Here is a 1,153,433-nt window from a genome sequence, read left to right as displayed (position 1 = left end):
CTGGTGGGGAGAAACACAGCAGGCTGCTAAGGCTGACCCCAGCAATCACAGCTGGATGATCCAACACACAGGGTCCCCCCCCAAAGAAAGCTGTCCAGGTGTGGGTTAGATTGGTGCATTACCAAGAGTCTTAATCTGGAGGTTGGACCAAAACAGTTTTGAAGGACCTCTCCATTGTAGAAAACCCTGGAGCATGGAATTGTCAAGATACTAAATCATGGCTCTGATCAAATGGCATTGGTTTCAGGGTCTGACCCCACTAAAGAAGAAGAGTGGCAACATGATACAGGGTGGCCAGGGCACTTTCAGGTGGAATTCTGTGCACTGAGCCATCCCTTATTAGGGGAGGAGAGTCCCTGGTGCATCCCATCCAAGTCCTAACATTGCATCCCAATTCCTGCTGTGTAATGGAAACATGGTTGTTATCCTTCCTGCTGTTGGTATGACTAACTTTGCACAGTTGTCAACGATCAACTCAGGGAGGCAGGGCAGGGTCTATCAGAATAAAAAGATTGAATAGTAATAAGGCCCTAGAGGAGTTTTAGAAAGTACCTCAACCTCACGAAGAGCATCTCTTCCTAGTGCCAGTAAGGAATCAGCTGGAGCCACCTGTATGTTGAGATCTACGTAACATTAGTCCAGAACCGTCCCCAATATCTCGGCCTGTGGAAGTTGCATGCCAAGATTTTCCCGAATTCCTTTCTCTACTTTCAAGGGAATACTTCCTCCTTCTTTCCTCTCTTCCTTCCTTCCTTCCTCCCTCCCTCCCTCCATGTCTCCTCCCTCCCTCCTCTCCCTCCCCTCCCTCCCTCCCTCTCTCTCCCTCTTTCTTTCTTCCTTCCTTCCTTCCTTCCTTCCTTCCTTTCTTTTTCTTTCTTTCCTTCCTTCCTTCCTTCTTTCTTTCTTTCTTTCTTTCTTTCTTCCTTCCTTTCTTTCTTTCTTTCTTTCTTTCTTTCTTTCTTTCTTTCTTTCTTTTTCTTTCTTCCCTCCTTCCCTTCCTCACTCCCTCCTTCTCCCTCTCTCTGTTCCTCTGTCTCTTTCCTTTGCATCAGTAACCTTGGTTATGCATCGTGACAGCCAAGATATGAAATTCATTCTCTTCAAGTTGTGCACGGGTGCGCGTGCACACACACGTACTCTCAAACAAAGTGAGCGTGATCATGATCCTGGTAGATTTTACTAGTGGTTTCTGGAAATGAATGAGGGAAGAGGTTCACATAATAGCATTGGGGAAAATAAGGATAATGTATGCTTACCCCATCTCTGGAGATTTCATTACTCCTCTCTTCCTGTTTCCTTCTCATTCCTCTTTATTTGTCTTTCCCATTTCCTTTTGGGCACAAACCCCACAAATTACTCTTTTCTCAGGCAAAATAGCTCTCTGCCACATCAATTATAATATCCTTTGCTGAGATTTATGCCCTCTGCTAAGTTCTCATCTTTCTTAACGGAATATAAGGTAGTGTTTTGAGGATCATTTCCTCCCTAAGAGAAATTCTTATGTGACCAGTAAAGATAGTAAAACAAATTTGACCTTACGTACTGGGCACCATGTTACTGGTACTTAAATGATTCATAGTCTTTATTGAATGATGCTAAGCAAATATTTACTAATTTTGTAAAAAGCCATTTCCCTTCTTTTCATCATTCTAGCAAAAGACTTTTCTAGTCTAATGTTACCTAATGACAGTCAACTTTCAAATACTAGTCAAGTTTAGTTTTCCTTATATCCATTGCATTTTAGATGAAAGTCCTAGCATGTAGATTTTAGATGACATCCTGCTCTCATAAGCAATACTTTTAATAAAATACCTATTAAAATAAGATTTTTTTAAGAAGAAATTTATAGCATATCTTTCGTCTTGTTCTTTGTTGGATTCAGTTTCTGAGAATAACCTTTTAACCTTCTTCCGTGATTCTGAAGATGGTCCTTACATAAAATTGGTGGTTCCCTATTCCCTGGCCATTGCTTCCAGGAAGTGTTTTGACAATAACTTTTGAACAAATTAATTGTTGTTGTCAGTCTAAATGGAAGCACAGTTGATAGGAATTCAGAAGTGTTACTTATGATTTTTTTGTGCAGAAAACAGTGGTTAAGTTTAACCAGAATTTCTGGTGTGACTGCCATAAATAGTCTGTCTCTGTGCAACAGATAAGTTCAATTTTGATATGCCCTATTGTGATGGTGGCCACGTGTATTTGTTAGAATAAAAGTTACCTATTTGACCACATTAACAACAGAAATATTTTATAACTTAATTAGTATCTGGGTATTGGAAACTAGGGAAAAAAAGGTAAGGAGTAAGTAAACTGGCTAGTAGGTTAAAACAGAAGTAAAGTGTATTGTACTTCAAAGTTTAAGCATAAGACTGAATTTTTGTAGAAGTTCTCTTCTGGTACATACCCAGACATCTTTTTGGTAATTTCAAATGTCTCAAATAATTTTCATCTAGTTTTACACTAGTACTCCCTGAAGTTGGGAGACTTGTATAGAGAAAGTTAATACAACATCACAAAAGAAAAAATAAATATAAAACTAAAAACTGCTCAAGCATGTCCCAATAATTTGCTGCTGCCAATGAACCAGGGCACAAGCAATCCTTTTTTGTCATCACTGTAGTTTGAATGGTACATTCACCAGCCAAAAAATTGTGGCTCTATTTTTTTTTTTAGAGATTCCAGCACATTAAATAGAAGAAGCTATTAATTACTTGGTGGTACATTATTCTATTGGAAGATTACAATGCTTAATCATGCATGCCTTTCCCACTTCAGTTCCTAAAACAATAAAGAAATACCTGTAGTAATAAAATAGCTTCAAAATGCATAGCTTAATATAAACAATAGTTTCCATGTATAAAATCGATCCCCTGCTATTTATGCTAATGATGGGGCCCCAGCTGTGCTGCATTATGGACTATTCTCTAGGGGAGAACTGAGCACAACAGGACCAAATCGTGGGTTGGGGCAGGATAGGAGAAACCCGACTAATAGAGAGCAAGGCTACTTGCTTCCTCCATTCCCAAGAGGGAAGACCGGGAGCCTAAGTCAATGAGTGTGTGACAATCTGGAATCCCTGCCCAGGCATCATGACCATAGGTGTTGCACAGTCCCCAATCCTTTGGGGAAGAGGTCTTCTCAGGGTCACATGGAGCCTGCCGGGTTCTTAATAAGTAAGGATGGTACAAGCTGATACTGAGAGCTGTGAGAAGAGTTCTGATAGAGATGGGCAGGAGGGAGAAAGACCTAAAGGCCTCAGCTCCTCAAGCCAGCGAGATGAACCCTCAGGGCTGGTCTCTAATCTTGCAGAGAGCTAGATAGTCAGAGAAAACAAAGTATCTCAGTAGAAGGACCATTGAGTTGGTTCTGTATATGAAGTGGATAGATGGGGAGGTGTAGACTGATGCCCATAGAATAAAATTCCTTTCTGAATCCCCAGGAGTATTTCCAGACTCACGGTGCTCATTTATACCAAGGGCCTGCATTCCAGTGACCCAGAGCCTGAGTAGCAGAATTAGAGCAGGCATCAAGGTCCAGGTTGTAGCTATCAGAGAACTAGAATTTTGATATAGCTTGTGAAATAATTTGAATAAATTAAAAATTAAATAATATACATCTCCATAAAAATGTGACATTGAAAAAGTGAAATATGAGAGTTAGGCTAGGTTACAACAGCATCTTTATATGAATTTTTTGTTCTTACTCCTTTTGATCCTAAAGGAAAGTAAAGAGTACATTCTCTTCCTGCTGTCCTTGGGATGGATTTCTTAAGACCCAAATGTGCAGCATGTCAGGTAGGAAGGAATTTTTTTATTGCAATCAATATATCTGCATTATTGGCCTGAGATATCAAATAGGTCATATTCTTTTTCATATTCAAACTAGATGATGCTAAACCCTTATTCCACCTGTTGCAAGAGTATCTTTTTTCTCTGTCTGGAATCTCTCTCTTATGATAACTGCAAAAATCTCAGGAATGCTTTTTAGTCTATTTAGTCCAAGAGTCAGGCCAGTTACTGTTCTTTTTTTTTTTTTACTATATTGCTGCCATATAGGGTCACTAAAACTCAGCTGGACCTGCCATCCTAATATATACCTTGTTTACTAAAGGGCAATCTGCCTTGAACAGAGCAGGTATCTCAACATTGACCTGGTAACTCAGTAGAATGCTGCAATCCCTGGTCTCTCTTCAGGTGCGTTCTCTGCTGAGGTACATCCAAAAATAGGAATGAGGTATAGCGTGCGCTTGGGTGTGTTAGTATCTTAGGGCTGCTGTAACAAATGACCACAAACCGTAGCTTAGAATAACATAAATTTACCATCTCACAGTTCTAGAGACTAGAAATGTGAAATCAAGGTACAGTAAGTCCCCTGCATACGAATGAGTTCCGTTCTGAGAGCGCATTTGTTAAGTCCAATTTTGTTCGTAAGTTCAACAAAGTTAGCCTAGGTGCCCAACTAACATAATTGGCTATATAGTACTGTACTATAATAGGTTTATAAGACTTTTCACACAAATAATACATAAAAAGCAAACAAACACAAAAAATAAAACATTTTGAATCTTACAGTACAGTACCTTGAAAAGTACAGTAGTACAGTGCAACAGCTGGCATATGGGGCTGGCATCGGGTGAGCAGGCAAGAAGAGTTACTGACTGGAGGAGGGAGAGAAGGTGGGAGCTGCTAGGGCTGAAGGATCGTCAGCAATAGGAGACGGAGGGCAAGCTGCAATTTCACTCATACCTGAAGTTGATGGCACAGGTTCTGGTTCCTTGCTGGATTCAATTCTGTTTACCCTCTTGAAAAAAGGATCCAGTGATGTCTGGGTAGTAGCTCTTTTTTTCTCATCATAGATGACAAGGTAGCACTGAATTGCATTCTGAATGGCTGCTGCAACCTTTGTTTACGTTCTACGTTCGGGTCCTGTGCCTCAAAAACTAACAGTGCCTCCTCGAATAAAGAAAATCCCCTGGCCATTTCCTGCATTGTGAATCTCTTTCGTTTTTCAGTTACTTCATCTTCCTCTTGTCTCTCTTCGTCCTTTCTCTGGGCCTCCAATTCCATCAGGTCTTCATTAGTAAGCTCCTTGTGTTGCACAGCAAGGAGTTCAATGAAGTTGTCTCTTTGCAGATCTAGCTCCAGCTTCTCGCTGAGGGTCACTAAGTTGCTGAAGACCTCTTTGGACTCCTCATCACCTTCTCAAATCCACAAAAATCATGAACAAACTGTGGGCAAAGTTTCTTCCAAACCCCATTCATGGTGACAACTGTAACCTCACGCCAAGCAAAGTCAATGATTTTTATGGCCTTTTAGATGTTATAGTCCTTCCAAAATTGTCACAGGGTTGTTCCTGATTCGTCAGTCGCCTTTACTGCCTGATGAAAAGTGTGATATAAATAATATTTCTTGAAAGTTGCTGTAACTCCCTGGTCTATAGGTTGGATGAGCGATGTAGTATTTGGTGGCAGATGCACTATTTTGACGTTGGGATGAAAGTCGTTCATGAATGGGGGGTGGCCTGGAGCTTTGTTGAGCAGCAAAAGAATGTTGAATGGGACATCCTTCTCCAAGCAGTATTTCTCTACCTCCGGAATAAAGTGGTGGAAAAACCAATCCTGGAAAATGTCCTGTGTAACCCAGGCTTTGGGGTTACTCTTCCATACAACAGGAAGAGAGCCTTTGGCTATGTTTTTAAGGGCTCTTGGGTTCTCTGAATGATAAACTAAGAGAGGCTTCAGCTTCATATCACTGGAAGCATTGCCACCAAACAACAGAGTTAGCCTATCCTTTGCTACTTTATAGCCTGGCATCAATTTTTCCTCCCACTGATGTAACTTTGGTCTGGCATCCTCTTCCAGTACAGTCCTGTCTCATCCACATTAAAAATCTGCTCTGGTAAATACGTGCCTTTATCAATAATTTCTCGAAGTGTTTCAGGGAATTCCCAGGCAGCTACCGTGTTTTCACTTGCTGTTTCACCACTTACTTTTACGTTGTGAAGGTTGGCTCTAACCTTGAACCGATGAAACCAGCCATGGCTGGCGTTAAAAGATGCGCCCTCTGATTCTTCGCTGTGTTTCTTCTTCAAGTCTTCATAAAGGCTTTTAGCTTTCTCTTGAATTAGCGTTAAGCTGAGCGGGACTCGACGCTGATCCTGCATCCACACGCTGAGAAGTTTCTCCATCTCCTCCATCACTTTTCCACGCTTCTTCGATATTATTGTCGACATCATCGGCACAGCAGACTTCACATGTTCCACGATCTCATCCTTGTCCTTTAGAATTGTGCTATGGTTGAACGATTCATGTTATAAGAACAAGTGATGTCTACCATCTTTTCGCCTTGCTCCACTCTCAATTATTTTCACTATTGTTTCCATCATTATCACTTGGAGCTTCTTAGCAGTACCAACTACATCACTGCTGCTTTTATGCTTGCTTCTGGACATCCTGGGCTTGAAATAAAGATACTGTACTACTGTACTCTATACAGTACTGTACAGTAAAAGTACACAAAAGGACAACCACTTGTAGAGGATGCACACACGTGACAATGTACGCCAGACACGTGAACTAACTTACATGATTGGACGTGTGAACGCACGTTTGCATCTTTGTAAGTTCGCACCTTGAAGGTTCGTATGTCGGGGACTTACTGTACTGGCCGAACCATGCTCTCTGAAGCCTCTAGGGAAGGACCATTCTTTGTCTTTTCTTAGCTTCTGGTGTTGCTGACAGCCCTTGGCATTTTTTGGCTCGTAGACGCATCACTCCAATCTCTGCCTCAGTCATCACATGGTGTTCTCCTGTGGGTGTATCTGTGTTCAGATTTCCCTTATCTTATAGGAACATTGGTATTTGAATTAGGACCCACCATAATACAGTATGAATTCGCATTAACTTGATTATATCTGCAAAGACCCTATTTCCAAATTAGATCAAATTTACAGGTACCAGGTATTAGAACTCAACACATCTTTTGGGGAGACACAATTCAATCCATAACAGTCCAACCTCTGGTCCCCCCAAATTCATGTCCTTCCCACAAAGCAAAATACGTTCATCCCATCCCAACATCTCCAAAATCTTAACCCTTCTAGCACTGGATAATTTGGGGTTTTTTTCTTCTCTATGTGGAGTACTACACTCATCAGTGGTGTGGGTTCAGGCTCACTCTTCAGTTACCTGGGTCTTTGAATCTATACACACACACACACACACACACACACACACACACACACACACACTTTTTGTTCCCCCTGATGCTTTTCTCAGGTACAAATTGAAACACTGAATATCACAACTAGTGATTAGAAGCAGAGTCTGTGAGGAGAGAGTGGGAAGAAGCTAAAGGAGAGATAAAGTGAAAGAGAGCCCTTCTCTTCATGAAGAGTGGGATATATATGTGTGTGTGTGTATATATATATATATATATATACACACATATATACACTAAGTGTAGGCTATTCCCAGGTTTGCATGAGCACAACCCTTTGAACCAAGAAGTGGCACACCTGGCAATCCTAGTGGCTATTTCAAAGGGAGGTGAGCCCTCTGATATGGTCTGGACGCCACAACCTGCCACTCTGTTTAAACAGGACCTACCTCCCTCTGACATCGAGCTTTGACTCCCACTTGGGAACCCCTTGCCCTTCTGTGCTCCTTTGCCAGCAACTGCATTTGGGCTTTAGCTTTCCTTCTCATCTGCATCCTGCTCTAATGCTCTGTCCTCTGATTTGCTCCATGACTTCAGCTCCACAAAAAAGAATTTCATTGACCTCCTGAAGTCCTGCATCCTCCAGACAGACAGCCCAGTTCAAATGGCTCTTGTTGGCACAGCACCCTCTTTCTGTACCTGCTCATACGGCCTGATAAATTCTTCTGTGGATCCTGAATTAACCTATCAAGTTGGATACTAGCCTAACTATAGGCTTGTGAGAGGCATGTCTATATTCGGAAGGAGTTGAGAAGTGAAAAAACATGCTGAAAAAATCTTAACCCAGTTGAATTAAAGCATTAATTAAATTCCTTAATCGTTTAGTTCAGCACTGTCCGATATAACTTTCTGTGAAGATGGGACTTCTATTTCTGTACTGGCCAATTCAAGAGCTACTAGCCACATATGATTATGGAGTACTTGAAATGTAGGTATGGGCTGAAGAGCCAAGTATCTAATTGTATTTAATTTTAATTAATGTGCATTTAAATTTAAATAGCAATATGTGGTTAGTGATTACTGGATTGGACAGCACAGATCAACTCTATTCCTTTATATTCTGTGGCAGAGCCACAGTTAAACATTCAGGAACAAATGATCGAATTGAATTCATTTGTTATGGTAAAAACTTTATAGGATCTTAAGAAGAAAAGCAAAAAAAAAAAAAAAAAAAAAAATGGGGCTTCCCTGGTGGCGCAGTGGTTGAGAATCTGCCTGCTAATGCAGGGGACACGGGTTCGAGCCCTGGTCTGGGAAGATCCCACATGCCACGGAGCAGCTGGGCCCGTGAGCCACAACTACTGAGCCTGCGCGTCTGGAGCCTGTGCCCCGCAACGGGAGGGGCCGCAGTGGTGAGAAGCCCGCGCACCGCGATGAAGAGCGGTCCCCGCGCCGCGATGAGGAGTGGCCCCCACTTGCCGCAACTAGAGAGGGCCCTTGCACGAACCGAAGACCCAACACAGCCAAAAATAAATAAATAAATAAATAAAGTAGCTATAAAATTAAAAAAAAAAAGAAAATGCTCTTTTAAAAAAAAAAAAAAATGGTGATGAACTTGGATATCAGAGTCTAACCAAATAGCTCCAGGGCAATATGGCTGAGGTTCATTATCATTTATGTAGTGTAGGAGATTGATATGCCCATCTTTCTAGCTCCAAGCATACTTTAAGAGCTATGGAAAATTTGACAAAGGGTGAAAAATTTTGAAGCATACTCAGCTAAGTTTTCCAGAAGCCTGATGAGATCCTGGAGAAGCTGAGTATCTCAGCCTTTCCTGTTGAGTATCTCAGCCACTTGATCAAATTGCTTGACTCTCATTTTAAGCTATTGCAGCTTAAGAGATAGATTAAGGAATTATCTTGGCATTTTGAAATTGTCTCTTTTAATTTCTGAGTCCAATTTAGTGTTTTCTTCAGATAAATTACCTTATTAGCATTCGCGTGCAAAATGTTATTCAGACATTAAAACCAGAAGATGTTAAAGTTGAGGTAATGTATCTGATTGGGAGGTTATCTTGCTCCTGAACTGGAAATCCAAAGAAAGCAAAGAAAAAGAGAGTGGCTAAGCAGAGAGACATGTTATTGACTCTAGGAAGTGCTTCCATCATAAGGCCTGGGGGACTATTTTCTTCTGCTGCACAAAGATGAACAACTTTATGGAGAATTTAATCAATTTGATTCAACTTTAAGATGTTAGGGCTTCTGAGTTCCATATGTTTCTGTGGTCATCAGGAAATCCTTGCACAGAAAAATTTTAATTAAAGATAGCTCAATCTGGAATTAGTGTAATTTACCTTCCTATCTCATGGGATGGCTCTAGAGCTGTAGACGTACAGAGCCGACAGGAAAAAGGAAATGTATGAGCTGAGAAATAATTTAATAACATTAAGACTCCAGTACCTTAATGCAATTGAAAACACACTTATATAAGCACAAAACCCTCAGTCTTTTTTCTTTCTGAATTCTCCCTCAAAGAACCACTAATCTCCAGCGTGTATGATGTTGCATGTCTATATATTTACATAACGGCTTTTCTGTTATTTCCCCAATTTCTTTAGGATACTTGTAAATAAAATCTTCATTTTCATTAGATATGAATTAGCTCCTCTAAAATGTTAATTTGGGGCAATTTGCTTTTTTAAAACAAAACACCGAGTCTGTTTGTCTATGTAGCAAAGGAGACAAGTCCACTTTCTCCTTCCTCCCTCCCTCCCTTTCTTCCTTCTTTCCTTCCTTCTCTTCTTCCTTCTTATCATATTGCTTTCTGGATGTAGGTGGAAATTATAGGAGGATTGACTGTGAAAATACACTATTTTAATATATTGGTTTTCAAAATATTTGTGAAATCTTTAAGCCCGGCTTGAATAGGATTGTTGCCTGATTTCCATGGTGAGGTGGGAATCACCCGGTTATGAAACCCTCCCCCTTCTCTGTTACCCATCTCTCATTTTTATCTCTTTAAGACAAGAATGCTTTTCTTTGCATTCCCAGATTCTCCTTTTATTTATCTTAAGTCCTCTATTTTGCATAGAGATGAGAAGATGTTTTACTGTTCATATCACTGTCACTTTCCAGAGAACTGATTTATCGTATGTGACACTAGAAAAAATAAAACACTAATTTATATTCATGAAGTTCTCATTTGTGCTTTCTAAACAGATATAATACAATCCGTCTAACCTCTCCAGGACTTTCTATAGCTCTGTCGTTTTGTGACATTTTCAGTCACATATAAGCAGGAGAAAAAATAGTATATGAAGGGTAAAAATATTACAAATAAAATTGAATCAAATATTTTTCAAATAATGAAAATTAGAAGAAATTACTAACCGAGGTTTTAGTTCCTAATTTAACTTTATATACACGAGAAGATGGGAAGATGGAACAAAATTTTGACCTGAAATTTGAGGATTATCACAATATGTCTTTCATGTGCAAGGGAATATCTATATTGACAAACAACAAACAAAAACCAAAAGACACCCATCAGTAATAACTGGGCACATTCAACTAGAGAAACCTGTGTCAAGAACACCCCTGTGAACTTACAATGTGCCAAATCTTTTCTTTTTTCTTAGATATCCTGTAAAATTTTACCATAAAATATATCTTAATCAAGCAAAAAATAATATTCATCTTTTTAAGATTTGTTCTTATAATTAGTATCATAATATTCAAGATCTCCCAGTGAAGGCAGATCAGATCACATAGTTTTAAGTCTCAGTTTAAAGATCACTTTCTTAGGACAAGTTCCCAGATTTGTCTAGGTTCCCCTGACATGTACTTTTGCAGCCCTCTTTAGTTCCCTCATAGAACTTTGTACAATTGCAATGTAGGTAATTATTTTGCGAATATTTGTTTCATGACTGCTCAAAATTAGACTAATCTCCATGATGGAGACGCTGCATTGGTTCTCTTCCCCACTGTACACCCAGGGCTGAACATATACTCTGCTATGTATACTGTACTTGTTGAAAAAACACTTTGAATTAATGAGTTATGATTTTTACAATCATCTTTAATGTATTTAAAGCACTTAACATTTGCATAAGGATAAAGGGATTGCTCCCTCTGAAGGGAACTGGCTTTGGGGTAAATGTACTAAGCTGGCTTAGCACATCACAGCATTGGATTCTGTCAAGGGCCCAGAGATGTGTTCCTTTGTATTTGCAATTATATTCTGGAAATAAAAACAGTGAGTAATGTGTAGATAAAGTATTTGTGTGATGAGGCCACAATTAGGCTTACTCCGTGACTAAGCGAATTCTTTTCTCCAGCAGAAGTTCAAAGCCGAGGAAGATAAAGTGCTGTCTCACATGCAGATGAGAGCAGGAGATGGAGCTCACCAGGAGCTGAGCAGGCACAGGAGGCTCCAGAGCTGGAATCCAACACTGATCAATTTCCTGTCTCAGCTAGGCAGAACCTAATACATTAAAACAGAGTCAGAAACTTTTGTAAAGGGTGTTTGGAAAACAGATTGTTGGTAAACATGCCAACTGAGTGGTTGATGAGTCTGGTCTTTTGAAGTGTTGAATGCTGGCTCTCTTAAAATGCCGCTGAAAAGCCTGGAGGATCAGGCAAATCTAAGTTTACTATTCACAAAGTCAAGGAGAAGGGAGGGCAAAACTCAGGATATTTTTGAGGCTTTGGCATCTGGTATAAGGGTTCAGATTGGGTAAGAACCATGACATGATGATGAATAATGCTGTAATGAACATGAAAGTACAGATATCCAAGGTATGGAAACAATCTAATTGTCTGTCAATGGATGAATGGATCAAGAAAATGTGTGTGTGTGTGTGTGTGCGTGCGTGTGTGGGTGTATAAAATGGATTATTATATATGTGTGTGTGTGTACATATATATCTATATCTATATCTATATCTATATCTATCTATCTATCTATCTATATATATAATGGATTATTATTCAGCCCTTAAAAAGAAGAAAATCTTGCCATTTGTGACAATAGGGATGAAACTTGAGGGCATTATACTAAGTGAAACAAGCCAGACAGAGAAAGACAAATACTGCAGGGAATCAGATGTATGGAATTTTTTTGAAAAGCTGAACTGATAGAAACAGAGTAGAAAATTAGTTGCTGGGGTGGAACTAGGGAGAGGGAAAGATAGGAACGGTTGATACAAGGATACAAACTTTCAGTTATAGGATGAATAAGGTCTGAGGATATAACTTACAACGTGGTGACTGTAGTTGATAACACTGTATTCTATAGCTGAAATTTACTAAGAGAGTAGAACTTAAATATATTCTCACCAAAAAAAGTGGCGGGTCAGTATGTGAGGTGATGGATGTGTTAACCAACTCGATGCAGAATCATTTCAAAACGTATATGTGTATCAGGTCATCACATTGTACACTAAGTAGCTTACTATTTTATTTGTCAGTTGTACCTAAGTAAAGTTAAAAATTAAAATAAAATAAAATTGGTGGGTACAGCAAGGCAAGGGTTTTATGGAGAGGTTTCCAAGAGCCTTGGAGAGTAAACAGTCATTTGATGCTACCTCTTGAAAAGCCAGACAGTCTGATATTAGGTGAAATGGGATTTTGGAGAAGTTTCCAAAGTAAACAATGAAGTTATCTGCAACTTTTATGTTCCTGGGCAGGGGTTTCCTGGAATGGTAAAGTTCTGGTGATGAAGACAGTGGAATAGTTAGGTCCTGTTAAAAGTGGATGGTGACCTGCCTGGATGGGGATGGTTTCATGTCTCTGTACTCTTCTTGCTTTACAACCTTTTTCTGTTTTAGCACAAGGAGATCCATCATAGGAGCACTGGGGAAATAATGGTTACCTTAGCACAGAATTGTGAAAGTCAGCAGTGGGAAAGGGCTATGATATCTTTCAACCAACCTACTCTATCATGAGCAAGACTTATTCCTTAACTTCTACTTCAGAGTGTCTATTAGAGCTCATAAATTTAAATCCTCTCACTCCAGGATTTCTAATGAAATAAATATAAAGCAATAAATAGACACCAGAGCAGGAAAAGAGGGGGGAATGGCAGATGCTACATTTACTTATTTAATTCATGTGCTTAGGGACTTCCAGAAATATTTGGTGGGGAAATTATTTGCAGTGGGAATAGATAACGTAAATTTATAAGGTTAGTTATTAATGCATTATGCACAATACAATAATAGTGTAAGCAGTATAATATTTCTGATAGGTATGTGGGGAAATGCTATTAAGTGGACCAGCTATCATTTGTATTGTCTTGTTATATGCTAGGTTAAAAATGGCCATTCTCATAATCAAATGAATACCAGATGAAGTGAATGTTGTGATTCAATTTTAACACATGAAAAATGTTTCTAATAAAATACTTATTTAATTTTTTTGGAAAAAAATATTACAACTTGACAAAACGCCTTAAAATGCTAAGTAGAATTCTAGAAAAAAAGTCAATATGTCAAGGACCCTTCATGGAATGGAAGTCTAGCAAATCCTCCTGCCCTGGCTGAGCAGACAAGAAAACACATTCAAACTCGAATGGTTACAAAGAGCTACATGAACTCACACCTGACCAACAGGGGTCAGATGATAGCAACAGCACCTTCATCGTTTTAAGGGATGTAGAGAGAATTGGACTGATTGGGATATCGGTGTGTTCCTTCTCTTGGCCCTAATAGGATCCCTCTGCTTCCCCAAAGGCTTCCCTCTGAGGTGATGGTGGTGAATCCATGTAAAGCAGACGTTACAAACTCACATGCCCACAGGGAACAGGAATTCAGTGTAAGACAGTGAAGTGGGTCAGAGTAAGATGATGGGGAGTGCTAGGCAGTGGTAACTGCTGACCTGGAAGGCGCAGCTTCTCCTCACATCTAGTCAGTTGCTACCACGCAGGAATACACGTCCAGTGTATCAGCGTTTCAGTGTTTCAAGACATGCTGGCAATATAGATTTTTATATAGTAGTTTTCTATGTATAAAGCACATTTTAATGGCTAAAAATATCCCACACATCTGCAGGTTGAACTTTGCCTGTGAGCCACATCTTTTTTTTTTAATAGCTGAATTCTAAAGACATAACAGCCAATATGTAATCCAATGTGTCCCTTGCCCCTCTCGTTGTGTCAGATAGGAATCCAATGATGCCTTTTAATTTGAGGGGAAAATTCCCACCCTACCCAGAGCATCCTTTACTGCCTATAACAGGATCTGAATTTCCATTGTTAGTGGCACATTATTCTTTTAGGACAGAGGGACCTTTAGTTCCCTGTTAAATACTAAAATATCTCTGGTTATCACCTTACTGAGGTAATATAATAAATCTACTTGACTAGAAAATTTTGCTGAAACTGATTAACTAATAGATGAAGGGAAGAAAGCAAAGCTTTGGGGAAGTGGTTCCACTGTGTAAAAAAATCATTTGTTCAAAATGCAGATCCCCCTGGCTGCAGCGCTAGAGATTCAAATTCTTAGGATCTGGGGGAGAGGCCAAACTACCTGTCCAGCAAACACTCCTGGGTGAGCCTCATGTGGGTTTTTTTTAAAAGAAATAAACAAAACTAAAAACCTAAGCAGTAGTTCTCAAACTTCAGTATGCAACAGAATCACGTGGAGGACTTGTGATAACACCGCACCCCCAGAGCTTCTGGTTTGGTAGGTCTGGGTGGGGCCCGAGAATGTGCATTTCTAGCATATTCCTGAGTGATACTGATGCTGCTGGTCCCGGGACCACACTGCACGCAGACAGGTTGTCTGGAGTGAGCCAGGGAGGCCCTAGAAAGAGTGCACAGGAGCAGAAAGTGAGGATGCGAGAGGCTGGAACAGCTTCGTCTGCCTCATAACGTCGTGGCCTTGGATCTGGTACTGGAGCCGGAGCTTACCTGAGTTGCAGACTGTGCAGCTGGTTCATTCACTCATCAAATATTTATTGATATTTGCCATGTGCCAGATACCATGCCAGCCATAGGACCATAAACTCATTAGATTATTAAATCCATAATTAATTAATTCAGCACTTTTTTGGGGGGACCTCTACCATTATCCAGGCCGTGGGCTAGCTGCTAATAAGAGATAGGTCTCAGCTTCCAATGAATCAGAGGCCCAGAACGCTCGGCTTCTCTGCTGTCCTTCATTCTCTGAAGAGGGCTGAGAAAATGCTGGTTCTTTCTGGGTGAGCAAAACAGAGCACGGCAGAGCTGGTTTGTGTGTGATCCCGCGGGAACAATGTTCTAGTCGGATGCCTGAAGCTCCGAGCGGGAGGCTTTTCCGTCTGAGCGGTGCTGACGGCTGTGGTCCTGCCGGCCCAGAGGGCACAGTGAGCACTTCCCCGTCACGAGCAACGAGGCTTCCCACGGCCACCCCTGTGCTTGGCAGAAGGACCCCCGACACACTTTTTCTAGAAATGGTGCGTGGCCAGTGGAGATAAAATGCACGCGAGACAGGCTGTCAAGAGCTGCCCCCATGCCACCTTCCTGCACTGTTTCCTAGAACACATGCCAGCCGCCCCACAGGAGGCCTGGCCTTCTCTGTGTCTGCAGACAGTGGGTAATAGAGGGCATAAGGGCTGAGAAGCACAAATATTTCTAAAGTCCTAGAGGCTGCCCCATATTACGCCTGAAGACAAATAGTTCACTGTTTAAGTGTAGAAGCCAGGGCAGGAGACCTGGGAGTCTCGTGGTAACACTCTGTTGGCGCTCCTGGGAGTCAGACCTCTTTGTACAAACGTGGTACAATGATACTGACGGCAGAAGGGCACTCTTGATCTAGCCCGTTTCATTTTCTCCTTAGTTTTTTTGAGTCTAGTCATTTTTACAAAGCCTAGAAAGTCAAATTCTTATCCAGGGAACAAATATCAAAAGTGTTGAATGTGTTTAACTGGAGTGGTCACTTTGGCTCCAAAATATAGATCATTTCCTTGAGATATCATTGTGGATTTTAATATTATATTAATCTTTCAAATCACAAGTGTTTAGTTTGCCATACTTGAAAACTCCTTGAGGGCAGGAAGTGGCTAGTCCAGCTCTCTCCCTGTCTCTCCAGAACTCGCACAAGGTGGATCCCGGATGCATGTTTGTTGAATATACACATGATAGAATGAAAACAGGAATGAATATTACAGAATATCAAGGAAGCAGGCTCAGGGGAGTGTGGTGATGTCTTTGAGGTTTTCTTGCTACACAAGCATGTGAGAACCTGTCTTGCCTTGCAGGGCGGTCTTCACCACGCTCCCCCATGTCAGAACCCCGCTGACCTTTACTGATAAGTATAGACAGATGCTTGCTCTCTGTTACTGAAGTTGAGATTATTTGAGTTCACAGAAAAGTGAGCCCTATTTTTTTTTTTTTTATATTTATTTTTGGCTGTGTTGAGTCTTCGTTTCTGCGCGAGGGCTTTCTCTAGTTGCGGCAAGCGGGGGCCACTCTTCATCGCGGTGCGTGGGCCTCTTCACTATCGCGGCCTCTCTTGTTGCGGAGCACAGGCTCCAGACGCGCAGACTCAGTAGTTGTGGCTCACGGGCCCAGTTGCTCTGTGGCATGTGGGATCTTCCCAGACCAGGGCTCGAACCCGTGTCCCCTGCACTGGCAGGCAGATTCTCAACCACTGTGCCACCAGGGAAGCCCGTGAGCCCTATTCAGAATAGTAAATGTTTTAATATAAGTTGAAATTAAAAATAATTTATTTGGAAGGTCATTTTTCCCCCCTCTGAGGGACAAATGTAAGGGGAAAAGTTGATAGAAAAGTTAATTTATAATCCTACACTCAGGTAAAGATTCTCATAAAAACTCCAAACCCCATTAAAGATGTTTCAGGGAAACACATGGACACCTTTTACTACAGATAGTTTAATTAACTTGATACATTGAATTCACCCGTAGGTGGTAAAATCTCTGTTAGAGTGGAAGGAGGAATAATTTCCATATTTGCTCAGGAAACTATTTAAACTTAGAATGTTTATCCTTATGGCTGGATAATAAGGATTGTTTGACACTAGTGAATATAAAAATGGGTGTAGTTCTAATAATTCTCTGTGTTTATCTCCTACGTGCTGTCTCTCTATTTACAGACCACTGAGGCCTCAAGCTCTCAGGGCATCATCTAGTTCTACCGGTTACACCTCTGAAATGTCTCCCAACTCTGTTCCTCTTTTCCATTTCCTTTGGCCAAATTTACATGCTCACCATCTCCCTTCTTCTCTTTCACGCTACTGTTAGCTCTCATTTTGCAACACAAGACAGGTTATGTCCTTTCCCCAAACCCTAAAATAGCTCTCGACGGGACAGAGTGACGTCCTAACCTGAGAGCAAAGTGTTCGGGGTCCTCTACAGCCTTGCTCTGCACTATTCCATCCAGACTCATCTCTCACCACCCACCTCCACGCAAACCCTGTTCCAGCCCTGTTCCAGCTGCCGCCATGCTCAGCTACCCAAGGTCCCTCTTCAGATGATAAACAAGAAAGATAGTAACATGCAGCTATTAAGAACAGGAGCTCTAATAAATGGAACATACCTTTAAAAATTGTGAATCACTATGTTGTACACCTAAAACTTATACAATATTGTACATCAACTACACCTCAATAAAAATAAATTAATTAATTTAAAGAATAAGTATTACTATAACAACAACAACCAAAAACACTCCAGGAGCTCTGGAGGTACACTGCCTGGGTTCAAAAACCAGCTCTGCCATGAACTTGGTGACCTTGAGTAAATTACATCTTACTTCTCTGGGTCTCAGTTTCCTCATCTGTGAAACAAGTAATGATAGAACCTGCCTTGCACAGTTATCGAGAGTTTAACATGGGAGGACACGTGTAATGTGCTTAGAACAGAGCATGTTGGTCCCCATTGTCAACTTTCACGTTGCTGCTGGTGATCTCCTCTCGGTTCCCACTGGGATCACACTCACCTTGCTGCCAACTGTTTCTTTACTTACCACTTTGGAAACCAACAACAAGAACCGTTGATTTTTCTGGATTCCTGCAGCACTTTGGTTGTCCTTACTTTCTTGTGCCTTGAGTTGCAGTGAGGTGTTTTGCTGTCTTCGTATCCCCACCAGATGATGAAATCCTTGAGAGCAGGAACCTTTTATGAACATCTTTCCATCCGCTGTGCCAGCAGAGTGCTTAGCACCTGGAAAATGCTCATTAAACAGCTGGCAAAACAGAAGACACTTCTCCGTGAGACATTCAAAGCACTTTATGTCTGAGTGCACACATCCAGGAAAATAATCTGATTTGAGACTACTACTTATTTACCGTATGTAAAAACTAATATCATCCATTTGACAAATATTTATTGAGTATTTACTATTACCAGTCACCGTTCTAGGCACTGGGGAGACAGCAATTTAGAAAATAGTTTAAAAAACAATTAAAAAAAATTCCTGTCCTCAAGGGGCTTCTATTCTAGTGGATGGAAACAGTTAAGAAACAAGATTAAGAAGATGGTAAGTGCTATGGGTAAAAAGAAAGCAGGGAAGAAAGATTGTTATTTTACATGTGGGTGGTCCAGGTAGACTTTATTGAGAGGGTGACATATGAGCAAAGACCTGAGGGAAACTTGCAGCACCAGGGGAAGAGATTCCCAGGCAGAGGGAAGGGGCAGTGCCAAGGCTATGAGGTAAAGCTTGCCTGGGGAGTTTATGGACCCAGAATGAGACCCATATGGCTGGAAAAGTGTGACCCCAGGAAGGAGTGGTAGGGGTCAGGTCAGAGGTGACTGGAGCTGGAGCTTATAGAACCTGCGGGGTTCATGCTGTTTGAGTGTATGACTCTCTCCCCCATCCTCACCCCATCACAGGCTACCCTCAACATCAGTCTTCCTCTCCATCAAGAATAAAAAAAACCTTTGGGGCCCAGTTCATAGTCTGCATCTCCTCCCCACCTTTTGAACATTAGTTCTAGATGTTTTCAACACCCAGGTAGACAAAACATCTAATGATGCAGCAACACAATTCCCGGTCCACTTGCCCCAGGTGATCTTTACCTCTTCTCCAATCAGCTACTCTCAACCTGGACCATACCGTCACTGGGAAACTGCCTCATTAGACATTCTTCCTGTCCAATATACCACCTTTCCAGTCTCATCTCCACCGGAGCTGTCTTCGGTATCTTACAGACCTCCAAGCTGTTAGTGCTGCCACTTTCTCTCATTCCACCTGTTCCTCTGGAATGTGTTTAAGGTCTGTTCAGGCCAGACCCAAACACGATCATCTCAGTTCTTTTCGTACTTCCATTCTCAATTTATTGGCACTCAATCCTTCTACTGTCTCTATCCTTCGAAATTCCAATCCTATGTTAAATGCTGTAAATCCACCTTCCTCATTCTTTATAGTAGAAATCCTCAGTTTTTCTGGAAAACAAAACAGCACACCTAACCATGCCAAGGAATACCCCTCCAAATTTGTGGTCCCTCAACTTGAGTGGATCATTAAACCTGCCCATTGATCTTTTATTTCTCCTTCTTCAGTTCTTATTTCTCTGCAGTACTTCTACTAAGAGGAATTGTGGTGAACAAAGTTCCTTTCATACATGTATATATGGAAAGCTCTGTGACTTTGATATGTATCTCATCTACTAATGTTTGACATAAGGGATGGACGTAAGTGCTTTGATGTTGAATTAAATGTCACATGATGCTTTCCTTTCTCTTACCTGAATTTGTTTGGAATGGTCATTTATAGGCATTCATGCCCAAATTCTGATGGTGCTACACACTCATGATATCAATATAAGATTCTGTATGGCATATCAACCCTCAGATTCTGTTAAACTTTCTTTGAAAATCCACATCCTTTGGAAAAGAAGTCCTGGCACTAGCAACTCATTTTTTTTGTTTGTTTGTTTGTTTTTATTTTACTTTTATCAGAGTTCCCACTGGGCTGTTATTCCCTGATATGTTTATGAGCCATTTAGTAGATGACCTTTCTTTCTACCTTCCTGAGAAAATTGAAGTCATTGGGCATAACGTATATTATTCAACTTACTGAGTTTATTAACAAATCTATCTACACCCAGTCATTCTTCCCTCATTTCCAACAGTCTTAGTGGATTAGATGCTCCTCTTCCTTTTCAAGGTCAACCCATTCCTCTGCATCCTTAACTCCACCCACGACCATCTCCTTCTGATGCTTCACTACTCCAGTTATTCCTCCGCATTTCCTTTCAACTTGATTCTATGCATTAAACCATAAACCTGCTCAGATCCAGGTAATCTTTTCCCAACCAAAACCACAATCTCCTTCCAAAACTCTTGACTTTGAACCCCATCTAGCAATTTGCCAATCTTTTTGTCCATTTCTTATCAAATTTTTAGAAAGTAACTCCATCTGATGATTTCACTTCTTTCCCTTCCGTTCGTTCAGCTAACAATTGCAACTTGCCTTCTGTCCCCACCAATCTACTAATTTCACCAAGTTGCCAACGATGACACAATTTCCAAATTAGATGGAGTGTTTTTTATAATTTTATCTAATTGGGCCATTCATCTGCCTCTGTTGTTGCTGATCCCTACCTAATTAAATCTCTTTCATCTTGGCTTCCATATGACCACCCTCTTTTAGTTTTCTGTGAACTTCCAATATCAATCCTGACCTGTATGGGTTTGGTGTGCTCCTCTGCCTTGACCCATCCCTAAAATGGCCCTTTCCCCAGGCTCTGTCATTGCCCACTGCCCTTGTAATCCTGCTACTTCTACCCTTCAAAAGCCCAACCCTATATTTTATGTGCAAGATTCTCTCTTTCTTACTCTCCCAGAGATATCTCCCCAAACGTTTGGTTTTCACCTACTACTAATATGCTGAAGACCCTCAAATCTCTGTCCAGCTCAAATCTCTCTACAAGCTCCAAAATCTTAAGGATAGCAACACATTGAATATTTCACGCCAGGGTCCCACCGTCACTTCCATTTGGCCTGTCTGAAACTGCATTCAGTTCTTCCCAGATCTGCTTCTGCTCTTGCTTTTTCTGTCTCCACAGGGAACAAGGATCCATTCCCCTAATATTTCATGCTAATGTTCTGAGAGTTATTTTTAAATTTTTTCTGTACCTCTTCTTCATTGCAAATCAATGTTGCAAGTTTTATTTCCTAAACATTTCACAAATCATAAATGTTCCCTTTTCCCGGCATCTCTGCCACCACCACCCCCAGTTAAGTAAGGCCCTTTTTCTCACTTGCCTATTATATTTCAGCAGTTTCCCAACAAGATTTCTAGCCTTTCCAGTCTTTCTTTCTCAAATTATTCAGTACATGCTGAAGTCATGTTTCTACAATATAAGCATGACATTTTATTTATCTTTTAATCCTCGCTGTCTCTCCATCTCATGTCTTATCACCCCTTTCCTCACAGCACCTCCTCTTCTATGCCGTGATGTCTCTTGTCTCAGGCGTTTTGTTCAGACTCGCTGATATTAAATGCTTTCTCACCCATCATTTCCCAATTAGCGAGCCACCCAGGAAAAGTCAAGTGCTTCCTGTTTTTTAAAATTCGCATCAGATGTCACCATCTCCAAGACACTCTGTCTGATATATCCTTTCTACCCATGTCTAGTTTAGGCACTCCATTCCTGTATTCTTTTGGAACCCTGAACTTGCCTCTTAGCATACTTTATTACAGTTGTCTGTTTACACAGCCATCTCTCCCACTAGATTTGAGTACTTGAGGGCAGAAACTTCTCTACATACCTGTGTATTTCTAATGACTAGGACAGGCCTTGGCACATAGTTTACACTTAATCATGTAGTTGAACAAATATGAAAGAATGGTTTAAAATAAAACATGAAATGGATATCTCAGAGTTGAACTGTACACTGGGCCAGTATAATCTTTTCACTTCTCTTCCTTATTCTCCTGAATGTAGAATGGGGCTAATAATAGTGAGTATCTTATGTGATTTTTGTGAGGATTAAATGAGATAATATTTTGTAAAGCACTTGGCATAGTGCCTGACATAGTAATTGCTCACTAAATGTTTTAATATAATACTGACAATCAGCTCTATTATTTCTACTATTACTGTTGTTTAAACATCATCAGAAGAGCACTGTGTGAAGTCTGTTCTTTTCACCACCACGATTATTAGCTTTAACAGTGAGGAAATTGACCTTATGGTGGCTCATTTTCTCAATAAATGAGCTCAAGGGTCATGCTGGCTTTATTACTATTTTTTAATTACAAAGCTATTTTACTTTATTTTCCAATTGGAAAACAAAATGCAAAAAACATCTAAAAATTGCTTGTTAGCCCCACTATCCAACTACAACTGCTGTGGATGTATGTAGTGTTCTCCTGAGAGCCCCTTTCCTAGGCACACACGGTTGAGGGTTGTTGTTAGCGATGGAGGTGTCCCTGACGCTAGGTCTGCAAGGAGCATAGGTGCTAAAGAAGTGCAGATGTAAAAGATCTGCAAGGTTTAACCTGAGTCTGGGGCTGAACAAAAGCCCCAAATGAAGAAAAGTAAGACCCTCTATTAGTGTCAAATCCTGCAGGGGACACAGAAACACTTTTTTCTCTATTGAAAAACTCCAAGACTTAGGGTTGGTGATGCCTGTAAATGCAGATGATAACTTTGTTGACTCCCCTGATCCGAGGGGGTGTGTTCCAAGACCCCCAGTGGATGCCTGAAACCATGGATAGTACCAAACCCTATAATACTATGTTTTTCCTACATATACATACCATGTTTTTCCTATATATATATACCTATGATAAAGTTTAATTTATAAATTAGGCACAGTAGGAGATTAACAACAATAACTAATAATAAAATATCATGTAATAAAAGTTACGTGAATGTGGTCCTCTGTCTCAAAATATCTTATTGTAAAAATGTAATGCCTTTTCCATGTTAACTAAGCAATTATCATGAACCATGACCATAACTTTTGCAGTGTGAGGTGCGACAGCAAAACTAGTACAGATTTCTTTTCCTTCTTCACAATTTCATGGATAGAAGATCTGTTCTTACCATAAATCTTAGCAACCTCAGCATATGATTTTTTTCTTTCCTTATTTTTTTCCCTCACTAATATTATTTTATTTATGTTTTACATCTTTATTGGAGTATAACTGCTTTACAATGTTGTGTTAGTTGCTGCTGTATAACAAAGTGAATCAGCTATATGTATACATATATCCCCATGTCCCCTCCCTCCTGCGTCTCCCTCCCACCCTCCCTATCCCACCCCTCTAGGTGGTCACAAAGCACCGAGCTGATCTCCCTGTGCTATGCGGGTGCTTCCCACTAGCTACCTGCTTTACATTTGGTAGTGTATATATGTCCATGTCATTCTCTCACTTCGGAGAACTTTCACCTTTTCACTTAAATGAAGCACTTTATTGCCAGCATCATCGCTTTTGCACTTTGGGGCCATTATTAAGTATAGGGGTTACTTGAACACAGGCACTGAGATACCAGCACAGTGGATTGGATAACTGGGCTGCTGCTAAGTGACTAACTGGAGGGATAAGCTGGACAAAGGGATGGTTCACCTCCCAGACTGGATGGCGCAGGATGGCGCCAGATTTTATCACGCTACTCAGAACGGTGCTCAATTTAAAACTTACGAATTGTTTATTTCTGAAACTTTCCATTTAATGTTTTCAGACCACAGTTGACTGCAGGTAACTGAAACATCGGAAAATGAAACCATGGTTAAGCCGGGACTACTGTACTTGCTCAGCTAATAAGGATTTCAGCAACATCTAACTTTCAAAATACTTTGTTTCCTTATGTTATGATTTCTCACCACATTTCAGTTATTGTTTTATCAACAGCCATTTGTTGTTGCCCTCTGGCAGTGAACACATGTCACCTTAAATAGACTTGTCAAAAGTCACCATTTATTTAACAGCAGATATTAAGCAATAGTGGTAGATGTTATTTTATTGATCCATGCTAAGACTAAAATTGAAAACAAAAGTCATTCATTTATTCAGTCTTTAATTAATTCAGCAGTTATCAGTTGCCTGACTTTTATATTCCAGGCATAGCCCTTGGCTGTAGTTAAACTGAGATGAACGCAACTGACATGGTTAATGTCTTTAAGGTGCTCAGGCACAGGCAAGGTAGTGATAGTAAACAAGGAGACAATCAAATAAATATAAAACTTAGGATTATGATAAGCGCATTGAAAGGAAGAGTATGCATCACTGAAACTGAATATTAGGGTTGGAGAGAATGGGGTGGGGGGTTACTTTCTAGTAGTGAGGGAAGAACCTCCCTGAGGAGGCAGTATTTTAGTTGAGACCAAATGGGATATAAGGGCCAACCAGGCAGCAAATGGGGACAAGAGCCTTCTGGCCTGGTGGCTAGGAAGAGCTTGTTTCCTTGCTTCCTGGGGCACTGAAGGAAGACCAGTGTGGCTGGAGTGGGAGGTGGGCAAAGAAGTGAGAAGCCCAGATGAGGACAGACAGGCCAGGCCTGGTCACACAGGGCCTCGTAGGCTGTGTTGAAGAGTTTGAGTGTAACCGGATCCTAACCTGCTCGGGTATGAACAGAGTCTAACTGACCTGGGGAAAGGAAACCCTCCAGCCAGTTTTCACCATCCTGTCCCACTTACGGGGAGAGGAAAAAAAACAGAAGCACTTGTGAAGTTCACAGTTCAGAGGCACAGGCTCACTAGAAGACTAAGACCTAATCATAGGACTATAGAATGCTTCCTCTCCCTCCACACTCACTACTATATTACTAAAGGTCTATTTATAGCAGTTGCTTTTACTCAGTACATCATGTCTGGCTATCAAGAAAAATTTACAAAAAAGGCAAAAAACAAACAAAAAAACCACAACCAACTTCTGCCATGAACCCTATTTGAAGAAAGAGCAAGCATCAGAACCAGATATGGCAGGGATGTTGGAATTAGCAGACCAAGAATTTAAAACAACTATGATTAATATATTGATACTAAGGACTCTAATGGATAAAGTAGACAACATGCAAGAACAGATGGGTGATGTAAGAACTGAAGAAAAAAGACATTCATTCATTAATTCTTTAATTACTTCAACGGTTATCTAATGGAAATCCTAAGGAAAACAAAAACAAAAAGAAATGCTAGAGATAGGAGTCTGAGTGTCTCCAGACCTACTTCCAAGCTTGTGCCTTCCCCAATAGATGCTCTGCTCTAGATGATGGCTGCCATCATTATCTGTCCAACACACTTGTGCATAATGTTACCTTGGTGCCTTAGTGCAAACTCATGTTCCTCCTGCCGGGAATGGACATAGTATCAACTTGAATTAGAATGTCTGCTCAGAGACCTACAAGCAATATAATCCTGGGCAAGGTTTGAAACCCTGCTGCACTTCATATCTTATAAAATTATGAAAAGGTACATCTCAACATTTCAATGTGAGAAATAAATGAAATACTATATGTAAAATCCCCTCGCATGGGGCCTGATGAAAACCAGCTACTCAATAGTTAGTTTTCCTGTATCTTTCCATCTATTGAGTTTCTACCATTCTATTCCATTGCTCTTTTTAAGCCACCAAAGAATTTTGTTTCTGTACCACCTATGTTTCCTAATCTAATAATTCACTGTAGGTTTGTTCTTTATGTGTGTTATGTCTTACCTCTCCCAATAGATTAGGGTAGAGACCATGCTCAAACCTCATAGTGACAAGTAGCAATGGATACAAAGGTGACGTCCAGCAAGTCTGTTGTGTTTGTAAAATTATCTTGACTGGCAAAACCATGGAGGTTGCAGGTAACAAAAAGGACAATGAAGATGGATTCCATGATTACAAGGAAGTTAAGGAAACCTGCAGAAGGAACTTGGAGTGAAGAGGAGAAAATGCCATTATAAGATGGAGAAAGAGTACTTTAAATAATGATGGATAATTTAGAGATACCTGTGGTTATGCCTATAAGCCCAAACTATGTCGTGAATGCAGTGGTGAATTAAAACTGATTATTTGGACTCCCCATTAACTAATGCATTCAACAAACATTTATTTACTGTTTACTATTGCTCATATTATGTCTTAGGCTGGTACTAGATATTGGTAAAATATCTGGACTGAGTATCTTAATTCTGGACAGAGTGAATATTGATGTTTGGTCCAGCTATATCTGTGGGTGATTTTAACGTAGTGAGTTGAGGCAAAGATCTTAAATTGTATTTTTCTGTATTAAATATTTAACACATTAAATATTTAATTAACATAGGCTATCTAATATATTTGGTTTTTGTACACATTAAATTGTACATATTAAATTAAATCTTGTATCATTAAATTAAGCAATAAAATTTTCAATTACCAAACATGACAATATATATGCTTTTAAAAGTAAAAGAAAAATGGTATTTTCAAAACATTTTCTTTGAACATTACCTTCCGGGATACTTTTGCTGACAGTCTTGAGGAATTTTGATACGGCAATGCAAACATATAATTCCTAAAATACAAATAATGTGTTCCCAAGTCCCTATGTAGAAAAGAGATCAGCAGAGTTGTTATTTCAAAATCCTATTTTTAAGATAATTTTTAAAGTATGTTTATCTCTTATCAGTTTTTTTCTACCTTCATGTTTAACTTTTCTTTCAATGTTTTAAAAGGTAAACATTTTAAAGGCAGAGTTATTTATAAAATAGAATAAACCCTTGAACATTCTTATGTTCCACTTTTTGGTTTGTCTATGCCCTTAGTCTCCCAGAAAAATATTTCTTTATTCCTTACCATAAGCAAAGTTCCCAGATGTATAATCATTTGATTTAGAGATTCTGCATTAATAGGTTTGTTCATCTAAATGGAAGAAAGTCCTTTAGTATATTAGCCAGGGTATTTCTCCAAGGTACTTAAATTTATCTGCAACTCTGTGGTCCAAGTTCCAAGAGATGTCTGTAATTAGATGTAATTACGTGTCATATTGATCAAACTGTGTGGCATATCAGGTTACAGTTCTGCTACCATCCTCCCTGTACCTCGTCCACGTTCTCTTCCCGCCTCCCACTTAGAGCCTCCCTTATCATCCCCACCAAGAAAATGTCTCTCAATTACATCTTATTTCTAAAACTGTCCGGGAAGCAGCTCCCTCGAGAACCTGTAATCAAGCGTGATAACAGGGACACAACATTGTTATAATGTCCATTTTCCCCGGAGGAACATGTGTTTAATTTCCAGCCTTAAGTCTTTATTTAAAACCCCCTCACAGGCTTCCCTGGTGGAGCAGTGGTTAAGAATCCGCCTGCCAATGCAGGGAGCACGGGTTCGATTCCTGGTCTGCCAAGATCCCGCATGCCGCGGAGCAACCAAGCCCGTGCGCCACAACTACTGAGCCTGCACTCTAGAGCCCGCGAGCCACAACGCCTGAAGCCCGCGCGCCTAGAGCCCGTGCTCCGCAACAAGAGAAGCCACCGCAATGAGAAGCCCGTGCTCCGCAACAAGAGAAGCCACCGCAATGAGAAGCCCATGAACCGCAACGAAGAGTAGCCCCCGCTCGCCACAACTAGAGAAAGCCCACGCGCAGCAACGAAGACCCAAAACAGCCAAAAATAAATAAAATAAATAAATTTTTTAAATAAATAAAAATAAAACCCCCTCAGAAAAGGTAGCTGCCGTCGACTGGAGAGTCTTGTTCTGAAGGAGCTTCCTCTGTTTTTGTATTTGCGTTATAACTCAGTGTCCGATACAATTTTTCTGATTTGTTTTTTTCTTGCAGTTCCTTGGATTGTAACAACCAGAATAATCGTATGGTTTCTCATGAATGTCAAAGGCACACTTGCTGGCCTCCTTTTCCAGAATATGCTTAAAAATAAAAGGTTTACTCTCTGGCCCAGGCAGACTCTGGGTGGAGTGAGGTCCAGGCAGATGTCCTGGGCTGACTGTCTATGAAAATTTGTTTCCATTCTGCACTCAACGTCCTGGAATTCTTCAGAGGCCTCCTCCTAAGGGATTAGGTGTGGGCAAGTGTACTAGAAAGTCTAGTTGTCATTTTCCTCTTCTTTTTTTTTTATTTTAACAAATTTGCTTTTTATTTCCGTTTTCTAACATTGCAGTTGGAAATTTCCTTGCAGATTATTTTGAGCTGCTTAAATGAACCACTTGATGAATAATATCAATAGCAATTTGTTTGTTTGTTAACCCAGTTAGTATCAAATTTACAACCCCCCTTCCCCCTGCTCTAATTCAGTGAGCTTTCCTTAGTTTTACTGAACAGACCCAATTTGGTGGCTTTCCAGTATCACACTGAAGGATGGGCAGATATGCTGTTGCCATGGAAAAAAGGTAATTGCTCAGAGGTTTCCTCTTGCATGGGTGATACTGGACTAACTGCAGTACAGTTTCTCATTTATTACAAAACATTTACAAGGAAAATGTGATGTGTTTCATGATGTTAAAGTGTTTGCCTTTTTTTCAAGAAGCTAGGTAAAAATTTTTTATTGGAATAAATGCTAAATGAGGTGAAAACTCTTCAATTGAAAGTAAACTTAAAATATGCAAATGTAACTGATGACACAAAAAAATCAATTGGTGGGTGGAAGGCCTTGACTGGGTAGAGGATGTGAACACGAACACTTCTCTTCTTTGGGTCTCAGCTGTTTATGTCTGTTGAGTTTTGCAGTGTTTGTCCCCAACCCCATCTTGCACAAAAACACATGGCTGGAGCACACATTCTCTGTGGTGCAGTTTAGACATCGTTTCACATTCCCTCTTCTTTGACTCCCTCCTTTGCACAAAATGACCCGATCAACTTTTCTGTCCTAACTTCCTTTCCCTCTGTCTAATTTCTCATATTATCACCCACACTAACCTCCTTTAAAAAGGAAGGCTCTTTCTTTTTTCTTTCCCTGACCTTGGACAGAATAGATTTTACCACATATTTTAATTTCAATCTTAAAACACCACTTTGTGCGTAGTAGGATCTTAATAAATTTTCGCTGACAATGCCTTCTGACAAGGCCTTAATTCTCCTCCAAACCAACCAGCTAGATCAGTGTTTCTCAGCTTCTTAGCTCACAGGTGGCTTCAAAGATAGCATGCCTTCTGATCAGGAGTACTTTGCTTTTCTAGTTCTAGTGCAATTCCACCCCTGTTCTCTAGCCTAAGAAAGCCCATTATATACTTTCTAAAAGTACACATGCCTCCTCATACAGTTCCTGCCCCCTCCTAGTTTGACACTGAGACTCATGGTACTAGAACTAGAAGACCTCCAAATTCACTTTCCTTGCTGATTCTCAGCAGTTCAGTAACACTGCTGTCTAGTCACCATGCTTAGGAAACGTGGTCTGACCAGGCTGGCTTAGCATATGTTTTAGGAACTGCCAAATAGCCTATGCACACTTTTGTTGTTGCCCCACCACATTTTACTGCTGTTAGCTCTTTAGCCATCTGGCATCCTCCAGTGGACTTGAATTTCTTGAGGATGAGTCTCTTTCTTTTTTTTTTTTTTTTTTTTTTAATTTTTATTTATTTATTTATTTTTGGCTGTGGTGGGTCTTCGCCTCTGTGCAAGGGCTTCCTCCAGTTGCGGCAAGCGGGGGCCACTCCTCATCGCGGTGCGCGGGCCTCTCTCTATCGCGGCCTCTCTTGCCGCGGAGCACAGGCTCCAGACGCGCAGGCTCAGTAGTTGTGGCTCACGGGCCCAGCTGCTCCGCGGCATGTGGGATCCTCCCAGACCAGGGCTCGAACCCGCGTCCCCTGCATCGGCAGGCGGACTCCCAACCACTGCGCCATCAGGGAAGCCCGATGAGTCTCTTTCTTATTTAGAGTTGTTTACACGGAGCCTAGCACAGAGGTTAACAAAGGACCTTCAACACATATTTGGTGAATCCAACAGTTGGCTAATTACTAATGCTGATGTACTTATGTTGTCCAAATTACAGCTTTATCAATGCATGAAAAGCAGATCCCAAGTAGGAAGGTTTTTAAACCCTTTGCTCATATGGCTGTCACATCTCCTAAAATGTGTTCAACTTTTACTAGGACCAAGAAGGGTTAAGATGCTGAAGGGGGGTTCATTGAAAGTGACTAAGCTTGAGGAACACATTTGGAAATTTGTTTGTGTTCTTATTTGTATAACATGCTCCCCATGCCAAGTTAGCTTGGCTTGCTTAAGTGGTGTAGTATTAACATCCACACTTAACAAATGCTTGACCAATCGTTTCTCCAGTGTTGTTAATTGGCTGGCTACTTTGTCGCTTGCTTTTAAAGGCCACAGGATGGAGCCAAATCGTGATCCCTCCGCTTCCTCCTGAGGATTTACAGAATTGAATTTCAGTTTCATAAAAATAAATAAAAATAAAATACATGCCCTTATATGAAATATCAATTAAAATTAATAGTAATCTATTTCTCTTGGAGTGGGAGCTGGACCCACACAATCAATTAACAGTAAGCTTGTCAAAATGCACAGGACACACAGGTTCCTAGGTGCTTTATCATAATTTTATTTGCCCAAAGCATTTGAATAAATGAGGTGAAAGGTTGCCTCAAGTCTCTGAATCTTTGATAGATCATGTCTGGACCTCCTGCTGAAATACTGTTGACTAATTTTCTGCAGTAAATTTTCTCAGTGATTATCACAGCCTGTAGTAATAGATGACATTTCCTCCCATATGTTACTATGCCTGGGTGCAGAGAGATGACATGCAGGCTGTGTGTATGTCTGTGAGAATGCAGCTGTGTATGCATCTTTTGATGAAGAAAAATAACTTTCTCCAGAGATTTTGTTGAAAATCCCATCCCTCCTCCCAGATAGCAGGCGCTCAATAAATATTCATTGAGTCATATTCTTATTTTGTGTTATATGTTGGTATTGCCCACATCTGCAGGATTGGGAAGCAGAGTGGAAGGGGTGATGAAAACAGGAAGGAAAGCCTCGTATGACATTGTAGCAACATAGTCATAGCTGGAGGTCCAAATTGGCCATGAGACTCACAAGGTGTAAATAAGCTTTGGGGCCACGTTTTCTTAGCTTTATAGAAGGTTACAGGGCAGGTGCTTCAGCATTACCTCATGGGGACCCAGCAGCTACTCAAGTACACAGCTCCTCTTGCCTCCTTCCCCTTCAGGGCCAATGCAGCTGCCGCAGACAGGAGCCAAATTTCCCACATCTCTTTTGTACCCTTCTAGTCACATAGGTCCAAGGCCTGCTTTCAGCTCCACAGCCCAAGTGTAGTTCTACAGATCAGGAGTAAACACAGCGAAGCCAATACAACATTCTACATTTATCTTAACACTGCAGTTTCCAAGAAAGCAGTGCTGTAGGAAGACACTCTGTCCTGCATCCACTCAAGCCTGATGAAAACCCTCGACACCGGTATTAATTTCCATATCACTTGAATTGCAAAATAGACACAAGAAGCAATTTTTTGAAAGAGAACTCTGTTTTCCACAAACTTTTCGTTGTCCCATTGGAGAGATGCCCATGACAGAAAATCACTCTGAGTGAAATGAACACTTCAACCACTAAGGGCTTAAGATGCTGATCAACTCCATAGAAAAGTGACTGTGCACCCACCTGAACAGACCTATTGGATGTTTGAATTAAAACCCAAGGAGTTCCTTTTTTATAGAGCATTTCAATTCTTTCCTTTGGTTCTGGACATCTCAACTATCTCTCTCAATCAGAGAAATTTGTCCCCTGCCTGGGAACCCACTTACTCTAAGTTTCTGTCATTCATAATTTTGCACTTATTCTTGCTTAACAGAGAATCTAGAAGACATGTCTGAAGGCACCAACTACAATTGGGTTGAAAATCCTTCAAGTACAAGGTTCTATTCAAAAGCTCTAGTCTGCCCTATTGATTATATAAGTTCAAAATTCCTAGTTTAATTTACCCCAAATGGGTGTGATCTGAAGTCTTTTATTTTTTTGAAAGGATAGATATTGTATAAATGCAATAACAACAAGTGTGAGTCCTACAAAAAAAAAAAGCATAATCAAGTTCACAATTTTTTCAGAACTAATTCTCTGCCATCTTATCTTTATAATCAGAATGAATATTAATTACAAAGATAAGTCTGAATCCCTCAACAAAGGACAAAATTGTATGTTATACATTTATATGTAGATATCTCCCTTGAGAGTGAAGCAGAAGTTCATTCCCACTTGCCTTCTTACTTCCCTTGTTGCTCATTGCTCCAATGGAAAATAACTTCAGTACAGCTATGTTTATGAAGAACTCACTTTGGAAAATGTACATGTCAAGCATAGTTCCTGAGAAATGTGAAAACAAATGTAATGCCCATCAAAGTTTTAAGCACAAAGAAGAATGGATAAAAATGATTGAAACTGTTTTAAAACATGTCATTTCAGCATTATGCTTCAATTTATGTTGCTCACATTTTAATATACTTTATATATAGAAATCCCCAGAGAACTTTTATAATTGGTATGATACTTCTCAGTGGAAAGCTTAATTTAAGTAGATTACTGATATAGGTCAAATTATTTGAAATTGGGTACTTGGGGAAGAATCACTAAAATATATGCAGAGTGCCATTTGTGGATTCTCTTTATCTAATGCTTTAATCCCCTATAATTCCATTTTTCAGTTTAATAATAATACTCCTATAATTTCTTGAATTTTCTCCATCTATAGAGTTTATGTAATTCATAGGTAACTTATAACAACTCAGGTATTCTGGCTTCTCCATTTAAATAAAATTTTTCTTTCAATCAAATGATTTAGTAAATTTAGATTAACATCTTGTGTTTGTTTGTATTTTAATAAAATGTATTATTTCATTTGACACATGTAACCAAATCAAAAAATCTTAAATTCACCAGCCTTGCTGAGGGGGAAAATTACAGTGCATTTTTTTTTTTTAAAGGAATTCCTTTATTTTTATTATTTATTTATTTATTTATGGCTGTGTTGGATCTTAGTTTCTGTGCGAGGGCTTTCTCTAGTTGCGGCAAGTGGGGACCACTCTTCATCGCGGTGCGCGGGCCTCTCACCACCGCGGCCTCTCTTGTTGCGGAGCACAGGCTCCAGACGCGCAGGCTCAGTAGTTGTGGCTCACGGGCCTAGTTGCTCCGCGGCATGTGGGATCCTCCCAGACCAGGGCTCGAACCCGTGTCCCCTGCGTTGGCAGGCAGATTCTCAACCACTGCGCCACCAGCGAAGCCCACTGCGCCACCAGGGAAGCCCTAAATCATGTTTCTCTAATGATGAATAGTGTATGTTTCCAAAATATAACGTGGGAAATGTAGAAAATGAATGTAATTCTTGCACTGACATTGTTTTATAATAGTATTTATATGTCTATGGATAATTTGCTATGTAATTTCACATTTGACCAAGGTCTAATGAAGGTAAACTTATTGATTTAGAACGCCTTTTGTTGTCAATGAAAACAGAAAACTGGAGATCCATCATTGACTTTATGTCCCTTAAGCCAGTAGAGACTAGGGCTTATATCAGTTTATGACATCCATTATACAATAAGGAAAAAGCCAAATTACAGTTTCATAGTATGCAGACACAGTACCAAAGGCTAAGAAGAGCTAGTCTTAAAAATACATCTCTAACAAAAACCATAGCAGAAACAAAAATGATTATTTAAAGGGAAAAAAAAATCACATTTTTTCCTCAGAACCAATAAATGAGTTTCAATTAATCATTAAGTGAGTAGTGGGTATTCATCTCTAAGACTATTTTGCATAAAAATTTAATGAACATTTTTTTCTTTAACTCCATATATATTTAAAATTGCATGAAGAAAATGTCTGCTGTTGCCACTATTTTGTTGTCCTTGGGAAAGGCAATACTACCTTTAATTTTCTGGTTCTCTTCAGACCACAGTACTGGAAATGGCAGGTCCCTACAGTACAGAAAAGGTCAATTTTCAACACATATACATAATTATTATATGGGTTTCTCTCTGTCTTGATCTGATTACCACGACCTGATCATCCTGCATATCCAATAACAAATAGCTTTTTTTTTCAATCTAATTGTGCTGATAAATTTGGAAAGATCATCACCAGATACAGAAGAAAAGTCATAGCCAACCCAAAATCTTTTGATGGCACTGGACCTGACTTTGCTGAGAGAGGAAGTTGAGCTGTGGAGCAGGCTGAGAGCCGAATATCTCTCATTCCCCTGGGCAGGCCTGACCATCCTCCTAGACTGCTCGTGGTAGGGAATTTCAGTGCAACTTCTCATCTGTTTATCCAGTGAATTCTCCTATGTCTGCTGGCTGAATTTTAACATTTCACTGAATTTCCATGAGAAATGTGTTTAGAACAGTGTTTCATAACTGAAATACTTTTACATTTAGATTCATTGAATTTTAGATCTGAGAGCTAAGGGAACATTTACTCCTACCCATCATTTAACACATGCAGACACTGAAATTCAAAAGGTTAAGTGGCTTTTCTGTAGCCATCTAGCTTTTTTGTGACAGAGCCCAGATATTCTCAATGTTGGTTCAGAGCTTTTTCATTTTCACTTTAAGATAATTCTTCCTTAAATAGCTTATAGTGTAAAAATCTATGTAAAAAGGCTGTGTCCTATCTAGGCTTTTAAAAAAAGTTTTACCCATGGAGAGTTGCTTATTTATGTAAATTACCCAGTGAAAGTCATGATACAGCGTTGAGAAGGGATTCAAAGAGATGAATACCTTTGATATTTCCAAGCTGGAGTGTTAGTGATCGATTATATACAACAAAAGAAAACACCTGTTAATATTTCTGAGAGGTTGTAACCTCAAAGAAAGCAGGAACCATATCTAATGAATCTCATGTTCCTGGTGCCTAGCAACTTACCCAGCACATAATAGACACTCGATATGTTTGTTGAATAAGTAAAGAAAACAGTTTGGTGGTGAATCAAAAGCATGTTCTTAATGTATGTTTAAAATAGTTCTGCTACATAAAATTGCAATGACAAGATCCCAAGAAATTCACATAGGGACAAGTCATCTAAGAGGGGCTCAGGAAGGTGACAGAGCTGGCAGCTGGATCAAGGAAAGTTTTTATCTTTTAGGAAAATCGGGGATCTTTAGGTGTAACTGCTCCACAAATGTTCTGTGAACAGAAACAAACACAGAGGACTTGGGAGAAGAAGTAGGGATTCCAAAGTGGGAAAATTTTGGGTTAAAAGCAAAGAAAGGCTACAGAGGACTAGAAACTTTCTAAATGGAGATATGATGCTGGTGACAGTTGGCTAGACCTTAATGAGGTCTGGAAAAGATACTCTGTGGTTTTGTTTTGCATCCAAAGCTGACAACTCTAAGAAGCAGAAATAACGAGCTCTTGGGAGAGAGTCAGGACCAGCAGGGGTAATAAACCCTCCCACCTGAGAGCCTTTGTTGTGCACAGCTTTTATTTTAACTTCATTTCTTTTTAAGCAAGTCAGCAAAAAGAGTTCTTCTTTCATTAACTTTCATAGAAATATATATTCTTCTGGAAAACAGAACTACTGTTACAGCAAAAGTAATGAGGTCAAAAGTGAGAGACAAAAACCTTCTTTGAAGAGACCTCACATTAAGAATGAGATGAAGTATCCCTTTGAAATGGAAGCAAGGTTAAAAAATAATTTAGAAATTAAACCTCTATTGTGCACATAAATTATAGTCAGGAAGGGGAGGTATAACAATAAATGTAAATAGCTTGGTGTTCCTAAAGCAGGAAGAGTGAGACAGGAAGTGATGGGAGCTATTAGGTCCTCACTGGATGAGTCTCACTGCCTTGAGGATAAAGAGATTCCCAATCCCCTCACTCGTTGTTAGACTTAGTGTTCACAGGGAAGAAATGAATAACGGCGAGCAAAAGGAGTTGTATCAGAAACCCAAGTGAGCACGACATAGAATTTGGAGGTTTTGGGGGGCTATAACTTGGGAGGCTCACCTCTGAGGCTCTGACCTCATGTCAGCTGCTCCAATGAAGTGAAGTCTTTTTCACGTTCTCAGTGGTTTAGGGGAGATTAAAGGTTTTCTTATTTAGTGCATGCTGCTGAAATGGCTTCCAGGGGTTAGATAAAACCTACATTTTGCCTCAAGTTATTTTTCTTGCCCAGATTAGTGCTGATATACCAACTTTCCTGAAGAAACAAAGTCCAAGGCTATCTGAGGTCTCTGAAACAAAAGAGTTCATTGTGTTTAAGTGACGATTGTAAAAAATAAGGTAACAGGTCGAGATCTTTTCGAAATGTAACCTCAGGAAGCTGCAAAATGCTCCAGAAGTTTTTGAGACTGACCATGAGATGAAATGCTAAAGATACGCTGGAACTAAATTAAAAGGAAGGTCAGGACACAGCCATGCCTGAATGGGAGATATAAAGCACAGTGAATACAAATTGATAACGCTGAGGTGAGAGATCATTTATTGCTCTTCCACTTTTCTTTCAGGGAACAAGCAATAGAATTGAAATGAATGATCCAATTTTAGACCTAATTTTCATACAGCATCATTTCTCCTGAAGGTTCACCAAAGATAGAAATCAAAGAGAAATATAAAGAGAAAACCAACTGACTTCATCCTCTACTCATCTCATTGATGGGGGGGCTCAAAATCTTGTCTGAGATATATTTTTTAAAATACAGATTCTGAACTGCAAAATCTGAAAACATATTTTATTCTTATGTGCATGTGTTCTTAACTTGCATATTAATGCCAAGTATCCATATACACACATGAAAACACAGATACACATATACACTCACACCCCCAAATATGCACTTTATTCTCTGTCTCTGTGTCCCTGTCTTTGTCTGTCTCTGTCATCTATCATCTATCTATCTATTATCTATCTATCTATCTATCTATCTATCTATCTATCTATCATCTACCTCTGTACCTATCTATGTATCTGTCATCTATCTCTATACCTATCTCTCTATATATCTATCCATCTATCTATATCTATCTATTATCTTTATTTATAAGTCACTTAAAATATTGTTTTCATCCGGTGCTTGATAGTGGGTTTTTTTTTTTTTGTCTCCTCATACTTGTACCTGTCTTTTTCTCATTGACATCTATGTCACTTTAATTGTCTCCTAGAAGATAAAAAGTTGTTGCTTTGAGAGGTATTATAAAAAGCATCATATGTGATTCTCTCTCTGGAATTTGCAGAATGCCAAGAACTGTGAAAGGTCCGAAGTATTACCCTTCTTGCAATAAAAAAAGGTAGCCTGACACAGTTTCATGGACGATGCTAGCAGAAGACACAAGCTGCTTGCGTCTGAGACAGAGGACTTTTCCTTTTGGCACAGCAGGCCTTATAGGTGTCATGTTCACATTTATTTCCCTTGCCCCCAGTCCCAAGTGGGACATTACAGGGCAGCCCAGGTAGATGTTACACACGCAGGGGTCTTGTGTGCCAGGTAATGAATCAAAGCTGAGGAAACATTCTTTTAAAGGGACTGTCAGCAAATAATGTTCAACATTTGTCCCAGAGAGAGAGATTATCTTTATTGTCATAGACAAAAAAAAAAACAAAACTTAAAAAATCTGCCCCTGCCCCAGAGGGAGACATTCCTTCTATCTTCCAGAGTTGTTTGCTTAGCAAAGACCCTTGAAAAGATAGTCCAGAAGAAAAGGCTGTCAGTGCCTTCAGCAGAAACATGAGAGGCCTATTGAGAATTGTCTCCCAGTAGAGACTTGCTTCAATAGTTCTGAGCACACATGCTCCTAATGTTCAGATTATTATTGGCCCAAGAGATTGTTTGCCTGTCAGTTTCCACAAAGTTCTCTTGTCAGACAATAAGCTCTATTTTTCTTTCTCTTTCTTCCTTTCTCTCTTTCTTTCCCTCCTTCCCTCCCTCCCTTCCTTCCTTCCTTCTCTCCTTCCTTCCTTACTTCCTTATCAATCCTGGCAAAGAGGCCTCAATCTTGTGCTTCTGTGTTTTGTCCTTAACGTCATGAACAGGTTTTCCAACATGTGCCACATCGGGACAATCTTTCTATCTTTTTTTCTTTGTATCTTTTTGTTCTTTCTATCTTTTTTTCTTTCTTAGTCCTATACTACTTGGCTGAACATTCTAGCTCCAGTTTTTATTTGTTGCCAATGTCCGTTGCAACTGATGAGTCAAGTTCTCATGCTTTTGAGAAGATCTCAGGAAGTGGGGATTCTAGCAGCATCTGAGTGCTTTATGCTTGGACTTTTTACACATTATGCAGTGCTCCCTCCTACTCCTTCAAGATTCCTCTGAGTATGTATATCCCTTTATCTTACAACAGTTTCACACCAACAGAAAATCATACTGCCAAAAAGCAAGGCTCTAAGAACCTCTGTGAATCATACAGGTTCATGTCAAATGCTCTGCCTGGATTCCTAAATCTAGGAAATAGGAGGGGTTTAAATTTTTTAATTTTTATGCTATAAGTGGAAATGCTACTCTGAAGGTAATGAAAATGATGACAAACATACCCTAAGTTTTGCATTCAGAGGAGTTTGAGCCCCAACAAAAATTAACTCCTTGGAAGTCATATATTTACCCTTGTTTTTCTGCTTTTGCTCAAAATGTCCTTGGAATTCTTTTCAGAATCCAACATACATTTTTTTGGACAGTCTTCGGCAGTAGCCAATCTTTATCCTTTAATACCGAATTTCATTTTGGAGATAACTAAAAGTTATTTAGAGCCCAACAAAAAAAAGCAGATAAACAAGCTGGGTTAAAAAAATGTGAATACATGCAATGAAACAGTTATCCTTATGTGGTTGATAAACTGGCCCTGAACACAGTTCTGGCAGAGGAGTTCCAAATGCTCAGGGTTTTCAATGCTCTAGGGGAAATTAAAAGTGGCTCTTCTTCCCCAAAGGATTGAGAGCTCTTTCACTAAAAGTATAAATGATAAAGAATTGTTTAAAATGTACTATTTTCTGTGTTATTTCTTTAACAGGAATCATTTTTAAGCTAAAGAGATTATATCAAATTGGAGGGATTTTGTCAGTGGCTGTGATCTGGACGTTGCCAGAGCCAAGAAAGCACTTGCAGAGTTGCCTACTTATCAGTAAAATGATTCTGTTAATTTCCCCTTCTTTTGTGAATTTCCCACCCTTCTTTGTTTTGTCTTGTTTTTGAAAGATAGTGTGTTTGATTAGGAAAAAATGGATATTTGTGAGTAAATTCTCTAATTTACATGGCTCTGAGTTAAATTTAGACAGTTACTTAACCATTTAGCTTATTTACTCAAATTTTTTAAAAATGGGAAGAATAATACCTGATTTACAGGATAGTTTTTCGATTAATGAGATACCATATTGGAAGGTGAATGGCAAAATTGAAAGTAAATCTATGCTCAATAATTTTCTTCCCACCCTCATTTTATTTTCCTGCTTGCCCTGGGTTAGAATAGTATCAATTTAATATTTCCCCTAGAACAGAGGAAATGGATTGAAACTTCTAAGTTCATGAAGGCTGAGCTTCCTGCTTAAAATTTATTCTCAAAATTCATGCCTACATCAAGACAAAGAGGCAAGATAAAGGAAGGACCTATTCCTGCCAGCACCTTCTCTGTGGCAATATAGATGGATGATTGTCACGTGATGGGAATATAAACTGCCCCACCCCAAACTACTTGGCTGGGCTTTAATCCTATGATGTTAGGCATAGGGACTGTTGGAAAACAATTTTCCCCAATACATGACTCCTTCAGTGGGGGAACGATCAGGGAAAACATAAGAATACTCTTCAGCTGGGTGAGAGGAAGTCGTGAGAGCAGTGGAGAAGAATAAAGGAGTTGCCTCTCTTTCCACCTATGCCTCTTCTTGCTCAGTGGGGTTGCTGCACCTGAGAGGAAAGGGGCTCCTTAGCTTAGTAAGCACTGGGGGTCTGGTGCCTGTGGTACATGGGAGGGAGTGAAGCACTGGAGAAAAGAGAGTTTTGAGGATTCTGCTTTTCTACTTTATTTAAGTTACTAAAAACACTGGAAGATTTTTGTGGAGTAGCATGAGCATAGCTTAAATGTGTCCCTTTGACTGGCGATTTGCCTGAGTCCAGTCTTGCAGGAATCTAAGAGAGATTGCTGGAAGGATCTGGGTGCAGCAGAGGCAAGGAAAGTTGTATCCTCACAATATAAAGTCCCTGATGTGGTCCTTTCTTAGTGATTCACAGCTTCTGCTTTTGAACTTCCATAGTTATTTTCAGCAGTTAGGGTGATGGTAGGGAGTTTAAGTGCTGGTTTAAATATATGTTCTCCATTGAATCTTAAAGCTATGGGGAAGGAAAAGATAAATTGGTGCTGTTTGGGTTTGTCCTTGCCATCGTTGTTCTGTTTAGACTTTAGTATTTTGAGATTGGTCAGCACACAGTTCTGGTCCTTTGGGACCAACTATGAAGGTCAAGGGGAAGGGAAAAAAGTGCCTGCAAAATTAAAATGGGGAAAAAAGAGGAAAGTTGGGGATCAAGGAGAGGCCACGGTAACCTACAGCTAGTTCCCACTATAAACATTATCTTTTTTTCAACAAGCCTTGTATCCTTGGACATTCCATCTTTTAAAGAAGTCAAAAATGAAAATCTCTGCTCATTAAAATCATAAATAACATTTTTCACTGGCAGAAGCAAGTACACTTCTAAGAAAAGGATCTTAGCACACTTCTACTGAGAAGGTTTCCAGTAGCTGCTGAAGAGTCAAAACAAGAACACATAACTGAAGCTCAATTAAAAAAAGTATTCAGGTGGATGCTAAAGGGACTTCACCTTTTAAAAAGATTTAAGGCAATAAGCAAAAAGGAGAAATTAGCAGGAGACCCTGGAGTGAAGTTGAAAATTAGACTCTAATTATCATTATCATACTTATTTACAGTTGTAAACACAGGTAGACCTTTCAAGAAAAAATTTGTGTTGGTCCCTTTGCCTGTGATCATTAGACTGTAATGAACTAACTGCCCAACTTGATGGTGCATGTGAATTTCTGTCTTCCGTTGTAGAAGAACTGAGATTCCCAGCTAGGAGTGCATGGGTAGATGCAATTCTTGAGCCCCATCATTTTCTGTTAGGAACCTCCAGGTGCTCTCTTAGTCTGGCCTCCTGACCAGACCTGTGGTGGTGTGCACGCTGGTGGCACAGATGCTGCCGGTTTATACCCTCTCTGTTTGTAATGAAGGATCACCCCAGTGGGAGAGCTGGGAGGAATTCTTTTTTTTTTAAAGAAATTCACGTTTATTTATTTATTTATTCATTTATGGCTGTGTTGGGTCTTCGTTTCTGTGCGAGGGCTCTCCCCAGCTGTGGCAAGCGGGGACCACTCTTCATCGCGGTGCGCGGGCCTCTCACCATCGCGGCCTCTCTTGTTGCGGAGCACAGGCTCCAGACGCGCAGGCTCAGCAATTGTGGCTCACGGGCCCAGTTGCTCCGCGGCATGTGGGATCCTCCCAGACCAGGGCTCGAACCCGTGTCCCCTGCACCGGCAGGCAGACTCTCAACCACTGCGCCACCAGGGAAGCCCAGGAATTCTTAATGTTTTATTCCTGCAGCCACCACTGGCTGGAAGTCATCATTACAGGTCTTGGCTTTCTCTGTCTGTGGCCCCGCCTAGCTGATGGTGTGAGGGGAGGGGGAGCTCAAGAAGGAAGGACGTAACTGTTTTGCATGAGATTTTTGAAACTCAGTACATCTTGGGAGCTTGCTTCCACCTTGATGATTTTCAAAGTAGCATTTTAAGGTGGCTAGGATGCTAGTGAATAGCTCTCCTTGTGCATTACTAAGTAATGTGGACAATCAGTATCCCGTTTCAGGGAGTATTTTATTTTACTAGGCTTTCTTGATGGCTGCTCATAGTTCCAGTATAGATTTTTTTATTCTCCGTAAAGCCCAGATAAACCAATAATACTTTGTCGCCTTTTAAATTTTTATCAATGACATTCCAATAGCTGTCCAAACTTTTCTTAACCATTGTTTAAGAGTTTAAGCAACGAAAATGTTTGAGAGTTTTTTGGATTAGCGGTTCATTTTTTTCTACCCAACACAACCACCATTCATAGACATCCACCAAGGTGCACAGGCAAGAAGTATATTATTATTTAATAATATATTATTATAATATTTTAAATATATAATAAATATATTATTGTAATAACATTTTCTCTATATGTGGAAAGAGATTATATAATATATAAAATATATGTATATGTGGAAAGAGATGGAATATATATTTATATATATGGAGTCATGGAGAATATATTATATATATAAAAAAAGAAACAGATTAAGATTTATTTTAAGGAATTGGCTTACATGACTATGGAGCCGGGCAAGTCCAAAATCCATAGGCTAAATCAGCAGGCTGAAAACTCAGGCAGAATTTCTACTTTAAAGTCTCAAAGCAGAATTCCTTCTTCTCTGGGAAACTCAGATATTTGCTCTTCAGACCTTCAGCTGCATGAGGCTCACCCACACTTTGGAGGTTTACCTGCTTTACTTAAAGTCAACTGACTATAGATGTGAATCTCATCCACAGATATCAATACCTTCACAGCAACAACTAGACAAGTATTGGACCAAACAACTGGCCACCACAGCCAAGTCATTTGACACATAAAATTAACCATCACAATATGCGAAGTATCTCAAGCCTCTCTACTCCTCTTTATCTTTATTGCTCCTATTCTTTTTAAGTCACAAGCTTCCCTTCCCTGGACAAATGCAGCAGTCTTGTGACTTCTCTATATCAGTCAGCTTACTCCACCTAATGCTGTGGTAACAAGCAATCCTCAAATCTCAGTGGCCTACACTGGTGTTTGTCTTTGGCTCACATTATGTATTGATTGTGCCTCTGCTTCATGGGTCTTCTTTACTCAAGGATCTAGGCTGAAGGAGAAGCCCTTATTTGGGACATGCTGCCCTCTTGGCTGAGGGAAAAAGAATAATCACAGAATTTCATAGTGGCTCTTAGAACTTCTGCTCTGATGTGGCATAAGTTGTTCTCTTACTTTATTGGCCAAAACAAGTAACAGGGCCAAGGCTGATTCCAAAGGGGCAGGTGGTGTATCCTTTCACAGGGAGGGCCAAAGAATATTTAGAAGCAATAATATACTGACTACAACCTCCCTTGAATCCACTATTCTCCATGCTTTAATCGGAGATGTTCTTGAAATAAAATTGGATTATATCAATCATTTGCTTTAAAAAAAACCTTTAGTGCTGTACTGGTCACAGTTCTCCAGGAACACTGAGATGTTTCTCCAGGAAAACAGAACCAACTATGTGTGTGTCTGTGTGTGTGTGTGTGTAAAAGAGATTTACTATAAGGCATTGTCTCACATGATTATGGAAGCTGGCAAGTCCCAAGATCTGCAGGATGAGTCAGCAAGCTGGAGACCCAGGAGAGCAGATGATGAAGCTCCCATCAGAGGCCAGTGGGCTTGAGCCGCAGGAAGAGCTGATGTTTCAGGGGAAAAAAGCTGATGCCCCAGTTCAAAGGCAATCAGGCAGGAAGAATCCTCTCTTATTTTGGGAAGTGTCAGCCTTTTAGTTCTTTTCAGGCCTTCAACTGATCGGATGAGGCCCACCCACATTGAGGAGAGCAATCTACTTTACTCAGTGTACTGATTTAAATATTAACATCATCCAAAGACACTCACACAGAAATGCTCAGAATAATGTTTAACAAAATATCTGGGCACTCCATGTCCCAGTTACGCTGACACATAAAATTAGCCATCACAAATACATCTTCAGATTCCCAACAGGCTTAAAATGAAACCCCAGCTCCTCTCCATGACCTACAAGGTTCCACAGGTGCTGGAACTTTCCACTTTCCCAGCCTCATCTCGGGCCAAATTCCCACTTGTTTGTTCTGTTCTAAACATAGCACTGACTGTTGCTGAAACACACCAATCTTTTTGCTGCTGTATTATTTTTACATTTGTTGAGCTTCAGGCTGGGATCACTCTTCCTCCACCCCCTACATTTCACATGTCATGACTGGGTATTCCCATTTTTCTGGTCTCAGTTTAAATGCCTCTTCCTTGGAGATGCCTCCCTTGTTAATCATATCTAGTGTAGCAACACTTCCAATACATTCTCTCTGTTAAAGAACCTTGTTTATTTAATAGTGATTTTTCATTATCTAAAATTATTTTATTTATTATCTCCCTACTCTACTAGATTTAAGTGTCAAGAGGGTTATAGCCGTGTCTGTTTTCTTCACTATCGCGTATCCAGCCCGAACACCATTCATGGCACATTGTAGGTACTCCATAAATATATACTAAATACATGAATAATTGAATGGGTCACGGGATCACAGGAATGACTAAGGCTAATTCATTTATCCTAAATACAACCGTAGCTCAGTCAAAATGAAAGACCATTTTAAGATGGAAAATAATTAAATACCATCAAAGTCTTCCACAAAGACACTTTAAAAAATATTGAGGTTAGTTTCAGGAGCACCTTGAGCTTTGTTTGACTATTTCTTCTTCAGTAATAATTCAGAGAGGTTGGATGACTATCCTGTGATAACCTGAAGTTTTCTTTAATTCTGCCTAATAATTTTTTGTGACTAATAGAAAAAGCTGATTTCACTTTGATGGAGGGACCTAAATTCTGGATTCCATATTTAATGCTTTATTTGACATTATACTGGAGTAAGTTAGGAATATCATAAAACTCCTGGGCTCCTTTGAGTTATGTTCATCCAATAAGCCATTGTGATATACAAACACTGGTCTCCAAGCCTCAGTTTCCTTCTATCCAATGATAATATCTCCCTTCAAAAGTGCTTAGCATAGGTCTTGGCTGACAGAAAATCTTAATGAGCTATAGCTGTCCTTGTGTCTAGGTGGTAAGATGGGAAATCTTAAGTCGGTCAGCCCAGAGTGAAGGAAGGCTTGGCTTGGAAGCCTGGGAGCCTCCAGTTGCAGGACAGACAAAAATCAAGGCAATCTGGTCACACATTTTCAGGGCTAAGACTTTAGAACCCAGGAGAACTGGACAGAGCAAGATAGTAGAGACATTTGAAAGGAACCAGGTGAGAGTTCAAAACATGAGAACAAGGACTAAGGAATGGGAAGGAAAGTCCAGAGCTCAGTTAGAGAGCTGAGGTTCTGGGGCAGTGTGCAGAACCTAAAATAAGTCTAATTCTATAGTGGATCACTGGTCCAAGTCTCCTTAAGCCTTGTCTGATAAGAATCAACCAAGCTAAGTAGCTCCAGTGATGAAAAAGAGGGCTTCGGGGCAAGGAGACAGGAAGGTAATACAGTCATGTAGAAGACCCTAGGCTTTATTAGCCTCTCTGTGAATTGAAATAAGAGGTTATTATTTAGGTGACAATGCCTTGACTTATGGTACTTATATAATGTTCTATTATCTAATCAATACTTTCACCTACATAGATTATACTTCTTACAGTCATGTAATAGATGTGAAAACTGAGGGTAAAGATGGTCTACTCATTGAATTCACCCAGAAAGCTGGAGTGGAAGGATTACATAGGCCTTTTGATGTCCAGCACAGACTTTACCATCTCTAGTAGGGTCCTACAATCAGTAAGTATCAAAAGTATACATGTTCTTACCAGCTTTACTTCTCCAGAAGAATCTTTGTCTATTTTGATTGGGTGCCTGCTGTACTCTCAGGAGGTTTGGTCAGGGAAAGACAGCCATGATTCTGGACTGGACACCATCAACAAAACATATGAAATCATCTATCTTTTCCCCTTTTCTTGTGAATCTGAGCTGACTTGGCTGTTCACATTTCATTTTTATTCCCACCTGTGAATTGATTCTGTTTTTTCCTTTTATGATCAATGTTGTAATTATCTTCATGTGATGTAATGTTACTTCTTATGCCCAGGTGGAGCAGATAGCTGCCAACCAAGTACAATTTGAGAAACTAGGTGATATGATTCTCCTACTGCCCCACCCCTGTCGCCTCCATTGACCAGCCAGAATGCCAAGGTGAGGTGCTACTGTGACCTTTGTGCAGCTACAGTTGTCACCTGGAAAGGAAATGTAATGAATCATCATTAGTCATTAACACAATCTCAAATCAGTTCATCGGGTGAGGAAATCACAGTGTGATGGCTTTCTGTATATACACACACTTTTCTTACTAAAAATAAGCATTTCCTTCTTTAGGAATAGCTATGAAAGAAGAAGTTTCTATAAGAAAAAAAGTCTATTTTGAAAACTTTAGATTGTGGCTCTGAACTTTGGCTGCACGTTAGAATAATCTGGGAAGATTTTAAAATCCTTGTGTTCAATCTGTATCCCAGCAATATGTCTGAATCCCTGGAGGTAGGATCCCAGGTCCAGTGATTTTTACAAAGCTCCCTGAGTGATTCCATTGTGCAGCCATAATCAAAAGCCACTGCTCTAGATGTTTTCCAGAATGAATAAAATAATGATCTTAAGCATTTGTTCTTAAAGAAAAAGCCTTTTCCTCATAATGGAATTTAAAGATTGAGTTAATTATTTAAAACATAGAATTAAAATAAATTAATCTTTGATCTAGGATATATGGAGGCTAGGGAGGGAGACAATACCTTTATGATGTGTAGCTGTAAGGGTTTTCTTTTTTTTTTTTTTTTTTTAATTTTATGGCTGTGTTGGGTCTTCGTTTCTGTGCAAGGGCCTTCTCTAGTTGTGGCAAGTGGGGGCCACTCTTCATCGCGGTGCGCGGGCCTCTCACCATCGTGGCCTCTCTTGCTGCGGAGCACAGGCTCCAGACGCGCAGGCTCAGCAATTGTGGCTCACGGGCCCAGCTGCTCCGCAGCATGTGGGATCTTCCCAGACCAGGGCTCGAACCCGTGTCCCCTGCATTGGCAGGCAGATTCTCAACCACTGCACCACCAGGGAAGCCCTGTAAGGGTTTTCTTTAGTGAACTTGTTAACCATGAGAAGAGAAGAGAGACCCAGAGGAGAAGAAAAATTAAGCATAGTGGTGTTGGCAAAAAGAAGAGAGTTTGAGCAATAAGCTCTTTTATTGAATATTATTTTTCTCATATGACTAAAAAGCAAAATCGACAATAGAACATCAGGATTTATGTTGTATTTCTTCTCACTTTTAAAAATTAAGATAGACTATACCTACTGAAAACTCACTATTTTTAGTGTACAGTTCTACAGGTTTTGACAGGTATATACAGTTGTGTAACCACTTTATAGAACAATTTTATTAGCCCCCACAAATTACCCTCTGCCTATGTGTAGTCAACCCCTCCTTCTTCCCCCAGACTCTGGAAACCACTGATCTGTTTTCTATTCCTCTCATTTTTCCTTTTCTGAATGTTATATAAATGGTGCCTTACAGTTTCATTGTATTTTTTATAGTTATATTTTGATAAGAAATAATTACTGTGTACATTTTGTGCAGTAAACTCTGAAATGATCAGTCATCTTTGACTGAAGGAGGAAGCGAGCTGTCTCCCTAACCGTGAAGCACTTTTGGGGAGCTTCAGGCACTGTCAATCAACACAGGGACCAGGAGAAGCTGAGCCACTCGGGAGGGTGAAATTGACCAATTTAAAACAAACTTAGTGATAGAAATATTGAAATCAATTTAAAGAAACAGCAGTCAGAGTGAAGTAAGTCAGACAGAGAAAGACAATTATATGATATCACTTATATGTGGAATCTAAAGAAAGGGTACGAATGAACTTATCTACAAAATAGAAATAGAGTTACAGATGTAGAAAACAAACTTACGGTTGCCAGGGGGTGAGTGGGGGGGAGGGATAAATTGGAAGACTGGGATTGACATATACACACTACTATATATAAAATAGATAACTAATAAGGACCTACTGTATAGCACAGGGAACTCTACTCAATAGTCTGTAATAGCCTATATGGGAAAAGAATCTAAAAAAGAGTGGATATATGTATATGCATAACAGATTCACTTTGTTGTACACCTGAAACTGACACAACATTGTAAATCAACTATACTCCAATAAAATTTAAAAAATAAATAAACACCAGTCACACAATTAAACTCAAGGAAATATAACACAAGACAGAGAAGAGACATACTTTAATTAATTAAAAAAAGTGATTATTTTTCCTTTTACAAAAGCAATAGTAGTAAAAAAAAGTTTAGAAACAAAGGTAAGCAAATGGAAGGAAAATCCCCCAACAAGCTAAAGAAAAATCATAGTATTTATCCAGACTTAAAAAATATTTCACACAGTCATATGCACACAAAAATACATGTAAAGAATACTTTTTAACTTATAAAACTGGGATGTTTTACTTGCTGTTTCATAAAAGATCTTTCCCTCAAACCTGTTTTCTGAATTATGAATGATTTCTTTGTGCCAATAGTACATGGTAGTGGTTGAAATCACAGTAGTTAAGAACATGAACTTATTAATCAGACCTGTTTGTTATCCTAGCTCTTCCATTTACTAGATGTGTGACCTTGGGCAAAATACTGAACTTCTCTAAGCTTCATTTTCCTCATAATAGAGATAATTATATCTCATTTGTATATTTGATGTGAGAATTAATATGAAATGAGATAATACATGACAAGCACTTAGCACACTGCCTGAAAAATAATAATGGCTTAGTTATTCTACCAGATTAATGAACAAGATAAACTCAGGATATAATTAAAGTGAACTTTTTCTTTTTGTCTCGCATTGCCACCTCATAAAATGTATTTGTCATTGGTCCCTGCCTAAAATTTCTCAAAGACTCCTTGGCTTTTCTGTTCTTTTTTAGGTAACTGAGTCCTGGGTCACTTTAAGTTGCAAATGAGTGTATTCTCATTCAGAAACTAGATGGCTTGTCTCAGATTGTAATCACAGTTCTTAACTTGACATGATGTCACGTTCTCCCAAGCCCTTGCTTTAGGCTGAAAGCTTCAGTGGAAAATGTAGTTCTAATGACACCTTTTCTATTTTTTTATTTTGCTCTTGTCCTCCTTCCCCTGGCCTGCCACCCAGTTTCTGTTGCTTCTCTGTTAGGAACTGAGGAGAAAGAAGTGGTAAGTACATAGAAAAGGTCTTGCTTGAACTTGGTTTAGACAGACCTGGGGCTCTTGGGGCCAGTGGACAGCTGATTCTCTTGGGAGTACTTTCCTGGGCTTTTAGAGAATCTGCTGGGTACTCTGACCTACAGCTCTCTCGACCTAGGTGACTCTGTTTTGGCAAATACTTACTACTCCTCAGCTCCAGGAATTTGTCCTTTGCCTCCAGGCTCTGGCTACTTTTATTCCTCTGCCCCTTATGCCGTCATTTTGACTACATATGCTGAATCTGTATCTACAGCCAAGTATGGACATGACTACCAGGACCCCTGAGCAAAATAAGAAGGACCTATTAAATTAAGCAGCAAATGACTTTTCTCAAATATTTGAGAGAACCACTTACTGTTCACCCAAACTATGACTGCAGTGATTTCTTTTGAACATTAACTCAGGTTACCTGTGATAATTTTTTCCTATTCTTTTTCTCTCTCAAATACTGAGCATTCATTAACTATTACAGAGTAAATACTCTCACTAAATGAAACATCAGTATTACATCCCAGCCACCTGATTCCTGATAATAATAATAATAATAATTCCTGTACCGCCTAACTTGAGAATTGTTCAGTTAAATAAAATACAGGCTGTACTAATGCCACAGAGCTCGCTCTGATTTAACTTTTTACTACCTGGTCAATGGACCATCTTGGTCACTGCTCATTTGATTGACAGCACTTTCATTTTATGACTATCTCTACTCCTGGCCTTGGCATTTGACCAAAATAATTCGACAGTGGTGGAATGGTTTTGAGGTTTTATTCTTTTCCTTTTCCTCACTAAAGCACTCTCACTGGGGAAGGTATCTGAAGAAAATATTTGGAGGTGGGCAGGGCCTTTCATTATTCTTCAAGTTCCACTACTCTGCCCACATGAACACCTGGCTCATATCCAATGTCCCAGAGCCTCTGGCTCTTGAGAGGCCCACATCCTGGCTGGAAAGATGCCCAAATCAGGTAACATTTTGACTCAGGACCTTGAAATAGAGGTCAAAAGAAATATGGTGCATTTAGCATTCTTTTGACATGCTGGAGGCTTTATTTCATGACCCTACATAATAAACATGAAGAAAACTATATGCCCTTGAGGAAGCAGAGCTGTAAATGACTCAGTTTTATTGATGAGTCTTGCCTAGCAAAATTCAACTATCCTTTCTCATCTTTCCCATCAAAGGGTTAACCTTCAGATTGAGGTAGCTGGTGAAAATATTTGACAAATGTTTCAGCAAAAATTTAAAAAGTGCTTTCTAAATGTATTTCATTAAATATAATAAATATATATAAAATATGTATAACTTTTCTAAATGTAATGGTGTCTCTCTGTAAACTAGTTAGAATTCTTTTGGTTGCAAGTAATGGAACATAATTAGAACCAGCTAAAGCCAAAAGAGAAAGGATACCAGAAAGATATCCCAAAGTTTATATGGAAACCCAAGAATGTGATGGAACTGGAAGGCATGAAGTCCACGAGGCTTTAGAAATGGGCCACAGGATTGGAGCTCTTGTGGGAAACTTGGGAAACCTTCATTTTGTGTCTTTTGTCTTGGATTTTCCCCATGAATGTACTTTTTTCTTACCTTGTACTGCTCCCAAGTCCACATAGGGGAGTGTTACTTTCAAAAAGTGTTCATGTTTTATGTGTCGTAACTGAGGCACCCAGTGACCCTCCCCAGATTCCCAAGGCAGGGGTCATTTGGCTCAGTCTAAGTCATGTACCCATCCCATGGATAAACTGTGGCTGGGATGACTGAGTCGTGCTACAAAGTTTCAGATCTACAGATTGAGATGGTTGAGGCAGCTCCCAAAAACTCTGAGGCATTTTCCTTGAAAAGTTTTATAAGGCAGAGGAGTCTGAGGCAAACCCAAAATATTGGCATCTTGTACTTTCAACTTTCAGATAGCAAATGCCTAGTTGTTGACGTTTTCAACAGAGTTATGTAGATAATTGAGTGAATAATGGGAGAATGAAATATGCATAGCATTACCACTAAATTAAAATGTTACTTGGATTTATTTGGGAAACAGCTAACATAACAGAAAAGTGAAATGTTGACTCTAGAAATTTTTTGCCTAATTTGAAATCTGACTCCATTATTTACTAGCAATGAAATCGCTCCTCTGCTCATGTTTACTATGCGTATAATGGAACAATAGCATTACCCAGTTAATGATGAGATTAATATACAGGTAAGTTGCTTTTAACCATGCCTGGCACATAGGAACACTCAAAAATGTTAATTACTCTTGCTTTTTTTTCCGGATGTTCAGCATGAGAAATCAGTTCCACTTTTATCTCACCCCACTGAGTAACGAATAATACAAGACCCAATTTTTGTGGCATAAACTTGGACTCGGCTCTTTATGTGGCTAATGCTGGCTTTGACTGCCTTTAGTGGGAACTTAACGGACCACTCAAAGTCATTAAACTCTTTAATAAAGCAAACAGCAAAGAACTGACTGTATGTAATAGTCAGACTAGGTCTTGAATTCAATTTTAATTTTATGACTCTAGATGAATTGATCTGATATTGGGGCCCTTCTTTTTCACACATCATATAAGAAGACAGATGCAGGTGAAAAATGTTTCATCTCAAAATTATAGTCATTTTATGCACACATAAAATCAAGAGCCCTGTAGGTTAGGAAATAATAATATACCATTTTTTTCAGCTTCATAAATATGCATAGCTGCACATAAGTCTTCAAGTTTTCATAAGCTCACGAATAAATCCTGGGACATGAATTTGGCATGTATTTCTTATTTAGTGTTTATGTGTTTGTCCATCTGTTGTCTAATCATTGGATCATAGTGGAACATCCATACAGCTAAAAGAAAGACTTATTTCTACTTCCAGATCTCTTTTCACAAAACAATGGATCCATTTTTAAATGTTATGTTTGCTGATGGAAGGGCACTGTGGGATAAGCTACATACAAGAAGCAAATCCCAACCCTTGTTCACCATCACTTTCTCTTTCATCCATATACTTACACACACAAAGTCCATGCTACCTAGTTACTACTTAAAATTGAAGCAAGCAGGCCCCTAGCAAGCCGAAGTGGTTATTAGGTTTAGCTGTGTCTACAAAACTTACATGGTTATACAATAGTCTTGAATCCATTTTGACAATTCCAGAAGTCATATTTTTAAAAAGAATATTAATAAGACAGACTTTGACCACAGAGGAACAACCTCTAACCTTTAACCCTGCTGTTAAAGGGTCTGAAAATTATGCATTTGAAAAATAATGGAAAGAACCATGAATACACTAAGCCTTTGTCACTCAAGGTATCTCAATGGTAAAACCTCCTCATGGCTTTAAAAATTGCACTGGTCACTGGCATAACTTTCATGTGCAATATGCTTTAAAAATTAGTTTTATTAAAATAGTATATAATTGTTTAAACTTTCTATTTATTTATTTTTTATTTTTGACTGTGTTGGGTCTTCGTTTCTGTGCAAGGGCTTTCTCTAGTTGTGGCAAGCAGGGGCCACTCTTCATCGCGGTGCGCGAGCCTCTCACTATCGCGGCCTCTCTTGTTGCGGAGCACAGGCTCCAGACGCGCAGGCTCAGTAATTGTGGCTCACGGGCCTAGTTGCTCCGCGGCATGTGGGATCCTCCCAGACCAGGGCTCGAACCCGTGTCCCCTGCATTGGCAGGCAGATTCTCAACCACTGCGCCACCAGGGAAGCCCCCTAAACTTTCTAAAATACAGAAAAACAAACAGACATTTGTTCTATTATTTAACAAGGTATTGTGCTAGGTGCTGGGTGTTTTGGCTTAGCTTTGAATGCGAAGCATTTGAGGGGTTGTCAGGATAGTCATAATAATAGCAGGCAATTAGATATTCTGACCTGAATTGGAATAGAAGGATTGGGGCTGAATGTGAATAAATGTGGATGTCATTTAGGTAGAAGTTATGATTAATGTAATCGTCACAATGGGATGGAAAAGGGCCCAGGAACAGAATTAGGGTGTTGAGGTTGCCTCAATACAGAATCTATATTCTAAGGGGAGCTAAATCTCTCAAGTCCTGCTTACCCCACTCTACTCCCCTAACTTAGCCTGACACTGGTGACTAGTCATTTTTGGTTGAGGATGAGAGTGGATGTGGTATCATTCTTCCCCGACAGCCTTTGTGCACATGTGTATATGAATGTGTGTGTGTGTGTGTGTGTGTGTGTGTGTGTGTGTGCATATTAGTAGATGGGAAAGCGGTAAGTTTCCCTGAGAAGAAAACTGTTAAAATGTGTCAGGAAAGTAGAAGTTATACAGTAGAACCAGAAAAGTAGAGTGTCATTATTGACACCAAGGGTGAAGAAAATTTCAAAAGCAGAGAGTGATCAGTCATGTCAGATGGTATAGAGAGAAAAATAAGAATGTAAAAAAGCAATTGACTTGGGTAATTAGCTTATTGAAGTCATTCTGAAAAACAAGATGTAGTAGAGTGTTAGGGGAAGATCCTATTTTCAAAGCGCTGGAAAATAAACTGAAGTGGGCGGTGTTATAAGTGAAGTCTGAGCAAGCCTCTTATTTTTAGAAGTTCCCTCTTAAAGGGAAGAGATTAGATAGTAGTTTAATGCAGAAGCAGGATCAAGGGAGGGATTTATTTTAGGGTAGGAGATATAGAAACATGTTTGTAATCAGAAGGGAAGAAACAAGAGGAAAGTGAAGGATTGAAGATGAAGGAACAAGGATGATTGATGGAGTGAAGTCCCAGAGGACGGAAGGATGAAAGGCATCAAGATAACAAGTGGAACAATTATTTTACAAAAAGACAAAATAATTCCTCCTCTGAGACAGGACTAAAGGAGGAAAGTATAGGTACTGACCCAGAGAAAATCGGGGGCAAAGAGGAAGATAATTAAAGTGGCCGCTCCCCTGAATCTCATGGAAATGCACTCAGGGTTTGGTTGTCTCCAGTCTAGGCAGGAGGAGATATTATTGGCTTGTAGAACTGTGGGTTTGTTGTGAATTATAATTAAGTCATGTCAGCATGAGGCTGTAATTTCTATTACTACATAAGGCAATAGTTTTGCTACTGAGACCTAATGACCAGGTCCAGGCTGGGAAGTTCTGCTGGGATAGCACTGGGGAAGTCCTTCCTGACCTGCATTTGCATTGCCGGGCTCAGCATTCTCCATTTATGCCTGTTCTGCTTTGACTTTCCGTGAGTAGTTCTGACCGTGGTCTTCTAAGGCAACTATTGCTTTTCTTTAAAGGCAGCAGTATTTGAACACTTTTTAGAGGCTGCTGGGATAGGTAAGTATTTAGCTTGAGAACATACCTAGAAATGTAAAGAAAAAATAAAATACAACTGGAACAAGCTGAGTTGAAATTAATTTGTGCTTTAATGATAAAGCTGAGGAAGGTAGAGCTATTATGTTCTATTTGGTAAATATTGGGTATTTGTGAATAAATTAGAAGCTTGTGTTTGTACCAGAAGTCAGAAAAGATTGTCAGACCAAATCATAGGCCCATGCTAATAAACCAACCAATTCTTAGGTTCGCTTCTTGATTTTTACCTTTTCATATTATGCAACAGTTAATCATCCAAATATTTTAAATTTCACTCTTGGATTAATTCAGATCCCCTGCAATCTATATCTTATTCCAGAATCAGTTTTACTGGAATATGATTTGGTATTTTGCAATGAGACACCAGGGAGAGATTGTATAAAATGTTCTCTTTTTATCTCTAGTAGGAATGTTGCTGAAGGTATTATTTACCACAGCAAGCAGTGTCTCCTTTATGCAGACCTAGGGGAGTAATTTTTCTTTGGCTTCAGGGCCTAAGTTCAATTTTTTCTGAGCAACTGGAACATTTTGATTCTATGGGCATCGGAGATATTATAATTGGTTGTGATTCCTTTTTTGCTTTGGCTGTGTATCAACTTAGAATGTTTTTAGCCACAATTACTTACAATAGCTTAAGTAGGTTTTTCTTTTTCTTTTTACATAGCAAGAAGCCTGAAAATAAGTAACTGCTGGGATTGGCTCAGCATCTCATCTGGGAACCAGTGTCTCTGAATTTCCTTCAGACACTGGATGAACTACACCTCTAGCTGTAGTTCTCAAACGTTGTTGTGCACTGGAACCATCTAAAGGGCTGATAAAGCAGACAGAGGCCCAGGCTCCTTGAAGAATAGAGCCTAGGCCTTTTATGTGGTCACTAAGTTCCTCAGGTGATTCTAATATTGACCAAAGCTTGAGAACCACTGCTCTAGCGGAAGGGAGAAACAGGCAAAATTCACTCCTTTCAACAGGCTCTGTCTTCTTAGCTAGAAAAAAAAAATTTCAGAGTCAATCCAGCTTACCTCCTCTAAGGAAAGCTGGGGAAGGACCTAACTTTTCAGAGATCAGAGAACTCTGTCTACTACCAAACCCAAAATTTGGTGTTAAGGAAGAAGCAAGTTGTTGGATGGGCAAAGGACAGTAGTTTGGGGCCAGAATTGCTAGTTATTATACAGGAACTTGTTTTATATGTCTTTGTTTGGTAACTTTATTCTGAATTAGTTTTGCTTTCCTATACCTCTCTGATTTTTCTATTAAAAATTAGTTGTATGAATTTATGTGATCTATCAAATTGTTTTTGAAATATGAGAGTATGGCGATTATGATAAAATTCTTGTACCCTATGTTCAAGGCTCACTACTTTCCTCATTATCAACAAAAGGATCCAGGGGCGGTGATTTTCTTCTGCTTAGTTGCCTTGGGGCTATAACGAGGAGAATGCTTGCTTACTCCATTTTCTATTTTCATGCTCTTTGTCATGAAGCAGGCTGACTGGGTGATTCATAGAATCAAAATTAAGCTGAGATGCCACCTTGATTAGGTACAACTTGGGATTTGCCTCTCCTGGCAATTTTCTTTTAGCCTAAGTGTGAACCCTGGTTATTTTTTGACATGTCATGGCTCCAGCTCATTAGATCATAATACTCACTATGCAGCAGGATCACCTGAAAAATACTGATGCCATGTCCTATCTTGATCGGAGGTGGGGCCCAAGCATCCATGTTTTTACTTAAAAGCTCTCCAAGTGACCCTAATGTGCAGTTAGGGTTGCAGAACTACTGCTCTGGCTGATAGGCTCTCTGACCTAACCCTGTCTTCTGTGCTCTGTCTCTGTTTTCTTTCATCTGATTCTATTCCTGATTTCAATTTCTGTCTCTAAGGATCTCTGTCCTTCTGTTCCCAGGTGGTAACCTGGCTTCAGTTGAGACTGCTCTCTGAGTTCCATTTTGGTTTCCTTGAGCCTAGACTGCATATTTCAGTTAACCTGCTGTAGCATTTCAGCAGCAAAGGCTGAGTTCCTTTCTCTGATTCTCAGTAGAATGCCAACTCATCCCGCTGACAACCAAAAAGTATGGGGAAATCTTGGGACTAACAAAGTGGACACAGGGAGGCAACTTGACTATGCATAGGATAAGTAGAGTTCCATGTTCAGGAAGCTTTCAGTTCTTAGTTCCATCTAATTTCAACTCCAAGTCAGTTAGATTCTCCAGCAGCACCTCGTGAACCTTCTCTCCCAAGTAGGCTCTTGAGACTCTGAGCTGGCGGCTCTCTCCTCTGACTTTTTCCACTCAGAAGTCCTAACAACAACTCTGCTCTCCCTCTACGGATCTCCAGTAGATTACTTTTTCATTCTGATCCTTTTGCTGATTTAATCTTTACCCCCCAGATTAATTTCTTTTTTGAATTTCAAACCTTCTTCCTCATCATTTCCCTTCGTATTCTCAGCCCTCTAGTTATACCCTGTATACCAAGTTACCAGAAAACACGAAATATGCCCCAAATATAGGTAATAAAATGTGGCTAAATACCCAGCTTTGGAGTTGGGCAGCTCAGGCCTAAATCCTCAATCTGTACCTTCCAAGTTTGTTTCTTCACCTGCAAATGGAGTAATAATATCTAACTTGTAAGATTGTTGGCAGAAGAAAACAAGATAATGCATATAAATCTTAGAGGATTTCCTGGCACATAAGTGCTCAAAAAATGTTGGGTGTTTGCCACATAAGCTGAGATGGAATTTGGCTCAAATGCATTTACTGGGGTTCTAGACCTATGAAAGTAAGCAGGGAACAGGGTTTGGCAGAGGAAGTAGTTCAACTGAGATGTTGGCCTTGATGAGTTTTCAAGTGAATAATTGTGTGACAGACTTGTTTTGTGTGACCCTCACCTGTCAATCACCAGCCGTGGGCTGCCTCAGAAAGCTCGTGGCGTTGGGTGCCGTGGCTCTGTACACAGTAGGAGGCAACTGTGAAGAAGCCGACGTCTGGCAGCTGTTTACTGACCACACTCCTAAGCGGTTCTGTGTGGCAAGTTCTGTCATGATGGGGCATCTGGGCAGTCCTCTCTGTACCTACCACAGTTTTTGTTTCTGTATCACTCCTCTGGTTTGCAGGTGTAAAGTGCACAGGTCTGACATGTACCTAGCCGAGGTGAGGTAGTTGTTCCTCACATTGCCTATATTTAGAAATAATGCACTCTCTGAGATTCCTTATCAACAAATCTGTGCACAAACAAGGCATTCTAGAAGCCTGATACATGCATAATTTCAGGTTCTTAGATTCCTAGGCTAAAGTCTAGGTTTTATTATCACAAACGAGAAGAGAGAAATAAAGGAAGTACAAATAAAGTGGGAAAGGAGTAATTTTAAATGTATGTCAATTGTCAGGACTTTGTCTGAGGCAGAACCTGGAGATTCTGCTAACAACCTGCCAGCCAACAACAGCATTTGTGCACAGAGCTCCTGGGAATCCACTTTCCAAAATCGCTCAGGCGACCACTTCATAATTTTTAAAAGGACTAGTTTCAATAGCCTGCAGGACATTTTAGAAGAGAAAGCTGATCATCAATTTGCTGTTTATTTTATAAAGTGACTAAAATTCAAATTCGATTTACTTAAAATGGTTGTCCCAGTCCTAATAAATGTTTAAATTTCTCAGGTGCTGGGCTCCTTGTCTTCATTCTTTAGTCTGAGCTCAGTAGGGACTTCATTAATCCCTGAGGAAAGATACACTAAAAAGGATTTTCAGTAAATTTGGGTGAATGTTTTCCAGATCCCTTTGGCCAGGAGGGTGGTAGATATAGAGCGTAACCAGACCGCTGTGGAGCCTCAGGAGTGGGGGATGGGAGACCGTTAGACTCCGGACCATCTACAGGAGGACCACGGCCCTGGGGTTCTCTGTGATAGCTCCTTAGTGCATTCTGAAATCATTCTAGTCAAGCAGGAAATGCAGCATTGTGGACGAATTCTGTCTACAATCATCTGAAACATGGAATTAGATCCTTATTTTCTACTCAACGGTAGTGGAGTTTAGCAGCAAAGAGTACAATTCTTGTTGTAACAGAAAAATAGGTTTAAATCTTGCTACTGAAAGAATGGCTGTGGAACTTTAGGCAAATTGCTTTGCTTCTCTAAAATTTAATTTTCTTATCTTAAAAATGAGGATAATAATCCCTAACAATAGGGTATCAGCGTCTATTGTAGTGTTTAGTACACTAAATATCCAACAAATGGCAAGTGACGTCAACATCATCCTCATTGTCATCTCTTGCTTTTCACTCTAGCAATGTTCAAGAGAAGACTCATTTTTCTCTTAAATGCATTTCACGTTTTGACACTTATTGGCTTCACTCTTCTTCATTTGTGAAAGTCACACCTTTGTCATTCCCAGCATAGTTTCTTTCTCTTTTTTTTAAACATCTTTATTGGAGTATAATTGCTTTACAATGGTGTGTTAGTTTCTGCTGTATAACAAAGTGAATCAGCTATATGTATGCATATATCCCCATATCCCCTCCCTCTTGCGTCTCCCTCCCTCCCACCCTCCCTATCCCACCCCTCTAGGGGGACACAAAGCACCGAGCTGATCTCCCTGTGCTATGCAGCTCCTTCCCACTAGCTATCTATTTTACATTTGGTAGTGTGCATATGTCATGGGGAGGGGGGAGGGTAAGCTGGGACAGCGTAGTCTCTTATACTCCTGTTTTTTATTGATGGGGAGTTCTGTGGTGTGAGTAGCTCGCAGAGTGGGGGCAAAGTGTTTGGGCTATGCTGGTTCTCAGTGACTTCCAAATGATGACACCACTGTCAAGGGTTACTGTTGGACCAAATTATGTTTCTTGGCAATAGCTTTGGTTTCTGCACAATTGGCAAGGTGTTCTTTAAGTTCCCAAAGGCCAGGATGTGAAGCCCTAGACGTGAAGGAACCTCCACCCGCCTTGGGAGATGTTAGTTCCACCTTGGATGGAGCCACTACTCTGTGGGTTTTATCTAAAGAAAGTCCAATTATTTCTTAGACTGTAGAACCATTTTCTAGCCTAAATTTGGGTTGGGACCAACATTAATTCTTTTTACCGCCTCTCCTAGCTTTTTATCTGTATTTTTGCAATTCTCCAAATTTCCCATCCTTGGCAACTGTTCTTGCTTTGTGTACCTTTGAGTTAAAGTAAGGTAGACATATTAATGACTGTGGAGTAAATACTTGTGATACTTGTGGTGGCTGGAAATGGGTTAGACAAATGTGTCAGCTGTAGACACCAGCTTCAAGGATTGTTAACGTGGTCCTAGTGGTTCAGCCATCACACTCTGAGGCCCTCATCACCAGATGGACTAGTACTTCTGTATTCACTGCCTCTCTTCTCTTCTTTGCCCCCCTGTTAATATTATCTCAGTTCAGAATAGCTTTAAGATAACATGTTCTAGAATCAGACTGTCTACATTCAAATTCTGGTTTTGCTGCTTATTAGGTTTTAACCTCTTATGGCTCAGTTTACTCATCTCTAAAATAGGGCAATTATAATACCTGACTCAGGAGGTTATAAGGATCAGGTGAGAGAATAAGTGTAACCTACTTAGGATAATGCCTGGAAAAATAAATGTTGGCTGCTAATATTTATTATTATTATTATTATTACTCACACGATAGGTATCCTAACCAGGTTCCACAGAGATCTGGCCTCTTATGGGTCACCAGCTTATGGAGCAATCGTCCTCTGGTTCAGGGGGACTTCCCTGGTGGTCCAGTGGTTGGGACTTCGCCTTCCAGCATGGGGGGTGCAGGTTTGATCCCTGGTTGGAGAGCTAGGATCCCACGTGCCTCGTGGCCAAAAAACCAAAACATAAAGCAGAAGCGATGTTGTGACAAATTCAATACAGACTTTAAAAATGGTCCACATCAAAAATAAATCTTAAAAAAAAAAAAAAGCTGAGCTTTAAAAAAAAAAATTGTCCTCTGGTTCAGGCAAGGAGAACTTTAACCAAAATAAAGAGATGACAAAGCTTAAGGTTATCTGTGTAGCATTATGAAGCATGTCCAAATGAAATCTCTTCCATAAGGTTAAGGAGGGTGGAAAAATACATTGGGGGTAGTGTTTCAACATATGAATTTGGGAGGACACATTCAATCCATCACACCATCTTACCAAGTCCCATGATTTTGTAATCTGATGCAGACCTCCCATTCCTTCCCTCATCTTCTCTATCAGTAGATGTCAATAAAATAAGAGCTCAAGGGATTGAGCCCTTAGTAGAGGGCATAATAAAGTATTAAAGAGAATTGGCAGAATGCACAAAAGGTTACTTTTCAGTGACTTCATTTGGAACAAATTTCCGAGGTCATTACTGACTTGCTACACTGGCAAATGAACAATACAGGTGTTCTCGAAGAGTACTCCTAAGGTGATTTTATTTGGCATAAAGGTTTCTAGGAGTTAAAGAGACTTTGGGGGGAATAAATATATGAATATAAATCAATAGAAAGGAAAAGCACCGATACGGCATTAACTAGACACGCTGACCAATTAGCCAGTTCTTCGCACATTAGTCTATGTTAGAACAAAAAGGTTGTGAGAGGAAAGTGACTCAAAATGTAAAAAGAAATATGCTTTACCACAATTCCCAAGATATTTAGGAGTAAAGGAGTTGTAATATGGGTTAAGTACCAGTATATGACATTTGATGGTGTCTAAAGATTGAGGTCTGTTGGGCATTTCATTCTAGAATAAGGTCAGTGCTGTCATCTTTACCTGTCATGGCAGTACCAGAAACTGTATCATTGTCTCTATTATTGATTAGATTCCCCTCTATTCCCTCTTTTTCAAACTCAACATGATTAAAATGTCCCCCTCTACTCCTTAATTGAAAACATTCTTAATCTATCTCTTGGATGTCTACGCAGAGACACATGAAAATACAAGATAAAATATAATCTCCCCAACGCACAGAACACAAAGTGACTATTAATGTTGAAGGCATGCATAATTGAAACTTTACCATACAGTATGCAATATTCATGTACATTAAGTAAACCAGTCCTTTAGGAATGCCTGCATGTTTTCTGGACAAAAGAAAGAGGATTCACTTTAATGAGGTCTGAAAAAGTCTATGGAATAATAGTGATATACCATGAAACTTACAACAATAACTGGCTTCTCCCAATAAAGTATGATAAGTCTGCAGTGATTTCATACTCTGATATTTTGATTCTGGCATTTGAGAGAAAGGGGTCTGAATGTCACTGTTAGTGAATAAACAAAGAGTCTCAAAATGCATTATTCCGTGAGTTATAGGAATAAAAACCTAAAGCATCTTTAGTGGAATAAGCTTGAACAATAAAATGTGAAATACTCTATAAACATAAACCAAAGCTTGAAGGCATGAATATTTTCTCCCTTGTTTACTTTTGCTTTTCTGGATAACAATTCGTCTCTGATTTTATATCACTCCAGCTAATAATTAACTTACTTCTGGGTAATGTAACCTGAGAAGTGACGGCATGGAGCTGCTAACAATACCTCAGGAAGGCATGGTAATGATTTCTCCCAGGTGTTTGCGGAAAAAAGAATATAGTAAGGAGGAAGTGGATCTCATAGGCATTGAATGGCAGTGTTGCTTTTAGGCAGAAGTAGCATGAGTAATTTATTGACTGCATCAGCAGATATATTTAGCTGTGTGCTGTGAAGGTGAGCGCCCAGCCACGTGTTCCTCTTGCATCACTGGAGCTCACAGCCAGCAGCGTTGGATCACTAGCCTTTCCAAGAGCTATTTTAAAACAGATGTGGTAATTTTTTACCTAACATAGTAACTAAAAAATAATCAAAAGTTTGTGTTGCCTGAATTCATGGGCTTTATCTCAAGGGGGGAAATGCTTCAATAAAGGGATATGCCATAAAGAAGGTACATTATATTCCTAAAGACTATTTGCTCCGGATAGATTTGAACCTTGCATTGAAATAACCTCCTCTGTGCTTGGCAGTTCTCCAGTGCCCTCTTTCAGGAACCTGTCCCCGGCCTCGCTACAGGTCCACTGGTTCAAGAAACGACAATTATAGTAAGGATTGAAAAGTATGCTCTAGAGGCAACAAGGCCATTACTACTTTTTCATTCTAAATATATGCTCTTTGATACCATTGCTATCTGTTAGAGGTTGTGTTCCCTAAAAAGATACATTGAAATCCTAACCCCAGGAATCTGTGAATGTGACCTTATTTGGAAATAGTCTTTGCAGATGTAATCAAGTTAAGATAAGGTCATTAGGGTGGACCCTAATCCAGTATGACTAGTGTCCTTATGAAAAAAGGGAAAGAGACCCAGACTCAGACACAGGGAGGACGCTGTGTGATGATGGAGGCAGGATTGAAGTGATGTTCTACCACCCAAGGAATATCCGAAATTGCCAGCAACACCAGAAGCTAAGAGAAAAGCATGGAACTGATTCTCCCATAGACCCTTCAGAGACCGAATGTTTCTGCTAATACCTTGATTTCAGATTTCTTGCCTGAGAATTGTGAAGGAATAAATTTCTGTTTTCTAAACCACTCAGTTTGCGGTACTTTGTTACAGTAGTTCTAGGAAGCTAATATGCTATCTAAATTTAGATACTCAGGGTGAGGGGCAATGAGCTAGCCAGTGTACCAAGATAAATTAATTATGCACGATATGGATATTCACCAAGGGTACAAATGTTTCTACACATCCATTAATAAAAAAGCATGTTGCAATGTAGGTTGATCAGGTTTGTCTCAGTTTGTCCAGGAAACCCTGTTTCCATTTACTTTCTAGGCATAATAAATAATAGGCCTCCTTTCATTTTCAAAATACCCTGGTTTGGATGATAAATTATATCACTCTACCTATGTGTACACTATTAAGCACTTAGCAAAAAAATAAAATTTCACCACTTATGTTCAGTGTTTTTGATTTTAAAAAAGTGATTTCTAGTGTCATAGTCAAAATCTCTCCAAAACTGCAGCAAATTGAAGTTTCAAATTCCAAGAGTCTGGATCACTTTAGCCTTAGTTTACTTTGGGACCCGCAAATTTACAGCACTCTGACCTGGGTCACTTTCCTCAGGAAGTAATATTTCAGATTGTTTAAACCAGTCGGAATAAATACAACTCGTCATACCCCTAGGTTGTCGAGGGGAGAGGAAGAGAGGAAGAGAATAGCAAGTAAATTCAAGTGTGGCAGGAGGAATATTTGAACCTACAATTCATTTCAGTTATTGCAGGGTGATTGAGGCCAGCGGTGTGGACACCGAAAAACGGTCAGAGATACAGCCTCTGTTCCTCACTTTGTCATAAATCCTTCCTAACCTTGAATAAATCTGTCTTTGACCTCAGTTTTCCCACTTGGGAACTGAGGGCCATTATAATTGATTTTTAATTTTGTTAATGTTTGTTGGCTAATTAGGGAATGCTGGTAAAATGCCTTCAACAATCTGAAAAGCACTTTGTATGTTCCATGCCTTGATGATGGACCTACATAGAACTTATTCCTCAGTGTTGGAAGGAAAAAGGAATCCCCATTTCTTGTCAGTTCTATGCTTGTTATATTACTAAGTCATACTACTGCTGAAGTGAATATATATGAAAAATGACTCTACACAAAGTCTATAGATCTTTGTTCACTCTTGTTAGCCTCTCCTATATACTGCTTTCAATTTAAAGTAAAGCAGTTGATGTCATTTTCTTCTAGTAATTACTTTTAGCCTCATCTCTGGTTTCTAAAGTTAAGATGAGATTCACTGTTTCTTTCTACGCTTATGGCTCTCAATCTAACACCTTTGGAAGACAGTAGGGGATGTTGCTGACTGCAAAAAAGCAGATTGGAAGTCGCTGGTATTGGGGCAGTGTGATGTTTCTCAGGATATTTGTAAATGTAGGTGTGAACAAGGTGGTCTAATATGCTCGTTACTGTCAATACACTACACAGCTTCTCCTCTGTGTTTGTACAATGCCCTATGAATAGTGATATCATTGCAATGATGACATCATAATTTGTTTATAGTTTTGTTTCTTCCACTGGATGATGAGTTGCTAAAGTTTGGGAATACATCTTACTCGTATCTTTATCTTCAGTACTTCACAAATACTGGGAAATACATGGCATTCAATGCACATTTGTTGAATAAGTGAGTGGTAATCCTTTAAGGAACAACAGTTGGCTGGAAATTTAATCAGCAGACTGGATGGGGCCTCTGTAATGTGTCAACTTCGCTAGGCTCAACTGTGTTCACAAGAGATTCTTTTTCTAAATGTTTTCTTTTAGAATGATCCATAAGAGACATTTTTTTACATGAGATTTGGAGAGTGGAAGTGAAGCAGCAACCATCTTGTCTTTTAATGTCCAAAGGTTGAAGCGAAGTTGTCAGATATTTTTGTAGCTCATTGTTGCTTACCTGCTGGCTCACCTCCTTGGCATTGGAAAGCATCCAGGCTTGAAAGCTCACCTGCCCTCAGATCCTCCTTGAGTTTCTCCCACTTGTATGTCACATTGTGTTTAGCTCCCTGATGAAGGATGATGGTGTGACCCATAGAATACTCACATATTCAAGTCTGGAAGCATTGAGAAATTAAGAACTGACGTTGATTCCAGTCTGTCCTTGTGGGTTCCAAATTATCCCTGCCTTCCCTCACTCTACAGCATCTTGCCTTCAGACAAGACAAGTCTTCCTGTCTGTGGACTTCAGGCTCCTGGATCAGATGCAGAGACAATAGCTTCACTGAGACTGCTTAACTCCCGCAACTGTGTAAAGTCAAATCCCTGTAACAATAACTTTACACACACACACACCCCACACCTATGTGTGTGTATATGTATATACCTCCTATAGAAGTGTGTGCTTCTCCAGTTGAATGCTGATTGAGACAGCTAGTCTATGAGACTATGGAAGTAAATTGCCTAAGAATGCTTATCTGTCTGTGCATGTGTATATGTGTGTGTGTGTGTGTGTGTGTGTGTGTGTGTGTAGGTGTCCATAAAGGCACTATTGGTTAGGATAATGCTAACTATTGGAACTAACATATCCATAAGACAAAACTCTCATCAATGTAACACAATAGATATCTTCTTCTTGCTCTATGAAAGTCTCGTGTGTGTATTCCTGCTTGGTAGAGAATGAACATATTCTTTTTTTGTACCTATTTAGAAACCCAGACTGAGGAGATTTTACGACCTTCAAGAAGTGCCTTCTGAGGTCTTTTTGGGTAACAAAATTCAGCCAACAGATGGGAGAAAAGAGTAGAACATGCATATCCACTTCCTAGCCGCTTCAGGTTAGAAGCGACACTCACCACTTGCTTATATTCTGTTGGTGAGAACTAGTGCCACACACCACTTAGAAGGAAGTGGTAGTGCTGGGAAATGGGGTCACTGATGGGGCAGCCTGTTCCCAGGTAGAACTGTGCTGTAGAAGAAGAACACAAATGTTGGGGGCCAGCTATCACTGCCACATAGAATCTTATGTAAAATACGTTGACTAAATCAGAAAATTCAATCATCTTTGTTATCGAATTCCAGCCTGGTTCTTGGCCTGCTTAAGAGCAAAAAAAAAAAAAGAGGTCAGTCTGTAGGGAGCCCAAGAGTAGGATTTGGCCAACTCCAGGATGGCTTGTTCAATTGTATCCTGAGGTGAATGGAAAGCAGCACAGCTTGCAGCCACTTTAGAGGGAGATCTGGCCCCTGGAGATCAAGCTAAAACTGAAATATCCATTTGAAAATTCTACACTAACTTCCAACACCAATAACATTCAAGTTCCATCTGAATGTGTCTTGAAGTTAGCTCTCCAATTCCTGATGCAACAGCTCCACAGCAGTTTGATCCCTTTGTTCCTTGCAGTTAGCTACTGCAGGTACACACACCCCTGCTCTGTAGAAAGCAGTTATGTACCAGCATTTGGTCCACCTTTTGGAATAAATTGGCTGGCTGATCTAATACAAATCACAAAACTATCAGAAAGGCAAGATTTAGTAAGTATTGTGTGTAATTCAAGAAGCTGTACATCTGCTGAAAATCTCTTTTTGCTAAAAGCAGCACATCTGATAAATTCTTGACTTAATTTATTGATAGTTTACTCCCTCCTCAAGAAGAGGAAACAACCAGAACTACTATTTTGTACTTAATTCTTTTTTTGGTGGGGGGAGGGCGCACTGCATGGCTTGTGGGGTCTTAGTTCCCTGAACAGGGATCGAACCCGGGTCCACAGCAGTGAGAGCCCGAGTCTTAACCACTGGACCACCAGGGAATTCCCTCTTTTGTACTTAGTTCTAACCAACAAGGATGTCTGTTTGGTGCTTTCAAGGAAAGTCAAGACCCAGAAGAAAGTACTCTTACCATCTTAGAGTTTTAGTATCTGAGAAAGGGATAGCTTAGCCTAGACAGACATGTGAACTAAAGCTTAGATAAACATATTTATACAAGTTCAGGAAAAAAATAATCCAATGACCAGTTGAGGTGTTTTAACAAAAGTCTAAGAAGCTAAGAATCTGTGGAAGGTAAGGGCTGGGATCCTGAGCTAAGCTTTAAATGGTCTCACTTAAGACTCTAAAGCAAAACTATGACCAGAGTCAAGACTTGAGAGAAGATCTTGGAAAAATGAACAACATATGAGGTGAGCCCAATCATGTACTGCTTTTCCCTTTGAGGTAGTTACCAATTCATAAACAGTGCAGAACTAAATGCTACAGATCAGAGCAGAAAGATTTGCCTAAGAGGTTGAGAGACTGAGCTCAGTTTCCAACGGTCTCACAAAGGTGGGGACACTAAACTTGGAATCAAAGTCTATAAAGGGAAGGGGCCTCTAGACTTCCAGTTAGGTGCCCATAGGATCTGTACTCTAGGATTAAGATTAAAGAAGAAAATAACCAGTATACAGAAAAGATTGACACACCTTCAAAATAACTGTATCCCAGCCTGGATTTAGATGACGTACCCTATTCTGAATGTTTGCAAGAAAGCAAAAGTTAATTCTATCTGGAAAAAGATAGCATTGGCTAGAGCCTCAAATTATCTGTATAAGTTTTCATACACAATTATTACTTTACCAGGCAGACTAGAAGATGTTAATAAATGACTGAACACCCAGAGAAAAAGATAATAAAATAGAACAATAGGACATTCAGATATTGATGTTAATAGCTATAGACTTTAACACAAATATGATTAATATGTCAAAGGAAAAAGATGAGAGGATGGGTAAATTTACCAGAGAATTGGAATCTATACAAACATCAAATGGAAAAATGTATAAGTAAAAAATATAATAGTTGAAATTAAGAATACAATGGATGGTTTAACTGCAGATTAGACACACAGAAGAGATCAGTGAATTAGAAAGCAAGTCAGTAAAACATATTAAAACAGAAATACAGAGAGAATAAAAAGCAAAATTATTTGAAGGAATGGAAGAACTGCATGGGACTCCAATAAAGAAAAAAGTAATTGATTCTAGAACAAGAGATGGAAAGATTGGCTATGAATTTGTTGCCTGTTTTTGTAAAAACAATTTATTGGAAGACAGCCATGGCTATTTATTTACATGTTTTGGGCCACACTAGCAGTTAACTACTTGTACCAGAGACCACATGAACTGCAAGGCTAAAATATTTAAGAAAAAGTTTGTCAGATCATCCCTTGAGGGTCCAACTAATCTTCAGGCAGTGTAGTTTTGAATATCCATATTTTTATATAATGGGCTTTAGTTATTTCCCCAAAAGAAGTGGGACAAGTAGAATACAAAGAGCAAGATAGTAGGCTTAAGTTTAAAAATATTAGCAATTATACTGAATGTAATTGTCAGACTGGATAAAAAAGACAAAACCTAAGTATATGCTTTTTACAAAAGATGTTCTTAAATATAAAGATACAGAAAGATACAATGTCACCGAATAGACAAGATATATACCCTGCAAACCTAAGCAACACACACACACACATGAAAATAATGTTTCACTGCTATCATCAATCAAAGATTTTAGGACAAGAAATATTATTAGTGATAAGTTTCTTTATAGAAAAAGGGTCAATCTATCTGGAAGATGTTATCAATTCTAAATTTGACGCAAGTAATAATATAGCCTCAAAATATACAAAGCAAAAATGGATACAACTAGAAAGAAAAATACACAAATTTACAGTTGCGGTAGGTCATTTTAATGCATTTCTTTAAGTAACTGATAGAACATGCAGAAAAAAAGCAAATATTTAAAATATTTGAAAACTAAAATTAACAAACTTAGTAGACATAATAAACACTGACCACAACTTCAAAATAAATATTCCTTACAGCTACATATGGAAAATTTATTCATATTGACTCTTCATACAGCCAGTTTCAACAAATTTCAGAAGATTAGAATCATTCGTCATATGTTCTCTGACAACAGTGCAATTAAGTGAAACAGATGCACATAAAAGGGAGAAAATCCCCAAATGTTTGAACCCATGTGTGTTGAAAGCCCCCAGGGCCATTCTCTGCTTCAGTATTTACTATGAAGACTCACAGGACTCGGCGTATAGTCATACTAAAAGCTATGATTTATTACAATGAAAGCATACAGAACCAAATCAGCAAAGGAGAAGGTACATGGGGCAAAATCTGGGGGAAATCAATCAGGTACAAGCTGCCAGAATCCTCTCTCAGTGGAGTAACACAGGATGAACTTAATTTCCCCAACAAGTTGTGACAAAATATGTGAACTACTGCCAACCAGGGACTCTCATAGAGACTCAGTGCCCAGGGATTGTACTGGGGTCTGGTCAGACCAGCCTCTGCCTGGTATGTACCAAAAGGCCAGACTCCCAGGAGGACAGCAGGTGATCAACATCAACCACATTGTTTGTGTAGTTTAGGCTTAGTGAGTGACTCTTAACAGTTCTGGGAATGGTGGAAACTCCCCAGATCTAAGTTCCCAGATGCCAGCCAAGGGCCAACTTTGTTTACAAACCTTGCAAAGGATGGCAGGCAGGCTTGCTTTGTTAACTCTTTTCTGCACACCATGGATCAAAGAAGAAATTACAGGGGGGATTAGAACATATATTTCATTAAATGATAGTATCATTCACCTGTGATGCCACTAAACCATGCTTAGAGAGAAATTTCTGTCTCCAAATGCATGTGTTAGAAACAAGAAAGGCTGAAAATCAATGACCTGAGTATCCATATAAATATGTTAGAAAAATAATAACAAAGTAAACTCAAGGAATAAAATAGAAAAAAACATGCAATCGAGAAAATCAACATAGCCCAAAATTACTTCTTTGGAAAGTTTAATAAAAATGAAAAACTCCTAGGAAGATTGATCAAGAGAAAAAGAGAGATGGTTGTGAATTACAAACACCATGGATGAAAAAGGAAACATTATAGATATTTTATCCATTAAAATAATTAAATTATATAATAACAAATTTTATACTAATCAATTTGAAAACTTAAGTGAAATGGAAAAATTCCTTGCAAAAATACAGCAAAAAAACACTGATACAAGGAAATATAAAATCTTAATATTCAAATATATAATAAAAATAAATATATAATTAAAGAGCATTCAATAAAAAAAGCTCCAGGCTTAGATGGCTTTAGTAATGAATTCTACAAAATTTTCAGTAAGAAATAACACTAAATATGCATGAAGTCTTCTAGAGAAGTAAAAAAGGAAGAAATATTTCCCAATTCTACTTATGAGTACAGCATAACCTTGATAGCAAAACTTAGAGACATTGCAAAAAAGGAAAATTACAAATGCAAAAATCCTAAACAGAATATTAGCAAATCAAATTTAGGAATATGTAAAAATGGTAACATATCATAAAAAGTTGGGTTTATTCCCAGAATGCAAGTTTGGCTTAACATTCAAAAATCAGTTGACATAATTCAGTACGGTTATGAAAGAAAGGAGGGGACCATATGATTTGTTACATGTGAAAAAGTGTTTGATAAAATTTCAACACCGTTTTATTATGCACTATTACATAAGCAATGTAAGCTCAGGAGGTTATGAAATTTGGCTAAATGGAGAGGTGCTATTGAAAGGCGGGGATATTGTAGCAAGTGTTCTCTCTTGAAATTATCTACAGCAAAATCATCTAGTGACATGTCTATTTTCTGTCATAGGAACAGACAATTGATTGGCCAGAGATTCAGGGCTTCTCTTCTTCTCCCACCACCCAAGGAACCTCATGTTCGCCCTCTTAGCAGCGCTCTTTGTGGGAAGAAATTTCCTCCAGAAAACTAGTCCTGAATTTGTGTTAGTTGAGATGGGAATGAAGCAACGGGTTCATGAACACATGGGTACATGTTAGTTTATCTGAGTAGCTAAGTCCTTGGAAGTAAGAAATAAGGGTTGAGAGAAGGGGCCACAGGACAGGAACACATGAAAGCAGAGCAAGAAGATTTGGGAAAGTCCCGATTCCAGAGACTGGGCCTCTGTTTGGGGTGTCAGATTCATTTGGGGCACCAGGATGCCTTCCTGGGCAGAATTGGAAGAAGGTATTTTAACATAAAGACAGGGAGAAACAATGAAGACAAACCTGAAAAGAAACCCAAAACTTGGAATCTACACTGGGGAGAGGCCTTCGGGAACATGTCCGAATGAGGGGAAACCAAAGACCTTAGGGTTGAACTGACTTCCCGAAGGTCTCAGGGTCAGTCAGTGGCAGGAGGAAAATGCCCTGAGGCATTGACTGCTCTTCCCATCACATTAAAACAAAAATAGGACAGCTTTCTATATTCATGTTTTTTATATTACTTTGACAGCTGAATCTTTAGCCTATAGAAGTAGATAAGAATATAATTCCTACTTTAAATAGAAAATGAAGCACTTGAAATAATGTTTAAGTGTTTTTGTTACTTTTGTTAACAAAGGCAAAACCCCAGCAGTTTGTGGAGATGAAAGAAATGAAAGTTTAGTGAACATTCTGCACCATGTCTTTATCTTTGCTCTTAGACCCCATACACCCTGAGGAAAAATGTTTAAGACTGATTTATCTTTATTTCTACTTCATTGTATTACACAGGGTTGTATGCCTATAGTAATTCAGTAATAAATGCTTATTAGGTGAATAAAGGAAAATGTTTGCTTTATAAAATCACAATAACCCCTGTTATCATCACTGTCAGATGTCTGTTTCTATACCCATTTAATAATAGAAGAGTTAAAAATCCAGGCCAAAGATTCATTTTGACATCATTTCTGTAGCAGAGACTGTTAAGTCACCAAATACGCATTTGTCCTCTGCATTTCTGGGCTTCATTTGTAGTTGCCTGTGCTTTGTGACTGGGTTCTGGCCAATGGAAAATGTGCAAAGTGATTCCAGTTCTTACAAATATTTCCTGGTTCCTCTAGCCCTGTCTGCTGTGCCCTGGTGACCTTGAGGTCATATGTTCTGGATAGCATAGCCTCATAATGGAATGGGTCATCAGGCCTACAATTGGTTTTACTTTGGAAAAAAATTCTTACTGTACTAAGCCTCTGCAATTTCAGAATTTGCCTATGACATGAGCTAATTTTAATTATCTTATATGTGCTCCTTCTCCCACCAAGTACTACAATACAATGCTTTTTGAAAACTTCAACCCTTTTGTGCTGACTGCCCTTAAAACTATTGATATATTCAATAAGTGGTTTGTCCAAACCACATTCTCTTCGAGTTTTCTTATAGAAGGAAACTGTGGCCAGTGCGGTATAGTAAGAGGCTGCTTACTCACTTTCAACAGCTTTACCTGATGCTATTGGAAATATCTCTTCTTTAAAAGTACTTGTGGTACAATCTCATTTCTGGGATTTTATTACTAATTTAATTAGTAGATAATTAGAGGTGTTTTTTTTTTTTTTTAAATCTTAAGTTCTGAAGTGACATAGAATTTCTTCTGCATGTTGTATCGAATTTTGGATAGTTACAACAGACATCCAAAATCTGAACATCTATTATATATACAAAGAGCTGTATTGGGAAGTGTCAAGAGAATTGAAGAGAATTTAAGGCCCTGCCCTTGCTTTCAAGGAATCAACCAGCTTGCCAGACCAATGACACATGCCCGTATGAAGCATTTGATCTACAACACTTTTCACATTTAAGTAGGGAACACACCTTTTGCAAAGCATCAAGTTGCCTTTGCTGTGTTTTGATCAATCATAATGTGTTTAACTCTATAGTTTGCCATTCAGTTACACTCTCAGCAGTGAGATAGGAAGATAAATTTGAAGTTAAAGAAGTCAGGAAAGGAGTTGGAAAGGGAATTGGTTGTGTCTGCCAGACACATATGATGTAGAGTAATAACACCCGTCTAAGCAATTAAAGTATAACTGGTTTTCTTTATGTGAAGAAACCTCCCCCTCCTCCAGGTAATTCAGAACTTAAAGAATTCTTAGATTCTTTAAGTTTTGATTTAGAGTGAGTGGGAAAGAAACCATTAGAAATTTTACCTCTATAATTTATAAAAGATTGCTACTTTCTCAAAAACCATACACTTAAGTGTTTTAATCAGAGGCTATTATAGCACATAAACTGCAAGTAGTATGTTGCAGGAAAAGATTGCAGTTGAGAGAAAAAAATTATTGAAGTTGGGAGAATTTCACCAGACAGTTGAAGTCTATTAAAAAAATCAAATAAATTATATAACTGAAAAATATAATAACTGATAAAATATTAAAAGGAATTTAAAAAAGGACATTTTAAGTTCAGAGGATCAGCGATAGGTCTTATCACTGACAATTGAGCAGATAATACGGAAAGCAGCAGGAAATGGAATGACATCATAGATACTGAAAGAAAAAACTTCTGAGAATTCTATGACAAATGAAAATCACCTTTAAAAATGAAGGTAAAAGAAATACTTTTCAGCAGACAAAATCTGAGATAGTTTATTACCAGAAGATCTGCACTACAAGAAACACTAAAGGAATTTTTTCAGGCTAAAGGAATTTTTTCAGGCTAAAGGAAAAGGGATCTCAGATAGACACACAAGACTATAGGAGGAATGAAGAACAGCAGAATGGGTAAAAATGTGGGTAATTTAAAAATACTAACTTTAAAACAACATGATAACAATGCCTTGTGGAGTTTACAATCTATGGAGAAGCAAAATATACAACAGCAATAATACAAAGTTGGGAGTGAAGTAAATAGAGTTAAACTGCTGTAAGATTCTTAGCATCGTTTCAAGGGTCATAAAGTATTAACATAAGGGAGACTGTAGTGAGTTAAATATGCAAGTTTTTATCTCTAGAGTAACCACTAATAAAAAAAGACAAGAATTGTATACCTAAAGGATAAAAGAAAGTATAAAATAGAATAATAAAAAATACCAAACCAAGTCAGGAAAAGAGGAACAAAGCAATATAAAAATAGGTGAGACACGTAGAAAACAAATAGTAATAGTTTCATTGCTCTAAACCCCAAATATCAGTAATTAAATTATATGTAAATGAATTCATATCTCAAGGTTGGGGCAACGCAAGTGCTTGGAGTGGGGAGACTCGGAGGTCTCTGGAAACAGCTCTTTACAACCAGTAAGGACGTATCACTCCAGCTTTACCAGTTTGTACCAGCTGAATATCTGCCTGCCTAGTATTCACCATGTAGATGAAGAAAGTAAAGATTGTTGCTGTTACCTTTCAGGTTCTCTCTGTACCCTTCTAAAATCATATTCCATTCTTTCCTTTCTAATTGGTAATGATTATTCTGATTTTTTTGTTTGCTTTACCTTATAGACTTACCAAATATGTGTCTGTGCCTAAATAATATAGTGTTTAGTTGTTCCTGTTTTTAAACTTTATATGAATGGAATCGCACGATGTATATTCATCTTCAACTTTGCTTTATTTTGTTCAATATTGTTCTTGATATTTATCTATGTTTTTACAGGCTGCTGAAATGCATTCAATTCCCCTGATAGTAATCTATCATATGATTATTCTGTATTTTTTTCCATTCTACTGTGGATAGACATTTGTATATTTCAAAGTGTTTCTCTAGGGTAATTCCTAGGTATTCCACCAGTACAATAGCTGAGTTGCATTCACTGAATGAAATCAACTTTATCAGATAATGATAAATTGTTTTTTGAGGTGCTTATACACTACCAGCTGTGCGTAAGTGTACTGGTTATTCCATATCCTTGATGACACTTAATTTTTGCAAATCTGGTAGGAAGAGAATGTACTGTGGTTAATTTCCCTGCATTTCCCTGCCTACTAATGAGATTGAGCATCTTTTCATATATTTGTCTCTATACTACAGAGCCTTCCTCAATGAAATGTCTCTTTAAGTCTTTTGTCAATCTTTTCATGTCATCTTAATGATTTTGAGGAGTTCTTTTCTTAAATTTTCTTACATTTTAAGATAATTTATTTTTTAAATGTTATTTAAATTCTATCTTTTTAACTAAATTATATATTCTACCTGGTTTTGCTCATATAATGAAATGCAATGATCTTTTGAAAATGTATATTTACACTCAGGAAACTTGCTAGATTCTTATTATTTCTAATATTTTATGTGTATAATTTTAAAAAAAATAAATTTATTTATTTATTTTTGGCCGCATTGGGTCTTCGTTGCTGTGTGCAGGCTTCTCACTGCAGTGGCTTCTCTTGTTGCAGAGCACAGGCTCTAGGTGTGCGGGCTTCGGTAGTTGTAGCTCCCTGGCTTCAGTAGTTGTGGCTCGTGGGCTCTAGAGCACAGGCTCAGTGGTTGTGGTGCATGGGCTTAGTTGCTCTGCAGCATGTGGGATCTTCCTGCACCAGGGATCGAACCCATGTCCCCTGCATTGACAGGCAGATTCTTAACCACTGTGCCACCAGGGAAGCCCTTTATGTGTATAATTTTTGATTTTCCATGCTTTTATCATATCACCTGTGAATAAAACTTTTTTCCTTTATTATCCTTACAACTTTTGTTTTTCACATCTTATTGTGCTTACTGGTACCTTCAGCATAATGAATAGTAGTGAGAGACAGCACCCTTGTCTTGTTGTAGCACCCTTGTCTTGCTGCAGAGAAGGATTTTCCATTTTTTTTCTAGCCCCTTAACATATTAAGAAACTTTCCTTTTGCTCTTAGTTTGCTAGAAGTTTTTATTGGGACTCAACAGTAAATTTTATTGAAAAACTTCTGTATCTCTTTAGATGACTGCATGCTTTTTCCCCTTTAATCTCTTACTGTTGCTAATTAATCATTTTATGAATATTATGCCACCCTTGACATTTTAGGGTAAAACCAGCATTTTCAGAATAAAAGGCTTGATTCATTCTGCCATGAATTTGTGCTTCCATCTCTACAATTATTTGATGTGTGTGGTCAGAATTCGGAGGGAAGGAACACTCAGCAGCCCTATTCATAACAGTCCCAAACTTAAAACAACCCAAATACCCATCATGAGCAGGTGGATAAATAGAGATCTTTTCATAAAATTGAATACTACACAGCCATGAGAATGAACAACTATGACTATATGGATAAATGTCATAAACATAATGCTCAGTAAAAGAAGACGGGTGCAAAATATGCATATCATATAGTCCCATTTATGTAAAGTGTAAAATTAGAGAAAATCAATCTACGATCTTAGAACTTGGGATAGTGGATGCCCATTGCATGGGTGGTGTAGTGACTAGAAGAGAATGGAACCTCTGGGCTACTTGGAATATGATGATGCTTGGTCTGGTTGGTGCTTATATGATTTTGTTCAATTTACAGAAATTCACTGAGTTGAACAACTTTCTCTATGTGCATTATACCTCAGCAACAATTTTTTTTTTAAATGAGAGAAGCAGCATGGGCTAGGAAGCAAAAGATATCAATTTTAGTCCAAATTTTGTCCCTTAGGAGTTGTATGATCTTGTTCAATTAATTTGATCTTTCTAGGTATTGTTTTATTTATTTAATATTAAAATAGGGGAAATAACAGTAACTACTATATGCAGTGACAACGAGTAATTAAGGCCAGTTTGCTCCTTGAGAATTCCCTCTTGAGAGTTAAATTATAAATCAGCATGCAATGGATCAGGAAGATATGTGCAAGACCATCTTGAGGAGCTAGGATGACTCCTGAGCTATTAAGAATCAACAGAAATATGACTGGAGTTATATGTGTACCTAGAAAAGAATGTGTCCAGGAGAACAGAAGTTTGGTCTGCTCTGAAAGCACAGAACCGAAGAGTCACAGGGCTAAATGCGGCTGTGACAAAGTCACCTTGAAGATGGGCACATCAGACACCACGTACCTTGTGACTAAAAAAGTGAAGTTGCTATAGCTTGACGGCTATATTTCCAGATGTGAAACTATGAAATTGACAATATGGTTTTAGATTTCAGAATCTTATGGCATTTGTTCGAAAGATTAAACATCTCCAAAAACGGAATACATGCATTCATTCATTATTTATCAAACCTGTACTGACATCCTACTTATAGAGGAGATATAGATAAATAGGACCAATCTTGTCTTCAAGAAGTCAGTAATCTGATAAGACAGACATCAATATTAACAATATAGAGAGTTAAGAGCTTGGACAGAGGTAAGTGCAGAATCCTGTGGGACCATTTAGAAAGACTCCATGTTTTTTAATTCAGGGAAAACTTCCTTGAGGGGAGATATTAAGATCCTGACAAAGTCTTTGTAACTGAATTTCTGAACCTTCAGGACTCAGGGCTAAGCCTTTGTCCATGGCAAATTTACTGTAGTAAAAGTCACTTTGTGAGATTTTTTGACTGCCAGCCATAGAGCTTGTTTTGGTTGTGACACAGCATTTGCCTGGTGACAGCATGGCATGAGAGGAATGAGAAATGAAGCCAGACTCAGGGAGGGGAGGTAAGGCAGAAACTAATAATCTCTCATGTTTGTCTGATGCTGCCTTCTGTTATGCCATGGTTTATGTTCACAGAGTTATTTGTGAGGATTAAATGAAATTTGTGTCAGGTTCCTTATGAATCCTAAAGACTGGTTCATTTCCTAGTGAACTATTGCATTTTCTCAGGAAAGTTGTTTTTGTTCATTAGGACTTAAATATTCAAAATATGCGTATTCTGATTGACTGAAACATTCAATTCAGCAAGCATTTCTTGAGTACTTCAGAATGTCTGATCCTGTGAGTCAGAGGGATGCAGAAATGAAAAAGCTTCTGCCCCAAAAGGGTTCGAATACAGGCATGGATGGAAGATGTAAACAAACACTGTGTATCTCGTGGCTGCCAAGACTGGCTAAGAGGGCTTCAGTGCCTCTACCACATAATCTCCATCAGCATCCCTAAATCCCCCAAATGAACATCCAACCTAAGTTCTAAGTAAGTCAGTGTGTTTGCTAAGCAACCACAACTTAAAGGCAATTACCCGAGTCCCAAATACCCACTTCCAGCAGATGACTCCCCCAGTTTCCCATCCTGCCAGGATGATAGGTGCAAGAAAACATTCACAGGAGGGAAAGGAGTCTGAGGTGGAATCCCGTGGAGATTATCTCTGAACTTGATTTTGAAGGACCAAGAAGGAAGTGCATACCAGGCAGAAAGGACCACCTGTGCTTTAGAGTACAACACAGAGATGGAGAGAGAATTTTCAGGGTGTGGGTCTTCCGGGTGGGTAGGAGAGGGTCATCGTCTGGAGAGATAAAGACATCGGAACACAGAGGGCACTGCACACAATGCCAAAAGCTTGGACTTGATCTGTAAGTAGGAGGGAAACATCTAGCAGTTTTAATTAACTAATATCTAAGAAAGAATGTTTTGGGGGCAGTGTGGAGACTGGCCTGAAGGAAAGACATTAGAGGAAGGGGAACAGATCAAGGTCAGTAAGAGACATGCCCAATTTGTTGGTATTAAGTTCCTCAGTTCTCTAATTCACACTCACCTTAAATGCTTCGAAGCATTTTTAACATATGGCTCAGACCATTCTGCCTTGCCAGATTCTCCTCATCATACTGTTTATTTTAGTGCTGTTCCTACCTCACAATAATAGTTGTTGGTGGGATTTCATCTTAAAGCTATTTTACAGCAATCTTAAGAGTTTTCACAGTCATTGCCAATTTGACAAAAGCAAGCTTTGAGACCGTCTTGCTGGATTTGTTTTTTAATCAATGTGGTTATTTCATGACAGGAAGTGGATCTTGTGCTTTTTTTTTTTTATAAGGCATTTAAAAAGCAACCAGTCATTTAATGAGATAATGCAGCAGTAGCCCTGCCTGCTTTAATGGTTAATGAATGTGGCAGGATTCTTTTCAAATCAGCAAGGCTGAGAAGGAGACAAACAGTGGTGTTTAAATAATGACAGACTTTGAATAAAGAATTAATGGGGCGAAGAATTGCTACTTTTAAGCTGAAAGGAGCTCATAATCTCCCCCACAATCAAACAATTTCTATTCAAAATGATTTTTCTGATTGAAGGAATTGAGACATTCTTGCATATATGTAGCATCTGCCTCTCTCTCTCTCTCTCTCTCTCTCTCTCTCTCTCTCTCTCACACACACACACACACACACACACACACACACACACACACACAGGAAACTTACAGAAGCTAATCTCCAGAGAATGAAAGTACAGTGTGATTTCTGGATTTATCGACCACAGTTAAACCCAACCCAGGCAATTTCTTGTGTTTAACCTTCATGTCTCAAGCCTTGGCCCCAGACATAAAGCACTGTTTCCTCCTGATGCAGTTTATTTCTTTCAGAACCTTAAAGAAGGATGTAAACAACTCCCCCAGCGCTGTGGTTTTTACTGAGCCTGAACATTGAACACTTCATCACTGATTGCTTTTAGTAAATGTGTGTACACTGGAGTCTTTTGTCCCCTAGTTGTCTGTAATTATAGTTCTTTCATACTTTCTAAGACTTCAGAAGACAAAGTGAATAGACAGCAGTAGTTTGAACCTAGACTGTATACAAATCAAATACATTAGAAGGTCATGTTATCATTCGCAACCGAAGCACACAGTCATGCAGGTTGTACACTGTGCAACTCCAGACGCCATCTACCTAGACTGCAGAGGGGTCAGTACCTTGAAATTCTTAATAAAGTAGAAGAGTGGAGGAGTGGTCCTTTGCTCTCTGCGTGCCACCTTGCTGAAACTCGCTCTGTGTATGAGAGTTGTCAGTCGTGGAAGTGTACTGCACCCGAGAACAGGAGGGAAGCGGAAATCAAGGTAGAGAACTGATGATATTGAGTAGCCAAGTTTGAGCCTATAATCCTCAAATAATAGTATATTTATCTCAATTTCAGGTTGTTCTTAAGGATATCTTGGAAACATTTTTTTTCTTCCTTTTAACCATCTTCCATGACTCAGTTTGGAAAACCTTATTTTGTGAATCCAGTGTGCAATGTAATAGCCAGCAGTTTGGCTAAATTAAAATGATTCTTATCAATTATTAAGTGAATACATAAAGGATTCCCTTGAGAATGCAGTATTTTGTATTGAAGTTTCAAATAGAAGGTTTATTGTTCATGGTGAGGCAGAGGTGTAGAATATGGGGAAGGCTTGTTGAAACTCAGCTAGTAATTTACCTTGGAGACATTTATCATGTCAGGCGCTGATCCTCAACTTTTGAGGCCCAGAATCTTAATTTTTATGAGTTCTTCTATCTCTGAGGGATAAATTTACATTAGCAAATATTGTAGAAATATATATATATGATATACATATATATCTTATATGATCTATTATAGAAATATATAATATATATTATTGAAATCTACCTGTATTTTTTAATCTAGAAATATATATTACATATTACATATTTCATTCATGTATAATAGAATACATATGATATGATAGAATACATATGATATGTATTATGTATTACTATATATGTTATATAAATCTATCCGTATCTATGTACATTGTCTAGAAACATACACAGATATACAGTTTTTTCTCCACTTACAATGGGGTTGCGTCCTGACATTGTAAGTCGAAAATACAGTGAGTCAAAAATGCATTTCATACACCTAATCTACTGAACATCACAGCTTAGCCTAGCCTATCTTAAACATGCTCAGAACACTTACATTAGTCCACAGTTGGGCAAATCATCTAACACAAAGCCTATTTTATAATAAAGTGTTGAATATCTCATGTAATTTTGAATATGGTACTGAAAGTGAAAAACAGAATGATTGTACAGGTACAGAATGGTTGTAAGTGTATCAGTTGTTTACCCTCACGATCTCATGGCTGATGGAAGCTGCCACTCTCTGCCCTGCCCAGCATCACAAGGGTATTGTAATGCATACCCCGGGAAAAGATCAAAACTCAAAATTCAAAATATGGGTTCTACTGAATGTGTATTGTTTTCATGCCATCATAAAGTAAAAAAATCATGAGTTGAACCATCCTAAGTCAGAGACTGTTTGTATTATACAAATATATTTGTTTGTATATTTATTTTGTTTGTATATATACATATAGTCATGTTGACAGAGCCATACATACTTGCCCTGTAGTCAACTTACATAAAGTTGACTTTATGTGAAGGCTGTTTGGCATGTGTGAGCTCAGAAGAAGGAGAGTTAATATATGGCTTCCAGGGAAGTAACACATGTCTACCATAAATGCAGTTTTCAGATGGACTGACCCTTCAGCTTGTTCTCTGTTGGGCAGTGACTGGACTACTATTGCTTTTTGGAATTTCATTGTTTACCATCTAGAAATGCCTCTATTCATACAGCACAATACAATAAACTAGGGTTCCAATTCCTAAGTCACAATCCTGCCCTGATTTCCTGTTGTACCAGATCAGTCACGAAAGGAGGTCCTCTAGTATCCTCAGAATGCCTGCCACACCCTTCTGAGGTGTTCCTTACACATAGTAGTCATATTTTTTTAGTAGGTCATCTTTGTACTGCACGTTCCTGCTCCCTTGGCCACAGCTGATTAGGACAAGGCTGAATGGGCCTGTGACCCTAGGGCAGAGGTTTCTGTGCTTGCCAGAGGCCTGAAAAGGGCTTGATATGAAACTCCTGTTCAAGAGGATGCTGTGCTCTGGTGACTTGGCCAACCTATTTAGATCCTCTCCTGTGGCACACGTGAAGGAGACTCGCAGAGAAGGAGTCTGGCAGTTAGGTCAGTAGAAGTAAAACATACTTTAAAAGAAAGCAAAAGGAATCACGAGGGGCAGAAAGCCATGAGGCAGTAAAGCCTCAAATAAGAAGAAACCACCCCAATAAGGAGCATGCACTGAGTCAGTAGTGGTAGGGTCAGAAGCAGCAGAAATGAGGAATTGTAGATTCATCGCAATGGCAAAACTTGGAGATGGAGCAATGGTTGCCAAGTTCTTTTTTTTTTTTTAACATCTTTATTGGAGTATAATTGCTTTACAATGTTGTGTTAGTTTCTGCTGTATAACAAAGTGAATCAGCTATACATATACATATATCCCCATATCTCCTCCCTCTTGTGTCTCCCTCCCACCCTCCCTATCCCACCCCTCTAGGTGGTCACAAAACACCGAGCTGATCTCCCTGTGCTATGCAGCTGCTTCCCACTAGCTATCTATTTTACATTTGGTAGTGTATATATGTCAATGCTACTCTCTCACTTCGTCCCAGCTTACCCTTCCCCACCCCTGTGTCCTCAAGTCCTTTCTCTACGTCTGCATCTTTATTCCTGTCTTGCCCCTAGGTTCATCAGAACCACTTTTTTTTTTTTAGATTCCATATATATGTGTTAGCATGTGGTATTTGTTTTTCTGACTTACTTCACTCTGTATGACAGACTCTAGGTCCATCCACATCACTACAAATAACTCAATTTTGTTTCTTCTTATGGCTGAGTAATATTCCTTTGTATAAATAGACATTTCTCCAAAGAAGATATACAGATTGCCAACAAACACATCAAAGGATGCTCAGCATCGCTAATCATGAGAGAAATGCAAATCAAAACCACAATGAGGTATCACCTCACACCGGTCAGAATGGCCATCACCAAAAAATCTACAAACAATAAATGCTGGAGAGGGTGTGGAGAAAAGGGAACTCTGGTGTACTGTTGGTGGGAATGTAAATTAGTAAAGCCACTATGGAGAACAGTATGGAGGTTCCTTAAAAAACTAAAAAAGGAACTACCATATAACCCAGCAATCCCACTACTGGGCATATACCCTGAGAAAACCATAATTCAAAAAGAGACACGTACTACAATGTTCACTGTAGCTCTATTTATGATGCCCAGTTCTGATGAGAGAGATTTTCTTGGCTCCTGTTGACTCCAGAGCAGCCTTTCAGGGGCTACAATCCCTGGTTATGAGGCTCCTGAGAATGTTTCTTGTCTCTTTTCTTTCCTTGTTATTCTTTACAATAATTGTCCATTATTTGCGGTAACCTGAGTATGTCTTTGCTTCTTGCCATCTTGAAAGAGTCTGATTAATAATCTGAAATTGCTACCTGATCACATTTATTGAGGTTTTGCAATCACCTGCTGGTAATCTCTTAGAATTTACTCCCACAGGTAGTCAACACCATATGTGGATTTTACTTGTTAAATTATCAGGGACAAATTTATTTCCAGATTCTCAGGTGGCACATAATGGTGCCCTAGTACACTCACTCAAGTAGAGGCAGACCAGCTCAAGACACTGTGTGGATTCCCTTAATGTATGGATGCCTCATTTTGCTGAATTGACAAATCACAGAGTATTTCTACCTTAATTAGTAGGACTGTAATCTTGTTCTTTAAAGTACTGTGGCAAGGCAGTTTTCTATTACTCGAGGACTTAAGTTTAAGAAGTGACCTGCACTTGGAGTAATACAACCTTGTTCTAATCATTAGTCATTTGCAGCCCAATTGAACAAAGACTGAGTATGGCTGCAGTCTTGTAACCAAGACATAGCAGGTTATTTATCCTTTAAATTTAGAATATAGTTGCCTGATTATTCACGCATGCCATTTTATAGCAACAACATAGCACTTGAGCATCATGAAACTCTTAACCATATGCTTGAGTGTCAAGAGAAGGTGCCTGTGGCCTTTCCACCCAATATAATGGCCAAATCCCAAGAGCAAAACAAAATTCATAATGACGGGAAATATGAGAGAACCACTGAACATTCTGTAATCAGGTGGATAAATTGAGAAGATGAGTCATGATTTTAGTTGGTCTTATTTTTCATCACAACAGAAAATAGAACAAAAGAGATTATGACTATCACTTCTTTATAATATCTACCACTAGCACTTACTCCCTCCCCTTTTCTATGTCATACTTGCAATCAAACTACTTGTTGCCTAGCCCTGTAAATGCTAGGCTTAGCAGGGTTTCACATTGAAGTCATATCTGAAAAGTGAGTGCTGTGATAATCAATCAAGATGCCTTTAAAATCTCAGTAGAAAGGCAGGAATCATCCCCAGAAAGAAAGAACAAATTCAGAGCTGCAGAATTCCTTGCCCAAATTGCCTTTCTGGCCACAAGACTAGAACGTTATTCTTGTTTTTCTGGGTTTTAGTTCCTCCATGGGCAGTGACTCTGGTTGCAGGGATCTCTCCAAGAAAAGGCTCCCTACTCTCCGTTGCATCAGAAGAGGTACCACTGATGTGCATCATCCAATGTGTAGCCTGATGTTGGGGGCTTGCCTTGAAAAAAGGGGAGAAGTGTTCGTCATTCACTCTGATTCACCAAAGTTTAGGGAAATAGGGGATTGTTCGCTGGTGATGTTTTACTAAATGAAACACAGTTCTGTGTAAGCGAACGAATAGACTTTGTTAATCCACAAGTGATTCAAGGAATTAATGATTCCACTGAGAAGAAATACTCGTGGATTTAGAAATGCAGGAAAACTGCTACAAGGTTTTGAAAGTCCATACATAATATAAATTCAATGTTACCTTCCTATTGGAAGCAGCATTCCCAAATGAAAACAATATCTGGCTAGGATGGTTTGACTTTCATGATGGGGGTGGAGGGGCAGATGCAGCTGAAAATAAAATCAGAGCTTTGAAAGGCATCCAGAACATCTCACTTTTTAGCTGTCTTTGCTCTTCCTGCTTTCATAGATAATTATAAAAAGTCTAAGAAAGGAACTCTTTTTGCTATGTATTTCAGAAGAGTTTCCATTCTGGAGGGAATTCTGCTTCTGCCTAGGTGTCTGAATGACAGTCGACGTTTATCGTTGTGGAAATTTTTTTCCTGGAGTTTTAAATCAAATTTCTAAGCTGCTTTCTCCCCATACCCCAAACCTCTCAGACGAGAGAACAAGTTCTTACTAGTGATTATTTCGCATCACTCCCATCGTCATAGAAACAAATGATAATTCCAGAACTCAAGGACTCTAACAAACTCCCCAGCAGATCTCAGCAGAGAGGGGCAATGTTACTAAATCTTGCTTAAGCCTAAGGTTCCCTGAGTGTGTGTATTTCCAAGTAATGAGCTATATGAGCAACAAACTGTGAAAACTGAAAATATGTGAACAGAATTTCATGTTGGGACAAAAAAAAATTTATAATGAAGACAATCTGATACTTCTTTAATGATCTGCATAAAATGGTGGTTTTGTATTTTACATATAAATGGAAGTCAGTCTTATCAGTGAAAATATGTCTTATATGAATAGCCAAACCAAGCATTTTGGAGATCAGCTGGAGGAAGAAACAATAGTCGGGGGTGGGAGACATGAGAATTGTAGGGTCAGTAGATTTGGGAAAGCAGTCTGGGGTGAGCTCTTCCCTCCACCAGAGGGGCTCTGCCTTTGCCTCGGTCTCCTCCAGCAGGACTTTGTGGCACAGAGGTGCTGGTTAGGTTAGTTCTGCGTCCAGCGTGACTGCCCCCAGTGCTTGTATCTGATACCCAGCAGTGAACAAAACTGTTCACTGGGAGCTCCCAGGACACACAGGCTATCAGTACCCCTATTATATTTTTAGGAAGAAAAGAAAACAGAAAACAGAAATCTGGTTTGATGATTCATTAGTGGCTTAGATGATACACCATGCTTCTCTGTAATAAATGAATCAGTAGAAGTCTATCAATGGGAAGGTTTTAATCCTTGTAATTTGTTTTATGTGTCTATTGAATGCTGATATTGGGGGCCATCCAAAGCAGCAAGACACACTCATGATGGTTTTCAGCTACAAGTCATGATACTTGTGAAGTCCATTGAAACTGTGACCCACACACTCCTGTCTCAGAACCATGAAATTTATGCAAGTTCTCAGAAATACTTCCTAAAAGTCCTTACTTCTCTCATACTTACACCTACTTTCCATGTACATCTGAGTTAATCTTATGCCAATCTCTGTCAAACCACCTGAACTTCCCCTCCAGCCTCCTTCCTGTTGAACTTGTTACCATCTGCATCCCTGTCTCCTGATTTTGCATCATCAAAGCCCCAGTCACCCCGTGGAAAGAGCCCTTCATGGAGGAGGAGGGCCAAGATCAGAGAGAGGACTTCTTAGGTGTCAGGGGAGAGGAAATCCCCAAAACTGTCATATGTTAATCTTGTCCCCTCTCATGTTACACAGTTATATTGTTTTATGAACACCAGCGCTAGTGGAATAGACTTTGGGGAGCAAGAAAGAGAGGGAAGAGAAGGAGATAATTTTAGAAATATGTACTGCAGAGGAAATGAACTCACGTGCTTGAACATCCCCATGTGTTCAAAATCCAGAAGGTACAAAGGGGGACACTGAAAAATCTCCCATCTCTGATCCCAGCCACAGTCTTCCCCTTTGTAGAGGCAACCAATGCTGTCAGTTTCGAGTGTTATCCTTTTAGAGATATGTTAGGCAGATACAAATGAACATATGTTCTTTCCTCCACCTCTTTTTACCCAAATGGTAGTGTTCTACACAGGCTGTTCCGCACCTTGCTCTTTTCTGCCATCAATTTAACTTGGAGATCGTCTGCTCTCTGTACCAGCTAAGATTTCTCATTTCTGTGAGTGGATAGGCTTCCAATGTGTGTGTTGGATAGGAGAGGCACAGTATATGACACCTGTGCTGTTCCCACCTGAGTTTTGAATTCACTGAGAGAGAACACAGTGCAAAGCAAATAAAGATTAAAAGACCTGTATATTACTGGTAAAGCTGAGACTGGAGAATGCAGCTCAGATGTACAATGACAATGATTTCCTAACACTGAACCCTCAAATCAGACAGACTTACCAACTTAGTGAAAGGTAGCTCAGAGAGCCGCGGGCCTCCCTACATGGATGGCTTCCCTGAAAGGCTCATGACCTGATGAAATAGATGTAAATATGGAGCACGCAGATCCCAAAAGGAAAGATGGACAAATGGATCAGGTACACTGGCAGTTTCTCACTCAAACTCACTAATTAGGCAACTTACTTCAGGAAACAGTGGGGCAAGAAATTAAGAATGTTTAGGAAAAACTCTTTCTGTTGAAAACCAAAAGAGTATGGCAGTAACATCCCTCCACAACCCCAGCGTTGTGACTGAGCTGTGATTTAATTAACTAGTCTCTTATTGATAGACACCAAAGATGCTTTCAATCTGTTACTATTACAAAATGTAATGAATACTAATTTTCAATCTTTTGCTATTACAAAAAATGTCACGGATATGAATATTCAAAAATGAATAACATTGTACATATAAAATTTCCCACATATGGGATTATATCAGAATGATGAATTCCTGGAGGTGAAATTGCTGGGTGAAAAGAATATGTGCATTTAAAATTTTGTGAGATATTGTCAAGTTGCCCTATATGGAGGGTATAGCAATGCCCTCAGAAATGTGTGAAAGGGCCTGTTTTTTCACATCTTTTCAACAAGATATATTAATAAGACCTTTTAATCTTTGCCAGTATTATACACAAAATGTGGTATCTTTATAATGTTATAATTTATTTTCTCTTATTATGAGTTAAGATTAAATATCTTTTCTTACATTTAATAGCTATTTTCATTTTTGCATGTGAACTGTCTCTTGACATCCTATCCTTTTTTCTATTGTATGGTCATGGATTGTTTTTTAATAGACTTTGTTGTTTTAGAACAGTTTTAGCTTCACAGTAAAACTGAGTAGAAGGCACAGAGATTTCCATAAACTCTCTGTTCCCATACTTACATAGTTTCTCCCATTATCAACATCCTATTGTGAGATGTTTTATATTAATAGTAACGACTCTGACCATGGATAACAATGCCACCATCCTCCTGTGCTTATGAAACCCCAAAGGAACCACCAAAATGCTTCAGAAACCTTTTCCACAGAAATGCTGAGGCGGAGATAGGTCTGTCCAGGTTACCTTGGGGCATATTTACATGATTCACAGGGCTGAGCTTAGATACAGCTTTGTAGAAACTATTTTCACACTCTTACTTAGGACACAAGCTCAGGAATAGAGTCCCAACTTTTGTAGAAGTAAATAGAAAGGCTTTCTTGGTTGCTTGTTAAATATACCAAGATCTTTTGGAATAGGGAGTAGTGATACTGGAAGACCTAAAACAGAACAGGTGAGGGATGGGTGTCCTCCCTACTATTTCTTGAAAGGAACTGGGAGGAAATGTAATTCTCTGTGTCATTTTCATGAAGCCCTTCAATTCAGCCACCCCAAATATATCAGCCATATTCTCAAATGTATCCAGAACAATAGGTTGACTAATATTTCTTGGTATCAAATTCTAGAAAGTAACAATGATCAGAACTTCTTTGGGTTATCACAGACTTTCTTCTTCTTGCTTTAGTCTTTTCTTTGTCCTTTGTGGAAATGAAAAATAGCTGATTGGCGTCTGTGACTTCATATTCCAAAAAGTAATTATTAACTGTATCTCAGCCAGATATTATAAAAATACCACTTTCTTTGATGTTTCCCTGAATGTTCCTGGAAGATTATTCGGCTAGGGAACAATGAGGGCACTAGAACCATTATGATAATAAAACAAGAGGTACGTTAATCACAGCAAAACAAAAATGAATAACCATTAGTGGTTGATGAATGAGCTCTGTAAAGAATTCAATATTCCAAATTTTTAATTGTTTTAGATACTGACTCTTGACAAAATACAGCATTTGGAGATAATACCAGTAGATATTGCATGGTAATTATGAAATATAATTTGGTACACTGCAGATTTGAGAGTTTGGAAATGTGTATTCATGATGAAAGGCAAAATGTGTGTTTTGCTATTTTGATGCTTATTTCTGTTTTCTGTTAGAAGAAATTCAGTGTTACGGAAGAGTGACTCAGATAGATTCAGAAAATCATAGAATTTCAATAGTGAAATAGACATAATAAATCATCCTTTTCCAGCTGCCTGGCTTTACAGATGAGGAAACTAAAACTCAGAGATGAAGAGGAATTTGCCCAGGTTATCCAGAGTCTTGATGGCTAAGCAGGGGGTTGTACTCAGCACTGACTCTTAATCTAGCACTTACTTCATATCATTTCTTTTTTAAAGCAAAGACTTATTTCAGTGACAGTGGTATTACATGCATTTTACACTAATTTTCTTTCTTCACTCCTTTACTTATGACAACAGGTTTTAATAGCATTTTCTGGCATATAGTGCGTATATGCAAAGATAATATCATCCAGAGTTTTCAAGACAGTTTCATTTTCAAGTGCTCTGTTTTTACTCGAAGTACAAGTGAAGCTTGGATACAAATTCAACCTTTTTACTACCCTACATATAGTAGATAACCCGTAAAGTTCTCTTGATGGATATCACAGCATTGTTGACTGGGTCAAGCAACCAACTTTCCCCATAATAAACCAACCACAGAAGTGACACCAGCATGTGTTCAGTTTAGCATTCCTATTAAAAAAAACCCAAACAAACTAGAAGCCCCATTTGAAAAATGTGCTGCGTAAATAACAAGTCTTATTTTAAATGTGTACTGGGAATCTTGATTCCCAAAACAAATCTTTAAACTATATCCTTCAAGTCAAGTGGAGGTTGACTTTTGACAATGATTCCAGGCTACTGTTCCAGAAAGGAGCAGTGAATGGATGATTTGTGAGAGGCGATTTTGCATGTTGAAGTCATGAAGACAGACGGGACTGCTGCTGCTTCCAGAGTTTCAGCACGGCTTCATTTTTCTGCTTGTCTGAAGACTTCCGTGTTTTCAGGCCTGATACAGGAGGTGAAGATGCCAGAGATTTTTTATATAAATATGTATACTTATGTATATTTATGTATTTATAAAATCAGGTAGGCGTTATCAGGTGGATTTGAGTGGCAGGTATTGATCCCGACTAACGACCTGTTCAGAACAGTCCCCTTGTACGTACTCCCGTCCCTCCTCTGGCAGACACCAAGCCCTTCTTTAAAGTCATCACAGAGTCCTCACTGGAGTGAACAGAGAAGGGGTTAGTAGTGCTGTCTCGCCTTTACTGTCTGGCCAGTCTGGAGGAGGCTGCACGTGGTCCCCAGTGAGTTCAGTGATTTGGTTATAAACGGGTCCACTGTCTGCGGTGCTGCAGACTGAGAATGGCCCCTCAGGAATGCCTTCTTCTCTATCACCTGCTTCAGACGCGGGGTGGGAAAGAGGAATGTGAGAGTCTGGAAGGAGGTGTCTTTCTCATCCCTACCCTCATTCAAATGAGATTTTATTTGAGAAACTTGCTTACTGTTGAGTCACTATGAGCCAAACGTGTTATAAGGCAGAGGTTACTGTTATGTCACAGCATAGAATAAAGAAAGGTATGATTTATATTCCGCTGTAGGGATTTGATTTGATTATGAGGAGCCTGGCTCTGGGCCCTGCCTGCCTTTGCCTTGGTGGTCCTGTTACTGGAGCAGGAACCCTGGCAGTCACGTTCTCGAATTCCATGGTTAGCCTGTAATTGCTAAAGGCACAGAAGGTATATTTCTGTCTCCAGAATGCACACAGGAAACTGAACCCTTCACCCTCATTCTTATGCCCTTGCACTTCCACACACTCACACACACACATACATACGTGCACATACACACACAGATAAGGAAGCCAGTGTAAAATTTTACCTCTCAGGCACAATACATCAAACAACAGATACAATTTTTATTATTTTAAATATAGTTAATTTACATAACACTGAATACATTCAAATTAAATTTTATAAATATTGTGCATACATCTTCTCTAGAAAATTATAACATATGAAGTAGAATAATGATTTATGAAGATGCATGGTCTGGTATTTTTGAGAATCCAGGCAGCCTCTTACGTGTGAGAAGCAATCTCATAGACCTTTATATCCTTCCTTTTAGCCACCTTAATGGGGAAGAACTCAGGGTGTTCAGGTAAGATTGTTTTGTGGTTGACTCATAGAAATTTTGCGTAACGTATAGAAAAAACATTCTCCTTTTTCTTCTTCGGACCTATTAACCTCCCCTAAATGTATAAATTCAAGGGAAGGGAGAAAATAAAAAAGGATTGTCTTCTGACAAGAGGAATTGGGCTCAAACTTCAGCTTTGAGAATTAATGTTATATTGGGAAAATATTTTAATTTACAAATTCGAAAGTCCAGGCCAGCACGGGCATAGTGGATAGAGGAGAATTTCGTTCATTAAGCCGCAGGAAGATCCATCTACCTTTCACTAGTCTGAGTGACTTAGGTGGCTGATTAAAAGCTACTGTCAGAAACTGCCCCAAATGGATAAAATGTATCCTTTGGGTACAAATATCTCTTACTACAGAGTAGGTCCAAAAGACCAGAAATATAAAAAGACGTTTTAGCAAGACGATTTGTGTAATAAATAGAAAGGAGTTACCAGAGGTTTAGCAGAGTAAGAATGATAGCAAGTCCAGCTTCGGATAAATCTGCCTGACTGTGGGATGGACCCATGCACAGTCCAGCGGGTGGGATGACTTTGACTCTTCTCATGCTGCTGTAACACCAGTGTTCAAAACTCAGTGGGTCTTCGCAGGTGTACCACGTGCAAAGTGCTATCAGTAAATATTCTTTGGCCCATGTCCGCACTCTTGCAAATACTGCATGATTACACACAAACACACACACCCATGCACCATCTGTAGCATAAATATATCTGGATGCATCACCCAAAGACCATTAGTTTGTGTTCTAGAACCTAAATGATCATGCTTCTTCCTATGTCTCTTTTCTCAATTGAGATGAGGAAGCACAAATGGCAGAGGTCTCTCCTCCAAGGTGACTTCTCACGGAAGGAGGTTAGACATGGGGAGAGAAGCCAGAGGACCTTCTTTCCTCCCTGACGCTAATCACCCACCTCCCAAAGGCCCCCTCTCCTCCTCCATCTTCCATACTGACTCTGGGGAGGCTGATAGAAGCAGGTCACATCCAGCTTTCAGTTCCATTGTCTTTATTGGCATGACATGGTATACAAGTGTTGCCAAAATTAATACACCTAGTAGTGCTTGGTGTCTGCATCCCATAACTTCGTATTTCTGTGACAGGGTCAATGCTGACCACTTGTAAGCCTGTCCTGGTTCTTTATTCTTTCAGCCAAGAAGTGTGCAAGTATGTACTTCTCTCTTGCTAATCAAGGTCAATTTATTAGTTTAGAGGAGGAAAATGTAATTTCTAACTTCTCTGTGAGCAGGGCTGATGAAGAGCCCCAGTTTTACAACTCAGCAGTGCCATGGTCAAAAGCACGGGCTCCCTGTCAGCCTGCCTTCAAATCCAGGCTCTGCCACTTTTTAGGAGGCAATTTGCTTAACTTCACTCGGTCTCTGGTTTTTGTTTGTGTAACTGTTGTACTTTTTGAATTTTGTAACATGAGCATACCTTACTTATTCAGAAAGAAATAAAAATATTTTTTTAAAAAACAATTAAGCCAAGCAGGTGTGACACACAGGACATACCCAAAGAGGAAAACCTGGAGGAGTTGTTTGGATCATATCACAGTAATGAGGTTTGAGATGATGAGATCCTGCACTTGAGAGTGAGAGGAGAGCGGATGGATTGATCAGAAAACACAGCCCTGACTCTGAGGACTGAGTTTGGGTTTCGCTGTGGCAGCTGGTTGACATCTGCTTCAGGAAGCAGGTCTTCCCATCGGGCTTCTCCCTCCCAGATCCGCCTTCCCTCACTATGTGCCCTTTATTCCCCCACCCTTTCCACTTTCCACCCACCTTCATAACTTCTTTGATAAATTCCAAAGCAGAACTTCTGAACTTCAGAACCTTCCTGATCTTTACATTCTCCATTTCACTAGAGACTTTCCGATGTATGTTCTATGATTCCAATAAATTTGAAGGGTTTTCTGGGCCATAATTCTTTACATTCTCCATCTCACTAGAGACTTTCCAATGTATGTTGTATGATTACAATACATTTGAAAGCATCATAGTAATTGTTTGATCATAATTCCTCTTTTCTGTTATAGTGGAGCCCAACCCTTTGCCCCTACTAGCTTCAGGAATGCAGTAGGTTGTTTGCACAGAAGGTGGTACTACCTCCTCTCATTCCTGAATCCACACCCCATGACTTTCCAGCTCTTCCCATGAGGAACTGGAGTCTATTTCCTGACGCTTAGAGTCTGGGCTGGCCTCATGACTTGCTTTGGCCAATGGAATGTGGCAGAAGTGACCTTGTGAGACCTCTGAAGCTTCTGCTCAACCCCTCTTGGAATGCTGCTCTGAGTGCACCATGTCAAGAAGCCTGGCCTACCATGTGGAAGAGAACCCAGCTGCCCCACCTGCCAGACACGTGGTAGGGGCCATCTCAGACCAGGGATGAGCTGCTGGGTGACCGAAACGGCATGAATGACCCTGGCCAGCCCAGCCCACATTGCTGAAACCCAGAAGCATGAACAAATCATCAGCGTTTATTTTAAGCAACTAAGTTTTGGGTGGTACGTTGTGCAGAATAGAAAACTGAGGCAAGGATTCTGATTAAATGTAGTGTTAGAACATTCCCTCTTGTTTATCATCACTTGTAGCTGTGAATTCACACACTGGCAGAAGCAGTCACAATTAAGGGAGGAAATAGCAGGTGAGCAGGTAGGAACCCTGGGCCTGTACCTGCTGGAGCTCTTTCTTCCCAGAAATAGCATGATAATTGCCAGTAGCAGTTTTCCTGTACATTTAATTTTTCACTTACTGAGCAAATATATATATAGCAGAGATCACAAAATTTCATTCCTATCTTTTATTGGTGGTAAATATCAAGACTAGTGTGCATGATTCTCCTCAATTCTAGATCTTTTCTGTGAATATTCAGGAATATAGGCACCACAGACAAGGTTTTCTTGTCTGCGAAGTCTGGACATGCCATCATGAATTAGAAGAGAAGGGAGGTGAATTGCTGTTATAACTGGTAGAAGCAAAAGGCACCTGGAAGAGGGAGGCGGCAAAGCAGGAGTGGACCTGCACTGAGCTGGTGTCCCACCCAATGACCCCTAAGTCTAGAACCAAACACGGCTCCCCAGAATTTGATTTGGGGTTATTGTAGAGCAGGGCACAGACACTTAAACATCCATAGAGGGAACTATTTACATGAAAAGGTACAATCCATTGGGTGAACAATGAGAAGTGGTGAAGCCTGGTGAGTAGAAAGCATATGCAGTGTTTAAAGGGGACAATTGCACTCTGCTCTGTTAATTTTTTGGAATCAAAGTCCAGTGTTGCCAGGATCTCCAATTTTTCAAGAGGAGCTAAAAATTTGGATTATTACATGAAGTCACTAAAGTTTTAAATGCTAATTGGCAAGTTTAGAAGAATGTAAAATCCTGGAAGGCCACACAAATCATGTCTATAAGACCCTAGTTTGTAACCTCTGACAAATACAGTCAGAAATGATATTCACTATATTCAACAGCTGGTAGATTCACCATGTTTAACAGCTGGTGTGTCCACTAGGGCCACAGTGCTAAGCCCACGTTTGACCGGATGTTAACCTTTAGTTGCTGGATTATGGATGGTTGGGGAGGATATAGGGACAGGGGCTGAGTAGCTGGGGCCATCGGGTGGTTATCGGGGGGGGGGGGTTCCAGGGGCAATGGCTATTTTGTAACCAGTGCAGAATTATTTCAGTATCTTAACAAAGGGTAGTGTCTACTGGTGTGTATCAGATGATTATCAGCTCTGTAACAAAGAGAGTGAGTTCACAGTATCTGACATTTTTTTTTCAGTATTTTATTTTCAGTTTTATTATTAAAAGCAAAAAGGTTAATGTAGAATCTTACTGTTTAATATTATAGCAGTTCTTGCTTTTATTCTCGAATGCTCCTCTAGTGCCCAGCAATTGTCTCCACAGCAACTACTTCTGTTTTATAAATCTTAGATGTGAAGAGGTGGGAAGGAAGCAAGAGTAATGGCAAAATCTTTACAAGCCAAGGTTTTCTTTTAAACATGAAAAAGTTTGTAATAAAAGCTGAGATCCTTTGCTTTCCAATTTATAGCCATACCTTCAGTGCCAGAGTGCTGGTTATAACATAGACAAATGAAGTTTATAGCTCAATCAATCAAATATTTATTGAACATCCACTGTGCATCCAGCACTTTTCTAGGTACTGTCAGGGATTCAAAAGAAAAACCAAGCTCTAAAAGACCATCACAATTTCGTGGGGAAACAAAAGAGATACCACAATAGTTGATACGCAATAGTTGAATCAGAGTACAAAGAGGAGAGTGTGTTGATCTGAGTGGAGCTGCGTGTTGAGGGGTGATGATGGAGAGCTGAGGAAAGCAGAGAAATTTGAATTCTAAGCTGACAAAGCTTATCTTCTGCTTCTACATACCAGGGTGTTTAACTTAAACCAGTTGCCTCCCCTTCTATAGACACGACCAGGGCTATTGCCATCATGCTTCACAGTGATTGTTAGAAGCCCAAGTTTCTCAGATCGTTCTCCACCATCCCAGTCTAAATACTGCCGAGTATATGACCGAACCACTTGATTTCCATCCTACCCCAACTTCCCACACTTTGCCACACACTTGGGTTGTTGCGCCTTCTGTGAACAGAGTAAGTCAACAGCAACTGCCGCTAACAAGCCTCAGCCTCTTTTCTGGACATTGCCTTCCTGATCTAACTAGAACTGAAATTAGCTGCTCCCCTGAGGACATTGTTTTCTGTGGAGTGTCGTCAAGTAAAGTTCCCCCACACGCCCTCACACCATGTGCCTGGATCAGCAGGTGTTTATGCCCTCCTCGCTCTTCATTTACTTTTTAAAGTTTTTTTATCTTCTTTGCTTATTAAGACAAAACAAAAACAATTAAACCAAAACCACAGGTCTTTTGAAAATCAGACCCTACCATATTGCCTCTCTGTTTTGCTGTCTGCACAGATTTACAGACTATACCTACGAATGCATTAAAACTGGACCACTGTCCTCTTCTCCTTTGTGACTTCTGTTATCATTCTGGTCAATTTCAAATTCCAGGGAGAGGATTCCCCTACACAATGGCCTTGTAGCTTTGCGACCTCCTCAACGGCAATGATCTTTTTCTCCACATCACAATCATCTACTCTGTGGATCTATTACAGATTTTGTTACCACCCTAAATCTTGCATTTCTGAACTCAGTGTTAGGCATCTGACTTCTAACTTCCATCTCTTATACTTCTAGCTCCCTTTTTGTAGTATTTCCACTCCAGCAAACTTTCAAACTTATTAGGACATACAGTCTGTTGACTATCGAATTTATTCTCCTTAGTCTTCCTTACCTTTCCTCGCTCATAAAAAATGTGTACGCTAATGTTAAAAGAAAATTCAGAGAGCTTTACTTGATATGAATATTTTATTGAGCGAGAAATAAACTGTTCATGAACAGGGATATTTCAAACCTGAAACTGGTAGGAAGCTCAGAGGCATGACGCTACAGGATGGCTTATAAAGTGAAAATGAGGAAGCTGTTTAACATTTAAAATGATTGGTTTTTAAAGTGGGAATTTCCAGATGGCAGGGGATTGGTTCAAATTGATTATCTCATGTTATTTAAAAAGGTGACAAGTTTCATTTATGATTATCAGGGTGTGTACAAGAAATAATTTTTGCTTATGTTCATGAAATAAACTCAGTTTTGCTTACTGGTTTTGTCTGCCTGGGGAATCTTCAAATCTGGTCTCTATTTTATATTATTTTAATATTTATCCTCTATCCTATTTAAAATATGAAACTCTTCTTTGATCTCATTCCTACCTCTATCACCCCTGAAGTAACCATAATGCTGTTTTTTAATATTTAAATTAAAAAAAAATTTCATGAATATATTTTCACTTTTAATGCATATGTATGCATCCCTAAAGATATGTAGAATTGTCTAGCATGTTTTTAGATTTTATAAGAATTGTATTATACTGGATATATTTTATCAATTGCCTTTGTTGCTCAAAATTATGTTTGCTAAATTCACTTGTGTTGGTACATGGAATCCAATTCTGCCATTTTCATTTGTTGTTCCATATTATCTTACGGAATAAATATGCCACAATTTATTCATTTATTCTTCTATTAATGGACGTTATGTTGTCTGTTGTTATTATGAAGGTCGTTCTTTTGTATTATAAATAATGCTGATCATATAGGTTCTCTTTTTTCCATATTGTGGTACACTATTTAATCTTCTGTTTAACTATTGTGGAACTCTCGGAATAAACCCAGTTTGGCTACTGTCCTTAGTCCATTTGGGCTGCTATCACAGAATACCATAGACTGGGTGGCTGGTAAACAATAGACATTTATTTCTTACAGTTCTAGAAGTTGGAAATCCAAGATCAAGGTGCTGGCAGATTCAGTGTCTGGTGAGGACTCTGGTTCTTAGATGGTCATCTTCTCACTCTGTCCTCATATGTTGGAAGGGGCAAGGGAGCTCTCTGCAGTCGCTTTTACAGACACTAATCTCATTCACGAGGGCTTTGCCCTTATAACCTAATCACCTCCCAAAGCCCCATCTCCAAATGCCATCACATTGGGGATTAGGTTTCAATATATGAATTTTGCAGAGGACACAAACATCTAGTCGATAACAGATATATTGAATTCTTTTTTTAAAAAGTATATCTTATTTGCTAAAATGTTTTTATCCATGTTCATAAATGAGGTCACCTATGGATTTTCCTTTTCCTTACATATGTCCTTTTATCATATATGTATGAGAAATTAGACTTACCATCCTGATAGAGTGAGTTAAGAGTGTTTCTTTTTCATTCCCTGGAAGAGTTTGTACAGATTAGAATTCCCTATAACTTGAATGTTTGCTAGATATTGCCAATAAAAAGTCTTAGTATGGTATGTTTTTATAGGTAGATTTTTAATTCCTTATTCAAAATATTTAATATTGTAGGCCTTTTTAGATTTTGAATTTTTATTTGGAGTTAGCTTTTACAAGTTATGTTTTCCTAGAAAATAATGTACTTCCTCTTAGTTTTCAAAATTACTATCCTGAGGTTGTTTTAGCATTCTTTATTATCTTATCAGTCTCTGATTTATCTGTAGTTATATAGCTCTTTTTATTCCAAATATGCATGTATTTATGGCTTCTCTCTTTTTTTTCTCACCTTAACCCTTCTCAAAGGTTTAGTAGTTTTTCAACTTTTCCAAAGAACATGCTTTTGGTTTTGTTGATATACTCTATGACTGTTTCCAATTTCATTTACTTTCACTCACCTTTATGGCTTTATCCGTTCTACGTTCTTAGTAATTATTTACCTTTTCTCTGTTGTAATACCTCATTCATTTTGAAACATTCTTCTAAGTACTATCATAGCTGTTACTCAAAAGTTTTGCTAGATTGTATTTTTGTCATTGATGAGTTCTAAGCATTTCGCTTATGATTCTTTGAGCCATGAATCATTTAGAAGTGTGTTTTTAATTTCCAGATCTACTTATTCTTTCAGTAGTTTTGTAACAGATGTCTGCCTCAATTGTATTGTGACAAATGCTGTGATATTAATTATACAAAATTTGTTAAAACTTATTTCATGGTATACTCTATAGTCATTTTTTTTCTAAATGTTCCACATGTGGTTGCAAAGAATGCATATCCTCTAATGGGGGTGCAGTGTTTTATATATCCATAGCACAAACTTATTAAATCTTACATAACATTACTGAGTCTAAGTCTGTTTGATTTGTTCATTACTGAGAAGAATATAAAAATTTCCCAAATTATGGAATATTTGTTAATTTTTCCTTGTAATTATATAAATATTAATATAATATACATTTTGAAGTTGTGTTAATTGATGCTTATACATTTCAAATCATGTTCCCTTTTTTCAGCTTTATTGAGATATTATTGGCATATAACATACGTAAGTTTAAGGTGTGCAGTGTGATGATTTGATGCACATATATATTGGGAAATGATTGCCATGATAAAGTTATTAACACCAGAATTCCCTCACATAATTATCTTTTTTGTGTGTGTAGTGATAAGAATTAAGATCTATTACTCTCTTCACAACTTTCCAGTATATAATACGGTATTGTTAATTAGAACCACCATACTGTACATTAGATCTCCACAACTTATTCACCTTATAGCTGAAAGTTTATGCCCTTTAACAAGCATCTCCCCATTTCCCACATTCCCCAGCCCCTGGCAACCACTATTCCTACTCTCTATAAGTTTGACTTTTTAGATTTCACAGTGACTGTACCAGTTTACATCCCCACCAACAGCACACAAGGATTCTTTTTTTCTCCACATCCTCACCAACGCTTGCTATCTCTTGTCTTTTTGATGATAGCCATTCTAACAGGTGTGAGGTGATATCTCATTGTGGTTTTGATTTGCATTTCCCTGATGATTAGTGATGTTGAGTGTCTTTTCAGGTACCCGTTGGTCATGTACTTGTATGACCCTATTCAAGTCCTTTGCACTATTCAGCCTATCCAGATTCTAGAGTTCTTGGGCAGACAGACCTGTTTCCTGGGTCAACAGATGGGCAGGGCTGGTGCTTGGGTACATGGGGATCAGTCTGGTGCCTGGGGCACCAGGGTTCACGGGGACCAACCAGGTGCTAAGGACCACTGGCGTGTGCCTGGCATCTGGGTCTAAGGGAGCTGGAGCAGTACTGTGACCTACTGGGAGCCTGGTTTTCCTGGAGGCTTGGGTCACAGGGGCCAGCTGGCCTGATGCCAGGGTTAGACTGGCACTTGAGCCATGGGAGTTGGCCTATAAACTGGGGCCTTGGGGATGGACCTGGAGGTTGGGTCTGTAAGGGGGCCAATCTGGTACTAGGGCAGGCCAGGAGCCTGGGTTTATGGGAGCCCATGGGGAGCCTGGCCCTGCAGGAGCCACCTGGGGCTGTGGGAATCAGCCGAGTGCTGGGCGGGCCAGCACTGGGGTCTGTGGTGAAGTCAGGCCCCCCCCCCTTCACTCTCCTCCCACGGGGAGGGCTGCATGGGGGAGGGGTGAAGGGGGTAACTGAGTCTATCTTTTCTATCCTCCTCAATGTTTCTTTTCTTATTTTTATGCCTCATCCAGGTGCTGCGATTTCTCACCTGGAATCCTTAGCTCTTGTGAAGGTATTTTCATACATGGATAGATGTTCAAATTTATGTTTCTGGGAGGGGACAGGCACCAGAAATTCCTATATCATCATTTTTCTGACATCATTCCCTATACCTGCATTTTCATCTCTAGCTATATAATGTTTATCCAAAATAAAAAGCTGAAAGGCTGGAAAGGTTGTGAAGAGGCTTCCTTGTACGTGATGCTGTGGCGCTTCAGATCTGTTCCTGTTAGTGATGGAAAGCTTTCAAGTGGATGAGAGCTACGTGGGGCAGGGTTCGTGGACAGGGGCAGAGCTTCCAGGCCCTCTCTGTGCCCACCCTCCTGGCACCTCCACACGTCCACCAACTCGGAAGCTCTCACAATGTGTCCTTTGTGAACTGTGTCACTTATCACTATGACAGCTCCCTCTCTGTATATAAGGATAAAGGCCTTTAAACAACAAGCCTATTCAATCTGATATTAATATTGCTGTATTGTCTTTATTTTTGTTAATATTTTCTGGTTTATAGTTTTTATACCTTCATTTTTAGTTATTCTGCATCCTTATATTTTAGGAGTGCCTGTGCTAAATAACGCAAGTAGAGCCTGCCTGCCTTCTTTCCCTCCTTTTTTCCTCCCTCCCTTTCTTCTTCTCCCTTCATCACTGTACTTAAATGGGAGTTTACTCCTTTCATAGTTCTTTAAATTACTGACATAGACACATTTTGTATCTCTTCTATGATTCTTTTTTTCTTCTCCCACTTTCTTTTGAATTGATCTTTTCCTTTTTAATTTGAAATGTTATCTATACTCAGATTCTATTTCTATTTTACTAGTGGTTATTTCTAAGCTTTTAATCCTCATAGCTAATAAATCCTAAAATATATCAACATCTGACCAACGTAAGAACATCCATATTCTTTAATAGATCATGTCTCAACTTACTTTTATATTTCCCAGTATTTTAGATTCACTATTTGTACCCTCCACATTAGACATTGTTATTATTAATGTAATATTATTATATTATATTAATATTATTATAGTATATTGATATCATTATTATTGTTTTATACATCTGATGTTAATTTAGATGCACCTCTGTTTCTCAGTTTCTTTTCTTGTCATTTACTTCTGCATCTCAGACTTCTTTGGAGTCACTTCCTTTTCACTAAAATACATTATTTAAATTTTCATTTAGTGGTGTTCACTTGTTTGCAAACAAGTTTTCAGTTTTTCTGAAAATGTCTCTATTTTAGTTTTATTCTAAAATATGGTTTACTGGCTATATAGAATTCTATGTTGACAGTTACTTTTACTCAGCTTTTGAATATATTGTTTTGCTTTCTGACATCCATCATTAGAGTTGAGAGGTTTGTTATTAGCCTAATTGTCATTCTTTTGGGGATAATCTGTCTTTTTTCTCTGGCTGCTTTTAAGTTATTCACTTTGGTTCTCTGAGATATTATACTGTAGGTTAAGATGGAGCCCACTTTGGATTAATTGAATATTCCAAGTCTGAAAATATATATACAGAAATATATACGTGCATATATCTATAAATCAATTCTGGAAAAGTCTTAGCCACTAACTCTTTGGATATTGCCTCTTCTCATTTTTCTTAATCACTGATGCTTTCCTTTCTTTCTGGAGCTCCAGTTACACAAATGTTAGGCTTTCTCATTTGTCACAGATGTTACTCTGGTGCTTCTTGGTATCCCAGGATGGTCCCTCCCACATTGGCTCTGGGCTTGGCTGTGCGACTTCCTTTGCTTAGTGAGATATTAGCAAATGTGACATGAGAAGGCTTGATAACACACTTGCACTTTAGAGCTGGCTCTCCTAAAACACTGCCACTATCATGTGAGGAAGCTGATCTAGCCTCCCTGAGGGTGAAGGTCTTATGAAGAGAGATATCCAGCTATCCCAGCTGTCCCAGCCAAGCCTAATCAACACTTGAGTTAAATGCAGGTACGTGAGTATAAGTCCAGGTGGAACCAGACACAGAAAGTAACATATAACTGATATATCATTTAATCTTCCATGTCTCCTAACTTCATTCATAGTTTCCATCCTATTGTCCCTCTGTTTCTTTAGGAGTGACTTTCTTCAGTTCTATTTTCTAATTTACTTAGTTTTTTCCTTCTACTGGGTTTAACTGCTCTTTACCTCATCAACAGAGTTTTAAATTTCTATTATTATATACTTAATTTCTAAGTGTCTTTTTTCAAATCTGACTAGGTTTTTGGTTAGCACTGGGTTTCTTTCTCATGGTTTTGATTCTGCATTTTATTTTTTAAACCTTTTAATATAATTTCTTTAAAATAAAACATCAAAAGAAATAAAATATGAAATCGGCTTTCATTATCTGCAAGTCCTAGGAGTCCAGCTTTGTTCTTTGATTTTCCTTCTGTAGCTCTGCTGTGGTGTCTTGTTTCCTCTTGTGTTTATAATCTTGTATTTTTAGGGTTTTGTTTGCTTAGAAATTCTATGCTGTCTGGGTTGATGGCACATGGGTATTGTCCAGAGGAGACTTTCTTTGTCCTGTTCCAGCATCCTGAGTTGTTGTGGCCCAGGACCACTTTTATTAAATTCTTGGCTTAACATTTACTACCCTGGACAAATATTGTAAATTCAAATCCCAACCCTTGTGAACAGAACTATGATTAAAATTGTCCAGGAGATAATTTTTTTTAATCCAGATTCCAGATCAAGTTTGATAAATTTTATTGTAATCTTTCTGGAAAACTACTATTTTTGTAAGTCACAATTTGAGGCAGGTTTAGGTGTGTATCTAATACCCAAACCTTGTGTCCATTAAAACCTGCATATCAGATGGAGAAATAAGTCTAGATCAGCAGAACTTCTGCAGCTGCTTCACCCTGTTTTTTCAGTTTCCATTTTGCTTTGGAGCTCTGAAGATTTCTGTTAATTTTTGGTGAGCTCTGCCATATAGTTGAGAGGATGTTTGCTATATTTCATCAAACATTTCCAAGTTCTTTTTTTAAACTGAGGATTTCAGAGTATAGAGAACACCAGACTAGAAATAGAACTAGAAATAGAACTCCCATTTCCTCTTCGCTACTTCCACTTACTAACTCCTCTTTAACAAAAACAATGGTTAATTCTCTACGCCATCTTAATTGACCTCTTATCCGCCTTTGATGCATTTGGTGACGTAGCCCTTAAAATATTTTTCTACCTCGGACTCTGAGGCTCCCCATCTCCCTGTTTTTCTCCCGATCTCACTGATATCCTCCTTCTGTCTTTCTGCAGGAACCACCTCCTGGGTCAGGCTTCCAAGTTTGGGAATGTCCCAGGGGCTGGTCCTTAGCCCTCCTTTTCCATCCTAAGTGATTGTACCTCTCCTACGGCTTCACGTGCCCTTTGTGCAATGACCTACTCCTGAGTGTGTATCTTTAGTTCCTGATACCTTTTCAGGTTAAGATGCACTTATTCAGCTCAATATCTTGCCTCAGGTATGATAGGCTGAAAAATCCACCCGCCCTGCCAAATATCTATATCCTAATTCCTGGAACCTGTGAATGTGAGCTTATTTAGAAAAAGAGCCTTTGCAGATGTGATTAAGTTAAGAATCTTGAGGTGGGGAAATGATTCTGGATTATCCAGGTCGAACCTAAATGTAATAATACATATTCTTATAAGAGTGAGGAAAAAAAAATGACACATAGAAGAGAAAACACATAGGAGAGGAGAAGGCACGGTGACCGTGGAGCCAAGTGATGCCAGCAGCCACTAAAGGCAGGAAGTGGCAAGGAAGTTGTACCTGAGCCTCCAAAAAAAGTGTGGGCCTGCTGACACGAGGGATTTGGCCCAGTAAAACTGAATTTGGGCTTCTGGCCTCCAGAACTGTGAGAGAATAAGTTTCTGTTGTTTTAAACCACCAAGTTGGGTAATTTGGGAAGCTAATGCACATATCTACTAGGCAACTTCTGACCTAAAGCCGAACTCCTGATTTTCTCCCCCAACTCTGCTCTGACTTCTCTTCATGGCAATCATTTCCATTTTCAAAAAATAAACTAAAAATGATCCATAATATTTCTTTTTTCTCCCTTTACTCATCCAGTTCGACAACATACTCAGTCGACAATACCTTCAAAATATAATCTAGATGTTTTCTCATCTTTTCCACCTCCACTGCAAGCCATCACTACCTCTCACCGACAGCAGTCTCCTTCCTATACGAACTCCAAACTCCCATTTTACTAATAGATGCCAAACTTCATAGATACCAAACTGATCTCTAAAAAATGTACATCGGATCTATATCTCCCTTACTTAAAATACCCTCATGACTTCCTTTGCCATTAGCTTAAAATCCAAATTCCTTATGAGAACTAGTATGACCCACTCCCCGACTATCTCCCCAATGGGTCCCCTCCCTCACTATGTCCTTCCAGCACAGTCTCAGCCTTTGCATTGTTCTTCCCTCTCCCTGGAACACTCTGCTTTGAGATGTTTCATGTTAGTGTCTTCTCATTATCCAGATTAAACATCACCCCCTCAGAGAGGCCACCACTGGCTATATCTATGTCTATATCTTTATCTGTATCTATTTCTATCTTTTTCTCTATCTCTATCATTTCCATCTCCCTATCTACCTATTTTCTTTCTCTCTTTCTTTTTCTTTTTTGCTTTCTTGCTTGCTTTATTTTCTTTCTTTCCTCCTTCCTTCCTTCCTCTCTCTCTCTTTCTTTCTTTCTTTCTTTCTTTCTTTCTTTCTTTCTCTCTTTCTTTCTTTCTCTCCCTTTCTTCCTTCCTTCCTTCCTTCCCTCCCACCCTCCCTCCCTTCCTTCCTTCTTTCTATCTGTCCACACTCATCACTCTATCTAGAGCTAAGCTTATCAAATTGAACCTCCTGTGATAATGGAAGTGTTGTTCTGTGCTATTTGATATAACAGCACTAGCTCTATGTGGCTATAGCACTTGAAGTATATAGTATGACTGAGGAACTGATATTTTTAAAATTTAATTTTAATCATTTTAAATTCAAATAGCTACATATGGCTGTGGCTCTCTTACTAGACAGCACAAATCTAGAGCAAACCTCACTCCCATCCTTACTCCACACAGGAACTATATATCTCATTGCCTTTTAAAATTGTATTTCTTAGCACTCTTCACTATCTGAAGTTATCTTATTTTTTCATTGTTCACGTGTATTTTCTATCTCCCTCTTACTTGCTATGAAGTAAGAGCCATGAAAGCAGGGACCTCATCTGTTTTATTCACCAGTTTTCCCAGTGCTGAATTTAGGACTCACAATTACTGCTGAAGTCATGTTGGGAGGCCCCAGCAACACTGAAGTGGATATTTCACTTTGCCACCAGCTAACATGTGACCACAGATATTACTACTAGCTAACATTTAATGACTACTTTCTGTACGTCAGATTTTGAGCTAAGCAATGAACTTAAATTGTTACCTAAGTATGTAATAAATCTATGAAGTGTCATCTCTACTTTACAGATGAGGAAATTAAAAGTTAAAGAGGTTCAGTCATTTGAAACCCAAACCAAGGTCTACTTGAAACTTAAGTTTTTATTTATTACCACTTTGCAATGTTGCTTCTGTCTCTGATTTCCCTGGTGGCGCAGTGGTTGAGAATCCGTCTGCCAATGCAGGGGACATGGGTTTGAGCCCTGCTCTGGGAAGATCCCACATGCTGCGGAGCAACTAAGCCCGTGCGCCACAACTACTGAGCCCATGTGCAACAACTACGGAAGCCCATGTGCCAAGATCCCGTGCTCTGCAACAAGAGAAGCCTGAACACCACATCAAAGAGTAGCCCCTGCTCGCTGCAACTAGAGAAAGCCCACGCACAGCAACGAAGACCCAACACAGCCAAAAATAAATAAATAAATTTACAAAAAAATAAATAAACACTGTAATTAAAAGGCAGAGTTTGTCAAACTGTGAGAACTAATATGGTGCCTACAAGAAAAATATTTAAAAAAATATTGCTTTTGTCTCTTCAGGGAACATATGCAAATTGAGGGAGTTTTGCTTAGACAATCGTCTATTTTCCTTTAGCTTGAATATTCTGTAACTCTATACTTGGAACATAATATTTTGTACAGGGGTCAACAAACTACAACCTGCAGGCTAAATCCATCCTGCTTCCTGTTTTTGTAAATAAAGTTTTCTGGGACACAGTTATGCTCATTTTTTCCCATATTGTCTATGGCTACTTTCATACTACAATGGCTGAGTTGAGTAGCTGTGATAGAAATTTTTGGTCTATAGAGCCTAAAATATTTATTATCTGGCCCTTTTCAGAAAAAGTTTCCTTATTCCTCTTATAGAAGTTGATAATTGTCAACTCTATATGTCCTTGATTCATAATTGAACTCAAATGATAGTATAGTACTTTAAATAAAACACATTTTTAAGACTATCTACTTGGTGACAAGTTTCAGGATATTGATTAATTTTATTTATTTATTTTCCAGCTTCATTGAGATATAATTGACACCATTGTGTAAGTTTAGGTGGACAATGCATTGATTTGATACTTACATATTCCAAAATGATTACCACCATAGCATTAGCTAACACCCGTATTACTCACATTACCATTTATTTTTGTGGTGAGAACATTTAAGATCAACTCTCTTAGTAATTAACTTTCCTGTATATTTTCCATAATTTTTAAAGCAATACATATTAATTTACATATAATTTTAAAAGCAACACACTTACTCTAGAAAATTTTTAAACAACATAACCATAAAAACATCGTTATCTCTCTACCATTTAGAGGTAACTTCTATTTCACGTTCTTATATTTCCTTTTAGACCTTTTATTTTTACAGTTAAGATAATACTCTTCTGTGTGTTTACAAAGACAATTTTGAGGGGACAGTCTCTGAATGAAAGTGGTGACTTATATAAGAAATTTAATCTCTATTTTCAAGAGGTTTTAGCAAACTGTGGCAGACTTCACCTGATCCACAGGCGGTCACAATGGTCTCATCATTGTTTTATCTCCTCCTAGAGATTTCCATTGAAAAATATATGAGAGAACAATAGGGGTTAACATCTGGAGTGCCTGGGAGGTCAAGTGAAAATGGACCCTTTCGTGTTGCTCTATTTCATTTGATCCTGAAATCACAGTGACCACACTATTGTATTTGCTTTGCTGGAGTAAGAAGTATGCAAAATAAAATGTTGTATTTTATATTTGGCAGTAAATTTTGTGAGAGGAAGCTCTTCACTAAGGAATTTTATCACTTATAAATTTTCTACCAGAGACATTAGAGCCTAGTGTTCAAAATAAAGGTGTGGGACAGGTTCAAATTCTGCCTCTGCTAGTTTCTAGCTGTTTGATCTCAGGCAATTTATTACCCAATATATGCTTCAATTTCTTCATCTGCAAAATGCGCATAATTATGGGACTAAATTTCTAGGGCTACTGTGAAGATTCAGTGAGTTAAAATATATAAACTTAGACGATTACTGACATGTAGTAAATATGCTTATCATAGCTATTTATTACTGAAATGAGAACATCACATTCTGGGAGAGAAAGAATAAATTAATTTTACCTTTGTTACTGGCTTAATTTGAAGTCGCTTTCTCAATATGAAAATACTCATCTAATCTACGGCAGTGCTAGCTCAATATGGTACATGTACTGAATCCATTTTGGATTGTTTTCAAATCGAAACAGTATGCAGTTAGGGAAAGCCTTGGATACTCTTTATACTATTTTCCTAAGGACTTTAGTTAAATTGGCCCTCCTTTTTCATCCTTGCAGAATCTTCAGGAAAACATCCTTTTTTAGCAAACTAAAAGGAGGCACCATTCTTTCCTTCTTCCTTTGTGACTAATTTGCATTTTAATTGTGTCCAATAGGACAGAGCCAGACAGACAGCATGACCCAGAGCCACATTTTTGTTTTAACGATAGTGTGAGCTTGAACCAGCTCCTTGATCTTTCTGAGCATCAGTTTTCTCAACTCTGAATTGAGTAGACTAATAATTATTCTCTCTAAATTACAGAGGTATTGTCAGGACCACATGAGATAATGTGAAAGCTAAAAATACAGTATTATACCAATATATATTTATAGCAACATTGCTACACTTCCCATCCTTCTTCTACCCACATGCATTTGTAATTCTAGAAGGACCATCGGTTTATCAACATAGTCTCACAGGGCTACAGTAACTAATGAACAGACTGGTTTATTGCCCTTGTCAACCATGGTACAGTTGCCCGTGATCATCTCTTCCAGTCTACTGATGCCAAAGTGACACTCAGTGAGCAGTGCTACTCAGCGGAGCAGCAAGAATGCAACTCTTCAGTGTGAACCACAGGAAAGCATATATGGAGAAAATGGGTGTTTTTCTAGGAATGTAAGGGAACAACATCTGGAAAGATGATGACAAATGTGCTTTTCCCACTTAGCTTAAATTTTTATCGTGATAAACCAAAACTGGATTCTCTTAAATATTTAAATATCTCTTTGGTGACTATCTCACTCTCTTGGAGTGGCAGAGAGGATACAGAACAAATAACCTTCCAGAAAATTGGCCTCTTTATGGCTACCTCCTATGCCTGTGCCCAGGCAACAGACTGTGCAGGGTTGATTCAGTCAGGAATGCTATTAGACAGCATGAGCTTAGGAGACTCTGAAATTTGGTTTCTCTTGCCCAAGATATAATTTCTGCCTGTAAAGTTAGAGCTTATGTGATTTTTTTTTTTTTTTGAAGGAGTGAGGCGGCAATGGGAGGGATGCTTTCTTTTCTTTTTTTTTTTTTAATTAATTTATTTATGGCTGTGTTGGATCTTCGTTTCTGTGCGAGGGCTTTCTCCAGTTGTGGCAAGCAGGGGCCACTCTTCATCGCGGTGCGCGGGCCTCTCACTATCGCGGCCTCTCTTGTTGCGGACCACAGGCTCCAGACGCGCAGGCTCAGTAGTTGTGGCTCATGGGCCCAGTTGCTCCGCGGCATGTGGGATCTTCCCAGACCAGGGCTCGAACCCGTGTCCCCTGCATTGGCAGGCAGATTCTCAACCACTGTGCCACCAGGGAAGCCCAGCTTATGTGAATTTTGCAATCTCTTATTAGAATTTTAGATCTCTCTGAAATAGTCAAATGTTCTGCCCACTCTCATTCATTCATTGACTATATACATATAGCAAGTATACTGGATGCAGGCATTGGGGCAGGTACTGAAAATGTACAACAACCCTGCTCTCTGTGAGTTTATACTATGGAGTATAGTACTTGTATCCTGCCTATTCCCAAAAGAATTTTGAGTAGTGTATACTATTAAAACTAAAGTCAAGAAAAGAAACAGAATTACAAATAAAAATGAAAGAGAGCCAGTATAAGAAAAATGCAGCAGTAAACTTTACCTGTCCCCGACAATGAGCTAATCACTATTCTTTAGAAATGGATTGGCTTGAAGTATGTCAGCTCCTAAAGAAAAAGAGATTCACTTCATGCTACATAGTCAAATACTCCAATGAACTACTCTGCCCCACCACTGCCATACACGTTTTTCTGGAAAGGCAAGTGTTTCTCTGATTAAACTTAGGCCCTTGTAATCCTTGTTTTATTACAGAAACATTGTTCAAATAGGCAAATGTGGTACTGAACTTTTTACAAGGAAAAGGGTATATATGAATCTAACCCAGTCAAGGTGTTTTTGTTTGTTTTTTGTAGAGGCCTGAAATAATTATAGCTCAGCTACTTCTTAGGGATAAACTAAGGATAAATCTGGACAAACTAATGCATAAATGCTGCACTATTTGGATAGATTCTCTTAACAAATGAGATTCATTCCCTCATTCATTTATCAAATATACAATTGACGCTTGAACAACATCGGAGTTAAGGGTGTCAACCCTCTGCACAGTTGAAAATTTGAGTATAATTTATAGCCAGCCTTCCATGGTTCCTCAGCATCTGTGGATTCAACCAACCACAGATCATGTAGTACTCTAGTATCTACTACTGAAAAAAATCTGGGTATAAGTGAACCCAGGCACTTCAAACCCATGTTATTCAAGGGCCAATTATATATAGTATAGTATTTCCTTTTGTAACTTAATCAGAGCCTTTGCTGGTTCCAGCATGCAGTGTATTTAAGATCCCTACACAGGCGTTTTGGGAATCAAAGACTGAGTATGTGCTGACAAATCCTGCAAATAACATCATATATGAAACACAAAAATCTAACAGGCAGATTAGAACTTGAAGGCAACAAAACTCTTCCATTTAAAAGATAGTTCAAATAAAATTTATGTCTACTCCAAGGATGTCATAGATGTAGAGTTAATCAAGTAACTAGTTTGACAAGTGCTGGAACCACTCACTGGGATAGAAGCTAAATTATTCAGGTGGCAAGAAATCTTTTCATGGGAACTTGTACGATGCTAAGAAATTGCTCACATAAAGTGATTACACAAACTGTACTTACTGAGTCTCAACTGATGAAATCTCTAGAATTCATAATCCATAGACTGCATAATTAATAATGGTAGGTAACATTTACTGTGGATTTACTAAGTGACAGAAATACTGCTAAGTGATTTACACAAGCAATCACTCTCTGTTGTTGTAGAAACTGTTAGCTCTAAATCTCCTGTTACGGGAACTTCTGCTCCAGAATGTGATTTTTCACCACTTACAAGAACAAGTCAAATTTAGTCCTTGTTCCACAAGTATTTATTGAGTACTTACTATACATGAGGCATTGTGCTAGATGTTAAGGATGAAAGAGTCTATGCTCTTAGCAAATGTAAACTTAAATTGTTTCATCTAAAATATTTGGCATGTCCAGCTCTAATTATCAGCAGGGCCTGAGCGGAGTACCAAGGGAAACCCACCTGCAGTTGTTTAAATATTTAGCTGTTGTAAGTAAAGCTCATAATCTCTTAAATAAAATATGGTCTATTCTCCTACTTTGACAAATATACTTTCCTAATGCTCTGGAAGGATAGGATCTTAATTAGAATGCTTGGGCTCCTTGGAATTCAGTGCTGGAACATAGAGTTGAGGAAGAGGCATGTCCCAGTGCTTAGCGCCTAGCTGGGGTACCTCTCTTCTCATCTTTGGTTCATCCCACATCAAGAGGTGCCTCACATGCGCGTTCACACATCTGCACACAGCCTCCTCTTGACTGTCCCTTAGGCATAAAGGTGATCACATGTGTAGTGTGGTCCATCCTCAGCGGAACAGACTCTGAGTTTCATAGAGTCCTGGAAGCAGACTTGGGGCTACTGGGCAGGGAATTCTGAGATCCCTGGTACCCAAGCATGACCTATAAGGAGAGAGGCTTGGGCTCCCAGCGTCTGTGTTGTGTTAGTACCATGAACCCCGACTCTAGGGGTGAGGCACAACCAGGAGAGGGCCAAGAGGGTGTCCTCTATACTGTGGGAGTGGGAAGAAGGCAAGGGTAGGGGGGCCTGTTATCTAGGTCTAAAGGTAGTAACTGCTGCAAGCGAAGGGAGGTTAACCATCCCAGCAACACCGCTCACAAGCTGTGTGGTCCTTCTACCTGTAGCTCACTCCCTGGCTCCACCCATAATGACCTGCAAAATTATGAGAGAATAACTAAAATTTTCTAGAGTATGCAAAAGACCCACTCAACTCATATTCTTCACTTAAGACCCTCACTTACCTACTCTGCAAGTGCTAGGTATGCACGTACACTCCAACCCCCAAAACGAGGAAAAGACTAATGTTCAAAGGCCAAGTTACAGCTTTGTTTCCCGTGTAACTAACATTTCTACTCCTGTGTCACTCAGTCTCCTTCTTTTATTTATAAATGCTCCCAACTCCTAAAGGATATATGTTTGTATATTTTCCAAGATAACTTCCTGATGTTCTAAAAGAGAATATCTCTTTGATATTGTTTAGGAAACGGATGGTTGGAAGACCTTTTCCGATTGATTCTTAATACTTAAATTTTTTTTGAAGAATAGTCTCCCAAATGCAAATGTGACTGTTCTCCCATTTTCCATACACTCTTTAATTTTCTTTTGGCACCATAATAAGTTTTGTAAACTAAGTTGGAATAAAACATTCCCTGAGCATGGTTTGATAATCATTAATAATAATTTTTTATTTTGCAACTTTTTGTGAGACTATAAAATATATATGTAAACAGAAACTAACATAATATGTGTTAAATAATTGGCACAATTAAAGGATTGCTATTACTATTTTTCAATATTATTTTAACTCTTCAGTAAGGAATATCAGGAAACTCTAGTCAGATTTTTAAAATTCAGGTCAATAAACCACAGACTTTCCAGCTTAAGCAGTAAATAATCTTTTAAACTCATTTTATAACTGATGTTAATTTAAAAATAATTTTACGCTTACATTATGCTTATACTGCTTAATTCTATTCAGCATCTAGCTTTTGTCCTTGTAATGCTCCATCAGTCAGTCCTTTTGGATCATGAATTAGCAAGTCTCCAAAATAAAGTGACAGGTTAATTAAATTATGCAAGGAAAATGGTTTTCAATTCCATACCCCAACAGAGAGAAGAGGGACATTGAAAATTTATGATTACATCAAGTCTTCTCTGCATTTTCCATCATTCTCTAATAATAACTCGAGGCCAATGACAGAGCAATCACTCTGAACTTTTAAGGATATAAATATCATCAAATTTGACCTGGTTAAGTCATATAAGCTCCATCAATGAAAGTGTGACTAGCAAAAACTTCCCTATGAAAACTCTCACGTCAGGAAATATTTTCACAAGAGTTTATCTCATTAGAGATGTCACTTTCTTAATTTGCACCACACAACACATCTAATGGAACAATCTTGGCAAGTGTGTAGCTGTATATTCATACCCACTTGAGACACATGCCTTGGGAACAAACTATATCTGTAAGTAGTGATTTTTTGTACTATTTTCCTCTTCTATTATTTTGATCATTGTCAAGAATACTGTGTTCTCTGTGAGAAGAACTAGGGTAATCAAATTGTAGCACCAGATGTAGTAATCATGTTACCCTAGTATATTTTAGTATGCATTTCAGATTCCTGAGAGTATTATTTGAAAATAAAAGCAAAATTCAGGGAGGAAGAATGTAATTGTTGAAATATGGTAGTCGTGAAAATAACCACTTGTCCAGCAGCCCCAGGTTCTAAAAAAGCCATTTAATGCCTAAGGACAATCCATGTGCCTAGGGTAGATTTAACGTACTTGGCTCTTTTCTCCTCTTTTTCTTTGTTTTTCATCAGCAGGGGGTCTATACTCATGAAATAATTATGTGATGTCAGTCATAAGCAACATTGTGAAATTAAGCAACCTTTTCTCAGATATCTCAAAAATGTTTCCTTTCCGTGACTTTTCCCCCTTAAAGATGTATCTCTCTTTATTCCTCCCTGACAATTCCTTTTGTTCTAGGAGAAAACAGTTACTCTTCCAAGCATATTGCAGACTCTGAAAGGACCACAGGGAGAAAATATTTTCCATAAAGGAAATAATGCATGTAGAATTTCAGACCTTATTGATAAGGAGTTAGGAGAACCTTTCTGGGGAAATGATGGCTTTTCAGGAGCTGACTTAGGAAGTCGAGAGGCAGGCAATGTCCAGGGCTCAGTGATGACATATTAGACCCAGGTCTATGTCTGTCTTTCACCATGATATACCCGTCCACTTGCACAACACGTGCACCCTCAATCAAAGCTTGTGTGAACGAACGTAAGGTGGACACATTCAGCCAGGTGGTAGGTCTTTTTTTTTTTTTTTTGGTAGGTCTGTTTTTAAAGGATTCCACCTCTGGCTGTGCTCTCCTCAGTCATGGATATAAAAGTGCCCCTAAGTAGGCATTCCAGAAGTCCACCATGGAGAAGCAATGTATGACCCAGGGCACAGATAGAAATGATTGGGAGTTGAGGTCCATTCCCACTATTGTTTCATCCACTAACTTCTGAGGCAGGTTTGAGTCATTCCAATGACTCTTTGGCCATCTGAAAATTATCTTCACTTTTCTTTCTTCTCATCTTCTTTCTTTGTCCTTCCCCCAGAAGGAGGCTCTTAGGTGTTTCCAATATTATGTTTGCTAAGTCCTGAGAATGAAAAACATCTCATTCCCCAAGTTGGGTATAAATGCTCTACTTTGTAAAATATTGCTCACTTCTTCCCTTTCTTATTGAAGAAGTTATTCATACTGATAAGCGGATTGAAATAGGTCATTATTTAGATATCTATTTTATCTCTTAAAACATATTCCATTACAATTACTTTGCAATTTCACTTCAATATAGACTCCAATAAGCATCCAATCTGAGATGCTTTTGCAAGTAATAATGTCATTTTTTTGTGTGTTTACTTCTATATATAGTGATATTCCTTCTTGATTGATATAGGTTAAAATTTTTAATGTTTTATGGTTGCAGAAGTTTACAGGTGCATTGCTAATGTGAGTCTTCTTAACATGTGAACTACTTGTAGGCTTCTCCTCAGGGTAATTAAGTTAATTATACCAAAATTTTAGAACAAATTTCTCACCTGTATATGGATATAGTATTCTATAGTAACTTTCTACAAGCTTTAAAGAGCCCTGGAATTGTTTTCCTCAGACAATTTCCTGTATAAGCATAGTTGATTTTGAGGAAAAGGAGTAATTAAGTTATGGGATTATTTCAAATGAATGGCAAGAATGTCTTGGAGTACTGTGGATTGTGTCTCATTCATTTTTGCATTTTAGGAAAGACTAGCCAAATTCCAGCGCATACTAGATGCTCAATGTAGAACTGAATGGAACATTTTAAAGTTTCCGTATCAGCACCCACTAAAATGGTTGAAATTCCAAAAATCTAATAATATTAAGTGTTGGCAACTGGAATTTATATACACTATTGGTAGACATGTAAAATGATATAATCAATTTGGAAAATGTTTGACAGAATTTTACTAAAGCTAAGCATACCTCTGCAATGAATCAGCAATTCCACTCTTAGGTATATATACAATAGACGTGGGTACATACGTGCAACAAAAGTCACGTACAAAAGTGCTGATAGCAACACTAGTCATCATCACTGCAAAATGGGAGCAACCCAGATGTCTATCAACAGTAGAACGAATAAATAAATTATGGTATGTATCACAAAATGGATACAATTCAGCGATGAAAATAGACAAAATGCTTCTTTACGCAACAACATGATTGGATCTCTCTCTCTCACACACACACACAAGCATACACACATGCTGTTGAACAAAAGAAATGACACAAACCGACCCCATTTCTATAAAGTTCAAAAACAAGTGTAATTAGCCTATACTGTTAGAAATCAGTTGAGTGGATGGTTACCTTTGGGGAAGCAGAGGAGGATTTCTGAAATGTCTTAAAGTTCTATTGTTCTGGGCTTCCCTGGTGGCACAGTGGTTGAGAATCTGCCTGCTAATGCAGGGGACACGGGTTCGAGCCCTGGTCTGGGAAGATCCCACATGCCGCAGAGCAACTGGGCCCGTGAGCCACAACTGCTGAGCCTGCGCGTCTGGAGCCTGTGCCCCGCAACGGGAGGGGCCGCGATAGTGAGAGGTCTGCGCACCGCGATGAAGAGTGGCCCCCGCTTGCCGCAACTAGAGAAAGCCGTCGCACGAAGCGAAGACCCAACACAGCTAAAAATAAATAAATAAATAAATAAATAAATAAAGTAGCTATTAATTTAAAAAAAAAGTTCTATTGTTCTATTTCTTGATCTGAGTAATGGTTACATAGGTGTGCTCTGCTTGTGATATTTCATCAACATGTCCATAGGAAAAATGTACTGTGTTTTCCTTTACTCTCACAGTATTACCGTATTCACAACGTTTGTTTTTTAAAATTTATTTATTATTTAGTTTTGGCTGTGTTGGGTCTTCGTTTCTGTGCGAGGGCTTTCTCCAGTTGCGGCGAGCGGGGGCCACTCTTCATCGCGGTGCGCGGGCCTCTCACTATCGCGGCCTCTCTTGTTGCGGAGCACAGGCTCCAGACGCGCAGGCTCAGTAGTTGTGGCTCACGGGCCTAGTCGCTTCGCGGCATGTGGGATCTTCCCAGACCAGGGCTCGAACCCATGTCCCCTGCATTGGCAGGCAGATTCTCAACCACTGCGCCACCAGGGAAGCCCTTCACAACGTTTTTGACACAAGGTTTTGGATTTTTCACACCAAGCAATTCTGAAACTAGCTGCCTGGAGTTAGCAGCAGACTCCACAGGTTAAGGGCTCAGTCTCCCAAGACTCTCCCACTTCAGACATCACTCACAAGTGACGGGTCCCCCAAGTTACCCACAACTTCTATCCTATTTGATTACAACTCAGAGGTTCCCATGACTCCCTTTTTTGGATTCAATTATTTGCTAGAACAGCTCACAGAACTAACGAAACACAATTACCAGTTTATTATATAATAAAGGATATGCTAAAGGATGCAGATGAACAACCAGATACGTAAGGTGGGGTCTGTCCGGGTCTTGAGTGCAAGAGGTTCTAGTCCCTTGGAGTTGAGGGGCACCACCCTCCCAGCATGAAGATGTGTTCACGAACTCTGAAGCTCTTCAAACCTCCTATTTTGGGGATTCTTTAAAGGCTTCATCACATAGGCATGATTGATTATTAACTCAATCTTTTATCCCCTCTTCCTTTTCTGGAGGATGGTGGTGGAGATGAAAATTCCAAGCTTCTAATCATGGGTTGGTCTTTCTGGTGACCATTTCCCTTCTAGGAGCCCACCAAGAGTTGTCTTTTAGAACAGAAGACACTCCTATCACCCAGGAAATTCCAAGGGACTTAGGAGTTCTTGTGTCAGGAACTAGAGTCAAGGAACAGATGTTAGAACAAAAGATGTTCCTAGTGCTCTTATCACTTAAGAAATTACACGGGTCTTAGGAGCTCCATGCCAGGAACCAGGGACAGATGTATATAAAATTATTTCACAATGTATAATTTCCATATGGTGTACTTTTCTGTGAAATGCCTACTTATTTTTGCTAAATCTAGGTATTAGATTTTTATCTTGTACCCAGAAGCAGTTGGCCCTAGGAGAATTAGAGGAATGATGATTGAATTTTTAGATATGGTGCCAGCTTGGAAATAATGTCTGTGAGCTTATGGTGTTGAAGTACAGAATACAATCCAAACTTGTTGGGATGACATACAATACCATTTGTGACTTGATTCTCACTTATTTCTAACCCTATTTCTTGTCTTTCTCATGTATATACCATTTTTCAGCCACACTAAATCTCCTGTAGTTTTATAATACATGATGCTTTTTCTTACCTCCATACACTGTAAATAATACAGTGTTTCAACTGATTAATATGGTGTTCTCCATAGGGAGAAATCTTACCTTCATAACAAAGCTTAATTATCAGGTACTCTGGGAAAACTTCCCTCATTTACTTTTTTTTTTTTTTTTTGGCTGTGTTGGGTCTTCGTTTCTTGTGCAAGGGCTTTCTCTAGTTGCGGCGAGCGGGGGCCACTCTTCATCGTGGTGCGCGGGCCTCTCACTGTCGCGGCCTCTCTTGTTGCGGAGCACAGGCTCCAGACGCGCAGGCTCAGTAGTTGTGGCTCACGGGCCCAGTTGCTCCGCGGCATGTGGGATCTTCCCAGACCAGGGCTCGAACCCATGTCCCCTGCATTGGCAGGCAGATTCTCAACCACTGCGCCACCAGGGAAGCCCCCCCTCATTTACTTTTATGATTGTATGTGTGTATATGTATAAATATATAAAATTCACATATATATGAAAAAAATTTTAAGAATACTTTTAGTTCATATTTAAGCCAAGTCAACAAGCCAAACCAATTACATTCTGTCTATATTGGCAATTATTTTACCCAACTATTGCTAACTTTCAAAATTTTCAAAATGAAATTTTCACAACTATTCAAATAGTTCAAATGATTCTATTAAGCTGCCAGATGTAAGTTGACATTTGCATTCTTATGCACATTTTAAAAATTCAGTTGACAAAGTAATTTTGAATGACCCTGAACATCTTACACTGGATAAAGTCCAGATGGTCACTCATATCCTATGGAATGTAACATGTACAGAAAATTCATTTGTCAGACTGAATAGCAAGAAGATTCATCTCAGTTACAAAAGTCAGACTTATCTAATATTTCAAACGAAATTATTTTCTTTTACCTTAGGGCATGTAAATCAATTCATATTATACTCATCAGAGATTTAATGCCCAAGGCTCCATTAAAAAAGATATATGAGGGCTTCCCTGGTGGCGCAGTGGTTGAGAATCTGCCTGCCAATGCAGGGGACACAGGTTCGAGCCCTGGTCTGGGAGGATCCCACATGACGCGGAGCAACTAGGCCCGTGCGCCACACCTACTGAGCCTGCGTGTCTGGAGCCTGTGCTCCGTAACAAGAGAGGCCGCGACAGTGAGAGGCCCGCGCACCACGATGAAGAGTGGCCCCTCGATTGCTGCAACTAGAGAAAGCCCTCGCACAGAAACGAAGACCCAACACAGCCAAAAAAATATATATATATACATATATATATGAGAATAATTAACTGGGATATCAATTATTTATTTGTATATTAATGGACATGTCTAATTATTGACAGTATTTATAATGTTTAAAGTATGAATATTTGCCTTCAATTTTGTGAAAAACCAGATATCCCATCCTACATAATTCCTTGCCATCCAGTTTAAAGTCACCATAGCAATATGTCAACAATTTAGTTGTGTGTATTCAAACCACCTTCCTATTTGAGGGGAATCCTTCTTGATGTGAATCTTGGTGGAAAGAAATGTCCTGCTTTCCAACATGATGCCAAAGAGGGTCAATGGTTTTATCCTGTGCCCAGAAGCAGCTGGCCTTAGAAAAATGAGAGAAAGGATGACTGACAACTTAGTTATGGTGCCTGCCAGGTTGGCGGCAATGCCAGGAGAGATTGTGGGGCAGAACTGTAGGATATGATAGGTGATCTGAACCAGCAAACAATTATGGCTAGTTACTTTCATGTCAGAACACATGCATTCAGACAAAAAAAGATCTACTCACAAAATGTTTGCTTCCCATTCCTGTAAGCCTCAATTTGCAAGTCTGGGGTGTTGGGGTTTTAAATGCCCGAGGAAGGATAGCTTCTCACAGTGGATACAATTGTTCCTCAGAATTGAAATGAGACAGTTTTGCAGGGGCTTTCCTCAGGAAGTGGACTCTGAGATGTAGATTAGCATACAGATTTATCAGAGTGCTCTAGTGTTCTGCACCTGTGGAAGGAAAGAGGTGTGGAAGCAGGACTTGGTAGAGGGTGAAGTCAAGCTGTGTTGTGATCTCAAGGAATTTCAGCCGGCCCTATGGGTAGCTAACATGGGTTGATCCTTTAGAACTCTTCTGAATTGTGTAAGAGACCCAAGCCTTTATACTCCTGAGTCTATCAGTCACTGGAAATGGGTTACCCCAAAAGAGGGTGTGAACTTCAGTGAAATGGCTCTCTTCAGCTGAGGCAACACCAAAGGGGGATGACAGCTGAGGGCTGTCTGCCAGCAGCCCTCTTAGCATTTAGAGGATTAGGTCCTTCATTCCAGAAGGGGACTAGAGAGATCAGTGTGGTGCATCAAAGAGTCCACCACAGGCAGTTTGCTTCCCACTTGTTCATGCTACTGGGAAAATAGTGAAAGATAAAGTTATAATGTTGGATAGGCTAAGAATTAACCTATTAAGGTGGTCAAAGATAGCTATTTCACCAAGAGGGGAGGAAGGAGGAAGGACTAATGGAACTGAGGAAGCTCCTGAGGCACTTCCTTCTACTATTATGTCCAGTCGTAAAAGCTAATGGGAGACTACTAGTTACACAAAACTGCCAGGACCAACAAGGACCAAGATCCCTCCAGAATAAAACTTTGGGTCATCAAACCACTTAAAGGGCTCTGAGGAGTAGAGGTAATGGCTGAAAACAAAGGCAACATATTGGGCTGGCCAAAAAGTTCGTTCGGGTTTTAGGCAAAACCCAAAAGAACTTTTTGGCCAACCCAATAAAATGTGTGGGAGTTATAAATATTGATGCAAGCTACACTTTTATAACCAATCCCCATGCTTGAAACAAGTAACAGATTAGTTACTAGGCTAAAGCTCCTCTTAAATGGGACTAAACCTCCTATCAATATTTTTCTCCTTGTCATGTCATGTATAATATATATATTTTAACTCCTTACATCATTTCTCTCCTTTTTTCCTACTATTGCATGTCAGCAGTAGCTAATAGTATAACCCTGCACTGTCCAATATGATAACCACTAGCTATCTGTGGCTATTTAAGTTTAAATTAAATTTAATTTAATTTAAAATTCAGTTCCTCAGCTATACTAGCATTTGCTCAAGAGCCACATATAAGTATTGGCTACTGTATTGGATGGTGAAGATATAGAATAGTTCCATCATCACAGAAAGTTCTATGAACCAATGGCTCTTAGAATCACCTGGAGAGCTTGTTAAAATTCAGGTTGCTGAGCACTACGCCCAAAGGTTCTTATTTAATAGGTATGGGCTGTGACCAAATAATTTGCATTTCTAACAAGTTCCTAGGTGGTGATGCTTTGGGTACAGGGAGAGTAGTGTTTAGGCGCTACATTAGTCACTATGGAAGTAGGATTGTGACAGATCTGAAGATGGAAGAATTTAATTTAAATGGAAGAGATGAAAGAGATTCTGGTCTTGGAGTAGAGTGAGTGCAACTTTTGACAAAACAATTATTAGTTACATTAGGCAAGAGCTTTTTATTTTGGAATATTAGTATGAGGATAAATGTGTACATGAATGTTGGGCAGCCAAATATGGTGAAGGATATTAGATATTTGTCATTTTTCCTGCTCAGAATCTAATCCTTGTTTCTTTTCCAGGGAAATCCCTATTGTGTGAATCTTAGTAAAATGCAAAGCTTTATCTCTCATTGTGGAAGCCAAAGTGGGATCTGTCACAATCCCACTTCCATAGTGTCTAATGTAGAGCCTAAACACTATTCAGCCAGATCTGCTCTTTCTCTGCTCCCTGAGCCTGGAAAGGGAATAGTATATTTGCTCAGAAGATTGAATATATTTGCCTGGGATTTTCAACCTTGTGGGAATGATTCAAGAGCACAGAACAATCAGAATTCATTTAATGTGGTGCAGTCTATGAGTGGTTCTGCCAGGCTTGGGTTCCGTCATGGAAGCAATGGCCCCAGCAGCAACTGGGGCTTAGAGAAACGATGACACGGTAGCATCGTGGTCAGATTTTTCCTGCTGTATACTTTTAGGCACCATCTTCTTTCCTGTTTTCCAAGACTGTTCTTCCATTTTTCCACCACTTCTATGATCCTCTCTATGCTCACTCTGTAATTACCCATTTTTATTAAATCAGCCTGAGTTAGATTCTGAAGTTTGCAACCAAGAGACTTGACTGTCCTCTTCCTTGTCCAGGAAGACTTCTTTGATGTGGAGCTAGCTGGTCATTCTCTTGTTTCACAGAGAGATTAATTCCAGCTGATGTAAGTCAAGAAGGTGTTTCTGAATGAATGTATAGAACTTTATTAAATGCCTTGTACTTTTGTTGAATCCTCAGATAGTAAGCTCCTGGTAGATCAAAACTGCTATTTTCATCTTGTATTCCCTACAATCAACTAGCAAAACATTTGAATATGAATTATTTCAGAAGAAAAAGGGGCATCCTTTTGCTCTGCACTCTCAACATAAATGTCACCTCATTTTTAAGCCCTTTCCTCATCATCTGTAGCCAGGCCAACCCCAGTCAACTGTTTTTTATTATCCTGGTTTATTTTCTTTATAACATGTATCTCTCTATTAAATTATATATTTTTACATATGTGTTAATTTGTCTCTAGCCCCTCTTGTATATAAGCTCAGTAAGAGCAGCAAGCTTCACTACAGATCAGCCTGGACAAAAAAAATTAAACTCTCACTGGTTTCAACCAAATTCTTTCCACACAGAGAATTTTGAGTTTGGCTAAAATTACCAAACAGCTGAAAGTCAGAGGAAAGAGTCACTTCTAGTGACCATCTACATGTCACTGGCTAAAATCTCCCCCTTTTTTCCCCTTTCCTCTCTTTTCCATTTCCAAGCAGTATAAAGCCCTCTGTTTTTTTAATGCACAACATTTATAAATCATCATCTGAAGCCTGAGCAGACTTCAGAATCCCATTCTTTACCTTCATTTATCTATCAAAGTGTTTCTTCCAAACAGCTCTCCATAGAAGTAATTAAATGTAAATTTGTTACATTACTGCCTAAAATCTTCTTCATCTAGATTACTCCTGTCACAAATTAAAGATTAGTGGAATAAAAGTGCGTGTGTCTGTGTGTGTGTGTGTGTAGACACGTACCTGTGGGTAAACTCTGAGGGGAAGAGATATCTCATTGCTTAGCCTCTCTGCCTGTAGACATTTCACTGAGTACTTGAGTCTAATCCTGGCTGCATCACTGACAGAGTAAATAAATCACCAGGAATCCTTGACTTGCATTTTCTTTTTCATGAAACTAATGGAGTATATCAATTGATCATGCATACGAATTGGCAAATACATAGATGGAAGGCAATAGATGGCTTTTGTCTTTATTGAATAAAAGGGGACTCACAGTTTAAAACTTTATTAGGTTTAGCCCTTTGCAAACAAAAGAACTCACTGTGAGATGCAGGCTTAGTTATTTGTCTTCAGATATGCCTACCTCAGGTGACACACTGATTGTAGTCAACAAATCTGACAGAGATGACCACAGGAGGATCAGCACGGAGCTGGAGAGAAACAGCACAAATCCTAAAAGACTGCATTTCAGCTGGGCTGATAAACTGTCATCTTACAGAGCACACAAGTGCCGCCTTCCTTTAGGCAAAGATAATCTGTGCCTGTGAGCTTGGTATTAATTTAGCAACCAGAGAGGGGAAAAATAGAAAAGGACCTGCAGCTGAGGGGGGTTTTAAAGCCTTGCCACGGTAGAACAATACGTGGTCCTGCATAGAGAGAAAAAGGAATTTAAAAGGGGCTCTTGTGGAAGGGCTGACATCCAACATCACCCTGCCTGGGCTGGGCTTCCAAACTCAGCGTGGTGTCTGAGGGACAAATCGCCTTTCCCTCTTTCACTGGCAGTTTCAGTTAAACAAAACTCTTCGCTTTGGACTTTGTTTGCTTTTGCCATATTCAATAAATGTCACCCTCTCACCCTCTGGTCTCCTTTCCGTAACAAATCCACTCCCCCACTTCCACTACCACATCCACACACACCCCAGAAAGCACAAATAGAAAAAACACAGCCTGTTTTATGGACAGTTGACTGAGCGATGCATATTTGAGCAGAAACAAGAAAGCTGTGGAATATACCCCCAGGTTTTAGTTGTCACTGTCACCTGTTCTGTGGTGCTCATCCATGCAAAGCCCCACGGTGAGATTCTGACATTCTCCCTTGTTCGTGGGGAAGTGACCTTTTCCTAGTCAACTTGATCACAACCTTCTCCTGATTTATTTTAGTTTGCCTATTTTAAAACACTTGTGTGTTGTGTATGGCTAGCCTAACTATGCTAATATTCTACTGCCTGGTCATTTACTTACAGAGATGAACCTCTAGGGAGAGGGAGAAGTGTGTGCTCGTCTGACCAGGAACCCAGCATCACAGCCCAGGGAAGGTGATGTTCCTCTGTGTGACAGAAAGAACACAGGTAAATCCAATCAAAATAACTACTCTTTTATGAACAGGAAAAGTTTGAGACAGAAATAGACACATTTAAGGGCTTAGGACTTTAAGGAGGAAAGAGCAGAGTTGCAACAAATCTAAACCAGCTTCAGAATGTAACTTCGCAAGAGATGTGGCCATTTTTGGTTCGTTTACATTTTCAAGGATGCTAACATGTCTGCTCCTAAAGAAGCTAACAGATTGGGAAACACCTGGACGTGACCATATAATGTGGCAAGGAGCACATCCAGGCCCAAAGGTAAGCATGACGGGTAAGCGACCTTGTAGAGAACCATTTAGAGGAAACAGCAGAACAGGAGCTGCTGCTCAATCTGGCTGGAAGACGAATGCAGATGTGAGGAGGGTGAGAAAAGACTGTGGGAACCAGACAGCTAATGTACCTTCACCAACTGATACAACTGGATACATACATACATACATAGATTGTGATAGGAGTTTGAAGTTTATATTTAATGACCCAGGTCCTAGGTGGTGAGTAGTAATAATCACGTCTCCAATGTTCCACACAGGCTACATGCTGCTGTTTTAGGGAACCCCCTTCCCCTACTTCTACCTCCCTAAAGATTATTGTTGATGTCTACTTTATCTGCATTTCACCTGCACAAAAATGTGAGCAGCGATAAGCAGTCTTTGACTCTATTTTCTCAAAGCGTTTTTCCCCTATTCTATTTTGTTTAATTCCACTAAATAAACACATCCCTCTTCCAAAACAGAGACAACAAAACGTGAGCTTTCAGATGAACAAGGTAGAGTACAAAATTCTGCCAGAAGGCTACACCAAGAAATGTAAAGCGTCTGAGATTTTACTGTACTTATAAGCTGACAAGTTAGTTTGCTAGTTTCATGGATGCAGGCAGAAGCATAGACAGGACGTTATTGCTCATAGCACAGCAAGCAGCAGGAAGATTGGCATATTTGCATTAGTTTCCCTTGTTCTCAAGTCCTAGCGGGTGGGGGACAATGTGGATGGGCCCATTTGACACCTGCCTACTTGGTGGATGCGTTACTGCAGAGGAACCCTGAGCTGAAGGAACCCCGATGTTTTATAATGGGAAGTCTTCAGAGGGAGACCTTATCTTTATTATACAGGACTGTAAGCATGCTTGCCTGTCGTTCTGGAGGGAGATGTCTCTTTCTTCCAAGGCTGTTTACTATACAGACATCCTGGAAAAGATGTCTAGAATAAAGATACCCAGTGCCTCTACTTGCAAGAGACACATGAAACTCCCTGGAGAAGCATCTCCCTACAGGTTACTCAGCTCTGTTTCTCACTACCATCCTCATGCGCCCTGCCCCCTCTTCACTGTCTGCCACATTAAGCTCCCACTGTGCCCTGTACCCACTCCCTCACCCCACTGATCACGCTGCATTGTACCCGCTTGCTCAGTTATGTGCGTCTCCCATTTGACTATAAACTTCTAATGGGATGAGACCATTATTCATCTTGGCATCACCGGTCCAGCACAGTGCTTGACCCTCAAGGGAACTCAACAAATGTTGAAATAATGAATGACAACATTTAGATACTTCCTTGAAGTCAGGGTCTCTATCCTATACATCTTTGTATCACAAACTGTATCTCCTAAAAGAATTTTTTTCCTATAACAGGCATAATTATCATAATAAAATTAAGTAATTAGTAATAAATTTCCCAAGCAGGCTAACAAAGTCCAGCCTTCCAGACCAGTGATCTCAAATTGAAAAACAAACTAGCTCTCTTAAATCATAGCTGCATTTCATAGCAAGATCATTTTGAAAAGCAAAATATTTTAAATATTGCCCTTTTTTCATTTTTTTAATCATGCATCTTTCCCATATGTTTTTATAGTTTTTAAGATTATTGTTCATGGTATCTCAGGTTTTTCTCTTTTATCACAAACATTCTTTATATAAAACTCATAGTTCTAGTCTTCACTTGAGCAACAAAATATGTTCACATAATTTTCTCTTGAAACAGACTCTTTGATTTCCCCACCTAGGATAGAGAAAACACAGTATGAATGGTTTTACTTGCCTTTTAACTCTGCTATAAGAAAAACAGTGCCGTGGGACAGCTGCAGGCAGTGCCTCTTGGCCTCAGCGATTGGGATTTCACAGGGAGAGGGTAGAGGCAGAGGAAGCTCACGTCCTCCCTCAGGGATGATTGTTTCTCAGTCCAGCCCAGTGCTGTCAGGTCTCCTGACATTGTAAGACATGTTTGAAATCTGGATTTTTTTTGGTGAAAGCTCCTAATTTTATTTATTGACCATTTACTCAAGAAAAAGCCAGATGTACAGATTTCTCAGACCCTGGGCCCTAAATTTGTTATGTCTGAAACTGCCTGGAGTAGAGAAGAGACAGGTACCTAAGGGGGGTTAAAGGTCAACATGGGAACAGTAAACAAATGGATGAAACATCTACACTGCAGGCACATGGCAGAGAAAAGCTTTTTATGGTGCATAGAATACATGGCGAACGTGCAACGATTAGACTTGCATCCTGTCCTAAAGAAGCTTCCAGTCTATGGGTAATGTCATGTGAAAGCCAGGGGCACTTTCAGTGTTTGATTTACTGAGTACTTGAAAGTCCTAGATAGACTCTTCTTACATTTTTTTATTTACTTAATTTTTAATATTTCTTATTTTTTTATTGAAGTATAGTTGCTGTACAATATTATATAAGTTACAGGTGTACAAGATAGTGATTCACAATTTTTAAAGTGTATACTCAATTTACAGTTATTATAAAATATTGGCTATATTCCCCATGTTGTCCAGATAGAGCCTTTTAAGTACCTTTTGTGGATGTACCTTCTGCAAAGACTATCAAGTCTTTCAGAGAAACGTTCATGAAAAAGACTTGGCCTAGTTTCATCCTATAAAGAGCAGGCAAAATAACAGTCAGGGAGGTACATATACAACTGCACCCCACACACATGCATATATTCACCAGGGTCAAACCATCCTTGGGAAGAGAAAACACTGGCACTCTAGGGGAACATAGCCTAGAAGAAGTAAGAGTTTAACAGAGTCAGAGGAAAGCCAGCCCTGCCTCAGGATGAGAGGAGCTGGGCAGCGAAGCACCACAGGGGACATTGGTGATGCTTCTCAGGACAGTGTTCCAATGCCATGCATGGAGGACAGGCGAGGGGTCTCAACATTTATGTGTATGGCCTTGCAGTTGAGAAATGAGCCTTTGAAATCAAACAAGTCTGGTTCAAATTCTGGCTCTGTTATTTACAAGCTGAGTGGCTTTGGCCAAGTAACTTCATATCCCTAAGCTTCAGTTTCCTCATCTATAAAATGGGAATAATAAAAATAACAATGTGTACCACATGAAATTTTGTAAGCATATGACTAAAACCTCTGGAGTAGGATCCTTTTGTAAGGATACGACTAAAACCTCTGGAGTAGAGAAGGAATGGAGAAGTGTGGCAGAGTGTGGACTGCAGTGAAGCAGGTGTCCGCAGGCTGGAGAAGTGGGGCAGAGGCAGGGCCAAAGGGGCAGCTGAAGGCAAGCAGTCCAGTGTGGCAGTGATATGAAGCCCAAGTAATAGCAGGGCCTGGGCCAGTGGAGAATGGAGACGGGAGTGAAAGCACACAAGAAGGACTTGGTGGAATGACAGCTCCCTGTATGAGTTTGCAGCCATTCCTAGGTCCCTGTGGTAAAGAAGCAATTGTGTATATTTTTATTTTCACTGGTCAATTCCCTTGGTATGAAACTGGCAAAAATCTCCTTCAAAGGTCTAGAAAAATTACAGCGTGAAATTATGACAATGAGTTTATAAAACATAGATTGTGATATGGATCCTTAATTTCTTGGAGGCAGGAAATATAACATAGCCTTTAAACTACTTTGACTTCTCAGGCTTTGTTTTATTTTAAGGGACTTTAGAAAACAAACCCTTGGGTGAAAATAGAGTCTTAGGTTTTTACTCTGGCTTTACAGCTAACTTCCTTGAATAGAACAGTTGATCACTCTGTGCTCCGTGTTTGCCATCTGGAAAACGGGAATTAATAATATCTGCATCTGCTTTCTCCATGAAGATGATGTGTGGGTAAAGGTGATACATGAAACATCTAGCACCTGAGACAGAAGGTGTAGTAAGAATTCTAGATTGTGTATCATTTATTGATAATACATTTTACAAAATTTTATAAAAAATGAGTCCCCCCCTATTTTTTTTAGAAACAAGAGAGATTGTTGTCTCTATTACTCTCAAAAAGAAAACCACAATATGCTGTCTTTTTCATAATGTTTGAGAAAATTGGCAAAGAGGATTGAAGAGTGAGTCTTTTCTAAAACTTCTATTACTGTAGATATTGGCCACTTCAGAAATAAAGATCTCATTACATTACTGTTAATGGTGGGAAACAAACCATTTCACTTAGATTTTCAAAAGATATTAATAAACTGTTCTTTTAAAGACTCTCAAAACCATGTTTCATTGTATACCTATAGGAACATCATTTCTTGATTCAAAAGATTAAAAGAGCAACATCAAGGTTACCCATGACTGATGGTAAATAATTCACTCTCAATATTTATATATATATTGCCTTCAGAAAAAGAGCATGAAATCTAGAATATATAAATATTAAGCAAAAGTAAATCCTTCAGAATGTTTCCAGCATGAGGAAGCTGGGCAGAAAGACTCAGAATGAGACTCCAGGATAGCGACTAAAGGAAGAAAACACTTTTAATATCTATAAACTCTAATATTTTGACATAGCTAGAGAGCTTCTATTTTTAAAATACCAAGTGTTTTTATAATCTTTAAAATTATTTTACACCATCTCATTATTTTAACAATATGGATATTTCAGACATGGAATTTATGGTAGATAATCTGGACTGAATATTTTCAATGGGAAGCACCTTGAAGGCCTCTCCCACTAAAACATAACTAGATACTGAATATAATAAACTTTAAATTGCATTTTGGATTCTCAGAAAATTTTAAAAAATTCTGAAGATTTCCTCTCTCTCTGAAAAAAAGAAAAAAATGAGCTGAATCCAGAGCTTGAAACTGTGAACACAGAAGAAATTGGAAAGATTGAGCCTGTTCCATGTCAATATTTTACAGCATCACCGCGGTCCACAAACTCCAACGTATCCGAAACAGGATGAACCCAAAAAGTCTGCCAAGAAACATTATATTAATAGCTGTAGAACACTAAAGATTAAGTACTCAAAAGGAAATCAAAGTGAAAACTAAAATAACCAACAAAAGATATGACAGAAGATTTCTTGATGCAAATAAAAGGAGCTGGAAGACAGTGGAACGTATTTTCATTTTCTTTCCTCACCTTGCTATCCCACAGGACAACTAGCTGGCCCAATGCATTGATGACATCATGCTGACTGAACCTTACTAGATGTCCTACTAAGACACATGCAGCAGCTTTGGGGAGACAAATCAGATCATCAGGAGTACTTTCTGGGTCTTCCTGAGAAAAATCTCCTGGAAAATGGAAATACCTACATTAATACGTATTAAAATGCCTCAATAATGAAACAATGTGTTCTTCCTGTTTGTAATAGAGATAAACCCATGGTATAGAATATAAAGTCCAGAAACAGACCTAAATACATATGGGAATAGTATGTGATAAAGATGGCATTTCAAAATAGTGTGGAAATTATGGACAGTTAATAAATGAATAAATGAAACAAATTTATAGCCTTCTAAAAATAATATACTGAAGTTGGAACTATACCTCATCATCAAAAAATTCAAATAGATCAAAAGATTTACATATAAAAACTAAAATCATAAAAGTACTTGAAAAAAACTAGAGATGATTCTTTTTTTATTATTATTTTTTAATTTTTATTTTGTGGCTGTGTTGGGTCTTCGCTTCGTGCGACGGCTTTCTCTAGTTGCGGCAAGCGGGGGCCACTCTTCATCGCGGTGTGCAGACCTCTCACTATCGCGGCCTCTCTTGCTGTGGAGCACAGGCTCCAGACGCGTAGGCTCAGTAACCGTGGCTCACGGGCCTAGTTGCTCCGCGGCATGTGGGATCCTCCCAGACCAGGGCTCGAACCCGTGTCCCCTGCACTGGCAGGCAGATTCTCAACCACTGCGCCACCAGCGAAGCCCCGAGATGATTCTTTTATAAACTCAGAATGGGTTATTAATTGTAATAGAAAAGTTTGTTATATTTAACCACATAAAATAAAAAATTTCTACATGGTGAAAACGGAAAAAAATATGAAAATAAACTCAAAATAAATGACAAGCTGAGAAAAATCATTTGCAATTCATAGACCAAGGGCTGATCTAATACATAAAGTGCTTGTTATGGGTAAAAAAAGACCATCATTGCAATAGAAAAATAGGCAAAAGATATGAACAGACAGTTAACAGAAAAGGAACTACAGATGTCCCTAAAACTCATTAAAATATTCCTAATGTTAATGATAGTAAGGAAAAGGTGATTTAAAACTACATTTGCAATCAGATTGTTAAATATCTAAAGGTGTGATAATGCCCTCTCTTTGAGTCCATGAACATTCTCATACATTGCTCTTGGGAGTTTAAATTTGTCCAATCTTTTATAGGGTAATTTGGCAATATGTTTCAAAAATTACAAATACATAGACACTTTGAGCCAAGAATTGCACTCTGTAAATCTATCCGATAGATGTATTTTCACATGTGTGAAATGAAATTCAAGGTTAGTCCTTATAAGAAATATATTGGTAATAACCTAAGTGTAGATCAGTAGGACACTGGTTCAATAGGGATATGATGCAGATAGTGAATAACAAGGAGGTGCTCTCTGTACAGCAACAGAAAGCTCTCTAAGGTACAGAGGTAAATGGGAAAAGCAAGACAAGAAAATTAAAATTATAAAAATATAGTCAAAAATTAAGAAGTTATATCTAAACTAGACGTTATATCTAGTTATATGTAAAATTTTACCTAAAATACTTCTGGTAGGCTATATGAAAAACAGCAATAGCTATGTACCTGGAGGTACATGCCTTTTATAAGAAACACATTTAAGAATATAAAGAAATACATATATTGATATATAGATATTAGGCAAATACTAACCAAAGAGAGCTTCGATAGCAGACAAAATTGACTTTAAGACAATAAAATGTCGTTAGGATGCCATTAGAGATGGAGAGTCACTGCATAAAGATAAAAGGTTCAACTCATCAGAATATGTGTTCCAAATTTGTACACAAATGAATTATCCTCACAATATCTAAAGAAAGATTTAGACAAAATTCAACAACACAGTGGGAGATTTAGACACAATCTCCTATTACTAATAGGTAAAATTAGTAAAAATATAAATGATTTGGACAACACTATTAATAAGCCTGATTGAATCTAGAAATATAGGTCAGCATCCAACTGATACTGTCTTCTTAAGCAAAAATAAAACAAATGAATTAAAGTTCTACTAATTCTACCAAACAGGTCTCAATAATTTTAAAGAAAGTTCTTATAAAGTACTCACTGTTTACAATGCAATTAAATTAGAAGTCAAAAACAATAAGAAATAAAGTCTCCGTATGTATGTAAATTAGAAACACAATGCTGAATAAGTCATATAACCTAGGAAAACTCAAAATGGGAAATACTTCTAATTGAGTGGACTTTTCTTTCAATTTTGAAAGCAATGACAAATTATTTTAAGTAAATAAGAACATCAGAATTTCTACTTTGTACTATGCAAAATATAAGCTGCATTATGATCTTAAGTATTATAACAAAAATGATTGAACAATGATCCATGCAGGTTAGGAATCAGGAGCAACTAAATAACTTGATTTTAGTGACATTTATAATTTTAGAAGGTAGACAAGTAGTGAAAGTCAAAGTTGTAGAATCTTAGTACTGCTCGGGGATTTTAAATAATAAATTTAATTCTGTTTTACCCAATAAGGAAAATTAAGGTTGAGAGAAGTGTCATAAAATCTTCTACAATTAGTTGATGTCAAACTAGGATTCTAACCAAGGTCTCCTGACAGCAGAATGTCACAGATTCAGACAGACATGGGGGGGCTCGAGTCTTTTCCCCACAATTTACCTAGCAGAGCTTCAGTTTTCATATCTGCAACAACAACAAAAAGAATTAATTGGTTAATGGTTCTTATTTCAAGTTTGTAGAATTTGTAAAATTTTATGAACTATTACATCTGAGTAAAGACTGCTCATTGTTTACCAGATAATAGCCTTTCTATTAACAACTGGTTCTGAGAAACTTGCTGCCGTATTTTAAACATAAAATGATACTGTGCTCATCTATTTCTTAAAGGGATTCATGCCTTAAGTTATATTTTTACATAAATGCTACTTTGAGATACGCTAGAGAGTTTGAAATAGCCATTTGTGCATGTGAATAGACTGCTACACAAATATTCTAGGACAGTAGTGTATTGAATTTTAGTCATAATTATCTCTGATTACCCCCTTGACACCAAGCAACTTTATTTTTTTCTCGTCTCCGTTTCTGAAATGAGCATTATGATTAATCTGGCCTCTAACATTTCAGTTGTGCTTGGATGTCGATTTTGCTTGATGCCACACCGTCTATGTGAGGTTGACTGAAGAGCACTATGCCCATGTGGCAGGTAATGGTTCTAAGGGGGTTCAGCTAGACCTGCAGCCTCGTTTCTCAGCTTATTTTCCAAAACCCAAGAGATTTAGTTAGGGAAGCTATTCCACAGAAGAGAGGACCGACCCTGTAATGCTCCTGCAGGGTTGAAGCTGGAAGATAATTTCTGTCTCATTCTGAGGAATAGAAGCCACAAACTGGCAGGCAAGATCTCACAGAATTCTCAGGTCAACCTCTGTGAAAGCATCTCTGCCTGAGGACTTGTAGTCTGTACCCGATCTCTCTCTCGTGGAACTTCAAAATGTGGAGGCCTTGGGTCTACAATGACCAACTGATTCCATATTTCAGGTGAAAACCCCAAGCCTCTGTATTTTAAGAGTTTGATTTAGATTCTGATAGATACCAAGTTTAGGAACTAAGCGCTAAGTTTCCTTCTTTCTAAATCACAGCTCTGATGATATCATTTCCTTGCTCAAAAATCTTTAACAGCTTCCTATTGCCCCAGGAATTAGGTACTGACTGTTTAGGTTGCCATTTGCCTTCCACAATATCATCTAGAAAGCTCTGTTTCCCTGTCTCATATCCCATAGCCTTGTGACAGAAACCCAAGGGCACAAACTGAACATACTCTAATCTTTCCAAAAGCCTGTCTCCAAATCAATGGCATGAGATCACCTGGAGCGCTTGTTAAAATGGCAGTTTCCCGTTGCTGCTGCCACCCTTCCTCAACTCAGTGGGTGTAGGGATCCGCCTTTCTAACAAGCAACGGAGGTGAGCCTGTAGAAGATCTTGTTACTTACTCCTCATGCTGTTTTCAACCCAGGTATGCCCTGCTCCACCTGTCAGACTCTTAAGGCTCAGCTCAGATTCACCATCAACTGTTTGACCACCCCTCTAAGTAAATTTCTTTGACACAAGACCCTAATATATAGCATCTTTGGTCTTTTATTTAATGTCTCTTGTGCTCTCCCTGCTCATAGATCCCTGAGGACAGAATCTGTCTTCCCATTTTTATAGTCTCCATAATGCTTATTATAGTGCGTGCTTCAAGATGAGTGATCAATCAGTTTCTCTGGAATTGAATAGAATACCAAAATGGGATGGAGCCTGGCCTGGTAGAGAGTGTGGCAGAGCTAAAACGGGTGCCGGGGAAGGCATACAGAAGGAGTCGGATTCTCAGGCGGTGGACAGGGGCAAGGCATTTGGCAGAGCTAGAACTTCTCCAAAAAAGTTGACATTGTCTATTGTCCAGGAAAGTGGGAAACATACACATACATAATGGTGGTGAAAATAACTTCAATTACGTATTCAGTCTGCATAAAAGGAGAGAAATATGCCCAGCCTCAACAGTGGTTATCTCTAGAACTATGGGGGCTTTTGTTTTTCTAGCTCTGATTTTATATTTTTTCACAAGTTTTCTTCAATAAGAAACATTTTATTTTTACAATCATATGAAAAGTGTTTCTTTTTGTTTTTTTGTTTTGTTTAGTTAATCATCAGATAATTTTCCATTTTGTCCCAAAGTTACTCTTTTAACTGGGGGAGGATTACCTACAGCTTACAGCAGTTTAACATTCAGTCAGCAAACATTTACTACACAACATCAGTTGCCAGGAACTTCGCTAGACCCTGAGAACACCACGATGGCTAACACAAGGTCCCTGTTCTCACAGAGCTAACAGGCTGGTTGGGCACAATCACAAGGGTAGAGCAGTTCAATATTATGTGTTAAGCACAGCAACAGAGAAAGGCACAGGGTTCTAGGAATCACCTAGCTGTGCCACCTAATCCTGGCCCCCCTGGTGGAGGCTTCATGGATGCGGAGGACTTGAGGGGTTCCAAGGACAAATAAGAGTTAGTCCGCTCTAGAAGTAAAGAATAGGAATTCCAGGTAAAGGAAAGCGTGAAATGGGTAGAGGCAAGAAGCAGCATTCCAGCTCTGGGGATGCTTCTATTCAATTGGGTTTTGGGGAGGAAACAGTGAGCGATGAGGTAGAAAAGCAATGGGTGTCGGCCACCAGAGAATGCTGGCAGTCATAAGAAGGAGGTTGCATATTAGTTATCTATTTTATATATAGTAGTGTGTATATGTCAATCCCAATCTCCCAGTTAATCCCTCCCCCTGCTGTTACCCCCCGGTAACCATAAATTTGTTTTCTACATCTGTAACTCTGTTTCTGCTTTGTAGATAAGTTCATTTGTACCCTTTTTTTAGATTCCACATATGAGCGATATCATATGATATTTGTCTTTTCTGTCTGACTTACTTCACTCAGTATGGCAATCTCAAGGTCCATCCATGTTGCTGCAAATGGTATTATTTTTTCTTTTTTATGGCTGAGTAATATTCCATTGTATACATGTACCACATCTTCTTTATCCATTCCTCTGTATAGCACAGGGAACTCTACCCAATACTCTGTAATGGCCTATGTGGGAAAAGAATCTAAAACCGAGTGCATATATATATATATATATATATATAACTGATTCACTTTGCTGTATACCTGAAACTAACACAAAATTGTAAATCAACTATACTCCAGTAAAAATTAAAAAATAAAAAGAAGGAGGTTGCAAACACATTTCTCTATTTTTGTTTCCAAATCTCATTTTGCTTTTTGTAGTGTTCTGGTATTTAAAACATCACAGAATAACTACACCACAAAGCTCCTGTATAAAGTCTTCTTTATGTAGCAGATAATTGAGAGAGAAACTCTTAAGTTGTTTCTGAACCTGACTGATAATCAGAATCACTGTGAGTTGAAAAAACACAGATTCCCTGCCCACCCCAGACAAGATATTTAAATTCTCAGTTAATTCTAATAATAAATCCTGTTTGGGAACTATTCTTCTAGATGCTCTGTTGTTTTCAACCCTTTCTGCCATTAGAATCACCTGGAGAACTTCTTAAACCTATAGATGTCCAGGCAGGTCCATCACCAAAGGTTCTGGTTCTTTGATCCCAGGAGAGGCCAGCCATCTGCATTTTTTTTTTTTTTAAGAAGTCACTTATTTTTTTTTTAATTCTTTTTTTTTTTTAGATACCAATTGTACTTGAACATTTGTTATTTTATTTTATTTTATTTTATTTTTAATTAATTTATTTATTTTTGGCTGTGTTGGGTCCTCGTTTCTGTGCGAGGGCTTTCTCCAGCTGCGGCAAGCGGGGGCCACTCCTCATCGCGGTGCGCGGGCCTCTCACCATCGCGGCCTCTCCTGCTGCGGAGCACAGGCTCCAGACGCGCAGGCTCAGCAGTTGTGGCCCATGGGCCCAGCTGCTCCGCGGCACGTGGGATCTTCCCAGACCAGGGTTCGAACCCGTGTCCCTGCATTGGCAGGCAGATTCTCAACCACTGCGCCACCAGGGAAGCCCCAGCCATCTGCATTTAACAAAAAATTCCCAGGTGACACCAGTGTGCAGTCCGGCTAAGAACTACTGCTGAGTCTCAACTCTACTGTTGCACCAGATAAGATGTACTGGCAGAAAGGCGGGGGAGAGGAGATGGACATATAGAAACAGGCAGGTGGTGGGCAGGATGGCATCCTGGTTAAGAGCACTAGCTTTGGAATCAGGTACACAGGGCTTGGGCTTCACCAGTTATGAGACAATCATCAGGCTACTTAATCTCTCTGAGCCTCAGTTTCCTCACCTGTAAATGAAGTTGATTATGTGGCTGTAAAGTTCTTAGCATCATGTATGTTAAATGTGAGCTATTAGTATTAAGAAAGTATTTTAGGCAGAAGGAAGTATTAAGTGTTGCTGGAGGATGCGATGAGATTAGTCCTAAAGATTTTCAATGAAATTAGCAACATGGAAGTCATGGTAATCTCATCGAGAGCAATTTGGGTACAGTGATAGGGAGGAAATCCAAAATTTATTCTGAGCTCTATTTCTATAATCATTTAGATCTCCAGAAAACTACAGACTTGGACTCTGTAACTTTACTGTCTGGTAGAAAGACCTTCACATACTTTAATATTGTCCTCATTTTTATTAAGAACTCATAAATGAAATGACTGTATTAAAACATTTAACATTGTGCCCTCCATTTTCAAAACGAACCTTTATTTTAAAATGGTTACATGTGTAAGACTTGTGCTTTTTTTGTACATCTGCTATCAAGTACATCATTATAACGTTGTATAATCACCCCTCAATTTTTTTTCTCCTTAGAGCTCAGAGCCAGGATGGTTCCCCTGTAGAAGAGCAGACCAAGTCCTGAGAAGCAGTGCAGGCAAGGCAGGTATTAGCACTGGATCTCAACTCTATCCAGACCCCCCAGGACATTTCCAGTCTTGCCTCTTCCCTGTAGCAGGTCCTTCCTTTACATTGCATTTTGTTTCCTCAAACCTGGCATTTGCACTTTCCTCTGCTTTCCAAGGCATGGATACAGGCTTCCCTTTGCTCCCTGAGCCAATCAGGGCAGCTGAGGTCCCCCCCACACAGATTGCAATAGTGATCAAGCCAAGATGTGTCTAGAAAGTACCATTTCCCAAGATGTAAAATTGACAACAGCCCAGATGACTAATGTTAAGGGAATAACTAAAAACAAAGTAAAACAGAAACAAAAAGCAAAAACCTTAGTCTTAACACACTAAAAATACATTTAAAATGGCAAGTATTCTGATACCTACAAAATATGTATGTCGCAATATTGCAATACATAGCAAAGGGTTCAGTTTAACACATGTACACTGATTATTAATATGTAGACTGAAGTCCATATACATTAACAAAGTAGGAAGGTAATTTAAAAAGAGGTAAAAAGTTAGAGTTTAATACGTGTCAGACTTACTTACTCTGCAAAAATGGCCTGCCTATGGGAAGAGAAATCAAGCTGGAAACTGCTTGACCTGTTTATGTTAAATCAGCCTTCCTAAGACTCTTACTAATGAAAGCAATTTGTCCATCAAATCTTTCACCAAGAGCTCAATTACTTTTTAGGATATGCAATGAATAAACATTGGTTTCATCTCTTAAATCAGTTTCACTCTTCTAAATAAGCGACATTTTTGACTTCTGCCATTTGCTAATCAGAACCATAAAAATTTAACCTCAGCAGGTCAAGCAGATTTGTAGATGGGAATTCAAAGACAGGTTCTCTATCTCAATGAAACATAGAATCGGCTGCCTTATAAAATTAAACATTTGACATGGAAAATAAATTTTAAAGGAATTATAAACCACTCTGTATTTGCCATGTATGCTTGTACTAAATAAGAAGGTAAATAAATGGACCCTAATTATCATTTTCCATTTAACTAAAAATAAACACACTGACTTGCCTTGAAAATTCAACCACTTATTCAACTGGACACTCTCTAGAGAGCAAATGGTTTTTGCTACATATTTGTATGTCTCCAAACCTTAAGGATCAAATTTAATACTTCCATTTCACTTGTTGGCCTGACCATGGGCATGACTGCCCATGCCCTGTAGAAGGGGCCTGACTCTGCATATAAACTCCTTGGAGGTCTTACTCCAGGCTTGGTACCCCATATCCATTCCAGAATATGTTTACTCTCTTCTGAGCTTAAAGCCTGACAGACTTTTACCCAGATATCCAGTTTTTGCCCTCTGCCTGTGCCCTTTGAATTGGATGAGTCTTTTGGACTACTTGCTTCATTCCATACTCCTGCTCTGCCTCTGGATGGTGGGCTTAGTTTTCTCTTTGCTCTTTCTTGGCAATCAAAGGCTAGACTCACTGCACTTCTGTACCTCCATCAGCTCCTGGCATCAAAACGTAAGGACCCCTGCTCAATTTGGTTTAAGTTGAGTATATATCGAACTCCTCAACTGGGTGAGCAAGTGGGCCTTATAATTTTTTACATTCTTACACACACACACACACACACACACACACACCCCCCAAAGGATGAGAAAAATATATAATACCCTAGCATAACAAGTTCTTGAAATCCAACTTCCTTTCCAATACTTATCCCCACCCTCTCCCCTTAAACTTGATTTCTCCCTCTCTTCTCCTTTAGGATTTTACACCATCAATTAATTGTTCTTTCTTTTATCTTCAATAATTTCTTCTTTACTATTTCCCTAATTTGTTATCATTACATTATTACTGTCAATAGTACCAGTTGCATGACCCAAATCTTAATGTCATCTTTACCTTCTCTACCATTCTTCTCCTCCCCTATGTGTAGACCAAGCCTCTCTTTGTTCCTAACTGCACAGCTGAAATAACGCACTGACTTTCACTGAGGCTTTAGTGAGAGGTCAGAATTATGGAAGTGGGGTCTTTTCACCTACTAGACACTGTGGGGACGACACCTGTCAACCAAAAAGCAATATAGGAGGCTGCAAATAAGAAAAGTGTTTGTTTGAAGTCTTAGGAATTGCAATTTGGGAGACACAGATTTGGCTAAAGCCTAAAGTGTTCTGGGGAAGAGAGAGTCAGAGGTTTATAAAGACAAAAAGCCAGGAGGTTGTTAAAAGTTGCCTGGTGAGAACTGTGATTGACTCTGACTCCAGCCAGCAAATATTTGTCCTTAAGGAATCATGAGTTATTTTAGGATAGGTGGTCCAATAGGTATCTTGAGCTTCTGGCAGATATTCTGGATGACTTCATTAGGACAATAAGTAGTCAAAAGGTCATATTCCATCCAGGCTTAGATGTGCATAAGTCACACTTCCTTAATGGCCTACCAGCTCCGTTTTAGAGAGCTCTCAGTATTTCTTAAAGTGTGAAGTATTAGATAAACAGCAAAACAACTCTATTAACTGGGTGGACTCCCTCGCCCCTTCAAAAATTTTTTGAGTACTAAGTCATACAACTCTCATTTACTTAGGCAGAGAAGTGGGGGTTCTGTTTGTATGTTTGCAGAGCAGTATTCTAGAAGACAGAGTGCTACACTAACCCTTGATGAAAGCAGCTCTTTTGCCCCTTTCCTGTTTGCCCATTTTTGTCCCCCTCTAGCCTTGAAAGAACCTAATTATAGGAATGAGATCACTAGGCAGTTTAAACTAACTCCTGACTTGTGCTCTCCTGAATGTACACGATGTCTTGCCTAACCTGTTGATTCTTTTCCTATGTTAAAAGAAGTAGAATGAAGAATTAAGTAGTTAAAGAATAACTAGCTCTACCCACAAAAGCCCCCTTAGCCATCCTGTAGGCAGATCACACAGGAAAGAAATCATGTGAAGAGAGAGTCAGCCAGCCTGCATGCAATGGAGAAGGATGCACAATCCAACCTCCTGCTTCCATGATTCACTGAGATTCTTCACACTTTTTTCCCTTTAAAAACTGTCAAAGCTTTTAAAAGCTTTTGCACAGCAAAGGAACTATAAACAAGACAAAAAGACAACCCTCAGAATGGGAGAAAATATTTGCAAATGAAGCAACTGACATAGGATTAATCTCCAAAATATACAAGCAGCTCATGCTGCTCAATATCAAAAAAACAAACAACCCAATCCAAAAATGGGCAGAAGACCTAAACAGACATTTCTCCAAAGAAGATATACAGATTGCCAACAAACACATGAAAGGATGCTCAACATCACTAATCATTAGAGAAATGCAAATCAAAACTACAATGAGATATCATCTCACACCGGTCAGAATAGCCATCATCAAAAAATCTAAAAACAATAAATGCTGGCGAGGGTGTGAATAAAAGGTTACCCTCTTGCACTGTTGGTGGGAACGTAAATTGGTACAGCCACTATGGAGAACAGTATGGAAGTTCCTTACAAAACTAAAAATAGAACTACCATATGACCCAGCAATCCCACTACTGGGCATATACCCTGAGAAAACCATAATTCAAAAAGACACATGTACCACAATGTTCATTGCAGCACTATTTACAATAGCCAGGACATGGAAGCAACCTAAGTGTCCATCGACAGACGAATGGATAAAGAAGATGTGGCACATATATACAATGGAATATTACTCAGCCATAAAAAGAAACGAAATTGAGTTATTTGTAGTGAGGTGGATGGACCTAGAGTCTGTCATACAGAGTGAAGTAAGTCAGAAAGAGAAAAACAAATACTGTATGCTAACACATATACATGGAATCTAAAAAAAAAAAAAAAAAAAGGTTCTGAAGAACCTAGGGGCAGGAGAGGAATAAAGATGCAGATGTAGAGAATGGACTTGAGGACATGAGGAGGGGGAAGGGTAAGCTGGGATGAAGTGAGAGAGTGGCATGGACATACATACACTACCAAATGTAAAATAGGTAGCTAGTGGGAAGCAGTCACATAGCACAGGGAGATCAGCTCGGTGCTTTGTGACCACCTAGAGGGGTGGGATAGGGAGGGTGGGAGGGAGACACAAGAGGGAAGGGTTATGGGGATATATGTATACGTATAGCTGATTCACTTTGTTATACAGTAGAAACTAACACAACAATGTAAAGCAATTATACTCCAGTAAAGATGTTAAAAAAAAAGTTTAAGTGTATTTTACTGTATAAATCTTACATCCCAATTTAAAAAATTAATAGAGATACCAAATCCATTTATTCAAAAAGAAATTTTTTTGGTAAACACTGAATCCATCTACAAATATCTGCAATTGTTATACTTCCTCAATACTTTATGTTCTACTGAATCACGTTTATTGGAATTTTGCCCAAATATATAGCATCCATCAGTTCAATAGAGTACATCATGATAGAGTACCATACATATATTTGGATCCCCCAAATGTTAAAGGACATTTTCCTTCATTCACAAAATAGCTTACAAATGTGCTAGCAAGTTGCTCTACCTATTGGTTTTCATCTCACCTGGAGAGATTTTATCTATGTACATCATATCTGTTTGGGTTTTTTTTTTTCAGTTATAAAACAATTTATCCCAGATAAGAACAGTTTTATTAAATTGGATGAAAATATCATGTAAATATTTGTTCAAAAAGAGAACTCCCTTTCCTGCAAAATAATCCAAAGGAGGGGTTTTTTTCCTTTTAGTTAAAATTGTTTTATTACAAAATATAGTGCGATGATATGGGACATAATTAATTAAGAATACACATTACAAAAGATAGTTAACAAAATAAATCAGTGATGTCTCCTGCTTTGTGCCTGCCCCAGTGGTTACATATTTTAGATTAAGAACTGTTCAAGTTTGAACCTAAGAGAGAATGGAAACTCCGAGAAATACAATTTTCTTAGATTTTCTTCAGTACAATTTAGGAGGTTAACTTTTCTAGATAGCAATTCACCTAAAATACTTTTTTTTAGCATAAATATTTGACATGAGCTTGAATGTAGATGCCATCTGCCAAGAGGACTAGTTTTCTTTGGCAAGGAAGAGTATCTGAGAAAACCTTTCAGAGGAGAACCATTGAGAAATAGATGTGCATGTATGAGATTTTTAGTTTTAGTTAAAAACAAAGCTGTCTCTAGACATTCCCACTTATAAAATATTTCTATTTTGTAAGAGAAAATATTTCTATTTTGTAGGGAAAAAGTGGACTTGGAGGTTGAAGACTGGGTAGGGTAATAATACAAGTGTTTTTGAATTGCTGTCTTGAAAGTGATAAAAGAAGTTGAAGTGAACCTTGGAACTTCATTCTGATACTTCTGGATGGTTAAAAGCAGGAACAAATGAAGCAGGTAAAAAGTATCTTGCTTTATTCTGATGTACTGTGGCATAAGATCATAAGCAAAAATACAGCAATATAACACCAGGTGCTGCTTCAGAAATAAGGTTATATGCATTTACCTCTGTGGTGAATAAGAAGGTACAGCTGAGAAATTCTCTCTTAGCTATCCCGAACACTACATATGAAGTAAAGGATACTGGAAGCTATTTGTTTTTTCTTTTTAAATGTTTTATTGTTTTAGTTAAATGACATATTTATTGTAATTAGTGTAACCATGCAAAAATGTCTAAATAACCAATGATGCACTCCTTATCCCCCTGAGGTAACCAAAGTTAGCCTAGTGTCCTAGGTCGAATTCTCCCAGAAGCAAATGCTGAGACAACAATTTGGGTGGAAGTGATTTACCAAGGATTTACTCCCAGGAGAAACCAGTAAGGAAATGGAAGATATAGGATAGAAATAAGGAAGGAGCCAGGCAAGGGTGGAAGTTCAGAAGAAGTGCCAACCTGCTCTCTCAGAAAGCTCTGGAGTGTAAATTATGCCTTGAGAGTCTGTCTGCCTGGAGACAAAACCTTTGTACTCAGCCCAGTACAAAAGCCCATGGAGGGATGGGGGTGAGACAGTGGTTCTAACTCCCAAGTGTTTCTAGCTCTCTTAGGAATGAGTTAGCCCCTGTGTCCAAAGCAATCTTTTCAATGTCATAGGTAAGTCTTAGCAGCAGAACATGCCAAAGCTGGGATGCGTGCACAGAGCTGACGCAAAGACAAGGCATCTAGGTGGGGAATGGACATTGCCTTCCACACCTTTCTCCATATGAGTATATATACACTTATATATTTGCACATACAAATATACACACATATACTTCCAAATACATGTATATATGTATATGTATTTTTTAAATATTTGTGTGTATATACAAACACACACACTTGTGCTTCTGCTAAGAAATGAAATATATTTTTCACTATTCCTCAGCCTGCTTTACTCACTAGCTAATTCATAAGAACAGATGTATTTGTCCAGTTCAATAGATACAGCACTAACTTGTTTATTAATAGCTGCATAATAGTCCATAATTTAGATGGGCTATAATTAATCTAACCTTTCCCCAACTAATGGACATTTAGTTTTGCTGTTCTTGCCACCACGAAGACTTGAAACATAAAAAAAAAAAATAAAACCTTGTTTCTACAGGCTGCCGTTTCAAAAGTGGGACTGCTAAATCAAAGATATGTATGTGCCTTTATAATTTGCAGATAGTGCCATATTTCTTTTTCAATGGTTAGATAGCTCAAACACTTCCTATCTCTAGCCTCCAAAATGTCCTGATTCTGAAGTGCTGACAGGAATTGAGGTTGTTGTTCATAATATCCATAGCACTGGTCCTCTTTGTATGTCTGTCCTTGCCTGCTATCTTCCTCCTTCTAGGATCTAGTCTGAAAAAAAAAGAGTCTTGGGACTATTTTTCTATATATCTGTAGGAGACATTAAGTAAATAGTCAATAATGACTTCTAAGTATCCAGTTCATGATGGAAAGCGACAAATCCTGAATTTTCTTCTTTCACTTAAGTGCATCTTGGAAAAATGTAAATGCTAACACGAAAGGCACTTAAAAGCTATGTTAAGAGCATTTCAAGAAAGAGGTGTACTCTGCTTCAGAAAGATCACTGTGGTAGTTTGGATTCCTGGGAAAGCAGTCTCTGAGATGGCAGTTTGTCATTAGCAAGTAATCTTGATATCAACACGTGCTGGAGAGTAGAAGTAAGCAGGATTGGACGGAGGGAAAATTGGGGTTAGGATTCCATGTCAATAAAGGCATGAGCTGACGTAACGGGAAGCTTGAAAGCTGGGTCAGCCTACCGAGTGGTCAGTTGCAACAAGGAGGCTGGGCTTTATCCCCCCTCACTGACCTGGCGTTGGCTGCAGGCTGACTCAGGGGAGCTGGGGACAGAGAGAGTGGCTCTCCAGCAGAGCAATCACAAAGGAGTGTTGTCAGTAAACAGCATGCTGAGAAGTTGGGGAGCAAGTCTTTCAGTCCTGAAGGGGGCTCTAGGTGGTGCACCTGAGCACCCACCATAATTAACAGAAGCCAAAAAAGCAGTTCTTCTTGTATCCTCACATGGTGGAGAGACTGGGAGAGCTCTTGGGGTTCCCTTTTTTTTTTTTTTAATTAATTAATTTATTTATTTATTTTTGGCCGTGTTGGGTCTTCGTTTCTGTGTGAGGGCTTTCTCTAGTTGCGGCAAGCGGGGGCCACTCTTCATCGCGGTGCGCGGGCCTCTCACTATCGCGGCCTCTCTTGTTGCGGAGCATAGGCTCCAGACGCGCAGACTCAGTAGTTGTGGCTCACGGGCCCAGTTGCTCCGCGGCATGTGGGATCTTCCCGGACCAGGGCTCGAACCCGTGTCCCCTGCATTGGCAGGTGGATTCTCAACCACTGCGCCACCAGGGAAGCCCGGGGTTCCCTTTTATAAAAGCACAAATCCTATTCATGAGAGCTTTATCCTCATGACCTAATCACCTCCCAAAGCATGACCTTCTCATACCATCACGTCGTGGGCTAGGATTTCAATATATGAATTCTGGGGGGATGCAAACATTCAGTCCATAACAGAAAGTTCAGATAAACTTCTTGAGGAAAAAGTTGAAGAGATAAGTGAAGAGATTAAGGGAACAAGCAAAAGTCTCCCTAGAAACATAAATCTTATTTGGTGGAACTAAGAATAGACACAGGAATAATGGACCACTATCAATAATATTTTAAATATCCAGAAAAATATAAATGATATGAATAAATGTTTTTCAAATTTTTTAATGAAATAAAAAATGGATTTAGAAACCTACAAAATGGTAAGAGTTTTTTTTTTTTTTTTTAAGAATTTCAGAATGGCTTAAACTCATTTTTACCCATCTAGAAAATCATGTGGAGATGATTAGGAAGTAGTGTATGGCTTCAAGAACAAATGACACCTTTTTTCAGAGAGTTACTAAGGATAGAGAAAACCTTGCCTTTGAATAACTTCCTGTGTAATAAGATGATCACTTTTTTTTTTTTTTGACTGAATAAACTCAAACCATGTATTTGGTTTGGGATCTTGTATTTAGTCCTACCTTAAAAATAAAGCTAACTGTGAATGAGAAAAGCTTTGAATATTCTGGTGATTACATAGTAAACTGAAGCTGTTTACTGAGTTTTTGTTTCATACAAACATTCAAAGTTACTGATTCTGGGTGGGATTGATTTTGTTTTTTGCTACATTGCAAATAGCAGCAACCTCATAGAAGAATGCATTGTATTTACATGACATTGGATGCAGTGTTTTCATACTTCAAAATTTTTTCCAGGCAAGAATTGGGCATAATAAAAAATATCAGTTGATGAAACCCCCTGTCACCAACACCCCCATCTTATAAACCTTCACAATATTTAGGACAGTGACATTTTTGTAATAATCCATTGTTTGCTACATATGAATCTAATTTTTTAATTTTTATTTTCCATGTCATACATTTCTTGTCTATTGGTTTTTCTCACTCCGTATTTCTTCATATTCTCTCACTCTTCTTTTAGCTCGAAATCAGGAATATAAAATTCACTGTGAATTTCAGACTTTTGTAAACGGAACTACACCCCAGGGAGGTTTCATTCAGATCGCTAATGCTCTTCAATTTCTGCTACTTTATTGGTTACTAAATTGATGAACAAAATGGCCCAGGAGTACTTTAGTACTACATTCAATACTGTATTCTTGAAAATATAAACAAGATTTAAGGGAAAGGTATAATCTATAGCAAACTATATTCAATTACTAAATAGCGTAAAATCCAAGGTTATTATAATTATCTTAATATAATCACAGAGCCTAGCTCAGCATTTTGTGCCCTCGAAAGCTATGTTGAACAAATAAATGAATTCATTAAACAGTTCCTGCAACTACTTCTTGAACACTATTGATTTTAGTCTTCACTATTTTGTAACAAAAATTATATTGAAAACAAATAGAAGGCCTTTGGATAACACAAAATGATGCTCTAAGTAATTTGAATTATTAAAGTTTTTCTATATGTAGGAAACTTGCCAACCATTTTACACAGTTCTCAAACCTTTGAAACTGAGAATTTCAATCATGTAATACAGACTTCACTAAATATTCCCCTGTGACTATGGCCCTGTCAACTATGGCACTACTTTTCCTCAGAGAAGCAAAAGGATGCATTCTTTTCCCATGTTTATTTATCCCCGGTGTTCTTTTTCCTTCTCTCTCTTTTCCATGGTAACAATCTATTCTTGCATTTTGCTCTGTCTGGTTTTTACTCTATTGCTGACTTGCTTTTGTTCATATGTGCTGCATTTGCATATCACCTTTTCTCTTCTTGAGACCAGATTTCTCTGCTTGCCCCTCAAATACACAAGATGTATTGTGTCTGACCAGCCTCGGCCTTAAGTATCCTCACCTATAGCTAACTTTCTACATTTTTTGTATCTGAATACACAATTCCTAGGAAGCACTCAGATTGGTTCAACTTGGTCATGTTGTCCAATTGTACTTGATCAAATTGTCTATTTGTCTTTGGCCAGAAGGATTGGTGATGTGTGGGTTACTGTCTGCTTGACGGAGCTTTGGAAGTAGTCTGAGACAGGCCTGGGGCAGATTGCTAAGAAAGAGTGTTTCTGCAGAAAGAAAAACCATTAAATTAAGAAATATCAAATAAAGTACTTTTGACTTTGCTAAAGGGTTTAATAATTTAATACAGCACTTAATATAGTACTTAATACAATATTATAATAGTGTACCAGCAACTTAATCGAACAAAGACATTTCTATTATTTTTGTTTCATTTGTCTTTTTTGATTGTAATCAAGTCTATGAGAATAGGTAGAGGAAAAAAAAACCTAAGGTCCAACATGACAAAAAAAACTTTTAAGTAACACATTAATGGGAAAATGAAAACTTCTGTTATTTATGGAGCATTTGGCATGTGCATACTTGTGCCCATCTTTATATATGTTTTTTATTAAAAGTATGCTATTTTCCTGATCTTTTCAGCTGAATGTGCTCTAACCTTATCAAGATCTTTGATCTCCGTTTTAAGGTCTGGTGACCAGAAGGGCAAAGAACATCCCTTGCATATAAATGTATCATTTTAAGGAAGAATAATAATTTATATCTTACTTCTAGCCACTCCTCTTGTTGATGCCTAGAATGTATTTGACTTTAGGGTCTACCATGTGTCAGGCACAATGTGAAGACCTTTACATGAATGGTCTTATTAAATTCTACCCCAAAAACCTGTGAGCTAATATGAGGATTAAAGAATTTTAATAACTGGTCTGACATTATACAGTTAGAAAGGATTGAGGTAAAACTTAAACCCAAGTCTTTTGACTTCATGGGCTGAAGTCTCCATTAAGATATGGGGAGGGGGAAGGGTAAGCTGTGACAAAGTGAGAGAGTGGCATGGACATATATACACTACCAAACGTAAAATAGCTAGCTAGTGGGAAGCAACCGCATAGCACAGGGAGATCAGCTCTGTGCTTTGTGACCACCTAGAGGGGTGGGATAGGGAGGGTGGGAGGGAGGGAGATGCCAGAGGGAAGAGATATGGGAACATATGTATATGTATAACTGATTCACTTTGTTATAAAGCAGAAACTAACACACCATTGTAAAGCAATTATACTCCAATAAAGATGTTAAAAAAAAAAAAGAAACTCTATTGCCTCTCAAGTACTTTGTTAATCAGCATTGCTTTAAATGCCTAAGGTCTGTCAGCTTACTACTAAACATTTTTCTTGTGCCAGAAAGTAAGGCAGTGCTTAAACTAGAGTAGAGTCCATTCAGAAGGACACAGGAGCTGGATTTTCAGTGGTCAAATCTGGAAAAATTTGAACATAAAATAATGATAGTAAAGATTATAAACTGTTGAATAAAATAAGAATTAGTGAGTCAATGGTAATATAATTAATGAATAAATAAGAGAGAGAGAAGGGAAAACTCTTCCTAGATTAGAAAGCCAAATAATACATGTGGAAAGAATGGCAAAATTAGAACAGCACCATTTGACAGTCATCAGAAAAATTATATATTTAGGCAACAATTATCAATAGATATAAAAGCTAGTAGGAGAAATTTCAGGGAATAATAGGATATTTACACAGTCTCAAAATATCTCCCTCCAAATTACTTCTTAATTACAAAGAGAAAGACGGTAACTTGGAAATGGAGAAAACTGGCAAATACATTTTAATCCAAATGATTGAGATAAATGACACTGTAATGGAACAAACTGGCATCATGAAACTACTGATAGATGCACTGAGAACAGAGTATCACTCCTGTGGTGTTCCTGCCAAAAATACACAAACTGAATCTAATCATGAGGAAATTTGGATACATTTAAATTGAGGGAATTTCCACGAAATAACTGGCTTGTTACCCTTCCAAAGTGTCAAATGTCATGAAAGAGTAAGACTGAGAAAATCCTCAGGAAATCCTCCAGATTAAAGGAAACTACAGAGACATGACTTTTGAATGGAATATTTGAGCTGGAATTTTCTTATACTATAAAGAATAAGTTTGGGACAATTGATGAAATTTCAATAGGTCTGTAAATTAAGTAATAATATGGAATAAATTTAATTTCCTGATTTAAATAATTATATTCTGATTAAGTGAGAGAATGTTCTTTTTTTTAGGAAACATACACTAACATATACCTAAAAGGTGATGAAACATTATATTAGATAATTTTTCTCAAGTCATTCAGAAAAATAATTTAGTATAGATAAACAGTGTGAGAGAACAGGCAAATGAGTTACCATTTGGAATATCTGGGTGAATTATTTGAATTATTCTTGAAAATTCTGTGTTAGTTTGAACTTATACTAAAATATAAAATTAAAAGGAAAAAAAGTTCACTATAGAGAAGTAAATCTACTTTATACTCACATACATATCTGAGTTATTTTCTATGGTATAAACCTAAATTTGAGAGTTCTGTTTAAAAGACATGTAGATTTTCTATTTTAGTGCCAAATTACTCTCCAGAGTTGTTTCATCAATTTATATTTCCAGCAGTGTAGAGAGTTCCTAAAATTCTGTAACTTTCCTCAAACCTGATACTATTACACTTAAATGTTTGCCACTCTGATAATTATGAAATTATTTTGATTTACACTTCTCTGATCAGTCTTATGTTTCAACATGTGTTTTTAGACATTTGAATTTTTACTTCCATGGATTGTCTATTAATATCTTTTGCCCATTCTTAATGTTTTCACTGTCTTCCTATTGATGCCTGTTTCTTTCTATACTATCTTTATTTCATATGTAAACTGTTTTTTTAAAATATATACATGTTTGTCTAAACATTTTTACCTTTAAGTGTCAGCATAAGGGTGTATAGGCTGAAAATATCAATTAAAGCTCACCATTCATGAGTCATGTGCTGTATGGGTGCTTGGGGGAAGCTGAGGTATTGCCATGGTTACTCTGCAGCTCATTTCAATAGTAACACTCCTCAGTAGATTTTTTTAAAAAAAATTATCTTCAAAGCGTCCTATTCCCTGATTCTAAATTTTGTGGTAAAAAAGTCTCAACATTATCAATTCTGAAAATCCAGCAGAATAATTCATTTCTAATTCAACCTATTGCCTCCTGGAAGACATGTTTAAATAACACTCCTAGCAGTTTGTGATTTGCTCTGGGATTTTGTTTTAAAGTGTATGTCCCCCTCCTCACATCTTCATGAAAGGTTAGTACAGAAAACTGGTTTAAACGTGGTGATTTGATTGTTATAGATTTAAAGGGATGTAAAAACCCAACACAGTTGTTTTGGAATACAAGCCAATCGATTTTCATTTTTCCTAAAAGATTTGAATATAATTTATAAAGCTTGATGTCCACAAGCTGAATGAAGATTTGCAGAGGGCAGTAATGAACACCTTCAACACTGTACTTCTAAATTAAATATGACATTAATGGGAACCATTTAATGCAGTTCAGCTCTGCTCTGATGGTCATTTTAATTGGATTGCTGCTGCTGTGAATAGAAAAGCTGCTGACAATGTTAGAAAAACTGGGCTTACACCATAGTACCACCTATGAAGATGTTGGATTTGAATTTGCATGTATAATCAGTCAAATTCACTCATCGTATCCCTCTTTCAGAAGTGCAATTTGATTCAGTGGTCCGCCAAAAACACAGTAGCTTATTGTCAATTCTATGGCTTACATTCTGATAACAAAAGTCCTTTTCCTGAACCAAACTTCGTATCTGCTTGCGTGCTGTGGCTTCTAGTTACATCACATAATTACCAGACAGTCATTTCATCCTAAGGTGAGACTTTTTATTGTTGACTATGAGTATTAAATGAGACCAGAGTTAAACACAAAATTGAAAAAAGATGAAGTTCATGCCAGAGCAGAAATGACTGTATTAAGCTTTTCCTGATAAAACACTGTCCTATGTAGATCATTCTTTCTTTTCTTTTAAAAATTTTGTTAAAAATTATTTTTCAGTTTTATTGAGATATAACTGACGTATAACATGCAGAAGTTTAAGGTGTATACACATATATATTGTAAAATGATTACCACAATAAAGTTAGTTAACAGATCCATTACCTCACATAATTACTTTTTTTTTCTTTTGATGAGAATATTTAAGATCTACTCTCTCAGCAGCTTTCAAGTATATGATACAGTATTGTTAACTGTAGTTACCATGCTGTATATTAGATCCCCTGAACTCATTCATCTTATAGCAGAGTGTTGTACCTTTGACCAACATCTCCCCATTTCCCACCCTCTCTCCAGCCCTTGGCTACCACTATTCTACTCCTTATTTCTGTAAGTTTGGATACTTTAGATTCCATATATAAATGAGAACAAACAGTATCTGTCTTTCTCTGTCTGACATTTCATTTAGCATAATGCTCTCAAGGTCCTTCCATTTGCAAAAATTGTAGGATTTCCTTCCTTTTTAAGGCTGAATAATATTCTATTGTACATGTATGTACCATATCTTTATCTTTATCCATTCATCCACTGATGGACATTTAGGTTGTTTTCATGTCTTGGCTATTGTGAATAAGGCTGCAATGAACGTAAAAGTGTAGTTATCTCTTCATGGTAGTGATTTTATTTCCTTTGGATATATACTCAGAAATGGGATTGCTAGATCATATGATAGTTCTATTTTTAATTTTTTGAGGAACCTCCATACTGTTTTCCATAGTAGTTGTACCAATTTACATTCCTACTAATAGTGCCCGAGAATTCTCTTTTCTCCACATCCTTTCCAACATTTGCTATGTCTTTCTGTTGATGCCATTCTGACAAGTGTGAGGAGATATCTCCTTGTGGTTTTGATTTGCAGTTCCCTGATGATTAGTGTTGTTAAGCATTTTTTTCATATATCCATTGGGCATTTGTATGTCTTCTTGGAAAAAAATTGGTTCATGTCCTCTGCCCACTTTTTAATTAGATTAATTTGGGAGATTTTGCTACTAAGTGATATGAGTTCCTTATATATTGTGGATATTAACCCCTTATCAGATCTACGGTTTGCAAATATTTTCTCCTATTCCATTGGTTGCCTCTTCATTCTGTTCATCATTTCTTTTACTGTGTAGAAGGTTTTTAGTTTGAGGTAGTCCCACTTGTTTATTTTTGCTTTGTTGCTTGTGTTCTTGGTATTATATCCAAATAATCATTGCAAAGACCAATAACAAGGAGCTTTCCCTCTATGTTTTCTTCTAGGATTTTTACAGTTTCAGGTCTTATATTTAAATCTTTAATCCATTTTGAGTTAATTTTTGTGAGTAGTGTAAGATAGGGGTTCATTTTCATTCTTTTGCATGTGAATATCAGTTTTCCCAACACCATTTATGGAAGAGACTATCTTTTCCCCACTGAGTATTCTTAACTCCCTAGTCAAATATTAGTTGACCATATATCTGTGACTTTATCTCTGGGTTCTCTATTCTACTCTGTTGGTCTATGTGTCTGTATTTATGCCAGTACCATACTGTTTTGACTACTACAGCTTTGTATCAGAAAAATCAGAAAATTGATGCCTCAAACTTTATTCTTCTCTCTTAAGATTGCTTTGGCTATTTGGGGTTTTCTGTGGTCTATATGAATTTTAGAATTATTTGCTCTATGACTGTGAAAAATGCCATTGGAATTTTGAAGAACTCCTTTTAGCATTTCTTGTAAGTCATATCTTGTGGTAATGAACTGCCTTAGCTTTTGTTTGTCTGGGAATGTCTTTATCTCTCCTTCATTTCTGAAGGACAGTTTTTCTAGGTATACTATTCTGGTTTGGCAGTTTTTCTTTCAGTACTTTGAATCTATCATTCCACTCCCTCCTGGTCTGCAAGTTTTCTGCAGAGAAATCCACTGATAGCCTGATGGAGTTCCCTTGTATGTAATGAGTCATTTTTCTCTTGTTGCTCTCAAAATTCTTTGCTTGTCTTTTACTTTTAACATTATAGTGTGCCTTGAAGTGATCTTCTTTGGATTGATCTTGCTTGGAGTTTGAGCTTCCTGTACCTGGATATCCATAATCTCTTCCAAGATTTGGGAAGTTTTCAGGTATTATTACTTTAAATAAACCTTCTGCCCCTTCTTTCTCTCTTCTCCCTCTGGGATTTCCATGACTCAAATGTTTTGTCATTTGATGGTGTCCCATAATTTGCATAAGTTTTCTTCACTCTTTTTCATTCTTCTTCTTTATGTTCCTCTAAACTAGCTAATTTCAAATGGCCTGTCATTGAGTTTGCTGATTCTTTTTTCCTACATGATTAAATCTGTTGTTAAAACTCTATTGAATTTTTCAGTTCTGTCATTGTATTGTTCAGCTCATGGGTTTTAGTTTGGTTCTTTATCATGGCTTCTATTTCTTTATTAAACTTATCATTTTGTTCATGCACTGTTTTGTTTAGTTGTCTCTCCACAGTCTCTTGCATTTCATTCAGTTTCTTTAAGATGAATATTTTGAATTCTTTGTCAGGTAAATTGTAGATTTCCACTTCTTTGGGGTCATTTACTGGAGCTTTATAAATTTCCTTTGGTGGTATCATATTTGCCTGATTCTTTGTGATTTATGTAACCTTGCTTTGAGTCTACACATTTGAAAGGGCTAACTCTTCTTCCAATCTTTATAGACTGGTTTTAGCAGGCAAAGACCTTTTCTTGGGATTACCTCTGGAATCATAGTCATGCTGGGTTAGAGCCAGTTATGTTGCAGGATCTGCAGTGTGATCTGAAGTTGAAGAGCTTGGTACCAGGGACTTGGATGGGCATGGATCCTGTCTGGTGCCTGGGTAGATGGGATTGCCTCCAGTACCTTGTTCAGTGGTGTGGCACTGGAACATGGATCTACTTCAGGATCCACAGTCGGGTCCTCAGACAGCAGGCTTATTACCAGGTGTGTAGTCTATGTGACTCCCACCAAGTCCCTGGGAAGGCTGCTGCCTGGTCACTGGATGGGTCCCTGTATGGGCAGGACTAACCCTGGATCATGGCTGAGTAAGCCTGGGTCCAAGCCCCAGGGCCATTGTAGGTTCCACAGCTAAGATTAAGTTCTGCAGACATGGCTGTAGAGGCATAGATGGGTGTGTCTCCCCCCAGGTTCCTGAATGAGCTGGCCTGGTCCCTGACCATGGCTGGAGCCAAGTATAGGGCCCTTTCAGGATCTCCTGAGTTGCAGACATGAGTGTCTCCCACCTGCAGACCATCCTCTCAAAGTCAGTTTTGAACTCTCCTTTCTAAATCTGAAAAAATAAAGCACCAGAAATATAAAAAATTATTTCTTTAATTCCAAAGAATAAGAATCAGGACTATTATTTTATCTAGTTTGCCTCCGAAAGAAGTTGTTGAATTTAATATCAACTTATAAACTTGGGGCTATAAGCAAATGGCAGAACTACGAAGTTAGAGAGGATGCAGGTCAGAAATAATCATTCTGGAGACTGCTGAAAAGCTGTTTTCTAGTATACCACCATTTTTTGTGTTAAATTTATTTTACTGTAAGCTACACGAGTGGTTATTACCAGTTTACAACTTTTCCTCAGTCTAATTATTCCTTCAGTATTATTTGAAATTGACTATCCACGAACATTAATTGTTTGTTAAAAATTCTTAGGGGGAATATTTAATAATGGAGAAACCTCTGCACACACACACACACACACACACACAAAACCATTGTATATTTAAATTCTGTTTATATTTAACACCATGAAATATTCAAATAATTTTCTTTCTTCTTTTTCAGATTATTTATGCAGGCCTCTTTACTGTTGAAATAATATTTGTAGCCAGAAGCCAAAGGCTGTTGCTGACAAAGGCTGCTGCTTTTTTTTTAAAATTAATTAATTAATTAATTAATTTTGGCTGTGTTGGGTCTTCGTTTTCTGTGCGAGGGCTTTCTCTAGTTGCAGCAAGCGCGGGCCACTCTTCATCGCGGTGCGCGGGTCTCTCACTATCGCGGCCTCTCTTGTTGCGGAGCACAGGCTCCAGTCGCACAGGCTCAGTAGTTGTGGCTCACGGCCCTAGTTGCTCCGCGGCATGTGGGATCTTCCCAGACCAGGGCTCGAACCCGTGTCCCCTGCATTGGCAGGCAGATTCTCAACCACTGCGCCACCAGGGAAGCCCAGGCTGCTGCTTTTTGTACAACCAAAGGATTTTTTAAAAATTTGATTAGTATGAAAATGAACTAAAGCCACTGTTTTTTATCTTCTTCCAGAACAGGAAGGTGGCCATGGCAAGGTGAACATGTAAGTTCCTAAATGATCTAAGCTAATACACAGGAAGCCTCAAATAACTCTTTTCTTTTCATATAAAAGATTTAATACAATGCTAGATCTAGGGTTCTAATGGTGGTGCTTCAGAATAAGGGTGCTGCTACTGAAATTGCATCTATTATTGTCATTTAATTTCCACTCTTAAGGAGGCAACCATGACATGTGAAAGTGATAATAGGGATAATATCTGATAAATGCTCTAGCAAATGCATATACATAAACGAGAATTGCCTGTTATCTGACTGGAATTCCTTCCTCTAATGGCAGCTGCGAAAATGTCAGATAAGATGCAAGAGCTGGTCAGGTGGTGTGAATGCAGTGTAAGTAATGGCGTTGAGTCAGAGACAGTGGATTTTCTAGGGAAATAGAATGTCTCAGGAATAGGAGTAATAAATGTTTTGGCCAGTATTGGTTTAGGGAAGAAACCTTCCCAGGGATAAATGAGATTGATGGTTCTCAAAGTGAGAACCCCTCACCAACAGAATTAACCTCACTTGGGAAATTATCATAAATGCACATTCTTGGGCCACATTCCGGACTTACTGAATCTGAAACTCTGGAGTGCAGATGTGTTTTAACAAGCCCTTCAGGTGATTCTGCCAGACTCAAGTTTGAAAACCACTGGTATAGAAGAAGCAATGATTTTCCAAAAGAAAGGAATGGAGACTTGCCTGGAAGCTCAACTAGGAAGGAGCTGGGAGAGTGCTGGAAAAATCAGAATCATGCCCAGTGGCGATGCGAAGTGTGCAGATACTGACAGCATGATCTGTGGCTGAACCCAGGGTTATATTTCACTAGTCATTGTCTTAAACAGTGAAGTTCCCCAGATCGGAAAAAGGAAAACTGCTCTACAGATGATAAGAAACATTTGAGATTTGTTTCCAATGAAATTATATTCATAAATCTGGCCGAGGTACATTGAGACAATTGACATGCACTAAAATCATTTAAAACATTTGCTCTAATTTGGGCAATCTCAGGCATTTACACTAAACCAAAGTACCTGTCTTAGGCAAACTACAATCACTGAGCATGCAACCTGTCAGAGACTACATAACCCTGGAAGAGTCTCTAAAATCAGCCACATAATAAGGAATATTTTATAGGCTTATCATGTCACATTGGCATAATGAGAGCAAATCAAAAATATTTTAAAAGGCTACAGCATAAATGCATATTTACTGCAAGTTCTGTACACCTATGCAAAGTATGAGAAAATTACTAGCTTTCCTATAATTGTGGAGGATTATCACAATTTAAAATTGTAAAAGTACCACATGAATTAAACTAAAATACCATTTAGCAGATTTTTCCAAGTTATGTGTCTAAAAATATTTCCCTTTACTAGCATTACATAAATTTTATAGTTTAAATAGGAAAGATGTTTTAGTTGTGTTTGTTACTAAAACGTGAACCTTTATTCATGTCAGACATGGACTAATACTATTAAAATTATTCTAAAAAGTTGTCATCAAGTCAAGAAGTTATAAACGAATACATAGAGAATGCTGTCAGTTTATTTAGCATCTAAATTGTTGAGTAAAGAATCAGATTCTTATTTTTTTTTTCTTCATTCTTTTCCAGTGTGTAGACTTATTAGATGTTCTGGGCTTTGTGATGACGATAATGATGTTAATGACAATAATAATGACACCTCCCATTTGCATTACGCTTACCAAAGTACTGTTACATACATTATCTTATTTCATTCCGAAAATGCACCGAGATGATTGTGACTACTTTGTTCATGACTGAAACTCTTACAGCCCATATTGGCTCCTCTGCTTCCCAGTTGCTCTGCCACAGACACTCCATAGAGAGCTACAGCCCTGAGTTCTGCTCAGGTAAATCTCCAGGCTCCCAAGCCCAGTAGTTCATGCTCCTCTGACCCAAACTGCAAATCTGTTGATTTGGCTCCCATTTTTGCTCTTCACCCGTTTTCTAGACTTGACCAGGTCACTTGCTTCTTGGGCCTGCCTTACTCCATAACACAAACTTTGGTTCCACTTTGCTCTGTGCCCTCTAACCAAGCACCATCACAACCCACTCTCAGTTGCAGAGCTTGAAATCAGTCTTGACCCTGCTTACTTAGGGAGGGAGGTCGTCAGTAATTGCCAACAGGAGTAATCTAAAACCCCCAGTTCAGAGACCCTACAGGAGTTACTACTTTCTTCCCACATGGAAGCATGCTTCTAGGACACAATACCCTCAGTGAAGTCAGCCCATCATTCTGAATGCTTATGGTCACTGCTGTTTTTAATGTAGATTTGTTGTTGGCACAAAATGAAGTCAATTTTCCAACATTGGTGATGATATTAAAGCATGACCATTGGGACTATGTTAGGTGATGTCCAGTTTCCCACTGGCATTTCCTCAATGGTTTTTCTTATGAAACTTGACCATTACTAGTTCAGCTTTTGTTTCATAAAGGATTATAAAAACAGCTCACTTTGAACCACAGTAGTGCCGATGACTTGCAGGAATTAAAAACCGAGCAGATAAATACAGGGATGGCAGAAAGCCCGAAGGATGGGGATAATGTTGAGAGATCAGACAGCTGAGTGTTGCCGCTACAGGAAGAATTTGCACACGGCATGCCTTTAGTCTAGACAAGGGTATTTCTATTTTAGAGTAAGTCATCCCATATTTCCTGAGGGAGAACTGTTTGGAATGCTTTTACTTATAAGTTTAGAGCATTACAGGATGTGCTTTTATTTTTGTTATTAAACTGTAGGTGATTTGTTATAAAATAGGCAAACCAACAACACTATGAAGGTGATTTATGTTTAGAGGTTGTAGGAAATATAAATTGATTTCTTCCTTTTTTTTCTTTTTTTTTTACTGTCACTCTATTCCCAGAATAAGTGCATTTGGTGAAAAGAATGGTAGAACAAAACAAAAAAATCTATAAAAAGAGTTCCTACAAGATGTTTGGAGGACAGAAAAATTCTCTCTGTTGAAGAATTGAACTTCTTCTTCTAATGGCTGAAATCACTCTCCTAGCCAAGCAGGCTGCACATTGGCTGAGGCAATGTTAAGACTAGGTTGGTGTTGCCTACAAAGCTTAGGGAGCTTGTCAGGGTGGGTGTGCAGCCGGGAGTTTAGATAAGATTTCCCAGGGGGTTTAGTTACTCTTCACTTATTTCAATTTGGCTGTCTCCTTAGCTGGCTCCTACTTAAGAGTTTCAAGCTCGTGTTACTATCCTGGTTTTCAGTAGTAGCAAATCCTAAGGTAGTCTATACAACTGTACCGCTATGATTCACATGGAAAAACATACTTTTGCATCTCCTGCCACGGAGTATGGTTCTAAAATTGGCAATCTCACAAATGCTTTGACCCTTTAGCATTCCAGGCAGTTGGTCTGTCACTTTGCTTTCACTTTAGAGCTTTTTAAAAATGGAGTCCTGAGTTAGTCAGGCTTGGAGGCTAAAATTCTCTTCAGTAAGTGTGTTTTTTCATAGCATAGTGCCTTCATAAACGCTGGTAAAAGAATAACCCTCCCAGAAAAGACCTGTAAGATGGATGTGCTAGATGGGGCTCCAATATAATTTGACTCTGAGTGCAACTCAAGGCAATAACTGATCAATTCTTATCACTCATTTTTATATTCATATTTTTTGGTATTTTCTTAACCTGAGGGAGTGATTTTTTCTCAGTTTAGACTTTGCTCCTGTCCTATCAACATTATGCCCATTTCACCTCAGCCGCACACATGAATCGGCTGCATCCAGACTCCATGCCTGGACCCTCAATGGCAAAAGTCCTCCCTGTGATCACAAGTCCTGTGGCTGCTCGCAGCTACATCCCTCACACCAAGAAGGCGGCTCTTTGACATGACAGCTTCCAGTTGCTGACCTGTTCTGTGCCCCAGCCTCTTTCAGCTACCTTCCACATGGACCCCATAGTCAAAATGTAAACTGCATTCACACCACAATCCCTGAGAAGTCACTATTCCCACTTGGTCCTTCACCACTCAATTCCAGTTTCTCTTCCCTTCACTCAGCCTCATGAGAAGAAGAGCAGAACTAGGAGACAATGGTCTAGTCCCCTGGCCTGGTCCTTGCACATTTCTGACTTTCTTCTGGGACAGGCTACTCGGAACCTTTACATCACCTCTAGTTGGCTGCATGCTGGCTGCAACGCTCCTACAATTTCTCCTTATGTAATAGGGAAGAACAAGTCTGACTCCATATTGGATCTGTTTTTTGTTTTTGTTTTTTTTTACTTTAAACTTTGTATTCTATTGCTTTTGCTACAAGTTAATCACTAAAGGGATGTTGCCTGTAGCTTAAAGTAGACATCATGGCCCATCTCAGGGAACCCTGCCTCTCATGCCTGAGCATTAAGCTAAATTACCTTTGTTTAGCTCACAGAAAACATCCTGACCAGGCCCACCTGTGAATGGCTGTAGGAAAGAAGTAATTAACACTTTCCCTCCAGAGTATGGCCAGAATCAGGAAATAGTTGCAACAATTTATTGCCTCTTTTACTTTACTTCCTCACCTCCCCCTCTTTGTTCTATAAAAGAACCCGGGCAAGATGTTTCTTTGGGACACTAGTTCACCATCTTCTCCGTCTGCTGGCTTTCTGAATTGAGTCTCTATTCCTTGCCTCAACAACTCGTCTCTCTATTTATTGGCCTGTTGTGCAGTGAGCAGTGTGAGCTGGGGCTCAGTAACACTCAGTCTATGCTCTAAGTGAGAAAACAGAAAAGAACTGGCAGGAATTCCCACAAATTCTTCCTCTCCAATGCTAAATGTTTTCTGTTCAGTTTTTGTTCACTCTCATTTTATTCCTTTCCATAAAACTTCTTTCCAGGAATACCTCCTCCACTGTGTGCTTTGTCCCATCTGTTGAGTGGGGGCTAAGGGGAAGGAGGATTTAAGTGGGAGAATGGCATGAGTTGGGGAAGAGAATCTCTGCTCGTGACCACAGCACAGGCATCTAGAAAGCATGCCAGGAATGACTGTCACCAAAAAGCAGGGTTTGAAGACTCTGCTGAAATGAGACTTCTCACAAGATGGGCGCTGTTGAGTGGACAGGTGTTGCTCTGGCTGTCTGCTTTCAGTCCATCCTTCCTTGGATATTAACACCCTAATCTTTATTTAGGAAATCAACCCATCTTCAGTTTTGGGATTCCTGATCAAGATACCCCCACTCCACTCCTGCCAAAAATGAGCAAGAGACCCCAGGTTGTTGGCTGAATTTAATTTGTGAGCGAATGACATATGAACTGTTGACCTGATTCATGCTGGCCAGTGAGAGAACATCTCTTTGTTCCTGAGGGCAGGTGCCCAGAGCTACTCTGAAGCCTGCTTCTTGCATTTTCCTTTCAATTCCATGAGCAATCCTATGTACTTAAAATTTTTTTCTTTTTGAATTAAATTACCCAAAGTCAGTTTATATTGCTTGCAAAGAAAGAAATCTAAATTTTATGGGAATTGAATAAGTGAAGGTAACATGGTATTGAAGAAAGGGCATTAGATTAGGTTCAGAACACTTTGACTCTGGTTTTATGTCTGTTCTAGACAACTGGGATTTATTTGCTCCCATGTTGTTTTACCTAGAGAATGAAGATTCTCAGCTGAGGGGACATTCAGATCTCTTGGGTATCTTTTTAAAACCATACACACTCATTCTCCATGCAAATTCTGTTAAAAGTCTTGCCCTTCTCCTCACCCTTACCATGCATCGCCTTACCATTGAAAATTACAGTCCAGTGAGCCTCCATTCCTAACAGAAGTTATAGCCCTCGGATGTGTTGGATCAAAAAATATTCTACTGGACTAGGATATTTCTAAAGGTTCTTCTAGGGCTAATATCCTTTGAGTTGATGAGATGCTTTTTAAAATATATAACTGTTTTAGACAGGTTATGAAAGAAAATTTAAAGTGAAAGCAGATGGAGATCTATGAATAGAAACAGGAATCAAATCTCAAAAATTGGAGGAATAGTTGTGAAAGATTTTGATGTGAGTTGCCTTAAGTACAATGATAAACTTGTAGCAAATATATTCATTAGGACTCATGAGACTCATATTTTAATTCACCAGCACAGAGGGCTTCAATTTTTTGAAAAAAAACCCACTTAATTTGAAAAAAAAACTTGATTTTTGTTAACACACTCTGAGTTTAGAAAATTTCCATTGCACTAAATATTAAGACCATCAATGTGGTCATATAACAACTAGAATTCAGTGTCCAAAAGAATAGGTTTCTGAGAAGTTTAACCAAATGCTACTAATCTAAAAGAACTTGATATCAAAACTTTCTGAATAATTTGTTATTCATTAATGAAATATATAACAAATGTGAATGATACAAAACAGAGAAATAGTCCAAATAAATAAAATATACACTCATGAGCTAAAATGAAACTTGAATTAAACATTAGTTAAGATGTTAAAAAATATCTGAATAAAAATTTTAAAAATATTTTTTATGAGTCAACATTTCTACTCTGCATTACTGGCTTCTTTCAATGGAGAAATATTAAGAATACTGAAATCAAAACCATGGTCTCTAACTGCCAATGAGCTTTGACATGATCAACTCCTAAGAGTCCAATTAAATATTTATAATAAATATACTTTAATTAAGTTGTCAGTTATTTTTATAGTCTCTTTCTCTTTAACACACTCACACACACTTACACCACCACCACCATAGCATTCAGGCCAACAATATTTAACATTGCTCTATTTTGACACTTAAAAGAGCATAGTCTTTCATATGATATTCTCTGCCCCTAAAATTGCTTCAGATCATATGGAATAAACCCATATGCAATTTCTGCAAACTGCTTACCATATGGTAAGTTCCTACTGGAAATTTTAAAATTACGTTTTATCTTTGCTCCATCAATAATTTTGGAGGCTCTTGCATGCATATAATTATGTACATTATAACTTCATCGTCTTCATTGCTTTTTGTATACCTTTTATAAGTTCTTTTTATATAAACAGGTAAGAAACATTTGTTCAAAGAAATGAGATAATTAAAATTTAAAAGTCGATTATGAATTTAACTAGGTCCTTACCTTGGCAGTGAACATCCACTTAGAAAACTTCTAATTATTTCAACAATAATTACATTGGCAGGAGGACAATGGAGTATGAAATTTATGATAAGAATTATACCATTAAACTGTATCTTACCTAAGAAAATCTTCGTGAGAACTGATGCTTTGGTAACACTCTGGCTTATTTCACAGTTGTATCACTCAGTTTGTTTTGCAAGTTTCATTCACTGTTTCATCAAGAGGAGATAAAATACAGTATATAACATGCTGGAAATGGACAATGAAGGACCAAACAAGAAGCATGATACTTTGTGAGAACATTATATTACTTACTTTCACCCATGAGACACTCAAATTTTGGGTCTTGCTACTTGCTTGGCATTGAATAACAAGAAAAGAAGAAAAAAGAAAGTAAAGAAAAAGTAAACAGAAAACTAAAATAAGTTAACATAAATAAGTTCAAATATGCCAGTAGTAACAATAAATATGGATGAGTTAGGTTTTAAATGTAGGTAATATCAATTTGGATTAAAAATAAGAGTTAAGTTCTATTTATGAGAAATATATCTAAAGCAAAAAGTTAGGTTTAAAACAAGATAACTGGGCTTCCCTGGTGGCGCAGTGGTTGAGAATCTGCCTGCCAATGCAGGGGACACGGGTTCGAGCCCTGGTCTGGGAGGATCCCACATGACGCGGAGCAACTGGGCCCGTGAGCCACGATTACTGAGCCTGCACGTCTGGAGCCTGTGCTCCGCAACAAGAGAGGCCGCGATGGTGAGAGGCCCGCGCACCGCGATGAAGAGTGGCCCCCGCTTGCCACAAGTAGAGAAAGCCCTCGCACAGAAATGAAGACCCAACAGAGCCATAAATAAATAAAAATAAATAAATTTAAAACAAGATAACTGTGAAAGATACAACTGACAAACACTAAACAAAATAACATTACTATCAGATAAAGTAGTAATTTAAGGAAAAAAGTTACTAAAAGAAACAAAAGGAGATATTACACCATGATTTTTAAAAAGCCACTCAACCATATCTTCAAAATATTGTTTGTCAAGTGAAACTGATAGAATTACAAAGATTTTTAAAATCTTAAAAATTTAAAATCTATATCTTAAAAAATATAGATTTTGACTTGGTAAAAATAGTAGATTAAATAGAATATATAGTAGATTAAATAGGATATATATATCTAATCATATCTATATATCATATGTATATATGTTCAATTAGTTTAAAATACCTGAAAGTACTACCTTTGTACCTTTTATAATTGTGACACTTTTTTTTTTCTATTTTCTAATTCTCTTCTTTATGAGTCAGTCAAAGGATTTCTCCTTGTAGATATGACATAAAGACATACCATATATGTCATCTTTTGTGAAAAAGATCTGAAAAATTGGTTATCTTTATGTCACTGGAAACCAGAAATGTTACTCAAACTGAATTGTATTCCATGTCACTTAAACTTGGGCCAATTCGCCTTCCTCAGGAAGCTACTGACCATCAGGAAAATTGCCGACTCCAGGGAAGGGTCAAAATGTCTTCAGTCACCATCACCAACTCTATTACCATCATTATTTGACGTGTGTGATTGATGTTTTCTCAGTTCATATGCAGTAAAATAAGAAAACAATTTTGTTATTTTTATTCTACTTTCCCTTCCCTTTCCAACTAAATTGCCTTCCCACTTCCCTTCCTAAACTGAAATTATGTGGTCACCAATGATGAACAAGGTGGTACCCACAAGAGTGCCTTTGTTTTTAACACTTCATCACCAAAGACTTTGTCCTATGCATTTCACTCAAAGACTAACTCACTTTTACCCTAAAACGTTTAACCCTGGTTATATTTTATAAGAATGAATACTGGTCCCATATTTTCACACATAATAAATTATAGTCACTTATAGTTACTATTAGTTAGAGCCCATTTTACTAAGCTGAAACAGGGATTCAGAAAAGTAAAATGTATGGGGTCTTTCCATACTCTACTTCCAGATTTTCATTATTGTTTCTTTTTATCCTTACTCCTATCTCTTTTTAAAATCTCTTCTCCACCTTCTCTGTGTCCCACAATGATTTTCAACAGAAAATCATTTTTTAACCACTTGATTTAAGCCTCTCTAATCTCTTCCAAAATTTTATTGTTTTTATTGCTCTGGGAGAGAAGATATTTCCATCTAGAAATAGAAGCAATTTCTCAGCTTGATTATCAGACTTGCTGTTTTGTTTATTTGTTTGTTTCCTCCCTAGCATGTCAATGAGTATCTCTCTGTATAAGTCATTGTCTGAATTTTCTATTATTTTATGGAAGTAAAATTACTAGGCAGTAAGAATGAGCATTTTAAAAATTATTGAGATAGTTTGCCAAATAGTTATATTTTCTTTATCTAAACCAACCCATTCCCATAAAAAAGCCAGATATTTGGGAATGATACAGAACAGAATAAGAAACCATATCAATTAAGTATGGCATTTGTTGTCATTTTTACTTTCATTGTTATGAAGGCCAGATTTCAGGGGATTGATTCTTCTGAGGCATTTGCTCCTAACTGAAGACACACAGCCACTTGCTGGAAGGTAGCACTGTGTATTTGCCTTATGTTGTCATGTCTGTCTAGCTCAAAGGTATGTCTTTCCACTTAAATAGACTATAATTTGTCTAGGTATCAATATTAAGTACTTTTCCCACCAAGTCTCAAATGCTATTGATTGCATGAGGCTCATGAAGATTAATGCTTTCTATTCAACCAAAATCCATTAAGTTAGACATTTAAAATTCTCTATATAAAAACTTATGTAAGACTTTGAAAAAATTTTTAAATAATAAAATGAAAAATAATTGTTAATTACCTCTGTAAAGAATGTAGCAATATTTACTATATTCTACCTCTAGGAGTTTCCATTGAATTATTCTATGGTTGATATTCCAGGCATCAAGCAGCAATCCTCACCCTTTCAGGAAAGAATCAACTCACTATTGGCTAAAGTTCACAGAAGGCCAAGATAGGACAAATTTGGAACCATTGTTTTTTCTTCCTTGTTTCACTCTTTTCTTTCCATTAGAATCATGGCTGCCTTCACACTCTTCCCTTTGCAAATATAGTACATACTATGAGCTGGTAGGTTTATATACAGTTTTCTCTGTTGGCTGTACAATCTCTCAAAACCAGATTCATGTTGAAATGTCTTAATTTCTACAATTAACATTGTAGCACACATTATTCTAAATATTTAAGTGGGTTAGTCTCATTTTAAAAGATGTGATAGTAGAGTGAAGAGCTTAATGTATAATGCAAAAACAAATACAGCTATACATTCATGAAATCACAAAGAAGGAAGCTATACATATATGTATACACAAATTTTTCTCAGGTTGTTTTTTTGTTTTTGCTAGTATACTATATAAAAGTTTTAAGAGCAAGTTCTTTTACTCTAAAGTTTTCTTAAGCATAAAATTGCAAAAATTAGAAGGGCCAAAATCAAAATGCAATTTAATTTTTTAAAAATCTTCTAAATATTTTACATGTGACATTTCAATTTTTAATGCCATTTGTATTTCCTTACTTTCATCAATTTTCTTAATTGGCTTCAAAGAGACTGTATTTTATTCAATATCTGTTTACATTTTTCAAAAATTCCTGAATCATCTTCAAAATGCCCTCAAAGGATGACCTTAATGATCAAAAAGATTTCTTTCTCTTCTTCAGTTTAAGTGCATAGGTATACATTTCACTTTGAATAATATCAAGCTTAGAAAAGAGAAGCAACTTTTTTCCTTTCTACTTGGGGGAATTTTTGCTTAGTATAGTCATTTGTGGAGTTCTAAGAAATTTTCTTCGACAGAGCATGGAAGAGTTCTTGACATAGCGTCCTTCAAATGAATTTCATCTTGCGCTAACTCTGACAGCCTCAGATAGCCAGCATCATGTCCACACCACTGCATTCCCTCCTGTAGCTAATATATATAGCTTTTTATAAGACCAATGAATAAGACATAACGAAAAGGGAATCAAGCATGTAGAGTTTTAGTGGGGATGACAGATAATTTTAAATAGAGTAGTAAATTCTGAAGAAGGTAAAGGAGTTAGTCATCTAGATGTCTGGGAACAGGGTGTAGAGGCAGAGGGAACAGCTAGTGGCAAGGATACAATTATCTATCATCATACAGAATTATGCAATTGGTTTTTATTAGAATTTATAGTGTATACACACTCTCACACACATAGTTTATCGTGTGTATTTGGGCTGTATTTGAGGAAAAGAGTTTTTCTTTCCTTGCTGTGGCAGATGGTTTTACACGTTGCTTTGTAAACATGGTGAGGAAGAGAGGGTAATTCAGAAGACTTTAACATCTGCATGCAACACAGATTGCTGGTCTTCTTCATTGCACATTAAGAGCCTCCAAGAACCATTTGGAAGACTGCAAAGGCAGACACCAGATTTTCCTTGCCTCAGCACTTCCTTTCATTAAACTAGAAAGTTTTCCAGCTGTTAGTGCTGAAAAGTTATCCTGAGGGAGGTATTTCTTTCAAAGGGAGCAGGGTTTTCTTGAAGCCACATTCGCAGATTTCTATTCAGTACAAGAGAGCTAATAATCAAAAGAAACAAAAGAACCAACTCAATTTTCCATTGACAAATGATCGAGTCCACGAAGTATTTTAGATGATTAGATTCTCAAATTATTTTCAAATATTATCTCCACAAAAACTAATTCACTCTAATTTGATGGTGTCAGTATTTTTTAAAAGACCAACATTTATAAAGCAAAACAAAAAAGACTCTCTTCATTTCCAGCCTTTTTTTTTTGGCAATACTGGCCATCTTTCTGTTTCTATTAAGCTGTTTCCTGTTCCCAGAATGTTCTTCACCTAATTCATCCAATCTAAACTAGCCATTAGTTATCACATTGCATCTTATTTTAATTCTTAAACAAAACATTTACCACAGTCTGGTATATTTTATTTTATCTGTTAATTTACTTATTTGTTTATCTAATCTCTGTTTCCCTCTTCTCCACATTATTTGCTTCCATACTCCATGTACCTAGAACAAGGCCTGGCATATATAGTACATGCTTAATATATATATTTCTCAAAAGATAGAGAATATTACAATAGTCTGAAATAATGAATAAACTTTATCATTATAAACCTAGAAAAAATAAAATGATCAGATTAAATATCCCATATTTTGTAACATTTTATTAAACATTTGCAGAACTTAGAATTATTCATTCATTTTAATCATCTTTAAGATGGAAAAAAATATAAGATTTTAATATATTATAAGGAACAAAATATGTACACCATTGTGGAATGAACAAGTGAGTCCTATAGAAATTATTGATGATTTTTTTGTAAAATAGAAAAATGTTTTTAACCTTTTCTTATAAGAGAGTTAATCAGAAGATTTATTTTTTAAGTAAAAAGCATATATGACTGTGATATTTTGATGGCTCAGGTGAAAGTCAAATGCCCCCGTGTGACTAGTAGAATTCTGCTACACAGGTTAAAAAAGATATTTGAGGGAAAACAAAAGACAAATAACCCCCAAAGGTCAGAAATGGCATTTGTATCAACAGCTCTCAGGGGAGAAACTGGAAGTTAAAAATAAATCATTGATAGCATACAAGGCAAAACTTAGATACAACAGAAGATAAGTGGAATGAAATTTCTTCTTTCTCCATCTCCATCTGTCTGATATCTGAGATTAGATTTTTTAAAAGCAGTGAATTCATTTGTCTTCAATTAAAAATGAATATCAAAAACGAACTATGAAAATTACTGCCAAATTAACTGGTGCTAAGGAACTAAATCTAGGTGCAGAAGAATGAGGTAAAAAATATTCTGTTTCAACCTTAGGCAGAGGCTTTTTTTAGCAAAATACAGAATTATAATATAAAACATGAATGCCAAAATCATGATTTATGCAATTTGAGGATTTTCCAGGTATGTTTCCAGTCTTCTGACCTTCAAACAGCAGCACCTAAAGAAAAATAGAGCTCTGGTTTCCCGCAGGCTAATTATGGCCACCTAACTTCAAATTCTCCCACATACACTTCTCCCAAAAACATTTATATGAACAAAAAGAACAAAGGCAATCACCCATAACCTATGACAATAACAGGGAGGCAGAAAGTTTTGAAAATTTTGATTCACATTTAAGTAAACATTCTCTAGATTACAAACCAGGGCAGAGGGTGAGACAAGGATTGTGCAGAAGAGAGCAGAATACAATAGGATCCTAGTAGGAGTAAAGTAGAGATAATATTGACTGTGATTTATCCCCAGTAAAGGAGGGCTGTATCTTGAGTGGGTGAATACTGAGAAAATATCTGAAGTCTGGTAGATGAGAGCACTGACAATAGGGGAGTAAAATGAAGTCTTCTTAGAAAGTGCATAGGACCAGCAAAGGCACTCTTGGGAAGGCACTGCTTCTGGGGAAATAGAATGACAGTTTTGTTGAGACAGCGCTTCCTGAGGCTTAGTGCTGAAGAGGAAGAAGTAAACATCTAGAGATAATGGCTGTATAAAAACAAAATATTATCCAAGAATAGAGGAAGAAAGACTCTTCCCAAAAGGTACCCTTTGTTAAAGAATTTGCACTTCACATACAATAGTGCTCTTGAATTAAGAAGCCAAGTAAGCCACATCTTTTCAGTTCAAATCCATCTTTCTAAGTCTGTAGAATGACCGTTTATTCCTTATGCAAGAAAATCCAGTGCAGCTAAAAATAAACAAATAAACAAGCAAAATTCCCATCATCTATACAAAATGACTGTAAAAAAAAAAGAGAGAAAATGAGAATGAAAAGTTTGGGGTATGTAAAAGACACCAAAAAATAGTTGGAAAGAGAAGAAAAACTGTAACGTGACACTGTCACGCACAATTCACTAATTCAACCGCTTATCCTTATTCTCATGGCCTAGTCCTGGGTTGTCCACCAGAGTCTCACTTCCTTGGCAGATTTACAGTTTTTTTTTTTTTTTAATAGTGCAAAAATCTCCTCTTAGCTTTTTAGCCCCTTATCACTGCTCCAGCGTGGTTTCTTAGAAAATCCCTCCAAATGTACATAACTGTGGAGTCGGTAAATGACTCAAAAGGATGCCTCAAAGTGGAAATTGTGCAGTGTGTCACGGTCACATCTGTGTGGTATCTTTTTCCTCTAGAATCTTAGAATCTTTTTCCTAAAGTCACGGTTACCTTGGATATTCTGTGATGTCTTCAAATAGTTGTCTTTTTATGCTTTTTTAAAAATCCTGCTTTAACAGGTGTTTATGATGGGAGAACTAGTTTGATAGCAGTTACTACATCACAAATCAAAGTGGAAGTTTATCCTACTGTATTTTTTTCCCTCCATAACGTGCTACATACTCTGTATTTACTTGTTTACTCATTCTGTCTCCTTAATATAGTGCCTTGAAGGTAGGAACTCAGTTTTGTTCACCGTGTAGTCCCAAAGCTTAGAAAAATGGCTGGAATAAAAAAGGCATGCAATAAATATTTTCAAAGGAAGGAAGAAAGGAAGAAACCAGCTTGTAGTTCTCCTAATTATTCTTTCGTCCAGGTACACACCTGGGAAACTTGATTTAAGGACTTCTATTTATCTTCTTTGATCAATATTTTTAAACTTCTCCTACTCCTCAACTCTACACATCCAATTAGCTACCAAGTTCTGCTAATTCTATATTTTTAACATCTTTCCAATATGCTCTTCCCTCTTCATCCTTGCTGTCTCAAGGATGAAGGATGAAGGATGAAGGGTGCTGTCTCATCATCTCTTGCCTGGTTACTAAGTAAGTCTGTTCATTAACGCCGTACTTCTACTTTTCCTTCTGATCATTCTGTCTTTCCCTGACATACAGTTTTTGGTGTTTTTCTCAAACACAAATATTATATTTCAGGAGTTTAAAAATATTTTAAAATGTCGTTGGCTCAACGAAAGGATACAAGGATAAATACAAAACTTTTGTTTTCATGGAATACAAGGAACTTGAAACACGTCTTACCGTGACAACTAGATATCTTCAATAAACAGTGAAATCATCATAATGTTCATCTTAAAGTGTCTAAAAATCTGAGAACATAAGCATGTCACCATGATTTTATGCATAACTCTTGATGGCCAAAAATGACTCAGAGGTATGACTATTAGACTGTAGATATTAAGGATGAGACTGAAGAAGAAAGCAAGATATAAGCACAATATGTAAATATATGCTTTTGTTGGTAGCAAACAAAGTTTATATTCATATCTAGTTTTTGGAATTTTTGAAGACTTACATTAAACTATTAGGGCTTCTTATACTAATAAACTATTAGTATTATTTTATTGCTTGAATATTTACTGAGATGCCTGCTCTATGTTAATTGCTCTGATTCCTTAGGACATAAAATATATTAGATCATTTTTCTCTCTCAAAGGGCACAGGGAGTAGTGACTCTACATAATTGATTAGTTAAAGTAAATACTGTGTTGTGATTATTTTTCATTTTTTAATTTAAAATGTTATTTTTTTAAATGTGAGCAAAATATTTAAGATCCTTAATGAAGTATTCTTTCATCAGTCATCAGCTTCTACATGTAATGGTGGATTTAGCACTTTCTATCTGATTACCCAAACTTATAGGAAATCATAACATAAGTCAAATTTTCCATGGAGACTGTAAGAGGAAAAAGACAATAGAATTTGGGAAACAACTGCTTTGAAAGGGACAAGCAAAAGGGACATTGAATGAATATTAAAAAGGAAAAGGGAAGGGATGTAAACTTTTTTTTTTTTTAATTTATTTATTTATGGCTGTGTTGGGTCTTCGTTTCCGCGCGAGGGCCCTCTCCAGCTACGGCAAGCAGGGGCCACTCTTCATCGCGGTGCGCGGGCCTCTCACTGTCGCGGCCTCTCTTGCTGTGGAGCACAGGCTCCAGACGCGTAGGCTCAGTAACCGTGGCTCACGGGCCTAGTTGCTCCGCGGCATGTGGGATCCTCCCAGACCAGGGCTCGAACCCGTGTCCCCTGCACTGGCAGGCAGATTCTCAACCACTGCGCCACCAGGGAAGCCCCAAGGGATGTAAACTTTTTAAGCCTCGGTTTTGTTATCTGAAATATAGAAATAATATATTTAACTTGTATAATCATTGAGAAGAAAAGATTAATGCAAGCAGACCTGTTAGTGTGACACTCAATGTTTAGTAAACACTCATAAATACTGTTGTTTTTGTTTGATATAAAACAACAATAATTTGGTGCTTAAGAAACTAAATCTATAGCTAAACCATAAGCTAACTTACTTATCACCAGTGGTGCCTGAGATACCTATTCCTTGAATCATTGCTCATCTTATTTACTTAAATAGAAAAATGAAAACACAGAGATGATATATACGTTTAAAATGTGAAATTTAACAGATGATTTGTTTCAATGTACTCTTACCTAAGAGACACAATCCAAAGAGTCTCCTCCACTTTTCAAAACATTCCCTTGGTCATTTAACTCATGAGTTATTGTGATGTTCTCTGAAAATGAGTGGCATGAGAATCGCAATGAAAAATTATAGGTCTCATCAAAATGAATAATACAAAATGTAGGAGGCAGAAGCATCAGGGCCAGGGAGCTATTTCAGATCTATTTACTTTGTGATATTTTGTTTTATCTGGGAGGTCTCACAGGCTTTGCCTTTACCTAAGAGGGTAGAATGTCTAATGATACCGATTAGCACCCTTTTCAGGACTATTCTCACTTATGGGCACTTTATGTTAATTGAGATTTTGCTGATGGCATATTTAGACACCCACTACAATTTTTTAAATATTTAAATCAAGCCAAACATAAGGCTTCAGGTGGTAGAAGTATTTCAGGAATGACAGCACCAAAGGAAAAATAATTAGCAAACCCTTTCATGACAGCTAATTTTCACTGGGCCATGTGCAGTCTATTTTTATACCACCAGATGCCCCCTTCAGTGCAGTCTTGTTTTTATTTACATAGTGAAGTTATTTCTAAATTTAGTAGAGGTCTGTCAATTTGTTCTAATTTTGTTGAGAGAAAATTTACCAGTGTCATGTGACAGCCTCTTCTGCCCCATGTATCCAAAGGTCTCACTTGCTGAGGTAAGTTGGTCTAACATCAAAACTGGAAATAGCAGACCTCTCCCACAGGCTCATGAGGGGAAGGCTTTGCTATTCAGCTCATTTTGAGATCTGATCATCACCCACTGGCCAAATAAATCATGAGCCGAATTACTCAGTTTGGTAAAGTATTTCCAGCTAGTGCAATCAATGAAGATTTTCCAAAGCTACTTACTAAATAGTGTTTTTCTTAAATTTCAGATTTGCAGTGGACTTTGCCCAAGATAGTCAAACAACTCTGATGGAAAATTTCCTCTAAGCTTTGATTTTTGAGTATATTATTTCTAAGAAGAAGGAAGTTCTAAGTCAATAAAACAAGAAATTGTTTTTCATTACAAAGTAATTTTAATGATTAGTTATGCCATAATGATGATGTGAACAAAGCCAATGAACATATAAAAAGGAACTCGATTCCATTGTAATCAGGGAAATGCAAATTAAAACTGAATGAGGTAATATATACACCAGAATGACTAAAATAAAAACGATAGACAACACAAGTGTTCAAGAGGATGTAGAAAAATGGAAACCATCAGTGGGAGTGTTAAATTGGTGCAACTACTAAAGATGAACATTCCGTAGCCTCTCAATTCCACTCCTACGCATTCACCCAGCAGAAAAGTATATGTATACTGCCCACCCCAAAGGACACATACAACAGTGATCACAGCACTGTCAAAACCTCTAATCTTTTGGGGTGATTCTTTCCCTGACCTTGGGTAGGTTTTTTCACATGCGAATGCTGATCAGTAAGCAGCTGAATGTTCTTGGAGAAGTTCTCTGCAGATCTCCAGGCTTCCTTGTACAGTTCTCCTCTCCTATACTCTGTCCTACTAACTGGAGGCACCTCGTTCTGCCTGAACTCTCAGCTCCATGTCCTCAATGGGGGTCATCTCACAGGCTCTTTCTCGGTTTCCTCTATCTGCACCATGACCTGGAAACTCTCTAACGTTGTAAGCTGGAGCAATTACAGAGGCATATCATTTGCTTTCCGTCTTTCAGGTTTCTGTTCCAATGTCTTGAAAACTGTTTTTTTCATATACTTTGCCCATTTTAAAAATAAGGTAGTTGGGTAAATCCAGTTCCTGTTTCTCCATCTTGTCCAGGAGCTGACATGCTTAGGAATACCATTTTTACCTGAAAGAAGCAAGTGAGGGCCAACCTATGGTTCTTTGGGATTGAGTGTTTGGCAAATATTTTCTGTAGAATCAACCAAGTGAGCCTGTAACTTCAAGGAAAACAACTGATAGCATCTGTTGTCAATGATAACATTTGAGCTTTCAAGCAAAATTTAGAATTTTAGAAAATGTGTATCTGCCACCTTTAGTCTGACAACACCTGGCCACATGAATACTTCCCTAATGAAATCAGTGATCTTATCATATGTGATTTTTGAATATTGTATAATGAAAAGTGTCAATTTGGGAAAGGCTGCATTACTCACTGCACTAATATTTTCCAAATGACCAATGCATGATATTACAAAATCTTGCATGGGTACAACATCTATTTTAAGTACAAGATAGACAAATGGATTTTAATGTAACATCACTGATATGGTTGCAAATTCTACACTTAAGTTTTAAGGAACTACCACTACTTGAGTTTTGGTATAATATTAAAGATAATATTCACAGTTATTTGAAAAGACTATTATAATATTTTTCCCTTTTCCAAATTTGTGACCAGATTTTCTTCATATTCTTCAATAAAAAATATGCTGTAACAGACTGAATTCAGAAACAGATATGCAAATCCACTTACTTTCTATTAAGCCAGACATTAAACAGACTTTCAAAATGTAAATCAAAGTCAGTCTTCTCACTATATATTCTTGTTTTAGAAAATATGCTAATTTTTCATAAAAAATAAGTTATTTCTGTTAACTTGAATTGGACATATTATTGTAATTTTTAAAATGAATTAAGAAGTTTTAATTTTCTTAAATTTTAATTCCTATTATGGTAAATATCAAGTCATACCACCATGTAAATTAAAGCCTTTTGGGAGCTCCAAAATCTTTAGGTGTGTAAAGGGTTTTGGAGAACAAAAGGTTTGTGAACCCCAGGTGTGGAAAACCACAGGTTAGAAGACTTCTTGACAACTTTTTTTCTTATTGTTTCTTCATTTAAAATTCTCTTCCCAATCTTCTGCTTTCTGTGTCAGTCCAGCCCTTGGTTCTTCTGTAGTCTGCTACTGTCATTAACACCCTGGCTCTCTTAACAGGGTCCTGCACTGATGTCCCTCAAGGTTGAGAATTTATTTCTATATCCCACTCTCCAAATCCAAGCATCAGCCACTGTTGCTCAAACTATTGCATGCAATTGTGGGCCCACCTGATCTCTGTCCATTGGCCCCCTAATAGGTACACGTCTGAGTCCATAGCATTGCATTCCTTCTCTTTACTTGTTGTGTGACTTGCATTAACCAGACATCTCCAAGGGCCGTTTTGTTTCTGTGTTCTTACTGCTTGCTATGAATGTCTGCCTTTTTCTGAATTTCAGATGTTGTTCCCTACTTTGCCAATAGAGATGAACTCCTAATTTTGACAGATAAAAATATTTGCATACTTCCATGAAATGTTTGGATTTAAAAGTATTTCCACAGAAGACTTGTACATCTTTAGTGGATCTCTAGTAGTAAAATATACCTTCCAGTAGTGCTGGGCATGTACATAATGGGAATAGAAAGCTGTCTGGGGATATGGGAAGTTTCCTGGTGCTTTATAAACCAAACACCTGTGTACTCTGCCTATGTGAAACTTCTCCTTGCCTGTTCAATTGCAATGATACAGAACTTATGTTGGACTTCAAGTAGTAGATGCTCAGGACTCCCAAGCATTTTGTATATTGTAACAAATAGCTGAAAGACCATAATCTTGTATTTCTTGTTTAAATTGTTTGCCAAAGTCCCTTACTTTTGAAGTGTTGTCTCTAAAACTTTCCATACCATCTTCTTGTCCGACAGGCTCACAATCTCTCCCTGCAATTTATCCCAACACCGACAAAATTTATTACCCAGAAGAACACAATGTTATTTCTCTGAAGTTACTTTCTATCCCATCATTTAGAAAAAAATATTACATAAGATCAATTCTTGGGGTTGGTTGAGGGAGAGGAGGTAGGGAAGAAGAAAATCCGTCTCATTTAGAGTTTTCCATCCAGGTAGATATCCCATTCTATGTTGTCCTGAAGGAAAAAGAATTCTCAGGTTTCTGAAAGGGTAAATTGTCTGCTTTTTCCCCCAAATAGATGCAATGTCATGAGAGTAAACATAAAAAAAATTTTTTAACTCTCTTGCTATAACTTGCCCCTGGTGCTCCTTGACTGTGTTGTAGCTATGTAAAGAGTGAATTAAGAAGAGTAGGATTGGGACTTCCTGGTGGCGAAGTGGTTAAGAATCCACCTGCCAATGCAGGGGACTCGGGTTCGAGCCCTGGTCTGGGAAGATCCCACATACCGCAGAGCAACTAAACCCATGCACCACAACTACTGAGCCTGCACTCTAGAGCCCGTGAGCCACAACTACTGAGCCTGTGTGCCACAACTACTGAAGCCTGCACACCTAGAGCCCACGCTCTGCAACAAGAGAAGCCGCTGCAATGAGAAGCCCACACACCACAACGAAAACCCAACGCCTCCAATAAATAGATAGATAAATAAATAAATAACTTTATTTATTTAAAAAAAAAAAAAGAAGAGTAGGATTTCCTGAGGAAGTGATTTCCTTTTTAACTTCATCACTGTTAGTGTTTCCCTCATTGTTTGAGAGTCTGGCAATCTCGGGATAGCAGATCAAAAGGTATTTCATTAATGAGTAGTTTTCACTTGGCATATGGCTCCATGGTTATTAGCTAACAACACAAAGTAAAATACTCAAAAACCATGTTCATCATCATGTGCTCCTGTTACTGGGGCTAGTTTTCAGTAAGAGGCTCTCACAGTAATTGCTTGGAGCTAGTAGTTGTGCTCCCTTAACTTTAAAGATTATTTTTTAATCTTTAGTTGGTGTTTCCTTCAATAAATTTATTCTGGTTTTTACTCTGTCTAATGTTGTCTGCATTTAAAATAAAAAAGGAAAAAAATAAACCCTTAAGCACATCCTATAAGTATATTGTCCAATTATTCCAGTTCGAAAAGAATGACACGCGTCTGTTTTTGACACGTTTGTGATGTTGATAGCCTCCGTGGATATCTAATAATATGCTTAGACTATTAAATCAAATTTGTATTCTGTGAAAAACTCTCAAAATTCAGTATGTCACTTCCTTAAGAATATGTTCCGGTACTCCTGTTTCCAATAATATGGCAGATTAGTCACACAAAATAGTCCTCCAAAGTGCTGGTTGTGCCTGAAGAAACTAAGTTGCTGAAAAAAAATTTTTTTAAATATATAAAACACCTTCCTAAATGCATTTTTAGAACTTTCAGGAAATCAGTAAATCCTCAAAGCTCCTAAATAAATGAAACAATGAAATCTTACCAGGTCAGCAAGCCCCAAAGCTAATTTTTGTCTTGAGGATGATTACTCATCTCTAGTTATTTTGAGCTTCCATGGTGGTATGAGGTATGGGAAAGAAGACATAAAACTCAGGATGTTTCCAAGGTAGGGAATCTAATAAGAGATTGGACTCCATAGAGCTTGGACCCCTCTCTATGGGCTACATGCACAGTAAGAGTAAGAATTAGAATTAGGCAAGAGATAAACTTTGCCGTGCAAAGGAGATACGGGGAAAAATTTCCTATCTCAGGTCCAGGACTAAGTGGAGGGAAAAATTCTCCTTTGAATTTTTGTAATCCCATACTGGCCCTGGCAGTGCATTTGAGATCTGAATTCATACTACCTGGGTGATTCAAAAATTCCTCTTAGAGAGAATTTAAAGTTGTATCAGGCAACTGGCAGAATCAAATGCAAATCTCTGTAGGGATTTAGTTTCAACCCAGGTCTCAAAGAAAAATGAGCAGCTCAAAGTCAAAAGTCACAAAACATAAAAGGAAATAAAGAAATATGGGTGGGAGCTAGCAGAAACAACAGTCAACAGATTAAAAATTTTTTTAATTAATTTTGATATTGAAATTATCTGACACACAACTTGTAAAGCAATGTTTAATGAAAGAAAAACTTCAAAATATGATCAGGGAATAAGCAGATTTGAGAAGGAGCCAAATAAAGCTTCTAGAAATAAAACAATAAATATTAAAACAATAAATAGAAAATTAAACAGCCAATTAAATACAGTTGGAGAGAGAATTTGTGAACTGAAAGACAGATATGAATAAAATATCTAGAATATAGTCTAGAAAAAGACAAGCAGATAAATAGATTTTAAGACATAAAAAATATAACACACATTTAGACAGTATTCTAGAGGAAAATAATGGAGATAATAGGACATACACAATATTAAAAAGAAATAATCATCAAATCCACAAATTTTTAAAAAATCCCAAGAACATAAATAAATACAAATTCATTTCTAGTCTCACCATAAACAAACTGCAGGACAACAAAGAAAAAGAAGAGACCTTAAAAACAGTCGAAATGACATGTTCCTAAAAGAATGGCAATAAGACTGACAACTGAACTCTCAACAACAATAATAGAAGCCAAAAGTGAAGGAAAACAAATATTCAGTGAGTTGAGAGAAAATAGTTATGAATCTAGAATTGTAAACCTAGTGAAACTATCTCTCAAGAATGAGGGTAAAGTAATTTTCAGATAAACAAAAACTGAGAGTTAAATACTGAATACCTTCACAAAAGGAAAATGTAGGGATGTATTTTAGGTAGCAGAAAGACAGAGAGAGAGAGAGTATGAAAGACCCAAATGAGAGTGATGAGGTGGCATGCATGAGGGGACTGGTATGCAAAGAAAAAATTTCAGCTGTGTATTGTCTATAAGGGAAACACGCAAAATGTAAGGACACCAAAATAATTAAAGCAAATGATGAAAAATATATACCAAGCAAATACTAACCATAGGAAAGCTGATATAAGACAAAGAAAGGGCTCTAAAATGAAAACAAGCAGACAAAAGAGGATAAAAATGATTTTAGAAGTGTTGGTTACTTTATTATGATTAAAAGTTTCAACTCACCAGTAAGATATAATAGCCCCAAACTATATAGAAAAACTAAGACATCTTCAGGGAGAATACTATCATGATGAAAAATTTCAACAGGTCTCTTTCATTAATGTAGAGATAATTCAAATAAGGCTGTAGAAGATTTAAAAAGGCCAATGAACAATATTGATGTAATGGAGATGTATAAAACTTTATACCCATTAATGAAAAAAATATATTTTTTAAGGAAAAAAACATATGGAATATTCATGAAAATTGATTCCGTACTATACTCATAAGTATAATCTCAACAAATTCCAAGGATCAATATATAACTCACCTCCTTTGACCTCAGTGATATTAAGTTGGAAATAACAAGGAATAACTGGAAAAACTGATTATGTTTGGCAATTTCACAATTTTGTGCAAAAATTTCATATATGCATGTGCATATGTGTATGTGTATATGTGTATGTATGTGTGTATATAAACATACATTTGTGAATGTGTGAATATATATACATACATACATTTATTTATGTTTTTCAGTGGTTGAAGAGAGTAGGATGATATACAGGAACATTGTTTCTAAACACATGGGCATATGAGATTGTTTAAAATTGTGTAGTGATAACAAGTAAAATGGAAAATATAGACATATCATTTAGATGTATTCCTCTTCAAATCATTTTGTATCAGATTTTGATACTAAATTTATGTATGTGTATACATGTACTTATAAATGAATAAATAGTGGCTTCAAATGTAAAGGTAAAAGAATGAAGAACTATAAACTTACATGATTTAGACAATTTACTTTTAAAGATACAATTAAAAAATTTTCACTGCATATGATCACCTTATTTTACTTTCTTCTTCGAAGAGCCTTCCAAATATTTCAATATAGGTTTTTGAAAATTTTATGTATTAAATCATTTATGTCTGAGAATGTGCATTTATAAACTCTATGAATGATTCCTTGGGACCATCTGAATATTCATTTCTAATAAGCAAAATGCATGTAAAATTTATTGTAGAATGAACTTTAAAATTTCTCTAGATACTCTTTGGAGAATGTAAGTCATTTACTTTTGTAATTACTGTAGGATATTGGTATTATTCAGTAAATTGTTGTGGTTTTTTTCCCAATGAAAATCCTCTGTAGAGCATTATTCCAGTACTATGCAAATGTGCACACCAAAGTGGATTGAGGAGACAATAAGTTTTCACTAGAAGGGAGATACTGAAATAAGTTACCTATGGCATTTCACTGTCAGAAGGTGATTGGGGAGGTAAAAGACCAAAGGCAAATTTGCTGTTAAGATAGCGATGAGCTGCTTATTGCAAATAAATGTAGAAAATAATGTAAAGCATAACAGAAATTACCAATTGCCAGCTCATGGTGGTTACCCAAACCTCAAAATATTATACTCAGTACCCAACCACCAGGAGCTAAATAAATCTTTTGGGTGAATGAACAAATGTGTGCCTGCATACAAAGGAACTAATCTATAGTTGGGCCATTTGCAACCCCTCCAAATCTTTATAAGGGAAAAGAGTGAGAGACAGAGAGAAAGAGAGACAGAGAATAGGAAAGCAACGCCTTTCCATTTTATCAGAAATCCATAGTGTGTTCCTACTGCCCCAAAGCCTTGATCATTTCAATTACATTTTTTCTTCTCTTAACTAATAGTGACAAAAGATACAACTTATTGGGGGATTACTGTGTGCCAAACAAAGGGAAAAATTAAGACAAAGTTAGAGAAAATGGGGATGAGGATTGAAGAGGACTTATTTTTATTTACAAAAATATATGAACAAATATATTTCACAATTATATGAACAAAAGAGGTAATAAGGAAATAAGAACAGATATGTAGATTCTTATTTTCCCGTTAAGTTTCATGCTACCATCAGGTAGCATTCTAAGCTATGTTTATTCATATTTCTCTCCAGATATAGATCACCCTGAAATTTTAAATGTATATATTTTAGACATTGTAGGTGATATCAAAAGATCATAAGCAACATTATAAAATGGAAATATTCAAATAGACTCTATGAGAAAACAAATGTTTTAAAGTTGAATAAATATATTTGATAGTTTATTATGCACTAAGCGAGGTTTATTAGAACTTAAAATATATTTGCTCATTTAATGCTCCCAATAAACAAATGACTTGACCATAATCATTATCCCTACGTTACAGATAACAGAGGCAAAAATTTAAATAATGTGTACAAAGTTTTGTTGCTAGTAAGCAGTAGAATTAAGATTCAAACCAGGCAATTTTGCCTTTACTGCATGTGTCTCCCTTCTCCATTTATATCACATCATTCATTCACTTAATTTTTTATTGCATACGTAGGACAGTAATGATCATCCTAAGAGGCCAGTCAGAACCTGAGGCCAGAGAAATGAGGTGATTCACGGAGGTGCAGTCAGATGGGTATGGGGCTGGGAATGAAACTCCCCTTTCCTGACTCTCAAATGTGGGCTGATTTTTCTTCTGAGCAGCCAGAGGTTGAAGTGTGATTCTCACAACGAGTCCTACTTCTTTGTGATATTTGTCAAGATAGATTTGTCTGAATGTAGAGAATTATTCAGGTCTATTCAACAACAAATGTAATACTGAGTAGAATAAATAAAACAAAAAACTCGTTAGACAATACTTATGAAATCTGTGTAACTTGAAACAGTGATGCCTTTAATATAAATGCTTAACATTCCGAGCCTCTGAATCCAATGACAATTGCATTAATACTAATACTCAAATCCAGAGAGTTCCAATGTTCCACTAACCCACGCAGGAAGTCCAGACCCTTTTGGTGTTCCCGTCCTGAAAGTATTTCTGGGAATTTCCAGTGTTCCATTTAAGTATGCGTCCATGAGCCAGTCTGTCATTAGTCACTTATTCGGGGTGGTCAGCCACCACTGCTCGGTGCCAGTCCCTGTCTGTTCTCCCACTGCAAAGATAAATGCTCTGGGGAGGCGGGGGGGGGGGGGGGGCGGCGGGGAGAGGGGATGGCCCCTCCCTCTATGCTGAGCTCGGTTGGGACACTGTCACTAACCAGTTGCATGATCTTGGGCGATTTCTTAACTTTCCTGATCGCCGTCTCTTCATCTACAAAATAAGAGGGAAGAGATCATTACCTATGTCCCTTACAGTTTAAAAATCCTAGTTTTATCTTGGATTAAACTGGGTGGGGTGGATAAAATCAGCATATATAAAGAAAGCAGCTCCCACTCAGCTGGTGCACGGTAAATCCTCAAAATAAAATTAACCCACTTTCTCTTTTCCCTCCTTACTCTTTCTTCTTTCTTCCTTTCTACCTTCTTTCCCTCCCTCCTTCTTTTCTTCAGGTGTGAGCGGGAAGATAGGCACTGGAGGATGATGGGAAGGATGGGTGGGCAGGTGAGCATTAGAGAGTAGACTGCAATAGACCATAGACTACTTACTTGATTGGAATTTTAGAATATGCTACTTTGATCCTAAGGGAAAACTGTACAAAATAAGTTTTAAAAAATTCTTAACTACCTAACAAAAGGAATATTCTCTTTAGCAAGTCACCAGTGTAATTCCTTTTGTAGCTTTGACTTTTAAGAGTCAAATCCAGATGTATTCTCTAAAATGTACCCCTGATTTGACACATCAAATATCCAACATGAGCATATCAACATAAAATATTAATGTACAACTGGTAATTAGTGTTTTTTATTCCCCATTCAGTGGCCTTTCTAACCGAAGATCAAACACTATGACTGCAATATGCCCTCTTTCTCACCAAACCCCTCATTCATCAGCTCAGAGAGAGTGCAGTTAAATCCCATTCCTGTTCCAATTCTTATCAGTTATGCTCTTTCTTTTAAAGTGGGATCTAAGTCCACTTAGAAGACTGAATAATATTTTTATCCCAAAGAAATACTCCTGCCTAATTTGAGAAGTTGAGCAAAAATCATAGGCAATGAGTTCGGTTTTGTGTAGAAATCTGTCATTTAGGTTTGATTGAAGCAGGTGACGGACTTTGTTTTCAATGCACTACAGTCAATACAGTCAGCACTGGAGAATGCATTGTGAATATGAGGCAGCTGGGGAGGTTTTCACATTCAGGGAGCAATTTTAAAAGGCAATGTCAATGTTATGTATAACAAAGTGCAAGCAGCCTCTGAGAAAAGCAGTGCATAAAATAGAGACGAAGAGATTAAAAAAGAGACACAACCTGTTTTCCTTCTGCACTGGATTAAGCTCCATTTATATGTACCTTTACAGTAAAGTTGAATGATTGAGCAATAACTAGAAAATCCAGTGCCATATGTTGTGTGAGGTGTCACAGGAAAGAGTCCGTTAATTGTCTGAAGAGAAAAGGTCTCCTGAGGAGAGAAGAGGTAACTTTCTGGAGGAAAGAAGGGAGAGATAAACAAGGTCTCTGAAACAGAGAACACGGAAAAGATGGTGAGTGCAAGTAAAAAATAAATTGGTTTCTTTTATTCCCAGCAAAATATTTGAGTTTGGGCGATGGTGAGCCCTAGCTACAAGTCAGCACACCATGTCCTTGAGGAGCTGGGGCAAGCATTTCAGGGGGGGCCCTTGAAGGGGGAGAAACTTCAAGGGCAACCAGAAGCTCAACCATAGCAAAACTATGTGAAGACCCTCTCTCACCTTAAAGCTGGGCTGTGGGTGTATAAATGAACTAGGGCTTAACAGTCCATCTATCACAGTACTCAAAAGCATAGGCTCAGGAGCCAGAGTGCCTGGGTTCAAATCCCAGGTCTGCTACTTACCAGCTGTGAGACCTTGGGCAAGTTCCTTAATTTCTCATTTCCTCTTAGAAGAGTGCTTAGCACTGGTGTGTGCTGAGGACATATTAACTATTATTTAAACACCAATGAGCAAACTTATGTTATTTTATTATTTCATACATATTTATTTTACCAATATAATATAGCCATGCTGAAGAGTTCTTGTCTTGTATTTTGAATATTTCCAGCAATGTCCAACAGGAGAAAGGAAAATATGGCAAGCTGTCTATGGTACTTGAAACTACCCAAGGGACTTTATGAGATTGTGTGTGGTTGGATGAGGACAGGCACTGGGGGACTAACCCCTGTCTGACATACATGTCATTCCTCTTTGCATCAAGTAGGAAATTAACTGAAAAGATATTGTATGCAAAATTGTACACTTAAGTATATTTTTCCAAGGAGAAGATCCTTTCATCAACTCTCAAAAGATTAGATATTTCTAGCTTACTCATCCATAAACATTTTTATAGAGAATTTTTTATCACACACCTACCTTTAGCAACTAATTAAAATTTATGTTGCTCATAACTTAAAATATAGCTTGGTATTCAACTCAGCTATGACCCCACAGATGTCTGTTGGAGTTTTCACTGAGGTCGGAATGACAATACAGCCAGAACTCAGAAGTCTGTGCATGGAAAGGCCATCTTGCATTCTCTCCCCGACAAGTATGACACAGTGGTGACCCGTTGCCCTAAAACCCAGGGCAAGAAATTTCTAGGCCCCTCAATTTATCACCATCAACAACTTGCTAATTTTTTTTTTAACTTCAATAAAGAGACTCCTGCTTTTGCTTCAAATGCGAATCAAGTAGGTAAATGCAAGTAGTATGATATATTGTGTTATCCTATAGTTGACGTAATACTAAAATTTCTCTCCAGGTATTAAACTATCATACTCTTTTACTTACATTTTCAGTCACTCTCTTTTTACATCTGTTTTTGGTTTGTTTTTAATTAGGTAAGAAAATGTATTTTATGAAAACGATTCAACCACAGAGACTAAGAATGAATAGTCCGATTTGACTTCTTGTGCACATACCTGAATCTCACGCCCCTCTCCCTAGGTAACCAGGGTTAATAGTGGATTGTGAATTCCCCCAGGTCACTTTCAATGCAATATGTAAGATATATATATATGTACAAATTTATATGTACATATATACATACATTAATTTTGTTTTTAAACAGTTCTCTAAATTACATAATTATATACTGAGTATCAGCAATTCATTTTTTCCACTTCCTAATATGTACTGACTATCTTTCCATGTTTATATATATAGAACTATGTGACTCTGCCCAAGGACACAAGTGCTACAGTTCAACTAGTCCGTGACCGATGGATGTGTAGGTTGATTTCGCATCTTTGGGCAAATGTGAGTTATTTCTTTAGAAAAGACATTTGTGACTTGTCTTTTAATTATTGTGACTTTTGTCATTTTAAAGTTTGTAATTTTTACATAGGAAAATACGACAACATTCTCCTTTATGATTTCTGAATTTAGAGCCATTCTCAGGAAACCCTTTAAGACTCTAAATTATAAATGAATACTCTATTTTCTCAGCATAATTTTATATTTCTGTTTTTATGTATAATTGCTTGATATGTTTCAAAACAATTTTGTGAGGATGTGAGGTAGGGCAAAACTTATTTTTTTCAAATTGTCATCTAATTGTCCCATGACTTCTTATTAAATAGTCCATGACTTCCCCACTAATTTCCTCACAAGATAACATCTGACATTGCCTTTGTCACGTATTAAATTTCCCTAATTATCTGGATCTGATCTCACGCTCTACTTTTCTGTGCTATCAAGCTGTATATTCCTGAACAATTACTTATACAGTTTTACACTAGATATTTTTAACATGATTGAAGAAATACCAGTTTTTGATCTTTAAAAAAATATTCCTGGCTATTGTATTTTCATCTTCAGTTGAACTTTAAACATTCCAAGCCCCATAAATAGCTCTTTGAGGATTTTATATGGGATTGCATTAAATTTATAGATTAATTTGGGAAGAACTAACATCTTTTACATGTTAAATGTTCTCTTCCAAGAACATGCTCTCCCCCTGCATTTATTTAGGTTGGGTTATATATCCCTCAGAAAGTGTTATGTTGTTTTATTCAGTGGTCTTTCAGATCTTTTGTTAGGTTTAATTCTCACTGCTTTTTGGTTTCATTTGCTATTGTGATTAGAATTTTTTCCATGATGTGTTCTAATTGGTTACTGACCTTTGTAGAAAAGCTATTATGTACTATTTTGTATACAAGCACCTTATTAATTTTAATAGTTTTTTCTGATTGATTCTCTTGGATTTTCTAGGTAGATGATTACATTGTGTACAAATGATAGTTTTATCCTTTCCTAATTAGTACATACATATGCGTGTGTGTGTCTTGTTTAAATTCAGTCTTTATAAAATTTTGAATAGTTATGTTGAGAATAGATTCTATATATTCCTCGTGATTGCATAATGGCCATTCACAAATAAATAAGACATAATATTCCAAAGCTTCAAATTTCCTGTCACCTGTTTTATTCAGGGGACATTTGCATTTCTATAGCTGCAAAAATAACCACGAAATATAATACTGTGCATAATAAGCAATACTTCAAATCTCTTCCATCGCTGCCCATTGTAAGTTCTTTGTAAAAGCCACCAAGGCTAAAATATCATGTCTTTAATAAATTTTTATTGACTTATCAACTGAAATTATTATAATAAAGTAATTCTGAAAAAACTTGTTATATTTTGTTCCATATTATCATATTTATACAGTATTTATAGATACAAAGATATACATAATAGATATAGAAATTAAAATCATAATAGCAAAGTAACTACTATGAAACCATATTCAACTTAAGAGCTTCCATGTTTTTGAGATTTATACAAATGAATTCATGATGTGTGTAGTCCTGAACATTTTGCCATTCTCAGTGTTATGTCATATATTATTGTAGTTCATTCATGTGTACTGCTGTTTAATATTCCATTGTGTGAATATTCAACAATTCATTTTCACTTTTAAGACACTATGTTGTTTCTAGTTTTTTGCAATGTTAATAATGTTATAGATATAGCTGCACATATGTTTTGGTGCATATGTGCAAGAGTTTCTCTAGGACAGTGCTTAGAAATAAAATTTGTAGGGTATAGGGATTATGAATGTACAAATTTCCACAATACTTAGTATAGTTTTATTGGAGATACACTTTACGCAGAAAATGAAATTCTCTTTTATTCCTAGTTTACTAATAGCCTTGCATGAATAGTTGTTAAATTGTATTAAATGCTTTTTCTACAGTGAGTTAGCTATTGTCAAAATAATGCTGCATATCAAACCACCCCAAAACTCAGTGACTTTAAACGATACTTATACTCATTCATGTATCTGTGGGTGGGCTGTGGTGAAGCTCATCTAGATAAGGCCTAGGTGTACTTGACTCCAAGCTACAGGTAGAGTCTGGTCTGCTCTCTGAACTACCAGGTTAACTGGTGAAGCTTCTTTGAGGACAATGACAGAAATATAAGAGCCAAGTTTGATGTCAAAGTTATATTGACCTCATAGACAGAACATGCAATCATAATGTGAAAATTTAAGGTAATATTCACCTGCAACACTGTTGGGAACTAGTATTTTCTTTGTTGGAATATTTTATCTATTGACTCTATTTATTTGTTGGTAATAGGACAATTTAGGCATTCTTCTTGAGTCAGTTCTGATGAATTCTATTATAGTTGGAATTTATCCATTTCATAAATTTTCAAAAATTTCAGCCTCCAGTTGCTCACAGTATTCACTTACTGTGTTTTAAGTGTCTGTATTTGTAGCTATATGCCCTTCTTTTTTTCTTTTTTTTTTCTAATACTGAGCATGGGCCAGAGAAAATTTGCATTTTCTTGTACTGAAAGTTAAAAGTATTTGCGTTCTGGAACAAATCTCACCCCTTAAATTTACGTGTACTAATGAAGAATCTCAGTATCAGCTTTCCTGCCTTGTAACTTTCAAAGATTTGGTCTCCCAATAGATGGTAGCACTAGTATAATCATTTGCCCTCAGAGCAACCTTGGCTGTCTGTGATTGCTTCTTGTTCATTCTTTATATCCATTTGGTAGTGGTCAGGAATGCCCTCAAAGATTTCCTTAACTTCTTACTTTGAGGCCAGAAATAAATTAAAAGACTTATTTTATCCAGACAGAAGCTATTTTTTCATTTGTTTGTTGATTTTTTTTAAGCTGGAGAATCTTTAGAAAATTTATTCTGTCATACTGCCAAGAAGAGAAGGTCCAAAATGATTTACTTCTGAATATCACACTAATTCAAGGATAAAGCAGATTGCTATTTCAGGAAGAGCATACCAGATAGCTAACTTTGATAGGCTTGCCAAATGCTAGGTTCTGCCCATCAGGGATATTCAATCAGTAACCTGATCGTTACAATTCACTGTAATTAACCACCCTAGTAATGGATCCTCCAGCCACAGTCAAGCCTTCAGGTGATTGCAGCCAAAACCAAGATCTGAGGACAATCTCATGAGAAACCCCGAGCCGAAACTGCTCAGCCACACTACTCCGGAATTCATGACACACAGAACGATGGATAATAATTGCTTGCTGCTGTTTTAAGCTGCTGAGTTTGGGGATAATTTATTATACAGCAATTATAACTGATAAACAATATCTCTGTTAAAAAACTAAGATCCGTTATTTGTTCTGACAGAAAATGTATGTATATGATCTCTAAATTAAAATCAGTCTGATGCTTTAGTTTCTTCATGGATAATATAATCAGATGATAAACAACATATTTGGAATAATAAATAATAAGACAAAACTATGGGCATTCACTAAGACAATCAAACAAATGCACAGTAGCAAATCTCGTGCCTAACTCTCCCTGTGAAGAGAGGCACTATATGAAACCGACAGACATGTTTCTCATCTTCTTTTTCTCTGGGGAATTGTGAGCACCCACCTGACAGAGTTCCTGCGTTTTATGTGTTCACATTTACATTTTCTCTTGGAAAACAGAGCAATACAGAATTTGCAAATAATAATTTCAGATTCACTGTGATTTCAAGTAGCACTATTAGCTGAGGTAATAATTAGAAATAATATCCTTTGTTAACAGAATATTATTCAGCAATTTCCCCAGCTTTAACTTTGAGGCTTAAAAGAAATAATGTTGGAAAACTATAGTAGTTTGCAATGAGGTTAAATAGGTCTTCTACAAACTGAATATAATGATCACTGTTAATGCTTGGAATATATGACAATTTTTGAAAATGGTGCTCTCTTTCTTTGCTTGATCTACTTTTCATTACAGTGTGCAGGAGACACTAAAGGCTGTTAAAAGGTACTATGTTTGATTCTGGTCCACAGTACCAATGAAGAGAGCCTCATCTTTTTTTAAAAAAATTTATTTAAATAAAGCAATTGTTGCTAGTGTAAAATGAAAAAATTACTTCATATAATCTTTTCTTGGGCAAAATGACAAACTCTGGCCCATTAGTAATCATATTGCATGAAAACCTCACATGAACTTGGAGGAAAGGTTTTGCACAGATAAACAGCGACATTCAGCTATTGAATGCAAAAATGTCCTCAAGCCAGATGACAGAAAATACAAGAAGAACCCATTTTGCTCTATGAATCTCTTTGCTTTAGATCAGCTTTAATATCTAAAGTCAGCTTTCTTGTCTCCATTTGTCATCCATACTCTTTGTTTCATTGCATTGATTATTTACATCTTAAATTATAGCTCTTCTTTCTTTTTTCTATGACTTAAAGAATAGCTTCAAGGGCAAGTGTAAAAAGTAATGTCTGAATGGGCTACTTGGCAATGCATGGACTGCTCTATAAGAAATAAAACTGTGGGTGTCGTCTTGACACATGCTTTAGGATCTATCATTTTGTGAGCTAACATAATCGTCATCAGTTTATTTGCTATATGTTGTAGTACTGGCACAATAGTAAATGTCAATTAGAAGAGCAAATGGAAAAACAAAAACTCATCAGATTTCTTTCTTTCCTTTTTTTTCAAATCAAAGTATTGTCACTTAGCATGAAATAATCCCTTTTATTTAAACTTGCTTTCTAAAGTCGAAAGTAGCTTCTAAGATAACCCAGTTGAACCTACTCTCTGGCGTTTGAACACTTGCTGTACCATGTAAGCCAAATGTCTAGCTATCCATGTTGGAACTCTTCCAGTGTCAGTCAGTCTCAACAAATCTCAGTCTTTAGTCGGCTATAACTGGAAGAATGTTTCTACATCTTTCTTGAGCAAAGAAAGTTAATTTGGTTTGCTTCCCCCTTAAAACAAGGATGGAAAATTAAGTAAGATTTTTTTAGCCTCTTATTTTTGAGGTTGGAATTTAAGTAGGCAAGAGAATCATCAATCTGCCATTTCCCTGAAGACTTGAAATAAAACCGGTGGTATTATTTCATTCATTCTCTTACCCAAAAGTAATGACAAAAAGGACCTCACGCTGTTAAGGAAGTGAATCATCCAGGCATAATATTTGTTGCCATGTTGCAGGGTGACTTTGGATCAGAACGCCAGAGAAAAGTAAGCAATTCTGTATCAGCTGAGAACAAGTTGTAATGGTAAACAAGGGTGCCTGGGCACATAATGGTTTTGAAAATGCTAGCTTCTTAATAATTTCTTTGCTTTGAGCCTAATTAATCTTTCATGCCATTCTGGCTAACACCATGATCAAACCTCTCAACTCTAGTTTGTTTTCAAGGTATCACTCACATCTAGTGATGACCTCTGCTCATTAGAGGCTTGCCTCGTGGAAACGTTCTTAACGGCAACAATAGTTCTACTTGGGTTTCTAAAAGTCTGTCTGAGATGGATAAGGAGCATTAAGAAATTACAGTAACAGACATATCTTTCTTTTTTTATTTTTATTTTAATTTAATTTTTTAAACATCTTTATTGGAGTATAATTGCTTTACAATGGTGTGTTAGTTTCTGCTTTATAACAAAGTGAATCAGTTATACATATACATACGTCCCCATCTCTCTTCCCTCTTGCATGTCCCTCCCTCTCACCCTCCCTATCCCACCCCTCTAGGTGGTCACAAAGCACACAGCTGATCTCCCTGTGCTATGCAGCTTCTTCCCACTAGCTACCTATTTTACATTTGGTAGTGTATATATGTCCATACCACTCTCTCACTTTGGCCCAGCTTCCCCCTCCCCTTCCCCATATCCTCAAGTCCATTCTCCACGTCTGTGTCTTTATTCCTGTCCTGCCCCATGGTTCTTCAGAACCATTTAAAAAAAATATTCCATATATATGTGTTAGCATACGGTATTTGTTTTTCTCTTTCTGACTTACTTCATTCTGTATGACAGACTCTAGGTCCACCGACCTCACTACAAATAACTCAATTTCGTTTCTTTTTATGGCTGAGTAATATTCCTTTGTATATATGTGCCACCTCTTCTTTATCCATTCATCTGTCGATGGACACTTAGGTTGCTTCCGTATGCTGGCTACTGTAAATAGTGCTGGAATGAACATTGTGGTACATGTCCCTTTTTGAATTATGGTTTTCTCAGGGTATATGCCCAGTAGTGGGATTGCTGGGTCATATGGTAGTTCTATTTTTAGTTTTTTAAGGCACCTCCATACTGTTCTCCGTAGTGGCTGTACCAATTTACATTCCCACCAGCAGTGCAAGAGGGTTCCCTTTTCTCCACACCCTCTCCAGCATTTATTGTTTCTAGATTTTTTGATGATGCCCATTCTGACTGGTGTGAGGTGATACCTCATTGTAGTTTTGATTTCCATTTCTCTAAAGATGAGTGATGTTGAGCATCTTTTCATGTGTTTGTTGGCCACCTGTATGTCTTCTTTGGAGAAATGTCTATTTAGATCTTCCACCCACTTTTGGATTGGGTTGTTTGTTTTTTTGATATTGAGTTGCATGAGCTGCTTGTATATTTTGGAGATTAATCCTTTGTCAGTTGCTTCGTTTGCAAATACTTTCTCCCATTCTGAGGGTTGTCTTTTCGTATTGTTCATGGTTTCCTTTGCTGTGCAAAAGCTTTTAAGTTTCATTAGGTCCCATTTGTTAATTTCTGTTTTTATTTCCATTTCACTAAGAGGTGGGTCAAAAAGGATCTTGCTGTGATTTATGTCATAGTGTATTCTGCCTATGTTTTCCTCTAAGAGTTTGATAGTGTCTGGCCTTACATTTAGGTCTTTAATTCATTTTGAGTTTATTTTTGGGTATGGTGTTAAGGAGTGTTCTAATTTCATTCTTTGACATGTAGCTGTCCAGTTTCCCCAGCACCACTTATTGAAGAGGCTCTCTTTTCTCCATTGTATATCCTTGCCTCCCTTGTCAAAGATTAGTTGACCATAGGTGCGTGGGTTTCTCTCTGGGCTTTCTATCCTGTTCCATTGATCTATATGTCTGATTTTCTGCCAATACCATACTGTCTTGATTACTGTAGCTTTGTAGTATACTCTGAAGTCAGGAAGCCTGATTACTCCAGCTCCATTTTTCTTTCTGAAGATTGCTTTGGCTATTCGGGGTCTTTTGTGTTTCCATACAAACTGTAAAATTTTTGTTCTAGTTCTGTGAAAAATGCCATTGGTAGTTTGACAGGGATTGCATTGAATCTGTAGATTGCATTGTGTAGTATAGTCATTTGCACAATGTTGATTCTTCCAATCCATGAACATGATATATCTCTCCATCTGTTTTTATCATCTTTCGTTCATCAGAGTCTTATAGTTTTCTGCATACAGGTCTTTTGTCTCCTTAGGTAGGTTTTATTCTTTTTGTTGCAGTGGTAAATGGCAGTGTTTCCTTAATTTCTCTTTCAGATTTTTCGTCGTTAGTGTATAAGAATGCAATAGATTTCTGTGTATTAATTTTGTATCCTACTACTTTACCAAATTCATTGACTAGCTCTGGTAGTTTTCTGGTAGAATCTTTAGGATTCTCTATGTATAGTATCATGTCATCTGCAAACAGTGACAGTTTTACTACTTCTGTTCTGATTTGTATTCTTTTATTTCTTTTTGTTCTCTGATTGCTGTGGCTAAAACTTCCAAAACTATGTTGAATAATAGTGGTGAGAGTGGGCAATCTTGCCTTGTTCCTGATCTTAGAGGAAATGCTTTCAGTTTTTCACCATTGAGAATGATGTTGGCTGTGGGTTTGTCATATATGGCCTTTATTATGTTGAGATAGGTTCCCTCTATGCCTACTTTCTGGAGAATTCTTATCATAAATGGGTGTTGAATTTTGTTGAAAGCTTTTTCTGCATCTATTGAGATGATCATATGGTTTTTCTTACTCAATTTGTTCATATGGTTTATCACATTGATTGATTTGCATATATTGAAGAATCTTTGCATTCCTGGGATAAACCCCAGTTGATCATGGTGTATGATCCTTTTAATGTGCTGTTGGATTCTGTTTGCTAGTATTTTGTTGAGGATTTTTGCATCTATATTCATCAGTGATAGTGTTCTGTAGTTTTCTTTCTTTGTGACATCTTTGTCTGGTTTTGGTATCAGGTTGACAGTGGCCTCATAGAATGAGTTTGGGAGTGATCCTCCCTCTGCTATATTCTGGAAGAGTTTGAAAAGGATAAGTGTTAACTCTTCTCTAAATGTTTGATAGAATTCGCCTGTGAAGCCATTTGGTCCTGGGCTTTTGTTTGTTGGAAGATTTTTAATCACAATCTCAATTTCAGTGCTTGTGATTGGTCTGTTTATATTTTCTACTTCTTCCTGGTACAGTCTCAGAAGGTTATGCTTTTCTAAGAATTTGTCCACTTCTTCCAGGTTGTCCATTTTATTGGCACATAGTTGCTTGTAGTAATCTCTCATGATCCTTTGTATATCTGCAGTGTCAGTTGTTACCTCTCCTTTTTCATTTCTAATTCTATTGATTTGAGTCTTCTCCCTTTTTTTCTTTATGAGTCTGGCTAACGGTTTACCAATTTTGTTTATCTTCTCAAAGAACCAGCTTTTAGTTTTATTGATCTTTGCTATTGTTTCCTTCATTTCTTTTTCATTTATTTCTGATCTGATCTTTATGATTTCTTTCCTTCTGCTAACTTTGGGGTCTTTTTGTTCTTCTTTCTCTAATTGCTTTTGGTGTAACTTTAGGTTGCTTAATTGAGATGTTTCTTGTTTCTTGAGGTAGGATTATATTGCTATAAACTTCCCTCTTAGAACTGCTTTTGCTGCATCCCATAGTTTTTGGGCTGTCATATTTTCATTGTCATTTGTTTCTAGGTATTTTTTATTTCCTCTTTGATTTTTTCAGCGATCTCTTGGTTACTTAGTAGCGTATTGTTTAGCCTCCATGCATTTGTATTTTTTACAGATTTTTTCCTGTAATGGATATCTAGTCTCATAGCGTGTGGTCGGAAAAGACACTTGATACAATTTCAATTTTCTTAAATTTACCAAGGCTTGCTTTGTGATCCAAGATATGATCTGTCCTGGAGAATGTTCCATGAGCACTTGAGAAGAAAGTGTATTCTGTTGTTTTTGGATGGAATGTCCTATAAATATCAATTAAGTCCATCTTGTTTAATGTATCATTTAAAGCTTGTGTTTCCTTATGTATTTTCATTTTTGTTGATGTGTCCATTGGTGAAAGTGGGGTGTTAAAGTCCCTTACTATGATTGTGTCACTGTCGAGTTCCCCTTTTATGGCTGTTAGCATTTAGCTTATATACTGAGGTGCTCCTATGTTGGGTGCATAAATATTTACAATTGTTATATCTTCTTGGATTGATCCCTTGATCATTATGTAGTGTCCTTCTTTGTCTCTTGTAATAGTCTTTATTTTAAAGAACATTTTGTCTGATATGAGTATTGCTACTCCAGCTTTCTTTGATTTCCATTTGCATGGAATATCTTTTTCCATCCCCTCACTTTCAGTCTGTATTTGTCCCTAGATCTGAAGTGGGTCTCTTGTAGACAGCATATATACAGGTCTTGTTTTTGTATCCATTCAGCCAGTCTATGCCTTTTGGTTGGAGCATTTAATCCATTTACGTTTAAGGTAATTATCAATATGTATGTTCTTATTACCATTTTCTTAATTGTTTGGGTTTTGTTATTGTAGATCTTTTCTTTCTCTTGTGTTTTCTGCCTAGAGAAGTTCTTTTAGCATTTGTTGTAAAGCTGGTTTGGTGGTGCTGAATTCTCTTAACTTTTGCTTGTCTGTAAATGTTTTAATTTCTCCATTGAATCTGAATGAGATCTTTGCTGGGCAGAGTAATCTTGGTTGTAGTTTTTTCCCTTTTATCACTTTCAATATGTACTGCCACACCTTTCTGGCTTGCAGAGTTTCTGCTGAAAGATCAGCTGTTAACCTTATGGGGATTCCCTTGTATGTTATTTGTTGCTTTTCCCTTGCTGCTTTTAATATTTTTTCTTTGTATTTAGTTATTGATAGTTTGATTAATATGTGTCTTGGCCTGTTTCTCCTTGGATTTATCCTGTATGGGACTCTCTGCGCTTCCTGGACTTGACTATTTCCTTTCCCATGTTAGGGAAATTTTCAACTATAATCTCTTCAAATATTTTCTCAGTCCCTTTCTTTTTCTCTTCTTCTTCTGGGACCCCTGTTATTCGAATGTTTGTGTGTTTAATGTTGTCGCAGAAATCTCTGAGACTGTCATCAATTCTTTTCCTTCTTTTTTCTTTATTCTGCTCTGTGGCAGTTATTTCCACTATTTTATCTTCCAGGACACTTATCCGTTCTTCTGCCTCAGTTATTCTGCTATTGATTCATTCTAGAGAATTTTTAATTTCATTTATTGTGTTGTTCATCATTGTTTGTTTGCTCTTTAGTTTTTCTAGGTCCTTGTTAAACGTTTCTTGTATTTTCTCCATTCTATTTCCAAGATTTTGGATCATCTTTACTATCATTACTCTTAATTCTTTGTCAGGTACACTGCCTATTTCCTCTTCATTTGTTTTTTCTGGTGGGTTTTTACCTTGGTCCTTCATCTGCTGCATATTTTTCTGTCTTCTCATTTTTTTTAACTTACTGTGTTTGGGGTCTCCTTTTTGCAGGCTGCAGGTTTGTGCTTCTCATTGTTTTTGTTGTTTGCCCCCAGTGGGTGAGGTTGGTTCAGTTACTTATGTAGGCTTCCTGGTGGAGGGGACTGGTGTTGGTGTTCTGGTGGATGAAGCTGGATCTTGTCTATTCTGGTGGGCAGGCCCACATCCGGTGGTGTGTTTTGGGGTGTCTGTGAACTTAGTATGACTTTAGGCAGCCTCTCTGCTAATGGGTGGTGCTGTGTTCGTATCTTGCTAGTTGTTTGGCATGGGGTGTCCAGCACTGGAGCTTGCTGGCCATTGGATGGAGCTGGGTCTTAGTGTTGAGACGGAGACCTCTGGGAGAACTCTCACCAATTGATATTACATGGGGCCAGGAGGTCTCTGGTGGTCCAGTGTCCTGGACTCGGCTCTCCCACCTCAGAGGCTCAGGTTGACAGCTGGCCGGAGCACCAAGACCCTGCCAGTCACACGGCTGAGAAGAAAAGCAAGAGAAAAAAGAAAAAAAAAAGCAACGAACAGTTAGAACCCCAAACTAAATGGTAAAAGCAAATCTAAACAGACAAAATCACACAAAGAAACATACACATACACAGTCATAAAAAGAAAACAAACAACAACAAAAAACAAAACAAAAAACAAACAGAACCCTCAAACAAATGGTACAAGCAGACCTAAACAGACAAAATCACACAAAGAAACGTACACACACACACACTCATAAAAAGAGAAAAAAGGGAAATAAGTAAATAAAGAAAGAAGAGAGCAACCAAACCAATTAACAAATCCAATGATAACAAGCACTAAAAACTAAACTAAGATAAACATAAAAACCAGAAACAAATCAGATGCAGCAAGCAACCCCCAAGTCTACAGTTGCTCCCAAAGTCCACTGTCTCAATTTTGGGAACATTCGTTGTCTACTCAGGTATTCCACAGATGCAGGGTTTTTCAAGTTGATTGGGGAATTTATCCACTGCTCCTGAGTCTGCACAGAGAGATATCCCTTTCTCTTCTTTGTTCGCACATCTCCAAGTGTTCAGCTTTGGTTTTGGCCCCTGCCTCTGCATGTAGGCCACCCTCAGGCTTTGTTCCCCATCCAGACAGGAGAGGGTTAAAGCAGTCTGATTCAGGGGCTCTCTTCCTAACTCAGGCTGGGGAGAGGGAGGGGTATGGTAGTCATAATTGGAATGCAGGGCGAGCCTGCGGCGGCAGAGGCAGGAGTGACATTGCAACAGCCTAGGTGCGCTGTGTGTTCTCCTGGGGAAGTTGTCCCTGGATCGTGGGACCCTAGCAGTGGCGTGTTGCACAGGCTCCTGGGGGGTGTGGGTAGTGAGCTGTGCTTGCACACAGGCTTCTTGGTGGCTGCAGCATCAGCGTTAGTGTTTCATGCCCATCACTGAGGTCCAAGCTGATAGCCATGGCTCACACCTGTCTCTGGAGCTCACTTAAGCAGTGCTCTGCCTTCTGTGGGCAGATGGGAAAGGAATCTCTTCTCCCCATGCACCCCAAAACAATGGTCTCTTGCCTCTTCAGCAAGTCCAGAATTTTTTCTGGACTTCCTCCCAGCTACCTGTGGTGCACTAGCCCCCTTTAGGCTGTGTTCACGCAGCCAACCCCTGTCCTCTCCCTGGGATCTGATCTCTGAAGCCCAAGCCTCAGCTCCCAGCCCCCGCCCACCCCAGCAGGTGAGCAGACAAGCGTCTCTGGTTGATGAGTGCATCGATCCTCTGGGTGGGAATCTCTCCGCTTTGCCCTCTGCACCCCTGTTGTTGCACTCTCCTCCGTAGCTCTGAAGCTTCCCCCCCCACCCATCTCCCATCCCCACCAGTGAAGGGGCTCCGTAGTGTGTGGAAACTTTTCCTCCTTCACAGCTCCCTCCCAGAGGTACAGGTCCCATCCTTATTCTTTTGTCTCTGTTTTTTCTTTTTCCCTACCCAGGTACATGGGAATTTTCTTGCCTTTCGGGAAGTCTGAGGTCTTCTGCCAGCATTCAGTAGGAGTCGTTTCACATGTAGATGTATTTTTGATGTATTTGTGGGAAGGAAGGTGATCTCCACGTCTTACTCCTCCACCATCTTGAAGGTCTCCCCAGCTATAAGATTTTTAAGGGCAACGTTCAGGTCTGTTTTTAGTCATCATTCTATAGAAGCATAAACACTGTGCCTGGCACATAGAAGGCAATCAGAAATATTGTTTCATGCATGCATGAATGGTTGAATGAATTATTTTTAGCTCAGTGGCTTTTAGATATGAGTTTTTGCTAATGGAAGACCATAGCTTCCTTTTTACTTATTTCACAACTGTCTTATGAAGATCAAATAAAACTCTCCAGAGGAAATCCTTTTATATACTATTGTCTTTATCACAGTTATAGAGGAGACGTTGACAAAAGTATGTAGTTTGCGAAAAGGAATTAATTTAACCAAGATAAAGAGTTCCGTTAGGGATCAAGCTGACACTTGTAGTGGGCTCTCTTCTGGGTCTTTTCTCTCTGTTCCTTGGAGCATGAAGGCAAAGGAGCCTGATTGATGACTGCCTTTCTGCTTCATCCTGATGGCATAAAATGTTCCTTGGTAACATCAAAAGATGATTCTTTTAGCCCACTGGCATATGAGTTCCCAAGTGAAGTAGACTTTGGTGTAACAGACATGTGTTTATATAACCATTTATGTAATTAGAGCTGGGTAAAAAGAACTTGTGAGCTGGTATGAAAGAATTTTCTTTTAAGTTGTAGAACAATCATTTACATGAATGTTCCAACTGTTCAGAGATATACTCATCAAAACATCCCTCATCAAAGTCCTTTGACTGAAGTAAATAAAACAGGAGCAATAGTCTTGATTCCAGAACATGTAAATCCTGCTCTGTTTGATGTTCTACAGCTTGCATTTTGAGGTTAAAGCCCCAGTAAGGTTGAAAAAACTGCAGAAAGGAAATTGCTTAGAAGTTATGTATCCAGTTACACAACCTAAGCAGTGAAGGCAGCTAATTATCTATATGAATATCTGATAACTGTACAAAGACCTGTGGAACCACCAGCAGGGACACAGAGAGCTACTGACCACCCTTGTCCCATTGGTCTACCACCAAATGGTGTGGTAGTATTTACCAGGTTAGTCAGTGGACAAAAGTGAAATGAGAAGAGCAAGGCTGTTTTGTTCCTATGGATGTTACTTCAGATTTGCTCATGTAAACATCTGGGTCCTGAGATTTGCAGACCTTACATTATACGTATTTCTGAAGCCCTCCCCTGGCTCCTACAGGCTCAGATTCCTACCTTCCAAGGATGAACGGAGTTTGTACATTTCAATCTGGCATGGGAGAAAATGATCTTAAACTATAATTGAATCAAGGGTAGATGTGGAAATTTGTCTTCAAAAATTACTTGCTCACACATTTCATCTTGACTTTCTCTCTCCCCTCTAGCAAATGTCCTCAAGTCTAATTAGACTAAGAAACACTTAAAGAACCCATACCCACTTCTCCACCCCTTTGTAAAACTCAACAGAAGGGGAATAGAAAGGAGAATCAGAGTGTGCTGGCTTTATTGAAAGAACTCAGAATATAGAATTATCACATGGTTCTACCAGATTTCTATGTGACCAAGGTTGGTGGGCCAGCATTGATGACTGGGGCTGGTGCAGGAGTGGTTTGTGGGGAATGTCAAGTAGGTTAGATGTGTAGATTCAAGTTATTGATAACTGTATAAGGAAGGGCGCTGGAGTAATCTGACTAGGTTCATCAAGCATTTATTTCACGTGTGGTAGTATTCGATGATGATATGACATTTGTAATAATAATAACAACTAACATTTTCTGGACACTCACAATGTATCAGGCACTGTGGTATTTGTCATTTAACTTTTATAAGCAGATGTTGAAAAGTTTAGTGATATAAAGAGTCAGACTCTTGTTACTACTGAGTAATAATGAAAATCACAGAAGTCTTAATATTCAAATGAATTTGGAACAAACCTGGTAGACAGAAAAAAACTGAAAATTTTCTGTGTGTCCCAATTATGGATCTGGAAATAATCCCAGGGGCACCAAAGAAGATTGTGTAATACCCAACTTGTGTGGCCCTGGATTGCAAAGTAGAATAGCTGTGAATGGCCACAAATTTTTTTACTCTTGTCTTTTTGTTGTCCCAACTAATTATATTATTTCCTGAATCTTGCCTGTCGTAGTATTTTGTGGCCATCTGGTGGAACTCAATGCCATTGTCTCCAGTTGTACTGGTATATAAAATTGAGGTAACTGGTAAACCCATCTGTCCCAAAGCACAAACTGAATTTCACTCCAGAAACTCTGGAGGAGTAACTTCCCATGTGGCTGCAATTATATAGGGAATACCTAATATTATTACTTCATGGGAAAGAGTGGGTGAGGAAGGAGTGTCAAGAATATTTGTTCTGTTAGGTAAGGACACATCTATACAATGCTTAGGAAAGTTTTCTTTTCTGTATAAGCCTAGACCAATCCTTACCTATCTCCTATCTTCTGAGAGATATAATAAGGTTAGCGAAATCTCTTAAGTGTTTGTGTCTTGTTTACGTCTATGTAATCCAGAATGTCAAGGGCAAGGTCTTAAAAAAGACAGGTACAAGTAACAGTTGTTGTTATTATTATTCTCACTTTGTAGACATAGAGTCTCAGGCTGCAAGAGTGTAAATAATTGTTCAAGGTCTTAGAGCTGGAATAAATGGAAGAGTCCAGAATTGAACCCTGAACCACTGAACTCTAAAACTCTTGCCCTTGAACACCAGGAGAAAGAAGGCGACTTTTTACCTGATTGAGCACTGAAGGAATCGTCCTAAGCAAGGCAACAAAGGCATGAATAGAGGTAAAGGGAACACTTTGAAAATGGCATAAAGCACACAGCTAAACCTTTGGGAGTCAATGAAAAGAAAGATGTGAATTGAGGTTAATCAGGGAAAACTCTTTGGAGTAGGAAAGCGTCAGGCTGGATTAGAGAGGCTATGAGAGAGGAATTCCCCTGACGTCTGAGCATCTTCTTGCTGTCCAGGGTTGCCCGCCAAACTGAGCGCAGCCCAGCTCTTGCCTCCCATAGCTGCCATCTGCCGTGAACTCCAGCCAGGGCCAATCTCAGACTACATCTTTTCCAGAGTTCCCTAATTTTGCAAAGTCATCCCGAGGTGAGCCACAGAAAAGCGTCCTCTAAATGACTGCACAGCTCCAAATAAATGTCTTTCTTGAAGAAGAGATGACAGCTGAGGAAGCTGCTTACAGGGAGGAGGTACACACGCCCTCACCTGCTCTCCCTTCTACATCCCCAAGGAGCACACGTCATGGGCCCACTCCTCCCCAACTGCAAGAAGGAGGAGACGGGTAGCAGCCTTATTAAAACCTGGTGCAGTGCCAGCCTTGCTCTGACTGTCTTTATTATTCAATCTTAGGAAAGCACCTTGAAAATAAACAGGGGCTGTCTCCTATCATGTATATAGCACTTAGCAAACTGGAAGTGCTTCATTAAACTCAATGAACCCTACATAAACCATGACTATTAATATATATGTTTGATAAAAATTGCATGTGCAAATCAATAAGAAAATTAACATCTTGGGATATTCAGGCTTTCACTGAATAATCATTACATTGAATTGAACAATGATTTTAATGCAGATTCATGGGACTATTCATTACGAATATGCATTCAAATAATTTTGAATGCATAATTAGTTTGCAAGGCACTGATTCTAAATGAAAGGACAATTAATTTTAGCTTATCTTTGCCACATCCCATTTAAATGTTTTCTAGTGATGCTCCTATAACCATGATACCACATGATTTATAAATAAAAACCCTAATCTGCAGATTATCATCTGTCCTTTCTATTAAAATGATTAAAGAAATGCCAGTACTAAAATTACACAATGGGTAGAGGAAAACTTTAGTGTGAGAGAGTCCTTTTTCTGATCCATTTATTATTTGCTCTTGTAATTTTTATTTTAAAATAATTTCAGATTTATAGAGAATTTGCAAGAATAGTACAAAAAAAATTCCTGTATATCCTGCACCCAGATTCCCCAACTGTTAACATTTTACCATGTGGGCTTCATCTCTCTCTCTCTTTCTTTTTCTTTCACTCTCTCTCTTTCTCTGTATATATATGTGTGTGTGTATGTGTATATATATATATACACACACACATATACATATATAAGAATATATATGCATATATATATATACAAATTAGTTTTCTGAACCATGTAGGAGTAATTTGCAGTCATGATGCCCCTTTACCCCTTATATAACTACTATAATTACCAAAATCAGGATATTAACAGAATATTATTCAATACTATTATCAAATCTTCAGACCTTTTTATATTTCACCAGTTGTCCCAATAACCTCCTGTAAAGCAGAAAAAGTTAATCCCCAACATCAATTAAAAAAATAAAGTCTTAATTGCATATTATATCTCTATCTGTCTAAAACTAATGTTTGGATTAATATAAAATGGGATTCAACCAGGTATCACTGACATGGATTCAACCAGGTATATGTGACTGAAAGATTAAGTAATGTGATTATTTCTTTAATAAAAATCACAAAACATCATGATTGAGTCCCTTCCTCTATTAATATGTGTAGTTGTAACAAATGAATGAGCAAAAAGCAATTAAAAGTTGATGGCACTACTTTTTTTTAGACATTTAAAGTTATCATTTACCTCTAAAGACAAAATTCTTTTCAAAAATCTAGTATGGAGTTTTCTTAAAAACTAAAAATAGAACTACCGTATGATCCTTCAATCCCACTCCTGGGCATGTATCCAGAGAAAAACATGGTTTGAAAGGATACATGCACTCCAATTTTCATTGCAGTGCTGTTTACAATAGCCAAGGCATGGAAGCAACCTAAATGTCCATCGACAGATGAAAGGATAAAGAAAATGTGGTACATATATACAATGGAATATTACTCAGCCGTTAAAAAGAATGAAAGAATGCCATTTGCAGCAACATGGATGGAGATGGAGATTATCATACTAAGTGAAGTAAGTCAGAGAAAGACAAATATCATATGATATCGCTTATATGCCGAATCTTAAAAAAATGATACAAATGAACTTATTTACAAAACAGAAACAGACTCACAGACTTAGAGAATGAATTTATGGTAACCAGGGGGAAGGGAGGGGGGAGTGATAGATTGGGAGTTTGGGCTTGACCTGTACACACTGCTATATTTAAAATAGATAACCAACAAGGACCTACTGTAAAATTAAAAAAAAAAAAATCTAGTATGAATCCCTAGTTGGTTGAAGGTCAGTGAGAAAGAATTACATGAACAGAGGGCCACTAGAAAGGGCATCACAAGAGGAGTAGGTTGGCTTTGATCTCTGCTGTGAAATGAACTTCCTACAAGCGGTACTGTCACTTACAACATGCAGTCTACTGTCAAGAAGAGTGATGGAGAAGGAGACAGTCCCATGTTAGAGGACATCGCCCTAAATAGTGAAGCTCCTTTCAGTACAGGCAACATGCCTTCATTTGCGTTACAGGGGAGTATGGTATGTAACGTTATTTTTTTCTCTTTATTGGGCTCCTTGTGGTATGAAGAGAGGAATCTAATCACTGATTTTGGCATAGCAGTTATCAGATCGCTTCTGGAAAGAATTTGCAGTGTTTATACAGCAGCCTTTTCCTTTGATCCATGGGTTCCATTCAGCATTTCTCCCCCCACAAAATAGTCTTAACTAAAACAAAGTCTTAGACACAAAAGTGTTCATAACGTCATGACTAAGAAGAGTTAAAACAGAAACAGAAACAAAAACAGGGGTTTTACCTGGTTATACAAACCTCCACAGGCAGTGAGCAGGCCTTGCAGGCTTGGCTCAAGCTCCAGCTGGAGTCCATGGTCCGATTAGCAATGATTAGGCCAAGGTGGCCTCACCAACTGGCCCATTTCTGATCTTGTTTCAAATTGGCCCACTCTCCAGTTCCTTATTTTGTGAAACATAATGAGAGCAAGCAGATCACAAACAAGCAAGTGGGGTCCAGAATGCTTCCTGCACACACTGCAAAGATTGTCTGGGCCATCTTTAAGCAGCTACTGAGTGGTTGGTGGGTGAAATTGCTGAGCTTGTTTAAAGATACAGAAACTTAATAGACAGTGTTGGAGCCCTTAGAGGGGAAGCCAGGTTCCCTTGAGGAAGGACCCTAAGACACTGCCACATGTTTATACAGAAGCTCCTCCTCCAAGCCTTCCCAAGGGAACATGCATTAATTTACCACAGTCACTATGCATAGGGGGAAGGGGACAAACCAGTGCTTTTTGATGATTACTCGTCATTGGCCCTGAGATGACACAGACACCTAAGGATCCAGTGCTACTAGGAGCTAGTCAGAGTGAAGGCTTATAGAGGCCAATGATAACTGTTTTTCCCTAACAGGACCGCCAACCAAAATGACGGCGTTCCTGGGAGAACTGCAGGGATCACTGCCACCTTCCCTGGCTTACAAGGTGTAAGGGTGGAGACTTCTACCACAGCCTCGTTAACGCACCAATCTGAACATATGAATGTTCATATGAGATGGGGAGAGAAGTACCATAAACCCATTCAGGTGGCAACTGCAACTGTAGCTACTGTTACTTAAGCAGAGTCGTAGGGAAGGTGAAAGAATTTCCAGGAGAGGAACTGAACCTGTGACCAAGTGGAATATTTCAGAGACCTAAGTAGAAGCTGCCTTTGCCTGTCTGTGAACCTGGCAGCCAAGAGAAACTAAGAGCCCAGTTGATGCCTAGTGATAAAATTAGGGAGGGGGTATGGGAATTCCCTGGTGGTCCAGTGGTTAGGACTCTGAGCTTTCACTGCCAAGGGCATGGGTTCGATCCCTGGCTGGGGAACTAAGATCCCACAGGCCGTGCAATGCAGCCAAAACAAAGAAAAAAGTTAGGGGACATGAAGGCTGGCCAGAAAACAAGAGTGATCCCTAAAATCATGGTAAGCACAGAAGAACAGAAAGCATCAAGGAGACAAATAGCATTTTAAATTTGTGCCAGCACTGTGAGACCATGGGGCTGGCTTAACTATCACATGTGCCCAGAGATTTTCTCACCTGCAAATACAAACTGTGTATGTATAGAGCCTCCATGGGACTCTATTAGGGAAGAGTGTAACCAAAGGAAATAGGCAATAGCCCTTGGATCTAAGGACCTGAACTTCACTGGCCTTAGTCTCCCAGGCAGAGGCATAAAAGGGTTGCCTGAGCCAAGTGGCAATGTAAATCTTCCTAAAGGAACTCCGTGCTTGGGGGTCCCCAAGGACCATCTCACATTACTACAAACAAGAGTTGCCTAGATATGACACTCTCAAAGACTTCATTATTTTCATATAACCCATTATCACAGATAGAAGAGTTTCAAAAGGCATAATGTAAGAACTATTTAAATGGCAATAGACATAAATTATTTTGGTCATTGTAAAAAAACTACCTAATTTATATGATTGGTAGGCAGTATCTTTAGCATGTTCAGTTCAGCGGTGTCTGTGGAAGGGAGACAATTGAAGCACTAAGTAGATAGTGCATTATCCCCTGGAGTCAGGCAGGCACTTAAAGATACACATTAAAAATTTCCAGGTCCTATCTGGACAGAAATACGGGTCTTCTAGCATTATGGTGGGTTATCATAAACTCAAGTCATGACACAGTAGTATTATGTGCGACACTACCATGATTAGACTTCTCCTTCTGTATCTAAAGGACACAAAAATAAAGCTCGGGACACTAGATTTAGAGAAAAACATCATTTTAGCCTCCAAAGGGGAGATCCCTAAGGCCACGCCAGTTGATGAAACCACTTAAAAGATTTGCCCCCATTATTATCGTAACACTAACCAATGTTTCTCCAAAGGCTTGAAGGAATTTGTAAAGTGTCTTAAAATCACGACTTCTAGAGAGTGAGCTAAGCACGAAGGTGATTGTGGTTAATGTTCTATATACAATGAACCATTTATCACTTTTCCAATATCCCAGTTACACACACTACAAGTTTTTGGTTAAGATAAAGGTCAGTGTCTAGTGTTCTCAGCAAGAGATCTTTAGCTGATTCCAGAGAAGTAGAGGAATGTACTTTGTTATTGGGGTGATTTATTTGGGGCAACTTAATTTTTAGCCTTCATTCCCAAATGGACTCATCTCATCATTTAATAGCATCCTACCATTCAAGCTGCTCAGCCAGTTCTGAGAAGGGATTAATCTGTGTCAGCATCAGCAGCAAGATGGACACTCTGGTGGAGCAGATGTGCACTCTTCTCTGTAATTACTTTCAGCTCTTGCTTTGCCCTTTACTGTCTGTGTGAAATTTAACTTTAATGGAATCAGAATGGCATTTACCCAGGGATCAGCTCCAGGTTGTGTGAAACTCACAAAAATAAAGGTTATGACATAGTAAGTCTACTAATCACTTTTTTCGTGTTTGGAATTGACTAACAGTTACCTTTGAGTAGAAGAGATTAAGGATGTCACCTATTTATCCTGAGGTAAGAGAAATGAATCATTCCTTTACTCACTTTGCCCCCTGCCATCAACTACCGTGTGAGCCTATGCTATGACCTCAGAGTCACAATCCAGAACTCCAACATAGCATAGCATAGGGAAGGGCCCATTCTATTGAAACATAAGTGGCGTAACTGTAAGATGCCAACCAGACATCCAGAAGTAGAGACTGAGTTGGCAGCTGGAAAGGCAGGGCTGGAACATGGAAGAAAGGTTTGAGTGCCCAAATATGGCAAAAATGGAATCAAGAAGTGCTGTAAGTATTCCACACTCTGCTGCCAGAGCCCAGGTTAGGATGAGAACTGAATGCTCCTTTTCCTTCTAATAATAATAGCGAGATTTGCTAACTCAGGTACTTTATAAATGTCATAGGATGAAGAAACTTTTATTTATTTATTTATTTATTTTACATTTATTTATTTATTTATTTTTGGCTGTGTTGGGTCTTCGTTTCTGTGCCAGGGCTTTCTCTAGGTGCAGCAAGCGGGGGCCACTCTTCATCGCGGTGCGCGGGCCTCTCACTATCGTGGCCTCTCCCATTGCAGAGCACAGGCTCCAGACGCGAAGGCTCAGTAGTTGTGGCTCACGGGCCCAGTTGCTCCGCGGCATGTGGGATCTTCCCGGACCAGGGCTCGAACCCTTGTCCCCTGCATTGGCAGGCAGACTCTCAACGACCGCGCCACCAGGGAAGCCCCAGAAACTTTATTATTTAAATAGTTGGCTTCTGAATTTCTCTTAGAAGAGTTGTCTTCCTTTGGAGGAATATCTTGATAAGTGATTAGGGGGAAAAGCCCCTATTAGGGCTCTATTTTGAAGTGTCTTCCAGACTTCAGAGGAGAGAGAAAGCGTCCCTGTATAATCTACTGTGGAGATTTAACTCCTGAAAGGGAACAGAAGAGCAAAGGAGAATGGGAGGGAGTGAGGAGTAGCAGCATGGAGACAGACTCAAGACTCGGAAAAAATGCAATACGGCAAAGAAATAGTACAAGAGTGCCATTGACTCTTCCCTCCAGGAAGAAATTGCTAATATAATCCCCCCTCCAGCTTCACTCTTCTCCCTACTGGTTTTCTGTAAAAATCACTGAATGATTTTTTTTTTTAATAATGGCTTTTAAGTTATATTTTAAAATTAAGAAAAGTTTTCTTGAAGAAGCCACAGAAAGAAGAGAGGTCCTCACTGGAGCTTATACAGTGTAGGGCAGCTAAAGAGCACACAGAAGGGAGCCAAGTGACCCCAGGATGTAAGATCCCAGGGGATCAAACAGCTCTGGAGAAAGCCTTCAGACTTTCGCATACTGTTAAAATGGCAAAGGTTTAAGCCAATCTGCCCTAGACTTTGAGGGGCAGGTAGGTCTCAGGTTGGCATCCAGATAGAAAAGCCATCTCACTCAATTCTCGTAATACCTCCATGGGCAAGATTCTATTGTCAGCTGCATTCTGAAGATGAGGAACTTTAGACCCAAAATCATTTCCAAGGTCACATATCTAGTAATAAATTGCAGGGCAGGACTACATTATGAATTCCAACAGTTGGTACAATCTCAACCAGTATAACATAAACTTTGCCTCATATTTTGAGATTGAATACTTGCATAGCCAAATCCTCCCCACCCTTTAAGTTTAGTTTTCCTTCCCCAAACTACACTGATCTCTCTCACTCTGAGATTCCGCATTCTTCACTGACTCTACAGCCCCTTCTCTTCAGCACTTAAACATGATCCGATCTTGCCCATCTTTGTAACAAAGAAGCTTCTTCGACTATGTTTTCCTAATTCTTTTTTCTCATATTCAAATGTCTTGAAATGCTGTCTGTATTTTTTCTCTGCTCTCTCTTTTTTCATTCACTTTTCTCCTGCTGCATCTGCCTGTTTTCTCTACCTAGGTGGGTGATGGCCTCCTAATCCCAACACTCAGTAGACACCGTCAGCCTTCACTTCATTTTCTTTCTCTGCAGCATCTGACACTCTTCCCAAAGCCCCACCTCTATCTCTGTGGCACCTCTTAGATTTGATTTTATACTTGCATCTCTGACCCTCCGTCTGTCTCCTTCCTATATTCCTCTTTTTTCTAGTCATTCCTAAAATGGTAATGTGTTCATTGGTTTCTGCTACTCTCAACCTCTACCTGGGGTACTTATCCCAGAGTCTGTAGATCAGCCTCATATGGTGGTAAGGGAGCCTCCTGAAACTGACACAAATTATTTTGCATATGTACATTTTCTCTCATTCAATATTATTTATTTCCGTAAATATTTATGGAGAATCTGCATTGTGCTAGGCATTTTTCTAGGTCCTTGAAATAAAGCAATTAAAAAAAAACCCCACAAAGATACCTGTGAACTTATAGGCAATAAGCTATGAACAAAATAAATAAATAAATCATATAATGTTTGACGATGTCAAAAGCTACAGAAAAAAAATAGAACAAGGTAAAAGGGATCACAAGGACCAGGGGAGTGGGGGGCAGGCAGCTGGTAATCCTAAGTAGGGTAGTTAGGGTAGATTTCATTGAGAAGATAATAGTTAATCAATGACTTGAAAGATGTGAAGAGTTAGCCATGTATATAACAAGTAAGGCAGAAGGAACAGCAAGTACAAAGGTCCTAAGGCATGTGCATGTTTGAGATGCCCAAGGAACAGCAAAGGAGCAAAGGGAGCATACATAGTAAAGGATGAACTCAGAAAGGTGATGATGACTCAGGTCATGCAGGGATTTTTAGATCGTTATAGTACTTTTATGCTGAGTGAAATAAGGAGCCATTATAGGGTTCTGAGCTTAGAAGGTTTGCAATCAAGCTTATGTTTTAAAAGGATCACTCTGGCTAGTATATTCAGCATGGATGTAAAGAGGCAGAGGTAAAGTCAGGGAGACCAGTCAAGAGGCTATTGCAGTTATCCACACGAGATGTTGGTGGTTTGGACAAGGATGGGAATGATGATGTGTGAGAAGTGTTCACTTCCCTATTATGTTTGGAAGTTATATCCAACAGTATTTTCTAATAAACCAGATACAGGATATGAGAAATAAAAGAGTTAAGCACAACTCAAGATTTTTGGCTCTAGCATCTGGTAGAACAGAGCTGCCATCAACTGAGATGAGGAAGTCTGTGGGTAGATAATGTTGAGAGGGGAGGAAGTGTCAGGAGGTCAGTTCTGGACTTGTGAAGTGTGAAATATCTATTACACATCTAAGTGGAAATATTGAGCAAGTAGTTGAATATACAAGTCTGTATTCAGGAGAATGGTCTAGACAGAAGTCATAAATTTGGGAGACATTAGCATAAAATTTAAAACTAAGTAACAGGATGATATGACTAAGGAAATGAGTTTTGATGGGGAATAGAACAGAACCAAAAATTGAGATCTAGGGTACTCAAATATTAAGAGGTAAGACACCAGAAAAGACAATTTAGAAGGAGCAACAGCAATGTTGGAGAAAAACAAAGAAGGCTGGATGCCAAAGGAAGTATCCAGAAGGAGGGAGTCATCAACTATGTCAAGTGCTACATAGAGGGACAATGAGACCTGAAATGGATTTGACCACATGGAGGCTGATGGTCACTTTGACAAGAGCAGTTTTGGTGGAATGGAAAAGATGAGGGCCTAATTGGAGGAGGATTAAGAATGAACAAAAGGAGAATTAGAATTCTGCAGCAAAGGGGAGCAAAAATGATGGTGAAAAAGGTTATTTTTAAAATGGAGAACTATTTCAGTTTGTGTGTTGGTGGGAATGATTGAGCAAAGAGTGAAAAATTGATGAGATAAGAGAGAAAATTGCTGCAGTGATGTCCTTGTGTATGCAAGATGATAAAGGGCCTAATGTACACACATTTGGAATGTCTGGTTTGCAATAGGAGCATGAAGAATTTATTTATGATAATGGACAAAAAAGCAGAGTATGTGTGCTGGATCTGATAGATGTTATAGAGGATTCTGTAGATGTTTTCATGTACATTATCCAATTATCTAATTTTCTCACTGAAATAGAACGCAAATTCATCTCCTAAAAGTGAGGAAGGGACTGGGGTGAGGCCATCTAGTGTAATAAGAGAGAAGGAAATCTTACCTGGTTGCCAGGCAGCTCTTGAAGGACCCACTTGCAATCCAAGGTCAAGAATGTTAAAATGAGACCAGTCAATAAAGTTGTGTGTTCTTTCCAACCACAGTCAGTTGCACAGGTTCAGGCACTTGTAGTGGGCAGAGGGTTGGACGTAACCAGTGCTGTTGTTTATCAACTAAGTGCAATGAAACAAGAGGGAGTAGGAAAGTGATTAGAAGGATTGACCGTAAATTTAAGGTGTACAAGCAGGGATCATGAGCCATGAAGGAATAAGTTATAGTGAAAAAATGGTGAAACACTTAATGAAAAATATGTAAACATGGAACTGTTGGACCTGGTGGGGTAGACACATCATTGGAATTAATATACTAGAGGAAGTAAGCTGTCAATATAGGAAGTAGTGGTCAGAGAGTGGAATGAATGAAATTAAGATTCTGGAGGGGTTGGATGTATTGAGAGTGACAATGTCTAGAGTATGATCATGTGAGTGATGAAGCTGTCAAAGAATTTAATACCTACAAACTGGTGAAGATCCACATTTCCACATCGTTTCCACATTAACTACCCTGGTTCTAAATATTGCATGTTTTGAGATGATTTTCTGTCTGTACAATCAGCTTAGATACTCTCTACCTGTTGGCTGTCCCCACTTAGATGTGGAACAAGTACCTCAGATAGAACTTGTCCTGGGGTGAACTCATCATTTTATCCTTCCCCTGCCCCACCACCAGCAGAACCAGAAAATGATGTCATTTATTTAATCTACCTAAGGCAGAAACAAGGACTTACTAGACTTCTTTCCCAACCAGCAACATTAAAATAATTAACAACCTTTGTTGGTTTAATCTCATGAATCTATATTTTTTTAACATCTTTATTGGAATATAATTGCTTTACAATGGTGTGTTAGTTTCTGCTGTATAACAAAGTGAGTCAGCTATACATATACATATATCCCCATATCCCCTCCCTCTTGCGTCTCCCTCCCACCCTCCCTATCCCACCCCTCTAGGTGGTCACAAAGCACCGAGCTGATCTCCCTGTGCTACGCGGCTGCTTCCCACTAGCTATCTATCGTGAATCTATATTTTAAACTGTCTTCTTTCTCCAGTCCCACTTCCACCATCTGGAATGCATACCCTTATCATGTCAAAACTGATTACTGCAGTAACTTCCCAGCCTCTTGGCTCTGGTTTTGTCCATTTTCAAACCCATCTTCCATATTCCTTTGGGAGTATTATTCCTAAAATGCAAATCTCCTTTAAGTGTTTCACTGGAGGAGGATTTCAGGACAAAATCCACTCTCCTTTAGCAAAGCTAGGCAGCTGAGTATTATCTCGTGCTGCCTAACTCCAGCCTTGAATTCCCCTACCTGCCCCACCCCACATTCAGCTGGCACTCCAGCCACATCAAATTACAACCAATTTCTCCAAGACACTCTCCTTATTCATAAATCTTCACCTTTGCCAGTACTTTTCTGTCTTCCAGAAATGCTCATCCCCATCCCACCACCTTCTTCACCTCCTTAACTATGGCTCATCCTTCATAGTGAACTCAAGCAGGTCCTCTTCCAAAAAGCCTTCTCAGAGTTTCTTAGTGGGTTTAGGATCTCATTATATGTCCCCAAAGCCTCCTGTTGATGAATGGATAAAGAAGATCTGGCACATATATACAATGGAATATTACTCAGCCATAAAAAACAACAAAATTGAGTTATTTGTAGTGAGGTGGATGGACCTAGAGTCTGTCATACAGAGTGAAGTAAGTCAGAAAGAGAAAAACAAATACTGTATGCTAACGCATGTATATGGAATCTAAAAAAAATGGTACTCATGAACCTAGTGGCAGGGCAGGAATAAAGACACAGACATAGAGAATGGACTTGAGGACACAGGGTCTGCGGGGAAGGGGAAGCTGGGGCAAAGTAAGAGTAGCATTGACATATATACGCTACCAAATGTAAAATAGATAGCTAGTGGGAAGCAGCAGCATAGCACAGGGAGATCAGTTCGGTGCTTTGCGATGACTTAGAAGGGTGGGGTAGCGAGGGTGGGAGGGAGGCTTAAGAGGGAGGGAATATGGGGCTATATGTATGCATATGGCTGATTCACTTTGTTGTACAACAGAAACTAGCACAGCATTGTGAAGCAATTATACTCCAATAAAGATGTATATAAAAAAAAAGACTATCATATTGTAAATTAGTTATTTTTAATTTGTCTTTCTCCCCTCTGAACTGTGAACTTGTTGAGGGCAGAACATTGTTTTTTTAGTCAAACTTCCCATACTTCTTAACATAATATCTGAGTACACAATAGGTAAACAGTATGGGCTTTCTGAATGAATGATTGGCACTTAATTGAATCCTACTGTTATGGTGGTTGAAGTATTTGTTCACATCCTGGGATCCCAATTACATGAAAATTCCTAAGAATAGCAATTATTTTGTAGTCCCCAAAGTATATAGAAAACTGTTGGCATAGATAAGGTACAATGGATTGGCTTCATTCAGCTACAGCAAATATTCGGCTCTTGGCTCAGTATCTACCTTTCTGGCAACTGGACAACACTGTTTTTCTACATTAAATTTACATGAAACAAAGAAGCACGTGTATTTGATGACTGAAATAAAATACCAAAGCTTCGAAAATGAAATCTTCTATTTTTTTGCAAGCAAATTGCATGAGGTTATCTTAACTATGTGATAAATTTGGCAAAAGACTCCAGAGAAGGAAAACTTCCAAACAAAAGGAAATAATCATCACTTTGATGTTAAAAAAAAAAGAATTAAACTCTCTGACTTTGTGCCATTGCCTTATTGCAGCAAATCACCTTCACTTACTTAGCCAACGGTTCTCGGCTTCCAGCTGCTCGTCCCCCAGCAAGCCAATCGCAAGCAGGCAGCAGCTGTTGCCCGGAGCTCAGCTGCCCTCCAGCACCAGCTCCCCTGTTTCTGCCTCTCTCCTGATCAAGACCTGCAGTGGGATTCCAGTAGAGGGACCAGTATGGGTGTGAACCATCTAGGATATCCCCTCTAGATCCACAGATGGAATATATTATCAGAAACAGGAGAACGACGGAGCAATTGAATAGCAGGCTGTTAAGGTCTATCACTGGAGCTTTGTTTTACTTCATTCACCGTTATGGAATTTCTGGTTAGTACATGCTTGATGCTGAGCTGTGCTGAGCAGGCACCAGGGTGCAGAGAGAAGACACTGAAGAAGAAGTGCAGGGACAGAAAATGCGTGGCTTAGAGTCAGGCAGAGGTGAGCTGGAATCTCAGCTCGGCGTTCGACTCACCACCCACATTACTGTATGTCAGTTAGCCTGTTTGAGCCTGGATTTCTTCATCTATAAAATAAAGAAGATTATATCTCCCAGAAAGGGCTGTTGTGAAGAGGTACTGAGATCACACATAGAAGGTGCCTAATAAAGAGCTTGACAGAGTCGACAATTAATAAAGGAGACCTGTTCTCCCAAGGAGTGTACAATTCACTTGGGAGACAGAAATTTACATAATTTACCATGATAAAATGTTACAAATATTATTAAGCAAACCCTATGGTTTGAAACACGAGAATAAATTCATCCTGCTGGATGGGGTGGTAGGAAGACGTTACAACCAAGCCTCTGGATTTTGCTGTCTGACTCTAGCATTGACCGGTTCACCCCATAACCATCAGCTGACAAACAGGCTCTGGTAGCTCTGTCATAAGAGTAAATAAATAAATCTTCCTTTGACCTCACACCCCGCTCCAGCTAGTTGCTCCTCTCTCTCCCCTTCACAGAAAAACTTATGGAAATATTTGCTGTATCCACCTCCCGTTTTCTCTTCAACACACTCCTATCTGGCTGACGTCCTTTCCACTGAAATATCAAGTTGCTTCCACTTTGGCCACTCTTTTCAGGCTTCGTACCATTTCTTCCTCCCCTGCCAGGGTCCAAGATAGGTCCTCTTCTTTCCTCCCTGAATCTTCTCCTTTAGATGATCTCATCTAGTCCCTTGACTTTAAATACAATTTCTTCACTGATGATTCCCAGATCTACATCTTCAGCCCAACTCTTTCTAGGGCACCAAAAATCTTTTCCACCCAGCTGCTGATTCAGCCCGACAACACTGATGGGCTTCCAGTTAACTGCGTTAACAGTTCTAACACAACTACCGATCCCACCAAACCTCCCCCACAAAACAAAAAATACCTGTTTCTTTCTTATTCTTTCCTGTCTTGTAAATGTTGATACCACCGTCGGTCACCTTTGATTGCCCTTGTTCCTTCACCTCCTGTTTCTGGTCCATCATCGAGGCCTGTTGACTCTACCTCCTTGTTCATTTCTCTCTGTGTCCACTGCAACCACTATCGTCCAAGCCACAGCCAGCCCTCACCTAGACCACTGCAAGGGCCTCTTAACCCATCTTATGGCTTCCCATTCTTCCTCCCTCCTCTCTCCACAAAGTCTCCACTAGTCTCCACCAAGTAGTTCACGTGATTTCATAAAACGCACTCCCCTTTTTCACAGCCTACCATGCCTTCCCGTTTCACCTGGGAAAAAACCTGAGTGCCTTACCGTGACCTCGGAAGCCTTGCACGGTCTGGTCCCATGAACCTCTCTTCCCCTCCTGCCTTTCTCCAGTTCCCTCACTATGCCCCAGGCACAAAGGGCTTCTTTCCATTTCTCAAATGCACCAGTTTATTCCTGTTTAGGGGAAAAATTAAATTTGTTTTTCGCTCTATGCCGCACTCTCCTCCCAATCTCTGAATGGCTGAGTCTTTCTCATGGGTCAGGTATCAGCTCATATGCACCCCCCTCAGAAAGGTGACTCCTCAGCTGCCCATTATAGAGAAGCCCTGCACCACCCCCATCACTATCTAGTATGTTACCCGTTCTGTCTTCTTCACAACACTAATTCCTTTTCAGATTATGTTATTCGTGTACTGGTTTATTGTTTATCTCTCTCCCTCTAAAATTTGAGAGAGAACGGATTTTAAAAATTAATTTTTAATTATTTTTTATTGGAGAGACTGGATCTTGAGCTGCTTTGTTTATTGCTGTGTGTCCAGTGCCTGGATCAGTGTGTGGCAGCTGACAAGCATTCACACAATATTTGTTGAATAAATTAACACAGTTTTGGAAGAGGAGTTATTGGATTGACTAATTAAATCTTAAGGCGGGGGAGGGATGAATAGATAGGGCACTGACACTACTCTGTATGATACTATAAGGGTGGACACATGTCATTATACCTTTCTGCAAACCCACAGAATATACAACATCAAGAGTGAATCCTAATGTAAACTATGAACTTTGGATGATAATGATGTGTCAATGTAGGTTCACCAGTTGTAATAAATGTACCACTCCAGTAGGGTATGCTGATAATAGAAGAGGCTATGTGTGTATGGGGGCAGAGAGTATATGGGAAATCTCTGTAACTTCTGCTCAGTTTTGCTGTGAAGCTAAAACTGGTCTAAGAAATAAAGCCTACTAAAAACATTTAAAAACTTAAAAAAAATTTTTAACTATAATACTCTTTATGATTTCACTTACTTATGCCCCCTTATTCCACTTGCAAATGTAATTGAGAATCTGCTGAATGGTAAAAGCATCGCTTATGCTAAAATGATTTTACTCATAGACCATCTTTGTGCTTCTGCAAGGGTAGTGCTCAGTTACTGGTAAGCAATAAAGACACAATTAGGGGTGCCAGCGTACCTCACCCACCTCTGAAAGGAATCATACACAAAGCAATATCCTTGAGGCACTTCTCTACCTTGAGTGAGGGTGAGGGCGCATATTATCCTGAAACTCTTTTTTTTTTAAATTTAATTTTATTTATTTTTTTATAAAGCAGGTTCTTATTAGTCATCAATTTTATACACATAAGTGTATACATGTCATTCCCAATCTCCCAATTCATCACACCACTCCCCCCACTCCCCCACTGCTTTCCTCCTTGGTGTCCATACATTTGTTCTCTACATCTGTGTCTCTATTTCTGCCCTGCAAACTGGTTCATCTATACCATTTTTCTAGGTTCCACAAATATGCGTTAACAGGCGATATTTGTTTTTCTCTTTCTGACTTACTTCACTCTGTATGACAGTCTCTAGATTCATCCACGTCTCTACAAATAACCCAATTTCGTTCCTTTTTATGGCTGAGTAATATTCCATTATATATATGTGCCACATCTTCTTTATCCATTTGTCTGTCGATGGGCATTTACATTGCTTCCATGACCTGGTTATTGTAAATTGTGCTGCAATGAATATTGGGGTGCATGTGTCTTTTTGAATTATGGTTTTCTCAGGGTATATGCCCAGTAGTGGGATTGCTGGGTCATGTGGTAGCTCTATTTTTAGTTTTTTAAGGAACCTCCGTACTGTTCTCCATAGTGGCTGTATCAATTTACATTCCCACCAGCAGTGTAAGAGGGTTCTCTTTTCTCCACACCCTCTCCAGCATTTGTTGTTTGTAGATTTTCTGAAGATGCCCATTCTAACTGGTGTGAGGTGATACCTCATTGTAGTTTTGATTTGCAATTCTCTAATAATTAGTGATGTTGAGCAGCTTTTCATGTGCTTCTTGGCCATCTGCATGTCCTCTTTGGAGTAATGCCTATTTAGGTCTTCTGCCCATTTTTTGATTGGGTTGTTTGTTTTTTTAATATTGAGCTGCATGAGCTGTTTATATATTTTGGAGATTAATCCTTTGTCCGTTGATTTGTTTGCAAATATTTTCTCCCATTCTGAGGGTTGTCTTTTCATCTTGTTTATGGTTTCCTTTGCTGTGCAAAAGCTTTGAAGTTTCATTAGGTCCCATTTGTTTATTTTTGTTTTTATTTCCATTACTCTAGGAGGTGAGTCAAAAAGGATCTTGCTGTGATTTATGTCAGAGAGTGTTCTTCCTATGTTTTCCTCTAAGAGTTTTATAGTGTCTGGTCTTACATTTAGGTCTCAGATCCATTTTGAGTTTATTTTTGTATATGGTGTTAGGGAGTGTTCTAATTTCATTCTTTTACATGTAGCTGTCCAGTTTTCCCAGCACCACTTATTGAAGAGACTGTCTTTTCTCCATTGTATATCCTTGCCTCCTTTGTCATAGATTAGTTGACCATAGGTGTGTGGGTTTATCTCTGGGCTTTCTATTCTGTTCCATTGTTCTATATTTCTGTTTTTGTGCCAGTACCATATTGTCTTGATTACTGTAGCTTTGTAGTATAGTCTGAAGTCAGGGAGCCTGATTCCTCCAGCTCCGTTTTTTTCCCTCAAGACTGCTTTGGCTTTTCGGGGTCTTTTGTGTCTCCATACAAATTTTAAGATTTCTTGTTCTAGTTCTGTAAAAAATGCCATTGGTAATTTGATAGGGATTGCATTGAATCTGTAGATTGCTTTGGGTAGTATAGTCATTTTCACAATATTGATTCTTCCAATCCAAGAACATGGTATATCTCTCCATCTGTTGGTATCATCTTTAATTTCTTTCAACAGGGTCTTATAGTTTTCTGCATACAGGTCTTTTGTCTCCCTAGGTAGGTTTATTCTTAGGTATTTTATTCTTTCTGTTGCAATGGTAAATGGGAGTGTTTCCTTAATTTCTCTTTCAGATTTTTCATCATTAGTGTATAGGAATGCAAGAGATTTCTCTGCATTAATTTTGTATCCTGCAACTTTACCAAATTCATTGATTAACTCTAGTAGTGTTCTGGTGGCATCTTTAGGATTCTCTAAGTATAGTATCATGTCACCTGCAAACAGTGACAGTTTTACTTCTTCTTTTCCAATTTGTATTCTTTTATTTCTTTTTCTTCTCTGATTGCCGTGGCTAGGACTTCCAAAACTATGTTGAATAATAGGGGTGAGAGTGGACATCCTTGTCTTGTTCCTGATCTTAGAGGAAATGCTTTCAGTTTTTCACCATTGAGAATGATGTTTGCTGTGGGTTTGTCGTATATGGCCTTTATTATGTTGAGGTAGATTCCCTCTATGCCCACTCTCTGGAGAGTTTTTATCATAAATGGGTGTTGAATTTTGTCAAAAGTTTTTCTGTATCTATTGAGATGATCATATGGTTTTTCTTCTTCAATTTATTAATATGGTGTATCACATTGATTGATTTGTGTATACTGAAGAATCCTTGCATCCCTGGGATAAATCCCACTTGATCATGGTGTATGATCCTTTTAATGTGTTGTTGGACTCTGTTTGCTAGTATTTTGTTGAGGATTTTTGCATCTATATTCTTCAGTGATATTGGTCTGTAATTTTCTTTTTTTTTTTTTTTTTATAGCTACTTTATTTATTTTATTTTTGGCTGTGTTGGGTCTTCGGTTCGTGCGAGGGCTTTCTCCAGTTGCGGCAAGCGGGGGCCACTCTTCATCGCGGTGCGCGGGCCTTTCACTATCGCGGCCCCTCCCGTTGCGGGGCACAGGCTCCAGACGCGCAGGCTCAGTAGTTGTGGCTCACGGGCCCAGCCGCTCCGCGGCACGTGGGATCTTCCCAGACCAGGGCTCAAACCCGTGTCCCCTGCACTAGCAGGCAGACTCTCAACCACTGCGCCACCAGGGAAGCCCTGTAATTTTCTTTTTATGTAGTATCTTTGTCTGGTTTTGGTATCAGGGTGATGGTGGCCCCGTAGAATGAGTTTGGGAGTGTTCCTTCCTCTGCAGTTTTTTGGAAGAGTCTGAGAAGGATGGGTGTTAGCTCTTCTCTAAATGTTTGATAGAATTCACCTGTGAAGCCATCTGGTCCTGGACTTCTGTTTGTTGGAAGATTTTTAATCACAGTGTCAATTTCATTACTTGTGATTGGTCTGTTCATATTTTCTCTTTCTTCCTGGTTCAGTCTTGGAAGGTTTTACCTTTCTAAGAATTTGTCCATTTCTTCCAGGTTGTCCATTTTATTGGCATAGAGTTGCTTATAGTAGTCTCTTAGGATGCTTTGTATTTCTGTGGTGTCTGTTGTAACTTCTCCTTTTTCATTTCTAATTTTATTGATTTGAGTCCCCTCCCTCTTTTTCTTGATGAGTCTGGCTAATGGTGTATCAATTTTGTTTATCGTCGCAAAGAACCAGCTTTTAGTCTTATTGATCTTTGCTATTGTTTTCTTTGTTTCTATCTATTTCATTTATTTCTTCTCTGATCTTTATGATTTCTTTCCTTCTGCTAACTTTGGGTTTTGTTTGTTCCTCTTTCTCTGTTTCCTTTAGGTGTAAGTTTAGATTGTTTATTTGAGATTTTTCTTGTTTCTTGAGGTAGGCTTGTATAGCTATAAACTTCCCTCTTAGAACTGCTTTTGCTGCATCCCATAGGTTTTGGATCGTCGTGTTTTCATTATCATTTGTCTCTAGGTGTTTTTTGATTTCCTCTTTGATTTCTTCAGTGATCTCTTGGTTATTTAGTAACGTATTGTTTAGCCTCCATGTGTTTGTGTTTTTTACGTTTTTCCCCTGTAATTGCTTTCTAATCTCATAGCGTTTTGGCCAGAAAAGATGCTTGATATGATTTCAATTTTCTTAAGTTTACTGAGGCTTGATTTGTGACCCAAGATATGATCCTGGAGAATGTTCTGTGCACACTTGAGAAGAAAGTGTAATCTTCTCTTTTTGGATGGAATGTCCTATAAATATCAATTAAATCTATCTGGTCTATTGTGCCATTTAAAGCTTGTGTTTCCTTATTAATTTTCTGTTTGGATGATCTGTCCATTGGTGTAAGTGAGGTGTTAAAGTCCCCCACTATTATTGTGTTACTGTCGATTTCCTCTTTTATAGCTGTTAGCAGTTGCATTATGTATTGAGGTGCTCCTATGTCGGGTGCATATATATTTATAATTGTTTTATCTATCTTCTTCTTGGATTGATCCCTTGATCATTATGTAGTGTCCTTCCTTGTCTCTTGTAACATTCTTTATTTTAAAGTCTATTTTATCTGATATGAGTATTGCTACTCCAGCTTTCTTTTGATTTCCATTCGCATGGAATATCTTTTTCCAACCCCCCACTTTCAGTCTGTATGTGTCCCTAGGTCTGAAGTGGGTCTCTTGTAGACAGCATATATGTGGGTCTTGTTTTTGTATCCATTCAGCAAGTCTGTGTCTTTTGTTTGGAGCATTTAATCCATTCACGCTTAAGGTAATTATCGATATGTATATTCCTATGACCATTTTGTTAATTGTTTTGGGTTTGTTTTTGTAGGTCCTTTTCTTCTCTTGTGTTTCCCACTTAGAGAAGTTCCTTTAGCATTTGTTGTAGAGCTGGTTTTGTGGTGATGAATTCTCTTAGCTTTTCCCTGTCTGTAAAGCTTTTGATTTCTCCATCAAATCTGAGTGAGATCCTTGCCGGGCAGAGTAATCTTGGTTGTAGGTTCTTCCCTTTCATCAATTTAAGTATATCATGCCACTCCCTTCTGGCTTGTAGAGTTTCTGCTGAGAAATCAGCTGTTAACCTTATGGGAGTTCCCTTGTATGTTATTTGTCATTTTTCCCTTGCTGCTTTCAATAATTTTTGTCTTTAATTTTTGCCAATTTGATTACTATGTGTCTCGGCATGTTTCTCCTTGGGTTTATCCTGTATGGGACTCTCTGCTCTTCTTGGACTTGGGTGGCTATTTCCTTTCCATGTTAGGGAAGTTTTCGACTATAATCTCTTCAAATATTTTCTTGTGTCCTTTCTCTCTCTCTTCTCCTTCTGGGACCCCTATAATGCAAATGTTGTTGCGTTTAATTTTGTCCCAGAGGTCTCTTAGGCTGTCTTCATTTCTTTTCATTCTTTTTTCTTTATTCTGTTCTGCAGCAGTGAATTCCACCATTCTGTCTTCCAGGTCACTTATCCGTTCCTCTGCCTCAGTTATTCTGTTATTGATTCCTTCTAGTGTAGTTTTCATTTCAGTTATTGTGTTGTTCATCTCTGTTTGTTTGTTCTTTAATTCTTTTAGATCTTGGTTAAACATTTCTTGCATCTTCTTGATCTTTGCCTCCATTTTTTTCCCTGAGGTCCTGGTTCATCTTCACTATCATTATTCTGAATTCTTTTTCTGGAAGGTTGCCTATCTCCACTTCATTTAGTTGTTTTTCTGGGGTTTTATCTTGTTCCTTCATCTGGTATATAGCCCTCTGCCTTTTCATCTTGCCTATCTTTCTGTGAATGTGGTTTTCATTCCACAGCTGCAGGATTGTAGTTCTTCTTGCTTCTGCTGCCTGCCCTCTGGTGGATGAGGCTACCTAAGTGGCTTGTGCATGTTTCCTGATGGGAGGGACTGGTGGTGGGTAGAGCTGGCTGTTGCTTTGGCAGGCAGAGCTCAGTAAAACTTTAATCCATTTGTCTGCTGATGGGTGGGGCTGGGTTCCCTCCCTGTTGGTTGTTTGGCCTGAGGCAACCCAACACTGGAGCCTACCTGGGCTCTTCGGTGGGTTTCACGCTGATGAGTACTTCCCAGAACTTCTGCTGCCAGTGTCCTTGTCCTCACAGTGAGCCACAGCCACCTCCCACCTCTGCAGGAGTCCCTCCAACACTAGCAGGTAGGTCTGGTTCAGTCTCCTATGGTGTCACTGCTCCTTCCCCTGTGTCCCAATGCACACACTACTTTGTGTGTGCCCTCCAAGATTCGAGTCTCTGTTTCCCCCAGTCCTGTGGAAGTCCTGCAATCAAATCCCGTTAGCCTTCAAAGTCTGATTCTCTAGGAATTCCTCCTCCTGTTTCCGGATTCCCAGGTTGGGAAGCCTGATGTGGGGCTCAGAACCTCCACTCCATTGGGTAGACTTCTGTGGTAGAATTGTTCTCCAGTTTGTGAGTCACCCACCCAGAAGTTATGGGATTTGATTTTATTGTGATTGCGCCCCTCGTACAATCTCACTGTGGTTTCTCCTTTGTCTTTGGATGTGGGGTATCTTTTTTGGTGAGTTCCAGTGTCTTCCTGTTGATGATTGTCCAGCAGCTAGTTGTCGAAACTCTTTTTTCCTAGACTAATGAGAAGTTCAAGAACAATGAGCATATTTTATATCTTTCCAAATGCTAAGGAAAACCATACCCATTTAATAGAGGACGAAGCTCCGACAGTTAAAGGGGGTGGGAGAAATTAAGAGACGATCTAAAGCAGTCATTTCTACAAAAATATATTCTAAGTAAATCAGGAATGCAGAGCCCTTTCTAAATATTCACTTCTCAGGAGGCTTCAAATGCTGTCACCAGATGTGTCTGTTCAAGGAAAGTTCCAGGCAATGGGAGCTCAAAGGCCAGATCCCCTGCCACCTTAGGAGAGGATTGGTGAAGGAGCTGGCACTCTAGCTTTCCTCCCCTAATTGCCCAGGTACTGAAGGTTTTAGACAGTCTAGTCACACTGTTCTGATTTATTCTATTCTGAAGGTGATCTTTACTCTATTTGTGATCTCGTGAATTCTAAAAAACTGAGTCCCTCATGAAGAGTCACTTGGTGATATCTCTGCATCCAAATCTGAGACCTCAGAGGCCCAATAAGTGCAGAACCCAGGTCTCTAAATCAGTTTCCTAAGGCTTTCTCTAATTCATCAATGCAAAGGTGCCACCACATCTGAAGGTCCCATGTCCTTTGGGCGGTCTCTGGCAATGGTGAAAGAACACTGGACTGTCTTACAGAGCCAGCATGAGATACTGTGTCCTCACTGGCCATTCAGACAACCAACTTGGCATATGATCACTCGTCAACCCTTTGCCTCCTATATGAGGCTGATCATCTTCATATTGAAAACTGAAGCAACAGAGAAGTAATCCATGAATCTGCCTTCCACATCCTATAATTCCAAGTCAGGTGACCCCACCACCACCCCCTTGGGTCCTGGGACACACGGTATTGAAAAAACCAGGCAAGGTTCCAGAGACTCCGGTTTGTAACTCTGTGATACGATCACTTTAAAACGGACAAGGTAAAAGTTGCTTTATTAAATTTTGACAACCCTCAAACAAAGTGAATACAATTCAAGGTGACATTTACTGTCAAGGAAATCTTGCTTCTTCAAGGAGAGTGTTTTTTCAACTCTGTTCCCATTAGAATCACTGGGGAGCTCTTTTTGAAAATATACTGAGAGGTTATGATTTAATTGGTCTGAGGTGGGCTGGTTATAATGAACTGCCACGGTTAAGAACTACCAACCTAAGGGGGTAAGTAGGAGCCTCCAGATTTCTAAAGCCCCAGTGGGGGCTCCCAGCACTGCAGCAATGACCCTTGTAGCTAATAACACACAAATAAGAAGCAATCAAGTAATTGAAGAAATACAGCTCAATTAGCACTGAAAATTAGTGAGGTAAGGAAGATCCATTCTACAGGTAAAAGGTCTTAATCACAATTGTGTTGTGTCTACAGTTATTTTTGGTAAGTGAAACTGAGTGAAAATGCTCTGTTGTTAGTAACTTCTATTGGGTTTTGTTTCTTCCAATGATGCTTTTGTAACTGCACTTTTACTTTGTGAGTTTACCTTTTCCAAATTGACTTTCATAGTACTGAAACTCCCTGAGTTATCCCTCTGCCTGAAGCCCCGCTTTGATGTGTTTAAGGTAGGGGGAAAATCCTTTTAAATGAATTTCAAGGCTATGTCAAAAACAGTTTAAAAGTTAGAAGAATATTGTCATAAAATTGCTATAGTCAGTAGTGTTTTGAGATTTCACAGCAGTACATTGAACACTTGAAAGTACTGCTCAGTTTGTATTTTGTGGTTCTTTGCAAGCTATTGACTTTCCAACTTAATCCTCTCAGAGTCCTGGAGGGGCTGTGCTGTTTTGTTTTTGCCATTTCTATACCCAGTCTCTCAGGTTCATTGCTAAGATATGAGCTTTGGTTGCCCGCACACATTCAGGTCTCTGTGTTCACCCACTTGCACACAAACACACTGGGCAGTCCACTTAGGATGCGGATGCCATTGGCCAGTCTTGGAGGTCACTGAGTTCTCCCCTGGGGGTGGGGGAGGAGCAGTATTTGTATGGAACCATCCATCCTCAGCCCTCTTGCCCTTAGAACTATGGAAGTGAATGAAGACCAACCAAATGAGGAAAGCAAAGGCAATTCTGAACTTGCTACAGCAAGGGTATCAGCCATCATCACTTGGTAGACACTCAAAGGCAGGCAGAGGAGTGGGAAAACTTCAGAGTGAAAAAAAGGGAAGACTTCAAGCGTACCCAGATTGGAGGATGTTGGCACAGAGAAGCCGTGGGTGGGATAAGCAGAAGTGCTCTCTGATTGGTTAGAGGTACATATTTGGCTTTCTCTGGTTGGTCCTAAGTTGAACATGGGAGCAAAATTAGGGAAGCTGTCAATTATTTTATTTTATTTTTTAATATATTTATTTTATTCATTTATTTTTGGCTGCATTGGGTCCTCGTTGCTGTGCGGGTCTCCTTGTGGTGAGCGGGGGCTACTCTTCGTTGCGGTGTGTGGGCTTCTCATTGCGGTGGCTTCTCCCGCCGCAAAGCACGGGCTCTAGGCACGTGGGCTTCAGTAGTTGTGGCTTGCCAGCTCCAGAGCACAACCTCAGTAGTTGTGCCTTGTGGGTTCTAGAGCGCAAGCTCAGTAGCTGTGGCCCAGGGGCCCAGTTGCTCCGCAGCATGTGGGATCCTCCCAGACCAAGGCTCAAACCCATGTCCTCTGCACCGGCAAATGGATTCCCAACCACTGCACCACCAGAGAAGCCCAGGAAGCTGTCAATTATTAATCATGTCCTGGCCATTTGGGGCTGATTGTTACAGAAGTTATTGTTTAGCTTTGTGTCTTGTCACTAGAGCTAGAAATCTGGCTTCCTTCAAGTGTGACTTACTGCAGGCCGTGTTCCTCCTGCACTGCTTATTTTTAATTAATTAGTTAATTACTTAATTAATTAATAGCTGTGTTGGTCTTCATTGCTGCACATGGGCTTTCTCTAGCTGCAGCAAGCGGGGGCTACTCTTCGTTGCAGAGCACAGGCTTTAGGCGCAGGGGCTTCAGTAGCTGTGGCGTGCGGGCTCAGTAGTTGTGGCTTGCGGGTTTAGTTGCTCCGCGGCATGTGGGATCTTCCCGGATCAGGGATCAAACCTGTGTCCCCCGCATTGGCAGGCGGATTCTTAACCACTGCGCCACCAGGGAAGTCCCTGCACTGCTTATTGTTGGTAAGGGGTTGGTTTCCTGGGCAGGTTGCTTCAGGTTGTGGGTGGAAGTTCTGCTTTTGTCTGTGGTCTGGCCATTGTCTGTATGTATATTCAGTCTCTCAGAACCAACAGAAAGTGGATTACGGGGCTTATTTAATCCTCTCCTTCCCAGTCTGTCCCACATCCTGACGGTAGTGGTTAGCCACAGATATACTGATAATTTCAGTCATTAAACATAACTTGTTTTGATATCGCAGAATAACTAGGAAAAGGTCCAGAAGTATCCTATTAGCTGCTTCATTTACCGTGCTATTCTATTGGTGGGTAATCCTAAACTTTGGTTTAAAAGATACAGCAGAAGCTGCCCTACGACAGGGCTTTCTTTACTTGCTTTGTGCCATGCACCGTGAGAGCTTAATACACGTATAATAATAACTTGGAAATAAGAAGGAAGCAGCTATGGCAAAATCAAGATGCCTTGGCAGTAAATTCTTGATTTCTTTGAATGCAAATCAGAGAGTACTCACAGCTCTTCATCAAGAGTTCTTTGTGGCCCACTCTGCATCCTCTCCCTCTCCAGCTCCTCGAAGCACCACTTATCTGACGATGATGAAGCCTGAACCACAGTCAGCAGCCCTGGCTCCATCGAGAGGAGTATCTCGTACCGTCAGGCTTGATTACCCCTCCAGTTCGGCTCAAAACACTTGCAGCTGGCAGGAAGACGAGCCAACATGTATTTCAGAAGTAAATCTCTGTCCAATTTCTTTTGTCTCTAGAATGTCTGAACGTTGTAACAAATATTGTGCCCATCAATCAGTTTCAGACACATGAAAGTGTTGATTACGCTGAGATTTAGGTTGTAATTGTACTTGAGATTAATTTAGCCAGAGAATGGTAACGACCAACAGTACTAAACTTGAGGCTAAACACTTTTAAATACATTCTTTGGAGTAATTCATGCAGTCATGTGATCCAGGCGTTATTTCCATTTCACAAATGAGATTGTGAGCCTCAGTCAGGTCCAAGGGAACACAGCAAACAAACCGCATAGCTTTTATTCCACGGATCAGGAACACTTGCTCCCAGTTACTCAAGTATTACTCAGGGTTCTCCAGAGAAACATAACCAACAGGGAACTAGGAAAGCTGGGGTGTAAGTCAGTTTGATTCCAAAAGACTGAGAACCCCAGGAGCACTGGTTGTCCCAGCTCAGAGAGCAAATTCACCCCTCTGCCTTTTTGTTTTCTCCAGGCCCTCAAAGGAACGGATGATGCCATCTCACATGTGAGTGTGATCTTTATTCAGTCTACCAAGTCAAATGCTAAATCTCTTCTAGAAACACCTTCACAGACACACCCAGAAATAATGTTTTACCAGCTATCTGGATATCCTACAGCCCAGTCAAGTTTACACATAAAATTAACCATCACATGTGCCTTATGTGGGCAGATATTTATACTCACAGAGATACTTTATACTCATAAAGATACTCATAGGTTGTTTTCTGGTTTTTGCTTGGCCCAGAATAACCAAGGGCACAAGTTGTACGCAGTTATAGAAACAGCTACACACCAGGCAGGGTTTGTATGCCCAGGAGCCCTTTCCTGTGCTGTCTAGCAAACTGTCCTTGATTCCCCCAAAACGGTAACACAAATTGCATTATAATAATATTAGCATATACAATAAATTCCGTCTACATAAGCTCACAGACCACATCCTGCCTCTGGGAGCAAAGTCATGGCAGGTTTATCAACACTGCTGCCAAAACTGTCACTAGAAGTCAACAGTGACACATTCTGTACCTTCACTTCAGTTTCACGGTTAAAGCCACTTCTTGCTTTTGTTACTTTCGGTTCTCCTCCAACCATCTTATCAGTGTGATGTTTATATATGTTTTGATGTTATCAGTATGAGATAGGGAATTTTTATTTTCTTAGCAGTCGACAGAAGCATTTATCATAAGGAGAAGTGATCTACCAATGCTCAGAAAATTATTTGAAACCCCTGGTTGTAGTAGAAACTAAGACCTTGGAGGGCCTAAATGTAAGGATTTGCCCTACCGGAGGGAAGGAGGGGGAAATTGTTGTTTGCACTGGACAGGAAACAAGGAGCTAGAAAAAGACAGTTGTTTATAACTCCTTGTAACTTTCCTTTCACGCTTTAAAGACTAAACTAACAAAATTCTTGGTGTGATGAGAACTTTTGTGGGAACTGATGAAAGGGCTATACTTTTGGCTCAGGTCTTTAAGGGGAAGAACCAAGATAGGGAGTTGGACCTAGTTGTTTGTCCTTTTGTTTTCGGTATTCTGATGCTTTGACATCTGGGGTCTTGCGGGCCCTCCCGGAGTTAGCCAGTTCCTGGAGACAGTCAGCAACTCACCCAGGAGCAGGCTTTTCAAATGCAAACCCACCAGTCCGGAGTCCACACCACCAGCCACCTCCTTTGTTGGGCTCTTGTACTCTGGGCCACTGCCCATCTGCTCTCTCACCCCAGTGCCAGTTACCAGACGACTAGGAACAGTTCCTAACCCCCAGAGCCTGCTGCAATTTTTCAAACTAGCCAATCCTAAGCCTGCTTACCCTCCCTCGCCTGTTGTTTCCTGTGAAACCCCAGTAAAGGCCCCTGCTCACATCCCTCTTCCCACCAACTCCCCGCCTTCCCTCGGCTTCATGCTGACCTTGATAATTCCCCAAGCGATCTCCATGGCTGGGCATGACTCCCCCTCTTGGGAAATGGGAGTAAATATCTTTGCCATGGCAACTATCTCCTGACCTGTTGACCTTACTGTATCTCAACTTTTCTATTAATACACTATATCTTAAAACACTAATGGAAAAAAGTCCAGAGGAAACAACAAGGGAAAAAAATATGTCAGAAGTTACTGACATGGTGAGAAGGGCTCTAAATTCTCAGACACTCAAGCTGGGGTTCAGACAAACTTACTTAAGTCTCTGAGGGTCAGAAAAGCCCCACACTTGCTTCAGAAGGATATGTCTTTGCTTTATTCTCAGCGCTACCTATCTCCCTTCTCCTTTTACCTGGAATGAATTTGTAATTCAAAAAAATCGACCCCCAGCGATTTTCTTTCATGACACCAGGGATTCTCATACCCATGTGAGAATCATATAGTAGGGAGAGATCATAAAAGTGCATATTTTCAGCTCTGAACCATAGCAAGGATCTCTGGTCAAGTTTGATCTGAACTGAATGGTGAGTAAAGAATAAAATGTTTTTCTTTTTAAGGAAATTTGTCTTTTAGGTAATAGGCACACATTGTATAACCCAAACTTTATACAAGAGAGGAAGGAAAGAAACATGAAAAAAAAATAGTATGAAAACATTCACCCTTTCATAAGATCTCTTAACATCTAGCTAAATGTTTAGGTTGTTAGAAATCCCCTATACACACATCCTGAGGCTTTAAAAAATGTACAAAGTAAGATTAAAAAGTAAGTGTATGGTGAATGCAGAATCCTAAAATCACTTAGAAATTTGGATAATTTAAAAAGCAGGCATATATATTAGAAATTATTTTCAATTTCCACTTAAAAGAATGTATTAAATTTTAGAATAACTATAATTATGCCAAGTCTGTTCTTATTTCTGATCGATCACAAAATAAAAATAAGCAATTCAAAGCCAAATATAAATTTTGGTCTATAAAAGACAGAACTGGAAGCCACTTTGACTATATGTGAGGATGCAACACTCGTAAACACACGTATGCACGCGTGCACACACGCATGCTCAATTTTTTTCTAATTTAAAGGTGCGTGACCAGTTTCTTGTGACCAAGAAATTAAGCATGTATGAAAACAGTTTTGTGAAGAACTAAAAATAATTTAAAACTATATTTAGGAATTAATATATTCCTAGACATTGAAATATTGAATATATATATTCATATATATGTATTTGCTCTTCTTTATTGGAATCAGTCTTTAATGGTAAGCTATTCCAATAAATGAAAATACTTTGGGCTATTTTTATTCATTAAGCCAAAATTTTCTAGGACCATATTTGCATGAAAACAAGCTATGCAATTCATGTAGTAAAAATTAGAGATTTTATAGGCACTTGACCTAATTTTCAGCAAATGCCTCCATATTTGCCAACTGAAGGAGTCAAAGTGAGTCAAGAACTCAGGATTTTCATCTTTGTATTCTCAGCACTGGCACAGTGCCTGTCGTATTTTAAGTATTAAATAGATGTTTTAAATAAATGAATGAAGCAGAATTAAGGATACAGCTGTAATGATGGCTATTAAATGCTAAAGCTCCTCCAAAGGTAAGCAATGGTCAAATTAACATAAATTTCTCTAAGTGTGATATATTAGAGGAGATTATTGTGCACAAAAATCTACTCAGACCACATTCTGCTTGGTTTCTGTCCCTCGAAAGTCATAGAAAATTACATGGCAAAATACTGTACATTTACAAGTAATTTGCACCATGTTTTGGACTCTTTTTAAACACCTTTACTTTTCTTTAAAAACTTAGTTTTATATATAAAAAGATGGTGGTAAATAAACTAAGGCTTCTTGAATAAAACAAGAGTTGTTGCAAAGAAATCTGAGGCAAAAATTGTTCTGATGAACTTAGGGGCAGGGCAGGAATAAAGATGCAGACATACAGAATGGACTTGAGGACATGGGGGGGGGGGAGGGGAAGCTGGGACGAAGTGAGAGAGTAGCACTGACACATACACACTACCAAATGTAAAATAGATAGCTAGTGGGAAGCAGCTGCATAGCACAGGGAGATCAGCTTGGTGCTTTGTGACCACCTACAGGGGTGGGATAGAGAGGGTGGGAGGGAGATGCAAGAGTGAGGGGATATGGGGATATACGTATGCATATAGTTGATTTACTTTGTTATACAGCAGAAACTAACACAACATTGTAAAGCAATCATACTCCACTAAAGATGTTTAAAAAAAAAATTGCAATTAGTGGAAAACATTTTCAGACTACAAACATAAAACATAACCTAAAGGAAAACAGTCAGAAAGTCAAAGTCTACATTGTAACAAGGATGTAGTTACCAAACGTTCTGACCTCTTACCAACCACGAAGATTCTCTGCTAGCCAAATTCCATCTGGCATCACTGCATTTCACCTTCCTGACTTCCCTTGGCCGTTACAGCTATACAGATTCACTTCTTCCTCTTTAAAAGGCCACAGTTAGGGCTTGTTGGCAGAGGGTCTCTTGGCCTTCTCCCAGAAAGTAAATGGATTTCAGGTGTAGGGGAGGAAAAAATCTTTTCCTCTACTTTCAAGTTCAGTGGCTGGGGCCTGTGAATTGAATTGACAAAATACATATTAACAGTAGGAAAGGCATACAAATTTTATTAATGTTTTTAATTTTATGTGCATAGGGGTATCACAGAAAAGTGAAAACCCAAAGAAACAGACTCGGGAGCTTATATACTATTTTAACAAAGGGCAATAAATTGTGGAGACATGACTAGATAAAGGAAGGGGGTTTGGGCTTCTAGGGATGATAAATTGTGAGAAAGTGACTAGGAAATATATGGCGGAAATGAATGGAATATAATTATTTTAGTAAGGTTTGTTTACGCAGACTAATCTTGGTGTGACTCTCCACCTCCAGTGATAAGGGTTTCTTCTTCATCCTAGATAGTTGGTGGGAAGGAATTTATGACCTACTTTCAGGCAGACAGGAAGAGGGCAATGAATTCTTCTTGTGTCTGTTATTTCTCAATTGCCTTTAGCTGAAAAATAATCAATATGCCAAAGTGGCATAAATCGGGGTAGTACATCTGGACTCCTTCACAGAAATGGGTGAACATATCCTGGATGGAGGCTGCTGAAAGTCATCTTCAGTTCTGTCTAAAATGTCCTTCAGGACACCCAGATAAAGGGCATCTTAAGAAACGTACAGGTGAGCAGTATGTGAAGAAGATAATGAAGTCAACTGCTAAGGTGAAGAGATTTTACTGAAAGGTCAAAATAGCCAGGAAATGAAACACCTTTCACAAAACCAGTGAGATCATCTTCACCTGATGTCATTTTGTGGGTAATTTAAATCACAGTTCCTTGCTAGATTCCTCTAAATCTTGCTTTGGATTTTTTAGCCTCTGATATTAACCTTTATTTTTTGTTGGTTTGTGTGTTTGATTTTGTCTTTGTATTTTATTCTGTTTGTTGTGTTTGCACTTCTTAGCAATTTTCATTCCTAGATTTATGAGATTAAAAGGATGAGAAATATAGCCTCAAAAAATATGAATAGAATGGAGGCAAAGGACACACTTTCTTCTTAATCATGAAAAATGAATGGCACTTATTGTAATCAATATTATCAAAACAAATTACCATCAGGTCAAAGAATGATTAGTGAATTCTGAGAGCTGTCTACACAAGCAAAAATATTAATATGAAAACAATAGATCCAAGCTCGTGTAAATTGCAACCCATGGAATGAAGAACATAGCATTTTGCCTAAAATGATCTTCATGGAGGTCACCCAAGAAAACCTTCTCATTTACCGGATGAAGACTCTGCAGCTCAGAAATGTTAAGTGACTTGCCCAAGGCCATACAATGAATTTTTGGCAAAACCAGAACTAGACAAACACAAAGTTTATTGGTTCCAAATCTCCTGCCCTTTCTGCTGAAATGGTATGTTTGTTAAGTGAAAAGCAGAAAAAAAGTATTTGTTTTGTATTTGGTTTTACATAAAAGAAGGAGCTTTTTTTTCAGGACATGGGGGAAGTGAGGATGCTAAAAACATATCCCAGGTAACTCTTGAACAGCGAGATGTTGATTATATTGGTTACATGGCTTGTGGATTTTCTAGACCACTTTCTACATTGATCTTTGTCCTGTCCTTCCTCCATAGGCAGCCATATTTCCCCTAGACTTCCAAGAACTATGAAATGAAAAAGACAGAAATACACATCAGTCAGTATATTTTAGTATTTGTTAGCTGCTGGAGTGAAAATCTTAAAGGAAAATTGAACATGGGGAGCCAAAATGGGGTATTGTATATCTCATCTTTTCCAAGTTATTATGACACATTTAAGAATTAACTTCTAATTAATCTTTCTAATCCTGATGTCAAAAAGTGAAGTTTTTGGTAATCCCATAGTGGCTGGGCTCTGTTGAAAGAAGAGGATCAACAAACCATTAAGCTGGAGTTAAATTTAACAGAGGCAAATTCAGCGGGCAGAACCCAGAAAATCAGACCCAACAGTCCAAACTGCCTGATAAATGAGTCACAGCGCTTCTGATTCCCTAACCTCCATCAGAAAGGCCACAGCAAGCGAGCTGCTTACAGATCCATACAGACACCTAAACCCCTCTGGCTGCTGGGAGAGAACAGTGAAAGAATGAGTCAGTCTTTGCCTGGATTAGTGACTTTTCTGGAGTTCACAACCCCATTATCTCAACAACTGGGCTGCCAAACATTTATTTACTCACTAATTTAATAAAAATCATGCTGTTTGCAGCTCACTAACATTGGACAGAAAATGTCTCATTGCTTCCTTGGGAAAAACAAAATAAGCAACCATTAGGATCATCCAGAACTAATCAGGAAATTGTGTGGCGAAAGGACAGGCTATAAAGCTGCGGATCCAAGTTCAGGCACAAAGTGTGCCTTAGGCAGAAAGCCTGACAAGCATCCTGCACTAAAATATAATAAATCGGGGTTTTTTTTTGCTTCCTTGTAAAAGTGATAGATTTAGTGCTTCTTAATGGCAGAAGCTGGCATGCCTGTAACAACCCCAAAACCTTAACAGGACATTAGATATCAATCACGTCAGAGTGAAGGCTTTTAGCCCATTGGCAGCAGGTCCTCTGAAACCTGGGCTGGTACTGCTTTCTCAGCGAGGAATGGTAGTAAATACACAGCAGCCTGGATCCTCCCCGTGGACTGCCAGGGGAAGGGACCGTCACTGTTTAATTTTGTCACCAAAATAATAATCTCTATAGTCACAAATAAAATGACATACATCACTTGAAAACTCTGGGCATATTCAATTGTCTTTAAGATCATAAAGTTGAACAATATTGCAAGAACCTCCAGTTGAAATACCATCTTTGACGTTTCCTTTTCCATTAGTTTTGCGTTCAATCAGTCATCCATATTACCAATTCTAAAGCCTAAATATCCCTGGAATCTATTCCTTCTATCATCTCCACACTGCCATTATCTTAGTCCAATGCACCATTATCTATTACCTAGAACACTAATTTGTCTCTTTGCTTTCATTCTTATACCTTCCTGTCTGAGTTAGCAAAAGCTGCAGTGAACTCTCAGTGGCTTACGGCACAAGTCATTTGTTTTTCTTACTTGAGGGGTGTGGGCTGGCTTAGTTCAGCTCTGTCTGTGTCTCTTTATGGGACCAGTGGTTGCATGAGCACGTTATTCTCATGACTGATGTCGAGGCAAGAGACCAGGATAAACCGCGCCTGCGCATCTAAAGCTTCTACTCCAGGCACACACGCTAACATTCCATTGGCCAAAGCAAGTCACACGGCCAGCCTCGGATCAAGCAGGTGAGGAAATAGCCTCCTCCCAATCCAGTGAGCGGGGGGTGTAGTCACGTGGTAAAAATCAAGGACCTATTATTCTACAACTGAGGAGGGAATGCGGAATTAGAAGCGTGAATGCAGTTCACTTTATTATTATCTATTCTCTGCATCAAGCCAGAGAGGTCTTTTAAGTAAACAAATTTAAATGAACTTGTCACTCCCCTTCCCATACTCTTTAACGGCTTCCTTACCATTACAATAAACAATAAACGAGCCCTGCAGGGCCCTGCAGGGCCCTGCAGAACTGGACTCTGCTAGTTGCTCCAACCCAATCTCTCACCATTTTCCTCCCCCATTTCTACACTTTACCATCCTGAATTCTGCTGTGCCAGCCTCTCTCCCACCTCAGAGATTTGCTCAAGGTACGCACTCTGCCTGGTATAGCTTCCTCTCCCTTTTCTTTCATTTAAACTTATATCTGAAGGATGTCACTTCTTCAGAGAAATGTTCCTTGGCCGAAAAGATTGGGTCAGATCCCCTTATTATTATTTTTTTAAATTAATTAATTTATTTATTTTTGGCTGTGTTGGGTCTTCGTTTCTGTGCGAGGGCTTTCTCTAGTTGCGGCGAGTGGGGGCCACTCTTCATCGCGGTGCGCGGGCCTCTCACTATCACGGCCTCTCTTGTTGCGGAGCACAAGCTCCAGACGCGCAGGCTCAGTAGTTGTGGCTCACGGGCCTAGTTGCTCCGCGGCATGTGGGATCTTCCGGGACCAGGGCTCGAACCTGTGTCCCCTGCATTGGCAGGCAGATTCTCAACCACTGCGCCACCAGGGAAGCCCCAGATCCCCTTATTAATTATTAATTCCTTCTGATGCTTCTTCATCACACGTCACAATTGTAATTAATGGATACTTAGTAGTCTAATGATTGTTTCCATAGCTAAAATGTAAGCTCCATGATTGTACAAACATTGTTTAGTGTAGGGATATATGTTCTTAGCCTCTGTGTTCTATCATAATAAACATTCAACACACACACACACACACACACATGCACACACACACATGTACACACAGGAAGACATGTATGTGTGGGGGGGGTTATATACATATGTATTTAAATGTACTCATATTAATAGTTGTACACTTTTTCCTTTAATGATCTCCCCTACTCATTCTGCCCCTTCAACACTTCTTTGCTTAGCAAAACAGAAAGAGTTTGGCCAGTGTTTACTCTCAGTTCTGCCATTTAGTAGCTGTGTGGGTTAATGATTTAATCTTGCTGAGACTTATCTATGAAATGGCGATGATAATTTTTACTTTGCAAGGTTGGGGGACTTAAATGAGCCATGCATGAGCAAGCACTCAGGCCGCTGTTCCTATTCCAGTGCCCTGGCCTAGTCACCACGCCTGACTGTTCCAGTTTCTACTGGACATTTTCACCCGGATTTGCTGACAGCCATGCATACCTCCAATCAAACCTATCAACTTTCTATCAAAACTGACAACTCATCCTAATTCCCTACTTTGGTTAATTTTTCAATAGGTTCAGACTGAAAACCTGGAAATCATCATCCACCAAGACTTCCTCTGCCCCAGTCTTGGCCTCCAGCATGCCCACCAGCTCTGCTTGGTCTTTCCCAGTTTCTCTGTGCTGACCCTGACATTACCTCTCTTGAGACTTCTGGGCTTTGCCAGTATCCAGGCTCTAGTCTCTCTACAATCCAGCACTTCATTGCAACCACATTTATTCACTTAGGGTAGGTTTCTAATCCAGTCTTCAATGATAAGTAAAGTGCAGCTGCTGACAAAGCAGTATGTGCATCATAATGACATTTTTACCTTTTAAAACCTGTGTCTATACACACAAAAAAATTCCAGAAAGAATACAACAAAATATAGGTGGTAGGATTACCAAAGCATCTATTTTCTTTTTTATGCTTTTTCTATATTTCTTGGCTTTACATGACAAAAATGCATTATTTTTAGAAGTAATAAAAAAAACTTATTTTATAAATCTAAATTACCACCCCAAAAGAAATATTCTATGACTCTCCTTTTTTTATTTTCCTAACAAATGAGACCCAATTACTTAATCCTGGCATTGAGGTCTTTCATGCATGAAAGGTCATTCATACTTTGGCTCCAGATTATTTTTCCAGCCTTGTCTCTTACCACTTTCCTTATACTCCGCCATATTACAATCAAACCATACTCTATTTCTCTCTCCACATGGAGCTGAAATGGTCCTCCATTCCCATAACTCTTTCACAAGACTCCTCAATTTCCACAAAGGCACACCAGCTTTACTCTGTATGCGCCCTCTATAACAATTTAATGAACTCTTAATCAAGAAACCAGTTTATTTGTACTTTAAGCACTCAGGAGGAAATACAGCCTCAAGCATCTGTTCTCTAACTTCTATTAAGAGCCCAAATAAGAAAAGTATTACCCTTCACTGTCTTCACAGTCCTATCCATTAGGAACCTGCGAACAACAGCCTTTCTACTTAATTCATAACAGCCTTGAAGCAGGGCATTGATAGGTCTAATTCTAAAATATGTTAATAATAAGTAGATATCTAACCAAATATATTGTGGAAAGAGGAGAAAGATTCACATAGTAGCAACACATACACAAAACCCAATGTGATTGCCCATTGACTTCCTTCTTCCTCCCCTAAAATCCTCTCCCCCCGAGACACCTCATCTGTCTTCCACTTCTTGCCCTCTACTGACTTTAAAAATCCTCTTTATTTTCCTAAGAGCTAAATTCAGCTCACACTCACTTTGCTTGCTGTGCTCAGTAAATCAAAAGCATGATACAGAATTTATGCCTGCACCTTGGTGGTCTCTGGTCCCCACTCCAGAAAGAATTATCACAGTATCCATCAGAAAAAACAAGGCTCTTCCTAGAGGAAAATTCTATTGGCTAAGAAAATATGTTTTGTCCACATTAGTGTTCATCCTTCAAAGATTGATTCAATGGCGTGCCCTTCAGGAAGCCTTCCCTGATTCATCTAAACAGATAGAATATCTCTCATCCAAACCCCTGTATGGTGGGTTGAATAATATACCCTGTAAGATTATATTAAGAATTTTTACTGTATAAACTACACTGAGGACTGGAGACACCTGTACCTGATTTGGCACCTCCCTAAATATTACTTTTAATTCTCTCTTGCCATTGTACACAAAAATGCTCCAAAAATAACATTTAAAACTTCTGGGCAAAATTACACAGCAAGAGGTCATGGCCCTAAGAAATGATGAAAGTGCATGTGTATGAGCCATAGACACTAAGATTCTTCCTCCCCTGCTCAGTTCTTTAAAAAAATTTTTTTTTTTTTTAAACTTTATTTATTTATTTTTGGCTGTGTTGGGTCTTCGTTTCTGTGCGAGGGCTTTCTCCAGTTGCAGAGAGCGGGGGCCACTCTTCATCGCAGTGCGCGGGCCTCTCACGTTGCGGAGCACAGGCTCCAGACGCGCAAGCTCAGTGGTTGTGGCTCACGGGCTTAGTTGCTCCGCGGCATGTGGGATCTTCCCAGACCAGGGCTCGAACCCGGTTCCCCTGCATTGGCAGGCAGATTCTTAACCACTGCGCCACCAGGGAAGCCCCCCTGCTCAGTTCTTTAGATGTTATTATCTGTTAGATTTAAAGAAGACAAAAGGCAATTTTATTTCAAATGCCATCCTTATTTTCACTTTAAAATGTACAAGCCTGCTTGTCATTGCAGAATAGTATAAAGCAATATGACATTGTTTTGAAGAATTAGAATCCTAAAAGTGTTTTTATGGTTTAAACAAGGTATTTTATCTGCAGTGATATAATTCCATGTCAGAATTTTACTTACGGATGTTGGCTCCAGACTCAAGTAACTGGAACAGGGTATTCATAAGCGGAAGTGAGCTAAGAGCTCAGAGCAAGGGAATATTTTCCTCTTCAAATTCACTGACAATAAATTGGCACACTTCTTAATTCGTTGCCAAATAAATAAATAAATAAATCCTAACACTATTCACACTGATATTACAAAATATTCTCAAGGAACAGATGACAGAAACCTATCCATTATGGTAACAGAGCCAAGCATAGGAAAATTGCTAAGGAAAATTACATCTGGATAAGTTGCCCCAGGTGGTGTCCTGTGACGAGCAGCCTCCCCTTCCTAGCACAAAATTATGGTCACAGGTCCTCCATCCCAGAGGGAGAGTGTATGTGTGGCATAATAGTGTTAAGAAGCTTTGCAAAGCCGTATGGCCCTGTTTCTCTGCTACCTCATTTACCATCCACTTCAATATTCTCCATCACCTGCCCTGACATGATCTGTCATATACAGGTAAGAGCTAATGGTAGCCAATCTGACTCCAGGAGCCTGTTAACTAGAATTAATGTGAATTCTCCTATTTTCATTCATTGCAAAGTCCAGTACAACAGAAAGCTCATGAAGTGGTATGTGCATTTGTAGCTTTCATAGAGAATCAGAGGACTGGAACGTAACTATGAAGAAATTAGGTGTAGAATATGAAAAATCGAGAGAAAAGAGTGACAAGAGTTTTAATAATGCCTATTCAAAGATTCAGAAAAAGGTAAAGAATTGAGAATAGACAATATGTGAAGGTAAAAAGGCTGAGAACTTTCAAGAAGTATTAAAAGATCTTCAGATCCAAGAGGCTAAAATTCAATTTTAGACACAATACTGAGACTGAAGAATGACAAAGAAAAGCAAAATATATTTAAAAGATTCCAAGAAGAAAGAGCAGATTACCTGCAAAGGAATGACGATTGGATGGATTGCTGACCTCACATCTTAAAGAGCAGAAACCAGCAGACTGCAGAAAATAGACAGCAGAAAATCACTGTCAACCTGGATTTCCAAACCATGAAAAACTGTCTTTCAAGAATAAATAGAGGGCTTCCCTGGTGGTGCAGTGGTTAAGAATCTGCCTGCCAATGCAGGGGACACGGGTTCAATCCCTAGCCCGGGAAGATCCCACATGCTGTGGAGCAACTAAGCCTGTGAGCCACAACTACTGAGCCTGTGCTCTAGAGACTGCAAGCCACAACTACTGAGCCCGAGCGCCTAGAGCCTGTGCACCGCAACGAAGAGTAGCCCCTGTTCGCCGCAACTAGAGAAAGCCCGCGCACAGCAACAAAGACCCAATGCAGCCAAAAATAAAAACAAATAAATAAGTAAATTTATAAAAAAGAACAAACAGGAAACAAAGACATTTTCAGACAAAAGAAAAAGTTAAGTGAGTTTACCACCAAAATATCCCTACTAAAGTGAATTCTAAAGAATCTATATATTTCAAACAGAAGAAAAGCCATTCCAGATGGAAGGTTTGATGTGCAAAAAAGAACAGTGTGCAAAGACATTAATAAATATGTGAGTAAAAGTAAGCAACCATTAACTGCTTAACACTATGAAATTAATGTCCAGTTTATGGTGAAATACAGGAGAAAACTGAAATACTCCCTAACGATAGTATATATTTCTATCCTGGTATAGGCTTTGGACACGGGCCCTGATGACTAATTCTTCTGGTCCAGCAAACATGTTCCTAAAAGTGTTGGTTAATTTGATTGATTTTATCTGATTTTGGTGATTAAAGGGAAAAAAATGATGGAATATGCTATAAGCTAAAGACAGCGCTAAAGAGATTAATCTTCACCTAGACACTGAGAATGTTTTACCTGTGATTCAAGAAATTTATTTTGGTTCCCTTTTAAACTGAACCATTATTCCTCTTCTCCTTCTCAACAGCAAGCCTTGCTAATTCACAAAAGCACCAAGAGGGCTAGCCTTGTATTGCTTAAATCAGGGCAGGGAACAAAATGGCACTTGGGCTGCACACACCCAATCCTTTGGCCAGGTGGGAGCTTGCTTGTTAATCAAGGCACTCTTTGCTGAGGACCTGGCTGTGGTCTCACAATCTTCTCAAGTGCGGCAGGCAGCCAACACCAATCAATCAGAACTAACATTTGACATCAAACCTAGTTGCCTTTCTGAACTTAAGGTTGCTGACTTTACCCTGTATGGAAAAGGGTCTGTGATTCCTACTTCTTTCTTCAGCTGTTAGGGAGAGAAATACAATATATTTTTTTAATCCTGGAAATATTCCTTCACCCCTGGTTGCTGGCAAAGGCTGAAAAAAGCTTATCAAGTAATAATACCATCTTAAATTTTCACACTGGCTTATGCACATAGTCAGACTTTTAGATGCATACATTCTATATTTGCTTATAAATAACTGTACAAGAATTATGTGTTTGCCTCATAACAGAAACATCTCATATTTTTATTGTGCTTTACAGTTATTGAGCACATAGCCATAAATATTTTGTCCCCAATCTAAAACAAATATGTGTTGAGCAATGCCATGTGACAGGCATTGTGCTGAATGCTGGGAATAAAAAAAGTTCTTGCCCTCTTGCGCTTATAGCTTAGACGGGGATGCAAACACATTAACAAATGATGCGAACACAGGATGACACCTTCTATAATGAAATAGAAGGGGACAGCATGAAGTAGTGATTAAAAATATGGACTTTGGAACCAGGAAATCCTGCGTTCTTGTCTCTGCTCTATAATTTATCAGCTCTATACTAGTTAGGGTTCTCCAGAGAAAAAGAACCAATAGGATGTGTACATATACATCATAAATAGAAAGACAGAGAGAACGAGATATTTTAAGGAAATGTCTCGTGTGATGGTGAGGGCTGGCAAGTCTGAAATTGAAATTCTGGCAGGCGTTAATGTTGCAGCCTTAAGTCTAAAGGCAGCCTGGAGGCAGAATTCCTTCCTCATCAGGAGATTTCAGTCTTTTCTCTTAAGGCCTACAACTGATTTGATGAGGCCCACCCACCTGATGGAGGGTAATATGCTTCACTCAAAGTCTAATAGTTTATATGGTAATCCCATCAACTTAGCACTATAGCCTAGTCAGTTGACACGTAAAATTAACCATCACAGGCTCAGTTCTTCATCGGTAAAATAACAATAATGAGAACACTGAAAACTAATAACACCTGCTTCACAGGATCCTTGTGAGGTTGTACTGAGAGCTGTTCTGTCCGGGCTTGGCACAGCGTCTGGAAGAAAGCTCGTGCTAGGTGCCACCATGTTGGCATCATTAGCATTTGTTCATCTGCCACCCGCCCTTCTGGGTAACCTCTTACCAGCCACAGGACAGAGGCCCTGGTGGTGCCCCGTTTTCCTCTCCTCACAGCCTACGTGCATGAGGCTTCCTCTGCCTGGAGCATTTAAGTCTCAGTCTTTGTGCGTGAACTAGCTAACTCTATATGTGAGGTGGACCATAAAATAGGATGAACCTGGAAAAACAACAGTATTTGACCATCTTTGACGTACAAAAATCAGCAATTTCATACGGCTTAGCTTAATAAAACTAAGCTACTTTGTAGCACTGTCAATGCAGTTTAAAAAGAAACCCCAGGCCAATATTAAAAAATAATTCAAAGTGAATGAAGGCATTGAATTTTTAATCCAAAAATGAAATCTCTAAAATTCCTTTTCTTCTTCTTTGTCTCTCAAAACACACACACACACACACAGAAAGTTGTGTGTGTGTGTGTATTTCTATATAGGGAATGCATACATACATGTTATGTATTTCTGTGTCACATGGGCCCCTAGGCCAATAGCTCCATCTGTTCCTCTGGCCTGACCTTGGCTCGGCACTCTCATCTTTCTTTTTTCTCCCCTCTCACCTTCTGGATTTATTCTTTTGCTTTCCCATAAGTAGTTCCCTGACCTTTCTTATGTAAACAACTCAAATTTGTTGTACTTACCTAATAAAGGTGCTGCCTAGCAAAGGAGGAAATTAATTAAGTTACACATTAACCTTTTTTTGCAGTCACAGCATGCTATGCATACATAATCTATTTCTGGATTCCATTACTTTTTTATCTGCTTACACTTTGTGTTCCACAACTAAAGTCACTCTATCAAATACAAATTTTTTTTTAAACTTAAATTTTTATAAATTAGTTTCTTTGTCCCAGCACTATATTTTTAACAAATAATGCTTGTAAATAAAACATACAAAAGCATGCCAAGATTCCCCATGCCTAGAACTGTATGCTTGCAGAAATATCTTCAACCGACAAATTGGAGAATATTCCCTTCAATTCTTCTGGCGGGTGGGGAGGGGTGATCACCAACTATTTTTGTATTTCCTTGTGCAAAGCCAGAAGGTTCAAATTCGTTTCTGATGAGCAGAGATACTTGCAGCTTGACCCTGACGTGATAGAATTTTCTGAGCTCAGAAAACGTGTAGCCCTTTCAAATTCCCCTACTGGGTTCCCCATGGCTTTAGGGTTAATAAGGGAGTATTTAGAAGGCAGAAAGTATTTAGAGCTCTGGGAAGTGAGGTAGCAAGAGGAGGAGGAGAAGCACTTATAAATGTAAGGTAGCAGTGGTCCCCCCAATTTTTGGCACCAGGGACTGGTTTCGTGGAAGACAATTTTTCCACGGAGCGGGGAGGGGTGAGGGGGGATGGTTCAGGTAGTAATGAGAGCGATGGGGAGCCATGGGGGGCGCACATAAAGCTTCACTCGCTCCCCAGCCCACCGCCGCTCACCTCCTGTTGTGCCGCCCGGTTCCTAACAGGCCTGGGTTTGGGGACCCCTGCTGTATGGGAAAGGAGAGTCAGCCCATTTCATTACCCGAGAGCAGCCTTTGGCATCAGGCTATATGAAGGCTTCCTGGAAAACTCTTGAGAACTTGAAGTTCTCAGTTCACCTTCTCAGGTAGTATCATCATCTCCCTGGAATGATGGTCACCTGTTTGCTGAAGAAATCTGACTTTCCCCTCCCTAAAAGTATATGCAACCATATCATAGAACTACTTATGTCTCTGATTTCCATTCCCTAGTTGAATATGTTTGAAATATTTACAGTGATTTTTGTTGAGACTTTTAGTGTTTGTATTTAAATTTGTTCATAGCAATCATTTAAGAAAGTCTGGTGGTACATATTAGCAAATATTGTACATAGTCATGTAAAAAAGCAAGACAGACGGCCTTTCACTCATAGAACATCATGTTATATCTTGGTTCTAGTCTATCTCCAGTGATATGATACATTCATATGAAAACAGAAAATAAAAGTTTAGCAAGCTTAATAGATTATCTGTGCATATGTCTCTACATATAAAAAAGATGTTTCTAAATATGCAAGCATCATATCATTACAACAGTGTTTCACGGAATCTTTAAATTCAGAAACGATATATTTTGAGGGTAATTTTCCATCCATTTTCTGGCAGGAGTTCCATAGAGCTGTAGGGAAGGAAAACAACATTTTCCTCAACCCTCTTAGGGATCCTGGCTGGGTCTGAAAATTAAACTGACAAAGATAGGTTAACAGAAGAAAAGTATACAAGATTTATTGCATTTTTACATATATGTGGAAGTCTTCACAAGAGAATAAAGACCTAAGAAGTGACCAGAGCAGGAAGCTTTTATACCTTTTAGACACCAGAACAATACATTTGTGATGATTTGACAAGGCATAGGGGTTTGGGCTGGGGGTAGTGAGTGGTGAGGAAGATACTGAGGGTTAGTTTAATGAAGTGTGTTTGAATGCCTTCCCCATCGCTGGTGAAAACCATGTCTTCCCTCCTCTGGATACAGGGAGGGTACCTTTCGCGTGGGAAATTTACCTCTGCTTTCACGGAAGAAGGAGGAGGGGGTCGGGAAGTCAGAGTAACTTTCCTGCTTCTACCATTTTCTCAAACTTCTTCAGCTTAAGACAGTCCATATACCAAGGTATCATACTTGAGACAGCATGTCCTGAACCCCATCAGAGCCACTGGCTAAACTACAAGCATGATGATAGGGCTACAGGAAGAAGTGGAGAGAAGATAACAGGAAACAGATTTAAATCTCACAACTGAAGGGGCACCTGACCTCCTGCTTTGCCAAAATTGTGACTCTAAACATTGTTGGAGAAAAATAACTTATTAGGCTACCTTACAGAATTTAGATTTAAGAGATAAAACTTGAGAAAGTTCCAAATTACTACTATTGTAGGCATGGTAACAGTCTAAAATGGACTGTTTTCTAACAGGATCAGCCTTAGGCAGAAGTAAAGTCCTGTTCCTACAGGTCCTGGGGCACCTTAGACCCCTCGCCCCACCCCTCTATTATGGTTTTATGAGGCTGGCAGGCTGGTGCCTAAAGTTTCATCGTTACAACTCTATCCCTCTTAAAATAGATATACCACACAGGAGAGATAGTATAGGGTCATGATTTGTCCAGTAGACATGTCTGTGAGCAAAGAGCTCCCTGAGGACAGGGATGTTGTCTTCATTTTTAGAATCCAGAGGCAGGCAGAATGTGTGGTAAAAGGAGGTCATCTATAGGGCTTCCCTGGTGGCGCAGTGGTTGAGAATCTGCCTGCCAATGCAGGGGACACGGGTTCGAGCCCTGGTCTGGGAAGATCCCACATGCCACGGAGCAACTGGGCCCGTGAACCACAACTACTGAGCCTGCAAACAAATAAATAAAAGAGCCTTCCCTAAATTAAAAAAAAAAAAAAAAAAAAGAAATCAAGTAAATGAAATGGGTTCAGGATCTGAGCTACAAAGAAATTGGTATTACTCAACCATCATATAAAACTCACATTAAAAAAAAAAAAAAGGAGGTCATCTCTAACTCTTTGTAGAATATAGAAATGAATTAGTCCCAATCAGTCCCAGTGTGAATTAATTTATCTTATTTCTGACAGTCAACAACCTATCTGGGGGCTGGTTTGGTGAGAAACAGAGAGGAAGGGTAAACAGGAAATGCCTAGAGCCATGGGAAATATCAAAAAAGACCAGGATTGAGTGGATGGTCCTGGAAAGCCAAGAGACACCAGAGGCAGAGGATTTGGGGAAAAAAATGAAACCAGGGTTCATCCCAGTTTCTATTTCTTGACTATGTGATCTAGACCAAGTCTCTTAGCTTTCTTAGTCTCAGTTTCTATTATAAAAATAATAGAATTGTGAAAATTAAAGATAGCATAAGCCTATATTCAGCTAATAAATAATGGATGGAGATTAAATTGTAAGAATGTTAAATGATTTATAATAATTATTACAGTTATCTTCAACATCATTAGTGTCAATAAAGAAAATAATCACTTCCAGGAAAGAGAAAGTTTTTTTTTAAATGATGGTAGAAGGAAGACAAAGAAATTTACTCTCATAATTTTGTCTGGGGGCGGCCCCTCTTTCTAATGATACTTTCTCCCTAAAAAAGACGGTCTTTTAACAAGTAAACACCAAATCAAGAAGGTAAATTAGTTGATCCCAATTTCATAAGAAGCAAATCCTTTCACCACGATTAATCTGAGACTGATTTACATAATCATTACTTTAAGAAGACATTATCTACTCTACTCTCTGTGGTCATAACCCAAACTCCTAAGATGTGCAATTCATAAAGCTTTGCAATCCACGTTGTTGTACTGAAAGAAGGAAGAAGAGGAGGAGTAGGAGGAAGAGGCTTGATTCAATTGTCGCAAGGAGACAGCCCTGAGCAACACAAGACCCTGAAGTTTGAAAGGCAATTGAAGGCCACTCCTGGAGCATTAAAATCCATTTGGTAGGCTCCTGTGCACATCGAGTACTTGTACAACAGGTACACAATGCTACAGATAGACCTTAGCCTTGGAAATCATCCCAGAAGACAACAGGGAAATTCAGCAGTGAAATTCATCTGGAAAGGACAGTTTGCTTCAATTGTAGCTCTCCTCTCAGTAAATCATTTCAGTTCAGGGTGTATTCTACCAACTTAGAATCATCTGATGCAATTCACACTTTTCTAGGAACTGAAATCATCAGAGATGTCCCAAAACTTATGAGTCATAGAGCACTCGTATAATAAACTGGATCGTATTTTTCCAGTTGTTCAAGGGACATTCAGATCAATGTTCTAAAACAGGGTTGGGCAAACTTTTTCTGTAAAGGGCCAGATAGCAAATATTTTAGGCTTTGCAAGTCATACAGACTCACCTCTCTGCCTCTGTAGCACAAAAGCAGCCATGGACAGTACGTAAGTAAAAGGACATGGCTGTGTGTTTACAAAGACAGGTGGAGGACAGGATGTGGGCCACAGGCCATAGCTTATCAACCTCTACAAAATCCATGTCAACATCTAAATCATGCCATAAGATTATATACCAATTTATCAGTCTTTCTGGTTGGAAATTTTATCAAAAAACTGTGTGATTTTTTTACCAGCTTCAAGTAACTTCAGTGATTTAGAGCTAAAACTGTAGTAGGCACTCGTCGTAGATGATCAATAACTACTCGTTGGATGAATAAAGAGATGTATCAAAAAGTAACACCTCAATCATGCTATATCTCCAGATGCTCCAAGTTTTTTTTCACTCTCTGAAGCACATCTGCCACTGTGTTATGCTGAGGTTTTCTTTATTATGGCATGTTGATTTTTTTTAAGTTTTGATCATTACCATGAAAGTAGCTTATTTAAGAAAGTGTACAAGGTACTTAATTGCTTACTCCAAAAACTTAAGGACAGATATTTTGGGGGAATTTAAAATTTTTCATACTTTACAAAGTTTATACAGTACAGACACTGTATTATATGTCCCCACATTCCTCAAAGTCTTGGGCAGCACCGTTAATCAAATATAGTATTTCTCCTGTGAAACATATGAATATTCATATTAAATTAGATCAATAAAGATTATAATAATCCAACTGTTTTCAAAGTATAATTTAGGGATCCTTGGTAATCTTCAAAACCTTTTCAGGGTGTCCATGAGGTCAAAATTATTTTTAGAAAAATACTTTACCTTTTCACTCATTCTTTTATGAGTGTATAGTGAAGTTTTCAAGGGGCTAATGATGTGGGACATTATGGTAGATTAAATGTAGAAGCAGATATGAGAATCTGGCAGTCTCTGTTAAGCAAGACTAAAAAGAGATTTGCAAGAATATTAAATACTACCACTTTTCTTATGAAAATTTTGGTTTGCAAAAAATATAGTAGTTATTTTCATAAAATATCACTTATATTAACATGTAATGAACTTATTGTTATTTTTAAATAAACATAAATTAATACTTTTTAACTTTCCATTTTAATTTCTAATGTGGTAACTGGATAGATACAACTCACATAAGCACAAGAACTTTGGGGTCCACAATAATTTTTAAGAATGAAACTCCTGAGACTGATTTTATAACTGCTGTAAAAGGTTAACATCATTTCAGGGCAAATTTAGCTGCCAAATGAGTTCTGCAAAAACTTTTGGTTCTCTGAGCATATGGATGTCCCTTTTAGAGTTGAGGGACTGTTGGCTTTTTAGGAGATCTGATGTTAGAAGTTTGCCTGATGTTTATTCTAAAGCAAAGTCCAAACCCTGGTGTCTTGGATTTAGAGGGCTTTCACAGGTTGGAAGTTTAAATGCCTTCAAGATCCAGGCAGGTGAGTGAATTGTGTGAAACAAGGCAGCTGGGGACTGTGATACCTGGCCTACGTGATGCCTTGCAGAAGAGCCTCGTTTTACCAAAACTTTAGAATTCAACAGAAACTGGAAATCTAGTATTTTTATGTAAAGTTTCCTCATTGTATTTACTATTTAAACAGTTTTTCGAAAGAACACTTGATAAATCAAATCAGAAACACCTGCTGGTTCTTATCCACCTGATGCTCAGCACTAACATGGACTCAGGGCCTCATAAGGCGCCTGCCCGCCTTGAGAGATGCTGAATAACGTTAGTTCCCTTTATCTCAAGGGAATGGACAGATGGAAGTGATGGCCAGATGTGGGGAGCAAAAAGCCTGGGGAAGCTCTACCACTGACTCTACTCTTTTTTTTTTTTTTTTAATAAATTTATTTATTTATTTATAGCTGTGTTGGGTCTTCGCCTCTGCGCGAGGGCTTTCTCTAGTTGCGGCAAGCGGGGACCACTCTTCATCGCGGTGCGTGGGCCTCTCACTGTCGTGGCCTCTCTTGTTGCGGAGCACAGGCTCCAGACGCGCAGGCTCAGTAGTTGTGGCTTACGGGCCCAGTTGCTCCGCGGCATGTGGGATCTTCCCAGACCAGGATTCGAACCCGTGTCCCCTGCATTGGCAGGCAGATTCTCAACCACTGCGCCACCAGGGAAGCCCTGACTCTACTCTTAATGCTGGCTCAGCTCCAAAACCATATATTTTAAAAAGTCAGCTTTGTTAATTGACCATAGTTTTCATTTTGAAACGATCCCTTTGAATTATGTCTTTATATATCAGTTAGAGAGATATAAGAAAACTGCTATATCTTCTGAATATTAGTTATTAGTTATTGATTTCTAACTGTTAGTAATACAATTCAGAAGATGTTTCACTAAAAATATTCCGAGGAACACAGATCGTGGGATGACAATAACTGAACGTGTATAATTATTGTGACTGTTCTTTTCCCAGTTCCATGTCATGTGGATAAATACTGTGTTAACTAGGTTATAAATAAAGTATTGGTCAAAAATAATGCAACTTGCCTCTCTGTCCGCTTGCCTTTTTAATAACTGAACCATCTACTGTTTTTTATGATTATTAAAAAATGCATGTTCATTGTGGAAATTTTAGAAAATATAGAAAACTATAAAAAACATAATAAAAGTCATCAAGGATCTCACCATCTAGAGGTAACTAGGATTAAAGTTTATAGATGTAAATACAGGTATAGATAGATATATTTACATGCATACCCATAAAAATATTTGCATGTGTGTGTATTCTCCAAATACAAATATGTAGATATACAAACAATAATATTAGGGTAATACTCTATACTCAATTTTGTCTCCTGCCTCATCTTATTAATGAGCACTTTTGAAGATTTGATTTCAGAGCAGCATTTCTCATTTTACTGACATACAGCTCTGGAACAAAGCAAGGGGAGACTGCAGCAGAGCCCAAGTCAGTAAGGACACACAAATGGTACCTATTATTATAAATGATAGCCACGAGTCAGACCATCCCTAACAACTGTCTGTTTTTTCTCCTACTCCCTGACTCACCTATCTCCTCTTATTTCTATAATAACTGTTGGGTTACTGAATGCATGTGAACTATTTCCCACTTGGACCGTTTATGAGGGCAATGATTACCAAGAGACTAAAGTCTCTCCATCAGACAGTGTCCCTAGCTTTCCTGCATACAGAAACCTGGTTGTTATTTGCATGCAGCAAATTCTACTTGAAACTGAAATGACACAGTCCTCCAGGAGCTTTTGATATAGCTGGGGAGACGTAATGTAAATACAAAGAAGGATGAATATCAGTGATAAATAGTATGCTAATTTAGTAAGTTAAATAAATCGCTAGAGTAGCAAGTATAAAATAATAGGCATGCAAGAAACAGAACATATCTTTCTTTTCTACATCAGCCTAATTCTGGCCCAGATTGAAAGAAAATTCAACTTGAGTCAATGCCAAGGGCTCCCCTCCCTGAGTTGATGCGGCATCCAGGTCTGAGGAGGCCACTAGTCACCTGTTCACATGAATTATTTTGCGACACCATTTTTCACTCTGCGTGATTCCTTCAGGATCGAGGACTCTGCCACTTTGAAGGTCTGCTTAGGGCCTGACAGTTCTTGGAGAGGCTGCCTCCCTTGACATAACCCGCAGCTAAGCCCCGTCAGTTTGCCCCTGACCCTGGGATGTTGCCTCAGAACTGCTACCCAGTCTCCACCGTGTTGTGCACCTTGGCGCTCTCTCTCCCCTGTCCTATTTCTGAGGACACTCACCTCTCTCTCTAGCTTCCTCTCAAAGACCATCCTCTCTCTCTCCTGCTACTCCAGGGCACTAATATAATCAACTCAAAGGATCATGTTTTTACAAAACACAGGAAAAGCTGTTGACTTCAGGCTCTCCTACTTTCTCCCTTGGCAAAATTCCTGAGGGTCTGGCTACCTGCTTGAAATGAATGAAGAGGAAAGTATAGGGAGGAACCATGGCAGCAAATATTTCTACAAGAGTTGAGAAGTGGGAGTAATCACTGAGCTTTGAAGTCATTTAGCAGGGTTCATGGAAGAAATAGTACTAAATCTGAGGCTTGGTGGATGGATCAGTCTTGAACAAGTAGAGAAGAGTCAGGGCTTTCCAAGTAAGTGGAATTGCAATGAGTAAGAAGATAGAAAGGAAATATCCTAGTCAGGACCTGCAAAGACTAGTTATTTGGGAGCTCATAGAGCAGGGTAGACATGTTTGGAGATGTAGTGGTCAGTCTGTAGAAGGCACTGAATATCAGATTACTGCTACTGCTATTTTACTTGTTTTGCAGACAACAGAAAGCATTAAAGACTTTTTTGAGGAGTATGACATAGAAAATGTGATGAGATAGACAGTTATGGGCAAAGCCATCTTAGGATGATTGCTAGAGAAGCCTTCTCTGGGGAAGTGTGTCTTGGGGTTTGCACCATGGAGGGCAAGATCAAACCCCTCCCACAGCGGGTTTCAATGTGGGGATTGATGAAGTCACACAGGCACTAAGACTATATGAAAAATTTATTACTCACATAATGAGGTTTTGTAGGGAGAGCAAAAAAGATACCCAAGCCAATTCAAATGGCTCAAGCAAAGGGAGGGCCACGTGGCTTTGTTTTTGTTGTGGTCTGGAGGCAGGGCTGGGGTGAGCGTTCCCACGCATGGGTTGGGGCTTGCGTGGTTTGGATGCCCCAGGGAATGAGGGTATTGGCTTTCTTATTGGCTGGCCCAGAGGAGCAGGGCTTGAAGCTATGTAGGGTCAAGCATCAAAAATAAAGTCAGGGTTTCCCCGGCGGTGCAGTGGTTGAGAATCTGCCTGCCAATGCAGGGGACACGGGTTCGAGCCCTGGTCTGGGAAGATCCCACATGCCGCGGAGCAACTGGGCCCGTGAGCCACAATTACTGAGCCTGCGCGTCTGGAGCCTGTGCTCCGCAACAAGAGAGGCCGCGATAGTGAGAGGCCCGTGCACCGCGATGAAGAGTGGCCCCCGCTTGCCGCAACTAGAGAAAGCCCTCGCACAGAAACGAAGACCCAACACAGACATAAATAAAAAAAAAAAAAGTCAGACTCTTTATTACAAGGTGATAGTTCAGCTGAAACCAAGGGATGGAAGAGGCAAGGGAAGAGCTGGAGAAGAGCCTCCCAGACAGAAGGAATGCAAGCAGAAGCTCAGAGTTGTAAAAGGCCTTGAATGTTTGAGGAACAGAAAGAGGCCAGTCTGCTTGGAACGTGGAAAGTAGAGGAAGACTAGATTAGAGAGGCCAAAGGAGGCCAGATCATGCCATGAGTTTAAATTTAAAGCAAGCATAATGGGAAGTCATTAAAAGATAATAGCTTGGAGAAGTGAAGCCAGAATTTTATTGCAAGCCTCACAAAACCTGATATCTGGATATAGCGAAAGAGAAAAAATAGACAAATCAATGGAACATCTCTAACATTATTTTATTCATTTAGATATTGTACACCTAAATAAACCTGACCCTCATGCACCAAATGGTCTAGGCTAAGGTTTAGGAAACGTTTTGGATTCCTGCAAATATCTCTCCATCATGCTCCTACCCTCACCAGGGTGAGCACAATGCTCTATGGGTACTGAATAAATAATTAAACATGAATCCAAAAATAAGAAAAAATAGATGATATAGAAAAGCAACAAACACTTAATCATCCTTTCCTTAGTGTTGCTGAAAAGATGCACATCAAGTTTCAGTACAGCTTCATCAGTTTCTTTCCCTCTCCATGGTCACATTCCGTAGCTCCAGTCTATCAAGCATTCCTTGGAGAAGCATGATTGGAAGTCAAAAGGGAAATTCTGAAGCCGGAAAATCATCATTATGCACCTGCTGGAGGAAATCATGTACTGTTTGTTCTTTAATAGGAATCTCTGCAACAATGCTCACGTCACTTACTTTCAGCTAAGACAGTTAGCCTTTAGTGATAGATTTGAAATAATTGCCCATTTGTTTTCAAAAGCAATTGTTGTTCAAAACCACTATCCCTTTAATAAGAATATAATGTAATAGTTTCCTATTTGGATAAAATGTTTATGACCAAAATGATTTCTAGAACCTCCAAAATGATTGCACTACATATTCCTTACGATCAGAACATTGCCTTTGCTCTCCTGACTTAGGCAAGGTGACAGTAAGTCACCAAACATCAGCATTACATTCATCCATTAGGACCTGGAAATATGCAGATTCCACCTCAGTGGTGACATACGCCCATGGAGATGTGTGTCCCTGGGAATCTTGTAAATTTTGCCTTTAAAGCAATTAGTCTATTTGAGAAATATACCTGTCTTTGATCTCACAAGCTTTATGTTCTTGATTGTCTAATTTTATATCTTAAATTTAACCTTAATACCATACTATTTCAGAATTTCTATTCTACAAAAATAAGATGAAGTCAGGCCAAATCAGTATTATTGTATGCCCAACTCTCTTCTGTTGCTACTACCCAGAATCTTTTTTTTTTTTTTTTGCTGTTTCAAAACTGTCATGCATTAAGAAATATCTTGACAAATAAACATGTCTTATGTGGTATTTTACATTTTGACTTAGCAAATGAATTTAAGACCTAGGGTGTCCCCAGGTTAAGACTTAGAGTGAGCAGATACTTAGAGAATGTGATTCTGGAGACAAGAAATGAGGCCATCTTTTCTTAGGTGGGTGAGTTTTACCAAAAGTTATCTGCATAGTACATCTCCAAGGAATGTATCAGTGGTATAATACAAAAGGCAATGACTGGAAATTGGGGGGCTTGAGTGTTAGTCCTGGATCACCGTGAACCACTTCTTATCTTTGCTGATATTCAAGCTCCTGAAAATTGGGGGATTTGAACTAGAAGAGCTCGAAGCTCATTACATTTTATTCCTTTCTGAAAAATTGTTTTGGTTTAAAATAGAAATGCTAAACAACCCATTGGACAGTTCCTGGATTGTTGGTGGCCAGTCCTCTTATTTAGGTATGTTATGTTTGCACCCGACTGACTTGTTATCTTGAATTTTCTCTACCTCATGGTACAGGTCCCAGTCCAATCTCTCACTCGCCTACTGCCCCTAACACCTCTTTCAAGGTGAGAACCACAGTCTCAGTTGTCTGCTGAGCAGTGATCACCTTGGTCGCCATGTTACCTCCTTTCCTAAGCATAAGCCAGTGAAGGTTATTGAAGGTGAGTTGCCTTTATATGGCCTGAGAGTAAGAAAGCAAAGAGCCATTACCAACACCCTAAACAGCAAAGAACATTCTGAAGGTACCTCAGGCCACCTTTCAAAATGCTAGTCAATCTTTTGCTTTTCACTGGGGTCAAAAGAAACTACTAAAGTTTGACTCTTTTAAAAGATGAGCTTCTCTGAGGTGTTTTAGATCAAGGGCTTTAGGCTGTTGCCTGACAACAATCCTAAAGGCAAGAGTAGCCTAAGGCCTGAAGAGATCTAGTAAATTAAGAAAGAAAAGTGCCTGCTGCCCATGTCAAAGTCATTCTGCTTTAGTAGTCCGAAAAGGACAGTGAAAATCCAATAAGCCGAGTCTGGAGTCTTTTCTTCCCTAGAAATCACAGAAGAGTGAGTTGACTTTGGTGAAGGGAGACATGCTGGGTACACTTTCCATAAACCCCCATTAATGAGTTAATGCTGTCCTAGACTCACGTAGCCTTTCACAGGCATCATCTTATCCAGGCTCCTGATGGTCAGGGGACCAGGGGCAGCAGGAAGATCTCGGCAGGTACTTAACAGCATCCGTGCACGCAAGATCTTCTTAACCACTGTCCTGACCCAGAGCTTACTGTCTCATTGGATGGGTCAATATTTTTTTTCTTGACCAACCTATTTTTGAAAAGTTCTCTTAGAACGCTCTTCCTTAAGAACTGAAATTGTTTCGAGGTAACTTTCAAATACTGGTTCTCACTCTCCCATATATTTTACCCTGTTTTAAATGGGACAGTTAACACTAGCTACTGCAACAGACAAGCCCCCAAATTTGGATGACTTAAAACAACAAAGGTTTATTTCTCGCTCAAGTCCAGTTCAGGTCAGAGAGCCAGCTCCATCTTAGAGCTCTACCATCTGGAACGTGTTACCAAGGCTGGATAACAGAAATTTGGTGGGAGCAGACTAGCTCTTAGTGCTTCAGTCTGTCAGTGCCAACACATCTGCTCCAAATTCATTACTCAGAACTGCAACTGACAACCCCCAAATTTGGATGCCATAAAAACTGAGAAATGAAGGAAAGCACTAAATGTAGGAATTCAGTGGGTGCCAACTGTGTCTGCCACATCCTGTATCCCCAACCAAGCACGTTGATGGGAAGGATGAGGCAGGTACCACGATTTGATCCATCACGGTGATACTGAATCCTGAAACCAGACTGTGCAAGGCATAGCTGGTGCTTCTTTGATCAGGCAGAGATGGCCCAGCGGTCATTCCTTCAGAGTCTAACATCTGGCCTTCCTCTGTCTCTGTGCAGTGTCCACAATATGTGACTTTCTCCCAGAATAGGCTGGGTGTTTAGAGGGCCTAGCAGTGCGGATCCCAGCCGTTCACATTTGTTGTTGACTGGAACATTTGAACTTGTATCTCCAGACTCAGAGATAAAGCATTTGACAGCATGAAGGAAGAATGTCACGTAACCACCTCATTTTATGTTAATTAAAATTATGTTATCCGTTCTGCATTTCAGATACTTCCAAGGGGCTGAAAGTGAGACGATATCTAGGAAATACACATAAGATTTCTCCAGCAGGCTGAAACTCTTATTTTGTCATCTCACTCTGAAACGGGAAACTGACACTCAGAAAGATTGAGTAAATTATCTGTGTTTACATGACCTGTAAATGGCAAAGCCAGAATAAGAGCCCGGGATCTGTGACTTCTAATCCAGTGCCAAATGCTATGTTAAGGGCACGCCAAGAACTAGATTACAATCACCTCCACGCTTTCTCTTTTCAAATGTCAGAATACCAAGCTGACACTGCAGGGAAGAAAAAGATAGATAGCCAGGCCCTCCCTGATAATGGCACCCGTGGTGTCAGCGCCAGGGAAATAACAGGCAGTGGCAAATGCCCATTTAAGTCATGCAGAAATCAGTGGCATGATGAGGACAAGAGGCCCCTGACGGAATAATTGCTTCCCCACGGGGTATTCAAGCAGCTCGAGCTTGCCAGTGCCCAGACTATAGATGAGTTTGCCCTGGAGGTGCCACCGCAGCCAATACAATGGAATATGAAGGTGGCGGGGGGGGGGGGGGGGGGGGGAGCCACAGGTATGGTGTTTTCAAAACCAAATGATACGTGAATTGCTGAAATGCCGTTCAGGAAAATTTACACCTCTTTAAAAGCTTTACACTTGGAGGAAGAAAAGGCAAAACGGCACTTCAGCACTGACTCAGCCCTGACTCCTGCAAGGATGGTGTAGTCAACATTCACTTTTGTCATAACAGCCTAGACAGGTAGTTTTAAAAAACTGTTGTTAAGCAGCCGTAAATTTTGCAAACATGTTTTATTCTTCACTGGTACTAGAATTATTCCAGGATAGTGTCTGGGAAGTGTACGATGCTGTGGTGCACGACTACTGAAGGGACAGAACATTCATGACAACACAGGGGACCTCGTCAACCTCCAGCAGGTCATCCTGCAGCAGCAGATTACAGAAGCTTTTGATGAAAATTCGCACAACCTTAGTGGCAATGGCAAATGCATTATAGAAAACAAATGAATTGATTTTCATCTCTGGCATTTTCATAGTACCCTTGCAATCTCGAACAGCTTCTTGATCATTCTGGAAGGCAAAGTAGTTTCATTTGTCCCAGTTCAAAAGCATATATTCAAATGCATTATTTAAAATACCCTTTGACTTTTGTAGTCCCTATCCTTCTATGCAGAGTAATCATTATTTACATTTGATAGCTTTTGCACGTACACAGCCAGATTTTAATAATGTCTTTTTCGAGCCTCATATGGTGCTTGTAAAGTAGATTGGACAGATATTATTATCCCCATATTTAAATATGAGGAAATGTGAGACTCGGAGAATTTAGGTACTTTGCCCATGATTACACAGCTAGCAGGAAATAAAACCAATATTCCTAGCCAAGACTCACTTCCTGCTTCCTTTCAAAAGGATACAAGACTACATAGCCTCATTGTTCCAATGTTTACCAATCAGACTCATTTTAAAAAATACTCCTGGGAGCACAGATTCTGTCCAGTGCTCCCAATACCCTGAAACAGCCCTGAGGGCATCTGAAAACAAGGTGATTGAAGATACAGGATCTGAGTCTGGAATCCGTGAGCACTGGGGGCTGCTTCCGTAGAACCCTTACACGTTTACAAAACACTAAGTCTTGTTCATTTTCCTGGGGAAAGGGCCTCTGACTTTCCAAACTCTTCAAAAAGTTAGGAGCCAATACTTCAAAAGTAATAGGAATATCCTAAAATAGTATTTCCCAATCTTTATAAACCTTCCTCTCTTTCATGAATCAAAATAAATTAAGAAGCATCATAAAGAAAAATCATAAATAGGACATAGATCTGCTTTGTTTTTAAACTACATGCATCATCCTACCCTCCAAAGATGTTAATATTTTCTTGCTCTCCATCCTCTCCCCATCTCTCCCACCCCACAATTCCTGCCCTGGAATAAGGTCTCCCCAGATTGATTAAAACTACTGTCCTCAAATTTAGAAGCAACACTAGATGGGGAATGGAAAGAATTAGTAATTATGGATTTCTGGGGAATGCTGCCCTCTTCTGGCTGCACTTTCTTGTCTTTTGTTGCCGATTAAGGAGAGATTAGCTGGGGAGAGACTAGGGGTCAGGTTTAAGCGGCAAGAAATATCCTCATCAAGACAACATAGCAACAGTTTACCCTAATTTATGAAATAGCCAAAGCAAAAATGTAGCAGTTTAAAAGCTAATGCACAGGAATAAATAGCAGTTCTTTTTTAAAAAAACAACTTTATTGAGGTACTGACACGTAATGAACTGTACATATTTAAAGTGTACAATTTGATAAGTTTTGATATATGTAAACTCCATGAAACCATCACCACAATCAGGATAGTGAACATATCCTTTATCTCCCAAAGTTTCTTCATCCCCCTTTGTAATCTCTCCCTCCTGTTCCTTCGCAGCCTCAGGCAATCCCTCATCTGTTTTTTATTTAGATTTTCTAGAGTTTTGTATAAATGGAATCAGTCATACACTATGTGCTCTTTTTTTGGTCTGGCCTCATTTGCTGAGCATGATTTATTTTGAGTTGTTGGATATATCAACAGTTTATTCTTTCTAGTGTTGAGTAGTATTCCACTGTATGGATATGCCACAGTTTGTTTATCCATTTACCTATTGATGGATATTTGGGTTATTTTTGATTGGGGGCTATTACAAACAAAGCTGCTGGCAATGTTCCTGTAAAAGTCTTTGTATGGCTTTCATTTCGCTTGGATAAATAATTGGGAGTGGAATGACGGGATCGTATGGTGGGCATATGTTTAAAATTTTAAGGAAGTGCCAAATTGTTTTCTAAAGTGTTGGCACCATTTATATTCCCAGCAGCCGTACATAAAGTTGCAGATCTTTCACATCCTCTCCAACGTTGGTATGGTTAAATCTTTTTCATTTTAGGCATTCTAATAGGTGTGTAGCAGTACTTTATCATAGTTTTGATTTGCATTTCCTTAATGGCAAATTGTATTTAGCATCTTTTCATGTGCTAATTTGCCACTATCTTTGGATGATCTTCTTTGGTGAAATGTCTGACCCCAAATTTTGCCCATTTTTTAGTTGTTTGTTTTCTTATTGATAAGTGTTGGATTCTTTGTATAGTCTAAGTAGAAGTTCTTTATCACATATATCATTTAAAAATATTTCCTCCAGTTTTGTGACTTTTCTTTTCATGCTCTTAATAGCGTCTTTCAAAGAGCAGAAGTTTTAAATTTCATGAAGTCCAATTTCCCTTTTCTCTTTTTTATGCATAGTGAATTTGCTTCCTATCTAAGGGATCTTTGTCTAGCCCAATGTCACAAATATTTTCCCCAATATTTTCTCCCAGGAGTTTTATATATTTAGTATTTCTTTGGTCTATTGTCCATTTTGAGTTAATTTCTTATATAGTGTGAGATATAGATCAATGTTTTTGTTGTTATTCTGGGATTTTTTTTTTTTTTGGCCTATATACACCCAATTGTTCTAGAACCATTTGTTGCAAAGACTGTACTTTCTCCCCTGAATCCCCTTTGTACCTTGTTGAAAATCAGTTGTCATATATATATGTGAGTCTATTTCTGAACTCACTATTCTGGTTCACTGATTTGTTTGTCCTTTTCTATGCCAATACTACACTGTCTTGATAACTGAAGCTTTATAGTAAGCATTCATGTCAAGTAGTCTTGGTCTTCAAAATTTGTTCCTATTTTCCAAAATTACTTTGCATTTCCTTATGAATTTTAGAATCAACTTATCTATTTCTACCAGAAAAAAAAAAAAGGCATGTTGGCTTTTGAATAGAATTCCTTGAATCTATAGAGCTCTTACATGGAGAATCAACATTTTAATAATATTGACTTTTCCAGGCCACAAACCCTGTATATCAGTCCATTTGTTGAGGTCTGTTTTAATTTTTCTCAATAATTTTGTAGTTTTCAGAATACTAGTTTTATATGTATTTTGTCAGATTTATCCATAAGTACTTCATTTTTAATGCTATTGTAAATGAAACACTTTTTAAATTTTAGTTTTCGATTGTTCATTGCTTGTACAAAGAAACACAACTGATTTTTGTATTTTGATTTCTACAATATTACTAAATTATTAATTAGTTCTTGAAGCTTTTTCATAGATATCATCAGATATTCAACATAGATGACCACGTTGTCTACAGATAGCAACAATTTTGCTTTTCCCTTTCCAACCTGCAGTATTTTAATCAAGTATTTTTTTTAAATACTATCCTTATTGCACTGGCTATATCCTCCAGTACAATGTTAAATAAAAATAATGAAAGTGAACATACTTGTCTTGTCCCTGACCCTGAGGGGAATGCATTCAGTCTTTCATCATTAAGTTATGATGGTAGACCAAGTTTTGGTAAATGCCCTTTTTTTTCATATTGAAGCTTTTATTCCTATTTTTCTGACAGTTTTTATCAGAAATCGATCTTGGATTTTGTTAGATACATTTTTTGCATCTATTGAGATAATCATATAGATTTACTTTTTGCTTTGTAGTATGTGAATTACCTTCAATGATTTTTGAATGCTGAACCAACCTGAAATTTCTGGAATAAACCTTACTTAGTCATGATGTTATACTCCTTTTATATATGATTAATTCAATTTGCTAAAATTTTGGTTAGAAAGTTTGCATCTATGCTCATGGGGTATATTGGTCTATAGTCTAATTTTTCCTGTTAGATCTTTGGTTTGTTATTGGAGTAATGCTGGCTTCATAGAATGAGTTAGGAAGTTATTCCCTCCTCTTCAATTTTCTCAAAGTGTCCCTGAAAAATTAGGAATACGTCCTTAAAATTTTTTGTAGAAAATAACTATGAAGACATCTGGCCCTGGAGTTTCTTTGTGGAAAACATTTTGCTTATAAAATTAATGATTTAATTAATTAAAAATTAATTAATAATTTAATTAATAAGATTATCGGTTAATTGTAAATTAATAAATTAAATTATTCTATTTAATTAATTATAATATATTTAATTAATATATTCTATATTATTATTAAATATAATAATAGATTATTCAGATAATCTATTTCTTCTTGCATGAACTTTGGTAGTTTGTATCTTTTAAGTAAATTGTCCATTTTATTTAAATTGTCAAATTTATGGGATAAGAGTTGTTCATACATTTCCTTTAATGCTTTTAATATCTGTAAGAATTTATAGTGATGTTACCACTTTCATTACTGATCTGATTAATTTGTTTCCTTGTTTTTTCTGATCACTCAGGCTAGAAGTTTATCAGTTTCACTGATCTTCTCAAAGAAACAATTTTGGTTTAATTGATTTTTGTCTGTGGTATCTCTGCTTTCTATTTCATTGATTTCCAATCTAATTCTGTTACTTCTTTTTTTCTGTTTACTTTAGGTTTAATTTTCACTTATGTTTTTAGTTTCCTATAGTGGAAGCTGAGGTCATTGATTTAAGATCTGCTTTTCTAATATTGGCATTTGGTGCTATTCATTTCCCCCTAAGTATGATTTTAGAGTCATTCCACAAATTCTGGTGTACTGGTATTGAGCTCAAAATGCTTCACATCTCTCTTTTGATTTCTTCTTTGACCAATAGGTTATTTAGAAGTGTGGTGTTTAGTTTCCAAATATCTGGTAATTTCTCAAGGATTTCTTATTGAGTTCTAATTTAATTCCATTGTGATCAGAGAATATATCAAAATATTGCATGACCCGACTCTTTTTTAACGTATTGAGATTTGTTTTATGGCCCAGAACACGGTCTGCCTTGGTAAATGATTCATGTGCACTTGAAAACGAATGTTCTGCTATTGTTGGATGACGTGATCTATAAATGTTAGCTCAAGTTGGTAGTGCTGTTTGTGTTTCTACATCCTTACTGATTTTCTGACTACTTATTCTATCAGCTATTGAGAGAGAGATTGAAATCACTAGCTATCATTGTTTGTTTCTCCTTGCAGTTCTATCAGCCTTCTCCTAATGTATTTGAACCTTTATTTCTAGATCCATAAACACTTAGGATTGTATTGTCTTCTTCAGTAATGTCTTCTTGACCAATTTACCCCATTATTACTATGAAATGATCTTGTTTACCCCTTGTAATATTCCTGGCTCTGAAATCTACTTTGTCTGACAGAAATACAGCTACTACAGCTTTCTTTTGATAGTGTTAGCATAGTGTGTATTTATCTGTATTTTAACTTTTTACCTAGTAGTGTCTTTTTATTTAAAAGCCTTTCTTGTATGCAGCATATAATTGGGTCTGACAACTTTTGCCTTTTAATGGGATATTTAGGTTATTTACATTTATTGTGCTTACTGATATGGTTAAGTTTAAACCAAGCATCTTGCTGTTTGTTTTTTAATTGCCACATTTGTTTCCCTTGTCTCTCTTTTTCTTCTGTCTTTTGGATTAAATGAATTTTATTTTCAATTTGTTTTATCTTTTTTGTTGGCTTATTAGCTATTATTCTCTGTATATTTATTTTTGTGGTTGCTTTAGGTTTACAGTAGACATCTCTAACATATAATAGTCTATATTTTAGTGATAGTATACTACTTCACGTATAATATAATAACCTTACAGTAGAATACTTCCACTTATCTCTTATCTTGGTCTTTAAGACTTTTACATAGGTTATAAACCCTAGACTACATTTTTATTATTTTTTTTAGAGTCAATTTTTTTTCAAAAATATTTAAATAATAATAAAAAGTTCTTGTAAATTTACCCCGTGTATTTACTATTTTCAGTGCTCTTTATTTCTCTGGTTAGATGTGTATTTCCATCTGGTATCATTGTCCATCTAATGAACTTTATTCATTACTTCACATAGTGTAAGTCTGCTACCTGACTATAATATAGGTATCTGTAAATATTTTCAAGGATTTTTTTTGGTATAAAATTAAGTTACTTGGAAACAGTTTGATCTTTTGGGGTCTTGTGTTTAAAATATTTCAAGCAGGATAAGAACAACCTTTAGTCTAAGGCTAATTTTGCCTCATTATTGATTGCAAATCTCTTCTAAGTACTTACCCAATTTCCCACGAATTATTAGGTTTTCCATTCTGGTTAGTAGGAACAGGCACAATTCCCAATTTTGCATGAATGCTTGAAACTTTCACATCTCTTCTTTTTCTCTCGATCTAGTTCTTACCTCTTCAGTACTCTGTCCTGCAAACTCTAGCTTCTTTAATCAGCCTAAATCCTCAGTCCATCTCCTCAACTCAGGGCATCTGCTCGGCTTCCTAGATTCCCCCTCCCTGGGCTGCAGCCTGGAATCTCTTTTAAGGCAGTATTCTGGGGCAGTCACTGGGCTCAAACCACTTGCTTCTCATCACTCAGGGACATTTACCTTCATTACCTGATGTATAGTGTCTTGACAATTTTTTCATGTATTTTATCTAGTGTTTTGCTTCTTTAATGTGGGATGATAAATCTTTTTCCTGTTATACTATATTCACAGTCTTTTTTAAAAAAATCTTTAGTTTTTTTTTTTTATAGAGAGCTTATTCTTTCTATATTTTTATGAGCTAAACTTTAGCACTCAGAATGGGGGCTTGCCCTCAAGGAAGGAGCAACAGAATTTAGTTGTAATAGCAAGGGGTTATCAAATACCATTATATCCCTTCAGAACTATTTATGCTTTGAAAATATATTAACTCTGTGTCATTAAGGCTATAGCCCAGGCATCTATTTTTTGAACAGCAGTGAATGCCACTATATTTGAAGATAAAGTGATATGGTAAATTATGTACAAGATACACACTCAAAGATCTATCCCTTTATTTAGATTTTTGTATGATGTGGAGACAATCCCTTGCCCCCCAAAATGATCTTTCCTATTTATTTAGTAGTAATTTCTAAGCATCCTCCACAGCCCTAACCCAACTTCCAAACAGAAAATTTTAGAAATTAATATGATAGGAATATTTCCAGATTATTCCCAATCCAAAGAAATGCATACTGCCTACTCTATCTGAAACAAAACTCCAAATGAACTCTGATGGTCTTTAATGCCAATCTCTTTGAAAGACTAATCAGTAATAAATCTCTATCCTTTGTAGTATGGCTCCCAAGTGTACTGAAACATTACCAAAACCTTCCCAATTGCCAAATTTAATTAGAGTTCTTAGGTTAGGTTTTTTTTTTTTCTTCTTCTATACATGACTTCTTTGAAGTATTTGAAACCCTTGAAGACTTTTATCTTCTTGAAATTTTCTTATTCCAATCACTTTTCTTCTGGTTCACTCTCATAATATCTCACCTAGACTATTACAATAGCCATGTAATTATGAAAGGCATGAAGTAATTGGTAACAACATAATATAGCAGAATATAGAAACAGCCAAATCAGGGATGTCCCATTTTGAAAGAAATATTCCCACCTTAACATGATGTTCTTATGATTAATGAGAAAAGTAAACTCAATCCATGTTTCTATTTTGTCCCCATTTTATTCAATAAAGAACTGTATTGCACATGGCTCAGAATATATGAATTACTAATATGCCTCAAAGTGTTATTCCTCATGCAGGGAGAGGAAGAGTGATTGCCTGATGTTTACTCTCACATAGACACTTTATAATCCACAACAGAGGACAAAATATTGAGAAACAAGTTGTGCAAGAGTGAAAAATATCCTCTGCACAGGCTGCTGTGTTTATTTGCCTGCTGTGATCCATTAGCAAAGAGCTGTTCCTTGACTTCTGTAGATAAGAATTCTCTCAGCACAGCAAGTTGGGGAGAGAAGGGAATTATTTTTTTTTTCAAACTGGTGAAGCTAGGACCAAAACATATTTGTAATTCCTTGCAACGTATCACACAAAATGAGTACCCAATTAATATATTCTAATTGTCATTACTGAGCATAATTCTCAATTTACCCAACTCATATCATTCCCAAGAGGAGAAAAAAACAAGAATTTGAGTAAAGGAACTTTTGATGAGGTATAAAACATAAAAAAATATCTAAAACCTTGAGGGGTATGCCATTTTTCTTAAACAAATCCATCTTACTCTCTATAATTCAATTTATCAAGAGATTTGAAAATGTTAGTGAAATCTCATAAATAAAGCTTCTTAATTAACTATAAATTATATATGCACAAATCAGATAGTAGCCTGTTTGGAAAACTGCTTACAGATTTAGCTGTCATTCACTCTGTTGCAAAATGTATTGAGGGCATGCTTATCAACTGCTAACAATGAACACCAAAAACCTCAGGATAAGTTTCTCTGATGAACCATAATGAATTACACAGATGACTGGAATGCCTTAATAATGTGTCTTCATTGCAAAATACAGGATTTTTTAGACTTCATTGAGTATAGTATTGACATGTTTATCTTCTGGGAAAAAAATATAATCTCACAGTTTAACATTCTTTAATATTGGAAAGAACCTAATAAAAAGCATAAGTGCTGTAGTGAAATAAATTAGTTTTACTTTAGAGGCCTATATATTTCTTCATTTAACAAGAATGGACAAATCATGCAATTCATGAATTTATTCCTAGAGAACAGAAGTTAAATTCCTCATGTAGGACATGCTTAACTTGGAGAATTGAGTTATTTTTGAGAAAGTGCCTTCAGGAAACTTTATTCAATTTGAAAGTAATTCAAATTTGGGAAAATTTTGAAGTATGAAAGTTTTAAAATAATCATGTTAACTATCACTCATTGCTCTAAGTTGGTTTTCCTTTTGTATCATAAATGTATATAGACATCCCCAGGTTATTGCTAAAAAAAATCATCACCATTATTCATTTATTTATTCACCAAACGATTTTTGAACACTTAACTGCATGCCAGAAATAGTGCAAGATGTTAAACATTAAAAGATGACCAAAATACAGTCTATGACTTATGTTTTATAGTCTTTAAACTTAAACTTTTAGTATCATAAAGAAACAGGTAAAGACTCAGAAACAATGTATTGTGACAAATGGATTGGGTCCATCAGGATACAGAAACCACACTGTCATTTGAACAGGGAAATTGTACTACAAGGAATTATTAATTAGGAGATTAAAGAGAACTCTAAGGGGTCCACAGGTAGCAGATGCAAAAGCTACTACCCCCAGGCTAAGGAAGAGTAGAAAATATGGAAACTAATGACTAGGAGAGGACCTTGCCCCCAACCAAGGCCGAGATCTAGCCCTCTTCGAAAAGGGTATGTCTATGACAGGAACACAAAATCTGCTGCTGACAAAGAAACTTGCCAGAGGGAAAGGGACAGTGCCGTTCTGTAGAAACAGCCCATGTTTTGGAGTACGAGGGCAGCCTGGGGTTGGTTTACAGAAGCCGCCCATCACTGTGAGAGAGTGTGGATGGATTAGACCTACTTGGAAGTGGATATTGGTGAGGAAAGGATGGTCAGAAATGCAACTGCACAGAGTATTTCATTATTTCCCTTCTCATTTACAAATGTGCTTCGTTCCACAAAACAATATATTTTATGTGTAGAATCCAAATTTTACTAGAGAAATGGAAGCTGAGTCTCATTGCTGGGGAGGGTATGAAGGGTATGAAGGGTATCCAGGGGACCTGGAAATAGGCTATCTGACGTAGCAACAAAACAGATTTTATAAGAGATGTGTTCAATGGAGATTTGTCTAGGAGCAGGATGTGTAGTGTGTGACTGTCATCCTTTTCAGAGCCTCTATAAATCTTAAGTAGAGCTTACAAAAATAAGAAGAAAAAAAAAAGAATGATGATGAATGGTAAGTGCAACTGGATTTCATCTGAAACTAAGTGAAGGGTCGAATTTCATGTAATGATTGATGTTAGGCCAAAAGAGGATCAACTTGAATGGGTGAGAAGACCGCTAATATCTGGGTTACTCAAGCAATGTGTGGTCACTGTACAATTCAAATTTTTCAAAGAAAGAAGCATGGCAAAAGTAAAACAAAACTTTCAAAAAGCAATCCCAACTTGCAGTTTCCATTCTGACATGTAAAGAGCTTAGAAATTGTCACTCCCATCCTTAAAATTAAAAAACAAAACAAAATAAAACTCAAAACCAATCACCTCCATCAGAAACTTGAGGTCATACGGCAAACTGCCGCACTGAAGACTGGAGACACAAGAGAATACAGAAAACCACAAGTTTTCCATAATTTCTTCCAGAAAATAGAAGCAGAGGAAACACTTGCTAACTCGATCTATGATGGCAGCATTACCTTAATACTACAATCAGACAAACATCATAAGAAAGGAAAATTACAGGCCAACATTGCTCATGAACATACATGAAGAATCTTTAACAAGATATTAGCAAATTGAATCCATAAATACATTAAAAAGATTATACACCATGACCAAGTTGGATAAACATCTTTGTATGTATATTTTTGTGTACTTATTCAATTATTTCCTTAGGATAAATTCCTAGAAATAGAATTGCTAGATTACAGGGTGTGTATATCCTGAAGAATTTTAATGATTATTATTAAAATTACCTTCAAGAGAGCTGACCTAATTTTTATTTCCACCACAAGAATCTAAGACAGCTATTTGAGCTTGTATGTATCCTTTCTGGTGATTTTGTTTTATTTCTGTTAGGTTTTCTCCCAAGTTTTAAAATAATGACTTATACAGTAAGGATTTATAAGAATTTTTCATATTTTGTACCTGATTTTTCCTGCTTTGTCATTTGCCTTTCAGCTCTATTTTTGGTGTTTTTGCCATAGGAAGTTATTTTTTTAACATGTATGTAATTTAAAATCTGAGTATTTAATGCATGGTATGTTCTGGAATAACAATTCATCTGTTTCCCCCACTGACCTTCATCTTTGAATTTATTGTTACTCAATTATAAGTTTAGGGATCTGTTTTGTATTTTCTATTACATTCTTTTGCTATACCTTTCTTCTCTGACATCAGAACCATCTTGCTTTAGTTATGGAAACGATATATTACCTTTAAATTTCTTTAATTTTTATAGCTACTCAGATTACTTTATTCTTTCAGATTGAATGTAAAATCATGTAATAAATTCTCAGAATGTTTTACATTGATTTCTGTTTAACTGAATTGCAATTTAGAGAGAAGTAACAGCTTTAAATATACACTCTACATCTTTTTGTTTGTTCAATTACACAACGGTGTAACATGTGCATCTTAGGTTGAGCTTTTATTTCACATTTTTGTTGCTCTTTTAAATAACAAACATATTTAAATCTTTGTTTTCTAGCCACTTATTATTCTAGGTAGAGAGCAAAGCTATTGTTTTTTTCATATTGATTTTGAAACCAGTCACATTTCAACTCATTAATTTCCAGAGAATTTTTTGAAGCAGTTATTTTATTGCAAATAACAATGATTTGCCTTCCTTTGCAGTAGTTTTTATACCTTCTTTTTCTTCTTGTTTTCTCATCTTTAGTGCCATGGGTAGCATTTCCAGAAAAATGTGCAATAGTAGCAACAATTGTCTGCATCCCTGTTTGCATCTTGATTTTTTTAATGGAAAAGCCCTCTGACTAATGATGCTGGCTGTTGGGATCTGGCCTCTCGGAACACAATGCAATAAAATTAGGCACTAATAAAAAAATGTTAATCCCCCAAAATAATAGCATAATGATTATATAGTTAATAACAATAATATAAATTAAAAGCTCTATAACAACTAATAATATTCTTTAAGAGTTAAGGAAGTATCCTTCTCTTAATGTTCTAAGGCAACATATCAGTAATGTATGTTATGACCCATCAAATATGTTTATTAGTGTTGAGACTGACAAATAATTTTTATCCTTTGATAAAATAGATTAATAGATTTCCTGAAGAAACATTCTTTCATGGCTGGTCATTATACTATTTTCAATTTAGTAGTGCTTTATATATTGCTGAATAAAATCTGCTAATGTTTTACTTAGAATTTGACTCTGTATTTGCAAGTAAAATAAAATCAGTCCTCACGATTTGTATATGCGCATGTGCTCACACTTTCCATTTTAGTATTATTGTTGTATGAAAAACTTTCCAATTCTTTTTATAAAAGATTTCCAATGCTGTAGAAATATCTATTCCTTGAAGTTTCCTAGAACTCCTGTGTAATATAAGCTTAGTGTGTATTTCTTAAATTGTGTGGGTGTATTTGTTTGAAGATAAGTTTTGAATAATACATTTCTCCTTTTCTTTGCAAAGTGATTTTTCTTGATTTCTAATTTTTCGTAATTTCAATTTTGCTAGGAAAATCATGTTTCATTAAAATTCAAATGTGTTTGCATAATATTATACAGCATTTTCATTTTTAAAGGTTATCCTATAATCTGTAGTTATATCTGTTATTTTCCATGTTATAATATTTGTGTTTTCCTGATTTTTTTCCTTTATTATCATTGCCAGACAATCATTCTTTAGTCTTTTGATCTTTTCAAAGAGCCAGTTCTTGTATGTATCAATTCTGCTTTTTCTTCTAATTCATTAATTTCTCTTTAAATCTTCATTATTTTTTCTCTATTTTTGTTTTTCTGGTTTCTTGAATTGAATGCTTAATTTGTTTACATTTATTGCTTATATTTTATAATAAAATGGCTTTAGTGCTATGAGTTTTCTTCTGAGTTCAGCTTTCTCTGCATCCTACATGTTCTACTTATTTTTATAATTAGTTTTTATTTTTTTAAAGGAATATAACAATAGCTTTTAGCTGCAAGTAGTGCCATTTCCCTTCAGAGAGCTTTAGAAAAAATATAAGTGTATTTAGATTTCTCACAATGAACAGGAGGTGGTATTTGCACTAGATATCCAGTGATTAGGTGTGCCAAATGTCCTATGATGCATAGGTATACCCCACAGAAAGAAGCATTGCCACCTGAAATGCCAATAATGACCCTATTTGGAAACACTGGAAAACATGTACTATATAGCATACACAGCAAATATTTTCCCATGCCTCCCCCCACTATCCAAAAGCAATCACTTTCTACTGCTTTCATTATTTATTTTGAGATTTCCCTACACCTCTATATAATATACATCTAATGCATATTGTAAACATGTTAGACTTCCTATTGCTTATTCTATTAGGTGAAAATCTCTTAGGTTTCTTCTTCCTCTCTTCCCATTTTTCCAATATTGTTATATCACAAGTCTTATAGTATATATATTATTTTGTTATTATAACTATGTAGACTTTTTACTCTTGAGTGTATTACTATTTAATTCTGCTTCCAATGAATCATTTGTTACTTACTGGAATTATATAATGTCTCTTTTTTATTTAATTTCCTTTCTTTTCTTTAAATCTGTGGATGGCTTCCTACACCTTCCACAATCTTGTAAAAATACCTCTCAATATAATTTTCTACCCTGTTGTCAACCTAAATAAAGAGGTAAACTGAGGGTAGCTCGAATTACCAGAAATTGAGTTTATTCAAGAATAGCAGAGGAACTGTAATTGGGAAACACAAGCAATAGCAAGCTACAGGTGATGCCATTAAACGTTTGGGACAGGCTGTGTTTATGGGCAAGGAGTCCAAAGAGAGTGTAGAAATCCAGACAGAGTCCAAGCAGTAAGTTCATTGACTTGAGGATAGAAAGAGAGTCTTGGCAGAAGGTCATTGATCAGGAGATAAATTCTGGTTTTCTGTAAGTCAGGAATTTATGGGAAATCAGTCTCTCAGTTGTTAAATTTTGTTTCCCTGAGGCATATGTGTAAGATTCTTCATTTCATATCCTCTGTTTCCATTTCAAACTGAAATTCTTTCATACTATCATACTGAAAATTTATTAGTTCCATATTTTAACTGGACACACTCACAGCCCTCTTGGAACTCCCTGACCTCCTGGTATCTTTTGGACTGGAATCTAGCTAAGCCTTCAACACAGTTGTCATCCTCGGACTTCTCTTTACTTTCTTCTATGTTGTATCCTCTGTTTATTGGATCTTATATCTTCCTCATTCTTGATTTATTTCTTTGTTTTTTTTTGTTTTTGTTTTTTTAAATTTATTTATTTATTTATGGCTGTGTTGGGTCTTTGTTTCTGTGCGAGGGCTTTCTCTAGTTGTGGCAAGCGGGGGCCACTCTTCATCACGGTGCGCGGGCCTCTTAATATCATGGCCTCTCTTGTTACAGAGCACAGGCTCCAGACGCGCAAGCTCAGTAATTGTGGCTCACAGGCCCAGCTGCTCCGTGGCATGTGGGATCTTCCCAGACCAGGGCTTGAACCCGTGTCCCCTGCATTGGCAGGCAGATTCTCAACCACTGCGCCACCAGGGAAGCCCTATTTCTTTGTTTTGATAGGAGCACATTCTTCACTAGATCCTGGAGAAATGCTGCATAGGAAGTAAATTTTTAGAGACTTCATGCATCTGAAAATGTCTTATTCTACACTTATACTGATTGCTAGTTTAGCTAGGCATAAAATTATTTTCCCACTAGAAGACTGCTTCATTGTTTTCTATCTTCTAGTATTGATCTTGAAATGCCATTATTATTTCAAATCCTTTGTAAGTGACCCTGTTTCTTTTATTCCTTTTGGTAGTGCTTAAGAGTCTGCTGGTATTTTAACGTATCATGATTAAAAGTTGATATCACTCTTTTCTAATTTCTTGTGCTGAATATTCGGTGGATTTTTTTCAATCTGGAAATTTATGTCCCTCAGTTTTGGTTAATTTTCTTTTACCATGTCTTTTATCATTTCCTCCCCAATGTTTTATCTCTGCTCTTTCTGAAATTTCTATTAGTGAGATGTTGTACTTCTGGTGTTATTTCTCTAACTTTTGTATTTTTCCTTGCTTATTGTCCAATCTTATCTATTTGTTCTTTTTAGTGAAGATATTTTTTACTTTTATTTTTCAAACCCATTATTGAATTTAATTTATCTTAATTTTCAGGTATTCTTTCTATTTTCTGAGTAATTCTTTTTTATAGCATCCCCTTTTTTCATGATGTCATAATTTCTCTTATCTTTTAAAAATATTAGCTATAATTTCTTTGAAAATTTCTTCTGCTTTCTGTATTATTTGTTTCTGTATGCTTTGATCTCTTTCTTATAAATTGGAAGCTTTTTTTTATATGGTAATTCTTAGCTCTTCTTACACTTTTAAGAGTGAAACACTGATAATCTCATTAGACTCTGCCTTGTATGTACAATTGAAGTTCTTTGAGTCTGGACTTCATTCTAGGACATTCTAGGTTAACTTTCTTTTTAATGAATCACTTAAATATTAAAAGCAAACTGTATCATCTGTAAACATAGTAAAAGTCTCCATTTATATAAATTTCATTTTATTTTCTTTAACAAAGTATTATAATTTTCTGCATAAATTGCATGCATTTCCTTTTGGTAGATTAGTTCCTAGGCAAAGAATAGTTTTTTCTTTACATAACAAAAGTTATTGTTTTTCCTTTTATATTTTCTAATATTTTATTTCTGGAATATAGAAATGCTACCAGGTTTTATCTGTTGATCTTATAATTGGCAACCTTGCTGAACTCTTAATTGTTCTAAGTTTCTGCATATTCTATTTTATTTTTAGTGTGGGCCATCAGATCATCTGAGAATAACAACCATGTTATTTCCTTATTTTCAATCCTTATTATTGATGATTGATTGATGATTCAATCCTTATTATTTCCATGATTGTCTTATTACTTTGGCTGTGAAACCATTGTCTCCTTATATGTGTTTCATGCAACAGATTATTATTCCTTTATAGGCAATTGTTGTGTAGCATTTTATAGGATGCATGTTGTTTTATTCTTACTTATCCATGAACAAGGCAAGTTCTGTCCTATTTGGTGTTTTTCACATAATAAAATCAGTGGATTTGCCTCAGTTCTTTTCTCTGCACACTGTTTTCTACAGTGAACAGATCTATAGCTGGAAGGCAGGTTAGTGTGACCAGATCTGAATCCACTGCACAGAGTGGCTTTCTTTCTTTTTTTTTTTTAATTTATTTTTTATTTTTTATTGAAATATAGTTGATTTACAATGTTGTGTTAATTACTGCTGTACAGCAAAGTGACTCAGTTATACATATATATATATACACTCTTTTTCATATTCTTTTCCATTATGGTTTATCACAGGTATTGTATATAGTTCCCTGTGCTATATATAGTAGGATCTTGCTATTTATCTCTTCTATATATACCAGTTTGCATCTGCTAATCCCAAACTCCCAATCCATCCCACTCTCACTCCCCATCACCCCTTGGCAAGCACCAGTCTATTCTCTATGTCCAACAAGATGTATTTTAAAATAGACTTGTTGTTTATTCCAGTGAGAAGTCTTTTGTCCACTGGGAAAATGTAAACTTTAAAAGATGTTGATGAAATAATGACTTGTCTACTTATATAATTTAATTTATTATTTTAGCTACACATATATTTAAATTACATTTTATCTAAATAGAGTAATTTAGAAACATTGTTTTTTTCCCTCAGTCACACTTAAAAAATACCCAACCTCTTTAGATGCATCTTTGACATCAGTGTCTTTGTCATCACCAGAGAATTTTAAAATCATCATAGCAGCATCACTTATATCTCAGTTGTTTTGAGATACAGCACTATGTGATTGTGTGTGTGATGTGGACACCAAAGGTTCCCATTAACACACATCAGTACAATTTCATTTTCATTTTTATTTTTCCTCTAAGTTTATATTCCTAAACTTCATAATGTAATAACCTTTATTGCTTTTATTTTTTAAAACATCTTTATTGGAGTATAATTGCTTTACAATGGTGTGTTAGTTTCTGCTTTATAACAAAGTGAATCAGCTATACATATACATATATCCCCATATATCTTCCCTCTTGCGTCTCCCTCCCTCCCACTCTCCCTATCCCACCCCCACAGAGTGGATTTCTAACAGAGCTCCTCCTATCATATCTGCCTGGTTCTCTGTCTTTTCCCACAATAGAAAACTGATGTTTCTGACATGCAATGATAACAGGGTTCTTCACTGGTCATCTCCCAGTCCATTCTTCACTCTCCCAATCATACCCTTACCCCTACAGTGCTCTCCTCTCAAAGTACACTTGTGATATTACAATTTATAGTAAGAAATAAATATTTGGTCTTTGTCCATGGTTCCTGGCACATAGCTCCTAGAGCCCTGTAATCTCCTATATAACCACAGGGGCATCTTTTGTTATAATATTTAGTTTTGTTCCGAGTTCCTGAAAGAGCCTTAGTGTGATAAAGGTGAAATGAGTGTTTTCTGTCATTCATAACAAGCTCCTTCAACCACACCTGAGTTTATGTTAATGCTGTGATTTTTGGAAAGCCCACAAGATAAAGCCTGGTTGCCAGGGGAACCAACCACGTGATTAAACGCTTAGAACTTTCAACCCTCCCTCCACCTCCTGGGACCAGAGAGGGGCTGAAAGTTGAATCAGTCATCAATGGCCAATGATTTAATCACTTGTGCCTATGTAATGAAACATCCATAAACATCCCAAAAGACAGGGTTTGGATAGCTTCAGGGTTGGTGAACACGTGGAAATGCTTCAAAAGTGACACACTCAGAGAGGGCATAGAAGCTCCAGGCCCCTTCCCACAAACCTTACCCTATACATCTACTCCATCTGGCTGTTCCTTAGTTATCTCCTTTTACAATAAACTGGTAATATAGAAAGTAAACTATTTTCCTGAGTTTGTGAGCAGCTCCAGCAAAATTAATTAAACCCGAAGACAAGTTGTGTTAACCTCTGGTTTATAGCCAGTTGATCAGAAGCACAGGTTGGCAGTCTGAAGTTGGGGAGGGGAACCATCTTCTGGGACTTAGCCCTTAACCTATGGGATCTGACGCTATCTGCAAGTAGGTAGCGTCATAATTGAGTTAAATTGTAGGACACTCAGCTGGTGTCACATAATTGCTTGATGTAGGAAAACCCCCACACATCGGGTGACTGGAAGTGTCAGAAGTGAAGCAGTGTTGTAGTAGAGTATGGAAAGTAGAGGAAACATACAGGAGGAGTGTTTTTTTTCTTTACTATGCTAAACCGTTGGTTTCTACTCTTCATAGTTTTTTTTTTTTCCTGGGTTTTGCAACATCTGCCTGACTTGTAGGTTATTGGCAATGACATTTGCTTAGGGGTGTATGCTAGTTTTCAACTTATTGCTTCTCAGTTCCAAATCCACCCTTCATTGCCTGCTTGTAACACTGAAAGAATTTGCCTTGTCAGTTGGCTTGATGTTGAGCTTGGTCAGTAGAGAATGCTGGAAGGACACTGAAGGAGGAAAGGGTTTTTCTTCGAGGTGCCAGGTTAAGCTCTTCTCGGTGTGCTCCTACAGCATCCTGCAGCACAGGACACCCTATGGGCAGCTTCTCCTGACAACCCAGAGGGCAACATCCCAGCTGGTGGCTTCTCACCTGGTTCTTCAGCAGGGCACCTTTCCGTGGATGGCTTCCCCTGCTCCCCAGAGGACAGAGTTCCAACAGCACTTCAGGAAGGTCCCCACCATGCAGTGGGGCATGGCTGCACCCTCCCAATGAGGTCTGAATCTCATGGTAGGGAAGAGGAGAGGAAGGTGGACTCTTCCATATTTGTTTCTTCCTTGGATGTTCTATCTCAGCCCTAAAGGTGGGTATTGCTCCCGTGTCCATTACTCATATTCCTTAGACTTTTCTTTCAGGAAGCCATTCCTATACCAGGATGGTTATTAATAGTTTAACTTTTCCTAGAAGTGCCTGAAAACTACATAAACACACCCCATTAAATGTAAATTAAATACCCCAACTCCACTGAATCTCTGGGGCCACTTCAAAACCATCTGACACAGGAAGTGTGATGGAGGGGAAGTTGGAGTAAAAGAAAACAACAGTCTTAATTTGTTGAAATTGAAGTAGTTTACTTTTCCAAACTTTACAAAAATATGTGACCCAAATGAATACATTGTCATGCCCAGGGCGTGGCAAGTGAGCGGCCTTGAGCTTAAGCTTCAGTAGCTTCATGGTAATTCTGCCTCTACTCTTAAGACTTCAATTTTGGAAGGTTGCAACATGAAGACGTAAGCTCCTCCTGGATTTCTGTTCAGTAGAGTGGCCAGAGACGTCCTGGGTCCAGGGACAGACCAACAGAAGTCTTCCTGATGGAATACATGTGCCATGTTGGCAGTGCAATCTGCGGTGTCCATACTTGGCCATGAAAACAACAGCAACTCTGCCAAAGCTGCCCAGTGGTGCAACTGGGACATCACTTCTGGCTGTGACTCCCCCAAGCCTGTGAAGCTGCCAAATACGCCTTAGTGAACACCTTTAATGCACAATGAAACTATCTAGAAGAGAATCCGTTCTTTCTAAATAAAAGAAAAAATTTAACTTAACTGTTAAAAGTCAGTGAGCCTGACCCCTTCAATTTGTGGGTTATCCCAGGGACTAGATGAGAGGGAAGCATTTCCTGAACCCCCAAGCTAGTCAGATTCTTTTGTTATGTGTCCTTCTAGAACTGCATTCAAGGCACTAATTTTAGTTTTCAGTATACATTTTATGCAATTAGTTTATTGACATCTGTCCCCCAAAAGACTAAGCATCCTGAGGTCAGAGACTATGTCTACTTTACTTCACCAGTACTTATCACCTGTAGGTGCCCAATAAATGTTCATTGAAGAGAAATAAAATCACTTATCAAATGAATCCATTCTTCTGCTTTTATGCTTTCATCCTGCACTTGCCTTTTTTTATTTTTTTAACCATATTTAACACATTCTGTTGATATTATCTATTTACTGGTCTGCACACCCTATTAGAGTATAAACCCCTAGAAGTTCAACATTATTTCTCAATTATTTAAAAATCCCCAATAACTACTCAATAAATGTTTGTTGAACTGATCTGTGCCCTGAACTGGGAATTAGTATTTCTGCCATGTATATCAGATGGCTTACATAGCCTCTTTGAGATTCAATTTTTTTTTTATCTGTAGAGTGAAGAAGTTAGAATAGAAATAATCTCTTAGGATCCCTTCCAATTAAAAAAGCTTAAAGTTATATGACTCTAAATATAAAATACATTCTCATATCTCAAATCACTAGCAATATCTTAAGCAATTTAAATGAGAAAAAAAGGCCTTCAGGGTAAATTTGAAGATGTGGGGAGAAATTCCATAAAAATATATAGGATAGAATTTTGTCAATTATTTGGTTTTTACTCAACAGAATTATAAACAATAAAATGTTTATTCACAGAAGCCAAATTGGATAACCATAAAGAGTTTATGCTCGTCTGGGGCCATGCAGAAAAATCCCTAAAATGTGTGTGCCTTTTTTAAAGCTTATCATTTTAGGAAATAAAGTAGTTCGTACTTCTTGGGAATTTGAGAAATGTGATTATGCCTTCTGGGTAGTATTACTGTACACAAAGATTTAAAAGTTTCCTTTAGGAATTTACTATTATACTCAAGGAAAATATATTAGATATTCGGGCACATTGGACCATTTAACATAACTCTCTTTTAACAAATGTGATTTCTGGTAAAGAATAAAACATGTATATTTGAATGATTCTGTTTTAGCTTTTACCCTGCTCTTACAAATGTAAATTCTAAATTGAATCTACACAATGCAACTACTGGAAAATCTGTTTATCTTCAAAATAAATAATTTATTTAGTGGCATTTGCTCCAGAGCCTGAGAATAATTTTCATAAATCAAATAGTTCATCAAGATGTTTCAAAGAAACAGAAAAGGAAGGCAATTTGAGAACACTGGGTAAATGAAAAGTAGCTGCTTTCTCATATCCTCATACAAAATACATCTCTTAATCAACAAGATTACTTCCTTTTGGAAGAATAGAATAAAGTATATTACCTACAACTCCTTCCAACCTCTACTTTCAAATGACTGTGTGGATCTAAAATATAAGTATGTAGAAAAAGATCTAAGTCTGAGAAACAGTAATGAGGACCACTGGCCTCTAAAGATGAACTCAGCTAGACTGTCAGAGTACCAGACATTTCACTGCTAGGGATTCATTCCTTAGGGATTTTTGCCATGTGGAAGCAGGTCCCTTTTTGGTGTCTAATTTGGGGGGGGATCACTAAATATATCAAACTTTTACTATTCAATCATGTTGCACCTATAACTTAGAATACTGTCAGCCCAACCATGAAAGTAAGTCACAAGCAGGAAGCAATATCAGTTAGATTGGAGAGATGAGGAGAGAGGACCTATAATCAAGTAGGGCAGGCCTAGGGGACCAGAGTGAGGCATCTCTGCATTCATACTGTGGCTTATTGGTATCACTGGGGTTGGGGAGAGGGAAGGAAGGAACAGAGAACAGTAATGGATACTTAAAGGAACAGCAAGATGATGGCAAAAATTAAATTTACAACTTTGCCAGGGACAGATTACATGTTTTGTGGTCCACTTATTACAGAAAAGTTGCTTCTGAAAGTCAGACAGTGGCTTTGACTGTCAACCTGGAGTTCACCTTCCTTTGAGAGACCGTTCAGTATTTCTAACAACAACAACAGCAGCAGTTATTCACAAGTTATAACAATTATACCAAAACGCCATACATGGTAAGTAAAATACTCTTTGGTTTAGCATGTTCTCACTTGAGTATTTAAAGGTTTTTTTTTTTAATCTTTTACAGAAACATAGAAAAACATACTCTGAACAGTTTGGGCACTACTCTAACTTTTGATATCACCAACCCCCAGTAACTGGCCCTGTACTAGGACATGTGTGCTTCATAAGCTCAGGCTCTTCCATTAGCCTCTTCTCTGAAGCTGGGATGCTAAATAGGAATTCTTCATTCTGAAGTTCAGCCACAGTGAAAGGTAAGAGTATGATTATGCAGACTGCAAGTCTCAAAAAGGAATAGATATGGCTCCTATATACGGCTCAGAGGTAAACCACCATCACTGTAATTCAGGAAAACTGACACTCAAAAGAGAGTGTTCTCAGGCAGAGAAAGACACATTGCTTACTAATAATGCTGGCTTTCCAGATACAAAAAGGGAGTGGTAACCTTGGCATCAAATTTTTATATTGTAATTTACCATTTATGTACATTAAAATTAAAAAGATTTAAAATTAAAAACTCCATGGTCAGAAAGAAACAAAAAATATGCTTTCAGACTCAGAAGAAATAACTCAAAAAGTGATACACCAGACGACAGCATATTTAATATGGTTAAGAAGAAATTGTGAAAAAAAAAAAAACTACAGGAAACTTTCATCACACCTTAGATTCATTGATAACCCTAACTATTCATCATACAGCTTTTTATCCCATGGGATACTTCTCAAACCAGGTGACTAGCTATGGAAATTTACTTCTGCCAATTGATTATTCCTTTAGCAATCATCTAAATTCTTATTCAGTTTCATAACCACCAAAGAGAAAAAGAAGAAAATGAAAATCAAATCCAGGAACAAAAGTAGAAAAGTTTGACTCTACATGAATAGAAACCCAATTGTTCATGGTTCTTGTGTCCCCTACTCAGCTATTTCTGTGCCCTGCATGAACTTCTGGAGGCAGCACACATGTATACTTTAATTTTTCATTTCTTAACTGTGTAATTTATTTTATTTTTTAGACATCATCATTCTTTTTCCTCACTGGTGCACTTCTTACATGTAGAAAAAATAATACTCAATACCCTGGTATAAATAAAAAATATATATGCTTTTTAAAGCATGTGTTTACATTTTATGTTAATTTTTCATGTTTAAATATTTATATATTATATTAAACTTTTATGCAGAAAGCATTTCTAAATTACGAACGAGAATCCATTTGAGCTATGCCAAGACATAAATATTTGCTTCATCGTTTTTTATTAACGATTTTAAATGTTATTTTTCTATTTAAAAAACATGTACAGTTTGAGTTGTCTTCAATACAAATTTAAAAATTAATCAGCTATAATGGCAATGTGGCATAGTGATTAAGAGTGGGGTTTGTGGTATCAAAAAGCCTGATTTTAATTCTGCCTCTAACACTTTCAAGCTGTTTTACCTTACAGAAGGTATTAACCTCTCTGTATCTCAGCTTCCTCATCAGCAAATGAGAACAATCGTAGCAACTACCTCAAAGAATTGTTATGAGCCCTGTTCATTTAAAGCCATTATTGTTACTATTGTGTCTAGTATCAGCCGAGGAGATATCTTGGTATTGTTTTCACTATCATCCCCAAGAATCAATTCTGCACTTATAGACACATGATGCTTTGCTAGACACTAGGTACATGAGTTCATCAATTGAGTCCTCTCAAAACCTGCAGACCCACACATGTGCACACGTACACACATCCTGCAACAGAACGGCCTGTACCAAACTCTGAAATAACCAATGAAGAACATCATCTACAGATGTGCTGTGCTGACATTAGAAACAGGTCAAAGGTAAATGGGAAGGGATGTGGAGATGCCCATGGAAGTCCCTGGGAATTCTGTATTTCACAAAGAAAAGTACAGATCCCCTCTGGTTAATGGCTTTATGGAAGAGCAGTGACAGTGACAGTTTTAAGGGAGGAGAGACACAATTGGGTGGATTTGAAAGAAAAGAACCTTATCTAGGCTTACAAGGCTGTTATCTTAAAGACTTGGCATTTGGCCTGGAATGACTGTATCATGGGAGTTTGAGACAATTTTGTCTAACATGATTAAAGACTCATGAACCAAAGAATAGAAACTAAGGAAATGAAGTTCAAGGCTTGTCCCTGACAGGCTGTGAAGCACAGTGTATGTGCACAGTGTATGATCCACAGGATATGTGGATCTTAGAGTTCTGAAGAACATAATTAGTGACAAGACACTATTAGGCTTTGGGGGGAGATAAGCAAGAGCATTTTAAGAAGAACTTCAAGAGGCTAAGAGATGGATGAAGAAAACAATGCTGACCACAGGATGACAGTGAGAAGTGCAGGACAGCTGTAGGCAGAGAGCCCAGAAGGAGACTAAAATTGATCAAGACACAAAATTGAAAGTACTCGGGACAGGTGGTAAAAATGTGGGACAGATACGAGGGAAAAGCATGAAGCAGAATAAAGTTTAGTTTAGCAATAAAATGCATGAACAGAATGCAGAATGCAGAGGAGGTGAAATGACACTAGTTTGTGGCTTGAAATGGGAAAGAGATGATGATGACACAGCTGCTTTGATTGACAGCAGGGTGGAGCAGAGGATTTGAAGGAAAACATAACATTGTTCTTGAATCTTCAGCTGACATGGGATCTCCATCACAACCCATCCTATGTTCAGGGAAATATAAATCAAGAGTGGGAGCAGGCAAAAGGAAAATTACAATTGTATTTCAAAGTTCTTGATACCATGTGAGGTCAGCACTTACTATCTAAACTCTCTGCTGCTTCTCTCCTTTTCTTAACCCTTTGTCTCTATCAGTTACCCAGTAGTTAGGCATCTGGCCTGTGCAGGGGGAAGACAGAACCTAGGATTCAAAGATAGTTTTATGTACACACAGACTGAAGCATGCATGCACATACATACACCTTCCAAAGCTAGAAAACAGTATCAGAATTCAACTTAAGAAGCTATTTCATTAATGAAATAGCTTTCCACGTTGTTTTCTTTTGTAAAATGACTCTTGCTTTCTGCACTTACTCATATAAAAATATCTTTGTTATTCCTTACATTTGTTTCACACGTATCACTTCATAAACAGTTGAATTGTGGTAAATAAGAGGAAATGTTCACAATACCTCCTTAGTTGGTCATCTCTCTTCTCCCGTGGTACTAAAGAAAGTAGTATAAGCAACACATTTTTAAACAACAGACAGTACAGAAGAAGTGCTGCTTTGAGGACCCATTTAAGTTTGATGTATTTTCAGAGAGCCATAACACGGTGCTGAAGAAATAGATGCAAGTGTGCCACGAAGAAGATAGCAAAACGAAAAGTTACTCTCAGAATGAGCATCTGAGAGCCAGCTCCCGTCCTGAGCTAAGTACCTCCACTTCAGCACAGACAACAAATATCTAATTAACACAAATATCTAATTGCTTTAACAGAATAGGCAGTAAATTATATTAAAGGGAACAAAAAATAAACAGCAGGGAAAATAGGGAGAAATCTACTCAGGAGATTATTTATTTGAGAAATGTGATTATACTCACAAGTATTCTTCTCTTTATTTTACTTGGCTAAGACACCATCTCAGCAAACAGCTCTCATCCTATGAAACAGTAAAAGGAAGCAAGTTCTCCCAGGGAGAGGGAGGGGATGGTGGTTAGCCACAAGACCAGGTAATTAGTAAAATCCTGGCATGTCTAATACACTTGCCTTGAGTAGTGTTCTGAGTCAGTTAATTGATCTGATATATTGCTTAGCTCAAAGTTAAAATACCAAATGAATAGGTGAGCAGGACTTGACCAGTCAATATACCTAATATAACATAGCCCATAGAACTGTCAGCCAATAAACTAGAACTGTGTCCAGGAATGATCAAATTTAAATTTGCTTTACTGACACCAGACTGGATTTCTGTCAGAGATGTTTTAAAGTGAAATTTTCATGAATTCCGAATAAAAATTTTACGTGGAAAATGCGTGGAGAAGATAATGATGTATACTCAATCAAGACAATTACATGAACTCTAAATGATTTCAGGGGTTTATTCTTGTGGCAAAGATGGCCTCTTCTCTCTTGCAGCCTATGACCCTCTTTTTCCTTTAAAGTTCTTCTCATTGGAGAATCTACCCACAGCTCATTCCATTTGGCCCAAGGTATGTTATTCCAGGGTTCCCTACACACATAATGTGGACCCCTGCGTAGCTTCAGAAGGTTTACACTTATTTTTTATCTGTACATTCATTCATTCATTCACTATTCATTCATTCCTTTCCCCTATCTTCTCCAACATCACTAGGAAGGAGCAAGAGCCAGTTGAGCATTCAGCTTTCTCTCTGAGCACTGTAGAACATTTTTACTGTCCTCTCAGGTCCTTTGGTTGCTTTGGTAAATGCCAATTTGTAGCTTTTTAATGTTCAAGGGAAAAGAGGAAATTGAAACTTGACACAAATCACTAATTAGAAGCATAGATTGTTAACTTCGGAAAGGACCTCAGTAGTCATAGGATCAAGTCTTCCATCCAGGAACCGACCCTCTTTAAAATATTTGTAGAGGGGGTTTTTCAACTTCTGGTTTATCATTTAGTGGCAGGAAGCTCATTATCTCACAAAGCAATCTATTTTACCACTTTCCAATTCTGTTTGGAAAGTTCTTCCTTAAAGGAAGCCAAAACCTACTACCCTATAACTCCCAGCCATGAATCTTTCTTCTGCCCTCTGGAGCAGCAAGTGCAAGGTACTTGCCTTATTTATATGTCAATTCTTCAAATATTTCGAGTGTTATTTCTTTCCACAGTCTTCTTTTCTCCAAGTGAATTGTCCTAATCTCCTTTCTATATATTGTGATAATTACATCCGTTTAACAAAGCCATTGTATTAAGTGAAAGTCCCAAATGGTGCCTGGAAAATAGTAAGCATTTACACGATTGTTCAAAAAGATGAATTTACTAGTTCAGAAAGATCTCTGGGTTTGAGGATACGGGGAGGGGGAAGGGTAAGCTGGGACAAAGTGAGAGAGTGGCATGGACATATATACACTACCAAACGTAAAATAGATAGCTAGTGGGAAGCAGCCGCGTAACACAGGGAGATCAGCTCGGTGCTTTGTGACCACCTAGAGGGGTGGGATAGGGAGGGTGGGAGGGAGGGAGATGCAAGAGGGAAGAGATTTGGGGACAGATGTATATGTATAACTGATTCACTTTGTTATAAAGCAGAAACTGACACACCATTGTAAAGCAATTATACTCTAATAAAGATGTTGAAAAAAAAAAAAAAGATCTCTGGGTCTTGTTTTCTCCACCTATACTTTTAAAGAAATCAGAAATCCTCTTTGGAAAACTGTCTAATCTGTAAACGTCAATATCCTTCTGCAAACTTGTTGACAGAACAGAACACAATACTTCAATTAGCTAGTGGTCAGAGCAAAAGTTCTGCACTATACTTTTACGTGGTCAAGACCTAAGTGCTCCTTGTTTGTATAATTTTGTGTGTAAAAAACCAGCCCATCATTTTGTTAGCCTTTTTAGCAACAACAGCAAATGGTGGGCTCATTTAAATACCCTAGATTTTTTTCACTTGCACTGTTACTAAACCAGGTTTCTCCCTTATTTATTTTTGGAAAGTATCTCATTGATAACATTTTTATTATGAGCTGTGGGAAGATTGACTCCTGACTAAAATGTGGATTCTGTTTATGTATCCTCTACTTCTGTCATTAAAAGTGACAATCAAAAATCATATATCATATGGATCAAAGAGTTCTTCTCTTTGAATTGAAAGAAAATAGGCCACTGAGGGATAAAACATATTCTGTGCTAACAACAAATATTTTTGTGAAAGTAATTCCTGGAGAAAGAAGATTGGCAAATGCTTCAAATTAAACTGGGACATTTACCTATAGACACTTAAAAGCACTTTGTCAAAGAGACTTGTTTTATATCAGTTGTTATTCCTCATGCATATTCAGAACTATTTAAATAACTTAAAAATAAAACAAATTTTCTTTACACAACTCTAATTACTGTTTGCCAGTGATTACATGCAAGCGTCCTTTATTTAACTGGTTTACATATGCAATGATCTTATTATCTTCCAAAGAATATCGCCTCCATTTTCAAATAATCAGCTTAACATACTTAAAACACTGAAACATTTTCTGTGTACAGAAATTTGAATCTTTTTAGCTAATAAATTAACAAATTTTGATTACCCTTGGAGAAAACAATATACTACAAATAGGAAAAAAATTAAAACTTTGTGTTTATTTCATAAGGGAATACTGTGGATGTCATAACAATACTATCAGGTATGCAGTTTTCTCTGGAAGAGAGAATTCCACTCTGCAGACATCTGAAATGTAACAGGTCACTAGGTTAGCCTAATCTTTTAGTTGTGACTTTTATTTATGACTTTCAGAGGGCTGCAGCTGTTTTTTCCTTTTTGTCAACATCTTTATTGGAGTATGATTGCTCTACAATGGTGTGTTAGTTTCTGCTGTATAACAAAGTGAGTCAGCTATACATATACATATATCCACATATCCCCTCCCTCTTGCATCTCCCTCCCCTCCCTATCCCACCCCTCTAGGCGGACACAAAGCACCGAGCTGATCTCCCTGTGCTACACAGCTGCTTCCCACCAGCCACCCATTCTATATTTGGTGGTGTATATATGTCCATGGCACTCTCTCACCTCGTCCCAGCCCACCCCTCCCCCTCCCTGTGTCCTCAAGTCCACTCTCCACGTCTGCATCTTTACATCTTTACTCCTATCCTGCCCTTAGGTTCTTCAGAACCTTTTTTTTTTTTTTTTTAGATTCCATATATATGTGTTAGCATACGGTATTTGTTTTCCTCTTTCTGACTTACTTCACTCTGTAAAACAGACTCTAGTGAGTTGGACTCTATCCACCTCACAATGAATAACTCAATTTCGTTTTTTTTATGGCTGAGTAATATTCCATTGTATACATGTGCCACATCTTCTTTATCCATTCATCTGTCGATGTGCACTTAGGTTGCTTCCATGTTCTGGCTATTGTAAATAGTGCTGCAGTGAACATTGTGGTACATGACTCTTTTTGAATTATGGTTTTCTCAGGGTATATGCCCAGTAGTGGGATTGCTGGGTCATGTGGTAGCTCTATTTTTAGTTTTTTAAGGAACCTCCATACTGTTCTCCATAGTGGCTGTATCAATTTACATTCCCACCAACAGTGCAAGAGGGTTCCCTTTTCTCCACACCCTCTCCAGCATTTATTGTTTGTAGATTTTCTGACGATGCCCATTCTAACTGGTGTGAGGTGATACCTCATTGTAGTTTTGATTTGCATTTCTCTAACAATTGGTGATGTTGAGCAGCTTTTCATGTGCCTCTTGGCCATCTGTATGTCTTCTTTGGAGAAATGTCTATTTAGGTCTTCTGCCCATTTTTGGACTGGGTTTTTTGTGTTTTTGATATTGAGCTGCATGAGCTGCTTGTATATTTTGGAGATTAACCCTTTGTTAGTTGCTTCGTTTGCAAATATTTTCTCCCATTCTGAGGGTTGTCTTTTCGTCTTGTTTATGGTCTCCCTCGCTGTGCAAAAGCTTTTAAGTTTCATTGGGTCCCATTTGTTTATTTTTGTTTTAATTTCCCTTTCTGTAGGAGGTGGGTCAAAAAGGATCTTGCTGTGATTTATGTCATAGAGTGTTCTGCCTATGTTTTCCTCTAAGAGTTTGATAGTGTCTGGCCTTACATTTAGGTCTTTAACCCAATTTGAGTTTATTTTTGTGTTTTGTGTCAGGAAATGTTCTAATTTCATTATTTTACATGTAGCTGTCCAGTTTTCCCAGCACCACTTATTGAAGAGGTTGTCTTTTCTCCATTGTATATTCTTGCCTCCTTTATCAAAGATAAGGTGGCCATATGTGCGTGGGTTTATCTCTGGGCTTTCTATCCTGTTCCATTGGTCTATATTTCTGTTTATGTGCCAGTACAATACTGTCTTGATTACTGTAGCTTTGTAGTATAGTCTGAAGTCAGGGAGCCTGATTCCTCCAGCTCTGTTTTTCTTTCTCAAGATTGCTTGGCTATTTGGGGTCTTCTGTGTTTCCATACAAATTATGAAAATGTTTTTCTAATTCTGTAAAAAATGCCATTGGTAGTTTGATAGGTATTGCATTGAATCTGTAGATTGCTTTGGGTAGTATAGTCATTTCACAATGTTGATTCTTCCAATCCAAGAACATGGTATATCTCTCCATCTGTTTGTATCATCTTTAATTTCTTTCATCAATGTCTTATACTTTTCTGCATACAGGTCTTTTGCCTCCTTAGGTAGGTTTATTCCTAGGTATTTTATTCTTTGTTGTTGCAATGGTAAATGGGAGTGTTTCCTTAATTTCTATTTCAAATTTTTTGTCATTAGTGTATAGGAATGTAATACATTTCTGTGCATTAATTTTGCGTCTTGCTACTTTACCAAATTCATTGATTACTTCTAGTAGTTTTCTGGTAGCATCTTTAGGATTCTCTAAGTATCATGTCATCTGCAAATAGTGACAGTTTTACTTCTTCTTTTCCGATTTGGATTCCTTTTATTTCTTTTTCTTCTGATTGCTGTGGCTAAAACTTCCAAAACTATGTTGAATAACAGTGGTGAGAGTGGGCAATCTTGTCTTGTTCCTGATCTTAGTGGAAAAGGTTTCAGTTTTTCACCATGGAGAACAATATTGGCTGTGGGTTTGTCATATATGGCCTTTATTATGTTGAGGTAAGTTCCCTCTATGCCTAATTTCTGGAGGGTTTTTATCATAAATCGGTGTTGAATTTTGTTGAAAGCTTTTTCTGCATCTATTGAGATGACCATATGGTTTTTCTCCTTCAATTTGTTAATATGGTTTATTTTATTGATTGATTTGCATGTACTGAAGAATCCTTGCATTCCTGGGATACACCCCACTTGATCAGGGAGTATGATCCTTTTAATGTGCTGTTGGATTCTGTTTGCTAGTATTTTGTTGAGGATTTTTGCATCTATGTTCATCAGTGATATTGGCCTGTAGTTTTCTTTTTTTGTGACATCTTTGTCTGGTTTTGGTATCAGGGTGATGGTGGCCTCGTAGAATGAGTTTGGGAGTGTTCCTCCCTCTGCTATATTTTGGAAGAATTTGAGAAGGATAGGTGTTAACTCTTCTCTAAATGTTTGATAGAATTCACCTGTGAAGCCATCTGGTCCTGCGCTTTTGTTAGTTGGAAGATTTTTAATCACAGTTTCAATTTCAGTGCTTGTGACTGGTCTGTTCATATTTTCTATTTCTTCCTGGTTCAGTCTCAGAAGGTTGTGCTTTTCAAAGAATTTGTCCATTTCTTCAAGGTTGTCCATTTTACTGGCATAGAGTTGCTTGTAATAATCTCTCATGATCCTTTGTATTTCTTCAGTGTCAGTTGTTACTTCTCCTTTTTCATTTCTAAATCAATTGATTTGAGTCTTCTCCCTTTTTTTCTTGATGAATCTGGCTAATGGTTTAAAAATTTTAGTTATCTTCTCAAAGAACCAGCTTTTAGTTTTACTAAAACTCCTTCATTTCTTTGTCATTTATTTCTGATCTGATCTTTATGATTTCTTTCCTTCTGCTAACTTTGCAGTTTTTCTGTTCTTCTTTCTGTAATTGCTTTAGGTATAAGGTTAGGTTGTTTATTTGAGATTTCTCTTGTTTCTTTTTTTTTTTAACATCTTTATTGGAGTATAATTGCTTTACAATGGTGTGTTAGTTTCTGCTTTATAACAAAGTGAATCAGTTATACATATACATATGTTCCCATATCTCTTCCCTCTTGCGTCTCCCTCCCTCCCACCCTCCCTATCTCTTGTTTCTTGAGGTAGGACTGTATTGCTATAACCTTCCCTCTTAGAACTGCTTTTGCTGCAGCCCATAGGTTTTGCGTCATCGTGTTTTCATTGTCATATGTTTGTAGGTATTTTTTGATTTCCTCCTGATTTCCTCAGTGATCTCTTGGTTATTTAGTAGTGTATTGTTTAGCCTCCATGTGTTTGTATTTTTTACATATTGTTTCCTGTAATTGATTTCTAGTCTCATAGCATTGTGGTCAGAAAGGGTACTTGATACAATTTCAGTTTTCTTAAATTTACCAAGTCTTGATTTGTGACCCAAGATATGATCTATCCTGGAGAATGTTCCATGAGCACTTGAGAAGAAAGTGTATTCTGTTGTTTTTGGATGGAATGTCCTATAAATATCAATTAAGTCAATCTTGTTTAATGTGTCATTTAAAGCTTGTGTTTCCTTATTTATTTTCACTTATGATGATCTGTCCATTGGTGAAAGTGGGGTGTTAAAGTCCCCTACAATGATTGTGTTACTGTTGATTTCCCCTTTTATGGTTGTTAGCATTTGCCTTATGTATTGAGATGCTCCTATGTTGGGTGCATAAATATTTACAATTGTTATATCTTCTTCTTGGATTGATCCCTTGATCATTATGTAGTGTCCTTCTTTGTCTCTTGTAATAGTCTTTATTTTAAAGTCTATTTTGTCTGATATGAGAATTGCTACTCTAGCTTTCTTTTAATTTCAATTTGCATGGAATATCTTTTTCCAGCCCCTCACTTTCCATCTGTATATGTCCCTTGGTCTGAAGTGGGTCTCTTGTATACTGCATATATATGGGTCTTGTTTTTGTATCCATTCAGCGAGTCTATGTCTTTTGGTTGGAGAATTTAATCCATTTACATTTAAGGTAATTATTGATATGTATGTTTCTATTACCATTTTCTTAATTGTAGGGCTTAATTGTTATTGTAGGTCTTTTCCTTCTCTTGTGTTTCCTGCCTAGAGAAGTTCCATTAGCATTTGTTGTAAAGCTGGTTCGGTGGTGCTGAATTCTCTTAACTTTTGCTTGTCTGTAAAGGTTTTAATTTCTCCATCAAATCTGAATGAGATCCTTGCTAGGTAGAGTAATGTTGGTTGTAGGTTTTTCCCTTTTATCACTTTCAACATGTCCTGCCACACCCTTCAGGCTTGCAGAGTTTCTGCTGAAAGATCAGCTGTTAACATTATGGGGATTCCCTTGTATGTCATTTGTTGTTTTTCTCTTGCTGCTTTTAATATTTTTTCTTTGTATTTAATTTTTGATAGTTTGATTAATATGTGTCTTGGTGTGTGTTTCTCCTTGGATTTATCCTGTATGGGACTCTCTGTGCTTCCTGGACTTGATTGACTATTTCCTTTCCCATATTAGGGAAGTTTTAAACTATAATGTCTTCAAATATTTTCTCACTCCCTTTCTTTTTCTCTTCTTCTTCTGGGACCCCTATAATTAGAATGTTGGTGCATTTAATGTTGTCCCAGAGGTCTCTGAGACTGTCCTCAATTCTTTTCATTTTTTTCTTTATTCTGCTCTGTGGTAGTTATTTCCACTATTTTATCTTCCAGGTCACTTATCCCTCTTCTGCCTCAGTTATTCTCCTATTGATTCCTTCTAGAGAATTTTTAATTTCATTTATTGTGTTGTTCATCATTGTTTGTTTGCTCTTTAGTTCTTCTAGGTCCTTGTTAAACATTTCTTGTGTTTTCTCCATTCTATTTCCAAGATTTTGGATCATCTTTACTATTATTACTCTGAATTCTTATTCAGGTAGACTACCTATTTCCTCTTCATTTGTTTTGGTCTGGTGGGTTTTTACCTTGCTCCTTCATCTACTGTGTATTTCTCTGTCGTCTCATTTTGCTTAACTTAATGTGTTTGGGGTTTCTTTTTTGCAGGCTGCAGGTTCATAGTTCCTGTTGTTTTTGGTGTGTGCCCCCAGTGGCTAAGGTCGGTTCAGTGGGTTGTGTAGGCTTCCTGGTGGAGGGGACTGGTGCCTGTGTTCTGGTGGATGAAGCTGGATCTTGTCTTTCTGGTGGGCAGGACCATGTCCAGTGGTGTGTTTCGGGGTGTCTGTGAACTTAGTATGATTTTATGCAGCCTCTCTGCTAATGGGTGGGGTTGTGTTCCTGTCTCGCTAGTTGTTTGGTATGGGGTGTCCAGCACTATAGCTTGTTGGTCGTTGAGTGGAGCTGGGTCTTAGCGTTGAGATGGAGATCTCTGGGAGAGCTCTCGCCGATTGATATTACATGGGGCCAGGAGGTCTCTGGTGGTCCAATTTCCTGAATTCGGCTCTCTCACCTCAGAGGCTCAGGCCTGACAGCTGGCCGGAGCAACATGACCCTGCCAGCCACACGGCTGGAGAAAATGGGCTCTGAGTTGTGTGTCAGCCACTGCCCTGTTGTAGCTCTGTCTCAGCTGTCTCCAAAGGTCACCCAGATACATTGGGTTATCCCAGCATTCCTCAGGACGTGCACATGCCAGCCTGGGATTTGTAGTTGTCCTCCTGATACTCTTCCCTGAAGTACTAATTATAGGCCCATCAGTCAAAATTATGACCTCCAAAATAGCAGGCTTTCGAAAGTCAGCTGAAGGTACATGTGTCACAGGACAAAGCTTGCATTTATGGTGGTGAGAGATAGGCTAATAGTGTTGGTTCTCTTCAGTTCAGAGACTGGGACAGTCTGAGCCTTCATGTAGCCAAGTCAGGAGCAGCTGGTCAACGGTCCCAAAGTGGTAACATGTTAGATTCCAAGAAGGCTTTCTGCAGCACCCGAGCAGTAGTCCCAAGCAGCCGCTCCGCTCAGGTGCAGCACGCTGACCAGGGAACTCGGTGGGACCCTCAAACGAGGATTTCTGCTGGCCCTAGAGCCTGACTTGCCCACCCAGGCAAGGAGCTGAAGAGGGCATCTCCCGGCTCCGTCTCACCAAAGGAGCGGACACCTGGAAGCTGTGCAGCCAACAGCGCTGGAGCTGAGAGGTAGGCAGGCGAGGCTGACAGCCTCCCGAGAAAAGCCCGAACCGCGTGGAGGGTTCCAGTGCTACCGCCCAGGTAGGGGAATTAATTCAGAGCCGAGGCTGAGAGTAGTTCCCAGCCCACCCTGCCTGGAAAGCCTGGCGTTACCCAACCCGGTCCTGATAAGGCAAGTTGCTGCAGCTGTTTTTATGCTCAACAGAATGTATAGAGGAAGAACAGGTGTTCACATCTGATTATTTACTCCATCGATTATAAATGAAATTATGGAGATGAGGCAGTTTGTTGGATTAATCAGAAAAAGAAAAGAAAAACACAAAAACACATCCCTTCCTCTGTAAAGTTTTAGACATACAGGAAACTTATGATGATGACCTGAATTCTAGCTCATCCTTGCTTAATCATAAGAATGCATCTATCAATCAAATCAACACATAGGCAGGAAGACAATCTGTGGATTGAGACAATCGTCTGATATTTGTGTCCATGAGGCAAAGTATAAAGGATGATGCTATTTTTAGAGTATCTTCATTTCCAAAATATGGAATCTTATCCTGAAACATATATGACATTTCATGATATTTCACCACTTTTTGACATTTATACAAATAGTATTCATATTCATTCTTTATTGAGCAAGTGTTTTAACATGGCAACTATTTTATTTGTGTATTTATTTAATCCTCTTTATCCAAAAGGAATTAAATATGACACTTATAATGAATAAAACAATATAGTAAAATGAAAATAAAATTTTAAGTAAGTAAGAATGATGAGGCAATGGAGTAAAAATGGGTAGAAAAACAAGGCAGACCATGGAGTAAATTTAGTTCAAGAAATTTGTACTACATAATCCTAATTGTTACTGAGAAGAAGAAAACAGTTATTTGTAAGCTTCACACTTTCATAAAGTATTTTTTATTGCTCAAGAAAACAAGAACTGTGCCTCATTCCTTGGCCAGAAGGAAATTTCTTCCATGAGATCACTCACTGTGAGAATACTGTGCAGTGCAATACAATCAATAATATTCTTAGTACACTTAGCAATGTATTTCACAAGGCTGTTCTTTTTTGAATGCCATCAGTATTAGCCTATGATGGCAAACCAAAGGGGGATTGAATAAATGCAATTTTCAGCAAGAGATTGGGTTGAAAATGCAATATAAAATTTTATAGAATCATGGCTTTCTGCTGTTGACATATATTTGTTATGATTTAATACCATTAAATACTAGTGGTATATATAGAAATGGATATTAAGCAAAAAACAACAAAAGGAAGCCTCTGATAGTACTTTTCAATAAATTACCCAATCATTAACTTACATGAAAAAAGTTATTCTGAAATGTTTTCTTCATATTTCTCTTAGGTTAAAATATACATCAGATCTGAGCACAGGAGCCAAAGAAGTATTTGGCTTAAATGATATCTGACAATGTGCAAAAGCCTGTGCTGCTAAACACTATTTACAATTCCTACTTAAAGATGTTATAGTGCAGTGTGTTAAGTGCTTGAAGAGCAGCAAACGTGGGTCCTATGAAAATGCCGGGGAGGAGCAACCTTGAGGACCCACGAAGACATCTCAGAGAGGGTGACCTTGGAGAACAAAAGACAGGCCAGACATAGATGGGAGGGAAGAGGGTTCCAGGCAGAGGAAAGAGTATGTGCAAAAACCAGAGGGTAAAAATGTTCATAGAACATTGAAGTAATTCACTGTGACTGGAGTGTACTCTTGGAGGATATAGTTACACGAGTGACAAGAGAGACTGGAGAGAAAGACATGGTCTGGATCATAAGGGGCCTTATATGTCCCAATAAGAACTTTTTAACTTTTTCCCTAGAACGATGAGGAGACATTGAGAAACGCGAGCAAGGAAGAGACAGTATCATATTTGAATTTTAGAAGGGTTTCTCTGGTATCCACATAAAGAATGGTCTGGAAAGGGGTAAGAATAACAGTAGGAAGATAACTCAGAATGTTTTAATAATCTGTATCAGAGCTGATAATTGGAAGTGGACATACTTAAGAGATATTTAGGAAGTATAAGTGAAAGAACTTGCTGAGTGATTAGAGGGATGGTGAATGGGAGGAAAACGGCAAAAATGACATTCAATCTTCTGACTTGAGCAACTGGGGGAAAGATGTTGTCACTGCTTGCCCAAAGGAGAAAATGTGGGAAGTTCAGCAAAAGAAAGAAAACTTCATTTTGTGGCATGTTGAATTTGAAAGCTATCCTGGGAGATGTCCAAATAAAAATGTTCAGAAAAAAAATTGATATATGGGCCTGGCACTCAAGAAAGAGCTTTAGAATTGAGATTTGGGTGTCACTGGTATAGATGATGATTGAGAAAATTCTGATTTAAAATGGCAAACATGGGCTTCCCTGGTGGTGCAGTGGTTGAGAGTCCGCCTGCCAATGCAGGGGACACGGGTTCGAGCACTGGTCTGGGAAGATCCCACACGCCGCGGAGCAACTGGGCCCGTGAGCCACAACTACTGAGCCTGCGCGCCTGGAGCCTGTGCTCCGCAACAAGAGAGGCCGCGATAGTGAGAGGCCCGCGCACTGTGATGAAGAGTGGCCCCCGCTTGCCGCAACTAGAGAAAGCCCTTGCACAGAAACAAAGACCCAACACAGCCAAAAATAAATAATAAATAAATTTTAAAAAATAATAAAATAAAATAAAACAAAACGGCAAACAAGCTATCCCTCCTGACATCTGAATGGAAATTACAACATAAAATTTGAGGATAGAAATCCACCTGCAACAATGAATAGAAAAGTTAAGAAGGATGACCAGCAGATAAGACATTTCATCACCGAATGAGGAGATGCTGTACTGCAGGAAGATGGGCAATAATGTGCTCATTGGAACCTTGAGACTCACTGAGCTTAAAGTTCTCAAATATAATGGAAGTTGTGAGATATAGGAAGTTTGCAAAAATGAGATGGGGTGGTAATTATAAGTCTGGCAATAAAGAGTATGTCCTCACCAACATTTGCTTTGCCCTCCCTAACAATTAAAAAAAAGTTAGAAATATAAAAAGGAAAAAAGAAAGTATATCTAAAACAATTCATAATTATAATTGTAATAATGTCAACAGGAAGGAGGGATAAACACAAGTGGCTGTAGGTCAACATTAATGTTCTTTCCTTTAAGGAAGAGGAAATAATTAAAGTCAAAACTAAAAGCAAGAAAGGAGAAAATAAGGCATAGAAAAAGCAGAAAGATTTTGAAATAAAAACTAAACAACAGAAACAAGTTCAAATATATCAGTAATCATAATAAACAGAAATGGCTTAAGCCCCTGAAGCATGTGAGGTGCTGGGCAGACATAAGATTTGTTTGAATACCATTCTATAAGAAACGGAGGATACTTATCTTGTTTGTCCACAGTTGGTACAAAATCTTCACTGTAATTATCTGGACCATGAATCCATCTCTGGATTTGTCGTTTAACTTTAAGAAAGCAACAATAAGGATCTCTATTGAATGAAAAATATATTCCATTTTCTTAAATAATTATATACAGTAAACTAAATTATATTCAGTGAGTTCTGAGTTTTCTCTCACTAGAAATTGATGAAAGCCTTGATAGGTGTGACAATGACAATTATTTGTTCTGTTCTGCGCTAGGTCCAGCTCTTTACTCTTTCACTGTCCAGTTTCTTCTGAATTTCTTTTTTGTAATCCATACCACTTTGATGCTAGGCCAGATCATTTAATACTAATTATTTATAGTTCAGGTTTTAAATGACAACAATCTTATCCACTGAATGCTAAGTAGTATTTACTTTAGTAATATTGGTATAATTCCTGATACAACTATAGTACAGGAGTTCATCCTGCCTGTTACTTGAATGGCCCAACATTTTCTGTCTGCCTCCGGCTATTCTTTCAGCTGTCTCTGGATTTTCTTCTTGGGTTTCTGTCCTTTGGGCCAAATGATAACTTCCAGATCATATTTGAGCTTAAAGCTTTTCCCCCATTGGACATATTCTTAGATATTCTATACCCTCTAGCTACAGGAGCCCAGAGCTAGTCCATGCCTACTGTAATGTAAACTAACCACATATTTTATGTTGACACTAAATTAATGCTAAGGAATCAAAGAAAAACAAACAAGACTAATGGGACATCTTTAGAAGGTAATAAAAGAGCTGCTCAGTAGAAGACTAATAATATGAAACACACAAATACATTTTTACCGAACTCTAAATGATCTCATATAATAATAATAGCTAATTATGCCACCAAAGAAAGTTTTGAATGTGTTTTGTGTTAGGGTTTTGAATATAAGTTTTATTAGATTAAAAACTTGGTCCAAGTTTACAGTATAAGTATACAACTAGAAACACTGAACATTGTCATATGAATCATATTTTAAAGTTTCCCTCATCTAAATTACCTACTTGAAAATTCTACTCTTAAAATGTGAAAACCCAATTCATATATTAAGGGGCTAATGATTCCATTTGTGAAAGTCCATTATTTTTACTGCTTCTTCCTTCACATGCTACTTTTTTCTTTTGTTTCTTTTCTTCTTTAAAAAAAAAGAACTTTATACTCAGTATAATTTATGTCTAAAGGTAGGGAAAAGAAGTCATAAACTTCAAATCAGCCCAGTCCGTTTAATTTTTCACCATCTACTTGGCTAGATATTAAGATTACCTGGCTCACATAGGGCTTGGAGACTATCTGAAGGTGTAATCCTGCGGAGTATATTTGTTTATTGCCAAGAAAAATGGTGGGTTTTCAATATCTTTCATTTTGGGTTGGCTTTCAGTTAGCTGGGTAAGAACCACTACTCAAAGTACAATCACTGGAAATCACGAATATAAAAATGTTCTAAGAAATTCATCACAAACTACTTTTCTCTGTAACATTTTCATTTGCAGATCATCATTTAAGAGCGCCCATCTTTCTTTTAAGAACTATCCTCTAAAACCCAGTAGTGAAAACACTGCTATTGGGCAATATCCCAGTAGCAGCAAATATAAAACATAAGCTGTTTAAGTGACATCAGAAATCAGAATACATTTTAATGCCACAAGTTATGACAAAAATATTTTTTTGCCATAAAACTAGAACTTATGTGTTGGAAATGAACCAAATACAATGCCTTCAGCTGTAAGCAATAGAAAACCCAGCTCTCTGGTTTATACACAAATAAGTAGTCACACACAACTGAAGTCAAGAAGTTGGGAAGACTTCAGGCTAACTTTTCTAGTAGCTCCAGCTTCACCACCTCTCTTTTCTCTCCTTTTGTGTTATTCCCAGGCTGGTAGGAAGATGGTTCCACTAGTCTGGATCACATATCTACACAAAACAACCACCAAAGGAAGAAAGAGCATCTCTTCCTGTAGTTCTTTCTCAAGAGGGAGAAAACTTTACCCAGAAGCCCCCAGAAATGCTTTATGTATGTCAGGGACCCGTGTTAAGTCACATATTTTTCCTGAACTCATCTCTATTACCAGGGAAATACTTAATTTTACTCAACTCTGGGCTCCTGAACCAAGGAGGGGAGTGCTTCCTGTCAAGTGTTTTACTGGGACTGTGGCCTGACATCAGGCTAAAGCGGTAAAAGCAGGAGACTCAGTCCATTCTGAGCCCTTCTTCCACATTTCCACTCTTCTCCAACCTGCCTGGTTTTTCATTCACCATAGTCTACTGGAAGTTGTTTTCTGTAGTGTTATGGTTTGAATTGCGTCCTCACCAAAATTCATATGTTGAAGTCCTAACCTCTAGCACCTCAGAATACGACCTTATTCAGAAATAAGGTCTCTGCAGTGTAACTAGTTAAGACAAGGTCATACTGGAGTAGGGTGGGCCCCTAATCCAATGTGACTATACCAGTCCTCATAAGAAGGGGAAATTTGGACACAGACACACACACATAGGGAGAATATCATGGGGAGATGAAGGCAGAGGTTGGGGTGATGCCTCCACAAACCAAGGACTGCCAAAGATGGCTAGCAAATCACAGAAACCAGGTGAGAGGCCTGGAGCAGATTCTCCCTCAGAGCCCTCAGAAGGAACCAACCCTGCTGATACATTATCTTGGACTTCTAGCCTCCAGAACTGCAAAACAGTACATTTCTGTTGTTTAAGCTACTCAGTTGGTAGTACATTTTTATGAAGGCCCTAACAAACTAATACATGTGGTGTGCCCAGAATTCATATAGGTGCTTCTCCACCAAACCAGGAGTGAAACTGTCCTATTTGCCTTAGAATAAAGTCACATTTTCTTTGTGCTTTCTTATCTGTCAAATAGGGATAATAATAATATTTACCTCATAGGATTTGCTGGGAAGATTAAATAAGCTCCTAAGTATAGGTAAAGCACTTGGAGAAAAGTACATGGACCATATATGCTCTCAAAAGTTACTAGCTATTCTTGGCCTTGACTCATTGAGCTACATGCCAAGCTCCATTATAGGCACTGTAAGTACATCACCAAACAAAACAAATACAAATTTTGGCCTTTATGATTCTTACATTGGTAGTGAGAGGATGCAGAGAATAAAACAAATAAGCAGATTATGTGATATACTGGCCAGTAGCAAGTTCCATGAAGAGAAATGAAGCAGAGAATGAGGAGAGGGAGGGCTGGGACTGGGTGTGGCAGTTTTCAGTAGGGTGGTCCAGAGAGCCATCCCTGGAGGAGGGATGGGAGTGAGGCATGTGCCCACCTGGAAAAAGACCATTCCAGGCAGAGAGAAGAGCAAGTGCAAGTGCCCTGAAATAGGAGCCTTCATGGAATAATCAAAGAGCAAGAAGGCCAGTGTGGGGAGAGCAGCGTGAGGTGGAAAGCAGTGGGAGGTAAGGTCAGAGACATAACAGGGGACCAGGTTGTGTAAGTTCTTAGAGGTCTTTGGCTTTTATTTTGAGTGACATGGCAAGACATTGGAGGTTTTGAACATGGGAATGATAGGATCTGACATACACTTTTAGAGGATCACCCTGCCCACTGTAGGAGGATGGTGGAGACAGAGGGAGAGGGAAGGCAGGACACAGGCAGACCAGGTAGGAGGCTGTTTCTGAAGTCCAGTCTAGAGATCATGGTGGCTCTGCCTAGGGTGGTTTGGGGGAAGAGGTAAAACAGTCAGGCTATAGATATTTTAACAGGAGAGGTGACAGGTTTTCCTGATGGAGTAAATGTGGTATTTGAAAGAAAGAATGGAGTTAAGAATGTCTCTGAGGTTTGAACCTGAGACTCTGGAAGCATATTTCCATTAACCGAGTTGGGAAAGACTGTTGGAGTAATTGGGGAAGGAAAGAACAAAGTTGTTATTGTTGTTCTTCTTCTTCCCTTTATTATTATTGCCATTATTATTGTTGTAATGAGAGGTAGCTTCATCAGTCCTTCCCATTTTATTCTTAGTCCCATCTCCTATCAGATTTTCTCTTTCTCCCAGCAGGTAATAAACCTCTGTGCATCCCTCCCTTCTATTTGGTCAGCACATTACATCAAACTGGTCCCTTTTCCTACTGTGATCTAGTCCCAAAGAGCAGTATTATAGATGGATACTTAGCATGACCCTCTATCCTGGGAACATAAACTTGACCCTAACTGCCTGTTTCTACATTCACATCTTCCTTCTCAATCCCCCCAATAGTATCATTATGAAAGGAACCACCTGCTTTTTCTTCTTTTGGAAATTTTGCTGCCCTTTGCTTTGTCTCATTTTAGCCATTTTTCTTCCACTTACTCTAGTTTCCATTAATCTTCCCACCAACTCTTCCCCACTAACAATACTGTCTGCTCTCACTCCCATGAACTTTCCTATGACCCCTCAATACCGCAATAAATCTCCTGACCTATCTCCCTAGCTCATCCTTTTCCACTGCCCTCAACTAAAGCTTTTTGCTGCAGGAAGAGTCATTTGAGGTCTCTGAGACTTAGTTTGCTCCTCTGTAAAATAAAGGAATTAAACAGATTATTTCCAAAGATACTTTCAGTTTTAACTTTTGATCAAACTGACTCTACGTTTAGCAATTCAGTATTCTTTCATGTGTGGAAGTTCTCATTTCCTAGCTAGCTCGTCCTCGATGTTTCCTTTCATTACTTCTTTACAGGTTCCAAAGTCCTAACCACATTTTTTCATCATTATTTCTTAGGCCAAGGCAAGTGGTTTTCACCCACACCTTAATGTTGGTCAAAAGAGTGTTTCTTTTCTTAATTTTTTCCTAACATTAGCACACAAAATAATTGAAGGATAATGTTTCAAGTGTAAAAGAAAGTAAACTTATTGGGACATCTCTTTACCCTGAGTGAGATCTTATGTTGCTCTTTGAAAAATCTGTGACTGGAAAGTTTTGTTAATGCCAGTGACAAGCAGCTAACGGCACAATATCTGCTTTGATTTTCTCTGACACACCCTTGAGCTTTCCATCCTCACTTCTTTGTGGTGCCCCCACCTTTGACTTTCTTTTGTCCTGTAACTGCCAATTTTGATCAGCTAATGAGCGCGATAAGGGGAAAACAATTTAGCTCAGCCGAATGCCTCTTTTAACAAATAAGGAAACAGTTTGTTCTTCTGGATTTCAGACTAAATTAACAACATTTAAAAAAATCCTGTACACAGAGGTCATTTTTAATGCTTTTATTTAGCAAAAGTTCCAGGTGATTTTGAAATACATTGGACATTCCATTCACTGAGGATGATAAGTTTTTCCAAAACATTTTTAATAGCCCTAAACTGATTTTGTCTATCAAAGCAAAAAAGGCGAAAATCCACCCCCAAAAAGTCTTTCTATAGTCGAGGTTACGTAGCTGGACTTTGTAGACATTAAAGAAATTCTCACACACACACACACATTTATATAATTAGTTAGAAATATTCCATTTTTAAGATTAAATTTTACATAACACATTATGACTGTGGGTTACTCGAATACCATAGGTACTTCTACTTATTTTTAGCAAGAGAACTAGACTTCACATTACTTAATCCTGGCTTATAAATGTAACTTTGTAAAATTGTAGGATACATGTGTCCTGTCTAGGCTTCTCTGCCCAAATTAAATGCCATCTCCTTTGAGTCCCAGTTATAAGATGCCTCTGCCTCCTCTGAACTCCACTGGGACTTACCTTCCACCCTTCTTATCCCCATACTTCCTAAATCAGAGTCTCTCATATCTATCAATAAGTGTTTATGGAAGAAAAGGAGGAGGAGAAAAATAAATAAGCATTTTATTTTAACAGAAAAAGTATGGGCTTTGAGTCAGACAAACCTAGTTTTGCATCTCATTTCATCTATTTATTCACCGTGTGACAGAGGACAGTTGATTTAATCTCTCTGAGTCTTAGTTTCCTCATCTATATAAGGGAGATAATAAAATCTCCCTCATAAGGTACCGTGAAGATTACATTAAATAAGATTTAAAGCATCTAGCACACAAGAAGTACCCAATAAAAGTTATTTCCCCTTCCGCATTCCAGCAAATCATTACTAGTTCAACCCTGCAGTGCACCTGACTGAACACAGGGCTTTTTCTAGGCTATGAGCTTTTTGAAGACAACATCTTTTTTTTTTTTTTAATTATTAATTTATTTATTTATGGCTCTGTTGGGTCTTCGTTTCTATGCGAGGGCTTTCTCTAGTTGCGGCGTGCGGGGGCCACTCTTCATCGCGGTGCGCAGGCCTCTCACTATCGCGGCCTCTCTTGTTGCGGACCACAGGCTCCAGACACGCAGGCTCAGTAATTGTGGCTCACGGGCCCAGTCGCTCTGCGGCATGTGGGATCTTCCCAGACCAGGGCTCGAACCCATGTCCCCTGCATTGGCAGGCAGATTCTCAACCAGGGAAGCCCGACAACATCTTATTAATCTTCATATTTCCTGTAGAACCCAGGATAGTGAGTTGCATAGTCTGGAGGCATACTAACTGTGTTTTGTATTAAACTGGGGGATAACGCAGGATCACCCCTAAACTGTGGAACAATTGTCTGTGGACTTCGGCACTTGGGGCTCTTTTGCGAATACAGCTCCTCTTGTGAGCTACGTACGGCTCCGGCCACTCTGGCCGTGAGACAGCCCCCATGGTTTAAATCAGGATAACTACCTTCCTGAATTCTATGACGACTGATCAGAACACGGTTCCATTTCTCACTGTAGAAAATGCTGCAAACAAATCGACCTTCCTCTGAGAGAGACTGAACTTTGTGCTGGCAAAACCACAGGTTGTGTTGAAAAAGCAATGAGTCAAATAAACTTGGGTGATAAACTCCAGCTTGTCCCTGACCAGCCATGAGACCTTGAGCACGCTCCCTCTGCTTCCGGAGCCTCAGCTAAAACAAATAGAGATAATAATGCTAACTGAGGCTGTCACACAGGGTTGTGGGTAGAGAAGGAAGGCGAGGCCTTGGAACACATTTTAACAACCATGAAGCAGAACGCAAAAAAAAAAAAAAAAGTCTAGAAAGTCATCGCTTTGGGTCATATGAGGCTCTTACTTTATCATAGCCTAGGCTCCCGCCCACCCTTATTCCCTTCTTTGGTCAAATGACCAACTCTTACTTTATAATTCCATCTCAGTTCAGCAGAAAAGCTGTGCGTGTATGTACGTGTGTGTGTGTGTGTGTGCATGGACACACGCAGTGACGCCATCTACATAACTCCTAACCTTTTCTTCCGCAAGCCAAGTCACAACGCAACAAGCAAGGGCAGTCGTGCGGTCACAGTACCGCAAAGCAGCCAGCATGCTGCAGGGGCCGAGCTGCCTGCAGGCACAGAACTGCACCCATTCACCTTCTGTCTGATGCCAGAACCACACTGCACAGTCCAGCTGCTTGTGGACTCTTCTTGTGTGTCAGTTACAGCTTCCTTTGTAAAATATTCCAAGGAAGATACAGTTCAACCAAAGCGTAACCAAAAGTCAGTGCCAGACTAAAGAAGGCAGGTCAGGGGAGAAGCCAGGACCCGCCTTTCCAGTTGAGGAAGAATCTTGGTTTCTAGGTCATTTACAAGCAGCACTCCAGGCTTCGTAAGGACACCGGGAGGGAGCGGAGGCAGATCCATCACTTATACACCGCATATGGAAGACCGAACCTTCCCAAATTTCTGATAAAAGTCTTCCTCTGCCTGGGCCAAGGCGTCTTCATCAATGTACACAGCCGGCCTTTTGGCCACGAGGAAGTACTGCACCTTCCTGCGATTCCAGCCCAGCACGTACTGGAGCCAGCCGCAGACGGCAGCGGTGGAGCGGCCCACCCCGGCGTTGCAGTGCACGTACACGGTGTGTCCGTTCTCAAGCAGCACGTGGAGGAGACACACCGCCTGCGGCAGCATCTGGACGCGGCCTGGGATTGAGAGAGCACAGCACAGACCAGTGAGAAGTGAACCCCGTGTTGCCGCTAATAGTCACTCCTCCAGCGCACCGAGAAATCACAGTGTTTTGGCGGGAGGGGCAGGGATGTCGGAGCTTGCTTCACTCCTTTGTTTTGAAAGAAAAGGTGAGACAATATCAAAACCTGCTAATTATAAAGTGGAAAGAGCAGCCAGAGGCAATAGGTCAGCTCTGAATCTTCACTTGATTTTCCTTTGAATGACGTCTGCATCCGTGCAAATCTCCCTTCAAAGATAATTTCACTACCGCCTATCCTCAGAAGAATGGATTTTTACATCCATCAGAATGGTCTGTACAGATTGGGCAGAGGTTTAAAGGATTTCAAAGAGAAGCTCACAGGTCCTGTCACCTGAATTTCCTTTAATCCAAAAGGATCTCCCAGGTAAATCCAAAACAGAGTTAGTCCATATTGGTTAAAGGAGTCAATCTGACTCTTTCAACATAGGCTAATTTTAATTTGTCCAATGAAAAGGCTAACTTATTAATTGATACATGTGGGATAGCCAGTCATTCATGTATTCCCTCATGATGCAGTGTGTATTAAAACTGATTCAACTTCTCCTTTACTGTGCAATTATGATTATAGGTGTTGCTGCTCTATGGCTACTATCTTGATGATTAGATGATCCAATGTCTTCCCCTCGTCCCACTGAGACAGGATATACAATGCTCTGCTGAGGCTCGTTGGACTCAGGCCCTTTTCATCCTCCTAGGGACAGAGAGGCCCCCTAAAACCAGCAAACTCCTGGATGCCTGGAGTTTCTTCTGCTCACAGATTCTCAGAGCAAAATGAATTTAGTGGATTTTTTTGGAGAGTGGAGGATGGTCATTATAAATTACTTCAAGAAGGGATTAAAGAGGGAAACTATACAGAGTCCTGGATGAAAACTCTGTGCTATGACCTCACATTCTCCAGCTGCTCTCTGTCCTCAACCACATGGAGACACCACAGCCCTGGGGCGACCTTCCGAGGGCCACAGAGAATGCCCTGTCCGGCCCTCACATTGCCATCCCGTTGGATGATGGCAGAGGTGGGAAAAACCCCTCCCTCAAATGATTTCATGAGGCCTGGAATTCTCCCATGAGAGCTGCTCCAGTAAGTTTAGACTTTCCTTAGATGTCCTTTTTTAAAACGCCTTGAAGGGACCAACACAACACATTGCAATCAGGCATCACCACCTTAGAAGGAGAGAGTTACCAAAATCCCATTGTGGCCTGAAGTCACCTCCCTGCTGGGGCAGGGGGTGCGAGGGGGTAGCACTTAGCTTCAGGCTCACCCTGCTCTGAGATCAGAGCAGGAGATCTATATGGAGGCCGGATAATATTCTAGTTGCTCCTGGCGCTCTGTTACTCCCTCTGACTAAGGGATCTAAAGGCCCCACGTGGCAGTTTAGAGATGCTTTTAACAGGAATGCTTGAGGCAGAGCACACTTTGAAGTTCCTGAAGCTCCATCTCTTGCCAGTACCTGTTGCCACACTTTCCTGTTCCCTGCCTTGTCCCTGAAGGCATCTGAATTGGAGACACACCAGCTCCAAGCCTTGCTTGATTTCTCAGAGTCCAAACTGAGCCATAAACTTTAATTGATCTATGCTTCTGTGCTTGGTTGCAGGGTGCTGTGAGGTTAGAGCTAGGTGGGCCTGCCATTCAGTCAGTTACTCATGGCCCTCTCCTAGAGGCAGTAAGTATCACCGGAGATGTAACAAGGCAGAAGACACCATAGGTACCAGAGAGGTGTCTTGCTGTAGGTCTCAGGGAAAGGACTGTGTATTTGGTCCACCATCTGAGTTGAGAGATCAGAGGAAGCAAAACCTCCAAGGTCTGTTTGAGTGACCCTGCTGATAAGGGCGAGGCCTGTTCAAGGGCACAGCTTTTGTTCCGCTGAGAGCATGTTAGAGGTTTACTTTAAGTAATGGTGCCCAGGAAGGGAACTACCAGTGACGGATCTGGGAAGCTTGGGTTACTCCTTTTCCTGCCACAGCTGGCATCACTTTTCAAGTTCCCTGTTACGGCTGCCTCTCCAGTTACCATGTTCATGTCCAGGAAATAAACATGAACATTTTTAATATGGGTTTTCATCAAATGCCAAATACACAAGTAAACCACGGTGGACATTTGCAGGAGGAGCTGCTGCAGAGTCCCAGAGTCAAGGTTCAGCTTTTGCAGCATCAGTGGGGCCAGCCTGCTCCGGCCACGTCTATATGGACCCATCGGGATCCCTTCCGCTGACCTTCCTTCTGGCCAGAGGTTCCCCAAGGAAGGGTCTGCACCAAATGGCCGAAATGACCTAGTATCTCCCCCTCTCCTTTTTATCTGTAAAAGATTCTTCAACAGGTATGTACACAGTTTAGAAGTTGAAAAGGGATTTGTGTTAGTTTAAGGTTCAGTGAGCTCAGACACGTAATCCTGGAATGTAAATGTCAGCTGCCACGTGGAAACTCCAGAAGGCTCCCAGTTTAAACACAGGTCTCACCCACCAGTGGTCTTCTCCTAGAATCACCCAGCCGTCCCACTTAAGAACTGTCACACAATTATTTAAATAACATAAAGAATGAATAAAGAATAAAAAGGGGAGCCAGAGAAGCAGTCAGTCTAGGGGGCCCACCCCTCTCAGCCTGGCTTCAGCTGGAGCCCTCCTTGACTTTGACCCTGTTTTGAGTGATGACAGCTAACACGTACTGAGCCTTTTCTACCTGCCAAGCACTGATCTAAGCACTGTGTGTGCAATAGCTCCTTTATAGCTACCTCTCAACAGCTCCGAGGTTGGTACTATTATTATCCTCAGTTGTATCTGAGATTTGCCCAAGGTTATTCCCTAATGGCCACCTCCAACCCAGCCATCCAGATTCTAAAGCCTCTGGTTTTAACCTCTGTACTATTGTCCTTCCCTAACCTACCTGGTCAGTGGCACTTGCTGGCCACTATGCTGTCAATCTGAATTTTCAGTCAGTCCCTGCCCCCACTTACCTGGTCATGCTGCGGCCCTCACTCCTGGGGGACGGCAACACCCTCCGTGGGATTCAGCACCTCTGCCCCTACCCTCGAGGGGCCATCTGTGCCCTACAGGCGCATGTCCTTCTGCTTGAAAACCCATTCTAGGGAGCCTGAGCTAATACGTAACCCACCAAGGAATCACAAGACGGTCCCCAGGGTCAGGGCTCACACAGTAAAGCCAGCATCAACCAGATCCCTAATTTTTATGTTTCATATATTTAGACGCTATATAGAATTTAATTTGATAAAATGTTTCCATTTTTAAAAACAATAACACCCCAAGGCAAAAGAGAACCACTGATTTTTTCATGTAAAATATTCCAAATTTTAAGTGTTGGCAACTAAGTTGAAAATTTTAAAGCCTGTGCAGGTCCAACAAAACACTCCACCATCTGTGATTCTTACTTTGGAATTTAAAACAGGCCTTGACTCTCCATAGATGCTCAATAAACATTCATTAAATACATGAATTAAAACAATGTAAAAAAACCCGTTAATACCGATTTGATCTGAGACAGTCCGAGACCCTTCTTATCTAAATTTCTGGTCCACATGTCCTCCAGGCTAATCCAACTCTAGAATGATTAAAAGCTACCTGAAAACATGCAATGACCAAGCAAGCACAGGTGAGAAGGGGGACAAGGGCATTGTGGGGCAGCCTGAGGCATGAGGGGGCGTGAAATAAGTGGGAGTGGGGAGTCCCTAAAGATATCTGAGGTTGACCTAAGGCTGACCCTGAAAGAAATCATTCCTGGCACAACTTTCAGCCTTCCAACACACACACACACACACACACACACACACACACACACACACACACACACGTCTTTCCTTTCTTAATCCAGAGGCAGATTTATGGCTGAATATATTACTATTTTATTTGAGCATATCTTCTTTTCCTGAATATTGATAAGGTCTATGTTATCTGTAACGCCCTTTGGTAGAAACTGAAGAACTTGGCACTAATATTATAGTCCCAACTTTGGAATTTTCAAAGCACTTTCATATCAATTATTTTATTCTATTGTTATAATCGTGTAAGTCTGCAATTATTATTCCCCATTTTCCAAGTGCAGGAACGAGCCTGCCCGTATCACGTGATGGTGATAAGGCTCAAGCCCAGGCGGAGTGGCTCCAAGGCCAGTGTCTTCGCCTCATGGCAGCACTGAATTTAGCATGCTGAGCCAGAGAAAGAACTAAGACTGTCACCACAAAAGGGTGGCTCTGGGGACCATGTTAACCCATTTGGGAGACAAGGGTAAACCATTTGTTATAAACAGCACTGCGCTTACAGAGGTCAAAACCCAATCTGAGTACTTCCTGTGTGAAGGAAAACTGACTATTAATGAACAGATTTTATGTTTCAGGTGAGTGCTAGATTTGGGAGCTTTTTGTTCCTCAGGTGAAAGACACAAACCAAAATAAAAAAAAAAAAAAGAAAAGAAAAGGAAAAACCTAAACAACCCCAGCCCCACTGCATAAGACAAAAAGTACAAGAGAAAGAATCGACGGCACAATTGATTGTACCAGGTCTGTGACAACCAGTGGTGACAGTCAGGCCTAACAAACTGTCTTCTTTCTCAGACTTTATCTGACAGCATTATGCTGCGGCTCAAAACACTTCCAGATGGATTTTTCTCTAGAGTTCTAAAAATATTCAGCTGAATTAATCTGTGTGTTCATTGTGCTAATGTTGTGAGCCACAGAGATTGATCTATTGGTCAGAAATTCCTCGGCGACTCAGGAGTGTTGTTAACTCTTTGATTACCACCCCCAGGTTATGCTGAACCAAAGAAACCCTTTATTTAGTCTTGGGGTTTGGTCTTTTTCAAGTGGGGGCTTTCATTTTGCTGCCATTTCATGTTTCCAAAGTGCCTCAGGGTGGAAGACGCTCCGTTGTATGACTGGGTCCTGGTGACTCTGTAACCCACCCACCCTCCCTGACAAAGGTTTTAATACCATGACAGCGGGTCTTTGGAGGTAGAATTTTCCATCAGGCTTCTGTATATTCCCAAACTATCAAGCAAATTGCCTATCAGTCAGCAGGGTTTTGGAGAATCAGTGCATGGGGTGCAGCAGGCCATATTTATCTCAGCTTCTCTGAGCCTTGTCTCACATCAAACTCCAACAGGATAACAATGCTCTAAGATGACAACCAAAGAAGCGAAAATCAAAACACTCCTGAGAGGCTACAGGCACACTGTACTAAGAACCTTCTCCATTTTGAAACCAGAGAAACAAACTGGACAGGGCAAATATGACCTAGATTCGACCAGTGCTCTTCTGTGCAAACAAGGTGTTTTTTTTTTTTTTTAATTCCTTGAAAAAAGACAGAGCTCTTGCAGCTGAATCAAGCTCCTTTGGATCAGCATTAATTACCAAGAAGAGTAACCAAACTATCTCCTCCTTCAGGAAGAAAAATTATACATCCCCAGTGATAGTTCAGTTCAGACGGACCCACAAAGGGGTCTAGCCCGGCCAGGAGGACCATAAAGATTCATTAAGAGCCAAGATGGCCAAGGTCCTGGGACACTCTGGGGTGACAAGCTGCCTCCCTGGAAACTCATGACTTTAACTCCAGCTGACGATGTACGTGACAGGCTGAAAGTGCGGGTGGTGGTCTGCAGAAAGGGCATGAAGAGTCCACGTGAGCATGTAGAGAAGCTTCATCATATGGTGTCAGGAGCAATGCTCTGCACCTGACTGCCTGGGGTGGAATCCAGGCTGTGTCTCGGCTATATGACATAGGCCAGGTTACTTAACTTTTTTGTACCTCATTCTCTTCCTCTGCAAAATGCAGATAACTACATCTGCCTGGATCTTGTCTTGAGAATTAAATGAGTTAATGTATGAAATTACTGAGAAGAGTGTTTGATACGTAATGTACTTTGCGGGGAAGAGGGCTGATCATGGAGACGCTTCCCCCCTGGCCATCACTGTCTTCCTTCTTTCCCCCAGAATAGCAGTTCACCAAACTCCCTCAGCCTGCGCCAGTCCATAGCTCTCTGCTGCCCCCTGGTGACATCTGGTTGATATTATTCGTGTGACTTGTTCTCTTGGCTCCACTCCTTTCTACAAACAAGAACCCTCCTCCACAGCCAGGCTGAAATTCAGATCGTTCCTCTAAAACACCATGCTCTGTGCCTCGGTTGTTTCTTCCACCTGGCACGCTCTTTCTCCCTCTACCTTGACCTGCCACGCCCACCTCAAATCCCAGGATACTCATGTAGCCTCCCTGCGCTCCGCCGTAAAAGTGTTCCTCCCACGCCATAACCCTCCTAGTGTGCAGGACTCATCCCTCTCATCACATTCTTCTTTCTACTATAATTAGTTTTGAACTTGCCTTACTGCCTCTTACCATGAGATCAAAAGTGTGCCTTGGGCTTCCCTGGTGGTGCAGTGGTTAGGAATCTGCCTGCCAATGCAGGGGACAAGGGTTCGAGCCCTGGTCCAGGAAGATCCCACATGCCATGGAGCAACTAAGCCCGTGCGCCACAACTACTGAGCCTGCGCTCTAGAGCCCGTGAGCCACAACTACTGAGCCCACGTACCGCAACTACTGAAGCCCGCGTGCCTAGAGCCTGTGCTCCGCAACAAGAGAAGCCACCACAATGAGAAGCCCGTGCACCGCAACGAAGAGTAGCCCCTGCTCGCCGCAACTAGAGAAAGCCCGCGCCCAGCAACGAAGACCCAACACAGCCAAAAATAAATAAATTAAATAAATAAATTTAAAAAAAAAAGTGTCCCTTATTTATCTGTTTCCCTGGCAGCATCCGTGTCACACCCTACTTCCTTCTTCACAAAGACACGCTCAGCCAGTGTTTGTGCGGTAAATGAAGCATCACTATTGCCACCCTGCCCCAGGCTGCTGCGTTCTCTCTCGTTATCTCTCACCTTACCTACTGCAGTCGCCTCCTAACTGGCATCCCCAGATCGGCTGGGGCCCACTCTGACATACTCTACACTGCAAACGAAGGGCACTTTTAGAGGGAAAAAAAAAAGTTAACTTGACATCTCTCAGCCTCCCGCCCTTTCAACTGCTTCCCACTGCTTTAGGATAGCATCTAAAGTTTTCATTGTGCCCCAAATCCTGCAAGACTCTGCTCCCTCCTTCCCAGCCCTGCAGCCACACTGGCCTTCTTTCAGTTCCTCCAACACTCTGTGCTCTCCTGCAACGGGGATTCTTCCCAAGCTGCTCCCTCTGCCTGGACCAAGCCTCTTTCCCACCTCACCCGTGCCAAGCCCCGCTTCAGATCTCAGCTCAAACACACCCGAGAAAACCTTCTCTGGCCCTTCTTCCTAGGTCTGATGCGCCTGCCTAGGCTCTCATAGCAATATCTATGTATCTTTCTAACCGAAAAACTCATCATAGCTTTACTACTCTATCTGTAGTCATTTGATTAATGCTTGTCTGCCCTATAGAGCTAGAAGCTCCATGAGGACAGGAGTTGTGCCTGCTTTTCCTCGCTGTTGTATTCCCAACCACCAGCCTAGTGCCCCTAGCACACACATAGCTGATACACAGTAAATACATGTTTAATGAATAAATAAATCGAAGGACCCATGTTAAACAGAATCTTAGCCAAGGTGTCAAAAGATATATATATTAAATATATTAAACCAAAAACCTTATATTTATTCCATATCTGTCATTCACGTTTAGGTCATCAATTACAGACAGCAAGGTAGGCAGGTAGAGGCAGACAGACAGACAGACAGACAGGCAAAAAACCAGCAAGGGCTTCTTAGAAACACATTCAACAAGGAGCCAGAAAGCTCCTTCTCATGCTTACCTTCAGTGCTCATATCCGGTGTCGGCATCCAGATGTAGGCCAAGCCTTCTTCCTTATACAGCTTAATCATAGTGTCAGGAGTCATGGGTTCTGGGTAGCGGTTACAGCCTGAGGAATTCTGTACAATATCCCATTCCGTCTGGAAATTCATTACAGCCGTAATCCCCAGTTCATGCTTCAGTTTGATGGTTACATGTTCCACTTGGCGAGGGCAGCTACCCAGCCAGATATTTGGTAGAATTCTAATAAGAACACATGGAGTCAACTATTACTATTGTTGGTGTTATAGGAGCTGCATAAAACATGTAGTATTAAAACGCAATTAACCTTTAAAGCTGGAACAGGAAAAGCTGTATTAAGAATATGAGAACCAATATTATTATCAAAAGACCGAAATACTGGTGGTGGTGTTTTGGAGGAAACAAATAATTCAATTAACTAGAACGCCAGGAAATAAGCATTAGCAAACCAAATCTAGCAATATATTAAAGTAAGTCCACCAAGTTATACCTATTCCAGGAATGTATATGTGGTTCAATATTAGGAAACCCGTCAACATATTTCAAATACTAACAAATTAAATGTAAAACTCCTATGATTAATTCTGGAAAATATGTGCTAAAATTCAGCATCCATTCCTGTTTAAAACTCTATACAAAAATTTCAAATAGTATGAGATTAACAGAAACTAATAATCAACAATCTTCTTTTAAATAAAATCAAAGTAAAGATTATTTCCATTAGTATCAACATTGTATGATTCACCTAATGCTACAATGTAAGAAGAGGAAATGTAACTCTGAAAAAGAGATTAAACTACAAAAGCTATGAAAAATATTAAAAGTATTAAGATATCTGGATGAAGGAAAATATAAAAATACCAAGCAACCATTCTCTGTGCTACCAATAGCCAGGTAGAAATAGAATGGGAGGAGCAGGGAAAATCTCATTCAAAAATAACAACAAAATTATAAAACATCTAGGGGGGCTTCCCTGGTGGCGCAGTGGTTGAGAGTCTGCCTGCCAATGCAAGGGACACGGGTTCGAGCCCTGGTCTGGGAAGATCCCACATGCCGCGGAGCAACTAGGCCCGTGAGCCACAACTACTGAGCCTGCGCGTCTGGAGCTTGTGCTCCGCAACAGGAGAGGCCGCGATAGTGAGAGGCCCGCGCACCGCGATGAAGAGTGGCCCCCACTTGCCGCAACTGGAGAAAGCCCTTGCACAGAAACGAAGACCCAACACAGCCAAAAATAAATTAAAAAATAAATAAATAAATAAAAATAAAGGAATTCCTTTAAAAAAAAAAAGAAAAAGAAAAAGAAAACTGAGCTGATTTCTTAAAAAATAAAAAATAAAACATCTAGGAATACCTTTAACCAGAAAGCACTATAAAATTTTATTAGAGGACATTACGAAAACAACAATGAATAAATAGAGAGACATACTGTGATATTGTGATTTATAATAAGAAATATATATTTGCTCTTCATAACCATTTCTGGCACAGAGCTCCTAAAACCATTGAAATTTCCTAAGTGATGAGAGCCGTAATGGTGTCTTTTGTTAATGAGGTAACTTTTGGAATACACCTAAGCATGGGGGCTGGTTGCCAGGGGGCACCAACCTTGTGATTAGAGAGTTGGAATTTTCATCCCACCCCCTGACCTCCTGGGAGGGGAGAGGGGCTGGAGGTTGAACCAATCACCTTTGGCCAATGATTTTATTAACCATGCCTATGAAATGAAGCCTCCATAAAAACCTAAAAGAACAGGGCTTGGGGAGCCTCCAGGTTGGTGAACATGTGGAACTGAGAGAAGGCCCTGCCCTTTTCCCCATGTTTCCCCTAGGTGTCTCTTATATCTGACTGTCGCTGAGTTACATGCTTTTATAATAAACTGGTGATCTAGGAGGTAAAATGTTTCTCTGAGTTCTGTGAGCTGCTCTAGAAAATTAATCAAACTCAAGTCTAAGGAGAGGTATGGGGAATCTCAAATCTGTAGCCAGTCAATCAGAAACACGGGTAACAACCTGGGTTTGCAACTGGCCTCTGAAGGCAGGTTGGGGGCTGGGTCTTGTGTGACTGAGCCCTTAACCTGTGGAATCTGATGCTGTCTGTAGGGGGAGGTAGTGTCAGAATTGAATTGAACTGCAGGACACCAAGCTGGTCTCTGGAGAATTGCTTGGATGTGTGAGAACACTCCCTCCCCCACACATTGGAATTAGGTCCCAGAACCCAAAAGATATACCATGCTCTTTAGTTGCAAGACTTAAAATCATAAAATGTAAGTATCTTAAAAATGTAAATATTTTCCAAATTAATATATAAATTGAACACATGTTATTATAATCTGTTGCATATGGTATATGTTGTCTTGTTCACTGATTATTTCACATGCGTACATTCTCTCCAGAACTAATAGGTGAATAATCTATTTCAAACTTTACTTGATTCATGTAACCTAGAACCTTACTAGGTTCATTACAGGGCGTTCAGACAATAGTTCTTAGATGACGGTGGCAGGCATCACGGATGCTCACCAGTGTTCCCAGGTATCCCCTTTCAAGCATGGAGGACTAAACTTCCTCTCCGCCTCAAAGTTAGATATGGCCACGTGACTTGCTTTTGTCGATTAAACGTAAGCTGAAGTGACCGGTGTGACTTCAGAGGGACATACTTAAGACCTTATGCATGATCTTCCACTCTCTCTTTCCCTGCTGCAATGAATATGAAGGCACATGTGGATGTTGACCTTCTAGGAGCTGAAGTCACCTGGATGGTAACCTAACTCAGGGAGGACAGCAGCCCAGAGAGCTAACAGCTCATTGTGTTAAGCCAATTTTGGCATTGTTTGTTACCACAGCCTAACCTGACTTGTTCTGACTAATACAAAGCCTAAATAAACTAATTGCTTAAAGTCTCTAATATGCAGGGAAGAAACAGAGCAGAGGGACTACACACTTTTATTTAGTTACTTTCATTTTAAGTTTAGAGCAGTCATTCTCAATTGGGAACAGTTTTGCTTCCCGAAGGATATTTGACAGTGATTATGGAGACATTTTTGATTGTCACACTGGGTGGTGCTACTGACATCTAGTAAATTGAGACCAGAGATGTTGCTAAGCATCCTGCAATGCACTGGACAGCTCCCCACAACAAAGAATTATCTTCTCCAAATGTCAATAAAGTGGAGGTTAGGAAACCTTCGTTTAGGGGAAGAAAACTGGAATAGAACTCTTTACTTTTTGTAGAAAGAAAAGGAATGTGGAGAAGGAGTAAGACCAACATATCTGACACAGAGTTTGTGGCTCATCAGCTACAATATTCTGATGATAATATGATTCCATGTCATATTGGAAATATGTAAGTATGTATGTATGTGTGTATATGAAGAGAGATTATAGAGAATGAAGCAAAAGCCTAGTATTAGATAGCTGAACAGCAGGATAACATGTTAAGTGTGGCATAATGGAAAGGGCACTAAACACAAGCTAGAAAAACTGGGTTCAAATACCAATTTTAGCACAATATTTTTAAAAGCACTTGGTAATAACTGTCTGACCTTAGGCCAACCTATTTATCATCTCTGAGCCTTTGGTGTGCTGATCTTTAAAATGGTTCTAAAAATAACTAATTCATAGGAATTTTATAAGGAGTAAATACAATTAAGTAATGTATTTGAATAAGTCTGACACTAGTGGATACACAATAAATACTAGTGGAGTTTATGTCTAGTTATTATAATTTACCTATTTTAGTAATTTATTTGATATTGAAATGACTATTCATATAATTTTTCATTGTTCTATGTATCCTTCGTTTGAATGCGCAGAGTGTAGACTATTCACCCTATTTTATACTATGAAATCTAGCTAGTTATTCTCCTTTGGTTGTTGTTGTTGTCATTGTGGATGTTAACATTAAGAAGCCAATTGACTAATCCTCAAATGTGGGTATTATCCATCCTCAATGAAAATATCTTACAAGATCAAGCATCATCTTTCTAAAGCTTGAACCCTACTTACTCTCCAGGAGAGGATAAACCAATTTTTATTGCCACTTGGGTTCTAAGTATAATGGGTTATTAGGAATTTCCTTGTGGATATTGATGATTATTATGGAAGCAATAAAAGGATAAAATTTAAAACAAAGAGAAACCCAGGTGCTGCGAAGAAGGGCACAGGATCTAAAGGTTTTTTTTAAACCTTATTTCTGACTCCAAAGAATTCTCAGACACCCCATTGGGCCCAGTGAACTGAGAGAAAGACCACCAGCAGGGACACATTTAGAGTACCCCAGAGCTATGCTTGGCCAGGACACTGTTAGCTGAGTATTTGGTCTTTGCAGGAATGGAAACTTCACATCCCCTGGGTCGTTGCCCCTTCACTCCGGCTGTTCAGTGAGAGTAGGAACCTTCCCCCATGTAGATGTTCCATCCTTCCTTCCATTATTCCATAAAGATTCCTCCTGCAGCAACCTGCTGGATGCCTAGAAGGTAACAGTGTTGGGCTGCTTTACCTATACTTTGGGGTTTAACTGAGCATACTTAAGAACACTCAGCTGGAAAAAGAAGGAAGTGGACACCTCAGTTATACAACCCTCTGAACAATAGTGTACTTTTACTGTCCAAATTTTGAAGTGGACTGGTTACATATTAAAATGAATATTCATGACAGGTAAGCTAAATTCCAAATGTTATCCAGAGTTCTCTTGAGTACTGTACTCTTTGAGTGGGAGCATTTAGTATTTAACTAGTAAATAAATGCCAAAACAAAGTGGCTGGCATGCAAGATTTGCACAAATACCAAAGAGTAGTTCATAGAGATATATAAAGGGTAAATCAGGATATTTGACCCTATAAAATAAGAAATCAGAATCCAAAACCATACTCAATATATAGATCACATTGTGTTGCTAAAAAAAAATGGTGTTATTTTATCATCTCATTCAGCCCTGGTCTTCAAATGTATTTAAACTAGCCAGTAACCTTAAGAAACTCAGAACAAATCAAAGATAAATAGGCCCAAAGTTGGTACCTTAACATATATATTTCCCACATCAAGTTTCTAATGGAAATAAGCCCTTGAAATACATACCCACACATACTCACACACAAATAACACCAGTTTCTATACCAGATACTTCCAACTTTTACTTAACATAATTAATTCTTCCTCTAACAATTCTAGAAGTCAGAGTACATATTTAAGAAATTAATATAAAATAATTCCTGATTTTTTTAGAGTAAGATGTTCTGAACCTAAGAGGCGGATAACTAAAGATAAATTCTGAAAACAAGCAGTGTAGTGAAGGATAGAGAATTGAAGCTGTAAAGTAATTTATACTGAACCATTACATGGGATATAGAGACAAAATACTGGGCTTGTTGGAAACAGACAGATCAATAGATTCTACTTAATCAGGCAGCTAAAGTGCCCTTTATATGCATCCTATTTCAGTTTTTGTCTCAATAGTAGGTGATACATTTCTAGTTACACGATACACTATAGTAATAAGATGCATGATGTCCCTTCTAAACAGTAATTAAACTTTTACTTCATTCAAAAGAGAATGATTTGACACCATTAAAAATCAATTTTTACTCATCTCATCTTAGTTTTAATCTTCTTTTGGTGTCAATGATACTTTAAATGATTTTTTAAATCAGGATTTTTTGTAAAGGTGATAAGAAATTTGTTGAAATATAAGATTTAGGGAATAAAAAATCTTCTGTAAAGGTAGTTTTAATGCAAGACATACCAAACTTCAAAGATACAATAACAGAATAAAAAGCATAGCTTATAATTATATTGTAAATGACATCATAAAACTTCCAGAGAACTATTTTATGAATAACTCACTATCAATCATGAATTACAGCAGAGATTTCTGGCAGCTCCACTATAGATTATTTGGAAAGGTCAAAGAGAAACCACTGTACCAAATGGGCATTGACACTCAGTCAACCCAGAACAGAAGTTCCCAGATCTGGCTTTGCATTCAAGTCACAAGCAGTGCTTTTATAAAAACTTCTATTACCAGGATCTACCCCAGAGATACTCATAAAGTGGCTCTAAAGGGAGGCCTCAGATTCTGTGAATTGATTTTTACTTTATTTTTTTAGAAATTAACCATATTACATATATTGCATATGTAGCTAGATTCCAGAACCACTAGCCTAGCAGATCCCAATAAACATGCAGGAGGAGCTGAGTATATAGATCTCAATACCTTTTAGTAGTGGTGAAAAATATGGAGATGAGAGGATGTGGACTTGCTCAGCTCTACACATGGACATATAAAGTGAAGCCCTTACTTTCTCCAAAAATAGTTTCAAGACTGCAAATGATTCCTAGACAGAGAGTGAGGAATGGGAAACTCTGTTATAAGAGAGTAGTTGTGAGACCATGTGTCCTTATGTTTAATGCATATTATCTTCCAAAACATCAAAACTAAATCTCTTTCTGAGTCATGCCAAATACTTAACACAGTTATATCCACTAAGAATGTACTATTGTAGAAAAAAATTATTCACTTGGGTTTTGACTATTGCCACTATGATTCAACAAGATTGAATTTAAATAAAATCCATCCTAGTCATATCACAACTTGGTTAAAGACCAGGGGAAAGAAATGGATGGCTGACATTCTGGAACCTTACTTTCTTGGATTGCAAATCAAAATCAGTTTCATTCATTTGAGTGAATCTGGATTTGTGGTTCCAGGTAATCACATCACAATACTACACCGATTGCTTCATTTGTCAGGCTAGGACCTACGGTACAACAGCTGCTGAAGCATATGAATCACAACTCACTTGCTCCATCTCAGCTGTCAGTCAAAGGAGGCCTCACTGGCAGTAATGAGTACATCAAGCAGAATGGGCACCCAAGCACTTTGCAAAAACATCACAGGGTACTGACAGGAGGAGGGAGCATGGAAAAGACAAGAGATATCAGGAAAGGAGACAGCTGCATAGACTCCACATCGCAGGTTCCATCCTTAATGGCCACAAGAAATGGCAGAATAAACTTTTCCTGAAGGTGAAAATTAGCATTATTTTTTGTCCACAGGAAAAAAAATTAGGAAAACCACAGGAATGGTGGGATCAATGTATGAACATAGGCTTTTGTTTATTTCTTATCACACCAAGAGACCACAACTCTGGAATTGCAGCACCCTCTTCTTAGCCATACAAACACAGCACCATTTCAAAGACAGAGAAAATGGATTTTGCTGAGGTTCTTCACAAAATCCAGCTAAGAATTCAGGAGCAAAAAGAGATTAGCACATTTCTTAAGATGGATAATTGTGCTGCATTTACCTTATTTATTATTTTATGGGCAATTCGATGTGAAATTAAAATGTGATCTGGCTTTTAAATAATAGGTGAAGGGGCTTCCCTGGTGGCGCAGTGGTTGAGAGTCTGCCTGCCAATGCAGGGCACACGAGTTCGAGCCCTGGTCTGGGAAGATCCCACATGCCGCGGAGCAACTAGGCCCATGAGCCACAACTACTGAGCCTGCGCGTCTGGAGCCTGTGCTCCGCAACAAGAGAGGCCGCGACAGTGAGGGGCCCGCGCACCGCGATGAAGAGTGGCCCCCGCTCGCCGCAACTGGAGAAAGCCCTCGCACAGAAACGAAGACCAAACACAACCAAAAATAAATAAATTAAAAAAAAAAAGGTGAAGAAAATAAGTCTATTAGTACTGTAATTTAGATTTCATTAGGGAGAAAGCAAGAGAAACATTAAAATCAACCTCTAGTAAGCTCCAAGCTTCATTAGCACATATAGCTCCTTCCGCTGAAAATTTGTTCTCTGGTGTCAGGTGTTATTAATGCCAAATTTCTACCCCAAAAGGGTGCTTATAACAGACTCCAGTTAAGGCTGAATAACTGCTCAGAGACAAATTCCAATTTAAAGAGTGATGCTAATTAACTTCCTCAAAAAAGTTTTTGTTTTTGTTTTTAAAGATTTATTTATTTTTAGTTTTATTTATTTCTTTGGCTGCATCAGGTCTTAGTTGCGGCATGCGGGATCTTTCATTGTGGCATGCAGGCTCTTCATTGTGGCGCATGGGCTTCTCTCTAGCTGTGGCGTACAGGTTTTCTCTAATTGTGATGCGCGGGTTCCAGAGCGCATGGGCTCTGCAGTTTGCAGCACGCGGGCTCTCTAGTCGAGGTGCACGAGCTCAGTAGTTGTGGCATGCGGGCTTAGTTGCCCCGCGGCATGTGGTATTAGTCCCCCGACGAGGGATCAAACCTGCGTCCCCTGCATTGTAAGGTGGATTCTTTACCATTGGACCACCAGGGAAGTCCCAATAAAAAAGTTTTATTATAGTTTGCTTATGGGTCATAGACTATAGTCTATATAGAGCATATGTGAATTTCTATAAGTGCAGTTAGTTTCTTAGATTTTTGGGGATGTGCTGTGTAGTTTTTGGCCACATAAAGCAAATATTTTTGACATGTTCTTTTATTTTCTATATTATAAAATGCCATTTAAGTAAATTAATTATGAAGGTCTGTTATGGGTTGAATTGCATTTCCCCCAAATTCCTGTGTTGAAGTCCTAATCCCTTAAAATGTAACTTTATTCAGAGAAGGTTCTCTACAGAGATAATCAAGTTAAAATGAAGCCACTAGTGTAGGCTAATTCAATAGGAATGGTGTCCTTATAAGAAGGGAAAATTTGGACACAGACACATACGGAGAGAAGATGATGTGAAGATAAAAGGAATAAGATGTCAATCTCCAAGGCAAGGAAAGAGGCCTAGGACAGATCCTTTCCTCACAGCCCTCAGAACAAATCAATCCTACAGACACATTGATCCCATACTTTTAGTCTCCGGAACTGTGAGACAATGAATTTCTGCAATTTAAGCCATCTGGTTGGTGGCACTTTTTTATGGCAGCCCCAGGAAATGAATATAAGGTCTAAAATTCAGACTTAAAATATATACTATTATCCAGACTCTTCAAATATCCATATATCAGGTGCACTTAAAGTTAAGCATCTGGATAGATATTTTTCACCTTTCATCCTGATGTTTGGAATTCTACAAATGCAACTAACGTTTGATTGCGGTGCCAAATTGTTCTTTATACACAATACTACCCACACTCCTTCCTTTACTCAGGTCCTTCAATCCATCACCTGAGCACCTCCAACGTAGGGGAAGAGACCATCAGGCCCCTGGCTGGGCTATTTGTCTTTTTTCTTGATCTAATAACTCAGTTCTAAAGTCCTGAGGTATCTATCAATAGTTTTGATAAATACAGTAGAGTCTTGGGCCCCTTTGCTTGGCTTTCAGGGAATGCGCCTCAATGGAGAATTACCTGAAATGTATAAGAGCACAGTCTCTCAGACTCATGATTTCTTCAGACTCTTAGTCCTATAGAGTTTGTTCTTCTTATTTTTGCGTATGTGTTGGCCTGATACTTGGTTTATATGTCATATTGACAGATTGTACCGGTAAATATGGCAACTAGCACACTTCCCTTTCTTAAAGTCAATCACAAGGTACTACAGACTAAGACAAATAACTAGGCTAGCAGCCTCAATTGGTTACCTTGATACAAATTTCAACAAAATGCTCCATTAAAATATCCTCTTGGCATGTTAATTTTGTTTCCAATGCTGAGCATTCCTTGAAAGAGTAAAATGTCATGTTTAATATTTCTTCACATAATGAACTTGAAAGGATTTCTTCAAAATTAATCACTTGCATAATGAATTAGGAATCACAGAAGATCAAGGAAGTAATAAAAAATTAAGCATGTGAATTTTTTTATATTTATTTTACAGTCATCCTTTCTATTCAAGAAAAATGTAATGATGCCTGCTTTTTGCCAGGTACTCAACAACTGGTGGTGAGCAAGACAGTCAAGGTATGCCCTTATTGGAGCCTACTTTCTTTGAGGAAGACAGGCAATAAATGAATAAATATCCAAAATGTATAAAATTTATAAAATTAATTTGTAATGTGCTACTGAGGATTTAAACAGGGAGTTAAAATAGAGAACCACAGAAGAATCAGAATTCAAATAAGACAATCAGGCAGGTTCTTCCTGAAAAGGTGACATTATTTTTTTTTTAACTGAAGTATAGTTGATTTACAATGTTGTGTTAATTTATGCCATACAGCAAAGTGATTCAGTTATGCATATACATACATTCTTTTTTATATTCTTTTCCATTATGGTTTATCATTGAATATTGAATATAGTTCCCTGTGCTGTAAAATAGGACCTTATTATTTATCCATTCTATATATACTAGTTTGCATCTGCTAACCCCAAACTCCCCCTCATCCTTCCTCCACTCCCCCTCCCCCCTGGCAACCACAAGTCTGTTCTCTATATCTGTGTCGTTTCTGTTTTGTAGATAAGTTCATTTGTCTCCTATTTTAGATTCCAAATATAAGTGATATCATATGGTATTTGTCTTTCTGTTTCTGACTAACTTCTCTAGGTCCATCCGTATTGCTGCAAATGGCATTATTTCATTCCTTTTTATGGTTGAGTAGTATTCCATTGCATATACGTACCACATCTTCTTTATCCATTTGTCGATGGACATTTAGGTTGTTTCCATGTCTTGGCTATTGTGAATAGTGCTGCTATGAACATAGGGGTGCATGTATATTTTTGACTTACAGTTCTGTCTGGATATATGCTCAGGAGTGGGATTGCTGGATCATATGGTAATTCTATTTTTAGTTTTTTGAGGAACCTCCATACTGGTTTCCATAGTGGCTGCACCAACTTACATTCCTACAGACAGTTTAATGTTCCTTGAAAAGGTGACATTAAAACTGAGACATGATATAGAGGGACTTCCCTGGTGGTCCAGTGGTTAAGACTCCAAGCTTCCACTGCAGGGGGCACAGGTTCTATCCCTGGTCGGGGAACTGAGATCCTGCATGCTGCTTGACATGGCCAAAAAAAAAAACCTGAGACATGATGTAGAAAAAGGAGCAAGACATACAATGTTTTATGGTGAGAAAGAGAGGCATATACTTTAGGAACCAAGAGAAACGTAGAGACAGGAGTGAGGGGAATAAGGAAGAAGTGTGGCATGAGACAGATTGAAAAGACCATGCCAGGCCTCACTGATGTACTAAGGAATTTGTATAAGAATATAAAAGCAATGAAATGCCAATGAAGGATATTTAAGTATAGGAGTCACATGGACTTATTTCATAATTTTTAAAAGGTGGCTCTGGCTGCTATGAGGAAGCGGGAAGACCTTTTGGATAGTGACAGCTTGGAATATAATTAGTGGTGCAGACAGAGAAGTGGATTAATTCAAGATGTACATTAGCAGTGGAACCAACAGAACTTGCACATTGATTGGATGAAAGGATTGAGAAAAGGGAAGATTATAAAATGACTCTAAGTTTACTAATGTAATATTATAATTTACAATTGCTTAACCAGGTCTGCCCTCAATGAAGCCTATCTCTCTAAGTTTCCTTACTACATATTTTTACAAGTTTCAGATTAACCAACATTTCATTGACTAGACATCATGCTAATGGCATCCATATGCCCAAAGTCTTGAGAATATCAAACTATTCAAACTTCCTTTCAGTTTTCCACTCAACTCTTTCATTTCTATTATGGAAATGTTAATAAGGTAGGGTTTTGTTTTGTTTTTTTGATGTAAGAACTTTGTACACAGGATATGTTGCCCATCAATTAGATTTAACTCATATCAAGGAAATATCCATTGTAGGCAAAGTGGTACACAATGAAACTGATTGATTTATTTAATCAGTTCTCTAAAGAGTTATTTCTTAAAATTTATTCTTTGCACCTGTGGGTCTTTATTTCAGCTCTGGAAAAATGAATTTAGAAAACAAGACGGTTGGAAAATGAAAAAAATGATTTTTTTTTCTTTGATTTATTGAAATACAAGGAAGTTCTATTGTGAAAGGAATTCTATTATGTACTTTGAGCCACAGTAGGCGCTTTCCTTATAATTTTCTTGATCAAAAAAAATCATGTGGGGTATTTGTATGGTTATTATTCATCTAGACCAGTGTTTCTTAAATATTAATGTACAGGGCTTCCCTGGTGGCACAGTGGTTAAGAATCCACCTGCCAAAGCAGGGGACACAGGTTTGAGCCATGGTCGGGGAAGATCCCACATGATGTGGAGCAACTAAACCCGTGCGCCACAACTACTGAGCCTGCATGCCACAACTACCGAAGCCCGCGCGCCTAGAGCCCGTGCTCCACAACAAGAGAAGCCACCGCAATGAGAAGCCCGCGCACCACAACGAAGAGTAGCCCCTGCTTGCCGCAACTAGAGAAAGCCCGCGCACAGCAACAAAGACCCAACTCAGCCAAAAAATAATTAAATAAGTAAATAAATTTATAAATTAAAAAAAAATATATTAATGCACAGAGGAATCATCTGGGGATTATGATAAGATGCAGATAGTGATTCAGTAAATCTAGGTTAGAGCCTGAGATTCTGCATTTTCACAAGCTCCCCTGTAATATCAATGCTGCTGGCCCTTGGAACACACTTTGAGTAGCAAGGAGTACTCTAATAGTGATATTTAATCTATATGCTATTATGATATCATTATACAACAGATCAATGCAATTCATAATGCTCAGGTGCACTGAGAAGTAAACAAAATAAGGTCCCTCTTGCAAGTAGAAACAAAAAGAGAAGCATTTTATCTCTATTGTTGATACTAATACTAGAGGCCTAATAACTGTGCAGAGAGGCTTGCTATTTTTAAAAATTCTACTAATTACAGAAAAAATTTTAAATCTCTTTAGCCCTCTTTCTTGATTTCTCAGTGAAGAATCTGTAGGAAGCCAAATGGTTGTATTTACATAATGACCTTCCTTGGTTCTAAAACATTCCTCTTTTCTCCTTATTTACAGTGCTCATTGGCCTCTTGATAGGGGGGAAAATTCCCTTTTGTGTTATCTTTTTAAAATGAAGCTTGAGCTTTTTTACATGTGGATGCTGAAAACTGGGGATGATACACACAAGACTTGAAATTTAGGGAACACCAAGGAATTTAAATGGTTGAGAACTCAGATGCAATTAGCAGTGTTGCAGTCAGGAGTGTCAGAAATTAGATAAGCTTCCAGAAAGACAAACAGTAAACACCCCCTCTCCCTTATGAGGTGTAAGTAGTTTGGATGACAGGTACAGAAGAGAGATTCATAGCTACAAATACTGTAATACTGGGACTGAGAAAATCCCTGGGAAGTTTTGCTTCTTTCTTTCAGCCTGGAATCAGGGCACATATATTTCATGAAGACCAAAACAAAGTCATGACAGTCAGTAAACCCACTTAAGGAGGTACAAATCAAAAAGGCCTCTGTTTATTTCATGTTACCCACAGATTCTGAGAATCCATAGATATGGAAAAAAATCCACAGATATGTCAGATATCAGTGATACTTGGTCTACTTACGTTATTTCTAACTAGGAAAGGTCTTAAATAAACAGTCGGGCATATATTCTCATACAATTCACAAAGAGAATTAAACACCAATAATACCCAAACTAAAACTGTCATATTTAAATTGGTGAATTTCAAACAACCCTAATCATCACGAGAGTGCATTCAGTTATGCGGTGCCCTTATATGAAGTTAATTCATTCTGGCAAGACCTTCACAATACAGATTTATTTCAGATCATCCATTCCACTGAGCATATATTAGCTTCCATTCATTGAAGTGCTTAATTGGGAAAAACTGGTCTTACATTTTTTAAGCTAAAATTGCCTCTTCCATGTTTCATGGTTAAGGACATCATCGCCTCCAACTGCTGTGCTTAGATGTTTTCAAGATTTTTCAGGAACATTATTCTGCATTCACAACTGGGCTTAAGTGTGTGGAGAAATGTTTGGATTTCAAACTTTTGAAACATATCTGATATCTAAAACATCTGTCCCTTAAATAATATAAATTATCCATAGGCTTCTACTAAGAGAATTCAGTCCAGCAGCCAGAGACCCAACACCTATCAAGTCCCATCTGACACAGTTGATACTTCACAGTTTAATGTACACTTTCTATCTCTGTCTCAAATTACCTCCCTATTACATCTATCAAATTACCTCCCTATTACATCTATCAAATTACCAAATTACATCCCTGTTATATTATCCCAAATTACATCTCTGTCCCAAACTACATGTATCCTATTGATCACTTCTACTATCCCACATACTCCTAGTTTATTCATACTTATGCTCTGTTTCCCTCATAAACTCTTGTGTCCTCTATAAGCCTAAAGTGTGTTTCTCAGGGTTCCAAACTCTGGTCTCTCTTCGATTTATATACTCTTAAGTTATCTCACTAATATACGTTGCCATCTATAACTGCCATCTACGTGCTGGTAAATTCCAAATCTACTGCCTCCAGCTCAGACCTCAACGCTCTATTGGAATTCTCCACTTATAGTCCTGTAAGTATCACCTGAACTCATTTTCACCATCTTCCACTCTTTGCTCCTGACCCACAAACCTGATTCTCCCCAGTTGCTCTAGATTTCCATGTATTGTGCCACAAGCTGCCCAGTCACCTAAGCCAGGAAACTCTTCTTCCTTCTGTCTGCTTCCCCTCTCTACAGTCATTAACCCAGTCATACAAGCCAAACTCCTGAAAAGCTGCAGAATCGGCCCCCTGTTCTCCATTCCCATTGCTTTCCTTCAGAGCCTCAACACTCAAGAAGTGAATTACACTAACAGCTTCCTAAGTGATCTCCCAGTCGGTCTCCCTTCTACATCGTAGCTAAAGTGATCTTTCTAAAACACAAATCTGATCACATGACCCTACTGCCGAAAATACTAAGGTGACTACCCATCACTTTCATATGAAGTCTCAAGTCTTTGGCCTGACCCTTTGGAATCTGACCCCGACGTAGGTCTCGCATTCTGAAGCCCCATATGAACCCCACCGTCCCATTTAGGGGAGATACTTGTAATTCTTCTGAAGCACCATGCACTCTCCCTTCCCTGCCATTTATCCTGCTGTTCTTCCTCTTGGAATGCATTTTCACTGCTCATCTATCTGATTAAACCTATTCAATCTTCCTTGGTCCTCCACTTAGGTCCTCCTTCTTTGTGTTCCCATAACATATACACACCTTTATTTCAGTCTCTGACCTCTCTCACTAGAAATTTTGGGTTTTCTGAGCATTTCTCCCACTGTACTGTGTGCCCCTTGAGAACAAGCATGACATCTTATTGATCACCTTATTTCCAGAACTTAACATTGTATCCAGCATAACGTTAGCAATTAAAAGCAAACAGGTGATTGAATAAATGAATGAGTGAATGAACAACTGTAGAAATGTCTTTACTTACTCAAAATATTTGGTTCATTCAACTACATGATGGTTCTTACAACTATCACCAATTGAACAGCATTTCTATAACTTTTGCAAAACTGTGGTGAAGATATTTTTAATTGTGTTATCCCAAGGATATATGTTAAATTGCTGGTTGAAATTAGTTTAAAAATAACAATTTTCTCTGCAGACAAAGTGAAAGCTGTTTTTAGCCAAAATATAATACTATATTTATATCCTTTTTTTGCCTTAACTACCAAAACAGTTAAAGACAAATTTAGTGTTCAACAGTAGTAATTAGACCATCTCAAGTCCCTGATAATTTCTATCCCATTTCCTCTCATAAATGTTCTATTTCTATCCTAAATTATTTTACTACACATGATTTATTCTCTAAATTCTTCTATTATAAATGATTTTAATATTTGTAAGTAGGTAGAGAATGGTGGCAAAACCTAATCCTTCAAAATATGTGTTTCTTCCACCTTAAGTCCCAGGCATTGAAGAGCCACATCAAAGTGAAGACTGAGGGCGGAAGGGGGACGAATTAGGAGTATGGGATTAACAGATACAAACTACTATACATAAAGTAGATAGGCAACAAGAATTTACTGTATATCACAGGGCATTATATTCAATATCTTGTAATAACCTATAATGGAAGATAATCAGAAAAAAATAACTGAATCACTTTGCTGTACACCTGAAACTAATACAATATTGTAAATCAACTATACTTCAATTTTTTAAAAAGTCAAGACCAGCCTCTATCTGAGCCATACAGACTTCTGGCAACCTATCAGAATCTGAGTTTTCTGGTTAGTCTGGTTCTGCACCTATGCACGTCAATCCAAACGTCCCACTCACATAAAACTGCATATTACAGCCACCAGTACAATTTATCTGCAATACTAAAGTTCCACTCATGCTTGGAATGTGGTCACATTTGTATTAATTATAACCCATGGACCATAGCCGTAAGTTTCATTTCATGCCATGTAGCATTTTAAATGTTAGCTGTTAATGCAGGTGGACAAATTTAGCAGACGATAACAAACGTGATTCACAATCCAGCTCCATACAAGAACCTCCTGGGGGTAGCTTTTGAAACACTTACACCAGATCCTCAATTAAAATGTAATTTCTGAAGCAGTAGGGTGGGGCTTAGCATCATTTTTTCCAAGTACCCCAAGTGATTCTACTGTACATTGAGACTTGAGAATCAATGGCTCAGCGCCTGGGAAAGAGGTCCAAGTTACAGATAAATATTTGTCATATTTCTCTTAACAGAAGATTGCCTATCAGATTTTTTAAAGTGAAAATAATTCTACTTTCTAAAAATCAAACTGTATTTACCCCATTGAAATGAAGCTGGTTATAAAAGCCTGAATTAAAAAGGGAAAATTAGAGACGATTACTCAATTTTAAAAGGATTTCTGGGGCTTCCCTGGTGGCGCAGTGGTTGGGAGTCCGCCTGCCGATGCAGGGGACACGGTTTCGTGCCCCGGTCCGGGAAGATCCCACATGCCGCGGAGCAACTAAGCCCATGCACCACAACTACTGAGCCTGCGCGTCTGGAGCCTGTGCTCCGCAACAAGAGAGGCCGCGACAGTGAGAGGCCCGCGCACCGCGATGAGGAGTGGCCCCCGCTCGCCCCAGCTGGAGAAAGCCCTCGCACAGAAACGAAGACCCAACGCAGCCAAAAATAAATAAATAAATAAATAAATAAATAAATAAATAAATAAATAAATAAATAAATTTAACAAAAAAAAAAGGATTTCTGTCTTTATAAAGGATTAATTCGAGCATTTCTTCAAGTACCAGGTGGTGATTTAATTGATTTGTAGACTGGTCTCAGTTATTAATTATACTTGTGACCTTTGCAAAGTCACCTGAATCTCTCTAGACCTTGCTTTTCCAATGTGTTAACTGAGAGAACTGGACGAAAGAAGCACTTTCTCAGCTCACACTGTTTCCCAGAGGTGTCTAGACATGACACAGAGGTGGAAGGGTAGCTGAGGGCACAAACCCTGGAGCCAGGCTGCGTAAATTTGTATCCAGACACCACTAATTATGCTACCTTGGGCAGATTAACTAACCTTTCAGTGCCTCGGTTTCATCAACTATAAAATGGTATTAACAATACTACATACTTCATAGGGTTTTGAGATTAAATGAACTAATATATGTAAAAGCATTTAGAATAGTTCTGGGCACACAGTAAGCACTATTAAAGCATAAGTTATCATTCTTATTACTTATATTCCACCCCCTGAAGAAAGTCAGGGCCTTGAGTATCGCTAATGTATTGGTGAGCCTCTAAGAAGGGGGGACATCATGTAGCACATCAAAAATATATTTGACCAGTTAACCTTTGATTGCGGGGGGGCAGCTGTCTACGGATCACACATTGGGGAAAGCTGGACTACATGATTGCCATGTCCCTTTAAACACTAGTATTGTGTGACTCATCTCCATGTCTTAGAGACTCAGAAAACTATGGCCCATGGGCTAAATCCAGACGAACATCTGTTTTTGTAAATAAAGTTTTCAGGGAACACTGCCATTCTCATTTGTTTACATATTTCTATATCTACTTTCACACTACAACAAAAGAGTTGAATAGTTGCAACAGAAACCATATGGCCCACACAGCCTAAAATATATACTGTCCGACCCTTTGCCAATCCCTGCTTTAGATGTGTAATGTACTACAAAGCCTACAGCTCTTCTCCATGGTAACTTAATCGAGACAAATTTCATTTTATGAATAGGCATTTCTATTCCATCGACCCAGTTGGCTGGAGAATGAGAGGAAACAGTCATCAATGTGGGATGCAAAAAGAGACTGGGTATGGGGGTGGGAGGTTCTCGATTATATGGTCTGGAAAGGATAAACAGCAAGGATCATAGAGGAAGAACTGCTGATGGCGAAAAAACAGAAAGCAACTGGAAAAACAGAAGATGACCCAAAGACCTTGACACTAGTTAAAGGTGCTAACATAGATGGGCATCTTCTCCCATAACCTTCCAAAAGTCTACTCATCCTCCCCCAAATATTAGATTTCCTTTATAATTAGTACTATTAATCAAGTACAATCCTAGAAAATGCTTTTGTTATGCTATTTTTTTTTATTAATTTTTATTGGAGTATAGTTGCTTTACAATGCTGTGTTAGTTTCTGCTGTACAACAATGTGAATCAGCTATACATGTACATATATCCCCACCTTTTTTGGATTTCCTTCCCATTTAGATCACCACAGAGCACTGAGTATAGAGTTCCCTGTGCTATACAGTAGGTTCTCATTAGTTATCTATTTTATACATAGTAGTGTATATATGTCAAATGTTATGCTATTTGTTTCTTTGTATAATTATTATCCTAATTTTATAGAGGAATAAACAGCAAAGTTCAAGCAACTTTCCCATAGCTGATCAATGGTTGAGCTCTTAGTCAAAACTAGTTTTACTGATCTCAGATTTTCCATTATGCCCCAGCTGAAGTTATTTGGTTTTAGAAATTCTCTTAAATGCAGATAAATGCTAGATAAAATTCTGATGACCAGAATTTTTTATGCACTATTCTAAATAATTGTTTATCACTGGGCAAAGCTTTACTATTTCTAACCATACAATCTATCGCTCTCCACAAGTTTAGCTCTTGGGTGGGGTGAGGGAGGTGGGGAATGGATAGCAAGGTGATATAAGGAGTCTGACTGCATTCTGCATAGATAGGCAACTGTGCTGAAATTTATCTTATCAAGAAAGATAAAGAAAGGAATTCATTCAGGATGAATAGAAACACAGGAAGCTACTGAAGAATAGACAAAAATGCACTGTTTGAAATGGCAGCTGCAAATCTTATCACTTATATTCCACTGCTACAAAGACTAGTCAGCTTTTCTTAGCCAAATGTGAATTAGAAGAAATATAATTCAGTGTTTAGAAAATATGCCTAATTTACCACCAAAGCTATATAGTTTTGTCTTGAAGTAAGGAATTCTACATCAGCTTTTTAAAATGATGGTGATTAAGTAGACTACAATATACTTCCAGTGTTCTGTTCTTTTCATTATTTGTGGCACCCTGATGAAAAGTAATTATGCTTTGGCAAATTTTCCTCTTAGATGTAATTTGGACCACTTATCTGAGATTCTCAGAAGGGAGCTGACTTGACAGCTAAAAGAGAACACCTGTTTCTATCAATGTAAAGGAAGCCTTCCTGAGAGGCTTTTCCTCTGCTTAGCAAGGCACAACATTTCTACAACCAGAAATACTGAGTGATGCATTAATGAATTGCCTTCTCTATTTAGCAAACAGAATCAGGAATTAAATGGTATATCTTTATATTTACATAAGGAAAGAAAGAATGGTCATGAATATAAAATAACATAAAGAGAAAAGGGAGTGTGGCAGTGATTGAGAGGAGTGAGCTACACTGATGTCTGCCCTAGTGACCCGCCCACCTGCAATGAGATCTCTCAGCTACTCAGGTGCTTTAAAAAAAGTTCACAATTTGGGATTCTGTTATTTTATTAAATAGGTCAAAGGGGATCTACAGAAAAGGTTCGTGTATGTTTTATTGTTTCCAACACACACTGTGCGTGTGAAAATTCCATCCATCTTCTTTTCAATGACGTTAAAAGCAGGCAGCTGGCACAATACTAACAGTTCATAAAAAGAGGATGGTCCCACTGCTTTATTGAAATACTAAATAATTTCATTTTCTGACTAGGACCAGTGAAGCTTCAAATATACTTTTAAGAGGCTTTATTTATTCCTTTTATGATCTATAAAAAGGCTACACGGCTATTACTTTGGCTTTTCCATCCTGTTTTAATGAACATCAAAAAGCACTTTTACAAATACAATCTTTTGGTCTCACTGCATTCTTGAGATGAACATCAACAAGTAAAATAAATACAGTACCAAAGATCTAAGGCACAATTTATGTGGATCTACTGAGAATCAGTTAATGGACTTCAAGGAAATTTGTTTTTCTTTGCCTATAGTTTACCATCCCTTTTTGTTTGCCTCTAATGGGAATCGAATTTTCTTATGGAATAGTTTATGGAAACTATTGAAGGGAAATTCTGCAACAAGTTATTTTGGTTGTTTATATTTGTAACACATTAAGAGCTGGCACCCTATCAATTTTTCTAAGTATCTGCAAGACTGGGTACATGAACTTCTAAAAACTTTTTGTTGAAATGTAATATACATTAAAAATACACATACGTGTACTACTCAATAATTTATTTTACAAATAATACATTCATATAGCCAGCACCCAAATTCAGAAACAGAACTTCTACCAGGCCCTAGAAGATTCTCCTCACACTCCTTTCTACTCATCATAAAGATAACTACCATCTGCACTTCTCCTAACCCTAAAGATGTCAGTTCCATAGAGTCAAGGATGGGCACATAAAATCTTACAAATCGGGAATTCCCTGGTGGTCCAGTGGTTAGGACTCCATACTGACACTGCCAAGGACCCAGGTTCAACCCCTGGTCGGGGAACTAAGATCCCACAAGCTGCACGGCACAGCCAAAAATAAACAAATAAATAAATAAAATAAAATAAAATAAATCTTACAAATCCTCATTGATCCCCCAAACATAAGCCTGGCCTCAAAGTTCTCCACAGCAATAATCAAGTCAGGAGATTAAAAACAACATCTAAATATATTTGAAAGTAATTCAAAATTCTATATCTAATCAAGTTGCCATCTATGTATAAAGACAATATGAAGACATATTAAATATGTAAAAGATTTAAGAAATAAACTCTCATGAATCCTTCTTGAAAAACTACATTGTGACTTAAACTAACCAACCCAGTGATGACTTTAAAAAGACTCAGGAAAGATAATGCCCTTATATGAAAGATATGATGGTCAAGCAATTTATTTAAATATGTAATTAAATCTAAAGAATTGATTATAGTGACAAAACAATGTGTTGTCACTTATAAAAGTAAAGCTATACAATATTAAAAATAAAAATAAATAATTATAAGGGACAGGGAAAAATCCCACTAATACTAAAAACTGAGGTTGTAGCCAAGGGAGAGTGGGTCCTTTATCTATCTATGTAATAATATCTATGGTCTTTCAAAAGGAGGCCTCTCTGGGTGCTTTCAATCGATTAAATTGAATTTGAAGTAACAGTATGTTCACATTCAAAAGATAACCTACAGTAGAACAAGAAACATTCTATATATCTTCTAATTATCAGAAAGATGATCATATATAAAAGACAGAATGACAGGAAATGTTTAAAAAGCATTAAAAACAGGAGACTTAAAATAAGATGGTATAATTAAGACTGAGCATAACACTAAATATTAATGGGCTATATTTACCTATTAAAGAAAAACTACTCTCCCACTGATTCAAAAAACAAATCTAACTACATATTAAATATAAAAGGCAAAGTAAAAACAATGTGATTTGGAAATGGGTAAAGTAAATAGATAGACACATGTTTATCTTTTTACTATTAATTTACCATTAAATTATTACTTGCAAAAATAAATCAAGGAACAAGATTTTAATAGAAGGCAAGATTGAATTCAAGGTAAGAATATTAAAGGATTTCATTTTATATTAAACTGAAAGATTTGATTATTTCAAAGGAGCCAACCTTCTGAGTAGAAAATTAAGATTATATTTTATGACTTAAATGAATATAGAGTTTTATTATCTATAAGTGACCAAAGAAATTATTGACCTCCATATTTTTATCCAGGGAGAATTTCCCTACTGAATTCTGGAAGACAAAATAAAGTTGTTGCTTGTTTATAATGCCAGTTATGAAAATAATTAAACACATGTTTGGCACTTACTGTGTTAACGTTTTATCTCATTTAATCCTAGCAACAGCCTATTAAGGTTTAAGTTTACTATTAACATTCTCTTACAGATGATGCACAGCACTTAAGTAACATACCCAAAGTCCTACTGCTTAGGGAGTGGTAAAGCTGGAATTCAATCTCTGACAGCCCAACTCAGAGCACATGCTTTTAATGACTACATTAAAATATAGTGGGGGAAAGAAAACAAACCCATTCACACAGAATAGGATGCATGTACCTGGGATTCACACCAAGATGACCAGATACCAGTCTAAGGCTAAAAGTCTACCTGCACCTCTACTGATTGGTGGTGAAGGGTCTTCTGAGAGCTTGAAGTCCTAGCCAGGACTGGCTCAACACATTAGCTAGGCTGAATCCCATAAAGTGAATATGTCAGGGCTCCTCAAGATCACTCCAGGTTTGGTGATTTGCTAGGTGATCTCACAGGACTCAGCATATAGTCGTACTCGTACTGAGATTTATGACAGTAAAAGGACACAAAGGAAAATCAGCAAAAGGAAAAGGTGCATGGGAGAAGTCTAGATGAAACTAGGTGCACGCTTCCAAGAGTCCCCCAAACACATAGTGTAATTGCACAGGACATGCTTAATTCCTCCAGTATCAAGTTGTTACAATAAATGGGAAGTATTGTATACCAGGGCAGCTCATTAGAGACACCACCAATGGTTTTTATTGGAGGCTGGTATGTAGGTATCCTCTGCCCAGTATGTACCAAAATTCTAGATTCCCAAAAGGAAGGCAGGTGTTAACTATAAACATATTCTTTGCACAGTTTAGGCACAGTGAGCCACAATGATTATTTAGGGAGAGTTTTATATCAGTGTGCAGGACTGTTTACTAGCCAAATTCCCAGAGACCAGCAAGAGAGCCAACCTTGCAAGCAGGCTTTTCTAAGAATAGGCAATTTCAGACCTGCACTATTCTTTTTCTGCCCAGTGAACATGAAGCATTCAACTACCTCGTTCTGAGTTTCCCTCTATGATTTGTGAATTGACACTATAATATTCTACAGTTCTATATTTTTAATTTTCTTATAATTTAGATTTCTTCACCTTTCTCTACTCCCACCTGCTTACTCACTCTATCCACTGAAATGTGTACTCATCATCATTAGTTACTTCTGAAAAACACCCCCTCTGAATTGCTGACATTACACAGTCAGACCCTCTGGCACTCTAGATATTCAAAGAGGGGAGAAGGCATTGTGCCTGCTGGTGGCCAAGCTATGACTCTGTAGCAATTCAGTTGTCATTTCCTCCACCCCTCAACCCCCACCCCAGCACTGCACACAACCTACCAAAGAGTTGTAAAACTTTTGGATAAGTTCCTAGATGGCAAATAATAGTGAGCCACTGAATGAAGTTCATCATTCAATCTATACATATAACCATCAGTTATGTGCAAGGCATTGTGTTAAAAGCAGTGAATAGATGTGACGCTGAATTCAGACATATATCCTACATTGAAGGAGTATATAGTCTTATAGGATGCATCATTAAATAACTTTTATATGAAATAAGAAGTGATGGATTACAAAGTGTAGGCACCGTAACTGGGAATACAACAGTGACTGAAATAGACAAAGTCTTTACTCTTATTACCAGAGAAAGGGCAGGTGGCATCAGAGAATGGGCCTGATCAATATCTGGATATGTCAACATGATGACACAATGTCATCATCATGGAAAACAGTTGACACAGGTACAGTGATGTTGCCAAAGGAGCCATATGAAGCCGGATGGGATAATTTCCTGATCCAGTGTGACTGACTATGTTCTATCTGCATAATGCCATGCATAGTATTCGAAGTCTCAAAAACATCCCTGCTCTCCAAGACTCTTTAACACTCCTTTGACAGTGTGGCAGCATGAAATTTGCCCAATCTTGTAGATAAAAATGGGTGCAATTCAATATTGTACTTCTACAGGTAAAATAATCTCCTGAATCTTATGTTTATTAGTTTATTTTTAGGAAATGTTAGAATTTTTTTCAGTGTCCTCTCATAAAACAAGGCAGGATTCACTTTAAAGAATGTTTATAATAGATTTAGAATCAACAATAAAATTTGAAGAATGATAAATTACAACAAACAAAAGAATATGCTCCAACATTTTTTTTAATTTGAGAAATTTCATCTTTCTGATTCTTTTTTTTAAAGGAAGCTAGGCTTCCTATCCAATGGACAGGATTTATTCTCATCATTAAGTTGTATTTAGGTTTTTCTTTCTGACCTTTGCTTTTTTTCATTTACATCCTTTATTCCTTTTCTTCCACTTGCTCATGCTCCTTCTGTGCTGGCTTCTCTGAACCACTTGATCCATAATCAGAGATCTGACTTTCAGTTTAAGTGGCATTTTTGTAATAATCTGTTTGGTCAGTTGGGGCCTCAAGCTACTACAGGGCAGGTTTTAATTAGAATTTTAGGAACACAAAGCAGCCTTTTGCTAAGATTTTCAAGTTCATTCTAAGGGCCAATTTCATGCTCTAATCAAAAGACTATCATTTCACTCTTAAAATAGCAGAAGATTTACAATCTCTGTTCCCAGAGTCTGCTGAACTCAGACATACGGTCACTCAGGTGATGCATCTCATGGGACTGCCCTTCAGCTTTGTCCTAAACTGATAATACCGAATTCCCATCAGCTTAGTATATCATAAGACTATGTTTGTTCCTTCAACCGTCTGGAATAAAACTTCATTTTCTTAATTTTTCTTAGTACACTAGCTACCTTTATGTGCACTCTATATTTGCTATTTTGATTTTCCCAAAAAAGCTATTTGCATTAGCAAGAGAGCAGCCTAAGACAAACATCTTTAAATAAGCTGAAGAAATTAGCCACTACGTTAAGCCAAAATTGCATAGTAAATACTGTCTGCATCTGTCCAAGCATGCAGTCATACTTTACTGTCTCTTTATTTTGCATTTTATTTACAGATATGCTCCATTAAATGACTGACCTGTTCTGTACTACCCCACAGCATTTTTTAAATTTATGGGATTCTTATTTTTAATGAAGATCTGTTAGTTTGGATTCACCATTTACAATACAATAGATGGATTTTGCTCCTAAAATCATTATTTCTCCTTCTCATTACAATTACTAGAACTCTGAGATAGTTTCAGTCAGAGAGTTAGTTGTTCCTTACTTTTACTTCTAAGCCTAGAAGAGGACTTTCCTATTCCTTTTCATTTAAAATACAACTTATTCTTTAATGGCATAGTTCATTGAATTCCAGATGAAAGTTATGTTGTTTTCATTAAAATTCATTTCATAATTAAGCAATAAAAAATCTACTCTGGGATGACACATGCCTTATAAGGCTGTTTCAAAAACCCATATATGTAGAAAAATCTACTTTGCCTTTTATAAGTTAATGTAGTGAAAAGCCATAATGGTTTTCTAAATTCAAAAATCTAAAAGTGGCTTTGATTTTTAATTAAATTAATGTCAACTCTTAATCCTCCCAGTACATTAGGGGTCTTCATATAATTTTTTAATCTCCATTTTCAAATAGTGTTTAGAAATATTTGTTTCTAGGCTTAGATACTTTTCCCTACACAAATTCTAGGAAGATTTTTTCAGACTGTTGCAGGGAAGGAATAAATTCTTTTTCTAATACCCTTCTAGGTTCTCTGACTGGAGCTCTATAAATTAGACTCACAAAAGACAGATTAACATGAGAAAAGCATACAAATTTATTTATATTAATATATACTTACTTAATATAAAATTTACAAGACACAGGAGCCTTCACAGGGACACGAAGACCTGAAGAAGTGGTTAAACATGAGCATTTTTTATGTTAGGTTTGATGAAGAGTGGAGAGCAGTGGGAAAATGTAATAGAACAAAAGGATGTGAGCTAAGGGTGGTGAACTGGGGGAAACTAGCAAGGTATGTGCATTTGGATTCCTCTCAGTCTTCAGAGATAAGGATGCTCCTTTCCTCCAGGTGTAGGGGTATAGGGAGGGCACTGTTCACACAAAGGTCTTGATACCTGTTTTAGGAGAAGGTCAGATACATGCTGTTTCTCAAACTCCTTTAGCTTAAAATATTTGCTATCCTAAGGTGCCATATTTGGAGCAGCGTATTCTAAACAGCATCACTGTGAAACTGGACATACGCGAAGATTAAATAACATGAAGTGTAACCAACCAGGACCTTATGGGCCTTCCCGGGACAGGCCACCCCCACTCCCACCCTCTGCTTGAGCTCCTCTCTGAAGTACGTAGATAACAGTATCAGATGCACATTTCCCGGGTAGTTTTACAGATGCTAAAACCCCACCAGGTGGAAGAAATTAACACATCCCCTCTGCAATATGGCGGGAACCAGGAAATATTTGCAACGACTTATCTGCCTTTTTACTTTACCTCACCATCAACCAATCAGAGGATTGTGCAGGAGCTGATCATACCCTGGGACTTCAATCCCTTGCCTGGCCTTTAAAAATGCTTTGCTAAAACCCATCTGGTAGTTCAGGCTTTTTGAGTACTAGCTATCCCAGACTCCTTATACGACACCCTGCAATAAATGTTGCACTTTCTTTCACCACAACCCGATATCAGTAGATTGGCTTTACTGCGTGTGGGCAAGTGGACCCAAGTTTGATTTGGCAACAATAGGCCTTAACTCACTCAGAGTCCCTTAGGAAATGTGATGGAATATCAGTCAGTTGACTTGCAAACTAAATAGTTTCACACGGGTAATTTCTTAGAAGTTATTACATCTGGGTCCAAAACATACTATAAAGTTTTTAAGTACATGTCAATCCAAAAAATTATAATGCCCACCACATAGATTTGTGTGTACTGTCTAAAATTATTACCCAACCAGGACCACCACATGTAGCAAGGCAGGCTTTGCACTGCACAGAGTGAGTGGTAGCAGGGTGGGTGGAGAGGGGATTCACGTAAACTACTATATGAATCATATGTTCTGGAGTTGTGCACAGAAAAGGTCCTAGACCCAAGCCTCTATGAAAATTTATTTTGAATAGTGATAAAAATCTAAAGCCCAATTTTAAGACAGTGTTGTACTTTACCCAGAAAGCTTTTTCTGTACTTCAACAGAATAATTATTTAAAAGATTTTATTAGGGTAAGAAAATAAGAATGTGAGGTAAATAATATTTTTATTAATTTCCTTATTTCATAAAATTTTAAGCATCATGGTCTCTCCCTTTATTAAAAAAGTTTGTTCCTGAGAATTAAATATTAACTAAGTTTTTGTAAGCAAAGTCACATTTTACATGTAGAGAGATTTCAGCAGGAATTCAAGACCTTAATTTGCTCAAAGCCACTTAAAGAAAATAGGGTGAAAAATCTCAGAAAAGTAAGAACTAAATTAATTGGATTAAGGTTTTCACAGTAATACATATTTGTTTTGTCTCTACTGTGGGACTATTAGCTTTTGAAGGAGAGACATTAGGTCGTGTTTAACTTTGTACCCCCAGTATCTGGCATCTGGCAAAAAGTAGGCACTCGAAAAATAGTTGAATAAATGAATGGAGACAGACCAAAGTCAGCTGATTACCACATTAAGAACAGAAAGTACTAAATGTTTTAAATATTTGTTTAGATATGGACTTCAATTCCATATTGTGGCCAGTTAATAACGTATCAAGACAAAAATGAAGGAATGGAACAAGGACATTAAGATAAGAAAAAAGGGGACAGGAAAAGACAGAGGGAGGGTAAGGGACCAACAGGGAAACAGGCACAGTGTAAGAGACAGTGGGGAAAAAAAGGGAAGTGGGGGCAGGAAAGGTGTAGACTGGAAATACAGTGAACGGTAGAGAAATAGGAAAGGCGGCAAAGAATAAGGGCAAAACCTAATAGACAAAGGTGCATTTGTACCAAAAAATTTATAACTGCCCTCCTGCAATCTGCAGCTCACCAGGGCCACGAATTTCAGAGTCTAAACTTCTCATCACTCATCTTTGAAATGTGAGTTGGCTGGTTAATTACTGTTCACAGTTTTGGGGTTGTTTCCCTGTAATTAATTTTTCTTAGTCATAGTGGCAGAGGCCAAAACAAAAACATTCCTCAGGTATTATTAATTCAGGCCAGGGAGTGATCCTTCCCCATCAGCTCTATCCTGATACTGTCTACTATCTAAAAGCAAGAGAATCCTTTCACAAAGGCAAGAACACTTTTGTGATATAAACAAATACCACATCATTTCATTATTATTTAAGTTGAAAATTTTTAACAGTATTGGGCACATGGTGTATACAGTATTGGGCACATGGTATACAATCAAAATGATACTTCTAAATTCAGCTTTTTAGGTTGTTGGTTTTTTTTTTAAGTAGAGAATGTTAGTCTCATGAAAAGAGCATTCTGAAAGTTGGTGATCTGATGTTCAAATCTATTTCTATAATCGATTACTTACACGTATTTTCCACTTCTGTGATACCATTTTTATCATCCTTTTTACTCCATCTTGACTTAATTAACAATATATGATTTGACTATCCTGAATTAAAGGGAAGCTCTCAAAACCCCAGCAACTGTAAATAGCTATGATGATGGCTGTGGATCCTTGATCAATGCACTGCTGACCCCTCTCAGAATGGTTCTTTCACTTTCACTGCATCCCTGAGCTTTGTTTTTTTTTGTTTTTAAAGATCTGAAGTAATAAAAACTCACTGTCGTGGCTAAAAGCAATGAGACACAGAAGAGGCCCTATTTTCAAACCTCTGGTAACGTCAGAAACAACAGATTAATCAAGGTGAACTTTAAAGGGACAGAGCGAAGGAAAGAAATGGGACTAAGAAAATAATGCATGGTTCCCCCTGTTACCATAGAATAGCTAAGTGACAAGTGGCCAAGTCTATGTTCCTTCATTCTTTCCACTTTCTTCTCCATCCTCCCTCCTTTTTTCTTTCTAATTTTTCTAGGATATGATGAAGAAGCAACTACAAACATACAAGTAGCTGTATAGATATAGATATATTTCACTTTACACAACAAAATGGGTCCTTAAAAAGTTGTATAAACCTATTATTTTGTAACAAATTGATCATGCTTCTCTTTAATTTATCATTTTTGAGATGCTTAATTTTCATTCCTGATTAATCATTAATTTTGGCTTTAGGTTTCTCTTCCCTCCTAAAACTAGACTGAAAAAAGTCTGGAAACAAACTCTTAGATCCTTGGGGAGGTCACCATTTATGTAAATTCTCTGGTGACTTCCTGTTTAACGCAAAAATGTCTCTTTGAGCTTTGGGATTTTATACATTGTTTCCATAGAACTTAGCATGAGAAGTCACACCAACTATAACTAAGCTGGAGTAGCAGCAGAAAAACAATGTGATGTAGTTTATACTGGAAGATCCTCTCATAAAATGTCTTCCTCTACCATCAATAAGCCTATTCATAATGGGGCGGGGGGGTAAACATGTCTGAGGAGAGGGTGTAGCAATGGAAATGCCAGTGATTAAATTAAGAAGATAAATAATAATTGCTGGAGAAAAACAAAACAGCCCAAACGAATCTTTTGGAGGAAAGGAGTGTTGGGACAAGATCTGCAATCTAGGAAAAGGGAAAATGAGACAAGCAATTAGTACCACAATTTAAGATTAAACGGTGAGGAAGGATAATGAGGTAAGTTGATGCCTGAATAAATAGCAATTTCCAAAAAATGGCATAAAGGTGCTGGGGGAGAGAAAACGTTTTTAGGTACTTCTTATAATTAATTCAACTTACTTTGACTTATACAGACTATCTAAACTTTAAACGTTGATTCGTGAAAATAAGCAGGAATTTTTTGTCATTTATTTGTGTCCAGATGTGTATTTGGATCAGAAGTTGATGGCAGAACGCGATGGTAGAAGAAAACGGAGCCCCCATTTCATGAGGAGGAAACAGAGGCACGTGGAGGAGAATCTGAGAATGGGGTCAGCTGTCGTGACCTCAGAGCAGGACCTTGTAGAGTTGGTTCCCATTTTGCTTCTCTACAACAGGAGGGGATACTGTGTAGGATGCCTTTTCTCTCACAGTCAGAAGTAGCTCAGGGTTATAAAGCATTATTAAGGTTTTACTTGCCCAACAGAATCCTCAGACAACACCTGAAATCTGCCCCCTGCTTTCATTAGCCTGAATCTGAGAGTTGTGCCCCAGCACTCTGTCAAACACATCATGTGGCTGCGGGTAGAAAACAATCCTTTCCTTATAAAATGGAGAGCCTGCAAATTAGGCGTTACCAGTGTGTGTGTGTGTGTGTGTGTGTGTGTGTGTGTGTTGCTACACCCAGTACTTTTTTTTCAGAGTATTTATCAACTACGTGGTGAAACACTTAGCATTTACATATGCTAATCAATTAAATTATTGATTCATTTATCAGGAACGATAAGTCTACAAGACATTCAAAGAAAAAAATTAAAAGAACTTTGAGAAAGAAGGTTGAGAAAGGCAATTCACAATGTATCAAAGCATGAAAATAAAGATCTTGCTTTTCAAAAAACGTCCGTGAATGTACAAGTCATTATAGGACCTTTACGATATAGAAATAGTCAACAGGAAAACTGATTATCTTATTTAGTATGTAACATATGCATTTTCACTACACTTTCTTCACTGACCCCTCCTCCACGGGTTTCATAATCTTTGCATTCTGTTCAGCCAAAGATGAGACTATGTTCTAAGAAACTAATCATTTTCAGTCAATTTAAATGATCACAGTGATTGGCAAAGTGATAGAAATATACCAACCCCTTGAAACCAAGAAAGGAGCATTCCCCAATGTGTTCACTGACTCCAATATAAATAGATCCATTGTTCTTCCAGAAGTGGACCTTCCATAATGGCCAGCATAATAAATTTAATTCTAGCTCTGAAAATTATGTCATATAATTCCCAATCTACAAAGCCTCCATTTTAGCATATTACTTAGACTTCTTTCTGATCTGGCTAGAGTCACACAGAAAACTGTCAAAAATATTCTGTCTGTCTTCTGTACTCATTTAAAATGAGAGAATAACTTCTTTGTTTGTCATAGTCACTGTAATATTGGAATTGGGAGAGTCTTGTAAAAATAAAAATTCATGAGTCAGTACATTCACATTCCATTAGTTACCCAGTCTATATATCTCATTCAAACCTAAAATTCTTCTCTCTTCTCACTCTCATCTGATGACCTTGCTTCCTATTTCATGGAGAAAAGAGAAGAAATCAAAAGACGCAGATGTAGAGAATGGACTTGAGGACACGGGGAGGGGGAAGGGTAAGCTGGGACGAAGTGAGAGAGTAGCACTGATATATATACACTACCAAATGTAAAATTGATAGCTAGTGGGAAGCAGCCACGTAGCACAGGGAGATCAGCTCAGTGTTTTGTGACCACCCAGAGGGGTGGGATAGGGAGGGTGGGAGGGAGATGCAAAAGGGAGGAGATATAGGGATATATGTATATGTATGGCTGATTCACTTTGTTATAAAGCAGAAACTAACACACCATTGTAGAGCAATTATACTCCAATAAAGATGTTAAAAAAAGAAAAAGAGAAGAAATCAGAAACTGAACTTCCACATGCCCTCACTACTTCACTGACATACCTGCACCCATGCCCATTCTCTGCTTCCTCAAGGACAATGAACTCTTTGTTCCCCTGCATTCAGATCACTCTTGTTTACAAAAAGATTTTGCCCCTATGACTCTCCCCTTTCTCCTCTTAATCATTAATTTTTCTCCACTCTGTGAGATCATTGTCATTAACATCCAAACATTCTTTAACAGCGCCCACCTTATAAATTACCTTCCCCTATCCTATATTTCCTTGCTTCTCTGCTCTCTTTTGTAGTAAAAATTAGTATTTTTATAGTAAAATTGCCATGTTTTCCCCACATAATGACTTAGAAATCCAAATTGCTTAACTTATATGATAGAATATTCCCTTTTTCTTACTACCATTCCTATAGACACAATCTGAGATCTGACAACCAAGTTCTCTCCTTTAATCAAGCTTCTCTCTCACTGGCCTGACCGAGACATTTCAATCATAATTTAAATAACAATGCTGTTGATAATATAAAGGCAGCAAAGAATCCAGCTGCTTCCTTTATAATTGTACTGAACCCACAACAGCACTATCAGCAAAAACTGATTTCTCCATAAACTTTAGCAAATACGTTTTAAATAACTTCTAAGAAACAAGAATTAAGGGGTATGTTTACAATTAGTTCATATTACCATTAGGATGCTAATATCTATCACTAATTTTTTGACATGATACTGAAAATAAATCATCTCAATGTAACTATACATAATATAAAATATATAATCTATTTTAATATATTTAAATGTTTTATATAAAAATATGTATTTTAATCATAAGAAAAAGGGGACATCCATCGATTAAGTTGACCTCATAAAATATGAACAGCATTATTTATTTAGGAAAAAGGAACTCTTCAAGGAAATCTCACACACTCAGTTAATACTCAATACAAATCATTGCCCAATCAGAAGAACTCAATAAGAAGGAAGATTATGCTGTTTTCCTTTCCTAGTAGGATGAACAATTATAATCTTGGTTGTACTGTTTAGAAAAATCTCAAATCATTCAATCAGATGCAAATAACAACTGAAATTAGATTCTTCTTTTGGCCAGTAATTTCTTGATTGTGAACTACAGAAGCAGGACAATGTAGTTAGGTCCTGCTGCACACAGAATTTTGTGACTATTCTCTATTTAGTCCAAAAGAGATCTCTTGTCAAAATTTGATTATGAATATGAGCAATGTAAAATATCATTTTATAATAAGTATTTACATACTTATTAGGGATTAATTGTAAAATGAATATAACATATGTATAGTTCCAAATATTTCTGTAGTGTTGGACTGAATGTATGTCCTGGGCTACAAAAATGAAGGAAAGTGCCACCTAGAGGCAGCACTGGATTGCAGGCATTTGATGGCTGAATCTGAAACCAAAGAAGCTGATACGGAGTATAGTCACTGTTAAGTCAGTATAATATATTGGCAAAATGTTGAATAAGGCTTAGCTTTTTAAATTAACTTTAATCCTTGATTATTTCCAGAACTGACTTCAGTATTCATCTAGTTTAACCAACTCACTTTGCAAACCAGGAAACTGAAATTCAGAACTGTTACAGGATTGTCCCAAGGTTGCCCTGCAGTAAATGAGAGAGCTGGGCTGGCACCAAGTTCCTCACTCTTTCTCGAAAGTAATTAATTCCATTCATTTGGAAAATGTGCTAGACAAAACAGTATCAAAAATGTGTGAAAGTATTGTTCTATAGTGTATAAAATAATTTTGAGATTTGAAAATTACTGTATATCTTTTCCTTATAAGCCAAAGAGGCTACAAACAATAAATGAGCTTTTATAATACATTTTCTAAACTGTAATATTTTTATAAGAATATAAGTGTGACTTTCATAAACTCTAATTTATGGCTCTTGAAATGTGTTTAATTGGCAGTAAGCTTTTTCAAGATACAGAAGATACAGTCCCTTTTCACTAAAGTCTCATTAAATTAGTTATCTGTGTCTTTAATGCAAACATTCACTCTTTTGCATAAAAAAATCTATTGAAGAGGAAGATGTAGTTTGATACCAAGTATAGGCTGAATATGGAAGTACACACTGAGTTTTAAAATCTCATTCTAAGATGGTAGCATCTTATCTGGGTCAGAGTAACAGAATACAAACTAAATGTTAGAAATAAAGAATGTACTTACTATTTATTGAGCTACTCTTTACGAAGTTTTATGTTAGACACTTTGAATACTTTATTTCACTTTAATTTTATTGCAGAAAATTTGATTTCACACATCTAACTTTCACCAAATCCCTTTAAAACAAGCATAAAGAGATTTTGTGGAAAATTAAACACATAAAACCCCAAGAAAGAGAGAACAGGAGGAAAGATAACAAAAAAAATTGTGGAAACTGTAAAGCAATTGGTTGATTACTGAATAATTTAGCAGACTGAGAAAAACTAAGTCCTAAGGCCAACAGTGGAGAAAGCTGAGAACTGTCTGGAATTATACTACAGAATCCCCAACAGGCTCAGAAACTGGGATTTCCAGGTACTTCTGGATGTGGGTGAAAAGAATAAGGAAAACTGGCAAGTCTGTTTAGGACGCAGCCAGACCCTTAGACTCATCTGCCCACTCTCCTCAGCTGGGACACTTTCCCTCCTCAGTCCTGACAAAAGACTGGAGGTTTATTCTCTGGGGAAGGTTAAACAAGTCTCTGGACTGGAAGACACTCAGATAATTAAATGAAGAGCTCCCAGAAAACAAAATATGATAGCAGCAATTAAAAACTAAATAGTAGTGATGGATGATTAAGTAAGTTGAGAAAATCTGTTAGAAAGAAGAGAAAAAAGAACCCCAAAGATATGCAAAATATAAAAGACTCAGACCAAGATTCCACTATCTGAATAACAGGAGGTCCAGAAAGGGAAATAAATCATCAAAGAAATAATTTGAGTAATTTACCTTTAAACATTTGAAATTGCAGAATTTGCAGAATTTACAGAATTAAAAAATCTACTCACTGAGAGGTTAGCAAAATGCATAAAAAGTAACCACATCAAGACATTCCATTATGAAATTTCATAATATTGAAAATGAAGACTCTGACAGCTTCTCCAGAGTGGGGGGAGGGAAACTCAGCTCAGACATAAAGGGTTAGGAGCCATAAAGCCCTCAACTACTCAGCAGCAAACCAGAAAGCTATACATTCTTCAAAGAAGACTTAGACATGTGTGAACAATTAGGGGGTGTTAAATGGAATTTACACAGGCATACAAATAAACATGTGGCATACCGATCTCATCAGAATGATGGCATAACTATGTTGGGAGGATTGAGCAATAGAAGGATGTCACTGAGGTTGGTGGGGGAAGGGGAAGAAAAAAGAGCTAAATTTTCATTTTTCAGGTGTGAAATCAATAAATAATACCAAAAACTAAAATCAAGAAGCAGTAATATAATCATATTATTTATCATTTACCTGAAAGTAATTAGCCGATAATCAGCTTAAAGATGCGAAAGTGGTTGCCTGTGGACAGACCAAATGAGACGAGGTGTGGAGGCAGGCGGAGCGGCAGACTTCTCTTCCTAATAAAGCTTGTAGATCTACTAGATTCATCAAACATGCGCACGTACACCTTGAGTATGAAAGACTCATTTATATTCGCTAAATTAAATCTAAGTTCTATAACCCTTGGAAATGTAAAAGTAATGAAAAACAGGAGTTAATGGGTGGAAGTAGGTGTGGAGGAAAATATAGGGGCAGTAAATCTCTTATCTTACACAGTAGGAAATCAAGGGGCTGTCAAAAATGTACGAGTCAAGAAATAGAATTTTTATGAAGCTAAATAACAAAAGAAGTTTTTTCATGAGCTTGGTAGGGACTGGAAGTGGGGAGAGAAGATAAGTGAGCTAAATTTCTCTCATGTCATAGAGGGGAATCAAAAGCTATTTTTAAATTGACATATTAACAAATAAAGTATATGCATATTATTTAAGACTTGGATTTAAGCTCCAGAAAAACTAACCATAAAATGGTTAAAAGTAAACACTTTTGGTGAGTAGGAATGAAGGAAAGTATATTGAACCTTACTTTACATTTAGCATCCTCTTTGGTGTTTGAATTTGTATTATGGCACATGTTGTTGGTATAATAATTAAATAGACAAATAAAAATAAATCTATTAACAAACACTGGATGGGTCAAAAGGTTCCTTCGGTTTTTTCCGTGAGATGGCCCTAGTAGTGCTTAGTTGTCTTTAACTTCATTCGAAACAATTTTGTTAGATTGTATGTAACAGCTGTCACAGCAGCATGAATTTTAAAAAAAGACATCAAAATTGGTGAATTTTTGTGTAGCCATTTTAATATTGAAAATGGAAGAAAAAAGCAATATTTTCGGCATATTATGCTTTATTATTTCAAGAAAGGGAAAAATGCAACTGAAATGCACAAAAAGATTTGTGCAGTGTATGGAGAAAGTGCTGTGACTGATTGAATGTGTCAAAAGTGGTTTGCGAAATTTCCTGCTGGAGATTTCTCACTGGACAATGTTCCACGCTCGGGTAGACCAGCTGAAGTCGATAGCGATCAAATTGAAACAATAATTGAGAACAATCAATGCTATACCACGCGGCAGATAGCCAACATACTCAAAATATCCAAATCAAGCGTTGAACATCATTTGCACCAGCTTGGTTATGTGAATCACTTTGATGTTTGGGTTCCACATATTAAAGTTAAGCGAAAAAAACCTTCTTGACCATATTCCCTCATGCAATTCTCTACTGAAACATAATGAAAATGTTCCATTTTTAAAACAAATTGTGACGGGCAATGAAAAGTGGATACTGTACAATAATGTGGAATGGAAGAGATCGTGGGGCAAGCCAAATGAACCACCACCAACTGCACCAAAGGCCAGTCTTCATCCAAAGTAGGTGATGTTGTGTATATGGTGGGATTGGAAGGGAGTCCTCTATTATGAGCTCCTTCCAGAAAACCAAACGATTAATTACAACAAGTACTGCTCCCAATTAGACCAACTGAAAGCGGCACTTGACAAAAAGTGTCCAGAATTAGTCAACAGAAAATGCGTAATCTTCCATCAGGATGACACAAGACCGCGTGTTTCTTTGATGACCAGGCAAAAACTGTTACAGCTTTGGCTGGCAAGTTCTGATTCACCCGCCGTATTCACCAGACATTGCACCTTCGGATTTCCATCTAGTTTGGTCTTTACAAAATTCTCTTAATGGAAAAAATTTCAATTCCCTGGAAGACTGTAAAAGGCACCTGGAACAGTTCTTTGCTCAAAAAGATAAAAAGTTTTGGGAAGATGGAATTATGAAGTTGCCTGAAAAATGGCAGAAGGTAGTGGAACAAAAGGGTGAATACGTTGTTCAATAAAGTTCTTGGTGAAAATGAAAAATGTTTCTTTTATTTTTACTTAAGAAACCGAAGGCACTTTTTGGCCCTCCCAATAATAGAGCAGATGATCACATCCTATCTAGTTTTATGTCTAGATTTTCACACATGTTTATTTGAATAATATTTTATAAAGAGACAGCAATTTTTGTTTCACAGCTGGTCTGTAGCATAAAAGATACAAATGCTGGGCTTCCCTGGTGGCGCAGTGGTTGAGAATCTGCCTGCCAATGCAGGGGACACGGGTTCGAGCACTGGTCTGGGAAGATCCCACATGCCGCGGAGCAACTGGGCCCGTGAGCCACAATTACTGAGCCTGCGCGTCTGGAGCCTGTGCTCCACAACAAGAGAGGCCGCAACAGTGAGAGGCCCGCGCACCGCGATGAAGAGTGGCCCCCGCTTGCCACAACTAGAGAAAGCCCTCGCACAGAAACGAAGACCCAACACAGCCATAAACAATAAATAAATTAATTAATTTAAAAAAATTGTATAAAGAAAGATACAAATGCTGATTTATGATATTTTAGTCTGGTTTCTATTTTTAATCCACTATGTAAGTACAAAGATTGGTAAACTACTGTCTGGTCAAAATATGTTGATGCCAGGGTATATACTTAATAAAATAATTCTATAAAAAGGATCCTTCACATCTAGAACCAAAAAATCTCACACAGTAATTCACTGTAATTTACCTCCTCAAAGCACCGCAGGCCTATATAACCCTCCAAAGGGAGATGCTGCGGTTTTACACACAGTGAATATTTCCATTGTCCTAATGCTACCCTTGTCCTACTTCTATGCTTATAAACATGGCACTATTTTTACCTTGAATAATGCATGGCTTGGTGGCCTGCAATATTAAAATAGAAGTCTGTTGTGTGCTTCATCTCATTGGTGTGCCCAGTGGCCTCGATCCAGTGTCCTACTGGGAGACAATAAACACCATCCACCAAGTTGTTTTCATTATAAATACAGCAACGGTCGTGGTGAGGCCCATTGCCTAGAATAAGAAGAAATGACAAACAAAGCAATTACATCAATGTTTTGCTTAAACAGCCACAGAGTTGCTGATACAAAATTAATAGTAAGATGAAAATAAATACAAAGCTGCATAATCTACACATTTCAGTATAAACAAAAATAGACTAGAGTAAGAGGAAACACAGTAAAAATTTGTAGAGTTACTTATGAATTTCATAGAGTCCTATGCTCTCTTTGAATACATGGATATTTCCAAAAGCATATTAACTCAGACTTTCTTGGGACCTTTCAGTGCCTTAAGAGCCTGTTGTGAGTCATTTTGTAGCCTGATAAGCTACTGAAAAGGGTTTTTAAAGCCATTAGTGTCCCTGTGCTGCATACTTTTATCTTCCTGGTATGCAAATTTATGACTAAGATCAGTAATAAAGTGTTTCAGTACCAGCTCAAGCAATAAATTTTAAAAAACAAATACATTAAGAAATAATAAAACAAATATCACATCCAATCCAGTTTGCATGTAAATCAGTGGTTAGTATTAGCTTCAAATGGGAAAACTAAGTATCACAGAGATTAACTAGCTTGTCCAGGGTCACAGAACTAATAAGTGCACAGCTATCAGTAAACTGATACCCCTAGACCCCAACTTTCAGGCACCTGACACCTTCATGCTGTTTTCTGCCTACTTCACAAGCACCAAGACACACATCCTCTTTCCAGTGAGTGGAGCAAAAGAGGCAGAGACAGAAGAACATGTCTCTGAAAACACTACTTGCCTACATCACAATTCTGCCCAGTATCAACTACACTAGTAAACAGACCTTTTATTTCTATGAAAATTGTAATTCGTACATTATTTTTATTAGCCCTTCTTATGTGACCACCCCATTTCAAATAATTCTTTTCCTTAAACTACCTAATTTCCATATATTGTCATTTATAAGAAAAACATGTAAGCAAAATAAAACAGGAAAAGTCATATTTATTATGAATATGAAAATTCGACTCATTTGTTCCTTGCTCTATCTTACAAAACATTTTACCTAAGGTTATTTGGCATAAAATCTATTTTAAAAAATCCTTAAGTCATTGGGCATTTCTTTAGAATGTAACTCCCTTCCATCAGATAGAAGGTACAGGATGGCTCCTTTAATAAATCATCATTGATCTTCCTAGCTCAGACTCCTCTTTTTCTCTTGATGGCTACAAGGCACTACACCAACTGCCCTACTAACCTTGATATTTAATAGATGAAAATCAAACTATACTAGCCATTTCACTTCTAGAAGTATATCCAACAGAAATATAAGATTAAAGAAAGATACATAGATGCATACATGTGTGTGGCAATACTATTTTAATAGCAATACTGTAAACTACATAAGTTCATCTATACATTTTTCCACAAATATTTATTGAATGTTGACTATATGACAGGTATTATACTAAGTCATGTTAAAGATTTAGGTATTTCCCATAAGAGCAATGAAAAATTAAAATATTTTAAGCAGACAGGTGACATGACCACATTTTTATTTTGAAAATATCTCTCTGGTTATAGAGTAAAATATTAATTCAAGCACAATGAGATTAGAAATAGAAAGTCCATTTAGGAAAATACTGCATTAACCCAGGAAAGAGATGGTAAAAGCTTGGATGTAGAAATGGAAAGGAGTGGGAAGATTCAGTAGGGAAAAGCCACAGGACTTGGTGATTAATTTGATATGGGAGGTGAAGAAAAAAGGGAACCAATAATGACTCCTAGGCTTCTGGCAAATACAACTCAATATATAGTGGTACCAGTCACTGAGATGTGAAATCTGGAAGAGTTGGAAGGAAAGATCATCCGCCTGGTTTTGGCATTTGGGGTTTGAAGTGCTATTTAGATACAAAAGGAGATGTCAAGTAGAGAGTTAGAGTTATTGATTTGACACTCAAACCAGAGATCTAAACTAGAAAAATAAGTTTATGAGTCATCTAAGTATAAATGGTAATTGAGACAAGGATATAGGTGAGTCACAAAAAAAACCAATACTTTATACATTCTTTTTTAAATTATTTATTTATTTATTTATTTATTTATTTTTGGCTGTGTTGGGTCTTCATTGCTGCGCAAGGGCTTTTCTCTAGTTGTGGCGAGCGGGGGCTACTCTTCGTTGCGGTGCATGGGCTTCTCATTGCGGTGGCTTCTCTTGTTGCAGAGCACGGGCTCTAGATGCGTGGGCTTCAGTAGTTTTGGCTTGCAGGCTCTACAGAGCAGGCTCAGTAGTTGTGGCACACAGGCTTAGTTGCTCCGTGGCATGTGGGATCTTCCCAGACCAGGGCTCGAACCCATGTCCCCTGCATTGGCAGGCAGATTCTTAACCTCTGTGCCACCAGGGAAGCCCCGAAAAACAATATTGATTGAGAAGAAAAGGTTTCTAGAACCAAGTTTAAAAGCATCTCAACATCGAAAAGCTGGACAGAGAGGGATGAGCTTACAAAGGAGGCACAGAAAGAGAAGCTGGAGAGGAAAACTAGAAGTGAGTAAGTGAGGTGGGGGAGCATGATTGAAACTGTAAACATAGACTAAAAACTTGATGGATGCATGTCTGACTGTTAACAGTAGTTACATCTGAAGAATGTAATTGGGATGGAAGGACTACTTTAAACTATTTTGAATCCATTGGATTTGCTACAAAGAGAAGGTATTACTTTTTAGTAATAAAAGAATAATATCTATGGCTCCTACTGTTCAGTATAAGAGACTTACAACAATTTAAATGTTGTAACTTAAATAAATTTAATTATTGAGGAGCTCAAATATACATAAACTACACTGTTGATGAAAAATTATGTATGTAACATTGGCTTCCTAAGAATTCTTCATTCCTAGAATTAGTTTTCTGAATTATTCATTTTTACACATACATGTTTTAGGAGAAGTAACAAGACACATCTATCTCTCTCAGCCAGGGAGGTATCAGTGCAGGTGTAGGGGAGAGCAGGAACTCCCACCCCATTCAGTAGTAATAAGGAGTCCAGTCCCTTCAGCTCTCAATGCAGATTGGGTGAGGAAACTGGGTAATGAGGTCGTACCTCCACTCTCCTGCTGGAGCAGCGTCAGAGGAATCCAGTTAAACCAAAAGGGATTTGATAAGATGCACAGTCTCATTATATAATACTCAGAATGTCGAGGTTTCAATAAAAAGTCACTAATTATATCAAGAATCACAATGATCTCAAACTGAATGAAAAAAGAAAAGCTCAAAAGATGCTAACATCAAGATGACAGAGATGTTAGAACTATCTGACAAAAATTTTAAGCTTCAACAATCCATTGAACACATTTGAAACAAATGAAAAATCACAAAGTCTCAGCAAAGAAATAGAAGATGGAAATAAGAACTAAATGGAATTTTAGAACTGAAAAATATCAGTATTAACAATTGAAATAATAACTTCAGGGGATAGGCTCAAGAGCAGAATGGAAGGGACAAAGGAAAGAATTAGCAAGCTGCAAGACAGAACAACAGAAATTACCCAATCTAAGCAACAGAGAGAAAACAGATTAAAAAAAAAAAAAAAAAAAAAAAAAAGGGACAGAGACTTAGGGACCTGTGAGACTATAACAAAAGATGTAACATTCCTGTAATTGGAGTCCTAAAAAGAGATGAGAAAGAGGCTATGGTGGAAAAATATTTGAGAAAAATAATGTCTCAAAACTTTCCAAATTTGCCAATAAGCATAAATCTACAGGTTCAAGAAGTTGCACAAACTCCAAACAGGGTAAACAAAAAGAAATCCATGCCACAACACATCATAATTAAATTTCTGAAAACTAAACGCAAAGAAAAAATCTTGAAAGTAGCCAGAGAAAAATAACAATTTAGGAAAACAGCCATTCTAACGTCAGTAGGCTTCTCAAAAAAAATGGCTAAACAGAAGATCTCTATAAACAGAAAGGAAATTGTTGAACATCAGGAAAGAAGAACACGGTAAGAAAATATATGGGTAAATACAATAGACTTTCTTTCTCCTCTTGAGTTTCTAATAAAAATTACAATGCTCTCTGATGTGGCCCTACATGGATGTAGTGGAAATATTTAAGGCAGTTATATGGAGAAGGGCAAAGAAATAAAGAGGGAAATAAGATTCCTCTAATTCATTTAAACTGGCAAAATGATGAAACCAGTTAACTATGACAAGTTATGTTTGTATAATGTAGGTTAATCAAAACGGAATTCTAAAAAATGTTTAAGTATGAACCATATTGCCATAAGAAGGCAGAGAAAGGAAACAGAGAGAGAGAAAAAAAACCCTCAGAAACAAAAAATAAAATAGCAAACTTAAGTCCTAACATACCAATAATGTCATTAAATGTAAACTGTCTAAATACACATTAAAATACAGAGATTATCAGAGTAGATTTTTTTTTAGTGAACAAGCTATTTGCTGCCAGAAGAAACTCACTTCAAATTATATAGGTTAAGTGGAAGGTAAAAGTATAGAAAAAAATGTACCATGCAAACATTAACTAAAAGAAAGCAGAAATGGTTATATTATTATCATGTAAAGTAGAACCTCAGAGCAAAGAAAATCAGAGATAGGGAGGGAAACTATATGGTGGCAAAAGTATCAGTCCAACATGGATGGACCTGGAAGGCATTATGCTAAATGAAATAAATAAGACAGAGAAAGACAAGTACTTTATGATTTCACTTAAATGTGGAATCTACAAAATAAAAAACAAAACACAGAAAAAGTGATAAGATGTCTTTCAATGACTGAATGATTTAACAAATTGTGGTACATCGATACCATAATTTAGCCAAAAAAAGGAATGGCCTATTGATAATGCAATAACCTAGGTGAATCTCCAAAAACTTATGCTGACTGAAAAAAATGCCAATTCTACATACTGTATAATGCCATTTATATAACATTCTTGAAATCAAAAAAAAAAAAAATTATAGAGATGGAGAACAGTTTAGTGGTTGCCCGGGGTTAGAGGTTGGGGAAGGAAGAAAGCAGGTGAGGCTAGAAAACAGGAACATGGGAGATCCCTGTGGTGATGAAAATGTTACCATTGAGGGAACTGGTAAAAGATACACAGGATCTTTCTGTATTATTTCTTACAATTGCATGTGAATATACAATTACTTCAAAATAAAAAGTTGAATTAAAAAATAAATAAATCTTGGTTTGTCTGTTTTTTCCAAATAGACTGGAGAATTTTTAAGTTTCCAACTCACTTTCTTTTCCATAGGACTGGCCTAAGAGTACAATGTATAACACATTGTTTACTGCCGCAGTGATTTACACCTAGAAGTTTAGTTGACTTTTCCAGGTCTCTTCTACCTCATAAAGGAGTCAGTTGGCTGTGCTGTAACAAGGTTAAAGGAGTAACTTTTTTGGAGGGGGGATGGGGGTGGGGAGGGAGCCTGTAGGAGGTGACTTATCTGTTCCATTGGAGACGCCCATTGCCAGTCATTCATTAGCATTAATTTAAAATAAATAAACATACAAACAACTCACTAAGGCAGGATAAACTAACATGTGTTATTGGCAGAAAAGTAGAAAAGGGTTGGTTTAATTAACAATAAACACCTATTTCCTTAGAGCAGATTTGGCCATAATATTATTTGTTCACTGAGGCAAGTTAGGTAAGTTAAAATAAAGCGAATAAATGTGAGTAAGAGGCCTGCTTTCTGGCACTCCAATTAAAGCCCGAGAAGTAAGAAACCTCAAAAATTTATAAACCTGGACTAACACATTATTTTAAATAGTTCTATAAGTTTGAAAGTTCAAGTTAAAATGACTTTATTTTTTATAAACTCAGAAGGCTTGAAATTATATTGGACAAGCAAAATCTATTGGATAGTGTAGTCTACTTAAAATTAAAATTCTAATTATTTTGCATATGTTATTTTATTTGAATCTATCCTCTTTGGAGTTTAATTACCTTGCAGTTTTTATTTCCAGCACACGAACATCAATTTTGAACCTAACACATTAATCTCTAATTTTAGCTAGTAATTCACCCAAATCAGATCTCTCTCATGCCCCATCTGTTACTTACTGCTTCAGAAACTATTGGTGCATAAAGTTGTACAAATATGGTATAATCATTACCAACTCTGGTATTTTGATTTTCTGTTCCAATGGCAAAAGCAAAACAAACTAAAATGCAAAAAATCTTTTTGTTCAACCAACTGCCTCTTTGAGAGAGTGGATCCTGTTCCACTTGAGCACTTTGGTAAATTGCAGTATGCAACGGTAGAAAATAGCTGAGTTTGGGAGTAGCAATGGGAGACAGGTAAACTGCATGATAGAATAGAGGACACAGGTGCGATCAACAAAGGAGAAGATGGGGGAAAAGGGTATGAAGATTGAGAAGGAGAAGGAAAGGTGAGATGGAGAAAGAGAAGAGAGAAGGCAAGATGCAGCTGGCAAACTACATAAAGTGAAGTAATCAAACACATTGGTCATGAGACCACCAGAGAGCAGGTAAACGCAAGCATTTTAATACTTACTTTGAAGTTGTTTGCCTTTCTATAATATTCCTCTCTACTCCTCCCAACCAACCTTCAATATAACCTACTGCATTCACACACAAATTTCTTGCATGGAGAGAGAGAGAGGATAGTCCATTAACGAAAATTTATTTAAAAACTCAATTTCTTGCCTGTGTTGACGATGTATAACAGGGCAACAAGAAGCTTTATCTGCTAAGCAGAGCAGAAGCAGGAAAGCAAATGTAAATCCTTACAGGAGGATTTAAACCTTCCCTCCTACACAGGCGTCTTAGAGAGGGTTCCATCCTCCCCAATCTATAGGAACAGGGACTTAGATAGATATACATAGATATATAGATGTATAGATATTTAGATATATAGATATCATAAGGAGGAAGACCACAGTTAAAATCTAACTTATGTAATTATACAGTCTTTACAAGCTTTCAGAATCTGTACACACACAACAAAATTAAATTTTAAGAAAGAAAACAAGGAAAGCTAATAAGAAAATAATAAATAATACAAGATTTAGGAAGAATATTTTGATTTACAAGATTTTTATCTCATTTGATTATAGGAACGCAAAAACCTTAAACGCAAAGAGTTAAGTAGACAACACTTCATGCTAATGGTAAAAAAATTAAATTTGGGTAATGAAAATTAGGAAATCAATGACTACCTGTGGGCATGAATAAAGTTCTATACTAACTCAGGTAGGTATGTAGACAAGAGCCCAGTTCCTGTATAATAATACTGCATTAAAATAATAGGAGGTGTATATAGTCAAGTGCCATGCCAAGAGTTAAAGCTAAAATAACTCCTAGGAAAAATCCAACACAAAACAATCCAACAAATTCAGGAAAGAGCTCTAAGAGTTTTGGTTTAAAATAATTATAATGACTACAAAGACACTTAGCAATGATGAAAATAGGAACTAGCTTTAGAGATAATAAGGTTTTTCTACAATAGATACGAAAATATTATTGTTAAGGAGGCTAGAGTTTGGAGGACCAGAAAGGAAAACATCAAATGTGACAGGATGATTATGGTAATGAATCAAACATCTGACTCAGGGGTGTGCGTGTGTGTGTGTGTGTGTGTGTGTGTGTGTGCACGCGCGCATGTGCGTGCATGCATGCAAATATGTATACGTGTGTGACTGTCTTTCAAGGTAAAAAACTGATTATTATTGGTGATTGTTATTTTTATGGTGAACAGTAAGTTGAAATGTGATACATAAGCATCATCCTTTCTGTAAATCTGTACACTGTCTAACCCTTTCAGTCAAAATTTAGACAATTACTTGATAGAACCACAAGTCAGGGGTCTCCAACCTTTGTACCTAATAGGTCTGGCCTGACTTGCTCTCATTAATAATCAGACTTAAAATGATTCACATATTCTTCAAATTCTATGAGATGACAAAAGTCCTTCAGACAGTTGTTTAGTAGGCAGGTGTGATGTGCTGGTTCTCTCAAAGGTGAGCTTGAGGTGTGCGGAAAACAGGAACAGCAGGAGTGATTAATAAAGCTTAGCCTTGGGTTCACTCTCTACCAAGTCTCCAGAGGGGATCTTTTACATAAAACTCCCCGAAGAGGCTTGATCAGTTCCAGCTAAGAATTTTAAAGAAAAACTTAACACCTGCCAAACCATACAGAACAGAAAACATTAGAAGGGAAAATTTCCATGATTATAAGAAGATATAGGTGAAGTGGAGGCTTAGATCAAGCTAGGTTGAAGAAATATAATTTAAAAATGGTTATGAGAAAAGCAAAATTCAATAGTTCTTTTCTTAAAAGATTTACTAATAATTTAATATCTCATTGTTATGAACTAAATTATGTACCCCCAAAATTTATGTGTTGAAGCTCTAATCCCCAATGTGCCTGTAGCTGGATATAGGGCTGTTAGGGAGGGAATTCAAGTTAAATGAGATCATAAGGGTGGGGCCCTAAACCAATAGGACTGGTGTCCTTATAAGAAGAGGAAGAGAAACCAGAGATCTTTCTCTCCATGCAGGCATAGAGGAAAGGACACAGTGAGAAGGCAGCCATCTGCAAGGCAGGAAAAGAGTCCTCACCAGAAACCAAATCTGCTGGCCCCCTGACCTGGAACTTCTAACTTTCAGAACTGTGAGAAAATTAATTTCTGTCATTTAAGGCACTCAGTCTATGGTATTTTGTTATAGCAGTCTGAACAGACTAATGCACTCATATATGTGAAATATTCTAGAATTTAATACAGTTAATATCCAAGTATTATTGAGAGCTTGTTGTATATCCAGTCCTGTGGTAAACTGAGGTAGACAAATGAAATTTAAAACATGATTGTCACAATGAATTGACTATTGTTGATTAGACAAAGGTTACACAAAGCAATTAGTGAATGAAACAAAACTAAACTAAATGGTGAAAATAATTTTAAAACTACGCAAGACACTGATACATGAGCAGACTGTTCAAGGACTGCAAATAAGCTGCATCTCCAATGACATTTTTCAATGTATGATGACTGGAATGCTATGTTGAGATTTATTTTAAGGATCAATTGGCTCACTAGGAAAGGAAACTATGATAGATTTGCGGTGTGTACATGGATAGAGAAGACTGAAAATAGAGTATCAGTATGAGCTACATCTACTGAGAAAAGTTTTGTGATAAAGGGGATGGGTCTCAAGCTGTGATGACAACAGAGTATGCTTTAGATGCATAACAAAGAGCACAACAATGTATGAATGAGTATGATTCGAAGAAAACAGATAACAAGAACAAACGTTTACTTCAGTGGGTAAAGTGACAACATAATATGGACTCATAGGGGGTTCTTATTACTTACCAAATTCTAAAGCAAGCACTGTAAAACAACTGGATTTCATGACTTGGAAAAGCAAAAAAGAGAATTACCACTTTTCTAACCATTATTTAGGAAGTCAGACTTTTTTTATTGCAGACGATTTACATTAATTAGTGATTCATGAGGATACACAAATCTTAAAATGGGAAGCATCTCAGAGATTGAAGATTCTCTTTAAAAACATCTCTAAAATGTCATTACCAGGCAATTATGCTTCCATTTAAAATTAAATACAATAACAGAGCTCTCCTTTTTATATAACTTTTAGAGAAAATCTGAAACTTAGATTGTTCTTAATAGGCTTACTCAAAGCACCAAGACTGAATTATTAATAATTCATTCAATGTGATGATAATCTAGAGAGAAGCCAAAAGATTTGACCACCTGATTTGAAGTGATCAAATCTTTTGGTAGCTAATAATGCCATGACTCAAGGGATTAAACAAGAAGATTGGAATATTAAAATGCTCCATCTCTGCATAATTGGATATATTTCTACATACTGCATTTACTTTCTATAGTCACATGCAGAGATGTTTATTCATGTGTTTAATGTATTTTTATTTGATTTCTCGAATAATTTTTAATGTTGATTTTCCTACTGTCATTTAAACAATTTTTATAATAGCGTCTAGACTTCTGTTGTTAAATTGTCAGGTCAATTTTTCTCTCCATAGCACTCTCAGAATTGACTAGAAATTTCATTGTGTTTCATTGTCTGAACACAAATCCAAGTCACACTATTAAAAATAAAGCATCTATATTAATATTAGACTCACTATATGAAGCAAATTCCTCTAACCAAATTTCACTACTTCATTTGACACACTGTGATGCCCACGACAAAAGCTTTCATGTCACCTACCTTTGTGTACTTTAAGTCAAATAATGCTGAGGCAGAAGGCAATACCTTCCCTAGTAGCCATATCCCATTTGGATGCAAAGAACATAAAATAATCATATTCATCCCAGGAACTCTGAAGAACATTGAGGATTATTTTACATTTAACCCCATCCTAACCCAGCTCACCCAGCAGACAGGCATTTTAGTAGTTTCATAGTAAGTAAATGCTTTGGCATGAAATCTCTCTTCAATTATGATTTTCTAGAATGTGGCCTAAATGGTTTAATGAGACATTCCCTTGAGCTGATCTAGATCTGATGTGAAAACCATCTCCGCTTCATGCTTTGGTTTCTTCCATGGCAAAAATATTTTTTTGATAGTATAGAGATAACAGCTGATGTAAACATCATAGAGGCACTGCTCTAGTTACTGAAAAGAAACTAGAAATGAACAGCTAATTGAATAAAGTGGTCAAATAGTTGTAAAGACTAAATTGTTTCTGAAATTGATAAGCCAGATCGAAACCTTTTTAATGAGACATATAGGCTGTAAAAATAAAAGAGTGTCAATTAGGTAGATTATCTTAAAATTTACCAAAGCCATAAACTACACATGTATAAGAAAGAGTTGATAAAGAATTTTGCTTCTCTGAGTCCTACATCTGACTACGAGCAACAGAAAAACTGACTAACAGTGACTTCAACAAATACACATATATCTCTCATGTAACAAGAGGTACAAAGCCAGGCAGTCCAGAACTGGTGAAATACCAAGTGCCTTCTAAATGTCTGCTTTGCCATCCTTCACACATTGACTTTGTTGTCATGCTTGTCAACCCACGTTCAAAGGGTGACCTCTAGACATAATGTCTGACACTCCACTAGCCATGAAGAAGAGTGAAGTGCCCTTGTTCCTTTTCATGAGAAATTGAAAGCTTTCCTGGGAGCCTCACCCAAAAGACTTCTCACATCTCATTAGCTAGAACTAGGCAACACGGTCATCCTTAGACCAATTGTTAGCCAAGATGAATAAGAGTACCATAACTGATTAAAGTAATAATGTTTCATCCTACTGCTACCAAAACAAATCAGGATTTCTGCTATCCTGGGAAAGTTGGGGAAAACAAATGCTAATTAGGCCATTGATGGTGATGGTAGTGGTTTGGAACACATCATCTTTCTCCAGCAAATCATTTTGGAAGATAAACCACATTTCTTTAGGTAGCACTTGTCTCTACCTGATTTAATTCAATAGTACCCAATGCATTAAATTTTTAATTGTAAACTATTTTTAAATAAATCAACAGGAAAACTAAAAGCATTTTATGGTATTAAAACCTTAAAAATTGCCCACACATGCCCCCCCACACACAAAAAAAAAAAAGAAAAAAGAGAGAGGGAGACTACAGGCCGTCTAGTTCTTGACTGTGTTTGTCTTGTATAACCTCTTTGCTATCACACAGACTCTCCTCCCTTCTACTCCTAGCCTTAAATCTCTCCACATCCCTCCTCTTCAAGTTTTCCTTTAGTCTCTGCCCCACCGCCATCTCTGATAACTTTATTTTTCTTCTAACTAGCCTGGTCCCCAACAAATACCCTCATTTCCCTATTCAGTCTTCAGGGGCCTACAATTTGGCATCTGCCCTCATCACCCCACTTGAAAAAAAACTTTAAATGAAGTCCTCTCATGTCAGATTCATTTTTCACCTTTCTTTACCTGCCTGCAGCATGTAATGATAGTGGCCACTCTGTTGAAAGTCTCCTCTGTCGGCTGCATAATACTCTTTCCCTGGACGCCAGTATATTATAGCAGTTAAGTGCATGGACTCAAGGTCCAGACTCAGACTCCATCCCACGTTATACCATTTACCGTTTGTAAGTAGTATTAAGAAAATCATTTAAGCAATCTGTGCCTCTGTTTTCCTGTTTGTGAAAAAGGGATTGTAGCACTATCTACCTCATAGGGTTGTTGTGAGGAAAGTCAATTAGATGATCCTTTTAAAGATTTAACACAGGACCTACCACAGTTGGTGTTCAATAACAACTCAATAAGAACTCTTGACTAGTCTTCTCTTACAACTCTTCCACTCCTAGTCTGTTTGCAAAACTGTTTACTGATTTGCAAAACAGGTATACCCCTAAAATAAGTTCAAATTGTTTTAACAGCTCTGTCCAGACCTACATGTTCCAAAGACAAGATCACCCATTTTTTTCCAGCAACTCACCTAGTTTACAAATTCTGATCAATCTCTTTCCAAACCATGCTAACTTCTCCCTAAAACCAAAACTAATTGAAACCCCCAAATCTTTTCACTTTGAATTGTTCTCAAAGCAAATTCTTTAGTTCTCTATGTTTATAAAATAACTTACTAATGCAAATACAAGACTTGACTTTTATTAATTTCTTCTCACTGGTTTATTCCTACTTTGGGACTTAATATTTTTGAAGACTGCTGCTTTCAAATGAAATAGCAACTCTCTCTCCCAGTTTTCTCTCATCAGCAAGATTGATAAGCATGCTTCCTAAATTACTAATAAAAAGATTTAGCAGGAAAGGACCTAGAATAAAGTGACTTGTGAAATGTCATTTGCATTCACCCTCATGTTCCTACTGGTTTATTAATCAGAGCACTTTAGGTTCAGTTGTTCAACTTGCAATGAATCCACCTAACTAATCTATTATCCAGCCAGTCGCTTCCTAATTTGTAGACAAAGAAATTGAGAGGTTTTTCTAAAATCCTTAACTAAGATACACTGCTCCTCCATTTCTTCCCTTTGTACAAATGAGGATTGATATTTGATGAGGTAAAACTTCTAAAACAATTTTTAAACCTACTTTAAAATATGTAATGATGATGAAATACCAGAGGTTTTTTTTTTTTTTTAACTACTGTGGGTCGTAAATCCTTTTGATAAGCAGTAAAAAGCTATGAATCATCTTCCACAAAAATTTTTTTTAAATGTTCATGCACACAGTGCAAACAGCTTATCACTATCCTGTATATTAGAAGAGAGGAAATGTGATTCATAACTATGACCATAAGAGAAAGAAATGAAATTTTCATTAACATATCAATTCAGGTTTAGACATCTATCTTTTTAACATTTTTTTCCTCCGTGAAAACAGCAACAATTTATTTGGCACAAAACTATTAAAATTTTCTATCAAATGTCAGCCATTTAAAAATAAGATTTCTCTATCCACACCATTTTATAAGCAATTTTTCAACAGCCTAATTTTCAAAGCAGCTACTTTCTCTTGTACAGAGTGCAGTGATTATGGCAGTTTAAAACTGCACTGATGGTCTCCTTACAACTAAAAACTAGCAATCCATTATATTGCTAAAGAATCTTTATATATTTTTCATGCTACAGGGAAAGACTGCTCTAGTAGACCTAGGCCATCACTTACATGGAAGCCTTAATATCAACAGAAGTCAGCAAGGAATAACTTATCAAGCTTTACAAGTATACTTTTCCTATTTAACTCATCTTGTAGAATTAATTTTCTAAGAAATTCTGACGCAAAGTAAACTGATATGAAACCGTGACAACATGTTTCACAAACATGTCATAGACGTCAAAAGATTCAGCATAACAACTTTATCATCTTAGGATACACAGGATAAAATAAGCATCGGTGGTATTATCAGTCAAAAACGTCTACATGAGTTTATTGAAAAAAATTGTTAAAGCAGTCACAAAAAAAGCCAATGGCAAGATATTTGTAGGTGATTTTACTGATTTTAATTACCTACATCAAACTAATTTACCTACATCTGGGCAAAATTAGGCTATCTAACACTTCTTCCCAAAAGACGCAAAAGTTCTGGGTAAATTGCTAAGTCTTAGTGATTGTCGTCACACATATGTCATTAAATCACTTTTAAACAAATGGTAACAGTTTCTCAGAATTGTTTTGAGAGATAGGGAGCGCACAGGATGGGAAAGGGGAAAGATAAGGTTGGGAGAAAATGAGATGGTGATTAAATTCTTTTCTTCGAGATTAGATACAAACTATAAAATTATAGTTGAGTACAAGTGAAATACTGCCACCCAGTGGACTTAAAATATAAATAAAATCTTCAAATTTGAAAAGATTGCCAAGAATTTCATATCACTTTTCAATTGGAATAATAGAGCTTAATAAGTTTCAAAGTACTTTCAAATATATTATTCCTCAAAAAAAAAATCCAGTGGGACAGATAGCAGACATGTGAGTACATTTTTTCCTGAGTCTGAGATTCTAGCAGATTACATGACGACTGAGTCCTATGCTTAACCAGCAGCAAAGCAAGCGCTGAAGCCCAAAGCTGCTGGCTCTCAGCCCACTGCTGCTTACACCACACAGCTCCTCCTAAAGAGACTCTGACATCTCTACCTTTGTCCAAACCCTGTATTTCATAGAGGAGGAAAGTGAGACTCATAGATTATCAGGGTTTCTCAAACATTTCCAATATATAGATTGGCATATATAATCTATAGGAATATAGATGAAAGCAGAACCCTACTGTCATAAAAATTCTTGTATTTTTTCCTTTTAAAATTCCTGTGAAATCTGTGTTCTCTTCCATATCATATGCATGTCTGTTTTAATCTGAAAATAATGCGGTTTTTTCCTCAAAGATCTTTTACAAAAAGTGTTGCTTTAAGACAATGGTGCATTTCTATCCTGTGCTACAGACTCACCAGTCCAGGACCACATCAAAGATCGGAAGACAGAGAGTATGAGTGTACTAGTTCGAGACACCGGGAAATTGCCTTGTTCGAGTTCATTCATTCATCAAGTACTTAATGAAAACCTGCCAAATGCCCGGCATTGTTTTAGATCCTAGGACATACTGTGATAACAAACAACTCTAAGTTATCAGTGGCATAGAAAAGCACTTCTCTCCCATGCTAGAGCTCATTGTAGATTGACTAAGTAAGGGCTCTTCTTCACATTGCCAGTATCTTCATATTGGGACCATCAGACAGAGCAATCATTTTTAGAACATCAATAGTAATCTCTTGTCAGAGAGAAAAAAGTGAGGCAAAACAACAGGAAATGGCACACATCATTTCCACACCAAAGCAAGCCACGTGACAAAGGTATACTTCTCCAACAGGGCAAAGAAGAATAATCCTCCCACAGGGAGAGGGTGTGGATATTGGTAAACGATAATCATGTACACACCCCAACTTTTCCAAATATGCTGAGAAAAGGTGGTGCTGGGTAACACAGAGGAAAGAGGTCAGATCCCTCAATATATGGGATGGGAATTCAAGCAATTTTACTTAAATATCAAAAGAAAGGGTTATCACAGAAGCCTAGAGGACTCGGAATATTGATGCTTCAGATATGTGAGATATAAATGAGTATGTATTAAACAAGTAGACAGAGAAAAGGGATTTAGAATATTTGTAAGTATGAATTACAACTCTTAGTCTTAGTTCTGGACATAGTACTTTATCAGTACAAACTGACAGAAGCTGCCTGTGTTCAGTGAAGGATACCGTATCTCATCAGAAGCAACATGGCAGGGTTACTTAATTTACATAAACACAAAACTATAGCCAAGTGGGTGGGGTATCAGAGCCAGATGTATGCAAATTATATCTAGTGTCAACTCAAATGGATGCTTAACTTACATGTATGTAAAACCCACAACCAGTTAAGTGGGGGCAACAGAGCCAGCAGGTGCCCTAATCACATATATGACCAAAATATATGAGTTCACTAAACTGCATGCTATTTTCATAGCTCAAAAACACTTGCTCTAGCAGGAGGGATGCATATTGTTCCTTCCCTCTGCCAATGCTGGAAGGTTAAGTCTCTGACCAGAAGCTCTAAAATGAAAACCTTCATACTGAATCTAATCAACACTCATAACCTAGACAGCTGCCAGAGAAAAAGAAAGCAACTTTACCTACAAATGCCACCAACGGACTGTGAGAGACACCCCTTAGAGAGTAAGAAACTCGTCCCCTATATCCCTAATCCAAAGAAGTATATATATGCATGTGTGAGTGTTGTGCATTAGTCATAAGATTTTGTAAGATAGATTCAATAATTTTACATTATACAATCATTTGTTGTACTTAAGAATTATATAATAAATATGTTATTTCAAGAGGTTACCTCTAACTGGTTTTCATATTATTCCACCAAAGCCAATGGAATAATGTGGCATGGTTTGTTGCAGATCTAAGACTGCCATGGTTTTGACAGAAATCCAAGAAAAGGGTACAGCACTAATAAAGAATTGCATAAAATATTGGGGAAAAATAAGAGTCTAGGTGGCTGAAACTTAGACTTTTTTAGGAAGTGGCAGGAAAAGTACAGGCAAAAGTAATTTTTTTTAAATAAATAATTGCCAGATTATAAGGAACCTGAAAGGTCATACTAAGAAGTTTAGATTTATTTTATAGGTAATAAGAAATCATCAAAGAATTTTTAATCACACATGGGACATTATCCAATCTGTGCTTCAGGAAAATAGCAGCATGGAGGAAGGAATGAATAGAGAAGGGACACAAAGGAATTAGATCTGTAGAAGGCCACTGAAATGCAAAGGAACCAAACTATAGCAAGAGGCAGGAAGATGAACATAAAAAGGGATGGGGTGCAGATTGAAATATTTCAACTGCAGAAGCACTTTCAGTGGTTTCCCAAGCCACTTGCTTATCAAAAGCACCTGGGGAAATTGTCAAATTCTTATTCCCTGGACAATTCCAGAATTATTAAATCAGAATCTTTAAGGATGTGGCCTAGAAAATGCCCAGGGGCTCATGATGCAGGCAGACCAGGCTAAGAAGTACATATGTTTCCATATACTTGAGTGACTAGGCTATATTGTCTTTAAATTTGGGAACAAAGAAAAACAAGCTTTGCAAAGGTTGATTATAAGCTGAGGTTTGAATATATTGAGTTTAAAGTACTTGCAGGACATCCAGATGAAAAAGTCTTGTAGACAATAGATTATATAAGCTTGGAACGTAGAAAAGGGATTAAGAGGACACCTTCAAGATGGCGGAAGAGTAAGACGTGGAGATCACCTTCCTCCCCACAAATATATCAGAAATACACCTACATGTGGAACAACTCCTACAGAACACCTACTGAATGCTGGCAGAAGACCTCAGACCTCCCAAAAGGCAAAAAACTCCCCCTCATACATGGGGAGGACAAAAGAAAAAAGAAAAAACAGAGACAAAAGAATAGGGACAGGACCTGGACCAGTGGGAGGGAGCTGTGAAGGAGGAAAGGTTTCCACAAACTAGGAAGGCCCTTCACTGGTGGAGACGGGGTGGGGGTGGAGGGGAGCTTCGGAGTCACAGAGGAGAGCACAGCAAGGGGGCTGCAGAGGGCAAAGCAGAGAGATGCCTGCACAGAGGATCGGTGCTGACCAGCATTCACCAGCCCGAGAGGCTTGTCTGCTCACCCGCCAGGGCGGGCGGGGGCTGGGAGCTGAGGCTCGGGCTTCGGAGGTCGGATCCCAGGGAGAGGACTGGGGTTGCTGCGTGAACACAGCCTGAAGGGGCTAGTGCGCCACAGCTAGCTGGGAGGGAGTCCGGGAAAAGAATCTGGAACTGCCTAAGAAGCAAGAGACCATTGTTTCGGGGTGCGCGAGGAGAGGGGATTCAGGGCCCTGCCTAAACGAGCTCCAGAGACGGGTGCGAGCCACGGCTATCAGCGTGGACCCCAGAGACGGGCATGAGACACTAAGGCTGCTGCTGCTGCCACCAGGAAGCATGTGTGCGAGCACAGGTCACTCGCCACACCATCCCTCCCGGGAGCCTGTGCAGCCCACCACCGCCAGGGTCCCGTGATCCAGGGACAACTTCCCTGGGAGAACGCATGGCGCCTCAGGCTGCTGCAACGTCACGCCGGCCTCTGCTGCCGCAGGCTCGCCCCGCATCCGTACCCCTCCCTCCCCCCGGCCTGAGTGAGCCAGAGCCCCCGAAGCAGCTGCTCCTTTAACCCCGTCCTGTCTGAGCGAAGAACAGACGCCCTCAGGCGACCTACACACAGAGGGGGTCAAAATCCAAAGCTGAACCCGAGGAGTTGTGAGAACAAAGAAGAGAAAGGAAAATCTCTCCCAGCAGCCTCAGGAGCAGCGGATTAAATCTCCACAATCAACTTGATGTACTTGCATCTGTGGAATACCTGAATAGACAATGAATCATCCCAAAATCGAGATGGTGGACTTTGGGAGCAACAATATATATATTTTTTACCTTTTTCTCTTTTTGAGAGTGTGTATGTATATACTTCTGTGTGTGATTTTGTCTGTATAACTTTGCTCTTACCATTTCATTTGTCCTAGGGTACTGTCTGTCTGTTTTTTTTTTCTTCTTCTTTTAGTACAGTTGTTAGCACTTGTTATAATTGGTGGATTAGTTCTTTGGTTTGGTTGCTGTCTTCTTCCTTTCTTTCTTTTTTATTACTTCTTAATTTTTTTATTTTTAATATTTATTTTTTATTTTTTATTTTAATTATTTTATATTACTTTATTTTTTTCTTCCTTTATTTCTTTTTTTCTCCCTTTTCTTCAGAGCCATGTGGCTGACAGGGTCTTGGTGCTCCGGCCAGGCGTCAGGCCTGTGTCTCTGAGGTGGGGAAGCCAAGTTCAGGACATTGGTCCACCAGAGACCTCCAGGCTCCACGTAATATCAAATGGCAAAAGATCTCCCAGACATCTCCATCTCAACACTAAGACCCAGCTCCACTCAACGACCAGCAAGCTATAGTGCTGGACACCCTATGCCAAACAACTAGCAAGACAGGAACACAACCCCACCCATTAGCAGAGAGGCTGCCTAAAATCATAATAAGGTCACAGGCACCCCAAAACACAACCGGACATGGTCCTGCCCACCAGAAAGACAAGATCCAGCCTCATCCACCAGAACACAGGCACCAGTCCCCTCCACCAGGAGGCCTACACAAACCACTGAAACAACCTTAGCCACCGGGGGCAGACACCAAAAACAACGGGAACTGTGAACTTGCAGCATACGAAAAGGAGACCCCAAACACAGTAAGTGAAGCAAAATGAGAAGACAGAAAAACACATAGCAGATGAAGGAGCAAGGTAAAAACCCATCAGACCAAACAAATGAAAAGGAAATAGGCAGTTTACCTGAAAAAGAATCCAGAGTAATGATAATAAAGATGATTCAAAATCTTGGAAATACAATGGAGAAAATACAAGAAACGTTTAACAAGGATATAGAAGAACTAAAGAGCAAACAAACAATGATGAACAAAACAATAAATGAAAATTAAAATTCTCCAGAAGGAATCAATAGCAGAATAACTGAGGCAGAAGAATGGATAAGTGACCTGGAACATAAAATAGTGGAAATAACTACTGCAGAACAGAATGAAGAAAAAAGAATGAAAAGAATTGAGGACAGCCTCAGAGACCTCTGGGACAACATTAAACGCACCAACATTTGAATTATAGTGGTCCCAGAATAAGAATAGAAAAAGAAAGGGACTGAGAAAATATTGGAAGAGATTAGAGTTGAAAAATTCCCTAATATGGGAAAGGAAATAGTTAATCAAGTCCAGGAAAAATAGAGAGTCCCATACAGGATAAATCCAAGGAGAAACAGGCCAAGACATGTATTAATCAAACTATCAAAAATTAAATACAGGGGCTTCCATGGTGGCGCAGTGGTTGAGAATCTGCCTGCCAATGCAGGGGACACGGGTTCGTGCCCCGGTCTGGGAAGATCCCACATGCCACGGAGCAACTGGGCCCGTGAGCCACAATTACTGAGCCTGCACGTCTGGAGCCTGTGCTCCGCAACAAGAGAGGCCGCGACAGTGAGAGGCCCGCGCACCACGATGAAGAGTGGTCCCCACTCGCCACAACTGGAGAAAGCCCTCGCACAGAAACGAAGACTCAACACAGTCATAAATAAATAAATAAAAGAACGTGAATTTCTTTAAAAAAAGAAAAATTAAATACAAAAATAAAATATTAAAAGCAGCAAGAGAAAAACAACAAATAACATACAAGGGAATCCCCATGAAATTAACAGCTGATCTTTCAGCAGAAACTCTGCAAGCCAGAAGGGAGTGGCAGGACATATTTAAAGTGAGGAAAGGGAAAAACCTACAACCAAGATTACTCTACACAGCAAGGATCTCATTCAGATTAGATGGAGAAATTAAAAGCTTTACAGACAAGCAAAAGCTAAGAGAGTTCAGCACCACCAAACCAGCTTTACAAAAAATGCTAAAGGAACTTCTCTAGGCAGGAAACACAAGAGAAGGAAAAGACATACAATAACAAACCCGAAACAATTAAGAAAATGATAATAGGAACATACACATCGATAATTACCTTAAATGCAAATGGATTAAATGCTCCCACCAAAAGACACAGACTGGCTGAATGTATACAAAAACAAGACTGATATATATGCCGTCTTCAAGAGACCCACTTCATACCTAGGGACACATACAGACTGAAACTGACGGGATGGAAAAAGATATTCCATGAAAATGGAAATCAAAACTAAGCTGGAGTAGCAATTCTCATATCAGATAAAATAGACTTTAAAATCAAGACTATTACAAGAGACAAAGAAGGACACTACATAAGGATCAAGAGATTAATCCAAAAAAGAAGACATAAAAATTGTAAATATTTATGCACCCAACATAGGAGCACCTCAATACATAAGGTAAATGCTAACAGCCATAAAAGGGGAAACTGACAGTAACACAATCATAGTAGGGGACTTTAACACCCCACTTTCACCAATGGACAGATCATCCAAAATGAAAATAAATAAGGAAACACAAGCTTTAAATGATACATTAAACAAGATGGACTTAATTGATATTTATAGGACATTCCAGCCAAAAACAACAGAATACACTTTCTTCTTAAGTGCTCATGGAACACTCTCCAGGATAGATCATATCTTGGGTCACAAATCAAGTCTTGGTAAATTTAAGAAAATTGAAATCGTATCAAGTATCTTTTCCGACCACAACGTTATAAGGCTAGATATCAATTAAGGAAAAAATCTGTAAGAAATACAAACACATGGAGGCTAAACAATACACTACTAAATACCCAAGAGATCACTTAAGAAATCAAAGAGGAAATCAAAAAATACCTAGAAACAAATGACAACAAAACACGATGACCCAAAACCTGAGACGCAGCAAAAGCAGTTCTAAGAGAGAAGTTTACAGCAATACAATCCTACCTCAAGAAACAAGAAATATCTCAAATAAATAACCTAACCTTACACCTAAAGCAATTGGAGAAAGAAGAACAATAAAACCCCAAGCTAGTAGAAGGAAAGAAATCATAAAGATCAGAAATAAATGAAAAAGAAATGAAGGAAACAATACCAAAGATCAATAAAATTAAAAGCTGGTTCTTTGAGAAGATAAACAAAATTGATAAACCATTAGCCAGACTCATCAAGAAAAAAAGGGAGAAGACTCAAATCAATAGAATTAGAAATGAAAAAGGAGAAGTAACAACTGACACTGCAGAAATACAAAGGTTCATGAGAGATTACTACAAGCAACTCTATGCCAATAAAATGGATAATCTGGAAGAAATGGACACATTCTTAGAAAAGCACAACCTTCTGAGACTGAACCAGGAAGAAATAGAAAATATAAACAGACCAATCTCAAGTACTGAAATTGACACTGTCATTACAAATCTTCCAACAAACAAAAGCCCAGGACCAGATGGCTTCACAGGCAAATCTATCAAACATTTAGAGAAGAGCTAACACCTATCCTTCTCAAACTCTCCCAAATATAGCAGAGGGAGGAACACTCCCAAACTCATTCTACAAGGCCACCATCACCCTGATACCAAAACCACACAAGATGTCACAAAAAAACAAAACTACAGGCCAATATCACTGATGAAAATAGATGCAAAAATCCTCAACCAAATACTAACAAACAGAATCCAACAGCACATTAAAAGGATCATACACCATGATCAAGTGGGGTTTACCCCAGGAATGCAAGGATTCTTCAATATATGCCAATCAATGTGATACATCATATTAACAAATTGAAGGAGAAAAACCATATGATCATCTCAATAGATGCAGAAAAAGCTTCTGACAAAATTCAATACCCATTTATGATAAAAAGCCTCCAGGGAGTAGGCAGAGAGGGAACTTACCTCAACATAATAAAGGCCATATATGACAAACCCACGGTCAACATCGTTCTCAATGGTGAAAAACTGAAACCATTTCCTCTAAGATCAGGAACAAGACAAGGATGTCCACTCTCACCAAAATTATTCAACATGGTTTTGGATGTTTTAGCCACAGCAATCAGAGAAGAAAAAGAAATAAAAGGAATCCAAACTGGAAAAGAAGAAGTAAAGCTGTCACTGCTTGCAGATGACATGATACTATACATAGAGAATCCTAAAGACTCTACCAGAAAAATACTAGAGGTAATCAGTGAATTTGGTAAAGTAGCAGGATACAAAATTAATGCACAGAAATCTCTTGCATTCCTATACACTAATGATGAAAAATCTGAAAGAGAAATTATGGAAACACTCCCATTTACCACTGCAACAAAAAGAATAAAATACCTAGGCATAAACTTACCTAAGGAGACAAAAGTCCTGTAGGCAGAAAACTATAAGACACTGATGAAAGAAACTAAAGATGATACAAACAGATGGAGAGATATACCATGCTCTTGGACTGGAAGAATCAACATTGTGAAAATGACTATACTACCCAAAGCAATCTACAGATTCAATGCAATCCCTATCAAACTAACAATGGCATTTTTCACAGAACTAGAAAAAAAAATTTCACAATTTGTATGGAAACACAAAAGACTCCGAATAGCCAAAGCAATCTTGAGAACGAAAAACGGAGCTGGAGGAATCAGGCTCCCTGATTTCAGACTATACTACAAAGCCACAGTAATCAAGACAGTATGGTACTGGCACAAAAACAGAAATATAGGTCAATGGAACAGGATAGAAAGCCCAGAGATAAACCCACGCACATATGGTCACCTTATTTTTGATAAAGGAGGCAAGAATATACAATGGAGAAAAGACAGCCTCTTCAATAAATGGTGCTGGGAAAACTGGACAGCTACATGTTAAAGAATGAAATTAGAACACACTCTAACACCATACACAAAAATAAACTCAAAATGGATTAAAGACCTAAATGTGAGGCCAGACAGTATAAAACTCTTAGAGGAAAACATAGGCAGACCACTCTATGACATAAATCACTGCAAGATCCTTTTTGACCCACCTCCTAGAGAAATGGAAATAAAAACAAAAATAAACAAATGGGACCTAATGAAACTTAAATGCTTTTGCACAGCAAAGGAAAACATAAACAAGACCAAAAGACAACCCTCAGAATGGGAGAAAATATTTGCAAACGAAGCAACTGACAAAGGATTAATCTCCAAAATTTATAAGCAGCTCATGCAGCTCAATATCAAAAAAAAAACAACCCAATCCAAAAATGGGCAGAAGACCTAAATAGACATTTCTCCAAAGAAGATATACAGATTGCCAACAAACACATGAAAGGATGCTCAACATCACTAATCATTAGAGAAATGCAAATCAAAACTACAATGAGGTATCACCTTACACCAGTCAGAATGGCCATCATCAAAAAATCTACAAACAATAAATGCTGGAGAGGGTGTGGAGAAAAGGGAACCCTCTTGCACTGTTGGTGGGAATGTAAATTGATACAGCCACTATGGAGAACAGTACGGAGGTTCCTTAAAAAACTAAAAATAGAACTACCATACGAGCCAGCAATCCCACTACTGGGTATATACCCTGAGAAAACCATAATTCAAAGAGAGTCATGTACCACAATGTTCATTGCAGCTCTATTTACAATAGCCAGGACATGGAAGCAATCTAAGTGTCCATCGACAGATAAATGGATAAAGAAGATGTGGCACATATATATAATGGAATATTACTCAGCCATAAAAAGAAATGAAATTGAGTTATTTGCAGTGAGCTGGATGGACCTAGAGTCTGTCATACAGAGTGAAGTAAGTCAGAAAGAGAAAAACAAATACCATATGCTAACACATATATATGGAATCTAAAAAAAAAAAAAAAAAAGTTATGAAGAACCTAAGGGCAGGACAGGAATAAAGATGCAGATGTAGAGAATGAACTTGAGGACACAGGGAGGGGGAAGGGTAAGCTGGGACGAAGTGAGAGAGTGGCATGGACACATATACACTACCAAATGTAAAATAGATAGCTAGTGGGAAGCAGCTGCATAGCACAGGGAGATCAGCTCAGTTCTTTGTGACCAACTAGAGGGCTGGGAAAGGGAGGGTGGGAGGGAGATGCAAAAGGGAGGAGATATGGGGATATATGTATATGTATAGCTGATTCACTTTGTTATAAAGCAGAAACTAACACACCATTGTAAAGCAATTATACGCCAATAAGGATGTTAAAAAAAAAAGGGATTAGAGCTAGAGCTATAGCATCACAGGATTGGAAGAGGTCTTCCAAAGAAAGCACATAATATAAGAGGTGACCCAAGGAAAGAAGCTTAAAGAGCACTTACACTGAACAGTAGTGCACAGAAAGATGAACATGTTAATATTAGGGTTGGCCAAGAAAGGATAAATGTATTTAACAGATAATTCCATTAAACCAAATTGCTCCACTTGTTTACAACAAAGTGAAGCACTATACAAAACCAATTCATGCATTTCAAAGTAAAAGCTTCAATGTTCAGCCCAAATTAGATGTATCAGCTGCCTATCCTATAGTTTTCTATTATCCATCCAAATATCTGCATCCATGCCACCTCAGGAAGCAAGAGGGAGGCGATATGGGGATATATGTATACGTATAGCTGGTTCACTTTGTTATAAAGCAGAAACCAACACACCACTGTAAAGCAATTATACTCCAATAAAGATGTTAAAAAAAAAAAGAATGCAATAGAAAACAAAAATAAATAAATAAAAACATGGACTCTCAATAACTCAACATCTGTAAGGCAAATAGCCCAATTAAAAACGGGTAAAAAGATGTGAATAGACATTTCTCCAAGAAGATACACAGACACGTGTATCTTCTGAATGACAAATGGCCAATAAGCATATAAAAGATGCTCGAGATCATCAATCATTAGGGAAATGCAAATCAAAACCACAATGAAATACCACTTCACGCCCTCTGGGATGGCTAAAATAAAAAATACAGAAAATAACAAGCATTGTCAAGCATGTGAGAAACAGAAACTCTCATACACTGTTGGTGGGAAAGTAAAATTCTGCAGTCACTTTGGAAAAGTCAGTTTGGTAGTTCCTCAAAAGTTAAACAATGGAGTTATCATATGATTCAGCAATTCCACTTCTGGGTATACACCCAAAAGAAGTAAAAACATCCATCCACACAAAAACTTGCGCACAAATGTTCATAGCAGCATAATTCAAAAAGTGAAAATAACCCATATGTCTGTATGGGCTGATGAATAAACAAAATGTGGTGCATCCACACAATGAAATATTACTCAGCAGTAAAAGGAGATGAAGAACCGAGACATGCTACAATATGCATGAACCTTTGAAAACATTATGCTAAGTGAAAGAAGTAGGTTATACAGGGCTACATATTGTATGGTTCCATTTATATGAAATACCCAGAACCGGCAAATCCATAGAGACAGAAAGTACATTAGTGTTTGCCGGAGGATGCGGGAGGGAGGAATGGGAACTGATTAGTAATGAGTACAGGGTTTCTTTTTGGAGTGGTGAAAATGTCGGGGAATTGGTGTTGGTGGTTACGCAACTTTGTGAATATGCTGAAAATCACTGAACTGTACAATTTAAAGGGGTGAAATTTATGTTATGTGAATTATATCTCAGTAAAACTGTTAGAAACATACAGACGTGTGGACATGGGGGTGAAGGGGGGGTGTGATGAATTGGGAGATTAGGATTGACATACATACACTACCATGTGTAAAATAGATAGCTTGCGGGAACCTGCTGTATAGCACAGGGAGCTCAGCTCGGTGCTCTGTGGTGACCTAGAGGGGTGGGATGGGGGTGGGAGGGAGGTCCAAGAGGGAGGGGATATATGTATACGTATAGATGATTCGCTTCATTGTACAGCAGAAACCTACACAGCATTGAAAAAGCAACTATACCCAAATAAATAAATTCAGTGGCAACAACAACAAAAAAATATGGATTTCCAAGCTTCATCCTTGGATATTCTGTAAGTCTGTGATTGACCCAAGAATCTGTATGTTTAAAAAGCTCTCCTGGTGATCCTAATGCTCAGTCAGGTTGGGGAATCATTGATGTACCTAGCAACTTCACCAGAGAGTTACTTGAGTTACATTTTAAGAAAAAGAAAAGATGCCAACAGAGACAGCTTAAAATGAGCAATGCAGCAGGAAAGACTATCTCTGCCCAAGTCCTCCAGGTCCCGAGAAAGAAGGCCCTCCTCATCACCCCACAGTGGATGCCCCCAGACCCCTGCAGACCCCATTCCCACCCTCCTCACCAGATGCCCCTAAAGCACCTCCCTCAGGATTCCTTTACCAAAAACTGATGTTCCTACACCTCACCCCACACCGTCCCAGGACTCCCAGGCAGCCCCTCCACAAAAGGCTGAAAGGCTTACGTGCCTCTGAGTCCTCAGATTTGGGCTTTTTCCTTCTCACTTTAGTAAAACCATGACTCTCACTTGTGGAGGATAAACTCAGGACACCAATTTCCTGTTGGATTCACATCAGGCAGGTTTTTAAAAATAATTTTGTTTTTATTTTCATAATTACAGAAAGAAAATAAACGAGGGAAGATTCTATTCTTTAAATACCAAGTTCAAAATACTGTGCCTTCTATAGAGACTTTCCCATCCTCCTCCCTTTCCTGAATTCCCACCAGGATGAACTTGCTCCACTACACTGCATATAGATTTTCAGATTTCTGTTACAGTCCTTACTTGATTGAAAGCCTTTTTTTTTTTTTCCTCTGCTAGAATATGTCTCTAGACCTGTGATTTTTCATCTTTGTTTCCCAGCACTTATTGCAATTCCAGGTGGATAACTGAGCCTCAAAATTGTGTTAAATGAGTTGAATAAATGAATCAATACTGATTATGATTTCTTAGGGGTTGTTTTTCCTAATTGAGGGAGGGAAAATAAAGAGATCCTTTCTCAAAGGCTAAAACCAAAATAAGGTTTTAAATAATACTAAAATTCGAGGTTTAATGATATTAATATATTTTTATTTTCATGGCACTTTTTTCCTTTGTAATAGCAGACTACCTAGAAGAGTTACTTTTTTAAGTTTGATTTGGATTATGTCTCTCTACATTGCCCACACCTAATTAGTTTGATCCACTAATGAATTCTAAGTACATCTCTCTGAGAAATAATAAAACCTCTTCAACCACAATCAAAAGACAACATTATCAAGTGAAAATTTCAGATTCAGATTACTAAACAGATTAAGTAAAGACAGAAGTCTGTGCAAAAAAGTATACACACCTCGGGGGTAAAGGACTTTTAATAAATTTTTTATGGGATACTCCTTCATTGAAAATAAAATGTGAAATGTCACCAAAAAATAATAAAGATAAATAAACTAATGACAAAACCTTGTCAATATTTTTAATACAAAATATTTATCACTTCCATTTACAAAGAATGTTCCTATATATTAACTCAATTCTTCCTCATAATTATTCTGAACTACTAAGTTTTTTTTTTTTTTTTTAATGAGGATCTTGAATCAGATGCGTATGTTTGATTGATTGATTGATTGATTGATTTTGGCTGTGTTGGGTCTTCGTTTCTGTGCGAGGGCTTTCTCCAGTTGTGGCAAGCGGGGGCCACTCTTCATCGCGATGCGCGGGCCTCTCTCGTTGCGGAGCACAGGCTCCAGACGCGCAGGCTCAGCAGTTGTGGCTCACGGGCCCAGCCGCTCTGCGGCATGTGGGATCTTCCCAGGCCAGGGCTCGAACCCGTGTCCCCTGCATTAGCAGGCAGATTCTCAACCACTGCGCCACCAGGGAAGCCCTGAACTACTAAGTTTTAAAGCAACACTTTAAACCGATGTCTTTTGCACAACATTCAGAATTTGCACAACTTCAAAATTCAGTAGGTGATATATAGAATAGTTCTGAATCTAAGATCATGGAAATAACAGTGTTAACTCCCAAATATAATTTTCTGTATACGGGAGCCTGAATTATTCTAGTTCTGGTTCTGGATAATGACTTTCACACTCAAGATTTTTAGTGATTGCAGTCAATAAAGGTGGTAGTAAACTGGTAATTTATGGCAAAAGACTCAAATGTAAATGCTATGTTAACCTTTTCCAAAGGTACAAATCTACAAATATGACATACAGAAATTTTGGCAATAACAGATCAAATGATGATCTATTATTTCTCCTAGAAATAAAGTACAGCCTTTTACAACTAAACTGAAAAAGGAAATGATTTCAAAGTTACCATTCCTCTGACTCTCTATGGTTTAACTAGCTAAAATTCGGAATAAAGCTCTATGTTAATGTGACATTATGATTTAACATTTAAAAACATGAAGTTCATAGAATTGAAAATGTTAAGCTTCTCATTCTGTAGTATACTGGCTGTACTACAGACCTCAACTAGCTGGATACTGGCCCATGATTCCACCATCAGAGCAGAAAACTGAGAAAATGTTCTACATAATGAAACTCAAATTGATGATCATCTTGGAATAATGAAACATTTTAAGGAGGTTACTAGTTATGGAAGCACTGGCGCCAACACTGGTATGAAGACAGAGCCACCTCTCACGCCCAGCAGAGACCCACACAGCTAGTCAGACCTGACCTGCCAGCCAAGCCCATCTCTTTCACAGAAAGTTGAAATCTCCTCAGGCTTCTTTCATCTCATTAAGCTATCCATCTCTGGCTTTCTGCAAATCACAATTTATAAATCTTTTTCTCATTCACTCTCACATCCCAAACACTCATGAGCATTATCTTTACACAAAGAAACATAATTAATGAAGTATAAAATCTGCACCATAGGCATTTCATTTCCCTAAACTCTCCACCACAAAATGTTATACTGGTTTAAACTAATGCTTTATCCAGCTTATTATTTTGTCTCTACAGGAGCACAAAGGAACGTTTTCAGAACATTTAGTTGTTCTACCACTTTTTGAAAAAAAAACTTTCCATAGCATCTCTCCCTCCCCACTGTGTGAGCATGCGACAATATTTTCTTTAATTTTCCCTAAAATTAGAACCCCATTCTGCTTCTGGGGACATGAATAAGTCATCTAAAAGCAGCAAGGATTTTCATTTCAGCTCCCATTCAGCTCTCTGGCAAATGATGGAGGGTCAGGTACTGGGGAAGATGGAATGAGAAACGGCAGTAATATCTATTCCTGGATTATTTTAGTCTGGCACAACTTATTTTGGATATATGGTAGACCGTGGTTTGGTCCAAGAGCAGAGAAAAAAATGCTGTTTATTCTGATTTAAATATCATTCTTATTGATGTTCTAGAAACTTTGGGTCGTTTTAGCTGAAGCAACACATTAAATAAATGCTCTGAAGAAAAAGAAGGCGGGAAGAGGATTAAGAGAATGTTAAAAGAAAGAACCATTTGGAATAGAGTCTCAACTCACTTCTCCATTTTTTCTCATTTTTCTCCATCAGTTCCCTTCTCACTGATCATGCAGAGATATCCCAGATATTACACAACCACCATGAACTTCTTCTCACCTATGAAGTCCCAGAGCTCAGAGTTTATATACAGGATATTAAAATTCACTCACCAAATTTCCATGCCCTGCCTAGCAGAGGTGATGTAATCTGGAAGGAAAAGTGCTAAATCATGACACCAGCCTTCTAGCCCAGTGTTTCTCACAGGCTAGCGGTGTGTGAGCTTAACCTCTCTGGGTCCCACTTTCTCCATCAAAAAATAAGAAGGGTTAATTTGATGATGTTATGATTCAACATAGATTCAGGTTTCCTTGGATGGTTTCAGGTGATCAAGAAACAGTAAAATTAAACCTATTGTAATTTTTAGTGAGTAGCATTTTTCATTCAACAGTAATAAACTATTGTCAAAATGAATATTTCTCTCTTGACCATTTAATGCGTCACTCTTCAAAGTTTTATTTATACTTGTCTTTCATAACTATTTCATTAAGCTATCTCATGTAACTCTCTACCAGGTACCAGTTTATATTCCCTTTTAATGATTCCTTTGATAGTCTGAGTGTAGTAAGCATAGTCAAACCCAGTCTTCACCAAGGCGTAGCACATACAGAGTAGAAGCACAAGTAGACATGGTCAATGCAAGTAATTTTCGACTTTGCAGCATGGTCTAGAATATACTGGAACATTGGTATAGTTTGGGGTCAGTGTATGGAATAGTCCAATATTACATAAAACTGATGCCTCTGTGAACATAAACTGTCTTTAAGATCAAGAAATTTCATCTTAGTAAAAATGGAAAGGCAGAGGTAATTCAGCTGCCAGAAACTGCTGGCTATCTTAAAGTTATACCTACTACCTTGTTCTAGACACCTTACAAACTAGTCCTCACAACAACCCTGGTGTGGTTGTCAGTCATCCCTTTTTAGAAAGAAAGAAACAAACTCATGAGGTTAAGTAATTCATGTAAGGTTATACAACAAGTCTTTGGCAGAACCTGGAGTCTAATCTGGGTTTATCTTATTGCAAACATTTGTTCTTTATACTATGGTGTCCCTCCATATTGCCTTCCAAATAGATGTTTTTATCTAGAATACAGATAACAGTGAAGTAGCTCTAGGGTAAGTTTTTCTACCCAAAGGCAAATGATAACCTTCTTTAATAATTTAGAATGTAAAGAACAATTTGATGAATGAAATAAATATTGGAAGAGATTTGTTATTGGTATCGGTTGAATAGTGTCCCCCAGAATTCACATGTTGAAGCCCTAATCAATTCCCAGTTCTTCAGCGTGACCTTATTTGGAGAGTCTTTACAGTGGTAATAAAGTTAAAATGAGGGCATTGCCGTGGACTCTATTCCAATATGACTGGTATCCTCATAAAAAGAGGAAATTTGGACAGAGAGACACATAGAGAGAAGGTGATGTGAAGACACAGGGAGGAGAAAACCATCTGCAAGCTGAGGAGAGAGACCTAGAACAGATCTTTCCCTCACGGACCTCAGAAGAAACAAATCCTGCTGACACTTTGATTTTGGACTTCTAACCTCCAGAACTGTGAAATACTAAATTTCTGTTGTTTAACCCATCCAGTCTGTGACAGTTTGTTATGGCAGCCCTAGCAAACTAATGCATTATCTTAACAACATAAAGTTGCATGTTGATTTGCTTAATCTTCTTAAATTATAATAATAGATTATTTAAGGATTAGAAATTTTAACATGTCAATTCTACTGTAACACAATCTTTGTAGTGGCATGAAAGGTAATATGAAATGAAGACAAATTACAGTTTTTGCAGAGGAATAAAAGTTGAGTAAGGAATAGTGATAATTTGAATGTTGAATTTATGGCCATTAAAATCTAAGACTAGGATGCCTAATCCAGAGTGTAATTGAGTGGAAACAGAATTTAATGCCAGTTAATAATTAAAGAGTTAGGAATCTTCAGCATGAAAGAAGATATTACCAAATAAAATAACCTAATTTTAACAAGAAAGATATAGGTTAGACTATACATATATGTGTGTGTGTGTGTATACACATATATACATATATACACACATACATAAATATTAGAAATAAATTAAACAAAATCAGGAATTGCCATTTCACAAAATTTTTAATAATATGCTATAAAAATATCTAACAGTAAACTTTTAAAAATCAGTCAGAGACTTCTCCTGCCTATAAAAGCAACAACTAGAAAAATGGCAAAATATATGAAACAACGGTTTTTAGATGTTGAACAAAAGGCAGTGCAGGAGTGAAATCTCTGAGAAAAGAAAAACAAAGTGAACACTATGAATGCCACAGATTTCTGCCTGTAGAGAATTTCTGAACCATGACACAGGGATGGAATCCCAAAGAGAACCCAACGGTGTCACTGATCGAGGAACTAGAAATACAAATTTGGGAGAATGAAGTGACTAGAATTTGTAGGGTCAAATTCTAGAGATGAGAAAGCCATGCAAAGAGGTCCATAAATCTTCATAAAGGTCTCGGGCTTCCCTGGTGGCACAGTGGTTAAGAATCCGCCTGCCAATGAAGGGGACACGGGTTCGATCCCTGGCCCAGGGAGATCCCACATGCCGCAGAGCAACTAAGCCCGTGCACCACAACTACTGAGCCTGCGCTCTAGAGCCTGCGAGCCACAACTACTGAGCCCGAGTGCTACAACTACTGAAGCCTGCGCGCCTAGAGCCCGTGCTCCACAACAAGAGAAGGCACGACAATGAGAAGCCCGCACACCGCAACGAAGAGTAGCCCCCGCTTGCCGCAACCAGAGAAAGCCCGTGTGCAGCAACAAAGACCCAACGCAGCCCAAAATAAAAGCAAATAAATTAATTAATTTTTAAAAATCTTCATAAAGGTCTCTTAGATTCTTTGGTTTCATGCCTATCTGTGGATGCATAAGTTGGAATTTGACAGAGCCATACAAAGAACAAATGACAAGAAAAGAACAATTTCTGAAAATTGTAAGCCAAAGAATTGGCAGAGCTCACACAGAACTGGGAAACATTTGAGTTTCCACCAGACAGAGTGGGAAGATCTTGTTTAATATGTGAAGCATCCAGCAGAGAACACAGAAGGATCATTGCTTAGTAGTGGGGCTAAACTAGCCCTACAGTAAAAGCTACTGCAGTTATGCTCTTATAAACCTTCAAAATAACCTCAAAAGGAACAAGCTAATCCATAAATAACTTAACTGCTTTAAAAAATCCCAAACTTTCTTTGAAACAATGTAAAACTACAATGTCTATGATCCAAACAAAAATCAATAGATATATAAAAGTTGATTTATTTCCTATATGCCATCAATGAAAAATTGAAATTTAAAACTGAAAAATTTTTAAATACACCATTAAAAATAGCACCCCCCCATTTAAAAAAACTTATGTATAAATCTAATGAAACATGTACAGGATCTGTATATGGAAACTACAAAACACTGATAAAAGAAATCAAAGACCTAATTAAATGGAGATATATTCCATGTTCACAGATTGAAAAACTCAATAGTATTAATATGTCAATTCTTCTGAACTTGATCTATAGATTCAATGCAACCCTAATCAAAATTATAGCAAGCCATTTTGCAGATTCAACAAATCGATTCTAAAATGTAAACGAAAAGGCAAAAGACCAAGAAAAGCCAACACGATACTGAAGAGGAACAAACTTGGGACACACACACTAAACTATTTCAAGATTAGTATAAAGCTACAGTAATCAACACAGTGTGTCACTGGTGCGAGAATAGACACAGATTAGTGGAACCAAATAAAGAGCCAAGAAATAGACCTATGCAAATCGAGTCAACCTGTTTTTGATTAAGGCAATTCAAAATAGACAGGACAGTAATTTCAACAAATGGTGCTGGAAAAGTTGGACACCCATATGCAGAAAAAAAAAAAGACCTAGATACAGACTTTACACCATACATAAAAATTAACACAAAATGGATTATAGACCTACATATAAAATGCAAAATTACAAAACTTGTAGAAGATAACATATGAGAAAACCTAGATGACCTTGGATTTGGGGAAGAGTTGTTTATTCAAAACCACAAGCACAATCCATGAAAGAAAAACATGGTAAATGGGACTGTATTAAAATTAAAAGTTTTACATTATAAAAGACACTGTTGACAGAATAAAAAGACAAGTCATAGACTGGGAGGAAATGTTTGCAAGTAACATATCTCTTAAGAGTTTGTATCTGAGATACACAAAGAATTCTTAAAAATCAGTAATGAGAAAACAAACAACCCAACTAAAAAATAAAGAACTGAGCAGACATCCAATTAAAGAAGTTATACAGATGGCAAATAAGTATATGCAAAGATGCGCAACATAATTTATTTTTAGAGCACTGCAAATTAAAACAGTGAGATACCACGACACACCTATTAGAATAGTTAAAACCCAAAAAATGAACAAAACCACCTGATGAGAATGTGGAGCAACAGGAACTCTCATTCATTGCTGGTGGGAATGAAAAATGCTATGGCCACTTTGGATGATGGTTTGGCAGTTTATTACAAAGATAAATATAGTCTTATCATATGATCCAGAAAATCCACTCCTAGGTATTTATCCAACTGACCTGAAAACTTCAGGTTTATGTAAAAACTTGCACATCAAATGCAAACTATTATATATAGAATAGATAAACAACAAGGTCCTATTTTATGGCACAGGGAACTATCAATATATTCAATAATTCAATATCCTGTAATAAACCATAATGGAAAATAATACGAAAAAGAATATATATATATATATATATATATATATATATATATATATATGGCTGAATCACTTTGCTGTATACCAGAAACTAACACAGCATTTTAAATCAACTATACTTCAATTTTTAAAAATGTGAAAGAAAAGACACCAAAAAAAAAAAAACAACAACTTGCATATCAATGTTTATAGCAGCTTTATTCATAATCACCAACCCTGGAAGCAACCAAGATATCCTTCAATAAGACAATGGATAAACAAACTATGATGCGTCCACAAAATGGAATATTATGCAGCAATAAAAATAAATCATCTAACAAGCCACAGAAAGACATGGGTAGATCCTAAATGCATATTACTAAGTGAAAGAAGCCAGTCTGAAAAGCCTACACACTGAATGATTCTAGTTATTTGACATTCTGGGAAAAGCAAAACTATAGAGATGGTAAACAGATCAGTGGCTACCAGAAGTTTGAGGATGGGGGAGGGTTGAATAGACAAAAGACAAGAGAATTTTGAAACTATTTTATATGATATTATAATGGTGGATGATATACAACTGTGCATTTGTCAAAACCCATAAAACTTTATATTACCAACTGTATATCTGCTCCCCATATATACACATACATATTTCTTTGTTCTGTTGGCTAAGAGGGCCTACAAGCAGCAATATCCCAGAAGCAAGGAGCATACTCAGTGCCCAGATCTTGGTTTCTGAAACAATTCTACAATAAAACAAACCAGAGCTCTTTGGAAAAATGGCTGATTTTAGCATGAGGGCAGGAAATACAAAAGATGAGCCTGGAGTACTTTGCAGTACCAGAAAGTAAGAAAGTGCTCAAATTGAACAAGCAAACAAAGAAATAAACCACACACACAATGATGCGAGCAGCTCAAAGAGCCACTGGAGCCACTGAAACAGCTCTCAGTGGCCAAAGCTGGATCAAACTGAGCAAGAAAATAAATAAAATGCTAGAGGCGGGGGTAGCGGATGGATGGGAGTGTGGGCAAAATGGATGAAGGGGGTCCAAAGGTACAAATTCCAGTTATAAAATAAACAAGTCATGGGGATGTAAGGTACAGCATGGTGACTATAGTTACCATATTGCATATTTGGAAGTTACTAAGAGAGCAGATCTTAAAAGCTCTCAACACAAGATAAATAAATTTTGTAACTATGTATGGTGACAAATGTTAACAAGACTTATTGTGGTGATCATTTTGCAATATATACAAATATTGAATCATTATATTGTATACTTGAAACTAATATAATGTTAAATGTCAATTATACCTCAATAAAAAAATAAATACTGAGATTATAAACCAAAGTATACAATAAATATCTATGAATCCATACCAAAATCAAAGTGATTGAATAAATAAATAATTGGAGGAGACAAATCCTGCATGCAGATGGATTCCAAATAATTTATGTAGATACCCCATCCTTAAGGAGGTGGAACATAACTCCCCACTTCTAAAATGTAGGCTGTACATAATGAATTCTTTCCAAAGAGCACAGTGTTGAAAGAGAGGGGAAAAGAGTAACTTTACAGGGGAGAAGACTAATAGACAACTTACCTCAGCCAGGTGATCAAGGTGAATATCAACAGTGGTAAATCATGTTCAAAGTATGTACCCTTGATGTGATGTGATAAGAAAGGCAATTTACCTTTATGATCTTCTTCCCAAAAGCCCACAACCCCAGTCTAATCATGAGAAAAACACCATAAAAATTCCAGTTGAGGGACATTCTACAAAATACTTGATGAGTTCCTTAAAACTGTCAAAGTCACCTCAAAAACAACTGAAATCTGAGAAACCAACACAGCCATGATGACTAAAACACAATATGGTACTGTGGATAGGATCCTGGAAGAGGAAAGGTATGTTAGTTTAAAAAAAAATTTTTTTTGAATCAAGTATAGACCCTAGTTAATAATAATGTATCAACACTGGTTAATTAATTTTGACAAGTATACCATACAAATAAAAAATGTTAACAATAGAAGAGTGGGTGCGGAGTGTATGGGAACTCTGCCCTATCTTTGCAACTCTTCTGTAAAGCTAAAACCATTCCAAATATAGTTAACATTTTAAAAATACATGCAGTATGGCCCAAAATGTGTAAAAATAAAATCCACAAATAAAGCTCCATTATATTAGGGGAAAAGGCATGAAAAGAAGCAGAGAAGTATTATTAATAACCAATAGGAAAATTAGTCAATAGAAATCAGACCCAAATATAAAACAAATATAAGGGCACTAGAAGATACGGACTCTAGCTATAATTTCAATGTGGTCAAGAATTTAAAGAAAAACATAAACTAAATAAGAACAAAAGGAAAATATGCAAAAGAGTATGAATGAAACTTTCAGAGAAGAAAAATACAATATCTGAAAAGAAAATTTCACTGGATGAGGTTAGTAGCAGATAGCAGATTGTAGATTAGACCCTGCAGAAAGCTTCAGTCTCCTCATTGGTGTAAGAGGCAATTGAATTTCTTCCTCCTCACAGCGTAGTTGGGGAGAACAAAGGGTAATTTAGTTGAAAGCAGCAAAGAAGTAATTAACACACGATAGATACTTAAGAAAAACTTTCATCTTTCTGTTTGTGCTTCACTCATTCAACCAATATTTATTGAGCAGCTACTATGTGCCAATTACAATTGCAGGATATAGAAGAGTGAATAAAGCAGACATAGTCCCTACCCTCATAGAGCTCACAGTCTGGTGGGAAGGTATACATTAAACAAATAAATATTGTAGTTGATATCTTTTGTTTAAAATGTAGCAGACATTGTTAATTGCCTACCTAAAATCAATTCTCCTTATTCTTGGTAAACAGAACCCTAATTTTCCTCAGGGCAGCAATGTGCTAGGCTAAATAATGTACTTTTCCAGTCTCTTCTGCAGTAGAGGTAGCCCAGCACAACCGTTCTGTCCAAGTCTAAACATGAAGAGAAGTATTGGCATACCTCAGAGACACTGCCAATTCAGTTCCAGACTATCAAAATAAAGTAAATATCACAATAAAGCAAATCACATGAATTTTTTGATTTTCCAGTGCATATAAAGTTATGTTTACACTATGTTGTAGTCTATTAAGTGTACAATTAGTATTATATCTTAAAAAACTATTTAAATACCTTAACTTAAAAATACTTTATTGCTAAAAAATGCTGACCATCATCTGTGCCTTCAGCGAGTCATAATCTTTGTGCTGGTGGAGGGTCTTGCCTCGATGCGGACGGCTGCTGACTGATCAGGGCGGTGATTGCTGAAGGCTGGGGTGACTGTGGCAATTTCTTAAAATAAGACAACAGTGAAATTTGTCACATCAATTGATTCTTCCTTTCATGAACAATTTTTCTGTAGCATGCAGTGCTGTTTGATAGCATTTTACCCATAACAGAACTTCTTTCAAAATTGGAGCCAGTCCTCTCAAGCCCTGCTGCTGCTTTATCAATTAAGTTTATGTAATATTCTAAATCTTTTGTTGTCATTTCAACAATCTTCACCAGGAGTAGATTCTATCTCAGGAAACCACTTGCTTTGTTTATCCATAAGAAACAACTCCTCAGCGTGAAAGTTTTAACAGGAGATTGCAGCAATTCAGTCACATCTTCAGGTTCCACTTGTAATTCTAGTTCTCTTGTTATTTCCACCACATTTGCATTTACTTCCTCCATTGAAGCCTTGAACCCTTCAAAGTCATCCACGGGGTTTGGAATCAGCTTCTTCCAAACTGCTGTTAATGTTGATATTTTTACCTCTTCCCATGAATCACAAATGTTCTTAATGGCATCTAGAGTGGTGAATCCTTCCCAGAAGGTTTGCAATTGACTTTGATCCATCAGAGGAATCACTATCTATAGTAGCTATAGCCTTATGAATTATATTTCTTAAATAATAAGACTTGAAAGTCAAAATTACCCCTTGATCCATGGGCTACAGAATGGATGTTGTGTTAGCAGGCATGAAAACATTAATCTCATTGTACATCGCCATCAGAGCTCTTGGGTAACCAAGGTGCATTGTCAACGAGCAGTAATATTTTGAAAGAAATCTTTTTTTCTGAGCAGTATGTCTCAAGAGTGGGCTTAATATATTCCATAAACTATGTTGTAAACAGATGTGCTGTCATCCAGGCTTTGTTGTTCCATTTATAGAGCACAGGCAGAGTCATTTTAGCATAATTCTTAAGGTCCCTAGGATTGCAGAATGGTAAATGAGCATTGGCTTCAATTTCAAGTCACCTGCTGCATTAACCCCTAGCAAAAGAGTCAGTCTGTCTTTTGAAGATTTGAAGCCAGGCATTGACTTCTCCTCTCTAGCTATGAAAGTCCTAGATGGCATCTTCCAATAGAAGGCTACATTGAAAATCTGTTGTTTAGTGTAGCCACCTTCATTAATTATCTTCCTAGGTCTCTGGATAACTTGCTGCATCTTCTACATCAGCACTTGTTGCTTCACCTTGCACTTTTACGTGATGGAGACGGCGTCTTTCTTTAAATCTCATGAACCAACTTCTGCTAACTTCAAAGATTTCTTCTGCAGCTTCCTCACCTCTCTCAGTCTTCACTGAATTGAAGAGAGTTAGGGCCTTTCTCTGGATTAGGCTTTGGCTTAAGGGAATATTGTGGCTGGTTTGATCTATCCAAACCACAAAAACTTTGTTTCAACAATAAGGCTCTTTCACTATCTTATAATGCATGTGTTCGCTGGAGTAGCATTTTTCATTTCCTTCAAGAACTTTTCTTTGCATTCACAACCTGACTAACTGATGCAGGAGGCCTAGCTTTTGGCCTGTCTTGGCTTTCAACATGGCCTCCTCATTAAGTTTAATCATTTCTAGCTTTTGATTTAAAATGAGAAATGTGACTCTTCCTTTCATTGGAACACTTCCAGGCTATTGTAGGGTTAGTAACTGGCTTAATTTCAATACTGTCATGTCCCAAGGAATAGGGAGGCCTGAGAGGGATAAGGTAGGGGGGGATGGCCAGGTCGGTGGAACAGTCAGAACACAAACATTTATCCATTAAGCATTAAGTTTGCTGTCTTATATGGGCACTGTTAGTGGCACCCTGAAACAATTACAATAGTAATATCAAAGATCACTGACCACAGGTCACCATAAAAAATATAATGATAATGAAAAAGTTTGAAATATTACAAGAATTACCAAAATGTGACACAGAGACGTGAAGTGAGCAAACGCTGTTGAAAAATGGCACCTAAAGTCTTACTCAACACAAGGTTGCCACAAACCTTCAATTTAAGAAAAAGAAATTGTAATATCTGCAAAGCTCAGTAAAGTGAAGTACAAAGAAACAAGGTATACCTGTATGTACATTGAGGGGTGGGGAGAATTCTGGCAAAGTTAATGTTTTCTAGAAAAATGGGGATACCCACGGCTGACATTTCCATCCTTCCCACTCCTCCCATGTTCCACTGAATGCACATGTGATGATTAGAGCAGCAGCTGCTGCCTTGAGGGAAAAGCCGAGAAAATGCAATGACACCTCACCTGACATCCATGAGCTATGGCCCATTACCACTGCCACCTACCTATGAACTTTTTACAGCAGGAAAACAAACCCTTATTTTTTTAAGCAACTGCTTGTTGTGTTTTCTGTTAACCTGTGGCCCACTGCATTCCAAACTGCCTCTGAAACAGTACCTGCTTTATGGGGCGGAGGGAGGGATGGGGGGGGGGAGGTGTTCCTCCTCCCTACTCCAGGAAGTGTTTGTTGTTGGAAATGCTCATCACTGTACCCCCACTTCCTTGGCAAGAGTGATTGGTTCCAGCAACGTGAATTCCAGTCTTTCCCCCAGATTTTTCTAACTAGAGCTGGCAGGGAAGATTATATTTTTCTTCTCTGGTTCTAAGTATGTAAGCCCAGAGCTCTCTGTGGGGAACCTAGCTTGACAGAGTCAGTAAGCTTCAGAAAATGAAGTTCCTGAGTAAAGCAAAGGCACAGGGAAGAGAGAGAAAACTAGAGGGCAGGGGAGGAAAGAGGTTGGACCCCATGCTTCTTTAATTTGGTTATATGAGTTAATAATATTTCTTTTATAGGCCTGTTCATACTCAGTTTCTATTACTTGCAATCAGAGTCCAAGCCAACATAACGAATGCAATTTTAAACTATAATAAGAGATATAAGGAAAGAAACAGGTGCTGTGGGAAAGAATAAGAAGGTAGTTAGGGAAGACTTATAAGAGGAGACTTAACAAATAGAGAGATGCCAACCTGGAAAAGAGTTGAAGGAAAGGTTTCCCACCTGCCTCCTTCCACCCCACCTGATCCCTAACATGAAATAAGTGTGCTGTAAACACAGTAGAGAATGGCTTTCCTGGAAAGGGCCCTAGTGTGGGTATAGGGGCTAGATATCTGAACAGAACAGATCTTGAGACATCTATGGACCCATTGACAGACCTGGAGATGAGAGAAAAAGGCAACACCATTCAGGAATAAAACAGACTGAAATATCTCTTCCTATAGTCAAGTTTTTTGGTTGTTCTGTTTGTTTTACTTTGCTAATGATAAGGACCTGGAGCCTGCTAGATCCTCAGCCATTAACCCTAAGTGAAGAAACTTTCCCCTCCACAAAATCTGCCAGATTACATGGTATCCCATGAGTGTCCTCCCATTTAGAGAAGAATTTGGATAAACATAAGCAACTTCAATAGGAAACCAGCACAGCTGCCTATACAAATCAACATAACCTTTATTCATAAAAATGAATGGTCACCTAGGGATTACCAGATACTTGAGAAAAACCCTTAGCATTAAAAAAAATTGACTACAGAGAGGGGAAAAAAAGTTAATGCAAGACAAAAACAACTTTTAATCAATTCTATTTAATGTCCTCAGAAAGATTCAAGTATAAATTATCCATATAAGAAGAACAATCAGCTCTGAAAAAAAAGAAATCAGAGAATAACAGAAAAAAAGGTAGGAGATTAAAAATACAATTGCCAAAAATTTCAAAAATATAGTGTAGGAAGTAAATGATGGAATGGTTAGTATTAAAAACCGAACAGTGATCTGGAAACACAGCCAGGGAAATCTATTCAAACAAAAGATGGAAAATACAGGAGAAAAGTTAAGAGGTATTCACATAAAAGCAGAAGGTACAATATATGGCTAACAAACATTTCAGAGAAAAGAAGAGAGAAAACAGAGAGGAGGAAATAAAGGAATAATAGAAAATTTCCATGAGTTGAAAAAAACAATTCCTAGAATCAAAACAGCCAACCAATTGTCAAGTCACAAGAACAACAACAACAACAACAAACTCAGATACATCCTGGTAAAATAGTGTAAGGAAAAGTGTTAAAGCTTCAAAAGAGGGAAAAAAAGCGCCTACAAAGAAATGGGCTTAGTTTGACATCAGAAATATCAGCTACAACAGGTGCTAGAAGGTACTGTGGCAATTCCTTCAAAGGGAAAATTATTTTGAGACTAGAATACTCTACCAGATGACTAATCAAGTGTGAAAGCAAAAGAAAGACCTTTTCAGGCATTTAAAGACTCAGATATTTTATCACCCACTTACTGTTACTTCAAAATTACTTGAGGGGAGATGTTCAAGATGGCAGAGGAGTAAGATGTGGAGATCACCTTCCTCCCCACAAATACATCAGAAATACATCTACATGTGGAACAACTCCTACAGAACACCTACTGAACACTGGAAGAAGACCTCAGACTTCCCAAAAGGCAAGAAACTCCTCAAGTACCTGGGAAGGACAAAAGAAAAAAGAAAAAACAGAGACAAAAGAATAGGGATGGGACCTGCACCTCTGGGAGGGAGCCGTGAAGGAGGAAAACTTTCCACACACTAGGAAGCTGCTTCACTGGTGGAGATGGGGGGTGGCAGGGGGGAAGCCCCGCATTCTGTACCCCTCCCTCCCCCTGGCCTGAGTGAGCCAGAGCCCCCTAATCAGCTGCTACTTTAACCCTGTCCTGTCTGAGCAAAGAACAGATGCCCTCAGGCGACCTACATGCAGAGGCAGGGCCAAATCCAAAGCTGAACCCCAGGAGCTGTGTGAACAAAGAAGAGAAAGGGAAATCTCTCCCAGCAGCCTCAGGAGCAGCGGATTAAATCTCCACAGTCAACTTCATGTACCCTGCATCTCTGGAATACCTGAATAGACAACGAATCATCCCAAAATTGAGGCAGTGGACTTTGGGAGCAACTGTAGACTTGAGCTTGCTTTCTGCATCTAATTTGTTTCTGGTTTTATGTTTATCATAGTTTAGTATGTAGAATTTATCACCATTGGTAGATTTGTTTATTGATTTGGTTGCTCTCTTCTTTTTTTATATATATTTTGTTTTTTTCCTTTTTTACTTTTTTGTGAGTGTGTATGTGTATACTTCTTTGTGTGATTTTGTCTGTATAGTTTGCTTTTACCATTTGTCCTAGGGTTCTGTCTGTCTGTCGTTTTTTTGTTGTTGCTTTTTTTTTTTAAGTATACTTTTTAGCGCTTGTTATCACTAGTAGATTTGTTTTTTGGTTTTGTTGTTCTTTTTTTCTTTCTTTTTTATTCTTTTATTACTTCTTAATTTTTTTTATTTTTAATAATTTTTAAATTTAATAATTTTCTTTCTCTTAATAACTTTATTTTATTTATTTATTCTTTTTTTCTTTCTTCTTTTCTCCCTATTCTTCTGAGCCGTGTGGCCAACAGGGTCTTGGTGCTCTGGCTGGATGTCCCAGGCCTGTGCCTCGGAGGTGGAAGAGCAGAGTTCAGGACATTGGTCCACCAGAGACCTCCAGGCTCCATGTAATATGAAATGGTGAAAGCTCTCCCAGATATCTCCATCTCAATGCTAAGACCCAGTTCCACTCAACGACCAGCAAGATACAGTGCTGGACACCCTATGCCAAACAACTAGCAAGACAGGAACACAACCCCACACACTAGCAGAGAGGCTGCCTAAAATCATAATGTCACAGGCACCCCAAAACACACCACCGGAGATGGTTCTGTCCACCAGAAAGACAAGATCCAGCCTCATCCACCAGAACACAGGTGCCAGTTCCCTCCACCAGGAAGCATACACAACCCAACCTTAGCCACTGGGGGCAGACACCAAAAACAACAGGAACTACGGACGTGCAGCCTGCAAAAAGGAGACCCCAAACACAGTAAGTGAAGCAAAATGAGAAGACAGAGAAACACACAGCAGGTGAAGAAGCAAAGTAAAAACCCATCAGACCAAACAAATGAAGAGGAAATAGGCAGTTTACCTGAAAAAGAATTCAGAGTAATGATAGTAAAGATGATACAACATCTTGGAAATAGAATAGGGAAAATACAAGAAACGTTTAAAAAGGACCTAGAAGAACTAAAGAGCAAACAAACAATGATGAACAACACAATAAATGAAGTTAAAATTCTCTAGAAGGAATCAATAGTAGAATAACTGAGGCAGAAGAACGGATAAGTGACCAGTAAGATAAAACAGTGGAAATAACTACCACAGAGCAGAATAAAGAAAAAAGAATGAAAAGAATTGAGGACACTCTCAGAGACCTCTGGGACAACATTAAGCGCACCAACATTTGAATTATAGGGGTCCCAGAAGAAGAAGATAAAAAGAAAGGGACTGAGAAAATATTTGAAGAGATTATAGTTGAAAACTTCCCTAATATGGGAGAGGATAATCAAGGCCAGGAAGCACAGAGAATCCCATAGAGGATGAATCCAAGAAGAAATATGCCACGACACATATTAATCAAACTATCAAAAATTAAATACAAAGAAAAAATATTAAAAGCAGCAAGAGAAAAACAACAAATAACATACAAGGGAATCCCCATGAGGTTAACAGCTGATCTTTCAGCAAAAACTCTGCAAGCCAGAAGGGAGTGGCAGGACATATTTAAAGTGAAGAAAGGGAAAAACCTACAACTAAGATTACTCCACCCAGCAAGGATCTTATTCAGTTTTGAGGGAGAAATTAAAAGTTTTACAGACAAGCAAAAGCTAAGAGAATTCAGCACCACCAAACCAGCTTTACAAAAAATGCTAAAGGAACTTCTCTAGGCAGGAAACACAAGAGAAGGAAAAGACCTACAATAACAAACCCAAAACAATTAAGAAAATGATAATAGGAACATACACATCGATAATTACCTTAAATGTAAATGGATTAAATGCTCCAACCAAAACACATAGACTGGCTGAATGGATACAGAAACAAGACCCATATATATGTTATCTACAAGAGACTCACTTCAGACCTAGGGGCACATACAGACTGAAAGTAAGGGGATGGAAAAAACTTTCCCATGCAAGTGGAAATCAAAAGAAAGCTGGAGTAGCAATTTTCATATCAGACAAAACAGACTTTAAACAAAGACTATTACAAGAGGCAAAGAAGGACACTACATAAGGATCAAGGGATCAATCCAAGAAGATATAACAATTGTAAATATTTATGCACCCAACATAGGAACACCTCAATACATAAGCAAATGCTAACAGCCATAAAAGGGGAAATTGACAGTAACACAATCATTGTAGGGGACTTTAACACCCCACTGTCACCAATGGACAGATCATCCAAAATGAAAATAAATAAGGAAACACAAGCTTTAAATGATGCATTAAACAAGATGGACTTAATTGATATTTACAGGACATTCCATCCAAAATCAACAGAACACACTTTCTTCTCAAGTGCTCATGGAACATTCTCCAGGATAGATCATATCTTGGGTCACAAATCAAGACTTGGTAAATTTAAGAAAATTGAAGTTGTATCAAGTATCTTTTCTGACCACAACGCTATGAGACTAGATATCAATTACAGGAAAAAATCTGAAAAAATACAAACACATGGAGGCTAAACAATACACTACTAAATGCCCAAGAGATCACTTAAGAAATCAAAGAGGAAATCAAAAAATACCTAGAAACAAATGACAACAAAAACACGATGACCCTAAACCTATGGGATGCAGCAAAAGCAGGTCTAAGCGGAAAGTTTATAGCAATACAATCTTACCTCAAGAAACAAGAAACACCTAAAATAAACAACCTAACTTTACACCTAAAGCAATTAGAGAAAGAAGAACAAAAAAAAACAAAGTTAGCAGAAGGAAAGAAATCATAAAGATCAGAGCAGAAATAAATGAAAAAGAAATGAAGGAAACAATAACAAAGATCAATAAAATTAAAAGCTGGTTCTTTGAGAAGATAAACAAAATTGATAAACCATTAGCCAGACTCAACAAGAAAAAAGGGAGAAGACTCAAATCAATAAAATCAGAAATGAAAAAGGAGAAGTAACAACTGACATAGCAGAAATACAAAGGATCATGAGAGATTACTACAAGCAACTCTATGCCAATAAAATGGACAACCTGATAGAAATGGACACATTCTTAGAAAATCACAACCTTCCAAGACTGAACCAGGAAGAAACAGAAAATATAAACAGACCAATCACAAGCACTGAAATTGAGACTGTGATTAAAAATTTTCCAACAAACAAAAGCCCAGGACCAGATGGCTTCACAGGCGAATTCTATCAAAAATTTAGAGAAGAGCTAACACCTATCCTTCTCAAACTCTCCCGAATATAGCAGAGGGAGGAACACTCCCAAACTCATTCTACAAGGTCACCATCACCCTGATACCAAAACCAGAAAGAGATGTCACAAAAAAAGAAAACTACAGGCCAATATTACTGATGAACACAGATGCAAAAATCCTCATCAAAATACTAGCAAACAGACTCCAACAGCACATTAAAAGGATCACACACCATGATCAAGTGGGGTTTATCCCAGGAATGCAAGGATTCTTCAATATACGCAAATCAATCAATGTGATAAACCATATTAACAAATTGAAGGAGAAAGACCATATGATCATCTCAATACATTCAGAAAAAGCTTTTCGCAGAATTCAACACCCATTTATGATAAAAAACTCTCCAGAAAGTGGGCATAGAGGGAATCTACCTCAACACAATAAAGGCCATATATGACAAACCCACAGCAAACATCATTCTCAATGGTGAAAAACTGAAAGCATTTCCTCTAAGATGAGGAATGAGACACGGATGTCCACTCTCACCACTATTATTCAACATAGTTTTGGAAGTCCTAGCCACGGCAATCAGAGAAGAAAAAGAAACAAAAGGAATACAAATTGGAAAAGAAGAAGTAAAACTGTCATTGTTTTCAGATGACATGATACTATACATAGAGAATCCTAAAAATGCCACCAGGAAACTACTAGAGCTAATCAATGAATTTGGTAAAGTTGCAGGATACAAAATTAATGCACAGAAATCTCTTCCATTCCTATACACTAATGATGAAAAATCTGAAAGAGAAATTATGGAAACACTCCCATTTACCATTGCAACAAAAAGAATAAAATACCTAGGAATAAACCTACCTAGGGAGACAAAAGACCTGTATGCAGAAAACTGTAAGACACTGATGAAAGAAATTAAAGATGATACAAACAGATGGAGAGATATACCATGTTCTTGGATTGGAAGACTCAATATTGTGAAAATGACTATACTACCCAAAGCAATCTACAGATCCAATGTAATCCCTATCAAATTACCAATGGCATTCTTTACGGAACTAGAACAAATCATCTTAAAATTTGTATGGAGACACAAAAGACCCCGAATAGCCAAAGCAGTCTTGAGGGAAAAAAACGGAGCTGGAGGAACCAGACTCCCTGACTTCAGACTATACTACAAAGCTACAGTAATCAAGACAATATGGTACTGGCACAAAAACAGAAACAGAGATCAATGGAACAAGATAGAAAGCCCAGAGATAAACCCATGCACCTATGGTCAACTAATCTATGACAAAGGAGGCAAAGATATACAATGGAGAAAAGACAGTCTCTTCAATAAGTGGTGCTGGGAAAACTGGACAGCTACATGTAAAAGAATGAAATTAGAATACTCCCTAACACCATACACAAAAATAAACTCTAAATGGATTTGAGACCTAAATGTAAGATCGGACACTATAAAACTCTTAGAGGAAAACATAGAAAGAACACTGTTTGACATAAATCACAGCAAGATCTTTTTTGATCCACCTCCTAGAGTAATGGAAATAAAAACAAAAATAAACAAATGGGACCTAATGAAACTTCAAAGCTTTTGCACGGCAAAGGACACCATAAACAAGATGAAAAGATAACCCTCAGAATGGGAGAAAATATTTGCAAACAAATCAACGGACAAAGGATCAATCTCCAAAATATATAAACAGCTCATGCAGCTCAATATTAAAGAAACAAACAACCCAATCCAAAAATGGGCAGAAGACCTAAATAGACATTTCTACAAAGAAGACATACAGATGGCCAAGAAACACATGAAAAGCTGCTCAACATCACTAATTATTAGAGAAATGCAAATCAAAACTACAATGAGGTATCACCTCACACCAGTTAGAATGGGCATCATCAGAAAATCTACAAACAACAAATGCTGGAGAGGGTGTGGAGAAAAGGGAACCCTCTTGCACTGCTGGTGGGAATGTAAATTGATAGAGCCACTATGGAGAACAGTATGGAGGTTCCTTAAAAAACTAAAAATAGAATTACCATATGATCCAGCAATCCCACTACTGGGCATATACCCAGAGAAAACCATAATTCAAAAAGACATGCACCCCAATGTTCATTGCAGCACTATTTACAATAGCCAGGTCATGGAAGCAACCTAAATGCCCATCGACAGATGAATGGATAAAGAAGTTGTGGTACATATATACAATGGAATATTACTCAGCCATAAAAAGGAATGAAATTGAGTCATTTGTTGAGACTTGGATGGATCTAGAGACTGTCATACAGAGTGAAGTAAGTCAGAAAGAGAAAAACTAATATCGTATATTAATGCATGTATGTGGAACCTAGAAAAATGGTACAGATGAACTGGTTTGCAGGGCAGAAGTTGAGACACAGATGTAGAGAACAAACGTATGGACGCCAAGGGGGGAAAACCGCGGTGGGGTGGGGATGGTGGTGTGCTGAATTGGGTGATTGGGATTGACATGTATACACTGATGTGTATAAAATTGATGACTAATAAGAACTTGCAGTATAAAAACACAAACAAAAAAAACCAACTAATACTAAACTTTCTTTGGGTTATTTGTATGGAAATATATTAATATAAATGTTTCAGACATTACATGAAATTTCTAAAAATCTTATATGTTCTGGTATAATGTTATAAGTCATAATTCTAGTTATTACTTTAAAATGTATATCTCAAAAATAACTAAATTTCCTTGTCAATTGCATTATTATGAACTTTCATTAAATCTTTAACTGTGGTCATTTTTAAGTCTTTTGTCATTTGCAGACAGTTCTGGGTGTACTCTGATGCTTTTGCAAATATATTCCTATAAAAGGGTTTCATCTTCAAGGAATTCATGGAAAAGACTCTGACAAGTACAGGTTTCTGGTAACTGACTATACTGCTGAACTGAATGAATAAGCATTTTCAGAACTCTAATGGAAAACTGATGAATTCATAAAAGTGCTAACAAAAGATCAAGATTAAAAAAAATTAATTACATGGGACTGAGTGAACTGATGAGGATGATTATAATTTTTGTGACTTTCTGTTTGAATAAAAAAAAAAATCCCACAAAGACTCAGAGGCAAAATATATACAAATCAATTTTCACTGCAAAGTAAAGGAGCTGTTACAGTGGAGGATTACTGGACTGAATGTCAATATTATAACATAGTATGAGTGTGTTTCATGTTTGGTAATTGCAATCATTGTTGCTTTTGTTGTGGTCATCCATTTACAATGCTTGGTGTCAGTTTATTTATCTCTTGTAAAAATAAAATACAGGGTGTCTGTGTGAAAAAAAAATCCCCTTAAAAAAAAAAAGTATAAAAACAAAAAACCAAAACAAAAAATTATTTGAGGATACAATCCAATGAAATGATTAAGACATTCAAGAAAGTGGAAGATTTGGAATCCTTAACAATGCAACAAACAGCGGAGTTCAATTAAAAACAACAACAATAAAAGTCCCAGATAGCTGTGCTCAGAAAGCTATATATTAGTGAAACTTGGAACAAAAATACCAATTGTTCAAGGAAAAGAATGTTTTCAAAAAGTGAGGAATTTGCACTCATCAAATACTGCATTTAAGCTAGGAAATTTTGAGGATCAATGTGCTGTTTCTGTTTTTAAAAAGTAACTAGAAAGTTTGAAACAAGGTATAGAACACTGCCACCCAAATATGAAACTCTGGTATCACTTTAAATAAAAATCTTAGCATGATTTACAGTGTAAGAGAAGAGAGCTTTTCCTCCTGGTACACAGGTTTCATGTCACAGAATTATATTTCCAAACTTTTAATGAGTGTAACTGAACTACTTAGTTCCACACTAATTATTTCCTAATCATAATAGTAAAAATAACAATAACAAACACTTATTTAACACTTAATATATGTCTTATTCTAAGCTCTTTAGATTTATTAGCCAGTTTAGTCCTTTCAACAACAGCACAGTAAAGTGACTTGCCCAAGGTCACACACTGGTTGGTGAAGCCATTCTGGCTCTAGAATCTTTGCTCTTAAAGATAAGCTATGCTGCTCCTCGTGATACTCTTTGCTAACTTACAGTTCCTAGAATCAACCTATCCACCTAAAACAAGAAGGCACAGCAACAATTATAAAACAGAATATAAATTATATATTAATAGAACTTAATGTAGAAATGATGATTCACCAAAGTAAGGAGAAGGGGCGGAATGCGTAGCTGAGTTATTTTTCTTATCCTTTTATATAGGAGTAACTTTCTATGTAACAGAAGCATAATACAGAAATTTCTATATAATAGAAAGTCAACAATAAACTACATATATGCAGTATGAAATAATAATATAAAAACCAGCAGGGAGGAGAGAGATAATGAACTTGAGCTAAATTCCTCATATTTCACAGCAAGTATGATGGTTAATCTAATGGGTATACAGCAGCTGTCAATAGATATTGTCTAATTTTAATTTAAATGTAATATATAACTTGTATGGTAACTCTCAGAAGATCTAAAAACAGAAAAATTCAAGTTGATATATTAAGAAATAGCAATATAAGCAAATTATTCAGAACTTTGGGAAGAATATCAGAAAAACTAAAAATAGAAAAGGAGGGAGACTGGGGAAAGGGAATAATCTTTCTTTTTTACCATCCTAATTTTTATTAAAATTATCAGATATTACTTTATTATGAAAAATAATTATATAATACTATTAATAATAGTAATATCCTGTAAAGAAGGGCATAATTGATGAGAGTACCTTTCAGTTCTGGCATGGTAATACAAAAGGACAATAAATGCCACCAGACCATGAAACTCAGTGGGGTACAAAAAGAGGAACAAGGATAATATATATATATAAACATATCACAGAACTCTCATGCTCTTTGCAGATTCTTCGATTCCACATCATTATGGGCTAAGTGGCCCATTTTTGTCATATAAACTTCTACAGAGACATTTCATTCGCTTTAGACAACTACTGAGCCACACATATTCCAATCCCCAACTTTGCACATTTCATTTAAAGAAAGGACTGTCTAAATTCACACATCGCAGGCAGGATGCTACACTGTCATAAAGTTTTCAGGGAATTATTTGGTAGTCCTTACTGAAATGTAAAATATGGCCACACTTTGACCTAACAGTTTCACTTCTCAGAATCTACCATACAGGAACATTCCCAAATGCTCATAGATAACTTTATACACAGATTTCCAATTAAGCTATTACTGTTTATAACAGAGGAAGACGGAAAACAACCTAAATGCACATTGGTAGATGCAGAATATTTCGTTGCCATTTAAAAAATTAAATGTACATTTATACGAGTGACACTAAAAGGTATCCGCAACCTTTACAGAGCAAGAAAAAGCAGGATAGAGAATAATATATTAACCAATTTGTGTGTGAGATAGATACATATGTCATGTATTGGTCAGTGTGCAGTGGACTTAGGGTGCGTGGAGGACACAAGTTTTTACTTTGCACATTTTTTGCTTTTGTTTTTGATTTTTACAGCCAGCATGTACTGTTTTTATATTTTAAGAAATCAGAGCATATCTCAACTGTCATATACTCGGGGCTTTAAAAAAAAAAATCAAAAAGAGAAACGCTCAACGTTTTTCCATTAGTTCACTCTCAAATCGAAAAGAAGAAAAAAAAATACACTAAACAGCACGTTGCAGTTTAGGATTAGCGAAAAGGCTAGCTTCACTGGTTGGGTCAGTTTTTAGTGAATCGGGGCAAGAAAATGAGAGCACAAAAAGAGTCAAGACAGAGTTGAGGAGCGAACCCAGGAGCGGCGGGGGACCTGGCAGCCGGGGGACCCGCGCAGGGAGGACGCGGAGGGCGAGGGGGACCGAGGCCCGAACCGGGTCCCGTGTTTGTGGGAAAGAGGTCGGAGGAGCAAAGACCGAAGGGGCGGGAGGCCGGGAACCCAGCCTCCATCTAGCGAACCCGTCGGGAGCGGGAGGCGCGGCTGGGGCGACAGCTGGGCGGACAGAGAAGGGTCAGCCCAGGGCGCCCGGGGAGTTCAGACAGCTTGCGAAGCCCGAGAGCCGGGCAAAGCGCCCGGGAAGTCGCAGCGGGGACTGTGGGGCCCGCCCCAAGCCGAGGCCGAGGCCAAGACCAAGGCCGAGGCCGGGGTGCAGGCCGGCGCAGCTCCCAGTACCTTCCCAGGAGAGCTCTCCTCCCGGCTCGCGCTTCAGGAACTTGTACCAGAACGTGTCCACGCGGCCCGGCTCCGCCCCGTCCTGCACCGCCTCCTCGGCCGCCAGCTCCACCTCCCCGAGCCACAGGCCCGGCTCCTGCAGCGCCAGCGCCCCTGCGCCCGCCGCCGTGCCCGCCGGCCTCAGGCGCACCGCCCCGCGCGGCTCCCAGCGCCCCAGCTCAGGCCGAGACCCCACGACCAGCAGCTCCGGCCCGGCCCCGGCCACCGCGGGCGGCACCACCACCCCGAAGCGGAACCGCATGGCGGCGGGCGGCGCGGCTCCCGGGCTCCAGTCTCCCTGCGACCGGCGGACGCGACCCGAGCGCCAGGCGGCCGCGGCGATTGGGCGGCGGCGCGCGAGGCCTGGACGCGCGAGGCGCGGACGCTGGCGGGGACACGTGCGATGCTGCACCTTTTTTGGGCTGCATCACGCGGCCCAGGAGCCCGAGGATGATCCAGGCCGGGGCCTTTGGCCGCGGGAAGTGGTCAGCTGGGGCCACCACCCGTCTCTCCCGGAGAAGGAGCCTGGCCCCTGCCCGCTGCCTCTTCCAGCGGCTCCGCGGACGGCTGGGGACGCATCGGAAGCAAGGAAAAGGGGTTAGGAAAGGAAATAAAACATCTCATAGGCCCCGAGATTTTCCAGTAATCTTTCCAAAAAACTGGAAATTATTTTTGTGAGGATCGTAGGAAGAAGAGAATGGCATATAGAAAGCAGCCTCCATAATAGTGAAGTTGGGGAAAGATCCTGCAGCGGTGTCTGGAGAGCTCCGGACCTTCAACAGGTCACTTACTCTCTCTGGGCCTCAGGTTCTTACCTGTAAACTGAGGGTATAAAATAATGATCTTTAAAGACCCTGCCGGCTCTAAAGTTTTTCTGATTAGTGGAAGAGGCGCCATTCAGAGCCCAGAGCTCGTGCAAAAACACTGAATACTTTTCCCTTGCCTAGACCAATTTGATGCCTGAAATGACACATGATCACTTTCTTTTTTCGAAAGAGTGTTATAATACTTTTAGTATGTATAAAAATGGGTTTAAAGTAAATATTTTCAAGCCTTTCCAAGGTAAAACAAAACCCAAAAACGGTAATTCTATGACTATAAATATATGACTGATAATTTTTAAATGGCATAAAATAAAGCTTTTTGCTTTAAGTTTGCTTTCAGTAACAGTCAGCAATATTTTTTCAACTTAAAACATCATTTTGTGTCCAGAAACACAGGCTTATAGTTATTTGATCAAAAGAAAACTGTTAGGGGTAGGGTGGGGAGGAGGGGGGCTTTAATTTTGGTCACTGCCTTAAGAAAACCACCTGTCCTGTTTACATAATGTGTTACTTTTTGATTCTTTATTAAAATTGTTCTCGTGGTCTTAACATTTCTATATTCATCAGCACTTAACATAGCAATCTTATGTGAACTAAAGACACACAAAGACATGTCTTTACCAGTATTTGAAAGCTTGTGAATAGTGGGGGGAAAGTCAAAAATGTCAGACATTCAGAATATCATAAGTAGAACAGAAAGAAGTACAAAAATGTAAACCATACAAACTCAGCCTCTCTGTGGAACAATTAGTAAACTATTAATACATTTCACTTTTAAATATCGATATTCCACTCAGTGTTTGGTTAGTTGCTAAGCTTAAGGATAAACACAAAGAAAAATGCGAAGACAGCAGGGCTGGCCAAATACAGCTGATTCAGTGGCAAAGCAGGCATTAAATCACAGTGACAAGTGAGTCCGTTTATTCAAATTGCTGCTACAAAATATTCTTAGAGTAATTTTAGGAAAATAAGAGTCATTTGGCCATGCAAGGGCCCTGGAAGCTGACAGTTCAGAACTTCCTTGTGTTCTGCCATGCTGCTGTGTTTTGTACTTTCCAAATGGCATTATTCCCATCAGCTCTTCCAAAGGGAATACTGCCCATTCTGTAGATGAAACAATGACAAAAAAGAAAACAATATATTTTTTCAATAGACATTATTTCCTTTTCTCCTCTCTCCTCATAAAGAAGTTGAGTAATTTTAACAGTTGGAAGCACCCTTTTAAGCCCATAAATAAAATTTATAACAGCTTATTTTATGGCATGCATGGATTTAAATATAGTACGAATGTGATGGCTACATTGCGCCCCAAGTAAAATGAAATTGGAAAGAGAGAAATACCAAAATATAAAAATACATATTTTAAAGTCTCAATCATACTTTGTCAATCATTTTAATTTATTAACTATGATAGTTATAATAGTTATTGAGTCCTTTTTATGTGCCAGATACATGGTGTTCATATTCATATTATCTCATTTAATTCTCTCACCAATCCTATGAGATAACTGCAATTGTTATCCCTATTTTTATATGCGAGAAAACAAGCAAGAAAGGTCCAGTAAACAGCCCACAGCAAGGAAGGGGCAGAGCCAGATGCTAAAAGACATCCATTCATCTTATAGTTAAAGATAACATAATATAATATAACATAATGTTTTATTTCTGATAAGTAAATAATTTACAGAATGCATTTAAATCCCAGCATATTTAAATACGTTATTCTCCATTAGTTCTAAATAAAAAAATGAACTTTCTGTAAATATTTCCTGTGACTCAATTCATGCTTAGGAATGATGGAATAGAAGATCATAAGTGGCAGTCTAAACTGATCAATGAGATCTGTAAAGACATAAATATCTTGGTATCTAAAGTGGATTTGACCTCAGGTTCTAGAAAATGGTCATTTTTATGCCTTAATATGCCTATCTTGTTGGCAGTAGTAACACAGATTTAAGAAGGCAAGGTGAAAAAATTTACCAATTATTAAGCTGTGTTATTCCCAACTCGTTTTCCTTGTTGAGTTCTCCATGTAAGATTTCTTTTACATTTCAATGACTCGGGATATTTATTAAAAAAGATTAGTTATGAAATCCATTTGGGGTCAGATTCTTGATGCTATAACAACAAGCTGAATTTAGAAAAAGAATTAGCCCAGCAGAGTAACATAATTCTGATAATAATTTTTAAAAGACCAAACTAATTTGTTGTCATTGAATTTCATTTCTGTAGTGCTATCTTATATATAACTACAATATATCTTGAAGAATGGGTGATAAGTTCAAATTTAGAGTTTCAGGATCCAATTCAAATGCAAATTCTTTCAAAGCCCCTCCCAGGGAAAGCTCTTACTTGGATCTCTGGTAATTTATGTTTTCTGAAGCAATCTTTCACTAGTCAGTGAGTTATCATAAGTCTTTCCTTATAATATTGTGTATGTATTCACACACTCACTGATGTAAAACACATTTCAACCAAGTAGTTTAGGAACCATTATAAGTATTAGTTTATTACTTGTCAGAACATATTGAGTTAAATGTGTCACATATACTATTTCCAATTTTGTAGCTTAAAAAAAATAAGAAAAGCAAAACCAGATAAAACATTCCAGGGAGAATTTGAATACAGCTTAGAGATGTTTGCATATTGCAACTGACTTTTTTCTGGCTTGGAAAATTGTAGGTTAGGCTACTTGAAATCCCTTTGAGGATCTGGAGCAATAAAAGGATTTGAGCTATACCAAGGCTTTATTCAAAAATCCTGCAACATTTCTCAACTATTTAAAAAGTCCATGTCCCTTTTTGATATATATAAAAATCTTCTATCTCCAGGAGATTCCAATAATTCGACTTCCCACCCCACACAGTCATAGGGAAGTACTGCATTTTCAGTGCATCACCAACAGCCAGTTTTGTCATGCATATTTCTCTGTAATTTATACGATCAAAAATGTTAATTGTTAGAAATGCTCCAAGTATAAAATTACAATGAAATGTATGCCTTTTCCAAAGACATTGACTCTGCCCCTCCCCTCAAACATCCCTCCCTCACACATCCCTTCCCACTCTCCACATTGTAAAACCCACCTGCCTACACTTCTCAGTTGGAAACCTCTACGCAACAGGTCAGTCGAGCCTGGGTTCTGTTAGGCAATGACCTCAGCTGACTTTTCCTAGGGAAAGTAGTGGGCCAAGCCAGGTGCCCAGACCTTGAGGTTAGAGACACCAGCTTAGAGCATCCTTCAGTGGTAAAAAGATCCTCTGTAGGTCTGGGGTAACTTGAATGGCAGGCTCATTAACACCTTTCTCAAGGAGGGTAGAGGGCCTGATAACTCAACCCTTGGGAATAAAAGAGTCATGGCTGGAAGGGACGATCTGAAACTCCCAAGGGAACTTTCAAAGAGTTTGAGAAAAAGGAAGGAGGTTAGCTGAAAGCAGAGCTGACTCATTTATCCTTAAATGGAGAATGGAGACTAAAGTGGAGCAGGAGGGCAATTGTTAGTGGGGAGGCCAGGAGGCAAACCTGAAAGTACTTTTTAAGAATTTGAGCACACTGTAATTTACCCTTTGCTTATTTTTCCTCACCATTGTATGTGTTTGCATTAAGAATAAAAGTACTTTAAACATGAAACCATTTAGGGTGCCTATTTCTAAGATTGGGATAGGAAGGAAGGCAGAAAGTTGTTTAGAAGACTTTCCTTTAATACATCATCAGCTGCACAAAGACCAGGATCCCAGAGAGGAAAGTAAGCATTGGTGGGAACTATAAAGGAGAAGCCTGAGGTGAAACCCCACTGGCCTTCAAGAGGAAAGAAAGGATAAAGCAGGATCTGAGTAAATGCTCTGGGCCTTCCCCGAATCTCTAGTTCTTACTAGGACCTCAGGAGCTCCCTGGAAATGCAGAAAGAAGTTAGAAGGAGGGGGTGTCCTTGTATTTTAATCAATGGAACGAGCCACTTTTTAAAAGATATATATTTGGGCTTCCCTGGTGGCGCAGTGGTTGAGAATCTGCCTGCCAATGCAGGGGACACGGGTTCGAGCCCTGGTCTGGGAAGATCCCACATGCCGCGGAGCAACTGGGCCCGTGAGCCACAACTACTGAGCCTGCGCGCCTGGAGCCTGTGCTCCGCAAAAAGAGAGGCCGTGATAGTGAGAGGCCTGCGCACAGCGATGAAGAGTGGTCCCCGCTTGCCACAACTAGAGAAAGCCCTTGCACAGAAATGAAGACCCAACACAGCCATAAATAAATAAAATTTAAAAGATATATACTTGTCCAAGCATGCATTATGGACATTGTCAAAGTATAATTTTTCCAGAACGAATCTCTTGCAGATTAATGAGGGAACCAGCAGGATGGTAAAGATGGTTCAAAAAGAATTCAAGATGCAATGTATATAGACACTGAAAGACTGCTAGAAGTTTACTAGGTTAAACACAAAATTGATTAATTTCCCACGAGGCAATAAAAATGTGACCTTTGGGTTTATCTATTCTACCACACAGAAATCACTTGCATCTTTAACAGACAAACATTTACAAAATTTAATATATAACTTTGGGAGTAGGGCCTGAATCAATGGTAAACAGTAACATAAATCAAGACATGAAGAATCTCACAAAAATTTGAATAATTCTTGAATGCATCTGGTGGACACTGCTCCAGACTGCCCGACATGCAGTCAACCTTGCATCTTACCTCTAAGTTTTGAATACTTTTTCTTAACAATATATAATAATAATAATAATAACTTCTCATTTATTGAGCTCCTATCTACCATGAGGAAGGCACTGTGCTGGGTGTCTAACACACCTTATTTAACCCTCTCCACATTTCCATGACATAGTTATGCTCTCCATTTTACAGAAGAAGGATGAAAGTTTCTGAAACATTAACTGATTTGCCTCAGGCCATACAGCTAATAAATGACAGAGCCAGGAACTGTACCCAGGAAGGTCTCTCTAGCCAGGGACTCAGCATATGGTTGTGCAACTCAGGTACTGCACAGAAGCGCTGAGCTGGAGGGATCAGTGGGGGCTGAAACATAGCCCATGCTCCGCTTGCAAAGCCTTTTCCTCTGGGTGCTTTTTTCTTCCCATAAGATACCTGCTCCTGGGTAAGCCTAGTGCCACAGGGTAAATCTGTAGAAAGCCATGGGGGCTGAGAGTGCCCAGGGTGGACATATGTCACTACTTCCTTCTCCCAGAGGGAAATACTCCCAGTTCCCACAAAGGTATATATAAGCTAAAGCCCTGATTCCAAAAGTATAAAAAAACAAACAACCCAATTAAAAAACGGGCAGAACTGAACAGTCATCTTTCTAAAGAGGAAATGCAGATGGCCAACAGGCACATGAAAAGATGCTCAACATTGCTAATTATCAGGGAAATGCAAATCGAAACCACAATGAGATATTACCCCACACCTGTCAGAATGGCTATCATCAAAAAGAACACAAGTATCTTGTATTGGCGAGGGTATGGAGAAAAGGGAACTCTCGTACACTGTTGGTGAGAATGTACGTTGGAAAACAGTATGGTGGTTTCTCAAAAACCTAAAAATAGAGCTACCATATGATCCAGCAATTTCACTCCTGAATATATATCTGAAAAAAAAAACCCCACTAATTCGAAAAGATACATGCACTCCAATGTTCATAGCAGCATTATTTATAATTGCCAAGATATGGAAGCAACCTAAGTGTCCATCAACAGATGAATGGATAAAGAAGATGTTTATACACACACACACACACACACACACACACACACAAACACACAATGGAATACTATTCGGCCATAAAAAAGAATGAGATTTTTGCCATTTGTAGCAACATGGATGGACTTAGAGGGCCTTGTGCTAAGTGAAATAAGTCAGACAGAGAAATAAAAATACCATATGATATCACTTATATGTGGAATCTAAAAAATACAACAAACTAGTGAATATAACAAAAAAGAAACCGACTCACAGATATAGAGAGCAAATTAGTGGTTACCAATGGAGAAAGGGAAGTGGGGGACAATACAGGGGTCGGGGTTTAAGAGGTACAAACTATTAGGTATAAAGCAAGCTACAAGGATATATTGTACACATGGGAAATATAGCCATATTTTCTAATAACTATAAACGCAGTATAACCTTTAAAAATTGTGAATCACTATATTGTACACCTGTAACTTATATAATATGTATATCAACTATAACTTTACTTCAATTTTAAAAAGTAGCCAAAAAACAAGAACAAAAATAAAGGCAGACCAGACAGTCTGCCACATAATATTGTCATAGACACAGTACCACAGTGCAAAGTTTGTGTAAGAAGGAGGGAGGGGAAGGGGACAAGAAAAAATACTCTTTAAAAAAATGTAAAAAACAATTAATGACAAAAAAAGGGAACCCTCATACACTGTTGGTGGCAATGTAAATTGATACAGCCACTATAGAAAACAGTATGGAGGCTCCTTAAAAAACTAAACATAGAACTACCATATGACCCAGCAATCCCACTGCTGGGCATATACCCAGAGAAAACCATAATTCATAAAAACACATGCACCTCAATATTCATAGCAGCACTATTTACAACAGCCGGGTCATGGAAGCAACCTAAATGTCCATTGACAGTGGATTGGATAAAGAAGATGTGGTACATATATACAATGGAATATTACTCAGCCATAAAAAGGAATGAAATTGTGTCGTTTGTAGAGACGTGGATGGACCTAGAGAGTGTCATACAGAGTGATGTAAGTCAGAAACAGAAAAGCAAATATCGTATAATAACACATATATGTGGAATCTAGAAAAATGGTATAGATGATCTTAGTTGCAAAGCAGAAATAGAGACACAGACGTAGAGAACAAATGTATGGATACCAAGGGGAAAAGGGGTGGGGTGGGAAGAATTGGGAGACTGGGACTGACACGTATACATTATTGATACTATGTATAAAATGGACAACTGATGGGAACATGCTGTGTAGCACAGGGACTCACCTGATGTGCTGTGGGGACCTAAATGAGGGAAGTCCAAAAGGGAGGGGGTATCGGTATGTGTACGGCGGATTCATTTTTTGGTGCAGTGGAGGCTAACACAACCTTGTAAAGCAACCATACTCCAATAAGAATTAATTAGAAAAAATTAATGACAACTGTTTAGACACAGTTTGGTAAATCTCAATATTTTTACTCATTAGCACAGATCCTTAGCAAAATTACAGCTATAAGCAGATTATATATAACAGCCTGGACAAATACAGATGTATCTAACTAAATGTAGAACAGTAGCTTAGACTTTATATTCATGCGCTGTGATGAGATTGTCTGGCTGTAGGGTTCTGCCATGTGGCGGCTTCCACTACCTCTGCTAAGACCTAGTTCTGCAAGAACATCACAGGAAACTTCACAGCCGTTCTGTCGCTCTGGGAACTCTGAGAGATGAGTGAAACGGGAAACAAAAAATCTACTGCTTCCTTCCTTAAAAGGAGACCAGAGAAGGCTATGATGAGGGAAACAGTTTACTGAACCCAACTGAGCACATTTCACTTCAATTTATAAATATTACCAGATGGAGGGAGGCACTAGTCTCTCTAGGCCACCGCACAAAAAAGAACTTGCAGAATGTACCAAAAAAAAGCAAGTAAACTATTATACCAGCTTATATTGCACATTTAAGTCATTTGAGTTTTGAACCCCTGCTTTTCAAAGGAAAACACACATAAACCTGGTTCCTAAAAATCTAGAAGAGAAGAATTTGTTCCCTTCAGCATATACAAAGGTACTGATTTGCACTTTGCAGTGGTGGATAGGAAAAAAGACCTTTTCAGATTTTTTCCTTCCAAAAGAGGCAACTAATTCACATCAGACAATCAATATACAAATAACTGTTGAAGTAGTCAGCATTGGATTAGGTGACTTGGACCTCACAAATATAAGATGTGATCCTTGCCCTCAAGGAGTTTCTGGTGTAGTTGTTAGAGATAAATATACATGAAAAGTTGAATTACATCACAGATATTCATTTTTGTCAATATAAAGATACTAAATTACTTGTCAGAGCAATGACTGACAACTAGAAACAGGAATCATAAAGGTCAGAACAGGATTGAAGCACCAAGGACCTGGATGGTTTGGTCCTTGGAAGCATAAAGGTCATAAAGGACCATGGAAGCAGAACGTGGGAGAGACAATAAACAAGAGGTGAAGGTGAGGGGACACGGGTATCCCAAGTCAGAGAACTGCATCCACAAAAGCAGAGGCAGAAAACCTCAAAACATGTTTAAGGTAAAGTCATTTTAGAGGAGCAAAGGATAAGGATCCCAAAAATCATTTTTCTCAGATAATTATATGACAAACACGTATTTTGCCTTAGTTACATTTTAGAGAAATCATGCACTTTAACTCATATGTTTCACATTTCACAATTTGTAATAAAAAATAATGGATAAAGAGACAAGCATGTTATGGTAGTTCTATAAGGAAGAAAGGGAAAATAAAAGAGAAAAGAAAATATTTTGGGTGTTTAATGTCCATAGAGAGAATATCAAACCTATTAAAATCAAGAGGTGAGGCATTTCATGTACCTTAGTTCAATATGAAGACGAGTTCATTTATGCTATTTCATAACAGCAGAAATGAGTAAATTGCTAACTGTTATAATTTGCTCATTGCCTTCTTCAGTGAGTATGTGAGTACACCACCCACCAGCTTATCAGGCTAACTATTAATCATGGCAAGGCTCATATACATTTAATAATCTCATTTAGTTATCAAACTTTTTGAAGTATTAGGTTAGGTACATGAGATTTCTTTTTTAAGTAAATATCTTTGGGATGCAGTAACATTCTTTTTAGAAAGTGTGATTTATTATCACTTTGAGGGAAGGATCAATTTTCCAGTCTTTAACTTTCAATAAATGTCCAGCTCTGACATAGTCACTGCCAGGCCACTAAATTCACCAGAAAAAAAAATTCTGTAGTTTAATTAAGTTTGTATGTCCCAGGTGGAGTAGCAATTGATTCTATAATTCAATTTAGAAATTCCTCCATAGAATAAATGAAAACATAATTTGTTTCACCAGATTAATGGCTTTAATATTCAGTCAGTTTAACATAGTTAGTTTACCACATTGCCCCGAGTTAGAAAATTCAAAGAACTGTTATATTTGGAACTGCAGATTTTTAAGAGCTTTCTGGACCTCCATGTTCCAGCCTCTTTTGTTTCATATACGAGCAAACTGAAGCTCTTATAAAACCATTTTTTTAAGTTTCCATTCATTTGTTTTCACCTATAGATCTAGATTCCTAAAACATGAAGGATTATCTGAGAGACACACGTCCTCTTTTTTTTTTAATTAATTAATTAATTAATTTATATTTTTGGCTGTGTTGGGTCTTCGTTTCTGTGCGAGGGCTTTCTCCAGTTGCAGCAAGCGGGGGCCACTCTTCATCGCGGTGCGCAGGCCTCTCACTATCGCGGCCTCTCTTGTTGCGGAGCACAGGCTCCAGATGCGCAGGCTCAGTAGTTGTGGCTCACGGGCCCAGTTGCCCCAGGGCATGTGGGATCTTCCCAGACCAGGGCTCGAACCCGTGTCCCCTGCATTGGCAGGCAGATGCTCAACCACTGCGCCACCAGGCAAGCCCCACACTTCCTCTTATTTCCATGCTCTTCACTCTCATTCCCTTTCCTGAAGGACTATGTGGTAACCTCATGTCAATGATACATCCACCAGAACATACCCAATCCATGATTGATAATGTATTAATTATGTTGTGCAAGCATCACCAAAATCTTAATTCCAGAACTTTTCATCAATCCAGAAAGAAACCCCATACATATTCATAATCAGTCTCAATTTCCCTCTTCCTCCGTCTTCTGGCAATCCCCACTCAACTTCTGTCTCTATGGATTTGCCTGTTCTGGAAATTTCATACAATTGGAATCATCTTAAGGGTTCCACTGTTGTCTCTGAGATGTCTTTACAAGCCACTGATATCCAGTCTACAAACTTTGATGCTGGTACTTTCCTTTTTCACTAAACTTATAGTTGCATTGTTTTCTCTCAACTGAATCACATGCCCACCTTTTGTTTAAAGCAGTAGATAGTTTTTGAAATTTGAAGTTTGATACCTTAGTGATAGTTGTTCACATCAGCCTGTGCCTGTTTTAAATATTGTGTAATTATTTGAAGGGGTATGTCACCTCCCTTGCCTTTAGTTGCATCACCTGGCATGTGATAAACAAGCCTTTTGCATGTATCTTGGTAACAAAACAACTCTGCTTCACCTACTTGTGGCAATCTTCATCAGGTTCCATAAAGCACTTGGATATTGCTTTGCATGAAAATAGGGAATTGTGATCTTTCCACTAATGATAAATACTTGTTTCAATAGTATAAAATTTACATTTTGCTGATTCCTTGCCTTTCTTGTACACAAGAAGTTTTCAGATTCTAGACTGGATCATACTGTAATCTTTTTGAAGATATTTTGAAGGGCAAACTCAACATGTGTAGTAACAACCAAGCACACAGTTCAAATGAAGTGGCAACAATATGAAGAGCTATGATTAATTCGCCACAGTGATTGCCCCAAGGCGGAGGTCAGCAGATTTTTTCTGTAAAGGGCCAGATAGTAAATATTTTAGGCTTCATGGGCTATATGGTTTCTGTCGCAGCTATTCAACTTGTAGCACAAACACAGCCATGGTCAATATGTAGAGATAATGAGCATGGTTGTGCTTTAATAAAGCTTTATTACAAAAACAGGTGCAGGGTATTGAGTGAAGGAATGGGCACATGATCTAAGCTGATCCAATAAGATTTCTTCCCCAAGTGGAAAAGGAAAGTTCTTTAAATATCAGACTCTAAAACTGAGAGCTACTCGTATCAAAGTTTCTAGCCTCATGAGGACAATTAGTCTGAGAGAATGGAGCTGACACACTAAGAGAAACAAAGACAAGAGACAGAATCATCTCAGTATTCAAGGCTGTAAATCCATTTTTTCCTGAGGTCAACACTTCCCTGCCTTCTGTGCTTTGGTCATACTTACCTACCTAGTCACTGTTTAGGCATAAACTGATTCAACTTGTTTTCTTATGCTTATGATCCCAGGCTATGTCATCTTGTTTAAGTTCTCAAACTCTGTCTCACTGTCTTCACTAATAAAATGGGAACAAAAATGAACCTGCTTCACCGGGTTGATGAGGAAATCAAATGAGATATCATATACAGGAAAGGGCTTAGAACAATGCTTGGCAGGTAATAAACCCTATGCAAATATTATCATCATTATCGTCATTACCATTGTTAAGCATTTGGTTGCTTGCAAGAATATAACCTAAATCTAGAATGTTACATTTTCATTAAAAGACAGAACAGTTAGTTCACACAGGCAAAACTCCTTGGCAAATCTAGCTTATTAATTTTTCCCTTCGTAATAAGGGTTATGATGGCGGAGGAAGGAAAGAACTGTCAATAATATGGATTTTAAGGCTGATATTTTCAGAATTCAGGAATACATGTGCCATAAGAATAGGGAAGTGAAGTCTATGTTTAAAATGCAAGGACTTAAAAGTCAGATTGCTTTATTTCTTAGCTAAGTTACACAGATCACCTAGCTGGCATATGTTCATTAGTAAATTGGATATTCAATAATATGTCCCCATTAACCATTTTTTTTTAACATCTTTGTTGGAGTATAATTGCTTTACAATGGTGTGTTAGTTTCTGCTTTATAACAAAGTGAATCAGCTATATGTATACATACATCCCCATATCTCCTCCCTCTTGCGTCTCCCTCCCACCCTCTCTATCCCACCCCTCTAGGTGGTCACAAAGCACCGAGCTGATCTCCCTGTGCTATGTGGCTGCTTCCCACTAGCTATCTATTTTACATTTGGTAGTGTATATATGTCCATGCCATTTTCTCACATCATCCCAGCTTACCCTTCCCCCTCCCCGTGTCCTCAAGTCCACTCTCTACGTCTGCGTCTTTATTCCTGTCCTGCCCTTAGGTTCTTCCCATTAATCTTTAAAACATATTAATGTTTCAGCAGTTTGAGATGCCAAGGAGAAAACTACCTGTGCAAATCCAGACTAGTCTTAGAACTAGTTAAATAATTCCTATCTATTAGAGAACATTGAAAACTCTCATTTTGTGATAATCATTTCCTTATTTCTCTTTATAGTTGTATTTCCTACATACACATCCATAATATAGTGTGGCAGAGGTTACTAGTATCCCACTCATATCTCCTAGCAATTACTAGGGTTAAGTCTCAAGTCCTATCATTTCATGATAGGAAATGAACTATTCTTCTATGAGAGGAAACAATTTATCAAATGTGCTACATGGCCTAATACATACAGGCAGAAATTGAGAGGATATGCCTGAAAATGAGGGGGTGGAATATAAGCTGGATATAGTATTGGCTTATTAATTTGAAGGTCCTCTCCTGTGATTCAGGATGTACCATCTTTAGCAAGGACTCAAGAGGTCAGTCCCAATACATTGTTGGAATGGCTTCTTCAAATTTGGGGAAAAAGATGGTACGTAGTGAATGATGTGAATGTTGAAATTGCCTTGGCAGAGAGAGTATTGAGGAAGGGATCAGAGAACTTAACGGGGTGAGCAGGCTAGACTAAATATTTAGAATATAGGGTAAGAGAAGCCACCAGCTGACCGTGCTCCTTGGGGGTGCCCAGAGGATATCCTTTTACTAAAGCAATAAGGGATGCACTACTAAGGGAAGCATCAGTATTTGAGAATTTCTGTGGCAGCTCTTCTTTGAAGCCAGGGCTAATGGTAGAAGACACTGCTTTGGAACTGAGCTTTTCATTGTCAATGAGAAAAATAAGAATCTGGAAGAGAAAATGGCGGGTGGCAGCCCATTGACATCAGAAGGGAAGTGGATATATCATCAATTGAAGGGGAGACATGTCCCCTCAAGGAAGGACTTTTCAGTGCCTCAGCAAGTACTTACATAGTGATTTCCAAATCCTTCCACCAAAGGGCCATACACAAGTACACTGCAGAAAAGAAAATACCTATATCTTTTAAGAGCTCTTAGCTATTGGATCTGACTTGAAACTGTCAGGAAGCCAAAATATCATGGATATCCAGTCAGAAAGGGGGCATCCAGAGATCTGTTGACAATTGGAGTCCTGGTCCATGTCCATTTCACAATGAGTCCAACGGGTCCATGAAATCATCCATGGTCATTTCCCCAGTCCTTGAGTATATATTCAGAAGAGAGGTACTTAGTAACTGGTAGAACTGGTGAAACCTAAATTGGCTCCGTAACTGTGGAGTGCCATAGTTAATTTTATGTGTCAGCTTGACTAACCACGGGGTGCCCAGATTAAACATTGTTTCTGGTTGTGTCTGTGATGGTGTTTCCAGATGAGATTAGCATTTGAATTAGTGGAATCAGTAAAGTAGATTGCCCTCCCCAGTATGCGTGGTATCATCCCACTGAGGGAGGGCCTGAATAGAACAAAAGGTGGAGGAAGGAGGAATTCTCTCCTTCTTGCCTGGATGCTTGAGCTGAGACATAAACCTCCTGCCCTCAGTGCTCCTGGTTCTCGGGTCTTCAAACTCAGGCTAAATCACACCACTATCATTCCTGGGTCTCCAGCTTGCAGATGGTAGATTGTGGGACTTCTCAACCTCCATAATTATGTGAGCCAATTCCTTATAATCAATCTCTTCCTCTCTCTATATATATCCTATTGCTTCTGTTTCTCTGGAGAAACTTAACTAATAAATGGAGTAAAATCATAATTGTATAAAAGTTCGTAGAAAATTATGTATGTACTTGAATGCCTTCACTTCAGGCAAGACAGACTCTTATCCTGGAAGAATGGCAGAGATGAGTGTCTCCCTCAAAAGTGTAAAGGATGCAGGGACACGACTCCATCATATCTCCATTTAATTTGCTAATCTGGCCTTTGAAAAAATCATATGGATCATGACGGATGATAGCAGAATACCTCACAGCCTTCCCAGAACTATGATAACTCTCCTGATCTCGAGCACAACATAGTTCAAGGGTACCTCAGTCATCTGGACTTTTCTCAGAACTCCACTATATTTGATAGTAAAATAATTGGAACTGAGGATCAAAAAGTTGTAATACTCTGGATGCCTTTGTAAGGCAAAATGCACACCAGAGGGTTGGAAATAATTCCTTCAAAGATTCAGAGGTCTGCAATGCCAAAAGAGTGTTTTGAGATTCAGTAGTCTGAGATATGCCAGCATATCCCCTTGGAAGTAAAGAACTGCACCTTGCAACTCCTACAACTAAGAAGGCGGCATGGACTTTCATAAGCCTCTTTGGATTTTGGAGAATACATACCACACGAGAATGTTGCCTCAACCCATTCACTGGGCAACTTGGAAGGTTACCAGTTGCAGTTGAGCCAGAACAAAAAAGGTCTCTGCAGCAATTCCAGCATATGGTACAAGTGACAATGCCTTTTGTAACATAGGTCCCATCTGATCCCATCAAACTAGAGATGTCCGAGGTAGACAGCAATGCCGTGTGGCACCTCGACAAACCCTGGAGCAGTTCTCCAACAAAAATTAACAGGAAAAGGTGCATAAATATCTTAGCTTTGCCCCTAAAATAAGTTAATTCTGGTGCTTTTTCACTGGCTCCCTTGAGTTCCCTAATGGGACTAAGCTCTAGTCATCCACAGTGATAGCTGGCTTGAAAAACACCATATATTGTCTGCTTCCACTTCTTGTCTATTTATTTCTCCACTTCCACTGCTATTTTTCTTTCCTTCCCAAATAAACTATTGGATTGACCCATATTTGCCATTTTTGCAGGTCAAAAAATGAATATCACTAGTTTCATACATTTCAACCTAATATTTGAGCTTGAATCCTTGATTTAGGATCTGCTTTTGGGGACACGCATACTAAAAAATTGTTTCACCTATTTTTTGAATTTTGTATAAGTGAAACCATACTGCATACACTCTTCTGTAACTTAAGTCTTTTGCTCAACACTATGTTTTTGAAATACATTCCTATTGGGGCATGGAAGTTCAATTAATTTTATGTACAGTATATTTCATTGTTTGAATATCTCACATTTTATACATTTTGTTTTTAATGGAGAGAATCATTATTTTCAGTGTGGTCCAATTATAGACAGTGGAGCTACTAAGAGTCTGGTGTATACATCCTGATGTACATGCACAAGTTTCTCTGGGGTATATAACTAGAAGTAGAATTGCTAAACCACAGCGTATGTTCGTATTCTACTTGTTCTTTAAGAATACTCAAAATAAGAAAAAATAACCTTTACTAGGGTGCAATCCAGTGTGTACAGTATCTTCCTAACCCCTGCTTTCTACACAGCATATCTCCGATGTGAGAATTTTAATTCTATGCAGCCCTGGGTGGGAAAGAAAACGGAGGCTTTTGTTTCCTCTTAGAGTTATCTCCTTCTATATTTTCTCCTCGAAGAGTGTAATCTCCCTAAGTTTTCTCTTTTCTTACAAATAAATAAACCCAATTCCTTTAGTTATTTCTTCATAGAGACTATTTCCTATGCCTCTAATTATTTCCATTAATCTCTTCTGGACTGCCCCCAAATTTTTCAAATCTAGGGTAACCGTGAAATGTATTGTCCAAAGCAGGTCAGTTTTGAGAATGGAAAGAGGTGTTAAAATAATTATCAGTGCCAACAACAGTGTAAACAAGATCCATCTTAGGCAAACCGGAATGTACTTTATTCATATCACACTTTATGTGTGTGTTCTCGAACCAAATAAGGAATGCTTCTGGAGGACTGGCTCATATTAAGTATTAAAGAGAAGGGGTTGGCTACATGACACATTCTCATTTACAATCCCAGTCTCAGAGGCATTACTGTGAATTTATTATGCCTGAGTAACAGCACATAATGGTATTCCTAAACAGCAAGGGCAAAACATTGATCTCTTAGCAACAACGAAAAAATACTAACTAGGTTTCAACTGTGTCCTTTAGAGAAACTGTGACTGCATATTTGATCTTCCATTTAGTAATAGACACAAATCTCATGGTAATTTAGTATTCAAAGGAGATTTTTCAGAAGTATTAGCTGGTTGCTAAGTAACGATAGGAAAGAAGGTAAAATGGGGGAAATTTTGCTAACTTCCCTTGTATTCACTGGCTTCAGAAAACAGTTCTCTTATAGATAGGACCCGTTTGACAATTTGTACCTGGGAAACTGAAAGTGTGACACTTTTCTGCAAGAAGAAATGTGCAAAACAAAACTATTTTAGGCAGAAAGAAATTTCACAGTGTTAGTATTTGTTTATATGGAACAGCCTACAATGCATCTCACCGCTTAGATAAGTGAAATATCTGAATAAAAAAGTAAAATATTTGGGGAAAAGTCTAATTACCTCAGAAATACTTGGATTTTCTCAAATAATTTGGTAATAATAATAGAAGTGGCCGTTTAATAGGAGCTGCCTTGTGGTGGTCACTAAGCTTCAAACTTCAGTTACATCACCTAATAAAATCTCCTTAATTTTCTTAACCAGAAATTATGATCCCATTTTGCTGTTTAAGATACTGAAGCTCAAGTGGTTAAGTAAATTCTAAGTGGCTGAGCCAATATTTGAACCCAAAGCTTTTTGACTCCAAAGGCCTTATGTCTTTTATAAGATATTTGCAAGGCTTTGATTTTATTTGCTACCACATAAAAGATGCTACAGTTCAGGTGACATTAAGTTAATAGAGACAGAAAACATATTACTGAGACTTGAGGATATTAGTTTACCAAAACAATTCAAAATAATTTAAGCAGAGATTTAGGGGCCCACTTTAAAAACCAATCTACACTTTGCTTGCAAGTATATTTCTAAGCTTAAAAAAATTAATTATTAATACTTAAACATTAAAGAGGTTGATGTAATCTAGGAAATAGAAAAAATTCTATTTTAAAATAAATATTGAATTTCATATTCTTCGGAAGTCAATTTAAACAATGTCAATTTAGGAAAAAATATGTATTAATTAGTAGAATAATGTAGATAATCAAGTAGGAGGAATTTAACGTCCAAATTTAGAGGTAAGACATGTTTTTTGGTTGCCTCTCAAGTCTATCCAATTTTTGTTATGACAAAATTTCACTTTGGTGGATAAACTTTTAGTTCATCTTGTATTTTTGTATTTTAATTTAGTTTAAAACTAAGATAAATAGAAGAAGGTGGGCCAGAGGGTAAGAAGATTAGAGAAAAATGGTGATTAATTTATGGAAATTAGATGGAAAGGATAAAATGAAAGAGAAAAAATTTATTATGCATGATGGGCAATAACATCAAAGTCTGATATTATTCTGAAGCAGAAAACTTGAAACCATTGGAATAATGCCCCTGTATAAACTTTTTCAAGATGAATTGAAGTAGAAACTATTCTTTTTCACTGTTCTGCTCATTGCCCATCATGCGTAAGAATATTTTTCTCTTCTATTTTATTCTTTCCATCTAATTTCCACCTAATTTCCATAAATTAATCACCATTTTTCTCTAGTCTTATTACCCTCTGGCTTACCTTTGTTTATTTTCTTTATCTTACTTTGTAACTTCTAGAAAATTCTTTTGAAATGTCTGAACCACATTAGCTGTCTTTCTTCATAGTAAAGTGATCCATTATTAGAAAAAAAGGTCATACTTTAAAGAACTATATTTATTTTGAACTTTGGCCTTACTGAGGATAAATACAAAATAAATTATTATGGTTTAAGGAAAAAAGTTTTCAGTAGTAAAATTACATATATAAGTTCCCAAATGTAATACATGCCACATCTTCAGTGGAAAAATATTAAAAATGTCAAGATAACTTTTCTGCTCACTGTCTAGATATGATTCTTTTATTGCTATCTAAGCTAAAGATAACACATGAAGGAAACTCTGGACAATATTACGAACTTAGTGTCTCAAAATCAAGAATGATAGATTTCTGAGAAACTCATATGATTTTAAAAAGCAATGTTAGGTAGCATTTTTCTCGATTTCTGAAAACTGTAAAGTAATAAAGTAAATTTAATTGTCTGATTCTGCAAAAGGAATATCATTTCAATCCCTGACCAGTGAAGATCTGATTTTGAATGCCTTAAAGATTTGGTTAAATTATAATATCATACGGTTTGGGATTGGCAAATCCTAAAGAGAATTTGTGAGTCTTTTTCAATAAGATGGCAAAGACACACATCTCTTAGGATGTGTGTCTGCTGATTAATAACTAGAAGAAAAGTAAGCCATTAGAAGAGTAATGAGGTAGAACATAAATAATGACCTTTCAATGTAGTTTGGCTCTGTGTGTGGGGGGTGGGATGTGTATTTAAGAGCACTAACAGGCCTAGGAATGGAGAAGAGAGATCCCTCTAGTTGTGGGAAGGAGCAGACATGAGCAGCTCCAAATCACAAGGACATGGTTAAGAACAGTGGCTACTAGGAGATCACCTCAGGGGGAAGAAATGACAGGAGGATATTTAATCTACAAATTGTGAACAAACTGGCTTTTTTTTTTTTTAACATCTTTATTGGAGTATGATTGCTTTACAATGTTGTATTAGTTTCTGCTGTATAACAAAGTGAATCGGCTATACGTATACATATACCCCCATATCCCCTCCCTCTTACCTCTTCCTCCCACCCTCCCTATCTCACTCCTCGAAGTGGTCACAAAGCACCGAACTGATCTCCCTGTGCTATGCGGCTGTTTCCCACTAGGTATCTATTTTACATTTGGTAGTATATATATATCAATGCTACTCTCTCACTTCGTCCCAGCTTACCTTTCCCCCTCCCTGTGTCCTCAAGTCCATTCTCTACATCTGCATCTTTATTCCTGTCCTGCCCCTAGGTTCTTCAGAACCATTTTTTTAGATTCCATATATACGTGTTAGCATACGGTATTTCTTTTTCTCTTTCTGACTTACTTCACTCTGTATGACAGAGTCTAGGTCCATTCACCTCACTACAAATAACTCAATTTCATTTCTTTTTACAGCTGAGTAATATTCCATTGTATATATGTGCCACATCTTCTTTATCCGTTCATCTGTCGATGGACACTCAGGTTGCTTCCATGTCCTGGCTATTGTAAACAGTGCTGCAATGAACATTGTGGTACATGACTCTTTTTGAATTATGGTTTTCTCAGGGTATATGCCTAGTAGTGGGATTGCTGGGTCATATGGTAGTTCTATTTTTAGTTGTTTTTTTTTTAATTCAAACAGAAAGTCACAAAAATTATAATCATCCTCATCAGTTCACTCAGTCCCATGTAATTATTTTTTTTTTATCTTGATCTTTTGTTAGCACTTTTATGAGTTCATCACAAACTGGCTTTTTACTTAAATATATAAGTGGGAAAATCTTTAGGTTTATTAGTATTAAACCAGTGGTTATTTATAATCAATATCTGAGGCAATTGTAGACAAGCAGATGGGCTGATGACATGTAGCTGAATGTGCTCTAAAAAATGAAATTATTTAGTAAATGTCAATTGTCAGGAGCTAGCAATGTGATTGTAACATAAATATTACATTTGTGCTTGATAAGATCAAACTTTTTGTTGCTTAATAGCTATCTGTATCTCTAGATAAATAGAAAGATATTTTAAAAGATACTTTTACATTTTATTATATATGTGGCAAAATGGAATTTTTTCTCTCCTTTCTTCTCAAATTTTTTCACTTAATGATGTACAAACACACACACACACACACACACACACACACACACACACACACACACACACACTCTTATCCCACTGATCCCTTCAGGCTCTGGTACATCCCAAAACAGAATAATCCAAAATGAAATTTTAGGATTTGGCAGAGCATAGAAAAGATTCAGAGACCCATATAGGTTATGCTATAAAAAGCAGTCTATTAGTAAGAAAAATATTTGTCTCACGAATGTTTCTCTTTGAAAACTAAAGGAATCAAAGCACTCTCCACTCAGGAAGAAACTAAATGGGAAAAGAGGAAATCTGGTCACAGCATCTATGCTGCTAACAACTGATCGATAGTCATATAGATATAAAGAAGTGATTTTGAAAGGAAAGATGAGGAAAGCTTTGTCCATGTTGAACTGTGGTACTTGCAGGCCATCCAGGAGATGTTAACTGAAAGACAATTAGGTCAGTCACTATAGAGTTTAAAGGAGGTTTAGATTTGAAAGTCACCAAATCCAGAGTGCCTGAAGGTGAAAAGTGAATGTAATTATCCAGTTAAATGGTTAGAATGAGTGGAGAAAGGGCCAGCTTCAAGGATGAAGCTCTGGTGTGCCCCGGTATTAGAGAAGAGTCCTGACACTGAGAAAGAACATTTATTCATTCATTTGACAAATATTTGTGTGTCTGCTCTATGTGATGCAGGAGCTTAGCAATGGGAAGACGAAGAAGATATAGTCCATGCCCTTGAGAAGTCCAGTTAAGAGAAGCCAAAATAAATTAAAGGAAAAGTAAGAGGAAGTAGTTAAAGGAAGATATGGGAAACAAGAGTTTCAAGTGTCACAGAGTTCAAGTAAGATAAAGACAGAAAAATACCCTAGTGGAATTGGCAATTAAAAAGTCTTTGCTGATGAGACGTCCCTGGTGGTCCAGTGGTAAAGAATCAGCCTTCCAGTTCAGGGGCTGTGGGTTCGATCCCTGGTTGAGGAACTAAGACCCCACATGCCACGGGGCAATTAAGCCCGTGTGTGACACAACCACTGAGCTTGCGCGCCTCAATGAGAGAGCCTGTGTGCCGCAACTACAGAGCCCACGCACTACAACTACAAAGCCCACGCACCTTGGAGCCTGCGTGCCACAACAAAGAGCCTGCATAGCAACGAAAGATCCCGCATGACCCAATGAAGATCCCGAGTGCCACAACTAAGACACGACGCAGCCCCCCAAAAATTAATTAATTAATTAATTATTTAAAAAGTCTTTGCTGAGAATGGTTTCTTTGCCATTGTTGCAAGGAAAAGTAAATTGCTCAAGATGGCTAGTGAATGAGGCATGAAGTAATTAATACAAAGTGAGGGTAAACTACTCTTTCAAGGGGCTTGCCATGAAGAAATATGATGAGATAGAGAGAAGGAAGGAGGGCAGTGAAGCACATATGGAAGTTTCTGTGTATTTTAAGATGAAGAACACAATCATATTTACAAGCTGAGAGAATGTTCAGTATGGAGATGGAATTTGAATGTACAGGGCAATAAATGCTGACTGATGGAGCATATTTCCCCTAAGGGGTAGGAGAGGAAGATGGGACCCAGAGCACTGATATAAGAGATTAACTTTGTAACCAATTAGGAATAATATTTTAAGAAAAAACAAGGGGGAAGAGAAATAAAGATAAGTACACATGCAGAAAAAGTTAGAATAAATATGGGACGGAAAATACTGGGTCATGTTACTGAGTCTTCAGTTTCCTGTGATGTTACAAGCAAGTCTCCTGACTGAGAGTGAAGGAATGGAGATACTCTAGACAGTTAGGGAATGCAGAGTGGCTGAGTAGCTCTGCCTGCCCTTTGGTGTTTTGTTTAGAAAATACTTTCTTGACATTGACCCTCAATGAGAGCAGTGAGCTATAAGTTTCCACACACCCTTTGATACCAGGAGTTTCTAGGGTTCACAGTATACCTCCTTAAGAAAGCAGTGATTAAAGTTGAAAGAAGAGCTGAATAATGGTAGAGAGCAGCAATGCGAATGCCATAATACAATAAAGAGTTACTATTTTTAGGAAGTTATTTTAAGAGGTAAATGTTTCAGTAACCCAAGGCTTGCGCTGTCCTCAAGTTCTCAACTCCAGTGTCTCTTATACTACTAATTTTGCTATGGTATCAAAGATCCAAAGTTTGACAATAATGCACTGTTTAAAGTTCATCACTATGTAAACATCATTTCCACTCACTGGCTTTCCAGAAAAGTTTGGTTGAGTAGGAAGAAAGGAGAGGACATTACAGTCGTCAACATGAAGAGGATGGTAAATAACCTAAGTCTATTTCTGTGCCGCAATCATTAATGGATAACTCTCACTGCTGAACCATTTACTGTTGCAGGATTATCAATTATTAAGTGCTTATGAGTTGTGATGCTGTAATCAGTTTTTTTAAAAAATTTTACCCATGGATAAACTTTTAATGCAGAAGAAAGCAAAGATAAATGAAGAAATTATGAGTGTTACATCTACTCTGCAGCACACAAATGAGATTAATGTTCTGAACATTTCTGTTTGTAACAACACACAATTTTGATGATCAAATTAAGAGCAGACAGAACAAAGCACACGTGAAAATTTCAAAATCCTATGTAGGTTAATGGTAATAAACTCTGTGAGTGGATATTTTAAATTGAGATAGGGCTTATGCCACAAAATTACCCTTTTTAAGTGTAAAATTCCCTGCTCTTTAGTATATTTACAAAATATTTCCACCACCCCAAAAAAGAAACCCCATACTCATAAATAGTAACTCCCCATACTCCTTTTATCTCAGCCCTGGGAAACCACTAATCAACTTCCCTTCTCTATGAGTTGGCCTATTCTGGATATTTCATATAAATGGAATAATGCAATATGTGACCTTTTGTGTCTGGCTTCTTTCACATAGCACAATGTTTTAAGGTTCAACCAAGTCATAGAATGTATCAGTACTTCATTTCTTTTTATTGCCAAATAATATTTCATTGTATGGATATACCACATTTTAAAATTTATTTATCATTGACAGACATTTGTGTTGTTTCCACCTTTTGACAAATAATTATAAAGTTTCTGTGAACATTTCTGTACAAGTTTGTATGTAACCATATGTTTGCAGTTCCCTCAGATATATGCTTCAGAGTGGAATTGCTGGGTCATACAGTAACTCTATTTTTAACTTTTTAAAATTAAAAACTTTTAAACATTAAAATTAAAACAAAGGATAGTCTCTTCAATAAATGGTGTTGGGAAAACTGGACAGCCACATGCAAAACAATGAAACTACACCACTGTCTCACACCATACACAAAAATTAATTCAAAATGGATTAAAGACTTGAATGTAAGACCAGATACCATAAAACTGCTAGAAGAAAACATAGGCAGTGCACTCTTTGACATCAGTCTTAATGATATCTTTCTAGATATGTCTCCCCAGGCAAGAGAAACAAAAGCAGAAATAGACAAATGGAATGACATCAAACTAAAAGCCTTCTGCATAGCAAAGGAAACAACCAATAAAACAAAAATACAACTTACCAAATGGGAGAAGATATTGGCAAATAATAATTTGATAAGGGGTTAATATCCAAAATACATAAAGAACACATACAACTCAACAACTAAAAAACCCAACAACCCAATTAAAAATGGGCAGAGGAGCTGAATAGACATTTTTGCAAAAAAGACATAACAGATGGCCAACAGGCACATGAAAAGATGTTCAACATCACTAGTTATTAGGGAAACGCAAATAAAAACTGAAATGAAATATCACCTCACACCTGTCAGAATGGCTATTATAAAAAAAAAAAAACAAGAAATAAGTATTGGTGAGGAAGTGGAGGAAAGGCAACCCTCATACACTGCTGGTGAGAATGTAAATTGGTACAGCCACTATGGAGATTCCTCAAAAAATTAAGAATAGAACTACCATATGATCCAGCTATCCCACTTCTGGGTATTTATCCAAAGAATATGAAAACACTAATCTGAAAAGATTTATGCACTTCTATGTTCATCGTGGCATTTGCAATAACCAAGATATGGAAACAACCTAAGTGTCCATCAAAGGATTAACAAGATGTAGTATATATACACAGTGGACTACTACTCAGCCATAAAAAGGATGAAATCTTGCCATTTGCAACAACATGGATGGACCTTGAGGGTATCAGGCTAGGTGAAATAATTCAGATGGAGAAAGACCAATATTGTATGATTTCACTCATATGTGGAATATAAAAACGGATAAACAAATGAACAGAAAAACAAACCAAAGAACTGAAATAGATGAACAAACCAAACCAAACAAAAACAAACATGTACATATAGAGAACGTAGTAGTGGTTATCAGAGGGGAAGGGAGGGAGGGTGAAATGGGTAAAGGGGATCAACTGTATGGTGATAGATCAATGGAACTAAATTTTTGGTGTTGAGCACACTGTAGGGTATACAGAAGTGGAAATATAATGTTATACACATGAAACTTATATAATGTTACAAATCAATGTTACTTCGATAAAAATTTTTTTAATTTTCAAAAATACAAAAAATAAAACTAAAAACAAAATTTCCAAACTTTTTCCAAAATGGCTACAGCATTTTACATTCTCATCAGCAATGTATGAGGGTTCCAATTTTTCCACATTCTTGCCAATGCTTTTTTCCCCCCTACTTTTTATGTACAGTGTTTTGTTATAAACTTATTTATTTATTTTTATTTTATTTTTGGCTGCATTGGGTCTTTGTTTCTGCACGCAGGCTTTCTCTAGTTGCGGCGAGTGGGGGCTACTCTCCGTTGCAGTGTGTGGGCTTCTCATTGTGGTGGCTTCTCTTGTTGCAGGGCATGGACTCTAGGCTGCGTGGGCTTCAGTAATTGCAGCACGTGGGCTCAGTAGTTGTGGCTCACAGGATCCAGAGCGCAGGCTCAGTAGTTGTGGTGCATGGGCTTAGTTGCTCCACAGCAAGTAGGATCTTCCCAGACCAGGGCTCGAACCTGTGTCCCCTGTATTGGCAGGCAGATTCTTAACCACTGTGTCACTGCGCCACCAGGGAAGTTTTTCCCTACTTTTTAATTATAGCAATCCTAATGGGTGTGAAGTGCTCTCATTGTGGTTTCAATTTGCATTTCTCTAATGACTAATGATGTTGAGCATCTTTTCATGTGCTAGTTTGCCATTTGCATATCACCTATGGAGAACTGTCTATTCAAATGCTTCATCCATTTTTTATTTGGGTTATTTATCTTTTTGTTTTGCATTCTTTACATATTCTTGATACTGCATGTATCAGATATATGACTTGAAAATATTTTCTCCCATTCTGTAGATCATCTTTTTCTTCTCTTGATAGTGTACTTTGACACAAAAAGTTTTTAATTTTGATGAAGTCCAGTTTATCTGTTTTTAATTTTATTGCTTGTGCTTTTGGTGTCATATACAAGAAAACATCACTTAACCCAAGATCGCAAATATTTATGCCTATGTTATTTTTTCTTCTAAAAGTTTTATAGTTTAGCTCTTACATTTAGATTGCTGGTCCATTTTGAGCGAATTCTTGCGTATGCTGTGAGGAAAGGGTCTAACTTCCTTCTTTACTGTGTGGATATTAATTGTCCCAAGACTATTTGTTGAAAGTCTTACCCTCATTGAATTATCTTGGCTCCCATGTTGAAAATCCTTAAATGTAAGAGTTGATTTCTGAACTCTCAACTTTATTCTATTGGTCTATATTCCTGTCCTTATGCCAGGACCATACTGTATTGATTACTGTAGCTTTGAACTAAGTTTCAAAATTGGAAAGGGTGAGTCCTCCAGCTTTGTTCTTTTTCAAGATTGTTTTGGCTATTCTGGGCCCCTTGTATTTCCATATGAATTTTAGGATCAGCTTGTCCTTTTCTGGAAAAAATAAAAGGCATTTTGGAGATTTTTTAGGGATTATATTTAATCTGTAGATCAGTTTGGGGAGTACTGCTATCTTAATATTGTGTCCTCACAGGATGTTTTTCTATTTATTTAGATCTTCTTCAATCTTTTTAACAATATTTCGTAGCATTTTAACATATGTTTTGAACTTCTTCAGTTAAATTTATTCCTAAGTATTTTATTATTTTAATGTTCCTGTAAATGAAATTGATTTCTTAATTTCAGATTCACATTGTTCATTGCTACTGTATATAGAAATACAGTTGATTTTAAAAAATTTTCTATTCAACATATTGAAACTTGATCTTGTACTCTGCAAACTTGGTGAACTCATTCATTAGTTCTAATAGTACTGTGGGAAGTTTTTAAATGAGTTTACTTGTTACAGGTCTACTCAGATATACTATTTCTTCTTGAGTCGGTTTTGTTAACTTGTGTCTTTCTAAGAATTTATCCATTTCATTTAGGTTATCTAATTTGTTGATATAAAATTGTTCAGAGTGTTCCCAATATTTTTTTTTTTTCTGTAAAAGAAGCAGTGATGTTCTCTCTTTCATTCTTTGCTCTCATAATTTGAGTCCTCTTTGTTTTTTGCTTGGTCAGCCTAGCTAAAGGTTTGTCAGTTTTGTTGATCTTTCCAAAAAACTAACTTTTGGTTTCGTTGATATTTTCTATTCTCTATTTCATTTATTTCTCCTGTAGAGTTTATTATTTCCTCTTTCTATTTGCTTTGAGTTTAGTTTGTTTTTTTTTTTCCCCCCCTGAGGTTCTTAAGGTAGAAGATTAGGTTATTGATTAGACATATTTCTTCTTTTTTGATGTAGGCATTTATAGTTATAAATTTCTTTGGAACACTGCTTTAGCTGAATCCCATTTGTTTTAGTATTTTGTGTTTTTATTTTCATCCATCTCAAATAATTTTCTAATTTCCCTTGTGATTTCTTATTTGATCCATTGTTTATTTAGGAGTGTGATGCTTAGTTTCCACATATTTGTGAATTTCCCAAATTTCCTTCTATTATTGTTATCTAATTTCATTCCATTGTGATCAGAGAATATATTATGTGTGGTTTTAATCCTTTTAAATATATTGCTTTATGTCTAAATTATGATCTGCATTGGATTATGCTCCATGTGCACTTGAGAAGTATAGGTATTCTGCCATTGTTAGATGGAATATTTCATAGGTGTCTGTTAGGTCTAATTGATTAATAGTGTTTAATCAGGTTTTCTATATCCTTGATGATTTTCTGGGATACTCGTTCTATCCATTATTGAGCATGAATTATTGAAGTTTTAACTATTATTGTTCAATTGTCTATTTTTCCTTTTAATTCTGACATGTTTTGCTTCATGTATTTTGTGTTTCCCTTATTAGATGCGTGTATGTTTATAGTTGATATATCTTCTTGATGGATTGCTCATTTTATCATTATAAAATATCTTTCTTTGTATCTAGTAACACATTTTTATTAAAGTCTATTTTGTATGGTAATATAGCCACTCAAGTCTCTTTTGGTTACTGTTTGCAGGATATATCTTTTTGCATTACTTTATTTTTTAAATTTTATTTATTTATTTATTAAAAATTTTATTAGGGTATAGTTGATTTACAATGTGTTGTGTTAGTTTCAGGTGTACAGCAAAGTGAATCAGTTATACATATACATATATCCACTCTTTTTTTATATTCTTTTCCCATATAGTCCATTATAGAGTATTGAGTAGAGTTCCCTGTGCTATACAGTAGTTCCTTATTAGTTATCTATTTTATATATAGTAGTGTGTATATGTCAATCCCAATCTCCCAGTTTAACCCTCCTCCGTTTTCCCCCCGGTAACTATAAGTTTGTTTTCTACATCTGTGACTCTACTTCTGTTTTGTAAATAAGTTCATTTGTACCCTTTTTTTAGATTCCACATATAAGTGATATCATATGATATTTGTCTTTCTCTGTCTGACTTACTTCACTCAGTATGACAAACTCTAGGTCTATCCATGTTGCTGCAAATGGCATTATTTCGTTCTTTTTTATGGCTAATATTCCATTGTATGTACCACATCTTCTTTATCCATTCCTCTGTTGAGAGACATTTAAATTGCTTCCATGTCCTGGCTATTGTTAACAGTGCTGCAATGAACATTGGGGTGTGTGTATCTTTTCGAATTATGGTTTTCTCCGGGTATACGCCTAGGAGTGGGATTGCTGGGTCACATAGATCAATGGAACAGGATGGAAAGTCCATAGATAAACCCACGTACCTATTGTTACCTAATGTATGGCAAAGGAGGCAAGAATATACAATGGAGAAAAGACAGTCTCTTCAATAAGTGGTGCTGGAAAAACTGGACAGCTACATGTAAAAGAATGAAATTAGAACATTCCTTAACACCATACACAAAAATAAACTCAAAATGGATTAAAGACCTAAATGTAAGGCCAGACACTATAAAACTCTTGGAGGAAAACAGAACACTCTATGACATAAATCGCAGCAAGATCTTTTTTGATCCACCTCCTAGAGTAATGAAAATAAAAACAAAAATAAAAAGTGGGATCTAATTAAACTTAAAAGCTTTTGCACAGCAAAGGAAACTATAAAGAAAACAAAAAGACAACCCTCAGAATCAGAGAAAATATTTGCAAACGAAGCAACCGACAAGGGATTAATCTCCAAAATATACAAACAGCTCATGTAGCTCAGTATCAAAAAAACAAACAACCCAATCAAAAAATGCGCAGAAGATCTAAATGGACATTTCTCCAAAGAAGATGTACAAATTGCCAAAAGCACATGAAAAGATGTTCAACATTGCTAATTATTAGAGAAATGCAAATCAAAACTGCAGTGAGGTATCACCTCACAGCAATCAGAATGGCCATGATCAAAAAATCTACAAACAGTAAATGCTGGAAAGGGTGTGGAGAAAAGGGAAGTCTCTTACACTGTTGGTGGGAATGTAAATTAGTACAGCCACTATGGAGAACAGTATGGAGGTTCCTTAAAAAACTAAAAATAGAACTACCATATGACCCTGCATTATTTTATTTTTAACTTATGTATGTCTTTGAATCTAAAAGTGTCTCATGTATCATTGGATTGCGTTGCTTTTTACAATTTCTTCCTTCTGATTGAAGTGTTTAGACTAAGTCTACCATTTTACTATTTGTTTTCTAAACGTCTTTTTATGTTCCTCTATTCCTCCATTGCTGCCTTCGTTTATGTTAAATATTTTCCAGTGTACCACTTTTTCCCATTTTTGTCTCTTTTATTGTATTTTTAGTTATTTCTTTAACTAAAAGATTATCCTGGGGATTACAATTAACATTGGGTTGAATGTCTACCCAGACATTTATGTCTACTAAGAACCTCAGAATGTGATCAAATTTGGAAATAAAGTCTTTGAGATGTAATTAGTTAAGATAATGTCAGACTGGATTAGGATGGGTCCTAAATTCAATGACTGGTGTCACTGAAAGGACCCACAGGGATAGACACAAGGAAGAAGACCATGTGATTGCAGAGGCAGAGATTGAAGTGATGCAGCTACAAGCCAAGGAATTCCAAGGATTGTCAGAAGGCACCAAAAGCTATGAAGAAGCAAGGAAGCCTTCTTCCCCAGAGTCTTCAGAGGGAGCGTGACCTTCCTAACACCTTGATTTCAAACTTCCAGACTGCAGAACTGTGAGAGAATACATTCTTATTGTTTTCAGCCCTTCAGCTTATGGTAATTTGACATGAAAGCCCTAGGAAACTAATACAACATCTTAATTTATAACAATCTAATTCAGAGTAATACCAACAATATCAAGCATATACAAAAACTGTGTTCCTATATATCTCCTTTCCTTCCCCTTCCATTGTGCTGTTATTATTATATAAATTACATCTTTATACATTGTATGCCTTTGAACACAGATTTATAATTATAGCTTGATACAGTTGTCTTTTAGGAGGAAAAAAGTTTACAAGCAAGAGTTACATTTTTAATCTCAGTTTCCTACTTGTAAGAGGGAATAACAGTTCTACTTCCTCAGCACAAAGGACTTGAAGTCATCCCTGATCCCTCATTTTCTCAAATACTTCACTGTTTCCACTGCTAACACCCTGGCCCACATCATCCTGTTCTTCTGCCTGGATGACAGCAATAGGTTGCAAACAGGTTTCCTTGCTTTTAGCCCTCATTTCACTACAACCTACTCTCAAATCAGTAGCCAGACAATCCCTTTAACATGAAAGAACATGGAGTAAGCCATACTTAAAGGCTTGTCATGGCTCCCATTTCACTAAAAGTCAGAAGAGTCTCACAAAAACCCCCCAGGCTCTACATGATCTGGTCTCCCATTACCTCTCTCATTGACTCTCCTACTGTTTTCCGCATCACTCACTCCCCTCCAGTCACTCTGGCTTTCTTGTTACTCCTTGAAAATACTTGGACACTCTGGTTTCAGGCACTTATACTTGCCGCTATCCCTTGCCCGAAGCACTCTTCCCCTAGATAGCCATATTGTTAATGTTTTCAAGATAAAAACTCTATTTGGCAAGAAGACACAATAATACTTCTACGTAAACAAAGAATGAATCATAGGAGAAATCAGAAGATATTTTGAATTATATGATAATGAAATACAACATGTCAACATTGTGGGATGCAACTGAAGCAGTGATTAGAGGGAAATTAGTATCTGTACAAACCTATGTTATAAAAGAAAAAAGGTTTAAAATCAATGATCTAAGTTTCCACAATAAGAAGGTGGTAAACAGAGAGCAAATTAAACACAAGGTAGAAACAAAGGAAATAATAAAGAAAAGAGGCAAAAATAAATGACAGTCACAGACAAACAAGGGAGAAAATTAAGAAAGTCAAAGTTGGCTCTTTGAAAAAATTAATAAATTCATAAACCCCTATCAAAAGTAGTAAAAAAAAAATAAAAAGAACTTACAAGTTACTAATATTAGCAATGAAAGGTGGTGGTGACTACAGATGCTGTAAACATTAAAAGTTGAAGAAGTCACTTTTCTACCACAGTGCTCCCCACCTGCTGCTGTTCTCTGTCCTGTGCAGCTCCTCTCTGCTGTCCTTACAAAACTTGATGTTCTCCTCCAGTTTTGAATTGGTTCTTCATTTTTGAATAGTTTTTAATATTTAGGGGATTTTGCTAGAAAACTCTAAAGAGGAAAGGTGGGACTATCAAATTAGAAATTTCCTGGGCATTTATGGTAAATTTAAATGGACAGATTCTCCCCATTCCTATATACACACTCATTTGCAACATGATTTTACTGCTTCTCCCACAGAGAGGTAGAGTCTATTTCTCCATCCCTTGCATCTGGGCTTAGCCGTGTACCTGCTTTGGGAAATGGGACATTCACAAATGTGACAAGCAGTGGTTTGCACATTGGGGCTTACTCTCTTGCTGTTCTTGCTACTGCCACGTAAATAAGCCTGGGCTAGCCTAATGGATGATGACAGACATGTGGCCTAATCATCCCCATCATGCCAGCCAACAGCCTGCCAACTGCCAGACATGCCCATAAAGCTGTCTTAGATCATCTAACTTCCAGCTGACCCATCAGCTGACTATGGATGCATGAGCCAACCAGACAGAGATCAGCCAAGTCAGACCCGACCAAACTAACCTAGCCAACTAATCATGAGCTAATTAAACTTGTTTCAAGCCATGAAGTTTTGGGGTGGCATGTTATGCAGCAAAGCTAACTGAAACAGCATTTTAAAATATTGTCATTTTTCATGATTAGTTCAACAGACATCTACTGAATGCCTTCTGTGTGTAAGGCCTTTTGCTAGGCACAGAGATCCAAAGCCAAATGAGACATGGTTTCTGCCTAAAAGGGTCCACAATATATAGCAGTGTACAGATATCAGCAAATGGATAATGGCAGTGCAGTGTGATGAATACTGAAAAAAGGTACAATTTTTTAAAAAGGGGTGGGGTCATAGATGAGGGTGACTCACTGGCTTGGGAAGGTCTAGGAAAAAAACAGGTGACATCAGAATTGGATCCTCACCAAGTATCTGAAGTTTACCAAAGAATTTGGGGGAGGCCATTCTAGGCCAAATAAAAAGCATATGTAAAGGCTCAGAGACATGAAAGGATGTAAAGTGTTTGGGAAATAGTGCAGAAATGTAGCCTGCAAGAGGACAGAATAAGAGGTGATGACTAAGGAAATCTGGGTCAAATAACCTATTTGATAAAAGTCCTAACTCTTGTAGAAATATCACAAAATTGCTAAGAAATCACTAAAGTAAAAAATCACAACAAATATAGAGTAGAATTATCACAGCTATTTCCCTTCCTCCCACTCCTTGACTTTGGACCTTGTTGCAGTGTCTAAGTAGACCTATTGTGGTGTAAGTCTCCTCTTGTCTACTCTGTTTATCATGATAGTTTAGATCATACTATCAGCCTCAATGTGTTCAGCTCATTTAATTATACTTATTGTTGTTCAAGGAGCACACACACACCTTAGCTGGCATATACACCCCCAATCATATGAGAGGCACAGTTATTTGCAAAGCAATTTAACTTTTTAAATATTGATTTTAACCAACAATTTTCTAGTCAGCTCCTTAGAACACAGTGGAAAGTAATTGGCTTAATGTAATCTAAAAATACCTCCTTCCTAAAGTCATGAAAGCAAACTTAATTGTTAATAAATGCATTCCTCAAGTAATAGACTATTTAAAATCATGTGTATTTTCCTGTACTAAAGAATATGCCTTTAGTGTTTGAGGAAGATACATATGAAGAACAATTTAAAGGGCCTAAAGCCTTTACTTCTTTGGAACTTGTCCATTTGTCCACGTTACCAGATACATAGTAGTCATAGGAGGAGGGGGAAGTAGTAGTAGTTCATGAGGCATGTCACAACCTTCCAGAATCAAGCCTACACAGTGCCTGGCATCAGTGCTCAAGAAATTCTTGTTGAGTGAACAAACAGTGACAAACTCAGCTTTGATTTCTCCAAATATAAAAGGAGAAACCAAATGATCATTAAAGTACCTACCAATGCCAAGATTCAAGTATTTTCCCACGAGACAATTCAAAAGAATACAAAATGTATACATCAGTTCAATTTATTTAGTCTTATCTAATACATCAGTGTACTTGCTCTTTAAAAGGAACATGAAGTATAAAACCATAAAAAATGATCATGAAAATTATACAAATTGTTTTTCAAAGCATGATTTTAAATACGGATCTTTAAAAAATGTGATTGAGATGTGCCACAAGGAATCGTAGGAAAATGTAAACGGTGAAAAATGAACATGAACATGGAAGCCAATTACTCACTGCTACAGTTGTATTAAATATAAGAAAACTGTGATGAATTACAACTTTATTTCCGCTGCTGTCAGCAGTACTTCTGTGATGGAATTCATGAATTTCGTTAGGACTTTAAACTGAATAAATGTGTTACATTACTAGTGCTGTGATTTAATTCTAAACCATAGCTTAAGCATTTCACACTGGAGAACACTGTACTTTTTACCTTTAGTAATGACTGCCAATACTCCCCCTTTTTTAAAAAATTGTGGTTAAATACATATAACGTAAAATTTACCATTTTCACCATTTTAAAGTGAACAATTCAGTGGCATTTAGTACATTCACAATGTTGTGCAATCAACACTATTTTTGTCCTAGAATATTTTCACCACCAAAAGGAAACCAGTATCCATCAGGCGGTCACTTCCTACTATTCCCTCCCCACAACCCTTAATCTGATTTCTCTCAATGGATTTGCCTATTCTGGATTATTTCATATAAATGGAATCCTACAGTATGGGGCCTTCTGCGTCTAGCTTCTTTCACTTAGCATGTTTTTCAATAAATACCATATTCTTTTGCAATTAAGATAAAAAATGACTTCATGTTAATCATGAGAAAAAGAAGATACTTTGGAAACTAAATGACATCTGAGGTAAGTTAATGAGTCAGTGCAATTACCTCTCAGAATCCAATTCAAGTTTTCAGGACTGATTGGTGCTTAAACACTGATCAAATGAACAATACAGCTTTAACATTTTAAATGCAGCATAAAAATCTTTAGAATTCATATCCACCGAATTATTAACCATTTAAAGCAATTTATTTCATATGTCAGAGTTTTTAATCATAAAACTACTGGAATGTTGTAGGGAATCAATACTATTCTCTATTTTTATTTCAGATCTCTAATACAGGTAACAATTTTAATTAATTTTTATTGGAGTACAGTTGCTTTACAATGTTGTTCGTTTCTACTGTACAGCAAAGTGAATCAGCTGTTATGTATACATATATTTATTAGGAATCAAATATTCTAGACAACAATATATTCCAAAATAATTTCCCTTCTCTTTCTGCGTTTGTAAAGAAAAGTCAGAACACATTGCTCTCAAATACTCCAATACACTCATCAATACCTAAACTTTGAGTTATCTGTGTATAAAATAGATAACTAATGAGAACCTACTATATAGGTCAGGGAACTCTACTCAATGCTCTGTGGTGACCTAAATGGTAACAATTTACCTACAGGTAACAATTTTTTAAAGTTATCAGTTGATAAAAAAGACATCCAGTTGACATAATTAAATATTCACTGGGTAATTTTACACTTGAACAGATGTAGTACCCTATTGTTTCTATTACTATGGTTTGATTTCTTTTAATCAAATAACGTGATTAAACCTGAATGCTGATATTTCAATTTTTCAACACTACAAACTTATTTGTGAGCTGAGACTTTAAAAGAAGCTAAGTTACTTAATCAAATCTAAACTTTATTGATCAAAACTACTAAACATAGGCTGATCAGCAAAACAAGTTTTTAAAAACTCTGTGTACTTAATCTAGGTTTTTTGATCACCTGATCAGAAAATTGAAGTCATAGGATAAACAGGCAATAATAACAATTAATGTGGAAAGGAGGACTTCAATGAAGAAAAAATTCTAGGAGGACAGTCGAAGGCAGGATCTCCTTTTTTCAACTTCAACCTTTTGAGCAATCACAAATTATTGCTACTGTTCTTGTATCATTAGACCACCGAATAATAATCTAACAATGTTACTCTCTGACTGGAAGGGGTATAGAAAGCCATCTAACTCTAGTCAGTTCCTCTGCCCAAGGATGAACCAACACATGTATCAACCTGTTTACCTGTTTGAAGATCTTGTCTGAGAAAAAAATTCTAACAATTTACATTAGAAAAAGGTAAAAATTAAACCTGAGGAATTTGCTTTTACTGGGAAAGGACAATTTGACCTGATTAGTTGGTCAGTCTTAAGAGTTCAACACAAATGCATTTATATTACTTTCAAACACACACACTATTACCACCACTAGAACTACCCATGTAGTTCCTTTCCTATCATATTTACATGCAAATCGGTTTATAATATGATCTGGAGGATGCTTAAAATTTTACTGGTGTTAGTGAAAAGGAAACAGATTTCCCTTGTTTCTGTTGTCAGTTTGCTTCAGAAATGCTCTTCATAGTAAATAACAGATGCTTCAGTACAGCACGTCAAAGATAAAAAATGATAAAATAGATTCATATCAATGAGTTTTTACTGTATTTCTATAGTTTATGAATCATCCTTGTAACTCATTTCTTTGTAGTTTATTAATGAAAAGTTACTCCCCACATAATATATTGGAATGTCAAACATTCTGAATACAAGATGTCAGTTTTGAAATGTTCTAAGGTAAAATAGCACTTCGAGGTGTATCTCCATTAGTATATCTCAAGATGTATTAAAATCTACTTGGCCAAGTTATGGAGACAATACATGCAAATAAATATATGTATAAACAATACATTTATAGATTTTACCAATCACAGATGTAATAAAATACTTGTAAAAATTCAGCAAAAGGCCCTATTTTTACAAAGGATTTTCAGAGCAGCATACGGTACTTAATTTCTACTTTGTTTCCTTTTGGTATTACCCAATAACTCTTTCCAAAACACTTATTAGTAATCAAATATTCTAGGCAACAATATTTTCCAAAATAATTTCCCTACATCTAAACTTCCCTTCTCTTTCTGCACTTGTAAAGAAAAGTGAACTGCGTCCAAAACGCTCATCGGTACTTAAACTTTGAGTACCTAGGTTTTTTCATCCATACAATGGAAACTTAAACTTACTTTGATCTTTTAAATTAAGGAAAATTGTGAAAAAGGTGACTTTAAAAGAAACCATTCTTCCTCTCCCCTTATTTTATTTAAAATGGAGTTTACTAGCGTTAGCCTTTACTTGTACATCTTGAACTTTTTTGTTTGGAAATCAGTTTCAGATCAAATCCTAAAAAAAAATCACTGAATTATTTTAAACACAATGGATGAGTCACTGATTAACTGATTTTCTTTAACGGCATCACTAATACACTCTTGCTTTCTAGGCCTCACAAGCATGTTAAGACTACTAAGAGCTATATTTAGATAACCAGCCAAACACACATCAGAGAAATTATTTCCATCAGAAGGATTTATCCAGCCTTTTGAGAGAACGAAGGCCAATCACTTTCTTTCCACTGTAATTCTAAACACCCACCTCTGCAGGTTCCAATTATATCACTTTCCAATGTGGTGTGTCATGCATGAAACAAACATATTTTTTAATGTTTGTATAAATATTCCTTAGAAAATTTTTAAAATAAATAAGCTCCATGTCTTTTTAGGTTGGGATGCAAAACATGAAATCTGTTTTGCTTCTGAACACCAAAACCTACCTTCAAATTGCCAGAGATTAAAAACCTGTTATAAATATGGTAGTATAAACTACCATATCTTCAAGGATTCCAATGTTAAGGGATAGTTAATAATAGCAACAACATTGTTGGGACATGTAGCACAGGGTCAAAGACCAAAAAAGATTCTATACTACTGATATACCAGAAACCCAATCTTTAATACCTCTTATTGATAGTGTTGAAAGAATTCCTACAGAATTCTTGTAGAACTTAATCCAGTATCATTTTACCTCTACTCTGTCCATCCTAGAAATCTAATATGTTCACATGATTCTGCAACCACTCAACAAGAGAATGAATGACTAGGCTAAATGTTAGCGCTAATGAACAATCTGCAATTAACCTTGACCAGAAGAAACACTAGTGAAATACTAAGAGTAAATTTAAGTTACTAGTAAATACTAACTTTTAAAAAAAATGTCCAAAAAACATGGTACCTAATGCATTTTGTCATATGGCTGTAAGATTGTGACAACATATATCATTAAATTTAATCATTTAGGTAATACTAATAAATTACTATTACTCTTAATTTCGGATCATACATGTAGCTACATGCACACATATATCTGTTTCAATAACACATCATTCAGGAGAAGAGCTGGCATAGTCCCAGGCTTTCCTCTGAATTCTCATACTTTACCATGCATCAGAATGCATGCATGGTTTGTTAATACATTGCTGGTTCCCATCCCATAGTTTCTGATCCTCTAAGTCTGTGAAGGGGCCCAAGAATTTGCATTTCTAACAAATTCCCAGATGACGCTGAGGGTCCAGGGACCACACTTTGGGAACCACTACTCTAAGTGAACTGTGATTCTCAGAAGCTACAGAAAGAGAGAAGGACAGAGAGAGAGACAGACAGACAGACAGGGTGGGGGGGGGCATTGAGATTAAGCTAACAGGCAGTTCTGGGGAAAAAGGCAGAGGAGAAAAGTGAATTCAGATATTTCCCTCCTTCCTAATACCTGCCCTTTATCTTGCTGGTTAGCAAAGACTAAGGTATCAACAAAGGCTTCTCAAATGACAACTTACTTGGCCAAAACACAAACCTTTACATGCTTAAAAGGCTAGACAGATTGTTCCTATTACAAGTTTTAGAAAAATAATATTGCCAGAAACTCTTCAGCCTTTCAATATCCCTAGGTGGGACTACTTTCAAGAAGACACTGAAGGGGCAGAGAACGCTAACTGATGAGTTTTCTATATTAAAAAAAAAAATTAATGTTCACCAGTAAAACATGGGCGAGCAATGATAATCAACAAGCAACTCCTACAACATGCAGAAACAATACTACAGAAACAATATGACTGTGTTTGGAATTTGTCAATCAAGGATTAAAATTTTATTTAAATGTAAGTTTTTTCTTTTTAAGTTACTGAGCCATATAAAGGAAAATATTAATTTTATTAGAATTTGAACAAATGCACAAAGAAAACATTTTAACAAAATAGTATGGTGGCATAAACAAAAAAGAAAACAGCCAAAGACGTGTAAAAGAAATAAAAGGTAGAAAATGTTAAATATCTCATGATCCAGTGTGGAAACATGGAGTCTAAACTTAAAAAACAAGGATTTTAAAAAAGCACAACCATAAAACAAAAAGTTAATGTTTGTGCTATCCTAACCAGACACATTCTTCAGCCAAAGTTTAAAAGGCAGAGTTATATTTTACAGTATTTGATATCTTATTTCTGACTTTTTCACAGAAAGAGACTGTTTATGCAATTCAAATCTCACAGTTGAAAAAGCTGGTTTAAGCACTAAGAAATAAGTATTCTTCTAATTAAAATGACAGGTGGGGCAAAACAATTGATTAGTCTTTAACGCTGTATTTTTCAACTGTAATAAGGCCTTGATCCAACCAAGTCTTAAAGCAATTCAGAATTCTTTTGTAATGCCCAAGGAACGCCTCTGCCCTGCCCGACTGCCATACATGGGAATCAAGAAGCTAGTTAATAGAGCATTCTCAGGGACAAATGTAGGAAGAGAAGACAAAATAGTTTTCAAGTTTTTTTTAGCAAAGTAACTTGTAACCATTTCAGACGACCAAATGCCACAAGTTACCTAAATTATTTAAGTACAAGTCTCCATCTTTGCAATTTATTTCTTAATACTGATATATTCATTTTTCTAAACTGACCATATCAGGTTAATAACAGTATAAATCAATTTGAAAACTATAATAAAATACCTCAAGAATAGGTCTTTGAATATCTGTTATATTTTGGTTTTACACAAAGATGCAATTCTTAACTTTTTTGGTAGAGAAGTCTATGGAATATTAACCTGGAAATGTTTTAAAGAGACTGTCAACCAGGACAGGTTTCTGCATTTCATGATTGTCATCTTACAAAGATAGCAAATGTCACATTTTTAAATGTCTTAAAACAACATAATTGTGATTTTTATAAACATCAAAAGGCAAAAATTTTAAACACTTGTGATAAAAAGTTAAGCCCTTTGCATTCTGAATATCTGAAATTTATTCACGGAACATGCCCAATTCAAACTTAAAATGAGGTATACAGTCGTCTCTCAGTATCTGCAGAAGATTGGTTCCAGGACCCCGCTACGGTCCCAAAAGTTACAGATGTTCAAGTCTCTTATATAAAATGGCATAGTATTTGCACATAACCTACGCATACTTCCCATATACTGTAAATCATCCCTAGATTATTTATAGTACCTAATGCAATGTAAATGCTATGTAAATAATAGTAAAATAATGTAAGTGCCATATAAATAGTTGAAGATGAGTGGCAAATTCAAGTTTTGCTTTTTGAAATTTCATGGAATTTTTTTTTCAAATATTTTCCATCCTTTGGTTGAATCCATGGATATGGAACCTGCAGATATGAAGGGCCAACTGTATTTTCTTCTCTCCAAGTACCAAATACCTAGCAAATATATAATACCATATACAGTTTCAAATTAAAGTAAATTCACAGGGTTTTTTTTTGTTGATTTTGCTTTAACCTGTCACGTAACACACTGCCATGAGTCTCTGGATGTGGCATCTAACCAAAAAAAGCTGCATATGGTCAACTCTCTGTATGAGAGTTGTAAATATGTAAGGCGAAAACATTTTTGTGGACTATTTTTAAAACATGATAAATGGCATTATCAACATTACTCATGATTTTAAATATTATGTATATGTTAGAGATCATCGACATATCAACAATTATGTAAGGGGAGCACTAGAAAATAAAAACTTTATAATGGTCTTATGCAGTGTTTAAGCAATTGAATGTTTTCTGAATCTGAGAAGCCTACGATGTAAAAATTAGAATCAAAGTTTTGATTTTTGAATGCATAGGTTATAACCCATAGAAAATGAGGAATAAATTGTTTGGTCAGGATCTTGTTAGTTTAAGAAGCAAAAAATATAAGAACCAAAATATGCACACCACTAAAAATACTAATTCTGAAAATTATGTAGCTAAAAATTAAATCACCCTGTCCAGCAAGTTCCAAAAAATTCACACATTTCAAACATTAAGGCAACTTTTTTTCCAACTAAACAGTACTTTATAAAAATATAGGTCACTTCAAAACATTATATACATAGTGACAATGAATTTAGCTAGTTGTAATCTTTAATACATTAATAAAGTGTCACATATTACCAAGAAATTATACTAGGTGCTTGCATGTATGTGCAAGTGGAATTACAGTTTTTAAAGTACAGGTTTTAAAACTGAGCGAAGTGAACGTCCTTCTTTAGTGAGTTCTCGTGTCACACACATACACGGCAATGGGATTGCTTCCTCCCGTTTCTCTACAATATTGTAACTGCATTTCTTCAAGTGGTCAGCCATGCTTAGGATGTCAGCAAATTTCCATTCATTGACAGAACAAAATGCAGTACTGAATCGCCATACCTAGAAGAAAATTCTACTTCAGATTTAAACAAGTCAATTTACAAGAATCAAAACATACTTCTTGCTCTAACTGCATACATTTCTAACTGTTAAGAGAAATATCTAATATAAAGTTTCAAGTAGTTAGCTACAAAACTGGAAGTAGTAATCCATTTGGATACAAATCTGTTTATCAAATATTTGTAAGATAAATCATTTCTATGACATTATAACTTCAATAAATATAACCAAAAAGAAAATAAAAGACAAAACTCAACATTGAAAATCACATCCAACCTGGCTTACTTATTAAGCAATTTTTATGAAATATTCAGAGCTACTTCCTAAAATAATGCATATTGTACACCAGTCTTTCATCCTATCCAAATGTCTATATATATATATAGACCTACCCACAGTCTGGAGATATTGACAGTACAAGTGTTATTTTTTTCTCCAAGTTTTTCTCCCATTCCTATTACACCATATGAAGTATACTAAAAAATACTCTAGAATATTGTGCCAAGGTACTTTTTCTTTTCATTATTTATAAGTAGTAAACGCACTTAGTAATAACGAGGAACACAAGTGCTTCAATTTGTTCAACATGTTTCTGGAAATTTTTATAGAGCTTTTTGTAAAATGAATCATTTTTTAATTCCATATCATTGTAAAATACATTTCTGGGAAAAATATTTACATGCCATCCCTGTTCTGGTAAAAATAAGAACTACTTTCCCTTTTGCCCACTCAGCAGCTCCAAGCCCTGAAGCACTGTCACCTTATAGGTCCAGCAATGACTGTGGTGGCCCCCTCTCATCTTTACAATTTGAAAATATAAAGTTACCTGAACATAGGTAACAAGCATGAATACAGCAAGACAGGCCTAGGCATCCTAGCTAAGCTAATCAACAAGCAAATGTCTAGAGAACCCTGAACCCATGGCAAACAGCAGATACTCTAGAAAGTAGCTGTGAATTTGAGAGAAGCCCTCAGCACTCATTAGAGCTTCTCAGAAAAGAATGCTACGAATTCTGGGGTGGCCAGATGCCTTCAAATTCTGAACACAATTATTTTTCAGCCAGCAATAGAATAGTTCAGCACATAAGGTACTTAATCACTATACTTCTTAAGGTTATATCAATTACCCTGCATGGAGTCATTTCCCAGATGTCAGTGAAGGCCTGGAGAGTAGCTAACAATAGACATTATAGATTACAATTCCCCATAACCACAAAACTATACTAAGAATTAGGAGTTTTTGTTAAGCTTCACAGAATGAATTTGCTGAAAGATTCAACGGTGGCAGACAGCCTCCCTACTTCCACACAGTCAAAAGAGTCTGGTGAAACAAACTCAGGAAAAAAAGGACGGCTCCCATCTCCTGATGACAAGGTTTCTTAGTAATGGGCCAATTTTGCATCCAAGTATACATCAAGTATTTACTTAGTGCCTGCTATATGGGAGGTGCTATGCTAAGCAATTAATATTTTGGTTCCCAGAGAGTCTCACTTCTCAATGAACTTAAGTCTAATGAAAGAAACTGACAATTCATCAGTGAATTTCCAAACAGCATGGTCAGTGCTTCAGTAGGGGTACATAGGGTAGGAGGTACATAATGGAACACCACAAGAACACAGAGCAGTGCACCTCCCTAAGGGCTTCAACGGGGTCGGAGTAGGCTTTCTTGACAATGTAAGATCTGAAGAGTAGTAAGCAGGATATAGCGATGAGATGATGATCACAACCCCCAGAAACAGGTTCCCAGGGTCTGAATCCACCAACTGGACAAGTTACTTAACCTCTCTATACTTCAGTTTCTTCATCCATGAAATAGGGACAGTAGATTAAATACATTAACGAAAGTAAAGTACACACTGCGTAGAACATCTCAAGTGTTCAGATGTAGGTATCAGGGACAGTGTACTCAAACACCTTAAGGCAAGAAGAAAACATCAGACAACTGTAAATAAATTCCATGGTTGGAATATAAAGTGACAAAAGGAAACTGAAGAGGTAAGTGAGGACAAGATTATGAAAAGTCTTAAATGTTTCATTAAGGAGTCTGCCTCTACCCCAGGGCAATGGACGGACATTTAAAAAGTTTTCAAGCACTACAGCATAAGAACTGTATTTAAGAAATTATTTATCACTCTACCTCTTCTATAGAGAATATGCTGGAGAGGGACTCAGTTGGAAACAGAAACCCAGTAAGGAAGAGGCTACTGTAGTAACCCAGGAGAGAACTACAGGCCGGACTAATTAGGGAAACCACAGTAGAAACAGTAAGCAAACCTGAGAGGTATGAAGAAGGGAGACAACAGGACTTTGTGATTACCTGGATATGGAAATAAAGGGGGGTAAAAAAAGGGGTCAACCTTAACTCCCAAATTCCTAGTTTAGGCAGCTTCAGAGATGAAAATGCCATTTTCTGAGATTAAGAGGGGTAGAAAAGTGGAGTAGGTTGGACCTGTTGAGTTTGCTGAAGCTGTGACATAATCAAGTGCAGATGTCCAGTAGATGCTTGTATATAATGGACTGGAGTTCAGAGGAGAAAATGGCCAAGATATACACATGTAATTTGAATAAATGATGGCAATTTAAACTCCAAGAGTAGATGAGGTTTTCTGCAGCAATAAAATCCCCAGAAAATATTTTACCTCATAGGTCAATACTAGTGGGCAAGGACAAAAACGGGCCATGCTCTGAGTGTCTCATCCCAAATGGCAGAGAGACACCAAATCATGTAGAAAATGAAAATACACACATACCCACATATATGCAGCAAGTATGAAATTTTCTACATAAAATAATTAGTGTGCTCATTTACTGGTCAAAGCTTCAGGAGAACACAAAAGCAGATGCAGAATTCTGAAAAACTGGAGCAATAAGTGAAAAAAAGAGAAAACCTAAGGGTGGCAAAAACAAAGTAGCCAGAAATGTGAACCCTGTTCAACCAATGTGAAGTTTATCAAATTTTTTTCTACTTTATAAAATCAAAGTTTCATATTATAAATGTTCTAAAATGAAAAAACACCTTCAATCAAAGGTATCTGTAATGCCTTCTAGTTTCTATTGGATAGTACCTCAGACAGAAGCTGGCCAAAAGTAAGATATCACAGGAGGAAAATGGTGGAGCCAGGATTTGTTCCCAACCTCCAGCTCAAGCTTCCAATCTGCAACACTCCCTTGTACTGTACTAAACGCAGAGTCAACAATATCAAATCCTACTGCCCTTATCTCACCTCAGCCTAATACATTTCCACATCCATCCATTTACATTCTCTATACCCCAAATACTCCATTGGTCACTTACTAGTAGTAGATTTATTTTCATGTCTCCTTATTTAAGTTCTACCTGTAATAACCAAGTTCTAAGAAAGAAATTGCTAAGAATGGACCAAAACTGCCAACTGCAAGCAGTAGAAAACCTTCTCCTTGCTTCCTCCTTTGTTCTATGGTGAAAACGTTTCAGACGGAGCCCAAATTAGAAGGTGGCTAACATGGACTCAAGCAAAGGGAGTTGTTACAGAAGAAGTAAACAGGTACAGAACCCCTCAACTGAAGAACTGGAAGTGGCCTCTGTCATATGACATTAGAATCTAGTTCTAGGATGTCTGCAGTAAATATGTGATTATGACTAACAATTCTAACTATTCTTGCTTTTATTATCATCATAAAAAAGTCTGTCATCATACTGAATTATTAAGTTTTAAGGACGGTCAATTTTGCAACAAGGTTAATTTTATTAATTTAGCAACAACATTATTAAGTGCCTATTATATGTCAAATAAGGGACTGATACAATTAAATTAAACCAACCTTTTCTTTTATCTGCCATGATGAATTTCCTTCTGGATACTTCCTTTTCCCCCACTGCAGTATGACCATTCCACGAGACTGAAGAAGACTGCCACACACATCCCTCATTAACTTGGATACACATGAGAGCTGGCATAAACTGAAGCCATCAAGAAAGCCTGCAATATGTTGCAGGACTTCGAAAGGAAGACTACTTAGATGGTCACTATGTAATCCCAGCACACAGTTTCTAGCAGGCTCTACTAACACTGTAGATACAGATGGCTGAACTCCAAATGACCTCAAATGGCGGTCATGTATAATCTTTGCTCCTTGTGTTGATGGACAAAACCTACGCTGAGAATAGGTACAACCATAATATGCTAAAGGACACCTCTGTTCCATCCAGCCATTGAGTCCAGCATGAATGTCACCATGCACGTTCTTAAAATGGGATGAAAATTCTTTTCTTCTGAATAACTGTCCACAAACAAATGTAAACATTGGACGCTGCTTGGGTTGGTACCTAGCGACACATTCCAATACTAAATCCAGCCCAAGTGTCTGAAAAGGACTTGGATTTGAAAGCTGAGGGTTGGCATGATCACAAGCTGAAGCTGAAGCTATTTCGCCAACCATTGTATTTGTAGCTAATATGGCAGACGGAAGTGAAAAGGTCTGCGTCCCAAAGTCGATGTGATAAACATCAACCATGCGACTATCAGATATACCCCTCCCACCTGGAGAATCTCCTAGACAAAACAGTAGTGCTGCTGTGATTAGATCTATTCCTTGGAGACCCATTGGATCTTCTGCAACTTCCAAATCTGATGTATCTACTGCTTTATCTTCCTTTGGTTTAGACCAACACGAATTAGAAAGAAATTTAAATGAAGGAGGATGACTGAAAGATAAGACATCCACATTCCTTAGGTCCCCTAAGTCTACTTTTTTCCAACACAAGTCTTCATCATCATCTGGCATGAGGATATGCTGAACTGTGCCATTAGGCAAAGCATTAGATGGTATTACTTCCCTAACTTGTGCTGCTACTGAAAGTGAACTAGAAGGTTCCGAAGGGCCATCTGATGCTACACATTCTCTATTTGTTAAGTTACTTTGTTTTGAGTCACTATGTAAATTCTGATTCTGCTCAATGACCTGTGTACATATATTTTCCAAAGGAAAGCCATTACAAAGAGCAGAAGTGCCGTAAGAACTGGCATCCAAGTCACATAATAAATCACTTGAACCATTTTGTTCAGACTGGGCATTCTGACTTGTGTCATTATGGTCAATCCCACCTACTGCTCCTATCTCATCCTCATAAAGATGGTCCTGGTCTTTCAAGTTTCTGTTCTGTAAGCTTTCTCTGGCATTTTCTTCTTCTTTCATTTCATTTGCGGAAGCACACAGACTCGTACTTAACATGCCAACGTCTCTTGTGGCGGTATTCAGGATATCTAAAGCAACAGCCAAACTTCTGGTTGTTTCAACAGTAGCTTGATAAAGTGCACCATAAGAGTCTTCATCAACAGACACCAAACCATTAGTATGTGGTATTTCTGGGACACTTGATTTAGCTGAGATCTGTTCTCTAGGTTCTGATACTTTATCAGTTGCTTTTGACATCATGGTGGCTACTTTGAGAGACTCTAAGAGCATCCTTTGGTCTTGAAGGGCCAAGGCCATATCTAATTGTGCCACTTCATCAACATCTCTGCTTAGATTTTCATATGATTTCCGGTCTGCATAACTAACTGGCCATCGGTTCCACTCCATAGTACAGCACACCACACTTGCAGGACACATTTCTAGATGTTCGGCAACTTTATTTCGAGCCATTGTAAATGGACATCCAAAGTCACTATTTAAGCAAGGCACTCGTTCCAATGGACATAAAAGTCGATGCTCGTCAGCTTTACAAGAATGGAAAACTGCTCCACAAACCAATGGACAACCTATCAAGTCACAGGAGATCCCAGGCTCTGGTCTGGTCATACACCGTCTACTGACACAATTCACGCAGTGCGAGTGCTGCAGCTCCTCCTCCATAATGGCCAGTCCAGCTCTAGTTATTGAGATGGAAAAGAAATAAGAAGTTAGGCAAAAAGTGGTCGCTTTTTAAAAATTGTTTTAAGAAAAAAAATCAAATCATGAAGGTATATTGGCTTATATGAGGATGAAATATATAAAATAAACATTTAACAAGTTTATTTGACATATAATCAATCCATCTTGAAACAGCTTAAGCACTTCAATTCAAGAAGCAAGTCAAAAGTTCATTTTTATATACCATATAACAATCTGCCCAACAGGCCAAACATTTCAAAATATAATACTTAAATTCTAGTATATTGTGTAGTATATAAATTAATGCCAAAAACCAGTTAATGAATATTTACCTTTTAGATTTCAGAGAATGCTTTAGCTTTTACCTTTTTAATTTTAACTAAACTGATTATGATGTACGCCACAGTGCAGAGACCTCATCATATTCCTAAAAGAGAATAATCTGAATTTCATGAATATACTTAACTAAAACCTGATTAGATGTTTTCTTTAATATTCCCTCCAAATACATAAATTCATGTAAGATTTCATCTATTGACCTCTCTTTCTACCTATGCCTTAATAAATTCTACAACAAATAGAGAGTAAGCCTTAATTAAAACAAAGAGGGCATTTATCCAAAAAATATAAGTTCTAGCTCCACTTCTGTGGCAGTGGGCAAATCACTTACTTCTGAGGGCCACAGTTTCCATTCATTCATCCAACACCTATTTATTGTTTAACTGCCATGTACCAGACCCTGTGCTTGGTACGGCAACGTGAAGATTAGAAGACATGGTGCCTCCTCTCAAGAAGCCTCAGCAGGAGGTCAGAGATGAAAGTAAAATCATGTCACATTTTTATATGATCAATATGACAGAGAAAATCAGTATGGGTGGAGGGTAGAGAAGAATTCACAGTAGTCTTGAAAGATGAGAAGTCTTAAGTACAGGAGGGTAGGGTTAGAAAGGAAGAGAGGCATTCAATGCTGAAGTAACAGCACATGCAAATACAGAAAAGCAAGAATTCGCAAAACATGTTGAGGGAACCTCAAGTTTCCCAGTATTGCTGGATCACAAGGTGAAATGCAAAGCAGCTGTGAGAGATGAGGTGGGACAGGAATAAGAAAAGTTATGGAAAGTGTGTTATATGCTACTCTAAGGAGTTCAGACTTTAAGTAGTTAGAAACCACTGAGGATTTTAAGCAGAGAAATAGTATCCATAAAACAACATGAGAGGATTACAGATAACTAATGTTCTTTCCTGCTTTTAGCAAGAAAAATTTTATACAAAAAAGAGAAAGTGTTGGCACAATGCACTGATTTACTTATAATTACTTAGCCTATTCAATGTCTTATTTCTATAATCTTCAACTTCTTTATTGGCTTGCTCCTATTAGCAGCAAAAACTTAAAAGACTATTTCATCTTTAAAAACATATATAATAAAGCAATATCCCCCTTTTGCTGTTTTTTTTCCTATACGGTCAAGCTTTCAAAAGAAAAACAACAAACAAACCCTGTTAACTTCCCATATACTCTTCAGCCTTCTAATGTGGCTTTACTTTTACCACCACTCATTAAAACCGCTCTATCAAGATCCTCAATGCTAAATCCAAAGGGCATTTTTTCCAGACATCTTCCTTAGCCATTATATCATTTTGTTGACTAATTCCTCCTTTCTGAACTACTATCTTTCTTTAGTTTTTATGGTCTCACGTTTCCCTGGTTTTCCCCCTACCTCTTTGGTTATTCCTTAATCTTTTCTTCTAAAATATTACTCTTCTTCAGGGATCCATGTCACTTCTGGTTCATTCTATACATTCTCCCAGGGTGCTCTCAATTTCTCAAAAGCTTCAATTACCACTTATATGCTAAAAACTCATCTATACCTCCTGCCCAGATCCCTCTTCCAAACTTCAGGTCTCTACAGCTACTTATTTATTATATATCTCTACGTGTATACGGCACAGGCAACTCACTCAAAATTTTCCAAATTAAATTAATAATAATTTTCTGGATAAGAAGCCGATTCTTAGCCTATTTTCTTCACTTTAGTGCATAAAAGCTTGCTAGTTCTCTCACATATTCTCTTCCATAAATTCTACCTTACTTCTAGGTGGCTAATGTAAACTAATTATTCCCCAAATTGCTATTTCTTTTTCTCCAGTCCAGGCTTGATTTTCCTCAAACTCAAACAGCAAAAGTCTATTATTGACAGAGCTTTGTTGATTAAGTAGAAAAGTTCTGAGTTGATATTATGGTGCAAACTGATGCCAGGGACAGAAAAAAACAAGGTACACATTTAACAACAAAACTACATTTTAAAACTGTGTTTAAAAATTACAAATGAGTTAAATACTTCTTAATGTTTATCCCTATAAAATTTAAAGCTAAAGACAGAACCTATAAATTGAAGATAGACATGCTAAAAAGGGTCAAAATAGAAGAAATGACAGACTAATGATGACATTTGTAAGTTAAGCAAAGAGAAACTTTAATAAGAATTAAGAGAAATTTTACTGGGTGATCAGATTGTGAAAACGGCTGTAGCTTTCTTATTTTACAACAACTAGACTGAGTTCATCTCACGTGCTGAAGGTTATAAACGTGATTGTTACTAAGAGAGAAACCTAAAAACACAAGCAGTTCCAACAGAAGTGACCAAGGCTCTCAGAACTAGTAGGAACACCTTATGTTACATGCATATCACATGATCATACCAGGCAGAACACATCTCAAAACATCGCTTAATTCAAAAGTGTTTAAAATAGCAACTGTTACAAACAACTGAGTTAAATGCAAAACAGCAACAACTTTGAAAGGTAAATAGAAGTAGAGGGCTCTCAAGATTCAAAATAAATACCCTCTTCCACACTATTCCCCCTCTGAATAAAAGAAATGACTAAAAAATAATAATAATAAAAATAAAAGCATCCGGGCTTCCCTGGTGGCGCAGTGGTTGAGAATCCGCCTGCCAATGCAGGGGACGCGGGTTCAGGCCCTGGTCTGGGAGGATCCCACATGCCACGGAGCAACTAGGCCCGTGAGCCACAATTGCTGAGCCTGCGCGTCTGGAGCCTGTGCTCCGCAGCAGGAGAGGCCACGATAGTGAGAGGCCCGCGCACCGCGATGAAGAGTGGCCGCCGCTTGCCGCAACTAGAGAAAGCCCTCGCACAGAAACGAAGACCCAACACAGCCATAAATAAATAAATAAATAAATATTTTTAAAAAATAAAAAAAAATAAATAAATAAATAAAAGCATCCACAGCAATGAGTCCACAACATTTATTATTTACTGAAGTAGACTTTAAGGAAAAGGGAACACTATGTACCTACTTTATCCTTCTTTGTAGAATCATGTCAATGTCACTTAGTCCTCATAACAACCCAGAGAAAACTGAGGTACAGAGAGGGTAAGTGACTTACCCAAGGTCATCTACCTAGTAAGTGGCAGAGCTAGGACTGAAATCTATATCTCATCAATACATATGGACGATAACAGATATGCTTACTTATAAAGTTTAAGAAAATAAGACAGCACTTCAGTAACTTGGTGATCCAGTTTTAAGATGGTATTTGAGGAATGGAGGTTACACAACTTTGCTTGCAGTTTATTCCAACACTTAATCACCCTTGTGGTCAAGAAAGTCTTTTTGGTCCTTTCTAATTATAATAGCACATTACTTTGCTTTGAACATAAGTGTTTTAAATTATTTTTAAAATAACTTACATTTATAATGCTCAGTATAAACATATGAAATAGTACAAATTTAACCATTCTCAAAACCGCTATACAAAGAAGGAATCAAGTTTTAAGTCCATTTTACAATTAAATATATTAAGAAATAAGTTTTTTTAAAATGCAGTAGACAATACCCAAAAAGTATTCTGGGGTACTGTTTCAGAATTTAAAAGTTCCAGATCCACCCTCTTTCAAGATCGCTATTATCAAATTAAATATGCCTCCAAAAAGTATTGCACAATTGCTCACAAATCCTATGAAACGGGTTTAAAATGTCAATCCCTGATTTATCAGCTGAACAGTGACACAGCATGTCCAGTAGAAAACTTGTTGCTAAAGCTGAGGCTTCAAGTTCAAGATGAGCTTAATTTAAAACTCCTCAGTACTAACTTTTTTTAAAAAAAACTCTCTTGAAAAAGAATCTTAACGTTCCAAATAACATATCTATTTACACTTAAAGTTGAATGACTGGAAAAAGTTTCATTAGACTAGAAAATACTGTAAAAGATTAAATGCTTTACAATAGTTTCAATTTTCTCTAACAGAAATTCTAGGCCAACTCATATAATCTGTGGCTGACAAGCAATCCATAAAAACAATTTAAGGCATGGCATTTTCACATACAATGAAATGAGACTTTGTCATTTAAGGCTATTTCTAGACAGAAAGATATTGCCCTCAAAAAAGAATTCCTTTCTTTTTCCAAATTCATTACAATACATAAGGCGATAAATAAATAAAGCACTGCAAATCAGCACGATTTTAAATATGCTAAATCAAGTCACCCAAATATTCAACACAGCTTGCTCAGGCTGTTCTTAATGTCTGCCTCTGCCTCCAAGAGACAGACAGACACACACACACATACACACTCCTTTCCTTCCCCAACTGTTACCTCAAATCTTTATCAGCTTAAATGTCACTTTTCCACATACCCAAAGGCAAGGTATGGTATGGATTCCGTATTATACTTATGTGCTCATTACACACTGCACTTTTCCTTGGTAATACTAGTCATAACTTGAAGTAAATCATTACCCTGTTTAATAGCTATCTCCACGGGAAAACTATAAGCTCCACAAAGGAGACACCATCTCCGTCTCATTCATTCCTGTGTTCCCTGTATTCAAAACTGTGCCTCAATTAGAGCCTCACTTATCGAAAAAACATGAATAAATGAAATTATTATAATACAAGAAATAACCAGATGGATTCCAAAACAATTCTTGACTTCATGGAAAACTACATACTTCACAAAAAGATACTTTATAAATCTCGAATTAGTCAACCAGATTGAGTCAAAATTACCTCATTGTACCAGCTATAAAAAGTCAAAAGTACTCAAACATTTACTGAGTATCTAGGTGATATGTTCCAGGCATTTTATATGAAATAAGCTAAACTGTCCATCAAGAAAACAAATCAAAGGGAAAAGTAAATCAAGTAAAATTAATTTCAATATTCCATTGTTTTAAAATCTTAAAAAATAATAGTAATAAAAGGCACAAAAGGAAACATCTACCTGTGTATTGTTGTACTATTTAAATTCCTTAATCAACCCCGCAGTCTGGTTACAGGTTACTGACTAGAGAGGCATTAGATGCAAAAAGAAAAGCAGAGGTGGAGGTGTCTGCACGTGTGCAGCTGCCTGAGTACATAAAGGGCGAGGAAAGGAAGCTCAGAAAAGGAAGTGGCGTCAGCCTACTTCCTTAATATTAAATTAATATGATATTAGATAAAAAAGAGTTCCACTGAGACAATAAAATGTTGCTTCAATGTAAGGCTGAAATGGAACTATAGACAGACTTGTTCAATTAGTTAACCATAATCACAAGTAGGTCTATGACTGAAACTTCATACTTAGCAATCACTTTTAATTCCTCCAGAGCAAGTCTCATCCTTCTTGTACAGTTGGAGGTGCTACTGCATAGTAAATACAAACATTTGCTGGCTGATTTACGGATCAGGTGCACTCAGTTTTAAAAACCATAATAAATCTACAACCTCAGTTGGACGTTTTATTTCATTGGTTTAAAAAAGGGGGGTGAGGTGCCTAGACAAGATTGAAAATCCAAGATCATTAAACTCCCAACTCAAAGCAGTGCCCTACTGCTGAGTCCAAAATGGCTAAATTGGTTACACTGTACACATTCTTTTATTAAATTTTGGTTTTGACTTTTTATTTACAGAATGATGACCTAATTATATGGAATTTTGTTTTCAACTTTTCACCCTTCCATTTATGATATAATCACAACATACCTCCTCCATTTCTAAATATGGACATGGGTAGCTTATTCCAAAGTGGAAGTCCTAACTATGTGCAATTGTTCTCCACTAAATAAGCAAACAAAATTACTGCAGACTTACATCAGAAATTAAAATAACATATATTAATAAATATTTAATATTCATACCAGAAGCTATTTGAGCTGAGACTCAGATAAAAATAATCCACCCTAATGATGGAACTCAGCTTATTAAAAGGGGCAGCATGGCACAGGGGAATATGGGCTTCCAAGGAATCTCAGCTTTGTGACCTTGAGGCAATTACTGTGCTGTGAAAACAACCTCGTACTCCACAAAAGTCGGCTATAGTATGCGTGTGTCCAGTAAGATACAAACACGCATTCCTCAGCAAACGGACGCACCCCGCTTTACACAACCGCCCCATCCGCACGCACAAACCGTTACGTACAATCATTTTTACATCAGGTCATTTATACTTCGGAAGCTGATTAAAAGCAATCATATGAGGAACTACCTGATGCTAACATTACCCACTCTTAAGAAAAAGACATAATACCCTTTTTGTAAAAGATTTTCACAGACTGGGTTGTAATTAAGAGATGCTCATCTGTATTTAACTATCTAGCTATCTACAGTGTAAAAACCACCAGTCCAAGGTCAATCCCACCTATTTCATCAAAATAAATTTGAAATTATATTTTATACAGCCTTTTGACTGAAGACTTTAATATTGATGAATTCTACAAATACAATGTCATTCCACAGCATGGTAGTCATGGTAACCTAGTTAAAAGATTTATCAAAAACCATATAGAATAGCATAAGGCTGATGCCATTAAAAGTCACATTTCAGTAATATATCAAACAGTAAACACATTAAAAAAGGCCTATTTTGGTGACCTTAAAGCACCTCTCTAACTATATACATTATCTCAAAATACGTATTATTTTTCTTCAACAGCATATTTTATTAGGACACTTTGTATATATTTTTTAAAGTCTCCAATGCTAACCATAGAGAAATACTGGATTGAAATTAAATACCCAGTACACTTGGAATGCATAAAAGTTTGCTATATCGGAAACTTCAGTTCTCTGATAACACTCACAAAACTCCACCCACTAACATTTCCAGAATCACACACCAAAAAAAGCTATGTCACCGCATTAAACTACCAGATAAAAACAAACTGACAATTTAAAAAGTTAGCAAAACACCATATTATCCCCAATTAAACTTCTGTAGTAAGAAACAGTGACTAAGCATAAAGAACAGTGATTCAGCGAAAACTGCATACTGAAAAACTGAACTCTTAGAAAAACCCTCATCTTACATTTTATGCTACTCTTTTCCCTTTTGCCCGTCAACAACTTTGGCAAAGCTTAATAAATATGAGCAAATGCAAAATTCTGTTAATATAATTTACTAGGTCTCTAAACGACACAAAACTGTACTGAAATGTAGCAAATAGAAATGAAAAGCTAAGAAAGCTTGGGGTTTTGTATTTAAAGTTTTAAGTCAAACTACACTGATACCAGCATGCCCATAAATAACTTCATCTTGGATCCCAGTCAAGAAAGTAATTTTGGAATAAAAGGTCAATTCCTTCCCAAGCATCTTTTATCCGAGACTTACGACATGGCTCAGAAAGAAAAACAAGACACAGGGAGAGGGGAAAGGAGTGCCAGAACCATGGTAAACAACACGCTGTGCTGTCTCTATTCTCTAAATACAAGTGTAAAAAACATACTCAAAGGAGATTAAATTCAACGTGCACTCTGTGGCCCCCTTCCAAGCAGTGCACTTCCACGACACAGGACACAAATAACTTGGAAATGGTCACACGCCTCAGATCTATAAAATCAGGATGTTTCTCTTTAATAGGGGCTGAGGCTAAGACTAAGATCCTCTCACTTCCATGAATGGAAAAGTTACCAACTTCACTCATCCCGGGGAGACAGTTGATGATGCCTCCCAGTCTTACTTTAACCCGTCTGTCCCCAAACAAAGCAAGTTTCTAAAGGGCAAAAGGAAAGAGAAGCCAGGCTTTCGAGGTTCCTGTGGCTCCCTAAGTTTAACTCCGGCTTCACCCCTCCCCAACACACAGACACGCGAGCCCGGGTGGCACGGGGGTCGGCCCTCGGGGCCTGGGTCGCCATTTGCTGGAGGCCTCCACGGCGGGCCGGGCAGCGGGCTGGGCGCGGACGCCCACGCCGCCGACTTCCTCTCGGCGCCCGGACGGGGCCGCGTTTACTCCGCCCCAGGCCCGGCCCGCCGGCCCCACGGCCGCCTGCGCCCCGGCCGCGGGCCTCGCACTGCCCGGCCACCGCCCCCGGCCCCGGCGCCGGCCTCCCGGGCGGGCCTCCCCGACACTCACCGGCCGGCCCGGCCGAACCGCGGCCCAGACCCTGGCTGCCGTGGCCGCCGTGCCCGGCTGCTCCCCGCTGTCCCGGCGCCGCTCCGCGCCCCACACCCCCGTGCAACCCGCCTCCTCCTCGCCTCTCTGCCCAGCCGGGCCGCCGCCTTTTCCCTCCCCCGGTCTTCCTCCTCCTCCTCCTGCAGCTCCTCGGCCTGCTCTCCCGGTGGTGGTCCTCCCCACCCGCCCCACCCCGCCCAGCTCTGCCCCGCCCACCCGGCCGGGCCCCGGGGCCCGTGGCAAGCCGGGCGGAGACGCGCACGCCGAACCCGAAGGAGACGCTCACGCCGAGCTCGGCGGGGACGCGCACGCCGCCCACCGACACTCCCCCGCCTCCCCGGAAGGGCCGTGACCGAGAGTCGGGTCCAGAGAAGTGTGGTCTCCGCGCCTCCCCGTAGGGGGTTCCCACCGGACCCCACGTGGCTCCTGCCCAGCAGGTCTACCAAATCCTGTTCGATTTTAGGATGCTGTATTCCTGAAAAGAATCCTAGACAACGTAGTTTTGGAAATGAGGAGAACAGGCCCAAGAAGAGTGACTTGTTTAACTCCCTAAATGGTAGGAGAAGTAGCCCAAATCCCTTAACTCTGGGTGCATCGGTCTTCCCATTAGGTCACATTTAGGAAAAAACGGGGCAGCTGTCCTTGAATCTTTGATGATCAGGCCTTCCTGCCGGCTTACCAAAAGTTCCCTAGTCCTGTGACTTAGTGCCCGGATTCTTGTAGGTTCTACCTGCCCTGGGACCGAGCTCAGCCCAACAGGATTCAGGCGTCGCGAATCTTTTCTGGATCCCTGGCAGGGCAACCCACCAAGGTCTGCTTCTGTGAGGGACTGTAATCCTCCACACAGACCACAGCAGGGAGGTTGTCTACGTGGGAAAGACAACGCGATCTAGCGGAAAGGTGGCTTGAAGCTGATTTTGCAGGATATTTTACGAAAGGATTGAAGAAATGTCACAGGGCCATATCAAAGAATTGGGGTCCACTTCCCCGCTACTACTACCACGACTTGGTCCAAGGCCAAGGGACAGAAGGGACAGTGATTCCAAGTGCTGGGAACAGGTGTCCCTCACCCCCTCACCTCTACCCCCGTGTCCATCCCGTGGACTCCTGCCCAGTTCTAAGGCAAGAAAAGGATAAAGGGAAGACGGCTGTAATCCTGCCCTTGCCGACGGGGGCAGAGGCAGGAAAACACTGTTCTGTAATCCTTTGTGTGTCTAGGTTTTTACCCACAACTGGTGTGTCTTGGAAAGGAGATCACACATGATTTGTCATGCTGAGAAATGGCTCTCAGACATTTAGTTTTTAAAGAACTTTTTTTTTTTTTGAGTTGGAAGAAGAACTTAGATTACTAGTTTTTAATTGTGCTAAAAAAAGACAGTAAAGATTGTACCAGTGGTATTAGTGCCTCATGTCCTAAATGAAAGGAGATTGTAACACCAATTATTAAGCAAGGACATAATCACCCAGTAAAGGTTAGTTCTTTAAATGAATAAATTGAGCTTTTTGAAAAATTCAGTCTATTTTTCTTATTTTGCCTAATTTGGCTGCAGATGGGCCGTGGTCCTTAGTCCCGAGTTTGAGAGCCACTGTCCAGAGAACTAGACAGAACAGATAGTGAAGCAGGCAGATGACCCTGCAGGAGAAGATGGGGGTTCCAGCTGCTACACTTGTCCTCCTTTGTTCACTGGCCTAGATTGAGTCACACGTCTGCCCTGTGCCTTAGCTGTCCTCCTATCAAATGAAGGGGCTAGCATAGATGACCTCTGAAGCCCTTTCCAGCTTTAAAATCTCTTGATTCCATGTTTATACTCATTGAAATCTGGGGCTTTCCCCTTTACTAAGTCACCTAGCTGACACGGGATCACCCCCCCCCCACTCCCTCAAGCTGAGTCATTTAGGCTGTAAACCTCACAGTCTTCTTTGCCCCCTCCATCTCAATAATTTCCTGTGTCCAGGCAATTAAAAAAAAATCTTTCTTCCTGTCCTGTCCATTTATTCCTGTTACCATCCTAGGCAAGTTTGGACTTCTGCTGGTGCCGAACCAGTCCCTCCTCCAGTGCGTCCCACTTCAAACCCACCACCAACATCATTCTTCCTAAGACATCCATTTCATCTTGTCATTTCTGTATTCAGATATCTATGATGGCTAGCTAATGCTCATGGGGTAAAGTCTCAACTCCTGTCTTCAATTGCTCGAAGTAAATCTCTCATTCTAGCTTGATTAGTTTCCATGTTTTCTCCATCAAACACTGTGCACCGTCCAATTCCAAGTCATCTGTGCTCGTGTAATAATAATGCCTGAACTTCCTCCCTCTTAACTATGCAGCTCTAACCCCATGTCCTCTGTGAGGGGCTTCTGTAGCACATACTACCTATTTTCAGCACTTTGACCTGTGCTTCATGCCACTGTTACCTGCTTCACAAATGTATGTCAGCTTACAGATATCTCCAGACCCACGGAAGCGTGTTTTGCATTATTTTTGTATCTCCCCTCAGTATCTAGCATACCTCCTGTATAATGTAGATGCTTAATGATTATTTGTCACTTCCAAAACAAATAAATGTACGCTTCTCTCATTTCATCCTATCCCCATTTTCACTTTCTGTCCTATGTTCTAACTCCTCAGAGAATCTTCTCTTGGTAACTTTTAAGAAAATGTGTCTTAAAGTTTAGTGACAAGCAGAAAGAATGCCAGCAATCACAAATTTCCTCAAATATGCTCTTTTCTCTACTATGCATGTATTTGACATGGACTTCCAGAACAAAGCTATCATCTGTGTGGCTTAACCACAGAGAGAAGTGACAGCAACCCTGGCAATTTAAAGTAAAAAAAGAAGAAAGAGCAGTATTAGGTTTGACCTACCAACTGCCCTAAAAAAGGAGGGCCTTGCATCTCCTCAAATCACACTCTGCAGACCATCTCTCACAGGCTTAGCTCCTAGTGGCTTTTTTTAGAGGCCATTTTCAAGTTGGAGAAGGTGTAAAAACCATAAGAATAAAAATAACACCAGAAATATAAGTACAAAGCCTAGACACCGGACTAGATTGTAAGAGAGAGAAGTTGTCAGAGAATGCAAATTCAGTTGATAAAGCAAATTCAACAAGCAGACAAATTGCTCTTCCCTTTTTTCAATGTCAGGCAAATAGCATCACCATTAAAGTAGGTTTTCTTTCCCAATTAGACTGGCCTGCACTCAGGTAACCCAGGGACCAAAGCAACAGACAAGTTAGGACTAAAGTTTGTCATGTGCTAATTAAAGAAAGCATCCTTGGCCTGAGACAAGTGTGAGAGGATGGAGCCTGATTTGCAGCTGTGAAATCATGGGACAATCGGAGTTACCAGCTGGGGCTGTGGTGGGGAATACCATTCCTTTTCTATGACGTGCTCCTAAGGAATTATAAAAGAGAAAGAGCCAATCTGAATCACCTAATTGCCAGAATTTAGAATCTAATAGCTATAATTATATTTCCTATATAGTTTATTTGAAGTATGGAGACTATGACAAATAACATACAATTATATGGTAATTTAGAAACAGCTTGCCAAGGATAATGTTCATAACCCCAAATCAACCTTGCAGTTTTATATAAATAATCAAGGGAATTTGAACCAAGGCAGCTTGGAATTTTGGAACAAGTAGAAGACCCAGGTATTGTTCCTGTACACCAGAGACTTGCTATGGGACGTTGTTGGTATTATCAATCATGTAAATTTCAATGTTTTGCAATTTGAGCTATTATAACTGACCTATTAATATAGCTCCTAGCATACAGATTATATGTCCACTGACCAAATAAAGGAACAAATGAACAATTCTATTTCCCAAAAGGCTGTTGAGTACCTCTAAGGTGTTGCATTTATATTTCAGGTGGAACTAGTTTGTGCATGAGCAGATAAGCAGGTAGCCCTCTCTCAGGTGATGTTGTCATATCAATTGTCTACAAATATATATGTGACTTTGTTAAACTGACAACACATCTTGGGGGTGATATTTAATTTCTATGTGTAAATCTCACATTATTCAAAGAAATTTGATATAGATTAGATATATGGGAGAAACCACTTTTAATTTATCCCATAAATGGGCTAACTATTCAGTGGTCAGGCCTACTGTGCTCTCTATTCAATTGCAATGGTAGTAAAGTCAAATGCCTACAGCCAAATGGCATGCTAGTAACAGGAAGTGGGCTCAAAGGGAGTTGTTGGAATCAGACAAGCACACTGTTACTAAGCTGTTGCTTAGCTCTAGTCAATAGTTGCTGCAACCTGAAAATGAAGGAAATAGGGTTACCACATCTTCTGATTATTTTTGTAAAGCTCCTGGAAATCTAGATAATTGGGTTAAAGTCACGTAGTGTTTTAAAGTCACATAGTGTTTTCATGTTTTTTGAAAACTTGTATGGGAAAAAAAAACCCAACAACCACAAAAAAAGCCTCCATCTTCAGCAACTCTTATTTTAGTGACTCATCCAAAAGGTGATGAAAGAACTACATACTTGTTTCTATGTGTAGCGTAATTTCCAAACCATTTGAGTCTCACTTTCCTTTGGCTCTAGGTTTCCTGTACTCAAAAGCTGACTTATTGTCTCTTAGTTGTTAATTCTTGGGTAAGTGCTATAGATTGAATGTTTATGTCCCCCACCCAAATTCACATACTGAAACCTAATCCCCAAGGTGATGGTATTAGGCGTTAGGGCCTTTAAAATGTGATTGTCATGAAGGCAGAACTCTCATACATGAAGTTAGTGTTCTTCTAAAAGAATCTCGACAGCAGTCTCCTCGCCCCTTCCACCAAGTGAGGGTACAGTGAAGCGGGCTCTCACCAGACACTGAATCTGCCAGTGCCATGATTTTGCCACTTTCCAGCCTCCAGAACCGTGAGAAATAAACGTCTCACTTAGTCTGTGGTATTTTGTTATAGCAGCCCCAAAGGGCTAAGAGAGTAAGTTACTTAACCTCTCTGTATGTGGCATACAGACTCTAAGATGACCCCCAATGACTCATGTCTCCTAGTATGGACACTTTTGTGTAATCTTCCCATGAGTGTGGGCAGGAGCTGCGACTTGCTTCTAACCAATGGAATATGTCAAAGGGGTTGGGTTATCACATCCACAATTAGGTTACAAAAGATTGTGACTTTTGTCTTGTTGGTAGACTGTCTCCCTCGCTGGCTTTGATGAAACAATTCATCCTGTTGGGGAGGCTCACGTGGCATGGAATTGAGGATATCCACTGGACAACAGTCAGCTAGGAACTGAGGCCCTCAATTCAATGTCCCAAAGGAACTGAATCTTACCAATGACTATGTACAGGAGATCAGAAGCAGATCCTTTCCCAGTCAGGCCTTCAGATGAGACCTAAGCCTTAGCCAACACCTTGATTGCAGCCATATGAGAGACCTTGAAGCAGAGGCACCACTAAGCCATGCACTGACCCATAGGAAATGTGACATAGTATTTATTGTTTTAAGCCACCAAGTTTGTGGTCAATTGTTGTGTAGCAGTAGATGACTAATATACTACACCTTACTTTTCCCATCTTTAAAATGGGAAAGATAATAGCACTGCCCAGCCCTACCCGCAACATAGTCGATTGTGAGGCTTAAATGGGTTCACCATGTAAAGTGCTTAGAACAATGCCTGGCACATATGGGCACTCGGTAATGGCAGGCATCTTTTCCTTAGGCAGATTCTAGAGGTGAAGTCAGGCATCTTAGCCAGGAAGGTATAGTAGCAGAAGCTGAAAGAGCTGTTTCTGTACTGCTTCAAGCCCAAGTGACAAATTGTGACATCGTGTTGGGCAGAGGAAAATTCATTCCCACCTGTGTACAACCATGGGGAAACTACCGAAGAGCCTGACAGAGCGACAGGGCTACCTATGGAAACCGGGGGGCAGGGGGGCCATGTCCTCACGGAGGGCACTGGGCATTGAAGAAGAACCAGTGTAGAAGATCATCAGTGGATTTATTCTTGAGCACATGTGACAAACTCCCTGGGAAAACCCAGAAGCAACTGAGCCAGCCTGTGAGATAAGCCTGTGAAGGGTGGCGAGTCCTACCATCAAGATTTATAGCTGAATCCTTCTAGTAAGCCTTGGAGTACCAATCCAAATGGTCTAGAGGCACGCTCTGTTGTCTATATTGCTTATTCTCCCAGAACCTAGGGGATTATGATACAGATGATGTTAAATAAATGTGTGCTAAATGACATTTGTGTTACCCCAGTAGTAGTAAATTGTTATTATTCAGTACTTTGAGATGGCAGAACAATTTTCACAGCCTGACCTTAAACACTGACAATAAAGGAAAGAGGATGCATAACGACATTAGGCTAGACCCTCACCTGCCCACAGCTACCTGGGCATATTTCTGGGAGCAGAGGCAAGCTGGTCCTCAGGATCAATGGATTATTTTCCACTCCAGTGAAATATCTGAAATGACCACGCCAGTTACTTTCTCTTGCTAAGACAGAACATTTCCGAATAAATAAATTAACCAGCATTACTTCCATTTCTCTTTAGGTAGACAAACAATTCAGAATGTGTTCAGAATATAGAAGATGAGGCTGGAGGGAAGATGTGTGTAAGCAAATCAATAAGTGTGAGTTGATACTAGTGATCACTCAAGTAGGTCAGCAGGAAAGTAGGAAAGACTTGCAATAGGAAAAGTTCTATCACATAAGTATTGAAAAATAAAATGTAGACTTAGGGGAGTTTTCCCAGTAAAAGAAGAGTTAGATGTCTTTCAGGGTGTAGATGAGAGAACAGTAAGACCTAGAAAGCAAGAGTGGGCCTTTCTAATTCTCTCTTCAACAACTCAAAGGATTAAAGGGTAAGAGTCTTCTCCATTCCCATCAGCTTACAAAGCTGAAGCTAGTGTCTGGCAAATGGCCTCCTGGTTCCTCTCTGGACTGACTCTCCTTTGAAGAAAACAAGATTCTAGCAGAGAAATGTGTCTTCTTGATTTCTTCAAGGTTGGGAAGTCTGAGGTATACACAGCTGTGTGAAAGACAAGTCCTCTGGGTGGGACACCAGATTATCAATGTGTTTCTTTCTTGACTATAAGGTCTTCTAGAATCACCTATTAAAAGATAAATAACCCTGGACTAGGCAGTACTTTATTTAGAAGGATTATTGACAGTTGAAGGTCTGAAAAAGAAGGTCTGAAACATGGAACTAGGAGAGTCTCAGGGTCTCAGGATGGTGAAAGGATTAAAAGGAGAGGTGGAAGCCTCCAAATTTAGCTCTGAAAGTTTATATCTATAACATATCTGTTTCACCTATGGACTCTGGTGAGAGGTTAAATCTTTCACCCAACAATCCCAAGCCTAGGTCTGCATCTGTTTCTTTTTTTCATATGAATTGCACATTAAGTTATGGTATAATCAGAACCGCATAGGGTACAATTCTGACATCCTCCTCTTAAATTTTCCTTGACATTGCTGGGCAAGTCTTGTTCCATGTAGAAGTTTTATTGAGTTTCTGGACACAAAGGAAGAACTCAAGTGAATTACCCTTGATATCCTTCTCATGGAAATCCTGGAACTAGCTTCACTGGCATTTTATGTTCCCCAAGGCATTATGGATTTTCATATCACCCATATTTTGTAAGTAGAAAGGACAGTAAAATCAATTTGTGAGCCAGGACCTGAGTCTAGGACCTGACTACCACACACTGTGATTTAATTAACAAGATGTTGAAAACAAACACACATAAAAAATTAAATTAACCCTAAATTGACTTGCAGTTCATTTATCAGAAGCTTAATTTCATTTCCAACCTGAAATGGAAAGATCTAGAGCAAGCCCACATAGGTCATTCATTAAAGCCTATATCACCACAACTCAGATGCCTCATCATCTTTTTCAGGTGCCTCATCTGTGTCCACAGTTAAACTAGCCACGCCCCGATTCTGCTTGCCCGCTGCTCCGCATATCTTATGCAGAGAAACATGACAAACAGTATTCGCTTCTATCTCTTCCCTTCCTAGTGAGGTCACACAATAATGTTCCTCGGAGAAACAGAACTTACTGATGCCTCAGTACTAGAATAACTTTCAGTTGCTTCCCACACTTGATTAAATGCTTTCAATGTTTGTTAAAGAACATAAACGTGAAATAGAGGAAAGCAGGCTTTGGAAAGAGACAGAAGGAAAATACAGTTAACCATGGAACAACATGGGTTGGAATTGCGTGGGTCCACTTGTACACAGATTTCTTTCAATAAATACAGTACTACAGGATCTGGGGTTGTTTTAATCCAACGCAGATGTGAAACCATGGATGCAGCAGGCCGACACTGCGATTTGAGCATCCTCGCATTTTGGTATCCACAGGGGGTCCTGGAAGCATTCCCGCATGGATACGAAGGGACAACTGTAGTACTTTTCCGGGCTGGCCATAATGCAAAGTGCATCAAAGTAAATGCACCTGATCTAATTGTTGTACAAGCTTATAGTTAAGAGGGCCCTGGCTTGGCATAATATAAACAGCAACATTAAAGCATCCTTGAGTTTGACCTAGATGTCTAAGAAGATATGGACCTCAGGATCAGGGATGGGAGCGGGTGGATGGTAAAAGAATTGGCTGAAGAGGGAACTGGTCAAGAAAGTCTTCTTTATTCCCTATGGGTCTCTGAGGCACAGGCAAACCTGGAAATATCCACAGTAACTTCCAGCCTCAGCCAGACTTTGGTTCATTCAGAGCAGGTGCCCTGAGCCAGAAGGGATGGGACTGGTCCACACACTGGGTCAGGAAAAATATCCTTACCTTCACCCTCTGCTCTTGCTTCCTCCCTTGAAGTCCTGACTTAGACACCATTGTTTTGCTCTGCTTTTTTCACCAGCAGAGACAAGTCTTTCCCCCCAAAAAAGTCAGGTGAATCCACCTTGATAAGTACAATTAAACTAAGCTAATTTTTTTTTTTTTTTAAAGAGAAGCTTTTTTTTTTTTTAATAGTAATCTTTTATTTATTTATTATATTTATTTTTGGCTGTGTTGGGTCTTCGTTTCTGTGCGAGGGCTTCCTCTAGTTGTGGCAAGCGGGGTCCACTCTTCATCGCGGTGCGCAGGCCTCTCACTATCGCGGCCTCTCTTGTTGCGGAGCACAGGCTCCAGACGCGCAGGCTCAGTAGTTGTGGCTCACGGGCCTAGCTGCTCCGTGGCATGTGGGATCTTCCCAGACCAGGGCTCGAACCCGTGTCCCCTGCATTGGCAGGCAGACTCTCAACCACTGCGCCACCAGGGAAGCCCCAACTAAGCTAATTTTAAGTGAAGAGCCCCTTACATTTGTATAATACATTTTAAATTATTTCAAACTGTTTTTATGACTAATTATTGTAACTTCACTATCAATCTCATGAGTAACTCAAGTTGTCCCTACTTAGCATTTGGGGAAATAGGGACAAACAGCAGTCAATCGAGCTCGATCTCCAGGTCTCACAGCACAGAACCACAGAACAGAAAGTAGAGCTGGGGTCTGCTGATTCTGTATTTGCCCTCTTCCAGGAACAAGACAAGCAAATAAGTTGGACCTTAGAGATAATTAACCCATCATTTTATAAATGAAGACATTAAATGCAGACACTGAATTCTTGTCCAAGGTCATGGTATTAATCAGTGCAGAATCAGAACAGCTGGAACTCAGCAAACCAACTGTCTGACACCCGTACCACTTTGAGGCAGCACTTCACGTGAAAAAGAGCAACATACCGTGTGGAACTGATGCCTCCTTTTTCAGAGTGCTTAGGTTTTCTTTCTGGAGTTGTGCAGCTCACAACCAGCAATTCCGAATGAGGTAACTGTTATGCCCTACCTCAGTATAGCCGCTACACATTATATACTATACAGGCTAATGAAAGATCGAGTTTCTTTACTGATAAGTGATATTATATCTTCTCAGCGTGGCAATGAAATCAGCGTTTCAAACTTTGTACGTGGAGAGAAGAGGCAAAGGAATTACCTACTTGGGAGATTTTGGTGATGGGAGGATTAAGAACTAGGTCCTAAATCCATTCTATAGGCATCAAGGATTTGTGGGTTAAGGACAAGGGTGTTCAGTGTAATGAGAAAGATACCTATGGTGATTGTGGGGATAAGTAGATCCTGGAAGGGGAAACAAAGCAAACACTTTCTTCATATTTTTTACAGTGGTGCCTAGATTGAAGTCGATTAGAAAGATAGTTTAGTTTCTAATTTTAGATTGAAAGACACCTCAAAAAGTCATCAGATTATAATAATGTTTTACTGTATTTGTGATTTAGAGAACAATGGCTTTAAGTGTCCCATTTCATTCATAAGTCCATTTAAATAATAAAGCATTTCATAAAAGGCTTCTACGATAAACCACACAGGAAAGAAACTGCTTACTACGTTTTAATACAGGAAAAAGATCATGTTTGGAAATGAGGCATTTAAGCTTAAAAAAAAATCCCACATCTCTCACAGAAGTCAGTCAGTCCAAATTGCTTACTGATAGTTTCTGCAATTTGCCCTGATTAATATTAGTTAAATATTTGATTAATATTAACAGCAACTTTAGACTCAGAATGAGCTGCTGAAGGTGCGAAAATCAAGGAATTTACTGTCATTCAGAAGTGTTGGAGGTGAGGAGAGAAAAGCAAGGCAATTAGAGGCAGTGCCTGAAATACAACCACTTTACAGATGCCTGCTCACAGGAGAAGGCAGGGCCAGGGCCAAGCTTCTGTCCCGTGAGCTCTGAGAGGCCTTGCTCTGCTCTGACCTCCCCCAGCCTGTTTGCCTCTGGCTGCATGACCCACGCTCCCACGCCAGCTCTTTCTGGAGTGGCTGTTGCTTGCTGCCTCCTGCTCTGGCCCGAGCCAGGCTGGCCCTGGTCCATTGGTTTGGTGGTGATCCTCTGCCTGTGGCTCTGACCCTCTTGCCCAGACCCTCGTCCTCCCTGACTTCCTTAGGAATGAAGAACGGAGGCATACTAAAAACCCGAAGACTATATACACTGGGAGGATTTTTTAAAATAAAAGTGACTCCATTATAAGAGGACTATGTAGCATAAAACTATTAAGTACTCTGTAATAAGATCCTATATATGTGTCTACTATCTTCCCCTATGAATACATTAGCATTTTCAAGAGTTTGAGGCAAGATTACATGAAATAAAATTTGTGCAATAGGTATAGTCATTCTAAATAGAAGAGACAGAGCTCTAAAACCAGAAGGCAAAGAACATTTCTAAGAACAGACAGCAACAATGACAGAAATTTACAGAGGTCTACGGTTTGTACAGAACACCTTAAATATTTTAGGTTAATGTGAGAGTATGAGGTAAATCCGTGATAATAATGGCTCAGAAGCTCAGGACTTCATAAGTTAAGATCAAACTAAAACTAGCTTAGAGGTTGAGCATTAACATTTAAATCAGTAGACTTTGGGTAAAGCAGATTACTCTCTTTAATGTGGGTGGGCCACGTCCAATCAGTTGAAGGTCTTAATAGAAAAAGACTGACCTCTTAGGGACAAAGGGAATTCAGTCAGCAGATAGCCTTTGGTCTTGAACTGCAACTCCTCCCTGGGTCTCCATCTTGCTGGCCTACTTAGCAGATTTTGGCCTTGCCAACCTCCAAAACTGCATGAGGCAATTCCTTAAAATAAATCTCTCTCTGTTATATAGATCAGAAGAGATTATATATATAATTTCTTATCTATATTTCATATGAATACAATTTGTGTGGTAAATTATATATGTACAATGTTATATATTAGATAAAAAATTAATATATTTTTATTAAAAAATTTTTTTTAATATACATATGTCTCCTGTTGGTTTTGTCTCTCTGGAGAATCCTGACTAGTACAACTGACTTTTTATCCTATTTGATCAGTGTAATCTGAATAGCCTCAAGGAGTAATGCCGAGTAGACTTCATTGTTGTTGATCTGCTTTCATAATGTGTTATTATGTATTAAACACCACAGGAAATAGTTTGTTTAAAGCCAGAAATAAATTTTATTTATTTATTTAAAAAATTAGGCATTTCTGCTATGGAGCAAGTAACTGCATGAATACTGACCAATGTTCTTTTCTTTGGGTTAACAAGTGTTTATTAATTGCATACTTTTCTTTCCTCCCTGCAATTCAAGTGATGATTATGGTTTTAAACATTCTGATGGTTTTAGTTGCGACTATGAGTGTCCCAACTGTAGTTTAGACAACAGAACAGACCCACTGATGATGCCCTCATTCTATCAGGAACTTGTTTCCCAGGTGATGCTCACCTTTATGCTTGCACTGCAGCTTCCCTTCTACTCTTGGAAGTAAACAAATGGAGGGAGCAGGAGGGGGGACACGAGGAAGAGTTTGCCCTGGGCGATTGGTGTGATGTTGGGCAGAGTGTATTCTAAGCTTGACCGAGGCAATACAAGTGCTTTTAAATTCCCCACCCCTTGCCACAGGCACAGGCTGTGACAAAACAAGCAGGAGCAGAACCAGGCAAAGGCAGCTTTTGATTTCCTATTACCTCTTCCCTCCCCTCTGCACTCATCACTTTGTAATGACCCCTGGGTTCGAAAACATGTGAGTTCCTTCCCAGAGCTGATATTCTCCCAGCTCCTCTGGTTGGTGCAAGCCTTCCCCCTGGTTCCCAAACAGCCCTGTCTTCCCTGAGCATCTGTGGGCACACTGTCTCTTGTCCGGGGCCCAGGGGGATGGGCAGGCAGGTTAAGTGGAAAATGTGGACAAGATAATAGATCCCTGATTATCTACAGGCACACATCAGAGATATGCAGGTTGGGTTCCAGACCATCAATAAAACAAGTATTGCAATAAAACGAGTCACAAGAATGTTCTGGTTTCCCAGGGCATAGAATCGTGATGTTTACACTAGACTGTAGCCTGTTAAGTGTGCAACAATATTATGTCTAAAAATACAATATGCATACCTTAACTTAAAAATACTTTATTGCTTAAAAATGCTTGCCATTGGGCTTCCCTGGTGGTGCAGTGGTTGAGAATCCGCCTGCCAATGCAGGGGACACAGGTTCGAGCCCTGGTCTGGGAAGATCCCACATGCCGCGGAGCAGCTGGGCCTGTGAGCCACAACTACTGAGCCTGCGCTTCTGGAGCCTGTGCTCCGCAACAGGAGAGGCTGCGACAGTGAGAGGCCCGCGCACCGCGATGAAGAGTGGCCCCCACTCGCCGCAACTAGAGAAAGCCCTCGCACTGAAACGAAGACCCAACAGAGCCAAAAATAAATAAATAAGTAAATTTATAAAAATGCTAGCCATCATCTGTGCCTCCAGGGAGTAGTGATCTTTGTGCTGGTGGAGGGTCTTGCCTCCGTGCGGACGGCTGCTGACTGATCCGGGTGGTTGGCGGCTGCTGAAGCCTGGGGTGACTGCGGCAACTTCTTAAAATAAACAAAAAATGAAGTTTGCTGCATCGATTGACTCTTCCTTTCAGGGACAATTTCTCTGTAGCCTGCAATGCTCTTTGATATCATTTTTCCCACAGTTGGACTTCTTTCAAAATTGGAGTCAATCCTCTCCAACCCCACGCTCCTTTATCAACTGATTTTGTGTAATGTTTTAAAGCCTTTGTTGCCATTTCGACAATCTTCGCAGCGTCTTCACCAGGAGCAGTTTCCACCTCCAGAAACCACTTTCTTTGCATGCAGAGCAGCACACTCATTATTTCTTGCGGAATGTATCGCCATGAACCTTCAGTTTGTAAAAAATGCAATATCTGCAAAGCGCAATAAAGTGAAGTATGCCTGTGATATGTTTTCAGACTTTTGATTCACTGCAGTTGCACTAACCCCTTATTATCAAAGAGCTTTGTGTATGTCACAGTATTTAACCATGTCCACAGAATGCAAGAGTATCTTTTAAAATATTAGTAGGGTTGTTTGTAGAGTGACCTTATATTTTATCATTCACACCAGAACTCTTCTGAGAGTAAAAGGAGGCACTGTTAGTAATTATTCAAGACAAAACAGCATGTGCAGACCTCTGGTTACCAGGCACTAACTTTTCTTGCTTTCTCCACTGTTGGCCAAATTTCTCTTAATAATACCATAAGCTGCTCTATGAGAAGGAGGTATTGTGGTTCTTTTATATCTAAGCACCCAACTGTCTTTTGCTAAGAACTGTTCAAATAAAAGACAAATTGTAATTATCAAAGCCTATATGTGAAAAACATCTTCCAGTGGACTTAGTGGTATTCACAGACCAGGGTTCTGACCCAGAAACCAGTCTTTACCTAGAAAAGCTCAGGCAGGGTGAAATTACACTTAAATATAGTTAGGAACCCAGCAGAGAAGTTGGGAGTAAATGGGAAAGCCCACCATGCATGGGTCAGTTCCTTTCCAGGCAGCTCACATCTTTTAAATCTATGGACCTCACTTTCTGTTTGGGGAAGAGTCCACGGTGTAGCCCAATCGAATCTAAAGATGGAATAAAATTACCTTTAATTTCATGAGAAATAGTATATCACACTTCTAGAAGGAATGAGGGATTGGAGAGCATGTCAGGGAATCAAACTCATGATGATATTGAGATTCAGCCTCAAAGATACTGGGAATTTCTGTCTTAAACAATACAGAAAGAAGAGAGACAGCTTCCTTTTTTAGTCTCTGGTCTCTTTCACAACCTTGACGGTTAGGGGATTGTTTAACTTGTGAAATGCCTTTTGTACAATCTGCTCTGGAGGCATTTTGTTTATGGTCTGATACTGTGCCAGCTTTTTCACAAATCAATCTTTTTTAAAAAATTTTCTCCCTTCCTTCCTTCCTCCCTCCCTCCCTTCCTTCCTTCCTTCCTTCCTTCCTCTCTCTCTGTCTCTCTCTTTCTTTTCACCTGTCTAACATGAAATTACTGGCTGTTTTCTGTCTGCAGCCTTATCTCCCTCCCCACCCCTGCTCCTGCTTCTCCCCTGTCTCCACTCTCCAAGTTGACTACAAGACCAATAGATTAAGAGTAAACATGTATTTATTTAACAGTAATTGAATAAAGGTTTCTTCCACTAAGTTATACATAAAGATATGTTTGTCAATATTTTACTAAAAGCATCTTACGTAAAGAAAATTCTGATCATAAGAATTTTCAGCAATAAGCAGTGGGTTTGGTTATATAGCAAAATGTATAAGTTTCAGAAACAGAGACTAGCCTTTTAATTTAGTCCCCAAAATGTCATTCTGATTCTTACTGGATTTTTCTTTGCCTTCTATGTCAGCCAATTAACTTCCATTAAGATACATTCTGAGCGAAGTATTTTTGTTTTTGTTTTCACTGCAAATAGTATGTCAATTGATAACCATTTGAATTTAAATAAACTAAGTCTATTTTAAGATATGTTTTAATACTAACAGCGCACTGGGAAATTCTTTGCGATTTTAAACAATCTGTCGGTAAAAGAGAGACAAATAACAGCATTATAACGTATTCTTCAAATGTATGGACAGAACTGTGGAAAATTATTTTCTAAAGATGCTTATATATTTTAGCTATTGATAAAGAAAGTTTTTCTTTATTTGACTTGCCTGTTTGGAAGACATCTGCAACTTATTTACGTATTTGGTTTTTTGCTCACTCTGTACTTTTTCTTTCTGGAGAACCACCACATTTACCCACTCCTCATTCACCCAAGTTCAACGTAGCATGTACCTAGGCCAGATCAGTTGGGAGATCCCAACTTCACTCCCCTGCACACAGCAGACAGTTCAAGGATGGGAAAGTAATTCTGATTGCCAAGAGGAGAGGTGCTCCCTTTCACTGGGACCTGCAGCCATAAGGATAATGGAGCCTGGAGTGGCCAGGTGTCATCTTTGCCAGCGCTTGGAAAGAGGCTGACTAAGAATGAGGACAGCACAGCCAGAGATGGAGTAACGAGCCTGACGACAGCGCATATTCTTCTGAATCTGTTCACAGCCACCCTGCAATAGCCTGTCTGGTTACTTAAGACAATAAATTCTTTCCTTTTTTTAAACCACTCAAAGTGGTTTAAGATCGATCTCCAACCTAATTTTGAGAAAGTTCCAATGTACCATTAATTTTTAATTGAAATGCAAAGTCACACAGTCATGTTTGAGACAGAATATAATTTTTATTTCTTTTTGCACCCCCAACTCCAGTGGGAAGCGTACCAGTTTGCTAAGAGCAGAACTGTGGTATATTTGAACTGTGATATGGAGTACAGATCACTGTAAGAAATCTCAACAAACCTGAATATCTGCATTTGTTTTCTAGATTTTTTACTGATTATTTTCAATAGTTGTTTTATTCTTCCCAACTTGAAGGCAGCTAGAAAGAACTGAGAAGACATAATGCCATAGATTATACTTGATCAAAGATCAGGAATCCTGCTGTTGCCACGTATTAATTTAAAATGTCTTAGGCGTTGTTTTATAAGGCTGAAATGGGGACCCTTGAAAAATGAGCAATAAATGCAGAGACCCAGACAGAGTCCATGTTAATTTTATATTACTTAAAAGCCTCTTTTGTCTGGATTTAGCTTAGCATATGTCACACCTGGTGACCAGTCACTCTTATGGAGAGGAGAGTCAGGTCACCACATTAATCAACCATTGTATGAGCTTTGTTCTTAACCTTGCCAGCTTGTTGTGACTATGCAATTTATACTCCAGGGAAATTTTGGTTTGTCATTCTTACGCAGTTAACTTACCCATGAAGTTTGTCATTATAACTTGAATTCTCTGGATCTAATACCTTTAAAAATAGAAGCAAGAATCTCAGGGTCCTAATTCTGTCGAATGAGTCACTTTTTGTTTCTGCCAACGACCCCCCCTGGGAATCGGTCTAAGGTCTAAATCCTATAAGAGTCATGAACGAATTTCCTAATGGCTTATGCAGGTGTGGAAATCTGTGGCTTGGGAACAACTTGTGAGTTGCAGAATGAAAGGAAACATTCCTTCCTCAACCACCCAACATTTTAGCATCAAAAGGACAGTCTCATGCACAGAATATAGAGCACCTTTATGAAATAAATGTTAGCAAATCACTTTACTCTGAGCCTTAATTTCTCTTTTATAAAAATGACAATACACTTTCTAAGCATGTTTGTCGTGGAGAATAAATGAAGAGTCAGTATACATGAGGAAATTTAGAAATTAAGTTTAGAAATTAAGGCTCGACGAATGTGTCCTTCCTTTGGGATCTGGTCCCATTTGCCTCTCCAATCTTACCTTTCACCATCACCTGCCCTCATCCCTCCAAACTCTATACTTAACCCTAAACGCTATCTGGTATCTCTTGCTTCAGGAAGCTTTGCAAATGCTATTCACTCTGACCCAGCATTTTCCCCTTTCCCCAAACCCTGCTGAAATCTGGCTAATCCCCCCTCATTGTTCAGGTTCCAGTTCTTATCCTACTTTTTTACTCTCCCCAAACTGGATTTGGGTATTTCTTCTATTACAGAACTTCATATATGATGTGGTACTTGTCTGTTTTTTTATTTGTTCTCTTCACTAGCAGGGCTTTGCAGATCAAACCTGGCATTATGTGAAGGATACCTCGGCAGTTTTCAAATTGGATAATTATAGACCTAAAATCTGACTAAAAGAAGTAAATGTACATGACATGAAAAGTTTAATGTTGAATTCTTCATAAATAATATTCCGTATTCTCAACTTTTTCTTGTATGATGATCTGAACCCAGATGAAGAATTGAACTTGAAAACAAAGAACATAACTTAGTAATATCTACCATATTAGTAATGTTTCTTCCTGATTAGAAAGGGATGCTATTGTATATGGTCTTTAAAACTGAAATATTTCCACCTTATCTATTTGAAACAATGTTTCAGCAGATAACAGTTGTGTCTAGTCAAGTGGGCTAAACTTATTTGATCAGCATGTGCATAAAAGTGTGCTGGGGTAGGGGGGAAACCAAGAAGATTTCTTCTGTAATCCATACGGTCTTTAATGACCCCTGTGGGGGAGGCCATGCACCTGGCATATTAAAGAACAGATCAAAAATTGAAAATAGCCCAAAGAATCCTATATTTTTTGCTTCCAGGGGCTCCGACAGTTAACCACATTTTCAGGTCTTATGCCTTTCTGGTTGCAACTTGACTGTTAATTTTCTCTAAATCAACCTTCTGTGTGAATATGGAAAAAACTGATTAGCTTTGTTTTTTAGGTGTACTACATAGTGATTTGAAATTTTGCATCTGTTATGAAATGATCACCACTGTAAGTCTAGTAACCCTCTATCCTCATACAAAGTTATTCGAATATCATTGAACATATTCCTTATGCTACATATTACATCCTGGTGGCTTATTTATTTTCTAACTGAAGATTTGTGCCTCTTAATCCCTTTCATTTATTTTGCCCTCCCCAACCCTCCCCTCCCCTCCGGCAATCACCTGTTTTTTCTCATCTATGAGTCTATTTTCATTTTGTTTTGGGCCAACCCAGAAGGGAGCTCTGGTGGAAAGATTGGCTGAAGAGGAGTTCCACGTTGGAGAGAGATGGCGATTGCCGTGCCCAAGCAGTGCCTGAGAGCCGTCCAGGCTCCTGAAGGTACCAGAGCTGGAGGATGCCAGCTCACCGCACTTCTCCACCTGAACGGCAGCTTCTTTGTATCTGTTTGGCGCATCTCGGCCGTCCTATTCGTAATGAGATGTATCTTAAATTTTATGTTTAACTCCTTCAAAAGTGCCTTTCAAGATTTCTTTTGTGGTCTGCACTATCCTTACCAACTATAGGGACACTGTGAACATATTGAATAGTACAAGAGTAAAGGCTGTTGGGCTCCTGAACTCAACCCACTTGAGAGTCATATCTGAGTGTCCTGGGGGCCATAGTTTTCTACTGGAAAGCTTTGCATGAGGTGATGAGGTACATTTATGACACAAACTCGTATTTCTCAACTGGAGGAAATAAAGCAACACTGTTCAAGACGGTAATATGTACCAAACCATCTCACGGATAACTGTGGCAAAGCTGAGGTTATTACAAAAAGACGTTTGATGTAGTACCAGGGACATTTCATGCCCCTCTGCAGTTCTGTGACATCGGTTTGGATTCTGATATTCTTGCTTCCTCTTTCCCTGCTTCCCTATCCATCCATTCTCTGCGCACGACTTGATAGATACTCCATTTTATATCATCTCTACCTAGGAACATGGAACAATCGGTTCTGTCCAGGGAAACCAGGGGAGCAAGAAAGAGAAGATGACATTTTGAGAAGGAAGGAGACATTTGCAAGGCAAGGGGGGAAGGACATGTCAAACAGGTAAAACAACAGCAGTAAATTCTGGGCCACAGGGAAGTCCAAGATATACTCAGGAAGTAGCTATTCATCTAGTGTGATAGAGAGAGAGAGAGAGAGAGAGAGAGAGAGAGAGAGAGAGAGAGAGAGAGACAGTGTGTGTGTGTGTGTATTGCCTGGAGGGGAAAGGGGAAAAGGAAGAATGGCTGGAATGAAATCATAGAGAGTGGCTGGAAGACTTTATTTGGTTCTCATAGATTTGAACTAATATCTTAAAAAAGCTTTTTTGGGATTCCCTGGTGGAGCAGTGGTTGAGAATCTGCCTGCCAATGCAGGGGACACGGGTTCGAGCCCTGGTCTGGGAAGATCCCACATGCCGCGGAGTAACTGGGCCCGTGAGCCACAACTACTGAGCCTGCGCGTCTGCAGCCTGTGCTCCGCAACGGGAGAGGCCGCGATAGTGAGAGGCCCGCGCACCGCGATGAAGAGTGGCCCCCGCTCGCCGCAACTGGAGAAAGCCTTCGCACAGAAACGAAGACCCAACACAGCCAAAAATAAATTAATTAATTAATTAAAAAAAAAAAAAAAAGCTTTTTTATGCTACCCTGTGGATGACAAGTAGAAACTTCTCCATGATAGATCTGCACTGCCCAATACAGCAGCCTCTAGCCACATGTGGCTGTTTATTTTAAATTTAAATTAACCAAAACCAAAATAAATTTAAAATGTTGTTCCCAAGTCATGTTAGCTACATTTCAAGCACTCAGTAGCCAAATGTGGCTGGTGGCTGCTATATTGGCTGATGCAGATAGAAAACATTTAGGTCATCACAGAACGTTCTGCTGGGCAGCACTAAGTGTCCAGCTCACAGCTCAGCTTTCTGCAGTATCATTTCTGCCCTGAAGAAGACAAAGAACCTCGGCAAAGAAACTCAATGAGGAAATAATCGGGCTATGCCCAATAACTGGACATGAGCACTGCTGCATCGTAGTGAGAGATTTGCTTCTCATCTTCTGAAAAAATCAGACTCTTGCCATGCAGAGAGCTGTGATAATCCCTGGCTTTCATTTTGAAAACAAATGTAAAGGCTAATTGGGAGAAAGTATTATAAGAGGAAGACTCCAGAGTCAGACTGCTGGGCTCAAATCTGGCCTTGCTTCCTACTAGGTGGGATCCCTTGAAAAAATAACTCAACCTCCTGATGCCTTCATTACTTCATCTGTGAAATAAATTTTGTTAAAGAAAACATTTTCATGACACTTGTTAAAGCAGTAAGGTAGACTTTATTAAGGATTAGAGTGATAGGTATAGGGACGGTTGAGATGGGGCTTTGCTGTAGGGGAGAGATTGGGCTTAACTCTGAACACAACTAGGAAATGTGAGGATTTATAGCCCAGGAGCAGGGTGGGCGGGGGGTGGGTAAATGAAAAATTACTAAGTGGAAACACCAGGTGTAAGGGGGGATGCTGGCTAAACCAACCTAACAGGGTTCTTGCTAAAGGCAGGCTGGGATGACCAGGCATCACCTGGGGGATGGTGGAGGATGAGGAACCCAGTTAGATATCAAAGGCAGTCAGGTATGGAGGGTAGGGGATTCTAGGTAAACCAACATAGCAGGGTTCTTGCTAAAACTGGGCCATGCAGAGAAAGATACAGAAGCTCACAATTTGAGATCTAGCTGGGAAGAGGATTTAGAGGAGCCTGAGTAAAGTTCAGTCAAGGAGAGACTCTTTGCTAATATGGCAACAGTACCTTCCCAGGGCTGTTATAAAGGTGACATAAGTAAATATATGTAAAGAACTACAATAATGCCTTGTGGATACTACAAGCTTTTAGTGCTCATTACTATTATTAACCAGCTCACCTTTTTGTCACATTGGCACTACACAGTCCTGGCTTTGGAAGGAGAGCCTAGACAGAGCTGGTTTTATATGTGTGAACATGTCCTATTACACAATAAGCACTCAATACCCATTTATTACTGTCGTTGTTATCTTTCAAATGGCTGTATTACCAGAGGCAATTAGCAGTATTCGCAAAGGGTTGGAAAGTCAGTTTATGGAATATAAGTTTTTATACAGAAACTGGTAATGCTAGAAATTTATAATCCCACAAATTGCTTTGTTCCTCAATATACACAGTACCAAACTGTTTAATGTCCTTTGATTTTTCCCCCCTCTTTTCAAAACTTTTAGCACACAGGTTCTACAAGGAAAGTCAACTATGTACCAGTATCCCTCTTAAGGACAAGTTTGGCTAAGCAGAGGTCATGGGCTGTTACTTTCTGGCGTCCCCTGAGAGTAGATTGATGTTGCTTGATGCCGTCCACTTTGCTGATCACACTAGAACACATGTTAAGTACAAGAATAATATGTTAGGTAGAAATGTTTTAAAAACTTAGAAAGGGATAAATAAGCCTCAAAAACAAACCTTTTTTCCTGCAAAACTCTATGACAGAGGCTTCTGTTTTTTGGCAAGATGGGAGAACAAGGGCAGGATTTAGTCTCCTGTATGAAACAAACAAACAATAAAATCAAATATATAAAACAATGGTTTTCTAGACAGCAGACATCAGGCAATGGCAGAGAGTAATCCTTCCGAGACAAGTAAGGTGAGCCCTATGATTGCCTCAGTCATTGATACGTGTAACAATATGGATGAATCTTCAAATAATTATGCTTAGTGGAAGAAGCCAGACAAAAAGAGTGTGTACACTCTGGACTTACGATCTATTAGCTGTGAGATACCTTATCCCATGCCTTTCCTCTAACTTTCCCTTCACCTTCCAGCCCTAATAGAAATCTGGATCTTCCCTTACAAACAGTCTCCTTTAGAGAGAACAGCATGGGAGCCATTGCTTTTACCCCAAGAACCTCAGAGCATGAAGATGTAAGCCACTTCTTTAGTCCTCCTTCAAAAACCACTGCTTCTGTGAAATGCATGCCATCCGATCTTGCCACACATCATGTTGCGTTCACCTTGCTCCTTCATTCATTGATAACTTCTTAGTGTCTGCCTCATTGTCTTCTCTTCCATTAAAAAAAAAAAAGTGTGCACACTGTTTGATTCCATTCATATAGAACTCTAGAAAATGTGATGAATCTCTAGTGACAGAAAGCAGATCTGTTAGGAGGATTTAGCAGGAGATAGATGACAAAGATGCATGAAGAAACTTTTCGTGGTCATGGTAATGCAGATGCTCACTGTCTTGACAATAGTGATGGTTTCATGGGGGTATTTCAATGTTAAAACTTATAAAACTGAAAATTTAAGTGTGTGCTGTTTATTATATGTAAATTATACGTCAGTAAAACTGTTAAAGAACAAAGCAACCCTCTGCTGTTCTTTCCTCTCCCTACAATACTCAACAAATGCATCACAGAACTACAGAAAATCTAAAGGCTCAAAACACTGATGCTGGAGGACAGTGTGACCTGGCAATCTACTATTGGCAACAGAGACCTGCAGGGCTGTGTGGTTTGGGTCTCACAGTTCTTCACGACGGGGCTGACAGAAATGAACTTACTTGTGGTTGACCCTGACTTTGCTCTTCTCATTTGCCTGTATGTCTATATAGTTCATAGCATAATCGCAAGCAAATCTGATATTAATCATTGTGCTTGTGATTGCTATGAATCTCATACTCTTGGTGGTATAAAAATTACAACGTGGGAGTCTTCAGAAGCATGAAAAGCAACACAAAACTTTTGCCCAGGCAGCTTTTGTATGTACATGTACTTATAGAAGATCAGACGTAAACAAAACGTAGGTCCAATCACTTTTGAATCCCGACTTGGAATTCAGCAAAAGACTAACAATTTCATCTCATCTAATTAACCTGTCATATTAAATACAATTTTCTCTTGCTGGTTAGCTTTTGCATTTTTCTAGTTGATCTATACATACTTTAGAAAAATGATATACTACTTGTTTTTATTTAATATGATATTTGGCATCATTTATAGAGCTTTGGTATGGGGCCTCTGGTTGGGAACTCTATTATAACATTGTTTCTATGGGAGACTCAAAATAAATTTTCAACATTTCAACTTAATGTGCTCTTTTCAGGCATGTTCTTTGCTATGAACACAGGATCTACTTGTACTATAAAGTATACTTCATTATTATTCAGAATAACTTACCCATGTAGCCAAATCAATGACTGGAGATAATAACACCAATTTGGAAACAAAATTGCCTCTGTTCCAAAAGGCAATGTGGGAGTGCCTTCATTTTCAAGTTACAAATGAAAGACACTTGTAATACAAATACAAAAACAAAAGCAAAGAAATGAAAAGTCAACCATAGTAAAGCTCACCGACTATGCAGTACAAGATGTCAGTTAGAATGAGGACATGATAATAGACATTACAGAATTTGTCTCTAATTGATGTTTCTGATTCCAAACCAATATAAAAAAATTTGGAAGTTTTGGTGACAATGACCAGTCAGCTTTGCAGGCTGTGAATACCATAATTAGAAGAAGAGGAAAAAAATAAATTGAAAAGAAGAAGAGCAGCATAGCAGCGTGTGTTGGAATGGCAGGAAGAGAAGAAACTGCTGTTGAATCTTAAGTTGAATTCTATCTCTGTTCTTTCTGAATGATAAAAATATATTTTGCAGTCTCATTAAAGGTGTCGAAAATAGATTTTTGTTTATCAACTGTTAATCTTTAAACAACATTTAACCTTTTATAACCTAAATATAAATTGCATGTTAACATTAACCCCCTACACTGCTAAAATTATTTCTGAAACAGGCATTTATCATTGATGAATTAACGTGTACTTAGGGACAAGTATTGTGTGTGATGTTTGTACTCACAGCATCTAGCACAGTTTACCAGTTACACAGAGAGTGTTGAACAATTACTTTTGTGTTTCAAGTATCAAAGTCTATGTTCAGAATGTATGAGCTGCTGCATTTCTCTCTGAAATAGAGTTTTTATGTTTGGGTAAGACTACTAAAGAAGTACAGAACATTTTGTCTTTATTTTTCATCAAACTATTTCCACGAGTGTCTTAGAAAACCCTCTCTCACGTGCAACCAAGGCATGCGATTATTCCATTTTCCTGCATTACAGTGCTAGGCAGGTACCATATTTTATTCGTCTCGGCATTTTCAGCATCTGGCACAAATAGGTACCTGGCACATGGTAAGTGCTCAGTTAATTTTGGTTGAATGAATGAATGAGTGAATAAGACCAAACTCTGTGTAGTGTTAAATCTCATTAGACTGGAGTTTGGATCTAAGGATGTCAGGTGCTGAACAACAGGTATGTGTCTGACCCTGAATTTGTGAAGAGGATATAAAGGTGCATGTGGCAGACCCACCAGCCTGAAGGAGACAGCTGTGCACACAGATCAAATACCACAGTGTAAGTGCTATCACTAAAGTGTAAAGAAGATCCATGGAAGCACAGGTAAAGGAGTGAAGGTTTTTTAGAGGAAGAACTACTTCTGTTGGGGCTTGAAAATAATAAAAATGAATGCAGAAGTTTTGATTAAAGGTTAACCAAAGAAGAAATCTTCAGAATAACATGTTTAAAGTAAGTTCACCGAGACCAGCCATAAAAAAGTAGACATATATAAGACCAGGTTTCCAAAGAAGTGCATGGATAGATGCTAATATGTTGTAATATATTCCCCGAGTTTAAGTGGTATCGCCCCTTCAATAAGCAACAAATATTTTAAGCCATCTGGATGAAAATGACAGTGGTGAGTGGTCAGTTTGCAATAGCCGCTGTTATTACAAAGACAGAGAAGGGGTAGGAGAGCATTCTAGGTAAAGAGAACAGCATATTGACAAGGCACTCAGTTTTTAAGAGGATAGCAAGTTTAGTGTAACTGGAGTTTTGTTAAGAGAAAGTGGCTGTCTTAGTCTGCATGGGCTGCTATGGCAAAATACCATAGACTGGTGGCTTAAACAGCAGAAATTTATTTCTCACAGTTCTGGAAGCTGGGAAGTCCAAGATCAAGGAGCCAGCTGATTCAGTTTCTGGTAAGGGCTCTCTTCCTGGTTTGCAGACGGCAGCCTTCTCACTATGTCCTCACGTGGGCTTTCCTTGGTGCATGCTTTGGCAGAGGAAGGGTGGGGGCCAAGCTCTCTGGGTACCTCTTCTTATAAGGACACTAATCCCATCATGAGGGCCCCAACATCATGACCTCATCTAACCCTAACTACCTCCCAAAGGCCCCATCTCCAAATACCATCACAATGAGGGCTTCATTAGGGCTTTAACATACGAATCTGGGAAAACATAGGCAGAACACTCTATGACATACATCACAGCAAGATTCTTTCTGACCCAGCTCCCAGAGAAATGGAAATAAGAACACAAATAAACAAATGGGACCTAATGAAACTGAAAAGCTTTTGCACAGCAAAGGAAACCATAAACAAGACCAAAAGACAACCCTCAGAATGGGAGAAAATATTTGCAAATGAAGCAACTGACAAAGGATTAATCTCCAAGATTTACAAGCAGCTCATGCTGCTCAATAACAAAAAAACAAACAACCCAATCCAAAAATGGGCAGAAGATCTAAATAGACATTTCTCCAAAGAAGATATACAGATGGCCTACAGACACATGAAAGAATGCTCAACATCATTAATCATTAGAGAAATGCAAATCAAAACTACAATGAGATATCATCTCACACCGGTCAGAATGGCCATCATCAAAAAATCTAGAAACAATAAATGCTGGAGAGGGTGTGGAGGAAAGGGAACACTCTTGCACTGTTGGTGGGAATGTAAATTGATACAGCCACTATGGAGAACAGTATGGAGGTTCCTTAAAAAACTACAAATAGAACTACCATATGACCCAGCAATCCCACTACTGGGCATATACCCTGAGAAAACCATAGGTCAAAAAGAGTCATGTACCAAAATGTTCATTGCAGCTCTATTTACAATAGCCAGGACATGGAAGCAACCTAAATGTCCATCGACAGATGAATGGATAAAGAAGATGTGGCACATATATACAATGGAATATTACTCAGCCATCAAAAGAAATGAAATGGAGGTATTTGTAATGAGGTGGATGGAGTTAGAGTCTGTCATACAGAGTGAAGTAAGTCAGAAAGAGAAAAACAAATACAGTATGCTAACACATATATATGGAATCTAAGGGAAAAAAAAAAAAAGGCCATGAAGAACCTAGTGGCAAGACGGGAATAAAGACACAGACCTACTAGAGAATGGACTTGAGGATATGGGGAGGGGGTGGGGTGAGATGTGACAGGGTAAGAGAGTGTCATGGACATATATACACTACCAAATGTAAAATAGATAGCTAGTGGGAAGCAGCCGCACAGCACAGGGAGATCAGCTCGGTGCTTTGTGACCACCTAGAGGGGTGGGATGGGGAGGGTGGGAGGGAGGGAGATGCAGGAGGGAAGAGAAATGGGAACATATTGTATATGTATAACAGATTCACTTTGTTATAAAGCAGATGCTAACACACTATTGTAAGGCAATTATACTTCAATAAAGATGTTTGAAAAAAAAAAAAAAAAACAAACATACGAATCTGGGGGGAGAGCACAGTACAGGTCATAGCAGTGGCTGAGATGGGACCAGATATGTAGAGCTGGGCCAGCTAATAAAGGACAGTAGTGTCCTGTTCAGGAGTTTGGGACATTTCCACTGTCAACAGGAGCTAGCAAAGGTTTTTTAAGTAGGGAGATGACGTGATCAAAGTATTTTTAGAAAGGTAACTTTGACAAGCAGCATCTTCTGGCTGCTGCTTCCTGCTGCTTTTAGTGACTCGTTAAGTGACTAGTTGTCAGGAAGCAGGGCCTACAGTCAGTAGGATACAGGGTATTGAAGAATTACTCATGGTGTATTATTGGGATATTGTTGCTAAACAGATTGTGTTAAAATCTTGTGTGATAATCTTTTTTACTTATTATTTATCCACATAAGTAATTTGAATCATAAGAGTGTCTGCCAATGGTTCCATGAAGCTACAAAGCATTTCTTTGTATGACTGGTTAATTCTTACATCTTGTTGACAGATTAATTTACCTCTTCTTCTCTTGCTGTTATGTGACTATAATTTAAGACAAATCCCTCAGGGCTGTTGCCTGAAACCCTATCTTCTTGTTTCATTACTCTTCATTTTTTACCTTTCCTTGCTTTGGACCTTAATTTAGGGGTCTTCACATTTATTCCATAAGGACATTTATTACTGAATAACCCTCACTATTTTTACTTATGCCAAACATTTTTAAGCTGAAAAAGATCCTTGAAAAAGAAATGGAAGATTTTTTTAAAGTAAAAATAACAACAATTACAACAAAACAAAACAAAAACCAGAACAAACAATAAAGTCTCTGGCAATAAGGCAGAACTTTGTTACCTGGTGCAGAGATAAAGTCATTTAGCTTATGAATAAGTTTTTAAAAGGCTTGGAGCATAAAGACAACTTTTCTAAAAAAGGCACAGCATTCTTTCCAAATGAAAAGCCCAAAGAGACCAAAGCTTGATGATGTCCTAGATTTCTGAGACAGTTTACACTGAAATGATTATTTGTTTCTTTTTGAGTTGCCACATTTTTAGGTCTTTAGTGGTAGGCAAAGTTGTTAATGGCACTATCTTTTTTTTGTTAATGTCCTTTTCTTCAGCCCAGTATATCAAATAAATAAAATTTGAAACACAAACATAATCTGAGACTTTAATGCTTTTCTACTTATTTCTAGTATGGAATGTTCAGAACCATAAACTGCCACATCTTTTGTAAACTGCTATAGTTTTATTATTCTGGGCTGACTATTTTCTTTCCCATAGTTATGATCATCCCATGTCCCTGACTTAAGCCCCTTTCTGAGTTCACATTTTGGTACCTTTGACCCCTCTTATGCTCTTCCCGTCTGAATTTGGAAGGAAACAAATGGTTACTTTTCAATCTAATTCAAGCTGTCATTCCGACCGCAGTGAGAAGCAGTGGATGTCTGAGCAAATTCCAAAGCTGGTTTCCCTCCGGGGAGTTGTGTCCTGGTATGAGGAGAGTCCGGCTGCATCTTGCTACATTGGCTGCTTCAGTGAGCATTTCAAGACAAAGCAGGCCTGATTGTATAGAACAGGAGGTCTCTAAACTGGTGACAGGGAGTCTAAGATTCACACGCAGGCCCTATTTGGGAAACCCTGTGTATGTCTATATATCCTTGAGTTATTTGATTTTGATTCCATGGGAGCAATTTTACAACTCTGTATACTGTAAGTGGCAGGCGTACAAATTCTGTCCTGTCTGGTATGAGTTCTATTGACTTCCTTCAGTCTCCCTCTGCCACCAACGTGGGGGGGTGGTGAATGGGGGGTGAGGTGGGAACAGTTGTGCTTCCATCTATAATTCACTTCAACCTTCCTTCCTTTGTTCCCCACAAATATGTGCTTCTAGACTTTTCTTTTTGGCCATGCAGCTTGTAGGATTTTAGTTCCCCGACTAAGGATTGAACCCGGGCCCTTGGGCAGTGAGAGCGCAGTCTTAACCACTGGACCGCCAGGGGATTCCATTGACTTCTTTTTTGAACCAGCTATAACATCTGCCTGGTTCCCACTGAATGATTTAAACAAAATCTTTAATGCATGTCCATTCTTATGTCTGTATAAAAGTCACAATTTTACCTTTTTTTTAAAAAAATAAGCTCTTAACCCTAAGCTCCCTCATTTGGAGAATGCGCATAGCAATACCTCTCTCACCCTCCTCCCTGAGTTTTTGGGCTTGAATGAGTTATAATTAACTGGGTTGAAATGATGCCTAAGGGCTGAAAATGCGTCTTCTCTGCTTTTGTATTTCCAGCATCTGGAAGGCAGAACCTGCCCCAAAGTGCTCTTTGGTATAAAATACTAAACTAAATAGGAGGCATTATTCTTATTATCAGACATTGTTGGCAGCCCAGGAGCCAGCAACCACTGCCCTGACCTTGAAAGTGGTAGAGGGTTCATCTTAGGCAGCATTCGAGGAGTCAAAGGAGTAAAGCTCATGTGCTGGGCAAATGGGGACACGGACACACCTGCTGGTTTCCGATTCCCGGGAAGAGGCCACAGGTGACAGAAAAGGGTTAAAGGAGTCTCAGAGTTGCCTCTTCCTTTCTGGGCCCTTTGCCACCAGAGATTCAGAGGTCAAAAGTGCTGTTCCCACACAACCATGAGCTGCTCTAACACACAGTCACCTGTCTCCTGTGCCTCTGAGGTGGGAGGATAGGCAGAGGGAAAGGGCAGGATTTCTGGTATGCAAAGTCCTATACTGAATAGCAAGACTGGCTACAACAGTAAAAGACTGCCGACACTTATCGGCTGGATCTGTATCCTACTTTTACATTCAAATTACTTATTTCCATTCCAAAATATAAACTCTAACACTTTAAAATAGGAGGCTAAAGCTCAAAACTGAAGTCACTATAGAAATATTCTGCAACAGGTTTTAAGTCTCAGTGTTCTCTTTTCCACTCTTCATCTCTCCCTGATCTCAACATGAGCAGGTACACTGAACATCTTGTTCATTAAGCATTACTAATGCAAGGGTCACAGGAAGGCAACTTGTGTTCGCTCAGTGAGTATCTGAATGCATCCCCCTATTAGGCTGAATAATGGCTCTCAACGATGGTAGATCCTAATCCCTGGAATCTGTAACTTGTACCTTATGTGGGAAAAGGGTCTTTATAAAAGTAACTAACTGAAGGGTTATGACAAGGGGAGATTATCTGGATTAACCTGGTGGGCCCTGAATGCAATTACAAGTATCAGTATAAAAGAGAGGCAAAGGGAAGACACAGACAGAAGAGGTAAAGGCACATGATCACAAAGGCACAGCTTGGAGTGATGCAGCCATAAGCCAAGGAATGCCGGAAGCCCCAGAAGCTGGAAGAGACAAGGAAGGGATTTTCCCCCAGAGCTTCCTGGGAGAGTACAGCCCTGCCAACATCTTGATTCCACAACAGTGAAGTTGATTTCGAACTTCTGGCTCCCAGACCTGGAAAGAATCCATTTCTATTGTTTTAAGCCACTGAGTTTGTGGTCAGACTGGGTAACTTAAACAACACAATTTTATTTTCTCACTGTTTTGGAGACTAGATTTTCAAGATAAAGGTGTCAGCAGGGTTGACTTCTTCTGAGGCCTCTCTCCTTAGTTTACAGATGCATCTCCCCCTGTGTCTTCACCTGGTCTTCCTTCTGTGCATGCTTGTGTCTGTGTCCCAATCTCCTTTTCTTTTAAGGACGTCGGGTATATTGAATTACGACCAACACATATGACCTCACTATACCTTAATTACCTCTCTAAGGACCCTATCTCCAAATACAGTTACATTCTGAGGTACTGGGGGTTAGGACTTCAACATATGAATTTTGAGGGGGATGCAATTCTGTCCATAAAATCAAGTAACATCATTATTTTTATTTCTACCCATGAGGAAAGACTGAAGTCCAAAACTTTGTTTAATATCACACAGCTGAAAAATCTAGGAGCATGGATTTGAAATCAAGTTGCTCTGATTTCATTACTGAGTTCTTAAAGCAACAACAACAACAACAACAACAAAAAGTAAAGACTCAAAGAGAGAGAACGTGGATGTCTTAGAAGAGTCTTGTTTTTTACACCTCACCTCTCTAGTTTCTTGTCTGGTAAATTCAATCTGAAGGTGAAGAAGGACGTACAGCCTAGGCAGTCAGGATCATTACTATATATATATATATATATGTTTTTTAAGTCTGCTATAAAATAATCACCCTTACAGCTGATTTCTTGAAATATCATTTTGGAAACAAAAACATCTACAATGAATTATCAGAGTTATTTTTAGGAGAAAGTTAGAAATCTTGCATCATAATAGCTTGTTTTTATTCTTCTTCAGTAATAATGCCTCTCCTGTCTATTTCATGAGACATCATCCTTTTTCTTAACAAAAAATTTGATCAAGTTCTAAAATGTTGTTTGTTAATGGGGAAGAATTTCCAAACATAACATCATTTGTTGAACAAATATTTATTGAAGATGATCTGCCAAATATTGTTCTAAATATTGGGAATAAAGTACAAAAAACACCCCACAGAAAAATCCTGAATGAAGCCTACATTTTAGTGGGATAAAGCAGATAGCAAACAATTACATGTCAAAGATTAAGTACACAGTACATACCAGTCACGCCTTAAAGTGACTGTGCCCGCAGTCCACAGAACACAACCTCATGAGAGTGGTTACCAGACTCCTGACCTACAGAAATCATGAGAGATTAAATAAATTATTATCATTTTTTAAAGTCATTAAATCTTGAAGTGATTTGTTATTCACCATTAGACAAATAGTAAGTTGTTTGTAACAATAATTCAAGTATCTTCTTAGTACTTACTTTGTAATAGCTTTGTGTTTTCAATTGGTTGCATGATTATTTTATGGTAAATGTCATGATGTCACTAGAAAATATGCATTTTTTTCCAGGCAGTGCTTGGAAAGCAGTTGTTAATATATAGTATCATTCTTAGAAGAGCCTGATATTTCTGAGGAGCTACAGATATCAATAAATGATCAGGCTCTTTCAAAGGAATGTGAATTCCTATCCAGAGAACCTAATTTTCTGTGCTGCTTAGCCTCAATTACTCCTTAACATTCTTTACCTAGAAAGAATGCTTCTAGGTAATTAATTACAATACCTGAACGGTGCTTGTCACAATAGATATTCAAAAAGAGGATAAATCTCTTCCCCTCACTTTCTTTATTTTTCATAGGTTAATTCTAACTTTCAACAAATAAGACTAATGTTGACTTTAATAGATATATATCTAGACAATAAAAGTATCTGTTACCTGTTTTCCAAGCCATTAACTGACTTGAAGGCAATTTAAAAATGCATAGTATGGGGTCTCCCTGGTGGTGCAGCGGTTGAGAATCCCCCTGCCAATGCAGGGGACACAGGTTCGAGCCCTGGTCTGGGAAGATCCCACATGCCGCGGAGCAACTGGGCCCGTGAGCCACAACTACTGAGCCTGCGCGTCTGGAGCCTGTGCTCCGCAACAGGAGAGGCCGCGACAGTGAGAGGCCCGCGCACCGCGATGAAGAGTGGTCTCCGCTCGCCGCAACTGGAGAAAGCCCTCGCACAGAAACGAAGACCCAACACAGCCAAAAATAAATTAAAAAAAAAAAAAAAAAAAAGGCAAACAATTAATTTCTTTTAAAAGGCAAAAGATTCAATGCAATCCTGTATGGTTCCATGTAGAATAATTGCAAAGGGTGGGTGGGGATGTTAGTTTTAGTGTCTCAGTGGTGCTTATTAAAGGAGGGAGGGAAGGAGGGAGGGAGGGAGGAAGAAAGGAAGGAAGACAGAAGGAAGGAAGGAGGTAAGGAAGAGGGGAGGGAGGATGGAAGAAAGTTAGGAACCATTTAACCCTAGCTTCTTAAAGGCAGAGGCATCAGGTCCACTTATGGTCCTCTTGAGGCAGGTGAAGACGTTTTAGTGGAAAAACTAATGTCACAGAGTGATATTATATTAATGTTATGACATATTCAAATGTGTGGACAGACGCTGTCCACACCATAGTTTCAGAATGCAGTAAATACACATTTAAAACCCTTGAAGTACGATGTATCAAAACTTATAAGATTACATCCTTTTTTCTTAGATGATTTAATTGATAGGCTTGAAGGACAACGAAGGTGAGTTCTGCCATGATTAGCTGGTGTCCATAATGATAAAGACATCGAGTGTATTTGCAAATTCTCTGTCAGTGGATAGCAAATCTTTTGCTACATGGCAAAGTTGATTATACAATTACATTTCAATTGCTTTGAAATGTTTCCATTTATGTGTCCAAGGGCAGTCTTTTACTATAATACAAATATAATTCTTTCCGTGGCTCCACGCTGGCACTTCAACATCAGATTCAAATTTAAGAGCAAAATATGACAATCTTCCAAATATACTTGGCAAATAATATGGTCACCTAAATTTGTAATATCAGTGACACCACTTATTACACAATATTCTTTTTTTTTTAATGTATTATTGTTGTTGTTATTTATAGGGGTTAACACAAGTTTTCTGTTTTTTTTTTAAAATTATTTATTTATTATTTATTTTTGGCTGTGTTGGGTTTTCGTTTCTGTGCGAGGGCTTTCTCTAGTTGCGGCGAGCGGGGCCACTCTTCATCACGGTGCGCGGGCCTCTCACTATCGCGGCCTCTCTTGTTGCGGAGCACAGGCTCCAGACGCGCAGGCTCAGTAGTGGTGGCTCACGGGCCCAGTTGCTCCGCGGCATGTGGGATCTTCCCAGACCAGGGCTCGAACCCGTGTCCCCCGCATTGGCAGGCAGATTCTCAACCACTGCGCCACCAGGGAAGCCCCCTACACAATATTCTTAATATTACAAGCCAACAGAGCTTATACTAGTGAAGTAAAAGTCAAATATATGGAATTTTCCTTTTGATACATGGTCTGTGTTATTACCATGGAAAATGATTAGGTATTTCTTGACTTATTGTTCTCAATTTTGTACCCCCCAGAGATATTTGGTTATGCCTGGGAGCATTTTTGGTTGTCATAAGTTTGGGGGTGGGGTATGCTAATAGCATCTAGTGAGTAGAGGCCAGAGACACAGCTAAACATCTTATGGAGCACAGGACATTGCCCACAAGAGTTATCTAGCCCAACATGTCAGTCAGTAATGCTGAGGTTGAGAATCCCTGACTCATGCCGTTGCTCACAGCTCATTCCACAGCTCACACCACAAATGCATTCCTTTAGCTGAGCCTTACAGTTCAATTGTTCAACTCAATATTTGAGTGTCAAAGGAAGATTGGCACTATACTGCGTTTCTAGGATGGGAAGAACCCACTAGGTTGAAGTTATAAGACTTACAGTCATTAGCTGAGTTGGAAGACCATATGATTTTTTATTGGAAACTGGCAAGTGTGCCAGATTAAGGCTTTACTAAGAATATCATGAGGGTTAACGAGTCTTTGAAAGATAATAGTCACCTTTGTTTCATGTCTAAGAACTTTATCTACGCATTCTTTATTCATTCCCGTCCCGTGGCTATCTATTCAGTTGCGTGTCAGTTACAGCTAGCTATTCGAGATGCTCCACACACACACATTCTAACTGTGGCTGCCAGATATCAATGAGATTCACAGGCCCCCAGTACAATATTCTCGACAAAATATGCCTGATATTTTGAAGACCATCTGTCTCATTTTAATCTAGAATAGGCTCTGCTAAAGCTTTTGCATGCCAAATGACTTTAAAAAAACCAAAAAACCCTTGTGCTGTGTTAAAAAATGTTTTAAAATGTTTTTATTGAGATATAATTCATATACCATAAAACCCAGCCATCTGAAGTGTACAATTCAATTTTTTAAGTATACTCACAGAATTGTGCAACTATCACTACAATCTAAGTTTAAAATATTTTCATCATGTCATAAAGAAACCTCATGCCCCTTAGCAGTCACTCCACACACCCCAGCACCCCTGGACCTAGGCAACCACTAATGTACTTTTTTGATTCTATAGATTTGACTATTCTAGACATTTCATATAAATAGGAGCATATAGTATTTTTACTACTGGTTTCTTCCACGTAGCATGTTTTCAAGATCCATCCTTTTGTAGCATGTCTCAGTACATTTTTTCTTTACTGTGTCCAAATAATATTCCATTGTAAATATATACAACATTTTGTTTATCCATGTATCATCTGACCGACATTTGTGTTGTTTCCACTTTTGTATATTGTAAATAATGCTGATAAGAACAAGTTTTAGGGTGGGGCCCTAATTCAATATGACTTGTGTCCTTATAAGAAGAGAGACACTAGGGGCGGATGCACACGGAGGAGAGACCATGTGAGGACACCTTCATCTTCAACCTCTAGCCTCCAGAACTCTGAGGAATAAATTCCTGTTGTTTAAGCCACCCAGTCTGTGGTATTTTGTTATGGCAGCCCTAGATGACTAATATTCCTAGGAATGGAATTGCTGGGTCATATGGTAACTCTATGTTTAACAATTTGCAGAACTGCCAAATTATTCACATTCAAGTCATTGTATGGATGTATGTTTTCTATTCTTTTCAGTAAACACTTAGGAGTGGCATAGCTGGTAAGTGTATGTTTAACTTTTTTAAGAAATGGACAAACTGTTTTCCAAAGTGGCTATACCATTTTACATTCCCACCAGCACTACATGAGGGTTCCGATTTTCCATTTCCTTGCCCAAACTTGTCATTGTTTTGATTATAGTCATCCTAGTGGGTGTGAAATGGTATTTCGCTGTGTCTTCTTTTTTAATAGAGTTTATTTTTTTAAGCCATTTTAGGTTCACAGCAAAATTGAGCAGCAAGTAGAGTGTTCTCAGAAACCTCCCACCCATCTCCACCTACCCCCAACTCTCCCACTATCAATATCACACATCAAAGTGGTAAATTTGTAACTTGTTACAATTGATGAACCTATTTTGTCACATCATTATCACTCAAGGTCCATAGTTTACATTAGGGTTCACTCTTGGTGGTGTAGACTCTATACAGGTTTTGACAGAGTATAGTAGCATGTATCCCCCATTGTAGTCATCATACAGAATTGTTTCACTGCCCTAAAAATCCTCTGGGCTCTGCTTATGCATTCCTCTCTGCCCCTCCACCAACCTCTTCATTAGGGTTTTGATGGTTTTGATTTACATTTCCTTAGTGACTAATGCTGTTGATCATCTTTTCATGTGCTTATTGGTCACTTATCTATCTTTCTCAGAGGGGAGATATATGTCAAAGTGTACAAATTTTCAGTTATGAGTATGTACAGTATGATGACCATAGTTAGTAATATAGTATTGTATACTGAAACTTGCTGAGAATGTATCTTAAGTCTTCTTACCACACATACACACAAAGAGTTAATTATGTGAGGTGATAGATGTGTTAATTATCTTATTTGGTATTTCACAATGTATATGTATATCAAATCATCACATTGTATACCTTAAATATATACAATTATATTTGTCAATTATTCCTCACTAAAGCTGGAAAAAAAAAAACCCCTTAAGGTTAAAATGGCTACTGTTTGTACTGACTACTTGATAATCGTATTTGAGGGCAAACATGTTTAGTGATATTATATTGTGGCAATACAAAATGTACATGATGTTTTTTGAAGTAATTTTATAGAACTCTTAGACTTCTTAAGATTTTGATGTTTTTGTTTTGAAATAAAAATATTTCTATTAAAAACATCCTTTGCCCATTTAAAAATTGGATTATTTGTCTTTTTATTGTTGGATATCAGTGCTTTTTAAGGTCCAGTTTGCCTCCAACTGAAAAGGAAAACGACCCACGATTTTGTCTAGTATAAGAGACACACTATAGTGCCTTATCCTGAATGGTAGTCTCTTCAGCAGGTTTCACAGTTTCTTTATATCTGGGATCCGCTGTTGCCTCGTGATTTCAGGGTAGAGGCACCACTTTTCTTGGCAGCTGGATTCATAGGAGTCCAAAAGAAACAAATAGCTTTAGGCAATTTTCAATCAATCTTAGAGAGGTAATAGTGTAACAATTCATTCCTGATATCACAATCAAAGAACAGATTCAAACAGCACTTCTTACAATTAAATATGAAACACACAGGAATAGTGCAGTTATAGGAGAAGTGTTAACTTATTTCTCAGCGTTTATTAGCTAGTGCTCTTTAATGGACAGGACGTTTGCAGATGTTTTAGTAACCCACACAACTCTGCTCTGGTGTGGACCGTGTTTACCAGTTATTCCAACCAATTAAATTCAGCAACTATTTACTGCACACCCAAAGAGAGGCAATGCCTTTTCTACTGAACTCACTGAATTCTTTGATAATCAATTTTTAAAAAGAAATAGTTGTATGTTTACTAACGTTTTAGAAAAGGAAATAGCAGCCTCCCTTTTTTGTTATTTATTATTCACTTGGCTAAAGAGATTCTGGAACTTAACACCACGTATTCTGGGAGAAAGAAAAATCTAAAATGGAAAATACCATACTGCTTCATCTACAAGATTTAAAAGAGGCTTAAAGTTCACTTGTACTTAAAATCTTTCAGAAACGATTTCACTATCTCCCTTGAGAACTCATTTTGTTTAAAATTTCCTTTCTCATGGATAATCAAAATCATGCTGGATGCTTCAGGCCTGTCCTCCTCTGCATTCAGTAGGCTAGCTCCTCCCCGCTGACATCTTATAAGGATGAAATTCTTCACACCTTCTTTGCCTGATAGTTTAGTAGCTCCCATATTCACTTACACAGATGACATGTGACTGCCATATAAATGGATGGGAATAAAGGTGTTGGTGTTGATCTGCATATTAAATAAGAGGAAGCTTAATTTCTCCTTTATAAATAACCCTCCACTCTGTGTAAGTTACAGTATCTTCTTTCCACATCTTCATGGATTTCCTTGCCTATCCCTAGAATGTGTACATGCCACGCCAGAGGCCACTAATGAGCCAATGATACTCATAAACTGTCCTTTTTTTTTGGGTGCAACCTTTATTCTTTGATGTTTAAGTCACGGCTAAACACTTTGGGGTATATGTTTTCTTAGAAACATTACGATGCTATTTAAAAGTGGTAGCATAAACCATATCACCCATTTGTTTCCCCAAGGGTAGTGTATGAGTCAGAGTTCAACCAGAGAAACAAAACCAGGGTTTATGGCAAGGTATTGGCTTATGTGACCGTGGAGGCCAGTTAGGCAAGTCTGAAGTCCATAGGGTAGGCTATCAGGAAGGGCAGGCTGGAACTCTCAGGCATGAGCTGAAACTGCTGTCCACAGATGGAATTTCTTCTTCTGGGAAGTTTCACTTTTGCTTCGAAGGCCGTTCAACTGATTAAACCAAGCCTGCTCAGGTCATCCAGAATAATCTCCCTTAAAGTCAGCTGATTATGGATTTTAATCATACCTGTAAAACACTTTCACAGCAACACACAGTGTTTGATTGGATAACTGGGATTACAGCCTAGACAAAATGCCTCATAAAACTGAGCATCACAGGAGACAAGTATCTCTGCGGTCATAGAGCAGTCACAGAATATCAGTTTACTTTGTATTCATACGGAGAAGGCTTTTGGTTTAAGGTCAGCTGTTATAAGCAACCTCAACCGTTTAATTTTTTTTAAAACAAAGTGTAAGATGCAAAATTAAATGGAACTCCTTGTTCTACAGTCCACCAGACTTGCTGTCGCTGTGTGGGTAGACTTCTTTCTACAGTAGGTCTTTGCCTATGATCAATAAAATTGTGTATATAGCAACTTACCACAAACTTGGCTAGAAAAATTTAGCCCATTCCCTGCCTTGTTCTTGATGAGGAGACATTGAAGTTAATTTAAAAATAGGCTATTGTAGTTGTTCTCAAAATTTTTGGTCTCAGGACCTTTATGTGCATCAAAATTATTGCGGACTCTAAAGACCTTTTGTCTTTATGGGTTACGTCTTTGCCAGTTTGGGCTGCTACAGAACTCTCTCCAGGGAGCTGCAGACTGTGTACAGTTTGGGGGGCTTACCCTCTGAAGCTCATCTGGGAAACCTCTTCCTCCCAAGGGCCCACTGACTCCAGGTTAGGACACTGGGTGGGGGTTTGATAAGTACCCTTTTACGTGATGGTGAATAAACTGCTCTTCCAGTACCTAGACATACAGTTTTAAAACCAAGGAGGAAAAGAACAAAGAGGAAGGAAGGGAGAGAGAATTAAAAAGTGGTTTACTCAGTAAAGATCTTTATGGTGATGCTTGAAAGACCAAAGCCATTTAAGTAGGAAACGTGCTAAGCTTTTGCTGTATGTATATGGAAAGATCATGAGTAAAAGTAATCCTCCCTTAAAAACAACTCACTGCATAAATTGGATGTCTACTTAATTGAGTCATCGTTAACAACTTGATAGGAAGGTGAAGTGCTATGTGACATCTTTACTTGTACTGTATCATGCTGGTAGACAATTCTCTGGGAAGCTGAATGAGTTCAGGGTAGAAATGGTCACCTGCAGCATATAAGCAGTAATCTGATTATCAATTAAAAAGTGAAAAGCACTGAGGAAGTTTTAATTAAACAATATTCCACAATGATGCTTTTAACAGTTTAATAGCTAATCGTTTATAAACATTCTAATACAATAAAGCGAGATCAGGCACTAAAATACATTCCCTTTTAAAACACAGGTTTGCACTGAGCAAAGACAATATTCTGTGATAGCCAAAGGAAAATATACTCAGTATGGTCAACAAACAGTAGTGTTTTCATTTTAGTTAATGGACAGTTTTACAAACAGTCTGTAAAAAAAATAACTGGGTGTAGCACTCATTTGATTGGGAAGCAGGGAAACAAAGGGGCATAAGGTGCCTTTGTAATTCTGAGCTCAGAATTAGGGATGTGGCAAATATACACTAAATCGTCTTGAAAGAAAATAAGCGCAGGCCATCTCAGTAGCTATACCCAAAATATATTATTAATAAAGTGAGGAGGAAGTAGTTTCTAAGGAAATCTGGGCGCAAATGTTTGCTCTGTATGACACGAGAGTTCAGGGATCAGAACCGCGAGGCATACAAATCACGGACCTGAAAAGATCCCACGTGTTGAAAACAGGTCCTCGCTCAAAACTGTTGCTTGAATAGGCTCTATCAAGGATGTGGCACATAAGAGCAGGTTTATTAGGAGACAAAGATACCAAAGGGGTTTGGAGAGGAAGCTCTTTAAGTAAAGGCTGAAGGTATGGAATATCTGAAAGGCAGAAAGCAAAAGTTACCTAATAATCTAATAATAATAATAGTCACCCGTACAAAGAATCATTACACAGATAATGGAGGTTAAATTTTATTTCTATTTTGCAAGGAAAAAGCATATGCTGTAGTACAAAGGATTTGGTTTCAATATAGCAAAGTCAGTTTTAATGGACAAAATCAGTCTTGAGAGTCACTGATATTAAATAACGGAATAGGGTTAAGGGATGGTACGGGAACTTCAAAGACAAGGTATGCCGGTCTCTGAAACGCTGACTGAAGGCATGGGGAAGCTGGAGATGCCCACTTTGGTCCCAGCCAAGTTCTCCTGCTATTTTCTGTATGTGATACTGTCTGTTATTCAACTCAGAGGCAACACCATATACCCACTGTGAGAACTGAATTCCCTTTGGGGTTATCAATTACTCACACAGCCTTCCTCTAAAGGAAGGCTTGCAAGTGGTTCAAATTCAAGCCTTATGTGGGATAGTGTTTATATCACATTCACAATGTAACAGAGGTACGTGGAAATTCTTGTAAGTTACATAAAATACAGAGTTGATTGGTCCCACTTTGAAGAAGCATCACTGAAGATTAGATTTCCTTTGTCAGAGTAGACAGGTTTAAAACACATTGCTTGTACTGTACCGTTTTAATAACATTTCATTTTTATATTGATATGCCAGTTAGAAATTAAGAAACGGCATATAATTGTGGGATTTCGTTTAAATTCTAGAAAAACTGAAAGATACTTTTTATTCAGCTTAACTAAGCCTGAGGTCTTCTAGCATAGGTGATTTTTGCATTTCTCGAAGATTATCCTGTAGTTTAATAAACATAAAGAACTCAAGCACACTAAATCTTGGGAGGACTAGTAAACGAGAGCAGAAGATTTAAAAGACATTTCTTCCTTTGTCCACTTAACAAGGTAACTTGAGTTGATGATTAATCTTGCATTGTTAAATTCAAATCCTAAATATTTTGACAAGTATTGTTAAGTTTGATAATTGTTTACAAAGAATTTGTAGTTATATGTTGAATTATCAATGTAGAGAGTTTTCAGTTTGTTGTTATTCACATGATATGAAAGGGACCAATCCCTAATATTGTATCCCTAAAACAAGGGCCATTCTACTGAGATCACATACAGAGAGAAAAGTTGAAGCTGCAATAGACATAGTAAAGCTACCTGGGTTTGAAGCAAAAGACTAAGGAATTAGGTGTATGTATTTCACACCGTATATAAATAAGTCTTTTCAGTCCTAGTCAGCTCACCTGGATTCCTTTAACAGAGACGTGGCCCCAAATCCAAATGCATTTCAGGTCTCTAAGGACTCGAATTACCTCATTTTTTTTTCTCACTGGTTCATTAATAAAGCACCCATTTAAGAACAACTATTTATAAGTATAGTGACATTTCAGAGAATATAAAATGATGGAAGGAGGAATCAAAGAAGTCCTTTGTTTGCAGCCAAGATGTGGGGACTAGATCTGAATTTGTTCTGAACAATCATTTGGGGGAAGTGTCACAACAGTTTTGAAGAAATAATAAATGTCTATAAAATATAGGCTTCTGTGGTATAAACAATTTTGACACCTTTTGTTGAGAGACCAAAACAAACAAAAAACAAAAACCACGCAGTATGTTCTATGGACCAGAAATTAAATAAATCCCCAAATTTCAATTTCCACTAAAATATTTATTCAATTGATAATATTTTACAGAAATAAATAAAAGCAGGTTTTCTCTAATACAGATAGGTATATTTATATTTTTATATTTCTTTTTTTTACAAAATTAAAGCATATCAAATTGTTTTCCCTAAAACTGTAGCGCAAAAAGGAATACTAGGAAACAAACAAAAAGAAATACTGAAATATGTTCATCATTAAATTATAACCATGGGCCTTCTGAATCTCAACAAGGTATATGATTTAGAGAAAGAACATGAGATTTGCAGTCAGGGGACCTTGGCTCCACTGTTTACTTGCTGTGTGTCATAGGCACATTTCTCAATATTTCTGAATCTCAGTTCTCTACCTTTAAAACAGCAATGATATTAATTATATCAACTTCACAGGACTGTTGGGCAAATTAAACACGTGAATCTATAGGAAAGCTCTTTATAACATGTAAAGAGCTACAAAAATAATAGTTCTGTTTAATATTTCATATAAAAGAATCAATGCATATCTTCCTTCAACTGAAGAAAATAAGCACCAAAATTGTGTGTGTGTTTTCTTCAGTTGAATTATGTCACCCTATAAACCAGAATAAGAAAATGCACCTTAACTAAGCACCAAAGCCTCTCGGACAAATGTGATCCAGGGTATATTTCTATTACAGTTTTCTGGGCAACTAAGTAGGAGCTAATGAGTCCTGAGGGTCATCTAAAACTCTGAAGGCTCAAAGAAAACAAATCAAGAACATCTGTATTACATCAAATGGCTAGGATACAACAAGCTACTCCTTATTTAGCAATTTCAAAGTCCATTAATTCTTCACAGAAGAAGAAACACTAGGTTATTATCACTTGCAATTATTTGCTTATGTGAATATGACATTCTCTTGTTCCAAAGATCAAATACTAGTCCTTGAGGAAAGTACTAGTGGAATGAAATAACAAATCCTATCATAAATTTAGATATTAGTGGTTAAAAGTCTAGTTACACAAGAACATGGGAAAGGAAAAGAACCCAGGACATTAGTATAATAATGATAAAAAAAACCCTGCCATATTGCCATGTTATAATGATAAGAACTGAAATTATAAACATTGCAATATTTACAGATACATCAATCTTAAAACATGTAAAAACTCAGTAAGACAAATTAAAAGTAGAGAAAGCAGTTTAGATAATTTTAAGGAAAGTAATACACATCAATACACTTAGAAAGGCTAAAGTTAACTGCTTACACTGATAATACTTAACATAGAATAGAAATACTTAAAGTGTGCAGTGTTCTGATTTTTAGTGGCAAGATACAGAGAAAAGAAATAATTGCCTAAGATTAACTTATTGTTAGGAGTTGCATTACTCTAAAGTTACTATTTATGGAGTTACAGTCTATATCTACTCAAAGAACTAGGAGCTAACATAATTCACCATCTTTTAAAAATATCACTAATATTGGTGAATCATGTGCTAAAGATACTGAAGCCTCTTTCAAAAATGAGATCTAGTTGGTAGAGTATACCAGGTCATGTACAACCTGACTAGTTGACTTACTCTGTTATTCTAACTCTTTTTAAGACTGATCTTACCAAAAGAAAAGTACACATTACCTCTCTTAATTCCCTCAGATAGAGGTACTCTTTGGAACAAAAATAAATATTTTATTGGGAGTGTAAAATTAAAAATCTTTATAGGCTATTGTGGAAACAGTATATTGGAAAGGACTCAATAACTACTAGGACACTGTACAACTGAAAAAGAAATAAATTCATTCAACTAAGAACACTTTACTGACATCTATTGGATTGTTTAACTTATAACTTTATTCTATAAACTATGAAAAATTTAAAACACATTAAATTCTGTGGATTGAATCAAGTGTACTTCATTCGAGGTCTTCAGTTTCTTTGGTAAATAGGTCTGCCAGATCAGCCACGGTCAAGACAGAGGCCTCGGAATGTTTCGCTGATGGGTTTGTGTGACTGCAGGATTTTGCAAGTGAGCAGAATCAGAAAGAAACCCCAAGGAATAAATTATTATATTTGTATTTATATACTGTCTGGTCTTATAATAATAATATAAGACGTAATAGTACAATAATATTATATTCTTATATAAGAACATATTTGTTCTAAGTTTTTGTAATTGAGTTATAAGAAACTCCTGGAAGAAAGTAGGCAATGGGATCATTACTACAACTTGTTAAAATTAGTGAAGATTTCTATATACCATTTTCAAACTTGGTCATAAAATGTCTTTCTCTGCACAATTGATAAAACAAAGAGACAAAACCCCTGCCAGCTAGTACTAAAGCTCTCACCTTACAACTTACCTTCTTAGTATCCAAAGTTAATTTGTTTCAAGAAAAATTCAATAGCTCTTTTAATTGCTGTTTTATTGAGGCAGCTTAAATATAAGCACTGAATTCTGTGACACATGGAAACACCACTAACAAAAAGCCTTCATGTTTGAGGCAAAAAGCTCTTGTGGTAGCCCTTCTTTCCCACAGACCACCAATGAAAGAAAATTTCTGGTTTCCAATGGCTTCTTTGCTCTGCAAAGTACCTCTGTGGAAACAATCCCTTCTAAGGCAACCATCTCGTCTGAGGGTATCTTCCAATCATACCTATCTCACAAGGATTCAGTTAGGTATTAGTTTATGTTTCAAAATGACTTTAAAGAAAATAAATTAGGAAATAAATGTTAGGAAGTTTTATGATTCCAAACTTAAGTTTTCAAAATTAAGGCTGTTCTGGTCTCTCTGCTTCTGTTCTGCCTTTGAAATTAATGCCACAATTACCAGCCTAGTTTTAAGTCCAGACCTTTCTACCTGCATGTGACTAACCAGTGTGATGTATCAAGCAGCACTCTAAATTTCATGTTACAGCTATCAGACTAAAGCTTTTAGGTTGGGCATAAAGATAGATTCCATTTAAAAAGTAATCCAGTGTGGCAAAGAAATGTAGGATAGTTCCTCCCTCCACCCCCCCCCCCGCCCCCAATACACATGGGTGGTTCAAAGTATACTAGCTCTGAAATGAAGTTTCTTTAATAGTAGGACAGTTTAAATATTTTTATATATTACAATCCCTATTAATAAATTAAGTCAAATATAGAATGCCCAAAGTACTAACGGGGAAATTCTGGAGAGGTAAAATGTCATACCTTGCTTTTAAAAAGCATTTGCACTTATATCTTTTGGTTGACTAAGTGGTCATCTAGGTGAAGAAGTTCTACACACGTATACAACCTTTTATGAACAGGAAAACTTCTCCTGTCCACTTGAAGTAAACTGTTACCTACCTCCTCTCGGCAGTTTTCAGCATTGCTTGCATTCTTTCTTCTATTGTTGCTTTAATTAAGAATCTGTGTACAATAGTGGGTCTAGAAGGTACATGACAATTATAAGTTTAAAAACACCTTAAAACAAATTAGAACAAACAAACTTCATATATTATATGTTATATTCGTCAGTCAGTTGGTATCTACCGTGGCAGGGACTAATCCAGGTGCTGGCGGGGGCAATGGTCAACAGTGAATACAACAAATGATTGAATCTGAATGAACAAATATCTATTGAGGGGAGACACACAATAAACACACACAAAATAAGATATTTTCAGGTGCAGACAAGGACATGAGGAGGCTGACACAGGACCTGAAGCGTGACTGGTGGGGATGAGACAGCTAATAAGCAAAGGAGGAGTGGGAGGAGCATCCAGATAGAAGAAGCAGGAAATAAACGCAAAGTCCTGGGAAGAGAACGTGCTTGGCCCAAGCTGAAAATGTTTGAGGGGCAGAGAGAAGGCTAGCATGGCCAAAGCATATTGTAAACAAAGGGCAGGGAGGTCAAATCACATAGGGTCTCGTAGGACATGGCAAAAATTTGGATTCTTGCCATCAGTGGGTTTAATGCATGATTCGAATTATTCTTGGCTATACTTTAGAAGTCCTTTTGGCTGCTGTGTGGAGGACAGACTGTTAGGCAGAAAGCGGAGGCAGAGATGGCAGGTATCTGCGTGACTTTCTCTCTTTTTTATCTCATTTCACATTTCTTTGTTCAGCTGTTACCTTCTTCATAAGAACTTCCATGCCTTCCTGCCCAGCCACCTGCACTCTTAATCCTCCTTACCCTGCTCCTAGCATAGTATATATTTTACTTATTATGTTTATTGTTTACCATCTGTCTCTCTACCAACCCCCTACAACTAGAATTTAAGCTCTGTGAGGGCATCTCAAGTACTTAGAACAGTGCTTGGCACACAGGAGGAGCTCAGTAAAAACTTACTGAATGAACTATGTGGGTATTGATGCAGGTAGACTGTTCAAGCTGGTGATGGAAAGATGAGGTACTTCTAATCTGACTGTATCTGTTTTCTCTGAATGAGGCAAGATCGTCCTCAAAGGGGAGGAGGAAGATACAGGAGACTTAAGAGAGTCTCCTCAGAAAGTAGAAAAATCTATTTACTAGGGAAGCATAGTAGGATTGTTAAACAGTGTTGAGTGGCTTTTTTAGACTTGTGGCCTTACATCTGGGATGAGTCCACTGTATGCTTTAGAAGACAATGATAAGAACTCAATGTTTAAAGATATAGGACAAAACCAAAAAGCAAAAAAAACCAACTCCCTGCTCTCCCCACCACACTGCCAGAAACCCAAACCAAACAAAAAGCAATAACCCAATAAGACATAACTACGTTTTAAATGCTACTTGTTAGTACTTTAGAACAAGCTGGCATTTATTACAATTATATTACTTTGCCATATTTTGCCTGATGAACATGCCTCTTTCTTGCTTCAAGTTAAAAGTCATCATTTGCTCTCCCAGCCACTGCTTACAAAGCAGGCCATGTTTCTGAGTATGGCATACAAGACCTTGTCTCCTGCCACTCCTCTCCACATACTTTATACTCCAGCAATTTCACTTCTTAGGGTCCCTAGAAATATCATGTTATCATGTTATTTATTTCCTCTGTGTTTCTGCACAGGCAACTCTGGCTGTATGAGCACCCTTTTCTAGCAACCAGGAATAATTATTCCTTTAAGAGTCAATCTAATGAAGCCTTTCCTGACTCTCTAGGGCACAAGAGATCACTCCCTTCTTTTGTTACCACAGTACTTCTATTATATTTTCTCACACTCTACTATAATATGTTAAATTATGTTTCCTGTACCACATAGTGATCTCCTTGGGGAAACAAATTATGTCTTATTCAATTTGAATCTTCAGTATTTAGCATAATGCCTGATATATAGTAAGTATTCAATCAATATTTATTAAATGAGAGCTTAGTATGGACGCATTTAAAAAAAAAAAAATTCAAAGCATCTAACATCCAGGAGGTAATACATCTGAGAGGCCTTATAAAGGATAATTGTCCATTCTGATATTTGAATAAAAGTAGTACATACTACATAATATGTACTATTAGGATTACTTTGTGCCTTAAACTAAACTAATTGTCTCTTAGAGTGGACCTGGAAGGCTGTATTTTCCTAAGGGGAAGAATTTATAAAAAAGCTATTTAGGGCTTCCCTGGTGGCGCAGTGGTTGAGAGTCTGCCTGCCGGTGCGGGGGACACGGGTTCGACCCCTGGTCTGGGAGGATCCCACATGCCGCAGAGCAACTGGTCCCGTGAGCCACAACTACTAAGCCTGCGCGTCTGGAGCCCGTGCTCCGCAACAAGAGAGGCCGCGATAGTGAGAGGCCCGTGCACTGCGATGAAGAGTGGCCCCCGCTTGCCGCAACTAGAGAGGGCCCTCGCACAGAGACGAAGACCCAACACAGCCAAAAATAAATAAATACATAAATTTAAAAAAAAAACAAAAAAAAACATTTAAAAAAGCTATTTGTTTTCAGTCATGTACGAAATATACCTTCTTTTAAATAGAGGCTACTTTAGCCAATCAAAAGTCAATTCTTCTCAAAGTTATGATAGATGCCTTCAACTTAGTAGTTGTCTTAAGTATTTTAAGAAGCTGTTTTGATAAAATGATCAGGGTAGTTTCTGAAGGAGGAGACAAAAATCTGGGAGAATTTGGGGGTTTGCTGCTTGGAGGAGGGAGGGTTGGAAATCTCAAAATGTCTTCTGGTCATCTAATAACACTTGAAAATTTAATACATAAGGAAGTAACTAAAAATGAATAGGTTATGATGAACATAAATGAAGAGTTTAAATGCTGATCTGTATCTTAAAAACTGGAGCAAACATTACTGATGTTAACTTTAGCCCTTACTTTGTTTGTCCAATCCGGTGCACCCTTCCTATGGCCTGAAGCTCATGGGCAGGGTTCAATATGGGCTCCACCAAGAGAACATGAGTTGCTTCGATGATAGTTAATCCATTAGAACCTGTGTGCAGGGGCAGCAGCAAAATATTGATTTGGGGATCATGTTTAAATGCTGAAAGGTTCTCCTAAAAAAGAAAGGTACATTTAAATTTTAGCTGGATAGTTAAAAATAAGAGCAGTATATTATATGCAGCTCATGTTAAAATGCCTAACGGTATCCAGGTCATTGTGAAATGTAGTGACTAAGAAAATTAAATGTAAAATTACCCATTTTAGAAAACATAAACTTATTGCTTGATTTTATGAAAAAAAGTGTCACATAACCTCTCTTGTTCTTTATGATATATAATGGAATCACAAGATACATGTATGTGATGTATGCAAATTAAACTACATGAGCTTAGAGGAAAAAGAGAGTGAGAAAAAGAATGTGCAAGAGTGAGTGTGAGGTAAGAGACATGAATCTACTAAATTTTCTCTTGGTGTTATTTTTGGTGTTTGTCACTTAGGTGTGCACCTGTCATTGTGCTGAGTGTGATGTAAGCATAGTTTAACCATACGCAGTTTGCCTAATGCAGTGATTTTAGAACTTAATCCCAGGGGCATGAGGCCTCTGTCCATTCAAAAGGTGCACCACAGCCATCTCTTCCTATATTAAAGAAACAGACCTCAAATCAGAAGATCTTTAAATATGGTTTGCTATGGGTATAACTGAATAGATGGAAAATAAATGCAATTTCTTTACTTTGCCTTTAAATGTTAATTTTATAGTTAATCAAGAACTCAAACCATGTTTTTGTGGTTTATACGACACAAGACAATAAATGCAAGTAAGCTAGTTAAGAGCAGTTTCAATTTGCAACTGAATCCACTCCAAAAAGACATAAGTAAAGTCTTTTGACATACCTGAAATGTCTTAACACGACTGATCTGTGCAAATTCCATGCTGTTATCAGTGAGAGCTTTTGAAATAATGTCTAATACATCTTGCCACTAAGAACACATAAAACAATAGGAAAATAAATATTTACAAACAGCTTTCATATAAAAAAAATTTGAAAAGTGACTAAACCAAAATATCCTTTATACCTCAGAATTAAGTAAACAAAAACAAAATCTTCAAGTATAATACCATTAATATATTTTGTTCTATCCTGAAAGATTTTTTTGTATCAAATGCTGGTTAAAGATAGGGTAAAAAAAATAAGCATCTTCAGTAAATGAATTATGATAAACATAAACAACAGAAAACAAATTACAGAGTACTTAATGGACGTGGTTAATTATCTTCCAAAAATGAAAACTAGAAGTTTTACTCAATACCTTTTATTCAATAGGTTATTTTAATTTTCTTTTCCTTAACCAAGTTCATCTGTGAAATGACTTTAAAGGTTAGAGATTCCAATTTAAAAATATTAATATAAGAAAATCCCTAAGTAAAATTAATATAAAAACATGAAATGTAGCTATAGGAATTGCCTTGTGAAGCATCATCAAATTTCTCTAAAAATAATTCTATCCAATGGACATAGAAAAAAAATCTAACATGGAGAAATCTATCAGTAATTCTAAATCTCAATTATATTTTGGCAAACATTAACAATTATTTCTCAGATATAAACTGATTTGAAACAGAAAGCCACTCCGAGTTAACAATGAGGATGAAAATGTTGATTGTACCGTTGAGAAAACAAGTGCTTTAGCCCCTGGATCTCTCAGCTGGATTCTCATCAGAGTTCTGACCACAGCTTCCACTTTTGTAGAATGGCTGCCCTTTGAACACAAAGAAGAAAACACATTATTACCAAATAAAATCTGGTTAACAGTGGAATGGAAAACTAACATAAAACACTTATTATCAAAACTATATGATAGGTACATATGTGTTCATCCTTTTTCATTTTGTGTCTGCTGGAAATTTTCTTTAGCCTCAAACTGTACAAGTTACGGATTTACACCCTGAGAGAATCAAATATAAAAATGCACACCAGAAAGTCATACAGTGATATGACCCTAAGATAAGATTTTTTAGTTAAGTGGCTGCGTTTTGTAGTTACAAAATTTTGTTACTTTAGATAAGCAGAATTTATATAAAAACACTCTTCATTTCATATATTATGGCATTGAAAATGTTCAGAATATAATGAATCAAAACTCCAAAGTAAGCAAAGAGTAAAGAATCTAACCCACAAAGAATCCTTTCTTACTAGGGCACTACAATGACAGAGGTACAAATGATGTCCACTTGGACGGAAGCAGATTTATACAAAGCTAGATAAACACTGAAAGAGTGCTTTTTGTACTTTCCATGACCATTTCCAGGATAAGAGTATGAAAATGAGAAAAAGTGAAGAAATAAGAAAATGAAGAAATAAAGCAAGTGTTTTTGTAGCCTTCACTGAGAAAGTCTTCCTCCTGGAATGCTCTGGGAGATGGTATGACACGGAGATTAAGGGCATGAGATTTTGAGTGAGATAAATCGAAATTCAACTGCCAGTACAGCTACTCCTTAGTTATATAGATTCTAACTTTTCTAAGCCTTAGTTTTCTTATCTGTCAAGCAGGGATGATAATTACATCTATTTCCAAAGGTTGCTGTGATGGTTAAATGAGAAAACGAATACAAAGCGTTTGGCCCAATAGTTGGCAAATAGTAGACACCCGATAACTTATTATCTTTCAGAGACATTAAATATGAGCACAACAATGACAGAGATTATCCTACAAGGGGGGCAGATCTAACCAAAAAGAAGTAAAAATATTCCCATACTGCTCTTCTCCTCAAATCACACCCCCTTACTACTTTTACACAAGGAGACACTCAAAGGTAAAAATATAAACAAAACAAGGAAGAAAGCTTTACTAATTTTAAAGTTACCAACAAAGAATTATGGGAGAAATTTAAAAATTCTCGTATTAAAATCCTGGATCTACATCTATTTCTCTGGATATGCAGACTTTCAATTATACTTGAAAGGTTAAAAAGTATAAGGGACCTACTTCAATCTAAAAATTATCTTAAATAAGAGCAAAATTATCTCAAATAAGAGAAAACAGGAAATTAGCATAATGTGATCATTTAGTAGTTTAGACAGAAACTTCCATGTTCCTTGCAAGGTCTCATTTTCAAAGATATTTTCAAGTGAAATACCAGGATAACTATGAATGCTTCTATCAATTAAGCTGCTTCTTACAAAAATTTCAAAAGAAAACAGAATAGCCTTTTATAAGCAACATTCCAAACCGGAGTGTTAACTCTATGAAGGAGAAGACTAGAATATTCCCTTTTATCAAAATTTGGCCACTTCAGTGGTAGCTCTCAGTGATCCCTTCCAAATGCTACAATTCTGAACCATTTGGTCCCAGTCCAGTTACTTCCTACTATGAAAGAAGAACAATAAGGAAGTCTGGAAATCCAAAGCTCTGCTTGGCAGAAAGCTACATGGGGAGTGAGATGGCCTTAATACGCTTTTCTTCCAGATGGACAGAAAGTGGCTATTGAGAATGAGAAAACTGAAGAAAGAAGAGGGTGGCTCATATATATCTGTGGTCCTTGGTTTGAGCAGGCATGCTTTACACAATTTTTGAAAACAAAGCCAAAATGCATAATCCTTATGTTAGACCAATGTGTTAAAGCAGATTCTCCCAAAGATTTCACATTTTAGACTACTTGAAGACATTTAAATTATCATAAATTATCATTACAAATGTTGCTTCAAGTTACAAGATGCTGTGTTGAAAATACACTGCCTTTGTGAGTCTATTTTAATAAAAATTCATAATGTGTTGCTAAATGAAAAGTTAATGCCCTAGACAGTGAAGGATTACCAATCTAAAAAGCATTACTGATCTTTCTAAAAAGAAAGGCAGTAAAATGTAGGAGAAAAACTGAATAGAAGTTAAATAAGGATCTGGTTTCTGTCCTATTTGCTACATACAGCACAAACACTTTTTGGATAACTTTTTTTTTGGCCTCACACACGGCATGTGGGATCTTAGTTCCCCGACCAGGGATCCAACCCGTCCAACCCGTGCCCCCTGCAGTGGAAGCACGGAGTCCTAACCACTGGACTGCCAGGGAAGTCCTTGGATAACTTATAAAAAATTACAAAAAAGCAATGTATGTTCATTGGACAACTAAGTTAATAGAAGTTTAGGATTAAAAAATTTAAGTCTATTATTTTATGCCTTACTCTTTCTAAACACCACTAAGAATTTGGCATTTATTCTGTTAGACCTTCTTGGGCATTTTAGAAGCCTCTATAAAAACGCACACACACCCCACAAATAGTTTTAAATGTGTTTTATAACATTGGCCTTTATATTTAACATTGTATCTTGGCAATCTTAACCATGTAGGACCTTTATATATACCTCACCTCAATGGCTGCACAATATTTAGGATACAACAATTTACTAAATATTTGTTTATTAATATATATTTAGGTTGATTTCATTCTTTTTTGTTCTTACAAACAATACTTCAGTGACTATGCTTATACTTATAGCTTTGGGTACCTGTGCACATATTTTTGTTGGAAAGGCATATTAATGTGGAACTGTTGGTCAAAAGTTAAAGAAAAACTGGTTTGTAGGACCTCTCATATACTGTACATGTTAAATTTATGTTGTAAATATTTTCCTAACTTTCTATATGTAGTTCACATTTAATTGTATTAAATGCAGTAATGTAAGCAAAAGTGCTATATTATATTAGCTTTAGTAACTCACAAATGCTTGATGAATGATATGTGGATTTAAAAACTAAGTATTCTTTGACTTTACTACTTTATTAGACTTTTCTGTGTTTGTCTGACATTTAAATTTGTCTTTCATAAGGGAAAGATGAGAGATTTTATTTGGAGAAGAATAGCTTTTTCCTCAATTAATTGCCCTGCCATGATTCTACCTAGTATGATTTCATATATTATATCATATCTCAGAGTACAGTATATTCCTGTCATTTATCAGTTGATATTTGTTTGAAAACAAGGACCAAATGGCATTTACTTTTACATCACCTAGAGCCTAGCATGGTCCTTTGTAAATAGTATATACTCAACCAGTTTACTTAATGTAAAAAATTTTAATATGTACGGTTAGGCTTCTCAATCCCAAACACACCTGAGTAAAACAATGAATAAACAAAATAAAAATAAAAGCAGGTTAGAATACAATTAAAAACTCTCAACATATTTTTTTGGTCATTCAGAATGATTAACAACAGGCAAATCAAATCTTGCAATTAATCTCTTTTATAATTGAGATTATAAAATTATAAAAGCTAGGGAGACTCAGACAAGAGCAGTCTTGAAAGACGAGCCGATTTAACCTAACAGAAAGCAGACCTGAGGTGGATTTGGGGTTAGTACTGTGTAATGAAATTCACTGGAACTGGTCTAAAAAGAACCTACCAGTCGGAGGGTGGTGCCCTCTCATTCTGGTCTATCAACACTCACGTTTCTCCCTACCGATCAGCAGTGATAGGAGAGGTTAATAAAGTCAGCAAACCCTGTGCACTTTTATTTCCCATCTTTAGAATCGGAGATAACTACCACAATAGGCCCTTATTCTTAACTTTTTTTCTCTCTTCTGCTTGTGTTTTTACACTTCCAAGTGAAAAGAAAAAGTCCACAAATAATACTGAAGAGACCATGGTTGGTCTAAGAGCAGAGTAATAAAAGGGATCAAAGAGGTCACTCAAACCCTCTAGCATTTCAGGTAAGTTCACGTTTGATTATTCAAATCATTCAACAAAAACTTTCTGTGCACATAAATGACAAGAACTACACTAGGCACTGAATATACAATGATGAAAAGATACTCCCTTATTCCCAAATACATACAGTCTAATGCATGTTACAGAATACGGAGAAAAGCAAAGGATGGTTTTATACTGCTGGGCTGGCCTGGAAGCGATTTAAGTGAATGCTTTATTATACCATCTTAATAAGCATTATGCACATTCTACTGTTCTTTTTAATGTTTCTTTCTATCTCAAATACATAAATGAACTTTGGTTCAGATCTGCCAGTTTCTGAGATGACTACTCAATGTGGTCACTGTTACAGAAAAGAAATATTCACTTTGTTAAAAAGATTAAAACAGGAAGGAGATGGGTTATATCTATATAGGGGAGGATCACAGAAAAAGCAAAAAAGATATGGATGAGGAAACAGATATCAATCCATCCCTGTGCAAGGTGTTAACTGAGTATGAATATTCTCAAGACAGGTACACTGGCAGCCTTAATCCAACCCAGTTTATGTTTTAGCTGTATCAGCAAACACACAGAGGCAAAGTTAGGCTGGAATTATGGAGGGGGGTGCATGGGAAGAGAAATCCCCCAAAACTGCTAGATCATTTCATAATATATTAGGTTGATAGAGTTGGATTTAATTATAAGCAGCTCTGCCCTCTTCCGAAGTTCCTGTCCCTTTCCTCATTTCTATCCTTTCTTGGTAGTCTCTTCAGTTTTTCCACATGTATATCTACCAACCCTACTCTATGAGTAATGCTTGGTTTTTCTTCATGCTTCTGAAACATCAAAGACCAAGGCCCAACTTTGGAATGAAGACCCATCATCTGTCCTCTGCCCGCCCTTGACTGTATCTTTGTGGCTGTTCTCTCTGAGGCACTAGTTCTCTCTAAGGCCAACTAGGGAACTATTATGAAAGGAGACATATAAAGTGCTACCACTCAGATCAAGTTAGTGCCTCTCCTGGTCTTCCTCTCATGAGGTAAGTAGCCAAGAGCATTATAACAGTTAACACTGAAGGAAAAGGATGGGATTTTCCTTCTTTACAACAAAAGAATCTTACAAAATGTTCTTTATGAAGATCTTTGCTCCCTTGCTTGTAATTTAATGAACAAAACCAAACTAGATCTCAAAGCTACACATATAGGTCTTTCCCTTTCTGGAAAATTAAGTACAAAGTTAAAAGCTCCAGACCATTCAGGCAGTCAAGGCAATGAAAAATCAGTAGAGATCCATTAGCAATAAAGGCCAACAAAGAATTTCTCATGAAATCTGGCCTAGAGTTTGTCTAATAGAATAACTAGAAATCAGAAACGTCTCATAGCCTCTTATCTGCGCTAAATAGGTGCAACTAACTTATTTTTATCATAGATTTAAACTTGATTGGAATAAGCAGCTACACATTTCCAGGCTCTTGTTAAAATCTGAGAACCTAAACTTTGAGTTAAAAGCTGTTAAATGTGTTAGAAGGATGGGAAATTCAGTTTTGTTTCTATTGTATATTCAGGAGAAGAAGAATTCTAATAAAGCAATCAAGTAGTATTTGATTTAGACTTTGATCAACCCCTCTCCTCCAAAATAGGTCTGAATATTTTACCAATGCATCTTAGAGTGAGTTACTGCTTTTTTCTCTGAAGTCTTGTTATTGGGGAAAGAGGAGGGAACGATAGGAAAAATCCATGAGTATAGCATAGAAGACATACTGTAGCTAGCTTCACCCTATTCCCTTCACATCTATTTTCTATCTGTTGAGACTCCTTATTTAGGGAAGGAAGGAAAGGAAGGAGAACAGTTATGACACCTCCCAAGTGTAGCAGCAAAGCACTACTTCTACTTGATTTATATAAATAAAAGAAAAATAGTGCTCTCTATGACTGGAAAGTTATTGTTGAAAACTGGGAACTCTGAAGCAGGGCTTGGGAATCCATGACTCTGAACCAACGGTTTGTTACCCATTATATCGCTTCTTCACCAGTCTAGTCCTTCTTCCTTTGGTCCCTTTTATTTTCTGTTTGCCTAATCTGTCCACATTGCTCTCCCACTTCTTTTTCTTTGTGATATATATGGATTCTCATGGTCATGCTCAGCTCCACTGGCAGAATTAAGGGCTAAAGTGGCCACTGTGTTCTGAAGAACATCAGAAAAAAGTCAACACAATGGAGACGATGAATGTACTGAGTCTTATTTTTCATCAAACATCAGACAGACTATTCATGTTTATAGGCTACTTTATGTCAACAGGCAGACTAAATCTTTAGGGATTTTATAGATACTATATATTTATATATTATCTTTAATATATCTTTATAATATATTAATATATGATATATTAGTATATATGTTTATATATTATATATATTCCATACATATGAAATACATACACACTAATATATATAAAACATGTCAAATAATGTCTTACAGTATGGGGGTTGCCAGTCACTTATGACTCTAAAGTGAAGGCAGAATGAAGTCATTTTCAGAAGTGCAGAAACTCTGATTTTCCGTTCACATGCTTATCATGTTAAAATTTCTTGATGCAGTAGATCACAGTGAAAAAAGAACTGTAGAATGAGGATTACATGAATAATGGTGCCAGATAAGGTTGACACAGAAATAAAGGAAGCTAGCAAAAAAAATGAGAACTTCTACTACACTGGGGTACTCAGAAGATTCTTCCTTGAAAAGCAAAGTTTAAATGAGAGAGGATTAGGATTACATTCCTTTCTGTATGACTTCAATCACTCTGCTTGGTTCTATAATGAAAAGTATTTATATTATAATATTGTACACACCATTTACTGATTTTTTTTCTAGATACGGAAGTCACATCTACAATTAGATAACAAAACATGAAAGTTTAAACATTATAATATAAAAATGATACTATAACAAAACTTAGAATGCGGAAGGGAAAAGAAAGAATGAAGGAAGAATAGATGCACTAATTTCCTCCTATTTTGAAGTGAGGACTATCAGCAGATACTATCTACAGCTAGTACTTCAAGAAACAAAATTTATGTATATTACTGAAAGTCATAGAGGTGATCTCTATAACTAAAAATAGAATTGGCAATAGAAATAGGCAAAGAAGGAAGAATGAAGAACATTACTTTTCACTGTGTGCCGTTTGTTTTATTCTGAATTTATTTTTATTCTTTTGTGCAAATTACTTCTACTAAAAAATGATATTACACTTTTTGTTTACCCTGATTTCTTACAGATGAATAAGGGTTTTAGGGGAATGGGTGGGAGGCTTGTAATTCTGGGACCTTTTAAACTTACTACATTAGTGATACAATTGGGATTGTGTTTATCACAAGTGAACTGGTCTTCTGAATTATGCCATTACCCTAGTGCTGCATGCTATTGTACCTGCAGTACCTCTCCCTGCTCTAGGGTCAAATGGATGCCTAACCTGTGCTAGCTGCCCCGGATAAGAAGTTTCAGCCTTGTCAGAAATGGGACAATCACATCTGAAACAGAGCAGGGATAACATTTAAATCTTCCAGTTATTACTTGTATTGGTTTTTTGCAATCTTTTAAACGTACTACAAGAATCAAAGATCCTGAGATTAGAGATTTTTTAAAAGATTCATTTAACTGAAGAACATCACTTTAAAAAAAGACAAATTTACACAATTTAGCTCTGCCTCCCACCCCACCCCCCACCCACAAAAGAACTATGATCTCTAATCAGTTGTATGATAGATCATAGATTTTTCTTTAGGTTTCCTTGCTGATTTGTAACTTGATCTGTTTCCTATTGTTTAGTATAGAGGAAGTCATTTCCTGTCTTAGTACTTTCTGACTTTCATTACTTTTATTCTGGACTTTTCCTTTTGAAGCAGAGCTAACTCTTTCAATTTGCCTGTGCTGTCCATAGTAGTTCCTGCTGAGTAAGATCAGTTAGCATTGTTTTATTTCTGTCTGCACCGGTTCACCATGTTAAAAATCCATGTTGATAGTGACAGATACAATTTAGTGCAGTTACACAGCTTGTATGATTGATCTCACAAAGTAGGAATACTTTTCAAGCATATGCCTGGGTTGGGTTCTTCACATGTTACTTGAATAAAGTTCAATGGAAACTCCATGCAGGCAGCCTATGTGGGAAATTTTACAAGTGCACTTAGCCACAAAAATATTATCCTGTTCTTTAAAATACTTTGATTATTTCAAAGAGATAAAGTTAGTAATTGCAAAAAAGTTAAAAATTTTATTTGGAGCCAAAGGTTTTTGGGGATATTATATGTAAATATGAATCAGTTGTTTACTTGTCCATCCATCCATCCATCCATCCATCCATCCATCCATCCACTGAGTACCTGTTACATGCCAGGCATTGTTCTATATAATAGGGATACAGTAGCAAATGAAACAAAGTCTTCACCTCATGAATAATGTCTTTTCCACATTTTAATGGAGTTTATACTCCACACAGTAAAGGTGTTCATAAAAATAATTTATAGTTTATATCTTAGAAGTCTTTACTGTATGCTCAATTTATTGCAATCTATTGCTAACGTCAACATGAGACTCACTAACAGTTCAAGAGCTAACTTGGCTGGTGAATAGAAATGGTTTTTTGCAATTATATTTATTCATGACATTTTCTAACAAAAACACTTAACTGTGTTCTAAATTTACCAGTTAATATTCATGTATTAATGTTACACTATACATTAATATTATATTATACATAATATTAATTTACCAGTTAATATTATAAAATATCACATATCTTATATGAAAATATTTAGATAAGCATATTTAAATATAACCACTGTGGATTATATTTACCAAATTATTTTATGTCAACTTTAAACTCAGTCAGAATTTTACAGTTTTATTCCACCCAGATAGTTTAATTGTATTTAGTACAAGAAAGACTTCACAAGTCACCTTTGAATCAACTGAACAGAAAGTCAAAAAAAAAAAAAAGAAAAAGAAAAGAGAAAAACAGAAAGGAAACAACAGGATTCTACACATAGTAGAATATGACACATGGTATTACTAGGTTTCTCTGAGAGTTTTAATGTAGAAATATAGTATTTTTTTTCTCTACAAAAAGGCTGTATAAAACATCTCTACTAGCAATAGATTTGCTTGTTAAAAATGTAGATTCCTGGACCAGATCCGAGATCTAACGAGTTAAAATTTATGGGAATGGAGCCTGAAAGAATTCTTTATTTTAAAAAGCAGACCACTTGATTATTAGACACTCAAAAGTTTGAGAAGATGAAGCATTGCGGTGTGTGTGGGACAGGTGGGAAGGCTTTGCTATGGCTATATCCATGTATTTTCTCCTGGATAGAAACTTATGACATAAGAATCGTGTCCATTATGGGGTCATGGTTTCCACTGACAAAAATGCTTTGTATGAAACCTAGCCAAACTGAGGACACGGGGAACAGGCCACGTGGGGCATATGTTCTGCCAGGAGGCCTACTTCACCCTCTAAAATGCCTGGCAGCTGTCAGAACTTGCAGGGGGAATTTTGTTTACTTTGTGAAATGCCCAGTAGGTTCCAAGGGTCATTCAGGAATACTGTCACACTGCTGTTAGGGTAGATACAGTCTTTAACTTAAATGCATCCACTAATCCACTAATGAACATTTTACTCATTTTATTTATATGGTCAGTCAATAGGATTCCTTACATTGTGAAATACCAGTAGAAAAAAATGTCTTATATTATTTAATTCTATATTTATATTCTCCAAATATCTTTTGTCAGAGATCAGCTATATGATTAAGCACCATGTATGATATTACACTGTTTGCTATGTCCGAGAGCCTTGACATGAATGCTTAGAGTAAAATAAACATTTCAGATAAAAACTTTAATGAAATAAAAAATTAATTCTCAGGAGTGTTTAATAAAAATCAGGGATTGGATAACCAACAATAAAAAAGAACCCCTAAGTTTAGGAATAGTATGAACTAATATTTATAAAATTTCAAAATAATGCCTTCATTATTCATATAGAGTCATCTTTATATCCCTCAACTCCAAGACAGATGATGTGACCATTTAGTGGGATAGTTTCAGATGGTCAGAGTACAGTGAGAGTCTGAGAAAACAATAAGCACATGCTTTAAGGAGAAGGTGGCAGAAATGTGACAGGCAGCGGAAGGCAGAAGCGGCAGACAGAAATGGTGACAGAAAGCAAAAGTTAATGTAGCAAGAAGCAATGTGAGAATGTGGAAAAGTGATAAAACTTGCTTGCATAGTAAGTACAATATTCAGTCATGTATTTAATGAAAAGGAAAGGTAAGTATTTATGCATCAGAAAGAGAAATTAACTTTAGTGAATTCTGTATTCTTTTAATTTTTTTACAAGATCCTTCAATTAATTCATGTGTTTATCAATACCCATGAAAGACAGGAAGAAGTCAGAACATAATAAACAGAATTTGTACAGATATCCCTGTCCCAACAGGACAGCAAACGTTAACTGTCCTGATCTCTCTCCTGGGTGTCTAGGAAAGCTGCCATAAAATGAACAGGTGTTTGGCTTTGATGGGCTCAATGACTCAGTTTCATAGAGGCTGTGCTGTTTACTGGTAGCCAGAGCAATCACTTCCTAAACCTTACTGCGTGAAGCCTGACACAGCAGTTCTTCCTTATGCTCGTTCCCCATACTGTGATGAATGCTTTCACCTAAGGGTCAGCAGCCCTGCTTAGCCGTGAATGCTATCTGTGGCCCTTGGGATGCCTGAGGCCAGAGGAAAAGATAAAAGGGAAGAAGAAAAGGCTATAAAAGACTTTTTATGGGAAGGAAAAGGAGAAAGAAACTATAAGAGTAGGAGGAAAAGGGGAGGGGGGACTGAAAAGGAAAGCAGTTCTTTGTGTGGTGAATAGGTTAAAGTATACTAACTCTGGACATTATATACCGTCCACTTGGACCACCTATTCAACATTCAGATCTCATTGGTTCAGCTTCTACCACCTTTTCTCCTCCATCTCGCTTGAGTCACCCACTTCTACAGTCACATCTGGAGTACCGAAAACCTGTCCCTCTGGAAAGGACTAATACAAATATTATATGATATCGCTTATATTTGGAATCTAAAAAATGGTACAAATGAACTTATTTACAAAACAGAAACAGAGTCACGAATGTAGCAAACAAACTTATGGTTACCGAGGGTGGGAACGGAGAGGAGGGATAAATTGGGAGATTGGGACTGACATATACACACTACTATGTATAAAATAGATAACTAATAAGGACCTACTCTATAGCACAGGGAACTCTACTCAATTCTCTGTAATGACCTATATGGGAAAAGAATCTAAAAAAAAAATGAAAGTGGATATATGTATAACTGATTAACTGTGTTGTACTCCTGAAACCAACAAAACATCGTAAATCAACTATATTTCAATAATAATAATAATAATAAGATCTCCTATTCTCTGATAAGGACCCCTATCCTTATAGCTTGGTGGTGCAACAGCCCAACCTGCACCTGTTAGTTATTCGAGTTCAATGAGGTCTCTACTTTCTCTCTACATATCAACACTCTCCCTGTCTTTTCAAGAATCTTGGATTACGCATTATCCTTTTTCTCTCCTATATCTTCAATCTATTCTTCTTTATTGAAGATTAAACATGCTCAAGAATCTTTTATATTAAACAGAATAAAACAAAAAAAACACAAAGCCTTTCTGCACTTCATATCCCCTTCTGGTTACAACACTCACTTTTCTACTTCACAGCTAAATTTATGAAGTAGTTGGGCATTTTTCTCTCTTGACCTATTCATTTCCTGTTCACTTCTCATTCCCTCCCAATCTGCTTTTTGCTAATACATTTCCACTGAAAGGGCTCCTTTTCAATGACCTTCAGTAGCCAAATTAGTCCATCTTGTAGTTGAGCCACCTTCAGCATCAAGGGATACAGCTGATAACCGCCTCCTCCTTGAAGCCGAGTTTCCGTGGCCTCTGTTGGCAGCATGTTCTCCAGGACTGCCTATGCCTCTAGTTGCTCTTTCTTGGTCTCCTTTTTCAGCTCCTCTCCCTTTATTCCACTTTTTTAAAAGCTATGGAGTGCAGCAGGACCTGATCTGAAGCTAAATTTTGTTTCTTTCCTTAGGCCAGCTCATACACTTTCATGGCTTCAAAGATCACTTATGCCAATGACTCTGAATTTTCTCTCTCCAGCTCCACATATTAACACTTTGCTGGAAAGTTCTACGTGGATGTCTTAGGCACTTCAAATATAGTATATCTAAATGTACCCTTCTTCCAAGTACCTTATATAGTAACTGTACTTTTAGCCACCTGATTTTTCACATCAGAAACCAGGGGTCACCTACAAAATCTCCTTCTTCATCAACCCCTCCGATACTGTATCTCACTCATCAACTCTACTCCAAACATCTCCTGAATGTATCCACTTCTTTCCATCTCCACTGCCACCAACCTAATCAAAGCCACCATCACTACTGTTGTAGCCTCCTAAACTGGTTTCTCCAAATTTTTTTCTACTCTAGTCTTTTCTATTCCTGCTAATCTAATTTCCATACTGTAGCAAGAGGAATCTTTTAAAAATCCAAGTCTGATCATGATACTCCTCTGCTTATAACATATAACATGTTAATAGCTTTCTTTACATGAAAAGAAAATTCTCAGATACTCAGATGGCTCTTCAGTATCTGGCCCCTCTTTGGATTCCAGACTCATTTCCTTCCATTCGCCTTTGTATTTTCTATACCGCAGCTACTCAGTTCCATTTGAGTTTCTTCTTATCTCAGACCTATTTACATACTGGGATTTTTGGTTGTTTGTTTTTTTCTGTCTAGTAGCTTCCTCCCGACAAGATCACTTTTACCCTCTCTCCAGGTTGGCTGATCCATTCATCCTTTAGACATCTACTTAACTGCCATTCCCTCAGAGAAGCCAGGTTTGATTTTCTTTTGTAGTGCTTATCACATTAATTATTTGCTTAATGTCTGTGCTTTCTGCCTCAACTCAAACTCCCTCCCCCGGCTGCCCATGAGGGCAGCAATCATACCTGTCTTATTCATGAGTGTGTGTTGCATCTGTGAGGCCCAGCACACTGCCTGGCATACAGTATGTGTCCAGTAAACATGTACAGGAAGAATGAATGAATGAAAGTTCATCCCAACTTTGGGATTCTGTTTACCTCAACACACTTGAGAGCACTGTGACTGATATTTTCAGGTTTTACTCAAATGACAGTGGGAATAAATAGCAATTAGGTATTCTTTAATGGCACTCCAGTGTTCTCAGGAGGGGGCATCCTAACAACTGCCTGACTCCTGGCAGTTTCAACTTGTGGTTAATTCTACTCACAAAATACAACCCTGAAAAATAAGTGAGCAGAGAGCATCAGGGACCCAGAAGGAGAAGAAATGAATGAAAAATATTCTACTACCTCTTGCTTATGAGCCAGCTGCCCCATTCTCCCAACCACTCCTTCTGGCCTATATTCCCTACTACACTCATACACTGAGTTGTCCTTTGTCTAAGTTTGGTTAGAGAGAGAAAAAAAAGCACGCTTAAGTAAAACGAAGAACAAAAAAGTCTAGTGAAGGCTGCTCATTAAATAAATACCCCTTAGGCAGAAAGCCCAGTTACAGATCCTATTTGGATTTTAAATTATAGTCTTATTCCTTAAAGTTCTGAATGAAGCACGGGAAAAATATTAGGAAACTAAAGCGAAGTTTTGGCTAGACCCTGAAACACCGCTCCAGGCCATCTAAAAGTGCACTCCCTCCTCCTGTGACAGTCTTCACTAACTGCAACAATCAATTGATTTTATCCTTCACTTTGGTGGGGCACATCTTTTTTCCGGATACCCAGGGCTGAACGGAAGAATGCAGAAAAAGAAACCTTGAATTTAACCAGAGCTCTATCAATTTGTAATGGACAGAAACACTGCAAAAGTAGTAAGGGACTGGAATTCTGAGATGTTACTTTTTTTTGCCACGATGGGCATAACTACTACTAACTAACTATGTTTGAAAAAGCGTTCTTGTGTTCCTCCCACGAGGAACGAGTAGATGGTAAAGCTGAGGCTTTCAGGCAGTGTATCTACAGACAGACAACAGTGGTTGCTCCACAGTCACTGGGCCAGCCTTGTTCTGATTTTGATGCTCTCACTGCCAGATACTGATGCCTATTATTTTGCTCTGACTATGCATCTACATGTTCTTAACCGACTTTACCTTCACAGGGATGTCCTCTTCCTGGCTGGCTTTCTCTGAGGTGAAGACATACGAGATTTCCTTATGAGATGTGGTCTGGCGGCAGATGGCACACTTAATGGAGCGTCTGTGAGACCCCACGCTGTACTGTTCGATAATAATTGAAACGCATTCATTACAGAAACAGTGCCCACAGGTCAGTACTGCCCACTAAAAAAGAAAACACATAGAATATGCCTCAGTGAGATGCTATCAAAGATGCCTTCCAATCTATAAACATATTAAAAGGGGAAGAGAGTCATAATTTCATTTCCTAACTACTTCATGATATAAATATCCTCTAAGTCATAAAAACTAAGTTATACTTTTAAACTAACTATTTTTCAGTCCAACCAGACTAAGCTTTCATAGTCTTTAGTTCTGTTCACCCTAATAGGAGGATAATAGTCAGTCAGTCATCATTATTTTGTAAGATGCTGGTGTTCTCATTTTAGCATTTAGGAAAAATGCAAATTACTCTTTAGCACTCTCGCAGTAGAGTAACAGAATAGACTGACTACAACATTAATTTGGACATAATGTCATATTCAATATATTCTACACAACTTATTAATAAGCAGATTTACATTTTCACATGTTAAAGCATTTATTATATAGAAAATGAGATGGAAATGTTAAAGATAATAAAATTTCTGAGACAATCTAGTTGCATGAATCTCATCAAAACTAAAAGCAAAGAAGAAACTACTTACACCATGATCCTTTCCATTTTTATAGTAATTTTTATCAAAATGTTTTTATCACTGATTTTTAACAGAAATTGCCTGTATCTGTACATTACTATTCTTCTGCTCAATTACCAATCTGTCCTTTTAAGATTTATTATCAATAAAATATCCTTTAAAATCTTATCTTCTCCATGAATCATGGAAACTAAAAGGTATGTTCTTTCTGATTATTGCTGGTCAGAATATGGAACTCATATATTTAGGCTTCTACTCTCAGCTCCATAGAAAAAAGTGCCAAGGACACTTTTACTCATTTAATAGTAATAGACTTACCTTTCAAAATTTGAAAAGCAGTGAATATACTGATATTACATATATTTATTTATCATACAAAGTAGGAACTTATAGTATCATAAATCACATTTCATAAAGTAAAAATAAGAATCTCTTTGAGGAAAACTAATACAGTTCCATTAAGTTTATAGACATTTGTATACTAATATTCACAAAGAAATATACTTAATTGATATAATAGTCTTCTAAAAATCACGTATGAATTCCCTCAGGATTGCTGTTATTTGCACTTTAAATCCTGGTATTATTAGACAGTAATAATGTTAAGTAAGAACTACATTACTATACCTTTGTCATAACTTAAGTAAATCTGTGTATTCTGTATTATATTTCTGTACAATTACCAAATAACCATGGTAAACTGACAGACTCAAGCAACTGGAAACAATACTTAAAATTATTCACCTTTAATGAAAAAGATGGGGCTATTCTAGAAATACGTTTTCACCTATCACTTAAGGGAAAACATTGCTCAAACATATTTGGCACTAAGCCTGTCAGTTAACCTTTGGCCCTACCTTTCAGACAGAGGTAGTATTTGCCTTGCATGCAAAGTGTGAGGGTGGGGCAAGTTGTATGTAAAAGCCTTTGAAGACTGTAAAGTATTTTACAAATGTATGTAATATTTATTATAATTTCACCTGTTTTCCCAGTTGCCGAGCACAGATTGGACAAGGTTCTGGATTAATACCTCCTGATGTTTTGTCCTGAGACTATCCAAAAAAGAATTAAAACATATATTAGTTATACTTTAAAAGCCACTACATGTTTTACAGCTCATTTATAAAAGTAAATGTTGGCAATTAAAATAATCTAGTCATTGAGATGACCTAATAATTCATATATTAATACTATCATTCCTGGGATTTAAAAATAACATTTATTCAAGGAGTGAAGAAAAAAATGGACACAATTTTTAACACAGTTTGCTAAAGTTATCATATTACTGTATTTGTGATTATGATAGAAGGCAAAATAAAAAGCAAAATATGATATAATTTACCTAAATTCTCAAATTTTACTTTCATGTTAGATATATTTTTTTAAAAGAGAAATAGATATTCTGCATGTCCACTTGGCATGGGATCAAAGATACTGGGAAGAGGCAGCATTTATTCACATAACTCCTTATTAATACTGATTTCTTCTCCGTATCCTTTTTCTAATCTCACTAAGGCAAAGCAAATAATTAGAAACCAGAAATATTACTGATTTGACACCTATCTATACCTGGAAATTATGTTGAAGTATAATAGTTTTTCAAAGTCTCTTTAAAAACCGAAAGATTTCCAAAAAAGTCATCAAATGAACAGGTTTTAAAACTGACGAAAACATAAAGGAAAGTAAATTAGACTCATAGATTACTAAATTGTTCTTGATTATCCTTTGACTCTTATAAACAGAAAAAAAAAAGCTAAATTATGCATGGATTCAGAAGTTCTAATGGTTAAAACAATTTCATTAACTACAATGTAAGTATGCAGCATTTAAAAAAAGTTGGACTGAATTATTCTTTTCCTCTGTTAATTATTGATTTGTTTCAGGTAACATACAGCAAACCACCTAAAACCTTAGTGGCTAAAAAAACATGAATTTCTCCTGATGCTACAGGTCACCTGGGTTATTTTGGGATGCACTGATTTGGCTTGGGCTGGACGGTCCAGGACGGCCCACACTCATCTAGCAGTTGGTGGGCTAGCTGGTCTGGGGAGAGGGCTAAGCTGAGGTTTTTACCCCTCAAGAAAGGTAAGCCAGGCTTCTTCACATCGTCTCAGAGTTCCAAAAAATGACACGATTGGGAGAATTCCAAAGTGCATGGACATTTCAAATCTCTGTTTGTGACACAAGGCCAAAAACAAGTCATCTGACTAAGCCTAGAGTCAGTGTAGGAGGGGATTAACCAAGAGCAAGCACACAAGAGAAGGTATTACTATAGCATTTTGTAAACAATCTACCGGAATTTACAATACCTCTTCTAATTTATTTAATGTAAGAATTAGCATTTTTTCCATAAAGGGCATGATTGTAAATATTTTAGGCTTTGTGGGCCATGTGATCTCTGCTGCAACTCCTCAACTCTGCTATTATAGCACAAAAGCAGCTGTAGACAATACTTAACGAATGAGTATAGCTGTATTCCAATAAAACTTTATTCACAAAAACAGGTGATGGGCTGGATATGTCCTATGCTTAGTAGTTTGCAGATTGCTTATTTTCCTTCATTTATACAGTAAATATTTTTTTCTTATATTTTTTGCCAAATGGGTTTTCCTACATAGATTATATCCTTGGAATTTTAATTTTTAAAAAAATAATTCAACATATAGAGGATATCAACTTATGTTCCATAACTAAAAGAATCATCAACTATCTCTTAATTTTGACTCTCACATTTAAAGTACAGAGATCTTATATTTTAAAAACTCATGTCCAGAAATATCAAGACTTTTTTTTCCTGAATGTTATTTTTCTATAGCAAGCATTTTGCGAGACTGACTTAATAAAGTTCTTCTCTTTTTTTCCCTGCCAAAATAGTAGTCATCATTATAATAATAGTAATAATATAATAATATTAATAGTGAATACCTAGAAGGTGCTTAATAAACCAGTAAACACTCTAGCACTTACATATATTAATTCATTGGATCCTCAAGAGAGCCCTACAAGATAGCGTTACTTTTCTCATTTTACAGATGGGACAAAGAGAAGTAAATAACTTGAATAAAGTCCTATATCTAGAAAACAGTGGCATCATGATTCAGATTTGCACTATCTAGGTCCAAAAGTCTACCTTCTTAACTACTATGCTATTTTACCTATAAAGAATGTCCAACTTTTTCATTTTGTCATTGCTGAGATTTAATGATTCACTTAAATGTATCTGGTACTAGTTTTCAGGACCAATTGTAGTCTACTGCTTTTCTTCATTTGCCCTATCCAAAAATCTACTATTATATGTTGTTCTGATAAGTTACTCTGCCACTCCCATTTATTCTTGCCAGAAAATGGAATTATATTCATCAATGTCTAATACAGTACTTTGCTTACTACTAAGAAAATATGTTGTGAATTACATTAAATAATTCATTACCATGTCCTCTTATTTAGCAGCTTTCCAAACACACTTCACAGTTTCAAATAACAAATTAAAAAAATCTGTGTATGCGTTATTGGATGCATGCGTTTATCTTTGCTGAGTGGTATGTTGTAATACTTTCACTATTCAGGGCTTCCAACTACAGTCTGTTTACATTGTGCTATACTATATACTGCATACCCTTTATCCATACAACATATTTTCTATAGATATCATCTTCTTTTGTGATCTGTGTAGCTACTGCAGACATAGCTAGTGTTCTGACTCATATAACTAACACAAACAAATAAAAGAATGATTAAAAAAAAACACCTATACCATTAATTAGGGGACTAATAGATTAAATGAAAGGAGTCAATAAAGTGGTTTATTGATAATACAGTATGGGAAAAAGTAGCATCTTTTAAAAACAGTACCTTCTCCAAGTTAGTTAGGTAAAGAAGCTGCCCAAGTTTTTTCTGAAGCTGTGATGTAGCAACAGCTTTATCATTTAGTAGTTTTATACGATTTTGTTCTACCTAAAAACAAAACAAAACAACTTCTTTATTCTAAGATGGTAACATTATATTAAACATGCACAATTCTTCTATTTTAATTCTTTCTTAAAAAGTGTCCTATTTTATGAAAACATATTTACATGTGAAAACTCAAATTTGCAAAATGGATACTAGATAATATTAACATATTTCAAAAAATACATATATTTTGTTGTATAGAAGACAAAACTCAATGTAGAATTCTTTTAAATAAAAAGCTTCCCTATATACCTGAAGTAGGTTAAAAATCAACCAAAGGCTATTTGTGGATGATTTTTCAGTAATACATTTATGGGATAAAGAAAAATGAAATGGTATGCTACTTTGGCCATACAAATGAAGTGATTTTAAGAAATCCAGGGAAGAATCTCTCTGCTCCTCCTTTCTGTGCCCCCCACCTCAGTAGAATACAGTAACAGAAAAAAAAAAAAATAATAAGAGGAATTTGTTTTCACTTAAAACTTATTGAGAATTCTATTTTAAAAATGAAATGAAATAGTATATAATGAATATTTCTAAGTTTTTCTAAGTTACAGTCTCCAAGCTTTATAGAAAAAAAAAGATTTAAAAGATTAAAGGAATAAAAACAAATTCTAAAGAAAATAATATTTTTAATATGAAGAAAAAAAGTTGGTGGAGTTATTTTTTTAATTCTGAGATACAAAGAGGAATTTAACAGATGATAAATTGTCAATATCTGTTCATCATTAGCAAAGGAAAACAGTGCAAAATCAGTTCTTGGTTGTTCTTATGGAAGATTTTTTTAGTTCTGAAAAAGCTGAAGTAATAGGACATATGTCTAAAAACTGACCAAGAATATCTTTAGGTTTTGGCACGCAAACGGTGCTCAAGAATAGATGAATATGCAATGTGGAGAGAAACAAATAAACGTGCAAATGCACCCAAACAGTGAATGCTAAGCATGTATTAGACATGAAATTGCTCATCTCTGACCTACAAAAACAAACAACTTCATATGGCTCAAACTAAGAGCAGATATGAAACACTTATTGAAGACATCACTGCCCTGACTCTATACCTTCTATGGATCTTGGATTTTTGTGACATCTATTTGCTGTGTTCTTTTCTGTGATTCATTTGCAAATTACCTCATGTGGTTCAATGATATGAGGAACTGGTGGATTGGGCTTTGGCTCCCTAGGATCACGTACTCTTAGTCGTTCTGTAGCCATTGCAAGTTCATCAACAGCAGACACACGATTCCTCAGAGCCATCCAATATTCATGAAGCAACTGAAGGAACAGAAAAGACAGACAGTGGTAAAGCACATGATTAAAACTGGTTAAAACCACCAAGATGTCCCTTGGTCAAGAGTCTTCAGTGAGGTCTTAAAACATACACAGTGTTTTCATTACGGGTCTAAGGTACAAGCAATTCTTGGGCCATTTTTAGGATGAAGAAGTGGGACTGAATAATCTCCACAGGACACTATAGTGTATTGCCTCTTCAGAATCTCAGGAACAGCACACGCCAAGATCTCTTGGTAGGACCAAAGATCTTTACAGATCAATACTAGACTGGTGGAATCTCTGCTTTATTTTTTAAAGAAATACTTTTTATTATAAAATATTTCACATTCTCAAAATAATATGTATATATGATAATGAGAATACTAACGTATACAACTGAGTCCACATCATCTGAATTAGGAAAGAGAATAATGCCAGTTCCTTAGAAAGCCTGTGTTCCTTCTCAACTGCATCACTCTCTTGCCTCACACATTCTTCCTTCAACCCCCAACAATGGGGTAACCACTATTCTGAATTGGACTTACTATTCTGTACTTTTTGCTGGAGTTATACTAATCTATACAGCCTTAATAATCTGGTTTTATATGTTTCTGAAATTTATAAAAATGCTATCAATCAGTATAAAATTTTTTGATATGCCCTCTTCACTAACTAACATTATGCTTTGAGTTAGATCCTGATTGATGTGCGTAGCAGTAGCTCATTCATTTACACTGTTGTTAAAGGGTTTAGTCTGCAATGTTATGGAGAACAAATGAACAAAGATCTGGGTGAACCGCATGATAAGCACTCCTCTGACTCAGAGCATGTGGCTAAACTGAGCTCAAAGGAAGAACGTAGGGGCAAATGAACACTGTATATAGTATTGTCTCTTCCATGACTTGCTGTAATTAACTGTGTTAATGTGCTTTTGCTTTTAGAGTAGTAATGTGAAAAGAAAAATATTATTATGAACCAATGATTTTGATGCTATAGAAGTATCATTCTTCAATCTATCAAATGTATGAATTGATATTACAGACAGCATAGCTTCTCTTTCTTGAGAGAAATTTTTATCCTGCTTTAAAAGGCAAGAACTTTAGATTAAAAAAATAAAAGATATCAAATGGAATATAACATTATAAATAAAAAACCCACTTCTTTTAGTTCCTCACCCATCTCACTTGCAAAGTAGGACAAGGGATTAAAAAATCCACATATAAAGAATAATTCAAAATTAATGAATTCTGGAATCTCAAGCATAGAGTTATAATATGATGAAATTATTAAAGTATAAATATGAAGAGTCCCTTTGTGCATTATTAATTGCAATGGTTTCTAGTCTTGTATGTTGAGAAATGTTTACTATGTTCTCCAATCTTTAAGGTTGTTGATGTTTGGTTGCAAACAAAAAAGCAAAAGAAAAAAACAAAAAAAGGAAACAAAGCCACACTCTGATTTCAGAGAACAGCAGTGTAAGACTAAGCTAAGACTAGAATAACACACTTTCAAGGAAAAACAAAAGGTTTCATATAAATTTCATTTTAGTAATGATTTTTAGTAATTTAATAAACAGAAACTTCTCATTTGTTCAGTATTATTGTATTTATTATTCATCATTACAATCATTACATTTTAGGGAAAGATAAATTACGATCCCTCAGCTCTCTAAAGCAGATTTTGAAAAACTGAAGAGAGAAAAAGGAAAGTAGCAACTAAAATTAATGTAAAGGAGGGTAATTTTTAATATGGGAAGGAAGTTTTAAATTACTGTTACCTTATATTCTTTCTTCCAAGCTTCAAAGAGATCCATTGAAGCACTTCCCTCATCAATGAATTCAACATCAAATCTATGTGATTTTCCAAACGATAGCAGAGCCTTCATGGATCGCTCTGTCTCACTTACTGCCCACAGACCCCGGTTGGTGGTAGGTATTCGATCATCCACCAGTCCTTCTTCATCTTCTATCATCTCCTCAAATATTGCAGTCTGGCCTTTGACTCTGAAGACATTCGAGAACAAAACCACAGTAACTACTGTCAGTGGGTAACAAGTACTATAAAAATGATATTGCCAGAGCTAATAGGAAAGCAAGGTCAAAAACAAAAATTTCAAAATTTCATCAACATCTTTCAATGTCATGTCTACAAGATCGTGCTTGCAAGTTTTTGGAAAAACCATACCAACTCTGAAAATGCTTGAGATATCATACATTTGACAAGTGCTTTATTGAGAGCAATCTGGCCTAATAAAAAATGGCAATAAATTCCAGGCTAAAATCTTGCTCTGAGAATTAAAATAATACAAAACACAAATTACCACCACTATCAACCATGCAAAAATAAAACAGAAAAACCACAAAATGACCTAAAAGTACACTGTTGATTTTTTATTTTTTTGAGGCAATCAGACTTAAGTCTTTTCTCAATTTCCATGTTTGTAAAATAGGAATAATTTTGCTAAATGTACTCACTAAGTAGCTTAATCCCTGACACAAGGATGAAGACTTCAAACCTGTGTTGGAGAAAGTGTATTACTAAAAAGAGCTAACATTTTTATAGAACATTTACCATGTATCAAACACTATGCTAGAGAAGAGACCTTCAAGATGGTGGAGAAGTAAGACGTGGGATCACCTTCCTCCCTACAATTACATCAGAAATACACCTACATGTGGAACAACTCCTACAGAACACCTACTGAACGCTGGCAGAAGACCTCAGACTTCCCAAAAGGCAAGAAACTTCCCATGTACCTGGATGCAGGGGGCAAAGCGGAGAGATTCCCGCACGGAGGATCAGTGCTGACCAGCACTCACCAGCCTGAGAGGCTTGTCTGCTCACCCGCCAGGGTGGGTGGGGGCTGGGAGCTGAGGCTCGGGCTTCGGAGGTCAGACCCCAGGGAGAGGACTGGGGTTGGCTGGTGAACACAGCCTGAAGGGGGCTAGTGCACCACAGCTAGCCAGGAGGGAGTCCAGGAAAAAGACTGGAGCTGCCAAACAGGCAAGAGACCATTGTTTCGGGGTGCGCAAGGAGAGGAGATTCCGAGCATCACCGAAACGAGCTCCAGAGACGGGCGCGAGCTGCGGCTATCAGCGCGGACCCCAGAGACGGGCATGAGACGCTAAGGCTGCTGCTGCAGCCACCAAGAAGCCTGTGTGCAAGCACAGGTCACTATCCACACCTCCCCTCCCGGAGCCTGTGCAGCCCGCCACTGCCAGGGTCCCGTGATCCAGGGACAACTTTCCCGGGAGGACACACGGAGCGCCTCAGGCTGCTGCAACATCATGCTGGCCTCTGCTGCCGCAGGCTCGCCCTGCATCCATACCCCTCCCTCCCCCCCGCCTAAGTGAGCCAGAGCCCCCGAATCAGCTGCTCCTTTAACCCCGTCCTCTCTGGGCAAAGAACAGATGCCCTCAGGCGACCTACATGCAGAGGCAGGGCCAAATCCAAAGCTGAACCCCAGGAGCTGTGCGAACAAAGAAGAGAAAGGGAAATCTCTCCCAGCAGCCCCAGGAGCAGTGGATTAAATCTCCACAATCAACTTGATGTACCCTGCATCTGTCGAATACCTCAATAGACAACGAATCATCCCAAAAATGAGGCGGTGGACTTTCAGAGCAACTGTAGACTTGGGGTTTCCTTTCTGCATCTAATTTGTTTCTGGTTTTATGTTTATTTTAGTTTAGTATTTACAGCTTAATATCATTGGTAGATTTGTTTGCTCTCTTCCTTTTTTTTATATATATATTTTTTCCTTTTTCTCTCTTTGTGAGTGTGTATGTGTATGCTTCTTTGTGTGATTTTGTCTGTAGAGCTTTGCTTTTATCATTTGTCCTAGGATTCCGTCTGTCCTTTGTTTGTTTGTTTTTTTAGTATAGTTTTTAGCGCTTGTTATCATTAGTGGATTTGGTTTTTGGTTTGGTTGCTCTCTTCTTTCTTTTTCTTTTTTTTAATGACTTTAAAATATTTTTTTATTTTTAATAGTTTTTAAATTCTTTATTGTAATAACTTTTTAATTTTATTTAATCTTTTTCTTTCTTTCTTTCTTCCTTCTTCCCTCCTTCCTCCCTTCCTCCCTCCCTTTCTTTCTTTCTTTCTTTTTTTCTCCCTTTTCTTCTTAGCCGTGTGGCTGACAGGGTCTTGGTGCTCCGGCCGGGTGTCAGGCCTGTGCCTGTGAGATGGGAGAGCCGAATTCAGGACATTGGTCCACCAGAGACTTCACAGCTCCACATAATATCAAACGGCGAAAGCGCTCCCAGAGATCTCCATCTCAACTCTAAGACCCAGCTCCACTCAACGACCAGCAAGCTACAGTGCTGGACACCCTAGGCCAAACAACTAGCAAGACAGGAACACAACCGCTCCCATTAGCAGAGAGGCTGCCTAAAATCATAATAAGGTCACAGACACCCTGAAACACACCACCAGACATGGTCGTGCCCACCAATAAGACAAGATCCAGCCTCATCCACCAGAACACAGGCACCAGTCCCCTCCACCAGGAAGCCTACACAACCCACTGAACCAACCTTAGCCACTGGGGGCAGACACCAAAAACAACGGGAACTGTGAACCTGAAGCCTGTGAAAAGGAGACCCCAAACACAGTAAGTGAAGCAAAATGAGAAGACAGAGAAACACACAGCAGATGAAGGAGCAAGGTAAAAACCCACCAGACCAAACAAATGAAGAGGAAATAGGCAGTCTACCTGAAAAAGAATTCAGAGTAATGATAGTAAAGATGATTCAAAATCTTGGAAATAGAATGGAGGAAATACAAGAAACGTTTAACAAGGACCTAGAAGAACTAAAGAGCAAACAATGATGAACAATACAATAAATGAAATTAAAAATTCTCTAGAAGGAATCAATAGCAGAATAACTGAGGCAGAAGAACGGATAAGTGACCTGGAAGATAAAATAGTGGAAATAACTACCGTAGAGCAGAATAAAGGAAAAAGAATGAAAAGAATTGAGGACAGTCTTAGAGACCTCTGGGACAACATTAAACGCACCAACATTCGAATTATAGGGGTCCCAGAAGAAGAAGAGAAAAAAGAAAGGGTCTGAGAAAATATCTGAAGAGATTACAGTTGAAAACTTCCCTAATATGGGAAAGGAAATAATCAAGTCCAGGAAGCGAAGAGAGTCCCATACAGGATAAATCCAAGAAGAAACACACCAAGACACATAGTAACCAAACTATCAAAAATTAAAAACAAAGAAAAAATATTAAAAGCAGCAAGGGAAAAACAACAAATAACATACAAGGGAATCCCCATAAGTTTAACAGCTGATCTTTCAGCAGAAACTCTGCAAGCCAGAAGGGAGTGGCAGGACATATTTAAAGTGATGAAAGGGAGAAACCTACAACCAAGATTACTCTACCCAGAAAGGATCTCATTCAGATTTGACAGAGAAATTAAAACCTTTACAGACAAGCAAAAGCTAAGAGAATTCAGCATCACCAAACTAGTTTTACAACAAATGCTAAAGGAACTTCTCTAGTCAGGAAACACAAGAGAAGGAAAAGACCTACAATAACAAACCCAAAACAATTAAGAAAATGGTAATAGGAACATACATATCGATAACTACCTTAAATGTAAATGGATTAAATGCTCCAACCAAAATACACAGACTGGCTGAATGGATACAAAAACAAGACCCGTATATATGCTGTCTACTAGAGAGCCACTTCAGACCTAGAGACACATACAGACTGAAAGCGAGGGGATGGAAAATGATATTCCATGCAATTGGAAATCAAAAGAAAGCTGGAGTGGCAATTCTCATATCAGACAAAATAGACTTTAAAATAAAGACTATTACAAGAGACAAAGAAGGACACTACATAATGATCAAGAGATCAATCCAAGAAGAAGATATAACAATTGTAAATATTTAGCACCTAACATAGGAGCACCTCAATACATAATGCAAATGCTAACAGCCATAAAAGGGGAAATCGACAGTATCACAATCATAGTAGGAGACTTTAACACCCCACTTTCACCAATGGACAGATCATCCAAAATGAAAATAAATAAGGAAACACAAACTTTAAATGATACATTAAACAAGATGGACTTAATTGATATTTACAGGACATTCCATCCAAAAACAACAGAATACACTTTCTTCTCAAGTGCTCATGGAACATTCTCCAGGATAGATCATATCTTGGGTCACAAATCAAGCCTTGGTAAACTTAAGAAAATTGAAACCGTATCAAGTATCCTTTCTGACCACAACTCTATGAGGCTAGATGTCCATTACAGGAAAAAATCTGTAAAAAATACAAACACATGGAGGCTAAACAATACACTACTAAATAACCAAGAAATCACGGAAGAAATCAAAGAGAAAATAAAAAAATACCTAGAAACAAATGACAATGAAAACACGACGACCCAAAACCTATGGGATGCAGCAAAAGTAGTTCTAAGAGGGAAGCTTATAGCGATACAATCCTACCTCAAGAAACAAGAAACATCTCAAATAAATAACCTAACCTTACACCTAAAGCAATTAGAGAAAGAAGAACAAAAAAACCCCATGGTTAGCAGAAGGAAAGAAATCATAAAGATCAGACCAGAAATAAATGAAAAAGAAATGAAGGAAACAATAGCAAAGATCAATAAAACGAAAAGCTGGTTCTTTGAGAAGATAAGCAAAATTGATAAACCTTTAGCCAGACTCATCGAGAAAAAAAGGGAGAAGACTCAAATCAATAGAATTAGAAATGAAAAAGGAGAAGTAACAACTGACACTGCAGAAATACAAACGATCATGAGAGATTACTGTAAGCAACTATATGCCAATAAAATGGACAACCTGGAAGACATGGACAAACTCTTAGAAAAGCACAAGCTTCTGAGACTGAACCAGGAAGAATCAGAAAATATAAACAGACCAATCACAAGCACTGAAATTGAAACTGTGACGAAAAATCTTCCAAAAACTAAAAGCGCATGACCAGATGGTTCACAGGCGAATTCTATCAAATATTTAGAGAAGAGCTAACACCTATCCTTCTCAAACTCTTCAAATATAGCAGAGGAAGGAACACTCCCAAACTCATTGTATGAGGCCACCATCACCCTGATACCAAAACCAGACAAAGATGTCACAAGGAAAAAAACTACAGGCCAATATCATTGATGAACATAGATGCAAAAATCCTCCACAAAATACTAGCAAACAGAATCCAACAGCACATTAAAAGGATCATACACCATGATCAAATGGGATTTATCCCAGGGATGCAAGGATTCTTCAGTATATGCAAATCAATCAATGTGATACACCATATTAACAAACTGAAGAAAAAAACCATATGATCATCTCAGTACATGCAGAAAAAGCTTTTGACAAAATTCAACGACGATTTACGATAAAAACCCTCCAGAAAGCAGGCATAGAGGGAACTTTCCTCAACATAATAAAGGCCATATATGACAAACCCACAGCCAACATCGTCCTCAATGGTGAAAAACTGAAACCATTTCCACTAGGATCAGGAACAAGACAAGGTGCCCACTCTCACCACTATTATTCAACATTGTTTTGGAAGTTTTAACCACAGCAATCAGAGAAGAAAAAGAAATAAAAGGAATCCAAATCAGCAAAGAAGAAGTAAAGCTGTCACTGTTTGCAGATGACATGATACTATACATAGAGAATCCTAAAGATGCTACCAGAAAACTACTAGAGCTAATGAAGGAATTTGGTAAAGTAGCAGGGTAGAAAATTAATGCACAGAAATCTCTTGCATTCCTATACACTAATGATGAAAAATCTGAAAGAGAAATTAAGGAAACACTCCTGCTTACTATTGCAACAAAAAGAATAAAATACCTAGGCATAAACCTACCTAAGGAGACAGAAGTCCTGTAGGCAGAAAACTATAAGACACTGATGAAAGAAATTAAAGATGATACAAACAGATGGAGAGATATACCATGCTCTTGGATTGGAAGAATTAACATTGTGAAAATGACCATACTACCCAAAGCAATCTACAGATTGAATGCAATCCCTATCAAACTACCAATGGCACTTTTCACAGAACGAGAACAAAAAATTTCACAATTTGTATGGAAACACAAAAGACCCCAAACGGCCAAAGCAGTCTTGAGAAAGAAAACCGGAGCTGGAGGAATCAGGCTCCCTGACTTCAGACTATACTACAAAGCTACAGTAATCAAGACAGTATGGTAGTGGCACAAAAACAGAAATATAGATCAATGGAAAAGAACAGAAAGCCCAGAGATAAACCCACGCACATATGGTTACCTTATTTTTGATAAAGGAGGCAAGAATATACAATGGAGAATAGACAGCCTCTTCAATAAGTGGTGCTAGGAAAACTGAACAGCTACATGTAAAATGAAATTAGAACACTCCCTAACATCATACACAAAGATAAACTCAAAATGGATTAAAGACCTAAATGTGAGGCCAGACACTATAAAACTCTTAGAGGAAAACATAGGCAGAACACTCTATGACATAAATCACAGCAAGATCCTTTTTGATCCACCTCCTAGAGAAATGGAAAGAACAAAAATAAACAAATGGGACCTACTTAAAAGCTTTTGCATAGCAAAGGAAACCATAAACAACATGAAAAGACAACCCTCAGAATGGGAGAAAATGTTTGCAAATGAAGCAACTGACAAAGTATTAATCTCCAAAATTTACAAGCAGCTCATGCAGGTCAATATGAAAAAACAAACAACCCAATCCAAAAATGGGTAGAAGAGCTAAATGGACATTTCTCCAAAGAAGATATACAGATTGCCAGCAAACACATGAAAGGATACTCAACATCACTAATCATTAGAGAAATGCAAATCAAAACTACAATGAGGTATCACCTCACACCAGTCAGAATGGCCATCATCAAAAAATTTACAAACAATAAATGCTGGAGAGGGTGTGGAGAAAAGGGAACCCTCTTGCACTGTTGGTGGGAATGTAAATTGATACAGCCACTATGGAGAACAGTATGGAGGTTCCTTAAAAAACTAAAAATAGAACTAACATAAGGCCCAGCATTCCCACTACTGGGCATATACCCTGAGAAAACCATAATTCAAAAAGAGTCAAGTACCACAATGTTCACTGCAGTTTTATGTAAAAGAGCCAGGACATGGAAGCAATCTAAGTGTCCATCGATAGATGAATGGATAAAGAAGATGTGGTACATATATACAATGAATATTACTCAGCCATAAAAAAAGTGAAATTGAGTTATTTGTAGTGAGGTGGATGGACCTAGAGTCTCTTATACAGAGTGAAGTAAGTCAGAAAGAGAAAAATAAATACTGTATGCTAACACATATTTATGGAATCTAAAAAAAAAAAATGGTTTTGAAGGACCTAGGGGCAGGACAGGAATAAAGATGCAGAGGCAGAGAATGGACTTGAGGAGATGGGGAGGGGGAAGGGTAAGCTGGTATGAAGTGAGAGAGTGGCATGGACATATATACACTACCAAATGTAAAATAGATAGCTAGTGGGAAGCAGCCGCATAGCACAGGGAGATCATTCGGTGCTTTGTGACCACCTAGAGGGGTGGGATAAGGAGGGTGGGAGGGATATGCAAGAGGGAGGAAATATGGGGATATATGTATATGTATAGCTGATTCACTTTGTTATAAAGCAAAAACTAACACAACATTGTAAAGCAATTATACTCCAATAAAGATGTTAAAAAAAACCCCCAAAAAACCCCCACTATGCTAAGTAATTACATGCCTTTTCTTATTTAATATACATAAAAAAAAACTCAGTGAGGTGTTATTATCTTCATTTCACCAATGAGGATCCTGAGGCTTAGAGAAGTAATCTGTGCACAGTAGTGAGCAGGGATTTGTGGTCATATCTGTTGGACTGCAGAGTCTGTGTACTCCCGTAAACTGTCCCTCAAGCACATGTTACTACACGACAGGAGCATTTGGGGGTAAACGTCAGCACAGGTGAAACTGAGCATGTTAAATGGGCAAATGCTAAAGTTTAGTAAATTGACTGGATAAGAGAAAAAAATATAAGAAATGTTACTGTGAGGAAAATGTAGTTGTATAAATTAAAATACCAAGTCTTGTAAAATGTTTCATTTTCCTGATTGGAAATAATCAATCAGAGAACTTACGTGTGAGAAAATAGCTTCGATTCATACTCTGTGAACAATTCATCAGCCTTACAAAAGACACAGCTGGAAAAGAAGAAATTATCAGAGAAACATTCACAAACATAACCGCAATCAGGTAATTTCTAAAAGAGGCTTAGTATTTTATACTTCACATTTTCTTTACAACAAATATGCCATTTTAGAAAAAAAAAATACGTGGTCCTCAGGTATGTGGTCCTAGAGAGGTTTTTTTTTTAAAGTTAGATTAATAATACATCTCTACTTCTGTCTGAATTCAAATGAAAAATGTTTTATTATGTGAGCCAGTGTTTCTTCTCTCAGGAGAAATCTAGCTCAATGGAATGATGCCATTCATTGGATGATTTCTCCTATTACCTACCAATTGAGGGGAAGCCTGATTGGCCGGAGGTGGCAGATTGTTGCAGACTCAATAACATGACGAGATGGAGGTCCCTCCAGATTTTTTACAGCATCTCTTACTTGCTTCTGGAACTTACTTAGCTCTTCCATACGTGTTGTAAGTAAGAACTGAAGACCTCTGCAGTCATGGAACCTGATTCCCATCACCAGCACCACACACAGCAAAGAAAAGAACAGTAGGTCAATTTCCTAAAAATTCAAGAAGTGGTTGGCAAAGTGTTAAAGAAACTGCAACATTTTACCTAGTCACACCTGAGTGAGTTTACATTAGGAGTATATTCAATTGGTATCTACTAGTAAACAAAGAATAACAACATTGGGTTGTCTACTACAAAAGATAACAAAAACATTTGATAGTGCCTGCCCTCAGAACCGAAAAAAAATATGCAAAATCTATGTCTGTGTCTGATGTCTTTGAAAGATCAGGATTGCCACATTCTTTCTTTTTAATACTGATTGACTACAGATGTTCCCCTGACACCTGTGCTCTACGTAGAGGTGACTGTAGGATGAAAAGTAGAGACAGAAAGCTGAGAAGAAAGGAGAAAAGTAGCCAAGAATTATATTCCATATTACAAGGAACTTATACATATACACATATATTTTTATTAAGCATTTACTAAATGCCAGGCACTTTGCCAAGTACTTTTCCTGTATAACCTCAATAGATACCCAACGGTGCACGTTATAGATGAAGATTAATGAATTAAAGTAATTTAACTAAAGATACAAAGTTATTATGTGGTAGGGCTAGGAGTTAAACCCAAACACAATGCTCTTACCCATTCTGATAAACTATAAATGAAATGGGTCAAGAAAAAAAATGTATGGATGTGTGTGTATGGGTTTTTGAAAGGAAAAAGAAAGCCTAGATAATAAGAAATTAAAAAACAAAAAATATAAACAAGATTTGTTTGCTTTTTAAGTTAAGAGTATATCCTTCTTCCTAAAATGCTATATGCCATTCTCTCCAAATTGTTCAAAAGAGCCCACTTTCCTTCCTAAAAGGCTTTCCCAATATTTCACAACACTAATCTATGTTTCTTTCTGTTCATGGAGTTTATTAACAACATTATTCATTTTAGTACTTTGTTTAGTTTTTATACATACATTTCTCAAATTATTTGACTCTTGTCTTCTCATTAAGCTAACTTTTAGAAGGTAAGAATTAGATTATACCCCTTTTTCAAAAACATATATAATAGGCATAAAATAGCTGCTCAGTAATTTCTAAAAAAATTTACTTTGAGATACTTAAAATTAGGTTAGGTATCAATACTATTCACAAAAAGAAAACAAAGTTTTTTATTTGTAATTTATTACAAATTTGAACTGCTCTTCGAAAATTAACTTTGAACCGATGGGAAGAAGTGGCTTTGGAAAAGTTCTCTCCACTAACTCAGGTCTGAGCATGTGAGTAAGGGCTGAAAAATATCACAGATCAGCATTTAACATGTCTTAGCGATGTTCTCTCTTGCAGGTCCTTTAAATGAAAGAGAAGAAAACATAGTAACAGAAGGTAACTCTTAGACACCATACTAATAGTAGGTACTATTTTAAGTAAGTACTTTCAAATATTAATTTACTAATCCTCACTATAATGCTGTGTGGTTTTATAGATGAAGAAACTAAGGCAGAGAGAGCTTATATAACTTTCCCAAGTTCAAAGAGCTAACAAGTGGTGGCAATGAGGTATGAACACAGGCAGTCTGTCTTGAGAATCTACCTGTGCTCTTAATCACCAAGCTACATAGTCTTCCCCAAGAATCATTAACAAGCAAACATAAGTAGTTTGGTGTCTGAGATATGTCTCATTAAAAAACACAGCAGCAGTGCTAAGATGATCTCTGAATACATGTAATATAAAAAAATTTAACTTAAAAAATGTGTTTTCTTACTTTCTATTTATGTCTAACGTTTTTTAAAAGCATGTTTATGTAATGAATTATACATTTTATGTTTCCTGTTGGTCCTTTTACAGCCCTGGGACCTCAAAAGATTTAATAGGGGATATATTCTAACATGGGGATTTACAACTTTTAAAAGTAGTTTCTAAGAAAAAAAAAAGAGTTTCTGTGTGATTTAAGAAAAACAAGTTCAAGATATTTTAAAATATTTTCCTTTATCAGTTGATGTTACAATGCTGGCAGAACACATAATTAGGACATAGCTTTAAAACTGGATAAGATGAATTCATGACATAAATGACAACTTATCCTGGAACAGTGATTCTTGGGCTTAACAGGGAAAAAGAGAGTGCACTCAAAAGCATAATATACTGCATATACTTCAGAAATGAGAAGCTCATCAGATTCTGAATGGTGAAAAAGATGATTACATTAAGGTACATCCAAGTTAATAATGACACATAGAAAATGTAGCATATTTTTTAGGGTGTTAGCAGACACTTGAAAAAGTTTTTAGAAGAGCAAATGAAAACACTTTAAAACATTTCAAAGATATTCTTATACTGAATTTTTCACTGAAAACCAACTTTAATCCCAAGGCTGACGTTATACTGCGATATGATCTGAGAAGCAATAAAGATCCTCCTCTCTGTCCCCCTCCCTAGAATCAACGGTTCTGCCGCAACATCTACATTCCCCACATTAGACAGACATTCCTTTGGGTTAAAACACTGAAGGTACTTTTGATAGGATATATTTGTTCTCTGGGAAGAATTATTCACCATTCTTCCTTCAAGAGGAATAACCCAACTTATCTATCTTGAAGAATGGTGATTGTTGCTGAGAAGAAAGATGGGGAAGACAAAGCAGACTCTACAATATAAAACCTGGGCCACTGTGGCACTATGAGCTTAGCCCTTAGGGAATGAATGACATAGGGAAATATGAATGCCTTACCCCAAGGGCAAGATTCTCCAAAACAAAGTCTATTTCAAAACTTTGCTTAAAGAGCTGGCTTTAAGCAACTTTGTCCAACAAAGATACAAAGAAAATACTTTAAGCAGATTAAAAAATAGAAAAAAAAGCACTGAAAAGAGAACAGTTAAAAATGACTAATATACAGGAAAAAAGCATACCTCATATTTTGGTTTGAAATATATGCAACAATAGGTAAAATGTAGATGTTCATAACCACAATATGTTATGACTTTTAATTGTAACTCTTAATACCAAATGATCTGAATATTTGGGGTGACTACTCATATAACTATTCTGTTTTGTGCTATTTTCTTACTTCTCTGACATAGAAAGCTTGCCAGTTTGTTGCTTGTAGTTGCTGGTTATTTCATTTCGCACTCTTTGAACAAGTTCCTCTTCAATACCAAATTCCATTGCTCTGTGTATCACATTCAGCCACCAAGGAGAATTAGAATAAATCTGTAAGCAAGACAACAGCTGATCAATTAATGTCTTTTTAGTACTCACAACGTTTCTATCACTGGAAAGAGTTCTGTGAAAAATTAAAAGGAGGCAATAAATGCAACTCTCAAGGGAATCACAGTAGTGGGGAGACAAGTATACAGGTTGTATATACAAAGAATACGTACAACTTCTGCATATATAATTAAATAGAACACCTATTTCATGATTACTCTGAATGAGTGAGAATTTATTTACATACATTTGTAACAAAGCTGTGCTAAAAAAAAATACCTAAAACAAAATAAAACTTCAGTATTCACTCTATATATCTGAAAAGGTAACAGGTTTCTTTCTCAGTGTAATAAAGTCATAATGCTTATCCTCAACTAACTGAACTAGATTCTACTCAATGAATAATCTTTGATAACTAATAAAATTATATGCTTGAATACTAAATAATTAATGAATTAGGAAGAATAAAATGTGGAGTAACTGGTTAAAATCAAAAAGTAAAAGTATTTTGTGTAGCCTTCTCCTTAAACTTTGCTACTGATTTCATGAAAGAGAAATTTTAGAAATGACAAATTGGCACATATTTCATAAGGAAAATACTTATGGTTCTAATATTCCAACATCTTAAAAGAAAAGATTTTGGAAACATGCACATCTAAGATCAAAAGAAGGTTATGGAAGTCTTCACTTTCTTCAAAAGACAACTTGTTATATACCGAAGGTAAGAGGAAACCCCATTATACCTTAAAAGAAATGAAAGAGAATAACCTCAAAATAGGTGATTTATCTATGTATCTGTTCACCCAATCAATAAACACTGCTAACAGCAAATACGTTTTTATTGTGGCTCAGGTACTGTAACAGGTGCTAAAAATTCCAAGATGAATAAGACAGTTCAAGTTTCTCCCCAGAGCAGAACAAAAACCAAAATGTTAGGTGGAGAAAAACATAAGGAAAGTCACATTGGTGGCCATACCTTTCTCTGGAGGTCACGTATGTTCTGCTGCACTGGCAGCAAAGCTTGTTGCGCTTCAGCAACCTCTGTATTACACTTGCTCATATAATGCTCTCGCAGCTGTTTGGCCTGTGTTGAAACAGGAAACAAGTATAAACTTTCACTTCAGGTCAAGAAAATAATTTAATATGATGTTTCCAGAACAGTGTACTTTATTTATTTAATCTATTTAACTCAATTTAAGCATTGAACTCTACAAGTATACTGTAGAGAACATAAAAGCCATGCTAGAAATTCATAAGATGTATATTGAAGAGATTTTACCTGTAAGCCACCTTGACTTACATTTACCTGTCAGTCACATAATTTAAGAAATTCCAAGGATTTGCTCCCCAAGTTTCTAATTTTTTAATTTAAAAAAATGGGAGGGGAAAGAACAGTAATATTTCAAAAACTATAAGGCAAAACAAGAATACATTTTAGAATTTCTTGTCTGATTCAGTTATTATAATTTCTTGGAATTACTTCAGTTTAGAAATAATACTTTGGGTTTTAGGACTGAATTGTGTTTCTCAAAATCTATGATGAAGTCCTAACCACCAACGTGACTATATTTGGAGATAGGGCCTTTAAGAAAGTAATTAAATGAGTAAATGTAGATAAATGAGATGATAAGGGTGGAGCCCTAATCCTATATGACTGGTGTCCTTACAAGGAAAGAGAGACACACCAGGGATGCAAGTACACAGAGAAAAGGCCACATGAGGACACAGTGAGAAGGCAGCCATCTACAAGCCAAGGAGAGAGTCCTCAGGAGAAACCAACCCTGCTGACACCTTGATCTTAGACTGCCAGCCTCCAGAACTGTGAGAAATACATTTTTTTTAATTAAAATAAATTTTATTCAATTTATTTAAATTAAAAAACCCAATAGTTTACCCATTTCTCCACACCCAAGCCCTACCTCTTTCAACCACCAGTCTGTTCTCTGTATCTATGAGCATGGTTTTTTTCTTTCTCTTTCTTTCTTTTTTTTGGGATTCCTCATATAAGAGAAATCATACAGTATTTGTCTTTGTCTGACTTATTTCGCTTAGCATATAATACCCTCAAGGTCCATCCATGTTGTTGCAAATGGCAATATTTCATTCCTTTTTATGGCTAAACAATATTCCATCATATATGTATACAACATCTTCTTATCAATGGACACTTAGGTTGTTTTCATATATTGGCTATTGTAAATAATGCTTCAATGAACGTAAGGGTGCATATATCTTTTCAAGTTAGTATTTTTGTTTTCTTCGGATAAATACCCAGTAGTGGAATTGCTGGGTCATATTATAGTCCTATTTTTAATTTTTTGAGGAACCTCCATACTATTTTCCATAGTGGCTGCAGCAATTTATATTCCCATCAACAGTGCACAAGAGTTCCCTTTTCTCTCATCCTCACCAACACTTTTTAATATCTTGTCTTTTTGAAAATAGCCACTCTAACAGGTATGAAGTGATATCTCATTGTGGTTTTGATTTGCATTTCCCTAATGATTAATGATGTTGAGCATTTTTTCATGTGTCTGTTGCCCATCTGTATGTCTTCTTTGGAAAAATGTCTATTCAGATCCTCTGCCTATTTTCTTTTTCTTTTTTAAAAATGTATTTATTTATTTCGACTGTGCTGGGTCTTAGTTGCAGCACGCAGGATCTTCACTGCAGCATGTGGGATCTTTAGTTGTGGCACGTGGCCTTCTTAGTCTTAGTTGCGGCACGCGGGCTTCTTAGTTGTGGCGTGCAGACTTCTTAGTTGCGGCATGCAGACTTCTTAGTTGCAGCATGCATGCGGGATCTAGTTTCCTGACCAGGGATCGAACCCGGGCCCCCTTCATTGGGAGTGCAGAGTCTTACCCACTGGACCACCAGGGAAGTCCCTCTCTGCCTATTTTCTAATCACCTAATAAGGGGTTAATATCTAAACCCCTGATAAGGTGTTAGTATCTAAAATATATAAATAGCACATACAACTCAATATCAAAAAAACAAACAACCCAATCAAAAAATGGGCGGAAGACCTGAAAAGACATTTTCCCAAAGAAGACATAGAGATGGCTAACAGGCACATGAAAAGATGTTCAACACTGCTAATTATTCGAGAAATGCAAATCATAACAATAATGAGGTATCACCTCACACATGTCAGAATGGCTACCATCAAAAAGTTTACAAATAACAAGTGTTGGGGATAATGTGGAGGAAAGGGAACCCTTGCATACTGTTGGTGGGAATGTAAATTGGTGCAGCTACTGCTGCAAAACAGTATGGAGGTTCCTCAAAAAACTAAATATAAACTACCATATGACCCAGCAATTCCAGTCCTGGGTATATAGCTGGAAAAAAAATGAAAACACTAGTTCAAAAAGATACATGAACCCCAATGTTCATAGCAGCACTATTTACAATAGCCAAGACATGGAAACAACCCAAGTGCCCATCAACAGATGAATGGATAAAGAAGTTGTATATATTTACAATGGAATATTATTCAGCCATAAGCAAAAAATGAAATTCTGCCATTTGCAGCAACATGGATGGACCCAGAACATTATGCTTAGTGAATGGGTCAGAAAGAGAAAGACAAGTATCATATCATATCACTTATATGTGGAATCTAAAAAATAAAACAAATAAATGTATGTGTAAAACAGAAACAGACTCACAGATGTAGAAAACAAACTAGTTGTTACCAAAGGAGAAAGGGAAGCGGGGAGGGACAAATTAAGGGTATGGAATTAAAAGATACAAACTACTATGTATAAAATAGATAAGCAGCAAGGATATATTGTATAGCAGTGGGAATTATAGCTATTATCTCATAATAACTTATAATGGAGTATAATCTGCAAAAATACTGAATCACTATGCTGTATACCTGAAACTAATATAATATTATAAATCAACTATACTTCAATTAAAAAAAGAGTGACTGTTCTTTCCCCATTGTCTAATCTTGGTTCCTTTTTTGTAAGTTAACTGACCATATATGGGTGGCTTTATTTCTGGGTTCTCTCTATTCTGTCCCATTGATCTATGTGTATGCTTTTATGTCAACACCATACTGTTTTAGTTACTATAGCTTTACAATATAGTTTGAAATCAGGGTGCATAATGCCTGCAGCTTTGTTCTTAATCTTAAGACTGCTTTGGCTATTCAGGATGTTTTCTAGTTCCATACAAATCTTTGGATTGTTTATTCTATTTCTGTGAAAGATACCATTGGAATTTTAATAGGGATTACATTGAACCTGTATATTGTTTTAGTTAGCATGGACATTTTAACAATATTAATTCTTCCAGTTCATGAGTGTGAGAAATAAAATTCCTGTTGTTTAAGCCAGTCTGTGGCATTTTGTTATAGAAACCGTAAAAGACTAATACAAAAAGGATTTAAAAATTGTTCCTCTTTCAACTTTTCAAGACAAGAAGCATCATGTTATTTGCAAGTAACAGAAGTACTGAAAATTTTTATTCTTATAAGTTACCATTAGGAAAAAGGAAAATTCTTCACTTTCGTCCATTTAACTGAAATACTTAACTGACTCTTGAAACTATTTTATGAATGAAGAGAGGGGATGATCAGAGGCTAAATGGGACAGCGGGAGGAAAACTGGAAAGACTACTGAACTGGAAATCCCAATGCTTCCACTTAGTAGTGGGTTGAGCCATATGAAATTGCCAATACTAGACCATTTTTGATTTACAACAGTGGCAATTTCATGAGGTCAACTGAATAGATACAACTCTTTTGACTAGCCATTTTTCTTCCCTAGGCTTCAGTTACTCCATTTGCAAAAGGAGGTGGTTGAAGCAGATGATTTCTCGGATCTTGTCCAGCTTTGAAATACTGTGGCTTCATGTACCGTGAGAGTTAGGCAAAAGTGATAAAGCGGTCTCCTTGGAAATACATCTATATAGTATGAACCCTCCTCCTCATGATGCATTTTTTATTTTTCTGTCACAACCTTCCAATTAATTTCTATTAAAATTCATTGGCTATAATTAGTTGGTCATTAGAGCTGTCTACTAATAGATGGGACTGTCTCCCAGAAAGCTTACTGTCACTGAAGGCATTTAAACAGAGTGACTAATTACATATAAGATTAGATGCCTGCCCTGGGAATAAAATTTCACTTGAAAATTTCCAACACTTAGACTGCCATCTAGCATCAAGAGAGGGCTGTACATACTTATACAATCTCATTTTTTATCCTGTTAATTCAAATAAAGGCTTCATTTACAGGTTTAATACGTTTCAAACATACTTACTACTCTTTTGCTTTTAGGTTTGCCACCTCTCTTTGAGTTTTAAGGCAAAAATCCATGGGGGAATTGGCATAATAAGCATATTAACAATAATTTATAATAACACTGTTTCTAACGAGAGGCAATACTCATTGCAGAGGGAACTTCTTTGAGAGGACATAAGAAATACTACTGAAAATTTAAGTTTATTTATTGACTTAAATAATACACTGAAGGGTGGAGAAAGTACAAAACTTTTTATTTTTATTAAATTACATCTTTTGCAGATCTGTCATGAGATCAACAAGATTTCCTTTTTTCATTTGTTGTTTATTTACAATCCTGTGCTGTTGGCTACCAAAAGCCATATCTACAACAAGCAGTTGCCATATAGCTGCAAGCAGATCATCAGAGAAACAAAATGATATGGAGTATTGCTATTCTATGCCACCCAAAATCACCATGGCAAAGTTTAGAACAGCAAAGCAGTGAGAAAACATGGTTACCTTTACATGCCCTAGGAAATATCAGTTAGATGGAGCATGAAGTCTGAAAAAAAATTCTTTTATAGACAGAATGAAAAAATAATAATTACCTCTTCCTCAAGTCTGCCATCTCTCAGGGTAGGAGGTATCCCTGGGTGCTTGGCTATCAACAATTCCATCAGGTTATGGGTAGCGTGAAGTCTCTATAAAACACACAAAAGGCAACAATTATGACAGCCAATGCAGTGAACTCTAAGGGGAGAACCTACTATTATTAAGGCATACAGAACACTAACACCGCATTTAAGATTTAATCACCGAATTCTTTTCCTTTAAAACAATTTGAATACCAACTTTCTCAGAGTCAGTTTTACGGTAATTATCTTAACTCATAATGACATAAATTTCTAATTAAAAATATACAGTTTCATGAAACATGTCTATGTATTTAACAGAGTATGTAATATAGGTATATTTCTTCTCTTATACATGCACTTGTCTATATGGGGAAATATGAGTATGCCAAGTAAGTCCAGTAAAGTAGAAAGGTTGACTGCACAGACTTGATTCCTCTTCTCCTGGGAAATGAGTCTGTATGAGCCTAGCAATTATATTATGATAAAAACAAAGATAATGAAATACATTAGAAAACAGGGCTGTGACCTGGATCTGTTGAACTTAAGGGCTGAAAAGGGGAGGAGTTAGAGGTTAAGATGGTGTAGAATAAAGGAGAAAACTCCATCTTAAATCTCTGTATTAAATATAAGCCAGGCATCTCACTGTGGTATTGAGTCTGTGACTGGTTTGAGGCTCCCTCTGGAGTAAAGGGCTATGAGAAAAAATAAAGTGAATGTAGTTTCTATCTAATCTGAGTCTTTATTTGAGAAGACAGTTAAAGGCTAAAGGATGATGGGAAAGGAGTCTTTCTGGTAAGGTCTGATTTGGTGTCAGTGGTTTGAGACTATAAGGGTTTATTCTGTTTTGCTACAAATTACGGGCCGTGGTACAGATCTTTGTAGAGTTAATCTTTGAAGAACTGCCTCAAATGTCTTAGGTCTTTTCATCATACTTTCATAGATAACATAATCAGTAGCACTATCAGATGTAATAGCAAAAACAAAAGTATAAATACCATGAAAGAAAAAATGGTAGAAACTCGGCTCCACTTCTCTGTGTGCACTTGTGGAAGAGGACTTCTGTTGCTTTCTGCACAAGGTGGTGGAATGAACTGGGAGGAATACTTGTCTCTCTCCATTCCCTTACACATTTTATCCCAACACAGCAGGGTGGCTAATCTGACTTGATAGAGCAAGACATTTGGTGGACCATGCTTTATCAGCAGCTGGGGTTACTGTGAGTCAAAAGCAAGAACCAGGCTGACTGATAGCTTACTCTTCACTCTTGAATTCAGGCATACTGGACCTACCTGTCCTACTTTTGTTTCCTTTATTCAGGAGCACGATACCTTTGTACTTGCTCCTTCTCGCATGTGGTAAATACATTTGCTAAAGGTCCATGACCTTCTGTAATCCTTACCCATCCATAATATAAGTAGACTGGTATTTAATTTTCTCTCTTCTTCCCTCTCCCCCCATACACTCCTCCTAATACCTGCTCAGGCACAGGTGAACATGTAGGTCCCAAGGTTTAGATTCTGAATGGTAAAAAAGAAGCCTCACCTGGGACTCAAGCCTAAACTTACCAAGATTCATAAAAGTATCCTTATTTACCATTTAGCTAGAGAGCCTTGTCTATATGATCTACTGGACTGAACCAGGAAGAGGAAGGTATTTCACACTTAAGTAAGTGTTATAATTCAAATATCCAAATCTCCCTAAAAGACCTCCAAAAATTAAACTAGAAGATCATTGGATAGTTTTTATTATCACTTAGTTTCATTTTTGAGTTTAACTCAATTTCTCTTCTTTTTGGTGAATACCATGTGAATAAATATGTTGATGTTAATATGTGAAGTGATAAAACTGACCCCATTCTTTGAAATACAAATATTTTGAGCTGCTTTTCTAATGTAGCTTAGGCTTATCTAGTCAGCCTTGTGGCCAATACTGACCTGAGCAGACAGAATAGTGATTCTAAAACTTTTGTGTATATACAAATCACCTTGGGTGCTTATTAAAAGAACATGATTTCCAAGCTTCATCCCCAGTGATTATGACTCAGTCCATTTGTTACTCTTTGTCCTCTTAAATATTCAGAAAAATTATTTTATAAAAAGCAAATATTTTCAAACTTTTTACTTACTTGCAGTGAATCAGTTTTGAGCTTTCCCTTGTGTTCCTCAGATGAACGCAGCACTTCTCTGTACAGTTCTGCTGCCAAGGCATACTCACCTGAATAATCAAAATATATTTAAAGTATAAGAAAATCATGTATTTAGTTCCCAATGTCATCTAGTTATCCATAATCTAAAAACACCTACTGTAAACATATAGCAATTATTACAATTCACTAATTTATTTTTTAAGAAAAGGAATTTAACTTGGTATTAATATGACTGCCCCAGTAAAAAAAGCTGGTAACAGCACCTTTTTTTTTTTTTTTTGGTTAATTTCACAGACTAGAACACCAATCAAACACAATGTTTTGAAATTATACTGAAAAACAAACTCTGAATTAACTTTTAATTTAAACAAACGGTTTTCTTCTTGTTAAAGTTAGTGACTACCAATCAGTAGTCATTAGGATGCTTGAAATTAAGGACAAATTTGGGGTACTTACATGTATTTATAGACAAATATTCAAAACACTATGACCAACGTACACATAATTCTCAGAAAAATAATGCACTCTTCTTGATAGGAATTGTTCTTATTGGTATTTGGCCAGAGTGATTTACAGTTAATAACTACATTTCAAAAACTTAGGAATTCTTTCTATTTCTGGTCACACAAATAGAGATTTATGCTGTTTTTTATTATACATAGTTAGCACCTTATTCAAATAAAGTAATTTAAAAAGTACCAAAGCACAGGTTGGCAAACTATGGCCCATGGGTCTAATCTGACTGCATTTTTGTAGGGTCTACAAGCTAAGAATTTTTTTTACATTTTTAATAGCTGAAAAATTAAAATAATAATAATATCTTGTGACATGTGAAAATTACATGATATTAAATTTCAGGGTCCATGAATAAAGTTTTATTGGAAGTCAGCCATGCTGACTTATTTATGTACTGTCTGTGGCTACTTTTGCATTACAATAGCAGAGCTGAATAGTTGCCACAGATCTTACGGTTCACAAAACCTAAAATATTTATTATCTGGTTCCTTCAGAAAAAGTTTGATGAGACTTCACTGAAGAAGAGATGAAACATTTTTAATGGCTTTGAGTAATGGAACCTATGTTATTTGCTGCCTGGGGAAAAACTCAAAATTGTTAATTGATACATACAATTAAAATAAAAATCTAACAGTGGCAAAATCATGGAATACAAGGGGAAAAAAGGTAAAGAGATGTTCTGGTTTTAGTTTGCTGAGGAAAAAAGGTTTTTTCCTGATCATCACATACACTTGCATTTTTATTTTTTTTAACTTTAAACTAGTTTCATTAATATCATAGATTTAGAACTTTGCTCATGGCCATAATGAGTTTTCCATATATACACCTTTGTAAATTTTGTTGTTGGTTCTCTCTCTCTCTTTGTTAAAGTTGATTTTATAGATGTAAATTTTATTGTGGTAAAATATACATAAAATAAAACTTACAATTTCAACCATTTTTAGAAGAGTGCAGTTCAGTGGCATTAAGTACATTTGTTCATACTATTGTGCAAAACACTTGCTTTTATACCACTGCTTTATATCTAATTCTACCAGTTATCTAATATAAAGCTTTCTAAAGCACACGTTTTCACAGTACTTTACAGTCATCCAATTTCTATCCACTTAAATAAAGGAGAAGATTATTTTTGCAATAAAATTGCATTACAATGTAGGAGTAACATAATTATCTTCACACAATGAACTCTCTTTGAAGAGTTCAAATTTTTGAAGATTTTTCTAAAGCTTTTCAAAAGACATATGGATTCTATTAATAGTTATACTATCATTTATAGAGAATAATTCATTTAACAATTTTCCCCTCATAATTATTACACCTTTTAAAGAAGGTACAATTACTAGACTATAATAAAAACAGTTGAAACTGAACTAGTCATTATAATGTTTTTTTTAATGCTTAGTTAAAAAAAAAAAAGGACCTTTTCTGGGGAAGACATAAAAATATGCATATTCAATAAGCTATACAAGTTTAAGCCAAATATGGAAATACCTGTTCTTTGCCACTTGATGGCACTAACATTTCCAGGTAAACAAATTGTACTGGTTCCATATTGCGAAACTAATTTTCTCCAAAAACACATGTAGAAATGAAAATGTATGTGACGATCAGGAAAAAAGTTTTCTTTCCCAGAAAACTGAATCTAAAGCACTTCTATACCATATGTGTGTGTGTGTGTGTGTGTGTGTGTGTATGTGTGTGTGTGTATATTTCATGTATACATTGTACAAAATTGAAATAATACCATGTTTTTAATACCATAATCAGTGAGGACCGTAGAATATATATTGTATATCATATATATATGTTTGCATACGATATAAACAAATCCCTTTAGAGTTTGATATTAATTTTAGATTTCTTTTAGAAGTCAGATCTTTACTATCTGATCTCTAATATTAGAATAGTTTAAATTATATAAGTTAAATATGTAATGTTACTTTTAAAAATGTGTATCGTTTAACATACTACTATGAGTTAAACCATGGAAACTAAAAGTAGTTAATCCTCCACAATTAAGTTCATAATTACAATTAAATGAAGAACAGACATACCATTTATTAATGGACTTTCTAATAGGAATTTCTCTTAACAATTAGCAATAGTTTCCATCCATAGATAAATAAGTACAGTGGGAAGGAATACAGTGGAAACTATCTGAAAAGAGCAGTGATACACCTCCTGTTACACCATAGCACGGTGTTTTGCCACATAGGAGCCAACGACATGCTGATCCTGCTGGAGTGTTACAGTGTTTGGAAATGATCAGATGAATAACCTTTTCTCCCAATTCCCATATTATGCATAACTTTACCACAGGGAAAAAGAGACAACAAATCTGACAAGGAGACTAGAAAAAAGGCCAAGTGAAGAAATTCATTTACTGTCTTAAGTTTCTGAGTCATAACAACATAGAATAAAATGAGGAATGCAGTTTTAGAATTAAGATGGGAAATCTGAAATTTATTTTTATTATTGTGACCATCTGCAAGTAACATATTACTCCATTTCAGAAATTTTTGATGGTGAGTTTCAACCGACTATAGACAGTATAATATTGAGGTTTACAAACGCCTGTTTGATCAAGAAGCAGACCTAGTATAATAAAAAAAATTAAATATCTGATTTGAAATCAAAAGATCCAGGGTCAATTCTCTGTCACTTACTAGCTGTAATCTTGAGAAAGCAACTAAGTCTTGTGAACTCATTTTCTCATATAAAATAGGGATGGTAATGCCTCAACTATTGGGTAATTATGAGGATAAAACAGAATATATACATATGATGGTGTTAATGCATAATATAAAATGCTTGTAGAAAAATGATCATTTCTCAGATATGAGGCTAGATTTTAATGACCTGACAATATTTTAAACAGCATATTCATTATTCCTGTATTTTTTAAGACCAAGCACACATACTTATTGTCTGTGATAGTCACTTATTCTGTGGATTTTTATCACAATTATTCCACTCAACTAATTTGGGACTGTGAGAAGCTGGTATTAGATACTAATTATTAGATAATTTCCCAATTTTTGCCTATTTCCAGGTTGAAATACAGGAAAGTATGTTTCAAAAAATATTTTCTATTAAAAGTTGCCTTACTGGGCTTCCCCGGTGGCGCAGTGGTTGAGAATCCGCCTGCCAATGCAGGGGACACGGGTTCAAGCCCTGGTTCTGGGAAGATCCCACATGCCACGGAGCAACTAGGCCCGTGAGCCACAACTGCTGAGCCTGCGTGTCTGGAGCCTGTGCTCCGCAACAAGAGAGGCCGTGATAGTGAGAGGCCCGCGCACCGCGATGAAGAGTGGCCCCCGCTTGCCACAACTAGAGAAAGCCCTCGCACAGAAACGAAGACCCAACACAGCCAAAAATAAATAATAAATAAATAATAAATAAATTTAAAAACAAACAAACAAAAAAGTTGCCTTACTTAGTCTTTCACTATGGATTGTAAAGCACAGATCATTTTAGATTTTAGATTGATGCCTAGAATACTACATAGTCACAGGCACACAGCAATTGAGATGGCATTGATGAGGATGGTGATGATTAAGAATTACTAGAGAAAATCCAAACTTGCAAACACTGCTGGCTAAATTGAAACATAAATTTTTCTGGGTAACTGATTTATTTAAGGTCTTAATAGGTAAATGAGAAAAATGGTAAATTTTCTCCATAACTGTGCATCCAAGTAGACTAACAGATTAGTATCTTTGTGGGAAGGTTGAAGGAACTGGAATTTATCATGAAATGCCTTTCCAGCTCTAACACTATGATGAGCTAACTCCACAGATTTTGTGAGGAATATAGAAATAAAGAAGCATCTGTACATCCTAAATTATCAAAAGTGCTTAAAACTGTACATTACTTCACCATTATGAAATACTAACATGATGTCAAGGACTATAGCCTACTTAGTTTTAGAAAGACTAAAATCAAATTATCTAAACCAAAGCTATTAGAGGTTTAAAAGTAGCTTTATAGAAAGGTACACTTACATCAGTAATTTCCTCATTATTATAAGAAAACTCCTAAGAATCACTATGGTATAAAAGGTACAAAACTGTACAATCTCTCACTACATTACAACTACAATAAATTGAAATAGTTGTTGAAAAGAGCACTTAGTGATTCACTGAAGTTGTGAAAAAAGTAACACTTGATTTAAGATAGCCAGAAAAGTTATCATGAAAAAGTCTAGAATAAACTTATGCAAAGAATGAATGATTTTTGCAAAGAATGAAAGGTAGAGGCACTGAATTAATTCCAGGTTTACTGTAAAAGTAAGTTGAGATAATGGAAATGAAGCTAATGAGTAAATAAAGTAACAGAAAACTGATTGTACAGTTTTACATTCTCATCAGCAGTGCATGAAGGAGAATTCCAGTTGTTTCCACATCCTCACCAGCATTTTATCTGTTTAATTTAAGCCATTCTAATGAGGGCATAGTGGTATCCCTGGTGTTTAAATTTTACATATACCCAACGACTAATGATGAATATTTTCATGTGCTTTTTGCCATCTCTACATATTTATTGAAGTCTGTTCGAATATTTTGACTATTTTCATTAGGCTGTCTTCTTCTTATTGGTTTTTATTAGTTTTTTATGTTCTAGGTACAAGTTCTTACTCAGATAGGTGATTATTCTCTTGAGAGTGCCCTCAAGAGTAGAGGTTGTTAATTTTGATGAAGTCAAATTTATCAGTTTTTTCTTCTTTTATGCATTGTCCTTTTGGTGTCATATCTAAGAAATCTTTGCCTAATTTCAAATCACAAACATTTTATCCTTTGTTTTCTTCTAAAAGTTTTACAGTTTTTTTTTTTTTTCTTAACTTCATGGTTGGATTCTATTTTACTTTGAACTTTTTTATACTTGTAAGTGTTCAGTTTTTAAAAAGTATGCATACATACAAAAATAACAAAGGCACATTAAAATCAGAATACACTAGAACTCATAAATAAACTCAAGTTTGTTCCTTGACAAAAAACAACCCATCTAGATTCTGGGGGCACAGCACTGAATAGAATCACTCCAAAATCCTGTCTTCAAGGAGTGACTTCATCCCTGGAAATTCCTCTGGATGAGAGATGTCCTGGCAGGGGATCTGGCCTGAGTACTGAAATTTCACATTATATAGCACCCTCTTTTTTATTTTTTGAACATATTAAAGTTTTATTGATCTCACACATATTTTCACACTTACCAAAGCACACAAAACACCTATGTATATATAATGTCTATATAGTCAAGAAGGTCGAAGCTTGATGATTCGCTCTCATCACTTTCTAGATAAACACTCCTTTAATACCAGCAAAAATAAAAACATACTGATTGAAGCATCCATAATTCCTGAGATGCTCCTAGAAAATTAGTTGTTATTAGCTATTGCTGAATGATACATTCTAGCATGATAAAAATGTACACAGTAGGAGAGGTCTATTATAACACATGGGGTAGTACATTTCCAAGAAGATTTTGAATCAACCAAATGTTTTTTGAAATAGAGTGAAAGTGAAAAGAGGCCCTCCTATAGTGCCTAATATAATTGTGAAAACACAATGTAGGGGGAAATGTAAGAAAACAGAAAGAGACTGCTTAATTCCTTTCAAACAGAAACTGAATTGCTGCCGCAGTTCTCACCATCTTATTTATATATCGGACTGCTCGCAAATCATGTCACCCACCAGGAAGCAATGCATCAGGAAGAGTGCAACAGTGTCACAATCCCGAAGAAGGGGAGAGAGGTGCAGCTGAATGACAAAAAGGCACCATCAACTCAAAAAAATGCAAACGGTTTTATGGATAAATATCATATAAAAGCATCACATGGGAGTCAGAAACTAGTTTCAGAAACTGCCTACAGGCCAAAACAAAAGATGCTTATAACAAAGGACTCACATTTTGTGAACTGGAACTTGGTATTTCTTGAATACCAGAGATTTAGAGATGGTCAACTACCATATTTGTGAGATAAGCAACTAGCTTCTCATCCTCCTCCCCACCAAGAAGCAAACAGAACAAAACAAAACCTGGCCCTGTTTTCTATTTAAAGAACACATTTTTTTCTTTAAGACATACAACTGTCTGTGGAAATGTTTGTGAGGGAATACAGACTTCCCGTTTTACTTTGGAATGTAACTTTCAATCAGTCCTTGGTTACTGTTGTCTTTAAAGAGCCACTTCCTACAGAAGAAGCATTAACTACTGAAGTCCGAAGCACACAGTAGCTTTTCCTAAGGTTATAGCTGTCTATGATTTTAAAAGAAAGAACCTATATATTTCTTTTTTTTTAAATGTAATCAATCAATATTTTTCTTATTGAAGTATAGTTGATTTACAATATACTTTTCTTTATAAAAATGCTTATAAAAGTTTTATGGTTTTAATTTCAGTTTAACATCCTCTTTATTTTGAACTGTTTATATAGTGCAAGGTTAAAGTTGAACTTTTTGAATATGGATAACTAATTGTTCCAGTACCACTTACTGAAAACACTAACCTTTCTCCACTGAAATGCCTTTGCGTCTTTGTTGAAAAATCAACTGATCATAAATAAGTGGGACTAGTTCTGGACTCTATTCTGTTCCATTGGTCTACTTGCCTATCTTTATGCCAGTATTATACCGTCTTGATTATTATAGCTTTAAAATAAGTGTTGATTCAGGTAAATCTTCCAACTATTTTGTTCTTTTCCAAACTTGTTTTGCCTATTCTAGGTGAATTTTAGAATCAGCTTGTCAACTTCTATAAACAGCCTGCTAAAATTTTTGTTTGGGAAAATTCTGATTGCATTGACTCTGTATATCAATTTGAGATGAATCAGCATCTTAATAATATTAAGTCTTCTGATCCATGAACATGGTATAACTAGGTATTCTTTAATTTTTCTCAGCAATATTTGTACTTCTCAGTGTTTTTGTGATTTTTGTATGGGTCTTGTACATCTTTTTTCCAAGTTGATGTCAAAGTATTTCATATTTTTTTTGATACTACTATGAATGGTATTGTTATAATTTCTTATTGTTCATTCCCAGTATATAGGAATAAAATAAATTTTTATATATTCATCTTGTCTTATGCAACCTTGCGAAACTCATTTATTTGCTCTAGTAGTTTTCCTACATAGACAATCACATTGCAGCAAATAAAGATAATTTTATTTTTTTCCTATTCAATCTGATTAATTGTTTGTCTTCCTCTATTAAGAATTTAAGGTCCACAAGATCAGAGACTACTTTATTTTACTGTATTATTTTTAGTGCCTAGATCATACCCAGCACACAGCAGACATTCTAATATTTGTTGGGAGAATGAATTTATAAACACTATTACTTTGTAAATCAATGATCAATATTCACTTGAATGTGTCAAATTTTAACCATTCTTCTATTTCTAGGCATTTTGGTTGTTTCAGTTGTTCACTACTATAGACTAAGATCAATAATTTATTGCCAAATCTTTGTTCACATTATAATTTCCCTAAAAAAACTTCTAAAAGTGGAAATGTTTGGTGAAAGCATATGTAAACTTTGAAGGTTTTTGAAGTGTTCTGTATAACTGCTCTTCGTTAAGCTGAACCTATTTAAATTACGATTAGTACCATGTGAAAGTGTCTTTCTTGGGAAACTTTGATTTCTACTATAACTAATCTTCCTTATTAAGTGTTTAGAAGAACCAGAGATAACAAAGCAATCACCTTCTACCTTTAATGATGTGGATGCCTGCTAAGCCATTGAGGGCACAAACTAGCTGCCGATGTGCTTCTTCACATTCAGTTCCACATTTCTTCTGCAGAGATGTCAGCAGTTCCTCCATTGTCATGGTGCTAAAAGAAAAGGGAGATTGTTAGGAACTGGAAAGAATCCTAAGTTAGAGTATTATATTACATAAGATCAAGAGTACCAGACTCTTACAGAGTCTTTATGATCTTCAGTATCTTTCTGTTTACCCCCATTTTCACCATTATCACTTTTAGCTTGATTACCTCTTACTATTCTAGCAAGCATTCTTCTGATCCCATCATTCTTTAACTTTCTCTCATTTCAGTCAGTGAAGACCAGAACTAGGAAAATCTTCCTAAAGTACAAAGTACACATGATATATTAGAAACAGTATGGGTGTGAGAATGTAACACTGAATCTGCATCCTAGCACTAAACTTAATTAACCTCTAAGAGCCTAATTTTTTTTAATCTGTAAAGAAAATGAATATTCTCCAAGGATCAGCTCAAATGCCATTTCCACCAGAAGGCTGTCTAACATTAACTACTTTATATAGAAATTACTGTCATACTCTAATTGTCCATAGCAATTCATATATACCTCTTGTGAAATACATCATGTTTGCCTTACATTATAAAGATCTATAATCTTTGTCAGCTCCTTTATTTGTCTATAAACTGCTTAAAGGCAAGGACAAAAGTCAAATTCCTCTTTATGTTTCTTACAGCACCTGAAAGGGTATCTTTTTAATATCAAGTGCTAAAAAAAAGGCCAGTTCTTGAGTCACAGTCTGATGAACAAAAAAGTTTCTGGGACAATAGAGTATTGTGGGCATAAATAACCTTAATGTATTAGAAAGGAATAATCAAAGAATATAGCTAGCACGACTATAAAGAAAATATTTAATGGTAATCTAATTCATCTAATTCCTGATGTGGGAACCAAAAAATATAATGCAAAAAGAACAAAAGCCTTTCATATCTGGGGTGCACCAGAAAACAACCCCCCCCCCAAAAAACAACAAAACCCTACAATAGTTCTAATTTTAAAGAAATGTTCAAAACCATGAAAATAATTTTGATGTGATTCTCTTTCACAAATGGGGTTCCATATCAAAGAAAAATCACCACACTGCTTTAAAAATAGCTGACAACTCAGTTATAATACCCTGAACGAAACTGTGGGCTAGGAAGCTAATTGCTTAAATATTGTCTATTACTACTGTATTACCAATTGCAGTATAAGAAAATTGGTAATAAAACCTTTTCTGGAGTGGCAAGAACTCCCCACGAACAGCCTGTGGGTGGCAGCAGGCCTGCCTGAGCCTCAGCAATGGATACAGGATGGAGGTGACAGTCCTTCTGTCCAGGCTGCTGAGCTTCAAAGCCCAGTCAGAAATCTTCCTGAGTTTTACTACTGCATCCTGGCAGCACACTTCATGTTGACGGTGATAGAAATGTCTTTCCACTGGAGAAAAGTGGAGCCAGTGGATTTCTTCTGTCTGAGGGGGTATCTGGATCTATACAGAGGAGAAAAAAGAAGATTTCACCTGGAAATTTAACTTTCTACCAAAATTCTGCTTTTCTTCTTTTTTTTTTCCTAATACCCTTAATCAATAAAAACTTATCCTACTGACTTGGTCAATCACATCTTTCTTTGCAGACCTCCACAGTATCTTGGCAATAAAGCTGTAGAGGAGCTGAGGATTCTTCTTGCAGTAAGGATGATAGAGAAGTCGAACCCACCAGTGTTTGACACAGTAAGGTTCAATACCAAGAAAGACCACTAACCCAAAAAGATCTGAAAAGAAAGAAAAAAAGCACACTGAGAATACAGACGGTGCCCAACTTACAATGGTTCGACTTACAATTTTTTGACTTTACCATGGTGCAAAAACGAATGTTGTTAATTAATAAATCATCAAATCTGATTTATCTCTATCAGTCTAGCATAGTGGATCTCAACTGAGGTGGAGGTGGAGGGGTGCAATTTTGCCCACTGGAGACATTTGGCCATGTCTGGAGACATTTGTGGGTGTCACAATTGCAAGAATGCTACAAGCATCTAGAGGGTAAAAGCTCAATATCCAAAATGCCCAGAACAGCTCCCCCCCAAAATGAATTATCTGTCCCTAAACATCAATGGGGCTAAGGTGGAGAAACCCTGGTCTAACACAAAAAGAAAAAAAATGAGAGTTCTACTTCCAAATACAACATAGTAAGTCACGTCAGGCTAACATTTCCATTGCAACAACTACAAAAAGAACAGATATATTACAAGAGTCATAGTATTAAAGATATCAGCGAATCATGGAAGCAAAGATGAAAAATAAACTAAATTTCTAGAAATTTGGGAAAGGCTATTTTTTAAGGTAATTTGGGCATGAGAAAACTTTTGGGGGTGATTATGCTGATTGCGGAAATAAACTCACAGGTAAATACATATGTCAAAAATTTATAAATTTTACATTTTAAATATTTACAGTTTCATTATATGTCATTTATACCTCAATAAAGGTGTTTAAAAAAATTAATAAAAAATTTGTTGAATGGTGACAAGTGCTCAAAACACCTGCCAACATCTTATTCAACCAAGATAAACTAACTGCCCAGGGAACTGAGGAATTATTGCTCATATTTTTTCAATATTAAAATTAGAAAAAAAGTAACTTTGATAGTCATTTTCTTTTTTCTATACCTTCTCAGCTAACTTTTGAGCTGAATGATATCTTATTAACACCTAAATATCATAATTGGGCAGTTTCCAATGTAACAGCAGACCACTAAATTTGGCCTTTTAATTAGTCTGATATTATTCTATAAATATGTTTCACAATGTAACTTACTAAAATTACACAGGTATTTAAATATATACCTAAAATCTTCCTAAAAAATATTTTTCCCCTAAAAATAATCATCAAAAAAATTGTTTTTCACGTCATTGTAATGGATGTTGATATTTTTATTTTAGCAGAATGATAAGTTATTCTGCTAGAAACAAACAATATATGAAAATTTGAATTTTCAGAATGATAAATTTTGAGGATGAATATTTGCCACAGGACTCCAAGAATATTTATATTTTATAATTTAACCACATTTTAATGACAGCTTTTCAGGAAATTTGTTATATAAAACAACACATACTTAAACTTTTAGTTTTAAATATTTGCAACTTGAACAAAAGTTTTAAAAATGCAGTCTATGTTCTATGGAAAAAATAAGTTATATGAATGAGATTAATGTAGAAGCATGAGTTATACTGTGTGAGCGGGAGGTCCTTATTTTTATAGACACGGCCAAGTGAAATTAATTCCTTTTTCCTCTCTCTCTGGCTCTTTCCCTCTTTCTTTCTTGTCAGGTTCTTCCTGTTTTCTACTCACCATTTGGAACTTTGAGTTCAAGTCAGGCCTATGTCTACACTGTTCAAGCATGCACAGTAACTGCTCAAATTAGGACAATGGGACTACTCACCATATATCTATCCTCATATATACAAACAAAAATCACTTGATTCCATTTAAAAAGGTAAGTGTTTGAAACTATTAGGAGTCAAATATAAATACATATATAATCACTTAAGTAAGGATTTTAGCCAAAGGTAAACATAAAATACTTCTTGTTCAAAAAAATTAAGCTTTTCAAATATATGCAATAAATATGTGAGAAAACCATACATTACCTTCCAATCCTCTCTGTACTGGAGTGCCACTGATGCACCAGCGGTTAATCCCACTTAAGCGCTGAGCCATTTCTGCAGCCTGATGGGAGAGAAATATGAAATAAAAAAGAAAAGAAAAAAGACACAGGAAAAACTCAAAAGTCAGGAATATGTTTACTTATGAAAATAGCCCATGACAAGCTGTGTTTCAGGTCAGATGCATCTGCTCTTAACAAACACTTATCACACTCAATATTGAATGTCATATTCAATGGGCTATCTTCTAGTACAGTGGTTCTCATTAGCAGGAGGCTGCCATGTGTCCTTCCAAAGAGGAAAGGTAGTTCAAGTATGTGTAGAATGAAAATACCCCCTGAATGACTGATACATTCCCTAGACCACCCCATCCTCCAGATGTGAACCACCATGCTAATAGACATGATTTATAAATTCAATTCAGGTTACAGACTGGCCAGTGAAGACAGAATAAAGACATACAACAAAGTCTGAATAAAAATTCTGTCCTCTAAAGTAGTATTTTTCTATTACCATTTGGTCTCTCTGATCAAAAAAACTGCCAAAGTTATCAGAGGCTATATGATGAGCCTTCCACATAGCAGAAATGCTTATAAAAGTCCCTAAATACTTTGATCTGCATCACACAAAAACTGCCATCTTATTCAAATATACATGTGCATTGCATTTAGAGCAATGATTCACAGATTACCAAAATAATTCCTAAGGATTATATAGTTCATACACAGAGAAAAGCAAATGTTGAGTGTTCAAAGGCAAACTTTTGGCCAATGTCAATGCTGTGGGTTAACTACACTTAAACTATTAAATTTTCTATGGACAGTCTCCTCCAATCCCTTTCCCTTTTCTCTTCCCTAGCCCTCAGAAGGTTCTGCAGAAATTCTCACTTTTACAGTAGGACATTCAACCATCTGAGCTTCATCAAGGCAAATCCTCCACCACTCCACAGCTACGAGGGGGCTGGGAATGGCCATATAGCGCTTCTGGTTCCTTAAGCGACGCCCATCCTCACTATTGCTGTGTGGGATATCTACATAGTTTAGTTCTGAACGAAGGACATCGTAAGTAATGATGACTATATCCTGTTCTGCCAAAAAATGAGGCTGTAAAAAACCATCTTTCTTCACTCCTTGATATACCTAGGAAATAATCAGCATAGACATAGTTATTGCAGAAAGGCACATCAAAGATACTGAAATAGTCATTTATTTATACACTTACTGAGCCCTTTCTATTTGTTTAGAACCAAACATGCTATAAGATACATCCTATACCTGTCTAGAGAAAGATGCATTTTAGTGTGTAAGACTAATAACATAAGTAATGTGAATGGAACGGTAAATGTGAAGTAAATGTGAAGGCTTACAGTGGAAAGACCAATTCTATGGCTAAGAAGGTAAATTCAGAGAGGAATTCAAATTTGCGGTAGATCTTGAAGTACATTTAGGAGTCCTCACAGGTGGAGAAAAAGGGAAAAGGACTTACAGGTAGGTGGGCAGATGGAATAGCTTGTACAAAAGCACAATGGTGTGAAAAAGTAGAACAATAAGAACTATTATTTACTGAATGCCTTTTATATTTCAGACACCATGCAAAGTTTTATCTCCTACTTTCAACAACAATCCTGTTAGTTGTTATTATTTCTATCCCACACATAAGAAACATGAAGTGACTTGCTCCAAACTGGTAGAGTCAAGATTCAAACCAAGGTTTGCCTACCCTACAGAACAGAACTCCTCAATGGCAAAGATGGTGTTTTACATATTACTGTATTCTCCATGCCTATCTTAGTGGCTGAAATCTAGAAAACATACATAACATTTGTGTGGAAAGAAGAACAAAGAGAGTAAAGAAAACTAACAGTAGTGAACAACAACATTAAATGACCACTTACTATGTGCCAGCACTTTATCAAATCATTTAATCTTCACAAAAAGTCTGTGAGGGGGTACTATTTTCAGAACTTAGCACAATTCCTGGCACATAATAGGTACTCAATAAATATCTGTTGAATGAGTAAATCCTTATTTTACAGATGGGGTAACTGAGGCTTCAGAGGAAGATTCTGGAGCTAAAAGTTGAAAGATCATACAAGTTCATACTATTACACAATGCTGCCTTTGAATTGCATCTCTCTCAGAGTATAAACGCTTATACAAAGACTTTTTCATTTATATGATCAAGATTTTTTTCAAAAGCTTTCATCTTTCCACCCAAAGTGCTTTAACTTCTGATGTCAGAAAAGAATAAACAGTCTACGGTTCTATTTCTTACTCTCAATTTCCTCTTCAAGTTCTGATTTAATATTATTATTATCTCACTAAGTTAATTTTTGGGATAAAAAACAAAGTGACAAAGATTATAAAAATTATCATGGAGTGAAGATTTACATTTTCCTATCCCTTTAAAGAGTCCAAACTACCTTACCAAGACCCGAAGAGATGATGACCTCACATGTCTGTTGATTTCATCCACCCATTGATGACAGATGGAACTAGGGGAGATGATCAGAGTTGCTCTTGTTGATACTGGCTCCATCGCAACAAGGCAGTGGGGGCAGTAGAAAGGTTTAATCTTCAGATTCTTCTCTTCATAATTCACACATTTTGCGTGCTGCCACAAGTGGCATTTCAGGCACTGAACACGAGGCTTACGGTCTACCTGGTCAACTTCACCACATATGCACTCAAAGTGATAATCGGAGGAATTATAGGGACCCATGATATTAGAATGTGGCATGTCATGACCAACAGGATTTAGAGATTCAGCTTGGTCCTTTGCTGCATGTTTTTGCTTGACTTCAAAGACACATGTACTTTCAGATGTGGTAACATCAGTAACTGCAGAGTCACCAGCAGCTGGACAGAGATCCTGTGAGTTGAGGTTGATGTTAAGCTGACTTTTTTCCTTTTTTGTGGATGGAACAGGCTTTTTCCTCAATTTACTACGATTTCTCCTGGCCTTATAGTAATAATAGTAAGGATCATCATCATCATCAGAGGTGTTTGATGGCAAGTATTCAGAATCTGTGTCCTTGCTCCCTGGTTTTCTGGATTCTTTCTGAATTTTCCTTGGACTCCCCACAGCCTATGAAAAATACTATTTATTTAATTTATTTCAACAGAGTGACATATCTGAAATGAAATGCCCAACTTCATGTGCTTTACATAAAAATCTAGTAGCCAGTCTTTGTTACCCCTTCCCTGAGGAGAATCACTCTTGATCAGTGGCTTTCAAGTTGCTCTAAGAACTCCCCTCCCTGATTTTCCCTCCAAAAGCAAAAGAAAGCTCTACTGCTGTATCATTAAGATTTGGAGTGAACAAAAATTAGAAAGGTAAAGGGAGCTACTAATTTTGACATCAACTTCTTATAATTTACAATCTGCCTAAATCAATAAAAGACTGGTAGTTTATAATACATAAATATACAAACTAGGGCAATTATAAAAATACCAAGTATCAAAATATAGCATTTAAACAAAGTGAAAATTAATCTACTAGTTACTGCAATTAGCAAATAAGTTCCTTCTTTCTTTCTCCTTTCTAACTGTGTACCCTCCTGCAATTATTTATTGAATGCCAATTCTGTGCCAGGCATCATGTTAGATGCTGGGGATATATATATGAGGAATATTTAGCTCCTGGTCTCAAAGGGGTCTGTTGGAAAAGACAGAACAGTAATAAATAAAATGATGCTATGGGAATGCATAAGAGGGTTATATAACAGAGAGGGGCTGTGATGGGGAGGTAGGTGCCAGCAATAGCTTCCTAGAAGTCATGTCACAGTCAAGGTTGAACAGAGGAATGAATGACATTAACATGGAATGACTGGCATTAACTGAAGGAGATTTTCTTTTTTGGGTAGCAGAAGGATTATTAAAAGCACAGAAGTTCATTGCAGTCTTCGAACCTAGTTGGGGAGAAACTGGTGGAGACTCCCTGCTCTAGGAAATGAACTTTTTGGTCTGCCATTTCTTTCACAGTAGCTAAGCTGGTAACTCTACATTTTGAATTGTTGTCATTAGTCTTTTCTTGAGTTATGTTTGCCAATTTGTAACTATTTTCTTAAAGGCAAACTGAACTTATTGGCCACAAAGCAGCAGTTTTATAACAAAATATAAACATTTTATAAGGTGATGACATGGGAAAAATAAAAACTTATGTAAAAGATTCATTGTATATAAAGAGCTATGCAAATGTAAGGTATCAATATTTTTATAAAGTATGGAACATGCTTTTTTAACTGCTGACAACAACATGAGGGTAAGAAAAGTTATCTTAAATTATAATATGCGTAACAAACTAATTTTATAATTCACTCAATAAATATTTATTGAGTACCTGACATATGTCACGCACTCTTCTCCAGGCTTAATGGTGACCAAAATAAAGTTGCTACTCTGATGGAACTTATATTCAGGGAGTAGAAAACATACGTCACAGCCGTAAGCGTTTTTCCTAATGTTTGTTTTTTTATCATCAGACTGTAAGAGCTTCAGACAGGTGGGGTCTGTCAACTTATTCTGTAAAGCATCACATAAAACTACTTAATAAATGCTCTGTTACCTGCTTTTTTGTTTTATCATGTATATCCTCTTCTTTGTAATTCTTTCCCAGTGTAAAAGTACCAGAAAAACCATGGCCTTTGATCTGTTTCACAAGACCTTCAAAAATTAAACATTTCAGCATCCTTTTCAGAAGACTCCTGTTCCGTTGAACATCATATCTATATATAGAACTGACATACTTGTAGATGGAAAGAATGGAAACTCCTTTTTTTCCATTCATTTCTTTAACAGCTGTCAGGATCATCACACGAGTAGCTAAATGCAAAAGGATATGCTAACTCAGTCAAAACAATTAAAATGAAAAGAAAACTCAGTTAATCTTAATGTGTACCGAGGACCAAGTTAAGAAGAAAATAAATCAAAGATTTATTAAAGATATGTTGTCTGTACATCATCATTTTGAAGAATATGTAATAAAAATTTATCTCAATAATTAAGAAATAAATTACTGTGATGGAATAATTTAAGGAAGAATTACATTAATTTGCTAATCTTACAAATCAACTATCATTTAAAACTATATATAAAAAAAAACTTCTCACAGTTATTTACATAAATGCTACCATTAGCAAGGGAAACATTCATTTGCTAGCAGAATTTGAAGTAGCTACTCTTTATCAAAGCCTGGTTTAAACTGTAAGCTAAAGAAATTTAAATGTAACAAATTAAGCAAAAAACTGTCTGGACCAAGTCAAACCAAAGAATAAACGTTTATTTTTGTTAAGATAATATGCCTTGTAATTGAACTTTTATGCAAAGTATAAATAACTGTAGAAACAATTATTCATAACAATTACAAGATATCTCTATATAATGATTATAAGAACTAGAACAAAGATCACTGTAAAAAGGTGTTATCTTTAAGAGATTTCATACTTACGGGGGCACTGAACTTTTTCTTTTGGTTCAAATTCCGTATTCTGGGTTTCTGTGTTTTTTACATTTCCTCCAGAATAATGTGATGGAATGAAATAATTCACCACTTTTCCCTGATATAAACAACATTAAGTAGTCACACAGTGTTTTGCTTTCAGTATTCTGAGTTGCTTAATAAGACAAACCCTCCTTCTATTAAGGAGATGAAAAAGAGTTATAATAAATTATGAAAGAAAGGGCTAAATATGTTATGCACACATATAAACCTTATTTTTTATTTCAGAGTTTACAGCTAGCCATCACTTTTTAAAATTGTACATGTTATTTTAAATTACCTAAATTCTAAGTGTGAAACTTCTGAAATTAACTTTTCAAGCCTTGTTTAAAATAGTAATAACCCATTGAATTTGTAATAATACTCAAAATAACTTAAAATTAACACAGCTAATGAACAGAAAATATCCAAAGGAAGTTACCAATAGTTAAAACTGAATACTCCAACTCATTTTCTACAAAGGAAATAGACATTCCCTACTCTAACCCTTACTCAAATCTGAAAGGCTAATTTTGCAAACTATACACTATTAAAAGATCACATAACCACTAAGGTTGTGAGCATGGTGGGCGATACAGGTAATTACACTTATGCCTTTAATTAGTGGCCTCATTTCGGCAGGATTTAATGGGCTGATTTCAGATTCCATTATTGGAAAATATGAACTGTGAGCTATATTTGCCTCACTGAAGTTTTTTCTTTTTCTTATAAACTCTAAAATTTGTATTTTTAAACACAATTGTATTTTGGAATAAAGACTCACAGTTTGTTTCATCTAGCAATCTAATTACTAAGCTGTTTATCCTGTAACAAAGTTCTAATTATTGATATTTGACTCTAAGATTTATATATCTGAGATTTGCAGTTTTTGAAAAATAGCTCTCAAAAATATTTAGCAGTAATACGGAGACTTGAAGTGGTGACAAAACATTTGAGGAAGTAATGAAACTTTCCTAAGGGGATTTCTCTGCCAGCTAGAAGGAAGCTTGGTAAGTGACAGCATGTCGCCTTCCTAGTTGGCCAATATCACTTTAAAAAACCCCTCCAGGTCACAAACATCCCATTTCTGTGCCTACTTGAAGTTAACTAACAACTAATATAAATCATTAGTCACAGAGTAAACTGAAAGTGTTGACTTAAGTGCCAAGCAAATGTTCGATACATGATGCTTTTGGAGAACATATGTCCCCGCTTTCCCAAGCCCTATAGTACTCCTACTACCTCAGGAAGAGTGAGAGCATCTTGTTTGACATCTTGTCGAGTATGTGTCAGAATCAGAGCCAAAACCTCTACTGTCTTTCCGAGACCCATCTCATCTGCTAAGATTCCACCAAGCAACTGTGGCCCAGCATTTGGGTACTCACGGATGATGCTAAGGAAAAAACAAGAAAAACACATCATAGGAATGCAAATAAAAATTACACTGTTCCTAAAGAGAACTGGGAGAAATGCATAGAAGGCTAAGCTTTTAAAAATTATGTTTTAGGTTGCAACAATTATAATCCCTAGATCATGAATATAAGAACTGTGATCAAAAACCTGCCTGAGCTGACAACTAAAGTCTGCAGAAACAGAACTGGTACTGTCATCATTTTTCTCTTCTATAAATAAAAGGAAGCATGTCTGCCTTCTTTCTGTGACCTTTATGAATCTGTGAATAAAAAAATAAGAATGGCAATAACTACTGATTCACTAGTCATATTTAATGATTCCTAAAACTCTTTCATAATAGAAATGAACAAATTTAATGAACTGGCCCATAACAAGATGACATTTTTACCTAAAATTATAATCTCTTTAAATATCAATAACTATGCATCTTAAGTCTATTATACTGCATTTATCTACTGAAAAATTACAAGTGCTATTAATTCTATGTCTATCTATAAAAATGTCTAATGAGACCTGGACTTAGTATTCCTTCTTGAGGTACTGCTGAGGTTGAAGACTTATGCTACCAATCTCATACAGGTTTTTGTAATATTTATTTTTACTATCAAGTACATAAAGTTTTGCCTTACCAGCCTGTATATGGATTGTAGTAGAGTTTCAAACCCTCAGATGTAACAATTTCTCGCCATAGGAAGTGCAGGGCATTTTCTAAAGAAAAATATAATCATAAGAACAAGATTCTGTTTGTTTTCCTTTCTGCCAGATAATCACATTAAAAGAAAAGTAAGCTAACAGTCAGGACACCCTGGAAAGGCACATACACATGGGAAAAAGGCTAGGACTCCTCTCATTCTTTTCTTCAGATATTATTCTTTAGCTTCCTTTGCTTTGGGCACCAATATGTTCCATATAAACAAGTGATAAGACAGAAAAAGTATAGCAAATTACAGAGGATTAACAGGAAAAGAAAACTAATACACATAACCAAGTCTTACCCAATAAAGGAAAGTAGCTTATCTTTTATAAATCCTTCGAGAAGTTACCTGATGTCTTTAAATAACTCAACAGATACATGATACTGGACTAATACATTAACGTAAATCAGACCTAACCTTTTATATGGGTCTGAGTGGGAGGAAAGGCTTAACTGAGGAAATAATATCTAAAACTATAACACTGAAGTACTGAGTTTATTTCAGCCAGACTCTTCCACTAACCCTTCCCTTAATATTTTAAGTTGTTCAAACCAACTGCTAAGTAGGAAGTATGTCTCTACTCACCAGTGAAATGGTAAGCCATTTTTTGTTACTTTCTTTAGGGATTAATAGATGAAGTAGGAATACAGACACATAGGTTTTATAAAACGAAAAAACTTAAAAGATAAAAAGCTTTAATTTATGGGAACCAAGGGAACAGAAAAACTACTAAATGACACATGGGATTTAATCAACAAAATCCAGCCTGTGGACGAAAAACAATGAATCACTGACACATGCAGCACGGATGAACCTCAGAAACATTATGTTGAAAGAGGCCAACTCCCTCCACCCGAGTGTACACATTTTATCATTCCGTTTGTTTCAAAAACAGGCAAAACTAATTTACGGTGACAGTGGTTGTCTCCCGAAGGGGTTGAAGTAGGAGAACTGACTGGGCAATTATGGAACTTGCTGGGGTGATGGAAATACTTTATGTCAGCCGTGTATGATAGAAATATTAAAAGAAACAGGTAAAATTAATTTTAATAGTTGTTTTCATTTAGCCCAATATGATCAAAATATTATCATTTCAATATGCAATCAATATAAAAATTAGTAGTGAGATATTTCACATTCTTTTTTTGGTACTATTTGAAATCTAGTATATATTTTAAACCTACTGCACATAATTTGGACAACCACATTTCAAGTCTCAAGAGGCATGTGTGGCCAGTGGCTACTTTTGAGAAAGTCTGGTTCTATGTTTTAACTGAGTTGCTGGTTTCACAGATGCATAGATTCATCAAAACTTATCAAACTGTGCCCTTAAGGTCTGTGCATTTTACTGTATGTAAGTTACACCTTAATCAAATTCCTTAGTTGAAAAAAATTATTTCATTTTGGAGAAAAAATAATCCAGTCTGTGGTAAACTCTACAGAGCTAACCATTTCTTAAACAAATATAAGAAAAAAATACAAGAGAGAGGAGATAAAACCTATGGACTAAAAGCAACTTAAGAGACAGCAACTAATTCCAATATATGGATGTTATTTGGTTTCAGATTTGAACAAACTATAAGAGGCAGAAATAGAGAGAAAGGAGGGAAGGAAGGGAGAGAAATTTGGTGATATTAAGGAATTACTGGGTTTTAAAATGCATTGTACATATATTTATATCTGTTTAAAAGCTCCTTTATCTTTAATGAAATAAACTGAAATATTAACAGAAGAAATGATACAATATGTGGGATTATTATTTCAAAATAATTCAAAATACTGGAGGAGGAGGAAGAAGAAGAAATAATACTGGCTATGAACTGATATTTCCAAAATAAAAAGTTAAAAAAAATAAAGTTTGTTGGATAAAAAAGTGGGAGAAATAAGAGCTATTCATCACTGATTAAAATAAATCTATATAGGAAGAATGAGAAATAGTTAACACTTTACTTCCTAGAGTCATGTAAAAATCTCATCTTGTGTCCATGCCTTTAAAGACAATGATAAAGAAGTGCACAAATGACTCCCACAAATCTACTACTTTTATGAAAACACTTACTAGATGGTGTTTCATTTTATTATTTATTTTGTGGAGTAAAGAAAATAAATGCAAACCTAGGAAAATTAGATTAGTCACACGTAAGTCTCCTACTTTTGTAAATTTGCTTTCTGTCCCTAACATTCATGATTAAATTGTAAAGCCTTTTACATATATTAGGAAGATTCCATCTGATCAGGTTACAAAAGCAATTCCTGGTTGAAAAGGCATGTAAAAAATCTCTTGGTTTTTAAAAATTCCAATCAAGGCAGCCTTTACTTTGGCTGGAAAAATCAGTTCGAACTTTTATGGATGAGGGAACTCATAAATGAATTTCTCTAGATTTCAATTTTGAAGGATTTCTTAGAAAATAATTTTGTTCATAGTAACACCCATTCTATCCTATGTTTTCAATATGATTTGTTTACTGATCGATTTCCCCCTACCCTCTCTCTCATATAATCCCTCTGATCAATTTGCCTTTCTTTAAGCATCTTATACTTGCCACTAGCAGGGGTGCTTTTGAAATGCTCTTGTTGTAGCATCCAATTGACAGCCTCTCTTTGGTATGGTCTCAACACAGGAGTCAGTGCAGGATGCTGGACATCCACTTGGATGGACGGAGTTTCTTGCTGATGTGTTCGCTTCACAAAGTGATAGAGCTCATCGATGTCCTGTCCCTCTGGCTCACTCTCTGAATCTTCCTCATCCTCTTCCAACACATCTGTATATCCAAGAACAAATGTACTCAAAACAACCCCATCCACATGTATAACTACAAGCAATTCTTATTCCAAGAACATACCATGCATTCTTCCACCTCTGGGGCCTTGCTTAGTATGTTTTTTGACTCATCAAAAATTTACCCATCCATCCTTCAAGATAATTCAACTGATACTTTTTCCATGACATTTTCTTTTGCTTTCCCTGATCAGAATTAATATTCCCCTCTGTGTTCATGCAATACACTTATACTTTGGATATAGTAATACATTGCAATCTGTCTGGTAATACAATCACTTGTGTGTATTCATCCCTTCCCCACTGAACTGTAATGCTCTTTGAGAGCAAAGGCTGTCTTGTTTTTATAGCTCCTCAGAGCAGCTAGCACGTGCTTGCGCATTGTAGATGTTTAATAAACGTCTGAGGAACTGAACGTGAATATCTTCTGCAGTTTGTAAAAGGATAATTTATTTCACTTTTACATCTTAACATAAAAAAAATCCATATGCAGACAATTTTTCTATGTCTAATAAGACAAGGATTCCCGTTCTATTTCTTATGCTAAAAAGGATAGGTATTTGGTAGCAGCACCAGCAGCCAATTAGGAGATTAAGGGCTTAAACCATCAATACAAATTTGTAAGAATTTCAGACTCATTTGTTGGGCACAATTGCCCTGTGGAAGAAGATTCATGCCTACAACATGAAAAAAAAAATTCAAACTCTTGAACAAATTTACAAACCCCATTAGCTAAAGCTAATGATTTAATACTGAAAGGTTTCAAATAGGCCTACACACATTTATAGAACAGGCCTCATATGCCCTAAAATAAAAACTGTACCATAAAATACATAATTTACTTTTTTCAACAAAAATTATGTCATATTAAGATTTTCAAAAGTTTACAATTAATGTGTAGTTATATGCTTGGTTATTTCAGACTGTTAGTATAGGTGTATACTCTAGTATGAGTAACTAAATTTGAAGTTTTCCTTTAAAATCCTTTAAGTTTTCCTTTGAAAAGTTCAAATTTTATTATTTTTAAAAGGCAGAATAATGGAATTCTTATCCTAACTTTAAAAATTCTAGGTGTACCTAAAATCATTCCTTCCAATTTTAAAACCAGTGATTTTCCTCCTTTTAAGTCTTTAACATGCAAAATGATTTACTATTATTAGTTATTATGAAGCTTTGCAAAGAATGTACTGCAGAAACAATTCAATATCCAAGCTCAGAAACTGATTTCCCAAATATTCCAGTATAAAAATGTTCTATAATTTGCACCTAAAATAAGGCTGACCCACCATGAGCAGGACTTGGAGAATCTGAGCCGTTTTTCCGATAGTGTTGATGGGCTGCATCAAGCCATCCACACTCTCCCTTGGGAACCAACGGCAGACAACTCTGCAACTGCAGTCCTGACCAAGGATGCAACGTCTTGCCAAGAAACAGTAGCAAAGTTAACTGGTCTTTATGGGAAGCAGGCTCTTGAGATTATTTGTCAGACTGCAAAGGAGAGGTGGAATAAAGGCCAGCCAAGAATCTCCGGCCATGACAAAATAAAAAAGCACAGGAATAATGCAAAAATTCCAATCAGCTCAGATCCCTTTAAATTCTGCCTATTGACTCCATAAACATTTCTTGAGTAATTACTATAAGCTAAGCACATTATTAAGCAAATAAAGACAAAAATTATAGAAGTAGGGGCATTTCGGATAAGTATAATTTTGTCATATAGCAATTTTATGAAGGTTTAAATTTTTACTATGGTTTTAGTAGCTGTTTTTCTGGTTGTTATGTATAGGATTTGGGGGAAAACCCACAGCTCTTCAGTAGTAGCAATTTTAAAGTTTACTTTAAATATTACCTGGAATAATAAAATTGTATAACTTTTCCATCACTCTCTTCATGAGTTGATTGAACTTTTTCATTCTTGAGTTTGCATCACTCAGAAAATCTAGTTTTGCTAGGCCACCTTCCAAAAGATAAATTCCAACCTACACAGAATTAATCAACATAAAAATAGTTTTGATTGTACTATACCATTTTTGAGGATATAAGAAAAACATTTTTTAACATCATCATTTTTAAAGGTATTCACAGTATTTACCCCACAAACACTAAATATATACCTACCAAATCTCCCTTAGATGTTTTCACTTTCAATAACAAATTCATTCTACAAATGCAGTACCTACTATGTGTGATGCACCATTTAAGTAGCTAGAAAAAAAATATTTCCTTAACTGGAACTGAATCTGGGAGACTGTGATGAGAACACCAATTCTACCAACCAAGTCAATGATTTCCCAACTGGATGATCATCAGAATAATCAATGAAGCTGGTTAAAAATGCAGATTCTCCCAGAAGATTCTGATGCACATGACAGGATTCTTAAGCACGGTTAGGTTTGGGAACCCCTATTACTAGATCAAACACTAAAATGTATAGGAAAACAGACCTTGATTAAGGTTATGTAGCTTGAGTCTAGTGAAACAATGTAGTATGAAGTTTTGTAGTCAAAATACTTGAATTTTAATACTGGCATTGATATTTAAGAGCTAAATAAACAAACAAAATGATTGATTTATTCTGACCCAAATGGAGAGAAGCCTATATGAGATAGCCCACTTAGTACAATTTTAAAACTTCCTAATGGTAGATAATCAATAAACACAGTTTCCTTCATTTTCCTGTATTATCCTGAGCTTGATTCCCTAATCACTGAGATTCTCATATTTTTTCACTAAAGAACAAGAATCAACCAGCATTACACAGGAATAAGTGGCAAAGATTATTTTTCACTACTTATACTCTGCTTTGTACCTAGAGATGGCTTGCTATAGCAGCAATAAGTGTTTAAATGTTTATAAAAATTGGGATTAGGGAAGACAGAACAGATCAAGATTTGGTGTGTGGGTGGGAGAAGTGGACAGAACGCAGGCATACAATCCATGAATTCTTACATACTTGTTATCCCTGAGCCACAATTTTTGGCACTCACTATCAGCAAAGAGAGGGAATGCTTGGTTGTATAGTTAGACTGTACAGGGAAGAATTAATTACAATCTAATGCTTCTAAATTTTCTCCTTTCCTTCTGTCAATTCTGAAACTATAAATAGGGCTATCGATATAATTGCTTTTTTAAAAAATTTATTTATTTTTATTTATTTATTTTTGGCTGTGTTGGGTCTTCGTTTCTGTGCGAGGGCTTTCTCTAGTTGCGGTGAGCAGGGGCCACTCTTCATCGCGGTGCACGGGCCTCTCACTGTCGCGGCCTCTCTTGTTGCAGAGCACAGGCTCCAGACGTGCAGGCTCAGTAGTTGTGGCTCATGGGCCCAGTTGCCCCAGGGCATGTGGGATCTTCCCAGACCAGGGCTCGAACCCGTGTCCCCTGCATTGGCAGGCAGATTCTCAACCACTGCGCCACCAGGGAAGCCCGATATAACTGCTTTATAATGTGAGAAATGTGTAACACAGTTTTCAACTGAACAGAGGTGAATTTAACATTTTAGAATTTCTTTTCAAGTTTCAGCATGAAGGCATATAAACCTGCTTCATAGTTTACAAAGTACATTTACTTACATTACCTCACCTGATTCTCAACACAACTGTATGAGGTAAAAAGAATGAGTACTATTTACATTTCGTACAAAAAGAAGCTGAAATTAGGGCCTTTAAATGATTCACAAAAAGTTACTTGGCTAGTGAATAGCAGAGACTGAAATGAATGGTAAATTTATTCATTCATTTACTGAAAATCTGTTTAGTACATGCTATTTTACTGGGCTGTGAGGACAAAAAACTTCATAGTCTAGTGAGGGGGAAAGATATAAAAGGTAAGTACACTACAAGTGACCAAGGCAAAAATAAGCATATGTGTTAGATATTATGGGGGAAGAGCATGTAACACCATCCATGGAGTTTAAGAAAAGATCTCCTTAGGTGAAGTAAACTCTGAGCTGAACGTTAAGCAATGACCAGGAGTTAGGAGGGACGAGAAAGGAACAACCCAGGCAGAGGGAAGTGTGAGAGCAAAAGCAGAGATGCAAAAAGACAGCAGGGTATCTGCAGGAAACAAATTAATTTGCAGTTTCTGGGGCAAACTAAAAAGCAGAGTGATTAAGAGTTGAGGCTGGAGAAGGAGACAAAGGCCTATCAAAGGAGAGACTTATATGCCAGATTATCATTAATTCTAGAGGCAGTAAATAGACTAGAATTCTATTTGCATTCATATCGTACCAGCCCAGAGACAAAGGAAATGAAGGAGTTGAAAAGGCAATATTAAAGGATTGCTACAGGAAGAGAAAGAGATAATGAGGACCAAAACAAGTCACTGAGAGTAGAACTGGAAAGGGCGAACCAGGAAGATCCTGAAAAAAGAGCAGCCTGAAAATGATTAGCTATAATATACATTTTTTATAGTTATTGAATGTCCCAAATAAAGCGTACTTTGACACTTAATAATGAGAGGCTTATTGCTGGCTTTCCAGACCTTCCTTCTAAGTTAATTTCAAAATGGGCTGTCTGATGCAGAAGAACCTTAAAAGACACTACAGAAATTGCATACCTTGATAATGTGATTTCCTTCTGGTTTTTGGTAAAGTTTTATTCTTTTCTTCTTTTGCAGCCACCCCAAATCTTCTAACATTTCACCACTGAAGGATGATTCCACTTGAATACCTTTGTCACAAATACTGATTGGCTCGTTGAGTCCTCTTTCTTTTTTCTCTACATCTTCGCATTCTGAATGAACATAGATCACAAACTGATAGCTCGACTCTGAACTCATCAGCGTAAAACTCCTTTCAGAAAAATTTTCAATTAAACTCTCTTCAGGAAGAAGCTGAAGAGTTAATTCCCCTAGAAATGCTTTCCAAGAATTATCAAAGTGATAGGGAGAAATCACAATATTCAGCTTTAGAGACAAAGGGGAAAAAATGCCACCAGTCTCTTCTTCAACTGATTTTGAGACGCTCACCACTTCTGAACACCTCTTCTTATCTTTGTGAGCCACTTCTTCCTTTAGACTGTCATCTAGGATGATGCAGTGAGCAGAAGAGGAGTCCAAGCCTGGGCAGCACTGCTCGTCATCAGTTAAGGTAAGAGGCTCATTCCTTCTGTCCTCATGCATATTCCAACGAAGCTGCTGTTGCTTCTCCTCATCTACCCTCACTGGAGGAGCACGTTTCCGTCGGCTGCTCATTTTCAAGTTATCTTGGTAAATATGAAGTCTAGAAGACAAACGCAACAGTAGGCATTCTAAGAGAGGATTTTAGTATTAAAATACTCCCAGATGAGAAATTCAGCATAGAAAAATAATCCCACACATAACATGAAATCTTCAGAGACACACATAAAGTAATGGATAATTTTTTTTTTTTTTTAATTTATTTATTTAATTAATTAATTTATTTATTTTTGGCTGTGCTGGGTCTTCGGTTCGTGCGAGGGCTTTCTCCAGTTGCGGCAAGCGGGGGCCACTCTTCATCGCGGTGCGGGGACCGCTCTTCATCGCGGTGCGCGGGCCTTTCACCACCGCGGCCCCTCCCGTTGCGGGGCACAGGCTCCAGACGCGCAGGCTCAGCAGCTGTGGCTCACGGGCCCAGCCGCTCCGCGGCATGTGGGATCTTCCCAGACCAGGGCTCGAACCCGTGCCTCCTGCATTAGCAGGCAGATTCTCAACCACTGCGCCACCAGGGAAGCCCTGGATAATTTTTTTAATAAGTCAAATATGGCTTTGGAACACATTGACTATAATCTCATGTATCATACAAATTCTAATGGTCTTATTGGTCTTTTACAGATAAATTTAATACAGATAATTTGTTGTTTAAAATAAAATAAATTCTAAAAATACATTTAAGGAGCAGCATGACAGTAAGGTAGATCTCTCAGATATCCTGGAAATGCTTATTTGAAAACTTTTAGTAACATTTAGATTCATATCATCACCATAGAATTTCAATTTTGTTTTATAATCCCAAAGAGTTAACAAAACTTCATTTGACTCTTACATAACTTAAAAATCCCTAAAAATATATCTTCTTTTTCAAAAGAGGAAGATGAAAACATAGAAATGTATTTCTTTTTGTGAATCAGCATATAAAAAGAATAAGAGAGATAGCTGGGCAAGAAATAAGGTGGTGATGGTAACCAGGGGAAATAAGGCAGAGACAATAAAAGAAGAAAACTTAAAAATATAGGGAAAAAAGAAAAGAAAGCTTTGTCATCTCAAAAGAGGAAACTGGGCTAAAAGCAGCCTATATAAGGTAGGCCCTAAACTACATTTCCCAAAAGAATAGCCAATTCCTATACGTAGCATAAAACAACTCAGAGAAGTTAAATCACAAAGTCATAATGATGGTTGGCGCCTATTCCAATTTATTCCAACCATGTAGCTGGGGGAAAAAAAAAGGATGTATAAACAAAATTTGTCTTCAAGTGCAGTTTAAGAAATATTCTCAGAAAAGGGAACCCTCTTGCACTGTTAGTGGGAATGTAAATTGATACAGCCACTATGGAGAACAGTATGGAGGTTCCTTAAAAAACTAAAAATAGAAGTACCATACAACCTAGCAATCCCACTACTGGGCATATACCCTGAGAAAACCATAATTCAAAAAGAGTCATGTACCAAAATGTTCATTGCAGCTCTATTTACAATAGCCAGGACATGGAAGCAACCTAAGTGTCCATCAACAGATGAATGGATAAAGAAGATGTGGCACATATAGACAATGGAATATTACTCAGCCATAAAAAGAAACGAAACTGTGTTATTTGTAGTGAGGTGGATGGACCTAGAGTCTGTCATACAGAATGAAGTTAAGTCAGAAAGAGAAAAACAAATACCGTATGGTAACACATATATATGGAATCAAAAAAAAAATGGTTCTGAAGAACCTAGGGGCAGGACAGGAATAAAGACGCAGACATAGAGAATGGGCATGAGGAAATGGGGAGGGGGAAGGATAAGCTGGGACGAAGTGAGAGTGTCATGGACATATATACACTACCAAATGTAAAATAGATAGCTAGTGGGAAGCAGCTGCATAGCACAGGGAGATCAGCTCGGTGCTTTGTGACCACCTTGAGGGGTGGGGTAGGGAGGATGGGAGGGAGACGCAAGAGGGAGGACATATGGGGATATATGCATATGTATAGCTGATTCACTTTGTTATAAAGCAGAAACTAACACACCATTGTAAAGCAATTATACTCCAATAAAGATGTTAAAAATATATATATAACATATATAGAAAAACAAAAAAAAGAAATATTCTCAGTAATTCCATTTTTAAATAAAATCCAGTCAGGTATTCGCTGAGTCCCCAGTAAGTATTCAACACCGTGCTGTATTTGAGGAGAGGATATAAAAGAAGTATAGATCAAACCATGGTCTTTAATTCAGTACAGACGACAAACTGAGCACACAGAGCAGTCTATATCCCTCTACCTCCACTAACTCCCCATCCTTAATTACTCTGCTCCAAATCTAGCCCTCTTTAAGATAATACAAAACAAGAGGAAATCTCAGCTGACCAGAAACTTTGAGGTATTCCTAAAGAATGATACAGAGGGAATCAGACTGGAAAGCTGAGTGACAGCGTGAATGTATTAGCACAAAAGATGGGAGCATCATCAAGAGGGCTGCCGTGCTCAGTGGTGGGGGACCTGGTGTGGAACCCAAAGCGAGTCCAGGGCGACAGCACAGATAATAGTAGAACAATAAAGCGGGAACCCACAGGCCCTTACCTGCCCTATTTTTCCCAAAGGCAAGGTAGCTGTGATGGGGGTATCTATTTTCTGGTGAGAGTGGTGCCTAAACCAGAAAGATGTCCTTTGCCACTGACTAAAGAAAAAAAGGCAGATGGCAATGGACTCTGCCTATATGGAGTTCTCACCAATCTCCCATCCTCACTGAATACAACAGAAAACAAGTCTTACGTCTGCTTCTGAGCCCCCCCTTAAGCAAACTGTACAAGCAGAGACGATGAAAGGTAAAGTGGGGAATCTGAACCTCAAAGATGAGTTCACAATCAACAAACATGAAGGGATCTCCAACAGGAGAATAAATGAACAAAGAAACTTTCACCCAAACAGATGGAGCAATCTGAATAAGAACTTTATAAAACAGTCAACATCATTACATCCTCAGGGAGATAACATATTGTTTTCATGAAACAGAATCAGGAAGTCATAACACAAAAAGGTGGCTATTAAAAAAACTGACTGGCAATTTTAGGAAAGCAAATTATATTACTGGATATTTTTGATCCGCAGTTGGCTGAATCTGTGGATGCAGAATCTGCAGACATGGAGGGCTGACTGTATCTTTAAAGAAATGAAGGTGAAAAAAATGACAAAAGCCAAGAGAATTCACTTGCAGACCCACATTTACAAGAAATGTTAAAGGAAGTCCTCACGAAGGAAAATGATATTAGATGGAAATCTGGACCTACACAATGGAATAAAAAGCACTGTGAATGAAAAATATGTGCATATGTGTCTTTTTCTCTTGTTTTTACAGTTCTTTAAAAGATGACTTAAAAAAATTTTTATTCTGAAAATTGTCAAGTCTACATAAAAAGAGAGAAAATAGCTTAGTAGTATAATCATAGAGATATACATACTATGTACTATGTTTATGGACTGGAAGACTCAAGATGCCGAAATGTTAATTCCTCGATATTGATCTACAGAGTCAAAGTAATCCCATTCGAAATCCCAACAGGCCTTTTTTTTTTTTTTTTTTGTAGATACTGACAAGCTGATTCCCAAGAACTAGAAGAGTCAAAATAATTTTGAAAAAGAAGAGTAAAGTTGAAAGATTTAACAATGACTCCAGGACTTACACTGACAGTAATCAAAACAGTGTGGTAATGATATAAAGATAGACATATAGACCAATGGAACAAAATAAAGTGTCCTGTAACAGACCCACATGGCATGGTCAATTGATTTTTGAAAGAAATTCAAAGGCAATTAATGGGGAAAGAATATCCCTTTTAATAGATACCTCTATGCAAAAAAAAAAAAAGAACCTTGATCTTTACCTCCCCACACACACAAAAACTAACTTGAAATGGATCATAAACTGAAATATAAAAGCTAAAACTGTAAGGCTTCCAGAAGAAAACTGAAGAGAAAATCTAAGTGACAGTGGATTAGGCCAAAAAAAAAAAAAAAATTTTAAATAGGACACAAGAAGCAGAGACTATAAGAAAATGATAAATTAGGCTTTAATGAAATTAAATACTTTGGCTCTTCAAAAGATATTGTTATGAAAATGACAGGGGAAGCTGCGAATGGGAAACAATATTAGTAAAACAAATACCTGATGAAAGATTTCTATGTGGAATATATAAACAACTCTTGCAAATCAATAGTAAGAAAAACAACCTTATTAAAAAAATGGACACAAATTTTGAACAGTTGTTTCACCAAAGAGGATCTATACGTTGCAAATACTGTAAGCACATGAAAATATCTTCACCATCATCAGTCATTAAGGCATTTCAAAGTCAACCCATAAACCACAATGAGAAACTACATATCCAGTAGAATGATTAAAATTTAAAAGACTGAGGATGTAGAAGAACTAGAACTGAACTCTCCAGCATTCCAACAGGAAAAGTCTGTCAATTTCTTACAAAATTGAATATACATTTTCTGTACAGCCTATTAATCCCACTCATAGGCGTTTACCTAAGAGAAATAAAAACACAGAATCATAAAAAAGACTTAAACTTGAATTTTTAAATAGCAGTTTTATTAATAAAAGCCTACAACTGGAAACAACCCAAATGTCCATCACCTGATGAATGGATAAACAAATGGAATACTACTCATGATAAACTATTGATAACAACATGGATGAATTTTTAACACATTATACTAAGTGAAGGAAGCCAGAAGTGAAAGACTACACAGTGTATGATTCCATTTATATGAGATTCTAGAAAAAGTAAAAATCTAGTGATAGAAAGCAGATTAGTGGTTACCAGGGGCCAGGAAGTGGTAAGAGGTGACTGACAGCAAAGAAGCAGAAGGGAAACCTTTGGGGTAACAGAAATGTTCTACTGGTGATCACATGATTGTACACATTTGTCAAAATTCACCAAATTGTATATGTAAAATTGTTGAATTTTATTGCATGTAATTTACCTTAATAAAACTAATTTAAAAAGCAGGACTTCCCTGGTGGTGCAGTGGTTTAGAATCCGCCCGCCAATGCAGGGGACACGGGCTCGATTCCTGGCCCGGGAAGATCCCACATGCCGTGGAGCAACTAAGCCCGTGCGTCACAACTACTGAGCCTCCGCTCTAGAGCCCGCGAGCCACAACTACTGAAGCCCGCGTGCCTAGAGCCCCTGCTCCGCAACAAAAGAAGCCACCACAATGAGAAGCCCGCGCACGGCAACGAAGAGTAGCCCCCGTTCGCCGCAACTAGAGAAAGCCCACGCGCTGCAAGGAAGACCCAACGCAGCCAAAAAAAAAAAACCAAAAAACAAAAAACTAATTTAAAAAGCAAAGACAAAAAGTAGGTGCAGAAGTGATTTAAAAACTGTAAGAGAATATTAAGAATAGCTTTATTCTAATAAACTTGAAAAATCTAGATAAAATGTGTAATTTACTAACAAAATGTAATGAATAAAACTGGTCCAATAAACAGAAGATCTGAATAGAACAATAACCATAAAATAAACAAATAATATTACTTATCTACCTAAGATCTACCTCATTTCCTTTTTGACAGAACCTTTTTCTTATTTAGGAACACGTTGGCCTTGTGACTTAAAAGAAGAGTGGTTTCCTCCGTAGTCTCAAGGAAGTTGTTTGTGCAGTCCAATAAGGATGCCACTAGCTTCCTGTGGCTATTTAACTTTAAGCTAAAAAAAGATTTGAACTCGGCTCTTCATTCTCACTAACCATACTTCAAGAGCTCAAAAGCCATATGTGACTAGTGGCTACTGTACTGGACAGTGTAAATATATAGAACATTCTCATAATTGCAAAATGTCTATCAAACATTGCTGGTCTAAGTCAATCATGAGAATTCCACTCCCTCAACCAGTGCTTGGTTTATGAATATGCAGGTGGTGATCTATCTCTGACTATAGTTAACTACTTCTCAAGCATCTTATCGCCTCTATTATCTTGGATAAGAGATCAGAATCATATAGGGAGCCCTTAGTAACCTAAGTGCTTATCTGTGTCCGGTTCTCCTCAGAGCACAGGCTGGAATACTGGAATTGGGTCACTCTGCTGAAGTTAGGCTATTCCAGTTTATCAGTTAGCTACTGTCATAAATATGCTGTATAACGCGCCACCCAAAGCTCTGCCTTGAGACAGCAGTCATTTATTCTCACAGATGTGCAGGTTAGCTGAGGGCTGGCTGAGCTAGGCTAGGTTTCGGGAGAAGTGGCCCGGCTCTGCTTAATGTAGTCCTCATCCTTCTCCTGGGACCAGAAAAAAAACCCCAGGAATGTTCTTATGGCAGTGACTGAGGTGTAAGAGTACCAATCCAACCAAACAGGTATTTTTCTGTATTTGGTCAAGGTAAAACCACTAAGGTTCCACGGGCCAAAGCAAGTCACATGGATGGACTCAAAGTCAAGAGGTGGGGACATATATTACACTTCTTTATGGGTGGAACCGCTCATGGTAAAGAGCGTGGATATGAGGTAGGGGATGGGGAGGGAACTGGGCCAGTTACACAATCTATCACACCCATCACAGTAATATTAGTAACATTGTAATTATGGAATCATTAACTCTAAAAGCCCCCAAAGCAACTGGCTAAAGTGTCTCACATCTGCAAAGCAATCTGGTTTACAGGAGAGAATGTGGGCTTTGAAGTCCTATCAATAGATTCTAATTCTAGCCTTGGCACGTACAAATTATCTAGCCTCTGTGTATGTACAAGAGCACAGCAACAGAAATTTTGCATATATTCAGTAAGTGGTAGTTGCTATTATCATCACCCTGAGAACACTATAAACTATATTTTACAATAACCAAACTTTAAAGTGGCAGGATGGGGGACTATAGATCAGCGTGTTTCAAATTTGACTTACATTAGAATCACCTGGAGGAAATTTTAAAAATCCTGATGCCTGGTACTACCCCAGCCAATTAAATTATAATCTCTGGGGCAGGGCCCAGGCACTACCTCCATTATTTTTTAGGCTCCCTAGGTGATTCCAGCATGCAGCCAGGTTTGAGAAACCTCGTTATTGTTAGCCAGCTGCATACTAAAATCCACTTCTTTCTTTCCAAAGTATAGTATAGATGGGAAATGTCTGCTCAACTGGTGCTGCATCTCTAGTAATCCATGACCAGTTTTAGCCAATCAATTGCGAAGAGAGGGTAATATGTGCCCTTTGTCTTACAACAGTCTTGTAATAGAGATATTATTGAATCAGAACACATTACTTCAACTCTCTGTTCTTTTCTCTGGTAAGGCTCATCCAGTATCTTTTAAGTGATATATACCACTATAATTTGCATATTCTTTCAGATGTTTGCTTCCAATCTGATTCTTCTAATATTATAGAAGTATTTGTCAATTACAATGATAAGTTGAAGAAAAATAAAGACCAGGATTTCTAGCAAGGCTCTCGTTTTGTTCAGTTCTCTACTGAGCAAACATTCATTATCTGCCTTCCCTCCACCCCATCATCCTGTTTTGGTTGACTCTTTTTCTAGCAGATCCTTATCTAGGGATAACTCTTGAACCAAAGAAGATAATATTTGATCAAAGCTACTTATAACCATAATGTTAACTGGTAGCTAATAAGTCAAGTACTGGTAAAATTCCATATATCTCCAATCATTTTCCAATTCTAAATCCTTCTCCTTGTTTTCTTCATACCAGATGAATATCATCTTTGATGATTCTGCTTCTTCTTCCTCTCCCTTAAATATCAGTGTTTGGGTATAACATGATTATATGCAGCTTTCTATATGGACCACATTTTTACTGTCCCTCACTTAGATGTAAAAAGCCTTTTGCTTGAAATGCCCTTTCATGCTTTTCTGCCTATCGCTGTCCTAATCTCCCCACCCATGACCAGGTATGCTGAGTTAAGGGCCTCTCCTCCTTGATCCCAACTGCCACAGTGTTCTTAACTGTTTGACTTTGAACTGCTTGAAAGCTGGGCAGGAATAGTATCCTATTCAGCATTGTACTCCCAATGCCAGGTCAGTGTCAGGATGGAAATGATATACAAAGTAGTGTGAACCAAAGATCTCTAATTCCCTGAATACCCTCTCTCTTTTTAAGGACCTAGTATAGTACTTTACTCATATTTCTTTTTGGAAAAATCTCTCTTAACCATATTCTAAAAGACTATAGGTAGTGTGAAACTACTCCTTACTATTTCTGGCCCAGAATGAGACAGAGAAAACTGACCTGTATCTTTAACAGAAAACAAAGATAGATTGCTAGAAGAGTAAACATAAACTGTTAAGTTACTAAGACAATACAACAAATGGATATCAATTAAACTTATTCAGGTTCTTTCCTCTCCAAATTATTAGCTCTTCATTAAAAGACACATACCAATCCTGAATTACCACAAATCCATGGCAGGCCTGGGTTTAGGCTATTAGGGGAACAAAAAGTATATACATTTGAGATATTGCTGTCCAAGGTTAGCCTTATGCAAGTGAAGCCCAATCACTACTGATAACTGAAAAGTTCTCAGTGACCTAGCATTACCACAATCTTCTTCTGCAGTGATAATCCCAGTAGGCTGAGAGTATTTTCATCCACTGAACTCCAGAACATATGTTAGTCACAGATACTTAGAAAATGCCCTCATAAGATTTTTCACCAGCAGATTGTTTCCCCCAAATCTTTCTAGCCTGAACTCTTAATAAAAGATTTGTTTTAATAATCCTGTAAGTACAGTTCTTTAGGCTGGACAAGAAGAGGATATATATACATATATATAGCATCCTTCAAAACTAAACTATTTTATTCTCAACTGCCAGCTTATTGGCTAAGTGGACCTTGTAAACTCCAGGAAGTGCCAGCTTTTGCAGTACAGGAACACTTATCCCACAACTGTTCACTAACACACTGCTTCCAGCATGATTACTGATCATAAATCAACTAGTCTTTTTGGTGACAGTACAGATACTATGGATCATTTCAATTCATGGGAGTTTCATCATTCTTGCTATCACCCAACCGAATAGTAAAAAATAGCTTTAATGACTTTAAAATTATTATTTTTTTGTTCCGTTAAAGCCACAAGTTAATTTAAACACAAGTAGCAAAACACCAAACATCTAGGATTTTTACCTCATGGCTAATGTCAAGTCACTTAGAAAAAAAGACACAAGCTTAATGGTCATTATTTAATAATACTGTTTATCTGACAGTGACCGTCAATCATCAGAAAACACATCTTGGTTCTGGAAACTAGCAACTACCACGGAGTCAAAGTGTACAACGTGCACTGGTGGTTTTGAATGCAAATGTAATTAATATGACTCCAGAGGCAACTGAGAACTTTCAGACTAACTTGGCCTCGGCCTCCCCTTTACTACATTACAACTCCGCCCACCAAGAAGCTAGGCAGCTGCCCAGTTCCAAGTCTCCAGGGGCATATCTGCGGCGAATAGTGATACCCACTCAGTTTTCTTCCGAAAGACTCAAAAGCGGTTCGAGGAGTCTGAGGAGGGCTGTCAGCGCCGATCGCTCCCAGCAGGCCGGGCAAACAAGCTGCCGCGAGGCGGAGGAGCGCGATCACAGCCCCCGGGGCGCTCGAACAAGACACTGCAAGCCCCAGCCCCCGGGGAGAAGCACAGCCTCCTTTCCCACGGCCCCACGTCGTCCCGGGGGAGCCGCGGCGGTCCACGGGCCCACACGTCTGGGATGGGGAAGGGTCGGGGGGACTCGCGCTGCGGCTCCCTCTCAGCCTTTTAGTTTCCCGGACTCCAGAAACAACAGAGTCCTCCCTCCCTGGGACCTCCGTCTCTGTGCAGAGACGCCTTCCGTCCCCGACCTCTGACCCCTCACCCTCCATCACCCAAGCGCCTACCTAGACTCGTTCTCCAAGCCCCTAGAGCTTCTCTGCACCAAGGCCCGGGGCCCTCTAATGCCCCCGCAGGTCCCGGGCACGCATTCGCCACCCAGCGAACATCCGCCTGAGGTGGGCACGCGCGATTTAGGCTGGCGTGTGTTGCGGTTCCTGGGGGGCCCAGAAACCACAGCTCCTAGGTGCCGGGCGCGCGCTGGAGCGTGGGGTCAAGGTGAACGCGCACGTAGGAGCGCCCCGCCCCCTTTGTCCGGCAGTGGCTTCATGAGTGTCTTCTGCGCAAGTCCACAAGGTTAGAGACTCTCGAAAGACACGGTGGAAGTCTCGCGATAGCTCGACACCAAGACATTGGAGAATACAGGATTGGCTGGAACCTCTAAGGAGGAGGCGGGGCTCTAAGCGGATTTAGAAGTGAGCGGGGTTCCCGGCTGAAGGGGCGAGGCTCCCTGCGGAAGGGAGTGGGACCAGCTCGAAGCGAGTGATATATGTAAGAGTTGTGGCTTTAATAAAAAGACAGAAGAGAATTCTGCAAATGCACCTTTTAAATTGTTTCCAGAAAGCAGCCACTAATTAGTTACGGATGAAGCTTATCTCCCTCAGAAAAGTGATTTTAAAAGACTTTCCAGGGAGATGTGAGTAAATATTTTAAGATGAGGAAAAAACTACACGTATTGTGCTGAAGCTGGCCTTCCAATATCTTAGTCTTTCTCCTTCTCTTCACTGAGTGGTAGCCGCTTTTCTTGGAGGTAGGCTTATGCCTAGATAACTGGCATAACTGAGAGGCTTCGGGGCCAAGAGCCTGAAAAATAACCCTCAGGAACATGGGGTACTCAATGATTGAGTACCTAATAAGTGCTCAGCATTATGCTGTGGAGTGGCGTCTTGGCCTGTGTGATCACAGAAGGACAAAAGTAAGTTCTTGCCTATGGGAGCATCCGTTAGCTGCGGAGATAGTCCAGAGTGGTCCATATTCTTTAGACCTCTAAAATAGCCTAAGAGAAGCCATTTGCATAAACGAAACCACGTAGAATTCAGTGGAAATCAGTGACCTTATCCAAGTCTTCATAAGGCAAGTTGAAAAAGAAGTGCTAGTGCTGGAGCAGTAGGCAAGCATAGTCCCTCTTCGTTGGAGAACTGATCCTTTTACTAAGTATTGATACAAGACATAATGGAGCCTTTCTTTTGGAAGTGTAATTTGAAACTCCGTATTTAAACGTTTATTGTGCTGTAAAAGGTTATCTTTGATAGTTTTATGTCACATTTCACCATTGGAGCAGAAAATTAAGCTCATAATTTGACGGAGTTCAGCTGGTACCAGGCAGAAATATTTAAAAATAAGCACAGCATCATTTCATCTTTGTTCAGCTTGATCAGGGTAATTAATCTCTACAGACGTTATTGTTATCTTGTACAAAATATTAAATTATAGATCCAGTTGTGTGTCTGGAGATGTAATTTCACCTACAGAGATGGAGTTCTATACAGTATCCTGTGCTTACAATTAAATAAAATTCTTCCTCTTGAATTTTCCAATGGTGTGTTCAATCCTGTATTTGCAAAGTGCCCTGTGTAGTCTTTGAAAAGTTCTCTATGGAGTAATGTTTTTTCATATTAGAATCACCAGAGCTAATGCTCATTTTTGCACCTTAGCATTCTGGAAGCTCCCAGCTGTGAAATAGCTGTTCACCCCTGACAACACTCAGTTCACCCACCCATTAGATGCTAAAGATCTAATAGCATTCCTCAAGTGGGAATCAGTTGATCAGACATCAACCAATCAGGGAACCACTTAGTGTACATAGAGTTCAACTGCTTCTTCTTGAAACTGTAAATGTAGCTGAAGTCAGACCGCTTGCTTCCTTGTGTGGTCCACTAGGCCAAAGCTATAGATCCAGTTCCTTTTGGGGACAGTAGCTTTATTTTAACCTTGCCCCTAACTCAGGTCATCAATTTTAGAAAAGAATGTTATAAGTTGTTCTCGAGAAGGAATGGTTGAGAGGGAGTAAATGTAAATTTAACTCCCTTTGGAGGCAGAAAAGCATGACTGATGATTTAGGAGTAGAACTTTGTTTTGCAAAGCCCTTTCATGTTCGTTTTTCCATTTGATCCTAAAATGATAATATGAGATATTTAAATTTTTCATTTAAAGAGGAATCTGTGACTCAGAGAAATTTGGTGATTTGCCACAGTTTAGCTCTCAGAGAACAAGAGAATCTAGAATTCCTCTGGATTCTCTGTCTAGGCTATTTCCTCTTATTACTAAGTCATGTTGTCTATCAAATAAAAATGAACAAATTTTCACCAAACTTTCTAGGTTGCCATGGGAAAAATGAAGGCAAGTAGTGTGTAGTTACTTGATGACACAGGGCAGTGTATATCAACAACAAGGATCATTGAGACCCAGCACTCCTTAATAGAAAGATCATTAATAAAATTGCTTGAGAAGTTTATTCCATATTCTACTTATATTTGCCTGCTCTGTGGAAGTGAAGTTGATAGCCACTCAGTGTGATTGAGGCTTGCCAAAGATGACTTTTTGCCAAAAGTGACTTTTTGTTTCCATTTTCCTTACTACCAATCTGTCTTAGGATTGCTTTTCCTCCTCCTGACAAAATGAAAATATTAAGGTCAAAGTCACTATTTCAGAATGAATCACAATGTCCAAAGCCATTGTTAAAGTGTGTGTAGTACTAACAGTGAGAGGAAGAAACATTGTCTTGGAAAATTGGTGCTAGTAGAGGTGATCAGCTGTGTTGAAGTGAATGAGTGCCAGGTCAAACACACAAGAAATGGTATCATAGGGACTGGGCATGCTTTGCTGTAGCTTGACCACGTTGGGGAGCAGGAGGTGTGTGACTTGAACACAATGTTTAGAACTTCACAGTTTTTGCTCAGGCTAGTTATGGATAGGTTTAACTGTTAACTTTCAATTTAATTTTTCCTTGGTGATTTGCAGGTCAAATTTATTTCAAAGTCCAAAGTTTGTTCTGTCTACCCTGCTGCAAGCTCAACCTGCAAACTGAAAACTCTGCCTCTCCTAATTTGAAAAGCAAAATTTGGAATCTGTACATAAAATGCTGCATTGGACATGAACTTAGGACATAAGGAAACGGGAATTCACCATTTCTTTGTAAGTACTTGTTTTGGGTGTTAATAAAGCAATGCTTGTAAATTAGGTAAGCACAAGGAGAAAGTTGAAGTTGGGTCTGTTGGGTAAGGAAAGATATGAGATTATGGTCAGTGTTTATCAATGAAGACAATATAATCTGTATCCTTGGTACCCTTCTGAGTCCCTCCCCACCTCCATTCCCAATTGTTACTTTTCCTAATTGCATTTTTTTCCAGCTGATTTTGTCAATATGGCCTCTGAGCATTAAGGAATAGTAATATTGTAGATAAGTCTCTCGATGCTTATGACTTAAGTAATATTTATTACTTAAATTATTTATTACTTAAATAATTATTTATTTAATTATTACTTAACTTACTTGCAATTCTGACAAAAATAGAAGTGAAATACTTTTTGAATATTTAAAAGGTTTCTAACATGTGTCATTTTAAAGTACAAATGTGATGTAGCACTTTCAGAATGAATCTAAAATCTCAAGGAAGGTTAATCATAGTAGTGTTAGCATAAAATGATGCTTGCCAGAGGATAAAGAACCTTTCTGAAGCTTCCATCCACTAGAAGGTTAGGTTAGCACCACTCTCAGACATCAGCACTGGTGTACTTTTTAGGTCAATTTTGGAGACAATGGCAAAATTAGGTATGAGTTTCACTTCCTTTAAATCCTGTAAATTTGCTGAATTCCTCTTTGGGCTCTTAAACTTAAATACTTTACGTACTGCATGATAGTAGTATATAATGATCAAGTATGTCCATGTGCCATAAATTCCCCTCTTGACTATGAGCTCCTGAGAGTCAATTTTTAAAAACCAAACCAAATCCATCCAACCATCTCAGGTAACTCTAGTGAAACCAATTTAAAGACAGATATTTGGAAACCACTTGAGCAAATGACCTCCAGCTTATGAACTAATTGATTCCCGGATGCTTAAAAAACAAGTGTATGTAAATCAAATCCTTATTTCCCATATGCATAATGTTGTAAACTGGGACACCAATCCTGGAAACCACTTCATACCTTAAAAATACCAAAATTACCTTCACAAGCATTAACTCAAAATAGGTCACAGATCTGAATATAAAATACAGAACTATAAAATTCCTAGAGGATAACACAGAAGAAAACCTAGATGGCCTTGGGTATGGTGATGATGGTACTTTTAGATAATATACCAAAGGCATGATCCATGAAAAAAAATTGATGAGCTGAACTTCATTAAAATGAAAATAATCTGCTCTGCAAAAGACAATATCAAGAGAATTAGAAGACAAGACACATACTGGGAGAAAATATTTGCAAAGGACTCATCTGGTAAAGGACTGTAACTACAATCATTAGTTAAGGGATACACAAGATAAAAAGATGTAAGATGTAACTTCTAAAACATAAAAAATTGTTGGGTGGGGGAGAGCAAAAATGTAGAGCTTTAGAATGTTATCAGCCTTAAGTTCTTACCAACTTAACGTAGACTGTTACAGATGTAAGTTGTTATATGTAAGCCTCATGGTAACCACAAAGCAAAAACTTATAGTAGATACACAAAACTTAAAGAGAAAGGATTTTAAACATACCACTAAACAAAGTTAGCAAATTACAAAGGAAGAGAGCAAGAGAAGAAGAAAGGAATAGAGAGGAACTATAAAACAACCAGAAAACAATAACAAAATGACAATAAGTAAATACCTATCAGTAACTTCTTTAAATATAAATGTACTAAATTCCTCAGTCAAAAGACATAAAGTGGCTTAATGGATAAAAGGCAAGACCCATCTGTATGCTGCCTACTAGACACTCACTTCAGCTATAAGGAAACACACAGACTGAAAATGAAAGGATGGAAAAAGCTATTCTATGCAAATGGAAACCAAAAGAAAGCTGAGGTAGCCATACTTATATCAGACAAAATAGATTTTAAAACAAAGACTATAATAAGAGACAAAAAAGGGCATTACATAATGATAAAGGGATCAATCCAACAAGGGGATTTAACATTTGTAAATATTTATACACCCAACATAGGAGCACCTAAACATATAAAGCATATATTAACAGACTAAAGGGAGAAATAGCAATACAATAATTTATATCAATGGATAAATCATCTAGACAGAATATCATTACGGAGACATCAGCCTTAAATGACACATTAGATCAGATGAACTTAACAGAAATACACAGAACATTCCATCCAAAAGCAACAGAATACACATTCTTCTAAAGTGCATATGAAACATTATCCATAAGTGATCCTATCTTAGGCCACACAACAATTCTTAATAAACTTAAGAAGATTGAAATCATATCAGGCATCTTTTCCCACCACAGAGGTGGGAAATCAATTACAAGAAGAAAACTGGAAAATTTACAAATAAGTGAAGATTAAACAACATGCTGCTGAACAACCAATGAGTTAAAGAAGAAATGAAAAGATAAATTAAAAAAAAATACCCTGAGACAAGTGAAAATGGAAATACAACATACCAAAATATATGGGATGCAGCAAAAGCAGTTCTTAGAGGGAAGTTCATAGAGATAAATGCCTACATCAAGAAACAAGAAAAATCTCAAACAACCTAGTAATAATATATAATAATTATATCAAGGTATAATAAGTATTTAATATAATTGTATAATAATCTCAATAGATGCAGAAAAAGCATTTGACAAAGTTCAACATCCTTTGATGATTAAAGCTCTCAAAAAAATATGTATAGAAGGAATTTACCATAACACAAAATAGGCCATAAGCCATATGTGAAAAGCCCACAGCTAATATCATATTCAGTGAGGAAAAAATAAAAACTTTCTCTTGAATATCTGGTACAAGGCAATAATGCCCACTCTCACCACTTCTATTCAGCATAGTACTGGAAGTCCTAGCCAGAGCAATGAGATAAGAAAAGAGAAATAAAAGGCATCCAAATTGGAAAAGAAGTAAAATTATCCCTATTTGCAGATGATATAATTATATATGTAGAAAACCCTAAAGACTCAACCAACAAAACCTGTTAGAGCTAAAAAATGAATTCGGTAAAGTTGAAAGATACAAAATCAACATAAATACAAAAATCAGTCATGTTTCTATATACAAACAATAAACTGTCTGAAAGGGAAATTAAGGAAACAATTCTATTCACAATAGCAACAAAAATAATAAAATACTTAGGAATAAACTTAACAAAAGACATAGACTTATACACTGAAAATTATGAAACATTGATGATGGAAATTAAAGAAGACACAGATAAATGGAAAGACATCTTATGTTCATGAATTGGAAGAATTCATAAAATGTCCATACTACCCAAAGCCATCTGTAGATTCAATGCAACCCCTATCAAAACCCCAATGACATTCTTTACAGAAGTAGTAAAAACAATACCAATATTCATATGGAACCCCAAAAGAATCTTGAGAAGGAAAAGCAAAGCTGGAGGTATCATACTTACTGATTTCAAACTTTATTACAAAGCTATATCAAAACAGTATGGTACTGGCATAAGAAAGGCTCTCTCAGAATAGAGAGCCCAGAATTAAATCCACACATTTGCAGTCAGCCGATCTTTGGCAAGGATGCTAATTACCCATAATGAGGAAAGTATAGTCTCTTCAATAAATGTTGGGAGAACTGGATATCCCCATGGACCCTTCTCTCACACCATCTACAAAAACCAATTCAAAGCAGATTAAAGGAATAAACATAATTCTCGAAACTGCAAAACTACCAGATTAAAACATAGAGAAAAAGCTTCTTCACATTATTCTGGGCAATGATGTTTTTGGATATGACACCAAAAGCCCAGGAACAAAAGCAAAAACAGACAATGAGATTTGTCTGTTTTTCTTTGAGATTGCATCAAACTAAAATGTTTCTGCACAACAAAGGAACCAATCAACAGAGTGGAAAAGCAACCTACAGAATGGGAGAAAATATTTGCAAACAATATAACTGTTAAGGGGTTAATACCTGAAATATATAAATAACTCAATCAGTTAAACAGCAAAAACAAGCAAACAATAAAAACCAAAAATAAACCCGATTAAAAAATGGGCTAAGCGCATAGCACAGGGAGATCAGCTTGGTGCTTTGTGACCACCTAGAGGGGTGGGATAGGGAGGGTGGGAGGGAGGGAGATGCAAGAGGGAAGCAATATGGGGACATATGTATATGTATAACTGATTCACTTTGTTATAAAGCAGAGACTAACACACCATTGTAAAGCAATTATACTCTAATAAAGATGTTTAAAAAAAAAAATGGGCTAAGGACCTGAATAGATACTTATCAAAAGAGCACATACAAATGGCCAGCAGGTATACGGATGAAGGGGTGCTCAACATCACTAATCATCAGAGAAGTGGAAATCAAACCTACAATGAGATATTACCTCAAACTTGTTAGAATGGCTATTATCAAAAATACAAAAGAGATGTTGGCAAGGATATAGAGAAAAAGGAACCCTGGTACACTGTTGGTGGGAATGTAAATTAGTACAGCCATTATGGAAAACAGCTTGTAAATTCCTCAGAAAGTTAAAAATAGAGCTAACATATGATCTGGCAATCTCATATCTGGTTATATAACCAAAGGAAATGAAATCAGTATCTTGAAGAGATATCTGCACTTCTATAGGGTTCATTGCAGCATTCTGCACAATATTCAATACATAGAAACAACCTAAAGTGTTCATCAATGGATGAGTGGATAAAGAAAATGTGAATATATATATATAGTTCAGCCTTAAAAGAAAAGAAAATCCTGCCATTTGCAACATGGACAAACCTGGAGAACGTTGTGCTAAGTGAAATAAGCCAGACTCAGAAAGACAAACTACTACATGATGTCATTTATCTGTGGAAGCTAAAACATTTGAACTCATAAAAGCAGAAAAGTAGAAAGGTATTTGCCAGGGGCTGGGGGATGGGAGAAATGGGGAGATGTTCAAATGGTACACATATTCAGTTATGCAGGATGAATAGGTTCTGGAGATCTAATGTACAGCATGTGACCATAGTTAATAATATTGTATTGTATACCTGCAGTTTGCTAGAAGAGTTGATCCTAAGTGTTCTCACTACAAAAAATATAATGACCATGTGAGGTTATGGATATGTTAATTAACTTGATTGTAGTAATCATGTTACAATGTACATGTATATTAAATCATCAAGTTGGATGCCTTAAATATATACAAGTTATATTTGTCAATACCTCAATGAAGCTGAAAAAGGTGGTAATTGAGAAATTTCAACAGTTTGAACTACCCTCATCAAAAAATGATTCATTTGTAATCAAATAGGTATTATATATCTCATTGTATTATTTTGATCCTTTGAAAGGCAATTATCCATGTAGGAGAAATTCTTAGCCAAACAACATTACAATAGCTAGAATGCTTTGTGTGTCCCAAATATTTTTAACAAATGTGGGTTTTCTAGATTTTGTTTGACAAGGGGTGGGAGGAATGTCACCTGTTCTACCAGAAACCAATACAGGAGTCCTGTTGCTTTAATGCCTATTTCTCCTGTGCAGAATATTTGTTCAATTTTTTCCAGTTAAATTTAATATATGAAAATCAACTTGAAAAGCATAAATGTGTATCATTAAGGAGGGTAATTCATAATGGATATACTGGCAGAAATGAAATATTTAATTAAACATTGAAAATAAATCCAAATCATCAGTGAGTATTACCCTGATTACAAAAGAGTCATCTTCTTATGCAAAATAGAATATTTATGAATGTGTGTTTTCAGTCGTTTTGAATACAGATATGTATTTGGAAAACTCTTCAGATTTATCGAAGTTCCTCTGCCCTAAAGAACCAGTTTTGGTTAAGTTTTTTATCATCCTCATCCCTTTTACAGTGCAAGCTTAAAGAGATGTAATATTTCTATAGTGACTGCTGGCTATATAGTCATTAGAAAATTCAAAATACTGAAATGAATGATGGAAAAAATATGTTTGTATATGTAAATAAATCTCGCTTTTAGTTTCTCTGTACTATATGCTTTATTTTCTAATTAGATAAATATATAACTACATGGAAGCTGCAAAAAATGTTTCATTGCTATTATGTCATAAGGGTCTCTTTGCTATTTTAGAGTGTGTTTTTAAAACCTGGTATGTTAAAATCTTTTGTGGCAAGTATCAAAATATTGGTTTAGACAGATTTCCTAACTTAGTCTGAACTTCTCTTTATAATTTAATATCCTTCCATTTCTTGGAGAAACATGAGTGCTTTTCTACTGTAGGATAAGTCTCATAGGAAAATGATCACCCACATTTTGAAGGAAAATGCTGTGGCTTGGTAGAGACCCTGCCTGAAAATTATAGTAAGCTTTGCTAGTTTGAATGAGGTTTTAAATAGTGCACAGAAAAGGTAAAAATACAGACCAAATTCTGTACAGAGTTGACTTCTCTGCTACCTTATTGCTATATAATGCAAAGGAAAATTTATGAAGTCTGTGAGGCAGTTGTACCCTAGGCAGATATAGTAGAAGCACTAACAATATGAGAATAACTTAAAAGATATAGAAACCAACTCTCCACTCCTCCATGTCTAAAATATCCATTCACAGTTGCTTTGGTACTTGAAAGTATATAATTAGATATTTATTTCTTTGGATAAAGATATTACATATGCAGGAATTTTTTTTTTACTTTATATATGATACATTCTGTTCAGCAAATATTTTACAGAGTTTTATGTCAAATGCTTTACAAATTGTGGGAATATAAAGTTGAGTGAGATAGAGTCCTTGTCAATTCTCTCACTGTCTAGTAAGAAAAGAAAGCTGTGTTAAGATTAGTGTAATGAACTTTTGTATGCGCTATGATAGAGTGCTGATTATTGTGAGGGCATAAGTGAGCGAATGACAAACTATTGGGATGGTTAGAAACTGCTGAGGATAATCGAGTGTTGGGTAATTGAGTGTTGAAGGATTAATAGGTATGTTCCAGGTAGATGAGGAGATAAGGTATCCTCAGTAAAAAGAGTCTCTTGAGTATGAAGGCTTGGAGGTGGATTTTTTGAAGAAATTGTAGGCTGTTGCACATAGGTGGAATGAAGGGTGAAAGTGAATACATGGTAAGGGAAGAGCAAGAAGTGAATTAAAATGGGGGAGTAGCCAAGGGTTTGATTATGGGAACATTTTATACCTTGATAAGGCCCTTGGAATTTATTCCATTATCAATATGGGGGGCATAGAATGATTTTAATCAGGGAAATTATATGGTCAGATTTGTGTAATAGATAATTCTCCTTATGCTGTGGGGGACAGAACGGATGGGAAGACTCTGGAGACAGAGATTATTAGAACATCATTGCAACTAGTGAGCCCAAATATGGTAAGGAATTGGACTAAGGCAGTATCAGGAGGAATGGAGAGGAGAGGAGCAATCTGTGAGTCAGGTAGTGCCTTTAATAGAGATAAGGAGTACATCAGCAGGTAGATAAGGAGTACATCAGTAGGTAGAGTGTGGAGAAAAAGGTGATTTCAGTTTGGGTCTTGCTGAGTTTCAGATGCCTGTGGATGGAATGCACAAAAGGGGCACTTGATTTTGACAAGTTGAATAATTAAATGAATGATCACATGAGAATAGGACTAGAGAAAAAGTCTGGCCTGGAGATGGAGGTGAGCACACAGGTGGTAGATGAAGTCAAGGGAAAGGATAAAATCACTCAGAGACCGCTTGTAAAGCAGGAGGAGATGAAGGCCAAGAATAGAGCCCTGGGGAACACCACCATTTAAAGAGCAAGTATAAGAGAAAGAGCTGAAAGGGAGACTTAGAACACGTGGGCTGAGTTGTAAGATGGAACACCCAGAAAGCATAAAGTCATAGAAACCGAGTGAGGAGAGAGTTTTAATATTGAGGGGAACAAATGCTGAAGAGAAATCAAGTATCAGAAAACGAAAAAGATTCTATGGGTCTCTCAGGAGGTCATTAGTGACTTTTGCTTGAGGAGTTTAAGTAGTAATGAGGGGGGACTTGCTTGCAGTAGGGTGAAGAGTGAATGAGAGGTGAAGAGAAGTGGTCATTCAATGTAGATTTTCTTTCTAGGAGGCGGTTGTGAGTGGAGAGAAATGTAGGAGGAGGTGAAGAAGAATCTAGGGTCAAATTTTTCTTTACTTTTTAATTGCTTATCTTCCTTATTTTTAACAGCTTTCCTGAGGCATAACTGACATATAAACATTGTATATGTTCAAGGTGTACACCTTATAATAATTCTTGCCTTGTGTTTGATGTCCATTCCCACCTTTAACACCACTGTCTTCCCAAACAGGGATCCATTCTGCTTACTCATTCTGTTCCTCCAGCAAACCTACCCAAAACAAGCACTGAACTAGGAACCAGGAGACCTGGATTCTGGTCTCGTCTTGCCCCAATGAGCTTTATGATCCTGGACAAGTCACTTAATTTCTATGACTTTCAGGTTACTTATTTTTAAATCATAACAGCTGAAAAGACCCTTTCCATCTCCGTCTTTCTATATGTCTTTGACCACTCTTGCATACAAAGGTGTAAACATACTTGTTAATTGATAACTTAAATGGCATCTGTTTTCAGGATCATTTGTATTGTAGTAGTATTTAAAACCTTTAAGAAAAGTTCAAACAATTTAAATTCCAGACACAAACAAGAGGTGGGGGATTTTGGAGGGCATTGTACTTCCCTGGTACTTGGAAATCATGCCACATAGACACCTTTTCCATGTATAGAACTCACCCTTACTGATTATATTGTTTAAGATGAGAAGCTAGCTAAGAAACAATAACCAAAATTTGTTCCAGGCCGTGGTAATGAGGCAACTTTTAAACCCTGCTGGTAGTAACAGTTGATTACAACTCCATCCTTTCAGAAATTCCTTGTCAAGCCCCCAATCTTAGAGTCATCTATGATTCATTTTTTAAAAATTCCACTCCACATTCATTCCTTCAGAAAATCCTATTGGCTCTACTTAATAATCTTATTGACTCTATCCAGAGGCTGACCATTTCTCACTATCTCTATTGCTACCGGCCTGGTCTAATTCAGCCACTATTATCTTTTGTCTGTATTATTGCACTAGTTTCCTAACTGGTCTCAGTACTTCCACACTTGCCTCTCTATAGAATATTCTTCTCAAAGTAGTCAGAGTAATCTTATTAAATCATAAGTCAGATCATGTCACTTCTCTGCTCAAAACTGTTCAATGGCTCCCCTATTTCATGCAGAATAGAAACCAAATTCCTTACAATGGCTTGCAAGGCTCTGTATAAACTGTTCCCCATTTGGTTTCTGACCTCATCCCCTACTGTTTTCTCCCTCATTCACTTTGTTCCAGCCAGAAAGACATCCTTATGTGTCTTCAGTCACACCAAGAACCCTCAAACCTCAGGGCATTTCACTGGATGCTTCCTCTGCTTGGAACATTCATACATATCTTCAAGGCTCACTCTCTCACCTCCTTCAAATATTTGTTCAAATGTCACCTTCTCAATAGGCCTGACTATCCCATTTAAAATTAAATCTTACTTTCTGGTCTCCAATTTACACTTCTGTACCCTAATCTGCAGTTCTATTTTCCCTAGGGTACTTGTGACATATATAATTTACTAGTTCATTATGTTTAATATTTATTTTGTTTCTTCTTGGTAGAAGGAAATCAGAGATTTTTTTGTGTAGTTCACTGATCTATCCCAAATCACTTAGAAAAGTGCCTGGTATGTGGTAGGCACTCAATAAATATCAATTGTTGTTGAATTGACAATAATAACATCAACAGTGACTATTATGGTCTGAATGTTTATGTGCCCCCCACAAATCCATATTTTGAAATTTAACCCCCTAGGTAATGGTATTAGGAGATGGGGCCTTTGGGGCGTGATTAGGTCATAAGTGTAGGGGTCTCATGAATGGAATTATTGCCCTTATGAAAGAGGCTCTGCTTAGATCTCTTACTGCTCCTTCTACGTGAGGATACAAACAAAGTTTGTAACCTAGGAAAGGGCCCTCACCTGGCTGTGCTGGTTCCCTGATTTCAGACTTCCAGACTCCAGAACCTTTAGAAATAAATTTCTATTGTTTATAAACTACCCAGTCTTTTGTATTTTATTATAGCAGCCTGAACAGACTAAGACAATGGCCACCTATATTTACGTAGCAACTTAGAGTTTTGAAAATATATTTATTTTCGGGAGGCTGTAATAAATATGGCAATGGCGTGGGGCTCCTCCTAATGAAACCTTGTCAGCTAGATTAGTATGAGATTCACCAGGGAAAGCAGAGCCTTAAGGAACTGGGAAAGAAGGTATATACAACACATATGATAAGCAGCGACCCTGCAAAGTCCATTATGCTCAGCTGCCTTTGTGAGAGTGGCCAGTTGAATTAATGATTTGTTGGTTGGGGCTATAGAAAATAGAAAGTATTGTTCCAGAGGTGAGGTAAAGAAGCCATTAAAAAATGAACATTGCCTAAGTCACAATTTCATCTGTATCTGTCTCTTTTAGAGCATTATAATCAGAGAATATTGTGTTTGGTTGGCTAAGACACCAGTTAAGAAACAGAAAAATTTGTTTACTTTTCAAGTTATTCCCAGATTTGTGTATATGTGGTTTATACATTGTGGATACAATGGGGAAAAATACCATGCAAGCAATGAGAATAGATATACTGGAAGACTAGGGCCTTTCTTTTGAAATGTGCACATTTAGTCTGTGATACACAGCTTAATGATTCCCTAGTGGTAACAGAAGAAAATCCCAAACGAATTTTGTTTTTGAAATATTAACAAATTTAGCTTAAGAATAGTAGCATCAAAAATATCTGTCTTACATAACTTGTGGGAAACAAAGCTGCTTGAACCTGCATAAGCAAACAAGTATTTTATTTCTCCCTGAAAAATCAAATCTCCAACCAGAAAATAACCATTTACTTTTAGCTGCAGTAACTAGACTATAAAGCAACTAAAGGACCGGTATACCTCCCTTGGGCAGAAAGAGAAAGAGGCTGTATTTGTAAATTCTACTTATGGTTATCTATCTCATTTAATTAGTTAAGTAAAATTAAATAAACATGATTTTGTAACTGGAACATATGTTGTGATAGGAAGATTAAATATAAAAGAATTAGATTTCAGGATATAGGAATATGCAACTCTGTTTCTAAAGTAAATCTGGAATTAAAAGTTGTATAAAAAAAATAAAAAATAAAATTAAAAAAATAAAATAAAAAAAAGAAAAATAAAGTTGTATAGTTGTCTAGAAAGATATTAATTATGTATTTAAATAAATAGAATATGGAAAATAACACAAGTTGAAAATATGTCATTAATATAATGAATTACCAACTCTATTGTTCTTGTTACATGCATGATAGGCTAAATTTAATTTTTAAAAAGATTTTCCTTGCAAAAATATGCGTGATATAAAACTGTTCTTGTAAGCTCTTCTAAAAGACTTTAGTGAAATTACCTGTTCAGCAAATAATAGTAGAAATTAGTGTCACATAGCAGTTTCTCCCAAGTTTAACCATCTATATCTCTGCCAAGACAGATGTTCAAATTATGGGGATTCTTTTTATGTCATATATTTACTTAGTTAGTCTAACTCTGATTTTTCCATTTGTGACACTCTTTAGAACTTTATTTCATTTTTTACTGACTCTCTAGCTCCAGCTACAGGAACTAGACACTTGATAGGAACTGTTTAGTTATTTTTAAAGGAAAATTATTTTTTATTTCCAGTCCCTTGAAATCACAGCTATTGAAGATAATGAGACCAGTGAGTAATTATTCCAGAAAGCAATATTTAACCTCTCATACTGGTAGAGAGATTGTCATCAAGGTAGAGTGTGTTTACATGTCCTAATATCTGGGAGGAAATTATCTGGAGGTAAATATAATTTTTTAATGAAAAATGCATGGCCGTTAATAATTTAACTGTACATTTTTTTTTTTTTTAATTTTATAGCTACTTTATTTATTTATTTCTTTATTTTTGGCTGTGTTGGGTCTTCGGTTCGTGCGAGGGCTTTCTCTAGTTACGGCAAGTGGGGGCCACTCTTCATCGCGGTGCAGGGACCGCTCTTCATCGCGGTGCGCGGGCCTCTCACTATCGCGGCCCCTCCCGCTGCGGGGCACAGGCTCCAGACGCGCAGGCTCAGCAGTTGTGGCTCACGGGCCCAGCTGCTCCGTGGCATGCGGGATCTTCCCAGACCAGGGCTCGAACCCGTGTCCCCTGCATTAGCAGGCAGATTCTCAACCACTGCGCCACCAGGGAAGCCCTAACTGTACATTTTTAAAGCATTAATTTTATCAGTTGGGAAGGAATTTATATGCAGTTAGAAGAATTCCTGATGCATTGTGGCTTCTATAACAAAGGCAAGAAATCTGGAAGAAGATAATGACAGGTTGTGTATAGCAGCTCAAGGATAACATTTCACTTTGTTAACATCTCCATGCTCTCTCGGTGGCCTTCCAGACATCGTCTCAAGACGGCTGCAGTAGCTGCAGGCACCAAAACCACACAACCAGTATCCTGAGTAGAAAGGGCCAGGGACATAAAAATTTCTTCTTGCAAAGTCTATCTTTTTATATGGGGACAAAAATTTTCCCCAAAGTCTCTTAGTAGACTTATGTCTTGTTGAGCATAACTATTGTGATATGGCCACCTCTATCTCCAAGAAATTTGCGAAGAAATATTTAATGAAGGAAAGTGGGATAATAGGATTTCTGTGACTAGTTGTTATTAATCATGGGTCATTTTCTAGGGCTAGCAAAAGACTTACCTTCCCTGAGATGAAGGAATCTTAGCTGGCTACCTGAATACAACTAAGATTCTGTTAGGGAAGACTTGACAAGATATGGAATAAGATTTTTCCTGATGTTCTGCAATTATGGCTAACACCCAAAGCTGGCAGTAAAAACAAAAAGTATTACACCTATTGCAATCTATACCTATAAGCAATTGGGGCTGGCCATCATCCTTGGGTTTGTATGTCAAGTACACGGTTGTGGTCATATCTGTGCTATAGTGTGTGTCTGTTTATATAAGTATAGAGGTATGTACAAATTACTTAGTAGTTATGAACTCAAAACAGAAAATAGAAAACTTATATTAAAGGACAGCAAATATTTGAAACAAGTAAAGGTCAATACTAAAAGCCAGGCATCAAGAAATATAACTGTGTGGAAAATTGATGCAGTTGATAGGATATCAGTGTTACACTGATACAGTCCAGGAACTTTACTCATGGAGTAAGCATTATTCTTATGGAGCATATATTCTCCTTATTTACTTGCTGTGAATCAATCACAGATTTTACTTTGAGTTTTCTAGAAGCCAGTGCAAAGCAGAAGCATATTTTGATATGTGATTCAAGGCAATATAATGTAGGAGTTAGTTACTTGCTTAAAATATGGTCATCACTTAACACAAAGACCAGAAAGAGATGTCACCTAAGTGTCTCAAAAGAACACTTGTACTACAGAAACAATATCCTCATTATCATCCTTACTGAAGAGCCAATGATGAGTTTCCTAAGGTGCTATAAAAAATGAAAATGTAGATGAAATAGAGCAGCAATAGCCATTTTGATTACAAAAATAAGTGTATCACCTAAGACAAACATACTATTTTTCAGGGGGATCTATTAGGATTTTTCTCATGGCTCCTGATTTTATGTTTGAATGCCAGGGTTATCTGAGATTGAGGAGATCACAAGTAAATTTGGCATTTCCATTGTAGTTTCCTCTCCTGAAGGGGAGCAATGTGTGTTGTTAACATAATGTATAATCTAATTTGGGAAGAAACAAAGCTCAACTGGCTTTTATTCAGAGTTAAATACTCACTTGTTTGTTATTTCTAGTTCTTAAAGCTCAAGATAGAGACTCCCCTGGTGGCGCAGTGGTTAAGAATCCACCTGCCAATGCAGGGACACAGGTTCGTGCCCTGGTCTGGGGAGATCCCACATGCCACAGAGCAACTAAGCCTATGCGCCACAACTACTGAGCCTGTGCTCTAGAGCTCACAAGCCACAACTACTGAGCCCGCGAGCCACAACTACTGAAGCCTGTGCTCCTAGATCCCATGCTCTGCAACAAGAGAAGCCACCGCAACGAGAAGCCTGTGCGCCACAACGAAGAGTAGCCCCTGCTCTCCGCAACTAGAGAAAGCCTGCACGCAGCAACAAAGACCCAACACAGCCAAAAATAAATAAATTAATTTAAAACAAACTAGAAAAAATAAAAATCAGTATGAGATAAAAAAAAAAAAGCTCAGCATATTAGAACTGAAAGCATGTGGTTTGATAATCATTGATCACTGCAAAAGAGTTTGGAGTGTGTGTGTGTGTGTGTGTGTGTGTGCTTTGACCTTTAATAAATATTTGTTGAGTAAATGAAAGGATGGATGAGTATATTGCTTTTAGTCGTTCAATGGACTGACTCATGAATTTTCTGGTATCATGCCTTATGTCTGAGACAAAATTTGAGCACTTCCTATTAAAATAGAGACTCTGAGCAATATTACTAGAATGCTTTATAACATGGCTTATAAAATGACACAATTTTTAATAACTTGAATACAGGATAGATATGTGAGTGCACAGTAACTCTTTTACTTTTAAGCTTCAAAGTGAAATCAATAATTACAATAAGGACCTGGCCCAAAATTAAGATCTGAAAATACTTAGTAACCAGTCTAAGAACAACATATATCTAGAAGCTATATTTTTAGCCGGCTGTTTCTGTGTTGAAATCTATAATTGGCGAAAACAAAGCCAAACAAAATTACAGGCACAAGGGAAAATAGTAAGCCAACTGAAACTCCTTTGTACGTTAGAGACTTTCACTCCCTTTTTGTTACATACCCTGGAGCAGTCTACCAGGACTTGATAAAACTTCTGATTTGGAAATCCTAAAAAACAATAAACAAATAAACAAGAACAGGTCTTGTATCTTTTTACTTATATCTTATGCCTTTTACCTTATCTCTTTTTACTAAGTCATGTTCCTTTTCTCCTTTAAAATGAAGCTCAAAATTTGCTGCCTCTGTCAAGTAGTCTCTGACTCTTTGACCATGATCATTCACTAAACCCCTAAGATCATTTCAGCTCTTAGGGGTTTAGTGAAACATTATTTGTCATTCATGGTGATGTTACATCACATTGTTCTTATACCTTTCTTGCATTTTAAAATTTGGAATTTTTACCTATTTTTGAATAGAAAACCCCAAAAGTAATAAAAAAGTGATGTATCACTTAGGTGATTTGGATTTCTAGGATTATTTTGTCAATTGGTTAACACTAAAATGATTTGATTTTGCAAAATATGCTCCTTAGGGTTTATTAGAACAGCAGATCCTGACCAGGAATACTGGGAGCACTAGAGGTTCCTCAAAGATCACTTCGTGGGCAGCTAGAAAATATAATATTTTTTTCTTTTTTTATTGAAGTATTGTTGATTTACAGTGTGTTAGTTTCTGCTGTACAGCAAAGTGTTTTTATATATATAATTTTTCATAATCTTTTCCATTATGGGTTATTACAGGATATTGAATATAGTTCCCTATGCCGTACAGCAGAACCTTGTTGTTTATCTATTTTTAATATAGTAGTTTGTGTCTGCTAATCCCAAACTCCTAATTTATCCCTCCCCAACCCCTTCCCCTTTGGTAACCATAAGTTTGTTTTCTATGTCTGTGAGTCTGTTTCTGTTTTGTAAATAAGTTTATTTGTATCACATTTTAGATTCCACATATAAGTGATATCATATGATATTTGTCTTTCTCTGTCTGATTTCACTTAGTATGATAATCTCTAGTTCCATCCATATTTGTTGCAAATGGCATTATTTCGTTCTTTTTTATAGCTGAGTAGTATTCTGTTACATATATATATGTATGTATATATATATATATACCACATATTCTTTATCCATTCATCTGTCAATGGACATTTAGGTTGCTTCCATGTCGTGGCTATTGTAAATAGTGCTGCTATGAACATTGGGGTACATGTATCTTTTCAAATTAGAGTTTTCTGTAGATATATGCCCAAGAGTGGGATTGCTGGATCATATGACAACTCTAGTTTTAGTTTTTTAAGGAACCTCCATACTGTTCTCCGTAGTGGCTGCACCAATTTACATTCCCACCAACAGTGTAGGCGGGTTCCCTTTTCTCCACACCCTCCCCAGCATTTATTATTTGTAGACTTTTTAATTATGGCCATTCTGACTGGTGTGAGGTGATATCTCATTGCAGTTTTGATTTGCAGAAAATTTAATATTTTTTAAAAAGTCTAATGGAAGTTTTGTTTATCTGAAGTAAGACCCCTTAGGCTAAATAAACCATGAGATTTTCTTGGTTTTGCCTAGATTATATCAATTCAACAGCATAATTTTGCATTGTTGTAAATAAAGCCTTTTAATTCTTTGTGTCCATGATGGGAATATAGAAGGATTGGTTACCATTTGGATAGACCCTCTTCAGGTCTTTATTAAAAGTAGCATATATTCTACACTTTAGATATTCCATATATGATAATTTATATTAAAAAGCATACATCACCCCAATTATTGCTTTCTATAAATGTAACCATAGGAATAAAAATATAATTTTAAACTGTTTTCTCTAATAACAACAATCACATATTGAGTGTCTTCTTTGTGAGAGGCAGTCTTAGTCACTGTTCATTCATAATCTTGGTCTTTAAAATGATTCCATGCTGTTATTATTTGTATTTTAATATTAAAGAAATGGAGACTGATAAGGCACAAGTAACTTGCTAAATGTCACCTAGTAAGTAGGCAGAAAATCTAGGATTCAAAAACAGATCTGCCTGAATCCAGAATGCATACTCATACATCTATTCTACGTTGCCTTTCAATGAAAAATGAATGGAGATACAAATTATTATAAGATTTAGAAGAAATATAGCATGCAGGCAAGAGTGTAATCCCCTGTTAGCTTTAAATTCTATGGTTTTCTCATGTCTAGGTAAGTGTTGCTTTTCTATCAAGGAGCTTGATTTAAATTCTGTTTCTGTCCTTTCTGTCTTTTAAAAGCATTTCTTCATCTCTGCCTTTTCCTGCATTTAGAGTTCTTTAGTTTATGAGAGATTATTTTAGCCTCATACTATTTTCTAATTAGTGATTCATTATACCTAGGCCCTATATATGACAGCCTGGGTCTCAGTGCTGTTTATGAAGTGTTTTACTCTTTTCCAAGTGAAAACTGAAAGAATAAAATGGAAAAAAAAGTATATCTGATCTTCCTATTAGAGCAAGCTTTTGCCCCTGTAATTATGTCCTTCGATAAGTTACAGTTACTCATGGCAGAATCTGTTTACTACCAAAAACTATGACAATATTATTATGCTAACATTGCTTCTTTTTCTCTCCCCAAGTCAATGTTTGTAAGATATGATGCTTTATTTTAAAAATTAAAAAATTCAGCCCATTTTGAGTTCAGCTATTCTTAGTGTTTCACAGTCTCCTTTCTTCTCCCTTCCTTTGAATAATATTTTTTAGATTTTTTTTATGATTCCATTTTACTTTGGCATGATAGTTACTCCACTTAAAAATTTTTTAATTAGTTGCTCTAAGGTTTATAAAATGCATCTTTACCTTATCACAATCTACCTACAAAAATGTTGTAGCACTTCACAATAGAATGTAAGAAACGTTCAAGAATATGCAACAGTGTATTTCCATTTTCTTCCTTCCATCCTTTGTACTGTTCTCATACATTTTACTTCTGCATTTATTTTAAACTGCATAATACATCAGTACACAATTATCTTTTAAATAGATTAAAATAAGGATAAAACTGCTTTTATAATTGTACATATATTCCCCCCACCCCCTACCCCCTGTATCTGGCATACTTTATTCCTTTGTATATACCCAAATTTCTGTCTGGTATCATTTCTTTTGCCTGAAGAGTTTCCTTATATATTGCTTGTAGGCCAGGTTGACTGAAATAAATTCTCTCAGCTTTTGTTTGTGTGAAAAAGTCTTTATTTTGCCTTCATTTTGAAGGATATTTTCCTTAGATGTAGAATTAAGTTGGCAATCTTTTATTGTTTGGTTTTGGGCTTCAAAGGTGTTGCTTCATTGAGTTTGGGCTTACATATTTTTTGATAAGTCCACTGTCATTCTTTTATTCATTCCTCTCTATGTTATGTTGCATTTTTCTCTAGCTGACTTCAAGATATTCTCTTTACTTCTGGTTTCAGTGTGCTTAGATGTGTTTTTCTTTGTGTTTATCTTTCTTTGGATTCCCTGAGCTTTTTAGAACTGCTATTTGTTGATTATCTTTCTTTGGATTCCCTGAGCTTTTTGGAACTGCTATTTGTTGATTTTCATTAACTTTTGGTTCTTGGCCAGTGTCTCTTCAAATTCATCTCTGTGCCATTTTCTCTCTTCTTATTTAGTTCATATATATAGGATCTTTTGATATTGTTTCAGAGCTGTTGGATTCCATTTTGTTTTTTCTCCACTTTTTTTTTTTTCTCTTTGTCTTTCAGTTTGTACTCTGGCTACTTTCAATTGCCCTGTCTTCAAGTTCACTAATTTTTTTTTTTAAGCTTTGTTTTGTCTGGTCAGCTGATAAGCACCTTGAAGAAATTCTTCATCTCTGATTTTTTTTTCTGGATTTTCCATTTGATTTTATATTTCCTAAATCTCTGCTGAAATTTCCCACCTTTCCATGCATATCATACACCCTTTTGACTAGATCCTTTAATCTATCAGCCATAGTTATATTAAATTATTTCCATAATAGTTCCAGTTCCAACATATGGGACATCCCTGTATCTGTTTCTGCTTACAGTTTATCTCTAGGCATTGAGTAATTTTTTCTTGCCTTTTTATGTCTAGTAATTTTTAATTAAATATCTGACATTATATGTAAAAGAACAGTTGAGATATAGGTAAATAATATTTTTACTCAGAGTAGGCATACTTATTTTTCTGTCAGCAGAAGACTGAGTTAATATAGTCAGGAGTTGGACCAGATTTAGGTTTTGCTATTGCCCTAGTTATCTTTAGTGCACTGCAGTCTTCATACTAATCACTAGGGACTGCTATTTTCTTGTGAATATCGTGAGGCCTGGAGTAAGGGGGCATTTTTCTCTATATTCCTGCTGTACCCTCGGCTTTCAACAGGCCTTGAACAATTGTGTCTCTGAGGAAGTCTCTCTACATGCTTTCTTCCTCAGCAGTAGACTGCTGTTTCTTATGCCTTGATGCAAGGCTCATGGAGTAACTTTGTTTTTTTCTTTTTTTTCCATTTCTCCTGGATCAGCCTCAATATTAGTCAAGTCCTATGTTCCTAAGCTTTAGGAGTGGGGATTTTTCCACATATGATGTGCTTTTGAAAGAGTTGATTCCTTGACAAGGTCCTTTCCCCCCCTTTCAAGCTTTAAAATATATAAATAATCATTTTTATGTGTTTAATCTTTTCATTCTTATCGAGGATTTGAAACTAGATTCTAGTCTCTTATCTTTATATCAGGTCTAATCATCCTGGGTGGCTTAGATACACAGCTAAACCTATCCCTGCACCTATTTTATTCCTCATTTTTCTCCATCTGCCTCTCCCACTATTTTCCTTTTCATCACCTTAACTTGAGTTGTTGGCCAATGATAGAGAAAAACAAATAGATTGGTGCCACAAAATTCTTAAATTCCACCCTGAACTGAATCCTCATTTTGTCTTTAAATTTCCGTATTCAGTTCTCTTTCTGTTTATCTAAGTGGTATTTCAACTTTAGTTATGCTCTACTTTACCAACTCCCTGGCATTTAGTAGGAACTAAGGACGTGATCAGATAGTCATTGACCTCACAGAATTTTTAGACCAGTGCTGGATATTGATCAGATTTGGCAATAGCACCTTATATTTGCCATCCTTCATTTCAGAATAGCATCTCGTATTCCTCATGTCTTGCTATGAATCTGTTCGTGCTTATCTTTCTTAGAGTTTGTTCATCTTCTTGGATGTGTAGATTAGTGTCTTTTATCAACTTTGGGAACTTTTTGACCATTATTTCTTCCAATATTCTTGCTGGACCTTTCCCTTTCTTCTCTCCTTCTGGGACTCCCATTATTTCATGGGCTTGTACACTTGATGGTGTCCCACAGGTCTCTGAGTCTCTGTTAATTTTTCTTTATTCTTTTTTCTTTGTGCTTCTCAGACTAAATCATTTCAATTGAACTAACTTCAAGTTTGCTGATTTTTTTTCCTTCTGCTTGCTCAAATCTACTATGGAAACCCTCTTGTGAATTTTTGTTAATTGTACTTTTTAGCTCCAGAATTTTTTTGACTCATTTTCGTAACTTTTATCTCCATTAGTATTCTCTCTTTGTTGAGACATTGTTATTACAGTTTCTTTAGCTCCTTTCAGTTGTTTCCTTTTGTTCTTTAAACACATTTAAGACAGTTGATTTAAAGTTTTTGTCTAGTAATTTCAATGTCTGTGCTTCTCAGGGATAGTTTAGTTAATTCTTCCTGTGATTAAACCGTACTGCCGGACTTCCCTGGTGGTGCAGTGGTTAAGAATCCACCTGCGAATGCAGGGGACACGGGTTCGAGCCCTGGTCTGGGAAGATCCCACATGCCGCGGAGCAACTAAGCCCGTGTGCCACAACTACTGAGCCTGTGCTCTAAGAGAGCCCATGAGCCACAACTACTGAATCCTGTGCGCCTAGAGCCCGTGCTCCGCAACAAGAGAAACCACCACAGTGAGAAGCCCGCACACCACAACGAAGAGTAGCCCCTGCTCGCTGCAACTAGAGAAAGCCCGCACGCAGCAATAGACCCAATGCAGCCAAAAATAAATAAATAAATAAATTTATAACAAAACAAAACAAAAACCATACTGCCTTTTTTTTGCATACTTTGTAATTTTTCTTGCAAAGTGGACATTTTAAATATTATAATGTGGTACCTCTGGAACTCAGATTCTTCCCCTCCTCAGGATTTGCTTTTGTAGTTTGTTGTGGATTGTAGTTGTTTGTTGTTTGTTTAATTACTTTTCTAAACTATTTTTGTAACTTCTGTACTCTGTTTTGTGTGGTCTCTGAAATGTTTAGTTTGCATTCAGGTCATGTTTTGATAGAGTTTTCCTTGAATGCCTGGGGCCAAGAGGAAAGAAAAAGAAAAAGGAAAGGAAAGCTAAGAAAAGAGAGTCTCCTAGTTTTTGCAGATTTGCTCTGTGTGTGTTGGTGGCACTACTTCCACTCAGCCGGGCTGTTTACACCTCTTCCTTAGCCTTCACTTCTTGCCTGTGCTAAGCTTAGAGATCATCCAGAGGTGAACGTATACAGTCTTCTTAGATTTTTTTCTGAGCATGCATCCTTCCCTGGTCATGCATGTGGCTTTTTTTATTCCCCTGTTTATGTGATACTTTTCAATGTTCTAATTTTCCAAAGAAGCTCCACTGCTTTTCTTCCCAGGCTTTCCACGGGTCCATTGTTCCCCTCAACTGTAATCTCTGGCTTTAGATGACAGTGGATTGTTTATTTGCCTTACAAAGTTTTCAAGGAATTCTCTCTGCATAGCATCTTTTCTACCTCAGAGTTCTGAGTTAGGTGAAACAAAGGCAAGTATCCTGAATCACTGCTTCAGGTAGCCCTCAGATAGGTCACAATGGACAAACACAATTCTTTGAAAGCAGGGTCCTCTTTGCTCTTTCATAAACCAGGGGCCGGTGTCCCACAGTGGGAATTTAGGCTGCTATCTTCAGTATCACTGCAAGTTGGGGAGGGGGATGGGGCAAGAGCAAGTATAAATGCAATAAAGGTTTCCTACCATTTTAAAGTTGCCTTTTCCCCACCTTGATACAGTATACACTTGATTGCTATAAATCTTTGGTTCTTTTTCAGAGTTCTGACAAAATTGATTTTGACAGCTTTTGCATTACTTTCTGGTGTTTCTGTGGAGGAATGGGCCCTTGGAGTTAACTGTTCCACCATTTTTGCTGACATTGCCTCTACAAATGGTTTTATATTTGAAATGTTTTTAAAAACCGAAAGAATACTATTTCATGGTTTGTGAAATTTATATGAAATTAAATCTCAGTGTGCACAAATATTTACTAGAATACCTCCACACTTATTCTTTTACCTATCGTCTGTGTCTCCTTTCACACTACAATGGCACAGTTGAGTAGTTGTGTCAGAGATAGTATGTTATGCAGCCTAAAATATTTGTAATCTGGTCCTTTACAGGAAAAGCTTATTTTCCAACCCTTGTTTTAAAATCTCTCAGCTTCTAGTCTTCTCTTTCTCTCTTCCAGCCTCCAAATCGTTGTTATAAAAATCTCATCCAAAATTGTTTTTACTTGTTTGAAATCTTACTTTCGCTTATATGGTGCTTCTCAGTCTGACCTCAACTTGCTGCTTAAGCCTTAGCTACCATCCCTTCTCCAGGTTCATCCTAACTATTTTACACTTCTTACTTCTTCCCCTTAAATGGCATGCTTTTTCATAATGTCTGTGCATTGGCATATGCCATTATTTCTTAGAATGCCCTTTCAAACTTTTCTCACTTGTGAAATCCCAAACTTTGAAAAGATAAAATTCTGTTGTTTTCAGCCACCAAATTTGAGGTAATCTGTTATGGCAGCCAGCCCTCACCTTCTAAAGACCCAGATCAAATGTTACTTTATGGAGGCTTACCTGATTCCCCTAGACCTAGACAAAATTATTTGCTCATTCTTCTTTTGTATTTTGGCATTTGCCACATTATACTTCAATTTATATGTTTAAATATTTATCTCGTCTAACAGCTGCGACCTTGTCCAGTGTAAGAACTTATACTTTTGTCCTTCACACTTAGCATGTTTTGTGGCATACAGTAGTACTCAATGTTGAATGAATGAATCATAGTAGAATATCAAGTGACATATCAAGCATTGCTTGGAGTGAGGTTGTTAATATACTACCTTTGGTTCTGCCATTTAAAGGCTCAGTCAGATGCCACTTTGGTCCTTAGCTTGCTCATTGATGTACTATGAGAGTAGGACTAAGGCTTTTCCCAGCTCTAAAATTTTAAGATGTATTGTTTCTTTTGGGTGATTTCTTTGATGTCATTCTGTTTCTACGATTAAATATGGAGAATAATATCTTCTAGATTCTTTTTAAAAATTGCTACACTACTAACACTTTAAAAGGACTTTAAAGATTTACCTCCTTTTATTTGTGGAGCAAAGCTGTAAATAATTTGATAGGGATATGTGAAAGAATTTCTGTTGATACTTTCATGATATGCAAATTTTTAGCTTTAAGAGATGAAATTTTTATGTTTTAATAATGAATCTAAATTAGGAACTAAAGTTTTTACAGAAAATATTTTACAATAGTGGTTATTTATCATTCGAGGTGTATATATAGGCGTTAAAAAATAGATGCATATAAAATACATCAAATTTATTATATAAAAGACAAACAACTCTAATATGCATGACTAATTTATTGTTTGTAATCAGCTCTAAAATTAGTTTTCTTTTTATATATAGCTCAAATTATGTATTTTTCCCCCCACATTGTCTGTTTTCAGTATTTCTGTTGTGGTAAAATGCTAATATATCAGTCAATTGATGATGTATGCACTTTGTATCCACATGTTAGGAAAGCCACTTAGAAGCCAACAAAACATGTTATTTGTACATTATTTGCATCAATGAAGATGCAAATATATATAAGCCCTTCTTCAAAGTTCTATTAAAACTTTGACTCATCAAATCACTTACAAGGAAATTATCCCCACAGAGAGATAGAAAATAGAATTGTCAGTATAGTTACGGAATCAAGGCTAAAAGTGAAGCTGAATTGGAGTCAGAAGTTGAGAACCCAACTTCACAGTGAAGCCAAGTGTTGTTTTGAAAAAGAATTAGGACTCCCTATAAAAGCTCCTTAATTTGGGAAACACTTAAAGGCACTTTACCTGCTTAAGCTGGAAGGAAACCTAGAAATCCCTTGCATTCCATATTTAGGTTTTTACCTCCCATGTTGTTCTCAGAATTATCTCTTGGGAATTCCCTGGTGGTCCGGTGGTTAGGACTCCGTGCTTTCATTGCCGAAGGCATGGGTTCAATCCCTGGCTGGGGAGCTAAGATCCTGTAAGCTGTGCATGGTGTGGCCAAAAATAAAAAAAATTAAAATAAAAATGAAAGTATAAATAAAAATAAAAAAAGAATTATCTCTTTCACTATTTTTCAATACAACACATTTTTATTGAGAATCTATTATGTGCATGGAACTGTACCATAGGTTACATGAATACAATTTGATCTGATTCTTAAACTCAAGAATCATGTAGTCTTTCCTCTTGATCATGTAAGAGATGTACAGTAAAGATATTTTCTTAGTGTAAATATATGTGACACAGTTCATAAGAGATCAGAAAAGGCAGCAATTAATGCAGGTCAGTGTTTTCTGAAGCCCTCCAAACAGGAGATGAGACCAGAGTTGGGCCTTCCAGGATAGATGAGATTGGCATGGCAGGGAGAAGATAAGCTTGAGGTAAAGAGATAGTAGTAAGAGTACCATTTGTAAGGACAGTGGAGAATGCATTGATAAATGGTTATTAACTGTGGGATGTGAGTCAGGCTGGAGATAGCTGCATTTAAGTCATCTTAGAAATATAGTGTTGTGTCCTTTAAAATCTCATGCAAGATTGAATTCTACCAATTGAAAGAACCTTATGGTTCTTTGAAGTAGAAAATACCTTTATGAAGTCCAACCCCCAGCTTTATAAAATGTTGGGAACAAATTATTAGGCTTAAATAAGATTTGCAAGTGTGATACATACATCACGAGTCTCCCTACACAGGTACTAAGATATCTCATATTGAATTGAAACCAGTAACTTCATTTTTGAAGTTTCAATGTACTTCAGTTCATTTAATCTCACTCTCCTACAATGTGTAAATTACTTATTTACTTAATCAGTCTCAGTATTTACAGTTACATATAACTGTACTGGCATTGGTATTTTCTTATTTCTTTGTAGAAAGATCAATTGATGGATTAATCTATTGATTAATTTATAATTTAATTTCCTGTACACTGACCGACTACAATCTTCGACAGATAATTGAAGATGTTCTTGGATGTTAAGGGACCTGGGTTGGGAATCATGGCCTACCAAATTTCCATATCCCCATTAATGTCCCTGTTGCATTTGCTTTTATTGTTTCCTGCTGTAAGAGAGCAATTTTCATCTGAAGTTTGAATTGCTTTAGGAACATGAAAAGAGTTAATGTTATTCACAGTAATTGTCAGGGAAGAATGAGGCGCAACTGTTACTGATTTTTTTAAAAGAAAATCTGTGCATCCACTATGGAAAACAGTATGGAGATTGCTCAAAAAGTTAAGAATAGAACTGTCATACAATCTAGCTATTCCACTTCTGGGTATTTATCTGAAGCATACAAAACCAACATGAATTTGAAAAGAAATGTGCACCCTGATGTTCATAGCAGCATTATTTATAATAACCAAGATATGGAAACAACCTAAGTGTCCATAGATGGATGAATAGATAAAGATGTGGATATGTATACACAATGGAATACTACTCAGCCATAAAGAGAATGAAGTCTTGCCATTTGAGATAACATGGATGGATCATGAGAGTATTATGTTAAATGAAAAAGCTCAGAATGTGAAAGACAAAAACCATATGACCTCAGTCATATGTGTAATATAAAAAAAACAACAAAAAATGCAAAAAATAAATGAACAACCAAAGCAAGACAAAAAAACCCTCATAACACAGAGAACAGATTAGTGGTTACCAGAGAAGAGGGTTGAGGGTGGGTGAAAAGAGTGAAGGAGTAAATGGGTTAATACATATAAAATACTTAGAATTCTTAGAATAGTGCCAGCATTCTCCTACCCACTTGGCCAAATCTCAAGCCTGGTTAAACCCATGCAACCACTTTCTGTATGTTTGCTTCTCATAGTTGGGCATCATTGGTGAAAAGTACTCAACCAGTCAGAGTGGTACTCAACTAATAGGTAAGTGACCTAGTAAGCCTACTGCTAATTAGTGCTGTCTTCTGGTAAAAAGCTGATCAGAAGCTTTGATGATCATTTGATACTCATCCGTGTATTGCAGGGTACTTGGGCTTGGCTTCTTTCTTGGGGACCCTCAATATAAGCATTATTTTTGGATCTGTCACCCATCAGATTATGCAAAGAAACATCTTCCAATTTCCTGCACATAAAGCATAAACCCGGATGCCAATTTTCAGAGTTGAGGAGGAGAAGAGAGCAAGGGAGTGGGTCTTATCATCATCAGATCTCTATTCCCCTGCCCATCCCCTGCGACTTGGCTATGTGGAGTGAGTAAGGGGATCTTAGGATCTAGCTGCTTCTTAAACTTTCAACCAATTCTCTTATTTTTAGCCTCACCCTCATCTCTACTCTTGGAGGTAGATGGTGCCTCCAATTTCTGAATGTGGGTTTTGTGGTATAACTGAAAATTGCTTATGGGTTTTCTCACTGCCAACCTATGATTAAATGTGCTTGAATCTTCTCAATCAGTTGCCTTTCTTCTATACACATTTTTTTTAGATTACTTTTTTTCTAATTTCCTGTTCTCATTGCCTTATAGATTTATGCCTTAAACTTTTCTTTATTGTCATTTTAATAAGGTTTATTGAGGGAACAAAAGTAAACTAATGTGTTCAGTTTGTCTTTTTTATCCAAAACTAAATAGCATTTTTAATTAGATTTTTTTTCTGTAACCTGTTAGTATCTGGGAAGGAAGTTGGTTTTGGTATATTTGTTTTATATTTCACACCTGTGCAAAACTCTCTTATTAATTCTAAAAATTAATTTGGGGACTTCCCCGGTGGCGCAGTGGTTAAGAATCCGCCTGCCAATGCAGGGGACATGGGTTCGAGCCCTGGTCAGGGAAGATCCCACATACCGCGGAGCAACTAAGCCCGTGCACCACAACTACTGAGCCTGCGCTCTAGAGCCCGTGAGCCACTACAACTGAGCCGTGTGCCTAGAGCCTGCCTGTGCTCCGCAACAAAGAGTAGCCACCACAGTGAGAAGCCCACGCACCACAACAAAGAGTAGCCCTTGCTCTCCACAACTAGAGAAAACCCACATGCAGCAACGAAGACCCAATGCAACCAAAAATAAATAAATAAATAAATTTATAAAAATAAAAAATAAAAAAATAAAAATTAAATTGGCTATACTATATCTAATTAACTATTCAAACCACTTCAGTCTGTCCTCTGCTCCCAACACTTGACCAAAATTGCTCTTGCTAGGACCACCCATTTCCTCCATATTGCTAAATACAAAGGACACTTTTCTGTCTAATCTTAATTTATGTGTTTCAGTAATATTCCACACAATTTATCCATTCCTCCTTTTTGAGGTACTCTTTTTTCTTAGCTTCTTCAACATATCGTCCTTCCAGGTTTCCTTATACTTTTCTGGATGCTCTTACCCTTAGATAGGCTCTCCTCCTTCAGCCCACTTGGAGTTTCTTAGAATTTGTACCTGGGCTTTTTTCTGCTACTATTGTTATCATTGTCACCACTAACAACTGTCATTGTCATTATTACTACCATATAATTAGTTTTGTAACTATCACAACTGTTTTAGAACACCGTGTTTCTATGCCATAGAGCTTGAAAAATCAAGACTATAAATTTCCTAACTGTTCAAGGAATCGACAAATCTACAGACATATCATTTCTTGTATGGTAGGAAAAATGAGGTTTAAGTAGGAAAACTTATTAATTGCAACACATGCAGAAAACTTCTAAGAAATTCTTATATTTCAGTCTTTAAGAACTTGGCAATAATAAGCTTACTTCAGAGTTTCAATCTGGCCTGATAGATGGCCAACCAAACTAGACATTCTGGTTTGCTGGGGTCAGATACTAGAATCAATAGAATTGTTTCCAACTATATTAATTATACAGCATAGTGTACTGATTGTTAAGTACTTCTGTGGTGAACTGGATTGACTGGTTTGGCCATACAAAGGGTTTATATATTGGTATAGATCCAATATATCCGAAAGACTTAAAGAATCTTATTTAAGTATGGAAAATAGCTTTATTATTAAGCCTACAAAATAATTCTTTCCATGAAAATGTTGAACTTTAGTGAATTACTTATACCCAAAGAATAGACCCTTTTGAACCAGATGTTATCTTCTCTAGCACCTTATATTATAACAATAATTATAATGATATTGAAAATTATTTATATTGAAAATTATGAGTCAGCCTACTAAGCATTTTCATGTAATTTTCAAAACAACTCTACCAGTGTAACTATGATTATCCCATTTTCTTGAAGAGGAAACTGAAATTTGAAGATGCTGCCACTTTCTCATGGTCCTACAATTAATAAGGTATGGAGCTGGGATTGAAATATAGGTCTGATCTGACTGCAAACCGTTCTAATTTGTCAGCTATGCTGCTTTCCTTCCTTTTACATGTAGCAGTAGGATATATATGTAAAATTATATATATTATATATATATAAAATTTCCTCCAGGTAATCTTCTTTTATAGTTAAATTTTACATTAGGGGACCATTTGCTTGTTTTTTTTTTTTCCTTCTGAATTTATATCTGTAATTTGACCTTAATTTTGTGTTTAGAATACATTCTATAATATAATTCTAAATCTCAAACAGTATTTATCATTTGTGTGCAGAATTCTGTGTGTGTGTATATGTGTGTATACAGTTATTTTTGTTATACCACAGTTATTGGTAAATAAATGTAAAGGCATTCAGACACTTAAGTTATAAGACTCATTTTCTGTTTCCTCACTCCCATTTTCCACAATCTGATGTCATTCCTTATTGTAAAACTGCTTTGGAAATATCACCAGTAAGCTACTTTTTGATAAATCCAATGAGCTATTTTTGGTCCTTTGCTTTCTTCAGTTCTTAGTACTCTTGGTTGCTCTCTTCTTGAAGGACTCCTTCTCACTGGTTCTTTGACCTTACATTTCTTATAGTTCATCTGTTTCTGCTGTTCCTTCTTCATCAACTTTGTGGGCTCCAGTTTCTCTACTTTCACCATAACTATTATTTTTTTCTTACTCTGGGTATTCTGTGGGTCATTTTATCAAGTTCTGTTATTTTAACTTATGCCAAGTGTCCCCACAGATATTTCTTTTATACATATATCATTTTTACCCCTATATGTGTACACATAGTTTCTTATGGGGGCATTTCCTTTGGAATGTCTCAAAGATACTTTAATGGGTCTCAAATGAATCTCATCATCTCCCCCTACTCCAAAATTCTTCTTTGTCCTGTTTTCTTTTTCAATAAATGACACCACTATCTGCAAAACTCCACTGAAGTCCAAGGTAGGGAACTATTTTGACTTCTTTTTCTTGCTCAATCTTCACAGCATCCTCTACCCAGCTCTCCCTCTAATGTTTGTCCTTTTATCCATCCTCACTGCCAGTGCCTTAGTTTGGTTCATCATCATCTCTCACTTGATTACTTGTAATAACTTCTTTTTAAATTAACTAATTTTATTCAGATATAATTTACATACGGTGAAATACACAGATCTCAATTGTACCATTATCAGATTTTTGACAAACGTATATACTGTGTAAGTAACATTTTCATCAAAATATGGAACATTTCTATCACTCCAGAAAATTCTTTTTTTCTCCTTTCCGGTTAATCGCCGCCCCCCCCATCCAAACGTAATTACTCTCTTGATTTCTATTTGTGCAGATAAGTGTGACTATACTTGAACTTTATATAAATGGAATCAAACAGTATGTACTCTGTTGTCTTTTACCTAAAATAATGTTTTTGAGATTCATTCATGTTGCTTCATGTATCTGTAATTTTTTTTTATTATGGAGTAGTGTTCTATTGTATGAAGATATTACAATTTTAAATTCATTCTCTTGTTGATATTTGAATCCAGTTGTTGTCTACTATGAATAAAGCTACTATGAGCATTCCTATAAAAGTCTTTTTCAAACATATGTTTTTATTTCTTTTGGGCAAATATCTAGAATTGAAATTGTTTGATCACAGGACAGGTGTATGCTTAAATTTACAAAAAATTATCAAACTTTTCCCCAAATTTTCTGTATCATTTAACAATTCCTTCAGTATTTTATGACATTTCTGTTTGAGTCGTATTCTTATCGCCATTTGGTGGTTTCAGTCTTCATAATCTTTATAATTTTTACTGTTTCATGTGTGTGAGGTGGTACTTATGAGGTTAAAATTTGTATTTCTCTGATGACTCATTAGTCATGTTGAGCACTTTTTCAGGTACCTACTGACCACTTGTATATCTTTTCTTGTGTGTGAAGTGGCATTCAAGCCTTTTTCTTATTAAAAAAATTGGGTTATTTGTCATTTTATTATAGATTTGTGGCAGTTCTGCAATAGTCTAGGTATGACCTTTGCCATATACATCTCTCTATATATATCTGTCGCATATTTCCCACCTGTAACTTGCATTTTCATTTTCTAGTGATGTATTTGAGGAAGAGAAATTTTTAATTTTGATGAAGTCCAATTTATCAGTTTTTAATTTTATGGTTGGTACATTTTGTGTCCTAAGATTTCTTTTCATATCTCAAAGTTAGAAAGATACTTTTCTTTGTTTTTTCCTTAAAAACTTCTTTATAGTCCAGCAGCTTTTAAACCATTCTTTGTTTCTCATATTGTTCAGGCCCATAATTTCTCTCCAGTTTAGTCAGAGTCACTTTTCCAAATCTTAAGTGTAGTGATGTTACTTATCCTTCATCCACCAATTTCAACTTCCTGAGCGTTATTTGATGCCATCTCTCCAAACTCCCTAACATGGTTTATAAAGCCCTTCATCACGTCTTTCTTTTTTGAAAGACCTGCCTTCCCCTATCCCCACCCTCAACTATTCTTTGCATTAGTTTTGCCAAACGATTTATCCTTCCCTCAAAGCACTACACGCTCTTTTTCTTCTGGGCTATTGCACTTTCCCTGCCTAGACTGTCTTTTTGCCTACTCACTCCCCTCTCCACCTAGGTAACTCCTATTTGTCTCTCACTCGGTTTCCTTTTTTTTTTTTTTAATATTTATTATTTTGTTGGGGTATAGTTGCTTTACAATGTTGTACTAGCTCCTGCTGCACAGCAAAGTGAACCAGCCATATGTATACACATATCCCCTCCCTTTTGGATTTCCCTCCCATCCAGTGTCACTTTCCCTAAGCAGACTTTCCTGATCTTTGAACACTGGTGCCCCTCCCACATGGTCCTAGAGTACATTGGGGTTTCTACTCTTATAGTGGTTTTCACACTATTCTGTACTGGTTGTCACTAAATTCCAAGTTTCTGGAAATCCAGAGCTGTGTCTTGTTCACTATGGTATCTGCAGTACTCAACAGAATTCTTATCACATAAAAGGAGTAACAGAATATCTTAGATGATGGATAGAGCAGGTGAAGATAGCAAATGTGACCCAGTAAACTTTGATTCCTTGAACCCATCATTATTTATAGTAGATATTTGATAACCATTTGATTTGTTTTCCATCTTAGTGTAATATTTTAATACATCAACACATATTCATTACAGAAACTTTAAGAAAGAATACAGAAAAATGAAATTATTTATTATGCCACCTTCTACAGCTAATAACTGTTAATATTTTGATGTAATTTCCTTCTAGTCTTTTTTAGTTGTATATGTGCTTTGCATGCTATTTAAAAATAAAACAAATAGTATATGTAGTTTTAAATTTTAATAACTTTCTTAAATAGCCACTGAAATGAATGCATACACAGATGTGATTAAAATAATGCTGATTTAAAAAGATAGACTTGTATTTTTATATTCAAGAGATTGTTGTTTCCTTCCAAAAGCCAATGATTTTGCAGTTGTTCAAACATTTTTGGAGCCACTCTTCAGAAAGGACTTTAGAACCAAAGAAATATAATTTCTTCAGAATCACACCTGATTTTTTTATTCAAAACTTATCAATTTATTGAACAAATACTTAATGAGTTATAGATACTTTTTTTAGGTTCTGGAGATTCAACTGTAAGCAAGACACAGTTCTCTTCCTTCAAGGATCTTGATTACTTTTTATTATTTAAGAATTTTCATGACAATTTTCCTCTCCCAGAAAATTAAATCTGCATGCAAAGATGATTATTTGCTATGATTAATGATTTCAAAAACAATACATTGCTATTTATTAAGGACTTTCATAACTATTCCAAAATATTTTATTAACTGCATTATAGTTGGATTAAGTCACTATTTTGAAAGTGATCACAGCAATTGTGAATGAGACCAGGTGAAGCACAAATTTTTAAAAAATCAGTAATATTATTTCACAGTATTATCTCATATAAAAGTGCCACATAAGCACTTTTTTCATGATTTCCTTTAGATCTGGAAGCTTTCATGGATAAGTTGAATTTGACATAAATTTTGAAGAAGGACAAATACATATAAAAGAAATGAAAGGTGGGTGAATTTTTTTTGTGGCCTAAGAAGCATGAGCTGAGGCATGGGAAAATGTAAGGCTTATTTGGTTAGAAAAAGTGTGAGTAGGAGAATGGGATGAAGTTTTATCAGTGGCTTTCAACTAAGGGTCAAATTAGAATTAGCTAGGAAACTTTAAAATGTGTCTTTAAATATGTCTTCATTATTCTGATAACCCCTTGGGCATTATCTGAGCCAGAGTCTCTTTCTCTTAGGACTTAGAGAAGGGAAGGGTTGGTTATGAATAGTTACCATATTTTGCTTCTGTGAACCTCTTTCCCAGTCAATGGACTTTGGGTACCAGGTTAAGGAATTTAGACATCAGTCTGTTGGCAACTGGGACATATAAGTTTTGAACCATGCGACTGAAAGGATAAACGCTATGTTTTAGGTAGATCAATATTTTGGTGGTTTGCTTGCTGGATAGCAGCCATGTAGCTTTTTGTTACAGTGAGATGGGAGTACAGCATATTGTTGTTAAAACAGGAAAATAATTTAATTTGTTGTGTTGGTGAAACTGTAGTAAGGTAAAGCCTTTTCTAATGAAGATTTTTACTGGATCTGAAAATTTAGATACTTTTTTTGCTTAATTGTTCACAGTTGACTGTGAGACTGTGCAAGTAGGTTACTGCCATTATTAGAACTGTTATAAAAGATGGCTATTTTAAGCAAATAGAACAATCACCTGTAATGCTTATGCCCTCAACAGATGAAAGGCCCAAAGGAAAGGAATTCAAATTTATTTTCTTTATAACTTAAGCATTTTCTGAGAAGAGAGCCTCAGTTCAAAGCTTAAGGAAAAATGAAGATAAGTAACATTTAGCTCAGTTAATGTAGTCAGTTTCTATAAACTTATGAATTTGGAATAAAGCTAGTATCATGAGACAGTGCTCCTAATTTGTTCACTAAGCTCAGGCAAGGATCAGATTCTTGGTGCCTCAATTTTTCCATCTGTAGGACTGGGATAATATGCCTCTTTTATGCATCTCATGTGATGGTTCTGAAAATCTTTTCAAATGGTTATTCTCAAATCATATAGCCTCAACATTAGATAAGGTTTAGTTTCCATTTATGTATTCTCTTCTTTTTACCTTTATAAAATTTCTAAGTTTTATTTGATATTGGTTAACATATGCAGTACAGTAATGAAAATGATTTCTTCACGCTGGGAACAAATTTTAATACTTCACGTGTAATGTAGTTTGTAGTATAAATATGTTTCTAAATGATTTAATACTAATTAGGCTGGTTACTTGCATTTGAGAAACAGTTGCAAAATAATTACTCTCTCTACATTATATGAAGAATAAATTAGAAATATCAGTAAAGTGCCTGGCTTTGATCTTCTTAAAGAAAGTCATTAAAATGAGGTGATATTTTTAGCGTTCAGGGAGAATGTATCCATTTATTTATTCAACAAATATTTTAGCAACTAGCATCAACCAGATGTCTGTATTGTTTTAGACACTGGGGATACCAAAGGGAATAAAACAGACAGTAATTGTGGCCCTCACTGAGCTTCCAAAATAACTGTGCTTGCCTTATTTGCCTCAATTGTATTTTAATACTTTAAAAATAAACGTTTGGACAGTTGTGGCAGAACAGCATGTGGCCAAATGTATGTTTTCTAGTCCATCCACATTAGTCCACAGAGCCATTGATGAGTTCTAATTGCTTATGGAAGCTGATATTTTTGGTTCTATCTCTGCATAAATGGTTATAGCCTAATTTATCAGGTTAATGAAACAATTGAATATATGTAATAAATTTGGCTTATTTTAGTTCTTTTAAAATATTTTGTTTACTTTTTTAATCAACCATGTTTTATAAAAATGTTTTGAATTTCTGAATGGAAGAGGTTTTATTTTACAATTTGTATTATTTTGGATCAGAGCATGAAGTCAATGAAGATATGGCAATTTCCCTCTTGATTTAAGCAATGTAGATAGCCAAATTGGATAAATAAACTGAAAATTCTCACTGGGGCTTAAATTATCTTGCTGAACCCATGAATTAAATATAAGAATGTAAGAAGTGTCACACTAGATTAAGTCAGTTGTCCACAGAGCATGGTATTTTATGGAGAAGCATGATATTCTCTCCCACAACGCAGATCTACCTTGAACATCCATTATATTCCCTTAGTAATACATTACATATCAGTAAGCGACAAATCAGTTTTCTACAAAGACCTTCTTTAATCCTATTTCTATTTTCAGTCGGTGCTACCTTTTCAGTAGTGAGTTTATTACCTGTTGTGTATACTTCACTTCCATATTCCAATGACTTTGTAAACTTTAGTTTTCAAAATACCCATTAGCATACCCTCAAATTTGGAATATGTGCCTGGCTTATCCCTTCTTTTCTTTCTCTGTCTTTCTTTCTTTAAGCCTTGTTCTTGCTCACCTCTTATTTTTCTCATTTGAAGAGTCTGAATTTTTAACTGATTTCATGTGGAAAACTTTACAACCTTTTGTTCATTTATTATCTAGACCAGCTGCTCTATGATGTTCTTTATGGTGGAGAGCAATGAGAATTGTGCACACATTCCTAAAGAAAATGATCACAGTTTTGTTTATGGGCAATATCTGTTTTATTACCATATAAGGCTAATGAGCATTTTGTTGTCCTTATTGCTATAGCAACGCATTTAAATCATTGTCTTGAGATAGTATGTTGGAAATTCTTCTGCTTGATCTCCAGTATATTTTTTTATTAAATGGATTTCCCAAGCCAAATTACTCCTAACACTTTTTCCCCTGCTGCAGATCACATACTGAATGTAAGATAGTACCCTACCAGCACTGAATAAATATTCATACTGATAGTACTTCTGGATTCATACACTTTAACATTCTGTAATAGAGTAGCTATTGACCTATATTTGTTAATTTGTATGTAATTCATTCTTTTCAGTTCTACTAATAGAACCTTCTCTTACATATCTCCATATGTGTTACATCATGTTTTCCTTGGTAAAGTCTTAATTTCCAGAAATTAAGCATCTTTGGATATGAAGCATGTTTGGATCATCTTGTCTTTTACTTTCTTGTGCCTTCTTCTTGACTGATTTTTGTCTTTGTGCCTTCTAAAGTTTGGTCTTAAATAATTATCAATACATTTAAATGATAATTTCGAATTGACACAGTTGAAGTTAAAAATTTCCTTAACATCTGTCATATATAGTTCATGCATATGCATAAATACTCTATGTTATGATTCACAAGTTGTTCTCTTTAAATTGTTTTGTTTCAGCCAACCTGAATGTATAGTTTTTACTTGGACTATATTGAGAACAAATAAGTCTGAATATTTAATTATTCCTTCAGTAGCAGAATCTTTTCTAACCTATGTCAATGTGGTATATTAAAAATATTTCTTTGAGGAGCATATATTAGAGCTAAATGTGGACTTCAGAGACATTCCTTTTTCTAATCCTGCAAATCATATTTGATGGTTTATATATGCACTGAAATCTTTGTACATTCATTGTATCTATGAAATATTCCAGGAAAATCATGTTTAGGCCTTAACTTACTAGAATAGAGTTATCTAAAATGGAGCTTAAATGGCTAATAGACGAAGTGAGATACTGTGGGACACCGTGAACACCTGTGGCTTGCTCTTAAAGTTGACATCTTCCTAAGGGTACAAGCAGAGAACTATTTTACCCTATGTGTGAGACAGAAACTTACCTCTTATTTTCCTTGAGTAAACATATAGTTACTTCCAAAACTGAGATCTTTTAGGCCTAAAGGATGTGTACCTGGTTCCATGCATTATTTGCTGAAAAAGAAAAAAAATTCCTATACTCTTTAGGTAACTTAAGAAAAATCCAGAAAAATCTGACATTTGGAAAAAAGACCAGAGTCAGAACAAGAAAGAGCTTCTGTTCCTGACTGGAGGCATTTCCTGTCCTGTTTCATGGAACATGCTAAAAAGTTTTTAAAACTGCCTCATGTGGTTTGTCCCCTCCAGCCTGACCTGAGCAAGGCGATTATAAAGGGACCCAAATATGCTGATTTCTGTTCTCTGCACATGGCACAAATAGAAAGCTTTGAGCAAGAGAGGAAAGGCACACTGTCTTTCTCCTCTGAAGAAGCTGGGACACATTCTGCTCAGCCAACATGTTCCCAGAGGAATGTGATTTAACTTCCACTTTTCACACTGTAAGAAACAACACTGTAGACCTCTCCAGGAGGGTGATGGCAGCCTGAGAGGAATTTGGATAAGTGTTTTTCACTCCAGTGTTTTCATGTGATCTGACTCTCATTCTCAATTTAGTTACATCTTGACCTGGAAAATGTAGCCAAGGTTTGCCTCTCTTCATTTGGCTTACCTTGATTCATGTTGTGCCTACCTCTCCTTCCCCTACTCCCACCCCATGCAGCCTCTTCCCCCTTTCCCTTGCAACCTACCAGTAGAGCCTGTATAGATGTCTTCAAATGCATTTACTCTATTTCCCTCAGTAGGGGTTTTACTTCCAGGGAGATAAAATATGTTTGAGTCCCTGAAATACATACAAGGAATATCCACTGTAAAGCAGCCTAAGCCATTCCCCACTCCTTTCTCCAGATCTGACTATTCATATAGCTGGCAGCTTCTTTAAGAACCCTCTAGTAGTAAAGGAATTAATATTCTCCACTTATCCCTAGATTTTATCCCCTCCCCCCTCCATTAAACGACTGATTTTTATGCGTGAGATAATAGACAAGCCTTGGGTGACCTGTTTTTTGTTTGTTTGTTTGTTTTTTTCCCTCCCTCCTCCCTCTTTTTTTCCTTGCGGTAAAATAGTGCTGAAGAAAGAGGGCACTAGTGTACAGCCCAGATCGCATCCTTGCACCGTCTGGATTAGAGCTGAGGCGTCTGCGAACCGAGCTTGGCCGCGGTACTCTGGCCCGGGGACCACAGCGCTGTCTACCCGGACTCAGGTCCGTCTCAAGTCCAAATTCTCCAAGCAGACCCAGGTGAGCAGACACCTCCCGGCGGGGGAACCCACCCACACTGGCAGACACAAGTCCCAGTCTATGGGATTTTTCTCCTTGTCCCAGAGGCATCCTCGATTATGTATGTCTTTTAGTCCTGCTTCCCCGGGAAGCGTCGGGACGCATGGATGCCTGGGTTGTCTTTCCTCTTTTGCCTGCCTCACCGCCCGTGCTCTTGCTCCTCGCCCGCTCCCTTTGCTCCTTTCTCGTCTGACTCTCACCTTGAAAAAGGGAGCTGGAGAGGGACGAGAGAGAGCGCCAACTTCAGCCCCGCAGGAGGCTGAGATTTGGCGCCTCTGCCCCCTAAGTGGTAGGGTTTGAATATACCTGGAGGAGCTCTAGCTGCAAGGCGAAGAGAATGAGGATGGAGGGGTATTGGGGAAACGAGGAGGGGGGGTGTGTGTGTGTGTGTGTGTGTGTGTGTGTGTGTGTGTGTGTAAAGAACGCAGGGAGGGGGGTTGAAAGAGTGAAGTCGGGGGTTGGCGGGGTTGGGGGCTGGGGGTTAAAGAATTGCAACTCGCTGGTCAAAGCGTCCGCAAACGGCCCTGCGGAGGAATGCCTCAGCCGCTTGGCCAAGCACTGTCCAGGGTTCTGAAGGCGGCAGGGCTGAACTGCTGCCGCCAGAGCAACCCGGAAGCTCCCCTCTGTTCCCTTTCTAGCAACTATGCAAAGCCAAAGGTCTGGATTTAGGGAAGTGCAGGGGCCCCTCCATTCCCTCCCTCCATCCTGGGTCGCGGGAAACAAGTTATCTCATCTGTACCCTTTCCCCCTGAACGTCTACAATAAGCTGACTTCTTGGGGGGGGGGGGAGGGGGGATGCACCAAAATCCGACATGCGGAGACTTTACCAGGCGTTGCCTTAGTAACTAATATGGATTTCCTCAAGCTGGCAAATTTATATTTACTACTTGGGTAGTATGTTAGGGTCTTTTCAACCCCTCAAAGTTAAAGTAAAATGTGCACCCCTGGTTCGAGTTTATTTTGAAGTAGCGCTTCCGCCTTCATAATGAAAGAGTTTCCAAATTTCTTCTGGGGAAAGAAGTTGATCTTTTCAAATCCGGAAAGTTCTCTAAGGTCGAAAGACGTAGCTCCTTTTTCTCCCTCTTCCCTCCTCCCCCTCAAGTCAGTAATCGTGAGGGTATTTGGGGACCTGGAAGAGACTTGGAGCTGCAGGAGGGGACGGGTCGGCGAGGCTCTGCGCCTCCCGGGACGGAGGAGGGTACTGGGGGCCGAACGCACCACCTTACGCCTTGACCAGAGCTGCCGCCCAAGCTGTCCCTCCAGCCGCTATCATGATGTCCTTCCAGCCCATATCATGAAATGGACCGGGCAACTCTTAACCAGCACTGACCCCAGAGTTTTGACACAGGTCCTGTAATAACGGAGCTTTGGTTTCCTTCCTGTTTTGCCGGCAGCGTCCAGCTCACCACAGCCAGCCACCACGACTCCCATGGTACCATTGGTCAGTTTACCTGGATGCACCAGTGAAGAAGGGGGACTCGAATTCCCCTAGGGACGCCGCCAGGGCGTAAAGGTGGTCGTGGAGGACCAGGAGGAGGAGGAGGAGGGGAAGGAGGCGGGGGTGCAGAAGCTCAAGTCGTCCGACGAGCGGCATTGGCGAGGGGGGCGAAGCAGGCGTCAGGCGTCGGGTCCGCACTGTGAGCGCGCAGAGCCTGCTGGCTGGACCAGCGTGGGAACGCGGCTGGCCGGCTGTGGACGGCGTCCTCAGCATAATGGTCCGGCTCCTCTTGGTTTTCTTCCCAGCTATCTTTTTGGAGATGTCCCTTCTCCCCAGAGGCCCCGGCAGGAAACTGTTGCTGGCAGGAGCCTCGTCTCAGCGCTCAGTGGCCAGAATGGACGGAGATGTCATCATTGGGGCACTCTTTTCAGTCCACCACCAGCCTCCGGCCGAGAAGGTCCCCGAGAGGAAGTGTGGGGAGATCAGGGAGCAGTATGGCATCCAGAGGGTGGAGGCCATGTTCCACACGTTGGATAAGATCAACGCAGACCCGGTCCTTCTGCCCAACATCACCCTGGGCAGTGAGATCCGAGATTCCTGCTGGCACTCCTCTGTGGCTCTGGAGCAGAGCATTGAGTTCATCAGGGACTCTCTGATTTCCATGCGAGACGAGAAGGACGGGCTCAACCGGTGCCTGCCTGACGGCCAGACCCTCCCCCCAGGCAGGACTAAGAAGCCCATTGCCGGCGTGATCGGCCCGGGCTCCAGCTCCGTAGCCATTCAAGTGCAGAACCTGCTCCAGCTCTTCGACATCCCCCAGATCGCATATTCCGCCACAAGCATCGACCTGAGTGACAAAACTTTGTACAAATACTTCCTGAGGGTTGTCCCTTCTGACACTTTGCAGGCAAGGGCGATGCTTGACATAGTCAAGCGTTACAATTGGACCTATGTCTCCGCAGTCCACACGGAAGGTAGGCATTGCATTTGGGGAAGAAAAGTGCACAGAAAGCCAGGGCATTGCTTGATGTGCGCTTGGGATCATAGTGTTGTTCCTGTTTATTTCTAGCACTGTGGGAAGAGACTTTACCCTTCTCCGTACATGCCCATTCAGGCATTGCCTTGTGTCCTCATCCTCCTATAATTATAGTGTAGGAAAACTGTCCCATGGTGTTTCCGGGGGTAGCAGGAACCAAAAAGACACCAAACTCTCCATGAACAGTGCCCAGTTGTAGTTTTTGGACTTACATATTTGTTTGCCCTGATATTCTGAGTTTGTGTTTATTTGCCCAAGGTGTTATACTACCCTTAAGTGATGGGCTATGATTTTCCAAGCTTAATAGACTAATCCATTGTGAGCAGTTAGAAAAACAAAAAAGAAAAAGCAAACTGCTGTCCTCTAAACTGGACTTGAAAGCTTTATCTTGTCATGAACAGCTGAAGGCGCTTCTTTGTTCTGGTGTGCCCCCTTCTTACACATTCATAACTTACCTGTAAATATTGGATTAATGCAGTCATCTCCCTCAATATATCAGAAACTTATGTTTTAAATTCTGGGGTTCCTTAGATACAAAGGAAAAGTAAATAATTTAAATAGTTTATTATTTTTTTCCTACTTAATATGTTAAAATTGTCCATATGCCCTCACTCTCCCCAAGAATTATCTTGTCTTATGAGCAATAGCACTGATGACCTCTTGGATTTGAATTTTGGTTTCTAGTTTGTTTGTTTTCTAACACAATGACTTTGCTTATTAGAATTTAAAGTTAGACAAATTATAAATTACTAATAAAATGATAGTAGATATCATGTTTAAAATAGCTTTTAAAAGTGAAATAGATTTTACCTGAGGTTAAAAACTTTGATTTATACAGAGTCTTACAGACATGAATTCTCGAATAATTTATTATATATAGATTTTCTTTACTCTTCTCCTCTTACCCTATACTGATTGTTGGATAAAATGAAACTTTTGAGTCATCTACTTTTAACTCCCCCAGGTTTATAGAGAAATTGAGACCCAGGTTACGAATTAATGTCCAGGACAATTCACGTGTATATGCTGGCATATGGAAGAGAATCTTAAAGGTATTGCTGCATTTATATTTCTTAATATCAAATTATTAACAGAAAGGCCATAGGTATGACTTCACGTTCTTTTAACAGTTACACAGTATTCAGTTGCTGGTGTGAAGTCTGATACAGAAATTAAGAAGCATTCTTACTGAAATGGTGATATGGTTATGTTAATGAAAACTGATGCTTTAACTTTAAAGGGAGCAGAGTTTTTAGGACAAACAAAAATTGTGTAGAAATTTCAGACTTTGATTTTGGAAAAAAACAAAACAAAAAACCTTCCTGTTGCAGTGTTGTGAGTTCTAAAAACTGACTCCTATTTCTGAATCTTGATTTTTCATAGTGAACTGCCTACCTCTTTTTCAACAAAATTGCATATTACTCTTTTAAGACACAGATTTAAGTTCAGATTTTAACTCCTTACATTTTTATGGTTAATGTTAATTTCCTACATTTTTTTGTTTAGTATAGTTTCCTCCAGTGCTTAAATGGACCATCATTAAATGTTTTTTAATGGAAAGCACAAGTTAAAAATGTTAATTTCCTACATTTTTTTGTTTAGTATAGTTTCCTCCAGTGCTTAAATGGACCAACATTAAATGTTTTTTAATGGAAAGCACAAGTTAAAAATGTGTTAATTATCAGCATTAGAGCGATCTCTCTAAAAGGGAATGGCAAAAAGTAGATTGAATGTGATTATTTAATTATTTAATAGTTCTCCCTCAAATGAGCTAGGTAATTGATTATAGATATTAGAAGTGTAGATACCTCCTTCAAGAAGAAGTAATACATCATTTTTACAAGGTAGTTTTATTTTCTATATTTTATTATGTCATTTTATTTTGGGGGTGGAGAGGAGTGGAGAAAAGATTCCCCCTCCCCCCTTCAATATGTTTTCCAGTTGCATCCTTTTGCTAAAAATAATTGCTAATAGTGCTTTCTGACAGCTAGAGTTGTCTTTTTGGAAAATTAATTGTACTTGTGTTTACAAATTTTGTTGAGGAAGGGCTGATATTAAAATTCCACCCTTGTGTTAGTTTGGATTACTTTGTTCCCTTCTGCCTTCTGACTTGGGTTGTGTGGCAGGGATAATGTCCGATAGCATTATAGTAGTTGATTACAGACTAGATTGTGTTCATAGAACAGCATCAGAGCTAACTCTGGTGTCTGTTTTATTACCAAGAAATGATGCCATTCACCTTGCCTTTTATATATATCTTATTTCTTCTCAAAGAGAATTTGTTTCCTCTCTTATTAGATATAATTCTGTGGAAACTAAATTGCTTTTATTTTCTTCTATCTGCAAAGAAATATAACAGTGTCCTTTGTATAAGCTCCAACTGAAAATTTATTTTTTCTGAGGTTCTGCCCTCCTGCTTCTCAGGGACCCATAGTGTACTGGCCTGCAGGCACTTTCTTGCATCATCTAGTAATTTTCCTGTCTTCAGACTGATGGGGTCACCTACTGGTGACAGTTCCCTGTCAAAAAGCAGCTAAGACCACATATCAGTGTTGTCTCTGCCATCTGGGCACTATTCAGGAAGGAAGCTAGATTGTCTGGATATTAGCAATTTGGAGTTTAGAAATTCTGGGACCTCCAGTGACCTTCACCTCTCCTTTCCAAATTAGCCATTCTCTAGTCAGTTTATCATCACAGTTTCTTTTATTAGAAGTTAGCCTAGTATAGTTAACATCGAAAGTAATAGGTGACTAGATTAGCGTACCTTCATTTCTATGGTTAATGTTGCTTGACTTTAAAACCATAGATGGAGCATCCTATTCTTTCAACAGTTTTATATCCCTTTATTATTTTACTTTATATTGAAGTTAAGCTTGGAGGTGTTTTCTGGTTTTGTTTTAATCAGTTAGAATTCACTTGTTATATTCTTTTACATACTTTTCAATCTTCTGCCACGTCATTTGTGCCACACTTGTCCTCTTGTCAAAGCTGTCAGTTTACCTGACATAAAAAGAGGATCAATTCACATGAAGTTACCAGCAACAGGCTCTCCAGAAAATTTTTCAGGATTATTTCCTGAGAGGAATATTGAATTAGGATCTGTCAAAGGGAGGGTACTGAAGCAACAGAGCCTTGTCCACAAAGAAAAATCGAGTGCACTTTGGAGCAAGCTGCTCACCTGGCATGTGTCTTTAACTATGCTAATCATAGAATACAAATATAGCCTACTTCTGTGAAGAATATCTCGGCCAAGGACATTGTATTCCATCCTTCTGATAAAATGTAGATTCCCCATCAAAAACCAAATTTATCATTTCAAAAAATTGTAGAAAACAATACTTAAAAAATAATTCTAGTTGATTAAATCAAAGCTTTGGATGAGTCCAAAAAGATTATTCTTTGAGTTTGTAGCTTCAGAAAGTTAAGTTTTTGGATTGAATACATTTTCATTTGTTTTACACCTTTCTCCCTTAATATTTTGTCTCATAGTGTCAGAGGAGTATATGATAAGGGATTTAGTGATGCTGCTGTATGCTTTTGTTTACAGTTATGTTTTCATTGTGGTGCACCTTTTTTTTTGGACGTTTGCTTACACTTTACATGAGATTGGCCTTCTTTGGCTTCTTTTCAAAATCTGATCTTTTTCTTTTTAGAAGCTTTGCTCTATTTGATATAAAACACTCTAAAAGTCTAAAGGCATCAGAGGAAAATCCTCCTAAATCATAAGAACATCAGTTAACTATTACTTTAGCTAATGCAATTACATATAAGAATTTTATTTCTAATAAATATCATATTTTTCTATATATGCACCAGAAAATTTCTTTATACCATTCTTATCTCGATTCCAAACTATTTTCACAGTAAGTCACCTTAATAAATGTTCTGTTTGATCACAATATAAGGAGTAGAATGTCTTGAAAGGTTATTTAGGCCAACCAGTTAAAGATGCTTAAAACACCATTATTACATCTTTGCCCAGAAGTCGTTCCCATATGCTCTAAGTTTCCTAATTATGATTAGGATTTCTAATGAGAGTTGGAGAATATACAACTTAAATTCAGAGGCAGAATTTCACCTATTAGTCAGTTTTTCTATTTAATGACCTGACTCCCTGAAGTTTCTATCGACTACTGGGAATCATCCAAACAATTCAAATTTCTCTTCCATGTGATATTTATTGTCAATGAACTCTCTCTCTTTTGTGCTGTACCTCACCAGTTCCTTCACTCATATATTCTAAGTTTTAGTTCCCTTATAATCATAGATAACTCAAGTAGATCTTAGATAAGTTATTATCTAAAAGTCTTTTTAAAAATATGAGCTGATACTAGGCTACATCGCCTTTCTTTTATGCTTGGGTAATTTTTAATATTGTTATTATTATTATTATTCTAAGAGGAAGACTTTGTTTTTTGTTTCCTTTTAAATGTAGAATTTTTAGCTTAAATCTGCCTTATCAATAAGTTGTGGGACTTTGATTACTTAATTCATCTTAGCATCCCAGCTTTGTGTCCTCAAGATTTGACTATATATGATAAAACTGAGTAAGAGAGAGTCAAGTGTAAATTCCCATAGCCCATTACCAGAAAACTACTAATCTGGGTGGTCACTCAGCCTGTTATGAATTTCCTTGACAGTAAGTTTTTTCATTACATACTATACCACTTTATAGATAAATAAATAAATAGCATAAAAGTAGAAAAATTATCACAGCACATTTACAACTCTAGTAAAAAATTTACTATCCCAAAAACTGTTTATAAGAAATTTGAAGACTTGGTCTCAGTTACTAAGTTCTTTACACTCTAAAGGGATTACAGTTTGAACACATGTAAAATGAGTAAAAACAAATGACTACAGTATAGACATTTAGAAACATGAGTTTATATGTGTTTAGGGAACACTGAAAGAAAATATTGGTGAGTGTAATTAGCTAGAAAAAAGCTGGAGAAAAGGGAATTTTGATTAGTTTTTTAATATGGCATTTGTAAAAGATAAAAGCAGTAGTAAGAATGTCCCCATGGGGAATGAAATAAGCAGGTCTTCTTGGCTGGAGTGGAGAGTGTGGGCCGGGAGCTAATAATAAAGATAGCAACTCAAATGTGGGTTCTTATATTCTGTGATTCCATGACTGTTTATCGATATGAAGGACAAATAATGGAGAATCTTGAAGCATGAGGCAAAGAGTTTTGATTTCAAGAAAGAAATGTCAAAGCAGAGTTTGATGTGATTCAAAGATAATTAAAAGAAAGTGAATTCTTACTGAAATGCATAGGGAAGATACATTGGATGGAGAGGGAGAAAACTAGCCATGAAAGTTTATGTTTGTAGAATTCTAGGTACTAGGCTGTTAAAATAATTAGGAAGAATAAAAGTACTTCAAAGGAATACTTTATAGGAGAATTCAATGTACCAAAGAGTTAGAGACAAAGAGTCAAAGATATCTTCAGTTTTGCAATCCTGAAGGGCCAGGAGAATTTTGGTGTAATTAACAGACCTGCAATAAGTAGGTTTTAAAATCACGATTCTTTATGTTTAAACAACATGGACTTAGATTTAATATGTTCAACTTGATGTGAACTTTGGCTAAGAACACATACATTACTAGCAAGAGTGGGTGTCTGGACAGAATAAATCCAGGCACAGTCATAAGTTACCCTATTTGTGATTTAAAAAAAGTGTTCGCATCCTACCTTGTTTACCGAGAACCTTGATTCTCTTGACTGACTAACCTGGGTACTTGAGAGTTGACTTCTTTAAACTCCAACCTTTTACACTTTAAACATGTTACAAGGTGGTCTTTGCAAATTATATTATATAGTTCCCTGGCATCTTTTAAAGAGAGTGCTGAATTTAATAGGAACTTTTCTGGAATATACGAAGTAATCATTGTGAATGTCAACTGTTACATATGCTGGGATACAGTGGTAATCTTGAAGCCTGTTGAAAAACATAAAACCACTCACTCTTATCAAAAATGGCCTAGATTGTCATACTTTTGAGTTTCTGTCTTTGTTATTTTTTCTATATTGACTAGACTTATTAAGCCATTTTCTAAGTTATTTAATCAGTATTTAGTTAACAGGTTCTATGTACAAAGGTGAAATACAAAGATGAAAAAATGAGACACCTTTATTATTTTGAGAAATCTTGAACTCTTCTTGATTCTTCTGCCATACCATCAATCACCCTGTGACTTCATTTGCTTTGGAACAAATTTTACAAGTAGCTGGCCTGCATAGGGTAGATGGTGATGGCAACTTCTATTTTGTATTTCTATCATGTGGCTTGGCAGTTGCCATTCCTCTTTAAACACTACAATTTTTTCTCCTGGTGATCTATGGAGCTAATATATAATGATGGTTTTATGGATTTTTAATAACTTTCTGGGAGGTGGCTGGAGTGGTGTCATCATAAAGAAATTTGTCAGAAGCCATATTTTCAGCATGCCCTATAGTGAGACCACAGAGGGCTGGGAAACCATAGCTGAGGACACAATAGTTTAGTAAGCACCTACAACCACTGAAAAAATCAGCTCCTAGTGCATGCTGTTCTGATATTATTTTGGAAGCAACATCTCAGTAGGAGAGGTTGTCAGTTTTCAGAGAAGCTGTAGTTGAAAATCAGAGTCAGGCTGAGACATAAAGTCTTGTCAAAATGATGTAGCTGTCTTATCCATCAAAGAGCTATCATTAGATTTTAAACTTACATAGAAATATTTATGTACTTTATGTGTGCAAGTTCTACTAATTTTCATGCTTAATTGTCTTCTATAAATGTCTACATTTTAAATTTTAATTTTCATGAAAAATTATAATTTTAGTTTTCTTCAGTCTCATGGGAAGTTTTGCTTTCTTAAACTTAAGGCATTGTGGTACCAAATACAGCATTAATGTTTTTATGAAGAGTATTGGCTCAAGCAGAAACTTGGTGATCAGAAACGATCATTTATCGAATTTAGGATCATCTATTTTAATTACTTCATGGCCAACAAATTGAAGATTCAAGGCAGTTATCTAAATGATTCAGATAAAAGCCTTAATTGGCAACTGAAGGACAAGAAGATTTTGGGGAGCATTTCTTTTTTTGCCAAGTAACTTATTTTGCTTTCTAATGAAGACATGACCTTTTATTCATTGATAAATTCATGCATCTGCTATGTGTCAGGCATTGGTCTTGGCACTAGGAACACATAAATTAAAAGAATAATAATAAAAATTATTATTATTATTTCATTACTGTTATTATTATTGTCCTCAAGGGTACTATAGTCTGTAGGAAGAGACATAGAAATATATAGGTAGTTAAAGGCTTACGGGTTACAGAAAGTACATTTAATCACTTAAAAGAATAAATACATAAAAGACTATGGGAAATAATATACATTCATCTCAGTTTTATTTATAAAATGGGAATGATAATCACTACCATGTTATTTACTCACAGCAGTGTTTCAGAGAACAAGGAAACAGTATGTATAACTAGCTTTCATTTGCTTTTATTAAACTGCCATCAGTTAGCCCTTCTTAGCTGATGAAAGTTGAACACGTACATGAAATCAGTTAATAAGGTGAAGACTTTTGAATCTAAAACTTAGTAACATAAAATAAAAATGCAGTTCATGGTTAAGATAAAAGTTCAGCTTGTGCTATAGGTTTTAGGAACCTTTCTCATGTTGCAAATGAGAAAACAAAGGCCCGGGGAAATAAAATGACCTGCCTAAGACCATAACATTCATTAGTAACAAAGCCAGGACTTATTCAAATTTGTGTTAGATACTTTCCTAACCCAAGGATCTATTGATTGTTTATTTTTAAATCACGTGGGCCACCCACATGCAGTCCTCTCTCCTGTGAGGTAGGTTTATATCATCTGGCCCAGCTATGTTCTTCCCAACATTGCTGCAGTCATTTAGCAGCTTGCAAGAGACTCTTCTGTCACTGAAAACTCATTCTCACTGCTGAGAGTCTTCCTTTCAATACTCTTGGGTGATTCCAGCATTCATGTGTGTGACCCATTGATACCTGCCCTCATAGGTCGTTGATCTCAACTCTGTGTCCTTCACCTTCACTTCAGCAGCCCACCCACTCTGTCCACAGTCTGGCACCTTGAACTCACCAAGAACTCATAGCTCTGTTCTCTTAAACACCAAAAAGCTCTTGAACAATACAAGCCTACTTAACTTCTCTTGCTTCCAACTCACCTGCTCTCCACATTCCCCTGGAAAGTCTGCGTCAAGCATTTTCTCATTTGATCTGATTCTTCCCTGGATCTGAGCAACTCTACCTCTATATTTGTGCTTGTTACCAACTTGAAATAAAGGTCCTTTCTCAGAAAAAATGAATTTCCAGCTTAAAGTGTCTACTCCACTTGAAACTTTAGTTGAGGAGATTATAAATATGTCATTTCCCCCCCAGCTCCTTCAGTGCAGAAAAATAAAGACCGCAAAGGAGGACTTTTTTTTTTTTTTTTTTTTTAAAGAAAAGAAAGAAGGAAACATTCTATCCCTGTGAGGTCTGTGGTCAAGAGTGGGAGATCACATTCACTCAGACAGCTCTGTGGTACCATCTCTATAACAAGTAACCAGGGGTGCTGAATAGTGAATAAGGATGCGAAAATTAAAAAAGGATGGGCAGGGGTGGATTCCAGGGGTCAGGGATAGGACTGACCCAAAGTTTCATGGAATCAACCATGTTTAGAGAGCCATCAGGGTAAAAATGTCCAAAAACAATCCCTTAAGGTTATTGTGCAGATGAAATGAGACAGTTCTGTGTATAGAGCTCAGTAAATGTCAGATCTCATTATTCTTACCAGGCCATTGTAACCTTAAATAAGAAGATGTCCTTAGTGCAGGAGAGCCTGTATGAAGTAAATACAGGAATGTCTTGGGGTGAGGTTGTGCAAATAGAGAGAGAAGGGGTATATCTTGCTAATTTGCTAACTCTGAGCAGCACATTCATCTTCTTATTCTCTTCCTTCATAACAATTGCATCCATAGCAAGTAGCTCTAAGTGAAAGCTCTTTGGTTGTATAGCTTATTCTGCAATTATTGCTGGATACACTGAGGCAGTTTCCTCTGTTCTTTTTGGTACTCTAACACATTATATAATTTGTACATTATAAAGGATAGAACAAAAAATATCAATAGACAAATTGCGGGCAGTATGTTCAAGAGGAGAAACTGTTTACAATAGAATTTAACAGGTGATTCGAGGATATAGAAACAGTAGAAACAAATTACAATAAACAAATAATATCACCTTTTCCTGGATAAATAAATATACAATGTATATTTTCACTTTTTGGTCAACAGGTATTACACTGTTGGGAAAAAAGACATTTTCAAATCTCTATTTTAATTAAGTAAATGTTAGTGAGCATCTTCTCTGGGCCAGGCCCTCTGCTATAGTCATTGATGACCAGAGGTAGATGAACTATAGGTAATCCCTCTATCAGGAAGCTCACCATATGGTGATTACCATTCAGTTTGATAAGTGCAACCATAGGAGTAGGTATGAATTAGAGAGGTGACAGACAGAGATGTGACCAGCTTTCTCTGGGCTAGGGAAAGAAGTGAGGAAAACCACATAGAAGCTTCCAAAGGAGGTGACATTTGAAGTTCACTTCGTTAGAGGAATCAGAGGAGGACACCGAGAATTGTAAAAATATTGATGAAAAAACTAAGTATGTTCAGGAAACTCTAAATATATCTCTAATTCTGGAATATATGTTCAGGGAAAGGAGTGGGGAAGGATCAAACTGAAAATGCAGGAAAGGCTGAGGTCATGAATGGACAGACTTGATAAGCCAAGGAATTTAGATTCTATTTTGTAAGTTTGGTAAGCCAGTGAAGGATTTTAAACAGGGAGGAAACATGATCAGATTTATATATTGGAAAGGACATCCTGAAAACTTTGGTGAGGACAGATTACGAAAAGGTGTCAGTTTAGAAGTTAGCACACAAGTTGACAGGCCATTGGTAGTTGGGGGAGTGATGGAGAAAAAGCAGTTTAATCAACTTATTCAAGATATGATAAGAGCTTTACTAAAGGAAGTGTCAAAGGGAATGGACAGGAAAGAATGGATTTGACAGCCATTTAGTAGGGAAATTAGTATTTAGTGACTGATTGGCTCTGAGGATCAAGGAGAATGTCTAGAATGACTCCCATGTTTCCATTTTATACAACTAAATAGGGAATAAAAAGAGGAAGCACAGATTGGGAAAACATGAGTTTTAGACTGGTTCAGTATGAGGTATCTATGGGACAATAAAGTTGAGTCATCTCATAGGCCAAATATCTGAAAAGGGAGGTAGATTTGAGATTTGTCAGAAAATGACTGTGGCTAATACCACAGGAGTAGATGAAATTGCCAAGGGAGAGAATATGAGTGAAAAGAGAAGAGAGCTAAGGGCAGAACTTTGAGGAAGGTTAAAATGAGGAAGAGGATCCAGAAAAGGGATGGAGAAGGAACAGTTAGAAAACTAGGAGGAGAAAGAGGAAGAACCAGGAGAGAACTAGACATCACAGAAGCCAAGGGAGGAGAAAGTTTCAAGAAGAAAACAGTGACAAATATCACTGAGCTGACAGGGAAGGGAGGGTTACTGAAACAGTGCTCCATACCAGTAACCTCTAATTCCTCTTAGCTTCTGCCCTTCAAGAATCCCTTAATTTCTAAACCCATCGGAAGGGCAAAGGCCAGGAGGAAGTGGAGGCTGCAGGTATACACCATTGTTCCCAGAGACTGAGAAGTGAAATTGAGAGATAGGATGGTACCTAGACAGAAATGCACTTCCAAGTGAAAACATTCTCTGGGATGCAGAAGACTTAAGCAGTTTTAAAGGATGATGGAAAAGAATGGTAGAAAAGGAAAGTTTGAAGATAATTGATGAAGCAAAGTTGCTGAGGAGGCAAGAAGAAATCATTGCTGGGCCACACGAATGGGAGAAGTCTTTCCCCTGGGTGATGGTACTGTTAAGTTTGGGGAAGGAGAGAAAAGAAGGGGCAACCTTTGTTTTCTCAATTATTCAGTGAGGCAGATGGAAAGGGATAGGGAGTAGGTCAAACACAAGTAGAGCAAATTTTTAGAGGACCCAATTGTTACTAGAAACTACGAATTTCTAGTAGTGTCAGTTTATACTGTTTTGATATTCTTTCCAGTAGTGTATAAGCCCCAGATACAAGGGAGGCGTCTCAGCTTTCATAGCAGTTCATTAACTTGGCCACCTGCTAGCCCAATGTCCAAAACACCAGAATATTTCTCTAGTTAATTACATAAGATACCAGGTGATCACCAGAGATCATAGCCTAGAATTATCCTTTATCCAGGTCCTGTCACAAGGCCAGATGAGGGAACTGTAACTTAAAAATATTGTCTAAGAGATCATTATCAACCACTTTGCATAAATTAGTTTTCCAGAATACCAAATACCTAACTCTATTTACTCTTCCTAAAGAATTGCATTTTCTAAATTGCATTTTAATACTGTCCCTTTTCATTTCTTAAAGGTCAGAACAAGAATTGGAAATGTAAATAATGCTTTATAATTTTCACATTTTTTGTTGTTGAAGATATTGATTATTATGTTGTTCAATGCCCCTTGTATAAAGTCCGTTAACAATTCTTTTTAGACTTTAAATATGATGAAACAATTTCTCTCTTGAAGAACTGGCATGTTTCTTCTTAAATGGTAATGAGAGTATTGCGTTTTCCCTTTTTCGCTTTGCCTGCCAGGAAGCTCAAACCTAAATTTGATGCTCAAGCACAGAAAATGTTTAGTTTATCTGCGTGGATATTAGCGTCTTCCACCTTACCTCAACAGCATTATTTTTTACTTTCTATAATTGCAAAACCCCTCAACTCCATTTTAAGAGGAATGAGGATATTAATACACACATGTATAAATGAAAGTGCCTCTAATGTAGATACAGATCCCTACTGAAGTTTCTGTATGTTATGAAACAGACAGTAATAGAGGCTGAGAGGTTTTCTTCAATGTAGAAGGTCGGGAGGTTATGTTACACTCATAGCTGAATATGCGAAAGTTGGAAGAAAAATTTCTTGTATGTTTAGTGTGACAGAAGAATCTTTGAGCGTTGATCATAGACCAGAGGAGAATCATACTCCTTCAACTTAGTGAAAAAGGCCTTCCTCTGGCTCACGGATTCTCTGCTCACTGCTGTCTTTTCCTTTTTTGGGTCTGTTCTGGGTCTGCTCAGTGGCCGTGCTGGGGTATCTTGCCCCATTTTGGCAGGGTGTGTACTGTGGGTGAAACATGCTCTCTCTTTTCCGAGGTCAGCGCTGAGTAGGGCTGCTGTGCCTCTGTGAATTTTCAGGAGCCTCCTTTCCTGTTCTCCCCTCTTCTTATTCTTAGGAAAAGATGAATCTGTTCATAAAGTGACTGTTCGGTGACAGATGGATAGGCAGCCTGCTTTCTACCCACTTCCCAACTTTTCCTGGTGTTCTCATCATGTGCCTGCCAGACCTTAATTCCTTGGGAAACTAAGCTTGATGTAGGATGAGACATCCAAAAGACCCTATGTCTCTTATACCTGTTAGGGAAGATGGTCATTTAATCACAGTGTAGAGGGAGGCCCTACGCATTAATATATGTGAAGCATGAACTACCCTTTGTTTTTGGTTAGCTATGGTAGATTTGAAACCGTGAAAAGGCAAATTTCATTTTTTCTTCTATGTTGGTACATGCCAAAGGAAAGCTTAGTATGTAATATCCTTGATCTGTCATTTTAAAAGTAAAATTTTACTTGAAAAGAAGCGACTTCTTAAAAATAAAAAACAATATTGAGTGAATGATTACTTTTTGAAGTGCTTATATTCTCCTTTTCAGAAGATTATTTTTAGGCTCTCCTAGGTGCAGAAGCATGCACTAGAGCAGTGCTTCTCAAACGTTAGTGTGCATACAGATCACCTGCAAACTCGATAAATTGCAGATTCTGGTTCAGGAGTCCTGGGATGGACCTGAGGGTCCGCATTTCTACTAGGCTCTCAGGTGGTATTGATACTGCTGGTCCATGTACCACAATTTGGGTAGAACCTCTGGAAGCCCCTTCTGATAATATATACATTTTATGCTAGTGCACTGTGATGGTTTATGAATTATTTCCTTCAGAGTCATTTATACATGTCTCAAGGCAATACTCTATGCTCCTGAAACAGGCAAAAAATGGCTTTTAAAATGTACATATTTAGAAAATGATACTAAAGATATTTATCTATTCATTTCTTACATTCAGTGATTTTTAGAACTATGCATTAACTAGCCTGAGTAATTGCTGAATGTAGCATTGTAGTTAATCAAATTTCTCGTTACATGTATGCCTTCTCCTACTAGAATATTCTGCCCCAATAGAATATATCCCCTGATGGAAGGTAAATTTTTGGAGTGTGGGTTCTTTGTTTTGTTGTGTTCACTGATGTATCTCCAGCAATTAGAACAGTGCCTTGCACACAGCCGACACTCAATAAATATTTGTTTAATTGAATTAAGTGAGGAGGGTTGTTTCAGTCCCTTTTTCTGCCTTAGTAAGAGGTTTGATGATTTAAGAGCTTGCAGGGCTTCACATCATTTCTCATTGCCTAGCCCTATCAGTGTAAATGAAACAAGATAGTAGACTGTTCAGTTTCCAAGGACCAACAACCTTGAAAGTGTTTGGTTGTTACTAAATTCTTCATAAATAATTTTTCTTTTTGTTCGCTTCTTTCTTATAACAGTGGAATAAAGCAAAGAACATATCCAATTAATTGCATGTTTCTTGGGTAAACTCTTCTTTATTAATATCCCTCTTTGCCTTTCACCTTTCTAATTATTAAGGAAAATCACTACATTTACTGTCAATTAAAACTCTCAAGTTGTTATATTTTTCTCATTTTCTTCCTTTTTATGAATACTGGTGTCCAGTACTAATATTCCCTGTAGCCCCCACATGCAGTAGGAAGTGTACTGAGTGGGAGGAACAGGGTTTGGTCTCACTTCCTCCATCGGCTACCCATGTGACTTTGGACAAGTCAACAAACCACTTTAATTCTGCATTCTCATCTGTAAAAGGTCAGGCATGCCTTTCCTCTAGGCCTCCTATGAGGTTCATATGAACTGATGTGGAAGTGCTTTTGAAACTGTAAAGTTTCATATAAATATAGCTAGTTGCGTTATATTATACCATAGCTTATATTATTATTTTCTCCCTTTAATTATTAATAACTGCCTCCTGGCTCCTGCTTTTCCCCCAAAGTTATAAGCAATCACTTCTATTTAGCATTTATTTAGAATGATAGAGTTTTCATTGAAGGAAACATTTATCTAAGTCCCTGATTTGAAAAGAAAAATTAGATGACTTACCTGAGGTTGCATACAGAGGAAAGACTTTCACTGCAGCCCAGCTTTTGCTCTCTCTAAGCCCTGAATCATCTCCAAATCATTTACCTTCATATATTCTGCCTACTCTCTAATTTTCTTCCATCCTTAATCTTTCTCTTTTGCCTTGAAGGGCAAGTGTCAGCTTTATATCAATAAGCCAACCAGTTCATTCACTTATTCAACAAATAAAGATCCTACTAATCATCCGGCAGTGTGCTAGGCATCAGGTATCAAAAATGAATCCAGATTTCAGATGTTAAGTTTGGTGACGTAGGGAAACATCCATAATAAATTATCAGCTATTTTATTTATAGTAAAAAAGATATATATAATATATATTCATATTGTTATACAGTAAAATAATATTGTCTGTGTGTCCAAACTTTATGGATATTCTGTAGCTCCTGCCATTGCTTATGGTCCAGAAGGAGAGATAGAGAAATAATTATTGCCACATCAGTGGGGCATGGATGAGAAGAGGATGAGGGGAGGGTGTGGAGTTGTGGAAGAGTTGATTTGAACATTAGACCCAGGTGTCAGAGTGCTGAGAATGTCAGAGTTTGAATTTGTCTTCCACCTGTTAATTTAGTCAAATAGAGTGGACCCTCTTTTGCAAATTTCTACCGAAGAATGATGGATAGGGACTTATTTTTAACTTTTCCTGCCCACTCATTTTTCTGGTCCTTTTCCCCTCCTTTAGGCATTTGTGCTAGAAAGTGATACCTTTGCAGGGAAGCCACCTTCTTTGTCTGGCAATATGTCATTAATCATACAGTCCATTTACATTTTCTTAGCAATATAAATATTTGATTGTAAGAAGAATGCATTGCAACGTTTTACAGCTAGAGATGCGGCCTCTGTGGACATGTGGGCCGCCTCTCAGTGAACCAAAAGGCATATTACAAGCTGGTTTCTCAGCTGTGAAATGCCACTACTTAGGTCATATGCCTCAGTTAAAAAAACTGCCAGGAGTAATGCCTTCTTCTTGGCGGAGAGGCGTGCCACCTGTCACCCAAAGCTGCCGTCCCCTCTGGCATCACGCACGGATAACTTTGATTCACTTCGGCATATGGGGAGGTTGTGTTCTCTGCCTTTTGCCGCATATTTCTCCGTGGTATTTATCTAAGGTAGAATTCACTCTGTAACTCATTGGATTGAGGATTATTGCCCATCCATATAGGGGCCAAATCTTAAACTAGAAGAATAGTTGTAACCTTTGGGAATAGCACTTGATGAAAAATGTGAATTGTCTTACATGTGAAAGATGGCATATGCCAGGCATATTTCCATATGACACCCAGCCCTGAAGCCACCCTTGTTGACATGACAAGATCACACCTTATGTCACTCCTTAATAATGCAAGGATTCCCGGAAATTGGCCTTAGAGAACACACATTCTGGATCCACTAGAGATATTGTCCCATAATTCTTAAGGCAAACAAAGCAAGAAACATAATTCATATCTTCACAAGCAGATAAAACACTTTTTACAGCATTTACCTTATTTTAGATTTCCTCCATACCTCTGTAAGGTCTGACAGGGTGTCAAGCACCAAGTAAGTACTTGATTAATACATGTTGAATGAAAAACCAAATGGTGGTCTGTTACAAGGTAATCTAATTGGCATTTGGGCTGGCCATGATACTGGAAACCTTTGGCTTCCTATTTCTCTAAGAAGGATATATTGAAAAACCAACAATGCCTTACTTTTATGAAGAGATATAGGTTCCTTCTGCCATAATAGTGCCACCTTGACACAAGTGTCATACTTAATAGTTTACAACATGTTTTCTCTTGCATTTTTGAGTGGTTCAAGAAAAAACTATATTAAAATGCATATCTTCCAAAAAATTTTCAAATATAATTCCTATTTTGGGGCATATCTTTTTTTTTTCTGGGTTGAATTGTATCCCCCTCAAAAGTCTTGAATCTTAATACCCAGTACCTCAGAATGTGACCTTAATTGGAGATCAGGTCTTTGCAGAGATAATCAAGTTAAAATGAAATCATTAGGATGGGCCCTAATCTGATATGATAGATGTCCTTATAAAAAGAGGAAGTTTAGATTTAAAGAGAGACAGGCAAACAGGGAAAACACCGTGTAAAGATGAAGGGAGAGTTCAGATGATACATTTACAAGTTGAGAAATGTCAAAGATTGCCAGCTAGGAGAGAGGCATGGAACAAATTCTCCCCCATGCCCCTCAGAAGGAACCAACCTTGTTGACATCTTAATACTGGACTTAGAATAATAGATTTCTGTTATTTAAGCCACTTATTTCATACTTTGTTACAGCAGCCCTAAGAAACTAATACAGTTCTCCTCAGATTATCATAAACCTGGTTTAGGTTTAGGTACTTCCTGAATGTGCTGAGAAAAGTTAGTCTTTATGGTACAACTGATGCTCATCTGGTTTATAGACTGTTAGTTGCTTAACCTTTAACCTTCTCCCACCATCTGACCCACTGCCTTCTACTCATAAATAGTAATATGACTTAGATGTCTGTTATTATTGAAAACTAATAACAATGCCAGTACCATTGATCGAGCATTTATTGTGTGCCAGGCACTGTACTGTGATTTTATGTATATTACTTCATTTGATCCCCCTAATAATCCTATAAGTTAGGTACTGTTACTATTCTGGAAAAATGAAAAATGTCTTTCTGAGTCACACAGGTGAAAATGACAGACACAGGGTCAGAATGAGTGAGTGAGTCTCATTCCAAGTGTCTGACCACTATGTAATCTGTATGACAAGGCGCTATGGTACGTAACAGGCTTATGACTTTTGGGCTAGATATTGTCAGCATTTGAATTCCTACTTAAATGAGTAAGGAAAATGTAAACAACCAGAGCCTAGACTGTATTAGTATGAGTCAGATGATATCTTTAAAAAAATCAGGTCCTCGAGTCATGTTGTATCCAATATACCTGTCCTACTCAACCAGGAGGACCACATATCCCAGCCCATTACTTCACAAAAGGATGAAATAAATGCACACCAGCGCTTCCTCTTTAGTCCTTTTCATGTTCTGAAACGAGCGTTATTCCACACTAGAGCTTGCCGCTGTTTGGCTGTGGGACGGGCAGAGGCAGATGTTAGCAGAGCATGAAGGTGGCTACATATTGATTTGTTTTAAAGCGTAACCTGGTACTTCCTGGAAACCTTCAAATCTGTAACGCCTGGAAATGATGATAAAAAGACATGTCTTCTTTTTGTGTGTGTCCAGAAAAATCCTACAATAAAAAAACAAGGGCTTCCCTGGTGGCGCAATGGTTGAGAATCTGCCTGCCAATGCAGGGGACACGGGTTCGAGCCCTGATCTGGGAAGATCCCACATGCCGCGGAGCAACTAGGCCCGTGAGCCACAACTACTGAGCCTGCGCGTCTGGAGCCTGTGCTCCACAGCAAGAGAGGCCAAGATAATGAGAGGCCCGCGCACCGCGATGAAGAGTGGCCCCCACTTGCCGCAACTAGAGAAAGCCCTCGCACAGAAACGAAGACCCAACACAGCCATAAATAAATAAATAAAAATTTAAAAAACAAACAAACAAACAAAAACAAAAAAACAAAACATACCTATATTTCTAAAAACAAGTGATATTTTTCAGTGGGCAAAGGGGAAGAAAGTTTTTATTTTCTCTGGAAATTTCTAGGGCTTTAGTCCTGGGGAGTTTACTACATTTTTAAATTTAACAAATGCTCTGAACTGACTCATTCTCAAAAGCAGAAAGCACACACTGCCAATTGATTTTCCAGTAGAGTGTTAGTTCATTTGGAATCTATGCTCTCTTGTTTGGTCTCTAGTGTGATTATGGGCACAGGTTTGTGAGATTCTTGGATTGTTGTAGGAGGAATTCTGGTGTTAAGTGGAGTTGGACTGAATGAGCCCAAAGACCTGAGAAGCTAGGATTCTATGAATAGGGGTTCATGGAATCTACGGCTTTGTAATAGAGTAGTATGACCATCCCTTCCTGGGAGAAGTGTACCTCTTACTTTTGCTTACCGATGAGACTATCAGCCTTTTAAATTTTGAATCCTCTGTTTGTAGTTAGTGTTCAAGTAGAGGCAAAGCACGAAGGAGGGTGTGTCTAAAGAGGGAGATTCGTGGTTAGGAGGGAGACCTCTGGAGTTAGACAGACCTGGCTTCTTTTCCCATCTCTGTCATATTTGAGCTTTGTGACTTTAGGCAAGTCACTTAACCACTCTAAATCTCACTCCTTCAATCTGTAAACTGGACATTATAATTATATTTATTTCTCATGGGATTAAACAAGATAATGACTGGCAGTAGTAAGAATTCAGTGAAATACATATGTATGTACATATAGGCTAATAAGGTGATTGTGTGATATGGCATATTCTACTTTGGTTAGCTTCTCTTGGTAGTGACCTTTCCTCTCTTTGTAAATATGATACGTTTCAGAGCTGGCGTAGAATAATTTGGTGGGGACAAACGGAGGTGCCATATGATTCCCCTCCCTTAACTACTTTTCATCCGGGGCATTTTGAGTGTTTAATAAGCTCCCGGTAAAAGGCAGTATCTTTGGAAAGTGTAGCGCTAAAACCTATTTTCAGTTATTACCTCAGGATTACCAGATAAGCATTTAAGGTGGGCAGAGGGGCCAAGAGGGGAGAGCCAGTCCTGCACGGGCCAGTTGCAGGACATCAAAGGTTATTTCTATTTTAAAAATTTTATTTGCTTATAGCTCTGAACACATGTATAACATGTGTTTCCTGAAAGTCCCTGATGATCATCGTTAATCATCATCACTATCATTTCCTAAGCACACTTATATAATCTTGGTTTATAGAAAGTAAAGGCTTCTATTCTCTGCAAGGTTGAAATCTGAAATGGATGACACTAGGAAGGAAGTGGTGAGGTTCAAGTCATGTCCATAAGATCATGAGGCTGGAAGTAGATGTTTGTAGTCCTGGTTGTAACTTTCTTGAGGGTAGGATCCATTTTATTGTTTTTGTGATTCTTATAGCACCTATTAAGACTCCTTGCACATAGGTTGCAAATGTTAGTTGAAATAAATTGATCTTTGAAAAGTAGGACTTGTTTCTCAGAGTTGTGAGGCTGTGAGGAAGAGATATTCTTTATTTATCCTAGGAAAGAGGTTAGTGATTTGGGATTGTATTCTGTGCCCAGATGTTCCCAAACATTATTTTGACTTTATTACATTCCCTTTCCGTACTATTTTCTGGGCCATAGACTCAGCCCCTCTTCTGTTTTTATATTAAATCTTCACTTTTTTGCTTAGGGCTGTACATTAGAATCTTCTGGGGAGCCTTAAAACCTATAGATGCCTGACTTCACCAGCAGAGGTTCTGATGGAGCCTGGAAAGCAAGTAGAGGTGTACATACACGTGTGTGCAAGGCTTTCCATGGGATGAGGGTCTGGAGGTAGAAAGCAAAATGGGGAAGAGTGGGTCTGGCCCTGCAAATGTAAAGGGTGAACCTGTTCTGGTATCATCTAGTATCACCTGTCCCATTCTTCCTCACACTCTAGCCATGGGCCTTCTTGCCATCTTTGAGCACATAAAGGGTGCCCCCTCACAGAGGCCTTGGTGTTAGTTGTTTCCTCTGGCTGGTATCCACCTCAGATCTTTTAGTGACTGGCTGCTTCTTTTCGTTTAGGCCTTAGTTCAAGTGTCATTTCCTCAGGAAGGGCTTCTCTAGCCAGTGTATCACTCTTCTCCTCTCACTTTCTATCCTATTGCTTCGTTTTATTTACTTTATGCCACTTAATGACTATCAGAAATTATCTCATTTATGCAATTGTTTACACATTTATTCTTAGTCTCACCTACTAACAGGACACTATTGTATTTCCAGAGCCTAGAGCAGTGCTTGGCAGCCAAAAGTCTTGCAATATATATTTTTAAATGTTGAAGGGTTTATGTTTACAACAGGATTGACAAATATGTCTAGACATTGCTAATTGACTGTAGTATCTTTTCTCCTGGGTTCAGTAGCATAGTTCTTCCAACACAGTTCTCAATCATCCACAGTTAGCTTCAAGATAAAACCCTTTTTTATATCCCTAGTTTAAAAGGTAATTTTTGTACACAGATTTTTTTTAGTTGAGGAAACTGAGACTCAACTAGGAAGCAATGTCTACTTGTCCATTCATTCTTTCGTTCATTCCCTCAAAAATATTTATTGAGAATTTAGAATACAAGAAGCAAGATTCAGGTTTTTCCCAACATATTTCCAGTGCTTGGATCTTGTGCTATGCGTGGTTATAATATGTTTTTCAATATATGTTTGCTGAATTTAATTCAATAGGGACCTTAAAAAGATGCACAATTACTTTCTATAAGGCTCCATATGACAAATGCAAGTAGAAAGATTACAGTGTAGATTATAGGGTGGAATTAGAGGCTGAAGAGTTTTCAGATCATCCATTCCAATGGCCTAATTTTGCAGATGAGGAAGTTGAAACTCAGAGAGGATAATAGTTTATTTTCCATGAGTGCTTGCAGGATGAATAAAGGACTAGCAGACTGAGTGCTGCTCAAGGTCAAGTGATTACTTTGTGGTGCAGCAGGTATCAGAACTCCCTTGTCAGTCCAGGGATCTTTCGTCTCCACCAGTGAACCCCAAATATGAGTTCTTAGAACCATCTGAGGTTCTAAACTTGCTGGGGATGGTGTCCTGGGACTTGAATTTTTACCATCCTTCTACCCCAGGTAATTCTGTCGTACAGTCAGATTTGGGGACTACTGTATAAACCATACTATTAACACATGAATTTGCCTCACCTATACCTGCAGAGATGAAGAGGTTACACTTAATGTATGGAGAGCTTTTATAGAATATTTACAGAACTTTAAAAAAAAAATCTAATTTTTGCTTAGCTGTACCGTATCAGTCTTTGAGCTAAATCTCAATAAACTCAAGACTTGCTTCTGACATTTAATTAAATTTGACAGTTATTGAGTGTGAGGGATAGAAAAATGAGTAAAACATGCTTCTTAATAGAGTCTTTAAATCCTGCTTAAATAGAGAGAAATAAGTCAAAGATTCCTGGTATTCTCTGAATTTTAGATAATCATGATTTGTCTGGCTTCTAGCAACGTGTCTTGTACCTTGTAAGGTATACAGGGATGCTTAATTTGTTCTGATATACTGTTAGATGAAAGTATCAGCTTTTTACTTACTCAAACTATTGTGGAATTATCCACCAGTTTATAAGTACTCAAAAGTATTCTTTTATTATTTACATCTTATGGTTGATTGGAGGAGGAATGGGAAAGACACACCATATTTTGTTCGTCCCATATTTTCAGATTGAACAGTAATGTCATAGATTTAATTATATTATTGATATAACAATTACATAACAGAAGTAATTTTTCTATGGAGGTAAAGCCTTCATAGCACACGTTGCTTTTTCCTAACCAGTTTTCACTTTCTATGCCTTATATTTTAAAATATCCTATCCATAGCAGTTCCCTATATGATCTCCACAGAAGGCTGGGCCTGACATGTTTTATTTCAGGAGACATAAAAATTCATTTCTCACATTTATGGGAAAGAAGAACAGAAGAGAAAGACTATAGAGATTGTCATTAGACTTAAAGAGGCATTGGGAAATTCAGTGTACACTGGGGTGCAATATATGTTTTTATATTTGCTTTTTAATGGTCTACCAGAAATGTTTCATAGCAATAGCAGGACAAGGATTCAACTTCCAGAACAGTGGATATTTATTTTTTTTTCCCTAGAGGCTTACTGGGGCTTGGCAGTTGTAGGAGAGGGATGTCTGGGTCACTATGAGTGTCACCAACAGTCCTCTCCCTTGTCTTCTGTGGCAGGGAAGATGTATGGGTAGGTGTGGAAGGCAAGTGACAGGCAGGGGTGATTGTGGTGTGTGGGTGAATGGGGAGAGCTGAGCCCTGGCTAAATGAAGAGATAGGAATGAGGAGGAACAGACTTGTCTTGGGCTAAGCTTCCAATACAAACAGGGACCTACCTGTCTTGTTTATGCTGTATTTCTGGAGACCAGTACAGTGCCTGGCACACATCAACTATAATTAAAAACATGTTAAGGGATTTCCCTGGCGGTCCAATGGTTAAGACTCCGTGCTCCCAATGCAGGGTGCTCGGATTCAAACCCTGGTCAGGGAACTAAGATCCCACATGCCACGCGGTGTGGCCAAAAAAAAGAAGAAAAAGAAAAAACTTAAAAAAAAACACAACACGTTAAATGAATGTTTATATGAATAACTGCACAATTATGCCAACTATTTTGAAGAAATTGAGATTTAATAGATAGGATTAGCGATGTTCAGATTAATTTCTTGGTTCTAGCATAATACCTTGCGTGTAGTTGGCACATAAGGAAGTTTGTGTCAAGACTCTAGCATTGATATTGAGATAAGAATTATAGATTTTAATATTTTAAATACATTAGAAAGGACTGAGAACACGATTTTTAAAATTTTTCAGAAAGCACGTTTCTGTTTTCATTTTTTATTTTTTAGAATAATTTTTCCTGAGAAAGAGAACTCATTCCATTCAAAATTGAAGTTACTCCAAAATTATGGTTCCCAGTTCCTAACATATTAACTTGCTTATTTCTTCTTTTGTAAACACCAAATTTTGGATTGAAACTCTAAGTACAAATCTAATATGACTATGATGAAGTGGTGTGTGTTTGTGTTCATGGGTAGGTGTGCTTACTTTTTGAGCGCATGTAGGCAGCATGTAGAGCAATAAATGATTTCCCTCGGTAGCTGTAAAGATGCATAATCTTTTGTTTTGCATTTGTAAATAAAATGAAATAAAAATGATTGCCAACAAAAAAGGGGAACACAACTGTATGAAATAACTTGGAGAAATGGAAACAGGATTGCCAGTGCTAAAAGAAATGTCTGTTTCCTCTATTTAGTGAATTTTAATGATTTTTATTTATATACAAGCTCATTAAATAAAAAGGCAAAACAATTGACTTTAGTCAGTCACTAAATTAATTTGAAGGGAAGCAGTTAGAGACTAATCAGTGAGAAAAACCTTCCAACTGATTCATTAGTTATTAACATATCTACTGTTTATATAAATTCAGTCTCACTCAATACCATACAAAGAATGCTTTCAAATAATGTACTGTTGTAATTTTTCCCCTTTTCTCCCTAAACCTGCTTGCGTGTGTGTAACCACTGTCAGATTAGAAATCCTATTTCTTGTCTCTGTGACATAATGGAAAAGTTGATATTGTCTGGAATATTGTATCTTTCTATAAAATTAGTTAGTTTTTAAATTTGTTTTAAAAAAACCAACTGCATAGCAGCAGGGACCACAAACTCTAATGTCTACAGAGGACAAGGGGGTGGGGATAAAGGGTGAGGCTCAGTATGTGGGAACCTGAGGGGGTAGGAGAGCGGGAGTTACGTCATCTCCAGCCAACTGCAGCTGAAGGAGAATGTGGGCTGGCTGTTGCCAGATCTCTTATTTCAAGAAAAGCTATAAATTGGAATTTCTATGTGAAGTGTCTCTGTCTTTAAATTTCAGCAGCTAATTAATTTTTTAAAACATCATGTAGACCAAGCAAAGCCTAAGTATGTCCTGGCAGCCTGTCTGTGGCCACTGCTTTAGATGAGCAGCTGTTGTCCGACCAGCACCGCCCCTAGGCCTGGATTCTCTGAGTTCTAAGTAAGAACTAAATGTGGGGTCCTGGACAAGTCACTCTCATTTTTAAAATTATGGAACTTGGGCCAAACAATATGTTATTTAGTATCTTTTCAAGTTTCACAACATCTATGATTTTATAAGGCGCAAGAACTGATCTTCACATTCACCACCATTCTTATTTTCACTGTGACTTATGTGATTTCCCCAAATATTTGAAATCTGCCTACTATTGGCCTCTCTGAGAGCTGGTTATGAACATTTGTTGAAACTGACCAGAGAAAATACTGTCAACTTGTCTCTGAGTTTAAGCACATTGTTAGCAGAGCTGCAGAACTTGGCTATCTCCTGCTGTAGTAAACATACTAATAAGTTCTCACCAGAACTGCGAACAGATGCAGTTCTTGAAAACACAGTGTCCTTGTCACATATACTTGTCTGTTTCTCTTAGTAAGGCAAGAGTTGCTTGTGCTACCCTAGTAGATACTCTCCTTTTTGTCATAACTGGATCATAGTTCAGGAATTCAGTAGAAACATCACTGTAACCGGTATCTTTTAATACACAGATCCAAGCCCTAAGGGTAGATACACAATAACATAAAATGACAAGTTTTCCCCCTCTTTTCATTCTGTCACATAATTTTTTTTATTCTATCACATAATTCCTTGGGGCCAAAAATAAGACTAGTACATTGCCTTTGTAGTCACTTTTGAGTGTGAAACTTTAGGTGGTTTAAATATTATATAATAAATGTATCCACACAACATCTTATGTGGTAAATTGGGAACCATCCCCAGTGTAGTGGAACAACTTAGGCACGACACTTAAGCACCTCTGTCTTTGCTGATATCTAGCTGCATGACCTTGAAAGTTGCATACCTTTCTGAATTTCTGTTTTTCATCTATAAAAATGCTGTTTAAAAAAATCCCTATCTCATAGAGCTGTGAAGATCACAAGGGAAGCAATTAGATGTGAAAGTGCTTTGCAAAACATAAAGCGCTGTATGTCAGTGAGATAACATGCTAATCAACCAGTTACCTCATTCCAACATGAGGAACAGAAGTACAAATTGAATAAAGCAGCTTGTATATTGCATGCTGCAGCTGTAATTCTTTGGCATTTGGAATTGGCCTCAAATTCTCTCCTATCATTCCTGCTTCCCTCCATTTAAAACCATCTCTCATATCTCAACTGTTTAATTGATTTGTCACTGGATATATGGAATCAAACTTGGAATCTCAGAGAAAAAAGATTTTGTCTGTTCCTTGAAGGACGGACTTTAAAAATGTTCCATTGGATTTATTATTTAAAAAGAGTTGTGTCCAGTCTCCACTTTTTTCCCTTCTCTCTGGACTTCTTTCAGTTTTTCTACATTAGTGTTAGAATTGAGGACCTTGGGTGATTGTAATGTCATATACACAATTATTCAGAGAAAACATGACTATCTTCTTTTCACGTAATCTTACATAATAAACAGTTTTCTGAATTTCTACCTAGTCTCAATATCTGCAATTTAAAATGATATTTGAGAACTGGATGATTGATACTAAAATTCCCTTAATTTTAAGCATTCAGGATATTTCTGGTCTGTTTTGTTTCTGTTTTTCCTCAAACACATCCAGTAGTGTGCTGCTCTCTAGAAAACTTCTCAGAAAGCCCTGATTTGCAGCATTTGCTGATTTCCATAGTGTACATCCCCCCACTATATTTGATGTCAAGCTAATGAGTTTATGTCACTGAACTTGGAGTTGGGAAGAGATGCCCAAATGGATCTCATGAGCCAGTATGAGCAGCTCCAGCCCATAACTACACAGTGTTATGATGAACATATGAATAAACATGGAAAAGAAAAAGCTCTAAGTAGTGTTTTATCATTGACTTCCTATTATTGATAAACTATATTAATGTTTATATAGTATTTTATGCAGTGAATACTAAATATATTCATTATGTGTATATCTATATAATTCCATATTTTTATAAAAAGAATAAAGTAAATAGATTATTAGATTTCAAGATTAACTTCATTTGATTTTTCTTTAGTTACAAAAATTATTTATACTCACCAGTCTCAATCTTTTTCTAATTTAACTTATCATTATACCTTTAAAATATTTCAAAACTTACCTCAGTCATATTCTATCATCCATTTCCTCATGATGTGGTTCTTACTTCATCTCATAGTGTACATCATTGAGAGAATTTTGCAAAAAAGTTATTTTGATATTACAGTTTCTGAGATGTCACGTATCAGAGAGTCGCCCAAACCTTTGAATGTTGCTTCATTGTCCTTTGGTAGACACAGTTACAGGAGAAAAATCTGTGGAAATCCCAATTGGATTTCTTTTGAAGGTGAGTTTTGTTTGTTTGTTTGTTTTTTTCAGCCTGGATGTTTGTAGTGTTCTTGACCTTTGTGGCAACGATAAAACTTACCAGTATGTATCTAGATTGTCTAAGTTGCCCCATCCCATTTTGTAAATCCTCTCAGTTTCCAAGTCTCCCACTAGTTCTGGTTTTTGTTCTCTCATTGTTTGTGATAATTTCTGCTACCCCGTTGTCTTCTTTGCTGACAGGCATTGCTAGTCTATGTCTTGTTTTGCAAATATCTTTTAACTTTTGTCTTTTATTTTTCATCATTTAAAATTTATTTTTGTTCTATATTTAGGTTTATATTTAGGTTTGTTCACTGTATTATCAGTTTAGTTTTCTACCATGCCTGTTTCGGTATTTTTATTCCAATGTGATTGTTTTCTTTTTCTTTTTTTTTTATTTTTTATTGGAGTATAATTGCTTTACAATGTTGTGTTAGTCTCTGCTGTACAATGAAGTGAATCAGCTATATGTATATGTATATCCCCTCCCTCTTGGACCTCCCTCCCACCCTCCCCTTCCCATCCATCTAGGTCATCACAGAGCACTGAGCTGAGCTTCCTGTGCTTTATAATATTTTCCTGCTATCTATTTTATGCATGGTAGTGTATATATGTCAATCCTAATCTCCCAGTTTGTCCCACCCTCCCCTTCCCCCCTGTGTCCACATGTCCGTTCTCTACATCTACGTCTCTATTCCCGCCCTGCAAATAGGTTCACCTGTACCATTTTTCTAGACTCCACATATATGTGTTAATATATGATATTAGTTTTCAGTGTGATTTTTTTTCATCTGTTACTCTATGTTTTATTTGGCTATAATCTGTTCTTATCCTTTTCCTTTACCTCAGTCAATTCTTGTTTAATAGGAATGATATCCTTTTAAAAACCTCATTTTTCAACATCAAGTAGATATTTTCTAAAACCACTTTACATTTACTCAAAAAACTATTTTTGAGGCTCCCTACCCCCTGTCATGCCTTTAGAGAATTGTTCCTTTTCTTCCTGCACTGCAAATTTTCTTTCATGGACCCATGCTGCCTATTTTTCCCATTGTCCATCTTTGAGTGAGGCTAAGTCTGACCAGGTCTGATAGGTCAAGGCAACCAATAGGCAGGACTTTCCTTAGAGCTGCCATTGTCTGCTCCTCTTCCAGCAACCTCCATGTGCAGACCTAGGATTGGAGGACAGGCTGCCTTCAGAGCACTGGGCATACTTCTACTGCGAAGTGTCAACAGAGCAGGTATTCAGCAAATGCTAGTTTCTCCTCCTAGCTATGAAAGGAGTGGTCAGAATTCAAATGGAAGGGAAAATTCCTTAAAGTGGATGAGCAGAGCTTGGATTGCTACTTATGCTGTTTCCTAATTCAGTCCTATCAATCTGAGAGTTTGTAGAAATGTTGACTAGATTCTAGAAGTTCATTTTATTTGTGTTAACCGGTTTCCAAACTTACTGAGAACATTTTTTTCCTTCAATTCGGACATTTTCTTGGACTTTTCATGGGGATTTGGGAAGGGAGCTTTCTGTTAACTTTTATTTCCAGATCTATGTAACCTCTGTACTCAGTTTCTACTTAGAAAAAAAAAATCATTGATTGTTTTTTGTTTTGTTTCCTACCTCATATTTTACTTATGCAGTTCCACATACATGACGAAGCCAGATGATTTTTTCAGGGCTATGTTTTAGACTTTTATTTTAGCACAGGCTAAATGATACATCATACCATGTATCAACAGTATGGACCCTTATGTATTTCTTATGTTGCATACTTAGGTCAAGGACAGTCACACATACTACACTGGAATCACTGCAAAGCCTGTATTAAAAGGATAGGAGTAAATGACATTTAAATAAATTGCATACTCAAGTATAGTCAACCTATTATCTATGCCAATTAAGAGGTGCAACGAACAGAAATATAAAGCAATCCAGAAATCATTTATGCATTATTTTGAATTCATATGCATTACAACTTTTCCCTGTTTCATATTTGCATAATTACAATTTCACCTAAACTTATATGCAAATTAGCTTGGATTCTCTGAGAACATACCAATTGCCTAGATTAGCATGCTGGTTCATAACCAAAAAGAAAAAAACAACCCAGGATATAAAATTCAAAGCAGATAATTCTCATAATGGATAATCTGCAAATAGTTCAGAATTGGCAAGTCTTCACTAGGAATCTGTAAGAGTTCCTGGAATGATGTACGTGTGTGCATAAGTGTGTGTGTATGTGTTTTTCTGTATTGAAGGTGTAATTAATATTAGAAATAATTGTATTAATTCTAATTGTGCTATATATTTTTCTGTAGCGTCAAATTGAACATTAGAGTTGTTACATGGTTTTCATCTAAATTCATTATGTTTGTTTTTATAGACTACTTCAATCTAATTTAAAATACTTAAATTAATAAATAGATTAAACAATATAAGATTTAACACTAAACTCTTCTGTACCAATGTTCTATCCATGCTTTCTCTATTTTCAGAAAATATTCAAACATATGACAACATTTGAATCATTTTTTACTAAAACGTGATGTTTTTCCTGATTCTTACTGTAGAATACCTGTCTGACTTCCTTGATCCACTAGTTTTAAATTTCTCACAAAAACAAAAAAAGGAGGGGTCAAGTCATAATACCTTTGAATCTCCAAATAACTCTTTATAGACTCCATGATGTGATAAATGATGTCAGTGCATTCAATTTTTCTATGTTTTTTTTTTTTTTTCCTCCTCCTCCTGAGGTTAAAATTAAAATCTGTTTCCAAGGTAGGGAGAGAAGACCCAATGTGGCATGTTGTGAAGAAAGTCTATTTGGAGTTAAAATTCATGCCACAGCCAATCTGAAAAGTGGATAATCAGATAGTTGCAAATGATCTGTCTTGAAAAACATAATTGCTGTGAACCCATGGTATAGCCTACCCAGTTGAGAGTATATCAATAGAGGAAAATCTGTGTCATGAATCAAAGTATTGTGAAGTAGTAAAGGCAAATAATTGGCTTGAATTCTTGAGATTCTACTTTGAAGTTATAATTACTTACCTGCACAAAATATGATTTTACCCAATAGCATCTCCTTATTAAAGAAGTAAATGTTACTTATTTAACCCAACAATCCTTGAACATCAGCTGATAATTATATGTTTTTTAAAAACGTATTTTGAAAATCTAGGCTATGCTTTCTTTTAAAATTTTATTATTAAATTTTTGTTTCAGGTTGGCTGTTTGGAATTTCTCTGCTTCTTGACCTATATGTTTCTTAGGAGACTTCTAAATTCCTAACAGTTTTTGAACTATTGAACTCATAATCTTTCTATATCAGTGGGGTCCCAAACATCAAAATGACATGTGGAATTCTGAAATACAGAGATTATCAGACTTCTTTATAGATCTACTGAAGGAGAATATCCAGAAGTGGAGTCCCAAATTATACTGTTTTTCAAACTTTCCTGGTGAATATTATCACTTTTTATGTTTGGGAACCCTTGATCTTATACAACTCTTAGGACACTTGTATCTTAACTTACTGGTTATTTTTGGACATTTAATTAAATCTCCTTTGCCAGACTGTAAGCTTCTGAACAACAATCCTCACATTATATTACATTAATGCTGAGGTTTTAAAAAAATCTTCTAAAATAACTTTTGCATGTTAAATATTAAAAATATTTGTATTACTGAGTGATTCTAGATTCCTATTAGGAATATGAGAATGTTTTTTAAATATACAGATAAGATTCTAATATATTAGAACATTTCCTGTTCCCTTTATAATTTTTAACAAAAATTATTCAGATTCCCTGAGGGCCAGTTTCCAGTCTCATTCACTGGGCTTCCTTGTAATCAGTGTCCAATCTATAGAATTACCTTGATAAAGTCCATGAGTTAACTAAATTTCTTTCTACCCTTAGCTGTGTTTAAATAGAAACTGGGATTCCAAATTGAATTTAAAATGTGGACTCAACATTTTCATATGATGAAAGGTTTTTTTTTTCTTCCATACAAATATTTTAATTGATTCAACACAATTTATTGAACATTCTTTTCCCACTGCATTGCCATAGCGCCTTTGCTGTAAATTATATGATTATATATGTGTGGGTCTGTTATGTTCTATCGGTCTATTTGTCTATTTTTATGCCAGCACTACACTCTTCTGAGATTTTTAATAGGTCTTACTGGATGTAGGTCTACCTCTGTTGTTTAGACCTTGTTGTTGCTCTTTTTGGACAAGATTTGGAAGACGTTTTCTGTCAAGGGCAGACCGTAAATATTTGCAAATCATAGATTTTCTGTTGCAACTATTCTGTGTCGCAGTGCAAAATAGCCATAGACAATAGGTAAACAAATGGGATGGCTATGTTCCAAAAAAGTTTATTTACAAAAACAGGCAGGGAGCCAGATATGACCTGAGGGCTATAGTTTCCTGACCTGTGTTCAAGACTGTAATCAGCCTGTCAATTTCCAATAATATATTGTCTGAAATTTTGAATGAGATTGCATTCAATCTATAGTTCATTTTGGGGAAAAGTGACTTTACACTGTTGAGTTTTTTGATTCATAAACATGGTATAGCCTTCCATTTATTCGGGAGGCCTTTAATTTCTCTCAGTAATAATTGAAATTTTCTGTGTGGAGGTTTAGCACATCTTTAAATAGACTTAATTTGTAGGTATTTGATGTTCTCCTGTTGTAAGTGGTATCTATTGCTGTATAACCAACCACCCCTAAAACTTAATGGCTTCTTAAAACAACAAGGTAAATCTTCTGGTCTTGCCTAGGGTCACTCATGAGTCTACAGTCATCTGATGGCTTGACTGGGGCTGAAAGTTCCAAGCTGGCCTTCCTCAAGCGCCTGGCATGCTGGCAGTCAGCTGGATGCCTCCATTCTCCTCCACACGGCCTCTCATCCTCCAGAAGGCTGGAGGTCAAATAGTTTTCCAGAGTTTGTTCCAATTTACACTCTGACAGGCATGATGGCAAAAGTAGAAGCTGCAAAAGACCTCTTAAGTGCTAGTCTCAGAGGTTGCACAGCATCACTTCTTAATTTGATAGGTCAGAGCAAGTCACAAGGCCATCCCAGACTTAAGAGGTGGGAAAATAGATTCCATCTCTTGATGGGAGGAACAGCAAGTCATATTGCAAAGAAGCGTGGACACAGAGGAGCATGATTCATGGGGACTATTATCACAGCAATCAACCTTCTAAGATAGACAGAGATTAATGTTGTTTTATGAAAGTATGGAAACTCCTGGGAAGCCAATGAAGCAATCTACATTGAGGTTTAGTATGCTTTTTTTGGTATTATCATCACCATCACGACCATTACTTCCCCTCCCACCATTGTTTACTATATGCTGAATGCTATGCAAGGTGCTTTAAATATATAAGCTCATTTACTCTTTATAACAACCCTACTAGGGAGGAAGAAACTGAGGACTAGAGAGTTTATATAGTTTGCCCAAGGTCATGCAGCTATAAAGTAGGGGAGCTGGAATTTGAACCATAATCTCCAAAGCTCATCTTTATCTGCTATGTTTTTCTGTCATAGTAAACACCCCCCAAACCTAATAAAAGTGTTTATTTGCTATGATCCCTTGTCTGTGTTTGGCCTCAGGGAAACCAAAATAAATAGGACCTGATCACTACCCTTGAGGAGCTTATAATCTCAGAGAAGGCCCTCAAAACACTTCTCCATCTTTCCTCCAGTGCTCTTACAGTTATTTTTTTCTTTAACGAGTTTATTCCTTAATTGTCACCTGACCAATTTTTAAGGTCAGTTAAAATATCCTAGAAAGCTCTCATAAAGCTTAAAGCATAAAAATATAAGTGAGAGAATACATAAGGGAGAGAATGGGCACATTTTGAGCCACTTAATACACGTGATTTCAATGAACACTTATAGCAATCTTGTGGTATGTATTTTATGTAAGATTTATTAAGGGAAAAAGTGAGACTCATAGAGGTTAAAAGATATGGTGAAGGTCACTAACTTGTAAGTAGAAGTGCCAAGATTTTAATATTGTCTGGCATCCAAAGCATTTTTGCATTTCCTTTGGAATCATGCCCTCTCTGTCTCCCATGTGGTTTAGGTGCCTGATTTCTAGTCTGGCAACTGCAGAAAAAGGAGGGTTCCCCAGGGGATATGAGATTTATAGAGCAGTAGCAAGTTTTGCTATCATACCAGGTAAATTACTAGAATCTATGTTAAAGTACTTTTAAGATGTAAAAGTAAGAGGTACCAAACCAGACTTAAACTTTGTTCTGACATCCATCCCATAAGAAATGCTGCTAAACCTATTTGTCAATGCTTGGCAGCAGAATCCTGACCTTATTAGTCATCCACGAATCCATTTGGTTCAAATACCTCTGTAAATGATTATCAGGAAGGATATTAGCCTGAGACCTTATAACATAAATATTAGTTGAAAATGGCTAAACTTGTACCACATAATGAAAACTATCAACATTTAAGTGAAGCGTAATTATATGCAACAATTATAAGTACTATAAGGCAAGGTTTGATATAAACGTCTAACTTAATTCACTAAGGAACTATTGAAATATTTAGCTTTATGGGGCTGGAGGAATCACTTTGCTTTTGGTGTTTCTGGATTTTTCTTCCAAATTTGGGAGTCATTCTCTTTGTTCATGCTGTTCTTGCTCACCCTGGTCTGCTTTTTGCATCCAGGTTATTATAACATTGATGGGAAATTCTTGGGCTCTGTCCATGTGATTATTATTCAAAGGTCACTTTAAGTACAGAGTCTTTCTCTATTGTTTTTAAAGGGAATTACTTCTAATATACTTCTGTTGGATAACTTCCATCTTAGTTCTTCTCTTCGCTGTAGTGCTTTAACACTGCCCTGGACTGTTACCCACTGTCCCCATGTTTTACTCTGTGGCAGAAGGAAGGGATTTTTACTCTGTTTATTTTCTGGAAGAAGAAATTTCAAATAGAAGTCTACCTAGAAATGGATCTCCTGTCATACAAAATTATGGATGCCACATGACTTCATGCTTAATACTGCCGCAGATCTTCATTCTCTTAGGCATTCTGGAGTTTTGCTCTTTAATCATTTTTTTTCTAAAATTATTTGGGCTTAAAAAGCAAGACTTTTTGGAAAAGGTAGTGTGGTCTCTTTAAGAGGAATGAAGCATTATTAAGATCTGTTTTTTTTCTGTTCTCTCATGTCAGGTCCCAAGGAAGCAGACTTTGAGACAGAGATTAGCCTGCAGGAAAGCTTATTAGGAATGCTTTAGAGATCCACATCTATGAGGGAAAGTGAAGGAAGGAAACAGGATTGGGTAGAGGGATGTGGTGCAGTAACATCAAAGCCTTGGTCAACATGGGACAGGGAACTCTGCAGGTGGGATATTGTACCCATCGGAGGTGTGTTCATTTAGGCGGAGGGCCTCGGCATTCATACCTCTGCATTATCATTGGTTGCAGCTGCCCTTGACATTGACCTTGGGTAAGGGAAATCTTTCAGTGGAGGCAATTCTGGAAAAAGGTTGACAGCTGAGAGCTGTCTCAGTAGCTGAGGAATAAATCCGTCATTGCTAAAGACAGGATCTTGGCAGTACAATGCAACATCCATGACACTAGTATTTAATGAAGAGGAAATGATGACATACATTAAACCAATCTTTCTCAACCTTTTCAAAATCATTCTACCTTTTGTTCAACATAGAATGTGACTCTGATATATGTGAGGGAGGGGTAGTGTGGCTCTTGGTTGATTATCTGCACACGTTGCATATTCCCACTGGACAAGAGTATATTCTGAGCCCTGCTGTTCATTAGGAGATATTTCTTTTCTTTTACTTTCCTCCTCTCCTAAATTCCCTTCCCAGCCTCCCCTATTCAGGAGTCTGAACAGTGACATATCCTGATATTTTCTGCAAAACATCAGGATAAAATCTGCACAGCAATGTGATATCCCTTTCTCCTCTTGTGCATTATTCTATAATATCCTGCACAGTGCCAGGACCATACCAAATGCTCATAAAACATCTAGTGATTGATGTGAAAAGGCAGAACCAATGGATAGTATTCATTTTTACTTTTAAAAATTTTAAGCAAGGGTCTAAATCAAAATCAAAGCAAATGAACAAATAGAACTTAGACTGGATTTTTTTTTTGATCCTGAAAAAAAATTGAATTGATACTAATTCTGAGGTCAGACAGCAGATATAGCTATCAGATACATATCATACATAATCCGTGTTGAAATACGGGAGTCACTAATTTGTGCCAGATAGAGAAAGGAAAAAATCTTGTAGATGAAAGAAAATTAATTCTAAAGCAAAAGGCAATGTTAAGGGATCAAAGGAGGAATTGATGACAAAAGCAAAAACTCTTTATAAATTTCTGAACACACTTGATATATTCACCAGTGAGCATTCATTCAGTTTTTATGATATGCTGGGTCATATGCTAGGTACCTGGCATACAAAGATGAATAAGGAATGTTACCTGCTGTCAAGCAACTTGCAGTCTGGTGGCGATGTACAATGAAGATGTGCATAATGAAGATGTGCAATGAAGGTGTCTCAGTGGCCACCTGAATATGCAGGTCCAAATGCTTGCTCTCTTAGGTAATACTCCTGTAACTCTCGCACCTAATACTCTGTCCCTCATTGAGATTAATATTATAGGTTAGTAAAATAGCTATAGAGTAAATGCAATTACATATTATCAATAATTATACTTACATATCTCAAGTGTGCTTATTAGGACTAGGGATATTTATTACTGTGACTGGAGGGACTGAGGAGAAATTGATGGATCTGTAAGGGAGAAGATTAACTGATTACGTGCCAAACCCTATGTTAAGTTTGTTGACTTTGGTGGCTAGAAGTGGGTAGCTTGCACCAAAGCTTAAGAAGTCAAAACATTTTTAGTGTGGGTTAGAATGTTATAGAGGTTTAGATGGTAACATTTTAAAATATTCTTTCTTAAAAGGAGAGGCTTGCACTTTTGAATACGATGTGCTGTAGTAAAATGTGGAACTAGGATAAGGGTCAAAGGCTCCACCACTTATTAGCTATGTGATGGGCAAGTTGTTAAACTTTACTTTTCATTTGTATTTGGGGCTAATACTTGGCTTATTTATATAACAGAATTAAAGCGTACAGCCAATATAAATACACTATAAAGGATAATAAGATGTGATAAATTTTTATAAAATTATAAGCTATAAACTATCAAATGTGAGCTAAAAAGGAAATCTAGGAGTCATTGTAGGTTGTTTCCTACAAAACTAGAAATGGTGGGGGGAAAAGCACCTGAAAAGCCTTACAAGTATCATCAATAATAATTTTAAATGGCCATAAGAATATTAAACATCATCTAGAAAGGCACTGGGAAAAATAGTTACAACTGAGCAAAACCCTGTGTATATGCACCTGGAAAGATAAAATTCTAGCACTGAATTTTGAGAAAAATTAAACACACATGGATCGCAAAAATAACCGGTCGTGAAGACAATCAAGTGTATATAGAGACATACATGTACAGAATGAGTAGAAATATTGATATTATTTAGTCTTGAAAAGTTGATGACTAATGTAATCTATGAATTAAATTCTGTAAAAATCACCAAGATTAAGGATTGTATGGATGTTTCATCATTACAGGAATACTAGATTTTGGGAGCAGCTATCCTTTGAAGTTTGCAAGAGGTGCTGAGATAAAAAGATGAAAATTCTACTTTACCTAGGAGGTCATTATCTTGAAAGAGCATATATGCTGAAGATGGGCTGGGTGAGAGGTGTCGTGCCCAGATCATCTCGTGTCCCTTCTTATCTTCTCTAGAGTGGGGTTGTAGTGGGAGTAACAAGATCCCGCAACCTTTACTTTCTAAAGGCGAGGGGTGCCCCATTTCTGAGTTTTTGTTTGGTACCTTTCTAGTTACCTGATTTATCCTTGGTGGAGTATAAGAAGTGAGTAATGGGGCCCCCAATGTGTGGCCACTGTGCTCACTTACCTCTCAGCCCTCAGGCATCTCCCATGCTTGAGAACGTGCAGGGTTATCAGGATTCCCTTGAATTCAGGGCCACTAGTCTGCCTGGATTAAGCTCCACCCAGAGATCTGGACATCTTTTAATGAATGAACCAGTCAGTCGTGGGATATTTCGTGACCATTTCTCCTGTGCCTATGGCTGTGCTCACCTTTGGCCTGAGTACACTTAGCCATTTCCTGGCAGGTTCCTTCATTAGTCAATTGTTGTTTGTTTTTAGATGTTGGGTTCAGAGCAATATTGCCCAACGAGACTTATTCTTAATTTGCTTTGGCTCCTTTTGCTTTTCGCTGTAATTACTTGGGCTTCTCTCTTTTATTAGTAGCAACAATGTTTTATTGAATAGTTCAGAGTAATAAATCTAGCAAATATTCCACAGAAAATGCGTATTTACTTTCACGTAACAGTTTAATGACATTAAACCTTGGTTCTGTGACAAATAGAGAAATCCAAAATACCTGCCAAAATTATACATAATCACAGGCTGTGGCAGCTTAGGGAAAAAAGTTATGCTGCCAAGTAAGAGCATTTTAATTTATAGAAACTATAATTTGCTTTTCTTCCTATGTCTCCTCTACATAAGTTTCCATTTTATCATTTAAATAAGGATCTATTTTTCCAGAGTTCATATATTATAAAACTACATGATCATATTTCCTCAAATTGGATTCCATATATCTCAGTGCTTTGATTGGTTCCTGATAGTGTTCTGTATGGAAGAAATATTAGATGTTAATCCTTTGTAAATAACAAGGAGATACTTGAAACACTCCAGAAAAAATAATATACTGTTGCCTTGATTAACAAAGCAATCCCATAGAACACTTCATTGTGAAAAAGACCAGTGTCAGACTCTAAAATGAAGGAAGCACAACTATTTCTCCTCATTTATTTAGCAAATATTCATTGATTACCTTCTCTGTGCCAGGCACTGTGCTAGGTCCTGGGAACACATCAGTGAACAAAATAATCTGTCCTCAGAGAGCTGCTATCCTACTGGGAAAAGACAATAAAAATGATAAATAACTAAATTATATAATATGTTCAAAGCTAAGTGCTTTGAAACTATAGGGCAGTGTTATGATGATGTGGAGAACCAGAGTGGGCTAGGTCTTAAATAAAGTGGTCAAGATAGGTTACACTGAGAAGGTAATATCCATACAAAAAATTAGAGATGAGTGTATTAGTTTCCTGTGGCTGCTATAACAAAATACCCCACACATAGTGGCTTAAAACCACAGAAATTTATTGTCTTACAGTTCCGGAGGCTAGAAGTTCTAAATCTTGGTATTGGTAGGGCCATGCTCCCTCTGAAAACTGCAGGTTAAGGACACCAGTCATGTTGGATTATACCCCACTTTAATGACTGTTTTTTTAACTTGATTATATCTGCAAAGACCTTATTTCCAAATAAGACCACATTCACAGGTAGGAGGGATTAAGACTTCATATCTTTTCAAAGGACACAATTCAATCCATAACAATGAAATAATCAGTCATGCAGATATTTGTGTTTTGAGTTTAGGGTTCAGTACAAAGACCCTGAGGAGGGAACATGACTGGTGTATTTGAGAAACAGGAAGGTGGCCATTTTTCTGGTACAGAGTGAGTGAGGGGGAGAGTAAAAGGGAGTGAGGTCAGAGAAGAACCAGGGAACAGCCCATGAGAGACTTTGTGAGCCATTAGTGGGACTTGACTCTTTAATGCAAGTGAAATTGAGAACTTCTGGGGTTTTATTTTCATAGAAAGTCTGGTAACTATATGGCAACTATATTGAGAATACATTATGGAGGCAAAGGAGGATACCAGGAATCTGATTAGAAGCCTATTGCAATATTCCAGGTGAAACAGGATGTTGACTTGGATCAGGGTGGTAGCAGTGGAAGTGGCAAAAAGTTGCTGGATTCTGGGTATGTTTGAAAGGTACAGTTCAAGGATTTCCTGATAGTTTGGATGTGGGTGTGAGGAAGAAGACTCAGGGATGATTCCAAGTATTTGGGCATGAGTAATTGGAAGTATGAAGTTTGGAGGCAGGATTAGAGGCTCAATTTAGGTCATGTAATGCCTTTCAACATTGGAGCGGAGATTTTGGGTGGTTAGCTGTGTATAAAATTTTGGAGCTCGTGGGAGAGACTGACAGATGAGCTGCTTCTTGGCAGATGGTATCTGTATAAATTAGGAAATGGTACCTCTTCTGGAGAACAAGGCTGTGGACCAGGCATTTTAGCCCCCACCTTCTCATCTGCCTGGGAGATGCATGCAGTGTTTATGATATATACACTGTTGTGAGAATGGTGTCCACCAGGCCATTTCCGTAGGATAGTCAGACTCTGATTTTTCATTCCTATAAGACAGAGTGAACTTGGACAAGGTATGGGGAAAGTAGGGGTGTAAAAGCAGGGAAAGAATGTGACTGATGCTAAGATATTATTTCTAGGGATGCAGGGGTCTATTCTTTATTGGCCTTGCCTGGTGCTGACAGATTCCTTGTGGGAAACCAGGAACCTTCCCATGGATCAGGGACTAGTTAGAACATGCAGATTTTTATTTGTTTGTACCTACCAATGACACACACAGTTACATATACTCTGATTTTAAAATTTATGAGTGAGAGATACTTAATGGTTATCTACAAACTGTTAAGATTACTAGGTTTTGATGATAAAAGTTAAACAAGGGCATTTCAAGGCTTATTGAGAACTCTAACTCAGTATTCTGCTAGGAAGTGTGGTAGCTGCTCAACACTTGGCATGCTGCGAAGCCTTTTCTGTGCAAGCCCTCACATGAATTAGTAGACTCACTGCAAATTTCAAAAAGGAACCTTTGCTATGCATGTGTTATCAGCCTTATCCTGAGTTGGTCATGCTTGTCAATTGCTGTTCTTTTGGCATTGTGATTAAAAATGACCCATAATTTACCTTTCTCACTTTCAATTAAATTTATTATGCCTTTTGTGATTGAAGCCACAGTATGGAGTGAGTGATACATATTTAAAACAGAAATACAGAAATGACACCCAATTTTCCAGTAAATAGACTTGAAGACACTGAGCATTGTGATTTAAATAGAAATATGAATTATCCATACCATCATTGCTAGGGCATGTGCAGACAGGTACACACAATACATCTATTCCTTTCATATTTTACTTGGATAGTAGCCCCTCATGGGGGTACCGGAGATGGAAGAGGGCAGCAGGATATTTTACTTCCACCCAAGTGGGTTTTAGTCCGTTGCTGCTCTGTTCCAGAGGCTAAACTTACCCACTCCTCTTCCTGCACTGTCCTTCTTACCTCCCTTTTCCATCTCCTCAATCACTGCTGCTCTACCTCAGCCCTGAGGAGACAGAAATTTTCCACAACACAAAGACAACTTCAAGGAGCAGACGGGTGCAGTAGAACAAACGCCGTCTGGATTGAGCATCAGAGAGATCAATAGGTATCTGCTGAATTTCAGAAGGAATAAAAATAATAGCCAATTATCCTCTGCTTACGAAAGTTAGAGAATAAATTTCATATCTAAATAGTGAAGAGGCAAAAATCTAGCTTCACCTAAATTTTTACCAGGAAATTCAGAAGAAATCACCTCACCTTCAAAAATTATTTCTAAATTAACTGGCTCATTTTTTACATCCACACGGATTTACTGAATGCCTTCATATACCAGGCACTGGTCTGGGCACAGAGCTAATTGTCTACTTCACATAGGCAGAAGGACTTGGACTAAGAGGTCAAGGCAAGGCAGAGTGACTCAGTGTTTGTTGTGCTGATCAGAGGAACGAGAAGGGCAGCTGATGAAGATGGCCCAGAAAAGAGCAGTTACTAAGCCAAGTGGGGGAGAAAATGCAGACAGTGGACAAAGGTTTTCCATATTAAAATGAGACACTGGGTTTTGCTTTAATTCCTTCGACAAAGCAGATGCTAGTTTAGTTGACACATTCAACAAAATATAAGCAAATGGACATTATTAGGAAAAAGATTTCCTTTTTTTTTTGTTCTGTTTTGTTTGTTGTGAAAAGGGTAGGCATTGTCAGCAAAAATTTTACACAGGTTGGAAATGTTTCCTAGTGTTTAGTGTAACATCACATATAAAGCACCTTCATTATTATTCAGGTTGAGATCTGCTAGTGTGATGGAAGATGAAAGACAGGATTTTTCTTGCTAAATTCTTCTCCTGTGCCGTGTCTGAAATGGCTTCTTTATGTGTTGTTTCTGATGGCAGTCTGAAAGACCTCCAGATGAATAACCCACTTGAGATAGCAGCTGTGGAAATACATTATTTTAAAAAATGAAAGATACTGGCTGTTCAGCCCCAGTGCTAACTAAGACCGGTATTTGGATATGTGTTGGTTCAGCCAGTGTCTGCTGGGAGTCACTGATAGTCCTAAAATACTGGGACAGAGATATTAAAGAAAATGAAGGGAATGCATTTATCACCATTCCACTGGCATGAATTGTTGATGTAGAGGTAAAGAAAGGTTTATATTATCACTAGATTTAGTACACTTGTATGATGCATGGGGCAAGATTATCTTATTTATTATTATTTATAGTATTTAAAACTATTTCAGCAAGAACTTAGAAAATGAATGTTGTTGGAACACTTTAATAATCCCAATCTCATGTTTTGTTTCATAGAGCCTTTCTTATGGTTCTAAGAACATGGTACCATTACCATTCTAATAGATGTTGCATAGAAACACTTGTTGCAAAGCTCATGTGCTGGATATCAAGATGATAATATGCAGTTTCCGGGGCGATTCTTAGTTTAAAAGCAGCATCCCACTCAGTGCCTTGGATATGAGATTTGTGCAACTTTGAGGTGATGGGTGGGATAGGAAGGCCCTCTGTGAATAAAATGGGAGAGAAGAAAGGGGAGAAAGGAGAAAGGAGGCCAACTCCTCTGAAGAAAAGCCTCAAAATTAATCTTCCTTATTGGAGCAGGTTGTTGGATAACAGTTTTCCTGTTTATTTGTTTTCAGATTGTTGAAACTTTATAAGAAACACTCCCATTATTAAAACTTATCTTGTTCCAATACTCAAAAAATAATACTTTTTTTTAGCTATATGAGAGAAAACTAAGGCACAGGTAGGGAGTCTGTCCAAGCCCACGCCCTCTTGCCCTTCTATATGGTACCCAGAAACGCAGAGCAAGGACTCTTGAGTGCAAAAAGCATTGAACATGTCTTTTCTTTTTAAGCGATCAGTGAGAGCCATGTCTTCTCAATTGTGAGGATATATAACGTTGATAGCTCATGGATCATCAGAAATGAAAACCAGACGGATGTTGTCTTTTAAAGCCAAGAGTTATAGAGGAACTATCACCTAGAATTTTCGTTTTCATTGCCTGTTGGTTCACATCCATCAAATCTCTTTAAAGCTTTGGAGAGGTTAAGAAGCGGCTAAGGGTGGTGAAACAGAAAACTGGATTTCGCTGTGTACTTTGTTCTCATTCTCTTCAGTGAAAATGAGGCTTGAGAGACTCTCATAAGTCTTCTTTAGAGATTTGCCACAGTGACAATGCGTAATTGTAAAGTGAGCATGACATTGGCTGACTGCCACCAATAAAGTTGGTAAATGTGTGAGTTTGGTGGCTCAGAGAACTACAGTACCTTCAAGAAATTATGCAGAGACAGTCATAGCTTCCACTGGGGATGGTGATTTTACTTTGTCAGTATGTACAAGAAGCTGATGTTGAGGTCAATGTAGCAATAAGTTTACTCACTATTTGATGCGTTTTGCTAACATAAAAATTTTATGTATACTATCATATGGGTGGCGTGATAATACTTTGAACTATTAACCAATTACTTTCCTCTCTTTCTTCTGAGTATATAAGCTTCTGGCTACACTGCTTCAAAGAAGGAAAGATAAAAAACACGTAAGCAAAGATATTAAATCTTACCTTTTGTGTTTCAAAAGCTTAGGTCCTGGTGGGGGGGCTGAGGTGGAGACACAAAACATAGAATTATGATGCAAGGAGAGCCAGTTCTTCATTCCTGAAACTAGAAAGCGTCCTTATGTGATGAAAGAAGGGAGAAAGCTACAAGGTAAACAAAAGGGTTAGATGTTGTGGATTCCCGAATAAGGACCCTCTACCCTACCGTACACCCCTGGGCTGAACCTGCAGCCCTCAGATAGTTTTGGGGGATCTCAGAGCAGAGAGGATCTAGGTTTGAGAAAATGGGGTGGAGCACAGGGGGTGGAAAGAAGAAGGGGGAATGCAGGCAACAAGACTATCTTTTTGTGTTCCCAACTGTGTCTTGGAAGCAACAGAGTAGAACTGGCTGTTGGGGTCCAGGCATACAGGGCTAAGACAATTTTATGATTCTCTGTACCTCAGTGAGGGTGATGAGCACACTGCTATCTGTCTGCTCGTAGGTAGCTTTGGACTACCTTACACATTCCCGCAGAATTTCCCACAATCCTCAGTGGAGTGGGAGCAGCTAAATGTTTTCCAAGTGCCCAGGAGGGATGTGGGGATGGCTGGGAGAGCAGCACCTGAGCAGCCTTGCTCTTGGTGGTAGTGAAGGGTGATGCAGTAGCATCCCATGAGAATAGGTAACCAAGGGCCAAGCAGAACAATGTCCATCATGGCAAAGCATCATTTAAAACACATCGAGTTACTAAAGTTCTTTGAGATATAGGGGCATCATGACTGCAACTTGCTCACAAATGGTTGGGGGTGGGAATGGGAAAATGGTAAAGCAATTGGGATGAAATGTTAACACTTGGGGAATGTGGGGGGGTCTGCAGAAATTATTACTGTATTCTATACATCTGAAATTATTTCAAAATAAAAAGCCAGGGAGAGAGAGAAAGAAAGAGAGGGAGAGGGAGAGAGAGGGAGAGAGAGAGGGAGAATGATAACCAAGAAATAAAAATGAAAGCTTACAGAGAGGTCTGTGTTGTATTAAAGATATGCAGATTCCATATATATGTGTTAGCATACGCTATTTGTTTTTCTCTTTCTGACTTACTTCACTCTGTATGACAGACTGTAGGTCCATCCACCTCACTACAAATAACTCAATTTCGTTTCTTTTTATGGCTGAGTAATATTCCATTGTGTATATGTGCCACATCTTCTTTATCCATTCATCTGTCGATGGACACTTAGGTTGCTTCCATGTCCTGGCTATTGTAAATAGAGCTGCAATGAACATTTTGGTACATGACTGTTTTTGAATTATGGTTCTCTAGGGTATATGCCCAGTAGTGGGATTGCTAGGTCGTATGGTAGTTCTATTTTTAGTTTTTTAAGGAACCTCCACACTGTTCTCCATAGTGGCTGTATCAATTTACATTCCCACCAACAGTGCAAGAGGGTTCCCTTTTCTCCACACCCTCTTCAGCATTTATTGTTTGTAGGTGTTTTGATGATGGCCATTCTGACCGGTGTGAGATGAAATCTCATTGTACTTTTGACTTGCATTTCTCTGATGATTAATGATGTTGAGCATTCTTTCATGTGTTTGTTGGCAATCTGTATATCTTCTTTGGAGAAATGTCTGTTTAGGTCTTCTGTCCATTTTTGGATTGGGTTCTTTGTTTTTTTGATATTGAGCTGCATGAGCTGCTTGTAAATTTTGGAGATTAATCCTTTGTCAGTTGCTTCATTTGCAAATATTTTCTCCCATTCTGAGGGTTGTCTTTTCATCTGTTTATGGTTTCCTTTGCTGTGCAAAAGCTTTGAAGTTTCATTAGGTCCCATTTGTTTATTTTTGTTTTTATTTCCATTTCTCTCGGAGGTGGGTCAAAAAGGATCTTGCTGTGATTTATGTCATAGAGTGTTCTGCCTATGTTTTCCTCTAAGAGTTTGATAGTGTCTGGGTATACTAACACATATATATGGAATCTAAAAAAAAAAAAAAATGGTCATGAAGAACCTAGGGGCAAGACGAGAATAAAGACGCAGACCTACTAGAGAATGGACTTGAGGATACGGGGAGGGGGAAGGGTAAGCTGGGACAAAGTGAGAGAATGGCTTGGACATATATACACTACCAAACGTAAAATAGATAGCTAGTGGGAAGCAGCCGCATAGCACAGGGAGATCAGCTCGGTGCTCTGTGACCATGTAGAGGGGTGGGATAGGGAGGATGGGACGGAGGGAGATGCAAGAGGGAAGAGATATGTGGATATATGTATATGTATAACTGATTCACTTTGTTATACAGCAGAAACTAACACACCATTGTAAAGCAATTATACTCCAATAAAGATGTTTAAAAAAAAAGCAAAAAAAGAATTTATTTTAAAATTTAACAAAAGGTATGCAGTAAAACATTTTTTCAAAAATAGTAGCCCTGAAGTACTGAATTAGTAATAACCAGGAGCCTACCTCTTTTCATCTGAAAAGAGAAAAGGAAGAGCAGACTTACAGAGGCTTAAGCAAGGAAAGGTTTTGTGGAAGAGGTGGCATTTCAGCTGGGTTTTGACAGATCAGTAGGATTTTAGTGGATAGAGATGGGATGTTAAGGGTGGCCTTTATGAAAAGATGAATATAAGATAAAGTATAGACACAGGTGAGGGTTCTGAGTACTGGGTGGATAGGTGTTCTACACAGTGCTACTTTGGGAACCAGGTATGGTGGAGTAGGTAGGTACATAGGCAGATTGGAGCATATTTCGGAGGTCCCTGATTCTTTAAAGGAATTCGGTGGTTTTATCTTTTTAAACATTTCATTTCTTTTTCCATCTGGAGGTTGTTTTGATATCTGTTTTGAAGTAGGATCCTTTGTAATACTCTCCGTCTGCCCTCCACCCCCATTACCTAGTCTATTGTCCTAAACACCCTTCATTAAATATCTTTGTTTCCTTCCTTTCTCTACCCTCTTACAAATCCAACAAATCACTGAGTTCTATCAAATCTACTGTAAATAGTCCTCAAATATTTCTATTTTCTCTATTGTCATTGTCAACACTTCAAGCCATAATCATCTGTTACCTGAACTACTTGAACAATTTCTCCAACAGCCTTCTAGCGAGTCGTGGCATCTACCTGTTCCCCCTCTGATCCATTTTAAAAAAGAAACTCTGATCATTTGTCGCTTAAAATTCTTCAGTAGCTTCCCAGTGCCCTCATATAAAGTTCAAAATCTAATATATCACAGAGTCTTGCATAATTTGCTCCTACCTACCTCTGCAGATTCATTTTTTACCATATTCTCATTATTCTCTGTGCTCCAGTCACAGGGAACTTCTTTCTGTTCACCATGCCCTTCTCTATGCCAGGATGACTCTTTATCTACTGCTTCAGACCTCAGCTTGTAAGCCACTTTCTCATGGTAGCCTCCTTGGATGCCCAAATATAGGTTGGTTCATGCTTTAAAATACTCCCATCGTGCCCCACACATCTTCCTTTACCGTGTGTGTAATTACTTATAGTACCATCTTCCCCACTAGACTATAGATTCAACGAGGCAGGACCTTGCTTGTTTTCTCTTCCCAGCACCCCGCATGGTTCCTAGTACATGGAGATGATACAGATATATTTACTGACTGATCAAATCCATCCCTTCCCCTATTGATTTATGATGTATTCTTTGTCATATATTAACATATTTATTTTAAAGTCTGTTTCTAAGCCATCTATTCTATTACAGTGATCTTGATCTCTCTCCCCCCATCAGCTCTCTATCTTCTGTTTATCATCATTCATCTACTTTTACTGACATTACTACCATTTATTTTAGCTGCTACAACTATTTTTTTTGCTATGACTTTTAAATATGTTTTGATGTCATCTTAAAAAATAAAAATTCATTGAACCTATTCTTTCCTGCTTTTTATTTTGCGAGATTAGCCTACAAATCCTTAGAATTTTGACTAGGATTATGTAAAGCTGTATTTTAGAAAGAACTGACACCTTTACAATACTATCAGTACTTTGCAATACTTTTCCCATACAGAAGTATGATAAGCTTCTCCATTTCGTCATGTGTTTCTTCAAGTCTCTAAGAAATGTTTGCAATTTTTTTGTAACTATAAAAAACCTGGAAGAAAATACAAGTGCATGTTTATTTAATATCTGGACAGAAAATGATTTTCTAAACATTAAAGCAATAGAAGAGCTAACAATGGAAAAGGAGGATTGATATAACTACATAACAATGAAAACAACAGCATATGTTTAAACACATTATAAATAAGATTAAAAGACAAGTGAGAAACTGAGAGAATAATTGCAATAGAGATGCCAAATGGCTTCTATCCTTACCAACTAAGAAATGACACAAATTGATAAGAAAAACACTAGTTTTTCAAAGAAAAATAGACAAAGAACTTGAGCAATTTTCAGAAAAGGAATTTAAAATGTCATAGACTATTCTTTTAAAGCAATTCTATTTGTGACATGTCACTGTTTGCCTCAGCTGTTTTTAGATCACATGTAAGACTCTTTGGTTGAATGATACCTACCAGGTATTTAAGGTAACTAGATCCTTTGTTAAATATAGGTTACAAGCTTTAAACTTTTATTTAAATATCTTCTCAGTGCTTTTCTATTTAGATATACAGGGTAAAATAGATGAAAGTAGCATTTTCTATATTTCATAGAGAAAGACTTTGGTACTTATTCGACTGTAGACATGTATAAACCAGTGTTCTTTTCAGTGTATGTTGATTTCATACCCTAAGTGTTTATTAGCATTTTCTTTTATTGTCGTTAAGCCAAGTATTATGCTTTTAGTGGCTTTGGGGAACAAGCACCTGAGTTTTCTGGGATAATTTCTCTTGTTATATACTTTTAAAACTGAGAATGATACTTTGATGTAACTGCTGAAAATTATCGTGGAATTGGTGAGTTTATTTAGCAAAAATTGACAAAGTTATTACTTTATGCTGGGAATACAAAAACAGAAGACTGTGCCAGCTATCAAAACAATACTGGAGTGTGTGAGTGGTGTATCTTGCTTTGTTATGATAGGTGATATATACTAGATTTGAAAGAAGCCAACGCATAATACCCCTCTTCTCTTTCCAGCTCAGGAATGATTACGAAGGCATCTGAGAGATAGTAATCAAAGTATCACTTTTCTTTTTTTTAAGGCGAAGTTAGAGTATTTGGTTCAACCTATGGCGATAATAAATTACACAAATTCTGATTTGCTATTCCTCCCCTCAGCTCCCCACTGAATTGAATCCATCCAATCTAAAACTGCAGCTTTCTCCCCGAAGGACAAAACTTGTCCCAATTAGCTTACAACATAGTGGCAGGAAAGTGTGTCCCGGAGGCAGACCATTCTGTAAGAGAAAGTGGCTGAGCTGCGCATGCTCAGTCTTCCCCAAACCGCTAAGCAGGTAAGCGAGTCATCCTACCTTGAAGAGAGGCCTGAGAGAGGGGTCAAATACTATTTTTACCCCAGGAGTAGAGTTTTCTCTCCTGTATAAATGTGTAAAAAGTAGGACATAAGCACTACCTCTAACTCTCCTCCAGCTTTTTGTTTTCTCAGTCCACTGAGTTTAATACCTAACCCTGTGGTCATCAGGGGTGTGACTGTCTCCCTCAGAGTGAGGAGATCATAAATTTATCCTACTCATACCTTTGGGAACTCCTACGCCCAATACCACCATCGTTCCTAGTCTGTCTTCCTGAGATCACTGGTGGGCAGTGTAGATGTGCAGTGGATCCAGAACTGCACATCAGTTGAATCACTTCTAAGACCTTGTTGTTATCTAAGCCTAGCAGTCATTCCCTATTCTAATCCCAAACCCAAATTATGTCTAGCCTTGTGATCAACATAACTCCCTGAAAGTTATTGAGGGAAATCAAATGGCAACAAAAAGGTACTCTGATAATATTACAATGGCAATGTAAAAGTATCTACAAATGTGGATTTTTCCCTCTTTATAAAATTCACATGCCAAAGAGATATCAAAATCACCTTGTTTTTGTCTGAAACATTAAGGTCCACAAATTTTAAGCCAAAATTTAAAGGAATTAATTTTCAAAAATCATGTCACCCATTTTCTGTTTATGTTTAGTCTCAGGTAGAGGCAACTACTCCACGGTCTAGATAGAATTGGATTCCTTTCATTGGCTGCAGCTTGAGCTGTCTAGTATTGGAATGATAAGGTTCTTTTAACCTTAACCCTTCCTTGTGCCTCAATATTTTAATCTTTTTATTTGACATGATTGTAGATTTTCTTGCAGTTGTAAGAAGTAATTATGGAGAACTCCTATGTATCCTTCACCTAGTCCCCAGTGATAACATCTTACATGGCAGTTAATATCATATCAAAACCATGAAACTGACATTTGTCCAATCCATAGATATTACTCAGATTTCATCAGTTTTACATGCAGTTGTGTGTGTGCGTGTGTATAGTTCTGTGAAACTTTGTCACATGTGTAGATTTGTGTAACACCACTGCAATCAAATTATGGAACTGCTTCATCATCATACAGATCCCTCATGCTACCCCTTTATAGCCATACCCACAATCTTCACCTGTGTCATCTCTAATCCTTGGCAACTACTAGTCTGTTTTACATCTCTATGATTTTGTCATTTTGAGAATGTTGTATCCGTGGAATCATACAGAATGTGACCTTTTGATATTGGAGTTTTTCACTCAGCATAATGCTCTTGAGATCCATTTAAGTTGTTGTGTGTATCAGGAGTTCATTCCTTTTTATTGTTGAATGGTGTTCCATGGCATAGATATATACAATTTGTTTAACCATCCCCACTGAAGGATATTTGAGTTGTTTTCAGTTTTTGGAACTTTACAAATAAAGTTGCTGTGACCATTTGTGTGCATGCTTTTGTGTGGACAAACTTAATTTCTTTCTAGGGTAAATACCCAGAAGTGCTATTGTTGGTTCACAGGGTAAGTATCTGTTTAGATTTTTTTTTTCATAGAATATGCATATGATGACTTTATTAAAACCTTTATGAATAGTATTATTGTAATTCAAACATCAACAAACCCGTGATCTGCAGAGTCACTTGTTTGTTTGCTTGTTTATGATATCAACAATTATTTACTGAGTACTTGTATTGTGCCTCAGGACGCATAGGGAGGGTAGTACTGTCCTTGCTCTTGAGGAATGCCCTGTAAACATCTTAGAGATGGAACAGCTGAAGCTCAGCAAGGTCAGGTGACTGGCTGCTGGCCAAACACTGGTTGGCCTGGACCCTAGTTAAGATTTTTTTAGACACTGCTGAACTATTTTCCATTTGCACCATAAGTAAATGAGTGTTAAATTTTCTCTACATCTTCACCAGCATTTGGTGTTGTCACTATTTTTTAAAAAATTTTAACTGGTCTGATAGATGTTCAATAATAACTCATTGGGGTTTTTGATTTGTGTTTCCCTAAAGGCTAGTGATGTTGAACATCTTTTCATGTGCTTATTTTTCATGTGTATATCCTCTTCATTATAATGTCCCTTCACGTTTTTTTGCCCATTTTCAAATTTGTTTTTTACTGTTGAGTTTTGAGTCCTTTGTCAGATATGTGATCATATGCCTCATTTTTAAAGTTCGATAAATAATTAAACACTTGACATTACAAGACCAAACCCACAGAGATGAAAGTAAAAATTTGAGCTACTAGAACTGTAATCCCAAGCTAAATAATGTTTCCAGAAGCCAGTGTTTAGTCTAATGCAGATTCCTACTATTGTGGCCCAAGATCACAACAGAAATTCCATGATGTTTGAGGAAAAAGGTAGGCAGAAGCAATCTGGTCAGGATATCAGTGTAGGCCAGTGGTCCAGACACCATGATACATAAATTTAAACTCAACTGGGGGAAAGTGTTCATCAAGATGTTAGTTTGGAAATATGCATTTACTATAAGTGGGGAGAAAAATCCACTTATATATGAGCACATCTACTTTTACAGTGGCTGCCACCTATGCCTCTGGCTATGAAATAGGCCTATGAAACCCATTTCCTAGGAGCAATTTCCCACTGTTCCCACATCTGTTTCTCCCTTAGCTGACACCTTAGGAAAAGTTGCTGTTATTTATTCTAAAAGCTGAGCCTTTAAGAGTCCATCAAGGGGGGTAGATTTATTGTTTTATAAATTTAGGATAATCTTATTCAACTTTGTTGCATTTGCTTTTCTCATTCAACAATACCTTTGGAAATCTGTCAAATCAAGTGATAAAAATTTATTCTTTACAATGACTGCATAATATTCAGTGGTATAAACACATGACAATTTACCTAACCTTCCTTAATCTACACAATTTGATTTCTGTGGAGGCACAGATGGCATTCTTGGTTTTCATACTTTTGTATAATCCCCTCCCCTTGAATGTGTGGAGGAGCTGTGGCTTGCATCTAACCAACAGAATATGGCAAAGGTGATGGATGTCACTCCATTGATTGTTACATTATATAAGACTATCTCACTAGCAGACTCCCTCTAGAGACTCTCTTTACTGGTTTGATGAAGTGGCCATGTTGGAGAAGCCCATCTGGCAAAGAACTGCAGGGCTCCTACAGATAACCAGGTGACATTTGAGAGATGAGGGCAGTGTCTAGCCAAGAACTAGCAAGAAGCCAGAGACCTCAGCCCTGCAGTCACAAGGAAATTAATTCTGCCAACAAACTGAATGAGACTGAAAATGAATTCTTCCCCAGTCAAACCACCAGATGAGAATGCAGCCTGGATGATACCTTGATTGCAACTTCATAAAACCCTAAGCAGAGGAACCAGTTAAGCTGTGCCTTGAGTTCTGACCCACAGAAACTGTAAGATGATAAGTTTGTGGTGTTTTGAGTCACTAAATTTGTACTAGTTTGTTACCTAGCAATAGAAAACCATAGAACTTCCCCCACTAGACTTTATTTATTTATTTATGGCTGGAAATAATGCTCAATAAATATTTTTGTTTATATATCTTTATATATTGATGTTTTTATTTTATAGGATAGATTCTTTTCAGGAGTGTGATTGCTGTTTATATTCTTTTTAATTAAAAAGATATGATGCCAGATTGTGTTCTAAAGAAGTTCTAACAATTCACACTTTACCAGCAATGTGTAAGAGTATACCTTTTCCTTTAATGAGTAATAGTTATTACTACTAGTAATAAGTTTATAATTCTTTCCCATCTGATAAGTATAGAGATATTTCATTGTTACTTTAATTTATATTTCATTGCCCATCAGTGAGTTTGAAGATATTTTCATGTTTCTTCATCATGAGGGTTATTTTCTCCTCTTGGTATTTTTTTTTGTCTCCATTTTATTTTGTAATAGGTCTTTGTGTATTATAGGTATTAACCTTTAGTCTTATATGTTGCAGATTTTTTGTGTCCTAGTCTGCTCTCTGTTGACTTTGCTTATTAGAGAATTTCATGGTAAAAATTAAAATTTTTGCTAGAACAGATATTTTTCTTTTATTAATAACTGCTTAGTCTCCAATTTTGTCTAAGGAGATCTGTCCGCTTATTTCCCCCACCTCCAGCCCAAAGATATTTATGCTTTTAAGACTTTATTCTATCTAGAATTTCTTTTTGTACCTGGAGTAATTAAGATTGAGATTTATTTTCTTCAAGGTATGTATATAAATTGCCAAATTAACTCAAGAAAATTTAGAAAACTTGAATAAACGAATTATAGCAAAAGACATTAAAAAATTAAAAAATATACTTTTGAAAAGCCCCAGTGGATTTATAGCTGCATTTTAACTGCCTGTAAATAACAGGTAATTCCAACGTGATTTAAACCTTTGTTAGTCAAAATGTGGTCCTAGGACCAGCAATGTCAACATCACCTAGGAGTTCATTGCTAATTAATGCAAAATCTCAGCTACCAACCTGACGTATGAATCAGAACCTACATTTTAGCAAGATCCTAGGTGATACATATATACATTAACGTTTGAGAAGCACTGATTTAAATCATTGCAGGTGATAGAAGATTTGGAAAGCTCCCTCTAAGTTTTCAAAGTAGTTGCCATAGTGTTCCATGCAGTGATCATTTTATATGGTTTTAATTGCTCCTGCATCCTACGTTTCCTTTCTTCTTCCACACTTTGGCTACTTTGGTTTATTATTATTTTCCCTTAATTATGCTTATAATAGATTTATCGATTTTACTGGTCATTCAAGAAAGAACCATCTTTTTGATTCTGCTACTGTGTTCTCTCATTAATTTCAGCTTTTAGCTTAATTAATTCTTCTAGTTCCTTTTGGTTTAGCTATTTGAAATAAATATTAAGTAGCTTTCTTTTTTTCTCTTCTTTGTTTTGCACAATGAAGGCATATAATTTTTATGCTTTCCTCTGAGTATAACTTTTGCTCTGCTCTTTAGGCCAAAGTTTCTTTTACTTTTTTTCTCTTTTATCTAAGTGTAATCTAGAATTATGATTTTTAATTTTAAGTAAATAAAATATTTTTTATGTAACATGCTTGTTTTATGATTAGACTGAGTCCTCTTTAAAATAGCTCAAGATTTCATTTGTGTACAGTTATATATTTGAATTTTATAAATGTTGCATGGACATACAAAAATTATATACTCTCTATTTCTATTGAATCGATGACTATTCAATTCCTCTGTGACTTTACTTTTTAATTTTATTTTTGTCTCAAATCTGTGCAGAAAAAGTCCTTATTTAGTGCTCTGGTTATAGATATAGAAAGAGATCAAAGATTGCTGATTACTACTCTTTTTTCATCTTCTACCCTGAGATCTCTTTTTTGTTTGTTATTCGATTAAAAAGATTTTTTTTCAGACAGTGCACTTGTTGGCAAAGTCTCCGAATTGTTTCATATTCATAAAAAATATTCGAGATGTGAATGTCTTCTTTCCTTTACTTTTTCTTTGTTTCAGGCCCAGGTATTTTTTGTTTATAACATATTTTGCCATTGCCCCTTTGCTTGAATTTCTGTTCATAAGATCAGGATGTGTTCTCCCATGAGAACCATGTCTGAATGCAAGTTATTGCCCTGCCTACCTTCCCTTTACTATGGTGCATCTTCCTTGGTCACTGTCAATTGTCCAAATTTCATACATTTCTTGGTCATGTGCCTTCAGGACATAAACAATAACTGCATTCCTATTATAATAACTGTGTTTCCTTAAGCCTCATCTATATGATTCCCCGTAATAGCCTGCGATTGCTCAGATTTTTGAGAGAGTTTGCCCACTTGCTTTTACTGTAGATTCTCTATAGGCAACTTTAAGAGTGTACTTCTTAGTAGTTTCCTGCATCATAGTTCCTTCTAGGGAAGCCTTCCAAATTGCTCTCTGAGATCTTGCTTCTCTTGCTCTATTAGATTTCATTGGGTTTTTATGCTGTCTGCTCTAGTAAATGCTAAAATACCTATTCATCTTCAAGCACCCTCTTTATGAGCTGTTAGACGCAGGTTCATTTTTTTAACTTGCTATTTTTCTAGCCTGGCCTTCAAGATCTCATTTTTTTCTTTGACAACTGTCTAGCCTGTACTCTAAGATCTTAACATTCCATCTTAGGAAAACTCTTTTCCTCCAGCTTATTCAGCATCATTTTTGTTCACTATCTCATTGCTTCTGTTTGCACTAACGCTGTAGTATAACTAGCCAATGTAGCCCCTCCTTGGCTTCCTCAGTAAGCATGATTCTTAACAACAATATGTTCCAGGCCCGGGCATTTTAGGTTCCTCTTAGTCTCTGAGTTTGCAGTTATTTCATTTGTGGCCTATTTTTCTTCATGCATAAAACACTTGTTCCTTTTAAGTTTTTGCTAATAGCATCCATGTCCCTTCTGTGTGTGAGGCCCTAGTAAACCTCTGAAATGCAAAGCTGGTGTTTTAGTCACTTCAATAGCAAGTTACAGCCTCTTTGAGGCCATTAGTTTGGAGGATGATCCTCAAAAACTTGTGAAAAAGCTATATGAATCCAATAGGTTAGTTTCTCCATAGTTTTTAACTCTTGTATTTCAAAACATACAAAAATGCAATTCGGGGCAGCATATTTAGAACTATATTACCTATGCCTGGTTTGAGACCTACTTTAGTAGAAGTCTGTGGCCTGGAAGTAACTTAGCTGCTTCTGTACTTTAGAGACTCAGCCTATGTATTTGACTGAGAAATACAATAAAACAAGTTAAATGTGATTTACCCACAAGTGCCTAAAGAGCCTGTGTGCTAAAGCTCTGCTTACTTTAAAGTTCGCCTTTACTGGAACAGAAGAGACTCTTTTTACCCATAATGTAATCCCTGTTCCATTGGTCTTTTTTAAGCCATAGCTGTGCTGTATAAGTCAGGTCAAGTTTAGCCACAAAGAAACACACAGACCATGATTACTAAGCCCCACATTCCCTCAACAATTAAAGTCCAGGCACATAGTTACAATAAAAGCCATGGTAAACCACTGAGGTAAAAACCCAGATGGCTTAGAATTCCTAAGGCATCAAAGGTTTCCAATTTCATCCCTGTCTTTCCATGCACTGCCCACATTCTGTCCAAGGGTTTATTACTCTGTATTTCCAGACCATGAACCAGTAAGTTAGGGCTAGAAAAGGCCAGTCAATAACATTCCTCTTCTCCTCCTGAGTTTGGGAAAAAAAACCCAGAAGTACATTCAGGAATTCAAAAAGATGTTGGGAAGAATATCTGCTTTTATATTGATGGCAATTAGAGAATGTTGCTTGACCTATAGCTGTACTCTGCTTTCGCTCATATGTTCCCTCAACCTGTGAATTGAACTTATCTACTCATAACTTCAGGCCTTGTAAAGACAGAACCTTCCTAGTAAAGTTACTAATGGATGAGAAGAAGAAATGTGTGTCCTAAAGATTTTGCATTCTGAAACAGACAAAAGAGCTGAACTATTTGTCTCAGTTCCTTCTTCCCCTTATCAAGATCAGAGAAGTCTCTCCTCCCTTGTGAAAGTATAGGTGCAGAAGCAGAGAGAGCCCTCCCAAGAAGTAGAGCTGTCTCTCCACTATGGAAATGTGAGGAGTCAGGGGGCAGGTAAGCTCCCCGCCTATCTTTATGACAGTGTTCATATCAAAGCTCTTCATAGCTGATGAAGTACTTAGCTCTCATTAGGACTTGGGTTGAGAAACAGGAGTGTGACATGGAGGCTGAGCCATGTCAGAGGAATAGAAACGCGCTAGATTTTTGGTAGCTGGAAAAGTATTTTAGAGACAGGAACAGCATAAATGAGGAGAGCCATAAAATTGAAGGGTGTGTTTAGGGAGCAATGAGGGGTCCAGTGCATCTAGAACACTGGGGAAAGTGGCTAGAGATGAGGGTGGAAAGTCATGCTGAAACTAGGTTTTCAAGTGCACTTTCTTTTCATACTAAAAACTTTGGAGTTTATTGTATAGTTACTTAAGGTTTTAAGTAGAAAAATGATTTTGATATTTACATTTATGAAGGATAATTCCATCAGTAGCTACAATGGTGAAGGGACAGCTTTGAAATGCAGATATGGAGTTCAGCAGATAAACATGGTTGTAGTTAAGAATTGTGAACAATTCTATGTCTGCTATTTTAATAGAATTAAGAAACAAACACCCTGATTAATTTAGAGAGTTGACTATACTTCAATTAGTCCCATATGGATGAACATTGCAAACTCAGAGAAGGGACAGGCTAGAAGAGATCCAAATACGGTGGCATCTTTGAATTGTTGAGATTGCATGCTGCACCCTCCATTTACCCTATATCAGTCACCCAGGCTATGAATTTTCCTTTGAAGTAATTCCAAAGCCCATGATTCACTTTTCAATTTCCCAACTAACTCCATTTTTTCCAGACCCTCATTACTTTATACCTTGGTGATTTTGGCCTGCATTAATCATTTGATGATCTTAACATCTTCATAGAGTTTTGGTTCTGTATTATCTTTCAGGATTAAATTTATGGTGTGATCTGTTCTCACTTGCATGGATCTGGTTGAGAGTTTACACATACAGAGCCATATGGGGACATGAAGTATTGGCTTTATTACAATGTGTGTGTAGATGAAGGACATATACAGGCCTTCTGATTCTCTTGCAAATTTAATTTATCTGTCTTGTCAAAGGTGAGATGCTCTGACACACATTTGAGGGGGCCTACTGCCTGGAAACTGGAAGCCCAATGCCAAACACATCTGAAGAAGCAGAACCAAGAGGATAAACAAAGGAAGAGAATAGACCTTCCTTCTAACTTTTGAGCCCAAATGACTCCCACTGGCAGAAAGTTAGGCTCTTACTGATTTCACCAAACTGATTATTTTTCTCTTTCCAAGAGGAGGAACAGCTTATAGAGTCTGAAATGTTTCTAGTGACACCAACCTTCCCCTTCCCAGAGACTGGAATAAAATTTTCTAAACTTTTAGTTGGGGAATGAATTTAGGGGTAAGCAGGAGTAGGACCTTACACTACATTATTCATCTTATGTATTATTTTCTAATGTTTTAGGGTGTGTGCCTTTTATTTCTAGTTTGGAATCTCTCTTGAGATCAGAGCCCATGTATATTGCTTCAGTTTCTTCTCACATCCGTGAATATTCTGAACAGATATATTTAGATTTTGTTGGAAACATGCAAAATGGGATGTCATGTGGGAAAGTCTCACTGCTACTCAAGATCTAGGTAAGATTGGCTAGAACTCAATAATTCAATATTTTTGCAAAACTTCTGTCAGTTTCCAGGGCTTTATATTTTCATGGTCTTGTCTGAATGCTGGTCTTCTGCTTCCACATGTGCTGTCTTAGTTGTGCATGAAATTAATTCAGAAGTGGCCCTCAAAATATTTGTTGGTTTATACACACTCAAAGCACTTGTGAGTTTACTAGGTTAGACTGGTGAGCTGATAGTCGAGGAGAGGCGTCTCGATGCATAACTCAGTCAAAACCTAAGCATCCACGTTATGCACTCCTGTTCTCTAAAATCCTTTGCATTTACTCTTTAGATGGAGATTTGCTGTCTTAGTCCCAGGCCCATGCATTGTTTTATATCCTTCTCTGAGCCTCATTTTTTCCTTTTTTTGCTTCCCCTGTTCTCCTTTCCATATTTCCCTAGAAATTCTAAATAAGTAAATCTCTATTTTACTAAAAAAATCTAGCCTTCTCCAGCTCCTTTTCCTAAATACACATAACCAAATCCATTAAGGTGCTCAATACAGGACTGCCAGGCATCTATGATCCATTAAGTCTATGATCTATTTTGAGTTAATTTTTTATGTTATAAGGTACACAGATGATATTTTATAATTTCATTTTACAATTCTTCAGTACTAGTATATGGTTATATGATATATAATATAATAATAGGTTCTACCCCCTTAGGAGTGATTTATGATATAAATAGCAGATTATTTTTTCTGTTAGACCTTGGATAATATTCTTTCATTTCTATGTTAATTTTTTTCCTACTTTAATGATAGAAAATGCATATTAAAACTGTATTAAGAAATCTCAGCATTCATATCACATTAGGTCTTCTAAAATGTAGAATAAATGTGAGTCTGAGAATAAGTAAAATTTTGCAGAATTTTATTTAGGGACCCAAAATTTAAATGTTTGCCTCTGCTAATAGTGCTTATAAAAAACCAAACCAAAAAAAAAACCCCAACGTTTTCCAATATTGATTGGTCATGTGCCTTTCTTGTATACAGATACATCTGGGATACATAAAGATACAACCAGGGACAAAGAAGTCTAGTGGAAAAGTTAACCTTATTAAGTTAGGGTTAAACACAATGAACTCCAGGTCTCTACAAACAGGAGAAAGTGAGAGGGATACCCAAAATATACAGGCAGTGTGTGTGCTGGGAATAGTAAATCTAAGGTGACTATCCATTTTCCTTATCTGAGGAAACTGCTCCCTCCAGGTAACTAACAGTCAGTAGTCCTGGTCAAGGGCATAACTTTTTCCGGTAGTTACTACACTCAAATAAACTTACAATTCGATCTCTTTTTTTCATACTTGTATTATTAGCATTTCTATTCTATAAGTTTCTGGAATTAATTACAATATTATCTTATCTTCATGTGACTGCTACAGCACATATTACTATATTTTTTATACTATATTCATCATTTCATAAGTTTGGTAACACCAAGAGGTCTGCATTTCAAACAAGTTCCTTTGGTTACCCTATGTAAGCATAATTAATCATTTCATTGTTAATGGAATGATGTCAAATTTTGGAAAAAAATTTATTCTAAATGGCATGTACTCAAACACAGCAAAGACTTGAACACTCATTTGAAACTATAATTACTTGCACTGGAATAGGATAACAATCCATCTCATTGAGATTTGCAGCTGAGGATCTACTCTAGGCTCATGACTGAACTCTCAAATCTGAGAAGATGCTCTAAGGATCATGTACTAATTTAAAAAGGGGGTTCAGGGTAGTGGTTATGTAAAATAAAAGCTGGCATCTCATATAGCAGCCATTAGACAATTCCTCCAGAGAGTCAAAGGTAAAGTTTCACTGGTAATCAAAATTAAAAGCTACTAATGAATTCTGATGTTTAAATAGGAGTACATTGTCCAACTAAATGATCTGTCTGACCAAGGGGATAGAAGTGCACATAAGGTCAGCACTATATTGCATGTGTTTTTATCATTAGAATCAAAATTTCAAGCCAGTGTCCATAGAATGAACGTATTATATAATCCTACAATGTCTTTTTAAAACTTGGTCTTACCATAAAAATTGCATGTGATGCCTTCAGTTTGCTGGCATCACCCAAAGATAACCATAATGTGATCCTGATTCTACATCTAGTGTGAACCCCTGTCCTGGTCTGACTTCTCCTGATAGCAGGGTGTACCACCTTGGCCCTTGCCTGATTAGCCTAACGGGTCAAGGAGTTGGCAGACTTGGCACTTTGAGGTAGGGGAACTAGCATATCTATGCTCATTTTCATGTCATTCTCAGCTATTTGTGAAGCACGTGGAATCTCAGGAATGGAAGGATCTTAGAAGTCATTTGTTTTCCTTCTGCATCCCTTGCCTTTCTTCAGGTCTCTGCTCCACTTTCATCTCTTCCATAAACTCTTCATTAGTGCTCCATCTTTACTCTGCAAACTTCGAAGTAATTTCTCCCCGCCTCTGATCTTTCTTGATTTTTGTGCTTCTTCTCTGCACTCATCATTAACTGGTAGCTATCCCTTTTCTGTCTTATCCCTCAGAAGTGTATTCTCTGAATCATCATTGCATGCCTTATCAGACTTGCACAGTGCATGGTCCAGGGTAGGGCTCAAAAAATGAGATACCGTGTGGGATCCATGAGAGCTAAGAACACGGGATTCTGGCATAGCAGCTTATAGTGACATTTTGCATCCTGTTTGGAGAAATCTTAGAGCTTGATTTACAAGCTCCTCAGCATCCCTACCGAGTGAGCTCCCACCCTCTCCTTGAACACCTCCCATGATGATGAACTCATCTCTTCTCAAGGCAGTCCTTTCCATTTCAGAGATCTCAAGTATGACTCTCTTCCATTCTTTCCTGAGAGTATTCTGACCTCAAGACTTAGATTTATTATCAGCTGAAACTGCTTTAACTTAACTAAGCTAAAAATATTCTCTTGTTTTAATCAATCTAAAGCCTTGAGCTGTCCACATTCTACCTGACTTTGCTGGAATTTTCTGCAGCTTTTTCCTTTTAATTGTTATTTCTTTCACAGATTCAGAGGGCTGGAAGAGACCTAGAGAGTAGCTAGTTCACCCTACTTAATTTTCAGAGGATCAAATTGAACCTCGAGAGAGGAAGGGACCTGCTGAAGGTCACACAGCTTCAGTGGCCTTAGTTGCAGTCATCAGCCGCCCAGGGAGTGTGGGTGCCTTCTCAGCAGCTGGCCTGCTTAAAGGAGCCAGTAGCTATTTATGCCCACATATTTCACATAGGCAGTAATGCCATATGCCATAACAGACGGTTTTCACTTTTGAAATACAATATTAATGGCATGAACTTGGTTACAAACATAAAAAAACCGTCTCCCTCCTCAACCCCTTACTTGTTTACTTGCTGGCATATCGCCCATGACCAGGCAGACCACTCTGTCTTCTGACAACTGATTGAGGAGTGATGTTGGGTGGGTGGAATTCTTAGGAAGAAGAGAGAATCAGAAATTCACCATAGGAACATGCTTGAGTAATAAATTTGATGATATAATTTTTAGCTATGAGACAGTTTTGATTCTCAGAAAGGGATAATTTGTTATAATGTTAAGTAGCATTTAATGTTATCCACCGAAATGCATTTGGATTTAGCACAGGAAACAGATGATATTTGGTCTGAAAACACTCTGTGAATTTACTTTATTTCACAGATTGTTGCTTACTTTTTAAAAATTTCATGTTCTACTATGCCAGCGAATAACAGTTTTATTAGATTATGTAACTGACAATAGTAAATTGGGGAAATAAATGGTTTGGGTGGAAAGGTGGTTCTGTTTATGTGGAACATACTCAAAAAGGTTCATATTGTCCATGTTTTAACTGTGTTCTGGAACTAAAATATGGACAATATGTGGGACAATCTGCTAAATTTTAGGGAGACTTTTGCCTAATGTTGGGGGGAGGTTCCAAAGTGAATTCTGATTATACTCTTTTCCTCATCTCTCTGACATGCTGCTTCAGAAAAACTCTTTATATCTGTGTATAAGGTTGTTTTATTTTAAATTCATGTTCTGACTGAATTAGTTGTTTTTGATAATTTCACAATTTTTAGTAGAAAACAGTTTTAATCCTCTGCAATAGAACAAATATATGAAGATACAGGACTGGTATTTGCTAGTACAGAATGGGAGGTACCTCAAGGAACTGGGAGAGGAAAATTTGTTAAACAAAATTTCATCAAGGTTTATAATTCTGGAATGTATTTGCAAAGCTGTGTGATGGACCACATTTTTTGTCTTGTGCTAGAGTCACTTTAACCCAGTTACTTTGTAAAAGCTAAAGCCACTTCTGTGTACTCAAACGTGGGTTCACATTGCCTATTCAGTAGGTTCTTCCTTTACATCCCTCTACAAAGTGAATGTTCCACCTTTATCTGTCTCTTTTACAATCTTTGAGCATATCTAGGACTTCTATCCTTTGCTTATGCAGTTTCCTCATTTTGGACTGCCTGAGGAACTTGTTTGAAATCATGAACTGGTAAGGGCCAAATCTGGATTATCTGTCAATCTCCTTCAAATGACAGTCTGTCCTGATTTACCCAGCCTGAATGAAATACTCCTTCAGCATATTACTTACACCTCCATTAAGCATTTATATCAACATCATTTTATTCAGTTAATTTATTTATTTTTGTACTTTGTTTAGTTTTTTTTTTTAAACATCTTTATTGGAGTATAATTGCTTTATCATGGTGTGTTAGTTTCTGCTTTATAACAAAGTGAATCAGCTATACGTATACATATATCCCCATATCTCCTCCCTCTTGCGTCTCCCTCCCACCCTCCCTATCCCACCCCTCTAGGTGGTCACAAAGCACCAAGCTGATCTCCCTGTGCTATGCGGCTGCTTCCCACTAGCTATCTATTTTACATTTGGTAGTATATGTTAGTCCATGCCACTCTCTCATTTCGTCCCAGCTTACCCTTCCCCCTCCCCATGTCCTCAAGGCTATTCTCTACATGTGCCTCTTTATTCCAGTCCTGCTCCTAGGTTCTTCATAACCATTTTTTTTTTAAATTTTAGATTCCATATATATGTGTTAGTGTACGGTATTTGTTTTTCTCTTTCTGAGTTACTTCACTCCGTATGACAGACTCTAGGTCCATCCACCTCACTACAAATAACTTAATTTCATTTCTTTTTATGGCTGAGTAATATCCCATTGTATATATGTACCACATATTGTTTATCCATTCATCTGTCAATGGGCATTTAGGTTGTTTCCATGACCTGGCTATTGTAAACAGTGCTGCAATGAACACTGGGGTGCATGTGTCTTTTTGAATTATGGTTTTCTCTGGGTATATGCCCAGTAGTGGGATTGCTGGGTCATATGGTAATTCCATTTTTAGTTTTTTAAGGAACTTCCATACTGTTCTCCATAGTAGCTGTATCAATTTACATTCCCACCAACAGTGCAAGAGGTTTCCCTTTTCTCCACACCCTCTCCGGCAATTATTGTTTGTAGATTTTTTGATGATGGCCATTCTAACCGGTGATACCTCATTGTAGTTTTGATTTGTATTTCTCTAATAATTAGTGGTGTTGAGCAGCTTTTCATATGTCTCTTGGCCATCTGTATGTCTTCTTTGGAGAAATGTCTATTTAGGTCTTCTGCCCATTTTTTGATTGGGTTGTTTATTTTTTTTTAATACTGAGCTGCATGAGCTGTTTATATGTTTTGGAGATTAATCCTTTGTCCGTTGATTCGTTTGCAAATATTTTCTGCCATTCTGAGGGTTGTCTTTTCATCTTGTTTATAGTTCCTTTGCTGTGCAAAACTTTTTTCATTAGGTCCCATTTGTTTATCTTTGTTTTTATTTCCATTACTCTAGGAGGTGGTTCAAAAAAGATCTTGCTGTGATTTATGTCAAAGAGTGTTCTTCCTATGTTTTCCTCTAAGAGCTTTATAGTGTCTGGCCTTACCTTTAGGTCTTTAATCCATTTTGAGTTTATATTTGGCTATGGTGTTAGGGAGTATTCTAATTTCATTCTGTTACATGTAGCTGTCCAGTTTTCCCAGCACCACTTATTGAAGAGACTGTCTTTTCTCCATTGTGTATCCTTGCCTCCTTTGTCATAGATTAGTTGACCATAGGTGTGTGGGTTTATCTCTGGGCTTTCTATCCTGTTCCGTTGATCTATATTTCTGTGTTTGTGCCAGTACCACATTGTCTTTCTCATTGTAGCTTTGTAGTATAGTCTGAAGTCAGGGAGTCTGATTCCTCCAGCTCAGTTTTTTTCCCTCAAGTTCGCTTTGGCTATTTAGGGACTTTTGTGTCTCCATACAAAATTTAAGACTTTTTTGTTCTAGTTCTGTGAAAACTGCCATTGGTAATTTGATAGGGATTGCACTGAATCTGTAGATTGCTTTGGGTAGTATAGTCATTTTCACAGTATTGATTCTTCCAATGCAAGAACATGGTATATCTCTCCATCTGTTTGTGTCATCTTTGATTTCTTTCATCAGTGTCTTATGGTTTTCTGAGTACAGGGTTTTTACCTCCTTAGGTAGGTTTATTCCTAGGTATTTTATTCTTTTTGTTGCAATGGTGAATGTGATTGTTTCCTTAATTTCTCTTTCTGATCTTTCGTTGTTAGTGTATAGGAATGCAAGAGATTTCTGTACATTAATTTTGTATCCTGCAACTTTACTAAATTCACTGATTAGCTCTAGTAGTTTTCTGGTAGCATCTTTAGGATTATCTATGTATAGTATCCTGTCATCTGCAAACAGTGACAGTTTTACTTCTTCTTTTCCAATTTGTATTCCTTTTATTTCTTTTTCTTCTCTGATTGCCATGGCTAGGACTTCCAAAACTATGTTGGATAATAGTGGCGAGAGTGGACATCCTTATTTTGTTCTTGATCTTAGAGGAAATGCTTTCAGTTTTTCACCACTGAGAATGATGTTTGCTGTGGGTTTGTCGTATATGGCCTTTATTATGTTGAGGTAGGTTCCCTCTATGTCCACTTTCTGAAGAGTTTTTATCATAACAACTGGAGAGTGTTGAATTTCGTCAAAAGCTTTTTCTGCATCTATTGAGATGATCATATGGTTTTTATTCTTCAATTTGTTAATATGGTGTATCACATTGATTGATTTGCGTATACTGAAGAATCCTTGGATACCTGGGATAAATCTCACTTGGTCATGGTGTATGATCCTTTTAATGTGTTGTTGGATTCTGTTTGTTAGTATTTTGTTGAGGATTTTTGCATCTATGTTCATCAGTGATATTGGCCTGTAGTTTTCTTTCCTTGTGACATCTTTGTCTGGTTTTGGTATCAGGGTGATGGTGGCCTCATAGAATGAGTTTGGGAGTGTTCCTACCTCTGCATTCTTTTGGAAGAGTTTGAGAAGGATGGGTGTTAGCTCTTCTCTAAATGTTTGATAGAATTCACTTGTGATGCCATCTGGTCCTGGACTTTTGTTTGTTGGAAGATTTTTAATCACAGTTTCAATTTCATTATTTGTGGTTGGTCTGTTCATATTTTCTATTTTTTCCTGGTTCAGTTGGAAGGTTATACCTTTCCAAGAATTTGTCCGTTTCTTTCAGGTTGTCCATTTTATTGGTATAGAGTTGCTTGTAGTAGTCTCTTATGATGCTTTGTATTTCTGCGGGGTCCATTGTAACTTCTCCTTTTTCATTTCTAATTTTATTGATTTGAGTCCTCTCCCTTTTTTTCTTGATGAGTCTGGCTAAAAGTTTATCAGTTTTGTTTATCTTCTCAAAGGACCAGATTTTAGTTTTATTGATCTTTGCTATTGTTTTCTTTGTTTCTATTTTATTTATTTCTGCTCTGATCTTTATTATTTCTTTCCTTCTACTAACTTTGGGTTTTGTTTGTTCTTCTTTCTCTAGTTCCTTTAGGTGTAAGGTTGGATTGTTTATTTGAGATTTTTCTTGTTCCTTGAGGTAGAATTTTATTGCTGTAAACTTCCCTCTTAGAACTGCTTTTGCTGCATCCCATAGGATCATTGTGTTTTCGTTGTCATTTGTCTCTAGGTATTTTTTTATTTCCTCTTTGATTTCTTCAGTGATGTCTTGGTTGTTTAGTAATGTATTGTTTAGCTTCCATGTGTTTGTGTTTTTTACGTTTTTTTCCCCTGTAATTGGTTTCTAATCTCATAGTGTTGTGGTTGGAAAAGATGTTTGATATGATTTCAATTTTCTTAAATTTACCAAGGCTTGATTTGTGACCCAAGATATGATCTATTCTGGAGAATGTTCCGTGTGCACTTGAGAAGAAAATGTAATCTGCTGTTTTCAGATGCAATGTCCTATAAATATCAATTAAATCTATCTGGTCTATTGTGTCATTTAAAGCTTGTGTTTCCTTATTAATTTTCTGTCTGGATGATCTGTCCTTTGGTGTAAATGAGGTATTAAAGTCCCCCACTATTACTGTGTTACTGTCAATTTCCTCTTTTATAGCTGTTAGCATTTGACTTATGTATTGAGGTGCTCCTATGTTGGGGGCATATATATTTATAATTGTTATATCTTCTTCTTGGATTGATCCCTTGATCATTATGTAGTGTCCTTCCTTGTCTTTTGTAACATTGTTTATTTTAAAGTCTATTTTATCTGCTATGAGTATTGCTAGTCCAGCTTTCTTTTGATTTCCATTTGCATGGAATATCTTTTTCCATCCCCTCACTTTCAGTCTGTATGTGTCCCCTAGGTCTGAAATGGGTCTCTGTAGACAGCATATATATGGGTCTTGTTTTTGTATCATTCAACGAGTTTGTGTCTTTTGGTTGGAACATTTAATGCATTCACATTTAAGGTAATTATCAATATGTATGTTCCTATTACTATTTTATTAATTGTTTTGGGTTTGTTTTTGTAGGTCCTGTTCTCTTCGTGCTTCCCACTTAGAGAAGTTCCTTTAGCATTTGTTGTAGAGCTGGTTTTGTGGTGCTGATTCTCTTAGCTTTTGCTTGTCTGTAAAGCTTTTGATTTCTGTGTTGAATCTGAATGAGACCTTGCCAGGTAGAGTAATCTTGGCTGTAGGTTCTTTCCTTTCATCACTTTAAATGTATCATGCCAATCTCTTCTGGCTTGTAGGATTTCTGCTGAGAAATCAGCTGTTAACCTTATGGGAGCTTCCTTGTATGTTATTTGTCATTTTTCCCTTGTTGCTTTTAATAATTTTTCCTTGTCTTTAAATTTTGTCAATTTGATTACTATGTGTCTCAGCGCAGTTCTCCTTGGGTTTATCCTGCCTGGGATTCTCTGTGCTTCCTGGACTTGGGTGGCTATTTCCTTTCCCATGTTAGGGAAGTTTTCAACTATAATCTCTTCAAATATTTCCTTGGGTCCTTTCTCTCTGTCTTCTCCTTCTGGGACCCCTATAATGCGAATATTTGTATGTTTAATGTTGTCTCAGAGGTCTCAGGCTGTCTTCATTTCTTTTCATTCTTTTTTCTTTATTCTGTTCTCTGGCAGTGAATTCCACCATTCTGTCTTCCAGGTCACTTATCTGTTTTTTTGCCTCAGTTATTCTGCTATTGATTCCTTCTAGTGTATTTTTCATTTCAGTTTGTATTGTTCATCTCTGTTTGTTCTTTAATTCTTCTAGGTGTTTGTTCTTTAATTCTTCTAGGTCTTTGTTAAACATTTCTTGCATCTTTTCGATATTTGCCTCCATCCTTTTTCCGAGGTCCTGGATCATCTTCACTATCATTATTCTGAATTCTTTTTCTGGAAGGTTGCCTACGTCCACTTCATTTAGTTGTTTTTCTGGGGTTTTATCTTATTCCTTCATCTGGTACATAGTCCTCTGCCTTTTCATTTTGTCTATCTTTCTGTGAATGTGGTTTTCATTCCACAGACTGCAGGATTGTAGTACTTCTTGCTTCTGCTGTCTGCCCTCTCCAAACCACTTATTTCAAATAGATAACATGTAATCAAGTGCCTTGATAAGTTGCTCATCTATTTGAAAAGGAAATAAATATTATTGCTCTCCTGTAAGGAAATCTACAGAAACGGGCTAGGATTACTGGTAACCACAAGTAGTCCTAAAGCGTTAAAATATATCTTGCGGTATTTCTGAATTGAAAGAAAAAATCCAGCTTTTAACAGCATTTTTCTTTTTTTCATATTCACTCTTCTTTACAGGTACTTTAATATTATAATTATTACACTTGAGCATGTGCCTCATCTTAGGTGTATAGCTAAGCATGTTTATGGATTATGTTCAATTCTCACAATAAGTTACTAAGTAAATGTTATATTTTCCCACTATTGTGTAAAGTTAATCTCACCACCTATATTTTTCCCCCAAGTCTTTTCATTGAGAAATATAACTTGCACATGGAAAAGTACATAAAAACCCATATGGACAGTTTTATAAAAAACTATAAGGCAAATACCTGATTAACACTATCCAGACTAAGAAATAGAACATTTTATATAGAAGATTTGGAATAGCTACTGAAGGCAGAGGGAGCAGAAACCAGCCAGGCAAACTCATGCCAGTTGCAAACTCATTCCTTTCCTCTTGTGTTTATACTATCTTGATTTTTATAGTAATACTCTCTTCGCTTATCTTTATGATTTTGCCAACTATGTATGCATCCCTAAATGAAAAGGTTAGTTTTTCTATTTTTCAACCATGTATAAATGGAATCATATTATATGTATTCTTTTGTGCCTTGTTTCTGCTTAACTTTATGTTGGAAAGTTTCATTCATGTTGCTTGTGACTTTGTCCATTCATTTTTTAATATTTCATAGTGCTGATTAAATGAACAGTCTATTTATCCATTCTACTGATATTGGGATGTTCCCAATAGTTCTCATAGTTTTGGGTTATGAACAATGCCTCTTGGTGCACACATTTTTTTAAAGTGTGTATGTAGCAGTGGGATTGTTGGGTCAAAGTGTATGTGTTCTTCAACTACACTAGATAATACTGCATTGTTTCCCAATGGAGTGTATGTGTTTATATTCCCACCAGCAGTGTATGACAATTCCTAATGTTCCAAATCCTGGCCAGTGCTTGGTATTAGACTTTTATGCTTTTCCAATCTTAGGGATGTTTAGTGTTAATTCATTGTTTTAATTTTCACTTACTCTAATTGCTAGTGATGTTGAGTACCTTTAAAAAAATAAATTTATTGGTGATTTGAATTTTCAATTTTATGCAACTCTTTCAAATTCTTTGCCTATTTTTTATTGGATTGCTTATGTTTCTTTTTTCATTTATTTGTATTTCTCATTGAGTTGACTGTGTATTGAGATCTACTATTATCAGTCTGCAAGTATCTTCTTCTGCTCTGTGGTTTATCTCTTTACCTTTTCATGAGGTCTTATAATAAGCAGACGTTCTTAATTTTATTGTAGCAAAATTATCTGTTTTTCCTTTATAGTAGTGTGTTTTCTGTTTTATTAAAAACCCCTATCTCAAGGTTGTGAAGATATCCACCTATATTCTCTTCTAAAAGTTTAAAAATTTAGCCTTTTCCAGTTATATTTTTAATTCACCTGCAAGTGATTGGTATATATGGATACTCATTATTATAGTTACATTGGTTGAAAAGTCTGTCCTTTCTCCACTGCTCTGGAGTGCTAACTTGTTGTAAATCAAGTGTTCTTTTGTGTGTGGAGTTGCTTCTGGACTTCAGTTATATTCCATCAATATAAATGTCTACATTTGCAATAAAAATTCACCATCTTGATTACTGTAGCTTTATGTAAGTGTTGATATCTGGGCAAGTCCTTCTTAGTTTTCTTCTTCAAGTGTGTCCTGGTTATTCTTGGCCTTTTTAATGCACAAGTAAATTTGCTTGTTAAGTATCCCCTCACACACAGAAATAACCTGATTATATGAACCTATAAATTAATTTCCCCAGAGAAATATTTATACTTAGTGAACTTGCCAATCTGTGAATTTGATATATATTTCAGTATTTTTAAAAAGTGTTTATGTACATTTCCAGATACATTTTTCTTTTCTTTTTTCCCCAGTTTTATAATATATGATTGACAAATAAAAATTGTATATGTTTAGGTGCCACAATGTAATTTTTTAAAGGTGTACAAGTGATGATTTAATGTACATATACACTGTGAAATGAGATTATTTCAGTTTTTGGGGCCTTCTTTAATGTAATTCAGTGACACTCTATACATTTTTGTTAGACTTTTTCTGAGGCACTTGGTGTTTTTTGATATTGTTATAAATCCACCTTTGTCCTTGATCATAGTCCGTCTGAATCTTCCAAGACCTTGCTCGTTATTTCTTCTAACTCGTATCCTACTTCTCCCTCCACTGAGCTAGCCCCTTTATTATATGAGCATACTCTCTATGCATTTAAAAAAATCTTCTAGAAGCTCCCTATCTACTCTCCTGTCTCTTTCCTTTTATGGTCAACAATTTGGACATGATAATCTGCATTCAAATGTCTTCTTTCTTCCCTCTCAGGCAGTCAGCTCCCAACCTACTGTGATCTGATTCACTGCCACCACCACCACCAGCACGTTGCATCTGTTCTCTTCAAGGATCTCTTGAAGATTATAGACAGGGGCCATTTTTTCAAAGTCCTTATGTTGACGTTTTTGGATTATAGAACATTATTGATAATGATAAAACTATTAGTAATAGTCATAATAACTATATAACAGTGAAAATAATAATATCAGTGATAAAATTTATTGTTGAGTGTGTTTGCATGGCAGGACTCTGTATCTGTTATTTTTGAAAACCAGATATTATTATCACAGATGAGATGGCACATTCCATTTTTCAAGGTCATGATGAGTAAGTTCTACAGGGAGGTCTGCCTAATGCAATAGTCTAAACTCTGTCCAGTACTTCTCTCTCCCTTAAATTCAGAGCTCTTCATCTCCTCTGGTTCTTCTTTTGCCCACCCAGCCTCTTTTTCTTAGTCTTTTTCTCTTGTTTCTCTTCCACTGCCCATATCTTCAATGTGAGCTCCTCCCCATGGTTTTGACATTTGTCCTCTTCTCACTCATCCTATCTCTCCCTCTGTGATTTCATCCTGTCCCACAGCATTAGCTATCATTAACCACACTAACTTCTTTATATCTAGGACCTAGCTTGGTACCTAGCTCATAGCTAATTGAATGATAAGTGAATAAATGAATGAATAAGTGAATGAGTCTATACACTTATGTCTGCCAAATTCATATTCCTAGCTCAGCCCTGAGCAGATCTAAAACTATCTTGTACCTTTACTGGATGGTGTCCAGGTATCTGAGCTCAATATTTACAAAACTGAGCTTATAATCTTTTCTTCCCCAGCCTGCTCCTCTTCCTATATATCTTTCCTGGTTAAAAACACCACTCTTCATCTATTTGCTCATTCATGAAACCTGGCAGTCACAGAACTCTTTTTTTCTCGTGTCAGCCTCAGAACTCAGCAATCAAAATCTACCAATGTAGATTTCTTACATTCTGGTCTTTAGCACCCTATCTCCTGGTGCCCTTTTTTAAAACACTTATATGCTTCATATGTTGGTGATATTGATGGACTCTTCTAGAAGGGATAGAATAACTACAGATTTTACTCTTTCTGGGGTAAATAGAGTTACTATTTTTCCATGTGAAGAAAATGAATCCTTCTAGTTTGACAGCTTTTTTTTTTTTTGAGGTTGCCCAAGACAGAGTCATATAAGTATCCACTCCTTAAAATTGTTTTCTTTTTTAACACTTTTAGGTATATAAAATAATGGAAGAAAAAACTTGGGAAGAAACTGAAATATTCAGCTGGAAGTTGGATATTCAGATGCTTTGGCACTTAGTTAAGATTTTCAAATTTTTCATTTCCAGTGTTCACATAAATGTGTCTGAGAATACTAAACTGTGCACTTCACTAAAGTTAACTGGTGAACAAACCAAATATCTAGTTTTCTGTTGCTTAAGTCTTCACAAATGGAGTCACATTAAATTCTCACTGCAAGGGTCTCTGTGTACAGTTTCTAGGATGTCCTTCTTGGGGGGGGGGTCTCTGGGGAAATTGTCCATTGGGAATGCTGGCACAAGGCTAGAGAAAACAAACAAACAAAAAGCCTAGAGAAAACAAAGAAAGTGAAGTCAGAACAGAAACTTTTATACCAAGCATGGTAAAATTGGCAATTACCATTTTTTTCTTAATGATATAAGTACATCTTGAGCCACTGGAAATCCTACCTAATAGACATTATACATAACTCAGGAGGCTGATTTATGAAATTCTTTTTAGCAGAATTTTATACTGTGATGGACACTGTGATGCTAGGACGAGCTGGCAGTATCTCTTTTGGCTGTCAGAGCCCTCCAGGGATTGGCCACGCTAAAGAGTTCATGCCCACCTCTGATGCAGATGAGGGAACACAGAAGCCCAGCTCTCCTACCCAACCCTAGGACATTCCAGCCTCAAAATTCCCTGTAGTGTCAGCTAAGTCTTCCATTGCGACAGCATCATAGCTTGACATCTTCCTCTGCACAGTCTTGCTTCTTTCTCTTTTCATTTCCTTCCACTGGTGTTGATCCCAAGAGTTTTCTGTAATAAAACATCCTGCATGTTAATCTTCATCTCAGAGTCTGCTTCTGAGGAAACCCAATCTTTAACACCCTCCCCATATAAAAGTTTGATGCATCTTTGGCAGACAAGCACAGCACGAATGTGAATGCTGTAAGCCTTCCCTAGCATAGGAAATTCATAAAGGTTACCAAATAAACAGATTCTTTCATTCTGGCAGCATTTACCCATTGAGCACTCCCAGGGATATAGAGATGAATAAGACAGAATTCCTTGTCCTCTCGTGTAGAAGATAGACACACAAATGTTCACAATAGAGCAGAATAAGTGCTGTAACAGAGGACTTCACTATGTGCTCATGGAATACAGATGAGGGAGCAATTAAAACTGCTAGAGTGTTCCTGAAGATTTCACAGGAGGAAACATTTGATCTGGAAATAAAAGGATAAAGAGGGGAAAGGGAATTCCTGGATGGAGGAGTGGCATATGAAAAGGCATAAAGGCAAGAAGGAAATGACATGTTTAGGGGGTAGCTTTTTCAGCAGCTGTGTAAAATGTCTAGGGGGAAAAGAGGGGCCAGGCTGGAATGAAGGTGAAGGAAGGCAGGAAGTCATGAAAAATCATCCTAGAAGAGTAGTTGGGGCCCAGAGCTAAGGAAGGAATGGTTGCCTAGTGATAGTGTGTAAAAAGAGGAGATAAAGAAAGATACCTAAAGAAGACCAATATTTCGTATGGGGAGCACTGAGGAATAGCTGTTAGTGAAAAACAATGAAGAACCATCAAAGTGATAGAAGGGAAATTTAGGAGAGTATTGCTGTGAAAGGTGGGAGAGAAGAGAATTTCAAAGAGGCAATGGTCAACACTGTTACATGTTCCAGAGATGTTCACTGGGATGAGGACTTCAAAATAAGCCACTGAGCCCACAGCGGAATGGGCAAACAAATGGAGGTATATTTATAAATAGAATTCATGCAAGAGAAAACAATAAATCTTGCAAACGTGTTGTTGGGGATTAAAGTCAGATAAACTATGAAGGCAGGTTTAGTTAAACCTATAGTGCTTAGAAATACCTGCTTAGTTGGTAAGAATGTAAAAAAAGCTAGAGGAATAAATAAATTAGGATAGTGGTTACTTGAAAGAAGAAGGATAAGGACCTGGAGTAGGCATGAGGGGAGCTGCTAGGATCTCTTTCTTGATCTGAGTGACATTTTTATAGGTATTTTCCATGGGAGAAATCTTTGGGCTGCACATTTATATTTTGTGAGCTTTTCTGTGTTGTAGTTTATATTTTACAATAGGTAGGGTTAAAAAATAAGCAACTGGGATGATTAATTTCAGAGTTGTGGTGGCTTTAGTGAGTAGTTTCAGGAGAGTGGTGGGTGGTGAAGATCTAATTGTGCTGGGTTGAGGAACTAAAAGAACAGAATCCAGAAATGAAGATTATCTTTTTCACATACTGGTGGGTGATGGAAAGAGATAATCTGCCATTTTAGAGTAAGTAACCTTTAAATTAGTAATATTACTAAGCTAAATGCCTGTACTTAAAATGTGTAACACAAACAAGTAGACAGGAGTGAGTTATAAATAACTGAAGAAAACATTGTAATCAGTAGTTAAAAACCATGGTGACAAGCAAATAACCTTATCTTTTTAAAACCAGGTATTTGAAAGCCTTGTTTATAACTGTTATTTAATGCAAATGATTCTTAGAAACTTGGAGTTATAAAAGGGACTACTTGAAAAAGAGACAAACTATTTAAAAGGACATGCAACTCACAAACATATGTCATTAATAATTTGCCTCTAAGGGACTGGAATCTTTGGTATATTAGTATTTTTCAGTTTTAGCATAGTATTTGTATTTTGTAATAGTTTTTATACAACAAATTACAATATGTTTAACTTCATGAAAACCAGAATTTTGAAGTTTGCACTATTGCAAATGTTAAGAAGTGTTAAGAATAAGAAGGGACGTGGAAGATAACTCATTCAACTGGCTTATTTGACAGACTGGGACTTGGAAGCTTTGGAGACTGAATGTCGGCACCCAGGTCACACAATGATCGGAAAGCTTAGCTAAAGCCCAGATCTCTCACCTCTTAGTCCAGAGAGTCTTAGCAATAGCTCATACATCAAATCTTTGTGCAGCAAAAGAGTCCAAACAGTCTCTGAGGTTTTGTTACAATGGAATTTGGTCTGCACCAATAACAGAATGTTCTGTATTTGGAAATTGTTTTCTTTCAAGTTATAGCTTTAAAAGATTTAATATATGGCTAAGTGGTCTTGGAATGGTATCATTTATTTAGGGAGAACTCATCTCCTTTGCAGAATGTGATTGGAAAATATCTTGATTAATGGACATTCACTGTAAATGCAACTCCTAATGCAAGCCTAGATTCTGAGACAGAAGGTCAGCTGCATAGCCTTGTCAGCTTTCATTGCAATATGAGCACAGTTATGTTGTCTTATTACAGAACCTCAGATATCTTTGTGGATGACCAGTGCTTCTGTTCTCATGGTAGAGGGAGAAAGAAATCTCTGGCTGATTAAGCAGTGGTTCTCGGGCTGTATTCTCATACAAACGCTGGATTTCAGCGAGCTTATTCTTAGTCTGCCCTTATTCTTCTTATAGGAAAATTACCCTCCTTGAACAGTAGTGTCCCTTGTGACACACCATATGGTGCAGGGGAAATTTTTTCAATTTAGTTCTCATTAGGATTTTTACTTTTTTATTTTATTCTGCCATTGATCTGTCATAAGGTAATGTCTCCCAAACTGAGGAGAACTTTGTCTCCAGGCAGACTGTAGATCTTTATAGCCATTGACCAATTCTGTAACTGTTAACGGAATCTTCTAGTTTATCACCTCAATAAACCACTTTCATCATCTGTAACTGTCAACTAGCTTAAATCTAGACAACCTTGTGGGATTACTCCTTATGTATCAGAACTGATTCCTCTACTAGACTATATGTACCCTGAAGGCAGATTATGAGGCTGGGTAATTTTGTGCACACAATGCACCTAGAATGGTGATAATGTGCAGAGTAAGTTCTCAATAATTATTAGTTAAGCAAAGATAAATGCTTTCTAGCCTTATCACTTTATTGATTTAGTACTTCCAAGGGTAGCTAACCTGCTTTTTAACCTCTAGGCAGAGGATGAAAATATGATTATAAGTGCTTTCTCCTCTCCTGGCCTCAGTGTCCCTCTAATGTGCCTTCACTCCAGTAAGTTGAGTTTGCAAGGTTCCCCTTGACACTTTTCCTGCAGTGTACTGTCCCTGTCACCAGGAGGATGACCTTCTTTGACTCCTTTTATTCTTCCTCTTCTAGGATTAAAAGCATTTAGCATGCTTTTGAAATTTTTTGGTATATATTTATTTTAAATAGTATTACTCTCCTATAAGAGACAAAATACAGAAATATAATAAAGGAGCAATATATAAAATAAATAGAAACATCCAGGCAAAATGTAGTAGTATGCTAGCTTAAGCAGTTATTTTGCTATTGTTGGTTTCTCTGGCTTTAATATTCATGTACTTACCTACGGTGCTTCCAGGCACTGAAAAAGAGCCCCAGAGCTTGGCTAGGCGGAGACTCCTTACAGGCTTCCTGCAAGCAATTGGAGACTTTTCTCCTACTGGCCTGAGGTGACTTCCTGGAGCCTTCACCTTTCGAGTCTGAAATGGAATTGAAATTGTCCCAGAAATTCGGTGCAGGCCAGGGAACTCACTAAGTCCCTTTCAAGTGGTTGTTTATTTTGTTTCCTTTAATCACCTCTCAATTACATTTATCTCACAAAATGGTAGCTATTTGTACATTTGACAAGAAGGTTTTGGGAAAATGGACACAAAATATATCCGTGGAATCCAGGAGGCATGCTTCCTATCTCTCTTACCTGAGAACCTAATTTCTAAATCAGGACATGGTTATCTTACTCATATATGGGGATGCATTTTTCTCCTTGTAAGTCTCTCCTTGATCTTCTAATTACTGGGTCATAATCATAAAAGTTTCTCATTTATGTAATTGTTTACTTATATTAAGTGGCATTAGTTAAGTTTTCTGCTATTTAATTTGCTTTCTTCTATTTATGCTACAGCTGTCTTTTGCTTTCAGACAGCTATACATTTTTCAAGTGCTTTCACATATACATTTATACACATATATTTATATATATGAATATATATGCTATATGTTATAATTATATTATGTATTAAATTACATTATATTATATTATTACATTACACATTAGTAATATATTGTATATTATTCATATATATATATATTTCCATTAATCATATTAACACGGTGAGGTAGAGCAAATTTTACTAGTGTGAAAATTGAAAATCAAAGAAGTTATATGATTGCCAAGCCACCTAGCTGATAAATGGCAATGTTTGTACTGAAATGTGGGTACAATAATTCAAAATTCAGTATACTTTAATCATCTTCTACCAGAATGTTCTCCCTACCATCCCAGAGATGGCATGTGTGTCCCTTCTGTCTGTGTTCACCCAGTTCCTTTTTTCTGCCAATCACAAGATGACCCATTTTCCAAGGCTCAGTTCAAGGCCAACTCCTTCTTGAAAGCAGTCTCTGACAAGCCAGTCTGGAGTTATTTTTCTATAAATATTTGTTATTATGCCATTTACTTTATATTTACTCATAAGCTCTTTGTGTCACTATTTGGCCATGCCAAATTAGATATTTAGAGATAAGGAAGAAAACATGGGCTTTGAACACCTGGACTTGGGTTCAAGTCTTGATGCTGTGAACAAGGGCTGTGATCATACTGGTAGGGGTGAGGTTGCTGAGGAGGGGAGGGATCAAATCATGTGGGGTCTTTAGTGGTAGTAAGGAGTTTGGGTTTTAGTTGCTATAGGAAGTCAATAGAGAGAACAACAAAGCCCCCATATAGTTGAGGGTGCTGAATGGGTTGACACAGAAAAGCAGTTAGCATAATGCTTGACAGTTAGGTGTTCGACATATTTTTATTGCACCTTCATATATATATTTTATTATTATAACTGCACTGTAAGCTTCTTAAATGCAGGGGCTGTTTTCCACTGTACTCTCTATAAAATGTGGCACACTGTGACACAGAAAACCTGATAAAGTTAGTTTTATATGAGTGTCAGCCTAGTGTGCTACTCAGCAATAGCCACCCATGCAGAGACTTCCACTGTTCTGAGTAATTCAACCAAACTGCCTGATACTATCTGTGCAACATTCCCTCATACACATGAGGTTACCAATGAGTTTTGTAATAGCAACTTGCGTATGGTGGAGTATGCAAGTATGCATAATTCTCACCTCAATCTATATTTAATTGCCATTCTGGAAAAACATTGACTTCTATATGGTTATCCAAAAAAGAAAAAAAAAAAAAAGGAGAGAGAGAGAACAACACAAATATAAGGGATGAAGAATCCATTTAGCATTTTGGAAAAGGAATATCTTCAGAAAAGTTTTTTTCTTTTTATTTGCCACACCATCTGCTTTTCAGATAAGCAGAACTAGTGAGTTCTTTATTGAGATACATACTGTTACTTAGACCTTGGAAATATCTTTCTTTTTGGAAATGCCAAATCGTATGAAACTTTCTGTGTTTCAGAGCATGTATTCTTTTTCTTTCTGACAGAAGAGAGATCAAGATAGAAACCCCTCTATCTGGACTTCCCTGGTAAAGGGGTTTCTTTCTGAAGGACAGCTTCCCAAGAGCCATTTGTCACTGTTTCTATGCGTTCAAGAAGTGGGAAGATTCTTACTTTTTTCCTTTGTATGTTCACATTCAGATCACTCAGGGACATGCACAGGTTTTTTAGCTATCTATGTAGCGGTAGAAATAATCAATAGAGAGAATAAAACTTTTATAGTTTAAAGGCAAACCATTATTTGATGAAATTCTCTTTTCATCTCCTTAAGTCTTCAAGCTCCGTATTTCTTTTTGACAAAAACATCAAATAAAATCTACCAGAAAACCATGAAATCAAAAGTACTTTTCTTCCTCTGATTTATCCAGTCTTTAATTGTTTTAAGTGGGAGGTAGTGTTTGTTTCCCAGCCCAAATTGAAACTCCTTGAAGGCACAGCTCATGCCATGTAGTCCTGTCTCCTCCATAGCGCCAAGATCTCGTTAGACACTCAACACACATACAGTAAATTGTACAGAATATTTGGAGCCATTAGACTTGTATTGTTGTTTGATGACTCCTTCCTGCAGCTTAAAACCTTACAGTATTCCACTTGTGACAGTAATTAAACTATATTTAGTCAAGATATGGACCTGTTAGTCTTATGAAAATAAAAATATATGGTTCATTTCTCTCAGGTATATTGTGAAAGATTTGACTGCAAACCATTAGCCTGTAGCCATTTCATATGAGAGAGTGGGTCTGGGGCAGGTGTTTTGAGTCATCAGTCCTGAATCCTCTCTCTGGACTGAGAAATGCTCTGCATTGGACGTGGTTTCTTGCTATCAGTCTCAAAAATTAAGCTAGGTACTCCTCCCAGATCTTAGCTACCCTTAGTAAATTTTTGGATCTATATGTTGAACTCCTCAAATAATTATTGCATTTGTTGATAACATGTTGAAAATGAAAGAAGAGGTATAGAGGATGCTTATTTAACACTTTGAACTGTGGACTCTACTGCTTAATTTTACTACCTCAAGAATTTGAAAAGGAAGATCTCATTTCTTAAAAACAGCTATGTTATTAGGGACATTGTTTTAAGATTTCAGTATAATAATGATATTTTAGAGCCTATTAAATTGGGAAAAGTCTATTAAATAATGAATACTGAAAGTTGCAAAGAGTTTGAAACTGGTATTCTTCTACTTTGGTGGTAGATTGCTCTTCCACAAACTGGAAAGCAATCTGGCATGTGAATTGAAAATAAAAATATTTATAATCTTTTCTTAGGAATTCCATTTTCTATAGAAATAATTGGAAATATGGAGAAAATTATATGCTTGAACAAATTCATTGAGGTGCTATGCATAATTACAAAAAGCAAAAATAACCCCACACCTCAAAACAAAGAAACAATAGCTGTGGAATGCTTATGTAAATTAGGATAGCTCCACTCAGTGGAACATTATATGGCCTTCAAACTCATGGTTAAATGGCAACATAAACATGGTAAAAAATGTTTATTATACAGTAGTAAGTGATAGTAGGCTGCCTCTTAAAATTATTCTTTATTAATATTAACAGTATTACTGGTTAGAAAGAATGTATTATAATTACAATATTAGTTGTATTTGGATGATAGGATTATTTATTTATTCACCCAACAAATAGGCTATGTAAATCACATATATTCTCATGTAATCCCTGAAATAATGCATTGCTATTCCCATTTTAAAGATTTGGAAAACACATAAAAAAATTAATATGCTTTAGACCAGAATTTTAGTCTTTAAGTCTGTTGTTTAGTCATTATTCCAGTACTTTGGGTCCTGAAGATATTCTAGGATCTTTATTTTTCCTTAAATCTTATTCATTTTATCAATTGCATGATTAAGGACTAAACCACATGAAGATTCTTTCAATAACCCAGAAAATCCACACTTCAGATGTAATTATAGTTCTCGTAAATTCCTGATTGACACAGTTGCTATTTAAGAGAGAAAACTGAGCAACTTCCCTCAATCCTATGGATTTTTAAAGTGCTACCTGTGTGATTTTAGGTAGGTTACTTAACTTTTCTGTGGTTCATTTCCTCATCTTAAAAAGGTGATAATAATCATACAGCTATTTTGAGGATTAAATGAGTGAGTGTGTGTGTACATAATATTTAGAGCAGTGTTTGGCACATAGTGAGTTCTCAATATGTGGCAGCCAGTACTGCAGTTCTGTTGATCTATGTGTAGCTTTATATTCCTATTATTCATTCTCTATATTTCGTGATTATATTATCTGCTTATTCTTAAAATTAATTTCAGCACTAACTGTTAAATTTCAGTAAAAAAAAAAAAGCATTGGGAATTAAGCTATAATTTTATAATATTGTGTTCCCATTTATATAGGTTTGGCACATTTCTTATTCAGTTTATTCCTAGTAATTTTAGATTTGCTATATCGCTTGTGAATTAGAGTTTTTTCATAACATTTCTTAACTGGTTATTAGAAAAACTATTGATTTTGGTTGAATGATCTTGTATCTGGTCAACATTATGTGCTTTTGTTTTAGTTCTAACTAGTTTCCCAGTTTTTCTCTGGTATTAACTAGCACACATAGTGTATAAAATAACTGTTGTTGCTTTCCAGCTAATATTTAATGATTCATCTTTTTTGTCTTGTTGCATTGGCTATGAATAATTTCTTTTCTTGTCTTTTGCATTGACTATAAACAATGCCACATAATTGCACTGTAGTTACAGTATGTAATTACATTTCTACAAAGAAACAAAAGTATCTTTGTTTTGTTTAAAATCTTTTCAGTGTTTACCTCTTAATATTTTAAAATTTGTATTTGATAGGTACCATTCATCAACTTAAGAGAAATTTCACCTATCTTTAACTCAGTTTAATTTTTAAAACTCAAGAATAAGTCTTGAATTTTATTAAAGATTTTTTCCTCATGTAATTAGTTAACACAACGACTCATTAATACATTTTTTAATGTTGAATGATTCTTTTACTTCTAGAATCAACCCAGGTTGGTAATTAAATAATATATTCTTTTAATATTCTTCTATATTTTGTTTGCTCATATATTATATTTAGGAATTTTTATTTGTTTTTCATGAGATAAGCATCCCTAGTATATTGTGTGTGTGTATGCACACATGTGTTGCTTTTTTTTCAGTTTTGTGACCAGCTTTGAACGCTTTTCTAGAATCAAACAAAAAGTTTACTAACTTTCATTTCTTACTATTGTTTAAAGCTTGTAGCTTTGATAATATTTACCTGGAAAGGCACCTGAGCTTAGCATATTTTGCAGGGAGATAAATCTTTAGTTTTATTTTCAGTTCCTTCTGTGGTTATTGACCTATTAAAATTTTTTCAACTTCTGTTAGGTCATTGTGGAAATTCATATTATTTCCCATTCCATATAGATTTTAAGGTTTTGTCATAACACTGTATTTTATTTAAAAAAAACTTCTGTATATATATCACTATATCTCTCACCCCTCACTTTGATGAGCCCAGTGTGGTTCACTTGTGCTTTTATTTTCTTTCTTTGCTTTTTTCCTTGATCACATCTGGAAGAGACTGGTCCATTTTCTATTTTTTTTTAAAGTCTGCCATTGGTTTTATTTTTGTTGTGCTTATTTTGGTATGTCATCTATTTTATTAATTTTCTGTTCTTTTGTTCTTTTTCAAAATTCCTTGGTTTCATTTTGCTCTATTCTTTCCCTAGACTTTTGAGGTAGATGCTTATCTATTAATATTTTGACAGTTGATTTGGATAAAAATAATGTTTTTTATATCCTCTTTCATATTCATATAATTCTTTTTACTATAAACCAACTTTGCTATTAATATATTGCTGTTATTCCTTTTAAAGTTATTGTTGTTGATATATATGTCTTGTGGGTACATCTATCTCTTCATTTCTCACCTTTCTGTGACATTTTATTTATTTATTTTTGTATCTTGCATATAGTTGGATGTTTGTTGGTCCAATCTGAAAGTTTCTGTTTTAATAACATCTAATTTACATATTTTTTACATTATATAGTTCTGCCATATTATTTTATGATTTCTTATTATTTTCTTGTTTATTTTATTTTTTAATGTTTTTGGTCAGATTGATTACATTGCATTTATTCTCTAGTCAAGAACTGTCTTGATATTCTTTTATTTCAGTTCCACTAATAAATATATTTATATAAACATATTTATCTTATGTTTTCCTGTCAATTTCAAAACAATATCTATAGCCTCCAACCCAATAAAAAAATCAGCAGAAGACCTAAATAGACATTTCTCCAAAGAAGACATACAGATGGCCAACAGGCACATGAAAAGATGCTCAACATTGCTAATTATTAGAGAAATGTGAATCAAAACCACAATGAGGTATCACCTCACACCTGTCAGAATGACTATCATCAAAAAATCTACAAATGCTGGAGAGGGTGTGGAGAAAAGGGAACGCTCCTACACTGTTGGTGGGAATGTAAATTGGTGCAGCCACTATGGAAAACAGTAGGGAGGTTCCTTTAAAACACTAAAGATAGAGCTACTATATAATCCGGCAATCTCACTCCTGGGCATATATCCAGAAAAGATGAAAACTTTACTTTGAAAAGATACATGCACCCCAGTGTTCATAACAGCGTTATTTACAATAGCCAAGACATGGAAACAACCCAAGTTTCCATCAACAGTTGATTGGTTTAAGAAGATGTGATACACACACACACACACACACACACACACACACACACACACAATGGGATATTACTCAGCCATGAAAAAGAATGAAACATTAACATTTGCAGCAACTAGGGAATATCATACTAAGTGAAATAAGTCAGACAGAGAAAGACAAATATTATGTGATATCACTTATATGTGGAATCTAAAAAATAATACAAATGAAACTTTATACAAAACAGAAACAGACTCACAGACATAAAAAACAAACTTTTGGTTACCAAAGGGGAAAGGAAGAGGGGGAAGGATAAAATAGGAGTATGAAATTAACAGATACTAACTACTATACATAAAGTAGATAAGCAACAAGGATTTGCTGTATGATACAGGGAACTATATTCAATATCTTGTAATAACCTATAATGGAAAATAATTTGAAAAAATATATAACTGAATCACTTTGCTGTATACCTGAAACTAACACAATATTGTAAATCAACCATGCTTCAATAAAAAAATCTATAGCCTCCATATCTCACTTCCCTTCACCTCAAAGAGACTGAGAACATTCATTTTCCTTTTTCTTTCCCCACTCCAGGATTTTGTTAAAAATTAAGAATTTAAGAGACTTCCCCAGCAGTCCAGTGGTTAAGACTCCACACTTCCAATGCAGGGAGCGTGGGTTCAATCCCTGGTCAGGGAATTAGGATCTCACAAACCACGTGGTGCAGCCAAAAAAATAATCAAGAATTTAAACTCTTGGGTGTCTTTTTTTAAGCAAACTATATATATATAATATATACATATATAAAATATATATATTATATTAAAATATATGTTATATATGTATATAATATATATTAGTATATACACTGTATTAAAATGAATTACTTATTAATAATGATTTATGCAGCTTTTTATACATTTTACTCAATTCTTTACCACTGTTACTTACATTCTATATTTTCTTTTTTCTTGAATTCATTTTTAATTTTAATATAATGCAACATGGATTTTTTTTAGAAAAAATTACATGGGTAGCAAATTTTATGTGTCTTTATGTATCTCAGATGTCTTTATTTTTTTACTTGAATTATTATTTAGATCAAAATGTTTTTCTACCAGCAACTTGTAGATATTGTTCTTCTTTCATCCAGACTCTTATTTTGTAGGTAACATAATAATTCTGATGCCAGTCTGATCTCAGTTCTTTTGCAAATAATTTTCCTTCCTTGGTAAGGTATCAGGCCTTCCTCCTTATTTTGGCACTTGCAATTTTTTTAGGTGGTATCTAGATTATACTCCACAACTTACTTCATCCACACCACAACATTTCTGTAAAAAATTCATCAAGTCCTGCTATCTCAAGATGCTAGTACTTCATCAGCTCAAGTAAATTTTCTTTTGTTATTTTCTACTCCTTACTTCTTTCTTCTTTCTTATTAGGTAGATGTTAGGTCTCCTGGATTTATTCTCTGCCTGTCTTTCTCTTATAATTTTCACCTCTTTGTCCTGTTGCATTGAACACTGGAGGATTTCTCAGCACAATCTTTTATTTCACTATTTCAGCTTTAAGCCTATATCATTCTGATATTTTTATTTGAATTTTTCATTTATATAATCTTAGTTTTCATTAAAAAACCACTTTATTGAGGTATGATTGCTATGATTGCTACAAAAAGCTATGCATATTTAATGTATACAACTTGATGAGTTTGGTGTTAAGTGTATATCTGTGAAACCATCACCACCATCAAGTCATAAACATATCCAATTGCTTCTTTTCTATAGTATTGATAGATTCATTGTTTTTTGTGTATGTAACATCTTTTCAAATCTCTAAGAATTCTATTTATTTTAAAGATATCTGCTATTTCTTATATGAGCTTTGTTTCCTCAGATATTAGTCCCTTGATTGTTATATGCCTGTTTTGACATTGCTGGCTTTTCTGTGGTATTCGTATTTATAATTGAGGGCTGAGGTTGGTAAGTAATGATAGCTAGAGATGGTTTCCCCTACAAAAGTGAATAAAATAATTCCTTCCCTGAGTGAATTTAAATTTAGTGAATACTTTCTTCTTTGAATGAACTGATGGAGGAGCTTTGTGTAGAGAGAGGGTGCATGGTTGGGACCAGAAAGACATTTCTGCTAGATTACCCAGAAAGTTTGCTTAATAGATGTTATGGGCTGCCATACCTCTATTAAGGGAAGCAGAAGTTACCTGGAGTACCGCTGAGATACTCTTCTTTTCTCCAATAACTTCTGGAAGTTTCTTATGGCAATCCTTTATTTTATTTAGAGAGCTTTTCTTGAGGCTTTAGTCGGAGGGTCATGATACAGTCAGCAGTTCAGCTTTCCATCCAACTGGAGCTCACCATTCCACTCCCCAGCTGTGCTTCCAGTACCTGCTGTCTTTGATCTTGGTGTTCTTCTTGGATTCTGAAAAGAAAGAACACGCTTCTTTAGTACTTTCTCTTACGCATTTTCAGGGCTACAGGTTCAGCTCTATCAGATTTTACTATCAATCGGATCCCATCTGCCTATATCTTCTAGAAATTCCCCGCTATTCTGGTCTGCTGCTGGCACCCTTCCCGGGTTTCTAGTGCTACCATGGATTCATTCTTATTTTTATATCTCTTCTGTTATTTCAATGGCATTATGGGAAGTAAGAGAGATTAATACATATGCTCAGATATCCATCATAAAGCAGAAAAACCGTTTTTAATATTAGCAAAAACATTTCTTCTGAGGAATCAGCATAGTCTATGTTACAAAACTCATCATTTTTCTTTCAGTTTAAGCTTTGACTGTTTCAGAAATATTAAGTGCCAGGTACTATACCACATGATTTGCACACATTTTTCTATTTCTTTATAGAAATTCAATATTATTTTCCTATTTTACAGATTAAAAAATACCTGAGGAATTTGAACTAGTAAGTGATTTTAATCAACATGATGCTTTCCAAAGCCGTATTTTTTTAAAAGGACAAATTGATTTAAATATGGAACACTGGGGACTTCATAGCATAACTTAAAATACTGTTTTATGACTTTGTAATTTGGTTCAAGACTACTGAGAAACATAATATTTTCCTTATTATAGATTTCAAAGAAGACCTTAAATGTATGTATTGATTTTGGAAGAGATTGTCTCTAAATCAACTAAATATTTAAATTCTCCAGATATATTATTCTATTGACAATTTTGCATGTCCCTTTTGAGACAGTGATTACTATAATACATTAGTAAACGTGTATATATTTATCTACATTTATTTCTATATCATATGTTGGCAACAATTATTTCCATGATCTAAGTATCAGCTATACTTATTTCTGTGGCATAGGGATTTGTCATACTATACTAAATATTTCTTTTAAAAAATCAACAATGGTTCAATGATAATATTCATGAATAGGGATGAAACTGAGGGCATTTTGGTCCCCTCCTAATTTTAAAAAGCACCTTATCTTTTAAACTAGTCATCTGTGGTCATTTATAATTTAGAGAATCTAGTCCAATGCATTTCTTCAGTTTGCATTAATGGCTGCAGAGCTCTGGGGAAAGAAAAATTGCTTAGGATTCTCGAAGTAAGGAAATTTAAAAAATTCCAGTTCATCATTTAAACAAAAAGAGAAAACTATCTATTAGTGATGTGAGTAAACTTACTTTAATTATCTAATGCTAATGACATCATTTAATTGACAAAAGAATTCTTTAAAATATTTTAACTTGGTGTAATTTACAGTTACTCCAAATAGCTTTGAGCTTTAAGAACGATCCAGACTACTTTTTGTATTTCTTCTCTAACTTACCTTTGGTAATTGCCACTTGCCAATTCATAGAGTCTAGAATTAGATAAAAATATATCTTTACCATTCCCATCTCTGAAAAGTTAATTTCACTTTATTTTTAACTGATATTATTTCAATTGGGGCAATTAAATATGCACAGAGAATACTGTCTGTATCTTAGTTCAGTTATTATATGAGACTATATTTTCTCTATGTTCTGGCTATTTTTGGCCATTTGCAAAGTCTTCGTTGTAGTATAGCTGATACTTAGATTATAAGGATAATTTCCCCCTCTTCTCTTCCCTTCCTTTCCCTCCCTTCCCTTCCCTTCCCTTCCCTTCCCCTTCCTTCCTTTCTTCCTTTCTTCCATCCTTCCTTCCTTCCTCTTCCTCTCCTCTCACTATATTTTTTTCTTTCTAGTTGTCATCACTTTATTCTTAGACCGAAGATGTAATTTATAAACTGGGAGTTTAGGTCAATATTCTAAGTATATCTGAGGCTGAGGTAATAATTTTGTCTTTTTTACCTTTAATAGCTTCTTTAAGCAACTAAGCTCTTTTAATTTTTTCCTCTTTTCTTATTCTGAGTTGCTCTTTATGCAAATGCTTATCATACTTGCATATGTTCCCAGATTTTTTCCATTTCACTTATTCAGACTCCTAATTAGTGTTGAATTACTCCTTCATTTTATCACGTAGTTCTTGAAGGAAGCACCCTATTTTGAAAATGTTTAAAAGCAATGAAGTCAAAACATTAAGTGAAAATGAATTCGTGATTTGATTTAACTGATGAGAGTATTTATCTTAGCTTCTTAAATTTCAGATTGTTTTATAATCATTTTTGTTTTTAATCTGCTTTTTAAAAAAATTTTGAAGTGATATATTCCTACCCATTTCTACTTATAGCCATAAATGAGGGAAAATAATTTTCACTTTCAAAAAGTTTCTACTTAATATTTTTATGTAGATCCTTAGGGAGGCTCCTTATAACAGAGGGACTGGGGGCTGGAATGATCTGTAACCTCACTCACTCACCTGTCTGTCGGTTGATGCTGGCTGTGTGCTGGGATCTCGGGCTGTGGCTGGAGTAGTTACACACCCCCTCTCCACGTGGCTGCTTGGCTCTCTCATGGTGTGGTAGCTGGTTTCCAAGGGCAAGTATCCCCAGATGGCTGGGCAAAGCTCTATCACATACATGACTTAGATTCAGAAGTCATACAGGGTGACTTCAGGGGAGGGAACACAGACTCCATTTCTCAATGCAGAAGTGACAATGTCACATTGTAAGAACACATGGATGGGATATATTGGTGTCACCATCTTTGGAAAATACAATCTTCCACGAGGGTAATAACAGCACATGTTTATTGAACACTTAGTAAGCACCAAGTGCTAAGTGATTGACATACATATATTATGCCATTTAATTTCTCACCATAACACTCTTAGGTAGGTAATGGTACTGCCTCTATTTTACAGATGAGGAAAATGAGGCACATTTGAGTCTTAGATCACCAAGAATTCAGCTGATGAGGAGTGGAGTCAAGATTGGAACCCAGGTCCTTAGAGCCCATACATGCTGTTAGTCCCTAAGAGCAGAATTGTTTTCAGGATTAAACAAGGTCACACACATGATAGAGCTTTGTGAATTATGAATTTGCTATGCAAATTTAGGTCTTTTTGAGGAAAAACTTTGGGAAATTTTCAGAAATATTAATATTTCAGATTTAGTATAGTGAATGTGTCTGCATAGGCTGCAAAATTACTTTAATAAAAACTATTAATAATGGAGTTATTTGATGTTTCCAGAAGGTAAAGCTTCTGAGTGTCTTCTTTTCTTTTATACTCTCTGATCATTTCATTCCCTCACCCAACATCTTTGGCCATGCCCTGTATTTTCATTGTGAAGTCAGAGGATGTTAAAACTATGAGAAGTCTTATGTATTATATGGTCCAACTCCCTAATGTATTCATAAAGTCTTTAGTTGTGGCCTTTAGAAACTTAATGACTTTCGAGAATAAATACTGATGTAGAATATTTTTTCCTCTGATCTTCTCAAAAATGTAACATTTTTTACAGTTTATACAATCCTAAAGAATGACAGACTTGGGGTGACTTTTTATTTTATTTTGGAGGTTAAATATTTGGGTATTTTTATTATATTATTTTGCCATCTATTAATATTTAATAAAATGGCAATATGTGGGTAGTACAGGAAGGAAAACAGAATATAACACTCCCCATGTTCCTAGAGCTTGCGTTGCATAGGAAACAGCCTCCAGAAATAGTGACTTATTTCAAACTAGCAGAGATTTAAGTTAAGTTAGCAGAGCTATTAAGTTAGCAGGTATATATACCTTTCTTCTTAAAGTGTAGTTGTTCCATTAAATAAGACAAAGAATGCCTGTGTGTGTGTGTGTGTGTGTGTGTGTGTGTATGTGAGTGTGTTTGTGGCAGGAAATCAATTTCAATTATTCTATGAAACACTACTCTGCATCTGTCCTACATGAAGCCTACTGAGAATAGTTTATGGGTAGGACAGAGGCAGAACCTCCCTTGGAGGCATTTCTGTAGTTCACTGAACACAGAATAACTTGGGAAGATGGCAAGGATTTGTGGCCTCTGGTTTACCTTGAGATGAATCGCAAACTCAGTTCTTACTTAAGCTAGGCCACTGTATCCCTGTTTGAGACAGAAGGTCAAGTTTTTATGGCAGTTTCATGTTGTTACAGGTCGCAAGCTCTAGCTCAGTACTGTCCTGTGTGGCCGATATGAGGATCTCCATATCACAGAGTCTTCTCCTGCAACAGAAAGAGCCCAGCTTGATTTCTGTGTGGGTGGGGCTTTCTAACTTCCCGGAGAATTTGGGTTTTCAGCTCAAATCATGATTTGGCCAGAGCCCAGATCCCTAAGGCTAGAGGAAAAGATGTCAGGAGCTTTTATTTTTTTTGTTTCTATCCAGAACAAAAAAATCACTCAGAGCACAGGCATTCATTTGGCAAGCTAGACATTTCTATTGGTCAGACTATAAGATGTCAGATACGTTGGATTTAGCAAGGTAATTAAAGGAAGAGAAATGGCAGTTGTCAATACTCAAACCTGATGTTGCTTCAGTATATAGTTAAGATGATTAGTGTAATTAGAAATCATGGAGAACTTTACCACAATATAGCTTCAAATTGCACTGTTATGGCTCAAGATTTTGAGAATTGGTTAAAAAATGTTTAATTTTATTCCCAGTGTTGTTTCCTGAGGTTCTAGGGTTTAGTTTTTCCTCCCACTCCCTCCCTCCTTCCCTCCTTCCTTCCTTCCTTCCTGAGAAAAAAGAAAATAGCTTTATAAGGCATTGTATCAGTCAGTGCCTTATAAATGAGTTATAACTTTTATGTATTAAATGTAAATGAATAATAATAAAAGTAAGTAATAAAATTTCTTAAGAATAACACTTGGAGGGTGTCAGACAGCCAAGGGAAAGTAAATGTTGAATAGTTGAGCATTAGTTAACTACATAGTTTGGTTTTTTTTTTTTTTTTAACATCTGTATTGAAGTATAATTGCCTTACAATAGTGTGTTAGCTTCTGCTTTATAACAAAGTGAATCAGTTATACATATACAATATGTTCCCATTTCTCTTCCCTCTTGCATCTCCCTCCCTCCCACCCTCCCCATCCCACCCCTCTAGGTGGTCACAAAGCACCGAGCTGATCTCCCTGTGCTGTGCGGCTGCTTCCCGCTAGTTATCTATTTTACATTTGGTAGTGTATATATGTCCATGACACTCTCTTACCCTGTCACATCTCACCCCACCCCCTCCCCATATCCTCAAGTCCATTCTCTAGTAGGTCTGTGTCTTTATTCCCGTCTTGCCACTAGGTTCTTCATGGCCTTTTTTTTTTTTTTTTTTTTTTTCCCTTAGATTCCGTATATATGTGTTAGCATACTGTATTTGTTTTTCTCTTTCTGACTTACTTCACTCTGTATGACAGACTCTAACTCCATCCACCTCATTACAAATACCTCCATTTCATTTCTTTTGATGGCTGAGTAATATTCCATTGTATATATGTGCCACATCTTCTTTATCCATTCATCTGTCGATGGACATTTAGGTTGCTTCCATGTCCTGGCTATTGTAAATAGAGCTGCAATGAACATTTTGGTACATGACTCTTTTTGACCTATGGTTTTCTCAGGGTATATGCCCAGTAGTGGGATTGCTGGGTCATATGGTAGTTCTATTTGTAGTTTTTTAAGGAACCTCCATACTGTTCTCCATAGTGGCTGTATCAATTTACATTCCCACCAACAGTGCAAGAGTGTTCCCTTTCCTCCACACCCTCTCCAGCATTTATTGTTTCTAGATTTTTTGATGATGGCCATTCTGACCGGTGTGAGATGATATCTCATTGTAGTTTTGATTTGCATTTCTCTAATGATTAATGATGTTGAGCATTCTTTCATGTGTCTGTAGGCCATCTGTATATCTTCTTTGGAGAAATGTCTATTTAGATCTTCTGCCCATTTTTGGATTGGGTTGTTCGTTTTTTTGTTATTGAGCTGCATGAGCTGCTTGTAAATCTTGGAGATTAATCCTTTGTCAGTTGCTTCATTTGCAAATATTTTCTCCCATTCTGAGGGTTGTCTTTTCGTCTTGTTTATGGTTTCCTTTGCTGTGCAAAAGCTTTTAAGTTTCATTAGGTCCCATTTGTTTATTTGTGTTCTTATTTCCATTTCTCTGGGAGCTGGGTCAAAAAGAATCTTGCTGTGATGTATGTCATAGAGTGTTCTGCCTATGTTTTCCTCTAAGAGTTTGATAGTGTCTGCCCTTACACTTAGGTCTTTAATCCATTTTGAGTTTATTTTTGAGCATGGTGTCAGGGAGTGTTCTAATTTCATTCTTTTACATGTTCCTGTCCAATTTTCCCAGCACCACTTATTGAAGAGGCTGTCTTTTCTCCACTGTATATGCTTGCCTCCTTTATCAAAGATAAGTTGACCATATGTGTGTGGGTTTATCTCTGGGCTTTCTATCCTGTTCCATTGATCTATATTTCTGTTTTTGTGCCAGTACCAAACTGTCTTGATTACTGAAGCTTTGTAATATAGTCTGAAGTCAGGGAGCCTGATTCCCCCAGCTCCATTTTTCGTTCTCAAGATGGCTTTGGCTATTCGGGGTCTTTTGTGTTTCCATACAAATTGTGAAATTTTTTGTTCTAGTTCTGTGAAAAATGCCAGTGGTAGTTTGATAGGGATTGCATTGAATCTGTAGATTGCTTTGGGTAGTAGAGTCATTTTCACAATGTTGATTCTTCCAATCCAGGAACATGGTATATCTCTCCATCTATTTGTATCATCTTTAATTTCTTTCATCAGTGTCTTATAATTTTCTGCATACAGGTCTTTTGTCTCCTTAGGTAGGTTTATTCCTAGATATTTTATTCTTTTTGTTGCAATGGTAAATGGGAGTGTTTTCTTAATTTCACTTTCAGATTTTTCGTCATTAGTGTATAGAAATGCAAGAGATTTCTGTGCATTAATTTTGTATCCTGCTACTTTACCAAATTCATTGATTAGCTCTAGGAGTTTTCTGGTAGCATCTTTAGGATTCTCTATGTATAGTATCATGTCATCTGCAAATAGTGACAGCTTTACTTCTTCTTTTCCGATTTGTATTCCTTTTATTTCTTTGTCTTCTCTGATTGCTGTGGCTAGGACTTCCAGAACTATGTTGAATAATAGTGGTGAGAGTGGGCAACCTTGTCTTGTTCCTGATCTTAGTGGAAATGGTTTCAGTTTTTCACCATTGAGGACAATGTTGGCTGTGAGTTTGTCATATATGGCCTTTATTATGTTGAGGAAAGTTCCCTCTATGCCTACTTTCTGCAGGGCTTTTATCATAAATGGGTGTTGAATTTTGTCGAAAGCTTTCTCTGCATCTATTGAGATGATCATATGGTTTTTCTCCTTCAATTTGTTAATATGGTGTATCACATTGATTGATTTGCGTATATTGAAGAATCCTTGCATTCCTGGAATAAACCCCACTTGATCATGGTGTATGATCTTTTTAATGTGCTGTTGGATTCTGTTTGCTAGTATTTTGTTGAGGATTTTTGCATCTATGTTCATCAGTGATATTGGCCTGTAGTTTTCTTTCTTTGTGACATCTTTGTCTGGTTTTGGTATCAGGGTGATGGTGGCCTCGTAGAATGAGTTTGGGAGTGTTCCTCCCTCTGCAATATTTTGGAAGAGTTTGAGAAGGATAGGTGTTAGCTCTTCTCTAAATGTTTGATAGAATTCACCTGTGAAGCCATCTGGTCCTGGGCTTTTGTTTGTTGGAAGGTTTTTAATCACAGTTTCAATTTCAGTGCTTGTGATTGGTCTGTTCATATTTTCTATTTCTTCCTGGTTCAGTCTCGGCAGTTTGTGCATTTCTAAGAATCTGTCCATTTCTTCCAGGTTGTCCATTTTATTGGCATAGAGTTGCTTGTAGTAATCTCTCATGATCTTTTGTATTTCTGCAGTGTCAGTGGTTACTTCTCCTTTTTCATTTCTAATTCTATTGATCTGGGTCTTCTCCCTTTTTTTCTTGATGAGTCTGGCTAATGGTTTATCAATTTTGTTTATCTTTTCAAAGAACCAGCTTTTAGTTTCATTGATTTTTGCTATTGTTTCCTTCATTTCTTTTTCATTTATTTCTGACCTGATCTTTATAATTTCTTTCCTTCTGCTGGCTTTGGGGTTTTTTTGTTCTTCTTTCTCTAATTGCTTTAGGTGCAAGGTTAGGTTGTTTATTCGAGATGTTTCCTGTTTCTTGAGGTAGGCTTGTATTGCTATAAACTTCCCTCTTAGCACTGCTTTTGCTGCGTCCCATAGGTTTTGGGTCGTCGTGTCTCCGTTGTCATTTGTTTCTAGGTATTTTTTGATTTCCCCTTTGATTTCTTCAGTAATCACTTCGTTATTAAGTAATGTATTGTGTAGCCTCCATGTGTTTGTATTTTTTACAGATCTTTTCCTGTAATTGATATCTAGTCTCATAGCGTTGTGGTCGGAAAAGATACTTGATACGATTTCCATTTTCTTAAATTTACCAAGGCTTGATTTGTGACCCAAGATATGATCTATCCTGGAGAATGTTCCATGAGCACTTGAGAAAAATGTGTATTCTGTTGTTTTTGGGTGGAATGTCCTATAAATATCAATTAAGTCCATCTTGTTTAATGTATCATTTAAAGCTTGTGTTTCCTTATTTATTTTCATTTTGGATGATCTGTCCATTGGTGAAAGTGGGGTGTTAAAGTCCCCTACTATGATTGTGTTGCTGTCAATTTCCCCTTTTATGGCTGTTAGTATTTGCCTTATGTATTGAGGTGCTCCTATGTTGGGTGCATAAATATTTACAATTGTTATACCTTCCTCTTGGATCGATCCCTTGATCATTATATAGTGTCCTTCTTTGTCTCTTGTAATAGTCTTTATTTTAAAGTCTATTTTGTCTGATATGAGAATTGCTACTCCAGCTTTCTTTAGATTTCCATTTGCATGGAATATCTTTTTCCATCCCCTCACTTTCAATCTGTATGTGTCTCTAGGTCTGAAGTGGGTCTCCTGTAGACAGCATATATATGGGTCTTGTTTTTGTATCCATTCAGCCAGCCTGTGTCTTTTGGTGGGAGCATTCAATCCATTTACATTCAAGGTAATTATCGATATGTATGTTCCTATTCCCATTTTCTTAAATGTATTGGGTTTGTTATTGTAGGTGTTTTCCTTCTCTTGTGTTTCTTGCCTAGAGAAGTTCCTTTAGCATTTGTTGTAAAGCTGGTTTGGTGGTGCTGAACTCTCTCAGCTTTTGCTTGTCTGTAAAGGTTTTAATTTCTCCATCAAATCTGAATGAGATCCTTGCTGGGTAGAGTAATCTTGGTTGTAGGTTTTTCTCCTTCATCACTTTAAGTATATCCTGCCACTCCCTTCTGGCTTGCAGAGTTTCTGCTGATAGATCAGATGTTAACCTTATGGGGATTCCCTTGTGTGTTATTTGTTTTTTTTTCCCTTGCTGCCTTTAATATGTTTTCCTTATATTTAATTTTTGACAGTTTGATTAATATGTGTCTTGGCATGTTCCTCCTTGGGTTTATCCTGTATGGGACTCTCTGTGCTTCCAGGACTTAATTAACTATTTCCTTTCCCATATTAGGGAAGTTTTCAACTATAATCTCTTCAAAAATTTTCTCAGTCCCTTTCTTTTTCTCTTCTTCTTCTGGTACCCCTATAATTCGAATGTTGGAGCATTTAATGTTGTCCCAGAGGTCCCTGAGACTGTCCTCAGTTCTTTTCATTCTTTTTTCTTTATCCTGCTCTGTAGTAGTTATTTCCACCATTTTATCTTCCAGGTCACTTATCCTTTCTTCTGCCTCAGTTATTCTACTATTGATCCCATCTAGAGTATTTTTAATTTCATTTATTGTGTTCTTCATCATTGCTTGGTTCCTCTTTAGTTCTTCTACATCCTTGTTAAATGTTTCTTGCATTTTGTCTATTCTATTTCCAAGATTTTGGATCATCCTTACTATCATTATTCTGAATTCTTTTTCAGGTAGACTACCTATTTCCTCTTCATTTGTTAAGTCCAGTGTGTTTTGAGCCTGCTCCTTCATCTGCTGTGTGTTTTTCTGTCGTCTCATTGTGCCTATCTTACTGTGTTTGGGGTCTCCTTTTCACAGGCTGCAGGTTCGTAGTTCCCGTTGTTTTTGGTATCTGTCCCCAGTGGCTAAGGTTGGTTCAGTGGGTTGTGTAGGCTTCCTGGTGGAGGGAACTAGTGCCTGAGTTCTGGTGGATGAGGCTAGATCTTGTCTTTCTGGTGGGCACGTCCACGTCTGGTGGTGTATTTTGTGGTGTCTGTGGCCTTATTATGATTTTAGGCAGCCTCTCTGCTAATGGATGGGGTTGTGTTCCTGTCTAGCTAGTTGTTTGGCATAGGGTGTCCAGCACTGTAGCTTGCTGGTCGTTGGGTGAAGCTGGGTCTTGATGTTGAGATGGAGATCTCTGGGAGATTTTTGCCGTTTGGTATTACGTGGAGCTGGGAGGTCTCTTGTGGACCAGTGTTCTGAAGTTGGCTCTCCCACCTCAGAGGCACGGCCCTGATGCCTGGCTGGAGCACCAAGAGCCTTTCGTCCACACAGCTCAGAGTAAAAGGGAGAAAAAATAGAAAGAAAGAAAGAAAGAGGCTATAATATAGTGAAGTAAAATAAAGCTATTGTAAAGCAAAGCTATACAGACAAAATCTCACCCAGAAGCATATACATATACACTCACAAAAAAAAGGAAAAGGGGAAAGATTAATATCTCCTGCTCCCAGAGTCCACCTCCTGCATTTGGGCTGATTCGTTGTCTATTCAGGTATTCAGCAGATGCAGGCACATCACGTTGTTTGTGGAGCTTTAATCCGCTGCTTCTGAGGCTGCTGGGAGAGAGTTCCCCTTCTCTTCCCTGTTCGCACAGCTCCTGGGGTTCAGCTTTGGATTTGGACCCTCCTCTGCGTGTAGGTCGCCTGAGGGCGTCTGTTCCCCGCCCAGACAGGACGGGGTTAAAGGAGCAGCTGCTTCGGGGGCTCTGGCTCACCCAGGCTACGGGGAGGGAGCGGTACGGAGGAGGCGGGGCGAGCCTGCGGCGGCAGAGGCCGGTGTGACGTTGCACCAGCCTGAGGCGCGCAGTGCGTTCTCCCGGGGATGTTGTCCCCGGATCCCGGGACCCTGGCAGTGGCGGGCTGCACAGGCTCCCGGGAGGGGCGGTGTGGAGAGTGACCTGTGCTCACACACAGGCTTTTTGGAGGTGGCAGCAGCAGCCCCAGCGTCTCACGCCCGTCTCTGGGGTCCGCGCTGATCGCCGCGGCTCGCGCCCTTCTCTGGAGTTCGTTTAGGCGGCGCTCTGAATCCTCTCTCCTTGCGCGCAGCGAAACTAAGAGGCAAGAAAAAGTCTCTTGCCTCTTCGGCAGCTGCAGACCTTTTCCCGGTCTCCCTCCCGGCTAGCTGTGGTGCGCCAACCCCTTCAGGCTGTGTTCACGCTGCCAGCCCCAGTCCTCTCCCTGCGATCCGACCGAAGCCGAGCCTCAGCTCCCAGCCCCGCCCGCCCCGGCGGGTGAGCAGACAAGCCTCTCGGGCTGGTGAGCGCTGCTCGGTGCCGAGCCTCTGTGCGGGAGTCTCTCCGTTTTTCCCTCTGCGCCCCTGTTGCTGTGGGATCCGCGCTGATAGCCGCGGCTTGCACCCTTCTCTGGAGTTCATTTAGACGGCGCTCTGAATCCCCTCTCCTTGCCCGCCGCGAAACAAAGAGGCAAGAAAAAGTCTCTTGCCTCTTCGGCAGCTGCAGACTTTTTCCCGGACTCACTTCCGGCTACCTGTGGTGCACTAAACCCTTCAGGCTGTGTTCACGCTGCCAGCCCCAGTCCTCTCCCTGCGATCCGACTGAAGCCGAGCCTCAGCTCCCAGCCCCGCCCGCCCCGGCGGGGAAGCAGACAAGCCTCTCGGGCTGGTGAGTGCTGCTCGGCGCCGAGCCTCTGTGCGGGAACCTCTCCGCTTTGCCCTCCGCACCCCTGTGGCTGCGCTCTCCTCCGTGGCTCCAAAGCTTCCCCCCTCCGCCACCCGCAGTCTCCGCCCGCGAAGGGGCTTCCTAGTGCGTGGAAACCTTTCCTCCTTCACAGCTCCCTCCCACTGGTGCAGGTGCCGTCCCTATTCTTTTGTCTCTGTTATTTCTTTTTTCTTTTGCTCTACCCAAGTACGGGGGGAGTTTCTTGCCTTTTTGGAGGTCGGACGTTTTCTGCCAGCGTTCAGTGGGTGTTCTGTAGGAGCAGTTCCACGTGTAGATGTATTTCTACTGTATCTGTGGGAAGGAAGGTGATCTCCGCGTCTTACTCTTCCGCCATCTTCTCCCTCCTCCCATAGTTTGGTTTTATGTTTTTTAAGTTTTAATATTATTCTTTAAAGTTTCATGGTAGGGAAAGCCTAATACCATGCTAAGATTTAAAGAAAACTTTGTGATGAGCTATTTCCTCCTTTAGTGAACTCATCTTTTACTATATTTTATTAATAATAAATTTATTTGGTGTTTCCAGAAGGTAAAACTCCAAAGATTCTTAGTTTCTGTATTAAATCATCATTAGTTGCAACAAGAACACCCTAAGAAAGGAGGCAACTAATTTCTGAGACTTTCAATATTAGGAAGCAAGGGGTTTTACCTGAGCTCAGGCTGTGATGTTGTGCAGAGTGATGCATTTTTTGGGCTGATCCTCTCTAAAGTTCATTCTAATTATCAGAGGGAGATTTCATGCACAGAAGTTTATCATCATCATAGATCTTCATCTTTCTTTGTTAAATAATTCTTCTTATAGTGGAATTAGCACTCCTAGAATGACTGATGACCTCAGATGAAAGTTCTTGCGACTTTTCTATCCAACCTCATGATAGGAGAGCCTAGTTAGCTCTGTTTCTCCCAGACCTATTGTTCCGCTCTGGAAGAAAGTTAGCTCCATAATGATTCTACTAGAACATTACATATGTTTCTGAAGTTAGAAAAGTTAAACACTATCTACTCCTCTAAGTGCCTATTTAATCAATTAAGACTTGGGGACTGAGAGGACAGCACACATTTCATGAATGAATTTGTCTCCACTGTCCCAGAATGTGATAGTATTAAAGTAGATTTCAAGACTGATTTTCTCTCACTTATATTTCTTTTTTTGTGTGTATAATTCTCAATAATAACCTAGAATTCTATTTTATGTGGTAGAAGAGGAGGTGGTAAAAGGGGTGGTGTCCCCAAAATTAGGAGCCCCGGGTTTTGATAAGATACCACCACTATCTTTCTTTGTGATTTTGGGTAGGTTTATTCACTTTTTTGGACCTCACTTGTAAAATGAGGGTCATAGACTAGATAACATCTAATGTTCCCTAAGTTCTAATATATTTTATATATATGTATATATATGGTGTTGTATATAATGTAATAATTACAATATTTTATATAATATAATGTTGTATATAATATATACTATTATACAAATAAATATATAATACTTATATATTTAACTATTTAATTAAAATTACACATATATGTAATTTTTAAATGAAACGTAGAAAACACACACTGTCACTTAAGTACACACTGTCACAGCCTGTAAAGGGGCAGTAATACATGCCTCCCAAATTCCTCTTGTACTTTTAATCCAACATAATCACATTCCAGTGGGACAAAGAGTTTATCAGGCAGACTAATCATGTATTTACTGCTTGAACTGGACAACAATTACTCATGAGTCATCCAACAGAGTTATTGAGTTGAAACAGGCACCGTGCTGGACAAAGGTGGTACAGACACAGCCCTTACTTTCACCAGGTACACACACTAATGGAGTATACAGACATTAAGCAGATAACCGCACTAATAACTACATGATTACACATTTATCCATATCTCACCATAAGTGCTATAAAGGGAATAAATGGAGTTTATTGTCATTGTGATGAGGGAGCCAAGGTAGGGCCACTTTCTATAGGACGATTGGGGAAGACGTCTATGAGTAAGAGATGGAACTGAGGGGCTGAAACCTGCATGATGAATAGAAGTAAGTCTGGCAAAGGCAGCGGGAAGCAAATGAGTGGAGCCTCTGAGCAAGGAAAGAGCTTCACACATTTGAAAATGAACAGGAGTCTGTTGTGGCTGCAAAAGTGAACTGGCAAAGTGACAAGAAGCGAGGCCAGCCTGGCAGGGAAGCTGGGGGTCATGTGAGACCTTTTAGGCCATGAAAGACTTGGGGATTAAATCCTAAGGGTTGGGGGGAAACCACTAAAGATATCTGAACCAGTAAATACATTGATCCCATTATATTTAAAACAACCGTGATTTCCAGGTTTGGAGTGGATTGAAGAGGAATAAAAGTGGACCTAGGGAGACCACAAAGGTGATAAGGAGAAAGAGACAGTGAAGGCTTGGATTAAAGTAATGGTAATTGGTAAATTCAACATACATTAGAGAACTGATAGATTATTAATGAGCAAGAGTAAGGAAGTAAAATTGTTTCATTTTAATGGACACAAGAAATATATCTAAACTGATTTCCATTAATGACAGCTTTTTGATGTATCATGCACACGCACATATATATATGCATGTGTGTGTCTGTGTATGTACATGTGTGTATTTGGAATTGTCATACATTTTATTGTTTATTTCTTCCTCTTACTTTTTTTTAAACTTTAAAGACCTCTAGTTACTCCTACATTCGAATGGGTCCAGAGAACAGAGATATGAATAAGATATCATTTTAATACCCTTACTTTCTGATCCTGTAGATGCTCTCTCCTCTGGCCTGCACTTCAGCACCATCTGTAATCATCCCTTTGCATGTACAACTCTTCCAAAAGCCTAGGTTTATCTAGCAGATGGACTCTCTTCCATTCATTTGTTTGCCCCTAAGGGCCTTGCTTTGCCTGGCACACACATATGTGCTGGAAGATATTGAACAACAAAGTGATCATGTTCATTCACAGTATGTAATACTTGTTTTTCTATGTCCCCTGGTGATGGTGAGAAAACTGGAGACTAGAGAGCTGCTTATTTGAGTTTCTACATTTCTGCTCTCATTTCTCTGTAATGAATCAGAGATATTGGAGAGCTGTGATTTGGCAGCCATAGAGCTTGCAGAGTGTCATTGGAAGAGCTAAATCAACAATACCTGTGTGGTTCATCAATTTAAAACTCTTGGAAGTGGAAGAAAGCCCAGAGGAAATTTAATCCTACAACAGATTCACTCTGCCCTGCAATGTCATAATTGAAGGTTATCTAAAATACTTGATTCCAAATATTGGGCTTCTCAGAAATAATGTCTCCTTTCTTAGTTTTTATGGATGAAAACAAATGATGATTTAATACCAAAATGGGAAACAGGACCTTGGCATATTCTTATTTTTTTAAACTAATATTTGAATTATATATTGTATTAATAAATAGGGATAAGGAAATGTATACCACATATAGATGAAGGGAAATTACAGTGGATGATTTCCACTCAGGTTCTTCATGAACTCTTCCTTTATATTTTATTTATATATAATATTTAACCCTAACGTTGTCATTAAATATTCCCATCTTCCGTGTTCATCCAGTTCCTTCTTGGTGGTCCTCTTGTCAAAATGTACTGTGAAGATTTTACATAATAGACATAAGAATTATTCACCACTAGAGGGTGTTTGTAAATGGTCCAAGGATAATGGTGGGAAAGAACCCAGGACCTTGTATTGTGGGATTGACATGCTCTGCCTTCTGTGCACTGCTCTGCTTTACAACCCCTCGTATCCATGGCATCTTGATCCCTCCAGTTGCCCACTGCTTTCAGAAAGATCTGCTAAACCAAATCAAATTAGGGTGTCAGGGTTTTAATGGGTTATCTTTCCCAGGAGGATTTTTCTTTTTAGGAGAAAGAGAAGTCACGTGTTACAAATGGTAGAATTTCAGGTATCAGTGTAGGAGGAATCCTGAGCTAGAGCGGCCCAAGTGCTTTGCTTACACTTTTAATAGCATTGTATGTAAGCCTTATGCCAAACATCCTGGCCTGAAGAGCAGATAAAATGCCCAGTGACACTTGGTTATGTTCTTAGTTGGCCTGTCAATGATACTACCTTGCTCACCATCACACATAGATGCAGCCTGTCACCCTTCCTTGAAGTTTCCCTGACCAGCTGACTCATCCCTACAGGCTCATATTCACACATCTGGTGCTCCTACAGCATGTCAAATAGGACTATGGGCTCTGGACTCTAATTGCCAGGCCTGAGTTTCCTTCTCTCTCATTTACTGTGTGCGGGAACATAAGCAAACTTTCCAAACCTCAGTTTTATCATGTGGAAATGCCCTGTTGTGGGTTTCTGAGGACAAAAGGATATACTGGTTGTAAATGGCTTCTTCTGGTGCCTAGCACACAGAGCTCAAGAAATGTTAGCTAAATAAATAACAAACTCTCATATGCTAATATTTATATTTTTTAAATCATTTAATTCTTACAACAACTCTAAGAGGTGCTTTCCATTACTATTTTTATTGTACAGATGAACCAAAGCACAGTGAGGTTAACTGACTTAACAAAAGTCCCGTGGCTAATACGTGGGGGAGTCAGAATTTGAGCCCAGGGCCCTCTGGTTCCAGAGTACCTGCTTTTTACCATTCTGCAATGCTACCTCTCCTATAAACAAATGATATTACTTCAAGAGCATTGGCAAAGCCACTGGAAAAGTCCTCGTATCCTCAGTCCAGGTGAAACACAGGTCAAACTAAGGCGCTAGAATGCAAAGTGGTATGGAATGAGCCTTTCCCACCATGGTACAGAAAACCGGGGCTAGCCTTACAGCCTGATAATAAGAGCCCTCAGATATTATCCAGTGCCACCCCTTCGCTTTATAGATAAAGAAACTGGAACCCAGGGCAGTCCAGGTATTTGCACACGGTCATAGCTAGACCGAGGCAGAACTGGTTAGGTTTCATAGGCACAGATCCAAGGGACTTTTAATTCACTACATTTTCTGCACGAGGCTCTCATGTCCTTTGAATTAAAGACAATTTTTCCTTCATAGGCTAATTTCCTTTTGACCCAAGGTAAAACCTATTTTGACTTGGTTCAATGGAAAATTTTACTGATGATGTAAAGATACAAAAGTGGGGTTAAATAGGAGGAGACCAAGGGCTTAGTAACAGGGTTGGGTTAATTCCACTGAGCAAAAGGTGGCTAAAAGTAGCTACATGGAGGGGTAAGGGAACAGCTGGCTCCTGCTGAATGTCAGTCCACTGATGCTGGACAGTATGTCTCTCTATTACTTCGGGTTCACCTAATGAGCTTGTTCTGTAAGCAGCCTTGTTTTCTAATATGATGGTTGTTGTTGCAGGGCTGTGTCTTGTTCCCTGCTTTTTAGTGACTGTATACCTAAAAGTGAGTACTGGCAAAAAATAAACCTACAGGCAAGATACATTTTAAATGGTTATTCAATAAATGCTTTCTCCTCCCCTACAGTAATGTACTTGTAAAAGAATCAGACTGGGGAAGGAAAAAGCTGTTGAAAAAAATTTTGCTAAGCAGGTGCTTACTCTGGGTACTGAGAATATGGAATATGTTTTGACATGAAGCTCTAGATTATGAAAGAGTGCTGATTCATATTGTTCTAGAATCACCAAATGCTTATGTTGTAAGGAGGCTTAAAGATCTAGTATGAACCCCATACTTTGAACATGAGGCAAAGAAGACAATGACAAACAACTCAAGGTCACAGCTGGTTAGAGATAGGCAAGACTTTTTGCTCTCATCCTGGAATTCTTATAGTGAAATATCATATAGAGGATCAAGAATGTGTTCATCTGCAAGTAGCAGAACACCATTCTAATTGTGGCTTTGCGGACTGGGTTTCACCTTTCTCATTCAAGAAGACATCCAGGGCCGGCCAGTGCAGGGCTAGAACGAAGTGTAGTGATGCTCCTGGGTAGCTGGGCTGTTATGTTTTCTGCTCCCCCAGCCTTCGTGTGAAGGCTTCATCCTCATAGTTGACCCCTCATTGTGACAACATGGCTGCTGCACATCTAGGCCTAGGTCCACGTACTGGTGTAAAGAAGGAAGGGACAAAAGGCCTAAGAAGCATGCCTGGCATCTGACCTTTTCAAAAATTTCCCAGAAGCCTCACCTGGCAACTTCTGCTTAAATCTCATTGTCTGGAATTGGGTCACTTCTACATCTCTAGCTGCAAGAGAATCTGGGAGAGTAGGTACTTTTGACTATGCACAGTCACCCTAAACAAAAAGGGGTATTTTTTTTATTAAGGAAGGATGGGGGAATGGATAATGCATAGAAAACTGCTAGAGTATGAAACATAAAGGATGTTGTAGGTAAGTAATTAAGGGCTATAGGCTTCAGGGTCAGACACATCTGAGTTCAAATTCTGGCTCTGACAATTTTTGGGCAAATTACTATTTTCTCAGGCCTCAGTTTTCTTTATAAATGCAGAAAATTATGGCAAAATGAGGCAACAAGGTTGTAGTGAAGTTAAACAAAGATAATTGTAAAACAATAAGATCACTTATACCACTGCTTTAGGATCTGTAACATTAGTGTTGCTTACCCTCCCTCGACCAAGTTATATTTTGATTTCTTTTACCTTCAATGAGACAGAATATTCAGGACACCAAGACACAGAAACTGGTTAAACAGATTTTATTCACCTTTATTCCCTATTAGAAATAATGCCCAAATGATACTTAGACATCTTTCACACTGCTTCTAACCCTTTACTCAAAGGGAGAGACTTCAGTGGGCCACCCATCCTGGCCTTAACCTGAAGTGCTTCCTTATGGTGGAGAAGAGATGACCAGGCCTGCAGCCCAGAGCTTGTAGGGAATTTACATCAGAGAGTGTGCTCTGAGCCTTTTATATCTTTTCTTAGGGCAGAAACTCAGTAGAATTGAAATTTACATCTCCCAGACTAAATCTCATTGACTTTTTTTTTTTTTTTAAAGAAGTCATAAACAGCATTTATTACCTTGGTATATCATACTGGTCTTATTGCTGTTCAAATCTCACTGACTCTTAAAGAAAAAAAAAAGTGGAGACTAACTACTTCTTTAATAAATTAAGGGTACTCATATCAGATTTTGGAATTTCAAACAGGAAATCGGTATATATTAAACAGACTCTCTCAATCCAAGTAGGTAGGCATCACAGGAAATGGCACACGGTTTATGGTCAACTTTGTTTAAGAGCAGTGACTGTAGGGAATTCCCTGGTGGTCCAGTGGTTAAGACTCCACGCTTCCACTGCAGGGGTCACAGGTTCAGTCTCTGGTCAGGAAACTAAGATCCTGCATGCCCCACTAAGTGACTATAACATTGGTATTTCTTATTTCTTTTTTTTTTTTGTAACATTAACCAGCATTTATTATCGTAAAACTTAATATATGCTTAAGAATTACCACCACACAACCACTACGGAGAAAAGAATTTCTAAGCTTTTTCCGTTCAAAAAAAAACCTCAACACTAACAAATTTTTAAAAATTGCTTTACTCACGACATGAACAAAACCGCCGATCCTACACACCAACTTTATTTTTCAGTAAGTACACCACGCCGCTACAAGCAGTTAATCTCTACCCATGAAAAACGCACACTAGAGAGTAAGATCGTCAGAAAAATTGTTACATTGTTCTTGTGAGAGGTTCATTTCCCTTCTAGCAAAGTTTCCTGAATACCCCATAATAACTATGCTTGGCATGATAGTCAGATAAAAACTGTACCCTATGTATTTTTATTTCAACCATTTTTATTAACAAAATAATACATGATTATTTGGATAAATTAGAAAACAAAGATAATAAAATATAAAAACATAATTATATATAATTCTGAAAAAACTGTTAATATTTTCTTGCATATTCTTCAAACTTTATATATATACACATATATTAAAAATTGGCTTTATATTTTACACACTATTTTAAACTTTTTGTACTTAACAATATGGCTTTCCTTTTACGTTGAGTACAACTTTATATCACCCTAGAAAACGGTTGCATATATTCTTTATACCATTACATAATAATTATTTAAACATCAACATCTCCTATTGTAGAAAATAGTTTTTTTCTTGTTTGTTTTGGGTTTTTTTTTTTTTTTTGGTTTCTGTTATATTTTCCAATTGTGTGCTGTGATGGAGATCCTTGTAACTGGAACTTGATGGACAATGAAAGTATTTTCTGAAAACTAAATTTCTGAGTTAAAAAATATGAATGTAATTTAAAACATTGTTACTACAAATTTTCCACCAAAAAGGTGGAACAGTTTATATTACCATTAGCAGTATATGAGTGCTCATTTCCATGAACTCTTGCTAACACTAGGTATTATCTAAAAAGAATACTAGTGTGTGTGTGTGTTGGGGTTACTTTTTCTCAACTTGTTACTAGATACAATTTTCCCAGTTGTGATTGTATATTCAATATCACATAGGCAGGGATAGTGGACAGGTATGATAGGGGCTGCTTCTGTGAACCTGTTTTCTCCATGTGAAAACTGAAATGGAAAAATGCCACTTTTCTGCAAGAAGGATGATGTCCTTTTGTATTTTTATACCACTTACATTTTGCCTTCTCTTAACTTCTTTCTCCATATCATAAAGAACTTGAGTTAGAGAAGCAACAAACTGGGTTATTGCATAAAGCTCTAAAATAGATACAGTGGCTGAAACTTAAAGATAGAGTGGCTGAAACTTAAAGAAGACTGAGTGACAGAGACTCAATATAGACAAACACAGACTTTTGAATGCATTGTGTAAACACCAATAGTCCAAAAATAAAATGGAGAAGGAATTGCTTTGGGCAAGTATGACAGAAAAAGTGATCTAGGAACAGCTTGGGAACAAGGTGACCATGAATGGAGAGCTGAACACTTCAGTTAAAGAAACAGTCACAAGCTTGGGTTTTATAAATAGGAACACAGAAATAAAGGAATTTAAAGCTCTTGAGTCAATGATAAAGCCTTATGTCCAATTTTAGATTCTACAACTTTAGAGAAACATGGAGAATAAAAGTAGGCACCATCCCCTGAATTTTTCTGTGTTCTAGGAACTTTACATTCATGAACACATATAATTCAATAATCATGACAAGTCTTTGAGATGTATGTTATGACCCCCATTTGCACAAAACCTAAAGAAAATACTTTAAGGCTATCTCCTCATCTAGGATCCAGGATTCAAACCAGGTTGATCTTCCTCCAAGGCTCATCCTCTTATTTACTCAGCTGTAAGGCATACCTGAAAACATGATGGGGCAAAAGGACAAAGATTAATCAGTCCTATTGCATAGAGATGACAGTCACCTTTTGGTAAATCTCCTTCTTCCACTTGGATGCTATAACTCTACCTGCCCAAACTGGGGTAATTAAAGGTGGGGTTGTGAAATTTCTGATAAAAAGTATTCTCTTCTGTTTTCTCTGATCGCCTTGTGTCAAGCAGTTCCTTCCCTGACCTTGCATATAAAATCCCTTATGTGCTTCTAAGGCAGGTGATGACTCATTCACCTCTGACTAACCAGACCCATAATGCTGACTGCAGGTGTGTGGATGGAAGCAGGGAAACATAACTCTTTCTATGTATTAAGTGGGAGAACCAAACAAATTAAAAGGTTGCCAGGAAAGGTTAAAATAATAGGGGTTGTTTCCCTGGGAGGAGAGAAAGCTGAACTGTGGCTTCCAGAAAGACTTTTTTAAAAAAAAGAAAGAAATAATTCAAAGGAACTGATACCTGCCTCCACTGAGAGTGAAGGGGATATGAATTTATATTTTGTTGTACAGTATTTAGATCAAAAAGAAGAATTTCCTGATAGTGATGATTGTTGAATATTGGCAGTAGGTTTCCAGAAGGTGCTGTGAAATCAATTTCCATCAACCATAGTTCTTTCAAAAATGGGATATTATCTTATTTGTCCAAGATGTCCCAGGAGGCAGAATGATCAGTTTTCAGGACCTCAGATAGGGACTGGCCCATAACGCAAGGGGTATATCATCATCCAGGGAGCCTAAGACTACCAAAGAATACCAATAAAGGGATATAAGCATGAAATAAGGCAGAGATTAAGGGAGTCTAGAGCATAAGACTAGTGAATCTTTGAAAGTAATACTGTTCCTTCTTTAAGGAAAGTGAAGAAATATCTACCTATTTTCCCTGTATAAATGTTTTCCCTCATATAACTGAGGTGTACATACGTAGGGATGAGATATGTTGAATGCTGTTGTTTTACCAAGATAATTTATGAAGATGCAATAACGGGATTTGGACTTCATTCAACATAATGGCTGAAGTGTTATTTTAGCCACCAAATGGAGTTCAGATTGTTTCTTAAATATATCTTCAATATTTTAAGAGTAGAAGAAAAAGCAATCAATATAAAGACTAGCCTTAAGTGCCTCCTTTTTGCTATGATGACAGTTCATACAGGTGATTATGAAATGCAAGACAATTTTATTTCATAGCTTGTTTGCTCAGTGTAACTTACCACCAAATCACTACAAATCAATCTTTTATGAATGAATATCTGTTAATATGGTCTGATAATAATCATATCTAACTTCTTCAAAAAATCATATGTAGTTTAGAAAATTGAGTTTTAGCCATTTTCTTTTCTCTCTTGAGATAGTTCTAATTTTTACTCCTATTTTCAGTACCTTTATTAACTTTGCCCTTGTACAATGTCCACTTCTATTATGTTTAAATACTTTTATTATTCAAACTATAGGGATTTCTTTGTAAACCCCATGTTTTCTCTCGTTAATCTCCCCGTAAGTTCTGTTTAAAAGCTTGTTTTATAGAATATCTTGATTTACTCTCCGTAAATCTTTTTCTCATATGTTTCAATATATTTCAATTTTATATTTTATGGGCTTTGTCAGATGCCACTCTTCCATCTCTCTCTCTTGCTCTCTAGGTTTTAGGCAACATCATAACAGTGATAAAGTCTGTTACAAAATCTGTTACAACACAGCAACATATAGCACGTTTCCATGTTGCAATCCTGTAGTGGTATGCCAGATACTTCACTAGAGATGTGCTATACAGAGTGGCATTCTACAAACCATGAACCTTCTGCTCCAGTGGAACATCTCTAGTCATTGCCTCTAAAAATACCTTTTATGGATTCTCATTCACTTCCATTTACCCTGAAAGCCAATCCCTTGCTTACATTCTTCAAGAACTCATTTTCATTCCTACTTTTCCCAAGAGGTATTCTCTGATCATCCCAGCTCTCTCATTCTGAAATTTAGTATTATGGTATTTTTCATTTCCCATGGAGCATATACAGCGTAGTATTGTTGCTGTATTTTGTGTGCTTGTGTCATGCCTTCATAGGTGTATTATAAGTCCATGTAGGAGGCAGTATAAAATGGTGGTTATGAACAGGAACTTCTGAGTTAGATGTTGAATCCTATATTCGTCACTGTTTGATCTTAGGCAAGTTACATAACCTCTTAGAGCTTCCACATCCCCATCAGAGACTTATAACTTCTATATGGAGTTGTAATGAAAAAATGAAGTGCTTAGGTATTTAGCACAGTACCAGAGACAGCAAATATTCATCAAATTGAAGGCAAAGTCAATGTCCGATAATTCTGGGCAACTCTTTAAAGAGCAGAGCCTAGGGATTTTTTCCAAGTTGAGAGCTCAATAATCTATTTGATAATTGAATAAAAATATGCAGCTCGCTACCAGACCTGAGTGTTAACATTTACATAGTACTTTTAAGAGTTTTATTATGTCAGTTCTTTATATACTTAGAACTCCTTCCAGGGTTACACAGAGAAGTATCTAAATAAATTCCTCACTACCAGGAAAGGCAAGAGGAGGTCTGGGTGGTCAGATGGAAAGGAGAGGGGAGACAGAGGGTAGGTTCTGTGCTGAGTGTTTTATTTTAAGTCTGGCATCGCTTGCTCATGACCAAGGAGTCAGGCAAAGAATACATGTCCTCTAGTTTTCTTTCTATCTGTGGAAAATCTGTTTATATTTTAAGATCCAGAATAAAAGCACTTTCTTTTTTTCCCAGATTTTTGAGATATAATTGACAAACAAAATAGTGTATGTTTAAGGTGTGCAATGTGGTAGTTTATATATATATATATATATATATACATTGTGAAATGATTACCACAGTCAAGTTAATTTACACATCCATTACCTCATAGTTACCTCTTTTGTTGTTTTTCTGAGAACATTTAAGATCTACTCTCAGCAAATTTCAAATATACAATATATATTATTAGCTGTAGATTATTATATATGATATATATATTATATATATAATTACCTGTATAGTCACCATACTGTACATTAGATACCCAGAACTTACCCATCTTATAACTGAGATTTTGCATTCTTTGACCAACATCTCCCCAGTTTCTCCATTCCCCCACTTCTAGTAACCGCTGTTCTACTCTCTGGCTCTATGAGCTTGACTTTTTTTAGATTTCACATATAACAGATATCATACAGTATTTGTTTTTCTATGTCTGACTTATTTCACTTAGCATAATGTCCTCCAGGTTTACCCATGTTATTGCAAATGGTGGCCTTACCTTCATTTTTACAACAAATATTCCATTTTATGGCTAATATTCCATATTTTATGGCTAATATTCTATGGATAATATTCCATTCCATATATATGTTATATATATATGTATATAATATATATATGGAATATAACATTTATTACATTTTCTTTATCCATTCACGCATCAATGGACATTTAGGCTATTTCCGTATCTTGGCTATTTAAGATACTGATTACATTTCCTTTGGATATACACCTAGTAGAGGGATTACTGAATCATATGATAGTTCCATTTTAAAATTTTGGAGAACTTCATATTGTTTCCCATAATGGCTGTATCAATTTACATTCCTGCCAACAATATACAAGGATTCCTTTTTCTCCACACCTTCCATACCACAAGTACTTTCTTTAGGCAGCTCTTCCTGATTCCTAACCCATAGCATCTCTATCAGATATTTACATTTGAGTTAGTCATGTCATTGCTACTAAATGAAAGTAACATGATTTTAAGCTTCCTAGAGGTGATTTTCTTCCTTTTTTGTATAGTATTTGTATGTAGTACTATCATCAACATAATGAGTACAAATAAGATAAAATTTATGAATGCAATGTTTAAAATATAAAGATTTATAAAAGTACAAGTCATTCTTATATTAGAGTTACTTTTGTAGAAATATGTATGCTAGTTTGGAGTCTCGTAGGCTTCATAAGAGAAATGAGCAGTTTAAACATGGTCTACCACATCATACTCAGCTCTCAATCAACTTGTATAATGAAGAATTGCTATCCAAACAAGAAAATAAGAATAAAGTAATTGAAACAAGTATTTCATAGAACCAATTGACCTATGCTGACATTTTCAAAAAAACTTATGAAAACATACGTGTTTAGTTGCTCGTTGCTGTTAAGAGAAACAAACAGTAACTTAGGAATCAGGTAGACTGTTCCAGTTCTAACACAAACAAGCTTCATGCCTACTGGTGAGCCACTTCACTTGGCCCAGTTTCCTTGCTGTAACCTGAAGGGTTTGCACAGAGTATGTCTAAGGCCTTTACTAGATTTAAAACACAAGGATTTTCTTATTCAAATGCATAGAATATTTTTGCTCCTTTAGTCTGCATGTATTTCGATAAAAGAGTAAAATCTTCTTCTGTGATTGTAGTCCAAAGGTGGCACCTTAGCAATAAAGTTGTTCCCCTTGTAACACCATCTTATGATGCCTTTTCAGTGCCTTTTTTTGAAAGAGTTGGCTGGTGATGTCTTTGTACCTTGTAGATTCCTGAACCTGCATTTATTATTGTAAGCGGCATCTGATTTCCTTCCTCGTGCCCTCTTCTGCAGGCAGATGAGGCATTCACTTACCAGCGGCAGTCTTCCCCCTTATAATCGGTCAGTGCCTCTTGTCTGAGCCATGATGTGTGACCACAGTCCATGGAGCTGAGGATTTTGTCATGTGTTAAATCTTCCATTCGGGCTTCACTGGACTGTATTAAGCCACTGAAGGTGGTTAACTGAAGAGGCAAAAACATTAATTTGGTAATTTAATCTTATGAAACAGGAAACGAGAACTCTTTTCTTGTTTCAAAAATACAGGAAAATCTTATAAGTTTCATAACAAAGTCCGTGAAACTTTTATAGATATTGAGATTTAAAACTTTTATAGATATTGAGATCTATAGCTGGTTTTTGTCTGCATATTCCGGCCTGGTCAGGTGCTCCATTTGCTTTTCTTACTCACTCTTCATGGAAATGTTGCAGGACTTGCTATCACCATGAGTGTCTGCTCTTAACCTGGCAGCCAGCTGAAGCAAACCCTCAAATGAACACATCTCATTGTGCTGGTTGACCTCCTACCCCAATGTTCTGACTTGTCCCACGTTGCTAAAATCTGGAACAACCACTAGTAATCATGGTTGTAAAACAGGGCAGCCGTCCCTCATTTCTCAAAACCTGTTTCACTGTGGACACCCTAGTTATATAGTTTTCCATTATTTTCACAGAGTTGATAGTTTGATTACATTTGATTATTCTCTTTAGTCCATCCAGATCTTCCTTCAGTCCCTGTTATATATACAAATTATTTGGCAAGTCTGTCCTCTTCATTCCCTGTGACTAATGAGTCTCCTTTTCCTAGCTTGTTACTGCTGCTGCTGCCAGGTTGTCTTGAACATCTGCTGATTGTTTCTGGACAGGGAATTACGGGGAGAGCGGAATGGATGCTTTCAAAGAGCTGGCTGCCCAGGAAGGCCTCTGCATCGCCCATTCAGACAAAATCTACAGCAATGCTGGGGAGAAGAGCTTTGACCGACTCCTGCGCAAGCTCCGAGAGCGGCTTCCCAAGGCCAGAGTGGTGGTTTGCTTCTGCGAAGGCATGACCGTCAGAGGCCTCCTGAGTGCTATGCGGCGCCTGGGAGTCATGGGCGAGTTCTCCCTCATAGGAAGGTAAATCTCAATCTCTCTCTCTCCCTCTCTTTCACACACACACACACACACACACACACACACACACACACACACACTTTGGCGCACATATACTTCCTCTCACAAAACTGGACTTCCTGATTCCAAAGCGGGTGAGATGTGCATTCCTTCTGGATCTCACTGAGAGTGGGGCTATTTCTATTTTCATGATAGACAAGAGCAGAGCAGTCGATGACAAGATGATGAGACTATTTCAGAAAAAGGTGGGAAGTTTTTGCTAGAATGTTTTGTCCTGGCGAATTATTCTTTTCATTTGCTTCCCCCCTTCCACCCCTCCTCCTCCCAAAACCACACGAATGCTTTTCTCTTCATATTCCTAAACATAGATATCTTAATGAGGTGTTGGTGGATGGAAGGTAGTAGTGAAGATGGAAATACACATTAAGATCTGAAATTTAAAGGGCTAGTTGAGTGCAGGTGAAGACATGCAGCTGAACTCTGGTACTTGATAGTATAATATCTTACACTTATGGGGTGGCTAGTAGTGATGTTTTCAGCATGTAATTTCTGGAATTGCAGGTGGTGGGTTCCAAAGTCTATGTTCTTTCTAAACCATATGTACTTGTGCTGGAATGGAGATTTTCAGTATCATTGTATTTTTCATAGGGTTTTTGACCTAATGGGTATCTTGTTTGATTTGATTTACCATCTTCTAATACTACATAAAGGAACTGATCAATTTTTCCAAGGAACCTACTAAGTTTACTTGAATGAAAGCTTCCACTGATCTATGACTCTGTCACACTCATCTTCCAGATCTCTTTTTCTTCTCCATCTTCTCTTTTGGCTAGAGTACAATCTTTTCTCACCTTTTGAAGCACCTTAACCAGTGACCCTTTTCTCTAGGAAACGGGACAGTGGTGGTGTGGATATCCTCCCTGGACCTTTCCCTTCTGGCATTGCACTTGTGATAATGACTGCAATGCTAATAAAACTAATCTCACCTTCATCTGGAACTAGAGGTACAGGACCTATCAAAAACTTTTGAGTAGAGGGTAGGATAGAAATACAGCTAAATGAATAAAGAAACAAAGAAATGATCTCTAGGCATGAGGAGGTATGAAGTCAAGGTCAAAGTATAATTCAAGATTAAGAAAATTATTGAATTTGGGTGAAATTGGCACACTGCCGTAAATGTCTTTTTGGCTTCTTCAACATGATGCAGTTGTGTGAGGCCATTTAAGAAAGCATCTCTAAAGAAGGAGTATTTAAAGAAGGAATGTTAGTTCCTTCATGAGTGAAAAAGGATGTAAGCAGCATTGTTGAAGTGTTACATGGAATAAGGTTCTTAATATACGCATCAGGACAGGTGGCATATAGATATTCAATCTTTTAATTGATTTTGTAAAAATGACTGCTTTTATGAAAGGTGCTTGTTTTTTAAAAAAATCTCATGTTTACCATTTTCAAAAGAAGAAAAGTCTGTTTTGCAGGTTTCCTTCTGTTTAATATCCCCAAAGAGAGGCTAGCTACCTGGATTCTGGAAATCTCAAACAGATGTAGCAAATATGTGAGCTTTGGGGTATAAAGACTGCCTAATTGTGAAATACATTTATACAAAATGCTGCAGTGAGTAATTGGAGTGTAAAGAACTCATTCTATTATCATTATTTTAAAGCTGGTCAAGAATAATAATGTAAACTTATCTCTCTGGCTCTTGCTTACCTGCTAATAATGCAGCTGAGTCCCTACAGGTATTTCTGAGTCTCACATGTGCTTGTCCGTGGAGATATCACTTCCTTTACTCCTCTCTTGCTCTACCTCATATCTTCTGGGTTCTACTGATGTATCCTAGAGACACTATCATCACAACAAGCACCTGTGCTCCTGAGGACACTGCTCCCTGTACCAGTGGTCACTGACAATAAAGCATGGAGCCCTGGAGATGTCAAAGCTATGCCATGCAGTGCTTCTCTGGCTTTCTGGGCTATATTCCATGAGGGTCTATCAAAGTGATATTGGCTTTTACTCTCATATCTTAGAGGATTTTGTGGAAAACAGCCTTTTTTTCATTCTTTTTTCACAGCTCTCTCCCTTCCCTGGGAGAGATATGAGTCCAGAGGGAGCTGAGCTGGCAATAAAGACAAGTAGTAACACAACAACATACCTAGTATCAGCTTTTCCTTCAGAAGCTTGATTCTCCTACTTCCTGTGGGATGAATTCTAACCCAAGCACTCCTCTGTTCCTCATGCCAATGGACATTTGGTGAGCTTGGTTCCCTAATTTCAGCAGACGTGTCCAGAAGGGTTCCAGTTTAACACCAAGTTGCAACTTCTAGCTACATTTGTAATGCTGTCAAATATATCTCCTTCCTATTTAAAGGAGGTTTAATTTACCAAATGATAAAATCCTTTGAGGTCAGGAGCCATTGTTTAATTTCTTTCAGAATACGTGGTATGATTCTGGATGCTGCCAGATTCACAAGAGGGCATTGTGTAGATGGTGATGGACCTCTTTTCACAGAGGTGAAGATAAGTAAATCATGATGTAGATTGCAGCAAGAGACATTTAGTTAAGAAAAAATTAGAAATTCCTGAAGGTTTGTCCTGGAAGTTTGTACTCCTCTGCCTCCTGTGACTCCTCTTTTCTCTTACACTTCACATCCAACATAGAAGGAAATGTTGTTGGTGCTACAATCAAAACATATCCAGACTTTGACAGCTTAATACCTTTCTTGCTGCTACCATCCTAGTCCAAGCCAACATCATCTCTCACTTGGGTTATGGCAATAACCTCCTAATTGATCCTTGCCTTGCGCTTCCCTGCCATTTATTCTTTTTTTTTTTTAAACATCTTTATTGGAGTATAATTGCTTTACAATGGTGTGTTAGTTTCTGCTTTATAACAAAGTGAATCAGTTATACATATACATATGTTTCCATATCTCTTCCCTCTTGCATCTCCCTCCCTCCTACCCTCCCTATCCCACCCCTCTAGGTGGTCGCAAAGCACAGAGCTGATCTCCCTGTGCTATGCGGTTGCTTCCCACTAGCTATTTTACGTTTGGTAGTGTATATATGTTCATGCCACTCTCTCACTTTGTCACATCTTACCCTTCCTCCTCCCCATATCCTCAAGTCCATTCCCTAGTAGGTCTGTGTCTTTATTCCCGTCTTGCCACTAGGTTCTTCATGACCTTTTTTTTTTTTCCCCTTAGATTCCATATATATGTGTTAGCATACTGTATTTGTTTTTCTCTTTCTTACTTACTTCACTCTGTATGACAGACTCTAACTCCATCCACCTCACTACAAGTAACTCCATTTCGTTTCTTTTTATGGCTGAGTAATATTCCATTGTATATATGTGCCACATCTTCTTTATCCATTCATCTGTCGATGGACACTTAGGTTGCTTCCATGTCCTGGCTATTGTAAATAGAGCTGCAATGAACATTTTGGTACATGACTCTTTTTGAATTATGGTTTTCTCAGGGTATATGCCCAGTAGTGGAATTGCTGGGTCATATGGTAGTTCTATTTTTAGTTTTTTAAGGAACCTCCATACTGTTCTCCATAGTGGCTGTATCAATTTACATTCCCACCAACAGTGCAAGAGTGTTTCCTTTTCTTCACACCCTCTCCAGCATTTATTGTTTCTAGATTTTTTGATGATGGCCATTCTGACCGGTGTGAGATGATATCTCATTGTAGTTTTGATTTGCATTTCTCTAATGATTAATGATATTGAGCATTCTTTCATGTGTTTGTTGGCAATCTGTACATCTTCTTTGGAGAAATGTCTGTTTAGGTCTTCTGCCCATTTTTGGATTGGGTTGTTTGTTTTTTTGTTATTGAGCTGCATGAGCTGCTTGTAAATCTTGGAGATTAATCCTTTGTCAGTTGCTTCATTTGCAAATATTTTCTCCCATTCTGATCCATTAAGGCAAATGGATCTTTTAAAAATTTAAGTCAGGTAATGTCTTTTAACCTTACATGCTCAATACCTGAAAATGGCTTTCCATTTTTCTTATGACAATGTCCTTGCAATGGCCTTCAAAGTCACACATTCTGTCATTGGGACTGAGTTTTTTACAATGGAGTAATAAACTATAATGACAGAAATAGAATTTTTAAATAGAAAGTTCTCCAAGATATTAAAAATATCCTATATTTAATGAATGCATGTAATGGAAAAACAAAACAAAACATGAGCTAAGAGTTCAACTCTGCCACAAAGTAATCATGTGATCTTAAGTCACGTTTTGTCTCCGAGTCTATTTTTTTTTTCTATAAAAATTAATGACTTGGCTCCAGATCATCTTTAAATATTTTTCCAGTCCTAGAATTTATCATATATTAAGACCATATGACTGAACCACGTTCAAAAGAATGTATTTATAGATTCATTTTTTTCTAAAGTTATTCATGAATTTGGATTAATCAATTTACACTTTTCACAAGTCACCTTGTTAAAACCAGGAGAATTCATTGAATACAACTACTCAGAATTAGTGTCTTAATCTGTGGTCATGCAATGTAGCCAGCATATCCACATGAAAATCAAACCTTTGACTCTGAACAAACTGGAATAATATTCTCACCAAGTAAGTTAATTAACCATAGTCAAGTTAATCATCACACAGAAGAGCCATTCTTTCTTGTTTCTATGAAACTGCCTCTTTCGAGATCCTTCTCAAAATTGTGTGCAACATATCTATAATTATATTTTAATTATGATGGTGATGATGATGATAACATTTATTTAGGACTTACTGTATGCCAGGTGCTGTTCTAAGCACTTTTTATACATAAACTCATTTAGTCGTCGTAAAAATATGATGAGATAGGCGCTAATATTATTTCTATTTTAATGTATGGAGATGTAAAGAACTTGTCAAAAAGTGTCACAGTTGGGATTTGAACCTAGGCAATGTGACTTCAGATTTCATGCCCTTATTCACTAAGTTATACTGTGTGTGTCAAGCTATGATTGTTTTGTTTAAGAGATACTATCTTTACCCTTAGTTTTCTTTCCGTTTGCTCTCTCTTCTTGAGATTTATTTCATTGTTTAGACCCACATTCTTTGGAAAAATAAACTGAGTTATGTTCATGAGAAAATTATTTTACATTTCTAATTATTCTCTACATCTATGAATCCTTTTTTATTTCTCTCTTAGTGTTAAATGTTTTATATGATATTTCAGTAAAGGGGCCATTCTTTTCAAGCTCATTATTTTTATTTTAACATGAGACTCCACAATATCATTCTCTATTTGTATACAGTCTATATCTATGGAACTATACCCATGTAAAAGCTAATTTGGAATAAGTGGGTGATATTTCTCTGAAATCCTCAGTAGTAACTATTACAATTCTAAAAATTAACTGATGGATTTGTTCTAATTCCTGTATTCTTTTATTTGAAGAAAGTGAAAATAAGCATGGTTTACATGTGTAAACACATAATAGCTATGATTTATTGAAGTTTTGGTATGTACTAGGTTAATAATATATGATATCTCCAGTCCTAACAACAACTCTGAAAGGTTGATTTGGAAGGTAAAGAAGTTAAACAATTACCCCAAATTCCTAAATTAATAAGTGGTGAAGACAGAGTCAAACTTCCTACTATACCATAGCATCATGCGGATATGTAAATATCGAATTGTAACCTCCTCAATGATAGGAACCACGTTTTATATACTTTTTATTTTCTTATCATGCCAAGTGAAGTATTTTGATGTGTTAATTATTTAATAACTATGTCATAAAGCTTGGAGTGTCACAGTGAGAGCAGGTAGCTTCATTGTGTGACCCTGTGTTCCCTTTCATTTTCCAGGATCAGTAAGTTTTACCTAGTGTGGTAAAGGTTGATGTTCTTCAATCAGCCTCTATTTCTAGAATTTTTCTGTAAAATTGGGACTAATATTTGCTTACCTGTCAGGTTGTTGTATTTGTCTAAGCACAAAATGCTTACTTGTCTGTTAAACCAAAGCTGAGCGTCAATATTGGGTCCCTTAAAGATACACTATTTTCTGAGGGCGAGTGAGAGCTTTTTGGCTTTAGTCCTATGCCTAGTGTTGGCATTATCCTGGGCTTTTACCCTGCCTTCCTCATCTTGGGAAGCCCTTCTACTAGGTTTACATTCTACTTTTTTAGGAGTCTCTGTATAGATATACTTAGGTATACCATATTTAAATATGTATTTCCTAGCCCCTTCTACTGCATTATGACATGTTATTTCTCCACTGTAAGAAATAAGCATCCAATAAAGATAATTAGGTCAATAACTTTCCATCTCATCCCCTCTCTCTACTGTATCCTGGTCAATCAGTTTATAAGTATATGGTACTTACATTTCAAATGCCTATCCGTTTCTTATTGGTGTGTGCTGTTTTACCTGTCTTCCCTCCCAACTCTGTCATCTTCTCACATACTAGACCCACTTTCCATTATCTGTCACTGCAGAGAAATCTGCACCCCCCCCCCATCTAAAACCTGATCCATGAAAATACTAACACCATGATTTATGAGTTGAAAGCACAATGAACAACTTTAGGCACATATTCAAAAAACTGATTGAAATGAAGCAGTTACTTTATCTGGAAAGAAGCTTATAGTTTCATTTTAAAACAAAGGAAGCTCTTGTTTTTTACAATGTACATTTTGTCTTTTTCTTCCAGAACCTAAACACATATTTAGAAAAGTGACCTCTATACCCTTGAAACATAAGATGGTATACCATTGTGTTATGTTCCACACAGTTATATTTTTAATGAAAAATGAGTTGTTTTAGATCCCATCTTTCCATTTTGGAAAAAAAAGGGGAAATATCTAAAGTTTGCAGCCTTCAGGCAAAATTGCAAAGGTTATGTGTTTTAAGTAAATGTGGACTTCCAGTGAAGTGTGACATCCCCCAAAATGGATTATAATCAAGTTGCTGCCAAAGCTGATGAGCATTTTCTGATGCATAATGGTCACGACTTATAGATTCACAACCTGGCCTTCTCTAGTTTCCCAAGGGTGAAAAATGATTACTAACCTGCTGACAGACTATCGCTTCCTTAAAACACTCCTGCTCCAAAGGCAGATTAATGAGAGCTTTGTGGAAGATTACACTGTTAGAAAAAGACCATGAGAAATGTGTGCTAAGGAAGGAGAAGGGATTTAGTTTAGAGTACTCTGGAGAATAAACATCCTTTGTAGGATATTGACAGCTATTTTGAGCATAGATCTCAGCCACAGAAATGCTCAGGATTTCCACAAAATTGGGGCGGCTGATTTGCATTAAAGTTAGTAATGATTAACTCTTCCTTTATACCAACACCTATTTCCACGTTTCAGAAAATGGACACCTGAAAACTAAAAGACTACTATCATGGTCTCTACTTGCCTAGGAAGTATTAGAAACACTGAAGGAAAGGATTTTGGGTGCCTTCTGTATCTATAAGGCACTGGCTCAAATTCGAATGAATGAAAAAGGAGGTCATTATGATTTACCCAAGTTTGTGTTTGAGGCTGATTGAAGACTACAGGGAATTTATCTTAATGAATTTTCATAGTTCCTATGACAGTCAGTTCTCAACCTGGCTGCACATCACACTCAGTAGGCGCTCTTAGGAATGTGGATTCCTGGATCTTACCCCAGGCCATTAGTAGAATTTCTTGGTGAGGGATTTGGATCTTCTTCTTTTTTTAAAAGGGCTAAAGATGAGTTAAATTTGTGAGAACCACTACTCTGTGATGCCTATATCAGTGTTTTGTACTCAGGTGGTGTTCACTATGAATGAATTGCTTACAGGATATATTTGAAAGGGAAGATGAAGTGAAAAGTTTAACTCCACTGCCTGTCAATCCACCATTTTATCTCCCGTTTTCTTTTTTGGATTGTATTTTGCTTTATTATTTCTTGAAATTTATTTATTTTCAAAATTTTCTTTTAAAAGTAAAGATACATTTGAAAGTAGTGTATAATAGTAGTAGTAGTAGTAGTAGTAGTAGTAGCAGTAGTAATGGTAATAGCAATAAACACTTTGCAACTCTGCTTATTTCCTGTGTTTCTGTCTCCTCCTGATGCCCGAACTGGCCTATTGACCTGCCCCCTGAAAACACTGCCATGTTCCAATTCTCAGACTTACCAAAATGCAGAGTAAGGAGCACATACACTTGTGGCAGATTTAGCCTCTGCCATCTCCAAATCTAGGGTTGCCCGTGGCTGATCAATGAACTACTATTGTTGAGTACAATTGATCCTTGAACAACACAGGTTTGAACTGCACAGGTCTACTTTTACATGGATATTTTTCATTAGTAAATATTACAAGTACTACGTGGTCGGTGGTTGGCTGAATCTGCAGATGGGGAGGAAATGCAGATATGGAGTGCCGACTATAATTATACGTTATGTAAGTGGATTGAACCCCACGTTGTTCAGGGGTCAGCTGTAGTATTCTATGGCATGAATATGCTTCAATTTGCTTATCTATTCTCCTATTGATGGACATTTGGGTTGTTTCCAGGTTTGACTATAATGAATAATGCAGCTATGAATATGATTTGTGTAAGTGTGTGTGTGGACACATATATTTAATTCTCTTTAGGAAATATCTAGAGTGAGATTACGAGTCACGTGGTAAGTGTATATTTAACTTTATAAATTACTTTATAAGAAACTGCAGAACTACTTTCCAAAGTGGCTGTAAAATTTTGCAGTTCTACCAGCACTGTATGAGAGTTCTAATTTTTCCACATCTTCAAAATAGTACGGCCAGTCTTTTCGGCTTTCGGCTATTCTAGTGGGTGTCTAGTGGCATGTCTTTGTTGTTTTAATTTGCATTTCCTAAAGACTAATAACGTTGAAAAATTTTATGTACTTATTTGCCATTTTAATATCTTTTTTTTTGGTAAAATCTCTTGTACACATCTATGTCCATTTTATCAATTTGTTTGCCTTATTATGAAGTTATAAAAATTCTGTATAACTTCTGGACTCAAATAATTTATATTATATATGTATAGCATATGTTTTCTCAGTATGTATCTGAAAATTTAATTTTGTTCATAGTATCTTTGAAAAATGGAACATTTAAAATTTTGAAAGTTATCAGTTTCTTTTTTTATGGTTTATGCTTTGTGTTCTATCAAAGATGGCTTTATCTACTCCAAGGTTACAAACATTTTCATAGAAGTTTTATAATTTTTACTTTTATAGCTAGATATGATTAAATCATATATTTGGAGTTAATTTTCACATATATTGTGAGATGAGTGAATACTTATTTTTTTTTGGACATAAGAGTATCCAGCTTTTCCAGAACTATGTATTGAAAAGACTATAATTTCCCCATTGAAGTAACCTGTCATTTAGTTGAAAACAGTTGACTATATATGCATATACATTACTTATTTCCTATCCCTCTGTCCTATTTTAAATTAATTGAATATGTATATATAGCATTCCATTTTATCTTTACTTTTTTACTTAACTAGCTATCATGTTATTTTATGAATAGTTGATCTCGGGTTTACACTATGCTTTTTAAAGTTATTATTGTCCCCACCTTCTAAGAATATTATACCACATCACATATAGTATAAGAACTTTGTAGCAATATATATACATTTCTCCCTCCTGACCTGTGTTCTGTTGTCATGATATATTTTACTTCTAATTCTATTCCAAAATTCAAAATACATTGTTATTGTTTTTGCTAGAGTGGTCAATTAGCTATCCAAGAAATCAAAAGTGAGAAAAATTATCTTCTATAATTACCAGTATAATTACTATCTGCGATCTTCTTTATTCCTGTGTAGATCTATATTTTCTATGGATTATTTTCCTTCTGCCTGAAGAATTTCCTTTAACATTACTTGAGGAGCTGGTCTGCTGAGATAAATTCTCTCTACTTTTTTTGTCTGTGAATGTTTTTATTTTGCCTTAATTAAAAAAAAATGTTCTGGTATAGTAATCTAGGTTGATAGTTGTTTTTACTCCCAATGCTTTAGAAATATTCAAATATATTTCTGACTTGCATAGCTTCTGATGAGAAATCTGCTGTAATTCTTTTGTTCCTCTACTGTGTATTTCTATTATTCTTTTAAGCATGTCTCTTTATCACTAGTTTTCAGCAATTTGAGTATGATAATCCTTGATGTGTTTTTTGTCATATTTGTTTGACTTGGGGTTCATTGAACTTCTTAGATATGTGGGTTTGTAGTTTTTTTTAAAATCAAGTTTGAAAGGTGATCAGCTGTTCTTCCCTAAAATATTATTTCTGTGCTGGCCATTCTTTTCTTTCTTTCTTTTTTTAACGTCTTTATTGGGGTATAATTGCTTTACAATGGTGTGTTAGTTTCTGCTTTATAACAAAGTGAATCAGCTATGCATATATATTTATCCCTATTTCTCCTTCCTCTTGCGTCTCCCTCCCACCCTCCCTATCCCACCCCTCTAGGTGGTCACAAAGCACTGAGCTGATCTCCGTGTGCTATGCAGCTGCTTCCCACTAGCTATCTATTTTACATTTGGTAGTGTATATATGTCCATGCCACTCTCTCACTTTGTCCCAGCTTACCCTTCCCCCTCCCCATGTCCTCAAGTCCATTCTCCAGTTGGTCTGTGTCTTGATTCCCGTCTTGCCCCTAGGTTCTTCATGACCTTTTTTTTTTTTTTTTTTTTAGATTCCATATATATGTGTTAGCATACGGTATTTGTTTTCCTCTTTCTGACTTACTTCACTCTGTATGACAGACTCTAGGTCCATCCACCCCACTACAAATAACTCAATTTCACTTCTTTTTATGGCTGAGTAATATTCCATTGTATATATGTGCCACATCTTCTTTATCCATTCATCTGTCGATGGGCACTTAGGTTGCTTCCATATCCTAGCTATTGTAAACAGTGCTGCAATGAACATTGGGGTGCATGTGTCTTTTTGAATTATGGTTTTCTCAGGGTATATGCATAGTAGTGGTATTGCTGGGTCGTATGGTAGTTCTATTTTTAGTTTTTTAAGGAACCTCCATACTGTTCTCCATAGTGGCTGTATCAATTTACATTCCCACCAACAGTGCAAGAGGGTTCCCTTTTCTCCACACTCTCCAGCATTTATTGTTTCTAGATTTTTTGATGATGGCCATTCTGACCAGTGTGAGGTGATATCTCATTGTAGTTTTGATTTGCATTTCTCTAATGATTAGTGATGTTGAGCAGCTTTTCATGTGCTTCTTGACCATCTGTATATCTTCCTTGGAAAAATGTCTATTTAGGTATTCTGCCCATTTTTGGATGGTTTTTTTTTTTTTTTTTAAATATTGAGCTGCCTGAGATGCTTGTATATTTTGGAGATTAATCCTTTGTCAGTTGGTTCGTTTGCAAATATTTTCTCCCATTCTGAGGGTTGTCTTTTCATCTTGTTTATAGTTTCCCTTGCTGTGCAAAAGTTTTTAAGTTTCATTAGGTCCCATTTGTTTATTTTTGTTTTTATTTCCATTTCTCTAGGAGGTGGGTCAAAATGCATCTTGCTGTGATTTACGTCATAGAGTGTTGTGCTTATGTTTTCCTCTAAGAGTTTTATAGTGTCTGGCCTTACATTTAGGTCTTTAATCCATTTTGAGTTTATTTTTGGCTATGGTGTTAGGGAGTTTTCTACGTTCATTCTTTTACATGTAGCTGTCCAGTTTTCCCAGCACCACTTATTGAAGAAGCTGTCTTTTCTCCATTGTATATCCTTGCCTCCTTTATCAAAGATAAGGTGACCATATGTGCGTGGGTTTATCTATGGGCTTTTTATCATGTTCCATTAATCTATATTTCTGTTTTTGTGCCAGTACCATACTGTCTTGATTACTGTAGATTTGTAGTATAGTCTGAAGTCAGGGAGTCTGATTCCTTCAGTCCGTTTTTCTTTCTCAAGATTGTTTTGGCTATTCGGGGTCTTTTGTGTTTCCATACAAATTGTGAAATTTTTTGTTCTAGTTCTGTGAAAAATGCCATTGGTCATTTGATAAGGATTGCATTGAATCTGTAGATTGTTTTGGGTAGTAGAGTCATTTTCACAATGTTGATTCTTCCAATCCAAGAACATGGTATATCTCTCCATCTGTTTGTATCATCTTTAATTACTTTCATCAGTGTATTATAGTTTTCTGCATACAGGTCTTTTGTCTCCTTAGTAGGTTTATTCCTAGATTCCTAGGTATTTTATTCTTTTTGTTGCAGTGGTAAATGGGAGTGTTTCCTTAACTTCTCTTTCAGAATTTTCATCATTAGTATATAGGAATGCAAGAGATTTCTGTGCATTAATTTTGCATCCTGCTACTTTACCAAATTCATTGATTAGCTCTAGTAGTTTTCTGGTAGCATCTTTAGGATTCTCTATGTATAGTGTCATGTCATCTGCAAACAGTGAGAGTTTTACTTCTTTTCCGGAATACAATGCATTCCTTGTATTTCTTATTCTTCTCTGATTGCTGTGGCTAAAACTTCCAAAACTATGTTGAGTAGTAGTGGTGAGAGTGGGCAACCTTGTCTTGTTCCTGATCTTAGTGGAAATGGTTTCAGTTATTCACCATTGAGAACAATGCTGGCTGTGGATTTGTCATATATGGCCTTTATTAAGTTGAGGTAAGTTCCCTCTATGCCTACTTTCCAGAGGGTTCTTATCATAAATGGTGTTGAATTTTGTCAAAAGATTTTTCTACATCTATTGAGATTATCATATGGTTTTTATACTTCAGTTTGTTAATATGGTGTATCACACTGTTTGATTTGAATATATTTAAGAATCCTTGCATTCCTGGGGTAAACCCTAGTTGATCACGGTGTATGATCCCTTCAATGTGCTGTTGGATTCTGTTTGCTAGTATTTTGTTGAGGACTTTTCCATCTGTTTTCATCAGTGATATTGGCCTGTAGTTTTCTTTTTTTGTGACATCTTTGTCTGAATTTGGTGTGAGGGTGATTGTGGCCTTGCAGAATGAGTTTGGGAGTGTTCCTCCCTCTGCTATATTTTGGAACAGTTTGAGAAGGAAAGGTGTTAGCTCTTCTCTAAATGTTTGATAGAATTCACCTGTGACACCATCTGGTCCTGGACGTTTGTTTGTTGGAGGATTTTTAATCACAGTTTCAATTTCAGTGCTTGGGATTGGTATGTTTATGTTTTCTATTTCTTCCTGGTTCAGTCTCGGAAGGTTGTGCTTTTCTGAGAATTTGTCCGTGCCTTACAGGTTGTCCATTTTATTGACATATAGTTGCTTGTAGTAATCTCTCATGATACTTTGTATTTCTGCAGTGTCACTTGTTATTTCTTTGTTTTCATTACTAATTCTATTGATTTGAGTCTTCTCCCCTTTTTTCAGAAGGAGTCTGGCTAATGGTTTATCAATTTTGTTTATCTTCTCAAAGAACCAGCTTTTAGGTTATTTATCTTTGCTCTTGTTTCCTTCATTTCTTTTTCATTTATTTCTGATCTGATATTTATGATTTCTTTCCTTCTGCTAACTTTAGGTTTTGTTGTTCTTCTTTCTCTAATTCCTTTAGGTGTAAGGTAAGGTTGTTTATTTGAGATGTTTCTGTTTATTGAGGTAGGATTGTATTGCTGTAAATTTCTCTCTTAGAAATTTTGCTGCATCCCATAAGTTTTGGGTCATCATGTTTTCATTGTCATTTCTTTCTAGGTATTTTTTGATTTCCTCTTTGATGTCTTCAGTGATCTCTTGTTTATTTAGTAGTGTATTGTTTAGCCTCCATGTGTTTGTATTTTTTACATATTGTTTCCTGTAATTGATTTCTAGTCTCATAGCATTGTGGTCGGAAAGGGTACTTGATACAATTTCAATTTTCTTAAATTTACCGAGGCTTGATTTGTGACAAGATATGATCTATCCTGGAGAATGTTCCATGAGCACTTGAGAAAAAAGTGTATTCTGTTGTTTTTGAATGCAATGTCCTATAAATATCAATGAAGTCCATCTTGTTTAATGTGTTGTTTAAAGCTTGAGTTTCCTTATTTGTTTTCACTTTGGATGATCTGTCCAATGGTGAAAGTGGGGTGTTAAAGTCCCCTACTCTGATTATGTTACTGTCGATTTCTGCTTTTATGGTTTTTAGCATGTGCCTTATGTATTGAGGTGTTCCTATGTTGGATGCATAAATATTTACAATTGTTATATCTTTTTCTTGGATTGATCCCTTGATCATTATGTAGTGTCCTTCTTTGTCTCTTGTAATAGTCTTGATTTTAAAGTCTATTTTATCTGATATGAGAATTGCTAGTCCAGGTTTCCTTTGATTTTCATTTTCGTGGAATATCTTTTTCCATCCCCTCAGTTTCAGTCTGTATGTGTCCCTAGGTCTGAAGTGGGTCTCTTGTAGACAGCATATATATGGGTCTTGTTTTGTATCCATTCAGCCAGTCTATGTCTTTTGGTTGGAGCATTTAATCCATTTACATTTAAGGTAATTATCGATATGTATGTTCCTATTACCATTTTCTTAATTGTTTTGGGTTTGTTATTGTAGGTCTTTTCCTTTTCTTGTGTTTACTGCCTAGAGAAGTTCTTTTAGCATTTGTTGTAAAGCTGGTTTGGTAGTGCTGAATTCTCTTAGCTTTTGCTTGTCTGTAAAGTTTTTAATTTCTCTGTCGAATCTGAATGAGGTCCTTGCTGGGTAGAGTAATCTTGGTTGTAGGTTTTTCCCTTTCATCACTTTAAATATGTCCTGCCACTCCCTTCTGGATTGCAGAGTTTCTGCTGAAAGATCAGCTGTTATCCTTATGGGGATTCCCTTGTATGTTATTTGTTGCTTTTCCCTTGGTGCTTTTAATATTTTCTCTTTGTATTTAATTTTGGTAGTTAGATTAATATATGTCTTAGCATGTTTCTCCTTGGATTTATCCTGTTTGGGACTCTCTGCCCTTCCTGGACTTGATTGAATATTTCCTTTCCCATATTAGGGAATTTTTCAACTGTAATCTCTTAAAATATTTTCTCAGTCTCTTTTTTTTCTCTTCTTCTCCTGGGACCCCTATAATTCAAATGTTGGTGCATTTACTGTTGTCCCAGAGTTCTCTGAGACTTAATGTTGTCCCAGAGTTCTCTGAGACTGTCCTCAATTCTTTTCATTCTTTTTTCTTTATTCTGCTCTGCAGTAGTTATTTCCACTATTTTACCTTCCAGGTCATTTATCTGTTCTTCTGCCTCAGTTATTCTGCTATTGATTCTTTCTAGAGAATTTTTAATTTCATTTATTGTGTTGTTCAACATTATTTGTTTGCTCTTTAGTTCTTCTAGGTCCTTTTTAAATGTTTCCTGTATTTTCTCTATTCTATTTCCAAGATTTTGGATCATCTCTACTATCTTTCCTCTGAATTCTTTTTCAGGTAGGCTGCCTATTTCCTCTTCATTTGCTTGGTCTGTTGGGTTTTTACCTTGCTCCTTCATCTGCTGTGTATTTCTTTGTCTTCTCATTTTGCTTAACTTACTGTGTTTGGAATGTCCTTTTCTCAGGCTGCAGGTTCGTAGTTCCAATTGTTTTTGGTGTCTGCCCCCAGTGGGTAAGGTTGGTTCAGTGGGTTGTGTAGGCTTCCTGGTGGAGGAGACTGGTGCCTGTGTTCTGGTGGATGAGACTTGATCTTGTCTTTCTGGTGGGCAGGACCGCATCCAGTGGTGTGTTTTGGGGTGTCTGTGAACTTATTATGATTTTAGGCATCCTCTCTGCTAATAGGTGGGGTTGTGTTCGTGTCTTGCTGGTTGTTTGGCATAGGGTGTCCAGCACTGTAATTTGCTGGTTGTTAAGTAGAGATGAGTCTTAGCGTTGAGATGGAGATCTCTGTGAGAGCTTTCGCCATTTGATATGTGGGGCCAGGAGCTCTCTGGTGGACCAGTGTCCTGATCTTGGCTCTCCCACTGCAGAGGATCAGGCCTTACACCCGGCCAGAGCACCAAGACCCTGTCAGCCACTCAGCTCAGAAGAAAAGGGAGAAAAAAAAAAAAAAACAAGAAAGAAAGAAAAATAAATAAAATAAAATAATTAAAGTAAAATTTTAAAAATTTATTGAAAATAAAAAAATTAAAAAGTAATTTAAAAAAAGAAAGAAAGAAGAGAACAACTAAACCAAATAACAAATCCATCAATGATAACAAGTGCTAGAAACTATACAAAAAAGAAAAAAGAAAAATGGACAGACAGAACCCTAGGACAAATGGTAAAAGCAAAGTTATACAGAGACAATCACACAAAGAAGCATATACATACACACTCACAAAAAGAGAAAAAGGGAAAAAAATATTAAAAAAAGGAAGAGAGCAAACAAATCAATAAACAAATCTACCAATGATATTAAGCTGTAAATACTAAACTAAAATAAACATAAAACCAGAAACAAATTAGATGCAGAAAGGAAACCCCAAGTCTACAGTTGCTCTGAAAGTCCACCGCCTCATTTTTGGGATGATTCGTTGTCTATTGAGGTATTCAACAGATGCAGGGTACATCAAGTTGACTGTGGAGTTTTAATCCGCTGCTCCTGAGGCTGCATGGAGAGATTTCCCTTTCTCTTCTTTGTTCACACAGCTCCTGGGGTTCAGCTTTAGATTTGGCCCCACCTCTGCGTGTAGTTCACCTGAGAGTGTTTGTTCTTTGCTGAGACAGGATGGGGTTAAAGGAGCAGCTGATTCGGGGGCTCTGGCTCAGTCAGGCTGGGGGGAGGGAGGGGTACGGGATGCAGGGCAAGCTTGCGGTGGCAGAGGCCAGCATGACGTTGCAACAGCCTGAGATGTGCCGTGTGTTCTCCCAGGGAAGTTGTCCCTGGATCATGGGACCTTGGCAGTGGCAGGCTGCATAAGCTTCTGGGAGGGGAGATGTGGATAGTGACCTGTGCTTGCACATAGGCTTCTTGGTGTCTGCAGCAGCAGCCTTAGCATCTCACGCCCATCTCTGGTGTCTGTGCTGATAGCCGCGGCTCACGCCCATCTCTGGAGCTCATTTAGGCGGTGCTCTGAATCCCGTCTCCTTGCACACCCCAAAACAATGGTCTCTTTCCTCTTAGGCAGTCCAGACATTTTCCCAGACTCCCTCCTGGCTAGCTGTGGTGCACTAGCCCCCTTCAGGCTGTGCTTACACAGCCAACCCCAGTCCTCTCCATGGGGTCTGACCTCTGAAGCCCGAGCCTCAGCTCCCAGCCCCCACCTGCCCCAGTACGTGAGCACACAAGCCTCTCAGGCTGGTGAGTGCTGGTCGGCACTGATCCTCTGTGCGGGAATCTCTCTGCTTTGCCCTCTGCACCCCTGTTGCTGCACTCTCCTCTGTGGCTCTGAAGCTTCCCCCCGCCCACCCCCCATCTCCATCAGTGACAGGGCTTCCTAGTGTGTGGGAACTTTTCCTCCTTCACAGCTCCCTCCCCGAGTGTAGGTCTCATCCCTATTCTTTTGTCTCTGTTTTTTCTTTTTTCTTTTGCCCTACCCAGGTACGTGGGGAGTTTCTTGCCTTTTGTGAAGTCTGAGGTCTTCTGCCAGCATTCAGTAGGTGTTCCACATGTAGATGTATTTTTGATATATTTGTGGGGAGGAAGATGATCTCCACGTCTTATTCCTCCGCCATCTTGAAGGTCCCTCCATTCTTTTCTTCCTATGTTGTACTCCAATTATATGTACTCCAATTATATGTATATTATATGTATATGTATATGTATATGTATATTTGACTGCTTAATATTTTTACACAGGGAAATTATGTGTTTAGTCTGGGTATTTTAAAGTCTTTTCTCTCTTTGCTTCTTTTTTTTTTTTTTTTACAGTTTCTATTGCTATGACTTTGAGTACACTGATTTTTTTATGCAGTGTCTACTCTGTTCTTAATCCCATCATGTGTATTTTTTATTTTAGATAATGTAGTTTTCATCTCTAGAAGTCACACTTAGGTCTTTTATTTACCTTTTATTTCTCTTCTTAACATGTTCATGTTTTTCTCTACCATTTGGAATACATAGAACATCTTTGCAACAAGCGTTTTAACGTCCTTGCCTGTCTTGTCAGAGCAGCCTTTCTACTAAGGCTTATGAGGGTATGAGCTATCCTCAGTATTGTGTACATTTCAGGATTTGTTTGGTCTATGTTTTTTAGTGAGTCTTTCTCCAGACTCAGGTAGTTTCTTCTCACACATGTGCACAACAGAACTTAGCCAAAGACTTGTAGGGGTCCCTCTACATATCCCTGTTTCAATGCACCTCTCTCCTTTCTGGACCCTGTCCCAGTAATTCTACATTTTTGACCTTCTTGAACTCTGATCCCCGTTTTTTTTTTTTTTTTGTTCTCTGTTTAGTTTCATCCTTCTTTCTCTGCAGCCTAGAAACTACCACCAGGCAATAACATGGTAAATTAGACTCACTGCATCGATGCATTGATTTTAATTTTCTAAGGTATCATCGTCTTATACTGATATTTATACAATGTCTCACAAGAGTTGGTTAATATATTTTGTTTTGTGTTCTAATTATTGAAGGCAGGAGGGAACCATTTTACATTTCTTCTAGCAGTGTATGAGGTTTCCAACTTTTCCACATTCTTACCACATTTTGTTATCATCCATTTAAAAATGTCTCTATCTCTATCTAGATCTCTCTCTCCACCACAGTGGGTGTGAAGTTATATCTCATTTTGGTTCTGATTTGCATTTCCCTTAATGACTAATGATATTGAGCAGCATATTTTCATGTGCTTATTGGTCATTTATAATCTTATTTGAAGAAATATCTATTAAATCATATGAACATTTTAAAATTGTGTTATTTGTTTTTTTTACTGTTGAGTTGTAAGAGTTCTTTATATATTCTGGGTATTAGGCCCTTATCAGATACATTATTTGCAAATATTTTCTCCCATTCTGTAGCTTTTCTTTTTTACTTCTTGATAGTGTTCTTTGATAAGTAAACATTTTAAATTTTGGTGAAGTCCAATTTATCTACTTTTAATGTTGTTGTTTGTAATTTTGGTGTCATGTCTAAGAAACCATTGCATAATCCAAGGTCGTTTACATTTACACCTGTTTTCTAAAAGTTTTATAGTTTTATCTCTTATATTTAGGTTTTTGATCCATTTTGAGTTAATTTTTTAATATGGTGTGAGTATGGGGTCTAATTTCCTTCTTTTGCATGTGGAAATCCAGTTGCTCCAGCATTATTTGTTGAAAGGACTATTCTTTCCACATGGAACTGTTTTGGTAGTTCTGTTAGAAATCAACTGAACAGAATGGTTTATTTCTGGACTCTCAATTTTAATCCATTGATCTAAATGTCTAGCTTTATGCCAGTACTACCTTGTCCTAATTGCTGTAACTTTTTAACAAGTTTTGAAATTGAAAAGTTTGAGTCATCCAAATATTCCAGAATTGTTTTATTTTAGATCCCTTGCATTTCCATATGAATTTTAAGATCAACCTGTAAATTTCTAAAAAAAAAGGGCAGTTGGAATTTTGATAGGTATTATATTGAATCTCCAGATCAATATGGGGAGTATTACCATTTTAGCAATATGAAATCTTTCAATCCATAAACATCGGATGCCTATCCATTTAAATCTTTCTTAATTTCTTTCAATGATGTTTTCAGGGTACATGTATTGCAATTATTTTGCTAAATTTATTCCTAATTATTTTACTCTTTGTATGCTACTGTAAATGGAATTGTTTTCTTAATTTTATTTTAGATTGTTCATTGCTAGTGTATAGAAATATAAATGATTTTTATATGTTGATCTTGATCCTGAAACCTTGGTGAACTCATATATTAGTTCTTGTAGTTTTTAGTGGATTCCTTACAATTTTCTATATACAAGGACATGCAATCAACGAATAAAGGTAGTTTTGCCCCTTCCATTCAGATTTGGATGCCTTTCTTTTCTTTTCTTTTAAATTTCTCTGGCAGAACATTCATTACAGTATTGAACAGAAACAATGAGAGTGGACATTCTTTGGTTCCCACCCACAACTTTTGTGCTGTTGTCAAATATATTACATTTCTATATGTTATTGGTCCCCAAATATAATTATTTTCATATCATTTTATACAATTGCTTTAAAAATCATTTAAGTATAGAAAGAAGAAAAGATATGCATTTACACTCTTTTATTTTTATAATTATCTAAGTACCTTTACCTGTGCTGTGTGTGTGTGTGCATATGTGTGTGTGTGTGTGTGTGTGTGTGTGTGTGTGTTTCAGTTTTCATCTGGGTAACTTGCTTTCAGACTGAAGAATTTCCTCTCATATTTTATTTTATTTTTTTGTAACGTGGCTCTGCTAGGGATGAATTCACTCAGTGTTTATCTGGGAATATCTTTATTTCACCTTCATTTTTGAGAAATAGTTTTGCTGGGTATAAGATTTTTGTTTGATAGCTTTTTATTTCAGCACTTTGACTATGTCATTCAACTGCCTTCTGGCCACCTGTGTTTCTCATAAGAGACCATTTCTTAATTATATGGGATTCAACTGCATGTGATGAGCTGTTTTTCTCTTGCTGCTTTCAAGATTTTCTCTTTTTCTTGGCTTTCACCAATTTTACTATGATGTACCTACATCTGTATCTTTTTGTGTTTATCCTACTTAGAGTTCATTCTTGCATGTGGAGATAAAAGCTTTTCAGTAAATCTGGTAAGTTTCCAGACAGTTTTTCTTTGAATATTTTTCTGCTCCATTTCCTTTCTCCACTTCTTCTGGGACTCCTGTTATATGTATGCTGGCATTCTTCAAAGTGTCTCACATTTTTTCTGAGACTCTATTCGTTTTTAAAAATTCTATTTACTATCTCTTTGTTTTCTTAAATTAGTTTTTATTGGAGTATAGTTGATTTACAACATTGTGTTAGTTTCTGCTATAGAGCAAAGCGAATCAGTTATACATATACATATATCAACTCTTTAGCTTCTTTCCCCATATAGGTCATTACAGGGTATTGAGTAGAGTTCCCTGTGCTATATAGTGGGTTCTTATTAGTTATCTATTTTATATACAGTAGTATATACATATATATATACATATACAGTGTATATGTCAATTCCAATCTCCCAATTTATCCCTCCCCCCTTTCCTCCTTGGTAACCATAAGTTTGTTTACTACATCTGTGATTCTGTTTCTGTTTTGTAAATAAGTTCATTTGTACCATTTTTTTAGATTCCACATATAAGCGATATTATATGATATTTGTCTTTCTCAGTCTGACTTACGTCACTCAGTATGACAATCTCTAGATCCATCCATGTAGCTGCAAATGGCATTATTTCATTCTTTTTATGGCTGAATAATTTTCCATTGTATATTTCTCCAAAGAAGACATACAGTTGGCCAAGAGGCACATGAAAAGATGCTCAACATCTCACTAATTATTAGAGAAACACAAATCAAAACTACAATGAGGTATCACCTCACACCAGTCAAAATGATGATCATCAAAAAAATCTACAAACAATAAATGCTGGAGAGGGTGTGGAGAAAAGGGAACCCTCCTACACTGTTGGTGGGAATGTAAATTGGTACAGCCACTATGGAGAACAGTACAGAGATTCCTTAAAATACTAAAAATAGAGCTATCATATGATCCAGCAATTCCACTCCTGGGCATATACCCATAGAAAGCCATAATTCAAAAAGATACATGCACCCTAATGTTCATTGCAGCACTATATACAATATCCAGGACATGGAAGCAACCTAAATGTCCATCGATGGAGGAATGGATATTTTTTATCTCTTTGGACTGTATAATCTGTATTGATATAGCTTCAAGTTCAACTATTCTTTCTTCTGCCGTTCAAACCTACCGCTGAGCTCTTCTACATTTCATTTATTGTACTTTTCAACTCTAGAATTTCTTTTTAATTTTTTCTATAACTTCTATATCTTTATTGATATTTGATTAGACATTTACTTCTTTAAACATGGTTTCCTTAGTTCTTTAAACATATTTATAACAAATACTTTGAAGGATTTGTTATAGCTGACATCTGGACCATTTCCCAGGCAGTTTTTGTTGCCTGTTTTTTAAAAAATATGTATGTCACAATTTTTTGTTTCTTTGAATATATCACAATTTTTTGTTGAAAACCACACATTTTAGGTAATATATTGTAGCAACTGTGGATGCTGATTTCCCTACCCCCTCTCTGGTGCTTGTTTTTGTTTTTTGTGTTTTTATTTGTTTTGTCTTGACTAGACTATTTTATGAAGCCTATTTACCTCACAGTGTGAAGTGTTTGATTTTGTTCCTCAGAGGATGCATGCAACCTCAAGTGAGTGCATAACTCACTTTGGGATGATGGGGTTGTTTAATCAAGGCACTATTGAAGGTCTCTTTTCCTGGTCTCTCTGTTAAGCTGTGAGCATTTGTTGTTACACTCAGATGTTAGACTTTGTTAATTACTGACTTATTGCTCTATTGTTTTAAACAGTGCCTGGGGGTATACATTCTCCATATTCTGATTCAATTAAATTTGGGCATGAGTAATTTTTGAGGCCAATCTTTGGTTTGTTCTGAGTACAGGAGGTGATCAGGCTGGAAAGGGGGGTGTTCCAGTGTGATAATTCTTCCTACTGGGAAGCCCTTGACCCTTGGCAACCCTAACCTTGTCCCATCTTTCTTTAATCGAATTTTTATGGATAGCAAGATAATGAAGAATCACTGCCTTAACTGTTTCAGAGATTAAAAATAAATAACTTCTTCTCATTGGTCAATTATTCCAGGGATTTAGCTATAAAAGGTTGACAATTACACAAAAGAAATTTACATTTTTTTCCCCCTGAGGTACTCACCCAGAGCCCCTATTATAGCTATAGTCAATGTCAAGGATGTTCACATATTTGGAAGGATTTGGCTTCTTGCTTTTTATTTGACATCACTTAGAAATGAGCATGGCTTCTACATATTTCTAAGATAATATTGAAAATTGAAAGAAAGCCTGCTCTGAACATTACTTTTAGTAATTTTTACACTTTTTTTTTTCATAGTAGTAATCTTCCTCCTGCACATGTATATTCCCTAGAAATTACCTTGGCAATTTTTCAAAATATAGATGCAGCTTCAGTAATTTGTGGAAATACTATACAATAACCAGGGAGTTTGACTTGAAGGGCTTTTAAGTTTGTCATTCCTCTCTAATGAGGAGACAGGCAGGTATATTTTTCCTTCCTTGCTCTCTAAATGTAGTACATTGTATAGTTTATTAAAATCACTCCAGTCAATGCCTATGGGGATTGCAAGCTTAGCTAAAAACTCAAGAGAGCTGGAATTGCAAAAATTGTGTCAGTAACTAAGTACAGAAGAGCAGCGTGCTTGCATGTTTTGCCAAAGTAGAATATTGAAAATTATTAAACTGATCTATTGGCTTTGGTCTCTACCATTGGAAAATATTAGAAAATTTTACATTGATTGATATAAAATCACTTAATGAAGTTTAAAAGTTCAAAAGGATACCCTGAGTTCATTAACTACATTTCCATTTATGAAATTAGAGCTGTTTATACTTGAGTCCCAAAGGCTTTGTGTCTTGAGTTTTCTGTGAAGAAGAAAAGATGTTTGCTGAGCCTGACTTTGTGTAGAGAACGACTTGTGAAATGCACACAGTTTTCATCTATCCAAGATCTTGTTATCCCAAGGCTCAACTTGGGGAGAATCTGCTTCCAAACTCACTCACTTTGCTGCTTCCAGATCTCAGGTTCTTGCTGGCTTTTCGCTGGAGGTAACCAGTTTCTTGCCACCTGGGTCTCTCCATGGGGCAGCTTACATGACACCTGGCTTCTCTAGAGCAAACCAGCAAGAGGGAAAGAGAAAGAAAGAGTGAGAGTGAGAGTGGGAGAGAATGAGAGAGAGAGAGAGAGATGGAACTAGTCATGGTCTATTTGTAACCTAATTGTGGAAGTGCTATCCCATTACTTTTGCTAGAAGCATATCACTAGGTCCAGTGACTCAAGGCGTGGGGATTGCATAAAAACAATGAATCCAGAATGCAGGACTATCTTAGAGACTACTACAGCAGTATGAACAGAACCACAGTACTTGCATTTGTAATTCACACTTTTTTGATAAGAATTTGGCCTTTAGTCATTTTATGATCTTGTTTTTAAAGCCATTATGCTAATAAGGTTAAAGCAGGAATCACAGTGAAGTTTTTGCAATGGCAACATTAAAGGACATAAATACCCTCTGCTAGCATTATCACTTGTGTTTTCTGAGATTTTTACCAGATACTTATTACTACGTCTACTTTTCTTAAGTGTCATCCTTTTGAAAAGCTTTAGGAAAGCCTGTCACCATTTGTCTGGATATACCTATATAGATGATGTTTCTTGGCTGGATTTATTATATTATCCATAGGACCTTGAGAAGCAGTATATTAAAAAGAGGAACATTTTACTTTACAGAATTTGGTTTGACTTTGTAGCTTTTTTGTTTTCAAAATGGTAAATAGTAAAAATTAAGCAACCCAATACACATAAATACAAATGTAGAATCCATCTCATAAATCCAAAATATCCTCTTTTGGTTCATTGGAAAAACATTTTTTAAAAAAATCGCAAACTGGAGTTTTCAAGTCTTTATGAACAATTCTTATGGTAAGAAAAATAACATGTGAAGGGTATATCCTCTTAGTGGAATAAGAAAGACCTAGTGTCTTTTCTAAAGATGACATGGGTTATATTAGGCTTTGAAAATATATTGTTGTATTTCAAAGAACATGCTGTAACACGTGGTTTATGTACACCTATATGTTATAATATCAAAACCATTGTGGCTATAGGAAAACATCTAACCCTCCTTTTCACTTGTAGAAGGGACACAAATAATGCTACTAAATATAGTACCTATCTCATAGGTTATTTTGTTGATTAAATGATGAACTATAAGCATGTTAAGGATAGGGTCATTTCTTCACTCATTTCTGAATCCCTAGTACCCCTATAACAATGCCTACAACTTAGAAGGTATTCATTACATACTTGGTATTAAGCAAATATGTCCAGTTTAGTACCTAACACATAGTAAACATTCAATAAATATTGGCAACTGTGATTATCTGTCCAAAAACAAAATAAATTTTTCTAAAGTCAGTGAGGATGTTTTAAGTCAAAATGTTTTAAGTCAAAAAGCAGAAGTTGTAGAACCACCTATCAGGAAATGAAAGAGATGACTATATTAGAAAGATTTATTGGTCTGCATGATTTTAAGTCATGATATGTTGTAATTGCTCTTTTAGAATTGATGGATTGATACACTTACCACCCTTTTGAGCATTAAAGAACATAGTTATAGTTTTACTGTCTCCCTATGGGCTTCTCTGGTCAAATTAGGATGAGGAAATCAGTACTAAATACTCAGAGATCCTGACTTACTAAAATTCTGGTTTAGATCACTTTGATCTATCTCCTCTAGAATCAACAACTCAAAAATATTTGAAAGGAAAAAAAATATGCAAGTTTCCCTTCAAGATAAATTAAATATTGTAGTTCTTTCATGTTTTCTAAGCAACAAGGAAATTATATCTGATATATACCAAAATAATTAGTTGGTTCAGTAAATTCTTAGAAACAATAATTGAATCTTTTAACTAACTTATTTCTCTAAATCGACCAGTAAATCACATCAAATAATTACTCTAAAAAAATAGATTTTAGTTAAAAGGATCTGAAATACTTGGATTCTAACCCCAGCTTCCCCATTTACTGCTAAGAGACCTTGAGTAGGTTTGTAATCTTTCTACAAAGTGGCACCAATACTAGTACCCATTACATAGAGCTATTGCAACTTTCAGTGGAGGTAATGGAATTTAAATGCTTAACAGAATTCCCCTACGTTGTTATTAAACCAATACATGTTAGCTGTGAAATTTAGTCATATTACTAAATGGACACAGTCTGATCATTCGTTTCTTCTTGAAGCGTTAAGTATTTGGCTTCAAATCTGTTGTTATTTTCCTAACGCAGCACCAGGAGAGGAAGCAACAAAGTAAGTGAGCCCTCTATGTCTGACCTTTGGACCATTGTTCCAACACATGATTTCCTAATCCCAACCCAGTGGAGTAACAAGAACTGACATGTATTCCCACTGTGACTTTCTATGACAACTCACAGCAGGCTAGAATAGTGTAGGATAGAATAGGCTGAATCATTTTTTAATCTTAAAAATTTTAGATTCTCTTCATTCTCTGTCTGCTTGATATATTCTGAAAACAGTTTGCACAAGTTAAATTTCATCTTTTTCCTTCTAGAATACTATTAAATGTGTATTTTTAAAATCTGGTTCTCTTTTAATTTCTATAAATCTATAAAACATGTACATATATATATTCACATGTTTAATGTTCCTAAATTTCTGTTTTGGAATTTTTATATCACATTAAAATCTGATATTAACATATTTGCAACTATTCTGAGCTAGATAACTAATGAGTGATATTTTGATATCATTAATCTCATTAGTTTCTCAGTTATTTTTTACATGGCATCTTTGCCTTCATTGGATTTTTTTCACCGATGTTCTCATTAATTGTATTTTTGCAACTTCAGCTTGGTCATTTATAGTCCTTGCCTTGAAAAATATATTTTAAAACAGAGATGTAGCCAAGAAAAATGACTGTGAAAGACCAATTTCTCATAGTCATATAAGTACTGTTCTTTATAAGTCTACAAATGGTAATTTATTTTTATAATATGCCAAAAGAACTCTTCCTTTTTGTGTATTATTTTGGTAAACTTTACTTTTTTAGAATAGTTTTACTGTTTTTAGAACAAATTTACCAAAAAATTGCTGAGATAGTACAGTTAATTCCCATAAACCCAGTTTCTTTTACTAATATCTTATGTTAGTATACTTTGTTACATTTATATCTTTTACTAACTAAAGTCCATACTTTACTCAGATTTTCTTAGTTTTTACCTAATGTCTATTTTCTGTTCTAGGATTCCACATTACATTTAGCTGTCATGTCTTCTTAGGCTCCTTTTGGCTTTGATAGTTTCGCAGATTTTCCTAATATATGATGACCTTGACGGTTTTGAGGAGTACTTTGTATTCTGTAGAATGTTCTTTAACTAGGACTTGTCTGATTTTTTTCTTCTCATAATTTGACTGGAGTTATAGGTTTTTGAAATTAAGACCACAGAGGTAAAGTACCATTATTCTCATTATAGCATATCAAGGATAAACGCTATCAACATGACTTATCACTGTTGATATTAACTTTGATCATCTACATTTTTGATCATCTATATTTTGATATTAACTTTGATCACCTATATTTTTAAAAAAATAAGTTGCTCATTTAAAGACCATTCTCATTTGGATACCAAATATTATGCAGACGTTGTGTTGATGTATTATGTTTGGGAATGTCTGCTCTAGACCAACTTTCCCACTGTTTCATTATGTGCATCAGCTTAAGGTGAAGTTGAGTAAGGGGCAGGCTTCTGATTTTAATTCAAAGCCATTAGCCCATCCGTGGAGGGATTCTAATCTGGGCTGGAGATATAGGAGTGAAAGTGGGGGTTGAATATAATGACTTGGAAGAGGGTCTTATAAGAAATAGTGGTCAGAACCCAGACACATGGACTCATAGTAATTTATTTTCAGATAGGAAATAGAGTACCAGATTACAAACCGCTGGAGAATCTCAATTATGAAAATTGGGAGAATAGAGTGTACTGAAGAAAATAAAATCAGCACTCTTGTGTGCACATGCTTTCTTAGGACTAACGCTGGTACTGCAATCTGGACCTAAGGCAGCAAGACTGATTTCAGACCCCACTGTCAGAATTGCACTAGTTGCCCTAGTCAGGACAAGGCTTGGTTGGGCTTGCAGAGAGATGATCTTGGTGACCCCAGCAAAGCATTTGGAGAAGGAATGGACTGGTTTTAATATAGTGTCAGTAGATGGAACACTCTGATCATTCATTTACATGAAATAAAATTGAAGGACAAGGTGCCCATTGTTCAAATTGTACAGAGTCAGTAGCAAGCCCAGAATTAGAACTCAGAACTCTCAGTTTTCCTGTTCTTTATTCCTTTATAGTTTGAGTTTTTATAAATCTCTATAAAATGTGTTTTTTTACATTTTTGAGTTATTTCTTTGTCTTATTTATTTTATCCAGATATTCTATTTTAACTTTTTTTTTCACATTACAGTACCAAATCATATAAGGACTTAACTAGATTTTGTTACTTCTTATATCAAGAACCAGATTGCTGAATTACATATTAGTTTATTTTCATTGGCGATGAAAGGGCAAAGCTAAGCTTCAGTCTATTTCTACTGACTATACAGGAGAGAAAAATAGTCTTAACTGATTCTCAGATCATAGGTTATACTTAGAGAATTATCTCTTTTAAAGCAGAAAAACATATATATATTTTTTGCCTTTACACACAAAGCAAATTATATCTTAGCGCCCTTGTGGGAATAAATATGAAATACATATTGTGTGAGGTGATATCATTTGATGGAATTCCTTTCTAGTCTATCTTAAAAAAAAAAACTAACAGCTTTCTTTTGTTTTTGTCCTATAGGTTTTACAACTTTATTAATTTTTACTTTTTGGAAATCAAAATAGAATATAACATCCAAATGTCATAAATTTAAACTTTGTTAAAATTAATTTCTTCATAGAATCTTTACTAGCTTTTTATGGTTTACTCTTTCCAGCCCATAGCCTGTTTTTTTTTTTTTAACACACTGAATTTTAGCTATAAAATGATCTAATACCTTAATATGTAACCTGAAGCAAAAATGACTCTTGAGTAAGAATTCACTTTTAACAAGTGTTTTAAAAAGTAGACCTTTCAAAAAAAAAAAAAAAGTAGACCTTTCTAATTAGCTCTTGTTATAATGGCAGAAGATATATAATCCTGGTCTAACTAGAAATAATCTCAATGTGATAACACACATAAAATCCATAGGGTTATGAAATGTAAAATTATACTAAAACATCAGCTAAGGAGCATTTAAGCCAAGAAAAGGATGACAGTATGACACTGTTTTCACTGCCCATCAACCAGGGATCATTTGCAATAACACACCTCAGGTACACAAATAGATGTGTAGTGCACATGGATAACAAATGCATTTCAGCAAGAGATTTCAGTGAATACAAAATTAGCTTAGAAGGAGGCTAAAGGACTTAAAATGTTCACACATAACTTTCCACCTCTTAAAGAAAAAAACAACAAAACAAAAATCCACAAACTCTTTAAAGAGCAATGTTGAGAAATGAAGTGTTTGAGGCACTGAATAATGACATCTTCGCGATAGCTTCAATACACTAAACAGAATATGTCTTATGTCATCACCTTAAGTTATGAACATGTTCAAGATCAAGAAGCAAACCCAGAACAAGATCAAGAAGCAAACCCAATAACTGCCAGTTTTCAAGTGAGAAAAGAAAAGGAAAAAAAGGTGGATGTATATAAAATACAATTTCACTCTGCCGTGATTACTGTTGTATTCCCAGTATATATACACAGCACTTAGTATATAACAGTCACTTAATATATTTTTGTTGACTGACTTCTGAAGAAAAAAATATCAGTAGAGATCAGAATGTAGCAAACTATTAGAAATTCATAGATTGACTCAAAATGTCATTATAGTTCAAGCTACCCATTTTTCCCTTTTCCCAAACCGCTAGCAAGTATAGGAGATTTTCTCCCGGCCCCTCCTTTGTCAAAAGCGCTATGAAATGAATGTCTGAATCTAGTAACAGGTAAGAAGAGGAGGTGGATAAATATGGGTCAGGTTGATTGGCAATAATAATAAATTTGTAATAATTTTTGAGTAGAAGTTATTTATTAGATAAAAGCAGAAGGAAAGAATATAGTTAGTAAGAGTAAATAAGAGATTGTTCTTAGAACACACAGTAGTAGAATTATAGGGATATAAAAGGAGCATAGGGACATCATTAACAAGGAAAAGTGATTGAAAAGGAGTAGATGTTTTAGTCATAAAAAATTGTGTAAAGTTATATCAAGCATTTCTATAACTTATCCAAGAAGGTCTCATTTCACTGAAAGTAAAAGAAACCGATTGTTCACAGCATGAAAAATTATTGATATGCTTTGTTATTGTGAACTTTAACCTTTTTGCCCACATCTCATTTTCACAGAATATGCTTTAAAAATTATTTTATGGTGAATCATAGTTTTATGACCTAGGGCTTACAAACAAATTTATTTCATTAATAAGCAGGAAAGACAAGAAACTTGATTGATTGCTAGAGTGATTTTCTTTTTTTTTTAGGAAATTGTTTCCTTCTGAAAAAATGTGTTCTAGAGTCCTCTTTAGTAGAATTTCTAAATGACAGGTGGATGAATTTTTTCCTCTTTTGAATTTGTCTTGATTACAAGAAATTAGCTAATTCCATCCCTCAGTTCCCCCCAAGTCAGTTACAGCTGTACATGCAGCATTATCTGAATTGGAAATATCCTTCAAAAAATCATTCATTTGCATGTCCTATTACAAGAACAGGCAATAATTACTTGCCCTTTCTTGTTGCTCTTTAAATAAAATACTTGACAACACTCTACATAAATATGCTTTAAACTTTTGGATTAGCTCATCCATGTAGGATCCACTCAGAAAAAAATTTTCTTAGCTTTGCTAGATGGCTAAATGGAGGACCCATTTCTAGCACTGCAGATCTGCATATCAGTTTTATTTTTTCTAGACCAGAATGAGACATGGCAGTTGACAATATAAAACAAGTCATATACACTGAGGTTAAGTCAACAAAATATTCCACTCCACTTGCTTTGAAAAGAGGCACTAACTAGTGACCAACCATTCTAAGCAAAATGGGTATCAATATTTCCTCATAAAATTGGTAATAAAAATACCTGTTTTGCCTTATTAATTAGAGTACAAGTTTGGTTACCACAATAAAAATGAAACTAACACTTAACAATCTGGAGGTAGGCAGTTCAAGGCTAGCAGGGCTACTCTCCTCCATGACATCGTCTAGAGATTCAGGTTCCTTCCAATTTGTTGTTTGATTATCCCCTCTGATGTTCTTCTCATCTTCAGAGTTCAAGGGGGCTATCTATGCCATCCACGTTCCAGTTTCGGAAGGAGGAAAGGAGATAAGCATAGACCTTCCTTTAAGAACAAGACATGGAAGTTCTACACATCTATTACTCTCCTCATATCCCATTTTAACTTTGTTACAAGGCCATAGTTAGCTCCATGAGAGACTGAGAAGTTTGTTCTTTCTTTTGGTTGGCCATGTGTCCAACTAGGAACTCTTATTATGCAAGAAGGGGAGAATAAATTTTTGTCAGCAACTATCATTTTCTGTTCCAATTCCCAGATCTTAAAGTTGCGTAGAGGGTCAAGTAAAGTGATGGATGGAGAGGAGCTATGAATGTTAGCTGATAAAACAGTAAAAATGGTAGTTACTGGTCTTGAAGTCAGCTACTAAGACCTGAGTGAGAAAACAGCTAAATGACCTTAACAAATCCCCGAATTTTGGTTTCTATCTATAAAAAAGAATTAGGTGATATTTATGTTCCTTTTCTATTCCTTGTATTATGATCTTAAAATTGTTTTTGTGCCTTCTGTTAAGTAGTTCTCTGGTCCTTATCTAGGGTCTTTGTGCCGAGGATGATTGCTTGGCATTATCTTGTCTAATTCAGATACTTTTCTCTCCTTACTCATTTTTTCCTCCTTAGTCTGACTCCAGATGTTGGCCGTTCCAATTACTACCCTCACTTCTGTCTCTTGCTTACAGCATAAATATTTACATTTTGGTAAGTTCTTTGTGTGGTTTCTATAAAACTAGGAACAAAGTTGAAAACAAAAAGATATACCTCAGGAATTATGGCAATAATCAGGCCATTTAGTCTGGAAATCACAGTTGGAGTGGGCAATTAAATAGGTCTCCTCCCTACTGAGAACCCTGAAGCATTGTAAAATGTAGGACCTGGAACACTGGCTGGATTTAGCCAGGAATTCAAGATTAAAATGGGTCACCTGAGACATACAATAACACTTGTCAGGGGATAAATTTTAATAGCATTATCATAAATCTTGGGTTCAGCCTAGGTACTTAGCTTCTACCTATCTTGTTTTAAATCAGTTTGAAAGAGACAGAGGGGGAGACAATTACAATTACAGAATCTTTGAATCAGAATAAAACGTAAAGGTCATTTCATTTAACTTCCCTTCCAAAGCAGAACTCTCTTTTCATCTTCTCAAATGTGTTCATTCTATTTTTGTTTGATTGGAAACTCACTGCTTCCTGAGACTGCCTATTGTTCTATTGTTTACAATATTGAGAAATCCTCTAGTCTTGTGCTGATATATCTTTTCTGTTTTCTAATTACCTATATGTGGATTATCTGAATTAGACCTCATTGAATGCTATGAGAATCCACAAAATTTCATTCTCCTTGACTTGGAGTTTTGTTACTAAACACTAGAATGCCTGCATGAATTGTTTCATTACCAATATTGAGTGCATGAGGTAAGCCAAGCACTGATTTCCTATAGCAGTGTGTCTTATGCTAGTCAAATGTGTTGTGTTATGGTGCAGTAACAAACAACTCTAACATCTTAGTGGCTTAAAACAAAAAAGGTTTATTTATTGCTCTCATTACCTATTGTCTCAGGTTTATGGGGCTCTGCTTCATGTTGTTTTCATTCAGGGATGTGTAGCCTGATTAAGCTTATCTGTAAGACTGCTGGTTAACGTGGAAAAATGATAGGAATGTGTTAGAATACTTCCTTTAAAAACTTTCACCCTACAGAGACCACACAGCGTCCACTCACATTTTACTGAATAAACTGTCTTATTAAAGAGAAGTACAGCCCTACCATGTACAACCCTACTTCTTGTCTGAAAGAAGGCAAGCCAGAAATATTCATTCTCCAATAAAGTATTGATGAAAAACATGTAATATTTGGTAAACAAATGGTCAATTTATTTTTATTATCATGTTCAAAATATACTTTACTCTTCTTAAGGGAGACAACCCAAAAGTCCCATCCAGTGATAACATAAATCCCATAGACTAGGACATCTGGATAATAAGCAGTGGGCTGTACATCAGGTCTGAATATGGCTCCCTTTTATCTGGAGACATATAAATTAAAGATATGTTAGTTTCCTCTTACACTCCAATATACTCTGGTCATAGTAAAATAGGATAACTTCAATAAGCATTCTGATTTGGAAAGAGAATAATGAAAGATATACAGCAGATGCTAGTCTGGTCCAGAACAATTCTATCCCATAGAGTCAAAACTGTAAAATCTGCCTACCTTGGGGATAGAAAAATTCCTTGTATAGGGCCCTGGTTCCATTACCTGGGAGTAGCCCCCTTGCCCAGTGGTCCTCTGGGAATTCTTTCTTTTCTGTGATTCTTTGGGAACACATCTGAAAAATTGGGAGAGAGTATATGCCCTCTTTCAGAACTGAGTAACTTCCTAAGCCTACTTTCTGCCTGTAGATGATTGACAGTTCAAGGATTGACTTAAGCTTAGGTCAGTGGCAGTTTTTTTAAATCCAGACTGGTGATTCTTTTTTTTTTTTTTTTTTAATTATTATTAATTAATTAATTTATTTTTTTGGCTGTGTTGGGTCTTCGTTTCTGTGCGAGGACTTCCTCTAGCTGCGGCAAGCGGGGGCCACTCTTCATCGCGGTGCGCGGGCCTCTCACTATCGTGGCCTCTCTTGTTGCAGAGCACAGGCTCCAGACGCGCAGGCTCAGTAGTTGTGGCTCACGGGACTAGTTGCTCCGCGGCATGTGGGATCTTCCCAGACCAGGGCTCGAACCCGTGTCCCCTGCATTAGCAGGCAGATTCTCAACCACTGCGCCACCAGGGAAACCCCCAGACTGGTGATTCTTAATGGCAATAAAATTTTCTGAAAACTTTGTATCTAATCTAGTTGATTCCAGTCAGTACATTGTGCTAGCAATCCCTCCCACAGTTCTTTGTAAAACATGGTTTTTAGGGTAGCTATATTCTTTAACTTTCTCATTCACTTATCTCTAAATCTTGAATTATTGCAGATACTTTGTACCAGTTGGGCTTGGAGGAGAGCAACACTATTAAGCTCATTTTCTGGGAGATCCACCTTTAGTTCAGTCTCACTCTGAGACACATTCATCCATTCAGAAATTTATACGAGTACCCTTAACATGATCCTTGCCTGTGAGGCTGGGTTTTACTTGCCTTATATTGCTCAAAGACTATAAATTTTATTTTGGGCTGGGGAGCATTTGTCTCTTTTCTCTATATTCCTGAATTTGGGGACAACTTGCATTCCTTTTTGTTTCCAAACAAATATTTAATCCAAAAGTTAATATTTTCCTGACCAAATCTCTTTCTTATAATGCCTTGCAAAGTGTAGCTAATAGCTACCTATATATGCCAAATATTTTTTCTCCAACTTCTTTTCCAAGAGTTTGAAGTTCATTGGGTACATGATCTGCCTACCAAATTATTACAAGTGGCAATTTTACCAGATGTTTCCCACTGCTTAGCAGATAATAGTTTCCGATAACAGCTTCTTTTGTACCTACTGCCTACTAGTTGCTAAACCAGTGCCACATTTTGCAGCTTTTCTTGTTAAAGCTGTCTTCTCGTCTTGTTCAATGTCTGTGTCAATCAAGATGTGCTAGATTATGCTCTGGCAAAGAACACCCACAAAATTTCAGTGGTCTATAACCACAAGGACTTACTTTTTGCTCACACTATATGTCACTATATGTACATTGGGCTATAGTGGTTATAATCTATATTGTCCTCACTTGAACATATAAGTGAGGGAGCCTATTTGGAGTGTTGCTGAGTATCATGACAGACAGATGGGAACTTTAAAGGCTTCTGCCCAGAAAAGCAAATGTCGGTTTTACTCATATTTTATTGGTCAAAACAAGTCACATGACCACATTTAACTTAAAGTGGGGGAAAGAAATGCAATATTACTATATGTCTAGAAGCAGAACCAGAAATACTGTTTATCAACACTAATGACTATCCTGCTCCTTTTAATTTCTATAAAAGATTAGTTTGTTTAAAGTCTAAAAGGTCTGAAGCTCTAACTGTGCTAGCTTTTGCACATGTAACATCTGAACATGATTTTATTATTCAAACATTTGTGGAGCTATAATATATTAATCAACTAGCCATAATAAAATATTTTATTGATACCAACTACATTCAGGATAAAGAAAAAAATAAAGGCATTGAAAAATAAATCAAGATTCTCCATCAAGAATATTTATTTACTAATAAGGATCTAGAAGATATGGTATTTTCCAAATGAAGACATTCATAGTTCATGCCACTCCATGAGGTCTTTGATCAAGTAGAATTCATTTCTAATTTTCCTTTACTCCCCTTTCTTGTATGTGAGGTATGCATTGGGGCACATTTGTGAAGATGTCATTTAAGGGGCTTAGGATTTTATTGATTTGTTCAGGGCAAAAGACCATCTTCTTTTTAAAAAAATTCATGGTACCCAGTAATGCACTAAGTACATGGAGGGGCAGAGACATTTCATGAACAACAATAACAACAAAAAATGGTATCCTTTTAATACAGAGGTTAATTTCATTGAAATGTGATTTATATTCACTAAGAAACAGAAGAAAAATAACTGCAAAAGAACTAGGCACAAAAGGTGTATCGGATGAGCTATTTGCTGTAAAAAGCAAGAACAAAATAAAACAAAACAAAAGCCAAATAAACCTATAAGATTTTGACAATTATTTTCTATGGTTAGTAAGGATGACCAGGAAAGTCATCATTTTGGGGGTTAGTAGCATAGTTGTTTTCTTATTGTTATTCATGTTCTTATTTTACTCTTAAAAAAAAACACAGTTCTCAAAACTGATGTTCAGTTGGTTAAATAGCAAGCCTTCTGTCTTACACAGGATGTCTTTTGTGTAAAACTAAAGTCCATTATGTTTATCTCTGCACATAGTTATTGCAGCCATTTGAAGTGTTTCAAAAACGGATTAGTTTTCTCTTAGAGCCCTCATGGGTCATAGAATTAACAGGACTCTCAGAAACTCCTGTGGTCACTCTACTACTGAGATCACTGCGATAACATTTCTCTCGTTTCCTTTCTTTCAGACTTCTTCTCTTTCAAATCCATCGTGCACCCCACTGTTGAATCGATTTTTCTTGAAACCCTTCTTTGTCCATATCAGTTGAAGACACAAACAACTTTGATTCCCTATTGTTTACAGGACAAAGTCCAGATTTCTTGTGCTGGCATTCAAGATCCTTTACAGTGTTTACAACAATTTCTTTTCTCTTCCAAGAGAATAGAAATTCTCTTTATCATTTCTTCAAGATGCCACAGACATCTCCATTTCTGGGGACCTGAAATATTCCCCCTGCCATGGCAATTTGTACCCAGACTCAAAATCCAAGTGATTTTTCTCCATGAAGACTGCCTCATATTCTCCTACTCTTAAAATTGATATTAGATTTTTTAATTCTCTCCCCTCCCCCAATAATTTACATATGCTGTTTGTACAAAGGGGTGCAATTATCAAGTAATGAAATGATTTCATGAGCCAAAGAATATATTTTTTAAATTCCTCACAAGACCAAGCTTATAGTAAGTGCTGAGTTAATCCTTGTTTATTGACCTTGAGACATTGGTTTAGTCTCCATCTCCTGGCAAATCCATAAATTAGCAAAAAGATTAGATTAGATTATTTTCTTATTCTCTAAAGCCAGAAACTCTTTTTAATATTCTTCCCACTCACTCTCTGTCTCATTTCCAGATTAAAAAGAACTTACTTGAAAAATTCTCGAGAAATTTTTTCTTAACTGGATAACACCTTGCTTGTTATTCATGAATGTGAATTATAATCACTTCTGCTGTTTTAAAAAACTGGACTTGACTTCCAAATACTCTAAGTCAGCAAATAAATGTGAGGACAAGCATCTGTACTTTTAAAAATTCCACAGGGAATCCCAATGGGAGCTTATCTATTCAGAACCACTGCTCTAATAGCTTGGAATTCTCGGCCTATATTTTTTAAAAGAAGAGACCAATCTAGTCTTGGTCATCTTAAAAGGCTCATTATAACCTTCATCTTCCTATTTTTCACTTTACCTTTCATGCAGTGGTTCATAGCACACTAATTTTACATACAAAGTATTGGTGACTCTAAGACTGATTCTCATCAGACACAATTCAGTCTTATCACCATTGTTCACAACTCTTCAAAACATCTCTTATAGACCACCTGAAACGGAACCATCCAAGTGGCTTTGTAGATACCTCAGTTCTTGGGCTTCTCAACAGACTTATTCTCATGTATACTAAAGTTTGAAAACCACTCTAAACGTTATTCACCATTCTATGATGTAATTGAGTATATCAATGGTAACAAACCTGAAATCATAGATTGACATGAAGCTTCATAGGAGAACCTTGAAAGAATGAATAGTTGTAGCACATTTGCTTACTTTGATAATTTAATTACTTAAGGTGCAAGCTAGACCAATACGTAAGTAGATGATCAAAATATTCCATGGCTTAAATAAGATAAAAGCTTGATTCTCACTTAACAGTTCAGATGTGAGTGGTCCAAAGCTGACAGAGTGAATATGACCCATGAGATCATCCAGAGACTCATGCTGAGGAGAGGGTGGTCTCTGTCATCCTGAACATGTGACTGCCCCAGATGTTGCCATTTCTTGGTCAGCAAGAGAGAAAAAGACTTCTCAGAGCAAGTAGACTTTTCTTCTAAGAAACTGAAAGTGGCATATATTAGTTCAGCTCATGATTCATTGGCATGCATTTAGCCACTACTCACACCTAGCTGTAAGGGAGGCTGATAGCCTCTCACTAGGTAGCCATGTGCCAAGCTACAACTCCAGGCTTCCTGAGAGTTAAACAGAGAAGATGGAAATGGGTACTAGTGGTCCATTACTGGTTTCTGCCCCAGATAAGCTCTATTAGTTTCTGTCTTTGCCTTAACTTCTCACAAGAAACTAGAGTTTGGGGGGAAAAATGTGATATCTGAAAATAAAGTATGTAAAGTTTATACTCTATAGTATATGTAATATATAAAAATATGTTTTTTAAAGTGTTCTGAGAGCCAATTTCCAATATGTGTGTGTGTGGTGGGCTGGGGGGTTCCCACACCAACAAGCAATTCTCAGACACCAGCTGAGTGTCCTACCATTCAACTCAATACTGACAGCATCTACCTGGAGATAGTATCCGATTCCACAGGCTAAGGGCTTACTCCTACGTGACTGCTCCCCCCTCCATTTCAGGCTCCAGTCACAAGTCCAGGTTGTCACCTGGGCTTCTGATCAACTGGCTATAGATCAGAGGTTCCAGGACCCCTTCCTTGGGTTTGTCTAATTTGTTAGAGCGGCTGACAGAACTCAGGGAAAATTTTACTTAATAAATCCCCAGTTTATTATAAAAGGATATAACTCAGGAACAGCCAAATGGAAGAGATGCTTAGGGCTTAGAGCTTCTGTGCCTTCTTTGAGCATGCACCCCTCCCCCAATCTCCACATATTCACTACCCTGGAAGCTCTCAGAACCCTGTTCTTTTGGATTTTATGAAGGCTTTATTACATAGGCAGATTGATTAAATCATTGTTGATTTGAGGGTGATTCAACCTCCAGCCCCTCTCCCCTCCCTGGAGGTGGGAAGTGGTGAAGCTAAGAGTTCCAACCCTCTGATCACAAGGTTGGTTCACCTAGCAACCAGCCACTATCTGCCATCCTTCAGTGACCAAGGGGTTTTCCAAAAGTCACCTCCTTAACATAACAATAGGCACTTTTATGGCTCTTATGACAGGAAATTGCAAGGACTTTAGGAACTATGAGCCTGGAACCAGTAGACAAAGACCAAATATATATGAGAAGTATATTTTGTCATTTGAATGACCAAAATATATTTCTTATAAATCACGATATCACAATTTTAATATTTATTTATATTAGTTACTTTATATTAATAATTTAAGTAAATAATTTAAGAAATAATTTATATCTCCTCCTTGTAGTTTAGAGCATCATTAAGCAAATTATCCAACTGACAGATAACTATAACCTTGAATCAAAAGCCTCACTAATATGTAATTAAATTATATTAGTTATTTCTTTGATCTACACACCCTGCCATTTCATTGCAAAAATAATTTTATTTGGTATGATTTACTATTTCCAAAGCTGGTCTAGTTCTAAGAGTCTTCACTCAAGGCCTCATAATACTTTTGTTTTACTTTTCTCAGTAATCTGGCTGACTAGTGTGAGTTGCTAAGTTTGCCCTCTTCCACTCTCTTTGAAGAAGAGCACTCACTCCTCTGCTTTTCTCCACTTTCCAGAGGCCTCCTCTGTTCTCTCTGTGCACTCAAAGGTGGAGCTTGTGGCTCTGTAATATCACCTGCCAATTCCAAGTTACCAGAAGATTGTAGTATAGATGCTCTGTTGATTTGTGTAAATCCTGATTTTGTTTAACATAGCACATGCCTCTTTTCCCTGCCTTTTTGCCTTCTTATCATATCAACTTTCTTATTTGTCTATTCAACATTCAATTGTTGAAAACGTACTCTATACTAGGCCACTGCGCCAAGGGCTAGAATTGGAGAAGCTGCTTCTGCCCTGAAAGAGTACATAAGGTAGTAGTAGAGACAGAAGCTAAGCCAATATGTACAATACTGTTATGAGTGTTGAGATTAAAATATAAATAGGTATAATGGGAAACATTTGAAGTTCAGTAGAATGACAATTCCAAAGCCCCTGCTTCTTAAGTTTTGATATTTTTTCCTAAGTACCGTTTTCCTGCTTTTTGTACCATTATTGTTTTTCCTGTTTTACTTAGTTGAAGAAAGTTTTCTATTAATTTTCTTATGTCTCTTCAACCTTAAGATCCTTGATATTGTTCCTATGCAAGTGGACTATTTTTCTGTTTTCCTCAGTGACCTGGCCTGTTTTCAACTTCTCGTAGGATTCCCACCAGCCCTTTGAGCCACTCACAGCTATAGATTGAACCACTATGACATCCTGCTGCTTTTCCCATCTGTCCCCTATTCCTGTAGAAATTCCTATTCCTGCTGAAGTATGAGTTTAACGCATGAGCTGACCTGTTAGACTCTCTTGCCTCTGAACTATTCTTCCATCTGTATGCTTTCTGTAAGTATCCTGGCATGTCATTTTGAAATATTGGCACTTTTACTTCCTGATCTCAGGTTCACAAGTAAAATAAACAATGTTTTCATATCATTATCATTATACTTCACATTTTAGAGGTTTTTACATATGTCAAAATCATTTCTACTCTCCACATTTTATGAATAAAAAGCAAAAGTGCAGTGAGGGTATGCGATTTGATTGCAGTGCTATAGTTAGTAGGAAATTAGGATTTAAACTCAAGCATTCTGATTTTAAACTCCCCGAGTCTACTACATTCTTTGCAGAAGCAACATTTTGGCCTTTTCCACTAAGGTTATATCTTCTATGAAAAACTTCACTCAATCTTTATCACCTGAGATATCATAAATCATTTTCCTGCTATTAACAAATAGAAATTATGGATATATTTAAATTTTATAAAAATTATGAGTGTTAAAGAAAGGAAGGGAATCGCTGGTGCTAGAATCAAAGGGAAACTTAAAGCCAGAATGGTAAGTTAGGTGGTTTGCTTTGGCAGCTCTAAGACTGGAGGGCAAGGATGTCAGATTATGTCTGAGTATAGGACCTCAGTGCTAATAAGTAGAGTTGACTGATCATTGTTGGAATAAGATATATAACCTTGAAATTGAGTAAAAGAAAGGGAACTAACAGCCATGCTAAAGTTGCACCCCTACAAAAAATGGAGTTAAAGAGGAAGTAGGAAAAGTTTACTCACCTGCACAAGAATGTAATGAAGAAATAGTCTCTACCATAGCCCTCAGTAGGAAAAAGATATTCCATTGAGAAATTGAAGCCCAGTTCAGAAACACAAATGGGCATGGAGTCTGAAGTTATTTTGCAAATGTTTTGCTGGACTCCTCCAGACAGACAATTAATTAAAAAAATATTCTGAACTAGTGAACACCCTGAGGGTTTGAAGAAGCAAAGACAAAACAATTACATAACACCCAATCCAGGGTGTATCAGACTTGTACAGGAAAAAAATTCCCACTAAAAATGAGCTCATGAGAAAAAATAGAATGCACACAAGGACATATTACACCTTGAGGGAGTTAGCCAACACATATTGAGCTCATGAGAAAAAATAGAATGCACACAAGGACATATTACACCTTGAGGGAGTTAGCCAACACATATTTAAGGACTAGCTCTCTTGGAACTTGAGCTATTAAAGCAATTGCATAGAGGTCATGTAATAATCACTGCACTATTAAAATGATTTAAGAAGCAAAAGGAGGTTTAGAGTCATAGAGAAATAAGAGAAGACAATGACAAAGTAGCTTTCAGATTTGACAAAGAACAAAATAAAGCATCTACTAATGAAGAAAGTAGCCACCAAAACTAAAATTCATGAAGTGGTTATATAGAACATTATACAACTGAAGAGATTTTCAATGAAATAAATCTGAGAATTCTACACAGAGTGAAGCACATAGGATAAAGAGTTGGGAAATATGAAATAGAAGGTAAAAGAGGTAGAATGGAATGAGAATATGATGATCAATATGAACCACCTCTAAGAGTGCAAGTGTGTAAAAGTTATCATTCGCTCTGAATGTTTAAATGCATAGAATAACCCTCTGTCTCAGATTCTAAGATCATGATGAAACCTTCACCTGATGCAGGATTGTGGGCATGGCTGGAAATTTGGAATGAGAGTTTAAGTGCACTCAACTTTCTGAGAATGGGATGGGGGAGGTGTGGGTTTAAGAAATCCCAGAATTCATTTATTTTGTTTTATTGCTGTAAACTTTAATAGCTCTAACATTATTTTTTATCTTTCATCTAAGATATATATATGATTGTGTCTTCCTGTGTATATCTATCTAACTCAAGTCTGACTACTTGTCTGGCTCGTCATTACATTTGAAATCTGATGTTTGAAAACTAATGCTTAATGTACCTAGAAATTTAAACTTCTTTTTCTGCCAGTCAGACGTGCCTGGCTGGCACAGTAGAACAAAAAGTTCATCTACCTCTTGACATGAGCTTTTGAAGAATTTTTCTCCTTAACTAAGAATGGAGAATGTAAATATATAGAGCAACTATTAACAGATTAACAGATCAATACAGTAATAGCAGGGGACTTCAATACACCACTTTCAACGATGGAGAGATTATCCAGACAGAAAATCAATAAGGAAACATTGGACTTAAACAACTCATTAGATCAGATGAACCTAACAGACATATACAGAACATTCTGTCCACAAGAAGAAGAATACCTATTCTTCTCGAGTGTGCATAGAACATTCTACAGGACACATCATATGTTATGCTGCAAAACAAGTCTTAATAAATTTAAGAATACTGAAATCATATCAAGCTTCTTTTCTGACCACAATGGTATGAAAATAGAAATCAATTACAAGAAGAAAACTAGAAAATTCACAAATACTTAGAGATTAAACAATATACTCCTGAACAACCAAAGAGTCCAAGAAGAAATCAAAAAAACAAAACAAAATCTTGAGACAAATGAAAATGTAAACACAACATGCCAACACTTACGGGATGCAGCAAATGCATTTCTAAGAGGGAAGCTTACAGCAATAAATGCATACATCAAGAAGAAAGGAGGATCTCAAATAAACAATCTAACTTTATACCTCAAGGAACTATAAAAAGAAGAATAAACTAAGCCCAAAGTTAAGCAAATGGAAGGATGTAACAAAGATCAGAGCAGAAATAAATGAAATAGAAACTAAAGAGATAATAGAAAAGATGAATGAAACTAAACTCTTTTTTTAAACATAAAGAAAATAGACAAACTGTTAGCTAGACTTACCAAGAAAAAAAGAGAGTTCAAAGTAAATAAAATCAGATATGAAAGAGAAGATATTACAAGTGATACCACAGAAATACAAAGGATCATAAGAGACTACTATGAAAAATTATACATCAGTAAATTGGACAACATAGAAGAAATGGATACATTTCTAGAAACATACAACCTTTCAAAATTGAATCATGAAGAAATAGAAATCTGAATAGACCAAATACTTGTCAGGAGATTGAATCAGTAATCAAAAACCTTCCAATGAGGAAAAGTTCTCTCCCTCCCCACAGGTTCTTCCTCTTAATTCACTGTCTTAGAGAAAAGTACCCCACAATACTGCTATGTCACCCAAGTCACACACCTGAACTTTCACACACACACACACACACACGCACACACATGTATACATACATTTGGTCACCATGTTTTGCTATTTTATCTCTTTAATAGTTTTTGGCTCTGCCCCTTCATCTCCATCTCCATAGCTCCAACCTTACTTCAACCCTTCATCATTTCTCATTTAGATTACTGCCACAACACCTAACTGAATTTCTTGACTTCATCCTTGCAGTTTTATCTCCCCCATTCTTGACTCTGTTTCCACTTCTTCCTCACATTGCAGTATCAAAACATGCCATTCCTCTGATTTAAGTGTTTGAGGTGGCTTGTAGTCTTTGGGGTGGAGTCCAAATTTTTTGGCATCCTATTCATGGCTCCTTTTGGTCTGACCCCAAATTACCTCTCCAAATACCATCATACAACTGCCTTAGCCTCTGTGTACCTGTAATTCTCTCTCTGCCACCTCTGTGTCTTTGCATACTCTATCCCTGCTGTTTTGAAGAGCCTCTATGCCCCCTTTGTGTAAGTAACTCAAAGGTTTTAGGAAGTTTCACTGATTCATTCTCTCCCAAGCCTCTTCCTTAGTCTGAGTTAGGATGCTCACCCATATGGCCTCATCCCCTTAGTGTCTCCTTTTATAGCACCTTGTGCATTTTTCTGTCTTAGCACTTACCTCAGTGTGATGTGATGATCTGTGTACTAGTATGATTCTCCCAAAAGAATTGTTCTTTGAGGGCAAGCACCAGGTCTTATCTGTATTTGTTTTCCAAGCATTCAGTAGAGTGTCTGGCACAGACAATGAAGGCTGTCCCATAAATGAATGAGGTGGTTACAGAGTTATTTTCTTTGGAGGGGTTCCTTCCTCTCTTGTCAGTCCTCTTATTGCTTTTATTTCCAACTTAAACCAGAGTCTTTCTCTCTGATCCCTTTTTCTAAAGTAGTCAAAGTGGACTTGATTTGCTTCTAATAGCCTTTCAGTTTCAGAATCATATCACTGTCCATTTAGGCTCCTCTACATGAGGCCACAGTCAATGATTTTACTTAAGTTGCAGGGAGAAAACATTGAATTCTCTTTTTATTTTCCATTTTTATTTTTATTTTTTCTTTAATTAATCTTTTGGTTCAGCATTGCCTCTCTGACTTTTCCCCACTTCTCTCCTCTTTCACATATTTTATTTGTTCCTCTATACCTCTTTGGTTTGCTCCATTTTCTCTTTGCTTTTTCTTATGCTGAAGCTAAAAGCAGTCTGTCACCTTTTGTTTTTTCCTATAGGTCAATCTCGGTCCATGACAAATTAATACAAACTTTTGTATTGAATATGTAATGGTTTCTCTCTGTGCTTAAAAAGGGACACACAGCACACAAACAAAGTTGGAAAAGGAATATTTATCAGAAGAGAAGTGGGAAAAATTGGAATAAACATATTGATCTATCACAGCCTTTTGATTGTGCTAAAATGAAACCAAGTAACTAACCATCCAGAATACTTACTAGCCTCTTCACACATAAAACTGCTTAACTTCCAGCATAAACAAGGTTTACTGCTCTCCAAGTCAATATCCAAATGCTGGAATTTGCCTTATGAAAAGGGAAAATCTGTAGAATAATAATTTTATGAAATACTCCTTTTAATGCGAACATTTATAGGAACATTTTGAAACAAAAGTTATTCACACCAATTACATGACAGCAAATTGAAATAGAAAAAAATGGGCCTATTATCTGGGTTTTTTAATTAATACAAACTATTTATAGAATAATAATGAAACATACACGGAGGAAATATGTTATCCTGGTTACCGAGGCGGGGCAGTGAAATCATACGGAGCTGGGTTAGAATTCTGGCTCTGCAACTTTTGTCATTTGACCTTGGGTAAAACTTCAGTTCTTCATATATCAATTTGTCTAGGATTAAATGCATCAAAGCATTTAGCACAGTTCCTCATGTGTAGAAAATACCTAATATATGTAAGTAAATCAGTAATATAATAATTATAATGAATTGTTTTTCTTATTCTCCTTTTCTCTTCATTCTCATCATCTGACTTACCTACCTAGTTTTAAAACTCTCACTATTCTTACCTCTTCCTAAATCAGTACTTTCAAAATGTGTATTGTGACCCATTTGTGGGTCATGAAATCAGTTTAACGGGTTGTGATCTGCATTAGAAATGTAATAGAATTAAAAAATTAGTGAATTGTATGTACTAAAAGTATTTTTTTCTGAAAAATTTCAGTTATACATATGATTTGACTGATATTTTAAAAGGATTCTTCTGGCTGCTGTGTGTAGAATGGACTCTAGGTAGGTACGGATGGAAGTAGGAGCCTATTGCAGTCATCCAGGGGAGAGATAATGAAGAATCAGTCTAGGATGGAAGGAATAGAGGAGGTGAAAAGTGGCCAGATTATGGACATATTTCATGAATAGAGGCAACATGTTTTGTTAATATAACTGGATATAAGGTATGAAAGAGTTTTTTGTACCAAGCAACTGAGAGAATGGATTTGCCATTTTATAAGATGAGGAAGTCTACAGGAGTGATAGGTTTGTGGGGGGAGTGGGTGGGACAGAGAGCTGGAGTTTTATCCTGGACATGTTAAATTTGAGATGCTTATAATTATGGACATGGAGATGCTAGGTATGCAGTTGCATATAGAAGTCTAAATTCAGAGGCAAGTTCTGGGCTGGAGATGCAAATTTGGAAGCCATTAGGATATATATGCTACTTAAAGTCATGAGTTTGGATGAGATAACCAAGGGTGTGAGTGTAGTTAGAGAAGGGAAGAGGTCTGAGGTCTGAACCTTGAGGCACTGTGACATCTAGAACTTGGGAAAATAAATAACTGCAAGTAAACAAAGAGACTAAGACACTGCAGCCAGTGAGAGAGAGGGAAATACTCAGGAGAGTATGGTGTCCTAGAGCCAGGTGAAGAAAGTTCAACAGGAGAGAGTGATTACCTGTGTCTAGGGCTATCAGTAGGTTACTCTGGCGGTAGAGTGTAGGTAGTATACACAGCAACTGGTGGTCATTGATGACTCTCACAAGCACCATTTTTTTTTGAAGTGGAGACAAAAGCCTTCAGTATATGTTTTGTGAATACATGGGTTTTTAATAAGTGTAATTGTTATGCTATAAGTCTCTTTGTTCTTTTTCTTTCAATGGCATGTTTTAAAAACTTATTCTAGGTTGTGTATCTAGGTTGCCTTTTACTTGTGCATTCTACCACATTTTAAACTCCATTTTCCTAATGATTGAGACCTAAGTAGTTTCTAAGGCACAGCTATAATGAACATTCCTGTGCCCTTTTGGACCTGTGCAAGTACAGTAATTCTTTGAGAAAGATACCTTGAACTGTAATTACTGTGTCATAGGGCATTTACAGACTCAACTTTCACAAGATATTGTCAATTTGGTTTCTTGAGTAACTGACCCAGTTTACCTTCCCACCAGCAGTATATGGGAGTTCAATCTCTTCATAACTTTTTTTTAACACTTGGATTTAGCTCCTTTTCTGATCTTTTTTATCATTCTAATGGGTATTCTGTGATTCTCTCAATGTTTTAATTTGCATATCTCTCATCATTAATGGCTTAAAATATTTCCATATTGATGTTGACAATTTGGACTTCTCCTATGCATTTGCCTAGTCATATATTCTTTGTCTAGTTTCATGCTCTTTCTAAACCACTTGTTTCTTTTTATGATGTCTAAGTTACCCACTAATGACATTTTCTTTGTCATTATTTGCCAGCTTCCACCGCATATGTCTACCTTTCTTTGGGACTTCAGAGTCTGTGTTATAGTTTTCCTCTTTATTTTATCTTAAGCCTTCAAATCAATTGGATTTAAAATCCAACTGACACTTTGATCTTATATTTCTCTCACTTTCTCAGCTCCATTGACCAGGTCTGTAAATTCAACCAGCAACTGAAGCATCTTTCAGAATTTTCTACCTTCAATCTTTCAAAATAAGAGCTTCTCTCTTTTATTACAACCATTGTATCTTCCAGTTATCCCACTGACCAATCCCCTATTGAACTTCCTAACACATTGACTAACATCCCTCAGTCCCCATTTGGCACAGTTCTGCACAGGTGCAGACACAGTTCTGTTCAAGAAAAATCTAAGGATCCTTAAGCCAAATGTTTCACTCTTCAAGAAACCACATAGTCCTGCATTGAACTCACATGGCATTAAGTTGGTACTACCCTACATGTCACTGTTTCTGGCTTAAGTGTCCTATTAGGTTGTAAGTTGTTTGAGGGCAAGCATGTCATCATATTCCAATATAGCATGTGAGTTTAGAACATAAGCCTGCTGGTCTTGGTTCAAATCTTGGCTCTGCCCCTTAATAGCTGCATGGTTATTATACCACTTTGTCCCTCAGGTTATTATACCACTGTTGTGAGAATTAAACAAGTTACTACATGCACAGCTCTTAGAAGAACGTCTGAAGATTGTGCTGCTCAATAAATGTTAACCATTACTATAAACATCACTGTCTCCTCTACTTCCATCCCAGTAACTTGTTGTATATGTTAACAATGCACATTTTAAAAATGACTTGAATATGAATGCAATATACTATAAGTAGTAGGTGAAATGACAGTTGGGAGTAAAAATGGGAAGAGGTAACCATTTTATATCACTCTTTCTCTGTACTTTTGCTTGGCCCATAAAATGAGAACTTCACAGATATTGGGAGGAAGCTACTATCTCTCCACCACCTCAGGCCTGCCTTCTAGCAGAAAGGCTATCTTGATTGGTGAGATGGAGAGAATCACTAAGCATGCCTTCTTGAGCTTTATTTTTGCTCTTTCTTTTTACCCACACTTCCTGCAGACCAAGACCTTTCTTCTTCTCCTTATAGTAAGCATACTGGTGCAGGACTGGAGAAATTACCATTGCCTGGGTCCTTGGACCTAGTGGGTCCACTGTAAACTGGACCTTAGCTGGGACTTCACTTATTACCTGGCCATCACAAGCCCCCAGTCCAACAGAGAGGCCATAATGATGGTTTGGGTTTCTGGGTATCAGTGTCAGTTCAGACCCTATGTCCAATAGTCCTTGAAATGTATCATTATTCCCTTTCCCCAGTGTACAGTTACATGAATATATGGCTAAAGGTCCCTTTGGGAAGAATCAGAGAAATGCAAGGTCCTTCCTTCTAAGGAACCAGCTAATTCTTCAGTCAAAAGTTTCTAGATCTGAAAATTGGCCGAAGTCTGTGAACTGAGCAAGGGATCGTGGCTTTTTACTGAGACTATTCCCTTCAGCCTTCCGCTCTTCCATTCTTGCTTTTTTGCTGGTTCTGGATATTAAAGTGTATCCTTGTTAGCTTCCAGTCTGTTTTATCTGGAAATGCCATACTCTAAAACCATCTCCACAACTCCTTCTAAGCCCCTTGGCTGATCCTCCAATCATTTTAGTTGTTACAGTAACTTTAGCCTCCTGGCTTCTGTAGGTAAAGCACCATCCCATGACCTCTAATATTCAGAGCTCCATCATCCCCAGTGATATTAACAAACCCATCTCTGACTGCCTCTCCTATAGTCAGACCTAGTCAGCAGAGGAGATACACCACTGAACAATTATGTGGTGCTGGTATCCCTCTTACTAGTGCATTGCTGGTAGTCGTTGGTGTGTCCACTGGGATTCCTGTGGAACATAATTCTTTGGAGATTGTCTGAACGCATGTAATGTGTCCATGACAGAATGCTCACTATCCTCAACCTCTTTATTTCTTCTTCTACCATCTGCCAGGTCAAGTCAGCCATATCCATTTCACTCAGCATTGACTATTGCTTTCTTCAGGCTTCTAAGAGCCACCGTAAAGCAAAGCACATTTTCCCTATCCCCTGGTGTCCTTGCCAAGGTGTTAAATCCCATGTCCCCAAGCCAATGAATTCTTATTTATCCAGTCTTGTACTATGACCTCTCTATTAAGCCCCCTCAAAATTCAGCCCCAGGGATAATTCCCTGGCTCCTTGCCGTGCATGCTAGCTAATTCTTGCAGCTCCTTCATATATAATCTTTTTTCTCCCTTTTCAGACCCAGCCTGTCCCCAGCAGAGTTATGCTGGAATTTCTACAGCATTTTTAAGCATGAAAGAAGTGCTAGCACTTTCTGTGGAAGAGTGGGCTACCTTAAAAAGCTTTGAGCATTCTGGGGTGTCTGAAGAGCAAACACCCTCAGGGGCATTCATCCAGATGTCTTTATCCATGTTTCAGGGTCCCAAATTTTCCCATTTAGGGCCTTAACCTCAATATAACAGACTTGCCTTGGCTGAACATTGAAGCATTCCTGGAGCTCTGCAAGCCTGTTAGGTCTTCAGCCGGCTGCTCATTTGTGTGTGCCTTCCACTGCAGGAGGTAAGGGCCTCTTTACGAGCTACCAAAAAGGCTCTCTTGCTCTCGTACTTTGTTATGGCCTTCAGTTTCTCCTTGTCCTTCTGCATGGCATCAATCCAAGGAAGAAGTACTCAGATAATTCTCTGTCCTAGACATTGTTCCCATCCTCTCTTTCAAAGGCCTGAATGCCTATACCAAGAGCATTCCTCCCTGTCACCATTAATAAAATCTTTAACCATTTGACCATCACCTCTGGCAGGAAATCCCCATGGCCCCCACAGCATGCGGTATGCTACATTCTTTTTTCTGCTGGGCAATGAGTGACTGGGTCTCCAAACTCCTTCTTTCCATCTGTTTTCCCATGTCACTCCTGTTCCCAAGTATGATAGTTCATATCCTCTAAGAAGTAAACGCCAAGATGAGAATAGACATTCAGGAGATTTTTTGGGGGGGGGGAGTTATTGCCCATGAAGGACAAAGGGGAGGGAGAAGGAGAAGGTAGGAAGAGCCTTCAGACCACAAGGCAGTCTGAATCTATAAAGGAGAGGGAGAAGTAAATAGAAAGAGTCTCAGATTATAGTGAAGTTCTAAGAAAATTTTGTCAGATTGATGGAGAGTTTCAGGTCTAAATTGTCAATCAGAGGGCATTGTGTCTTGTGTTAGTATTTTTGCTGTGCTAATTTCTTGGCCATGAGCAGCTCATGGGAAGCATTGCCTCAGTGCAAACATGATGGTGGATCTCTGCCCCTACAACAAGAGATATGAGTGGTGCATTTCATGGCTTCCAGGGGTCATGTGTTTCCAGACTTATTTGATCATAGGTTTTCTTTGTAAAAATATCTTCAGGAGATGTTTTGTGGAGTATACTGTGTTAAAATTTGAATTACTGGTATAAATCACATTAGGAATGCATGAGACACTTATTTAATGTCTTTGGTTTTCATTGCTTTTTTTTTTTTTTTTGGTCAACAGAATGCTCTGCATTGTTTTCATACAAACATCTATATAGCAGATTGTCATGTGCCAGACACTGTTCAAAGCTTCTGTAAGTATTAACTTGTAGCAGTACATTTAAGATGGCAACTAAAATTATCCTCATTGTACAAATGAGGCTTAGGGATGTTACATGACTTCCCAAGATCATGTAACCAGTAAGTGGCTGTGCCAGAAGTTGAACCCACAGAGCCTGGCTCTAGAGTACGTGCTCTCAACCACTGGGCAATGCTGACTTGTAGGCATTCTTGTGTGTCTGAAGCTTTACCAAAGAGCCTGTGGAAGCTAATGCTAAACTGCACCTAGCAGGCTGTCGTGGATGAAGGATCCTCGGTGCCTGGATGACCCAAATAAGCAGGACTCTAGTAGCCAGAGAGAACATTCCCCAGTCACCATGCACACAAATATGCACACTCTGAGTACATAGTTTTTGTACCATGCATCAATATATATACAAACTTATACATACATGCCCCATATACACCAAATGTGTTATGTAGCTATGCCTTGCCTTATAATATATGTTCATTATAAGTATACACAGTCAGAACTTTTCCAGTATTCTCATGCATGCAATAGTAGCTGATTAGTACGGAATCTTTGGGGTTTGAAGCCAGACAGACCTTCACTCTTATTAGCAGTGGGATCTTGAGCAAGTTCCTTTCTTTCTTTGAGCTTCAGTTGTCCCTTCAGCATAAGTAGCTATTATAATACCTACCTCACAGGATTTCTCTGAAGATTACATCAGATAGGAGAAGTGAAACTGTTTAGCACAGGCCCAGTATTCAGGAGTTCAGTGTAAGTTTTGTTAAATTGAATTAAATATTATCTACCATTCTTAATATGAGTTTCTAGTGATTATTAATGAAATGAGCATGGATCATATTAACCTCAGCTGGCTTCAAAATATACATCTTGCTGGTTCTATTATGACATCCAGTCTTCTTGTTTTCCTTTAGGCTGAAATATTCAGGGGGCCAGAATTATCTTCCTAGCTCTCATATTGTTTAGCTGTGCAGTTCCGGACAAGTGACTTTCCTCTGTGGACACCAATGTCCTCTCGTTTCTGGGATGAGATTTACAAACTCAGGACCATGGATAGATGCCGGGCTGGCAGCGTGAAACTCAAAAGAGAACTTAAAAAAAATGCAGTCATAGGCTTTCCCATGAGGATTCTGTTGTGTAGCATTTTGTTAATTAGGGTAACAGTACCTACTATAAAAAATAAATCCTTGAATTTTAGTGGTTTAAATACAGAGAAATTTGCTTCCTGGTCTTGTTAAGTGTTCGATGCAGGGATTCCTGGTAACTATACTGCTCTCTTCTCTATGGGAGTTTTATCTTTAATCTTCTTGCTCTGTTATCTCCCAGGACATTGCAATCCCATACTTCCATCTAACAGACAGACAAAGTTCATGGAGTAATGCATGCAAGATGTCGCTCATCCCTTTCTCTTAGATCCCATTGACCAGAACTTAATCAAATGACACACCTAGATTCAAAGGGCTGTAGGAAAGGTAGCACCTAACTGCAGAGCCACATTGCAGTAATGGCTTTATGCTGGAATGAGGAGTACTCATTTCTCCTGTGGACAGCGACGTCGTTCTACTATAGTCAAGTTTGTAAATCAGTGGACTCAATGGCACCCAAACTCCCTTCTGGATAAGATCAACTGAGCATACATCTGAAGCGTAGTATGTCACAAGAGTCTTAGTTAACCTTTATTTAACAAGGTTCTTAAGACTTCTTGAAACTCTGAAACTAGAGTCTATATTCTTAATGTTATTCCACAGGAAAAAAAATACAGAAAAGATTATGCAGAACTTTATCTCTCACCTAAATTTCCCAAAATTTGAATGTTGGAGTATTAATTACTAATTGTCACTCTTTGTTAATTCCCTTATCTTTTGAGTGTGTTTATGGCAAAAATCTTTCAAATCAAAAGAAAATATATTTTTTCAATCACTATTTTTACTAAACTTTTCATCAGAATAAAATCCCTTGTCTTCAACACATGTAGATTATGTGTTATTTTTGAATATAATGTTCTTATTGAGTGTTAATTGCATGCACCTACAGCTTTCAAAGAAGTGATAACTAGATACTGTCAAACTGACAACAGTCTTCTCTCTACCATTACGCATGTGTTAATTTATAAGGTGCATTGGCAGGAACGTCACAAAACCTTTATTTTTGGACTACTTGATGATGTGAGTGAAGAAAGAAAAATGCAGAGATACTGCTCCCATTTAAAATGTTGTAATGAGGCAATGGGCAGTAGTGCTCTAGCACAGAGGTTTTTATTGATAAAAGATTTTACCAATTTACCCTAATTTCTTGAGCTTTCAGAGTTAGCACAGGAAGTACATGTAAACCCAGAAAAATCTCTATCTGAATGTATTTTCCTTTAATTTTCTTAATATACACGTTCTCATTTGGAAAGCTCTCATGTAACTATAGTTAAAATCATTTGCAAATACTCAGTCTACCATTTATATTTCTGTGTAACTTCATAGGGTCCCATGTGATGGGCGTGGTTAACAGAGCCCAGAGCACCAAATTTATAGGTGAGTCTAATAGTATTAGGGTATGTAGTGTCCCTGTTGAGAACTTCATCTTTATAATAAATTTTATTAATTTTGTGGTAATTCAGAAACAATTAAGATTTAATTTAAATGGTCTTTATAAAAGAAGAGTTTACTAAATAAATTAATAACACAAAAAGTTACAAAAGAAACCCTGTTTATTAATAATTTAAAAAATCAGGGGGTTCCCTGGTGGTCCAGTGGTTAAGATTTCGGGCTTTCACTGCCGTGACCCAGGTTCAATCCCTGGTCGGGAAACTGAGATCCTTCAAGCCGTGTGGAGCGGTCAAAAAAAAAAATCAGACTTTAAAGCAATTTAGAAACCCTAGTTATGTGTGCTTTGTGAATGCTCACCATTACAAACATTCAGCAGATTTTTTTCATGTGTGTTCAGAGTTCTGGAGTAGCTACAGGGAACAAAGCCAAGGTCTAAGGCAGCAGCCCTGTTTTAGCCAAACTACAGCCTGCCTTGAAGTTCATGTAACATCTTAAGACATATCCTCATATCCTCTGAGGACAGAGGCTCTGTATAGGGTTCTTGCATCCTAGCTCCTAACACAGAGGTGGCCCCTTTACACGGTGTTATGTAATATTTCATTAATGAGTGAATGAACATGTGAAAAATACATGCATTTAAAAATATTTAGTGAGTCCATTATTTTGAACACTTAAATTATTTCTAATTAGTGAAGTTCAAAGTAATGTGAAAAGTGGCTCTGGGATGCTTTGGGGTTCAATTTAAGGTGTGTTTGAAAGTACTAAATGTTTATAATAAGAAATTTTGTTTAAAAATGACAAAGGAAGTCATTGAGTTATGGTTCCTTTTCCTACAAACTAACTTCTTTTTTCCTTTTGAGCTACTGTTTTAAATTCTTTCATAGCATACAACATTTATTTTAAAAGTAACATTCATTTTATGGGAAACTCTACAGTGTTCTGCCTTTTTCTTTTCTTTTTCTTTATTTCTTTTTGAGGATTTATTTAACCCAGCATGTATATTTCAAGTAAGTAAAAAATCTAAGAAGCAAATTCTTAATGGTTAGCTGATCTGACAGCTGACTCAAAAGGTTACAGCAGCAGAAATAGCATGGTGATAGCTGCAGAGAGTTGGCCGATTCTTACAAAGAAAAATTTTTTAAACTTTATTTTCCAGTTAAATAAGTTGGAACCCGAATTGTTATCATCACAATGCAGTATATTCTTCTCCCTGAGGAGTTAAATGCAGAAAGACAAAATAACTGTACTTAGAAATGGAACATTGAAATTAAATTTCTTTATTTTTTTTCCCTTTATAAGTTAGATCTGGCCCTTTGTCTACTTTGAATCCTTTTCTGAGCCACATAGGTTTTCTAAAGGCAAAATGAGAGCACTACACAATCTTTGGATTGTAAACAAACTGAGAGTCAGCCTCAGCTTTCCCCAATCAGTATCTGTCCACTTACCTGGTTCTTCTCCCACACACCACACAAAACATGTGGGCACGTGCAAAGCCACGGGTGTGCTTTCCCAGGGCAGTGGGAGCAGAGGTCCCTTTGTGGGCAGCATAATCATGTTGGCCTAATCTCTATAGGATGTGGGACCTTTTCAGCCCACGTGGAAAGAGCTCAAAGGAAGGAGCATGCTGATTCCCACGGCAGAAGAAGAAAAGGGTGGGTGTCTATAAGGCGTGGTCAGCATGGTTGTTTCTATTCTAGGAAACAAACTCAGGGCTGTAACTCTGAGACCCTTATACTGGGGACTGTTTTTGCTGGTGAGTAAAAGGCAGAATCATTTGGTCAGGAGCAACAGGCAGAGAGGCAGGAGGAAACATCACTGCTGTATGGGAGAAGATAGAGCCTATACTGTGCACCAATACAGAAGGGTAGTTGTATTCCTTTCTTCCCAGGCCAGTCCTACTTATAATCCTTACCTTCTTCACAGACACTCCCACTGAAGGGAGAAGGAGTTGCTATTCCAGGCCTGAGATCTTGACACTAGCGGTGGGCAGTGTTATTATTCCTTAAAAGGTACAAAGCTATGCCTATTTATTATTCTCTTTCTGGTTTCTTGTGGCTGGCTCTTAGGGCCTCTTGGAGCTTGCTTAATACACACACTCATATCTCCCCTACCCCTTCTCTCTCTGTCTCTGTCTCTCTGCCTGAAATATCCTTCATCCCATTGGTCCTTAGACATAGACTTGGAAGTTGTTAGGTCCTTCAAGTAATCTTTTACCAGAGCTCTATTTTAAGTATTTGCGCAGTTATTAGTTCAGTAGTACTTCATTTCTTACTTCCCTGCCGAGAGAAGTAATAATGGGCAGTACAAAATGTAGACATTTCTAGATACCTGGCCATAATACCGTCAACCACCACCAAACCCCCATCTATACAAAATAAAAAGGCAACTCAAAATATAGAGAGGCAACTTGTTTTGGTGAGAGATAAAAAAAAAGGCATTTGGGGTCAAACAGACCTGGGTTTGAATCCTAGCCAAAACAGTATCTGTGGGACTAAGGCAACTTATTCATGTAACATTATATATATTAACTTATTTGTCTGAGCTTATTTTCTATCTATGAAAAGGAGTTTATAATATTTGCCTTGGAAACTTCTTGCAAAAATCAGAGATAATACACAGCCTTTGACATATAATAGTAGATACTCAATATATAGGAACTTTTATTTCTAATCAGCTTCTGATGATTTTCCTCCTTTCTGCTGTCCCAAATGACCTCTTTCTCTCTTTCATACACAGCTCTCAGGCTCCCTGCCATCTTTCTGTTATATCACTTTTTCCCTTAAAGGTTACCTTGATTTACTGTCCTCAGATATTACCTGTGCAGAACTACAGTTGGTTGAAGTTTGAGTAAAGAAAGACACAAGTCCTGTGGGGTTATGGTGACTTATAGCTACAGGCATGTTATATAGGTAATCTCCCATCAAACACCGTGATGATCCTAGTTGATAACCCAAGAAAGCTAATAACATGACACTTCTATAGTGATATTTCTTAAATACGTTTCCAATTTTTACTTGGAGTGAGCAGATAGAGTGTCTGTTAAAAAACTATACATAAATTTTTTGTGCGTAGAAAATAAAAGATTTGTTATATACATCGAAAATAGCACAAAATGTTAACTTATTGGAATGATCTTTCTTTACTTTTCACAACTTTAAGTCACGCGTAAACAAGATACATTAGTAATTCACATAGAGAAACGGTGTTAATAAGACTAACATCCTTTATTTCTTTTATTTTTTGTCTGTTTGGTTGAAAAAAATAGTCTTTAAAACATACAAAAAATTACAAGGAAATTATAATAGCAATACCATATCATCACTGAACATAGTCTAATGATGCTAATATTTCCACTCTTTTAGTTTTTTGTATATATTTGAATATATGTATATATATATACATATATGTCCATAAAATTTCTCCTCTTATTATAAATACATTATACGTTAATCTAAAACCTGGGATAACCATTCTCATTCCCAGTCTTCTCCCTTGTTTTGAAAAGGTAAATTCTGAAAATAGATTTTGGTATATGTGGTTTTACCTTGGCAATAAACATGTCTTTAAAAAAAAAAGTGTCTAGATAAAAATTTACCTTGTCTCTGCCCCCTGCCAATTCTTCACTCTACTCGTGTTGGAGTAAGACTTGACTGGCTTTATTTTTGTTGCTGTTGTTGTTGTTGTTATGCATTTTGAAGTTAAGATATAGGACTTTTATCTTTTTATTGTATATATTATATATACATCACATATACATATATATTATATTACATTTTACATAGACTTCTCCCTAGAGGAAACATAAATTACTGCTAGTATTTTGTCAATCATAGTCCTTCATTTTGTGTTGCAATTCTGAATAGTCTCCAGCTCTCAGTTTAAATCACTTTCCCTCTTAAATTTTTATAACTGCCAATAATTATGAGCAATATAGTGTATTTTTTAAAAAAATATAACTTGACTAAAACAATAAATTTTTGAAAGATTGTACACTGATATGAAAGTATCATCAATGGGTAAAAATCTTAATATAACCATTGTATATTACTTTAAAATTTTCTTACATTTTACTAAACAGTTTTATAACTATTACTTAATCAATCCTGACAGAAACCCTATAAATTAGGTACTATTAATACTCTAGTCAAGATAGAGACTCTAATCACTTCATTTACCCAAGAGTATGAAGCTATAAGTTGGAGTAGCCAGAGCTGAAATATGAATCCTTTAGATCTAAATCCTATGCTCTTTCCTGTGACCATGTTGCAGTTAACAGTAATTTTTATTTTTAGAATATTGAACAAATGCTCCAAATGTTAGGTTAAGAGTCAGAGAGGCAAGAATAGAAAATCATCCACCTGGGATGATTTGTCCTAGAGAGTGCAATTAACTTGGCCCCAAATGCTTTAAAGATCTGGGACGTTTCTGACTAAGTAGGTGAAGGTTGGTAAAATTTGGCAATTTTTTTCACTCTGACTTCATTCACTTCTCTGTACTTTAAATGTGGTTTCATAGAACAAAGAAGCAATAGAGCCTCACATAAAGGTTGACAGTTCATGGATGGCTCCAGGCATTTGAAATACCTTTTATTCTACTACAAAGGGTTTCAGAGAAAACATAGATTTCAAGGTTTCATGGAAAATGGGTTGGAGGCAAGTTACACAAAGCAGGATGATGGTTTGGGATACACGAGTGTATTTCATTCATGGAAAGAAGATGTTAAGAAGGTCTGAGACATTATCATTGAAATGAGAGTATCAGTTCATTAGGATCCTGCTCATTTACATTATAAATCCAATTGGTATTATTAATTTGGCTTCTATGATTCAGTGAAACCTGGTGTTGCTGATGGGTAATAGATACTTTACATTTTTTAGAATGTCAGGAGGTAACAGGGGCAGGAGTACAGGGAGGGTAAATAAGCCTTATGTTGAAATAAGCCTTTTAACTTCATGGGTCTTGTGCTTAAGGAATAGAGTGATATTAAAAACTGTTTTAAATAGAAAGGGATCTTGAAGAGTAGAACATTGCTATTTTGCACAATGTGATTATACGCAAAGAACAACGATGCTGTATTTTCTGAAGGTACTGTTATTTTGAGATGAAAGATTAGGGTAGAATTATAAACTATTACATTTTCGGCTGCAATATCACAGGGGTTCTCTTGGCTTTTCTATGTTCAGAATTTTTAAGTGACTGAGAGCATATTGAGTTGGAATGTTTGGGGAAGTGGGGAGAAATCAAAAAGAAGGAGCTTAGAATTAGAAGCAAGACCTTAAGAAGCAAAAGAGAGAAAAATCAAGTCAAAAAGCTTTGTAATTTTACCCAAATTTTACAGCTTCTATATCTATATTCTTGAACTCTATTTCCTCACAGTTCTATAAATTCTACAAAATAAAGAGGATAATAACCCTAATCTATAATGTTAATATAGTATTAAACTAGAAAATAAATAAGTGCTTAACACAGCATGAAGCAGACACACTATAAGATACTATAATACTATAATGATGATGATGGTGATAATACTAATAATAATTCTACATCCTATGTGTTTTCCTTTTACCATACCACACTGTTGTAACACAAGATGATTCAATGGTGAGACCAGGGTGGCAGAAAGCTGCTTCTTCTTTGTTCCTATAATGCTAGGAAGTGGCTGAATTATGGATAGGCTGGCAGAGATAGAGAAGGGCGATCTAGGTGGGCAGAAGAGGGAGGAGCATAAATAGAACAAGAGCCACGAGCCTGCCCATGGCACTGTGGTGGAAGTTAATATCCTTTTAGCAGACATCCTAAGGTCACCTCCTACCTCATCACTAGGGAAAGTAGTGGGAAAAGGGCTTTTTACTTACCAATTCTTTATTTGTGAGTAGATCTACACAAATAAAAGAGACCCATTTCAGGGCAATCCAACAATCCTTCAAATGCAGGGGTTGCTTGCATGGCACTGAGAACTATACTTCTGACTCCCACGGTGCACAGGCAGGCATGTGTGTGCTGAAGAATGAAGACTCATCGCAGGAATGGGAAAGAGCTTTTTAACCTCACAAGTTAAGCATATGGGGTAAAATAGAGTGCCTGTTCTACACACCACCCTTCTGATGTGACTCTTTCAGAAAAAAACTTCTCAATATAAAGTAATTATAACGTATTCAAATCCATCTTCCCCCCTGCTCTCAGCCCTATTGATTCATTCAGCTTCTATCAGTGTTACTTTCTGTTTGAGATATATAGAGGAAAAAAAACATTTGGTTTAACTTGCTATAGCACTTTTCAAAACCCAGGCATCACTAGAGTTCTTGGAAAGTAATGACTGTTGAATTTGTCTTTGGCCCAGAGAGTTTTTAATCCCTGCTCTTGGCAGAAGTGGATAGTTCTGACATTTGGCCATTAGTATTTGGTGACCTGTGTGCCTCCAGCAAAACTTGAAGAGACAACCCAGTCTCTTTCTGATGATAGAAAGAAAGCAAAGTAAAGCAAGGAAAAAAATTTACCACTTGCTGTAGCAGATGGACAATTTTTATTTTAAGATAAAAGAGAATTTTTCTAGTAAATGAAATTTTTTGGGGGTCTCTTAGATGGGAGAAGTCTGATATCACTTAATCAAATAAAATCAATTTGATTATCAGGAGACATTTTTATTGAGATCCATTTAAGGCTTCAGTTTAATTGCTGAGTAGTGGGTCAAGTGGCTAGAACAGAATCCATTAAGATTTTATTTAAAAAGCATCCGCACACTTTCATCAGACACCTCAAATTATATCTTTGAAAAATCCATGACGATACTTAACTTTCTATGAGCTAATAGCTCAGATAATAAACAGTATGTAAGCTATGAACAATGGTGTTTATCTTTAAACTTTTCCTAAATGTTAATTATACAATTCTTTTTTTCCAATTTCATTTTTACATTCCACTGACTAGCCTGGCTCCTAGAAAATTCCCTAGTAATCCAGAGGACAACATGTATATTAGGGCTAAACTAGAGAAACCAGCCATTAGGATACGTACGTATTAAGAGATTCATTGCAAGGAATTGGCTTCTGTGATTGTGGGGAAGGGCTAAGCAAATCCAGAATCCACAGGGAAGGCCATCAGGAAGAAGAGGCTGGAGCTCTTGGACAAATTCTTTCCACAGGCAAAATTTCTTCTCCACTGGGGAAGCCTCAGCTCTGCTTTAAGACCTTTAAACTGATGGCATCAGGCTCACCTAATTATCTAGGATAATCCCCTTCCTTGAAGTCAACTGATTATAGACTTTAATCATACCAACAAAATAACTTCATAGCAACACCTAGATTGGGGTTTGTTTGAATAACTAACTGAGGACTGTAGCCTAGCCAAGTTGATACATCGGAAGATTATCAATCACAATGTGTCAAAATACAACAGATCCATTTAAATAACAAAGAATTAGTATTCATCGACTGCTTGAATAAAAAAAGAGCTTATCTGTGCATTTCTAAAAACATAGTTTTGAAGATGCTTCATCATTACCTTCTACTTTGCAGTGTAGTTCCAAATAAATAAATTAATGCATGACCTGGGTGAGTTCTTCACTTGGACACAATCTCTGAATTACATAAAATCTGTTTATTAATGCCTCAGGACTATAAATATCAGTGCATAGCTCTGATGTGGAGAGGAGGGAACATGGGCTTATTTTCTTCTTTTCCTTCCCCATTGTTTTTCCAGTTCTAATGGAGAAAACTGTTCTTTCATTGAATTAATTATTTGCTGCTGCAGTAAAGGATTTTTTCCCCACAAAATCGTGTTGAATACATGGTGGTTAAGTTCCCAGGCTAGCTCCTCAAAGTCCCGTTCAAAGATCAAATACTATTCTCATTAGGTATACGTTCCCTAATTTAGAGATTTCTTCCTTATGGCAACTAATTTTAATTTATAGCTGCCTTATAGGGTATATATACTACTATCTGTTCCTTCCTATACTCATTCATTAACTTATTATCCTATTCCTAATTGGATAATTATTTCTATTTTTTTCTCATAAGAAAACATTCACTGAGTTTCTACCATGTCCTAGACTTGATACAAGATGTTGTGGTATAAAACTGCAAAAGTGAGGGAAACAGCCTCACGGAGATTAATTTATATATTCAATTCAAGGTCGTTGGTACTATGATAAAGGAAGTAAGATTCTATGGGAGAATGTAACAGGGAGACCAGGGGGGTGTTTTTGAAACTCCTCCAGGAGGAACAAATACCTAAAGAGATATTAGCCTGGTTTAGGACATGTGAGAGTGTTGAAGAGCAAGAAGAGTGGAAACACATGCACAAAGGCCAAGAGATGAGAGAAAGCATGGTGGGCTATGAATGCTAAGAGAAGTTTTATCAGGCTGAAGAATAGAACTCAAATGACACTTTTCAAATGTCCGGAGATGAGACTGGGGAGGTAAGTAGAAGCTAGATATTGGAAACCCTAGCTAGCCATGTTAATGAATTTTGAACTTCACCTATGGGACATCAAAAAACCATCAGAGAGTTAGAAATAATGGAGCCAGAAGCATTTTAGAAAAATCCCTCTGGATATAACATGGACAATAAATTGGAGAAGGGGACCCTATACATTCAGCAAGAGTAGGGATGTTTCTATTTTTGTCATGGCTGTATATATTCCAACTGACTAGCTCATTGCTTAGAATACAGTGGGCGCTAATTAATTAATTCATTCATTAATTGAATATTGATTGATTAACTGTGTATAGTTTCCTTGCTACTTGCAAAGGAGACAATGCTGAATGAGCCTGGCATGATCTAAGCCATCATGGGTCTGGTAGGGAAGGGAGAGAGATAACATCAATACTTTATAAATAGAATAATTATATACTGTTCTAAGTGCCATAAAAGAAACCAAAGAATTGTTCTAATAGAGAACAACAGGAAGTCCCTACTTTAGGTAAGTTTGTCAGGGAAGACCTGCTTAAGGAAGTGGCAGCCTAGAGATATAAATTGTAAAATATGTATTTTAAAATAACTATGAAAAGTAAGGTCAAGTGGAAACTATTGCAGTGATCCAGGGAGCATGTGATGGGTATCTATGCCAGGGTAGTAGAAATGATCATGGAGAGAAGTGCTGGATTTGAGGACATTAACGATCCTATAGGACCACGTCATTAACTGGATGTGGAGACTGAAGAAGTGGGAGGGGTTAAAGGATATCAGCAAGTGGGTGGTGGCACCATTTCTTGAGGTAGAGATTCCAGAAGTAGAAGTAGGAGGACAGTCTGTGTTGGAGTGATGATAGATTCTGTTTCAGACACTCGGGTTTGAAGTGACTGTCAGATATCCTTGTAGAAATGGCCAGATGGAAGTGGGATATACAGATCTGGAGTGCAGGAGAGAGGTCTGACCTGGGCAGAAATAGGAAGGAAGCAAAGAGAGTAACGTCACAAAAGCCATAGGGAGATGACATTTCAAAAAGTAAGTGGTAAAGTGTCGAAGTTTGTGACCCAATCAAGTAAGATAAACATTAGAAACTAGTGCAAATTGTTGGATATGGATTTTAGGATAGTGGCCAGTTGAAATCTTCTGGAGTTGGAGTTTGCCATATGAGTGCTTCTGAAAGATCATGGGGCAGAAGGGAGTTGAAAACTCTAACTTAAATAAGGAAAGAAGTGAAGGAAATGGATTGGGAGCAAATGTAAGGATCAAGGAGTGTGCATCTTGAGGAAGTAGAAGAATTCATGTTCTAGAAGTAACTGAGGGGAACAGAAAACATATGACACTGTGATCATAAAGTGCAGTGTCTAAATATTTGGTTTCATTGGTGAGTAACTTTGAACTGATTATAAGGTCCAGAGTGTGGTTGTGAGAGTTCTTTTTGCTGGGGAGCATTGAGGCCTGCTCAGAAACAGCTGTGGTGTGATGGGCTGAACCTCTGAGATATCCTAGAGTTTAAAAGAAGGAGTAAGCTTCCACCTGGATTCATTGTGAAGGCCCCCAGAAGCAATACATGAAGTCTCCCAGTGCTCAGGCCACGGCTGATATACCCAGGCAGTCAGGGAACTCTGGCTGGGCCTTGGCTCACATCCAGATGCATAGGCTGCACACCCACCTTACACTGATGGTGCTATTTCTAGGTGCTTACCAAGCACTGCATATTTTGTTATTTCTGGAATTTGCTATAGTTAAAATTTACTTAGTCCTTTCTTTTATTAAAAATCATGTATTGAGCCCAGAGACAAAGATGTAGTCACTGTCCTCAGACAACTCTCAGTAAGTAGAGGGGTGGAGGATAAGTAAAAAAATAATTGTGGGGCTTCCCTGGTGGTGCAGTGGTTAAGAATCCGCCTGCCAGTGCAGGGGACACGGGTTCGAGCCCTGGTCCAGGAAGATCCCACATGCCGCGGAGCAACTAAGCCCGTGCGCCACAACTACTGAGCCTGTGCTCTAGAGCCTGCGAGCCACAACTACTGAGCCCGCGTGTTGCAACTACTGAAGCCCATGAGCCTAGAGCCCGTGCTCCGCAACAAGAGGAGCCACCACAATGAGAAGCCTGTGCACCGCAATGAAGAGTAGCCCCCTCTTGCTGCAACTAGAGAAAGCCCGCGTGCAGAATGAAGACCCAATGCAGCCATAAATAAGTAAATAAAAAATCAATAAATTTATTAAAAAAAAATTGTGCTGCAGTGTATGAATAATCTAATGGGGTTATGTCCAAAGTGCTATGGGAGAGTAAAGGAATAACCACTTCTTTTGGATATAGAGTGGAAGTCTTCAGAGAGGGTGGAATTAGCCATGTTTTTGAAGAATGATTAGCTCTTCACCAGGGGAAGAAGCAAGTGGGATTCAGGAAGGAATTGTCTGAGGTAAGAGCATGAAAAGAGACAGGAGAGAGGCAAAAAAGAACACGATATTCATGGGAAATAGTGACAGGACTGGATGAGCTTTAGCACAGAGCTTGTAGGAGACAGAGGAACTGAGACTAGGAACACAGCATGGTGGTACCTTGTGGTCTGCCTTGCTCCAACAGGGTATTCTGACTCTGCTAACCCAGAGTTCCACTTCATAACGTAGTTTGAGGACTAAAACAGTCCCATTATATATGAGGACGACCTTATTTCCCTTCCATGGTCTTGCTGTGCTGCTGCTACTCGAAGTTTGTTATTATATACTTGTTATTCTTTTCTGTAATGTTCACTCAAACCACTGTTTCTGCCTTATCTAGTTGTCTTTTTTCCAGAAGGCCAACATAATAAATGTACCCAAATCATGATCATTAATAATTTCAATTTAGTTTTAACAATATAAAGAGATCTCAGAGTCTTCTAATTTGGTTTCCTCCTTTAATGACAGCTAGTCCTAGGAGGATCAAGCAAGTACTTTTTCCCCATCTATATAGGATTTCCCTTTTTATATCTTTTCTATCTGGGCCCCATCTCTTTTTTCTCAGCTATTTTATGCCCCCTTTCTCTATTCTTTTTCTCCATCATACTTCCTATTATACAAATCTAAAACTGCCTTCCTCCTGCAAAATTGTCTCTCAAATAGCTACAAAAATATGTGAATGATGTGGTAGAATAATCCTAATTTTTGTGCCCTTACTCTGAGTTCTTACTAGGATGTTCTTCCTGTAAAGAGTGATGTTTTATAAAATATAGAACAACCACTATTACCATTATTCTTAAAATAATTTTCTATTTTTGAAAATTTACAACAAAACTAAGTCTTCTTGTCTTAATGGTATTGTATAATGTGGAAAATTATTCCAGTACTCTTCTGTAAATCTGACCACAGTATGTATTAGATTTGTTCACATGAAAAATGTGCTAATACCATTGCGCTTTAAAATTGTTTTATCTTTTTAGGTAAACATAACTAACTCTAGAGACTGAAAATCAGAAATATACTTACCACCATTAAAATTGTACTTTTTTTTCTTTTTAAATTTACTTTTTAATAAACTTATATCCAGTTTTTTTGAAACTGGAGTGGATAATTTAGTGGAAGGAAAACATAGTAGGCTGCTACTTTGAGAACAGTATCAAACATTACTGTCTCAAAAATGCCACTTAAAATCACCTGGTCTGCTATTGTCATTTTCTTTTGAATGGTGCAAGCTTCTGTTGCCATGTCAACTGCTTGATGTAAAGTTCAGTATTCCCTGTTCTCCAGTGAAAAAAGATATTCTTCAGCTGACTGACTCCCTTAGAGAAGTTTATTAAAGCTGGCTAGAGAGTTTAACAGTGTAATGGAAATGGGGACTAATGGAAACTATGGCTTGAAAGTGCAGCACTTAACATGGAAGAGACATGTTCCTCTAAGCTGTAAAACATTCACATCAGAGTTACCGTACTCTCATGAGCTGCCTCACACACTTTAGTCAAGTTATCACTCAACGAATTGTTGGGAACATTCCATTGACATTGGACTCTTTTAAGAAACCTTTCCCAACTAAGCAGCACCTGCTGGAGGCTACCTGTTTTCTGAACAATATGGTACTCAGACAAGCAGCCCACTTAGTTTTAGTTTGTAAAGTGTCTTCCCAGATCCTATAGCACTATAAAGCTAGGGAAGATTGGTGCTAGAAACATCTAAATATTCTGACCAACAATCATATATTGAGGAGCTAGTATTATATGCCAAGTACTGTGCTAGGCACTAATTATAAAACAATGAAAAATGCTGGGGATCTTGTGGGAGTCTATAATTCAGTTGAGAAGACAAGTACATGTAATTACCAAGTGATATGGGTTCTTGTATTTAAAGAGTATAAATGAACCACAGGCCAGAGAAGTAAGGGAGGAGAAAGCAAAGTAATGAAAATCATTCATTGTGGCACACAAAATACCTACTAGAATAAGTTAACCGTTCTGTATATTCTTGCTGAAAACCTTTGCAGTGTGGCTACTAAATGGTGGCTTGTTCATTGCCAAATATTTTCACCCAGAGAGCAGTCCTTTCAATCGGTACATTGACTTCATTAATCAATATTTCTTTGGAGAAGTCTGTTCAGAATCATTGTCTTAAAGACTTTGATGAATTGGCCTGATTCTTCTTTGACAATTATTTGAGTTCAAAATGAATTGGATGTTCCCTGATTTAAGAGTTAATATGATATGGTGGCTTTTTTCAGTGTTGTAGCTAACCCAATGATGCTTCCAAATAAAAGTGAAGAATCACAAAAGTTATTTGTTGTTACCCATTTAAAGATTAGTTAACGTCTATATTTCCTTTGTGTCATGATACCAGTAAGACTCAGGTAATCCAACTTTCAGACGTCAGAAACATATTAGGATTCTGACACAGTGTTTCATAAACACAACTTAGGGCATCCTTCTGAACTGCTCACACTGTTTCTCTTACTGATACAATCATGATACATAAACGTTAGCACAGGTGCAATAGACCTCCCAATTACTAATATTTTAAGATATTCATTTAGCAATTATATAATGACATGACCTATCATGAAAGATAATTAATATTTATTGTGCTATCATAATAATTAGAGTAAGAGACAGATAATGCCAACAATAGACTCATTCATTTATTCAATAGGAGAAGAATATAGGTACCTACTCTACACTAAGCACTGTAATAGAGCATAGAAATGTGACATTAACTAAAATATAGTCCCTACTGTTAAGGATTCCACAGTCTATATGAAGAGATAGATAGATTCCCAATAGTAACAATACAATATAAAAGTACTGATAGGCACATGTAAAATGTATTTGGGGGGCATCAAGAATAGAGGAATATTTGCAGGATGAAGGCTTCACAGATAAGGTGATTTTCAAGCTGAATCTTGAAGAGAAGAACAGTTTTTGTAAGACAGATAAGCTGTATTGTAATAGAAGCAAAATTCTTTTATCATATACATTTTGTCAAGTATTTTGCTATACATATCTCATTTCTTTGCAATATAATCATAATAACCCTGTGATTATTATCTCCATCTTAGAGATAGAAAAATTACCAAGCTTAGAGGGTTTAATAATTTGTCGAGGTCCTCATCCAGGGTATGGGGTGGGTGGCACTCACTTAATAACAATCTCTTACCTGCCAAAATGAAACCATTTCTTACTGTGGTGGTGAAGTACTGAATAGACACAGTACAGACACAGACTTCTTTTTGTGTGTGTGTGAAAATATTTTTGAAGCAGAAGATCATTTGCAGATGCAAACTTATACTTTAAAATATTAGGAATAAAGATATTCTCTGAAGCACGTGCCCTGCCATTGATTCATGAGTATAGAGTCTGAACTTTACTAAGGAAACTTTGAGAAATCATAAATGGTGTATAAATTAGTGACGTGCTTGCAAGATTCTGACAAATTCAGTTAGTATCAGAAGAACAGACATAAATAAATGAATTCCTTGCTGAATAAAACATATAAATAAATCAGAAGAATGAACCTGGAAGGGTCCACATCCTGCTTTAATTAAACAGGTGGTAGAATATACCTGCCATAAAAAGTTGGCTTCTCTAAATACATCTATAATTCCAGATATAATATCTTGCCTTTTGTTAAGACATTGTGTGTCAATTTCTGGAGACTCACTAGGTAAATTTAATATTTAATCAAAAGTGAAACTGAGAAAATGCTTTCTATCACAGGTATAGTTTGTTTGTAACTTATATCTTTCTTGAAATAATGTTATAAGGAAAACAACATGGCTTTAGTCACAGTTAAATCTGTTCTCTTATTTCTTTCTCGTATTTCTTTAGTGGAATGATTTGGAGCCACCTACCCATGGTTTGTCTGATTTCTCCATCTTCGAAAAGCCAAATTACATTATGTTTTAGAAATGATTTTGTGACTTCTTTTTTCTCTAATTCCCTTGATTGCTCAAGGCTTGGTTATTTTTAAAAGCTTTAGATTTTTCTTTGCACTCATTTCTCACTTAGAGTTTGAAATGATATGATCAAATACATCTGCTTTAAGAAAGAGCATTCAAATCGCAATCTGGGTGGATGGGTTTGAAGTATTTTTTTAAGTAGAAAGCATTTTATTAACTAAAGTTTCTGCCCATGGTAATATTTTACATGTGTGAGACTAAAGAGAATATGTTATCTTTGTAGCAGCTGGTGTGAGAAAGTCTTTGTAGGAAGAGACCAGCCTTGTTGAGAAGAGGCTTTGATAAAAACACCAGAGGGTAGGAGCAAGACTTTGGAGACTCAGGTAAAACTTGCTCCCAGGTTTCATGTAAAGAAGAGAGCAACTCTGAAAAATGAAGAATGAATGAAACGAATGAATGAATGGATGAATGAAATGAATGAAGAGGTAGGGCAGTCAGTCTGTGGGGCAGCCTGGAGCAGTAGTTTTCAAACTACAGGTCACGTCTCATTAGAGAGCCATAATCTCAATGAATAGACAGTGACCAGTCATAATAAAAAAAAAATGAATAGAATAGAAAATATCACTGCATAACATAGTAAAGATGAAGTATTGTTTTTAAGAAATATTAACATATATATATCATAAAGATTAAGTATTGTTTTGTAATGTGTTCAATTTTATGTGTATCCATAGCGGGTAAATATATTTCTTATAAAATCTTGGTAAAAATAAATTATGAATAATGATCTAAAGAGAAAAGGAATTTGTATTAATGGCAAGTTAGGGGTTTACCTTGAGGAAGGAAAAAACCAAGAGCTTGCAAATCCTCTCCATCTCCCTTGCTAAAGCTTGAGTAAATTCTACTTTGTTTACAAATACTTTCATGCAAATGAAATGTGTCGTTGTTGTTTTGTGTGTGTGTGTACACATGCACCTGAACACACATGCAGGATTATGTAGGTGAAGTATTATGAACAAGGAGGGTTTCAAGAAAGTAGGAAAGAACCACTTAGGATTTATGTAAGGAATATATATGTATATTTGTTAAGTGTCTTCCATATATCCACATAAAATGTATACTACATTTAAATTTTTGGATACATTTAAGTATATCATTTAGAGATCAGAAACTAATAAAATTCAAATACTTATATTAGGAATGGAAAGGAACATAGACATAGATAGTTACTTCATTAAATTATCAATTTGATATTGAATACCCTCACTTAATGAAATGTATATTTAATTGAATGTGTAATATCAGGTCCAATGCTAAAAGTCATTTTATTTTTAATAAATTTTTCAACATTTGCTGAATTTTAATGTGCTATCAGACTGTCAGAGTCTGTGATTTTTTATAGTTAACAATATTGTATTATATATTGAAAGTTGCTAAGAGCATAGAATTTTTAATCTTTTTTAAAGTATAATTGGCTTACAATATTATATTGATTTCAGATGTATGACATAGGAATTTGATATTTTTCTACATTACAAATTGATCACCGTGATAAGTCCAGTTAACATATGTCACATACAAAGTTATTACAGTATTATCGACCATACTCCCTTGTTGCACATCACACCCCTGTGACTCATCTGTTTCATAACTGCTTAAGTTTGTACCTCTTAATCTCCCTCACCTATTTCACTTATTTCCCTACCCTCCTTCCTCTGGCAACTACCAGTTTGCTCTGTGTATCTATAAGTCTGTTTCTGTTTTGTTACGTTTGCTTGTTTTCCTTTTTAGATTCCACATATAAGTGAAATCTAAACATACAGTATTTGTATTTCTCTGACTTATTTCACTTAGCATAATAATCTCTAGGTACATCCATGTTGTTGAAAATGGCAAGATTTCATTATATTTTAAGGCTGAATAATATTCCATTTTATATATATATATATATGTATATATATACATATATATATATATTCTTTACCCACTCATTTATTGATGGACACTTGGGTTGCTTCCATATGGTGGCTACTGTAAATAATGCTGCGGTGATCCTAAGGGTGCACATATCTTTTTGAATTAGTATTTTTGTTTTCTTTGGAAAAGTACCCAGTGGAATTGCTGGATCATATGGTAGTTCTATTTTTAATTTTTTGAGTAACCTCCATACTGTTTTCCATAGTGGCTCTACCAATTTACATATCCGCCAACAGTTCACCTGGGTTCCCTTTTCTCTACATCCTCACCAACACTTGCTATTTGTTGTCTTTTTGATAATAGCCATTCTGACAGGTGATATCTCATTGTAGTTTTGATTTGCATTTCCTTAATGATTAGTGATACTGAACATCTTTTCATGTATCTGATGGCCATCTGTGTGTCTTCTTTGGAAAAATGTCTATTCAGGCCATCTGCCCATTTCTTAATTGAGTTGTTAGTTTTTTTTGGTTTTTTTTTTTTGATGTTGAATTATATGTTTTTGGTATATTTTGGATGTTAACCCCTTATCAGATATATTGTTTGCAAATATCTTCTCCCATTCAGTAGGCTGCTTTTTTGTTTTTTTTGGTAGTTCCCTATGCTGTTCAAAAACTTTTAGTCTAATATAGTCCCATCCATTTATTTTTGCATTTGTTTCTCTTGTCTGAGGAGACATATCTAGAAAGATATTGCTAAGACTGATGTCAAAGAGCATACTGCCTACATTTACTTTTAGGGGTCTTATGGTTTTAGGTCTTACATTTAAGTCTTTAATCCAGTTTGAGTTTATTTTTGTATATCATGTGAGAAAATAATACAGTTTGATTCTTTTGCATGCAGCTGCCCAGTTTTTCCAAGACCATTTATTGAAGATGTTGCCTTTTCCCCATAGTATAATCTTGCCTCCTTTGTCATAGAGTAATTGACCATATAAATGTGGGTTTATTTCTCGGCTCTCTTTTCTGTGCCGTTGATCTATGTGTCTGTTCTGTGCCAGCATCATACTGTTTTGATTACTGTAGTTTTGTAGTATAGTTTGAAATTAGGGAGCATGATTCCTCCAGCTCTGTTCTTCTTGCTCAAGACAATTTAGCTATTTGGAGTCTTTTGTGTTTCCATACAAATTTTAGAATTATTTGTTCTAGTTCTGTGAAAAATGCCATTGGTATTTTGATAGGGATTGCATTGAACCTGTATATTGCCTTGGATAGTATGGTCATTTTAACAATATTAATTCTTCCAATCCATGAGTGTGGCATATCTTTCCATTTGTTTGTGTCATCTTCAATTTCTTTCATCAATGTATTATAGTTTTTTAAGTACAAGTCTTTTATCCCTTTGTTTAAATTTAATCCTAGATATTTTATTTTTTTTGAAGCAATTGTAAATGATTGCTTTCTTAATTTCTCTTTCTGAGATTTTGTTGTTAGTGTATAAAAATACAACAGATTTCTGCATATTAATTTTGTATCCTGTAACTTTACTGAATTCATTTGCTAGTTCTAATAGCTTTTTGGTGGTGTCTTTAGGATTATCTACATATAGTATCATGTCATCTGCAGACAGAGACACTTTTCCTTCTTCCTTTCCAATTTGGATTTCTTTTTTATTTCTTGTCTAATTGTTGTGGTTAGGACTTTCAATACTATGTTGAATAAATGTGGTGAGAGTGGACATCCTTGTCTTGTTCCTGATCTTAGAGGAAATGCTTTTTGCTTTTCACTTTGAGAATGATATTGGCTGTAGGTTTGTCATATATGGCCTTTATTATGATGAGGTATGTTCTCTCTATATCCACTTTGTTGAGGGCTTTTATTATAAATGGGTGTTGAATTTTGTCAAAAGCTTTTTCTGCATCTATTGAGATGATTATATGATTTTTTGTTCTTCAATTATTTAATGTGGTATTTCACATGGATTGATTTGCTTGTAGATGTTGAACCATCCTTGCATCCCTGGGATAAATCCCACTTGATCATGGTGTTCGATCCTTTCAATGTATTGTTGAACTTGTTTTGCTAACATTTTGCTAGAGATTTTTGCTTCTATATTCATCAGTGATATTGCCCTGTAATTTTCTTTTTTTGTGGTATCCTTGTCTGGTTTGGGTATCAGAGTGGTGCTGGCCTCCAAGTCAGTTTGGAATTCTTTCTCCAAATTTTTGGAATAGTTTGAGAATGATAGGACTTAACTCTTTCTTAAATGTTTGGTACAATTCACTTGTGAAGACATCTTGTCCTGAACTTTTGTTTGTTGGAAGTTTTTAAAAATTAATAATTCAGTTTCATTACTGGTAATTGGTCTGTTCATATTTCCAATTTTTCTTGATTCAGTATTGAGAGAGTGTATGTTTCTAGGAATTTTTTCATTTCTTCTAGGTTGTCCCTTTTATTGGTGTATAATTGTAGTAATCTCTTATGATTCTTTGTATTTCTGTGGTGTCAGTTGTAACTTCTCCTTCTTCATTTCTGATTTTATTTATTTGGGCCCTTTCTCTTTTTTTCTTGATGAAGGTTGATAAATTTTGTTTATCTTCAAAGAAACTGCTCTTAATTTCATTGATCTTTTCTATTTTTTTAGTCTCTGTTTCATTTATTTCCACTCTGATCTTTATTATTCCTTTTCTTCTACTTACTTTGGGTTTTGTTTGTTCTTCTTTTTCTAGTTTCTTAGGTGTAAGGTTAAATTGTTTATTTGATATTTTTCTTATTTCCTGAGATAGGCTTTTATCACTATAAACTTCCTTCTTAGGAAGTTCCCACTTCTGCTGTGTCCCATAGATTTTGGAATATTGTGTTTCCAAATTCACTTGTCTCCAGGTATTTTTTGATTTCCTGATTTCTTTGTGACGCATTGGTTGTTCAATGACATATTGTTTAGCTTCCATGTGTTTGCATTTTTTGCAGTTTTTTTTTCTTGCAGTTGACTTCTAGTCTCATAGTGTTGTGGTTGAAAAAGATGCTTGGTATGATTTCAGTTTTCTTAAAATTATTGAGACTTGGATAAATAATTTCTCCTCAAACAATAGCAGGGGTAGGATTTAGCAAGGGTATATCATCTATGAAGACAAAGCAATGTTCAGGTATAATTGTCTGTACTGATTAACATTATATTTTGTTTCACTTGGGACAATATTTTTTCCCTTTTCATTAGATTTATTTTTTAGAGCAGTTTTAGTTTCACAGAAAAATTGAGCAGAAAGTACAGAGTTATAATCTCCTGTCCCTTACCCTCAAGCACAACCTCCCTCATTATTGACATCCTACACTAGAGCCGTATGTTTGTTAGGATTGATGAACCTACACTGACATCATTATCACCATAGTTTACATTAGTTTACATTACATTACATTAGTTTACATTACATTACATTAATTTACATTCCATAGTTTACATTAGTGTTGTGCATTTTATGGGTTGCACATCAGTGTTTCATATTCTGTGGGTTTTGACAAACGTATAATGGCAGATCCACCATTATAATATCATATAGAGTAGTTTCACAAGAATATTTATAATGCATATATCATTAACTTTTGATCCAATAAGTAAGCACTAATGAAACTTAGAATTTTGAAGCCTTAGAGATCACATCAACTGACTATGTCCTGATCCATTGCAAGCTTTATATGCTACCAACTTACCAATGTTTCTTTGGGGCCAGTCTCAGCAATAACATGTATCAAATGACCAGATATGACAATTTGGTGAATTGCAACCATGGCTTCATGTGAAAGGAAACAGAAACATGGGCAGCCTCCTTTAAAAGATGAGGAATTCTTTTATTTTGAAGGGAGCTCATCTTATGCAGTAGGAAGCACCACACATTCATTGCATCTAAACCGAAATCACTGTGTCAGGAAGTTGTGCATTGCCATTTATTTTGAAGGTACTGGATATTTTATTTGGCAAGACAATTCATTTAGTTTTAAAGAGCATTCCTATGTGCCCATCAGACTACAGAGAGCTGGACTTAGAGATTTTTTTCTCTTATGGTTGTCAAATGAGACCAAGAATTGAAAAACTTAGCCTGCGAGTTTTTTCTGACATTTATCTCTTGCATGGTAAGTAGTACAAAATTTTAGGGCCTCATATACATCTGCAAAGCATTTATCAACTGTTGATTAAAACCCAAAACTGCGTTTGATCTCTTTTGCATTACTTTTTTAGCCCACACTTTTTAATAATTGATCGGGACTCTATGTTTGGTTCTTAAACTTGAACAGCGGAATGACAGTTGTAACTCTGAAGAATACAACTCTCCTTCAACTGACAACATAGATAAATTGCATTATAGGTACATATAAAAGAACTCAATCAATCATAAGTTTACTGTAGTCTGTACCCTGTCAAAGCCTCTCTTGAGATGTCTGATCTTTGACAGACAGTCTACCAGGCATATGAATTATTGATTCCTGTAACTTCTCCAATTTATCTTTTTATTCAATTATACCATCTATAAACACATCTATAAACTTTATTATCTTTGTGGCAATCCCTTATTCCTATCCTTGCTCTATTATGATTTCCTACCTTCCTCTACAACTTTAGTAAATATATGTGTTTATAATTTCCACCTGCCAGTCTAGAAAACTTATTCATTATTTAGAAGTTGGGAAAAGAAATTTTAGTGTAGAACTGAGTGTGTAGAGAGCTCCTAGACATCTTATCGTAAGCTTATCAACGTTAGACCTTAAAAAGAGAAGGTACACTTTAATAGCACATGAAGGTCAGTTTTTAAATTTCATTTATTTTTAGTTTTTGGGAAGTTGTGTTCTCTGACACTAACAAAAAAAGATGGAGTTACAGTTTCAAGGATATGAGCATTATTTCAGATTCATAAAATTTATCATTATGCTAATTCACATAGACCTACCTTTGATAGACAGTCTTCTAGCCTCCCTGAAAATTTTTAAAGTTATAATTGAACCTAGTGTAGCTCCTTTTATAGGAGATATTTATAATACACATTTTGCATTCATGTGAGTCTTGAGGGTAGGGAGGGCTCCACCTTCTATTACAGGAGTCTCAGGGGCCCAGACATTCCTGTTCTCTGCCCCCAACAGAAGAGGGTCAGATAGTGATAACTGAGAGTGATGGCAGAGAATCCAAAAAGGACTGTTCTGGTGAATAACTCTTTGCTGTCTGGCCTCTCTTGACTCCAGCCTATTCCTGAGCCTGTTTCATAAGTCTTTTGTTATACGTGAGCCATCCAATAAACTAAATAAAATACTTTTTTGCTTAATTAACAGGTCAGATCCTGTTGCTTGCCACCAAAAACTCTGACTGAGTCAGCATTTAGTAATTCTCTGTAAACTTTGACATATTAAAGCTGCATGTTGAGGAAATTTAGGTACCAGATAGCATAAAAAAATTCCTGGAGAGGAATTCTAGTCTGAAATGAACCTCTAATGATCTGAATTGTATGGCACAGTTTAACTTCTTCTTTTACTTTTAACCTATCTATGTTTTTATACTTAAAATAAGTTTCCTATAGATAGCATACAATTGGGTCTTGGTTTTATATCCATTCTAGCATTTTCTTTTCTTTTACTTAGCTTGTTTAGACCACTGTAAAAATTAATGTGATCATATTACCATATGTCATCTTCTCAAATGGTTTCTATTTGTTTCATTTGTCCTTTTATTTCTATTTCTTTTTTCTCTTGAGTTTTTAAAAGATACATTTGTATCCACTATTGTCTTAATTTTTATATCTATTTGAAATATTTTTTGTGTTGCCCTTCCTTAAGTTTACAATATTCATCTTATTCAATAAGAATATGCCTTCAAATAACTTTATACCACTTCATATGTAGTGTAAGACATAACAGTGAACTCCTAATTTTTCTTCCCATATTTGTATCATTTTTGTCATAAATTTATTTTTACATATTTTATAAATTCATTGCAGTTATTTTTGCTTTAGACAGTTATCTTTTAAATAAATTAAAATGATAAAAAATGAATCTTAAGTTCATCTTCATTACTAATTCTCTTCATTTCTTTTTATGGATCCAAATTTTTCTCTGTCATCATATTCCTTTGCCTAAAGAACTTCCTTTAATGTCATAGTGAAAGTCTGCTGGCAATTGATTTTCCACTTTTTTTTACAGAGATATGTCTTTAGTTTTCTTTTATTTTTGAAAGATGTTTTCATTGGGTATAAAATTATGGGTTGATAGATATTTTTTGTCTTTCAGCACTTTAAATTACATATTCTGGCTTGCATAATTTATGATGAGTAATCTGTAATTCTTATCTTTGTTCCTTTGCATGTAATATGTCTCTATCTCTGTGACTGGTTTTCAGAAGTTTAAATGTGAGATGTCTTGGGATTCGTATGTGTGTTTTGTGTTTATTCCAATTGCTATTTCTGAGCTTCTTGGATTTGTGTTTGGGTGTTTATCACTAATTTTGGAAAATTCTCTGCCATAATGTCTTCAAATTTATTTTGTTTTGTTTTCTTTATCTTCTCCTTTTGGGATTCCAATTACCAACATGTTAGGTCATTTGATATTTTTCCACAGAAAAACTCCTTTTTCTATTTGTGTTTTAGTTTGGTTAATATTTATCATCTATCCTCAACTTCATGATTTCACTTTAATTTCTAGCCAGAGAGTTTTTCTCAATGTCTTTTCCACCCTCACCATGAGAGTTTCTTAATGACTGTGCCTTAGAGAAGTTCTTTCTCTATGCTCTTGTCCTTCCCCTAGTAGTACACTGCTATTACTTAATTCAGGTGGTAGGCACTGAGGGGACATTCTCTGTTGTTCTGGTTCAGCCCTTTTCATAGGCAGCACTTTGTCCCTGCATCTCAGGGGTGGGACCATCTCAGTGACACTTCTTCTCTTTCTAATGGTCTGGGCCCAGTGTCTATTTCTGCTCCTCCCCCAGGGTTAGAGAATATTATTTGTTCCATTCTCCCAACTACATTGGGTTTTTCCCTGTGCCTTAAGTGTGATGGTGTTTCTTCCATTTCCCCAGAGACTTAAGGTGTTTGTTCCATAAGAAAGATAAGGGAAAAGGATCCAAGTAGGGCTCTGTGTCCTTCCTGCAGGGATGCTGTTCCACTACCTCAGGCCCTTCCTGACACTTCCTCAACACTCTTGTCCTGTGAGGACATCCAGTGAGGTTTGTGGAGAGGAGACTGACAGTGGATATGGTTCTTTGGTGTTTTGGTTGCCACTAGCTCACTTTCTACCTTCAGTACACTGGTAAATTTTAGTAGAATTACTCTCACCTTCATGTTTGGCTTTGAGTATCCAGCATCTGCCTCAGATAATCGAGGGCTAGTGTGCTGTTTCTCCTTGGAAACGTTTGTTTTTCCCTAGATTTAAGTTTGCTAGCTTGTTCTGTGACTCTGCTATCTAATGGATTCAAGAAACATGGTGATTTTGAAGATTTGTGCTTTTTTTTTTTTTTGATGTAATGGAGGAAGTGACATTATTTTCAGCTTACTACATTCCAAGCAGAAGCTGGAATTCCTGATGCTTACTTTTCATAAATATAACTCTAATTCCCTTGCAATCTCTAATGCACCTCAATGAAAATCACTGATATACAGAGAGTAAAGTCTTACTTTTATAGAACTCTTTAAGTCATATTTTTATTATGCTTCACTTTGTATGGAGAAACAGTATATTTAGTTTGTTTTCCAAATGTAAATTATAGTATCTTGCTAAATATCCTCTTTTATATCATACTGCCCCTTCCAGAGAAGATGGTGTCTCAGAAAAAAGGGAGGACTGCCCACTCTTACCACTTCTTGCACATGTTATCAATGACACAGACATTTCTTTGTGACTAGAGTAATGGGGGTTAATTGGTGTCATAGTGAACAAGCAAATAAGACTAAGCAGTGGCAATCTCTATATCTTTTTAGGCATGAGAAGCCATGCTTTCTGATAGGGTGACATAATTGGGTGTCCAGTGTTGATATATCCCATTGTTTTACAAGGGAATGAACTCAGACCATATATTGAAAACTTATGCAGCCAGCTATGCTGGACACTAAACATATATGTCCAAAAAGCATTTGGAATAAATTGTTTCTAATCTGACACTTTTATATCCAGGTATGGATTGCTGAAGTGCCCTCAGGTTACAAATCACAGCTACTAACTAATGGACACTATGAGCCTGTGGCTTCCTTGATGCCCATCATTCTGTCTATGCATATCATGTTGCTTTTTGCTGAAGCTTGCTGTGACAAGTTAGATCCCATCTGTCTGCTCAGTAACAAGCCAAATGACAAACATAACACAGGAAACATTGTTTAGATATCCAAAATTGTTTTCTACCATTTGGTTTTACTAATATGCTAACATTTAGAGCTGATAAATAAATGAAAGATGGATAGACCTTGAAATTGAGATGATCTTTATGAGAAATGCAAGATGGCAGCAATATATTTAAATGGACATTTGTTAGCATTCATGTTTGTTAGGCATTTTATACTTAATACACTTACCTCTTTCCAAAAGATTCCAATACTGTGGAATAAATTATCTGTCATATTTTATAATAGTAGGGAGCAAAGGAGCTGCCTCCCTCTCTGGAGCCGGGTTTTTACAGGAAGATGTGGACATGTGGTATGATTGATATTTTGTTTCCTGATCTAAAAATTTTTTTAATGAAGAAAAAAAATTCACTCTTCACTAGACATTTTTTCTACTATGATTACTGGAATATTGTGGTAGGAAAATTTCTCTAGAAGTTAGAGTTGGGTTTGTGTGAATTTTATATCCTTAATTATTCCTAGTAGGAGGTGAAACATTTTTTCCCCTATGACTTCCCATTACTTTTTCCATAGTGGTACAGCTGTACTTTAGAGATGCTCTGAATTTTTTCTTTAAGATGAAATCAACTGAAAAGATTTAAGAGTTTAATAAAATATCTTAGTCGCAGGGAATATACATTTGACTAATTTTGTGCTCCTTCCCTAGCATATATACCTGCTTCTCTTCACTTTTCATAAAAACCTTGTATATAGAGGGTTAAAGATAAAAAATATGCTAATAAATGCACATCAGATTCATAAAATCAGATCAGCTGACTGTTGTATATTCTCCTAATGATGGTGTTTGACTATGACATTCTCCCCCAACCTTCTTACCTTTCTAAAAACTGCCTAACTTTGAATCCAAAGCATGCATGAACTAAAACATTATGCAGTTCTTACACAAAAGATTTATAAATACCCACTATTATTGCTGTTATTAATATTCTTTTGTTTTAAAGAGAAAAGTACCAGCTCCTGTCATTTCATAGCAAATAACACAACTGTAAGAGCTGTTGCCAAGCAACCTGCATTCACAGCTCAGATGGGCTGAATTGTTTATATTCATATGTGGATAAAATTGACCCACTCCTTCTCTGAAAAAAATATATGAAGTCTTTGAGATAGTTCTATTTAGATATTAAGGTGTGGGTCATGGCATTATTGTTCTGGTGGTGGTTCTGAAACTGACATATCCAATGTACATATCTCCTTAACTACTTAACTACACTTGTCACATTACAGTATAAGAATCTGGGTTGGGATCTGTATCCCCATTAGACTATGAGTTTCTTGAAGGCAAAGACTGTATTCTACTTATCACACAGGAAAGGGTTCTATATATAGCCAGCATTCTATAAGTGTGTGATAGATGCCTCAAAAATAATTTTATACGTGTCTGTTCTATATTCTTTCTACAAAAACATTTTCTTACTACAACATAGAAGGAAGAAAGAAAAAACACATTGAAAAATACAACAATATTAAATTATGATAAGACAAAACTGAAGCAATAAGTTAAAAAATACTGGAATTCAACATTTTAAAATTAAAAGAAACTTTGTGGGACATTTATTTCAGTGGTCTCAACCCTAGTTCTCATTTGAATCATAAAAGGAGCTTATAAATTTAATTGGTGAAGTTTTGAGTTGCAGTATTTTTAAAGTTATCTAGCTATAGAACCAGGATTGGGAACCACTGATACAGTCCAACAGTCTCTTTTATTGTGGAGAAAATAGCCCCAGAAGAGTGAGAATTGTGCAGTGGTGGAAAGAGCACAATCTTTAGAGTCACCTGCCAATGTCTGATTTTAGCCATCAGTTCCTTACTGTAAAGTGGAGATAATAATATTTAGTTGTAGTACTGTTAAGGAGGTTGAATGGGATGACATGTATAGTACACGTAGAGCTGTGCTTGGTGGGAGCCAGACAAGGACCGACTCTTCCCTCAGCAATTTTATCTGAGTTGCAGACATGATGTGAATAGAACCTTGGTCCACTGACTTCCAGAAATCTTCAGTACCATGGAAAGCAGCACAGGATAGCTCTAGTTCTGATGTTCATACTGGAATGGAGCAAGCATTAATATATCTGTCAAGATCCCTGCAGGAAACACATGAGGCATCAAAATGGGTAAATGAAGATAATTCAATGAAGAGACTTTTTTCCAAAGATGTGGCAAGGTTAAAGGAACCACCAAGAAACTATGAAACAAGGAAGGGCCTGCCAGATTAAGGGGTTGGGGGTGCTACCTGAGGCTGTAAGAAATAGGCCACGTGGTAGAAGCTGCATCCCAATTAGAGGAACAGAGCTAGTGGCTCAACTGCAGCCTGGCAAGAAGGGAGCTGGAAATGAATCGCTCTCCTCCTACTCTCTAATTTTCTGCTAGTGATCACAGTGGTTAAGCCAGAGGACAAGAAGCCCAGTTGCAATTCATAAGGCTCAGTCTCCTGGGGCCCAGAGCAGGGCGAGGAAGGATGGAGAAAGCTCTGGAAAAGCAATCAGAAGGTATCCAGGCAATTACTGGGTTTCTACCCCAGGCTGAGCATTTTATGAGCGTGATGTCTTTAAAGGCTGTGCTGCTTTGGGGCTAATCCAGTTGAACGTAAAATGCCCCAAATTAATAACATTCTCTGTGGCAGAGCCTTGGTTGACAGAAATTCATATATATTCCTGTTAACTTTGCCCTGAAATAAACTTTCCTTTGGCAGTGAGACCTGAACTTGACTACTGAATGTGGATCCACTACAGAAGAGGCACAACTTCCACTCTGGCAAATGGCTGCTTTGGTGGAGTCAACTGAACAGGGAAATCAGCATGCAAAGCCCGCTAGCCAGGGACACACAATAACCAAAATCCACTCCTGCTTCAGCAGCTGCCTAATTTTCCTGAGCCGTCTGTTCACCTCTTTGTTTTGTAATTTATCCATCTAAGAAATGAGAAGAACACCTGCTTCTCATTATGAGATTGAGATGTTTTGAGGGAAATGAGGCTCATTCTTATAGAAGAAAAATGCTGTCTACATAAATGCAAAGTTGAAGCAGGAGTCATTCTACTAGCAGTTATTTTCATCAATAAATGGGACACATAGAAGATACCTGACATTGTATTTCTTTTAATAAAGCCTTTCTTGATAATCACCTGAAGAATGAGAGGAAAATAAGGCAGCCTCTGTCTGCCTTTGAAGAGTTTGCAATTTTGTGGGAGGAATCAGAAACGAAACATTTATTAAAAGGGAATAATATTAGATGGAGGTTTTAGTATCCTTTTAAAATTTGCTCTTGTGTATATCAATCTATTGATATCTATGTCTGTCTATCTCTCTATCTAAATTTTGTTTGTAAACTGTGATCTACATACACTCTCTCCCCACTTCAAATGCATCAGAATCCTGACCGGGAGTCCCTCTTGGTTCCTCTCCTACCTGACAATGCTTTCTCTTAGATTCCCAGGGTTTTCCATCCATTTATATCACACCTTGGTTCTTTCTTCAACACCAACTGATTCCCCATTGACTTGCACCCTTGTTTTGAATAATTTTTCCTATCTCAGTTTTTCATTCTTTTATGTTAAATTGCTCTATAATAGCGCTACCCAGCGTCCTCAACCCCATCACCACCTGGCTGGAGAGAGATTTTAATCAATAATTTTATAAAATATCTTTCGAGGACCTGCAGTCAGTAAATGTTCAGTTGCTCTTTTCTCTTTGTCCAATGCTGAAGGGCCTGGCTTATTCAGTAACCAGAATGTTGGGACCAAGAACCAGAGAAACCTTAGGCTTATGAAAAATTCTCAGATTTAGGACAACTTAGTTAAGACGTCTCTCATAACAATATTAAGAGGGAATGAGAACCTCGTAGTGGGCTTGAATCTGAGCTGGAGGTAAAAAGGGATAGCTTTCGCAGGAACAGCTTAGGCAAATATTCAGGGTCAGGTATTTTCACGATGTGCTCTGGAGCACAGTGACAACACTGTCTTGCCGGGGTGAAGAGTTCCTGGTGAGATGTGATTGTATCACCTATGATTTATTGTGTACCTACTGTGCATCTGGAGCTCTGTCAGATCGCTTACATATACCACCTCTGTTATGGACCAAATGGGTACCCCACTCCAAATTCATATGTTAAAACCCTACCTTGTAGTGAGGTGGATGGACCTAGAGTCTGTCATACAGAGTGAAGTAAGTCAGAAAGAAAAAAACAAATACCGTATGCTAACGCATATATATGGAATCTTAAAAAAAAAAAAAAAGGTACTGATGAACCTAGTGGCAGGGTAGCAAGAAAGACATAGACATAGGAGGGGATTCAAGATGGCAGAAGAATAAGACGTGGAGATCACCTTCCTCCGCACTAATACATCAGAAATACATCTACATGTGGAACAGCTCCTACAAAACACCTACTGAATGCTGGCAGAAGACCTCAGACCTCCCAAAAGGCAAAAAACTCCCCACGTACCTGGGTAGGGCAAAGGAAAAAAGAAAAAACAGAGACAAAAGAATAGGGATGGGACCTGCACCTCAGGGAGGGAGCAGGGAGGGAGGAAAGGTTCCACACACTAGGAAGATCCTTCATGGGCAGAGACTGCGGGGGGCGGAGGGGGTAGCTTCGGAGCCACGGAGGAGAGCGCAGCCACAGGGGTGCGGAGGGCAAAGCGGAGAGATTCCCGCACAGAGGCTCGGCGCCGAGCAGCACTCACCAGCCCGAGAGGCTTCTCTGCTCACCCGCCGGGGCGGGTGGGGGCTGGGAGCTGAGGCTCCGGCTTTGGTGCTAGCCGGGAGGGAGTCCGGGAAAAAGTCTGCAGCTGCCAAAGAGGCAAGAGACCATTGTTTCAGGTGCGCGAGGAGAGGGGATTCAGGGCACCACCTAAATGAGCTCCAGAGATGGGCACGAGCCATGGCTATCAGTGCGGACACCAGAGCCGGGCATGAGACGCTAAGGCTGCTGCCGCTGCCACCAGGAAGCCTGTGTGCAAGCACAGGTCACTATCCACACCTCCCCTCCTGGGAGCCTGTGCAGCCCGCCACTGCCAGGGTCCCGTGACCCTGGGACAACTTCCCCGGGAGAAGGCACCACGGCACGCCTCAGGCTGCTGCAGCGTGACACCGGCCTCTGCCGCCGCAGGCTCGCCCCGCATCCGTACCCCTCCCTCCCCCCAGCCTGAGTGAGCCAGAGCCCCCGAAGCAGCTGCTCCTTTAACCCCGTCCTGTGTGAGCGAAGAACAGACACCCTGAGGCGACCTACACGCAGAGGCAGGGCCAAATCCAAAGCTGAACCCCGGGAGCTGTACGAACAAAGAAGAGAAAGGGAAACCTCTCCCAGCAGCCTCAGGAGCAGCGGATTAAATCTCCACAATCAACTTGATGTACCCTGCATCTGTGGAATACCTGAATAGACAACGAATCATCCCAAATTGAGGAGGTGGACATTAGGAGCAACAATATATATATTTTCTTCACTTTTTCTCTTTTTCCGTGTGGATAACAGGCTCTTGCTGCTCCGACCAGGCATCAGGGCTGTGCCTCTCAGGTGGGAGAGCCAAGTTCAGGACATTGGTCCACCAGAGACCTGCCAGCTCCATGTAATATCAAACGGTGAAAGTCTCCCAGAGATCTCCATCTCAAAGCCAAGACCCAGCTCCGCTCAACGACCAGCAAGCTACAGTGCTGGACACCCTATGCCAAACAACTAGCAAGACAGGAACACAACACCACCCATTAGCAGAGAGGCTGCCTAAAATCATAATAAGGTCACAGACACCCCAAAACACACCACCAGACGTGGACCTGCCCACCGGAAAGACAAGATCCAGCCTCATCCACCAGAACACAGGCACTAGTCCCCTCCACCAGGAAGCCTACACACCCCACTGAACCAACCTTAGCCACTTGGGGCAGACACCAAAAACAACGGGAACTGCGAACCTGCAGCCTGTGAAAAGGAGACCCCAAACACAGTAAGTGAAGCAAAATGAGAAGACAGAGAAACACACAGCAGATGAAGGAGCAAGGTAAAAACCCACCAGACCTAACAAATGAAGAGGAAATAGGCAGTCTACCTGAAAAAGAATTCAGAGTAATGATAGTAAAGATGATCCAAAATCTTGGAAATAGAATGGAGAAAATAAAGAAACGTTTAACAAGGACCTGGAAGAACTAAAGAGCAAAAAAACAATGATGAACAACACAATAAATGAAATTAAAAGTTCTCTAAAAAAAAAAAAAAGTTCTCTAGGAGGGATCAGTAGCAGAATAACTGAGGCAGAAGAACGGATAAGTGACCTGGAACATAAAATAGTGGAAATAACTACCACAGAGCAGAATAAAGAAAAAAGAATGAAAAGAATTGAGGACACTCTCAGAGACCTCTGGGACAACATTACATGTACCAACATTCTAATTATAGGGGTCCCAGAAGAAGAAGAGAAAAAGAAAGGGACTGAGAAAATATTTGAACAGATTATAGTTGAAAACTTCCCTAATATGGAAAAGGAAATAGTTAATCAAGTCCGGGAAGCACAGAGAGTTCCATACAGGATAAATCCAAGGAGAAACACGCCAAGACACATATTAATCAAACTATCAAAAATTAAATACAAAGGAAAAATATTAAAAGCAGCAAGGGAAAAACAACAAATAACCTGCAGGGGAATCCCCATAAGGTTAACAGCTGATTTTTCAGCAAAAACTCTGCAAGCCAGAAGGGAGTGGCAGCACATATTTAAAGTGATGAAAGGGAAGAACCTACAACCAAGATTACTCTACCCAGAAAGGATCTCATTCAGATTTGATGGAGAAATTAAAACCTTTACATACAAGCAAAAGCTAAGAGAATTCAGCACCACCAAACCAGCTTTACAACAAATGCTAAAGGAACTTCTCTAGGCAGGAAACACAAGAGAAGGAAAAGACCTACAATAATAAACCCAAACCAATTAAGAAAATGGTAATGGGAACATACATATTAATAATTGCTGTAAATGTAAATGGATTAAATGCTCCAACCAAAAGACATAGACTGGCTAAATGGATACAAAAACAAGACCCATATATATGCTGTCTACAAGAGACCCACTTCAGACCTAGGGACACATACAGACTGAAACTGAGGGGATGGAAAAAGATATACCTTGCAAATGGAAATCAAAAGAAAGCTGGAGTAGCAATTCTCATATCAGATAAAATAGACTTTAAAACAAAGACTATTACAAGAGACAGAGAAGGACACTACATAATGATCAAGGGATCAATCCAAGAAAAAGATATAACAATTGTAAGTTTTTATGCACCCAACATAGGAGCACCTCAATATATAAGGCAAATACTAACAGCCACAAAAGGAGAAATCGACAGTAACACAATCATAGCAGGGGACATTAACACCCCACTTTCACCAATGGACAGATCATCCAAAATGAAAATAAATAAGAAAACACAAGCTTTAAATGATACATTAAACAAGATGGAGTTAATTGATATTTATAAGACATTCCATCCAAAAACAACAGAATACACTTTCTTCTCAAGTGCTCATGGAACATTCTCCAGGATAGACCATATCTTGGGTTACAAATCAAGCCTTGGTAAATTTAAGAAAATTGAAATCGTATCAAGTATCTTTTCCGACCACAATGCTATGAGACTAGATATCACTTACAGGAAAAAACCTGTAAAAAATACAGACACATGAAGGCTAAACAATACACTACTTAATAACCAAGAGATTACTGAAGAAATCAAAGAGGAAATCAAAAAATACCTAGAAACAACCGACAATGAAAACACAACGACCCAAATCCTATGGGATGCAGCAAAAGCAGTTCTAAGAGGGAAGTTTTAGCAATACAATCCTACCTGAAGAAAAAAGAAACATCTCAAATAAACAACCTAACCTTACACCTAAAACAATTAGAGAAAGAAGAACAAAAAACCCCAAAATTAGAAGAAGGAAAGAAATCATAAAGATCAGATCAGAAATAAATGAAAAAGAAATGAAGGAAATGATAGCAAAGATCAATAAAACTAAAAGCTGGTTCTTTGAGAAGATAAAAAAAATTGATAAACAATTAGCCAGACTCATCAAGAAAATAAGGGAAAAGACTCAAATCAATAGAATTAGAAATGAAAAAGGAGAAGTAACAAGTGACACTGCAGAAATACAAAGGATCATGAGAGAGTACTACAAGCAACTATATGCCAATAAAATGGAAAACCTGGAAGAAATGGACAAATTCTTTGAAATGCACAATCTTCTGAGACTGAACCAGGAAGAAATAGAAAATATGAACAGACCAATCACAAGCACTGAAATTGAAACTGTGATTAAAAATCTTCCAATAAACAAAAGCCCAGGACCAGATGGCTTCACAGACGAATTCTTTCAAACATTTAGAGAAGAGTTAACACCTATCCTTCTCAAACTCTTCCAAAATGTAGCAGAGGGAGGAACACTCCCAAACTCATTCTACGAGGCCATCATCAGCCTGATACCAAAGCCAGAAAAAGATGTCCCAAAGAAAGAAAACTACAGGCCAATATCCCTGATGAACATAGATGCAAAAATCCTCAACAAAATACTAGCAAACAGAATCCAACAGCATATTAAAAGGATCATACACCATGATCAAGTGGGGTTTATCCCAAGAATGCAAGGATTCTTCAATATATGCAAATCAATCAATGTGATGCACCATATTAACAAATTGAAGGAGAAAAACCATATGATCATTTCAATAGATGCAGAGAAAGCTTTTGACAAAATTCAACACCCATTTATGATAAAAAAAACCCTCCAGAAAGTAGGCATAGAGGGAACTTACCTCAACATAATATAGACCATATATGACAAACCCACAGCCAACATCATCCTCAATGGTGAAAAACTGAAACCATTTCCATGAAGATCAGGAACAAGAGAAGGTTGCCCACTCTCACCACTATTATTCAACATAGTTGTGGAAGTTTTAGCCACAGCAATCATAGAAGAAAAAGAAGTAAAAGGAATCTAAATCAGAAAAGAAGAAGTAAAGCTGTTACTGTTTGCAGATGACATGATACTATACATCGAGAATCCTAAAGATGCTACCAGAAAACTACTAGAGCTAATCAATGAATTTGGTAAAGTAGCAGGATACAAAATTAATTCACAGAAATCTCTTGCATTCCTCTACACTAATGATGAAAAATCTGAAAGTGAAATGAAGAAAACACTCCCATTTACCATTGCAACAAAAAGAATAAAATAACTAGGCATAAACCTACCTAAGGAGACAAAAGACCTGTATGCAGAACATTATAAGACACTGATGAAAGAAATTAAAGATGATACAAATAGATGGAGAGATATACCATGTTCTTGGATTGGAAGAATCAACATTGTGAAAATGACTCTACTACCCAAAGCAATCTACAGATTCAGTGCAATCCCTATCAAACTACCAGCGGCCTTTTTCACAGAACCAGAACAAAAAATTTCACAATTTGTATGGAAACACAAAAGACCCCAAATAGCCAAAGCAATCTTGAGAAAGAAAAACGGAGCTGGAGGAATCAGGCTCCCTGACTTCAGACTATACTACAAAGCTACAGTTATCAAGACAGTATAGTACTGGCACAAAAACAGAAGTATAGATCAATGGAACAGGATAGAAAGCCCAGAGATAAACCCACGCACATATGGTCACCTTATCTTTGATAAAGGAGGCAAGAATATACAATGGAGAAAAGACAGTCTCTTCAATAAGTGGTGCTGTGAAAACTGAACAGCTACATGTAAAAGAATGAAATTAGAACACTTCCTAACACCATGCACAAAAATAAACTCCAAATGGATTAAAGACCTAAATGTAAGGCCAGACACTATAAAACTCTTAGAGGTCATGGACATATATACACTAACAAATGTAAAATAGATAGCTAGTGGGAAGCAGCCGCATAGCACAGGGAGATCAGCTCAGTGCTTTGTGACCACCTAGAGGGGTGGGATAGGGAGGGTGGGAGGGAGGGAGGTGCAAGAGGGAAGAGATATGGGAACATATGTATATGTATAACTGATTCACTTTGTTATAAAGCAGAAACTAACACACCATTGTAAAGCAATTATACTCCAATAAAGATGTTTAAAAAAAAAAACAAAAAAACTCTTAGAGGAAAACATAGGCAGAACACACTATGACATAAATCACAGCAAGATCCGTTTTGACCCACCTCCTAGAGAAATGGAAATAAAATCAAAAATAAACAAATGGGACCTAATGAAACTTAAAAGCTTTTGCACAGCAAAGGAAAGCATAAACAAGACAAAAAGACAACCCTCAGAATGGGAGAAAATATTTGCAAACAAAGCAATTGACAAAGGATTAACCTCCAAAATTTGCAAGCAGTTTATGCAGCTCAGTATCAAAAAAACAAACAATCCAATCCAAAAATGGACAGAAGACCTAAATAGACATTTCTTCAAGGAAGGTATACAGGTAGCCAACAAACACATGAAAGAATGCTCAACATCATTAATCATTGGAGAAATGCAAATCAAAACTACAATGAGATATCATCTCACACCGGTCAGAATGGCCATCATCAAAAAATCTACAAACAATAAATGCTGGAGAGGGTGTGGAGAAAAGGGAACCCTCTTGCACTGTTGGTGGGAATGTAAATTGATACAGCCACTATGGAGAAGAGTATGGAGGTTCCTTAAAAAACTAAAAATAGAACTACCATACGACCCAACAATCGCACTACTGGGTATATACCCTGAAAAAACCATAATTCAAAAAGAGTCATGTACCAAAATGTTCATTGCAACTCTATTTACAATAGCCAGGACATGGAAGCAACTTAAGTGTCCATTGACAGATGAATGGATAAAGAAGATGTGGCACATATATAGAATTGAATATTACTCAGCCATAAAAGGAGTGAAATTCAGTTACTTGTAGTGAGGTGGATGGACCTAGAGTCTGTCATACGGAGTGAAGTAAGTCAGAAAGAGAAAAACAAATATCATATGCTAGCACATATATATGGAATCTAAAAAAAAAAAAAATTCTGAAGAACCTAGAGGCAGGACAGGAATAAAGATGCAGACCTACTAGAGAATGGACTTGAGGACACAGGGAGGGGGAAGGGTAAGCTGGGACAAAGTGAGAGAGTGTCATGGACATATATACACTACCAAATGTAAAACAGATAGCTAGTGGGAAGCAGCCGCATAGCACAGGGAGATCAGCTCAGTGCTTTGTGACCACCTAGAAGGGTGGGGTAGGGAGGGTGGGAGGGAGGGAGACGCAAGAGGGAAGAGATATGGGGATATATGTATATGTATAACTGATTCACTTTGTTATAAAGCAGAAACTAACACACCTTTGTAAAGCAATTATACTCCAATAAAGATGTTAAAAAAATATATGTTCTAGAACTTCTTTCTTTAACCCTCTCACAATCAGGCATCTTAAACATCAACTCTTTGGCATTATCCCTTCTTTCTCCCACTCTAATTTTAATTGACTTAAATCCCTAAAGCTCCATCAGCAAAATAGCTTCCAAATTAGTTTCCCAATCCTCTTTGCGTAGTGCTTTTCTAACCCTAAGATCCTTTTATGTTTGTCCTTGAATTAATTTTATTTGCAGATCTGAGTGTCACATCCACAAATGGGCAGCCCTAGAGAAAGTAGATCATACATTATTCTCCTTTGAATTATTCGTGACCTAAAATTCAAATATTAGAAGTGAGGGACAGACTTGCTGTATTTATCTGGCAGTTCTTAGTTGGAAACTACCTTAGGCCAAAAGCAGCAGATGCTTTGTTTTCACAGTTGTTCATAAGTATCAGAAGAAAGTAAAGGCACCTTGTCTGTCTAATCTGGTCTCAGCATTTGATTTGGGCATATGGATGAGGGCAGAATTTGTGCAGAGTGATCTTTATAAATCAACTCAGTTCATATCTCTCATCCACTTGCATCTCTCTATTGGCTTCCCATCTCATTCAAAGGTCATGCCAAAATCCTCCATGATCCATTTCCCTCTGACTGCATCTTTTAACCCTCATTCTAGTCTCTCTTTCTTGATTTTGCCCAGTGCATTCCTACTTGGGCACCTTTGCATTTATAGTTCCCTCTACGTGAAACACACATCCTCAGACACTCCCAAGGCTCACGACTTCATCTCATTTATGTCCTTCCTTAAATGCATCTCAGTGAAGCTTTCCCTGACCACCCTCACAAATGATCACCCCCTCCCCTGATATTTCCTTCTTTTTTCCCTAAGAAGTCATATCTGTCTTACATTTGATATATTTTACTTATTTTTCTTATTGATTATTTTGTCTTGTGAAGGTAGATATCTTTGTTTTTATTTTTCACTAATATATCCCGAGTCTAGAACAGTGCTTCAGTAAAATATATGTTGTATAAATGGATGAACAACAAACTGTATATGAAAGAAATAGAGATAATAAGGGAGAGTGTGATTAATTTTTTAGTGGTAGTTCTGCTGAATTATCCAGTCTCTCTCGTTTGTTGACACTGTTGCATTTCTTGGGATAATTCCTGAGCTGTTCACATTCATTTCATACATCTTGAGAGTTCCAGAACTCCGGTTTATTGCTAAGGGGATGCAATTAATAGGATGATATAACTTTTTTTCCCTTAAAATCCATGAAAATATTAACAAAACAGTCTAAGCTGTATTTTCTCTCAAAATGCATAATCTTAAAACCTTCTGTAAAATCTCAAGACTGCTGAACTTTATCTTGAATTTAATAGAAAGCTATTGATTTTGATTCACTCAAATAAAAGAACTATTCCCTGACAAATCCGCTGCATAAAATTATTCTGCATGTGAAATATATCACTGTCTGCTATTGCCAGCTCAATGTACATTATTTAATAGAAAGCACATAAACTTTAAAAGTCACTGTGACCTGGTCTGAATTCCATACTTGCAAGATAACCTTTGGCAAAATTACCAGATCACTATGAATCTCATTTTTCCCACTAGTAAAATAAAAATAATACCTACATCACAGAATAGTTTTGTGGTTTAAAAGAGACAACACATATGTATAAGTCTAGGATCCTTTAATTAGAATAACAAAAATCAACTCTGCCTAATGAACAAAAAAAGGATTTATCAGAAGGAAGTCAGGACTTAACATATTGACATGAAGCTAGAGAATGGGGAGCAATGGACAGAAACTAAGGGAGCAGGGACCATAGAAATAGTCTCATTACCTAAACAGAGTGGTCTGGATGCAACCACTAGAAAGGGTATGTGCCAACTATTTATGTTTTTCATCCTTGTGTCACCTGCTCAAGTGTCAGCCTGCTCCTGGCTCAAATCCCAGGAGAGAGTATTCAGTTGGCTGATTTGGCCCCTTCCAGCTTCTATACCAGGAAACCAATCTAGGAATTTCTAGCCCAACAAGACCTCAAAAGAAAATTGGGATGCTGGGAAAAGTGGAACGGATTGATGACTTTAAGGGGACCCATTAAATTGATGACTTTGGAGCTGTTTTGACCATAATCCACAGCAAGAAATATATTTTACATCATGGCCTAGGGTTCACAAATGTACATATGTATTTATATATAACTAAGACAAAATTTTCTCTAAACTGAACTTATTATACTCTGTTTTGTATTACTTTATTCTCTTCCACTTTTTAAAAGCCAGTTCATGGCCCACTAAGTTGATTTCATGACTTAAGAATGTGTTGCAATGCACAGCCTGAAAACATTTTCTTATAGTATATATAATATTAACAAATCATAGATACTCTGTAAATGTCAAGTTCTCTCATACCATCTTTCCCCCTTTATTCTGTCTCCCACTCTCCCATCAAGTAAAACTGCACACAGTGGCTGAATGACCAAGATATCTGAAGGCTCTTTCATTTTATTTACCTAATGACATAATGTTAATCGTATTTTCCTAAACAGTGGAGTTTACAAAAAAATCAGGAGTTTTAAGAGACATAGAGTATAAATAAAAGCAGTATTGAAGAAGAAATAGTAAAATGAAGAGAATAAGGTATGACTTAAGTCTCAGCAAAACTAAGATTCTCTTCTTGAAATAGCATAGAATAATTTTCTGTTGCTGCTCTCTGGAATAAGACTTAGAAGATTCAGCACTCCTTTTCTTAATTTTCCCTGTATTGAAAGAGCTATTTGGCTTTCTTTCAGGACAGAAATATATTTTGATCTAAATATTGAGTTAACTGGTTTGGGGGTTTAGGAGCTGGAATTAGTAAAATAATTGGTTCAGTTCTTCATTTCATTTGTGTGTGTGTGTGTGTGTGTGTGTGTGTGTGTGTGTGGTGAGACTACCACCAAAGCGTTAGGCTCATGATAGATTCGGCCAAAATGACTTGAATGTGTGTTTATATGCTTCAAATATAAGACAATTAGATAATTTATAGGTTTAAAATGTTATGAATTAAATTTTGGTCTCTGTATATTATTTAAACTGTCTCAAAAGGGCCTCTTTCCCCAAATGACAGAATCCACTATACCTCCATATTAGCTTGCCTCCTCTGGTCTTCACTTCTCAGCAATCTCTTATTTATTTTTTATTGATTCTCTATCCCATTTCCAAGGAGAACTGTGACAATCCCCTTGTATTCAAGCCTTTGGTGCTTAATCTCTCCTTGTCAAGCCCTGGAGTGATTTCTCTAACTTGTATTTGAGGCCTGCCTAGTTGAGACTCCTCTATTCCTATCTTCAGATAACTCCGTGTCTCTCCCCTGGAAGAAGCCTCTGATTTCAAGCCTCATATTGTTCTCCTGTTTCTCAATCTCATTTCCTCTTCCCTCTTCTGGAACCCAAGTCCACTAATTTTGTCCCCTCTCATTTGCTTCTTCAAATTGTCCTTCTCCCCTGGAACTTTCTTCTCTTTTTATGAATGTTCTCAGATACCCTCAGCAGCGGTCCCCAACCTTTTTGGCACCAGGGACCGGTTTCGTGGAAAGCAAGTTTTCCACTGACGGAGGAGTGGGAATGGTTCAGGCTGTAATGCGAGTGATGGGGAGAAATGGGGAGCAGCAGATGAAGCTTTGCTGGCTCGCTTGCCTGCCGCTCACCTCCTGCTGTGCGGCCCGGTTTCTAACAGGCCGTGCATTGGGACTGGTCTGCGGTCTGGAGTTGGGGATCCCTGAACTAGCAAACTACCTAAAACACCTTGGCTCATTTTTCTGGCCCTACAAGTGATTGTACTTTCACTCCCCTTTCCTTCAGATGCTACTTTTCTTGAAAATGTATACTTGTTGCTTCTACTTCTTCATATTCATCCTTTCCTGTGTCTCTAATCAAGCTTTCACCTCCACCAGTCTACTAAAACTCTTCTCTGGGTCCTCACCAGAAGATCTAAGAGGTGTTTTTGTTCTACTCGAGGTCCTTGATGTTGCACTATGCCAGTTCCTTGACTCCTTCCTGGAATCCTTGTCCTCAAGCTGTACCCCAAGGAGCACGCATTTCCCAAAGCCCTCTCCTGCCATCTCTTGCCCTAGGTGTTAGGTACGTGGACCGTGGAACCGCAAGACCTCAGGTTCAATTCAGGATCTGACACTGTGGGTTGTGCCGTGTTACCAATTTACTTATCATTTCAACCCTGTAAAATGGAAGTAATAGTGCCTGTATACTAGGGTTTTAAAAATATTAGATGAAACAGTAAAGCCCTTAGGAAGTCCTTTGTTGGTAGTAAATGTGAGCTATCTTTTTTTCTTCCCAGGAAAGTAGAAGCCCTTCTTTTGGGGATGAAGGAACATTTTTTGCCAGCCTCCTGTAGGGGGAGCTCCTGCACTACACTGCTCTAAACCTCCATCTGGGCTTTCACTCTCTCCTCCTCTAGTATGTTTGGGAAAGGGCCCCAGCATTTAGTTTAACCCCTCCATTTTTTTTTTTTTTTTTTTTTTTTGCCTTTCTGATTTCCTCCTTTCTACCCTAAATTTTGTAGAGCATTCTGCTTGTAGAAAAGTCTATCTAATGCTAGGAATCCATTTTAGGAAGTTCATTGTTGCTGCACCCTTAAACCGTGATCTTCAACACTTTTTATATTCATCTGCCACCTTCTTTATCAATTTCAGTTGATCCAGAATTTGACCGGAGAAAAGAGGGTGGCAACTCATGGGGCCCCCTCAAACCTCAAAACTTATTGTTTTATTTTTGTCTATTACATTTGATTCTAAACTCCAGTCTTTTCCTGCTGTAATCCATCCTACACATAGCTGCCTATAATCTTCCTAATGAAAAACTCTTATGATGTCATATCTTTTACAAAGAATACAATTGTTCTTTGTTATTTAGAGAATTGTGTGTGAATTTCACTGGGATATTCATGGTTTGATTCTCCCACTGCTGCTTTTGTGTTACCTAGTGCTCCAGATGAGCTAGATTTTTCCCTGAAGAGCACATGAGTTTTCTACCTCTGTAATTTGGCTTATGCTGTTTCTTCCAACTAGAATAGTCTGGTTTTTTTTGTTTTTGTTTTTGTTTTTTTTTAGCAGAGGGAGATCAGCTCTGTGCTCTGGGACCACCTAGAGGGGTGGGATAGGGAAGGTGGATGGAAACACAAGAGGGAGGAGATATGGGGATATATGTATATGTATAGCTGGTTCACTTTGTTATACAGCAGAAACTAACACACTGTTGTAAAGCAATTATACTCCAATAAAGACGTTTAAAAAAAAAATAGAATAGTCTCTTATCTGTCTTTACTTTTTGGAATTCTAGTAATATTCTGAGACCCTCTCCACTATTATCTTTTCAGTAAAGACTTTCTTGATCCCCCAATCTGATATAATTTATTCCTTCTTTTGCATGTATTTTTCAATTTGATTATGAAATATATATCTCCTTACTTTAAAATTTATAATAGGACTATTTTATTTTCCCTTGTATAATAAAATTATAAGCTATTTAAGGGCATGAACTACAGCCTCCTCTTCTTTTTAAGCTCTGTGGTGTCTACTGAGCATGGGACCCTGTAGTTAGTAAGTGCTCAATAAATATTTTGTGATTTAAATTTAAATTAATAAATAATAAGAGATACTCAAGGAACACGTTCTATCAATTTGCTCTTTTGTTAAGATGGGTTTTTTTTTTCCCCAAGAAGATAACTGTGGTTTTTAGTCGCAATAATAAGCCATTTCTTAACTAAATGGCACAGTGGTTACGGTAGCATGAATAATCTTGAAGTTTTCAGGCTGAAGAAGTTGATTTAGGGTCCTGAAACTTACAATGGAATTAAAGGCAAAAGGGAGCATTGGAATGCTGGTTTGAAGACAGCTGGTTTTCATGGCAGCAGTCAGATTCATGCAAAATTTTTGTTGAATATGAGTTCTAAGCACTCAAAAAGTACCCTGCAAAGCTTATTTTCTTTAATTCATCCCATGAAATGTTTTTCATGCACCTATATGGACAAGGCACTGAGCTACGCATACTAGATGTTCAAACCCTAGTTTAGAAAGACCATAATGTGAAAAGTAGGCAGCCTATTATATCAGAGAAAAGTTTTCATGGCACTTTGTCTTTCTCATCATAAATATGTTATTTCTGCTCTCTTTCTCCCTTTCTTTCTTTCCCTTATGTCAGTTCCCTTCTTCCTTTTTGTTTATGTCATTTTAAAATATCCTGCCCTCTTTTCTTTCTATGTATTTTATTTTATTCTCGACTTACCTACCTGTGGGTTTATTCCATCAAAATGTTCCACCAAATTGACTTCAGAGAGGTCACTGTAACCAAATAGCCTACAAGTAGACCTCACTACATGCAAAGCAGTAGTAAAATCCATGAGAGCAGGAAGCATACCTCCCATACTTGGTATTGTAGTCCAGCATCCTGTTCTGCATTGAAATGTTAGATACAGTTGCTGAATGATTAAATTAACAATAATGTTAATGCATGAAGAAGCCCTCCCCATCACATCTAGGATAGTGAAAGCTTCTTGCTCTGAGAACTGATGTAGATGTTTCTGTTCAAGTGCCCACTAGCTGTCTACCCAGAAGAGTTGTGCTGATCTCATTACCTGGACAGGATCATGGTTAAAGGTTAATGGTTCTATAAAACTCTTTCCCTCTCATCAATTGTCTTTGCTTACTCCTACTCAATTCATCCATCAGGTACTAGTTTAGACAGTTGATTTTCATAAAAGTCAAATCTGGGATGGGTGCCCGATTTCAGTTAACACTGCATTTTTCCACACCATGCTTATCACACTGTTTTAAAAAAACATGCTTATCACTGTTAGTTGACTTGTCTATTTCTCCCTTGACTATTATGTCCATATAAGCAGGGACCTATTCTGCCTTGCTCTCTGCTATATTTTCTTTCCTTTTTTTTTTTAACATCTTTATTGGAGTATAATTACTTTACATTGTTGTGTTAGTTGCTTCTGTATAACAAAGTGAATAAGTTATACATATACATATATTCCCATATCCCCGCCCTCTTGTGCCTCCCTCCCACCCTCCCTATCCCACCCCTCTAGGTGGTCACACAGCACCAAGCTGATCTCTCTGTGCTATGCAGCTGCTTCTCACTATCTGTCTATTTTACATTTGGTAGTGTATATATGTCAATGCCACTCTCTCACTTCGTCTCAGCTTACCATTCCCCCTACCCATGTCCTCAAGTCCATTCTCTAGGTCTGCATTTTTATTCCTGTCCTGCCCCTAGGTTCTTCAGAACTTTCTTTTTTTTTAGATTCCATATATATGTGTTAGCATATGATATTTGTTTTTCTCTTTCTGACTTACTTCACTCTGTATGACAGACTCTAGGTCCATCCACCTCACTACAAATAACTCAATTTCTTTTCTCTTTATGGCTGAGTAATATTCCATTGTATATATGTGCCACATCTTCCTTATGCATTCATCTGTCGATAGACACTTAAGTTGCTTCCATGTCCTGGCTATTGTAAGCAGTGCTGTAATGAACATTGTGGTACATGACTCTTTTTGAATTATGGTTTTCTCAGAATATATGCCCAGTAGTGGGATTGCTGGGTCATATGGTAATTCTATTTTTAGTTTTTTAAGGAACCTCCATACTGTTCTCCATAGTGGCTGTATCAATTTACATTCCCACCAACAGTGCAAGAGGGTTCCCTTTCTCCACACCCTCTCCAGCATTTATTGTTTGTAGACTTTTTGATGATGGCCATTCTGACCAGTGTGAGGTGATACCTCATTGTAGTTTTGATTTGCATTTCTCTAATAATTAGTGATGTTGAGCATCTTTTCATGTGCCTCTTGGCCATCTGTATGTCTTCTTTGGTGAAATGTTTATTTAGGTCTTCGACCCATTTTTTTAATTGGGTTGTTTGTTTTTTTGATGTTGAGCTCCATGAGCTGTTTGTATATTTTGGAGATTAACCCTTTGTCCATTGTTTCATTTGCAAGTATTTTCTCCCATTCTGAGGGTTGTCTTTTCATGTTGTTTATGGTTTCCTTTGCTGTGCAAAAGCTTTTAAGTTTAATTAGATCCCATTTGTTTACTTTTGTTTTTATTTTCATTCCTCTAGGAGGTGGGTCAAAAAAGATCTTTCTGTGGTTTATATCAAAGAGTGTTTTCCCTATGTTTTCCTCTAAGAGTTTTATAGTGTTTGGTCTTACATTTAGGTCTTTAGTCCATTTGGATCTGTATCCTTTTCCTGTAACAAACTGTAACCATAAATGTAACAGGTTTTTGCATCCCAGAGGTCCTTCAGGTGAATCATCGAGGCTGAGGGTTGCTTGGGGACCACCCCCCACCACAACACAATATTGTGCAAGACAGTTCTATCCATTAATTTAAAATGGCACTTCAGAAATATTTCCTAAATGCTCCTAAAGCCAACAAGACTTTTTTAAAAATTAAAAGCCTAATATTTAACTTCTAATTACATTGAGAAAAAAATACGATCTACTAAAAGTAGATCCTATCCTTAGATCATCTGAAATATTTTTATACCTATTATCAATTTTTCAATTTTTAGTGATTCCAGATAAATTAGAATCAAGATTGAAGTGATTGCTTTTTCTCTCATTGGTTTATTAGCATAATACCCACTTGATAAAAATCTCCCAAAGAAATATCATTATGTACCTTCAAATAATATTATTTGGAAGACCCAACAAATGCCATATATACTTTATATATATTATCTTTGGTTTTTAATTTTCAGTACAACAAGGTGATGTATTACTAACCTTGCTTTACACAGGCATAACTTGTTTCATTGTGCTTCATTTTATTGTGCTTGCAGATATTCTGTTTTTTACAAATTGAATGTGGTATTAAGTCTACCACTGCCATTTTTCCAATAGCATTTGCTCACATTGTGTCTCTGTGTCACATTTTGGTAATTCTTGTAATATTACAAACATTTTCATTATTATTATATTAGTTACAGTGATCTGTGATCAGTTATCTTTGATGTTACTCTTGTAATTGTTTTGTAGTGCCATAAACTGTGCTCGTGTAAGATGGCAGACTTAATTGATAAATATTTGGTGTGTTCTGCCTACTCTACTGACTGGCTATTTTCCAGTCTCTCTCCCTCTTCTGGGACCTCCTTATTCCCTGATACATAACAATATTAAAATTAAGCCAGATAAAAACCCTACAATGGCCTCTAAGAGTTCAAGTGAAAAGAAGGATCGCACGTCTCACACTTTAAGTCAAAAGTTAGAAATGATTAAGTTTAGTGAGGAAGGCATATCAAAATCCAAGACAGGCCAAAAGCTAGGCATCTTGCACCAAACAGCCAAATTGTGAATGCAAAGAAAAAGTACTTTGAAGGAAATTGAAAGTGCTCTTCCAGAGAACACATGAATGATATGAAAGTGAAAGAGCCTTACTGCTAATATGGAGAAAGTGTTAGTGGTCTGGACAGAAGATCAAAACAGCCACAATATTCTCCTTAAACCTACATCAGAGCAAAGCCCTAATTCTCTTCAATCTATGAAGGCTGAGAGAGTGAGGAAGCTGCAGAAAAAAAGTCTGAAGCTAACAGAGGTTGGTTCATGAGGTTTAAGGAGAAAAGCCAACTCCATAACATAAAAGTGCAAGTTGAAGTAGCAAGAGCTGAGTAGAAGCTGCAGCAAGTTATCCAGAAGATGTAGCTAAGATAAGTAATGAAGTTGCCTACACTAAACAACAGATTTTCAACAGAGACAAAGCAGCCTTCTTGGAAGACGATTCCCACTTTGACTTCCATAGCTAGAAAGAGGTCAATGCCTGGCTTCAAAGCTTCAGAGGAAAGGCTCACTCTCTTCTTAGGGGCTAATGTAGCTGGTGACTTTAAGTTGAAGCCAATGCTCATTTATTATTCTGAAAATCCTAGGGCCCTTGAGAATTATACTAAGTCTACTTTGCTTGTGCTCTGTAAATGGAACAACAAAGCCTGGATGATAGCACATTTGTTTACAACATGGTTTATGGAATATTTTAAGCCCACTCTTAAGACATACTGCTCAGGAAAAAAGATTTCTTTCAAAACATTACTGCTCGTTGACAATGCATCTTGGTCACCCAAGAGCTCTGATAGAGATGTGCAATGACATTAATGTTGTTTTCATGCCTGTTAACGCAACATTCATTCTGCAGCCCATAAATCAAGGAGTAACTTTTACTTTAAAGTCTTATTATTTAAGAAATACATTTTCTAAGGCTATCACTGCCATAGACGGTGATTCCTCTGATGGATCTTGGCAAAGTTTATTGAAAACCTTCTGGGAAGAATTCACCATTCTAGATGCCATTAAGAACATTTGTAATTCATGGGAAGAGGTCAAAATATCAAAATTAACAGGAGTTTGAAAAAAGTTGATTCCAGCCCTCATGGATGACTTTGAGGAGTTCAAGACTTCAGTGGAGGAAGTCACTGCTGTTGTGGTAGAAATTGCAAGAGAGCTAAAATTAGAAGTGGAGCCAGAATATGTGATTGAACTGCTGCAATCTCATGATAAATATTTAATGGATGAGGAATTGCTTCTTATACATGAGCAGAGAAAGTGGTTTCTTGAGATGGAATCTACTCCTGGTGAAGATGCTGGGAAGATTGTTGAAATGACAACAAAGAATTTAGAATATTACATAAACTTAGTTGATAAAGCAGTGGCAGGGTTTGAGCGGATTGACTGCAATTTTGAAAGAAGTTCTACTGTGGGTAAAATGCCACCAAACGGCATTGTATGCCATTGAAAAATCGTTCATAAAAGGAAGAGTCAATTGATGTGGCAAACTTCATTGTTGTCTTATTTTAAGAAATTGCAGTGGCCATCCCAGGCTTCAACAGCCCCCACCCTGACCAGTCAGCATCAAAGCAAGACCCTCCACCAGCAAAAAGATGACAACTCGTTGAAGACTGAGATGATGATAAGCATTTTTAGCAATAAAGTGTTTTTTAGTTAATTGTTCGTTTAGACATAATGCTCTTGCATACTTAATAGACTACTGTATATTGTAAACATAACCTTTATATGCACTGGGAAACCAAAAATTTATTGTGATATTTACTTTATTGTGGTGGTCTGGAACTGAATTTGGAATATCTCTGAGGTATGCCTGTATTTGAGAAAAATTTGGCCTAGAAAGTTAAAGAAATTACACATGTCATACGGCTGGAAAGTGGCAGAGGTAATATTTGGAATTAAGTTTATACTGTTCTATTACAACATAAATTAATTCTTAATGATGTTACCTATTCCTTGTCTAGCAATAGACAGAGTAAATAACTTGTACATTTTATTTCTGCCTTAAATATTTAATGGAAATCACCAGTGAAGTTGTCTAGGACTACGGTTTTCTTTGTGAGAATATTTTTAATTAGTTAATTAAAATTAATTTTTATTAACAGATATAGGACCATTTAAAAAGTTTCCTCTTGTGTCCGTTTTTCTATTCTGTGTCTATTAAGAAATTTTCCAATTTCTTCTAAGCTGTCAACTTTATTGGCACATGATTTTTTTTTTTAACAAAACCCTGCCAGTACTGTTTTAGAAGTGTTTTTTTTTTTTAATTAATTATTTTATTTATTTATTTATTTGTGGCTCTGTTTGGCCTTCTGTTGCTGTGCGCTGGCTTTCTCTAGTTGTGGTGAGCGGGGAATACTCTTCGTCACAGTATGCGGGCTTCTCATTGTGGTGGCTTCTCTTGTTGCAGAGCACAGGCTCTAGGCACGTGGGCTTCAGTGGTTGCAGCACGTGGGCTTCCGTAGTTGTAGCATGCAGGCTCAGTAGTTGTGGCTCACAGGCTCTAGAGCACAGGCTCAGTGGTCTTACTGGTACACGATTTTTTAGAATAATTTCTTATCCTTTTAATGTCTGCAGAATCTGTAGTGATATTTCTTTTTTTCATTGCTGTCATTGGTGATATATAGTCTCTCTATATTGATTTTTCAAATAATCATGTTTTGGTTTTTTCAGTTTTTCTTTATTATTTGTGCTTGTACCTCAGTTACTTCCTTTCTTCTACATATTTTTGATTCAGTTTGACATTCATATGCTAGTTTACAAAAGTGGAAACATATTATTTTTTAATCTTTCTGTTTTTCTTTCATATTTTCTTAGAGATATAAATATGCTTTTACCCCTGCTTTAATTACATCCCATAAAATTGACTATGTTGTGTTTTAGTTATCATTCAGTTAAAAATCTTCTAATTACTCATGTGATTTATTCTTTAATTTATGGATTATTTATAAGTGTGTTGCTTAATATCAAATATTTGGTGATTTTCCACACTTCCAATTGTTATTGATTTCTGAATTTAATTCTACTATGGCTAGAAAACATTATCTGTATTACTTGGAGTTTTATTGCAATTGATGCATGTGGCCTAGAAGTGGTCTACCTTGGTGTTTCATGTGCACTGAAAATAATGTGTTATCTGCATTTGTTTGATATAATATTTTATAAATGCCTGTTGGAATAAATTTGGTTGATATTATTTGTCATTATTTTACATTCTTGCTAAGTTTTTGTCTACTTTTTCTATCAGTAACTGAGAGAGGAGTTTTAAAATATATAACTATATTTGTGGATTTGTATGTTCTCCCTTTACTTCTGTCAGTTTTGCTTCATGTATTTGGAAACTTTGTTATTATCATTGTTATGTGTACTTGGTGAATCAACAGTTTTATCATTATAAAATATCCTGCTTCATTTGGGGGGAATATTCCTTGTTCCAAAGTCTACTTTGACTGATATTAATATACAGTTGACTTTTGAACAACACGAGTTTGAAATGCATGGGTCCACTTATATGCAGATTTTTTTCAATAAATACATTCTACAGTACCACACGATCTGTGGTTGGTTGAGTCTGTGGATGCAGAACCGCAGATACAGAAGGTCAATTGTGAAGTTATACACAGATTTTCAACTTAGCAAGGGTCGGTGCCCCCAGCTCCCATGTTGTTCAAGGTTTAATTGTAGCTTTTTATGCTTACTATTTGTATGATATATATTTTTAAGTCTTTTTGCCCTCAACCTATTTCAAGCTTTATATTTAAAGTGAATTTTTAAAGACAACTTAGAGTAACATCTTATTTTTAAAATAAAAACTAACAATAATTTCCTGTTAATTAGAGTGTTGTCTCCTTGTACATTTAATACAACTATAGATATGGTTTGGTTAAAGTCTGCTACTTTGTTAAATGTTTTCTATTGTCCTCTTTGTTCTTTGTTTCTTTTTAAAAATTTAAAGTTAACTAAAAAAAAATTGGTAGAATATACATAACATAAAATTTACCATTTAAAAGTTCCTTCTTCTTTGGAATGAAATATTTTTTTGCATTCCATTTTATCCCCTCTATTGACTTTTTGTTATGCCTATTTTTAAAGTGATTGTTCTAGGGATTAAAATGTGCACCTTTAATTTGTCACAGTCTACCTTAATTTAATTTTATATTACTTCCTGTATACTCTTAGAACCTTAAGACAGTATACTTCTATTTTCCCATGTCCCATTCTTCATTATATTTTTCTCATATAATCAACTCCTTCATATGTTATGACTTTCCACTATACATTGTTGCTATTTTTGTTTTAATAGTCAATTGTTTCTTAAAGATATAAAAGACAGAAAAAAAAAGCCTTATACATTTTCCCACATACTTTCCATCTCTGGAAATCTTTATTTCTTTATATATATCCAGGTGGTTTAATTATTTTCTTTTCAGCCTGAAAAACTTCACTTAACATTATTTGTGATTGAGGTCTGTTGGTAATAAATTCTCTTGCCAAAAAAACTTATTCTTCTTATCTAAAAAGACTTTTAGGAACTTTTTAGTTTATGAAGTCCCACTTGTTTATTTTTGCTTTTGTTGCCTGTGCTTTTGTGTCATATCCAAAAACTCATTGTCAAGACAAATATCAAGGAGATTTTTCCCTATATCTTCTTCTGGAGTTTCACAGTTTCAGGTGTTATACTTAAGTCTTTAACCCATTTGGGATTAATTTCTGTGAGTGGTGTAAGTTAGAGTTCTAGTTTCATTCTTTTGCATGTAGATATCCAGTTTTCATACCACTGTTTATTGAAGAGACTATTCTTTCCCCATTGTGTGTTCTTGGTGCCCTTGTAAAAGATTAGTTGACAATATATGCATGGATTTATATCTGGGCTCTCAATGCTGTTCCAATGGTCTATGAGTCTATTTTGATACCATACCATACTGTTTTGATTGTTATAACTTTATAGTATAGTTTGAAATCAAAAAGTGTGCTTTCTTCAGCTTTATTCTTCTTCATAAAAATTGCTTTAGCAATCTGATATCCTTTGTGTTTCCATTTTAGGATTGTTTCTTCTATTTCTATGAAAAATGCCAATGTACTTTTGATAGAGACTGCATTAAATCTGTATCACTTTGGGTGGTATGGACATTTTAACAATATTAATTCTTCTAATCCATGAGCATGGAATATCTTTCCATTTGTTTGTGAAAACATTCAAATAGTCAATAGGTACATAAAATGGTGTTCAACATTACTAACCATCAGGGAAATGCAAATCAAAACCACAGTGAGATACCACTTCATGCCTGTTAGGATGACTTTTATGACAAAAACAACAGATATCAAGTGTTGGCAAGGTTATGGAGAAAAGGGAACTCTTGTCCATTATTGGTGGGAATGTAAATTGATACGGCTGCTATGTAAACAGTATGACGTTTCCTCAAAAAAATTAAAAATAGAACTACTATATAATCCAACAATCCCATTACTGGGTATATATCTGAAGGAAAGGAAATCACTACCTCAAAAAGATCTGCACCCCCATGTTTATTAAAACACTATTTACAATATACAATGTATGAAAACAATGTGTTCTTCAATGGACGAATGGATAAAAAAGATGTGGTACATACATATACTATGGGATATTATTTAGTCATTATAAAGAAGGAAAGCTTGCCAAAAACATGGATGAATTTAGAGGACATTATGCTAAGTGAAATTGGCAAGACAGAGAAAGACAAATACTGTATGATCTCACTTATGTGTAGAATGTTAAAAAAAAAAGTTGAAGTTAAACTCATGGAGAGTATAATGGTGGTTGTCAGAAGTTGAGGGTGGGCAGGGATGGAGAGATGCTGGTCAACACGTACAAGCTTCAGTTATAAAATGAGTAAGCTCTTGGAATCTAATTACAGCATGTGCCTATAATTAATAATATTGTGTTGTGTAGTTGAAATTTGCTAAAAGAGTAGACCTTAAGCATTCTCAATACACACACATAAAAGATGACTATGTGAGGTGATGGATAATTAATCTAATTGTGGTAATCATTTCACAAAGTATACGTGTGTCATATCATCTTTCATACTTTAAAGATATACAATTTTATTTGTCAATTATACATTAATGAAGCTGAACAAGTTAAAAACAAAATAAATGCAATGCATGATCCCAGATTAGTCCTGGGTTTAAAACAAACAGTAAAATGACATAGTTGGGGAAATTTAAATTGCATTTCAGATTTATTACTTGATAAAGTCTCAAGATTAAAAGTTCTGATCATTGTATTTTGGTTACAAAGGAGAATGTTCTTATATTCAGAGACACCTGATATTTATGGATAAAGTGTCATGATATCTTCAATTAACTCAGTTCAGGGGAAAAACAGATAAAGAAAGTGAGTCAAAATGCTGACAACTAGTGACTCTAGATGAAGAGCATTTGTACTGAGGGTTCGTTGTACTATTCTTGCAACTCTTCTGTGAGTTTGAAATTTTTTTCAAAATAAAAATTTGGGGAAAATACCTTCAGTTCATCTTTTTTATACTAGATATAGAAATCTATGTGAATTTTTTTTTTCTCATTACTGGTCTTCTGCCTTGTGTTATTTTCCGATGACATTGGCATGGTCATTCTTATTATTGTTCACCAGTATGTAATGGGTCTATTTTTCTCTGGCTGTTTTCAGAGATTCTCCTTTGTTTGGTTTACAGCAATTTGATGTGACTAGGTGTGGTTTTCTTTGTATTTATCCTTTGTATTTTGTTGAGCTTCTTCAAAGCGTGAGTGGATATTTTTTTTATCAGATTTGAGAATTTTCATTATTACTTATTCAAATATGTTTACCATTCCCATCTCTCTCATTTCCTTCTTGGACCTCAGTTACTTGTATATGAGACATTTTAGTATTGTCTCACATTTCTCTGAAGCTATTTTATTTATTTATTTTGGTCTTCTTCACTCTACACTTTATAGTTCAGTGTCTATTGCCGTGTCTTCAAGTTCACTTTTTTCTCCCTTTTGCCATGTCTAATCTTCTGTTAAACTCGTCCAATGAATTTTTTAAATTCTGGTATTATATTTTCAGTCCTAGAATTTACATTTGTTTCTTTTTTATAGTTTCCATTTCTCTTCTTAAATTCCTTGGGAGCTTCCTCATTATGTTCATCTTTTCTTACAAATACTTTTAAGGTCCTTGTCTACAAATTCCAATATTGGTGTCATTAGCAGGCTCTTTTCTTCTGCTTATGTGTCACATTTTCCTGTTTCTGCAAATACCTAGTATTTTTTGTTCTTTATTGTAAGCAGGTCATTACTGTTACATTGTTGAGGTTCTGGATTTTGTCTTTGAGTTGTTCTATCAGCTAGGTAATTTAGTCATGGATCAGCTTTATCCTTTTAAGGTTTGCTTTTAGACTTTATTAGGGTAAAGATAGAGCAGGAATTCTTGACTGCACTCTTGACAGTTTGGACTGGGAAATTATTTGTTTTGTTTAGTTTAGCATCCCTGTGCAATTTAACATTCCTGTTCTCTGCCCACTAGATGCCAGTCACACTCCCCCACCAAACATAACAAATACCAAGGTCTCTAAATATTGCCAAAGGTCCCCTGGGAAGGGGTCAAAATCACCCTAGTTGAGAACCACTCATCTAGAGTAGCCATTTCTCTGGGACCAGAATAGCTCTTCTCCTTATATGGGGTCTCAATAGAATGATCAGGATATTTAGTGAGGTATCTCCACTCTGGCTGGTCAGAACTCCAAGACCTTTCAGCACTGTGTGGTCTCAGTTCAGCTCATATCCCCTCAATAGCTGTATTCTGTCAGGCTTTATGGAATCTTGCCTAGTGCATTTTCAGTTTAGTATTCAGCCAAAGACTTAAGAGGAGCAGATTTGTGGAGTTCCTTCTCAGTGCAGCTCCCTCACAAATGTTACTCTGCCTTGCAAATTCCACCAGCACCCACTACCCTGAACTCTGAATTTTATTTCTTCCACTCACCAAGACATCAGCTCTCTGTTTGGGCTCTACTGCCCAGTGCAGTGATTTGCATAATGCTCCCCAGCAGAAAGCTGAGGTTATTGTGGAGATTGTCTTGTGTGTTTCCCTGTCTCAATGACCATTGCCCTGAGCTGTTTTCTCCTATGCTTGAAAGCAGTTGCTATGTATATTTGTCCAGTTTTATTGTTGTTTACAGTGAGAACTTAGCACAGGATGATTACTAATCTTTCAAAACTTATTCTCATAACTGTCACTCTCTTTGCAACCTGAATATTTCTAGTTGGCTAACATGGTCTCAAGAACTTTTTCACTTGTTTGTTTGTTGTCAGGTTGAAAAAGCATCATACCGTACCATTGACTGTGTTTCTTTGACAGCCTTACTGAGTTAATAGTTATATCCCTTGATATACTCAAGGACTCATGGACCCTGAATTATATGATTTTTCTCTCTTGAACACATGAACATTTTCCATGTAATGTATTGTATCTCTTTTCTCTTAATCTAACCCACAACTTCTTTTACATTTTTATGTATTTATTTATTTTTAATACCAACCTCGCTCACCTTTTCTTGCCTTTGGGAAATTACTTTACACTAAAAAAGCTACTTTCTTTGACTACAGTTATTTTATTAACTAACATTTGTAAATAGCACTCAGTTTTTTTTTTAAATACAACATCAGCAACAACAACAACAACAAAACTCTGGAAAAATTAATTTCTGATGAGTATTAATTTCTGATGAGTACTGTCTTCTGAGTCTACCTTTTGTGATTGCTAATTTCATCATAAACCTAATTCTCGGCCTTTTTTTTTTAATGACTAGTATAATAGTGAGTAAAGTAATAAAGGACTCGGGGACCAGGATTCCAGCCACGGCCTTAACACATTTGATCTCGGCCTCCAAATCCTTAATGGGCTAGATGCTCTCAAAAGTCCCTTCCAATTCTAAATTCTATCTTGGATCTTAAAGTCACCTGAAATGTCTCTCTTTTCCCAAGCTAGCTAACTTAGGCTGTGAAAGATATTATAGTTATTAAAAATGCCCTTTTACTATAGTCAACAAAGGACAAAATGTGATAATAAGTTTGAAAGCAGTTAGAAAATGTTTAAAGTGCTTTAGTGATATAATTTTCTATTATAATTATTATGATTTCAGAAGGCAGAATACAGTCTTATTCACTTTTTTATGTTCCTGTGTATCTTATACATGATAGATCTTGACTTCTTTCACATTTTTATATTTCTGGAAACGGAAAATGAAGGCTAAATCACTTCATGTGACAAAAGAAATATGGCTTCAAAGTGTGGCCTTTTCTGTGACTCTCTCACTGCCCCTTCCATCCGTTTCATCTGGATTGTAAATGAGTTGATGCCCACCTTGGGCCTACACTTATTCTTAAACTGTAAAAAGTTGGCTTTTGTTCATGCGTGCATCTGCCAACCTTGGGTCAAATGGAGCTCTGTACTAGGTGCTATGAAAAAGAAACTGCCAAGAAATAGATATCTGCACCAAAGGAGCTGAAGTTCCAGTGGAAGAGCTTGACAATTATAAATCCAGGTGCTCAGTGCACAAGGTACTAGGGAATCAAAGGCAAGAAATCAAATTCAAGAAATTTGAAAGGGTTTTTCATTTCAAGCTTGGAGTTGAGAATACTTTTGGCACTGGCTTCTTTCTGGACCTCAAATAGGCCAAAGCTCTTTCCTGTCTCAGTATTTGCTTATGCTGTACCTGTGGCTGGAATACTCTTTCTCTATATCTTCACTTGGTTGGCTTCTTCCATCATCCAAAATTCAGCTCAAATATCACCTTCTTTAAGTCCTTTCCTGTTTACCTTATCCAAAATAGTCTCACCTCCTTAAGGTAATTCCTCTAAAACTTTACTTTTCAGCTATTTACCATTATCCACAATTAACTTATTGTGTCATTGTTTATTGTCTCCCTCCCCAAATGGTAGGAACCTGACAATTTTGATTACTTCTAGATCCTTATTACCTAGAACATGCCTTACTCATAAAAGCCACTCAAAAAATTTTGGTTGAATGAAGGAAAGGCTGAATAAATAAAGTAATTAGAAAATAAGTGTACCACCTACACTGCTCCCCCCCAAAAAGTTGGGCTATTAGTGCAAAAAACTTACCCTCAATATTCCATATTATTAATTCAGAAAATATTTATTGAGTCAAGTACTGTCATGGACCAGAATCCATTTTATATAGTAAAGAACATCCTCCCTTACTAAGAAAAACATTGTGTTTTATTTGTTTATTTCTTCAGATGGTCAGTAAACTTGAACTATACAAAATCTTAGGTCTCAAAATGAATTACTTAAAATGTAAGCATACACAACATTCACAAGAATGATGATAGCATTACCAGTAGCAAAATCTATTGTGATAGATTAGATAACTGAAAGACATATTCACTTACCTCCCTCCTTGCTCCAGAAAAGGATGTGTGTTTCTCTGTCACATTACTTGCTTAGGCCAGTGAAACATTAGCAAATCTAACACATGAAGAGATTTGAAGTTCCTTGCACAGCTGGGCTTGTTCTCTTGTGCTTCTGCCATCACCACAAGGAGAGCTTTCACAAATAGCCACTACTCCCTTACCCCCAGACCATGTCCACGATGAATACATAAGGAGCAGACCTGAGCAGCAAGGCGAGCTTGAAGCAGAGCATCGCAGCAGAGTCCAGCCTAAATCAGCTGAACACATCCCACCTGCAGATATATGAATGATAATAAATGACTGCAGTTTTAAGCCACTGATTTTTAGGGTGGTTTGTTTTAATTCACAAATAACCCATATACCTACTAGAATGTAAAAGTCAGCCAGATACAAGTCCCAAAGTGCTTTTAATTCCTGAGTTAAGAAATTTAAATATACGTGTGACCCTTGGTTTTATGCTATTGGGTATATGGAAATTATTTAGGAAAACATCAAATGGGCCTGTGAGCTAGAAAGGCACAAGAAGGGGGATTTTACATATTTATGCAAGAAAAGAAGCAAGTTCTGCTTTCGTTATATTTGCCTTGTAATTTAAAGTTAGTTTAGCATTTTGTAGAAGAGCTTTGGGTTGGCCTGTGGTTTTTATCTCCTGTATTAAATCATGCATCCTTAGAAAAAGACTGGGATAAAATTATAATAATGCATATTTATTGAACTCTAGCAATGACAAGTGCAGTTCCAAAAGCTCATTATTCATTTAAGACTCTGCAAAGATATGATAGGGATATTAATCCTATTTCACAGATAAGAAAGTTAATATTCTAATCCCTTAGATAATTTGTCCAAAGTTACAAAGCTGGACAGTGGCATAGATGAAACTCCACTCAAGCAGCATGGTTCCAGGATCTATATGCTTAACTGCAGCCTTGGAGTATTTCTGGCCTATGACTCATATATTACTCACATCGTATATTACTCACATATGATACAGAAACATCTGGCTTCTCAGTACTGTTTCCTTCAAAAATTCTAAATAGCTCAAAATTGATTTTAAATGCATGCAGTTTTGGCAATTGAAGGTTTGCTAAGTGCAGGTGTTCTGAGTGGGTTCCCTCACATTGAGTCTTCGTGGACTGCCTGCTTGGGCTTCCGTCCATGAGAATAGTGAAGGCAGCAGAACATCAAAGATCAGCACATGGGAGATGGGATTTGGGTGGCTCAGGGCCTCAAAGTGAGGTGGGGATGCCATGAGAACTCTGATCGTCACCTATCTAGCCTCCTCTTTGTAGCTGATCAGGAAATGTTGGTTTAAAATTAATAAAATTAAGATAGTAATCATGTGAATAACCTGTTTAGTAATAAAGATGGCAATGGCATATTTAAAGTTGTTTTTAGAAAGAAAGAAAAATGTTATTTTCTATAGTGGATACGTACAACTTTTTTTATCTACAAACACATACAGTAAAGAGAGCACTTGTGCATAATTGAGTATTCTTTGTCCCGGATGCTAAAATAATAATGCGCGCTTCATTACAACAATAATGCAAAGAGAGGATTTGAAAATTAACTGGTGTGAATTTTAGGTTATGTAGATACTGGAAATTTTAGCTTCAGCTAATCTACTTTTTACTTAGTGATGGATAAGTTCATGGGAGCAAATAAGATATAAAATGAACAAGTCCTGGTCCCAAGCACCTCACCTAACAAAAACAAATTTAATAATTCACAACGTTTCCTTCAGCTTGCTCTCTTTTCCACTTTCCATACAGTTATAACATTTTAAAGATGGAGGAGACTTTCGTGTCATCTAGACAAATGTCTATTCAATTCTTGAACTTAATCTGATGGAGGAATGTTGCATTTCTGGGGAATAACCAATGCATCACACCTGATGCATTTGCTTCACTATCTCAAACTTAACATGTAAACCAAACCCTTAACTTCTCCTTTCTTGACTTTCCCCATTACTGTAAATATCACTGCTATCCACCTGTTGCTCAAGTCAGAAATAGAGTCATTCTTGCCCCTCCCCCTTCGTCCTTCACATCTAGTTCATCACCCAGTATTTCTGACTCTATTTCCAAATATATCATGGATGTCTTTTTTTTTTTAACATCCCTATGTGTCTGCCTTCCTATCACAAACTGAGTCCCAGGCACCATAACCCGTCATCCGTATTGATTCAGTAGCCTCTGACTAATTTCTCTGGTTCTGTCCCTACAGCTCTTTAATCTGTATCCCTGCAAGCCAAAGTGGCTTTTTCCTTCAATGTAAATCAAATCCTTTACGCTCTTCTGTAAAACCCTTCGCCCTTCAATAGATTCATATTGCATTTAGAAATAACTATAAACTTGGGCCCTGCATCCTCTGCTATCCTCATCTCTTTGCACAGTGCTTATCTATGATGACCTTCTTTGATTGCATTATGTATTATTCCCGTTACCACTTTAGGTTAAGAATTAAATGATATGATGCTGTTTATTTATTCCATGCTTGCTAGAATTTGAGAGCAGGGCCTGTATCTATTTTATTCAATGGCTTATAGCACAATAACATAATACCTGGAAAATATGATATGTGTATTTAATATTTTAAATGTATGCTGACCGAAATCTATATTTAGAGAATTCTAGCCTATACAAAGTTATTGAGCTGAAATTTATCTCTCATCCAAACGTTGGTCCTGTTATAACTTTAAGACATATAAACTAAGTTATATTCTTTCATATAGTTATAGATTGTTGCATATATCTTAATCTGTCTTTGCTATCACAACCAAATCAACATTGCATTGATCAATAAGTCTCTTGTAAAAACATTGTATTTAGTTTTAGAAGCTAAAAATTCTATACATTCTAATTATTTTAAAAAGTCATTGTCATCTAAATTTCTTCCAAATTTCCAAAAGTTGTCTAGTCTAAGAAAACTCAATATACAAAAAGGTACAAAATGAAAAAGGGCGTATGAAGATGCATTTTAAAAAATTTACCAAATGACACTTTGCTGTAAAAGGACTTTACATTTAAATAGCATGTTACCTCAATATAACATCTCTTCTTGCTTATTTTTTAGAAACTTAATTCATTGATAAATGTTTAGGATTTTCTCTATAAACTAAATCAAAGTACTCCTGTTTTATTAATACAGTAAATTCAAATCCTTAAGTGACTCACTGGAATATTTGTAAGAATGAATGCTTAGATTTTGCAAATGTGTCAGCTTTCAGTTAAGTTTACAATGTGGTGACTGAAAGGACTGCATGTTTAGATATAAGGAAGGAACAGAAAGATTGGAAAGCTCAGCTGTTAACAAGTTTTTGCTTGAAGGGATTTGGAAGTCGGATTTTAAAAACTGTTTTAAACTGACATTGATGGCCTCTGCTAGTTACAAAAAGCATAATGAAAAAAATGTCCTGGCAGAATGTGCTGCTCCTGAAAAACAACTCTAAAAACTGACAGCCTCTTGTATAGATTTTTGAGAAATAGTAAAGAACCTCAAATGAAAATAATGTTAAATGGCAGGCATATTATCCCTCTAGGGGAAAATATAATGAAAATCAAATGTTTCAGTGTTGTATTAATGTTAAGTGAGATGGTGAAGTGAAAAATTATTCTTTATATTTGATTAATGTGGACAAGCAATCCAATAATTTTACCCAGAAGAAAAAGAATACAGCATCAGAAATTTTTAGGAAAAATTTTGCTCAAATAATCTAGATTATTGCTTTAATTTTGCTATGAAGTCACTGGCTGTTGGCCAAGAAAGAGTTTCTTTTTAATGAAAAGAGGTGTTTTCTGTAATAATAAAGGTTTAAAGATTCTTCCCAGAATTTTAGCTGGGGGATCTGTGAAACCAGTCCAGTGCAACCCCCTTGGCTTATTCTACTTTTTATTACTTCATTTAACCATTTTGGCATTAAATCATTTTACCACATTTAAGAGGGTCTTCAAGTACACATACAAAATCATGTTACTTAAATTAGCTCACCTCATAAATCAAACTATTTATGGCTATTTGTGTAGGCTTTGATATTCTGACTTTATCTATCTTCTGTACTACCCCCTAAGAGATTTTATTGTGCACTATCTCTAAAACAGATTTTATTATGTTGCTCTTGTTCTTCAAAACACTGTCTCCCACTGCACCTGGCATAAAATGTGAGCTTCCTAGCCTACTGTGCTACCCTTTTGATAATGTGGTCCCAGCCTATGTTTACAATACAACTTTGAGCTCTCAGCTTTACAAACCTCTTTTAGGCCCTTACCCTCCAGACATGTTTTTCCTTTACATAGCTTATTTATCTATACTATCCTCTCCTTCTGACTTGTATGACCCACCCCCCCACCGCAAGTTGTCTAACTATATGACTCATACTCTTGTTCCAAGACCCACCTCGACACTAACCTCTCACTTGCTTTCTGTGGTAGGCAGAATAACAAGTATAAATAAATAAATAAATAAATATGTCCCTGTCCTATACCTGGAACCTGTGAGTATATGACTTTATATGTCAAAAAGAACTTTGCAGATGTTAAATTGAGGATCTTGAGATAGAGAGATTATCCTGGATTATCTGGGTGAGTTAATTAAGAGTCGCTATAAGGGAAAGAGGGAGGCAAGGGAGTTAGAGAAGGGGGTCTGATGACAGAGTGACAGGTCAGAGAGAAGTAATTTCTGGCTTTGAAAATGGAAGAGTGCTACAAGCCAAGAAATGCAGCCAGCCTGTATAATCAGGAAAAGGAGAGGAATTCATTCTTTCCTACTGCCTTCAGAAGGAATACAGCTCTGTTGACATCTTGGTTTTAGCCCAGTGAGACCCACTTTAGAATTCTCCAAAGCTGTGAAATAATAAATTTGTGTTGCCTTTAGCCACCAAGTTTGTGTTAATTTGTTACAGCAGCAATTGGAAACTAATACAGAGTTTAATACTTGGAAGTGGGTGCTGATGTGTAAGAAATATGTAAAAATGTGGAATGAACTTAGAATTGGGCAATGGGCAGAGACTGGAAGATTTTTAAGGAGCATGATAGAAAAAGACTAGACTGCCTTGAATAGACTCTTAGTAGAAATATGGGTGTTAATGATTCTGCTAGTGAGGACTCGGAAGAATGTGAGGGAGCCTGGTAGGGAAAGCACCTGTTGTCTGTCTTAGAGAATACTGAAGCCATCGAGAATAGCTGGTAGAAAAAACATTAGAAAGGGAGTGCAGGTGAAGGGTCAAGTGGAAATGAAGAATATGTTATTAAAAAAGTGGAGAAGAGAGGATTTTTTTACATATGGTGGCAGGGAACTTAGCTGAATTGTGTCTTGAAGATATATGGAATTAAAATTTGTAAATTATGAACTTGGATATTTAGCTGAGGAGGCCCCAAGCAAAATGTGAAAGGTGCATCCTGGTCTCTTTTGACTGCTTATAGTAAAATGTGGGAGGAGGGAGATAAATTGAGGGAAGAACCGTTAGGCAAAAATAAATCATTTGAGAAATTCGCAGTTTATCTAGATTGTAAATATGCTAAAGTTAGGAGATTCACTGTCTAGAAAGTGTGCTCTGGAGAGAAAGCCAAGGGTGTGGCTGGATGACCTTTTGCTAGTGCATTAGAAGGATCAAACGATCAGACTATTCAGTCATACTGAGGACTTTTTGAAGAGATTAGACATTCTGCTCATGGATCCCCTCAGCCATATCTGAAGGAAGCAATATAGAGATGAAATTATGTAGAAGAAATATGTGGAAGAGCCTCATGTCTAATGGGACAAATTTCCTTGACATACACAAGAAATCTACAAGGTTTTTGAGTATGTTCCACAAACAGGAAACACTGACAGTTTTGACTAAAAGGGACAAAGAGAGTAAGAAATTAAAGAAAACTGTCAGACTCACAAAATTGTACAGGTAGGAAATAGGAAGATCAACTTTTCAGCTGCAAATGTGCTATACTTCATACAAAAGGAAGACTGTCTCTAAGGGCAAAGAGCCTCAAGACAAAAAGGCAGAACCTTGGACCACAGAGGATTACTCCCAGGCTTTGAAACCTATGTTGTTTACTCAGCTAGATTTTTAATTTGACTTTCCTTCCATTTTTTTTGAATGGGGATGCTTATGACTGGTACCCCATGCCTGACCCAATATTGTATTTTGGAGCAGATAACTTGTTTTCTAATTTCACAGGTTCACAGATGCAGAGGAATTTTGCCCCAGGATAGATCAGATCTTATTCATACCTGATTTAGATGATTTAAATGACCAGACTTGGGAATTTTGAGCTGATGAGATTTAGATGAGATTTTGGATTTAAGTTGATGCTGTTAATGGGTTGAGACTTTTGCAGATATTGGAATGAAGTGAATGCATTTTACACGTGGGATTGATGTGAATTTTTATGTGCCAGAGGGCAGACAGTGATAGACAGGATAATGCCCCCCTAAAGATGTCTACATCTAAATGTCCTAAACCTGTGAATATATTATGTTACATGACAAAAGGTAATTAATGTTTCAGATGAAATTAAAGTTGCTAATCAGCTGAATTTAAGACAGGATTTTTGCCTTAAATTCCTCCTTCTCTAATATTAAAATTATGTTACATCATTTCTTGTTTACATTTATCTGGTATGCTCTTGCACATCTTTTTATTTTCAACTTTTTGAAAAATTTTATTTTAGGTGAGTCTGTTTGATCTAGCATAATTTTAATTCTTTCTTTGGAATCCAATTTAATATTTTGTTTTTATTATAATCAGTGAATTAAGCCAATATTCCTTTAGTTAAAATGACAAATATATTTAGTCTGATTTATTCCATGTTATTATTTTGTCAATTTTATACTTTTTAAAGCCTCTCACTGGGTGTTTTCTTTGCTTTGATTTTTTTAGTGTGGATGTGTGTATGTGGGTGTGCATGTGCAGTTCTTCTGATATTTAGGAAAGTTTTCATTATTTTTCTAGGAGTTGATTTTGTGTTTTATTTTTAAAATATAATTATTTCTTCAAGTATGACATATATACAAAAGAACACATGACATGTGCACAGCTAAGTAAATTTTTACAAAGTGGAAACAGTCATTTAATTATTGCCAAGCTAAGGAAATTGAATGTCCCTAGCACCTATGAAGTCCCCCTATATCCTCTTCCAGTTGCTACCACGCTTCTATATATACCTATGATTCTGACTTTTAAGACTATAGATAATTTTTGATTGTTTGGAACTATATATAATTTGAACCATATAGAAGTTACTCTTTTGTGTTCTTTTGTTCAATGTTATGTTTATGAGATTCATCCGTGTTACTGCACATAGAATAGTTTGCTTATTCCCACTGGTCTGTAGTATTCACTTGTACAACTATAACACCATTTATCTCCTTTACTTTTGATGAACACTTAGGTTGATTATAGTTCTTGGCTCTTAGAAACACCGATGTTGTGAACATTTCTGTTCATTTCTGATGGTGCGCATATGTATACATTTCAGTTGAGTGTATAACTAGAAGTCAATTTCTTTGCATAGTTTACACATATATTCAGGTATGAGGTTTTATGTATATTTTCCTGATAGCTTTTATCGATTAAAGTAATTTTTCTCAATTTTATTTTCTGTTTATGTGTGTGTTCTAAATCTTGAACAGATATTAAGCTTTATGTAATATTTTTTCTACATCTATTTCGATAATCATATGAATTTTCTCCTTATATATGTTATTATGGTGCATTACACTGATTAGTTTCAAGAATTAAGCCATCTCTAACAAATTAGGTAATGGAGACAAAATGGAAAAAAATCCAAGAGACACACAAAGTACCAAAATTGACTCAAAAAGAATTATAAAATCTGAACAAACCTATAATAAGTAAAATGAGATTTAATCAATAATCAAAACTTCCCAACAAAGATAAGTCTAGGACTGCATAGCTTGACTTGTGAATTCTACCAGTCCTTCAAGAAAGAATTAACACCAAATTCTTCTCAAACTCTTCTGAAAATGGAAGAGGAGGAAACACTTCCTAATTCATTCTGTGAGGCCAGAATTAACCATGATGTGAATTTAGTTATAACTACTGATATATTTGGAATTACTGCCATCACCTTATTTTGTGCTTCCTATTTGTCCTACCTTTCCAGTACTGTACCTTGATCCTACTTTTCTGCCTTCTGCTGGATTGCTTAGGAGTTGATTTTTTTTTTTTAAGAGTATTTAATTTTGTTTCTACCATTTTTCTAAGAGTAGGATCTTTGACCCCTTTCCTTTCAACCATTTTATAACACTATGTTTTTGGAATTTCTAATAGCATAGAGCTAGGTTTTTAAATGTAGATTTAGAATAATTGTCTTTTAAAAGGAAAGTTTAATCCTTTTGTGGATTTAATGTTAATTTAGTAGTCACTGTGGATTTCATATGCTCATTTCTTAGTCCTTCTTTCTCCCTTCCTCTGTTCTTTTCTTCCTTCCTTTCTTCCATAAATATTTACTGAGGACACAAAGTTATATTGTCTGTAGCACTGAAGAATTATTCTTGTTGCCTGAGGCCTTTCATCTGGAAGTTCCATTCTAGTTGTCCAATGGCCCTGCAACTCAAGAAACTGCCTATCCTCAAACGATTGCTGAGAATAACTCAAGATGTTCAGAACTCATTCATTCTCTACTTCCACTTTATAAATCTTTGTCATTATTATTCATGATACCTACTTCTCTGCCTCCATGTATACTTATGTGCCCTTTCCCCATGTGACATTACATCAAATGCGGTTAGAGTATCCACTGTCTTCCATCAAGGAACGCTTCTTTTTTCTCTCATCCACAGAAATGTGCCTAGCTCTTGCTTTAGTCCACAGTTTTTTTTTGTTGTTGTTGTTGTTTTTTTAACATCTTTATTGAAGTATAATTGCTTTACAATGGTGTGTTAGTTTCTGCTTTAAAACAAAGCGAATCAGCCATACACATACATATGTTCCCATATCTCTTCCCTCCTGCATCTCCCTCCCTCCCACCCTCCCCATCCCACCCCTCTAGGTGGTCACAAAGCACCGATCTGATCTCCCTGCGCCATGCGGCTGCCTCCCACCATAGTCCACAGTTTTTAAGCAGACCCTTCCCCTCAACCCCAGGACTGCTTTAGAAACAGCAGCCACTAAAAATAAATGGTAATGAAAATTTTAGTGAGGAAGCAAAACCTGTTGGATAAGCTCACTTTTAACTCTAGTGAATTAAGAAACAAAAGCTTCAGATTCCATTCAAACCTTGCAGAATTTAAGCTCCAAATGGGTCTGCTCTGACTTAGTCATCTGGAATTCTATGGTCAATAGCTTGCTATAACACAAGATGATTTGGGAGCCATATTGAGTTTTCTCAGAACAGGATTCTAAGATTTTTCTGAAGGCACTTGGGATAGCTCTGTGGTTTGAACAGTGATGTACTTCTAGGCTCCTAATTACATAAAAATAGGGTGTGCTAGATGAGGTGCAAGTAAGAGCTGTGACTTGCTCTAAATTGCAATGGCCTCACTGATTTCTCCAGTTTTGCTCTCAGAGGTCACTCATCAGCCTAGGTAATCAAAATGAGACCACCTTCATATCAGCTTTATTTCCTAACAAGGACTTTAAAAAAACTGAAAACACTTAAAATTTTAAGATATCTTAGAGAATAGCAAATATATAGTAGACAGCTGAAAAACAAAAAAGTTTCTATTCATATGTCTTCTGTTCTGATAAATGGAAAGATTTTGAGCCTACGTTTCTGTGGCAAGTGGGTAATGTTCAGCCACAGCTGCTTGCTCCTGCCTCAGGGCCTTTGTGCCAGCTACCTAAAGCCCTCTTCCCTCTGATCTTCACGCAGCTCAGGTCTCAGCATGAGGGTTGTCTCTTCAGAGATGTTTCCCTAGCAACCCAATGCTTTCTCTGACCAGCAATGTAAAATGGTGGGCTCTTTGTTCATATCATATGACTCTTTAAAAACTGTCTACCTAAACTGTATCACCACGTGAAAATTTTTTGTTATTATTTGTCATTTTAATATCTCTTTTCTCCCTCACTCCACATATGAATTTATGTGCCTAATAATGTTTATTAAATGCCAGACATTGTAAATTATACCTTATTGATTACTTGATATTTTGTATTTCTAAAAATATTCTTGTGCTAGTTCTTGGAGGAGGTAAAGTTATTTAGAAATAATTTTGTTGTTTTTTTTTGTTTTTGTTTTTGCACCTTGCTTCTAAGCTTTGTTAGATAAAACCAGAATAACCGTTCATCTAGGGCAAATTTTCTACAGCTACTGAGGCAAGATCTTTCTTAGTATCAATACTTTAGCCACCTCCTTGTGAAACATGATATATTCCATTCTAGCTATTGAGAATAGTTACTATTCCCAACTCTGTGTGACCTCCAGGCACTATTCCCTCAAATTCTTTTGGTTGTTTGTTTCCTTGGGCTTAGATAATTTCCTCACATGCATGGGCTGTCTAATATTCAACAAAATACTTTTGGGAGCACTGCAGACTGTTCTCTCCCGGCAGCTTTCCCCTCTGCAGTACTTTGCCCTGTGAAATCTGGCCACTTTGGTTTCCCCTGACTCCCAGCTCTGTCCACTTGTCCACTTAACTCAGTGACTCCACTGGACTGTGCCTGAGTCCATTCTTTCTCACTCCCCCATCTCGCTTCTGTGTTGTGACTTGGAAACCTCTAGGCAGTAAGATCAAACAATTGTAGGACTCATCTCATTCGGTGCTCACTTTTCAGAGATCACTGTCCTTCATTGTCCAATGTAAAATGTTTTGAGAGCCATTGTTTTATATATTTTGTCCAGTGTTTTAGTTTTTTCAGATGGAAGACTGAATTTAATACTTGTTACTCCATTGTGGCTGGAAGTAGGAGCCCCACCTATGAATTTAAATTTAAGTTTAATTTAAAGAGTAGGGACATTTCTGGTCTTATTAATCAATGTGTTCTCAGGATCTGACAGTGCTTGGCGCTAAGTAGGATATCAGCAAATATTTATTAAATGAAACAATGCAAAAGATTTGAATCAGCTAATATTGAAAGATCTAAATTTGTTTTTCAATGGATACTCTAAATTAATTACATGAAATGTAAAATTAAAAGTACCATATACACATATACCATCTTTGTATTAATTTTCTTGTATTATTAGAATGATTTACTAAGGTATAGTTCCAGGTATAACTCAACTCATCACTTATCATTAAGATCTCAAAGCTGAGAGGTCTAAAGCATTCATAAGTACATATGTCTGTGGCACAAAAGGGGCAAAAATAGTTCTCCAATTCAAATAACTGCATGTATAAACTATAAATCTGTTTTTAAAATTAATAGTATTCGCTATGAGATTAGAAATGAATTACAGGGAAAAAAACGTAAAAAAGACAAACACATGGAGGCTAAACAATACGTTACTAAGTAACCAAGAGATCACCGAAGAAATCAAACAGGAAATAAAAAAATACCTAGAGACAAATGACAATGAAAACACGACGACCCAAAACCTATGGGATGCAGCAAAAGCGGTTCTAAGAGGGAAGTTTATAGCTATACAAGCCTACCTAAAGAAACAAGAAACATCTCAAGTAAACAATCTAACCTTACACCTAAAGAAACTAGAGAAAGAAGAACAAACAAAACCCAAAGTTAGCAGAAGGAAAGAAATCATAAAGATCAGAGCAGAAATAAATGAAATAGAAACAAAGAAAACAATAGCAAAGATCAATAAAACTAAAAGTTGGTTCTTTGAGAAGATAAACAAAATTGATAAGCCATTAGCCAGACTCATCAAGAAAAAGAGGGAGAGGACTCAAATCAATAAAATCAGAAATGACAAAGGAGAAGTTAAAACAGACACCGCAGAAATACAAAGCATCCTAAGAGAATACTACAAGCAACTTTATGCCAATAAAATGGACAACCTGGAAGAAATGGACAAATTCTTAGAAAGGTATAACCTTCCAAGACTGAATCAGGAAGAAACAGAAAATATGAACAGACCAATCACAAGTAATGAAATTGAAACTGTGATTAAAAATCTTCCAACAAACAAAAGTCCAGGACCAGATGGCTTCACAGGTGAATTCTATCAAACATTTAGAGAAGAGCTAACACCCATCCTTCTCAAACTCTTCCAAAAAATTGCAGAAGAAGGAACACTCCCAAACTCATTCTATGAGGCCACCATCACCCTGATACCAAAACCAGACAAAGACACTACAAAAAAAGAAAATTACAGACCAATATCACTGATGAATATAGATGCAAAAATCCTCAACAAAATACTAGCAAACAGAATCCAACAACACATTAAAAGGATCATACACCACGATCAAGTGGGATTTATCCCAGGGATGCAAGGATTCTTCAATATACGCAAATCAATCAATGTGATACACCATATTAACAAATTGAAGAAGAAAAACCATATGATCATCTCAATAGATGCAGAAAAAGCTTTTGACAAAATTCAACACCCATTTATGATAAAAACTCTCCAGAAAGTGGGCATAGAGGGAACCTACCTCAACATAATAAAGGCCATATATGACAAACCCACAGCAAACATCATTCTCAATGGTGAAAAACTGAAAGCATTTCCTCTAAGATCAGGAACGAGACAAGGATGTCCACTCTCACCACTATTATTCAACGTAGTTCTGGAAGTCCTAGCCACGGCAATCAGAGAAGAAAAAGAAATAAAAGGAATACAAATTGGAAAAGAAGAAGTAAAACTGTCACTGTTTGCGGATGACATGATACTATACATAGAGAATCCTAAAACTGCCACCAGAAAACTGCTAGAGCTAATTAATGAATATGGTAAAGTTGCAGGTTGCAAAATTAATGCACAGAAATCTCTTGCATTCCTATACACTAATGATGAAAAATCTGAAAGAGAAATTATGGAAACACTCCCATTGACCATTGCAACAAAAAGAATAAAATACCTGGGAATAAACCTACCTAGGGAGACAAAAGACCTGTATGCAGAAAACTATAAGACACTGATGAAAGAAATTAAAGATGATACCAACAGATAGAGAGATATACCATGTTCTTGGATTGGAAGAATCAACATTGTGAAAATGAGTATACTACCCAAAGCAATCTACAGATTCAATGCAATCCCTATCAAATTACCAATGGCATTTTTTACGGAGCTAGAACAAATCATCTTAAAATTTGTATGGAGACACAAAAGACCCCGAATAGCCAAAGCAGTCTTGAGGCAAAAAAATGGAGCTGGAGGAATCAGATTCCCTGACTTCAGACTATACTACAAAGCTACAGTAATCAAGACAATATGGTACTGGCACAAAAACAGAAACATAGATCAATGGAACAAGATAGAAAGCCCAGAGATTAACCCACGCACCTATGGTCAACTAATCTATGACAAAGGAGGCAAAGATATACAATGGAGAAAAGACAGTCTCTTCAATAAGTGGTGCTGGGAAAACTGGACAGCTACATGTAAAAGAATGAAATTAGAATACTCCCTAACACCATACACAAAAATAAACTAAAAATGGATTAGAGACCTAAATATAAGACTGGACACTATAAAACTCTTAGAGGAAAACATAGGAAGAACACTCTTTGACATAAATCACAGCAAGATCTTTTTTGATCCACCTCCTAGAGTAATGGAAATAAAAACAAAAATAAACAAGTGGGACCTAATGAAACTTCAAAGCTTTTGCACAGCAAAGGAAACCATAAACAAGACGAAAAGACAACCCTCAGAATGGCAGAAAATATTTGCAAATGAATCAATGGACAAAGGATTAATCTCCAAAATATATAAACAGCTCATTCAGCTCAATATCAAAGAAACAAACACCCCAATCCAAAAATGGGCAGAAGACCTAAATAGACATTTCTCCAAAGAAGACATACAGACGGCCACGAAGCACATGAAAAGATGCTCAACATCACTAATTATTAGAGAAATGCAAATCAAAACTACAATGAGGTATCACCTCACTCCTGTTAGAATGGGCATCATCAGAAAATCTACAAACAACAAATGCTGGAGAGGGTGTGGAGAAAAGGGAACCCTCTTGCACTGTTGGTGGGAATGTAAATTGATACAGCCACTATGGAGAACAATATGGAGGTTCCTTAAAAAACTAAAAATAGAATTACCATATGACCCAGCAATCCCACTACTGGGCATATACCCAGAGAAAACCGTAATTCAAAAGGACACATGCACCCGAATGTTCATTGCAGCACTATTTACAATAGCCAGGTCATGGAAGCAACCTAAATGCCCATCGACAGACAAATGGATAAAGAAAATGTGGTACATATATACAATGGAATATTACTCAGCCATAAAAAGGAACGAAATTGAGTCATTTGTTGAGACGTGGATGGATCTAGAGACTGTCATACAGAGTGAAGTAAGTCAGAAAGAGAAAAACAAATATTGTATATTAATGCATGTATGTGGAACCTAGAAAAATGGTACAGATGAGCCAGTTTGCAGGGCAGAAGTTGAGACACAGATGTAGAGAATGGACATATGGACACCAAGGGGGGAAAACTGCGGTGAGGTGGGGATGGTGGTGTGCTGAATTGGGCGATTGGGATTGACATGTATACACTGATGTGTATAAAACTGATGCCTAATAAGAACCTGCAGTATAAAAAAACAAACAAAACAACTAATACTAAACTTTCATTGGGTTATTTGTATGGAAATATGTTAATATAAATGTTTCAGACATTACATGAAATTTCTAAAAATCTTATATTTGTATTTGTATGGAAATATGTATGGAAATATGTTAATATAAATGTTTCAGACATTAAAAAAAATTAATAGTATTTATTAAAACTATTTTGATCTGTTTTGGGGGTGTTTTATATTTTCTGATCCTTCTTAGAATGTAGTTATCTATTCTTGAGAAAGAAAAAGTAAAGTGATCCAAATGCCTAAAACATGTAACAATATCTTTCAGAAAAAATAGCTGTTTATTTCAAAAAAGAATAGCTTTTAATTTCTATTATGGATATTTTAGGACTAAACAATAATCATTTAAATAATCTTTAGCTCATCTAACAGGTTAGAAGTTCACAACTAACCCTGCATTTCAGAGAAAATGTCACAGCATGTTATAGTTAGTGGTATGCTGATAGATGTTTAACAACTGCCTCTCTTAAAAAAAAAAAAATGAAGCAAAGCAGAACAATAAAGTCTTGATTTGTAGTGTTTGCTCTTTGTTATGTGTTGAATTGTGTCTTCTAAAAAGATATGTTGAATATGTTGACTCCTGATCCCCAGTACCTCAGAATGTGACCTAATTTGGAAATAGAGTTGTTGCAAGTATACAGGCAAAATGAAGTTATACTGGAGTAGGGTAGCCTTTAATCCAATATGACTGATGCCCTTGTAAGTGGAGAAGAGAGACAGTGGCACAGACACACATAGGGGAACACCACGTGACAACAGAGGCAGGGATTGGAGTGCTGCAGCTAGAAGCTAAGGAGTGCCATGGGTTGAGGTCTGCCACCAGGGACTCAGAAGAAGCAAGAAAGGAGTCTACCTAGAGTCTCAGAGGAAGCATGGCCACAGGGGACCATGATTTCAGACTTCTAGCCTCCAGAACTTTGAGTGAATAAATTTCTGATGTTTTAAGCCACCTGGCATTATGGCAAGTTTCAACCTACTACCATGAAGTCACTTAATGCGGATCTGGGAAAATATGATGACAATGGGTTCTTGCCTGTTGGTATGAGCCACCTCTAGCATACCACGGATCATAGTATTTTCTATGAATTCTTGAATATAAATTAGTTCACAGAGTCTTTTATCCATTAATTCATTTCACAAATATATAATGAGCACCTACTATGAGCCAAGAACTAGTATAAATTCTGGGGTTATATAAATGAACAAAAAAGATAAAATCCTCTCTGCCTATGTGGAGCTTCCATTTTACTGGAAGGATATAGAAAATATATTTATATGGTATGTCAGATAGTGATATTTTAAGGAGATAAAGGGAGTAGAAAAGAGGAATAGAAAGGACACAACTTTAAACAGGGAAAGACCTCTATGAGAATGTGATATTTGAGCGGACATGAAGGAAGTAAAAGAGAAAGCTATGCAAATATTCAAGTGATGAGAATTCCAGGATTCCAGGCAGAGAAAATAGCCAGTGCAAAGATCCTAAGGCCAGGGTATCCCAGTGTGGCTGGAGCAGAGCAAAATGTAGAATAGTAGAGATGAGAGAGGTAATGGGGATCAGAGTGTGCAGGGTTTTTTAAGGTACTCTTTGAAAAACTTTGGATGAGATGAAAAGGCACTTGTGGGTTTTAAGCAGAGGAGTGCCAGGATCTAGTTTATGCTCTAATGAGAATCCGTCTGCCTCCTTATTGCATTCTTTTTCTAATAAGTCTCTTGCCTCCCTTCAGCTGGTTCTTAACAATTATCTGGGAAAGTGCAGCCTTTCACTCAAATGGCATAGGGACCTGAAAAATAAAGGTTCAGCAGCAATAAAACTGCCAGGGATTTAAATGAGAAAGTGAAGAATGGTAGTTTCAATCTGTAAAATTTTGCATGTTTCCCAACAAAATTAAAGTCTCTACTGGTAGTCATGACTTCATTTACCACACACATTAAGATAGAGTTTCTGAAGTGTCCTTTTTTGAACTGTCATAATAGCATAGTCTTTACCTTAACAATTTCTAAGGCATAAAGGATAGAGTGTCTAGAACAGTGACTCTCAAACTTCTATTTTTTTTTTTTTAAGTCCCAATCTAGGGCGGAGTTGTACTTTGATAAAATACAAAAAAGGTAAATTACTAAGAAATTAAATATAGCATAAAGACATGCGAATACAAGCCCAAAGTTGTATTATTAGATTTAACAGGCATAAAATCTCATTTCAGTAAATATAATAAAAATAAACGAAACAAAGGAGAAAAGAAAGTTACAAAAAATGTATCCATTGTTCATTGAAAGTGTGTGCCTAGGTGATTAGTAGAGAAAATTACTGTTACACTTGTAACTTTTAGATGTTCTATAATTATAAATAAACAAAATGTTGTAAGTGAAGTAGAGGATACCTATGTTAAATACTTATATACACACTTTGAACAAAAACCAGGCATGTCAATATTTTAAAAATATAATATGATAAGTGAGTTTATTAAATTATCTAATCTTGGTTGGATAAACAAAGATACTTGCATGGGATTATGCATGTATAAACTGCTTTTTTATTTTGTTTTCATAAAATTCCTAGTAGAATAACCAGCCTCACATCAGCTTACTGATGCAAATGGAAGAAGAGATTTTATAGCAATTTCAGCAAGTTTGGGATATTTATTTAAAATTTTTGAACCAAGTAAAGCAAGTGAGGCTGTAGTTTAAAAAGTTATCTTCAATCCTTTAACAGTAGCCAGCTCCAATAATTTGTTCCATAACCTTTTAGTTCAATTTAAATTATCTTTTGATGAAATATGTGAATTCTGGATTCATTAATTTTTTTATATTAGGATTTTTCAGAAAATGATAACTTTAGTGTTATTCCATCTGCCATGAACTGAATTGAGTGCCCCCAGATTAATCTGTTGAAGCCCTAACCTCTGATGTGACTGAATTTGGAGATGGGACCTTTAGGGATTTAATTAAGGTTAAATAAGGTCATACAGGGGGAGCCCTGATCCAATCGGATTAGTGTACTTGTTAGAATAAACGCCAGAGAGATTGTTCTCTCTCATTGTGTCTCTATATGCGCCAAGGAAAGGCCATGTTAGGACATAGTTGGCAAGCCAGGAAGAGAGCTCTCAGTGAAACTGAATCAGTTGGAACCTTGATCTTGGACTTCTATTCTCCAGAACTGTGAGAAAATAAATTTCCATTGTTAAAGCCACCAGTCTATGGTATTTGTTAGGTAGCCCAAGGAGACTAAAGCAATCAAATTCATAGTGTTTGCTGATAACACTTTGCAGATGATAATATCAAGATCATTTCCTACTTATTGACAATTATTTTAAAATTAAAACTGTGATATAGCAATCTGCAAAAAAACCTTGTTCTTCAAAATTTCTAACTTTTAATTTTGCTCTTTGATCTTAGCTCCCTTTTGGAAAAATAATTGAATTATTTCTTTTCATAGAAATATAAAGATTACTAAATATATCCAAGATATCAGTCAATAGAGCAAGTCAGGCTTTCGTATTAATATGTTTAAATATTGGAACCAACCTTATTTCTTCTCCTGAAGAAACATTTAAGAGTTTATTTTGCAGTTGAGATACTCTTGACACAGCTTCTTTCTTTAATACCAAAAATAGCTGTTTATGGTCAGTTTCCATATTATCATAACTGGTTGTGTGGGAAATGAAAACAAGAAAAAAGAATCCCTAATTTGTAGCATTTACTGGTTTGCTTGAAGTATGTATCACCATCATGGATAATTTCAATCTACCAACATGAATTTACTGAATACAGCATTCGGAAAAAATGCTAACAGTCAGTTCTAATGAGCCAACTTTGGGTCTTACATAACTCAAAATTTGTGCTGTGTCACCAGCGTTGTTTACTTCAGCTGACTTTTTTTAAATCAAGACTTTCTCAATGAGGGAAGCATTGCATTGATTTACATTCTCTCACAAGCTCCTTAACTTAGGTAACTACTTCAGAATGTTTTCCTGATGCTGGCAGTTGCAGCATCAGAACATTCCTTTATATAAAACATAAACTGTCAACCACATTTCTTGACAAAATAATTCTTCATAATTTTATAAAATTTAGAGCTACTTGTGTTTCTCAGCCATAAAGCTAAAAGAGAACTTTTTAAAAATTAATTTATTTTATTTTTGGCTGTGTTGAGTCTTCGTTGCTGTGCGCGGGCTTTAGTTGCGGCGAGCAGGGGCTACTCTTTGTTGCAGTGTGCGGGCTTCTCATTGCAGTGTCTTCTCTTGTTGCAGAGCATGGGCTCTAGGCACACGGGCTTCAGTAATTGTGGCACGTGGACTCAGTAGTTGTGGCGCATGGGCTTAGTTGCTCCACGGCATGTGGGATCTTCGCGGACCAGGGCTGGGACCTGTGTCCCCTGCATTGGCAGGCAGATTCTTAACCACTATGCCACTAGGGAAGTCCCACTAAAAGAGAATTTAAATCAGAGCAGAGATTTCTTTCTTCAAATCTTTATCATTTTCAAACTGCACATATACTAAAAGAACTGCCACAAAAAGCAATATCTGCACATTCATCAACTTACAGTGAAAGAATGTTTTACCAGCTTTATTTATTCAGTGAGTTGGTTTTCCATATCATTAGGCAGTTTTGGAAATCATCCAGCTATGATGGCATCAGAAAGTAGTACTTGAGTTACCGTTTTACCAAAATCACTGAACATTTCTAAGTAAATACCTCTAACGTAGTCATTCATAATGTCTTGTCAACTGTATATATATTTAATTCTTAGCAATCGCAAATGCCACTTCATATAAAACCCATGAAACACTAATGTTTATATGTAGAATATTGAACACATGCTTTTATCGGCTTTTAATTCAATGCTTTTCCTTTCAAATGATTCTTTTGGTTTAAAATTTTAATCCTTTATGTTTTGTGTATACAGTAGTCCCTCTTTATCCATGGGGGATACATTCCAAGACCCCCAGTGGATGCCTGAAACTGCAAATAGTACTGACTCCTATATATACTATTTTTTTTCTATACATACATATCTATGATAAAGTTTAATTTATAAATTAGGCACAGTAAGAGATTAACAGCAAAAACTAACAATATACTGTAATAAACGTTAGGTGAATGTGTTGTCTTTCTTTCTTTCAAAATATCTTATTGTACAAATGTATTGCTTTTTACATCTTAACTAAGCACTTTTCATACACTGTAGTTGTAACTTTTGCAGTTTGAGGTGTAATAGCAAAACTATCACAAATTTCTTTTTCCTTCACAATTTCATGGAAAGAAGATTTGTTCTTACTGTAGATCTTAGCAACTTCAGCATACAATTTTTTTCTTTCCTTATTAAGTTGAGAACTTTTCACTTAAAGGAAACATCTTACTCCTTCTCTTTGACATATCGCAATTACCAACATCACCACTCTTGCACTTTGAGGCCATTAATAAGTAAAATGATACTTGAACACAAGTAATACCTCAACAGTCAATCTGATAACTGAGACGATATGGCTACTAAGTGACTAACAGGTGGGATATCCTGGAAAAAGGTTGACTCACACCTTGGGCTGGATGGAACTGGACCTCAAGCGATTTCATCACGCTACTCGGAACAGCGTGCAACTTAAAACTTATAAATTGTTTATTTCTGGAATTTTTCATTTAGTGTTTTCAGACCACGGTTGACTGTGGGTAACTGAAACAGAGGAAATCAAAACTGTGGAAAAGGGTGGCAGGGCTACTACAAATGACTAATACATTTTGATGATTTCACGAATTCATTAACTAAAACAGCCCCACAGATAATACACTATGGTTTCAGCACTTCACCATCAATTAGGGATAAATTCAATATATAAACCAACATATTTTCAGGTAAATTTCATTGGAACTCTTTTTGCCCTATTTCTATGGAATCGTTTCTGCTGTCCACATTCAAATACTACCGCCACATTCAGCAAATTGTATCTTTTCTTGTAAAAAAAAAAAAAAAAAAAGTCTGGTGAAGCTTGTGCGGCCACATATAATTGGAGTTAAAGTAAATAATTAAAATTTTATTTCTCTGCTATAGAAAGTAATGTTATATGATAAATTATAAAACAGTCTTTATTAAAATTTAATGTGATTGTAAAAACAAATTGATAAAAATAAGTGCTTATATATTCTCAAATATTTATATAATTTGGGGTTGTATTTGGCAAAGTAACCGTAAAAGCTCACACAGTGTAACTGAGTTCTACTGCATATGACTGTGGATAGGCTTGAGGCATGGGCAATTCACCGTATGAATTGGAAAACAAAGTGGTTAAACCCTGTTTATTCAAAGACATGAGTCCACCAGTCATGTTCTTAGATCTTGCAACAATGTCTAACTGCTGTAGGTTTTTCTAAATGCTTCCTCTCAGTCTCTCCTCGTCAACTGGTAAAAAACAGATCATGACTGGCACCAATTTTGGACCACACTGTGAGCAGCACTTTTGTAGAGAAGTCTCTCCTACGTGTTGATACAGCTCAGTACATTGGTTGGATCATGAGAAGATTGATGATAAAGAACTGTTATGTCTAGTAAGACTTCATCATGCCTTACATACTGTGATAAGTGTTTTATATGGATTATCTAGTTTAATTCTCACACAACTCTTAAGAAGTTGATAACCATTTCCATTCCCATTTTATAGGTGGAGAAACAGAGGCTTAGAAAGTTTAACTAACCAATTCCTATTTCATATTGTCTTTCGGATTAATTGAATGAGAGGCAAAATGGGGTGCTACCTTGGCAGTAGAATTTGAAGGAATTCAAAAGACCTACTTGTCCACAAGTAATTCCGCATTGGCCCACCCTTCTTTCACACTGGCTTGAAATTGTAACTGATACATGAGAAATGGTCTGTAGAAGGTTTAGGAGGGGCCTCCACACTTGCATGGCTGTGTGCAATGTTTATCAGTAGTTGCCCTACATTTCTGCTAGGAGAGGAGGATAATTACGAGTCTCTGGGTGGCAGATGATTCCAGGCTCAGGATGCCAGATGTGGGTTAGGGTTTAGGGGTCAGGAGCAGATGGAAAGTAAGGAAACCTGATCTGACCTTGATCTTTACATGGAGCTTCAGCTCCTTGAGAATTAATTCCCTTCATTCTTCCTCTTTTGTCTTTTGATACCTTCCCATTCTCTCCCCAGCCTCCGTTTTCCACTGAAACAGAGTAGCTTTAGAAGTAAGGCCTCTGTTTGAATTCTATAATAACTGCAGATGTATAGGACAATAAAAGGTGACTCCATCCCCTCATCCTCTCTTGTGTTTTTCAGTAGGCTGAGTGACCTCTAAATGCCTGTCCTAGATAATTAAATAAAGGGACCTACATTTTGTGTTAGTTCTACATTCATTGTGAATTGGCAGTAACTAATTTTAAAATTAAATATAAACTAATTGTGACCACTACCCCAATTCCTGATTCATCAACACTGCCACTGTGCCTTCATAATACAATGTTATTAGCCTGTGTGTGTGCATGTGTGTGTGCACATGTCTATGTGTTTGTTTCTACAGTTTCTGCCTCGGAATTCTAGAACCAAAGAATCTTCACAAGTACTTACACTCTAGGTACTTTCTAGAAAAACCCTTCTAAAACAAATCTAATTGTGTCATATTCCTGCTGAAAATCTGAGTAGTTTCTTACCACCATAAAAATGAAATCCAAAACCCTTAACAAGGATGTTAAGGTTCTTCCAGATCTCACCCCTGCTTGTCCTATCTTTCCTTACCTTGCACACTCTAAGTAAACTGAAAGCCTTGCTGTTGTTTCAAAGCTTTGTTCCCTCTTTAGCTGGTCTCTCTCCCATCTCCCTCTTTACCTGTGCAACTTCAACTCCTCCTTTAAGTTTCATCCTAGATGTTATTTCCCCTTGGGCAAAATCTCCCTTGGCATGACTCCTTTGCCCCATCTCTATGCTTCTGTAGCCTGTCTTCCTTTTCTTTCAGGGATTGCAGCTCTGTGGCTATTGTGTATTCAGCGGCCAGACTATCCCACCCCTGTAATTGCCTTGATGGCAAGGGCCTTGCCTCTACTTTTGAGCAATGTATCAAAGCAGTAAGCAAATGCTTAACTCATATAAGACTCTTAGTGAATGAGCGTTGAATGAATAAAACCAGTCTCAATTATTATTGAAAAAGATGCCGTTACCTCCAAAATATTTCTCATAATTGGCATCACTTGACTTAAATTACATTATCCTACATTTCTTCAACCTTTGTAAATATAGTTAGCATTTTAATTTATGTAATGTTGTGCTTGTTTACATATGTTTTTGAAAATATTGTTTTTATTATGCTTTTATTCTGTCCCTGGTTATGTGGTAAACTTTGGATTATTTTTAAAGAATTATAGTTTTATTATCAGGTATACACAATCACTTGAATTCATTACACAAATCAAATTGCTTTACTCTCTAGACTGTAATTATTTTAATTGAATGTAAATAGGATTTTCTAAAATGTTTTTGTACAATTTTTTAAATGAATACTATTGCATTCTTTTTTTTTTTTACTATCAATTAGCTTATTAAATTATTTTAACTGATATAATGCAAAATAACACTCCTGAAGCTCCTGTCAAGTTGTAATAGGTAGAATTAGAAATAATATTCCCTTGTTGTTAATATCAGAATTTATTGAGTGGAAGAAATCTTATTATTATAAGTTTGGATTGTGAAATTTCACAGGACTAGAGCCATGCTTTTGTGGGAAGTGAAGAACAATCTTGTGAAAGAATTGTTGTGTAAAAATGTTGAGGGGGATAGGAAATAAGGAGTCTTGTATATTTGTGAGGAATACTTAAGACATGTAGCTTCCTGTTAAATGTTCCCCCCATTTATTCACATTATGCAGTTTCATATCCAGACCCCAGATAGAAAATGAACTCAAAATTGGGAGACAGATGGAGCAGCAGAGGCTGCTAGAGGCTGTGAATGTGCCTCAGAAGAGCTCAGCCCTGCCTAAGGCTGACCAGCACCCAGCCCGGCAGGATTCACTCCAGACACTTGGGGTGAGCAGGTGCCTGCAGGTCATCTCTGCTCGAGCACAGTCTACACCACCACCGCCACTACCACCACCACCCTACCACCATCAACAGGGAAAGAAAAAACCTATACCAGGTATCAGGAGAGCTGCTGGCTCTCCGTTCCCAAGTGTGCTTCACAGAGAATTCACCAGAACAATATCCTTGTAAAAAATCCCAATACTATAACTAAAGAGCGAAAATCTTTCAAAATCCTCAAATATATACATTTGACAAGTGGTACATAGAAGAAATGATTAAAATATATACAAACCAGGAGTTGCTTTATGATTGTTTTTCTGTGACTTTTGATTTGTTATCATTCCCTTATACCTCACCTGTGATAGATTTAAGATCTCATACCAAACTTTAGCAATTAACACTTCAAGATATATTCACCGACTAATCCGACTAATCCTAGTTGAATATTTTCTCTATCACATCTCGGTTGTCCCTGATTTTATAACCTCTTGGATCTAACACCAACTCTAATTTCTAGAAGGGAGTCATCTGTGGTGAGGGGGGAAGGGCTTTGACCAATGGCAAAGGGGATTTAGGGCTTCACCCCACTAAACCATATGACTTCAAGTTGTCTATATTCATAGACAAGGGTTTACTCCTATGATGCACTCCTCTGTGTTGGTTGCAAAAGGGCAGGAGGTCACACTTTCTCTGCTTCCAGCACTGACACATGATACTCGCTTTTATAAAGTTAATGATTTTTCTAAAAAATGCAAATAAACACTAGGGAAGACATTTCATACACTTTTAAAAATTGTGGGTTTCTTGTTCAGACTATACATGCACATAAAAGTCTCGCATAATATTAAACCTTGGGGAGAAACACACTTCAAGCCTAACAACGTCAAAAAGTAATTATTTCCTTCAAGTTATGTTATCTTGATTTTAAATATATACTCATAGGCAGAATTTCTTGAAAACCTAACTGGTTTTATTTTTACCCTCCTTTTCAACATGACATGAACTATAGCTCTCATCTTCAAACTGCTATAGATGTAGTTGTGAAATAAATGTGAATAAATCCAAACAAACTAGTTCAAACCTTTCTAACCAGACTGAGGATATAGAAAGATAAATGAGTGGGCTTTTTTTTTTTTCTTTTAATCAGTTTGATTGGCCATCATGTTCAGTGATGGTGAGTAGAGGACTTGTCCCCCAAAATACTCAGGTCATTTACCACTAGAGGGTAGAGCTGAATGACCTCATTAAGTAATAGCCTTACAACACTTTGAGGATCTCCTGTAGTCCTTAGGCTAAGAGTTCCTAGGGTGGAATTTTGCCAACATCCCCATCTCCTGCTAACTTCTCTCTGTGCTCCCATGAACAGACACTCTAAATTCTTTGAATGAGCCTTGTTCTTTCCTATATGTTAGATAATCTATCAGGAATTTTCTTTACCAATCCCTCCTCCTGTCTGGACCTGACTAATGCCTACTCATCCTTTGAGTCTCAGCTCAGACATCACTTTCTTAGGAAAACCATTCCTAGTCACACCTTTCTTCACCCACACTCACATACATACACACAAGACTAAGTTAGACCCAAGCCCCTCCTTCCCATAGTTTTGGTCACTTCTCCTTCTTTACCTCCACAGTGTTTGAAATTCTTGTTTAACATCTGTTTTCCCACAAGTCTGTAACACCAGGGGGAAGAGAATAATATTTCTCATTCTGAACTGAATCCTGAGCATAGCAGAGCATCTGGTACATAGTAGGTGCTAGGTAAATACAGAAGGAAGGAAGGAAAGAAAGAAGGGAGGGAAGAGGGAGGAAAGAGAGAAAAGAAAGATCCATGCAAAATATTAAAATTTATATTCTAGCAGATTTAGAAGAAGCATATAGATATTCTCTGGTCTGGCTGGTTAGACTACACCTTACCTCAAAATTCCTTTAGTTCTGGATCATATTAAGTCAACTTACCTTCTGTATTTGATCTGTTGAAAATGTAGCTCCTGTGTGGTTCACTGGGAAGATTCTGGAATGAAATTATACCAATTAGCTCAGCTAAGTGGAGGACACATTTATCTAAATTGGTCTCAGGTAACAAGGAGAGGAATGAGCTATGGTCTGTCATATGTGTTTGGCCCAGCTCCCTGCTCTGTGAGAAGCAAGTGATAAAACACTTTCTCTGGCAGAGACTGAATGGTTGTGTTCCAGAAACTGCAGGGCTACCTCTACCTACTCTGTGGGCAGAGGAATAGATCCACTCCTTGCTCAAGGCACTCTTAATGTTCTCCAAAGCTTGACTAGAATTTAGGCAAATTTCTTCCTTACTTTGGGCCCCGAGAATTCCCTTTTCTTAGAGCATTTACTTTTTTTTTTTAACATCTTTATTGAAGTATAATTGCTTTACAATGGTGTGTTAGTTTCCACTTTATAACAAAGTGAATCAATTATATATATACATATGTTCCTATCTCTTCCCTCTTGCATCTCCCTCCCTCCCACCCTCCCTATCCCACCCCTCTAGGTGGTCACAAAGCACAGAGCTGATCTCCCTGTGCTACGCGGCTGCTTCCCACTAGCTATCTATTTTATGTTTGGTAGTGTATATATGTCCATGCCACTCTCTCACTTTGTCACAGCTTTTTGCTTTTAAAGGCACGCCAGTGTCAATTCTTTCTCTGCCCCTTTGAAATGTAAAATTTCTCCCAGCCTCTTGCTAGTTTTACAACAGAGAAATTTTTTTCTCAGGCGCCTGGGAGCCATCCCTTTAAAATATGATCGTTAAGAGTGATAGCAGACCCCTATCGCCAGTTTCTGTGGAAAGGTGGGAGTCTAATTTAGATAAATGACAATTATCAAACACAGATGGTTTAATCACATTGACCAAGCTCCACTCAGTGTCAGCCAGCACTTCCTCACTAGCTTATCCTAGCACTTCCACCTTTTGTTTCAGCAGAATTGAGTTCAGTATCTTTGGCCTATTGAAATAGTCTTGAATAAAGTCTTCTTTGCCTCTTTAACTCTGTCTGGTGCAATTTTTCTTTGACCCCCTCTTGGGAAGGGATCATAGCCACTCACATGAGGTTGGGCCTAGCTCATAGATACACTTGAATTAAACTGGAGATATATCCCTCTTGGCAGATGTGAATGTTCTAGAAAGTGAACAAACTTAAAAAATTTGAACCTACAAATGAAATGTCAGTGAACTGCCATTTAGAGAGCAGGAGGATTATTTTTATGTTGGGGAGTCAGATTGTTTTCTTTTAATGATGTTATTTTGAAATAACATTAGGGGGAAAAAAAAAAAGCATCTGGTCATTTCTAAGAGATGCAAATTTGAACAATGTCCAGGAACAAAATCTGTGATTGTCGTGTTTCTAACCTAAATCAATTTTCTATGCTATATAATGCAGCTCGTATAATGGTCTTGATTGCAACCTTGAAACCTTGCCTAGCTCTTATTGAGAAGGTCCTGAGTACCTGGGTTTTATTTTCTTCGGGTTTGGAGAACAACCGATGGGCTTTGTGGTCTAGTTGTAAAGAGCAATGGGCTTGGGAGCCAGACTGCCTGGATCTGTATCCAGGATCCACCAGGACTCAGCTATTTGCTGAACATCTGACTCAGTAAAATTGAGTAGTGCAGAATCTGGTGACTAGTAAATGCTCAATAAACGTTAGTTCTTTTAATTGTTACTGTCATCATCTTCATCATCACTTTCACTACTGTGAAAAACAAACAAGACATTATGATTCTATAATTTTCTATTCTCCACAAAAATAAAAAAATAGTCATTGATAGATAACAATGTTGGCTTAAAATAGACTTTAAGTCTTGCTGAATTGCTTCATTCATGCAAAACTCATAGCTCTATTTGTGAGACTTTTGTCTTTCTCTCTCCCCACCCCAATCCCTGCATTTTTTAGTGATGGCTGGGCAGACAGAGATGAAGTCATTGAAGGTTATGAGGTGGAAGCCAACGGGGGAATCACGATAAAGCTGCAGTCTCCAGAGGTCAGGTCCTTTGATGATTATTTCCTGAAACTGAGGCTGGACACTAATACGCGGAATCCCTGGTTCCCTGAGTTCTGGCAACATCGGTTCCAGTGCCGCCTACCAGGACACATTCTGGAAAATCCCAACTTTAAAAGAATCTGCACAGGTAACTCGTGTTTACAACATCACAACTCAGATTTTGGTCACCTCTTCCATTTTGTTCAATAAGTATAGAAAGTGCCAAGGCTGGAGATACAAGAACTAACTTGCCAACTTAATTTATAAAATAGCTAAAATGAGGAGGGAGTGTGTATTGCCCCAAGGATTCATGTTTCTATAGTCTGGAAGCATGGAGACTGCTTTGGTCTCTGGTGGGACAAGTTATATGAAAAGATAAATAAAGGAAAAGGAAACTGAGAATTCAGGTATTTAGTATTCAGGCCAGAGGGAAGAGATTGTATTGCACGCATGCTTAGGAGATGCTAACCGCAGACATAAGTAAGCAGCACTGGTTTGATCCCTTTTTCTTCTTTAGGACTTGCTTTGATATAAAAGTCAGCAGAAGATAAGATGTCACCTAGGGGCACACCACCAACATGGGTGTATATGGGCACAAGCAACAAGAAGGGACAGATACTTCCCATGCACTACTCACTAGAGGCATGCCAAAGAAGGGCGGCACATTGTTAAAGGTCTTTCAGGGCTTGATGAACTCCACAGGATGTCTCCCTTCTCCCTGCCACCAGGAACTACCAGAGCATTAAAGACTCTATCCATGACCAAATTTGTATTGTAGCACAGTGATGTGACACATATTTCCTATAACTAGGCTGAGAAGATTTTATTCAGAAATGTCTAGACCCCATTCATTCACACAGCACATACAAAGCACTGAATACACCCCTCCCCCCAAAAAAGGACAGAAAGGTGTATAATGTCATGACTCTTGACCTAGAGAAACTTGTGGTCTCTTTGGGCAAATCAAAACAGATAATACACATGATATAGATAAATAACAACTGAAGACAATGAGTTTTTATAAGACAGGGTAAGAATAATGACAAAAACTATTTCTACTTTTAATAACATTCACATTTTGATATTAGAAAATTATTTTAAAATACCAAAATATTTAAATGCAGTGATTTGTGTCTAACTTGATAAAATTCAGCAGAATTCACTGGGAAACTGCTTGGTGTGAATCTATTTTCAATCAATCAAGGTTTTTAGAACTTCTTTTATATGGCTTCTTGGGAGGCTAAGAGCTAGGAGAAGAGGAAAAGAGTTGCTGAACAGCTAACCACCTCTGTCACATATCTCTACTGACTTCTCTCTTCTCTCAAATAATAGACCAATAGAGGTTAAGAATTCTAGTGGACCAATAAGCCACCTAGTGCATTCTCCTTATTTGCAAAATGAAGACATTGAGGATAAAGGGGCAACATTTCCTTAGGTTCATTTAGTTAATGGCAGCAATGGGATTAGAACACTCACCTCCTAAATACCACAATGCTTGACTACTTTGGACTTAGAATTTAGTAATAGATTGTCTTTTATTGTTTTCTAATGAATGTTGTTTTCTTAAACTGTAAGATCTTTGAAGATAGGGAGTTCTTATAACCCTCATAGAACCTGTACACCACTGATCTCTGGAATCTCAGTCATTTCTTATTAATGTATTGATCAGTTAATTTATGTTGTTGTCAATGAGTTTTACTTTATTTAAGGAAAAGTTAGGACTAGTATTTTTCTAAATGAAATATATTTCACTGATTCAACGTTCAACAAAATTTATTGAGCACCTACTATATGCAAGGCTTTATTCTAGGAGATGGAAATACAGCAGAAAACAAAAGAGGAAAAGAACTGTTTCAATAACCTTACATTTCAGTGCAGGGAAATAAATAGAACAAAAATAAATTAAGCAAAATATATTCTCATTTAAGTGATCATAAGAGCATGTTAAAAGAGAATGGCCAGAGGAAGCCTCACTGAGAAGGAGACATTTGATTAAAGATGTGAGAGTGAGCCAAGCAAACACCTGGGAAGGGCATTCCAAGCAGAGGAATAGCAAATAAAAAGATGCACCGGCATGCCCGGCTTAGTGGGAGAACAGTAAGGAGCTCAGGCTGCCTGAAGCCAGTGAGTACATTGAATAGCAGGTGATAAGTCAGAGAGGCACACAGGGGAACAGGTCCTGCAGGACTTAACTGTCCCTTGTGAAAACTTTGGCTTTGTTCTGAGTGAGATGGAAAGCCACTGGGAAGTTCGAGCACAGTAGAGACAGGATCAGCCTTACTTTTTCTGAACAGAATTACTCTTGCTGCAGTTTTTAAATTTTGACAAAAGGGGGAAAGTCAGAAGAAGGAAGCAGAGCAGTTAGGAGGTTGCTGTAATAATGTAGGTGAGAGTGTGGTGGATTGGGACATGGTTGTGGCAAGCAAGATGGAGAGAGGTGATTGAATTCTGAGGATATTTTGAATGAGAGCTGAGGGGATTTGCTGATAGCATTGTGAAAAATGACTCTGGTCTGAGCAACTGAAAAGATGGTGTCGCCATTGACTGAGATGAGGAAGACTCCAGGAAAAGCAGGTTAGGGAAAGATCAGGAGCTAAATTTCAGATGAGTTAAGTTTGAGGTGCCTGTTAGTGATGCAACTATATATGTCACTTTGATACTGTGTTTCATTAGTAGAGTTCAGAATATTACTTTTTAAACATGTTTGGATGTCTTTATTTAAGGATTTCCAGGAAAATATCTTGAGACCTGAGCTTTCAAAACAAAAGTTAGAATTCTGCAGCCATGTACAATAATACTTTGGGTTTTCATTTGTCACAGTATATGCAAATGTCAAGGTTAAAATCTAAACTTGGTTAACATTCATAGCAAGAAAAAAAGATTGGCACATTCATGAATTGTTCTTATATTATGCTTGACTCTCAAAGCTATTTTTAAGAGCTTCTTATTTGATTATAAAATTTGATAAACATGTTTTTATTTGCATTTCATTCTGGAGTCAAGTTCAGCAAATATTTCCCTTTGTTCTTAGTTCTAAGGAAGAGAGAAGGCTTATTTAACTTCTCTACTTGGAACTAATTCATAAAAGTTATTCATCTTTTCTGCTGCAAAAATCCTAGAATTTTATGTCTGTGTGCATACATTTATGTAAACTAACTCTTCAGTTTTAGTCTGTGTAGGGAATTGGCTTCAATTTTATTGCAGATCAACATAAAATTTCACTTCATGTATCATTCTTATCTACTTGATATTCTTGAATATCAAATGAATTCTGTAGTCTTCTAATGAATATGCAGACACACTTATGAAAATTAATGTAAAGAAATAGAAGTAACCTTTCCATAGTATTCATAGCTACACTTTCTGACATTTATTTTTACCTCTTCTAATTGGGTCATTTTGGTGTTTTGCAAAGTTTTGATATTGCAGTTAGTTTCCATAGAAACCTTTATTGAGCTTAATTTCAGATGTCACTATTTAAATAAAGAGTTTACATGCTCTGGATTGTCAGTTTGAATATTAAGGGTCCTGAGCTCAGGCTGAATAATTTGGGAATCACTGTGGCTAATTAAAAAGTACTTCATGAAAAGTCTACATCACTGCTTAATTAGTTGAGTATATCAAGGGACTGGAGATGTGTTGGAAAAGCACTAACTAAAACATCAAAGTCTAACTTCTAAAAAATTAATCATTGTGAGATCGATTGGTTCAAGATGGCGGAGTAGAAGGACATGCTCTCACTCCCTCTTACGAGAGCACCAGAATCACAACTAACTGCTGAGCAGTCATTGACAGGAAGACACTGGAACTCACTAAAAAAGATACCCCACATCCAAAGACAAAGGAGAAGTCACGATGAGATGATAGGAGGGGCGCAATCACAATAAGATCAAATCCCATAACTGCTGGGTGGGTGACTCACAAACTGGAGAACACTTATACCACAGAAGTCCACCCACTGGAGTGAAGGATCTGAGCCCCACATCAGGCTTCCCAACGTGGGAGCCCAGCAACAGGAGGAGGAATTCCTAGAGAATCAGACTTTGAAGGCTAGTGGGATTTGATTGCAGGACTTCGACAGGACTGGGGGAAACAGAGACTCCACTCATGGAGGGCACACACCAAATAGTGTGCACATTGGGACCCAGGGGAAGGAGCAGTGACCCCATAGGAGACTGAACCAGACCTACCTGCTAGTGTTGGAGGGTCTCCTGCAGAGGCGGGAGGTGGCTGTGTCTCACTGTGAGGACAAGAACACTGGCAGCAGAAGTTCTGGGAAGTACTCCTTGGTGTGAGCCCTCCCATAGTCCGCCATTAGCCACACCAAAGAGCCCAGGTAAGCTCCAGTGTTGGGTTGCCTCAGGCGAAACAATCAACAGGAAGGGAACCCAGCCCCACCCATCAGCAGACAATCAAATTAAAGTTTTACTGAGTTCTACCCACCAGAGCAACAGCCAGCTCTACCCACCACCAGTCCCTCCCATCAGGAAGCTTGCAAAAGCCTCTTAGCCTCATCCACCAGAGGGCAGACAGCAGAAGCAAGAAGAACTATAATCCTGCAGCCTGTGGAACAAACACCACATTCACAGAAAGATAGACAAGATGAAAAGGCAGAGGGCTATGTACCAGATGAAGGAACAAGATAAAGCCCCAGAAAAACAACTAAATGAAGTGGAGATAGGCAACCTTCCAGAAAAAGAATTCAGAATAATGATAGTGAAGATAACCCAGGACCTCGGAAAAAGAAAGGAGGCAAAGACCGAGAAGATGCAAGAAATGTTTAACAAAGACCTAGAAGAATTAAAGAACAAACAAACAGAGATGAGTAATACAATAACTGAAATGAAAAATACACTAGAAGGAATCAATAGCAGAATAACTGAGGCAGAGGAATGGATAAGTGACCTGGAAGACAGAATGGTGGAATTCACTGCTGTGGAACAGAATAAAGAAAAAAGAATGAAAAGAAATGAAGACAGCCTAAGAGACCTCTGGGACAAGATTAAATGCCAAAACATTCACATTACAGGGGTCCCAGAAGGAAAAGAGAGAGAGAAAGTACCTGAGAAAATATTGGAAGAGATTATAATCAAAAACTTCCCTAACATGGGAAAGGAAATAGCCACCCAAGTCCAGGAAGCGCAGACAGTCCCATACAGGATAAACCCAAGGTGAAACTCGCCGAGACACATAGTAATCAAATTGGCAAAAATTAAAGACAAAGAAAAATTACTGAAAGCAGCAAGGGAAAAATGACAAATAACATACAGGGGAACTCTCATAAGGTTAACAGCTGATTTCTCAGCAGAAACTCTACAAGCCACAAGGGAGTGACATGACATATTTAAAGTGATGAAAGGGAAGAACCTACAACCAAGATTACTCTACCCGTCAAGGAGCTCATTCAGATTTGATGGAGAAATCAAAAGCTTTACAGACAAGCAAAAGCTAAGAGAATTCAGCACCACCAAACCAGCTCTACAACAAATGGTAAAGGAACTTCTCTAAGTCAGAAACACAAGAGAAGAAAAGGCGCTACAAAAACGAACACAAAACAATTAAGAAAATGGTAATAGGAACATACATATCAATAATTACCTTAAACGTGAATGGATTAATGCTCCAACCAAAAGACACAGGCTCGCTGAATGGATACAGAAACAAGACCCATACATTTGCTGTGCACAAGAGACCCACGTCAGACCTAGGGACACATACAGACTGAAAGTAAAGGGATGGAAAAAGATATTCCATGCAAACGGAAATCAAAAGAAAGCTGGAGTAGCAATACTCATATCAGATAAAATAGACTTTAAAATAAAAAACGTTACAAGAGACAAGGAAGGACACTACATAATGATCAAGATATCAATCCAAGAAGAAGATATAACAATTATAAAGATATATGCACCCAAGATAGGAGCACCTCAATACATATGGCAACTGCTAACATCTATAAAAGAGGAAATCGACAGTAGCACAATATAGTGGGGGACTTTAACACCTCCCTTACACCAATGGACAGATCATCCAAAAAGAAAATTAATAAGGAAACACAAGCTTTAAATGACACAATAGACCAGATAGATTTAATTGACATTTATAGGGCATTCCATCCAAAAACAGCAGATTACACTTTCTACTCAAGTACGCACGGAACATTCTCCAGGATAGATCACATCTTGGATCACAAATCGAGCCTCAGTATATTTAAGAAAATTGAAATCATATCAAGCATCTTTTCTGACCACAATGCTATGAGATTAGAAATCAATTATAAGGAAAAAAACATAAAAAACGCAAACACATGGAGGCTAAACAATACGATACTAAATAACCAAGAGATCACTGAAGCAATCAAAGAGGAAACCAAAAAATACCTAGAGACAAATGACAATGAAAACACGACCATCCAAAACCTATGGGATGCAGCAAAAGCAGTTCTAAGAGGGAAGTTTATAGCAATACAAGCCTACCTCAAGAAACAAGAAAAATCTCAAATAAACAATCTAACCTTACACCTAAAAGAACTAGAGAAAGAACAACAAACAAAACCCAAAGTTAGCAGAATGAAAGAAATCATAATGATCAGGACAGAAATAAATGAAATAGAAACAAAGAAAACAATAGCAAAGATCAATAAAACTAAGAGCTGGTTCTTTGAGAAGATAAACAAAATTGATAAACCATTAGCCAGACCCATCAGGAAAGAGATGGAGAGGACTCAAATCAATAATATTTGAAATGAAAAAGGAGAAGTTACAACAGACACCACAGAAATACAAAGCATCCTAAAAGACTCCTACAAGCAACTCTATGCCAATAGAATGGACAACTTGGAAAAACTGGACAAATTCTTAGAAAGGTATAACCTTCCAAGACTGAACCAGGAAGAAATAGAAAATATGAACACACCAATCACAAGTAATGAAATTGAAACTGTGATTAAAACTCTTCCAACAAAAAAAGTCCAGTACCAGATGGCTTCACAGGTGAATTCTATCACATATTTAGAGAAGAGCTAACACCCATCCTTCTCAAACTCTTCCAAACAATTGCAGAGGAAGGAACACTCCCACACTCATTCTATGAGGGCACCATCACCCTGATACAAAAACCGGACAAAGATACTACAAAAAAAGAAAATTACAGACCAATATCACTGATGAATATAGATGCAAAAATCCTCAACAAAATACTAGCAAACAGAATGCAAAAACACATTAAAAGGATCATACACCATGATCAAGTGAAATTTATCCCAGGGATGCAAGGATTCTTCAATATATGCAGATCAATCAATGTGATACACCATATTAACAAATTGAAGAATAAAAACCATATGATCATCTCAATAGATGCAGAGAAAGCTTTTGTCGAAATTCAACACCCATTTATGATAAAAAGTCTCCAGAAAGTGGGGATAGAGGGAACCTACCTCAACATAATAAAGGCCATATATGACAAACCCAGAGCAAACATCATTCTCAATGGTGAAAAACTGAAAACATTTCCTCTAAGATCAGGAACAAGGCAAGTTTTCCCACTCTCACCACTATTATTCAACATAGTTTTGGAAGTCCTAGCCACGGCAAACAGAGAAGAAAAAGAAATAAAAGGAATACAAATTGGAAAAGAAGAAGTAAAACTGTCACTGTTTGCAGATGACGTGATACTATACATAGAGAATCCTAAAGATGTCACCAGAAAACTACTAGAGCTAATCAATGTATTTGGTAAAGTTTCAGGATGCAAAATTAATGCACAGAACTCTCTTGCGTTCCTATACACTAATGATGAAAAATCTGAAAGAGAAATTAAGGAAACACTCCCATTGACCATTGCAACAAAAAGAATAAAATACCTGGGAATAAACCTACCTAGGGAGACAAAAGAACTGTATGCAGAAAACTATAAGACTCTGATGAAAGCAATTAAAGATGATACCAACAGATGGAGAGATATACCATGTTCTTGGATTGGAAGAACCAATATTGTGAAAATGACTCTACTACCCAAAGCAATCTACAGGTTCAATGCAATCCCTATTAAATTACCAATGACATTTTTCACAGAACTAGATCAAGAAATTTTACAGTTTGTATGGAAACACAAAAGACCCTGAATAGCCAAAGCAATCTTAAGAAAGAAAAACGGAGCTGGAGGAATCAGACACCCTGACTTCAGACTATACTACAAAGCTACAGTAATTAAGACAATATGGTACTGGCACAAAAACAGAAATATAGACCAATGGAACAGGATAGAAAGCCCAGAGATAACCCATGCACCTATGGTCAACTAATCTATGACAAATGAGGCAAGGATATACAATGGATAAAAGATAGACTCTTCAATAAGTGGTGCTGGGAAAACTGGACAGCTACATGTAAAAGAATGAAATTAGAACACTCCCTGACACCATAGCCAAAAATAAACTCAAAATGGATTAGAGACCTAAATGTAAGACTGGACACTATAAATCTCTTAGAGGAAAACATAGGAAGAACACACTTTGACATAAATCACAGCAAGATCTTTTTTGATCCACCACCTAGAGTAATGGAAATAAAAACAAAAATAAACAAATGGGACCTAATGAAACTTAAAAGCTTTTGCACAGCAAAGAAAACCATAAACAAAATGAAAAGACAACCCTCAGAATTGGAGAAAATATTTGCAAACAAAGCAATTGATAAAGAATTAACCTCCAAAATTTACAAGCAGCTCAGTATCAAAAAAACGAATAACCCAATCCAAAAATGGGCATAAGACCTAAATAAACATTTCTCCAAAGAAATTGTACAGATTGCCAACAAACACATGAAAGGATGCTCAACATCACTAATCATTAGAGAATTGCAAATCAATGCTACAGTGAGGTGTTACTTCACACCGGTTAGAATGGCCATCATCAGAAATCTACAAACAATAAATGCTGGAGAGGGTATGGAGAAAAGGGAACTCTCTTGCCCTCTTGGTGGGAATGTAAATTGATACAGCCACTATGGAGAATTGTATGGATGTTCCTCCAAAAACTAAAAATAGAACTGCCATACATCCCAGCAATCCCACTACCTGGCATATACCCTGAGAAAACCATAATTCAAAAAGAGTTATGTACCACAATGTTCGTTGCAGCTCTATTTACAATAGCCAGGACATGGAAGCAACCTAAGTGTCCATCGACAGATGCATGGATAAAGAAGATGTGGCACATATATACAATGGAATATTACTCAGCCATAAAAAGAAATGAAATTGAGTTATTGGTAGTGAGTGGATGGACCTAGAGACTGTAATACAGAGTGAAGTAAGTCAGAAAGAGAAAAACAAATACCATATGCTAACACACGTATATGGACTCTAAAAAAAAAAACAAAAAAAAACACAATTCGTTTTGAAGAACCTAGGGGCAGGACAGGAATAAAAACACAGACATAGAGAATAGACTTGAGGACATGGGGATGGGGAAGGGTAAGCTGGGATGAAGTGAGAGAGTGGCATGGACATATATACACTACCAAACGTAAAATAGATAGCTAGTGGGAAGCAGCCGCATAGCACAGTGAGATCAGCTCGGTGCTTTGTGACCACCTAGAGGGGTGGGATAGGGAGGGGGGGAGGGGGGGAGATGCAAGAGGGAGGAGATATGGGGATGTATGTATATGTATAACTGATTCACTTTGTTATACAGCAGAAACTAACACACCATTGCAAAGCAATTATACTCCAATAAAGATGTTTAAAAAAAATGAACACGCACACACACAAATGACTAGAAGAAAAACAGAAAACAAAACAAAAAAACACTAAATATGGTACAGAGAGTTTTCATGATTTCTGTTGTTACTATTTTTGGATTGTTCCCTCACTGTAGGTTACTAAATATGTAATTATTGTTCTACGAACATGACCGTTTTGTGCTCCCTTGAAAACAAATATTACCATTTTCTTGAAATATGACAATATTAAGATTTGCTGCGGCTGGCAGCGTATTAACTGTATGAATATACCAGGTTCATTATTTCCTCACCAGTTTTTCATAATCTAGTATATTTACAGCCATAATTTTACTTTCTCCCCTTATTCTTTGTACCAGTGGGGAACAGATTGTCACAATGCTTTTTAAAGCTAGTATATCCTTGTACTTGGTTATTATCCAAGACATAATGAAAGAATTTTGATGGCATCTCTAATGCTTACCAATAGCTGAGCACTAGTAAGATAATGACAGCCAGTCTGATTTGACAAAATTTCAAGACCTTCTGGGCATGTGTATTATTGCCCCAGTAGTTTGGATACTACCATTCACAATTTTTAGATTGGTACTAATTTTTATAATATTTTTGCCTCATCAGGTTTTAAACTTTATGAACACTCTGTTTTGAATTAACTTATTATGTAAGTTTGTAGGAAATTGATCCATTACAGTTTGATCCAGATTAAGATCATCTATGAACTGAAATAGGTTCCAGCTTACTTCAGCCCATTAGGTCCCAGGGTAATAACTTCTCTTTGCCTTTATAAGCCCAAATACCAGTATGCACTCCTGAAGTATATCATCAGCCTTTAACCATGACCTCGTGAATCTGGATTGACCTTACAGCTTATTAGTTCCAAGTCTAGGTCTCAAGAGGCTTGGCATACTCCCATTCTCTTTCTTGGAGTCCTCCCTCAGCTATATGTACAAGCCTGAGTTAGCCTTCCAGAAGGTGAGAAATAACATGGAGCAGAAATAGGATAACTTCTCTACTGAGGTCATTCTGGGTAAGCCAATTCCCAGCCAATCCACTAGCTTACTGTTGATATATGAACAAGCCCAGCTGAGATGAGTCATGTATAACCCAGAGCAGCTGAACACTCCAGTTGACCCCCCCAGATTCATGAACTAAATAAATGCTGTTGTTTTAAGCCACTGAGGCTTGGGGTAGTTTGTTATGCAGCATTATTGTGGCAATAGATGACTGATAATGGGTCTCCATAGCCCTATATCCCATGACCCTCACATGGAGCAATAGTTGGTTTAAATAAACTGAGGAACATAATTCCTCAACTCAATGCTGGTAGAATTCTCAGTCTTTCCTCGCTGCAAGAAGAATAGTACAATATTGCACCCTATATCTCATGGAGCAAAGCCAAACATTTTTATAGATCCTGCAATGAAGATTTCAAAGCCCCCTGATCCAAGGCAGTACAACTATTCTTAGGAATTCTGTTGTGCATACAGAAAGTGCTGATGAATGGGTCACAGTTACAGCTGAGCCAAACAAACACCCTTAAAACAAAACTGTCATAGGTTCTTGGACTGTGCTAGTAGAAGTTGCCTTATGGAAATAAGTTTCAAAGGCCTTAGATGTTCTTAGTCCTTTTTTAAAAATAATTAATTAATTAATTAATATTTTTGGCTGTGTTGGGTCTTCGTTTCTGTGCTAGGGCTTTCTCTAGTTGTGGCAAGCGGGGGCCACTCTTCATCGCGGTGCGCGGGCCTCTCACTATCGCGGCCTCTCTTGATGCGGAGCACAGGCTCCAGACGCACAGGCTCAGCAGCTGTGGTGCACGGGCCTAGTTGCTCCGCAGCATGTGGGATCCTCCCAGACCAGGGCTCGAACCCGTGTCCCCTGCATTGGCAGGCAGATTCTCAACCACTGCACCACCAGGGAAGCCCCTTAGTCCTTTTGAGTTATAACAAGTTACCCTAAACTTGGTGGCTTAAACAATGAACATTTATTTCTCATAGTTCTGGAGGCTAGAAACTCTGAGATAAGGGGTGCCAGGATGATCAGGTTCTGGTGAGGGCCCTTAGCTTGGTTTCATCACAGAATGGAGAGAGGAAGCAAGGTCTTTTCTTCCAAGGGCACTGATCACATCATGAGGGCTCCATACTCAAGACCTAATTATCTCCCCAAATCCCTATCACCAAATGCCATCACAATGGAGATCAGGGTTTAAACATAAGAATTTTGAGGAGACACAAACATTCAGTCCATAGCAGGTGTGTTTATATCTTTTAGTTGGAAGAATGAAAATAAACTGACCTGTTTCACATCCAGTCATTATAATTTCTCAGACCAATGTCATTAGACATAGATGAAGTCCTGAAAATAATATTGTACTATAAGCATAGTCTTGGTCTGCCTATTTCTTTTCTGTTTTAAATTTTGGTTGATGGGTCTGCCTATTTCTTTTTTTTGTATTTTTTAATTTAATTTTTAAAAATTTTATGCAATTTTTAAAGTTACTTTTCATTTACAGTTATTACAAAGTACTGGCTATATTCCCCATGTTGTACAATACATCCTTCAGCCTATCTTACACCTAATAGTTTGTACCTCCCACTCCTCACCCCTATATTGCCCCTCCCCCCACTCCACTGGTAACCACTACTTTCTTCCCTATATCTGTGAGTCTGCTTCTTTTTGTTGTACTCACTAGTTGTTTTGTTTTGTTTTTTTAGATTCCACATATAAGTGATATCATACAGTATTTGTCTTTCTTTGTCTGATTTATTTCACTTAGCATAATGTCCTCCAAGTCCATCTATATTGCTGCAAATGGCAAAATTTCGTTCTTTTTTATAGCTTCATAGTATTCCACGGTATGTGTGTGTGTGTGTGTGTGTGTGTGTAGATATAGATATAGATATAGATATAGATATAGATATACCACAGCTTCTTTATACATTCGTCTGCTGATTAACACTTAGGTTGCTTCCATATCTTGGCAATTGTAAATAATGCTGCCGTGAACACTGGGGTGCATGTGTCTTTTCAAATAAGTGTTTTGTTTTTGTTTTTATAAATGTATATCCAGGAGTGGAATTGCTGGGTCATAAGGTAGTTTTATTCTTAGTTTTGTGAGGAGCCTCCATACTCTTTTCCACAGTGACTACACCAACTTACATTCCCACCACCAGTATACAAGGATTCCCTTTTCTCCACATCCTCACCAGTATTTGTTATTTGTGTTCTTTTTGATGATAGCCATTCTGACAGGAGTGAGGTGATATCTTATTGTAGTTTTGATTTTCACTTCCCTGATGATTAACTATGTTGAGCATCTTTTCATGTGTCTGTTGGCCTTCTGCATTTCCTCTGGAAAACGTCTATTCGGTTCTGCCCATTTTTTAATTGGGTTGTTTGTTTTTTGATGTTGGGTTGTATGAACTGTTTATGTATGTTAGATATTAATCCTTTATTGGTCATATCATTTGCAAATATTTTATCCCATTCAGTAGGTTGTATTTTCATTTTGTCAGTGGTTTCCTTTGTTGTGCAAAAACTTTTAAGTTTAATTAGGTCTTTTTGTTTATTTTTGCTTTTATTTTCTTTACTTATGAGAGAGATCCAAAAAGTATTGCTGCGATTTATGTAAAAGAGTGGTCTGCCTATGTTTTCCTTTAGGAGTTTTATGGTATCTGGTGTTACATTTAGATCTTCAATCCATTTTGAGTTTATTTTTGTATATGGTATTAGAAGATGTTCTAATTTCATTCTTTTACACTGCATGGAATTTACCACTAGGAAACATACTCAGGTATGTTGTCCAGTTTTCCCAACACCACTTACTGAAGAGACTGTCTTTTTTTCTTTGTATATTATTCTTGCTTCCTTTGTCATAGATTAATTGACCATAAGTGTGTGGGTTTATTTCTGGGCTCTCTATCTTGTTCCATTGATCAATGGGTCTGTTTTTTGTGCTAATAACATACTTTTTTGATTATTGTAGCTCTGTAATATAGTCTGAAGTCAGGGAGCATGATTCCTGCAGCTCTGTTCTTCTTTCTCAAGATTGTTTTAGCTATTCCAGGTCTTTTGTGTTTCCATACAAATTCAAAAACTATTTGTTCTAGTTCTGTGAAAAATGCCATTGGTATTTTGATAGGAATTGCATTGAATCTGTAGATTGCCTTGGGTAGTATGGCCATTTTGACAACATTGTTAAAGAACACAGTATATCTTTCCATCTGTTTGTGTTGTCTTCAATTTCTTTCCTTAGTGTCTTAGAGTTTTCCAAGTATAGGTCTTTTGCCTCCTTAGGTAGATTTATTCCTAGGTATTTTATTCTTTTTGCTGCAATGGTAAGTGGAATTGTTTCCTTAATTTCTCTTTCTGATACTTTGATGTTGGTGTATAGAAATGCAACAGATTTCTGTATATTAATTTTGTATCCTGCCTATTTCTTATTAATACATTTGACCTGCACTGTCAAATGTGGTAGCCACTAGCCACATGTCTGTTTATATCAATTTCTATTTGTTTATTTATTTATTTACTTATTTATAATTTACATAACATCATGTTAGTTTCAGGTATACAACTATGCAGGTAATGGTTTAATATTTGTATATATTATACCCATACCCACCCCCATCAACAGGCAACCACTTATTGGTTTTATGTCACTAGAGTTAATTTGTAATTTCTGCACTTTAATGGAATTGTACATTGTGAACTCTTTTTTGTCTGCCTTCTTTCACTCAGCACAATTATTTTGAGATTCATCATTGTGCTGCATGTATCAACGGTTCATTCCTTTTAATTGCTGAGTAGTGTTCCACTATATGGATATATCACAATTTGTTTTATTCATTCACCTGGTGATGGGCAATTGAGTTGTTTATAATTTTTGATATTACAAATCAAGTTGCTACGAACATCCATCTACAAGACTTTATTTGGACATATGCTTTCATTTCTTTTGAGTCAAGTCCTAGGAGTACAATGTAGAAAAGTAACTTCTTTTTATTTCCTCCATGGTCTATTCATTATGGAGATATGGAAACAGGAATATGAATCAGTTAGGATAGACTGGGCAGTAACTAATGACCCCAAATTCCAGTACCTTCAAAGTACAGACTTAGTTCTGGCTCAGGTCCCATTTCCTCTGCAGGTTTTCTGTGCATTTTCTCCAGGTTATCTTTACTGCAAAACCAAGCTGACAGTGAAGATTCTGTGTGGAACATTGCCCATTACTACAGAGGAAAAAGAGGGTATGGAAAATCATGTGCTGGCTCTTAGAGTTTCTACCTGGAATTAACATTCACTATTTTTAATAATATTTCATTGACCAAAGAAAGTTACATCAGCCTGACCTGATATCAGTGAGTGGAGAAGTATCATACTTTCCTTGGAAAAGACAGCAAATATTGATATTTTGTGAACAACAATAGATCTACCATACTCTGTCTTTCTGGTTGAAATTATTTAGATAAATTATTAAGATAAATCTAATTTCTTCCTGCAAAATACATTCATCTACTCTCTGACAGAGACAATGCAAGTGACCCATCCAACAATGATCAGGCTCAAAGTTTAGGATCATATAAAATTCTCTACAACAGGCCGAACATGGCTCTTCTTTCATGGCCCCGTGTGTGAGAGAGACAAGTTAGCTGTCCTTCTGCACCCAGTGCATAATGGGGGAGAAATGAATGAATTGTAAAAATAATCATTTTGGAAAAGGCAAAGTCTTAGAGATACACAGCAGTGATTGGTCCACAGAAATTCTAAAATTCCACTCAGAAGGTATCCCAAGTGTCCCTTAATGGCATTGGGAAACATTCTCTGAGTGAGCTCTGATGTTTTCCCTGGGAGAAGTTCCAAGTCTGGTGTTCTCCATGGACTTTGCATCCAGTCTCAGTAAGGTCCCTCCTTTTCAATCATCCTTTTTGGTGTCTTCTGATGAGGCATTGGGCATTGTCTTCTTTGGGGGCCAAGCAACTTTTTCAGTCTGCTTCCTGTCCCTAAAATGTTGGGACACAAAGACCATTTTAAGTCTCCAGTGGTCACAATATCTTTTAGTCTAGGCTGGTAGCTTTTTTTTTTCTTTGTAAAACTCTTTCAAAAAATGTAGCTTTCTTTTTAACTAGGTTATCCATCACAACATGTGCCAGTAGCTATGCCTACAATTCTTTTTTAGAGAATCCTCACCTTCTAGTCTTAATTTTAGAAACATTGAGCCTAACCGACTTCTAATGAAAAACCAGTCTTTGCCTCTTCTCTCTTAGCAATTTTGTTCATCTGAAAAATTTATGGGTGCAAATTAATTCCTAAAGAGATTTTAGTATAACAATATGAGTTTTGATTTGGTCTTTGTCATGAAGCTGAATTTTCATTTGTCCTTTGTAGCATAAAGACCTTCTCAGTTTTATCTTTTAAGAATTGGAAATGAGAATCCATTTTATTTTCATCTCTGTACATTTAATTTTCCTACCTCCTTACCTAAATATGAAAGCTCATTTGATAAAATACCTGCCTTCCAAGTTATTACAAGTCACAATGTTATTGAATGTTATATCACTGTATAATAGTGAATTTGTGTCCTTTTGTATCCTGGTCATAGTTTCCTTGCCATCTGCTACCTGTTTCTATAAGCTTCATGTTTTATGGTTCACTGTTGTTTTTGTTGTTGTAGCATCCACCTAGTTTTAGGTACCAATTTACTTTTTGGTCAGAATAAGTTAGGGTATACTGTTATAACAAATGACCGTTAACTTAATGTCTTATATCAGGAAATAGTTATTTCTCATTCGTGCCACATGTTCATTATGTGTTAGTTAAGACTACTCCATGTCTTTGGCACTCTGGGAGCCAGTCTTATAGAACAGCTACTATCTGGAGCATTAATAATTGTAGCATGATCAGTGTGGTCTAGATTTAAAGCTTCTGCTAAAAGTTGTATGTGTCACTTCACTAACATTTAATCAATCAAAGCCACTGCTATGGTCCGGCCAAATACCACTAGAGGGAGGAAATATAATCCATCCCAAGGGAAAGGCATCTAATATTTGTGAGCAATAATACAATCTATAAAACTATTAAACCAAGATTAACACTACAGCCATAATCTTATGTGCCTAAAATATATGTATGGCTGAAAGTTTTGGAATTTTAAACTCAAACCTTTAATTGGCAGAATTACTGTGTCAAGATGCCTTGATATATTTTTGCCAAAGATGAAGAAAAATTTCCTTCCTCTTTACCAGGGGCTAAATTAATTGTAGGTCATTTTTATTAAAACAGTGAATGAAAGATTCAGAACTCCAAACAGTGAGACATTAGCCAGAAGGGCGTGTCAACAAAATGCCTTTCTTTTCTAATTAAGGTAAGATTAAGTAATAATTAGGTATTACTGTACAGAGTTTTTATATTTCCACTAGTGAAGTCTTTGTTTAAAGGCTCTGGAATTGGAGTTTATTCCCATCTTAGGAAGGGCAAAAAGAAAGGGGTTCCTATATAGTCAGACACAGCAAACTGCTCTAACCGAGGGGTCTTTCTTCCTAGATTTGACCTAAGATGATTGACATTCAAGGGCAGTGATAGGATTTCCTTTCTCATGTGGGGCATGAGAGGTCAATATTACCTCTTAGCAACACAGTTATTTCTTGCAAAATAACAAGCATGCACAAATTCTTTTGACATTGTGAAAAGGTTGTTAAATGTCTCAGGGTTATATTTCCCCCTTCTCATAGTAATTTATTTACATCAGCCCCTAGGTATAAAATGGCCTCAGCCTGGCTGCATCATCTTCTCTTAAGTGACAGTTTTCCAAGTCTCTACGTTCAAAGGGTAAGAAGATATTGTAATGTAGCAAATGGCTAAGAATTCTCAGCTGCAACCTTCTTCACAGGATTATGCGAGTCCCTGGCACACTGTTATTAGGCATTATACTTTTAAAAATTCCTAAAATAATATGTGAAAATTTTAATTTTTACCTTTCTTATTATCACTGAGGCTGAATATTTTCTCAGATTTTATAATTTTTAAAACTTTTATCTTCCAAGACGTCCTTTATCAGAATGCCCTTTCTTGAAATTAAAATTGTTTTACTTTTTAAATTCTTGTTATAAAGCTTGTACTTTCTCATTTTAAAATCTGTACACAATAAAGGAAATCAGTCTTGGCCTTTGAGTCTTTAAAACATGTCATTAGTGACTTCTTCAGTTTGCAGGTAAGAGTAAGTCATGAGCGCCTAAGTCCTAGACTGTAAAGTGATGTGATCAAGTTAGAGGTGTGGTTATATAGCTATTAGAATTAAGTTTATTGAAAAGAAAGAATACAAACAAAAGTCAAATAGTACTTTTGAGGATATACCTAGGTATCATTGTTTAAAAAACATAGGTGATATGAATAAATAATAATGAAAACACAAACAAAAAATATACAAACTTCCATTTATAAAATAAGTCATGTGAATGCAATGTACAGCATGGTGACTGTAGTTAATAATACTGTACTGCGTATTTGAAAGTTGTTAAGAGAATAGGTGTTACAAGTTCTCGTAACAAAAAAATAATAAACATGATAAATAATAGATGAATCAAGATGTGTAATGAAGGAACTATGCAGAAGTCTTCTAGTTATTTGGCACAGCACATATAAACTAAAGATATTATGAAAATCTGTACATAAGGCTAGACCGTTTAACCAAAAGTTTATGTATATGTGTCTGAATGTGTTTTATGTATTAATAACTAGCTTTTTTCCAATAATTATTTAAGGCAATCTACAAAAGTTTCAACAATATGACTTTTAGTGAAATAAGCAGAAAATAAATATTCCAGAAAGTTAGCTATGGTATAAGGTGACTTATATATGCCTTGATTTTTTAAAAATAAACACTTTTGTAGAATAGTTCTAGACTTACAGAAAAATCGTGAGGATAGTGCAGAGATTCTACATACCTCACAATCAGTCTCCTCCATTACCGACATGCTATATTGGTGGCTTAGATTTGTTATAATTAATGAAACAATATTGACACATTTTATTAACTAAAGTTCATATTTTATTCATACTTTCTTAATTTTTATCCAATGCCTTTTTTTTTTTTCTGTTCCAGGATACCATTCAGTGAATATTACGTTACATTTAGCTGTCATGTCTCCTTATGCTCATCTTGGTTGTGACAGTTACAATATGACTCTTTACAAAATGGACATTTTGTAGAATAAGGGCAGGGAAAAATGAGATAAAGTCGAAGTTGTGTTTAGAAACAAAATACATGTCATGAGATTACGTTCTGTGGCTAGAGATGGAGAACACCTCTGACTTTGAACCACAGTGTCCAAAAGACACAGATATACAAGTTGCTTATCATCCGTCATAAAAATGAAGCTCTTCCTGGAATGGAGTCCTGAGATAACTTCCTCCTCGAGCCGTGATTAAGAGACCACTTTAGGACCAATCATTTTTACGGAAAATAAAAAATGGCTTATTAGGGCTAATCCCTATAACATATTGAAGGTAGGCCAAGGTCATGATGACTACATGCATTTCAAGTGTGAGGAGGAGGGAAGACAGTGGGGTCAATGCAGTGAGCTATGCAAGCTCATTGGAGGATTGAGCATTTCCCCTGTTTTTATTTTGGCTGCGCCACACGGCTTGCAGAATCTCAGTTCCCCAACCAGGGATTGAACCCAGGGTCCCAAGCAGTGGATGCAGAGTCCTAACTACTGGACTGCCAGGGAATTCCCGTGCATTTCCCCCTAAAGAGCTGCTCCTATATGGCTGTTCCCAACGCTTCCAGGGACAACAAGGTAATTCAGTAGATTTCAAATTGGTGGTTTCAGGTTGGACCCTCCTGACCCCATCTCACCCCATTCTTTCCCCAGCTTCTTCTTTGATGAAAGACAAGCAAAGGACTTTAAACATAGGCACTGCGTGGGGGCATTTAGCAAAGGAAGACTAAAGGTCAGGGAGTTGTTGAGGCCAGTGGAACTATGAGGGCTGGATTTGACAAGCAGGTATTACAGGCACCCCTCAGATTGTGGGATTACCACCTGCTTCATCTCTGCCTGCTTCACACTCTGTTTGTTCATCTTGGTCAGGGGCAGCTGCTCGTAAAAATGAATAATATTTTCTTTGGCCACATCATGTCTACAGTGCAAGGTTGCCAGAAGTTTGAAAGTGCCATCTCTATTCAATTATTATATGTCAAAAACAAGATGGGATTTTCTGTAATTGAAATTATTTATATTGTTCTCTAGTTTAAAATTCCTCTGTGGACAGTATTGCTAATTAAAGCACTGCTGTGACTAAAATAAAAGTGTGACCTACTGTCCTCAAGCTCCTTTAAAATATCACATACACACACACACACACACACACACACACACACACAAAGACCTACTCTAGCCTAGATGTGGGTTAGTAGATCATTATTTGATTTCTGGCTTTACTCCTTGATATAGGTGGCTCTGGAAAAATTTTTTTAAATATTTTGAGGCCTCACTTGCCTCATCTGTAACATGGTAAGTATATACCAATGTTAAAGTGCACATATTAAAATTAAGTGAAATAAATTATGTGATGCTCTTACACAAGTATTTAAATAGCAATATTGTCTTAATGATATTAACTCTCTCTATATATACATGAATATAATACATTTAAAACCATTTTACTTACCTAAACATGACATGTGACATCTATCTTATATATCACAGTTTTTAAATCATTGTGTTCTTTCTTTTTTTTTTCACATCTTTATTGGAGTACAAAAGCTTTACAATGTTGTGTTAGTTTCTACTGTACAACAAAGTGAATCAGCTCTATGTATACATATATCCCCATATCCTCTCCCTCCTGAGCCTCCCTGCCACCCTTCCTATCCCATCCCTCTAGGTCATCACAAAGCACCGAGCTGATCTCCCTGTGCTATGCAGCAGCTTCCCACTAGACATCCATTCTACATTTGGTATTGTAAATATGTCAATGCTACTCTCTTACTTCATCCTAACTTCCCCTTCAACCCTGTGCCCTCAAGTCCGTTCTCTGCATCTGCGTCCTTATTCCTGCCCTGCCGCTAGGTTCATCAGTACCGCTTTTTTAAATTCCATGTATATGCATTAGCATACGGTATTTGTTTTTCTCTTTCTGACTTACTTCACTCTGTATGACAGTCTCTAGGTCCATCCACCTCACTACAAATAACTCAATTTCATTCCTTTTTATGGCTGAGTAATATTCCGTTGTATATATGCACCACATCTTCTTTATCCATTCATCTGTTGATGGACATTTAGGTTGCTTCCACGTCCTGCCTACTGTAAGTAGTGCTGCAATGAATATTGTGGTACATGTCTCCTTTTGAATTATGGTTTTCTCAGGGTATATGCCCAGTAGTGGGATTACTGGGTCATAGGGTATTTCTATTTTTAGTTTTTTAAGGAACCTCCCTACTGTTCTCCATAGTGGCTGTATTTACATTCCCCCCAACAGTGCAGGAGGGTTCCCTTTTCTCCACACCCACTCCAGCATTTATTGTTTGTAGATCTTTTGATTGGCCATTCTGACCGATGTGAGGTGATATCTCATTGTGGTTTTGAATTGCATTTCTCTAATGATTAGTGATGTTGAGCATCTTTTCATGTACTTGTTGACCATCTATATGTCTTCTTAGGGGAAATGTCTATTTAGGTCTTCTGCCCATTTTTGGGTTGGGTTGTTTGTTTTTGTGATACTAAGGTGCATGAGCTGCTTGTATATTTTGGAGATTAATCCTTTGTCAGTTACTTCATTTACAAATATTTTCTTCCATTCTGAGGGTTGTCTTTTCATCTTGTTTATGGTTTCCTTTGCTGTGCAAAAGCTTTTAAGTTTAATTAGGTCCCATTTGTTTATTTTTGCTTTTATTTCCCTTACTCTAAGAGGTGGGTCAAGAAGGATCTTGCTGTGATTTATATCATAGAGTGTTCTGCCTATGTTTTCCTCTAAGAGTTTTATAGTGTCTGGACTTACCTTTAGGTCTTTAATCCATTTTGAGTTTATTTTTGTGTATGGTGTTAGGGTGTGTTCCAATTTCATTTGTTCACATGTAGCTGTCCATTTTTCCCAGCACCACTTATCGAAGAGACTGTCTTTTCTCGATTGTATATTCTTGCCTCCTTTGTCAAAGATAAGGTGACCATATGTGTGTGGGTTTATCTCTGGGCTTTCTATCCTGTTCCATTGATCTATATTTCTGTTTTTGTGCCAGTACTATACTGTCTTGATTACTGTAGCTTTGTAGTATAGTCTGAAGTCAGGGAACCTGATTCCTCCAGCTCCGTTTTTCTTTCTTAAGATTGCTTTGGCTATTCAGGGTCTTTTGTGTTTCCATACAAACTGTAAAATTTCTTGATCTAGTTCTGTGAAAAATGCCATTGGTAATTTAATAGGGATTGCATTGAACCTGTAGATCGCTTTGGGTAGTTTAGTCATTTTCACAATATTGATTCTTTGATTCCAGGAGCATGGTATATCTCTCCATCTGTTTATGTTATCTTTAATTTCTTTCAGCAGTGTTTTATCGTTTTCTGAGTACAAGTCTTTTGCCTCCTTAGGTTGGTTTATTCCTAGATATTTTATTCTTTTTGTTGTGATGGTAAATGGGATTTTTTCCTTAATTTCTCTTTCTGATCTTTCATTGTTAGTATATAGGAATGCAAGAGATTTCTGTGCATTAATTTTGTATCTTGCAACCTCACCACATTCATTGATTAGTTCTTGTAGTTTTCTGGTGGCATCTTTAGGATTTTCTATGTATAGTATCATGTCATCTGCAAACAGTAACAGTTTTACTTCTTTTCCAATTTGTATTCCTTTTATTTCTTTTTCTTCTCTGATTTCTGTTTTGGCTAGGACTTCCAAAACTATGTTGGATAATAGTGGCGAGAGTTCATATCCTTGTCTTCTTCCTGATCTTACAGGAAATGCTTTCTGTTTTTCACCATTGACAGTGATGTTTGCTGTGGGTTTGTCTTATATGGCTTTTTTTATGTGGAGGTAGGTTCCCTCTATGCCCACTTTCTGGAGAGTTTTTATCATAAATGGGTGTTGAATTTTGTCAAAAGTTTTTTTGCATCTATTAAGATGATCATATGGTTTTTATTCTTTAATTTGTTAATATGGTGTATCACATTGATTGTTTTGCATATATCAAATAATCCTTGCATCCCTGGGATAAATACCACTAGATCATGGTGTATGATCCTTTTAATGTGCTGCTGGATTCTGTTTGCTAGTATTTTGTTGAGGATTTTTTCATCTATGTTCATCAGTGTTATTGGTCTATAATTTTCTTTTTTTGTGATATCTTTATCTGGTTTTGGTTTCAAGGTGATTGTGGCCTCACAGAACGAGTTTGGGAGTATTCCTCTCTCTGAAATTTTTTGGAAGAGTTTGTGAAGGATAGATATTAACTGTTCTATAAATGTTTGATATAATTAGCCTGTGAAGCCATCTGGTCCTGTACTTTTGTTTGTTGGAAGATTTTTTTTTTTTAAGTTGGGTTTATTTATTTATTTATTTATTTATTTATTTATTTATGGCTGTGTTGGGTCTTCGTTTCTGTGCGAGGGCTTTCTCTAGTTGCGTCAAGTGGGGGCCACTCTTCATCGTGGTGCGTGGGCCTCTCACTATCGTGGCCTCTCTTGTTGCGGAGCACAGGCTCCAGACGTGCAGGCTCAGTAATTGTGGATCACAGGCCTAGTTGCTCCACAGCATGTGGGATCTTCCCAGACCAGGGCTCGAACCCGTGTCCCCTGCATTGGCAGGCAGATTCTCAACCACTGCGCCACCAGGGAAGCCCCTGTTGGAAGATTTTTAATTACAGTTTCAATTTCATTACCTACGATTGGTCTGTTTATATTTTCTAATTCTTCCTGGTTCAATCTTGGAAGCTTGTACTTTTCCAAGAATTTGTCCATTTCTTCCAGGTGGTCCATTTTATTGGCATATAGTTGCTTGTAGTAGTCTCTTATGATCTTTTGTACTTCTGTGGTGTCAGTTGTAACTTCCCCTTTTTCGTTTCTAGTTTTACTGATTTGAGTCCTCTTCCTTTTTTTCTTGATGAGTCTGGCTAAAGTTTATCAATTTTGTTTATCTTGTCAAAGAACCAGCTTTTGGTTTTATTTATCTTTACTATTGTTTTCTTTGTTTCTATTTCATTTATTTCTGCTCTGATGTTTATGATTTCTTTCCTTCTACTAACTTTGGGTTTTCTTTATTCTTCTTTTTCTAGTTGCTTTAGTTGTAAGGTCAGACTTTTTGTTTGAAATTTTTCTTGTTTCTTGAGGTGAGCTTGAATTGCTATGAACTTCCTACTTAGAACTGCTTTTGCTGCATCCCGTAGGTTTTGGTTCGTCGTGTTTTCATTGTCATTTTTTTCTACATATTGTTTGATTTCTTCTTTGATTTCTTCAGTGATCTGTTTGTTATTTAGCAGCGCACTGTTTAGCCTCCATGTATTTGTGATTTTTACTGTTTTTTTTTCTTGTGATTGATTTCTAATCTCATAGCATTGTGGTCAGAAAAGATGCTTGATATGATTTCAATTTTCTTAAATTTTCCAAGGCTTGATTTGTGACTCAAGATGTGATCTATTCTGGAGAACGTTCTGTGTGCACTTGAGAAGAAAGTGTATTTTCTGCTTTTGGGTGGAATGTCCTAAAAATATCAGTTAAGTCTATCTGGTCTATTGTGTCATTTAAAGCTTGTGTTTCCTTATTTATTTTCTATCTGGATGATGTGTCTATTGGTGTAAGTGGGGTGTGAAAGTCCTCCACAATTTTTTGTGTTACTGTCAATTTCTCCTTTTATGGCTGTTAGCATTTGCCTTAGGTATTGAGGTGCTCCTATGTTGGATGCATAAATATTTATAATTATTGTGTTTTCTTCTTGGATTGATCCCTTGATCATTATGTAGTGTCCTTCCTTATCTATTGTAACTGTCTTTATTTTAAGGTCTATTTTATCTGATATGAGAATTGCTACTCCAGCTTTCTTGTGGTTTCTATTTGCATGGAATATCTTTGTCCATCTCCTCACTTTCAGTCTGTATGTGTCCCTAGGTCTGAATTGGGTTTCTTGTAGACAGCATATATACAGGTCTTGTTTTTGTATCCATTCAGCCAGTCTGTGTCTTTTGGTTGGAGGATTTAATCCAGTTACATTCAAGGTGATTATTGATATGTATGTTCCTATCACCATTTTCTTAATTGATTTGGGTTTGTTTTTGTGGGTCTTTTTCTTCTCTTTTGTTTCCCGCTTAGAGAAGTTCCTTTAGCATTTGTTGTAGAGCTGGTTTGGTGGTGCTGAATTCTCTTAGCTTTTGCTTGTCTGTAAAACTTTTGATTTCTCCATCGAATCTGAATGAGATCCTTGCTGGGTAGAATAATCTTGGTTTTAGGTGTTTCCCTTTCATCATTTAAAACATGTCCTGCCACTCCCTTCTGGCTTGCAGAGTTTCTGCTAAAAGGTCAGCTGTTAACCTTATGGGTATTCCCTTGTATGTTATTTGTTGCTTTTCCCTTGCTGCTTTTAATATTTCTTCTTTTGTATTTAATTTTTGATAGTTTGATTTATATGTGTCTTGGCGTGCTTCTCTTTGGGTTTATCCTGTATGGGACTTCCTGCACTTCCTGAGCTTGATGGGCTTAACTTTCCCATGTTAGGGAAGTTTTCGACTATAATTTCTTCGAATATTTTCTTGGGTCCTTTCTCTCTTCTCCTCTGGGACCCCTATAATTCAAATGTTGGTGTGTTTAATGTTGTCCCAGAGGTCTCTGAAACTGTCCTCAATTCTTTTCATTCTTTTTTCTTTATTCTGCTCGCTGGCAGCTATTTCCACCATTTTATCTTCCAGCTCACTTATCCATTCTTCTGCCTCAGTTATTCTGCTATTGATTCCTTCTAGAGTATTTTTAATTTCAGTTATTGTGTTGTTCATCACTGTTTGTTTGCTCTTTAGTTCTTCTAGATCCTTGTTTAATTTTTCTTGTATTTTCTCCATTCTGTTTCTGAGATTTTGGATCATCTTTACTATCATTACTCTGCATTCTTTTTCAGGTAGTTGCCTATTTCATTTTCATTTTGTAGGTTTTTACCTTGCTCCTCATCTGTAACATTTTTTTGACGTTTCTTTTTTTTTTTTTTTTTTTGATGGGTGGGGCTGTATTCCTGTCTTACTGGTTGTTTGGCCTGAGGTGTCCAGCACTGGAGTTTGCAGGCAGTTGGATAGAGCTGGGTCTTGGTGCTGAGATGAGGACCTCTGGGAGGCCTCACTCTGATTGATATTCCCTGGGGTCTGACGTTCTCTGTTAGTCCAGCAGTTTGGACTCAGAGGTCCCACCACTGGAGCTTGGCCCTGTATCTGGCCTAGGAACCAACATCCCACAAGCCACGTGGTGAGGCAAAAAAAAAAAAAAAAAACAAGAAAAAAAAAGAAAAAAAGGAGCAGTACAATAACAAAGAATAAAAAAACAAAATAAAATTAGAAAGATAAAAAATATATTAGGAAAATTAAAAATATAATTGAAACAACTGCAACAAGGTAAAACAAAACCACAACAGAAAATAGAGAAAAAAGAAAAAGGGAAAAAAGGGAACAAGCCAAAAGGAACAGAACAATAACAAAGTATAAAGAATAAAACAAAATTAGTAAAATAAAAGATTTATTAGAAAAATAAAAATATAAATGAATCAACACCAATAAATCAACAAGGTAAAACAGAACTCCAATCTAAAAGAGGAAAAAAAAAGAAAAGAAAAAAAAGGCCTTGGCTATGGGAGGTGGAGTTTAGGCGGGGGCAAGGTTTAGGGTGGAGCAGGACCTGGGCGGGGTGGGGTGGGGGGTCAGTGACATTTGAGTGTGGGGTGAGGCCTAGGCTCAGGACCTACGCAGCAGGAAAAGGCCTTGGGTGCTGGGCCTAGGCAGTGTGATGTTCAAACGTGGGGTGGGACCTCTGCTTAGGACCTGCCTGGAAGCAGAGAGGCAGCATGTCCAATGGGGGCCTTCGGGAGTGTGGAGCTCTGGAGTTTGGAGGCAGGGCCCTAGGTGAGGGTGTGTGGGTGGGGTTTAGGCCCAGTGCCATTGGAGGCGGTCTCAGAGGGGGTCTCCGAGTGTAGAGGTGGGGCCCTGGGGCGGGTGTAGGGGCGGGGCTTGGGCTCTGCACCACAGGAGGGAGGCTCTGAGGGCAGAGGATTAGGCCCAGGAGCCCCACAGGCTCCCTGGTGCCTAAGTGGCCACGTTCCCTTCTGTTCTTCCATGCCACCCCCACCCCATCTCGCCCAGGACCCCTAACCATGGGTGGGTCCCACTGGGTGTAGGAACTCCTCCCCTCCCCCAGCCACCCCTTAGGGGTGCTGGTCCTGTAGGCCTGGCCTTTACTTTTGCTCCCCCTTCCCTCCCTCCCACTCCCTCAGGATCCACCAGGCTGGCGGGGGCCTCAGTGGGCAGAGGACCAGGCCCAGGATCTCAGCACTCTCCCGGAGGCCCAAGTGGGCAGGGGAAACCTGGCCATGTTCCCTTTTGATCCTCTCCCCTCCCAATTGTCCCCCAATTTCCCCCTTCAGGCATGGGATCTCTTCCCCTTTCCCAGTTGCCCCCAGGGTCACCAGTCCCGCCCACTTCCACTTCTCCTCCCCCTTCACTCCCCCCACGCCCCACGTCCTACCTGGTCGCTGGGGGTCCTCCCGTGTCCTTAGGTGTCCGTGGTCCCCCTCCGGTGCCTGGTGGGTGCCCTAGTTGTGCTCATTGTGTTCTTTCCATGTTTGTCATACAATTTAGCTGACATTTCTTTCCATTCTCTTGAATGTTCCATCTTTCCAGTTGTCAGGTATATTCACAGGCTTCCAGAATACTCAGCTCAGGGGAACTTTTACTGCTTCTGAGAGGTTGGGATTTCTATCCCAACCTTCATTTGATTCCTTACCTGAGGAAAAAGGAGCCCGGGACCCCAAGGAGGATACTATCTTGGGCCTCAGTTGTCTTTCACCCTCAGTAGGTCAGGCGAGGCCAGCGGCTGGTGGCAGCCTGTCCTGTCCATCTGTTGGTAAATGCCATGTCGGTGGTTTCAGTGTGCACACTTCTGACCCCACCTCACCCCACCTTGGGCCATCTGTTATCATCTGTTACCTTTGAACTTCCCCTGAGGCATCTCTGTATTTCTTGTAGCTATTGTCAGGCTACTCTCTTAGACTATAGTTTCCTTACAGGTTGTGAATGCAGGATACACCTTTGCATCTCCTCCGTCACCAAGCACAATAACAAGGTGGGTGTGAAATACATTGAGCTGAATGAGTGGATGAAGGATGAGATTGAACATCACTCAGAGATTCCCTGGCCCAGCAAATCTCTTGTTGCATTAAAGCTCCTATTACCTATTATAAGACCAATGATGTCTTGGATGTACGCACACAATTAACTTGAATGCTGCTACAGAGACCATTGCTTTATTTAAAATTCCTTGATATTCAGACTGCAACAAACAGGGCTTAAGACATATATTCTGTAGGAGGACAGGGGTCTGAGGGAAGAGCTCCACATTTTGTGGAGTTAAGATTCTCAGATGTCCCTTCCTCTTGACTGAGGTAGGGTGCTGTGAAGAGAGGACATCGTGAAGGCAGTGATAAGAGTTTGGATGCTTTGGAGGGAATAATCAAAGACATAGATATAGAAAGAGACACCAAAAGCGAATCTCTGCAAAATTTTAAATGTAACTTTTAAATGATTTCCCTACAAATTATTCCTCAAATTTTCTAAGGTTTCTTCCTGACTGGCCTAACATGCTAGTGCCAAATAGGCTTTTTATTAGCTTCAGGGGGAAAAAAACAGTGCAAAACTATATAAACTGTAAACATGGTTTACCAAAGTGCATGGCAGGAAGTCTCTTGAATGGCAGAAAGTTTGGCTGTGTGGTCATGACTGGGTAGCCTGAGGAACACTCTGTCTCCTTTTTTTATTCTTTTTCTTTTTTTTTTAAATTTAATTAATTAATTTATTTATTTATTTTGGCTGTGTTGGTTCTTCGTTTCTGTGCGAGGGCTTTCTCTAGGTGCAGCGTGTGGGGGCCACTCTTCATCGCAGTGCACCGGCCTCTCACTGTCGCGGCCTCTCTTGTTGGGGAGCATCAGGCTCCAGATGCGCAGGCTCAGTAGTTGTGGTGCACGGGCCCAGTTGCTCCGCGGCATGTGGGATCCTCCCAGACCAGGGCTCGAACCCGTGTCCCCTGCATTGGTAGGCAGATTCTCAACCACTGCACCACCAGGGAAGCCCCACTGTCTCCCTTTAAAACTGCTGGTTGAGAGGAAAAATGTTGAAGACTGATGGTGCATTCGTCTTCATTTTTCCTGTGAAAGGTATTTTTGTTGGTTGTTTTAGACACAGTCATTTTATTTAGCTTGGAAAATAACTCAAGAGAGATGTTTTTGGAGAGAATCGGTGTACTTTTTTGTTTTTATGACCTTCTAAAAAATTTGGACTTTTTTAAAGAGAAGTTTAGGTTACAGCAAAATTGAGAGGCAAGTACAGAGATTTCCCATATACTCTCTACCCCACACATGCACGGCCTTTCCCATTATCAACATTCCTCATCAGAGTGGTACATATGTTACGATTGATGAACTACACTGACATTATTGTCATCCAAAACCCATAGTTTACATTAAGGCTCAATCCTGGTGTTGTACATCATATGGGTCTGTACAAATGTATAATGACATATATCCACCATCATAGTATCATTCAGAGTGTTTTCATTACCCTCAAAATCCACTGTGCTCCTCCTAGTCATTCGTCCTTCTCCCCCCCTCCTCCTGCCCCCGGCACTGGCAACAACTGATATTTTTACTGCCTCTGTTGGAATTCATGTACTTTCAAAAAGTTTTTACTGGGAAAATAATATTAAAATAACAACAGAAATCTATGGGAAATTTTTCCACATTCCCAATACCATATCAAATTTATTTTCACTTGCCTTTTTTACATTATAAACTTTATCTTATGTATAACCAGTTCCTACATGTTGTAGTGATATTGTTTATCCAATATTATAATTTAAATTTTCAATTTTATCTTAGATTAAAATAATCTTTTTTCTTCTTATCTCTGCTTCCTTCTCTTACCCACATCTAAACACTGCATTGTCAGCCTGATATTATCCCCACTCTAACAATTACTTTTACTTTACAATGCTGCTTTATTTAAAATTCCTTGTTGTTTAGATAGGAACAAAAAGGGGATAATACATATATTCTGTAACAAGGGCAGGATCAATCAACTATTTGATTAAGTCTAAGTTAAATATAAGTAAATCTACCGGATGTTTATTCTCTACTATTATGTCCCAAATGCTGTGTGAGTGTGTAATGATATGCTATGTGGTGCACAAGCTTAGTAACATGATAGCTGCGCTCACAGAAATTTATAGTCTGATTGAGGTGATGGGACATTCACATGATTCAATTAACTAACATGACCTAAGCATATATAATAGCACGATAGGCTGAAATAATGAAGTGCTAAATTATGAGATACGGAAACTGATATGAGATCTAGAAACTGACAGGACAGGAAAGTCCAAGCTATAAAAAATGTGCTAACTGTGAAGTTTAGATTCGTGCAGCAAGAGAGAGGCCAGAGGGCCCTGCAGCCACGCCTCTCAGGAGGACGGCTCTCAGAAGAGGAACTGATGAGGGCACCACTGTGGCAGAATTTAGACACCAATAGGAATGGGTTTCAGGGAACTGCCAGGAACGTTCCATGAGCTGTCCTGGAATGTTCCGTGGAATGTGTTCATCCTAACTTAGAACCCTCTTAGAACCATATCCCACCCCAGCCAGGGCATAAGGGTTTGCCCCAGCCCAGAGAGAAGGTTCTAGGAGAGGAAGAATCAAACTCTGTAGAATAAGATGATATTGTGTTTTTATACTTAATTTTTTTCTAGCTAGGGAAAAATGGATAATAAATAGGAAACAATGGGAAAAGGTATTGTACAAACCAAAGAACAGAGTCTAGTTCACTGTTGTGTGTGTGTGTCTATATATTTTCAAATCCTGTTAATAAATTCAGAAGACTGTCATAAGCAAGGGATATAATTAATTCTTACCTGGAAAAGTCCTTTTAAGACCCCATGCTTAGGTGACCAACAAATGAATTTCTATCTCTAGCATGTTGCTTACTAGTTATGGGGTCAGGAGCAACCTTAGTTTCTTCAACTCCAGAATAAAGTCTTAATAAGCAGTGTACAAATAGATGTCAGTTTTGTTCCATTTTCTTTTGAAAGAAAGCTTTCTAACCTCATACATGTTTATTTTTGAAGATGACTTTAAGCTTCTCTAAGTGACAGTAAAAAAATAACGGTCTGGCTGACAACTGTCTTTGAAGGACGGCCTTAAAATCAGCTGGTTGATAGAAAAATAGGCTTTCAGACTGTTCAATAGCTTGGAAGTTGGAAAAAATCATAGAACCAGAATGGAGATAGCACACTGTCTGGTTATCATTTCAGGGAAATGAGCATTTCTTTATTTCTTAAATATTCAGAGAGAAGTACTCTTTGAACACTACAGTATTTATTGAGGTGGTAGATTTCATGAAATATAAAAGCTAGTTGTCTTCTCCTTGTGGGTCTCTTATTACCTACTTTCTGTAGTTGGCTGGTGGCTAATACACCATGTGTATCAGCCAGTGAGAGTTGTATTCGTTTTCTACTGCGGCCTTAACAAATGATCACAGTTAGCAGCTTAAAATAACATCCAGTTATTATCTCACAGTTGTGTAGGTCACAAGTCTTGGTATAACTGGTCCAACTGAGCCGTGTGGAGTGTCTCACAAGACTCTGGGGAAGAATCCTTCCTAAGCTCATTTAGCTTGTTGGCGGAAATCTGTCCTTTGCAGCTTGTCCTTGTATCTTTGCTTCCTGTCAGCTAGCAGTTGTTCCTATAGGTTTCGCACATACTTTTTCCTGCTTTCCATATGACTGCTTCAGCAAGGATCGATCAAATCCCTCTCACACTTCAAATCTCTCCAATTCGTCTTCTGCCACACTTCTCTGACTCCAGCGAGCCAAAGTTCTCTATTTTTAAGGCTCATGTGGGTTAGATTGGATCTACCTGGATAGTCCAGAATAATCCCCTTATTTTTAAGCCCCTCAACCTTAATTACAGAATAGCTTTGCCATGTAACATAACACTCACAGGTTCCAGAGATCTGGACATCTGTAGGGGGCCCTTCTGCCTACCACAAGAAATTAAAAGCTATCACTCTTTATCCATTTTCAGAACATATTGTCTTCATGAAAGACAGTTTTAAAATTTTAGTTAAATGATCTTGGAAATATAACCTCTCTGAGGAGTAGTTGCTGGCAGTTGAACAACACTGATTTACCTCAGATATGTGCTTACTGGTTGTTTTTTTGGATTGTCTCCCATAACAAGTCTTTTGCTCCATCTCTGTTTTGGTTCTTTAGGACAATGATCAGGAAAGAAACTGCATATAGATTTTATTACATTTCCTGGTGGTGATGTGGGCAGGCATAGATGCTGAATCATCTGGCATCATTTGGTAGGATTCAGCTGTTAGGAAAGTCTCTGGTCGTCTGATGAGAGACCATTCCTGTCACTCAGGATGTGTTGCTCCCAGGAAGGAGTTAATGTTCTCCTCACATGGGTGCAAATAATGGCTGCAATGGCTACAGCTGCTCAAAGACGCTAGAGACAAAATCCTAAATCCTGAGCTGCTGATTCTTACATCCATGGTTTATTACTCACCATATTTTTTTGCCTAGGTCAAGCAAAAATCTCTGATATTCTTTCTCTCTCTCTCTTCCACCCCCCCATGTTTATTTCATTCAAGCCTAGAAAAATACAATGGGAAAATATCAAATCACACATTATTATTATAAAATCCTCGCTTTTCAGTCTGATTTTCTCTTCTTCCTCTCTTTGCCTTACTCGTCCTTCAGCCATTTCACTGCTAATTAGAACTTCTACCAGGAAGTCAACAGTGGCAGAGAAGTGAAACATAGATACATCTGACCCTAATTATTTGCCCCAATGTAAAGTTTAGGAAATGAGAAAGTGAAAGACAGTGACCAGAAAGAATTAGGCTCTTCAGTCTTCCTTACTAGTCCCCAGAATGCCAGTGACAATCATGGGTAATTGGGTAGCTTCATCGTCAGCCAGTGGATTACCTTTAGTGTGGAGATCTGCACATACTTCGAATTCATATTGCAAATGTTGGCATTTACCTAGATCATCCTTTCTTATTTTACAAGATGAGGAACCTTGACCCAGAAAGATTTACTGTCTTGTGCATAGCCACACAACACAAATACCGTGTAAATTTTCTCATGCAATATCTACAAATTTGACCCTGTTATTCTCCTGAAAACATATGGAGAAGCTAAGGCTAAAATTTGTTAATGACTTACAGTCGCCCTGGTTAATATGAACAGGCTAAGACCAGAATGCAAATCTGCTGTTCTCTCTTCCTACACACTTCCCATCAACTTATGTCTGGCCAGGTGTGGAAAAGTCCCAGGGAAAGCAGGTGTGCTGTAACAGAGTGGTTATATGGGCTGGAAAGCACCTGATGTATCATTATCTGCATCTTCACATGCTATTAGTGTGCCATGATGTCTTGTTGTCCACTAATAAATCACCGTGAGCTTGAGGCCTTTGTCTTGACAACCTAATTTTCTCTCAGGACAAGACCGTTCCATGGTCCTGGTGATATATGACTAGACCTCATCCTTGAGTAAATTCCTGTGTAAAGAATTTCTCTTCATTTGAAAATCTTCTTCCCTTTGGAATTCAGCCAAAATTTAATGAGAAAAATTATCTATTATGCAGTCTCGCTCTTAAAGCAAATATAAGTCTCCAGTTGCAGAATTCTTGTAGGTGCTATCTGCCTTCAGTTAGGAATAATTTAGATATTGAATAAGAAATCCCTTTCATTGACTGACATCTTGCAGATTAAATCTGAAACCTCTCGAACTTCATTACAGCTTCATGAATATTGTAAGGCTTTAAAACTTGGCTGTGGTTTTGAAGCTCAGCCAAGAAGGTATTAATGCTTGTTAGAACTTGTATTTATGTAATGCCTTTTCTTCCAACTGATTTAAAGCACCTAGCACATTGTTTCAGTCTATCTCCATAATATGCATATGGGTTGTTAAGTGGAGGCTTCATTATTCCCACTTTATAAGTAGGAAGCCTAGGGGTCAATGAAGTGACACCAACTAACAAAGGACACTAATTCTCTAGTACATATTTTCCAGCTCTGAATCCCTATTTGGGAAAGCTGCTTTCACTAGTAACATGCCTCTTATTTGCATTACATTGCATTAGCTATGCATTAAATCTCTACTTCTGTTTCAGCCTTATTCCCAGCTCCTGTGACCCTCTCCCCTTCATTTGCCTACCCACTTGATTTCCATCAATAACTTCCTACTCCAACTCCTAGGACATCATTCTTAATCTTTAAAGTGCATGAGAATCTCCCAGGGTACTCTGGCCTCAGTAACGGTGATTCTTTTTTTTAATAGATCTAGGATGGAGACCAGGAACCTTCATTTTAGCAGATACCTTAAAAAAATCCAATGCTGATAATAATTGAGAGAAGTGCCTCACAATCAATCCTGATGTGGAGTAGAAAAGCCAGGAAGAGTTTTAGAGTCTTGAACATATTAACTATGGTCTAGTACATTACAGGCCATTTGTCCTGTTAGGTTGGGTATCTGAGAAGCGGAGCCAGAGGCAAAGATTCTTTTGCTAATAATATATTGAGGCATGCTCTCAAGAGGAGAGGGAGGGATTCGGGATAGGGCTGGGGAATAAGCTAGCAATGTCTCAGCTGGAGTCTGAGCCAGTCTGATCCCACAAGGATGCTCTGGAATACAGATTGACCACAGAGTTAGCAAGGAGGCCAGTTTTTTGAACTTCAGAGTCAGTCAGTCATTGGCCAAGTTCTTATATGGAGTCGGGACGGTGGGGAGGTGTGGTCTTCCTGATGAGGCATCTCCAAGTTGTCTGAGAGCAATTCTTCACAGAAGGCAGCTATGGGTTGTTATCCGTCACATTGCAGCATCTGGGGTATGTGTATTCTAGCTGGTAAAGGTGATCTGGGCAGAGCACTAATAATATCTGCTACAACCCTCAGCTCAATAAGAATCACCTTTACTCCTCCTAGTCTTGAGCTCCTGGCTTTATCATTTCCCCACCTTGAACCACCCAATCTAATACCTAACTCTATATATTTCTGTGTCTGAGTCCCCTCCCTGGTACATTCTGTAGTCCCAGAGTTCCTTATATGATTGTTCTTAATAATCCCTTTCCTAGACAGAGAAATCCTGCCTTACAACCTGCCCATTGAAAGAGTGCTGACTCTGGCCACTGTCAGGTTGCAGGTATCTGCATGGCTCTTCCATTGCTTCCTATTTCTGAAGTCCCAACATGAGTTCTCCCTTTCCTGCTAAACTTATTTGCCTGACTCTGTCCCTGGTTTTAGGAGGGAATTCCACATTGCACAACTCCAGGGGCACAATTATTATTGTGTTCTCTGAGAAAGATGCCTTCCAGAGACTTGTAATCTGGTAGCCCAGGCAATACTCCTTGGGTACAGGGTTATGCCTCCAGACTAGTTTTCTGCAGGCAGGATCTGGCAGCCCACTTCCCAGTTTCAGCCGCTCCCAGGCTCTCATTTCCCAGGTTCTGTCTGGAGATATCCATATGATATTAGGGATGCTAGGGCTGTTTTTACTTCTCTATGCCTGTTGCTTTCTACTAAATTTCCTCTAAGGTTGTAAAATTATAAGTGGCCATCAGATGTTATTACACACTCCAATATATGGTAAACTGATAATGAAACTGAATGTTTTAACAAAATTACTTGGTAGAGATATTGCTAAATTGTTTACAGGACAAAATAAACAAAGGAACTAAACTAAATGTGGAAAGAGGGGCAGAGACGTTAAGCCAGTTTCCTAGACCCTGAGATTGCTTCCTGCACACGACTTGGCCTTTTCATAGAACTGTGCAATCTGAGGTGTCTGTGTGCTATGGCAGAAATCAGAAACACTACTTCTAGCAACTCTCCTGCCAGGAAATTCTTGTTCTAAAGACACAGCACAGTGATGTGCTTGGTAAATCAGACTTATAGTTTGTACTTACTTGCAACAAAATTCACAAAAGTGAAAAAATTATAACTACTTGAAAATATTACAATAAATATCATTATTTAAACTTAAAATAATGAGGAAGTAGGAATACACAATTCAAAATAATGAAAAAGTTTTACTCCCCCTTAGCAACCAAAGAAAACAAAAGGAATAATTTTGCATCTATCAAACTGTCAAATATTTTACAAAATGGTAGTAGGCAGTGTTGTTCAGGATGTGTTAAAATGAACACTCAAATATGCAGCTGATGATAGAATAAATGGTACAGTTTTTTTGGAGGAAAAATTGTCAATATGCATCAAGAGTCAAAGGAAACATCTTGAGTGAGCAATTTTACTGCAAAGAATTCTTACCAAGAAAATGATCAGATATGCAATCATACAAACATTTGTGTACAAACAAGAAAAGTAAAAACTTCCCTTATTTCTAACCCTTAACAGATCAAATATTAGTTAAATGCTAGTATATATATTTTTAAACACTTTATTTTTTTAGAGTAGTTTTAGGTTCACAGCAAAATTGAGAGGAAGGTTCAGAGATTTCCCACATACTCCCTGCCCCACACATGCACGGCCTCCCCCATGATCAACATCCCCCACTAGGGTAGTACATTTGTTATAATTTATGAACCTGTGACACATCATAATCACCCAAAGTCCCTAGTTTACATTAGGACTCACTCTTGGTGGTGTACATTCTGTGGGTTTGGGCAAATATATAATGACCTATCTATTCCTATTCATCTCACCGCCCCCCATCCCCAGACTGTGGCAACCACTGATATTTTTACTGTCTCCATAGTTTTGCCTTTTCCAGAATGTCACATGTTGGAATCATGTAGTATGTAGTCTTTTCAGATTGGCTTCCTTTACTTAATAATGAGCATTTAAGTTTTCTTCATGTCTTTTAATGCTGTGATAGTTCTCTCTCTTTAGCATGGACTAATATTCCATTGTCTAGATGTACGACAGTTTATTTAACCAATTGCTGGCATGTTTTTATCATGGAAGGTAACAGCCTCATTTTACTGACCTCTGTCAGGTATGCTATAAGTTGATTTTTTCAATGGTGATATAACCCAAGCTCAAAGTTTGGAGGTTTGGAGAACAGAAAAGTTCGGGGTTGAGTGGACATGAAAGAGATGGAGCAGGGTTGAAAGTACTTGCGTCTGACAAGCTTAGGAATAACAAGACTTCTATGTGGCCTGTCCCCGCCTGTTTAAATTCTGAATTTTATTTGGGGCCCAAGCCCCAACTAATAGGAAAGCATTAACTTTGCTTTCTTTGCCTGCTTAGTTTGCCTGTCTTCCTCCGAACCTCATGGGTGTCTATGGCTTAGAGTAAAACTCATGAATTCATGCATGTTTAAAATAGTCACTGATGTCTGGACAACCATCTAGGAGATGAGTCCTAAAAAGGAGTGATAGTACCAGGAAGAAGCCTGAGCCTTCAATGCTGAAAGACTGTAGGAACTTCCTTTGGCTTATGGCTTCAAGTCTAAAACTCTCTACTGGCTATTTAAAGTTCAATGAATAATAACTGTTATTATTATCGTCTTTATTAACTAAGTTAGTAAAGGTGTGGATATTTACTGGCTCATCCACACTCGGTGTCTGCACCCTATCAATGTTTCTGCTACATAGGAAGCCCCTTCTTCCTTCTCTTTTCTTTACTCTGTGTCTTACCGTTATTTAACAGCAGCCTTATGTCCACCTCCTGCATGAAGCTTCCCTATAATTCCACAGTGATTGATTTCTTTCCTCAATTTCTGTCTTGGAGTTAGACCCACACATTTTGAGTTTTTAAAATATACACATAGAGGTTGACAGGTGGAACGTGCGCCATAGATGGCTGAGTGAGCGATTTTCAAAATGAGAATGCAATCACTGCAATATTAAATTCTTATTCTGTTAAATAACCTAAAGGAATGAGCTGGCATTCTCATTTTAATTTTATTCTAAAAGGTATTAAACATCCCTATTATTCCAGGTACTGACATCTTCATTCCTCTTCATCCCATAAGAGAACCAAATGGGTATGTGCCTTGAACAGCTCTCTTCCAACAGCACTCAATCCACAAGCTTAAATACGGAACATGAATTTGGTTCTACCTTTTAAGAGATTTGAAGAACTTTCTCATTTACTGCTTCAGACTGAAATAATTGCCTGAACTTCCCCCCTTCATTTTGTGTTCCATTTATACACAGCTTGTTATTTTATTCCTACAGAGGTTAAGAGCTCCTAATTTGACTAATATGTTAAATAGACACTTCATTTATATTAGTTTGTATTCAGTAATTTCAAGTAATAGCTTGTAGTCATCATATCAGGTTTCCTTTTGAGTGTTCTTAAATGTATCCTAGTCTCCATCAATAATAATTAAGCCTCAGTTAGATCATGATCCTATTCCTGAGCTGTCAGTCATTCACCATGAGAACAATTGAGATCATGTAGATGACAATTGTCTAACTCTTGTTATTGCATGAAAATGAGCAAGGTGTGATTTCATTGCAGGTGGAGCCTATTCTGACAAGATGATGGTGGCTTTGCAATTTTCAATAGGAATCGGGGATGTTTTATGGTGGATTTCTTGCAGCAAAATGGCTCTCAGCCATCCTTGCTCTTTGCATCACAAGATGATCTGGACTTCTAAAGCTTGTATATCCTTCACATTCAGGAAGCCAGACAAATAGAAACTCACCAATAAACAAGAATATCCCTTGGTACACAAAATAATGCTTTTCCCCCTGGACCAATGTAACTTGAAAAAAATCCACCAATGAATTTTTATGCTGTTCCAGTCTATGTGAGTAGTTGTTGGGATTCTGATTCAACAGCTGTTGAGGCAGAGAAATCATTGCTGCCTTTACTTTATAGTTCTGTGAGCTTTCAGGGGGCATGACTGAAAAGTCAATGCCAAGTGTTCATAGAGAAGATGCTTTTAATGGTTTTCCTGTTGACCTCATCACTAAAAGAAGTTGTCATATTTGATCAATGTGGCAGTGTCATCCTGATCAATCTCCTCCTTGGTTTTCTCTTCCCATATATTTCTGATCACCTACAGGGTGAATATACATGCCCTGGTTCCAGTGCTCATTTCTCAGCAAAGTAATCTCTGTTTTGGCCTTCTTATCTCTAGTTAAGGGTAGAATTCACCTCTGCTGCCGCCTTTTTCTTCCTAGCTGTGTAAGAAATCAGCGCCGGGGTACCAGTGCCACATCTCTAAGCTCACTCAGAATGCTGTGACAGCTCAGCATGCCCTGTGTTAAGTAGGAAGCTTCCTCTTTCTATGTTAAGTTCATTTGAAGAATGCTGCAAGATATCAGGCCTTAAAATAGTACCGTGCTTTGAATGCACACATACAGCTGTTTAATCCAAAGCATGTGCAAACATACACACACACACGTTTGCATAAACACACGGTAATAGAGTTCTGCTATCACTGAATTTTACACCCAGAACCAGACTTGCCCTCAAATAACACAGGCTTTGGTATAAATCAGCCTAGATTTCTTCTACCTTTACAATGAGTTACAGTTACCTATTGTTCGTTCCTTCAATCTAGCCTTGGTGGTCACTAACCCCGTCCATCAATTCTGCTATCTGAGTTTTGAACCTTAGTGGTTAGTGGGTGCCAAGTTCTCTGCACTCTTCCTTCTTTCTAGAGTTGGCTACTCTTTTATGGGTGTTTGAGAATCAAGTAGATACATTGAAAGGTGGGGAGGCACACCTATTTTATCTAAATTCCACGTCCTAATTGAAGTTAATTGTCTTTATTACACTAGAAAAAGTTCAATCTGAGTACAAAAATGAACAAGTGCACTTGTGTACACTTGTGCACAAGTGTAGATGAAGAATCATCTTGACCCCATCTGTGTTTATCTCATATCCTCATCTAAGAATAAGTTGAAACCACCAGGGAAAAATCCTGATATGTTGTTCAATTATTTCAGTAGGACTGAATCCCATGATTGAGGCATCATCCCAGTAGGGTATAACACCCGGCATCCTAGAAAGCACTAAAAGAGTTGCATAGTCAACAGAAATATTGTCTCAGAGATGCTAAATTCCACATGTTCTCAAGTGCACATTTTTTTTTAAATTTAATTTTTATTTTTGACTGCGTTGGGTCTTCGTTGCTATGCACAGGCTTTCTCTAGTTGCAGCGAGCAGGGGTTACTCTTCTTTGTGGTGTGCGGGCTTCTTACTGTGGTGACTTCTCCTGTTGTGGAATATGAGCTCTAGGCACGTGAGGGCTTCAGTAGTTGTGGCATACGGGCTCAGTAGTTGTGGCTCGTGGGCTCTAGAGCGCAGGCTCGGTAGTTGTGGCGCACGGGCTTAGTTGCTCTGGAGCTTGTGGGATCTTCCCGGACCAGGGATCAAACCTGTGTCCCCTGCATTGGCAGGCGGATTCTTATCCACTGCACCACCAAGGAAATCCTCAAGTGCATTTTTGATGAATGTGTTTTGATAAGCTTGAGCAAAGTCAGTTTGCAAAGACTTGACCCCAGCAGTCTAAGTTAGCAGACTAGGTTAACTACAGGCACTGAGCATGGGTGTTGCTTGAGAGAGTTCCTTGTGATACTTTGGAGCTTCCTCAAAGTCTGTTCTTATGTTGTGGCTTCCAAACTGATATTACCAACCAAGACTGTATGCCTGCCTCAAGGGCCACTTGTTTAATTAGATTCTTCAGTTAACTTTCTGTGGGTATTTCCCCTTAGAAGAAGGTTTACTTTCAACTTTTTAAATGCATGGATGACATTTATGCCCAGAAGAATTGACCCTGCAGCAGTCTGGAACCTCAGATAAAAGCCTGGGGAATCAGTTAATCATTTCTTGTGGCTGAGGGTCATAGAATCTAGAATATTGATTCTTAGTGATGGGTTTCCTCCCAAATGATCTTTATCTGTCGGATTTAGCCTTCTCTATGGAGTGTTGAATGGAGCATCTATAGGAAAAAGTCATGCAAAAAAAATTCTGCCTCTATATCAATATCATCCATGTGAAATAAATCATGACAACCTCACCATGTGATGAAATGTGTGGATGTTCTCTTTATAGATTATATATAATCTACAATCAGGGGCAAGTTTCATTCTGCACACATGAACATTTATTAATATAGCATCAAATGCAATCTGTCCATGAGCCTGCTGAGTGGAATGTCACTCTTAGGTTACAACTGAGCAAGAGACAGGGCAACATAGTACTTCAGAGTGAGAGCTCTAGAGTCAGCTGGGTGTCAGGCTAGTCACCACCACTGTCCAGCTGGGTGATCTTGGACAATCCTTGGATTTTCCATTAGTAAGCTGGGCATAGTAATATCACCCATTTAATAAGTCATCATGAGGTGAATAGATATTATATGTAAAGCACCTGATTAAGTTCCTGTCACATAGCAAGAATTCAATCATGTTACCTCTTGTTACCTAACACTAGTCCAGGTTGGATGCTAATGTTTGTGTATTTTTTAAAAATAAAGTTTGTATTTTAGAAGAGTTTTCAATAAAAGTTGCAAAGGTATATCAGGGAGTTCTCAAATACCCTGCACTCAGTTTCCCCTGTTGTTATCACCTCATATTGCTGTGCTACATTTGCCACAATTAATGAATCAACATAGGTGCATTACTATTAACTAAACTCCATATTTTTTTTTTCTTATTTCATCAGTTTTCCTTTTTCTGTTCCAGGATCTCATCCAGGGTATCACATTATATTTATTTTTCATGTCTCTTTGGCTCCTCTCAGCTGTGATAATTCTCAAATTTCCCTTGTTTTTGATGACCTTGACAGTTTTTAGGAGTACTGGTCAGGTATTTTGTAGAGTGTCACTAAATTTGAGTTTGGCAAATGTATTCCTCATAGTCAGACTGAGATTATGAGTTTTGGGAGGAAGACCCCAGAGGTGAATGGGGTGTTTATGGCTGAGTAATATTTCTCAACACAATGTACGAGAGTACACCCTATCAATTTATCACTGATAATGTTAACATTGATCACCTGGCTAATGAAGCATTTATTAGGTTTCTGTTTCTATCTGTTTTTTTGTACTGTACTCTTTGAAAGCAAATCACTAAGTGCATCCCACACTTAAAGGGTGTGGAATTATGCTCCACCTTCTTGAGGGCAGATTAGCTACATACATTATTTGGAATTCTTCTGTACAAGAGATTTGTCTCTTCCCCATTAATTTTTTTATTTAATTCTTTATTTATATCAGTTGGACTCAAGAGTATTTATATTTTATACTTTGGCTTATAATCCAATACTATATTATTGATTTTCTTGCTCAAATTGTCTCAGCTTGGGCCATTGGGAGGTCTTTTATTTGATTCTAGTGTTCTTTTGACATATCTCTATTGTTTTATTTTTTAAGCAACTTCCTTATTTTCTGGCACTACAAGATGTTTCAGGCTCATCTTGTATACTTCCTGCCCCAGCCCTACAACTGGTTATTTCTCCAAAGGCATTCTGATCCTCTTTATTAGAGAATGGTGTTAGAATCCAAGATCTGGGCACTGGGCATGCTTGTTATGATTGGGGTGTTTTTGCTTCAGTGGGCAGAGTTGGGAAGTATATAAATATATACCAATCCATATATAAACATATGTATGATTATTTCTATATTAATTCATCAGTAATATATTAAGCTAAATTTAAATTCATACTTATGCCTTTACCTCGATTCCAGTACCACATGGTTTATTCTAGCTTTTCCCCTTTGCTTATCAGTAACCTTCCCCACTCCAACTGTGATAAACTTGGATTCTATCATCTGTCATCCATTTATTAATTTTTTCTGTTTTGCTTTTTGTTTATTTGGCCACGCAGCTTGTGGGATCTTAGTTCCCCCACCAGGGATCAAATGCGGGCCCCCAGCAGTGGAAACTCAGACTCCTAACCACTGGACCACCAGGGAATTCCCTATTCATTTATTTTTTCAACCTTGGTATATGTGTACAGCTATTTCAGCATTGTTTACCCATACCCTATGATAAACAACTTTACCAGTTAGAATATAGAGCTAATATTCCACTCCTGAATATAATTTTAATAGAGTTGGATCAGCCCTGTGACCTCTCAAGGAGTCCTTCTTAATGAATCTATTTGTGGCATTCTTGTTTCTGTAAATATGCCCTTCACAACCTGAGCAGAGTGACTGACATATCCAAGCAGATTTGCATAAAGTCTGAACCCTGTAAGTGTTTTAGCAATAGACCCTGTTCAGAGCTTTTTGCCTGTATGTGCTTGACAATGTTAATCTTAGGAGCTACTCTTTTAATTTCTGTGACAGATATTGATTGAAGTCTCACTAGCCATGAGTTCCTATTAGGCTCTTAGGAGTTCCAAATTTGATTCTTTCAAGAGATGCTGTTGGGAGACACCACATAAAAGGCAATATGTCATTCAAGAAATCCCAACCAACATTGGGACAGATAGCGTTTTGGTCTACATGAGCTGTTAAGTCTACATAAAATATCAGTGTAAAATATCAACTAAGAGTGCCCTGCAGAAATGAACTTTACATGAAAATCCACGGTGTATCTCATTCTTAGGTGATGCGGGCATGGTAATAAACCTTATGGCCTGTATTTAAACCTGTATTTAATCCTGTGCAGAACATGGAAAGCTTCTATTCCAAGTTTCCATTTTATCACTTGGCATATGAATTCCAGGAAAAAGGCTGAAGGATGGGATATCCTTAATATATCCCAAAGTAGACTTTTTAAATGGTACAGCATTTTGTCAAGTTATAAATACTGTACTGTATAAATCAGAAGTCAATCATAAAAGTGGATTTGCAATACTAACGCCATATAACTTTTAAGGTTTTGTTTTGTAATAAACAAGACCCTATATTGGTTATCAGAAGATGCTGTTAGACTCTAATAGGTCAGAGATAAGTAGAGTTTTCACATATAGTTCTTATATTTCTGCAAAATCCACTCTGATTTATTAGCTCAATCTAAACACTGAAGCATGAAACTAGAGATACTACAAAAGGGAACTTGAAATGGACCATAATAGCATTAAATCATGGAACTACCTTAAATTTGTAAAAGAAAGCATGTTTCCTATCACCCATAAATAAGTAGAAGTGGAGCTATGAGCATAGATATGCCTTCTTAACATTTAGAAGAGACCAAGATGAATAGACTTGGCAAGGATTCTGACCCAGCAGGTTGTTGAGACAGGAGTTGGTTCCTGGTGAATTTTAACAACACCCTAACTTCCCACGTTGGCTAAAGCAGCCAGCTCTCTGTAACATACTCCTTCTCTATGATTACCTGCCAGATGCTTATTGCAGACCTGTGGGGAGTGGTTTATAACTCTATGACACTGTTTTGTGCCAGATCAATAAAGGCAAAGGCACATGAGAAGCTGCCCTTATTTTCTCTCTGTAGAGAAACAAAGAGCCCCACAGTTCAACTGAATGTTACTGACTAATCCTCAGCATCACTTAAACTCTCCGGGGATTGTCCTCATTTGTTTTTCACATAACACTATAATTTTTTGAAATGTGAATTAGCTAAAATGCAATTGTATTTTCAGGGAATTGAAGGCTTACCATACATTATCAGCAATTTTCAGGGAGCCGGCTGTGTGTGTGTCATATAACTGGGGGATTTCTCTCTTTAACAATAGATTGTGATGATGTATTTAGAAAAATGTCTGTATTGTTCACATATGTTAAAACCAGGTGGGTTTAAGCAATAGAAATTCAGCTAATAACACACGCTCAAGTAAATGACCCTTACTTTCTTCTTTTCCATCCTACATAGGAGTTAATTTACATTTTAATAAACAGAATAGAAAATAATGGAGGGGTCATATTTTTCTGTGATGTGAGCTGAGAAAATTTTTAGGGAAAGAGGAAAGTATAGAGCCAGAGGAAAAAAAGAATTCAAAGATTTTAAACTTGAGCATGAACAAGGCTGGACTGTTGTGAATCTTACCACAAATTCTTCCTGGAAAAGCATAAGGAAAATTTAATAGCCAGGCCTTCAAGAAAACTTGACGGCACTTTAGTCCTTTGAGGTCATTATTTTAAAAATGACCTGATTAATTTTCTCTCAATTAATCTGATACTCAGGTCATTTAAAGGAACATGAATTTCATTTTCTTTGCTTGATATGTTAACAATATAAAACAATTACAGTTCTTTCTATTTTGATCTGAATGGAGATTGTATCAAATTATGTATTGAATATATAATGCTCTCAGATAAAAAGAAGCAATGGAGAGCTACAAAAGCCAAGAAACCAGAAGAATGTTTTCTCCAGGGACAGTTATGTTTACTAATGTTTCCCAAAACATTTCCTTGTTATGATGAGATAAAAGAATGCTTGTTTTGTTTCTTTTTATTTTGAATTTCATGCTGAGGGTCTAGATTTAAAAAGGCAACATAACTAGACCTACATGCATAGTGGTAAGGTTGTACTAATTAAATAGAAAGAATAGGCATCAACAAAGTACTCTATTGGAGTTCAACATTCTTTCAATTTATTTACTATGTTTTTCCACTTTGGACATTCAAACTGGGACGATATTACTAAAAATTCAGAACTAATAAACATCAAACTAATTGTTTTTCCTAACTGATGTCTCGTTGTCTGTTATAGAACTGCTCCAGCAGTTGGCAGGGCTGCTATTGTATGCATAGTGCCACGTGGCAGGGACCAGGTCCAGCTCTGGAGGCCACTGCCTCTGTCCTTGGTAGCTGTGTGACCTTGAATTCAGAACCCCTGAGATTTCAGTGGCACAGCCAATGTATTTCCTTCCCAAATTTGAACCCAACTAAGGAGTAGACCCAGGAGTGAAACAGATGGAGATATAATATAAGATATGTTTTATTAATAATGTGACTGCATACATAGAAAGCTCAAAAGAATTTATAAGAAGTTAGAATTAATAAGTAAATTTGGCAAGCTTGCAGGATACGAGGCTGAAACACAGATATCAATAGCATTTCTCTATACTAGCAACAAATAATTTAAAAAATTTTCAAGTACACCAATTGTAGTAGTACCGTAAAAATCAAATACCTAGTATCTGCATACTGAAAAATTACAAAACATTGCTGGGATAAATTAAGGAAGCTCTAAATAAATGGAAGCCTCTGGAAATGCTCTATATCATGATATGGGGAGCAGTTACATGGGTATGTACATATGTAAACATTTATTAATAAATTAATAAACATTTATTAATATTATAATGTACAGTAAAGATTTCTGCACCATATGAGTTATACCTCAGTGAAGAAGTTTTTAGAAGTTAACAAAAAAACTAACTGACAAACAAACAACAACAACAACAAAAACACAACAAACTGGATTAGGGACATGGATCAGATATGTGACCACAATAGACTTTTCAATACTAGATTAACCTGTCTAGCCTACTGGCACAACTGTCAACTACAGCCCACATTTTCCAAAGGCTGGAGAATCAACCAGAACCTTTGAGAATTGTCAAGTGCAGGCCTCCAGATGAGAGAGAAAGGGGCTGAACTAAGCAAGCCCAGTTTCTTTTTCTCAATCCTGCAAAAAGATGAATCACTCCCCTCTTCCCATTGAGTAAGACAAGAGGCCTGAGGTGGTACTAAGTAAGAATCTCTTCACAAAGAAGCATTAATAGAAGGGAAAGGGAAAGGTAAACATTTCTCCCCAATCTTGATTTCACTTATCTGTGCTTTAATCTTCTCATTTGTAAAATGGTGATAATAGAACAAAACTCATACAGTTTTGTAAGAATTAAAAAAGATAGTATATGTAAAGGACTTTGCTAAGTACCAATAAATGTGGAATTGGAGAAGCAAAGCATAGGAACTTTAGAGGGGAAAGGCATCTTCAGAAAGATAATCTGATCTACTTGTGGTATTTTTTAGATTAGGAAACTGAGACTCAAGGAGGTCTAAACACTTGTCCAAGTTACATGGCTAGTTGGATATGTATTGTTGATATATTATAGCAGAACTGCCTCTAGTGTTACTGACTGCAAGTTCATGTACCCAATGCACAGTGAGGCCAAACAAACTGACACGTCAGTTTGGAGCTGAGAAAGGTTTATTGCAGGGCCAAGCAAGGAGAATGGGTGGCTCATGCTCAGGAAAAACCAGAACTCCCCAATGGTTTGGTGGGGAGAATTTTTTATAGGCAAAATTTGGGGTGAGGGCTACAAGGTGTGTGACTTTCTTCTGATTGGTTGGTGGTGAGGTTACAGGGCAGTGTTCCAGGAATCTTGTTCTCAGCCTAAAGTTACCATCCTCTACCTGGGTGAGGGTCTGCCTGCAGAAGAACTGGAGGATATTGTTATGTATATTCCTTAAGGAGGAACCAGGACCCTGCCCCGTGGCTGCACTATTGTTTCTTTTTTTTTTAATTAAAAAAAAATTTTATTGGAGTATAGTTGCTTTACAATATTGTGTTAGCTTATACTGTACAGCAAAGTGAATCAGCTATATGTATACATATATCCCCTCTTTTTTGGATTTCCTTCTCATTTAGGTCACCACAGAACACTGAGTAGAGTTCCCTGTGTTATACAGTAGGTTCTCATTAGTTATCTATTTTATACATAGTATCAATAGTGTATATATGTCAATCCCAATCTCCCAATTCATCCCACGCCCCCCCTTGCCCCTTGGCATCCATATGTTTGATCTCTACGTCTGTGTCTCTATTTCTGCTTTGTAAATTTTGTAGAGACATGGATGGACCTAGAGACTGTCATACAGAGTGAAGTAAATCAGAAAGAGAAAAACAAATATCGTATATTAATGCATATACGTGGAATCTGAAAAAATTGGTATAGACGATCTTATTTATTTGCACTAATGTTTCTTGACTGCTCCTCCTTTCTTTTTGCATTTCCTCCCTTCCCTGATAAGCAACTGTTTGAGTCTGCACTTTGGAACTCAGGAAGGGTCAAGGAGGCTGAATGAAGCCTATTTCTTTCAAACAAGAAACTGGGGACATGGAAGGGATTCATAGCCAGGAGAGCCCCACAGGGTCCTGCTCCATTTCACTAGGTCCCAGGTGTTTAAGTGCCTAGTCCCGAGCTCTTTCTTTCTGTTACCACTCCGTTACCACTCTGTTACCACTCTGCTGAATAGCCATCCTAAATGGCAGCAGATGGAATTGCCAGCCCTTCTCCCCACCACCGTGGATTTCCTGTTTTCAGAAGGTACACAGTCTGTTTCTACCCTCATGGAGGCTCTGTGTGCTGCCATACTCAGGCAGCAATTTATAGCCCTTGTGTTTTGCAATAAGAACAAGATTACTATTTAGAATCAAGGTAGCTATTTTCACAATCTGCTGTGAAGTAGTTAGGCAGGTATTCTTTTGAAGGTAAATAAACACAGTCAACTACAATCATTTGATTCCATTTAGTATATTAGAAAATGTACTAGTTTAATGATACCCTAGTGGCCTGTAATGGTTAATGCATCACAGAAAATGAATCATAAAATCCCCTTCTTACTAATAACTCTGAGACTAGTGTTATTAAAAAGACACTAAACCCCAGGGAATCAGAGTGTTTTCACCTTCCCACCAAGTGACAATATTATTAGTTTGGATTCTCTATTCGCTGGTCATGAAAATACAGGATCTTTGGGCAGAAGGAAAACCTGTATCATATTCTGTTTGTTTGATGATAAATTCTTGCAGCATCATCTGGGGCTGTTGCTATGGCAAAGAAAATGGTCCTGTAAAGGCCAGGTGATTTTCTAACTCTGTCACGCCTTCCCAAATGCTAGTTCATCGTGAACTGGGGTAGTAGCTGAAGAGAGACTTCTTACTGATGGGAGGTAGCCATCCCCTTCATGTGCAGACCCAGGGGACTGGCGGGGTAGGAAAGTGCATGTGTCGCTTTAGATTTACACAAACACACCAGGTGTTTGTGTTTCTTTGGAAAAGGGTTTGAGTTACAAATATTCCCTGAAAACATGTGCCTAGCCTCCTGGTTTTCTGTATGATGAATACTGACAGGATGGGCTTCTTTGTCTTAATTTGCAGTTCATAGATTTAGTGCTAGTACTTCTAGTCAGAGAGACAGCTGTGCACATTTGGAACAATCCCAGGGAGAAGCCCTCAAAAAGCTTGAAAATGATACTGGTGCACAGAAGGATGCCCTGTCCTCGGTCGCCAGAAAAGTGTCTCCTCTGTAGACTTCTATATCGACACCCATGTTTCTGCCAACTTACAGAAAGAACGAATATCAAGGGGGCATTTTGATACCATTGCTCTTTCCTCACTTATAAACGGTGGGATTCATGTCTCTTTGGCAGGATTATCATGATATCATTATTTGAGTATTGTATATAGTAAACACAAAAAATAGTAGCCAGTATTACTATTAATGTGTATATTTCCCATTAAAATAAGACAAATGTAAAATTAGTTTAAATTAAGAAGAATATTCCACTAATTGTTGATTGTGTATATGTATCAATAAATATACATATGTATACATGAATGTATATATATTTACATGTGTTATTTTATATATTTTTCATATATATATACATATATACACACATATCTTACTCATAACATCAGTAAATAGATACAGTTGGAAGTCAGCATGGCTCAAGAAACACATCACCATTTGACCAGTTTGCCTTATTTACACCGGTGTTTCTGGAATAATTATTACTCACTTCACTCACAAAAGTAACCCAGTTTGGACAATAAGTTATATGATAGCCCTAAATAAGGATCGAAAGGAAAACATTGATCTCAAAGAAATCCAAGACCCGTTACAGTCCGAATGCTGATAAGTAAGGCATCCACTAGACAAGACAGCTTAAGAAATTTGTACTGGGGACACCAAAATAATTTTTAAAATATATAATACATCTTTAGTAGCAGTTATCAAAACAAAAACAAAACAACAGACTCAGTGGTCATAAGGTTTGTCCCTAACAGAGAAAAGAATGCGTATTTTTTGACAGTTTGCTCCTAGGGTTGACTTTAATAGCTGCCACTTCAAGTAGATGGTTTTAGTAGAACCCTTTAAGTAGCTGCTAGAACCCTTTCAGTAACTGCTGCATTGAAGGTTATTTTGCCATCCAATATTTGTCTATTTTTTTTCTTCTTTAACTCCTGGTAATTTCTCTAATTCTAAGAGCTTTAACATTTAGCTCCAGCACTTGGAAGTTTCGGGCTGTATTTAAAGGCTCATTTAAAACTTATCAGACCAATGGCATTAATTTATCTCTTTTATATCCCAATATAAAAAAGAGAGAAAACAAACTAACATTTAAGACCCAGGGGTTCTGGGTGGCAGACATAAATTACTTTATTTCAATGACTTTGCAGTTTTTTCAAGGAGGGTGTTTGCTTTCTGCTTTATGTAACCTTCTAGACTTATTCTGTGCAGTTTGATTTTAAAATGCCCCTTCTGCCTCTCTTACTCCTATTTCCTCTTGGGAAGTGTTCTTTCAATTAGGAAAATATTACTTTAGCAAATCACACTTTTAACAAGTTCTTATTAAGCAACACTGGAAGATGAGTTAAAATTGAATTTGTCCCCCCTTCAACTTGGCCTGGGTATTTTGTATCTCATTCTTAGGGTAGATGCACATGTACCTTTTTTACATTTTCAACTATACCTAAATAGATTAGCCTTAAATAGAACTCTTTGGAAATGTCTTATTTCATCTCAAGCTCAACATCAAAGTCAAAACTCTTTACCATTTCTTCTAAGTACTTCAAGCTCTCTAAGTTCCTAAGATACTCTGTTATTCTCCAGCCCAGACACCTTAGGGTTCAGTGACCTATTTAGGCTGTCACCTGTGGCATAGGTGGAATTGATTGCAGAGTATTTGAAATTCACAGGTGAAACTAAAGGTTTAGATTAAATGTGTAGTATGACTCTTCCATCAAGAAACATTTTACCTGAGTTTCTAATAATTAGCAAATCTTATTAAAATATTTCTGTACCACCGACCGTATGGAAGAAGAAATTCATACTACCTAGTTCTTCTTTTTACTCTAGGTTTTTTTGGTCCTAGAGATGATAAAATTAGTGGAATCATCAAGAGAAAACATTGGGGTTTAGATAATGCACAAACTGATTTACAATGGATTGTGGGTTGTCACAAAGGGTATAAAAAATGCTTTTCCAGGACTGTGATATAGGGATACTTTTAATATAAGTCTCTGTGAACCCAGAGGAAATAAGAGCTATTTTCATTGCTCCTTAAGGATTTCCTTGCAATATGTGAAAGTTCTTTATTTTCACCTCTGTGGCATTTGTTTTATATGTTATAAAGCTGTTATTGAATTCAGAAAATAAAATTGAATAAACTATTTGCAGATAGAATACACCAGAGGTAGTCACAAATACAAAGCTTGAACAGGTAGGTTTGGCTTTCCCTTCTTCTGAGAGGCCTGAAAAGCATTTGAGAATTAAACATGCAGGTTTAGACTTCATTACTGCAACCTTGGTAGTGATCTGTTTTTATGTTACAGGCAATGAAAGCTTAGAAGAAAACTATGTCCAGGACAGTAAGATGGGGTTTGTCATCAACGCCATCTATGCCATGGCACATGGGCTACAGAACATGCACCACGCCCTCTGCCCTGGCCATGTGGGCCTCTGTGATGCCATGAAGCCCATCGATGGCAGCAAACTCCTGGACTTCCTCATCAAGTCCACGTTCATCGGTGTGTCTGGAGAGGAGGTGTGGTTTGATGAGAAAGGGGATGCTCCTGGAAGGTAAAGCAGTCTTTTCCATAATGGATCTAAATAACCCTGTGATCCTCTTCGAGCCAGACAGACGGATACTCTGGCTCCCTTTGGTTTCATGGTTTCTGGGTGCCATGAGGACAGACGCAACGAGATAGCTAAAAAGAAAGGGCTAATGTTAGATGGAAATTACATTATAAAACATTGAAGAACTTCTTATTGGTAAATACCCACAATCCTGCATCCTACCAGTGCCACCCCCCTACCTCCCCCCACACACATACAGCTATCATCCCTGGTCTTCCCTTAGAATGCCTGGGACCTCCCTGCAAGCCCAAGATACTAAGGAGATTACATCTGACCAGCAGGACCCTCCCTGGCACTGCCAACATCAGGTCAGCCTCCTTCTAACTGATTAGTCCCAATACTATACTGGTTGTGGAATATTTTAATATCATTCCTGCTTAAAGAGCTTAATATATGACGAGAACCAGGTCTTATATATGTATCCCTTTTTTTCAGGTTAACTTATGTTCCTGCTAACGTGTTTCTTGGAACAAGAAAGGAAAGAATTTTCTGTCTGTTATTGAGTCTCTATGGCTTCCAAAGAATTAATCAAGAAGCAAAGGAAAATTAAATCTAACTAACTATATATATTTTTCCCAAGTCATTTTATATACAGTCTCTTCTGCAACACTTGCTTTTATAGTACCAGTTAGCTCATATGTAATTGGTATGCAGAGAATGATATCAGTGTAAACCGTAGTTGTGTTCTTTCATAGGAATTTTCTTGGGCAAGGGATGATCAGAATAGTGGGATAAAAATTAAAACCTGCAACAGGAAAGAAAAAAGGCCCTCAGTCTGGCTACTGCACAGTGTGCCCACAATCTTTTTTTTTTTTCCTCCTAAGCCCTGTTATCTTTCAGTACATAATTTTGCAAAATGAGAGATTTTAGAAAAGCATATGTTGTGATAAAACAGATCATCAAATCATTTAATCCTCATCGCTGTAGGCATATCATTATCTTCTTTTACAGATGATAAAACTGAGTGTCAGAGAAACTAAGAAACTCACCTAAAGTCAGGCAGAGAGTAGCTGGTAGAGGCAGTGCAGTCCGAATCTGACACTTGTAATCTTTTTGCCACATCGTGCTGCCTTTTAGCTAATCCTAAAATTAGGCAAAGTTGCTGGCAACCTTCTTAATGTCATTTCAAATGTACTGTAAGAGACTATTTGACCCTAAATAATTCTCCACATATCTCTTCCTTTCATGTAAACTTAAAGTTCTACATTTAGAGAGTGCCTTGCGGGGCCTAAGTGGATTCTCCCTGTCAAAATCCAACAGCTCCAGGAAGGATAAATGATATAAGTAACACTCAGCAATTAAAGCGATGAATTTATCAGATTGCTTCCAAGCTGCCAGTGAGGTGGGAGCAGCTTTAGATGAAAATGAGAGTGGGAAGGATGGAATGATGCAGGGCCTGGGCGTGTGGAAAGCTTCCAGGAGCTGAGCACCTTAAGAAATGGTGCCAGAGGAAAAAGTGATTCAGAGCACTGACTGCCCCCCCCGCCCCCCTTTAAACCCGTGGTTGTAATCCTGGGTTCTACTGGAAACCAGGTTCTATCAAGGATTGGATTTGGAATGGAAACCTTCCTTCATGATTCTATAACATACACAATGTGCCTAGGACAGGGCCAGATGCATTTCCCACACAGCGTAGACATGAGTTTCCTCCTCCTCTCTCTATTTGTAAACTATCCAAAATATAGGCCCACAATTTTAGCCTGTTTCTCCTTCATCTTTAATTGCATATTTAAATCAAGAGTTTTCCCCTGGGTCCCTTTTCAAGGATCATTTCCACAGGCTTGAAATTGGTCAGCTTCATCTGTATTCAATTTCTATTTCAACCACTTCCCTCTGTTTCTATCTCCTGTCACACCATCATTCATGCTTTTGGTCCCTCTTGTAATTATTTTAGTTAATCATCATGCAACATAGATTGAATGCATTGAAAGGATGCTGTAAAGTTGTAATTTACAGCATGAGGATATTCCAAATAACCGCCAATGTGGGAGAAGGGACTCTGGGGTCAAGAGAAAAGAGCAGTGTTCATTAACATACACAGCACTGGGGAAGGCCTCTTTTCAGTAAGTCAGTATTTTTCCCTTGGTATTATCAAGCATTTTTTTTTCTCCAGCTTTTGGGACTTTTTAAAAGTATGTTTTTATACCAAAATATTGTGAATTTTTCAGTTCCTAAATGCTAATTAAGCGTGAACTGATTTCTCCTATTGAAATGAGGAAGTTGAAATAAAAGTCTTAGGAAACTGATTTATAGGAAAAAGATATTCTAAAGCTAGCGTTACACCTAAGCCTGCATTGAAAGTATGTAAGGAGATTTAACAATGTAATATGGAGTAAAACATAAAGATTAAAGGAAATGAAAAAGGGAATTACTCATACCAAACACTCACAGCAGGCTCTGTAACCATAAGGAGTTTAAAATGGAAAAATATTGGAGGTGTAGATTAGTGTCCTTGATCAGCAAGATGAATGCGAGCCGTCAGCCCACAGTTAATACCCACATGGATATCACTCAGAGAGCTACTCTGAGAACATTCTGGTTTGTCTCAGCAACCAGAGGAATGAGAACCCTCTATTAACCAAAAATCAGAAAGCAGAGAGGTGAATAACACGCTCCAGTTGCACCATTCTCTCTTCTCACTCCACGTAAGTTTTGTTCACCTGGAAAAGTAGGGGAAAGACTTCCTTTATGCCCCGAGAGTCCCCTTTCCCTTTAGGGAGCTGCTATTTATAGAAATTGCCAGGATCTGATTGTGGAGAAGCCACTAGCCATCCTGTGGGTGACAGGATGCATTTGCACATTAAGAACAGGCAGCAGAGCTATTAAAAGATTTTAGTTGTCTAGATAAAGAACTAGGCCAGATATAGCCAATAGGTTTCAGATGCCAGCTAAGGTTGACTGGTAGTAGCTGCAGTGCTGGGCTGAGGAGGATTCTGAGTGTGTATCAGGGTTAGAGGGAAAGAATTCCAGGATGGGTTAGGTAGGGATATTATGGAGAGGAGGAAGAGAGCTGAGGAAGAGGAATATGTGTTAGTTAATTGCCATCTATTTCTTTGGGTCACACACAAAGAGTAAGAGATATTGCCTCATATTCTAGTGCAGGAGAGTGAAGAATGCACAGGTACTGCAGGAAAGAACCCCACTTTGCAGAGCCACTGAGGGAGAGTCAGGCATCCATTTCTGGGCAACTGCTACTTGAGTTATAGTTTCCTTGGAGTAAATAGCAACATGGAAAGAAGATTGAAGAATACCAGAGAATTGTCAATAACCGAGAGAGAAATAACTATGACAACACAAAGATGTTCTCATTTTCTTATAGTATGGAAATAACCAGAGTATTTTAGCACATTAATAGTGCTATTAATGTGAATGATATAGTGATATTGCCTTACATATGTATTTCTCCCAATTGCGAACAGCCTTATGTTAGTAAATTCCCACAAGAACCCCATGAGCCTTACAGAGTTTAGTGACATTCCTAAGTAGTATAATCTACTATTAAAATATTAGGAAAGAGATTCCAGCTTATACATTCTAATGTCAAATGCTGTGTTTTTTCCACCAAATTGGAAGATGCTGTCCACTGCCCACACTGGGAAATGATGTATCTGGTCCCCAGAACACACTCTGGCTACAGTGAAGATTTCTAAATGTAGATTTTACCATTGTGCAGCATTGCAGCATTTGAAATAACTGAAATAACTGACACCAATTACTTGGATTCAGAAATGTTTGTCCTGATCAAGGAAGAGACCAGTTTAAATGTCAATGCTCAAGATGTTAAATCCCAAACATCCTTGCTAATTAAAGGTGCATTTCTCAGATTTTGTGCTCTATTAGCACCTAAAATAAGTTCCAGACTTGGTAAAACTCACCTCTTTTAATCCAGTGTAATTAAAATGGCAACTGAATGTGAAAAAGGAATTTGGAATAAAAGTACTTAAGCTAAAAATTAGTGTTCTGAAGAATTGTTACTTGATCAAAGAATAATCTAGTGAATAATGATTTGAAGGATATGGTGATCGACTCAGCACATATAGAATTTTTTTGAGAATAAGCAGAGAGAAAAGTACAAGAATAATATATTCTTTAATGAATATGGATGATACACAAACAGAGACTGAAGGATGGAATACACATTTTGGAAAATCAGAGGATACATAACTAAACTAAATAAACTAAAATATTGACCGTAGCTGGCATTAGGACATGGGATGATTCTAACTTTTCTCTTTCTTCTCTCTATTATTACCTATTTACCAAATTCCTTTGGTTTCTACATCATGTCCATATTCTCCAAGACACACATGTTGTTTTCTTTGTAGGTATGATATCATGAATCTGCAGTACACTGAAGCTGATCGCTATGACTATGTACATGTTGGAACTTGGCATGAAGGGGTGCTGAACATTGATGATTACAAAATCCAAATGAACAAGAGTGGAATGGTACGGTCTGTGTGCAGTGAGCCTTGCTTAAAGGGTCAAATTAAGGTAAGCCAGCCACAAATGCATTCTTGGATGGTGTCCATGAGGAGACCTCCTGCCTGGGCATAAGCAAAGAAAAACACAGACATTTTTCTTTGACCAGACTGTCCAGAAAGGGTGCGCCAGGCGTACTGTTTCTGTTCTTGTGTTTAGCAAAAATGAGGGAGACAAAGAAAGATTGGGAAATGGAATAGGCAAACCACTGGGATATTTAGAATAGTCTTTATTTGAATCGTAATGATGAGCTGCAGTCTTAAATACAATATAGAAAGCAAGGGGATGAATAATCAAATTAAAAATTAAGACAGAAGTAAACGCGGAAACCAAAGCCAATGATACTGCTTACTCATTGTTCTAGCTATTGTTAAAGAAAGCAGAAGCTGAACGATGCCAAGTAAATGTATAACTAAAGTAAAAGAAGCTGAAATGACGTAACACAAAAACATTGCTTACCACTTCTCTTTTCTCTACCAAGTTCTTTGAATTTTCCTGAAACTGGTATTTTCCAGCCAAGAGAGTCTTCACTTCGAATTATTCCCAGAAGTTTGTTTTTTTTTTCCAGGTTGGGGCAAGTGAGTGATCATGATATTATGGTATACTTAAAACTAGAGTAAATAAACATCATATACTGGGCATTTGGCTGAATGGAGTAGAGAGAATTCTTGGTGAAGAAGACATGGAAAGAGCACTGACTGAATCCCATGCTATTTAAAAACCAGACTGGCTGATGCACTAGGAAACGGAGCATAGGGGGGTGATTGTGAACTGGCAAGAGTGTGGATTAAATGACCTAATAGGTCTTTCCCATCTCTAATTTTCTGTGATTCATCTCTGGGAGCAGACAGGCTGTCAAGTGAACGTCACAAAGCACAGCTGGGGCTGGAATGTGTACTGTGTGAGGCCCCTGCTGTCTTGCCACATGGCCACGCCGCTCTGCCGTTCGCAGGAGCCGTAGAACCAGCCGTGCAAGGGAAAGGCCCTGAGAAGTATACTTAGGGGCCTTTAGGGCAAGAGTCTAGTAGTGCTGGTACAGCAGCTGGAAAAGCTTTATCACTGCTGATCAAAGAACGTGGAGGATCTGGAACCTGCAACGCCTCTCAGCAGCTGAGAAGAGCTGTCCGTGTGGACTCAAACTCTGAGTCGAATCAGCCACTTTGAGCATGGAAACCACTCCTGAGGCGACTCTCCCTACTTGCAAATGTCACTGCCTCCTCTGCAGATGCGATATTAAACATATTTAATAATTGTCATGGTAACCCACCAATCAGAATGAACTCCATCTTAGTGCTACGACAGGGTGCTGGAGGCCTCCTGTCATGCCCGCGGTTAATCCTTGAGTTGTTGGATCATGGGAAGATTTAGGTGAGGAATCTTACATGGCTAGGGTAGGATGGGGCAGTCAGGGGGCTTGGAGAGACACCATTAGTTTCCGCCCAGTACAGAAGCATTTCAGTAGTGTGAGAATGACTCCAGCCAAACCACTGTGTACGGGCCGTACGTCAGTGCTGCTTCTCCCCAAGAATCCACTTCTGATTCTTATCCAGATGGAATTTTTCACATGGGGCTGTCTGGTGGTATTAGGAATATATCCTCTGAAACTGAGAGGCCTAAAACTTCTCCTTGACTCTTACCACAGGTTGCCAGACCACTGGATTCTGGGTTGGTTATCTTCTCTGGATGGTAGGGAAAACCAGGGAGACCTGAAGTCATATGATTGGGACAGCCCAGAAGCCCTGGGCTTTATGCTCTTCTGTGACACAAAGGGTGTCACATGTTCATCTCAGACCTCCTCCCCAGCATGGGTGGCAGCATTGAATATTTAGTGCAGACAACTGCTGTGAAAAAGTTTATGAAACTACACAGTTTGGTTATTCAGAGTATAAGAAAAACAAACAAACAAACAAACAAATACAACCCTGGCAAGAGAAAACAAATCATTCTAAAGATACTCTGCACTCCAGCTCCCTTTCAGAATTCCCTGCTGTTACTCTGACTGCTGGCAGGCCATGAATGGGAGCTCACATGCCATGTGTAGTCCCATGTGTATACTCCAGAAGATAGACTTCCCCCCCACCCCCAAGTTCAGAGGAAAGGCTGTCTGCGTGCATCTCTAAGCTAGATGCTGAAGTATTTCTGGCATCACATTTGCATTACACCCATGCAGTGTTATCGAAGGAGATCCCAGAAATCTTTGCTGAGCCATTACAGAGCACTTGCTATAAATGCAAATCTCTTGGGGTCCAATTTTCATAATATTGTGTACCCTGCAGGATAAAAGTATGCCCGTTCTCAATAGCACCTGGAGTGGAGGTGAGGGGGGATGTTTGTTTGTTTCCCATAAGTACCATGGGAGGTATGGAAACAAATGAAATCTGAATCCCATTTACCAAATAATAGCATTTATATTCTTACATCGTCAATTTGCCACCTACCAGGTTCAGGATGCAGAGCCAGGTCTCTCAGTAGCCACTACAGAGACTGGAGGGAAGCAACTTAAAAGGTGATTGTAGGACCTGCACTTGTATTAACTGAGAAACATAACCTTTAGGAAAGGATTATTCATTTTAAATATCAAATGCCACTTAAAATGTCGAAATAACCATTTGACTTCTTTTGTGATAACCCATAAAACTTTCTTATGGTAATTTCCTTTGAAGTAGTTAAAAGTCCAGTTTTCTTATGTTATTGATTTTAGAAATATAAATATAATATCTTATAAGTATAATATTTTATGGAGGAGAAATTGATTTCAGTCATACCACAAACAGTAGTAAATAAAATCAAACTTTTATTGTTGTGTCTTATATTAGTCAGGTTTCAGTCAGGAAAGAAAGAACCCATGCCAAGTGGTTCAACAGAGGAAATTTAAGGTAAAAAACTGGTTATAAAAGTAAAAGGGGGCAATGAGGCAACTCAGAGATGATCAACAGTAGGAATCATTCCCACCTCTGGGCTAGAGGGACACAGGGAAGGTCACAGATACTACCAGAGACACCTCCTGAGGTGGGAGGGGAGGATACCTTGGTACGAGGCTTCTCTCTCCAGCTCTTCAGTCTCCCATTAGGTCCTTCCATCCTGCCAACCGTATGGAGAAGACGCCGGAAAGAGAGCCTGAGCAATGTAGTGCGCAGATACTTAGCTCAGGTTCCCTTGAACCCTGAAAGCTAAGCAAGGTTAAGTGCTAATGCATTACTGGGAGATACAATCCCAGGGAAGCAAGAGTGAGAGGAAAAGGGAAGGGAGGCATGCAAGCATGGCGGAACACCTCTACCACTAAGGTGAAGCATCACTGAGCAGGGCGCTGCCTCACTGAGCACAGCTCAGCCTCACGGAGGTCTCTGGACAGGCTGCTCGGACTGTCTGTGGGAGCAAGGAAGGGAGAAAAATGTATGCACTCCTGCCATTCTATTTTCTGCTTCCTGTGGTCAGCGTTTGCTCACAGGAAGTGACGTCATCTGACCCCTTTAGACAGCTGCTGGGGCAGCCAGTGTCCATGTCCTGCTATGTGGACCTTCTTTGAATTTGGAAGCAGCAGGGGGAGAAGTCTCTGTGGGTCTTACACAGTCTGGTCTGGGCTCCTGCTGTGCTGAATTGCCAAGGAGGCAGTTCTGGAACCCAGTGCCTCCTCGGGGGGAGAGAGAGTCACCCGGAGATGCCAGAAGATGACACAGTAGTGGTAGGCTCTGAGGTAGGAGTTGCAGAAGCATCCAGAACCCTCAAGAGCCAGGGGCCAAGGGCCTAAGAGACAGGTCAGGCAAAAAGAATTTGAGGCAGCACTTAAAATATGGACAATGGATCTGCAAGCAAACAGCAAGGGCCTGGCACGTGTATTGGTCTCCCACACCAAGCCTGCTGCTATTTTCCTTGGTGTGGGGAAGGCAGGAAAGAGGTAAGAAGGGGTGGGAAGGCAAGGGGGAGAAAGTGAAAGAAAGGAGAAGGGAGGCAATAGAGATCGGGAACTAACATTTATCAAGCATATTCTTGTGCAAGTACAAGAATGGATGACATCGTTTCAATTATTCCTTAAAACAACCCTTTTAAAGCAGATATTATCACCCCATTTTATGATGAGAAGTCAGAGGCCCAGAGGGCTTGAGTCAATTGCCCCAAGCTTTCTCAGCTAGCAAATGCTGAGCTGAGCTTGGAGCCAATCCAAAGCTTTTATCGACCCACAGCCACATGTTGTTCAACCATCTTTCATTATATGAACTGGCATATTTCCTACAAATGCAAGTTTCAATTGATAAAGCTGATTTTCTCAATAGTTTACAACAAAATTATAAATAGAGATCCACTTTAAAATTGCTGAGGGAACAGAATCTAGAACTAAGCAGGCAATAAATATTAGTGAAGGTGGTTGGGAGAGTCTGACAGAGATGGGGAAAGTGGCAGAGAATCCCAGGGAAAGGGTCCTGGGGATTGCTTTCATTCTCCTCCTATTCTTTCTTTTCCCCTCTCTTCTCTTTTATTTTTTTCTTCCATTTAGTTCGTTTTTGGATTCTTTACTCCAAGATGATGGTTTGAGTCTGGGAGTTTAGGCATGGAAAGTAGAAATCTCTACTTCCCCCCTTCTTACCTGGCCGATCAAGATAGAATTATGGAGACCATATCATAAATGGTTCTTCATTACACATGCCATATTGTCATATAGTAAAATACACCCTATATATGTGGAGAAAAGCCCAGATACACATATTTTTACAAACTATATATTTCAGAATTGGGTTAACTATTTTTTCCCTGAACCATCTGAACGTGAGGTGCAGATATCATGAAACTTCATACCACAGCTTTTGTCTTCTAAGAATAAGGGCAACTCTCACATGGCCATAAGACCAGCTAAGAAAGTTAGCAATAACATCAACCACAGCTGTCCTGTTCACCTCAACTTCTCCTTTTTGTGAATCAAAACAAACTACCCATTTAACTTGTTCATAGTTAATGCAACCATTTTGGCAACCAATGAAACAATGACATAGTTCCTTCATTATGTAATATTTTCTAAATTCCACTGTAGGATGGCAGGTTCTCAACAAAAATTGTCCACAGGAATATCAAAATTCCTTATCTGAGACGCTTATGATTACATAATGATGATGTGATCTGCCCCAGCTACTAAAAACATACTGGCTAAAATTTTGAAAAAAGTTGAAGACAAAATACTGGGTTCCTTTTTGTATTTTATTATGTATGTGAAAGCATGAAATTATTATAGTGTCTCTGGATGAGAGAAAACTTTGCAAGCACTGGTCGTAATGAGAAATTCTATGGAATCATCATTAATTTATTCACAGCCACTCTGAGTAATACCTACACCCTCACCTCTCATGCTTTGACCAGTGTTTAAGCTGGTCTCCTGGTTACTGAATTTTTTGGTGATCACCTTAGCCTCAGATCTAGCTTGTCTGCCACTTTTGGGGACAGGTGCCGATAGGGCCTGCTGCTGAATCACAAGACACCGGGCAGAGAAGGAACACAGCAGAGCTGTTGTGTCTTGCAGGTGGCAGTGACCAAAGCAGGGCTCATTTTCCTTTTTAAGTAAATATTTATTGAAGTATAACACACATACAGAAAAGTAGAGAAGGAAGGCAATAGCATGAGTACCCATTGGACTCTTACTTCTGGGTCTTTTCTTTAGCTGATGCCACTGCCTAGAACTCTCTTCCACCAGATATATTCAGGACTTACTCCCTTTCCCTCTCTCAAGTCTTTAGTCAAATGGCATATCTTTGTGAAGCCTTACCTGACCACCATATGCAAAATTGCAATCCCCAATTCCAGGTGCCTCCCTGTCAAGACTGGGACTAAGATGAGGCAAGTGAAGAACTTAGGGCACAGACCCTAAAGGGGCCCCCCCATCAAGATCCTGCAAGTGCAGGGTGGGCATGTGCACAACGCTGAGGGTTTTAAGGTCCTCTTTAATTCTGGTCCCTAGGCACTAGGCTTGCCTCACCTTGGTCCCTGCCCTGAACCCTATTCCTCTTTCTTGCTGTAGTTTTCTCAAAGCCCTTTTCTAGGATGGCGCTCCTCAAGGATGGGGATATGATCTGTTTTATTCACTGATTGTGAATGCATAATGTGAATGAATGAATGGATGAATGATTGAAGGCATATGCCCTGCATAAGCATTTCATTCCTCCTTCTAGCAGTATACGTATTATATTATGTCAGATTTTGAGCTTCTTAACCTCAGTGATCATCAGGTCCTTTCATTTATTTGTCCCCATGCATAGCACCGTGTCTGGCACACTGGGCCACTAAATAAATGTTGGTTAAGTAAATATATATCTGCCAACTTCTGAGATATAATTTTGGTTCTCAGCATAACATGTCATCATTCTGACAGCTGTTTTTACACAAGGAAGAGCTTAGTTCTTGAAACTACCTGGTGATAATGTGCCTGAGGTTTGCACAAGTTACTGGTCCCTTCTGCAGCTGTTTCTTCATCTGCAAAATGTAAATAATTAACTTCACTCCATGGAGTGGTTGTGAGGTTTAGTGTAATTCTGTACAGAGGGCCTTGCACATGGTCTCATTCAATGTATGTCCATTTTTGTGATCATTTTCTATTCCTATATGATTTTTGTTACATTTCCCCTGTAATAAATTACTATGTAGGGATTTTCCTAAACTGATATTTTTCTGTAATTCTTTCAAGGCTCTCTTCAATTTCCTCCTATTTTTTATTCTCTTTGAATTCTTCATTTTCATTTCTTTTGTTTATGTAATATTCCATATTATTTCCCTCTTTTCTTTCACATACATTATTGAGTAATTATTGAAAAATTAATATGTACCAATAACTATGCTAGCACTGTGAATGCAAAAGAAACTTAAACATGGCCCCTTCCTTTGAGGAACTCATAGTGTAGCTGGAAAAAATTGTATCAGCAATTACAGCCCATTGTTTCCCAAGCTCTCCTACTGGGTGTCATGGGGACACAGGAGGGTAGGACTAGCCCTTCTCTCCCTCAGCTGATTTTCCTACAGTCCTAATTAGGTAGGACCAGTGTCTTTATTCTGTTTAGTCTTCCAGGCATTTCCCTTCTGAAGCAAATTTCTCTGTTTCCTTTGATTTATCATTACTTTTCCTTCATTATATTCTTTTGATGCTGTTTTCGTTCTTTTGTCCTTTTTCTAAATAAAGCCTAAATTTAAAAAATCCATTTCAAGTTACTTCAGAAACGCAGTCATAAAGTTAATGCTTGATTTCCTATGGCATAAATACTTTAAGACTCCTACAGTGTATATGGAATTGAATCATAACCTTGTGTGAAGCAGCAGGTCATCTCGTCTTACTAACAATAAACAGAGCACCACGTACACAGGATGTAAAAGGAATCAAAACAGTTCCTGTGTCTTGGGAAGTCTTGGTCTTTCAAGGGCAATTTCAGAGAAATATCAAATCTCTTATCATGACTCAGAGCTGTCATAAAAAGTGTTTTACGGTAATAAAAATGAGATAATACATTCAGTTATTGAGTGTATACTACATGCAAAAGAAATATCAGTTAGCATAAAAATATAAAAATAATTTAAAATATCAATACCTGTGTGATATGGGGGAGATTAAAACATAGAGACAATAATTTAAGAATTTTTTTAAAAGTATCTGAATGAAACATATCTACCATATACATGTGAAACAATTAGAGGACAAAAGCTAACTAACTTGTGGTAATAAAATACCAAGTATATTTTAATTATAGAGAATTCCAAATAAGGTAATGTTTCAAAAGGCTCACTGCACCAGAAATACTTCCTGGAGCATGTGTCAGGACTCGAAAATAGTGACATAGATGGGCTGATGGAGGAAAGATGATATTCTAAATGGAAAGGAATATCTTTTCTTTTATTAAAATATATTTATTTCTTTATTGTTGCATGTTAAAGCCATGGATTAAACAACACACACACTCTCTCTCTTTTGTCCTTCTTAAAGTCTATTCTCTAAACAGCAGCCATAATAATCCTTGTAGAAAGCAAGTCAGATGGAAAGCAAATTAGATGATGTATCTGCCCTACTTGAAACCTCCCTCCAAAACAAACATTAATGAGGATGTAAGCAGGGGATGGCACAGAGGCTGCTCTTCCTTGTTTGGCGGACTTATGTAAGAGATTATTAACAGTCAAACTTAGGTGCAGAAACAAGGACCAGGGACTAAGTGAATGACTGACCAAACAGCTTATATTTCAAAGGTATTAGAAAAGGGAGACACTGACATTCCTTGAGTGACCGAATTACATTTTTAAAAAAGATTCAACGCAACACTCGTTCATTGGCCAGCTACTGTGTGTTCTTGGTACATTTATTGATGACTATGATCTGAAAACAATGAAAGTATGGCATGATTCCCTTCTCTTGAGGAGCCCACAGGCCATCGAGATGATCTTGGCAACTGTGTGCATGTAACTCTGGAGTGAGAAGTAATTAGAGGCACATTATATGATTAGGAGACAGGGACCAGAATTCATCTTTCTGAGTCTAGAGGGGTAGCTGAGAGATAGAAAAGACAAATCCCATATTTTAGACATTGTATGGCAAAAGTGCACATACTTGGTGGCTGAATAAGAAGTAATAAAAAAAAACTCCATTTGAGCAGTTCCTTTTTCATTATTTATTAGAGGTATAAGCCAATCACTTATTCATTCATTTATTCAGTCATTCAAAGCCTAATCTTAAATACTTTCCATGTGCCAGTTACTCATAGGATCTACCTTTCACCAGTCATTCTGCATAAATAAATTGTGTAACATTATTATCTTTTGAAATTGTCTCATTCATAGTATTCATTTTATAGTTAGGCAAAAGATAAAGCGGACTGAAGAGATATACACAATTTTGTACTTCTTATACTCATTAAAGTAAAAAGCAGTACTCATTTATTCAATTTTTCTCATGGCACTTAGAAAAATTTATAATTTGGAATATAGATTTCTCATGCTTATTCTGAGGATAGGTGTGAAATTTTGAAAAAGACTTAATCTGAGTCTACTTTCTAAAGTTATTTGAAAGTAAAAGAAGAAAAAGGAAACCTTTTACAGTTTCTGAAAATATAATGTCATTTGATATTTTTCATGTAATTCTAAAATAGTGGTATAAATTTCGACCTGATTTGCAAGAAGATAATTTTATTTTCACAAAGGATAGAGTTTGTATGATTTTAAGGTATGGCAATATTTACAGTTTAATTTCTGACTTTACATATGAGAACATTTGATTATGTCTAATGTGTTGGGGAGGGACCTCTGTTTCTAGCCATGAGGGAGTAACAGAGTACAGACTTTGTCTTCTGCTGTAAACAACCAGAAAACTTGACACAATATATGAAATAACTATGTTCAGACATTGGAAAACAGTGCATGACCTTGAATTCAAGGAATTGAAAGGAAACAAACAAGGTGAACCCTAAAATCACTCTGGCTTTCTGTCTGGAGGCAATTTCCTAGTTGTTGTTTAGTGAGAAAGAACACAAACAGAGCTTGGCTATCTTGATAATTTAAGAAGACAGAAATCAGAGTTTAAGAAGGCCAAGGCAGCCAGAATTTGTAGTGCAGAGGAAGGAAGAGGATGGATCTATGCAGAAAAAGAGTCCCAGAAGTTGGCATATGAGTTTTCATGAGTATTTGACTGAATCTGTATGAGCAGGGTAGAATTCAGAATGTCCAGGTAAAGAACAATTAGTGGGGAGCTGGATTCCCAGAGGTCACACAAGGCCAAGAATTGTCCCAGTTTCTACAAGCCCTAGTGGAGACGCTTTGCTGAGTACACAAAGAGTTAAGTAGAGATCCCAGCAGGGTCATAGTTTATAATGAGGCTAAACTATTCCTAGAGTAGAGACTATTCTAGACTTGCCCTAAAAAATGAAAAACAAGACTCAAACTGAGCGACAGGTGACTTAGCTGCCTGCTGGAACAAAGGCCAATACTACTTCAAGAAAAAAATCTAGCACTCTACACCTTATGTCCAGCATCTGGTTAAAAATTTTTAGACATGTGACAAAATGAGAAAATGTGACACATTACCTGAAGGAAAAGCAAGCAATAGAAACAGTCCCAGATATTATATTGATGATGGAATTAGAAGTCAAATTAAAATACCTACTGTAAATACATACGAAAGGATTTAAAAGAAAACATGCATATCACGAGAAGACACATGGAAATATAAGAACATAAAATAGAATTTATACAATGAAAACCAAAGTATATTAGAAATAATTTTTTAATGGATGGGATTAACAGCATATTAGATATTATGAAAGTAAAAATCAGGGAACTTGTAACAATATAAAAAGAAAAATGTATTTTTACTTTTCTATGAATTATTAATACATATTAATATACATAATGATATGATTCAGCTGTTTAATTCCTTTTATAAAAGAAATTATTATTGAAAAGCTTCCAAATCCAACACGGAATGAACTGAAATTCACATCTGAACTCTGGTACAATAAGGTATATCCCAATCCATGTATTTAAAGTTCCTCGACATATACAATTTTTTGAAAAGTTACTTTTCTAAAAAAATCATAGTTTGAAAGCAAGTCCTCATCTGAAAAAAAAAAAAGTCTTTCTGGAGAAACGATCTGTAAGGCATATGAAATATTGCTATGTTATAGGTCATACGGAAAGGAGAAGTCAGTTGCTGCTGGATTTGCACTGCCTGCAAAGAGAATGAATATGTGCAAGACGAATTCACCTGCAAAGCTTGTGACTTGGGCTGGTGGCCCAATGCAGATCTAACAGGTAGGCACTGCCTCACTTGTAAGCCCTGCCCCTGACTGTTGACCTTTCCGATGTGCCTATTGTTTCAAATGATAGTGATTAGCTCATGTCTTTTTCAATGTTTATTTACATTGTTACTGCTCATGTCAAAGTGTACACATAAACCTCTTATACGTTTTCCATAATCTATATTAAAAGTTCATTTAAATGTAAAAGTGTATTCAAAGGTTATTCTTGTATACCAGTTGTTCCTGTTTTTCTTTTTAAAAATTTTATCTGAAGATATTTCTAGTCACCTGAATTTATATTTGCAAATATTTCTTGAACATCTGTATATGAGGCACTATTGCAGGACGTAAAGGTTCAAAAATAAGTGAAACACAGCCCCAGATTTATTTACTTAAAATATATCAGGGAAGAAACATGTAGAAGTATAAAATAAAATAGTTATTACTACAATAGAGATATTTATAAACTACTGTAAAGTTTGTTAGGCAGACAAGGAGACGAAAGAAATTCCAGACAGAAAGTAGAACATGGGAAACATGAAAGCATGTAATACATTTGGAGAAAACCATGGAACAAGTATATGGGGTTGTTTGGTAAATGCAAGGCCTAGTAGATACGTGGTCAGAAATGAGACTGGATGAGTACACTGGCAGCAAATGGTAAGGAGCTTCTGTAGGACCTTTTTATAAATGTTTGGGTTTTGGCTTTAAGCACAGAAGAACCACTGAAGAATTTAAAGCGGTGAATAACATCATGATATCTGTGTCTCAGAAAGATGACCCTGGCGGTAGTATGGAGGAGAGTAGTGAGCCTAGACTAAAAATAGAGAGAAGTTAGGAAGCTATTATGTTGGTCCAAGTGAATAATTTCAAAGGGTGTGAACTAGGGCAGCTGCTACAGCAATGGAGAGGAATAAATGAATGCAAGAGATGATTTACTCATAAAATCAATGGGACTCCTGTGGATGGATTACATGAGTTTATAAGCTTCCCAAGAGCAATGTTCAGGTATATGAGTTTTGATTTCCAAAGACCCTGGTATGAGTTCACAGATGAGAGGTGTTTCACAGTTACTTTTCACAAATTTGAAAAGTGATAAAGCCATAGAAACTTTGTCTTTGAGTTCATAGAGGCCTTGTCATCTGAGTAATGCAATCCCTCATTTTAGAACGACAAAGCTGAGGGCTAGAGAGGTGTACTTGTGCCCAAGGTCATGCAACTAGTTAGAAGCAGGTCGTAGCTCATTGACTGCTGATCCTATGCTTCCCTGTGTGCTGCTGAAAATCATTAGGGTAACATTCATGATTGCTGTTTACTTTTTGACTTGTTCCCAAATAAGAATATGAAACTAAGAAATTGTGTGGCTTATTCAACGGGCATCAAAAATGGCTGGCTGAGTAGAATCAGGTCACATAATTAAAATTATACTTTGTGAGTGAGAGACCTTGTAAAATGTTAACCCTGTTAGAAAATAGACTGAGTATCAGAAAGCTTTTAGAAGTTACCTGGTACAAAGGCCATTTTTAAATGAAAAGAAATTAGATCAGCATATTTTTGAAGGTACAAACTATACCTCACCTGTTTCTTTATTCTCTAGCTGAAAACTGGTTTTCAACTTCAATGTGCCTAAAAATTACCTGGGAATTACCCATCTACAGAGATTCCCATTCACTATTTCTGAGACAAGACCCTGCAGATTCTGAAGCACTTAGTCCCTGTTCCATCCCTTGAGAAACATTACTCTCTGGCTCATAGCCTGGTGCCTTGAACATAATTGCTGCCTGATAAATATTTGTTCTATTGAGAGAATTACAAAGAAGAAGGAACTCACCCAAGTTCATCTACATCAATACAGATCATCAACAGGAGAAGCCACCACTAGAATCTAGGGGTTTTTGTCCCTGGGTCGAATGCCCTTTCACTATGCATTTATCTCATGGTTGCGTGCAATGGACTGACTTGGAAAAGCTTTTCCAACCTCATTCTGGACACAGGCCTCCTTTCCCACTTGTACTGTGTCTCTCTTCACAACTTTACCCTCCTTTGTAGTGTGTGCTTCCTGCCGGTCCTTTTCATCTTGAGAAAGCCGTCCCCTTAGATCACCATTGTGCTTGAGAACTGGGCTTGACTTCAGAGTCAGCCCTCAGCTATCTGACTGAGACCACAACTGATCAGGAAGAGGCTCAAAGACAAAACCATCACCTTTCTAAGGTTAATCTTAAATGTCAGAAGTCCTGGCTTTGAGGTACAAGAGTTTTCCTCTTGTCTACACTTTTGGGGCTTCCCCCAACTTTTCCTACTGCTTCATCTTCCCTTTAAATGGGGGCTTATCTCATACATGATAAAGAACTTCTATCCAACTTTAAAACATTAAAATACAAAAAAATTTTTAAAGATCTAATATGTTATAATAATGGAACTCAAAGTCATGTTTTATTCCCTAGAGATCTTCCACTGAGGATATATTGTCTGCCCACTGCCAAATGATCACCATCATTGATTAAGCCTCTTTGACTTAGTAAAATATTAAAAAATATCCTCCTTGATTATAAATAGGTGAATTTTAATGCAGTTATCTTTCTAGAGAATTTAATCTACTATCATCCATCATATGTGTAAAAATCACTTTAACATTCAAATGAGTTGAGCAAAGCAACAGCTCAGACTGCCTTTATCTGATAACAACAGGCAAGTGGCTACTTTCGGATCATGTATCCAAATTATGTTGTAACTCTTATACTTAAGGTCTTTCAGAATATGCATCTCGTACTCATTTATACTTTTTTTTTTAACATCTTTATTGGAGTATAATTGCTTTACACTGTTGTGTTTGTTGCTACTGTATAACAAAGTGAATCAGCTATACGTATACATATATCCCCATATCCCCTCCCTCGTGCATCTCCCTCCCACCCTCCCTATCCCACCCCTCTAGGTGGTCACAAAACACCAAGCTGATCTCCCTGTGCTATGCAGCTGCTTCTCACCAGCTATTTTACGTTTGGTAGTGTATGTATGTCCGTGACACTTTCTTCGTCTCAGCTTACCCTTCCCCCTCCCCGTGTCCTCAAGTCCATTCTCTACGTCTGCTCGTCTTTATTCCTGTCCTGCCCCTAGGTTCTTCATAACCTTTTTTTTTTTTGAAGATTCCATATATATGTGTTAGCATACGGGAATGGATAAAGAAGATGTGGTACATATATACAATGGAATATTATTCAGCTATACGTAGTTTTAATGACACCTACTGTTTCTGCATCCCTTCCAGTCTTGCACATGAATGGAAAATGAGATCTAATTGGCCCCTTACTTGGTGCCATGTCAGGCTCAGAGCAAGGGCGCAGTACATGGCAGTGTGTTTTTGATTGTTGCCATGGCAGCAGCAGTTGTGAAAAGAGAAAACTCACAGAGAGAGAATACCAAAAAACCAGTAAAAATATTCAGAGGAGTAGATGCATTGCCTTGAAGTAGGTATTTTATTTTCATGGGTGGATTTTTTTGACTGAATTTTAGTTAAAATGAGAAATCATTCTCTTTGGAAAATAGTGTTTTTTACTGAAGGTGAAGTTTGCTTAAAATATGCTTAAAATCATTTTATGTGATAGCTACTTTTCATATATGCTTCAAAGACTCTAATATTAAGGAATAAAAACATGTTAGTGAGTTTTTGTTTTCATTAGAATATGTTATTTTTTGGCTATGAAGAAAAATATTGTATATTTCTTAGAGGAAGTGACTTCTGATGCTGTTTTAATAAATTTTTCCTATTTTCTTCTTGGGAATATGCACATTTTAATTCAGCATTTAAATTTCACATTTTACTTTATATGATGCATAAACAGGGATCTCTTCTGCCATGATATACAACTTGACAGTAGTCTAACAATCTATGGGCCAATTATATGAAATCCAATGCTACTTATTCCTTTTAAAAAGTCAAATAGCATAAAATAATTCCTCAGAAACTCAGACTGCACTAAATCTCATCAATAAAAAATAGAAAATACTAAGTTATAGAAATTAACTTTTTAACTATTTTTCCCCATCCAACAGTTACTGCCACCTCTCATATTATCTACTCATTTATTCACTTTTATATTATACACTACCACCTACTTCATGCCAGGTTTTTTTTTTTTTTTTTTTTTTTTGAGAAACTGGGACATATGGGTGAATGAAACAAGGTTTATATCCTGGAAGAGAAGCTTCATATGAAACCAGACATGTAAACAGGTAATTATAAGCCTTGCAACAGGAGTATGTACAAAATTTCATGTAAGTACAGAGAAAAAAGCAATCATTTTTCCCTGGAAAGAGAAAAACCTTCACAGAGGAAGGGACATTGAGTTAAACATTAAATAATAATTTATATTAATGTAATAATGTTAAAGAAAGCATTTCAATGAACCCTTATGCAATCATGAAGTACTACTGTAAATGTTATTAAATGCCCCAACACACTTTAGGTAGAATAATTGTGGCCTATCTTTATTTCTTGATTCATATTAAATTTGTCTTTACCTAATTGGAAAGAAGTCAGATATTAAATTTTAACCTCCTCCAATGCATTTGGATCTTGCTAGTGAGCCAATGTTTGTTTCAAAAATTAGGAGTAACCTGTTGCCCTGAGATCAGAGTTATTACCACTTCTCTTGTATTTTGCTCAGTAGTTTGTAGTCTGCTTGAAGGAAACTGACTTGTCCAATGGTTCTGGATTGTCTAGGGTAACTCTAACCATAGACACTGCCAGGTCCTTAAGTTCTCTGCACTTTAGATATAGTATGCACGACTCCCGTTACAGTCTTCTCCTTTTGGGTGCTGGGAGTCAGGTAGGCTCAGGACACTTACTCTTTATCACTGATTGAACTTAACTGCCATCCCTTCTAGTCTTGGAATACCCAAACACACTTGGCGGTTGGGCCACTCTTCTCTTTAAACCTCAAAACAGGACAAATAAGTACATTACATCACATATATGAACAATATGGATATTTTGTCTAATGCCCTCAAGATATCAAAGCTAGCACTTCTCAAATTTAGGGTATCTTAAAAAATAAAAAAGAAAGGAAAGGAAAGAATAAAAAACAACTTTTAAAAAGTTTATTCAAAATGTAAATGATCAGTCCCAATCCCCAGGTGATTCTGTTTTTGATGGTCCTGGATTGGCCTTGAAAACTTTGGTTTCCACATGGGGAAAATAATCTAGGATCTTCACACGAGATAAAGTAATCCTAGTGGTGGTTGTAGGTATATTGCTTTGGGGTGTTGTTATGACAAACTGCTACTGTTACAACACAAGAATATTTATACTTCTATCATAAGGATGTTTTTCTTCATTTGTCTATAGTATACTACATAGGATAGGCTTAATTTACAACTAGACTTGGAAGACTCTATGATTATCTGTTGAGATGGCTGAGTATCAGTCTTTGGTTTCTGGCTACATTAAGGGCACTGGGATTTATGATATACAGTTTAAAGTTTGAAACTCCACTGATGACAACCAAAGTCAGTTCATTTACTGATGGATTTCCCCTGGCATATTTTATTAGACAGGTTGTCTTGGCTCTATGACTTGAGGGTCATAAAAGACTTCACTGAGAACTTCTATCTTGAGCTGTCTCAAAACCAATGTTCACTGTGCAGATTTTGGTAGCTCAATCCACAGATGAAGTATACCCTTGTAGGAATAAGGGTCCTAGAGAGCTTGCATCTCGATACCTCTTGATCCCTGGCTGCTAAACTGCACTTTCTCTTACTGTACTTTCCCTTTTGCCTTTAAATGAAAACATTACATAAGCATGTTCTGTGAGTCTTCTGAATTCTTTCAAATATTGAACTTGTGAAATATTTGCATATACAAAGCTTATTGTTATAACATACTTAACAATAGCTTGATATAATTGAATTACTGAGTTAGAGTAATGATTGTCTCTAACAAAACCCAGGTTTAGGCAAGTCCTTATTACTAGTGAGGAGAACATTAAAGACAAACTCAGGTTTGTATAGCTTTTAATCAATAAAGTAGAAAAGTATGAATAAGCAAGAACATATAAAGGAGAGTATGATATATATAAGAATCTTAAGATAATCTTGCGCAGAAGACCACTGTGTAGTCATCAGCTTGCTTCAAGGTTCTTGGGTTAACAGTAAACTTTCATGAGCCTTCAGCTTCTGGAGGCTCTCTGCAAACCTCAGTTTAAAATCACTAAGGGTTGTTACCTTCAGCAGTATTAAGGTTCCCTTTTACGTGTCCAGAGGTTTGGGAATGAAGACAGCCTTATATAATTTAAATTCATGAATAAATGTTCCGATGAAAAGTTCCCATATCACTAGATTGGCAAGTTGGAACATGCTTACTAAGACTACACGTCTGATCACATTTTTGCCATTATAAGTATTGTGGCTTTTCAATAGGGGAATGCTTCAACCCATCCAGAAGATAAATACACTATTTAAGCTAGTATATATTTATAAACCACAGGAGACAACTGTATGCAATGCATTTGGAGTTACTCAAAGGATTCTTTTGCAATTGTATCAGTCAGTGCCCCCGACCTTTACAGTTTTTCCAGATTAATTTAATTACAAATGAAGCATGAACTGGCCACATCTGCTATCCTGGGAATGTTTTCCCACTAGTGTTTAATTTTGTGGCCAATTTGTTTCTACTGAAATGAGTTCTTTCATTTTTTCCATCAGAATTTTATCTAGTGTATATTGGATATTTCATCTGGTCCTACGAGATAGCCATCTGGTTTTGCCAGAATTATCCTTATGGATCTTACAACACAATCATTCTGATATTTCTTTTAAGAATCTCTTTTCTGGCTAGAGTTTGTGTACCTACAATTGAATTCTTGAACTTCTCCATGGATTTGTTATTATTAATAAGTTATTTGTTGTTCTATATGAGACTCTGTAAGGACTCTTAGAGCAGTCTGTTTAGCATGATTGTCTCAAATATTTCTATTATCTTTCATAGTACTAGAACGGTATTAGCTTTTATAGTACCTTTTTTTCTAACTGCAGGTCTCAACCTTTATGGCAGCAATTATTTTATATAACATCAACACGTCAAGAAATTAATTATCCTTAGGCAAGGAGACTAAGCATTGGCTATAGAAATAAGAGGTTGGGTAAATTTGCTTTTAATGGGTAAATTTGTTATATATTGCTGTGTAACAAATTACCCCCAAACTTAGTAGCTTACAGTGACACACATTTATTATCTCACATTTTCTGTGGGTCAGAAATGCACAGTATAGCTGAATTCTCTGCTTCATGATCTTTCACAAAGCTAAAATCAAACTGTCAGCTAGGGATGGGGTCTAGTCTGAAGCCTTGGTTGTGGAAGGGTGCACTTCCAAACTCAGTTATTGGTAGGATATAATCCTCAAAAGATTGTTGAATTGAGGGCTTCAGCTTTCTTTTATTTTTTTAGCTGGTTATTGCATGGAAACTGTTCTCAGTCCCTTGCCATGTGGACCTTAGCAACATAGGAGGTTGCTTCATCAAAGCCAGCAAGAGAGTCTGAGTCTGCTACTAAGATGGAAATTATCTTATGTAACCCAATCACAGGAGGGGCATCCCATCAACTTTGCTATATTCTATAAAAAAGAAACAAGTTATAGGCCTAGTTCATACTCAGGGGGAGAGTATTATACAAGGACATGAATCCCAGGATGTGGGGATTATTCGGAACCATTTTGGAAGCTGCCTACCACAATGAACAATGGTTGTTTGACATTGCTATGCTGTTAATACATATAGATCATGGCGTAGCATTTTCATATTTATACAAAAAAGAAAGATTTGTGATGATCTGGGTATCTATGATAATTTGTATACTTATGTGCTCTGTTTCAATCCATCTTCCTATTTCTGTGGAGTCTTTCATCCATAAGAATTCTGAAACAAAAGCTGTTACTTGGATAATGTCTTAAATTATACATAGTATAGGTATTTTCATGACTAAATCAGATATAATTTGATCATGTGTAAGAATTATAACACATCTTGTCTGGCAGTAAATCCTGTATGTTAAAATTGTGGGTTTTGTGTCACCAAGAATAATATATTCTTATAATAATAGTCTCAAAGTCCCAGTTATATGTTGGAGCATAGGATTATCAAAGATTTTCACTAGTTGAGTGGTTTTATTAAACCAAGGTATTTGATGTTCTATTAATAGTGAGATGATTAGGAGACATAAAGGCATCTATATCAATAAGAAAGAGATATTGCTTCCCCTGGGAGTTCAGAGAACAGACAGGGAGTTCTTGGGTGCCAATGTCTCCCCTGGAGTTAAGTCATCAGACAGATTTTAGGTAGTTATCCTGAGTTTTACTAATATGGGGTAATGGTTCTTTAAATTATGCTTTTATTTGTGATATCTATAGGTTTTCTTATCTATAGGTTCCCAAATCACAGAGAATAGAGGCCCTTTTAGATGTCTTACCTAAAGATCCATGATTATATTGATTTCTTGTTTATTTACTATATAACTCTATCTGGAAATGTCTAGTCACATATTAGATATTTTCTAACTTGGTAACTTTTAATTTTAACATGTTTTTTTGGTTTGATGGCCCTAATTCAGGTCTGAGCCCATTTGTAGAGAGGCTATAGTCCTTGTTATGTCAGTTATTGAGTCTAACCCAGAATTGTTTGAAGGTTTCCTAAACTCTATCTTCCATCCTTATTTTGAATCTTTATTGAAAAAAAAAGTCTGAAGTTGCTTTATGTAATGCATTTTCTATTTTTATTTTTTAAATGTTACACCACTGGGTTATTTAAATCTTCCCTTTTGTAATGTGCTGCTTTTTAAATATTTTCCTACATGAGGCTAACAATTAATTGATTTAGTTGGTACATATCTGTAGTGCAGTACAATAAGTATCTAATACAAATCCTGAATTCTGCAGAAAATATTTTGCCTGTGTCCCTGAAGTTTACGAAAATCATTAATTATAGCTCTCAATTTGGCTCTAGACCAGGGTTTTAATTCAAATTCAATAGATCTGACTTGTGTTCTAGAAATTTAAAATGCAGTATTCTTTTCTAATAAAAACTCCGAAGACAGAATAGCTCATTTACAAAACCAGGTTGCATAGAAAAAGAGGAATGCAAAGAGGGTAGCTTTCAGAAGGTTACAAAGGCCTTGACAAAGACTCCATTGGAATTTGGATTTTATTTAGCAGCCTCAGTATGCCAATTAAAGGAGCTGAATATCGAGTATTAAGTATTTTATCTCCAAATGTGTCTATAGCTGTTCTTAAATATTTTAATTTATTGATTGTGTTACATCAAAAGTTCCCCATAATGGTCATTGTTATTCTAACTATGTATCTATCTAATCATCTTTCTAAACTTTATCAAGGAAACAGGAAGATTTAGAATTAAAATGTGACTTTTTTTGGAAGCAGAAGTTCTTCCAGGAAGAGGCTGAGACTCTGACACAGACAAACCCCTGACACACAAAAGAGAGAGGCCACTATGATCAGTCAGGAGCGTGTGCTTCTGAGTGGTTTGCACTCATGTATTAAATGTGAGTCTGATCCCAGCTGGTTGAATGACTGAACAGGTTTAAAACAGGTTCTGGTGGTTCCTCACTCTCATAGCTACAGAACAATGAGTCTCTTCCTAAATTTACGGAAATACATATTTTTATTCTCACAATTTGGGAAATATGGCCCAGACCAATCACAAAATTCTGTGAAGGGGTTGTTGCCAGGACTTGACAAATGTTTTTCTCTCTGTGAAATACAAAAGAGACTTTATTCTGGAAGGAAAAGATAAGCCAGGCATTTAGGAACACAGCGCTGTCTCTCCTTTCAAGAGATGGGTGAGGGGAGATTTCATTCTTCTTTAGTATGTCTATTAGAGGTTGATAACCCAAAGGCCCTCAGATGCCACGTTCATAACTAAAGAGGTGAGACTTAGAGTGAGTAATATAATATGTGGTAAATAGGAGAATGCAGACTCTTCTAAAGAATTCAAATGAAATTTATGTTTAAAAAGTTTGCTGGCTGGCCAAAAAAAAAAAAAAAAGAAAGACTAGAAAAGAAAGAAAATGCTTGTCTATGAGCTGGACTTGTCTCTGGACAATAGCTGCATAAAAATAAAAATTTTGTTAGTTTATTTCTTACTAACTTATTCTATTACACTGTGACCATTTAACCTTCAATGGAAACACAGTTTGGTTTCCTTCTTTTTCTTTCATTTTCTGAAAGTGTAGAACCAAGTTCCATCCACGGAGCAGCATCTGTTTATAACACTGGAAGCAAAGATTATATTTATAGGCTTAAGTATGTCACATTAGGCTTGTGATGAGATTAGGTTTGGGAACATGATTGTCCAGAGAAGACAATGGTGTATGTCTATTTGTGTGATAGAGAGGCATTTAAAAAAAAATTAAAATAGCATAAATCATGGAAGATGCGAATATAGCTACGCCCCTGGTAACTAGTAAGCACTATTATTGATCAGCAAAATCTTAGATTCATTTTAAAACTGTTTTTCTCATCACAGGCTGTGAACCCATTCCTGTCCGCTATCTGGAGTGGAGCAACATAGAATCCATCATAGCCATTGCCTTTTCCTGCCTGGGCATCCTTGTTACCTTGTTTGTTACCCTTATCTTTGTGCTGTACCGGGATACACCAGTGGTCAAATCCTCCAGTCGGGAGCTCTGCTACATTATTCTAGCTGGAATCTTCCTCGGTTACGTGTGCCCTTTCACTCTCATTGCCAAACCTACTACCACATCCTGCTACCTCCAGCGCCTCCTGGTCGGCCTCTCCTCTGCCATGTGCTACTCTGCTTTAGTGACCAAAACCAATCGCATTGCACGCATCCTGGCTGGCAGCAAGAAGAAGATCTGCACCCGCAAGCCCAGGTTTATGAGTGCCTGGGCCCAGGTGATCATTGCCTCAATTCTAATTAGTGTGCAGCTAACTTTGGTGGTAACCCTGATCATCATGGAGCCCCCCATGCCCATTCTGTCCTACCCAAGCATCAAAGAAGTCTACCTTATCTGCAATACCAGCAACTTGGGCGTGGTGGCCCCTTTGGGCTACAATGGACTCCTCATCATGAGCTGTACTTACTATGCCTTCAAGACCCGCAATGTGCCCGCCAACTTCAATGAGGCCAAATATATCGCCTTCACCATGTACACCACCTGCATCATTTGGCTGGCTTTTGTGCCCATTTACTTTGGGAGCAACTACAAGATCATTACTACCTGCTTTGCAGTGAGCCTCAGTGTAACGGTGGCCCTGGGGTGCATGTTCACTCCCAAGATGTACATCATCATTGCCAAGCCCGAGAGGAATGTACGCAGTGCCTTCACCACCTCGGATGTAGTCCGCATGCACGTGGGCGATGGCAAGCTGCCCTGCCGCTCCAACACTTTCCTCAACATCTTCCGAAGAAAGAAACCAGGGGCAGGGAATGCCAAGTGAGTTATCTGACCCGGGTTTGCCTCCCCCCACCCCTCTCTCTCTTCTATTTTCTTCTATTTGACTAAATCATGTTCTTCCATTTCCCCACTGTTTTTCCCATCCTTTCTTAATCTTTTCTTTTTTTCCAATCTCACATTCTGTTGCAGTAAGAATGTAGTACTAAAGGTCTTCGTTGTTTTCATTTCTTTGAAAGAGCAAGGAACGTGAAGCAACAACCAGCTGAGCATATATTTAGTCTTACCTGCAATCTGCAGATTCTGTTGTGTCCCTAACGTTTTCCTTTTGCATGGGCCCTCCTTCTGTGGAACATCAGTACATCTCTGGGGTCTGGTCAGAGATGCAACCTCTAGCTCTAATTTCTAGTTTAGATCATGGTTGAGATAGTTTCTGGTTTATTTTTCTTACTTTGGAGCCACACCGTTACTCATCTGGGATGGAGAGGAAGGAAATTAGGCACCTGGGGAAGTTTGACTATTTCAAAATTTGAGTGCAGCTGAGCACCAAGTATGTCCTGAAATAAGTTCCCTTAAGCAACTGTCTTACCGTGCCCCTCTTATTTATTGAACTTTAATGTGTCCTGTAAACTTCCATAATGCTACACATGAATTGACCTATCTCTACTACAAGGTTATAACCAGAATGGTTTCCTAGCCATAAAGTACCAAATGAAATAAGGAACCAGATAAAGGTGAAGAGCCCCAAACTTGAGAGTCGGCATGAACATCAAAGTCCAGATTATTTCTATTTTGGTAATTCTTCTGAGTAGTTTATGTAATACACAGATTCCTATCTTTTTCCTGACTCTATTTTGCAAAGAAGCATATGCTAAAATTTGCATGTGTCATCTCTTTCTGAGACCCATGAAAACAGATTTCATGTCACATTTACAACTTTTAAAATAACATGGATGCTTGAAGTTCTAGTGGTAGTTGAATTATCCAAAAATTAAACGATTTTCCCCATTAGCAGTATTACTTTCACTTTTTGAAACAACCCTTTGAAAGTGAAGAATTTTAATAGTAATAATTATAACATATACATTGTTTTAGAACTATTCTGTGCACCTGAACATGTCAGCAAGGTAAGGGGAGGGGAATGGGTGTTGTTTTCCCCAATTTTGTAGGTGAGGACACCAAGCCACTGTGAATTTGTGTGACTCTTAAGTAAATTCCACTTAGTTAGCCATTCTTTGCCTAAGTCTAAACTGGCATGAAATTTCTCATTTTCACATATGTCAAAAAATCTACATGCCTTAAACTTCTGGGGTTTTTATCTTTACTGGTCAAGCAGCACCATGGGCATCTTTTACAAAAATCATATAAGGCTTGAGTATCAGATGAGGGAGCCTACAGGAAAATATATTTTTGAAGTCCATCAAGTTTGGTTATTATTTCAAATAAAGACATCCTTAAATTTTTTCAGTGTTAAGGATGAAGCCAATAATTTACACCTACTTCTTGCAGTATCGATTTCAAGTTCTTCATGAGATGCTGATTATAAAAGTTGCTTAGCCGGTTTTTTTCCCTTGCCCTGATTTTTCATTCCTGCCGACATCCTCTCAGTTCTAGTGAGCATGGAAGCAAAACAACAGTGCCATGAAATGAGGAAAACAATTAGACCATAGCCACAGAGTCCAGATGTATGCTCACAATGGCATCATGACAATTACCATTAAGAGGGAAGGAATGAGAGGAAACAAAATGAAAAGAAGGGAGAAAACACTCTTTAAACTGGAATGTTTGTAGAGATTAAGATTTCCTTTATCACTTCCCATATGGCTTTATGAGGGTTCCATTCCAACATCCATCATTACCCAGAGCCATGTTTTCTAACTGCCTTTATTATGGTTCTTCAGAAACTTTCATATGATTTTTGGTCATGAGTCATTTCTGAAAGCTGTTATTATAACCATTTAATGGAAAGAGAGAATCTACGTGATCAAGATATCTTTTGGTACTCAGGATTATGCGTTTTTGAAAGCTCTCTCCGGGATTCTATGTACAGACAGATATGGGCACCTGTCCAAGAGAGAGGTGACTAATCATTAGTACACATTGCTTGGCTGCTGGGATAAAATGAAGTTAGCTTACCACTTCTATAGTAGCCAGGCACTGTGTTTATTCTGACTACCTTCTCACACCTGGAACTTTCCTTAGAAGTTGAGAATATTCCCTTCATTATTATGAATTTAGAAATTAATTTCATTTAGAATCACGCTTTTGAGAGAAAAAGCATCTTGGTCTAAACTGGATTGGTTGTCTAGGAAGCGCTGCTTTCACCAGTTAATGCATTGCTCAACTATTAGCTGTAGTTTATCAAGCACTATCAGATTATTACAGTAAGGAATAATACTTCTAATTAGTAATTCTAACATGCAGCTTTCTTTGTACAATTGGTAGCTTCTCCAAAGTGTACCATACAGCTGAGCTGATCCACAGAGGGTATTTGAGGCTAAAGTTCTATGGAAAACAACCATTTATTTACTCGTTTTTCTCCCTTACTCTGCCATTGCTTCTCTTGTAACTCTCTATGAGATTGTGCTTTTGAAATATAAAAATAATCCCAGCGCCTCTGTCTTTACCATTTAATTGCTGTTTTATGATTTCCTGATCTGTCTCCAAAGTTACAAAAACCACAAACAATCTAATATTTTCTACAGCAACAAAAATCCAGCAGAGTTTTGCCAACTGAAGCAAGGGGCTGAAAACTCTGGGGAACATATCACCCAATGAGTTTATTACCATTCTGGATGTGTAATCTCTACATTTATGGTGCACTGTGGGTGTTCGGCAGTCTGCATATGTAGCTATAAACACAGAACAGATGCTGTAATGAAGAGCTTCCAACTGATCTCTTTGATATTATTCTGAGGAGTTGCAAGTCCAACTATAGTCTCATACCAGGCTGTTTCTGAGATATAGGAGAAGGATGATGTTGTGTGTCTGCTTTTGCAAAGTTTACTTCAATTTGTTATTTTGTTCACAGCCAGATATCTGACACAACCAAAGGTTTGGGCGCTTGCATTTATATTTTCTGAAATATAATTTAGGAGGATTTTAATCAATAAATTGGGTGTTTGGATTACTTGAATTACTTATAGTTAGAAATCCTATTAGGCATAATCCTGCCCTGGAAGATCAACTGAATTACAAAATTACAATACCTTTGACATTGCTAATATCTTTAGCTGTTAATGTATTTGCATGGGAAACTATTCAGACCTAAATTAATATAAAGATAGTGGGAAAAATTCTCTTCCTTGGCAGTAGAAGAAACATAGAAATCCATAGACATTCATAAGTAAGCAAGTTATTTTGATCCAAGTTACTTATCACTTACCTTTAAGGCAAAATGAGTTAACATTATGCAACTAAAAAATTAAGACATTATGTAAATGACATGCTTTCTTTAAAAAAAAACAGTTATATCAATGGCTAAAAGTCAAACTAACACTTCTAGTCATTTTTTTGATAAATAACTCAACGAGTGCCAATCAATGTGAGGGCGCATGGAGCTGAAATGTGACAGTACACGCCTATGACTTTTTGGGTGCATAATTGCAGGCAAAACTAAAAACAATCACAATCACCAAAAAAAGGCATTAAATTGATGCAAGGAAGTAATTTTAAAATATAGGTTTCTAAGTAAATAGTGTATGAGTATGTTCTTGCGACTGTTTCTTAAGCATTTGTATATATGTTTTTTTTTCTTTTAACATCTTTTTTTTTTTTTTTTTTGGCTGTGTTGGGTCTTCGTTTCTGTGCGAGGGCTTTCCCTAGCTGCGACAAGCAGGCGCCACTCTTCATCGCAGTGCGCGGGCCTCTCACTATCGCGGCCTCTCTTGTTGTGGAGCACAGGCTCCAGACGTGCAGGCTCAGTAGTTGTGACTCACGGGCCCAGTTGCTCTGCAGCATGTGGGATCCTCCCAGACCAGGGCTCGAACCCGTGTCGCCTGCATTGGCAGGCAGACTCTCAACCACTGCGCCACCAGGGAAGCCCCTTAACATCTTTATTGGAGTATAATTGCTTTACAATGATGTGTTAGTTTCTGCTTTATATCAAAGTGAATCAGCTATACATATACATATATCCCCATATCTCCTCCCTCTTGCGTCTCCCTCCCACCCTCCCTATCCCACCCCTCTAGGTGGTCACAAAGCACCAAGCTGATCTCCCTGTGCTATGTGGCTGCTTCCCACTAGCTATCTATTTTACATTTGATAGTGTATATATGTCAATGCCACTTTCTCACTTCATCCCAGCTTACCCTTCCCTCTCCCTGTGTCCTCAAGTCCATTCTCTACGTCTGTGTCTTTATTCCTGTCCTGCCCCTAGGTTCTTCAGAACCTTTTTTCTTTTTTTTTAGATTCGATGTATATGTGTTAGCCGGTATTTGTTTTTCTCTTTCTGACTTACTTCACTCTGTATGACAGACTCTAGGTCCATCCACCTCTCTACAAATAACACAATTTCGTTTCTTTTTATGGCTGAGTAATATTCCATGTATATATGTGCCACATCCTCTTTGTCCATTCATCTGTTGATGGACATTTAGGTTGGTTCCATGTCCTGGCTATTGTAAAGAGAGCTGCAGTGAACATTGTGGTACATGACTCTTTTTGAATTAAGGTTTTCTCAGGGTATATGCCCAGTAGTGGGATTGCTGGGTCATATGGCAGTTCTACTTTTAGTTTTTTGAGGAACCTCCATATTGTTCTCCATAGTGGCTGTATCAATTTACATTCCCACCAACAGGGCAAGAGGGTTCTCTTTTCTCCACACCTTCTCCAGCATTTATTGTTTGTAGATTTTTGATGATGGCCATTCTAACCGGTGTGAAGTGATACCTCATTGTAGTTTTGATTTGCAATTCTCTAATGATTAGTGATGTTGAGCATCCTTTCATGTGTTTGTTGGCAATCTGTATTTCTTCTTTGGAGAAATGTCTATTTAGGTCTTCTGCCCATTTTTGGATTGGGTTGTTTGTTTTTTTGATATTGAGCTGTATGAACTGCTTGTAAATTTTGGAGGTTAATCCTTTGTCAATTGCTTCCTTTGCAAATATTTTCTCCCATTCTGAGGGTTGTCTTTTTGTCTTATTTATGGCTTCCTTTGCTGTGCAAAAGCTTTTGTTTTATTAGGTCCCATTTGTTTATTTTTGTTTTTATTTCCATTTCTCTAGGAGGTGGGTCAAAAAAGAACTTGCTGTGATTAATGTCAAGGAGTGTTCTTCCTTTGTTTTCCTCTAAGAGTTTTATAGTGTCCAGTCTTACATTTAGGTTTGAGTTTATTTTTGGCTTTGGTGTTAGGGAGTGTTCTAATTTCATTCTTTTACATGTAGCTGTCCAGTTTTCCCAGAACCACTTATTGAAGAGACTGTCTTTTCTCCATTGTAGATCCTTGCCTCCTTTGTCATAGATTAGTTGACCATAGGTGTGTGGGTTTATCTCTGGGCTTTCTATACTGTTCCATTGATCTGTATTTCTGTTTTTGTGCCAGTATCATATTGTCTTGATTACTGTAGCTTTGTAGTATAGTCAGAAGACAGGGAGTCTGATTCCTCCAGCTCCGTTTTTTTCCCTCAAGACTGCTTTGGCTATTCGGGGTCTTTTGTGCTTCCATACAAATTTTAAGATTTTTTGTTCTAGTTCTGTAACAAAAGCCTTTGGTAATTTGATAGGGATTGCATTGAATCTGTAAATTGCTTTGGGTAGTAGAGTCATTTTCACAATACTGATTCTTCCAATCCAAGAACATGGTATATCTCTCCATCTGTTGGTATCATCTTTAATTTCTTTCATCAGTGTCTTATAGTTTTCTACATACAGGTCTTTTGTCTCCCTAGGTAGGTTTATTCCTAGGTTTGTTTGTTTGTTTGTTTGTTTTTAATAATACCTCTTCCTAGAAATTGCTTTATTTATTTATTTATTTTTGGCTGTGCTGGGTCTTCGTTTCTGTGTGAGGGCTTTCTCTAGTTGTGGCAAGCGGGGGCCACTCTTCATCACGGTGCACAGGCCTCTCACTATCGTGGCCTCTCCTGTTGCGGAGCACAGGCTCCAGACGTGCAGGCTCAGCAACTGTGGCTCACGGGCCCAGTTGCTCCGCGGCATGTGAGATCTTCCCAGACCAGGGTTGAACCCGTGTCCCCTGCATTAGCAGGCAGACTCTCAACCACTGCGCCACCAGGGAAGCCCCTATTCCTAGGTATTTTATTCTTTTTGTTTCAACGGTAAATGGGAGTGTTTCCTTAATTTCTCTTTCAGATTTTTCATCATTAGTGTATAGGAATGCAAGAGATTTCTGTGCATTAATTTTGTATCCTGCAACTTTACCAAATTCATTGATTAGCTCTAGTAGTTTTCTGGTGACGTCTTTAGGATTCTCTATGTATAGTATCATGTCATCTGCAAACAGTGACAGTTTTACTTCTTCTTTTCCAATTTGTATTCCTTTTATTTATTTTTCTTCTCTGATTGCCATCACTAGGACTTCCAAAACTATGTTGAATAATAGTGGTGAGAGTGGACATTTTTGTCTTGTTCCTGATCTTAGAGGAAATGATTTCAGTTTTTCACCATTGAGAATGATGATTGCTGTCGGTTTGTTGTATATGGCCTTTATTATGTTGAGGTAGGTTCCCTCTATGCCCACTTTCTGGAGACTTTTTATCATAAATCGGTGTTGAATTTCGACAAAAGCTTTTTCTGCATCTATTGAGATGATCATATGGTTTTTATTCTTCAATTTGTTAATATGGTGTATTGCAGTTATTGATTTGCATAAATTGAAGAATCCTTGCATCCCTGGGATAAATCCCACTTGATCATGTTGTATGATCCTTTTAATGTGTTGTTGGATTCTGTTTGCTAGTATTTTGTTGAGGATTTTTGCATCTATATTCATCAGTGATATTGGTCTGTAATTTTCTTTTTTTGTAATATCTTTGTTTGGTTTTGGTATCAGGGTGATGGTGGCCTCATAGAATGAGTGTGGGAGTGTTATTTCCTCTGCAATTTTTTGGAAGAGTTTGAGAAGGATGGGTGTTAGCTCTTCTCTAAATGTGGGATAGAATTCACCTGTGAAGCCATCTGGTCCTGGGCTTTTGTTTCTTGGAAAATTTTTAATCATAGTTTCAATTTCTTTACTTGTGATTGGTCTGTTCATATTTTCTATTTCTTCCTGGTTTGTCTTGGAAGGTTATACCTTTCTAAGAATTGTCCATTTCTTCCAGGTTGTCCATTTTATTGGCACAGAGTTGCTTGTAGTAGTCTTTTAGGATGCTTTTTATTTCTGTGGTGTCTGTTGTAACTTCTCCTTTTTCATTTCTAATTTTATTGATTTGAGTCCTCTCCCTCTTTTTCTTGGTGAGTCTGGCTAATGGCTTGTCAATTTTATTTATCTTCTCAAGGAACCAGCTTTTAGTTTTATTGAACTTTGCTATTGTTTTCTTTGTTTCTATTTCATTTATTTCTGCTCTGATCTCTATGATTTCTTTCCTTCTACTAACTTTGGGTTTTGTCTGTTCTTCGTTCTCTAGTTCCTTTAAGTGTAAGGTAGATTGTTTGAGATTTTTCTTGTTTCTTGAGGTAGGCCTGTATTGCTATAATCTTCCCACTTAGAACTGCTTTTGCTGCATCCCGTAGGTTTTGGATTGTCGCGTTTTTATTGTCATTTGTCTCTAGGTATTTTTTAATTTCCTCTTTGATTCCTTCAGTGATCTCTTGGTTATTTAGTAATGTATTGTTTAGCCTCCATGTGTTTGTGTTTTTTACGTTATTTCCCTGTAATTGATATCTAATCTCATGGCATTGTGGTCAGAAAAGATGCTTGATATGATTTCAATTTTCTTAAATTTACTGAGGCTTGATATGTGACCCAAGATGTAATCTATCTTGGAGAATGTTCCATGTGCACTTGAGAAGAAAGTGTAATCTGCTGTTTTTGGATGGAATGTCCTATAAATCTATCTGGTCTATTGTGTCATTTTAAGGTTGTATTTCCTTATTAATTTTCTGTTTGGATGATCTGTCCATTGGTGTAAGTGACGTGTTAAATTCCCCCACTATTATTATGTTACTGTCGATTTCCCCTTTTATAGCTGTTAGCAGTTGCTTTATGCATTGAGGTGCTCCTATGTTCAGTGCATATATATTTATAATTGTTATATCTTCTTCTTGGATTGATCCCTTGATCATTATGTATTGTCCCTCCTTGTCTCTTGTAACATTCTTTATTTTAAAGTCTATTTTATCTGATATGAGTATTGCTACTCCAGCTTTCTTTTGATTTCCATTTGCATGGAATATCTTTTTCCATCCCCTCCCTTTCAGTCTTTATGTGTCCCTAGGTCTGAAGTGGGTGTCTTGTAGACTGCATATATATGGGTCTTGTTTTTGTATCCATTCAGTGAGCCTGTGTGTTTTGGTTAGAGCATTAATCCATTCACGTTTAATGTAATTATTGATATGTATGTTCCTGTTACCATTTTCTTAATTGTTATGGGTTTGTTTTTGTAGGTCCTTTTCTTCTCTTGTATTTCCCACTTAGAGAAGTTCCTTTATCATTTGTTGTAGAGTTGATTTGGTGGTGCTGAATTCTCCTACCATTGCTTGTCTATAAAGCTTTTGAGTTCTCCATCGAATCTGAATGAGATCCTTGTCAGGTAGAGTAATCTTGGTTGTATGTTCTTCCCTTTCATCACTTTAAATATATCATGCCACTCCCTTCTGCCTTGTAGAGTTTCTGCTGAGAAATCAGCTGTTAACCTTATGGGAGTTCCCTTGTATGTTATTTGTTGTTTTTCCCTTGTTGCCTTCAGTAATTTTTCTTTGTATTTAATTTTTGTTTGATTAATATGTGTCTTGGTGTGTTTCTCCTTGGGTTTATCCTGCCTGGGACTCTCTGCGCTTCCTGGACTTGGGTGGCTATTTCCTTTCCCATGTTAAGGAAGTTTTCGACTATAATCTCTTCAAATATTTTCTCAGGTCCTTTCTCTCTCTCTTTTCCTTCTGGGACCCCTATAATGCGAATGTTGTGTTTAATGTTGTCCCAGAGGTCTCTTAGGCTGTCTTCATTTCTTTTCATTCTTTTTTCTTTATTCTGTTCTGTGGCAGTGAATTCCACCATTCTGTCTTCCAGGTCCCCTATCCATTCTTCTGCCTCAGTTATTCTGCTATTGAGTCCTTCTAGTGTATTTTTCATTTCAATTATTGTATTGTTCATCTCTGTTTGTTTGTTATTTAATTCTTCTAGGTGTTTGTTCTCTAATTCTTCTAGATCTTTGTTAAACATTTCTTTCATCTTCTCAATGTTTGCCTCCATTCTTTTTCCGAGGTCCTGGATCATCTTCACTATCATTATTCTGAATGCTTTTTCTGGAAGGTTGTCTATCTCTACTTCATTTAATTGTTTTTCTGGGGTTTTATCTTCTTCCTTCATTTGGTACATAGCACTCTGCCTTTTCATCTTGTCTATTTTTCTGTGAATGTGGTTTTTGTTCCACAGGCTGCAGGATTGTAGGTCTTCTTGCTTCCGTATATATGTTTTTAATGAAGGCAAAAGCTAAGTGAAATACTAAATGAAATGATGCTTTGAGGACATTTTCCTCTGGGTCTGCTAGAAACTTTGTGTGTGTGTGTGTGTACAGAAAAGGTAAATAAGCCTACAACACTAGTGCTTATGCCCTGGGTAAGCCTCTTCATTTGTCTTTCCTCCTTTGATTAGGAAAGGAAACATGACAGTGAGCCAACAGACATCACAATCAAATAGAGATAACATGTTCTCTTTCATACAAAGAATTCATTCACTCTTCTAGCTTGTAAATGAGAAAATCTGTCATTTTGAAATTATTTTTCCTTTAATCATACAATAAAAGGCTTTAAAAGTTATTATAATTCTTCACTTGATTTTATAGTAAATATCAGAAGATTTTATTGAAGTACTTGTCATAGAATTTCACACCTGAGAGTAATACTTATGGTGGATCTACTGTTTATTCATTCACTTCTTTAATCAATGATTGTTTCAACAGTAACATATGCTTCGTAAAAGCATGTACGTACTTGATATGGTGCTAGATAATATTTAGGATAAAAAAGATATAAGAGGTAGTTACAGAATGCACCAATCTTGCAAAATAGTAAGGGAGACACTCAAAAATAGAACTAAATATACTGGGTTAACTGCCATAATAGAGGAGCAATATAGCATTTTATGTGTCCAGGGAAGAAAGAGATTCATTCAGTCCATCTAAATGGAGTGGTATCTGTGGAAGGATGGGGAAAGACTTATTAATAAAGTTATAAAAGTGGCATTTAAACTTAACCTTATGTTTTTCAGCAGGAGAAGCTGTGCTATGGTGAGACCATTTCACATGTAGAAAATAACATAAATGAAGATTTAGAATTGTTAATGCACTTTTGGGCTGAAACATGGAATCTCTTATGAGTGAAGTACATGGAGAGGTGTAGTGGTGGGTAAATTTTAAATGCAGAAAGAGGACAAATTATAGATAATGATCAATGTTCTAAGAAGAAATTTGGATACTTTTTATATAAACCGCAAGATGTATTAATGACTTTTGTGAAGTTTTATGTTCATGTGTAAGCTTTATGGGAAGAGATTGACTATAGAAAGACTAGTTAATAGAGTGCTACAAAAATCCAAATGACAGGTTGAAAATAAAAGGCTTAAACTTTAGCAGCGAAATAAAAGTCAAATCCCAGGCATGCATAGGAAAACGTTTTCTGAGCTTGATTCATTAGAACTGGAATATTGATTTTGGGGGGGGAGGAAGAAAGAAATGAACAATAGAATGCAGCTCTCTTGATTTGAGCCTGGGTAACTGGAAAAATACAACTACCATAAAAACTGATAGGGAATACTCCTGTATTCTCCTGTCAGAATAGGACTGGGGAAATGTTGATAAGTTGGGTTTCAGACTTATCAACTGAAAATCCAGTAAAGGCATTCAAATAGAGGCATCCATAAAGTATTGAAAAATTTAAGTCAGAAGCTTAAGAGAAAGGTCTGAGCCAGAGCTCTAGATTTGAGGCTTGTCAGAATGTTTACAGTGGCCAAAAGAGTGATCAAGACATGAGAAAATAAGAAAGTAGGAGGAAGAACATTAGGGAACATTTACATTTAAGAGATAAGATAAATAAGGAAAACCTGAAAGCAATAAACAACAGAATAAAAAAGGGGAGAAACAGAGGGATCACAGTATCAAGGAAACCAAGGAGACTCGTTCAGTCAGCTCTGTTGCCATAGTAAAATCCCACAGACTGGGGGCTTAAAAGACAGACATTTATCTTCTCACAGTTCTGGAGGCTGGAAGTCCAAGATCAGGGTGCCAGCATGGTTGAGTCCTGGTAAGACCTCTCCCATTGGGTTGCAGACAGCTGCCTTCTAGATGTGTGCTTACATAACCAATTTTCTGTGCAAGCGTGGGGGCAGAAAGAGAGAGAGAAGGGGAGAGGAGGGAGAGTGAGCTGTCTGGTGTCTCTTCTTATAAGAGTAATAATGAGGATCCCGTTCTCATGACTTCATCTAACCCTAAATACCTCCCAAAGGCCCCACCTCCTAATACCATCACGTTGGGGAGTTAAGATGTCAACATATGAATTTGAGAGGACACAACCATTCAGTCTATAACAGACTGTTCCAAGAAGATAGAACTTGGGATCCTTGGGATCCCCAAGGATGGAGACTCTATGGTTATCCTTGACTCGTTTCAATGGTGTGATGTGAGTAGAATTTTTATAGCTGTAAGTTGAGGAGTTTGTCATTAAAAGAATTAAGAATTTTAGACAGTATCTAAGGAAGCCAAGGAAAGAGGGAGAAGTGGTATAATAGAGGAGAAATTTAAGCTTGTTTGTAGTATCTGAGAAAGGAGCTGACAGAGAAAGAGAAATTGAAAATATAAACTAGAGGTCATACAGGTTATGCTGGGCAGTCTGACCCAGACCTGTGCCATTGCAATAGAGCCATTGGACATCAATTGACAAGTGTCATAATGAAGCACCAATTTTGAAGAATATGTTGGTTGTGGTTGATGCTGGTTCTCACTTCACTACATGTGTGTTGCTTGTCATTTAAAAAAAAAAAGATGGAAAAATTAAGCTGGAAACTTAGATGAATTTTAAGTAAAATCCTAAAATACACCTCTTACTACTGATTTTATCAGATCTCTGGGCTTACAAGCATTGATTGTAAGATTTGAAATGGGACAAATGAGGGAAAGCTGGAAAGTAAGGTATGCTGTCCTGGCATTATGGGTGGAGTTGGAGGAGTCACAGCTCCTAAGTACAGGTTGTTTGTAGAAGAAGGGTGTTGTGTGTTCAGAGCCAGACTCAGTTGAGAATGAAACAGTTACCTTCATTCAGCTGTGATTGGAAGGGGCTAGAAATCCAAATCCTTGACTCTCTTCCTGACAGCCAGTCATAATGCCTGAGCCTGCCAGTGTGAGGGTATTTTGTTTGGGGTAAAACCTTATGCCCCCTGAAAAAACAAGATGAAATGCCTTTACTCTCTGAAATATGTAACACTATGACCTAAAAGCACATTAGCCATAATTTAGAATGAAAACAGATAAGTAAATAAGTTGTGTGTTGAGGAGTTGCCGTGGTGAGAGACCACCTTCAGAAGACCTGGACTTAAGTACAAGGGGAGAGATGAATGACATGAGGATAGGGGGGGTGGGGACACAAATTTACAGTCACCATTATTTCCTTGTTTTTTCCTTCTTGTGAATAATATACTCATTCTACAAATAACACAGAGATAGCTACTTTTAATACTCATATTTTATGTTTTCAAGTTATACTCTGAGACCATGGGGCACAGATTTTGCTACAGCTTCAAAGAGAATATATTCCTTTTGAATATAGGCCACCTTTTATATTTCTTTCAAATTCAAATGAACTTGCATGACATACATATTCTCACACTTAGTGTTTTATTCTCCTATATTTATAATGTGTAGCTTCTGAATTGAATTCAAAAATATTCCAGATGAATATCCATAATGACCCAAAGTAGGTACACATAACACCATTGTGTAAATAAAGAAACTAAGGCTTGGAAAGTTCAAGGCCATTTTTATAAGAGGAAGAAATGGGACTAAAATCATTGTTTTCTGGATAAAATCATTTGTTTTTATCACTTTAACTAAAATATAATTTTCATCACCTTTATGTCTGTTACCTCAATAATGTAGTCATTCATTCATGTATTCAATAAAATGAATAAGACATGGAGTCTGCCCTTAAGAAGGTCATAGTTTATTGGTATAACACATCATTACAATAAAATCCAGTGAGTTAAATAATAGAAAATGGTATAATGTGGTGATTCAGGTGGGTGGGTAAATTTAGAGTCAGAAGTTTATTGAGTGTGGGTTTCTTATTTTTGCAAGGTCCCACTCTACGTAACAGATACTCTTTTTATCCTGGTCCTACTGTATGTAACAATCACCTGTTAGATGAAAGAAACTATCAGAGGAGACACTGGAGGCCTGCAGGCTAAACATGAACATGGATGTCCTTAGATCATAAGAACAAAGCTTATACATTCGTTAATTAAAACTCTCTGGCTTCAAGTTCTAGAAGCCAACCTAAGCTAGCCTAAGCGTATTTATTTTCCCTTTGTGTAAGTAAATGGGAAAATTTATAGAGTATAGCGCAGTGCCTAGCGTATAGTAAAATTTCACTAGCTGTTAGCTAGTGACATTAAAATTATGAAAATAAGGGAGGCGGTATGAACGTTCATATACTAGCATAAAACTCTGCATTACACCTTCATGTAATGACAGTTGTAAAAACTGGGTATACGCATCATTACTCTCAACTTGTGATATCCACGCTATGTAGAATGGTGGAGCTGTGTGTCTGCGGAAAGCCCAGGCGCGCGGCGTTACTGTGTGAGAGGTGTGAGAAGAAGCACACCCTGTCTGACATGACTTGGCAGCCTGTCCGTGCTTGGCCACAACTAAAGAAAGATGAGATCGTTTGCATGCCATCTGTTAGCCTTAGAGTCCAGTGTAAAGTGCTACCTACTCAAAAGGGAAGCAGGCCATGTGAGCAACACGTTCGTAAAGCGGGTTCAAGAGCAAAAATATTAGCAGCCTGCACAATGAAGAAACAGAAGAAAGTACCAGTGGATTTGGAAGCTTCATATCATGAGAACGGTGCCTATAGGCTCATTAATTAGAACTCTTTCGCTGCAAGTTATAAAAGCCAGATGAAGCTAGCCTAAGCAAAAGGCGGTGGGATATTTAATAGAAAAAATATAAGGAATAATTTCAGATATCTTATAGTAACAAGATTTGGAATGTTTCTGGGCCACAAGGGGGACCAGGCTTCTGAGGAAAATGGTTCCAGGCATCTATGTCATCTCCTGGCTCCCTGCACGCCTCCTTCTTCTCCTCATACATCTGCTTTCTTCATTTCTTGGGCCCTCATGGTCAGTCCAAGGACAACCATGCCAGTGCTCCTGAGTTTACATGCTATCGGTCCAGTTACCAAAGAGACAGCTTCAATTCCCTCAACCCACGTGGTTCTACATAGCACAGACAGACACTGATTACCTCAGCCTGACTCAGGTGTCTATCCCGGGTCAAGGAGATGACGGACAAAGATGATGTGAAGTCATAGAGTATAAAATTACCTTGCAGGGGCCCATCACTCCCGTCCTCCATGGGTAAGATCAGGGAGGCAGTTCGCAGAGAAGGGGTATGACTGTGATGTGAGCAGAAGCCCTGTAAGTGTCTCCACCAGAGTAATTCCAACTACCACCCATCCTTTCTTCTTTGGCATCTTAATAAGTAACTTCTAAGCACCAGCATTTTATATTTAGAAACGTTGATGAAAAGAAACTTCAAAACCTACCGGTGGTAACCAGCCAGCCAAGTGATCACCTATCTATGCAAAATGTGAGTGACTGCTACAAACTCCAGCAGATATACCAATGGAGGGGTGAGAACATGCATCACGCTGACACAGCTTTTGTTATGAAGGTGTGAGGTGTAGAGTCAAACAAATTTAAAAACTGGGCCTTGTCTTTGCTACTTTATAGAGAATCCTGGCTGTAAAATACTTCTAAGTCGCCTCAAGGTGAACAAAGAGGAGGGGAAAAGGTGTTTTGTTTTGTTTTTGAAGAAATATGGATCATTAGGACATTGTCTTCTGAATGAATTAAAATACATCATAAATTATAGGCCAACAATAAAACATTACTTATTGTTAACATTGGTCAATAGAATAGAAGAGGAAAATCACAAATATTTAATCCAGTTAACCCAAAAATGTGTCTATAATTTTATTTTATTTCGAAGGGGTAAGGGAAATCTCCTCTAACTGAAGGCAACTTAACAATACCCTCTATGCAGATTATCTTCCAGATGAATGACGAGTTTGCTCCTAACGAAATTAGGCAAAGTCCCTGGTGATGCTGCTAAAGATATTGAAAAATAACTGCTTAGGAGAAATCAATAAAGATAGAAAATACTTTCCTTTCCCTGATTTTTCAGTTATAAAAATACATACTGTTAGCTTGTTTCTAGTAAATGCTCTCAAGCACTGTGGGAATTAATGTCATTTTTCACTTGATTAAACTTTGCACTGCTTATGTTATTTGGCTTAGGTGGATGTGGGATAGGGGAGTAGGAAAAGTGTTAACAAAGAAAAAGGAATGAAGACTTACATGAGCAAAGTAGAATAAAAGAAGTTACGATAATGGGGCAGCTGGGGGAGGGGTGAGGGAGTAGGAAGGATGGCTGTAGATCCGTCACCAGGCAGCTCTGTGACTTTAGCCACTGATTCCGTCAGTGTCTGATTGTAAGAGATAGAATTGCAAGCAATTTTAGTAAGGCTTTGTTTAGTTCCAACTGTTTAAAGTCAAAAGTTATTCTACGGCTGATCCTAGTATAAAGTCTCTTTTGCTCTCATGGTTAGAATGAGCTCAAGACCTGATGCACCCCTTTTTACATTGGGAAGAGAAGCACTGATGGCTAATTGATTCAAGCACCTACATGTGCTGGCCATTGAGACACGGGCAGGGAATACAGTGGTGAGCAAAACAGATCCAGCCCCTGCCTTCGTGGAAAATTGGATTCTAGCCAGTAGACCAAACATTGAACATGTAATTACAAGTGTAGTGAATGTTTGTAAGGATAAGTACAAGGTGTTACAGGAGTGTTATGAAGAGGACCTAACCAGTCCCAGTGTGTGGAGGCTGGAAATGTTCCCAGGACTAAGTATTATTTAGACTGACTTCTGAAGGGGAAAAGGGGTTAGCTAGGAAAGGAAGGGAGCTAAAGGGGTAGACCAGTCAAACAATCACAGTGTAAAGGCTCTGAGCAAAAAAACCCACTGATGGCTGAAGGACAGGAAGCAATTCCAAGATGCCTGGAAGTGAGAATAAAGGAAAGTGTGATAAGTAGACAGGAAGGGCGGGCTAAGACCAGATCATGCAGGGCCTCCTTACAGACCTCAAGAGCGTGGATCTCATCCTCTGAACAATGGAAGTCACCACAGTCACAAAGCAGGGGCACACTGTGATTAGTGAGAAACGTGTTTTAGAGCTAATACTCCACCCTCAGTGTGGAGGACACAGGAGAGCAAGAAGGGAGGTGGGGCGCTCTGGGAGGAGGCTGTAGCAGGGTCCAGGTGGGAGACTAGAGTGGCCTGACCTAGGGCTCTGACAACTGGGGAAGAAGACAGTGAACAGAAAGAAACGCTTAAAAGGTAAAAAGAAAAGTAAAAGTAAGATTGCTCACAAAATTCAGAGTAAATAGAGATGTGCAGTCACCTCAGGGTAGTTTAGCTCCAAGGCCTATAATATATGAACTATTACCAGATCAAATGGACTATCACATCTAAAATGTGGTTGATTTATAAGAGGAGACTGATCAGACACAAAAGCAGAGAAAAGCAAACAAACAAACATTGGAAATGGCCGTAGACCTCTCTGACGCTGAGATGAGTGAAGGGGATGGTGAGTCACGGGCTCTGAAAATTTAGGTACAAATGACAAGGTGATCCCTAAGACTAAAAGGATGAAGTAAGCTATATTGGCTTAATGCCATCAAATGTTTAAGTACTGACATTTTCCACCCTCCACCCCTTCTTCTGATTCCCTGTGAGCAAGTAATTATTCATTATTGGCTTCCCCTATTTATATACATTTTGGTATTCTAAATCCTGTACATTATTTCCTACTGCAAATGAAATTGATATTCTGTTATATAACAACCTCACTATATGAGCTTGTTTAATATAAGTCTCACCCTGGATGATATATTATCCTTATTGGGAAGACAAAATAAGTTGTGCTATGATATTTACCTGGGTGGTGAGTGATGGGAAAAATGACTGCAAGTCTGAGAACCAGATCCTCATCGGTCCCTGGGAAGACGCTTCCTTAGGAATGTGCACTCTGTGTTGTCCATACGATCACACACTGTTTCTCACATTTACCTTTCTACAGACTTCAGTTGCTTTATCTCTAACAGTGGAGATGACAATACTCACATTCTATTTACCATACTCTACCAGTGAATAGTATAGTTGGTAGGTCTTAAGAAGTAGCTTAAAATAAGTGTTCCATAGACTCCCTACTCTATCTGTTCTCAGCTTTTCTGATCCAGAAATTCATGGACAGCTCATGTATTATCAGGTACTACATATATATTACATTTATGCCACAATAAGAATCCTAGTTCCCAAGGAAACAGGTGATAGAATCAGAATATAAGTATATGTTTGTGTTATTCCACAGTAGCCATAGAAATGTCTAACAATTAATACTACTGCTACCAATTAATCACTGGGAAGAGTTAAAACAAATTGTTTGCATATGCTCTCCTGATCTCCCCATTTTAAAATAGTTTCACTGTATATACATTATAAGCCATCCTTTCACACAGCATGAGACTCATCCATGCTCCCGCATGTACCAATAGTTTATTCTCTTTAATTGCTGAGCAGTGTTACCTTGTATGAATATACTAAAATTTATTTAATCTATTTCATTGATGGACATTTGGGCAATTTCCAGCTCTCGATATTACAAATAAAGCTACAATCAACATACACGTACGTCTTTATGGACATAAATTTTCATTTCTTGTGGGTATATGCCTAGCAGTGGAATTACTGGATGATAAGGCAGGTGTATGTTTAACTTATTAGAAACTGCCAAAGAGATTTCCACAGTGATTTTGTCATTTTACACTCCTACCAAGAATGCATGAGATCTATTTTGTGTTGATGGTCTTTTACATGATAGCCATTCTAATGGGTGTGTAGTAGTATTTAATTATAGTTTTAATTTGCATTTTCCTGATGATGATGATCTTGAGATCAGGGATTTTAAGAACCTGAGTCCTCACCGTTTACTTCATTTCTTCATTCTTTAAATGTCTTTTAACTCCTATTTTGATTCCTCAGTGCTATGAGACTACCTAAAACTGTACTGATTTTCAGCAGCTTTCTGCTTAGCTTTGTATCCTGTGCTTTGTGCAGCCTAAAATTTGCAAAAATTTCTAAAGGAAACCCACCAAGTGTTGGTCTCACTTTTCTTGACCTCCTTCTCTTCAGGGTCTTGGCTCCTCAAGTCCTGGCTACCTTGGAAGACTTGAACTCAAATGTTTGTGTCTGTAGCCCTGTAAATATTTGTTTTTCTTGCTTCTTTACCTCTTACTTAAGACCCTCTGCCTGGACTCTCAATCTGCTCTTCTGTATCAAGAATCATCAAATGTCCCAATGAGAAAAATAGCTTGAAGGTTATCTACTTACCTCTCTGAAGTTCTCTTCTTTCTGACTTATTGGTCCCTTGGATTCTGGCTGCCATGACAGAATCCCAATGTCTTTAAATGGTTTTTAAAAATATTTTGTCTGTTTTTTTCTAGTTGTTCTCAGTGGGAGAGCTGGTTTACCCCAAAGAATTACATCTTAGCTGGACACAGAAGTCCTCTTATCCCAGTTTTAACATCTCCCCTTCCTCTTTCTCAATAGGTTATGATACGACCAAGATTTCTTTTAGGGCTATGGTGACTGTACTTCTAATACTGTGAAAGAAATTCTATGATAATTGCCTATCAGTTTCTTTTCAGGTTTGCTGGGTAGTGACATGGGGATATTAATGCCTCTGCTTAAACAGAAGTGATGGCATAAAATAAATTTTAGTGAAAACATATATCTAATATTAGTGCTTTAGCCAAGAATATTAAAAGCCTCACAAAGTTCTCAAGTGATCTAAGTCTTTTTTTGTTATCACGAATTTTAAGCTTCTTACCAAAGTAATAATTTCTTTTTTCAAAACATCCTGAGGTGAAGACTTTAGTTTTTGGCAAGTTGTTTTCATCATCTCTTTCTCTCCCCCTCTGTGATAAATCAGAGCAAAATAATAAAAAGACTTACTTTGGCAGTTTGTCACCTAAAGTTTATCTGGAAACATAGCAGGGTATTTTTTTTTTCCTTTTATGTAACAAGTTGTATTTTTTTTTCTCATTTTGCACTTTTATTTTCTCATGAATAAAGATGCCTACATGTGAGAATAAACATTGAAAATATACATACAGTAAAATGTTTATTTATAGTATAAAGACTAAATTTACTACAAAATTTTGAATTAAGACTTCAGTACATACAAAATATTAGTACAACTTCCCAAATTCTGTAATTTATATTTGATATTTCTCCTTAGTAGCTCCTCATATATTTTAATATATATTTAGAATTTTTACTTTAATATTTTTTCAGCAAAAAAATAATATATTCACAACTCTCATATAATACCTTAGTTTATTGGGGTAAAGCTAAAAGAAGAGGGAATTTTACTTCTGAATTATATATTATAAATTTCTTTTTGTAATAACAGTTACTGCTTATTTTTCATATTTTAAAAAATGATAAATATTAATTGTGGGGAATTTGGAAAATATAGGAAAACACAAAACAGCTAATAAAAATTATCTACAATTCTACCAATACACAGAGAAAACCCACCATTAACATATTTATGTATGGTCTAGTTTTTGCACACACAAATACATATACACATTATTTTTACTATTTTATATTTTTAATGTAAATTTTGCTGGAGAATTTATGACAGTCAATATTGAGTATGAGAATTAATTTAGGAATTAGTAACAAAAATAATAAGTGCTTTTGATATTCCTGCAATTACCAAAGTGATAAAGAAGCTCAGTACTATTTCTGTATTATTTTCATATTAGGAATATTTCTTCATTCTGTTTTGTTTATTCAATCACTTGTTCAACATTTACTGTAAATAGATGACCATATGTCTCTTTGTATGCCCAGGAAAGTCCCAGTTTATGCCTTTTGTCATGACATAATTTTTAAGAGCACTTCCTTCACTCTTAAAAGTAATCAGTTTGCATGAGAAATTACATGGTTTCCTTTTATTTCCAAGAATTGGGGTAGGTAAAAGGGGGATAAACTAGCACACAATGGTAAATCAGCCATGGATCCTGCCCTCCAGAAACTATGACTTGCCTACTGTTGAAGATAAGAATTAACTTATATAATAAGAAGTGAAAAAGATCACAGGAGAGATGCAAAGATGTAATATACATTGCAGTGTGGTCAAGAACTTGATAAACATTTTAGAATTCCTGAAGGAAATATGTGCAAAATGTCGTGAAGAATAAGAATAGGTTTAGAAAACAGGTATGAAAGACAAAAGCTATCTTTTTTTTCAGCATCAGGGAGCTGTTGAAGTGACAGGGATTAGTGAGAACTAAAATATCAGAAACAGGAGAACTGAGAAGTGAGCAGATGATCTGCAGATGCTTTTCCCTGGAGGCATCTGCGAATTCCAGGCTCTGGCAAAAGGACGAGTATCCAGACTTGGCCCAAGCAGAGTGTCAGTGGAGGGAGGAGAGAAGACAGAAGAGATCTTGTAGTCACTGGAGGCTGAAGTGATAAAATAAAAGGCATGAGAGGCTTCAATACATGTCCAGCTTCTCCCTCAAAACATCTGCTGATGTTTGCAGTTGGCTGGATCAGAAAGGTTAAAAGATAAGCCAAACACCTCTGACATGGAGAGTCTATTTTCATGGAGCCTTTCAATGCTGAGGAGACAGACTAGAAAACACTTTTAGCAATCACCTGAAGCTGCACTGACAAGATTGGAGACTCAAAGTTCTCAAACACCTGATAACAGGTTCCCTGTTAAGACACGTGCCTAATTCTGAAGTTGTGTGGGGTGGGGGACCAAAAATCTAAACTAAAAATCTTCGAAAAGCCAGCCAGAATATCCCACAGTCTCTCAATGCTGAGGAGATAAAGACCCACCAAGTGAGCTGTACTAGTGCACAGCCAGATGCTCTGTTAAAAGTCTTGAAGCGATGTACCCTAGAGTAGACTGACTCCTATACAAACTGCAAAACAACTTTGCTCAGCTCAGTTTCTGACTGGATTGAGTTGATCTTTCCCATTCTACTTAGCAGAAAAAGTGGTGAAGTAACTCTGGTAGAGATAACCTAGAACCTCTAGAACCTCTACAGAATCTTATTTTATATATTTATAATGACTTATCTGATATAAAATGTGTTTAGGCATGGAAGAGTTAGAACCATATAACAACAAAACAAAAACAAAAACAAGGGAAACAGACAATAGAAACAGACCCACAGGTGATACACTGATCACTGTTGCTAGATGTTAGAAAACTGAATCATCATTCTGAGCATTGACAAAGAAAAGACTCATCCATTTGGCTTGTGTTTTCTGTTTGAACTTTATCTCAGAGGAATTAAATAGCTGATAAGAATAAGTTCTTCTTTTAAAAAGAAATCTAGTCAACAAATACAGAAGGGATGATAGAATGATAATAACATCATTTATTAGTTTTGTAATAAAATAATTCATCTATATAATGTCATCAATTACTGCTAAAACCATTAGATGAAAGATTGATGGGGAGTTTTATAATGTGTACATCAGGCTGACAACATCTGAACCCACTGATCAATCTTAATATGACTAACAGAAAACACAATTTATGTGCTTCTTTGTGTGGTATAACAGAAAGAAAACTCTGTCTCCAACAAACTATTCTCCCCATACAATTAATCATGAAGCTGATCAAGACTTCAGATCTAACTATCAAATCATAGGAAACATAAGTAACAGAGAAACATGTTAAATGACACTACAGGGACTCAATCTGTAAAATCTATAATCTGGATGTTTCTTCAACAAATAAATAGCAAGCAAAAAGGAGGAGGGGACATCTACAGATTAAAAAAGACTTAAGACTCATCAACAAAATACAATGTGCAGCTCTTATTGGGATGATGTGAAAATCAAGAGTAAAATAAATATACATGAGACAATCAGGGAAATTCAAATATCTATTTAATATCAAATATTAAGGAATCACTATTAATATATTTTAAGTGTGACAATATTTTTTCCTTTTATTATAAAAATGTGTACCTATATTGTAGAAATATATACGAAATTCTTTATGGATGGAATGACATAATGTTTTAGATTTGCTTTAAAATAAATAAATGGCAGGTATAGATGAAATAAGATTCACAAATATATTGATTATTATTGAAGCTGGATAATAGGGATATGGGGGTTCATTTTAGCATTGTTTCCATGTTTATATATTTAAAATAATTTTCATAACAGTCAGTTTTAAAGATGTCTGAAAAATGAACTGATTTGGAAAGAATAGTAGGAATTCTCACATACCAGTGTAAATTCTGCAAGCATTTTGTAGAGCAATTTAGCAATACATAAGAAAGACAAATGTGCATTCACCACAATCCATCAATTCTGCTTCTTCGTCCACACCATAGAAAAGCTCTCTCATATGTGTGCAAAGAGACATAACCAAGAATGTTTACTGCAGTATTGCTTAAAATAGCAGTACGTAGGAAACAACCTAAATGGCCATCAGTAGGAGAACTGATTATATTCTTGATAGTGTGGTATTTATTCAATTTAGTTTAAGTGAATGAACTAGAGCTATATCTATTAACATAATACTATGCAAAAGGGCAAATTGCTGAATGGAAATATAGTGTGACGCTATGGATCTGAAATCTAATAACATGCTAAACACTACCACATATTATTTATTAACACATATGACTACACATGTAAAAGTATTAGCATATGCCAAGTGATGATATATACCAAATTTTCTCTTGAAAAGGAGAGGATTAGTATTAAGAATAATATACAGAGGGCTTCAAACATATCCCTAATGTTTTCTGAAGGAAAGGAAATTTAATAAGACAAAATGTTAATATTTGACAAATCTGTGATGGTAATTGAATTGAATTTTATTAAATTGTTCTCTATAGCATCTCTCTTAGAAATCTTTACAATTGAGGATTTTAAAATAGAGAAGTATTTCACACTGCATTGTGTTTATATAAAGAGCCTTACAGTACTATGTTAGATGTGCATGTATTAAAAGGAAGAGTGGAACAATTACCATTTACAGCGGGCCTATATATACAGTCAGAGCTCCATTTTCCACTCTGATGAATGAATGTTGAGAAATTAATATTTAAATTCAGATAATAGAAAGAATGCATTTGGCTTTGGAAAGCAATCAGAGGCACAAATTATCCTATTTATTTATAACAACAGAAAAGATAGATATCTTCTGCTAAAATGGTCTTGAGTGGTTGCCGTCAGTCTTTATGGTTACTTTGGACAGCTGCCACAGTGTTTCCATGGTGACCATCTGGAATTGTATAGACCATTTTATCTCTGCTAAAAGTCTCACCTCCAAACCTGTCATAGACATGCAACTTCAGATACAGACAGCTAACCTGACTGTACCTAGCTTTTACCCGCTCCTGACATATCCACTCAATGTCTCTAATGTTGCTGGCAAAAAAAAAAAAAAAAATTGCAAGAGAGAAAACTATTTTCTAATTTCTTAGTTTTCTTAGAAAACTATTTTCTTAGTTTCTAGTAGAAAATAGTTTTCTCCTAGAAGTTATTGAAATTCTTGAATAAGGAAGTGGTTAAAATCCATGAGTAAAATGAAGTTGGAGAGACTATGAATTAGTCTAACCTAAATACACACTGAGATTTAAAATATCAGTCTTTTGTCTGTGCCTTTGCTCCTCTAATAGAGTTGTCTTAAGCCGGGATAGCATTTTGCTATTTGGAAGCATTTTTACATGTACTATTTCAACAATCCTTCTTTATGGATGAAAAACTGAGTCTGAAAGAGGCAAATACTCAGTTGGAGAGTAGCTGGTCTCCTGAATCCTTGTCCCGTGAGCTTATTGCTACACTCTAAGGAGTAAAACTTGTCTGTAACAACTTCTCAGGTTCACATAAAGAACCATTCTTAGCATAGAAACCAACGTAGGGGTGACGAGCTGTAAAGCAAATAACACACAAAAGCAAAGTCATATGGTGCCAAGTACACTCAAAGACAGATAGTCTCTTATACAAAGAAAGGTTATTTGGACAATGGGAATAGATGGGAGAAGGTATGCATACACCAAGAAGGGACTTGAAAGAAAGAAACGGGGGGGGGGGAGGGAGGGAGGGAGGAAAGAAGGGAGGGAGGAGAAAGGAAGGAAGGAAGGAAGGGAAGGAAGGGGGAAAGAGAAGAAAGAAAAGAAAAAAAAAAGCTTTGCATTTTCAGAAGAAATTGAAGATGAATCTTTCTAACTAAACTTCTGGGGTTTCATTAAATCCACAGTTTCTGCCAAAAGATTCAGCACAGATTTGGGACTTATATTTGACAAGCCCACATATGCTGCATTTTCCCTCCAAGCTTTTACTCTGGCTTGCGGACTGTGGGGTTGATTGAATAAGTGGTTCTACAGTTATTAAAAATACCCCAAAGTCCAGCTCCTTCTCTCAGATTTTATGCAGTTGATAAAATGGCCACTCTGGAATCAGATTTTTCAGGTCTTGACCTGTAACCTTTAATAATCCGCTTCTTTCATAAAAGTAACATCTGTATGCAAAGGTCATTCGCATCTCACTTCAACACAAAATCAGAGACTAAAGAAATGGAACCATGAAGGAGATGCTGTAATTTTTGCAACTATTTCTATCAATAGTTAAAGGTGGCTTTGGGATTGCTTGGAGTTACTATGTGAAATTTGGCTGTCAATATGGTTGAAACCCCCAAAGCAACCACAGAACTGTCCATAACTGCAAGAGTATTTCCAAGTCAGCTACAGAGGCCACAGAGCTTGCTGCCCCAGTCCCCAGGAGACACAAGTGCTGAGTTGTCCCTCATGCCACACTGTGTGCACCTATGCTAACGTCAGCAGTCAAGTCTCTAAGCTGTCAAGACGTTTCCCCATGGTTTTTATCATCCCTCAGCCGTACATCCCAGCAGACAGGACCAGCTGTATCAATTGCATGGCCCAGTGCAAAATGAAAACCCGTAGCCCCTGGCTGAAAACATAGAGGGAAAAATGTTAAAGGTACTAAAATATAAAGCCTTTTCCTTTCTTTTGTCTCTCTGTAGACCTGTCATTTTGGTTTCTTATTTGCCATGTGACGCTGTACTCCCTCGCGGGGGGTATTTGACGAGCAAGCACAGACCCTGCCAGGCGCAGCAGCTTGCCACCCAGTGACTCCGCACACACGCTCAGGCCGCCAGGTTCCCCTCCAGCCAGTCACTGGGTAGATGCCACGGAGAAACTGAACCAGGCGTCTCCCCTTTCCAGGTGCCTCCTGCCCCAGCCCATGGTAGACCGGCAGCCCTCAAGGGTGTCGCAACAACGGTACAGGGGCTGGCAAGGTACATGCACGGAGGACGGGCGAGAGGCTCGCCCCCGCCATGTTCCTCACCAGATGCGCCGCGGACCTGCCAGCTCAAGGAGGAGTTGGCCACGGCCGTCGGCTGCCTTGAGACGTTATTGGGCATGTGCACCTGATCCTGATCTGATCTTCCCACACCCCTTCCCACAGTCCCCTGGCAGGGGAGGAGGGTGGCAGTGATCATTGGGCAGGGGTGGGTAGTGGGAGGCTGGATGGGCTCTGGTCCCCAAGGGGGGTTGAGGGGGGGGTGCAAGGAACAAGAAACTGAAAACCTGTCCGGAGAGGCAGGATCATGCTTGAGGTGAGGCTCTAAACGCGCAGTGCGTGCTCCGTTTCCACATGGAACATCACTTACAAAACACAAATTAAGTGATAAAATGATTACGAATATCAAAAGGATGACCACAGAGCACTGAACCCTGAATACAGGGCCCTTCTGATGAGGGACCCACCGTGTGTCTGTATTGGTCACGGGGACAGGAAGCCAGCCCTGCCAGGGTCCTGGCTTCCCAGCACCCCTGGACCAGGCCACATACAGACATTATCTAAAGGAGAATTAATCGGAGGATTCAAGGGGATGCAGGCAGTTTCGCAAGGCAAAGCCAAATGCTTTGAGTGTATTTTCTGCCTTCTTTCATGAGAAATGAAGTTGCTTTAACATTAGTTTACAGGTGAAATGCCCTTTTCTACCAGTAACTTCATTATACATTCAAACATCATATTTTTATTCCTGGGCATCTACTACTAATGTTTTCATTGTTTTCATGATCTTTGTAATTTCAGATGGGCATATTAAATGTCATATTACTTTGCCTCATTCAGTAACAAACATCATCTCTTTGTCTAATTTTCTTAAGTAAATTGATTATTGTAGTGGTAATAAAATTATACCAAGGTGTTTCAAGTTCTTATCTCTGGATGAGGATTTCAGATTGTTCTGGGTAGATCATGTACTTTCAAATGGTTTATTGAATGGTCCAAACTTGATGGAAATATACATATTGATCAATTTTAATTTTTCTCCTTCACCTTCATAACTGTGCTATGAAAAATCTTTTTTCTCACCTTCTGCATTCATACTAGATTCCTTGCTTTCAGGTATTAAAAAGATATTCCATTGTATTCTTGTTTCAAACCTCAAACTCACATCTGTCCTTCCCAGAACAATGTCAGGCTTCAGCCTGAAAGACTTGGACTGGGAAGGGACATGGTCTGCTCCTGAAATATCTCTGCCTCTTTCCTCTTCTGAATTTCCCTTTTTCTGCTTGCTTTGATGGGAAGAAGAGATAGGAGAGTTGACAAAGGTCTTTGACTTGCCTGGAGCTGTTGCGGTCCTCTTCTGATTAACACTGGATAATTGTCACCAGGATCTTGGGGTCGGTGGCCCAAGGATGATTGACAGAACGTTTGTGAGTTTCTAGAAATCCCTATCGGGGCTTCATGACTGTCACCTTATCCACACCACTCACAGCACCTGCTGATGGTTCACCTTTAGCATCTTGTTCCTCAAATTCTCTTTTATGATTGGCTGCCCTCTTATGTGGAGCGACACTAAGATGGCTTTATCCCACCACCTAATAAAGTGGGAAACTCATGTGTCCTGAACTTGTGCAAAACCCACGTATCCTCACTCCAACAGATGCTGGAAAGGCCACCTGCACATGGCCGCCCCATCATCCTGGTCATGTCAAGTCAGGGCTCTTCTCCCCTTACCACACACACACTCTGTGCTGTACAAGGAGACATCCAACCAGGGAATGAGATGACCTTCTTCCCTGGTGGGAGACTTACCCAATCTCTCGCCACTTCCCTTCTTTCCACCACAAGATACATTCCATCTTATGAGGGCCAAGAGAAACATGTGACTTTATGCTAAGTGACAGCACTGCTTTTACGATAACATAATATAGAGTAAAATTATCACTACAAGTCACAGTGTAAGACATAAACCCATAAGCATCCTTTAAGAGGGATGGTGGATGGGAAGATTCAGGTGGAGTCCGCTGCCTCCAAGAATAAAGGAGAGTGTCAAGAGTGGAGGGGAAAGAGGCAATTTGGGATAGACACATACACACAGCAGAGAAAGCATCTGCCACTTGGAAAGAGATGGTCCCACAAGGTAAAAGAAAGAATGCACTCCACTGATGTGACTTTCAGAATTGGGCCTGGCAGTAAGAAACAGCTGGGCAACACAAGGAAGATCCAGGATGTGAAGGTGCAGGTGACGTGGAGAAAGGCTCAGGGGCCCAGCTAGGCCCTCCCCCAGCCCTGGCACCGCCCAAGTGGTGTGATCGCCATCTCTATATACGTGTATAACCGCTCACTCACTGGGTATCTTTTTCTTTTCCATCTTCAGGAAGAGGCAGCCAGAATTCTCGCCCACCAGACAGTGTCCGTCGGCACATGTGCAGCTTTGAAAACCCACACACTGCAGTGAATGTGTAAGAGAAGCTGCATGGAAAAAATAGTGGTTTGCCCCTTGCTTTCTCTCTCCTGGGTTTTCCTACTTTCTAACATGGAAACAGATGTGGTGCATGCCATCAAGAATGAGGAACCATTTACGTGCCATGGTTTGCACGACTGCCTTAATTTGATCGTCCATCGTTCTTAAAAGGACACTGTCAAGCTGTTAGTCTTTTTGCTTTTTTATGTTTTGATGCAAGAGGCAACATTTTTTTCCCATTCTAGAGATTCGCTTTTGTTTGTGACTCCCACTCACAAACTTGAAAGTGAATGTTCCCCCTTCACAAATTTGTCAGCTTCTCCTTGGCAAACAGAGCTCTTTCTTTTGTTTTCTTTCTTTGCCTTTTTTTTGCTGCTACACAAATGTTTGATATGATCCTGTCTGCATTAAAGTAAAAGCCATAATTTGAACTTATGGAAGGATTCCATAATGTCAGTTTGACGCGGTGGACACCAGCCTTTGCTGGGTGCCTCCTATGCCCTGGGGAGCACAAAACAAAAGTTCTGTGAGTCCCACAAAAAGTGAGTTTTGCAAAAAAAAAAAAAACCAAAACCAAAAACCAAAAACAAACAAACAAAAAAGGAAAGTAGCTACTTTCCCAGAACTTTAGTGCTTTTATCAGATTTTCTCCATCTGATAAAACCGGTGCATGTTTGGTCCAATTTTTGACCTTTAGGTCTTGACAGTGTCTCTTTAAGTCAACAAAAGAACATAGACCATGTTCAATTCATTGTGCACGGAGTCTGTGGTCATTTTTAGCTGTTCCTTTACAGCCCTTCAAACTCCTGGGAGAGTCAAAGGTACACATTCCTGCAGCAGGAGGGAGCTCACTGACCAGGTGGCCGTGGCTGGAATAGCTCTTCAGATGAGAAGAGCCCAATTTGTTCAAATGTTTGCTGCTGAACCTGGCTGTGGAGCCTGGTGAATGGCGCCCTAGCGTCTCTTCTCTTCACTCAGTGGAGTGCATTGGGAAGTCGTGTTCTGACATTCCCTGGAAAGGCCCCAATAGAAAGTGTGTGGTCTCAATCAAATCGTACTGACTCTTGGAGGGAAAAATAAGTGGTGGTTGGGAGGACTCTGCACATCTAGATCAGAGCCGCTCTCATCTGCTTGGATGCATTCTCTGTAATTCTCCCAAGTCAAAAAGCATTGAGTGTTTCTTGCACCAAGGGTTGAGTCTGACCAAGAACACAGGAAGGGCATCCTGATTATGACAGCTGCTGGCTGCCTGTCAAAAGGGATTGATGGGACTAGTAGATGTGCTTGTCGTGTCATGACAGCAGGGCCAGAGAGAGAAGAGAGTCACTTAACATTTCATGACTTAAAGGTGAGTGCCTAAAAGCAAAAACAAAGGCTGGAAGTGGGTCCATCATTGGTAGGTGACAAAAAATAATGCAACGGTCAGCAAAGCTAACAGGTTGGTTGTAAAGAACTTTTGAAATAAGATCTACTCAAGCTTTCTGGAGATAGTAAAGGATCAGGAGGAGATTGGTAGCTCCCAAGCTGAGCACCATAGACTAAGACTGACTATTTTTAGCTTTGGTTGTTCCTGCAAAAAAAAAAAAAAAGATATGTTCTTTTTGTGACCTTCAGTTTCCACAGCTTTTGTGAACAAGCAAGGCAAAGGGACTAGAGATAGAAATAAAGCTGCCTACTGGATCATTATGGTCTGCCTAGATCTCTCCTGCCTCTGAGGAGTAATCCCTGCAGGGCAATGCAACTGCCCTATATTTCCAGGGGAAATGTGAGGACTCCAAGTATTGTTGAAGAGCATAGAAAGACTTGCTATTAAAATTATAGGTCTGGAAGCATGGAGCATAGAAAAAAATGATAATGCTCGACCTGAACTTTCTTCAAAAGGAACATAATTAGGTTCATCTATACCTCCTGGAGGAATAGAATTACACCTGGTATACCTCTGCTAAAACAGTGCTGCTGTACCAACGTGATGTCATAAATAAACTTTGGCACCAGAATTTCCTTCCTCAGCCAGCAATCATTATTAGGTTGAGCCGAAGGCCATTTAAAATGTGCTTAGAAAAAGTTTAGTGACCGTCAGAATTCTACTCTTTAGTTTGAAATAGATTTGTCAATTTTCTCAAGACAGTAGACCCTACACCCAGACACAGTTTATGGGCTCTTATGTACTTTATTGATGAGGTAATTTCAGTTGTGGGTGTCTTTTTCTTTATTAATTCATTGGAGAAAGCACAAGGCTTAATAAAGGCAAACTGATTTTCTTTATGTTGTCTTTTATCCTGAATCATATAACTTTAGGATATTCAAGGTGATTGATCTAAAGATTCTAAAAGGAGGACTGTCTATTTAGACTTTGTGATATTGTATATTTCAGCAAGCCAAATGGTTTCCTGATTAGCTTATGATGAGGTTAGAATGAAAGAGGAGAGGGATAAAATTCACAGTGCCATTTAAGATTTAAAATCATCAGAAACTACCATGTTCTCATGATATCGAAAAGCGTTTGTCTTCACCAACGCCTTCAGAGATTCTCTACCTTACAAGAAGTGGTGATTCAATAAGGTGAGAAATTTTAAATATGTTCAGATAAGCTTCCAAAGATATATAGATACATACATACTGAATATATATCTTCTGTATATATATATATATATATATATATATATATATATATATACAGAATATATACTAAATACGCATATTTTTTCTGGAAAGCTTTCAAGAAGGGAAACTGGAGTCAGTGGGAGTTCTTTGTGTTGAAGACTAACTTGGGCTTGCCTGGGAAAACAGGAGTCTGACTCAAATGGTTTCAAATAGTCCTATGCCTGATGCGCTACAAGAATCACTGTTGAAACTGCATTCTGGTAGCAGCTTGCTGAAGCAGGTGGAGGTGAGATACCTGGACACGGCGGCTCTGGCATCCCATCTGAAGCGTCTCAGGGCAACACCACCTCCTCCTTGAAGGGCCAAATGTCCCAGTCGTAGCTGCAGGGCCACAGCAGAACTGTCTGCAAGCCTGTGGCTGTAGCTTGTTTACTTGGTGAGCCATTCTCTCCACGCTGTGACCCAATGGCATTTCCTGTTTCCATTTTCATTTTCAAAGAAAACAAATGCTACCCTCCTCAGATTCCAAGGCGCGAGACTTCCCTCCTCTTGGGAAGGTCCTGCCTTGTCTGGGCTCTCCGGATGCCATCCTCACGTCTGTTGTGCAGCTATTAAGCCTAGTGGCAAAGACTTGCATTGGACATGATGGAGACAGGTGTTGTGCAAGCTTCCCCCTCAGGCAGCTTGTGCAGGATGCGTCCCTCCTGATCTCAAACATCCACCCACCGTTATTCCCATTTTAGACATCTCTGGAGCAGAGAGCAGTGTATTCTGCAGATGGAACTAGTACTTACCGAAACAGATAAAACAGACAGGATCACTCTGAATGCCAAAGGTAAACTAATCTGAAAAAAAAAAAAAAGATACACTAATCTGTTTACACCACCCACTTCCAACTATTCTCTAAAGTGCTGTAAATATTGGGTTTTCTGTTTGGGGGGATTGTGATGCTTATCTAACGAAAGAAAAACCAAAGCAAGATCCCAAGCCTGCTGGAGCTGGAGCCGCCGCCCTTCTCCTACTAAGCTCTACAGGACTCAGCGTATATCATCCTCCATGTCTCTAGTTCCTCCTAGGCCTCACGGCGATTTCCTCCAATCACTTCAATATCAGTAAATATATTTAGCCACTCGAGGTATTTACTCCAAACACTACTGCATTTGATCTTCAAATATAAGATTGTTCAGTCTGATGTCTGTCTTTTGAAGTCAGAGCAAGAAAGGTCGGGTGCTTTGTGACAATTTTGTGGTGTTTCTAAACCAGGTTGCTTTTCCTAAGATTAGGGAACCAAGTAAAATTAAACAATAGAATGAAGAAGCTGATGGCTGAAACACAATGTATTAAAGTTATCCGGGTTTAAATAAAAGTCTTATTTCATAATAATATTGCATCTTTATAATGCATTTATTCCTTTTTGCTGCCCCATATTTTATAAATTTTTCTCTTCTTAATATCACAGCAATGGGTTCCCAACCTTTTCAAATAGGATAATCACTTTTCACGTGAAAATGGTTATTAAACCTTCACCTGAATCTGTGATAGTAATTGTACCTTTATTAGTGGCCACTTCAACACAAAACATGAAAAAAGACTGCTCAGAACTTAGTTACACTTGTATCTAGAAGTACCATTTATCATAACAGCATTTTGCATTTAAAAATAGCAGCCCATAATCTACAAAAACATAATACTGATTCAGCCTAAAAACAATGCTTTGATGTACATGTAGATTCATGGACCATTCAAGCTGTCTGTGAACCATAGGTTAAAAATAACTAATCTAGAAAGACCAAAGTTTATACCCTGTGATGCAGTTTCTATGAGATGGTGCCTTTCCTCCACTCTGGTTTTTAGGAAGCAATTTATTTTGTCCTTGAAAAAAAAAGGTTAATCTAATTTTCTTAATCTGATAAAATTCCCTAGGGCATTATAACTGTTTCCTAATTAAACAGCACTTTACAGAAAATCTAGAGCAAGACTCTGAGGGGAAGGAAAGCTGCTAATTTTGACAGCCAGGGTGAAAATCTTCCATCCCAAGAATAAAATTGCTATTGGATTAAATAGAACTAAATTGTGATCATATCTGTCTGCAAGATGATTAATAATGCCTTTTACGTGATTTAAAAAGAGGCTCATAGAGGACCCCTGGACAAGGCGGAAAACTACCCATGTGAGGGAGCCAGAGAGTGAACTAAGTCCCAGCAATACAAGGTTACCTTTTTTGCTGGCATATTTGGAGACGGCAATGTTTTGTTTGGATATCTAAGCCTAGTGTTGAATTAGGTCAGACTAGCTGTCAAGGGAATTGGTTTTTAAAACACACACACACATACACACACACCTAAATGACACAAGCAGCCTTTTAGTTTAGTGATTTTCTTAATGAGCATGGAGAGGCAAGCATCTGGAGAAGGAAAAGGTGTTTCCATTGCAATTGAAAGGGATGCAAAGCATTGCAGTTGGAAATTACACTAAAGCATATTTATGCAAGGCAAGAGGCAACTGGGCAGTCTTATACTTTCTGGAAGAGGCATATTAAATGCATAAGGAGAGAAAATGTGTGAGTAGAGTGGGAGATGGAGGAAACTGAGAAAGGTGAAAGTGGGAGGTGAGCTTGCCTGGAATTTGAAACTCAGAAGAGGAGCTCTGGGTTCTGGTCTTGCCTTTGGCTGGTTGACTGCTCTTGCCAGACACCACCGGCTCATTCTTCAGTTTGCTCACCTCAGGAGAGAGTCAGCTATTCTAACAAGAGAGTCTAGAAGTCGATAAGTCAGTAATTTCACATTTATAAGCAGATATACATTCTTAGAGAATATATTAAGATATATTAATATATTTTAATATATTATATTATTATTAGTAATTAAATATATTAAATATTAATAATATAAATATAAATAAAATAATTAAATATATTATTATATTATTATTAATATATTAAGATATATATTAAGAGAATATATTAAGCATACATTTGAGTGATATAGTATTTTGATATAGTATTTTAGAGATGAGATTTTTCTTAGACAATTAAATACAGCATAGGTTATCAGATATATGGAGGAACTGCCTTCTTCCCAAATAATGAGAAAATTTTACCTGTTATATCTATTTTAAAACTTTTATATCCAGAATTTTCTATAATTGATATCAGACTTTCAACACAAATCTGTATTTATTTGACTCACTTCACTTTCAGGATTGTAAAATTTGAAATGTCAAAACACTACCTTCATCATAAATGTGGAACTCACATATAATTTTTGAAGTAGTCATTCTTGTATTTTCAAAATGATTAAATAAACCATTATGTTAACTATTGATCATTTCCTACATTTTTCCAAACAAAAGAATCCGCTATGAAATAGTCTATTTCACATATCCACCTAAGAAAAAAATACTCATTTTCCCTCTTCCTTTTAATGTCAAAAATGTGTCATTATTGTGCTACTTTCTCTGTTGTTTTCATGGACACAAAGAAAAAGCAAACTCCCGAAAAAAAATAAAAGAAGAAAAAAATGATTTCCCGATTTAAGTATTAACACTATTGTTATTAATAGTATGCTATGTTAAGGTACCACCATCTGCTAAAAATTATACAGAAAATAAACTGAGTCCGAAAGTAAGACCAGAATTATTAGAACAGACAGAATAGAATTTGTAGTATATGCACCCAGTACGTCTCATTTGTTTTTTCTTCAGAGATATATTCTATTTGGTTGGTTTTATGAGGATCCCATGAAAATGAAAGTTGGTAAGTGTGGAGGATTGCTGCTGCCCTAAGGCTTTTCTTCACCAATGCTCAATGAGGAAAAGGCCCCGGAGAAGTCTGGTCTCAGTAACTTCTGCTTTGTCTGAATCTTAATTTTGTCAATTTACATCAAACTATGCGAGAAGACTAAAGCAGTATACGGGTATTTGTATTTTTCTGGGCCTTCCAGTTCTGTCTCTTTCAAACATACCTCATTAAATGCTGCCAGTGTGAAAATCCCAAACTAGCTGCTATGTGAATTGTGATCCACTGCATGTGTCAGGAATAATACTTTGAAATGAAAAGAAAGCCAAAAGTTAGGAAACTCTTAAGTGAAGCATAGGTCTGGGTTTTTCTGTCATCTCCTTTTTTCCCTCTTCTGTACAGATGCCATGTGCATAATCATGCCACCCCTGTTAACACAGGAAATACCTGCATATCAGAATGGGCAACTGAGAGGATGTATTTCATAACTTCACAGGACAATGAGAGTAGCTTTATACGTGTGTTTTAGTTTGTTCCAGGGACTAAGAAGAAAGGGAGGCAATAGCTATGGTCATTATGCTCTGTTGTCCATGTGTAACTAAGATTTTATTTTTAATTTGTTTCCTCCATCAATTTTGGAATCTTTCAAAGGCTTGCACTGAGCAACAACTTTATCATTGCCTTAGAGTGTGTGTGTATGTGTGTGGGTGTGTGTGTAATAGCTGTGAAATCATAGACCTAAATGAAAATAGCTGCTTCTACAACAAGCTGGCTCTTCTCCCCTGCAACTTTTCTCAGGGTCAAAATGTCCTACCTTGTGTTGAGGTGGATGGAACCCCAGGTTGCTTCAGAGGCAACCTGTGGTCGCTGCAGATTTTGGTGTTGGACGTATAATAAGGAGACAGTAGGGGTGTGGAGGACAGGCATACATGCCGTCGAGGGGGGAGTCAAATTGCTTTGAGCTGGGCTAACCAATGTTTTATATGTATGTCATCCTCTGCGCATGATACATCTGCAAGTAAACCTATCTCTATTTTATTCATAGTTTTAACGGCAAGTCTGTGTCATGGTCTGAACCAGGTGGAAGACAGGTGCCCAAGGGACAGCACATGTGGCACCGCCTCTCTGTGCACGTGAAGACCAATGAGACGGCCTGCAACCAAACAGCCGTCATCAAACCCCTCACTAAAAGTTACCAAGGCTCCGGCAAGAGCCTGACCTTTTCCGATACCAGCACCAAGACCCTTTACAACGTGGAGGAGGAGGATGCCAGGCCGATCGGCTTCAGCCCGCCCAGCAGTCCTTCTATGGTGGTGCACCGACGCGTGCCGGCCGCGGTGAGCACCCCGCCTCTGCCGCCCCGCCTGACCGCCGAGGAGACCCCCCTCTTCCTGGCCGACGCGGCCGTCCCCAGGGGCTTGCCCCCTCCCCTCCAGCAGCCGCCGCCGCCGCCCGCGCCGAAATCCCTCATGGACCAGCTGCAGGGAGTGGTCAGCAATTTCAGCGCCGGGCTCCCGGATTTCAACTCGGTGCTCGCGGTGCCCGGGGCTCCGGGGAACGGGCTGCGGCCCCTGTTCCCGCCCCCGGCGCCGCCGCAGCCCCTGCAGCTGCTGCCGCTGCAGCTGAGCACCTTCGGGGAGGAGCCCGTCTCCCCGTCGGCCGACGACGACGACGAGGACGACAGCGAGAGGTTCAGGCTCCTGCAGGAGTACCTGTACGAGCGGGAAGGGAACACGGAGGAGGACGAGCTGGAGGAGGGGGAGGAGGAGGAGCTGCAGGCGGCCAGCAAACCAACCCCAGAGGCTTCGCCCGCCCTGACGCCTCCGTCCCCCTTCCGCGACTCGGTGGCCTCGGGCAGCTCGGCGCCCAGCTCCCCCGTGTCCGAGTCGGTGCCCTGCAGCCCTCCCAGCGTGACCTACGCCTCTGTCATCCTGAGGGATTACACGCAAAGCTCTTCCACCCTGTAGGGAGGAGGTGTCCGCAGGGAAAAGCAGGCGCGGTCACGGCGCGCCAGCACCTCCGGAGACTTGCAGGAAGCTGGGGGAGAAGCGGGGGCTGGAAGTGAAGTCAGGAGCAAGGAAGAGACCGCGGCTGCCGTCTTAGTAAGGCCAGCGCGAGAGGCGCTGGACCCCGCAAGCAAAAAAGTGATCCAGGCGAAGATTCTGATTCTTGAATTATTCAAAAGCCTTCTCTGGGAAGAAAGGGAATTCTGACAAAGCACAATCCCATATAGTATGTAACTGTAATCGCAAAAATGAACAAAGTCAACCAACATCATCTCTTCGGACCATTGCGCATAGATACACATGCCCACACCCTTGGCCCGTGTGGAAGGGGACAGCCCGGGAGGACCGCCCAGCTGAATCATTAGTTCGTCATCATGGTATTCCCAGCGAGCAAGGTGGAGTCAGGCAGAGCAGGTGGGCGGAGGAGGGGCAGGCGTGGAACCACCCAGAGAACAGTGATGGACAGCAGCTCATTTCCCTCAAGCCCTTCTCCCTGCTGGGCCCGCAGACCCCTGGTCTTCGGGACACTCGGGAGCTGGCCCAAAAAGGGGCCTCTGTTCGCCGACCGCACCCCATCCAGTGCCAGCCTTGCTGTCACACTTGGAGAAAGGTGTGTGGATGCCGTACTGCTTGGTCATCTCCCTCTATTTAGAAAACAGGAGTAAGAGCAAAATTATCACCGAAAAGCGTTTCATCAGGAGTGCTAAGGGAGGGCGGAATGAGAAACAAGACAGTGCATAAGCTTGGGGCTTTGAACAAAATCAGTCAGCAAAAATCAGCTTCCCATATCTGATGCTCGCTTATTGGTGATTTCAGAAGAAGTCCAGACAAGAGACTGTTTTGAGAGTGGCAGAAGACTTTTTGTGGATTTACTTGTGTGCCAAGGGGGCTCTCCTTTGCCCTTATGTGAAAGAGAACAAACCATGTGGCAAAATTGTTACCTTCCATTTACTGTAGCAAATAATACTTACCAGTTGAACTTCTAAGATGCAGTGTGTGTATTTGGTGCCATTGTTTCTCCTATGTGCTACGGAAGCAAATCCATCTTTGAACTTAATGGTGTACTCATAGCAACTATTATTGGTTTAAATGACAAATAATTCTTTCTAATTGTCACTGAAGTCCCTGTAACTAGCAAGTGAATGTGTTTCTGTGTCCTTATATACCTGTGATAATGAAATTTGTGCAAAGTAATGTCAATCTAACTGCAACGAGAAGATTGTCTTCCGATATAGTGTAGATATATTTATGTTCCAAATAACGTTTTATATACCATTGCCATCAGTATTTACAGGAGCTCTTTGAAGGTTTGACTGCTCTGGTCCAATGGTTTTCATATGCTGCTCAGATGGCCCCTCTTCTTCTAAGAGGGAACTTATTTTTCAGATATTTTATGATGTGGAAATATATTATTAATGAAGTGGTTTGAAAATTTGTTATACTAAAAGCTCGCAAAAACTGTGGGTAACAATAAAAAGGTACATTTTATAAACTTGCACACATCATTATTAAAACATAAGTTTGAAATGGCAGTATTTACATTATTTCAGGTTTCTTTAGGGTTTGTTTATTTGTTTTCTTAATTTTTCACAGTTTCTTGAGCTTTATGTGCTTAAAGCATGTACTAACTTCTAAGTCTGGTCATGATTTCCCAAATTATTTATTCATCACTTTTTGAGCTCTTTTAATTTTTATTTCCACATTCTTTTATTCCTATATTTTCACTCATAACTTGTCTTTTTATTTTTGTTATTTGCGGTGTATACTATCCACATACATGTAATCCAGTTGTTTCGTTTTTGCTCCCCTTTTTTCTCCCCAGTAAAAGAGATTTTTCTTGCTGTTTTGATTTCTTGTATTACTTGGGAATGAATCTTATCCCCTTAAGTATCTTTGTTTATGCCTTATGTTCAGTCGTGTTTAGTATGCTTCTTTCATGTTGAAGCTGCTGATTTCTCAGCCAAAATGTATCTTAGACTCTTTAAATACTCACTGCATCATTTGTTCAGAATTTAACATCCACTCCAATGTTTGAGGCTCATATTTCTTATGTCTTTCCATATTCTACTGCCAAGTTTAGTCAGTTTTATATCAAGAATAGACTGTCTTTCCTTTTAAAAAATTACTTTATTACACCTTTGGTAGAAAGACCTCATGACTGAAACATGGATTTCAGTTCCATATTTTCACTGTCATGAAGCAGAATGAGGTAAATGGGTGGTTCCAATGCTTAATATATGGTCCACTAATTGACAAACTAGCAAGGGAAAATATACTATCTATTATTAGTGAAACAGGTTTCTTATCTTAATGCCACTGACATATGTTCTTAAGATCAGGACTTGTGCATTCAAATACTTTTAAAGTAAGACTGGATCAGGAAAACTGCTTCTACTATTCAAATACTATGTCAGTTTGTCCTGAGGTTTTAGTCTGAGACATTGGGTGAACACATTCAACAACAGTCACATTATTACTCTGAATGCCTACTATTATCATAATTAAAAGTTTTCCTGAATACAATAGAGTACTAGCTCTTAAATTATAATTGTTCAAAATTGGAAATGTACACATACATACTCTGTAAGAAAAGGACAGAAACTTTCCACCTTAATGTATGTGCTTATACAAATTGTATAGCTCTTGTAAAAGTGTTTTCCTTTGGCTTGTTAACTGTCTGTTGTCAAATAATCTTGATACTGCTGTATAATAAATATTTTCTATTTATTAAATGTGTATGTTCCCTCTCTCTACTTTGTAAGAGTGACAATAATAGAAACAGACTGACTGGTATAAAAAATAATTTCAATGGTTTTGTTTGCTCAGCACATGTCTTCTAGGTGAAAGCTGGAGATCACCACACAAAATCTACCGACCAGGTAGGTGACAAAGTAGAGTATAATTTGATTATGAGGAAGGCTGTATCTCTAACTCTAACGTTTAAAATGAAATCCAGAATTTAAATTTTCAGTGTTGTGGCAGACATTGTCATCTACCTTTTTTGATAGAATACGTGAGGCTTGACAAACTCCTGCATCTCCAGCAGAGATTTAGAGACAGAGGCATCTGAAAGCTCCATCTTTGTTTCCTTTGTGCCCCGCACAGTTTTTCTCCCCTTGGCTCACACTCTAGGGGCGCCTGGTTTCTTACCTTGGTGATATCCTCCCGCTCATCCCAAGTTCCATTCCTCTATATTTCAATGGAGACATCACTGGTCCCCAAAACAAGGGAGCCTCTTTTATTCACATCTCTAGATAAGATGCCTACAAAGTAAGGCATCTACCAAGTGTCATTCAAAGAGAAAACTTGGTGGTACCAGGGCCACATCCATGAGACTGTGGTGCATTTAGATGGAAAGAGGAGCCTCTATCCAGGAAGACTGATGTTGAAGAAATTACCAGAATCAGGAGCTGAGACATCAGGGGTTTCTTCTTTGTGCCCAGAAAATAGAATGAAAAGTTATGAAATGGGAGCTTGGTCTCATGAGGAGAACCCATGGGAGAGAAAATGAGAAACAAAGAATAGGGGAAAAAAAGAAAAAAGCAAAAAAATGAAAATATTTTGGGTGCGCAGTCCAAAGAAACACCCATATACCATGGTGGGTCATAAGGGCCTCCACTTGGAAAGTCCGGAAGCTGCATCACAATAGAGACATTTGGAGAAGTTGAAATTGGGATCCAGATACCACAAACATTGTATGAGGAACTGCCCCAATATTTCTATCCTGAGAAGCAATCAAAGAGAATGGAAACAACATTTTTTTTAACCTACTCTGTGCCAGAAAATTTGCAGGTCTTTTGCATTCCTTCTCCTTTAATCTTCCCAGTACTACTGCCACAAGGAATATCTTAGAGAACTGAAATAACTTGCCCAAAGTCTCTTAGCTAGCAAGTGGCTCAACAGGGAATTGACCCCCATCCTAAGCCAGCACAGAGCCCATGAACTCATGTTCTTCTCCAGAACCCAGGGTAGTATGTAGGAGTTTGTGTCTGTTGTGACTGCTCCCCATTTTGTATTCCCATAGTATTTTATACACATCCCAGATTACATTATAACTTACATGTCTCTTTCCCTGAATAGATTTTTAGTTCCTTTTTGCTTTCTAATACCTGACTTCTAAGGCTTCAAGGCAAAGTAGACACTCAGTAAATGTTGTTGAGAAAGTAAATTAGTATTGTAACACCATATAGTTTTCCCAGCCCAGTTCTCTGAAGATTTGTTCCAAGATCCTTATGGGGTCCAGAGCTCTGTATTTCTACCTACCGGTCCTAAATCTGCCAACAGGAACAACACATGTTTTCATCATGAAAAACAAGCTCTCCTTTTGGCATCAGAGAGAGCTGTCCCACTGGGCAGCAGGTCTGCGTTGCCTGCAGAAGAGGGTGGCAATACTCAGTATCCGCTGAGCCCAGCCAGAGGTCTGGCAAGGCAGTGCTCAGTGTGGGAAACAGCGTCCTCTGCAGGAGAATTGCAGGTAAGACACAGTCTGCTGAAGAAGGCACCAGTTAAAGTGAGGGGAAGTAAGTCATCCATGGGGAAAGCATGGGCTGGGGGTTCCTTCCTTACAGAAGTACATCCCTTTAGACAAAGTAAAAGGCTAACCCGGTCACCAAGGCTTGGGAGAACATGGGAGAAAAGGAGAGCATAGGTAGGGAGTTGAAGTACTGATGCTATTAAACTGGAAACTGGCTTGATTTTCCCAGGGTAGCTGGAGAAACAATGCGTATAGATTAATAGACAAGGAAAAAAAGCTTAAGAATGAGGATAACAAAAACTGAGAAGAAAAATAATCATAGAAGTATAGAGCTGGAAGTAAATTTAGAAGTCACTTAAACTCTCACCTCAGTGAGGATTCTATTCCCTTGTGCCCTGTTCTTCTTCCCATGTCAGGCAGGGACCAGGTGAGAAGCCATTGCTATCTGGGGTAGGACAGCGGCAGGGGCTGGGGTAACAAGGCCTACTGCCAGCCGCTGTGCAAAGAGAGAGCGCAGGTGGCCCTGGACCCTGGAAAAGCAAGTCCAAAACTATGTTGTTAACACCCAAAGCTGGCCGGAAAACAGAACTGCGGTGCAAATCCAGAGTGAAGGTCTCTGGGGAACCAGAAAAACTAAGAGGTAGGACCAGCAAGGTACGCAACAGGCCGGCAGTCTGATGGAGTTGCAGAGACAAAATGCTATTGACCGAAATGAGCTTTTGGTGAGAATCACAGAGGCTTGTGTGGCCTGGTTTATTTTAAGGGATGGAAGGGATTTAGACGACTTTTGCCCTCTGCCTAAGTATTTCCAGGGACTAGGATCTTGTATTAGATAAGGAAACGCTCTAATTGTTAGAAAATTCTTCATTTTCCAGGGTCAAAATTTGCTTTTCTCTAACTTTTGTCCAATCAGAGTTCTGCCTTCTGGAAAAAGACTAAACACATTTAGTCTACTGTGCACAAGACTTCCCTTCAGCCACTTGAATACAGTGATTATGCCGTTAGTTAGTGGTTTATTCTCCAAGCCAAACTGCTTTACTTTCTTTAACTGTTATCTTTGTTATTAGGTTCCTAAACTGCTAATCAGGTTACGGTCATATTCCAATTTTGGAATATTTTTTTTTAAATGTTGCATCCAGAACAGGACAGATACATTGACTCTTTTGAACCATTATTCTAGTATTGCTGCCTAGTAAAATGTTCATTTTGTTAGCAGTCTTGCCACATTTTGAGCTCACACTTAGTTCTGAGACAGCTGTAATGTTTAAGCCATTTTCATGTGAACTGCAGGAAATAGATATGAATGAAGATTTTTTTTAGGTTGCATTTTCCCTGGAACAGACCCTGATGGGAGGATTTGAATGCGAATGTGTACTGGGGAAGTGATCCCTGAAAGAACTAGTATGAGAGTGGGGAAATGAGGCAGCCAATATGGTTGTATTGCTGGACTCAGTCCTGCTGGAGTCTCTGGGAGACAGTAGAGAACATGACTCATAACTGTCTCCATTCCCCAAAGAGCAAGGGAGTTGGGAGCATTGAATCACCAATTCCTGTCATGGTTAAGGACTGCTGGGGAGGGAGGTGCATGTCGATTCCAATTATTTCCAGTGTGTCTCACATGCAGGCTCCTATCTCCAGAGATAGCCTTCAGGCAAAGAATCGCAGATGCTGGCAGTTGGAAACCTAAGAGTTGGCCTATGTGGGGAAAGTGAGGGTCAAGATTGGGCAGGGCACCAACAATACCTGCTATAGATATGATATGGAGATGATGATGGATAGATAGATAGACAGGTAGATAGATAGATAGATAGGCAGATAGATAGATAGGAAGCAAGCAGATAACATACATGCCCACAAATACAGATACTGGTACAGATAAGAATATGAGAACAAGAACTGCAGAAGGCAAGGCAAAGGTGTACTGAAGGACTTGAAGTGAGAACAAATGCTTCTAGAATCAGCCAGACTACTGTTTTTTTTTTATAGCAAAGGAAAATCACAAAAGAAAGTTTAAGTGCAACTGTCCTTTAAATAAATTTGTTCCTAGCCTCTGGGTTATTTCTTTGCAATGATTTCTTAAATTGTGTCATTTTTCTATTAAAAAATAAATTGCATGGTAGAAACAGAGAATTAAAGAAAGAAAATAAGCTATAGTCACATCATCCAAATATTAACATTACAGATATTTTGATTTTACCTTCTAGTGATTTTCATGCAAGTAAATTTGTTTTTAACAGAGTTAGGATCATCTTTCATTTATATTTGTTTCTCTGCTTTTTTTATTTAGCAATATGACTTAAGCAAGGATTTCCACTTGATCCGAGCTAAGGAATCACCTGCTCATGGAGTTGGGCAAAGTTCCCAATCCCCATGGACCTGAATCCAGGAAACTTTTGGGTTCCCATCTGAGGTTCACATATACAGCAAATTCCAATATATAGCAGCATAGCCGATAGGGCAGGTTATGGAGAAGCGCAATAGATGACCTGAAAGAGGAAACAAAGTTATGAGTAAGGAAAATGGAATCTGGGCAAGAATCAGCAACAGGGCTGGAGCAGACAGGGGCAGTGATTATGCACATCAGAACCTAGTGCACTTGGCAATGGAAAGGGCTCTGTGGCTCAATGGTAAGAATGGATCTCTAGGGGCTAACGAGTCTTCCAGCCCCCTCCCCCAACTCCTACATATAAGAGTTAGAATAAGCCACAAGAAGGGGCAGGGATCTCCTTGTAAGCCAACAGGAAAGATAAGTGATGGAGAGCATGAGGGTCAGAGCCCCAGTTTTGGGACAACCGAGCAGAGGGCTGGCCAGCCTGTGGCAGTTTAGTGAAATGGTACAGGGGACATCAATAACAAATCAGAAGCAGGTGGTACTGAGCTTTTAGCAACAGCAAGGAAGAGAGCCTCAAAAGATGTTAGAGGTCAAAGCTCGGGCAGGGCCACTATGTGGGCAGTACGACCCAAGAAAAGATGTGGATAAATGGCTGTGGAGAGATGCAGGGAACAGCAATAGGGGCAAGTAAAGTAACTGCAGCTAGCAGCCAAAACAGATCACAAAGCAGCAGCTGAAACAGAGGAAAGCAGAGGTGCAGGCAGTATACAAATTATATCAAAGTCAATGCTCTCCCTTCAACGACTCAACAGAATTTAGAAATGCCATGGTATTTGCCATGTAGCAGGCAGGAAGTTGAGGTAAATCATTAAAGTGACCTACTTAGTATTCACAAGCAACTCATAAAACATTTCTTACTGACATTGACAAAGATACTCCATAAACTTTATTATATGCACACCTTTCAATTTATTTAACCATTCTCCTATTAGATACTTAGATTGTTTATAACTTTTTGAGCCCTGCAAATAATATGAGGAATTATTTCACACCAAAGACTTTTTCTATATATAATATTCCTTTAGGCTGGTTTCCAATAATGTATTATCAGTTATTTGATTATAATTATTATTTATTCCCTCCCAAACAATATGCATTTTACATCACATTTAACTTTGTAACATCCTTTGAGGTAGGGTGTATTCTCATTTTATAAATGAGAAAACTACTGCTCAAAAAAGGTGAAGTAACTTGCCTAAAATCGCAAAGCTAGTGGGATATCCATAGAGATGGCAGTACATTTCCTGGGTTCCAAAGCTCACACTCTGAACCACCATACTATGCTGAGAATTATGCTGAATACTATGCTGAAAATACTACACTGAAAACTGTTTTGAAAATTCTTGATACAAGTAAGCGCACTTAGTTTGAATAGCAAAATGATGGAAAACTTATATTGCCCACTCTAAAATCACCAGTTGGGAACTGGGTGTGAATTATCTCCCAAAGGGCTTCAGGATTCCTTGGAGCTGGGGAATTTTGCTCAACTCCACCAGTAGAATTACCACACATTGACTTACAATGGAAATCTACCAATAGAAAAAAGATCTAGCTCAAAATTGCTGCCTAATTATAGTAATTTATAAAGGTATTAGAAAAATACTTAAAGTAAAAAAGTATAATAATTATGGTATTCTATGGTTCTGCAATTTAATAAATGACATGTCATTCTAATTTAAAGTAAATGTACTGGGAATTTTTTAAAGGGCCACTCTGTTTTTCAGATAGGTAATTATTATTTCCAGAATGTTTACTAAAAGAATTTAGAGTAAAAAAAAAGTTAGAGAGGGAATGACCCCTCGCCTCAAAAATGTGAAATATTTCTAGTAGATTTGAAGATAATTAGCTAAATTTCAAATAGGTGCCACCTGACAATTATAAGATTGAGATCAGCATTGTTCAGATATCACTGAAGCTTCAACATATTAGTTACCTTCTTTAAATAAATTCAGCTCAACAGATTTAAAGCATCTAAATGTTTCTTTCACTGAAAGGGTACATCTGGTTTAGGGGAAGGTTGCAATATATTTGAAAGAACCCCAGACTGGAAATCTTTAGTTATATATACCCAAAATTAGCTGTTTCCTTGTGGTTAAATCACTTAACTCCTTTAAGCCTCAGCATTTTTAATCTCTAAAATGATGAGTTTGAATTATATAAAATAATAATATATGTATTAAAGACTTATTATGTGTCCCTATGTCCCCAGCATTGTATCCTTGACATTGTTTAATCCATACAGCTTTGAAAAGTAGGTGTGACGTCTGTATTAATCAGGGTACGCTACACTGTGCTACAGTATCAGGAAAGAAGGAAGGGAGGGAGGGAGGGAGGAAAGGAGGAAGTGAGGGGGAGGGGAGGGAGAAAAGAGAGAGGAAAGGAGAAGGGAAGGATGGGAGGGAGGACTGAAATCTCAGTGCCTTAATAAAACAGCACTTATTTCATGTTCACATAAAATCACATGCAGGTTGGGCCACCCTCCTTCATCCTGGTAGCAACTCTAGCTGGAACATGGTCTCTAAGTTACTGCAGTAAAGGAAATGCCGGAGCTGGAGGTTCGTCCCCTGAAATCTAACTGCAAGGGAGGCTGGAAAATGCGTTCATCCTAATGCCTGAGGCCAATGGTGAACAGGTTTCATCGTCTCTGCCACAGTCATTATCCTCAATCTACAGGTAAGCAAACTGGGGCTTAGGTATACTAAGAAGCTTGCCTAGAGACACAAGGCGAATAAGCGATAATGACTAAATTCACAGGCTCGCCAGAATCCAGGGTTTACCTTATTGATCACTAACTGTGCAAACCCCTAAGTCTCCTGGCCTTTTCCACACTTTCACCACCTTGGCTGCACACAGAGTACTTGCTAGTGCAGATTCTTTTCATTTGTTATCCTTTTTCAGGTTTTCACTACAATGCATGATAGGCTTTCACGTTGCCACATAGACTAACACGTGGCAGAAATTTTTAGCACAGATTTCCGTGACCAATCCTTACCATTTATCAAAACCCAGTCTGATGGTGAAGAGTGCCTCCAGGACCTCAGGGAAGGTTCTGCCACCTCAAGTAACTAGATGTGACTTAAAATAACCTTCATCCTTCTGTAATGGGATACTTAATTTACCATAAGCAGTGGTGATGCAAGGGTAGCATTTTTAAGTGGTTGAGAACATCATTAAACTTCCTTTTTTATAATTTTTAACTAAATGAAAATTAACTTCTCTTCTTACTGCCTTTTGTTAAATAACTGGTTAAAACATTATGGGATGAAAAGAGGTGAAATTCATACATTTCCAAAATTATTGTAGAACCCTAGTGATAGAATAAAATACTTTTCTAGGAGAGAGGACTTTTAATCAGTGAGCAGTTTCTGCTCACTCAGGCTGGTAATATCTGACTTGACAACATACAATCTATTTCTCCTGTAGAAGTAGGTATCATTTATTCCTTGATTAGATATGTTTTATTTCTACTTAGCGGAGACAGTGGCTGCAGCCTCCCCAGCAAAAGACAGCCTCAGAGGCACAGTATCTGAGACTCAGAGAGATGGAAGCTATAAAGGGCCTCTGACCTTTGACCCGCATTCACAAGGCACCTAGTGACCCCTGTGGGTTGACCTGACTGTTCCCAAGATACAAAAAGGGTGTAATTTATGGCATTATTTACACTCACTTTTCTGATCAGGGTCTCTGCTGCACAGATTTTCAGAGAATTCCTTCTGATTCTAATAGGTAGCAAAATACTAGTCAAATGGTGTATTGTTTCAGCCTGTTCTACCTACAGAAAGACTCTAGATCCTCATCGCTTCTTGGTTGCAATGACTCTCCAGGTTTGATTCTCCTGATCTGAGTTCTGAAACCCCAGAGACGGTAAATACTATCCACCTTCCCTTTCACGCTCCGCCATTCTAAATTTGCCTAAATATAAAGGCTACGCTAAAGGGAAAATGTGCACTCATGAAAGATTTAATTTTCCCTGATTATCGTCTCTCCTGTTTACCATTTCTGTTGGAATAAGCAGATGACATGAAGTCCTCTCTCCTAGAAAAGTATTTTATTCTATCACTAGGGTTCTACAATAATTTTGGAAATGTATGAATTTCACCTCTTTTCTTCCTTACAACCAACATGAACGGGTTTTAATTTTATGTCCAAAAATGTTTATCAAAAGCTTAACAAACACCATCTTCATATACTTAAAATTTAAAAAACAAAAACAAAAACATTCTTTTCAAGCTGATTCTCTTTAAGCTACTGTCTAGAAACGGTCCGGAACCACTCCTGAATATTTTTTGAAAACTTCACCTCCACTGCCAAAGTGAAAGGAAGGAGAGGAAAATCTTTTTCACATTTTGGAAATCATAGGATCCCTCAAGACACTGGAAATCCAGCCTAAAATATCAGTGAATTTAATTCCTTATCAAATACCATTGTTCTTTATATTAAAAACAAAGTTAGAAAAGTTATTTATGAGTATACCACTGCCCAATTTGACCATATAGCTGCTCAGAGAGTTGCTGCAGTTTCTTTCAAAGATTTTAAATAAAATGTCAATAGCTACTTTGTTGTGTCACCTGGCCAAAGGCAGGATTGAGGTTCTTTTCTTTCTTGAGTTCTTTATGGTATAAAAGAGTATCACAGTATTTTACACATTTAGTGGTTTGTTGCTGAGAATCAGGGGTCAGGATAGGAACCTCACAATCTAATGATTTTCAACTGTGCTTCTTCCAGTGGAAGTAAACCCACATTGCTGGAAACACAGAAAATCAGCATCGTAGGGATATTTCAAGCCCCCAGGTTTTAGGTAAATCAGTTAACAATAACAGATGTTATTCTAAGGCAGTGGTCCTGAACATGGGCTGCACTTTAGAAGCACCCAGAGAGCTTAAAAATAAATAAAACATACCTGGGCCTCATGTCCCAGTGTTTCTACTGTGCATCCAGACTTGAGAATCATTGTCTTAAGTGTACAAGTATAGACACTGGATTAAAAAAAGAAAAAAAAAAAAAGCAATCCTCAAGAGTTGTAGAAAAGTCTACTTAAAAAAATCATGCTCCTGCCTATAACCCTGTCTCACATTTTGTATAACAAACCGATAGTTCACCCCTTGTGGCTCAGGAGGCCCCCATAGAATCCTCTGCATGAAGGAAGAAAAGCTACACTAAACACTAAACAACAATTCTTAAGGAAAGGAAGAGCTTTCTTCTCTCATCTTCAACACTCTTCATCTTCCAACTGGAACCAGCATCCTCCAATATGAAAGAGCCGGATTTAAACTGAATACCAAATGAGGAGGGTGGGAATCTGAGAGGCGATTTTGGAAGACGAACCCTATGTGCCCCCAACAACAACAAAATCACCAGCATTATTCTTTATATCTCCCTTTATATGTATATTTATATTCCCTTTATATTTCCCTGCAGACGTGGATAATGTGTTCCATCAGCCTCCCTAAGGTTCCTGTATTATCTGTGAAGAATCCCAATATGTGATTCATTAAGGAGCTGGTTATAAAGAACTGAAAGCCAGGCATTGTGCTCTGTGCTAAGAATTCACAGGCAATTAAAAAACCAGACACGTATACAAAATGTCCAGGGACACAAGAGTGGGAGTGACCAGTGCTGGTGCAGTTCAGAGTCTTCCCTCTACTCAGCAGGCACGGCCGCCTCTGCCTGGGTCTGCCCCATTGTCACCCACCTGGCCGTCCGGAGGGAAGAGAGCTGTGCGGCAAGAGGCACTGCAGTCAGTCCATAATTAAGCCATATAATCAATCAATAAATAACAAATGTTGAATTTCAAAGGGAGATTGTCATCACTAGTTTCTTTGTATTCTATAACCATTAGTAATAGAAAAAATGCAGAGGAGATTATCACCTTAGGTGGCATTTAATGTTTCTGACCTATGATTTGTGAAATTTTACTACTATTTTGAAAGAAGAAATATAGCTAGGATCATGGCTTATGGGTGTTTTGGTGTGTGTGTGTGTGTGTGTGTGTGTATAATAAAAATTATTCTAGGTTCTCCTGAGGCTACAAAGACGAAAAAGAAAGAAGCCCACAGCATCGGGAACTATAATTGACACATAACATGTATGATGTCATTCAATATATTATTACTTATTTTATTTATTATTTATTATCTCATTTGACTTAATCCTTCACAACAGCCTCATGAGTTTTTATATTACTTTTTCTTGGATTTGTAACCAGATATTACCCATAGGCCCATTCTCTTTTGTATACCAGGATTACCTCACCCTCAAATGTGTGTATAAAAACAGAATATCAAGAGTATTTTATGTTCAAATAATTTTGGAAACCCCTAGTTAAATAAAGGTGCTTCTTTACCATAGAACATCTTAGCACTTTTAAATCCAGCATTCATTGGAACTCTCTAAGAGAGTGATATTTACACAATGTGAGCTCAACTGGTTCGACCACAGAAGCCCTTGTTAACATGACCTCTTTTGGCGACGCTATCTAGGGAGAAACCTTTTGTGTATACTGCTTTATACTGTCTGCCCTCAGAAGCTATAGTCTCCAAAGAGCGTTGAACGAAGGCACAAATACCCATCTTAAAGGCAGAATGTGGTCAGTGCTCTCAGAGAGGTAGAGATAGAAGCCAGGGCAGTTCAAAGTAAAAAGAAAAATACCTCCAACTGCTAGAATAGGCTGCCCAGGAAATGTGACATTTGGATTTTATCAACGGTGGCATCAATTTCCTCCCAGGATCCCACTCTCTTCTCCTACCGAAACCCAATGATTAGCAATGCTAGCTGCAATTTGGAATCCCTGGGAGGCTTTAACAAATGCTAATCTCTGGGTTTTACTCCCAGAGAGTCTGATTTATCTGCTTTGGGGTGTGGCCTAGACATCAGGATTTTTAAATCTGTCCAAGTGATATAATGAGCAGTCAAGGCTGAGACCTTGGCAAAGTCTGTGACTTGCCTTATCCAGAATAAAAAATGGATGTTTTCTCTGCAAAAATTCTCATGCCACACCTCTCAGCTGTTCCCACAGTCAAAAATCATAATCCAGGTATAGGTTTGAACCTTATTTATATCTAGGCCAGTATCACGGATGCTTCCAGATTTGCCTCCTTCTTTCAGATTTTCTCTCTTGAGGTATGCGTATCATTTAAAATGAAGCCTATGGAATCATACCAGTATCAGGATAACAGAGTTGTTAAGAGCACAGGCTCAGTGTCAGACTGCCAGAATTCAAATATATTTACTAGGTTTCTAAACTTAGGTAAGATACCTAAGACTTTTTAAGCCTCAGTTTGTAAAACAATATTAATAATAATACCAACCCTTACAGGATTGTTCTGAGGATTTTAACGAGTTAACCCTGGAAACACCCTGTGCAGTGCCTGGCACATATTTGATATTCATTAAATGTTAGCTACCTTCTTCCTCTGCTCCTTCTCCTTCTCCTTCTCCTTCTTCATTATCATCATCATCATCATCATCGTCTTCATCATCATTTTCTTTACCATCATTTTATTACATTTTGATTAACTCACACAGTAGCCCAGAAGTTAGAGGAAGCTTGTTAGGACGCTGTTAGGAGCTGGAAGCTTCTTAGAGATGCAGAATCTCAGGCTCCACCCCAGATCTGCATTTGCAAGGTGAATTATACGCACATTTAAGTTAGAGAGGCACTGTTTCAGTTCAGCGATTCTCAGCTTTGCTCAGATTAGAATCACTGGAAAAGAGCTTTTAAAAAATTGATCCCAGACAATAAAATCAGAATTGTGGGGATGAGACCCAGGCATCAGCATTTTTAGAGTGTCATAGGCAATTCCAGAGTGCAGCTAAAGTTGAAAAAACTGTGATTTAGGTCTACAGATTACCAATAACCTCCAAGCTTCTCATTCTAGGCCAGCCTCGCTTTTTCTCTCCCTGTCTCTTCTTCTATCCCTCTCTCTTTCTCCCTCCCTCTCTTCTTACTGCAGCCAGATTCTATTTTCCTTTCCAAATTTATATGCTTATTCTTCCCTCAAACTTGCTTATGTTCAGGTTCTGAACACTGACTTGAGCATTGATAACTCTCTCATTAGAAAGAGGCTAAACTGGTATTCCAAACTCAACCCTTCGCTGCTTCCTAGATAAGCTCCCATACCTGTGATTACCTTAATTCCGCATACAGCCTGATCCACACCACCTTCATTTTATGTCCTTTACACTCACATCTGCTAAAATGAAGGGTCTTTTAATTCCTAGTAGGTGAACATTTCTGCACATAAAAAAATAAAAAATAAAAACTTTCTTTGAAAAAAAGTTTGTCTAAAACATTTTACCAAGAAGATGGATTGTGATTCCTAATTTTTATAGCTTTCAGACTTCTTTTACTTTCACGAGCACATGTGAATCTTACAACAGCCCTTTAAAGTATTCTAAACCCCATTTTGCACTCATATATAGTGAGGAGTTAAATTACTTGCCCATGTCCACAGAGCTAGGAAGTGGCTAAGCCCGGTCTTAAACACTCACCTTTGGTGTATTTCAGGCTATTTCTATCAAACCACACTTCAAGTCAGAAGGTCCAGAATGTGACCCATCAAACCCAGTGCCAGGTAGTACCAACTAATGAGAATAAAGTAGGAGCCTGTGAGCTGTGCCTCTCTCTGTCTTTGCCTAATTATCTCAGGATGCCTAGCGAGACCTGTTCTGTGGCTTAGAGAAGTTCTACATTAAACAGAAAATGGACATCTATGATTTTGAATCTAATTTTCTTCAGTATTCTTTGCTTTCTTCACTTAAAAATTTACTAGTCTCTGGTCAGGCTTCTGTGCGAAACCACTGCAATATTTGCCTGGATAATGAGTTTGCAGCACGTCTTTGACCTGGACTTTACCTGTTTCCCACAGGCTCACCAGCCTGCCACCTCTCACTGAACAGGGCTCAGGAATAGAATGGAGGGAGGAGGGAAGAGACCTGCAAATAATAGAAAAACAAAACGAACAAATAATAAGTAGGGAACTGCACCACTTACCTCTTAAGAGCTTTGAATTAAATGACAAAGCACCTCTGAAAAAGCAACAAACCATTTCCACTCAAACAACCATGTTCATGGCATTTTTCATTTCATTCATTATATTATTTCTTTAGTTCCAGAATTTCTGTATACTTAAAATTTACTAAGAGGGTAGATCTTAATATTCTCACCACACAAAACAAAAACAACAACAAAGGTAATTATGGGAGGTGGTATATATGTTAATTACCTTGATTATGGGGATCACTTCACAATGCATATGTATATCAAAACATGAAGTCAGACATCTTAAATATATATAATTTTTATTTGTCAAAAAATTAAATGTAAAACATGTCTGTATTCATTTTCAGTAAAACTAAAAGTTTATGGTCATATACCCATATATGTACATGCTATTTGCATAAAATGACAGTTGCCCTGGAGAGTAGAATTGGAGTTATTTATTTTTACCTTTCCTCTTTAAATAAAAATTGAATATCAAAAATGGAGGGATAGACTAGAAGTTTCTCATCAGTCTGTCATGCTTTAAATAAAGACTATTCTTAATACTTTTTTAAAATGCTCTTTGTGATGAATGCCATTTTGAACACAACCCAAATCCAGCTTTTTAAGACATATGCGCAAAACACATAGCAGTTACTTCAAGCATTTTAGGCAGCCAAATGAGAGTTTTAATGAAAGGAAAGGCCCAGAGCCTTTAGTTAGAAATTATCTCAGTCACCCTTTATATCAATAGTATCTCATCTGTTTCTCTATTCTTGCACAGCTTGTTCGAGAACAATATGGATGTGTTTGTCCCAACCAATAGACTAAGATATCAGGAGGGCAGGTGATATGTCTTTCACTTCTTTATATCAGAGCAAAGCCTTGTTCAGTGCCTTGTATATTACATACGCACATATTAAATGCTGAATACTTTCAACTGACTTGAAAATACATTTAAATGATTGTACAGATTTGTTGTCTCTATCCCAATGCCTAGAATAGTGCTTGGCATCAAGTGGGCATTCAATCATTATTAATGAACGAATAAACATTAGCTAAGTGAATAAATAAATGATTTTTTTTTAAAAGTAAGTGTGCTTACCAAAGAACCTAATTTATTTAGCAAGTTCTTGGGAATTGAAGGAATTAAGATTTGCAAAGTGAAAGAACAGCCATGAATAAGTGAATAAGTTTTAGTCTTGTTATTCTGGATATTTTCTCAGAGTTTATTGCTATATTTCAACTACCCAAGTTTGATATCTATTGGACAAGGAACTTTCAGGCCTTCAAGTCCCCCTATGACAATGATCGAGAATGAATGCTTTTCAGCTGTTAGTACCCAAAATTTCCAAAGCTTTATGTTTATTCATGAGCAACTTCCTGCAGTAGGAAGTATCATGGAGCATTTTGCAAATGCTAAGCATTTGAGTTTGCATCTAGCAGAGCCAGGGCCTTTAATTAATCCAAAAAATATATTTTGTTGAAATAACATTCTTAAAATACCATTTAGATTTTGCATAATCAACTAACATACCTGAATCTAATTGAATCTTAGCCAGTTTTCAGGAAGTTTTGGGGGGGGGGTGTGGTGGAAAGAGGAACAAAGAGGAACAAATTAAGTGACACTATGAAGAAGCAAACAGATAAGCCCACACTGTGAGACAGGAAATTGACTTAGTTACTTTAACAAATTAAGGGCATGAAAACCAAAAACGTAGAAGATATTGCTTTAGGTTAAGAGGTCTTAATGGATTTAATGTTACTTAAGTCATTAAATTGAAAGAAATATGTAAACTTTTTAAAAGAATTTTTAAAAAATAAATGAAGACATTTGAAAATGGCCTAGATATTGCATGATATCAAAAGTTATTGTTGACTTCTGTCCAGCTCTGCATACAAGGAACTTGGAAGTTGTCAATCCACCCTAACAACAAGTAAAACAAGTAAAAAGTTGACAGACTGAAAAATCAACAACTCTTCTGAGATCCATATGAAAGATAAGGCCACAGGTCAAGCCACAGTCCTCAAGATAGGAGAGGAAACTGGACAGGCAAATACAGAGAATAACAATTTACCAGAGCAGAGACTCATGAGTGGAAACTACTCTGGGAACCAGTGCTGGAGCAGAAAAACTTGAATGTATTTGATCAATGCTGGAGAATCTGTGTGGATAAGTCTGAGAGTTAAAAGCTCCAATGAGACCCAATCATAGTGGAGTCTGTCCCCATCCCCTGCCAATTTTATGAGATTTAATTCCAGGAGCTCATGCTTCCATTAGAGGGAGGAGAAAGAATTTTGAAATATGCCAGAGCATTCTGTTCTTCTTAAGAAGACTTACCTCAGAAGAAACTAGTTAAACAGAGCCTAAACTGCTGGGGTATTTTCAGAACTTAACTGATGGGGAAAGTGAAATACCTAACCATCCCAGCCTAACTATCCCCTTCTACCTAAGGTGGGGTGGGGGAGGGTGGTGGTGAAAAATACGAAGAATATTAGTGAAGACCACAGTCCAGAGGCATAGTCTCACTAAAAGACTGAGACCAAATCACAGAACTATAGAATGCTTCCCCTCCCCCAACACCACACCGTTGCATAGCTAAAGTCCTATTTACAGCAGTTTTTTTAAACCCCGTATATCATGTCCAGCTATCAAGAAAAATTTACAAGGCATATAAAAAGGCAAAAGAACACAATTTGAAGAGACAGAGTAAGTATCAGAACCAAATATCACAGAGAAATTGGAATTATCAGAGTGGGGTTTTAATATAACTATGATTAATATACTAAGTACTCTAATGGATAAAGTAGACAGCATGTAAGAACAATTGGGCAATATAAGTAGAGAGATGGAAATCCTAAGAACCAAAAGGAAATGCTAGAGATTCAAAACACTGTAATAGAAATGAAGCATCCTTTTGATGGACTTAATAGTAGACTGGACACAGCTGAAGAAAACGTCTCTGAGCTTGAGGATATCTCCAAAAACTGAAAAGCAAAGAGAACAAAACAGAACAGAATATCCAAGGACTGTGAGACAACTACAAAAGATGTGAGTTGCATAATGTGAATACCAGAATGAGAAGAAAAAGAGTAACAAACAGAAGAACTATTTGACACAATAATGGCTGACAATTTCCCCAAATTAATGTCAGACACAAAACCACAAATCTGGGATCAAGGAAGGTCGCAGAACACCAAGCAGGATACATACCAAAAAAAACCCCAAAAAATTAAAAAACCAAACCAAAACAAAACAAAAACTACACACTGCACCAAAGCACATCATTATAAATTATAGAAAATCAAAGGTAACTTTAACACTCCTGAAAGAAGACAGAGGGAAAAAATATCTTACCTATAGAGAAACAAAGATAAGAATTAAATACAACTTCTCTTCAGATACTGTGCAAATAATAACAGAGTGAAATATTTAAAGTGTTGGGAGTTTGTTGCTAGTAAACCTGCCTTGCGAGAAATGTTAAAAGAAGTTCTTTAGAAAAAAGGAAAATAACATAGGTCATAACTTAGATCTACATAAGGAAAGGAAGATCATCAAACAACGATTATGTAAAGGTAAAATAAAAAGTTTTATTTTTCTTATTCTTAATTGACCTAACAGATAACAGACTGTTCAAAATAATAAAAGCAGCAATGTATTCTATCATATATATATTATATATATGATATATGTATCATATATATACATACATATAAATATGCTTATATATAAATGAAATAAATGACAGACACAATACAAGGGACAAGAGGGAAGAATTAGGATTATTTAGTTTTTATAAGTTACACTACCTGTGAAGTGATATAGTTTTATTTGGAAATGGACTTGGATTAGTTGTAAAAGCATATTGCAAGCTCTTGGGCAACCACTAAAAAATGTTTTAAAAAAGAAGTGCATCTGATATTCTAAGAAAGGAGATAAAATGGAATCATATAAAATACTCAAAAGACAAAAGGCAGAAAAAGAGTAGAGGACAAAAATAAAAACAAAGAACAAGAGCAACAAATAGAAAACTGTAACAAATATGGTAGATATTAATCCAACTATATCAATAACCACTTTGAATGTCAATTGTCTAAATGCACCAATTAAAAGAGAGATTGTCAGCATGGATCAAGAAACAAGACCCAACAGTAACCAAAAGTGGGGTCTGGCTGAGCACCGCTCAAAAGCCAGTAAAGAGGCAAAGTTGGTGGAAAGGAAAGTTTGCTTTATTTTGGATGCCAGCAGCCAGTAAGGACGGTGGACTCCTATCCAAAGGACTACTCCTCCCACCACCCCAACAATCAGGGGGCAAGAGCTTTTACAGACCGAGGGAGGGGGTTACATACAGAAACAGCACAGTCAGCTCTGACGTCATCTTGAAATTGGTCATCTTGATTGTTTTAAGTACATTTAATCTTCAGTTCCAGGGTTGGTTTGTTCCCATTTATTTAAGGCCAATTCTCGGAATTGTGGCAGCTTATATGATGGCTACAGTCTGGTCATCATGTAGTTAACTTTTTCCACCTGGTGGGGGTTTCAGTATTTACAAAACAGCTCACAGGATATGGTTCAGAATATTACCTATAGCTTAATCTCCAAAATATACAAGCAGCTCATGCAGCTCAATATCAAAAAAACAAACAACCCAATCCAAAAATGGGCAGAAGACCTGAATAGACATTTCTCCAAAGAAGATATACAGACTGCAGACAAACACATGAAAGGCTGCTCAACATCACTAATCATTAGAGAAATGTAAATCAAAACTGCAATGAGGTATCACCTCACACTGGTCAGAATGGCCATCACCAGAAAGTCTACAAACAATAAATGCTGAAGAGGGTGTGGAGAAAAGGGAACCCTCTTGCCTTGCTGGTGGGAATGTAAATTGATACAGTCACTATGGAGAACAGTATGGAGGTTCCTTAAAAAACTAAAAATAGAACTACCATACGAGCCAGCAATCCCACTACTGGGCATACACCCTGAGAAAACCATAACTCAAAAAGAGTCATGTACCACAATGTTCATTGCAGCTCTATTTACAATAGCCAGGATATGGAAGCAACCTAAGTGTCCATCAACAGATGAACGGATAAAGAAGATGTGGCACATGTATACAATGGAATATTACTCAGCCATAAAAAGAAACAAAATTGAGTTATTTGTAGTGAGGTGGATGGACATAGAGACTGTCATACAGAATGAAGTAAGTCAGAAAAAGAAAAACAAATACCATATGCTGACACATATCTATGGAATCTAAAAAAAAAAAAAAGGTTCTGAAGTACCTAGGGGTAGGACAGGAATAAAGACGCAGACATAGAGAATAGACTTGAGGACTTGGGGAGGGGGAAGGGTAAGCTGGGACGAAGTGAGAGAGTGGCATGGACATATATACACTACCAAATGTAAAATAGATACCTAGTGGGAAGCAGCTGCATAGCACAGGGAGATCAGCTTGGTGCTTTGTGTCCACCTAGAGGGGTGGGATAGGGAGAGTGGGAGGGAGGAGGTATGGGGATGTATGTATATGTATAGCTGATTCACTTTGTTATACAGCAGAAACTAACACACCATTGTAAAGCACTTATACTCCAATAAAGATGTTAAAAAAAAATTATCTATTGCCCTTGAGAAGGAACTAAATGTCCTTGACTATGTTTAATGACTAAACTATTAATATTTGGTCTCCTTTGACTGTTTTCCTTTGTTTCTGCATTTTCTCACTTCTCTGATTAAACTTATCCTTTGGCTAAAGTTTGTCCACAGACAAAAGGCAGGCAGAGGACATGGAAGACAAGGACCATAGGATCCTGCTCCATTTCACAACTGTACGTTATCTATAAGAAACCTACTTTAAATATAAAGACACATGTAGATTAAAAGTAGATGGATGGAGAAAAATATACCATGCTTGAACAGTAACCAAAGGAAATCAGGAGTAGCTATATTAATTTCAGACAGAGCAGACCTCAAGGGAAGGAGAGTTGTCAGGGCTAAAAAAGGGCATTATATAATTGTAAGAAGGTCAGTTATCCAAGAAGACATAACAATCTTTAACGTGGATGCACCTAACAACAGATCATCACACTACATGAAGAAAAACACTGATAAAACTTTAAAGAGAAACAGATGAATCCTTTATCATAGTTGGAGACTTCAACACCCATCTACCAGAAATGGACAGATCCAGTAGGCAGAAAATCATTAAGAACATAATGAATTCAACAACACCATCAATCAACTGGATATAATTGACATCTATAGACAACTTCATCCAACAAAAGCAGAATATGCATTCTTTGCCAGCTCACATAGAACATTCATCAAGGTGGACCAAATTCTGAACCATAAAGCATACCTTAAATTTTTTAAAAGAATAGAAACCATACAATTCCTGCTGTCAGACCACAATGGAATTAAACTAGAAATCAACAGAAAAATAACTGGAAAAATACCAAAACATATGGAAGTTAAACAACACATTTCTTAATAACACATAGGTCAAAGGAGAAATCTCAAGAGAAATTAAAAATATTTTGAACTATATGAAAATGAAAGCAACAAATTACCAAGGTGTGTGGGATGAAGAAAAACAGTCCTTAGAGGGAAATTTATAGCACTGAATCCATATGTTAGAAAAGAAGAAAGATCCAAAATCCCCCTTAGGAAGCTAAAAATACAAAGAGCAAATAAATCCCAAAGTAAGCAGAAGAAAATAAATAATAAGAATTAGAGCAGAAATCAATGAAATAAAACAGAAAATCAACAGAGAAAATCAGCAAAACAAAAAGCTTGTTCTTTAAAAAGATCAATCAAATTGATAAGCCTCTACTCAGGCCAACTAAGACCAAAAAAAGAGAGAGGAAACAAATTACAAATATCATAAATAAAAGAGGGGACATCATTACAGATCACATGGAAATTAAAAAGACTAATAACAGAATTCTATGAACAACTCTATGCCCACAAACTTGATAATTTAGGCGAAATGGACCAATTCCTTCAAAGGCACAATCTACCAAAACTCACACAAGAAGGAATAGATAAAATACTCTCAGTGAAATCAGAATAGAGGGAAACTTTCTTAACTTGATTTTTAAAAAATCTACAAAAACCCTACAGCTCATATACTTAATAGTGGGAAACTTGAAGTTTTGCCACTAAAATCAGGTACAGGGCAAGGATATCCTTTCTCACCAATCCTTTTCAACAGTGTACTGGAAATCCTTGCGAATACAAGATGGCAAGAACAGGAAATGAAAGGTATACAAATTGGTAAGGAAGACACAAAACTGTCTTTGCAGATGAAGTGATCAGTGGTTTCTGGGTCACAGAGGAAGGATGAATAGGTGAAGCATGGAGGGTTTTTCAGGATAGTGAAAGTGCTCTGTATCATAATATAATGATGGATACATGTCATTATACATTTGTCCAAACTCATAGAATGTAAATATAACATCAAGAGTGAACACTAAGGTAAACTACGAGTTTTAGGTCATTATATGTTGATGTAGATTGTAACAAATGCCCCAGTCTGGTGAGGATATTGGTAACGGGGGAGGCCGTGCATGGGTGGCGGCAGGGAGTATGTGGGAAATCTCTGTACTTTCATCTCAATTTTGCTGTGAACCTAAAACTGCTCTAAAAAAATAAATCTTAAGAAAAAGTTATTGTTAATTGTGTAAGGAGAGATAATGGTATTGTGAATATGAAAGTTAAAAATATCTGTATTAGCGATGTACATTGAAATACCGATGAAATGACATAATATTTAGAACATACATTTAAAATAATTCAAAAATAAAATAGAAAAAAGAAATAATAGATGCAAGTACAGAAAATTCTGATAACTACTGAATATGAATGATGAGTAATAGGCGATTATTATACCACTCTCTATACTTCCATGTTACATTTTTAACAACAAGATAATGGTTCATGATAAACACGGAGCCCAGAGTTACAGGTCTCCCTGAAGGTTACCAATTTCATCCAGATCTGTTTATCTTTTAAGAATTATTCTACATATAAATTATACTGATATATTACTGTATATTCTATGTATGAGACCATGCCATCTACCCTGTTTTGTACTCTGCTTTTACAGCTATCTTGGGAACTTGCGTAACATTACATATAGAGCTATATCATGCTTCTTAATGTCTGCCTATGATTTTATCTCACAATTTTAAGGAATGTTGTTTTATCCGTTCATATGCATAATAGAGAAACTGACTTCGGGGTTAAAAAAAAAATCAATGGAAACATCTTATTCCCGCTCTCTCATGGTGCATGCCTTACTGAGACAGCAGAAAAGAGGGCTTTTAGCCAGAAGGCCATCACTAATGGGAAAACTGACACATTTTCATCCCTTCCTGGTCTTTGCTCACCCATACAGAACATCGAATGCCTCATGTATATGGGTATGCCTGGGTATCTGATAAAACATGTTTTTTCTTCTCAAAATGAATGAAATAACATTATCCAGTAAGAAGATGGGAAAAATATTTTCAGAGGAGAAAATACATTTTTTTCTGAGGTGAAAAGGATATAACTCTAAATTAAAGATTAATTTAAAAGAATTTGTATTATTCAGAAAATTGTAGATACAAAATAACTTTCAGAATGAAATGCAAATTTTTCAGAGGTTGAAGCCAAAATAAGAAAGATAAAGCTATTATTCTAGTTTAACTTCCTCTTTCCTTCTATGTTCTTCTAAGGTAACAATAATCATTGCTTAAATATTTTTAAATACTAAATTATAAAATATGAAACATTGTAATTGTTAAGATTATTTTCTAGAAAGAAGGCTAAACATTTAACTGTAAGGGCAATTTGTACTTTATAGTTTGAATATATTTACATTCAATCAGGAAAATGATTAAATGACACCCAGGAATTCAACCAGAAATAATACATTATGAAAAATTTTGTTTTACTATTTCCTAGCAGACTGTTATATGGGGTAATAAAATTGACCTCACTATAAAGCAAAGAAAAGGAAATTTTACTTTTTCTATTAAGAGCCATATATAATGTTCCTTGTGATCCCATACCTACACACATAAAAATCAGAAAAAAAATTCTATATATCTCGTATTTTTCTACTATTTACACAGCAATTTAACAAGAATTATGTGAAGTAGAAAAATATAAAAATTTAATATTTGTATATCTCTGTAACCATTTTCTCTTCCCAATAAATCTCACTCCCCCAAAGAATAAAATGTTCTTTGTGATCTTTATAGTGACATAATAATCACAGCTGAATCCATAATAGAATTTAACATTAGTATTGCCCTTTTTTTATAATTTAAATACTTCCTGACTTGCTTCTGGAAGCCCTTGCCACTCCAGTGCACAGGTCCTTAGGGCATTATTTCTGTTTTTGTTTATTGTCTCTATCTGATTTTATTACTCAAACACCTAAAATAGAATAATGAAATTGTTTAGACAGGAGGCACCTCAAGATGTCCAAACATAACTCTTTCTTCATGGTACTACTACTAATTACCATTTATTGAACAACTATTTTGTACCAGGCACTGTGCTGAGAACTTTTCCTATATTACAACATTTAATGTGATAGATAAACTGTAATTATCTCCAATTAATGGTAAGGAGAGACTGGTTTATAAATGTTAATTATCTTGTTTAAGCTCACTGTAGGAACTAGTTAATTTTGTCTGCTCAGTATCCATTTGCATTTCTCCTCATACCTCAGTTTTCCTTTAGGGAACCTACATGTCATCTGTCATCCCTGCTCTCAGTCAATGTAATTGAGTTGAGGCTGACTCTGACCCCTGCCTCCAGGGACAGAAATCTGCCCAAGGCTAGGCAAGCTAGAAAGATTTATTGATTCAAGAGTTGACTCCTGTCCTAAATTGGACCAGTTGAGTAAATCCCAGGGCCCATGATGGTGCTTTGGGAAAAGAGGTGCCCTCATTCTGGGGAGGTTGCTGAACTGGTAACGTGTAAACCTGGAGCTCATGGTGACCCTCTTGCCACAATACAGGGAAAAGTCAAAAGTAGTAAGACAAATTCCTAATGAGATGGATCATGCCTGAAGTCTGAGCTCCTCCTGGATTTATGGTTATATAAATGAACAAATTCTACCCTCAGAATGGGAGAAAATATTTGCAGATGAAGCAATGGATAAGGGATTAATCCCCAAAATATACAAACAGCTCATGAAGCTCAATACCAAAAAAACAAACAACCCAATCCAAAAATGGATGGAACACCTAAACAGACATTTCTCCAAAGAAAACATACAGATGGCCAACAAACACATGAAAAGATGCTCAACATCACTAATCATTAGAGAAATGCAAATCAAAACTACAATGAGGTATCACCTCACACTGGTCAGAATGGCCATCATCAAAAAGTCTACAAACAATAAATGCTGGAGAGGATGTGGAGAAAAGGGAACCCTCTTGCACTGTTGGTGGGAATGTAAACTGATACGGCCACTATGGAGAACAGTATGGAGGTTCCTTAAAAAACTAAAAATAAGATTACCATATGATCCAGCAATCCCACTACTGGGCATATGCCCTGACAAAACCATAATTCAAAAAGAGTCATGTACCAAAATGTTCATTGCAGCTCTATTTACAATAGCCACATCATGGAAGCAACCTAAATGTCCATAAACAGATGAATGGATAAAGAAGATGTGGTATATATATACAATGGAATATTACTCAGCCATAAAAAGGAATGAAATTGGGTCATTTGTAGAGACATGGATGGACCTAGAGACTGTCATACAGAGTGAAGTAAGTCAGAAAGAGAAAAACAAACCTTGTACATTAACGCATATATGTGGAATCTAGAAAAAATGGTACAGATGAACCAGTTTGCAAGGCAGAAATAGAGACACAGACGTAGAGAACAAACATATGGACACCAAGTGGGGGTGGTGAGTTGAATTAGGAGATTGGGACTGACATACATACACTACTATGTATAAAATAGGTAACTAATGAGAACCTGCTGTATAGCACAGGGAACTCTACTCAGTGCTCTGTAGTGACCTAAATGGGAAGGAAATCCAAAAAAGAGGGGATATATGTATACATATAGCTGATTCACTTCACTGTACAGCAGAAACTAACACAACATTTTAAAGCAACTATACCCCAATAAAAAATAAGAAGAAGAAAATAATAATAATAATAAATAATAATAAAAAAATAAATGAACACATTCTTTTTTTTAAGTGTGTTTGTCTGGTTCTGTCTTTTGGAATTAGTGATGAATGATTCAATCACTAAGCTGATACATGGCAGAGCCAGAAATTAAACCCAGGTTTCCCATTCTAAACCCTTTACAACACAGTACTGGGATTTGATTTAATCTGTCATTATCTCTAAAGAACTGGAACAAATTGGAACGTGATTTAGCCACAGAAGGTGACCTAGAATCAGATCTGAAGACAAAGATTTATAAGGAATTAATTTAGTAAGGACATGCCACCAAGGGAAACTAATAAGGGAAGGGGACGCCAGAGCAGAAAAGGAGAAGAAGCCAAGAAAGGGTGAAGTTTCTGGCAAAGCCCCAGCCTCAACCTGATTTCTGAGGGGCTCTGAAGTGTAAATTACACTGTGGTTCATCCTACCTTGGGCAGGGGACTGGGCTTCTGGATTGGGTTCCAGTCAGCCACTGGCAAATAGGTTACCCTGGAGGGAGGGAACGCACATTCCCAGGTAATTCCCCTCTCTGCACATGTTGGAAACAGAATTCCAGGAACCCAAGGGACATCCTCTGAAGGACTACTATAGGAAGTAAATCCGAATCAGAGGAATCTTTCCTGGTTCTCTGCAATGATCAGCTTCTCTGGAGTAGGATCCTAGTTAAGTCAAAATTACAGGAAGGTCTCAGTAAGGCAATGTGAAATTGAAGTACAACTTGTTTCCTTGTCTTCTTATAACATTCCCTAATCCATGGACAGAAACTTCTCCAAGTCTGTAACTTTCTCATATTTATTTTGGTACCAGAGACCATTTCCCCATCCACAAAGCTGCGACCCCACCAAATATCCTTAACTTTACTCAGCATGAATTTTCTCACATTTACAGTGGGGAAAATAATAGAGCCCATAGCAATAAACTGCATTAAAATTACATGATGAAATGCATTGTTACAAAACCTAGTACTGAGCTATTTGCATGTTGTAGAAAATATAGGCTGAATTGAGTCCTTGCAAAATTCCTATGTAGAAGCCGTAATCCCCAGTATCTCAGAATGTGACTTTACTTGGAGATAGAACTTTTAAAGAGGTAATTTAGTTAAAATGAAGCCCTTAAGGTGAGCCTTAATCGAATCCAACTGGTGTCCTTATAAGAGAGGAAATTTGGACACACAAAAAAACACCAGAAATGCTGGTGCACAGAAGAAAGACCACGTGAGGACACAGTACAAAGGCAGCCGTCTGCAAGCCAAGAAGAGAGACCTCAGAAGAAACCAAACCTGCCAACACCCTGATCTTGGACTTCTAGCTTCCAATAAGGTGAGAAAATAAATTTCTGTTGTTTAAGCCATCCAGTCTATGCTATTTTCTTATGGAAGCCCTAGCAAACTAATATACATGCATATAAAAACTGTCCCTTCCTTAGTTTCTCATTCCAGTAACCCATCATTCCTGTGTATGCATGAGTAGAAGGTGGTATCAGGAAAAAAAAGTGCGTCCTCCTCACAGTGTTTTGGGCCTACCAAGTTGAGCATTTCAAAAACAAACCCTAGAAGAGAATGGAATAGGTTTTCCAGAAAGAAATGTTAAATAGACTCATATTCCATATTCTTTGATACTGTAGTATCAACATGAAGGAAATTATTCTCAAGGCTACAGCCCAGAGACCACAGTAATGTAAGCATGAGGATAAGATGGAATAAAACCAGGGCCCAGAGTCCAAGTGCATTTATGTTCAGAGCATTAGTAAGTGATGGGATGGAGTAAAGGTGAGATCTCCCTTTGGTCTCTTGGGTCTAATTTTGGTTCACCAGCTCTACAAAAGCTACTCAGGAACACTAGGTACTTAATAGAAGCTAAACAATCTCTCCACATCTTGTCTATGATTCTGAAAAATGAATCTAAAAAATCAAAGCCATAAATCTCTTTATAGCTGCCTTCCAAAGGAAACAATTTCTGAAATGATTTTTATTGGAATAGTAAGTCCAACAAATAAATCCAGAGATGCAATAAAGCCTTTCAAGATGGAAATAAAAAATGAGTTAAAATATTAGAGCAGAGAAAGCAGAAATATATGCTCCTCTTTTTGAAATCCTACTCAATGTTCCTGCAGTGAAGAGAATGCCTGGTAGTATACAAAAAGCCTCTTTATATACATTATCCCATTTGAACCTCACAGTAACACAGGATAAATAGAAAAGATAACTTAAGATCAGAGAGGTCACCAAGTATTTTGCCTGAGATCAAAACAATAAGTGAAGAGGAAAAAAATCAAATTTTATAGAATTTCTTATATTTAGCAATTTGATGCAACATTTAGAAAGATAAAGGTAAATTAGGTTCAGGTCAATAAAGAAGACTTGATTTAATTCACTCTTCTATCAAAAATATTGTCGTTGTTCAATAGAACGTTAAGTTGTATTCTTCATAATTCATGGACAATAATTAAATACAAGAAGCCAAAAGCAGGAATAGAATCAGGTTTCCTAAATATTGGTCACTGTATATAATATTCCAAGATAAAGAGCTGGAGCCAGCACTTTAGATCCACAAGTGATCTAGTTTTGCAGTCTCTTAGGAGACACAGAAAGATAAATTCTCCCAGCAGTTCTTTCTAGTTCAGCCAGGAAAATCCAGCTATCTACACGTAGATGAGGGTCTATGTGAGTTGGAGACAGGTGAGGAGACAGAAACCATATCAACTGTGAGGTCTTTGGCTGTGTCAACTTGGCTGGGCTACAATCACCAGTTATTCAATCAAATAGTAACTTAGGTGTGGCTGTGAATGTATTTTGGAGATGTGATTAAAGTCTATAATCAGTTGACTTTGAATAACAGAGAATAAATCTGGGTAGACCTGTTTCAATATGTTGAAAGGCTTTAAGAGCAGAGCTGAGGCTTCCTTGGCAAAGAAGAAGTCCTGCCTGTGGATAGCACTTTCAGCCCATGTACAAGTGTTCCTGCCTGCCATTCCTGACAACATGCCCTGTGGATTTCAGATTTGCCCAATTTGCACAGCGTCCACATTCATGTAAACCAATTCCTTGTTTTATATATATATAGCATCTCCTACTATTTCTTCTTCTTTGGTTGAACCTTGAGTCCTATACCAGTTATTTGAACAGTAAAAAGTTAAATAATTAACTAGGTTAAAAGTTATTAACTAGGAAACTGAAAGGGTAAAAAGAGAACTCTGAAATCTGAACTTGCAAACGAAGGAAGCAGTGACCACCTCTAGTGCTCAGGGCACAAAGGACAGAGAGAGGCTGGAATTATGACAGTTTAGCAACTTAGAGGAGAGAGCCTGGCTCTGAGGAGGCAAGGCTAGCTGACGTGCTCGTGTCTTTGAGTAGGCAGGTAAGGCGGGTCTGGAGAACGGAGGAAAACTACACTGGCTACAGCTGCTCCTTTGGGACGGCACTGCTAGTGCCAGAACGAAGAATCAAGGTGAGGGCGACGCTCAGGGGAAGCACCTGCAGACAAGTAGGAAGCAAGCGGGAGGGGTGCGTCTGTTCTTTCTCCTGCAGCTTTCCAGGCTCATTCTAGTACCTTCTATTGTTGGAAACTGACAAGGATTGAGTTGGCAAAGCAAATTTGTGGTTTGCAGCTAATGCAAACTTTCAGAAAGATAAAGATGAATTAGATTCGGGTTGATTACAGTCCTATCAGTCAAGAAGACCTGATTTAATACACTGCTCTGTCCCAGAGGGAGGTTTGGCACTGAGAGAAAATGGCTTAGTAACTGGAACAGGGTTTTCATATTGCTCAGAATATATACATATATGAAAAGGTGTAGTCTCCCAAAGAAAAACCAGAAAAGCATATGGGTGGGCGTACCTGTAGCATACCACTTTTTAAGTCTTCTATTCTATTAAATACAGCTAAATCAAAATTAACTTGTTGAGGAGGGAAATATTCCCCCCTACTTTTCTTGAGTTCTTGTGACTGGAAATAAAATCAACACAAGACATTAACAGGAGAAAAAGAAACAAATTTTAATTCATACACACAGAGGTCTCATAGAAATGGGACCTAAAAAGCAGGCAAAGGAGTCAGCTTTTATACTTTTTAGACAAAGAAACAGTACCTTTGTAAGAAATTGAAGGATAAAGAAATTTAGGCTTTGGGTGCTTAACTAGTGAAAAAACTGAACAGAGTTTGGGCTTGGGGTAGTAAATTAAAGAAGTAATAAGTTTTAATTCTAAATCTTCTTCACCCCAAATTCCCTATTTCTGGCAAAAAGGATGTCCTTCTATCTCTAGATACGGGGAGTGTACTTTTCATATAGGAGATTTATTTCCTGCTTTCAGAGAGACAGAGAGGAAGGTCAAAATGTCCCTCTCACATTGGCCATTTATAAGTATCTTTAAATTCAAAACAATCCATATGCCATTGAGGCATACTTTGTGGCAGCCTGCCCTGGGCCCCAACAATCTTCTGCCGTATTTCATTCTTTAAAAAAACAGCCATTTAAATCATGTTCTACTTAAAACCTCACTTCACATTCAAGACTTGGTAAACTGATTTTCACCCCTATCAGACCACTTAAAAGTCAACAATAATCACACTGATTGCGAGAACACTTTAAAAAATACTCAGCCAAACTAATTATACTCTTTAAATTAGGTCAGAAGTGGGGACAGAGTAGGAGTAAAAACTATCTACTTACGAGTTATGCAAAATCCCTACTGTGAGTAAAAACGTGCTAGTAGGAATTGAAAGTAACATGATAAAGTGGTGGATATTAGAAAGTAAGAAATGATAAGACTTGGAGACCAGGTCGCATAGAGAACGAGGTAAAGAGGAAAATCTGGGTCACCCTGATGTTGTGTTGTTTTGTTCTGAGCAAAACTAGGCAAAAAGCAATAACAAAAAATCAACAGGTCATTGAGTCTGGTTCACAGATGATGCCTGCAGAAAAGTGCCCACATGCCTTCTGCTCTCACCTTAGAAAACAGCCTGATTTCTTGAAAATGCCTCATTGTTTCATGTACCTATGACTTTTCACAAGTTCTGACTTCTGCCTAGAATGCCTTTCTTTCCTTATCTTTCCATGAACAACTTATTTAAACTTCCAGTCTTATTCACACTTCTCCTTCTCAGTAACATCTCCTCTGTCTCAGGGCTGCAACATTGCACAGCTCCAGGGAGATAATTCACAAGTGCTTTATATAAATAACGTCCCTTGGAGTTGTGTAACTTGACAGCCTTCCTCTGACCTTCCCAGGCAAAGTCTGGGTAGAACATGCTGCCTGTCTATCTATCTATCTATCGTCTATCTATCTATCTATCTATCTGTCTATCTATCTATTGATATCTATCTTCTATCTATCATTATTAGTTCCCTAGGGCTGCTATAACAAAATACCACAAACTGAGTGACCTAAACAACAGAAATTTATTTTCTTACAGTCTTGGAGGATAGAAGACAAAGATCAAGGTCCTGTCAGGGTTGGTTTCTAGTGAGACCTCTCTTCCTAGCTAGTAGATGGTCACCTTCTTCCTCTATTCTCACAAGGCCTCTTTTCTGTGCACTCATGTGGAGAGAGAGAGATCTCTGGTGTTCCTTCCTCTTCTTATAAGAACACAAGCCCTATTGGATTAGGTCTCTACCCTTGTGACCTCACTGAACCTTAATTGTCTCCCTGAAGAAACTATATCCAAATACAGAAACATCAGAAGTTAGGGCTTCAATATATGGATTTTGGAGGAACACCAATCATTTCATAACACTATCTATATTGGAGCCCTTACTACTTCAGATTTATATTCTCATGTCTGTATGTCTTATGTCTCATACCCACTGAGCCTGATTTCTTTAAGGTAAAAGATCATATCCTATATATTCTTGTTGTCCATTAAAAATGGCCACAAATACTTTGACATTTCTATTGGGAGATGGGATTTATTTTCCCTCTTTTTGTATTTTGACAAGATCTGCAACTATTTGGACCAATATGTTAGAGAAGAAATAGCATTGTTTCAGGTTCCAGATCTAGGCCTTAAGAAACTAGCAGCTTCCACTTCCTATCTTTTATAACAATTGCTTTTAGATCCAAGCCCCCATAATGTGAGGAAGCCCAAGTAGCACCACGAAGGAAACTACATGGTGAGAAATCAAGGCTGGCTATGCTCTCAGCTGACAGCCAGCACCAACATGCCAGCCACGTAAGTGCATCAACTTGGAAGTGACCCCTCCAGCTCTGCTGATACTATGTAGAAGAGAGACATATTGCCCCTAGAAAATCCTGGTCAAATTGCACATTTGTTAGTAAAATATATGATCACTGTTTTAAGCCACTAAGTTTTTGGCTGGTTTGCTACCAAGAGATTACCCTCTGCCCTTTGTGCTCCTGTTCTCTGTGCTTAGCACAGGGTCTGAAACATTGTGAAGTTAACATTTAATATATAAAGAAATAATGGAGGGCTTCCCTGGTGGTGCAGTGGTTAAGAATCCTCCTGCCAATGCAGGGGACAGGGTTTCAAGCCCTGGTCCAGGAAGATCCCACATGCCATGGAGCAACTAAGCCCACGCGCCACAACTACTGAGCCTGCGCTCTAGAGCCCGCGAGCCACTACTACTGAGCCGGTGTGCCACATCTATTGAAGCCTGCGCGCCTAGAGCCCGTGCTCCGCAACAAGAGAAGTCATCGCAATGAGGAGCCCAGGCGCTGCAATGAAGAGCAGCCCCCGCTCACCACAACTAGAGAAAGCCCACGCACAGCAATGAAGACCCAACACAGCCAAAAGTAAAAATCAATAAAATAAATAAATTAAAAAAAAAAAAAAGAAAGAAAGAATGGATATGCAAGGTCCCAGACAAGATGAAATGAATGTTAAAGACATGCTTGATGTATAGTTTTGCAGGCCTGAACTTCTTGCCAGATGGGAAATAAGACACATATACCATTACACATAGATAAGAACAAATGACACAAAAATTAAACCAACAAAATGTCACAGTGTACTAAAAAAGAAAAACAAGATGTTTGAGAAGTGTATACTTTAGGAATCTTTATTTTGCAAGCAATAGAAAACCTGACTCAAACTAGCTCAAATGATACAGAAAATTTATTGAATAATATTGATGTAAAATCCTGGAAAAGGGTAGGCTTCTAGTCAGTCATGGTCTAGTGGCTCAACAATGTCACTCAAGACCTAGTTTCTCCCCAGGTTTCTCTTGACTTCTTCTGGTGTGTGTGTTTAAGCCTAAATCTGCATTCCTTGTAGTTATAAGATGGCAGCATCAGAATGTGGAGGAATTATATGCTTTCTTTCTAATTTCCAAGAGAAAAAGAGATCTCTACCAAAGTAATGAAGCTACTTTCCCAGAAACCCCCATCAAGCATCTGCTAGCATCTCAGACATATACCTATTCATCAGTCAATCTCTATGGCCGAAGGGATTGAATGTGTTAGTTGGTTTAAGTCAGTCAGGAGCCACTCCTGGAGGAGGACTATGAACTCCATGAGGGAGGAGTGAGTATTTCAGCAAAATAAGGATACTATTGCCAGTATAAGGGAGGATGGATGCTGGATAGTCAAAATCCCCAAGTACCTATTTATGGATGTGATATTTGAGACAGACTTTGAAGAATAGGTGTGTATGAAGGAGGGGGTTTGCTGGTGAGGGGGACAACATAACCAGAGCTCAGTATTAGGAAGATACAATGAATATGAAGGAAACATCAAATGGTCTAGATTTACACGAAGAACAAAGGGATGTTTAACTTGGGCAGCATGACTCACAGGAGGTTTATTTGCAACTTCTTTAGATATCCTTGAGCTCCTTACAATGATGTAAAAAATACTGGGTTTATAGATACATGGGTATCCTCCTGGGAAAAAGTCTCCAGATCGTTAAAGGTGTTAGTAACAAAGAACAAAAAAAACAAAACAAAAAGCAGCAGTGACTAGAACAGAGTATGGTAAAAAATTTGGGGTGCTAATGTTGAAGTTCTTAATTGCCAGGGTACAATGTTTATACTTAATTGAAAGGCTAGCACAGGTCCCTTAGAAAGCAGATTAGGAGAATACACTGATTTGGATGGAAGATAATAAATTCAACATTAGGTATATTGATTTTAAGATAATGGTAGGACAGTGTCTAAACAGGAAATTGGAATGTGGAACTGAAGCCCAGGATAACCACTGAGGTTGAAGACACACTTGTGGAACTTTAGAAACAGAAGCCAACATGACTATTGGCATGTAACCACTATCAAAACAACAGATTCCACCACATTCTTTTATTGTAGCTCATGTTATTGTTCCAGTGTGCAATTCTCGAGCTCTCGGCTAAACTTAAGTTCTTTCATCTAACGAGGGCAGTGTGCAGAGAAGTGAAATTGGCTTAGCAGAATTCATTTTGCATTAGCAGTGTTTCCTTCATAAAAATTCAAGTTTAATTCCATACTGCTTTAAAAAATGGTACAGTGCCAGTGAGTCAACATGTTTCTCCCATGGGATTCTTAGCTCCCCAACATGCAAACTGTCTCCTGATAATACCTATTAATTTTATGAGATCTATGGTTTAGTAAATGCCTTTTTAAATCTATTAGGAAAAAGTAGATTTTATTTTGGGAAAAAAACCCTGCAGATTTGACATTCTGTGTTTTCTTTCTAATTTGTGGTTAAATAAGATTTAAATTCTATTCAATCACTACTAAGTAGTTTTGTGCAGTAATAAATCCTTCAACTGGATAGGCCATGATGCAGATAAACCACTAGCACAGGTTAGAGTTGGAGGAAAAAGGAGTAGTATCATATACTATTTGGTGATATTTAATTGCAATCATTCAGGTGAAACTGGATATAATTGGTAGGTAATAAGCAGACTTGTTCTTCATTAGGCATTTAGGATTTGTCTTTCAGTAGTAATGAGCATAAGTAAGTAATTTCAGAGTATTCACTAATGAATACTTATGTATTATTGAGTATTTGCAGAATGATATATGACTTGGAAGGAAAAGGAGAAGTAGCAGTGTACCGAATAAATAAAATACACTAAATAGAACAAATAAAAAACAAAAATTGTAAAAGTTATCTTCATTAAGCACTATTTGAATATTATCCCAATGCCCAAATTTCATTAGCCCCATTCTTCACTTTTATATATCCTTATAATATTATATTTTATCCTTACAATAGAAAAAAGAACTTAAAAAGCTGTGGTGCTTATAAGATATTATAATCCTAATATGCATTGCCTTCCAGGAATGTCTGTGAATCCCCATTTACTTTTTTGCAGAGTCCAGATTAGCTCCCATTCTGTTGATATTCTAAATTATAGTATTTAAGATTCATCTTTATCTTTACTAGCAGCTACCTTCTAATGAAAATCTTTTTATAGAAGGATTCTTTAGTGGTTTATAAAGCTATTATCTCTCAATTCTTTCTCTCTCTCATTTTGTTTTTCATTTAGACAGTCATAGAAGAGCAGCAGTGCTTTGAACCATGGCTTGCAATATGTGTCTTTTGTATAGCAATCTTACAACAAGAAGACTATAGCAAGCAAAATGACATCAAGAACATTTATCAGATTGCGGTATTATTCACTGGGGCTTAGTGAAACAGCTGCCCAAATAAGTATAGTAGAATATTTAAGGTGTTGTATGAGGCTGTGGCTAGCCTCGTAAGAATTGACTGCATCTTATGCAAGAGATTCTCTGTCTCCAAGAAAGTTACATTAGTTTAGAGCACACTTGGTTTCAGTCAATATTGGTTTAAACATTGGTTTTTTGCATCTCTAGACACAGCCACAAATGTGGAAGCTAGCTTAAGCTGCATTTCTAGAGTTTTAGAAGACCAAGTCTACCACTATTAGCCACAGATGGCATGTGCCAAGATTAGATAATAACAAAAGAAAGAGGTTTTATACAGAATAAATAAACAGACTTTCAAAAATCCGTTTATAACTAAGCTTAAAAACTACTGACAGGGATTTCCATCAGTAAGCTAGCTTTTGTTTTGTGAGGTGTAGGTTCCTTAGAATAATGATTTCTAAATGTCTACCTACAGACCCATTTTTTTTTCCCACAGGGTTTCCATTAGTCTGTAGTAAAATAAATCACATACAGGCAGTGCAATACTTTTATTATGTAATTAAATTTATTTCATTCAAAAGAAAGTTTTTCTCCTTCAAATGTAGGTCTTCCAAAAGTTTTTAGTATCAAAATGGTTTTGTATTATGAAATACCAATAAAGATGTAGGGTTTTTTGTTTATGTTTTTTATTATGTTTTTTAATCACAAAAATTGGCAACCAGACACTTATCCTCTTCTATTTTATTTGAAATTGTACATTTTATTTGAAATTGTATCCTCTTCTATTTTATTATAGAATCTTAGTGTCTGGAACCTGCTTAGTGTAGAGAACCCTACCAAGTCTTTTTTTTCTTCTGGCGGCGCCATGTGGCTTGTGGGATCTTAGTTCTCCGACCAAGGATCAGAACCCGTGCCCCTGCAGCGGAAGCGCGGAGTCAGCCACTGGACCGCTAGGGAAGTCCCGCTACCAAGCCTTTTGAGATCAGCTGGTCTCCTTGCTCTCCCCTGAAGGGCAGCCCCTTTTCAGTGTGTGTTCTCACGCAAACACCCTGTGATCTTACAGAATCTTGCAAACAATGGGAGCGACCCTCCCTCTAGGCATTACGCCCGAAATTCTAGCATGGGCCATCAGAAGGGTGGCTTGGCATCTAGGGTAGCAGACCAAGGTGGAAGTTAACCTTGGCCAGAAAGAGGGGCAAGAGAAGAAATCTACCTCTGTCCTCATGCAAGGACAAAATTATCTTTTTATTACTTAATCCTTACATCCCATTTACAGAAAAACATAATAATAAGATTCAGAAGGCTCCTGTGGTTTGTTTATGGTCTCATAGCTAGGGGCAGACCCGGAATTCACAAATCAAAAATCTCTGACTTTTCTGAGTTCCAAATGACTTCAGTTTTTAAGAAAAGGAACTGTTTGGGGAAGATTTGGGGCTTATCTGCCGAAGCATACAGATTGCAAAGAATTCAAGTGTATTTTATGGTGATTACAAGGACAAGGTACCTGACAATATAAATATTATTTGTGAAATATGATCCTAACATGTAATTTCATGAAATGATCCTTGGTTTACCTATGCCCTGAAATGTTGTGCATTTATTTGCAGCTTGTTATTCTGCTAGAGATAAACACAGTCTAGTTTCTCTACTTAGTTCCACATGATTAAATGACTCCTCCACTTCACAGCCATTTTTTAATTAAAGGATATGCCTGCTCCCTTTTGGTTTTGCTTCTCAACACTGAGAAAAGTCATCTAAGTGAATCAAGGCAAGATTATACTGCATAACCAAGAGCTTTGCGATAGCACATTTTTCTAAGGATATTGTGTTTGGCAATTTTGTAGCCAACAGACCTGTGCTGACTTTTCCAAAAGAGAGGATGCAAACAGCTTGTAAATTTATATGAAAAAGAAAACAGTTGGGAACACAGGGATTAGATGGAATATCTTAAAGACATCCCTTCACCCTTCAAAATAACATCAGTGCCGTGAAACAGAGTATTGTGTGAACCATACCTGTCAAGACGCTTAAACCTGAAAACTGATTTAGAATAAGATTTTGATCTATTCATTTGATTTCTCATTGTTTTCTTCAATACCTTTAGCTTTCTTTCTCTTGCAAGACATTCTAGGTATTATTAATTCGTGTTTTTAAGGTCTCCAGATTGTTATTACACTGTGGGCCATTACACCTCAAATCCAAATAGGCCTTTGCAGACACCATTGTTATTCTCAACAAAACTTGTCTGTCTAGATTTTATATTGGCTGCAGATATCTGCAAAGATTAGCCCTTTTATTTAGATTTATACCTTTGTCTTGTGCACTTCTTTTATTTCATCTTCCCTAGGAGAACTTTTAAAGAGGAACAAGTACAATATATATGCTACTGAGCTCCAGTGAGTTCACCCATCCGGAGATTGTAGATTTGACGTTTTGTTTTGATTTTGAATCTGGAAGCTAGAAAGAGGGGAGTCATGTGGATGGTGTGGGAAACAGCGTGGGGAAGTGGCTGTTATAGGGGCCAATGATGACGTCAGTTAGGATTAGTTCATTTATCTCAATGGGAAAACATTGAATATTTGCAGAAATAAGAACCTTGAATACAGAGTTCTTAATACTGTCTAACTGCGCAAATTATTCTTTCTGGGGATAAAAAAAATAATGACGCATTCTAAGGAGAGTTGATGATTGTGATGCAAAATCCTAAATAACCAAAATGCTCTACATTTTCATTGCCATGTCTCCAGAGGGTCCTAAGAGCAGGAGGGCTTCAGAAGGACCAAGCGGAAAAAGAGCTGTATATTTGAGGAAAGTTGGGGATCCCAGCTGCCCTCACTTGGGAAGTAGATATTGTAATAAGATAACTGTAAGCTATTTTGTGATTCAGGCTCAGCTACCCTGGTCCCTGTTTTCCACAGCTCCTTGCATCTAGACCCAGCCTCAGGCCTCCTGATTCCTGGGCCAGTCCTAGAAGAGGAAGGGCATGAGCAGGAACTCCCATGGTCCCTGTTTACTGGGATGAGAAATTGAGTCAGTCTTCAATGTTGAGCTCTGAGGTCCTGACACAGTTGTTGAAGTCCCATGTCTTCCTGAGTTTCTATGGCTGCCTCTCAATCAAAACAAAGATCTGGACTCCTGGGAAGAATGCAGTGGTCCTGTCTTTGCCTCTGGTCCAGGGTCTGGGTCCAAGCTATTGCCTTGATGTCTACTCTGTACACTGCCCAGCTATCCTGCCTGATGATCTAGTGTCTCTGGCATTAATAAATATTTTGTATGGAGATACTTTGGGCCATGCAAATATCTCATTCTTCAGCCCAGTTTAGCATTTAGGCCACAATAGATTCAGCATTTATTGAATTAATTATTTCTATAATAGGTACAAGTGGTGGTTTTTCAAGTTATATCACCTTTTTCTATATTTATTATTTGGTATTCCTTGTAAAGAATAGTTTTTCTTATCCCTATTTATGTATACATTCATTTTTATTCATTCAACAGTTTATTACCCATCAATATGGTTATTTATTTTGATGCTCAAAGTTTCCCAAATTTGGACAATGGGAGCTCCTTCAGGAATACATGAGACCAATCTAAGGAAGCTGGTGTTAGGTATTGTCATTTTTTTCTTTTACAAGTGAGTTTCTACCATTGATTATTTCGGGGCAAGGTTCAGGAGTCTGTACTTTTAACAAGAGTCCCAAGTGATTTTATTCAGGTCACACTTTAAGAAAAACTGATATATGTTTCCATGTCCTTGATTTCAAGTTTAAAGAGAGAATTTCATTCTCCAATGTCACTGTTAAAGTACTTTTTTGAGCGTTAGAAACACTAAATGAATTATGTGTTTTAAAAGGAGCTGAGATGCAATCTTAACTACCTATTCACCTTCCTGGGATGCAAATTAACACAGCATTTTTTTTTTTTTTACTCTATAATGTATGCCACTTAAATACTTTTTTGCATTCTCCCAGAGAGCACATTATTGTCTATGCACTTCGCATCTGAATCTAAAATGAAACTTCCTGTCTCTAAGAAATATGAACATACTGATACTCTTGATTTATAAGAAGTAATAGGCAACCTTCTAGGACTGCAGGATTGTTAAAGCCTGACCACAAATCCAATGGGCTCTACAAGTATTGATACCTAGAAAACAATTATGAATAACGTACGCTCATATGCTATGTACAGGACTAGAAAAATGGCAAACATGTTCTTGCTATCACGGCGCATTTTTCTTTTCCAAGTACTCAGAGTCATATGAATAGATTATATTCTTTTCTGCACAGCTGGATTTCTTTGTATCCTCTGTAACTGAATAATCCTATAAAGAAAGTAAAGAATTCTTTCCATTTCTCAGATCATTTGTTGAATTAAAAACTGACAGAGTTGTGAACGTTACATATAAATTCCAGATTCTTTTTGTCCATGAAGATGTACAGTGGCTGCATCTGAAGAGAAATAATAAGAAAACAAAATGACCTGTTTATTGTCTGTGATCTCTACCAGTATGAGCACATCAGCTGAGATGATGAATCTGAACTCCCTCCCGGGGAGGAGGGGCGGGGGGTGCCCTCACTTTGGATGGAGAGTAGGGTCTTCAGTCACATGGTCTACCCTGGGCCTGATCAGCCAAGCACTCAGATTACTGCCATGCTACTTAAGTGGCTGACGTAGGTGAGGTCAAGGGTTTAGCCCACGACTTCAAAACCCAATTTCTCTCCTTCACACATAGCCAGACTCACTGAATCCATCACATTTCTTTCACATCTGATGCCAGCAGTTGTCTGCTCTACTTAACTTCTAGGCCTTTGTATCTTGTCATTATACTTAACATCCTCTAGTCTTTTCTCGAGCCTCCTCTTTCCTGCATTCTGGCATTTGCACATTGAAGTTTATAACAGAACCCCCCCCAGGGCTCTGAATAAATGGGCCATACTTTTAAAGTATGATGCGCATTTGGTAAGAGGACTCTGAACCACACTTCTCCTACACTGACTTACAGAAATGAAAGAAAGGACACTGTCACAGATGAAATCTGTGAATCAATCTCTCTCTCTCCCTCCTACTTTGAAAGAAAAAAAGGGGGGTGGGGTGAGGGAGACCAATATAGTGAGAGGAAGAATTTTTCTTAAGTATATCCCAATAGAAAAAGTGGAAATGAACCATTTATACCCCAGTAACAGCTGCTCCAAAAGAGTTGGTATATCTATATCATTTCCCGAACAATAACAAAAATATTGACTACTTGCACAATATTGATAGGATTTTTAATGTCAAGCAACACCAGTGCAGAGTGAAATTCAGAGGTAAGCAGCTATTATTCAACAAAGATTACCCTCTGGATGGTCCATTCTCCCAAAGACTTCTCTGCATTAGTAGGTATGGTTTCGGAGTCCAGTTTTTCCTGAAATTCTCTGCCTGTGCAAATACATGTTTATCCTCCATCATAGGTTTATCAGTAAAGTGTTGTATATGTTGCTGAAACTCGGCCTCTGTTCACCGGTGCTAAATAGAAATGTGGAGATAAGAGTTTTGGGTGAAGTAGAGAAGAGAAGCTTTTATTGCTTTGCCAGGCAAAGGGGGCCACAGTGGGCTAATGCCCTCAAAACTGTGTGACCCAGGCTGGAAGGGGAAGTGAAGAGTCTTATAGTGTTCAAGGAGCAGCGAGTGATCAGCTCGTGGACATTCTTCTGATTGGTTGGTTGTGAGGTGATCGGGAGTCAGCTTCACCAACCTTCTGGTTCCAACCGGTCTGGGGTCTACATGCTTGTGGGCAGCATGCAGTTAACTTCTTCCACCTGGAGGGGGTTTCAGGATCTGCAGAACAGCTCAAAGGACATGGCTCAGAATATTATCTACAGTCCTTGAGGAAGAACTAAAAGTCCTTGACTTTGTTTAATGACTAAAGTATTATGACTTGGCCTTGCTTGTCTGTTTTCCTCTCTTTCTGCATGTTCTCACTTCTCTGATTAAATTTATTCTTTGACTACAGCTTTTCTAGAGACAAAAGGCAGGTGGAGGACATGGGGGGAGGTCTATTCTGGGAAGGCCTCATAGGATCCTGCTCGGTTACATGTACACATGATAACTGAGTGAGTGTGTTTAATCAATGCTCACAAAAGTAGCAGAATTTGGCTCCAAGTAGCAGTAATGTTCCCAAGAGAGGAATGTGCTCTTAAGACAGTTCATTAAGAACAATGCAGGCCAAGTACTCTTTCAGACTTGAGTCCACCTATTCAACCATGACAACCAGCTAAGCTGGTAGTCAATGAAGAAAAGAGAAAGAGTCTAGGCTACAAGAGTCTTAACTCTGCTAACTTGTTTTTCACAGCCTGGGCTATGCCACTGGCATTCCTCAGAGGAATTAGCAATGTAATTGCCACTTAATTACAGGGCTCTATCATAGATCAATTTTTACTTTAGAGAATTATGATGGGAAATGTGCCTTTGGAGTCTTATTTCTCTCTACACATCTAGGAAGTTTCTCTCTGCTATCTTAAAATAAATATTTCATAGGAAAGATAGACCTAGGCTGTTTGAAAACATCAGAAAAGCCAGAGCTGTCTAGATGCCCTTAAATTGATGTCTTTAGAAATGGAAACATTCACAGAACAATGGGGCTGGGAGAAATTTATAGGAAGCTGCTCACCATGAAAGAGAGGAGAGGAAAGTCTTAAAGCTCGAATTCTATGAACAAGGAAGGAAAGACAGGCATGTTTTCTTGGGGAAAGGGAGGAGAGGTGTCAGTTCCTTACCTCCTCCCAGTTCAGATCCCAGATTGTGCTATTGTCCAGAATGCATCTGAATCAACTCAGGGACAATGTCTTATAGTAGATTTGGACAAGATTTCCTTAATGAAAGGAAGTGTAGTTAAAGCCAGCCTCACCACATACTTGTTCTGTAACCTTGGGCAAATTTCACAAAATTCCTCATCTGTAAAATGGGAATAATACTAGTATTCAGTTACAACATAAAAGTTTGTTGTAAGAATTAAAGGAAAGAATGTGCATGAAGCTTAGAATCTCACTCAGGCTCTTACTTTTTTGGCTGATATTGTTTAGTAGAAATAAACATAAATTAACTTGTCTTAATGACCTGTTTTGGCTTAGTATTATAACTATCAATTATATTACTGAACTATAATTGTCATTCTTTTGCTCCTTTTCAACAGTAATTTCTGCTAGCAGTGCGACTTTTTTAAAATTAGTCCTCTTTCTGCTGATTTGTTTAGGAAATCAGAATTGTGAGTTGATAAATTTGATTTTAACTTGACAATTCACCTTATAGAGCAAAGCCAGGCTTCTGGTACACGTGTGGAAGGACAACTGAGGAAATTAACATTTATTGAATGCCCTCAACAACCACTACATGTCTACATGGTAGATGGTAAAATTTTCTTTCATAGAGAAAAAAACCTAGACTCAGGGAGGTAAGATAACATTTTTAATATATTGATGATTGTCTAAACTTTTCAAAGATATAAAAATGTCACAGATCACCTCATAAAAATAGTCGTAAGTATTGTATTTGTTGACTGAGAAAATAATTGAGAATAAATGCGTAGCATATAAGTTACAATTGGAACAAAATTAAAATGAAAGTGGGTTGTTTATTTTTATTCAGCTTATAAATTATCATATGTAGATTAGTCCACATCTTGGCTTCTTGCAGCAACTCTACAGACTTCTAGGATTTCTTAACCAACAGTTTAAAGAACCACACACTGTATAATCCTTTTTCATTGATTATGTAATATGCTCCACAGCAGTTTTAAACATTTTTAGGTATTTGATTTTTTCACTGCCTTACTTACATTAGTTTACTAACAATATAGTATTTATAGAAATTGGATTTAATAAATATAAACTTCAAGGGACACTTTCCCTGCCATTAAAATAAGCACTTGCTTACTCATCTAGAATATGTGTGTTTCAGGGAAAATTGTTTGTGGAGCCCCACATTAACAAGAACTTACTTTCGTAAGCAATGAGTGACAATTTTAGAACCAACAATACTCAGAAAGTTGTTTTTAAACAAAAGTCCTTTATATTCTAGTCATGGCAATATTAGGAAATAAGTATCAATAGTTCTCACCAACACTGATTGAGAAATCATCAGCGCTCTATTGATGAGCTCTCTTTGAAGAAGAACTGGAAATCTCATCCCCTCTGACTCTATTTTAGAAACTCCCTTTTAATACAGCACTTGAGGGCAGACTGCCTCTGTCTTTATTACCTAAAATGACTAACAGTGATGACTTTCAGACACCACTTCCTTTTTTTTGTTTGTTTGTTTGTAGCAAGTGGGCAAAAACACAATTATGGTAAAAAAAAATAGAGAGACTGTAAAACTTCTTTTATTTTGTTCTTTCCATTTTTATAATTTATGTATATAAGAAATAGAATATAGTAAGACTTACTGTACTGTGCTTTCCTGAAAGCAGTTTACGAAATCCGTATGTTCAGAGAACAGGCAGTATTATTTCATGGAAAAGGGCCATGTCCTTATTCTGATACATAAAGTTGAGTAGGCTACCAAAATATTGTATAATGACTCAACTAAAAATGAATTACTTCCTTTTTGTGATGGGTTTGCCACCAGAACACACGTGTCATGAAAACAATACTAAGTAAGAGCCAAAATGGGGTAAGACTCATATCAGTATTGCTATCACTGGCCATTTGATCTACAAATGTGGTGGAATCAACAAAACAACCATCAGAAAATTTTAGAATGAGCCTGCTGAGATGGGAAAAGCCTTCTTTGAGTATACTTGGGTCTTGGAAAAACTTAACGCTGAATGGGAATATGGTATCACCATTGATCTCTCCTTGTGGAAATTTGAGATCAACAAGTATTATATGACTATCATGATGCCTTAGTGCACAGAGATTTTATCAAAAACATGGTCACAGGCACATCTCAGGCTGACAGTGTTGCTGCTGATATTTCTAAATTTGAAGAAGGTATCAATAAGAATGTGTGGACCCATTATCATGCCCTACTGGCTTACATGCTAGGTTTGAATCAACTAATTTTTGATGTTAACACAATAGATTCTACCCAGTTACTCTACAGCTAGAAGAGATATGGGGAAGTCAGCATCTATATTAAGAAAAGTGGTTATAACCTCAATACAGTAGCATTTGTGCCAATTTCTGGTTGGAATGGTGGCAATGTGCTGGAGCTAAGTGCTAAAGTAGCTTGGTTCAAGAGATGGTAATTTACCATAAGGATGACAATGCCAGTGGAACCACACTGCTTAAAGTTCTGTATTGCATCCTGCAAACAACTCATGCAACTGCCAAGCCCTTTTGTCTGTCCCTCCAGGTTGCCTACAAAATTGGTGTTATTGGTACAATCCCTGTGAGCTGAGCTGAGACTAGACTGGGTGTGGTGACCACCTTTGCCCAAGTCAACATTACAACGGAAGTAAGGTTTGCTGAAATGCATTTTGAAACTTTGAGTGTAGCTCTGCTTGGGAACAACATGGTCTTCAATGTCATGAACATGTCTATCAAAGATATTTATTGTGACAACATGGCTAGTGACAGCAAAAATGACTTACTATGGAAGCAGCTGGCTTCATTGCTCAGGTAATTATCCTGAACCATCCAGGCCAAATCATTGCTGGCTTTATAATTGAGCTGGATTGTCACACTGCTTATATTGCTTGTAAGTTTGCCAGGCAGAAGAAGATTGATTGCTTTTCTGGTAAGAAGCTGGAAGATGGCCCAACTTTTTGAAATCTATTGATGCTGCCATCACTGAGGATGTTTGTAACAGAATTATGTGTGTTGAGAGTCTCTCTGACTTTCCTCCTCTGGGTCATTTTGCTGCTCATGATATGAGGCAGACAGTTGCTGTGGATGTAATAATGACAGTGGGCAAGAAGGCTTCTGGAGCTGGCTAGGTCAACAAATCTGCTCAGAAAAATCAGATGACTAAATGAATAGAACACTGAGCTGTCTTAATTGGCTGTGGAAGAATAGCTCAGAACTGTTTGTCTCATTTGGCCATTTAAGTTTAATAGTAAAAGGCTGGTTAATGATATAAATGCATTGTAAAACCTTCAGAAAGAAAGGAACATTTTGTCGACCATTTTTTGATGTGGTAGTTTTAAGTTGTTAGATTTTTAAATCAGTACTTTTAATGGAAATATCTTAACCAAAATCTGTCAGAGAATGTTGAAACCCATTAAAACAAAGTTGAATAATAAACCGGTGTCTTCTTTTGGCCAACACCAAAACTTTCCATAAAATTGCTTAGGAAAGAGGCTTAAGGGGAAAAGTTGCCTGTGACCTATATCTGCTGTTCCATTCGCTGAAACTTGATTAATTTATTTCAGAGTTAACTGATTATTTTCAGGGCAGGGATGGAAGTGTTGTTTTGTTTTTTGTCTTTTTGTTTTTTTGACCTATATACAATAGAGAGTATTGTCTCTTAAATTGATTTAAATACACAGTGAAATGTTACAGATGTGATCTATCATTTGTAATATCTCATATTGCTTGGGATAGAAAAGTAAAGAGTAACTTGTTATGTGAGTTACTCTCTTATAAGAGAGTCAAAGTTCTGCAATATTAAAACTCATATGTTATACACAGGGTATTTAACTTCATGTAGTTCTATTAATATTGAGGAAATGTGTTGGTATAATCCCTTAAACTTGGTTTCCCTGTTCTTGAATGCATTCTTACATTTAAAAATCACACGTTAGAGTTTGTTAAAACAAGAGTCTGAATTATAAGGTTTAAGATATTGAGGAGTGGCCTGCTTCGAAGAGTTAATTGTGTCCAGTTCTAGGAAAATAAAGATACTGAAAGTTGAAAATGAAAACTGTTTCAGAGTTGCTTAACTTGTAATGTTGGAGTAACTCATTACAGAGCAATACCTCCACCATAAATGGCTGGTGAAGAAACAGAAAAGTTGGGGAAAAAAAAATCTGCTTGATACCATTGAAGAGATACCAAGGAAGCCAAGGCTTCAACAGTTAGGATCCTGGAATAAAGGAAAACAAACGAGCGAGCACCACATTACGTTTGTTTTTTCTTTTTTTTTAAATTTATTTATTTATGACTGTGTTGGGTCTTCGTTTCTGTGTGAGGGCCTTCTCCAGCTGTGGCAAGCGGGGGCCACTCCTCACTGTGGTGCGCGGGCCTCCCACCATCGCGGCCTCTCACGTTGCAGAGCACAGGCTCCAGACGCGCAGGCTCAGTAGTTGTGGCTCATGGGCCTAGTTGCTCCGCGGCATGCGGGATCCTCCCAGACCAGGGCTCGAACCCGGGTCCCCTGCATTGGCAGGCAGACTCTCAACCACTGCGCCACCAGGGAAGCCCAAGCCCCACGTTACAACTACTTAACCCCTTAAGGCATTTTTAAGCACTTTGAGCTAGAGAGGCTAAGAGGACAAGCAGAGTGTGGTGGGTAAGAAATTAGCAAGATGAATAGAAATTCTGGCAATCTTGTGGGACCATAAAGACAGAAATTACAGTTCAGGGCTAGGCAAGGATATCCTAGTTTCCAGTATGGAGCCTGAAAGATATATACTCTAAGGATCAGTTCCGACTAGAAAGAGACTCACACTCACAAAAGGGTGAAATCCAGCTTTGAATCCTATATGACCTTTCCCTACTCTAATAGCTTTCCTGAAAGCAAAATTACATTCTCTATGAGAAAAGATAATGTCAATAAGAGCTTCAATATACATATTATATATTTTATACAAATTATCTGTAATTAAATCAAAAAATGGTCAAGCATACCCCAAGAGTAACTGACCAAAAACCAAGAGGAAAAGACAGACAATAAAAAACAGACCTATAAGTGACATATATATGTTATCATTTACAAACATTAAAATAATTGGTTAACGTATTCAATACAAGATGAGAAGACAATGACAAGATGGAGGGTGTCAAGATGGAAAAAATTCAATAGAAAATTGAGCTGTATGAAAATGCTCTAGGAAAACAAAATATTTTAAGATACAGCAAATGACATAATAAACTCCTTAAGAGGATAAGAGTTTAATAGTAAATTAGATGTAGCAGAATTGAGAATTATGAACTAAAAATCAAGTCACTAGAAAATATACAGATTAAAGCATGGCAAAAAAAGATGAAAATATAGAAAATATCTTAAGCCATCCAAAGGAGAAAGTTACAAATATATATGTACAACTGGAATCTCAGAAAGAGGGGAGAATGCAAAAAGGCAGAGACAATAATTGATGAGATAATAGCTAACAATGTTTTCAAAACGTAAGAAAATAACAATCCACAGATTGGAGAAGTTCTATGAACCCCAAGAAGGGTAAATCATGTATTTCTGTTCTTCCAAATGTAATAATTTCTCTTCTACATGAAGAACTTCCTGTAATTGTGTGTGTGTGTGTGTGATTATTGGTAATTATTCTCCCAGATTTTTCTTGCTTAAAAGTATCTTTGGTATGCCTTAATTTGAAGGATGTTCTCCCTAAGTTAATAGCTAATTCCTTTCTGCATTTAAAATTTATGATTCATTGTTTTATGGTCTCCATAGTTTTTCTGGAAAAGTCAGGCATTGTTTTTACTTAAATGTAAATGTGTCTTTTGCTGCCCTCTGCCTTCTTCTAAGATTTTTCTCTTTGACTTTGGTTTTCACCAATTTTAATATATATTTTAATATAATATATATTTAAAATAAATATTTAGTGACATTTATTTAGTTCTTGTCATATGGCGGATACATTCATTATCAAATAATGATCACCTTGTCATCATAAATCCCAGGGTAAACAATTCCCTCAATATTTATTGCTAAATAAACTTATGAGATTTGGGTGCCCCAAATATGTGGACCAGAAAAGCCACACACCTTAGAGTAGGTGCTTGAATCCCTCTCTAGAATTGTGGGTATTTTAGAGATGTCAATCTCAAAAACATGGAAATGGTCTCATATCTCTTAAGTGAAGAGAAACTTGTTGTTGGGAAAGCATGTTATTTTGGCACCATAAAAAATGGAATTTAATATATTATTTTCTAATTTCAATGCTAAACTTTCTTAAACTTTGTAGGAGTAGAATCTTCTCAAATCCTCTAACATTCTGGGGGCTTTTCCTTTAATAGCCAATAAAATTATTTGATATTTCATCTCAAATTTCTTGAAAGCTCTAGCATGCTTTGTAAAATTTCCTGATATTCAGAATATCTTTCCATTCTCTTGGACACCTCAAGCTTTTATTACTGTCCTGACTGAGTCTTTGGTAAGCCTGCTTTGGCACTTCACTCTCTTGCTGTGTCCTCTGTCTGCATAGCTTTACTCCAAACAAATCATCCAGCCTTCCCCTCATTTCCCAAGGCACCGCCAACTTAAATTTCACTGAAGATTTGGTAGTAGTATTGCACAGAAAATTATTTGCAAATAAGAATTTAGACATCACCGTTCAGAAGAGTAACTTGGTGTCTCTAGTCCTTCTCCTTAGGCCTGATTTCCTGCTGTGTTGTTGGTCACCTTCTTTCTCCCAAGACCGCTCTATAATCTTCCAAACCTCTTCTAACAGCCAGAACACAATCCCCAAATACTAGTTACTTTATCATACAGAGAAATGAATGTCTATGTCTTCTTATTCCTACTCATCTTGACCAGTCCTGGCCAACAGGTGACTCCAAACACATCAACCTCTGCAAGACACACACACACACACACACACACACACACACACATGCTTGACAATCTAGTATAACAATTTATTTGTAGGCAAATAAATCAGGGCTTCTACTTTCCAGGATCTCACACACTTTGGGAGAAATATGTAAAAAAGTTATTACATTTCTTTGGAGGAGGAGAGAATAGGGAGATAAGAAAAGTTTACAAAAGTAAGTCTTAAAGGAATTGTTAAAGTAAATCATTAATAGATAAGTGGGATTCTAGCAAGGGAATTCAGAGAGAGACAATGAGGTAAGAAAGTCCCCTTGTTGTCAAAGACCATGACATGTTCTGGACATAGCTAGTAATTTGAGGTTGCTGGGAACAGAAAGTGTGTTTGTGTGTGTGTGTCATTTAGGAGACAGCCAAGTAAAGATATCCATGCAGGCATCCCGAAAAAGGGTCTGGAGCTCAGAAGAAAGATGCAGACTGAAGATCATGAAAAACAGAGCCTTCTAGCACAAAACCAATCATCTCAGAAGTACTCTAGCAGTATACCACTTAAATGTATAATCTATACAATTTCTTAAGTGATGAGAAGACAAATAGACTAATCTTAAAAGTACAAATTTGCCAGTAGTAGCGTTCATCTGCTTAGGTTGATTCTGCAAACAGGTAAAAATCATTTCTGTCATTATCAACTTTGTTAAGGCAATGAGTGTTGCAAGTATAAAATTAAAGTATTTAAGGCCCATCTAGAGAACTCCTTTGTCCACATCTTTTTTAATAAGAGAGCTTGAATACAGCCTTATATAAAATAAGGCTTTATCTAAATAAATCAAGTGATTCATTATAGCATAAGTATATATAATAAAATTGCAAGCACTTATACAACTTTCCAATAGCATATGCATTATTTAGTCCTCCAAAGTACTGGAATGTTAAGTTTCAGCTATAACTTTTAATAATAAAACAGCACTTCCTTTTATCAGTGTGACACAGAAAACATTTTAGAATTTCTTCCTGATATATTTTTTCTTTCAGTAACGTAGTACGTTTTTCCCCCTTTTCTATAGTGTCTTAAACATTAAGACTAAACTGTGCAACTTAAAATTTTCAGGGAAGAACAGTGAAGGTCCAGTCTAAAGCCAGGCGGTTATTGTTCAGCCTACTACGTTTGAGTCCTTATTTGACAATAGTCTTTAAAACCAGAGTTTGTCAAAGGATTCTGCAAATTTTAATAGTTTCCCTTACACAACAGGTGGAAATAGTTTCATTCTCAACAGAAAGTTTTACCATAATTCATAGGTAGAAAAAAAAAATGTATGGGAATTCACACTCCTCCAGGAAGAAAGTGGAGCTGGGGATTTGTGTAGGGCAAGAGAGGAATTTGGAAGGAGTGAGACTAGGATGTGGAAACTCATGGTTTCCGTTTCTCCCCAACCACCCCACACTCCTTCTCAGCAGGGCTGATGTTAGAACAAATGGGTTCCGTGTAAATTAAAAAAGAAAAAGAAAAAAAGCAACATAGACTAAAGAAAAAGCCAAAAAAGAGGAAAAGACTGGATATCTTATTTACAGTTTCAATGTTCTGGGGTGACCATGCAGAGTAGAACTGATGACATGGTATATTTAGGGGCTCCTTTAAAAGCCAGCCACATACATACCCTTCACTCAGAGACCTTCAGTTATAGGAGGAGCACGGAAAGAGGGCATGATAGAAGACTCAGTTACTCTAGCTTAACAGGAGGCTCCAGAGACCTGCAGACACAGCAGCGTAAAGATCAGCCCCTCCTGTAACACCTTGAGGAAATAGAACCTCCTTTTCCTGGTGCCTTGTGGGTATTTGGGGGAAGGAAGAGGGTAGGAAATTTAAATTTTTGATGGATTATTTTTCGTTAGTCTCATTTAAAAAAATAGACTTGGGGGAGACCTTCAAGATGGCGGAGGAGTAAGACGTGGAGATCACCTTCCTTCCCACAACAAAAATACATCTACACATGGAACAACTCCTATAGAACATCTACTGAACACTGGCAGAAGACCTCAAATTTCCCAAAAGGCAAGAAACTTCCCACGTACCCGGGTAGGGCAAAAGGAAAAAGAAAAAACAGAGACAAAAGAATAGGGACGGGACCTGCAGCTCTGGGAGGGAGCTGTGAAGGAGGAAAGGTTTCCACACACTAGGAAGACACTTCACTGGCAGAGAAAGGGGGGTGGGTGGGGGAGGGAAGCTTCGGAGCCATGGAGGAGAGCGCAGCCACAGGGGTGCGGAGGGCAAAGCGGAGAGACTCCCGCACGGAGGATCGGTGCCGAGCAGCACTCACCAGCCCGAGAGGCTTGTCTGCTCACCCGCCGGGGCAGGCGGGGGCTGGGAGCTGAGGCTCGGGCTTCGGTCGGATCGCAGGGAGAGGACTGGGGTTGGCGGCGTGAACACAGCCTGAAGGGGTTAGTGCGCAGCAGCTAGCCGGGAGGGAGACCGGGAAAAAGTCTGCAGCTGCCGAAGAGGCAAGAGACTTTTTCTTGCCTCTTTGTTTCGTGGCGCACGAGGAGAGGGGATTCAGAGCGCCGCTTAAAGGAGCTCCAGAGACAGGCGCGAGCCGCGGCTATCAGCACGGACCCCAGAGATGGGCATGAGCCACTAAGCCTGCTGCTGCTGCCACCAAGAAGCCTGTGTGCAGCACAGGTCACTCTCCACACCGCCCCTCCCGGGAGCTGGTGCAGCCCACCACTGCCAGGCTCCCGTGATCCGGGGACAACTTCCCCGGGAGAACGCACTGCACGCCTCAGGCTGGTGCAACGTCACGCACACCTCTGCCGCCGCAGGCGTGCCCCGCCTCCTCTGTACCCCTCCCTCCCCGCAGCCTGAGTGAGCCAGAGCCCCCGAATCAGCTGCTCCTTTAACCCCGTTCTGTCTGAGCAAAGAACAGACTCCCTCAGGCGACCTACACACAGAGGCGGGGCCAAATCAGAAGCTGAACCCCAGGAGCTGTGCGAACAAAGAAGAGAAAGGGAAATTACTCCATGCAGCCTCAGGAGCAGCAGGTTAAATCTCCACAATCAACTTGATGTACCCTGCATCTGTGGATTATCTGAATAGACAACGAATCATCCCAAAATCGAGGCGGTGGACTTTGGGAGCAACTGTAGACTTGGGGTTGGATTTCTGTAACTAATTTGTTTCTGCTTTTATGTTTATCTTAGTTTATCATTTGGTATTGGTAGATTTGTTTATTGATTTGGTTGCTCTCTTTCTCCTTTTTTTTAATATATAGATATATATATATTTTTTCCTTTTTCTCTTTTTGTCAGTGTGTATGTGTACGCTTCTTTGTGTGATTTTGTCTGTATAGCTTTGCTTTTACCATTTGTCCTAGGGTTATGTCTGTTCATTTTGTGTTTTTGGTTTTTTTTAAGTATAGTTTTTAGTGCTTGTTATCATTGGTGGATTTGTTTCTTGGTTCGGTTTCTCCCTTCTTTCTCTTATTATTACTTTTTAATTTTTTATTTTAATAATTTTTTTATTTTTTATTTTAATAACTTTTATTTTATATATTTATTTTCTTCCTTTCTTTCTTTCTTTCTTTCTTTCTTTCTTTCTTTCTTTCTTTCTTTCTTTCTTCTTTCTCCCTTTTCTCCTGAGCTGTGTGGCTGACAGGGTCTTGGTGCTCCAGCTGGCTGTGAGGCCTGTGCCTCTCAGATGGGAGAGCCAAGTTCAAGACATGAGTACACCAGAGACTTCCCAGCTCCACATAATATCAAATGGCAAAAGCTCTAACAGAGATCCCCAACTCAATGCTAAGACCCAGTTCCACTCAACGACCAGCAAGCTACAGTGCTGGACACCCTATGCCAAACAACTAGCAAGACAGGAACACAACCACACCCATTAACAGAGAGGCTGCCTAAAATCATAATAAAGTCACAGACACCCTAAAACATACTACCAGACACAGTCTTGCCCACCAGAAAGACAAGATCCAGCCTCATCCACCAGAACACAGGCACTAGTCCCCTCCACCAGGAAGCCTACACACCCCACTGAATCAACCTTAGCCACTGGGGACAGACACCAAAAACAACGGGAACTATGAACCTGCAGCCAGTGAAAAAGAGACCCCCAAACACAGTAAGTTAAGCAAAATGAGAAGACACAGAAACACACAGCAGATGAAGGAGGAAGGTAAAAACCCACCAGACCAAAGAAATGAAGAAGGAATAGGCAGTCTAGCTGAAAAAGAATTCAGAGTAATGGTAGTAAAGATGATCCAAAATCTTGGAAATAGAATGGAGAAAATACAAGAAATGTTTAACAAGGACTTAGAAGAACTAAAGAGCAAACAAACAATGATGAACAACACAATAAATGAAATTAAAAATTCTCTACAAGGAATAAATAGCAGAATAACTGAGGCAGAAGAACAGATAAGTGATCTGGAAGATAAAATAGTGGAAATAACTACTGCAGAGCAGAATAAAGAAAAAAGAATAAAAAAGAGTTGAGGACAGTCTTAGAGACCACTGGGACAACATTAAACGCACCAACATTCTAATTATAGGGGTCCCAGAAGAAGAAGAGTAAAAGAAAGGGACTGAGAAAATATTTGAAGAGATTATAGTTGAAAACTTCCCTAATATGGGAAAAGAAATAGTCAATTAAGTCCAGGAAGCACAGAGAGTCCCATACAGGATAAACCCAAGGAGAAACATGCCAAGACACATATTAATCAAACTATCAAAAATTAAATACAAAGAAAAAATATTAAAAGCAGCACGAGAAAAACAACAAATAACATACAAGGGAATCCCCATAAGGTTAACATCTGATCTTTCAGCAGAAACTCTGCAAGCCAGAAGGGAGTGGCAGGACATATTTAAAGTGATGAAAAAGAAAAACCTACAACCAAGATTACTCTGCCCAGCAAGGATCTCATTCACATTCAACAGAGAAATTAAAAACTTTACAGACAAGCAAAAGCTAAGAGAATTCAGCACCACCAAACCAGCTTTACAACAAATGCTAAAGGAACTTCTCTAGGCAGGAAATACAAGAGAAGGAAAACAGCTACAGTAACAAACCCAAAACAATTAAGACAAAGGTAATAGGAACACACATATCGATAACTACCTTAAATGTAAATGGATTAAATGCTCCAACCAAAAAACATAGACTGGCTGAATGGATACCGAAACAAGACCACTATACATGTTGTCTACAAGAGACCCACTTCAGCCTTACAGACACATACAGACTGAAAGTGAGGGGATGGAAAAAGATATTCCATGCAAATGGAAATCAAAGAAAGCTGGAGTAGCAATACTCATAGCAGACAAAATGGACTTTAAAATAAAGACTATTACAAGAGACAAAGAAGGACACTACATAATGATCAAGGGATCAATCCAAGAAGAAGATATAACAAGTGTAAATATTTATTCACCCAACATAGGAACACCTCAATACATAAGGCAAATACTAACAGCCAAAAAAGGGGAAATCAACAGTAACACAATCACAGTAGGGGACTTTAACACCCCATTTTCACCAATGGACAGATCATCCAAAATGAAAATAAATAAGGAAACACAAGCTTTAAATGATACATTAAATAAGATGGACTTAATTGATATTTATAGGACATTCCAACCAAAAACAAAAGAATACACGTTCTTCTCAAATGCTCATGGAACATTCTCCAGGATAGATCATATCTTGGGTCACAAATCAAGCCTTGGTAAACTTAAGAAAATTGAAATCGTATCAAGTATCTTTTCCAACTGCAATGCTATGAGACTAGATATGAATTACAGGAAAAAATCTGTAAAAAATACAGACACATGAAGGCTAAACAATACACTACTTAATAACCAAGAGATCACTGAAGATATCAAAGAGGAAATCAAAAAATACCTAGAAACAACCAACAATGAAAACACGATGACCCAAATCCTATGGGATGCAGCAAAAGCAGTTCTAAGAGGGAAGTTTATAGCAGTACAATCCTACCTTAGGAAACAAGAAACATCTCAAATAAACAACCTAACCTTACACCTAAAACAATTAGAGAAAGAAGAACAAAAAACCCCAAAATTAGAAGAAGGAAAGAAATCATAAAGATCGGATCAGAAATAAATGAAAAAGAAATGAAAGAAATGATAGCAAAGATCAATAAAACTAAAAGCTGGTTCTTTGAGAAGATAATTAAAATTGATAAACCATTAGCCAGACTCATCAAGAAAAAAAGGGAGAAGACTCAAATCAAGAGAATTAGAAATGAAAAAGGAGTAGTAACAACTGACACTGCAGAAATACAAAGGATCATGAGAGATTACTGCAAGCAACTATATGCCTATAAAATGGGACAACCTGGAAGAAATGGACAAATTCTTAGAAAAGCACCTTTCAAGACTGAACCAGAAAGAAATAGAAAATATGAACAGACCAATCACAAGCACTGAAATTGACACTGATTAAAAATCTTCCAGCAAACAAAAGCCCAGGACCACATGCCTTCACAGGCGAATTCTATCAAACATTTAGAGAAGAGCTAACACTTATCCTTTTCAAACTCTTCCAAAATATAGCAGAGGGAGGAACACTGCCAAACTCATTCTATTAGGCTACCATCACCCTGACACCAAAACCAGATGTCACAAAGAAAGAAAACTACAGGCCAATATCACTGATGAACATAGACGCAAAAATCTTCAACAAAATGCTAGCAAACAGAATCCAGCAGCACATTAAAAGGATTGTACACCATGATCAAGTGCGGTTTATCCCAGGAATGCAAGCATTCTTCAATATACACAAATCAATCATTGTGATAAACCATATTAACAAATTGAAGGAGAAAAACCATATGATAGTTTCAATACATGCAGAGAAAGCTTTTGACAAAATTCAACACATATTTATGATAAAAACTCTCCAGAAAGTGGGCATAGAGGGAACCTACCTCAACATAATAAAGGCCATATATGACAGACCCACAGCAAACGTCATTCTCAATGGTGAATAACTGAAACCATTTCCACTAAGATCAGGAATAAGACAAGGTTGCCTACTCTCACCACTATTATTCAACATAGTTTTGGAAGATTTGGCCACAGCAATCAGAGAAGAAAAGGAAATAAAAGGAATCCAAGTCAGAAAAGAAGAAGTAAAACTGTCACTGTTTGAAGATGACATGATAATATACATAGAGAATCTTTAAGATGCTACCAGAAAGCTACTAGAGCTAATCAGCGCATTTGGTAAAGTAGCAGGATACAAAATTAATGCACAGAAATCTCTTGCATTCTTATACACTAATGATGAAAAATCTGAAAGAGAAATTAAAATTTAATTACCCATTTACCATTGCAACAAAAAGAATAAAATACCTAGGAATACACCTACCTAAGGAGACAAAAGACCTGTATGCAGAAAACTATAAGACACTATGAAAGAAATTAAAGATGATACAAACAGATGGAGAGATATACCATGTTCTTGGATTGGAAGAATCAATATTGTGACAATGACTCTACTACCCAAAGCAATGTACAGATTCAATGCAATCCCTATCAAACTACCAATGGCATTTTTCACAGAACTAGAACAAAAAATTTCACAATTTGTATGGAAACACAAAAGACCCCAAATAGCCAAAGCAGTCTTGAGAAAAAAAAATGGAGCTGGAGGAATCAGGCTCCTGGACTTCAGACTATACTACAAATCTACAGTAATCAAGGCAGTATGGTACTGGCACAAAAACAGAAATATAGATCAATGGAACAGGAGAGAAAGCCCAGAGATAAGCCCATGCACATATCACCTTTTCTTTGATAAAGGAGGCAAGACTATACAATGGAGAAAAGACAGCCCCTTCAATAAGTGGTGCTGGGAAAACTGGACAGCTACATGTAAAAGAATGAAGTTAGAACACTCCCTAACACCATACACAAAAATAAACTCAGAATGGATTAAAGACCTAAATGTAAAGCCAGACACTATAAAACTCTTAGAGGAAAACATAGGCAGAATAGTCTATGACATAAATCGCAGCAAGATCATTTTTGACCTACCTCTTAGAGAAATGGAAATAAAAACAAAAATAAACAAATGGGACCTAATGAAACTTAAAAGCTTTTGCACAGCAAAGGAAAGCATAAACAAGACGAAAAGACAACCCTCAGAATGGGAGAAAATATTTGCAAATGAAGCAACTGACAAAGGATTAATCTCCAAAATTTACAAGCAGTTCATGCAGCTCAATATGAAAAAAACAAACAACCCAATCCAAAAATGGGCAGAAGACATAAATAGACATTTCTTCAAAGAAGACATACAGATTGCCAACACACACATGAAAGGCTGCTCAATATCACTAATCATTAGAGAAATGCAAATCAAAACTACAATGAGGTATCACCTCACACCAGTAAGAATGGTTATCATCAAAAAATCTACAAACAATAAATGCTGGAGAGGATGTGGAGAAAAGGGAACCCTCTTGCCCTGCTGGTGGAAATGTAAATTGATACAGTCACCATGGAGAACAGTATGGAGGTTCCTTAAAAAACTAAAAATGGAACTAACATACAACATAACAATCCCACTACTGGGCATATACCCTGAGAAAACCATAATTCAAAAAGAGTCAAATACCACAATGTTCATTGCAGCTCTATTTACAATAGCCAGGACATGGAAGCAACCTAAGTGTTCGTCAACAGATGAATGGATAAAGAAGATGTGGCACATATATATAATGGAATATTACTCAGCCATAAAAAGAAACGAAATTGAGTTATTTGTAGTGAGGTGGATGGACCTAGAGTCTGTCATACAGAGTGAAGTAAGTCAGAAAGAGAAAAACAAATACCGTATGCTAACACATATATATGGAATCTAAAAAAAAAAAAAAGGTTCTGAAGAACCTAGGGGAAGGACAGGAATAAAGACAGAGATGTAGAGAATGGACTTGAGGACACAGGGAGGGGGAAGGGTAAGCTGGGACAAAGTGAGACACTTATATATACTACCAAATGTACAATAGGTAGCTAGTGAGAAGCAGCTGCATAGCACAGGGAGATCAGCTTGGTGCTTTGTGACCACCTAGAGGACTGGGATAAGGAGAGTGGAAGGTAGACGCAAGAGGGAGGAGATGTGGGGATATATGTATATGTATAGCTGATTCACTTTGTTATAAAGCAGAAACTAACACACCATTGTAAAGCAATTATACTCCAATAAAGATGTTAAAAAAAATAGACTTTATTTTTAGAACAGTTTTAGACTGGCTGAAAAATTGGGAAGATTGTACACAAAGTTCTCATGTACCTCATACCCAGTTTTCTCTATTTTTAACATCTTACATTAGTATGGAACATTTGCTACAATTAATGAACCAATATTCACACATAATTATTAACTAAAGTCCATACTTTATTCAGATTTCCTTATTTTTTACCTAATGTCCTTTTTCTGTTCCAGGATATTACGCTACCTTTAGTCATCCTGTCTCTACTTAATTTTTTTAATACATAGAATATATTTGTAGTAATTTATTTTAGTGTCCTTTTCTGCTAATTCTACCATATGTTTCAGCTCTTGGTAGATTTTTATTAATTTGTTAAATGCCTACATTACCCTATGAAACAGGTTACTGTTATTATTATTCCCATTTTTCACAGACAAAGAAAAGGGCATAGGGAGATCAAGCAACTTGCCCAAGGGCATACAACAATAAGTGATGAAGCCACGACATGAACCCAGGCAGTCCGGCTCCATAGAGGTGAATACAGACCAAAATCTATTAGTTCAAATCATCTTAAATTTCTTAATGAGTCTCTGAGATTTCAGTTCTCATCATTCAGAGCTTCAGAATTCTTGGGCCCCTATAAAGAAACGGAGAAAAATGAGCCCTTGGCCATGGTATCTGACATTTAAAGCAGTCTGGGGTCTAGTTTGAGCCTGACATTCTGCTGTGTGATTCCTGCCTCTGGCCTTACCTGTCAAGTGAGAGGAATGGACTAGTTTGTGAAAAAAGTCACATCCAACTATTACCTTTGGTAGCCAATGATAAGATGAAATGCAATTCTCTTGTTTTGGGCACTTTCAGGCAAGATCAGCTCAGGCTACTTAGAGACTTGGTCTTTGTCCCTAAAGAATTTTGAACAAATTGTTGAATTTATCTTAGCTCAGTTTATTTGTCTATAACATGAGGTAACCATAGGACCTACTTTACTTGGTTGTTGTAAGAATGAAAGCAAATACATATAAAATGGCTAACATGTTAGTTTCCTTTTGTCCATCATCTTTATACACGGAGTAGTCAGAAGACAGACCTCTTCTAATCCTCCTCACCCTATGACTTCATCAAAACAAGATCCAAACTGGTAGAAATTTCTCTAAAAAATTTTGTCATAATAAAACCACAGGAAGTTCAGTGCTGCAGTCTTCAGGAACCACAGGTCTACAAGTGGCTCATTAATTTATACGCCAAGGACCTTCTACAGTATCCAGAGTCAAAATAAAGTACTAGCAGAAATACCCCATTTAGATACATTAGTCTCCTTGGCCTTCATTCTGTTTATTGGAAATCCCTTCAGGTGTGCTTCTTTCCAGGGCTATCCCTGAAAACTCCTTTAGGTTATAGGAGCTCCCCTATAACTATGATGCAACGGTCCTAGGCAAGGTTAAGTTTTCTATGATGCAAACTGTCCTAGACAAGGTTAAATTTTTGATTAGTGGGCTTCCCTGGTGGCGCAGTGGTTGAGAATCTGCCTGCCAATACAGGAGACACGGGTTCGAGCCCTGGTCTGGGAAGATCCCACATGCCGCAGAGCAACTGGGCCCGTGAGCCACAATTACTGAGCCTGCGCGTCTGGAGCCTGTGCTCCGCAACAAGAGAGGCCACGATAGTGAGAGGCCCGCGCACCGCGATGAAGAGTGGCCCCCGCTCGCCGCAACTAGAGAAAGCCCTGGCACAGAAACGAAGACCCAACACAGCCAAAAATAAATTAATTAATTAATAAAAAAAAATTTTTTTTTGATTAGTTACATATTAGTACAACCGTGTCAATATATCACTACCCACCATAAGGGAGTCATTTTGACAGATGCAGGAAGTAGGGGAAGGAGAGAATTTAGGGCATTTGAGGACACCAGCAGAGTTCAGGCTCCTCAGTCTCTGGGGACCCCAGATGTTACATCCCCAAAGTCCTCCACACATCTTTATTATAGGTGTGGGAGGAGTCTGCATCTTTGGAAATTTCTTCAGAATTCTTGACCATGAATTCTGAAGGTTGCTGCCTTGATACATCTGCTTCATATGGAAAACATGGATTCTGTTATAACTTAAGTTTTCTGATATTCATTATTTGAAATAGAACTATTACTTTTGTTTTAATATCTGGCTGATAGAGGTGGGATTTTCTTCAAAGGCTTGTAACAAAAGAATAGATTTTTTTGACTTTGCCCTGATGCTGAGATGGCAGCCCTACCTCCATCTTCTTTGGAAACCGATTTGAACGCATACAGATGAGTTGGCTGAGCACTACAGAAAGTTAGGTCACATCTGATACACTTCTTTCCCTCTGGGATGTCAAAAGAAAGGAATTTCAAAAGATGAATCCGTTGTAAACAAAACTACTCCCCAAGAATTTGAGAGAAGAAAAATCTTGCTTTTTACTATTAAAGAATCCTGATGTTACGTTAAGAACATATGTGAACTTACTATACAAAGGTTAGTGATAGTAATTTTGCAGCATAAATTGTTTAATTTTGTTCAATAATCAGGATTAGGAGAGGAGAAAAAGAAGAATGTGGGGACCAAGGGAAGTCCATATAATGAAACTAGGTATTCACTTCCATTCAGAATCAAAATGGTTAAAGTTACTACCGTGTCATTTCTTCACACTACATAAAGCAGCAATAGAATAGCCCATCTTCTTGAAATAATCAGGCTCTGCATGCATTAGTACATATAGATTTCAAATAGCAATCAGATTTATTGAAATTATAATTATGTTCCAGCAGAGATTGTATAACATTTGAAGAAGAGCTACTGGTTTAAATGACAGGCGAAATGTGGAAGGGAAAGAATCAATCTAACACTGGAATTTTGCACCTAATTCATCAGAAGTAACATTTTCATAAGACAAGGTAATGAAAATTGTAGCAGAGAAAATGGGAAGCATGAAACATTATCATTTTAAAGCCTTTTCACAGTTGCGCATAAAAAAAGAAAAAGAAAAAAATTGGGGGGCAGAGCAGATGGCTTGATGCACGCTACCAATGATTTGTGTACACACAGTTTAAAATGACAGTCTTTATTGTCCCCTGAACATGGCTTCTGATGACAGAAGCAAAGTCAACAGACTTAAAAATATGCAGACGTGTTAATATAATTTTATAAATGGAGATTGCACTTCATCTATTAGAAAAAACTCAAGGTCATTCCTTACCATATGTCATAAAGATACTGGCTTTACTGATAGATGAAAAATACAATCTGGAAAGAACTATGAGACATCAGCCACCGACTTCTAAAATAGATGCTTGAAAGAAGGAAGTACTGAGGGACATTTATCTTTAAAAATATATTCTGGTTACCATTAGAATGAATCAGCCCCAGCAAACTCCTTTCAATTTGGAATGACTAAAACAGAAAAATAAAATAAAATACAGTTTAAAAAATTAGAAAACAAAACCAAAAAAGCATATAGCACAAGATAGCTTGCAGAATAAGTGCCTGATTTCTTTAAAGAAATAATTCAATAGAAGATTTTGAAAGTATTTAGAGGGAAATCCAGGTATAAAACTGAAGTAAGAACTTTTTTTAAAATTAATAAGACTGAAACTATGATGGAAAAAAGTTAATCCAAGTCTGCCTATAAATTGGAAGCACTCTTTTGGCAGGGGTGTTGGATGGGTCAAAGTGAAGCATATAAAGGTGTGAGTATGTAAAATTCCAAATAGGGAATATAAAACATATTCAATAAAGATATCAGTAAACCCAAATTACATTTTTCTTCCATATTGTGTTCAGTTAAAAGAAAGAACCAGAGAATTCTAGAATAAAAGGGAAAAAGAGAAAAGAAAGCTGGGGAGAGAAAGAAAAACAGGGAAGAGAAAAGACAGTAGATTTTCACATGTGGATGAATAATGGACTGCTATTGGACACCGAAGAAGCTGAAGTCATATCATAGATGGTGCTGGAATATCAAAACACAGTATGTCCTTTGCCTGGTTACCAAATGGGGCAATTGGAAAATAAATGACAAAACTTTTTCACACCTTGCCTATTCTCATTCCCATCCAGCATATGTCCACAGAGAACAAGAGCACCTACGTGTCTTAAGTGTAAGAGCTAAGAACTCCTGGGGCTGTGCTGTGACCTGCAAAGCTGGAATGGATTTAGGCTTGGGGCCCCAGAACCCAAGCGGAAAATAACGCATATGCAATCTGAATGTCTCCCTCCTTCAGGTAATGCTGCAGAGATAGAGTCAGGGATGGGCTTTGGGAATCCATGAGCCTCTTGAAGTTGCATGCAAATTTTTGCTTTGCGTTCTTCATATGCATTTTTCTAAAAAGAGAGAGCATGCTTGCATCAGTTTTTCACAAAGCTCAATCAAAACAAAAATGTTAAGAACCACTGTGGTGTAAAACAAATTGAACTTTGTACACAGAGCAGGGGAGAAGGTAAGGCGATGGCTATGCACAGACTATAATGCTAAATTTATTAACTGTCTACCTATGTCAGGTGCTGTTACAATCCTATATTTATTCCTCAATTTGTAAATGATAAAAGTAAGGTGTGAGATAAATAAGAAGGAAAAAAAAGAAATAAAAAGCTATGTCGAATGTCACACAACTGGTTGATTCTCCAGATTCTCAATTTAGTCTCCATTGTAATTGTTGATGTCCCACAGGGCTTTTCGCTAAAGCCTGTCTGATTTCCCAACTTCTTTGAGAATTCTCTTCCTCTGATTTCAATTGCTCTGGGTATATTGATACTTACCAAATCTACATGTTGAGGATACAACTTCCTCTGAAGCTCCAGGCCAGTAAATACAACTGCATATGAGACGTCTTCTCTTGTCAGAGAACCTCAAAGTCCGTCTGCTTTTCATTCATAATGAGATCATTTTCCTCTAATCTTCCCTTTCAAAGCATCTGGAATCATCATTATCAACTATCTAATGGCACAGACAGAAAAATTTAAAATAGAACTAAACAATAGAACCATTAAAATTAGAACTACCTTTGATTCCTTATTGTATCTTAACACACAATCCATACATTTATCCTGTTTGTTTGGCTTCCTAAATGTTTGCTCTAGTTCTGTAAAAGTGCCATTGGAATCTTGATAGGGATTACATTGAAACTGTAGATGTCTTTGGGTAGTATGGACATTTTAACAATATTAATTTTTCTGATCTATGAACATAGTATTTCTTTTCACTTATTTGTGTCTTCTTTAATTTCTTTCATTAATTTCTTATAGTTTTCAGCATACAGTTCTTTCACCTCCTTGGTTAAATTTATTGCTAAGTATTTTATTGTTTTTGATGCTATCATAAATGGGGTCATTATTTCTTTTCCAGGTAGTTCTTTGTTAGTGTATAGAAACACTACTAATTTTTGTATATTGATTTTTGTATCCTGCAACTTTACTGAACTAGTTGATTACATTCAACAGTATTTTGCTGGAGTCTTTTGGGGTTTCCATATATAAGATCACGCCATCTGAAAATAGAGACAGAATGCCTTTAATTTTTTTCTTGCCTAATTGCTCTGACTAGAATTTCCACTACTATGTTGAGTAGGACTGGTGAGGGTATGCCCCCTTGTCTTGTTTCTGATCTGAAAGAAAATCTTTCAGCCTTTCACCACCGAGTACGATGTTAGCTGTGTGTTGTCATATACGGCCTTAATTATGTTGAAGTACATTCCTTCTTATATCCAATTTGTTGACAATATGTATCATGAATGATGTTGAATTTTGTCAAATGCCATTTCTGCATCTATTGAGGTGATAATAAGATTTTTATCTCTCATTCTAGTAATGTGATATATCACATTTATTGCTTATGTCGAAACATCATTGAATCCCAGGGATAAATCCCACTTGATCATGATGTAAGATCCTTTAAATGTGCTGTTTAATTTGGTTTACTAGTATTTTGTTGAGAATTTTTGCATCTATATACTTCAAGGATATTGGCCTATAGCTTTCTTTCCTTGTAGTGCTTTTTTTTGTGGCTTTCGTATCAGGATAATGCTGGCCTTGTAAAATGTATTTGGGGGGTGTTTCTTCTTCTTCAATTTTTTGGAAGAGTTTGAGAAAGAAAGGCATTAATTAATCTTTAAATGTTTGGTAAAATTCATCAGTGAAACCATTTGGTCCTGGGCTTTCCTTTGTTGGGAACTTTCAATTACTCATTAAATCTTCTTATTCATTATTAGTCTGTTCAGACTTTCTACTTCTTCATGATTCTGTCTTGGTAGGCTATGTGTTTCTAGTTATTTACCCATTTTTTTCTAGGTTGTCCAATTTGTTGCTGTATAATTCTTCATAGTAGTCTCTTCTAATCCTTCAAATTTCTGTGGTATCAGTTATAATGTCTCTTCTTTCATTTAAAATTATATTTATTTAGGTTCTTTCCCTTTTTTTTTCTTGGTGAGTCTAGCTAAAGGTTTGTCATTTTTGTGTTTGGGCTATGCAGCTCCCTGGGTGCTCTGGTTAGGCTACCTCATTGAGCTGGACTGGTGGCTGTGCTCAACAGTAGACAAGACTTCAAATTTGCTTCCCTGCAAAACACAGAGCCAAAGAACAGGCTCTACAAGTCAGTATAGCTCAGAATCAGGCAGAACCACCCACTGGACTCCTTGGTCAGACAGGGCCACAAGCTTGGTTCTGCAGAGCCACTGGCTGGGACCTCTACTAGGGCATAGCTGAGAGGAGGAATGTAGTCTGCCAAGATCTGAGTGTTGGTTGCTGTAACCCACTCCCCCACTTCTCCAGATGAATCTAATCACCAGTGGTCAAGTCCCACCAATTCCTCCTGTGATCCCTGTGAGACGAGACTCCAGTGGACTGCCCATGTAGTGTTCCTCAGTACTGGGGGATCTGTATGTACACCTTGGGCTCTCATTTTCCCACTGGAGAAAACTTAGGCCCAAGGGGGCCCTCTTGGTACAGCTCTTGCTGGCCTGGAGGGAGCGGCAATCTGGTTAGAGCATAGCCATTCCTCTTACCCTTCTAATGCAATCCTTCTAAGTCTCTGTGATCCAGGGGGTTGCTTCAGCCACACTCCCATGTTCTGGGATTTTTACATGGTGTCTTGCTCTATGAATAGTTGCTAGTTGGTCTTCCTGTGAAAGGGAACTGCAGTCAGAGGTGCCTATGTCACCATTCTAATGACCTACTTATATTTCTTATTCAAATTTGATCACATGATCTCCTCCATATGTATCCTTGGCCTGATGAGCCTTCTGGAGATTACCATTTCCTATAGGATAGCATCCAAATTTTCTGCTTCCAAGGTCCTTCATAATCTAGTTCTTGCTCCAGACTTATCTTATGTAACTCTCCAAATTGCAATTTAAACTCCAGTCTCAGTGACGTATTTGCATTTTCTTGAATGATCCATGCTCAATCTCATACATTTGCTGTTTCCTCCACCAGTAACACTTACACTGCTCTTTCCTCTGACTAACTCCTACAAATGCTTCAGGTCTGGGGTTTAGTCATACGTTCAAGGAAGATTTTCTGGCCCCTCTGGAATGAGTTGGATGTTTCTATTGTGTGCTCACATAATACCCTGTGCTTCCTCCATCATAGCACTTATATAATGGTCTTATTCTCCCACTAGGCAGTAACATCATTGAGCAGCAAAGCTATGTCTGTCGTGGTCATTCTTGTATTCCCAATGCTAACATAGTATCTGGCAAATATTAGGTACCCCATTAATCCTGTTGAATGAATAAATCTAACCTGACCCTGTGAATGGATCCCCTTTACACCATCCTGACTGATGCTCATCTGGTTAGGGTTGTCAGATAAAATACAGTTTACCCAGTTAACATTGAATTTCAGGTAAACAATAAAAAACTTTAGTATAAATGTGTCCTATGCAATATTTGGGACATGCTTATACTAAAAAATATTTGGTTTTTTATTTGAAATTCAAAGTTAACTGGGTGACAAGTACTTATATTTGCTAAATATGGCTACCCCATTAACTTTGACATCTGTTTGGTCCTTTGTTAGGGGCTTTGAAGGTCTTTTTATTTCATACTAATAAGGCATTTCTTACAGGCTTCAAAGGTACCTGTGTCTGTCAATAAACTTCATCATGAACTTCCTGTACTGCTGAGGTTCTTCCCCTGACTCATCTTTACCTTTATTACTGACCCAACTTCTGGGTTTCCTCTTAGCTCACAGGGCTCACTTGCTTTTCCACTACTGGCCATGGCCTGATGTCTGCACCCTCATGATGTTTGGTCATTCACTTGTGTCTAGTATTAAACAGTTATTAAGTCCATTGCCCTAGACTCTGCTTCTACTATACCCATCCTGGAGAATTACGGCTAAACTTAGAGATGAGAGCTCACAAGACTCCTTGTTACATTTGTGGATAGTTCTAATTGTTAGGGAATCAGTCTTTGTGTTGAACTGAAACTGTCTTCCTTGAAGCTTTCACCTATTTGAGTTTCAGTAGAAGTTTGCTTCTTGAGTGTAGAAAATGTCTTATTCACTTTGGTATCTCCAGCATCTATGACAGTGACTGGCACATAGAAGTGTCTCATAAATGTCTGCTGAATAAAAATGAATATTATTGCTTTTGGAGCTACATTGTGTAAAGTGAATCTCTTATCTACAGTCAGTTTTTCAAATATGTGAACAGTGTTATAGAGGTCTACATCAATCTTGTCTATTATAGACTAGGCAATCTCAGTTTCTTAAATCATTTTTCATTTGAGAAGCAGTGTACCTGGCATAGAAAAAGCACATGATGAATGTTTGTTTGTTAAGAATTTATCCATATTTAATTTACAAGGGCAAATACTGATGATATGAGAATTTAATGTTAGATATAGCTTTACATGACATAAACAATACTATTGGGTTTACATTAAAAAAATAATGGTCAAAGTGATCATTGTATCCCCTAAAAAAGAATACTATGCCAACCTTTCAGTGAAAAGGGGACTTAACAGAATATATATTGCCTAGATCTTTTGAAAATGTATGTGTGTGTACATATGGCCAAGTATGCCCATAATTTGAGATTTTTAAATTTTGAAATACAGTACTCTAGTTTTTGTGCTATATTTTGTAAAACCCCTCAACAATTCTCCAATCTTATTACTTGTCAATTCCTATGCTTACATAAATTGTCTAGATATAATTGGCATCAACTTTTAATATGTTATAGGATAGAGTAATCCAGTATTTTTTCAATGAAACACATTTTTCCATTTTTATTGCAATAATTAGCAAAGGGAATGATTGTTCCATCCATTGCAAAGAGATCTATAGAAAACAAAATAAAGGAGGAGAAACCAATAATTCAATCTAGAAGAAAAATCATACTAGAAAATGGTAAGGGCCATACCTAAGTACTAATTACACCTTAATTATGTTATTAAAAGGGGCGTAATTTTCAACGTTTCTTCAAAATGCATATCTTCCTTCAGTTGCCTACTAAACTGAAAGCTACATTTGATCATTTTAAGCAAGGAGAAAAACTAAGATTTTTTAAATTATTAAACTGTATTTTTAAAATCAGAACTATTGCAACTTGTGCACAAATACGTGCAACTTAACCTGCTTTTTATTTAGACCCTGTACTAGTTTCTAAGATGGCATTTTGACTCTACTTTCTCTATGTACATTCAACTTAGGTTGTGTAATAGCCTGTCATCTCTATAGTCTAAGCACTATGAGTGGAGTAGGAGTTGGAAGAATCTTATTCTACATTAAAATTTGCACGTGGCCACACTTCCAAATCATGGCTAGATTAGTTGCTGCGGAAAGTTTGCACATAATTAAATGGATGGGAAATAAAGGGGATTCCTCTCAGCAACATTCCCTAAAGGAGGTGTGTCTTAAACATTAAAACAGGGAAAAGTGCTGAAGAAAGTTGGTTGCATCTTGTCCTTAATCAGGGGTTCTCCATTAAAAACAAGAGCTTCTGAGTCTTGTTTTAGAAAGTATATATATATGTGTGTGTATGTGTGTGTGTGTGTGTGTGTGTGTGTATTTATACAGAAAGAGAGAAGGAGAGGGAGGTTTTATAAGCTACCATGTTGGTTTCAACCCACATGATAGCTCAGAGTAATACTGAGATTCTGCAGTACATAAAATTGTTTTTGTTTTTGTCTGTCCAGTCTGCTATAACAAAGTGCCATAGACTGAGTGGCTTATAAACAACAGAAATCGATTTCTCACAGTTTAGTTCTGGAGGCTGGGAAGTCCAAGACGAAGGGTTTGGCAGATTCAGTGTCTGTTGAGAGCCTTCTTCCTGGTTCTGAGATGTCCATCTTTTCCATGTGTCCTCACACAGTAGACATGGATGAGAGAGCTCTCTGGGGTCTCTTTTATGAGGGCACTAATCCCATCCGTGGAGGTTCTGCCCTCATGACCTAATCGTTTCCCAAAGCCCTCTCCTTCCAATACATCACATTGGGGGGCAAGGATTTCAACATATGAATTGTGGTGAGGGGCACAAATATTCAGCTCATAACAGTTTTTTCCCCAACAAAAACCACGACAGCCACTGTGTGTCAGAATGTTGGGATTCCCTGTGTTCTAACTGCAGATCGCGTGTTTATCTTCCCTAAGGAAGTAAGCAGTGGTCTTCCCCTCTCCATCACCCTCACATCACCTCTTCTCCACTTGCTGTCCATTTTCCTAAATAGCAGATTTGAAGGGAATCCCTGGAGTAGGTTAAAATACGTTGCCAGAGGAAATAATGCTTCTATTTTAAAAGAAAAAGCAAGAAAAGGAAGATTCTGCTGGTTCCATGATACGCCTTCCGCCAAGCTGCTGTTTAGAAGACAAATCTATTGCCACTTCCAAGCATTTCTGGGAGACTGTTGTGGAAGAAACCCCTCTGTACTGAAGCTTTTTCTCTTCTAGAGATACCTCATGTGAAGAGTGGTCACTCTCCCGTAAGACAAAAAAGATGAGGGCCCACGCCAGAACACTCATGAGGAGAGACATTCAGAGGCCAGTAAGATAGAAGGTACTGGAGTCCCCTGTGCCATTTGTCACAAATGATGGTGAGATTTAAATTGCCTTCTTTCTTACCTGCCTCTCTGCTGTCAGAAGCCAGGGAGCCTGAAATACTTGGGGTTTTCTTTATTTGAATTGTAGCATTTGTTCAAACTGTATCCCTAAACCCCTGACTAAGCTACTAAAAATAACATGACTCCTAAGACAAATAATGAGTAATACTCTGCACAGAGCTATGGGAGAGGGAGAAGAATGTTTGCAGCTGAGATCTGAAGAAGAATCCGTGAGGGTTAGAGAACACAAACGACTTCAGAGCTGATGTAAGAGACACTCTGCTGTCCAACTGTCTCCCATTTTGTCTATTCCCACCGACAAAATGAACAAGCTTCAGAAACATTTGAAGATATTGAAGAGATTCTCTGAGAGTTGCCCTTGGATGGCTTAAAATTAAGAAAGAGTCATGTGAAATGATTCTTAAAATAGAAGAATAATATCCAGGGGAATTGTACAAGACCACATAGATTAAACCACAGCTGATCTTGTAAACAGGAAAAACATGTTAATTGAAAAAGGTTTAGTTCCCATTTGAACAGTTTGATGATGTCAGTACCGTAACAAACAAAGAAAAAAGTTTGCCCTGGAACTTCGTTTCACACCTTCTGAAAAGCAGGAACAGTCTAAATATTCCCCAGCCTAGGTTCTTCTGAGCACAAAGCCATGAAACAAAGCCCTCAGCTTTTCATCACATTGGGACAGTTGAAAAACTATCGTATCTCCCTTATGTTCATTGTGGGTAATTCTAAATTAAGCTCTAAATAAAGAACGCTAACCATCACTAATCAGGCATAACCCAAATCAATTAAAATAGATGGGATTATTTTGGCAGTTGGCATGATTTATTAAGATCCTGAAGCTGGAGGTGCTTTGGTGTCAACTAGTAAAATCTTCTAGGGGAACTAATTCAGATGATACTGTGTCAAATGATTTTTGGAGTTAATGTACATCAGATGATTTTGCAAATTAAACTCATAAAGTTAATTCTCATAAAGCTAATTTAATTTTGATAGTTCAGAAAAAAAACCAGCCATTTTCATCAAAGTGAATAACATTTACCTTGAGGGCAGTTGTCTTTGGATTTTAAAACAGAAAAATACCTCCAGCCCTCACTCCATAAATCCATTGAGATCTATCCTTAACACCGTCCAACAAAAAATCTACTCCAATGATTGTGGCAGCCATCCCAGAACATCCTGCAAGGATTTATTATTTATCTTTAAATTGTATTAAGATTTAAATTTGATAAAATTGTAGGAACTTTTCTCTGCCCTCCACTTCAAATGATACTACATGAAAAACCTGTCCAACATTGTTGTTATTACTATTTATAGACAGGGAAAGATGCAGATTTCCCCAAACACTAAATATTGATTTTTAAATCAATGATCTACTGGTAAGGGATGGATGGGATGCTCTTTTCTCAAAACATCAAGTGAGGGTTTCAAAGAACATCACAGAATAATACATCACTGACAGAATTTGATAACCTCATTCAAGTCTAGTCACCCTTACAGCCTCATTTCAACAGTAGAATTAGGGTCACAAATAGGTTCAGGAAGCATTATGTAAAAAGATAAGTTTGGGGAAATGACTATTTTCTACCCACATTGACCTTCTCAGGAATTCTGATAAATAGAGAGGGAAGGGGTTAACTCTGACCCTATCTAGTACACTTGTCCAAAGCAATGATATTAAATCCTGTTTAATGGTGAATCAGTGAGAATTTTCCCCCCCAAAATAAACCAGCTTTCCCTAGATTATAGCCCATGAGATAAAAGTTGTCTTGTTTCACCCAATCTCCAGACCACATTGAGATTTAGAGACGGGCTCCAAGCAGAGTTAGATCTGTGGTGGGAGACAAGGACAAAGTTAAAAGGTCAAGAGTTTATCAAAATATATCCAGATATTCTGGCAAGAAAATGTGGATCTCCAGGGGAGATCTCAGGGAGTAGGAGCCCTGAGACATGCCATTGGCTTCTTAGAGAATTGGATCTGCAGGGGAAAGAATAGGTTATTTTTTGCAAATCACAATGAAGTCAGAATCTATGAACCATTGTGCCAAAATGGATCAGGCCAAAAAAAAAAAAAAAAAAAAAATCAGGTGGAGAGAAATGGAAATTCCAGTCTCTAATTTCAGCAGCTCTTTAGAAGTGGCTAACAAATTTATTTTACTTAACAAGCATCTTTAAGCACCTGACTTGTGTACTGTGGTAAAATCAATTCTACAGTCAGGCAGAGAAGCAGAGGGAGAGAGGGCATGAAATAATAATTTAATTCTATCAATATATATCAAGTGCCTTCTTAGGGAGATGCTGGGATAAATACTCTACTTGTGACCTGAGCCCCCTGGGTATGAAATGATTTCCCTTCTCACAGGAACACAGGAGGTTAACAGGTCCTGTCCTTGTGTCCTTCCTATCTGCAATGAGGGAAGAAAAAGGAGTGTCTGCAAAGCTGTAGAAAGATTTTTTGTTGAGAAATCATGCTTGCTGGTGTTTTATACTTCTACAGATATGAGGGAAAAGTTTGTCCCTTTGTAGCTCAAATAAGGCAATCGGAAATTATAATTGCATGCTACCATGGAAGCCCAGATCCTACCGCGGGGGCTATAAATAGAAGTGATGAGAACACCCTCTCCCTGCTGGAAGTACTAGTGGGCTTCCCTGTGGGGTTTGGCTACAGACTGGGAACATAGCAACAGCTTTATCCAAGGCAGCTCCACCCACCCTGAGGTGTCAAAGCACATGTGAGCTTTGAAGAATCTCCCCCGTGGCAGGGGGCTGACAGCATTGCCAGGGCCTGCTGTGGAGTATTTAGCATCGTAGTTAGTGAGGAATAAAGAGAATGTATAGGCCTTTGGTTTTTCTTTTAATGTCCTGCCATTCCTGTCTCATCGAGATCCGAGATCCTAAAGAACCTAAGACTGTCTCACACAGGCAGCTTACAAGAGTGAAGCACCTTCTAGGATTAGAGGTTTACAAAAAATGAACGACAGTCTTTGTCCTTAAAGCACTCTCTGCTAGGACGAGAGTCATAAACGTCTAAAAATGAGGCCAGGTACACATGTAAGAGTTGAAAAGCTAGTAATAATAATAATAATACAAAGCCAAATCTGGTCATTGTTAAAAAAAAAAAAGGAAAAAAGAAAAAGAAACACACTATTTGGAAAAAAAGAGAAGGGAGAGATTACTTCTAAGACATTCGAGAAACAATTAATGATCACTGTTTTGAAATTTAAAGTTTCTTCAATATCCAGATATTACCAAGAGAGGTACAAAAACTAGGGATGAAGTTCTAAAAGGGAAATAAAAGCAAGTAAAATAGATAGGTAATTATAGCATACCGAATAACTGAGTAAGCCATTCTACCAGCCGATGCTTTAGTTCTATCATCTATAAACCCAACATAAGACGAAAATCAATCTGGGAATCTATAGTTCTATCATCTATAAACCCAACATAAGATGAAAATCAATCTGGGAATCACCGCTTCCTTCCTATTTAATGGAGAATCTTATGAGGATGACTGAATTGATCCCAATATGATGTTTTATGCTCTTCAACAGAAAAAGCGATGAAAAGGCTTTATATTATTGTAAACAGGTGCTTACCAACATAAAAAAATTATGGTCTACTACCTAGTCTGTGTTTCTGAGATAGGAAAAGAGATTATTCTGATGTATCATGTTTCATATGAACAGGTTTGCATTATGTGATATTCTAGGATCTTTAGAAGTTTACAACACACTTTATAGATGACATCATATTTAAGGTTATTTTCTTAATTTCAACAAAGTTATGGGAAGATATTTCACTATCAGAGGACATTAGGTTGGGTGCTGGAGGCACAACAATAATGAAAATATTTCTTATCCTCAAGAAGCCAACAGAGATGAGGTAAAGTCACAAGCCAGTTAATGCACTGAGTTTCTGTAATAGACACACGTACAAATGAATATGATGACAGAGGAGAAAAAGCAACTAAATCGATCATAGGATTCAGAAAAGAGTTTACCAAGAAGACTGTATTGGAACTGGATCTTACAGACAGAATTTGGGGTAGACAGATTATGGGGCAAGGGCAGACCAAGCATAAAAGTACATGTAAAAGTTCAGAGCTATCAAAGAAGACACAGAAAGGTAAAACATTCCATGTGGCTGGTGCTTAGGTGGTGGTCAGTCGGGTAGTTGTGGCTAAATAAGAGACCAGTGGTCTAAAGGTGGAACAATTGACAGGACAAATGGCCCTGGCTTTTCCATACATCAGGGTCAAGAAAAGAAAGGACTGGCCTGCATTTAAAAAAAAATCAAGGGACAAAACACCAGATCCCGGAATGGATTTGGCTGTGAAAAAACAATTGTATAAACTCTTGAAGGACAATTGAGCAAATTTGATTATGAACTGGGTATTAGATGCAAAGAATCTACTTTTGGTTACGTTTAAAGATATTCTGTTTTTCTTAAAGGTTTATACTGAAATATTTGGGGATGGAACATCATGATGTCTGTAATTCACTTGAAAATACTTAAGCATGTGAAAATAAAGTAAAAGGTAACATAAAAAAAAGAGACCACTGGTCTGATTGCATGAATACTCTTTTTATTTAAATTAGTCCTTTCAGGGCACCCAAGTTATTTATTTATTTATTTATTTTCTGAGAGTATCTGCATATGGAGCCTTTTTATCCAAGATTTCTCAACTGCTCTTGCCTTTATGATAGACTGAAATGGTGTCCTACATAGCTCACTATCGAAGAATCAAAGTGCATGCATTTATCCCCGTTGTATGTAGTTCACGTGCCTGCATAGTGTATCCACATGTCTAATTTCGAGGTGATTAATTTAATTCAAGGGTTATAAATCACTGACTGCTAATTACCTGTACCACTTCCCAGGGACTTTGTAACTCATATTTACAACAGGCTCTTTGTTTAATAGTTTAGCTAATATGAGAAACCAGTCACAACAGAGAGATGGGATACTTCATCTTTAGATTTGAAAGTTTACGCTTAATTTTGATAGACCAGAATGTTACTGAGGTCACAGGGCATCTGAGTCTCTCTGCTCCTGAGCTGTCAACGGCACACTTATCTGGTATTCGCTGGCTCGCAAATGCAGTCCCCAAAGGGACTTTATGTCAACACACTTGTAAATTAACAAATTATAGGATTCCAGGACTGAAGATAATTCAGTAAATATTTCTTGAGTGCACACTATTTTCCAGGCACTGCTCTGGGAGATGCAGATACAGCAGTGAGCCAAACAAAGTCCTAGCTTTCAAAGGCTCACATTCTAGATAGAAGAGGCTGCCAAGACGTACATACAGACAGACGTAAAACAGGGAGGGGGAATACAGAGTGATGAAGGTACGAATGCTCTTTTGTATTAAAGATAAGGGAAGGCCTGCTCAGTAAGGTGATGCTTTAGGGACCATCTGAAGTGTGGGAATATGCCGCGCAGCAAGAACTAAGGTCATGTGCTATGGGTTGTTTAAAGGGTTGAGAGAAAGACCAAGGAGGCTGACTTGACTGGAGCAACGTCAGAGAAGGGGCGGGTGCTGGAGGGGATGTCGGAGCTACAGCAGGACCCAGGTCATAGAGAGCCTTGTGGGTTTTGTTAAGGACTTTGGATTTTGCACTAAGTGAGATGAGGAGCCACTGGAGAGTCATGAGCAGAGAAAAGGCATGATCTGATTTATGTTTCCAAATGATCACCCTGGCTAATATGGTAAGTAAAGACTACGGGGGACAAGAGTGGAAGCACGAGGCTGCTGCACTATTTCAGGGACATTTGGGTGGCTTTGTCTAGGGTGGTTGTGGTGGTGATGTGAAGGAGATGAAAGATGGCTGGATCGTGGATCTTTATTAAAGTCACCAGAACTTGAAGGGAGGGCTCTCGTCTGCTTTATTCTCTTCTGTATCTGCAGCTTCCAGAACAGTAACAGATACATGGCAGGTAAATGTTAGTAAATATTTTTAAAATATTGAGTGAAGGTAATGACTGGAGGATTATATGCGGGGAGTGAGAGAGGAACAGAGTCGAGGATGGCTCCAGGATTTGGGGCCTGAACAACAGAAAAATGGGGATGACACTTGCTGAGACAGTCAGATATTTTGGAAGAACAAATTGTGGTGGGAATTGAGAGTTTGGTTTAGGCCATGGCAGGTAGGTGGGTGGATATAAAAGAGTGGAGTTCAGAGCACATGTCAGGCGTGAACATTTGAGAGTCAACAAAATACAGACAATGTATAAAACCATAAGACTTGATGATGTTACCTAGGGGGTCGTGTAGGTAAAGAAGAGAACCAGGATCCCAGAGGAACACCGCCATATCGTGGTTATTGAGGATGACGGAGAATCATAAAAATTTGAGAGAATGACTGAAGAGAGAGGAGGGGAACCAGAGAGAGATGGCCCAGTAGGAAGAGATGAGAGTGCGTCAGTGAGGAAAGCTCCTTTGCTGTGCAAACGCAGAGAGAGGGCCAATGAGATGAGAACCCAGAGCTTCCCAGTAGACTAATTACGGGAAGATCACTGTTATCCTTGCAACAGAGAATAAGAGAAGTACAAGTGGAAGAACTAAGGATAGACAGCTTTTGTAATTTTTTTTTCTATAAATGGGGGAAAAAAAGGAAAGAAAGAAGATGGTAGCTGGAGGAGGGTGTGGGGTGGAAGGAATGGTCCAGTAGTGAGGAAAAACCTGATGATCGAAGGACACGCTAGATAAAATTCAAGTTCAGCTAAGGTAATATTTCATGAGTAATACAAATTAAACATTGAAGTAATAATCTTTTGAATCTCATAATCTTTTTCTACCTACTTATGTTCTTACTCAACAAAAATGACTTAAATACATTTGAGGATTTGTTGCCTCCAGCAATACCCCTAATTCAAAAGTGTGTTCTTTATTCCTGTCCTGCCCCTAGAGAATGGACTTGAGGACATGGGGAGGGGGAAGCTGGGACAAAGTAAGAGAGTGTCATGGACATATATACACTACCAAATGTAAAATAGATAGCTAGTGGGAAGCACCCACATAGCACAGGGAGATCAGCTCAGTGCTTTGTGACCACCTAGAGGGGTGGGATAGGGAGGGTGGGAGGGAGCCGCAAGAGGGAAGGGATAGGGGATATATGTATATGTATGGCTGATTCACTTTGTTATACAGCAGAAACTAACACACCATTGTAAAGCAATTATACTCCAATGAAGATGTTAAAAAAATAAAGTGTGTTCTTGCCTGTGTGACACATAAAACAAACAGCATTATCATGTCCTTCTTCTCCTTCTTCTCTCTCTTTCCTCCCTCTTCCTCTTCATTCATAGGTAGGGTGGGTCAAAAGTGAGTAATCCAGCTGAGTTCATTTAACGAGGATATTGCTCACCAATCTTTTGCTCATTCCTGTTTCAGCACTTGTGCATTTCTGGATAAGCTGCCCCCTTGGCTGGGGAAATGGCCTCTTCTCTTGACCTCCACCTCCAGGTCCTTTCACTCAAAGAGGCAGAGGAGGCTCTCCTTTGTTACTACTCCTTGACAGGAAGAAACCTCATAATTATCAGCCAGAATCGAAAGCTGGGGTGGTGTCTAAACTGTTACAGAGTTTTATAGAAGTTAATATGAAGGATGAATTATTTAAAGCCAAGTAAATTGCTAGAAAAATTTTAAAATTCATGCTATTATTATTTCTGAAACACTGTCAGCAGAGATACCTAAGCATATTAATTGGGATGGCTCTATAAAATAAACTTATCATGCAAAAAAGGCAATGCACCTTAACATGTTTGGGAAATTAAAATCTAATGAGAAAGCATCTTCAATTTAATTCATTTCATTGAACTTTACTGTGCACAAGACACCATGAGGGGTTGTGTGAAATATATAATTGAATAAGAAATAGTTCCCACCATTGTAAAAGAATAAAAAAACAAGTATATAATTATTTACAGCAACCTGCAACACACACACACACAGACACAAACTGACCACAAATTAGTTATTCTCTTAAACATACCAAGCGTTTTCATATCTAGTATTTCTGCACAGTCATCACAACTCCCTAGTCACTCTTTCTCCAACTCTCTGTCTTTGGAATGCTACTCATCCTTCCAAACTCAGCTTCCTGGAGACCTTTGGATCTCTACATTAAGAATTAACCTTTTCTCCCCCCATTTTGCAACTGTTTATCATTTTCCTGCTAATAAGTACATGTCTGTTCCCCCCATCAGACTGTGAATACCTTGAAGACAGTCATGATGTTTTATTCTTCTGTGATTCCCCTCAGTGTACCTGAATTATCAGGTACAAATTGTCAATAGGGCCAAATGTGAGAAACCCTGGTTCAAACTTGAAAACATATCATAGGTAAAACACTTTTCTTAATATATCTGTCGCTAGACAATTGTCTGAGTTTTAGCTTTTGTATACATAAATAGGGCTCATCATATTAATGCATTTATAACTATTGGTATAACTCCCTATCTTTTATAATATAAATGTGTTTGCTTACTCTCTGTTTAGTCTTCTAGAAACAGTAATCTACACATGGGAGAAACTTCTGATTTCCTCTTTTTTAGGCACACAATGGGCTTATACTTTCCTAACCCCCTTATATGTACACAGGCCTTCCTGACTAGTTTTAAACAAAGCCTTGTGAATAGAAGTTACATGTGTCCCTTCAGAGCCGAAGCATTTAATAGCTGATGCAAGACTGCCCTGTTCTCTTCTGCTCTGATTTGGTGAAGATGGAAGCAGCCTGGATTCCAGAGCCTCACATGGTAGACAGCTGCCTAGAAACTCACCCAGATCCATATCAGATTTTATATGAGCAAAAATAAACCTTTTCTATGTTAAGCCACCACCATGTGAGGCTTGTTTGTTAAAGAAGTTTAACTTAGAGTCACCTGGCCACTACACTAATGAAAATGAGAACAATATTGGTTGCATCAAGCACTTTATACTCAACTTGAACAATTACTGGAAGAGAACTTGACCTCAATAAATATTTTAATGCATAATTGTTGGAAGAAACGAAAAGAAAATCATTGACCCAGTATCTTGCTTTTCAGAGTACCTTTGTCCAATTATGACAGCTACGCTAGTTCTGGACTCATGGTTTTGTTTTCAAAGGTCAGAGTCCAGAAATTTTGGCTAAGGTACTTTGTGATATGTAATCCTTCAACCACTAACACATATTTGAATAATGTGTAGCAAATCTTGAAATCCCCTTGATATCCTCACTGACTCAAAATGCCATAAATGCAGACACTGGACAACACACTGCTGAGACTTCATGGTCTTTTGCTACAAGGAAACTCTTAGGTTAATTAGTTATGAGCGCCAGGACGTTTTTCTGTCACTGTTCAGCAGGACTGAATTTGCAAAGCTTGCCCTCTTGCGGCCAAGCAGTTCCAATTGTTATGGATGACAGAGGATTGTTTACTTGCCCCTTTAAGCTGCTAACTGATGAGGGCAGGAGTCTGCAGTACTGCATAGTGAGGAGAAGGGACTCTGGAATCAGATGTCTGGGACCTACCACCTCTTACCTGTGTCGTTTAGGGCCTATACTCTCATCTGTAAAACGTGGACAGTAAAAGTACCAATATTACAGAGCTATCCAGCTAAACAGGCGTTACAGGTTTTAAAATAATATTTGCCAGAGAGCAAATGTTCAAATAAAGTGAACTTACATTATCTACAGTGACTTTGAACTAGTATTTGCAGTTTCCTCAAAGTGCTACGTACATTAACTAGACAAGCAATTGCTATCTAGTGCAATTGCAAAGGGGCACCATGGTTTACCAACTGAATATTTCAAAATGTATTCGAAACAGATAAAATAGTTTACAAACATGACATAATCTGTGTTGAAATGTGCCTTTCAAGCCATATCTTTGTTATAAAATTCTCTATCAAACCATGAAGACAGTCCCATGAAGACATGAGAATGCAAGATTTGTATATTCACATCTTCTCAAATGAATTGTTCAGAGAAAAGAGGCATTTGTTAAATATTTTTTCTCCTATCTTTTCCATTTCCTTTTAAAATTTCCAGGCAATTGAATAAACATTGGAATGACTACTTTGGACATGAAAATCATATTGCAGATTAAAAAAAGCAGATAAATTGGTTCAAAATGGCCTTTGGTGGATTCCAAGAGGATATTCAATTCAATATAAGAATCAGTCATAAAGTTGATGACTGTGCATTTCCTGGCCGATCATGTCAACTAACTTTCTGAAGAAATAGTTAAAAGTGCATCCTGCCCCCAAACAACTGTAGGGCTCCCAAAGAGTCTGGAATATAAAATACCATCTCCTACAAACTGAGAAGAGATTATAATTGCATTTGGCTCTATGATCTCATGAATATTAGATTATCCTGCACAATGTAGAAACAGAAGGCAATAAAGAGAATTGTCCAAACTGGCTAGAATTTCATTTATATTTTGCCAAGCTGTTCTACATTAGCCATTGAAAATTATTTGAAATGAACATGGAATTAAAATTATAATTGTTACATAGTAATACATAACCTAAGGAAAAATATTGCAAAATTTTATTGCCTGATATACCTAAAGTATTTAACACATTTATAATTACTTAAAATTATATTAATAATAAGGGCACTTTGTGCTTTTGTTCTTAATCATATTATATTACTATAGACATTTAAGAAAAATGAGAGGTTGCTAATTTAAACAGAAGTGCACACAAAAAACACACTTACACATGCACAGCAAAGAACTTGGCAAGCAAGGAACACAGTACTAGGTATTCAATAGCTTCTTAAAGTAAGATCTATTTTTAGCATATTTTGTACATTTATAAAATGCACTGCATATTTATGAATATTATCTATATATCACTTTGTGCAGAAAGCAGGATGTATATTTTTAACTCCATTTAAAGCTGAGAAAATGGAGACTGAGAGGTTGTGATCTTTTGAGATCACATAAGAAATAGTGGAGCCAGAAATTCCTCTAAATCCTATGCTCTTTATTTATTAAAAGATCACAAATTTTGTCGATGGATAAAGCTAGAATGTGAACTCAGGTCTTGGAATAGGGTCTAGTGGTCACTCAATAGTCACTCATCAAATTTTTTTTATTGAAGTATAGTTGATTTACAATGTTCTGTTTCTCGTGTACAACAAATATATTCAGTTATATAAATATATTCCTTTTCATATTCTTTTCCATTATGGTTTGTCACAGGATATTGAATATAGTGCCCTGTGCTGTACAGTGGGACCTTGTTGTTTACCTATTTCATATATAGTAGTTTGATTCTGTTTATTCCAAACTCTTAATTTATCCCTCCTCTACCCTCTTTCCCCTTTGGAAACCATAACTTTGTTCTCTATGTTTATGAGTCTGTTTCTGCTTTGTAAATAAGTTCATTTGTACCATATTTTAGATTCCACATATAACTGATATCATATGGTGCTTGTCTTTCTCTTTCTGACTTACTTTACTTTGTATGATAATCTCAAGGTCCATTCATGTTGCTGCAAATGGCATTATTTCATTCTTTTTTATGGCTGAGTAGTATTCCATTATATATATATACCACATCTTGTTTATCCATTCATCTGTCAATGGACACTTAGGTTGCTTCCATGTCTTGGCTATTGTAAATTGTGCTGCTATGAACATTGGGGTGCATGTATCTTTTCAAATTAGAGTTTCCTCCAGATATATGCCCAGGAGAGGGATTGTTGAATCATATGGCAATTCTATGTTTAGTTTTTTAAGGAACTGTTTTCCATAGTGGTTGGACCAATTTACATTCCCACCAACAGTGCAGGAGTGTTCCCTTTCCTCCACACCCTCTCCAGTGTTTATTATTTGTAGACTTTTTGATGATGGCCATTCTGACTGGTGTGAGGTGATACCTCATTGTAGTTTTGATCTGCATTTCTCTCAGAATTATCAATATTGAACATCTTTTCACATGCCTATTGGCCATCTGTATGTCTTCTTTGGAGAAATGTCCATTTAGGTTTTCTGCCCATTTCTTGATTGCATTGTTTTTGTTGTTGTTATTATTGAGTTGTATGAGCTGTTTGTATATATTGGAAATTAAGCCCTTGTGGGTCACATCATTTGCAAATATTTTCTCCTATTCCGTAGGTTGTCTTTTCGTTTTGCTTGTGGTTTCCTTTGCTGTGCAAAATCTTGTAAGTTGGATTAGGTCCTATTTGTTTATTTTTGCCTTTATTTCTATTGCCTTGGGAGATGGACCCAAAGAAAACATTTCTATGATTTATGTCAGAGAATGTTTGCTTACATTTTCTTCTAGGAGTTTTACCTTATGTCTTATATTTAAATCTTTAAGTCTGTTTTGAGTTTATTTTTGTGTATGATGTGAGGGAGTGTTTAACTTCATTGATTTACATGTGGCTGTTCAGCTTTCCCAACAACACTTGCAGAAGAGACTGTCTTTTCTCTATTGTATATTCCTGCCTCCTTTATTGAAGATTAATTGACCACAGGTGTGTGGGTTTATTTCTGGGCCTTCTATTCTGTTCCATTGACCCATATCACTCATCAATTTTTTAATGAGTACCTGCTACATAGATACTGAGTGTTGATGCTCTTATAGTGAAGGAGAACGAGACCCTGCTTAGCCTTCATAATGCAGAGTGGGACACAGAGTTCTTAATGTACATATAATGCAGACTAGCATAGTACAGGGTGCTATAGCAAGGAAAAAATGAGCATCCATCCTAAGAAGTGGAAAGAGCAGATGATAAGCTGAGAACTGAAGACTTTTAGGTTCTAGAAAAGGAATAGAGGGGAAAGAGGAAATTCAGAGCAAATGCCCCAAGATAAAAGAAAGCATGGCATCGTAGGAAACAGTGAATTTCAGTAATGAGTGATAGTGATAGTATGAGTGGGAGTAGGGTTGTTGACAAGCAAGAAGTGCCATCTTACAAAGTTTAGACTTCAGATTGAGTTTTATGTGGAGCCATTGATGGTTTTTAAACAGGGTTGAGATATGACTGACTTGATTTGAATTTTAGAAGTATCATTCTGTTCTGATTAAACATGGCAACTTAAACACATGTGTTTCTCTCTATTTGCTCCTAAAATTCCAGTAACATGACAACAGATGAATTTTAAAAGTTTAAAAACCCAAAAGATCAAATAGATGGAGAAAGGAGACAACAGGAAATGAAATGACTACAAATATTTTGGAGGTGGAAAGCATACAAAGAGTGGTAACTGACATAACACAGATGAGAATGCAGAAATCTAGGCACTTGCAAGGGAAAAGCCTATAAGAAACAACATAATTCATAGTGCAAACCTGGAAAAACTCAGGAACTGGAGAAAAAGATTCCCTTGAGGACAATGGTAGAACTCTAAGGTAGACTCTGAACAGTTTAAAGTTAGTTTAATGTCACTTAAGTTCAGTCCTTTAGTACAGGATGCTACTTCTCTAATAGCATCTTTAATGGGATGATCTCTGCAATCCTGTACAGCAGGTTATTACCCATCCCCATGCCTATAGAATGCATAAGGCTTATAATCAGGAGAAATTATACTGGAAAGGATACCATGCATGATGTAATAAATGAGGGATGTCATCCTGAAAAGAGGGAGAGTGGGTGCATATCTCCAGGCTGAACATGGAGACTTCCATTCTCTCTAACTAGCAACCAGGCTTATATTTCCCAGAAAGGAGACTGGAAAATTAATCTCTGGAAAGCTTGAGCAGACAAAGAGACAGGCTCTACAGATACTGACATGGAAAGAGGCAATAAAATAGCTGGGCCTCCCATCCAATAATCCTACAGTGAACCCCACCAGTCAATAATCCCTACCCACATTCACAGAATTCCATTTAATGACAGTGTCTCACTCTTAAATCAATGAAGTGTTATTAGACATTTAAATATTGCCTCCAATATGTAAGACAGAGACATAATAAAGAGGAAAAAGAACTCAAAGAGAAATTTAGTAAGCAGAACAAAAATTTTTAAAAGAGAGAGAGAGAAAGAGAAAGAAAAAAAGCCAGTCAAAAAGCGGATATATGTATACATATTGCTGATTCACTTTGCTGTACAGTAGAAACTAACACAATACTGTAAAATGACTATACTCCAATAAAAATTTTTTTAAAAGCCAATCAATTTTTCAGGTAGTTATGAGAATTTTTTCTGTTTGTTTAAAAAGAAAAAAATACTTTTATAAAATGGAACAAAAAACAAAGAAGAGTTCTTGGAAATAAAATATATGATTGCAAAAAATAGAGAAATCAAGAGAAAATCATTCAGAAAGAAGAAACTTCCCCAAAAATGAAATATAGGGTAAGTGTGATAAATTAGATTATGTTTTCAGAAAATATTTCTTCCTTTTCCCCCATAGAGTAGAGCATATTTTCCCACTCCATTGATGTTGGGCTAGGACTACAAGACCAAAAGAGTGTGTACAGAAGTGAGTGTGTTGTTTCCAAACCACAGTCTTAAGAGGCACATGAGTTTCTATTTGCTTTATTGAACATCTGCCATTTGAGAAGTCACTGGTCTAAGGAAGATAAGAAGGACATGGAGCAGATGACCCTGATCTGCCAAGTCCAGCTGACTCTGGTCAAAATTTATGGAGCCCCGGCCAACTACGGACTAATGAGCAAGAAGATGAATACTTGTTTTTGCATAACACTGAGCTCTAGAGAAGTTTGTTATGCAGCATTATTGTAGTAATAACTAATGTAAAATAAAAATAAAAAATCAAAAGAAACAAAAAACATTCCATCCCGGAGTTTAAATGACCAGATAATAGAAGTTTCACAATGAGAGAAAAAAGAACATTAAGAGGGAGAATTTAGAAAAGAAATAATACAAGAAAATTTCCCAGAACTGAGTGACAAAAATTTGCATATTGAAAGGGTCCAATGATTACAAAAAGATCTACACTGAGGTAAATGTTATGAAATTTCAGAATATCAAGAATAAAGAGGAGAATAAAAGCTGCCATACAAAATAAATAGGTTACATATGACAAAATGTTGATCAGAATGGCATTGGACTTGATAAAGCAATGCCAAAATTAAGAATTCAATAAACAAATGCCTTTGAAATTAAAATTGAGAGGGTAAAAATTCTAATATAGAATCATATAACTATTCAAACATTAAATCAAATGTAAGGGTAGAGTAATAGCATTTTTAGGCATGTAAGGACTTAAATATTTACTTTCAAAGCACCTTTTCTCAGAAAGTTATTAAAGAATATGCTCCAGTTAAGATGTGGTAGACTTGAGATCCAAGATGTCAGAGCTCCAACATATAGGAGAAATGAAGAAAAAATCCAGAACAACAGCAAAGGAAAGTTCCAGAACAGCTGTGCAGCCAGTCTAAAAACTCTCAGTCCAAATTAGAGAAAAGCTCCAGGATGAATATCTTCATGGAAAATCATGGAGCTAATAGTTTACCTGATACTATTGTATGAGAGATTTTACAGGTCTTTTTGAGAGTTTGGAGGAGATATCAAAATAAGGACATAGAACATAAAGAAAAAAAATAAAATGAGACATAATAAGTCACAGGAAGAAAACAAGATCCTTTTGAAAGGACTGGGGTTTCCTTGAGTATATTTGCACACATAATATTTTTTACTTCATATTTGAATTATGCATAACACATGACTTAGTTTGAATTTCTTCAAAGCTAACTTAAAGATAATGTTTCAAGTGTGAGTAGTTTATTTGGAAAGTAAAGGAGACACTGGCAAGGGAAAGGGGAGGTGAGAGGAAAGGAAAGAAGCTCACAAAACAAGGGAAACCAAAAAGTAACTGCAAACTGTCTTCTGCACCCCATAAGGCTTCATACCATCAAAATAACTTTAAAACCTACTTTTTTCACTCAACATATACTTTTGAAGATTTCTCCATGTATTCATGTTTCATTTATTTTATCTCTTGTGAGTTATCCCACTATATAAATATATGAATCATAGCTTATTTATTTATTCCTTTTGTTGTTTCTATTTTTTCCATATTACAGTCAATGATGCATTGTACATGACTTCTTGTGAACATTTATAAAAGGTCGAGTTTTGTTTTGTTTTCTGTTTTTGTTTTTAGCATAGATATTGGATTATTAGGTGGGATGGTTAATTTTGAGTCAACTTGCCTAGGCTACAGTACCCAGATATTCGTCAAACATGTCTGGATGCTGCTTTGAAAGTACTTTTTAGATGAGATAAGCATTTAAATCAGTAGACTTTGAGTAAAGCGTATTACCCTCCATAAGGTAGCTGGGCCTCATTTAAACAGTTAAAAGCTTTAAGAAAAAGACTGACCTCCCCTGAGGAAGAGGGAATTCCATCAGCAGACTGCCTTCAGACTTAAGCTGCAACGTCAACTCTTCCCTAGGTCTCCATCCCGCCAGCCTTCCTTACACATTTTGGACTTGCCAACCTCTATAAACACGAAGTAAGGCAATTTCTTAAAATTAAAGAATCCCTCTCTCTCTCTCTTTATATTTATAGTGTATATGAGCCATAATTGCTCCACATCTTTGCCAACAATTGGTATTGTAAGCACTTTTTAATTTTAGTCAATCTAGAAAGTGTGAAAAGATTTCACATTGATTTATGGTTTAAATTATCATTTCCCTGGTGACTAATGAGTCTGGTCATATTTGTATATGTTTGTTGGCTATTTGAATCCTCTTGTGAAATATCTTTTCAAGTCTTTTTCTCTCTTTCTTCTGTTTTGTCATATGTGTTTTCATAATAAGTTTTATAAATTATATGTTTCAAAATTGAGCTTTTAAAAATTTTATAGCACAAATATTTCCCTATTCTGTTAACTTACCTTGTACTCTCCTATTGGCTTTTTTAAAAATAAATTTATTTATTTATTTTTATTTTTGGCTGCGTTGGATCTTTGTTGCTGCATGCGGGCTTTTCTCTAGTTGCAGCGAGCAGGGGCTACTCTTTGTTGTGGTGCATGGGCTTCTCATTGGGTGGCTTCTCTTGTTGCAGAGCACAGGCTCTAGGTGTGCAGGCTTTGGTAGTGTGGCACTCAGGCTCAGTAGTTGTGGCTCGCAGGCTCTAGAGCACAGGCTTAGCAGTTGTGGCCCACGGGCTTAGTTGTTCCACAGCATGTGGGATCTTCCCAGACCAGGGCTCGAACCCTTGTCCCCTGCATTGGCAGGCAGATTCTTAACCACTGTGCCACTAGGGAAGCCCTCCTGTTGGCTTTTTTAAGGAAAATTTTTTAAGTTTTATGTAGTTTTAGCATATTTTCCTTTGTCATGACAGTTTTTGTGACTGCTTAAAAATCCTAACTTATTCTAAAATCATAAAGATATTTTCCTATGTCATGTTCTATAACAGTGCTGTCTGAAATAGAACTTCCATATGATCCAGCAATCCCACTTCTGGGTATATTTCCAAAGGAAATGAAAACAGGATATCTCAGAGATACCTGCATTCCCATATTTAGTGCAGTGTTATTCACAATAGCCACAATGTGAAAACAACCTAAGTGTCCATCAGTGGCTGAATGGATAAAGAAGATGTGGCACATATATACAACAGAACATTATTCAGCCATGAGAAAGAAGGAAATCCTATCATTTGTGACAACATGGATGGACATTGAGGGCATTATGCTAAGTGAAATGAGTCAGAGACAGAGAAAGACTGCATGGTGTTACCTATATGTGGAATCTAAAAAGGCCAAACTCATAAAAACAGAATATAATGATGGTTACCAGGGGCTGAGGGTGGAGGAAATGGGGAGATGTCGAGATGGACAAGTTCTGGGGATCTAATGTACAGCATGGTGACTATAATTAACAATACAGTATTATATATTTGAAAGTTGCTGAGAGAGTAAATCAGATGTTCTCACTACAAAAAAGAAATGGTAATAAAGGGATGTGATGGAGGTGTTAGTTAAAACAATGGTGGTAATCATTATGCAGTGTATATAAGGGTATCAAATCAGCGCAGTATACACCTTAAACTTACACAATGTTATATGTCAATTTTATCTCAATAGAGCTGGGAGAAAATAAAGAAATTTCTGCAATGATAGAAAAGTTCTTTATGTGTGTTAACCAATACAGTAGCCACTAGGCCACATGTGGCTATTAAGCACTTAAAACATAGCTGGTGAGACTAAGGAAATACTTTTAATTTTTTATTTAATTTTAATTAATTTAAATTGAAATTTGCATGTGACCAGTGGCTGCCATACTGGATAGAAATCATTCAGTTATGTTCTCAGACTATAATAGGATTAAACTAGAACTCAGTAACAGAAAAATAGTCGGGAAATCCCAAAATATTTGGAAATTAATATACTTCTAAATAATACGTGGGTCAAAGAAGAAATATCAAGATACATTTTTAAATATTTTGAACTAAATAAAAGAAAACACAATTTATCAAACTGTAGGATGCAGTGAAAGCAGTGCTTAGAGGTAAATGTACAGGATTAAATTCATATGTTTGAATAGAAGGAAGATCTAAAACCTAATCTACCTTAGCAAACTAGATACAGTAAATTAAGCCTAAAGCTAGAAGAAAAATAATAAAAACTAGAGCAGAAATCAATGAAATTAAAAATAGGAAGTCAATAGAGAAAAATGAATAAAACCAAAAGCTAGTTCCTTGGGGAAAAAAGTCAATAAAATCCATACATCTATCCTCACTACCAAGGAAAAAATAAACAAATGACTGGCACAATAAATGAAAGAGGAATCATTGCTACAGAACCCATAAAAAGAATAATAAAGGAACACTATGAACAATTCTATGGCCACAGACTTGATAATTTAGGTGAAATGTTCCTTAAAAGATTCAAACTAGCAAAACTCACATAAGGTGAATTAGATAACCTGACTATCCACGTATCTATTAGGGAAATGAATCGATAGTTAATAAACTTCCAAAAGGTAAAGCACAAGATCCATAGTTTCACTGGTAAATTCTACTAAATATTTAAGGAAGAAATAATACCAAGTCTCCATAATCTCTTACAGAAAATAGAAGCAGAGGGATAGTTTCTATCCCATTCTATAAGTCTAGAATTATCCTAATATCAATTCCTGATAAACTGATATAAATAACTGAACAGGTAAATAAATGGGAGAAAAGACAAATCTACCATGCAGAAGAATTCCAAATAATTTATGTAGTGATTCTTCCCTCAGGGAGGTGGAGTACATCTCCCCACTCCTTAAGTGTTGGTTATTCACAGCAATTTCATTCCAAAGAGAACAATATGGAAAGGGAGGTGAGGGGTTGGGGGCAAGCCTTTGCAGGGAAGAAATCTGAAAAACGTTACCTCAGCCAAGTGATCAAGATTAACATCAAGAGTGGTAAGTCATGATAGTATGTACCCTTCACCTATGAGAGTGGCACTGGACCTTTGTGGTCTTCCTCTCCCCAAAACGCATAACTCAAAATTTAGTCATGAAGAACACATCAGACAATCCCAGTTAAGGCACATTCTACAAAATATAGCTGACACTTAAACATCAGTGGGGCTGGGCCGCCAACCCTCCTCACAGTGGAAAGTCCAAGTATAACTTATGGTCGGCCTTCTGTATCCACCATTCCAATTAACTGCAAATCATGTAGTGCTGCAGTATTTACCACTGAAAAGAAATCTGCGTATAAGTGGACCTGCACAGTTCAAACCCCTGTTGTTCGAAGGTCAGCTGTACCTAGCCAGTACTCCTCAAAATCGTTAAGGCCATCAGAAACACGGAAAGTCTAAGAAGCTGTCACAGCCAAAAGGAGCCTAAGGAGACATGTTCACTGAAGGTAATGTGGTGTCCTGAATGAGATCCTGGAACAGAAAAAGGGCATTACGTCAAAACGAAGGGTATCTGAATAAAATATAGACTTTAGTTAATTGTATCAATATCAGTTCATTAATTGTGACAAATGTACCATATAATGTAAGATATTAGCAACAGGGGAAAGCAGGTGAGGTACATAGGAACTCTCTGTACTATCTTTGAACTTTTCTATAAATCTAATACTATCCTGAAATGAAGAGTTTATTTAAAAAACTTAATGGGGGGACTTCCCTGGTGGCGCAGTGGTTAAGAATCCTCCTGCCAATGCAGGGGATAAGGGTTCCATCCCTGGTCTGGGAAGATCCCACATGCTGCGGAGCAACTAAGCGTGTGTGCCACAACTGCTCAGCCCATGTGCTGCAACTCCTGAAGCCCACGCACCTAGAGCCCATGCTCCACAAGAGAAGCCACTGCAATGAGAAGCCCGCGCACCGCAACGAAGACCCAATGCAGCAAACACACACACACACACACACACACACACACACACAAAACTTAATGGGGATATCTTGAAAACTTCCTCTCAAAAGCTGGGTTGCATACTCTCTCCAATTTTATTCAAAATTTTATTGGCAGTCCTAGCCAGTGAAATAAAATATGAAAAACAAGATGTATAAGGATTGAAAAGTAAGAAAAAACCAATGTGTTTCTACACATAGAAAATGCAATTCTATAAAATTTTAGAATTATCAGGGTCATTGAATCTAAACTCATTCTACACAAATCAATTTTATTTTTATTTTTAAACCAACTACACACAATTCAAGACCTCTTCATATGAGGGAAAGGTGTTAAGACTTACATAAATGTTAGATATACCATGTCAATATTTTTGAAGGCTCGATGTTTTCAATTTTCCTCAAATTGATCTACAGACTCAATGCAACCCCAACACAAGTACCAGCAGGTGCGTTTGTGAACATTGAGATGCTGATTCTAAGATGTATATGGAAATGCAAAGAAACAAGAATGCTTATAACAAACTTGAAAAAGAATTACAGAATGAGAGGTTTGATTTGCCAGAAAAGAAGGCTTATAATAAAGCTACGGTAATTAAGGCAGTTAAGAATTGGTGCAAGCACAGACAGACACATAGACTAATGGAAGAGAAGAGAGTGTAGAAACAAACCCAATCTTATATAAGCACTCAAATTAAGACTAAGGTGGCACTGCAGAGGAATGAGAAAGGGTGGTCTTTTCAATAAACAGTCCTGGGACCATTGGTTATCCACATGGTAAACAAATGCAACTTGGCACCTACTTTCAGTATTTCCTTTAGGGTAGGCCTGCCGATTAGTATAGCTTTTATTCTTCATTCAATGATTACTCATTAAATGGCATTCTTCTATTTTTCTCATAAAATTTATAACTATCCTAAATTATTTTATTTATTTAATTGCTCTTTAATTACCTATCTTGTTTCCAGTATAGTATAAGGCCCTTGCGAGGAAGAATCTTCTCTATTCTGCTCCTATCATTGTACTTGGAGTATCTAGAACATTTCCTGGCACCACCAGAAGCTTTTTAATAAATAAATGAATGTGTAAATCTGCCAGGGAAATTCAGAGTGAAAAGAGCAGGTAATCCCTTGATCTGGCACTTGAATGAAGAGGAAGAGTTTAGCTGGGAGAGCCTGGGGTGGGGTAAAGGGTTGGAATATATTCCAGATGGAGAGTATAGCATGCACAGAATGTGAATAAATATGAGAGGGTATCACAGGGTGACTTTCTAAATGGGCCATCCCTACAGGCAGTAAATGGAAATGTTTGTTTAAAACAGTTTTATTTATTCAGTCACAAGTCTCAGATTACTTGTATTATTTTCTCTTCATTTTATGTATGAAAAAAAACTTGTTTCCCCACGAAAATAGCTCAGGATCCTAAGACTTATTCATTCTACCCACCCAACTCTCAACTTTTTCCAATTTAGGGCTGCACAAGCAGATGCTGTTCTGCTTACTTACATCACTTGGCGTTATTTAAATCAGTAGTTCTTGAAGTCAAGTGTGTGTGCCATGCTCACCCAGGTTTTTTGTTTGTTTGTTTGTTTTTGGTTTTGGTTGTTGTTGTCTAATACAGCTTTCTGGGCTCTCCTTTTGATAAAAGATTAAAAGAGAATGTCTGGGTAAGTTAGCTAGCTAGCTCCCCAGGTGTCTTAGCTCTGGCTGATATAACAAAGTACCATCAACTGAGCGGCTTAAACAACAATTTATTTCTCACAGTTCTGAAATTGGAGAAGTCCAAGATCAAGGAGACAGCTTCAGTGTCTGGTGAGACCCACTTCCTGGTCCATAGGCCACTGTCTTCTTGTTGTGTCCTCTTTTCCAAGGGCACTAATCTCATTCATGAGAGCTCTACCTTCATGACCTCTGAAAGGCCCACTTCTTAATCCCGTCATATTGGGGGCTGGGATTTAAACATTCAAATTTGGGAGACAGAAACATTCAGTCCATAACATCAAGTGAGTCAGATACAAAGCAAATGTGGGAACTACTGAATTCTAATCTAAACCCTTACTGATCAAAGTGTGGTCCACTCACAGCATTCACATCACCTGGGAATTTATCTGAAATTCTAAATCTCAGGCTCCACCCCTCATACACTTAATCTGCACTTTTACAAGATCCTAGATGATTCATATGAACTTTTAAGTTTGAGAAGTAAGCACTGGTCCAAACCACTGTGCACCTAAGCCTGCAGCATTAGCATCACCTAGGAACTTGTTTGAAATGCAAATTATCTGGCTCCACCCCAGATCTACTGAATCAGAACCTCTCTGGATATGGGCCTACTTGTGCAATCTGTTGTAACAAACCCTTAACACTCAAGTTTGAGAACCACCAGATCCAAGCCATTATCCTTCCTTTAGCTGGGACAATTTCTAATTTTAAATCATTTACCACATGTGATTTTTAGCACCACAATTCTATTTTTAATGCCAGTGGAAACCTAGGAGGGTTAAAGAAAAAAAATAAAAGCCATAAAAATTTTTGGTAATACGTATGTATGCAACCATATGCTTCACTTATGGCAGTAATTGGAAGATTTCCTCTTTCCCCAAGCTGGAGACGTACTGGACGGGCTCTAGCTGAGTGAGCATAAAAGCCATAAGCTATTTGGCCATAAAACGTCCTTAGAGACATAACCACGATTTTTCAGTAGCTATTCTATTGAAGGTTTTACTCCCACCTTGACTTCTAAATTTTAAAACGCCTCCACTTCTGAAAAACATTTTTCAATGACTGTCAGAGTGAGGATAGGGTGAGCAGCCGCTTTATTTAAGGAAGCTACCAGAGGCTATCAGCTCCAGGTGTTTCTAAACGTTATGCAGGGCAGCCCTCAGTTTTATAAACACAGCAGGCAACGTAAGGCTTCCTATCTTTCTTCTTTTAAATATAAGTCCTCAATACTGTATTTCAGTCCATTCCTAGGATCTGTCTCAGAGTCTCTACCACCGGAACACTTAAAAAGGCTTTTGTGGTTTGTTGAGGAAGTAAAACAAGATCGTTTTGGAGACCTTGTGTCTTCTTCCTCAGACTCACTCCTTCGTTTATACAAAAGCGTTTTCAGTCCTTTGTCGAGTTCTGAGTCATCCGTCCACTCTTTTTACTTCTAAAGTGGGCCGCTGGAGATCAACGACAATGATCTCCAGGTGTTAAACTCCCTCAGGGCGGAGGCAGGGAAGGAGGCTGATTCCCAGGCCCGCGCCTTCCAGGCCGGGGTCGGCCCCCTGGACAACCACCTCGCGCCTCTCCGTGCTCTGCCCCGGGGGCGTTCACCGCCGGCCTCGGAGGCCTGACCTTGAACCGCCTGGGCTCAGCGGCTCTGGGAACGCTCGCCGTCGGCCCCGGGTTCTCGGCTCCCCCGCGGCCACCAGGGGGCGGCCGAGCTCAGCGCCGCCCCGAGGAGGGGACGCCCGGGGAGAGGAAGTGACCCGCGCTCTGGCCCGGCCCGCCGGGAGCGCAGACGGCGGCGGGCAGAGGCCTCCTCAGCCCGGCCTCCTCACCCCGGCCTCCCTAGCCAGGCCAGCCCCCGGCCCTTTCCCCGCCCCGCGCGGGCTGCGAGTGGCGGCGGGTTCCGGGTCCTGTGACCGGTCAGGCGCTGCGGCAGCGCGGCGGGGAGGGCGGCCGGCCTCGGGGAAGTTCCGACGGCCGGCGGGGGCTCCCAGGGCGCCGCGGGGAGGGCGCGTCCGGGCGGGGACCCCGGCGCGGAGCCCGAGCTTGCCGAGAGCGGCCGGGGCGTTCATGGCGGGCGGCGGAGCCGAGGACCCGGGCCGGGGGGCGGCCGCCGCCACGGTGCCCGAGACCCGCGAGCACCTCTTCAAGGTGCTGGTCATCGGCGAACTTGGCGTGGGCAAGACCAGCATCATCAAGCGCTACGTCCACCAGCTCTTCTCCCAGCATTACCGGGCCACCATCGGGGTGGACTTCGCTCTCAAGGTCCTCAACTGGGACAGCAGGACGCTGGTGCGCCTGCAGCTGTGGGACATCGCGGGTAAGCGGGTGGCCCGAGCCGCGGACGCGCGGGGACCCCACGGCGGGCAGGAGGCGCCCCGTCGGGAGCCAGGGGCCGCTCGGCTGCTTTCGGTCTCCTTTCTTCTTTCTCTGTCCTCTGCCCGAACTCGCCTGCCCGTGTCAGTTTAGAAGAAAGGGACTAAACCACTTAGAAAGATGGAAAGGGATGTGGTCGCGTGGGCTCCAGGGGAATCAGGACAGTGGAACAGGCAGTAGTAGTCGGAGAATTTAAAAGCAGGACAAGGTAAATAAATGCATAAATGAATAAGCCTGGTTAGATGCCTCAGCTCAGTGTGTGGAGAGCTGTCTTGTTTTTAAGAGATGGAGAGGAGGCCCTGTGCTCTCTCACCTGACCAGAGGTGAGAAAGCCATGGCGGCTTTTCCCGAAGTTTTAACTCTGAATCTTTGACAAGGAAGAGCGAAGGGAGGGGGCTGGCTCCTCTCATTCGCTTTAACGTTTCACAGGTGAGAACTGAGGTTAAGAGTGGTTGAACGACTTACCCAAAGCGACGCTCCTGGTTAGTGACACAACCAAGACTAGAAAGCAGGTTCCTTCTCGGAAGGTTTCTCATCGCCCACCTTGGGTCTGAGACACTTCCTTGTGAGCGAAACCCCATTCTTCATAGACCGTGCTGTCTCATTCCCGGGGCAGGCCACCCAGGCGAAGATTTGGGAAAGTTTCTCTTGAAACAGGCACCTAGCCCCACTCCTGCCTCCCCAACAGCAATATATTATTTCCCTGGCATTTGCTTTCAGTTGTCATTTGGGAGCGTAATATCCCTGGTTGAGGGGTACCTATTCTCCTTGCTCTAATGTATGAAAACTTGAACTCTGGCTGGTGTCGTGGGTGGGATGTGCACATGGAAAAAGACGTTAGCTTTGGGAAAATTTAAATATCGAAGTGGTACCAAGAGTTACCCTGTTCAGTCCTCATCCATGTTAAGGTCAGTCTGCATTAGAGCGTTTGGATGGGAGCATGTGCAGGGTTGGAGAGACCATCCTTCATCCTCCAGTTGCATAACAGAAGCCTGTAGGTGTGACCACCCACCTGGTAGCAGAGTCAGGGACACAGGTCTGTTTGCTGGGGAGTGCTCTTGTCATCAACAGCTCATTACATATGAGAAGGTATTGACGAATTCTAACTTACATGCTCATTTATTTCAGAACAGGCTTCTCTACTTCAGATATGAGAATAAATTGATGTATGTCACCTCAGAGAAAGGGGGATAATCAGCCTTGGGCTCAGCTTTTTGTTGTTCTTTTTGTTGGTTACAGAAAACCAAAAGTTCGTTTGAAAAGTCATCTTTTGAAGCCAGAGGCTTCTTTCGAAACACTTCCTGCTTTTTCATAGAGCACTTATGAATAATAGTATTGCTTCTCGACAAAGTCATGGATTCTAAAGGTTGCCTTACCATGTGATAATCATTCTGCAGGAATCTTCAGTGTAGCCGTGAATTTCCATGAAGATGATTTTAAATCCCTACCTAGGAGGATTGTTGACTTTGCCTTATTCTTCATGTAAAATAATGTGGTATTTAGCGATTAAATTATGATTGGGTCCTTCTGCAGGTAAATAAAAGATTTTTATGACACAGTTGTGTTTTTAAGCTTCAAGGAAAAAAGCTTATATATGGAGACTTGGGAAAGCAAAAGCATGAGTAAGAGTTTTCTTACTGGGTATCACCTCTTTTTTCATCCTTCTTGAAGAGATCTATTTTGCCAGAAAGGGGACATAGTCTTTACCAGACTCTGGTATATAGTGGCCTAGATGGAATATCCTTGCACTTTTGCCTAAATCCAAAGCTTGAGCTTTTCCAGGAAGGAAAGCAGACCTTTAAGATCTCCAAAAGGGACTCCATCCAGCAAGTACACACCAGCAATTATCAAGATTAGAGGTAAACTTATGAGATAATTGGAAATTATTAGGCTCATCTTTTAAATAAGGCTTTCAGTGTTAATATATAAGGAAACTAAGAGCAAAAATATTGTGGCTTTAACTTAAGGTTTAGGGAGCTACATCATTAACTAGGTTTGGTTTGAATATTTGAGCTACTAGTGAATCCTAGCTCATACCATTTGAATTAAGTAGTAATGGTGTAATGAAGGCAAATTGAAGGTCACTCCAAAAAGTTCCCCATGGCTAAACATATTTGCCTTATGTAGTAACAAAGTTGAATCATATTTAATTCTCAAAGGAGGGAAATAGTCCTTGATGGTAAAATAGTAGGTGGAGCTGGCCACTTGATAAGACTAACTTAAGGTGTGGTGTTATTACTATGTAGCTTTTTTGTTGTTGCTTTAGAGATGGGAAAGGTGCTAAAGAAATTATACTTGAAAGCTTTGGCAAGTGTGACAGGCAGGAGTTATCCACATGTTTTCTGTAAATGTGACCAGTCAGTTTAAGCTGAACACTTCAAATTGAGAACCATAGTGACTCTTGGTTACAGGCCTTACAAATCCTTATTACATCAAATGAATGTAGCTTTAAAATATAGATGCAATTTAATATAATTTTTGTGTTAGGCAATTGCTGTCTTTTACTTAATATCTGCTTTAAGACTGCTGCTCAATACATACTGAAATATACTAAAATAGTGAAGTCTTTGATAAGATTTTAAAGAGAGTTTACCTAATGCATACTGAATTAGGATGCAGCATCTGATCTTCCTTTTAACGTGTATTATAGATGTATTAGTATTTGGCCCACTACTTATTATAAGCCTATTAGCAACTGTAGAATTTTCCAGGTAGGTTGAATGGCTGGTCTAGGCTAAATCTCTCTTTTTTCTTAAGTTTGTCCATTTAGATCTAATATAATATAATTCAGTCTTCGTGTATTCATTGTTTTTGTAGAGGAGGCAGAATTTTATCTCTGCCCTCCTAAAGCTTTCAGCTGGGCCTGAGAATTAATGTAAGACAGATTAATAGCAGAAATTTATTTAATATAAGCTTTATGTGACACAGGAGCCTTAATAAGGAAAGGAAGACCCCAAAAAGTTCAACCTAGTATAAATGCTTTATACTAGTTTGAACAAAGAGAGGCAATTGTAGAAAAATAACCAAACTCTATGGGAGGCTAAAGGAAGACAAAAGTTATTTTAACAAGATCTGTTTCTATAGAATTCTCTCAGCTTGACTCCCCATCTCTGGTGACAAGAATGTGTCCTTCCTTCCGGTACAGGGAGGACATCTTTCACATGGGAGTTTTATCTCCCCATTTAAGGAAGAAGAACGGGAGATTAGAGCACCCTTCGTGCACTTGCTGTTTTTCAAGTGCCCTTAGTTCAAATAATTCTTATGCCAAAGTGGCATTTTGGGGGGTGGGCTATTCTGCCACCCTTCACTTTTAAGGATCAAAATTTCTTTATAAAAATCTGAGTAATACACCTTTGGGCCAAAGAACAAATCAGGAACAATGTATTCTGAATTCATGTAAATATTGTTTACCAAAGCATAAAATGCATACTTGGAAGACGTTATAAATTATATAAACCATAGTTAGATTCACTTTTGTTTTTTGATTCACATCTGAAAATAGAATGTTGATCTGTCTTTCTTGTTCTCTCTTGCATATTGCCAATTACTGTATCTAGTGATCTCTTCTTGTCTTCTTTGATAACCCTCCAACTCTTTATGAGCAAGAGTCTGGAATATTATCTCTGATGCTTTCTTGACCTTCAGAGTATCTGTCAGTCAGGGAGTATTAATATTCAAGTTTTTTTTTCTAAATATGAAGAAGCGGTGCTTTGAGAAATTAGTCTCTGTTATTTGTAGTCTCTGTCTTAGCACTACAGTAACTGTCTTAGGGCTTATTGGGGGCCAATTGCTTAATAACTCATTTAAAGGAATTAAAGAAAATCTTTATTACATCTGACCCGTACAATCTTGCCATCTTCAGCCTTATTCTGGCTCAATTTCTGTGCTGAATTACAAGCAAAGCCTGTCTCATTTTACACCTTCAAATCTTCCTCAGTTCGTGAGTCCTGACACACCTTTGGGTGCCCCAGTGTGGACTGTGCTTTCACAATTGCCCAGGCAGCAGGAGTTTCAGCATAGCAACATATTTGTGTTATCGCACATGAAAATTCCCCTGATAATGATATGCCTGTTGCCTTTCCTCCTTTTGAATATGTTACCATTCTTAGTTGCCTCAGTTAGTCCAAGTAAGCTAAAAGGTGCTCAGGTTAAGGTAGAGACAGCCAAGTGCTGATAAGAAGTACTGAAATTTGACTTGGCTCCCAGCCATTTGCCTAATCATTCTATTGTTTGAACTGGATTATAGCCTTTCAGAGACCCCATGGTGTAAATACAGGGAGGTTTGGTAAATTGACCAAGAAAACACAGGTAATCCACGGCACCGTACAGAGACAGGACTCGTGTCTCTGTCAAATAGCACAGTGTATTTTTGGTTCACTGGATTCAAAACAGTAGCATTAACTTTTCTCTAAATTTGCAACTGTTCTGGTCATCCCTATTTTAGAGCATATGACTCATATTTAAATAATTACCATCTCTTTATGTCATCAATCCAGAATTTCCAGTTCTTATACTTAATTATGAAGCATACTGCTTCCAAAGCAGACACTTTTTGATTGGCTGCATCACTTTTTTTGTACATTTTGAAAGACTGTTTCCAAACTGGACTTCTCTGAAGTTAACAAAGCTGTTTTATTGGTATATGGTTGCAGAGCACACCCTGGAAAAGCAAGGTAACAATTACAGATATTTGTCTGGTCTACTCTGATCTCATGGATTGAGCCTGAATGCCATGCGTTATTCCAGGGCTGCAATGTTATTTTCAGATATATTTTAGGAGAAATTTGATCCATCATGTATATGTTATCCTGACCTTCCAACTTTCTTAAGCTTTTGATATATAAATTTTAATGATTCTTATTCCCTTTTAAATTGTACTCAAGATTTTGTTTTTATTCAAGTGTGATGAGACCAACACATCAGGAGACAATTGCCATTGAAAGAAATAGTTTGTTACTCATAGTTCCCAAGAGGAGGGACCATGCCATACCATGCAGGACCGTGTAGGGAAGCACCAGGGTCATTCAGGAGGCAGAAGGAGCTCGGAGAAAGCAAAGCGAGGGCTAGAGCCTTTACCGTGGTTTTTGCAGGAAGGAAAGGACAAGGCAGTGTAGGCAGGCTGAGCAAGCTTAGGATTGGACAGTTTGAGGGATTGCAGTTTGCTCTGGGCTATAGGGATGGTCCCTTGTTGTCTAGTACCTGGCCATGGGGCGAGTCAGGGCAGGAGGATAATGTCCTGGGCTGCAGGAGCCTGGAAGAAGAAAGCGGGTAGAGGATAAGGACTCAGGATTGGTTGGTTTGCATATCGAAGACATGCTCTCAGCAAGTTGTTTGCTCTCTCTAAGAACTAGCTAACCCTAGAAGGGGCAATCCCCCCCCTGGTCCACAAGGCCCCAAGATGTCAAAGCATCATAAAATATAGAAAATAAAAAACCTGATTAATACATATTTCTAAGCACTTATTAAAATAGATTGAGAGAAAGTACTCTTCCAAACAAGAAAACTTTGAAGACCTTTGATTTGGAGGCCAAGAATAGCATATCCTCAAAATAGTGAGGATTTCACATTTAATCAACACTTAAGTAATAAAGAGTGGGCTAAGTTGACAAGTTTAAGTTGTATTATGGTTGTAGAGATCTTCTCTTGGATGGTGAAAAAAGTGCTGACATATGTGGGGAGATTTCTGAAGGGTGAGACAAAAGATCAAGAAAAGTTGCTTTAGAATTCTACTCAATTATATTTTCAAAAGAGCTTTTTGCACTTTTTGCAATCGATGCTAGAAACATGTGATTTCTTCACTCTTACTTTGAGAGACAAACCGCATAAAAATAAATGGATAGCAGGGCTTTAGTTTAAGGCTCTCTGTCTTCCCCATTCTTTTCACTCACTTCTACCCAGATATTTTCCTTAAGCATCTTCTGTAGTGATTTTTGATTGCTTTGAAGTTAAGCTAAATATATTGGGGTTTTTAGTGTGATTATATGGGACCTCCTCCGTCAGACTCATCTGAGGTGCTTAAAAGGCAGATTCCTTAGCATCAGCTATAAGCAGAACTGGCTTCATCTGTCAAACATCCCCAAACATCATGGTTTAACAAGAGAGAAGTTGTCTCTCACCTACTAAGTCTGTAGTTGAGCAGTCCACGGCTGGTGAGCAGAACCGTTCATTCTTCCTGGACCAAAGCTGACATTTCACCACTCAGCTATTCCCTGGCCATATTCTTTGACTTTGTGGTCCAGTCAAACTATTATGACTTTGGACACAAACCGAAAAGATATTTTGATTTTTTTCCTTCCTTTAAACTGATTAAAGTCAGGTGTTATTTTTATAGTCACCACAGAAGATGTAAATAGTTGAATAAAAACAGACCTTACACTGTGACCTAAATACCACAGAAGGCTGCTCATTTCAAATTAGCAAAAAGAAAAATCCAGACTCTGAACTGGCATGTATTTGGGAATAGGTAATTTTGAAGACTACTTAGTGATACTGCTACCATCTCAAAAGGAGTTTGTTTTCCTTTTAGTTTAGGTATTTAAAATTTTTTTCTTTATTCAGTTTTGTTACTCTTTTGCTTGACAGAAGGTGGTATGAGCAAAAATGGTGCTTTGTACATGATTTAAATGGCAGCTTTGCCTCTTCCCCTATAAAGCTTATTTTTCCAAGTGGAAATACATTTCCAAATGTAAGCATAGAATCCCAGAGTTAGGAAATTTTGGTATTTGACCCTCTTACATAATAACAGTTAACATTTATTAAAAGCTGTTTAATAGTCACTGTCATTCAATTTACTTTTATTCTCATTTATACTTATGATAATCTGGAGAAATGAGAATGATTCTCAGTTTACAGTTGAGTAAACTGAGACTCAGGAAGATTAAGGGATTTTCCTAAGTTCTGTACACCTGTAACTTGCAGAGTTAGGGCATGGATCCAGATATTTTTCATTCCAAAGCTTTCATTGTCATGTTATATTATCTCCCTCTCATCTACACATGATAAAAAGGAAAACCAGACAAATGAATGGTATTGTGTAAAATCATGTGACTCCTTTTACCTTCTTCATGGTACAATATTAAAATATGAAATTCAGTACATATCAAATCCAAACTCATATGGTGCTAATTTGATGCATTAGCTTTTAGACTTGTTGGATCTGTGGAGAATACAGCCACTTGTTTTATGGAAGATTGCATAAGCCAGTGGGGGGAAAATGGGCAACTAGCAATACGGTCTGTTTTTAGTTACATTGTTTTATTGGTCAGTATTATGGTAGTTCTTTAATGTAAGAAAGTGTTTTTTTCTTCTAACAATACCTATAGTTTTAGTATGTTAAATATTTAAGTGTAATGCTGGGGCACGTTTATAAGGGCTTTATAAAGTAGTAGTATAATGAGTCATTAACTAGATGCCCTAAAAATAACAAAAACCTATGTGACTACAAATTGTAACCTCTTACATATAAAACCCAAGACTCATTATGACATCACATCATTACCTGTATCAACCTATAAAAATTTTTAGTGGATAGATAATTATCCTTCTAGAACCAATGACTGGACTTAAATTAAATTTTGACTGGGTCTTGATCTGTTACGCACCACCCACACAAGCTTGTTAGAAGCGCTTCATCTCTGAAATGCACACTGAATTTTAAGGATTTGTTTTTAAAGGACTTTATATGCACTGACTAGAAACTATACATTTTCTCCCAGTCACCTTGAGCAAGAATATGTAGCTCAATAATTCTTGGTGGGAAAAGATAAGCATTTATACTTGGAAAGCTAAGCACTAATTGTCCTGTTGCTCAGATTTATTTTTCATTGTGTAATTTATCTTTTGAGTTTCAAATAACATTAAGAGACATTTAGAATATTTATCAAATGGGGGCATGAACATAAAATACTGAGACAAACATTTAAAAAATAAAACCAGTGATTAAAATCATAAGAGAAAGCATCTCTGGCATGTGTTTCTGATAGCAGTTCAAAATGCAGTACTTTCCTTTTCAAATCAGAGAGGAAATACTTCCCTTTTGAAAATTTGCATGCACTATAAAGAGATAAGGCACACTGTTTTGTGGGGTTTTTTTCCTTGATTGGAATATGTATTCCTGGAAATGTACTAAATTATCTCAACTCCTTTTCAAAGCCATTAGTGTTGGATACTCCAAATATTAGATAAGCATTTTAATCCTTTTGCCAGCATATGTACCTTACAGGTCATCCATTTCAGTATGTAAAAGTCGTGCATTTTTAAATGTCTTCGAGTCTAGATGACTAACACTGTGCTCTTTTTTTCCCTTTCTCATTGCCAAGATATCTAGCTATAATCAGGGTTCCTTCTTCCAGAGAAGGAAGTAACACATCTTTTTAAAGGATAACGCATTTCAGAGCCATTTGGAATATTCAGGCAATGTGTCCACAGCAATATGGATGAAAAACCCTGTCCCTAGAATCGGCATAACTAACGCAGTCAGCAGTGGGGCACTTCCTTAGCTGCTGTGGTAAAGCACGAGGGGACATAGAGCAAGGCTGTAACTTTTGTAGCAGGGCTGTGCTGTCCTGAAGGAAGGTCACTCCCAGGCTCATCGTACCTTGGATCTATTTGGAAACACAGGGCCACATGGAGCAATATATACTGCAGAAAATACTTGGTTAACAGATCAGACAGTACATTTGATGACAAGTCAACCTAAGAAATTTGAGTAATGTCATCTCCCTGGGATTTTATTTTCTCATCTGTAAAATAAGAGAGGTTGGACTAGATGACCTGGAGTGTCACCTTCCAGTTACAATACTGTCGTTACAGTGTTTTGTCAGGAAAGCATAAAGTGGTCCCTCCCCTTCCTGTAAGAGAAGCTTACAGCTCTGGTCACAGAAGGTGGTGTTGCTTAGCATTCTCCCCACCCTGTCTGAATTACTTCTACAGACCTAGTAAGAGGAAGGTCTCCCAGGTTCTGCTGAGTTTCCATACTGCTACACGCTTTAACTCTATACACACACGGCATGAAACAGAACACGTGCAGCTGTCTTTACATTTAATAACTCTAGACTTTCCCTTCTACCCAGTCCACTCCATCACAGGACACAATCCAGGAGCATTCAGCATGGCAGAAATCTCCTGCTTTTATATATGTATTTGCGGAAAGTAGAATCCTAGAATAATAAAGAGTTCTTAGGCTAAACTTAAAATGGTTGATTGGCTGCCCCCTCAGAGTATTTTTTATTTTCTTTTCTAAAATTAAAAAACAAAAAAAATCTAAGAGTCTATGGAATTCTAATGCAATTCTGGTTTGGATGTGAAAGTCTTTCCCATGTGTTTGATCCTTAGCCCTTCTTTGAACCTAGGAAGGGCTGACTTCTGATGTGCTGTGAAAGGGGAAGTAGGAAAATTTGTGTTTCTCCTGGGGATGACTCAGAGCTACTGGAAAACTGCCTCGAGCAGTTAACATGGCTTTGACTTGGCTGGCCACCCCCATGGGCGTGCAACCTGAAAGTCACAGCATGGAAATAAAGTTTATGAAGATACTATATTTTCATGATGAGTTAGCATTTGAAGCATTTCTTGATAATGTATCTTTCAAAAAGACTCATAAGATTAGCTCACCTCAATGAATAACAAACATCCCCTTGTTTGATACCATAATATGCTCTTTGTATCCCTGATTATACCTGACACATCATGGTATCATTTTGTCTCTTTCCTCAAATAGACTGTGAGATCCTTAAGATCATATTCACTGTTTCGTTATTTTCATCAGTGTCTAGCACAGTGCCTGGTACATAGGAGGAACCTAATACATATTTTTTAGTTGAGATCAGATCTAGATAGAAGAGATAAAAAGATATTTGGGAGCTGTACCAGCCAAGATAGACTAGGTTATGTTGGGGGGTCAACAACATTAAGATGATTATTTCTTGTGCTTTTTACTTGTCCACAGTGGGGAACAGAGGTGGGAGGGATGGTGAGGAATGTGAGGATGATTTTTCATTGGAGCCACTTGAAGACCCAGGCTAACAGAGGCCCTACCATCTGATACTATCATCTCCAAATTGGGGTTCCGCCTTGCTGCTGCAGGACAAGTGATTCTGCTGGGAAGCAACGCTTGCGTTCACATTTCATCGGCCAGGACTCGTCGACGGACACGACTGATTTAGTGGGGGCAGAACGCTGTGCTCCTCCCTGTGTTTAGAAGTGGAGGAGGATGGAATATCCATGAACATTGGTTTTGTTTTCCACTGGAATCCTTTGTTTTAGACAATAATAAAGGAATAGCTAAAATTACCCAAAGATACAGGATGCAACTCATACTCTAGTAGCAAAGTTTACTTTACTTCCCAGTTTAACAACTGAAAGAGCTTAGCAAATCGGTGCATTTAAACCTTTAAAACAGCGTAGTTAAATCTAGGTTTCACCTTGTTAGGTTTTTGGAGAAAAACCTTTAATTTTATGTTGAGATGATTATTTTAAATGAATTCGTCTTATCTTCTCCACTCCCTGATTAAACTTCATATGTTTTAGAAACTTTTGTTTTTTACTTGTTTTTACCAGTTCGAGAATATCTCTGAAGCATTAATGGATTACTTTTGAATTTTAAAAAAGAGATTATGAACTCAGTAGAATAGGAAATATATTTTATTATTCTTTTGGAGAATAAGCTAAATGCATGGACTTGGCCTTGTGATGCTGGGTCATTTACATTTGATCCCCATTGCTGTCTAGATTTGGTGATTGCAGAATCTTTAGAAAATCATTTTAGGATTAAATTTATAATACAGAAACCTAAAACATCAGAAGTGAGAGCTGGGTGGAACTTTGATGACCCCTAAAGATCTCTAAAGACAATTAGCTGATTTAGGCAGAGAAAGTTATTTCCTGGGGTAACTTGACTGTTGGGTGCTTGCTATTTGATTCTCTAGTACAGTTGTGCTTTCCTCAAGTTCATTTTCCTCTGCAAGCTGTTTTCACCACTACAAGGTACAACACGTAACTAGCTGATAGTTTAAGGCTTTGCCATGTGTAATTGGCACCATTTACAAAAGGATACTCAGGCTTTCATCGTGCAATACATTTATTGAGCACTTAATGATAATGCTTAGCTAATAGTTATTCAGTGTTTACTGTGACCTGGCTTTTTACACTCTTTGAACTTGAAGTATAACCTACATGCAGAGACCTTAAGTGTATACCTTCATGAATTTTTATATACCACTTCCAGTTCAAGGTATAGACTGTTCCTAACCCCCTAGAACAGAAATCATTCACTTCTTTCTGTAAACTTCCTGATAGCAATTATTCTAGGTTTTGTGAGCCACTTACTCTCTGTTGCAACTACTCAACTCTGCCATTATAGAGTAAAAACAGGCATATAATACATGAACGGATGAGGATGGCTATTCTCTAGAATTTTATTTAGCTGGATTTGGCCATGAGCTATAGTTTGCCAAACTCAGCCCTAAAAAAATCCCAGACAGGCATTTTACATTTAACCCTTCCAGTGACCATATGAGGTAGGTATTATTTTTTATAACTTTATTGTTGTGTAGTTAACATACAATACACTGTACAATTTTATAAGTTTTGACATAAGTATACCCTTGTGAAACATTACTATAATCAAGATTGCAAATATTTTCATCACCTGAAAGCCATTTGCTCCAGCTCTTTTGTAATCCATCCTCCTGCCTTGCCCAAGGCAATCATTGATCTGCTTTCTCTTACTGTATCACTATAGTTTCTGATTTTTTAGAATTTGATATAAAGGGACTCATAGTATTACCTGTTCTCTCCTTGGTCTGGCTTTTTTGACTCAGCATAATTATTTTGAGATTCATCCATGTTGTTACTTGTATCCATAGTTCCTTTCCTTTCTATTGTTAAGTTGTATTCCATTGTATGGATATACCATAGTCTATTCATTAGTATGTAAATAGACATTTGAGTTGCTTCCAGTTTGGGACTATTAAAAATAAAGCTGCTATGAGCATTCATGAACATGCCTTTTTATAGATGTGTGTTTTCATTTTGTTTGCAAATACCTAGGAATGGAATGGGTTTGTTGTATGGTAGGTATATGTTTACATTTTTAAGAAAGTATCAAATTGTTTCCCAACATGGTTGTACTATTTTAAAGTATTATTCTTACCAGCAGTATATGAGAGCTCCAGTTGTTCCACATCTTCACCAACACTTGGTATAGTCAGACTTTTTAATTATAGCCATTGTTGTGGGTATAAAGGATCAGCTCACTGTGGTTTAAATTTGCATTTCTCCAATGGTTAATAATTTTGAGCATCATTTCTTATGCTTATTTATCATCATATAAATTCTTTGGTAAACTGTTCCAATCTTTTGCTTACTTTATTAAATTTTTTTAATCTTCTTACTTTGGAGTTTTGAGAGCTCTTTATATTCTGAGAACAAATTTTTTTAATCAGGTACAGGATCTGTATTTTTTTTTCTCCCAGTTTGTGCCTTTACTTTTCATTTGCTTAACAGTGTAATTGGCACTGTTTTGATTTGTCACATATGGTGATGTTAGAAAGCACACCCTCTGCTGCATGAGACTGTCAGGGAGCTTCGAATCCTGGCTCTGAAACCTAAGGAAATGGATATTCTAAGCCACAAGGTCCTCCTCAAAAATGCCTTGCCACATACATTTCTGGTTTTCTTATGCTTTAACAAGAAAGTTAATATGAATACAGACTTGAATATGCTTTAGCGTGGTTGGTAAAAAGAAATATTTGAAGGGATTTATAGATGATTCTATGAACAAAACAAAAACAAAAGCCTCTAGAGCTTAATAGCTCTTTATAACTTCTGGATTTCTGTACGTTTACTAGTTTGGCACCCCACCCTCTATTCTAAATTAACGGGGAAAACCATAAAATAGTGGGTTTGCATGTCTGCCTTCTTGCAGGAGAGCAGTCTTGCATTTTGAATCGAAAGCGGGTTTGGCTGGAGATGTGAAGGAAAAAGGAGTTAAGAACATGAGTTCCTTTATCTCATGTTCAGTCCTAATCTTTTTGACTAGCATTTTACCCACCACACTTATCTCCTTCCTGCAAGTCTTATTTTCTTCTATTCTTGTCTCTTCCCTCCACTCCCAACTTTCTTTTTTCCTTTAGTACCTCTCTTCTCTTAGACCAAGAAGAGTGGAGGGGGAAATGATGGACTCTGTAGCTTTACGAACTGTCATCTCGGTGTTTATGGAGAATGTGGGGTACGTGCACAGAACATAAAACTGGGTAACTGTGTACTCGGACCACATGATCAGCCGCTTCTGCTTTGTGGTTCGTGGTTCTGTGTGTATGTCCTCAATCCTACCAGTTTACGGTGCTATGGAATGACAGATATGTGTTTATAGCATTACTCTTAGGGTCAAAAGGATTATAACTAAATATCGCCTCTGTCCGAAGTATAAGTTTTTAATCTCTTATTATACTTATTTCTAGGACAGGAACGGTTTGGCAACATGACCCGAGTATATTACAAAGAAGCTGTTGGTGCTTTCGTTGTCTTTGATATATCGAGAGGTTCCACGTTTGAAGCCGTTTTAAAATGGAAAAATGATCTGGATAGTAAAGTCCATCTTCCAAACGGCAACCCTATTCCTGCTGTCCTCTTAGCTAACAAATGTGACCAGAAAAAAGACAGTGGCCAGAATACTCCCCAGATGGACCAGTTTTGCAAAGAACATGGCTTCACTGGATGGTTTGAAACCTCTGCAAAGGTGAGGTCTGCTATGCGTTTGTTATCTGCTCTGCTGTTAATTCGTAAATCTGACCTGTAACTTTAAAGTATTTAGATGGATTTACCTGAGTGGTTTTTGGAAACCTAGTAAAAGGTGAAGCTTAGCATGGATATGTTATAGCTTCTTTCACTCAGCAGCAGGAATGCTTTCAGAATTGGCTAGTGGAGAGGTGAATAGAAGGGCAGATTTTACATTAAAATAAAAATGACTATTATTAGAGCAAAGAACAAATGACATTTTCTATGAGTTTGAGTCCTCAAATGAAGTACTTTTCATGTACCTGGAATTTGTGGGGTATGAGGTATATTGTCAAGCACAACTATTTTTGATTTTTATAGAAGGCTTAATAAAACTAAGGGACGTAGTTGTCCCTAGTGAGATGTAAGTCATGTGCAGGACTAACAGACATCGAAAAGGTCAGAGAGGAGATGTATTCAGATGATGTTTGAAGAGTTTTAGATCAAATGTGTAGGAAAATTTGAACAAGAGGAAATTATCAACATTTGTGACATACTTCTTCATGAATAGTAGAGTGAGAATTTTTTCTTTCAGCCATTATGGGAAGCTGGATAAAATGTATTTTGAAGAAAAACAAAAACACGTTGGCTGTTGAAAATCTTAACCGTCCAAATATACATGAAAGCAAAGGTGACAATACCAAGCACAAAATATTGTGCTGGTGGCGGTTTATGTGCATTGGGAGTTTCACTTTAAGGTCCAATAACAATCAGACATGAGAGGATGATGAATTATTAGCAAAATTCTGTGATGGCAGACTCAAAACCATGAATTTGATATAATCTTAACACAGTTCCAGCTTTTAGTATGCCTTCTGTGAATTTCTTGTATATATCAAAAAAAAATGCATTGTTTCTCCAAATGACCTACTTACTTATTACCAAGTTACTTTTAGCTTTACCAGAAACCCATCCTAAAAGTGGAAGATTATTTGCTGCCACTGATGATCAGAATAATGAAAGCAAAGCTATGGGAGACTACACAAAAAGTGCTCTGAAAATATTGTGATGGGGGGGTCATTGGAAAAAATAGTGTCTGCTGAAGACAGAAGTGTTTACTCCTAAGCTAAAGGCTATTTGTTTAAACAAATATATTCTAGTATCTTAAAGTTTAGTTTCATAAATAAAAAGTAGTAGTGGAAGAGAGATGAAGACCAGAGTTGCTGCATGAGCACTTAGCCAAACAGGAAGGAAGAGGTTGCAGAAGGCAAGGCTTTTTATAGAGGCACTTGTTTTGGAAGTCATGCCCTCTGTCTGCTCTCTGCATCTGTGGGGATTTGCTTTACTTCCCAGCTTTGTTAGAAAAAAATTAGTAGTATGTGTAAGTGTTTATTAGAGCATGAGATTTGGTGGAGAAGATGAATATATTACAGATACAATTTCCTCTTCTGGTTTTATTTGAATTAATCATTCAGGTAATAAATCCAAATTTCTCCCCAGAGTCTAGAAGGAAGATTCATAAACAATAGTATCATGTGGCCTGTCACCTGAGACTGTATAAGTCATCAGCTTCATGATATCTATGGACAGGGTTACATGCAGAGGTGAAAAGAAAAACATTCATATGTTCTGTGCCTTCCTACGAATATATTAGAAACACCTTCTGCAAAATTTCCTTAGTGGTAAACCAGGAGTATTTCAAGAGAGTAACAGTAATATAAAATTTTTGTTAAAAATTTTAGTCAAGGCTTAAAGTACTGCCCAAGTGTCACTAATACCTATGCTTCTGAGCTGGCCAGCAGGTAACTTCAAATCTGATTTCTGCTAGAATTCCAGTGATCTGAATTCTGATACAAACACAGCCAAAAGGCAAGTTTGAATTCATGAACTTCATCTTTTCACCTTTATGGAAAATAATGGATTTCCAATATGAGAATGTGTGACTAATTACACTACAATGTGGGACTTTCTGTTCCTAATCAATTACAATTAAATACAGTAAGAGAACATTATAATTACTTGGTATAATGGGGATGGTGGGGACTGAGGGACATTTGGGCATTTAAAGATCAATACTTTAATTAAAGTTAATGCTTATCTTGGGAGTAGAGGTAAAAAAAAAAGCTTGCGTTGGTACTAGAAAAGATACCTGAATAAATAGCAGAGGTCTTGCAGAGCTCTCACTGTCTGAGAAAGGTATAACAAATAAGGGAGAAGGCTAGAATGAACCTCGTGGTATTGGATTGGAATTGGAAAAGTCAATATATATGTATATATATACACACACACATATATAAATTCTGTATTAATGTGTATATGTGTGTGCATATACACACGCATGCACATACATGTACACATACATATATGTGTAAACAGATAAACATAGAAGCAGATACCAATATGTGTATGGATACATACATATTTACTAGGTGTGTCTGCTGAAAAGGATTGGAAGCAGTGACAGCACAGAACCAATGAGCTTTGCAAGTGCTTAGAATTTGGTTTTTAAATACTGTTATCCAATAAAAAGAACCGAGTCTCCCTGGAGAAACGACTGATTTCAGTACTAGTAGGACAAGGAAAGTAACGACGTGCCTGAGATATTTTGTGGTGCCGGAAGCTAAGGAAACGCTCACAAAGTGACGGAGATGCGTCAGAAAGACACAGGAGCCTGCTTATAGGAGCTCCAAAACCTAAGACAGTTTGAGCGACAAAATAAGTAATTATTGTAATGGCCTTAATACATAGAATAAAATAATGATCCATGATATGAATAAACAAGTGAATAAATGGGAGAGGAGAGAAAAGCTCTTCCTAACAGGAGAATTCCAAATCATAAATGGAGAAGGAATGATGGAAATAGAAAGTCACCATTAAACACAACAGTAATAATTGTTCTAGGGAAAAATTAACTGATGCCAAAATGAATAGGGAAAGGTATGGTGAAAAACAGGCTGTTTACATATTTGTCCTAACTGAGTACAAAGTGAAAAAGAGTAACTTTTCAGTGGAGAAGCCTGGCAGACATGACTTCAAGCAAGTGTGCCTCCTCATACACTGAAAAGGGTACATCGTGTATGTCTTATTCCTGCCAACAATGCGTGGCTTGAACTTAATGATACGGAAACATCAGACAGATCCAAACTGAGGGATAGTCTCTGGCCAGTACTCTCCAAGAGTGTCAAGGTCATGAAAGGCAAGGAGACTGAGGACCTGTTCCAGATTCAAGGAGACTAAGGGGACAGATCGCGAGACACAGCTGCTCACCTGCGTCAGAAACAGGACAGTGAGACAGCTGATGAAATTCGAACAAGGTTGATAGAGTAATGCTGGCATAGTACTGTCATCTAATTTCTTGACTTTGATAGTTATACTCTGGTTACCTAAGATGTTAATGTCTGAGGAATACGGGTGAAGAATATATAGGAACGTTTACTACTTTTACAATGTTTCTGTAAATCTGAAATTATTTTAAAATGAAAAGTTAAATACTTTTAAAAAGAAGCACAGTTTTTGCTACATGTTACATATCATGTATTTAATGACAGCTTATGAATCAGTCACGCAAATGTTGTGATAGCTGGTGATTCCTTAGAGCATCCTTAACGGGCATCACACCCACAACATTGTTTCAGCTCAGTTTATACATGTCAACTAAAGGTCATAATTTGTACTCAGAGATGGGGAAGCGACATGTTGCATTTATCATATCTTAATGTGGTTTGAGCCCTTCAGCATTTTTTTTTCACAATGTATCCTGAATACGTGAAGTAGATGTTCAAGGGCAGATTTTTGTTTTTGTTTTTGTTTTTATCTCTGTGCTTTCACTTACGTGGCTGGCCACCTACAGCAGGATGAAGACTCATTTACCATGGAGACAGTTCACTGAACTTCAGTGGCAGAAGTTTAAAACACTCAAAAACAGAACATCAGAAAGAGTGATCCTTTGTAAAAAGAAGAGTGTCTCAGTCACATTACTCAGCAGCATTGAACTCTTAGCAAACACTTTAGTATTGGAGCAGGAGATGGAGCTGGCGTACTTATAATGCCCCCTCTGACAAACTTTCCTAGCTCCTGGTAATACTCTAATGCTTTCCTCTAAGAATATTGATCCTGAGAATTGATCCTGGTTGTTTCTGCACTACAGGATAACATAAACATAGATGAAGCATCCCGGTTCCTAGTGGAGAACATTCTTGCCAACCACCAAAGCTTCCCTAATGAAGAAAACGACGGCAGAATTAAACTGGATGAGGAGACCGTGAAAAAAGAGAACAAATCCCAGTGTTGCTGACTCAGCGTCTGCTTCTCTCCTGCGGACGCAGCCTGATTCGGTTGGAAGCAGATTCCTGAGAGTGGATCATGGATGGTGGATATGCTGCTCTGTGAATCTGCAGGGCTGTGCCTTAAAACAACAAGGATGGCAGCCCTGGGAGCCTGCGACGAAAGGGGACGCGGGTGAAGGAGTCCTGCCGGTGGCTCTGCCCCTTCACCTGTGAACACTTAGGCTTCTGTTGTTGTTGCCATCATATTCAGGATAACGTTTATGTCCTTTTTAACATCTTTTAAAATGACAGTTCTTCAGGATTTGTTAAGACTTGGAAGTTGTGGCTTTCTGTGTGAACACTGGGCTGGTAATAAACTTTCCCTGCAGTCTCACTGTAGTTTCATGAGTCTGTATTTTTGTCTCCCGTATCCTATCCTCAAGTTCGAGGGAGGCTTTTAGACCCTTTTAGCCACAGAAAGCTGGAAGTTTCTGTTTAGCAATTTATTTTTCTAGTCAAAACTTTGGTACTTCATGTAAAATTGTTATCCTTAAATATTGTAATTTAACCAGTCCTGGCTAGTGTGACATGTGGTTATTCCCCTTAAATACATTAAAATCCCCTTCCTAATGAGTCAGGAAGCACTCACACCACACTGGTACTCTGATCTGGTTGGTACCAGTTGGAAACAGTATAAATGAACATCTCTTCTTTTCTCTCCCTAGTCCATTCTCTCCTTTCTTCTTCCTGTGTGTTTGTTTATAACTAAGAGCCTGATAGATATTACTGTTGCAGTTGTAACTAGTCTTTTCAAATCTGTAATAATAATCGTTAAGGAGTGAATTTATTTCAAAACATATACAATTAAATCGAGATTTCTATAGTAGGCATTGTGAAAGAAATTAGGTCGTGTGTGGTTTTATACAAAGTTTTGAACATTTAAAGTATAGTACATGAGAAACAAAGCAGGCTCACAATATTTGTATTGTCATTTAACCCAATTAAGGAAAAGAATAAATATTTTGACTGCAACTTTTGTTTTGAATTCATGTAGTTCTAGAAAGGTAATATGGGCATACTTTTCTGCCTTAGAAAAGTCTGTGTCTGTTCACTTTTGCCTTTTATTTTTAAGGGGGTTAATGATATCATGTGAAAGGTCCAACTTATCCCTTTCAAAGGAAATTTAAAAGTATTTGTGACATACCAAAGACAATGCAAAATGAGGTCGTGTACATTAAGTATGAACTTTGATAGGAAATATCTGTACATTTATTGAGCAGGGGGAAAAAAAAGACTAGCAAGTTGCATTTACTCTCACAGGTGTACTCTGAGAATAAGTCGTAACTATCACGGGCTATAAAACGTAGCTTGCCCTTCTCATATTAAACCTGAGCCTTGGCTAGGAATCAAATATGTTTGTGTGTTATATATTTAAGTAAATCAACTCTTCAACCTCTTTGGACACGTATTCTCTGTAGAAGCAGATTTTCCTGAGGCCAAGGAATAGAAAGCAGACCCTGATTTAAGTAATACTAATTTAATTAACACAACCCTCTTAAGTTTTTAAAAATAATGTATTAAATCTTGCGTTCTAGGAAACGTGTCATACTTTAAATTTTTTTCTAGTCTAGGTACAAAGTTCAACTTTTTAACCTTTTTTAAATTCCAGAGTCCAGTAGTGTAAGTATTATGAAATATCTGTGCCCAAACCAAAATGTTAGAAATATAAAGCTTATTCTAGGTAGTCATTGAAAGACTGAATGTTCTTTTTCATATACTGAGTTTTATTTTTTCCAGGAAATTCATCATGTTTACATTGATTTAGCTGTGGATTCAGAATCAGTAGTATTGCACTTTCTTTGCCCATCTTTACCATATTTGTTTTCTTCTCTTAGAATAATTTTAAGGATTGACAGCACCTTAAATAATTTTTTTCTGTAAACACTCAGTGTTCTGTTTGTCAGTGTGAGGTAGTGTATTCTATTTATTATTTCCTACACTTTAGAAGTAAAACTGAGTAACTGTTTTGCTTTACTCCTAAATTCTCACTATAATTTATTTTTGCAACTTGAACATAAAACTTGAAGTGAGGGTGTTGGGGAAGGACAAGTTCTCCTCTACCCTTTCTAGGTTCTTCTGGCTGGTCTAAGAATTAAGTTGACATGAAACAGATTAACAGGAGAAAATCAAATTTAATTGCATACATACAGGGCCCCAAAAGAAAAATGAGACCCAAGGACAGGTTGGGCAATTGAGGCTTATCTACCATCTGAGAGAAAGAGAAGGGGGTAGGGGTTTGTGACTTCAAAGGGGAGGAAAGCAATTCACTCGAAGATGGAAAATGTTTGGTAAACAAGTATTTGCTCTGCCATGCAGAGACAGTGGGACACAAGGAGGAATCTGGTCTTCAGGCTCTGCTGAGTGCCCCACCACACCTGGCCCATGTTCTTTGTAGGTATCTCGGGTGCAGAAATAAGCAGTAGGCCCTTTGTCTAAATTCTTTTAGTCAGTTAAGGGGGAGGTAAAAAAGACTTCCTGAGTCTCGGATTTCTTAAAAATAATCAGCCTAACATCATCCTCATGCCAAAGAGATATATTTTGGGGTGGCAAATTTTGCTCCCCTACAAGGGTAAGCTACATAAATGATTAAAAGAAAGAAGAGAATACTTTGATATTCCTTATTCACTTAATTGCTGAATAAAAACTCCTCAGCCTCACTTCAGAATTAAATAGTTTTCTGGGAATGGAGCTCAGAAATCTGCTTTAAAAAAAAATCTGGTGATGTCCATTTTGAAAACCCTGTGGAGTGGGTAGCAATAGTTAAAGTGTTATTTAGTTTGAAATCTGTGTTTTTACATAAACCATGAACATGCTTAAAATATAGCATTTTCATTTCCATTTATAAATCAGTGTTGTTCAAAAGTCTGAACTCCTTAAACAGTGGACCAGCAGAATAAACTCACTTTCATCCACTGCAGAAAATGGAGACCTGAGGGTTCTGACAGGCTGGACTAACCTACAAGTAGTGTAGCCATTTGGAAAAAGGAAGTCATAATCTCTGTGTCATATCTTTATTACACTGTTCTCCAAAATGATACAATCTGTAAATTAATAAGGGTGAAAACAAGAAGTAAAACTACAAAACCTTTAGCATGTATGAAAAAACTTTGATGTTGGGCTAAGAAAATCTTTAAATCCTCAAATGCTTAAAGCCAAAGAGGAAAACATAGATACATTTGGTTATATCAGTATATCTTGTATAGCAAGATGATATAAGTAAAATTATTACAAATGACAGCAAAGAAAATATTTGTAATTCATTCAGTTGGGTGAGGATTAATAAGTCAAATAATAAAAATAAGCACTCTATAAGACAATGAGTAAAAATGAGCAAATAATGTAAAACCAGCACTTACAGAAGAGTCAATTCATGTGTCAAGTCTTAGTATCCAGGAAAATTCACCAAAAATGTATGAGTTTGATTATATCTCTGATTTGGATGAACATATGGGAAAATAGATATTCATAATCTGCTGTTAACTAGATCTGCATTGATAGATACCTCTGAGTTTTCCCTAACGGTTTGTTGTTCACTTTACACTTTTAGTCCACATCTTGCCTAGAAGTGGAACTGCTATTGATGGGGAAACAGAATTAAGAACACACCCTCCTCCCAACCCAGAAAACCTCCCCACAAAGTTAGACCAGAATGAAAGCAGTTATTATTGAATAAGCATGAAATCAGAACGTGTTCGTCACAGGCAATATGCTAAGAGATTGTAAAGACAGGAAGAAATCTTACCCTTTCATATAGCCCAGCAGATCCGACCCGTTCCATCCGTGTTCTCAGGGTACACAATAACTAGTCCTCAGATAAGAGGGCTTAGCCCCATTTTTCTCACATAACGAATCTTCAATTCACTTAGTAACTGGGGTGACCGTTTGCATTAGCTAACTGAGTTTATCCAAAGGAAAAATAAACTTCTTATGTCTTTATGGCAGGAGGAAGTTTTACAAGTTGGCATGAGGCTTCCACCAAAGTTAGGCTTCCCCCTCCCACAGAAACTGGGAGACAGGGACCCTATCTTCCTTGGTGATCACATTTCAAAGAGATGGCTCCTAGGTCCTTGAGCAAGCTGATGAGAGACTTATTTAGCTTTAAAAATGATTTACATACATTCCAAAGAGACAGAGAAAGAACTTACAAGTCTTCAAGTGTAAATACTCTCAGAAAAAAGGGAGAGCACAGGCAGGGAGAGTCTCTTCCCTTATTTACCACAGGGAGAATCAAGCCTTTTAATACTTTTAATTTGTATTTGCCCTTACTGTCAACTCTGGGTGAACATTTGCTTATGTGTACAAAGGAGAATATGCAGGAGCTTGTTCACTGCAGCATTGATTGGATAGACATGCAAAAAAACTAATCTGAATGTTTATCTGTAGTGGAAAAATGAAATGGACGATTGAATACCCATACAAGGAGACACTGTACAGCAGTATAGCAACAGTTATATAAAAATATGCATTAAGAATTTAAAGACTTTGTACAGCTAAATACCAAGTTCCTGATTATAATTACCTCAGGGAAGAGCTAGAACTGTGGATATTGGTCAAGGCTGACTTGAGCTTTTTAGATAATGGTTACAGTTTTATGGTACAGTTCATTTTACATTGGTCAGTATGTTCCCTACACTACCACTGAAATGAAGAGGAACATTTCCATTTAAAACATAATACTTAAGAAAATAAAAGCTGCTTTGAATGATCTTTACTGTTTACTACATTTAATAACATCACTTATAATTTGGTCCTTCTTGGATCTTACATATATTAGTTTACTTGCTAAATCAGTTAACTTTCCTAAGATTAATAGCTGGACTTATTCAGCTCAGAGTTTAAAATGTCCATCTACATTCACATGAGGTGAATTTTTGCTGCTCACTCTTGCCAGTGTTCAAGAATAAACAATTGTGCAATTTAAAGAACAAGATTTATCCACATGTGAAATCATATGAACTACCCATTTCCAAAACTGGATTTTGTTTTGAAATTTGAATATAGAAAACCACTATTCTTTTTATTTCTGATTCTCCAAGTTTTGTGTGTATGGTGGGATGAGGAGGTAGGAATGTAGATGATATAGGTTAGAGTTACATATAAAATAGTGCTAGAACTACATACATATTAGTAAATCAATCTATTGCCTCTGAAGTCACCTGAATACCATCTGGCATTGTTCTACTTGTCCATTAGCATTTCCCAAATCAAACTAATTATCTATCAATCTTCTTCCCACTGCCAAACCTGCTCTAGAGGTTGAAGTGTTTATGTATTACAAATTTTATGTCCACTCTAAGTTAACATGTGATGCTATCTTTTAGTAGTATGATTATTTTGTTGATCTTTGTGAACCACGCTAGATTTATACCTGCCATTTCCCTCCCTTTAAGACAACTTTGCTTTTGAGTTTTTAGTATAGCTTTAGTCATACTGTTAAACTGTAATTTGAGAGCCTACAGAACTTTAAAGAAATACAGTAATTGCTTTAAGTGAAGTCATAATAACATTGGTTGAAACTGGCTTCAATTTCAATTCAACGTACTGCTTCACTGTCTGTCTGTGGTTTAGAGATGAAATTCTGAGGTTTTCTTTTATTCATTACAAACTGAGATACTCTCCAAATTTTTTTCTCTTATGGAAATTTAGTACTGTAAAGTACTGTAGTACTTTCGAGCCGGTTTGATTCAGAATGATTATAATAGCTGGGAGTAGAATCTAATTTTTGTAGCATAGCACCTTTAAAAATTGAATATGTACTCTAGGTATTTTTTGTTGTACTACTTGAGCATATTTCTATTCAATTCTATTTAACAAGGTGATTAATGATAAATTCATTGCCTGTTGCAATTGATGTGTAATATGTATAATAGTTGTCTCTGCAAAGAAAGGAATTATGATTAAAATAGGAACTGATGACAGGATAGATAAATGAGCCATTCCTTAAATACATATAAAGCTAAGCATATTATATTCTAAAATAATGGTCACTGTTAACCAAAAATCAACTTATATTCAAAAATTTAAAGACCCATCTCAGTATAAAATGAAGACTGATTGGTAAATCAATGTTAAGTTTAAAATATTATGTTCCTATGATTTTAATTTATATATTATAATATTTCAATGTTTTGTCACCATACACTTTAATTTACCTATAAAGGAAACATGAAATGAACACTTCACTCTGTAGCAGACTTTTACATGACTCAGTGAAGGACCCCAAAGAAGAATTTACTTCCTGTAAATTTTAAGATAGTTCTAGGATGAACCAACCTAAGCTGAATCAAGAGTATATGAAATCCACTCCTGTACCCAGCTCTTTAACTCACTGTTATTTAAGACTATCCTGAATTGTGGGTGCCAGACAGAATCTGATGTGATAACTAAGACTTTACTCAAATCAATGGTCATGCGCAGGCATGTGCTATCATTGGAATGTCAGCACCAAAATCCTTACTTACAGTTCAAAGGAGACAACTAAAAGTTTTCTGCTCTCCTTTAATTCCCCATGTAATATATTAAATCAACAGGTAAAGAAGGGAAGCCGACATTTATTTTCTTCTTAAGGAGCTGGACAATCTTCCAAATGGCTACTTCAAGTAGTGATATTTTTGGAACTGCATATTATGAAAGAGTTAGTCTGTTTTTTAACCTTTACTAAATGACATATTTGTAAGTACATTTTTGAAGCCTTCTTGTTCTTTTCAAACCAAGGTTAATGGTGAACTTGAAAGAGAAAATGAAATAGGTCTGTCAAACGGAATTACCTACGAGCTTCTCCACCCACTCAGTCTGCTTATATTCGAGAAGAAATGTAGCCAAATCCTGCTAGGTCCTTAAATGTAATTTTTCTTTCTGTTCCCAGGCCCCATGTTTTAAATAAAATATCCAATATGCCATAGTTTGTTAACTCTGTTCTAACATTAGTTTTATAAGTCACTTTAAAAAGTTGTAGTTCATTATTTCTAAAGCAGCATTAGTTTACAGGAAATTAATGTTAACTCTTTAAAAAATAAGTCTGAAATAAAGATGAGCCATTATACGTTGAATTCAAAATCATTGTCCTATTTAATAACCATGATCGCTTGCTTCTGAAAAAGCATTTTGATGTATAACAAGATAATTTGGCATTTTTAAGAAAAATCACATTGTTAACTATGTCAGAACTTTATAACCAGATCAGAATTTATACAAAAATATCAGAAAAAAAAAAAAAGATAGGAAGGAAACAGCAGTGAAAATTTTACCAAGGAACAGCTATATAACCAACCATATTTCCAAGATTTATTTTTTAAACCAGCGATGCATCAGAATTAGGAACTTAGGGCAGATGCACCCTGTTATTAATTGAATTAGGTCCCCCACAAAAGAAATGTTGAAGTCCTAACCCCCAGCACCTCAGAATGTGACCTTATTTGGAAATAGTATGGTTACAGATGTAATTAGTTCAGATGAGGTGCTGGCATAGGGTGGGCTCCCAATACAATATAACTGGTATCCTCATAAGAAGATGGCCACATGAAGACATAGACAGGGAGAATGCCATGTGAAGACAGAGGATTGGAGTTCCTTGACAGCTACAAGTGAAGGAACACCACAGATTGCCAGCAAACCACCAGAAACTAGAAAGAATCAGGGAAGGATTCTTCTACAGGTTTTGGAGGGAGCACGGCACTGCTGAAACTTTGATTTTGGACTTCCAGCCTCCAGAACAATAGACAATAAATTTCTGTTGTTTAAAGCCACCCAACTTGGGATACTTTGTTACAGTAGCCCTAGGAAACGAATACACACTCCAATACCACTTCTACTTACATTATTGGTCAGAGAAAGAAGTGGAAGTGGGAAAAATATCAAAACACTGAAGGTCAAATTGAAAGCAGTACAAAGAACAGATTGCTGAAAGGATGATAAGGGATATAGAATTCAAGATGGCAAAAAGAAATGGAAATAAAGTTATATTAAAAGAGAAAACAAAGGGAGAACGGATAATGGAGGTCTAACAATTGGTATGCTCAGAATATGCTGAAATAAAGTGATTCATAATTTGAAAATAACAGGATGCTAAAGACATATTAGGACAATGCAAACAAACAAACAAAAGGCACAAATATCAATCAAGGTGAGTTGTGGGCAAAAAGTACCAAGTGAGACATAGGAGAACATTTTATTACAAAAGGAGGAATCCATAATGGGAATCTAACAGTAATAAATATATTTATCATCAACATTCATAAAACAAATGCTAGGAAGTATTAGGGGAAAAAAATGTAGTACAAGACTTCAGCTGAACTTTCCTCAATCAATTGTGAAATAATATAAGATAGATCCTCTGCAAGCACACACATACTCCCCACTCCCACAGAAGGATATACCTTATTTTCCAGTAATCATGGAAAAATCAATCACAAAAGTCACCATGGACTAGCCACAAACAAACCTCAAATTCTGAAAGAAATAGAGTCGACAACATTCATCACAAAGCAATAAGATCAGAAAACAGCGGAAGGCACACAACCAAACCAACTAAACAGAAACTAACTGGACATATAACTCAGACCAAGGAGAAAATCAAACCTAAAATTACAAAATATCTGGAAAATAACTATGATGAAGACACCATATATAGAAACTACCAAACTGCAGATAACAATGCCAAAATCAAAATGCTTACTTTGAAACGATTAAAGAATAAAAGTGAATGGAATAAACCTTCAATACAAGAATTTAGAAGACCAGTGAAGGAAGAAATTAATGCTAACAGCAGAAGTTTGTTTACTAGAAACATAATAATTTTTGTAAAATTTTTTTTGGAGGGAGAGGATAAAATAGATAAACCTGAAAATTATGGTATAAAGAAAATAATGGCATTTAAATGAGAAAGTAAAAGATGTTAACTGAAAATTTTGCTCAACATTATGCAAATTAATTCAAAGGAAAACAATTTCTTAAACATCCCCAGGGAGAAAAGTAGTCCAATTTTTATATTTGAGAAATAAGTGGTCAAAAAATCTAACTTTCACCTAGCCCAGCCCTCTTTGTAGCTTCCATCACCAAAAAATGCACCAGGTATAGTATATACCACGGGTAACTTGAAACATTTAAAGAACTCATCTTCCCAATGCCATTTAAACTGTTCCAAAGTATAGAACAAAGAAAACTCTCCATTTTTAAAGGAAGTTAGCTTTGAAGTATGAGAAACACCTTGTTGCTTGACTAAAGTTGAGCAAGCGATGACAGTGACTTACCAACCAGTTCGTGGATGGTCTCTGTCAGACTGTAACTAGAAAAAGACTAGTTACTGGTGATTATGGAATCTGAGAAGTGCTGCAAGGTAATTTTGGCAATGCAAAGAAAGTGAGTCCCAAGGACCCTGAGGAACATTGACCTCCTGCACACCCACATTTACATTACTACGTCAGAATCAGAGGAGAGGGATGGGCTTTCTATAAATGGAGAGGGTAAGACAGAGAAACAGACTCTATGAATTCCATGACGTCAGTCTTGCTGGTGTTTTATTATAATTCCAGGCTTACTATCAGGAATGAAACAGCGCACTGTTGTGTGTTGATGATTATATAAATATTGAAACTCTCAACCATCAAAGAAATGTTATTTGTTAGAAAGGAAGCCCTTTTTAATAAAAATGACCCAAACATGAAGTTTTTCCAGGATTAAATAGTATATATAAATGAAGTTAGCAAGATATTTATACTGAAACCTGACAAGGGTGCCCCAAAATAGCAAACTAGCTACCAATCTTAAAGTGATGGAAAAACCCTATATAAATAATTAACAAATAAAATCAACAGCACAATAAAGATCAACTTAAGATGCCCAGGATGGGTTTATACAGTTGTTTCTATTAAGATTGTTAAGAAAGCTATTAATGAGATTTACCATGAAAGCAAATCAAAACAGGATGTTATTTTTCCGTAAATGCTGAAAAAGAATTTATAAAAATTAAGTGTAATTATTCTTTCATTCAATAAAAAAATTAATTGCAACTTAAAAAAACTAGTAATAAGTAGATATTTCCTGAATATGATTTTTTAAACTAATGTGCCCCAAAGTTAACATTTAGGGAAAATGCTGACATTGGTGAGTATCCAAAATCTGAGATGCAGATAAAAATTGAGAGAATTTTATTATTTTGAAAAACAATATTTTTCCTGGAGCTGACAGATTAAAATGATTGTTATAGCAAATATCGTATAAAGCATGTATACACTCTCAAGAATATTAGTTTGTTTACCTCTTCAGCAGGTTCCAGCAAACTGATTAATTCTCTGCAAACAACCATTGATTTTTAGCAAGATGTAGTTTACTTAATAATTAAGGTTTTTTTGTGGTTTTCATTCAGCTTCCCTTTATAGCACGTACTAGCTTCTATCTTGTTTAAACATCTCATAACTAATGATTGTGAAAACACTTTTACGTAGAAAACGGTTATTAATAAATGTCCTTTAAATATAGAAATAGATTGACAGTTGATACCAATATTAAAAGACTATAAAAGGGCTATGTCCTTTTTAAAGTAATGAATTTATAACAGTGTAATATGAGGCAGCATACTTATTAATATAATGTTTGTAAAAATTTAATATGACTGAATAGATTTTTAGAAGCAAAGCGTTAATGCTGGTTTGGTAGCATTTTTTCCAGCCTTGATGACATCTGATCATTTTACCCTTGGTGAAATCCTCCTTGAAACACTAACTCAAGAAATTATTAAGGGTGTACCTACACTGGATCTAAGATAAATCAGACTTTTACCGAGAACCGTGTAGGACACAGAGCTACTGGGCTTCATTGTCAATATTCTTTATAAAGAGTAACCAGTATTGATGAGGCAGCAACATGGAGGTATAGGCTCTTGTAATTCCAGAGCGGGCAGCAGGATTAGGTAGGAATCAACGCTGAAGGGCTTTCTGAGACAAGATAGCACACACTCACTCAGCCTCTTCTCCTAGGATCCTATGAGTGCGGAGTGACTGGGATACTGAAAAATTCCTGGAAGTTCCAAGACCACAGTCATGCCTTTGTGAGCATTCTGTGCTGTTGCCTATCCTATATTCTTTCTTAAAGCTACATAAACTTGATGCTGAATAAAGCCTCTTTTGTCTCACAACTTCTCTTTTTGAACCCAAGAATGTTGCTGTTAGTAGCAGAAGGGCTTCTCAATTGCAGACTTCTGATCATTGTAGAGTTGTTTAATCTACTATTTAGTATTCATAACAATAACAAGTTATTCTTTAAGAGCTTCATTTAAGTTTTATTTGTTTGATTCAATTTAGAACAAGGTTCCTTCAAGAAAAAAGTTCATTTTGAGAAATCTTCAAATCTTCTTAAGATAAAATTTTAAAAAAAGATGTTAATTTTGCTCCATGTGGAATTGAGATGACAAAAACTCCAAAATCATGTACAATGACATCTGTGATAGATAATCTTGAAGCCAGATATAATAAAGAATCTAAATAATAATAGGAAAAATAAGTCTTAGAGAAAAACCGAGTGTTCAAAACATATTTTTTCCCTTAATCAAATTTCAAAACAAAAGACTTGGCTAGAATGTTGTAATGAGGCAATTTTCTAGTTTTGAGTGTGTAGAAACTAAGAATTTAAAGAACAATGTCATTGAAAAAGTTCTGTAGTCTTCCAACTATTTTCAATAATTGAAGAGGAGAATTTTTTAGATTTTCACGAGTTATGAATTGTAGTAAAAATTCCTTTTAGAAGACATTAGTGAAAAAGCTTTTTTTATTTCCTGAATTACATTCTGGTGTGCAAAAAAAAAAAATTGTTTTTAATGTTACTGCTATTAAGTGTACTCCTGAATCTTATTCTGAAAGTATCTTATTTCATGATATAACGTCAATGAAATATCATCACCACCATAAGTCAAGTCTTCAAGTCCAGAAATTGTGGGGGAAATAAATGCATATTTTAGTTATTATTTGAAAGGAAAAAAAGCAACATCACCATCATCGGTAACCTATACTGGAAGAGCAGGCCAAAAAAGAAAGAAAAAAAAGTTCAGTTTGTTTAGTTGAAGTGAACATCAGTTTTGTATGACAGATTACATATAGTAGAGTAGACAGGAACTATCTAGCTGCTGGTGATACTGACAAACTATTTCTCTGCACTATAATATTAAACTTCTAAAATTTGATTACTAAAACATTTTTAATAATAAAATTGTGACCATTACATTTTTGATGCAATTTTATATGTAATTCTACATACCAGCATTTCCTTCTGTGATGATAAAGACTCGGGTTATTCAATATTCTGCTGAAGTAAGTATTCTGCATACCTTGAAATTAAAAAAAAAAATGATATTAGCATGAGAATAGCCAGAGAGATCACAGGGTTAGAAAGTCCAAAACTGAGTCTAAAAGCATTTGGAAATGTAGTATATGAAGGGATGTTATTTCATATCAGCAAAGAAAATTTGATTATTAATAAAATGTGTTGAGATAACTGAGTAGTCATCTAGGGGAAAATGTTGGCTCCCTAGCTCTAATTTTTTATCCAAATTAATTTGAGATAGTTTAATGATTTAAATGAAAAAAATTACTAAGATAAAACATGAGATTTTTAAAAAATCTTGAAATTGGGTAAGTCTTTTTAAGTATGACACAAAATCTGATACTTTCAACCACACAAAAATAAATAAATACATTGCCAAAACTCGCCATAAGTAAACTCAAAAGATGATCCTGGAAAAGTATTTTATGTTATAGTTAAACTGCTATTATCCTTGATTTTTAAAGAACTCCTCCTACAAGTCAAAAAGACCAGAACAATGAGCAACGAATAAGCAGAAACAACTAATTGAAGAGGAAATAAAATGACCATTAAACAGATGAAAAGATGCTGAAACATACTCACAAAGATGCAAATCCAAAACTACACTAAGATACCATTTTTCATCTATTAGATTGGCCAAAGAAATATTTACTAAAATTGCTAGGGTGTGACAAAACAGCGTCTCATATTGCTGAAGAGAATGAAACGTGGCAAAATGTATATAAAGGACAAATGGACAATACCTATCAAAATTACAAATGCCATTTTACATTGAATTTCCCATAGCCATTTATCCTGCAGATATGCTTGAAAAATTGTAAATTTAGTTCATGTTGCAAGGATATTCATTGCAGCAATGTTTATAAAAGCAAAAAACTGGAAATCGTGGATTAGAAAAAGAATGCTGTGGTGGTATTACTTTCACAATCAGATAAAAACATTGATATACAAAAGGTGTTGAGTCCTTTATATGGGAACATAATTTCATAAGTTATTCAAAAGTACTTTGAAAATTAAGTGCTAAAGCAACTCCAGTCTATTCTGAATGGTAGAAATAAAACCTTTCTTAGGCACTGTACATCCTTGAATTAGCAGTGAGGGGTCAGTTATTGTCGTGGTGGTTGTTATGTGGCAGCTCTCAACTCTGGCTCTTAAGGCTCTGTGGAAGCAGAAGATAAAAGCTAAGGTAGAGTTTTAAACTTTGTGGTTTAGTATTGAAGGCAAACCTCTTGGCAAAGACTGGGCTATTTTGTGGCTCCAGGACTTTAAGGAAATCTCTGTCCAGTCATTAGCTAATTACTAACCTAATGGAATAGATATTTCAGCGGTCACACATGACAAAAGATACATACTTTCCAAAATTAGTTCAGAATAATCATTAAACAAACAACAACTACAATAATCAGCAACATCAACAAACCTAGCTGGGGGACTGGAAAGGAGAGAAATTGATTTCCAGAGTTTCCCCATTATAAGATTCACAGTGCTCAGTTTTCAACAAAAAAATTACAATGCATGCAAAGAAACAAAAAAAGTATCTTGGAGAAAACTCAGACATTGGACTGTCTAAACAAAAACTCTAAATTAGCTATTTTAAACATGTTCAAAGAGCTAAAGGAAACCATGAATAAAGAACTAAAGGAAAGGATGAGACTGATGGCTCATGAAATAGAGAATATAAATAAAGAAGTTGTAAAAAGGAACCAAATAGAAATTCTGGAATTGAAAAGTACAATAACTGATATGAAAAATTCATTAGAAGGTCTCAACAGCAGGTCAGATTTGAGCAAGCAGAAGAAAGAATCAGTGAACTTCACAATTGAAATTACCAAGTCCCAGAAAAAGAAAGAAAAAAGAATGAAGAAAAATGAACAGAACCTCAGAGACCTGTGGAACATCATAAAATGTACTGACAATCATAAGGGAAGTCCCAGAAGGAGACTAGAGAGAAAAGGGCAAAAAAGAATATGTGAAGAAATAATGGTCCAAACTTCCCAAATTTGTTGACAAACATTAATCTGTAGAGCTCAATGAACTCTAAGTAGAATAAACTCAAACTCCATACCTAGACACATCATAATCAAACTGTCCAAAGCCAAAAACAAAGAGAATCTTGAAAGCAGCAAGAGAGAAATGATACGTCATGTGTAAGAGATACTCAATAAGATAAACAGTGGTTTCTTATTAGAAACTATGGAGACCAGAAGGCAATGGGATGACATATTCAAACTTTCAACTAAGAAATCTATATCAGACCAAACTATCCTTTGAAAATGAAGGTGACATTAACACATTCCCAGATAAACAAAAACTATGAGAGTTTGTCACTAGCAGACATCTCCTAGAACAACTGCTAAAGTTATGTTTGTTGAAGTCATTCAGGCTGAAATAAAAAGACATTACACAGTAATTCAAATCCACATGAAGAAATAAAGAACACCGATAGAGATAACTAACTACCTAGGTAAATATAAAAGACAGTATAAATGTATTTTTGTTTGTAATTCATTTTTTCTACCTGACTTAAAAGACAACTGCATAAATCAATAATTATAAATCTGTGATAACAGGCACACAATGCATAAAGATGTGATTTCTGATAACAGCATGAAAGTGGAGGATGGAGATACACAGGAGCAATGTTTTTATATTGAAATTAAGTTGGCATTGTTCTAAACTAAAGGAGAAATACAAAATCTTACTACAAGAGACTGATTTAGTAATCAAACAAATGCCAAAAAAGAAAAGTGTAGGACCAGAGGGCTTTACTCATAAATTCTACCAAATACATAAAGAAGAATTAATTCCGACCTTTCACTAACTCTTTCAAAAAACAGAAAGAGGGGACTTCCCTGGCGGTCCAGTGTTTAGACCTGTCAGTCCAGGGTTAAGACTCTGCGCTCCCAATGCAGGGGGCTTGGGTTCGATTCCTGGTCAGGGAACTAAGATCCCTCATAATGCACGGTGCAGCCAAAAAAAGGCATACACGTCTCAGCCAATAAATAATTAAATAAAACATCATGATATTTAAAAAAAAAAAAAAAAACCAGAGAAAGTCAGAACACTTCCTAACTCGTTCTGTGAGGCCAGTATTACCCCAATGCCAAAGGCAGAAAAAAGCATCACAGGAAATGAAAACCACAGACCAATATCCCTTGTGAGTATAGATGCAAAAATCTTCAAAAAAAAAAAAAAATTCTAGCAAACTAATTCCAGCAACATTAAAAATAATTATATACCATGACAAGTGGAATTTTTCTCAGGAATGCAAATTGGTCCAACCTGCAAAAATAATCAAAGTAACATCATATTAATAGAATAAAGGAAAAAAAAACACATGACCATTTCAATATATGCAGAAAAAGTATATGACAAAATCCAATACTATTTCTTGATGAAAACACACAACAAACGAGGAATAGAAGGGAACTTTCTCAACATGATAAAAGCCAACTATTGAAAACCCACAGCAAACATCACGATTAATGATGAAAAACTAAAAGCTTTCAGGAACAAGATAAGTATGCCTGCTTTTGCCACTTCATTCAACATTGTACTGGAGGTTCTAGCCAGGGAAATTAGTCAAAAAAAAAAAAAAAAGAATTAAAAGACATCTAGATTGGAAAGTAAGAAATAAAATTATCTCTATTTGGAGAAAACATGATATTATATACAGAAAACCCTAAATAATTCACTAAAACAATAGTAGCTTTAGTTTTAAATAAACTAGCTCTGCAAAGTGTCAGTGTTCAAGATCAGTGTACAATATACAAAAATTGGTTATATTTCTATACCACATCAATGAACAATCTGAAAATGAAATTAACAAAGCAGTTCCATTCACAATACATCAAAAATAATAAAATACTTAGGAATAAATTTAACCAAGGAAATATAAGATTTGTACACTAAAAACCACAAAATATTATTTTTAAAAATGCAAGATCTAAATAAATAGAAAGACATCCTGTGTTCATGGACTGAAAGACTTAATATTGTTAAAATGACAGTAACCCACCCCAAATTATCTACGGATTAAATGCAATCCCCGTGAAATGTCCAATTGCCTTTTTTGCAGAAAAGGATAAGCTGATCCTAAAATTCACATGGAAATGCAAGAGACATCTGATCCTAAAATTCATATGGAAATGCAAGAGACATCAAATAGCCAAAACAATCTTGAAGGAGAAAAAAGTGGGAGGGCTTACACCTTCTGATTTCAAAACTCACTCCACAGCTACAGCAATCAAGACAGTCATAGGGTCAGTACAGAGTCATAGAGTAGGTGCTGTGTCATATAATAAGTTCCTCTACACTACACACAATCACAGTTTGGTGGACTTTCTAAAATTGAATTTCCCAATAAGAGGTAAATGTTAATGAAAGGGAAAGCACTAAATCTTTCATTTAGATTTATCATTTATAACTTTGTATACTGAGTTTGCTCGTACATGAGCATACCTGCTCTGACACTTCAACCGCTCATCTTTGTGAAAAAGAAAAGGAAATTATGTCTGTGCAATTTGCAGAGCTCAGTATTAAGCTGCAAGTATGACATTGTAGCTTCTCTCTGTTGCTATGGGCAAGTTACTCGAATGACTTCAAGAGATTCTTAAACTGAACAGAAATTGCTTCCCACTCAGTTATAATTTTACCATGCAGAGGCTAGAAATTGGGAATAAATAATGAAGGAGGTCATCCAGGTTCACATTTAATGCTCTGTGTGGGATGTAGCTGTTGGAGAGGGGAAACATAGCCTAGTGGTAGAGAGATCTTTCTTTACGATCTGAAAGAAATTCTGGCAGCTCTGACTTTACTTTCATAAAAGTAAATGGGAAAGAAAAACCTGTATGAAGGAACAAATATGGTTGCTAAAATTGTGCTTTTAAGGTTGTACCTTACAGAAAGAAGTAGTCAATCACCAATTTTTAAAAAAAGCACAGAATGTGGACTATAGATTGATTAGGAATGTGGCATTATTTGCCATATAACATTATTGAGATAAAGATATAAGAAATGTTTTTCCTCAAAACACCTTTTATGTAATCCATAGCTTGATTCATTGACAAGAGGTTTGGTGGATTAAAGATGGCCACCATTTCTTTGTAACACTTTCCTTTGAGAAGTAGAGTTTATTTTCCCTCATCCTGAATCTAGTCTCATCCTGTGACTGCTTAAGTAATAGATAATGGCAGAAGTGACACCATGCCAGTTCTAGGCTTAGCCTTTTAGAGCACTGATTGGCAGCTTTTGCTTCTGTCCTCTGGGAACATTCACTCCTCAAACTCTGCCTTCTAGAGCCCAGCTGCCATCCGTGAAAAGCCCAAGCCACCTGAGGGTCCATGTGAGGTGCTGCGGTCCACATGCCCAGCTGAGCTCCCAGCCTTCAGCCAGCATCAACCAACAGCCATGTGAGTGCGTCATCTTAGATGTTCAAGCCCAGTAGAGCCACCCAGTAGCTGTGACCCCAACGGTGGCAGCTCTGGCCCAGAACTACCCAGGCGATCCCAATTAACATGCAGAACTGTGAGAAGTAATCAAACGGTTGTTTTAAGCTGTGAAATTTTGGCCGGTTTGTTATGTAGCCAAACATCAAAACAGTCATCTTGCATAATGATGTGTGTTAAAAGTTAGGTGTCACAGATGGCAGAATGAACAGAAAATTAGTAAATTTGACCTGTATCAATGATTATGTCTACAATCTCTCCTCAGAACTTCTCCAGGGGAGTTTTAGCAACTCAGAAGACTGCTTTCAGACCTGATCCCTTTTCTAGAACTAAATTTACATCCCACTGGGTTCTAGACAAAAAGTGTGTGAAAAATCTGTAAGTACCTTTAATTTATTGAAAATGCTATCTTTTCTTTAAACTTCAAGCATGGAGACAAAGCTTTTACTTAGAACGTACTTAATAAGAGTGTTCATTTGTTTGTTTTGAATAAGATGAAAACATAAGAATGTTAAACAGTTTTTACATTGAACTTTTATGATGTCACTGATATATTTTTAAAATTAGATTAAAACAAAACAAAACAAAAGCAAACCACCCCAAAAGACAATAAACCCATCAGCCCTAAAAGAAAAATTTAGGTTCAGTACACTATGAACAGAAATTCCTATATGTTGAATTAATTTTTGAATTTGGTTTCTGAGTCTTTTGTAAATAATAGGTCAGAATGAATTAGTGGAATAAAATTGCATTGGCGATTTCCTTTTAGATTAATGGATTTTACCTCAGATCCCAGTGTTGAGTTAAATGTAAACATGTGTTTCTGTGGATTGACAGCACACATTTTTCAATACATACAGTCCACTGAGAAGCACAGTGCTGTCAGAGTTCAGCCTGACTTCTGGGAATGGTTTTGAGGAAACACCTAATTTTGAGCAAGTTACCAACGCACTCTCCCCTCAATATCTGAATCAGTAAAAAAATAAAATAAAAAAAAAAAAGAATGATAACCATCCCTGCCCAATTTATCTGGAAGGGCTGTTCTTCAGAATCAAGTGATCATATATGATGAACATACTTAAGGAGCAGACGGCTTTTTTCAAAGCTAAAATCATTTTGTTTTTCTTGATAATTTTGCTTCCAGTAATTTCGTATTTTTTCTTTCAATTCTGGAAACTATTTTAATACACTTTTCTGAGGTCTAACGCTGTTCATGTTTTAGATTGTGGTGTCTTTGCCTGCTTTGCTTATATGGGTCTCTGAAGTTAACTGATATTTAACTGGAACATAAACTGTGGCAGAAATATTGGGGAGAGGAGAAAAATAATCATATGTAGAGAAAATAAAAGCTAAGGTGACAAATTCAAGCATTCAAACTTCTAACAAAATCTCCTTTCTTTCTATCTCATTTCAACCCACCGAGGACCTGTATACACCTTTACTCTGCTGTCTCCGTTTCCTTGTATGTTTCTCCGGGAACTTTATATACATGGGATTCCATGGTAAATACTGTTGTATCTTGCTTCATTCACTAAACCTAAAGTTTTTATGATTTATCTATTTATCTATTCATTATTATTATAATAATATTATATATATTTATCTATTTATCTATTTGTATATTATATATTTATATATTTATTTATATATTTGTTGTTCATTCCTTTTTATTCCTGAATGGTATTACCGAATATATCACATTTTGTTTATTCTCCTGTTGATGGACATTTAGCTTATTTCCAATTTTTGCTGTCATGAATAGAGCTGCTATCAACTTTCTTGTAAAAATCTTTGTGTGACTATGTGTTTTCATTTCTCTTAGGTAAACATCTAAGACTGGAATTTCTGGATATTACGGTAGGTGTGTGTTTAACTTCATAAGAAACTGCCAAACAGTTTTCCAGAGTCATTTGCCATCATCAGTGACTAAGAGTTGGAGTTGCTTGGCATCGTCTCAACATTTAATATTTGTACTGGTTAGTTTTTGCTTCATAACAAATCTCTACATAACTTAGTGCCATGAAATAACACCAATCTGAGCCAACTCACTGGAACTTGACGGCTTAGGAGAGCCTCACTTGTGTGTTTGGTGATTACCTCATCATCAACTGGGATGACAGGCATGACTTGGCTTTGTGTGTTTCAGAGGCTGGCCAGGACTCATCCACATGGCTTGCTGGTTAAAGTCAGCAGAATAAAGCAAGCTCCATTCCACTTCCACTTTCTAATCCTCTGCTTGGTTCATGTTTGTTAATGTCCTAGTAGCCAAAGAAAGTCATGTGGCCAAGAACACATTTAAGGCATGGGGAAGTGGATTCCACCTTTAATAGAAAGAACTGAAAAATCACATTGGAAAGGAGTATTGCTGCAGGGATAGGAAGTATTTGAGGCCTTTTAGCAATCTACCTTTTAGCAGTCTTTGATCACAAAGAATTTATAGTCTCTTCACATGAAAAAATATAATCCTGTCATTCCAGAACCCCCAAAGTTTCATTGCAATGATGGCATCAGTCTCAGAATTGAGAATATAGTTATCTAAATCAGATCCAAATGCAGGTGAGGTTCCAAGAACTGTAGTCATCAAGCGTTCATCTGGGAAACAGAGCTAGCATGAGTGTTAGTGGAATAAGGGATTCATTGTAGGAATTAGACCTTGCACAGAAGTGAAAGTAGATGGAGTAAATGGAAGGGTTGGGATCAGAAAAAGAGTCATTAATGAGTCTACCTAAAGTACTGGTGCAGGTAGACAAGTTAGAGCTTGCAGGGAAGTCTGAGAAACTAAACATCCACTGCAGTAGGACCAAGAAAAGGAAGTTCATGGCGAGCTCTATGGGAACTTGTTGTCTCTGTGTAGCTACCAATTTTGTGGGTCCAGAGCCAAGCATGGTGGACCTGGGGCTGCTGTTGATCACCCTGGAAGATGAGTTGGACAACCTTGTAAAATGAGGTCATGCCATGACTCAGTGAATACATCTGCACCAGTCTGGCACGAAATCTGACACCGGCAAACTTTTGAGAGTAATGTCTACTGCTTTATTTATATAAATTATATGAAAGTTTCTCTTTGGGCCAAATCTAAAACAGAAAAGGAAATTCTGGGAAATATAGTCTTCAGCTTAACCAGGTTGACATAGAAAAATACAGTATACTGTTATTAGTTTTATTTTTTCATTTTAGCATTGTACTAGGTATGTATATACTCATTATATCTCATTGGGTTTCAATTTACACAACCCTAATGACTGTGCTTATTGGCCATTAATATTCCTTATTTTGTGGTTGTCTATGTTTTGTGCGAATTTTTATTAAGTTTTTTGTCTTTTTATTATTGAATTTTAGCAAATCTTTATATAGTCTAAATACAAATCCTTTGTTGTATAAATACATTGCAATGCTTTTATCCCATCGAGGTTTGCCTTCTAATTTTCTTAGTAATGACTATTTTTGAAAAGAAGTTTTTACTTTTAAGGAAGTTCAGTTTATTAAACTTTTTATTATGTTTAATGATTTCTGTGTTCTAAGAAATCATTGAACACCTGAAGTTTGCAAAGATATTACCCAGTATTTTCTTTAAGGAGACTTTTAGATTGAATTTTTATGTTTAGATCTATATCCCATCTTGAGTTAATTTCTGTATATGGAGTGAGGTATTGGTCAAGCTTCTTTTTTTTTTTCATGTAGACAGCCAGTTCTTCTGGTACTATATATTGAAAACCATATATAATTTCTTTGTTCACGTTAAATTTCATTGGCGCCTTTATAAAAATAAAATTACCACATTTCATTGTGTGTATATCTCTCTCTGGACTTCCTGTTTTTACTAATCTATTCTTCTATTCAATATCAATAATTATTATGACTTTATAGTAATTCTTAAAATAATACAAATCTTGCAAATTTTTTCTATTTAAATATTTTTAAAAATTATTCTGGGTCATTGGCAACTCTTTATAAATAGTACCAGATTGTCAATTTATGCCAAAAAATAACCTGCTTGAATTTTGGTTGGAAATGTGTTGAATCTATAGAATTGGGGAGAAATTGACATTTTTACAATATTGAGTCTTCTAATCTGTGAACATCATGCATTTTTTTTTTTTAAGAGAAGGGCTCTTTTTTTTCCTAATTAATTAATTAATTAATTAATTATTTTTTGGCTGTGTTGGGTCTTTGTTGCTGTGCGCGGCTTTCTTTAGTTGCGGTGAGCAGGGGCTACTCTTCGTTGCGGTGCGCAGGCTTCTCATTGTCGTGGTTTCTCTTGTTGTGGAGCACGGGCTCTAGGCATGCAGGCTTCAGTAGTTGTGGCACGTGGGCTCAGTAGTTGTGGCTTGCGGGCTCTAGAGCTCAGGCTCAGTAGTTGTGGTGCACGGGCTTAGTTGCTCCGCGGCATATGGGATCTTCCCAGGCCAGGGCTCGAACCCTTGTCCCTTGCATTGGCAGGCGGGTTCTTAACCACTGTGACACCAGGGAAGCCCTCTTTTTTTTTTTTTTTAATTCACATTTAAAAAAATTTTTTTATTGGAGTATAATTGCTTTACAATGTTGTGTTAGTTTCTGCTGCATAACGAAGTGAATCAACTATTTGTATACATATATCCCCTCCCTCTTGGACCTCCCTCCCACGTCCCCCATCCCACTCATCTAGGTCATCCCAGAGCACCTCATTTATTTAGTCGTCCTTAATTTTAGCAATAAGATTTTCCGGTAGAAGCCTTATACAGCTTTTCTTATATTTATTACCAAGAATTTTTCTTGCTGGCATGGTAAGTGACATTGTTTTTAAATTCTCACCCCCATCCCAGACTATAGTCAATAGGACAGCCAAATTATTATTATTAAAAATAAAATTAGGTGTCACTCTTAATATCATAACCAACAAATGGCTTCTTCTATTAAGCATAACAAACACCACAATCATTTTAATAGCCTAAAAGTTCAGCTTGTCTCACCTCCTACCATTATTCCCCTGTTCCCTCTCCAGCAACCACACTGTTTCTCCACATGCCGCCCTCGTCAGAGGCTTCATTGTCGCTTCCTTTGTCTGTGGCAGCCAACCGCAAATATATGCATGGCTTCTTCCTTCACTGTCTTCAGGCCTCTCCTCACATGTCACCATGTCTTCTGACTCCTGACCACTTTATGTGGAATAAACCTGACTCACCCCCTCAGCACCACCCCATCCAATTTACCTGGGCAACCTTACATTTTCATTTGTCCAAGCTGGATGCCCCAGCTTATGCCTGCTGACCTGACTTCCCATCTAGTTTTCAACCCCTTTTATTCTAAAAAGTGTCCCAATTTGAAAAATAAATTACTTATCACCCTATCCTTATCTTTTTTTTTTTTTTTAATTTATTTATTTATGGCTGTGTTGGGTCTTCGTTTCTGTGCGAGGGCTTTCTCTAGTTGCAGCAAGTGGGGGCCACTCTTCATCGCAGTGTGCGGGCCTCTCATTATTGCGGCCTCTCTTGTTGTGGAGCACAGGCTCCAGACGCGCAGGCTCAGTAGTTGTGGCTCACGGGCTTAGTTGCTCCGCGGCATGTGGGATCTTCCCAGACCAGGGCTCGAACCCGTGTCCCCTGCATTGGCAGGCAGATTCTCAACCACTGCGCCACCAGGGAAGCCCCCTATCCTTATCTTGATTCACTTTTCTTCATAGCACTTATCAATTATGTGCCACATTGTACATTTGCATGTTTGTTTTCTAGCTCCCCCAAAGGGACTGTAAATTCCGTGTGACAGAGTCCTTATTTTTATTGTTGACTGTTTTATCACCAACACTTAGAATATCACCCAACTTAATTTGTTGTGTTAAGTAAATATTTGATAAGTACACTAGCTGAATGACTTTGGGAACTGTTTGAACTTCCGTTTTTTCCTCTTTCTGTAAAATGAAGTCCTAGATTAAATGAGGCCGTTAAGGCCATTCCAGCTCTAAAATACAATAATTGCTTGTGAAACCTCATTCCTTTTTGATACAAGTTTCATTTAAGTCAACAGTGTAGAGGAAGAACACTAGAGCAATAATTTTCATAAGCTAGAGTAATCCTCCAAAACAATAAAAGACATCGTTCTAAAGTAGAATTTCATTTAAGCAGCATGGATTGATTTAAAAATAATTACCTGGGTGACAACTTGCAGGAAGACTCAAGCATAAATCCTTATTAATCATTTTCTGACCTAATTGAGTTTTTCCATACATTCCTGTAATATTTAAAAATATTTTTATGGGATGGGTAAAGTTATTTATGGAATTCATCTTATGATAAAGACCCCCCAAAATTTCTATCTCCAGCCCAGAGCTGTCACCTGAATTCCAGACTCATTTATCCAAATGCCTGTGAACTCTCTGATTGCATTTCTAATAGGCATCTCAAACTGAACACATTCAAACCTGAACTCCTAATTTTCTCCCTAAACTTTCTGCTCTCAAAGTCTTTCTCACTTCAGTGGATGGGAGTTCTGTTTTTTCAATTGCTCAGGCTAAAATCCTTGCTGTCATCCTTGATTCCTCTTTTATCTTACACTCTGTATCCAGTCTATCAGCAGATCCTTTTAGCTATTCCTTCAAATGCACCCAGGATCAGACCGGTTCTCACCCTCCTATACTTTTGCCCTAGTGTAGCCAATACTGCATTTTTCTGAATTACTGCAATAGCAATTTTTTTTAACATCTTTATTGGAGTATAATTGCTTTACAATGGTGTGTTAGTTTCTGCTTTATAACAAAGTGAATCAGTTATACATATACATATGTTCCCATATCTCTTCCCTCTTGCGTCTCCCTCCCTCCCACCCTCCCTATCCCACCCCTCTAGGTGGTCACAAAGCACCGAGCTGATCTCCCTGTGCTGTGCGGCTGCTTCCCACTAGCTATCTATTTTACATTTGGTAGTGTATATATGTCCATGCCACTCTCTCACTTTGTCACAGCTTACCCTTCCCCCTCCCCATATCCTCAAGTCCATTCTCTAGTAGGTCTGTGTCTTTGCAATAGCATTTTAACTATTTTTCCCTAGCTTCTGCCCTACTCATCCCTCAATACCCACCCACGTGTATTTTCAATAAAGCACCCTGAAAGATCATTTTAAAGCCTAAACCAGGTCATGTCACTTCTCTGCCCCAAATCCTCTATTTGCTTCCATCTGACTCAGAATAAATGCCATGTTCCTAATAGGAGCCAGTAAGATCTGCCACCCTGCTGCCTCTCTGACTTCATCTTCTCTACTTTTCTTCTTGTTCTATTTTTTCTAGTCACAGAGGCAGAGAACACACCACATAACCTCCCACCTCAAAAAATTACTTGCTATTGACCTTGCTTAGAATACGCATCCCCTCAGAGGTCTGCATGGCTTGATGTCTTATACACTTTAGGTCTCTCCTCAAATGTCACATTACCAGAGTGGTCATTCCTGTGCCCTCAATATAATATAGCAACTTCCTCCCTAGTTCACACATTTCCTATTTCTTTTACCCTACTTCCTTTTTTCTGCTTAGTAGTTAGCCCCACTTGACATACTGGAACAACATGATATATTTTGTGTCTGTTTGTTGTCTCTCCCCTTGTCCTAGAATGTAAGTTCATGAGGTATATAGCATTGTTTCAATAAAGCTAACTTACTTTAAATGAGTTATCTTTAAATTAATGCGCATTTTGAAACTGTTTTTTAGAAACTTGTTTATGAAACTGAGAACTTCCCTGGTGATCCAGTGGTTAAGACTCTGCACTTTCACTGCAGGGAAAGTGGGTTTGATCCCCGGTCAGGGAACTAAGATTCCATATGCCATGCAGCATATGGGATCTTATTATGGGATCATACTTAAATTAAAAAAAAAATTTTGTTTTTAAACTTGTTTATGAAGCTGAGAATATGCACAAATGCAAACAGGGTAAAATGCCCCGTCACACTTGTAGGCGTCACCCTCCAATTGAGCAACACACGCTTGAAGTCTAGGCGGATGGCAAGGTTGGATGTCAATCCTTCTTAGCTCTCAGAGGAGAGGAAAGGGGCAGCAGAATCAGAGGTGTTTTGATGCTTTCCCACTTTTTCCAGTGCACTGATCACTTCTAGCTGTTTTAGTTCTGCAAACAACCCAGAAAGTGTAGACCTTACACTACCTTCTAGTTGTTTAGAGTTCTCCAGTGCAGCACCCTCCTCAAGACCTTCCCCACCAAAGTGTTCATTAATCCTGCAAGTGCTGGTGTCTATGTTAGCACAGAAGAGGATCTGGAACTTCATCTAGTTCAGCCCTACAATTTTCTAAGTGAGGAAACTGGAACTCAGGGAGGTGAAATGACTTATCCGAAAGCACTCAGAGGTGGCCCCAGAGTCCAAGCCTCCAGTTCCCCATTCCTGTTCATCTGTACTGCACTGTATTTTATCAGCCTGTTATTCACATTGATTAAATATAGGAAAGTACCTAAAAGTTCAACAGTAGGACAATGGTTACATATATTCATATGATGCCTTACTACACAGCTATTAAAATTCATCATGTAGAAAATCATTAAATGACATGGGAAGTACTGGCAGCATAGCTAAGTGAAAAAAAGTTAAATAATATAAACTCAATTATATAAAATAGTTGTGTAAATGATGACACATCAAAAACACATCAAGAAATTATCAGTGGTTACTTCTGGAAGATGGGACTAGAGATTTTTTAAACTTGTTTTTACACTTTCATAATTCCAAAATCAAAACATTTAAACAAGAGTCCATTTTGAACTTTTCCCCTGCATTTCACTTCCAATGAACTTTAAGGTCTACATTTTTAAGCACTGGAATGTATTTATATGTGCTAACTTTTTTTTGTATAAATAGCATGTGTAAGATATATGTGAGGTATAAATGTGTGGAAAATTCAACAAGCTTCATAGATGTATAGAATTACTAGCAATTAGGTCAAAAGAGAGAATGGCTTGTAACTATCTTAACCAGGTTTATAAGGTAAAGGTTTTGCGGGTAGAATAATATACCTTATTATAATCATGAAGCCTAACTATTTTCTTTTTAATTCTCATGTTTAAAAATTATACTTCATTATTATACAAAATTATTTTCTTACCCTCCAAAAAGTTTTTAAAATTATTTGAAGCCCTTATAAATCATCATAACACAAAATTCTGTTAGTCTCTTCTTCGTAGCTGCAGCTTTTGCCAAGTTATTTTAGAACTTTCATATAGACAAATAGTGCTGCTTCATAGGAGAAGGAACATACTTAGTTTTGTTTTGCTTTGTTTTTGTTTTTCAAAACATATGCATCTCAACCAATCTTGACAACAATCAATTTATAACCATTGTTCAGATAAGTAAAATGACTTCAGAGTCTAAATAGCTTGCCAAACATCATACCTCTAGCATGTGATGGAGCTAGGTTGGAGCCCAAGTCTACGTGTCTATGAACTCATGTAATGCTGTTTATACAGAATACTTTATTTTATTTTTATTAAAGTATAGTTGATTTACAATATTACATTAGTTTCAGGTGTACAGCATAGTGATTCACTATTTTTGCAGATTATACTCCATTATAAATTATTGCAAGATAATAGCGATAATTCCCTGTGCTATACCATGTATCCTTGTTGCTTATCTATTTCACACATAGTAGTTTGTATCTGTTAATCTCATACCTCTAATTTTCCAAAATTTGGAAAAATTTCAATCATTATTTTTGCATCTATTTTCTTCTGGATCTTCTTCTCCTAACCCCCACGCCTGTCCTCCTTGCCCATTTATTCAGGGACTCCAGCTGCATGTGTATTAGTCTATTTAAAGTTGTTCCACAGCTCCCTGATGTCCTATTCTTTTTTGTTTTTTTCCTCTGTGTTTCACGTTGGATTGTTTCTGTTGCTGTGTCTTCAAATTAACTAATCTGTTCTTCTGCAATGGCTAATCTGCCATTCATCCCATCCAGTGTATCTTTTCGACATAGACATCATATGTGTAGTTTTAGGTGTTCTTAAGAGGAACTTAACATATTTAATCTTTCTTCTAGCTTCTTGAACATACGGCATGCCGTGATAACAGCTGTTTTAACGTCCTGTCTGCTAATTCTATCATCCATGTTTTATTCTGAGTCATTTTCAATTGGTTGATTTTTTTTTTTCTCCTTTTAATGGGACATATTTTCCTGCTTCTTTTTGTTTATGCTTGGTAAGTTTTATTGGATACCAGTCTTTGAATTTTACCTGTTGGGTACTAGTTATTTTTGTACTCCTAGAAATATTCTTAAATTTGTTCAGGGAAGCTGTTAACCTACTTAGAAACAGTTTGATCATTTCAGGTCCTGCTTTTAAGTTTTGTTAGATGGGAACAAGGAGGAGTTTTGTTTAGGGTGAAATTTTCACCACTACGGAGGGGGCAAAACTCCATATTCTGTCTCCTGTGAATTCTGAGGTTTTTCCAGTCATGCTGGTGGGAACAGGCCCCATGTGAGCTTATGCCCCTTCTAACCCTCTCCCATGGTTCTTTCCATGGCCTCAGGGCATTACCACCTGTGTTTGTGCAGATCAGTGCTCTGACAGACACTGAGGGCCTACCCTCTGAGTATCTCCTCTCTGTGCTGCTCTCTCCTCCACATACTCTGCTCTGAGAACTTCAGCATCCTAGCCCCGCTGGATTCCAGTTCCATTTCCCTAAACCGGGGACACCATCAGGCTCTGCCTGGGCTCCCTTGCCCTGTGTCAAGCCCTCACAGAAAGTTAGGACAATTATAAAGTCCATCAGTTTTTTTTGTTTGTTTAATTGAAGTATAGTTGATTTACAATATTATATAAATTACAGGTATGCAATATAATGATTCACAATTTTTAAAGTTTATACTCCATTTATAGCTATTATAAAATATTGGCTATATTCCCTGTGTTGCACAATATATCCATGTAGCTTATTTTATACATAGTAGTTTGTACCTGTTAATCCTCTACCTCTGTATTGCCCCTCCCCCTTCCATCTCCCCACTGCTAACCACTAATTTGTTCTCTACATCTTTGAGTCTGTTTCTTTTTAGTTATATTCACTAATTTGTTGTATTTTTTAAATTCCACATATGAGTGACATCAGAGTATCTTTCTTTCTCTGACTGACTTATCTCATGTAGCATAATACACTCCAAGTCTATTCATGTTGCTGCAAATGGCAAAATTTCATCCTTTTTATGGCTGAATAGTATTCCAGTGTGTGTGTGTACACACACACACTACATATTCTTTATCCATTCATCTGTCGATGGACACTTAGGTTGTTTCCATATCTTGGCAATTGTAAATAATGCTGCTGTGAACGTTGGAGTGCATGTATCTTTTTGAATGAGTGTTTTTGTTTTTTTCAGATATATACCCAGGAGTGGAATTGCTGGGTCATATGGTAGTTCTATTTTTAGTTTTTTGAGAACCCTCCATACTGTTTTCCACAGTGGCTGCACCAATTTACATTCCCACCAACAGTGTAGGAGGGTTTTCCCTTTTCTCCACATCGTCACCAACACTTGTTATTTCTGTTCTTTTTGATCGTAGCCATTCTGACAGGTGTGAGGTGATATCTCATTGTGATCTTGATTTGCATTTCCCTGATGACTAGCAATGTTGAGCATCTTTTCAGGTGCCTGCTGGCCATCTGCATGTCCGCTTTGGAAAATGTCTATTTTATTTTATTTTATTATTTTATTTTATTTATCTTGCCGCATCACATGGCTTGCAGGATCTTAGTTCCCCGACCAGGGATCGAAACTGCACCTTCAGCAGTGAAAGCGTGGAATCCTAACCACTGGACCACCAGGGAATTCCCTATTCATATTTAATTGGGTTGTTTGTTTTTTGATATTGAGTTTTGTGAGCTGTTTATATAGTTTGGATATTAACCCCTTATTGATCATATCATTTCCAAGTATTTTCTGCCATTCAGTAGATTGTCTTTTCATGTTGTTGATGGTTTCCTTTGCTGTGCAAAAGCTTTTAAGTTTAATTAGGTCCCACTTGTTTATTTTTGCTTTGATTTCCTTTGCTGTAGAATAAACATCCATAAAAATATTGCTATGATTTATGTCAAAGAGTGTTCTGCCTATGTTTTCCTCTAGGGATTTTATGGTTTCCAGTCTTACATTTAGGTCTTTAATCCATTTTGAGTTTATTTTTGTATATGGTGTTAGAGAATGTCCTAATTTCATTCTTTTACATGTAGCTGTCCAGTTTTCCCAGCACCACTTATTGAAGAGACTGTCTTTTCTCCATTGTATATTTTTGCCTCCTTTGTCCGTAAGTGCGTGGGTTTATTTCTGAAAAGCTCACCTTTGTTTGTTTTTCATCTCTGGGATCACTGATTTCATTGCCTGAAGGCCAATGTCTTCATATATTTTATTCATTTTATTAGCCATTGCACGTGAGAAGGTAAATTCATTCCCTGTTACTTCATTTTGTTTGGAAGCTGAAGGCTTACCAAGTCTCATTTTAGAGTCTGCTTCCTGCAGTCAAACCTGCTATTAACTGTTCTAGGCTAGTTCCCAGGAAACAGACTCTAACACTCTGAGATTTGTGTACACGATGTTTATTAGTGAGTGTTCTCAGTAGTATCTCTAAGAGGGTAAGGCAAGAGGGACTGGGCAGCAGAAGTTACACTGCAATGCTGTTGTGAAAGAGGTCTCTGCCAATAATGAGGGAGCTCGAAAGACAAAAGGATCTTTCAGAGTTGTCCCAATTACATCCCTTTTCTTACACATACACCACTGAGGTGCAGGAAGCTCTCAGGGAGAAGGCATAACCTTGCGTTGAGTGAGGAGTTTTCTCTGGTAGGGAAGTGAGTACCTCTGTCCAGGCTGAGTACCACCACATCCAGTGCCTAGGTGACTGCAGCCTTACACAAATGCACGTCAGTTTGCATCCTGATGAAGTGTTTTATTACAATCAGGAAAACTTGTTTCTTATTTAAACAGCTTATCGAAATGGAAAGTATTTTTCAGCTAGTATCAGGAAAATATCTTTTCCTTATTATCCCACTTTTTATGAATCTCTCTTCAGAATTTCCTTTCAAAGACAATTAAGACTGTAAGTTAAGGTCTGCCCAGCATAATGAGGCTTTCTCTGGCAGGGACAGGGAGGTTTCATATCTGCCGAATCCAAATCCTCGATAACTAGAGGCCTCTGAAGAGACTGAACATTAAGGGACAAAACTGAATCTAAGTTGCAATTTATCATAAATTTTTCTAGGACCTATAGTAAACATTTTTCTGTACTCCTTCTGTTTGAAGGATGCAATGTACCGTAGAACCTGAGAGCATACACAGGTAGAAAGTTTCAGTGATGCAAGATGAATAAGCTCTCGAGATCTGCTGTACAACATTGTGCTTACAATTACCAACACTATATTGTGCTCTTAAAAATGTATTAGAAGGGTAGGTCTTGTATTAAGTGTTCTTACCACAATAAATAAAATAAAAATCATAAAATAAAAATCAAATAAAATAAGTGTGCACTCTGAAGCCAGATGGCTGACATTTACATTCTGGCTCTACCCTCTCTGTGCTTTGGACTTTGGGCAAGATGCTATGCTTTTTAAAGCTCATGTTCCTTCTCTACAAAATGGGCTAATTATAACCCCTTACAGGGTTGCCACCACTGAAGCAGTCAGAAGCAGAATAATGTGGTTATAAAGAGTGTGGATCTGGCACCAGACCACATGGGCCTGAATGCTGCCTGATACCTACTAATTTAATTTAACCTCTGTTTTCTTATTTACAAAAGAGCGATTGTAATAATAGCACATCCCTAGGGTGTTTATGGGGATTAAGTGAGTTATTACAGAAAAAGCGTTTAGTAGTGCCAAGCAGATAGCAAGTGCTCAATAAATGTGAGTTCTGATGACGAGATGTTGCGGAGGTTTGCAAAGTTTGATGTGAATTTGGTGAAGAAGAGTAGAACCGGTCCTGCTTTAAGTGCCCTTACAGTTTAGTAAATGAGAAGGGCCGGGGCCTAAGTAACGATAAGAATAAGGTGGAACATTATCCGAATTTTAAAAAATGAACAAATAAAGCTCTGTGGAAAATAAAGGAGAAGGATATTAATTTCTAAGGAAAAGTGGCAATTGAAAGACGGAACTTGTAAAGGCAGTTAACCTGAGCCATAGGCAGAACAGGCAGAATTTACACTTCCTCATTTATTTGGTTAAAAGTAGACAACTTCATAACTGACCTCATGGCAAAGAGGTGGCTGAGCAGCACCATCGTGTAATTTCCCGAGGCTGTGGAACCAAGTGTCTAAAGCTGCCCAGAGCTATGGCTTTAAGAGTCCGAAACACTGCCCCTCTCCCTGCCCTACCTCCTGCTCAGCTCCAGTCATCTAGGGCTCCCAAGGGTGGGTAGAGAAGTGGTTACCAAAACTCACTTCCCCGTGCAGTCCAAAGAGAGAGCCCCTGGTTATTGATTCTGCTGGCATGAGGAAGTAAGTATTTCTAACCACTTCCCTGTGGAGCAGGGGTTACTGTTGTCTGAAGTCATAACTCTTCCTCCAAACGTTAAGTACAGACTAAAGAAAGGCTCCGCTCTGTGTAGCTCTAATGAAACACAAGCCCTGTTTCTCCGCCTTTGAGAGTGGTTGAACAGCAAGAGAGCTTGGATATCCCTAAGCTGAGTGGCAGGGCAGTCACCTGAATTTGCTGTGCTCAGGAGCATGTCCAAAAGATTACAGCCTGGATGGTTAGTCTGGAGGATTGCAGAGGCAAAGGCCACGGAGGAAGGCTGCTCTTGCTGTGCCACTGGCCCCGTGTCACACAAGTCCCTTTACCCCTCTGCACTTCAGTGTTTTTACCTGTGAAATAAGGAAAGTGTTAGCTATCGTTATTTGAGTGCTGATAATGTTCCAAACACAACATTTCCGGTAGGTAGTAGTATTCTTTCCTTTTCGCAAATGAAGAAAATGGAATCCAGAGAGTTTAAATGACTTACCCAGGGTAACTCAATAAGAGTCAGTATTTAAATGCAGGTCTGTCTCTAAAGCCTGTGCTCTAAGGAGCTAGCAGCCCTCCCGAAGCCTGGCATGTCATAGGAACTCAATAAATCACAGCTATTATTAACATTTCAAAATGACATTGACCATAATTACCACCTGCACATAAGAATATGGATTTTAAAAAAGATAGATATAGGGCCTATTTTCCTTTTTGCACTGGCACATACAAATGCCATCTTATGGTTTATAGAGGAACATATTTGCTTCTTAGAACCATGACCTGACCAGAGTTTGGCTTCAGAAAAAAAAAGAGAAATTCCATTTCTGCATGCTGCATGCATAATGTAATAATGGAGAAAAACACTGGACGAGGAATTAATAAGCACTTCATACTTTAAAAACAAATTTTTATTATCTCATTATATCCTGATACCAACTCCCTTATTTTATTTTTATCCTAATTTAACAGATAAGAAAACAGTCTCTGAGTGGAGTAGTAATATGTCTGGTTGAAACCTGTGCTCCTGTTTTTAATGCCTTTTGTCCAAATTCTACCCCTAAGTAGCCAAGCAACTTTTGGCAAGGCATTTCTCTTCTCTTTGTCTGGGGTTCTTCGTCTGTAAAATACGTGTGGGCTGTAGATCACCTGATTTCTAAGACATTTCTTCTCTAATGGCCTTGGCACCTTGCAACCATTAACTATGGCTTCAGGGATGGCCCTTGTTCAAGAGGAAACTCACCCGTCCATGGGTTGGTTGCTTAAAATTGTGCTACTTTTACCCAGTAGTCTTTGTATATGCTTATGGCATTGCATTGATGACTCTGATTAGATTTAGTATTAAATAATATTTTCTTGAAGTTTGAGCCTTTACTTTCATTCAGTAGAGCTCTCTGGAAATCTCAATCCTGGGATAAATGAGGCAGAGTTCTCAAGGTGTCTTCACTTTCTTCACACATACAGCTATTTGTAGGGCATTTTTTCAGTCATAACATTAACACTGCTGATTTAGAAGTTATTTATCTTGCATATAGAATACAGAGAAGTTGCTATCTGATTGTCATCTATGTAACACCCAATAATAAGATTGGGATAGTCTGACAAAGCAAAAGCTACGCTGAGCAGAGTGGTCTAGGCATTCATTCCTCAGAGCAGTTGAAAGATTTGCTTTGCAGGAAGCTGCTTCTCCCTTGTAGAGTTGGGCCACTGAACAGTTCCAAGAACAGAGGGAATGTCTTTATTTAAAGATGGTTAATTATCTCTAGGCTAATGGAAGAGACCACCTAGTGACAGGGGTTCTAAACCTCAGGCCTGTGCACGGTTAAATCTCTCTGAAGTGAGGTTGTATTGGGTCGGAGCAATATTTGGTTTTATTTTAATGCACTTAAAAATTTTCCCAGTCTAAGCGTTTCTCAGCTTCATTCATTCATGTTATCTGCCTGCTCCTCAAAGGCATTTTGAAATACAGGCCCCTATTTTCCGTGCTTTCATTATGTTCTAAACATTTTACATACATCTTATTTATCTTCAAGATAGAATTGTGTTAGCTATTAGCATCTCCTGTTTACAAATGAGTAAACTGAGGCTCAAAAGGAAGAACTTGCCCAAGGCAAGATCACTTATAGATACCACCAGGATTGGCTGACCATTAAGCTAGAGGCTTAATGGGTCTTGGTTTGCTTGGATTCGTGTCATCTGGCTCCAGTGCCTTCTCAAGTGAGCTTATCAAGGGCCGCTCCATTCCGTGACCTGGATTTATCCTTTCGTGTGAACAACCCAAACTTATTTAAATACAGACATCATCATTAGCGAAACTTAAGCGACTGAGGGTGTCATGATCTTGCCTTCGGTACAGGGATCCCCCTGCACCCACCGTATTCACTACTGAACCCACGATTTTCAAGCCATTGGCAAATTACTGTGTCTGTAATGTCTCTTAAATTATTGCTAAAGGAACTTGTTCAGCGGAGAGAAGACTTGGGAAAAGGGGACTTGCATAGTACACGTCTTCAAATCCAAAAGAGAGTCGATATATGTCTATGGTTCCGAAGGGCAAAGCCTGGCAGAGTCAACCTGATAGAAAAACTCCGGTTTATCAGAGCTGCCCATAAATCCTACGGATGAATCCATGCCCGGGGAGCCTTCCTCCCCAGACACTCAACCCGTAGGTTACCACCCGCCTGTGGAGCGCTCGAGCTCGCATCCCCACTGCGACCTAAAGCCGCCTCCGCTAGAGCCGCCCCTGCTAAAGCCCTGCCAGCATCTGACCCGCCGCTGCAGGAAGCACACGGGTCGTCTCCTGGCAACGGCAGACGCGGAGCCAGGGTCGCAGAGCCGGCTCCTAGCTCAGAGCTCAGTCGCTGCCTGGGTCCGCCTCTGCCATGACCACCAAACAAACCAGAAAGAAAGAGGTGCATCGTATCAACTCGGCGCACGGATCGGATAAATCTAAAGAGTAAGGGACCTCTGCCTGCCCATCCCACCCCTGGCCTGACCCCTTGGCCTTTCCACTCGTCCTGGCGCTGCTTCACTGTAGCAAACTATGCCAGGGCACGAGTTTAGATGGCCTCTTGGCAGCTTCTTTCCCTTCTGTGGGAACCCAGACTCGGGAGATTCTTGCCCTCATTCTTCCTCCATGCCTGCCTCGATCCACCTCCTCCCAGGTTTCCCTATTTCAGCTGCTCGGCGGCTGCACTCTGGCTCCCGTCCATGAACCTCCCGCCCCTTCCTGCCCCTCCTCTCCTTCAGAGTCCACCCAGGCACTTAGAAAGGCTGCTGCTTCCTTGCCAAAGAGGCGAGGCTCAAAGTTAGGGCCACGTCTGCATGGCCCCAGTATTAGCAGAAAGAGACAGAGACAGAGAGAGCTTTCACCTCAGTGATGATTCTCTAGTTTGTATCTGCCCCAGTCCAACAACTAAAGACTTTTAGTCAGATTATATCAGACATAAAATGGTTTTTAAAAGGTAAAACTATATAAATATGTAATTCACATTACTAATGTTTACTCCAAGAAAGTGTACAGGCTTTAGCTCATGGAATCTACATGATGCCTCTCTGACTTGGGGTGGTGTTTGTCGTGTCTGTGTATGTACCTCCTTATTACTTTTTGTCCTCTGGTGTTTTTTTTTTCCCCCTCTAAAAATACCTAGTTATTAATAACACAGATTTGGGGCTATTATTTGAACTTACAAATTTCTAAACTGTATTCCAGCTATAAGAGAGTGCCAACTGCTAAACCTAACTCAGTGGGGTCATTCATGTTTTCCCACTATGCCTGTGAGGGGTGGACAGTAAATTCTTTTTAGTTGGGTTCTTCGATTTCGGTCGCCTAATTCTTCATCTCCTTCTTTACCTAAAGAATCCCACACTGAACTTCTGTTCACTGATGCCTAGTACTTAAACTCTTTCCCTCCCTGAACTCCTCTCCCGCACTTATTCCCATGTCTGTGATTCTCTATTCCTAGTTCTGTTTTCTCTCCTAAGCAAGCTTCCAGCTTCCTGGCAGATAATCCATTCATTTTTATTAGTAACTTAAATTTCAGATACTATATTACATACATAAGTGATTTTTAACAGAATTGCTCTCCTGCTACATGCCAGTGTAGGGCAGGTCATTTCAATATTTTCTAGTTGCTTCCATTCTTAAAGGTCCAAGTTCTACAAGACCCTACAGGATCAAGGTCTTTCCCCTTTTCCCCTATTCCTTTTCTGAATTTACCTCCCCGTTGTTCACGTACTGTCCTCCTTTTCACATCCTGGAGCACCCCAGGCTTGTTCCTATCTCAGGGCCTTTGCTTTGCTATTTCCTCTGCTAGAAAGTCATTTCCATATGGTTTTCTCCCTCACCTCCTTTAGGTATTTAGCTCAATGCCATTTTCTCATGTCAGCTTCTTTGGCCAACTCGTTTAAAATTGCTATCCCCACTTTCCTGCCAAAACCAAAAACTCCCCGTTTTTCTTTTGCTGCTTTATTTTTTGTCATTAATTGCTTTGCTCATTAACATACTATATATTTTGCTTTAAAAATTATGTTTATGCATATGTCATCTTAATAAAATGTAAGTTCCATGAAGGCAAGGATTTTTCCTCTTCTATTTTATACACTATTGGGTCCTTAGTCATATTTGGGTCATATGTAGCAGGCACTCAAAAATGTTTATTTAATGAATAAGTGAATGACAGTGATTAAATAAAAGACTATAACAGGGTTGCAATACACCAAAAAAAGAAAAGCAAACTTAGTAATGGTTATAATTAATGTACATCAAAGGCTCACAACTCTTAAGGAGCTTTGATTTTAAAGAGTTTATATCCTGAAAGAGATGAGATTGTTAACGCCCATTTTAAAAAAAACAAAAACAAACTGATCAAACCAGATACCATAAAACACAGTACCTGGCCTGGTTTTGTGGTGATTTTATCACATGATAGAGATAAGATCCCTGCTGATAAGATGTTAACTCTTTCCGTACTGGGATGTCCCATTTCTTTTTGAGATGATGTTATTTCTAACAGGTTTTTTTTCCCAGAAAATGTCTGAATTGAATTAAATCAATAAAAGTACATGTATATGTTTATGAAAATAAAAGTGTAAGGGCAAATAGTTATACAATATCTAGGCTTTGCTAGAAACTAGCTATTGAGTATTAAACATCAAATCATTAGGTTCTGCTGTAGCATTATATGACAGAATGTGAAGTCCACTGTAAATCATGTTTATCCTCTAAGTTTTACTGAAGAACTAATTATAGATATCAGGCTAAGTCATAGATATAGGTGTCACCTAGCATGGGGCCCAGGGATCAAAGTCTAGCAAGGCTCCAGTGTAATTGTCATTTGACATATACTGGGGACATTTAGAGTAAGTTTTTATATGTCATTATTTTACCACACCTTGTGGTTATACATCCAATAAATGCAACTAACTCTACATGGTCCTGAGTACGGAAATGAGAGAAAAAGTATTCAGAGCCTTGAAAATGGCTGTCCCATAAAACCTTATTGTCCTACAGCTGCCATCTGTAGCATATCTCTTGTATTCCCTAAACTTATGTGTCAAACTGGGGACAGGACCAGGTCTGGCTTTTGCCTAGTCTGGTGGCTGGCACATAATAGCCACTCACCATTTGTTTATTAAATGAGTTCATAGTTTAGTTACCTAGCTTGGTTTTCATTCCTTCTAAATTTGATTGGAGACTGGTTCTCCCTCCTTTTCTGGTCTGATCCACTGTTGGCAAAATTCAAAAACTGAGATGTTTCAACTGAGAAAGCAGAACCATCTACGTCCAGCTGTGACCAAATTCATAAGTAAATATGACTTTGAATCACCAAGAATAAGTATGCCAGGTAACTGAGCTGACAGTTTTTACATTAGATTAAGGTATTTCTATTTTATGTATTCTGTATTTCTCTGTATCAGCAAGAATGAAATCTCTGATATAGGGTTCACCCTTGCACCATTTTTTGTGACATTAGATATGTCATTTTTTTATTTTGACATTCAATTTTTTCTTCTTTAAATGAAGGACCATCTACTTAAAATTGTTCCCATTCCAGCATTCCCTGTCCTCCCTTCTCTACTTTATTTTTTCCTCCAGCTCCAAACTATCATGATTCTTTCAGATGCTTTTTAACTCTACTGAATCCATAAGTGAGAGAATTTTGTTACAGTAAAGTGTTCAAAACTTTGATTTAACTTATTGTTCTAATTGGGGGTGTCATCTTTTTAAAATTTCATCTTTGAGAACAATATTTTTTATTGTCATAACAACTGTCACAAATTATGTCTTTCATTATTAGTACCTAATGATAATTGGAAATTACAAACCAATTTAAATTAATCAATTTGAAAACTAGTGTGTACTTCAAAGATACCATGGAAGGATTTGTAGTGACGCAAGACAAAAATTTGATCTTCTTAGAAGTACTGAATATAAGTTTTGGTGTAGATGATAGACAACTTAAAAGAGGGAAGAGAAGGCATGCAATTTAACTCTTAAGGGTTATTAGAAGTGTTAATGCTTACACTTCAAATGCTAAAATATTTGAAACTTGAATGGGAAGTTTGAGATAGGAATACAATTTGGTGTTTATAGTCACAAAGTTTTGTTCCACTTCCAATAGCACATTAAAATCAAGATCAAACAGATAATTTGTTGAACTAACAAGAATTACGCAACCTTCTAGATTCTTATAGATGATGAAACATCATTAGACCTCTTTTTTAAAAAAGTATTTTATTGAAGTATAGTTGATTTACGATGTTGTGTTACTTTCTGCTGTACAGCATAGTGATTCAGTTATACATATATATATATATACACATTCTATTTCATATTCTTTTTCATTATGATTTATCACAGGATATTGAATATAGTTAGACCTCTTTTCAAAACAGAATGAAATATATTTCATAAAGCTCAAGTTAATCTATACTTACTGAAGTGTGCATTTAAATTTCATAGAATTCTCAAAAAAGATCAACATATTTGTCTATACAAAACTTTGAAAACGAGACTATTACAAGAGTGGAATTATGATTAATACTATGAAAGCAACATAAAATAGAAGAATACATATCTTACTGAGGATTAAATTAAGTGAATTCTTGGTTATACTAAGTCAAAGAGAGAGCTGCTTCAATGAAACCATGCAACAGTGGTTGATAGATTATAGATAATCTATTCCTCTACCACCAGAAATCAAAAAGGAAAAAAATGTGTGTGTACACGAGAGAGAGAGAGAGAGGAAGAAAGAGAGAGAGAGAGAGAGAGAGAGAGAAGGGAGATGCCTTTTGTAGCTCTAGGTATAGTCCTTATAGCTCCACAGAAAAAGGCAGAGAGGGAAGAGGAGAAGCAGGGCAGGAAACAACCCAGGGTTCACACTGAGTTTTGTGATTTACCTAGGTCACCTCTGAGAACCTCAACAACTAAGGTCGTAACTACTCACAATTTAAAAGGTGATCTCTGGTGACCAAAACTTCCCTAGAGGAAAGCCAATTCTTTATGTTCATTTCCCAATGATTAATTGAGCGCTTCTCATGCCCAAGTCATTGGTTGGCTTGGGAGAATAACGAATTGCAAAACAGGGTACAAGTCCAGGGATTTGTAATCTAGGGGAGAAAAACTAAGATTCAAATAGAAATAACTAGGAAATACACAGTAATGTCGAATTTGTCAGGGAGAACTTGTTGGAAATAATGGAAAGAACCACGTATTGGCATAGGGTTAGATTAGAGAAATCATGACATTTCTAAAATGATGGTTATGTGAGTTAGAGGAGAAGAGGGTCACTTCCAACTGGAGCTGGTCTTTCATCATCTCCCTCTAACAGCCACTCTCCAACTTTGAAAGGCACAGGCTAGTGAGATGGCTAGGGCAGGTGATGGAGATGTCTGAGGCACAGAAAGTCATCCAGGTTGGCTGGAGCAGAGGAATTTCATATGAACGTTCCGGCACATAAAGCATCAGAGGCGAGTATGCAGCACGTGAGAAGGAGAGATTAAGGAATTTGAACTCTATGTGATGGGCAAACATAGACTGTTTTAAATGTCAAAATGATGATTTATGAGGTACAATTTAACAGTTGTCTGAATGGAATTCATGCTGAATTAAGAATCAGGGTAGCAAGAAACGGGTGATGATAATGGGAGATAATGGGGGAATGCTTGCTTCTGGGAACTCTCCATGAGAGTGAGGAACTTTTTTAAAGAAGGGTGAGTGGGTGCAGAGCAGACCTGTAAGATGATTGTGTCAAAGACCACAAAGCCAAGTTACTGACCCTCAGTGGCAGCGGTGATGATGTCCAGGTGATGATGCCACCATGTCTGAAAAGAGAAGGAAAAAAAGTGTAAATGAAATTCAATGACAAATTTCTGAGGGCCTTTCCTTGCTTATTTTTGCATTTTCTTCAGGACCTGGCACGATGTGTGTTTAATAAGTGTGTGTGTACTTTGAGTTAAAATAGAAACCTGGTGTGGCAGCTTGGCCATAAAACCCTCTGTCTCAGAACCAGAGAGAGACTATGAGACCCAGAGGGAAGAGGCCCTGTCAGTCATCCCCAGGACACCAGGCAACACTCAGCACAGATTAGGGCATCATATAAATGTCTGTTGCATATTTCTTAAATATAAAAATCTCAGCCAAAAAGCCCTGCTTAATGAGGCTAGGAATAACCTGTTAGTCTTAGTGGGGTCTGCCACTAGTTCTTCCTTTGAAATAATCTTTTTTTTTTTAATTAATTAATTTATTTAATTTATTTTTGGCTGTGTTGGGTCTTCGTTTCTGTGCGAGGGCTTTCTCTAGTTGCGGCAAGTGGGGACCACTCTTCATCGTGCTGCGCGGGCCTCTCACTATCGCGGCCTCTCTTGTTGCGGAGCACAAGCTCCAGACACGCAGGCTCAGTAGTTGTGGCTCACGGGCCTAGTTGCTCCGCGGCATGTGGGATCTTCCCAGACCAGGGCTCGAACCCGTGTACCGTGCATTGGCAGGCAGATTCTCAACCACTGCGCCACCAGGGAAGCCCTGAAATAATCTTAATCTGAACATTTGTTTAATAATTTGTTAAAACTTGACATGGGTTAACAATTATTTCTGGCAATGAAAAAAATTTTTTTAATCAACCAATTTTTATTTTGTTTCCTTTTGGAGGAGAAATGGTTCCTCCTCAGTTTACTCTGTAGCATTATTAGAGGAGTAGAAGATGTTAGATTAAAAAGATTTAAATTTACAAACTCATGGAATTCGTACTTCAGCGTTACCTAAAAACAAAATCAAATTTATACTTTGAAACTCACAACACTGTTGGTAGTGCTTCAAATGAGCAAAGTCATATTGCCTCAATCAAAAGTGGTTATTTAAAAATATTTTAGTTGGCTTTACTATTATTTTGACATTTCTAGGTCACAGATTATTGAAATTAAGGGATTAAATAATCTATAAGCTTATTAGGCTACTTAATGTGAGATAAAAATGACTAAAATCGGGCTTCCCTGGTGGCGCAGTGGTTGAGAATCTGCCTGCTAATGCAGGGGACACGGGTTCGAGCCCTGGTCTGGGAAGATCCCACATGCCACGGAGCAGCTGGGCCCGTGAGCCACAACTACTGAGCCTGCGCGTCTGGAGCCTGTGCCCCGCAACGGGAGGGGCCGCGATAGTGAAAGGCCCGCGCACTGCGATGAAGAGCGGTCCCCGCACCGCGATGAAGAGTGGCCCCCACTTGCCGCAACTAGAGAAAGCCCTCGCACGAACCGAAGACCCAACACAGCCAAAAATAAATAAATAAATAAATAAAGTAGCTATAAAATTAAAAAAAAAAAAAAAAAAAAAGACTAAAATCTGTATCCAAGATGTTAAAAATATACCTTTGATATGATTTGTATAATTTGATATAATTTGTATAATATGAAGCATTGGATAGAAATATTACTAATCTTTCTCACTTTGACCCTTGACAAAGAAGACATGCATACATTGTCAGAAGAAGTATTCAACTAGGTGCTTTGAAATTTTATTACATTCTTTCCTAGGGTAGGTTCAGGCTAATTAATTCCAGGGTCTAGGGCTATAGGCATGCTGATCTGTATGGCTGAATTAACATATGGTACATTTTAAAAGTAAACTTTATATATAAAGTATATATATCTATATATATACACACACACACACACACATATGTATAAAGTATATATATAAATATATATATAAAGTATATATATATACACATACATATATATAAAATATATATATAAATATATATATAAAGTATATATATATAAAATATATAAATATATATATAAAGTATATATATATAAAATATATATATATTTATATTTTTGCTGGTGCCAAATGAATAACATAGTCTAAAGATTTTGTGATTATTTTTATTCCATCCTCTGACGTGATGGGTATCAGAATTACATATATTACTTCAGTTGAAATCCTCAAAAGGTCAATGTGCCCTTTCTGCTCCCATTTCTTCACCTCTCAATCTTCATTCAGGGAAGAAATATGTCTAGTTTAGTTATAAATTAATAAAAAAGGCTATTACAGGTCATCAAACCTTGTGGATACACAGGCAAAAGGAGAGGAAGCAGGAAGAACTGTGGCCTGTTTTGCCTGCTTTCATCCCAGGTATGAGCCAGAAACACCGTGAGAGTTTAACCAGGTGAGGTCATGGTCAAAGGTGAAGCCTGTGCTGTACAATCTGCTAACAGAGCTCTTTCCACATACTATTGTAATGAATTAATTAGAAATTAGAGACAAAGCTCTACCTTGGATCAAAGTCTAGGAGGGATCTGTGATCAGTTTGCTCCATAAACAAAGAATAAAGTTAGGAAGAAAATAGTTGGAGTTGTGTAAAAAGGAGAAAAAAAAAAAGTTTAATAGGAGCTTGTGCATGTACTCACCCAGGGTGCTGAGGACCTGTTGTTTCTTTCATGGATTTTGGTTAAAGTCATTAAGGACATTATGTCATGTATTTGCATATCATGTTTTGTCCTTGCTCTTTAAAATATCAGCTTTGCTGCTGGACAGTGTTAGATTCCAGTAAAAGGCAGAAGCTTCAGATACTAGGGGCCTGTGTTCATCGGGATCAGAACAGCAGAAGAAGCCCCCTCCTATTCTGCTCTCTCCCTTTGTTCCTCCATCTCTCAAGAGGGCTCAGGGGAACATGTGTCACTCCAGCTAAATCTATCCTCTCTTATCCTTTCCTGGAGTTTTCCTTTCCTTCTGACCTGCCCCTGCTTTGTTTTCTTTCTTCTACCCCCCAAATTAAGCCATTCTCTGATGGTCTTGCTTCACTCCTCTCTCCTTTATCCCTTTTGATTATCTAAAACAATGATGATTAAAGATGACTGAATTAGCACCCGTGGTCCTTACCATGTAACTGAGCTCAAGTTCAAGGGGACAAATCCACTTGGATGTACTCTCCTACTCCAAGTTAAATATGTCCAAAATGGAGGTCATCATTTTCTCTTCCAAATGTGTAGATTTCCCATGTTTATTTTAGAGAATCTTACTACCATCTTCCCTGCCACCTTGAGTTTCAAGCAGTTATCTTTGACCTTCGCCCTCCTTTGTCTGTTATGTCCAGTTGGTTTCCACGTTCTTTTGATTTTCCCTTCAAATTGCTTCTCTACCCTGGCTCAGTGTTCATTTCATAATGATTTGACTTACATACGTCGTGAAGTGATTACCACAATAAGTTTAGTGAACATCTGTCATCTCATGTAGATAAGACATTAAAGAATTAGAAAAAAAAATTTCTTCCTTGTGATAAGAACTCTTAGGATTTAATCTTTTAGCAACTTTCATATACTGAGTTGACCAAAAAGTTTGTTTGGGTTTTTCCATAACATCTTATAGAAAAACCTGAATGAACTTTCTGGTCAACCCAATACAATGTACAGCAGCGTTAATCATATTTATCATGCTGTACTTTACATATCTAGTACTTATTTATCTTATAACTGGAAGTTTGTACCTTTTGGCTACCTTCATCCAGTTCCACCTCTCCACCCCCACCTATCGTAATAACAAATCTGATCTCTTTTTCTATGGGTTTGGTTTGTTTGATTTTGAAGTGTAATTAACCTGCAACATGCTGTTAGTTGCTGGTACACAGAGTAGTGATTCGATATTTCTATACACTTCAAAATGATCACCATGATGAAGATGTTACATAATTATTGACTATACTCCCCACACTGTACATTTCATACCTGTGACTCGTTTATTTTGTAATTGAAAGTTTGTACCTCTTAATCTCCCTCACCTATTTATTTTCATATTCACACAAGCACAGTATATTAAAAAAAATAGATAAATGTTGAACTTTTAAAGTTAAATGCCTAATTAAATAATTTTCATCAAATCAAGAGAATAAAGGTTGACATAACAATCTGACTTTAACTATTTTTAATTTTTGCATTTTTTAGAGGTTGCAATTTATTTCCTCACATATTTAATATTTCTGAAGAATATGGCTCAGAATGCCCCTAATGCAAATTAAGTCAATTGTGTATTCTGATTCCTTCAGGGTATGAGCTGATGCTACTTAATAAGGCATGCTGATTACACATTGCATAAATAAACTACCTCCCACTATGAATAAAATCATGTCTTTACCCTGAGCAGCATGCTCAAGGAAAATAATAGCAAAATTCCAGACCCTCACTTTATTGAAATTTTAACATCCTCGCAGTGGAAGTAATCTAATTAAAGCATATATAGGAGTGTGTATGGCCTGTGTGTAAATAAGATTCTGCTTCTTTTAAAACTTTTTCTTAGAAGTCTCTATGATTTTGTGCCAGCTAAAAATTTCTTTGGTTTTCAGCTCTTATATTTTCTGTTGTATTATATAATTTGTTAATTGACCTAAGAATTTTTAAAAAATCATTTTGTCATCTTTGCTATGTATGTGATTAACAAGTGCTTTTAAGTTTTAAAAAGTTATTTCATTTGTGTTTTATTAATAATCAGATTATAAAATATATATTAATGCAAATATGGACTACTTTTATTACATATAAAGACAATTTTGACTTTTTCCCAAGTCCAAATTATACATGGTTTAATTTACCAGGAATAGGTATACATGAAAGACAGACAAAATACATTTTGTTGAATATGACTTGGCAGTCAAATATATCATAGAATCTAGATTTAATTTAACTATGTATTATGACTCTAGAAACAGATAATACTGCTATCACAAGGTGATGTTTGGATTTTCCTAAATTTGCCTTTTAAAATCCCCAGGTTTTCTTTTTCTTTCTTTTTAAAAAACAGGTTTATTGATGTACATTTGACATACAATAAATTGCACATATTTAAAGAATGCATTCTGATAAGTTTTGATGTACATCCACACACATGAAAGAATCAACACAATCAAGATGATGAACAGATCTACTGTTCAAAAAAGTTTCCTTGCCTTCCTTCTGTCTTTCCCTGACCCCAGTCCCCAGGCAATCACTGTTCTATTTTCTATCATTATAGATTAGTTTACATTTTCTAGAGTTTTATATAAATGGAATAATAAACTTCCTTTTGTATGGCTTCTTTCACTCATCATAATTATTTTGATATTCATCCATGTTGTTGCCAATAATTAGTGTAGAATTAGTATTACTTCTTCCTTAAATATTTAGTAGACTTTACCAGTGAAGCCATTTGGGTCTGGAGTTTTCTGTAGGAAAATATTTAATGCTAAGTTCACTTTATTAATAGTTACAGACAAGGGTATTCAATATCTCCAGTCCAATCTATCTCCTCTTTACCAAGGATTCTTAGTTTGTATTCTTCAGGGAACTGATCCATTTCATCTAAGCTATCAAATATATGGACATAGAGTTGTTTGTAATATTTCCTTATTATCTTTTTAATGTCTATGGGATCAGTAGTGATGTCTCTTTTTTCATTCTGATTGGTAGTTTGTATCTTCTCTTCCACATTCCTGATCAACCTGACTAGAGTTTGATCAGTCAAAGAACTGGCTTGTTGATTTATTGATTTTTCTCTGCCATTTTTATGTTTTCTATTTCTATTAACCTGCTCTAATTTTTTATTAATTTACATTAGATTTAACTTGCTCTCTTCTTCCTAGTTACTTAAGGTGGAAACTGAGTACATTGTTCTGAGACTTTGATTCTTTTCTAATGTAGACATTTTGTGCTATAAACTTCCCCTATCTATTGCTTTAGTGGCATCCTGTACATTTTAGTGTGTTATATTTTCATTTTTATTCAATTCAGATACTTTTATAACTTTTTAAATTTTTTCTTTAACACATTGGTTAATCATAAATATTTTACCTAGATTCCAAATATCTTCAAATTTTCCAGGTGTTTTGGTTAGAGATTTCTAGTGTAATTTCCATTGGTCAGAGAACATATTTTGTATGACTTGAATTCTTTCAAATTTATTGAGACTTGTTTGATGTCTCAGATTATGGTATGACTTGGCAAATAAAATGTATGTTCTTGAAAAGAACGTTCATCTGGAGCATGAGGGGCAGAGCCTCAGGTGCTTCAGCATCGTCACGAGTTGTGGCAGGGATAGGGGAAGATGGGGGAAATGGCTGCTTCTTCTAGGCACTAGGGAATGCAGCTGGACCTGGATCCAAAGCAGGCTCTCCATATCAACCAGGCTCGGAAGACAACATCTGGCTGGAGTTCCGAGCAGATGCAGAAGGCCAGCCACCCTGTACCTTTGGATTGAAGAATTTATTTAACACGTTTACATGTAAGCCATGTGGCTGACAGGGTCTTGGTGCTCCGGCTGGGTGTCAGGCCTTAGCCTCTGAGATGGGAGAGCCGAGTTCAGGACACTGGACCACCAGAGACCTCCCAGCCCCATGTAATAACAATTGGGGAGAACTCTCCCAGAGATCTCCATCTCAACGCTAAGACCCAGCTCCACTCAATGACCAGCAAGCTACAGTGCTGGACACCACATGCCAAAAAACTAGTAACACAGGAACACAACCCCACCCATTAGCAGAGAGGCTGCCTAAAATCATAATAAGTTCACAGATACCCCCAAACACACCACCAGACGTGGTCCTGCCCACCAGAAAGACACGATCCAGGTTCATCAACCAGAACACAGGCACCAGTGCCCTCCACCAGGAAGCCTGCACAACACACTGAACCAACCTTACCCACGGGGGGCAGACACCAAATACAATGGGAAATAGCCTGCGAAAAGGAGACCCCAAACACAGTAAGTTAAGCAAAATGAGAAAACAGAGAAATACGCAGCAGATGAAGGAGCAAGGTAAAAACCCACCAGACCAAACAAATGAAGAGGAAATAGGCAGTCTACCTGAAAAAGAGTACAGAGTAATGATAGTAAAGATGATCCAAAATCTTGGAAATAGAATGGAGAAAATACAAGAAACGTTTAACAAGGACCTAGAAGAACTAAAGAGCAAACAAATAATGATGAACAACACAATAAATGAAATTAAAAATTCTCTAAAAGGAATCAATAGCAGAATAACAGAGGCAGAAGAATGGATACCTGACCTGGAAGATAAAATAGTGGAAATAACTACTGCAGAGCAGAATAAAGAAAAAAGAATGAAAAGAATTGAGGACAATCTCAGAGATGTCTGGGACAACATTAAATGCACCAACATTCGAATTATAAGAGTCCCAGAGGAAGAAGAGAAAAAGAAAGGGACTGAGAAAATATTTGAAGAGATTATAGTTGAAAACTTCCCTAATATGGGAAAGGAAATAATCAATCAAGTCCAGGAAGTGCAGAGAGTCCCATACAGGATAAATCCAAGGAGAAACACACCAAGACATATATTAATCAAACTATCAAAAATTAAATACAAAGAAAAATATTAAAAGCAGCAAGGGAAAAGCAACAAATAACATACAAGGGAATTCCCATAAGGTTAACAGCTGATCTTTCAGGAGAAACTCTGCAAGCCAGAAGGGAGTGGCAGGACATATTTAAAGTGATGACAGGGAAAAACCTACAACCAAGATTACTCTACCCAGCAAGGACCTCATTCAGATTTGACAGATAAATTAAAAACTTTACAGACAAGCAAAAGCTAAGAGAATTCAGCACCACCAAACCAGCTTTACAACAAATGCTAAAGGAATTTCTCTAGGCAGGAAACACAAGACAAGGAAAAGAACTACAATAACAAACACAAAACAATTAAGAAAATGGTACTAGGAACATACATATCAATAATTACCTTAAATGTAAATGGATTAAATGCTCCCACCAAAAGACATAGACTGGCTGAATGGATACAAAGACAAGACCCGTATATATGCTGCCTACAAGAGACCCACTTCAGACCTAGGGACACATACAGACTGAAAGTGAGGGGATGGAAAAAGATATTCCATGCAAATGGAAATCAAAAGAAAGCTGGAGTAGCAATTCTCATATCAGATAAAATAGACTTTAAAATAAAGAAAATTACAGAGACAAAGAAGGACACTATATAATGATCAAGGGATCGATCCAAGGAGAAGATATAACAATTGTAAATATTTTTGCACCCAACATAGGAGCACCTCAATACATAAGGCAAATGCTAACAGCCATAAAAGGGGAAACTGACAGTAACACAATCATAGCAGGGGACTTTAGGGGACTTTAACACACCCCACTTTCACCAATGGACAGATCACACAAAATGAAGATAAATAAGAAAACACAAGCTTTAAATGACACGTTAAACAAGATAGATTTAATTGATATTTATAGGACATTCCATCGAAAAACAATGGAATGTAGTTTCTTCTCAAGGGCTCATGGAACATTCTCCAGGGTAGATCATATTTTGGGTCACAAGTCAAGCCTTGGTAAACTTAAGAAAATTGAAATCATATCAAGTATCTTTTCTGGCCACAACGCTATGAGACTAGATATCAATTACAGGAAAAAATCTGTGAAAAATACAAACACATGGAGGCTAAACAATACACTACTGAATAAGCAAGAGATCACTGAAGAAATCAGAAAATACCTAGAAACAAATGACAATGAAAACACGACGACCCAAAACCTGTGGGATGCAGCAAAAGCAGTTCTAAGAGGGAAGTTTATAGCAATACAGTCCTACCTCAAGAAACAAGAAACATCTCAAATAAACAACCTAACCTTATACGTAAAGCAATTAGAGAAAGAAGAACAAAAAAACCCCCAAAGCTAGCGGAAGGAAAGAAATCTTAAAGATCAGATCAGAAATAAATGAAAAAAGAAATGAAGGAAACGATAGCAAAGATCAATAAAACTAAAAGCTGGTTCTTTGAAAAGATAAACAAAATTTATAAACCATTAGCCAGACTTATCAGGAAAAAAATGGAGAAGACACATCAACAGAATTAGAAATGAAAACAGAGAAATAACAACTGACACTGCAGAAATACAAAGGATCATGAGAGATTACTACAAGCAACTATAAACCAATACAATGGACAACCTGGAAGAAATGGACAAATTCTTAGAAAAGCACAACCTTCCGAGACTGAACCAGGAAGAAATAGAAGATATAAACAGACCAATCACAAGTAATGAAATTGAAATTGTGATTAAAAATCTTCCAAGAAACAATCCCGGGACCAGATGGCTTCACAGGTGAATTCTTTCAAACCTTTAGAGAAGAGGTAACACCTATCCTTCTCAAACTCTACCAAAATATAGCAGAGGGAGGAACATTCTGTGAGGCCACCATCACCCTGATACCAAAACCAGACAAAGATGTCACAAAGAAGAAAACTACATGCTAATATCACTGATGAACATAGATGCAAAAATCTACAACAAAATACTAGCAAACAGAATCCAACAGCACATTAAAAGAATCATACACCATGATCAACTGGGGTTTATCCCAGGAATGCAAGGATTCGTCAGTATATGCAAATCAATCAATGTGATACACCATATTAACAAATGGAAGGCTAAAAACCATATGATAACCTCAATAGATGCAGAAAAAGCTTTCGACAAAAATCAACACCCATTTATAATAAAAACCCTCCAGAAATTAGGCATAGCGGGAACTTACCTCAACATAATAAAGGCCATATATGACAAACTCACAGCCAACATCGTTCTCAATGGTGATAAACTGAAACCATTTCCACTAAGATCAGGAACAAGACAAGGTTGCCCACTCTCACCCTCTCACCACTATTATTCAACATAGTTTTGGAAGTGTTAGCCACAGCTATCAGAGAAGAAAAAGAAATAAAAGGAATCCAAATCGGAAAAGAAGACATAAAGCTGTCACTGTTTGCAGAGGACATGATACTATACATAGAGAATCCTAAAGATGCTACCAGACAACTACTAGAGTTAATCAATGAATTTGGTAAAGTAGCAAGATACAAAATTAATGCACAGAAATCTCTTGCATTCCTATACACTAATGATGAAAAATCTGAAAGAGCAATTAAGGATACACTCCCATTTACCACTGCAACAAAAAGGATAAAATACCTAAGAATAAAGCTACCTAAGGAGACAGAAGACCTGTATGCAGAAAACTATAAGACACTGATGAAAGAAATTAAAGGTGATACAAACAGATGGAGAGATATACCACGTTCTTGGATTGGAGGAATCAACATTGTGAAAATGACTATACTACCCAAAGCAATCTACAGATTCAATGCAATCCCTATCAAACTACCAATTGCATTTATCACAGAACTAGAACAAAAAATTTCACAATTTGTATGGAAACACAAAAGACCACGAATAGCCAAAGCAATCTTGAGAAAGAAAAATAGAGCTGGAGGAATCAGGCTCCCGGACTTCAGACTATACTACAAAGCTACAGTAATCAAGACAGTATGGTAGTGGCACAAAAACAGAAATATAGATCAATGGAACAGGATAGAAAGCCCAGATATAAACCCACATGCATATGGTCACCTTATCTTTGATAAAGGAGGCAAGAATATACAATGGATAAAAGACAGCCCCTTCAGTAAGTGGTGCTGGGAAAACTGGACAGCTACATGTAAAAGAATGATATTAGAACACTTCCTAACACTATACACAAAAATAAACTCAAAATGGATTAAAGACCTAAATGTAAAGCCAGTCACTATAAAACTCTT

The 1,153,433-nt window shown here is 37.5% G+C and overlaps 6 protein-coding genes, 3 long non-coding RNA genes and 1 pseudogene across 16 annotated transcripts in view; 6 read left to right on the top strand and 4 right to left on the bottom strand.

Annotated features, from left to right (window-relative positions):
• Positions 1-53,702: 53,702 nt before the first annotated feature.
• LOC102997279 (uncharacterized) lies at positions 53,703-128,823 on the top strand. The gene is made up of 3 exons (XR_450094.3): positions 53,703-54,230; positions 123,205-123,309; positions 128,648-128,823. It is a non-coding gene; the product is annotated as an uncharacterized LOC102997279 (long non-coding RNA).
• Positions 128,824-181,827: 53,004 nt separating this feature from the next.
• LOC102997572 (uncharacterized) lies at positions 181,828-186,995 on the top strand. Its single transcript, XR_450096.1, has 3 exons — positions 181,828-181,978; positions 183,614-183,706; positions 186,806-186,995. It is a non-coding gene; the product is annotated as an uncharacterized LOC102997572 (long non-coding RNA).
• An 18,614-nt stretch (positions 186,996-205,609) lies between these two features.
• On the bottom strand, positions 205,610-229,353 carry LOC130704794 (uncharacterized). Its single transcript, XR_009005281.1, has 3 exons — positions 229,126-229,353; positions 208,992-209,160; positions 205,610-205,806 (listed from the first exon to the last, which is right to left on the bottom strand). It is a non-coding gene; the product is annotated as an uncharacterized LOC130704794 (long non-coding RNA).
• A 62,466-nt stretch (positions 229,354-291,819) lies between these two features.
• Positions 291,820-398,680, bottom strand: EPM2A (EPM2A glucan phosphatase, laforin). 2 transcript variants are annotated; one of them, XM_057528039.1, is made up of 4 exons: positions 398,296-398,680; positions 345,728-345,902; positions 307,750-307,991; positions 291,820-292,072 (listed from the first exon to the last, which is right to left on the bottom strand). In XM_057528039.1, exons 1-4 carry the CDS (start codon positions 398,594-398,596, stop codon positions 291,858-291,860), a joined length of 933 nt encoding a protein of 310 aa, XP_057384022.1. In that variant the 5' UTR covers positions 398,597-398,680; the 3' UTR covers positions 291,820-291,857. The 2 variants fall into 2 exon arrangements, with proteins under 2 accessions (XP_057384022.1, XP_057384021.1); XM_057528038.1 differs by lacking the exon at positions 291,820-292,072 and adding an exon at positions 297,205-299,917.
• A 38,264-nt stretch (positions 398,681-436,944) lies between these two features.
• FBXO30 (F-box protein 30) lies at positions 436,945-453,848 on the bottom strand. Of its 2 annotated transcripts, none has more exons than XM_057527690.1 (3): positions 453,770-453,848; positions 443,245-445,294; positions 436,945-439,443 (listed from the first exon to the last, which is right to left on the bottom strand). In XM_057527690.1, exons 2-3 carry the CDS (start codon positions 445,276-445,278, stop codon positions 439,240-439,242), a joined length of 2,238 nt encoding a protein of 745 aa, XP_057383673.1. In that variant the 5' UTR covers positions 445,279-445,294; positions 453,770-453,848; the 3' UTR covers positions 436,945-439,239. The 2 variants fall into 2 exon arrangements, with proteins under 2 accessions (XP_057383673.1, XP_057383672.1); XM_057527689.1 differs by having other exon boundaries at positions 453,648-453,781.
• A 41,462-nt stretch (positions 453,849-495,310) lies between these two features.
• On the bottom strand, positions 495,311-582,977 carry SHPRH (SNF2 histone linker PHD RING helicase). Of its 4 annotated transcripts, none has more exons than XM_007171339.2 (30): positions 582,792-582,977; positions 572,303-572,966; positions 569,598-569,727; positions 567,513-567,731; positions 564,904-564,982; positions 564,104-564,254; positions 562,832-562,940; positions 561,950-562,206; positions 559,811-560,470; positions 558,271-558,522; positions 557,369-557,447; positions 555,324-555,487; positions 554,950-555,206; positions 553,670-553,791; positions 545,421-545,509; positions 543,269-543,361; positions 538,397-538,504; positions 537,281-537,423; positions 534,039-534,212; positions 533,660-533,722; positions 525,276-525,501; positions 523,358-523,501; positions 522,129-522,230; positions 519,257-519,328; positions 517,555-517,743; positions 503,278-503,370; positions 502,504-502,590; positions 501,544-501,722; positions 498,610-498,690; positions 495,311-497,288 (listed from the first exon to the last, which is right to left on the bottom strand). In XM_007171339.2, the coding sequence occupies exons 2-30, from the start codon at positions 572,936-572,938 to the stop codon at positions 497,192-497,194; spliced, it is 5,055 nt and encodes a 1,684-aa protein (XP_007171401.2). In that variant the 5' UTR covers positions 572,939-572,966; positions 582,792-582,977; the 3' UTR covers positions 495,311-497,191. The 4 variants fall into 4 exon arrangements, with proteins under 4 accessions (XP_007171401.2, XP_007171402.2, XP_007171405.2 ...); XM_007171340.2 differs by lacking the exon at positions 582,792-582,977 and adding an exon at positions 582,383-582,496; XM_007171342.2 differs by lacking the exon at positions 582,792-582,977 and having other exon boundaries at positions 495,312-497,288; positions 572,303-572,478; positions 572,714-572,847.
• Positions 582,978-585,750: 2,773 nt separating this feature from the next.
• GRM1 (glutamate metabotropic receptor 1) lies at positions 585,751-991,904 on the top strand. Of its 3 annotated transcripts, XM_007171344.2 has the most exons (11): positions 585,751-585,918; positions 623,213-623,385; positions 624,819-625,836; positions 736,843-737,092; positions 874,093-874,328; positions 925,603-925,849; positions 930,232-930,400; positions 941,020-941,146; positions 951,667-952,597; positions 980,757-980,841; positions 988,229-988,309. In XM_007171344.2, exons 3-10 carry the CDS (start codon positions 625,137-625,139, stop codon positions 980,815-980,817), a joined length of 2,721 nt encoding a protein of 906 aa, XP_007171406.1. In that variant the 5' UTR covers positions 585,751-585,918; positions 623,213-623,385; positions 624,819-625,136; the 3' UTR covers positions 980,818-980,841; positions 988,229-988,309. The 3 variants fall into 3 exon arrangements, with proteins under 3 accessions (XP_007171406.1, XP_057384211.1, XP_057384212.1); XM_057528228.1 differs by lacking the exon at positions 980,757-980,841 and having other exon boundaries at positions 988,229-991,904; XM_057528229.1 differs by lacking the exons at positions 585,751-585,918; positions 623,213-623,385; positions 624,819-625,836; positions 980,757-980,841 and adding an exon at positions 626,870-626,950 and having other exon boundaries at positions 988,229-991,904.
• Positions 991,905-1,034,467: 42,563 nt separating this feature from the next.
• On the top strand, positions 1,034,468-1,035,741 carry LOC103002166 (elongation factor 1-alpha 1-like; annotated as a pseudogene).
• Positions 1,035,742-1,083,473: 47,732 nt separating this feature from the next.
• Positions 1,083,474-1,102,465, top strand: RAB32 (RAB32, member RAS oncogene family). The gene is made up of 3 exons (XM_057528281.1): positions 1,083,474-1,084,032; positions 1,097,546-1,097,823; positions 1,101,949-1,102,465. Exons 1-3 carry the CDS (start codon positions 1,083,783-1,083,785, stop codon positions 1,102,093-1,102,095), a joined length of 675 nt encoding a protein of 224 aa, XP_057384264.1. The 5' UTR covers positions 1,083,474-1,083,782; the 3' UTR covers positions 1,102,096-1,102,465.
• Positions 1,102,466-1,137,207: 34,742 nt separating this feature from the next.
• ADGB (androglobin) overlaps positions 1,137,208-1,153,433 on the top strand; it is a 155,540-nt gene continuing 139,314 nt past the window's right edge. The window contains exon 1 of the mRNA XM_007171346.2: positions 1,137,208-1,137,282. Coding sequence (XP_007171408.2) covers positions 1,137,209-1,137,282 — 74 coding nt within the window. The 5' untranslated portion in view covers position 1,137,208. The remainder of the gene's footprint in view (positions 1,137,283-1,153,433) is intronic.

Source organism: Balaenoptera acutorostrata, chromosome 14 (genome assembly GCF_949987535.1).
Source record: "Balaenoptera acutorostrata chromosome 14, mBalAcu1.1, whole genome shotgun sequence".
Classification (NCBI taxonomy): Eukaryota; Metazoa; Chordata; class Mammalia; order Artiodactyla; family Balaenopteridae; genus Balaenoptera; species Balaenoptera acutorostrata.
This window is presented reverse-complemented; position numbering and strand designations above follow the sequence as displayed.

Coding starts and splice junctions, on each gene's coding strand:
- GRM1 (XM_057528228.1), top strand. CDS start 625,137: ATGGTCCGGCTCCTCTTGGTTTTCTTCCCAGCTATCTTTTTGGAGATG. Junction 737,093..874,092: donor GAGTTCTCCCTCATAGGAAG/GTAAATCTCAAT, acceptor TGCATTTTTTAG/TGATGGCTGGGCAGACAGAG. Junction 925,850..930,231: donor AAAGGGGATGCTCCTGGAAG/GTAAAGCAGTCT, acceptor TTTTCTTTGTAG/GTATGATATCATGAATCTGC.
- SHPRH (XM_007171339.2), bottom strand. CDS start 572,938: ATGAGCAGCCGACGGAAACGTGCTCCTCCAGTGAGGGTAGATGAGGAG. Junction 501,723..502,503: donor GTCGTGTTAAGACATTTCAG/GTATGTCAAAAG, acceptor TTTCTTTTTTAG/GAGAACCTTTCAGCATTTAA. Junction 497,289..498,609: donor CTGAAAACTGCCGAGAGGAG/GTAGGTAACAGT, acceptor AAAATCCTGCAG/TCACACAAACCCATCAGCGA.
- EPM2A (XM_057528038.1), bottom strand. CDS start 398,596: ATGCGGTTCCGCTTCGGGGTGGTGGTGCCGCCCGCGGTGGCCGGGGCC. Junction 307,992..345,727: donor CAAGCCATGCATTATTCAAG/GTAAAAATAGTG, acceptor TGTTCTTATTAG/AATTCTACCAAATATCTGGC. Junction 299,918..307,749: donor ACCGGATATGAGCACTGAAG/GTAAGCATGAGA, acceptor TCTCAATCCCAG/GCCGCGTCCAGATGCTGCCG.
- RAB32 (XM_057528281.1), top strand. CDS start 1,083,783: ATGGCGGGCGGCGGAGCCGAGGACCCGGGCCGGGGGGCGGCCGCCGCC. Junction 1,084,033..1,097,545: donor GCAGCTGTGGGACATCGCGG/GTAAGCGGGTGG, acceptor ACTTATTTCTAG/GACAGGAACGGTTTGGCAAC. Junction 1,097,824..1,101,948: donor GGTTTGAAACCTCTGCAAAG/GTGAGGTCTGCT, acceptor TCTGCACTACAG/GATAACATAAACATAGATGA.
- FBXO30 (XM_057527690.1), bottom strand. CDS start 445,278: ATGGAGGAGGAGCTGCAGCACTCGCACTGCGTGAATTGTGTCAGTAGA. Junction 439,444..443,244: donor CATGGCAGATAAAAGAAAAG/GTTGGTTTAATT, acceptor ATTTTCTTCTAG/GTATGGCGATTCAGTACTGC.